Source organism: Triturus cristatus, chromosome 6 (assembly GCF_964204655.1).
Source record: "Triturus cristatus chromosome 6, aTriCri1.1, whole genome shotgun sequence".
Lineage (NCBI taxonomy): Eukaryota > Metazoa > Chordata > Amphibia > Caudata > Salamandridae > Triturus > Triturus cristatus.
Genome location: NC_140589.1, coordinates 1634653164 through 1635806596, shown reverse-complemented (window position 1 = coordinate 1635806596; position 1153433 = coordinate 1634653164). Strand labels below are relative to the sequence as shown.

The 1153433-nt window shown below is 44.5% G+C and overlaps 3 protein-coding genes across 3 annotated transcripts; 2 read left to right on the top strand and 1 right to left on the bottom strand.

Moving 5' to 3' along the window:
* Positions 1-25248: 25248 nt before the first annotated feature.
* On the top strand, positions 25249-355714 carry DYNC2LI1 (dynein cytoplasmic 2 light intermediate chain 1). Its single transcript, XM_085612784.1, has 13 exons — positions 25249-25398; positions 71504-71624; positions 90066-90100; positions 141058-141127; positions 174287-174375; positions 225112-225298; positions 233152-233220; positions 249487-249564; positions 283147-283223; positions 289444-289514; positions 292882-292979; positions 311139-311231; positions 355459-355714. Exons 1-13 carry the CDS (start codon positions 25385-25387, stop codon positions 355525-355527), a joined length of 1071 nt encoding a protein of 356 aa, XP_085468910.1. The 5' UTR covers positions 25249-25384; the 3' UTR covers positions 355528-355714.
* Positions 355715-415161: 59447 nt separating this feature from the next.
* Positions 415162-658850, bottom strand: ABCG5 (ATP binding cassette subfamily G member 5). Its single transcript, XM_085612783.1, has 13 exons — positions 658254-658850; positions 631917-632038; positions 628728-628864; positions 628529-628627; positions 594750-594882; positions 591218-591357; positions 562919-563048; positions 555667-555880; positions 541765-541970; positions 530205-530343; positions 433996-434181; positions 425315-425427; positions 415162-416477 (listed from the first exon to the last, which is right to left on the bottom strand). The coding sequence occupies exons 1-13, from the start codon at positions 658397-658399 to the stop codon at positions 416293-416295; spliced, it is 1950 nt and encodes a 649-aa protein (XP_085468909.1). The 5' UTR covers positions 658400-658850; the 3' UTR covers positions 415162-416292.
* Positions 658752-905282, top strand: ABCG8 (ATP binding cassette subfamily G member 8). The gene is made up of 13 exons (XM_085612782.1): positions 658752-659209; positions 717197-717310; positions 773738-773894; positions 798496-798734; positions 822336-822468; positions 822659-822928; positions 831858-832023; positions 832114-832206; positions 834483-834682; positions 850648-850724; positions 852557-852824; positions 899001-899128; positions 904301-905282. The coding sequence occupies exons 1-13, from the start codon at positions 659132-659134 to the stop codon at positions 904436-904438; spliced, it is 2061 nt and encodes a 686-aa protein (XP_085468908.1). The 5' UTR covers positions 658752-659131; the 3' UTR covers positions 904439-905282.
* The last annotated feature ends 248151 nt before the right edge of the window (positions 905283-1153433 follow it).

The window sequence follows — 1153433 nt, the reverse complement described above, 5'->3', positions numbered from 1 at the left end:
CCTAGAAGCCATGCTTAAAAAAGCACAGGAAAGAGTCTCCAAATGCAACAGAGAAGACTTACTGTTTAACAAGAAGGTAAACAGAAAAATGAAAGATGTAGACCAAGGGGTTAGATTCATCACTACACCACAACGTAAGAAGAGCATTGGTGAAACACTAGCATTGGATTAGGAATGATACTATCATAGGAAACAGTGTGACCAAAAAACCCCAGCTGACATTTAGAAAGGCAAGATCCATGAGGGACATTCTGGTCAAGAGCAATGTTTCTACCACCAGCGGCACTCGGCTGACACCCAGTCCAGGTTTCAGAAAGTATACTAGATGTAAGGCCTGTGTGAATGGGAAGAATTTGATGGAAGTAACAACACCCATAGGGAAAAGAATGAAAGTGAAAAAAAGCCTGACATGCAAAACAGAATACACTGTATATGCACTGTCATGGCCATGCCCAAAATGGAACATAGGAAGCACAATGTTACTGGTACACAAATGTATTCTCCAACACCTATGAGCAATACAAAATGTAGACAACACTTACCGAGTAGCACAACATTTTCAGAAACTACCTGGGGGTGACCACAAGCTATTGACCTACAGTGTGATTGACAGTGTGCTGAAAAAAATGAGAAGGGGAGACAGAGAGAAAGAATGCAGAAGGCCTGAATTCAGATATATTTTAGAAATGGATTGTGAAGAACCAATAGGGTTGAACGTCGACAAATAACTTTTGTACATCTGTAACCCTTGGTTGTATCTGAGTTTTGATTGTATTTAATTAATTCCTTGCAGTCAGCACTTGAGATCGTAGGAATTCTATTTCCTTGTTTTTAACAGTGTTCATATGTGTTTGTTCTTTTATAGGAAAGCAAGCTCGGATGCATCACAGTGTAGGGAAGCATGTAACGGCAGACAATATAGACTACTCAGCCACGTCTGATTGAAACCTGAGAGTAGACAGCAATCAAGCTGGTTTGATTTTTAGTTTGATTTCGAGTTTATTTTAAGATAATGAACACATTGCCAGTCCTGGGAATACGTTTACAAATAGCTCACTGGGGCGAAATTTGCTTTATCCCTTTTGGACAGACAAACATTATGAGAACTTACCATAAACAAACTGGGGCACATACATAGAGATGGAAAACGCAGTTCGTCCATCAGACTGCAAGATATAAAGGCATCTATTATGACACTGGCATTGTATGTTAAATTGTGTTTCAAAACAGAATCTTTGATGAGTGTACTCGAAGTCAATAGTTAATATATAATAATGTTGAGCTATATTTTTTATTAAAAAAGGGTTGAACATAGTGAGAATATGAATGACTAAATTTTCGGATAATTATTCATAGCGTGGAATAGAGCCAATTTCGTGCACCTCCAGGGTGGTTTGGCTGCTGGAGGGTAACACGCCGATATCTGGGATGTGTATTACACCCCCCCCCCGCGTGGCGCCGTTTGACGACGAATATTCGTGAAATTTTCAAATTATGTGCCCACTCACTTCAGCTGCTGTGTTGAAAATTTCGGGGTAATTCGTCGAGCAGGGGCAATGAAAAAGGGGGTCCCAAAACGCCTTTTTCCATGTTAATTTCCATAGGAAACTGTTGACACGGCTAGGTGCCAACTATCCCTCCTGTTACCTCCAGTAAGTCCCACTCAGTGGGATTGCTGAGGTCTTCGGAGGCCATGCCCCCCCTTTCTCCACCACTCTGTAAACGCGCCACCTGGTCTTAGATGTTAACTGTTGGCCATTTACTGCTGCCATAAGCATTCCTGCACCCCCTCCCACTTTGCTAACCAAGTGGTTATTCATCTGCCCTTGTTTGCTGATAGCTATTTCTAAAACTGTTCTTTCCATTTCTGTTCACATGCTTACACTGCAACAAAAAAGTATAAAAGGGACGATGGTTTGTAAATTCAGTGTACTACCTCCTGCAGCACTTGAGAGTGTTGTGTGGATGTGGTCCCACTCATGAGTGATTAATAAACTTGTTATTTATTCCAACTCCAGTGCCGATCTCTATTTTGTTGGTCTTTGGACCTGTGGACAAGAGGGTGACTCCGCACCAGTGAGCCCACTTTTAGGCACATTTCCACAGTTGGCACCCGACACGTGGGGCTCCATCGGAGACGCGGCCGTACGAAGGAGTGGTCTCAACGGAGGATCGAAATATTACTGAGGAAGCGCACTGCATGAGGAGACCCTTGTCTTTGCAGGCCGATGTGACTTTTCCAGTTTTTCCGATTTGACCCTCCAGGTGGTGGCCGGTCTCGACTGGGGTTTTCTTTGGCGTAATTTTGCAGTGACCATTAGGTCAACCAGAGATCGGCAGGTGGGAGTTGGAGACTTCTGTTTGGTAAGGTCGCTGAAGCGGCACTCTTGATTTGTTTGGCCTAGGTCTTTTGGTTTGGATTTGTTATTCACTTTTTGCAAAAATTGAAGGCAGGTAATGTAGAGATTTTTTTCCTTTTGGAATATTTGTTTGGAGTAGTAATATTTTACATATATTCGTAAAACATGCCTGTTCTCAGCACACCCTGTAAGTGGTGTTGCTGCTCGTGTGGTACCAAAGTGAGCTTTGAACAAAGGCAACCGGTTCTCCCAGAGGGGACACCTAATAGAGACATGTATATCAAATATGGTATTTCTTCCATAATGTACGGTACACTGTGGAACAAATACACAAAGAAAGATTCTGATCTGCAATGGCCAGTGAATGGGTCATTCGATTCCAAAAAGGTTCAATATGTAGAGCAGTGTTTATTTAAAAGAAAAAGTAGACAGGATATGTTTGATTGTGTGCGTATGTGGGAGAAAGAAGCTACAGCAGAAAAAGAACAGCGGAAAACGATATATCAAAAAGCGCTAGAATTAAAAAATAAAGAAAAGAAGGAAAAAAATAGAAAAAGAAGATAGAGAACGTAGATTAGAGGTAAATGGCCAGTATTCTATTAGGCACCCTCTCTATTCCCTACTTGATACGTCTCGGAATGATTGTATGCTATTAGAACGCCTTCCACCCCCGTATACATTTATCACTCCAAGTGCCCCTGATGAGGTTTCTCACGACGAGCACTTGTCTTCAGACGAAAAAGAACAAGATCAGTATGGTGGGAGGCAGACTCACTCTACTTTGACTGAAGCAGAAAAGGATAAATTAAAAAACGCTGCTAGAGAGGAGGCTCGTTGGCCTCACTTTGAATCAGTCATCGTAGCTATGGTTCAACAGTGGCAAAATATAGAGCAATTTTATTTTGGAGAAAACTTTGTGTGGGAAGTAATATTTGATTATAGACAAATTTCTCTGGAATTAGAGCCAAAGGATATAAATACTGATTATAAACGATTAACAGATGGGACTTTCCCTTTTTCGGCCTTATCTGATATGTTTAGACGAGTGGTTGAAATACGAGACGCAACATTGCGTTTATGAAAGGAGCAAGAATTAGCTAGAAAACAGAAAGGTGTAGAAACAGTTCAATCCCCAGCACAGAAAGTAGATGCTCCGGTGGATGAAGTTGCACCTGTTAGTAATACAGTTGCTATAAAACATATGCGTGAAACTGCACCCCTGTATGTTCCTCCTAAGGGTGCGGGAACAAATGATGATAGAACTTCGGTTGATACAAAGGGGTATTTTATATATAATTGGGTTTATACTCCTTGGAGTAGAACAGATGTGATGGCTCTTAAGGCTGGTTTGCCCGACCCCCGGAAAAATCCTGCCGCCTTCTCTGAGGAGGTGGAAGGAGCCATTAGCTCTTGCACTATGACCTTGCCAGATATCGATATGTTCCTTGGGCTTATTTTGCCCCTGATATGTGGAGAACAATACGTAAAATAGATGACAATGTAGCATATGGTGATACCTGGGAACATTTAGAACAAATAGAAGCGGAAAGGGAGCCTGCGCAGAAACCTCAGAAGGAGATATTAGATCTTCCTAAAGCTATTATGACTAAGTTAAAGACTCTCATACCCCCTAAGAAAATAGATTGGACTACGTTAGCGTCCTGTAAACAGAAAAAGGATGAGTTAGTTTCTGATTTCTTTTCAAGATTTGAAGAGACATTCCACGATTTTAGTGGTCAGTCATTGGCCGATGATATGGGTAAGCATTTGTTTGTTGACAAATTTGTCGCTCATATGTTAACAGAAATAGCATAAAGGCCAGCAAGAGTTCTTGGACCACGTCTTCCCCAGTTTCCCTTTTAACTATGGCCCAATATTATGAACGACAGGAACAGTAAGCGAAAGGTAGGGAGGATAAGAAGGTTAAAGAATGAAGGACAAAAGTTATGTTGGCTAAAGTATATGGTCCACCATTTAGGGGAGGGGGAAGAGGCAGACGTGCAATGTATACACCTGGGGTGCCCCCTCTCCCTCGAGCAAATGTGTCCCCTGATCAGTGTGCTTATTGTAAAGAGACTGGGCATTGGCGTTCTGAGTGCCCTCTTTTGCGAGGTTAGCAGTACCAGTGGGGAAAGGGGAGTATGAGAGGGCACCCAGGGAATTCAGGAAACAAGGGAGGGGCAGGAGCTCGCCCCAGATTTGAAGAAGTTGAACAAGGACCAAATTACTCGAATACTTTTGATAGACGAAATCAATATCAAATGTCAGATTATTCTGCTGATGCCCTTGCAGATTCCGATTATGCATAGGGATGCCTAGGATGGGGTAGGAAACCGGTTGAGGTGCCAGTAGATCAAATGGGTCGTTATGTTGATGCAAACGTCTTGGGACCTACTGATCGGTTTCTGGTTGATACAGGGGCTACCCGTAGTGCTCTGTCTAAAAAATTGGTTCCTAGGGCTCCCCTGTCCGACACAATGATAACATCGATAGGATTCAATGGGACACCTACACATAGCCCACTTTCACAGCCACTTGAATTCAGACTTGATAAATTCACTGCAGCATGTCCATTTTTGCTTTCCTCTACCACACCGGACAACATTGTGGGTATTGATATGCTTAAATATTTTCGTGTCACAATACGTTGTTCTCCGGAAGGTGTGCGTGTTATTTTGAATGACGATTATCCAATGGTTGAGAGATCTTGTCTTATCAATAAGGATGTCGCTCTGGCGTCCTTACCTAGTACTTTGTGGGCTAAATCAGATACTGATGTGGGTCAAATGGTTATTCCACCTGTACATATTCAAGTAAAGGAGGGTGTTTCATTGCCTCGACTGCCCCAATACAAATTATCCCAAGCAGGTGAAGAAGCATTAGCACACATTGTTCAAGATTTGATTAAAGTGGGGGTAGTGGAAGAAGTCCCCTATAATATTTGCAATAGTCCTATCCTTCCTATTTTGAAAAAAAGACACTGACACTAAAATCTACAGATTCATTATTGATTTGCGAGAGGTTAATAAAATTGTAGTGCCCCAATAGCCAGTAGTTTCTGATATCACTACACTTCTCACTATGGTCCCTCCTACTGCCACTACATTTTCGGTGATCGATTTGAAGAATGCTTTCTTCTCGATACCCATTCACCCTAAAAGCCGCTATCTTTTTGGATTTACATTGAAAAATAGATGAATGAATGAATTAAATTATATTTATATAGCGCGTAGCTACCCGGAGGCCTCCTAGCGCTTATGGACGGCGGAGAGCAAGAACGGAAGAGGGTTACTTAAAGGCTGAGAGAAAGAAGTGGGTCTTGAGGTGTTTGCGGAAAAGTGAAATATTAGGTTCGCCACGGAGCGTGAGAGTGTTCCAGATATTGGAGGCATTCAGAGTGAAGGACCGTCCGCCCCATCTCGCTCTCCGGACTTTTGGGGGCGTGGTTAGGAAAGTGTCACTGGACCGGAGAGTCCTGGTCGGTTGATAGGGCACAACCAAAGATTGTGGGATTTGGGGGCCATGTTTCCAGAAGGCTTTGTGTGCTAGGCACATGGCTTTGAACTGGATCCTGGCGCGGATGGGCAGCCAGTGTAAGGACATGAAGGCAGGCTTAGCTGACTGTCTTCGGGGGATCTGTGCCAGGAGACGCGCCGCACAGTTTTGAATCACCTGTAGTTTGTTTAAAGTCGATTGAGGAGCGCCTAGGTGGAGTGGGTTCCCGTAGTCTAGACGGGATAAAATCAAAGCTTGGACCATGATTCTCCAGGCTTGGAAGGGAAGAAGGGGCAAAAATGTTCTGATCAGACATAGAAGACCGAAGCATATGGCCGAAAGCTTCGTCGTCTGATAGTTAAAGCAGAGGGAATTATCGAGCCAGATGCCAAGACTTTTAATTTGGTGCTTTGGGGATGGCAAAGGTCCCATGCTTGGTGGCCAGATGAAGGAGGAGGAAGGCGAAGGGGACTTTCCTAGGAACATGAGTTCAGATTTTTCCCCATTTAATTTGAGGTGCGAGTGGTGCATCCAGTGGGCGACTGCCTCTAAACAGAGGCCAAGAGTGTCAGATGAACCCTCAGGGTGGTTGAGTGCCACCACTAGCTGGGTGTCGTCAGCGTAGGTGATTATTTTAATGGCGAAGGGAAGCACTATCTCGGCTAGTGGGGCCATGTAGGAATTAAAGAGGGTGGGACTAAGTGAGGATCCCTGTGGGACCCCACAGTTAAGAGGCCATTGCTTGGACGTGGCTGTCCCCTCAAATACCTGATAAAAGCGGTCCTCTAAGAAGGACTGAAACCAGGTAAGTGCAGTTTTTCCAATCCCCAGGTTGGTCAGCCGATCAAGAAGGATGTTATGGTTAACAGTGTCGAAGGCGGCACTGAGGTCAAGTAGAATAATGGTTGCTGATCCGTCCTGATCTAGGAGTTTCCTGGCTTCCTCCGTAACAGCGAGCAGCGCAGTCTCAGTGCCTAGCTGAGGACGGAAGCCAGTTTGGGAGACGTGTAGTAGGTTATTGGATTCGAGGTAATTGACTAGAGTAGAATTGATATGGCGTTCAATCAATTTACTCAGCCACGGAAGAAGGGAGAAGGAATTCCGGTTCTGTAGAGCTCCACAGGGCTATACAGAGAGTCCTAGTATTTACAGTCAGGCATTAAAAAGATAACTACATTCCTTTCCTGTACCAAAAGGGGTGGCTCTTATCCAGTACGTCGACGAGATCTTGTTGGCTGCAGATACCCCTGAGCAGTGTGAAGAAGGAACACTGTTATTGTTGTCCTTTCTCGCCTCACATAATCACAAAGTCTCGCGAAAGAAATTGCAATATTGTAGACAGAAGGTTACCTATTTAGGTCACCTCCTGTCTAAGGAGGGACGTGCACTCACACCAGACCGCATTCAGACTATTTTAGATACTCCTGTGCCCCGTACTCAGAAGGATGTCCGTGCACTGATTGGCCTTACTTCTTTTTGTACGCAGTGGATCCCCAGTTTTTCGCACAATATTAAACCTTTGTTGGCCCTCTTAACTAAAGGCACTCCGATGCCCCTCCCATGGACTACTGAATGTCAGAATGCCTTTCAGCAGTTATGCCAAGCCCTTTGCTCTGCACCAGTATTGGGAACTCCAGACTACACTAAAACTTTTACACTCTATGTACACGAGAGGGAAGGTTGTGCCCTCTCGGTTTTAACACAGACACACGGTGATAAACAACGTCCTTGTGCATATTTCTCAGCTGTCCTTGACCCAGTCGCCTGTGCGCTGCCTGGATGTTTCCGAGCGGTGGCAGCAACGACTGTATCAATACGTCAGAGTGAAGGAATAGTTTTGTCACATAAATTGCTTGTGTTAGCACCCCATTCTGTTGATGCTTTGCTAAATCAAACGAAAAAACAGCATTTGACTAGTGCTCCCTTAACAGGATATGAATTGACACTTTTGGCCCCTCATATTACGCTGAAAAAATGTCTGACCCTAAACCCTGCTACACTATAGCCATTTCCAGCTACTCAGTCTCAGTCGCAAGAGTAGCATGATTGTATATTCCTTATTGAAGAGCAAACAAAGGGCCACTTTGACCTACAAGATAAACCTCTCTCTAGTGTTGATGGGGAGTTATGGGTTGATAGCTTGTGTTTAAAATTGCCCGATGGCACTACATCTGCTGCCTATGCAATTACAAGACTTCAGACAGTAGTGGAAACAGCTCGCATCTCACAGAAGGCGGCCGAACTGATTGCACTGACGAGAGCATGTGAGCTTAGTACAGATTTACTTGTTAACATTTTTACTGACAGCCAGTATGCTTTCGGAGTGGCACACAATTTTGGTCGCTTGTGGAAAGAAAGGGGCTTCCTCACCTCACACGGGGCGCAGATAGTGCATGGAGAATTAGTGCATAATCTTCTTACTGCCCTAACCTATCCTAAGAAAGTGGCAATTGTTAAATGTAGTGCACACAAGAAAGTGACTGATAAAATAGGAGCAGGTAATGCATTTGCGGGTCACACAGCCCGTAAGACCGCAATGCAGCGAAGTACCATCTCCATGTATGTGGTGAACTCACAAGCTGAACGTTGGCATGAAGCCAGGCAAGAGGTGCTGGACATGCAACAATCTGCCTCCGCTGACGAACTAGACCAATGGTGTAAGGAGGGAACACTAGATGATAAGGGCTGCTGGAGGAATAAAGATATGACCAAATGGAAGTTACCCACAGCCTACTCATACTCCTTGATTCACATTGCACATGGGCCGGCACATGTTGGTGCATTCTCAATGGCAAATCAACTTATGCAAGTTTGGGATCATCCTGATATTGCCGGCACTGCTTAAAATATAGTCCAGTCCTGACTGGTCTGTCTCCAGTATAACCCTGGAAAGGGAACACGAACTCCAACAGGAGGGTTTGCAACACCAACTGCTCCTTTTGAGGTCCTGCAAATGGACTACATTCAGTTTGAGCGCTGTAATAACCTAAAATATGTCTTAGTAGTGGTTTGTGCCTTCAGTAAATGGGTGGAGGCGTATGCTACGAAGGATAATAAAGCTCTCACGACAGCGAAAGTTCTCCTAAAGGAGTTCTTTCCTTGATTTGGAATTTGCCGAGTCTTATGGAGTGACAAGGGACCTCATTTCATTGGGCAAGTTGTCAAATATGTTATGAAAGGGTTAGGGATTAAGCAGAAATTTCATGCTGCTTTTCACCCACAATCAGCAGGCTTGGTGGAGCGTTACAACTCCACCCTGAAATTGAAATTGGCTAAAATACAGGCTTCCACATCTTTGAAATGGCCTGATGCCCTGCCCCTAGCACTAGTTTCTATCAGATCAATACCACATACACGATCTGGCCTTACGCCGCATGAAATAGTTTTTGGCAGGCCCATGAATATTTGGGAGTTCCCTAAGCCTTGCCCTATACATGATGTACCCCATGATAAGTGACTATTTGTCTTAGTTCACTGACAGCTTGTCTTCTTTTTATCAGCAGGTTCGGGAGACCCTTCCAGACAGGTCGCAGGGTAAGGGCCACGATCTGCGGCCTGGTGACTTTGTCTTGACAAAGTCGTTTCAACGGACCAGTTCCTTGGCACCTCGTTGGCATGGACCGGGACATGTCCTCCTGGCTACCAGAACTGCAATGCGAATGACCAGCCGGAAAAATTGGGTGCATGCCACCCATTGTCGAAAGGTTCCACATGCCCTCGCGAGCCCAGCTGTGTTGACAGATCACCGCGACATCCTGGTCACCGAGAAAGGACGAGCTGCGTCATCTGAAAGACTTGTGGAAGTCTTCCCGGACCACACGATCCCTGGTACATCTAGATATCTGCTTCGATCCAGGAAGAAAGACATTTCATCGCAGAAAGAGACTGTTTGAGCCACCGTCCTGTGTGGTTAAAGACTGACTACAAAGGGGGTAGCCTATTAGTGACTACTCATCTCAACGTTAGTGAAGAAACCAACGCCTGCCCAGGACCTTAGGGCACCATCTGTTCTGTTGTTTACCGACGAGATGAACATGCCTAAGAAGAAGAAATCGAATGCTGAAAAAATCTGTAGCAAATACACAATGTTTGTTACTGGACTAACTTTGACTGCTGTTATCATTGCTGTGATAATGAGGGTTGTGGAGGAAGTAGTTCCGGCTCGAAACTTACTGACTGCTACTACTCCTGTCCCCACCGAACATTATTATTTCACTCTTACTTATCACGAAAAGAAGCACCGAATGTCATATCTCAATAAAACTTTCATACAAATGTTGATTCATACTCATAATGCTACGAACACTACCAACTGCTGGGTATGTGGAATGATGCCAGCTCATCAGAAGAAGGGAGGAACGCCTTTCATTCCCTTGCCATTCTCGCATAATGGCTCCTGTAGAGCCTGGTTCGCACTTTTGTGGGCCTCTGAAATTGCTAATATTACTCTAGCAGTTGTAGGAGGACTTAATGCAAAACTTAATAAAGTTTGTTTGTGTTACCCCGATGAAGAAGGGGACCCACAAGCCAAAGGAACTGTATGGGAAATGGAGGAGTATCGCAAAGGAACTTCCTCCACACGTTCTGTTTTCCCCAACACTCGAACGGCCATGGGTAACGGGCCTTCTGTTATCCCTGTTACTAGAGCCCGAGTAAATCTTTGTGTGAGCAGTTTTGATAGTATCCCAGTGGGAAAAAGTGACTGTACTATAGTATTGAACATTACTGGAACAAACAATAGCAGTTTTCTATCCTCACACAACACTTACTTCATTTGTGGAAGTAAAGATTACTATCATTTACCAATTGGATGGTCTGGAATATGTTATGTGTCCTTCTTGCTTCCTCCTGTGTTCTTAGCACCTGCATCTTATCATAAAGATCAAAAACTGTTTAGTGACATTTACTTGAACCGATTCAAAAGAACTATAAATAATGATGAAGTGGATCAAACTGGCACTGCATTACAGCAATATGTTGACTTTAATTTGGGACTCTTTTTCTTAGTTGGTGCAGCTTTAAATAGCAGGAAAATCAGACGCTTAACCTGTTTTTAGAGGCTGTGACTAATCAAACAGCAAAGGCTCTTGGAAATATTACAGAACTCCAAATTACGAGATTGTGACTTTGCAAAATAGAATGGTGCTAGGCGTTATTCTAGCTGATCGTGGTTGAGCATGTTGCATTATCGGTAGTAGCTGCTGCGTGTTCATACCTGACCATGCCCCTTCTGTTTATGATGCTATTTCCAAAATGCACAAAATAGCTACTGAGATACATCGAGACTCAGGAACATGGACTTGGGCTGGATGGTTCTGGAACATATTTTCTGTATGGGGTTTGAAAATATTGTCGGCCATATTCATAATTATTGCAATTCTTTTCTCTTGTTGTTTATGTATCCAATGCGGGCCAATGCTTTGTTCCGTCGGTATTTCCACTTGTACTACCTGTCTACCAACTAAAACGAATGTCCAAAATGTAAATGACCATTTAGCAATAGACCGAGAAGTCAGCGATATGATGCTAATTGATATACAGGATATTTATCATACCCCTTTTAAAGCATAAGAAAATGTCTTAGCTTATGCTAAAAGGGTCGTCTGTGGAAACGTGTAATATTTGCCGTTAGCATAAGCGACAGTCTTTTTGCTGTGGTGTCCATTTCGTTTCCTTCGTAATTCTTCCGTCCTCAGCTGCTCATCTTTTTCACTCTGCTTGTGTTTTCTATTTTAGTTGACTTCTTGACTGAGCTAAAGCAATGTACGTGCTGAGATTTTTTAGCTGCTAGTGCACCTGGTCTTAGATGTTAACTGTTGGCCATTTACTCTTGCCATAAGCATTCCTGCTCCCCCTCCCACTTCGCTAACCAAGTGGTTATCCATCTGCCCTTGTTTGCTGATAGCTATTTCTAAAACTGTTCTTTCCATTTCTGTTCACATGCTTACACTGCAACAAAATGGTATAAAAGGGACGATGGTTTGTGAATTGAGTGTACTACCTCCTGCAACACTTGAGAGTGTTGTGTAGATGTGGTCCCACTCATGAGTGATTAATAAACTTGTTATTTATTCCAACTCCAGTGCCGATCTCCATTTTGTTGGTCTTTGGACCCGTGGACAAGAGGGTGACCCTGCACCAGGGAGCCCACTTTTAGGCACATTTCCACAAGGGGAGTCCACTAGGTTATTGATGCCAAGGTTGGTTGACTTGGTAGGTAAAGTATTAGTTGAGAAGAAGGAGTTTCAGGTCCTTTTTGAAGCAAGAGAAGGAGGGGTTGCATCTGAGGCCAATAGGGAGTGCGTTCTAAATCCTGGGTACGTTACCAGAGAAGGATCGGCACTGGGTCGTTTTTCTTTTCAGTTTCGGAGGGAGGAGAAGAAGTGAGTTGGTGCTTCTCAAATTCTGGATGTTCCTGCTTTTACCAGTTTGCTGTTTAGGTAGTTGGGGGATTGGGCGTGAAGGGCCTTGTGTGTGATGCAGGCCAGTTTGTAAATACATCTACTTTCCATGGGAAGCCAGTTGAGTGTGTTGAGGGTTGCTGTGATGTGTTCAAATCTTTTTACACCAGTTATGAGTCGAGCTACCATGTTAAGGACTGACCTTAGTGGGGATAGGTGAGCTTTAGGTGACCCTGTTAGGATGGCGTTCCCATAGTCCAGTTTAGAAAGGACTAGGTATTGTACTATTGTCTTGAGATCATCTTGGGGAATGAAAGGTTTAATTTTCTTGAGGTGTTTAAGAGAGTAAAGTGCACCTTTTGCAGAGCTCTTGATGTGATCCTTCATTGACAAGTTCTTATCCAGGGTAATGCCTAGTGACTTTACCGAGTCGGATAGGACAAGGGAGCAGTTTAAAGCATTAAGATTCTTGAGCCAGTCTTGAATTGATCGGTGGTTATTTTTCAGAGAGAACAGTATTAATTCCGTTTTGTCCGGGTTCAGCTTTAAGTGGTTTGCGTTAAATCAGGTTTGGAACTTGGTTAGCATGACATTGAGGAGTCGGATGTCACTAGGTGATTTGATTTTGTAGTATATTTGTGTGTCATCTGCATAAAGGTGGTATTGAACCCCTGCTTGTTTCAGAATAATTGCAAGGGGTTCCATGAAGAGATTGAAGAGGGATGGTGAGAGGATCAATCGTTGCGGGACTCCAAGTTTGACTCGTGTTGGTACAGAGAGGCAGGAGTTGATTTTAATTTTTTGCGAACTGTGCTGAAGGAAGGAAGTGAACCATTCTAGTACTGTGCCATTAATGCCCAAGCGCCTCTTCAGAGTCTCAAGTAAAGCTGGATGGTTTATTGTGTTGAATGCCGCTGATAAGTCAATAAGGATGAGGAGACCGGCTTCACCTTCAGCTAAGGCTCCGTGGAAATCGTCTGAAATATTGAGCATCGCTGTTTCGGTGCTACAACCTTTCCTGAAACCCGATTGAAAGGTGTTGAGGAGGTTGAAGTCATCAATATGTTTGTTAAGTTGTTGGAGAACGCACTTCTCTAATGTTTTAGCTTAGAATGGAAGGTTGGAGATAGGTCTGAGGTTGTTGAGCTTGTTGGGGTCAGCCCTGGTTTCTTGAGTATAGGTGTGATTTGTCCTAGTTGAAGGGAGTCTGGGACACAATCTGATGTGAGAGAGAAGTTGATGATTTTTGTCCAGAAAGGGGCAATGATGTGGTTGAGTTTTTTACTATTGTGGATGGGAGGGGGTCCATAGTGTGGGAAGTAGGCTTTAAGCTTGCAATTATATTGAAGACTTTGATTTCCGACATGAGTTCGAAGTTCGACCAATTAGAGTCATTTTTCAGTTGGCAGCGGGCCCGATTGTCCGTGGTATGATTTCGATCTGTTTGGTCAGGAGTAGTTAAAGGGGGGCAGGTTGCGAGCTAGGGAGAATTTGAGGTTTGGATGAAGGATTGCTCAGTTTTTGTGACTTTATCTATGAAGAAGCTGGCGATTTTTTCGCATCGATCCTTGGTGGCTTTTATTTCTTGTGGGGGTGTGCATTTGTTTGACTTTTAACAATGTTGAAGAGTTATCTAGGTCTATTCTTTGCCTGGTCTAGTTGGCTGCGGAAGAAAGTGGCTTTTTCTCTAAAAATTTGTTTTTTATATGCCAACCGGGTTGATCTAAGTTGTGCTAGGTGAAGTCTCCAAGTCCTTTCTGATTGTCTTGAGTTGTCGTCTTTCGTTATTAAGATCCACGTTGAACCTAGATTTGATAGATCTCAAATGTTTGAGTTTGAGTGACGCTACTTCATCTAACACCTCTGTCATTGTGGAATTAAAGTGGGCTGTGAGGTCATCGGCTGTCATAGTGGAAGGCTGGTGTTGTAGATGGGCATGAATCCTGGATTCAAGTTTGGTTATAGGGACTCCTTTGATGTTCCTGTTCCAGTGCTTAGGTTTGTCAGATCGTCTTGGTTGGTTTCTGACATACGAGTCAATATTAAACAGTATGAAGTGGTGGTCAGACCAGTCAATGGGAGAAATCGATCTCAGAAAGACCAGCTCATTTTTGGTGATGATCGTATCCAGTGTTGCTCCTTTGATGTGTGTTGGTTCACTGCATAGTTGTTTGAGGTTGGTAATTTCAAGCAGGTTGGAGAGGTTCTGGGTTGTGGTCTTCTGGGCTGTTTCAGTGGATATTGAAGTCACTCAGGAATACGTCTTCCGTGTCAGTTAGGGAGAAACGAGTTGTTAGGTCTGTTAGTTCTTCAGCGAAGAGGGTACGTTCACCAGGAGGATGGTAGATGGTGTGAAATTTGATGGGGGTGGTGCCTTTGACTGTAAGTTCAACACCTAGGTACTCAAGAGTCAGGTATTCTGTGGATTTTAATATGTTAAGCTGTGTTCCTTCTTTGTGAATGATAGCTAGACCGCCACCTCTTTTGATCGGTCTGTCGTGTCTGATGATGTTGTAGCCTGGAGGGGTGAGAAGGTCTAGGATGGGGGTAGAATGGTCATTGAGCCAGGATTCTGTGAGGAATGCGATGTCTATTTCTTCCGCAAGTATAACTTCAGCAATAACTTCTTCTAGTAAACTTGTGATAACAAATTGCATAAAGTGCCTCATTAGATATATATGGTATATTTTCCAAAATCGCCAGAAGTTAAACTTGATCCACGCTTTACAGAATTCTGTCCTGTTCTCCAAACACACTCACACCCACCTTTCCATTCCCCTACCTCATCCTGCGCTCCCATTCACAACCCCCACTCGATTGACAAATCCAACAGCTCACTCATATGTGAGACCTATTGGCTTTGCCAACACTTGTTTTCTTGGCAGGGGATGGCTCTGTCACTTCGGGTATTGAGCAGGAGTCTGTCCTCCACTGGTGCTCAGATGAGCTGACAAGTCTAGCAACTGTCTCGATGTATAGGGCAGCATCTTGTGACCTTCTCTCAGGGCAGTGAGGAGCAGCCCTTAGAAGAACCCAAAGTCAGTCCCAAAGAAACAGCTGAGACGTCTTTGACTGGAGGCCCACAGCGGGGGGAACATAGTCTCTGGGGAAGGCGACGCTTAACAATAAAGCATGTTGATCACCCTGCTGCTTAAGTATCATAGGTACATTGAACTATACTGTCATTAAGAAGACAATGAAAAAGGGAGTGGATTATTGTCTCTTCTAAACATAATGGTGATCAAAAAAGCACCATTCTAGTGATAGAAATAACAGGCTGCTCGATCGTTTTCAACTAGTAACAGAGCCCCAAATTTGCTAAAAAAAAGTTGAACGCCAGATTGTGCAACTATAGTTACATTGTAACGTGAAAGGTTTTACAAAAAAACATAGTCAAGTGAAAGAGTTTATGAACACAACAAAGATCGAGTCTAGAGAGAGAAAAAAATGATGGCGAAGAAATAGAAAAGTAGTTAGAAGGGCGTTATGGAGAAAATAATGGAAACAGAGTACTGAGAGAGGTAGGGCATCAGAGCTGACATTTAAGCTGTAACTCAGTATCTGGGAAGATTATAGGCAACTCTAGAAACACTGATACGAAAAACAGACTAAGGAGCTCTGCTGACCACACACAATATCACATTGCTGCAATGAGCCTCTATTATAGTTCACTTCCCGTTTTTATTCCGAATCATGAACCTTTACCAAGCATCACTTTGCGCACTAGTCATTATTAATAAGAAAAGTAAAACTAATAGTCTCAGAGCACAAAGAGCGGTGGCGCCCGGCACGGCTCACGGGCCACAATTTAAAATAAAAAAAAGGTACCTTCCTGCTGGGTCCCCCGTCTCTGCTCCTGCTCTCGTTATCAAGGGAGAGAAAGCACCAGGGCTCCCATGCTCCCCGCAGCCAATCAACATGGAGTGTTGCCATTGGTCTGCGCTCAGCCAGGTGCTGGAGGGGTGGGCATGTTCTCCATGCAGGCTGTAATGCAGCCAGCATGGAGAACAGGGAAAGTGCGCATGACTGTCTTGGGCAGCCCGAGAGGGCCGACCAAACAGTCATTACGCATTTAGGAGGGTTGTACCCTCCTCTTCAGACCCAGCCCACCCCCTCACGCAAGCTGCCGCAGCAGGAGGACCGGATAAAATGATAATAACATTATGTTATTATCATTTTATTTTTTCCTTTCCTGAAGGTAGTGGGGCGACACTCATCTGCCTTAGCGGAGGAGCTGCCTGTGACAAAGATGTTGGTTAAAAAGCTAAAACGAGCTCATAATGTCACACACAATAGAGGGACACTTGCGACTAAACAGTATATAATAACGTTTTTCACAATATGTAGACCAAGAGCACCAAATATGCGTAGGAATGAGTGGTGCATAGTGAAAGATGGAGAAAAGGATGCTATGGGAGAAGATATCTTTTAAAGGAGGTTGTAGTGTACTAATGCTCATTTGTGTTTCTTTCATGTATGTTTTAATACATACTTGCATTTTTGAAGGCCATGTGCTCGCAGATGTTACCTGCTCTGGTAAAAACGTTTATTATTGAATGTATAGCCCGTGGCTGTGCTCTCATTCTTTGAGATTGGATCGCTTCTGCTGCGGCAGTTGCAGACGGACCTTCACTGACGGAGAACACACTCCTGTGGGTACTGCTCGCAGGAATAAATCATACTTAAAGTATCTCTCCAGTTTCCTGTTGTTTTATTTCTGGCGCTGATCTTTTACAGAGGTATGAGAAGCAAAATAAACAAGAGAATACAGGAAAGCTAGAGGAGATTGGAAGAACGAGATAGAGAAAATGAGTTATTAAAGCGAGAGGGTGGGATAAAATGAAGGCAAAAGTGAAAAGGGAAAAGACTAGAGAGTGAGACAGGAAGAGAATCCAAATGAATTAATTGACGAGAAGGGTGAGTGAGGAAGCGAGTCAGATGGGGGTCACAAAATCAAAAATGGAGAGGAGAAGAAGACAGAAAGGTAGGCAGGCCCGGTTCTAGCGGGTGGGCCGGGTGGGCCAGGCCCACCCAAACATGAGCCTGGCCCACCCAAACAGGAGCCTTGGCCCTCGCAGTGAGGGCTTGAAGGCAGGCGCGCAAAGCACAGGTCGTGTGTGTCAGCCCGGGCCGAGACAGCTTCCCGGGCGCGCACACAAACAGACAGTTTTAGAGATTATCGCAGCCGCACCCGAGTACTTCACAGGTCTTTGAAAGACCATTTACATGTTAACGAAGCTTTGTTTATTTTTTCACCCCTTCATCTCCACATGGAAAAGGCGACAATGTTCTGCTGCATGGATATTTCTTTTTCTATGCAACGCAGGAGAAAATAAGTTTGTTTATTCCGATTCACCTTTCCTGACCCCTGCAGCTGCTTATCACATCAGGCTATGACACAAAGTTTGACTAATGGAGTAGGTAAGAGAATGTGTTACTAGTTGTTTTTCTTTTTTAAATCTGCACAGGCCCAGCAGGACACATACTTCGTGTGTGCTTCATTTAAACAGTTTTTATCATGATCATTGCCGATGCAGGACAACAATAAGACAATACAAAATGCCCAGATAATGCTGGTGATTGATGATCCTGCTGGAGAGCAACCATTTGTCTGTTAGTCGTTTTTAAATGCAGTTGAACTGTATTTTATGTGGAAGCTCAGTGGGTTACTGCCTTTGTCACAGAGATCCTCGTGTTACTTGCAGTTTAGAAAAAGTTACGATCCTAACATAGGACAGTGACCAATGAACTGTCATCAAAGAGCTGCAAACAAACATGAATGGTATAGTTAGAACTTCGCTTTCTATTTTTGTGATATAGTTAGAAATTCCCCAGTCTTTCATTAGTCTAATGTTGCTAAAATGAGTATGTTTGAGCAGATATACATTTTTATCAGTAAATCTGACCCCCATGGAATACTCTTTGAATCCTAAGGTTGTGTTTCCCCAGACCAAACCCTCTTAAAATATCCGGCCCACCAGTATGGATGACATGTGATTCCTACACCTTGTAATCCTCATTGGTTTATGTGACATTCCCTGTACTCATTTACAAACTTGTATGATTCATTGTCTCTGTATAATGTGAGTGTGGTGTAAAGTACTGACACACACTACACTGATATGAGTAGCGCTACACAATAAATGAAATGCATATGAGGGGCTACGTAAAGATGAGGGGCACTGTTGGAGGGTGGCAGTGAGAGAATCTGAGGAGGAGGTAGTGGGAGGGGCTATGGAGCGATGAGGGGCACTGTTGGAGGGGGCAGTGAGGGAATCCAAGGAAGAGGTCATGAGGCGGAGGGGGGAGCTAGGGAGAGACGAGGGGCACTGGTGGAGGGTGGTAGTGAGAGAGTCTGAGGAGGCGGTCATGAGGAGGATGGGCTACAGAGAGATGAGGGGAATTAGTGGAGAGTGGCAGTGAGGGAATCCGAGGAGCAGGTCAATAGGGGGGGCCATGGAGGGATTAGTGGCACTGTTGGAAGGTGGTAGTAAAGGTTATTTACGGAGACAGAGGTTATTGGTGCAGCGCCAAAACAGACTTTCGCATCAGTGCTGAAGCTAGCCCTGTCATGGCCTTTCTGTTTTTGTGAGCAGTCTGGTCATAAGGGCTTCTGTGGAACATACTTTAAAGTGCCTGCTAATTATATCTACTGCTATATTCAATGTTTTAAGTTTGTAGGTGATTTTACTAATGTTTTTACCGGGGAAAAATGAAAGTGGAGCCCGATGTGCATGATATGGGGCTGGGGCCCAAGGTCAGGTGTGAGATAAGGTGCACTGGAGAGGATTAGTGGATAATCAAGCCTGCAAGGGAGTGCGTTGCAGAGTCCAGGGTCAGGTGGAGGTAGTAATGAAGAGGGGTTCTCCCTGAAGACTCGCACAGAGGGAGCCCGAGAAGTGTCACTTGCCTGATACTCCCCCCTCAGAAACCTCCTCTTCCCATCAAAGGAACATCAAATGGAAAAAACACTTTTCGAGAGTGATAACATTTAGAAAGAGACTTGGAAAAGAGTGCATTTTACTGGGCCTTGTAAGACCAAGGAGAGATAAAGGAGGGCCCTGAAGCAGGCCTGCCTAGACATATAAATGCGACAAATCGAGCCCGCAGTGGCCCACCCAAATGCACCCTTGGCCCACCCAAATAAAAATTCCTGGAGCCGGGCCTGAAGGTAGGAGTGATTCACAAATGGAAACTGAGGAGGTACAAGGAATGTTCTAGTCTGTAAAAACAATATAAGGTTGGACAGGGTCTCTGGGGCTCTATATTGTGATTCAATAGTTATGGGGCTTGTTTTAGGAAGAGGTGGCAATGAAGAAATGTAGATAAATGTGGTAAACTAGAAAACAATCCCCAGATGGAATTTCACCACAGAGATAGCGAGGTGTAGGAAATACCACCGGTTGGTTCTCCACTTCATGCTGTATTTCTGTCGGTAGTGCCAATAACCCAGCTGTTTAGCAATGCCGCTCCAAACTGCCCCTACAGACTCAGATGTAGGGGTAAAGAGCACAGGGGAGGCTGTAGTACTGGTGACAGGCATTCTGCTGGAGCTATGCCCTAGCTGTCTATGGCCTACAGGGCACGCAAGCCATTCTGTTTATTTTCTGGCTCGACCACGTCTATTAAACAGTTGACTTTTTTAGGTCTCGCTGAGCCCCAGCGCTTGCGCTGGCTCGAAGAGACATTTTGTATGTGGGATTTTCAAAGTGCTGCTGGCTGGCCTAACGCTTGCGTTCACGCGATCGTGCACGCACGCAGCCGGCAGCCAGCAGCACTTTGAAAACTCGTGTGCGTCATCGCGATCACTTTCGCTTTCAGAGCGATCGCGATGACGCACGCGCAGACACAACTCCCGCTTCTCCCCCTCCCCTACCACATTTTGCGTCTCCGGCCGCTCGTTTAAACCATGCTTTCAGTTTCACGGCAAGCATGTGGCTTTCTTTATAAGCGGCTCACTGTATTTTACAGAAAAGTATTTTTCTTTATAAAGCGCCCCATGCCGTGCTTTCATTTAAATATGCTCCCCTCTCCCGCTGCACGGACAACGCGCAAAGCGGTTGACGTGTTAGTTAAAAAAATCTGCAGGAGCCATTGTTTCCCCTCTCTTCGCCATCCCTCCTCCATCAATGCCCTCCGTGTGCCTTGTTTTTTTTCCATCGGACGCAGTGTCTGCTTCATAGTGTTTGCGTAGAGTTTCTATATTGGGGCAGCCCTCTGAATCTCTGCCTCTGCAGCACACACGGCGCTAGGTCAACTCCGGTTGCAGCCAGTGGCCATGCCCAACACCCGCCTTCATCACTTTCATGCTCGCATCCCGGCCATGGACGAGGGGGAGGAGGCAGAGGAAGGATCCGTGAACTTCCCCGGGGCGCGGGTAAGGTTAGCAGTTCCCAATATAATAACTCTACATTGGGTAAAAAGGTGTGTCTTTGTTTAAATAGCACTTGTGTTTTCAGCTGATCCCCGTTAATTGCTTGCAAGCTAATGAGGCTTGGCTAAAAACACAAGCGCTTGCAACTTTTGTTATCAGCTGATCATTACACACCCCCCCCCCCCCCCCAGCCCTTCTCTCCTGGTTTACTTTGCGAATAGCCCTTTGTACAGCTCCAGAAACTAAAAACTGCCCATTTAGTTAATCATTCTCTTCAACTGTTTTTTATTATTTACAGCTTTCCCTGAAAGTGACAATCCGCGTGTCACCAGGCCTTTCATTTGTTTAGCTCTACAATACCCTCCCATTACAGCAAATCTTTAATGCAGGTAGCCGGGGCATATGTCTGAATTTGAGGGGATCTTATTAGGGTGCTATTCATATTTCGCATTGCTGTCTTTAAGAGTCTATTCTGCCCTTTTTTTTATTGGGTCCTTGCAATTAATATGGCCTTTAGGACACCTCTCTAGAGTTCATATGTTGCAGTCCCTGTGCCCTCTAGTTGCACTCCGCCTGTGCCTGCAGAGTTCCAGTTCTCTTCATAAGTGAATTTTGTGCATTTCATACACAGCATTTTTAGGTACTGGAATATTCCCCATGAAAATGTAAAGTAGATGAGAATCCCATCACGAGCTTTACAATTGTCCTTCCTTCTATGGATTCGGCCGAGTGTCAACAATATAGAATATTTTAGGCAACTCTGAGAGCTCTTCGGATTTGCATTCCAGTAGTTGTGCTTGCGCGCACATTGTAGATAGTTTTTTTTAATTGCACATGAATCCCTTCTATCTGCACTCGACCCACACACGAGAGAAGAGACTACTTTAGACGGCTGTACTTCTTCCAATCTGGACCGTGGCCTGGACTCATGATGAATCGAGTTAGAGGCAGGTGTTTTGAAAATAAGTAAAATATCTGTAAATATTGCTTGACTAGAAATAGGAAATTTGCTAGACTGCTCCTACTTTTTTTCCTATCTGCAATTGCTTTATTGTATTGCCTAGACTGCCAGTGGCGTAGCCAGTGTGTCATGAATCCTATTGAAAAGGACGTAAAGCATGCATTTACATTGAAAGATAGGGAGGCACTCTCCGAAGTTGTATGTCAGAACTATGAGATTAGCACTTCGTGAACTGTCATCAGACTTCCTCCTAGTTATGTTCCCTATGCTTTTTAGGTATCGCCTAGGCAGCGCATGCGCTGTCTCTCCGAGACATCAAGTAATCTCTATCAGAGGTGAAACTCCACCTTTTGCCGGGGAATTACTCCTGCCGCTTGCCATTTGTAAACACTGGCATTGCTTTTGTTACAGGGCTTATTAATAGCTGTAGAGGCGATGCCTCACTTCCGTTTATTCCGGAAGCAGCACCACCTAACTACAGTTCTTGTCCGCTTTCGTGGCCAGTTTAGTTTCTGCAGGGCCGTATCTTTTCATTTATGGGCTACTTCATTGGTTTTTTTTTAAAGCACCATGGTGCCTGGTTCACCCATAGCAGCCCGCGCCTTTCATTTGTTTACTCTATTTTTTTAAAACTGGGTATGGTTTATTTTCTCACAACGCGGCACGACGGTAATGGCGCCTGTGCATCTTCACAACGCGGCATGACGGTAATGGCGCCTGTGCATCTTTTAAAATGTGTGACTTGCAATGGCGCCCGTGTGTTTTATTTTTTTAATGCGGGTTAGATAAACAAAATATATATATTTATTTTTGCAGCGCAGGACACTTTAAGAATAGCATCCGCGGCCTTGCTTTTGTGCTGCTCAGAGAGCGTCTTGGCAGGCACGAATCGCCGTGCTCTCACAAGAATGCAAACAGCCTGGACGGGCTGCATGTATACTTTGGATCGTGCTTAGAGCTGAACCCGTCCCAGGTCCCCACACATATCTGCCTGTCACCTCGTTCAGGTAATGGGCAACACCCCTCCCTCTATGTGCACACTCTATGGCTGACACCTTTCTGTTCTGGACCGCTCTCTACGTGTCCACCTACGCGCCACAACTCAGTGTCCGGCACCTCTTTACGTACCACATTCCCTCAATTCATACGCTCAAGGCAAGGCATATCCCACGTTCCCGTGGGCGCACTCTCAGTGCCTGGCACCCCTCCAAAAGCGGATTAAAGCGTTTATGGGCTGCACCCCCGTCCCTCCATGTGACCATTCAGTGCCTATCATTCTCTTGGACGGTAACGTCGGACGGTAGCCCTCGGGCACTCTGTTACTGCCCTGTCTGCACCGCTCGTGTCTGGCCTGCCTGCGCTTCGAGATCACCGAGAGCCGTGTGGACATCTGATGCCCCGAGTGCGCTGAGCACCTGCAGCCCCCACCACATCCGAGCAGCGGCCCCCGGGCCCTCAGTTACGCCCTGTCTGCATCGCTCGTGTCTCCCCCTCTCCTGAGTTTGCAATGCAATGGGTCTCGTGTAAATCCGAGTTCTATTGGATTGCAAATGCTTATTTTTTTCTTTCTGGCCGGCTCGCACAACTTCCTTTTGCCCTTGCTCCGGTGCCTCTCTGCATATTGGAATGAAGCATGTGAGAGAGATGGCTCTTGGGTGTGGATTATGCTTGGCGGTATCACTTGGGCATGAAGCGGCCACCACCTTTCTTTTCTTTTGCACACCGCGGCATTTCTTCCCTCTCCCACTTCGCATTACGAACCCTCCCCCCCCCCCACTCAGCACTAATGCAACCTTTCTCTAAATGAGGCACCGCCTCTTCAAACTTGCTCCTCGTCTGCAGAATTTGCTTCTCTGCCCAACCTCTGACCTCCCCTCCCGGGGGTCTCCACACCCCACCATTACATGAATGAACCGCCTGCACTTCGTAAGTGCTGGAACCCACAACACTTTGGAATATTGAATGCAAGTATGACATTTGCTTTAGGATGCTTCAACCGGCCAAAATCCCAAAACGATGTAATACTCTGGCGAACAGATAAAATGCGGCATTTCTTTTCCATGCGGTGTTCCGATGCTCCTTACCAGAGAGCCATGCTACAGAAGGCACAAGATGACACCATGAACCTGCCTGAGGTAAACACAGCTTGCAGTCTTGAGCCAGACTTGCCGCCCGCCTTCCGTAAACCCCTCACAAAGGGTCAGTCCGTAATCTCTTATTAACTAGATCAGCCTGGGCAATGTTTCTATTGAACTTCCAGCAACAGTCCATTAAAGGCGAACAGGATAGATTATTTCCAAACCCACCTTATTTTTCATTGGAGCTCCACATAAAATGCAAATTTCCAGTTAGTGGAAAGTTTGCCATCTCGAAAAATCACTGTTATTCTCCCACCTGAGCCGGATTATCCACGGTTAGTATACTTTACTCTGACTGCGAAGGTATACCTAATTTAATTTCTTCTGTTTGACAACAATCTGTTGCTTAATATTGCTACTTTAATTTTCAAAGCATTTTTGTTGCTATTTTACGTGACAGTATTAGTATGGTTCACTGTGGCCAAAATTAAATTACACGCATAACAGCAAGTCCAAAGCTACAATACAGACCGCACTAACACTGCTATCAACATGCAGGACGCAACACACTTTTATCTTTTTGGGGCACAAGCATAATACTTTATTTGTCAGGCATAAGCAATTGTAACGAGTCCTGAAGCGAAACCTTTGATAGCTGGTGAAACTGCTTTATCGCGATAGACACAAGCATTTGCAATGCAAAAGGTCTTGCCTTTGCAAAAGTTTCTGCTATTGGATTGTAATGATAATGCCTTTATTTATCTGTCTTGAAACCCTGCAAGCGGTGGGTAAACACACTCTTTGTACTTACAGTCCTTGCTTACGAGAAGTAAGGCTGGCAGTAAAAGAAGTGCAGTTACTACCAGCCTTGCTTCTCGTAAACAACGACTATAAGTGCATAGTACGTGTTTAAACATCACTTGCAGGTTTTCAAAACATGTAAATAAAAAGCATTGCCATTTACATTGCCAATAGCTCAAATCCTCGCAAATGCGAGACCTATTGCATTGCAAATGCTTGTTTTTTCTTGGCGCCTACCCACGATGCCTCGAAGGCAGAGGGTCTTAGTTAAACGAATTCCTACGGTGCGTCGCTGTACTTTAAAGTTTTAATTAAATCTCTGCACATAGCTGTAATTCGCTGCTTCGGCTGTATTTTAATGTCAAAGAGGTGTTTAAAAATGCGTAATTAAGAAGGCTACAATAAAAAAAATGGAAACGGCAACAATATGCGTGGACTGAGGCACATGTACTAAGCATAAAGTCAGCAGGGAGCGCGGAAATCTAATCCGATACCGTCCTTTACCGGATCGCCCACACTGACAGGGAAAGAAATGCTCTCTACATAGAGCCAACCTTCCTGCACATCAAACATTGCAAACTAATAAAGAACAATATGGAACTGCTCGCAGCTAAAATAAACATCGTACAGTTTCAGGACTCGCAAACCAAATCCAATAATCAAAGAACTAGCAGATTTTATTCTAGCCAATCCCACGAGAAGAAGCATAGAACCAATCTAAAGGCACCACACTTTCTCCGCCCCGAAGAATACGTGACCACTTTTTTGATTGGTTACGAGTGCTAGCGTAAACTGCTGTGCCTCTCTTTCGATTTAGGCAATTTTGCCTGCGCATTGACAGACTGGCGTACAGCCTGCACAGAATGACCCGTTGTTTACGTTCGTTACCTTGGTGATTGCGTACCCGGAAGAAGATGCCTAGGGGCAGGTACAGTATATTTTCTCTCCCCAGTCACTCGCTCCATTGCACGTTATTGTGGCATATTCGTCCTGATTATTATTTTTTGTTAAATATCCAGTCCTTGTTAGATACCAGATGTTGGCATGCATATTGGTGTAACTGGAGTCCCTCCAACCTGCGTGTGCTCGCAAATCTCAAGTGATATTTGTAAGAATGTACTTAAGGGTCGAAAATTGTGGGAGGGGTACACAATGACCTTGAGAGGAACAGCACACCAATCCCTAATTACCGTTTTTGAGTTCCCTCGACGGACCCTGCTTCTGCCCGTGTTTTAATTCCAAGGTTTCAGTATTCCTTTTGCTACACAGTGGTGGGATGCTAGTGTATAATACACATTTTTCTAGCTTACGCGTCAGGAATTTTTAATTTTATTAAGGACACGGAGGCGAGGATTATGCTTCTCTTTTCTTTACTGACATTTACAACAGCCAATAAAAACTTTGAACTACATAACCCATCAGGCATAGCATGCCATGTCTCCACCAATCATCACGCCCTATAAGGCATATAACGCAGTTCCCACAACCATCGTCCTCTTTGTTAGCAAACAGTCCAACATGAATAATCAACTTCAAACTTCGGGTTCTTCCACTGCCCGTCTTCAACAGAACCACCTTCAATGGGAGAGTTCTTAGAGTGCCTCAAAGCCAGATCTTAAGCTTAGCCACATCCTTTAGGTCGCCTTTCTCGCCGCACCTGAAAATAAACCAAAGCCATAATATCTCTTGTCTCCAATAATTCATCCATAATGGGCGGGTACCATCATAAGTGATAACAGTCATTAACCATAATATAGCCCACAAGTATTCAATGTTTCATCACAACATTACACAGGGTGGGATAATCCTCGCCTCCGTGTCCTTAATAGAATTGAAAATTCTTGATGCGTAAGCTAGGAAACTTTGTATTCCATGGCAGGAAACGGTGCCTTCAGATTATGCTAGTTTAAAGTTTTTCCATCACATTTAATTGCACATCCACAATAGGTTTATGATAAAATGTTTTAAACATTGAATCAGACGACCAATCCGCTCAGTCATAATGTCCTCTAAACGAGAACCAGTCATGAAGGCTTTAGATGCCATAGCGCCTCACATAGGGTGAGCCCCAAATACGGAGACGTCAATACCAGCCTCCCTCAGTAGCCATCTGGCCAAAGGCGCTGAAGAGACTGGGCGAAAAGGTTTCTGAAGGGAAATTAACAGTTGTCCTGATACATGATTCCTAAATTCACGGGTACAATCCTCGTATCATTTCAAGCATTGGACAACACATAGTTTACTATGATGTGTGAAAGGCAGGATAACTCACACGTTTTGAATTTGTCTTAGTTCGTTTAGAAATTGTGAAAGAAACTCCTGAGGGAGTAAATACTCTACCTGCTAAATCCAAGGCCCGTACATCCGAGACATGAGAGTCCCTCATTCGCTGGCCAACTTCGGATAAAACGAAGTACAACATCTACATCCCAAAGGGTAGAATATCTGGGCTTCAGTGGTTTCACCTGTCTGATGCCCCTCAAGAGCTTACAAATCAAGGGGTGTTCCTCAACCGGTTTCCCCTCAACATGGGGATGCCCAGCCGAAACAGCCAAACTGAAGTTATTGACTGTCCTATCTGCCATTCCTTGAATGGGGATATCTGAAAGAAAATTTACGATCAAATGTATACTGGATCCCACGGCATCCACTTGTCGTTCAGTACACCAACAAACCCATATACGCCAAGCTGACTCATAGCGTTCGTGCGTAGCGGGAGCCCAAGATTCTGACAGAAAAAACAATGCGTCCTACGAAACTCCGGGCACTTGTCAGCGTCTTTGGTAAGTCTTCACGCCGTGAGGCGCAACTGATCCCGCATCACTAACGGGTGTGGACGACCTATCGGGTCTGTAGTGTTTCTGGGAACGAGAGCAGGCGTACTGGGGGAGCACGGGTCAGAGTTATTTCACCGGGAACCATGATTGTGCCTTTCAATAAGGAGTAATCAATATTAACTCCACTAACTGTCTGCTGACTTATGTTAAATTCTATGGATCATGACGAACGGGGGAAAGGCATAGTGCGTGCCCATTGTCCAAGATTGAAGGAATCCATCCGAATTGAGTGCCCGAGTGTCCGTCTTCCAAGTAAAACTGAGGCAACTGAGTGTTTAATCGCGATGCAAAGAGATTTATTGTGCATGGACCCCACTTCTGATTCAGTTGCTGAAAGACTCTGGGATGCAGTCTCCATTCACTGAAGTCTGAAGAAAACGGGAGTTCCAATCCACCTCCTCGATGTAGTATGCCATCATTCACTAAAGGAGATGTGGAGGAGTTTCCTGGGGAGAGTAGCCCAGGGGTGAGTCTTTCAAAATAATACTGTTTGACTATCTCAGGCCTAAAGCCTCCAGTCAGCAGGCCCAGAGTGATCTAACACCTTCCCTCTAATCTACTTCTTGTTAGACTGTGGAGGGAGCCACCCCTTTAATATTCTCTCCTAGGGCAGAGCCCTACCACGTTTTTGTGCCACGTCGGGCGTTCAGGTACTGAGGATGGATGGCAGTTGCTGGCGCGAAGAGCCGATCGGAGAATAATGAGCTCAGATCGGCTGCTCGCGCACGTGCACCGTTATTGGCAATGGAAACGGGACTGCCTCCTCAAATAGTGCGAGTCACTCGTCCCTCTCCACCGTTTCCTTAAAATCACTGAATACCCTATCCGCTTATCAGCGGCTGTCTAACTTGCTCCTGTGAGCGCGGCGCTGCAATTGTAAATCATACCGAGCATATCAGTAATCAACAAAGAAAAACAAACTGCTCTTATCTCGCTGCTGCAGCAGCAAAGAAAGAGGACGATGGTTGAGGGAACTGCGTTATGTGCCTTAAAGGGCATGATGATTGGTGGAGAAATGGCATGCTATGCCTGATGGGTTATGTAGTTCAATGTTTTTATTGGCAGCTGTAAATGTCAATAAAGAAAAGAGAAGCATAATCTGAAGCCTCCGTTTCCTGACATAGAATCTGTATTGCCCCAATTACTTACAGGTAATCTTCATTACTCTTAGTCCTACTTATCTTTGTCACAGTCATTACATCATGAGGTGAGACTCTACTTTTAGATAGAATAAACGCTGTGTTGTACTTTTTTCAGGCAGCAAATTGCTCTTGTCTACTGCATAATTTGAATTGAGTCATGTCCAGGTATTTATAATGGGTACAATTGAGTCATACATGCCAACATTTTAGAAGAGGAAAGCAGGAGATTAAAAAAAATTAATCGGGAGAATGGATTTCCCCCATTGAATTCTATCGAACCAGGAGCAGTTCCAGGTGGGAAACATCCAAAATAAAGCCATTTTTAGTAAAAAAATTGTGAATCTTCTGAATCAGGCCTATTGGCATGCATGTTGAGTTGTGGCTGAAGGTAGGGTGAGTTTCTCTCAGTGCCTGTCAGTGGGACAGAAGGTGTTCATAATACGTGGTCGTCCAATCCTTGGCCAAGTGCACACAGCAATGGACACATATGGCAGTTGCAGTTGTGATTCTATGCAAATATATGGTTAGGGTGACATTCTATGAGAATTTCAGTGTATATAATTTAAAGCCAAGCCCTCATTTACTTAGGCCCCTCCCTTTTCATGGACCCCCACACACATTTTTTATCCAACTTAAAACACTGAGTAGCCTTACGTAGAATCCTGTTTAAATATCAAAACCTAGTTAAAGACAAGGAGGGAGAGTGGGAAGGTTTTGTAATGATTGGGATGGGTAGGATGTAGAGTAATGAAGAGTAATCAGGGCATTACCTCTATGTCCCTCATCCTAGTCATTAATCAATCAATCACTCAGGGGATTTGTAAAGCGCACTACTCACCCGTGAGGATCTCAAGGCGCTGGGGGCGAAGGGGGGATGGTGACAGCTCAGGGTCAGTCGAAGAGCCAGGTCTTGAGGTCCTTCCTGAAGGTGTGCAGTGTTGGAGAGCGTCTGATGTTCAAAGGGAGCTCGTTCCATATCTTGGCTGCGATGTGAGAGAAGGCTCTCCTGCCTGTTCTGTTCCTGCAAATACGGGGGACCTCTGCCAGGGCGAGGTCGGAGGAGCGGAGGTTTCTCATGGGTATGTGGAAGGATAGTCTTTGGTGGAGGTATTTGGGTCCGATGTTGTTGAGGGATTTGTAGGCGTAGGTGAGGAGTTTGAAGGTGGCCCTCTTCTCGACCGGGAGCCAGTGGAGGTCTCGTAGGTGTTATTCTATGTGTTAAACCAAATTATATGCCTTCGATTTAAAAGACGACACTCCAACATCAGTATGCATACACCATGTTCTTTAATCCACAACCATGTGAAAATTAGAAATACGTTCATCCAAAACTTGAGTACATCTTCACCAAAATGCAAGCCATAGTCAAGCACACTGTTCAGTCTCTAGTGTCTGACAAAAGTAGAATTAGAGGACCATGTAGCGGCCCTACTAATCTCTTGAACAGAAACCCCTTGGAACTCAACTCAAGAGTAAACAATGCTTCTAGTGGATGTGCCCTGAACTGATCCACCCAAAGAGGGCCCTTGATCCAACTGCAAAATAGTGGTCTTCAGAAATCCACTCAAATTTGTTTTTGTCACTTCCCTTCCTTGTTCTGCTTGCTCAAAAGTCACAAACAGGTGGTCTTATTTCTGGAAAGGTTGTGACCTGTTGATATAAATCAAAAGAGTTCTCTTACCGTTCAACAAGTGCATAGAAATCTCCTCCCAAGTAGAAGGAGAGTGAAAAAATAAACAAAGCTTCACCTCCTGTGAATTATGAAAAGTAGAGTTAACCTTGGGTAGAAAAGAAGGATCTGGCTTCAAAATCACCCCATCCTCGTAAAACTTTAAGAAAGGTGGACTGCAAAGAAGAGCCAACAGTTCCCCAATCCTACAAGCAGAGGTGATGGTAACCAGAAAGACTACCTTGTAGGAAATAAATCTCAATTTTACCTCCTCCAATGGCCCAAAAGAAGGCAACTAAGGAGATTCAAGAACTGCAGGAAGATCCCAAGGAGGAGATGAAGATCGCAAGAAAGGTGTTGATATAGAAAAGCTTCTGAAAATTCTGCTGATTAATATATTGTCTAAGATTCTGAGAAATCCTTTAAGGCCTTAATAGCGAACCAATGTGACTTAAAAAGGAAAGGGAAAGATTCAAGCGAAACCCTTCCACCAAGAACTGTAACACTTTGGAAAAGGGACACAACAGAGCTGGGAAGGCATGCAAAGAACACCTTCTTATCAGAGCTCTCCCAATACCTAGAGTAAGATTTCAAGGTCTCCTCAATCAATCCACAAAACTAGGAGGAAGACCCTAAGTTAATAAAAGCATCCTTTTAGCCTCCAAAGTGACAGAACCAGACTTTGAGAGGAAGGAATGATTACTCGATGGGAGGAGGTTCCTGAAGAAGTACCCATTGAGGACAAATTGCTAGAATCCTCAGGATTGGAAACCATGACTGCCTCAGCCAATATGGGACTATCAGGATTACATCCGCCTTCTCCTGCTGGATCTTTGACAAAGTCCTTGGTATCAGAGGAAAAGGCAGGAAAGTATATAGAAGTCTCTGGGGGCATTTCAGCAGCAGATATGTGGACTGCTGAGAGACTCAACTGGGTGGTCTCTACCCAAAGGCCTCTGCCTATTGCTACTTGATTCAAGGACCCTGACCTTGTTCTGCCCTGGTGATTGATGTATGCTATGGAGACCTTGTTGTCCTTTCTTGCTTATACAGCCTTCTGAAGAATGAGACCTTTGAATTTCAGAAGAGCTCTGAAGATTGAAGTTAATTCCCTACAGTTCGATGACTTCTTCTGTTCCAAGATGGACCCTTTCCGTTTATATGATTAGTTTTTAATTGTTGCTTCCCAGTCAATTCTGCCTACATCCGTAATGAGAATTATCGTCTGTTGAGGATGCATTTGCACACCTTTCTGAAGATTTTTCGTATTCAACCCCTCATCAAATACAGTTTGACCTGGGAGTACAGGGTGATGGGGAAAGTGGACAGTTGAAGAATAAAAGGTATGTAGATGCCAAAGGAAAGGACGTAGATGAAGATTACCTCAAGGTACCATGAAGAAACATGCTGCCATGTGCCTTGTACCTCCATGTACAGTCTGGCTGTAACCCCCTGATGTAAGCGAAGAATCCTGATCAAGTTCTGCAGATGCGTGATCCACTCTCCTGGAAGAAAGATCCTGCCCAAGTCTGTTCTAAAAATGGCTCAGATGAACGTGATCTCCCTTGACACGGTCAACTGCTACTTTGAAGTGTTGAGAAAAAGACCCAGCTTGGTAATCACCTCCATTGTGGTCCTCATAACATTGAACATCTCTGAGATGGAAGGAGCATGATGTAACCAGTCACTGAGGTACGGGAAGCCTGAAATTGCCATTAAATGGAGATGTGCAATTATTGGTACCATCCTCTTTGTAAAGACTCTATGAGCCAACTTGATCACACAAGGGAGGACCATGAATTGTCACTGCTAACCCCACACCGCGAATATTAGAAAATTCCACTCCTTCGCATCAATAAACCTCCATAACGTCTAGCGTAATCATGAAACTTCAAGATGGGATCAAAGGAGAGATTCTCTGTAAAGCTTTGAATTGGTTAAGATTCTACAGATCTATTACCAATCGGTAACCGCTGGTTGCTTTCTTCACAAGGAAAGCTATTGAGTAAATACCTATAACCCTGTCCTCTGTCCAGATAGGACAAATTGCTCTTTTCTTCATAAGAGAGGCTATCCCCTCTCAAGGCCTGGTTCTTCTCTTGATTCTTGGGAATTGGTGTCTGGATGATCCCCAATAGAATGGGGGGGATCAAAACTTGATGTGTTATCCTTCTCTGATTATTTTGAGAACCCATCTGTTGGATGTAATCCTTTTGCATTCGGAGAACATTTATATTATCCGACCTCCAACCACTAATTGAAGTTTGGAATTGGCATAGTCAGCAATTCTGAGGCTTGGATCCCGAGTCTTCCCTTGAAATCTTGAAGACTAATAAAATGATTGTCGTCTAGAAGGTTGATGGAAGGATTTATATTTCGAAGATCTAGAAGACTATGTAGAATCCTTCTTGAAGGATGAAGAATGCTTTCTTCCCTTGAATAGCTTATGTATTTTATCCTTCAACTCCACTCTGAATAGTTTGGATCCTTCAAACAGCATTCTAATGGTGGTGGTTCTCTGCGCTGAATCAGTGTACCAGTATTTCAAGTTTCAGTTGTGTCTGGGTGCAATTGAAGGGCCACAGGCTAAAGCGGAGGCTTCTACCACATCAAAAGAAATATTCGATAGGAACTCTATTTGGTGTTCCATACATTCCAGCAACTGAAAAGAGTCACTTCTGTCTTGAATACCCTGGAACAAAGCCTTAATCCTAAATTAAAGGCTGCGCCGTATAAGCTCTGTAAATGCCCGCCTATAAAGCCATGTGAGAGCAAGTGAGGGCCTTCAGAAAGGAATCTCCCTTATCAGAGGAATCCTTTAGAATATTTGCTTCAGCCATTGAAGATCTCCCAACAAAACTGGCTGCAATCCACATCAATACTGTCTGGGAGAATCTAATCCATTAGCTCCAGAGGATAAATCTTTGACATAAACCTGGACAAAGAAATTTTCTTCAGATCCTTCCACTTCTGCTCTATCACCTCCAACACATGCCTGTGAATGGGCAAGCCTGAATTAGGGGATTTCTGGACTTGACATAACAAAGAGTCCTGTGAGGAGTAAGGTCTCTCCTCCTGAGAGAACCCCATGTTCTCTCTGATATGGGGCAAAATCTTCTGCAGCAGCTCTCTGGTGTTATATTCAGCCTTGCGCACTGGCGGAGGACAGGGATCATCGCTATCTGAAGCAATTTCTGACGCCGAAAGCGACTTCCCACTTGTTTTTAAATCAGGCTTCGTAGGATTATCATTAAAAGCTTTTAAATTCTCTAGCACAATTCTGCGTATTCTCTCCTCATGAGCCTCCTCTCCCCCTCTCCTATGCTTTTTAGAAGAGGGAGAGTAATCCCCCAACAATCAAGAGGATGAAGGAGGCCTGGAGAAAGAAACATCATTTCTCTTCGAAGTGTGTTTGCCCATCCTCCAGAAGGCTCTCCACGGCGAGCCACTCCCACTCTTCAGGATCCAGGGAAAGACGAGACTGGAACTAGCACCATTGGCCAGCTCAGCAAGTCTCCCAATTATCCCTCGGTGGAGGGAAGGTAGTCCGACGAGCCCAGCAGGCGGCCCCTCCTTCAACCTAATCTTTTGTGTCCCTCATCTTCGTTCTGTTAGAAGCAGAAAACACAAACAGGACGATTCTGGGTAAGGCTACCAATATATTGCACCCAGGAGGGCGGGTAGAGCTTACCAAGAATTCTCCTGCGTTTATCTGTCTAGTGGTGGATTCTCATCTCATTGTGTATGACTGGGACGAGGGACAATAAGAGGTAATTGGTATTCATCCCCAAATGCATTCGGGTAGTATGGACATTACGGACCACGACATTCTTGGACAGATAACAACAGGGGATCCCTCATCACCGTTTTTTTTATCACTGGCATGATGCCTTTACACTCTACTCGATTAGGCTGGCTGGCCCTTATAGAAGAACAATAAATTCTCCTTCCTGTTGCTTTGGTCATACTTTTGCCTGAATTCATGCAACAATTAATTTCCTATTCCTCAATACTCCATATACCTTTCTTTTCCTCCTTGCCCTTGACCTGTCAGTCCCATTCACCCTTATCCGCTGTTAATTACTGTAGCCTTATTTCAATATTTACCTTCTCTGACACTGGCAAGTATTACACAGCAAAATAAAATTATCTTTTTTATTCATCCACCTAGTTCTATGAGTAGCTTGTACTTAGTCCTGCCAGAAAATACATCAACTAGAAGTTTTTAGTTTGTCCTCACCCCAAATGACCAGCCCCATAGGTAGAATATGAAATGCCCCATCTCCTAATATCAATCATGAGCCTCCCACTCTACCACCAATAAGTTGATTTCTGCTTTCTAGAGAGCCCTTGATTCAAGTGTCACACCTCTCTCTTTGCCAACTACTGTACTCCCAGTCTACCACCAATAAGTTGATTTCTGCTTTCTAGAGAGCCCTTGATTCAAGTGTCACACCTCTCTCTTTGCCAACTACTGTTTGTGACAGCATGGTTCAAATCCCTTTTCACTAGCATCAGTGTTTTAATTATCTTCCTCTTCACATCAAATATTCCCAAAGATGTTGCTACAGACACAGCTCTTCACTGAAGTCAATTTTGATTGACATCCTTCTATCCACTGAAACATGACCCCTTCTAATTATTTCCTTCAGTGGATGCATAATCTTTGAAAAAAATCTATACTAGGTTTCTTTAATACTAGCTAACTCCTTGAACTACTTAACCATTTCCTTATTTTGAGGAGGCAGGGTTTTCGTGTAGCCTTTAATATATACATTGTTGTTCAAATTCAATCCTTTAAACTAGTGTGACCAAGAAACATCACAACCAAGTGCTTATCTTGCATTTCTCCCTTTTTACTGTCAACCTACTCTTTTCCAACTTTTCTATTACAGTTTACAGGACAGGATAATAATCTTTTCCTTTTCTGTAGGCTAATATGTCATCTTGGTCAATTTACTTGCTAGCCCCTTCAAAAGTCTTTTGCATTTCTCACATGAAGACCACAGAGGTATTGTTGAGTCCAAAAGGTATCCGTTTGAGCCTGTACACTCCCAGAGTTAACACAGGAGAAAAGATGCCGCTAATCATTATAAAGGTCCATCTCTTGGCAGGTAACACTGTGTATACATCTGCATTTTCCACCACTGGGCTGTAATGTTGAGGAGAAGGGTGCCTGTTGAGCAAGGTGTGTTTATTAAGGTTTACCAACACCCTCTGACTTGTTTGGAAGGACCACTGGGGCAAGTCACTCCAAGGATTCTTTTTCCTCAGTACCACCACCATCGATTAACTTCTCTTGCCCTGTCTTCAATGATTCCCTCATCAGATGTGATACATGTCACTCTTTGTTCATCACTGAATAGCTCATTTTCCCAGCACAGACTTAATTTCAAATAAATTTAAGTACTCACATTGTTCCATGAATACTCTAGGAAACGTCTTTACTACAGATCATGATCCTAAAATCACCCACCATCTGACATGAGGGTACAGTTTACTGATGGCACCAGCCCTATAAATTGCCACCTTCTTTATCCATGTAAACCTTCCCCGGTGTGCTTCTGACTTTGAAAAATACTCATCCTGGTGATCCCAAAATAACAAAATGTTATTCTTTCCCTTGAATACATGCTTCCCAAACAACGTGCCTGGAGAACCTGAATGAGTCAGCACACTTCCCTTCCACCTATCAAACACAACTTTACATTTAGGCATCTCCATTTCATCACTCATTTCCTCACCACACTTTATTACCTTAAGCACTACCCTCATCTTCTCATCAGTTTCTTTTACATTCTGAAATTTCCTTCCCTTGCATTCTCTTAATACCAATGCTTGCTGCACTTGTAAATTCCTCAAAAAAACACATGCTACTTGTTGAGCCAAAACCAGGGTTTTCACATTTAAAGCGAGTTCTCATCATGCCCTCACTTGTAGATCTCCTTATCTTGTATGACGTTTGCATCTCATAACTCTCCTCCTTCTTGAACCCATTACCTATGCATACGTCTAAACTATCTCCTCATCTTTCATATTTTATATTCATCGTTCAGCTCCCTTCGCTATGGTCGCAGCCGCTTGTAAATAAGGATTCTTGCTAATCCGTTTCTATTGTACATGGAGACTGTAGGCAAACCTTACCATCCAAAGTCTTACTAATAATTGTGTTGGTTTCCCAAAGTTACAGGTCTTCACAACCCTCTGTGTTTGTGCTCTGATGTAAAACGTGCCTTTTTAGCCACACATTTGTGTGTGTACGAAAACATTTCTCTAATATTTTAACTGGCATATTGTACACATCTCTGGCATTCTTTTAAGCCCTGTGATATTCTTTATATCTCTGCTATTCTATATGTTCTTCCCACAATATCGAACCAGTGTGAATACCAGTCCCCAATAGTGTTCAAATAAGTAACAATATAGTTAATGAAGTGTATTCAAGAATGTACAAGTATACAAAAAGGCACCACAAAATTATATACCCGGGTTTACTGTGTGCTACATTCACCATATATCATTTCAATGAACAGTGCATTGGGCCAGTGATAACATGTTGTACTGACTACCTGATTTTATTAGCAGTTTGATATCATGCCAAATACAAACACTTCATATACATTCACAACACAAAATAAAACATGTTACTTAAAAAGGAACTCCAGTTATCTTAAAAACACATAACGTTTTACACTAAAAAAAGACTATTACTACCAAGCCCTACCCACCCCGATAAAAATATATTTTAAGATCTAAAAATGCTAAGTTTTACCTACTGTCTAGCCAATATTTAGGAAACTAAAATCTATCCTGCTTCCAATCTAAGCAGGGACACTCTACCATAAACCTAGTTTCACACAGAATTGATATCAGTCATATTTCTAGATGGGGTGGACATTATCATCGTGGAAAAACTCAATTTCTTTTGTGCAAAATAGAGCAACAGTATTGCAAAATACAGTTATATTTATACAGTGCACGGTTGGGCAAGATAGACATTGCCATTGTACAAACAGGGTAAACAATTATCATTGTGCAAAATACATTTGCTTTTGTGCAAAATAGAGCTACGGTAGTGCAAACTAAAGTTATATTTATACAGAGTGCGATTGGGCAATATAGGTGTTGGCATTGTACAAAATACCATATCTTTTATGAATAGTAAAACTGTGGCAATATGATTTACAATAATTGTATTTGTGCAAAAAAGCAGTTATAACCAGGAGGCCTCAATGGTCTCATTCCATATCACTAATGATACATTTTGCAAAAAGGACACTTAACTGTTTCTGCCACTGCCTGTCTAACCAATTTCCATCATATAAAGGCTGGCACCTGCTCCAGCCTAACCTTCAAAGCCCACCTCCTTGTGTAAGCACTTTTTATATCCTGCAGGTAAGGTTGAATATTCCCCTGTAACTTGACTCCTTTAAATGATGCAGATTATTACTCTTACACACATCTTCTATTTCGCTCCTGATGGATCCCCTCCTGATGGATCTACTCCTGATGGAGCCCTCTTTTACTAAGAGTTTTAATGTTTGTTTCTGCTGTACTACAGACGTTCCTGGAAAATTTACCCCTACTGAAGCGTCTAGGAAAACCATAATATTAAGGAGATTAGCAGCCCATCTGGCAGCATACTTCTTCTGCAGACAAGATTTTACAGTTTGCCTTAGGAAGCGCTCATCAGCTAAAAAGAGACTAAACTAGTAATTAAGGAGCCGCTGTTTGTAGCTAAATAGTACACTAGCGAGGCACAATTCTAACCTCAGGGCGCTATTTATGGATCATCCGGGTAGGCCAAGCCATTTTTTCCAGACATTCATTTCTATAGTCTGCACCCTCCTCATTTAGTTTACAGACAACATCTCACACCCATACAACAGCAGACTAACAATTTTAGCATTATATGTCTCTCTTAGCACTTCAATGGATTTGTGGCCCAATGCTGAGTCCATCCTATATAAAGCACCTACAATAGCCTTAGCACGCACCTCCTGGAGGTCAATATGAGGTGTAAAGTTGAGGTTATATCTAAAATGAAGGCCAAGCTAGTGCTATTTCTTTACCTCTTCTAATGGGATCTTCATGCAGTTGGATAATCAGCTTTAATAAACCTGGCGGGCACTCCAATTTCCTCATCTTCTCCCAAAGTAGGGGCCTTTTTATAGTGTCAAATGCTGTTGACAAATCGATGTATGACATACAGAGGTTGCTTCTTTTTAAAGGCATATTTTTGGGCCAAAAGATTTAATATTAGACAGCCATCAGTTGTTGAGTAACCTTTACGAAAACCCATTTGACCCTTAGGAAGAATGTTAGCCTTGCTTACCCAATCTTCTAACAGACCCAGGAGATGTTTCGCATATACCTTGCTTGAAATATCCAGCAATGTAATAATTCAGTAACTAGATGTCAGGTCCCGCTTCCCCTTTTTATACAGTGGGACCCTAATACTGCCTTTCCAGGTTTCTGGTATCTCCTGGCCACTGATTAATGCTCCAAATACTGGTGCCAGGACTTGGGCCCTCAAACATGGGTTAAGTTTAATTATATCTGAGGAGAGGCCATCAGGGCCCTGGGCCCTTGAACTTTGTAGGCTTTTTATAATGGATTCTATACCTCCTATTGTTGGAACCACCCCAGATTCTGAGGCACCTACCTGACCACTCTCCACTCCTCCATCATCTACCTCATTAGGTTTGTACAGCTCCAAAATATAACTCACTCATGTTTCCTCCGGGACCGGAAATGCTACAATAATTTTGGTCACCTCCAGCAATCTATTTACTATTTTCCAAAAGCCCTTAGTACTTCACGATCTCAGGGAGACAATTGCTTCAGTCCATATACTCTCCTTGTCTTCCCAAACTATTCGCCTGAGCTTTTCCTATAGCATTTAATTAGATATTCCTTATTAACTCCACCTCTTTTATAGGCCTCCCTTATGTTCTTATTTAGGTCAGCCGTGGCCTGTTTTTTAGCCAAGCCGGGCGAATCCTACATGCACCGGCCATACTTTAAGCCTGCTGATGCCATTTTGCTTATGGAGGCAATTCAATTCTCGTATTCCTGCACAGTGAGCTGAGGTGGCAAAGTAGACTGCCCTTTCAGTTCCTCCTAAGGTTCTGCTATACCAGTACACACTAAGGAGTGTTCCCTCAAGGATGAATTTTCCGTCCTACAGTGGAGCTCCTGTACTAGCTGAATAGAGTTCTGCAGCACACAGCCAGCTTCTGTTGGCGCAATCCGCTGATCTTCACCTGCTTGCATCTAAGCATTCATTTTTGGCTGCACTGACACTATGCTGGAGTAAGGTGTTTCTTCAGACTCTATATGCAAGTCAATTTGTTCTGATCTTGTGATTCCTGGCATTGGGACTCTATGCACTTTACTGCTGCTAACCAGTGCTAAAGTGTCTGTACTCACTCCTCAAAACATGGTAATATTGGCTTATCCTCAATTGGAGTATTTAATTTAAACTGTATATGATTTTGCCTCACAAGCAAATATATATATATTTTCTTACAAAATGCCCTCTGTTGTGTTTTTTATAATGGATGCATTCAGTGCTGCCTCAAGTAGATTCAGATTCAGATTCAAAACCACTTTATTCGATTAGTTAAAATCATAAAAGTGTACAATTCAATAATCAACAATTTAAAAACATTCAACATGTACATAAGTAAAAAGGGAGAATTAATTAATCCCGGTGTTACAGTATTATAAAAACTAGATAATTTCCTCCAGGGTAGCCAGTCTAGACCTCCTTAGCCTAATAGAGGCAACTAGAAAACTGGCTACACCAAACATTGTTATAGGAGATTCCATTAATTGTAAAAACATTAAAGCAGGTTTAATTTGGGCAAAAGCTCCCTCTCTCAGAATGGGAAGGATAAACCTTTTCCTGGCATCAAGATAAAAAGGGCAAAAAAACAGGAAGTGTGTTATATCTTGGTCAGAAAAATTGTCACATCTGCATGGAACCCCGTCTTCCGGCTTAAACCACCCCTGAGGGACATTTAATACTAAGTGAATCTGGCTAAAACGGAATTTGGTCAGAAGCCATCTATGATAAGTGTTCGTAACAATAGATAAATATGGGTGCATATCCATGGATAAATTAAGCAAGAGGTGAGCCCTTACTAATGGTTTGCCAAGCTCTATGGATTCACGCTCCGCCTCGCAGTGCTTAATATGGTATGACTTAACCCACAGTAAGTCGGCTTTACAGAGACCCTCGGGATTGGTAAACAACTCAGGGCGTCCTAGCTCCTTAGTAATCATTTTAATGTAGGACAGCCACTGTATTTCCCTCCAATTATCAAGTTTAATGCAATCATTCAAAATGCTATGATTCAATGATAAATCCGGGTTTAGCCAGATTCTAATCCATAACAGAATTGGGGCGATTTTTAAAATATCAGAAATATAACCAATGCCTAGTTCTAAATGGACCGAATATGTTGCAGTAGATTGATATAGGCCAAGAAGGGCACGTAGAAATTTGTTTTCTACGATTTGAATGGGTTCCAGATTAGCATACCCCCAAATAGCGGCCCCATACCTAGCTATAGAAACAGATTTTGCTTGATATACTTTTAAAATAGCTTCACAAGGTTTCCCTCCCAACCTTTTAGCAAAATCCAATATTGCAGCCGAAGAGCTACGTACCGCTTTTGCCTTTATGGATACTTGGGATGACCAGGTACCATTATCACTAAAAACGACACCCAGGTAGGTGAATACTTTCACTTTATAGATAGCAGCATCATTACAATAACATGTTTTAAGGAGTTTTTTTCCCTTACCTAAAGCCATAATATGGGATTTATCATTATTAACCACAAGGTCCAAAGACTTCATAAAATTCCCAAAGGAATTCAATAATCTTTGTAGACCGAGCGGGGTCCGGGCCAATAATACGGTGTCATCCGCATAAAGAAGTACGGGTATGGGAGTTCCACCAATCCGTGGGATATCGAGGGAAGCCGATAACAAGCTTTCTTCAAGGGAATTTATGTACAATGTAAATAGCATAGGGGCAAGGATACAACCCTGACGTACCCTTCTGCCAGATTTAAAACTGGCTGTACATTTCCCCTCCTGGGACATCCTTCTAGACGCTTTCAAATCTTTGTGTAGTTCTGCCAAAAAATACACAAGGGGCCTATCCAGACCCATTTCCAACAATTTAGACCAAAGCTTGGACCTGTTAACCAGGTCAAAAGCCGTGGACAGGTCCATAAAACCTAAAAATATCGAGCCCCCAGAGGCTTTAGTGTATTTTGCCACTATTAGGTGTAAATTAAGACATTGATCCTCTGTACCCCTCCCTGATCTAAAACCATACTGTGCATTAGAAATTACGCCCTTTTCTAAGGCCCAATCATTTATCCTAGCCAGGATAACCTTTCCTAAGATTTTAAACGAGGAATCCAGCAAGGATATGGGCCTATAACATCTAGGGTCTACCCTTTGGCCCTTCTTAAACACAGGAATTATAATTGATAAGGACCACGACTCGGGGGGGGGGGGGTCTACTGCAGCCGCAGAATTAAAAACATTTAACAAAATGTTACCCCAGTAATTGGGGTTGGCCTTAAACATATCCGAGGGCACCCCATCGGGGCCTGGCGCCTTACGGCCAGCAGTACCCTCTATTGCTTTCACTACCTCGTCTAAAGTAAAATTAATAGGGGAGAGGAGAGGACTAGAAATTGGATTCACAAAGGCTTCCAGTTCAAGATGACTTCCATAGATTTCTTCAAAATGGGCTAGCCACTCCTCCTCAGGGATATTCAGTTCTAACACCGAGTTGTGTGAACCGGATAGCAATGGGGAGTTAATAATATCCCAAAATTTAGAACTATCTTTCAAAATGGCTTTATCCATTAAAGCTACCCATGCCTCCTGCTTGATTTCCCTTTTCCGTACCAATTGACTTTGCGAGTACTCTTTCCTTAACCGTATAATTAGCCCTTTGTTTCTCGGTTTCTCATTAAGGGCATTTTTAAGTTTGTTTAGGGCTGTGGTGCAACTATGATTGAACCAACCACAGGGGGATTTACGTTTGACACCTCCACCTTTTGTGGTAAGAGCATTATCCACTTGGGAGCAGATCGTTTCAAAGGCCAATATTATATCCCTACTATGTGAAGACGGATCAGCACATATATTTAAATAAGGGTCAGCCTTTAAGGTAATTAAATTAAAAAAGTCTTCAGGAATTACCTTACTCCATTTAAGTCTCCGCCCTTTTTCTTTAGTGTTCACAGAAACCACAGCTTGGGTCAGAGCACGCTTGTTCAAAAGTGGGAAAACATTAGCTAAAATCAGGACCACCGGGTTATGGTCACTAAAACAGGATCGTAAAGCATTATAAAAAAACACATATTCTAAAAGTCCTGCAGATAAAAATATGTAATCAATTATAGATTCACTATCCCTTGCATCATAAGTAGGTATACGAGTATTCTTGTCCAGGAACTCAACTTCATACAGGTCATTATCTGACAGAAGGGACTCCATAGCTTCCCCCTTCAAGCTGTGTTCGAAATGCTGGGGATTAGTGAATTGTGGGCCATCCATGTCCCTAATGTGACAATTTAGATTACATAAATGTACATTAAAATCTCCCATCACAATATAATAGCAAAAAGTGGTTTGTTTATCCTTATAAGATTCTAAGAAATTAGACAGCCAGTAAATATGCTCATTGGGAAAATCTTCTTGAGGTGAATTATAGCAATTGATTAATAAAAGCTTGGAATTTTTTGCCAGACTAACTTCCAATATAAGACAATAATGGGAGGTGCTTACAATCTTCTTGGTACTCCCCATAATATTCACTGAGATAAGGAACATGAGGCCACCCCTATCTCTACCCGCTATGGAACTCTGAGCTGGCTCAAAATAGGAGGTGAAACCATCCACCCAAAAATCACAGTCCCTATCCCAAGTCTCCTGTAAGGCTATAATGTCATATTGCTTTAAAGTATCTAACCAGCCACTGTCCCTCATTTTAGACCGTAAGCCCGCAATATTCCAGCTTAATATTTTTTTAGATTCCCAGAGTCAGAGACCGTGCGATCAAAATTAAGATGAGTACTTCCTGAATTCATTACATCATCAGGAAGATCTGTGGTATTAAGGGTGGCTGAACTGACTCTCTTGTGCGTTTCTGGGACCTTACGTCAATCACACGCCTCCAAATCCGTGAGTGCCCCAAATCTGTTGTAAGTGGTTATATTGGGACCAGACCCACAAAGACTGCCTGCATTAAGCCTTTGGGTAGCTGCGGGCCGCTGAGGTTCCCTGAGAATATATGGTCTAGATCTCATACAATTTGGGGATCTAGTATTATGCATATAAAAATAGCCCAACGGACGCGCACAAACACTGTGGGCATCGGCCTCCAGGAGAGCTGCACGTAACAGGACTGTATTGACATGTTGTGGGTATCAGAAATTTATTATAACACAGTCCCCAGAACTGCTTTTCCGGGAAGGCCCGACCCACTTTGTTCTTCTGGTAGATAAAATGTGATCTGCGAGATATATGGGGAAACCACATCTTTTATTAAGCCAAGAAAGGGTTTTATTTTTTAATGACTCATGGCTTTCCTCCAAATGCTGGGCAAGCTGTTTTTCTAAGGTGGGAACATTTGTTAGGACGACCACAAACGGGGCACATTCCGGGGGAAGGTTAGTATATCCTGTGTTTATACCATAACTAGAGGAAAAAGCATCACCACATCCCTCAACAGAATGTTTAACTAGATCGTTACATAATAAATGATCAGAGGGGGCAGTTTCCAGTATAGCTTGGGCCTGGGAGGGTCGCAAGGAAGAGATACCTGGTGTGTTGGCATGAACATCAATAGTACCAGGGGCAGGCATCACAGTTTTCTCACAACCCACTAAAAATTTTGCTACAAGATTACCAAGCCTCTTCACTTCCATATTGGCAATTTCTAGTTGGGTCAACAAAGATTGAGTATGCTCGGCAAATTTCATTTCAAATTTTGCCTCAAGGGTTGCGACAAGTAATGCAAACTGGTCTGGCGCTAAGTTACAACAGACAGGGCTGATGCCTTCCTGTAGTACAATACCAGGAACAGTGATAGTTTGGGGTTGGTGTGATACTTCCACTCTTCTTTTAGTATGCTTCCCCCCCCTTTTGTTAAATTGTTTCCTACAGGCTCGCACAGGTCTGGGACTCAGAGGAGCTTCCTCCAAAACAGTAGTTGACAAATCCACGGACTCCTCCAAACACTCAGAATAAACCTGAGCTTCGACCGTTATTGCCGGCCGGCTGGTCAGAAGATTAGAGTCCTCAGATAGGCTATCGTCCTTGCGGTTAAGGGGGACATCACTAATAACAACAGGGCTCCCCTTTCCGAGGGATAACCTACGATCGTTATTGATTTTACTAACCACTTTAACTAAGTAGTTGACCATCAGCCCTGTACCAGCTGGCAATTTATCGTGTTTGCAACTAGGCATAATTAATAATACAAATTTGACAATAGTGGGCTCCAATAACCAAATAGAGTACAGCAGCACTACAAAGTGCAGACAAACAGATCGGGCAAACCTCACAGTTGAAACAAAAGCGTATTACTCCACAACGGCAAGGAACCCCAATTGTCAGGGGAGCTCACCGAACTTATGGTCCACGCCACTAGATCAATTTTCAGGGCCCTGGTCCAACCTCGCCCAACCACGGACGGCCACAGACGGTCCCGCCCCTGTCCCGGGTTTCTCCCAGCGCGGACCCGCGCGCGGACCCGTGATGCGGGGGCACAGTTGTAATTTATGCGCCTCCAGGCGCGAAACGAAGTCCGCCGCTAGGGCAGTAGGGAGTTGTAGGCCGGGGCCGGGACCGCAGCGGTGAAAGAAAGCAGGCTGCCGATGGCCACACCGCACACCAGCGACGCTGCAAACACAGCCCCACCACAGGTAACCAAAACCGGGCACTCAGGGTCAGCCTCAAGTACATAGGATAAAACAAGCATTAGCAATGCAACAGGTCTCGCATTTGCGAGAGTTTAAGCTATTGGCATTGTAAATGACAATGCCTTTTATTTATGTTTTAAAAATCATCTCATAAATAAAAGGCATTATAATTTACAATGCCAATAGCTCAAACTCTCACGAGACCTATTGCATTGCAAATGCTTGTGTTTTTAAGAGTAGGCAGTGGTCTATGGGACCCCTGCCTGCTCTTAAAAAATATTTTCAATGCCAGTCACGAAGGGGGGAGGGTCTCTTGGGGACTCCTTCATGTTTGCGATCGGCTTACCACCCATTTAAAATGTCAAAAAATTAGTATATTCCCGAAATCAGATGTGCCCCTCAATTTCATATTTTACACCTAGCATTATAACTAGGCCTCCCTCAGGCTGGCCGAACTTCCCCTTAATTGCTCTGGTGCTACAAACCTTACAGTTGCTCATCTCCACATCATCCCCTTCCCAGGTCTCCTGCAATACAATAATTATAGCGTTACTCTCATCAGTAACGGTCCGCAAAGAGTCTGAATTCCTTTTCAGGCCCGCGATGTTCCATGACTGTTAACTCCAGTATCATCAGGACCTTGTAAATAGGGGTCTAGAGATCACCTTGTTATCATTTAATGCCCTCGCAATCCATTCCCATGTGTTGTCATATTGGTTTGCTAATTTATCACAATTGGAGAACACTTGTCTTCCTTTTTCAGGTTTCACAATTAGGATGTTATCAAACCCAACAAGCTCATGTTCCCCCGGCAACCCCAGCAAGGGAACATGGTTGGACTGGTTAATTGAAGCCTATGTATGAATGAGTCACAGATATCAAAACCTGACCTGCGAAGCTCATCCAATGAGTTCATGACTTAATCCGCCACAATCCTGAAATAGAAATAGACCCGGGCAACTGGCCATTATGTAGCAATCTCACTGGCTTTTGGAAGGACCACCAGAGACAAATCTTGGAATTGACTCAATAAAAAGATAAAATACATGATCCCTTACCCCATCTCTGTTTGGTCTCGGACCTAAAAGGCTCTTAGGGGGAGACCGACCTTGCTGTGTATTTGCAAGTTCTGTCCTGGCCCAACTGCTCAAATTCATACCGTGGGACATCAGTCGCCCCCACCACTTAATGAGAATTAGTAATCAATGTTGGAGGGGCTGCCCTGCCCAAGGCATCTGCAAAAAAAAACAATTGAGGGAGAGAATGCTGAACAATGTCAAACATTCACCCCAGTACAGATATCTGGGTCTATAATCCATCGTTTTTTGCTCCCCATGCCGTTCCGGTTTAAACCCATCCTTATGCAAATCAGTCTTGACCCTGCTTCAAATAGGAACAGTCCAGCCCGAACTGCCGGGCCAGGTCTTCCCTGGACCAGAAACAAGCATCCTGGGACCGGTTTTGGGGTTTCACCCCTCATCAGCCAGGCTAGCTTGTTTCCAGTGAGATGGAGAGCATGGGACTCAAGTCTGGGCATACCCGTCCCACTCAGGGTTACAAATACAAAAAGAACAATTTGTTGCTGCAGCACCACCCAGGGCATCAGCAGAACTTTCTACTGCTAGTGATTGGGCAACAAGGGGCACTTCTTCTGGCACCATAATAGGGAATCTAAGCCTTCTTGCTCTTTTCTTTTTTTAGCCTTCAAATTTTTCTTTTTCGCTTTCTTATGGCTGACTTAATAACAGGTTCCTCTAAATTAACTGGCTGTTACCTTTTTTTACTTCTTTAAATATCGGTAAACCTTCATTACTTTTCCGTATATCGGGCGCTGGGTCCAGTAATTCCTCCCCCTTACTAAGGACAACTTGTCCTAAACCATCTTGTTATCTAAAGAGGGATTCCAGTTGGGATAGGTCAGCCGACATTTCACATTTATTAACCTTTGTTTCAATTTCCAACTCACGACCCCCAGTTTGGACCCCATTACCTACTACTTGGGCCCGGCCTTTTAACGCTCACCATGCTACCCTCACCTACTGGTTTTAAATGTATTTCCTTAAGTATCACTGGCAGAATATCGAAGATATGATCGGAACTATCAGTGGTCTTCTCCAGTAGAGATAAAATTGATGACAAAACATGCTCAAGACTTATCAATGAGTTAGAGAAACACATGTAATCCAGTGGAATATTACTGGACGGGTTCAATAACAAATCAGGAGATACTGAAATGTTTAATAAAACAGAATCTGTGAGGCTTGGGGTACTAGAAAACATTTCCAAAGATTGTTTTAGTCGCTTGGGCATCCCAGGCAATAATTCCACACCTGTATTTACTACCTTCTCATTCGTTTTATCGGGTGAAATGTCCGGTAAAGTACATTTCAATACAACAGAGCCCTGTAAAACCTAAGGTTCTGCTATACCAGTACACACTAAGGAGCGTTCCCCCAAGGATGAATTTTCCGTCCTACAGTGGAGCTCCTGTACTAGCTGAATAGAGTTCTGCAGCACACAGCCAGCTTCTGTCGGCGCAAGCCGCTGATCTTCACCTGCTTGCATCTAAGCATTCATTTTTGGCTGCACTGACACTATGCTGGAGTAAGGTGTTTCTTCAGACTCTATATGCAAGTCAATTTGTTCTGATCTTGTGATTCCTGGCATTGGGACTCTATGCACTTAACTGCTGCTAACCAGTGCTAAAGTGCGTGTACTCACTCCTCAAAACATGGTAATATTGGCTTATCCTCAATTGGAGTATTTAATTTAAACTGTATATGATTTTGCCTCACAAGCAAATATATATATATTTTTATACAAAATGCCCACTGTTGTGTTTTTTATAATGGATGCGTTCAGTGCTGCTGCAAGTACATAGGATAAAACAAGCATTAGCAATGCAACAGGTCTCGCATTTGCGAGAGTTTAAGCTATTGGCATTGTAAATGACAATGCCTTTTATTTATGTTTTAAAAATCATCTCATAAATAAAAGGCATTATAATTTACAATGCCAATAGCTCAAACTCTCGCGAGACCTATTGCATTGCAAATGCTTGTTTTTTAAGAGTAGGCAGTGATCCATGGGACCACTGCCTGCTCTTAAAAATGCCAGTCACAAAGGGGGGATGGTCCCTTGGGGACTCCTTCACGTTTGCGATCGGCTTACCACCCATTTAAAATGGGTGGTAAACTGTGAGTGTTTTGCGGCCGCCAAACAATCTTACATTGAAGTGGGAGTTGCTATTAGGAAGGGACGCCCTTGACACACCCCTTCCTAATAGCGAGTCGCAAACCCTACTTTGCGAGTTGGTAATAGGTAAATAGGGCAGACCTATTTTACGGTCCCAAACGGGGCGATTTACCATTTGCGACCGCAAAAACTGTCGTACATCTGGCCTTTGTGCCTTCTGCCTGTCCCTAGCATACACGTCTGGGGTAGATGACAGTTGGCTTGCTGCATTTTCTCTAGACGGCCACACACAAAGGGAGAGTAGGCGTGACTGAGCAGCCATCCGCATGTTTATTTTTTTTATTTTTTATTAATCTGTTTATTCAATTAACATCGAAATCATCTAGTACAGACAGAATGTGATTCCCGCGGTCAACATGCATGCATTTAAACAAAACTAACGACCATATTGCATTACATGGCATGTAAAATGGTCTTTAATAGAGAAGGCGGATGACCATAATCAAACCAAACCCAGTCAAAAGAAGATCTCTCCCACGCTCAACACCCTCCCACCCTCCCTCCCCCAGGTGTGGCATGTATAGCTACAACAGTAAAAACTATAGCAGTCAGACTCTATATCCCAGTCTATTGGACAAAATGCTACATATTTTGGATGGTGATATAAGGCTGCACTAAGCCCATTAGTGGTGACAGGCCAGCAAAGGGACCCTCACTCCCCCATGTACTTGTTAATCAAGTTGTCATCAGTTTTGGACAGACTGATCACTAGTGACGGAGTCTACGTCCGAATCCGCCTCCGCTGTACTCAATAAAAGCGTGAGTGCCTCCCAATATCTTGCTGTTTCTAAAGCTTTGTCACTATGGGCGCGACTAGCTGCTTGAATTTTAGCAGTGCCCTCGCACTCTACCCATCGGAAAAAAACTTCCCTCCATCTCTTAATGCTCGGGCCTCGTTTAGATTTCCAGTGCGCTGTAATTTCTCGCTTGGCTAACACCAGCCGCAAGTCTATATACTTGATAGTGATCTTTGTTTTGGAGGTGTGAGGGAACCAGTGGAGTAAGCAGGGGCCTGGCGCTAGTTCTACAATCCTCTCGGTAATGTCACAGAGCAGCTCCATCACCTTCCCCCAATAACCGATCAATTTGGGGGAGTCTCAGAGCATATGACGAAGATCTGCCCCCTCCTTGGTGCATCACGGGCAGAGCACTGTGGTCACATTAAAATATGTGTTCATTTTTGCTGGAGTCAGATACGCCCTATGCAAAATAAAAAATGGAACCAGCTGGAATCGAGTATTTCTAGTACATTTCCAAGGCCGTTCCAACAATTCCTACCACACCTTCTCAGGGATCTGCATGCCCAGATCCTCCTCCCATTTCCGCTGCAGGTCCGCCAGAGAAGCGAGCTTCTCTCGGGTCATTCGTCTATATAAACACGTGACTGCCTTGAAAGTACCCGCCGCCAATACCACATACTGGCAAACCATGGAAGTCTGCGGCTCAGAAAGCCCCTCCCCCAGTGCTTCTGAATGGCCGCTATAAGGGCCGAATGGAGCAAGTAGTCCCCTCGAGGTAGCTCATGTTGGTCCCTCAGAGTTTCGAACGGTATAAGGGCACTATCATCATACAAATCGCCCAGCGCTGTCAGGCCCAGATCACTCCATTGATTCAGTGCTGCCCAGTTACCCCTGTGAGGAAGTACCATACACACAGTGATGGGGATCTCAGGAGCATAAGGGCGCGCAATCTGCGCTCTCCTCTGACTCCTGTTCCAACACAACCGGAACGTTTTGTATTCCGTAGGTAGTGTTTTGAGACACAACGATTGCTGCAAAATAATACAGGACAAGATACGTCTGAGAACCCGTCTGCCTTCCCTCTGACCCACTCCTCTAAATTCCAGAGCCCAACTACATTGGAAATGCACAGCCCTCTCACCACCACTTTAAAGGCATCCCATTCCACATCGATCGAAGATGCTGAGCCTTCGTTCTCTAAGAAATATTGGGTCACCCCAGTGCCCACAGCCTCCCGAAAGACACTATCTTCTAAGAGCTCTGGATTTAAACACCCGTTCGGAATTGCCGGGCGCACCCGAGACCATTCAACCCTGACCAGTTCTGGGTTATGATCCAACAGTGTCCTGGTGAGATATTCACTATGTGTGATCTTAGTATGCAGGTCTGGGGAACAGAGTATAGCATCAATCCGAACATGAAGTTCGTGAAGGGCCGAGAAAAAAGCATAGTCTCTATCAGTCGGGTGATGCGCTCTCCATGCGTCTACCAGGCCCCAGTGATCCTGCCAGGCCCTCCAAGCTCTAGCTATCTTAAGGGTAGGGGCAGTGTTGAGGAGCGGGTGAGACCTATCCAGCAGGACATCACAGACCGAATTAAAATCCCCTCCCATGAGAACAGTGCTGGTCAAATAAGACGCCAGTTTCCCAGAGAGTTGGGTGAAAAAGGTCAGCTGACCAATGTTAGGCGCATAAACGCTACACAACGTAATCTCCCTGCCATTAAGATGGCCCAACACTACTACATACCTGCCCTCGGGGTCCGTGAGCTGCTGCACTAGCTGAAAAGGGACCCCCGCATTACCCAAATTAAAACTCCCCGCGCAAAAGCAGAATAAGCGGTATGATACACTTGACCTCTCCATCTACGCTGCAGGGCAATACCCTCCTGACCCGTGATATGCATTTCTTGGAGAAAGGCTATCTGAATTCCCCTAAGTATTAAATAAGCATGTATCTTATAGCGGCGGCACATTGTGTGCAGACCCCTAACATTCCAAGATACGCATTTTAAATCCACCAACGATTCCATGATAATATCTGTGCCCAAGAATCATACCGAGTGCCAGTGATGCCACGCCTCGGTCCCAATAAACCAACCCCAAACCCCCAACTCCCCCCTCCCAAGGACAGTAACTATGAAACGAGCTCCCATCCAAACCTTAATAACCTAAAACTAAATAAAACATCCGACTACTTCAGAGGCAGTTGTGAATGCGACTGACCGGGGACATGTACCCAGCTCGCGAGGCACCAGCTATGATGAAGCAAAGCAAGCTCAGGGACCCCACTCAGCATAATACAGTAATAGAGGGGAAATGAAAAACTACTGCCAGGAACTAATAGCTAGGTCACACAATATCATCCACACTTTGGGGTGTTATCTACCATTCATTGTCTGCAGATTCCTTATCGGACCCAGCGTAATCATCTGTTGCAGGAAGACTCCGATTCTGGGATAAGGAGAGCACCACCTGCAATGCTGCAGCCCGCTCCTTCATAGTTTGGGTTGTGCTAGGCGGCACCTGGGCTCTTCTCCGTGATCGCTGTATTCTCTGAGGTCTAGGACGGCTGGTCCCTGCAGTCGTTCCCTCCCGGGGGCACATCCGTCGCCAGGCCCCCTTTGTAGCCTTCTAGCCAGTCCCAAGCCTCAGAGGGAGAATCAAAGTAGCGAGTGGCATTGTCGAGCACAACGCACAGCCGGGCCGGGAAATTAGGGAGTACTGCAGCCCCTCGTCTCTCAGGGCTTTTTTGACTTCCATATAGGAAGCCCTCTTCCGCTGAACTTCCTGAGTATAATCCGGAAACAGAGTGACCTTACTATTGTCTACTTGAAAGGGGCCCTCCGTCCTTGCCCTCTGCAACAGAATGTCCCTGTCCCGGAAGTGAAGCAGACGGGCCACTATCGATCGCGGAGGCCTCCCTGGAGCCAAAGGTCTAGCCGGCACTCTGTGGGTGCGTTCCAAAGTATAGAAGGAAGTCAGCCCCTCGGGCCACCACAGTTTTGAACCTATGTTCCAGATAAGATACCATGTCGCTTCCTTCGGCTCCCTCCGGCAATCCTACCACACAGACGTTGTTCCGCCGATTACGCGTCTTCAGCCCTACGCTCCAGGGCACTGACTCTGTCCGTCAGGGCACTCAGTTGACAATCCGTTGCTTTCTGCACCTGCAAGAGCTCTGCCACAGAAGACTCGTTATGCCTGACCCTTTTTGACAACTTCTTGTGTTCCTCGCGTAGAAGCCCCAGGCCCATCGCCACTGTACTGATATCCTGGTGCAGGGAGGCTTTGGTGTCAGAGATGGCTTCAAGGATTTGCTGCAGTTGGCTTTGTAATGGGTCCCTCAATCCCGGCTGCAGGCGCTCAGTCACGCTGTCATCTGGATCCTGCATGGATCCAGTAGGTTTATTCCTGGGTTTGCCCATGGAGGTGTAGCCCACAGCAGGGGAAGCTCTGGGCCCCAAATAGATGCTTGCAGCTCTGTTCCCAAGTGGGTGCGACACCCGTCTCCACAATGTGAGTAATCAGAGGAACCACCAGCCCCATGGCCCCCAGCAGGATAAAGACTGCTCTCCTGCACGCACCACCAGTAATATCACCAAGCACTGTAGGGCTTCGCCAAGCAGTAGTTCATGCCACAGATAAAGTCATAAAGGAAAAGCGACTGTTAGCCATTCTGCGTGAGTCACGGCAGTGGGGGGGGGAGCAAAGCGACCTCCAGTTGCAAGCGCTTCAAAGGAGATAACTGCAAGCGCCTCCCTCCCGCTCCACAGGGTGCCAGAAGCTGGCCTAGCCCCTGAAGGGGAAGACACAGGCACAGTCCGAAGCACAAAGCTCGAAATGACAGCCAGGTCGTATCCTGCACCCGCTGCCAAAGCCCAGGCACATGCTGCTCTCCAGTCCTCAGGATCGTGCCCTCCTGTTGGCAACCACCGAAATCTGAGAGGCGCCGCTGCTGTAGGCGAATGCGATGGGTTTCTCCGATCAGGGCCGCAACCGCGCTCGCTCACCTCCGGCCAACATGGACTGTGGCACTCCGGTGTTCTCCCTCGGCGCACACCGCACTGCTCCCTCTCTCCAGGTCTTCCAAATCCTTCACAGCAGGGCACCCCCTTTAACACACTCGGCGGGAGCCTCTGGGGTCAGCAGCAGCGTGATCCAAGGCCTACATACGATACTACGCCGGGAAGTCGCGTAGCGGCCGGACAGCCGCAGGGTTCCAGGAAGGTAGGCTCCTCCCCTCAACGGTCGCTCTGGGAAGCACCGGTCTTGCCTCTCGGCCCCAGGGAACACCGCAACCCGCTCTGCGGTGTCGTATCACCCTCCAGGTGCCGCCGTAGCAGCAGGACAAATCGGTGCAACCCCGGTGAGCTCTGGCAACAGGATTAATGGGTGGCTGGTGTGGAGCTCCTCACTTAAGCGTCCACCATAGGCCCCAGTCAAGCCACAACCCCCCCCCCCCCCAGCCATCTGCATGTTGATGGGTCATCTTGAGGCAGGATGAGAGGGAGGAGCTGACACTTGCACCTGAATAGGGTTGTGTCTATCCCCACACAAAAGGTTGCATTCCCCTTGTAGGAAGTCTGGGGCCAGGGTAGGAAAGGCAGGTCACCTTGTGCACTTCAAACAGCCGCCACTGACCAGCACGGTGAATCCCATTGACACTCAGTCAGCGTTTACTATAAACGGAGGAGTACAGTTACCAAACCGTTCCCTGTGGCTTCACCCCTGTGTGCAGTGGAGCGCGGTAGGGCGAGGAACAATCTTTCAATTTAACCCCCGAGGTGAGCGCTATCGTGGAGTTAAAAGACTTGTGTATTTTCGTGTCCACTAAGGTTAAAAGCATTTACTTAAATAGCAAAAACGTGAAAATGCAAGCAAACTCACTTAGAGATGATTTTATTTACCCACGACAATATGGCGGAAATAATAACTGTGGAAAAATGTGAAGTCCGTCATCGCTCACTACACTTGCTGGGACCAATAGGAAAGTGCAAATGGATATTTAAACGGGGGCAACATAATTAATGTACATAGAAGGCATTGAAGAAGGCGGAATGCCGAAACCGGTCTGCCTTAATATTAAATAAAGAAATTGAAAGTTGTGGAGTCCGTGGAGTGCGTTGTAAATCCTGTTTGGGAAGTTGTTGAAGAAAATTAATGCGTGACTGCCACTGTCACGACAACGACACCCGCCCGCAAGTTGTTCGGCAAAGAAGTGGCTTTGATGGAGAAAAAAAAAAATATATATATATATATATATATTACCTACTGGCGGTCGCCAGTAAGTAGTTATAGTTAGGACCCTGTTTCCATAGGAAAACCGCAACATTCTATTTTGAATAACTTTGGCGCCGGTCGACGAATCCTCGCAAAATTTTCAAAATAGGTGGGGCGCTGCGCTCCGCTCCTACCCTGAAAGTCTCGGGGTGATTCGTCAAGCGGGGGCTGAGATAAAAGGGGGGTCCCAAAACGCGTTTTTCCCATGCATTTTTCCATAGGACCTTTAGACACAGCTACAGCCCGAACGGCTGAACAGAATTCCTTGAAATTTGGCAGAGAGGTAGCCATAAGGTCAAGGAAGTGCCTTTTGCAGGTCTGGTGTAAATCTGTTCAGTATTTCCTGAGAAAATAGCATTTAAAAGCATATATATATGTGGGCGGAGCCTAACCACACATCTCGTCCTGAGATCTGATTGGCTGTCAGCACTTCATCCAAGAAGTGTTGGCAGCCATCTTGGGACCAATATACATGATAGCACCTCATTAAAAAGCATTGCAGTTAATAGAAGGTTTTAAGACTTTAGTTACATTATAAATCATTTGTTGATGGTACCATACTCATTTTAGGAATTGTGGTATGTTCTAAGGTGATTTCACCATGTGAAAAAGCCTACTGCTGGGATATCATGATTGAGAGATAAATATTTACTCATGCTTTTACCACAGAGGTTTGGAAGGTGATCTATAAGCTAAACTGAGAGCTTATTTTCTGTAAATTCACATTATCTTTCTCAGTCATGTGAGAATGAAGTCTGACATTCTCAGTAAAACATGTACATCCAACAAGGGCAGAGACTGTCAGTTGATTCCTTTGTGTTCTACTGCAGCTTCCCAGAGTGTTCCAAAGAACTACTAGAGCGCTAACAGCCCTACTTATGATAAACGTATGGCACACCTGAAGCCATCTTGCTTGGATTAAAGTGGTAACTCTTAAAACATTTAATTTAAAAAGGAACAAAATGAGGGGGTTCATTTTTCCATAAAAAGTATGATTAGTGCTGCAGAAAGAAAAATTAGGGCACATTTTGAGTGACTTCTCAAATCCTCTTCTATTTGATTAAAAAATTCTGACATGCAGACTGAAACATGCATTTTCAATACCAGCAGCAGTTTTCCCTGGTGAGCAGTAGCTTTACTACAGTGATCTAATGAGCAAAAAGAGTGCTAACATTCTGAATTTATGGCAAATGTGTGACACATCTGAATGCCTTCTTGATGGAATCAAAGTAAAAAACTGAAAGTATTTCCGACTGAGGAGACTGCAGTAAATGAGAAAATTAGGAAACTTCATAACAAAGAAGTCTCCCAAGATGGCCACCAGAGACAAAAGAGCCCAAATGTAGCCCAAATATCACCCAGATGAAGCCCAAGTATAGCCCAATGACAGAATGTCCCAGAATGTTCTTAAAAACAACTAGAGCGCTTACTGTCTTCATTATGACAAAAGTATGGCACACCTGAAGCCATCTTGATTGGAATAAACTGGTAACACTTAAAACATTTAATTTAAAAAGGAACACAATGAGGGGGTTCATTTTGCCATAGAAATTATGATTAATGCTGAAGAAAGAAAATGAGGGCACATTTTGAGTGACTTCTCAAATCCTCTTCTATTTCATTAAAAAATTCTGACATGCAGACTGAAACATGCACATTTAATACCAGGAGCAGTCTTCCATGGTGAACAGTAGTTTTACTACAGTGATCTAATGAGCAACTAGAGTGCTAACATTCAGAATGTATGGCAAATGTGTGACATATCTGAATACCTTCATGATGGAATCAAAGTAAAAAACTGAAAGCATTTCCTACTGAGGAGACTGCAGTACATGAGGAAATTAGGAAACTTCATAACAAATAAATCTCCCAAGATGGCCACCGGAGACAGAAGAGCCCAAATGTAGCCCAAAATCACCCAGATGTAGCCCAAATATAGCCCAATGACAGAAGTGTGCAAAACACTTATTATATTGTGTTTTTGCAGTGTTATATAGTGCAGACTTGTCAGGTATTGGAGTGCTTTACATGAGCATTGGTTACATCACACAAGAACAAATTCATTTTGGTTGTAGACATGGGGAAACTAAGTGATTTGACCAGAATCACAGAATGTCGAGCTGAAGCAGAAACATCAACCTGGTTCCCCAGTTGCAAAGTCTGCAGTTCTGGAAGTAACACCACATCCTCTCCCCTAAGTGCAACATTTAATCAAGTGGTCAACTGGATAAAAGATAACAAATAATTTAAAAGTGCTTTGTCGCTATTTGAAAACTCAGAAAATATGTCCTTATTTTAGTCTTTTAGAGCACTAACCATAATTTTGATGCCAATAAGACCTTCTCATATATGTAATTTCTAAAGGAAATGCTCTAGGTATTACAGTTTTGATTACATCAAGATGATGTCAGGCGTTCCACACTTTTGTAATAAATATAGAATGTTAGCAATCTAGTTGTTCATTAGGATACTGTTGAGAGGCAGAGGCCAGGGGCACGGACTCTGAAAATTGAAGGCAGGTAGGAGGGTGCAAAGGCAACAATTTAACCACACTGAGCAGGCAGGAAGGGCCGTGGAAGCACAACAGACTATGGAGGGCAGTGGAAAGGGGGGCAGGGGCAACAAACCAACAATACAGGACTTGCAAGAGAGGCTGTTGGAGGGAAGATCTATTACGGGTCAAGGAAGCTAGGGGCGGTCCCCAGAGCCCCGGGAGCCACCACAGAACTGAGCAGGAGAGTGAGTCAGGGACAAAAGGGGCACCTTAATTTGAGCCGGGGTGCCTAGGAACGCTTGCTCCAAAAATGAAGAAAACAGACATATGAGACATGGAATTGGAGGCAGAATACAATGGCAGTTTAATGAGAAGATGCAACTTCAAAGAAACCGCAGAATAGAGACATAAAGTACAAAATACAGAATCCAGATAATCATACAGCTGTCATGATATTCTCTGTATCTCAATTAATGTACTGACAGAGAGAGAGAGAAAACACATCTATAAATGCATCATGAGAAACAAGTTACACCAAGGAAAATGTTACCTAGGAACACTCACGTTTACTCTTAGAGCAAGCATTCCTGCAATTACAATACAAAATCTTTTAAATGCAAAAGTAAAGAGAACAATGGTTAAACATAACATGACATTTCATATAGGTAAAATAGAATAAGATACTTCAAGCAAAGCAGAGCAAGACATTTTAAGCAGAGGAAGACAAGAGCTCCCAGCTCTTGGGGAAAACCTGCACAGCCTGTTAACCTACATACAGACGGCGAGGTAGTCCCTCGATATCTGTGGGTGCTCCCTTTTTATATCATTTTGTGGGCTCCTTTGCACGCTACATCTACCTACGTATGCTACCCAAAAGCTTCGTCTGCAGATTTTACCAGACATTTCGTCATTTACCCACTTAATGCTGACAATGGACTGGGTGAAAAGGTCAGTCTCTCAGGCCAATCGCTTATCGTAAGTTCCATAGAGCAAGCAGAAAATAATGGGTATTGTACGGGAATTCAATATATTCATGTATAAAATCTTCTCAGTTCTCCTAACTTGACGCTCTGCGGTTGCCACTTCCTTAAAAGCGGGAAACCTGCCCAGGAAGCAAGTACCAGTCCAGGATGCAGCCTACTGTATATCGACAGCTTCAGGGGGATGTTGAACTTTGATACCGAGCACGGAGCACTCGGGTAGGGTGGGGGCTACTAGTTTGGAGCAGAAGGCCTCGCTGACCTGCCTTCAGACTGCTATACACTAAAATTGCAGAGCTATGGTCAATTTAACAAAGAGGCCTACATATTGAACAGAAGGGCCTACACAGGGGTTTTATGCTGGCTGAGTGGTAAGGATGTCTCAGGATAATTATATAGCAACACAGGACCCGCTGGTCAATTTAATCCGGCCTACAAATGCGGCTGGCAGGGCAAGGACAAGGGTCTCATACTTCAGCTGTGGACAGAACGGGCCAGGGGCCCCCTGTGATACAAAATCTACCCTCCTTCAAGGCTGTGGCAATGTAATAGACCATTGTGGGCAGAAGGAAGAGGCAATGGTAGTACAACCATACATGCCAACAGACCCGATTCAGCCAGGAAACGTCCAATGTTTTTAAGCTCAAATGGGCTTTATTTGACTGTCTCCTGTCTACAATATCCTCTTTTTCAATGTAACTCAAAGGGGAAAATCAATACCCCAGATTTTTTTCAAAATCTCCCTCTTACCAAGTTCAAAATGTTTGCAAGTATGGTACATTGGATCATGGAAGGAAATGGGATAGGGACATGGACTTGGATAACAGAGGACAGGAGGGACATGGAGAGGTGCACCAAACTGATCCTGCAGGGCAGGCATCAGGGTTTGCAGCAGCACAATACACCACACAGGGCATGCAGGACGGGAGTGCAGCACAACAATCCATAGAAAGCAAGAGGGAGGGGACAGGACCATGCACATGGACAACAGAGAACAGAGGGGCAAGAGGCAATGGTAGCTAGCTGACCATAATGGACAGACAGGAGAGAAAGCTGCAGCATAACAGAACATAAAGGGCAGGAGGGACGGATCAGGGGCATTACAATGGAACAGACAAGCCAGGAGGGAGGGAGTAGGGGTCTGCACATGTAAACAGAGGGCTGGGGGCAAGGGGGCAGGAGCAGCAAGATAGCCATGGAGGTCAGGCAGGATGGGCACTAGAAGCAAGACACACCATGAAGAGCAACAGTGAGACTGTGATGGCATTCACACAGACCATGGAGGGAAGGTGGGAGGGGGTCAGGGGCAGCTAACTGACCACCCAGGGAAGGTGGGAGGGGCCATGGCAGCACAGAAGACCATGCATGGCAAGTGGGAGGGTTAGTGGCAGCACAATGGCTATGATGGGCAAGAAGGAGGGTGCAGGGGCATGCACAAAGGACGATGGAGGATAGAAGGGAGGGTCAGGACCTGTGCACAGACAAGAAAGTTCAGGGGAAGGGACCTCACAACAGACCACACGGGGCAGGCAGGAGGAGCAGTTGCAGCACAACAGACCAGGGAGGGCAGAAGGGTGTGGCAGTGCAATGGACCATGTAGGACAGGAGGAAGAGGATAGGGGCATGGCATGTGGACAGGCAGGGTGGAGGTGGCAGGGACAGGTTACAGTCATCTGACAATGCTAGGCAGGTGGGAGGGGAGTGGCAGCTCAACAGAACACAGAGTAGATAGGAGTGGCAGGTCCATGGAACATGGTGGGCAAAAAGGATGGAGCAGGGGCATGCACAAAGACATCGGAGGGCAGGGGGAAGGAGAATAGGGGCAGCAAGCTAAGCACAGAGTTTAAGCAGGAGGTCAATGATGGGGCATAGAATTGGGCAATGGAGGGCAGGAGGAGTGGACTGGTACATCATACTAAATTGAGGGCAGTGGCAGCACATCAGACCATGCATGGCAGGAGGGAGGAGGCTAGTTCGTGGATTCACACAACAGAGGATAGGGAGGAGGGGGATGGGGCAGCAAGCTAACTGTTCAGAGAAGGCGGGTATTAGGAACTTTATTGGTTTTAAAACATTGTGTCTGTGCGAACTACTTAAAATATGAACAAGTATGCAGCATAATCTCACTTTTATTCAGGAAGAAGAGGACGTTTGTGACTGTGACTCCGGGCTCACTTGGCAGAAACACCCCCTGACCCTCCACCCCCTATCGCAAAATGTAATGCCCGTGAAAAGGGTAGGTGAACACAGTGTTATATAGAACATAGTCCTGAGAGCACGATTGAAAATGAAAACTAGATATAGTGTATGGTATAAACTATGCACCAAAAAGTGTGATATAAGATGAACCGGGCGTGAAATATAATATGCAATACATTGTGCGCAATGACAGATTCATTGGAGAGCGCGAGATAGCACAGGCACTAGCGCGTGCTATGCGATATGCGCCTTGCAGCGTAATATGCACAGGGCAGTGTTGTGTAACCTAACTAGTCTCTAAAGTTGTAATATAAAATATGTGCTGGGGAGTGTAACGTTGCATATGCACTGTGACAAAGATATGGATCCCAGATTATAATATGTATGACATAGCACTGTGCGTTATAACATAGGCATCGAGGAAGGCACGTTAGATGGGGCAATATAACCCGTGCGAAGACAAGTGTGGCATGACATATTCACGGGGTGGTGTTACAGTGCACATGGGCTAGAGAGTGTCATAGCATATGCACTAGCTAGTGGAATACAACACAGAGGTGTGTGGCACTCGGCAGGCAATGGTGGGTGTAACACAGCATTGGGCTCTGTCAGGAGCGCGCTGTGACTCTCAAGTGATGTTCATCCCCTTTCCAGAGAGTAAAATAAAAAGTATTACACATCCGGCAGTGGATGTGTGTTTTATTAACCGTGAGGGGGGTTTCTTACATAGTTTTGGTCGAATTTTTGTCGAATCCTCTTTGAATGGCTTGGTGTGCATGTGTATTAAATGTGCCCGTCAATAGCTACCCATGTTTGTATAAATAAACGACAAGGGTGTCTACCGGCATTAGGCACGGTAGGGCATCAGACATGTCAGAGCTTTACTAGTGGTGTAAATACATTCCACGGGGATTCATTGCATGCATAGTCGCCTTTTAATGAATATCACGCAAATCGTCATGGTGATAGGTACGTACGGTTTGTCCAGCATGTCCTAGGTGTGTCTATAAATATATATTTTTTAAAAATAATAAAAAACAGTGGCCGGCCCTGGGGATTGGGGTCAAAAAAATATAATTAGGAGACAGGCCCTGGGGGATGGGGTCATCAGGGCCTATAAATTAGAATAAGAAGGGGAACCACACAGCCCCCTTCTTAAAAAATTAAAATAAATAAAAGACTGGCGTTGTGCCGGAGGCCATACCCCCTCCGTGCAGCACTCTGCAAACGCGCCCCCAATAGGCATCTCCAGTATGCGCCAGGGAGCTGCGCTGCAGACAGGTGTTCTGAGGCCAAGCCCCTATTTACACCTCTCTGCAACGCAGCTCTGTGGCGCTTACTGGAGGTACCTAGTGGTCTAGTTTGACCCTAGGGACCCTTAGGATTCAAGGGGACTTAATCTCTCAACTTAGAACAGCCACAGGGCGCGTTTACACAGTGGTGAAGGGAGGGGACGGGGCCTGAGGTGACGTGTGCAAACACGCACTATGGCACGTTTTAAATTGGGGATATAATTTCCCTTCAATACTGAGGGCCCCTGGGGGCTAACTAGCCCACCAAGTGCTTCCAGTAAGCGCCACTGAGCTGCATTGCAGAGAGGTGGTCCAGGCCGTGCCACTTTTTACACCTCTCTGCAACGCAGCTCTGTGGCACTTACTGGAGGTACCTAGTGGGCTAGTTGGACCCTAGGGACCCTCAGGATTCAAATGAACTTAATCTCCCAACTAAAATTGGACACAGGGCGTGTTTACACAGTGGTGAAGGGAGGGGACGGGGCCTGAGTTAACGTGTACAAAAACGCCCTGTGGCCTGTTTTAAGAGGTAGTTTTAATCCCCATGCCCTATTATATACTAGGGGCTTACAGAGGAGGTCATGCTAATCACAGGGGGACCCCAACGCATAATGTTCCCTAGTGTATGTAGGTGTTTTCACTGTATTCTAAGTGTCTTTTAACATAGCACTGGCTCTAGGACTGGTTAGTCAGACTCAGTTACCACCAGTATCCGTCTGAAAAAGTTGAGGGTACAGGATGATTTTGCAACAAGGCTTCTTTCTGCTCTTCTTTTTGTTCTTTCTGCACGTTATCCTTCTTCCTGCACTTATCTTCGTATTTGAGGACTTCTGTTGCTTCTTTCTGCACTTCTTTTGTTTCTTTCTGTGCATTTTTTCTTCTTTCTTCACATGTCCTATCTCTGTAGGCATAGTTAGAAATTAGCATTTAAAAAACCTTTGAAATTCACAGAAAAAACCATAGGTTTCAGGCACGTTATAGTTAGGAATTAGCATTTAAAAAACCTCAGAAATTCACTGAAAAAACCATAGGTTTCAGGGGTGTTATAGTTAGCTGGACTTTTCACTTGTACAAAACCATTGAAATTCCCCCGTTATAGTTAGTTCAGCTAACTATAACTCGCGCGCCCGCAATGCACTGCTGATGACGTCACATATTACATCACCCATGACATGGTCAGTGACATCACTCATGACATCACTGATGACATCTCAAATGACATCACCGATGACATCACTGATGACATCATCCTTGTGATAGAGTGGCAGACCTCCTCTCACCCTAATATAACCTTTGATACACACATTCAGAAATAGAGACTAAAATTTTCAAAACAATGGACATACCAATACCAGTTACAACAACCTCTTCAGTAATTCTAAGATCCACATACACATCCACTCATTCACCAACAGTCCTATACAGTCACTCATACATGTACTCACTCATCATATGTACTCATACACCTATACATCCTGTTACACAATGCCACTCATCCATAGAGTTACTCACACACATAGTCACTCATGCTAATAAAGAATCAAACATACATTTACTTGCATATACAGTTATACACAGACCACCACACTTACTTCTACGGAAACTTACACATACTTAGTCTTTTAAACAATCACTTATAGAAACACATACTTATTCATACAGGAACTCTTTCAATCTCTCACTCTCACTCATACTCACATATATACACCAATAGTCACATATACTAGTTTAAAACATATGTAGTTACTCATAAAGACACTATTGAGACAGTCATTCACTCACTAACACACCCATACACACACTCATCCACCCATACAGTCCTGCACACATGCTGTGTTCAACACATACAAACAGTGAGTCACTCATTCATGCACCTATGCACTACGTAATACCCCCCACCGAACCATGCAGACACTCAGACTGATACTCAAAAAACCAACTAATAACCTATATAGACACCCATGTAGCTACTCACCAACCCATGCAGCCACTTATACACAAAGTGAGAGACTGGTACAGATATTTACATATTTAAACATTACTCACTAAGCCATGTATTCACTATGATACACTTAATCAGTCAGTTACACAATCCATTTTTCAAAAACAAATCATCCATTTAGACACTTATATACCCATTTATTCTTCCATCGACCTTGAGATATACATATATAAAACATATTTAATTTTCAGAAAAACACACATTCACTGGATGATGTCATCAGTGATGTCATCAGTGATGTCATTTGAGATGTCATCAGTGATGTCATGAGTGATGTCACTGACCATGTCATGAGTGATGTAATATGTGACGTCATCAGCAGTGCATTGCGGGCGCGCGAGTTATAGTTAGCTGAACTAACTATAACGGGGGAATTTCAATAGTTTTGTACAAGTGAAAAGTCCAGCTAACTATAACACCCTTGAAACCTATGGTTTTTTCAGTGAATATATATATATATATTTCTCTAGCCCTATCTTTCTTTCTCCTCTATCTCCCCTCTTTCTCTTTCTACTCCTGCATTTTTCTCCCTCATGCTCCCCGTTGGTCAGTGGACCCTCTGAGCCATGAGATGTGAAACAAACTGTTCTGTGCAGTGGGTACAAATGTTTGTTCTGCAACACTGGAAAGGCCATGTCTAACACAGGAGAGGGAATGCAGGACATGCGTTCCTTTTTCATGTGTGAAACATTACCGTTGGATTGGTGTTTAAGAATCCTGTAGTGCTGAAGGTCTCCCTGGGTGCAGCAGGGGAATGGCTGGCAGTACTGCTTGGTTTTTGCATTTTGAGTACCCTATAATAAAAATGAAATGCAAAAAGCCTCAGTCATCTTTAGTGGCTTGTCTATTCCTATTAAGGAGACATGAGGGCTACTAAAACCTAGTATTTTTGTGCTGCCTAACACTGTTTTATATAGACTTCTGTAGCCCTGGTTTCTGGACATCTAATACTTGATTGGTATGTCAGTTTGTGATAACGTGTACATGACACGGCAACCATCCCAGTCCAAATTGTAGATAGAAACTTGTTCAATGGTAACTTTCATCTGTAAGTACTCTTGGTATAAACAATTTATTTAGTTACCATGCTTGTATATATCATATATCTTGTGTCTCCATCTGGTTGCTTTCTTCCACTTCCCCATTTCCTTCCTTCTAATTGCTCTGCTTTATCAGTTCCTAGAGACCACCCAATAGTACAACGCTCTGTACTTATTTCATTTTCCGTGTGTAATTCCGTTCACTGTTCTTGAATGATTTTTTTTCTCAGTGTCGGTTATTTTTTAAACGAGTATCTATAAACGTAATACTGTTTAAATTAAATGTATTTATTTATTTAGTTATTTATTCATACATTCTGTATAGCATGATTCAGGCTGGTGGCATCAGAGCACTTTACAGAGACAGATTACCTGTTTACAGAGCATGATATAAACCATTGTGGAGCAGATGAAGTATAGTATTAGGTTACAAGTAGGTTACATATGTACATTACACTGATGAAAAAGTATGTCCATCTATATACAGGGATAAGTAGAGTGGAAAGTAAAAAAGTCTCAAGCTTGAGTTAGAGCGGGTCTAGCTAGGTGTAGAAGATTGGGGAACCTGTAGCAGAGAATGATGAGAAGAGAAGGCATCTAGGTGTGAGTGAGGTCCAGGGTACAATAATTAATTTTGACCAGAAGAAATAATAGAATGTGAGAAGAGACAAAAGACAAGAAGAGAATGGATCCAGAACGTAAGGTCAGGATATCTTAAGAGCAGATTGGAAGGTGCCTTTGGAAGAGAAGTAGTTTCAGCTACCTCTTGAAGGTGGTTAATGAGGGAGAGGTGCCAGTAGGCAAAATGATCTGGCCCTGTCCGATTTTTTAATTTTTGATGTGAGATATGGGGGACAGGCAATGTTTATGATCTTATGTGCAAAGCATTCAGTCTTGTATAGAGCTTTGGCTTTCATGGGAGGCCACTGGAGCAGTGAAAATTCTGGAAAGATACGCGTTGTCTCTGTTTGTAACAATTTAATTAAGACAAAATCTTTTTTTCATTGAGCCCATCGATATAAACACACTTCCATCTCAAGTTTTCCAATATTTTGTTATGATACAACCATAGTAAGCCTAGGTTCAAAATACAGCTATTTGAAAAATACTCCCATATATTTTTTTCTTTTACATTAAAAGAAAAGAGGGTGCTTATATGTATCTTTTATGAATAGCAAAGAGTGACTGGAATAAGCTCCAGCAAGACCTCAAGTAAAATGTTCTCACTCTGTGACACTTAGCAATTTACTGTGATAGGACTTATTGTTGAGGTTATAGTGTAATTGTCAAAGCAATTACATTAAAGTCAGTCCTAAACTGAAAAAAAAACATTTTTATTTTGCTCAATTGTTTACAATTCCATAGGCCAACACCTTTTTTGCGGTTATATTCATAACACTCTTTTGCTTCCTTTGGGCCTTTTCATTGCTTTACGTACTATTTGAACTAATATCTCACAGGTTTAAAAAAAAAAAAGAATAAGGCAACATTTTGCAAGGTTAAAGGATTATGTGGTATGGCAGAGGTGCCTTACGATGTAATACTAGCACAATACACAATGATAGACCCCGAACATTCTCTTGTACACCTTCTCTCAGTCCTGGTAGAGTGGCAAAGAGCAGATATGCTACTTAGAAGAAAATGTGATTACCATTCCACATCATCAACATGGATGATAAGTAATTGACACGACTCGAGAGAAATTCAGCACAAATTTGTAAAAATAGAGCTGATTTTTATATATTTTTAGACACCAAAACGAAGTCAATATATACAGGATAGCAGGAGTTATCAATTTTCAAGCATTAAATAAATCAGTACTTGGCAGTGTAAAACATTAACGTTGTGGTCAATGGGAAAAGACATATATATATGCAATTGGTTACTAAGAGAGTAAGTTCAACTGAACCTATTCGGGGTTAAGGTCTCCTGAGTCCCGAAACCAGTTCACAACAGCTAGCACAATTTTACCTGGCTCAGGGGAGCGGGATGCAGATGTGCACATTAGCTGTCAAACGGAGCTGTTCATCAGGCTTGCAGTCTTTAAATGGCTACCTTAGTAAAAAGGTACTTGTGGGGCGAGTTAAGAAAAACCCTTTGGAACTTAAACAAGGAGCTGGCCTTGGACAAGTAGTCTCTAGACAGGTCTGATCTAACTGGCTCGGGGACTCGGGTGCAGAGGTGCTTCTAGCTATCCGTGGTGCTGAGCAGGAACCGCAGCAACTGGTTCTGCCAGGCGTGCCATGAGAGGGTGACAACAAATGCAGGAGCTTTACGATGGAGCCACAGGGGTGGATGATCATTCGTGCAGGTGGATCCCTTCTCTTGGAGAGTCGAATAAAGCTGGTAGTAGTTGCACTGACCACCAACAAGCACTGTGGTTGAGGATATCTTCTTCCAGAGGACCAGTGGACCGTTGTAGGAAGCTGAGCCTCGCTTAGGCTTGAGACTACAGTTCCCAGAAGCCACCTGCCCAGTGACTTTGAGTGGCCAAGCCGGGCGGCCCAGTGGACAGTACTTCAAGGTCGTGGATTTAGTGGTTTGTGCCTGCCGACTGCAATGGACTAGTTCCTCTAGCCTAAGGGAGTTCTTTTTAAGTCTGGAGTTTGCAGAGGGGTTCACCTTTCTTCTGGAACAGGCCTCTTGCCTTGGTCGAGTCAAAATCCAACGGGTGCAGGGTGGCTGCCACAGGTGCAAAGCTTAGTGCCTCTCTTCGTGGAGTACTGCCTTGTCATGGAAATGGGTCTCTTTGTGGTATCAGGCCGAATCTGAGTTTCTGGTGTCAGGAGTGCCCCTTAAATCCTACATTTAGGGGGCGGTAGTGGGTGTGAGGACTACTAGCCAGTGGGCATCTTGTCCTGCGGCTTATCTGCCCCTGTAGTGACTACATCTGTTGAGTGTATTTCATTAAAGCTAGTCAGAACCTGCTTTCTAGCCTAAATTCAAGTTGGCCAAAACTATGTGTGGCTGTGCACTTCAGCTGCTACATCCCAGAGTTGTGGTAAGCCTTGTGGTGGTGTGCCTGCCTGCAAAAAACAGTGCCTGGTCTAGGGGGAGCATTTGTCCTCAAGTGGGCGACAAGTTCCTTTGTCCAGCTGCACCGGTGAAGCCTTTGAGGCTCACCGCCGTGATGGGTCCATTCACTAGCCATCCTGTGTGGGTGGAGGTATCACTTCCTGCACACACAGGTCTTCGTTCTTGACCTCTGGGAGTGGCACATACTCCGCAGCATGATGTCAGATCTCTGTATTGGCGGCAACCCTTGAAAAAGCCCTCCAAGGCACAAGAACACAGGGTAACTTGGTGCGCACTGTCTAAAGTGGCACCTAGGTACATGCTTGGTAAACCTTGACACCACCATCGTGTCAGTGGGTTAAAAAGCAGAATGTTTGACACCAAACACGAAAGAAAGTGTTATCCTATGGAGGGTCAGTCACTTGCGGCAGAATCACATTTAGAATTCTACCACAGGCCAATATATGCTTGCACATATATTTCCACACAGATAATATAATGCACCTGCCTCCTGGGCTATCGGAGGCCTACCTTAGGGATGACTGACATATATCAAATGCAGTGAGCTGAACCTGCCACACATGGTGTGTGCAAGGTTGAACTCGAGCAGGCAGGCTGCTCGTGCAAGGCTGGCATGGCAGACCTGCAGCCTTTGGTTTCACGTGTGTCATTCAGGGTGGCACACTAAGTGCTGTAGCCCTGGTGCCCCTATTACATACCTGCCTTAGGTACCACTGGTACAATATACTAGGGCCTTACAGGGGTGTAAAAGTACTTGCCAAGTTGGTGTACCTGTTCACATATTCACAGTTCAAGGGAAAGAGCACTGGTGCTGGGGCATGGTTAGCAGGGCCCAGCACACATTCCGATCAATTACCATAGCATAGCGTAGCAGCAAAAGGTGGAGGGGTATCTGCAAAAATTCCAGTTTCCTACACAAAACAAGATATTTCTCATAGTAGAGCATTCTATATCCCATGTTGGAACAGGTTGTTATCAATTCAATTGTCTTTAAATTCAATTTTGGAGCATGATATAGCTCCAGGAGATTCCAAGCAGCATTAGCAGTAATACGTTTGTATGACAGAGGCATGCATAACTAAACCACGCGTGACTCTCTCGCAGCCTCTACGACGCATGCCTTTACCACGTAATTTTGTGGTAAAGGCATGTTTGGTAAAGGGGTATGCGTAGATAAGGTCGGGACCCCCTTTCCCCGTCCTAAGCTACAATCTCCCCCAGCACCCTCCTCGACCTGAGATCCAAATACCCAACCCCATCCCAACCCCCACGCTGTCCCAAACCCTTAACAAACACTACCTCAACCCCCTCCACTCCCTTGCACTGTACCTAAAACTAACCCAACCCCTTCCACTGCCCTTAGGCCTAAAATGCAAAACCCTATTTTACAAAAACTACCCGACCCCCCCCCCCCCGAGCACTAAAAAATACCCCACCCTCCCCTAAGCCCTAAAAACTACCCAGACTACCCTTTCCCCTCCCCTTCCCTGCGGCCTAAAACCATGTCCCTAAACAAACACTATTCCGACCCCCTCCCACCCCTCACTGTCCCTAATACTACCCCAACCCCTTCCACTTCCCTTAGGCCTAATACCCTAACCCCTAATTAAAGAAGCGACCCCGACCCCCCCACCTCTGAGAACTACCTCCGACTCCCCCCACCTCAGCCCTGATAACTAGCCCGAACCCCCCAGCCCAGAAAACTACCGCCAAACCCCACTGCCCAGAAAACTACCCCTGAACCTCCCCAGTCCAGAAAACTACCCCCAACACTCCAGCCCAGAAAACTACCCCGACCCCCACCGCCCAGAAAACTACCCTGACCCCCCCAGCCCAGAGAACTAACCAGACCCTCTACCCAAAAAAGTACCCCCGAACCCAACCGCCCAGAAAACTACTCTGAACACCCCAGCCCGGAAAACTACCCCAGCCCAGAAAACTACCCAGGCCAGCCCCACTTTACTCATTGCGGCTCTCTTCCTGGCAAGGTCTTCCTGCTTCTGTCTCTGCTGCCTGCAGCAGCCAGCAGCTAGACCGCGCACTGCCTTAACCATGCATATGCGTGGTTAAGGGAAGCGTGGTTGAGCTTGTGCAGTCGGAACACGCGTGATTAAGACCGCTGTGTTATGTACTGTTTCCCGAATATCACATTTAATTTCTTTACAGACAGATAAACAAGGCCTGGCGTGCACACACATGTTTTAAACATACTTGTTAACATCCAGGAGGCAACTTAGTTAAAGAGTGCGTAAAATTAAGATCTTGATGATGAAAAATGTAATCATAATGTCCATACATAAATTGTTTTACAGACGTGTACCTGATCCAAGAATTAGCCATTCCTATCTTTAGTTGTTACATCGACACGTGCAGCCTTACCGCTTTCTCAAGGCTAGAAAATCTAATTGAATTTTCTGTTCACCATTATGCACATATCTTCATTTTTTTGCCTCAAGTATAGTCACGTCCACCAAATGCGCTCACTTCCCAAATATCCCGCTCAAAATGGGCATCAGATGTTTTACAGCAGAAGAACACTCAAATAAAATAGTGCACCCCCCAAAAAAATAGGATATCAGATTCATGTATTCTCCAGCGTGCCCAAAGGTGTACTATTCCATAGCAATAAAAACTATTTTTTCAGTCAAGGGTTGTGGTTAGCGTTCTCACTTTGAAAATTACGCTATGACCTCAACAATAATTCCTCTTACAATATTTATTCTTTTTCATCAGTTCATAATTTCCTGCGTCAGTTTTTTTCCTAAAATACAGTCTACCTATATAAACAACTAACTCACATTCTAATCATTAATTCACTAACTACTTATATCCTAATAGGAGCATTTTTCAATCATATACCTCAATCTAAGCCTTTCAGCAGGGCCCCAACTCTTGGCCTCTAATGTCTCCATCTATTTATTGCCATTTTAAAATGTTAATGTAGCAACCTTGCTAATAAAGTTTTGGCTACTTTCTTATTCTTCACATTTCTTAGAATACAACACTAATAACTGTAAATCTTAAACCATGTGATGATTTTGTTTCAAACTATCACCTGTTCAGAACCAGAGATGGGTACAAGTATGTTGCAAAAGCAAAACAAGTAAAATCAATTTATTTTTAAAAAAAAGGTTCACCAGCGTATCAAAATTAGGCTTTAAAAATACACTTGTTCGGTCCCCCCATTTCCTGAATCTTACTCTAGGCTTATGATGACAAGAACATTTCACATTGTTTCTAACCTTATGCCATTCTCGGGAAATTTCTTTTTATAGAAATCCACCAATCAGGATTCTGTAAAAGGCGTAGCATTTGGTGGTGTTCATATAAGTGATTTTAAGGTGTGCATAGAAATGTGGAGAGGGTCTGTAGTCAAAAATGTTAATTGTTTTATTATCACAACGTATGTGTTCTGTAAAATAGTGTATTCTCTGGTGTTCAGAATCTGTGTGGCTTTAGTTTTTTCACACAAAATGTATACCTTCAGGGAATTAATCGGGAATTGTAATAAATCGCAAAAAGCCAGGGCCCAAGGTAACAGTAAGAGAGCGCTATGAAGAAGGCCAAGAATGGGCAGGTTCGATTTTCTTTATGCGTTACAAACAATTTAAGTTGACCTTGCATGCAGATTTGTATAAAATCTAAGAACTTATTGTGGTCTTACATTTCCTCAGAAGTTGCACCCGAAATTCTCGAGTTTCCCCATACAAGCTTGAGTAACTTACCTAGTCAATATTTCTTTCTTTTCACTAAGGTACTTGTCGCACTGTTCATGTGATGATAATGCTGACACTAACAGTATCAGAATGTATAGAAAAAAAATCCCGAACTAGATGTGCTACTGCTAAATGGACCTGCTACCTGGTGCTAATTTTGTGCAAAGCCTATCCAAAGTTGTGCAGCAGAAGGTGTGCATGTGCAGTTGAATTTGCGTGAAGGCAAATTATCTTTATGAATGTGGCCATAGCACTTTTCTTACAATCGTCATGCATGCAGATTGGAAACATATGTTTTGGGGTCGAGCTTCTTACCTTAAAACACTTTCAATTTGAAGTTTATGAAATGGTGAAGATGATTTCATATTTTGTTTGTTTCTCCATCAGTGATAACCTCTGGGATATAGCTGTAGCTGAAGTTCAGAAGAAGGAGAATCTTGAAAGCCAAGATGATGATGGAGCAGAAATCTGGGAAAGATCCATTTTCTTTATGGGAAATAAACAAGGGGTAAAGAAAATTGCTTTGACTACATTGTCACATGATCCCTGTGTGTTCCTCTAGAGCTGCCGCAATACTGTTCCTGTTAAGAAATCCTGTAGTTTTTAGGCAGTTGATGTACATTCTCAGGTATTTTCAACTGTGGCCAATTAACACTTGATTGAGGAGTTCATACTTAATAATGCCCATATTTTTGCCTTTTAATGTCTTAGGTAAAGATGTTTTCCCAAATTATGTAATGCCATGGTCACTGGAATTAGATTGTTAGGGATGCAGTTAAATCGCATGTAAAGAGGCATCTCCGTGGTGCTCAGTAGAATTTGTCAGCTTCATGCAAAAACACACTGGAGTTGAGATTCTTCACATACACAAACTGTAAAAATGAATGGGGATTTTAACAAGCCGACCTATACTTCCATCTGACGCAACAGTGTTTTAATGTCTTGAAAAGACAGCATTTGCAGCTCATAGCATAGTCTATCCTAATTTAAATATGTTTTTTGTCTGATCTCCAGATTTCTGAAGCTGGTATAGATAATATACTATTCTCCTCAAGAACACTCTGGATGCTCGACATAAATTGCGTAGAAAGCTGACAAAACTATGATAGGCAAACATTGCTGCTACTATTGAAACTACAAATACAGCAGTTACTTAAAGGACGACCTAATGGGACTAACTTAGTGTGTTTACTAAAGATCTCTAAGAGAGACAATTACGGGGAGGAGCCTAGCGCGCAACCAAGATGGCCGCGTAGGTGCGAGGCTCCCGAGGACCTCCGCGACCTCCTACGACTATCCTGAAATTATCCTGTCCCAGATGAGGGGACTGTGTTGGTGAGCCTGAGCTGAGGTGGCACCCGTTTCCCGCTTCCAAATCGGACCTCGGACACCGGCGTGAGCACCGATTGAGGTTTGCGGCCTTCTCCTCGCCGAACCCCGGATTTGAGCTGTGGGGCGATCCAGTGACAAAGTGAACAACAGCGGCAGGCAGGGCTTGGCGACTCGCGTACCCCGCACTTTCACTTTCGCTTTCGCACCCCCCTTGCTGTCTCTGCGAGGTTGGGTCGCGGGGCTTTGTGTGTTGGTGTGGCCTCGCTGGGAGACCCTGCCTGCCCGCCGGCTGTGATCCACCCCGCAGATCTGAGGTGGCCCCCCCCCCCGGAGCCCCGTGAACCGGCTTGCCTGCCCTTCACGACGTGGCTGGTGCGACCGGGAGACTGGGACCATGGCCACGAAACAAGATGGTGACCGGGCAAAGATAAAATCGACCCGGCGTGGCGCAGTCCATCAGTCCAACAGCATGGACCGCTATACCCTCCAGAAGGGATCTCCCGAGGTGCCACGCAGGTCCCCTGAGGGCCCTACTGATGCCCCCGATCTGCCCACGGATCTGACTCTGCGGGATGTCATGGGCGCCATCGCCGAGATGAAGGCCTCGGTGGGCCAGCGTTTCGATACACTGGCGCAGAAGATCGACTCGGTCCTCGTGGATGTTGGCCTGGTAAGGGCCGATCTTTCCAAAACCAACGACCGAGTCGATTCTTTGGCCCACACCGCATCGGGCCTTACGACAGATGTGGCGGCCCTACAAACGGAGGTGCGCCGGCTTAGTCAGGCGAGTGCGCTGATGGATCGCCGCCTGGAGGACTCCGAGAGTCGGGCCCGGAGGAACAACATCCGCATCATCGGGGTGCCTGAGGGACGTGAGGAGGCGGCGGCGGACCTCTTCGTGGAAGACCTGATTGTTACCCATCTCCAGCCACGGGGGCTGAGTAAATTTTTCGCTGTGGAGAGGGCCCACAGGGTTCCCGGGGGGAAGGCCTAAGGTCGGAGCCCCTCCGAGACCTCTCATTGCCCGGATTTTCAATTTTCGGGACAGAGACGCTATCCTGCAATCCTCCAGACTGCAGGGACCGGTTAGACTTGAAAATATGGACGTTAATTTTTATCCTGATTTCACCCCAGCGGTCCAGAAGCAGAGACTGAGCTTCCTCGGTGTCAAACGCCGTCTTCGGGACCTAAACCTCAAATACGCCATGCTTTTTCCAGCTAAGCTGCGAGTGGAGGTGGATGGTCGCACGCACTTTTTTGATCGTCCCGAAGCGGCCGGGGACTGGCTGGATACTCTGTCTGGGGATCGGGATCGGGGGGGCGGGGGGGGGAGCGGTGGGGGGAGAGGGCTCGCCGGATCAGGACTGAGGGACTAATATTAGGCCTCGCTCGGGACGAAAATGATGCCACTTTTGACCATGCGTCTGTTCGTGTAAGTTCCCCTCCTATGGAGGTTGTGTAGGGTCTCTTGGGGGTTCTCCCTCCTCCTCTGGGGGTCTAGTTAGTTTAACTATCTATGGGGCGACAGGCACACTGCACGTTGGGGGGGCTGTTTGGGCTCATGCAGGGGTGCAGGGAGGGGGGAGTTCTGTTGGGGTGGGTGGGCAGGGATGGGGTGTTGTTCGTTTTTATCACAAGGCAAACTTATTTTTGTGTTGGTTCTAAGGTGCTCTTGGGGGGACGAATGATGGCTTCTGTGTATGATGGGGGGTAGGGAATTAACTTTGTTGTCTTGGAACGTTAATGGACTGGGGGACAGGATCAAACGAGGTGTGGTCCTGCAGTTTTTGAAGCGACTCTCGCCCGATGTAGTCTTTCTGCAGGAGACACACCTTATTGGCAATTCCTTCTGTGCCATGAATCGGCGTGGCTACCGCCTAGTGGCCCACTCGGGCTTCACGTCAGGCTCAAGGGGTGTGGGCATCATGGTAAAGAACTCGCTCCCATTGGAAATTGCTGAGGTGCTCCACGATGATAGGGGACGTTACACTGTCTTGGTGGGGAGAATGGAGGGCAAAGTGGTTGTCTTAGTGTCAGTATACGTCCCACCGGGGCTGCAGTCGACCACCTTTGCAGACCTGGGGCGCCTCCTCCTTGGCCTTCCGGGGGGGCTTCTGGTGGTGGGGGGGGATTTCAATGCGGTGGTTTCTGGGACTGTGGATCGTCACCCCCCTAGGGACCTCCCCCGGGCACAGGCGTGGCTATCCGGCCTCTTGGATACACTGGGATTGGTGGACTGCTGGCGCTTAAAACATCCCACGCAGCTGCAGTACACTTTCCACTCGGGGGCCCATGGTAGTCTCTCACGGCTTGATTATGTCCTTGTCCCGGCGGCCTATGTCGGGAGGGTGGGAGAGGTGCGCCATTTGGCACGGGGTATCTCGGATCACTCCCCGCTCCTGTTACATTTCGATGTCTTTCCGAGGGGTGAGGGTAGGGTAGTCCCAATCAATTCCTGGTACCTGTGCGACCCCACCATTCGCGCTGACTTGATTAAATCCCTGCAGCGATATTTTGATGAGAATGTGGGGTCCGTGCCTTCGGCTATCTCCCTGTGGGAGGCCTTCAAGACAGTACTCAGAGGGGAGGCCCTATCCCTTATTTCCCACGCCCGGAGGCGCGAGCGGGAGGAGGTGACCCGGGTGGAGGCTGAAATAGCCGAGTTGGAGGGTAATCTAGAAGGTGGGGTGACGGATGCTGCACTACATGTCCTCCAACTCAAGCAAGCGGCCTATAGGGCCCTCGTCACGGAGGCGGCCAGGGGCCTCAGTAGAGAGCAACAGGGGCGACTGTATGATGTGGGTGATAAGGCTGGTAAACTGATAGCGTGGTTAGACAAAAAGGAGAGAGCGAATCGTGTGGTCCCGCTGATTGAGAAAACGGATGGTGTGTGTGTAACTGAGCCAGAAGAAATTGTCTCCTGTTTCGCGGATTATTTCCGCGAGGTGTATTCCCCGGTCTCTTCCTGCTCTGAAGAGGATTCCCGTGCCCTGCTCAGGGATATCGCGCTGCCGTCCCTTTCCGGGGAGGACAGGGTGTCGCTGGACGCCGCTCCCACCTCCGACGAAATCGCCCTCGCCATACGCTCGGTCGCTTCTGGCAAGGCCATGGGCCCGAATGGTATCCCTATCGAGTTGTACAAGTTGCGACCGGATACACTGGCGCCCCACCTCCGTGCAATGTTCCTGGCGGCCCACTCGCTGGGCTCCCTCCCGCTGGACCAGCGTCTGGCTACAATCGTGGTGATCCACAAGGAAGGGAGACCTCGGGACCGGGTTACATCCTATCGGCCTATCTCGCTACTGAATGCGGAGCCCAAAATTCTCGCCAAGGTACTTGCCAATCGGCTGGTCGGCGTGGTGGGCGATCTGGTTCATCAGGACCAGTCCGGCTTTATTCCCCATCGCAACACAGCCCTTAACCTGCTGCGTTTGCATGGGGTGCTCGCACGTGTCCCATTCATACGGGAACCGGCCATTTTGGCGTCCTTAGACGCCACCATGGCGTTTGATACGCTTGAGTGGCCATACATCTGGGCGATGCTTGCGAAGTTTGGATTTGGCCCAGGGTTCATCAGTTGGGTCAAATTGTTGTATTCGGGCCCATTGGCGCAGGTGGTGGTGAACGGAAGAGTATCGGCCCCGTTCAAGCTGGGCCGGGGCACGCGACAGGGCTGCCCCTTGTCGCCGCTCCTGTTTGCGCTTGCCTTGGAGCCCCTGGCGGAGTGGCTGCGGTGGCATCCCTCTATCCGTGGTCTCCGCTGGACCCCCGAGTATGAGGACCGCGTGTCCCTATACGCTGATGACATCCTCTTGTACCTAGCCTCCCCACGTAAATCACTAATAGTACTGGTTGATGTTTTACATTCATTCGGTCGCAACTCCGGCCTTGTCATCAACTGGGCTAAATCATGTGTGTATGTGCTCTCTGGGGAGGCTCCCATCCTCCCGCGGGGCTGTCCGATTCAGATCGCCTCGCGGGGGTTCAGGTACCTGGGTGTCTTCATTACTCTGGACCCGGAGGCCCGCTATGAACGGAACTTGCTTCCCCCCCTCCAGCGCCTGAAGGAGGACGTCGCACGCTGGCGGCGCCTGCCGCTTTCGCCGCTCGGCCGGGCGGCATTGTTCAAGATGATGTCGTTGCCACGCTTCCTGTACGCTTTGCAGAACACTATGGACTTAGTCCCGGCGCGCTACTTCCGTGAGGTGGAGAGTCTGCAACGCCGCCTGTTCTGGGACGGGAGGCCGCGTATTGCCCTGGCGAAGTTGGCGCTCCCATAGTATGACGGGGGGATTGCCCTCCCGGATATTAAACGGTACTATTGGGCCTCCCAGCTAGCTGCAATTAACCATGGCCTATACGGGCCCGCCTTAAACCCGGCATTCGAAATGGACAAGATGCTCCTGCCAGGTGGCGACTACAATCGAGCGCTCTATTCTAGCGCGCCCGACGCTCGTCTGACGGGCCCCACGCGTGTCATGGTGCAAGTGTGGCACGCGGCCAATGCAGCTATGGGGTGGAAGGACCGTTTGACCCAGGCGTCACCACTATACGCGTCTGAGCGGTTGGGCTCCCTGTGGACCTCTAAGGGCTTTGAGAAGTGGGACATAATAGGCATTAGTAAAGTGGGGGATCTCTGGACGAGGGGAGGATTTAAAACGTTCGAGATGCTGCAGACGGAATTTCAGTTGCAGGGCAGTGAATACTTTCGGTATTTGCAGGTCCGTCATGCGCTGGGCTCCGTCTTTTCGGAAGTTGCCTCCATCCCGGAATATTCCCCCCTGGAGGATAGAATGCTGGATGGGCACGTCCCGGACAGCACGATCTCACTGATATACAAAAAGCTGATTAACGACCGCTCGGGCCTGTTGACTGCCCTTCGTGCGGCTTGGGTTGCCGACGGGCTGGAGTTGGACGACGAGGACTGGACCTCCGCGGTGGCCTCCCCGAAGGAGGTGGCCATACCGGCTCGCCTTCGCTTCGTCCAGCTCAAGATACTCCACCGGGTCTACATGACGGGGCCAAAGCTTCTGCGTATGGGCTATGCTGAAGATGGGTTGTGTAAGCGTGGGTGTGGTGCTTTGGGGACCTTTCTGCATATTTTGTGGGAGTGCCCGGAGGTGGAAGGGTTCTGGCGTGGTGTACATGAGGTGCTGCCACTGGTTACGCATGTGGCGCTGTTGCCTGAAGCGAGGAGATGCCTGTTGAATGTGTGGGAACCGACTGATTACTCGGCGCCGCAGACGTGGTGGGTGACTCTGGGATATATGATAGCCAAGCGTGATATTGCTCAACTGTGGGGATCCCAGAGGCCCCCGACGGTCTCGGCCTGGAAAGAACACATGGACTGGTGCATGTTTCGAGAAAAGGTGGTGTATGTGGCGAGGGGTAAGCCTGGGACATGGGTGAAAGTATGGGGCCCCTGGAACGCCTACCGCGGGGGTATCTGTGCACCACCGTTGCTGCCTGATACCTCGCCAGCCCCGTCCCCTTAGCCGACTCATTCCCCCGGTACCGGGCATTGGGATCCCCCAGTCCTCGCTCTGCTCTCTTCCCCCTCTTTAGACTCCTGTGGATAGTTGGGATCCCCCCTCTAGGGGAGCACGTGCTGCTATTTCCGATTGTGGGTTGCCTTGTGGGTGTGGTTTTTCTTGTTGTTCTTAATTTAAAATGAAACCGTATAGTGGGTTCTGGCTGATGTGGCTTTTGACGTTGTTACCTCCTGAGCATGCTCCTCCGCAACACCACGTGTTTTATAAATGTATGTCGTATGCTCCTGTCATTGCTTCGGCCGGCCGGAAGGTTGTAGGCCCATACTTGTATATTCTTGAGACTTGTAATAAACGGTTTCAAAAAAAAAAAAAAAAAGAAAAGAGAGACAATTACACCACAAACCGATATAAACACCTCCTTTACTTCTGTCTACTAGACACTGTGTTTAGCTGGTTCCATGTGAAGCGAGGTCGGCATAGATGAGATATGGAAAAAGTGTTGTCTACCTTTATTTTTATCTGATAACTTAGCTATATTTGAAGTGAACATGATCTAACACAAGCATTAAATTCCTTGTACAGTAGGATATCGTCTGTTTAGCAAGATTTGTTGAAATTTACTAGGTGTATGCTTTAGCCCTGGCCCCATACCTCCTGGTGCTTATCAAAAAGCACCTACCTTCCATCTCTGTGGTCTCACTTCTGTATGAAATGTCACCCTCTATTGTGGGTGGCAACTCCTTGAGTGGACTCCCATTTGCAATATCCAGAGGAACCATAAGAGGTTGCCCCCATAGTGCAATGTATTTGCATTCATTATTGAATCACCAACCTAATTATATTTCCCATGTGTAATAAATATGACATCCCAACGGGATTGGTGAATAAAGTACATCACTATATTCAGTGATGTATTTTTCTGACACTGAGTTGGTCGCATTTCTACCACAAATTCTGTTCACTACTATGTGTAGCAATCAACAGAATTTACAGACAAGTTTTTCCCACAGATTCATGTCTCAAATTAATTTAATTCACAGTTTCCATTTTATGTATATAGCAAATTGTTTTAGATATTTTATATACAGGTCTGCCAAACGGGATGGAACGTATACAACAACTTTGAAAAAAAACTTGTGCTCAAAGTGCAATGTGAAACGTTTTCGGTGGAGTTATTGGGGCATTACTAGGTTGGTGAGGACTGTGCTCTTCCTCTTCGTTGATGTTGCCCTGCTTTGTACCACCCTTGTGCATCAGTTTGAAGGCAATACTTATCTTTCTCTGCATCTTTGCTCTGAGTATTGTACAGCTACATTATTAGTTTCAGCAGTAGACTCCCATGGTCCGGGAAAGGAAGAGGGCAGAGGGTAGGATGGAGGAAGCAGTCAGTCACTGAAGCTAATTCCTGTTTCATCAGCATTGAGGTGTGATCTAGTGTATTTGAAGCCAAACCATTCCACTGTTATGTCCAATTGGAGAACCCGACACTTTGGGATGGTTGAACTTTCCCCCTTTCCCAATGATCTATTCGTTTATTATTTACAATCATGAAAGGGGATAAAAGGATCGGTGTGCCCATAGCAGATTTTGAAAACGCATTGACTGGGCTGAGTTTGATTTATGTGCTCACAAGTCTTGGCTACTGAGGACAGGCATGACTGCCATACGCCTGACTCCCTGGGACTGCATTCCCCTCCCGTGGTAAGGCACACAAGAGCTCAGAAGCTCTGAAAGCATCACACTACCAATCTGACCAATCCCCCTGTGGTGACTGATGTTCAGAGGTGTCACTGTCTCCCTCATCTCTAAATCTGCTCTGCTGTGGCCTCTTGCTTTCTTTTGTTGTGGCTAGGTTATTACAAAAGATTCTACACTGTAAACCCTGTTGCGCTGTCCAGGTTCTGTTTGCGGGTGGTTGTATCTGAGTAATTGACTCTCTTTGCCACCTCCTGCAACTGCAGCCTCTGCTATGCACCTGACCATAAAACCCTGCACGAGGCTGGTGCAGAAGCCCTGCATCCTCGCACTGCATTCAGCACAGACCACACTGTGCGTGCTCCATTTCAAAACTGAGTAAGACAAAAACTAAATGCTTACATAGCCTCAGAAACCAGCCACTATGCTGTGACTGTCTTTTCCTATTAGCTTTTGTTAAGCTAATTCAAGTAAAGACCCCTGTCAAGAATTCCTGTCATGCGAGGGGAGGAAAACGGTAACCAGCGAAAACGGACTACATCTCCCAGGATGCTTAGCGGTTGAGAGGTTATGTAAACAGGAGAGCTGTTACATACCTCAAGGAAAACACGCCCTTATGTAAACAGGAGAGCTGTTACATAACTCAAGGAAAACACGCCCTTATGTAAACAGGAGAGCTGTTACATAACTCAAGGAAAACACGCCCTTATGTAAACAGGAGAGCTGTTACATAACTCAAGGAAAACACGCCCTATAAAGGGAGGAACCGGGAGGTACAACGCTGTCGGATATTGTGTTTACACCGACGTACCTGCTTAGTGAAGAGCAGTGTTCCGGAGTGGTGCTCCAGTAAGGCAAGAACGGAGGTAGGTCGAGTCGTTACTCCCTGGGCCGTGTCTTGCCCCATCGTCACCTGTGAAGGACCCGGAAGCTCTACCGGATAACCATTGAGCTTTGCTTTTTGACTCGGCTGAGTCAAAGCGCAGTGGCGCTTTTGCTGGTTGGAGTCGTAACTCCCAGCCCGACCAGAGACACAGGGACTGCCAGCTGTAACGCACACCAGGAGGTGTTTGCCGCGTTACAGACTCGGAAGTCCACAGGATCGATCGAGCGGCTGCTCTCGGTTCAGTCTTCTTTGCTTGTGATTGGGGTATCGGTGACGCATCACCAGGAGGTGACTCCGCGTCCCGGTGCAGTCTGAGGAAGAGGTTGAGCGGCTGCTCCCTTCAGGTAGAGACCCCGGCTGGGTGTTTCCCTGACTCCTCGATTCTCCCCAACACTCTTCGTGCCCCTCACAGCCTACCGATTGGCATTGTCGGCCATTTCATTTCTGCCCTCTGTTGGCATACGCCGGGATCGGCGTATATGCAGAGGACGGTTAGGACCATCCGTGCTGTGGGCTGGTAACGTACTTAGCCTGGAGGATTCCAGTGACTATAACCTTTGTTTATTCCTTGTATTATTTTTGCCTTCATTAAAATAACTAAACCTTCACAAGTGGTTGCGTTCTCATTATCGTGTCTGTTAAACGATCCTGAGACGTTCAGGGCGTTACTAACTGTCTCCCGGTCGATAACAGACATGGCAACACTTGATGATGTGCTGGCTGCTTTAGCGACCGTGCAAATTGAATTGGCTGCCTCCAGGCAAGAAACAGCCGATGTAAAAGCCAGACTGGATGCTATCCAATTGGACCCGCTCACGCCCAGCACCTCCCTCACGAACCAGACCCCTGCGGTAGTAGTGGAAATGCCGGTAGCCGTCCCCTTGGCAACACCAGAGAGGTACAGTGGGGATCCTAACACAGTGCAGGTATTCCTCACACAAGTGGCGCTACATTTATCGTGCAAACCAAGGGCGTTCCCCACGAGTCAGGCTCGTGTGGCTTTCCTTATATCCTATTTGGCTGGAAACGCGGCACAATGGGCCGTACCTCTGGTGAGCAGGGACGACCCCATCTTATGTGATTGGGGTGCTTTTCGCGAGGAATTCCTGAAGGTCTTCGACAGAAGGGCTGACTCGTACACGGCGGACCGTGAAATGCTTGAGTTGAGACAGGGATCCAACGACCTGGTGCAGTATCTCAACGCGTTCCGAAGGCTGGTTGCGGAAACCAAGTGGCCTGTTGCTAAACAGACGGCGCTCTTCCATCACGGGCTGTGCGATGAGCTCAAGGACGCCGTGGCTCATATTGACCCACAACCCAAGACATGTGAGGGCCTTATCAACCTGGTATTACGGCTGGAACATAGGCTAAGTGAAAGAAAGGGGGATCATGGGAGAAAAGGAAAATCCCTTCCATCCTATGTGACAGTGGGAAGTCCTGAAACTTCCACCGCATCCAAGGGAGAACCCATGGACATCGGCACAATACGAGCGAGCCTCACAGCCACGGAGAAAGAGTCACGCCGTAAACAAGGATTGTGCCTATATTGTGGCAAAAAAGGCCACTACGTACGTGAATGCCCTGCCAAACCGAAGACGTCACGTTATCGGGCCAACCGGTCGGTAACAGCCGTGGTGGACGTACCGGCGGAAAACTAGAGGACTCCCAGACCAAAGAAGGGGCATCTCGGAGTCACTCATCCATCCCTTCACTTTCCAACTCGGTCACTAAGGGACAACGACACCTGTTTCTCACGGTGCACGTGGGAGTGCATGACCAGTGGATACCCGTTGTGGCCATGGTGGATTCAGGGGCCACTGGCATGTTTATGGACCACAACGAGGCATGCAGGCTAGGGCTAGTGCTTCTTCCCAAAGCTGTACCCGAAGACGTCTATGCTGTAGACGGAAGGCGATTGGTGACGGGGCCCATCGAGATGTGGGAGGAACCATTTGGAACAAATCGATTTTAACATCATCCGAGCGCCCCAATATGGCGTCATATTGGGATTGCCGTGGCTACAGAAACACAACCCCTCTGTGGATTGGCCAACACACCGCATCGAACTGACGTCACCGTATTGCATCCTGCATTGTGGAATAAGAACGGAACGGAATCCCAGATGAGAGCGGGAGTCAGACGGTGGCTACAGCGGCAGAAAAAGATGTGGCTCTCCCCCAGGCTTATCACAGTTTTGAGGATGTATTTGATGAGGTGAAGGCGGAAGTGCTACCACCACATAGACAGTTTGACTGCCAGATCGACCTGGTGCCAGGGGCCAGCGTTCCCAGCGGCAGGCTGTATGCCCTGACGGAGCCTGAAAACGTGCATCTCCGGGGGTACCTGGATAAACTCCTCAAGCTAGGATTCATCCGCCCGTCCAAGTCTCCGGCCGCCTCGCCACTCTTCTTCATCCCGAAGGCTAATGGGGAGCTGAGAGCCTGTGTGGACTTTAGGGCATTGAATGCGATAACCGTAAAGAATCGGTACCCCTTGCCTCTCATCAGTGTACTTCTGGAACAGGTCAAGAAAGCTCGTATCTACACCAAGTTGGATTTGAAAGGGGCATACCATCTGGTGCGCATGAGGGACGGAGACGAGTGGAAGACCGCCTTTAAGACCAGGTTCGGCCTTTTTGAGTACCTCGTCATGCCGTTCGGTCTGTGCAACGCCCCAGCAGCCTTTCAGTACTTTTTGAATGAGGTATTCAGAGAGGAGTTGGATATCTACGTGGTCGTATATATCGACGACATCCTCATCTATTCGTCCAGTGTGGAGGAGCACGTACACCACGTCAAAGCTGTGCTCCAAAAGCTGAGGGAAAACATGCTGTTTTGTAAACTCAGCAAGTGTGACTTCCACGTCACATCCGTGGAATTCCTCGGAGTGATGCTGAGTCCAGAGGGACAGGAGATGGCAGAACGAAAGATCAAGGCGGTGAAAGAATGGCCGGTGCCCCAAAACGTGAAGGACGTCCAAAGTTTCATTGGCTTCGCCAACTTTTACAGGCGGTTTATAGATGGATTTTCAGGATTGGTGGCCCCAATCACACAGCTACTGAGGAAGTCCAAGGAGTTTGTCTGGTCCCCTGAAGCGAACAAAGCCTTTGAGGCCCTGAAAAGCGCCTTTGGTAAGGCGCCGGTGTTGGCTCACCCCGATCCGGATCTCCCCTACGTGGTGGAAGCGGACGCATCCGATGTGGCGCTGGGGGCTATTTTGTCCCAACGCAACCACGACACAGGGGTGCTTCATCCCGTTGCGTACATGTCCCGCAAACTGAACGACGCCGAACGCAACTACCATATTGCGGAGAAGGAGCTTCTCGCAATCAAGGACGCCTTCACCGAATGGAGGCATTGGTTGATGGGGGCAAGACATGTGGTATCGGTGTACACGGACCATCGGAACCTACAGTTCATGACGGCCACAAGACACCTTTCTCCCAGACAGCTGCGGTGGATGATCTTCTTTGCGGGATTCAACTTCCGCATCACATATCGGCCGGGGACGGAAAACCGGAAGGCGGACGCCCTGTCCCGTCAATCTGCAGTTAAGGAACCATTGCCTGCGACCGAGCATTCCATCATTTCCCCGAGGATGGTATTGGGGGTTATCCAATACCATTCCTGAGGGGAATAAAGAGAGGGATCAGGTCATTCGCATGGCGGAGGTGGCTCCTCAGTCACAGAGAATGGCAGCTGAAGGACGGGATACCCCTGAAGGGCAGGTGCCTATTGATACCCACGCCTAGGCTAAGGAAACAAGCATTCATCTGGTGCCATGACTCTCCATGCGCAGGTCATTTGGGCTTTGAAAAAACGGTGGCTAGCATGGGACGGCATTTCTGGTGGCCAACCATGAGAGTGGATGTCAGGAGGTGGGGACAGGAGTGTCCTACGTGTGCTACCATGAAGGCCGACCATGGCCGAACCCAAGGGCTCTTACATCCACTTCCGACCCCGGATAGACCATGGGATAGCATATCACTGGACTTCGTGGTGGGCCTACCGGTAGACCAGGGGATGACGGCAATACTGGTGGTGGTGGATTACTTGACGAAAATGGGGCACTTCATCCCCTGCAAGAGAGTCCCTACGGCCCGGACAGGGTGGCACACATAAAAGACACGTTGATGCGCTCAAGGGCTGTCCTAATAGAGGCCAAGAGAAGATACAAGGCTGCGGCAGACAGGAAGAGAAGGCTCGGGCCACTGTACCGCACTGGAGACTACGTCTGGATATCCACAAGAAACATGAGGTTTCGAAAGAACAGTGTGTTCCATCCCAAGTACATGGCCCCTATCGAATTACCTGACTCCTGTCACACCCAGGGCACCCTCAATGCTTGTTATAAGAATTGCATATTTTCCCCTGAGTTACACAGGCCTTAAGAGATGGCTTGACACCTACATCCTCCTTAGTGCCCCACAAAAGCCCGGAAAAGTACATGTGGCAAGCTGTCACATGTTTGCTTCCCCATTAGTGCCCAAACTTGTGCAGCAGAAACTCAGAGTCATTGGCACACTGAGCACATGGATGGGAACAAGCGAGTGGTAGATTTGGACTTTGTCTTATATGAAACACCATCCAAAGTGCCAAGCCCCAAGTCAGAGACAGCTCACTTGATCACATGTTGATAGTTGTAAGACCAAATCTGTTTCATCAAACAAGCTCCTCATGAATTGCCCCAACTATCACTCAAAGGGATTTCCTCTGAAGATATCATCCACAATTCTCATCATACAAGAACAGAGCTTTTTGTTGCAAAACAAGGCATTTCTCAAGGAGAGCTTTGAATAATCTAGTATGCTATTAGTACTCAGGCACAGGAAATACGCAAGATTGCTGGAGGAGCGTTCACTGGTGTTGCCTACCTTGGGAAAAAAACTCAAAAGCTCCATATCGATGTCACAGTCAAAACAGTAGCAATGATCTCTCAGCATGTGGCCTTCCATATGTGTACACAAGTGCAAGAGAAAATAAATTGACTGGTGAAGACCTACATTGAGATGGTGGAAAGACCCATGCTTTGTATCTACCCAGTTGTGGACACATTCAAGCACAATAGCCTCACACTGTGCACTTTTATGTGATAATGATCCTGCCCAATTGGTGTATAAAGAGGAAATGACACCTCATGGCGGATATGGATGACCCAGTGCTAATGAATGGACTTTGACTTCACATCTTAAATGTGAATGTGTCATGGAGTGAGGAGCTTGAAAAGGCATTGCAAGAAACAATTACCACCATCTTATGTCTAATACCATTAAATAATACATCCAAACTAAACTAAAGGAACTGTCATCAGATGTGAACATTACTGAGCAGGGGGGTTATAGTCCTTTTTACAGATTCAGGGTAATGAAGAGTGGGACCTGGTTGCATATGCTGAGCATAGGTACGTGCAAATTGAGAAAGAGGCAAGAGTAATACTGTGGGAGCGTCACCATTTCTTATTATACCTTTACAGAAGTCGGTTTTAAATGTTGGCTGACCATAAACTGTTGGTTTCACTCTTCCAAAGTTCCTCATCCAAACCACCTGTCACAGCTGTGCCCAGGATTCATCAGAGGAAGCACACAATCTGTCTTGTGCCCCCAAACAACACATTTCTGCACACCACATCCAGAACATACCTGGATCTCCTCATGGCTAGGACCATGCTGATGAATTTATAATCGCTGAAGAGTTTTGCGATCAGTTATAGATTTTATTGACATGGACGGCTGTGGAACTACGAAATCGAGATAAAAGAATGTCAAACATGGCCTTCCCCTTCATATGTTTGGCCAGGTTCATGATTCTGAAGGAAGAGGCGTGGTCATGTCTTTGAACTGCCCATCCTAAGATGGTGGATTTCCCAGAGGGGGCTAATGTAAGTTATATAATGTTACTGTAATGCAAGCCAAGGCAATTGGTTTCCCAATCTACTTATTGCTGAAGCAACTCCTAATGTTTCCAAGATTTCATCTGAAAAGTTTAAAGATCAAGGAACATGCTAATAAGTCAAGATCAAGTTCCTGCCCTTTTTGTTTTGACTGTCTTCTTTTAATTCATAAATTGCCAGTCATCGTTTGGACAGGATTGTTAGTACATTTGTTATCATTCTTCTGATCAATCCTGTGGTCTTCTAATTGAAATTACCTCACACTTGGAAGATTTACTCTGCCTTCCATTCATCTCATTCGAAGCTATATCTTCAAATTTTTATCATCCACATCCAGGTGAACCACTATCAATTAAGGCACAAGGAAAACCGGAATATGAAGTTCAAAAATATTGAGTCTTGGATTTTCAGAGGTTGTCTTCTATTCTTAAGCCCTAATCTATATAAAGGAGCTAAGGGGCAGAAAGCAGGTCATCCCCCACTCAGTACATTATAAACAACAAGGACCTGCTCACAATGTGAACCAATAGTTTATACATCCGTATTGATGGCTATGAATATTAGACCCTCATTTGTAGCTTGCGATGCTATCGTCTAAGCTAATTTACGGTGTAGTTCACAAAAAGAGGACGAAAAACAAATTGTCTACGTGGTGTGTCAGAATGGCTATCTGTGTATACTAGTCCTATGTCTCCCCCACCCAAATATGGTGAAGTGAAAAATGGAAGAAAAAAAAAAAAAAAAAAAAAATGGAAGAAAAAAGGAGTGAGTGGAGTGTTGGTGCCTCACGGTAGCGCCACCAAAGAGGGTTAAGCAGGATGGTACTCGCCTGCTACCTCAATTTCTCATCATCAGCTACCAACACTCCAAAAGCAAGAAATAGTGTCTGATACTAGTGATAAACTAAATAGGTGCTAGGGTGTATGTTTAAGAAAGAAAAAGAAACTGTGCTAGAATATGTGCACGTCTCAACCCCTTAGTGATATGTAATAATATCTAAAAGAGCTGAATCACACTGGCTTGTATACTTTATTCTCAGCTGCGTGATAGCTCATGTGTTAAAATGCCGACATGTTTCGTTACCATTGGACAACACTCACGGTAACTTCTTCAGGGCGTGGGGTCTGTTCCATTCACCCTGCACCTCAATGTTCTCGTTTAAAAACCATTCAGGGTTTTGCCCGCGTTGGGCATACCTTTACCCCTAGGACGTGAGTGTTGTCCAATGGTAACGAAACATGTCGGCATTTTAACACATGAGCTATCACGCAGCTGAGAATAAAGTATACAAGCCAGTGTGATTCAGCTCTTTTAGATATTATTACATATCACTAAGGGGTTGAGACGTGCACATATTCTAGCACAGTTTCTTTTTCTTTCTTAAACATACACCCTAGCACCTATTTAGTTTATCACTAGTATCAGACACTATTTCTTGCTTTTGGAGTGTTGGTAGCTGATGATGAGAAATTGAGGTAGCAGGCGAGTACCATCCTGCTTAACCCTCTTTGGTGGCGCTACCGTGAGGCACCAACACTCCACTCACTCCTTTTTTCTTCCATTTTTTTTTTTTTTTTTTTTTTTTTTCTTCCATTTTTCACTTCACCATATTTGGGTGGGGGAGACATAGGACTAGTATACACAGATAGCCATTCTGACACACCACGTAGACAATTTGTTTTTCGTCCTCTGTTTGTGAACTACACCGTAAATTAGCTTAGACGATAGCATCGCAAGCTACAAATGAGGGTCTAATATTCATAGCCATCAATACGGATGTATAAACTATTGGTTCACATTGTGAGCAGGTCCTTGTTGTTTATTCTATTCTTAAGCCACTGGAAAACCTACCCATCTAGTGAGCGATCAGGAGAATATGTTTTCTCTGTTCATGCTTCCTTACTGGTTTGCTGTTTCTGTCAAAAGTTTAGTGATAAACCTAGAAACTCAGGAGAGGGCATTCTGTTACAACTGTGCCCAGAACTCTCTAGAGGCTGTCCACTGTCAGAGGACGTTTGTGTGTGTGTGTGCACCACACATCATTATGAGGGCTGTTGGAACCCATGCCCATCATTGCGCTTATAATTCTGTGATCGCAGTGACCTGGAGGGGTGTTCCACAATCAGTTGGAGCCACAATCAGTTGGAGCAATTTGATGGCAAAGGTGGCAGTGGAGCTGCACACTCCGGCAGCAGGAAAAGTAAGTCAATCTTGGCCTTCTTCATGTGTTATAGGCTGAAACATGATTCTGAAGTGAAAGGAGTGGTCAAGCATATGAATTACCCTTCCCAAGATTATGGATTGTTCAGAGGACACTATTTCAGATTCCCAATCCAAGATAAAGTATCCGTGTTTCCTTTGATGTTTGTTTCTATTTAAATCATGTTTAAAGGAGGCAGTAACTAGAGGAAGATGGACCGCAATGCAGTCATTCCCTATTTTTCGTAGCTTTTTTTGCCCACTTGCTGTCTATTTTTGATTCTGATTCATTGCTTCTTGCATTTGGATTCCATTTGAATTCTGTTCCTACTTTCTTTGGCTGCATCTTCTTGCATCTGGATTCCATTTGAATTCTATTCCTACTTTCTTTGGCTATTGTTTTTTCTTTTCTAGAGACCCTCTTAAGGAGACACCTCACACCTTTCACATGTGTTGTACTGTGCAGGGTGATACCATGACTGGTGGGAGGAGTTGCTGTTTCCTCAGGCAATCAAGAAGGAAACTGAAAAAACATTCTGCACATCCAGTCTTGACATCAGCCTGCACATTGAAAAATTGATACTGCAGCTTTAAGAGTAATCCTAGACATCTGCTACTAAGAAGATGGTTTGATTAGTTCTCAAGCCACAGAGGAGAGTCACAAGCCTTATAGTCGTCTACCGTGGCTCCCACAGTTTCCAGCTGGTTCTGTTTACCAGTGTCTGTGGAGGCAATGTCAACTCTAGGCCGTTTTTCTTGTCCGTTCAAACCCAGTTTGATCCTGGTGTACCAGCTGCGGAAAGAGTTTTTTTTCATTCTAGCAGAGATTACCTATCATCTTTGTCAATATGTTTCTGTCACAAAGATACACATTTCTGTTTAGTGACATAAGGTTATAGGGAGGGGAATTTCATGTGATCTTTGCCAGGCTTAGGTAAGATGGTAATCATTCATTTACTCTTAGTGTCAGGAAGGTATCTCTTGTTCGCCCCTTTTAAAAAGCTGCCAAGTATGAAGTAAAAAGATTAGTGAATTAATAATGTATTTCGGTGTTGATGTCATCCGTCCAGAGCCTTTCCTCTGACTATTCAATTAATGGCAATAGGTGATCTCATATTCTTTACATATGTTATCAGGATCTAAATAGATCTAGCACCAGTTGCAACTATTTCTCTACAATGTCTGTAGTGTTTCCTTGCTTCTTGCATACGACTTTAGCAACAGTGTCTGATTAAGAAAACTGTAAGGTTACTATGGATCTCTAGGATCAAATTATAATAAAATCCAAAGTTGTTTTACAGTAGTGATTTCTTAAAAATTGGCCGCCGATAGTGCTCATTATCTTTGCTTGGGCAAGTTTCCTATTTTCATGCATTGAGATAGAAAACGTGTATCTAATTCAACTGTTCTAGTTTTCTCTGCAACAACTGGTATAAAATGTTCATTTATTTTTCAGGGCAAGACCTCAATTATTCTCAGGTGCCTTGACAGGTAGGCATCAAGATTTGCCACCTTTTTTTATTTTGCAAGTACTTATGTTGATAAATAAATAAAATGGTATTCCTAATTAATTGATATGTACCTGTGTCAATGATGTGGAATTTGTGAAAATTCCTTTATTGTTCTACATAAAACTGCAATAAAGAATAGTTAAAATTATTTTGTCATTATGATTAAACCCCAAAATGGAGAATGCCAGGCTAATCAAACTAATCTGACAAAACTGCATTCCGGGGAAATGTCACTATGAGGAAATACCTTTTCCATGAAAATCTTTAAATATTTGTGGAAAAAGTATACCAGACCTATGTTTGAATTCAGTGTCCAGTTTAAATAATCAAAAGGAGAAGGTTAAGTAGAAAATGCAAGTTGTGGTATTCTTTTTAATGTTTACGACACCTAGACAGGAAAATCAAGAAGACAAGGGGAAGGGAGGTAAAGAATAAAAGAGCTACAGAATACAAAAGTGAAAGAAGAAGATAAAGGAAATGCAATAAAGAAAAAGGGTATTTGGAAATGGAGCAAGGGGGGTGGCGGGCACACCAATAAAAAAATAAAGAAAGGGGGCAAATAATATAACGAGCACCATGGAGGCAGGGAGGGGTGGGAGTATAATTTAAAAATTAATAAAAGATTACAGGGGAATACGTTTGAGTGCAGGTTGGCAATTCACCCTGTAAAAATAAAAAAAAATAAAGATAGTGAGTGGGTGGGGATTTGGGTGAGGGACAGTAGGAAGCTGCAGGAGGAGGGGACACTATGAGTAGAGTGAACGGAGAGTGCAGGAAATTCCCACTGAAAAAGAGAGAACAGTTCGAAAGAAAAACAAAATATATATATTTTAAAGTTTCACTACAGACATTCACCAAATTAGTTTTGTCAAGCTGATGAGTAACATTCAAGATGAAATATTTGTGGAAACCCATTTGGAAAAATCAGCAGTCAGAACCAGTTTCCTAAAGTTTCAGATTAAGGGCTTGCAACTATTACATCAGATAATTGAGCTATGGTCTACTTCAACAACTAATATCTCATTCTGAGAAAGCAATCTGCTATAACACTCAATTAAAGTTTTCGTGGCTATTCTAATCCACAGTGACAAAAATGCAATACTCCCAAATAAACCCTATAGAAAGTATCCCTATAGATGAATAAATGATGCATTATTTAGCATTAGTGCCCCTTGATATGATGGCATGCAAAGAAAAAAGATTTTGGCTCCCCCGGCCTTCAAATTCATGAAGCTAACCTCCGCAGAGTGAGGAAAACAGACTGAGGTCTCCCTAACCCTTAACAAACCAAAAAAGTCTGGTGGTCTATACATACAGGAGAGAGATACAACAGGAGACATACAAAGATAAGAAAGCCTTAGAGTACTGTATGGCTAGAAAGGATTTCCATCAATAACCAGTAGATGGTCAATTTCATCATCTGGATATCCAGCCTTCCCACCACTATAGACCTCTCCAACAAGAGGTATTCTTTGTGGTTAGGTGTCAAACAGATCACCAATAGTACACATGGGAAAGAGAGGACAGTGAGAATTACTGGCTTGACCAAGACATATATCATGAAATGATGTAGAAGGAGTGCAGTGCAAGAAAGTGAGAATTAAAAAAGGATTTAGAGGAAGAAAGGAGAGTTTATTCAGGATATTCCTACTAATCCTTAGAATAAAATTGGTGCAAAAAACAGCTTTTAACAAATAGGCTGTGTTACAATACGGTCGACATGTTTCAGCCTTCCTGACTCAGTGGTCAGATGGCTTTCCTCAGGACCTTATACCATGTTTGTGTTGCTACTGCAACAATATGTGTGAAAAAAAGAAGAATAAGTGTATAAAATACAATACAACCTTTGTGGTGTACATGCCTTCGTGCAACTGGTATAACTGTTTTACCTAAATACAGTAGGAGATAAGCACAGAAAGGGGAAGAAAGAACACAATGTCTCTGTTAGATAGTTAAGTCTCCTATTATAACAATATATATCGGGAAGAACCAATATACCAACACCAAGTGCTTACCTGTTTAGCACGAGGAATATGCCTCACCTCACCCGGTAAAGACTCAGGTTGATGGAGGCCCCGCCCTATAAGGTAGAGGGAATATTAAATGAATGACCATCAGTGAGAGCGTCAATCGTGGAAGACTCCCATTAGGGAAGATCAAAATGTTGTAATGGTTTCTTTATGGTTTCTTTAAAAGGATCACATTATGGATCCACTAATACGTCTCCTGTCTCGACTCTCCTCGAAACAACTCTCCAATAGTGAGGGAATGGTGTCATTAAAAAAGACGTGCCAGAGCGTCCATACACTCATACCAACAGTGGTGTACTCGTGGTGTGGCTAATAAGTGCATTTGGAAACCGCAAGCAACAACAACAGATTAAATATATATTCCGCTGCTGACAGACCAATGACTGTATTCCTCAGAATGCAAAAATCGAAAAATCCTTACAGTGGAAGAGTACACGCTTACCTATCCGTTGGTACCTCAGCGTCTGCCTGAATCGTTTGGGAGGTAACTGACGGGCTCGGTCGCGGTCTTTTTAACGTCAACAAAACATGCACAACGGCGTGTATGTCTGTCGACCAATGCGCTTCTAGTGACATCATTACAAATGGCTGTAAACGTATTGTGTTGAAGAACTACTGAATGACGTGTCTAATTCAGGAAAAGGTAGTTCGTCCATAAAGCGTGCGTTTCTAACAGCCAAACCCCTTCTGGATGCCCGCAATCTTACTGAACAACTGATTGAAAAGAAGTATTCTAAGAGATTAATTAAGACATCTCTCAAACGAGCCACCAATAACAACAGAGAGGCATTGATTGAACCTCCTTTTGAAAAACCGCCTATGGACCGGCTAACGTTTGTCCACACTTACAGTACTCTGACCAATGGCATCCAGAAGAGCGTCAAGAAACATTAGCTAATGATTTAACATGGACAGTCCTGGAGAAACCTTTTGTACCGTCCCATGTGAGTGACGTATCTCATTTTTTGTTCCGCAAAGAGCAAAGATGGGTTTTCAAAATCCGTAGTGATACCACAGGCCTAAACGACACAATCCCATGGTCCTCTCTCTAATATATTTAATATATTTGATCCAACGTTGTGGGAAATAACTCTTTGTGCTGTTTCCGCTTATGGGTACTACTTAATAACATTATAATTGCTGTTGTCGTGGCCTGGTATGGGCCAGCATTGTGGTTTTTACCCACCAAGCAATTACTTCCAATTTTTGTAATCGCCCTGTCGATTCAATAAAGTTTGACAACTCAACAAATTGTTCAATAGCCCTCAACAGGGTGTTCTACCGACTTCTTAAACCGGATATGGATACCATTCAAATGAACTTTGCAATTTTTATTGCGGCTTTATGGAGTGGGCTAATTTTACTGGGATCTCCCACTAAGTAATTACCTCCAACTTAATTTGATAAACTCAATATAATACTACTTCTAGTGGCTCCATTCATCCGTTTTTCTCATGACTTAGTAGGAGGGAGGAATATTCACGAACTAGGTTCTTTCCTTCTAAATAACTTTAAATTAGTTCAAAGTGTTCGTAACCTATAGATTGACTTGGCAGCTAGTCATCTCAATAGGTAGTTGCTTGATATTTAAGATCTAATACTAAGCTAAAAATTAGCATCCATTATACCAGCTTCACTGTTATTCTACCTTGTTGTTGATATAATTATCAGTTTGTTGATATAATTATAATTATTTGTTCTCTGAGAGTACCCCAAAGAGCAGGGAGCGCTCACGAACTACCGCTTCCTGTTACATATACGTCACTTTGTAGTTCCTTTATTCTACGTCAATTAAATTCTCGAACGTAGATGTCACAAGAAGGGGTTTGGCTGTTAGAAACGCACGCTTTATGGACGAACTACCTTTTCCTGAATTAGACACGTCATTCAGTAGTTCTTCAACACAATACGTTTACAGCCATTTGTAATGATGTCACTAGAAGCGCATTGGTCGACAGACATACACGCCGTTGTGCGTGTTTTGTTGACGTTAAAAAGACCGCGACCGAGCCCGTCAGTTACCTCCCAAACGATTCAGGCAGACGCTGAGGTACCGACGGATAGGTAAGCGTGTACTCTTCCACTGTAAGGATTTTTCGATTTTTGCATTCTGAGGAATACAGTCATTGGTCTATAAGCAGCGGAATATATATTTAATCTGTTGTTGTTGCTTGCGGTTTCTAAACGCACTTATTAGCCACACCACGAGTACACCACTGTTGGTATGAGTGTATGGACGCTCTGGCACGTCTTTTTTAATGACACCATTCGCTCACTATTGGAGAGTTGTTTCGAGGAGAGTCGAGACAGGAGACGTATTAGTGGATCCATAATGTGATCCTTTTAAAGAAACCATAAAGAAACCATTACAACATTTTGATCTTCCACGATTGACTCTCTCACTGATGGTCATTCATTTAATATTCCCTCTACCTTATAGGGCGGGGCCTCCATCAACCTGAGTCTTTACCGGGTGAGGTGAGGCATATTCCTCGTGCTAAACAGGTAAGCACTTGGTGTTGGTATATTGGTTCTTCCCGATATATATTGTTATAATAGGAGACTTAACTATCTAACAGAGACATTGTGTTCTTTCTTCCCCTTTCTGTGCTTATCTCCTACTGTATTTAGGTAAAACAGTTATACCAGTTGCACGAAGGCATGTACACCACAAAGGTTGTATTGTATTTTATACACTTATTCTTCTTTTTTTCACACATATTGTTGCAGTAGCAACACGAACATGGTATAAGGTCCTGAGGAAAGCCATCTGACCACTGAGTCAGGAAGGCTGAAACATGTCGACCGTATTGTAACACAGCCTATTTGTTAAAAGCTGTTTTTTGCACCAATTTTAGAATAGGAATATCCTGAATAAACTCTCCTTTCTTCCTCTAAATCCTTTTTTAATTCTCACTTTCTTGCACTGCACTCCTTCTACATCATTTCATGATATATGTCTTGGTCAAGCCAGTAATTCTCGCTGTCCTCTCTTTCCCATGTGTACTATTGGTGATCTGTTTGACACCTAACCACAAAGACTACCTCTTGTTGGAGAGGTCTATAGTGGTGGGAAGGCTGGATATCCAGATGATAAAATTGACCATCTACTGGTTATTGATGGAAATCCTTTCTAGCCATACAGTACTCTAAGGCTTTCTTATCTTTGTATGTCTCCTGTTGTATCTCTCTCCTGTATGTATAGACCACCAGACTTTTTTGGTTTGTTAATTATTGGACAGGGGATCGAGTCTGGTCGTGGTCATTAAATTGTCCCTTGGACCCCCCTTTACCTTATACTTGTCTCCCATGGGCGTAGTTCACGAGGGAAATCCTTACTAAACTGAATTCATTACATTGCATGACTAATATCGCTTCCACTACATTGACTTAACCTCTACATTGCATGCTAAGTATAGATAAGGGGATGTTGAGTTAAGAATAGTAAATAAATACTTAACTCTCAGTGTACTAATTAGGTTGATGTTGTTGGATGCAGTATTATAGTAGATCTATAATAATTGACATACAACCTTTCAAGAGGATGGACTAGTATGGAGATTACCTCATGCCTGCCAGAGTCTCTGCAGAATAAAATATATACATAGGATCCCCAGTTTGTTCTAAGAAGTCAAAGACTACGACACTATATTTTCCAAGACTTTATTTAACGCTAACCAAGACCATGAGTAATGCAATATATTTATTAATAAAAAAAATAGTAAATCTTTAACATAGGTTAGTATTAGGAATGTGAACAGATAGCCCATAATAACATGTTAAGTATTTACTAACACGAAGCTACATTTGAGTTTCTGTCAATTTGCGAAAATGTAAACCATTAAATTTCCTCATACCTCTCCTTAGGCCAGCAAAGGTGAGCACAGCCTCTGTGTTAGATCTGGTGGTCTACTCCCAAACATTTTGCCTCACTCCTCCATTTTTGCTGATCTCGTTTTTGTTGGTCTTAGGGCTCTGTGCACATTACCACTGCTGACCAGTGCTAAAGTGGGTGTGTGGACTTCTTTAAACATGGTGAAATTTGCTTACACTCAATTAGCCCATTTATTTTACTTATTGTGCCACCTACTTAAGTAGCCTGCCAAACAAGGTTCAGGACTGTTATTACAGCCTGTGTGTGCAGTTTTAAACTGCTTTTTGACCTGGCAAAATAAACCTCTTGCCAGGCCTAAACATTCTTTTTTAATTTCATATATGTCACCCCAAGGTAGGTCCTACACATCTCAGAGGGCAGGGTGCAGAGTGTTTAAAAGGTTGGGCAAGAACTTTCAAGTTTTACATATCCTGGTAGTGAAAAAGTATAAAGTGTATTTTTTACTTCTGCAAGGCTTACCTCTCCTATGAGATAACATTGGGTTATCTTATTACATTTAATAAGTGATAACTTTCAATTAGGAGCAGGTAGGAATATCGATTTTGGTGTTCAATAATTGTAATTTGTAAACCCTCTTCAATGGTAAAGTTGGATTGTAAGTCACTGTTATGCCAATGTCACTTTCTTGTCCAAACAATTTTGTGCCTGCAGCCTGTATCCTGGGTCACATGATTATGTGTAGCTGGTAGTTGGTCTTTGTGTATTACTCCCAGACAGTGGACAAAGGGGAAAACGTGTTGGCAGGATAGGCCATCTGTGGCTTGATAGGGAAGAAGCAGTGATCTACCACATCACAAAAGCTCTACCTCAGCACACTCACACATAGGGTTTGATACTAGCCCCAAGACAAGCTTAAGCCAGAGCAGGGAGGCAGGGAATTCCAAACACCTCTGGGGGTGGAAATCTCCAGAACTGTCTCCTACTTCAAAGCTGTCACCTATTATAAATAGTGGACTCTCAGACTCAATTCTTCATTACATTCTTCATTACACTCCTGGACCCGTGGTTACTATAGAAGAAAGTTCTGCTGCTTGAGGCCTGCCTTGCTTGCTGAGAAGAAAGACTGCGGTACAAAAGGGGGTGGTGATGGACGGAGCATCAGAACCAATCAAACACTCACACCCAGTCAACAGATCTGGGTTTGATCCATCACCTTTAGCTCACTCTACCACCCCAGTTCAGACATGGCCATATGCAAATCAGTATGACCCTGTGCCTCATGGGAACAGTCCAGCCCGAACTGCCAAGCCATGCCTTCCCTGGACCGGAAACAAGCTTCCTAGGACCGGTTTCTGGCATTTCAGCCGTCTTCAGCCAGGCTTGCTTGAATCCAGTGGCAAAGTGAGCAAGGGACTCACGCCTGAGCATACCCTGCCAACTTATGGCGAACAAAGCGGTACAAAAGGGGGTGGTGATGGACGGAGCATCAGAACCAATAAAACACTCACACTCAGTCAACAGATCTGGGTTTGATCCATCACCGCTTCAGTATTAGGTTATCCCTTCCTAATACCGAATTGCAGTGGTATGTGTGAATGTTTTGCAAACAAAATGCGGTCGCAAAACATTCACATTTTACCACCTATTTCAAGGAGGTGGAAACCCATTTGCAAATGGGAAGGGGTCCCTGAAGGGCCCCTTCCCCTTTGGGAATGTTTGTCTCATGGACCACTGCCTACTCTTAAAACATTTTAAGAAAACTTTTCATTTTCTTTTTTTAAATTAAATGTCTAACTTTTTCCTTTAAGGAAAATTGGCTGCATTTAAAAAAAAAATGCTTTATTTAAAAGCAATCACAGATTTAATGATCTGCTGACCCCAGCAGGCCACCATCCCTGTGATTTCTGCGATTCACAATGGGATGCAAACAGAGACCTACCTCATGAATATTAATGAGGTAGGTCTGTTTGTGGCCCACTAGGAATTCCAGAAAGTGTAAAGCACACTTTCGTACATTGGTGTTTGCGATTACCGAATAGCGAATCGCACAAATTTGCTAATTGGTAATCGCAAACCTTTCCCTGTGTACATCTGACTATTAAACATGTTTTTTACTGACTGATCAGTATCTTAGTTTAATATTGGGCAACACACAGGAGAAACACAGAAGAAAACAGCGTTGGGCAATATTGAAATTCCATAGATCAACAGCCATTCATATAACAAAACAAATACAGTAATTAACTCCTTAATCATTCGCCTTAAAATATTGACTTTAAGATATTCCATTGGAACTTGCCCTGATTTAGGAGCCCGCTGGAATGTTACATGCTCTAATGCAGCTAATCTACATATGGCTGATAACCAACATTCACTTCCTGTGTCTCAATAGGAATTTTTAGTCACAGTGATGCTTCTTATTAACCAGCCCTGTTCTTTATAACTCAGAGCTTGGAATATTTCAGGCGTTACTAAAATAAGAGTCTGTGGTTTCAGGTTAAGATCATTCCCAAAATCTAGGAACACTTTTGAAAAAAGACCTCACTCCTATGTAACTCCAGTGTAATATTGCTTCTTGGGAATATGAGTCCAGTTGTCCAAGGCTTTATATTTTAAGTATCGCCTATAGGCAGCTGTAGCTGTGTGGTGAGAACTCATGTCTTTACACAATTTACAACACATACTACACAACATATACATAGACACTTACATACATACAGAAAAAGTATTAGCTCACGGTATTTCACAGATGGAAACTAACTAAAAAACGTAGGAGTTAATTATTATTATTATTTTTTTAAACGTTTTTTGTAATAATTTTTTTTATGCACCGAACTCCATGCTCTCTTTTGGGTTGAAGGAGCACCTCATCCGAGCATGGATCCTCTGCCTGTCACTTTACTCTCTTTGGCAAGGGACTCGGGCAGAGGAGCCAGATTGTTACTAAGCAGCCAAAAAGCTCCTACTCTTTGAGGCATTTCATGAGTCTTACAGCAGCCCCACAGTAAAATCAAAATCGGCATGCAATGCAATGTGGTTCTCGTAGGTTCGGAAACTCTTTCTTTACCTTTTATCATTGCATCAGGCCAGCTGTTCTCGGAATGTGCTCTGTTGCATGGTTACTTAGCTAGGGATGTGTTCAGAGGAATCTGGGAGCTAAGTATTAGATGCTAACCATCTCCTGTACGATTACCAGTCTGGCTTCAGATCATGCTGCAGCATGGACACCCTTACCTTATTCATCGTAGATGAGGCACTTTTGCCCACAGATGAAGATGACCACTGCCTCCTAATATTGGTGGACCTTTCCGGTACCTTCGACACAGTTGACCATCTGACTCTCATGCACATCTTCAAGTATCGAATGGGATTCAGGGCAATGTTCTGTACTGGTTCTCCTCCTATCTTTCCAACTGACATCCGTTTGTTCATTTGTGCTCCTTCAGGTCTCAAAAGATCCCTATCACCTGTGGAGTTCCCCAGCATCACATAATGTCTTGTGTCATCTTCAGCCTCTACATGGAGAGGCTTGATGCTCTACTCACAGATAACTGCATCAGGATTCAACAATTTACTAAGTCTTCTCTATTTCAGACTCTCAATGCCTCAAACACTGACTGATCATTATCCAGACCACCTCGATGTCCAACGCCTACCTGAAACTCACCCCAACTAATACAAAATACCTGTTATTTGTAAAGCACAACAAACAAGAAACAGTATACAAAGAAGTGAACCTTAACATCTAGCCACTTGGATTCATCCTCAGCACCATCCTCGCCCTTAAGGAACGCATTTCCAAAGACATGACCTGGTATTAGCTCTCTCTTCTGAAGTGGGTGAAACCATTTCTTCCAAAAAGTGACTTAAGGTCTGCTGCCCTCATACTCTCCCATTTGGTTGATGGTAACGTTCTGCTCCATGGCCTCCCAATCGCCATACTGGCACCCCGTAAGGGCTTCCTACATGGCACAGCATTTTTCTTTCAGGGCCTGAAAAATTTGATCACATCACCCCCCTTACTGATTGAACTCCATTGGTTCACCTTCCTGGCCCACACTATCTTGAAAGCCTGCTGCATCATTTCAAAATCCATCACGATCAGCAACCCCACTTACATTGCAGAGAAGCTCTGCATCTTAGGTATTCTCTGCACACCTGCAGCCATGACATCATCAGACTGCAGACTAAGAATAGTTTAAAAAACAAGACAGCAGCCATCTTCTAGTTGTGCACCCAGGATTTAGAACAGCAACCCTTTATCAGAACTGCCCAAATACTGCTCCAATTTAGGAAAATGTTGACTCAATTCATTAATAATAACCATAACACAATGTATACATTGTCCACAACTCAGTTACCTCTTCTATCATTCAATCACTTTGTGCTTGTCTCTGACCCTGTAGAAAGCTCTACTGCCTTTTGGCTAAGTTCGCGCTCTTGAAATACCATATACATATATTTGTATGTTCGAAGGGTCATGCTTCCAGTGAATGCTTTCACTTCTTACATTACTACATTCTTGCTTTCTATTAGTTTATACGTTTGGCTGTACCATTGTTTAACTTTCTGATTCACCAACTTAAAGCACATTTTCTTGAAGTAGTTATAGAGCTCCAGTTTAGTTCTGTCAGCAAGATCTGTTGCTAATTGCCACTATTAGAGGAGCAGTCCTTGAGACACTGCTGAGTTTAAAGCCACAGATCACTAGCACATAAAGCTCCTCTTTGCTCAGAAAGTTCCCTGGACGAAACCATATTTGTTAAATTGTCTATATATTCACAACTTGGGAGGTGAAGGTGAAAGATGAGGTAGGCAAGATAAAGTAGAGCCGTGAAAAAACAAACAAAAAACAGTCAAGGTAACCAGCAGCCTTCACAAAGTGTTTAAATACTCTTTTTGAGGGGGATGTAATTCATAGGCAGACTGCTCCAGGAAGCACCAGTGCACCTCTGTAGGTTGGCACCTGGGCATCTGCTGCCAGCATGAACAGTGTCATAATCTTATTTCTTTCCCTTTTGCTGTATTTGCTGACATCAGCTTGATACTCTCATGGTTTGCTTTAACTTTCAGTCCGCCTATAGATGGTGCCATTTACTAGATATACAGTTTGCAGGGAACTGTGTCTGATGTCAGATACATATTTTTTTGCTTTTGTAAGGCCTATCATTTTTATCTGGTTAGTTCAAGCCTAAGCAGCGAGCATGCGCGGTCTCTCGACAAGCTATATACTCTCTGTGGGCTATAAGCCCGCTCATAGGCTTGCGATCAGCTGGTTCCATTGTCACTCTCATAATCTTTTTTTTTCTATTTGTTTATGGCATGTATTTGTCATGCCTCCTTTCGGATTTACCCTCACTGAGCATAGCAACCAAGTACAATATCCTTCAACTGGTTAGCATTTTGTACGTGTTCGGGAAACTTCTTTTTTTGTGATTCCAAAGGGATCAGCTTGGCATACCACGCTTCATCCTTAAGCATGGTCATAGCCAGCAGTTTCCTCGCTGGAGTATAGACCAAGCACAGATTCATTTCTCCTGATTAGTCTCAGTCCGCTGATCACGTTTGCTGATCGCGCTGTGAGTGAGGTACTATTTTTCCAGTGCTGCTGTTTTCCCCTCCTACCCATGACTTCTCCATGTTGCTGTCCATTTTACCCCTTCGCCCTTTCTTGCCCCTACCATCACCTGTTTCCCCCATGCTTGCCAGTCCTGCCTTCCCCCGTCCCATCTGAAAAACCCGCTATGACATGGCACCAGCGCTGGCCGTGTTATAGCGCTTTTTGACTGACTTAACTCTGAGCTCTCCATATTCTTTTCAACCCTGTGCTTCTACCCATCCTAGGGGCGCTTCAAACACTTCCCTGAGCCACTTTCTAGTCAAACTGTACCGATTCATCTCGATCGGTAGATAAAAGAAATCGGCGTTATAACGTACAAGCTTTGTTAGAATTGTCAAAGTCAACAGGTCCTTAAACAGAGACCTAATGACTTTGCCAATGCTGTTTATCCTTTTCTTAGCTCTCTGGCATTGTGCAACGTAAAGAGGGGGGAGTCTGCAGTCATTGCCGCTGAGCCCATTTACATCGCCTGTTTTTCTTAGACTTTGAGTCGATGAGTTGCTACGCCACTCTAGGTGCACAAAAGTGTTTTATTTGTTTATTTTTGTTGTTATCATAAGGGCCTTCGTGCCCTCCGTAACCATGCTCTTTCACAGTGCGGGCGTTGTGAGCACCTGATGTCTGGAAGGCATCCTACCCATACATCAGCCACCCCTCCAGCCTGAACCTGCTGCATGGCCAGTCGCAGCACCAGCACCTGAGCTGGCATTGTGTGAGGGAGAAAGACTGCAGGATTTAAAAAAGTAGACTTTTTTAGCACACCTATAGGGATGGAATTGCTTCAGTGTGCGTTTTGGCATTAAGTCCGTGCTGTAAGGCAAATTCAGGAAAAAAGAATCGTGTTGTTTCTAGAATGAAAACTGCTTGGCGTATATTAAAGTTACCACAGTTGTTAAGGCAGACTAGAAATGTCACCCTTTCTTCAGAGATGTGCACTTCATAGACGCCATAGGAAGTGTAGTCCCTGTGACCTGAACGAATCCTGTTCAAAACCTGAACTATTTAGATTAAACGCAGATAAATTACTGTCCTGGTGTTGACAGGATTACTTCACAAGCCGGAAATATTTTACTGAGAAGCATCATTGACTGCTCATTGGTAGTGCTGGATTCGTAGTGGCTAATGCTATGTCTCAAAGAGCTCTCTGTGAATTTTCTACGGCCTGTAGCATCCTTTCATATCCATGATGATGTGTCCCCGGTTTAGTTTGTGAACAGGTTTCAGCTGCACTGCCCCAACACTCTTCCCTCCTCCCCCCTTATTCTACCTGCAAGGAGTGAGCCTATTTTCACCTTAGATTGCAAAGAACCCGTTTACCTCTTTAGTTGTCTAGGATAGGATATAGGTTTATAAAGCGCTCGATTGCTGTAGCGTCTTGGCGCTGGTAAGTATCGAAGTTTCAGTCTTAAGCAGGGGCTACATTGAAGCAAACAGCCAAGTCTTCAGAACCTTCCTGAAGGATTGATGGTATGGCAAAGATGAAAGGGCAGCTTGTTCCAAAGCTTCGCGGCGCAGTTTGAGAAGGTTCTGCCACCCCATCTAACTCTCCTAGTCCTGTTCACCTGAAGAAGGCCCAAGGTTCTGGATCTTAGGGCACGACCGGGGACATAGGGGATCAGCATTTTTTGGATATCTCTAGCTCCGCCCCCGAAGATGGCTTTGTGGACCAGGCATAACGCCTTAAATTCCACACGTTGTTGTACAGGAAGCCAGTGTAAGGCTCTAATTCCTGCCGAGGTGGATTGGTCTCTAGGAATGTTCAGAAGCAATCTTGCGGCGGCATTCTGTAATGACTGTAGCCTACTCAACTGGGCCTTGTTTATCCCCAATAGTAGGGCATTACAGTAGCCACGCTTGGACAGCAGACGGGCCACCACCACTGTCTTTCGTAGTTCTTGCGCAATAAAAGGGAAGATCTTTCTCAAAGTCCTTATTAGGAAAAAGTATGACGAGGTAAGACTATTCACCTGGGCCGAGAAATTTAGCTGACTGTCAAACAGAACACCAAGGTTTCTCACCTTGGACACAGGGCGGGGGCATTCGCCAGCCTTCAGGGGCCACCAGGAGTCATTCCACAGGGATTGCCCCTGACCAAACTCAATGATCTCTGTTTTGTCTGTGTTGATCTTCAGGAAGCTATGGTTCATCCAGGTCATGATTTCCAGAAGACACGTGTGAAATCTAGCGGCTGTATCATCTGACTGATTGGCCGTTGAGATTATGAGCTGGAAATCATCTGCATAGGACACTAGGGCAAAACCATGATTCCTGATGAGTCTGGCCAGAGGGGTGACATAGATGTTAAACAGCGTAGGCGACAGCGCTGATCCCTGGGGGACCCCACAGGGAAGATGGAAACTGTCGGACTGATAGCCATCCCAATATAAGCTCTGCTCCCTGCCCTCCAAAAACGATGTGAGAAGGGGCAGAGCTGGGCCCTCAACACCGACCTCCCGCAATCTCTGTATTAACACAGTGTGGTTCACGGTGTCAAAAGCTGCTGCCAGATCTAGCAGGACGAGAATAGCCCTGCCCTCTCTATCCACTATTCCTCGGATCTCCTCAGCTGCTACGAGCAGAGCTGATTCCGTGGAATACTGTGAACGAAAGCCATGCTGCGTGGAGTCTAGCAAATTGTGGGTATCGAGATAGTCCCTCAGTGCCCTGTTTACTGATTTCTCCAGGATTTGAGCTGCTATGGGCAGAGCGGCAATTGGGCAATGGTTCTTGGGTTCAGAGGGGTCTAGGGTGGGTTTCTTCAATACTGGCCTGATCGTAGCTCTCTTCCAACTGGATGGATAGCTACCAGACTCCAACACTTGGTTGATTAAAGTATTTAATTTGTCTCCGATTCTATTTGCAGCAAAGTGCAAAATCATTGGGGGACAGGGGTCTTTAGGTGAGCCTGATTTTCTAGCCGCAATAAGTTTACATGTTTCTTCCTTTATGATTGCTGGGAAGTTCATCAGACTGGGAAGTATTATACCTTTCTCGACCAGAGGTTGCTCTAGCTTATCCGGGCTCGGATGAATGTTCAGAAGATCAGTTGGACCTTATCCTGGAATATTGCGGCTAATTTATTGCACATGTCTTGATCGGGCAGGAACATGTTAGCCTGCTGCAGTTTGGAGAGCAGGGTAACTGTTTTGAAGAGCTCCTTAGTGGAGCTACCTGCTTCCTCAATCTTGGTGGTATAAAACAGACTTTTGGCAGCATTAATTGCATCTCTATACTGTTGGAGGGCACGATTGTAACTTATTTTCTTGTCTGAGCTATAGTCCAACCTCCAAAGTCGCTCAGCCTTTCTGCAAATTACCTTTAAGCCTTTGAGCTCAGAACTATACCATGGGGCAGAGGGTTTTAATCTCCTAACAGTTAGCAGTTTTTCAGGGGCCACCACGTCAGCTCCTGTCGCAAGCCATTTGTTAAAGGCAAGAGCTGCCTCGGTATTATCCTTACTGAGCAGGAGAGGGGATTGACCAAGGGCCATATTTAAACTGTCAGCTTGGACCCTAGTCCATTGTCTGGTTTTCACCTTTGATGGTTTCGGGTGAGATTGAGGTGTTGGTAAGGCGGTCTTTATGGTGAAATATACCGCTTTATGGTCTGCCCAAGGAAGAGCAATAACTCTGGTCAGGTCCATAACTATGCTGTTAGCGAAAATACCATCTAAGGTATGGCCTGCTTGATGGGTAGGTTTGTTTACTAGTTGGCTGAAGCCAAAAGCTGCCAGGTTGTCGAGAAGTTTGCTAGAGTCCGGGTGGTTAGTTAGTTCCAAATGGTAGTTGTTAGACCTGGCATCATTGGCATGAGTCTCTCCTCCATTTTTTCTGTTTGCCTCCTCTGTTTACGATGTTTTTGCTGGATTATTGCTTTGGGCACTGTGCCACTGCTGATCAGTGCCACAGTGCAAGTGCTCCCTATGCTAAATTGTTACGTTGATTGGTGTTACCATGATTGGCTTGGTTGACTTACTGTTCAGACCCTAGTCTAGTGCACTGCGCGTGCCAAGGGCGTGTAAGTTAACTGCTGCTGGTGGGCTTGCAGCACTGGTTGTGCCACCCACAGAAGCAGCGTGCAAAATGTGTCTCAGGCCTGCCACCGCGGCGCCTGCGTGCAGTCCCTGACTGCCATGTCGACTTGGTAAGGAAACCTACTTACCAGTCTCTAAACCTTCCCTTTGCCACATTTCAGACACCTCTATGGTAGGCCCTAGGGCAGGGTGCATTGTTGGTAAAAGGTAGGTCATGCCCTGATGTGTGTGGCATGACCTAATAGTGAATTACAGCCATTTTCGTTTTTCACTATTGAAGGGCTACCTGCCTCCAATAGGCCAGACTGGGCAGACTGATTATTAACTCCATTATAATCTATCTGACTCAGGGAGCATGGTAGCAAGTCGAGTTTAGTATCCCTGAACTCAGAATTTAATAACACACCCTTTAGGCTGGATGGTTTTTAAATTCTATGTTTGAAAATAGCACTTTTAGAAAGTGGCTATTTTCTTGTCCAACTATCTACCGGTCTCTGCTGGTTTGGTGTGTGTGTCAGGGGCTGGGTGGCTCCAGAGGTCTGAGTGAGTCAGTGTGGGGTGAATGGGGCGTTTACACGTAGAGTGAGGGAAGAGTAGCCTGCCCTGCCTGACACAATACTGGCCCCGCCTCCTGCTGGGCGACTGATAGCCCTGCTCCTACCGGTGACAATACTGGCTCCGCCTCCTGCTGGGCGGCTGAGGACTCTGCCCTGCCCAGTGAATAGGCCAGGTGCCTCTGCCTGGCAACACCCACAACAAACCTGAGATGGTGGGAATCGCCCTGCTTGGACAAAGGGAACAAAGGGAAAAAGGGGTATAAGAGAAGGACCCCTGAACCAAGAACTGAGATCACTTCTGACAAGGAAACCTGTACCAAGGACAAGAAGCCTGCTGATCTAAGGACTTGCCTCCCCTTTCTGCCAGAGGGCTGTTTTGCTGTGGAGGAACCTGAAAGCTGCTTCTTTATTTTTGCCAAGGAACAAGGAGAGAGGAACTTGGTGTGTACTCTCTGAACACTTGCTAGAAAATCTCCAAGGACTGGAAGAGTGCCAGTCTCCTGTTGAAGTCACAGGGCCAAAGGACTTCACCATCTACTGAATTGCTGAATTGCTGGAAAGTGTTGTTTCCAGTACACAAGGGAAAATCTGCAGTCTCGACGCCGCCGGGCCCGATCGACGCCAGCAGCAACTCCAGTGAGCAGTGGGTATCGGCCCCGGCTCCAAGTGACCCCGTCTCGACGCCGGTATCGACGCCAGTGAGGAGTGAGTATCGGCTCTGCCTCCAAGCGACCCCGTCCCGACGCCGCTGCTGATCGCATCGACTAGACGCCCGTCTCGACGCCGTGAGCGCTGCTCCGGCCCGACATCCCTCGACGCCGCTGCGGATTGACCCGACTCCGAGGCACGATCGACGCCGACCTCGACGCCGACATCTCGACGCCGTGGATCATCGTTTTCTTCGTTTCTCAAGGTACTGTACTTGTGGGGTCTGTTGCGACTCCAGGCTTGACGTAGCGCTCCTCGCGGTCGACGCCGAACCTTGGGAATCTTGTAGACTCGACGTCGTGTGACTCCTGTGGGGGTTACATTGTTGCCAAAGATCTGTGCAGAAGAATACTTTGCTAAAGAACTATTTGCCAAGAAGAAACCTTACTTGAACTATTATTTTTCCTTCCGAAGAGTACTTATTAAGACTGTGGTATATTTTTGTCGTTATTTGGTCTTGTGCCAAGCCTTATATAAAAATACTATTTTTATAATAACTTCTGTGTCGTGTCCATCTGTAGTGTATTCACTTTATTACTGTATGTGGTCATAAATGCTTAACACACTGCCTCTGAGATAAGCCTGTCTGCTCTGCCAAGCTACCAAGGGGGTAGCAGGGGTTATCTGAGTGTGTAATCCCCTTGCCCTGACTAGAGGTGGTTGGTCCCTATTTGTCAGAAGTGTATACCTCTGCCAACTAGAGACCGCCGGTTCTAACATTGGTGGCAGCGGTGGGATTTGAACTTTGCATTTATGACTCATGTACAGTGATTAGTGTACGCTACATAGTGAAAGCAGACCATAACGCAGCCACAGTCTGTTTGGTAGGATATTCTATTTTTGTTCTCCGCTTTCCTGGAGCTTATTTTCTTAAACACTGCCAGTTTTGACCATGGAGAATGCCGGAGCTGCTACACCTGTGGAGAATGTTGTGGGGGAATTTGATAAGGAGAAGATAGATTCCTACACGCTAAAAGATCTAAAAGGATTTTGCAAGCAGTTTAAAGTTCCTACCACAGGTGTCTCAAAGAAAGAGGGCTTCCTCAAAGCGCTGAAGGCCTGGTTAGAGGCCAGAAATCCCTCTGATCCGGTGGTGGTACCGGAAGAGGAAGAAGAAGAGGAAGAGGAAGAGCCCACAGGTGGGCCAGTGTCATCTCCAGGCAGTAGTGCGTCCTCTAGGAGCCTTTCCCCCGAAGAATTAGAAGACAGGGAGAAGGAGAGGGGGTACAAGTTAGAAATGGCGAAACTTAAATTAGGAGGGCAGTTGGAATTAGAGAATGCGAGAAGCAAGAGAGAAGCTGAAATGGAGAGCAAAAGATTAGATTTTGAGAGAGAGAAATTAGCGTTTGAACGTGAGAAGATGGTGAGGGAGATGGAGCTTAAAACTAAGAGTTTAGAGTTGAATCCCTCTGGTGGCAGCACTCCATCCGTGCCTGCAGAAAGTAGGTTTTATTTTCCTAAGGATGTGATCAAAGATTACAGTAAGAATGAAGATATTAGCCAATGGTTTAAAGCGTATGAGTTAGCATTGTTGGCCCACCGGGTCCCTGAGAAGGATTGGGGAACGGGGTTGTGGAGCCGCTTTACAAACGAGGGGAGAGATACCTTGTTGAGCCTTCCTGCTGAGGATAGGATGTCTTATACTCATATGAAAGATGCTTTAATGCTGAGATATGGCTTAACTCCAGAAAAGTACAGACAAACCTTTAGAGAATGTAAGAAGTTGCCTGGTACTACGTGGGTTGAATATGTGTCTTTTTTCTGCAGAACCATGGATGGTTGGATAAAGGGTAGCAAGGTTGATAGTTATGATGCTCTTTATGATTTGTTTGCTTGGGAGCACTTGTCTAATAACTGTTTTCCAGAGCTACGCCAGCACCTTGTTGACAGCAAGCTATCTAACCCTAGAAAACTTGCTGAGGAGGCGGACCGCTGGGTCAGTACCAGGGTCCACAAGGGTCCAGTGGGAGACTCAGCCAAAGGTGGGCAGGGTCCCCAGCAGAAGAGTGGGGGGGACAGGGGTAAACAGAGGGAGTTTCAGAAAGGGCCCCAAAGTAGTCCCCAAGGGAACCAAGGGAAGGGTTCCCAGCCTCCCCCTGTAAAGAAGCCAGAGGCCCCGACAGGTAAACCTGTTCACAGGGGCCCCATGACCTGCTATGCCTGTAAGCAGGTGGGACACCGTTATTATGATCCCCAGTGTCCCATGAAGGATTCGAATGCACCGCCGCGTGCACCCCCTCGTCAGGTCGCGAGTGTAGCCCTGGGAGGGGAGGAGATGGGTGCCCCCGGTGGGTGGGGTCCCGCAGAAATGTCCCTGGTCTCTTTAGGAGACATGGAAATGGTCCCTCCAACCCCTCTGCCTAGTAACACTAAGAAATATAGGCAGTGGGTGACCATTAATGGCCATAGGGTGGAAGCTCTCAGAGACACCGGAGCGAGTGTGACAGCTGTCAAGTGTCACTTGGTGTCCAGAGAGCAGGTGGTCCCTCATGCATTCTACCCCGTTGTAGCTGCTGACAACTCACAGAGTAAGTGTGAGGTAGCTCAAGTTCCTTTTGAGTGGGGGGGGGTCTCAGGTACTCTTCAGGTTGCTGTGAGGCCCGCCATGCCTGTTGATTGTCTCTTGGGCAATGATTTGGAGGACTCCCCTTGGGCTAAGGTGGAGAGAAAAGCGCATCTGGAAATGTTGGGTCTGCCTGAGTGGGTGTGTGCGACCACCCGGTCCATGTCAGTCAGTAAGGGTGTTGATGGGGGCCCGGAGCCTGAAAGTATGGCCCAGGTCCCAACCGTGAAGAGAAGAGGCAGGGGGCGCGGGAAACCGTCCCCCATCGTTCCCGCGGTCCAGGAGGGAGCAGACCCTGAGGGGGATGCCCTGGAACCGACAGGAGAACAAGTGGCCGAACTGGGAGACCTGCCCGAGCTGACCCATTGGCAGCAGGATGGTGGTCCCTCCAGGGAGGAATTTTGTGCTGAACAGAAAGTGTGCCCTTCTCTTGTGGGTATGAGGCAGCAGGCCTCAGCCCAAACGACAGGTGATCAGTCAGGATCACATTGGGTCTACTGGGAGAACGACCTCCTGTATAGCGAGCCTAAGGCTGCTGAACCTGGGTCAGCCCGTGTGCTGGTGGTACCCCAGCGCTTCAGAGCCTTCCTACTGGGGTTGGCTCATGACGTTCCGTTAGCTGGACATCTGGGGCAGGACAAGACCTATGACAGGCTTGTCACCCATTTTTATTGGCCTCAGATGAGAAGGGATTCAGATATCCATTGTAGGACCTGTCAAACTTGCCAGGCAAGTGGGAAAAGTGGGCGGAAGCAGAAGGCTCCCCTCCAACCTTTTCCCGTCGTCAGTACCCCCTTTGAGCGAGTGGGAATTGACATTGTGGGGCCACTGGACCCCAAGACAGCCATGGGCAACAGGTTTATCCTGGTCTTGGTGGACCATGCCACCCGGTACCCGGAAGCCATCCCTCTCCGAACAGTGACGGCCCCCGTGGTGGGACGGGCACTGATGGGTGTTTTCTCCCGCATGGGGTTCCCCAGAGAGGTGGTGTCAGACCGGGGCACCAACTTCATTTCGAATTATATGAAGTCTCTGTGGAAGGAGTGTGGGGTAACCTACAAGTTTACCACTCCTTACCACCCTCAAGGTAATGGGCTGGTTGAGAGATTCAACCGGACCCTAAAAGGCATGATCATGGGTCTTGAAGAACCAATGAGGCGTAAATGGGACGTCCTCTTGCCATGCCTGCTGTTTGCTTACCGTGAGGTGCCCCAGAAGTCTCTAGGGTTCAGCCCCTTTGAGCTTTTGTATGGTCACCCGGTAAGAGGACCTTTGAGTCTGGTCAAAGAAGGCTGGGAGCAATCTCCCAGGAAACCTCCCCAGGATGTATATAGTTACATGCTGGCCTTCAGGAACCAGACTCGGCGCTTCAGAGATCTTGCTCAGGCAAATCTGGAGGCCAGCCAGGAAGAGATGAAGCGGTGGTACGATCAGAATGCCACTCTGGTTGAGCTTCAACCTGGTCAGAAAGTTTGGGTCATGGCCCCTGTGGAACCTTGTGCGCTCAAGGACAGGTGGACTGGACCATTTGAGGTTGTGGAGAAGAAGAGCGATGTCACCTACTTGGTGGACTTGAAATCTCCCAGGAACCCCTTAAGGGTCCTGCATGTCAACCGGTTAAAGCCCCACTTAGAAAGGTCCGAAGTGGGCATGCTCCTTGCCACAGATGCTGGGATGGAGGAGGAGAGTGAGCCTCTTCCTGACCTCCTGTGTGCAAAAGAAAAAGATGGGTCAGTGGATGGTGTTGTCCTCTCTGACACACTGACCCCTGAGCAGCAGCAAGATTGTCGCCATCTGTTGGTACAATTCCCTGATCTGTTCTCCTCAATCCCTGGTGTCACTCAGTGGTGTGTCCATGATGTGGACACTGGGGACAGCACTCCTGTGAGGCACAAGGCCTACAGGGTGACTGAAAAGGTCAGAGCATATATCAAGGAGGAGGTCTCCAAGATGTTTGCCTTAGGGGTGGTTGAGTCCTCTAGCAGTCCTTGGGCCAGCCCAGTGGTCTTGGTCCCAAAGGCTGCAGCGCCTGGTGCTTCACCAGAACTTCGATTCTGTGTGGATTACCGAGGACTCAATTCGGTCACCAAGACTGACGCGCACCCCATCCCCAGAGCTGATGAGCTCATCGATCGGTTGGGGGCTGCCCGGTACCTTAGTACGTTTGATCTAACGTCTGGGTACTGGCAGATCGCCTTGACTGATGGGGCAAAAGAGAGGTCTGCATTCTCCACACCAGATGGGCACTACCAGTTCCGTGTGATGCCCTTTGGGATGAAGAATGCCCCTGCCACATTCCAGAGGTTGGTTAACCAGGTATTGGCCGGGCTGGAAGATTTCAGCGCCGCCTACCTGGACGATATAGCAGTGTTCAGCGCCAGCTGGGAGGAACACTTGCGCCACCTCCAGGAAGTGTTGTTGGCCCTGCGCAGAGCAGGCCTCACAATCAAGGCTAGTAAGTGCCAGATTGGGCAGGGTTCAGTGGTGTACTTGGGGCACCAAGTAGGGAGCGGCAAGGTGGCCCCCCTGCAACCCAAGATAGATACCATCCTGGCTTGGGAACCGCCCAAAACCCAGACTCAGGTGAGAGCCTTCTTGGGTCTCACGGGTTACTACAGGAGGTTTGTCAAGGGGTATGGCAACATTGTGCACCCCTTGACCTCGCTGACTTCCAGGAAGCAGCCGAGACTTGTGATCTGGACTGACGCCTGTCAGAAAGCCTTTGACACCCTGAAAACTGCAATGTGTACAGCACCGGTCCTCCAGGCACCCGACTTTTCAAAAGAATTCATTGTCCAGACGGACGCTTCAGAGCATGGTGTGGGGGCTGTTCTAGCACAGATGAATGAGGAGGGCCGAGACTTACCTGTAGCCTTCATCAGCCGGAGGTTACTTCCCAGGGAACAAAGGTGGAGTGCGATCGAGCGTGAGGCATTCGCTGTGGTCTGGGCGCTGAAGAAGCTAAGACCCTACTTGTTTGGGTCTCACTTCCGGGTTCAGACGGACCACAGGCCCCTCAGATGGTTAATGCAGATGAGGGGTGAGAACCCAAAGCTGTTGAGGTGGTCCATTTCCCTACAGGGGATGGACTTTACGGTGGAACACCGCCCTGGTACAGATCACGCCAATGCTGATGGTCTGTCCAGATTTTTCCGCCTTAGTGATGAGGACTCCCTGGGTGAAGGGTAGTTCTCCCCACATTTCAGCTGGAGGGGACACGTGTTAGACCTGGCATCATTGGCATGAGTCTCTCCTCCATTTTTTCTGTTTGCCTCCTCTGTTTACGATGTTTTTGCTGGATTATTGCTTTGGGCACTGTGCCACTGCTGATCAGTGCCACAGTGCAAGTGCTCCCTATGCTAAATTGTTACGTTGATTGGTGTTACCATGATTGGCTTGGTTGACTTACTGTTCAGACCCTAGTCTAGTGCACTGCGCGTGCCAAGGGCGTGTAAGTTAACTGCTGCTGGTGGGCTTGCAGCACTGGTTGTGCCACCCACAGAAGCAGCGTGCAAAATGTGTCTCAGGCCTGCCACCGCGGCGCCTGCGTGCAGTCCCTGACTGCCATGTCGACTTGGTAAGGAAACCTACTTACCAGTCTCTAAACCTTCCCTTTGCCACATTTCAGACACCTCTATGGTAGGCCCTAGGGCAGGGTGCATTGTTGGTAAAAGGTAGGTCATGCCCTGATGTGTGTGGCATGACCTAATAGTGAATTACAGCCATTTTCGTTTTTCACTATTGAAGGGCTACCTGCCTCCAATAGGCCAGACTGGGCAGACTGATTATTAACTCCATTATAATCTATCTGACTCAGGGAGCATGGTAGCAAGTCGAGTTTAGTATCCCTGAACTCAGAATTTAATAACACACCCTTTAGGCTGGATGGTTTTTAAATTCTATGTTTGAAAATAGCACTTTTAGAAAGTGGCTATTTTCTTGTCCAACTATCTACCGGTCTCTGCTGGTTTGGTGTGTGTGTCAGGGGCTGGGTGGCTCCAGAGGTCTGAGTGAGTCAGTGTGGGGTGAATGGGGCGTTTACACGTAGAGTGAGGGAAGAGTAGCCTGCCCTGCCTGACACAATACTGGCCCCGCCTCCTGCTGGGCGACTGATAGCCCTGCTCCTACCGGTGACAATACTGGCTCCGCCTCCTGCTGGGCGGCTGAGGACTCTGCCCTGCCCAGTGAATAGGCCAGGTGCCTCTGCCTGGCAACACCCACAACAAACCTGAGATGGTGGGAATCGCCCTGCTTGGACAAAGGGAACAAAGGGAAAAAGGGGTATAAGAGAAGGACCCCTGAACCAAGAACTGAGATCACTTCTGACAAGGAAACCTGTACCAAGGACAAGAAGCCTGCTGATCTAAGGACTTGCCTCCCCTTTCTGCCAGAGGGCTGTTTTGCTGTGGAGGAACCTGAAAGCTGCTTCTTTATTTTTGCCAAGGAACAAGGAGAGAGGAACTTGGTGTGTACTCTCTGAACACTTGCTAGAAAATCTCCAAGGACTGGAAGAGTGCCAGTCTCCTGTTGAAGTCACAGGGCCAAAGGACTTCACCATCTACTGAATTGCTGAATTGCTGGAAAGTGTTGTTTCCAGTACACAAGGGAAAATCTGCAGTCTCGACGCCGCCGGGCCCGATCGACGCCAGCAGCAACTCCAGTGAGCAGTGGGTATCGGCCCCGGCTCCAAGTGACCCCGTCTCGACGCCGGTATCGACGCCAGTGAGGAGTGAGTATCGGCTCTGCCTCCAAGCGACCCCGTCCCGACGCCGCTGCTGATCGCATCGACTAGACGCCCGTCTCGACGCCGTGAGCGCTGCTCCGGCCCGACATCCCTCGACGCCGCTGCGGATTGACCCGACTCCGAGGCACGATCGACGCCGACCTCGACGCCGACATCTCGACGCCGTGGATCATCGTTTTCTTCGTTTCTCAAGGTACTGTACTTGTGGGGTCTGTTGCGACTCCAGGCTTGACGTAGCGCTCCTCGCGGTCGACGCCGAACCTTGGGAATCTTGTAGACTCGACGTCGTGTGACTCCTGTGGGGGTTACATTGTTGCCAAAGATCTGTGCAGAAGAATACTTTGCTAAAGAACTATTTGCCAAGAAGAAACCTTACTTGAACTATTATTTTTCCTTCCGAAGAGTACTTATTAAGACTGTGGTATATTTTTGTCGTTATTTGGTCTTGTGCCAAGCCTTATATAAAAATACTATTTTTATAATAACTTCTGTGTCGTGTCCATCTGTAGTGTATTCACTTTATTACTGTATGTGGTCATAAATGCTTAACACACTGCCTCTGAGATAAGCCTGTCTGCTCTGCCAAGCTACCAAGGGGGTAGCAGGGGTTATCTGAGTGTGTAATCCCCTTGCCCTGACTAGAGGTGGTTGGTCCCTATTTGTCAGAAGTGTATACCTCTGCCAACTAGAGACCGCCGGTTCTAACAGTAGTTAAAATCACCAAGAATAATAAAGGGCTGGGGGTCGACACGGGATTCCAGATGGGTCATTAGTGCTTATGAAAAAGAGGTCCTGGGACCAGGTGGGCGATAGATCAAAAGTCCCTGAAACTTAAAGAAATGTATTAAGTATATAGTGAAGTGGAGCGCTTCTGCAGGTAAGTCAGAGATAATTTCTATTTGCATCTTCAAGTGGTCCCGGTGGACAATCGTTATACCTCCCCCTCTCCCTCTCGCTCTATCGTGTGCAGTGACGACATAGCACTTGGGAAGTGCTACGTTCCAGTCTGGACCCGAGGCATTGTCAGTCCAGGTCTCAGTCAGGAAGACTATATCAGGCGTGGTGTTTTCGATCATATCCGCGATCTGGTATTTGTTTTTACTGACGGACCGCACGTTAAGCAGGACACAGAGTAATTGCTGTTCCTGATCTGACTTAGTGGCTGCATATGGGTCATGCCTAGGGGTATCGTTTAGGTTGTGTTCCACCGAGGCCTATCTTTAGGGGTGTCTTCCCACTTAGCTCCCCGGTTGCTGGATGCTTGGGCCGTCGGTTCTACCTTGGCTTATCCGATAGGCACATTTAATACAGGCGGTCTCCTCTGGGTGTCGGTCTGATGGAAACAAGCCGTGCAATGTACAAGAGATCACATCTAGATCCATCAGTTGCAGTCTGCTATAGGTAGTTATCGTCAAAGGGCCAGCGCTACGGGCGCAGACGGGCTTGCCTTTGGCGCGCCCGCTGCGCGGACGCCCCAGCGCACCTTATATGGGAGTCAAACAACAACTAGCGCGTCAACCATCGTGCAGTGCGGACCCACCTAGCTTCCGGGTACCGCCAGGGTCGAGCGGCGAATGAGGCAGAGATAGAACGCGGAAGAGTAGTAACAAGGCGGAGTGAGAGTAAGTTATGTTTTACAAATTTAAAAGTCCAACATACAGATTCAAATGTACTCAAATGTACAGGATGGGACTCGAAGACAGTGACTGAACAGTACTGACATACTGGTGTGTTCTAGTTGCGCTGTATGTTTGTTTTTCAACCTGTCCTACTCCTATTTACACCTGTTTTCTGTCGTTAGATAGCACCTTCCGCTCTGCTGTGTAACATGTTTATTTGCATGAAGAGTCTCCTGCATATATTCATTTATTAAATGTTCGGGATGGGCGATCCAGTAAATTAACATGGAGTGGTCTTACTTGGCTTTAAGAGCCTGGGCATGAGGCGAGCTTTGCATATATTTTGAATGTAAACCAAACATCATGTAAAAAATATGATAAAGTCTACCTGAAATTCAGTGTATTTATTTAGCACAAGGAAGTGTTTCACCTTAAGAAGCATTTATTATAGAGTTTTTTTCAACTTAAACATAGAAACATTCTTGTTCCCCTGGCCCTGATGACAATGCTTTTAGTGAACTAGACATGAAGGAATTAGCTATGGCTTAAAGGTGGCCTAGATTCTTTTTGTAGATAGAGCAACATAATAGTCTATTAAATTACAACGCTCAACCAAAACTCACTTATTTCAAGGTGATAATAAAAAACAAGCACTGGCGAAGCCAATTTTCCTGGCTACCAGAGCTGTTGGATTTGCCAGTATTTTTTTCATGCTGTACAGCAGCACAGCTGTTACGCAACATAGAAGACCGTTTGTAAAAAAGCAGTATGACACTGCAGCGCTCTGTGTGATAGTGCTTTAAAACTTTCAGCCAAGTTGCACAGCAGCCGCACTCTTGGATAACATGGCTTGAAAAACATTGACAACGCCAATAGTTGTCCTTAAAAGCATTTCAGCCATGTTGCTCAACAGCGCGGAGTGCTGCCGCACATAGCTGTTTTTTTTTTCTTTCACTGTCAGCCATGCTGTTGTACGACATGGCTGAACATGGTTACAAAAACATTGACAAAGCCAATAGCTATCACAGTGCTGAAACCTATTGGCTTTGTCAATGTATATTCATCTTCTTCCATTATGCAACAAACACAAAGAAACCCTGTGCAGCTGATCATTTTAGCACCCACCCCCTTCTTGTCTCAGGGCGCTGAACTCTACAACATAACTAATGAATGCCTTCTGTATGTGGGTCTAGCACCTCTACTAGAGGTCCTATGTGCACCATCAATACTTCCGCCCACAGCTAATGCCAGTCCAAGTCTATACTGTGAAACGTTTCATTACGCAGTTTACACCCACAGAAGAGACACTTACTTTACTTTTGATATCTTTCAATTTACAGTTCACAATGCATTTTTTTTAGGTCTCGCCTGGCGTAGGCTGCGCAGACATGCGCAGTCTCACTGGCGAGATTCAATGATTTAGGGTAGCTTTCACTAGTGGGGTTTAAGCCCCGCCCCTCTTTTCCATTGGCTGACGTCACCGTTTATGGTAAACGCTGGCCAGCCATTGGAAAAGAGCTTCCAGTGACGTACACTTTTCTCTTTTAGAGCCATCCCAGTTGGACTGGCTGCCCCGACTTACTGCTGGTGTAAAAGGTTTGTTATCTTTATGGGGCCAAACACATGGCCCCATAAAGATAAGAAACCTTTTAGCACAAAAGGAAGTCAGGCGAGCCAGTCCAACTGGGATGGCTCCAGAAGAGAAAAGTGTCTCTGGCTTCTCTGGTGACTTTAACAACCATGGGCGCTATACCCCGACATTGTCACGTGAGAGCTGATGTCTCACCCTTCGCCAACCAGCAGGAAGTGCGTGAATCTTCTGGGAGCAAGGGGAACTTATGGAGGGGAGAGTGTGTATCCCCCATGAGCTCGAGAGTACCTCTGAGGCACGTGACAGTGAGTGCATGTGTGAGGGCATGTGAGATCCGCAGAGCCGTGTTTTTTGTCTTGCAATTTTATATAGCTCAAACTCAACCCAAAGGTATCATGGCGCTATACACGAGCACCAGCTGTTGCAGACGGGCACATCCATGTTTTGTTAGGTGTGGGGAGATGAAGTGATTTGCCCAGAATCACAAAAGGTTGAGCCGCAGAGACGCGAACCTGGTAACCCAGCTTCGAGGTCATATGCTCTAACCGTTAGGCCACATCTTAATGAGTCCAGCCTGCAGGGACAGGGGCCCATGTACTTTCACTCCAGAGTGTGTCGCTCCTGGGCGTGTCACTCTTAAGTTTGTCAGTCCTGTGTGTCTCTCCTGAGGTTATCACTCCTGGATGTATCACTACTGGGTGTGTCATTACTGAGGGTGTCACTCCTGAGTGTGTCACTGGGGCGTGGGGGAGAGCAAACAACCCCGTACTGGTCACCATGTTCTATTTGTATGCCGATGCTTGTTTAAACCCGAGAGGCGCTTGGTGGGTGCTATGCCCCAACCTTGTCACGTGAGAGCTTGTGTATCACTCTTCGCCAACCAGCAGGAAGTGTGTGAATCTTCTGCGAGAGAGAGGCACTTATGGAGGGGAGAGAGTGCATCCCCCACGAGCACGAGAGTACCTCTGAGGCACGTGATAGTGAGTGCATGTGTGAGGGCGTGTAAGATCCGCAGAGCCGTGTTTTTTGTCTTGCAATTTTATATAGCTCGAACTCGACCCGGAGGTATCATGGCGCTTTACACGAGCACCAGCTGTTGCAGACGGGCACATCCATTGTTTTGCTAGGCGTGGGGAGATGAAGTGATTTGCCCAGAATCACAAGAGGTTGAACCGCAGAGACTCGAACCTGGTTACCCAGCTTCGAGGTTGTACGCTCTAGCCGTTAGGCCACATCTTATTGATGCGGCCGCGAGACGCGATATGTGGTGGTGGAGGGGGAGAAGCGGGAGTTGTGTGCGCGCGCGGCCAATGCTTAGAAAAACAAGCATTGAAAGCCATTTGCTTTGCTAATGGTATTGTGTAGCAAAGCAAATGGCTTTAACTTAATAAAAGGCTAGACCTATTGCATTTTTAATGCTTGTCATTTAAATTATATAGGCAAATGATATAGGCAAACTCGTTAACCTGCCAGTTGCTGAACTTTCAATGAAGACAACGCTATACAGAAAATGTATTGTTAATCTGCTGTGAATTCGGTGTCCTTTTTTGCATAAAAGTACCCCTTTTTGGATGCAACAGACCCTGGAGGTTCCCACTGGCCCCACGTTTGTGCTAGCAACAGCCTTATAACAATGTAGCCCTCCAGCAGATGTCTTTTATTTGTTGTTCTTTAGGTTCAGCTCTAGTCTCGTGGTAGTGTAACATATGGATAATCTGCGGCAATTAATATTGTTATGGGGAGATTCACTCTCTGTTTTATAGCACATGGTAAGATCTCTTTAAAGAGCCAGCCAGCCTGTTAGACTCTTTCATCTGATTTTTTTCATGCCTTTTCATTAAGACGTGCAAAAGATATGCTTTAGGAATAAACAATTTCACATAAACGAATAAGCAAGCAATGTAAGCTTTCAGGTTAAAAAGGAGAATTTTGACACTCGTATGAGGCAAGCTCATTAGGTACAAATCAATATTAACTTATGTTTTGTTTGTGAGCAGGGACAGCTTATGCACCATACAACCACGTGCTAGAAGACCACATTAGTAGACAGGGACATGTTGGCATGTCTTGTGAGGGCGCCTGTGTAGTGTGACCAGGATGATATTAAGGAGATTATGCTGCCCTTCCAACAACCATCTACATCCGTTTGTCCATTTACCCACACACTGTCTTTCCAAAACCCACCTCCATCTGTCTATCCATCTATTTCCCATGCAGGAGAAAAAAATAAATTCTACAAATATAAATACGTACCTAATGGGTATTAAAGATAGGTGACATGCATGCACTATATTTGCTAGATAATATACATGTTTTGCCAATTTAGCTAAACCCGCTCATACACAAGCAGGCACGCACACACACGCAGACGTCCAGTTGTGTTTAGTACATTCTGGAGCCAGCACTACAACCTTTTCAGGCATTGACATCAGCATTTTCTGATGTTTCTGTTTGCTGAAGTTGGTATATTTGGACGTCAGCCTATCTTGACATCGGCATACCTTAATGTTCATGTACCTTGATGTCAGCATATCTTGAAATCAGTATATATTGATGTTTACACATCGTAATATGGGCTATATATTCTGTGCAGCTCTCACCCCTATCTATCCACCATTCCACATAATTCTACTACACAAATCTACTCCACCCCACACACAATTACACAACTAACAATTCCAATCGAACCCACATAATTCCACTCCACACCACATAGACCCACTCCACTCCAAATCAAAACATGGGTAAAAGACATTGTCATTTACAACGCCAATAGCTCTAACTCTCGCAAATACGAGACGTATTGACAATGCCAATGTTTGTTCGATAAGAAGCCACGGTGTTAGGTTACATTATTAATTAGCAGCTTTTTGTGCCCCTGTGACTTATTTTGTATGCTGCATGCTTCTAGGACCATGAAATATATTCACTTGAATTAATTATCATTCTTTATTATGACCAACCTGCTACTGATGACAAAGGAATGCTGGGTGTTCCTTTATGTTGGTTCACGTGTTTGCTGCATTCTTTATATGTATATGGATTGCATCAAATGGTTGGCCCGGTACAATATGTTGGATTTCTTGTGCTCTCCTAGTGCACGTTTATGAAAAGGGAATCCAATGGTAGAGAGCTAATCAATTACCCCCTTTGCTTATTATGTGTTTGTTTATCAACAGAAGGAGGGTGCTAAAACCTCAACAAAGCAGCTTTGATCAATTTATTTGTGGAAACCACTGCTATGATTGACTATCATTAATTCTGATCACAGAAACTACTGTTCATTTTCAGCGTAATCATGTCTCTTTCTAGTTGTCTGGGTGGCATAATGGCTTTTGCATAAAGATCTTTTAAGCATAACTGCAACTACTGTGAATGCAGTTCGTAATTATTACATAACTTAATACAACACCGCCAGGTAAAGAATTGTTTTATTTTAGTTTAAAGCACTACATTTAGAAGAGTGTGATGAGTTAGCTATTCTAGTATGTCATTTTGGGCTCTAATTCCACAGGATCAGCCTCAAAGAGTAAATCTAAACCTTGCCTGATTCTCAAGCTCGAGCGTTCAATGTTTTCCGGCATTTGTGAACATTGACTCTCAAAGTGGCCCAATTATCCACTATACATAAGTTTTCCTTTTGTCTGCGTTCCTTCTCCATTTCGTTCTTATGGCTCTCAGCTGCTTTGGCTCCTCTGTGGATGAACCCTAATTAGGTATTACAAGAGTGGGTTTAGGAACATATGTGTTTCAATTTCCCTCTCCTCTTTTCTTTCATCAGTGATTCAAATGTTGTTTATCTCTTTGCAGGACTAAGTTAATCAACTAAAAAGTATCAGTAGCCCATAGCTAGTATATGCAATTCATGCCATTAGCAATTATAGAAGGGTAAGGCATCCTCTTCTCCAGTCCATGCTGCTTCAGCACATAGCATTGGAATATGGTGACCTGAGGAACCAATACTTGGTTACTTTGTTGAAGTGTCAAAAGACTCACATCCATTTCTTGCACAATTTGCCTTCTCTCAAACACATCACTTTGTCATATCAGTTCAGATAGGGATTATTTCAATGTATTAAAAGAGCTGCCTAGGTAAGTGCACACTTAGGAAAAATCGGACAGTAACTTGGCAATGTAATTGACATTGGGTAAGAAATGTTAAGAAGTGCTTAGAATCGCCCTAAAACTTATCTGGGGTTCCATACACATGATACTGTTACTACTAGTGATCAGAAGAGTACATCTAACAGAAGATGATGCTCAGATTGTATCTGGACTGGGACTATACAAAGTAGATTGAATATGGTAGTGTTAGGGATAAGTGAAAATGTTACACAGCAAGTGATTTAGTCTGTCAAGCAAAATTCCTGTTTCAGCCAGGCAGTACAAATTTCCCACTAAATTATTTCAGGTGTCTGAGCGGGGGCTGCAAAAGATCTGTCTGCTGCATCCATGCCGGCCTGGCAAACTGTCAGGACCACCCATGCAAGGAATGTAAGCAGACTGCCCCTCTGCCTCGAAGTCGCCTTCTAAATCTTGCTGGCAAGTAAAAACAAGCATTTGCAATGCAATAGGTCTCGCATTTACACGTGTTTAAGCTATTAGCATTGTAAATGAGAATGCCTTTTATTTATGTTTAAAAAACGAAAAAATAAAATAAAAGGCATTGTCATTTGCAATGTCAATAGCTCAAACTCGCGTAAATGCGAGACCTATTGCATTGCAAATGCTTGTTATTCCTTGGCTCCAATACATCAAAACTTGCTTCATGGAACTTGGTTGTACCTCACTGTTTGAGCACCCAGAATCAATTTGCAAAGGGGATCAACAGAGGGTGTTGGATAGCTTCCGAAAGCACAAAGAATCCTCTAGGGAATTGTCTAAAGTGTCAAAACCCTCTGTCATATTATTGCCTTATTCAAGTACCCCCCTCTATCGCCCAGTATCTTTTATAAGTAAATAAGGTTTACAAAAAGAATTTGCTGACCAGATTTAGGCTTGAGTCATTCAGCTGGTTCATAGGTTTCCCCTTGGGGCAGTATTCTCCTGAAACTATTACCACTTGCTCGTAATTAACATTCGAGTCAAACTATTTTACATTTTGTGTTTTTTGTCAATTTTATCTTCCATTCACTAGGAAATTTTGCTACCACTCCTTGTAAAGCAGCTTTGTATTTTCTCCTGCAACTTAATGACTGTGACGTTTGCTTTGCTGTTGCGGGTTTTCGGAAATGCACCTTAGCAAAAAGAAGGAATATGTTGTTTTAATATTTATACATTTTATCAGCTCCTGTATTTATTGTATTGCTGCTATAATGCTTATTGTTGCTAACTCGTTAACAAGACTGATTCTAATATTTAATGTCATTGGATTATACCTGCTGCTATTCAGTTTACTTGCACTGCCACTTTAGATACAATCAAACCATTGTTTTTGCCTGCGATCTTTCGTATTTTAAATGGAAATTGTTTTTTTGTTGTTGTTTTTAATGAGTCTAGTTTTAATGTTGAATGATATAATGTGTACCTTTTATGATCTGTCTTCGGAAGGTTGAATAAAGAAACAATTGAATTGAGAAGTAACAGTGCAGCAGCAGACATTGGGTTCCAGTTAAATTTGGGTCTGCTCAGGTTTAGTGTACCAAGACAAAACATTAAAAGGTACAGACATAAGGTTATGTGTCCGCTTGATAAGGCAGGAACCTGGAGTATAACCGAAAAGCAAGACACTCTGGAGACTGTTCCATCTATCAGGGAACAGAATTTGGTGCTGATGTTATCCAATTACCCAGTTCTCCAAAAGCAATAATTGTAATGAACATTCATGAGGGAAATTGACGATTCAGCCACAAATGAATACTTTAATTAAGTGCTTGAGGGAATTTATAGCACTTTTAGAGTTGGTGGTGATATAGTTTAAGTCAGAAAAGAGCACGGATAACATTTACACAATAAAAAGATGGCATTCAATTAAATATAAGATTGGCGAATGTTAAAAGACTTTACTGATATCAAAGATGTATTGTTCACTATATGGCAAAATGTGTCGAGAGGAAAATTGGACGTATTTTAACTTTTTAAACTTGCACAAAAGCAATTTTTAAAAAAACGACTCCTACAATGTGGTATGTTTGGCCTTCTGACTTAAGTGAATCACTGCTGTTGCTAGAAATATGGGCTTGTAAGATCGAGCAACCCACGAACAGAAAGTCAGTGGGAATGCAGAATGCTGCTCCTAATCATCATAAAAACCACAGAGCAAACAGCTAGAAAAATATAAGCAAAATTGCCTGACAGAAAGAGAAAAGATTTTTCGGAGTTTAAGTACAACAGAACCGATATGCTGCAATGGCGGGTGTGTGCCAACACAAACAGTGCACTGCTGCCAATCCCAAATAACTCATGATGAGTGAACTAGGCAAAGGGGACGTCGAGACGCAGCTTGAAAGTAGATGAAAGGTTACAGGCGGTATTCTATGCAAGATTTGAGCTCATAGGAAAAGGAAAGCGTGTCAGAAGTCTGTCAAAGGATATGGCTTTCCCGTCAGCACTTGCCTTCTTGTTTTAGTTTCGCTGCAGGGAGTGGGGGCGCAGCGGTAAGTGGGCCGAGTGTGCTATTACAAGTTTTAATAATGTATTACGTCATTTAAATACGCTTATATGGCAGAATGGGTGTTCTATAGGGTATAGAAAACACATTTGGAACTAATTAACTGTAGGGCTTGAGGAGGACATTATTACTTCGGACAAGGGTCGCGAGGCACTCGTAAGTATTAATTTTACAGCTGAACTTACTTTGAGGCTCCATCCTCTGGAGGATTGGCATGGCCGTGGTGAAGGCTACAGCGGGGATAGTCAGGACTCCCTTCTCCGCCACCTCACAGACCGATCTCAGGTAGGGGTGGTTCTCCTTGGTGTTGGCATACGCAGACGACACCATGCCGTAGGCGGAGCTGACCAGGAGCAGGCTGACCACCCGGGACACCACATTCTGTGATGAAGAAACACTTCAAGTCACCGGGGAATCAAATAATCCGCAGAACACATGGATAAATCATCAGGGCAGTGGACTCACCTGCTGCGGCTCAACAACTACCGAGGACATGGCGGTATCTCCCTACAACACAATAAACAAACATTTGTTCAGCTTCCGTGCACAAAAAGGAGCTCTTCCGATTTACACAGAGTACGATGAGCGCCCCACGCATATCACGTCGCTCCTCGATGCTACCATCTCTCAAAACTTAGTGTTCAAGGGCGTGGTACTGAAATTCACTTAACATAACATGGACTAGTTTTGGTGCGTGATAGCATAGGAAATGAATAAACACATTGTAGGCGAGGGGTTGTTTCTTGAATTAAATCGGTTAGAGACATTTTGCTTGTTTGGAGGTTGAGTGAATAGTGACAAACTCCAAATATGGGTGGACTGACGGGAATGCGTTACACTGAAAAGTACTCAGCCGATTGGTTTAAAAAAATAAAAAATAAAAACTTCCGTGCAACATTGAACGTAAAATACATCAGCGAGCACGCGATTAAATAAACAAGCATTGGCCACGCGGCCGCGAAAGTGAGGCGGACGCGAAAGTGAAAGTGATCGCGATCGCGTGCTGCATGGTGCTGCGCGGGTGCACTTTCACATGCACTGAAGCTTTAGGCCACGGCAGCACTTTGAAAAGCCCGTATACAAAATGTCTCGGCCAGACCAGCGCATGCGCTGGATCAGGCGAGACCTAACTAGTGCAGCCTATCAAACTTTGGGCAAAAGGGGAAAAAGGGCTAGAAAAGAGACACTGGGATCTTCGCTGGCAGGGGTCACTCACAGAATATCGACACCTAAAATACCATACCACAATATCGAGTTATATTCATCGATGTCAAAAATATCAACATCCTATGTTTATAATGGTAAGTACAAAAATATCGAGAAAAAATATCAATGTCACAAATGTAGTTTTTTACAATATATATATATATAACCATAACCTACTGGCAGTCGCCAGTAGGTAGTTATAGTTAGGACCTATTAGCCAGGAAAATCGTAACATTCTATTCCCAATAACTTTGGCGCCAGTTGACGAATCTTCGCAACATTTTCAAAACTAATGGCCCGTTCCGGTCAGCTCCTATCCCGAAAGTTTGGGGGTGATTAGTCAAGCGAGGGCCGAGAAAAAAGGGGGGTCCCAAAACGCGTTTCTCCATGTTTTTTTCCATAGGAAATATTAGACACGGCTACAGCCCGAACTGCTGAATGGAATTACACCAAATTTTGCGAAAAGGTAGCCCTTGGCTCAGAAAGCGCCCTTTTTTTTTAAAATGGTTTAAATCCATTCAGTAGTTCCTGAGAAATTAAAAAAATAGAGGTAAAAAAATTAATTTCCTATAGAAAACAGTAGTTTTTGAGAAATTAAGAAATAAAGATGGCGATATCTAAGGCCGCGGAGGATCCGCGCACCCTCCCGATCACGAGCTTCATGCTAATTGGCTGTCAACACTCCAAACGAGGCAGTGTTGGCAGCCATCTTGTGCCTCGGTAGAACCGAGGCACAAGAAAACAGAAAAAGAAACGCGAAAAACAAGGAAAGGGGGCAGGGTAGAAATACCCTGACCCCCCTAGGCCTGCTCAGGGGGTCCCACAAGGACCCCCAGGGCCAAAAAAAGCATTTTTTTTAAAAACAAAATCGGCGAGATTCACGCACCCAGCGCAAATTTCAGCCGAAATTAAAAAAACAAAAACAAAGCGCGGCCTCCCGCGCTTCATTAATATTTAGCCTCCGGGTGGGCCAGGTCCCGGGGGCAGAGAAAAAAAAGTGTGTGGGGGGGCCCCAATCCCCCCCACACTGCCCCGGGTACCACCACCTCCCCCAAGCCCCGGGGACCGCCACCTCCCGGGGCTTTCATTAATTGATTGCGGGGGGCACACGGCTCCCCACAGCCCCGGGGACCGCCATCCCCCAGGGTTTAAAAAAAGAAAAAAACCTGTGTGAGGGGGCTCGAGCCGGCCCCACACGCCCCGGGGACCGCCACCTCTGGATGATGTCATTAGTGATGTCATTAGTGATGTCATTTGAGATGTCATCAGTGCTGTCATCAGTGATGTCACTGACCATGTTATGAGTGATGTAATATGTGACATCATCAGCAGTGCATTGCGGGGGCATGAGTTATAGTTAGCTGAACTAACTATAACGGGTGAATTTCTATGGTTTTGTACGAGTGAAATGTCCAACTAACTATAACTTTCCCTAAAACCTATGTTTTTTTCAGTGAATTTCTAAGGTTTTTTAAATGCTAATTTCTAACTATAACGTGCCTGAAACCTATGGTTTTTTAAGTGAAGATATATATATATATCTGTCTGTGAGCAAGGGCGGATGCCCGAAACGCGTCAGATATTTGTGAAGACTCGGCTTTAAAATAAACTAACAACTATTGTGCCTGACTTTGGATCTGCGTGGTTTCTGCTTTCCGTGGACACAGATTTTTTTTGAGACTGCAAACATGGGATATATATATATATATATATATATATATATATATATATATAATATTTATATTTCACCATTCCTGGTATCCATAAAGAACAGGCGCTGACTCAGTGGGGAATTTTATCATAGAAAGATTCTTTATTCCAGATGAATTACCTAGACGCGTTTCGGCGGCAGACCGCCTTGCTCACTACATTAGGTATCTCTGATTTTACTACATATATGTAAGTAAAGCACATTCAGTTGGTTGTCACAGAAATCGTCTGTGGTGAAGGATATAGAAGAATTGGCATATTAACCATGACCGTGCAAAAAGCAAAATAGAAAACATTCCGTCCAACTGTTGTTAAAGCTGCACAACAGGTTTATCTTTATAAACAATAAAATAAACTGTGACAATTATTAAAACCACAAATAACTTGATACCTGGATACAGTGCTTTTCAAGTGTTATTCATGGGTGTAAATGCATCACAACACTAAGGAGGAATGGAAGAGTTACATCTGCATTGTTGACCACCCCCATTTTGAAACAGAGAAATCTCTCTCACCTATTCCTATAAATTGATATCGGAAACGCATTTGATAAGAGATGACTATGGAAAAAAATCCTATGTGTATATCAATAAATTGAAAAAACAAAAAATCATCTCTCGTGAATGGGTGAGTTAGCTGGGGACCGTGGGACTGGCAAGAACCAGACGAAGTATAATGCCCAAGTGGGCATTTGCTCCAGTACCACTTTCTCCTATGTTATTGATCTGATCGGACGAAAACAACCCCTGTATATACAAAAAAATTCCTTATACTAACTAAAGTGTGAAAAAATGTGCCAACAAAACATTATCAAGAATTACTAAAGTGTGAGAACCTAACGCCACGGAAAGGGTTCAGGTGCAGGACAAGCGGTTAGAATATCAAAGATGTACATTAAGTGCCTCATCTGCATTCATCCCTTTTGGGATTTTGGAATCAAGTAAAATGATATACCTTGATTCTAATCTTCTGAATGAAAGTTGTCTGTTCCCTCCTCTAATGTTCTTGGGGAAACTGTCAATCACAAAGAAGAAAAGTTCTTGAGCCTCACCGCATGGCATGTGTTCATGTGTCTCGCTACTGGATATGCGGGGTCATCATGAATGATGGCCCTCACGTGTTGTAATATCCGCACGTGTACGGGGTGTATGGTGCTCCCCACGTACTGTTTTGCACATGTGCATTGGAGGACGTAGACTGCGAGATCAGTTTTGCATGTGTAACTGCCTCGGATTTCAAAGGGAGTCTGTCTGAGCGGTAAAGGGACGGTTCTGGTATTTATGCCGTGTTTACACGCTTTACATTTGAAGCATTTGTGAAACACTCTCTGTGGTTTGAGCCAGCCAGCTCCCCTGTCAATTGATGGTGCATTACAAACTAATTCCTGGCGCATGGATTTGGCTCTTCTGAATGTAATCTGTGGGAGTTTACGCATGTGGGACCTATAACTGGATCGCTACGTACTAGTTGCCAATGCCTGTGCAGTATTTTAAGGAGGTTCATATGATAAGCATTGAAACCTGTAATCAATCTAGGTGTTGTTTCTTTGTTTTGTGTTTTTTTTTGTTATTACTGTTCTAGATGGTGAATAGTAAATCTTCCCTCTTGGCATTGGCACATTTCTGTTCTGCGTTGGTCAATGTTCTAGTGCTGTATCCTCTACATTTTAGTCTCTCAAACAGACCCTTCGTAGATTGTCTCAATCCCTCATGAGTGCTGCAGTTGTGCTTCATCCAGAGGCATTCCGCATATAGTATGCTCTCCTTGAGGCTTGTGGGGTGGAAGCTTCTGGCGTGGAGGATTGCGTTACCTAAGGTGGGTTTTCTCTATGTCCTAGATTGGATTTTGTTATTTTCTACATACATTTCTAAATCTAGGAATTTGATGGATTTTTTACTGGTGGTATAGGTGAACGCTAGATTAAGGCAGTTGTTATTAATTTCTGTAGCAAAGGTGGTAGCACTTTCTTCAGTGCCTTGCCACAGAATGAAAATGTTGTCTATGTACCTGACATAGCGAATTACATTCTCAGTCATAGATGTACTTTGTGTCATCATGAGTACTTGGTCCTCCCACCAGCCCATATGCAAATTAGCATAGCTGGGGGCGAAGCAAGTACCCATGGCTGTGCCTTGTGTTTGTTTGTAGGAGAGTCTGTCAAAGATAAATATATTGTTGTCTAAACACCATTTTGCCATTTGTAATAGCATCATGGTATGTTGATATAGACCAATGGGTCGTTTCCCCAGATAGTAGCTTAATGCATTCAGACCATCCCTGTGTCTTATACTGGTGTATAAAGTATGCACATCCAATGTAATGAATACAAGATTGTCTTTCATGTCTGATCAGAATTTTTTTTTAAAAAGTCCCCAGTGTCTCTGATGTACACTGGGAGTTCATGGACATAGAGTTGAAGGAAGAAGTCTATATATCTTAAGGTGTTTTCGAAAAGTCCCCCAATCGCAGAAATGATTGGTCTTCCTGGGGGACACTGGGCATCTTTATGTATCTTTGGTATAAGATAGAGTTGGGGCGTTATGGGATAGTCATGTTTCAGAAAATCGAGTTCTTGTTTGGAAATGAGCCCCACACCTCTCCATTCATACAGTGCCTTGTGGAACTTTTCCTTAACTCCCATGATACTAGTGGCACTTGTGCGACTGTAGCACTCTCTGTCCTGTAGTTGTGTCAATGCCTCCTGGTTGTATTTCTCTAGAGGCCACAAGACTACCTTGTCGGACCATCGTACCACAATGTCTTGTCGTTGTTTGATTTTTTTTGACTAGGTTGTTGTATTGTATCCTTTGGTTATGATTTGTTTTGATAAAATCTCTGCTACTGAATTTCGCCTATTCCTTCAGGTCCTTGACTACATTATCAGCAAAAATGTCTAATCCGTCTTTGGGCATCATTGGGGTAAAGACAGATTTGGGTCTAAATGGTGTGTATACATTTTCATAAATGCCCTAATCAGATCTTATTTCCACTTCCATTGGAGATACTTGACTTAGTAGTTCCTCGCAATCCACTTCTGCTAAATCTTTCTGGAGGCTCATGTCTGCCACTCAGAGGTTTCCAGTAAAATGTTTTTCTTCAATTTCTTCAATGTTTTTCTTCAATTGTCGACCGGCCAGAAAAGGGACACAATATGGTGGCGGACCCGACAGAGCTGACGGCTTTCACTTTACTCGCTTAAACAGATTCTGCTGTATACTAACCCGTATCAAGGAGGCCCTCGCAGCTGCTCTGTACATGCCCACTACAACTCAGACGCCACCTATACATATGCCCTGAAGAAGTTCATTGTTATGAACGAAACACGTTGATTGACAATTTCCTATATTCTGATTTTTGCAATAAAGGACTGTTTAAAGACAACTCTACAAAGACTATAATACTTATTGAAAATAACTTTCTCCACAAAAACGGGTGATGCACCACTCCACTCTTGGGTTCACCGCCATCCATATTACTATGGCAGCGGTTGGATGCCTTTCCATGGCGGAGACTCTGCCATGGAACGGCATGCAGGAATTTACTTTTGGGGCCCGTTACGGCCCCCGGGGGTGGAGGGGGTAGGGGGATGCACTTGGGGGATAACTATGGTAGCTCACTACATTTGGCATGCACAAGGTGGCAGGCACCGCGCGGTACCTGTCATGTTGTGCAGGCCAATGCACAACAGGCATATTTGGCATTGTGGCGGGTGCTTCACAAAGCACCCTCGCCACAATGTTAAATATGCAGGATGCGACCGCCAGGGTGGCGGTTGCATCCCAATGGGCACAGCGGGACCGCCGTACCTCTTGCGGGTGGTCCCGTTTTCCGTTACGGAGGCGGATGGACTTTGTCTGCCCGCCATTGTAATAGGCCCCTTAGTTTTATCACTGAATTTCAGTTTTTTTTAAATCACATTACATAAATGCCACCAAGAGTGGCCAACCCTAGCTGTACACGGCTTCCATCGTACGTTGCAAGGATTTGTCTTTGGCCCTCCATCCAGCCATTCCCAGGTGATCATCTAACCTGATGCAGGAGGCCTTTAGCCCTGAGCCCGCCGGGGTTGGCTGCAGGGCCAGGCCTTGTGCCCAGCTTGCCTCTGGAGCCAACCATGGCTATTGTGGCCTTTGGCCATGTGCAATGCGGGTTGGCCACAACTAACCCACAGCAAACAGCCAACCCTCACTGTTCATTGTGTTTTTTTTGTTTTGTTTTTTATTTTATTTATTTTGCAAATTTTACTGAAAGCACATTATTTTGGTTCCTCAAATGTTTTTTGTTTTTTTTATACTTTTTGTGTAATTATTTTGTTATTTTATATACTTTTTGGAAACCAATAAGGATGTTTTTTATTTTTTCACTACATTTTTTTGCAAACTTCTCCACTTCTTCAAAATTGTGTAATACAATTGATGATGTTTATTAAATGCTGATTTATAACGTGGGAGATGACTTTGTTAATTTCGCCTGAAAAAATGAGTTTCTTGCATTTATTAAAGTAGTTTGAAATAATCTGCAACCTTGGGGAGAAAATAGGCGCTCAGAAAGACTTTACACATTGTCACATTTGTCCACTTTCTTTCCATTTGTCTTGTAGTGTAGTTCCTATTTCCCTTATAAGTTCTGCGCATTGGAATAATATACACTATAGTTCTGTGCATAGGACTGAGGTCAGTATGCTACTATCGAGTATATTAAACGTAATTACTTGTGTGCCAGCTAACTCAGAAGTCACTAGAAACTTCTCGAATGAACAAGAAAGGATTAGTGTCTGACAACAGCATAAACATGACAACTTTCCTTTCAGAATCCGAACGTGTCTCTGAATCGTGGAAACAATAGATAACAGTTTCACTTAGTCAATCGTGCATGCTTAGTTTCTTCCGAGTTACACAGAAAATAGGAAGACGGGCGTTTTCAATAAAAAGGATTTATTGAAGAGTCTTAGTTAGAGATATGAGCTGTCACGATCATTAGACAGTAAGCAAGATATAATATGCACAGCGTCAGCAGTAAGAAGAAGTAAAACTGCAACAGCATTGTCTTTAAGCTATGACCTATAGCTATATACATATACATAAATACACAGGTTAAAAGTGGATTCTCATCTGGTGCTTCTAAATAATTCTACCCCAGTGTACCTAACTTGAATGTAGTGCAAGGTAGGAAGTAGGTGCTAATTTAAGCTATAGTTGGTCTGTGCTTAAGTTAGTATTTTATATGAGATGCCAAAAATGTCCTTAGGTTCTAGTCAGCTCCATACCTTAGAATGAGAGAGGTGGGAATCTGTTTCCAGATCACGAACTCTAACACCCCGCAAGGGGAGTTGGAACACTGGAAGCTGGGAAGACAGCGTCTGTTCAGTGCATCAGGCGGGGACTCGAACTCCTTCAGGACTTGCCGTGGGGAGCCGTATAGCCGAGCTGTGCCGTGCCATGAATTGCCAGGGCAAGTGAAAGCATATTTATACCTGGAAGGTGTCTAGGAATGCTAGCATTGACGTAAAGTCGGGCAGAGGAAGACGTCATGGATGAACCCCTAAGGAATAGTAGTCCATGCATAAAAAATGAGTTCTTGGAGAAATCAATAATCCCAGCAGGGAAAATCCCAATGGCTAAAGGGTCTGTTTTGTAAGAACTCGTTGTGATGTGGGATGGACGGATGTAGTGACCATGCCTGTATTTTGATCTGCATGGCAAATGCCTAAATAAGGACTGGAATGTTATGCCTAAATAAGGACAAGTCGAATTGTGCCTATTTAAGGACATGATTCAATAGACCCATATACAGGTATCTAAAGCGACACACAACACCCACTCCACTTTCGATAGAACGACATTACTAAATGCTAAATATGATAAAAATAGAGTATCACATGTTTCACTAAAAACATATCTAAAAGCATAAAAAACGTCTCTAAAAACAGTGGCTATGCATTAAAATGCAATAGTGCTGTACATAATCAAAGCAGGTCTCATTCTAAGCAAAACATATTACATCGATTGCCAAATGAATGAGCACAAATATGTACAAATATACATACAATGAAATGGTTCAATGGTACAGAAAGGGAAAAAAAACATTTCATGTCATTATTATAATGGTGTCAAAAAAATAAATAATAAGATGACAATGTGTTCCTGGAAGTGTTCAAGGAAATCTATTCTCTATGAATAGTTCTACTATAAGCAGAGTTCATGAGTCCAAAAAAAAAAGAAAAAATGTTAAAGCGAAAAAATAAAAAGTTCCAATTTTTTTCCCCCCTTGTTTTTTGAAAAATGAAGGCCAAATTCAGTGATTGTCTGGTACAACATGAGCCAAATCAAAAGTTAGTGGAAGGTGTCGGAGAGAACATGTAATCCTCCAATCCTGTAGACAAGAAGTCGTCCACCGATATTGGTGACAGGTCAAATACCTCATTTAGAAGATTAACTGCACATAGATGTGGAACATCGTCAGTAGAGGTGTTCGATGTTACCTGTGCGCCTGTTGATCCGTCTCGTACCTCAGCAGTAGCATGTCGCGTCTGTGAGATCTCCATGAATGCTGTCATCAGGATTGGTAGCCGCTGGGGACAACACAGAGCATGGGCCGTTATCGGGTCCAGCAGAGTATCGATATCCGTAGGCATGACTGATGGTAGTGTCAGACATATGTCTAGCATGCATTCTTCACCGCAAAGCAGGCAGCGCAGAACAGGTAAGATGCAATCCTGCCAGATTGGTCTGAATGACAGAAACCATGTGGCGTTCAGTTCTCGTAGACGAGTTGTACTATGCACTCACAACACCTCCTCTCTAGGAGCACTTTCTCCAAAATTGCTGGGAGTGACGCTGGTGGATAGGTTTGCCATAGCGTAGCAGGAGGAATAAAAATAGGATTTCCTGCAATAAGCGCTAAAAGAAGCGGCAGACCACCAAACACCGAGTGCATAAAGTTAGGAATGATTCCGAGGACTGCTTGAAAAGGTGCTAGCATATATTCGTATAGAAGAGATGTTCATTGAAGGCCATATAGGCGACTCCCTGACTGTATCTATTTGGGGAAACAAGCCTTGCATACAGCAAGTGACCCTGGAAGTAATCGTCACTAAATATGGGATACCTGGCAACATGCCACAACAGCTCTGATCATTCAACATGAGGTAACTCCCATTCGAAAGTTGCCCAAACGTTGGATTAATCACAGCTGCTGGTGAACCTTGCAGGTGGCAGGATAAACACTCACACCCAGTCAACAGATCTGGGTTTAATCCATCACCGTTCTTTAGCCCACTCTGCCACCCCAGTTCAGACAAGGCCATATGCAAATCCGTCTGATTGGTTCTGATGCTCCGTCCATCACCACCCCCTTTTGTACCGCTTTGTTCGCCATAAGTTGGCAGGGTATGCTCAGACGTGAGTCCCTTGCTCACTTTGCCACTGGATTCAAGCAAGCCTGGCTGACGACGGCTGAAATGCCAGAAACCGGTCCTAGGAAGCTTGTTTCCGGTCCAGGGAAGGCATGGCTTGGTAGTTCGGGCTGGACTGTTCCCATGAGGCACAGGGTCAGACTGATTTGCATATGGCCATGTCTGAACTGGGGTGGCAGAGTGGGCCAAAGAACGGTGATGGATCAAACCCAGATCTGCTGACTGGGTGTGAGTGTTTGATTGGTTCTGATGCTCCGTCCATCACCACCCCCTTTTGTACCGCTTTGTTCGCCATAAGTTGGCAGGGTATGCTCAGACGTGAGTCCCTTGCTCACTTTGCCACTGGATTCAAGCAAGCCTGGCTGACGACGGCTGAAATGCCAGAAACCGGTCCTAGGAAGCTTGTTTCCGGTCCAGGGAAGGCATGGCTTGGCAGTTCGGGCTGGACTGTTCCCATGAGGCACAGGGTCAGACTGATTTGCATATGGCCATGTCTGAACTGGGGTGGCAGAGTGGGCCAAAGAACGGTGATGGATCAAACCCAGATCTGCTGACTGGGTGTGAGAGTTTGATTGGTTCTGATGCTCCGTCCATCACCACCCCCTTTTGTACCGCTTTGTTCGCCATAAGTTGGCAGGGTATGCTCAGACGTGAGTCCCTTGCTCACTTTGCCACTGGATTCAAGCAAGCCTGGCTGACGACGGCTGAAATGCCAGAAACCGGTCCTAGGAAGCTTGTTTCCGGTCCAGGGAAGGCATGGCTTGGCAGTTCGGGCTGGACTGTTCCCATGAGGCACAGGGTCAGACTGATTTGCATATGGCCATGTCTGAACTGGGGTGGTAGAATGGGCCAAAGAACGGTGATGGATCAAACCCAGATCTGCTGACTGGGTGTGAGTGTTTGATTGGTTCTGATGCCCCGTCCATCACCACCCCCTTTTGTACCACTTCTACGTTGACGGCATGTGCTCTCCTCCCACGATCCAAGAAGGCCGTTAAGATTTTCAACTTTAATTGTCGTTCTTTAGCTAAACACTATGCTGACATTTATGGATGTACTCTTTCTCACCGATACGTGGCTTTCGGATGAGATAACGACAGAACCTGTCCTGGCGCTTCCTGCAGGATATAGCATTCTTACCCTTAATAGGTTGACCAGAGGAGGGGGCATTGCGGTGATTTTTAAATCAGTCTACCCGTGCATGTTTACCAAGCATACTATACCTGGTAGTGAATGTGCCCTCTTCAAGGTTACATTCAGCCCCAATTATACCATGTCAGGGCTTTTGATTTATAGGCCCCCTGGGCCAGCCACTGCTTTTAAGGCTGCACTTGTAGAGGCGGTTAGCTCGCTAGTTATTAACACTGCCAACTTCACAGTCACCGGGGATTTGAACATCCATTTAGAGAAATCTGATGACCCTGATGTGGCAAATTTTATAGCAGATATGGCAGCTTGCCAACTACTACAACTTGTATCAGGCCCTACACATGTAGCTGGCCACTTGCTGGACCCAGTTTTTACTAATATACCCTCAAACATTGCCCTTGACCCTATGCCTATGGGATGGTCCGACCATTACTTGGTCCCTATGTCCCTTCAGGAGATATCTCCTTTACAGATCTCCGACCAGACTTCTTCGCTCAAACGCCCCTGGCATAAGCTTAACTGGGATTCTTTCCAGGCCCGTCTGTCTATTACATGCCCTAGCCTCCCTAACGATCCTGATGAGGCATATGACGTCCTTACAGACTGGATCAGTCGGCCACTGGATGGTCTCATTCCTGAGAAACTATCCCTGAATCGTAAAACTCGATCTAAGCCATGGTATAACAGAGAGTTGGCCGATCTGCGTAGAGAACGCAAAAGGCGGCAACGTATTTGGTTAAGAGATTTCAACATCAAGGCGAAAGATAGCTATCGGGTGGCAGTCAAAAGCTATCATAAGGCCATTCAATTGGCGCTTGCAACGTTCTATGCTGACTTAATCCGTAACAGCGATAACCCGGCAAAGAGCGTATTCACGATACTTTCCAGCTTTAAATCACAGCAGTCCAACGTAGGGCAGAAAATACAGTCCAATGAGCAATGTGAAGACCTTGCCTCCTTTTTTATTAAGAAGGTAGATAACATCTATAGGTCCTTTCCTGCTATAGTTATCACCCTGCCAGTGGTAGGGCGTGATCAACCTGCCAATACCTTGGAGTTTCTTGTACTCATTTCCACAGACCAACTGCAAGCACTCTGTAGGAAAATTAAGTCTGGCTCACCGGCTGATCCGCTTAAACCGGAACAATTCAGAAGGGTGCTGCCTACATTCTTGCCCTTCCTGAAACAGGTAATTAATATGTCGCTTTCCACCGCTACTGTGTCCAAAGCGTGGAAACATGCCAAAGTGCTACCTTTATTAAAAAAACCTGTGTTGGACCCAGCCAAGCCTGAAAATTACGGCCCCATCTCACTACTCCCTTGGGCTGCTAAGATTATGGAAACGCAGGTTAACTCTCTCCTCTCAAACTTCCTGACTGAGAATGGTACGCTGGACCCCTCCCAGAATGGTTTTCAACCTGGTCACAGCACAGAGTCTGCTCTCTTGGCTGTGACAGAACATCTCTGGTCTGCTTTAGACGCTGGGCAAACATCGGCGCTGATCCTGCTGGATCTCAGTGCCGCGTTTGACACAGTGTCTCATGCCATTCTGTCACAACGTTTGGAGGAGGTGGGGATCATTGGCTCAGCCCTGAAGTGGTTCACCACGTTCCTTAGTGAGAGGTCTTTTAGGGTTTCTGTCTCCCCTTTCGTCTTAGGCATTCACCCCATCAAACAAGGTGTCCCACATGGCTCCCCCCTCAGTCCCCAGTTATTCAATCTCTATGTCCAACCACTGGCAGCGGTGGCTAGAAATAGGGGACTGACCATGGTCTCCTACGCCGACGACACTCAGCTGGTGGTAGCACTCTCGAGCGACACCAAGAGGGACGCCCTGAAGTTTCGGGGAGACCTGGCGGTGGTCGCGGAATGGATGACGGCTGACTGCCTCCAGCTGAATGCTAGTAAATCTGAGGTGTTGTTGGTGGGAAAAGACCATAGGTTGTGGAGTGAGCTTTGGTGGCCAGAAAGCTTGGAGTCCCCCTCCCCCTAAGCAAGTCGTCAAAAACCTGGGGGTATGGTTAGACTCATCACTCAACTATCAAGTTTAAATGAAAAAGGTAGCAGGGACGTGTTTTGGGCTCCTGCGGGGGCTTAGACCCCTATTGGGGTTTTTTGACCCCCCGACTCGCCAGGCTATTATCCAGGCATCTATAATGTCCAGACTGGGTTATGCCTGTTCCCTGTACTTAGGGGCAAATAAAGCCGAGATTGCTCGGCTACAACGGGTTCAGAATGCAGCAGCCAGATCATTGATTGGCTTGCGCAGGTCCTGCCCGGTGTCATCCACAATCCACAGGCTTCACTGGTTGCCGGTGGCCAGGAGAATTGAATTTAAGGCCCTGTGTATTACTTTTAAGGCCCTGAAATACAACACTCCTGGTATTCTGGCCAACCTGGTCACCTCCTATGTTCCTACACGCCAGTTGCGGTCACTTGGACAACACCTGGTGAGGGTCCCTAGGTTCCAGAGAGTACGGGGAGGAGGCCGTTCTTTCCGTAGCAGGGCAGCCCTCCTCTGGAACTCACTGCCCACTCACATACGAAGCTATACTAACTATCTGATGTTTAGGAAGGCCATAAAAACATACCTATTTCCCTGCGTGTAGTTCCTGTCTTCTTCCGTGTTAGTTGCTCTGCTGACAGCGCCGGGACGCCCCATTGCTGGGGCATCTGTTGCTCTACACAAATGGCAGTAACATAACATAACATAACTTCTTTTTAGAAGATGTAGGATTGTGTTTAATTGAGTCCTTTTCAGGATTGTCAGATAGTTGTGGTTTAAGTGGTTTCCCTCCTAAACAATTCCTGCCTAATTCCTCAGGATTTTTCTATTATTCTGGGTAGTTCTTTTTGTTGTTCTGTTACATCAAATTCTCTCAATTTCTGGCGGATCGCCACTGATGCTGCCTCTCCTTTAATATTGGATAATATTATTGTTGAGACCTGTTCGAAGTTTTTCAGTAATTTCATTCCTAAATTCAGAGCAGGCTCTGCCCCGTATTCATTTTGAATTTGTTTCAGGACATCAGGTATTACCGCAATAGATGGAACACCATGTGTTTTAGTATAGATGGCAGCAAAGACTGTGCCCCAAGGGATGCAGTCTTCCAGATGAGATGTGATCCCCATTGGTAAACAGATTGTTAAAATTCTGTGTTTTTCATGAGGGTTAGTATTAGGAAATACTGCTTCGATTTGAGTAATTTTTTGAGCTATCCAGAACGGAATTTGTTCACGTTTTGTGGGCATTTTTCCCATGACTGCGTGTAAAGTCTGTGGAGTAATTTTTAGTGTATTCCCTTGGTGGGGGTTTTGAGTTGGAATGGTTAATGGTGGTTGGACTGTGAAAGTCCGCATAACATATTGGACTAGTTGTCTGTAAATTTTTATTAACTCTTTGAGTTTAATGAGTAAATCCTCGTCTGACATCTCTTCAATGTCAGGATGAGGTGTGTAGCCTGCTAAAATCAGCCATGTCGCTCCTGGTCTACCTAGTGGACCGAGCCTGGTTATGTGATTGTAATGTTTTAGGGTGCCTTTGAACCACAGCTGATGCTCCTGGTATGTGAGTGGAATTTCAATATCCTCGAAGGGAGTGTATTCCTCAGGTGTTTCATCTTCTTTGAAGAAGTGAAACACATGTGTTACTGGATTTGATTCTGGGAATGTAATCCATGAATAGAATACCTCTGTCTGAAAAGATTCACGTGCCTCTATCACAAAAACTGCTCTAGCACCTCTTGGTGTTAGGCCATGCTTTATAAGTTTTAGAGTGATGGCTCTCCTTAAATTTGGATGGATGTTTATAACACCGTCATCGGTTTCATTTAAACCTGTAGTATTAAAGGTTGCTATGACATGGTCAGCTGCAGCCTCTGTATTATCCTCATTTTGGGCCATTGTTTTTTTGAAAAATGCAGAACAAGTTTCAAGGAAACAAAAATAAGGTGCACAATATTTTGGAACACTGTATCCTTCAACGCTGAATAAACCAAACAGCTAATACATAGAATGTTTGGCCTACTCAGCTATGGCAGATATTATCCCTATCCCCTCCAGACGTCTTATGGAGTATTATGAGTAGAGGTCTCTGAGAAAAGCACGACTGAGTTACTTCAGTATCTAGCGTTAAATTAGTGCCTTACCAAACCGTTGGGCGCCATGTAGTGTAGTTCCTATTTCCTTTATCGGCTCTGCGCATTGGAATAATATATACTATAGTTCTGTGCATAGGACTGAGGTCAGTATGCTCCTATCGAGTATATTAAACTTAATTACTTGTGTGCCAGCTAACTCAGAGGTCATTAGAAACTTCTCGAATGAACAAGAAGGGATTAGTTTCTGACAACCGCATAAACATGATAACTTTGTTTCCTTTCAGAATTGGAACGTGTCTCAGAATCGTGGAAACAATAGATAACAGTTTCACTTAGTCAATCGTGCATGCTTAGTTTCTTCAGAGTTACATAGAAAATAGGAAGACGGGCGTTTTCAATAAAAAGGATTTATTGTACAGTCTTAGTTCTCGTGTAAGAGATATGAGCTGTCACAATCATTAGACAGTAAGCAAGATATAATATGCACAGTGTCAGCAGTAAGAAGAAGTAAACCTGCAACAGCATTGTCTTTTAGCTATGACCTATATCTATATACATATACATAAATACACAGGCTAAAAGTGGATACTCATCTGGTGCTTCTAAATAATTCTACCCCGGTGTGCCTAACTTGAATGTAGCGCAAGGTAGGAAGTAGGTGCTGATTTAAGCTATAGTTTTTCTGAGCTTAAGTTAGAATTTTATATGAGATGCCAAGAATTTCCTTCGGTTCTAGTCAGCTCCATACCTTAGAATGAGAGAGGTGGGAATCTCTTTCCAGATCACGAGCTCTAACACTCCGCAAGGGGAGTTGGAACACTGGAAGCTGGAATCTCTGCGTGCAGGGAAGACAGCGTCAGTTCAGTGCGTCAGGCGCGGACTCAAACTCCTTCAGGACTTGCCGTGGCGAGCCGTATAGCCGAGCTGTGCTGTGCTGTGAATTGCCAGGGCAAGTGAAGGTATATTTATACCTGGAAGGTGTCTAGGAATGCTAGTATTGACGTAAAGTCAGGCAGAGGAAGATGTCATGGATGAACCCCTAAGGAATAGTAGTCCATGCATAATAAATGAGTTCTTGGAGAAATCAATAATCCCAGCAGGGAAAATCCCAACGGTTTAGCGGTCTGGTTTCTAAGAACTCATTGTGACGTGGGATGGACGGATGTAGGTGACCATGCCTGTATTTGGATCTGCATGGCCAATGCCTAAATAAGGACTGGAATATTATGCCTAAATAAGGAAAAGTCGAATTGTGCCTATATAAGGACATGATTCAATAGACCTATATACGGGTATCTAAAGTGACACACAACAGTCTGATGTGTAACTTCTGCGTTCTTCGTAAATTACAACAATATGCATACTTATATTTTTTGACCTGAAGATGAAGCTTATGTATCTATAATGATGAGTAATTATTGAGACTATGTTTCTCTTGTAACTTACAGAGATGAAATTCCAAAACCAACTCTAGCATTGGAATATACTTTTGGCAGACGAGCAAAAGGACATAATACGGTAGGTGCATGTGTGAAAAATGTATGTATTTGTAAGTTGTGAAGTTGTCAGAAACCAATGCCACTGACTGCTATGCAAACCTTTGTAATTAAATGGCTACAGTATACAGGTGGCCATCCAATGTTTTTCTTTCAGACATTGAAAAAATAACTCTCACATATATGTGGCAGTTTCGCCCAGGGGAATAGGTTTAAAAAATATTGTGAACTCTATCACAACTCGCAGTGCAGAAGTCTAAATTGGCCTATTTTATTTTCAAGAAATCCTGTGATCTCATTTCTAAGGTGCTCTCTGCTTTTCAGGGTAGCCTGATGATAGGTATTGGATGGTTTTTGTAAAGAGATGTGCCAAGATTTCCTTTAGAACTCAAACAAACTTTCTTGGAGTGTTCTCTCATTCTCGTGTATTACATGACAATGAAAAAGTATTATCTGTATCCCTGTATAAATACATCTTTGAAAAATGATTCGATGATGCAATGGAGCTGTTGGACAAGCAGGTCTACTATCTGTGACAAGATTGGATTCACACAAAGTTTTCGAGTGGCTTTAGGGGGCTGCTGATAAAGACAGACTGTAGTCTTGAGCAGACTGTGGTTGTAATCTGGGACCCACCCACCCTGTTCCAGGGCCACAAGTGTGTATTTTGTTTGTGTTGCAATTTTTTATTGAGTAAAGGTATACAGCATGAACACCTTATGATATCTAAGCACAAACGTTTTGAACAATGTTAGACTGAACGTTGCATTGCAATTTACTGAGAAGGGAAGGTGGAGGGTTATGGATACATGGGAATAGGCATAATCCAGGAGAAACTGATATCCAGTAATAACCCGTGAGTGAACACCCCTCCCCCCAATGCCGGCCTGTCCTTCAGAAGTCATATGTAGTGAGGGGTCAGTGGGCTTGCGGTCCTCTGGTGTGGGGGGGTACAAGGCAAGGAGTAGAGGAGGGCGTTCTCTGAGAAGAGGAGTGGTGGGGCGGAGGGTTGCATCTCCAGGGACTGGATGTTGCAGACAGCAGGGCTGGAGGAGGGCAGGGATCATGGTGAGGGGAAAGAGAGCCCTCTCCTGTAGGTTTGGGTGATTCCTACGTCCATCGCTTGGGAGATGGGTGGGTTCTTGACGAAAAGGGGAACGGGCAGAAAAGGGGGAAGTGTCTTGAAGAAGGAGGGTGTCCTGCTGCCCTGTGAGTCTGCGTGTCCGGGAGAAGGGAGGGAAATGAATGGACGAGGGAGGGATGAGGATGAGAAAAACGATGAGGAAAAAGGATGAGCAGGTGGGAGGAAAGGGCATAGGAAAGGCTAGGAAGGGAGACAGGAAGAATGCAGGGAAGGGGGGTGGGGAAGAGGGATAGAGGCCGAGGGGGGGAGGAGAAACGAAGCACGGCAGGGGCAGGGGGTATCATTGTTGCTCAGGAGGTGAGAGGGAAGGCGGGGTGAGCCCATCCAGACATGCAGCGAGGGTCGGTTGTGCAGTTCAGGGGGGTGGAGAGCCCTGGGCAGGGTACCTGTCGGCGGCCTCATCTTGGAGGAAAGGCGCCCACTTCTGCATAAATAGCTTAGTCTGGTCCTGTAAGTTGTAAATGACACGTTCGTGAGAGGCAGTTTGGATCATTGCCACCAACCAATCTTCCTGGGATGGGGGTACTGGCGACCTCCACTGGGGAAGAATACATATCTTGGCTGTAGCCAGGTCTGTGTGAAGGAGGCGGCGCTGCGGGCGAAAAAAATCCGGGAAGTCGCCCTCGTTGTGGAGAAGGATAACTGAGGGGGTGAGAGGTAGGTGTAGCGGCATGGAGGCACCCAAGACCGTTCAAATATGCAACCAGATGGGTTAGATTGAAGTTCACTCGCAGATGATGTTTGATGTTTGCTGTGTCACAGTGGGTGTTTGCGCACCGCCAGCAGTTTGCGTGGGGAAGGAATCCTGCTCTGTTCAGTTTTGCTGGTGACCAATGCCAGTCGTGGAGCATTTTGAAGCGGCAAGACTTCAGACGGGCCTCTCTCGTGCCCTTATCCAGGGCTTCCAGTATGTCCGCGAACTCAAGTGTGTTTTTAAAGATATCCTCATAAAGTGGTGAACTAATGTATTAGGAAGCATAGACACCCAAAAGAATTCTGCAGTTTTTCCAAAATTTTTGAAAAAGATTGACAATCATATTTGCATTGCCGTCGGGAGCTATGGGGTGTGATAAGAAAAATTTATTTTAAACCATATTCCTGACTTATATCCTGTTTAACCTGTCTCTGTTAGAATGCTCGCACCTGAAACATGGATCCTGCCCAGGTTAATCTGCATCTTTCATAGTTTTAATCAATGGGTATATGCTCATTTTGGTATTCCCTCTCCATGGAGATCCATGTATGTCACAATCAAATCTCAGAAACGCCTCTCCCTCTTTCACTTTTGTGATATTGATAAAATCAGCACAGTTGAGTTGGCTTAAAAAATACTTCCCAAAAAACTTCATGAGCGACTTTGTTTTCTGAAAGACTTTATTTCCTGCAATCGTATGCAGGGGTATCATTCAAAGGTCACAGAATGATAGCAACTGACACCAGAGTGTAATTCATTGACTATGTCTTATATAAGAACTAGACTGTTTCATAATATCCATTTTATAACGTATTGTATTGAATTGTAGCATTTGTATAATCTTTCCCCCTTGAAGAGGTCTTAAAGAATTTGTTGTGCATGGTCAGAAGAATGCTTAGCAAATTCTAGCTCAAATTAGTACACATTCCCCTTCCTTATATCTCATACACTTATTTCACTTTTCTCCCTTGCCTTCTAACACATGGTATGCGGACTTTGGGCCATGTTGTTCCTGCCGACTGACATGTTGCTGCTTGCACTGCAGCACCGTGACCTAATATAATTCTGCTGCAGTTGTAGGTGGGGAAATACCATTCAGCAGGTTGGCAAAATGAGCAGAGGTACAGGGGCACCACCAGTAAAAAAAAGAAAAGAAAAAGAAAGCATCAATCACCTTGGGGTAAACACTGGCGTCGAGAGTGAGTCAATGTTTGCCACCAGGGCCGGACTGGCCGTAGCGGGCACCGGGCAATCCCCCGGTGGGCCGCACGGGTGGGGGCCGGTTTTGGGCCCCTGGGGGCCGTTTTTTTTACAGGGCAGTTTTTGCAGCATAGCTGCAAAATCGGCCCTGTAACAAAATCGGCCGAAAACCGCCCCTGGCAAAGAGCTCGGTGGCACTCATAACCCCCCCGCCCCTCCCCCCCCCCTCCGGTGTGCCGGTGGCGCACTTTGCCAGGGCTGGTTTTGGTTCCCAGTCCGGCCCTGTTTGCCACACAGTGGAAAGTCTGCAAATCCACACACACACACACACACGTCCAATAACAATCCCCCAATAAATCTTTAACGCAGCAACTCTATCCTTGTTTCATTTTTTTTTCCTTCAACAAAATCATACATGACACTATCTTTTACTACCTTGCAAGGGTCTGACCTTCTTGACATACCTTTCTCCACTCTTCTCTCTACTTTGTGCCTGATCTCCTACTGTATTATCAATCATCTTCACCATTCCAAGCTAGTTTGGAAACACTTTCATTGCGAACAGTGCTTTAAAATATTCAAGAGGACCTTTATTATAAAAACTTTACTACCTACAATCCCACAACTTGTGCATCATCCCAAGGGTACAGAATGAAAGCAACCGACATAGGAAACTCAGTCTGTCATAAAACACATGAGCTTAAATTGCAGAATCTATGCATCATATCGTGCTTACCAAAAAGTAACCTGTTTATAATACAACCAATTCCTTATGCAATACATCCAAACACCCATACTTTCACCGACACTCAAATAGGCAGACACTGTCACAAGCACATGCAAGCACAGACACACACACGCACAGACACACACCCACGCACACACACACACTCTCTGTCCGCAAGATATAAATACCCTAATATTGCTATATTCTAGCAACTGTATTCTTGCTCTATTTTCCTCTTTCTTCTTCAACCCCAGGCATAACACACGTTTTCCATCTTGCATAGATCCGCACATCTTGACATGCATTTCTCCATTCTTCTATGTTTCTTTATCTATAACTAATCTGCCACTGTAATATCTGTCATCTTCAAAGAGCTCTTTTTATCATACCTGTCTTCCCATTTTACACCCAGACATCCTAGGCTCACCTTGCTACATGCTGGTCCTTCCTCTCACCTTTGTAAATGAGAAAAAGTGATTGATGGAAGGCTTGAAATAGTCTCGGCCACTGGTAGTTACTGGGGCTTTAATTCAGTCCATCTCTTTTTTTTGCCTTCAGTGCCACTCCAAACAGAGACAAGCCATGTGCAAATCAGACTTGGTCCTGCTGTAGTTGGATCTGTCCAGATTGAAATGGCTGGCCTGATCCCTGCTAAACAGGAATAGAAGCAACCGCCAGCCCAGCGTATGCCTTGCGAGGCGTCCTCAGTGAGGTGCAGCTTGATTACAGTTTTTTCGGGAAGCGCGAGATCCACGTCTGGGCATACCTGTTGCAGCTACGCTGCCTCATTTAGAATTTTTAACATATCTTTTTATTGAAAAATAAAACAAAGAAGCATGTAGTGACGGTTGACGTTCCTGATCGCAATATGAAGACACAGGGACTATCAAAAACACACAATACAGCGGCGGAATCAGGGTCCTTCTTGCTACATAATTCCATGAGTAGTATCCCCAATAAGCTCACATAACTCCCCCCGATATGCATTCCACTTTTCCCATATTTTAGTCCATTTGGACGGACAGCCCCTCCCCACATAAACCACCCTCTCAGCCTGCATACACCAATCCATGTCTCTCTTTCAATCCCTCAAACTCAGGCTCAAGTCAGATATCCACATACCTGCTGTATTCAGCTTGGCCATCAGTCCCAGCGTGAGCCAGTCAGTCCATACGGGTTAAGTAGGTCTCTGCCCATAAATTTAGGAGGTACAATTTGACTGATAGTCCCAAATCACTCCCACAAATAGCATTAAGACAGGCCAGCACCCTCCCCAAGTACTGCAGGAGCGCCATGCAGCTCCATATCACACTTCTTGGGACACAATGCGTTGTCTAATTTACCCATTGAAACTAGTGTAGTACAGGCATAATAACTGCGAAGAAGGATTTTTATCGGCACTAATAGAAATTGTGAGTATATGACCACCTCTCTTGGGGAAGCTAGTGCCTCGGACCATTCGTCGTCTTCTAAATCTTCTAAGTCTCGCTCCTAACTCAATCTCAACTTGGTCAAAGGATCTGGAGTGTTATCTAACCTTTTGCTGTAAGTAAGGGAGATCGCTTTTCTCGGCATATAGTCATCTAGCAATCTATCCACCAGTGGTAAGAATTCATGGAGAACATCCGCCTTTGTGATTGCTTTTCGTAGACCGTGGCAAATTTGCAAATAATGGTAGGTTACATTGGATGCCAATTGGTAATCTCTCTGTAGCTCCGTAAAAGGAAGTATATTGCTCTACCTCCACAGATCACCCACTCTGGACAAACCAATCAAATCCCACTTATCAAAGCTTCATTGCATAGCTAAGGTGCCCAACTTCGCCGTGTTCCACAGTGGGGTGGCCTGTGTTATCCTATTCCTCCAACCCATAACATTGTTTCGGTAGGACTGGGAAAGGGTGCGGCGCCTGGTCCCCCATTGATGGCTCTAAGATGACCCCCTGGTCACATGTTGTCTCCTGTATGCTGGTTCGTCATCCAGGAGGTGGACCCAGTGATTAATAGCATTCAACTGCTCCACCCAATAATACTTTTATATGTCGGGGAGAGCTATCCCTCCTCATTTAGAAAATTGAGTTATTCAAGCGTTCCACTCTTCCCTTCTTTTAACCACTTGTAGTATTTACGTTTGTCATTACACAATTCACCAATGTTACCCGAAAGTCCATAAACCAAAACACACCTTCATACACTTGCTTCTTAAGAAACCAACTATGAATACAGAGGTTCTGTCTAATTACAGACACATTTTAGGCTTGACATCTTTTTCAATGATTCTATAACAGGAAGTAACTTCCAGGACAAGACCTAGACATTATATGCACCCCGCTACTTAAACACAGAAGGAAAGGAAATGCTACAACAAACTACTAAACAGAAATTACAATATAGTATCATATTTAGTCACCACGAGGAATCCCAAAACAGACAATTAATAAACAAATACAGGAGCAGCGACCATAGAAAGATGGAGACACAGACAGATCTAGAAAACAGAAACCTGAGTGCAGGATCACATATGTCAACAATGTGACCTGTGCTCTTAGAAGATTAGATACATTTCCTCATTCTTTGCCCCAAATAAAGACGCAATACACTACTTTTATAGAGAACTATTCCACAAGACAAATAACTTCTCTTAGCTAAGTGAACAGAATAGTCTCATCCTCCTCAGAGAAAAACCAGAGATGGCAGAGAAAGTAGCAGAAATCCGGACAGCTTTTTAACTCTTTAGCCACCAGAAGATCTATATGTAAAACTATACTGCAATAACTGTGAACCTGCAAAGCTTTGGCAACACCAGTAAAGCAATGAGCTTGTCAACACCAATAAAGCATTAGTGAAAATAACGGAATAGATCAAACAAATTAAACACCCTGTAAACTTGGAGCTGACGGCCATTTGAATAACTCCTTAGGATAGCACAGGGAAATAAAGTTAGGTACCACATAACCAATGCAACTTCTGTGCATACATTCCAGTTTACTAATGCTTAGACCTCTCTCTCTCTCTCTCTCTTTCTCTTTCTCTCTGTCTCTCACTGTTTCCCGCTACCTCTCCCTTTCTCTCTAGCTTTTCTTCTTTCTTTCACTCTCCTAAGCCCTGTGACAAGCACACAAAGCAACAAGGTTGATACATGTGCAGAGAGCATCAAGTAATGTACGGATTGGAACTTGGGTTATTGAATGCACTTTTTAGTAAGTGAGGGCATCCTGGTATTGATCTGTTTCCAACTGTGGATAGTGCTCGTTGTCTGTAGGTGTCACAGATCCCTGCTAAGTGATTTTCCATTAGACACGACAGCATGTCGAGCAAGGTAAGTGCAAGGTAACATGTAGCATCCGATGAGGGCATTAGCTAGGTGTGATAGATGTTACTAACTAATTATTTTTTACCCTGTGATCATAAAGGGTTACCTTTTATAGAGTGTCAATATTTTTTGATTGCCCCATACTGTACTTTGCAAACTTCAGGCGGTTAGGGTACTTGGACTGATTTTGAAATATTTTAATTAGTACTGCAGTAGTGCTACTTACTACAACATGTAACTCACAAACATATGAGTGAAGATCTCCACCATCACCTGTCTTTTTTTGGGGGAGCTCTCCACACATGTACGTTTACTACTTAGTAGAAAATGTGTGAGGACCAAAGGGAATGGTTGGAAATGGGGAGTATCTGCTTCAAACTGGAAGGGTTTAGAGAAAAGTAATTAGTTTATGGAGAGCCGAGCTACTACAAACGTCTTTTCACAGAACAGTAAGCTACTCATAGACTCCAATTATAAAGTAACTATAGCCCTAAAGGCAACACAACACTAGTAAATGTACTCCAGCCAGGCCAGGAGTAAGTCAAGCACCACATATGACCACTCACAGGTACTGTAATATGCCCGTAGAAAATAATGGAGGCAGGGACATAAGATAACAACCCACATGGGTTTTGCAATATATATCTAGTGTTTTTTATTGTTAAAAAATATATATAATTATAAAATTATTTTATTTAAAAATGTAACAATAAATGTAATAAAAAAGTTAATTAATATTTAAAACATTTATTTAAAAAATAAAAAGAATTTAAATGAATTAATTCTCCACTTTACTTCTTTAATTTTAACACCATTTAATGCATATTAATTAGAAATAAAAGTGTTATTCTGGGTGTGCACGTTGTTATCCTATAAGAAATATTATGTTTGATGCATGTGCTGCTGTAGAAACACATGCTGTGGATACTCCTGCCATCTAGTGTTGGACCTGGATGTGTGCAAGTTATCTATCTTTGAAGAAGTCTTTTGAGTCATGGGGTGGAATAACTCCTCCTCTTGCTGGTAATGCGCATGGTCATCAGCTCCATTGTTGGATTGTTTTCTTTCCGCTGTCTGTTTTGTTTGTGTGCTTTGGGTCGACATAATCGCAGTGCTCTCTTCAGTCTATAAGGATGCCTTCCCTTCAACGTTATTGTTTCTCAAGTGCATCCCCCCACTTTTTTGTCTCGGATTGTTTTTTGTTACCTTGCTCGAGCGGGGTTACGGGTCAGCCATGGCCATTCGTGAGCCTTTCCATTCGGGACCTACCTCCGCCTTGGTCGCATCCCCCCGCCATGTCTCGACGGTGATGGAACGGACACCATTCAGATACTGTCCTCGCTGCTATGCAAAATATCCTTGAAGGAACCTCCATGAGGTCTTCAATTTGTGCCTCTCGCGCGAGCATAATAAGGCCGCCTGCAACGCCTGCCGCTCGTTCTGTTCCAAGAAGTCCCTTTGCGACCATCAGGCTCGTCGGCTCAAGATGTCATGCAGTAGCACCGATGACACTCCAGACCTTTTCGGTTCCAAGGACATCGAGGGGTAGCATAATCCACAAATGTCGGCTGCAGTTAAAGAGGTTTCCTCCTCTGAGGAAAGCTCTGGTTCCGAGCTGGAAATGACTGCTCTTCAGCCAGCCCAGCAATCTGTGAGTATGGTACACCCTCACCATGGTATCGCTCGCAAGCTGAGCAGCCCATTGCCAAAAGGCACAAAGCCACTCTGGAGCCTCAGTCAGCCCTTCGTACCACCACTGCCTTCGGACCATGGACTGCACTGACAAACTCCTTTGGACGCTCTGCCCATCTTCATGTTGGTGCCGAAAAATCACCAAATCCAACTGCTGCGGCACTGGCTACTCTGACACCAGCACTGAGACGACGTTTGGCGAAGGTTACATCTGCCTTGGCGCCGACCAGACTCTCAATGCCAAAAGCTGCCCTCCAGAGCCAAAACCTTCGCATCGACCTCCAAGTCCGGCTTTCTTCAGGACCCAAAAAAAAAAGAAGAAAACAGGGTGGAGTAGGTTCCCCCCACATGCAAAGAGATAGTGCAAATACAAAACCAGTGGATCAAATCGTCCATCACTTCACCTTGACCTCGTTGCAAAAACTGATTTGATAAGCGCCCGTTGCATCGGATCTGCAAGGACCTAGATGACACCTCGAGTTTTTCGCCGAGGTCAAGGTTTCTCTCAATTACCTATAATTATGGGTAAACATACTGACCAGTGGATCCCACATTTTGAAATGACTAATAATTTCATCCACTGGTTTTGTATTTTCACTATCTGTTTGCATGTGGGGAGAACCTACTCCATCCTGTTTTCTTCTTCTTTTTTTCGGTCCTGAAGAAAGCCGCTACAGCTCTACGGAGGGTATAAGGCTGAAACATGTCGATCCCCAGTGATCTGTGACAGGTTTATTCAACCCCTGTCGTAGTGTTTTATTTTAATCCTAAACTCTGGACTCCCCATTAACGTTTGATTTGGCATTCCTCTGCGTTAGTTTTAGTTCACACACACTTATTTTTCTTGCTCCCTACACCACACCCTGCTCCTCTATAGGGTTTAGCATACCTCTCTTTTGACAAAAAACATCCCTGAGCTTCTCCCTCTCAGAAAGGGGGTTGTACCCCACGTTACGATCAGGTTCCTAATGCGAGGAGGTATCCCTATGATGAAGCATGCCACCTTCGGGTGGGTGAGGGAAACTCAGCACTCTTTCTCATGCAAGACCCAGGAGTCTATTTGGTGCTTTCAAGTTGTGATAAAGGGGAGTTGTCCGCTGCAGGTCTTTAAACCTCCTCAGGCCCCACCTTTTTATGCTATTGATTGGTCTCTTGAAAGTCCTCAGCACGCGCTATGCATGTAGCGTGTGCTGTCTGTCCATGCGCTCATCAGACTAGCGTAGAGCGCTATGTTTATTTTAAAATGTGTGCTTGTGTCATGTTAACAGAGCATAGTGTTGTTATTTAAAATGTTGTCTATGTGGGCTTTGTGTGTACTCAGCCCGTTCCCATTACTGTGACCAGTAAGCTGTTGGCATCGGAGCTAGATGCACACGAAGTGTTGTGGGCCCATGTATAAGAAATAAAGAACGATTTAAAAAGGATTACCCAGCCTCCGGTTCATTTAATCACATTATGGTAATGATTTCATGGTTGTCTGTGGCATACGGGTTTTATCTGCATAATGACAGTCTTCAAACCCCTCTGCGGAGCTTTACTAATGTCAGGGTCACTAGAATTGTTTGTTTATGTTAAATTATGTGGCACTGTTATCTATATTATGCTACATTAAAGGCAGATTTTGCACATTTTCTGGCAGTATTGTTTTCATCCATTCGAGCTCCAAACAGACATTTTTTTGTTAAATCTCAACAATAGGCAAATTATGTGGGAAATTGTGTTAACAAATGATGTAAATTCCTTATTATGCTGTAATCTCAGCAACCACAGATTAGTACACATCCACTGGCCCTCACCCCTGTCCGTTTTTAATAAAACAATTACTCAAGAAAGGTAAACAAAAACTAAATATTCTAAATCCAATCAGTGCTCGTTGATAGCTGAGCTTTGAAGAAAAACAGTTTCTTCAAGCTAACCACACAAAAAATAAATATGTAATATTAAAAAAAAAACATAATATCGTTCTGTGGAGATTTACAAACCACTCGGCATTTTGCTTCATGGTTTATGATGCCACCAGAGTCCTTTGATGATAATATTGTACCATATTACACAGTTACCCGTTAAGAATTCTCCCTCTCTCTCTCTATATATATATATATATATATATATATATCTATATATCTATATATGAACATATATATAGATTTATGTATCTAGCTCAGTTAATGGGCTCTAATATTTTTTATTTTGTTCTGCTTTTAAAAACATGCATAACATTAATTTACATTAACACTAAACAAACATTTGTAAGAGTTTTTTAAAGTTTAAATCAACTTTTAAAAATATCTCTGCCCTTGTAGTGGAGACCTCTGTCTACATGCGAAAAGTTATTAGTAATAACCATACATTTGTAAATTTGGCTTACCCCATGGTTTCAGGGGGTGGTGACATGTAGGTCTACACATTGTAGTAAATTTACACTTGGAAATGGTGAATAGCCAAAAGTAGCATTTACTACAAAGTGTAAGAGTAAATTTACACATGTAGATTTACTCCAGTGTAAACTTAGATTTGTGAATAGACCCCCTAAGAGGCCTTCCAGGAAGTGTATTCAATAGTTAACAACCACCGATTGGTACACAGTTCTGTTCAGTGAGTTTAGTCTCAAGAAGTTTCAATTTCAGGTTGAGCAGTACCTATGGGGACTTGTTCTGAGGTTCTTTATACTTTACAATAGGGATATCTCTGTCACAGTGAGCACATCTCAGCCAAAACACTGTTGAATTCACAGCATGGTATTAGGTTCATTGTCTTCTTTGAGTCAGCTATTACTTCACAGTATGCTTGGTAGTTCATCGCAAAAGCTCACCTCAGAGGTAGTAGGTTCTGCACCTAGAGTTACTGATTGCCTGTGCAGTTAGAACGGTAGAGGATCTCGGTCCTTCCTGGACCCTTGTGTGTGTATACTCACAGCTGGCAGTGGGTCTCAGGCTGGTTATGAAGTGGAGTCCAAAGGACATCAGATGGCTGATCACTTAGGTAACGGAGTGGGGGCTAGCAGGGATCAGCTGGCTGATGGTGAAAATGGGTGATAGTGTAGGTCACTGGAGATCAGATTAAGTTAACTTCAGATCACAAAAATCCAGATGATGTTCTTGCTGAGTGGCAGAAGTTTCTGGATGTGACCTCGTTGTGTATGATCACACCCAAAATGCTTGCTGATTCTTACAGGATCCCGGTGGATCCAAGATGGCACCCGCGATGCCATAACTTCCTGTGAAGTTTTACAGAATCGAAGATGATCACAGCCAGCTTCCTTGAAACTTCCAAGAAGACTATCAACTTCTAGGGCCCTTCTAATTGGCAGCAATAAGGGCTGTGGCAGTGCCCCTTCAGGTAATAGAGTAGCATGGTGCACGGCCAGAAGGGTCATGCCACAGTTTTGTCTCACACAAAATGAGGACGCGAGTGCTACCTGACCTGGTACATTTATTGTGCCACTGAACAGTGAATCTACAACTGTTGTCCCTCCGGAACAGAGTGTAGTAAAGGGTGTCCACCCATGTAGTCCCCCAGAATTTATCGCAAATTAGTCTCACTACCTAAGTCTCACTTATGGTAAATTGACGGTAATTAGACAGAGCATGTTAATCGCCAGCGCCTGCCTTTTCAGATAATGCCACTGCTGGACAGCAAGGGTAAAGGGCATTGGGCTGTGCGCGTGATACTACCGCCGTGCACTGCCCTGTATTTGGGCATAAGTAGCCTGTCGCAGAAGGGACACTTCAAGTATTGGTGCTGACCTGGGGTAGGCCTTATGATATTAGTGGGCATTCATAGATATGTCAGTAGTGCTCACTGCAAAATCTGTGGTGCTAGTATTCAGTAGTGTATGTGTATAATAAAAGTATTTTTCCTTTTTTTAAAGAAAAATCGCTGACTGGGCAATCTATTTATTTAGCATTGTTTTTGCATACAAGTGAATTGGGATTGCTAGCCCACACCATCTCCCCTGAGTAGGCCTTGGACTGCTCTGCTTCGCTATCCTGAGTGAGTCAAGTGATACAATGGGGTACTTGGTTCCCTTTTTAAAGACGCAATTGAAGATTTATTACCTGCACAGGATTCACATCCCTCACAGCTAATTGCCCAATTTCTTAGACAGACCATCTCTCCAGCTCGAGGGTTTTATAGGGTATCAACGATGGAAGGCCCCTTCTAGAACTGGCGCATGAATGTGGCCACCACCCCCCTAAAACATTTCTGTGGGCCATAACCTTTCCAGTCCAAAATATGCCAGAGCTCTCCTAAACTTGTGAATCTAAGATTGGCTGGATGTCCTACTTTGATTTTGAAAGGAGTTGGTTTTTGGGACAGAAGAGTGGAGGAATATGCTGACTTGAGAAGCAATGCATGGAAGACTGGATACACATGCCTGGTTTGGGGAACATACTTCTGACCACCTAGGTGGCTGTCCTATAATGAAGGGTTCCAAACAGTGAGGTTTTAACTTTGATGAACCCTTCAGATGAATGTGTCTGGTTTAGAGCCATGCCTAATCTCCTCTTTATAACTGGGAGTGGGCCTATGCTTTTTATCCATGCCTTCATAAATAGTGATTTATGTAGTTTATATATTCGCATGCACTTGTTGAATGGAAGACAGAATGACTGTCCACTTGTCTTCAACAGAGCAAAAAGATTGAGCGAGCGTTGGGAGACTAGACATCGCCCTTACAAAATTAGGCAGAATAAACTGTAGAACTGTGTTTACTATTATTATACACAAATTCAGCAATGCCAAGAGGGAGAAGCCAAGAATCACCAGGGTCAATCAGGTAATATCAAAGCTATTGTGTTAAGGTTTGGTTTAACATTTGCGCATCTGACTGGGGCTGTGAGTTGGTGGACAGTTGGATGTTAATCCCAAGTAATTCACAAAAACCCTTCCAAAATGTAATGGTAAACTGTGGAACCCTATTAGACACTATATGGGAGGGGAACAATTAGAGCCTTACAAATGGCTGTAAAATATGTTTGGCTAGTTGACCACTTTAAGGTGCATGAAACGGGCTGCTTTTCTTAGAATAAAGTTTACGATTGCACAAATTACTATCTAGCCCTCGGCTGAGAGCAAGCCAGAAAGAAAGTCCATAAAGAAGTGTCGGTTACAGGAAGGGATCCAGAAGATCTTAAATCATACTGTGGCCTGATGTGCCTTATGTACATGCAGAGCAATTGGAAAAAAACTCCTTCATATCTTTAGAGACGGAAGGCCACCAAAATGTTGCTATATTAATTCAAGAGTCTTTTGTGGACCTAGGTGGACAGTTAAAGCACTAGTAACCAAAATGTGTGCCTTTCCATTCTCTCGTCCTCTGTTGAAGGGATTATCGGAAGGATTTCACAGGCCCTAGGGTTATCCTTTGGTAGTTTTACAGCCTCTGCAAAGTAAAGATGTAGGTGACGATGTTGCCAAATTGGCTGTAAATGTTTTGAGTGGGAAGGGTCCCACCCTAAGTCGGATGTAGAGTTTCCTATCCATAGAGTTTGTGATGTTATCTAGGTATTGCTCGTATGCTCTGGCAGGCTTAAAGTCTGTGAACTGCCTTGTCAATGTTCCTCTTGAGGCATTTGTCCCATCATTTTGGGCAACTCAGTCCCAGTAGTTCCGCTTCAGCTGCTGTTTGGATGGAATAAGTTACGGCGAGCATGAGTTCCACAATTCCTGCATACCCAGAGCAGATTGGGACTTTTTGATGTTACCAAACCAAGATATTTTGCGTCATTTGTCCAACATCGTTAGCTCCCTTAGCCCTTCAGCAGAGACCGCTAGCACTCGTGTAGTGACTAATTTCCTCCAAAAAGTAGTATTGGCTTTATTAGTAGGAATGTATTTCTATCCAGACAAATGTAAATGTAATGTAACATAAAGGGGATTTCTACAGCGCAACTGTTACTCCAAAGAGTCTCCTGGTGCTCTGCAAATGGAGTGGAACAACCGAGGAGAGCAAGAACAGAATCCGTTATTAGAAAAGAGCCATCTTTTTAACTTCTTTCGGAACAGAGGGGTGTATGTGATGCATCTTAGTTCCAGGGAGAGTTTATTCCATAAAGACGGTCCCAAGAAGGAAAATGACCTTCCCCCCTTCCTGGATTTGCGGATGCAGGTGATTTTGGCCAAACAAAGATTTGCCGAGCGTAGACTTCTGAGAGAAGTGTAGAAACCGATTCTCACTCTTAGGTACCCCGGACCTGGCCCCTGCAACGCTTTATGGATTAATAGTGGATCTTAAATGTAATCCTCTTCCTAACGGAAAGCAAGTGCAAGTCTCTGAGGAATGATGGCACGTGTTCTCAGAGGTAGGCTGAGTATCGTACGAGCGGCTGCATTCTGAACCACCTGCAGCCTATTAAGCAAATAATCAGGCAGGCCAAAATACAGTTTATTTCCATAGTCCAGTCTTGGTGTAATTAGAGCCTGGACCACCAGTTTTCTAGCCACCAGAGACAGAGAGTGCAGAAATGTCCTCAGCATACGTAATATGCCAAAGCAGGTCCCTACTACTGCATTGACTTGTGATAGTTCCCCATCGAACTTAATGCCTAGATTTTTGACAGACTTTGTTTGAGTAAGTGGAGAGGGAACATTCTTTGGCCTGAGGATCTGCCAAGGCTCTTCCAATCGCAAACCGAAGAAGAGTAGGTCAGTCTTTCCTGAGTTACCTTTCAATTGATGGAAGGAAAGCCATTGGGAGACTTCGGTCAAACAATTTCTGATTTTTCCACCTGGGAATGCTTCATTTTTCCCTCATGAAAAAAGCAACTTGATGTCATCTGCATAAGAGACTACTTTAACACCCAAGGCTTCAGCCAAGTATGCCAGGGGAGCAAGATATATGTTAAATAGTGTGGGGCTCAGGGCAGAGCCCTGCGGCACTCCCACCTTAAGGTCCCGTGGTCCGGCAGAGAAAGGAGGACACCACACCTCTTGACCTCTATCTTCAGGGAAAGAGATCAGCCATTTCCATGCCTGTCCTAATCCCAACAAACTGGAGGCGAGCCAGAAGAATGTGATGGGGATCATATTGAATGCTGCTGAGAAATCCAGCATAATTAGCACAGCTTTGCAACTAGCATCAAGGATGCGCCTGATGAAATCAACCTCCTCCACCAGCGCTGTTTCAGTGCTACAACTGGGGTGAATCCCAGATTGGCTTGGATGAAGCAAATCATTGTTTTCCAAGTATGGGGATAACTGCTGATTAACATGCTTTTTGAGAACTTTTGAGAGGGCCCGGAGTTGGGGAGTGGCCTATAATTAGACTGATCTGTAACATCCACCTGAGGTTTTTTCAGCAGTGTCACAATTTTGGTCTGTTTCCATGCCTTAGGAAAGGTAGCCTTAGGAAGTGAAGTGAACAAACACTTTTTAGCAAAATTAGGATAATGAATGACTGGGGAAAAAACATAACTTTCTAACCTATATCATTCAGTTTGCATGAAGCTCTTTGCTCGCAGTTCATTAATCACTGTGCTATATTACAATTGTAACTTGTGTACTGCAAGTAACAAAAGTATCTCTGTGATAAAAGCAATACACTGTTGAGCTATCCACATAAAATACAGTTCTGTGATCTGAATGGTACACGTTCTTTGCAGTAGGCATGTTAACACTGCGCTACGTTATGATGAGTCAACTTTATTCGATCTAAATAAATAGACCATAAAAGTACAATAAAAGGAAACATTAAAATGTTATGTTATGTTATCTCATCTTCTATAGCGCACAGCTGCCCCAGCAAAGGGGCGTCCCGGCACTTTGACTGGCAGAAGGAATATACATACAGAACAGAGAAAAAAACAGAAAAAAGTAGCAACGGGGCAGTGAATTAAGGTCCAAGCAGTATATTAAGGTCCAGAGGGGAAAAGATAGGTTTTAATAGCCCTCCTGAACGTAAGCAAATGATCTAGGGCGCGAATGTGAGCTGGTAATGAGTTCCAAAGCCTAGCCGCTAGTTAGCGGAAGGAACGCCCTCCCGCTTTGCAGCATTTGAACTGTGGAACAGTAACCAAATTTTGACCCAATGACCTCAAAGAACGAGAGGGGACATAGGGGGTGAGAAGATGCTCTAGGATCAGGGGAGAGGACAGTTTAAGAATCTTGTAGGAAAGATATAGGAGTCTTAAACTCAATCCTTTGAGCCATGGGCAGCCAATGGAGTTTCCGGATGATTTCCTTCACAGAGCAGAACCTAGGTAGGCCTACCAGGGCTCTGGCCGCCGCTTTCTGTACGCGCTGCATCCGGATAACTTCCGCCTGATTGGCCCCCAACAGGAGCGAGCTCGCATAATCAAGCCGCGAGAGTATAGTGGCCTGAATTATCAACTGTCTAGTGGGGGCGTCAAATAATTTCAGGATTGGCCTGAGCCAACGCAAAATACCAAAACAGGTAGCAGCCACTTTTTTAGTGTGTCCGCAGAAACTGAGGGCGGGGTCTAACCAGACACCCAAGTTTTTAACCTCGGGTACCGGGATGGGAGCTGAACCCAGCTCTGGAGGCCACCACTGAGCACCCCAGAGGTTGCTATGCTTACCAACAATAAGAACCTCCGTTTTCTTGGCATTAAGCTGTAAGCAGTTAGCAGTCATCCAGCCAGCCACTGCTGTCAAACCCTCCCTGAACCTAGGGGCCTCAGAGTCGGAGTCCCCACTGAGTGCAACCGCCAGCTGCGTATCGTCAGCATAAGAAACCATAGTTAGGCCCCACTGCTTGGCGACCGCAGCCAGCGGCTGCACATACAGATTGAACAACGTGGGGCTAAGTGTCGACCCCTGAGGCACTCCCTGCTCAATGAAATAGGGTTTAGACTCAAATGGAGGTGTAGCGACCCGAAATGAGCGACCTGCTAGAAATGACCAAAACCATTCAAGTGCTAAATCAGAGACACCTGCTTCTCCCAGACGCTGCGGCAGTATCGCGTGTGAGACCGTGTCAAACGCGGCACTGAGGTCGAGTAACACCAGCGCCGCAGTTTGACCGGAGTCGAGCACGGAGCGCAGATGTTCCGTCATAGCAAGGAGAGCAGTCTCTGTGCTATGACCTGTCCGAAATCCATTCTGGGAGGAATCCAGGATATTGGCAGTCTGAAGGTGTTTAGTCAGGATTCCATTGACATGAGCCTCCGCAACCTTCGCGGCCCATGGGAGAAGAGAAATCGGACGATAATTCTCCAATTTGAGAGGGTCCAAGGCGGGTTTCTTCAAGATAGGAGTGACATAGGCTTGTTTCCACTTAGTTGGTACTGTCCCTGAAGAGAACGAAAGATTGATGAGTTGGCGCACGGGGAAGACATAGAGCAGCCGACTCTGAGCTGCGCGGGTCTGAGCGGGTCAGCAGGAGACCCGGATTTTACTTTGGCCGCCAGCCTATCGAACTCTACCTCTGAAATTACAGGAAATGTGGATAGAACCACATTAGTAGTAGAATTAGGCCTCTGGTCCTCACTCTGAGGGATGATACTAGGAAAGGAGCGATAGATAGTATGCACCTTTTCCAGAAAAAAGGTAGCAAGCTCTTCACAGTGGGACACTGAGCATATCTCAGCTGCTGGGGCTCTTTTAGCAGTCAGGTCTTTGAGAACTTTAAAGATCAGCTTCGTAGGATTAGGACTGCGTTTGAACTCCTGGGCATAGTAGGCCGCACGAGCCCTACATATGGCTCTATGGTAAATTTTGGTTTTAGCTAGGTACTGCGTTTTTGTAAAATGTAATTGATATCTAACAGTGTCTTTGCAATACATTACTGAAACATATTGCACTATCATGCCTTGTTATACCCCTATCCATTACGTCCAAGTAATGATGTTACATGTTTGAATTAAAAATCGAGAGGGAAGGGAGGAGGGCAAAAAACCTCAACTAAGAATCCCCTTTGCTCTCCTACCAGCCTAAGTGTCAGTTCCAATTATCTAAATATACTAAGGGGCACACCAATAGGTTGGCTCACTGCAGATGTTGACTCCAAAAGAAGAAGAATAAAATGCAAACAATAAATTACAATTGATATTCAACAATGTCTTTACAATGCTTTATGAAAACATTTCATGAGGAGCACTTTCATGCCTTATCAAAGCGATGTTACATATTTAAATTGGAATCAAAAGAAAAGGAGGGAGGGAGAAAACCTCAGCTAAGGGTCCGCTATGCGCTCCTGCCTACCTAGTTTTCACTTCCAATTTATAAAATGTATTAGGGGGCATGGCGACTCCAAAAGAAGTGAGTACCGGGCTGGGTCACATTATTGGCATAATGGAGGGACCCCAACACCAAAGCCCAAAACCGTGTACTCTCACCTCAAGATGAGGTAACAAGTACAAGAGGCCACAACCCTACAATGTAGGAAAGCTAAATAGGGCGTCAAGGGGGCAAGTAACTGTGGTGCTGGTGGTGCGATGCAATAAAAATAAGTAGGTCTTTAAAGCAGTCGTCTCTTCAATAATGTAATAATGTGCATAATCAGAATCAAGCCTCCCCCGTGCAAGATTCTTCCTGCAGACATAGTAATGTAAACATACCAGCAGGGGGGGAAATCTTTACAGTGGACCAACACAAAATTACCATATCAAAATATTGTGGGCCATGAACTGTTGGATGGCCCGGCGGTAACGTCCCCGCTAAACCTGTGAGACCTCCTAATCTTTGTTACCAGTCTGAGAAAGATCTAGACAGCCACAGATTCTTCGTCCAAAGCTAAACCTTGAAGGAACGAAAGTGCCTGCGTGCAGTGACTTAAGGAGTATTTGTTCAAAATTGCTTTAATAGTGTGTGATCTGGGTTTGGAGTAAAATCTACAAAAGAACATACCATGTAAAGTTCTTTGTAGAGAGATCGAATCATAAGGGCAGGGATCATGGTTGCACTCCCAATTATTACAATAAGGGAAAGCCATGAGTTGATGGAATAAATTGAGCCTGAACCACGATAAGAGGAATTTCTGATGTTGCTCAGCATGGGGTAGAAGATATGGCTGTGTTCCTTCAAAGGGGCCAGCGAGACGTACGATTTAACAGAGGGCATGTTCCTAACTTTCTCCCATCTTGCTGCCCCATACTTTGCGTAGCACAAGTCCCTCAATAACCTTTTACTGAGGGAGGAAAGGGAAGAAGCATTTTCTGACAGCTCTGATCTAGACAGAGCTAGAGTCAAGTCCTTAATCTCCCTCAGTCAAGAAATATCCAGGCCCGGTCAAATGTCAGGCAGTCTTCAATGATCACTCTTTTTAATACTAAAGCCTTGTTGGTCCAAACTCGTTGCCATAGCATTAGAGAAGGGGTCCATATTTTGTCCTACAGGGGAAGAGTTCAAACTGCCACTAGATAAAACTCCGATCTGTCTCCAGCAAAAACATTAATCACCATAGTTATCTTGACATATTTATTGTTGCCTGAAAACTGCTTTTAACCCCTTGTATGCCCATGACGAGCTGGACTCGTCATGGAGCACGGTCGCGCTGTGCCCATGACGAGTCCAGCTCGTCATGAGGCATCCCCTAGGGAATCCCTTTCTGCCAAAATAGCCTCGGGTGCTGGGGAAGAGCTCCCGAGGCCCCCCCCCCTTCACTGTAATGACGATCGGCGCGCACATTGCGCCGACGTCATTACAGTGAAAGTGAAACTGAAATGAGCCAAGAGGCTCATTTCAGTTTCACTTTCTACGTGCTCAGGGGGCTGACACAAATTTACTACCACCCAGCGTTCCCCCGTTTTGGGCCCTTGCCTGTCGCGGGTACTTGGGCCTCCCACACGAGTGAGGCACCGTTTTTATCGGGAGCCCCGGGGGAACGCTTGGTGGTAGGAAATTTGTGTCAGCCCGGTGATGCCTCAACTCTCCCACACAAAAATGTGTTAAAAAGGTGATTTTTTCAGCTAAATTTGAGGTTTGCAGGGCATTCTGGGTAAGATAACGTTGGGGGATCCACGCAAGCCATACCTCCCTGGAATCCCCGGGGTGTCTAGTTTTCAGAAATGTGTGGGTTTGGTAGGTTCCCCTAGGTGGCCGCCGAGCACCGGGCCAAAAACCCAGGTGACCCCCCCCCCCCCTTGCAAAACCAGGTCGTTTTGAGGTAGGCAGTTTTCATGTCGCCTCAATACGTTTTGGGGCCTTGCCTGTCGCGGGTACTTGGGTCTCCCACACGAGTGAGGCACCGTTTTTATCGGTAGACCCGGGGGAACGCTGGGTGGTAGGAAATTTGTGTCAGCCCGGTGATGCCTCAACTTTCCCACACAAAAATGTGTGAAAAAGGTGATTTGTTTCAGCTAAATTTGAGGTTTGCAGGGCATTCTGGGTAAGGAAACGTTGGGGGATCCATGCAAGCCATACCTCCCTGGAATCCCCTGGGTGTCTAGTTTTCAGAAATGTGTGGGTTTGGTAGGTTCCCCTAGGTGGCCGCCGAGCACCGGGCCAAAAACCCAGGTGACCCCCCTTGCAAAACCAGGTCATTTTGAGGTAGGCAATTTTCTTGTCGCCTCAATACGTTTTGGGGCCTTGCCTGTCGCGGGTACTTGGGCCTCCCACACGAGTGAGGCACCGTTTTTATCGGGAGACCCGGGGGAACGCTGGGTGGTAGGAAATTTGTGTCAGCCCGGTGATGCCACAACTTTCCCACACAAAAATGTGTGAAAAATTTGATTTTTTTCAGCGAAAATTGAGGTTTGCAAGGGATTCTGGGTAAGGAAACGTTGGGGGATACACCCAAGCCATACCTCCCTGGAAGCCCCCGGGTGTCTAGTTTTCAGAAATGTATGGGTTTGGTAGGATTCCCTAGATGGCCGCCGAGCACCGGGCCAAAAACCCAAGTGACCCCCCTTGCAAAACCAGGTGGTTTTGAGATAGGCAATTTTGATGTCGCCTCACTGCGTTTTGGGCCCTGGGTGGTTTGAAATTTGAGTGAGCCCGGTGATGCCACAACTTTCCCACACAAAAATGTGTGAAACATTTGATTTTTTCAGCTAAAATTGAGGTTTGCAGGGGATTCTGGGTAAGGAAACGTTGGGGGATCCACGCAAGCCATGCCTCCCTGGAAGCACACGGGTGTCTAGTGTTCAAAAATGTATGGGTTTGCTAGGTTTCCCGAGGTGCCCGCAGAGCTAGGGTTCAAAAACTACAGCTAGACATTTTGCCAAAAAAGGGTAATTTTTCACTGCGAAATTGAGGTGTGACCACGTTGCGTTTTGCGCCGTTTCCTGTCGCGGGCACTAGGCCGACCCACACAAGTGAGGTACTGTTTTTCTCGTAACACTTTGGGGAACGCGGGGTGGGTGGAAATTTGTGGATCCACGCAGATTCCGGAACTTTCCACCACAGAAATGTGGGGAAAATGTGTTTTTTTTGTCAATTTTTTAGGTTTGCAAGGGATTCTGGGTAACAGACCCTGGTGGGAGGCAGTCAAGTCACCCCATCCTGGATTCCCCTGGGTGTCTAGTTTTCAAAAATGTATAGGTTTGCTAGGGTTCCCAAGGTGCCCGCAGAGCTAGAGTTCAAAAACTAGAGCTAGGCACTTTGCCAAAAAAGGGTAAATTTTCACTGCGATATTGAGTTGTGACCACGTTGCGTTTTGCGCCGTTTCCTGTCGCGGGCACTATGCCTACCCACACAAGTGAGGTACCATTTTTATCGGGAGACTTAGGGTAATTCAGATTTGTAAAGGAACTGTTATTATCTATTTCGATGCATTTCTGCCTTCCAAATGAAAGATATTGTGTAAAAAAGAAGTCATTCTAAAGAATTACTGATAATTCTCATGCTAGTATGAGTATTCCCAATTTCAGAAATGTGCAAATATCTACTGTTTCTAAACTCTATATTTTGTTCCCATTTCAGAAATACATAGGTGTCTTTCATACCGATTTTTCCATGTACACATTTTTACAGAATAATTACTATATACCTGGTACATAACAAAAAACCATTGCAAGTTGCTGCTCAGTTTTTGGCTCTGGGTTCGTCGGGTTCTTGGTGAACCTACAAGTCCTATATATCCCCACAACCAGTAATGTCCAGCGGATGTAATGGTATATTGCTTTCAAAGAGCTGTCATAATTAGAAGAAGTTACAGGTGAAAACGTTGACACAAAAGGCTGTTTTTTTCAACTAATTTTCAATTTATCCTATATTTAACTGTTAGTTTCTATAAAAAAACCTTGATGGATCTACACAAATGACCCCTTGCTGAATTCAGACTGTTGTCTTCTTCTCGAAAAAGTATAGCTTTCCAGGATCCATTATTGCTTTTGTACCCATTTCTGCCATTAACTGGAAGGAGGTCAAAAGCACAAAAAATAGCAAAATTAGGCTATGTCCCAGAAAAATGCCAAAACTGTGTAAAAAATGTTGGTTTTCTGAGAAAAGTCTGGTATCCCCGAAAAGCTGGGAAAATGGTGATTTCAACCCCACAAACCCTTTTTTGATAACATTTGCAGGGAAAAACCCAGATGCTTTCATTTGCAGCCCGTTTTTCCAATTTTTCCGAAAAAACCCAACATTTTGCTGTATTTTGGCTCATTTCTGTGACCCCTCTAGGAGAATCCACAAACCCTGAGTACCTTTAGAATCCCCATGATGTTGGAAGAAAAGGACGCAAATTTGGCGTGGATACCTTATGTGGTCAAAAAGTTACAGGGGCCTCAGCGCGCACTACCCCAAATAGCCAAAAAAGGGCGTGGCACAGGAGGGGAAAAGGCCTGGCAGCGAAGGGGTTAAACCCATAAGTGATTGTTAAACAACATGCCCCCACCAAGCTCATCGCCAGGTGCAGCTGCACCTGTTGCACAACCCTAAGGCTGGCCTTGGGTCAAGCCATAACTCAGGTCAATAAGGTTTTAACATGTGGTAGATTGGGTCTCTATTTGCTTCATAGCATCCTTTAATTCGTCCTTCAAACCATGGTAGAAAGTTGAAATGTGTAAGGTAACCTAGTAGCTCTCTATTGGCTTGATTAAGAGCCATTAATTTATTGTTTATAGACTTGGATACAGCTTGTTAAATATGCAACAAAATCCTGCTAAAAAAGCCTCTCACTCATGAAGTGTAAGGTGGTTTTCTTGGATCAAAAAGTGGCCCACGAAGAGCCATCTCCACATCAAAAAAGTCATCTTGGTTTGGAAAAAGTTGAAAAAGACTGAGTTGCAAAATAATGTCATTTTACGTGGGTGACAAACTGATGCTATTTTTGGGATCTCCTGCACAGGATTCATGAGGGGCTTATGGGGAGGAAACTATTGCATGGTTCCTGAGGAGCAATAGAATTGGACAAGGTGTGGTAGCCTTTTGGGCCACAAATAAGAGGGCGGCTCTGGGGAAAGATAAGCTTGATTAGCATCCAAACCAATTGTTAGGTCTTATTCTAGAATTTAGATGTCTAAATTGCAATTCTTACCAAATCACAATTTGTAAAACGCAATTCCTGATGTAAGAAAACTTACATCTTTAAAATAGTGATTCCTAGTGGGTCGCAAAATGACCTACATCAGGAATATTCATGTGGTAGGTGGCAGTTTGCAACCTATTAGGAATCGCAACCATCACAGTGATGGTGGCCTGTTTAGGTCAGTAGACCACCAGGTCTGGGATTTCTTTTTAATAAAGCAGTCTTTTTTTTTTTTTTTAATGCAGCCGTTTTTGCTTAAAGGAAAATGGGATGTGCTCAAAAAGAAAAACATTTACTTAGAAGTTTCATTTTTTATGAGTAGGCAGTGGTCTGTGGAAGCATGGCTTTCTCGTAAAAAAAGATTTGTTTTCCGTTCTCAAAGGGGAGGTGGTACCTTGGGGACCCCTTCCCATTTCCAAAGGGGTTACCACCTCCTTCAGTAGTCGGTAAAATATGAATGTTTTGCAACCGTAATTCGGACTCAAAACATTCATACATCCCATTCAGATTTGGTATATGGAAGGGACGCCCTAAACACGTCCCTTCCAAATACCAAATCGCATACACAAATTACGATGTGGTAACATGCTACCGAATTGCAGTTTGTGTTTTGCACATATGTAAAAACATATTCGCTGTCGTATTCGGCCCGATCATGACCGCAAACATTTTTTGTCATTGACCCAAGATTCTTTGGCCCGAGAGGAAACAATCTCTGATCACAAGGCTGAAGTTTTTCCTAAATTTTTGCCATTGTAGTGAGAGCTCCAATGCTTGCATCCATAGAACGTAGGTAGATGTTATAGAATGTCACGGCCAAGGCTGTCGGATCCGAAGTACACGTGCATAGAGGTGCTTGTACGTGACTCAGCCGGTTGTATTAGAAGGCCTGAATCCTGACATTCCGAAGTTCCTGTCCTGTTTTTATGTATTCCACATTTGATGCCATTAAGAGTAAATGGACTATGATATTGCCTTTTATTACAATATAACTTATGCAAAGCACTTCCCTTTGCTTCTCTGACCCGCATAGGCTCAGCTGTCAAAGCTTTATCTTTTAGATGTATATTCGCCCGTGTATCTGCGACATATACACTTTGCTTAATGGATTGGCCACGGGGTACCAACTAATTCCGCTCTTATTCCGTTTATCAAAGACTATTGTGTTGACTTACTCCCATGCAGCGTTCACCCTGTATGATACATTACCCATACGGATTGACTTGCTGCATCTATACAGCGCTCGCTCTGCTGAATGCTGTCGCCCACATGTTACCATCTAGTTATGCTTTTATTCAGCCAGGTTTGCACCATTTTGTTTGACTTGCTTCTGGTACAATGCTCATCCTGCTTAATGCATCGCCCACAGTTTACCTACCAGCTGTCTCGAATGGAGCCGCGCTTGAAATGGCTGCTCCGCACTCCACAATTCACAATGAAATGAATAACGGCAGCTGCAGCTTAAACATGCACGTCAGGTGACGCGGGAGGTACCTCTCTGTTGTGGATAGGAACAGGGGCGAGTGTATGAAGAGTTCATGCATGCTGTGCCTCGTTCAGAAAAAAAGAATCATTTTACAAGCTGAATGTATGTTACTCATTTTATGGGATTCCCAAAAATACAATGTGCTGCTAGGCACCGAAATCTATTAAAAACATGGTTCATTTTCAAGCGAACAATCACGCCTAGACTCGCGTTTTTTTCGCTGATTTATGATTAAGGGGAAAATGCACGGTAACCTACTTTTTTCCTTTACCCTCACATGAGAAAATAGTTCCAGATGGTAGGAATTATATCGACACTTATTAAAGCTCTTTTAGGTATTAAAGTTAAGTGCCTAGATTGCAGGGGCTGGAGCTATGTTGCAGGGGTTCAAGGAGATGATGATCAATAAAGAGACCTATCAATTTTGTCTTTATCTTGTAGCATTTGGTTTGCATTTAAAGACAGAGGTCAAATGCCTGGCAGTGTCTTCTGACAAATGGTTTCTTATTCTATTTCTTTAACATGGGGCCTGGGGCCAGATGTACGACCTCTTTTTGCGGCCGCAAACGGGAGATCAGCCGTCATCAGCCAGGATAGCTTGACTCCAGTGGCGTAGTGAGCACGGGTCCCACGTCTGGGAATACCCATCCCACTTAGGGCGAAAAGCGTTACAACAAACAAATGACGGACGGAATGCTGACAATGCATACATTCTCCCCCAGTCAAGAGATCTGGGTTAAATCCATCGTTCTTTTGCCCACTACACCACCCCAGTTTAGACATTGTCAGCATTCAATCCATCATTTGTTTGTTGTAACGCTTTTCGCCCTAAGTGGGATGGGTATTCCCAGACGTGGGACCCGTGCTCACTACGCCACTGGAGTCAAGCTATCCTGGCTGATGACGGCTGATAGCCAGAAACCGGTCCTAGGATGCTTGATTCCGGTCCAGGGAAGACATGGCTTGGTAGTTCGGGCTGGACTGTTCCCATGAGGCACAGGGTCAAGACTGATTTGCATATGGCCATGTCTAAACTGGGGTGGTGTAGTGGGCAAAAGAACGATGGATTTAACCCAGATCTCTTGACTGGGGGAGAATGTATGCATTGTCAGCATTCCGTCCATCATTTGTTTGTTGTAACGCTTTTCGCCCTAAGTGGGATGGGTATTCCCAGACGTGGGACCCGTGCTCACTACGCCACTGGAGTCAAGCTATCCTGGCTGATGACGGCTGATAGCCAGAAACCGGTCCTAGGATGCTTGATTCCGGTCCAGGGAAGACATGGCTTGGCAGTTCGGGCTGGACTGTTCCCATGAGGCACAGGGTCAAGACTGATTTGCATATGGCCATGTCTAAACTGGGGTGGTGTAGTGGGCAAAAGAACAATGGATTTAACCCAGATCTCTTGACTGGGGGAGAATGTATGCATTGTCAGCATTCCGTCCATCATTTGTTTGTTGTAACGCTTTTCGCCCTAAGTGGGATGGGTATTCCCAGACGTGGGACCCGTGCTCACTACGCCACTGGAGTCAAGCTATCCTGGCTGATGATGGCTGATAGCCAGAAACCGGTCCTACGATGCTTGATTCCGGTCCAGGGAAGACATGGCTTGGCAGTTCGGGCTGGACTGTTCCCATGAGGCACAGGGTCAAGACTGATTTGCATATGGCCATGTCTAAACTGGGGTGGTGTAGTGGGCAAAAGAACGATGGATTTAACCCAGATCTCTTGACTGGGGGAGAACGTATGCATTGTCAGCATTCCGTCCATCATTTGTTTGTTGTAACGCTTTTTGCCCTAAGTGGGATGGGTATTCCCAGACGTGGGACCCGTGCTCACTACGCCACTGGAGTCAAGCTATCCTGGCTGATGACGGCTGATAGCCAGAAACCGGTCCTAGGATGCTTGATTCCGGTCCAGAGAAAACATGGCTTGGCAGTTTGGGCTGGACTGTTCCCATGAGGCACAGGGTCAAGACTGATTTGCATATGGCCATGTCTAAACTGGGGTGGTGTAGTGGGCAAAAGAACGATGGATTTAACCCAGATCTCTTGACTGGGGGAGAATGTATGCATTGTCAGCATTCCGTCCATCATTTGTTTGTTGTAACGCTTTTCGCCCTAAGTGGGATGGGTATTCCCAGACGTGGGACCCGTGCTCACTACGCCACTGGAGTCAAGCTATCCTGGCTGATGACGGCTGATAGCCAGAAACCAGTCCTAGGATGCTTGATTCCGGTCCAGGGAAGACATGGCTTGGCAGTTCGGGCTGGACTGTTCCCATGAGGCACAGGGTCAAGACTGATTTGCATATGGCCATGTCTAAACTGGGGTGGTGTAGTGGGCAAAAGAACGATGGATTTAACCCAGATCTCTTGACTGGGGGAGAATGCATGCATTGTCAGCATTCCGTCCATCATTTGTTTGTTTTAACGCTTTTCGCCCTAAGTGGGATGGGTATTCCCAGACGTGGGACCCGAGCTCACTACGCCACTGGAGTCAAGCTATCCTGGCTGATGACGGCTGATAGCCAGAAACCGGTCCTAGGATGCTTGATTCCGGTCCAGGGAAGACATGGCTTGGCAGTTCGGGCTGGACTGTTCCCATGAGGCACAGGGTCAAGACTGATTTGCATATGGCCATGTCTAAACTGGGGTGGTGTAGTGGGCAAAAGAACGATGGATTTAACCCAGATCTCTTGACTGGGGGAGAATGTATGCATTGTCAGCATTCCGTCCATCATTTGTTTGTTGTAACGTTTATTAAAAAAGCAGTCCAAGACATGGTGGTCTGCTTACCCCAGCAGGCCACCATCCCTGGGAGGGCTGGCATTCCCAATGAGCTCGCAAATTGCGAGAGGCTCATTAATATTAGAGGGTCATTAATATTAATGAGCCTCGCAATTTGCGATCCCATTGGGAAAAGCAAAACAGTGTAATAACACTGTTGTACATTTCATTTAGCGCCTCGCAATTTGCGACTCCCAATGAGTCACAAATTGCAAGGCGCTAAATGAAAGGGTTGTACATCTGGCCCCTAGTGTTTACTTTTCCCTTCTCTTACAGCAAAGTGAGTTAATTTTGCAACAAGTGCTCATCCTACTGGGGTTCAGAGAGTGTGAACGGAGAAGGCTGCAATATGTCAAATGTTTTCTAACTCACAACAAAAATGAAATACTTGTAAATGGACTTTATAAAAGTTCCAAAATTTACCAGCACAAAGTACAGCGTAAGTAAGGAAATGTAGTTTTTCCAAATTCTGAATTGTGATGCTATAAAGATTTAAAAAGGATCAAACCAAACCAAGAAACTTTAATTGGGTGATAAATATGCACAGAGACCACATTTCCACAAATTATTGCTTGTGCGCCATATTAGCTTAGTAGTGAAATGCGTGCCATATTGTAATTTGATGGTCATTTCAAGAGGACATTTCAATTGAAAATGTGTACTCTGTACATGGTAATACCCTGCAACGACATGCTTTACTCATATATTTGGGAAATTGTGCTTCCAGTGCACCACTGGACACATTTTACAACCCTACCATACTCCTGCTGAATAGACGTGGCTCATTTGCATCACTTGACGTTTAAGTAGCGCTTTGATTTTTTACAAACCCTGTGACTTCGGCAGCGGTGGCCAGCACAGGTAAGCACGGCGGGGCAGGGCACGGCAGGGGGGGAAGCCGACAGACCACGGAATAGGTATTTATTTATTTATTTAATACTACCTATTCTGTCGTCTGTCGACTTCTCCCCCTCCCACCCTGCCGCACCTCGTTTACCTGTGTCAGCCGCCCCTGGACTTCGGTGACATAACATTGATGGTAAAACAATAAGGTGATTAATGGAATGCTGGCATGAATCTCAACCACTGGCAATCTCTCTGGCCACATCCCAATCCATCGTTTTTCGATCACAGAGCCATCTCAGTTTGGACCCAGCCATATGCTGATCAGTCTTGACCCTGCTCCTTATGGGACAATCCAGCCTGAACTGCCAGGCCAGGTCTTCCCTGAACCGGAACACAAGCATCACAGGACCGGTTTTGCCCTAGCATAACATTGATGGCAGCAATTCCACTCTGAAAATTGTTCCAGCTTCACTGCCAGATTGTGTGTGGAAACTGTTTGGAATATTCAGAAGCAAATTTTCTTTTCAACATTTCCAAGATACTGATAACACTTTTTTTCACCTAAATGAAATTTAGATGCATAATTTTCAACATGGCTTAATCTGGTATGTTTACAGTGGGTAATTATAAATTGGAAAATAAAAGTGTACATATATAGGTTCACGGAAATGTTTTACTTTATATCAGGCATTAAGAGATGAGTTCTAGGGAAACTGTCTTTGTAGAATCTGTGGCAACACTACTTTCTGAAGGTGGTCAATCTAGGGGGTCATTTAGAGTCCAATGCAAAAAATCAACATCAACTCCCCCGGTGCAAGGAGGTCTAGATCAGCAGAAGAAATAGGGAAGAGGATGTAGCCTAACGGCTAGGGTGGTCGATCTTAAATCTGGGAAACCAGGTTCGAGTCTCGGCAATTATGCTCAACATCCTGTGATTCTGGGCAAATCACTTAATCTCCCCGTGCCCCACCATCCCCAACTTGTTGACTTCCTCCTCCACTTTTTCTGACCTCGTTTTTGATGGTATTAGGATTCTGTGCACGTTACCACAGGTACCCAGTGCTAACATGCTTGTGCTCTCTCCCCTGAACATGGTAACATTGTTTCACCCCCAATTGAAATATTTAATTTACACATAAGTTCCTAATAAAGTGCTGCCCTCTGTACCAGGGCCTGTAAATTAAATGCTACTAGTGGGACTGCAGCACTGATTGTGCCATCCATTTAAGTAACCTTTTATCCATGTCCATTGCAAAGCCTGTGTGTGCAGTTTACACTATTTTACACTGCCATGTCGACCTGACAAAATAAACCTTTTGCCAGCCCAAACCTTTACTTTTTATACATATGTCACCCTTAAGGTAGGCCCTAGACAATCCAGAAGCCAGGGTTCAATGTATTTAAAAGGCAGGACATGTACTTGTAAGTTTCACATGTGCTGATAGTAAAACATTCCTAAAATCATTTAGGATAACATTTAAATTACTTTATTGCATTTCATAAATGTAATTTCAATTGGGAAGAGCTAAGACCCCCAAGTCTAGTGTCTCTGGAATCCTAATTTAAAATCCAAACTGAGGGTGAAGTTGGATTTTAAATTACAATTCTGAAAATGCCACTTTTAGAAAGTTGGCATTTTCCTCCTTTAGCCATTTTGTGCCTGCTGCCTGTCTCTGATCACATGTCTGCGGTGGGTGACAGTTGGGCTTTGTGTATTCCTCCTAGAAGGCCACACACAATGGGAGATTAGGTGTGACTTGATGGGCCATCCTGACAGGATGGGAGGGAGGAGCTGGACCCAGCCTCACACCCGAATAGACTGTGTTCTGTCCCCACACAAAGAGCTGCATGCTCCCCTGTAGTGAGTCTGTAGCCAGGGCAGGAAGGGCAACACCTCTGTACACTTCAGCGGCCTGTCTTTATTGTCTCCACCACTTCTAAGGCCCAACTGGGTATAAGTACTGGACCTCTAACGCCACCACTTCAGTACACTTCTGGACCTATGAAGGCTCTGTCAGGAAGAAGGAATTCTGTGCTGCTGTACTCCTGTCTTGCTGTGCTGACCTGCTGCCTTCGGACTTCTTGCCTGGGCAAGGGGTGAACCTGCATCCCTTGAACCCAGAGTGACTCTAAGGGCTAAGTGGCTGGAATCCTGATTTGAAGTCTCAGGGACATAAAAGACTTGCAACACCCCTGGTTCTGCACCTACGACTCTGCCATCCATGAGTCTACCCTGCCAAGTGGTGCCACCTCAGTCTTGGACACTTGGAAGCGGGACTAAGGTGCTTCTCCAGTGTAGCCGATGCATCCTCTGCTGAGCGACACATCCCCGAGCTGATCCAACGCATCTCCTCAGCTAAGCGGTACATCTTCGAGCAGAACTGACGTATTGTTGCCTCACATTGCCGCTGCATCAACCATCTGGGACCAACGCATCGCCTTCGGACCCAACACTGTGTGACGCTTTTCCTGGTGCTAGTGCATTGCATCTCTCGTCTACGGCAGCCTCGGTGATGAACCTCTGCATCGCAGCTTACCAGCTCGTCGGAACCGACGCATCGTCTACACTGTGCCTCGCAACCTCAACACTGGCCTTCGCATCCCAAACCCTGTCGACCAGATTCTCGACGCCGATGCATTAGGACCTCACACCGCAGCCTCTTCACATCTCGGGACCAACGCATTGCCTCTGCTGCACAACGCATCTTCGACGCAGATCCACGCAAGCTCGCCTGAACCAGGATTAAGGAACTTTGGTTCAGCGAGCCTAACTGAGTCTCTTTAGCGTCCCGTGCTTCATCACGATCGGCCTGAGCTTTTGAGTTTGTACCAGTCCGGCGCGACCAGATGTCCCGAATATCGATTTTTGCTTCTTGATGCTATTTTCCACTGTAAACTTTACATCTCAATATCTCAAGTTCCACTTAATGGATTTTTGTCGTTTTGGTCATGCTTTATTTATTACAATCATAGTTATGTTTCTAACTTGGTGTGGACTCTTTTTGTGTGGTGTTTTCACTGTTGTACTATTCGAAATGTTGCACAAATACTTAATACACTGCCTCTAAAGTTAAGCCTGACGGCTCTGTGCCAAGCTACCAGAGGGTGAGCACAGGTTAATTCAGGATTTGCCTGCCTCTTGTTCTGATTCGGATTGTGGTTGTTGCTTGCCTAGGGTTCATACCCCAATCAATCACCAACCCAATTTGTAACAGTGCACAAATATGATCTGTGCCTATGTTGGTAACATTGCAAGGATCTCAATGAGGCCTTAAAACTAACCAACGAATCACTGCAATGTTATAGCCATATGGTCCTTTTTTTACTGTCAAGAAGGATTTCTTTCTAACGTTTAAAACTTGGGATGTATACTATCTGGTCTTCTGGTTCCGGGTCTCAAAAATTCACTATTCTCCACCTCCACAAGGAAACATGGTTCCTGGCTCACGTACCACATATCGCGGGCACTGTCCATGGCTTAGCTCCTATTTATTATCTTTTTTTTTTACTCTTATTTGTTCCGAGAGCGTTTAAGAGGTGGCTTGGAGGTTCCTCCTATTTTGCTGTGTCTCTTTCCACATCCTTCCATCTGTCCTCGACTACTGGCCATTCTGTAGCCTTTATATCAGTTCTCTCAGGGCAGTGTTTAGCAGTTTCTTTGGGAAACCGTGCAATTTTTAGAACCTCATTGGGATAGGCATTCCTAATGTTTCATTTAACTGGTCCCTGATATGCAAGATCTCACATACACTTTCTAGACTGAAGAATCACACTAGAATAAATTATTACTCTGATTTTCATCTATAAATGTGCAGGAACGTAATTTGCTACACGTGATATATTACTAATGTCTCAGGAATGCAGGTTTATAGTAGATGTCCAAACAATCCCTTTGATGACACTACTCTGGCTTGTTTTGCAGCCAAAAGACATTGCGCATTTTTGGGAACTGGGAGGTGGAACTTCCTTATTGGATCTTGTTGGCATACCAATTACCACTGAGAACATAAGGTAAGTTAAAATCGTCGAGATGTGTATATTTTGTATTTTACCTAATATACTTTAAGCTTAAGAAGCATGGGTAAAGTAAGCACCTTCAATGTTCTCTGTTGTAAGCAGTTCAGAAGACTAAATGAAAACACATCTTATAAATTCTAGCAAGCCAGATGTGAAACAATTGCGGTTTACTACTATTTCTATAGTGCAGAGATCGCAGCTAATTTTGCTCTCATGAAATGCCGACATTGCCCATACAAAATATGTTGGAGTTATAGCCTGCAATTTAGTACATATACGTTTTGACTTTTTGAAACTTCGAAGAGAGTTTCATCATTACAGGGGATTTAAATCATTTGTAGAGAGGAGTTGTGCTCTGTTCTAATGGTTAAGCAGCAAACATCAGGATCTAGGAAATGTTTGATGCCTCGTTTAAAGGTGGCTGAAAGTGGAAAATCCGTCTAAAAACAAGGATGTGTCTATAGCCCTACTCTCTCTCTTTCTGTGCCTCATTTAGAGGACAGTGTTCCTGATAGGGGAGCCACCACTGCCTCTGTGATCTGAACAGTGGCATCATAAACCCCCCACTTTAGCAGCTTGAGCAGAGGTTGGGTGACACTGGGCAGTATATGTAACAAAAAACCTTTCCAAATGTTGTTTACTGCTTCTAATACTTAGAAAAAAACTGTCTCCAAACATAAACACCATTGCGGAGGAGCAAATGAAAGAAGAAAGAAAGGAAAGAAAGAATGTTGGGAGGGAAGGAGGCAAGAAGAGAAAGAGAAAAAGATAGGTGGATAGGTGGATGGAGATGGACGGATAGGCCGAAGGACAGGTGGCTGGGAGAGATGGATGAGAGAAGACGGAGCGGGGGAAGGTGGCTGGAGTGAAGGACCGATGGAGTAGATGGATGGAAATGAGGCTGTAGAGAAGGATTAGCGAAAGGGATCATGGACAGATAGATGAATGGATGGCTAGAGAGTTGAAAAGAGAAAGATGGAGAGCATAGATTGAAAAAGGAAGGTTGGTTCTAGAGACAAGTAGATGAATGGATGGATGGAGAAATGGAGAGAGGAAAGGGTGGGCGGTTGGAGAGAAGGATGGATGCTGGGGTGGCAGGATGTAGAGAATGATGGCTGCATGAAAGGAAAGATGGAGAAGTGGACAGATGGAGAAGAAGACGATGGAGGTAGGATGATGGAGAGAACGAAGGAAGCATGGATTGAGAAATGCAGGATGGATGCAGAGATGGATGAGTGTGTTTTGAGAAGCATGTATGTATGAGGAGCCGGAAGGATGAATAGAGACAACAATGGGTGGATCAACATATGAATTGAGAAATGAGGTGTAAAAGACAGAATTTAAAACTTTGCTGAAAGAATCAATATGCAACTGTGGAGATTCGGCCATGTCTCCAGTGCATGCAGAAGCTTCCAATAGCTGCCAGTCGAACAGGGAGTTTTATTCAGGAGCCTACGCTTATCGCACACCTTTTATTATTGGCACAGCTGCTTGACTGAACGCTTGGGCATGATGTACAAAACTGTAATTCTGCTATTCGAAATAGCGATTATTAATGAATTGCAATTTCCGAATCTCAAAAGAGTATTTACATAGTAGTCCTTGCATTAGCAAATACTGACTTCTTAATATGTGCTGTAGCTTAATACCGATTTCCAATGTGCTATTCAGTATGCATCTTAAATTGCAAATGATTAAGTCACAGATTGCAAATGTTTCCACCACAATGAGTAATGACATCAAAGATAGAAAGTGTCTTGGAAACATTCATTTTGAGCCTATTTGAGGAGCACAGCTTTCTGTTTCTTCAGTTGAACTTTGGAGGGAAAAAGAATGTCAAGCCAGGAGCCACACGAGGATGCTGGGTGGGAAAGAAAATTAAAATGTAGGTACCAAAAACCTGAAATTTTGGGAGAAGAATGTGTGGCCGAAAAGTATTTGGAAAGGCATCACTTACAGTTGAAGAGGCAACTAAAAATGGTTTGTAGGCGTATCCAAGACTTAATTAATGCTGTGGCTGGGGTCAACAACAGGAGTGTGGCGGAGGCATGTGTATGCTCCTCCCGGGCTCCAGACCAAAGGAAATAATGCCAAACATAGGCAGAAGGCTGCACCAGTAGGTAGAGGACAAGGGGATGCAGCACTGCCATCTGCATTGGAAAAAAATAGAATTTACTTTGCACCTGAGGCAGAAGTTTCAACAATTGACACATCAGTTGCAAGACATAAGCAATACGTATAATACAACAAAACCTTTATTTTAAAATGTTTAAAATATATATAAGGCAGCTGTAACACACACCTCAGCCTGCCCCTACTATTGTCCAAGTAGCCAGAGTGGCGCCAATCCCGGGAGGAAACCTGTTTCAAAACTGGTTTCCAGGGGAAGTTTAGCATTTACAGAGGACACAGCTCAGGGGTGTGCTCAGAGCTCTGTACTGGGCAAGAAATGTTCTGCCATTTTGGTTTTATGTATAGAGATGTACTGTGATATAGTTTACTGTAAAACACACAGCAAATGCTGTAAAAGTGGGTAGCCCCCCCCCCCCTGTGAACTGTTGGCCCATTGGTTAGGGAGTAGCCAGGAACTCCCCCCACCTGCAGGCTGGCATTGGCCATAAAAGTGGCACCCTCAGTATCCTCTTCAGAATACCTCTGGACTTGTGGAAGACAGAAGAAGGACTGAACCTGCTGTTGAACCTGTGGAGAGAAATCCCAATGGATGCACCTGGTCCCCTATTGTACCCAGGAGAGAAGAGTGGACTTCAAGGGTTAGTTGGCTAGCCTCCTGTTCCAGGAAGAAGCAAGCTGCAAGAATCCCAAACCTCTGCTGACCCCAGCTGACCATTTCCAGCTAGCTTTGCCCCTGACCCTGCTGGTGGCTTCTGGGAGATTGAGTCCTAACACCTGAGTGCTGCCCAAAAGGTCCTTAACAGTTGGCTGGTGTTATTTATTCATTTGTATAGTGCCAGAATCGACCCCCGGAGGGGTATCTTTGTGCTTAAGCAGACTGTGAGGAGAAGCAGCGGATCCTGGCAAGATTAACAGACACTGAATAGGAAGGTCTTAAGCAACTTTCTGAATTTCAGATGTTCAGAGCACTGTCTTAGAGAGAGAGGGAGCTCATTCCAAAGGCGGGGGCCGAGGTAGGAGAGAGCTTTTCCTCCTAGTCTAACCTCCAAAAGATGTTTAACACTTGAATGGAGAGATCTTGGGGGCATATAGGGCAGGAATTTCTCCGAAAGGTAGGAAGGGCCGAGGTTGTGCAATGCCTTGTGGATAGTGCAGCACGTTTTAAATGTTATCCGTTGGCGGATAGGAAGCCAGTGCAGCTTTACAAGGAGGGGGTGGGAAGGGGTCCTAGGAGGAACATTCAGTACCAGCCGTGCTGCCGTATTCTGAACTACCTGCAGTCTGCTGAGTGAGGCATCATTGGCCGAGATCAGCAGGCCGTTACAATAGTACAGGTGGCTTAATACCAGGGCTTGGACTAGAGTTTTGCGGGTAGAATCAGGGAGCAAAGGAAGGACCCGGCGGAGTAGGCCTATTGCATGAAAACAGGAGCCAGCTGTTTGAGCAACATGCTCCTTCATGCTAAGGGCCTGATTTAGGCGAATGCCCAGATTTTTAACTATAAGCTTAGGAGCAGGATGAAGGCCCAGATCAGTTGGCCACCAATCAGGTGTCCATAGAAGGAGGGCCTTTCCAAAGAGCATTACCTCTGTCTTTCCCACGTTGCATTGTAAGAAATTATTTACCATCCATTGAGATATGGCCCTCATCCCATTGGAGAAGGCCAGCTGGACTGCAGTCGTAAATTTGTTAAATGGGAAAAGAAGCTGAGTATCGTCGGCATATGAAATGGGAATGAACCCATATGTCCTCAGGAGATTGGCCAAGGAAGCAACATTGATGTTAAACAATGTTGGGCTCAAACATGAGCCCTAGGTACTCCCTTGGTCCGTTCCATGGGGACCGAACGATACGAGACGAGGTTGACAACCTGAGAGCGATCAGAAAGCTCTTCATCCATAGCAAGGCTGATTCCTTTAGCCCTTCCTCTTCCAATCTTTTGAGCAAAACACTTTGAGAAACTGTGTCGAACGCTGCGGATAGGTCCAACAGCACCAGAATCATAGAATGGCCCTTGTCCAGGGACATTCTGATGTTATCTGTAACTGCAAGTAATGCGGATTCGGTGCTGTATTTGGGCCTAAAACCGGACTGGGAACGATCTAAACATCCAGTTGGTTCGACATAGTTGGAAAGATGGATATTAACATGTTTCTCCAGTAGTTTGCTCAAGAATGGAAGAAGTGAGATGGGACGAAGATTGGAAAGGTCCGTCCAAAGAGTTTTAGAGTTCTTACGGATAGGTCTGACCTGGGTGACCTTCCACTCCCATGGGACTTGACCCTCTGTAAGGGAGAGATTAATGAGAGGTTGTATCGCAGGGGAAAGCTGTTTAGCCAGAGAAGGAATAACTTTAACTGGAATATGGTCGAAAGGGGATCCAGACTTTATCTTATGGATCAGTATTTCGACCTCAGCCAAAAAGATGATGGGGAAGTTCTTTAGTAACTGAGGGTTAGCCACTATAGGTTGGTCCAAGTTCAGAGGGCTCTGCTGCAGATTGCCTGCTGCTGTGATTTTACCATAGATGAGCTCTTATCTTTTGAGTAAAATAGAGGGTGATATCATCGCACAATTGTTGGGAGGGGGCCTCGAGGTTTTCACATGCCTTGGGGTTGATAAAAGGACTGGAGAATACGATACAAGGTTTTCGAAGAGTTACCAGCCCGTGTTAGCTGAGATGTTATATGCGTTTTTGCATGCAGTCTTTATATTTCTGTGATAGCTGGTCAAGGTAGAATGATATTGATCTCTGTCTATCTCATTATGTGTGGTACTCCATATTCTTTCCAGCTTTCTACAGACTTGTTTTTGAGCTCTCAAATGATCTGTAAACCAGACAGCCTGTGGGCGGCTCACACAAGATTTCATAGGCGCAATGTGGTCAATGGCTTTTACAATAGCCGAATTGTACTTAGATAATGCTTCCTCAACATTGTCAGATACAGCATAATGGGGCCTTGTGAAAACATTTTGGAAGTTCTCAGCAGAGACTTTCTACCACTGCCTACGCAAATAGGATGTGGCTGAATTAGAGATTTTAGGATCTGTAAGGTCCTGAATATAAAATGTAATAGCTGAGTGATCTGACCACTTAAGTTGTTGGGGGGGTTCGCACTTGATCTTAGAAGAATTTGAGAATATAATGTCCAAAGTATGGCCAGCTACATGAGTTGGACCTTCATTAAGCTGGGATAGGCCTAGTAGAGACAGATCCGCCAGGAGGGTCTGAGCATCTAGATTGGCATGGCATGTTAGAGTGTACCCTTTCCCCCTTTAAAAGTTCAAGACTGGACTCTTAAAAACTTTTCTGAACTTTCTGCAAAAAGAAACAGAGGCTACTACTGGACCGCTGCTGACCTGCAGCCACCAACGTTGAACTGCCAGTTGGACTCAACTCGCTGGTTTGTCCTGCTGAAAGGTTTCTGACTTCGTCTAAGTCCAAACGTAGAGAATTTCACTTGGATCAATGCTGAGCTGCAACCTGATGGCGACGCCTTAGTTAGCCCCGACTTCGGACTATGCCTGCTTAGAGTTTACCGATGTGGAGAGACTCAAACTTCCTGCCAGAGCCACGGCTCTCACTGAGGCGCTACACTTTAGTTATCCACTGTTGATGAGCACCTCTTCTGATCCAGCTGGCACCTGACTTGCTGACGACCTCGTCAACAAAGCCTTTTCTCCAGAAAAACGACTACGGCCTGATTTAGATGTTGGCAGATCAGGTCCTGCTGTTGCTTTTTCGACGGTCTTCCCGCACGCTGCCTGATTTAGATGTTGGTGGGTCCATGGCAGAAACACCACCACAGTCCCGCCGCCTCCACCAGGAATTTTCATCCGCGTCAACAGCGCCATAGGCAGAAGTGACTGGCAGCGCAGGACTCCAGCCAAGAGTCCTGCTGACCTGATTTCGATGTGCTTTTCCGTCGAGGCAACTGTGGCGGGAATCCCTCCTACTTTGAGTTGGCGGAATCGGAGGAAATGAGGTAAAAACGTACCTTTTGTACTGCTTCCTGCTTCTACTTTCATCTTGTAGCCCATCGCTCAGGTCCCTCCTTTGCTGCTACGACTCCCCCATGATGCCAAACTACTCTGTTGTGGCCAAGATCTAAGGTGAGCTACTTGTACAATTGTCTTACTATGTATCATGTGTTGCCAGTTGCCGTAGCCATGAGTATTTCTGCATTGCTCTAACATGCAATATTTTTCTTAAGTGTAATGCAGTGGTGTTCATTTTCCTACTTATCAAGGTAATTGACACACCTGTATTGACACTTAAAAAAATATTTGTTGTTGTGGTGTTTGGGGGGAATTTTGCTAGTGGTGCCTGTGGGTGGGCATTCAATAATGTGTGTATTTTGAGTGAGTGGTATGAAATATGTAACACATAGGGATATAACATATTGTCTACGTATGCTTTTCATGCAAACATGACAAATATTTGTATTTACATATTAATAGTTGTACTTACCAGACTCCACTCCACTAGGAACTCACTCTGAATACAAACTGCCGCTGCGACACCGCCAGCACAATGGTAACATCTAAATCAGCTTGCCGCAAATTCGCCAGCCTTACAGGGACACAGTACTGTTAGCCAGCAGAGAAGACTGCTGTAGATGCGGTCTACTGTCTATTGCCTCAACATCTAAATACAGCGGACCGCCGTCAGTTTGGCAGAGTATTTGGATCCGCGGCGAGATGACAGTAGTCCTGCCGAGATCTAAATCAGGCCCAAAGTCCAAAAGTAAGCTTTCCACCTGGATGAACCTGGTCCCTGTATCCAACCTGCACACCATCGTGGTCAGCCTTAACTGTTTTTACCCTGCTTTGAGTAGCCCCATCATATGCCTCGGAGTGGTTGTCATGCTTCTATAATATCATATTTTGAAAAATATCCAGCCAAAATTTTGTATCCACAATTTAGACTACCACAATCTCATGAAGGTAAGTTTATTTACTCTATTAGTCAAGGTTCTGTACCTAGCAGTCCTGCAATGTGTTCCCACTATTGTGAATGACTCTGATGTGCTCACTACTGGAATAAATGTCAACGACATTAGTAGCCAAGGACTATTTTAATCGATCAAAAGTAGCTCTTGGTATAGAACTAATTGGAGACCACTTTTCTATGAATAAACTCGCTGTGTTTGGTGTGCCTGCCTCAAACGGGCTGCATCTCTTCAGTCTGGTTAGGAATCACCTGCTTACTAAATCTATAACTATCATAAACTTTCAATAAAGAACACCTACTGTCTAAAAATACTCTCCTTTCTTCTCCTCTTTTGTGTTCAACGTCCTCACCATAGCGTAGATTGCTGGCTTTGAAAAGCTAATATTGCATTATGTACAAGCTTTTAAACTTTGCACCTGGGTCTCACCTGCTTCCACTTGATGATAAAGTGCATGTTATGTGCTGTTTTTGCAGCTATTCACAATTTGCAAATGATTGCGAACCAGTAATTAGAAATCATAAAATATAGAAACACAAATTTAAATAGCAAAATAAGAAGTCGGTAAACATTCAGTACACTATGCAGTTTTAACGAACCAACGTTAAGTAACACTTTAAAAATCGTGCACACTCAGCTTAGTTGTTGCAAATTATTTTGCGAATGATTTGCTACCCTCAAATTGTTTGTACATCAGACTCTTAGTGCGCTGCACTGCGGAGATATTTTGGCATTCTGAGAACCTATTTCTTCATCTTCTCCCAGGTGTGAAATAGGTGTGTTGTGTAGGGCGTGCACCTACACAATTTCCAATGTGCTATTCAGTATGCATCTTAAATTGCAAATGATTAAGTCACAGATTGCAAATGTTTCCACCACAATGAGTAATGACATCAAAGATAGAAAGTGTCTTGGAAACATTCATTTTGAGCCTATTTGAGGAGCACAGCTTTCTGTTTCTTCAGTTGAACTTTGGAGGGAAAAAGAATGTCAAGCCAGGAGCCACACGAGGATGCTGGGTGGGAAAGAAAATTAAAATGTAGGTACCAAAAACCTGAAATTTTGGGAGAAGAATGTGTGGCCGAAAAGTATTTGGAAAGGCATCACTTACAGTTGAAGAGGCAACTAAAAATGGTTTGTAGGCGTATCCAAGACTTAATTAATGCTGTGGCTGGGGTCAACAACAGGAGTGTGGCGGAGGCATGTGTATGCTCCTCCCGGGCTCCAGACCAAAGGAAATAATGCCAAACATAGGCAGAAGGCTGCACCAGTAGGTAGAGGACAAGGGGATGCAGCACTGCCATCTGCATTGGAAAAAAATAGAATTTACTTTGCACCTGAGGCAGAAGTTTCAACAATTGACACATCAGTTGCAAGACATAAGCAATACGTATAATACAACAAAACCTTTATTTTAAAATGTTTAAAATATATATAAGGCAGCTGTAACACACACCTCAGCCTGCCCCTACTATTGTCCAAGTAGCCAGAGTGGCGCCAATCCCGGGAGGAAACCTGTTTCAAAACTGGTTTCCAGGGGAAGTTTAGCATTTACAGAGGACACAGCTCAGGGGTGTGCCCAGAGCTCTGTACTGGGCAAGAAATGTTCTGCCATTTTGGTTTTATGTATAGAGATGTACTGTGATATAGTTTACTGTAAAACACACAGCAAATGCTGTAAAAGTGGGTAGCCCCCCCCCTGTGAACTGTTGGCCCATTGGTTAGGGAGTAGCCAGGAACTCCCCCCACCTGCAGGCTGGCATTGGCCATAAAAGTGGCACCCTCAGTATCCTCTTCAGAATACCTCTGGACTTGTGGAAGACAGAAGAAGGACTGAACCTGCTGTTGAACCTGTGGAGAGAAATCCCAATGGATGCACCTGGTCCCCTATTGTACCCAGGAGAGAAGAGTGGACTTCAAGGGTTAGTTGGCTAGCCTCCTGTTCCAGGAAGAAGCAAGCTGCAAGAATCCCAAACCTCTGCTGACCCCAGCTGACCATTTCCAGCTAGCTTTGCCCCTGACCCTGCTGGTGGCTTCTGGGAGATTGAGTCCTAACACCTGAGTGCTGCCCAAAAGGTCCTTAACAGTTGGCTGGTGTTATTTATTTATTTGTATAGTGCCAGAATCGACCCCCGGAGGGGTATCTTTGTGCTTAAGCAGACTGTGAGGAGAAGCAGCGGATCCTGGCAAGATTAACAGACACTGAATAGGAAGGTCTTAAGCAACTTTCTGAATTTCAGATGTTCAGAGCACTGTCTTAGAGAGAGAGGGAGCTCATTCCAAAGGCGGGGGCCGAGGTAGGAGAGAGCTTTTCCTCCTAGTCTAACCTCCAAAAGATGTTTAACACTTGAATGGAGAGATCTTGGGGGCATATAGGGCAGGAATTTCTCCGAAAGGTAGGAAGGGCCGAGGTTGTGCAATGCCTTGTGGATAGTGCAGCACGTTTTAAATGTTATCCGTTGGCGGATAGGAAGCCAGTGCAGCTTTACAAGGAGGGGGTGGGAAGGGGTCCTAGGAGGAACATTCAGTACCAGCCGTGCTGCCGTATTCTGAACTACCTGCAGTCTGCTGAGTGAGGCATCATTGGCCGAGATCAGCAGGCCGTTACAATAGTACAGGTGGCTTAATACCAGGGCTTGGACTAGAGTTTTGCGGGTAGAATCAGGGAGCAAAGGAAGGACCCGGCGGAGTAGGCCTATTGCATGAAAACAGGAGCCAGCTGTTTGAGCAACATGCTCCTTCATGCTAAGGGCTTGATTTAGGCGAATGCCCAGATTTTTAACTATAAGCTTAGGAGCAGGATGAAGGCCCAGATCAGTTGGCCACCAATCAGGTGTCCATAGAAGGGGGGCCTTTCCAAAGAGCATTACCTCTGTCTTTCCCACGTTGCATTGTAAGAAATTATTTACCATCCATTGAGATATGGCCCTCATCCCATTGGAGAAGGCCAGCTGGACTGCAGTCGTAAATTTGTTAAATGGGAAAAGAAGCTGAGTATCGTCGGCATATGAAATGGGAATGAACCCATATGTCCTCAGGAGATTGGCCAAGGAAGCAACATTGATGTTAAACAATGTTGGGCTCAAACATGAGCCCTAGGTACTCCCTTGGTCCGTTCCATGGGGACCGAACGATACGAGACGAGGTTGACAACCTGAGAGCGATCAGACAGAAAGCTCTTCATCCATAGCAAGGCTGATTCCTTTAGCCCTTCCTCTTCCAATCTTTTGAGCAAAACACTTTGAGAAACTGTGTCGAACGCTGCGGATAGGTCCAACAGCACCAGAATCATAGAATGGCCCTTGTCCAGGGACATTCTGATGTTATCTGTAACTGCAAGTAATGCGGATTCGGTGCTGTATTTGGGCCTAAAACCGGACTGGGAACGATCTAAACATCCAGTTGGTTCGACATAGTTGGAAAGATGGATATTAACATGTTTCTCCAGTAGTTTGCTCAAGAATGGAAGAAGTGAGATGGGACGAAGATTGGAAAGGTCCGTCCAAAGAGTTTTAGAGTTCTTACGGATAGGTCTGACCTGGGTGACCTTCCACTCCCATGGGACTTGACCCTCTGTAAGGGAGAGATTAATGAGAGGTTGTATCGCAGGGGAAAGCTGTTTAGCCAGAGAAGGAATAACTTTAACTGGAATATGGTCGAAAGGGGATCCAGACTTTATCTTATGGATCAGTATTTCGACCTCAGCCAAAAAGATGATGGGGAAGTTCTTTAGTAACTGAGGGTTAGCCACTATAGGTTGGTCCAAGTTCAGAGGGCTCTGCTGCAGATTGCCTGCTGCTGTGATTTTACCATAGATGAGCTCTTATCTTTTGAGTAAAATAGAGGGTGATATCATCGCACAATTGTTGGGAGGGGGCCTCGAGGTTTTCACATGCCTTGGGGTTGATAAAAGGACTGGAGAATACGATACAAGGTTTTCGAAGAGTTACCAGCCCGTGTTAGCTGAGATGTTATATGCGTTTTTGCATGCAGTCTTTATATTTCTGTGATAGCTGGTCAAGGTAGAATGATATTGATCTCTGTCTATCTCATTATGTGTGGTACTCCATATTCTTTCCAGCTTTCTACAGACTTGTTTTTGAGCTCTCAAATGATCTGTAAACCAGACAGCCTGTGGGCGACTAGGGCGGCTCACACAAGATTTCATAGGCGCAATGTGGTCAATGGCTTTTACAATAGCCGAATTGTACTTAGATAATGCTTCCTCAACATTGTCAGATACAGCATAATGGGGCCTTGTGAAAACATTTTGGAAGTTCTCAGCAGAGACTTTCTACCACTGCCTACGCAAATAGGATGTGGCTGAATTAGAGATTTTAGGATCTGTAAGGTCCTGAATATAAAATGTAATAGCTGAGTGATCTGACCACTTAAGTTGTTGGGGGGGTTCGCACTTGATCTTAGAAGAATTTGAGAATATAATGTCCAAAGTATGGCCAGCTACATGAGTTGGACCTTCATTAAGCTGGGATAGGCCTAGTAGAGACAGATCCGCCAGGAGGGTCTGAGCATCTAGATTGGCATGGCATGTTAGAGTGTACCCTTTCCCCCTTTAAAAGTTCAAGACTGGACTCTTAAAAACTTTTCTGAACTTTCTGCAAAAAGAAACAGAGGCTACTACTGGACCGCTGCTGACCTGCAGCCACCAACGTTGAACTGCCAGTTGGACTCAACTCGCTGGTTTGTCCTGCTGAAAGGTTTCTGACTTCGTCTAAGTCCAAACGTAGAGAATTTCACTTGGATCAATGCTGAGCTGCAACCTGATGGCGACGCCTTAGTTAGCCCCGACTTCGGACTATGCCTGCTTAGAGTTTACCGATGTGGAGAGACTCAAACTTCCTGCCAGAGCCACGGCTCTCACTGAGGCGCTACACTTTAGTTATCCACTGTTGATGAGCACCTCTTCTGATCCAGCTGGCACCTGACTTGCTGACGACCTCGTCAACAAAGCCTTTTCTCCAGAAAAACGACTACGGCCTGATTTAGATGTTGGCAGATCAGGTCCTGCTGTTGCTTTTTCGACGGTCTTCCCGCACGCTGCCTGATTTAGATGTTGGTGGGTCCATGGCAGAAACACCACCACAGTCCCGCCGCCTCCACCAGGAATTTTCATCCGCGTCAACAGCGCCATAGGCAGAAGTGACTGGCAGCGCAGGACTCCAGCCAAGAGTCCTGCTGACCTGATTTCGATGTGCTTTTCCGTCGAGGCAACTGTGGCGGGAATCCCTCCTACTTTGAGTTGGCGGAATCGGAGGAAATGAGGTAAAAACGTACCTTTTGTACTGCTTCCTGCTTCTACTTTCATCTTGTAGCCCATCGCTCAGGTCCCTCCTTTGCTGCTACGACTCCCCCATGATGCCAAACTACTCTGTTGTGGCCAAGATCTAAGGTGAGCTACTTGTACAATTGTCTTACTATGTATCATGTGTTGCCAGTTGCCGTAGCCATGAGTATTTCTGCATTGCTCTAACATGCAATATTTTTCTTAAGTGTAATGCAGTGGTGTTCATTTTCCTACTTATCAAGGTAATTGACACACCTGTATTGACACTTAAAAAAATATTTGTTGTTGTGGTGTTTGGGGGGAATTTTGCTAGTGGTGCCTGTGGGTGGGCATTCAATAATGTGTGTATTTTGAGTGAGTGGTATGAAATATGTAACACATAGGGATATAACATATTGTCTACGTATGCTTTTCATGCAAACATGACAAATATTTGTATTTACATATTAATAGTTGTACTTACCAGACTCCACTCCACTAGGAACTCACTCTGAATACAAACTGCCGCTGCGACACCGCCAGCACAATGGTAACATCTAAATCAGCTTGCCGCAAATTCGCCAGCCTTACAGGGACACAGTACTGTTAGCCAGCAGAGAAGACTGCTGTAGATGCGGTCTACTGTCTATTGCCTCAACATCTAAATACAGCGGACCGCCGTCAGTTTGGCAGAGTATTTGGATCCGCGGCGAGATGACAGTAGTCCTGCCGAGATCTAAATCAGGCCCAAAGTCCAAAAGTAAGCTTTCCACCTGGATGAACCTGGTCCCTGTATCCAACCTGCACACCATCGTGGTCAGCCTTAACTGTTTTTACCCTGCTTTGAGTAGCCCCATCATATGCCTCGGAGTGGTTGTCATGCTTCTATAATATCATATTTTGAAAAATATCCAGCCAAAATTTTGTATCCACAATTTAGACTACCACAATCTCATGAAGGTAAGTTTATTTACTCTATTAGTCAAGGTTCTGTACCTAGCAGTCCTGCAATGTGTTCCCACTATTGTGAATGACTCTGATGTGCTCACTACTGGAATAAATGTCAACGACATTAGTAGCCAAGGACTATTTTAATCGATCAAAAGTAGCTCTTGGTATAGAACTAATTGGAGACCACTTTTCTATGAATAAACTCGCTGTGTTTGGTGTGCCTGCCTCAAACGGGCTGCATCTCTTCAGTCTGGTTAGGAATCACCTGCTTACTAAATCTATAACTATCATAAACTTTCAATAAAGAACACCTACTGTCTAAAAATACTCTCCTTTCTTCTCCTCTTTTGTGTTCAACGTCCTCACCATAGCGTAGATTGCTGGCTTTGAAAAGCTAATATTGCATTATGTACAAGCTTTTAAACTTTGCACCTGGGTCTCACCTGCTTCCACTTGATGATAAAGTGCATGTTATGTGCTGTTTTTGCAGCTATTCACAATTTGCAAATGATTGCGAACCAGTAATTAGAAATCATAAAATATAGAAACACAAATTTAAATAGCAAAATAAGAAGTCGGTAAACATTCAGTACACTATGCAGTTTTAACGAACCAACGTTAAGTAACACTTTAAAAATCGTGCACACTCAGCTTAGTTGTTGCAAATTATTTTGCGAATGATTTGCTACCCTCAAATTGTTTGTACATCAGACTCTTAGTGCGCTGCACTGCGGAGATATTTTGGCATTCTGAGAACCTATTTCTTCATCTTCTCCCAGGTGTGAAATAGGTGTGTTGTGTAGGGCGTGCACCCTCAGGTTTCATGGTCTGAAGATGTGGAATAGGATTCCGCTGTCACCTCCGGCCGTTAAACATGACCTGCTATTTAGAAAGATTGTGAAAACTGTTAGTGTGCGACTAGTGTCCTTTTTTGTTTGTTTTTTGTTTTTGCAGTTTTAACTAAATTTTGTTCTGTTAGTGCCAAAAGTCCTTTTGATTTGTATGAGCTTTACAAAAAAAAGTCAGTTATTTATATACGCCCTGATCATGTAAGTATAAACTTTAATAAATCTAGTAAGCGAAAGTCTAGGTCCGACATGTCATTCAACATGTATGGAGTGAAAGCAAATAATGTCATCATCCATCCCATTTAGATGAAAGGTTATATATGTTCTCCTCCAACTAAAATACTTTATACCTGGAGATTGGGACTGTTGAGTGTTCACAAACAGTATATATTGTGTAATAGGGAACATCTACGAAACACTTCACTAGTATCTAGGACATTTACCCTTGAGGTTTTGTGCCTTTCTGTCTTTCCAGCTTGACAGCATACTAGTGGCAGATCAAATGTAAAGCAACACCCTTACAAAGCTTCTCATCCTGGATCTCGCTACCTCTACTACATTGGACTGAATATCACACTCTGAATTCAAGGAACATTGTTGTTATCACCTGCATTTGAACCACATGATAACTGACAATGTCATGAAGCAGCAATCTTCCGCCACACCTGAAGATGTAATTTTTTAATGTTCAAATCTAATGCGAAGCTCTCTTTTCCCACCCACATGAAGTAGTGTAAAGCTCCATCCAGGCTCCATCAGCGCTTTATAAAAACAATCAAAATAATTTAAACTCCCAATATGTTTTGACTCTGTTGGAGTTTGTCTTTTAAAGAACAACAGTGGTGCCTTTGGGCCTGTTTCTTTATAGTTTATACTTCTGGTAACAGCCTGGGCAGTTAGCATGCAATTCCAATCTGGATGCACTCCAGTGTGGGGAATTTCCATTTTTAGGTCTAGGCTAGACCGCACATGTGCTATCTCGAAGAGACATGTGTTTAGTCTGTAGGCCTTCGACCCACACACAGGCTTCGCATTTGCTCGCTCCATAATCTGTCTCATACTCTTTGTCACCATTTGTCCTTGGCATGTAAGGTCATGCCTCTTCTTGTCGTTAGCCCTCCCCAAGAGCATGTAACAAGTACATGTAAACATCCACAGCTCCCTTTTGTAGGACCATTTTAAGAGCTACTTTTTTTCTTTCTTTTTCAGCACTCCACACAGTGCTTGAACTTTCACAAACTCTGTCCCCTCTCACCTGCCCTCATGCTCTATCCACATATCATCCCCTCCCCATCACTGCTTTTCCCATCTTTGCTGCTTTTCGTTTCCCCCACCTCCTCCCTTTCATCACTGCTTTCTCCCTCTTATGTATCGGTGCTTGCCGTGTCCACAGATCACCCCCTCCCCGTCACTGCTTTTCCCTTCATTGCTGCTTTTCGTTTCCCCCACCTCCTCCCTTCTCTGCCTGCTCCCTCGCACCTCCTGGTGTTTGCCCCATCCACAAATCACCCCCGACCCCGTCACTGCTTTAAACCCCCAATGTAGTCTGTTGTGTTCTAGTGAGTGGTGGTGTTCTGCCTTTTACTGTCCTATTAGTGTGTAGCTGAGGTGCTGATTGGAGCATGTACCTGTGTCTTCTGCTGTAATTGCATAGCCGCTTTTCTCCTGCGCAAAATTATTGAACTATTCGTGTCTGATCTCATTGCTTCTAATTTCATAGGGTGGGAATCTCTTTCTACAAATTTCTCCCATTGGGACACTTTATTACTTTTCCTGCATTTCACCGGTGAATTGTTTCCGTGCGCCATTGTTGCTTAACTTGAATTCTCTTTAAAGGGACCAGGCTGAGCCTTCTTTTTTTTTTTTTAAACTTTGTTTTTCACTAATATCATACACTTACATCACTACACCGCAGTTGGGGAGTAAAGGTAGAGTTTACTCAAGTACAGGTTGTAGATGTCATATAATGCACAGAAATACAATAATAAAAGAAATTCAGAACAACATAAGTCACTGTATATCAGTACAGTCGATTGAGAAAAACTGTAATTCTCCCGTTGATGTATGTAGGAATACACATGGTATCTCCGGTGTATGTAGGAGAAAGTTTACTGTGATGGGTTGCTGGCAGGAGAGCCCAGGGCTAGGAGATAATCTCGCAACGGTTGCCAGCTAATCTTGGGCCTAGAAGTGGGTGGCAGTAGAGATGTATAAAGCTCGCTGTTATTGTAACAGTCTATTCAATTTTTAATCCATGCTCCTGCAGTAGGTGAGTGTTTAGTACCTTAGCGTATTGCTATTTCTCTTGTGGCGAGGTGTAGTGCCAGGCCACAAAATGACATAGTGCTTTAGGTGCATTGTGTACGTATCCCAGTAGACCTAATAAGGGAGATAGTTTCATAGAGATCCGTGTCATGAGTGTACGCTTGGCAAAAATACCCCCCAATAGGATGCTATCTTACTACAGGTCCATGTCATGTGGGCAATGTCCGCTATTGATGCTATACATTTTGTACAGTCTGGCGATCTAGTTGGATCAATGTGAGATAGTTTAGCATGTGATATATGCTTGTCGCAGGAATTTGTAGTGTGTCAACTTGTGTCGATGATTACATGATACTAAGCATGTCTCTGTACAACAAGCATGCCACATTTGGTCAGTTAAAGGGTGTCCCAGGTCTGTCTCCCAGGGGTTCGAAGTTTAGAATCGTGAGTAGGTATTCGGCCTAAGTTTGCATGATATAATTTTGAGATTAGTCTGTCTCCTTCTGTATCTGTAAACACCAATGTCAGCGGGGCGAATTAATCGGGCACCAGGGGATAGGATGGAACCTGGGGTCTGAGTGCCCCTTCGAGACACTGTAGTACAAAGTGGTCCATATTTGGAGCTTCCAGAAAGCGCTCATCATCTGTGCCGGAGAATACGTGACCCTCAGGAAAGAGATCTCCAAATGTGTGTACCGAATACTTCAGGAGGGTGCATTGGACTAGTTTCTCTTATGTAATGGGTAGCCAGGGGTTAGCTGCAAGGGGGAGTGCTGGGGAGTATAGAAGCTGCCTATCCGTCATTCGAATCAATGTTTTCCAGGCCCAGCTGGTTGTAGACAGTCTTTGTTTGTCTCGTGGATCCTGCGATAATCCCCTTGGTAGTAACACTCTCAATGGTATCTGGGAGGCTAGATCTATCTCGGGTAAGGCATACGTTATTCGCGCATCTGCATGGAACCAATGCCTGGCATAACTGCACTGCACCACTAGATAGTATAGGTGTATATGGGGTACTCCAAAGCCCCATGGTCGTACGGGAGTGTTAAAATGTTCCACCCAATTCTGGGTTGCTTACCTTCCCAAATAACATCCATCAGTGTACTACGTATTCATTAATAGGATACAAATGTTTTGAAAAAGATCCAAAAATTGAGGCAGCACAGCCATTTAAATGATGGCAATGCGGCGCACCATGGAGAGAGGGAGGTGGATCCTCCGCTCAACCTGGGAAGTCAATTTTTCCATTGCTGGGCCATAATTAATGCGCATGACCAGTTCTTTATTTCTGTGAATATGGATCCCTAAATAGCTAGCAGATGTTTGACACCACTCCAATGGGATCTCACAACATATTGGTGTTGTAGCTTTAGTCAGTGGAAATATTTCAGACTTATGCCAGTTTATATGTAGGCCTTATAAAGTCCTGTATCGGATTATTTCTCATAGTATTCAGCGCCAAGTTATCAGCTGGTTATCGTACATATAGTATAATATCATCAGCGTAAAGCGTAAATTATAGTGAACCCATCTTGAACTGTAGGCTTTGTGAAGATGTTTCGTCTGAAGATGACACACCAAGGGAGCAATTGCTATTATAAACCGCAATGGCGAAAGGGGGCAACCATGTCGCATTCCTCGTGCTATTGTGAACGACTCTGTCAATGTCCCATTGAATCTATTGCGCTCCGTTGGTTGTGAATAAAGCAGCGTTATGAGGGATGTGAAGCTGCTGGGGAATCCCATCTTGCGTAGTGTAGTATGCAGGAAAGACTACTCTAAGGAGTCAAAGGCCTTCTCTGCATCGAGCAAGGCAGAAACTGCTGACACCATGGGCAAATTCTGTTCAGGATAGCAAAAAACATGCGTAGATTCAGTGCTGTGGATCTATGCTGGACGAAGACCTGTTATGCAGGGGATATTATTTGTTCCATTAATAATGCAAGGCAAGTCGTTAACATTTTAGCCAGATTTGTATTCTGAGAATTCAATAATGAAAGGGTGCGATCTAAGCCACATTGCAGGGGGTCTTTACCGGGTTTCAGTAGTAATGTTATTACTGCTTCCCAAAGAGTGGGGGGTAAGCATGCAGCTTTCCAGTGCTTCAGAATACGTTGCTAATAGATGTGGTACTAAGATATGTTTACATACTTTATAGAAAGCACCAGAGAAGCCGTCCAGCCTCGCTGCCTTTTAGCGGTCCATTGAATCTATTGGTTGGATGATTTTGTCTGTAGTAAACAACTTACCAAGAAACTGTTGATGTACCGTGCTAAGCCAAACCAAGGCTACTTCTTCCAGGTATAAAGGTATGTCAGTGTCAGACTCAGCAAGCTGTGAAGTATAAAGGTCAGTGTAGTAGTTGAGAATCTCTGTCTGAATGTCTGACATGTCCGAGACATGAGAGCCATCCAGGATGTGGAGACCGGATATGAAGGCTTGTCCTCTGGATGGCTGAAACAGTCTAGCTAATGTGCGCCCTGGTCTCTCCCTTTCCACAGATCTATGGGCTCTAGCATATTTCCCATGATAATGGGCCTCTCTTTCCGCCATTTCCATAAAGTCTGCCGACAAGGGGGCTCAGTGTTGCAGGTAAGTCGCAGAGTGCTATAGAGCTTCTGCTTGATCTAATGCTGCTAAGTCTGCTTCTATCCTTGCCAAGATACTACGCAGATCCTACAACACTCCGGCATGTTTGAAGATGCGGACACCCCTTGACAAGGCGGCTGCTGCTGCGAGAGCGCTTGCGCGTTTTTGCAGTAAAACTGCTGTTTTAAAAACGTTATATATTCTTCTTGTTTGTTTTGGTCATTTTGACCCTTTTTTAAATTGCCCCTTACCTGCACCATAAATCGTGCCCCTTCACCGCCGTTTTGGCGGGTCTGGTCCTGGGGTGGGTGCCTGGTTCGTTTTTGGCGGACATCTTGGAGTGGGGTGAGTGGATTGAGGCTTTTCCAGCTGACAGCGCTTGAATGCACATGTGACGCCTGGGAACACCTATTTAGGGCGAGTCCCTCCTGCTTTCAGCCCCTGACAAGGCGGCTGCTGCTGCGAGAGCGCTTGCGCGTTTTTGCAGTAAAACTGCTGTTTTAAAAACGTTATATATTCTTCTTGTTTGTTTTGGTCATTTTGACCCTTTTTTAAATTGCCCCTTACCTGCACCATAAATCGTGCCCCTTCACCGCCGTTTTGGCGGGTCTGGTCCTGGGGTGGGTGCCTGGTTCGTTTTTGGCGGACATCTTGGAGTGGGGTGAGTGGATTGAGGCTTTTCCAGCTGACAGCGCTTGAATGCACATGTGACGCCTGGGAACACCTATTTAGGGCTCCTCCCCTAGCGCAGCGGGATCGCGCAGCGGGCGCGTCCTCGCGTGGCCGGAGTCGTGCCAGAGTCCTGCCCGTCTGCGTCCGTCCGCGCCCGGTTGCGCTGGCTTCGCGGCGATATTTACATCAGGTGCATCTCTAACCATGCTTATGTATACCAGGGAGAGTCTCCTGGCATTTAATACCTGTCTGCCTCCCTGCGCCGAAGTCCGCGGTGACCCTTTGTGTGGCCCCCATCGCTGTGCTTGTGGCGGCTGGCTACTCGAAGCCCCTTCCTGTTTGGGGTCTTGTATAGTGCAGCCTGCCATAAGCAGTAAGGTCTCTTCGCGACATCTCACCATCTGGAATTTAAACGTCAGATCGGCGGTCAAGCATTATCAGGATATTGCTGATCTTGTGGACAATGACCCCCCTGACATCTTTTGTCTGACAGAGACATGGCTGCAAGACACCGATTCTACGGTATTGAATCTGGCGTTCCCCGTTGAGTATTCCATCTACACGCTCAACCGCTCTTCGAGAGGGGGTGGCGTCGCTCTTGCTGTTAAATCGTGCTATTCTTGCGCCTGGAGTGTGCAGAACATCACGGGCTGCGAAAGCGCCCTGTTCAAGGTTGCGGTTACTCCGCATTTTACCTTGTCAGGATTGCTGATTTACCGTCCACCTGGTAGCTCAGTGGCATTTCGAGAGGCTCTCCCTGAGGCGGTTAGTTCACTAGCAGTAGGGTCTGCCAATTTTTCTATCATTGGTGATTTGAATCTCCATTTTGACACTTTGTGTCTTTCTTCTGTGGGAGGGATGGTGGCGGACCTTGAGGCCCTTCAATTGTTCCAGCTGGTCTCGGACCCCACTCATAGTGGTGGCCACACTCTGGACCCCTTTTTTTCTAACTTAGAAGGGGTTACAGTGGCCCCCCCCCTCCCCCTGACCTGGTCAGACCACTCACTCGTGACCATTCACTGTAGTCTTGATGAAGCCCCACTTAAGGTGCCACTGCGAGCCATGCCCAGACGGCGCTGGAGCAAATTAAAGGCGGAAGATCTTCACCGCCTTCTTACTGACGACCCGCTGGGTGCAGTGGAGAACGTGGAGTCTGGTTATGACCATTTCTGCGGATGGGTAACCAGGGCCCTCGACTCCCTTATCCCGATGGTTTCCAGTAAGTGTGGCTCCCGCGCCCCCAGTCCCTGGTATGATGGCAATCTGAGGGCTCTGAAAAGTGTCTGCAGACGTACAGAGAGAGACTGGAGGAAGAGGTATGACAGCAGCAAAAAAACCCTGTATATGGCTGCGGTCAAGTCTTATCACCGCGCGGTTTGTAGAACCCGGGCTGAATACTACGCTCTGGAGTTTCGCAATAGTGGGAATCCTGTTAAAACCATCTTTAAGGCCCTTAAAGACCTTGTGGCAAGGAAGCCGGCCGGTAACTCCATCAGCTCCAATACTCATTGTGAAGCGCTGGCGGCTTTCTTCCTGGAGAAGGTCCAGACCATATATAGGGCCTTCCCCTCCTCCACTGCACAAACCAGTATGGGGCCTCCCATCCGGTTGGATCAGGTGGTGCTAGACTCTCTCCCCTCTCTCTCTTTGGAGTCTTACACGGCCTTGGCTCTCCGAGTTAAGTCGGGGTCGCCGGACGACCCGCTCAAGCCACCTATGTTCAGAGACCAGGTTTTTGCTCGCCCGGTTTGCGACTTAATCAACACGTCGCTATCATCAGGCCAAGTGCCTTTGAAATGGAAGCATGCGGTAGTAATGCCCATTTTGAAAAAACCATCTCTCGACCCTACAAAATCGGAGAACTACCGCCCGATTTCACTTCTCCCGTGGCCAGCCAAACTCGCGGAGGCGCATGTCAACACCGCCCTCTCTGGTCATCTGTTGCGTGCCAACATTCTGGACGACACCCAGAATGGTTTTCGGGCTGGCCACAGTACGGAGACAGCACTGTTATCTATGGTCGAGCACCTTCGGGTAGTTCTGGATGCAGGTCAAACGGCGGCGCTTGTTTTGTTAGACCTAAGCGCCGCCTTTGACACGGTCTCCCATGACATTCTCCTGCAACGTCTTGAGGAGATAGGGGTGATCGGCACTGCACACCAGTGGTTCCGTTCGTTTCTCAGGGATCGTTCCTTCTGTGTGGCGTCCCCGCCCTACCAGTCCAAATGTCATCGTCTGTCTCTTGGGGTCCCACAGGGTTCCTCACTGAGCCCCACGTTGTTTAACATCTACGTGAGGCCGCTGGCTGAGGTTGTGAAGCTCTGTGGTATGACCATGGTGTCGTACGCAGATGACACCCAGCTAGCGGTCACGATCAGCGGGGACTCGGGGGTGGATGCCCCAAGATTCAGAGAAGGACTCAGGGCGGTGGCTGGTTGGATGACGTCCAACTGTCTCCAACTAAACGCCAAAAAAACGGAGGTGATGATCTTTGGGAAGCGGACGGACCTATGGGGAGATACTTGGTGGCCCTCTGAGTTGGGGCCGACCCCCACTCCGGTTGCGGAGATCAAAAACCTTGGTGTTTGGCTGGACCCTTCCCTCAACTTCGTTGGCCACACCAAAAGGACGGCGGCTTGCTGCTTCGGCATCCTGCGCAATCTGCGCCCTGCCCTTAAATACTTCGATGCCGCAACTCGTCAATTGGTGGTGCAAGCAACGGTTTTGGCACGGCTGGACTATGCCAGCTCCCTTTTTATAGGATTAAACCAGGCTGAGTTAACCCGACTTCAAAGAGTGCAGAACGCTGCGGCCAGAGCGATCATAGGTCTTCCTAGGTTTTGCTCGGCCGGTCAATCTTTGCGAGCCTTGCATTGGTTACCCGTTAGGCAGCGGATCCACTTTAAAGTTTTGTGCCTTTCCTTCAAAATTCTGAAGGGCCTATCACTTCCCTTACTGCACCAACTCTTGCGCCCTTACATCCCGGGCCGCACTCTGCGCTCGCTAGACCAAGAATTAGCGGTAGCCCCTCGGTTCAAACTCAGTCGGGTGGGGGGTCGCTCTTTTAAGGTGCGGGCAGCCGCACTCTGGAACGCTCTCCCTTTGAAACTCCGGACCTTTGGTGACCTGCTCTCCTTCCGCAAGGCCGCTAAAACTTATTTATTTTCTGAGCTTTGTTAAATCCTGCACTCCCCAATTTCTTAATAATTATTTCTGTTCCCCAGTTGTGTTGTGTTCGCCACCTTGTCGGTGCGCCGGGACGCTCCTTCGCTGGAGCAGCCGTGCGCAATACAAATAGCACTAACATAACATAACATAACATATATGCTTTAAAAGACTCCCAGATGGTGGCCTGAGAGGTGGCCGTGCCTTGGTTAAGATAAAAATATTCAATGATAGCAGTACGGAGTTCATTACGAAAGAGGTAGTCTTGTAGCGCCATATTTGGAAATTGCCACCCAGTACCCCTTGCTCGGGGGATGTGCAGTGTCAAGATCACAGGGGAGTGATCTGACAATGTACATTGGAGATGTGCGATACTCCGTAGTCAGGGTATAAGTGGAGTGTACCCATAGTCTAGTCACGTTCATGTATTATGTTGTGTTGAATGGAATGTATATGCGTGTTTGGCAGGGTTGTGTTGATGCCAGGCATCCACCAATGTATAAGTGTTGCAGATGTCCTGTAAAACATGACAGGATTGGGGTTTGCCCACTGAGGCTTGGGCAGTGCTGTCCAGTGTTGAATCTAATAGTATATTCAGATCTCCTACCGTGCATAATCTGCGTCGATCTGGTCAATCTGTGTCTGGATTGTTGATAAAATTCTGGGTTATCAATGTTAGGGGTGCTGTATTGACCAACAAAACTCGGTATCCCCGTAGGTGTCCCGCCACCAGCAGGTATCTGCCCTCTGAATCAGTATGAATGTAATAAGTCTGAAAAGACAGTCGTTTATGTACTAGGATGGATAACCCTCTCGCATAATTGCTATAGTTGGAGAAGAAGCAATGTGGCCCCCAAGTACTTGCAAATGTAGGTGTACTTCCGGGTGATAAATGCGTTTCTTGTAGAAAGGCAATGTCAATGGTATGTTGCTGTTGGTATTGCACTACTTGTTTGCCCTTGCATGGGTTGTTCAGACCCGGTATGTTCCAAGTCATGAAAGTGACATCTGTAAATGGGCAGACATTAGTGTGTAGGGACATCAGTTATGAAAAAGTAAAGGAAAGTGTGTAAGGCAGGTAGTATGATATAGACATGTTATAGTGAACAAGTAGATCAAAAAACCCCAACAACATCCTACCTCCTCCCACCTCCCACACCCGGTGACAAAATGCCAAGTGAACCCAACCAGAACAGGAATCCAAAAGACATTATTCCTCTTAACCATAGAGTGGAGTCAAATTAACGTATATGTGTAAACACACTTGAAGGGTAGCAATGCTATTCCGGACCCCCATAACACTAGGGTGAAGTGCAGGAAGAATAACTGGGACATTCAGACAGTGAGATAGCATCTAATTGAGCTCGTAAACACAGCCATAGTCAGCTGGCAGTGGACAACAAAGATGGTGGGAGACTGATGTTCAATTAATGGGGAACAGGTTGGCACTGACGCCTGATTAAGTCTCCGCCAGTGACCCTCCCGGTGATGTACGCCAGGATGGGGGGTGATCTGTTGCATATTGCTGACAAAAGGCCTGCACCTCAGTTGGGGTGTCAAATATTCATGCTTTGCCGTTCACCTCCACCCACATACGTGCAAGGTAGATCATGCCATGGCGAAGTTTCAGGTTGCAGAGAGTGGCCTTTACTCCTGTGCATTTGTGGTGGGGCTCCTGGACAAAAAACCATGAAGTCAGAGAATATTGAAATGGCAGAACCCTGCCAGTGCAACGGTCTCTGCTCCCTGGCCAATCTCAAGGTAGTGTCCTGGTCTGTCAAGATCGGGTTTTTCCTCGGAGCTTGCGCGATGTCAGAAAGGTCCACCTCCAGGCAGCCCCAAGTCCGATTACTGTTATAGCACAGACTGTTAGGGTGGCCAGGTGGGGGAAAGGGTGTTGGGGAAGGGAACAGCAGGAAAGGAGATCTGAAAAGAAAACAAACTATGGGTTAAACTAACTACTTCCTTATTGTGGGTCATAAATCACTTAACAAAGAGTATCATATTCACCTGCAGCTTGTCTTATAATAAACATGAAGTAAAGAGAGCAAAGCTATAAAGACAAAACATGTGGTAGATATTAGTGATCAGATCCTAGCTTAGACATTTACTGTTATCTAAATCACCTAATTGTTACAGTAATCCTACCATCTCTTATTCTTATTCTCAGTTATGGTGCACAGCTTCTCAAGTCTGGCTGTGAGGCAAGAAAAATGAAGGATAACTTGTTACGATTGCCTTTTGCTGCAGAGAAGCAGGACCTGCCAATCAACTTTGTACATAAATTCAATCTTACATGCAGAGTTCCAATCTTTCACAGAATATGTCCTTATCGTTTTTGTTTCTACAGTTGAATGTTTGTACATCAAATGTCCTCAAATGTTCCAAAAATTATGTAGAGGATTCTCATCCGCGTCGATCAAATCCTTAAGAACAATGAAGAGTAAATAATGCTCTTACCCGGTGGCTGCCAAGCGTTAAAATCTCCTACCTGCTTCAAGTTCTCTATTGAGGCTGATTATGAAGAGGATGCTCCTTAAATCTGGCCCACGGTGCTACAGACACCGCCAGACGTCAGCTGCATCCCATCTCAGAGTCTGCAAGAGAATAATGAGTGTCCTGACCGGGGTGTGGCTCCTTTTTATAGTAGGGCCCCATCCAATATGATCGCCACGTGCAGAGACGTCGTTGGAGGCGTGGCCATTACAACAAGGATACTTGTGGCACACGATACCAGTGGCAAAGACCTGAATGTAAGTGCACACAAAGATAGGAGGCTGCGGTGGGTAAAATATATGGCACAATACTGCTAATACGGAATATTTTAGCAATAAGAGTACAGTGTAAAAACAAACTGTAGTGCTGATGATCATAATACCGATGATCATAATGTTGTCAGATACCTGCAGGAATAGCGATGATAATGTCACTAGTAACGCGCCGTGTAACAATGGTGTAATGCATCTTTCCACAGAGGGGGTGTGACACCGTACAACTGTTCGTGAGCGTGAGAGCACAGCGCTGTGTAGAGCGACCAATAGAGCTACTACCAGATGTGGTAATAGTGCACCTAGAGCAGCAGCCCATGGCCATGACACAGTACCTGAAGGTTAGCAATCGAGCAAGGAGTGGTTGCGGCGGGCAGCCTGGATTGGGAAGTGGGCCCAATGAGTGGTGGGCCTGCTCTACTACAAAGCTGGGAGTGAACGAGTCTTTACCAAACATATCTGTTAGTAGTCGTTCCACAAAGAGATCCAGGCGGCCAGTGTTTGTAGACTCAGGAACTCCTAGAATACGAATTTTATTCCGCCTGCTTCTGGCTTCTAAATCCTCTTTCTTCATTGATGCAGTTTTCATGAGTTTTTCCAGGCGATCTAGTATTTTAGTGGTGTGGGTTGTCCCGTCTTCAAGGTCTGAGCCTTCTTCCTTCTGCGACCCCTAGCCTGTTTTCATGGCAATCAAGATGCTCACCCATTGCGTCTAGTCTCTTATCCACTGTGTCGAAGCAGCCATCTATGGCTCGGAAGTCTGATTGCAGCTCTGCCATAATTGCGTAGGTACCCACTAGAGGGGTGGGGTCTACTGTAGTCACACCGCCTCCTTCAGCCATGTTTGGGTGTTGTGCAGTACTGGAAGGTTTAGACCTGTCAAAATTTGCACGGCGTGTTGTTGTTTGAGATCACCCTGAACCATAGTCTATATGGAAAAAGCTGGGAGTAAAGGTCTGTCCCAAATGGTGATCAGTGAGAACTGTCTGGTCGTTTCGGGGTGGCACAGATGCACAACGCCTGCCGATAGTACAAGCAAAAGGCAAATGGAGTATAGTACTGTGTGACGGGACGGGTCGGCCGGCTCAGGGGACTCCAGAGGGCACGGACTGGTGGGCACCGATATCAGGGGTCCCTAACAATCTCCCCTCTCCACAGACCGACTGGGCAGCGGACGAAGACGAACTGCCGCTGGTGGCCGGAGCCGGGCCCTTTAACTGGGAAGTACCTGGAACGCAAGCCCCGCCCAGGGAGGACGTCACTCAAGCAGGAAGTACAAGTGGAGGCGAACCCAGGAGGTGGACGGACGGCGATCCCTGGAAGAAGGACGGAGACGAAGGAGACGGAGGAGGAGAAGACGGCGCGACTGAGAGGAACGATCCAGAGCAGGCGGACACCGGAGGCTGGAGGAAGGAGAGACCCAGCGGCTACGGACTCCGCGAAGCGCCCGGCCACGTTCCCAGGGGAGGAGCGTGGCTTGGACAGGTACGGGACCGGGTAGCGGGCTGGATGGGAAGGCGGGAGAACCCGCGTTAACCGGTCGCCTCCTCAAGTACCTTTACCTTCTTGTTTAGTTTTGTTTGATCCCCTCACCGTTTGTGGCACTCCGTTTTCGGTTGTACACCAGTAGGGTGCTTCCTCACTCCCAGTCCCTGGTGTTAGGAATACGAGTATACCTACTCCCAGTCTAATATAGTCCCTTATCTCTCTCTTCCTTGGGGCACAACGGAGAGCCAAGTGCGTGGCCGCCGGAAGGACGAGGAAGGAGGGAGCCAACCATCCGGGAAGAGCGTTGGAGATCTAATTCACCACGGATCCCGCTACCTTCGCGAGAGAAAGGCTAACTAGCCGGACTAAAAGAAGATTGATATCAATAAAACCACGTATACCCAGAACTCGTGTAGTGTCTCTCATTGACGCCCCATCACATACTGAGAGTACTGATCTTGGTGAGGGGGCGGCAGGTTATCACAACTGACCCGGGAAAGCTGGCTCAGTTCCCGGGCATCCAGAAAGAGGGCTGCAAATTCAGGATAAGGTTGGAACACGTTGGATCCCCCTCTGACTCCCAGCTGATTAATGGTGTAAAGCAAGGGTGTCCGTCTGCCCCCCAAATAGGCCGCAGCTGACTACTCAGGATGGGTATAGGCCACCGTCTGCCAGTCGGTGATGGGAGTGCGTAGAATTAAACATGGTGCCACACCAGCCACCTCCCGAAAGCCAACCAGCCATAGCAGTGAGTCACAATGGGGACATCAGCACCCGCAGGATAAGTGAGGGCTGCAGCCAGGGAGAGTTAGGTCTGCAGACCACTGAGTGCTCAGTCCCTAGTCCAGAGGCCCCGGGCTGTCAAGCTCCGTGTTGCCCCCCGTGGGGCTGTGCACAAAGTTTTTTTTTTTTTTTGCAGAGTTTTATATAGCGCGAACCCGAATCCAACCAGGTATCAGAGCGCTTTACATAGCACCAGTTACGTTACATGAGGACACACATTCATTTTTTCTTTTTTTTTTTGTTAGGCACGGGGAGATTAAGTGATTTGGCCAGAATCACAGGATGTTTAGCGTCGTTACCGAGACTCGAACCCAGTTCCCCCAGGTCCGAGGTCGAGCGCCCTAACCGTTAGGCCAACTCCTCCCCCAGTCTGTTGGTGCAGGCGGCTGGGGGTGGAGGAGTGGGGTGACAGACCAGGCGTCAAAGGCCTTGCGTCGCAGTCATCAGCTATAATCGGGCCGGAGGGCAGGGAAAAGTGGGGGTATGCATTGGGCGAGGAAAGCAATGGGCAGGTGGGCTGGCCCGGCAAGGCTCGTCAGCTGGCTTTTCAGGCTCACCCGCATTACCTGTTGCCACGGGGACTCCTGCCCGGTCTTACCCCGTGTTAAGGAGCACTCCACTGCGGCTTCCTGCAGCAGTGGCACGTCTCCTTCCTGCTCCAGCAGGTGCCTCCCAACCAGGCCGTAGCCACCACATCTCAAGGCAGGACCGCCAGGGTGCTCCTCCGCCACCTCCAGGCCTCTTAACAGCCGGCCCAGTCAGTCCAGGCCAGGTCATGCTGGATCGGGTGTCATTTCCAGCCAGGGTAGGCTCTGTGGTATGCGCTCAATTACTTTCTTCTTAGGTATTCATGGGAGCTCCCACCCCGATGTTCAGGCAGGCCGTTGCAAGGGCACGATCAGGCATCCAATCGGCAGTTATGACTGCGCTTTAACGTTGTCGCCGCCTGCATTTACTGCAACGTATTTCTCTGTGGCGCCAGCCTCTGTATATTTCGGAAGGCAAGTGATGCCGTTTAATCGCCCAGTTATTGCATGGATGATAGGGTGAAGCCGACGGAACTTCAACTCCGCGCAGCCATTTTGGTCGGCAGCTTGGTTGTGCCCACACCCATTCTGAGTCTTGATGTCATCAAGGTCTGCCTGTCCCTTAGTGTCCATGGCAAAAGTAGTCCTTTTATTGTGGTTGCCGATGTGATATATTTCCTCGTGTTCACTACTGTAAACCAGTGATACTTTCTGTTTATTTTGTGCAGTTGTATGTAGCACCAAGGTATTGCGCGCATTGGCACCAGTTACTTTACACAAGGAGACATTCATTTTTGTAGGCACGGGGAGATTAAGTGATTTGCCCAGAGTCAAGGATGTTAAGCCGACGCCGAAACTCAAACCCAGATTTCCCGCTCAATAGTCAGCAGCTCTGGCCCTTATGACACATCCTCTCCCAAGAGGACTCCACATCGTCTCTCTAGCCTTACCCTCAGTTCCACATTTTGTGATTATGGGCAAATCACTTAATCTCCCCGTAGCTGCCCACATTTGCTGTTCATTGCCCGTTCACCTCCCATCCTTCGCGGCTTGCCCCTGCTGAACTCCGTTGCACATATCACCTCCTCCATGACTCTGTTTTTCAAAAAATTTTGTGCAGTTTTATGTAGCACCAACACCACACAAAGGTATAGGAGCGCTTAACATAAGCCCAGTTACTTTTTGTGTGCAGTTTCATATAGCTCCAACACCATCTGAAGGAATTGGAGTGCTTTACATTAGCACAAGTTTCTTTTTTCTGCAGTTTTATATAGCGCCAACTGCGCCCAAAGGAATTGGAGTACTCTACATTAGCGCCAGTTACTTTTTTGTGTGCGGTTCTATCTGTAGGCTTACAGTGATGATTTAAACCTGCAGGGTGAGAGGAGGACCTGAGCACTCTTTGTCCTCTGGGATCTGCTTGGCTGGGGTAACATGGATACTAAGAGCTGACTCCTGACTCTTGGAGGCTTTCAGTGCTCCTTCCCTCTCCCTCAACCCTGTTGCCCTCTTTTCAAAAGATGTACTAAAAAAAAGGAGACAGCCCAGCCCCTGACACCCTCTTATGAGGGACACCTCTTTTCAGGATTAGAAAGGACGACTTCCAGCTCATGTTAACTATGATTAATTGGTGGACGCTTTACAGAGTTTTTCAGCGGTGATCTGGGCCCACAGCGCTCCATCTTGCTTAAAAAATGTTTTTTGTCCTCATCCAATTGGAAGTTAAGAAATGTATCATTTGTGTTTCTACAGCTCCCAGAAGTCTGTGGTGCATGTCAAGGCGCCTGTATGTCACTAGAACCTTAAAGCCAAATTGTGGGATGAGTGGCAGCTGTTCCTTCACTGCATTCTGTTTCAGATTTATTTTTATAGTGATTGGTCTAAAACAGGCCCTTACAGTTTGACGGACGGGTACTCCATTACAAACGTGATGGGTATTCCTTCCGCTTATTACAAGTGACATGAAAAATAATGCCCTTGTAATAAGGCAAAGTGGATATCTGTTGCGTTGGAGGTGGAGTAACCTGTCCGCAAAGCTCTAAATCATGCTATATATTTCATAGCTACTTACCTACGATTCCTACCTACCTTTTATAACTACCCTACTATACCCTACTATACCCTACCATAATTCACCCACTTACCATAGAGATACCTATCATACATAGCATACATCTGCTTATCAATCGTATCTCGTCTTTTTACCATACCTACCCTATAATAAATACCCTACCTACCCCTTTTAACAAACATACCTATCCTTTCATACCTGCCTACTTAACCTACCTCTATCTCTGTAGTGCATATGCCTTATGCTTACCCTGAGGTTATGCCTGTGGGATCTCTAGCAATGACTCAAGGTAATGCCGCCTATGTCTAACTTGAGGGACCTCTAGAAATGACCTGAGACACTGCAGTCTGTAATGGAAAAGTACTGATTATAGCTTTCCAAATACCAACAATTGTGAATGCCATTGTTCCTTTAAAATAGCAAGATCTATTGGTTCTGTGAATGTTTTTTTTCTTTTTCTTTCAGCACTCCGTGGGAGTGCATATATCTTTTAGCTCTTCTCATGTGCTGCTCGCCTTCATGTTCGTAGCTCTTTCCATGTTGCTTCCCTCCCTCTATATCCCAGCTCATTCATTTCTTCACCCATCCCACTAACCTTTTTTAAATCCCACCTCATTCCTTTCTTCCCCCATCCCACTAACCTTTTTTAAAATCCCAGCTCATTCATTTCTTCCCCATCCCACTAACTTTTTTTTTAAATTCTCACCTACTAAGCCCATTTATTACCCCTCTGACCCTGCCCCCTTGGCAATCCATTTCACCAATCTTCATTCCCTCCCCCATCCGCCCCTCTCCATGCTGGATGATGTTATTAGCTTTTGTCTGTGAAGAATGCTTTCAAAATGTGCCAGCATTGGCAAAGTCAATGACAGTGACACGTCATGCTAAAAGTATAGAACACATAATTTTCTGTACTTTCAAGCTGGTCACCACATTGCGTCACATAACATGACAATGTGAGTCGTCATGTTTCACCTCTTGCATGCATCTTGAGAGTATGGAAAGTATAGAAAACAACGTTTCTAGACAGCCACAGCATTACGTTGTCACCCTTTATTATGCAACATGGCACCCATCTTAACGGTATGGAAAACAGTATTTTCTATACTTTTAACATGGCTAGTCGTCACTTTTGGCCCTGCCAGTGCTAACACATTTTAAAAGCATCCAGCATTGGCGAAGTCAAAAGTCGCAGCTACAAAGCTATGGCAAAGCTAGACATATTGGATTTACAAATGCTGTTAATACTCTGATGTCACTTGCCGACACCATTCAGGCCTGGTGACAAAATGGAGAAAAAGGAGAAAGAGCGGATGGGTGAGATTGGCTAGTGCAGTAAACAGTTGGGTTCCATATGAAAGGGTTCCAATTGGGTGTTTGGAAGAGATGTGAACGCACTCCATAAACCCAATTATTTTTTTGTTTGTGGTATGCCGGTGTGTGTGTATCCTTTGAGATCTCAGAAGCCTTGGTTAATGCTAGGTTGGGGATTGTTAGTTAAGATTATCTGTATAGATTTAATTATAAAAAGGAATATAAAAATTAATACAACCGTGACCATGAAATTAATACTGAATCCGGGATCTGGGCATTCTCCAAATAGATGGAGTTAAACAATTTTCCTCAGACTGGTATAACCACCTCCTTCTATAACTTATAAAACTCTGAGGGAATAATATCTAGGACCGCCGCCTTCCCATTATTGGCTCGTTTGAAATGCACCCAGATTTCTTCCTCAGTGATCTGAGCCTCAAGAGAATCCTTTCCCATCTCCCCAAGCCTAGGGAGATCCATATCCTGCTACCATTCCCTAAGCCTTTCTGGATTAACCTCCTCTGTATATAGAGATGAAAATAGGGCAGCAAGGTGTTCCTTCATTTATCCTGCCTTTTTGGAAATGTCCCCCTGGATATTAATTATCAACTCTTTAATATCATCACTGGACCTCTCTGATCTTGTCTACCATTCCAGTAGTGATCCAGACCGTTCCCCATAATGCTCAAAATGATTCAAATAGTTGGCCAGCCATTCTTTCTTGCACTTCTTATCTAGCATAATTTTGTAATTTAGCTGCACCTTTTCCAACCTCTTCAGTGCTTGATCCCTAACCAGAGGAGAATTCCAGGGGCACCTGGCATGGCTCGCCGGTGGCGGGCGGGTGGAGGAGTTGTGGGGGGAGGGGTCACGATGGTGTTGCGGGGAGGGTGAATAAAAAACATAAAATAAAAAAAATAAAAATACCTTTCCGCCGGGTCCCGCGTCTCTACTCCAGCTCTCCTGTCTCCACTCCAGGAACAGAAAGCATGCAGCAAGACTCCCTCCCCTAAACCAATCGGCCACTCAGCCAGGGCTGTAGGGGTGAGCATGTTCTCCATGCAGGCTGTAATGCATCTTTCATGTAGACGGGGAAAGTGTGCATGACTGGTTTGGGCGACCCGAGAGGGCCAACTAAACAGTCATTGCGCACTTAGGAGTGGGCAAACCACTCCTCCCCTGCCCTTCTCCGAGAGCAGACCAGCCCCGCCTGCCCACAAAGCAGCAGGAAGCATAAAATTATAATAATGTAAAGTTATTATAATTTTATGTTTCTACTATGTGCGCCACGCACTGCTTAAAAGCAGTAGGTGACGCTCATCCGCCATAGCGGAGGTGCCTCCACTGGAGAATTCGGTGCCTGCAGGGTAGCCTCCTATGTCACCATTTCTTGTTCCAAGAAGGAAAGCTCTGCCCTATCCAATTTATTCTTAAAAGATTATTGACTTCACAAAACCCCAGTATAAAGGCTTAAAAGTGTCCCCGACTATAGCAGCGGGGTTGAGCCTATATTGTCTATGAAAAAATCTCCACTAGCTTCCTTCAGACCTGATCCTGTTCCTGTATCCAAAAGGAGGGCAAGTTTAACCGTCCACCTAAAATTCTGCCCTTGACCAGGACACTGAAAGAGCATGGTCATGGCTGAGTGATAGGAAATGAGTCCTGGCAAGTTGTTGATCTCTTTAACCCCATCTGCTATGGCATTATTCACAAAAGAATAATTAAGCTTTGAGAAGTGGCAATATTTCTTGCTATGAAATGTATACCCCCTTTTCCGAACCATTTGATGGTGCCACACATCCACCAGCCCCAAGTCCTGTAACACACTTCTTAAAGCCTGACTGGTCTTCGGTGTATGGATACATTCTCTCTTGGTGAATCTATCAAGATTGATATCCAGCAGAGTATTATAATCAACCCCCCAGGATAGTCGGTTGTGAAGACTCAACCAGGGTCCACTCCAGGGTTGAAATGTAGGATGGGTCAACGGCATTCGGGCCATAAAAGCCAGCACATATAAATTCGTAGTCCGAACATCTCATCCCTGCCAAGACCCACCTACCTGAGCTATCTATTTTCAAATTCAGCATCTCCACCCCTACTCCTTTCCTCAAAAGAACTGCAACCCCCTTACATTACTCAACTTGATCCGAAGCTACACAGTTCTCAATACACCTTTTTTTTTTTTTATAGAATAGAAGGTTCTTCTCTCAATTGCTGTTAAATGGGTCTCCTGCACCAGTCTCGGCCTCCCCTTAGACCTGAGGTAATTTGCATTCCAGGTTAAAAAGGTAGCTCTCTACCTACCCCTATTTAGCTTCTAAACACCTCCTCCTCTTCTTCCTGTAGTATAGTTTATACCCACATGCATAGTTGTATTTAAAAACAGCGCCGTGATTTTGAGGACATTTTTGAGGGGGTTTTCCCCACTGCACCCCACCCAGTGCCCTACCCCAATCCTAACCCTGGAGAACTCTCCCATTACTATATGGCATTTTGAATGCCTAAGAGCATCTTCCGGGAGGGAGTGGTGTGAACAAGACTATAGAACTAAGTTTAAGAGTGAATCCCCCTCACCCACCTTGCCGCACCCAGACCCTGCTGCCCTGCATGATGCATAGAGCACCCTCGTAAAACAATCTCAAGAGTTTGTATTTCTATTAATAGACTCAGTCAGCGCGTCAACCTCTTCCAAGGTGCAATAGTTCTACATCTGATTGTTCCAATAATTCGTAGCATCGCAGGGAATTTCAATTGCACCTTGGCATCCAATTTATGGAGCGCTTCCATTCTCCTGCCAAGCTCCCACTGGCGCTGGTCTGTGGCTTAACACACATCAGATATGACAGTAAAGATATTACCTTTGCTAGTGAAGGGCCCACTCTTCAGAGCAATACCTAAGATAAGCTCTTTCACTGCAGAGGAAAGAAAGTGTTCCAGTATCTGTCTGCCTCTTTGTCGCTACAAATTCCTTTTAAATGGATCCCTATGCGCTCTCTGGATCTCATCCAATTGTTGGCATAAGGCCTGACAAGACGCTTGAATCCCCAACTGGTTGGCCTTGGATACCTCAAATCTATTCTTGATCTCTATTTTAAGGCTAGTGGGATAGAAGCTAATGACCCCTCTGCCTGTACCCCAACCATCTCAGCCCCATCTGAACCAGCTAAGGCCCCAGAGGAGGCAACCTTCTCCTGCTGTTCTCCCTGGTGGAACTCGCCTCCCTGCTCGCACCCCTTTAGGGGTGCAAGAACCTCAAATCTATTCCTAGGAGTTATCTGTGGAGCATGCTGGGTAGGTCCGTTCATACCTCGGCCAGGTGATGTGTTTGATGTATACGTACTGTTAACGCATGAGAAATGTGGGGAGATTCTGTATCCTGGCTCTGTTTTTCCACAACCCATGCTGGGCCCTCTTCGATACTCTGGTGAAGAGCAGGTGAGGCCATGACTTTAAAAAAGGGATTCAGAGACTGTGTCACTTTGATCTGAGCAGCAGCTTTTTCTTACCCCTATCCCCACTGCTTATTAGGCGGTCTTGTAGGCTTTCTAAGCGTAAGGTTCAAGATCCCAGAGCCCCTCCCAGCAGTGCTATGTTGAGGTTTTTCAGTAGTTTTAGGGGCCGCCTGGGAGAAGTTCGCTTCAGGGCTTACCTCAGGGTTGACTATGCAGAGAATACGATGTGCGTACCTTGAAGGCTGGCCCAGGCTGTAACCTCTCTCATCCATAGAGACAGCGCCCTGGCTTCTCATGGGAAGGTTTTCTCCCTACCTCCGCCGTACTGCTTCTGAAGTCTGGGGGCTGTTGTGTTCCAGAGTATACCTCCTCGAACCTGTTGCTGCTAGAATCACAATCCAGGATAGTTCCTCTGGGCTTGTGCTGATGCTGCTGAGCGGAACCTGGGCGAGGACCGTCCCCCCGCGCTGGAGCTCCCACGTGGCTTCCTCCCAGTGCGGGATTCCAGCGCCAGCCATTGAGGTTAGGAAGAGCGCCTCAGGCATTGGACACTACACAAAAATTGAGGCGCCACCCCTCTGTCGGGGAGTCTGCTCTTCTGATAGTGAGAGGGCTTCAGTGGGCATGAGTGTGGCGAGGCTATAGAGGAGCGGGCTCACACATCGCAGTGAGGAGACACCCTACCCGGGTTCTCGCAACAGCCTAGTGCACGGCCACCATGTTCCCATCACTAACCTACCAAAGATCCCAAATAGGCAGATTCATATCAGCAAATTAATTATTAAATGCAGATTACAAGGTTTTTATGCATCATTTTGGCCAGTAGATTGACCAAACTAGTCCCTCCGTTTATTCACACTGATAAGAAAGGCTTTGTCCCTAAATGCCAGATCCACAAGCTTACTCAACAATTGAACTGCTGCATCAATCTTGCCACTTCTTATTTGGTCCCTTTGGCAGTGGGTCCAATAGATACAGCCAAGGCCTTTGTCAGAGTATGCTGGGCATATCTGTGGGAGGTTTTGGCAGCACTAGGTTGTAGCCCGTGTTTTAGTTTGCACCTCCACAGAGTATATGGAAACGCGTCTGCCCGAATCCTATTTAATGGGTCATTAACTAAGAAGTGCTCCATTTTTAGAAGTACGAGGCAAGGTTGATCTTTTCCCCTCTCCTTTTTCCTTCTGTTCGACATCTATATTGAAGCATTCGCTCAGTTACTCAGAAGGTATCAACAGGTTATCCCATTTTCCTTGAAGCACTATAGGAACAAGATAACTCTCTACGCCGATTATCTTATACCCTACACATCAGATCGTGCTAAGACTATCCCCAGAGTCGAAAAGCTAGTTGAGAAGTTTGGGGCTCTATCAGGATATTCTGTGAATAGCGCCATGTCAGAGATTATGTATTGGAACATACCTAATTGGGATAGGAAGGTAAAGCCTAAGATCAAATAATTGGATATTTCCGTAGTCCACTCATTGGAAGTAATCCCAACACACAATTTAGGGAAGGTGGTAAAGGAGATTTATTTGCTGATTACCAGGTGGAGGAATCTCCTGTTGACAATCAGTGACCGGATAAATTTAAAGTGTTGATACTACCTAAGTTGACATACCTTTTAAACTGTATCCCACTTAAGTTTCCTAGAACGGTTAATGCTAAAGTACAGGGGAAGATAACAAGGCTTTTGGTGGAGCCAGCCTTTCCTGGAAAAAAATTGAGGCGACGGTTAAAAAAGGGGGCCTAGCATGACCATATTTGCGTTTCTACTATATGGCTTTCCAATTCAAGAACTTTAGAATGCTCCTTAGGACCCCGGACAGTTACACTTAAGTTAGGATCTTAGTACAAAGGATCATGAAGCTTGGACCTTCTGTTTTCCTATATAAGTTTTGGCCCAATAAATATTTTCAAAAAGTCCACCTGAAAGTTTTGAAGGCTGCACTTAGCCTCTGGTATAAAGTCAGGAAGATTTGGGGTATTAATTACTACTCAGATTTCTCACTGGTTTGGGGTTACCCAGGCACCCCAGAGTGTTTAATAGATGCTTTGAGCCATCCCCTGAGAAATGCTAGGATAACAAATTTTGGGGGGGGGGGGGGGGGGGGGGTATTATTTACAGTACAGGGTCTATTATCCTGAGAAGCACCTAAGGTTAGGACTGGGGGTTCCTTATCTAGATTTAAATATTTGTAGCTCTCCTCTTGGTATGCAAGTGGTAAAGAGGAGATCGGGGGAGCCTGGGAATTTGAGACACACTTACAAGATGTGTGGCCTATGAAAAAAGAGGTTTCCATATGTACTGGAAGCTTCTGGATGCTGATGATGGAACCCTGGAGGCCTCTCATTTGGTCTGGGAGGAGATGATTCTAGGGTCTGAGTTATCACATCTGTGGCAAGTATCCTTAAAATTATTGTACTCAACGGTTAAGCCTGCTAACCTAAAAAGGAACCATTATTTCACCCGTAACAGAATATTTTGGACCCCAAAGGATTGCAAGATTTGCAAAAAATCATGCTCCAAGATGTAGAAGATGCAGCCTCCTTGAAGCAAGCGACGAACACATGTTTTTTACCTGCCCTTCTATCTGTAGGTACTGGGAGACCGTGAGTAATCACAACAAGATGATCGACGGAGAAAGGAAACTTTTCAACCACTCACCCCCAGTCACAAATCAGGGTTTAATCTATTGTTCTTTTCCTCACTATGCCACCCCAGTTTGGACCCAGCCATATGCAAATCAGTCTTGACCATCTTCCTCATAGGAACAGTCCAGTCCGAACTGCCAGGCCAGATCCTCCCTGGACCAGAAACAAGCATCCTGGGACTGGTTTTGGGATTTCACCCCTCATCAACCAGGCTAGCTTGAATCCAATTGGCACAGCGAGCAAGGAACCCACATTTGGGCATACCCTTGGCCACTTAGGGCTAACATAGCAAACACAACCATATGTGGAAATTTGGAGAGATACAGTCAAGCTGAGCTCCACGGTGGTGCTCTTCGGGGTAGACACTGTATCATAGAGCCTCCTGGACAGATCACAGCGCTGTATCATAGAGCCTCCTGGACAGATCACAGCGGTGTTTGTTGTTTTACCTATTGCTCCTTGCTAGAAGGGAGATCTGTAGAAATTGGCTAAATCCGATACCTCCCTCCCTAGACCTTAGGTTAACATTTTTAGTACCAGAAGTGCCTTTCTAAGTAGCTTAAATGGCCTTGCGTCTGTATGCCTTAGCTGAACAACAGAATTTTAGTTATTTAGCTTCTTTACGTGAAGAAGGTCACTCTCTGTCTCAGTTATTACACTACCAAGTTGGTAAGGGCTTGTTGGCCCTGAGAAGCCAGTGGCCTTCACTATGGATGCGTGCAGCACAGCTTGCACGGAGCTCCCAAGAAGCTGAAGATGCCTCTCTGTCCAACACGTCTACCAGGCTTAAATACATTTTTCTGATCATTTTGAAAAGATCAGACCTTGTGATTAAAGAAAATGTAGGTAATACCATCTGAATTTGTTGTATACTTACTAAATTCTATTTCACATTATAAATCACATTAATATGTATATATGCATCATTGATTTACTATCAAACTATAATGAAGCAAACCATATATGTTTATATTAAATATATAATCAATACGAAATGCAACATTTATACATGATAAATGTGCACTTAGATCACATCAGAGAGGCTCCATTGGCTCAACTTGAAAAGGGCGTTGAGCTACTGTATTGACCCCACAACTTATTTGTGGGATTTTCTATAGCGAAGAAAGGGAAGGCAGTGCAGAACAGGATCTTGTCAGAGTGGATAGTCCTCTAAATCACACTCTTTTATGTTCTGGCCAAGAAACAACCTCCTGAAGGTCTGTGTGATCATTCCATCAGAACCAAGGTGTGAGAAGTTGGCCTGATATGTAGTGCTCACTATTCTAGTGATCACTGTGTATCATTCCAAACGACCCTTATTGATGATTGGTTGTAAGTCAACCTTTTAGACCAGCTATCCTAGTAGCGTGGATACGAGCAGTCTTTGGGCTAAACTCTAGAGGGCGTGTTAAGCCAGCTGTTTACCATCACCTATACCCCTTGAACGTCAAGTGAAAGGACACCACACAAGTTGTTATGAAAATAAAAGATATTTATTTATAACAAGACTACCCTGGCTCTTTATGAGTCAGGGAGCTAAGCACACTACAAAACTCTTGGAAAATACTTCAGTTGCACAATTTACACAAATGCCCGAAGGGCACGAGAAACCATCTACGCTAACAGTGAAATGCGAGTGGTTAGAGTCTGGAGTTACTGATTCCGGAGTGATCCGATCAGTGGGACTAAACGAAAAAGGAACTGGACACTTGTAGAGCGAACCTGCGATGGAGCACCGAAATGCTCGAGTTACCTAGCCCAGAGGCTGCGGCTGCGTGAGGTTCGGCAAGATGTCGGGAGTCCTCGTTGTAGTCTCAGGAGCCTGAAAGAAGAAGTTGCTGGCAGGCGACCAGTGTCGATGTTTCAGCGAGATCCAAGCCTGGATCGGTGTTGAAGGAAACCTGAAAGCAGAGGGGACTCAGTTCTCAACCGCTAGCCAGCGATCGTGTGGGTACCAGGAAGGTACCGGCTGAAGTCACCTCGACCAGGTGAGTGGATGACGTCGGACTCGGCTGTTCCTCGGACCAGGAGGCGCGGCGGCGACCAGGATGGAGGGCGAGCTGTCCCACGAAGGTGTCTGCTGTCGATGATGCTGGGCCCAGGAGTGGGGCAGCAGGTCTTGGCAGTGGCAAACCCACGCGGGGGAGTCAAGATGGCGTCTGAAGTGGACCCGGAGGGTCCGAGGTACTCCTCTGTTGAAGGGGAGCAAGAGCCAGTCTGGAGCAACCAGACCAGTGATGAAAAACAAACTATCGTGGTGCGTCGTGAAGAGGGCCACAAGCCAGTCGGCGAGTGGTCGGACAACGCGGTGAACAGCAAGGAGCAGAAGGGCCCCCACGCAGATCTCGTGGATGCTGGGGAGGCGGACTTCGGTGCTGGAGCCGCTCAGGGTTAGGGCTTCTCAAACCCTAGGTACACTCACTCGAGGGTCCCTCGGTGGGCGTGTTAGATAAGCGTCGTGCAGGTTCTGAAGATGGCCGGTCCCGCAGGTCTCGTCACACCTACGAATCTCAGCTGGGCTGACGATGTAGGTAGAGGTCAGAGATGGCAGGGAACCCGGGTCTCGTCGAACTGGGCAGTCTTGTTCCGTGGGAGAGACGTACAGCAAACCGCAAGCGCTTAGGTGGTGCCTGCTGGCGCAGGGTGGCTACTCCTTAGCCACAAGGGAGAGTCTTCAGAAAAGTCAAGAGTTCCTTTCGTGGAAAGTAGTTCAAGATTCAGAACTATCCAATTTGGGAAGGGGACCCGCTCCCACCTTTATTCTAGGAAAAAGGGGCTGGCCTGTGACTAGGTCCTACCTATGGGTGGGACCAGGAGGGGGGTGGTTACACCCCTATACTTTGTCTGGCTTCGCCCCAGCTCAGGGGCTGGTGTGCCCCCGAAACTGGTTTGAGCCGGGCTATGCACAGTGAGCACCGGGGCGCCACTTGCAATCACCTTCTTTTCAGCCCTGCCTACCTGGGATACACAAACCCTGTCTGGGATGGTGCTAACACCGCCCTTGACAGGAAACCCTTTGTCCAAGCTCCCTTCGCTGGAAGGTCTCCCAGCAGCAGGAGGTCAGACTTGTGTCTGGTGGCAGCATCCATTTTGTGATGCTGAGGCTTGAGTCAACTTTAACCGGGGTTCAAGGTTACTTCCATGTCGTGCCCCTCTAAAAGGGGGGAATGCTAACCCCGTCGCCAGAATTGGCGAGGGGTTCGTATTCCAATTCGTATGACACCTTACTCGACATGTGTAGGTGATGCGATGCCAAAGTTAGCAAATAACCGCAAGGATTATAATGCATTTTAAGGTAGTTGGCCCGCGTCACCATGGAACGGCTATTTAGGACTTGGTTCCGCAAGCCGTCGACGGGCTCAGCTCGCGCCAGAGCACCGTCCCACATGATCCCCAGCACTCTGCCTTCAGGATTGATAAGGCCTGCCATAGGAGTGACTGATAGGAATCCATGTGTCCATTTTAGGGTTAGGTATAGGAATACTACACCTACAGCAACGGGTGATTACACCACCTTGCCCCAGCTGTCGTGCAGCCAGTTGTGTCAAATTTGGGCAGCCATCCAGGGGTGGCATAATACATGCTGCAGCCCCTGGTAGGCCCTGGGTACACCGATGCCCTGGATACCTGTGGTATGCTGAGACAGGGACTGACAAGGCTGCCCAGTTCCAATTAGTGGATGCACCTAATGTACATGTGTGTTAATTTCGAGAGAGAACAGCTAGGCTGTGGGTCTGATTGGCAGGCCCACAGCCAGGGAAAGTCGTAAACCAATGAAGCAAAAGCAAAAAATCTGGGTGATCATAGGATTGCAGACCCTACTCTCCTACATGACCCCCCCCCCAAACTTTGGGACAATAAGCTAACCTTGACTAGGTGAGTCTTCTTGCTCTAAGTGGAAATACCTGGAGAGCCCATCTGCATTGCCATGATCAGTGCCAGGTCTATGCTCCACTGTGAAGTCCATCCCCTGTAGGGAAATGGACCACCTAAGTAGTTTGGGGTTTTCACCCTTCATTTGATTTAGCCACAAGAGGGGCTTATGGTCGGTCTGAATCTTGAAGTGAGTGCCAAACAAGTATGGCCTCAACTTCTTCAGGGCCCAAACCACAGCAAAGGCCTCCCTCTCAATAGCTGACCAATTCTTCTCTCTGGGGGTCAGCCTCCTGCTAATAAAAGCTATGGACTGGTCATGACCATCAAAATTCAGTTGAGATAGAACAGCTCCCACACCCAACTCCGAAGCGTCTGTTTGGACAATGAATGGTTTGGAGTAGTCTGGACTCTTTAGGATAGGTGCTGTGCACATGGCCTGCTTTAGGTCATCGAATGCCTTCTGACAGCTTGCTGTCCACTGAACTTTTTTTGGCATCTTTTTACTTGTCAGATCGTTTAGCGGGGTCACAATGGATCCATAATTTCTGACAAATTTCCGGTAATAACCAGTCAGGCCCAAGAAAGCTCGAACCTGAGTCTGGGTGGTTGGAGGAGCCCAGTCCTGGATGGCCTGTATTTTGCTCTCCAATGGCTGAACCTGGCCTCCACCTACAAGGTGGCCCAGGTATACAACCTGTGTCTGCCCTATCTGGCACTTAGTGGCCTTGATAGTGAGGCCTGCCTTTTGCAGGGCCTCTAACACTTTCCTCAGGTGGACCAGGTGATCCTCCCAGGTGGAGCTAAAGACAGCGATATCGTCCAGATACGCCGCACAGAAGTCGTCCAACCCAGTGAGAACTCGATTCACCAGCCTTTGGAAGGTGGCAGGTGCATTTTTCAAACCAAAGGGCATTACCACGAACTGATAATGCCCACCCGGGGTAGAAAATGCTGTTTTGGGTTTGGCCTCCTCAGCTAACCTGATTTGCCAATACCCAGCTGTCAGGTCAAACGTACTTAAGTAGTTGGCCGAAGCCAACCGGTCTATAAGTTCGTCTGCTCTTGGTATTGGGTGGGCGTCAGTCTTAGTGACTGCATTGAGGCCTCTGTAGTCCACGCAAAACCTCATCTCTTTCTTACCGCCCTGGGTGTGAGGTTTCGGCACGAGAACTACGGGACTAGCCCAGGGGCTGTCCGAGGGCTCAATGACTCCCAGCTCCAACATTTTCTGCACCTCTGTCTTGATGCAGTCTCTGACATGATCAGGCTGTCGATAGATTTTACTCTTTACGGGCAGACTGTCCCCAGTGTCGACCTCATGGGTACACCAATTGGTCTGACTGGGTGTCAGAGAGAACATATGTCGAAAGGATTGAAGAACCTGTTTACAATCCTTTTGTTGATGTCCAGAGAGGCTGCCGCAAAAGACAACACCATCTACTGACCCATCGTCAGGGTTCTGAGAGAGCAGGTCCGGGAGAGGGTCACTCTCCTCCTCCTGTCCCTCATCTGTGGCCATGAGCAAGCCCATGCCCTCCCTGTCGACATATGCCTTGAGCCTGTTTACATGGAGCACCCGGTGGGGGCTCCGGGGAGTTCCCAGGTCTACCAAGTAGGTGACCTCTCCCTTTTGCTCAATGATCGTGTGGGGCCCAGACCATTTGTCTTTGAGTGCTGCTGGGGCCACTGGCTCCAGCACCCACACCTTCTGTCCAGGCTGGTACACAGTCAGGACAGCCTTTTGGTCGTGCCAAGCTTTCTGTAATTCTTGGCTCGCCTCAAGGTTTTTAGATGCCTTTTCCATGTACTCCGCCATCCGCGAGCGGAGGCCGAGCACATAGTCCACAATGTTTGATGCCGGCTTTCTGAGAGGTCTCTCCCATCCTTCCTTTACCAAACAAAGGGGTCCCCTTACAGGATGTCCGAACAGAAGCTCAAAGGGCTGTAGCCAACCCCCTTCTGCGGGACCTCTCTGTAGGCGAACAAGAGGCAGGGTATCAGGACATCCCATCTCCGCTGAAGCTTTTCAGGTAGTCCGTGAATCATCCCTTTTAGGGTCCTGTTGAATCTCTCAACAAGCCCATTGCATTGCGGGTGATAGGGTGTGGTGAACTTGTAGTTGACACCGCACTCCTTCCACATTGCAGTCAGATATCCCGACATGACGTTTTTACCTCTGTCTGAGACAACCTCCTTAGGGAAGCCCACTCTGGAGAACACTCCAACTAGGGCCCGTGCCACAACAGGTGCTGTAGTGGTCCTAAGGGGAATAGCTTCAGGATACCTGGTGGCGTGGTCCACCACCACCAGTATAAACTTGTGCCCTGATGCTGTCTGGGGTTCCATTGGTCCGACAATGTCGATCCCCACTCGTTCAAAGGGCACCCCCACCACCGGTAGTGGTATGAGGGGGGCCTTTGTCGTGCCACCTGACTTACCACTGGCTTGGCAAGTGACACAGGAGCGGCAAAACTCCTTCTTATCTTCGGACATGTGGGGCCAGTGAAAGTGTGGAACAATTCTGTCCCAAGTCTTATTCTGGCCTAAGTGACCTGCAAGGGGAATCTCGTGGGCCAAGGTAAGAAGGAACCCTCTCAGAGACAAGGGGATGACCAGCCTCCTGGTCGCGCCAGGTTTGGGGTCTCTTGCTTCGGAGTACAGGAGTCCATCGTCCCAGTACACTTTGTGGGTACCTGTGGCGTTCCCTGCAGCCTCAGCAGCAGCCTGCTGTCTGAGGGGTTCAAGTGAGGGGCAGTCTAACTGTGCCTTCCCCAGGTCTTCCCTGGAGGGTCCCCCTGAGCCCAGAAACTCAACCTGACCAGGTTCAAGCTCTTTCGGCTCAGTTTCCCTCAGTTCTTTAAGGTCAGCCTCCACAGAGACTTGATCCACGACCTGGGGCAAGGGGGAAGGCGAAGCCTTACCCTTACTGCTCCTTTTCTTGGAAGGTGTCTGGTCCGTTCTTCCAGGATCCAGCACTTGTTCAGTGGGGCATCTTTTGGCCTGTGACCTGGTCACAGCAAGGACATGTGCTGGCAAGCCTAACATTTCCATGTGAGTCCTCTGCTCCACTTCTGACTATTGTGACGTTTCCAAATCATTGCCCAACAGACATTCTACGGGGAGGTCTGAACTAACCACAACCTTTTTCGGGCCAATTACCCCTCCCCAGGAGAAATCAACAACTGCCATACTGTGATTGGTAGTGACGTTGCTGGCATTGGTCACTAGGTAATCGGTACCTAGCATGATCTGTCCAGGGTCCACAAAGTTAGGCGTCACCATGGTGACACTGGCACAAGTGTCCCTGTAGGCCTGAGCCACTTTTCCATTGATCAAAGGTGTCTGTCTGTATTTGCCCAAAGTATTGGGACTGGCATCAGGGGACATATCCATATCCCCTGTACAGACAAGGGCGGCCTGAGTGAGCGTGCTGACTAAGTCGTCACTCCCCTCGGTTCCCAAGGTTAACCCAACTAATGCCTTGGGAGGCGCACTACCACTGCTGACTGTACTAGGGGGTGCAGGTGCCTTAGGGGCTGCAGTGGCAGGAGTTTGCCCTCCTTTCTTGGTGCACTCACTAAACCAGTGAGTCTTACTTTTACAGTATTGGCACCACCTTTTTGACTGGCCTTCTTGAGTCTTCTTCTTCTGTGAAGCCTGACCCCCACCCTCTTTGGTTTGTTGGGGACCTGTCGAAGACTTCTGGTCATTTTGTTCGTTCTTGTTACTACCCTTTTGGTCTGCTTTCTTCTGACCACCCTGGTTCTGGTTCTGGTTCTGCTTGACCCTTGTTCTGACCCATCTGTCTGCCTTTTTTCCCAATTCTTGGGGAGAGGTCAGATCCGAGTCGACAAGGTGCTGATGCAACAATTGGTTCTGACAGTTGTTTAAAATCTGTTCTCTCATGATAAGATTGTACAATCCTGTGTAATCAGTAACCTTGCTACCCAGCAACCAGCCCTCCAAAGCCTTAGTGGCACAATCGACAAAGTCAGTCCAATCCTGAGACTGGATTTTCTGGGTGTTCCTGAACAGCAACCTGTACTGTTCCGTGGTTAAGCCAAACCTATCAATCAGTGTATTCTTCAGGACTTGGTAGTTGTTTGCATCCTCAGCTCTAGTAGTGAGGAGCTTGTCTCGCCCTTTACCTTCAAAGGAGAGCCACAGTATAGCTGCCCACTGACTTTGGGGGACGCACTGGACAGTGCAGGCCCTCTCCAAAGCAGTTATCCACTTGTGGATGTCGTCCCCTTGCTTAAAGGGGGCACTATTTTACTCAGGTGTCTAGTGTCTATACCCCTGTCTTTCTCTCTAAGGAGAATGCTGCCACCAGTGGGATCTAACCCACTTAATTTCTGCTCTCGGGCTAAGGCAAGTCTTTCTTTGGCGAGGGCAAGTTCTTCCCGCTCGATCCTCAGATTGACTTCCCTCATCTTCGCTTCATGCTCCCTTCTCTGAGGGGACGTCATTCCTCTCTGAGAAGATGCCTGAGAGACATGTGTACGAACAGATCTGTTAGAGCCTCTGGAGAGAGACCTAGCTCGTCCGTTCCCAATGTTAGGCCTGCTTGAGCGTGGGCCCGGGGCTCCCCCAGTTCCACTCTCATGCCTGCTTAAGTTGGTTCTCGTAAGCCTGCCGACTACCACTGGACCTTTGTTTGCCTCGTCTCCTGATAACTCCTCCTCGTCTTCCTCCTCTGTATGGAGGTCGAGGTCTGGGTCACCAAGGGTTCCCTCTAAGGGAGGCATGTTCCCATCAGCATTGGGGGGACCTGTGTTAGAGGACCTCCTGGCATCGTACGTCTCTAAGAGACCTATCAGAAATGCGATGGTAGGGTTAGAACCCTGGTTTAGCTTCCTGGAGGCACACAGTTGTCTCATCTCCTTGAAGCTAAGAGCTGCATATCGTGACACGACCTGTGGAGGGTCACTGACCACTAAGGGAGTCTCCGCAGACTCTCCGTGGACCGACATGCTTCTAGTGAGGTGTAAGTGATGCACCTACCTACACTATTTGTTTACCTACTGATCCCTTGCTAAGAGTTGTAGTCAGGGTGTGCTAAGCCCTGTTACGCTACAACAGCTGGTTCAGTAGAACTCAGAGTATTCTAAGTTAAGTTATATGTACCTGGGTACTTATGTGATCTTTAACTTTGATATTCTTAGGATACGTGTGTGGTAAAACAACAGCAAGCTCAAATCCCAACCGCTGCTCACCAATGTGAGAAGTTGGCCTGATATGTAGTGCTCACTATTCTAGTGATCACTGTGTATCATTCCAAACGACCCTTATTGATGATTGGTTGTAAGTCAACCTTTTAGACCAGCTATCCTAGTAGCGTGGATACGAGCAGTCTTTGGGCTAAACTCTAGAGGGCGTGTTAAGCCAGCTGTTTACCATCACCTATACCCCTTGAACGTCAAGTGAAAGGACACCACACAAGTTGTTATGAAAATAAAAGATATTTATTTATAACAAGACTACCCTGGCTCTTTATGAGTCAGGGAGCTAAGCACACTACAAAACTCTTGGAAAATACTTCAGTTGCACAATTTACACAAATGCCCGAAGGGCACGAGAAACCATCTACGCTAACAGTGAAATGCGAGTGGTTAGAGTCTGGAGTTACTGATTCCGGAGTGATCCGATCAGTGGGACTAAACGAAAAAGGAACTGGACACTTGTAGAGCGAACCTGCGATGGAGCACCGAAATGCTCGAGTTACCTAGCCCAGAGGCTGCGGCTGCGTGAGGTTCGGCAAGATGTCGGGAGTCCTCGTTGTAGTCTCAGGAGCCTGAAAGAAGAAGTTGCTGGCAGGCGACCAGTGTCGATGTTTCAGCGAGATCCAAGCCTGGATCGGTGTTGAAGGAAACCTGAAAGCAGAGGGGACTCAGTTCTCAACCGCTAGCCAGCGATCGTGTGGGTACCAGGAAGGTACCGGCTGAAGTCACCTCGACCAGGTGAGTGGATGACGTCGGACTCGGCTGTTCCTCGGACCAGGAGGCGCGGCGGCGACCAGGATGGAGGGCGAGCTGTCCCACGAAGGTGTCTGCTGTCGATGATGCTGGGCCCAGGAGTGGGGCAGCAGGTCTTGGCAGTGGCAAACCCACGCGGGGGAGTCAAGATGGCGTCTGAAGTGGACCCGGAGGGTCCGAGGTACTCCTCTGTTGAAGGGGAGCAAGAGCCAGTCTGGAGCAACCAGACCAGTGATGAAAAACAAACTATCGTGGTGCGTCGTGAAGAGGGCCACAAGCCGGTCGGCGAGTGGTCGGACAACGCGGTGAACAGCAAGGAGCAGAAGGGCCCCCACGCAGATCTCGTGGATGCTGGGGAGGCGGACTTCGGTGCTGGAGCCGCTCAGGGTTAGGGCTTCTCAAACCCTAGGTACACTCACTCGAGGGTCCCTCGGTGGGCGTGTTAGATAAGCGTCGTGCAGGTTCTGAAGATGGCCGGTCCCGCAGGTCTCGTCACACCTACGAATCTCAGCTGGGCTGACGATGTAGGTAGAGGTCAGAGATGGCAGGGAACCCGGGTCTCGTCGAGCTGGGCAGTCTTGATCCGTGGGAGAGACGTACAGCAAACCGCAAGCGCTTAGGTGGTGCCTGCTGGCGCAGGGTGGCTACTCCTTAGCCACAAGGGAGAGTCTTCAGAAAAGTCAAGAGTTCCTTTCGTGGAAAGTAGTTCAAGATTCAGAATTATCCAATTTGGGAAGGTGACCCGCTCCCACCTTTATTCTAGGAAAAAGGGGCTGGCCTGTGACTAGGTCCTACCTATGGGTGGGACCAGGAGGGGGGTGGTTACACCGCTATCCTTTGTCCGGCTTCGCCCCAGCTCAGGGGCTGGTGTGCCCCCGAAACTGGTTTGAGCCGGGCTATGCACAGTGAGCACCGGGGCGCCACTTGCAATCACCTTCCTTTCAGCCCTACCTACCTGGGATACACAAACCCTGTCTGGGATGGTGCTAACACCGCCTTCGACAGGAAACCCTTTGTCCAAGCTCCCTTCGCTGGAATGTCTCCCAGCAGCAGGAGGTCAGACTTGTGTCTGGTGGCAGCATCCATTTTGTGATGCTGAGGCTTGAGTCAACTTTAACCGGGGTTCAAGGTTACTTCCATGTCGTGCCCCTCTAAAAGGGGGGAATGCTAACCCCGTCGCCAGAATTGGCGAGGGGTTCGTATTCCAATTCGTATGACACCTTACTCGACATGTGTAGGTGATGCGATGCCAAAATTAGCAAATAACCGCAAGGATTATAATGCATTTTAAGGTAGTTGGCCCGCGTCACCATGGAACGGCTATTTAGGACTTGGTTCCGCAAGCCGTCGACGGACTCAGCTCGCGCCAGAGCACCGTCCCACATGATCCCCAGCACTCTGCCTTCAGGATTGATAAGGCCTGCCATAGGAGTGACTGATAGGAATCCATGTGTCCATTTTAGGGTTAGGTATAGGAATACTACACCTACAGCAACGGGTGATTACACCACCTTGCCCCAGCTGTCGTGCAGCCAGTTGTGTCAAATTTGGGCGGCCATCCAGGGGTGGCATAATACATGCTGCAGCCCCTGGTAGGCACTGGGTACACCGATGCCCTGGATACCTGTGGTATGCTGAGACAAGGACTGACAAGGCGGCCCAGTTCCAATTAGTGGATGCACCTAATGTACATGTGTGTTAATTTCGAGAGAGAACAGCTAGGCTGTGGGTCTGATTGGCAGGCCCACAGCCAGGGAAAGTCGTAAACCAATGAAGCAAAAGTAAAAAATCTGGGTGATCATAGGATTGCAGACCCTACTCTCCTACACAAGGCTGCTGTGGTGGCATTGGGGGTTAGAGTACCATTTTTGGCTAGGTTGTGATGTGGGCGTCTGTGCATATATTCATGAAGCACTACTGCCTTGACTGCCATGTCCAGTGTAGAGGTCACTTTGCCCTTTCGGCCCTGCATTACTTTATAGTCTGAGTCTACTCCTCCAGACTCCCCTCCTTTATTCTAAAGGTGAGAAATCTGCAGTTAAAAGTATCCAATAAAAGAACAAGTTACTTACTTTTGGTAATGCCCTTTCTGATGGATACACTATCTAACTGCAGATTCCCCACTGCCCTTCCTCCTCCCCATTCTGTGGAGTGGACACCTGAACATTATAATAAAGTCCCAAGTAAGGAATCCGTGCATTGTCATCAGCAATTTGTGATATGCTCCAGGTCTGAGGGCGCGGAAGGAGACATCTTGATGAAACTGTCAGTTTACAGGGGTTGTGCTTAGAAAACGCTCTGCTCTATCACGTCCGGGGCAGTATGGAGTCAGTACGGAGCCACACAGCATCACCTACCAGTGCATAGGAGCATTACTGGAAAATGTCTCCTGATCTAGGGCCTGACTTATAGTTTAGCTGACCGGGATACTCCGTCACATACATGATGGATATTCGTCTGCCGTATTACGAGTCCATTATATCCTATGACACTTGTAATACGGCGGACGGGATAGCAGTCACGTTTGTGACGGAGAAACCCGTGAGCCAAACTCTAAATCAAGCCCTTAGTCTGGCATCTGGGAGTATTCCAAAGGTGAGGAATCTGCGATTATTAAATGTAAGTAACTTCTTCTTTAGGACATCCACTGTTTTCTACTTTTCTAAGAACATGTTTAAGGTGCTCTTAACGTTTTTTCTAATGAGCCCCTCTTATAGAATGAAGTGTTGTTTCATGCCAGATGAGGCCACTAACTATTTTTGCATCGGCTGTAAGAGGAAGAACTGTGCTAGCAGTAGTCTTTTGCACTGCTCTGGTATTTTCATGGCTTATGTGGTCTATTGAAAAACTGGAGCAAATAAATACTAATCTTTATGAAATGTTGCTCTAAGAATGTTTTTCGCCATTTTATGTTTGTTCGGTATTCCAAAGCTAATGCAAACTTTTTTTCGCTTTCCTGCAGGGCATTCTCAATAGTTCTTGTTTTGGATCTGTCGAGACCCAATGAGCTGTGGTCTACCATGGAAAGACTCCTGCAAGTCACTAGAAAGCATCTGGAAAAAACATTAACTGAATTGGGGAAAGCAAATTCCAAATTGGCAAATGAAGTTAAATTGAAGATGTGCCGATCTCTGCCCAAAGACCATCCTGTAGGTTTGATATTTTCATATATATTGTGTAGTAATAGATGTACAAATAGTTTGCATAAAAGAACATGCAAATTTGTACCATGCAAGCTGAACGTTGAAACGTTGAATTATGTCTTAATTACCTATGCATGCAACGCGACTAATAAGAGTTACTCTGAATGCTTTGTACACAGGCACTTTACTACTTCTTGGGATCATTCATTGGCATTACACAAGGCACTGTAGTGATTTTCCATGCCTTGCATTTTAGGCAGTCAACGCCAGCTTGGACGTAGCTATCAATCGTTCAGTAGTTGCGGTGGCATCAGAGGGCAAGGCATGAGGGCTCCATTGTATCCCGACCATACCTGTCTTGTGTTACCAAACTACACAATGGGGCATTTTGCTTGCTTGCGTGAAGACCCCTGGTACCGTTGCCATGCCAGTGAATGCCAGGTAGGACAGGTACACGTTACCTTGGGAACATTATACGTTTAGACTGCTTGATTTGGCAGATAGCTTTGCTGTCTGTCATTTCCACTATGTTCTGTTTGTCACCCCTGACTTCCACATCTTAGCGATCCGCGTTAAATGTGTTTACCTTTCAGCCACACACACCAGGCACCCCTTTTCCAGAATTAGTTTCTCAGCTGTCGGGTAGGTCCATGGATCCTACATCAAGACGAGGTCACTGTGTAGTCACTCGAATGAGTGTGGCAAGTTTAACCTCTATGCTCTAACGGCCCCTGTTCAAATTATGGGTTGAGTGGTATCTGTCGGTCAGCCGTTGGTAATGTTGATGGTACAGGAAAAGGCATAAATTATACATCAATACAAAAACGACCTTTTACATAACACTAGCTATGTCTTTTTCAATATTAAAAGCATTTTAGTGTCCTTCTACCACACTTTGCGTGGTAAATAGAGTTGTGAGGTCGGTCCCTACGGTACCATAGAATCTTGTGACATTCCCTTCTTCGACAATGGGTCTTCCTTCCCTTCTTGGGTCCAGGGCGCAACAGCTGTTGAAGGAGCACGGGCACAGTAAGCACCTCACTCCATCAGCAATGTGCACAGGCCGAGCTCCGTGGCATTGTTCACCACTGGGAGATGAAGGGGTACAATTTGAAACGCCAAGTCGCAGACCGAGATGGAGTATTGCAAATTGACAACTTCCATGAAGACGGAAGAACTACAGTGCACAGATATCGGGCAGGTGTTCAGTAATCATGTACTTCTCTTAATATCAACACGCTTTCATTCGCTTAGATCTCTCGGGTTAAAATGTTAGCCATTCTGGTACTTTGAGTTTTGTGTTTTAATTATAAATTCAGGACTACAAGCGCAAGAGCTTAGAAGGAGTTTCCTTATTGGATGCCCCATGTTAGCCTAACATGGGACAATTCAAAACAAATAGAATATGTAATTGAGACTACTTGGCATAAAGGGCAGGGAAAAAGTGGATACAATTGGGAGGCACAAGCATGGCTGCTAAATAGATCCATGAACAGTGGGATACTTTCAGCAATTTCTGGCTTTTTGGCCTGTAGCCTGTTTCATACTAGGAATTTAAAACATATACTCGTAATAGTGACAGCAAAATAACAGGTTGCCAAGTGCAAAGATTTGTTGGCTGCTAATAGCGTGATGGTTTGCACATGATATACAGCTACATGAGTATAAGTATATCAAAAAACCAAGCTGGCATGTGTGCACGTGGGTGGGTGTCTTGGAATGCGTTTTCTTTGTTACAAAAACCATTCCAAGATGGCCACCTATGCGTGCGCCTGTGTAGCGACTGTCCGATTGCCATCTCGGAATGTATCTTGTCACTAAAAGAAAAACAATTCTAGCATGGCAACCAGTGCATGGCAAACGTGCTTATGTTCGCGCCAGAAGCCGTTTTTATCTTTTGTTTTACTTTTCAGATTGCAAAGCAAACCAGGATTTGCAAAGCAAGTAACTCTGCCACTGCTTATTACTGGCGAGACCAACTCGATTTACAAATAACAATTCTTTGATAGTTTTCCCAAAGTGCCAATTAGCAGCATTGTATTAAACCGCTAACGTATTTGAAAACCTTTGTCAAATAAGAATTTCAAATCAGAACCCTAGAGCAACTTTACATGAAACATGAAACACCCTGATGGTCAAGATCCACTTAACTGAAATCCTGAAACATCTGCAGGAGCGAAGTGAATCTTTCCAGTCCCCTGTTCTATTATCCAACCGATCTTTACTAGATGCTGGATTGTTTGGACAGAGAATATGAAGGTGGAAGGAAGAGAAGAAAGGCGGATGTTTTCTTGGTCAGCTGGAATGCTGCTAGCACCCTGCCTCTGCTTGGTGCCTTCAGTCTTAGGATGAATCAAAGTTACCTCAGTTTTGAAATTTCTACGCAAAGAAATGAAGAACAATTAAATAGAACCCACTTTTGGATTCCAATTGACATCAGCTCTCTACTTTCAGTGTAACAATGGCATAACAGTCAGAAGTTACTTTCACAGATGTTGTGTGGGTTCTCTATATGAAAGTGCCAGGTTCAGTTCAAATACTTTTTGCATCATAGTTAAGCATTTCCTCATTGCAAGTTCTCTAAAGCTCCAGTAGTGTTCCTTCTTAAACACAGAAGATTTCACTTTGAAGAAGAACTGTCCTCTTTGCTTCAGAATCTAAAAACAGGTAGCAGCTTGTCCGAGGCTACTTAAATCAAGAAAATGATCCTCCTTAGTGCACTGACCTTCTCTTGGGGAGGCCTGTTGTGCTTGAGGCAGAATTCACACCAAAAGGTTTGATGCTCTCAGATCACCTCAAGGAGCTTCTGTGGGTCTTTAGCACTCCTACGAGCTGCACTTTCCAAGCTCAGAGCTAGTACTCCAAAATCAGAAGTCTTCAGAATTTTGAAAGCTGGCGAGAGCTGCTCACAGGCTTCCTCTCACACGGATGGCTGAGAAGCCATGCATTGAACTTATGCTTTGGTGCAGTTTAAATGGGGCTACACCCAATATGGAGGCTGCATCACATGACCGCCCAAGACCTCTTTGCTGCAGCTCCTGAGGTCTCTGCAGTTGTGCAACATGCTCAATATGAAGGCACTGTTTTACCTGGCTGGTCTAAAAAAAATCAATGGGAACAGAATATAAGTCTGGGGTATAATGAAATATTTTGACGCCAGATAGTCCAGCCTCATAGGGGATGAAGGGTTATAATATGGGGCTAGAGAAGTCCCTAACAGATTATGGCGGAAAAATGTGAGAATTCTGGTGGGCACTCAAATGGCAATACACAACACTGAGTGACTCAGGACTACAAGCTCAAGTCACGGTGCCTCCCTATTGGAACATGGGAATTACTGCAGAGTGCCATGGACGACTCATTAGCTCCTGATTCATATTGAGAAATGAAACCAACTCACTTTCTGTATGGCTCCTGAACAGGCTTGTGTGTGGGCACAAATCTGAGTCTACTCTTCAATACAAAATGTGATCTACTTTTCACAGAATCGGGGTCAGGCTTCACAGTCATCCTTTATTATTTGCACATGGCATAGTAGATGTCATTTCAACATTTCATCATGAAAACGATCTGTAAAGCTACCCTGTTCTTTGACTACTATTGCTACAGGCAGAAACGTAAGAAAGGAGTTTTAAACCTTCATTGTAAAAGCTTTAAGGCAGCTCCCTACTATCAGCAAACCTAGGGGGGTAGGTTGGGTGATTATTGTGCCCTTTATGGCTCACTTGGAATTCAAAGGTCTTGAATTGATTCCTCTTTAGGACAGATGTACCAGTCATTTTGAGTGCCTTGAATTAGTGAAATCTGCTGTCCAATTTCTGATGAGAACTGTTAGACCTGTAAGCCTTAGGGTGATCTTACCCCAAACATTTTGTCTACATACTCTCTGCTTGCTGAAATTCATTTTTGTAGACTTTAGGACTCTGTGCACTTTACCGCTGTTAACCAGTGCTAACATGCTTGTGCTCACTCCTTAAAACATGGTAAAATTGGCTTGCACCTGGTTGGCACCTTTAATTTACTTATAAGTCCAGAGTAAAGTGGTACGATATGTACTCAAAGCCTGTAAATTAAATTCTACTGGTGGGCCTGCAGCACTTAGGGTGCCACCCACTTAAGTGGCCTTTTAAACTATGGCCTGCCCTTGGAGCCTGTCTGCCGTTTTAAACTGTCAATTCGACCTGGCAGAATAACCCCTTTGCCAGGCCCAAACCTCGCTCTTCAATTAAATATACGTCTCCCCTTAGAGTAGGATCCAAATAGCCAATAGAGCAGGGTGCATTTTATTTAAAGAGTTGAGGTATTTTTTATTTACTTATCTGTCCCCAGTTAAGTGGTTTACAATATACCCAGGGCTGATAAATTCAATGCTACTAGTGGGCATGCAGCACTTTTTGTGCCACTCACTTAAGTAACCTCTAAAACATGTCTCAGGCCTTCCATTTGCAGCCTGTATGCAGTTTTAAACTGCCAATTTGACTTGGCAAAATAAACCCCTTGCCAGGCCTAAAATTTCCTTTGTATTACATAAGTCACCCCTGAGGTAGGCCCTAAACAGCCCAGGGGTCAGAGTACATTGTATTTGAAAAGTTGGACTTGCACGTTTGAGTTTTATGTGTCCTGGTAGTGAAAAACTCCTACATTTGTTTTTCACTACTATGAGGCCTACCTCTCCTATAGGGTAACAATGGGTTACATTATTACATTTAATAAGCGTTTGTTTCAGAGCAGATACAAATGTCATGTTTGCTCTCTAAAGAATTGTAATTTAAAACCCATTGTAATGGTAAAGTCAGATTTTACGTAACAATTCTGAAAAAGTGACTTCTAGAAAGTTGGCATTTTCTTGTCCTAGCCTGTATACTGGGTCACATGACCTTGATTAGCATGATAGTTGACTTTTGTGTATTCCTAGCAGACAGTGAGGCAAAAGGAGACTAAGTGTTGGCAGTATGGTCCATCCTGCCAGGATGGACCATCCTGGCAGGATGGACCATGCTTTCTGGCGAAGCTGTTCCACTTACATTTAAAGGAGCTGCCTCAGCACTTTCACTAACAACTTCACACTAGCCTATTGTCACCCCAGACCCCTTAGAACCTAGAGAGGGAGGACAGGAATTCTAGAATCATCTTGGTGGGGGGAGGGTGACTCCAAGGTCTAGTTGGCTGGCTTCCTGTTCTGTGCTACAGGGTAACAAAGAGCTCTAACAACTTGAACCCTGCATCTGGACCCTGTCTGAATTGAGTCCTAGCCTCCAAGTGGAGTCCACCCAGCCCTGGACCCTTGGCAGTGGAGCTAAAGTGCCCAAACAGCCTAAAACCTAAACTTGGGACTTAGAAATTTTCCAGCCAAAAAGTGCCCTGTGAACTAAGAGAAGACCAGGACGTACCTGCTCACTGAGCCGCCCAAGGTGCATCGCTACATTCTTCTCTGCAGCAATACATTCTGTTCAGTGGCTCCTTGCAGAAGGGGTATCCGGCCTCCTGGAGCTCTTGTTGGCCACAGCCTGCAGCTTCGTCTCTCTGGAAATGTTCAACTTCCAAAAAAGAGACTGAGGGTATGCTTTAGATCTTGGGGAACGGGTTACTCCATCACAACGGTGACGGATATTCTGTCAGGTGAAATATAAATCCCTATATAATATAATGGGATTTATATTTTGGCTGAAGCGATATTCATCACCTTTGTGACGGAGTAACCCGTCCGCCAAGTTCTAAATCAGGTCCTAAGTTCTAAGGTAGACATTGTCACTGCAACTTTGTTCAGTGGCACCCCGATGATGACGCCTCTTCTTCAGGCTCCGCCGGCTGCCTTGCCCAACTGAACTTTACATTATCAGTCATTTTTCTTCAAAAATTCTTCTAAGTCTGAAGGTAAGCGGATACTGGGCCTAATCTACCTCATGTATCTGAACTGTGCTCCATCACGGCTGGCCATAATGTTTGACATTGCTGTCGTCTCGCAAGACCAGATGTAAGCTGTTGGCATTTTGATCTATTATGCTCTAATTTTTACTAAAAACGTTCAAAATTCATAACTTTAGTTCTTCTGATTGAATTTTTGTTGTTTTGCTGTCATATAATGTATTACATTTTACTTTATTTCTCTAAATTGGTGTGGGATTTTTCTTGTGTTGTGTTTCAACTTTTTTACTTCTTGAGTGCTACATAAATACTTCACACATTGCAGCAAAGTTAATCCTGATTTCTTATGTGCCAAGCTACCAGAGGGTTGAGCACAGGTTAATTTAATGAGTTTTTGTGGGTCACCCTGACGGGGATTGTGGCTATTGCTTGAGGACGGCTCATACTCACCTCAACCAAAAACCCAGTTTCTAATAAGAACAGATTAATATTATTACTGTTACTGTTGGGGCTTTATGCTTTGTGTGACATTTAAATCGTCGGGGACGATAAACCCATCTGTCTTTATGAATAGCAAAGCCAATCATCAAACCAAACATAACCTTCACCATAAACATCTTGTCAGGCGATAATTACAGCAATGCAAGACCAAGTACTTCCCTCCCATCCGAAGATTCATAACCCTCATTTCAAAGTATTTTTTGTGGAGATGGTACAACAAATTATTGCGAATATAACTGATGCATGCCAAATACCGCATCTCACTTCCATCTTTCATCCGGTTTTGTCCTTTCACATAAAGAGGGTCTTTCTTTGCCTCAGTTTGACTTTCGCCCAGTGCTTCCTGAAACCTTGAAGCTTTTGCTTAGAAAGGGCAAATCTTTGGAGCTTCATCTCAGCCTTGTCCCTTCGTGGGTGGTCAAAGTAATTGAAAAATGTCATGTGATTTCTAGTCTCACATTCTCTATTGGTAAGGTCCATGTTGAAGGTGGTCATAGACCTCTGCCAAGAGGGACAGTTCAGCCGGAACAACTAGCCTTCACTGTACAAGAATGAAGCACCTCCAGACATGTTTCTACCATATATAGAAAGTGATACAAATAAATTCCAATTCTTACCTCCAACAAAACCGGATCAAGCCAGTAACACTGAATTCTAAAGAATCCGATGTAAACTAGTTTTCAAAGCATCTTGTTAAAAAAAAAATGTTCAGTATCAAGTGCATGTTCACAGGTTATGAATGGAGGATCTATAATGCCACTTCAACCCATGTAAGACTCGGGGGCATCACCCCACTAAGTACAAAAAGAAAATGAAAATGATAATAACGCAACGTTAAAAATGTTACGTTATTATCATTTTCTTTTTGGAACCAGCCAGGTTGGGACGGGGCGGGTCTTGCCTGGGAGAGGGAGGAGGAGTGGTTCCAGCTGCACTTAAATGTGCAGGACGGTTTTGCCAGGCCTCCCGGGCCCGCCACACCATCTTGCCCTCTTTCAATGTTTTCCACCCGGGCTTCATTACAGCCTGGGTGGAGAACATGCTTAGCCTCCCAGTCCCCGTCTGAGCACGAAACCACCGCGCTCAAACCGATCATAATGTTGCCTTAGCAGTGCTGTGATTGGTCAGCGGATTCCAGGAGGCTGCCTGCTCTCTGTTCCTGCTTGGAGGAGGAGAGGCGGCGGCTGGCGATCAGCGACGATGAGGTAAGTTTTTTTTTTTCTTTCTAACTCCCCCTTCCCTCCCCCGAACCCCCACCACCGTTCCCAACCAGCCGCTACTGGTTAGACTTGCTCCCTCATTGCAGATCTTCAAATCCAAACTAAAGAATGGCCTATTAAACTGCCCTAATAGCGCTCACTTTATTCGTGCCAATTACATTACCTTGCTGATAATATTGATGCTCCATTGCACTACAACTGTACTGCTACTCAGATATAATAGTTGCACCATTGCTAGACGCATAATGTTAAATTCTTCTCTGTTGTTGACAGGATCGGGAATTAATTGACCCATTTCCAGTACCGTTGGTGATAATCGGAAGCAAATATGATATATTCCAGGTATATTTGAAATATTTTCCTGTGGCTTTGTATACTTAATATCTTTCTATAAACGTTTCTAGGAAAGATGCGAATGTGCGTTTCTTCTTGTGTGTTCTCTATTGTTAACTATTGTTTTAGACTGCTTTAGCTGTCTGCCAGAACTATTTTCATAAAGAAAAATAATTCAAGAAAAAATATACATAGAAATGGGGTTTGGAAGTGGAAGTTGGAAGCATCATCTACATATTTTACCAGCTTACAGAACATTCATTTGGTGATTAGAGTGTCAGACATTAGGAGTGATGGTACGTTTTCCTTATCTCTTAACCCATCTTGGGAAGGTTCTAGCATTGACAGGCAAAGGAGTCTCTCTCCAGCACAGCTGCTTCGTATTGCACACCGGCCTTCCAAGAAGATGGGAACTCTTGTGTGCGGTGTAAGTGGTGAGGCTGGTGACAACAACATACCCCTGCACACTCCTGCCAACAGAAGGCGACTGCAGCGGGTATAGACAACAACCCAGCCCTGCACACTCCTACAGACAGAAGATGACTTCAGCAGTTGGTATAGACAATGACGCACTCCTGTACACTCCTGCAGACAGAAGGGGACTTCAGCGGTTGGTATAGACGAAACAGCCCTGCACACTTCTGCCAACATAAGGTGACTTCAGCAGATGGTATGGACAACTATGCAGCCCAGCACACTCTTGCTGGCAGAAGGTGACTTCAGCAGCTGGTATAGACCACAACACAGCCCTGCACATGCCTGTTGACAGAAGGTGACTTCAGCAGCTGGTATAGACAACAACACAGCCCTGTACACTCCTGCAGACAGAAGGTGACTTCAGCAGCTGGTATAGACAGCGCCGCAGCCCTACACACTCCTGTCCTAGAAGGTGACTTCAGCAGCTGGTAAAGACAGCGCCGCAGCCCTGCACACTCCTGTGACTGAAGGTGACTTCAGCAGCTGGTATAGACAACAACACAGCCCTGTACACTCCTGCAGACAGAAGGTGACTTCAGCAGCTGGTATAGACCGCGCCACGGCCCTGCACAGTCCAGTGACAGAAGGTGACTTCAGCAGCTGGTATAGACAGCGCCGCAGCCCTACACACTCCTGTCCTAGAAGGTGACTTCAGCAGCTGGTAAAGACAGCGCCGCAGCCCTGCACACTCCTGTGACAGAAGGTGACTTCAGCAGCTGGTATAGACCGCGCCACGGCCCTACACACTCCTGTGACAGAAGGTGACTTCAGCAGCTGGTAAAGACACGCCGCAGCCCTGCACACTCCTGTGACAGAAGGTGACTTCAGCAGCTGGTATAGACAACAACTCAGCCCTGTACACTCCTGCAGACAGAAGGTGACTTCAGCAGCTGGTATAGACCGCGCCACGGCCCTGCACACTCCTGTGACAGAAGGTGACTTCAGCAGCTGGTATAGACAACGACGCAGCCCTGCACACTCCTGTGACATAAGGTGACTTCAGCAGCTGGTATAGACAACAACTCAGCCCTGTACACTCCTGCAGACAGAAGGTGACTTCAGCAGCTGGTATAGACCGCGCCACGGCCCTGCACACTCCTGTGACAGAAGGTGACTTCAGCAGCTGGTATAGACAACGACGCAGCCCTGCACACTCCTGTGACATAAGGTGACTTCAGCAGCTGGTATAGACAACAACTCAGCCCTGTACACTCCTGCAGACAGAAGGTGACTTCAGCAGCTGGTATAGACAGCGCCGCAGCCCTACACACTCCTGTCCTAGAAGGTGACTTCAGCAGCTGGTAAAGTCAGCGCCGCAGCCCTGCACACTCCTGTGACATAAGGTGACTTCAGCAGCTGGTATAGACAACAACTCAGCCCTGTACACTCCTGCAGACAGAAGGTGACTTCAGCAGCTGGTATAGACAGCGCCGCAGCCCTACACACTCCTGTCCTAGAAGGTGACTTCAGCAGCTGGTAAAGACAGCGCCGCAGCCCTGCACACTCCTGTGACAGAAGGTGACTTCAGCAGCTGGTATAGACAGCGCCGCAGCCCTACACACTCCTGTCCTAGAAGGTGACTTCAGCAGCTGGTAAAGACAGCGCCGCAGCCCTGCACACTCCTGTGACAGAAGGTGACTTCAGCAGCTGGTATAGACAACAACGCAGCCCTGCACACTCCTGTGACATAAGGTGACTTCAGCAGCTGGTATAGACAGCGCCGCAGCCCTACACACTCCTGTGACAGAAGGTGACTTCAGCAGCTGGTATAGACAACGACGCAGCCCTGCACACTCCTGTGACATAAGGTGACTTCAGCAGCTGGTATAGACAACAACTCAGCCCTGTACACTCCTGCAGACAGAAGGTGACTTCAGCAGCTGGTATAGACAGCGCCGCAGCCCTACACACTCCTGCCCTAGAAGGTGACTTCAGCAGCTGGTAAAGACACGCCGCAGCCCTGCACACTCCTGTGACATAAGGTGACTTCAGCAGCTGATATAGACAACAACACAGCCCTGTACACTCCTGCAGACAGAAGGTGACTTCAGCAGCTGGTATAGACACGCCGCAGCCCTGCACACTCCTGTGACAGAAGGTGACTTCAGCAGCTGGTAAAGACACGCCGCAGCCCTGCACACTCCTGTGACAGAAGGTGACTTCAGCAGCTGGTAAAGACAACAACGCAGCCCTGTACACTTTTGCCGACTGAAGGTGACTTCAGCAGCTGGTATAGACCGCGCCACGGCCCTGCACACTCCTGTGACATAAGGTGACTTCAGCAGCTGGTATAGACAACGACGCAGCCCTGCACACTCCTGCCGACTGAAGGTGACTTCAGCAGCTGGTATAGACAGCGCCGCAGCCCCACACACCTGTCCTGGAAGGTGACTTCAGCAGCTGGTAAAGACACACCGCAGCCCTGCACACTCCTGTGACAGAAGGTGACTTCAGCAGCTGGTATAGACAACAACTCAGCCCTGTACACTCCTGCAGACAGAAGGTGACTTCAGCAGCTGGTATAGACCGCGCCACGGCCCTGCACACTCCTGTGACAGAAGGTGACTTCAGCAGCTGGTATAGACAGCGCCGCAGCCCTACACACTCCTGTCCTAGAAGGTGACTTCAGCAGCTGGTATAGACAGCGCCGCAGCCCTGCACACTCCTGTGACTGAAGGTGACTTCAGCAGCTGGTATAGACCGCGCCACGGCCCTGCACACTCCTGTGACAGAAGGTGACTTCAGCAGCTGGTATAGACAACAACGCAGCCCTGTACACTCCTGCCGACTGAAGGTGACTTCAGCAGCTGGTATAGACCGCGCCACGGCCCTGCACACTCCTGTGAAATAAGGTGACTTCAGCAGCTGGTATAGACAACGTCGCAGCCCTGCACACTCCTGCCGACAGAAGGTGACTTCAGCAGCTGGTATAGTGCTCAGTACTGAAGTTGCATCTGCAATGCTCTCTGGTGCCAGATGCCACCAAAGCTGAATTTGTTTCAAATTAGCGTCTACTGTGCAAAGTTTAAAGTATTTGTTGAGAGTTTGCAAATGATCAGGGCAGCAGATGTCAGGCAACCATTTTTCAGCATCGTGATGGTTTCAACATCACAAACGTCCCCGTGAGGTGCTTGCTGCATGCTGTAGAGGGAAGGGGCTGTATTCAAGCCTGCCTGCCACAAAGCATCTTTGGATTCACATCGGGGATTGAAGTTGCATTTTTTAAGGAGCCTTAAAAACTGGATGAACTGATTTCTATTGACTGCAACAATGCAACGCGTGCAATGCAAACTTTGAGCTGATTCCATGAGCATCAGAGAAACAGTGCTTCTTGTTTCAGAGGAGCTTGAGGTCCACCATCCTCTTATTCCTTCCTGGTCCCGCTAGACAGCCTGACGAATAGATTGGCTACCCTCCCATCTCAGCATAACGCTACCCATGAGAGGGACTCACCTGGGAGGCGCCTGATGCCAGCATCATGTTTAAGACCCAGAGCTAAAGGAAACGCTTTTAGGTGTCCCCCTCTCTCTGTCTCTGGGGGCAGAGGCTTCACTGTGCCGTCAGGGGTTAAACCTAAGTCTTCCCAGTTTAAATCTCCAGCAGCAATAGACTGGGGATATCAATTCAAGGAGGTGGCAGAATACGTTGCCAGCGCAGTGAACTGGCTCTGTCCTGTGAGAAAAGTGTTTTTTTCTCAATAGTGCCCTGCGTAAAATTCTTTTGGACAAATGCCCTTTCTTCTCCTGCCATCTCTGAATGAACTCTATGTCCGCATTCACACAACGCACACAGTAAGTGACAAAAGCTGTTCCATTCAAGAAGTGTATTGTATGTTAACAGATTTAGAAGAGCACATACAAATCACATATGTGTTTAAATTAAGCATAAACATACCCTAGCTAAAATAAGGCAATTGAACAAATTAAACTGACATTATATTCGACCATTGTTTATACTGTTGAATGTATCAATTTTGCATCGGGGATCTAACCAATCTATACACAACTATAAGTTGATTTAAGAGATGTCATGAAGAATTCAGGTTAGAAAGTTTGGGCCTGATTCGCTGGTCAGAAAATGTTGCTTAAAACCGCCTGTGGGTGTTGCCCAGAATGTTCGTTGCTGCGGGGCGTGCTCTGGCCAGAAGAGGAGATGGCCACCTGAGCTGGGAGCTCTGCTCCGAGACGAGCTCCAGGTGGGGGCAGCGGCCTTCTCGGCACGGCTAGAGACACCCAATGCAAATCCCTCATGCTGCCTAGCACCCTGGCTGAAGGTAGCCCACGATCTAACATCGCCATGGGGCGCACCGGAACAAGAGCGTCCTGATGACCGAGAAGGAGCGACAGGCCTAGAGGCATGCAAGAAGCCTCAGCCCTTGCGTGGATGGTTGGCCCCGCCCACCGATCCAGCTCCCCGCAATTGGATTGACCCCGCAACGCATTAGGTGCACCATCGGAACCAGCTGTAAGCCCACATTCACAAAGAAGAACCTGCATACGACCCCCACCCGGGAGGGGGATTTAAAGGGCCTGGACCTACGTCCCGCCGTGTGGCCAGCGGCCCAACCCCATCCGGCTACCCTCATCAGCCAGGTGGGCCTCATCCCGGTGAAAAGCTACCGACTGCATCTGACACGGCATAGACAGGGGCGCAGCTCCTCCTCCACCATTGGAGCGACCCTGCCCCCTCTCCTAGGCCTGCAACATGGCGGCAGTGTATCCCCGCATGCCACCTGGAAACCACAGGGCCTTGGATGAGCTGGTCGGGCCCGGGGGCAGCGTACTGAGGCACGCCGCAACCTGAAGTCTCAGTTTGGGAGAGGCGAGAGGAGATAATGGGGCACAATTTGTGACATGCCTCCTCCCCGCTAAACCCACAGACTGACACCCGGACCCATGGAAGTTAGACCAGAGGGTGGACCCGGGGGTGGAAAGAGCTACCATAGGAGCCCCTACCATATCGCTTACCACATCATGCCAATTCAGGTGCTGACGAGCTGGGCACTTCCTCCGGGTTGCCCTGCAGCCCCCTCACCCGAGGGATTGCCGCCAGAGACCAGGGGACCCACATATGGAACCCTGCTAGCTACACCGCACTATCCCTGGCACACCGGCAGCCAGCCGCACTACACATGAGGCCGACCTACTGAGGACTGCGACGCCTCATGCCTCCCACCACCCCCTGGTGCCAACTAACCAGCGCATAGGAACTGTCGACAGGGAGGGCACACGCCCATTGTCCTCAAAGGTGGTCGTGCGCCTCCACACCCTCCCCCATCAATAGCCCGGACTACTGCGGCGACCTGGGCCGGACGGTGACTCCCTGGTCCCCTCCTTTAAAAAGGACCACAACGGGCAGCACGCCCTGCCGCATCGGCCTCCACAGGACACCATGGAACAATTACCTCAACCCGAGGCACCACTGGTCTGCTACTGGTGCTCCACAGGCCTGGCTCCGCAGATATCAGCAGCGTCACTGCTCTTGCGCAGTGCATCACCCTGTGGCTGGAGGCGAATGTCCACCAACAAGCACAGGAGCAAGTCCTCCAGGCAACTCATATTCACGGAGGCACTCCAGCAACCGTGTAATATGTCCACGAAGAGTGCCACCCCCTCCCCCACCAGCCCCTCCCAGACTACACCAACCTCCGCCCAAGGTGAGACCATGGACTGCATCTTGCTGGAAATCTCAGCCGTTAGTCGGAGACTGGAGGCGATGGACACTAATATCTCCTCATTGGCAGCAGAGGCGAAATTGATACGGGGCATACATCGCGGGGTTCCAGACAAGCATGGAGGGGCAGGATCATAGGCTGAAAGTGGTAGAGGGCCACCTCGACTCAGTACAAGTCAATGACAAAGAGCTTCTGTTTCTTCGTAGCAAGCTGATTGGCCTGGAAGATTGCAGCAGGAGAGACAATATCCATTTCTTTGGCTTCCCGTAACCAACTGAAGGCTCGAAAGCCAGAGCGTTCCTCAGGGACACCCTCCCGAAACGTGTAGGCATCTCCTTCGGTCCACCACTGGAGATGCAATGTGCCCACCGCATCGGCCCTCCATGCAAGGACCCTGCTGCACGCCCGACCCCTCATTGCCTGCTTCCTACGACATGAGCAAGCGAGCAGTTACTGGCCACAGCACCCACCAAAGGCCCATTCACCTATGGAGGGCACAACATTCGCATGGCAGCGGACTTCTGTAGGGAGACCAATGATCCCTGCAAGGCATTCCTCTCTCTAAGACCTCAACTGCGGCAAATGAACATCAAATATGGTCTCTTTGAGCCTGCCCACTTCTGCATCACCAAAGATGGCGACTCCAAGCACTTCTATGACCCAGAGGACCTGCGCCTGTTCTTGGACCGTGTGGGACCACAGGACATGGACACCCAACATACTGCTCTCGAGCAGGCACAATCCAGCCTCCCCACAGGCGGCGGACAGCAGAAGGCGGACCACCAGATCGTGACAGAGAGCACGAGAGGTCCGTCCGCACCCAAAAGCATAAGGCCTCAGCCCTGCAAACTGTAGCTGCCTTCATACATGAGCAACACAGAGATAAATCCTGCTCTCCTCTGAAGCCCTCCTCGGATGCAGACTGACACCAGGGGGACCTAGACAGGGTCCCCCATGCTAGAGACAAAACAGGGTGCGGACGCTCAAGAGGGACAGAGTGCTTCCAGACGTCGGACAGCTGGAAATCACTTTCACTGTGTTTATTGTTTGAGTAATTATATAAGTTGTATATTTTATATGTAGACGATGCTACCATGACTCTTATTACTCACATTGTAATTGATGTCACTGGTTTTGTTTCAACTCTGCCTGTTGTAAGCTTACTACCCTCTTGCGCCCTCATGTTCACCCAGAGCGTTCCCATGCTGTTTTAGGATGCTATCATAGGTTCCCCCCGTCAATGTTGCCTCCCCCCAGCCCGCCTAGCGTAGATACTCTTATACTTTACCTTAGGCAATGCCCTGCCATCCCGGTGGGCTCCCCCCTTCGGACCGGTGCACCAGCAAGTTTGGACCCATGGCAGAAAGTCTAGGATTCCCTGTGCTGTGCAGCCGCCAACAACCACTCCCTTCTGTTCATTTCTCCTCCACTGTATAGCCACACCGCATTTCTCATTGATTGCATCCGGGCCCCCAACTCAGCTGCCACCGATTTTGGTCGCTCCACCGGACCACAATACTTTTGCTGCGTGCTAGGGGATCTCCCAATATCCATACCTGCCCTCACACACCCCCCGCCTAGCATGCGCTTTTCCATCCCAACCTTCCACCCCTCTATATTTATCTCTGAGCCCCCGTTTCTCATCCGGTTCCTACCCCCTCTCTTGTTTAGAGTGGGGGTAGGAACCGGCCTCTCTACCTACACACATACAGTAAGCGGGACCAGCCCCTGTTGCACTCTAGCACCCTCTCCCCACCAAGAGAGTCCTCGATAAATCTCAGAGAGCGCCTTTTACTCCCGTCCCAATATATCCACCACCGTGGCCACCACTCACCCTCTCCGCGCTATAACCTGGAACGTACATGGACTCACACACTACATCAGAAGGAATAAAATGCTCTCTTGCCTCCAATCAAAGCGGGTGGACGTATCACTGCTCCAGGAAACGTACCTAGATGCCATAGAGTCTGGTAAGTTACGCAGGGACTGGGTGGGAAGGTGATTCACAGTAGTAAATGGTGGGGACGCTCCAGACACGGGACCCACTCGCAAATGCGGCGTAGCAATCCTCCTCCGCAAATCCCTCCCGGCCACAGTGACAAAGACGTGGACGGACCTGCGTGGACGATATGCATTTGCAAACCTGCGGTTAGGGGACAATCTTGTCTGCGTAGGATTGGTCCACGCTCCGACCGGATCAAAAACATAATTCTTTAACCAACTGAACCGCCTACTAGTGGATCTAGGCACCTCGCTTTACCTTATTGGTGGGGACTGAAACCTGGTGAGGACCCAGTTCTGGATAGAATCGGACCCCTTGACAGGGGCAATGCCGCAGACAGGGCTTTGATGGACAGCATAATGGTGGAGACTGGCCTGGTGGACCAGTGGCACCTCTGCCACCCGACCGATCCAGAATTCACCTTTACTTCCCTGACCTACGGCACGCTCTCCCGCCTGGACTATTTCCTTGTCTCCCAAAGGACGGTGCAGCTTGTCTGAGAATCCATATTCTGGAGGCCGCGCTCTCTGATCATTTCTCCGGTTCTCCTATCGCTAGAGATTGGTCTAGCATGGACAGGCTGCAAGACCTGGGGCATGAATATCCAGCGTCATCGGACCCCTACGGGCAAATCTCAATTGCAGGTGCACCTCAAGGAGTATCCATCCACCAATCGAGGGTCTGTGGACTCTAGCAGGATTCTCTGGGCTGCAGCAAAAGCTACCATCTGAGGTCAGCTTATGAGGGATGCAGCGCAGGCCAACAGACAAGCAGCAGTCCGTTAGAAGGAACTAGAAAAGGACATTATGCCTTACTCATCCCCAGGATACCATAAATGAATTTGCTCTGTTCTATAAATCTCTCTATGCCCCGGCGGCACTAGCTTACAAGGACAAGATGACCACCTTTCTTACAGAGGCGACTCTCCCACGCCTCTCGGACAAGGGCAGAGATTTCCTAGCAGGGGAGATAAGCAGGGAGGAGATCGGTCAAGCAATAGCCAAACTACCCTACCACAAGGCCCCTGGTGAAGACTGCTTTCCAGCGGAGTTTTATCGCTGGGTAGGAGAGGGAATAACTGACAAGCTACATACTGCATTTCAAGAGGCAGAGCGCACGTCCTCTCTGGGCCCCAAAAGGGCCGTGATAGCAGTTCTACCCAAGCCAGGGAAGGACCCCCTGTTGTGCGACAGCTATCGACCCCTCTCGCTGTTGAACAGCGACATCAAAATCCTGGCCGTCGTCCTGGCTTCTCACCTACGTAAAGATATCCCCCTGGTACATCGCACGCAAGTAGGATTCGTACCCGGCCACTCTTCCAGAAACCATCTGCGCCCCCTGGCCTACATGCTATGGTCTCCGGACCAATGCGCTGTCACTTTCACTCGATGCAGAAAAGGCGTTTGAGCGCATCGAATGGAACTGTCTTTTTAAAGTAATGTAGCGCTTTCACCTGGGTAAGCAATTCTTCGCCAAAGTGCGACTGCTATACCATAATCCCAGTGCACCCTTCCACTGCGTAGAGGGAAGCGTCAGGGATGGCCCCTCTGCCCACTCCTTTTTCTCCTGGCTATGAAACCTCTAGCAGCTACCATATGCACATCAGCAAACGTTACGGCCATACACCTCCCGTCAGGAGACAAAAAACTCTACCTTTACGCGGATGACATCTACTTACCCTCATGGACCTACACTTCTCTTTGCCGTCTTTGCTCTAAATAATAAACAACTTCTCCTCTTTTTCTAGTTACAAAATAAACTGGGACTATAGCGAAGCATAGCCCTTTTCAGACGGCACCACAAAGGTGGCCCTGCATGGGTACCCCTTCCACTGGCAACCCTCGTGCCTTAAATACCTGGGGTGAATAAGGGGCTGGCGGGCATGGTCCTGGACAACCTGGACCCCCTGTCACTCAGATGCAACGTTATTTCGGAAAATGGAAGGTGTTGGGGCTTTCCATGTGGGGTAGAGTGCAAGCGGTAAGTATGGTGACCCTCCCACGATTTATATATACCCTTGGAATGCTTCCCATCCAGGTGCCTCTCACCAAGTTATGCCTCATTGATTCCAAGATAAAATTCTTCTTGTGGGGCTCCTCAAGGCCTCACCCTGTTGCGTCAAAACTGAAAGCCCGTCGCTCGTGTGGAGGATTGAGCCTCCTGTCAGTTAAACACTCTGTCCTTGCCCTGCAGCTCTCCCAACTAGCATATATGTTACCAGGGATCCCAGACGCGCTGCAATGGGTACACATTGCTGTTCACAGAGGCAGCCTCTCTGCTCTATGTGGGACAGAGACAAGCCAACAGGATCCTGCTATACGGCCATCTTAGCCATGCACAAAGCCTGGCACCGCCTGTTGGGTTCGAACCCATAATTTCACGAGAAAGACCCCCTGTGGGGGAACGCTGGCATATGCATCAATGGGCAGAGACTGTCTTGGCCTCTGTGCAATGGTGACAGACAACGATATGTAAACTGCTACAAGTGGGGCCACCCCACACTCTGGAGCTCACCTCCCCCGTGCTCTTGTCGAGATACATGATCCCACCCCTTCTCCTCCCTCTCTCCCCTACACATACCTTCTACAGATTATAAACCTAATACCTACTCTGTATCACCCACTTTCCTTTTTCAACTACCCGACACCCCCTGATATCTTGCCAACACTAGGAAAACTTATAAGGGTTCACCCCCATGTACATGCCCCCCTTTCATTCCCCCTACTCTTCCCTTCCTCCCTCATACCGCCCTTCTCTTCCACATCTTCATTTGCTACCATATCCCTCCTATGAGCTTGTACCTGACCTTTCTCTCCCTCCTTGGCACCCCCGCCCTCTCCTCCCCCCTCCGGTACCGCAGCACCTAGCCCCACGGACCATTAGCAAACGGTCCCCTAGCTCCACCCAGGTACCAACGAAGGAGCCCATGGATGATGTTGTGCACCACCACACTCCCCACCACCCCCTCGTACCTCTGCTCCCCCACTGAAGTTTACACCACTTATGTCAATAGCACATTCCCCAGTGATAACAGCAGCCATTGTGATGTGGCATACCCCCATCACTTGTCATATCTTATCTTCATAGCTGGACACTGCCACGCATCCCCACACTCATACTCCTACACCTGTAAACTGCCCCAGCCACAGCCTCATAAACGCTATCATAGTCATCAGGGCTCACTTCCACCCCACCCATACTTCAGGGTTACCTCCACCCTATCCCTGGACAGGGGATAATTACTACCTGAGATCTCCCCACATACATATCTCCAACTCTATGGACACACACTCACCCATTATCGTTCTCCCTCCCCTCCCCCTTCCCCCTACCCCTTTTGTCATCATTCCTGCTTATGAGGCGCACATGTTATTCATGCCATTGTTGTCTCTTGGCCATTGCATTTGTGTGGCTGACGCTATTTCTCCATGATGTAAATTCTTACAAACTGTTAATAAAGAATTGCAACACAAAAAAAAAAAAGAATGTTCGCTGCTTATCATCTTTTGTGTAAATTCTGTCTTTATCCTCCCAAAACAATAATTACTCAACCTCCCTTTGGTGAGTAAGTATTGTATATCTACCTCCCATGTACTCTGACAGTGTCTATTTGAGAAAATGCCTTTACTTAGCTCATCTCGGCTATCGCAAGTGATGCATACAGTACTGAAACATCTTGGATGCTTCCACATGTATGTTGGTAATAATATTGCTAGCTATGGTTTAATTGTATAGTCTCTCGATGAATCGCCTACAAAATATGTAAACATTGTTCAGGGGCTGTACACAGAAGGCATGCCACTTTTGAACTACAACTAACTCTAGCCGTGCAACCTTTATTAGTGAACCTTGGCTCAAACTCAATTAATAATTTGTTTTATGGAGCACCCATTAATGCGGTGTTTGCTTTTGCCAAGGCCTCATTATGGAAGGCTTGGGCATTCTGCCCGTAATACATTACGCACCGCCTTTTCCAAAGGGTGTCTAAGGCATTGCTTCAAGTAATAAGCCACCTTGCAGAAGGTCTCCTCCTCCCGATGGCTTTTTTGCTAGAATTGCATGCTATTGCTATTGCTATACTTCCACTTTCCTCGCTATTTGTACACTTCCAACTAATTAGTTCTTATTAGTTGACTGCTTTTTAGTGCAATAATACGTTCTATTGAGTTGTATCAAGAGGTTCTAGGTCTTTTTACTGTGGAGATCTAGCTGATGCAGGCAGTATGCAGGAGAGTTCCACACAAGGTTGCCCCTGTCACCTGCCAGTGTTTTTAAATTACCAGTAATTTCAAGCATCTCCCGCCTTTTGGTATTTGACCTCTTGAGATCATTTTTATCTGGTCCAAATGTAATTACTCAGTCTAAGAAGGTGATTGAAGTCTTTGGCCATTTCTTTAGCAATTCTTCTCTATGTATGTATGTGCGTGTGTGTGTGTGTGTGTGCATGCATGTGGGTACACGCGCAATGCCCTTTTCAAGGTCCTTGTGCATTCTTTGTGATATCCATTTTTAATCAGTTCATTTATCAAAACTGCTGAAGTGTAGGAAGTAATCTCCTTATTTGTGTTCATTCCAAACATTTAGAAAGCTTATCCTGAAGGTACGATAATTTAATAATAATGTCATGTGTGGGGTTCACACGTGAAAGGATTCAGAAGTGGTTGATGGCCTGCCCAGATGCAAATGTTGTACCTCTTTAACATTTCCAGACTATCAAGCTATATGAGAGGTGTAAGGTTGACACTAAAAACTCACTTCTCTTCATTGGCCGTAGTAAATAAATTGGTTAGTCCTACTGAAGAGGAACACCTCGTGACTTTATCTGTGTGTAACATTCGCCCTTGAATATGAAGTCGTTTTGATTAAGTACAATCCTAGCAAATTTCATGGTGAGGAGTGAGAGCACAGGGTAGACTTTCTCTCATTTCTCGAAGTCTTCATCACATTCAGTGCACCATCTGTGGGATATTCATGCAAAGTGACTCTACGTTCATGGAGATCCGTTTGGGTGTTGTGCTGTCAAATATCATTCTTTCCGTTCTTGTTATCATATCTGTGGTGACTGAAGTAAATTGACAAGTTTAGATAAAGGTTCCAACACCGCATCACATCCTAAGACGAGGTCGGGTTCTTGCATGTTATTGAATCTTTGGTAGGAAGTATAATTCTTTTTGGTTGAGCCAGCCTCATTCTTTCCCTACACCAAGGGTATTTTCATTTTCAGATTTTAGTTCTTTGCAGTCCAAAATATGGCATGCGATATTTTTGTTGTATATTGTTTTGTATATTTGCCTATAATAAAATGAGTCTAATATAAAAACCCATAATAATACAAATTGAACAAAGACATCCAGCAGTGAAACCATCTATTTGTGCAGCATTCACTAACTCTTCAATAGTACACCATTTACCCTGCATACAGTCCCCTTCTGCACAACACCTTTAACATTTTTCCGGTAAAAAAATAAACATCTTGGGGTAAGTGCATGTTGTGCTGATGGAGTACTGAGCCAGCAAGAGGCCTTACACCTATAGTTCGCTGAAGGAAAAATCTCAGGGCAGGCCGTATGTTGTCTCTTGGATACAACCATGGAGTTCCGGGGCCCAGCTCTGTAGGGGTTCAAGGCCCAAGAATGCCAGGAGGCCATATCTCCAATCAGAATCTGAGTGCATCATTTTAGAAGGCCTTTAAAAATCAAGTTGGCAACAGTGGCCTTCTGTTATCCTGCTAAGACAACAAAGTGACTGAGGACTTCCAATACGTGATTCATCCTTCCATCCAGAGGGATTCTAACTCCGTGAAATGCCTTTATGCACTCTTATGGTCAATTGAGTACCATGAATGGCCAACAGATGTTGCTCATAGCTGAAGTAACTATAAAGTAAATACATAAACGCTTTACAAGTCCTTCAAAACGCTACAGCTCGCTTGGTACTGCGACTGCCTAGACGTACGCCATCTAAAGCCACTCTGAAGACTCTCCACTGGCTGCCCGTTAGGGAGAGGATCATCTTTAAAGCACTATGTCTGTGCCATCGTATTATGATGAGCAGGGCACCTACTCCCCTTTGCAATCTGATCATCCCCTATAGACCGGAGCGGTCGCTTCGCTCTTCGGGCACTGGACTAGCTGTCATCCCCAAATTTCGGAAAGCTCGAATGGGAGGGAGATCTTTCAGATTTCTCGCGGCTAAAAACTGGAATCTTCTCCCGGCAGAGCTTCGCCTCGAACCATCAGAGAACAAATTTCGCAAAGCACTGAAAACCCATCTTTACCGCTCAGCACTACTATGACCTTCTCCCTGATTCGCCTCTTGTTTTTTCCTCTCAGCGCGGGGACACGCCGGGGTGCGTAACCATGCGCTTTATAAAATTCCATAATAATAATAATAAACACTTAAATATATTGACATTAAGTCAAAAGTACCGTCTAAGTAGAGGTGTATGTGGAAAGTAAAGAGAAGACAAACAGTTTTAAGATTAAGTGTATGTATCTTAGAACAGAGCATCAGATCATTGGTCGTTTTCAATAGAGTTGAAATGAGAGGTAAAGATGAAACTACACATCTCCTAGGACAGGACATTAGCTATCCGGGCCCACTGAACCCCAAGGAGGGGGGCAGAGAGGGGCAGTGCAGCTTGTTCGACATTAACTTGTACTTTCACATTTCCTAGATTTAAAGCAATATGGATTTACAGGCTGGCCCCTCTTCTAAAAAGATTATTTTTCGGTAGATTGGAGTCAGCTCCTAAAGATTTTTGCTGTCAGTCAGTTGTCTCGCCACATTACATTCTGTCAAAGATAAATGACCAGTAGAAAAATATCAGCAGCCCTAAAATATACTTGCTTGTAACCCTGGGCAACTTCATCACATTTTTACCCACCCAGCCATTCTTCCCTCGTTTTTTTGAGGTTGGGAAAAACAGGGTTGTCAGCTGAAATGCTGAATTGTAGCAAACGGTAGCGGTATGACCCGGCAGAACTTGGCATTTTTAAACTAGCGCTTCCATGTATGTATATATGTATATAGTATTTCCATAGCTCAATATAGGCGAAGGGTTCCCCGAACTGGAAACAGATATTGGAGCGGGACAGGGAACACATGACAATAAAGAGCAGAACAAACACATTATATAGGAAATATCTCTATTTCTTTTCTTTATTTGAAATTCATAGACAATGTTTTGAGACTAGTGATTTCAACATAATAAATTCAAAAGCTCTTTTGAATTTATTGCAGAAATCACTATTCTCAAAACAATGTTTATGAATTTCAAATAAAAGAGAGATATTTCCCATAGAAAAAAGTTGATTTGGTCGTAAAATATGTTCTTGACTCTTCATATGGAGCATTTGTTTAGAGGTGGGTTGTTCTCTTTATTTATATAGCTCAAACCTAGCCAAAAGGCAGCAGAGGACTGAACATGGCCAAAGGCAAGTTTAAAGTCACTGAGTAATAGGAGGGGAAGGTGGGTTGTGAACCGTTAATGCATTGTGATGTACGTTTAGTCTTCATCTCTTTCCTCAAATGGAACAGCTTTCTAGCGGTTCTGATGAATACAGGGATATTGTTCCACACTCATGGATGGAAAATGCTGGTTATCTTGTTCCACACTCCTTTGAAAAATTTTAGGTTTTGAAATATTTTCGGAGGTTCCCCTGATATTATGTGGTAAAGACGGACTAAATAAACCTTAATAATGCATTTTTACCCAATCACCCTAAACACGTATCCTGCTTTCCTTTGTCACTTTGGGTTGTAATTTTATTTTTCAGCACATGATTTAAGGATTGACGTTATGAATTAAACAATTATCGAAGCAGCTCTGATTCAAGTTGCCTTCGTGTCATCTTGTGTTATGGCTGATTTCTTATGATTGTATACAGTCTACTCTGATTGCATTCCACTCTGATTGCTGCCGCTGGTGCTGCGGCGTTAGTATAAGTGGAGATATTCATCGACAGTTATCAAGGAGAGTGCAAGTGTATGGGCAATTTGTTGTTCGGTTAGGAGTTAACCAGTGTACAAATTTTGAATACCATTCCCGTTATTGGCTTTTACACATTTGTGCTCATAAAATTAGTAATATATCTTATTTTTTTACTTCATATCCATTTAGGATTTTGAATCAGAGAAGAGGAAAATAATAAACAAGACCCTTCGATTTGTTTCACACTATTATGGAGCATCATTATTGGTTTGTACGGTTATTCATTCATTGTTTATTGAATGGTAGCTAAGACTGGCTGTATTCGGTACTGGTAACTAAAGGCGTATCTAATTGATCATGCACGTGCAGAATGAATAATTTTGTTTTCCAATGTGTGAGCACTCTCCAATTGAAAGATCTTGAAACATTCCACAGTGCCTGCTTGCATATATTTGGGCACTTCTATGAAACGATGGTAGCTCCTATTATGAACGAAAGTGATTACTGTTTTGTTAGGGCAACATTTATGTGCTCCAAGTAATAGTCACTGAATTCGTAGAAATATTGTGGTTCAGTTTTGTGTTCTCCTTTAGATGGCTCTCAAACCTATGAGTGTTCGTCAACTTCTTCTTAGAAGCGTCTGCAGAAGTTTGTGGAAGAAGAATCTTGAAACTTCGAAACAGAACTGGGTCTCCCAAAGAATATGTTTAATAACTCCTTGCTTTTAATATTTTACCCAGAGGAGCCACGTACTGAAAATGATTTATAACCTGATAACAAACTCTATTTATATAATTTGCAAACGATATTCTCTCTTCCATCAAATATAATCCAGACATGGTGCCCCTGTAAATAAAATCATTAGGCAAAAATGGATTATTACTACAGTTATTAATGGTTGGGTAAAATTGAATCAATTGAAGTAATGTTCCTGCTTGCCAATCTTCCTCTTGTTTTTCCGCATTTATTTTAAACAAAAAAGTTCTGATGGAGTTATAAAAATACCCAAATGGTATGGAAAAGACTATCCAACTGTTTTTGTTTTAGTATTTGTCGAACCCGGCCCTTTTTGCAGCATTCTCTCCAAACGTTTTGCCTTCTTCCTCCTACCTGTTATTGTTGGCTTTAGGATTTTGGGCACTTTACCACTGCTAACCAGTGCTAAAGTGCATATGCTCTCTGTCTAAAATGTATTGGTGATTGGTTTATCTATGATTGGCATATTTGATTTACTAGTAGTAAGTCCTTGGTAAAATGCACCACATGTGCCCAGGGCCTGTAAATTAAATGCTACTATTGAGCCTGCAGCACTGATTGTTCCACCCGCATGGGTAGCCCTGCAAATATATCTCAGACCTGCCACTGTATTGTCTTTGTGTGCAGTTTTAAACTGTCATGTCGACCTGGCAAGTGCACTGTTAGACTTGGCATCTTTTGGCGTGTTTCCCCTCAGTTTTTGCTTTCTGACCTCCCGGTTTTGAGTCTGTTTTTGCTGGCTTAGTGCCTCTGCACACTTTCTCACTGCTAATCAGTGTTAAAGTGCATGTGCTCCTGTTGAAAATTGTGTTATGGATTGGTGTTTCCATGATTGGTATATTTGATTTACGTGTCAGTCCCTAGTAAAGTGCACTGAGAGTGCCAGAGCCTGTAAATCAAATGCTGTTAGTGGGCTGCAGCCCTGGATTGTGCCACCCACACAAACAGCCTGTAAATGTAACTCTGGCCTGCTATTGCAGAGCCTGTGTGCAGTCTGGGACTGCCATGTCGACTTGGCAAGTGTACCCACTTGCCAGGCCCTAACCTTCCCTTTTCTTACATGTCAGTCACCCCTAAGGTAGGCCCAAGGTACCCCTGTGGGCAGGGTGCAGTGTATTATAACATCTTATAATCGTAACTGGCCCTAGGAACAAGGTAGAAAAATAAAGTTTAGTATGCTTGAACTCAGAATCTAAAGATGCATCTTTTATTGAAGATGATTTTTACATTCTGTGTTTGAAAATACAACTTTTAGAAAGTAGGTATTTTCTTGCTCAGCCATCCAGTAGGCCTCTGCTGGGTTTGTGGATTGACTGTCTGGGTTTTGGATGACAGGCAGTGGCTTCAGAGAGTCTAGGTGGGTCAGGAAAGGGCTGAATAGACCTGGGCTGCATTTAGAGTAGTGGGAGGAGATTGCCTTTCACCTGAATGGGCCTGGTCTGCCGCTGAATATGCCGTCTCCACCTCCTGCCAGGAAGCTTCAGCAGAGAGGACAGAACTGATTCTGGCTGGACACAGACACTCTCTGCCTGAGAGGACAATGGATTTTGGGCTATAAAAAGTGGGGCCCAAACCCCTGAACTGATTGCCAAGAAGAAGAGCTGGAGAAGCTGTGAGGAGGAACTACCACTTTGCTGAGAGCTTTGCTGTGTTAGCCTGCAGTGGCTGCTTCTGTCTTGGGCAGTGAAAGGACTGAACTGAACTTTCTACAACTTCTTTCTTTGAGTATCTCCAATGGCTTGAGGTAGAGCTTGCCCCCTGTTCAAGAAGTCTCAGGAACAGCAAAGACTTCAAGTTCTTCCTCCCTCAGCACTGGGTACTGTGTGTTTTGTGCTGCAACAGAGGAAAAAGCAACCCGGCGCCGTCTACGACGTCACTGCCGACGCGCTGCTGACTTCGTGTCCTTAAGGCACCACAGAGGGCACCGCCGCAACGCCACACAACGGCCCTCGTCTCACTGACGGCGGCATCTGACGCCGACACCGAGCCGAGCCGCTGCTCGCACCGTGACCTGTGGGCACCGCACTCCACACCGCCTCACTTCACGCCGCCGCCTTGGTATCTCCGACGATGCTGCTTCACGCTGACATTGACGCCGCTGCTTGCACCATGGTTCTAGGGCACAGCTCGTAAAGTTACATCACGCATCGCCCTCATCCTGCACCGCAGCCTGGGCCTACGGATGCCGGTGCCATCAACTCCAGTTTGTCAGCTGACGACAGCGCTTCAGCAACGACGGTGCCGCTGCTTGCACCATGACCTGCCAGCACCGCGACGAGCACCGCATCCCTAAGCACTGCGACTCTGGTCTTACCAACAACGCCATCTGATGCCGCCATTGAGCCGCTGCTCGCACCGCAGCACCCGACGCCCGTCGATGCCAGCACTCCTGACTTCAACCGCAAGGAGTTCGATCTTCAATGTGTGTGACTTCGAGGGTCCGACGACTCCAGCACAGACCTCCGGACCCGGCGCTTGCGGACGCCGTGCTTTCGGAAGCTCAATGAGAGGTCGCTGACGCCCTGCATTTCTAAAGGTACTGTTTTGCGGGTTTCCCCGACACCGTAGCTGGAGGTCAGCCAGAACTGTTTTGATTTGTTTGTTCACTTTGCCGTGATAGCCCCGGGCGGAGCTATCAACTTCAAGGAACTTTATTTCAAGGTTATTTTGATAACTGAAGATTTCTAAGTACTGTATTGGTTTTTTTAATCGTTTTGGGTCTTGTCTTAAGTATATAAAAATATTGGACATTTTTCTAAACTGGTGTGGTGTCCTTTTATAGTGCTTACACTGTATCACTGTTGGTTATGTGCAAATGCTTTACACATTGCCTCTAAGATAAGCCTGACTACTCGTGCCAAGCTACCAAGAGGGTGAGCAGGGGTTATTTTAGGAGTGTAACTCCCTTACCCTGACTAGAAGGATGGGTCTCTTCTTGGACAAGGTGCAAACCATTGCCAACTAGAGACCCCCATTTCTAACATGCACCCACTTACCAGATCCAAACCTCCCCTTTTACTACATGTAAGTCACCCCTAAAGTAGGCTCAAGGCAGCCCCATGGGTAGGTTGCAGTGTATTTGAAAGGTAGGACATGTACTTGTGTGTTTTACATGTCCTAATAGTGAAATACCGCTAATTTAGTTTTTTCACTATGGCAAGGACTATCTCTCCTATAGGGTAACATGGTAATTGCCTTGAAATATCTTTTAAGTTTAATTTCCCATTGGGACCAAATAGATATTTGGAGTTTCGGGGTTTCTGAAATCATAATTTAAAGACACATCTTTTGGTGAAGTTGTTTTTTAAATTGCATGTTTGAAAATGCCAGTTTTAGAAAGGGGCCATTTTCTTTCTTAACCATTCTGTGCTTCTGCCTTTCTGCAAAATCCACACCTGATAGAGACATCTAACCACAGATCCATTACCTTTGAACTTCCAGGTGTCAGGCGGGATCCAGAAGATTTTTGATACCAGTACCCCTGCGTGCCGATAGGTGGCGTCAGTCGACTCCGTGTTACGTCGTAGGCGTTGGGTTCATCATCGTTGTCCCCGTCATCCATATAGGTGCCACCCCGGCACGCTGATGTGAGTTCTTTTCTTTACGCGCCAGCCAGTGCAGATCCATCGAAGAGAGCTACCCCTCTGTCACCTTTTGACAGACTTTTTTTGACTTTATGTCAAATCTTTTTGGTGTGTAGGCATGTCTAGTAAGAAGACCACGGGGTTCAAGCTGTGCAGCACTTGTCACCGTGCCATTTCGGTCACAGACCCCCATTTAGTGTGTCTCTGGTGCCTGGAGCACGACCACAAGATGATATTGTGCTCCGATTGCCGGGCCATGGCGCTGAAGGCTTTGAGGGAGCGGTCCCCAAAGCTAATCGCTGCCCGGTGTCTGGTATCAGGTATCACAGACGTCGCCTCATGGATTTCCCTCTCGGTCGAGAGGAAGATCCGGGTTGAAGTCTTCTTCCTCAAAGTCATCGCGGTCAGGTAAGAGGACCATAAAAAGCACAAGAAGTCAAAGCGTACTTCAACTTCGCATCATCCGTCGTGCAATGAGATGGAGGAGCCTCGGAGTCCGAGGCCATGCTCTGCAAAGCAGATGCCAGGGACGGCTCCACATTTCACTCCCTTTCCGGGGCCAGGTGCGACCCCCGCCCAATTAAAATAATTTTTATGACACCATGTGCGCCATATTTGGGTGGCCTGACCCTGCCGTGTGTATTTGGGCTCCGCAGGCTCAGCTGAATGAGATCTCGTGGGTTCCGCTCCTCCGGCTTCGGCCCCAGCACCACAGCCTCCTCTTGGATCCGTCTCGGGATCCAGACCTCTGTGACCTTCCCAGGCACCGCATCTGAGGTCGAGACCCTCGGTGTTGCCGGTGTCCACCGGCGGCGCCTCCCCCATCGTCATTCCAGACAACACAGAGCAGGTCGGGTGTCCGCCGATACCGGCACCGACGGAGCTGTTCGGCTCGATGCTGTTCAGCCTGCCCTATTCTGAAGATTTAGGCATGGATGATGAGGATTGGGAGGGGCTGCAGGATCCCTTACCAATCAGGACCTAGACTGGTATGAGGCCCTGGGTGATGCCAGTGACCTGGACACTTCTCCAGATCCTGGCATGCTATCTTCCCCTAACCTGGCTATGGAGGAGGAGGGAGCATCATTTGCAATGGCGGTGCGTAGGGCTGCGGAGGTCTTGGACCTCCAGCTCCCACGGTGGCAGTCAAGACTAACGTCTCGGCGGAGGTCCTGCAGCCTGGCATCTTCACCTCGGAACCCTTGCGGCCTTTCAACGAGGCCTTGACAGATATTCCACTGGGCACCTGGTCCAAGCCCAGCATAGGGGCCCCTGTGAATAGAACTATTGCATGCCTCCACCGCCCTGCACCGGGTGACCCAGCTTTCGTCTGTACCCATCCCACCCCACAGAGCTTGGTGGTCCAAGTCTCTACTTCCCATGGCGCGTTCCCTTCTGCACCTCCAGACAGGGAATCCAAAAGGCTGAACAGCTTCAGTTAGAAGATCTTTTCTTCTACCAGCCTAGCACTGTTGTCGGTAAACACTGCATGCCTCTTGGGCTGTTACTAACATTTGCTATGGGATACGGTTGCGCGAGTGCTGTCCAGAGTCTCGGAGCAGGACCGGGCTATCCTCTCTCAAGCTGTTACAGACTTGAGAGATGCAGTGACGTTTTCCATACAATGTGGCATAGACAGACTCGCTAGTCTGAGCGATTTCTTCGATGGTGGCCTGGCTGAGGACATCTGGCTTTTCGGGGGATGTCCAAGCTAACTTCATGGACATGCACTTTGATGGCTCCCGTCTGGAGACAAGGAAGAAGCAGCGTTTGAGAGCTTCAAGGACTCGCTGCCTACGGCCAAGTCACTGGGCATCTTCACTTCATCCTGGCCTGTGTCTGCTTTTCATCCCTTTGTAGCTGCGGAAGGGGCTTCCAACCGCGCCAACCCTGTTCCAGCCAGTGGACCCCGCAAGTCCAACAACCTCTGGGGCCGTGGACACGGTTCACCCTGACCTCGCGGGACCGGTGTCCAGAAGTCGGGTCAAGCCACAGACCCATCCTCCACCACCAAACCTTCCTAGTCTGATCCCTCTGGATCATGGACATCCAGTTGGTGACAGGATATGCCATCACCTCCACCAATGGCGAGATATCACCTCGGAAAGGTGGGTGCTGCAAATAGTCCGAAGGGGCTACTCCCTCCCCTTGGAGACAACTCCTCCTTCCATACCTCCTACGTACGATCGGCTGAGGGAATGTTGTGTGCAGATTTAGATTCCGTATATAGGTTTCCCGATTTATGCCCTTATATAGGTTCAATTTCACATTGACCTTATTTGGGCATAGAAATCCGGCCCTTATTTAGACATTGTCCGTACAAACCAAATACAGGCATGGCCACCTACTTTTGTTCATCCACGTCACAACGAATTCTTGGAAAACCAGACCCTTAAGCCTTTAGGAATTTCCCTCAGCTTGAATATTGATTTCTCCAAGAACTCATTTAGTATGCATGAACATCTATTCCTTAGGGGTTCATTCATGACGTTCCTCTGCCCGACTTTTACATCAATACTGGCATTCCTAGACACCTTCAAGGTATAAATATACCAGCACTTGCCCTGGCAAATTGCGGTTCACAGAGGATTCGATCTAACCCAGACTACGCGGTTCGCCATGGCAAGTTCGGAAGGAGATCGAGTTCCAGCCTGATGCACTGACCTGACACTACCATCCTCCTCGCAGAGAATCAAGCTCCAGTGCTCTCTGACGTCCCTTGCGGGGGGTTAGACTATCGAGTCCAGAAAAGAGATTCCAACCTCTCTTATTCTCAGGTATGGAGCTGACTAGAACATAGAGAAACCTTTGGCAACTCTTGGCTAAACTAAAATATAGCTAGCTATACTTTAGAAATAGCACCTACTTCAAACCTCGTACTGCACTTAGGTTAGGTACACTGGGGTAGAACAATTTAGAAGCATCAGATGAGTATCACATTTTAGCATTATGTTATTTATGTATGTATTTTGATTAATATGTCATAGCTACAAACCATGCTATTGCAGTATTATTTTATCTTACTGCTAACCTCGTACATATTGTACTTCGCAGTCTGTCTTACGATTGTAGCAATTCATATCTCTTGCATGAGAAATAAGACTGTTCAGAAAACCCTTTTATTGAAACGCCCGTCTCCCTATTTCTGTGCAACTCTGTAGAAACGAAGCATGCACGATTGACTGAGTGAAACTGTTATCTATTGTTCCCACGATTCTGAGACTGTTCCGATTCTAAAGGGAAACAAAGTTGTCATGTTTATGAGGTTGTCAGAGACTAATCCCTTCTTGTATATTCGAGAAGTTTCTAGTGACCTCTGAGTTAGCTGGCACACACAAGTAATTAAGTTTAATATACTCGATGGAGACATACCGACCTTAGTCCTATGTCAAATCTATAGTGTATGTTATTCCAATGCGCAGAGCCTATCAGGGATATAGGAACTACACTACAGGAGGATCACCTTGCCTTACTCTGCAAGGAAGTCAAGACTCTTTTGCCCAAGGGAGCTATAAAGAGGGTTCCCGGGCCAGAAATAGGCTGTGGTTGCAATTCCCTTCATTTTCTGGTTCCAAAGAAGGACGGAGGCCTTTGTCCTATCCTCAACCTCAGGGCCCTTGTGAGAAGTTGGCCTGGTATATGCTGGTCACTAGTTAAAGTGCCCACCTTGCACCAGTACAATTCGACTCTTATGGTAGATAGGTTTAAGACAACCTTTTAAAGAAAGCTATCCTAGTGGTAGCTGTGCAGAGCAGCCTTCAGGCTAAGTCTTTAGAGGAATGTAAAGCAGATTGTTTTACCTTATAATCTCTTGAATTGCTAAATGAAAGGACCCCACACAGGTATATATATCAAATATACATGTATTTATTACTAGACACACTCTACTAATCTCTTTATGAGATTAGAAGTCAGGAACATATGCACAAATCAACATTTCACAATAAGTTTAAGCACAAATATGGCTGGGGCCCTAGGGGCGTACCAGACCATATACTAAAAAAGAGACTTAGAGATAACGACTTGCGAGGGGACAAGGCCTAGGACCTTCAGAAGCGCTGGGGCCTCACTAATCTACCCAAGGCAGGTAAGTAAAGGACCCACGGGAGACGCATGCAGTGTGAGAACACAGCCGCGGATCCCAATTGACTTCAATGGAGCAAGTCGCGGTTGGAAATTTAAAGTTTAAGGATACTTCGGGAGAGTCTACAATCAAGTCACTTACAGGGTAAGTAGTTCTAGAGCCAACACCCACAGGAGCACCGTAGTGTTGGAGTTACCTCACCCAGGGAAGCCGGGTGCATAGGTGTCTTTTGGTGTCGGGTCGCTGCGTCGTTTTCAATGGGAGCCAAAGAAGACTTGCTGCTTGTGAAGACAGAAGAAGTGTCCGGTGGAATCCAAGGCTGGATTCAGAAGAAAGAAGACCTGAAAGCAGAGGAGACAGTGTTCAAAGTCACTTGACAGTGACCCGGGGCAAGGAAGATGGATGCCCACAGTCGTTGGGTGATTTCAGGTGATCATGGGTGTCTTGACTCTTCAGCCACGAGGTCCAGGAGGTGTCGACGACGACCAGGAGCTGGATTCGGCGTGTCCCACGAAGTCTGCAGCTTATTGCGGTGTCGACGACCAGATTAGAGCCAACAAGCCTTGGTAACAGCAAGTCGTGTGGAAAGGAGAAAAAGACCAGCAAGGTCTGAGGGACTCACCCAGCGAGGGTAAGTCAGGGCAGGCCTGATGCAACCAGGGTAGTCCTTTGGAACTGTAGAAAAGTCTTCAGGGGACCCACAAGCCAACCGGCAAGGGATCGTGAAGAAGCCTCGGGATGATTCACTCAACAGGGGCCCACGGTCACTCGGGACGGGGTAGGCCTCTGATCTTTGGTGGAAATCTTGCTGAAGGCTATGACCACACGTGGTCCAATGCACAAGTTCATAGAACATCGTGAAGGGGTTGCACTCAAATAGTGCACGGTACCCAGGGATTGCGGTTCCTCGTCACTCGTGGGGTCCACTTGCCTCAGCGTCGCTGGGGACTCACGATGGCCTTGGAGAAGTCAGGAAATCCTCTTCCTGGGCTGCAGGGACTTTGGACTCCGGCGGGAGCGGGAAAGTTTGCGACCGTTGATTGCAAGATTGGGTGCCTGCCAAGCAGGGGAGTCACTCCTTGACTCCAAGGGAGATTCTTCCGTCTTCCAGAGGTAATGGAACGTCGAAGGTCCAGGATTCTTCTTCAGAGTGTCGTCCAGGGATATCTAGTTTGCAAAGGCAAGGGTTCCCTCTCTTATACTGAAAAGAAGGGAGGGACTAGCTCTATGACTCCACCTTTGGGAGGGTCAGGGGAGTGGGTGGCTACACCCACTTCCCTTTGTCCAGTTTTGCCCCAGTGCAGGGGCAGGTAGCCCCTGAGCCGGTTTGAACTGGTGTATGCACAGAGGAGCCTACTGCTCCCCCAGTGCAGGACTTCAAAGCACTCTAGGAGTGCACCCACCCAGCCCCAATACACTAAACCCTGTCTGGGAGGTGGTCACACCTCCCTGTGACAGGATGCCTATTGTTGGGCCTCCTTCACTGCGAGTTTCGGTCAGCAGCAGAGGGGCAGCCCAGTGTCTGTGACTGGTGGCATCCATTTTGTGATGCCAGGGCTCTTCAGGATTCTACTGTGTTTCCACAGTGGGTACATGTCTACCCCTCTAGAAGGGTGGGATCATACTCCCACACCAGTTACTGGTGTGGGGGTATGATTCCAAAGCGTTTGACACCAAACACAACATGTTTTGATGCAGCCATTCCAAAGTTGGCATTAACCGTGAGGTTATAATGCACTTAAGAGTATATGGTTTGACCGCATTCACAAACAGCCCCAGAGAATAGACTCTGAGAGCTGCAGAGGGGCCCTGCTCAGGCAGAGGCACCCCCTCACATGTAAAACCAAGCACCCTGTCCTCAGAATTGATAGGGCCTGCCTTAGGGTTGACTGATAGGTTTATATGTGTGTGCAGGGAGAGATATAGTGAACCTATATCTCAGTGAGGAGTGCTAACACTACCTCACCCAGGCTGCAGTAGCAGGCCTGTGGTGTCAGATTTAGTCTGCTTCCCAGGGGTGGCATAATACATGCTTCAGCCCCTTGTAGGCCTGTGAAGTACCTATGCCCTTGGTATCTAAGGTACCATATACTAGGGGCTCATTAGGTACCACAGTATCCAATCACTAGTGCACCTAATAGGCACTCCAAGTAGTTTAGAGAGAACAGAGAGGCTGGGCCCTGATTAGCAGGGTCCCAGCTAGGCTATAGCCAGAAACCAGTGTAAACAGAAAAAAGTGGGGGCAACATAAGTGGCAGATGCTACTCTCCTACAGCCCTCAATTACTTCCTCGAAAAGGCGAAGTTCAAGATGCTCACTGTTGCTCAGGTCCAGTCTGCCCTGGACCCGCAAGACTGGATCCTAGTGTTGGATTTACAGGACGCCTATTTCCACATTCCCGTTCTGCCAGCCCATCATCGCTATCTGCAGTTTACGGTGGGCTGCGAGCACTTTCAGTTTACCGTGCTCCCCTTTGGCCTCACCAGTGCCCCTCAGGTGTTCACCAAGGTGATGGCGGTGGTCGCAGCCCATCTGCAGAGATCAGGGGTCTCAGACTTCCCCTATCTCAACGACTGGTTGTTGAAGGTAAGCTCATCCCAAGCAGTTGTCTCTGACCTCCAGACTACGGCGAACCTCCTGCATTTGCTGGGGTTCTCTATCAACATGCCAAAGTCACACCTGACTGGGAGTGGTGAAGATCAGAAGACTCTGGTCTCAGAGGAAGCCAAGCTCCATATCAATGTGTTAGAGCTTCGTGCGATCTGGTTGGCACTGAAAGCCTTTTTACCATCCCTGAAAGGAAGGCTAGATCAGGTGTTCACAGACAGCACTAATGCCATGTGGTACTGCAACAAGCAGGGTGGAGTGGGGTTGTGGACCCTCTGTCAAAAGGCCCTGCGTCTCTGGACTTGGCTGGAACAACAGGGCATTTCCCTGGTGGTTCAACATCTGCCCGGTTCTCTGAACACCAGAGAGGACATACTCAGCCACTGGTGCCTTGCAGATTACGAGTTGCATCACCATCCAGAGGTGTTGCAAGGTCTCTTTCAACAGTGGGGAGAGCCTTGGTTAGATCTATTTGCCTCCGAAGAGAATGCGCAATGTCAGTCGTTTTTGGCGCATTGGAGTTTCCAAAGCGGCTCTCGCTCTGTGACGCTTTTCGTCGTGAGTGAAGCACAGGCCTCCTATATACCTTTCCGCCAATACCACTCCTGCCTTGAATGCTCAAGAAGATCATGAGTGACCAGGCCCAAGTCATCCTTGTGGCTCCGGACTGGGCACAGAGAGTCTGTGAAGGAAGCTGGCTCTGTAAATACTATACCAAAATAAGGTATAGTGTGCACAGAGTCCAGGGAATCCCCAGAGGTATAGCAGAGGCTAAATTAGGTAAGTACTAACAGCTCTCTTTGTGGTAGTGTGGGCGAGCAGTTAAGCTTAGCCAGAGGGTGTGTTAAGCATTTATTGTAATCACTCAATCAAGGACTGATACACAATCGCAGAGACATACTCCAGACCTAATAGGTAAGTATAAAAAAAATATACTTCTACCAAGCAGGACTTGGCATTGGCGAGTAATATATACTTTCAAAATGCAAGACTGTTATGTTATGTTATGTTAGAAAGGACTTGTAGAGCGCGCAGCTACTCAACAGAGTATCCCGGCGCTGAGACAGAAGATACGAGACCCAGAAGGGTAAACTCCAATGCTGTTTGTTGGAACAACCAGGTTTTCAGTTGTTTCCTGAAAGCTAGTATGTTCGCGGCCTGTCTGAGCGGAAGTGGCAGCTTGTTCCAAAGTCTAGCCACTTGCACTTGAAACGAGTGGCCATCGCGGCAGGCTCTAAGACAGTTAGGTATGACAATTAGATGTTGGTGTGCTGAACTAAGGGATCTGCCTGGAACGTAGTGTGAGACTGTCCTGCGGATGTAATGAGCCCCCATGCCATGCAGGGCTTTGAAAGCCAGGACTAATGCTTTGAAGAGAATTCTGCATCGGACAGGCAGCCAATGCGGATTCTTCAGATGATGAGAGATCCGGTCTCTAGGTCTGAGTCTCGGGACGGGCCTGGCAGCCGCGTTCTGTACGACTTGAAGTCAAATCAGTAAGAGCTCTGGTAGGCCCAAATAAAGGACATTAGCATAGTCCAATCTGGAGGTAATAAGGGCCTGAACGACCGTCTTTCTGTGAGAGGTGGCAGCAGAAAGAGAAACCTACGGAGCATTTTCAGGAGACCAAAACACGTACCTGCCACCGCCTGTACTTAAGGTGTCCTAGATAAAGTGTCGTCCATTTTCACTCCCAGGTTTTTTACAGTCATAACTGCTGACTGGGGAGGAGACCTATCAGTTGGCCACGATTGTTTCCAGGTGTCCAGGGGTGGGGTGCCAAAAAAGATAATTTTCAGACTTTTCCGGGTTTCATTTAAGGTGGTTATGTCTGAACCAGGCAAAGACTTTTATTTAACTTTTCCCCGTTAAACTCCTCCCCCTTCTTACATGTGAACAACAACTGAGTGTCGTCGGCGTAAGATATAATCATTGCCTCACCCGCTTCTGCCAGAGTGGCCAGGGGAGCCATGTACAGATTAAAAAGTACTGTGCTCAAGACACGCCGACGTTCAAGGGTGGAATACTGGCTGCAAACGGGGGCGACCAGACCTCTTGGTTTCTATCCTCCAAAAAGGAGGAAAACCACTTCAACACCATGCCACAGAGTCCGCACTCCCGTAATCTCGGTGACTGTGGGGCACGGTGTCGAAAGCCCCAGAGAGGTCTAAAAGAATAAGAACCGCTTTGCCTCCCTTGTCTAGGGTCTCTTTGATAGATTCGGAGACCTCAAGCAACACCGTCTCTGTACTAAGGTTCTGTCTGAAATCAGACTGACTCGGGTGAAGAAGGTTATTAATTTCAACAAAGTTGCTAATCACAGAGTGTACGTATTTCTCTATTGTCTTTGCAAAGAAGGACAGCAAAGAAATGGGTCTGTAATTAGATAATTCCGTGGGGTCAGCCGTAGGTTTTTTTAATAATGGAATTATTTTGGCGCTCTTCCAGTTTACCGGGATCTGACCACTATGAAGAGACACTTTCAAAATGCTATTCACTGTAGGATTCAAAAGACTGCTCAAGGTAATGTAGTGGTGCTTGAAATTACAATTGTTACAGGTTTGTATCACTTTTAAATGCAGTATGTATCATACAATAAATACTTGTAGATTGCTTTTGAGTTACTTTGGATTACTTTGAGTACTGGGGTGGTATGCCTAGATACCACACCTTTGGATCTCTACACACAAGGTAATTAAGACTTTTTATACTTTTCAATTGAGTTCACCTTTCTCCATACATTAGCAGTTCCACACTTGAAACAAATTTAGGCCCAAAATCTTATAACATGGGTTCCTGTGGGACAAAAATGGTTATCGGTTTTGGAGGTAGGTACTCTACTCTCAAGGATGAGCTTTGGGGGTTGGGACAAAAGTTCCTCAAGGTCTAGAAGGGCACTCAAGTTGCACCGCCCGTGGTACTGGGCCGGCCCGGTGCAGAGTGCAGGGGCCCAATGTTAGCCAATGGGGCTAAGGGGGCCTTCGGTTAGGGACTGCTGAAAAGCAGGCCACTCGGTTGTGGGAGCCAAGCTCCTGAGTTAGGGTCAGCACTGCAGGAGCCAACGGCCAGCACAGGAGCTGCACCACCAGCGGCACTCGGGCGGCTTTGTGCAGGGTGCAAAACAGACGTCAGTGACCCTGTGCTTTCCAATGGTGACCTTCAATTTTGGCAAGATGCTGTAGATTCAGACAGGGGACTTCCTGAACGGACTGCCAGCTGCTGAGATAAGTTGGGATCTTGGGGGTTGCCTGAACACTGTCGGTTGGGCCACCCAAGGCCGTGGGGCGTCGGGTGCAGGGGTGCCGTCTGGTATCTGGTTTTTCTACCACCTCCAATCGCAGTTGGGTAGACCATTCAGGTTGAGGCTGCAGGCGTCGTTGGGAGTCTTGAGGGAGGTCGGGGGTCACCAGATCCCAGATCAGGATCTCTGGGGAGACCTCCTTGGGGTGTTGGGCCACCTGAACTTGGGCCGTGGGCGTCGGGTGCAGAGTGGTGCTGAATCACGGAATCCGGATTCTGGAGGAGAGTCTTTGGCTGAGCAAATCCGCAGTGCTCACGGGAGACAGAGTCTGTGGGTAGGTCGCAAGTCAGGTCCTCTGGCACTGGGGGTTTCTGGCTGCTGGACTCACAGGGGTTCTTGTTGTAGGGCTGGGGCCAAGGCAGTTGGTGTCCTTGTCTCCTTCCTGGGTCAGCACAGATCTTCGGTCCTTCTTCTTTCTTCCTTGAATCTGAGGAGACAAGGTTCAGGGTCGCCCTTTAATACTACATTTAGGGGGGTTAATGGTGTGTGCAGGTTGGGACCAATGGGTCCCTTCCTTGGGGTGGGTACACCCCCTATTATGTCACTCTCCAGTGGGAGGGGGCATTATCCTCTTCCTAATTGGCTGAGTCCCCTCATCTTCAAGATGGAGGGGACTGAGATATGGGCTTCACCTTGCCTCCCCCGTCTGAGGAGTGGGGTTGGCAAAGGTGGGCACACTTCTCTTCCTAGCTTGAATTTCCCACCGATTCTCCTGCCCAAAGTGGGGGACAGAACCGGTGGGTGCCATTTGCGGGGGGCAGCAAAAGGCAGGGACAGCGTCCAAAGGCGGCAGGCCTTTGAAGCTTCCCCTTTCATGGACCCAGCCCATCCTAGGGGAGGAGGCATGAAATCTCTGTCCAGGATGGGCTTTGATTCTGAACCAAGAGAGCGGAGGCTCTCTACCCAGGGTCCAGAAACATGTCTGGTGGTGGCAATGGCCAGCAGCATTCAGGAACCACACCAGGGCTGGTCAGTTTTCAGGGGCCATCACTAAGATGCACTCTGAGTGCTTTTTACATTAAACCCCACACTTGCATCAGTGTGGTTTTAATATGCTGAGATGTTTGCTACCAAACTTCCCAGTTTTTAGTAAAGCCAAATGGAGCTGTGGAGTTCGTAATGACCAACTCCCAGACCATATACTCATTATGGCTGTACTACATTTACCATGTCTAAGAATGGACTTGGGCTGTAGTGGTACAGGGCTCATGAATCTGTACCCTTACCTTAGTGCTAGTGCACCCTACTAGAGGGGTGACTTACTTAGGACTTAGGCAGTGGATTGCAGGCATGGCACACAGGGATGTGTGCCATGTTGACTCTTCACTTTTCTCTGCACCAAAACACGCAGCCTGCAGTGGCAATGTGTAGGTGATAACGTGCAGGGCTTCTAAGGGTGGCACAATAGGTGCTGCAGCCCTTAAAGACCTTTCCTGGTCACAGTGCCCATGGTACTCATGTTACCTTTTACAAGGGGCGTACCTGTGGCCAGGCATGTGCCAATTGTGAATACAAAAGTACAGTCTTGGGAAAGAACACAGGCCCCGTAAACCTGGTTTACAGAGACCCAGGGCATATCAAGTCATATCACATAAGATGTCTGGTAAAAAGTGGGGGTAGCCATGCAAAAATGGGCACTTTCCTACAGTGATCCTCCAGTCAGGCTGCACCTTTGGGAGTATCTTCTGTTGCAGCAGCAGGGGAGTGTCCTCCACCTGAACCTGTCCACTCTCCGCCTCCTTGCATGGAGATTGAGCAGCAACAGTTGACAGTTTATGACCTTCCTGCGAAAATCTATGAGGTTATTTTGGCAGCCAGGCATCCTTCCACAAAGTCGGTATACGCCTGCCAATTGCAAACATTTTGTAAATACTGTACAGAATAGTCTGTTGACCCTTTGTCTGACTCTCTATCAGATGTTCTTCTTCTCATTCTCTCCTTGGCCCAGCAGGGCGCTGGTCAGGGCACTTCAAAGGCTACCTTTCAGCCCTGTCTGCTTTCCTTTGGCTGCCTGATCAGCCATCACTTTTTAAGTCTCCTCTTTTACAGAGATTTTTTAAGGGGTTTACCCATCTCTTCCTCTCTTCTCCTTTTATTATGCCCCAATGGGGCCTTAATTTGGTCCTTACCTTTTTGATGTGTGCAATGTTTGAATCTCTGCACAATTGCCCCCTCTGGCTGCCACTATCAAAACAGCATTTTTAGTGGCAATAACTTCTGCCAGAAGGGTGTGTGAACTGCAGGCACTGTCATCTCAGCCTCCTTACCTGACTGTCTTTCCGGATGAAGAAGTGTCCAGCACTAGGGCATCATTCTATGCACCTCCGCATCCTTCGAAGGTAGAGGAGCGTCTCCACCGTCTGCACCCCAAAAAGAGCATTATCGTTCTACCTTGATCGGACTAAAGAGTTCCAGGTGGATGACCAACTCTTCATAGGGTACGGTGGAGCAAAGATGGGGCGAGCAGTTCAGAAGAAGACCATTTCACGCTGGGTCATCCTCTGCATAACAATATGTTACGGCTTGGTGAAGAAACAGCATCCTGGAGGCCTTAGGGCCCATTCGACCAGGGTGAAGGCAATCACCACGGCTCTTCAGCGTGGTGTTCAGGTTAGTGACATCTGCCAAGTGACGTGGTCATCTCTGCCCACATTTGCCAGACACTATTGCCTGGATTCTCAGGTCCGCAGGGAGGGCCTCTTTGGCCGCTCTGTCTTGCAGGATGTCTTAGTCTAAAACGTTTCCACAGTCCCTCCTCCGAGGATGGCATTGCTTAGGTATCTGTTCAAAGATAAGGAATCTGTGCCTAAATGTCTCTATCAGATGGACAAGTTACTTACCTTTAGTAATGCCTTATCTGGTAGAGACATGATCTAGCCACAGATTTCTTACTGACCCACCCATCCTCCATGCACTGCGGATTGGTTTAGTGCAGGGCTGTTTTCCTCACCCAGGCCCTAGTTATTATTTCACACACCACAGTCAGTCCCTTAATGGCTGCGCGCTTCTGGCATGGAAATTTGTGAAAAGTACTGACATCAGCGCGCCAGGGTGGCACCTATATAGATGACGTGGATGTTGCTACGACGACGAACTCGACTCCTACGATATCACGCGGAGTCGACCGATGCCACCTATCGACGCGCAGGGGTACTGCTATCAAAAATCTTCCGGATCCAGCCTGATGCCTGGAAGTTCAAAGGTAAGGAATCTGCGGCTAGATCATGTTTCTACTAGATAAGGTATTATTGGAGGTAAGTAACTTGTCCGTCTGGGCTAGGATGACAGCTGGGCTCTTGTGCATTCACTCTAGACAGTCCTACAAAGAGAGCTGAGGTGTGCCTTGCATATCCTGGTGGGCCATCACCAGGCTGAGTTAGGGTGGTGGGAGGAGTTGTCACTGACACCTGAATAGGGCTGTGCCTGTCCTCACACAAACTGGAAAATCAACCCTTCTGATTGGCTAAGGGTGTTACGTTGAAGTGAGGATTCTGATTGGCTGGCCGTAACATGAAAAGAAATGTTGCAGCAGCCATTACAGGGCTTATGGAATTGGTCTCGCCCTAAAATCTTTTTAAATTACCATATAAGGGGGCAGGGTTGGGGGTACCCTGACCCCCTACACCCACCACGAGCCCCAAAATGAGCAACAACAGAAAGTGAAAGTTGCTGCAATCCCGCTGGAATGCAGAGGGAGTGCCGAACAAGTCTTGAGGGAGTGCAGAGAGAGACTCCCTAGGTATTCATTATGGACTGCGAAAATTAATTGCAAAAACAAAAATAAGCGCGTGATGAGTTGGCTGCTCACAAGGGTTGGGTGCAGGGCCTGGCCACAGGCCAAGCCCTCTGCCCAATCATAGGCTACAAACGGCCATAGAGTGTGTGCAGTTGGTTGACCATGGGGCAGTTGGTGCAGGGCCTGGTAGCAGGCCATGCGCCCAACCACACACCACACATGGCTGAAGGCTGTACGCAGTCGGGATTGGTTGCCCATAGGCAGTTGGTTATGGTAATAAAATCTTACTTTATGTGAAAAAAAAATCATTCAAATAAAACTTAATTAACTACGCTAACTATAAGTCGTGACTCCACCATGCTGTTGTTATGTCTACATCACTCATGACATGTTCAATGTAATCACTGATAACATCTCAAAGGGGCACATGTTCTAGTGAATGTATTAATACATATATATGTATAAATATATTCACAGAAAAAAAACAAAGGTTAAGGCAATGATATATTTAGGTGAATATGTCAGTGGCAACAGTAATGTTTTGAACTAAAAAAAACACACAGAAATTCACCCGTAACCAGAGCTAACTTGCGCATTGCCCTACTTATGACATCACATATTATATTACTGATGGCATGCTCTATGACATTTATGACATCACTTCTGACATTTCAAGTGACATCACTCATGACATCTTCCAAGCTTCTTTAGTACACATTACTCTTTAAACTAGTATGACATTAGAGGCCTGAACATAAGTACAAAATAGCTCAGAATAATATGAAGCATCATTAATGCTATCACATTGCACAATTTCTTAGGTGTAGCAAGCGTGTATTATGTGCAATATTTACCCTATAACATGTACTTCACAGTTAGCCTAGTTCACATTAACAGTAAACAACAGACAGATGACTGCTGCACACTGTTCATTCTGTATACAACTGTTCAGAGAAAAACAAGTGCATCCATATACTCAACTTCTGTTTCCTAACTAATGCCCTAGTAGGGACAACCTTTATCTATGTCAAACTCTTGACAATCACCAACACCACCGTGAATAATGAAGTGGGTACTGTAAACAGTGTTTACTCTATGGAGAGAGTTTACTTTGTACCACACTGTTTGCAGGCAGTGAAACTCTCAAGAGAAATACACCACAGAGTATTAAATAGTATCTACAAAGAAAAGTGTACACTATGCAACACTTATAATACACTATTCGCTTAAAATAACCAAGGTCGGAAAGTTCTAATGATTATACTACCTGCAGCTTTCATACTGTGGTGAAAACGTTACAGATACCTCATCTTCTGAAGCCAAAGAAGGTCATTTACGTAGGTTAGTACCTGGTGCACACAGTCTTCTACGGTAGTAGAAATTGTCATGCTGAGTCAATTGTGTTTAATAACTCAAGGCATTTTACAATACGTAGAATCTTTGCCCTGTTGGAAACTTTTTCTGCAAAATCAAAAAAAGTTGTGTGGAACACACTGGGCACAAGACATCACCTGTCATCTGCATACAGAGTTGTTCTCATCCAGGGGATACTCATCAATAGTCATAATCTGTGAATAATCCCCGCCCACATGCGGGATCCCGGAGCATATAGAAAATACATATATATATCTATATATATATATATATATATATACATCTGTGAAAACATATACATGCAGCCTAAAAGGTTTCCAACATGCGAAAAATGACGAAATTACATAGGTTTGCATTGTAAGAAATATACCCTCCTAACCCATAAGGAAAAGAGGACATGCACTGAAAAATTGTCATACAGCAATCCTTTATTGCCATAAGGAAAACTTGTAATTGCAGGCAGTTGCCTGTAGGCTGCATAGCAGAGCAATAATGAAACAAAGAAACTGACACCTTGCCTTTAAGGCGTCCAAGGGTTAGGGTACCCTGCCTTTAAGACCTGCAAGGAGACCCTCTGCTCCCATCATGCACCACAGGTTAGGTCAGTTCTTTTTGACGGTGCATTGTGTAGAGAAACTTGAGTAGAGGAAGCAATTAATATTGAAGAACTCCAGTAATGCTCGTCCGGGGAGGAGGGAGGGTCACTTATGACTTTGATGAGTATACCCCTGGGTGAGAACTAGGATTACAGGTAAGTAACTAATCCTTCTCATCCAGGGGATACTCATCAATAGTCATAATCTGTAAATAGAGTAGCAAGCCCATACCCACTACCTCGCGGACGAGCAACAGAGTATACAGAACATGAAAAACATTTCATTCAAATTGCAATCATGCAAACAAATTCCTCAAAGAGGCCTGCCCAACCTGGGCATCGGCCTGTGCATTAGAATCTAGACAATAATGGCGTATAAAGGTATGCACCGATTGCCATGTAGCTGCCTTACAGATTTCAGACATTAGAACATTGCGAAGGAGAGCTGTGGTAGAAGCTTTCCCTCTGGTAGAATGTGCTTTAGGTTTGCCTTGTAAAGTCTTGTTAGCTAACTGGTAGGATAAAGCTATACAAGAGACAATCCATCGAGAAATTGATCTTTTTGACGCAGATAGACCGGTATTAGTGGAACCGTAGTTGATAAATAGCAGGTCAGATTTCCTAAGTGTGTGAGCTTTGGCAAGGTAAAACTTCAATACTCTCCGGAGATCTAAAGTGTAAAGATCTCTCAGGGGGAGTAGAAGGTTTAGGAAAGAAGGTGGGTAGAGTAATAACCGGATTGATGTGAAAATCCGTGACCACCTTAGAAAGGAAGCTCGGATGTGTACATAATACCACCCTATTGGCATGAAACACAGTATAAGGCCCCTTACAGCACAGCGTCTGAATCTCGCTCACCCTGCGGGCTGATGTGATGGCTACTAAAAAAGCAGCCTTCCAGGTCAAATGCTGCAAAGATGCCTTATGAATCAGCTTGAAAGGAGCACCCATCAGTTTAGTAAGAACAATGTTAAGTTCCCAAGGTGGAGAAGGGGATCTCACTGGTGGATAAACCTTCATGAGTCCCTCCAGAAAGTCCTTGACCACTGGCATTTGAAAGAATGACCCCTGGTTCGGAGACTTTCTGTATGCCGTAATTGCAGCCAGGTGAACCCTGATGGAGGAATATTGCAGGCCGGACTTAGCCAAGTATAACAAGTAAGGAAGGATCACTTGCTCCTGACCCTTGATCGGATCGTAAGCGTTGTCCTTACACCACAGGTAAAACCTCTTCCACTTGAAAACATAAGATTTCCTGGCGGAGGGCCTCTTTGCTTCCTTGAGAATACTCATACAGTCTGCTGAGAGGCCTAAGTGCCCGTACTGGATGACCTCAGGAGCCATGCTGTCAATCGCAGGGACGAGAGGTTGGGATGAAATACTCCCCCTCCGTTCTTTGTCAGCAGGTCCGGGCGGCAGGGCAGCCTCCGGTGTGGGGCCTCGGACAGCTGTAGAAGATCCAGATACCACCACTGGTAAATGTAAATGTAAATGTACGGGTACAGAGACTTGAGAGCCAGATGAACTGCCCTTAGCTCCAGGAAGTTGATGTGATAACTTCGCTCTGTCTCGGACCAGAGACCTTGTACCTGAAGCTGGCCCATGTGAGCTCCCCAACCCTGCAGTGAGGCATCCGTAACAATAGTCTGGGTCGGAATGACATGGTGAAAAGGGACCACTTGTAGAAGGTGCGACCGTTTCATCCACCATTTGATGGAGTCCCTGGCAGTCTGAGGAAGAGACACACAATCTTCCCAGCGACCTGACCGCTGCGTCCACTGATCTTCGAGGGACTGCTGCAGAGGCCGCATGTGAAGTCTGGCATTGGGAACAATGAAGATGCATGAGGCCATCAATCCCAGCAGCGACAACACCTGCCTGGCTGTAGGATGTGGAGTGCTGAGAAGAGCGCGGCACTTGATCAGCATTGATGACAACCTCTCCTCCGAAGGACACACGCTTGCCCTTGCGGTGTCCAGGAAAGCGCCCAAGTAATGTATCTTCTGTGTCGGATTGAGGACTGACTTCTTGTAGTTGACTTGCAACCCCAGAGAGTGAAGAAGTTGGAGACAGTAGGTGAGATGGCTCTGGAGTAGTGAAGGGGTGGAACTCTTTAGGAGCCAGTCATCTAGGTAGGGATAGACGAAGATTTTCCGCTTGCGGAGGAACACAGCTACCCCAGCCATGCACTTGGAGAACGTTCGGGGGACGGATTTGAGCCCGAACGGAAGTACTCGGTACTGATAGTGCCGTTGAGACACCTGGAACCTGATGAATTTGCAATGCATGCGAAAAATGACGAAATTACATAGGTTTGCATTGTAAGAAATATACCCTCCTAACCCATAAGGAAAAGAGGACATGCACTGAAAAATTGTCATACAGCAATCCTTTATTGCCATAAGGAAAACTTGTAATTGCAGGCAGTTGCCTGTAGGCTGCATAGCAGAGCAATAATGAAACAAAGAAACTGACACCTTGCCTTTAAGGCGTCCAAGGGTTAGGGTACCCTGCCTTTAAGACCTGCAAGGAGACCCTCTGCTCCCATCATGCACCACAGGTTAGGTCAGTTCTTTTTGACGGTGCATTGTGTAGAGAAACTTGAGTAGAGGAAGCAATTAATATTGAAGAACTCCAGTAATGCTCGTCCGGGGAGGAGGGAGGGTCACTTATGACTTTGATGAGTATACCCCTGGGTGAGAACTAGGATTACAGGTAAGTAACTAATCCTTCTCATCCAGGGGATACTCATCAATAGTCATAATCTGTAAATAGAGTAGCAAGCCCATACCCACTACCTCGCGGACGAGCAACAGAGTATACAGAACATGAAAAACATTTCATTCAAATTGCAATCATGCAAACAAATTCCTCAAAGAGGCCTGCCCAACCTGGGCATCGGCCTGTGCATTAGAATCTAGACAATAATGGCGTATAAAGGTATGCACCGATTGCCATGTAGCTGCCTTACAGATTTCAGACATTAGAACATTGCGAAGGAGAGCTGTGGTAGAAGCTTTCCCTCTGGTAGAATGTGCTTTAGGTTTGCCTTGTAAAGTCTTGTTAGCTAACTGGTAGGATAAAGCTATACAAGAGACAATCCATCGAGAAATTGATCTTTTTGACGCAGATAGACCGGTATTAGTGGAACCGTAGTTGATAAATAGCAGGTCAGATTTCCTAAGTGTGTGAGCTTTGGCAAGGTAAAACTTCAATACTCTCCGGAGATCTAAAGTGTAAAGATCTCTCAGGGGGAGTAGAAGGTTTAGGAAAGAAGGTGGGTAGAGTAATAACCGGATTGATGTGAAAATCCGTGACCACCTTAGGAAGGAAGCTCGGATGTGTACATAATACCACCCTATTGGCATGAAACACAGTATAAGGCCCCTTACAGCACAGCGCCTGAATCTCGCTCACCCTGCGGGCTGATGTGATGGCTACTAAAAAAGCAGCCTTCCAGGTCAAATGCTGCAAAGATGCCTTATGAATCAGCTTGAAAGGAGCACCCATCAGTTTAGTAAGAACAATGTTAAGTTCCCAAGGTGGAGAAGGGGATCTCACTGGTGGATAAACCTTCATGAGTCCCTCCAGAAAGTCCTTGACCACTGGCATTTGAAAGAATGACCCCTGGTTCGGAGACTTTCTGTATGCCGTAATTGCAGCCAGGTGAACCCTGATGGAGGAATATTGCAGGCCGGACTTAGCCAAGTATAACAAGTAAGGAAGGATCACTTGCTCCTGACCCTTGATCGGATCGTAAGCGTTGTCCTTACACCACAGGTAAAACCTCTTCCACTTGAAAACATAAGATTTCCTGGCGGAGGGCCTCTTTGCTTCCTTGAGAATACTCATACAGTCTGCTGAGAGGCCTAAGTGCCCGTACTGGATGACCTCAGGAGCCATGCTGTCAATCGCAGGGACGAGAGGTTGGGATGAAATACTCCCCCTCCGTTCTTTGTCAGCAGGTCCGGGCGGCAGGGCAGCCTCCGGTGTGGGGCCTCGGACAGCTGTAGAAGATCCAGATACCACCACTGGTAAATGTAAATGTAAATGTACGGGTACAGAGACTTGAGAGCCAGATGAACTGCCCTTAGCTCCAGGAAGTTGATGTGATAACTTCGCTCTGTCTCGGACCAGAGACCTTGTACCTGAAGCTGGCCCATGTGAGCTCCCCAACCCTGCAGTGAGGCATCCGTAACAATAGTCTGGGTCGGAATGACATGGTGAAAAGGGACCACTTGTAGAAGGTGCGACCGTTTCATCCACCATTTGATGGAGTCCCTGGCAGTCTGAGGAAGAGACACACAATCTTCCCAGCGACCTGACCGCTGCGTCCACTGATCTTCGAGGGACTGCTGCAGAGGCCGCATGTGAAGTCTGGCATTGGGAACAATGAAGATGCATGAGGCCATCAATCCCAGCAGCGACAACACCTGCCTGGCTGTAGGATGTGGAGTGCTGAGAAGAGCGCGGCACTTGATCAGCATTGATGACAACCTCTCCTCCGAAGGACACACGCTTGCCCTTGCGGTGTCCAGGAAAGCGCCCAAGTAATGTATCTTCTGTGTCGGATTGAGGACTGACTTCTTGTAGTTGACTTGCAACCCCAGAGAGTGAAGAAGTTGGAGACAGTAGGTGAGATGGCTCTGGAGTAGTGAAGGGGTGGAACTCTTTAGGAGCCAGTCATCTAGGTAGGGATAGACGAAGATTTTCCGCTTGCGGAGGAACACAGCTACCCCAGCCATGCACTTGGAGAACGTTCGGGGGACGGATTTGAGCCCGAACGGAAGTACTCGGTACTGATAGTGCCGTTGAGACACCTGGAACCTGATGAATTTGCAATGCTTCACTGACACAGGAATGTGAAAGTAGGCGTCCTGCAGGTTGATGGCACACATCCAGTCCCCCTGGTGAAGATGTGGGAATATCTGGTGCAGGGCTAGCATCCAAAATTTCTCTTTCCTTTTAAACTTGTTCAGCAGGCCTAAATCGAGGATAGGTCTGTACTCTTTGGTTACTCCTCGTTTTTGGACCAGCAAATACCGTGAGAATACCCCTTGGTTTCGCTGGAGGAGATGGACCTCTTGTATGGCTCTTTTGGAGAGAAGGGTATACACCTCACCTTGTAACAGTAGCTTGTGTTGTTGTGGAAGGCACTTCAATTGTGGAGGAACTTGCGGGGGAGGAGACTTGAACCTCAGCAAGTAGCCATGCTGCACAATATTCAGCACCCATTTGTCTCTTGTTATGGTTTCCCACTCTTGTAGATGAAAACAATACTCCCTCCTACCGGAGTGGCGAACGGGCGCAGAGGAAGCAATGCTTCACTGCTTTGGAGGCTGCTTGGAGGAGGACTGCTGTTGTTTATTGTTCCCCCTTCCTCTGCTAGGACGCCTCTGCTGGAATTGTGACCTCTGCTGGTTTTGAGAGGACCATTGAGGGGTTTGAACCCTCTGCTGGAAGGGCCGCTTGTCATATTGACTGAAGCGTTTACGAAACTCCTTCCGCTTTTCTAGTCCAACTGCTTTGACCATGTCCAGCTCGGTCTTCATCTTCGTCATCTCCAAATCTGCGTGAGAGCCGAATAGGGGGGAGCCGTTGAAAGTTAGGTTGAAAATCCTCTTGTGGGCGTCAGGTTTAAGACCTGTGAGGCGCAGCCATGCTGAACGCCGCGAGCAGATGCTGTGTTCATAGCCATGCGCGGTGAGGTCTGAGGCGTCTGCAGCAGCGCTGATGACCTGGTTTGCTACCAAACCACCCTCCTGCAGGATCTCTTGGAAGTCCTGTCGATCTTCTTTGGGAAGCTTGTCAGTAAACCTAGCCAGGGAATCCCAAAGAGACCTGTTGTAACGCCCTAGGAGGGCTAATGCACTTGCTACCTTCATATTCGATGCAGACGTACTACACATCTTCCTGCCACATGAGTCTATTTGCTTACTGTCCTTTTCTGGAGGGACTGAAGCTGATGAGGCTGTGGAGTGCGCTTTCCCGGCGACTGCCACAATGACTGAATCCACCGGAGGATCAGACCTAAGGAACAAGGGATCTTGGTCTGGTGCCTTGTACTTTTTTGCGATCCTAGACGGAACTGATCCCACTGTGGCAGGGGTGAGGAATGTGGCCATAGCTGGTTCTAAAAAACCTGGCACCAGAGGCCTGGGAGCCGTACGATGGTGCAATGTCTCAAAAATGACTGATGTGGGGATCACAAGAGTATACAAACTGATATTCAGTTTCGTAGCTCCTCTGCCAAGTACGTCAGTGAAAGTCCCAATGTCATCTATGGGAGACACCCTTGAAGGTGGCGTAGAAGAAAGGGTTGGTGAGTAGTCCCGAACAGAAGACCTAGTGGAAGAAGACCAGATGGATGATCTTCGGCATCTTCTCTTATGTGCAGGTTCGTGGCGCGGGCTGTGACGACCCCGTGGCCGTGACCGGCGATTGGAATGCGACCTGGGTCCTTTGGTATGAGACTTTGAAGGCTTCTCAGGAATGCCTCTCTCAGGGTCTTTTGTGGTCCTCAAGGGTGAGTATGTCTGTGAGAAGTCCGAGCCCGGACTTCTGCGGACGCCTCCCACTCTGGAGTCCATCAGCCACCGTGGCGACAGACCGAAAGCCTCCTGTTCGCCAGCCCTAGGAGATCTCTCTGGTGGTATCTGTACAATTTTCAGCCCTGGGGATGATGAATGACGTCGACCGGGACCTCGACGTCGATTTGCGCCGAGCCTCCTCCGAGGCCGCTGCAGTGTTGTCCCTCGACGTCGAACGCCTCGACAAGGTTTGCGCCACCTTCGTCGTCGATCTGTGCGGCAATATGCTGTAAGAACGCCATCCTGTCCTCGACGTTGGTCTCGACGTCGACCGCCCGCGGTGATGGGGGGACCTCGACCTCACATGGCGCCTTCCTGATGTCGATCTCCTCGACGTCGAATGCATTGACGTCGACAATCTGTCCACTCGCGGCAGGGTCTTCGCCGGCGAGTCTCTCAACGCCGACCCTCTCGAGGGTGGCGGAGAATGCCTCACTGTCGCTGGAAGCCTCAACGTCGACTGGGCGTTAACAGGTCTCTCTGGACCCACAGCCTTCGAGCCCGAAGTGCTGTGCCCCGACTTACTGGCATGCGGCGGAGGGTCTTGACGTCTAGACGATGACTTGTCCCTCAACACTGAAGAGTGCCTCGGCCTCTTCGACGGCGAACCTGCTTCTTTCTGGAATCAGGGGAGGTGGAACGACACCGTTTTCGATGTTGCTTGCTGGAAGAGGAGTCTCTGATGTCTCCATGGCCACCACCATGATGGCTTCTATCCCTCTCCAGCTGGGCATGAAGCTTCATGCGTTCTCTGTCACGAAGAGTCCTTTTAGAAAACTTCTGGCAATGATAACACTGGTCAGGGTTGTGTGAAGAAGGAAGACACACAATACACACTGAGTGTGGGTCTGACAGTGCCATTTTCTTGCCACAGGAAGGACATTTCTGAAATAAAGCAGGCATTATGACTGGAAAACAATTAATAAAAGTCAGAAAACCAGTAGAATATACTTCAAGAAATGTCGAATTTTCAAAGAAAAAATCGAATTTAACCAAATTCAGTCAAAAACTGAAGAGCTCAAACCCCTAGGATCCTCACAGAAGGAGCAGGAAAAAAGAACTGACCTAACTGTCACCTGTGGTGCATGATGGGAGCAGAGGGTCCCCTTGCAGGTCTTAAAGGCAGGGTACCCTAACCCTTGGAAGCCTTAAAGGCAAGGTGTCAGTTTCTTTGTTTCATTATTGCTCTGCTATGCAGCCTACAGGCAACTGCCTGCAATTACAAGTTTTCCTTATGGCAATAAAGGATTGCTGTATGACAACTTTTCAGTGCATGTCCTCTTTTCCTTATGGGTTAGGAGGGTATATTTCTTACAATGCAAACCTATGTAATTTCAGCATTTTTGCCATGTTGGAAACATTTTAGGCTGCATGTATATGTTTTCACATATGTATATATATGTATAGATATATATATGTATTTTCTATATGCTCCGGGATCCCGCACGTGGACGGGGATTATTCACAGATTATGACTTTGATGAGTATACTCCTGGATGAGAACTAGGATTACAGGTAAGTAACTAATCCTTCTTCAATACAACGGTTTGTAATGTGTTCATTGCTTCTTCACACCTATGAAGCATTAGCAGCACATCTCTTTTGTAAAAACGTACACCCATTAGCTGTGCACAGGCAGTACAAAATTAGGTAGAGAAGAAATATGATAGTTACCCACCATTTATATAAACTTTCAATTAAACTAGCACACTCATTGGATGATGTCATCAAGGAAGCTAGGACCTGTGGCCTACCCACCAGCTCCTATAAATAGAAAGGGATAGTAATAGCCAAAGAATAGGCTGTAGAGAGTAGGGGATGTCTCCAAGGTCAAAGTGAGTGTGTAGAGTGAGGAGAGGATACTCCTTGTTGTAATATTTGGTGCCCTCACACACCCTTGCGGATGTTTAGCATCATCATTGGGCACAATTGCTCCTCGTGGGGGTGGCGCTGCAGTCCCTCACGGGCCCTTGGTTAGGGGCTCTCTGTTGGAGTTCTTTTAGGAGTTGCCGCATTTGTGAGTGTGGGTAGGGGTGTGCTAGTGAGTGCAGGTAATAAAATTGAGACAGGGTCCAAAAATAATTTAATTGGGAGGTCCCTGGTTCAAATTAAAATCTTGGCGGGGATGGAGATGCACGGTAGTGCTATAATGAGAGGGGAAACTTAACCAAATAATGTCCCACTTCTCTCAACCCGTGTAGTGTAATAACAAAAGTGCTGTAAGAAGGTTAGGTCAACATGTTTCGTGCTTTTTGATGGTCCCTATTGGATCCAGGAGCGCTTCGTCAGGACCAAGAGAAGGAAATATCAAGGACGGGTTCGGGAAGAGACAGCCCGTAATCCCATCCGTTACCTAGGTCTGGTACGCTTGACAATTCGTGTTCAGAATCCGTTATTATACGAAATTCATATTCACAGCCTAAGAGGAGACATAACAAAAAGAGGGGGGGGGGGGGGTATAAAAAACAGGGGTGGGAGGGAGAAAAAAACAAGTAGTGATATATCAAGACTATTGATATAACTCAGACACTTGTGCACAGTCAGTGCTATGGTGCCCAGTGCATGAAACCCACCGAGGAAATAATGCAGTGGTCATGCTAATTAAGAGGCCGGGATACTGCCCAGCGTAAACGGACACAAGGTCCGAGAATATAAGTGCGACACACGGGGTAATGGTAACACATTGGAATTCAACAATAATATGGTGCTGAATAGGTACAGGTGTGTAGTGATCTCTTAAAAATGTCTGAGACGATGCTGCGGAGCCTGAGCATCATAATAAGGGATCAGTCCGGTAACAAAAACATGGTCTCCGCTGAGGGTAGCGGGGAGAGTGGCTCAAATCTCACGAAGCGGTGCACAAACCGGTCATATACAGTGACTATGGAGTAGACTCCGGTGAGATAACTGGCACTAGCTGCTAAGTACATGAGTGGTGGAGCAGGCAGAGAGGTATGAAGAGAAATGTACACTCTAGAAAAAACATGAAGCGCGGGAGCAAGCCTACCCCCTCTGGTTCGGTGGTGGGCTCCGTCAGCGTAAGCCGCGTTGTAAGGCTGAAAATAGTAAAAAGTAGAAAATGTTCGAGGTAAGAAAGCAGAAACTATACCTGAACGAAGGTCACTGCTGGTGCGTCCCGAGTGGCAGGTGCTAGTACTTACATAGTTTTGTCGCCTTACGTAGCAGGGAGACCTACCCGTGCGGTTGTTCAGCCGGTAACGCCAAAGTACATTAACCAATGGGTTATGTAGTGTTTCCGGGTAGGACCGCGTCCACGGGAGATGACGTCCATGCGGTCGCGGCCGCGAGGCGGGGTGCACGTAGGAGGCTTGCCAGGGGCTCGGCTAGTGACTGCAGCGGCCATCTTAGAAAGGTGTAAAACGTGTGTGTCTGCTAAGGCGCGGTAAGAGACGGAACGGTCCCGTTCCTTAATACTCATACCACTGTGCTGGCATACGATGATGTGGCATGTCCCCGCATGTGGTTATAAAATGGACTAGCAGGTCAAAATACGTAATGTATTGACTCGGGATATGGTTACTTGGTTACGAGGTAGTTTAAAAAAAGGGTTATTTATGCTCGGTCTGCAAAGAACGAGAAGAAAACAACTAAGCCCTCATAAGGGGGAAGATCCTCGACGTGCTACGTCATAAAACACAAGTCATGTAATGTACCCGTAGGGATCCTGTGTGTGTGGAAAAATTAATGACGAAAAAGATTCCGCCATGTTGTCTTGGTGTCTATAGCCTTGGTATATGAGAAGGCTGCTCTTCTAGTTATGTGGGGGAACTATTTCCACATCATATCGTGAGTGTCACAATCATAGGCCGATGACTCTATAGATAGCAATAAACGTATAAATAGTAGTTACCCATGACTGATGGTGCAGCAGTAGACATACAACATCGTGTCAATGGGAACAAGCCAGATTACCTATCATAGAGCCTAGGTCTTGGTTTTGTACTAGTTGAGTTGTTGGTGTCCTAGATACTTAGATTATTGTGATCGTGCTGATGGTGATCATGCTTAATCTCGGACCAGAAGATGACAACAAAGAACCCCCTCGACTCGGAAAGTCACTGCAGAAGATATTGCGCTCCAATAATTCAGCAATGCATTTACCTCCATCAAGGATTTCAGATCGTTTTTCAACGTGCAATTTTAAAGAAAACACACTGTCCATCAGCCTGGAAAAAAGCTGGAGCTCTATTACATGCTTCTAACTGGAAGATGCAGGGCCAAATGAACGGAGCTTGTAGGTGATTTGGCGCCTTTGCATACTCAGCAGCAATTAAAAGGGATAACCGTGGATTGTACTTTTTTTTAAAGGAGAGGGTAACCACGTGGCTCCCTCATTAGGCCCTGGAAAACCCATTCCCCGGGTCTTCTTTTTAAAATAGGGCAGGAGGGCTATGTGGCATCTCTCCCTAAGCTTTATTAGGCCCTGGGGACCGCATCCCCAGGGCTGTTTTTATTTTATTTTTTAAATGGGAGGGGGGCCCTCATGACCCCGTCTCCCAGGATCCAATTCACTATTTAAAGGTGGGTCTCCCAGTGCCCACCCAGGGCACCCACCGTGCACAAAGTTGGGGGCTGCTGGGTGAGCCCTAGGTCCCTAGCCTGCTTCCCGCATGCTGCGGGAGCCGGCATTTCTCCTGGCCAGAGTTTGCAGCTATTTATGCGAGAGAGATATCTTGATCTGTTTTCCTGCCCGCATCAGTGTGGGCAGGGAAATAGATCTCATGTCTGCTCCCAGCTGGCGGGAGCATTTCTAAAGCTCTTGCCTGCTGGTAGCAGACTTTGTGGTTGCTCCCGTTTGGCAGGTGTGTCAAAAATGCTCCTGCCAGGCAGGACCAAACCTTAGGTTTCCTACCGCAGCCTTATGGGCAGGGAGACCACTGTGTCCTGGGAATGGGCTCCCTGGGACTCAGTATGTAAGCCAGCCACAGGAGATGGGGTCCCCCGGGTCATTAATGGCTCAGGAAGGGGGGGGCACTTTTTTTTGTTTTTGTTTTTAAGTAGTGGCCCTGAGGGATGGTGTCACCAAGGCCTTTTAAAGGCTTGGGGGGAAGACCTGCGGGCCCCCTACCAATTTTAGCAAGTTATGGCCCCAGGGTTCGGCTCCTCTTGAGCCTATAATAGCTCATGGAGGAGGATATGTGCCCCCCCTTCCCTTTAATTAAATAAATGTTCCTCCGGAAATGGGGTACCCGGGCCTCTTAAGGCTCAGGGAGGGCCCTTTGGTGCACATTTTGGCCCGGGGGTGGGCACCCACGGGCCTGTAATGGCTTAGGAGGGGGGCCACATATCCCCTTCACCTTATATATACCATGTGGCCCAAGATGCAATTTTTTTTGTTTACGATCCCGCAGAATTCCCATGGTATCGAAGAAAAAATTGCTGACATTTTGTTTAAATTTTTACTTGGGGGGGGTGGGGTGAGGTCATCTGGGTTCTCCCTATGGTGTCAGGGTACTCTATTTCCTGTCCCTGTATATCTCTTTTTTCCCCCAAACTTGAGATTAGGGGACATAGGGCCAAATGTACTAACGTATTTTGCGGACACAAATGGGTTTTAGACCCGTTTGCGACCGCAAAAAACATGTGACCCATTTACTAATCCTATTTTGCGAGTCGCAAATCAATTTGTGAATCGCAATATAGGATTAGCGACTCGCTATTGGGAAGGGGCTTTCCAAGGGCGTCCCTTCCTAATAGCGACTCCTGAAGTTATGTATGACTGTTTTGTGACCGCAATTGCGGTCACAAAACAGTAGCAGTTTACCACCTTTACAGAAGGGTAGTAAACCACTCGTAAACGGGAAGGGGTCCCCAGGGGACCCCTTCCCCTTTGTGAGTGGCTCTAAAAATATTTTTTAAGGGCCGGCAGTGGTCCTAAGGACCTCTGCCGGCCCTTAAAAAATGAAGCTGAAAAGATTAATTTTTTTAATGCATCCTGTTTTCCTTTGAGGAAAACGGAATGCATTTAAAAAAAACTGATTTCTTTAAAAGCAGTCCCAGCAGTCTAACATCCCTGGGAGTGCAAGCCATCCCCACTGGGGTCGCAATCTGCGACAGCCTCATTAATGTGCATGAGGCATGCAATTTGCGAACCCATTGGGATTCGCAAACAGTGTCTCAGACACTGTTGTGCATCCCAATTTGCGAGTCGCATATGTGACGCAATTTTCGAGTTGCAAATTGGTGAGTCGTACATCTGGCCCTAAGTCCCCTAGTTCGGTAATGGCTGCCAGCAACATTTTTCTGATTATGCTAGCAGCCAATCATAGCACTCGCTCCTGCAGCAGCGAATTGACTAAAGGGAAATAAAGCTCCCTGGGCCAATCAGAACGCTCTATTTTTGAATTGGTGCTCCCGCAAGAGTCTCTTGAGCCTCTCAGCGACCAAACTGTCCAGATATACAAATATTTTTTAACCTTAATTTCTCAAAACCAGCTGAACAGATTTAGAGTAAATCACAAAAAGCACAATCTGTGGACCAAGTTCTAGCTTCCTGCCAAAATTGATGTAATTCCGCTCAATAGTTTTTGCGGTAGCACTTCTTAAAGAAGTCTATAGAAAATGCATGAGGATTTTGCATTTTAGGACCCTGAGTTTTTTCTAAAGCAATTAGCAACACAAAAACGCTTTTCCTATAGAGCAGCTGACCTAACTATAAATACCCAGTGGCTACGGCCACTGGGTTATATGCAGTGCTTAATTTGAGGCAGTGGTTTCCGGTGCTCCGCACTGTCACTTAATTCTTAGCACTGGTGCTTGTGACAGTCTGCCACATGATGGCTCTGTCTTCCAAATTTGGGTATGAGTGCAACAACCGCTGTTTATTCATTTAATATACATTAACACTCACTAATATGTGCCACCCAAGCCATGCTTATAGCTTTGGGGATCTTGAATAGTATGAATTGTCACACTTGTAGGAGTATGATGGTTAGTAGTTGTGTTGGTCCTGTAATCCGCAGCGCTGACAGGAGCAATGGATGGTGCAAGCTGTCATTTCCTCCTGACGAGGGCCCTTGCGACTATTGGTTTGCAAATTTACCACTGGGGGGGGGGGATGTGTATATCTATATAAATATATTATTATTATTTACACACATGTAGGTGTGGAATACATTTTCAAAGGATGAACATAGTATATACACTCATGATCATGCGATGTTTCTGAATGTTTTGTACGTATGTATCTTGTTTCTTTTAGTTTACAAGCAAATCTGAACCTCACATGGCGAAAACACGTGCTCTTATTAATCATTTGGCATTCGGACTCGAGAGAAGGTAAGTGTAGCTTGTATTGCCACTAATTTTGTAAACTACCCTATTTTGGCTGTTTGTTATTTAAAACTTATTGCTGGTCAACAGTGATTAATGGTTGAAAAAATCATTAAATATTTTCTCCTCATCACTTTAGAACTCTTCTATTGGAAAAATATTTAACATTAGATTATTTTAGGACATCCAGGATAAGCTTAACAAAGATGAGATGGATGTGTTTCCCTTTGACCCTCACATGCTCAGGAACATTAGGTCTGTGGTGCAAACTAATTGTGTTGAATATTTTGGGATACTCCTTCCCACAGATTTTTAGAGCTGCTCTGGTTCAGTAGAGGCATAGTTCATAAACTATGTTAAGAATTGTTCATTGATTATTTACATTTCTGTTGATCTTGGTAAAATGATTAAATGAGTAAGAGCTTTTACCTACTGCATTTAATGTACTGTTAGGCGCTTAACAGTACTAATCGAATTAAGTTTTGTGGAAAAAAATAAAAAGATACATAAAATTCTATAGTTTGTTCTCTTGCTGCAAACACACAGCTGTTGTCATTATTATGATTATGATTATCATTATTATGATTATTATTCTTATTGTTACCATTATTATTATTATTAATATTATTATTATTATGACTAATAATAATAACAACTTTTCTATAAAATAAGAGAGCTTTTAAAATCTTTTTTAAAATCCTTGACTGGATGACTGAGGATAACAAGATCAAAAGCTTTTCTGGAACAAACAGAAAAGGAATGTCAGTTGTTATTGCGGGAAGAACTGATAGGGGAACATTGGTGTAGTTAAAGATAATACCATTTCAGATCAAAGTAACTTCATTAATAGCTACACCTCCTTTGGTTTCTGGAGACCAGGGAGAAATAAAGCCAACAGGTATTGGAATGCTACATGATATTAGACCTTAAAGCTACAAAGAAGATGACACTGGGTGATACATCCGAGTGTCAAGCTATTGACATGCTATAATGTTTGAATAGATGTTAAAGGCATGACCATATAAATTAAACATATAGTACAAAATGTAAACAGTTCAGGAATCCCAGTATTAAAAAATTTTATCTCTAAAAAGTATTTGCCTATGCTTAGTATCTTTAACTGTACAATAGAAAAAGTATGCGTACCCCTTCAAGACTCCGAGTACCCTGACCAATGTCCTATAAGCGGCTGAGCAGTATATGGCGATTCATTAGAACAAATGGGCACCGTGCTCTACTATCTAAAACAAGGGATTAAATCCAAATGGTCGCACACTGCTGACCTACCTGCGTGTTACCCCAAAGAACTGTGGTCCCTGTAGTCAGCGTCGGCGGATACACCTATGCTCGTGTCGTGAGTGCAAGTGTGAATAGCGTTAGCCATCCCTGGACACGTGTTTCGAGGTGGTTGCCTCTCGTCAGCAGGGAGTAGGAAAGAGTGTAGGGTTGCAATGTAAGCTGCTAAAATCATTATCAGGTAAAGTACCTCTCGTAGCAACGCAGGTGCGTAACCTGAGTCCGTCGACTCCCCGGCTCGAAGAGCCACTAAATAATTAAATCCAAATGGTCGCACACTGCTGACCTACCTGCGTGTTACCCCAAAGAACTGTGGTCCCTGTAGTCAGCGTCGGCGGATACACCTATGCTCGTGTCGTGAGTGCAAGTGTGAATAGCGTTAGCCATCCCTGGACACGTGTTTCGAGGTAGTTGCCTCTCGTCAGCAGGGAGTAGGAAAGAGTGTAGGGTTGCAATGTAAGCTGCTAAAATCATTATCAGGTAAAGTACCTCTCGTAGCAACGCAGGTGCGTAACCTGAGTCCGTCGACTCCCCGGCTCGAAGAGCCACTAAATAATTAAATCCAAATGGTCGCACACTGCTGACCTACCTGCGTGTTACCCCAAAGAACTGTGGTCCCTGTAGTCAGCGTCGGCGGATACACCTATGCTCGTGTCGTGAGTGCAAGTGTGAATAGCGTTAGCCATCCCTGGACACGTGTTTCGAGGTAGTTGCCTCTCGTCAGCAGGGAGTAGGAAAGAGTGTAGGGTTGCAATGTAAGCTGCTAAAATCATTATCAGGTAAAGTACCTCTCGTAGCAACGCAGGTGCGTAACCTGAGTCCGTCGACTCCCCGGCTCGAAGAGCCACTAAATAATTAAATCCAAATGGTCGCACACTGCTGACCTACCTGCGTGTTACCCTAAAGAACTGTGGTCCCTGTAGTCAGCGTCGGCGGATACACCTATGCTCGTGTCGTGAGTGCAAGTGTGAATAGCGTTAGCCATCCCTGGACACGTGTTTCGAGGTAGTTGCCTCTCGTCAGCAGGGAGTAGGAAAGAGTGTAGGGTTGCAATGTAAGCTGCTAAAATCATTATCAGGTAAAGTACCTCTCGTAGCAACGCAGGTGCGTAACCTGAGTCCGTCGACTCCCCGGCTCGAAGAGCCACTAAATAATTAAATCCAAATGGTCGCACGCTGCTGACCTACCTGCGTGTTACCCCAAAGAACTGTGGTCCCTGTAGTCAGCGTCGGCGGATACACCTATGCTCGTGTCGTGAGTGCAAGTGTGAATAGCCCTAGCCATCCCTGGACACGTGTTTCGAGGTAGTTGCCTCTCGTCAGCAGGGAGTAGGAAAGAGTGTAGGGTTGCAATGTAAGCTCCTTGGGGCAACATGCTGGTGTGACGAGCAGTGTGCGGCCAACTGGATTTGTTATATAAAGGCTCCCTTGAGCCATTTGGGCTGACGAGCTCTGGACCAGCACCTGCGCGCCATGAGAGGTACTCTACCTGTTTTTACGTTATTGGCAGTCCACGCGGCACCCCTTTACACTTACCTACTCCCTGCTGACGAGAGGCAACTACCTCGAAACACGTGTCCAGGGATGGCTAATGCGACACATACCTTTTTTCAACACTGTGGCATAGGCGTACTCGCCGTCGCCACTACATCTACCAGAGTTCCTTGGGGCAACATGCTGGTGTGACGAGCAGTGTGCGGCCAACTGGATTTGTTATATAAAGGCTCCCTTGAGCCATTTGGGCTGACGAGCTCTGGACCAGCACCTGCGCGCCATGAGAGGTACTCTACCTGTTTTTACGTTATTGGCAGTCCACGCGGCACCCCTTTACACTTACCTACTCCCTGCTGACGAGAGGCAACTACCTCGAAACACGTGTCCAGGGATGGCTAATGCGACACATACTTTTTTTCAACACTGTGGCATAGGCGTACTCGCCGTCGCCACTACATCTACCAGAGTTCCTTGGGGCAACATGCTGGTGTGACGAGCAGTGTGCGGTCAACTGGATTTGTTATATAAAGGCTCCCTTGAGCCATTTGGGCTGACGAGCTCTGGACCAGCACCTGCGCGCCATGAGAGGTACTCTACCTGTTTTTATGTTATTGGCAGTCCACGCGGCACCCCTTTACACTTACCTACTCCCTGCTGACGAGAGGCAACTACCTCGAAACACGTGTCCAGGGATGGCTAATGCGACACATACTTTTTTTCAACACTGTGGCATAGGCGTACTCGCCGTCGCCACTACATCTACCAGAGTTCCTTGGGGCAACATGCTGGTGTGACGAGCAGTGTGCGGCCAACTGGATTTGTTATATAAAGGCTCCCTTGAGCCATTTGGGCTGACGAGCTCTGGACCAGCACCTGCGCGCCATGAGAGGTACTCTACCTGTTTTTACGTTATTGGCAGTCCACGCGGCACCCCTTTACACTTACCTACTCCCTGCTGACGAGAGGCAACTACCTCGAAACACGTGTCCAGGGATGGCTAATGCGACACATACTTTTTTTCAACACTGTGGCATAGGCGTACTCGCCGTCGCCACTACATCTACCAGAGTTCCTTGGGGCAACATGCTGGTGTGACGAGCAGTGTGCGGCCAACTGGATTTGTTATATAAAGGCTCCCTTGAGCCATTTGGGCTGACGAGCTCTGGACCAGCACCTGCGCGCCATGAGAGGTACTCTACCTGTTTTTACGTTATTGGCAGTCCACGCGGCACCCCTTTACACTTACCTACTCCCTGCTGACGAGAGGCAACTACCTCGAAACACGTGTCCAGGGATGGCTAATGCGACACATACTTTTTTTCAACACTGTGGCATAGGCGTACTCGCCGTCGCCACTACATCTACCAGAGTTCCTTGGGGCAACATGCTGGTGTGATGAGCAGTGTGCGGCCAACTGGATTTGTTATATAAAGGCTCCCTTGAGCCATTTGGGCTGACGAGCTCTGGACCAGAACCTGCGCGCCATGAGAGGTACTCTACCTGTTTTTACGTTATTGGCAGTTCACGCGGCACCCCTTTACACTTACCTACTCCCTGCTGACGAGAGGCAACTACCTCGAAACACGTGTCCAGGGATGGCTAATGCGACACATACTTTTTTTCAACACTGTGGCATAGGCGTACTCGCCGTCGCCACTACATCTACCAGAGTTCCTTGGGGCAACATGCTGGTGTGACGAGCAGTGTGCGGCCAACTGGATTTGTTATATAAAGGCTCCCTTGAGCCATTTGAGCTGACGAGCTCTGGACCAGCACCTGCGCGCCATGAGAGGTACTCTACCTGTTTTTACGTTATTGGCAGTCCACGCGGCACCCCTTTACACTTACCTACTCCCTGCTGACGAGAGGCAACTACCTCGAAACACGTGTCCAGGGATGGCTAATGCGACACATACTTTTTTTCAACACTGTGACATAGGCGTACTCGCCGTCGCCACTACATCTACCAGAGTTCCTTGGGGCAACATGCTGGTGTGACGAGCAGTGTGCGGCCAACTGGATTTGTTATCTAAAACAAGGGCTTGGATACCATTTTATATTTAAAAAATTATCTGATCAAGTAGGTTTGTTTAGTTTTGAAAATACCTTTATGTATTGGGTATTACAATTTCTATAGGAACATTTGTCCTTATGTGCTCACGTTTGTAGCCATTTGGCTTCACTTTGGCCTGCTGCTTGTTTATGTTGTTTCAACTTTATTGCATAACATGCAGGAGCATGTGCTTGAATCTATTATTTCCCAGTTAAAACAAAGATTATCAATAATGCAGATATGAATGAAGAAAAGGGCCACCATTCTAGTAATTTCAAGAAGTTAAAATGGGTGTGAAAAATTAATTTAAGAATGGGGATGGACAGGGAATTTCAGGCAGCATTGTCTCGTTTGGAAATACCCTCAGCTGGAATAGTGGTTTATCATTATCACTTATCCGGTCCAGTAGTAAGTATCATTAAAATAGTCTTCATTGACGCAGTAGGTATATTTTTGGGAAAATAAAACATGATGTACGAAAATTTTTTGCAGCATTGCAACACTTCCAAGCTTTATAGTAATTTTAAATCCCAGTAAAGTCAACATTGGCATTACCTAGAATGATTATTATACCCTAAAAACAGACCACATAAGGGAAATAAAGAAACAATTGCCAAGGGTCTTCTTTCTTTCTGGGGATGAAAAGTCACTGTCTAAGTAATGGTTTCATTAAAAGATGTTTGTTCCTACAGCTGAAAATATTCATTATTGGGAGGTGGTGTAAGTCTAAAGGATAAAGTGCAAGGGAAAACATGACAATCGCTGCTAAAAGTGAAAAAGACAATTTATAATATCTTCAGATGTTGGAGAGAGCCAGAATTCAATTATAAAACTGCAACTCATTTTTTCACTGTCTACGTGATTGAGATTTTGATTTTGAATTTCCTATTGTTGTAAACACACTACGTGTGTATAAAGGTGAAAAGGTGGGTCCCATTTCTGAGACAGTGAAGGAGTGGAGTTCTAGGGAAGCCTGAGTTGCCTGAAAAGTGGGACCAACCTCTAAAATATGCTCATTATAACTAAAAGGATATTTTCCTAGTGATAAAATATGAGTTGTGTTCAAATAGTAAATGTAGTTTCCAGTCTTATCTATCTTTCAAGAAGTATGTAAAGATTAGTGGCAAGTGGTCCATGATGAGCCTTATTTGGGAAGTACCATTGGACAGTAATGGATATGATTACAAGAGCACTTTACAGTACAGTTTCTGGTTTTTACTCCAAGTTTTAAAATAACATATACATTGTGTTTATCCCTCTTTTTCATACAGTGCCACATAGATCATTTGTATGAGTAATGCCTTGTGTTGCAGAAATATTATTTTGGTTAAAAATGTACCGCCATTCCTAAACTTAACGTTTTCTTCTGTTTTTCCACATGTAGCAAATCTGTGTCCATTGATCTGAATAAGCCATTGTTTGTGCCAACTGGAATGGACTCCCTTAGCCAAATAGGTTAGTATAAATACACAAAATATAATATTCTGAGGACAATGTGGTAAATGGGTTGCCAATTCTTACATTGATTGCAAAACACCAGGACACTGCTTAGTGACTAGTGAGCAATGAGATAGTTTGTAGAAGTTGGTTATGGAGATTAGACCTTTTGTACTTTTTCTGGATGTTTGAGTGACAGCAGGGTATTGAAAACGTATTGAATATACATTATGCAAATAATTCTAGTACTAACCATATTCCCAATATAATATATAAATGCTTGCCAGCATACATATACCTATGCCAATTCTCCAAATATGGCCCTGTGTACTTAGTTTGAAACTTCCTAAAAGTGATGTAAGAGAAACTTTATTGCATAAACCACAGCCACTCTAGCTTTGCAAAAATCCTAATTGTACTTTTAAACTATTAGTTCTTTGTTCCACTTTAGCTCTACTGCCCTACAGGGATGTTGCGTTTCACTGAGAGCAGTACCCGGCCTCAGTAAATTACTCCAGAAACACAACATATCCAATGTGATATAAAAGTGCACTCAGGGTTGAAAATCAACCTTCTTTATTGTAAGTGTATGCTCAGCGACGCATTTCGGCTACAATAAAGAAGATTGATTTCACTACCCTGAGTGCACGTTTATATCACATTTGATATGTTGAGTTTATGGAGTACTTATAAACTATGTTTGCTATTGGACATTTAACCGCAAATGCTGAAAATTGTCATTAAAATGCAAATATAACATGATGTGCCTTTGTATTTGTTGACAAGATCTCAACATGGGATCTTCTTCGATAATCCTGAACATTGAAAATTCCCACCCATGTTAAGGATCTTTGGACAATTTAACTAAAGATACAATATTTTCCAACACATGTTCTTAATGTATATACGTACCTCTATGCAGGCTAAACTGATTAGGTGTCACATATTATTTTCTATTCGAAATTAGCCATGTGTAACTAAAAATCTCTCTTTAGTGAATTCAGAACTGTTCTGTCCTTTAAAAATCTTCTTTTAAATAATAAATGAAGGATGTGAGGGAAACAGGGCTAGAGAAGAAGTAGCTTTATGAAACTGAAAATTGAACTTTTCACCTGTGAGGGATCAAGCAGCTTCTGCTCACAATTCAGTTAATTGACCCTTACAACCTTTTCTGATGTATATTTTTCTTTCTAACACTGTTTTGCTGGAAATAGTTTTTTGCTATTTTGTAGTCCTCCAGCAACACAGTGTCTTCATTCTTAGGGCCTGACTACGAGGTTTGCAGATGAGATACTCTGTCACAAATGTGATGAATATCCCGTCCGCCATATTAAAAGTTCCATAGGATAATATGGAATTGTAATGCAGCGGATGGGATATCTGTGACGTTTGTGGCAGAGTAGCCTTGTCCACCAAACTCATAATCAGGCCCTCAGTGTTTTGTTCTTTTAAAGAAAGGCAGAAAGGACATCCTGCACAATGTGCATCACATGGCTCCCAGTTTCCCTTAGTGGAGGAATGTCCTTCCTACAAGACCATGCAAGGGGCCCCAACGATTGTGAGTGAATCACAATACTGGAAGATTTCTGAAATCTGAGCCTGTGGAGATGATCAGATTGGCAATTCTCTTAGATACAAGCAGTAGTTGTTCCTTCCAGATTTGTGTGTAAAGGCAAATAAAAGTCTGTATCTGAATTGTTAGCTCCGGCCTACATCAACATGGATATGATCAGCATCAAACAAAGCACCCGAAATATTTGGTTGGTATCAAGACATTCAGTTTTTCTGAAAATCTATTTGACATCAAATGACCTCTGCTGTCAAAGGATATACTGTCAGGGGCTCCTTTGATGTTGCTAGGTCTTTGACACAGAGACACATTCGATATCAGAACACCTACTCAAAAGAAATCCTCTATTTGCCACCAGTGAATAGCGTGATCAAGATCAGACTGGCAGTGCCTTGGACGAATCCTCCAGCAGCCAGCATACCTTTTTCTAATTTCAGTGTTCAACGTTGTGTAGTTTTAGGTGCTCCAACAATGTGCTCCATCAAAGCCAGTGGGCCAATTGGTTCCACATATCACATGTGGCCTGCTATAGACAGCTTGATCATTCCAGTAGCCACCATGAAGGCAAAACATTGTTTGGTTACAGAAGAAACCTTTCTTCTTAGACATTGTGAGGAAGGTGGTGTTGAATTACTGGGGTGTTCCTGTCTAACCTCCATTCCTAGTATAACAGTGCTCCTTCCTGAGTCTCTTGTAGTGTCTGTCTGAGGATCTCTCGGTCATTAGCATTTTGTGCAAATCATTATACGCACATGCGTTTCTTTCCTTGGTTGTGGAAAAAGAGTTTGAGAGTTTTCCCGAAGCTCTTAATATAGAGGGGTATACTATGCTCTTCAATTCGATCACTTATGATGGCAACAGAAAAGTTTCAGGGTAGGTCTTCTTGGGGTGTATGCCCTCGTCCTTACTGGGTAGAGAATGAGGAAGATGCCCCTTACTTGCCTAATGAAAAGGATCATGAAGTAGTGTGCTGTGAGTGCTTTCTGCCCTTTTCCTGCTTGACTGTTAGACAAATCTTCCATGTCAGTCTTTAGAACAGCATCTTGTGACAAATGTTACAAACTTTAATGGTGTGAGAAAATTGAAGGCAAATGACACAAGCCATCGTCATTCTTCTTTGAGTTTTTCAAATCACAGAAAGAACATCTGTAAAACACAGCTGGTAAAATGAACGGGAGCTCAGATAAGCAGACGAACGCTTGTGAAATCAAGATAACTTTTCTCTCACCGTGACATAAAGCGGACAATGGTGCTTCACATCCAAACCAAGAAAACAAGAAAGGCAGTTTTTCATTCAGAAAAAAAGACATGAAAATGAGATACATTCTGGGAGCCTTGCTTAGTTAAAAAATACAAACTTCCTGACTTACTCTGTTATGCATGATGAATTAGGGCAGCTTCCAGAGTTCCTAAAGTGGCAGATTCTGTTAATTTCCAGTCAATTGTACTTTTGCAAATGTTGATTCCTACTGACATATTTCTTGTTAAAATTATTTTCAATTTTAAAACAGTTATATTTCATGAAAAAGTGTTTTACGGGACCCTGCACATGGCAGGTGATATTCTACAATATGTGAAGTAGGAGACAATACCCACAGTTGAGAACTGGGATTTTGTGACGTTTCTCTCCTTTCTTAGTTTAGTGTTTACGTAATATTTTGAAATTATGGTCCATTATTTTCTCTGCAAGTTGGAACTAAACCATTTCCTCACAATGTGTGTGTAGCATTGTTATGTTCAGTTTCACTTGATTTTTTTCTTTTTGCCATTTTATGTATAATATTATGTATCTATAATGATGAATCACATTTTTAGGACCGCCTCCAGTTTCTGACAGTGATATTGGACAGTTGTATGCAAGAACACCGTTGGAATTATGGAAGAAAGCCTATGATAAAAGCTTTCCAGCTGCGGTATAGTATTGAGATTAGAATTTTAAATTCCAAAGATTATACAGAGCTCATTGCTCCAAATGCCTTTATTTAATGTTTGAAATTAGTACAGTCCACCCTGTTTATCAAAATTGGGCTTCCACACAATGCAAGATTCAATGCTAGACAATTTTGAATTTTGATTTTCAGTTCTAAGTTTCAAACTCTGTTGATTACTGGCCTGTTGAGAAATAAGTCTTCTGACAAATTTGACATAACCCAGAAAGCAGAATCAAATATTAACATTCTACGCTTAAATGTGTGCTAATTTTCTTCCTATATAAATTCTGAAATAATAAAATAGGGACTCACCTCAAAGTCTGGATCAAGACATAGTCTACAATTCAGCCTTACAACCGTCTAATATGATTGCATTTCATTTCATTTGATCAGTAGACGTACATTATCTCCTTCAGCACTTGTGGGACTTCATGCTTCTGTATGGTGAATTTTTGTTAGCGGGTAATATAGTTAATTACATATAAAAATAAATATTTTAAAATTTCATGGTTCCGCTGTACAGTGCATCAATAGCAAAGTTCTCATATTATGCAAAGAAAATGAAAGGAATCTCTTTAGATTCTGGTGTATTTTATATGCCTTTTTCTTATTGTTGATCTCACTCAGGCTACTAAAGATCTTGAACCACCTCCCCACATGTTTCTGCTACTTTTTAATAGATTCGCTCTTTGTTGGTATTGATGTCTGCTGAGCGAGACTTCCGAGGCTCTCGACTTCTGGGTGCACAGTAATAAGATTCTACCTATCTTTGTCAGGCAGATAGGTCTTAGTCCTTTAGTACCAGCATGTGACTCTAAGAGCCTAAGCTTCACTACTGTTACATTCAAACCTATTCAGATGGCAGAGGCTGTTTTCTTTTCTTGTGAAAGTTTTGGTTGGAAGTACCATGCTAAAGGCCACAGGTACCTGCCCCATAATGGCATTCTTAGCCACTGATTGATATAGGGTTGTCTTAGACCAGTGACTTACAGTGGGCTTTCTTTCCAATGGTCTTTGATTGTGGTTGGGATCTTACTTCTTCCGTGAACTTCATTATCTCCCTTGACCTAAAGCCTTAAGCTCCGCTTAGAATTCATGAAGTGAGATGTGGGAAGTGCAGATTTTGCTGATTTTCTGGCCTTTTGTCTAACTCTCCTTGTGGTTATGTTATGGGAATATGTGGAACCTCTGGCTCTCCAAGGGAAGTACTCAACTTTGTACTTGTATCTAGAAGCCTTTCTGTCTGACAGGATTTGGGTTTTTCATCAGGCCCTACTTTTTCATGCTCGTCTTACCTCAAACTCTAGACGAGTCTTGCCACGGAATGACTGGATCTCCAGCTTTCCTTCCTCGAGTATCTCAACCATGAATTGGGACCTGCTTCTTCCTCCAACTTCTCCATCTCTTGCTCTCTTCTTCTCCTGCCCTCATTCATGCAGCGTTGACAGGTTTGTCACAGCCCTCCTGCTCCTCTCAGGGCTACACTGACGTTCATATTCACTCCCAGAGGTTTTTCTCTATAATTACATGTGTACATTGTCGAGAGCTCCTGATATGGAAGGTGACTCGCTCTCTGGGCAGAAAGTCTTCACATGCTGCTCCTCTTCCAGGCTCTTGCTATTAGGGACTCTGTGAAGCACGTCACTAAGCGTTTGCTGACTGTGACCTCTCTTCAGCTTTGGATTCAGACATTTTAAGGGGGAGAAATGAAGGGTATTAAAAGCACATTATAATGTTGCTTTTTAGTCATACAGTTCAACTGTTAAGGTATTAATTACGTTATACGCATGTAGAAGACTAGTGCTGTCTGGATGGTCAGTCACAGTGGTGGCTAGTACTAGAAATTCTTGCTGGTAGCATCACTTCATTCAGTTCCTGTGAGCACCTTCCCTTTCACCCATTATCCCTTCCATTCTCTGTACCCAGGTGTCAAATTGTGTCGGGGCGAGAAATACCATTCAAGGGCAAACAAAGTCCAAAGGAATCACTAAAAGCATCTAAAAATATGCAGTATCCATAGAGTCATCAGTGGTATCAGCTAGCACTTCAGAGGTGCAATTTTCATACCAAGGGCACTTCATGCCTTCAGATATCCCCTCTGCCAGCCACGTGTCCTCGCCCATGCTCCCATCCATTCACAGACAGCTTCTGAGCAGCAGGAGCTGTGTACCAGAACCTGACTGGGCAGCAATCCCTGCCCAAAAGGGGGGCTGCCTAATGGTGATCATCTAAGCTGTTGTCAAATTGTTTCCTTTCACAGTCTGTGTCTATATCAGTTGACTGCCAAATGGATTTCTCGTTTAACGTGGGTCTTGATAAATGTCCCGACACCACTATAGTTTCCTTGGGATTCCTTGGCTATTCAAATCATGGCTCTGTCTCTTAGCAAATGACAATACTTCCAGTAATAAGCTCCTGTTCTTGTAAGTCCCTCTGGCCTTAGTATTCTTCCTAAGATACATACTTCTTTTGCGCTATTCAGTTGTAAATTTGCACAACCTGCACCAGGGCCACCCTGTTTTGATCTCTGTGCTATGTATTCACGGAAACGCCCTCAACTAATAGACAGCAGACAAAATTTGCAGACCTTATGTTAGCCATTTTATGCAACTTTTGGACTTTTCCGGTTATACTTTTAATGCACTGACTTGAATTTATTTGCATCTGTCATTATTAGAGAGACTATCAATGCACATCATTATTGATGATGGTAATCTGAACAGTCACCATCTAGGTCTGTCTGACACCTGGCTTTCCCTCTATTGCTTTTGATTGGCAATGCCCACAACAGTGATTTACATACCTTTGGTAATATTCTGTTAACCTAGTGAAAATATGCATGTTCGAGGCATATGAGCTGCAGATCACACACTTAGGATAAGATCACCATCTGGTGTTGGGCTCAGATGCTTGCAGGTTGTTGTTGTCTTCGGAAGAAGTCTTTTGGTCACGAGATAGGTGACTCCTCCCTTGGACTACAGTGCGCATGGGCATCCACTCCATCCTCAGATTGTTTTTTTCCGCCATTGGGTTTGGATTAAACTTTTCCACTCCGGTAGAAAACTTCTAAACCAAGCTTTTCGAAGCGAAAAACTTTTACTCGACATCGAATTCATCGGGTTCCGGACGTCGACGTGGGCGATTAAACCTATCCGCGCCGTGAGGCCTGCGGCTCATGGAAAGGACGCCGTTTAAAAAATGCCCCCAATGTGGAGCAAAATTCCCGCACAGTGACCATCACAAGGTCTGCAACCTGTGCCTGTTGCCGGAACACGACGAGTCCAGCTGTCCAGCCTGCGCCGCATTCCGATCCAAGAAGACCATTCGGGATCGGAGAGCTTGACGCCATATCATGGCACACAGACCAGCTCCGGAACCAGAGGACATCTTTGATGAGGGCCCCGATGTCCCGGAAGAAGATTCTGAGGAACTTCACATTATATCAGAAGCAGACGACTCCAACGACCCCATTAATCCGGGGCAACGCGTGAGTACCGATGCCCCTACCCCAACCCCTCCAAAAAAGGCATTGGTCAAGACTTCGCCAGCTGGCCCCAGTCGCGACCGAAAACAACCTTCAGAAGCCCCGCCTTCGAGCTCGGCTCCGAAGAAATACAAGCTTTCAGGTGGCTCGGGCCCGAGCAAACATATTATTGTACACCCAGCACCTTCGGCACCGAAGACACAAGACCTCTCGGCACCAAAGCCGGCTCCAGCACCTTTTGGCACCGAAACCATCGAGGCCCGTAGACAAGCCGGCACCGAAAGCTCCCAAGCTTAATGACTCCATTTCGGCACCGAAACCTTCATCGGCACCGAAACCTTCATCGGCATCGAAACCTTCATCGGCACCGAAACCTTCATCGGCACCGAAACAACCAGCTGAGGTCTATACTACACCTCCTAAAGACTCTACCGATCACCCAAAACATAGATCGGAACCGAAAAAATCGGCACCAAAGTCTGTTCCTGAAGACCAAGAACTTTTCCACCCAGATCCAACGCAAAAAAGGATCTATATTAATCCAAAAACTGGACATGTCACTGCTGTGCCATGTAAGAAAAGGAAGCTAGACACAACACCTTCTCCAGCTCCTGTAAAGAAGAAGGACTCAGCCACTTCACCCATTCCTCCTTCCTCTCCTGTACGACCTCTTACCCCACCCCCCCTGCCTCCACCACCATTACCTCCACCATCTCCTTCACATACACCACCTCCACAGGATGATGATGATGACCTAGGGGGAGGGGGTGATCCGGATGATCTTAATGATCCTAATGATCCTTTCACAAATCTGGATATTGTACCATTGGACGACTGGGCTTACCCTCTGCCTGATGTACCTGATCCTACTACATACCCTTCCAAACCCTCACCTCCAGATGACCACCTCGGGTTCGGACAACTAGTACACAGAGCAGCACTTTACCATGGCGTCACCATGCACTCAGATGCACCCGAGGAAGACTTCCTTTTAGACACTTTTGAGCAGTCCCAGAAATCAGTTCAAATTTTACCTATGATTAAAGGGGTCATAAAACACGCCACAGAAGTTTTTAAGGACCCCGTACGGGCCAGGGTACTTAACCCTCGAATTGAGAAAAAATATAGACCTGCCCCAGAAGATCCTTTTTATATTAAAGGACAGCTCCCTCTGGATTCTTTGGTGGTTTCCAACGTACGGAAGCGGGCTAACTCCCAAACAACAGGAGATACACCGCCCCCAGACAAAGAATCCAAACTATTAGAAGCCTCGGGCAAAAGAGTAGCAGCACAAGCAGCTAACCATTGGCGTATTGCCAACACACAAGCCCTATTGGCACGCTATGATAGGGCTCACTATGATCAGTTAGAAGATCTCATACAACACCTACCAGACCAATACAAAACCCAGGCAAATGACCTTATACAAGAGGGAAAGCTCATCTCAAACGCCTCAATTAAATGTGCACTTGACGCCGCAGACACTGCCTCTAGAGCAATCAATACAAGCGTACTTCTTAGACGCCATGCATGGCTACGTATTTCAGGCTTTAAGCCAAGCATTTAACCAAGAGCAACTGTTTGGACCAGCAGTAGATACTGCACTTGAAAAAATGAAGAAAGACACCGAGACTGCTAAGTCCATGGGAGCATTGCAGTCTCCACAGCCACGTGGCTCCTTTCGACGCTCCTTCTATAGAGGAGCATCCAAAAATATTGGAGCAGACACCTCCTCCACGTTCAAAACCTCTACACAAACATCCCCCAATAGAGGATATTTTAGAGGAGGATATGGGGGAAACAACACCAAGGGACGAGGTCGAGGCAATACCAACACTCGTACCTCACCCGCCACTAAACAGTGACTTTACTCCACTCCCCCCAGACCATTCCACTCCAGTTGGGGGAAGACTCAAACAGTTCCTACCTGTCTGGAATTCCATTACAACAGACAAGTGGGTAAGACAAATTATCCAGTATGGTTACTGCCTGGAACTCACAAATACCCCCCCACATATACCACCCAAACAGCATCCCATGTCGCCAGACCATCTTACACTCCTCAAGCAAGAGGTTCTCTCCTTGCTTCAAAAACACGCAATAGAGCCAGTTCCCTTCCAAGATCAGGGCACAGGGGTATACTCTCTATACTTCCTAATCCCCAAAAAGGACGAGACGTTAAGACCCATACTCGACCTCAGACTCCTAAATCGGTACATACACTCAGAGCATTTTCATATGATCACTCTTCAACAAGTGCTTCCACTATTACAAAAAGGCGATTTCCTTGCCACACTAGATCTCAAGGATGCCTATTTTCACATTCCCATGCATCCTGCTCACAGGAAATATCTAAGATTCCTGGTAGACGGGCAACACTATCAGTTTACTGTCCTCCCGTTCGGAGTGACAACTGCGCCCAGAGTATTCACCAAATGCCTAGCAGTAGTAGCAGCGCATCTCAGGAGACAACAAATTCATGTCTTCCCATATCTCGACGATTGGCTCATAAAAGCCAATTCATTCAACAAATACGTTCTACACACTCACCAAACTATTCAACTTTTACACAACTTGGGATTCACCATCAACTATCCCAAATCTCAACTACAACCCTCCCACATACATCAATATCTGGGAGCCACCATAAATACTTCCAAGGCCATAGCTTATCCCAGCCCAGCCAGGATAGCCAATATACAAGCTCTCATCTTAAAATTTCAATCCCAACACTCTCTCCCAGCAAAAGTGTTCATGCAACTCATAGGCATGATAGCGTCATGCATCTTCATTGTGCCTCATGCACGACTTCAAATGCGTCCCTTGCAAGAATGTCTAGCACGTCAGTGGAACCAGGCTCACGGACAACTTACGGATCTGGTGTTAGTGGACAGTCGCTCACATCGCTCACTAAAATGGTGGAACACCATAAACCTGTCCAAAGGGCGGCTGTTCTTAGAGCCTCTTCCACAGATAGTGCTGACAAGCGACGCATCTCTCACAGGGTGGGGAGCCCATCTCCTAGGACACACCACTCAGGGCAAATGGACCACTCAACAAAAAGTGCTCCATATCAATTACCTGGAACTACTGGCAGTGTTCCTAGCATTGAAATCATTCCAATTACATCTAAAGAACAAAACTGTCCTCATCCGGACGGACAACATGACAGCCATGTATTACATACAGAAACAAGGAGGCACACATTCTCTCCAACTGTCCCAGCTCGCACAGAACATTTGGAGATGGGTAATTCCCCAGAACATCTACCTGCTAGCAGAACACCTTCCAGGAGTTCACAATCAGATTGCCAATTTGTTGAGTCGACAAACCCAACAGATCCACTAATGGGAATTACACCCACAAGTCCTACTCCCATTCTTCCAAAAATGGGGCCAACCAGACATAGACCTGTTCGCCACACACAAAAACGCAAAATGCCCAACCTTCGCCGCCAGGTTTCCCCACCCACAGTCGAAGGGCAATGCGATATGGATGAACTGGTCAGGCAGATTTGCGTACGCTTTTCCGCCTCTCCCACTCATTCCACTCGTGGTACGCAAGCTCAGGCAACAGTCTCTCAAGCTGATACTAGTAGCTCCCACATGGGCACGTCAACCCTGGTTTACAACACTACTGGAACTCTCTCTAGTTCCACACCAAAGACTACGCCTCCCCCCGTCCTTATTAACCCAGAACCATGGAGAAATCAGACACCCCGATCCACATCAACTGAACCTAGCGATCTGGCTCCTGAAGTCCTAGAGTTCGGTTACCTCAACCTACCACCAGACTGCATGAATATTATAAAAGAGGCCATACGGCCTACTACTAGAGCCTGCTACGCTGCAAAATGGAAAAGATTTTCCATTTACTGCACTAACAATGATATACGCCCACTGGATGCATCCATCCAGAACATCATTTGCTACTTACTACACTTGCAAAGATGTAATTTAGCATACTCATCCATACGTCTCCACCTAGCAGCATTAGCAGCCTACTTCCAAAATCGACACCACTTGTCACTATTTAAAGTGCCTGCGATCAAAGCCTTCATGGAAGGTCTTAAAAGGATTATTCCTCCCGGATTACCACCCTCTCCAGTGTGGAATCTAAATATTGTTCTCACTAGGCACATGGGCCCCCCATTTGAACCTCCGCATAAATGCGAACTACAATTCCTTACATGAAAAGTGGCTTTCCTTATTACTATCACATCCCTTCGAAGGGTAAGTGAAATCCAGACTTTAACCGTACAAGAACCATTCCTACAACTACATCATAACAAAGTGGTTCTTAGAACAAATCCAAAATTCCTGCCAAAAGTCATTTCTCTATTACATCTTAACCAATCAGTCGAGCTACCAGTGTTCTTCCCAATTCCGGACTCGGTAGCTGAAAGAGCTCTTCATACCTTAGATGTTAAAAGAGCCCTGCTGTATTACATTGACAGGACCAAATCTTTCCGCAAAACCAAACAATTGTTTGTTTCTTTCTCTCCACCACATAAAGGCAACCCCATTTCCAAATCAGGGATAGCCAGGTGGATAGTTAAATGTATCCAAATATGTTACCAAAAAGCGAAACGCACTCTAACAGTTCCCCCTAGAGCGCACTCCACACGCAAAATAGGGGCTTCCATGGCATTCTTAGGAAACATTCCCTTAGAAGATATTTGTAAGGCAGCCACATGGTCTACAACACACACCTTCACTAAACATTACTGTGTTGATGTGCAAGCCAAACAACAAGCTTCTGTGGGTCAGGCTGTCCTTAAAACTTTATTCCAAACTGCTGCAACCGATACAGGTGACCACCGCTAGGGGAGACACTGCTGTATAGTCTATCCTAAGTGTGTGATCTGCAGCTCATATGCCTCGAACGGAATATGCTACTTACCAGTATGCATCTGTTCTTGGCATGTAGAGCTGCAGAGCCACACACGCCCACCCACCTCCCCGGGACCTGTATCTGTTCCAGTATTGTCTTAATTAGACACTACACATGGACATCCTTCCTTTATTCTTACACACTCCATCATTTCCCATCATGGTGAAAAACAATCTGAGGATGGAGTGGATGCCCATGCGCACTGTAGTCCAAGGGAGGAGTCACCTATCTCGTGACCAAAAGACTTCTTCCGAAGACAACAACAACCTGCAAGCATCCGAGCCCAACACCAGATGGCGATCTTATCCTAAGTGTGTGGCTCTGCAGCTCTACATGCCAAGAACAGATGCATACTGGTAAGTAGCATATTCCATTTGATTCAGATTCAATCATTTAGGTTTTGCTTTTTCACCTTTTCGTTTTATACTAGGACATTTCTCAGAGAAGCAGTTTTATTGCTCGGTGGAGCCTATCAAATGTGCAAGAATTATTTCCTTTGCTTTACTTAATATAAATTGCAATGATAGGCACAAGCTCCTCAGTACCTTATAGTTTTGAGGAGGTGGCCGTTCAAGCTCTATAACTCCTAATACTATAGACGTTTTGTTTATCTCCCTCAGCTGCTCCACCGCTTCTGTAGTCCTCATGGAATTTGTATTTGAACCCAAGTAGGTTTCATCTGATTCTGAGGCACCGCAGATCTGTCAGTGAATCCCAGGCCCTCTCCCTCTATTCTGTTAACCAAGAGGGGCATCAACCCTCTCGCAAGAAGTTGTTTGTTCCCTGGCCACAGTGACTGCAGTTGGTTGTCTGATACCAGAAGCACTGAAAACAGAGCCATCCTTATCTGTCTGAGGAAATATTGCAAAGCTGTGTGTAATGAGGAGTCACCAAAAGACAAAATGGGAGTGCACAACTTAGTTCAGGTCAAATTGTTACTCTGTTTATGATAGATTTGACTGCACTTTTCCCTCTGTACTGTGTAAGTTGCTCTTCTATCCTGATTTGGATATGGATGCAATGTTGTCTGTATTGGCTAATAATGTGTTTGAGCCCATGGCTTTCAGTGGCATAATACCTTGCAACATGGAAGACCCCGCAGTACTTGAAATAGTTATACCAATGTACGTTCCCTGAGATGTCCTATACATTTCCTGGGTGCTCATCCTGTGTTTTAATTTTTTTTAATGTTCTTCTGGTTATTCATATTAAACATACTTATCAACGTACCCACTTTTGCTGGTGACTCAAGCCCTTGGGCTCTCACACCAGCCTTCCCGACAGCCTACCTTCTTTGCCTACCTGCGTGGGCTGCCTGCTTCTATGTGCTATAGACTCAAGGTGCGCTTCAGGAGCTCTGACTTTCCTCTGGGCAGTCTGCCTGCTGACAGACAGAATTACAGCCTCAAGATAACTACAGTAGCCAGAAGTCACAGATGAAAATAGTGTTACTTTTGAAAGTGCGGCCTCGCAAAGGTAAACAAGCCAGCAGCACCTGTAAGCAAATATTTAGCAAAGCCCAGTCTGCATTGAACACAGGATTTTCAATATGCATGATGTAAGCTTGATGTTAAAAAAATCTCGATCCTCTGTTCTAAAGTGAGTGATGACAAGGATGAGACCACATCATAACATCTCACCCGCCAAACTGCAAATGTTTGAGAGGTATATATTGAGTACATTTTCCTTCCAGTTTTCTTTCTGTTTCTACATTCACATGTTGAGAGGTACATACATACCATGGACGTTGTGTACTATTTAAAATGTATTTTTTAATTTCCATCTGAAGGTTTCTATTCATTTACAGTCCCCCCCCCCCCCTCCCCAGCCCAGGGAAGTAGCCCTTAAGTACTTCCATTATTATTTAGGTCCTACCTGCTCCCTGATGTTGGGCATTCAATTTCCCCCTCAACTGTTGCCTACCCTCAAGTTTGCCGCCTTCTGTCCTGGCCAGTTTTCAAACCTCAGAAAGTGGGTGACTGGTTGATCTGTGAATTACAAAGCAAATAACCCTTTCTCTGCAGCTCATGGTTCAATTTACAGGCTATCTATAGTAAGCAGAATAGCCTTTAAATTGTCCTGCTTGGCCTATACCTTCCTATAATGGCTAGCCACCTCATACCACAAAAATAAGAGGTGCTTGTAATAATTCTTCTCGACAATATGGTCCACAGAATGTAGGTTTTATCGAAAGATAGAATGAGATTTTCATAAAGAGGCCCAAGATTTTTTAAAGAAATGAAATAATGAGGTTGATTAACTGGGTTGCTTCAACAACCAAGGACCGGGGTATTTTAGCTTGAATTTCCAGAGCCTGTGTAAGTGCAGTTAGTCATTCTTATTTGTCTTGAGAGCTACATGAAACTGGTTCTTGATCCCAGTTAGCATGCATTCTCACATAGCCAAGCCCATAGATATTTTTCAAAATGTTTTTCTGGAGAGGATCTAGAAAGCAACCAATAAAATATGCTACATGCTTTTTGGAAACTGGAGTTGAGGTTGTCTCTATAGATGATGACCAAGCCTGGCTAAGGAATATCTGTGTTAATCCTTGAGATATTTTTTGAATGCCTGTCAAGATGCACTAACCTTGCAATCCATATCCAATGGGAGTGATAACAACTCTACAGTGTAGTTCCAAATCAGGGTCTGTAAAATATCCCAATTTGTAGGGTAGTGTCTGTGTTTCCCAGACTATTCTTGGTCTTGTTTCTGCCCATGCTAGTTTAATCAGCAGGGAGCGCAGTGTGTTGAAAAAGCTGGTGGTTGGCAGGACGTGTATATTAGTAAAGAAATATAGAAATTTGGTAATACAACCATTTTGATTAATCCTAGTCTGCCCGCCATTGAAAGTGGGAGCTTAATCCACCTCTTCACTTGTTCCTCCATAGCACTAATATCTTGACCATAATTACATTTCATGGTCTCTTCTCCAACATGATTTAACCAGATACCCTGGTATTTAACAGGCTTAGTCAACCACACTAGTGGGAAGCCCGCCTGTACTCTTACAGTAGATGCAGTCACTGAGATGATAGACGATTTTCCTCATTTTATTGTGAGTCCTGCCAGGTTCTCAAACCAAAAACATTCCCTTAATATTGGGTTTAAGCTATCTTGAGTTCGGTCAGCCTTTAGAGTGGCCTTCCACCAAACGTTTTGCCTTACTACTCCATTTTTTTGCTGATCTTGTTTTTGTTGGCCTTATAACTGTGCACCTTGCCACTGCTGACCAGTGCGTGTTCTCACTCACTAAAACATGGTAACATTGGCTTATACCCAACTGGCACATTTAATTTGCTTCCAAGTCCCTACTGAAGTAGTACTACCTGTACTTGGGGCCTGTAAATTAAATGCCACTAGTGGGCTGCAGCACTAATTGTGCCACCCACTTAAGTAGCCTGTCAAATATGTCTGAGGTCTTCCATTGCAATCTGTGTGACCAGGGACTGCTGGAGTGTTCAGTCACCCGAGCATCTTTGAGATCTCCTCCTTGATTCTAGCTCTCACCTTGTCCGACAACCTGTACATTTGTTTGAAGAGGCATACTGTCCTCTGTATTTATGTTGTGGGTACACTGGTGTGTGAGCCCAGGGGTGAGGAAGAAAAGCTAGGCAAACTGTCCCAGTATGAAAGTCGTTCTGCTGCTGCAGGGTCAAAGTAAGGTAGAGGTTAACACCCTCTACTGACCCACCAGGTAGGTGTTATACCCATTCCGTGCTTTTACCTCATATGGTTTGTCCAACGGTCTTGGAGAGCTCTGACTCACGCCATCTAGTCTGGCTAAAACTCTCCTAGAGTGGCCTTCTGGTCACACCAGAGATTCACTACTTCTTGAATGGCCCTCTAGATTTTATTTAGCCTTCTTCCAGAAGTGCTGCATCTGATTACGGAGTGCCAGCATGTAGATGATTACATCCTTGGGGATTCTTCTGGGAGCTTGCTCTCACCCCTCTCTCACAAGGTTGAGAGGTCACCTAACATGGTTTCCATAGAGGAGCGCAAAGTGACTAAACCCAAGCCCCTTCTGTTGTAACTGTCTGTAGGCAAATAGTAGGCATGGCAAGAGAACGTTCCACTTCTAAATCATGGGCTCACGTAGTTCCATATTCTTGCCTGTGTTTTGAGGAATCTTTTAACACGCTCATTTGTTTGGGGTGAAAGGGAGTGGTTACTCCACAATCATTTTACATTGATTACATATACGTGCAACTGACTGGTGCCTCTGTCAGACACTACTTCGTTGGGGAAACCCACTTGGGTAAAAATCTCCATCAGGGCCCTAGCCACCACACGTGCAGTGACTGACCTAAGAGGGATGGCCTCTGGGTACTGTGAGGCATGGTCACCAAAATCAGGATGTACCTGTTGCCTAAGGCTGTTGTGGTGTCTAAGGGACCAACAATGTTGATGCCTACCCTCTCAACGGGAGTGACAATGACAGGCAAGTGAACCAGAGAAACCTTCAGCTTCTGCCCTGTTTTTCCACTGGCCTGGCAGGTGGAGCAAGACCCACAAAATATATCTGAGGCTGTCTTCATCTGGTGCCAATAGAAGTGGGGAAGAAGCCTGGCAAAGGTCTTTTTCTGCCACAGATGTCTTGCCTGGGGTATATCTTGAGCCAATCCAAGTCGGAAGACCCTGTAACACTCAGGGACCACCAGCACATGGGCTGTCACAGGTCCAGCAACCTTAGGCTCACTATACAGGAGGTAATTCTCCCAATAGAGGAGCTATAACCTGCTGCCTGAGCCTTAGCTTGTCACCTCAAGCTCTCTAGGGTGAGGCATTCTTTGAGCGCTTTGCAGAATTCTTCCTTGGTTGGCCCTTCCTCAACTTGCCATCCAACAAGCTCAGGCAGGTCTCTCAGGACAGCAATGTCTTTCCCGGTAGGCTCTGGTTGCTACCTCCTTGGGTGCCCCATCAACCTGGAAAGAGGAAATGTCAGAGGCTGGCTTCCTGTGCTTCCTGTCTTTGCCCTCTTGGAAGCTGCTCGTGCCATTCTTCAGGCTTCCTTTGTTTCTCTCTTGGTCAGCCATGGCACTTGTGGTCATACAGACCCATTCAGTCAAGCCTGATATCTTCGGGTGTGATCTGAGCTCCACTTCCATCCAGACAGTGTGTTGTAGGTCCTAGCCTAACAGACAACCTGCTGGCATGGCTGGGCTCACAGCTACTTTTAGAGACCCTGAGGAATGCTCCCCACAGAAAGGGAACCAGAGCCATTGGGTAGTGACTCTTGCTGTTGTTTGCGATTATGACCTGGTGGAATGTGTTAGGGATGACCTGCTCTGAGGACACCAGATGACACCTCACAGTAGTCATACTGGCTCCTGTATCTCTCAGAGCCTCCACCATCTACCTATTAATGGTGACCCACTGCCTATACTAAGAAGTATTGGAAGGCATAAGGGATTTTGGCACCATCTCTCTATCCCCTAGGGACACCTCTGCTTTCTCCCCCATGCTAAATTGGACCACCTACTCCCCAAGCGCTACACTGGCATCTCAGGTCTCTGCCCACCGTTGGGGCTGTGCCCTCTTGGGACATTTGGTATCTCCCTTGGAGTGCCCATATTTGTAGCACTTCCTGTCTTGTGATCAAAGAATCCCTTGTTCTGATCCGGTTGGAACGTGTTACTGTTCCCTTGGGAATTGCTTTGAGGGCCTTTAGAGGGTGCTTTATTTTTACGTTTTTCTACCCCTCTTTCTTTTGGTAGGACCCCTGACCACACTTCTGGTGATCCTCCCCAGATACCTTTTTGGACACTATGGTGTCGACCCAGAGGCCTGCTTTATTAGAATACTCCTTAGGGTCAGTGAGCTTAGTATCAATCCGATGTGGCACAGCTCCGTAAAACAGATGTTGATCATGTGCTCTCTTAATATCAGATTAAACAACCCAGTAAAATAATCAACTTTGTTGGCCCACACCTAACCATTCAATGTCTTGCTGGCGTACTCAAGAAAATCCACCCAAGACTTGTTCTGTATCTTTTGGCTATCACTGCATTTAATGCGGTGTTTTTTGAGGTGAGCCAAAATTTGATAACAAGAATAGTTTTCATTGGAGTGTACTTCATCTGGTCCCCCACCTCCAGTGTAAATAAGGTATTCCTCTCCACAGTAGGCATGTATTTCCTGAGAGAGCCCCCCCAAAACTCTTGTAGGACCCCATGCATCTTGAAGGCCTCCTCCTAAGCAGAAAAAACTGTTAATATTTTCTCCGAAGCGTGGCTAGGTTACACCTTGCGCAAAGCCAATGTTTAGGTAATAATATGAACAGAATTCTCTCCAAAGTGCTCTAGGGAACGAAAAGGGAACGGCCACCCACGTCCCAAAAGAACCTCTGTGGCCAGGGGGACACAGCGGATATACAATAAACAGAGTATCGTTCCCGAGCAAAAAAACATTTAGCATTCACAATTCAACCATATCAGGTCAGTTCAATAAATTGTCCATATTCAGGGTGTACTCAAATGAATTTTCTTCTTTTTATTTTCTTATTTTCCCTTATCTTTATCAGAAGTGTAAAAAAAATTCACAATAAATAGGTTGGTATAGATGATATCGCCAAATGTAGCCAGTAGTGTTTCGTCTCGGGGAGATTCACCCGCTGACTTCCTCAGGGCAAGCACAAAATCTCTGGAAGCAATTTCATCACATTCCAGGTGAAACCTGTGTGTGGTCCCATATAGTATGGGTCTAAAAAGCATATAAATTGTACGTATTCTTCAGCATTCTGATGACTTCCATAAAAATATATCTCAATCAGACTTTTAATATGGTCAGAAGAGTATAAATAAAATGAATTCAGGAAAAGGAGAGTACTCCCGCCATCATCGTGGGTTCTAGCGTCCTCTACGTCCCACGATTTCTTTCCTACTACTTTACTTTTGATGCAATCGCGGCACAAATGAGCATAAGGTGGGTCAAAGAGGAAAGATTACCAAGTAGCAAGCAGGACTTTTTTTTTTTTTAAAACTCTGTTTATTTAACATAAAGAAACCTTGGTCATGTTATACAGCTGCGTATCTCACAGAGTATAATTGCATCGTTTTTCACACGTGTCAGTACACACCTTTCAGTGTAGCGGGCAGAGTTACAGTACAGATATTGCAAGTCACACTGTACAGTGGTCCTCTGGAGATGAGATAGCCGGTGGTTCACATAACCCCCCCCCCGTACACATTCCACTTAGTCCAAATCGCTAGCCATTTTTTGGGACATCCCCGTGCAACATATACAGTTTTCTCGCGAACCATACACCAGTCCATATCTTCCTTCCATTTTTCCAAAGTAGGTGATGCAGCGGCCCCCCACAATTGCGCTATGTTGCGCTTGGCAACCGTCTGCCCAAGTGTGACCCATAACCTCCCGTACCCGGTTAAATCTGTGGGCTCCCACACGTTCAGAAGGTGTCTCTTGGCCTCAGGCAACAAGGGCACCCCCCACACCGCACTCATAACTTTCAGGATATTCCGCCAGAAGACTTGAATGACTGGGCACTCCCAGAGCACGTGTAGGAATGCGCCCTGCTCTCCACATCTCCTCCTGCAAAGCCCATCCATACTACTCCCAATGTGGATCCGTTGGGACCCTGATAGGTAGACTCTATGCAAAATCTTCAGCTGTATTAGTTTTAATGTTGCCGATATAGCCACCTCCTTGGGTGAGGAGAGTGCCTCCTGCCATTCCTCATCGTCTACCTCCAGACCATCCCATACCCATTTCTCCCTGAGTATCGCGAGGGGATCAGGGGTGTGATGGATGAGCTTTTTGTATGTCAGAGATATACATTTGTCTGGCAGATGTCCATCAAGTAGTCTATCCTCGAGCGGGGACGACTCAGGGAGCTCCGTGCCGGGTCGGATGGCGGCCTGCAGGGCATGCCGTATCTGTGTATAACGGAAGTGTTCTGACGTCGCCATTTCGTATGTCTGTTGCAGTGTAGCAAACGTCACCACTCCATCCCGCCCCCACAGGTCCCTAATGTGCGAAATACCGATGAGGTCCCATTTTGCAAAGCCTTTGGTTCGCCCCAGAGTACCCAGCCGTTCCGTATCCCAGAGGGGGGTTGCTAATGTGAGTTTATTGGCCCATCCCAGAGCTTTGGTGGCTACATGCCATATCTGGACTGCGTGTTTAGTGGGGCCTGTGAGCAGGTACCTGGTAGGTCTGGAATACAGGGATCTTGTGAAGTCACCACCCGGCAGCAACCACCTATCCATTCCGTATGCTGGGTCGTCTCCATTTCCGTACTGGCATTGGTTTATTGCAGCTAGTTGCGCTGCCCAATAGTACTTCCTGATTTCTGGCAGGGCTATACCCCCGTCGTACCACCCCAACGTGAGCTTACCTAGCGCTATTCGGGGCTACCATTCCATAGTAAATCTCTCTGCAAGGACTCGACCTCCTTAAAGAATGCTTGTGGTACCATGTCTGGGTAGTTTTGCAGGGCATATAAAAATCTAGGCAGTGCCATCATTTTGAACAGCGCCGCTCTCCCAAATAGGGACAGGGGCAACTTCTTCCAGACATCTACATCTCTTCGGAGCCTTTGCAATGGAGGCACCAGGTGTCGGTCGTATCGTTTCCTGACATCAGTGGTGATGAATATCCCTAGGTAGCGGAAACCGTCCTCCGCTATCTGAATAGTGCATTACCTTGGGAGGGGGGGGGGGCTCCGTGGAGCATGTAGATCATTGACTTGTTCCAGTTAATACGAAACCCTGAGTTTCTTCCGAAGCTGGCAAAAATATCTAACACAACTCGTAGGGAACGTGCAGGGGAAGATAGATAGAGTAGTATATCGTCTGCATATAACGAGATCCTGTCCTCCCAACCCTCAGTCCAACGGAGTCCGCGGATGGCTACATCTCTGCGTATCCAGGCTGCAAGCGGTTCAAGTGAAAGAGCGAATAGCAACGGTGACAGAGGGCAGCCCTGCCTTGTACCTCTACCGAGCGTGAAAACCTCTGACATCTTGTTGTTGACCGACACTTTCGCAAGCGGTTCGGCGTATAAGAGGCGCACCCACCCTATAAACTTGGGCCCAAAGCCTAACTTCATGAGCACTGCAAAAAGGTAAGCCCATTCAAGGGTGTCGAACGCCATGGTTGCAAGCAGGACTTTTTAAAGGACAATTGAAGTCACGAATAAAAAGGCAATGGGCGGGCTGTAAGGCATGCTCTGCCTCTTCGAATACAGCATGTCTTGTGCATGCACTGCGTAGGCTCGACCTAAAAGCCAGCTGACAAAAGTACATAGATACAACCTTTTGCCAGATGACCTGCATCTTCCAGCAATCAAACTATGTTGCCTTCTAGTGGTCATTTTATAGTATGGCGTAGTGCAGGATTTTCTATATGCATTTATCTATACATTTGCTCTTTGGGTATGGTAGTGTGGAATAGAATACGAGAAATGTTCATCTATTTAAAGTAATTTTATAAAGATTTTACCTTTCTCTTTAATTATTTGGGCAAATCCAGTAAAATTCATCAACATTGAACGATATGAGATATTTAATGATCTCATCAATTGCTTTGTTCAGAATGTACAACACCTTAATGCACAGGTGAAATTCTACATTTCAAATCCATCCTTTCTTCCAAGAAAGACTAAGGATTTATCTTACTATTAATACATGGGGCACAGCAGTTTTAGGGGATATTTAATGTGAGCCAACGTGCCCCTGCTTCTGAATTACTGTTCAGTGGTTGTTGCTTTATTTTAATCTAGTTTTATGTGTGTTTTAATAGAATATTGGTGATCTGAAAGATATTAAAGATCCAGCCAAAGATCCACACTATGCAGAACATGAGGTTGATGTGATGCGAGCACAGAAGGATCAGGTAACCACTTTTATAGATAATTTCTTTCCCTTAAATATCTTTAATCTACTAATGGCACATACGGTTGTTGAGTATAGCATAACTTTCCTTTGCAGAACACATTATCAATTTTACTTCTTAAATGTAGCTTCTTAAAAAAACAAAAGCAGTTTTATTGCATCCTTTAAATCCAATCCGTGAAAAATCTGTATCATTTTTCAAATTCAAACGTTAACATTTCAAAATATATTTTTGATTATTAAGCTTCCATCCGGCATATAAAACACACAGAAAACACCTTTACTACCCGGCAAGAATATAGAACAGAATATACAGCAGTCCTTTAAGAAATTTTGTTGTGACAAGGGATTTATTTGATTTGGTATTTATTCAGAGCTTATAGGCTGGATCATAAGACTTTTTTGACTTGCACTATTTCGAGTCTTTGCGGGCAAGATAAGGCAGTGTTTGCCTTGGATACCTTTTATCTGTATTTTGAAAACAAGATTCTGGAGGTGGTATTGTGTGACGAGAACGTTTGGGTACATTACTTGTGTCCTATTTTGTTGTGGTGGGGATGTGTTATTTCTTGTTTTGTCCTGCTTTGTTTTTGTGTTGCATTACTCCAATGTGATGTGCCTGTTGATTTGGATGCTATGTTGCGTTCTGTTTTGACAAGGAAAATTAAGGATTTCTTTATTTTATTTTCATGTCTAGCATGAGTGTTATTTTATGAGGAATTTTAACTAAATAGAGCAAGTTTGTTCCCTACTACTGAGTATATACCTGCAACTTCTACAGCTACAGATATGTTTGGTTTCCTCTTAATGAGGGATACACGGATTTGTGACTGCAGGTTTTGAGCTGGGTTATATAGTTATACCGTTCAAAATGCAGACACACATCACAGTTCGTTATGCACAGATTCCTTTTTATGGATTTGCACATTTACATTTCCACATTTTCCCAAAATGTTTTTGCGCAGATTAAATAAAGTGTTCACAAACTTGGGGCCACATGTATCATTATTTCAAACAGCAATTACCTTATTGCGATTATCTGCGATTTGCAATTTCGTAATCGCTATTTGAATGTATGAAACTCCATGTGTTTTATTTAGCATTTCATAATGGGTCAGGTTAAGGTTAGTTTATTGTACAGTTTATTTGTTGTGCTGTGTAAAAGATTTACAAAGGAATTCAGGCCATGTGCAAAGGGTTCTAGATTGGGTACCAATTCAATCCAGATGTGATTTGGCAAGAGTTCTAAGCCAATCATTGAATTGTTAGCAGCAAATGAATATCCATTTCACCCAACTGTGCAAAGCTGCAAAACTATTTAACACGAAAACATACTAAAATAAAATGCCTAATGGGTCGCAAATCAACCTACCTCATATTAATGAGGCAGGTCGTAATTTGCGACCCATTAGGTATCTCTAAAATCACAGGGATGGTGGTCTGCTGGGCTCAACAGACCAACTTTTCTGTGATTGCTTTTAAAGTTGCTGCCCGTTTTCCTTAAGGAAAAACGGGTTCCGTTTAAAAAAGGATATTTAAAGGTTTCTTTTAATTTTTTAAGGGTCTGGGACTACTGCCTGCTCTTAAGAAACATTTTTACAAACAGTACAAAAGGCTCCTTTGGGGACCCTTTGCTGTTTTTGAATGGGTTACCACCTACTTGAAGTAGGTGGTGAACTGCGAATGTTTTGTGACTGCATTTCAGTCGCAAAACATTCCTACATACTCCTGAGATTCGGTATTAGTAAGGGATGCCCTAAACACCCCAATTCCTAATATCGAATCGATATGTATTCGCAATTCCAAATTGCGATTGGTTAACATGTTACCGATTAGCACATTGGAATTCATACATACCAAAAAGCATTTTACTGGTTGAAATGCCCCATTCAGAAAATATAAAATCAACCATAATAAAAGATTCATAGTGGCACATCCTCAAGAAACAATGTCATTATACATTTATCATTCAAAAACTTGTCACAGATGCTTTTCATGAAACACAAAGGTCAGACAACTACATGGATATCACTTCACTTTTTTGCCAATCAATATTGCCTCATTTCAGAAGATGCCTTTTCATTTGGTGATGCGCCATCATTTTCTGGTTCACTGACTGCTAACGCTTCTGACCTACCTTCTGACCCTCTTCTAAAGGTACATTTTATGCTGCTAAGGGGGTAGTTTGAAAGAAAGCATGCAAGAAATGTATCCTTTAAATGGACTGAATAAGGTACTTGTATTCAGTGAAATGCCTTATCAGCCTGATTTTATGCGCTCTGTCTCCTCACTTTTGCAAATTGGGTGATCAATATATTTTTTTTTGCTTCTGTATCATGGAAATAAATATATAACTGACATCAGGTCACTGATGTATTTTGGGTGTCATCACTTCAGGTAAATCCGAAATTACACATAATTACGTAAAATGCATTTCACGCTTGTTGGCAATTGGGTTACTGGTTGTGGGGATGGGGGTGAAAATCTACTCAAGCGGCAACCACAATCTCTGTCAGGGTGAAACACAAGCAAACCCCAAATTAACCTGTGCTTAACCGTCTGGTAGCTTGGTGCAAATCAGTCAAGCATACCTTCGAGGAAATGTGTAAAGTATTTATGCAGCACTTCAAACAGCAGCAAAGTGAACATGCAACAGAAGAAAAATCCCACACCAAGTTAAAAAAAAAGGTAAAATTACCGATTTGACACCAAAACAACAAAAAATCTAATCAGAAGAACCAGAGATATTCAATTTGAAAGTTTTCAGTAAAAATAGTGCCTAAACATACAAAACACCAACCGTGGTTATCTGGTCGCGCCGGACCAGGACAAAGTCACAAGTTCATGCTGACCCTGATGATGTGTGGGCAGGTAGCCAGTTAGGCCTTACCTTAAATCCGGCTTGCAGGGCCGTGCAAGCTCTCGTGTCAAGGATGTATCATGCAAAAGGGGGTCCACAAGGCAATTTCGGCAATACGAAGCCTTGTAAGGGGAATGCGTGGAGCAGTGACAATTCCGTTGCAAGGCTTTGCATCAGGGATGCGTCACGCAGCAGCAGTTCTGACAGGCTGCGACTGTGATGCGAAGTCCCGCCTTGAAGATGTGTTACTCAGTGCAGTTTTGATGAATGGCGGCTATGATGTGATGCTCTGCGTTGGGGTTGCGTCACGCATTGATGGTTCCGATGGGCTGTGGCTGCTATGCGAAGTCTGGTTTAAAGGATGCGTCACACAGCAGCAGTTCGAATGAGCCGTGGCTGCGATGCAAGGCTCTCCTATGGGGATGCATCACGCAGTGGCCATTCTAATGGCCTTGCGGACAGATGCGTCATGCTGCAAAGCCTATTGTGTCCCTATGGCTTCAGTGGAGGAAGTCTGCAATCTTACCCTTGGAGATTCTTCTTTGACTCCTCGGACACACAGGCAGGCTGGAGTGAGCATGCCAGGAGCAGCAGCAGAAGAGTCTTGGTGCAGCAATGCAGGCCTTTTATTTGAAAGCAGTTGTTGGTCAGCCAAGCAGTCTTGGGCAGCAGGGCAGACTTCACCCAGCTGAACAGTCCTTCTTCTTGCAGGGTACACAGGTCTAGAAGTGATCTGAAAAGTTTGATCTGAGTGTTCAATATTTATACCTGGTGCCCACTTTGAAGTAGGAGAAGGTTCTGGAGGGTTCTACCCCCCATAGGTGCTTGGAGTCTCCTGCTTCCCTATCCTGGTCCCAGATTGGCTAGGGGCACAATAGACTAATGGCAAACATTTTGTGAGTGTTCTCGGGCATGGCCTTTGTGATGTGCAACTGTGGTAGGTCACCGCTCCCCCCCTAATCAAGTTCGAGAGGACCTATCTTGCCAACAGCTATGACCCTTTGTCTCACTGTCTGGGAGCAATACACAAAGATCAACTGCCAGCTACACCTAGTCATGTGACCCAGGATATAGGCTGAAGACACCAAATGTATGGGACAAGAAAATACCAACTTCTTAAGAGTGGCATTTTCAGAATTGTGAATTAAAATCCGTCTAAGTCGGATTTAAATTACATTTCTTTAGACGCCAAAGTAGACATTCCTACCTGCTCACAATTGTACGTTGTTGGTTATTATGTTTATGTTTATATATTTCTAATGCGCTCAAATGCCGAAGCGTCTTGGCGCTGAAAGGTGCTGTAGCAGGAAAAAGTGGAGTATAACGGCGTATGTTAAATATAAGAAGTTGACCCAATGTTATCCTATAGGAGACATAGGCCTCAAAGAAGTGCAAAATAATTTAGGAGTTTTTCACTACCCGGACATGTAAAACTTAAAAGTACATAAACAACTTTTTAAATACACCCTGCCCTCTGGGCTGTGTAGGGCCTACTTATGGGTGATTTATGTTTAATAAAAAGGGACTCTAGGCCTAGAAAAAGGTTTTTCTTTCGTGCCAGGTAGAAAGCGCAGTTTAAAACTACACACACAGTCTGCAGTGGCAGGCCTGAGACATGTTTAACGTGCTACTTAAGTGGGTGGGATAATGAGTGCTGCAGGCACACTAGTAGCATTTCATTTACAGGCCCTTGGTACGTGTAGTGCCACTTTATTAGGGACTTATAAGTAAATTAAAAGTGCTGATTTGGTGTAAGCCAATGTTAGCATGTTGAAAGGAGAGAGGACAATCACTTTAGCACTAGTTAGCAGTGGTAGAGTATGCAGAATCCTAAAGCCAGCAAAAATGAAGTTAGCAAAAACAGAAGGCTGGAAGGCAAAACGTTGGTGGAAAACTACGCCAAGGATTTCAGTACCAACAGCACTCAAAAAATTACCCAACGGTCTGTTAAGGTAAAAATTCAACTTGAAGAAATAATTTTGAGTTGATTTCTGGTCATATGCGTTCAATACACTGCCACCCACGTTAAAGGAACGACTGATTGCATTCAAACACTACGGCTTGAGTAAACTTGACCCGAAGGTATCAGAGCACGTTACACAAGCACCAGTTGCATTTCATGAGGGCACATTCATTTTTGTTAGGCACTGGGAGATTAAGTGAATTGCCCAGAATCACAGGATGTTGTACTTCCTTGCCGAGACTCGAACCGGGTTCCCCAGATTTGAGGTCGACCGCCTTAGCCGTTAGGCTACATCCTCTCCAAGTTATAGTTTATTTAGCTAACCGTTATTTATGCCCCACCCTGCACTGCTTATGCCCTTGCTGATTACATCACTCATGGCATCATTGACTACATCATGGATGACATCTCAAACACAATAGACATATACATTATAGAGTTACTGAGTGTATTTCTATGGGTCCATAGGATGGAAAAATCATAAGCCCTAAGAATGTGATGTGGTGCAAGTATTGCTCCCTGTTAATCAAGATAAAGGCTGAGCACACCAGTGAAGAGGTGTGGTGCAGCGGCCAGGGCAGCTGACTTCGGAGCACAGTGCTCACGGTTCGATCCCCGGCTCCGGTGGCAGATCAGTTCAGCTCAGCACCATGTGACTCTGGGCAATAGCTCACTTAATTTCCACAATGGCCCCCAGCGCCTTGAGACCCGTAAGGGTGAGTAGTTTGCGCTTTACAAATACTGGATTTACGATTTATATGGGTTGCAGAGGTATGTTTGAAAGTAGGTTGAGGCTTAAAGCCAAAGCCTATTCCAAAATAATTGGGAGAAAGGTGAAAAATTCTGTTCCCAAATGATTATTCACCAGTTGATATGTAGGCATGTGCCCATATTAATTAGTTGTAATACATTGCTATAGACAAATTCTATTTAGTAACAATATTTTAAGATATAGATGTTTCTTTCCAGAGCTTCTATAAACGTTTTGAGGCTTTGTAGATTGTTGAATAATGTAGAATGTAGGGGTATCCCATTTAGAGGTGGTTTATCTCTCACTTGTGCTGTATGAAATGCTCTAAGGTTGTATGCCACTGTGCCCATCTCTGGAACATGTGTAATATTTCTTACTAAGCTATGGACTGTCGCCCATAGGCACTCGTGCTGGAACAATTTTCATAGTGGGGTCGGTGCCATAAGTATTACATCACTGAAGTCATAGTGATTATGAAAAATCTAAGCATTATACAAAGAGCAAGTCTAGTATATGAGCCATGTCCATTCAGCAGGTGAGTGGTAAGGGTGTGGTACATAGACGGTGGTGTATTTTGGAGAACACAGTTGTAAACCTATTACTAAAGCATGGTTTGTTAGTCCATTATCATTTACCAACAGAACATTTTCAATTGAAATGGCTGCTAAATTTGCACAGGCATTCAATTTTACTGATAAAACTGCACAGCTCTCAAATGATAATGTGTGGATATCGGGTTTTAGCAAATATTTATCATTTTCACATAACCAAGTAAAGGTTCTTGATTTGTTTTGATCGTATTAAAATCTTTGTTACTTCAGTATTGGAACTTTCATAGATTCACATGCTTGAATCATTTCCCGTCGTCGAGATGGGAGTCCCCGGTATATCAAAACAGCAGTGCAAAGTTAGTATAAACTAGAAAAACCGGCATAGGCCTATTTTAGTTTTGTAACATATCCATCTCTTTTTGTATAAAAAAACGAAAACTAGGCTTTAGCCAACACCCTACTCTCTTGAACACTCTTGAGAGAACCTCAGACTTTCAGATCTTCTACTGCACATTGTGATAGGGAGCCTGTGGTTGTCATTCACATTTTTCTACAAACCACTCAAGCATGCCTCAAGGGAAAATGCGTCAGCCCACTTGAGCTATTGACTGACTTCACGGTGAGTTACGGCTTGCTGCCCTTTCACTATGAGCACATCCACACATAAAATAGTTCCCTTCAGCGCTAGGGTGTACTATGGTCATTTCTGCTTTTCTGAGACCAACATACATCTTTGCTTTAGACAATGTTTTGTTGTAGGTTCACGAACACCTGGCAGCTTCCAGAACAATAAAGCTTTTCAGAAACCACAACAAAACAAGAATTTGCCAAAGGCCCGCAGACAACGCCTGTCCTTTTGCCTTTGCTAATGCTTGATTTTATTGTAAGATAAAATATTGATACCTTACCTAACTATAACATTGCTTGAGCCTTTGGTTTATTTTCTGTGAACTTCTGAGTATTTTTTTTACATAAGTTATTAAAATGGCAGCTGCAACTTTTCTGTTGATGTTGCGGCCAGTCAATCAGATCGCTTGTTATCATGCAATTGGTTCCACAGTGCTGAAGGGACACATGGGGGGGGGCCCTCTCAGTCAATCAGAAAGCTCTATTTTTTTTATTTTGCAGTACCACAATACTTCAGTGGGACCAACCGTCCAGCTGTAACTATATTTTGAAACTTAATTTCTCAGAAACGGATGAACGGATTTACACCAAACACAAAAAGCATGCTTTCTGAGAAATATCTAGCTTTCTGCCAAATTTTTTGTACTTCTCTTCAGCTGTTTTTTTCTATGGGGTCTACAATAATTCGTATTGGAAATTGGACAAGAAAAATTATTATTGAGACCCCTCCACCCCCCTTTATCTTGGTAACCACTTAATGGACAGATCAACTCGAAACTTACCAGAAAGGAGCTGAGGTGGATAAACTTTTTTGGGGGGGAGGGGGCTATTTGTGGGAAGATTTGTCAAACTATGCCAAAGGTATTAGCAAAACAAAAATCAGTCTTCCTATGGTGCCTCTGACCTAACTATAACTACACAATGGCGAACACCAATGTTTAATTTATATATATATTATATTTTTCATAAAGACGTCCATGTGCCAAAACCATTAAGACAACTTCCATGAAATAGTGAGGATGTAAACATAGACATTACATATATTACTCTGGCTTTATGGATGCTAATCACCCAAACCCCCTTCCGGACGGAATATATATATAAATAATATATACTTTCTGGCAAATATATTAGTATATTAAAACACAAACGTTAATCACAATTTGTCACCTTTGCCTAACTCACTTCATCTCTTTATTCTTTGATTTCAATGTATGTTGTTTTCTTTAAATTATTTTGTGATTTTTCTACAGTGATTTTTAATATCTCATATGTCAAATTGGTTAACCCATTTGACTCAAACTTCCAGTAATGTAACTTGGTAACTAAAACAATTCATATTGCACATATTAACTTAGTTCATCTGGTTAAAGTGCATATGCATAAAATATAAAATATCTCTGATGTAAAATATACATAAATCCATTAGATGTTAAAACTCAAGATGAAAGAGTGCAAGTGCTTCATTACTATAATGATTTGGTTATCAAGTAAAAGTGCTTATGCATGGATTGAAAGTCAACAAAACTAATATACCAAATTATTTTTGTCATCCAATCATATTGTGCAAACTTGTGTTGGGTAACGGCACTGTTCACTATACACAATTACAATAGACAGTATAATTCATGGTAATATTGTGCAATATCGCAAGTGCGATATTGCACAAATTAAATCCGTCATCCATATTGAAGTGCTTATACATTAATATACAGGTTGGCAAAATTTCTTATTCACAACTTCATAGAGTCTCACAAATTCTCCGTAATTATGTGCAAGTACAAGAATAAATAAATTGAAACCCAAACTTAAATTATTATGCTTGTGCTCACGGACACAATATTGAAATCGATGTTTCATACTCAAATCCCTTTTCCCTACATAGTTAATATCGTAGGTTCTTGAATATGCACAGACAGGGTACCCAACCTTTCTTTGTATGTTTAAGCCTTCTAGTATAATGTCCACCTTAATTTTTCACACCCTTGAATTGACTTCAAAATTCAGAAAAGTGCAAGTGCAAATCTATATCTGTTTATAAAACAAAATGTGCCTTTACCTAATTAGTTAGTTCCGAGATTAGATCTTCAATATTCCCTTTTATTATTGCTTCAACTATTTTCTGAACTCCTGCTACTATTCCAAAGCAACAGCGGAAGCTTCTCCTTAATTATGTACAAACATGTCCTCTTCAGAATTTAATTCATACGGAATTTTAGTATTGAGCATTATAATGAGTCTTGACTCGAATTGTCTGAGTTTCGGTTCTCGATTTCCGCCTCTTCTGTTCTTAGGAACTGAGTCAATTACTAAATAAAAAAGCTCATTCACATTCCCCCATGTATCTCATTAATATGCCTAGCGACTGGATAGCTTTTATCGTTATTCTTCACTGCCCTAAAGTGCTGGAGAATTCTCACATGCACCATGTGGATGGTACTCCCACATACATTATAGGACAAGAGTATTGCAGGATGTAAACCACATAATCACTTCTGCAATTGAAGAGGTGGCATATTTTCCACTGACTTTTCAGTAAGGGTGATTGAATTTCTTTCTTGGTAATGCCATGTTTACAGGCTTTACATTTCTGACATTTAACAAAGCCCGGTCTGGCCCTCAACCAGCCCTCCATATCTACTATCTCTGGGCTGTTCACCACAAGTTCCTTTGCCATGGATTTCGCCCTTCTAAATGTTAAAGAAGGTTTCTGTGACGTGATACCGCCAGTATAGGATCGCTTTTCACTAAGTGCCAATGTCTACTCATGCAATCTCTCACCTTGGCATGATAGACATTGTACCCAGTGATCATTCATAGGCCATCCTTGCCTTTTCTATTCCAGGATTTTCCTTTCTTGTTTTAGAATACTAATGGATCTCTAGTGATCTTCTCCACCTTATTTTGGGCTTGGTTAAGAACCTGAATGCTATATTCACTCTCTGTGAATCTCTCTGTTAATCTGGTTTGTCTGTGCATCCTTCAAGGAGTAAGTCTCACTGCAGTTTCTTTTCATCCGTAGATGTTCTGCATACGGAATGCTACGTTTAAGTTTCTGTGGATGGGAACTGCGTGAGTGCAATATGGAGTTCCCTGCCGTGGGCTTCCTGTGTGTTTGTGTGTGTATTGTGTCATTTTTTACGAACACTTGAAGATCCAAAAAACAGACTTGGGAATCGCTGATTGTGCCTGTAATTTGTAGATTTAAAGAATTATAATTCAGGTCAGACACAAACATCTTCGCTGATCCATATATATGTAAACCATATATATGTGAACCATATCTATAGGGAATATATATGTATAAAGCCAGGGCAAAAATCTGGATCCCAAAGGATGCAATGAGTCGCAAAGAAATTAAATATCCAAGACAGAAGTGACTCAAATAGATGGACTCACCAAAGACCAAAAATATTGTTCCATCACAATGTTAAGGCTTCTGCCTTCATCAGGTAGTACAAGAATATTTGCTCAGTAGCTGCACAGTTGACAATGCTGTATTTTCAAAAAGCATAATGAGTGAAGATTCATTTGGAATGTGGACAAGCATGATGAGTGAAGATTCCATTTGAAATGTGGAATCAATGCTGTCCTGAGATCTCTTGAGATATGCAGTATTCAGGTGGTATTGTCAGTAATATCCAGAAGTTTTCTCTAGCGTCCAGTAGTTCTTTCTTTAAGACATTTTCCACAGGGAAATTCTTCAAGTGTGATAGTAAATGGTCCACAAGGTTAAAATGATTGACTACAGGTCATTAATTATTGCTGATTTGTGGTTTTGAATTGTGTACAGAAGTCACTCACTGTTTGGTCTACATATAGTTTTTATAGCTTTGGCACTGAATCACAAAAGATAATGCATGTTGAGTGACATGTAAGATGCTGTGTTATTCCATAGGTCCTTCTTGTAGCAGAACTAGTTACTGATGAGGTTTGTTAAAGGTATTCACATTTGATGTTCCTATTAGAATCACAGCAATTAACCCCTTTGTTTGTTGCAGTTTGCTTCAATTCAGCTCTCATAATAAAGAGATTGTCAATTGGGAGCTATGCTGTAAGCAATGACTGGGGATTTTGGAAAAACCTTTTGCAATTTTTCACAAGTGAATAGTTACGGAAATATTTTTTGCATTATATTTCTGTAGTTGGCAGCTGATGGATTAGAGACAAACACAAATGGGATTTGTCACTTTTGCGTCTGCTGTTTGTATTCCAAATAAGTTCATCCCTGGGTAACTGCAAATACTTGACAATTTGTTGCTGTTTGATATGCAGAGGATAGCCTCTCATTTGAAATAAAGTAGCAAGTTCCCGTAGATGGTATTTACAGGAGTCCTCATTGCTGAGAGTTTTTGTTATTTCAAAAACACTTCTTTTTGTAACAATGTTATCGTAAAATGATATCAAAAAGCAGTTTATTAAAGCATGTACAGAGACAACATAAATCAGTCAAATGAAAAAGCACATGATACTAAAGCAAGACAACATACAAGTCATTGATAGGTTAAGAAACTTTGATTAAGTAAACAGATACAATAAAAGACTGGACCAGGCAACCTTCAAATATGTAAAGCATAACCCGGTGTGAGATCGGAAAGCTCTTGCCTGACTGGCTTTCAATTTTTCAACAACTGTCTGAATCTGGGCTTATTTAGCATAAGTGCCAGTTCCAAACCAAAAAAAGAAAGAAATTCATGCCACCAAGCCAGGGGTTCCGGGGCCGACTTCTGGAGCCATACTCTGACAATAAGTAACCTGGCAGTAATAATTGCAAAAATGGAGACCCTGATGAAGTTAGCAGGAGCACTAGAGGAGTAATCGTGGGTTCATGATGTATCCCTGTCTTCAATAGATGATTAATTAGAACAAATACTTTGACACACTAGAGCGTGATGATGGCTCAAGTCGCGAAGATATGCATTGTGTCAGCCTGTTGCAACAAAATGTATATTTTTTTTTTATTTGGTGTTATATACAGCGCGAACATCACCAGAGCGCTTTACATTTCCATATCATTCTACTTGAAACATCACAAACGCCATGCAGATTTAGTAAACCTAATTAATGTACAGCCAGTTGCTAGATACAATTATGTTACTAAGTCATACTTTAATTATACATTGATTTGTGAGATAAACATTTGTGCTTCACATTCATATTTACAGGACCACAGTGATGTTAGTGGTCGATGTATGGTAGCATGTGTATTGAACAAAAAGGTCCTCTGAAAAAGTCAATCAATTGGATGTGTCCCTAAGACCCTACTGATATAATTTAAATGTTGTAAAATACAAATCATGAAAGATGTTGAAAAACTGAGTCTTAAGATGCGAGACGTTCAGGATATTCTGACAAGGACATTAATATGAGTTACTTGTGCAGTTGAGATGCTAATAGAAAGATTAGTAAGCCATCTTCGGAAGGCTACCTCTAATCTACCATATGTAGATTCCTATACAATAGAAAGTAATTATATACCCATGCCCAGTTGTTCTTACAAAATGCTTTTAAAAATCATTATCGTATAGACGAATTTCTGTGGGGGCAGAGATGAAGAAAGAATCTCTTCGCTGCAAATATAAAAAAATCAAGCATTATGTATAACACATTCCCAACAGAGCTCCTGGAAGGATAGCAAATTACCATTCCTGAATAATTGGCCAAGAGTCAAGAATAGAGAATCCCCCCAGCAGCTGACATACCCTTCATGAGCAAATGCCAATAAAGTAGTATTATACCCGAATGTGGTATATTGATGATACAAAGGTATCTTACAAATAGAGCAGGTGGCCCACCAGACGTTATGATAGACCATAAGAGTTTTAAAATGTATGTCTTTGAAGTAGAATGTTTCCATTAATCCTTTATCTGGAGGAATCACTTTATGGAACACCAGATACTCAGGATACAGACCGTCTAAATCACATTCATTGGGTCCAATGACTGCAGAGAGTCTAGAATTAAAGGAAGACTTGTAATAAAGACAGAGTGAAGGGAGTGACCGTCTCCCCTCATGGTGTGAGAGCTGCAGATAGCGTATTGTGCACCTGCATTTTTTGTATTGGCAAATCAACTTATGCCAGTTATTTTCAATTTTCTTCATGAATCCTTTACTTAAATATAGGGGGATAGATCTGACTAGGTAAATATATCAAGGCATGATAACAATTGTGATGATGTTCCATCTGCCTAGCAGGCCCAAGTGTAATCCTTCCCATTTTTTTAAGATGGAAAGTGTATTGCAATGCAATGCATCATAGTTCATGGAAACAGTAGTAGACCTAGTCAATGAGATAAGAATACCCAAATATTTAACCAAAGTAACTTATCTAACATCAGCAAGTGATGGACTTGTGTTTGCCAGAATTTCGTTCTGATCAGTATTCAGCTTTTATCCAGAGACTGACCCAAATATGAAAGAGTCTCTTCCAATTACCGGTAAGGCATTTTTAAGGGGATGATGTTAGTATAGTAATATCATCAGGACAAGCCAGCAGCTTAGTTTGAAACTTGTTCAGCTACAAAGAAGGAATGAGAACGGATGACTTGAGGGTTTGAAAAAAACGGTCTAGATAATGGACAAATAAAAGTGGATAAAAGGAGCATCCTTGCCTTGTACCTCTTTTGAAATAGATGATCTCAGAGAGGCAGCCCATGCAAACAATTCTGGCAGTTAGAGAGAAGTAGAGTGCGCTACTTCTTTTGATAAACTCAGTCTAATAGCAATCAAATCCATGACTGCCCAAAGATACTCCAAAAAGACCATGTTGAATGCCTATTCGACATCCAACAGGATCATCCCAGCGGGACATTTCTGTGTACCAGCCACCTCCAAGGCAGATATAGCATGAGTAACATAGAAAGTAGTGTCTCGTGAAAGAATAAATTAATGTTGAACTGGATCAACTGAGTGAGTAATTACCTCAGAGAGGCGGTCAGATAACATTTAAGTATACATTTTAGAGTCACAATTAATAAGAGATATAGGTCTATATGAACCACAGTTAATAGGATCTTGTTCTTCTTGACACATACTGCAAAGTAGGTTTTACCCCATGATAGCGGGACTGCATTTGCAAAGACCATTAAGGTTGCCATTTCAAGAAACAGTGGTATAATTACATTTTGGAATTTCTTGTAGAATTCAATGGGGATGGAATCTGAGCCAGCCACCTTACCAGTGTACTAGTTGTGAGATAGCTCTGATAATCTCCTTGCCAGTGATCTTGGCATCCAAAGCGACTCCCTGTTCCTCTGTAAGTTTATTAAGCTTAATTGTCTGTAGTTAATCTACCATACTATGGGTAGCCCTGCAGTCATCAGCATACAGTTCACCATTGAATGGTTAAACATATCCAAACTTTCAATACGGCTGGTGACTATCTTCCCTGATAAATTCATGATACCCTGGATAATAATTTGATTCTTCTTTTCTTTAATTTGAAAGACAAGAAGGCGGCTGATCTCATTCTTCTCAAAACAAGAAAGAAATCTAGTCTGATATTTAATACAGGCTGTATCCCATATCCTTTTCTTTAGCTGCATTTGCAAAGTGGTCATCTGTTTGAATTCTCGCTGAGTTGCTGCGACAAAGAGCATATTCCAATTCCATCTGAGAGGTCTATCTCTCATCTGTAGCTCAACAGCCTGATCCTTTCTACACTTTCAAATGGTATAGCTAAGTGTTTGGCCCCCGACAAAAGCCTTCAGGGCTTCACAGACCACTGTTGGGGTGGTCGATCCTTTGTTGGTACAAATGAAGTGCCTTAGGCAATCCTCTATAAACATCAAATATACTGACTCCAAAAGCAGCCCGATCAAATGTCCAATGCCGGGACGCTGTAGTCTCTGTGACTCTAAACGAGCTGATGAATAGTAAAAGTGAATTATGATCTATGCTAAGACTTTTCCTAACAGAAAAGGCAGATTTTATGCTATGGCTGGCCAAAAACATATCTATACAGGAAGATGTCTCATGTGAGGAAGAGTAAAAAGTAAATCCATATGCACACCAAACATCAATCAAAGCTTGAGTCTAAAGAATTTGCAACAATGAGGCTAAGGACTTCTGCATACAACCCTGACCTAGATTAGAAATGGTGGTTAAATCCTGCAGTGAATGGATTGTCGAATTTAAGTTACCACACATGATGATTGGATCTTGCTGCATGCTGAACTCACCGGGGCACAAATTAAATATTGTTGCATCATCCTCATTAGGCCCATATAAAACACAAATTTTGTAATGAAAATGACCCTTCCTAATCCTGGCAGTCAACCACCACCCATGCATGTCCAGCTCAACTCCATGTAATGCCCACTCCTTGCCCCTAGCTACCAGTGCCACCCACCTCTTAGGGGCATCAGTCCCTGCAGCTGCAAAAGTATGATATCTTAAACTGCTCAATTTAATAATCTCATTGTGGGCAAGATGAGGTTTTAGGATGCAAACAAAGTGGCAATTTCTTTTCTAATATATTTAATCTTGGCTGCGGAGTGCATTTCATTATTATTCCTACTAAGTATATGCACATCCGGGTTACATGCTAGACAAGAACTACCCAAAATAAAAGAATTTCTGTGGGCTATGTATGACTGCACAAGTAGCCTTAGTCATGGTTTCCAGCTTTCTCTTCTGCCCATTTAACCCCCGAAGACACCAATGAATTGCTATAACCAGTGAGATGCCCGGATTACCCCAATCTTCCCCCACCCGGCACCACAAACCACCCGTTTCACCCCTACCCATCCACCATCAACCAAACCCATACATGTCCTTTTTTCCTGATAAACCGTGACCTCCTACCATATGTTGGTGAACACTGAAAGACTGACATGAGCTGCCCACAACCCCAGTGTATCCTCAAAAAAAGGGAAATCATACAGCATAATCCAATGAGTCTGCCCCAACCCAAAAAAACAATTAAAGAACTAAAATAAAAATCACATAGTAAGACCCCAAAGAAGACATGATTGGCCCATAAGCTAACCAGCTGAATTAGACCCAAACATACACCTCATACCAAAATAGAAAAACTCCTTTCCCACTTTGCCCAAACAGATCACACAAATCCAGGGACCAATTGAGCCAGACAATTCTAACAAGTGGAAATTTGTTGACCATCAGCTAGCTCACAGTTCATCTGCTTTGTTCAGATCCTGGCAATAAACTGTTTGTCCATCATAACATATCTTTAGATTTGCAAGCTTGAGTAGGGAGACTGTTGCACCCAGTCTTTGAAAGGATAGAGTTGTCTCTTGAAATCACCACCTGCGCTGAACTGTTTCATGACAAAAATCTAACCTCACAAAGAACTCCACCCCGCAAGCTTTAACCGTCTTGTGCGAACGTGCTGACTGAAATGTACATTTTCTCAGGATAAAGTTCCCCACATTAACCAGTATAGCCCGTGGATATGGTGCAGCCCTGCAGTTTACGGAAAGCCTATGAGCCAACTGGATCTGACAATTCATGTCCCAGTTGTTAAGCTGCGGAAATGCTTGTCTGACTAAATGAACAATGTTGCCTCTGGGGTAGACCCCATCATTTCCCTTGGGGATCCAGAGAACCCAGAGGTTGTTCCGCCGCATATGATTTTAAGTTTTCCATCTTGAGTGAGAAGTCCTGGATTCGTCAAATTGTCCTGGGCTACCTGACAATTAGTACTTTGGACAGATTTGGTATTTCTGGCAGATTGGGATTTGGGATTCAATACTGTAATGTCAGCCATGCAGAAAGTCCATATTTTTTTTTACATGTTTCTTAATTCCACTTGGGTTTTCAAATGAGAAGTCTTGAGAGCCAACAAATCTTTTATATGCTACTCCTTGTGAAGTTGAAGTAAATTAGAGACTGATGATAGAGAGGGGGAATTCTGTGTAATTGGATGCTGGATCCACACCACCCATGCTTCGTATGTAGGAGATTTGACCCAATAGCCCGGTTTAGAGGCTAGAGTGGGATTGGAGAGCAATGCCCCCCCCCCCCACGAACTATTTTCACTCCCGTTTAAGGTGCCCTGAAACTGGGTCACTGAATTTTTGGGAGTCAGCTCAGCTCCCTCTGGGTCCAATAGAAGTTCTACCACCTCAGTCTTGATAATCTGCCCAGAGGCACTCCCAGGTGCAGGATCTTTATTGGACCTCGAGCAGACCTCAGCCTCCTGCATACCTAAAATTTTTATGGAGGCCTTACCCTGCCAACCAGCACATTGGGAGTTTCCACCTCCTCCTCCCCCATCTCAGAGTCCAGTCTTTCATCTGAATCTGAAATAACCAGGTTCCCATTCTCAGAAAAGGTGGACAAGGAAAGAAAAGCTTCAAGGGCTTCTTGATTCTCATGTGGGTCTCGCACTCTGTGCGCGTAGCTGCTCTTCAGCGCCAAATGCACCTCACCCACATCGATGAAAGATGTCCCTTCTCATGAGACCAGCCTCAGGTTGGGCCACAGTAGATGTTGGAATCAATTGACATGTAACACAAATTCTTGCGAACAGTGACACTGCAATTGGCCCTTCCAGTCCCCTCCTGTGCATGCACATCAGATTTACCAGTTATGGCGGGCACTAGAGAAGGGAAGGTATGAGTAGACAAGTTCTCGGTTTTAGGACAAAAAAGATCCACCATTGTTTCCTGGCTAGTGATTAAGGAAGGATGAGTGAATTAAATTGTAGGAACCTCCACTTGGGGGCCTACCTGAGAAGAAGGCAAAGACTTTCCAGAGGAGCCAGCACCAGCCCCTTCCCCAGTTCCGTCCCAAGTGCATTTAATTCATGTAGCCAGCGTAGCCCACTAGAAAGCCCACTAGAAACTAGGGATTTATTTTCCTATGTAAATTAGGGGTAGGGGCTGCCCAACATGGGCATACCAATGCCCCCACCCCTGCCGCAAACATACAGTCTTTCTGCCACCCGGGGCGGGGGGGGACAGAAAGCCCACTAGAAACCAAGGATTAATTTTCAAATGTAAATTAGGGCTGAGGGCTGCCTAATAGAGGCCCACCTCCGTCGCAAAATTACAGTCTTTCTGCACCCCTAGACGCCAGTTTTTTTTTTCCCTAGTTGAATTTAGTGGCAGGGGCTGCTCAAGATGGGAATACCAATGACCCTACCCCTCCCCCCCACAAAATTCCAGTCTTCTTGACCCCCCCCCCCCCCGGGGGGCAGAAAGCCCACTAGATACCAGGGATTTTTTTTCATTGGCTTTAGGGGTGGAGGCTGCCCAAAATGGGCATGCCAATACCCCCCAACCAAATCCCAAGTCTTTCTGCCCCCTGGAGACAGATGGGGCAATAGCCCCTGATCTGCCCTTCCCCCCTCCCTCCTCCGGGGGGGGCAGAAAGCCCACTAGGAGCCAGGGATTTTGTTGTTTTATTTATATGTAGGGGCGCTGGGCTGGCAGTGTGTGTAGATGGCGCTTGGCTGGCAGTTTGCGTGGATGGCGTTTGGCTGGTGATGTGTGTAGATGGTTGTGTTCGTGTACTGACTCTTGGCTGGTGGTGTGGCTTGCATGGATACCCCAGTGTTTTCTTACCCAGAATCCCCTGCAAACCTCAGATTTACTTACAAAGTCAAATTTTCCTCACATTTCTGTGTGGGTAAGTTATAGCATCACCGTGCAGGCACACATTTCTCACTACCCAGCATTCCCCTTGGTCTCCCGAGAAAAATGATACCTCACTTGTGTGGATGCCCAAAGTAGCGTCCGCCGAAAAACATATAAACCAACTGCCCTTTTAGACCCGCTTTGGGCCCCCCTCAATTTCTACACTTTTTTGGCCCTTCCTGTCATAGGCACTTGGCCCATCCACACAAGTAAGGTATCATTTTTATCGGGAGACTGAGGGGAATGCTAGGTAGTGAGAAATGTGTGCCGAACGGTGATCCCACAACTTTTCCACACAGATATTAGTGGAAAATGTGACTTTTTAGCTAAATTTGAGGTTTGCAGCTCAGTTTTGGAAGGCAAATGTTGGGAGATCAACGCAAGCTACACCTCCCTGGACACTCGCGTGTGAGGTATCATTTTACTCCGGAGACTGAGGGTAATGCTGTTTGGTAGGACATTTGTGCCGGGATGGTGATTCCACACAAAAATATGTGAAAAATGTGTTTGTTTCCAGCTAAATTTGAGGTTTGCAGGGGATTCTGGGTAGGAAAACGTTGGGGGGTCCACGCAAGCCATACCTCGGTGGACTCCCCCTGGTGTCTAGTTTCAGAAATGTGGGAGTTTGGTAGTCTCCAAAGATGGCTACCGAGCCCGGGGCCAAAAACCCAGGTGACCCCCCCTTGCAAACCCAGGTCGTTTTGTGATAGATCATTTTGATGTCTCCTCAATACGTTTTGGACCCTTGCCTGTCGCAGGTACTTGGACCACCCACACAAGTGAGGTACCGTTTTTATCGGGAGATGTGGGGGAACGCTGGGTGCTAGGAAATTTGTGTCACCCCGTGATGCCACAACTTTCCCACACAGAAATCTGAGAAAAAGTGATTTTCATTAGCTAAATTAGAGGTTTGCAGGGGATTCTGGGTGGAAAATCGTTGGGGGATCCACACAAGCCATACTGCCCTGGACTCCCCCAGGTGTCTAGTTTTCCGAAACGTGTGGGTTTGGTTGGTTTCCCTAGATGGCCGCCGACCTAGGGCCAAAAACCCAGGTGACGCACCTTGCAAAACTAGGTCGTTTTGTGATAGGTAATTTTGATGTCTTCTCAATACGTTTCGGGCCCTTGCCTGTCCTGGGTCCTTAGGCCACCCACACGAGTGAGGTATCATTTTTATCGGGAGACCTGGGGGAACAGTGGGCGGTAGGACATTTGTGTCAGCTCGGTGATCCCACAACTTTCCCACACTGAACTTTGAGAAAGAAGTGGGTTTTTTTCAGCTAGATTTAAGGTTTGCAGGGGATTCTGGGTAGGAAAACGTTGGGGGTCCATGCAAGCCATACCTCGCTGGACTCCCCCTGGTGTCTAGTTTTCAGAAATGTGTGGGTTTGGTAGTCTCCAAAGGTGGCTACCGAGCCCGGGGCCAAAAACCCAGGTGACTCCCCTTGCAATACCAGGTGGTTTTGAGATAGGCAATTTTGATGTCGCCTCACAACGTTTTGGGCCCTTGCCTGTCGCGGGTACTTGGGCCTCCCACACAAGTGACAGTGGAATAGAAGTGGTCCCAGAGTATAAATGGAGATTTAAGAAAGATCAACAAAAATTGCAACAATTATAAGGCAAAACCATAGTGTTATTTAATCACACTAGGCACAGGCAAATAAATGCATACAGTAAATCACACTATTTACAGATGTGCAGGGTGCCACGGGGGTGGGAAGGGAGTGAAGGAATGGGTAAGGTATTTGAGTATGTGACATAAACAATTTCAAAACAATGGTACAAATCAATTGTTGGGCACCTTAGTGGCGTGCCAAAGGTTCAAAAGTCATTCATGAACAAAATCAAATATTATTGCCAGGAAGCCATATACAAATGAGAGTTCACAGTGCTCAACGCACTATTGAGGGTACTGGCATGATAGGATGTCGACGTTTCGACCCCTCTTCAAAGGTAGGTAAATTAATTCCTTACAGGTGGGGTCTTCCTCAGGACGGAAGAGGATGGTGAACCGGGGAAGGTAGGCACCTATGCAAAGATATAGGTGAAGATTAAAAAAGGGAATAGTGCCAAGCGGACATTCAACTGTAGGACTAGATAAGGATATGACTGCCATAATTACCAGAGAAAAAGAAGGCATCAAGTCAGTGACAGCTTGGCATCTGGGCACAGAGGCTCAAAGGTCAGGTGGGAGTGAAAGTCACCTACAAGTTAATTTGAAAGCGACAGTAAGGTCAAAAGTGCAAATGGCTAGAAAAACGGGAGGTGGGTGATGACTCCAAGTAAATCTAGACTCACGTTTATTATTTGAGAAAAGGAGGAAACGAATACTCCATCGGAAACACACCGCTGTATAGTCGGTATGTGGGGTGAGACGAATCACCAAAGAAACAGCCTCTAAAAACAAATGGAGAGAGCGCTCTATAAATGAGTGAAACAGAAGGTGGTCCTAAACTAGAGAAATACAGAGCTAACAGGACCAGGTAACCCACATTATCATCCGTCGACTGAGAAGTCATGAAACGGGACTAAAAAATCAAGTGAAAAGCAAAACTGGGAAAATGTATAAGTCGATACCAGCAGGAAATGCTTATACCCAAAGGAAAACCAAAAAGGGCGATTAATCGTATGGTGCACATAATAAAAACATAATATGAGTCCGAAATTAACTGTGAGTGATAGAGGGGGACTAAGGTAATAAACAGGGACAGAAATTCTAGGTCAAATGATCCTAGTAAACGGAGTGTAATCCGACAGGTTCCCTTACCTAGAGACGGCGTACCAGACTGAGCTCGCTCGATTCTACCAGCTAACTGAGGACGCGGAGCGGCTCCCAGATAAGGAGAACGCTGAAACCGCGTGACGTTCAACCGGGTGCAGCAGCTGGATGCTGCCAACAACGGGAGATTAGAAGAAAGACCAATCGAGTCGGTCATTTGCAAAGTTGGGAAAAAGAAGGTGGGTAAATAAAGTCCCACACTAAATAAATAGAGTAAATAGAATAATTTCAAATTAAATGTGTACACGGAAAATACAAAACTGAAAGGGCATCGTCAGGGCCCGGGGGAACAACCTTAATCAAAGTAATGTATACGTAGGGGATCACGTAGAAGTAACAAGAGAGAAACAATTGTACACTTTGGGATTGCAACATTGCATAATATACAGTGAGGCTCTTGATCAAATAAGTAATCACATAAAAGAAAAAACAATTATAAAATAAATGCATATGGTTCAAAGCGTCTCAGGGATGAGAACCGACACAATATATTAACGAAAAAAGGGGGAACAGTGGTTGTTTAAAACGAACAGACATATGTGCTCATTTCGGTCAACAATTACAGATGAGAAAGTAAAAAAAGGTTACATTAGAAAAATGACATCAAAAAGTAATGTAACTACATATCAATGGGTACAAGCTTGCTGGATAAGACAGACTATGGTTCCTGTGAGTGAAAAAACAATGCATGTGCAGAATACGTACATTTGGACGAAAAAGCTCATGGTCAGCATCATACAGTGTCTAAGAAATAACGTTAACCACAGGTTAGAGAAAGGGCTGGGGAGAACAGAGCAAAAGAGAACCTAGTTCATGTGCTACCGAGGGTAGCTAATTGGGCATTACTCGGGTCTTGCTCATTTAAACCAGTTAGGATAGTGTCAAAACGGATCATCATTTTTGACTCTCTAATGAGCAGGATGGAGGATATATTACCTCCCCGAGGTCCCAGTTCTGTCTTTTCCAGGACGATCCATTTCATTTCTTCGGGATGGTGTCCCAGTTGGTAATAGTGATCAACTAAGGGTGCACCTGTCACATTACATCTGATTCGACTTTGATGTTGAAGGATTCTTGCCTTGACTTTCTGTTGTGTCTGGCCAATATATAGTCGGTCACATGGACACAGGATCCCATAGATGACGTTGCTAGAATTGCAATTGGTATGTGATTGTAAAATAATGGTCTGATGCTGGTATTCGAATTTCTTTGATTGCATAGTTGTGGGGCATGCTTTACACGAGCCGCACTTGAAGTGACCTATGATGGGTGGTAAACTCCAGAGTGATAGAATCGTTGGTTCAACCGGGTCCTCAAGGAAGGAATGTACCACGTGGTCCTTGATGCTCATTGCTTTCTTAAAAGAGTGCATCGGTGGGTCAGGTTGGTCAATCTCCGTGGATATAATGTTCCAGTGTTTATTTATGATCTTTTTCACTGCATTACTGCGCGTGGAGAATGTTGTAACACAAATCATTTTGTTATTTTGACTTGATGTATCGCGATGTTTAGGCGAAAGCAGAATGTCCCGTGGGTTGTACCATGCCCTCTTCCGGGCCCTCTTAACCAGGCGTTTTGGGTAACCTCTTAGTATTAACCTGGCTGTAAGGTTCTCAGACTCTGTAGTGTAGTCAGATCGTTTCGTGCAGTTCCTGCGGATCCGCAGGAACTGTCCCACTGGGAGGTTGTCGCGCAAGCCGCGCGGATGGTGGCTACTGTATCTCAGTAGAGAATTCCTTTCCGTTGGCTTCCTATACAGAGTAGTAAGAAGTTTATCATCTTCGTGGAAGATTTTTAAATCGAGGAAAGGTATCTCCTGTGTGCTGGACTGCATAGTGAACTGAATGTTAGGGTCGCACTGGTTTAGCCATTGGTGGAACAAATTGAGTTGGATAGTCTCACCATTCCAAATCATCAATATATCGTCAATATATCTCTTCCAAGTATTGACATGTGCCAAAAAAGGGTTGTTGGTGAGGACAAACCGCTTCTCAAAGTTGTCCATATAAAGGATCGCTAGATCTGGTGCGAAGGCAGCCCCCATCGCGACTCCTTTTGTTTGTACATAGTACTTCCCTTGGAAGTAAAAGAAATTCTTTTTCATAGCGATGGTCAAAAGAGCTATGATAAAGTCTGTAGGTACCCTTGTTGGTGCTGGTCTTAGATCCAGTGCTTCTCGCATAACTGTCAAAGCAGGCTCCTGCGGGATGCTAGTATATAGTGAGACTATGTCGCAAGTGACAAGTAACTGCTCGCATGGGTTGAAGGGTTGTTGATCAATCATTGCAATAACTTGCATGGTGTCTCGGAGGTATGTTTCTGTTTCTTCTGCCAATGGTTTCAAGAAAATGTCTATGTACTTACATAGAGGTTCCAAAAGTGATCCGCAGCCGGATACAATGGGACGACCTGGTGGATGTAGGATATCCTTATGTATCTTGGGTAACGTATAGATGGTGGGTAGTCGTGGATGTTGTTGATTCAGATACTCATATTCCAATTTGCTTAAAAAACCACAGTTTAAAGCATCCAGAGTTATTAAATGGATTTCCTCCATCAGGTCCTTTGTTGGGTCAGACCTCAACAGTGAGTAACTAACACCGTCTTGTAATTGCCGTAGAATCTCCGATCTGTATGCAGTCGTATCTTGCACCACTATAGCCCCGCCTTTGTCGGCAGACTTGATCACAATATCTCTGTTATTACGGAGGGTTTGGAGAGCCGCTTTCTCAGACTTACTGGTATTCGGTATAGTGTGTTTGTATGTTGAGAGTAAAGTGCCAACATCGTTCAGAACCATGCTCTCGTAGGCCAAAATCCTGCTACTCATGGCATTAGCCGGTGGAAAAAACTTCGATGGAGGCCTTAATCCAGTGACTGACTTGGGTAGGATGTCTTCCTTGTTTTTAAAAAAATACCTGAGACGGATCTTACGGAAAAACCCTTGGAGTTCAGTTTTAAGGTTGAATGTGTTCGGATGGGCAGTTGGGACAAAAGATAGGCCCTTGCAAAGTACCGCCTGTTCGTCGGCGTTAAGGTTGTATGTAGAGATGTTGACCACTGGACTGTCACTGGGCTCTACCATCTGTAGACTTTGCGCCTCGTCGATATCTCTCCGTGGTTCTCTGGCTGGAACCGAACTTGTTTCGGGGTTGTACCTCGGCCTCTGTCCCAATTGGCGCTCGGTGGGTTCTGCTGGCCTCTCGGAGGCCCTCTTGGCCAGTTGCCACCTCGTCCTCGCGGTGGTCTCCATTGGCCTTCCCCTAAAAAAGGGAAATAACCTTGGGGGGGGTTGTACCAGTTGTCTCGGTAATTATACTCGTAGCTGGGGCCAGGAGCCTCCGGATCACTATCAGAACTAACCGTAGAATCGGAAAAAGTGGTGTAGTTCCTTCTTCCTCTGAGGGCTCCTCGTCCTCTGCCTGTGGAGCGGCCAGAGGTATCCTGTTTGTAGTAGTCTTCGTTGAGATAGGGATATGTGTTCTTTTTCTCATAGAACCTGATGTCTTTGGAAAGTTTATCCAGTTTTTTATTCTGCGTAGTGGTTTCAAAGTCTTTGAGTGATTTTGTGAGATTCTCAAGAGCACTTTTAGCATTGGTCAAGGTTGAATCCCCTGCAATTTCTTGTTTGAGTGCGGCTATTTCCCTGGTCAAAGTCTGAACTTGCTCAGCCGCAGTTTCTACTCCGAGAACCATCCAATGTCGCGAAGCATTGTTCGCAATGAAACTAAAACCCTCCTTGAATTTTGGTAGATCTACAAAAATAGCAGGTTCATTTCTAATCTGTAGCCCAACTGGTATTATATTCGCCTGTAGATATTTGGTGAGTAAGTGACCATGAAGTTTTGTACGGATTAATTTCTTTTCCAAGCGTTCAAGTTTAGCTATTTTGTCATTGAGTGTGAAATCGATATTGGGTGTATCGGATGACAGAAAGAGATTCCTGGGGTCCTGTAGCAGCTGGTGAATGTATTCCTCAGTGTAGGAGAGGGTTTCACTCTCCACCATTTTATAGAAGGGGGAAGAATTCACAAAGAAAACCTCGCAGGTATGCACCTGCTCATTAAAGCGTTAGAACTAAGGGTAAACCCAATAATCACTGGGACCTGGGTAGCATACAGTGGAATAGAAGTGGTCCCAGAGTATAAATGGAGATTTAAGAAAGATCAACAAAAATTGCAACAATTATAAGGCAAAACCATAGTGTTATTTAATCACACTAGGCACAGGCAAATAAATGCATACAGTAAATCACACTATTTACAGATGTGCAGGGTGCCACGGGGGTGGGAAGGGAGTGAAGGAATGGGTAAGGTATTTGAGTATGTGACATAAACAATTTCAAAACAATGGTACAAATCAATTGTTGGGCACCTTAGTGGCGTGCCAAAGGTTCAAAAGTCATTCATGAACAAAATCAAATATTATTGCCAGGAAGCCATATACAAATGAGAGTTCACAGTGCTCAACGCACTATTGAGGGTACTGGCATGATAGGATGTCGACGTTTCGACCCCTCTTCAAAGGTAGGTAAATTAATTCCTTACAGGTGGGGTCTTCCTCAGGACGGAAGAGGATGGTGAACCGGGGAAGGTAGGCACCTATGCAAAGATATAGGTGAAGATTAAAAAAGGGAATAGTGCCAAGCGGACATTCAACTGTAGGACTAGATAAGGATATGACTGCCATAATTACCAGAGAAAAAGAAGGCATCAAGTCAGTGACAGCTTGGCATCTGGGCACAGAGGCTCAAAGGTCAGGTGGGAGTGAAAGTCACCTACAAGTTAATTTGAAAGCGACAGTAAGGTCAAAAGTGCAAATGGCTAGAAAAACGGGAGGTGGGTGATGACTCCAAGTAAATCTAGACTCACGTTTATTATTTGAGAAAAGGAGGAAACGAATACTCCATCGGAAACACACCGCTGTATAGTCGGTATGTGGGGTGAGACGAATCACCAAAGAAACAGCCTCTAAAAACAAATGGAGAGAGCGCTCTATAAATGAGTGAAACAGAAGGTGGTCCTAAACTAGAGAAATACAGAGCTAACAGGACCAGGTAACCCACATTATCATCCGTCGACTGAGAAGTCATGAAACGGGACTAAAAAATCAAGTGAAAAGCAAAACTGGGAAAATGTATAAGTCGATACCAGCAGGAAATGCTTATACCCAAAGGAAAACCAAAAAGGGCGATTAATCGTATGGTGCACATAATAAAAACATAATATGAGTCCGAAATTAACTGTGAGTGATAGAGGGGGACTAAGGTAATAAACAGGGACAGAAATTCTAGGTCAAATGATCCTAGTAAACGGAGTGTAATCCGACAGGTTCCCTTACCAAGTGAGGCACCATTTTTATCAGGAGACCTGGGGGAACGCTGGGTGGTGGGAAATTTGTGTGAGCCCGGTGATGCCACAACTTTCCCACACAAAAATGTGTGAAATAAATGATTTTTTTCAGCTAAAATTGAGTTTTGCAGGGGATTCTGGGTAAGGAAACGTTGGGGGATCCACGCAATCCATACCTCCCTGGAAGGCCCCATGTGTCTAGTTTTCAGAAATGTGTGGGTTTGGTAGGTTTCCCTAGATGGCTGCCGAGCTCAAGGCCACAAACCCAGGTAACCCCCCCCTTGCAAAACCAGATTGTTTTGAGATAATTTGTTGTTTATTTCTGCAGCGTGAACATTTTGGCACAATATTGCAAGGAAAATGTGACAGACATTTTGAGGTTTGCAGGACATTGTGGATAAAATAACTTGTTGGGATTCACAAGAGAGACATCACCATGTACTCCTATGGGTTTACGACAATATCTACAGTTGGTAGGTTATTCTTAGATGGAATTTACACCTTGGCAGAGTAAAAAGAAAAAGATTCCTGCACAGCCATCTATTCCTCAAACACACACACATACTGGTTGGTTTTGGCACGAGGGCGAGTGATGGTTCAGTATATTAAGTTTTATTAACAAGAGATTTCCCAAAAATGAAATGCACTGTCAATAATTAAATGGACAAAAAACTGAACTAGTGACTCGCAGCTCGTGAGCTGTAAAGCCACGGCAAGGTACCAACTGCTTTATAGGCCATTCACACTCCTTTCAAACGTGATACACACAAGACTATTCACACCACCAGGCACGAAACCAACACATCACAACATTCACAAAAAGGGACAAGGTACACCCTGCTTCAGAAAGACAAAAAAGACAAATATTACTGCACAGCCATCTAATCCTCAAGCACACACACATACTGGTTGGATTTGGCACGAGGGTGAGTGATGGTTCAGTATATACAATTGTATTAGCAAGTGATTTCACAAAAATGAAATGCACTGTTAATAATTGAAAGGACGAGAAACTGAACCATTGACTCACAGCTCGTGAGCAGTAAAGCCACAACAAGGCACCAACCTCTTTACAGGCCATTCATACACCTTTCATACGTGTGACACATACAAAACCATTCACACCGCCAGCCGCGGGCCCATCACATTACAACACTCACACCAGCAGTCCAATCCACGCACACTGCCAGCCAAGCACCAATCCACGCACATCGCCAGCCAAGCGCCAGTCCACGTACACCGCCAGCCAAGCACCAGTCCACGCACACCGCCAGCCAAGCGCCAGTCCATGCTCACCGCCAGCCAAGCACCAGTCCACACACACCACCAGCCAAGCGCCAGTCCACGCACACCACTAGCCAAGCGCCAGTCCACGCACACCACCAGCCAAGTGCCAGCCTACACACACCACCATCACATTTAGGATTTTTTTTATACAAAAAAAGAAAACACAAATAAATTGCAAATAAATACAAATCTACTATCACAAAATCTGAAACTAAATACATTGCACTAATGCCAACCTTGAAACAGAATAAAACATTTTAAACAATACAGACCAGGCAGTTCATTTTACCACTCATGGATGCTCTCAAAAATTATTTTGCGTGTGGTACGCTCTAAAACAAGCAGGCACACACAGCCCAGGGTGAGAAGGACACTCGGGGCAGTACATACGAGTCTCCTTCCGTGCACCTCTTCGCCAACAGACTCTGCATCTCCTAGTGGGAAAGTCTTTTGAGGATGTGGGAGGAATGTAATCAGGAAAGTGGCGATCTTTCAATCGAGCCACATCTTCCACCACTCCAACTCTAGGAACACTTGCCTGTTCCACAACAACAAGGCTGCCTATCACAGACTGCTGAAACTGAACAAAAGTCAACTTTGACGCAGGAGAACACTCCTTGAACACAACAAAAGCATTGAAAGTTGCTAAATTGAAGAGAAGGATGGCCAACTTCTTATACCAAACGTAAGCCTTACGAATAGCAGTGTAAGGTTCCAACCTCTGATCTACTCTATCAACACCACCCATGTGCTTATTGTAGTCTAAAATGCACACAGGTTTGCGCACTTCAGCAATCTAACCCCAAACAGCCACAGGTGAAGTACTCATATCATGGATGGTAGTCAGCATGTACACATCCCTCCCGTCCACAAATTTCACAGCTAGTAGTTCATCACTAAGCAAGGAACTGTACTGTCCCCTCTGAAGTTTTTTGCAAACAAGCTCTTTTGGATAACCTTTACGGTTAGAGCGGATTGTGCCACAAGCAAAAGTGTCCACTTTGAACAATTCCTTAAACAATTGAACAGCAGTGTAGAAGTTATCAAGGTACAAATGGTGGCCTCTGTTAAACAGTCCTCTAGCAAGATCCCACACAATTTTCTCTGAAACTCCAAAAGTGGACGGACAACCAGGGGGGTCAATAGTGGAATCCCTACCAGTGTACACACGGAAATTAAAAACATATCCTGTCCTACTCTCAGACAACATATACAGCTTAATTCCATAGCGTGCCCTCTTGCTAGGGATGTACTGCCTAAAAACCAAACGGCCCTTGAACAAGACCAAAGACTCATCAATAGTTATTTCTTTCCCTGGAGTGTAGATCTCTGAAAATCGATCTACAAAGTGATCAAGAACAGGCCGAAACTTAAAAAGACGGTCACAGTCGGGGTGATCTCATGGCAACGCCAAAGAATTATCAACAAAATGCAGCATCCGTAGCAACAGTAAACTGAGAGTAGCTTCATCCACACCAAGAGTAGCTTCATCTGCACTGAGAGTACCTTCATCATCCGATGATTCCATGTGGAGAGAAAACTCACTGCCTGAATCTTCCCCTCCCTCCTCTCCCTCAAACGCACTGTCAGTCTCATAATCCTGCTCAGAGGAAGATTCAAGAAGCATACCAACCACCTGCTGAGCAGTCATTCTACGGCTAGCCATAATGCTTTCTAATAAAGGTAACTTGTCAACCAAGTCAACAACAACAAACCCTTTGTAAAATAAGTAATAAACAAAATGCACCTTTATCAGAAATACCTATATACTCCAAAACGATACCACTCACTTGCCAGAAGCAGCTAAACTCACCACCACCTACTCTGCACAGACACAGTATGGATCAACAATATCCCACTAAAAAAGAAAGAAAATTACACATAAGACAATGCAAAACACATCGCTAAGAATTTCATGCTCAAAACACTAACTAAATGTGCTGCCATTATGACACCACTTACAAAAAAAATCATTCATACATGACAATAATACTCATTTGGAATAAATACAACAAAAAAGTTTTTCTTACCAAAAAAATGCAACTACGCAAAACTGCAGAACAACCACTGTCGAAACCGCAAACCGGAATCAAAAGCTTTACACTAGAATAAAAAGGAGAAAAAACCTTGCAATCACATATGCAAATAATGCACCAGTCCACACACAATCCACCAGCCAGTCTAAGGGGTAGGTGGACCTAAGAGTATAAATAAAATATTCACCCCCGTTAAAGGGGAGCAACCTTTGCCCTTGAGGCCACTCCCCGACACAAAAATTCAAAAAACCCTGGTATCTAGTGGCTTCTGAGATGGGCCTAAAAACATACTGCTATTCTTCCACCCAAAGAGGGCAGAAATGGCCACAATCATCCTCCCATAAAGGGTAGCGACCCTTCTCCAAGGGGCCGCTCCCCAACAAAAAAACCCTGGTGGCCTAGTGGCCCTACAAAAGAACAAATCAGCCGATCTGCCCCCTAGGGTGGCGGAAACGGGCAAATTAATGCTCCCCAAAGGGGAGCAACCCTTGCCCAAGGGGCCACTCCCCACAAACAAATCCCTGGTGGTCTAGTGGGCCCAATTTAAAAAAAACATGGCGAGATCTGCCCACCAGACACAGCCACAAACATTGCCCCCAAAGGAGAGCGACCCTTGACCAAGGGGTCACTCTCCACAAATAAATCCCTGGTGGTCTAGTGGGCCCAATATAAAAAAAAATGGCGAAATCTGCCCCCCCCCCCATGGGGGCAGACAGCCACAAACAATGCCCACAAGAGGGAGCGACCCTTGCCCAAGGGGCCACTCCCCACAAACAAATCCCTGGTGGTCTATTGGGCCTAATTTTTAAAAACATGGCGATCTGGCCTCCAAAGGAGAGCGACCCTTGCCCGAGGGGTCACTCTCCACAAATAACTCCCTGGTGGCCTAGTGGGCCCAAAATTTAAAAATGGCGAAATCTCCCCCCTCCCCCCCCCCATGGGGGCAGACAGCCAAAAGCATAGCCCCCAAAGAGGAGTGACCCTTGCCCAAGGGGCCACTCCCCACTAAATTCTCCCTGGTGGTCCAGTGGGCCGTTTTAAAAAAGAAGTTATGCTAAATCTGCCCCCCCCCCATGGGGGCAGACAAAGCCAAAATTATTATCCCCCTAAGGAGAGCGACCCTTGCCTAAGGGGCCGCTCCCCCAAACAACAAAACAAACTTGCGTTTTTAACCCTTTCCTTTCCCCCGATGCCTCTTTTGGATAAATTCCCCCCTCCCCAGCCCCAAAACGTATCTGTTTGTTCCCCGACGTGCTGGAAACAAATGGCTTCCTGCACGTCGGGGTACAAAGGGAAACCTCCAATGATACCTCGCGCGCTGACGTCATTGATGATGTTTACGGGGAGGGCGGAGGGAGGCAGGGGAAGGGCTTCCCCTGCCTTGCCCGGTAAAAATACCTGGATCTGCGTCCCACGGGGGGAGCGCCAGAGCTTTCCCTGTGGGTGGGTGTCATGACGAGCTGGACTCATCATGAGCACACGCCCACTATGTGCCATGACGAGTCCAGCTCGTCATGAGCACCCAAGGGATTAACTTTCAGCACGAGGCGCGCGCACTTGTTTTAATAAGTTTTATATTGTTCAAACTCGACCCGAAGGTATTGGAGAGCTCTACATATGCACCGCTTACATTACAAAAGGACATTCACTTGTTTCGTTTTTTAGGCACAAGGAGATTAAGGGATGTGCCCAGTTTCACAGGGTGTTGAGCTGACGCCGAGATTTGATCCTTGACTCCCCAGTTCCAGAATCGGCACCTCTACGCCACATCCACTCCAAGGTTTCATCCCTCTGAAGTCGGTAACATGAGAACGTTCAGTTGATTAACAATATATATGTTAAATTGCGCCAAGATACCCCATTGTGTTACACGATTGAATTGTGTATTATTATTATTTAAGCGCTACATCAGAAGGACGTTGAACATAATATCAAGTTAAAATACACAAAAAACGCAAACTCAACCCCTGAAAGCAGACTGCCCATTACACATTACACTTAAGACTGCTAGGGCACACAGCGGGTCCCATCCACATGCTCACGGATATGGGAAAGAGCAGGACAAGCTGCTGCCACTTTTGGGTCCGGACCAGAGCCTGGCAGTGTCACCCAGCGCTTTGCACTCTGGGACTTGTAGTTTTAAACTTGCTGTTATACTATAGGCCAGGGCTGAGGACTGTCTGTTAGAGGAGAAAGAAGATCTGAACAATATCTTCATATAAATGAACTGATCACCGGGAGGTAAAGCGCCGAGGATCACACACACAGCTCTTCGTGTGACTTTCCCAGGCGGAAGTAAGGCTGTGTTATTTTTTTTCTTCTCGTAGCTATTTGTTTGCCACGGGACTGCTTCTAATTACATGGTAGGTAGGGCAGCTGTGTGTGCGTGTGGGGTTGCTATGGTTGCCCGGATACCCAGGGAAGGAGCACAAGTCCCGTGCCCACCTACGCTGTTCCTCGCGTTGCCTACCTGCTTCAGATGCTCACAAGGGGTAACAATGGAAGCTTTCCACTCTGCCTATCAGTGCCAGCTTTGCTCGCTACCCACCACTGGTGACTGCTTGCGCGTCTAATTCGTGCCAAGGCCTCCCGTACTTCACTAATGCTAACTTGAATTCAATGCCCATTCGTTCGTTGGCCTCTCCGCAGTCAGCTTTTGTAAACAGGTGCAATTTGTTATTGTTTTTAGGTCTCGCCTGTTGCAAAAATTAAACACGCGCCACCATTCCCAAAGCCCCTGTCCCGGCTGCGCACGTCATTCCTGACTCTAAAAGCAGACGAGGGATTAAGACCTTAAAAACAGTAATGCTAATTACAACCCCCGGCTTAGTCATTTATCAAAAGAGGGAAACATTTGTTGCAAGCGCTATTTCCGGAGTTCCTTTTAACCCAGAATATACTGCTTTTCTTGAACATGCCGGACTGGTCTCAGGTCTGCATCTAGCAGCAATTGGAAATGCGGCCTGTCCTCCGTGATAGTCCGTGTGTTTGGTGTATATGAACAGTAAAATAGAGCCCGAGCAACAATCCGGGTCCGACTGCGACAGAAAATGGGTCTGGTCATTGGCTTCTTTTGATTTCATGGTGCTCCTCTGCAAATAAGAACTATGGGTAAATGGCGCGTGCGTGTACAGTTGTTGCCTCTGACTCCCTTCATTGGCAGTTTTTAAGCAGACAAGGCCAGTGCGCATGCATGAGGAATATGCACTGATGTTACTCACGCTATAACATTCTGCGTCACAAGCAGTCAGTGCTTGCATGGCTGACCCTTCCCATAAACTTAAAAGTAGCTGACAGCGCAATAAAACAAGCATTTGCAATGCAATAGGTCTCGCATTTACGCAGGGCCGGATTGGCCGTAGCGGGCACCGGGCAATCCCCCGGTGCGCTGCACGGGTGGTGGCCGGTTTTGGGCCCCTGGGGGCCGTTTTTGTTACAGGATCGTTTTTGCAGCATAGCTGCAAAATCGGCCCTGTAACAAAATCGCCCAAAAACCGGCCCTGGCAAAGAGCTCGGTGGCACCCCCAAGCCCTGGGGGGCCGGCCGAGCACTTTGCCAGGGCCGGTTTTGGTTCCCAGTACGGCCCTGCATTTACTGAGAGTTTGAGTTATTGGCATTGCAAATGACAATGCCATTTAGTTATGTGTTGTTTTTAAATAGATAAAAAAAATCCATTGTCATTTACAATGCCAACAGCTTAAACTCTGCAAATGCGAGACCTATTGCATTGCAAATGCTTGTTTTAAATCACACTGGTACAAGCCAATCTCTTAATTGCTTGTGGCAGATTCAAACCTGTTATTTTACTTTGGCATGTAAGTGATGCCTTCGAAAACCCACACACAGCTCATGGGGACGTTACCTAAGGTGTCCAAATACACTTAGTTAATTGATTTCTGATGTTTGGTGGTAGAGTGATCGCTGTTGTACAGCAATGCTTAAAACATAGATGTGTTGTAAATAAAGATTCATAGTATAAACTCTGTAAATAAAATGAAATTATTTGTTTTCGTATCAACCATTTATGTAGATTTTTCAGAAATAGTAAGGTAACCTAGAGTAACCCTAAAGCTTGGCATTGTGTCTTACTTTATCTGCACGCCTTGGACTCTGTGAAATATTTTTCCTGGTAATAACCTTTACAGTTTTTATCAAAGGGCCAATAATGACCCATAACTAGCCATATGAATACACAACACATGTTACTATAGTTCACTGACCTTAAGTAACCGGGCCAGGTCTACGCGCCAGCTTTAAACTCTCCTGTATATGATGGGGAAATGATTTTGTCTAATGGACTGTGGACTTCCAAATCATCATTTTGCAAGTATCAACTCTGTTCTGTGCAACATTTTTTTGCTGGCTATGTCGGGCAAATAACTACCCGTTAAAAAGAATATACTCAATAGAGAAAGAGAGCAATTTAAATGATTATTTATTTCGGAATCACTGAAACAAGCACATACAAGTGTGGTACAATCATTGATACTCACCTACTTAAGCGTGCTGATGAAGCATTCTGATTTAAGGAGAGACTAGTGTAATTAGGCTCTTCGCATGCTCTGGACTCGAGACAAATGCAGCAAATCTGCTTGTTGCACACGGTTCCCCCAGAATAACAATGGTGCTGTAAGACCACCGTTCTGAAATGCTGTTCTTCATGAATATAGGTGTGTTTGTAAAGTGCTGCATGGCTTGTACAGCTAGATGGCATCAAAGGAAAGCTACAGATAATTAGGGTTGGGTGAGTGACCACGTCCAATGATCGCAACCTTTGTTCTGTGCAATACTCGACTGCAACATCTATTCGTAGCTGAATTCAGCAGAAGGCAAATCTAACCAGTTCGGTTTTCACAATCCCTAGACACCACCAGTAAAAAGCTAGTGGTGAGTGCAGAAACATAACTGTGGAAGGACCTACGGTGATGTCTTCGGAAGTTGTTCCTTTTTGATGGGCCGCAAGCCTTGAATCCTGGGGTAATGTCACACCTAGCATTTGTGTTGTTATTGCATCACAATTCACTGCGGTTTAGCACAACCCCCAATCTGAGGTCAGAGTGTCTTTAAAATCTAAATAAAGTCACTGCACTTGTTCCTGTGTCTTTATTCAATTAAACTAGGACAGCGAGATCAACTGTTGAAGGTGTGAGGCATTTATAAGAGGTGGTGTAGGCACGTTAGACACATATCTGAAGATTCTTAGGAAAAAATGAATTTCCTCTTTGTTACTCTTTCTCACCTTTCAATTCAGGCTCTTTACTTGAAGTGCTTATTTCTACAGTGTGACAGATGCCGAGTTAACTATACTTAGATAAAATACAGTTATATCTCCATATATCCAAAAGTGAATATGTTGCACGGATTCATGGATAGAACATACAAGTCCCATTTCAATTACATGTTCTAGGTAAGACTTCAAAATGTAAAGATAACCTTACAGAAACATTGCAAGTTTACACAAGTAGCAAAAACAGGGCAACACATTTGTACCATCTTTATGCCACTGCAGCGCTTAGGAATCTTCTGCCCATTTGTTGAAGTTGTGCAGGCCACTGGTAATGTACCTGACCAGTCCCATAGCATACTTTAATACTCTTTCATTGCACTCAAGGAGCTCTTCCTGTGCCTTACTAGTGACTTAGAGTGGAGGCCAGGTTATCAGATAAAGTGGACTGTATTCATGAGCCTGTCCAGGAGCTTTAGGACAGTCCTCTAAATTACTGCATTTCTACACATTAATGCTAGTTGAAGCATACATGATGTGAGCTTTCCCTCTATTTACTGACTCGCATGTGGCTCGTTACCTACCTGGAAGGTTCCTGCAGTGCACATGTACGAAATGGGGAATTAGTTGAGAGGGTGAGAGTCCCACTCACTTAATAAACACAATCCTTGTCAGGGCGAACTGCAAAAGTCACTAAATGAACCCTCACTTAGCTCTCTAGTAGCTTTGCACACAAAAAGCCAGGCTTCACTTAGAAGCAATGTGTAACGTATTTATGCAGTACACAAACAGCAATAAAATAAAAACACAACACAAAAAAATCCCGCACCAAGTTAGAAAAATACAGTACATTTTAATAAATTATTTGACACCAAAACGACAAATAAAAATACATTGCCTCTCTGAATTGTGTTTGCGTGAGCCAGTTTATCATGTTCACATTCATTTAAATGTGTTTCACCACCTGACTTGGATTTTAGAGTTTATGTTGTTGCTTAATTAAGCTATTTATACTACGATTGAGAGAGGTGTTCTGCTTAACAAAAGGCAGTTCTACCTTAATGCTTCTGTGTGATGAACACACCTTGCGTTACAAATTGTGATATGATTTCTTTTCTTTTGTTTATGTTCCTTGTCCTTATGATTCATGTCATAGGTAGCTCCTAGTTAGTTCCAGCTATAGCTCCTTCCTCACTCCAGCCTCACACGTGCATGCCATCCAGTCATTTCATAAGGGTTTGAAGTATTAGTTCTCTAGTGTCGCCATCGAGGGTTGTGGACGCGGGGTGTGGGTTCTCTTCACTCCTTAACTAACGTGCAGTATTAATACAGGTATTGGCTTGGATTTGTTAATATAGTATTTGCAGTGAGTTGCGTTTTAGGTGAGGGGAAAAAGATCCACATCCCTTACTAATCATATAATAAGCATGTATCGTTCTTGTGCTGTTTCTGGCCCAGAAACAGGGGGAGAAGCCCCTATCCCCCTAGCATGAAGTAGGATGAGTTCAGTGTGTCCGGGCAAGAGTATAAATTTGTTGGTTGATTGGGATAAAATATCCAATTGATGCAAGTATATCAAATGATAATGGTGAGAAGTTTATGCTTTTATTTGTCTGTAAGAAAAGAACAAGGATGGCACAGCCAACACGTGTTTCGCCCTCTAAATGGCCATCAGGCCTAGGGCTTCTTCAGGGCTGAACAAGGGTAGTATTACCGCAAGAGTTCATAACACCGAGTCAAGTGGGTCAAGTATATAGTATATGAGGGTGCGGTAGGTGGGAGTAGAGGAGGAAGGGGAGGAAGTGAAGAGTTATTAAAGGAGACAAGGGAAAAGAAAGAGAACAGAGTTTAAAGTTCGAAAAATGGGCAAGGGTTGTTTACCGAAAATTAAGGTGTAGTTGCAAGGAAAAGTATATGTGTGGGGCGATAGAGGATAGATATTAGGTGGGGGTCAGACATAGTAATTGGGGTGGACGTGCAAAGAGTGATTAAGTGGTATGGAAAGAAAGGGGGATGTGACAAGGGTATTAGGATCATTTAGACGGTGAGGGAGGGAGATAGAAAGTTATAGGCGGACAGGTTGGTATTTACAGAGAAACATGTCATACAATTAGAATATTTACACGTTTGTTTAAGTTCAGTCAAATACAAATATAATGACAAATATGAATGAGGAATGTAGATTGTTATAAATGTTGAGATACCACAGTTCAGGGTAGTGCGCGTATGCAAAAGGACATTCAAAGCAGTTAGCAGTTAACGATGTACATGTTTGTGATGGCATCATATTTGCAAAAATTCGGGACAGCATGTGTGTCCAGGACAGGAGCAGGACAGATACCCGTTCCCAACATACATATTTGTGACAACATCATGATGACGAAAATATATTATCAGTTTAAAAGTTCAAGCGATCATTTAAGGAGGGAGAACGAGGAAAGGGCATGTCATGCAGAGAGCGGGGTAGTCGGGAGAAACAATAATTTAGATACAATTCACGTAGTGTTCAAAAATAGTAAAGTGATGACACGGTCATGTAACGTTAGAAACAGATTATGTAAACATAGGTGAACAAATTGCAGTTAATCACAAGGATCCAACGGTACGATTAAGGATTAAATCAGATGCAAGATGGTTGAAAAAGAGCATATATTTACAGAGTTAATGGGAGTTCAGCGTCAAGCAGGTCCGGTCAGGTATGAAATGAAGGAAAAGAGATTTTCTTTAGTAACATTTGATACAGGTGGTTAGGTGAGAGACGTGGGTATGGGTGCGTGGCGTCAAGATCAATGAGGCGGTGATAAAGGCGGGCCGTTGGACAACCGTGTCATCAATCAAGATCAAGGTGATTTGTAGAATGCAAAATCATGCTATTACCAATTATGAATATTCTTGTGATATCAAGGGAAACAATGGGAGGAGTAATCTTGAGAATTACAGCAATAATGTGGAGTGGAGCTAATTCAAGGCTTCGGAAGTGCTCATACGCGCTCGATCGAGGTTGGAGTGGTACGTGAATGCCAACCGTTGCGGAAATACGGTGTATTTTTAGGTGTGTATCGGAATTGTAAGACATACAAGTGCGCTCGGCGGATTCATTATGTAAAACCATGTGAGGTGCACAAGGAGATCGAGAGTCCCTTACCGGGTAGTCAGTTAATAGGATATCATAATGAACGGGAGGGTTTGTCGACCCGAAGATTCTAGATGGGGAATCAAAAACAATGAAGACCAGAAATGAAATACGAGTCAAAAAGGCTGAGGTCGATTGGGACATGAAGGGGGTGGTGAAGTAGCTCTTACCTGCTGTCTCGGCTAATGGCAGGTTGCGATGGGTTTCTGCGGTCGCGGCGTAATGTGAAGCTGGTAAAGGTGTGCACAGATAAAGTGGTCGTGTGTAAGAACTTCCGGGTAAACCGGAAGTGGCGATGTGCTTACGACAAGCGCCATTTTGGAGCGGGGTGTTTGGAGAGGATCGGTAGACAGATTGATAAGTAGGATGAGAAAAGGCGGTTGCCATCTTGGAATGGGGGAAGGAATTAAGGGAGAGACAGGTATAACAAATGAACATTTAGATCTAAATAACGCTATTAAAAGAAACAACAGTATTACATCAAGTATTTGATACATATAGGCTTTTCTAGATATTCTGTATTGTTAGGACATCTATCAGTTCATAATAAAGGTGAAAAGAAGTGGCAAATATATATTCGGTACAGCATGGCAACGTATAATTTGTATATCTTAGTGTTCAAATACAGTATCTGTCAATAGAGGAATGCTGCGTATTCTCTGGTAGCGTAGAGGGTGCACTACTTGTGGAGGATTTTCGGGAGAGGCACAGAGGCGGAGTCATGGGGCTCGGAGGTATGGTTTGACCAATACAGGGGGAAGGAGGAGCAGTTAGTCATCTCCTAACCATACATGCATTTCCGCATCTTTATTGAGTCCCAAAGTTGTGGTTTTGTAGTTCATGATAAATTCACTTTCGCGTCTTCGTAGTTTCAGTTCACGATTTCCCCCTCTCTTGGTTTGGTGTATAATTTCCAAACCAAAGAATTGAAAGTCCTTTTTGTGGGGTGAATGTCTTCAAAATGTTCAGTGAGTGGATGGCCGGCAGAGTGTTTATGGATGTTGCGGTAGTGTTCCTGAATCCTGATCCGTAATGGTCTGATTGTGCTGCCAATGTATGGGAGGTTGCAGGGGCAGATTATCACGTAAATACAGAATTTGCTATTACAATCAATCCATTCTTTTATGACGAATTCCCTCCCTTGTGTTATTGGTACTCTTTTGGTTTTGCTGCAGCTTAGTTTGCAGATGCTGCAATTTTTGCAAGTGTGAAATCCTGGAGGTCTGTCTAGGAAAGTAGTGACTGTATTGCGTTTGTCTTCAAATTCTGATTTGCAAAGCATGTCCTTTAGGTTTGGTGCACGTCTGAATGTGATTTCAGGGTATGTTTTGAGGTCTTGACTAATGTTAGGTGTTTGTTTTAATAGATGCCAATGTTTTTTGAGGCTTTGTCTGATTTGGTGATGGCCGATATTATAGTCAGTAACAAAGCGTATTGCCGAGTCCTTCTTTTTTTCTTCTTTTTCTTCGGTGTTTTTTCTGAACATCTGTTTCCTCTCTACTTTGGCCACTGAGGTCAGTGTATTCTGTAGCATTGAGTGGTCATATCCTCGTTGTACATAGATGACATTCTATGCATCTGGCAAGGAGATGAAACATCGCTCAAAAGATTCCTGAAGCAACTAGACAAAAACCCCTGGGGAATTAAAACAACTCATACCTTCTCTAAAAAACAGATCAATTTTCTTGATGTAACACTCTATGTCAAAGACAACACCTTACAAAGCAAACTATATCGGAAAGAAACAGCGGCAAACTCCATTTTACGCGCTGACAGCTTCCACCCACGACATAACATAAGGAACATTCCCAAAGGAGAACTGCTGAGAACACGCAGAAACTGCAGTGAAGACGATGTCTTCAAAACAAAAGGAGAGGAAGTTGTATCCAGACTCACACAACGAGGATATGACCACTCAATGCTACAGAATACACTGACCTCAGTGGCCAAAGTAGAGAGGAAACAGATGTTCAGAAAAAACACCGAAGAAAAAGAAGAAAAAAAGAAGGACTCGGCAATACGCTTTGTTACTGACTATAATATCGGCCATCACCAAATCAGACAAAGCCTCAAAAAACATTGGCATCTATTAAAACAAACACCTAACATTAGTCAAGACCTCAAAACATACCCTGAAATCACATTCAGACGTGCACCAAACCTAAAGGACATGCTTTGAAAATCAGAATTTGAAGACAAACGCAATACAGTCACTACTTTCCTAGACAGACCTCCAGGATTTCACACTTGCAAAAATTGCAGCATCTGCAAACTAAGCTGCAGCAAAACCAAAAGAGTACCAATAACACAAGGGAGGGAATTCGTCATAAAAGAATGGATTGATTGTAATAGCAAATTCTGTATTTACGTGATAATCTGCCCCTGCAACCTCCCATACATTGGCAGCACCATCAGACCATTACGGATCAGGATTCAGGAACACTACCGCAACATCCATAAACACTCTGCCGGCCATCCACTCACTGAACATTTTGAAGACATTCACCCCCACAAAAAGGACTTTCAATTCTTTGGTTTGGAAATTATACACCAAACCAAGAGAGGGGGAAATCGTGAACTGAAACTACGAAGACGCGAAAGTGAATTTATCATGAACTACAAAACCACAACTTTGGGACTCAATAAAGATGCGGAAATGCATGTATGGTTAGGAGATGACTAACTGCTTCTCCTTCCCCCTGTATTGGTCAAACCATACCTCCGAGCCCCATGACTCCGCCTCTGTGCCTCTCCCGAAAATCCTCCACAAGTAGTGCACCCTCTACGCTACCAGAGAATACGCAGCATTCCTCTATTGACAGATACTGTATTTGAACACTAAGATATACAAATTATACGTTGCCATGCTGTACCGAATATATATTTGCCACTTCTTTTCACCTTTATTATGAACTGATAGATGTCCTAACAATACAGAATATCTAGAAAAGCCTATATGTATCAAATACTTGATGTAATACTGTTGTTTCTTTTAATAGCGATATTTAGATCTAAATGTTCATTTGTTATACCTGTCTCTCCCTTAATTCCTTCCCCCATTCCAAGATGGCAACCGCCTTTTCTCATCCTACTTATCAATCTGTCTACCGATCCTCTCCAAACACCCCGCTCCAAAATGGCGCTTGTCGTAAGCACATCGCCACTTCCGGTTTACCCGGAAGTTCTTACACACGACCACTTTATCTGTGCACACCTTTACCGGCTTCACATTACGCCGCGACCGCAGAAACCCATCGCAACCTGGCATTAGCCGAGACAGCAGGTAAGAGCTACTTCACCACCCCCTTCATGTCCCAATCGACCTCAGCCTTTTTGACTCGTATTTCATTTCTGGTCTTCATTGTTTTTGATTCCCCATCTAGAATCTTCGGGTCGACAAACCTTCCCGTTCATTATGATATCCTATTAACTGACTACCCGGTAAGGGACTCTCGATCTCCTTGTGCACCTCACATGGTTTTACATAATGAATCCGGCGAGCGCACTTGTATGTCTTACAATTCCGATACACACCTAAAAATACACCGTATTTCCGCAACGGTTGGCATTCACGTACCACTCCAACCTCGATCGAGCGCGTATGAGCACTTCCGAAGCCTTGAATTAGCTCCACTCCACATTATTGCTGTAATTCTCAAGATTACTCCTCCCATTGTTTCCCTTGATATCACAAGAATATTCATAATTGGTAATAGCATGATTTTGCATTCTACAAATCACCTTGATCTTGATTGATGACACGGTTGTCCCACGGCCCGCCTTTATCACCGCCTCATTGATCTTGACGCCACGCACCCATACCCACGTCTCTCACCTAACCACCTGTATCAAATGTTACTAAAGAAAATCTCTTTTCCTTCATTTCATACCTGACCGGACCTGCTTGACGCTGAACTCCCATTAACTCTGTAAATATATGCTCTTTTTCAACCATCTTGCATCTGATTTAATCCTTAATCGTACCGTTGGATCCTTGTGATTAACTGCAATTTGTTCACCTATGTTTACATAATCTGTTTCTAACGTTACATGACCGTGTCATCACTTTACTATTTTTGAACACTACGTGAATTGTATCTAAATTATTGTTTCTCCCGACTACCCCGCTCTCTGCATGACATGCCCTTTCCTCGTTCTCCCTCCTTAAATGATCGCTTGAACTTTTAAACTGATAATATATTTTCGTCATCATGATGTTGTCACAAATATGTATGTTGGGAACGGGTATCTGTCCTGCTCCTGTCCTGGACACACATGCTGTCCCGAATTTTTGCAAATATGATGCCATCACAAACATGTACATCGTTAACTGCTAACTGCTTTGAATGTCCTTTTGCATACGCGCGCTACCCTGAACTGTGGTATCTCAACATTTATAACAATCTACATTCCTCATTCATATTTGTCATTATATTTGTATTTGACTGAACTTAAACAAACGTGTAAATATTCTAATTGTATGACATGTTTCTCTGTAAATGCCAACCTGTCCGCCTATAACTTTCTATCTCCCTCCCTCACCGTCTAAATGATCCTAATACCCTTGTCACATCCCCCTTTCTTTCCATACCACTTAATCACTCTTTGCACGTCCACCCCAATTACTATGTCTGACCCCCACCTAATATCTATCCTCTATCGCCCCACACATATACTTTTCCTTGCAACTACACCTTAATTTTCGGTAAACAACCCTTGCCCATTTTTCGAACTTTAAACTCTGTTCTCTTTCTTTTCCCTTGTCTCCTTTAATAACTCTTCACTTCCTCACCCTTCCTCCTCTACTCCCACCTACCGCACCCTCATATACTATATACTTGACCCACTTGACTCGGTGTTATGAACTCTTGCGGTAATACTACCCTTGTTCAGCCCTGAAGAAGCCCTAGGCCTGATGGCCATTTAGAGGGCGAAACACGTGTTGGCTGTGCCATCCTTGTTCTTTTCTTACAGACAAATAAAAGCACAAACTTCTCACCATTATCATTTGATATACTTGCATCAATTGGATATTTTATCCCAATCAACCAACAAATTTATACTCTTGCCCGGACACACTGAACTCATCAGTATTTGCAGTGAGCAGTAACGTATGACACATATGCTATCACAACCAGTTTACGCCAGAGTTATGCCCTTTACATCCTGGTACATGGTCCAGAGAGGAGTTACCAGGTGTTCCTGAGGACTCTTCAGGCTAGCGAATTCCCTGCCTGAGCAATTCTTATTTTACAGAGAATGTTTTAAAGACAGAGATTTGGGAAAGCCTGCTTTAGCTTCCTTTTGGAACTAAGCAATGGATCACATTTTACCTGCCCTTCAGAAACGCAGTCTACCTTTTTATGACATTTTGCAAGAGAGAATGGGGTTTTCTGACTGCCTCAAAATGAGAAAATCTGGTTTCTGCTTGAATAAAAGCGCAAATGTATGCAAAGTGACCAAGAAGAGAGCTTTTTCAAAACAAGTAACCATGTTTTGCGGTTTAGATTCCTATTTAGATCAATGCAATGTTTGTGAAGAATTATAATTCGTAGCTTTGGTTGGCACTTGTTCAATGTTCCGGCTGGGGAGGGCACTAGTCTTTTTGTGCTATACTTACTCATGACACAGCAATGTCTTCGTTTAAAATCTGTTGTAGAATACACGTTTTATGATGTGCTGATAGATGAGTAATATGTGCAATTAAGACTGCTTGGACTTACCTGGTACTTTTGCTCATATCGTACTATTGTAAATGTACTTGCACAGTATACCTTACAGAATAAAGCATACATACGCCACCTGATGCCAAGCATCTGTCTTAACTGCTGGTCTTGGTCTTAGGCACATGTTGATAGAACAGGAAATCACAGTGTGCATAACAGCCCTGCTTCTGCTACACTTGCGCTTCTGCTACACCTGTGCTTCTGCTACACCTGTTCAGCACATATTGACTCATTTGAAACTAGGAAATAATTGGCTCACTTTTTCATTTTATGTATATTTATGTTTAGCACCTTTAAGAGCTTGATTTACTTCTTTGCTCTTTTTTCTTTTTTCAGGAACTCGAGCAATATAAACGGAATGCTTCTAAGTCCTGGAAGGGAATGGAGTTTGAATCCCATACGTGATAACACAAAACTGGCAATGCTTTCTATTGTTTATTAATCGCATGCTTTCCAGGCCATCATCATTCTCTTTGTGCGTGTACATATTTAAAAGCAATTATTTCTTATTTCTTCAAAGCCTCCTTCTTAACTTAACTTTCAATGTTCTCTACTGTATTGTATTTTCAATAAATAAAGCGTATCTACAGTATTGATCGTGTTTAGTGATGAAATGGATCCTAGCTCTGTGGTTTCAACCCTACTCAGGGTGATAGGTTTATATTTGAACTGATTGTAGGTCATTCTTATTTCTCATTATTTAAACGCTAAAGTTGTATTTCCTTATTTATTGTACCATACAATTATGCAATATAAAATCATGTTGTATTACGACTTCTATGTTAAAAATGAGTCTGCATAAGTTATTGAATACATTTACCATAGCTCGACTTTTAATCCATTAGCTTGTACTTTAATGTTTAATGGATGCCAATGTGTCTTCTAATAAAAGGATTCTTCCAAGAAATGTTATTCTCCAACACTCACATCAAAGGAGTTGAGGAGGTACCTCTCCAAAACTATTTTAAATTGCATTTTTAGCCATTCCATGCCATTATACGTCTATCCAGTGGATGCTTCTTTCCAGCAGTTCCTCATCTTTAAATATTCCAGAGGCATAAGGTTGGATCTAGAAACTGCTCTCCTTCCAACCTGCACTAGGCTGCAGTGTAGCAGCAGCAGGCACAGATCCACACCATCCAGAAACAACTCTTTGAAGATGCCTCCTGCACAAAACGTTTCCCGGATTTTCTGTTGACAAATCGTTTTTTCTCAATTTTTGTTTTACTTTTTTTTTTCTTTTAGATTATACATTTTTCGGAGCTTGGGATCCGCAAAAGTCTTGGTTTTCAAAACATGATCACACTGTAAAAGCTGGGACCTCGTCTTGATCTGCATGTGGTGTCTGGAAGATGAACTCAGCTCTGCCTCTTGTGACAAATGCTCTTTGATGGTCAAATCATGTCGCCACTTTCAGGGCCATCTGAAATTGCAAACAAAATACTTCGTTCCATTCGCAATGAAAGGTCTTCCTCTCTCCACTACAAGAAGCAAAAGCACAGACGACACAAAAACGAATCGCACTCTTCACATAGAAAATCAGATTCTGACTCACAGCTGTTCTTCGTCACCAACAGATCAATTGGACTTGTCCTGGAACTTCAGGCCAGTGCTAGAGATGCTGCTTTCTACAGTATACTGTTGTTTCATATTAGCACATTTTGAGATTTTGCTCAAAGCAGTGCTCAAAGTCCTTGAAGACATGTTAAAAAAATGATTGACCTTTGCTTGGAATGTCCACTTGTGCTGTCTTTGTCCTTGAACTAATTATTTCCATTTTCCATGGATAATCCCATGCTTGTGGTTTTTATACCAGGGATGGGTTTTGGAGTTAGCCGAGCAACAGGGGTACCAACATCGCCCCAGCTGATGCCAGAATGTTCAAACCCTTACCACCACTGACTACAGTGTCATACATGTCCTCTTCTTCCACGCTACTGATGCCGTGTGAGACAAAACAGGGCACAAGAACATTCCTTACCTTTGATGCTATTGACATATATTATACTGAAACCCTCAATAAAACAGTGACAATGTTTAGGGTGCAACCTTTGGAGAAGAAACTCAGTGCATGAAAGAAATACACAAGATTTAGAGCTCTGTGTCATTAGAATGTGAAGAGTTTTTAGAGCTGTACCTCGGACAACAGTTATGAATAGACATGGATTAATGGATATGAATTTGAATCTACTGATAGAAATTCTGCAATTCACAGGACTTAAAGCCAAAGCGGCTTCAGTTTTACAGAGCACAACTGGACTCATTTTTGTAACTTGAGAATACCCATGTAACAATATCAGCAGTGCACAGCCAGTCAACAAGGAAGCACACACCAGCATCTTCCAAAATTTCTATCAGTGTTTATTTCCTAAAAGCTCAGTAGTTCAAGCATCATCTGCTAATTTGAAGACAAATGTTTCTCTGGGCTGGGATTTAGAGCCCATTGACTCAAAAAGCAGGTGTTTTTGCCTCTGGGAGTTCTTTCTGCTTTCTAGGTACACACAGTACAGGAAATTGTTGAGTCCATTAGAAGTATGTTACCCGAGCATGTGAGGGGACTGTGCGAGGCCAGTTTGTAAAAGGATGGTTGCGCTGAGACACTAGCAATACAAAGCCATCAACAAGACTGGGAATTTCAAAGCCTGCTGACACCCAGTGCTTGAGACCACTTCAACCATCACAGATGCCTCCTTAACAACAACATTTGTGTTAGTTAAGAGAAACATGAGTTCCAAACACAGACAACAGCCCCTTTTCTCTGTTTCTACCACATAACCTCAGAAGTAGCTCAATGTATGTCAAAGACACATGATGCTTCTCCAGTATTGAATCTTTCATAGCTTCACATGCTTCTATCTTCCCCGTCGTCATGGTGGGAGTCTCTCGGTAATTAGAAAAGAAGTACCATAGAAGTGCATAGAGACCACCAAAAGGGAAAGAAAAACATTTACATTCGTCCTCATCTTTATGTAGGTCCAAACTTCGACTAATCAGAGACCAGCCCTAGACCTCATCTCCCCAGTCAGAGCCATCAGACCTCAGATTTCTAATTGCACGTCATGTTTAAGGGAGTCTTCCTGAGCTCTGCTCAGTTTGTCAGTGAGTGAACTTTTGACCCTGCTTGAATTTACATCAAGGTATTGTGTTCTACCTTCTTTACTTTAAGGGTGTCTGTGGGTTCTAAGAAGATGTTTTTCAGGCCCTGTAGATCCGGTGGAAAGGCAAGACCTTTTTCTGAAGATCCACATACTGACTGTCTTTATTGCCTCTATCCTAAGCATACAGCCAAAGACTGTAAATATTGTAGAATCTTCTCTGCAAAGGCACTAAAAGATAGAGGGGCCATATTATTATTATGGCTCCAGAAAAAGAAATCTAAATCAGAATCTGGAACTGATGTCAAAGAAAGCCCTGGGAGATCCTCACTTGAGAGTAAGCGTAAAAATGAGGACTCTATCTCATTAAAGGCTGATTTAAAGAAATTAAAGGCAGAAAAATCCTCCTCTGCCGAAAAGACAGCCATTAAGCCTAAAGATTCAGGCCTGAAGAAATCATCTGCTGCCTCTCTGCCTGTCACACCTCTCAAATGGGCCTCGTCAACGAAGAAAATACCGTTGACGGACCCGTCATCGAGAACTTCTTCTAAATCTCTGACTTCTGTGGCAACGACTACTTCATCGACGGCCGTGGCGACGGCATCGTCAATGGCTCCGTTGGCGACAACCACGACATACACTGGGTCGACGATCGCTTCTATGACTTCGTCGACGGGAACAACGTTGCAGTTGATGAGGGTGTCGACGGGCGTCCGTCGACGGCAGTGTTCATATCACCTTCTCGGCCAGTATCGACGACGTTTACAATCAGACGTGTTACTTCGTCGACGGAGACAAAAAAGTCTGTATTCAGTCACAAAATCACCAGGATTGTCACCATTACCTAAAATCTCCCCATTTCTTCGTTCTCACCTTCTTGATACGGAGGAATCAGGGAACAAAAGTCTTTTTGATCCCGTTTACAGTCCCTTGCAACTCAGAGTCAAATGCCAGGACACTGATGAGGAGAGGAAGCGCAAGGACAATCAGAATATATGGAGGGAGATTATTGATTTCCAGGACGTTCTCAGGCCCAACGTTATGATTCTTTTCAGGAGCACTATCCTTATGAGGTTTATAAAGAACATCAGGAGGTTTGGAGAGATTCCACTCTCCTTGGTCACGGACCTTAGACATATGTTAAACGACTATGCTCCGCCTCCACCAGTAATTACTCCACCGCCTTTGGCTCTGGTTGAGAAACAGGCTCCTTGGTGTATAACAATACAGGATCATTACATCGAAAGTGAAGCAGACGATCAACCAGAAGAAGGTGATCTCACTAAAGATCCAGACGTTCTTGGCCAAGAACGGGTGATTATGTGGCTCCATCTTCACCGTCGCCTTCCCCAGCGGCTTCCCAAAGGGAGATATCGGGGGCTTTCATGAAGTGCTTGAGAGAGCTTCTAAAAGGTGTGATTTGCCCCTGCCTGTGGTGGAAACCGAATGCTTTCTTTAAGATTTTAAAGATGCATCAAAGAAATCCATTAGATCCATTCCGATTGTGGACTACATTTGGAGTGAGGGTTTGAAGATAATGAAGAACCCAGCCTCTGTTCCTGCTGTGTTGCCAAGGATGGAGAAGAAATACAAGGCGCCTGATTCTGCTCCAGCATGTTTAATTGGCCATCCTCGCTCAGATTCAGTGATAATGCAGGCTGCTCAGAGGCGTTCCAGGAATCCTCAATCTCCTTGTTCGGTGCCTCCAGACAGGGAAAGCAAATGCTTAACTAGCATCGGCAAGCGATTCGCTACTATGGCGGCTACTGCTATCAAGGCCTCTAAAACCTTAGCAATCTTGGGGAGGTATGACCATAAGTTATGGTCAGACCTGGCTCCTCTTCTCGAATTCCTTCCTGATGATAAAAAGAGAGAAGCGAAGGATATTTTGCATGAGGGTGCTAAAGCGTCTTCGGAGGTGATTGACTCCGCAATGGATCTACCTTCCATTGCTTTCAGACAAATGGCAGGTGCCACAGTACTTCATAGACAGGGCTGGCTTAGGGCGACGTATTTCCGCCCCGAAGTCCAATCGAAAGTGTTATACATGCCCTTCGATGGGGAAAACCTTTGTGGAATACACGTAGACGAGGAACTACAAGGCATCAAGAAGGATATGGAAACTGCACGTTCCTTGGGCACAATACAACAAAGGCATCTTCAATCCTTTCGTGGAGGTAGAGGAAGAGGTCAGTATCAACCATATGGTCAGAATTACAGATTGCAATATGGAGGACAGCAACAGCAGCAATTTTGTTCCTCCAACATGTCTTACAATCAGCAATCAGCTAGACGCAAGCCTGCAGGACGAGGAAAGTTACAGGATTCCTCAAGACGTCAGTGACGTTTATCTCCCGCCAGTCACCACATTTCGATCTCAACACCTTTGGTCTCATCGGCTCTCTCCATTTCTTAATCAATGGCAAACCATCATGAAGGACAAATGGGTGCTGGACATTATCCAACACGGCCATACCTTGGAATTTTTCCGCAAACCTCCACAAACACCGCCCCCAAGAAAAATGCATCACCCGCATTTGTCATCACTGCGACAAGAAGTTTAGACTCTTCTAAAGAAAGGGGCGATAGAAAAAGTACATATTACCAGGAGGACAAAGTTCCTGCGGGCAGGTGCAAAAAGTCACCTGAGCCCTTAAAAATAAATGAGGAGTGAAAGAGTTCCTAGTTTGAAGAACCACACAGGTAAGTGGAGGACCACTCTATGTCCTCTGTTGCCCTCACACACCCCGAAAGGTGTCATGCTTCATCATCGGGCGGTTGCTCCTCGTAGGGCCGGCGCTGCAATTCCCTACGGGCCCCCGAAGGGTCACTTTTTCGGAGATCTTTTTAGGAACCGCCGGATGGTGCATGTGGGTATGTGGAAAGTGGGTTCTGTATGGAGGGTAAAAAAGGTGCGTGCAAGTGAGTGAAAAACATGGTGGGTCATCATGCAGCAACTTGTACCCTGAGCGGAATTAAACTGCTAAAAAATTGTGACCCTGAAGGCACAATCTGCCCATGGATCAGGGATCAAAGGCCAACATGTTTCGCGCCTCTATCGCCTGAGAGGTCGGTGGCGCTTCGTCAGGACCAAATTCTTAACAATAAGTGCACGTGAAAAATAAGTAAATCAAGTTAAAATACCCTCAATATCGGTCTGGGCAAACGCCTGTACACCCTCAGTGCGGTAACAGGTCAGCGATGAAGGAATCGCTCCAGGTCAATATCTAACCGGTTCATTATACAAAAACCAACAGCTAGGCGTGTGGAATTCCTGCAGATTATTGGGAATTCAGCTCGGGTCATTACACCGCTGTGCCGCCCCCATCCATGCGGCTGCCAGTAATAGAAAAAGTGCCTTTCGGACAACTAGGGAAAGGCTTTTACTCCAAATTCTTCTTAATAAAGAAAAAATGCGGGAAATGGAGGCAGGCCATGGACCTCAGGCAGCTAAACAAATACATCGAAAACCAATCATTCAAAATGTTATTCCTTCCAGAGATTCTTTTATTAATAAGGAAGGGAGATTTTCTAGTGTCCCTCGATCTCTTGGAAGCATACTATCACATTCCCATTCATGCAAAGCATCGCCAATTCCTAAGATTCGAGGTGGCTGGGGATCACTACTAGTTCAAAGTCTTGCCATTCGGCCTTCGCTCAACGCCCACAGTGTTCACGAAATATATGGCTCCGGTAGTGGCTTTTCTGAGAAGACAGGGACACCAGGTTTACCCCTACCTGGACGACTGGCTAGTGAAGGGTGCTACATTTCACTCTACCAGAAAATCTACGCAGGCTTCTCAGCGGATCTTCAAAACTCTGGGGTTACAACTCAATGTGGAGAAGTCACACTTAATTCCAAACCGAAAGCGTCTTTTTCTAGGAGCGCTCCTAAACACAAAGTCAATAAAGGCGTATCCCACTTCAGAACAGAAGCTCAAAATAATGCGCTTAGCCTCCCTTCTGCGCGCAAAAGAGTCCACTTCTGTGAGAGTGTTCAAGTCATTACAGTGGATGCTGTCATCATGCATCCCTTTGATTCTAAATTGCTGGCTACACAAGTCCTCTCCAGGAGCAGTTAGACATGCAATGGGTGCAGGTGCACTGCTCTTTCAAGGACATCATCTCTCAATCTCAGACGATAAAACAGTCTCTGTCATGGTGGGAAAAAGAAATCAATATCTCTCCAGGCCTTTCGTTCCAACCAACACAGCCTCATTATATTATGACAGCGGACGCTTCAATGGACGGCTGGGGGCTCATCTCTAGGAATTGCAAATACATGGAAAATGGTCCCTTCAGGAAACAAGTTCACACATCAGTCTTTTGCAACTAAGGGCAGTTTTTCTGGGGTTGCATGCCTTTCTTCCCGGAATCCAGGTATCCTCAGTTCTAGTAAGAACAGACATTACTACAACAATGTTCTTTTTTGCCAAACAGGGAGGTACCAGGTCTCTCACTTTATCAGAGCAAGCCCAGGAAATTTGGAAGTGGCTCATTCATCACAACATAACATTGCAAATAGAGCATGTTCCGGGAGTGGACAATGGTTGGGCGGAACCAATTCCCAATGTCACAAATGAGAGTTAGAAGTAATCCAGCTGAAAAGAGTCTTCAAACTATGGGGCACTCCAAAACTGGATCTTTTTGCAACAGAAAACAACAAGAAGTGTGAGAAGTTCGCCAGGAGGCTTCCCTCAGAAGAACTCGTGGGGAAACGCGCTGCAGATGCGATGGACGGGGACTTTTGCCTATGCGTTCCCGCCATTGCCTCTCATCCCAAGAGTGTTGAACAAGATGCCGAAAGAACAATGCCTTCTCATTCTCATAGCTCTGGCATAGCCAAGGCTGTTTTGGTACACGGAGCTTCTCCTGTGCTCGATATCTCCGCACATTGCTTCCCTCCTCTGCCAAATCTACGCTCAATGAACAACGGTCAAATTGTTCATCCTCAAATAAAGTCTCTAAGTTTGTCAGCTTGGAACCTTACGACTATGAATTTACAAATTTAAACATCACTCCGGATTGCAGGTCTATTGTACAACGAGCCCGAGCTCCTTCCTCTAACAAGTCATATTCTGCAAAATTGAAGATATTTTGCCATTGGTGCGAGGAGAAGGAACTGCATCCTTTGCTATGAACTCCGGAACAGGTTTTGCCATAATTACTTCACTTAGCTAAATCATAATTGGCTCGCTCGTCAATCAAAGTACACTTGGCAGCAATTTCCAGGTTTCGCAGAAAACCAGGTGAGCTTTCTTTGTGGTCAACACAAATTGTCAAGGAGTTTATGAAAGGTCTCTTCAGGATTTTCCCACCCTTAAAGCGCCCTGCAGTTCGTGGGAATTAAACACAGTACTGGCTCAATTGATGAAATCGCCTTTCGAGCCCATTCATAAGGCTGAATTAAAATATGTTTCTTGGTAAACAGATCTCCTTTTAGCCCTCACGTCGGCTAGAAAAATCAGTGAAATTCAGGCTTTCACTATTGCTGCACCTTTCCTTCAATTCAGAGAGGATAAACTTTTGTTGAGAACAAATCCTCAATTCATTCCCAAAGTTCCAACTTCATTTCACTTGAAATGAATCAGTTGTGCTTTCCACATACTTTGGGAACCCTTCAACCGCCGCAGAAAGAGCATTGCACTCTTTGGATGTGAAGCGCTGCATCAAGTTCTACATACATAGAACAAAGACTTTTAGGAAATCTGATTAGTTATTTGTGTCCTTTACTTCACCACGGAAGGGTCAAGCCCTTTCAAGGAGCAGTATTGCATGTTGGATTTCCTCTGCGATTATTTTCTGCCACAACAAGGCTGGAACCCCTTTGTCTGCAAAAGTGTCTGCGCACTCCACGAGGAAGATGGCAGCCTCTACAGCTTTGTTTGTTGGTGTGTCGCTTCCAGACATTTGTAGAGTGGCAAAATGGTTCAATGTGCATACATTCACTAAGCATTACTGCTGGGACTCGGCATGGAATGCGGACGCTGCAGTGGATCAAACTGTCCTGAGACATCTGTTTGCCTAAGGTACAATCTTTCATATCTATCAATTCTATTTGTTTGGTATATTTGGTCGTTACAGTTTATTAACTAGTTTATGATTTTCTTGGAATCATGATGCATATCTATTAGTATATTTTTCAATATGTCTCTTTTATGGCACCAAAAGGTCTTCGCCTAGACGCAAACTAAGAGAATTATACTGCTAACTACTCTGATACAAGCATGTGAATCTATCAACCTATCAAGTCAGAGATGGCTCATCCTGCCAACATCCAGAGCCCTATTGTGATTTTGTCTGGGAGGAATACACAAAGGCCTACTGTCATCTACACCTAGTCGAGTGACCGAGGAACAGTCTGCAGGCACCAAATGGTGATGCCTAAAACAGGCCAACTTTCTAAAAGTAAAGAACAAGTTATGAGAATGCACTCCTTCCCTTAATGTTGCTATTTTCACTTCCTTTGTAAGTGAGAAGATGAACAAAGTGTTGAAAAATTGTGGTATACTACGTCAAACATGGTGAAATCAGGAGGAAGTGGTCTACTTTGAGGGGTTGTTCCCCATTCAGCCAGCAATGCGACAGAAGGGTGCGTGAGTGAAGTGCCCATTTTGTGAACTTTTTAAAAGTGGCATTTTCAGAATTGTGACTCAAAATCCGACTCTACTTTTAATGATGATTTTAAATTACAATTCCTCAAATACCATACTTGACTCTTCTACCTGCTCTCAATCAAACATTAGCACTAATCTAATGTAAAAAGGACCCAGTGTTATCCTGTGGAAGAGCCTGCTTCCGAAACCTGTCCCAGGATGCTTGTTTCTGGTCCAGGGAGGACCTGGCTTGGCAATTCGGGCTGGACTGTTCCCATGAGGCACAGGGTCAAGACGGATTTGCATATGGCTGGGCCTGAACTGGGTTGGCATGGTGAGCAAAAGAACAATGGATTTAACCCAGATCTCTTGACTGGAGGTGAGTGTTTGATTTGCTCTGCATTCCATACATCATCTGTGTGTCTTTTGCCCAATCAAACATTATCACTTTATCTAATGTAATAAGGTAACCCATTGTTATCCTGTGGGAGAAGTAGGCTTCACAGTAGTGAAAAACAATGTTATGAGTCCTTCACTACTAGGACATGTATAACTGAAAAGTACATGTACAATTTTTTAATTACAATGCACCCTGCCAAATGGGCTGTTTGGGCCTACTTTAGGATTGGCATATATGTTAAACAAAAAGGTTTAGGCCTGACGAAAGGCTTATTTTGCCAAGTCAAATTGGGATTTTTAAACTGCATGCTGGCTGGACACATGTTTAAGAGGCTTCTTATTGAGGTGACACAATAAGTGCTGCAGGCCCACTAGTGGCATTGAATTTATCAGCCCTGGGTATATGGTCTACCACTTTACTAGGGCCTGACAAGTAAATTAAATGTGCCAATTGGATGAAAGCCAATTTTACCTTAAAGGAGACGGCACAAGCATTTTAGCACTGGTCAGCAGTGGTAAAGTGCTCAGAGTCCTAATGCAAACAAAAACTAGAGCAGCAAAAATGGGAGGTTGAAGGCAAAACGTTTGGGGGAAGACCACCCTAAACCTGACAGGTCTAACAGTATAGTATTTAACAGAAGATCAGTTGGCCTACTTCCAGCAGCCACAAAGATCAAGAAAACATACCTAGCAAGCTGCCTTTCAAATCATTTAGAAACACATGACCTGTTGAATTCTACTCAAAGGATATTCTCCCAGGAATAAACTTGAAACAATTGTGGTAATGGTGTTAGATTATCTCTGAATGGCTCTTGATGCTGGTCAGCCTTATCCTATTGGGACTTTCGATTGGTTCTCATCTTGTCTGACTGGATTAGTCAGTCTCTAGTCCTTCCCTCATAATATTTCAGTTCTCCATTCTTGAGCTCCACAGTGATTTCCCCATCCTTAATCCTGTTTGAAATATACATACAGCCACTGGGTGCTATTTTAAGATCATTTGGTGTGCAATCTGTTTCCTCTGCCAGTGATACACAACTCATTCTACTCCTTGATTGACCTCCAGCAGAAGTAAGTTCACCTTGTTGTACAACACTGTTTCTCTGATATTCAGGCCTGGATAAGTATGAATATGTTGAAGCTCTATGCTACCAATAGAGATGTCTTGATTCTTGGACAGGACAGTCTGTGGAACACAGTTTTAAGGCAAAGCCAGATGGGTACTCCACCTTTCCTTCTGCCTAAGGCGAAAAGGCTAAGTTTCTGGATGGACGATTGATAGTGTTTTTGTTAACAGATGAACTCCGTGGTGTCCTCCTGTTTCTACCAAATGGGGAAATTATGAAAGATTCTTTCATTTGTGTGTCAACATCTGCAAGCCTGTGTTGTGAGAGCAGTTGCACTTTTTAGATTAGCATATCTTAATGCCTGTTAATTTGTCTTGCATTTGGAACTTTTTCAGAAGCTACAGAGAGTCCAAAATACAGCAGTTTGTCTGGTTTTGAATTTACTTAAATTTGAACATGTGTCTGGGGCCAGGCACTGTCTCCTCTGGTTTCCCATTTCCCAATGAATACAATTTAAAAATTTTGTCTGACCAATTTATTTTCTAGGAGAGAGGCTTATATGTACTCATAGCACACTGAACTGTTCTGTCCCCCTCACCATTTTAGAAGTTTCACTCAGTCAGCCCCTGTTGCTCTTCTGCCACAATGAAGATCTAGTTACGATAGACATGGTTAGGTCGGGGCTGTACTTTTCGTGGTGAAACATAGATACCAGTGCCTGCATTGTTTGATGCATTTGCTGACATTTTAACCTATTTATTATATGTATTTGCAGGCTAGCCATTTTTACCCTATTTATTATATGTATTGGCCTGCTTGCCATTTCTACCCTATTTATTATATGGTTTTGCTTGCTTGTCATTTTTATTTACTTGTTTTACATTTATTATAAATTTCCTGTGCACTATTTGTTCTCTGTTACATTTCCTTACAGCTTCTGTTTTATGTTTATATTGAAAATAAACAAATCAGTGCCTGCAATGCATGTGAAGAACAAGATAAGCATTTGTCTGCCCTACAGAATGGGCCCTTTTCCAAGAAGCAGGGGAATATGTGATTGGAATTTATGTCTGGATAGATGTACTACTTGTGATTGGCATTGGTATGTTGCCCAACTTCCCATGGGAGTGGATATAATAGGTTGAGCCCTACTCCAGTACGCTGAAGGCCTTTACCTTGACCAGGTCTGTGTGAACCCTTCCCCAATGTCTTCCTAATGTGGTGCTAATTGTGCATTTTTTTTGTAGGCCTAACATGATGCCCCGCTAAAGTTGCGTTACTCTGGTCTGGCCTGCTCCTGCTCTTGTCTGCCAGGAAGTCCACAGACAGCCAAAGAGTCATGATATACTATACGACCACCAATAAAACCCTCACTGGAGAAACAAACAGTCCAATTTTAGATGTGCTGCCTGGTGAATACATCCCCCATGCATTAATAACTCCCCTGTTGGGCCCTCATGAGTTAGTTGATTCGTCGAGAGACAAGATTCACACCCAAAACCACATCAACTGCAACCATCTGGGCACCTTGGCTTGAGTCAGTACAGTGGGAGCATTCTCTTTATCCCCTTTAATGCTGCAAGTGTCAAGTGGGGGTAGGCTGTACTGCTGCCTTCATCGCCTGCCTGTATAGCATGTGTGGTGTCTCAGGGCCCAGAATGATCAGATTCAGGATTTGTGACCCTGATAATTCTAGGCCAGGAGACATTTGGCTTTGGGGTGATGCTATTTCCCCCAGAATTATTGATCCAGATCACATTCTGTCATTCATAATGAGGGCTGTAGCCATATTCCCAGTACCGTCTTGCCTCTCTAGCCTTTGTCTAGCACAGCAAAAGTGTGGGCTGAATATCAGATTAGACATTACAACATGGGTCTTTACCCTGCATGCCTTTACCCTGTGAGGGAAATTACAAAGAGTTGGCTTTTACAATGCGTTGTAAAGTGTGATAAATGTGTTTGAGTGTGAGAGAAACAGGGTTAAGTGACTTTATAGTTCAGTGAAAATGTAAAGTAAGATATTTTTAACATACCTAACTGTAATGTCACTTTAACATTTATTTTTTTCAGTGAATTTCTAGGAGTTGTTTAACGTAATGTTATATGTTACTACCATTCCTTTTGCCTGTGCATGGCATACAGTTGGCCGCAGGGCCTGACCTGTTTCCAGGCTCTGCGTCCAACCTCCCGTGGGTGACAAATCGACACAGCCGCAACATGGAGTTGGCCTCAGGGCCTGGCCAGCCCAAAAGAATACCATACCCCACTTTTTTTTTTTTGTTTTTTGATCCCATGGGACTTTCGCAGGAGTAAGGGGGGGGGATCACACTGGCTCCCGTGAGAATCCTGCTCTTACTAGTACCTACCAAAATATTTGAAATGTACATATATATATATATACACACACACTACAGAAAACCAAGTCCATTGTCATCATACCTTCAGATAAAGGGGGAATGTTGTGCTGTGGGATGTGAAAAAGTACACAGCAGTGGCAAAGAGACAATTGGATCTTTCTGGTAGTTACAAGAAGTCCAATGCTGCTCAGTATAGCGTAACAATTGATCTATTTCATAGTTTGGTGGCCAGTTGGCATGAGAGGGGCATCTTGAGTATGGATGAATTGTTATTTTTAACTGTCAAGAAACCCATAGCACTGTGATTTTACATGTTACCGAAGGTACACAAACACAGTACAGAGCCACTGGGGAGGGCCATTATTTCTTCTAAAGGTAGTCTTCTCGAGAACGCTTCCATTTATCTTGACATTTTCCTGTTCCCATATGTGAGTAGTCTTCCCTCATACTTCCAAGACAGCATGGATTTTATTTCCAAAATCACTGACATCCCTTGGAAATCTAGTTATATCCTGGCTACAGTGGATGTGGTTTGCCTTTATACATGTATAAAGCGTGACTTGGGGCTGAAGACTTGTAGATATTTCTTAAGGGACAGACCACTATCTACATATGGTCACACCATTGCACTCATTGAGATGCTAAAGTTCTGTCTGGAACACAACTATTTTTGGTTTGGCAATCAGTGCTTCAAACCGTTTACCGGAACAGCGACGGGAAGTTGTTTTGCCCCTAGTTATGTCTGCATGTTCATGGGATGGTGAGAGTCTCAGTACATCTCGTCAGAGAAGTTGAGGATTTTTCACAACATCTGATTTTGTGTACATGGTACATAGATTATATTTTTCTTATATGGGATGGCCATCAAAAGATATTGGACAGTTTTCTGATTAAGAAATCTGAAAATTACTGTAATCTGAAATTCACGAGCAAAACAGACACTAGCCAAATAGACTTCCTAGACATTATGGTAGAAGTGAAAGGAGACATGATCCATTCCAAACTGCATAGGAAGGCGACTGCAGGAAATAGCATCCTACATGGCCGCAGCCATTATCCCGTAAAATTAAAATGGAGCATCTCATACGGGGAGCTCCTGAGAGCTAAGAGGAATTGTAGTACTGTACAATTCAGAGGGTACACACACAAAGTGATTGAGACTGCAGTCAAAAAAGCGAGGGGGTGGACAGGAGCAGTCTCCTCAAACCCAAACCTAAAGTAAGGAAAAGCAAGTAGTGAGGTTGATTACCACCTTCCACTCCAAATATGCGGCATTCGGGGCAATTGTTAAGAAATATTGGCACTTAGTGAAATTGGTTTTTACTATTGGAAAGCTTGTTAGCCCCAGCCCGCAGATAACTTATCGGAGATGTAGCTCACTCAGGGACATGCTGGTGCACTCCTATGAGGAGTCAGGGCACCCCCTTGGGAGCACCTTGTTGAGAGAACTCCCAGGTTTTTACAAGTGTGGTAAGTGCAAAGCATGCACACATTGTACTAATGTAAAAATGGTGACATTACCCAATGGCAGGAAATGGACAATCAGGCATTTTATCAACTGTAACACTAATTTTGTGGTGTATGTTTTGGTCTGTGTTTGTGGATTGCGCTATGTGGGCAGCACCATTTTTCCTGTGAGAAAGAGAATCTTGGAACACTTGAGAGTTATCAGGAACAATGATGCATCTTACCCCATGGCAAGACACTGCAATATGCTGCATGACCCTAACATTGAGGATCTCCAGATTTCCTTCTTTGGTATTGACAGGGTACTGGCATGTACGAGAGGGGGAGACAGAGAAGGAGCACTGAGGAGTTAGAGTTGGAATACAACATCCGTCTACATAGCAAACAGCCGGGTGGCCTTAACCAGGATGACGTTGAAAGCTTGCAGCTACAATTCATCTCCTTCAGTGTTCACCGGGACAGTCCGTTGAATGCTGTTCCCTCTCTTGCATGATCTCTATCTTTTATCGGGGGGGGCTCTCCTCCTGGGTTTCTTCTTCTCCAAATTGTTTCAGGCGAAGTTTCTGTTTTTCCCCCTTTTTCTTTTCTTTCTTCATTTTCCTGTGGTTACTTGTTTGATGTGTGATGTCTCACTCTTTGAGCAGTTCATGATCATTTGGATAATATTGATTGGGTTCATTATGTGGTCACTGGACCTGGCCCGGAGGTGGCTACTATGATGACAGATCACCAGATTATTTATTGAACAACACATGGGAGGTTGCTGGCCTGTACCCAACTATTTGTGAAATAGAGCTGCTCTGATTTGGTATGGGATTCCTTTTGCTTTTTTCTTGTATTTGTATTATTTGGGACATTTTACTACTTTTGTAAATGTTGGATGTTTAATTATTTGAATGACAGTGAGTCTGTCTTCTCATGCCCATACATGTATTGAATGTAGTGGGGTAGTCTGTCTATTATGTTCACACCTTGGCGTGTATATTGTTTCTTAAGGGGATAGTACACAGTGGGAAAGGTTGATTGGCTTTGACAAAGACCTCTTTGGTTGAAATGCGTTACCTGGCATGTGTTGAGAAACTATCCCTGGAGTGCGGGCATTCTTTGCTGCCATGGCATGGCCGTGTCGCATATATATATATATATATATATATATATATATATGTACATTTAAAATATTTTGGTAAGTACTAGTAAGTACTTATAAAATAATTTAAATGTAATGATGTGGCTATTATTTTAACATCGTTTCACCATTCTGCAGGAAATTTTCCCCAAAAAGTGTCACAGTGGGTCCTATTGTTATGGAAGGTTTGGGGATGATCCGTGCGGTGGGGACCAAGAATTTGGGGCGCGAAATAAGGTTGCGTTTGTAATGTTAATTCCCATAGGAACCTTCAGCCAGTGCTGCTAAACGGACCTACACCAAATTTGGCTGGGAGGTACATGTCGGTTCAAGGAAGTGCCTCTTGCTTATTTGGTGTAAATCCATCAAGTAGTTGTTGAGAAATGTAAGTTTCAAACTATAGTGATATCTTTGGCCGCGGATATTTCGCTGTGGTTTCACGATGAATCGCGAATGCACGCGCCAACAGGAATGCTCTTATTGGCTGGATGCAATCTGAATCGAAAGTTGTGGCCACCATTTTATCTAGTGAGAACGTTTCCCGGGGTTAAATATTTGTGTGAAAGCCCACATAAGGGGTCAGAGTGGAGATACTCTGACCTTATTTTTAAAAAACGGGGGTGTTAGTGACACAAGGTATGTGTCCAAAATTAATTTTTTTATTGCGTGCGATATTTGCGATGCCGCAGCGACTGCCAGCGCGATCCCTCATGTACCATAGCGGGGATATCGTGACTATCAACGTCGTTGCGAATATTGGTGGAAATACGAAAAAATCAGTCAATCATTAATATGCATTATTAAAGAGATATTGATAAATGTTTTTACAGAGTTATTTATATAGTGAGTTATCTACTGTGATGGTTAGAATTAATTATAAAGTTATAATTTTTTATGTGGTGATGGCCACTGTTCCCTGTAAGGTGTGCATGCGCGCACCTATTCCACCTACAGCGTGCAGTGGGATGTCTGAAGCGCGCACATCGGTAGGTAAATACAGCAGCAAGATCCTCCTGCACTTGCTGCATTTCTTTTGTTAAAAGGGCATGGCTGTGGGGCAGATTGTATACTTCTGTCTAAGTATTCATGTTAATCACAGCGCCCGTCATGCTCTGCAATTAACATGATTACTTTAATAAAGGCATACAATCTGCCCCACAGCCACTCACTTTTTACAAATGAAAGGTAGCAAGTTTAAAAGCACGACGTGTGCTTTCAGGTGATTCTGAAAGCACACGTCGTGCTTGTAGACTTGCTGCATTTCTTTTGTTAATAGAGCGGGCCAGATTGTGTGCTGTGCTCTATTCACAAGAGAAATGCAGCAAGTCTACAAGCAGGACTTTAAGCAGGTACGGTGACAGCTCTTTATCGGCCTTTTCATTTTTGCCTTCAGGGTTGAGGGAAAAAAAGCTTAACTCGTCATCCGTCACTGCTTTTGATGTGACTTCAAAGAAACTTATGTTTCAGTTTTATACAGCGTAAACTTGGAGAGCTTTACACGAGCACCTGTTAATTCACACAAGGACATATTCATTTGTTGAATAACAGAATGTGGAGTCGATGTCTGGCTCGAACCTGCTTCAGCTCAAAGGTCGGCTGCTCTAGCCTTAGCCACAACCTCGCCCACAAGGAAGAAAGCATTTTCATTATTATATACAACTAAATCATAGTTGTTGCTTATTCATCTTATGCAATTTACATTCCATGGTGTGTTGTGTAATTGTGTTGTTTAGCTGAATTGTGTGGTTTGGTGTTGAATTTTATGGTGTGGAACTGTGTGGTGTTGAGTGAAATTATGCTGATTGGAAATGTGTAGCAAGATGAGGAGTTTTTTTGGGTGGATTGTTGCTATGTGGCATAGAGTGGTTTTATGTGGCGTGTATGTATGTGGTATTGAGTAGAGTTTAATTATGTGGAGTTGAATTATGTTGCATTGAATGTTGTGTGTCATACAGTTTAAAAGTTAAATTTTGTATTATAGTAGTAATGATCATTGGATTAAACTTTTTTTGATAAACAAGTTTTATTAGGTTTTGTAAAAACAATAAGGAACATTGAGCCGGACCAACCACCACTGTGCAAGTACACGGAATTAGACCAATCTCCACCCGTCCCCACCCAAAGCCTCACCCCCCGCCCCCACCCCCCAACACACCCACTCAGAATACATTGCCCAACCACTTCCCCCATACTCTGCGATATTTCTTGGGGCAACCCCTCGCCTGGTAGAGAGTCCGTTCCTGGGCCGCGCACCAGTCTACACCAGCACTCCATTTGGCCAAGGTAGGCGGTTGTGAGTGTTTCCATGCCGCTGCAATATCCCGTTTGGCCACCATGAACGCAGTCATAGGGAACAGTTTCTCTGCGCGGGTACCCTGTAGACCATCAGTGATGCCCAGCAAGGCGTGCCTAGGATTGTGTGGCACTTCCCAGCCCAGCACCTCAGTGAGATCAGTCTCTATGCCCCTCCAGTAATCCCCAAGATCCGGACAGGACCACACCATATGAATGAAGTCGGCCGGGTCAAAACCACAGCGGGGGCAAGAGGCGTCAGCTGAGAGGCCCGCACGGTGTAGACGCGCCGGAGTAAGGTATGCTGTGTGGAGATAATATATTTGAATCAGCCGTAGCTTGGCTGAGGCCGTCACCAGCCGGGGGGCCATAAGGGCGTCCCGCCAGTCCACCTCGTCCATGGGCCCCACCCACCCCTCCCATCTGCCCCTCAAGCCGTCCTGGACCGCGGCGGTGTTGTTAATAAGAGTACGGTGTATACAGGAAATACCCCCCCTCCCTAGGTTACCCAGCAGGACCTGAGCTTCCGGGGGACTATGGTCCAGCAACCGAACATCCAGGGGAGTGTAGGTGCAGATGGCGTGGCGCAGCTGGAGGTACTTGTAAAATTGTGATGAGTGTAGAGAGAAGCGCGCCTGCAGCTCCGCGTAGGAGCACATGCGTCCCCCCCGCCAGACGTCCCACAGCAGGGAGATGCCGAGCAGGTCCCATGATCGAAAACCCTCCAGGGCAGCAACGTCCCGCAACCACGTCCCATGCCAAAGGGGGGTGGCGCGAGTCAGCCGCCCGGTCCATCGGGTGTGACGGAGCGCCGCCCGCCAGGCAAAAAAGATCCTTCTAGTGATATCGGGGCAGGAAGCGGGAATGGGGGCACCATACAGACGATCCAAAATGCAGGGGAAACCCAAGGCAGTTAGTTCCACCCTGTAGGCCGGGTCGGACCATCCCCCTCCGAACCAATCATGAATAACGAGGAGGCGAGTGGCCAAATAGTAGAGGTAGAGATTGGTCATCCCGAGCCCTCCATCGAAGGTGGGTAGGCGACACGTAGCGAGGGCCAGCCGCGGTCTCCCCCCACCCCAGAGAAATCGGGTAGCCAGCCCGTCCATCTCGCGGAACCAAGGCCGCGGAAAGGACACGGGGGTGTTTTGTAGTACGTAAAGGAACCGGGGGAGGACCATCATTTTGTAGAGTGCCACCCTCCCCAGCGGATTAAGCGGGAGCGAGTGCCAGCGCGCCAGATCAGCCTTGGCCCTCTTGACCAAGGGGGCCACATTAAGGGCCCAACTCAACTCTGGGAGAAGAGAGATCCAAATACCCAGGTATTTAAAGGACAGCCGGCGGAGGGGAATCCTGTCCTGCCAGTCAAAGCATTCCCGGGAGGGGTGCAGAGGTACTAGGACCGATTTGTGTGGGTTCAAATAGAGGCCGGACGCACGGCCGAAAAGGCCCAAGAGACGGAGCGCACGGGGACCAGATTGGGCCGGGTCGCTAAGGTACAGCAATACATCGTCCGCATAAAGGGCTATTTTGTCAGGCACAAGGTCCGGCCACTCCCATCCCCGAAGATGAGGATCTGCGCGGACCAGGGCGGCCAGGGGTTCCATAGCAAGGGCAAAGAGGAGGGGCGACAGCGGGCACCCCTGCCGCATCCCCCGGCCGATCCGAAACGGCCGCGACAATGCCCTATTAACTAGCACTCTTGCACGAGGACGCGCGTAAAGGACCCGCACCATTCCGACAAACTTGGGGCCGAAACCCATCTGAGCCAAGACGTCGAATAGATAGGACCACCCAACCGAGTCAAAAGCCTTCTCGAAGTCGGCGAGTAGGAGCGTGAGATATGGGGATATGCGGTGGCGGTGAGCCAGAGCTACATGAAGGCGGCGCAGGCAGTGGCGAGTACCCCGATCCGGCATGAAGCCACATTGGTCAGGATGGACCAGGTGCGGCAAGAAGGGCCGAAGCCTCTGCGCCAGGACCGCCGCGTAGATTTTGATATCTGTATTAATGAGGGAGATCGGCCGATAGGCTGACCTATCACAAGAGGGTGGTGTGGACTTGGGCAAAACCACAATCGTGGCCATGTCGGCCTCTGGGCGAAAGGAGCCGCGTTTAACCGCCTCGGCATACAGGGCGTTCAACCGAGGTGTCAGAAGGTCCTTGTAGGCGGCATAAAATTCCTGAGGGAATCCATCCGGTCCTGGGGTCTTTCCCGCGGACGTGCGCCCTATCGCCTCCCCAATCTCCTCTAGAGAGATGGGTTCCTCCAGGCTCTCCCAATCACTGGACCGAAGGCGAGGAAGCTTTAAATTATGAGCTGCAAGGAGCGAAGCTAGGGACAATTCCGGCGCCCGGGCGCGGTATAACTGCGCATAATATTGAGCAAAGGCGTTTGCCATGGCCACGGAGGAGGACTGAAGCTGGCCCTCCGAATCAGTGACCGCCGGGATAATACGCGACGCCACCGAGTACGTAACCAGCCGGTGCAACAGAGCACCATTCTTATCACCCCACCCGTAGACCCGTGCCACCGAGGACTGCCAGAGGAGTTTAGCCGCGTCTAACGACCGCTGGCGAATCTCCTCCCGTAAAAGCCGCAGCTGTCTATCTACAGCCGGATCTCCATCCGCGGGTAGCGATTGCTCCAAACGCAACGCCCGGGCCTCGCAGGCAGTGAGTTGTTGGAGCTGCGTCTGACGGCGGCGCACCACCAGCGCCTTGGCGGCCCCCCTGACGGTGGCCTTACCCACCTCCCAGAGGGTCCCCGCCGATGAGACTGACCCGTCGTTGTCGCCAAAGTACTGCGCCAACGCGGATCCCACCCCCTTGCAGAGCTTCCGATCCCGGAGAAACCAGGCGTTGAAGCGCCACATCTGACGGGCCCCCTGGGGCGGGGAGCCCAGCCCCAGGAGGACAGGTGAGTGATCGGATATCCCTCTAGGAAGGATTTGGACGTCCTGGATGCCCGCACAGTCGGTGGAGGGGACAAAGATAGCATTGATCCGCGCGTGAGTGTGGTGGGCGGCTGAGGTGTGGGTGTACTGCCGTGTGTGCGGGTGCCAGATACGCCAAGCGTCGCATAAGCCCTGAGTTTCTGCCCACCCCACCAGCTGCTTAGCCCGCGCGGCGCGGGGCGCCGATACCAGACCGGAGGAATCCAATGGCGGGGTGGAGACAGCGTTAAAGTCCCCTCCCACAACTACCGCACCCGGTGGGAGAGCAGCCAACATAGATGCGGCTTGGGATAGTGCCCTGGACAACTCAATGGGTGGCGCGCAGAGTGACAGGAAATTGAGCGGCCGACCGTCCAGCGTACCGCTAATAGCGATCCCCATCCCCTGGGGGTCTCGGATCACCCGGGAAAGGACAAAGGGGACGGAGCGGCGCAGCAGGATGGCGACTCCCCGTGATCCGCGAGAATATCCCGAATGCCACACCCGGTCATACCCGTACCTGGCCAAGAAGGGGCACCTCTCACCCAGCAGGTGGGTCTCCTGGAGAAGGAGGACATCGACCTCGGCGCGCTGGGCATACTTAAGGACTGCAGTACGTTTGAGTCTGTCCAATAATCCGTTCACGTTCCATGACAGAATGCGCACGCGGGCCCTGGAGGTGAGATCACCCATGGGAATGGTAAGAGCAGAGCACTTTGAAGATGGGATGGCCGTGAGAGGCCAGGACCGTGGGCCCCACACCGGGGAGGAGCACTGAACTGCGCATGAGGGCGAGCGGCAGTGGGGCATGCGCGGGTGGGCGTGTGGAGAGGCACGGCGATGCACTAAGTGTGGTGTAGTAAAAGACGGTCAAAGAAAGACAAATCCAATCCAAACATAACATTCCCCCAGAAAGAAACAACCAACAGGCCCCCAACCCCAGGCCCCCACCCCCCACCCTACACTTCGAAAACGGAAGCATCTGTCGCCCGAACAAACCCAACAGGTACAAGACCCCAAGCTTAGATGCTCGGGTATAAGAGCGTAGTGGACCCCTCCAGAGGTACGGATTTCAGTGATACAGCCTAGGTAGTGGCGAGAAAGCATAAGAGTGCAGAGTCTCCCGCTCCCCGCCCCCGAACAAGTCCATCTCCCCCCGTGGATACCCGGGGCAGACCACACATCACAGGGCAGGACTGCGGGAAAGGTCAGACAAGTCCGACTGTACGGTGAGAGGGACAGGGGAGCCCCCCGGCCTGGGCGACAAGCAACGCCGGGGTCCCCCTGCCGCCCTAGACGATGCGTCGGAGGAGGCCGACGAGCCCCTCACAAGTCTCTCAGAAGCGTTGGCGGACCGGGTCCGGATCGTCGCCACTCCTCGGCGCAGCCGGGACTGCGTGCGCTTCCTGCGCCGTGGTCGTCGGGTTACGGGCGCTTCACGGCCTCGGGACCCTGCAGTGGAGGACACCCCCGCGGGTGGGCGCAGAGGCCGTTCTTCAGTGAGCCAAGTCCAGGCCGCCCGGGGGGTATCAAAGAACAGTGTCTTGTCCTGGAAGACAACACGAAGGCGGGCCGGGAACTGGAGCTGGTATTGAAGACCCAGGGAGCGCAGCTTCTGCTTCACATCCATGTAGGAACGGCGCTGTTCCTGGACCTCCCGGGTGTAGTCCGGAAAAACCATAATGGTGTGGTTGTTAAAGGTCAAAGGCCCACGCACTCGTGCCTCCCGCAGGATAGCGTCCCTGTCCCGAAAGTTGAGGATCCGAAGGATAAACGGGCGCGGGGGAGCCCCCACGGGGGGTCCCATTGGATTAAACTTAACTCCACACTTTCGGTATGATGGCCAATTGCTAGATTGTACGCAAATAATGAGGACCCCCTGAAGATTCCTAGGACAGGGTAATATATGTTTGAAAAATAACAACCTAGGCAATTCTTGTAAGTAGCAGTTGTAAGTCTTTTCTATCTAGTAGTCAGAACAGTTTAAGCAGTGAGACGAAAAATGAAAATTGTAGTTCTTTTTTAATTATAAGTTTTTGGTACATTCACAATTAAAAACAAATTTATTATATACATAGTAAAAAATCATGACAAATAATAAAATAGGTTGTGGGTTACATAGGGATGAAGAATAAACATCAAACAATTGCTAGATTGTACCCGGGGTCTGTAAAACAAAGCCCCCCGATATGAAATGTATCTGTTCTAAATATTTAGGATGAAAATCAAGACTATTGTATTTTCTTTCCCTCAAGGTGAAAAGTGTTAAAGATTGAGGTATTGCATTACCAAAGTATATATCTTTTGGCCCTGATGAAGCGACATGTTCTCGTGAAACACGTGTTCGCCGATGAAGAACTCTCGAATCAATACAAAAACTCTTGAATTATTAATCATTTTTGATTACTGAGTATTAATTGTTAAGTAATAAGACCTCAAAATACAGTCTGTGTTTAATAGAACGGTGTAATGTCGGAAAGATGGATTAATGTGAATGAACAAGCTATGATTTCACTTTAATAATATCCTTGAGGCTGATATTGGAGTGAAAATGGCTGCGCTGTTCGGGATACTTATTACTTGGAGCACTTTACATGAGCACCAATTACATTACACAATGGCATATTTATTTTAGAAACCAAAGGAGGTCAACCTCGAACCTGTTGTCTCAGCTTAAAGGTCGGCTGCTGTAGTCTTACGCCACAACTTCGCCCACAAGAATGGAAGTATTTTCAATATTATATACAACAAAGTCATAGTTGTTGCTTATTCATCTTATGCAATGTACAATTATTGACAAAGCCAATAGCCCTGGCTTGTTGTAGGTGTAAAGTTACTTGCTGTGTTATATAGCTGGATGAATAGACAGATGCAGCAAAATACCAGTGGGGCAGCACACTATGCAAAGTAAAGATTTTTAGCTTGTGTTTTAAGCCACTCCCTTAATTACAACGGCCATGCCCCCTATGAGAGATCCCCCAGTTTTTTCATCCCACTTAAAGCCCTGCCCAAACCTATATGAAGATTTATCATGTCACAACTAAACAGCACAGTGAAGAGCTCAACGGCCCATCAATTATTCCCAGTATTCATAGGCGGTGCAGATGAGGCCTGAACTGAACAAACAACAACCCAATTGCTGGCTACGCCTCAAAAACATAGAACCAGCGTGGAGGATGAAAGGGCCGCCCTACTCTGTGTAGGCTGCCAGTTTTTACTGGGTGCGTAACTGATAGTGCCACCACCTCCATGCTTTCCAAAGTTAACCAAATATTAATACTGCAAGTCATGGTTGCATTTGTATCGATTTCGAGTGGGAAATAATTGGAATTATTTTAAAATCTGCACAATCACTTCAGGAAGTCAACCAGGCTGATTGTTTCGCTGTATATTTATTTATGTGGGTTTTAAGATTGCAAATGGGCCCCTAACTTCAGGATTGCACATTGTACAAACTTAAATGCACAACAGGTACCTCTAATTATATTTGCCAAAACTGCTTTTTTTAAAAAATATTTTTTTTTATTTGTGTTGCACTAGCATCACTATTTCAAAATGCATTGTAAATGAAACCGAGTGGAATTTAGGCCTTTGATGCATCTGCACTCAAATCGTACACCATGCCGCTTTGCACATATGGTGCAACTAAATACCTATATGAGGATTGATGTTGCTTCATTTGATTGCCTGCTTTTTATCTCTCAATTAAAATGCCATTTTGAATTGGTGTCTTCTGTAAATGATTGCACCAGGAACCGTTACTACAAAACCAGACACTCTTACAAGCAGAGTACTATATTCTGGCAGTGGCGGCTCGTCAAGGGAGTGCTGCTGGGCGGTGGGGCAAGGCAGGAGAAGGGCAGGGTGGGGGGGGTAGTGGAGTCCGACATACCACCGACATGAGTAAGGTAAGTAATTAAATAAATAAAACAATTTACCTTGCACGTGCTGCATTGCCAACTCGGCGATGACAAGTCTCCAGCCAAACACTACCACCTGCTCACAATGAACTTCTCGAAAAGAAGATTCAAGTTGGAGGAGTAGGTGCTATCCCACTATCCCCGAAATTGTGCTTACTGAACGTATGGGACACAACGGACATGAATCGGACTAAACAACTTTGGACTACTATGAGCCTCATGATTGCCAAACGTAATATAGCTAGGAGGTGGGGGGCAGCAGAGTCACCAACCCTGATGGAATGGGAGCAAGACATGGACTGGTGCATGGTCGCCAGGGCAGAGGTCTATGAAAATATAGGGCACCCTTGGAAATGGGACAAGGTCTGGGGCAAGTGGAACTCGTTCAGGGGGAATATTTGTAGCGTGCCTCATGCTAGGGGGGCCAACATCCATGGACCGAACAGTGTGAGGATGACCCAGATGAGAACGGATGAGGAAATGTTGACATGTGAACGCATATGATGTCTTAGATACCATAACTATCTGATGTGTTCAGTGAGTAATGTTGATGCAATACTGATGCAATGTCTTGTTGTTATGTTTAATAAACAGAATTTATAAAAAAAAAAAAAAGGAGGAGTGTATGCCTCTTGGCATAGTACTAGTTGGAGGATGAAGTCCCCTTGGCTATTGAGGATATTTGGGGGCTAAGTAATTCTCTTGTTATCTCCAGGAAGTTCCACACAGTCCGTTTTCTAATCACTCACTTATACAGAGAGTCACACACCCACTAAATCATACATACAGGCACTAATACACCCACCTTGGTGTATATATATTTAACACTCATACACATTTTAGAAACCCTCACAGTCACTGGATGATATAATCAGTGATGTCATTTGTGAGGTCATCAGTGATGTCATCAGGGATGTCACTGACCATGCCGTGAGTGATGTAATATGTGAGGTCATAAGCAGTGCATTGCGAAGTTGCGAATTATAGTTAGCTCAGCTAACTATAACTGCTGAATTTCTCTGGTTTTGAGCATGTGAAATCTGAGCCTAACTTTAACAGCCCTTTAACCTTTGGGTTTTTCAGTGAATATATATATATATATATATATGAATTCCACAAAGCTCTCTCCCACTTCCAAGACGGCGAGGAAGAAGCACACGGACACCAATTCGTGCTTCGCAGGTTTTAATGAAAAACAGCACCCACACAACACGCCATTACGCGTTTCGGCCACCAGATGGCCTTGATCACATAACGTAACTGCCGCTTCATTAACCTTTATATTTGAGAAGGACTCTATGACCTCGTGATGCTAGTGTTGAATAAACATAGAAAAAATACTTGGATTTACATGGCAAATGTGATAATGCAATATGTATACACATACAGGCAATATTGGTGATTGTAATAGCATGGGTCTTGTGAAATTCCATGATGACTGTACATGACTTGTTATAAACTCTTGGAAAATTAGACAGACCATGTAAAAACATTATAAACTCCATGATTCAAATGTGCAAATTTAGCTTGTGCAAATACGCAGAATAATAGTGCAAATCTTGATTATTAAAGTGCAAATTGTGCCTTTAAAGTGCAAGAATGCAAGAGTGCAAAATACGCAACAATGGTGCAAAATGCAAGCAAATATATTGTATATACACACATAGCAGCTATATTCTGAAACTAATTCATACAGTTTAACTAATACACGGTCTGAATTCTTTACAATTTTTCAACAAATGTTAAAATATGTCAAATTACAAGCTCATTTCATAAAACCCAAATTGCTTCGAAAGATCTGTTGCCTATGTAAAAAATCATGAATGCTAGTCAAAAGTGAAGAAAGTGCAAATAATAATAGAATAGCAACATAAGCGAGGAAAGGAAACAAACAGAAACAGAGAAATGATGTTAAAACCATTATCATATGTGTGTGTGATCCTTTTGACATATACACATTAAATTCAGCTACTCCCCTAAATCTTTCGAATACTAAATCTATGGTGTAAGTAATAGGTATATCTAATAGGTCAACTTTCACCTAAATTATAATGCACATAATGATGAAAGGAACCTTGCTGGGGGATTCATTAGATGTGTAGAGCCGGAACGCTCCAACATCTGAGGAAGAGATTTTTAATTTTCTTCTTTCTTTTTTTCTTTTTTTCTCTTCGCTCTTTTGTTTCCCTCTTTAACTCTTCACTTTCCTAAACTATACCCATTTAGCAATTCGAAAGACAAACTAAGAGAAAAACAAAAACAAACAAAACACAAAAAGAACAGATTAATTTAGTGACTAACACCCTTATGCATCAAGCCAAAATCCAGTCGGTAAAATACCGATTCGGTAATAGCTCCCGGTATTGTGTTAAAAATACCCAATCCCAATGCATCAACCCAAAACCCGAGCAAATAACGAATCGCTAAATAAATAACCTCGAACATACCGAATCGCTAATACCAAAAATGCTAATTTACCGAATCGCTAAATACCGAATCCGCAATTACCGAAATCACTATTAGCTCCCGGAAATTGCCAATAGCAAATAAAGAATCGCACCCCAATGCAAGAAAACTCGCTAATTCCGAAAATCCCAAAAATCGCTATTTTGCCAGAGCTAAATAAGGGGAATCAAAACCTGGAGGTAAAGTAAAAAACAAAACAAAAAAAAAAAAAAGATATTCCTACATGTGCAAATGATTGAGGCAATCACTAAACCCTTAAATTTGGCCCAGGAGACCCTGTTGGCTCCCCCAAAATGGCTGCCCTCTACGTGCTTGCAAGGAGGATGCGGATCAATGCAGCAGGACAGCGCAGGAGAAGGGTACAGGAGAGAGTGTTCAGACTGCGCATAACCCTGCTCGGCCAGAATGAGGACGAGGTGTACCAGAAATATCGCCTCAATCGCGCTATGATCATGCGCCTGATTGCAGACCTGGAACCATTACTGCAGCACCAGACCCACCGGACAAATGCTATCCCTGCGCACGTTCAGGTACTATGCAGCCTGCACCTACTGGCCTCTGGGAGTTTCCAGGGGGTAATTGCGGTTGCTGGAGGTGTTTCGCAAAGCGCACTGTCACGCTTCTTCCAAAAATTCCTAGATGCCATGCTGACAATGCTCCACAGACACATCAGCTTCCCCACAACCCCACAGCAGTTGGACCGCACTAAACAGGCATTCTACCAGGTGGCACAATTTCCACATGTGATTGGATGCATCGACTGCACGCATATCCCCATATGCCCTCCGTCAGCAAATGAGTACCTTTTCAGGAACCGCAAGTCATACCACTCGATCAACGTGCAGGTTGTGTGCGATGCCAACAACATCATAACGGACCTAGTGGCACAATTCCCAGGGAGCACACACGACTCATACATCTTCCGCAACAGTGGAATGCACAGGCGACTACTCAATGGCGAATTTGGAGAGGGACTCCTGTTAGGTAAGTAGAACTACGCTTCCCCACACCAACACCACACATGTATGTACATCACCAATGCTAAGTCTATGCTTCTATCTTCTAGGTGACAGTGCTTACGCCCTGCGGGAATACATACTAACCCCATACCTAAATCCAGCAACCCCGCAGGAACATCGCTACAACGCTGCACACATCAGCACGAGGAATGTGATAGAGCGGACTTTTGGGATTCTCAAGAGCCGCTTCCGTATCCTCCACAAGACTGGCGGCGCAATGCTATACCAACCAGACACATGCTGTCGAATAATTGCTGTATGTGCAATGCTGCACAACATTGCCACCAGAAGGGGGATACCCATGGAGGTGGACAGGGATGACGACCCCCAGGCTGACCAACCACCCACCCAACGACGACCGGCACACATCCCAAACACAGCAGAGGGCCATAGGAGGCGGACAGACATAACGCAAAATCATTTTTGACCCTGGGTAAAATGAGACATTACAAGTTGGTGTTGGGTGCAACTGTTTAATGCACAGTAGCACTGAGGATTGTGCAACAGAACTAGCATTGTGAATCATGCTCCGATTGCATAAATGTAAATAAAAGGTTCCTTAAAGTCAGGCCTGTGCAAACAGAATAATTGGATGGCCATGGTTGCTCCACCATGGACCTGCAGCATGTACAAATTTCTAGTGCCGCTTGCCACGTACACCAAGCCTCCGCTCAGGTGCATCCATACCCTCACCACGGCCTGTCCCCGTGGAGGCACGCGAACTTCGGCGCCTGGTGCTGGCCTCTGCCAGTGACACGCTGCTGACACTGGAGGCAGCCTCACTGGTGTCATCCCCTCCCAATGCTGCAGCACTGCATGTGCTGCTCTGAAGTTGTTCCACAGCAGTGGTGATGTGTCTCAGTGACTTGGCAACATCACCGCAGAAGTGCCCAAGGTCCACCTGCAGGGAGACTGTGCGGCGTGCCAACACAGCGGTGCAGTTGCTGTGCCGTTGTATGGCCTTGGTAGCGGCGGCAGAACGCAACATTAGCTGCCGGTTACTCCTCCTCTGGGACTCATGGCCCTCCCTGATGGCACGGGTGAGCTCACGTACCTCCTCCCTGAGCTGAGCATTGCCATCAGCAACCGCAGTGGTCTGGTCCCTGACCGCCGTGCCCATGTCCCTGACCGCGGAGCCCATGTCGGTGACTGCTGCAGTCATGGCGCGCATCTCCCTCGCTAGGCGCACGATGTTGCAGCTGATGCTAGCCACATGTCTTCCCTGCAGGTTCTGTGTGCGCAGCATCCTCTCCTCAATTGCAGAGGTTGTTGGGACATCCTGGTCAGCTGAGGAGACGGAACTGCGACGGGCCCTGTGACGCCGTGCGTGTCTTGAGCCTCAATGTGGTGCAGCAGGTGGTGTGGATGTGCGCTGCGTGGGTGCCAATTGAGGGGGGGGGTTGCCATCTCCTGCAAGGGCGCAACTTGGTGCCTGTGCCTCTGTGGTATTGTGGCTGCACTGGCTGCAGGCTGGCTTGCTGGTGCCGTTGCTTGTGGCGCAGGTGGTGGTGCCTTGGCTTGTGGCGCAGGTGCCTTGGCTTGTGGCACTGGTGCTGGTGCCGATGATTGTGGCGCTGGTGGAGGTGGTGCTGGTGGGGTGGCAGGTGTTGGCGGTGCGTGCGCATCCTGCACAGTCTCCTGGTCTGACTCCACGGGTGTCTCAGAGATGATCAGCTGGTCGCTGTCGTCAGAGTCCCCAGGTGATGCATCTGTGTGTGAAACAGTGCATGATTAGTGGGATGATTACACCTACATAGTGTTGTACCCATCAATGTCCCTCTGTGGTCCAACAAATGAACAGTCTACAGCCATGTACAACATATGTGTTGTGTGAGGATTTACGCCTGTGCCTGCACTCTGGGCTGACTAGACTACAACTCCCAAGATGCAGTAGTGTCATGTGTGGAACTGTCTGTGCCAGAGCTGCAGACACAGTGAGATTGGGCTGGGGGCATGGGTATGGATTTACGCTATGCTGGGTGTGGCACAGGCATGCATCTTACCTTGGGCACTTGTGGCTGCGCCGGACGTGTCCATCTGGATCACCCCCACGACGGCTTCCCGCTCTATCGTCCCTTCCACAAGGTCCTCCAGGGCTGTGTTGGATGGTGCAGTGCTTGTTCCGCCTCCAGTCCTTCTTGCCTCCCGGAGCCTCTCAGCAATCCTCTCTTTTGCGCGCTTCCGGAGGTCATACCACCGTTTTTTGAGATCGTCGATCCTGCGGCTAGTGACGCCAACCGCATTGATCCTCTCACGGATGCGCTGCCAGATGCGCCGCTTCTCAGTCTCAGGCACCTTGAGGGACAGCTTGCCAAAGAGGCGGTCGTGTTTGCTGGCCACTCCCTCGATGAGGTACTCCAGCTCCCTGTCTGAGAACTTCTTCTTGCGCTTGCGTGCAGATTCAGCGCTGGATGGCACTTCCTGCGACATGATGGATGTGTGCTGTGACTGGCAGAATCTGTGTGGCCTCACTCTGCACAGCCTGTCCTTCTTTCCAGCTCCTGTCTGCTCCTCTGTCGAGGCTATGTGGGTGGGGCAGCAGTATTTCCTGGTTGGTGATGTCATCAGCCTGTTCCCGGTGCGACGCGGCAATTTGCGATTTCGCTAATACCGATTCGGTAATTGCTAATTCGGTATTACCGAACTCGCTATTAGCCAAATCGGTATTACCGAACTCGCTATTTGCTAGTGGGGCCGTTTGCGTGCCCCGCTATTAAGGAATCGGTAAATTTAGCGATTTTTAAGGAATCGCTAAATTTTACCGAATCTGTTGATGCATGCCAATTACCGATTCCTTAATGGCGATTCCTTATTTTTCGCTATTAAGGAATCGGTATTAGTTTGGTTGATGCATATACCCCTAAATAAATAATCAACTCTCAAATAATATTGATGAGGATACAGGGTAAGTACAAGAACTGATCAGTGAAAAAGCATCGATTGACAGGATTGCCTATGCACACACTGTGATTCTTAGTCAAATATTGCAAGAATGTTAAAATAATGTTTTTGTACAGTTTTGGCCTGCAACTGCTCATATAAAATTATGTAAGTCCTCAGCGTTGTTTAACCCTGTTGGGGCTTTGCTATCGAATTCGAGTATGTATTTGGTTTCGAGTTGTCGTAATGCTTTCTCTCTGTTGCCCCCTCTTCGCTGTGCAGGGACACTGTCGACAACAAAGTATTTCAGGCAACTGAGATCATTGTTATGTTGTTTTTTAAAATGACGTGCTACTGGGTAGCTGGAGTCATTATTCACAATTGCCCTTAAATGCTGTAAAATTCTGACATGGGCTTGTAATTTGGTGCTCCCAATGTAATTCAAGCCACATGTACAGAAAAGGACATAAACCACGAATTCAGATCTACAAGTAAAGTGACCCTTGATTTGTCTGGGGTTAGCACTGAATGGGACAGCGTCTTCAGTAGTATTTTGACCAAATTTACACGCTCTGCAACTGGTACATTTGAAGAACCCATTTTTGGGTTTTAACCACGAACAGCTTGTATGGCTTAGGGTGTTAGGTCTCATGAGCTCACCTTTCATGGTTCTTGCCCTTCTAAACGTCAATACTGGTTTAGAGGGTAGCGTTGGGGCCAAAACGCCATCCGTTAGCACAATCGGCCAATTTTTATTGACAATGGCCCTGATCTTGTGGTGCTGTTTGTTAAATGTTGTAATCAAACGTGGTACATTAGAGATTGCGCTATCGGGGATATCAACTGAATTATGTTGGCTCATGTCCACCGATTTGTCTTTGAGCAGTGAGTCTCTGGGGATGGATTCCACTTTCTCATAGGCTTCCCTGAGGATCCCCTCAGAGTAACCTCTTTGCCTCATCCTACTCATTGCCTCCTCTGAGCATTTGGCTCTCTCCTCTGGTATACTACAAATACGTTTGATGCGGAGGAGTTCCCCGTAGGGAATGCTTTTTATGAGGTGTGGTGGGTGGGCACTGCTGGCATGTAAAATAGAGTTGCCAGCAGTGGGCTTTCTATACAGACATGTTTCTATTTGGTTTGGTTCTCGATAATCGTGATTTTGGTGTCTAAAAATTCGACTGATGTATTGTCTATATTAAAAGTGAATTTAAGATTAAAAGTATTGTTGTTTAAAACCTCAATAAAATGTATCACACTTTCACGATCACCTTTCCAAACCATAAAAACATCGTCAATGTATCTAAACCACTTTGCAATTTTGGATCTAAACACATTAGCATGGGTCCCCATGAGAACCTGCTCCTCCCACCAGCCAACATGCAAGCAGGCATAGCTGGGGGAGAAGCAAGCTCCCATGGCGACTCCCCTCTTTTGGGAATACAAGTCATTTTCAAACATAAAATAGTTATTGTTCAATGCCCAATGAATGAGTTCTAAAAGCATAGCATTGTGACTGTAAAATTTGATGTGTCTGCAGTCCAAGTAATGTTTAATGGCAGCAATTCCTGTATCCCGTTCTATGCTAGTATACAAAGACTCTATATCTAGAGTCACCAACAAGTAATCCTCACACCATTGAATTTTAGCTAGTTTCCTGATAAAATCACCAGTGTCCTTAACGTAAGTAGCTAAATCACGAACTAATGGCTGCAAAAAATAGTCCACATACTTACTCGCATTTTCACTGATGCTCCCAATAGATGAAATAATGGGTCTGCCTGGTACCGGCTTCACTCCTTTGTGGATTTTTGGTATCAGGCGAAATGTGGGAATAATCGGAAACTCATTGAAGAGAAAATTAAATTCATGGCTTGAAATTAATCCCTGCCTTTTGTAAGCGTGTAACATTTTCTTCAGGGATTCCTTTGACGTATTGTATATTTTCATGCTGATTTTTTCATAGCACTTAGTGTCCGAAAGTTGCCTTTTCACTTCAGTTCTGTATTCTTCCTTGGGCCAAATGACAACATTGCCCCCCTTGTCAGACATGCAAATTACTAGGCCAGGATTGTTGTTCAATTTTTGAATCAAATTCTTGTATTGTATATCCTGTTGTTTTATTCTCTTGCTGTTGGAACTTGTGGCCCGATAAAGATCTTTTAAATCATTGGTCACCATCTCTTGGAAGATATCGATAGCGTCCTTGGGCATCATAGGAATAACATTTGATTTGCCTCTAAATGGACTCAATCCGGCACAGGGTTCTGTGCCGATGATTGATGCAAGTCTGTCCTGTGAGGGCCGTGTGTCAACTGGCTGACTGAGGGAATCAGAGTCCATGTTGTTTATGTCAGCCAAGGTGATAAGTAAATGTGCATCAGCAGCTTCCAGATTGAATTCGTTGGAAGTTGTTGTGTTGTCATCAGGGACCGCATTCATTTTGTTCCCGGTTTTAATGGTGAAGAATTTCTTTAATTTCAACTTTCTGGAGAAGTTGAACATATCCGCTCTAGTTTTGCAATAGTTGAAATTATTACCAGCGCAGTACGAGAGGCCTAAAGATAGGATATTTTGCTCTGCAGCAGTAAGTTCGAGCTTTGAAAGATTTACTATGGTGTTATTGTTGTTGTTTTGATCACCGTTTAGCGTCTTCGCCATTGCGTTCTTCTGCCTCTTTGCGCGGCGGGCCTTTCTTCTGCCATTACGTTTTTTGTTTTGTTTTGCCCTGCGGATGCTTGTGGATTCCGCGGCCTCAGGGTCTGACGGCGGTCCTCGGCTAAAAAATTTAGCTCTTCACCAGGTTGTAGAATGCTGGACTTTGAGAAGCCCCGGACCAAATCCTCACCTTCGCTGCCGCTGCCACTGGTCAAGGAAACAGAGTCTCCTGTGTCTGATTCTATTGGCATGCCCTGTTCACTGCTATTGGTGGAAACTTCACGATTAGTAGTGGCCAGTTTGTCCGAGCGTCTCTTCCTTGCGCTGTCATAGCGACGAGCAAAAGTAAAAATCTGCCCAAGCTCGTAATCTTCTCTGTCCCTGGTGAACTTGCGTAATTTTCTCAACTTGATTTTCTCTTGTTGTTTGCTGATCCTGTCCTCAATTTCTTTTCTTTGTTTGAGTATTTCTTCTTTTTCTGGTCGTCCGTTAAGTTGTTCGTTGATCTCATCTATCTTTTTGATGAGCGCCTCACGATCGATTCGGGCATATTTAATAAGAATTTTGACCGCGTTCATAAACGCATTGAGATTGTTATCCGCCCACTCTTCTAGCATATCTGGGTGGATATTGTCAAAATTGGGTGCCAACATAATCCTCAACCCTCGTGGGATCCGACCAGCTTCTACATATTTGGTCAGTGAAATTTCCTCCCACCATTTAGTCATTTCACTCCGTTGACATTTCTCGAGTGATTTTAATAATGTCTTCACATCCGGGTTGGGATCCGGGGTTAAACTGCTGCCCTCGTCTGTGCGTCTCACAGGGGCTGTCATTAAGTTTCTGAATAGTTCCTCAGCCTCAGCCTCGCGGTCCCGCTGGGCGTTACTAGACATGTTTGTGGGTTGTTGGTACTATCCTTTCGTCAAAATCCAGGGGTTACCTGGATTTAATGTATATAGAAGCACTACCTCGTTACTCGTGCGTGTCTGAAATCCTCTTAGCCCGACTTCGGAGAATAACGCCTGGAATCACCAACAGCTGCGTCGGAATCTTGCGTCCGGCAATGCTTCTCCAAGGGCACTCTGGGGTATGTAGTCCGCACGAGGGGCCGCCACGTTGTTTCCTTACCAGGAATACAGGACATGAGGTGGCTGAGAGCCACACACACCCCAATACTGCTTCTTGTAGATACAAAAACAGGCGCTGACACCGTGGAGTATATGCCACTGGAATTTATTTATTCCACACAAGAGCCCTGGCGCGTTTTGGCGGAGAACCGCCTTGCTCACAACATCGGGCTCCATTGAAATGCATATCTATGTACATTCTCACTCAGCATGGTTGTCACAGCAACCGTGAGTCACAATAGACACAAAAATTCACACTAGAAAAGGTGCAATATTAAAAAAATATATAAAGTTGAATAGATACAGAAAACAAACAAAATATAAACCACATATTGTGTCTTGAAATTATTAAAAGACTTTACATCAGTCTACTATTCTGTAAAGGGTAAATTATAATCTGATGTGGGTTAGGTATTGCTATTTTACCCTGGTATTGCACACAGCAGTTGACATAGGGAACAGACTAACAGAGTGTCAGTGACGATGTAGTCTGTAAGAACTCACCGCAAAATGTCCAAATTAAGTCTTCATACTGACATTTATGAAACATAACTGAGTTTGGGGAGTTGGTACATTGTTATATAATACAAAAATACAATTACATTTGAATATATGAACAACTAAATACACGTGATTTATGCGAGATTATTGGCCCAAAGTGGGCCTATGTCGATGCATGGTGCATGACAAAGGACCGTATCAATACTGGTCTTAACATAAATACTGCGTGTATAAAGAGGCACAGGGTGCAGCCCAAGTGGGTTTTACCAAACATCATTGGTGTGCATACGCAACCATACAAAAAGCAGTTGAACCCACGTAAAAAAAGTCATGTGAAGACACACCTTTGAAAACAAATATAAAAGTGTAAAAATTTTACAAATCGAAGAAATCATAAGTGCTAAAATATCTAGAAGCCCATGGATAATAAAGAGAGAGGGAAGAAGCTACAAATGGACAGATAATGCTTCATCTGCGTTCATCCCAAATGGAATCTTGGAGTTCAGAAGGAGGATATATTTGGATTCCAACCTCCTCAGTGCCAACTGCCTGTTCCCGCCCCTAGGGCTCTTGGGGACAGTATCAATTACGAAATAGGATAGGTTTTTTGCATTGCCACCATGGCATGAGTTGATGTGACTGGCTACGGGGTAGCTAGGGACATCATTGGTGATAGCCCTAAGGTGTTGCAGAATCCTTACATGTACTGGGTGTATAGTGCTCCCCTCATATCTTTTGTTGCAAGTGCATTCTAAAACATTAACTGCAAAATCACTTTTGCAAGTGAAGCTCCCTCGGATTTCAAAGGGTGTCTGTCTGAAGGGAGTTTGTACCTGTTTCATGTTTGAACTATGTCTGCAAGCTTTACATTTGATGCATGTTTGAAAACCTCTGTGTAACCTCCGCCAGTCTGTACCTTTCTTAGCCTGTTGTGAATTGCGTACTAACTAATTTCTTATCGATTTGGCTTTCCTAAATGATATCGGAGGGACTCTAGTGATATTGCAGCCAATAACCGGGTCACTTCTGACAATATGCCAGTTTTTGTAGAGGATATTGCGGAGATTGGCATGGTATGCTGAGTAGCCAGTGATAAGGCGAGGGGTACCTGAGTTTAAAGTCTTACTCTTGTTTTTACTCTGACTGAATAGCAAAACTTCTCTCTTGATCAATGTAGTCTTCACTTGTGCAGTGTTCAGTGTTTCTGGGATGTATCCTCGCGATCTAAGCCTCTTAAAGAGGTCGTCAGTAGCTTCACTCAAACTCTCTGCAGTGCTGCAATTACGTTTCATGCGGAGGCAATCCGCTTATGGAATGCTGTCCTTGAGTTTTATGGGGTGGAAACTGCTAGCATGTAAAATAGAATTGCCGGAAGTGGGCTTTCTGTAAGTTCTAGAGTGCAATGCATTATTCTCCCAAAAATACTTCCAAGTCTAGAAAATGTATAGAGTGTGTACTAATGTTGTAGGTGAATGAAAGATTTAAATCGCTGTTATTTAACTCGGATGCAAACTGTAGTGCTGATTCGTGAGACCCTTGCCAGAGAATAAACAGGTCGTCCATATATCTGACCCAAGGTATTACGTTCTCAGTCAATTCCCTGCTCAATTTGGCTTTGAGTACCTGCTCCTCCCACCAGCCCATATGCAAATTTGCATAGCTGGGGCGAAGCAGGTACCAATGGCCGTGCCCTGTATTTGCTTATATGTAAGCTGGTCATAAATGAAGACGTTGTTATTAAGGCAGCAATCTGCCATTTTCAGTAGCATCTGTTTGTATTGATACAGATGCATTGGTCTTCTGCCTCAATAGTATGCTAGGGCTTTTAGGCCATCAGTGTGTTTAATACTGGTATTGATTAACATCAAGGGTCATAAGTACATGTTGATCTTTCCATGCAACATTGTAAATCTTTTTAAGAAAATCCCCTGTGTCCCTGATGTAAGAGGGAAGTTTACAAACATGTTCTTGTAAAAACAAATTGATGTATCTAGAAGTGTTCTCTAACAAGCCCCCTATGGCAGAGGTTATAGGTCCCCCCGGGGGATTGCTAGCGTCTTTGTGTATTTACAGATACAATTGCGGCGTGATCGGATAGTCAGTTTTCCGAAAGTCCAATTCTTGTTTAGAAATCAGTCCTAGGCCTCTCCATTCGTTTAAATCGGTGCGCAATTTCTCCTTGACGCCTTGGATGCTTATTGGACTTATTTGCAATAGCATGCTTTATCTTGTAGTTGTCTTTGCGGCTCCTTATTGTACATATCAAGAGGCCAGAGCACCACATTCCCTCTTTTATCTGACCATCTGACTACAACATCTTGCTGTTCCTTTATCGTTCCTTTATCTTGTTGATCACTTTCATGTATTGTACTGTACGATTGTGATCAGTGTGCATGAAATCTTTGCTGGATTGGGATGTCAATTGTTTGAGTTCTTTAGTTACGTTTTCTGCAAAAATGTCTAAGCCATCCATATATATATATATATGTCGGTTGTAAGGGTAAGTACATTTGAATTATTTTATAAGTACTTACTAGTACTTACATGCAAAGTGTTTATTCCTGATGTTAATGCAGCAAAGCTTAGCTGCGATGTAATGCCTCCAGATGTACTGCTTGTGATCTGCAAAGTTGTGGCTCCTGATAATAATGTAGCAAACCGTGACTGTGATGTAATGACTTCATATGTGCAGCCTGTGATGTAATGACTCCTGATGTACTAGCTGCGATGTAAAAGTTTCACACCTAATTAGGTGGTTCAGGGCAGGATGGTTTAGAGCTTCTGCTTCAGCATTCCAACCTTGCCTTTTTGTCTCTTCCTCTTTAATTGCATACATTTTACTTTCATTGTGTGAAATATTCAAATAGCAATGTAGTCATTCTATCTTTGGCTATACCAATTGTTAATAACCCTCTCACTCATTGTAGCCTACGGCTCAGGCCTAGAAAATGTGTTCTGAGCCGATAATAACCGGTATATCGCTTGGCATAGTGCTGTGATGCTATAATAGGTTAATGCTTTTTTTGCAAGAAATGTTAGATAGAACTCTAGCAGACAAATGGATACCATTGTTAGCAGTGTACTGTAAGAGGTCAATGGTGAGGAATTAGGTGAAATGGGTCATTTAGTTAAAGCATGCTGTGTGTTTCCTGCATAGCCCATTGTAGTTTTCCCTACGTTAGCCTAACTGTGCACATTGTACGCCTCAATTTCCTTTGCACATGTTACTATATAAACACACATTGTGAACATTGTATGTTCACATTGAACCTGCGTCTGTTTTCACATTCTGTTCTTTTTCCTGGGATTTGGTCTGAACACCATAGACAAGGTAAGGTCAAGCAACAATGTCCCTTGTTACTCTTTCTGGCCAGGCACTAGCACCTAGACATTACACAAGAATGCATCTGTTGTTTATGAGCACACAGGTCCTATCATATTGATGAGCACATGAGTGGAGAGGAAACACATGGAACGAGAGTTCTGAGATTTAGCTTCATTAGCAAGGGAGGGGGGGGTTTAGGTTACTCTGTTGCATAAAATGACAGAGCTTTTCATGATATATGGATTAATCACCATGCTAACAGTATTTTTAGTATGCATTTGTTTTCTAACTGTGCCTCATATACTGCATTTCACATAGTTAAAATAAATATTCTAAACTTCATTTGTGTCACCTGGTTATCTTATTGTGGATGATTATGAATGAGAGAGCAAAAGGGTGTGTACTGTTACCACTATCCTTGAGAGGGTCGGGAGTGTTTTGTTCTGGGGTACCAATTCACTTGTTTCTCTGATAAGGTTAGGAGTGCAAATGAGGCATTATGGATAGTCGGATTCAGTCCCATAGGTCCTGAGGTGGTATGGTGACTCATTTCCTACATACTGATGTTCTATCGTTCTAAGCATAGTTCTGTATAAGAGCAGAATTCCTGCAACATGGCACCCGCAACGTTTGGTCTGGTACTTACTTGTGCTTTCCCACAGTACCCTTGCACCTTTTCCCGGAGACATCCATGGTGCAAGGGATTTTTCTTCTACAGTCATTAAGCAGCACCTAGTTCTGTTGGTTTTTCAAGTTTGAATATTAAAAGGTTTGTAACCCCTGATTTTGCTACGCTTTGAATCCCTTTTCAGTTAGCTATGGCTCAACCCGTTGCTATTCCTGTTAATTACTGTCCGGCAGTAATTCAGCATTTAATGCAACACGGAGTTCCTAATGCAGTGGTTGCTGTTATTTTGTAATTGAAGCAGACGCTGCGTTCCGCTTTGAAGTAATTTATACTTGGTTCACTTTCCTGGCTGTTGACTAGAATAATAATACTTTCCACAGATATACAGTGGCAGCTGCTCTTGCTGCACATCGGCCATATGCACTTACTGAAATTCCTCCTACCATTGGGGAACACCAGACTTGGTTCAATTGTGCCCTTCCCCACGTGAATGCACTGTCCAAATGGGCCCCTCAAGTATTGAAGCAGCCACCTGGCCGGCACTAGCGGCTATACCCCATATCCAGATTTAGGTAATAGTAATTTAGTGCATGGCTGGACCAACTAGAGTTGCCCTACATGGACAACCACAGGTGCCTGCCGGTCATCTTATTAGTCCTATAATTGTTTATTTATGGACAAATGACCCAAGAATTGTGAAGAGATGACCTTCTAGATTGCCCAAAAAATGGATCAACTTGAAGCTTTGTTTCCCCTTACGGAACCACAGGACAAGCACCAAATTTTAACCATGTGCTTACCCAATGGCATGGTTCCTCAGGCTGACTGCAACACATGGAGGACTTTTTTGCCACAGTATACACTCTTTGTCATGGCACTCCCTCGATGGCCGTTCTACTGAACATCCTCTAACAGATAAATAATGTGCATGGGACAGGTCCTGCCCTCGATATGGGGATGAAACTTGTTGGGGATGGTCCAGTCATCTACAAAATGATTCTTTCTAATTTTAATGGTAAAGCAGCATCATTGGCAATACTCCAGCGACTTGCCACTGTGGCAGTAGCTAACCACAAATGTGACTTGCCTGCCATTATTGCTAATGTTTACTTGTCTCTAGGACGTAATAGTTTGGGAATCAGACTTCTGTAACACCAATTAGCAAGCCTAGCTCTGACAAGGATGCCAGACCGGACAGTGAGTTTCTTAAGAAACCGTGAGGCAAATCGAAACAACAGCAACAAAAACCTAGACAACGAATAGGCTCTCTGCCCCAACTCTTCTGAAAGGCGATATGATTTTCGTGATCACACAAAAATGAAAACTCCTGACAGGTATCAGATTCCTGATCCTTGTTCTCCTCGTTCATTTCAGGACTCATCTGACCAGCAGTCCCACAGAAGAGGGCGATCTGATAGCAGACAAGGAGAGTATGTGCAACCAAAACGGGAAACACAATGCTCGTCTGACGTGAAGATAAAGAAGGAGGATAGACCTCCTCCCTACAAACCCTCTTTTCAGAAAAAGCATCTCCACCATTTCTGGTAGCGAAAGCAACTGGAATATTTATTACGGTTGAAACCACAGACACCCACGTAGCCCCTCTGGACAGTCTATATCTTTTGGATTATCAAATTGAAAATTACATTAAACACAGCATTAAAGCAATCTTTTAGGATAATGTAAGTACATCATATTTTATTGTTTTGGCGGAGGTTGACTGGCCCTCCCTGTTTGTTCTTGCATGCGCCCAGGTGAGGACGTCATTCTCCCTTCTTTTTTGCACCTTGTCCCAGATGAGGTCAAACAGGCTAATGCTTCTGAATGGTCCCTTCCTTTGGCCTGTGCTTTATCGTAACCATACTTGTTACTAAGGAGTTTTCTTACCATATTATTCCTATATGGTCTACACCCCAGGTACAGCTGCAGTATCCAATAAAAAAGCAAGGTGAAGGCACCAGATAAGGAAATACTTACCCAACTGAGTCCCGGGGTAACTGAACCCTGTGTATCTCAAATGAACAATCCTCTGTTTCCTTTCCTAAAATCAGATCATTCATATTGAATTGTCTTGATTACAGACATTTGAATAGTCATACACACACTTTTGCAGTTCAAAATACACACAGCACAGCACTTATTAATAATGTCGCCCGCAAAAAATATAAAACCACCTTGGATATCTCCAACGTTTTTTTCAGTCACAATTAGGCTCCAGAGAGCAGTGACTGATCTGTGTTTAGTGCCCTTAATTTTCAGAGGCGCTATGCCCGACTTCCTATGGGCTACAAGAACAGCCCTGGAGTCTTTGGGACATGAATTGTGTCAATTCTTTGACATCAACATGATGCGCGATCCTATGTTGATGATATCTGCCTAACTGATGATGAATTAAACCACCATTTAGCAAGAGTGGATAGCATTATTTTGCAATTTGTTAAACTTGGTTACAAGTTTAACTTCAAAAAGTCTTTTATAGCTTTAATTAATGTCCTTTTCTTAGGATGTTAACTCACAAGTGAGGGCAAAAGCGTTGCCCCTCATTTTCTGGAAAGTGTACTCAATTACAGCCTCCAGGTTGTCTTAAAAAATGTCAGTCTCTGCTGGGATTTTTACATTGTGGCAGAACATATATACCTGACTGCGCCTAACGTATTAAACTGCTCTATGCCTTAATACGCCCAGATTTTTCTGCTTCTTGCTGGATATCGGAACATACTGATGCGCTGAGATCTTTACAGTCAGGCTTACTTGAAACGCTATCTACATACACGTGTCAATACTACAAACTTTGTGATCCAGGTACTACAGTTTGCGATTGGATTTACTTACGTCACCTTTATTGAGGGTGAAACAGTACTTATTGCATATAAATCACATTTGTATTTTTCTCCTGTAGTGTATTTCCCTTCTACTGAAACAATTCTCACTACCGTCCAAATGGACATTCTAAAGGAATGGCCACTTGCTTGAGGTAAATGCATTATTGTTGTTTCTCTAGTGCCTGCCCTAGAGGCCATTACAAAAGCCAGCGTTTCTAATGCAAAAGCCCTCCACCCTCTTGGATACAATGGCCTACAACCTTATCAGCTGTGGATGTCGACTTTGTCTTTGACTCTTCTTTGCGAACACAAGAATTTTTGCAATATGAACATGCTTATCCTTTACCTTTTTCAATTTTTCCCCTCAACCAATATTAGTCCATCATTCATACAGATGGATCTGCACAACCAGCTATAGGTTCTAAGCTGCAGTATTCTGCCGCATTCACCATTGTACTAGGCACTATTTCCGATGGCGCCTTTCACCCTCAGGCTACTTGCATGCAGTCTCTTGGAGACTTCACTGTGCAGTTGGCTGAACTGAAAGATTTAATTCTTGCATTTAAAAATGAGGATCCTAGATTCCCTACCCTTATAGTGTGAGATTTGTATTATTGCATTCAATCTTCTTTTAATTAATATTTCCATTTTTAGAAACAAAATGACTTTAAAGATTCTAAAAGTAGCTCAATCAAGCACAAGTTGCTTTGGGCTAAGGTGGCAGATTTTAAAGATCTGTTGTCACTAGCTCGTGTAATACATACTTTGAGTCATCAACGTGTGGGAACACACACCATAGGGAATTCTCCGGCTGATGAAACAGCCAAATAAGCAGTATCCACAGCTAAAATTACAGCAGTAACCCGCTCTAAAACTCGTATTGACAATGATATCTGGGCTGCTGTAAGTGCTTTTAAAAATGGCACCTCTTTACCAAAGGGCTTTCCTTCTAAGTATTCCTATAATTTTAATGACCAAAAAGTTCCTTTTGCAACTATCACTGGTGTTGGAGACCATGTGATTCCCAACTCAGACATGATTTAGTTGTAGCCGCACACAAAGGCAAAGCTTCTGCACATGCCGTTGTGGCTGCCACCATTTCGCTCTTACAGCAAAGATATTGGTGGCAGGGGTTATACCAACAAACTAAAAAATATGTTTTAACTTGCGACATTTGTCAACAGATCAAAACTTCCACTGTGTCTCGTCCAGTACAGACATAACTGTTTATTTCCAACCAGCCTTTTTGCTGAATTTATTCAGATCACTGCGGTCCTCTGATTTCTGATACTGTGTTCAAATATATCTTGGATGCAGTTGATTCTTGCTCTAGAATCCTCTGGGTTTGGCCACAGTGCTCAGCTGACGCTTTAACTGTCATTTAACACTAGTGAGTCTTTATCAGGACATATGCCTGTTGCGTATTCCACTCGGACAAAGGTCCTGCATTTGCTAATAAAGCGTACTGTGATTTAATGAAGTCCATGGGTGGCCAAGAGCATTTCCGAGGGTCATTCTGTTGCAGAGAGAATGGACCGTGACTTAAAGTAGTCCTTAAAGGCTAGAGTTTTAGGTACAGGGTGTGGTTGGTTGAACCATCTAAATGGGTTATAACAGGCATTAAATCACCTCCCTAAACTATATCTGGGTGAGCGGACCCTGTACAAAGTACCTTTGGCATCAAGATGTATGTTCTAGACCTTGATGGTCCAGACGTTGAGGCGGCCACCACAACATTTGACGTGGATAACAATTGTGCTGTCTTAAAGGACCTACAGGAGTTTCATGAAGCTAATTCACGCAAACATTTGCCTGCTTCTCATCCTTCTGCTTTTGAAAGTGGTCTTCCAGTTTCTGGCTGGCTTCCAAACATTTGTGATCGGGTTCGAGAAAAGGTTGCCTTCAAAAAGGAATGTTGCCCAATGTACAGTGCTCCTGTTCCAGTCCTTGGCCTTCAAGGTCCACAAACTGTGATTTGCCACCTCTTCCTTGAATCTGAAGTCAATTGTTTTGTCTCCATTGAACATGTCAAGCTACACCATGTGGCCGAAACTTCATAGTATGCCATGGAATAGCAGTTCTTTCCCACCAAAATCTTTGTTGCAGCCTCTGAGCACCAGCAATGCTGATACTCCCCGGCTGAGGGAGGGGGAGGCTGAGTCCTCCGGTGACAATTTCGCTGACTCAACACCTGCTTGAAATATAACTTTTTCTACAACAGATGTCATTTACAATGGTCCACTGTTAGCGAGTCTGCATTTGCATTTTCAAGTCCTGCTGCTGAGTCCCAACCTACTGTTTTCAGTTAAGTATCTCTGAGAACTATATTTGTCAAGATAATTTTTCTTCTGACAGTTTTTCCGTTTTGTACATGGCTCCAGCTCAGCGTTTTTATTTCATGGTTAAAACACACTTATCTAGTCCCTCCTTGGATATATATCTAGATCATACTCTCCTTGGTTTTCCTGTTCTTGTGGATTAGAGGTATGACAGTGTTTTCCTACCGTTCAGTGGTCCTTACCACACAGAACGTTCTGCTACAGAACTGGTCGATGGGGTGTTGGCCCCCCATTCTTCATTGCACAAATTGAAAAGAGACTTGTCCCTCATTAAACATTGCAGCCATTCCAGTGACTTTTGGAATTGTTTGGGATAAAGTTTTTCTCAACATGTTCGGTCCGACGGTATTCTGCAGTTTCCATATATTTGCAAAGCTTCTATGGGTGATGTATTAGTACCTGGGTTCTATTCAGAAGATTGGGATGTTGATACTGTTCATTCTATGCTTTCCTAATTAGAGTATTATACTGTGTTTGAGTCAGGAGGTCTATATCTCAATTCTGCTAACTATCCTGATATGTTCTGCTACCATCATTATGGGCACCACTTCCTACATAGAACTAGTAGACAGCGTCCCCATTACAATTATACCCAATGGGAACATTGTCAAACTCCCACTCCAGAAAGTATCAAAAAGCAAAAAGATATATATTGCAAGTTCAAGGGATATGATGCCTCAGACCCCAAGTCATATTTTATTTTATTAACTTCAACACCATCAAAGAAATATACGCTCACTCGAAGCTTATATATACTAATGTGTTTGTTATCCAATTGACCCTTAAAGGTTATGATTACTCGAAGGATACCAAAGATTTGAAATCGATTTGGCAGGTTCAAATCACGGAAACCCTATTTCGAGCCTATTTCATTCCCACACAAATGATTTATCTGAATGAAACAATACAGCAGACTACTTTTTAGGATTGGCAAAAATTAAAGAAATGAATGCCCGGCCATTCTCTTGGTTGCCCATTTTTACAATTGGCAGAAATTTACAACTTTTACAGGAGAACAACTAAATAGTATGGTACATTTAATTCTTCATTTTCGAGTCCTGGCGGGTGTCTATTATGGCCAGTAGACATAAAGGGTTATCATGCTCGTTCACATCTGGATTTAAATCAATTAGATTACCCTCAGTGAACACATTCTGGTTCTTTTACCACCTATGCGTCGGGAAAGTTATGTCAACAATGTTTGGAACATTCCACACTGTCTACAGTGCAACAACATCTTTCTCTCCAGTCCGAGGACTTTAATTTATTGGATTTTCTTTTGGGTCCCAAATCACCATGTTCTAAAAGATTTATATATGCTACTTTTAATGAAATTTGGAAATTATCCCAAATGGAATCTGCTGCATCTTTAAGACAGATAGACCAAGATAATTTTGAGAAAGTGCTAGCTGTTGTCGATAATATTATTAATACGCTATCATCTCGTATTTACAATTTCATGTCAACATTGTATCATGGGCAAATTCAGCTTAGATGTATTATGCAGTTTAGCTGGACACTTCAAACACTTAAAAATGTGCACTTTCCATGGCATTTCTTAAATTTTGCTGATTTGTTTTCATCTTTTAATTCAACACGTCAACTACAATTGATGACCATGAAAGATGCGACCTACACAATGCTGCATTTAGAGAAATTAGAACAGCTCTCATTCACCATAACTGAAACGCCTTCGGCGGTGTGGTTAATCCATGGAGTTATTTCACTGCCTATATCGACATTTCAATTCACAACTTGCATGAAACATTTTACTGTAGGTAGATACGAACCCCTAGGTAGCAGTCACATACATGAGGTATTGTCACTCCCTTTTGGTTGTTGTTTTGAATATAGCGACAAGAAAGTCTTTATCACTGGTGAGGAATGGGACTCTACTGTCGGACATTCACTTGTTTGTAAACAAGTAAAAATTCATGGCGCATGCAACACTTCAGCACCAAATTTAGCTTGCTATTTAAAAGGAATCCCAGTTCCCGCAATTCTCCCTTTCAGTACTGTACTCTCTAATGGGAGTTACCTCATGCTTAGTGATCAAGACTGTTGCAGAATGCGGGCATGAGTCCTGTATATTTTGTCAGTTTCCTAGTTAGTCACTTGTTGCAACAATGTCTTGTTTTCTCTTCCACATGGTATTGTAGATAGCTCACTATGGCCTTCCATTCCAACTTTGAAGGCAGATTTGAACAAACTAAGTAGACTCAAAGCATTATTGTTTCAGAAAGAAATAGCTCTTGAATCGGCTTGCGAGACCAACGAACTGGAGGTGGCTAGAACTTCTAGTGAAATACAATCATTGTTAAACACTAACCTTCCCCTACATTTGGGAGAATTAATACATCAAATCTTAAATGCCTCCAGTATGGCCAGCCTTGCACACATGTTTTTTAAAGTTGTAGACTCGGGTACTTGTTAGTTTGTTTCAGACAATCTTTGGAATTATCGCGGCTTTTATCCACTCCATTTTATCTAGTGTATTCGGAGGATTCCAGTTGCTGTTATTCTTCATTTGTGGCATTCTCATCATGTTCCTGCTTCTCTGCAATGGATGCTCCTTTTGCGGGTGCTCTGAAACTGGCATCGCTCCAACATTACCGTGAGCATATCAATCAAATTTTAGGAATGCTTCTACTACAAGAACAGGATCTTGATTGGTCTTTGGGGTTTCAACATGTCTGGTTTACCTTCCAATGGGCACTGGATATATGACTGGCTTCGCAGACACCTGTATTTCAGAACTGTCCTTTGGGCTTGTAACTTCTACACAATGTGAGTTTTGAGCCTTTAGCCTATGAGAGACCGTGTGCATCGGCTTATGGCTCACAAGATACAGGCATGTTAACATGGATGTTGGTTGCCCAGTAACTGTCTCAGCATCAACTGAGACTGTAGAGCATGTTTGTTCTTTGGAGCTTGTGGACCAATCGTTCTGTGCGAAGTCAGATTTCTTCATGGAGTCTTTGGCCTACGAAATGGCGAATTACCTCATGGATTCCTCCAAATCACCTTGAGTTGATAATTTTTTACAAATTGAATTTTTTCTATATCTAGTTTATAGTCATTCATTTTTCTGGAACATGGCAATTGAGTGTGCTTATTTTCAGCATACATTTATCATAACTAGTATCTTTGTAAGTGGTAGTATCCTGTTGAAAGGGAGGTTGTTGTGTGTTTCCTGCATGGCCCATTGTAGTTTTCCGTATGTTAGCCTAACTGTGCACATTTGAGGCCTAATTTTCCTTTGCACCCATTACTATATAGACACATTTTGTATCTGTGCCACATTGTACATTTACACGGAACCGGCATATGTTTTTGCATTCTGTTCTTTACCTGGGATTTAGTATGAACACTATAAACAAGGTCCAACATCAATGTCCCTTGTTATTCTTTCTGGCCAGGCTCGCGCACCTAGACATAACACAAGAATGCAGCTGTTGTTCATGAGCACACCGGTACTATCATATAGATTGTGAGATGGACTAAGCCACGCCCTATTTACAACACTAAGTTAGCATAACCGAGATCATAGTTAACAAGCAAGCTTGTTGTTTCTGCTGCGCTGCACACGACACTGTTGTTATGTGTTATTCATTTTGTAAAATGCTGACTCGTCTTTGCCCTAAGGAATAACAAACGGTTGTTATACATTCTTAACCGTGAAATGTGCCCTTGGTCTGTACATCATGCAAAGAACGCGTCTGGGTCACTAGAAGGTACAGAGTGTTGTGTTTAGATTGATCATAGACACTTGTTAGACATATCATGCATACAAAGTTGCCAATGTTTGAAGGACGAGCGTCTTTAATATTGCAGAACAGTTTGGTTTTTAGTCATTCAAACAAGAAGAGCTGGTGTATGCTGTGAGAGCTGATCCTTTGATGTGATTCTACTAAGCTGATCTATACGGTATGAGGTCCCCCCTGTTAGCCTAAGAGACCTTCTAATAGTCTAATAATAATAATGTATTAGATTATAGTAAAAGGAGTGTGGCCGTAAGCCACTGTCATTAATAGTATGATTGCTCCTTTCATTATATATGGTATTGTAATAATGCTCATGATTCTGATCTGTATTGTTAGTCTGCTCGTGTTAGCCAAAGTACTGCATCTTAGGACGCGAGGTTTATAAAATAAACTCTTTAAACTTTACCGTGTCTGTATTATTCCGTTGTGGACTAATAAATAAGTACGAACAGGTATTTCAGATTCCCACCACTCCTGAGAAATATCTAAGTCGCTTGTTCTGGTTTGTCTATACATTGGGACCACCTAGCTAGATCTAGGTTAACGAATGGGATACCAAGCTAGTCGGATAAGGGGTTCTGGGTTCTGAGGAGGATTTTCTGGTACACCACAATTCTCTGAGGTCCTGGTCTCCTGCGCATAGTTCTGTGCAAAAGCAGAATCCCTGCAACATGGCGCACCTAACGTTTGGTCTTAACATCTGAGACGCTTTAGTAGTGCTGATTTTAGTCCACAACAACCCTCGCTCTCGTTTCCGGAAAACTTGGGTGACGGTTTAACCTACCTAGGTTTAGACTAAAGGTTCTATCAAGCTTGAAAATTAAAAAGGTTATCATTTTTGAGCCCAAGTGCTACTGAGTAGATCGTTGTTATTCTTTTAGGGGTCCTTATGGCGGTTAATATTCCCGCTCATAGTCGGGTTCCTCTGCGCACTCATCTGGGGGCGTATGGGGTACCTGATGACGGGATGTCTGTAGTCTTTGTGGTCAGTGCTGATACCACCTACCCATATGAGTTGTTTTACTCATGGGTGACCTTTGCGGAGGTAGATGCAGGCGATAATTTGTTCCACGAATATACGGCCTCGGCTGTACCTGCGGGTTATGCCCCATATCGGACTCTGGAAATTCCTATTACTGCCTGGCAGCATACAATTTGATTTAATGGCGCCCTCCCCCATGAGGTCGTACCGGCGAGAATGGGCCCGTTATCAATAGCGGGAGCTACGTGGCCGGTACTGGCCGGATATACTCCACACCCACGCTACCTGACGGTGGGAGTGGGTGATTTAAGAACACTATACACAGCCCTGATTACGGTCCATAGGGCTTTAGTGCAGTACGTGTCACGCACAGTTCAGGTGGGAACACCTGCGGTTGCTGGACACGGGGCGGATCACCATCACGCGGTGGTGATAAGCCCTGTCATGGTTAACGCGGTTGTCGGCAAGCGCCCCCTCAGTAAGGATGAATTTCCTTACTGGCTTGCAGAAAAATTTGATCAATTAGAAGCCGTGTTTCTAAACACTACACCTGTGGATAAACACAGGATACTCACCATTACTTTGCCCAAAGACCTGGTCCCTGAGCTTGTTGATTGTGACAATTGGGGCAAGATCTTTGCGGCGACATATTCGAAGTGCTACGGCACTCCGTCTATGGCTGTGCTACCCTCCGTCATCAAGAAAGTTCAAGAAAGTCATGGTGCGGAGGCAGCTATTGAGTTGGGAATGAGGCTTGTCGACAGTTTCGATGTGGTTTGTTCCATGGTAATGGGCAACCTCAAAGGAGATGCCATGCAGTTCCAAGTTGGCAATATGCTGGAGCGTCTGGCTGATGAAGACAAGCCTCGGCAATTCGCAAAAATTATTGCGAAGGCCTACAGGATGGTTGGACGTAGTGCCTTAGGTGTGAAACCCACCATCAAAATTCCGGATGTAGTACAACAAACTAAGGTGAGTTCGTCTACAAAAGACGAAAAGCCCAACTTTCCTAAACAAAGTTGGCGAGCCAAAAAACAAGAGAAGCAGCAACAGAAACAGGTTTCTCGTCCTGCCTCACCAGTTCAGTCATATAGTGAACGCACTTATGATTTGCGCGATCGTACTCGTATTAAGTCACCTGATAGGTTTCAGGTTTCTGAACAACGCTCTCCTCGTTCTTCACAGGAAACATCGACTTCGCACTCTGGTGGTGGAGAGCGTGGAAGAGGACGGTGCACTCAGGGTCGTGACCAGCCCCGCCAGACTGACGGTAAAGGCAGCAGGAAGACGCTGCCAGACCACGTCCACCGTTTCAGAAAAAGAAAGTTGCTGCTATCTCAGCGAGATATGCCTCAGATGGTCAGGACACAGCTTCGGAACCTGACATGGGCACTAACGCTGCTAGACAGCGCGGCGGAAGTTACAGTAGTGCGGGAAGCATTGCGTCCATTTCTGGAGGTGACAGCAACTGACATTTATGTGACAGTAGAAACTGCTGATACTCGCGTAGCCCCCCCCGAAAGATTATTTGAAATAGTCCTTAATATTGAGGGTGACATACAACGCAAAATTAAAGGTTTTTTTTGGGATAATCTTACCACCACATATGATATTCTTTTGGCGGAGAAAGATTGGCCTCCGGCTTTCATTTTAGACGCCCCTAGGGGAGAGGAAGTTATACTTCCTTCCTTTGGGCACGCAGTGCCCACGGAGGAGTCTACTAGGTTGGCCGGGGAGTGGGCGCAGGTGCTTGCGCCAGCGTTATATCGTAATCAGGTTGGCTGGGATAAATGTTCTCCCAATCACGAGACACCATTGCGATCCGATCCCCAGCCTCAACCCCAATATCCCATGCATCGCGAGGCTAGACCTCACGTCGCGTCAATCCTTGAGCAATTGGAATATCAAGGAGTAATTGAGACATGTGTGTCACCCATGAATAATCCTTTATTCACTGTAACGAAGCCTGACGGATCGTACCGCCTAGTTTTGGATTACCGGCATTTAAACTCACATTGCCGGACGTGTGCGGTACAGAATACTCATAGTTCGGCTCTCGTAGATAGTCTTGTGAGAAAACGTTTCAAAACTACGCTCGACTTATCCAATGGCTTTTATTGCCATAATCTGGCCCCTCTTAGTTATGAGTGGACAGCATTTACCTCGGGTGGTAAACAAAAATTGTTCAAGAGACTCCCGATGGGCTATTAGAACAGCCCTGGAGTTTTTGCCGCTCGCGTGGTCTCGCTCTTAGAGATGGTAGACCCGGAAGCATACTCGTATGTCGATGACATCTATCTGACAGACGACGAGTTGCTTCCACACCTTGCTCGTGTGGATAACATAGTGACTATGTTTGCAGACTTCGGTTACAAGTTTAACTTTAAGAAGTCGCACATTGCTGAATTTACAGTGTTGCTCTTGGGGTACGAACTCAATAATGAAGGTCGAGGCTTGGCACCGCAGTTCCTAGAGAAATGCGCAAACCTTCGTATCCCTACGACACTGAAAAAACTTCAATCCTTGCTGGGTTTTCTGAATTTCGGTCGATCCTACATTCCTGATTATGCCCAGCGTATCAAGACACTTTATGCCTTGATACAACCAACTTATACCAGATCTTGCTGGCTGCCAGAGCACTCGTTGGCATTATATACTTTGCAAACTGATCTTCTTACAGCTAAATATCTAAAAACTCGTGACAACCACACCAACCTGGTCATTAGAATTGTTCCAGGCGCGGAAGGTTTCACGTACTTAACGTTCAATGAGGGTGACACAGTCCCCATTGCTTACAAATCTCATCTGTACACATCGGCTGAGCTGCGATTTTCCACTGTTGAAAAAGTCTTGACAGCAGTTCAGATGGCGATCCTGAAAGAACGAGCGCTATCACAAGGAAAACGCATGCTGGTGGTAACACCGTTTCCTGCTCTTGAAGCAGTCACTAAGGCTAGTGTACCAAATTCTAAGGCTTTGCATCCAAGGTGGATACAATGGGCGACCTCCTTAGCTTCGCCTGACGTCGAATACATCTTTGACGCAGCGTTGCAGACTCAGGAGAGTTTGGAGTATGAATTCGTTCATCCAGCTCCACAGTCATTGCGCCCTATCGAGGAATACCATTGTGTCATATACACTGACGGGTCGGCGCAACCCGCAACTGGATCAAGGCACGCTTATTCAGCGGCTTGCGCCATTGTAGTCGGTACTTTCGTGAATGGAGAGTTCAAATCTGATGCAGTGCATACGCAGTCATTGGGTGATTGTACCGCGCAACTGGCGGAGCTTCGTGCTCTGGTGCTTGCACTTGAGTTTGCTGATCACAGAGTCACTACTCTTATAGTGAGTGACTCTTACTATTGTGTTCAATCTTACAACGACAATATACTTTTTGGGATTATGAATGGTTTTCGTGACTCCAAAGGTTGCTCAGTAAAGCATAAGACAATTTGGGCTCGAGTGTCAGAACTCAAAGGGAGTTTGCCACTTGTGGATGTAATTCACACTCTTGGTCACCAACGAGTTGGTGTCCATGCTGTCGGTAACAGTTTGGCTGACGAGGCAGCTAAAACAGCAGTGGTGACATATTTAGTAGCAGCAGTTACAAGATCAAAATCGAAGATTGATGCAGACATCTTAGCAGCTATTGCTGCTTCTGAGACAGGGACAAACTTCCCTAGAGGTTTCCCTTCCCGATACAATTATCACTTAAGTCCTGATAACGTCCCATTAGTGAGGATTAACGACGTTGGTGATAGATTAATCCCCAACGCGGACTGCAGACCAAATCTGATAACAGCTGCTCACGAAGGTGTTGCGTCAGCGCACGCTGGAGTGTCAGCGACTGTCTCTCTTTTGCAGCAACGTTACTGGTGGTACGGTTTGTATAAACAAGCGCAGGCTTATGTACTTAATTGTGACATTTGCCAGCAGATCAAACCTTCTGTTGCGCGTCCACCTCCAACGCAGCTGCATATATCTAATCAACCACTAGCGTGTGTTTATTTAGATCACTGCGGTCCTTTTACCTCTGATACTGTGTACAAGTACATCTTGGTTGCAGTGGATTCGTGCACACGTTTTCTGTGGGTGTGGCCACAAAGGAGTGCTGATGCCAGGACTGTCATCAAAGCATTGCGTGTCTTTATAGGGAGTTTTGCGTGTGGTACCCTTCACTCTGATCAGGGCCCGGCGTTCGCCTCTAAGGCTTACAAAGAGGCTATGAGAAGTTTGGGGGTCCAAGTCAAATTTTCGTCTCCATACTGGCCTGGGGGCAATAGTGTTGTGGAACGGATGAACCGTGACCTAAAGCAATCGTTGACAGCCAAGGTGTTAGGTACAGGCCGGAACTGGCTTACCCACTTGTATGACGTCCAACGTGCACTTAATAATCTCCCTAGAAGGTCTCTGGGTGGGAGGACCCCTTACATGATGCTCTTTGGAGTGAGAATGTTTGTCACGGACCTTGATGGTCTAGACATGGCGGCAGCTGCCGCCCCTTTTGACCTCGATGACCACTGTGCTGTATTGCAGAATCTACAAGAAGCAAGAGACACTCTGGCAAAAGAACACGTGCCCTCTGCATCTGAAGAAGCGCTCCTGATTCCGGTGGTCGGCTGGCTGCCTCGAGTTGGTGATCTAGTCCGTGAGAAGGTGGAGAACAAGAAGGAGTTTGGCCCCTCTTATCGTGCACCGGTCCCAGTGCTTGGTGTATTGGGTACACGTACAGTTGTTTTACCACCACTTCCTGGTCGAAAAGAAAAAAGGTACATTTCAATTGAGAATGTCAAGTTACACAGGGTGGCCGATTCTCCATAGTATGACACCTTCGGTTTCCTGCCCTTCAATGCTGAGAAACTCTGTTGTGGTGCCACCCTCAATCATCGTACCTGAAGTTTCCATTGAGATGATCACAGTTAATGATCCGCCACCTACGGCTGGTGGTTTACCCGCTGATCCGGAGTATGCTTATCCTACGGAAGTCGCTTTGCCCCTTTTAAATACAACAACACTTGCCCAGTCCCAGTCTTCCTTTGAAACTGAATCATTGACTTCCACTGTCCCTTCCAAAATCTCTATATTTTTTGCCTGGTTCAAGAGACATTTTTTGGTTGCACCTTGGACTTACATCTGGCTGGTGCTGATTTGTATTTTTTTTATTCATGACAATTGGCTTTGTGGTACTGTTTTTTAGACTTATCAATGGACACTACCTGAATGAACATTCTACAATTCAATTAATTGATGGAACTTTGGCCCCACATTCCTCATCACACATCATGAAAAGAGACCAGACTTTTGTGAACATCACCGCCTGGCCTGTACGTGATGGGATTGCTTGGGATGCAGTGAACTTTCAAATTCATGGTCCCACCGAAGTTATTAATGTGCCAACTGTTTTTCGTGTTTCTATGGGTGATGTAGTTAAACAAAACATCCGCTCAGATGATTGGGATGTACAAGCAATAGAAGCACTGTTTTCTGATTTAAAATATTATGCTGCATTTGATGCTGAAGATCTGTATTTAAATACTGCAAATTATGAGGAGCAGTTTTGTTTTCAACATTATGGCATACATTTCCTACACAGAGCAAATACTTTCAGAAATTTTGTTAATTTCACACAATGGGAACATTGTCCTGTCCCTATGCCTGGAAGCTCTGACACTTTATTGAAAAAATTCACATACTTTTCGGATTTTAGTGTGTCAAACCCTGAGTCTTTTTACTTTAAAGTAGCGGTAGAACCCGCTTCTAAGGTCAGACTGACACACACAAAATTATTATATTCCAAATCCTTTATGGAGGAATTGGCTACTGGAGGTTATGACGTATGGAAAGCTACTATCGATCTTAAATCGGTTTGGGGAACTAAACCGTGGCAGGTACAAGGAACAGAAGCTTTACATCGTGCCTGTCTTATCCCTAACCATATTTTATTTTTAAATTCCTCAATTTTTCAGACAACCTGTTTTGGATTGGCTATATCTAAAAAATTAATTTCCCCCTCAATCCCTGATTTGGGTGCTTATCCTGGTTGGGAAAATCACTCAGATCTGTCCCTTACTGGGTTGCACTCGCTTGTTTCCAATGGCACCTTCAATATTTCAACCTTGAATCCTGAGGGTTAGTTGGTATGGCAAACAAGCTCAGATTCCTGTCAACGTTGTTTTCTAGATTTGACCCCGGGGTATACACAACTTAGGGTTGACCCTCGTTTCACATCTTCACACACGGTGACTACCTACTCTGTAGGTAAGTTATGTCAGTCATGGCTGCAACATTCCACCTTAACTTCAGTTAAACTTCATTTGTCACGTTTAAATGAAAAAATAGATTTGAATGATTTCATTAAGGGTCCTGTAAATAGTAGATCTAAACGATGGGCTTATGCTATTTACAATGAAGTTTGGAAGTTGTCGCAAATTGAGGCTGCTTCTAGACTACGTGCTATTGACCAGGCCAATATGGAAAAAGTATTGGCTGTGATAGATAATAGTATTAATACATTGTCTTCTAGAATTTATACATTAGATAATATTGTTTCTTCTGTCGTAGACATTGTGCAAGATGATGTATCTGTGTTGTATCATGGTCAAAATCAATTGCGTTCAATTATGCAGTTTGCGTGGACATTGCAAACGTTAAAGGCAGGGAAAGTCCCTTGGGATTACATGAATATTTCATCGTTGTTCCTTCCGTTTAATTTGACTGACAAACAGCAGTTCATGTCCATGAAAGATGCTACTTATGCATTGCTACACATTGAAAAATTAGAACCTTTACCTTTTTCTGTAGCTGAGTTAAATTCAGCCGTGTGGTTAGTACACGGATTAGTAACTTTACCGTTCAGTTTGTTCAAGTTTAGTTCGTGCATGAAACACTATGCTATCGGCAGATACAAACAACTTGGTGATGCGTTTTTGCATGAAGTTTGGTCACTTCCGTTCACTTACAGATGCGTGAGGGATGGCAAGGAAGTTTACGTAAAAGGTGAAGAATGCACTTCCGCTCCTGATCACTCTGTTGTTTGCAGACATATACAATTACTTGGCGCTTGCAATATACACGCTCCTAATTTAGCTTGTGTCCTAAAGGGGATTCCAATGCCAGTTATAACGTCTTCTTTTAAGCTGCTTGCCAACGGTAGTTATTTGCTTTTAAATAGTGAAGCTTGCTGTGGGATGCTAGTGGGTATTCCTTACATAGTGACTGTTTCACAAAAAGTAGTTTGCTGGAATAACGTCCTTTTCCCACCCCCGCAAGGCCGACTCGATATATCCATCTGGCCAGCGATTCCAACCTTGAACGCAGAGTTCAATAGAATGAGCAGAATAAGGGCTCTTTTGTCTAAAAAAGAGGTTGCGTTAACTTCATCCCTTGAAACATTTCTTCTTAATGTTGCAAACACTCGCACTGAGGTACAAGCACTTTTAAATACTGACCTCCCCCTCTATTTTGGAACTTTGATTCAAACTATCTTTAATGCTTCGTCTACGACTGGCCTTGTAAATTTTTTTAAAATTGTGGGCTCCGGCCTCGTGACATCTTTCCAGACTGTTTTTGGTGTGATCCCCGCATTTTTACATTCTATTTTTTCGAGTGTCTTCGGAGGGTTCCCCTTGCTCCTCGCGTTGGTGGCTGGGATCCTCTTGTTGATTTGCGCTCTTCGCTATGGCTGCACACCGGGAGCTGCAAGACAGAATGCTGCGCTTGCTACATCTTCGTAGCCGGATGCTTGATTTCTAAGGCACATTACCACTGGCGGTATTAAGCGTCAAGTATGGATTGTCTTTCCGGTTTCCCTTTTTTAGTGTGTGCAACCTGTTTTTCATTGCCTAGATTGTCCCTTCCAATGGGCTCTGGATTTGTGCCTATCAAACTTGGCGTCGCCTGACCCAGATTTTGATGAACTAATGTGTCCCTTAGTGGCTCATGAATTCGACTGTTCTGGTGTCGCGTTTATGGCTTTGGGTGCGGCACACGGAGTCCGTGGAAACTGGGATATCGGAGAGGCAGCTATTGATTTCCTTGAAAGGAGTTATATTGAGGAGACTGACAGTTGTCCTATCATGGTGCTGAATGCACCGATAATTGACGAACATGTATGTTCTTTTCACTTGCTCAACTGGATGGCTGATACTTTTGCGGGACGCTCCAATGATTTCCTCTTGGAAGCAGTCGCAACCTACGGTGCATATACCTTCATGGATTGACATTGTCAATGCAGCTTGCATCCAGAATTGTTAAATTTCTACGAAACTTTTGCTTCCCTTTTATCACATCATTTTTTTCATTTTTTAAACGAACATTTTTTTATTCTCGGACTTTACACTTACCTTATATGCCCTTGAGTCCGTTCTAAATCACTTGAGCTCTGCGTTCTTGATATATGTATCCCTATTGGTTAGTGCTCCGATCATGGGGGGGGTGTGAGATGGACTAAGCCACGCCCTATTTACAACACTAAGTTAGCATAACCGAGATCATAGTTAACAAGCAAGCTTGTTGTTTCTGCTGCGCTGCACACAACACTGTTGTTATGTGTTATTCATTTTGTAAAATGCTGACTCGTCTTTGCCCTACAGAATAACAAACGGTTGTTATACATTCTTAACCGTGAAATGTGCCCTTTGTCTGTACATCATGCAAAAAACGCGTCTGGGTCACTAGAAGGTACAGAGTGTTGTGTTTAGATTGATCGTAGACACTTGTTAGACATATCATGCATACAGCTGCCAATGTTTGAAGGACGAGCGTCTTTAATATTGCAGAACAGTTTGGTTTTTAGTCATTCGAACAAGAAGAGCTGGTGTATGCTGTGAGAGCTGATCCTTTGATGTGATTCTACTAAGCTGATCTATACGGTATGGGGTCCCCCCTGTTAGCCTAAGAGACCTTCTAATAGTCTAATAATAATAATGTATTAGATTATAGTAAAAGGAGTGTGGCCGTAAACCACTGTCATTAATAGTATGATTGCTCCTTTCATTATATATGGTATTGTAATAATGCTCATGATTCTGATCTGTATTGTTAGTCTGCTCGTGTTAGCCAAAGTACTGCATCTTAGGACGCGAGGTTTATAAAATAAACTCTTTAAACTTTACCGTGTCTGTATTATTCCGTTGTGGACTAATAAATAAGTACGAACAGGTATTTCAGATTCCCACCACTCTTGAGAAATATCTAAGTCGCTTGTTCTGGTTTGTCTATACATTGGGACCACCTAGCTAGATCTAGGTTAACGAATGGGATACTAAGCTAGTCGGATAAGGGGTTCTGGGTTCTGAGGAGGATTTTCTGGTACACCACAATTCTCTGAGGTCCTAGTCTCCTGCGCATAGTTCTGTGCAAAAGCAGAATCCCTGCAACAAGATGACCACATGAGCCGAGAGGGAACACATCGAACGAGAGTTCTTAGAGAAGAGCACTGCATCAGCTTAGATGTAGAGCATTCATCTGTGTATGCCTAGGTACGGGGTCCGACAGTAATCCAAAAGTTCTTTCATATATAATCATTTAGCTTCATTAACAAGGGAGGGTGTTAGGTTACTCTGTCCTATAAAATGACAGGGCTTTTCATGATATATGGATTATTAACCATGCTAACTCTATTTTTAGTATGCATTTGTTTTCTAATTATGCCATATATACTGCATTTTAGAGCACAATAAATATTCTAAACTTCATTTGTGTCACCTGGTTATCTTATTGTGGATGAGTAAGAGTGAGAGAGAGAAAGGGTGTGTCTTGATACCGTGAATCCTGAGATGGTTGAGAGGGTTGTGTTGTGGGGGCCAATTCACTTGTTTCTCTGGTAAGGTTAGGAGGGCAAGTGAAGCACTATAGCTAGTTGGACTCGGACCCAAAGGTACTGAGGTGGTATGGTGACTCAGTCCTTACATACTGGTTCTAAGCGTAGTTCTGTTTTAAGAGCAGCCCTGCAACAGCACCAGCTATTGTATAACAAATCAAGGCCCTCGTTTAAAGTTTTACAGACCACCAGAATATTCAACGTGATGTACTTTCACTCAGACTGACTTGGCTTGCCTTGTTCCGATGTCTGACAATGAATGAGTATTACTGATTAAATTCACATCAAGTGATTTTCAGTTGGTAAAACAATATCAAGAGTACTTATTAAATTATAAACTCACTATGGCTCAGGAACCCCCATTTTATTTGTCAATACATTAAAAGTCTCTCTGACACTGGTCTCGAAACATTTAATTAAGGACTCTGGGACAGGAAAGAGAACTTTGAGTAGTGATAAATAAAATGTCTTTATTGGTACAGCCCCTGCAGCATCATAGCTATGAATTCATGGATAGTGTTACCATAAACTTCAAGCCTACACACAACCACATCTTTACCTTTATTCGAAAATTGTATAATTGTGAGCAGGTCTTGCTTGTAAAGAAAAGGTAAGCGTTATGTTTTCTCACATTTATGTATTGTTGGCAAACATTCAAAACTCAGATTAAGTGCATCTGCTCTATCTGCATTACATTTCATTGACATAAGAATTGTGGAAAAAACCCACCAAATAATATTCATTTTTTAAACAAAAAAATCTTCTTCGAAGAGGAATTGGTAGCCTGGTTCTGTGAAAGAGCTTCATTATGAGTGCTCCGGGTTTGCCAGCGGTAACTCTCAACTACCAGAGTTACTGATACTGGTAAATCAGAGTGTGCGACTTTACTGAGAATTACAAGTGGGACCCTAAGATTTCACTGAGAAATCGAAAATACTTCAACAAAGTCTGCTGGTAATTCCCCATTCTCTCCCAGAGCTACACCTAGAGATTTCAGCTACTTTTACCAGCTAGAGTATCTGGCTGAAAGTTGGAATCTCAAAATTCCATTGGGGCGAATAAGTGAGTGATGAGCGTGTACTTTAAAAAAAAATAATAATAATAATGATGAGGACTAAATTCCCCAAAATGCGCTACAGGAAGTTGCCAAGTAGATTATACCCCTCTCCACTCAAAAAATGTATGATATGTCTGTGTGGCATTTTACCACTGATGCCTATTTCCAAAGACTGCAAACAGAGTGAAAGTGGTACATATTAGAAAATCGGAAGCTGACTGGTCAGTAGCTTGTTTTCCAGGTCCGGTTGTTCACCACAGCATGGTTTAGGAATCATTGAGGATTCAATCCACGAGGTAATGCACTGCCTTGTTCAGACATGTGAAACCTTATGATACATAATAATGAATGAAGAAAGAATCTTATTTTCATGCAATAACAAGATGAAACAAGGTGGCCAGACAGAAAGTCAGTCATGGAACTATTTCTATCGCATTTTTGTATATGTTAGTTTTGTGGCTGTCAGTCGACTAATGTGTTTAAACTCACATATTCATTAATTAGCATTTTCCAATATATTCTCACTATCTTTTAGCTACTAAATCTCGGATTTTGAAGCTGATGATTCCTAGAATTATTATAGCTGGTATAAAGGCAAATAACATAAGAAAGTCCATGGTGAATCTTGAGGTTGCCCCCGGGTAGGTTTTTTCGATGAATTCATTACCATCAGAAAACAGGCAGGACGGTCCAGTGCTGTTGGGTGCACCTGCAAAAAATAATTAAAAAGAAAAATTTTAAGAACTTTTATGTCACACTTATTTAAACTTGCATTGCTGTGCATTTATATTAAATGGGGTTCGCGACTACCCACCTAAAAAAATAATCACAACCCTTGTCATGGTGAACCCTTAAGGTCACTAAATTAACCTATTGTCAACTCCCTGATAGCTATGACACAGAGCAGACAGGCTTACCTTGGGGCAATGTGTAAAGTATGCATGTGCTCCCAAAACAGAAAAAGTCAAAATGCAAAACAATAAAAATCTTAAACTAAATTATACAAATAAAAGAAAAAAAATCCAATAAGGGGATCCGCCAATATGAATTTTAAAGGTTTTAAGCGCCAAGAAGAATAAAGTGTGAATGCTAGTCATTGGTCACGGGACTTGGACTTAGGCAAATATGGCCCTGGCTGCCGTGGAGCGCGGGTCTGATAGACCAATCAGGCTCTTCCTGGTCAAAGATTTACAATCTAACTTTAGTCCTTTATATCCTAATCCACCACAAGACTACACTTCTAACCCCCTCAGGTCCTCAGGTGAGGTATTTAGGGACTCACAAGGTGTGAGGTAAAGGCTAATAGCAGACTCCAGTCAGGACCAGTTGCAGGAAAAGACTCGTGTAGCTTGTTGTGTTCTTGTAACTTGAACAGGTAGTCAGCCTTGTGGGCCTTGTAATCCACTGGACTAGCGTCGAGTGGAGTGGCATATACTGGAGTCCTAGGTACAAGAGAGAGTGGGTCCAGCCTTTCAGGTCTCTTCTCAGGTCAAAGGGAGCAGGTTCAATCTTCTCTTCTGATCTTCTTCAGTTCCAGGAGTGTCCTGAAGTGGGTGACTGGAGATGACACATTTAGGCCTGGCACAAGTGGCAGGATTGACTCCTAGACACGTCTTAACCAATGGGGTAAAAGTTCCCAATTGAGGCCAACCCTATCCACTTTGGGCATTTTCAGGATGGTGAAACTCTTCAGCCACACTAAACATAGACTCTGAGTGCCTGGGGTATGAGTGGGATGTACAATGGGAATCCCTGTGTCCTTCCACATTTAACACTAAAATCCAATTTGGGACAGCCACTGTACCCACAATAAACCCAACCCACAGACAGAAGTCTGGTAGAATAAAAGTATGGTTCCAGCAACCAGAATGTAGATGCACAACATAACGTGTATTTGTAAAGCACATGTTCATCCATAGGTCTCTTGGCTCTGAATAACAGATGTTTATTGTTACTCAACTCAAAGGTACTCATTTTATCGACCTCAGAAGGATGAAAGATTGAGTGAACCCGCCGGGATTTGAACCTGTGACCTATGAGGTCGAACACAGGCCCCTGCAGTGGATGCATTAGTGCTTTTGCAACCAGACAGTTGATACACAAGAATTATCTTGGCATTCTGTTCTCTGCCTTTCAAGTGTGCCCCAAAGTGTTATGCGCAAACCGAGCAGACCAGTCATATGGGCTCCGAAACTCAAGCAGGATTTGAAAATGCAATGTCAAAAAGGATGCTCACAATCTCTGCCCTGAATACTCTGCTGGGTTCAGATGGGTCATCTCTCCCTATTCTGGTCAACCTATTGTTTGTTCCTGGGAAGCATTTCACAAGTTTTCAGACCTATTCAAATGCTAATTACTGGCTGGCAGAGGAAATGTAAATTTAGCCTCTAGGTAATTCAGGGTGGGAAAATGTAACTTTATTAAAGTTACTTTCCCTATATATTTATTAAAAGTCCAGCTTTACTATTGAATTGTATTTTTAATAACTATTCAATAATTATTTTTCTAGCTAGTTCCATTTCCAAGATACATTGATAGGATTTTAACCTGTACCTTGGTTTTCTGTATAGGACAGCTAGGCCTGCCACAGCGAGAAATAGCTTTTGGGTGCTAGTCACTATATGGACATATTAACATTAAATTCCTACATGTCCTTGCACTGTGCCTTATGGGCTACAATGCCTACATAGAGGTGACTTATTAACATTTAAAAGGGAGGTTCTGACCTGTCAAAAGAGTTTATTTTGAATGGTCAAATTGCAGTGTTTCAACTGCCACAGTCAGGTTACACTAGTAGGCCTAAACCATGTTTGCACAGCCAATCTAGTAGGTGGCACGATTGGTGCTACAGTCCACCAGTGATATTTAACTTACAGGTCCTGTGTACCATTTATATCATATAAGGGCCTCATAGGTAAGTTACATATTAGAAGTATATCAATTTAATGATGATAAAATGAGGCGCCAGGCATTTTACCTCTGGTTAACACGGGTAAAGTGCACAGAGTTCTAAAGCCATCAAAGATATAAGATCCAACAAAGGGCAAACTATCTGAGGTGACTATGCAGAAAAGGTGGATTTACTTTATGCTTTAAAATAATAGGTACTCCTAAAAACGCATAGTCAAAGGCCCTGATCACAGTAAACCTTTAAGTTATGAAACCTCCACAGAGGAAAATTGTGCAATTGTTAATTTCAGAAATATATAATACAATTGGGAGCAAGCCAATCAACGCCATGCGTTAATATTTTGCTGGAAAAAAAATTAGGGACATCCAATATCAATCTTGATTAAAAACATATACATGGCAAAGAACAACAACGGCTGACACATTTTTTGCAGTAAACCCGTTACCTAAGGCTACCACATTTTAATAGAGGTAAAAGGGACTAGAATAAACCCAATCCAATTAAGACTTCTGCCACTGAAGTTGTGGTCTTGGTTTCCCATATTTAATTTTCCATGAAAAGGATACATCCATCCAAGGTGGCAGCATACCCAAGAACTGTTCATAAATTTTCACCACAAAAAAATGAATATCAAGACTTCAATGGAAGAAGTATTATATTTCATAAAAACTGTGTTAAATGCCTTTTACCTTTATGTATACACTTTTGAGCCAAACCTCTTCTGGTGATTATTCCCAGAGGCTTTTGCCTTCTGTTGCTGAATCTTTTTTTTGTTGGCCATAGAACTCTGTGCACTTTACCCCTGCCAACCAGGGGTAAAGTGCTTGTGCTCTCCTTTTTAAACATGGTGAAATTGGCATACATCTGATAGGCACATTCAATTTGCTTCTAAGTCCCTACTGCATGGTACCACTTGAGCCCAGTGCCTGCAAATCAAATCCTACCATTGCATTACACTCATTATACCACCTATTAAGTAGCACTCCGAAACGTGTCTCTAGGCCTGCCTCTGCAGCCTTGGTAGGCAGTTTTGAACTGTAATTTCGACCTGGCATAATAAACCTTTCGCCAGGCCTCAACCTTCCTTTTTAATACTTATAAGTGACTCCTACAGCAGGTTTCCGAAGCCCATAGGACACGGTCCATGGTATTTCAAAAGTAGGACCTGCATAATAAAATTGTATATATATTGGCTTTGAAAAACCTCCAAAGTCATTTTTCAAGAGTGGCTAACCCATAGATTAACACCAGTTAACACTATTGCATTTAATAAGTGCTAAATTCAGCATGGGAGTAACTAGAAAAATGGTCCCAGAATCAATTTAAATAGTAATTTAAAATACAACCTAACTGAGTCACATTTTATATTACTATTTTGGAAATAACACTTTTAGAAAGTGTACATTTTCCTTTCTAAAACCAAAAGGCTTTCATGCCATTGTCCATCTGACCCCTAATAGCTCCCCTGTGGTGAGAGATGTATGCTCCAGGATAGTGATGAAGGGTGCTGGGTGTGGGAAGCAGACTCCTTCCTTGACTGGATTGCCTAAAGGCTGTGCCTAGCCCTTCCTGAACTTCAAATGTGGCCCACTTTGTCACTGGCAGATGAAACACACACCTAGGCTTGTTTCCTTTTATCTCTCTAGTCAGGCTAACTCCAAACGCAGAGGGAGGGGAGGAACTGACCAGAACCAGTTTAAGTGGTGGACAAAGGTTTTCCCTCTGCCCACAAGCTGCCACCGGGCATACATGTCGGCACCTCAGAACACTCCAGGACCTGTGAAGAATCAAAAAAAGTTCTAACCTACGGTCTGAAGGAATACTAGACCTGCTTGCCTTGAACCCAGGACCCCAGAATTGATTCAAATAGTCAGTTGGCTCTCCTACATGAGCTATGAGGACACAACAACCTCTCTCTCTGCAACTATCCACCTGAACAGTTTCAATTGGACCTGTCCTGGACCCGGCTGCTGGCCTCTGCTGGAGTGAGTTCTACACCCCAAGTGGAGCCCCCTCAGGTCCTGGACCCTTGACTAGTGTTAAAGTGCACTCTTTATGTCCAAGCTCTTGCTCTTTCTCCCAAAAAATGGTAGGAGACTAGGTGTACCATTGAGAGAAAGCTGTTGACTATGAATCGCTGGATGGAACCAACTGGCCGGTTTGCCCTGCTGAAGGAGACCCGACTTCTCAAAAATTTCTAATTCCAAATGTAGAGGGCTTCAAAGCAAGCAACGTCAAGTCAAAGCTGACAGACTTTGACGCCTTTGTGGGCACAGACTTCACCCACTCAGATTTTTCCCACCTTTGTCAACGACTGCACTGGGACCCCGCTCATCAGCATCTTGCCGTTGCCAACCTCCACTTCAAATCCAGCTTGGAGCCCCACTGCGGACTCATCGAGGACCATTTTTTCTCCTTGAAAGTTTCGAAGTGGGAAGGTAAACTTTGCACCAGGACAAAACCGGTCACTGTAGCTTAAAGCTCCATCACAGTTGGCCTTAACTTTTGACCTGGTCTAGCATAACACATAACCAGGGTTGGCACTTTCTGCTTTTGAAGCTATTTTTAATTCAAAAATCAAATCTGCAGTTTTACTTAGTGGATTTTTGTTATTTTGGTGTCCTGCTATTTATTAAAGTATTACCTGTTTTTGTAAACTGATTTGGGATTTGTCATGTGTTGTGTTTTCACTTTATTAATGTATAGGTGTTGCATAAATAATATAAACATTTCCTCTAAGTTGAGCCTGACTGCTTTGTGCCAAGCCACTCGAAGGTTTAGCACCAGGTTTATTTAGTGAATTTAGGCCAGACCGATAGGAGGGGAAGCTATGCCAGGGACTCCATGCTGTGCGGTTGGCTTGGGACCATGGAAGGAGAGTGTCTGGCGGCATTTCTTCCTGCCTTGAGTAATGAGAGACACAGGTGGGGATGAGATGCTTTGTGACCTGGGTGCCCTCCCACATGTTTTTAATTAAAGGGACATGCTGTACTAGTAAACGACCCCAGTGGCAGAGAGTTAGCTGAACGCAACCTAAGGCATGTGAGAGACATTAGTGCTAGCAACGTTGTAAAATTGGACTATTATTCCCACAGAAACAGGCACTATCGATAGTACTGGATACAGAGAGGGTTATGGCCCACTAGAAATTGTCTCACTTAGGGCGCCTGATGTGGGGTCTCTCAGAACTCCCTACTCACACATGCCCATTGTTTTCCCACCGTCTTCTCGAGACAAGTTGGAGACTGGTGTGGCTGGAGGCGGCAGTCTGGCCCCTGGCTCGAATCTATGTTATTGAGGAAGAGGCAATGGCCATTCACAATTCAAACACTAGTAAACTCAGCACTTGTCCATGATCAAACTCCTGATGCGACGGGGAAGCCACATGTGTTAACGCCCCCTTTGCAAAGTAAAACTGATACATGACTGTAACTACGACAGGGAAAATGGGGGAAGTGACTGCATCCGAGGAATCTGCTGAAATCCGGATTATGCTGCAACACATTTTCAAAACTACATGTGACACTCTAGAGTCACAGGTCAGCCGTGTGGGTGTTGAGGTGGGGCTTCTTAGCCAGAACCTGAGGAAGATCGAAGAGCAGGGATCTGGGGCAGAGAATCAAATCTCCTCAGTGGAGGACTCAGTGCGGTCACTAACCGGAGATGTTACTCGCTCATAGGACAGAGTGGGCCACCTAGAAAGCAGAGTCGAGGCTACAGAGGGCGCATCATGATGTAACAACTTACACCTCATTAGAGTGTCTGAGGGGGTGTAAGCACTTGATTCAGAGCATCACCTATCCACCTGGTTACAATCATGGATTTAATTGAAATAGAGCACATTAATCCCGGTAGGTGCAACTGCCCCCCTCCACCGGCTCCCTTTATGCCATTAATCACCTGCTTTTTTTTATTATGAAGGGAGGGACAACATATTTAAACAGAATGGCTCCAAGGCAACTTGATACTGGATTCAGCACGTATCAGTGTCTATCCAGACTATACCACACACATGCAGCAACTAAGACGGTCCTATATTGAGGTCAAGGAAAAACTAAAGGCTATGCAGCTGACCTATATGATGCAATATCCAGCAAATTTGAAAGTTAAACATTTGTACTTATTTTTTTTGTAAAGTGCAGTGTATGCCCGTAGGCGTTTTGGTGCTAGGATTCTACAGATATGTCCACTACACCAACTGTGATCCAAACTACAGCGGAAGAGCAAGAAGCCAGGTTTTCAACAGTTTTCTAAAACTCTACAAGTTGGAATGGCCTCTCAAATGTTCTGGAATATAATTCCAGAGCTTGGAGGAGTGGTAAACAAAATCTCTACTGCCCACAGAGTCTCTAAATTCTAGGAGCCACAACTTTTTTGAAGACTGCAGATCGTAAATACCTGTTTGGTAAATAGCTTGAGAATCTTCTATTGAGGAATTTAGGGCCACACAGATTTAGAGTGCTTTGTGAGCTGTACACAGCACTTGAAAATTGACCATCTTTTTAACCAGGAGCCATTGTAGTTCCTCCAAAACGTTCGAGACAGAATCAATTTTTTTCATATTTTTGAGCAGACGAACTGCTGCGATCTGCATCCTCTGCAACTTTTGAAACATCCCTTGCTGTACGCCCAAATGAAGGGCATTGCAATAATCCTGTCTCTAAAAAAACAGGGAAATGATGACTGTTTTCCTGAGTTCATAAGGAATAAAGGGCAACATTTCCATTAGTGTTTTTAGTTGAAAGAAACAGGCCACCAAAAGCTCATTGGTCTGATCCATGAAGGCAAGTTTGAACTTGAACATGATTTCCAAATTTCTCATCTTTGATACAAAGGGCCCAGAGTCTGTGGCCACCAGGCATTATTCAAAAAAGAGATATTGTTTCCAAAAATGAACCCCTCTGTCTTTTAAGAGTTTAGCTTCAGGCAGTAGCTGCTCATCCAATTCACTTTGACTGCATACATGATGGAAAGATAGACTTTATTGATACACTACAAGCAGTGTAGAACTGGTTGGAGGTATGACACCTGCTGCAAGGGGGTTTTTGTATGAGCCCTCTCCCAAAGGAGAGGAGGGATGCTCCCCACTCACCTAGCTAGGAAAGACAAGGCAGATCAAGACATCAGAGACTTTGACTACAGAAAGCATATGAGGCGAAATAGACTGATCGACATCAAAGCACGGATGGAAGACATGGAAGTGAGAAATACTCTGCTCTCGAGATGGTGATTCAAAACGACCCTTCAGACACTATACTCACTAATGCTAGCTGAACAATCCTTTAACAGTGATGTGATTTATCCTCATAATTAGGCTGGGTTGGCTGCATATAGATATGTGCATGTCAATTGATACCACTCCAAGAAAGATGTATTGTAGAGGTGTTGCAGGGGAGTCAGTATATGCCCCGCCTATCTTGAAGGTGCATTGAAAGTGCTCACACAAGTGCTCCACAAGTCCACGATGTGGCAGATGTTGTTGTAAGGGAAGACTTTGATGCAGTCATGGACCCTCCGATGAATACTAGGAGCACTCAAGCTGCCAGTAAATCAATTTTCCTAAACGTATTCCGCTCCTTGGCTTTCCCAGATGCGATGGGAGTTGCATTTTACTCCCATTCTCGCAAATCTTCATGCAGGTTAGATTATGTTTTCCTGCGTGCAGTGAACCTGGCAAAACTAGTGGTGGCCCAAATTCTTCATGAGGCCCTAACTGACAACCCCTGATATGAGTTAAGCTTTGAATGCCTGCTAGCCTAAGACCTAGTTGTAGAGGTTGAGGGTCTGGTGGCTTCAAGATACAACCTTCAGAGATTTCCTTAGATCGCATATCGTTGACTATCTTGGACTAAACACAGGCACAGTTGACTCTTCAACTTTGCCATGAGAGGCATTACAACTACTATTGACGGTACAAATAATTTCACATCAAACAGCAGCTAAAAAGCGACAACATTTTGAAATTCTAGATTTAGATGTGACGATAGACCGGGCTGAGGGGGAACAAATAGATCCCTGGATGGCCAAATGAGGCACAGGATGGAGCTGATGCGGTTGTTGCTCTAGCAAATCTTGTTGACTTCTGCTTCCTTGGCCTATGTAGCAAAACAATATCAGAACTATGAGGCTAGAGACAAGGCAGGAAAGCAGATATACTGGCTGGAAAATATAGACCAGGAGTTTAGATTGGTCCCTATTATTCTCTCCCACGCTGCACAAATTCTTACCAACTTACAATGAATACTCAAGATTTTGCATGTTATTATGCAAGTCTTTATGCAGGGTGAACCCCACCACTGGCTGAACAAGATAATCTGATCATAGAAAATCTGATAACGCCCAGACTTCAAATTCTGCCTGTTTGCAAACCCCAGCTTGCACAGGGATGGGAATTATCCCCACGACTGTGATTTGGGGTCATGGATGTGGCAAGGACCTGCAGAGGACAATGCTAAAACAAGGCATAAGTGTTTATCAATGCAAGTCAATTATTCATTGTTGGAAAACAGTAATTTTGTATCGTATCAACAGATTATATATAGCTATCATACATAAATGTTTTTGTTTTAAGCTCTGGGCTTGTCTTGAATTAACCTGTCAGCATGTATAATACTGTGATAATGTAGAAAACTTACCACAGGCAAACTTTACATCATAAAATTCATTGAGCACTAGAAGTTCGCAGGCATACTTTTGGTATGTAATGTAACTTAGTAGTTGAAATACTTGTGGCATTTCTTGTAAACTCCTGCAACAAAACACAAATGAGTTAATACACTGAAAGTCACCGCTAAACTACTACTAGCAGTACCTTAAAAAAAATAGATGTGTTAATTAAGGAAGCCATTATATAAATATGTGTTACAAGAGATTCTCAGCATCAGTATGGTGGGGATGGAAGTTGTGAAACATTTTGGTATCATAAAAGCTGATTCTTGTAGGAGTGCAAACATTTCTTACCCCCCATAAATGTAGGGCAGTTAATTGGCCAGATCGCATACATGTTTTAAAGGAAATTACCTATCCCTGGTTCACTTTACTCATGGTTATATCGGTCTTAGAAAGAGGTAGGTCCATGCCTGTCTGTATTGCTGTAATGTGCCTGATCACTTGATTTAACACTCTTAAGCACCATATTCATAAAAAAGCTTCAGTGGTCCAAAATAAGCACAGCTGTTTAAAATGTTAACAATTATTCAACTATGACACTATTATTTGATGGTTTTAATATAATTTATTAACAATGTAAACGTAAAACAAATATGACCCACTTGTAGTCGAGTGCTCTACAGAAAAATAAAAGGGCCACGTCAAGCCTTAAATCAAAGAATACGCCTCACTTTCACCATCAAACTTCAGTAAATAAACCAAATTTGAGAGGCAATTTAGATTGAGATTGACAGTGGCAACACAACAATGACTAAAAGGGCAGGAAATTAAAACGTTAAGGCATGTCCTCACTCTCAACTTTCAAAACTGACAAAATCAATTAACCTTGACTCCTACCCATGCCGCACTTTCAATAAAACATCTGTTTCCTAGAATTTCATTTCTGCACACTAGCACCCACTGTAATAAATACATATATGGAGGTATGCCAAGTGTAATATGCTATTTAATACCATTGCTGAGTGTGGGAGGAGTAATGACTCAAGTGCTGAAGCCTTGGATGAGTCATAATGCCCCTTTCCTCAAAAAGGTAATAAATAGCATATTACACTTAGTGAATCTGACTCTATGGTTTATTAGAACATTGGACTGTTGGAAGCTCCATTGAAAACAATGGAGTGCACCGGGCTTATAATGGCTGGTATAAGCCTGGAGCTCCAACATTCCAATGCTTCTTTGTGGCTGTGAACATCGGCTTCAGGGAGCCTGAGGGGATTTCAATCCCCTCGCGCTCCCTAAAGCCTTTGTTTAATTTGTTAGAACATTCTGCCCTCTAGTGGCAGAATGTTCTAATAGCCTTATAGCCCTTCGTAGCAGGGCTATCCCGGCTATTAAAGTCCCCCTGCCTTGGTAAAGTCCCTTGCCTTCGGCTCGGGCATTTAACGCTGCAGCGGGCCTCTAATAGCCGGTATAGCCCACTACGGCGGGCTATAAGGCTATATGACATGCCTTGTTTAACTGCAGGAGTTGTAAGAGAACATAAGTAACCACAATCAGAGCAGAAGGTGTAAAATCTATGCATTGTGATGGAATCACAGCAACTAGGACTTTTGTGCATGTTCTCGGTTGCTTTCTTTTGTAAAATCATTCCAGAATGGAATCACTAAAGCATTAAAGCAGTGTTTTCTCAATTCACTTTAACTGTACTATATGTCAATAACATGGATTTTGACATTTACACAGCAGTAAGAAATGTTTAGACCTGCATTAATTATTACATGTGTTCCAAATAACGTACATTGGGGCACATCTATAGAGGATAAATAACAGGTAACCATGTAATATGGTCCGTTATTGCCATTGAGCGGTTCTGGTGGTGTCAAAAACCCCAAGGGCAAAGGCTGAGTAGTTTGTTAATATCAAATATGTCATTAACTCACGCAGGTGTAGCGCCAATGTATAGAATTTTACGTATTGACCTACACATATATCAGCTCCACAGTATAGACTCCACCTCTATTGTAAAGTTAAATAGATATGCAGCTAGAACGTGATAAATGTACTAAGCAAACCTGCAAGTAGAATTTTGAAAATAGTAATAATGAAAAATGTTAAAAGGGAAAAATGTTTCTCGATTATGTTGTTTTTTCCTTTTTATGACAAGAAAGTGATTGATTAATAATAGCATACAGTATTTTTTAAATTAGATTATACTTATGAGTTTAATTAGAATAATGAACATTTGAATGTCGATTTTCTTATATTCTCTTAGTTTTTATTCACTGAAGTGTGTTTTATTCTTCAGAAAAATGACAATTTATGGTTTTTCTATGAAGGCCTCAAGCCTGCTATAGTTATTTCCTTTAACTAACGTAGGTCACAGAAGAATGTATTTTGTCCTTTATTATTTCTAAAATGCTGATTTAATTGTTTAGTTGTGCACAGCATATCACTAGAATTTCCTTTTTATGGTTAGAGTATTTCCGTCTATGAATAATTGTGTCGACTATTTTGCAAACTGATGTGGAAGCGAGTGTGAGGACATGAAAGAGTTTAAATTTTCTTTTCCTGCTTCTGTGGAGTGATGACGACATCTAAATTAACAATGGACTGGTTTATTAAGTTCCGGATGACCTAGCTTGGAGAAAGGATCACCTCATGGACCTAACCAATAAAATTGTGTAGAACTGTAAAAATTAACATTTGGGGGTTGGGGTTATGAACTTCTTGGTGTATAACTATTGTCGAGGGAAAAGAACTTGGCAGTAGCTGTTTCTATGAGAAGAGAGACCTTTGCTGCTGTACTCTCTATGCTACTCTGGCTGGCTATTATCCTTGCAAATCTTAGGCGTGACATGCTGTCGGTCCAAATATGCTGATTACCTTGCACTTCATTGGCTAGTGATGTTGCTCAAGCTATACCTTTTTGGCTGAAGGGTTAGCTACTTCTGACTAATTGCACGCTGTGCATTAGTTCATTGATCCTAAGTTCGTATGAATCTTGAAATTGCATACTGATATTGAAATGTATTATTTTCTTTTGTCTCTATCTCTCTCTCTCCTCTTGCACTTGTTATTGATTTATGAGGTATTTGCCAGGAACAGTATTTTCTTATTGTGATTTTGCCTGTAACATTGAATTAACATAGAATTGATATATGAAATGTACCTTTTGTAGTGACCATTCATATTCTGAATTACTTATATAAAAGTGACTTGATAAGTATACAGAGTTTGTCTTTATTTATGAATTATTTGACATTGATGCATACTGTGACTATTATGGCTGGTTAGGCTTTTTCCTTATTAGAGGTGCTCATGAAGGAAATAGCATCCATCTCTTATTATCTGAGTTCCTATTAGCTCTACCAAAGATCTATCGGAGTACCTGATATTTGAAAGTGGTTATAGTGGTTCCAAGGGCCCAACTCTTGATTATAATAAAGTTTATGTTTATTGTTATATAAGCGAATAGTAAATGAGTATAAAAACTACCCTGCTTCCGGGATCACTATACATGCCTCTTTCACAATGTGACTAATATCTTCTGTGTCAGACTACGCAGGCCCAGTGGCATTCGCGGTGTTTAGTGTGTAATGATGGATATTGTATGAGTATAGAAAATGGGCTGCAGCTGCATCCAACCCAGTCTGATGTGATTATAAAGATACTCAGTTTCTCTGCTTGAATTCCAACAATTTCCTCAGAACCTCAATAAGCTGAACTACGACTAAACCGCATGCCTGAACTGTGATTTCCTTGCTCATATAATGAAGCCCATAGAATTTGAAGGTCCTGGTAAATGATATTTTCTTCTCTTGTAAACTCACTTCAGCTGCTCTGTAACTAAAAGGGCTGATTCACAAAAAAGTAAGAAGAATACAGGCTAATATTTCCACCTCCATTTGAATGTTCTCTTCCTATATTGAGTTATTCACTAATATTTCCAGAAGTATGTCTGGAAGGCTACACAAGGAAAGGTCCTGGGGTGGTCAGTTGATTTTTCCTGTGATGCTTTTCTGTGGAATTTTCGAAAGTGGAGGACTCCGCATAGGGGATTCCCTGTACAATGTTTTTTTCCTCAATGGTGAAAATATTTTTCCCCATGGAGAAAGTCCTTCCCCTACACACCCAGCAAATCAGGGAATGACCCATTCCCCCACACACCATTTGAAGGGAAGGGAAGTACTCCAGCTAAGTGTGGGCATACTGCACTTACTTATCACAGTCCACCACATGGTGATGCTGTCTGTTTTGTTCTGTGTGAAGCACATCAGTTTACCAATCAAATGCACATTGAATAAAATAATTCTAGAGTGTCCAGGACATTTTTACTATTTTGGGTATCCCGGAATTGTTCAGATTGTCACATTTATAGGAGTGTGATGTTTAGTACAGAGCATTTATAGTGACATGTGGAAGTAATGGCAATTCCAGTTGGCATTGTGTTGGACTTGGCCCTTCTGGCAGGTTCACCCCTGAACTTTTTGCTTATATTAGTGACCTGGTGGTAGTGATTTTTGGTTTCTGCGCACTTTCCCTGTGTCCCAGAGTAAAGTGCGTGCGCCCTCTGAGTGCATGTGGTGAGATAGGCCTGCCCTCCCATAGGAATGCATGGGGAATGTATGTGTCCCTGGTAGTTCCTGATGCGTGGGGTGTGCAGGGTCGAGTCTGGTATGTGCGGACTCGTGTGATTAAATGCTGCGCGATGATGTGTGCGGCGTGCATGTAGCTAGTGTGGAAGTGCCACTTCTAGAAGTAGGCACTTCTGTGTGCAGTGTGAAATGAGTGCCTTGTCTGGTGATTGGTTGGCTGAGGTCAGGTGACGGGCTAGGGAATCCCCAGAGTCAGGAGGAGTCACCCAGTGGTGAATAGGGAGATCAGCAGCTAGATGGGTGGGAGGAGTACACCTGGGTCCTGAATAGGGCTGGGCTTTCCCCACACAATGCTGGCTCCGCCCCCTGTGGTGCGACTGATGACCCTGGCCTGTGCTGTGAATAGGGAGAGGGGCTGAGCAAAACAAAGTGCTCAGGAACCAGTTGTATCTGGTTTGCCCCTTCCCTGCACCCTTGAGACAAAGGGATTTGGTGTATAAAAGAGGGGCTGTGACCCCATGAAAATGTTCTCGTTCTGTACTTGAATCTGCCAGGGGCGTGCTGCTGCTGGGGCCCAGGGGAAGGCTTGCCTCCCTGGGCACTGCCCAGCCCCTGGATGCCCTGGACGCTGGAGGACTTCTGGGACCATTCTTTGCCATTGCCCCTTACTTTCTAAAGACCTCTTTGCTGGGAGCTTTTTGCTCCATTTCTTTGTGCCTCCAGGACTTTACAGAGACTTCATGCAGCCGTTTTTGCGCCCTGGGAGCGCTATGGTGCTTTATTTCTTTGAGGAGCACTGGATCGTCGCAGCACTGGGCTGCACGTCACCTTAGAGGGAGGGAATCCCCAGCGTAGGGATTCCCCCGCATTTGCCTTGTCGAGCGGGAGCCCACCCCGCTTCATCTTGTTTCTAAATTGCGGGTGCCCACCCCGCGATTGTGCTCCTAGCGGGAGCCCACCCCGCTGCATCTTTATTTGGGAATTGCGGGTGCCCACCCCGCGATCTGCTATGTGCGGCGGAAGCCCACCCCGCGATTGGCCGTGTCCGGCGGGTGCCACCCCGCCTTGTATCTTGAATTTGGAGGGAGCCTACCCCTCTTACAGAAGAAAATCACCGCCGCGGGGGGGCGGGGCCGCGGGACGGAAGAGGAAGTGCCGCCACGTCCGGGAGAGGAAGCCCGGGTGAAGTAGGAGAGCAGTGCGAGGCTCCCGTCTGCGAGGGAAGCCCCGCGCCACCGGAGAAGTGCTGCCGCCCACAAGAAGAGGAGTCCCCTGCGCCGGAGCCCGGTGAGTAAGGGCTGGGCAGGGGACAGGGCTGCACAGTGCTTGCGCTCCCCCAAGGGAGCAGGCTTGGTGTTGGTGCGAGGCACCGAGTCAGAGCGGCCCCGTGTGTGCAGCGGGCCACTCCAACGACCTGGGCATCAGTATGCTTAGAGCCCCAGAGGGGGCCAGTGTTGCCAGTGGCGCCGCCGTAGCGGGCCACTGTATTTGTGGGCACGATTGTTTCTAGAGCCAGATGGCTCCAACGAGGCGGGCATTCTTCATTTAGAGTCCATAGGGGACTCCAACGCCGGCCAATATTGTTAGTCAGAGCCCTGAGTGGCTCCAGCACGGGTGCCAGTTGTTCTTTGAGCCTAGGTGGCTCCAACGCTAGGGGGACACGTCGTTCTAGAGCCTAGGTGGCTCCAACGTCTGTGACATCATTTGAAGGGCCATTAAGAGCCCATGCCTTATTTGCCTACCACAGCTGCGCAGCACTTAGTGCCAGCTGCAGCGTTTAGGCCCTGTGCTTGTCCCCAGCTGCCCAGCAAGTACTGGGCAGCTGCTACGTTTAGGTTCTGGCGCAACCTGGACTCTAATGTGATTTTGGTGCTAGGAAATGTACGGTGTAGTATGTTTTGCGCACCCTGTGTTCATGCTTTTGGTGCTAGGAAATGTACTGTATAGCATGTTTTGCGCACCCTGTGCTTTATACCTCTAAATGTGGTTATTTCTGCCTAGGAGGTTGTTTTACCTGTTTAGGTTGATGTTAGGGAGAGTGTACTTCCCTGTGCGATGTGCGCCCCTAGTGTAGTTATACTTCGGTGGCTAGGTCTAATGCGTTAGACCAAGGAGAAATTGCATAATGTCTTTATGCCCCTGTGATGGATGTAGGATAGGTTTTATACCTGATGCTAGTGTGATGACGCTGAGGTCATTATTGGGCCAGTAGTTACTGGTTGTGTTCTACAGTGCTAATTTGTGTTATGTTCTACATGTACACTTGGTGATTTGTGCTAATTCTGACAGTGGCCCATGTGGCTCTGCCCCGTGTAAATAGTCCCTTGTAAAATTCTGCCCAGTGCCAGTTGGCACAGTGTAAATTGTGTGAATATTATCTAATGTGTTTTGGTATAATACAAAGGCTATTTTTATATAATACCTTGTGTGGAGTTTCCTTTGTGGTGGGCCTTGGGTGTTGTTGCTGGGTGCGCGCGCAAACGCTTTACACATTGCCTCCGGGATAAGCCTGACTGCTCGTGCCAAGCTACCAAGGGGGTGAGCAGGGGTTATCTTTGGCGTGTAACTCCCCAACCCTGACTAGAGTGGTGGTTTCTGCCTGGCTTTGGCGCAAGCCCTAGCCAACCAGAAATCCAATTTCTAACACATTGCAACTTGCAATTGACATGATTTGCTCCCTGCACTCTCGTGCCCAGCACCAGGTGGTCTCCCTGTGGGTCTCTCCAGTGTAGTAATAAGCTTCTGGAACGTCCCCTCCATCCATTCCCAATCCTTGTCAGGTTGGTGGAACCTAGTCTGCTCATGCTTGAAACTGCATTGTCTATAATTCCCTGTGCACTGCTTGATTCCACCCCTGCAGGCCAATAAAGTGTGGGGTAATTCAGCACACCTGTGACTGTCAGCTGCTAGCCTGCTCACACCTGATGCATGTGATCATTGTTAGCCCTTTTAGGTCTCCAGCAGTGTTCCTGTTTGACTGACCCCTTGTTCCCTGAGATTACGCTATCTTTATTTTCAGAGTTTATAGGCTATAGTGATTCCTTATTTCCTGAGCTGTATCTAATTCCTTTGTTCTTGAACTAGCACTCCCTGCAGTGCTCCCTTGAACTCTGAGCGTGCACTTTTAGTGCACCCTGAACTCTCTCTTTCTGTACGTACCATATTCCCTGTGCCTGGTTTCTTTTCCTTTCTTCCAGTTTCTTGTTTGCTACATTCCGTTTCCTGCTGTTTTAGCCTCCAGTTCCTTGTGATGTTGCTTTTTTCTTTCAGGCAAGTGTGTTCTTTGTTTTCATTTCTTTTCTGTCAAGCACTCCTCCTTTCTTGCTCCTTGTCTATCGTGGCTTTGTATTTAGTTCTACACCCTTGCTGTTACCGCCTTGCGTGTTCCTGTTTGATCGCCAACATCCATGGGCACAGCTGACAACCGAGGTGATGTTTCTTGTCCACTGTGAGTATTGTCTTTGAATTACTTTTATAACAGCACCATAGGTGTCAGCTCCACTGACCCTGCCTGTGTATGTATATCCTATATGTGGTTATTTGCAGTCAGTATCCATAACAGCAATTGTGGGTGAAGAACTTACCGAGCTTCAGTCTTACAGTGCGGAGCTCTTGAGTGTTTTCCCCACATTTCCTTTATTGTTGATGTTGTTATATATATACCTCTTGAACGTCCATCCTGAATGTTAGTCTGAATGCCAGATTTCCTCTTGAGTGCCTGTTCTTTCTGAACGTTAACTCTCTTGTTCCCTTGTATAGAGCTTAACCTTTGGATCCCCTTTCTCCTCTGACTCTGTGGGATCTTGGCCAGCTCAGTACCTAATAGTCTGCCTACTTTGTCTTCTCTGCCACCAGTCCTTGCTAGAGTTCCTGAAAACAGAGGCCTCTTGAGCAATACCTTGGGTACTGGACCTTGTTTTTTTGTTACAAATTAAGCACTGTTTACAGCCAAATTTGCCTTTGCTAATAGGGCCCACAGTATTTGAGAAGTGTTAGCACAGTAAATGACCCAATATATATGGTGGATTGGCAGGGACCTTTTTTTGAAATGGCAACTTGAACCTAAAAGCAAAAAAGTTTTTCTATTTCCACTTGCGGTTATCGAGTCATACCTTAAAATTCCAGCTCCAATGAGAATTCCTGAAATGTTTATCAACGTCACACCAGCATTCACTATATTTGGATTATCAACGACTGCGAGAACTATGAGCGTAAAAAATTCCCCAATCAGATGAAGCGCTAGGAGGATGACGCAGAAAATTCCAAATCTGGCAATATCAGCAACCAGTCCAATGATCCTGGGAAAAGAGAACAGTAAAGATAAAAATATTAAGTGTGAGCAACCGATGAACACCCTGCTAATGAGAGATAAGCTTCTAATCTTAACTTTATCAACTGTGCCACAGGGCATGCAACTTTTGTAGTCAAGAGTCTCCCACACAGTCTTTTACAGCGGTCAGCACTGAGATACTGGTGATACGAGTGTGGCATAAAAGGCTCTGTCTAGGCCGTCTAGGTATTTTATTGACACTATATAAAGGCTCAGCCTTGCCAAGAACATCACTGAAACTTCATTGTGAATTTTGGATGGAGTGGAATATGTTTTGGGCGACTGTGAGTAAATACTAGGAACAAGTGACCCTGAACTTTGAGTCCTCAGTTACGGGTCGAAGGACAGGGTGCCTGTCTTCTCTGAGCACAGTTGTCACCTGTCCAATATCTTTAGTCAGCATTTACCTGTGTGGCTTTTAGCCAGCCCTCTGCTTTCATGCAACTGATCCAAACGTGCTGGGACTTGGTTTCACTTTTCTCATTGTAAGTCATAATAGTAACCTGGTCTTTTTATAGCGCTTCATGGCACTCTTTTCCAGTTTTTAAGTGCTATATGTAACTGACTTTGCTAATACTTAGTTTATTGATATTTAATTTACAGACCTTAAAAGGATGAGGTGATTTTCTCACATTTACAATTATACATTGGACAGCACTGAAGATGACAGCAACTAGGGGTACAGTAGCTTCAGTAGTGGAGAAGTGTGGCTCAATGATTAGAGCGGCAGACCCTGATGCAGAGGTCTAGCCCGGGACCAGGGTTCAATTCCCCGCCTGGGCGGGTCTTGGGCTCAAAAATTCCACGGACCTGATAATTCTCGCCTCGGTGCCTATTCCAATCATGGAGTCCCACTCTGCAACTCTGGGCAATAGCTTGCTTAATCTCCACAACGGCCCCCACAACGCTAAGGATGCCTGGCCTCCACCTTGGGGGTGCTCAGGAGTGGACGCCTCACAGGGAAAGCCAGGATGGGTTCCACAGCGGTATTCGTACAAGCGCCTTGAGACCCTTGCGGGTGAGTAGTGCGCTATACAAGTATCAAATTTAGCTGTGACGTGTTACCAGTTGTTGGCCTACAGGCCCCATAACACACAAAGGACTACTCACAGAAGTATTCATGAGTATGGTAAATGGTACTACACCAGTATTCTTTTATGTACTCTTACATGCCTTTATAAATCGGCACCGAAATATCCAACTTTGTTTCAGGAAAAAGTCCAAAGAGGGCACAGTCCTTTCTATTTGTACTAACTGTACAAGAATATTCCCATTTTATTCCTGTTGTAGATGTTTTGGAGTCAATTTACAAAGGCATGTAAAAGTGTGTAAAAGAGTACCACAGGGGTAATACCTTTGTGAATAGGCCCCCTTTGTACTGTAGGTGAACCGGGCAGTACTGTCTGAATATCGCCATCAAGATGTGGAGAAAGGTGATAGCTCTGTGTTCATAACACCAGCAGTAGGTGCCCTAAGATATCAAGTAGAGGAACAAAGCATTACTAGTGATCCATGTAAATGAGGTGTATTTCAAAATCTAAAAAATAAGCTAAACCTATTCAGTGGCAGATTTAAGAGGCTCACCTGGTCCTATACTTTCTTTTAAATCTTTTCTGCAGGTTTATTAAAACGAGTCTGTGTTCTGTGCAGATGTAACATCACCTTATTATGATAAATAAAATAGAAGTGACAATTCATTTTGCAGTGTGAGATATAAAGATAGCTTTGTTCAACAATTCAACTCAGAACACTAAAAACAGTTATCTATAGAACACTTATATCCAAAGTGATTTACATAGAACTCTTTCACCCAATTAAAATCCTCATATATTTTACCGACCTCAGAAGTACGAAAGGAAGATCTGAAAACAAGATCTGTGACCTACAAATCACATACTTCTCAACAGTGAGCACCCTACTCACTGCACTATCTTACACAGACCTCATAGTGTGAATGACATAATATTGATTATAAAAGATCATGACATAAATATGTGTAAAAAATATTGAATGGCAAATATAGAAGGAATACATGTAATATTGTCCTTAACAATATAGTTGTATATAATATATATCATTGTCTACTAACATAGTGGTACTAAATATTTATTTTAATGGTTTTAATATATATTACTTATTATCTGAACTTTTGATGTTAATATGACTGTTTTTTAAAATATAAATATAGTATATAATTTTTAATGTGTAATTAATTTTTTTAAATAAATATTTAGACATTTATGATTTAGCTGCAGGTTGTAGGGTTGTAGCATAAAGGGGGTGGTGATAAATTATTGTATTCTTTTTTAAAATACACTTTATGTATCATTTTGGTAAGGTTGAACTAGTAATTCATATTTTCATTGTGGGTTATTGGGTTTGTAGGAGACTAGGAAACTAGGGTGAAAAGTTAAATATCTATGAAATATATATATATATATATATATATATATATATATATATATATATATATATATATATTTCATCCAAAAGTTTGCCACAAAAATAGGGACGCACACAATGAAGGCAGATACCGCTTCTCAGCGTGATCTTTATTCAGCTAAAACCAGCAACATCACCAAGTATTTCCATGGCTTTGCCCAACGCGTTTCGGAGCTCCTGCTCCTTGCTCACGGGCCAGCGCATCGTTGTGCAGATACAAAACATACATAGTCCCACTATTCCGCCAATTTATCGCCATCTAATTGGCTGTATTATTCAAAGGCTACCTGGGACTTGTAGTTCTTTCGTTAAAATAATATCCATGGTGGATTCTGCCTCAATAACGATACTTCGGATGCACTCACGATTGAGCCCCCAGTTTCAAAGCCAGTTCAAATTCATGCCACCAATCATTCCGCTGCCGACTGCCGTGTATCAGAAATCAGCGGTCCGCTTTACATTCTCGTGGCGGTGCTGTCCCCCGACCTGGGCTGGCCGGTATAATTCATCCAAAAGTTTGCCACAAAAATAGGGACGCACACAATGAAGGCAGATACCGCTTCTCAGCGTGATCTTTATTCAGCTAAAACCAGCAACATCACCAAGCATTTCCATGGCTTTGCCCAACGCGTTTCGGAGCTCCTGCTCCTTGCTCAGGGGCCAGCGCGTCGTTGTGCAGATACAAAACATACATAGTCCCACTATTCCGCCAATTTATCGCCATCTAATTGGCTGTATTATTCAAAGGCTACCTGGGACTTGTAGTATATATATATATATATATCCATAAAAACCAAAGTTGCTCCTTCCGGGGTGCTGGGACCCACGAAGGGTGGCGTACACACTGGCAGAGCGCGCCGGTACATTCAATATCCAAGTCCAGGTTAAAGGTAACGTACGCTCTCAGTAGATATCGGCAAACACCAAATAGATGGGTCCAAGTGTTTTATTTCACACAACGTGTTTCGGCGAAGAGGCTTGTTCACGTCGCCAGTAGGTGGTTATAGTTAGGACCTTGTTTCTATTCAAAAAGCGTTTTTTGTTTTCCCAATAACTTTGGCACTGGTTGATGAATCTTCGCGAAATTTTCAAAACTTATGGCCCGCTCCGGTCAGCTCCTATCCTATTTCGGGGTGATTCGCCAAGTGGGGGCCGAGAAGAAAGGGGGGTCCCAAAACGTGTTTTCTCCATAGGAAACTTTAGACACGACTACAGCCCGAACTGCTGAACGGAATTACACCAAAAGTTGCAGAAAGGTAGCCCTTGGTTCAGAAAGAGACTTTTTTTTTAAATGGTGTGAATCTGTTCAGTAGTTGCTGAGAAATTCAAAAAATAAGAGTCAAAAAATCAATTTCCCATAGGAAACTTTATGCAAGGCTACAGCCGAAACTACTGAACAGATTTACCCCAAATTTGGCTCAGATAGCGACCTTTTTAAAAATGGTGTAAATCCGTTCATTAGTTGCTGAGAAAATCAAAAATAAAAGTTTTGATATTTAGAGGCACGGTGGATCCGCGCACCCTCTCGATCACGAGCTGCATTCTAATTGGCTGTCAACACTTCAAACCAGGAAGTGTTGGCAGCCATCTTGTGCCTCGGTAGAACCGGGGCACAAGAAATCAGTAAAACAAACGCGAAAAACAAGAAAAGGGGGCAGGGTAGAAACACCCTGACCCCCTAGGCCTGCTTAGGGGGTCCCACAAGGACCCCCAGGGTCAAAAAAAGAATATTTTTTTTTTAAATCGAGGGATGCGCGGAGGATCTGCGGATCCGGCCGTGAAAATAAAAAAAGTGCGGGCTCCCACGCTGTGTTATTAATTAGCCCCCGTGTGGGCCAAGTCCCGGGGGCATGTGTAAAATATATTTTCGGGGGCACAGGGGGACTCCCGCAGCCCTGGGGACCGCCACCACCCCGGGCTTACGATAAATATTTGCGGGGGCACAGACCCCAGGGACCCTCAGGATTCAAGGGGACTTTATCCCCTAACTTGAAATGGCCACAGGGCGTGTTTGCACACATGTCACTTCAGGCCCCCTCCCTTCACCAGTGTGCAATTGCGCCCCGTGGAGTGTTTTAAGAGGTAGTTTTAATCCCCCTGCCCTATTATGTACTAGGGTATTACAGAGGAGGTCATGCTAATCACAGGGGTACCCCAACGCATAGTGTTCCCAAGTGTATGTAGATGTTTTCACTATATTCTAAGTGTCTTTTAGCATAGCACTGGCTCTAGGCCTGGTTAGTCAGAGTCAGTTACCACCAGTACCCGTCTGAAAAAAGTTATGAGCACAGGAGGACTTTCTGCTCCTCTGTTGGTTCTTTCTGCACATCTCTTCTTCTTCCTGCACTTTTCTTCGTCTTTGTGGACTTCTGATGCTTTTTTCTGCATTTCTGTTTTTTCTTTCTGTGCGTTGTTTCTTCTTTCATCACATGTCCTCTGTAGGCATAGTTAGAAATTAGCATTTAAAAAAACCTTTGAAATTCACTGAAAAAACCATAGGTTTTAGGGAAAGTTATAGTTAGTTGGACATTTCACTCGTACAAAACCATAGAAATTCCCCCGTTATAGTTAGTTCAGCTAACTATAACTCGCGCCCCCGCAATGCACTGCTGATGACGTCACATATTACATCACTCATGACATGGTCTGTGTCATTACTGATGACATCTCAAATGACATCACTGATGACATCATCCATGTGATAATTTGATGCATCTTCTCACACCCTAATATAACCTTTGATACACCCACTCTAAATTACAGACTGCCATTCTCAAAACAATAGACTCTCCAACACCAATGACTACATACCCACTCACTGATTCTTAGGTTTACACACACATCCACTCACTCACCCGTACAGTCACTCATACTTATGGTCACTGGACTATCATATGCACTCATACACCTATATAGAAACTCACACACCGCCACTCATCCATAGAGGTACTCACACACCTAGTCAGTCATGCAAATAATGAATCATACTTCCATTTACTCACCTATACAGTTATACACATACCAGCTCACTTACTCATACAAATACTAGCACATACTTACGCTCTTATAAAATAACTGATACAAGCACAGACTCATCCATACAGCCACTCGCACAATCACACACTCTCACTTATAGCCATTTATATCCTCCAACACACATATATACTGCCTCTCACATATGTAGTTACTCACACATATACAACTGAGATATACATTCACTCACTAACACACCCATACACACACTCACCCACCCATACAGTCCATCACAGATGCACTCTTGAAACCATGTACCCAGTGAATCACCCACTCACACATCTATGTACAGAGTCACACACACCCCACCAACACAAACACTCAGGCACCCATTCAGATACTCAGACAACCAATCAATAACCCATATAGACACTCATGTAGCTATTCGCAAACCCATGCAGCTGCTTACACACCAACAGACAGACGGATACAGACATTCACACAGTTTACTCACAAACCTATGCATTCAGTAAGATAAGTTTAATCACTCACTTATAGAGTCAGTCACACACCTACTAAATCATCTATTCAGACACTTCTACACCCACTCATTCTTCAATACGCCTTTCCCTATATATATTAAACATATTTAAACTTTACAGAAACACACAGTCACTGGATGATGTCATCAGTGATGTCATTTGAGATGTCATCAGTGATGTCATCAGTGATGTCACAACCATGTCATGAGTGATGTAATATGTGACGTCATCTATAGTGCATTGCGGGGGCGCGAGTTATAGTTAGCTGAACTAACTATAATGGGGGAATTTCTATGGTTTTGTACAAGTAAAATGTCCAACTAACTATAACTTTCCCTAAAACCTATGTTTTTTTCAGTGAATATATATATATACACACACACACACCAGTTAAAGCACCCATCCTCAAGATGTTTGGCCTCCACAGTCGCATGGTTAAAGGATATTTCAGTGTATCAGAAGCTGTCGAATTGCCGCAGCCCAGGAGAAATCTTAACCTGTTGGCATGAGTAGTACCGTGATAAAATGGAAGGGTATATTTTACTTACCGTTGCACTTTCAGGTGTGTTTACTTTGAAGGCATGCATGCAGCTGCATGTAGAATTTTGCAGGGGTAGATTTTTTGGAAAACAGGACATTAGTGGCAAAAAAGTAAAGCAAAACACAGCGATGGAGGGGAAAGAAAGAAAATAAAGGAAAGGCATAAAGGCAGAGAGAAAATAAAATGATAAAGTCTTTCTACGCTGGTGATAATGTATCCACCAATAGCAGTGAGGAAACATGTAAGAGCTATATAAGTCAATGAGTGTGTGTATGGCTGGGTCGGTGAGTGAATGGATGTGTCAGTGGTATATGGGCGAGTAACTGCATATGTGGAAGGCAGTATAGGTGAGTGTTGGAGTATATGAATGACTGTGTGACTGAGTGCTTGTGAGAATGGCTGTATGGGTGAGTGTGTGCTTGTGTCAGTGACTGTATTGGTGAGTGAGTATGTGTTAGTATCTTTATGAATAAATGAGTGGGTGTGCTTATAACTGTATAGACGAGCAAATGGCTGTGTGATTGACTCTATAGGTGAGTGAGTAGGTGTGTGAGTGGCTCAATGAGTGACTGACTGCGTGTGAGTGGCTGTATGGGTATATGAGTGATATATCAGTGGCAGTATTATTGAGTGAGTTGGTGTATGAGTGGCTGTATGGGTAACTCAGTGAATGTGTGTGTAGACCTATGAATCAGTGAGTGGGTGTATAAGTACTGGTATGGGTGTGTCAATGGTTTTGAGAATGCTAGTGTAGAAGTTGGAGTGGGTGTATGAAAGGTTATATTGGGGTGTGAGTGGGTACATCAGAGAATCTGTGGATGATGCCATCAGTGATGTCATCAGTGGTGTCACTGACCATGTCATGAGTAATGTAATATGTGAGGTCAGAAGCAGTGCATTGCGGGGGCAGTTATAGTTAGCTTATCTTACTATAACTGCTGAATTTCTATGGTTTTGTGCATGTGAAATCTGAGCCTAACTATAGCGTCCCTGTAACCTTTGGTTTTTTCAGTGAATTTCTAAGTTTTTTAAAATTCTATTTCCTAACTATAATGTCCCTGTAACCTTCCTCATGATTGTGCACTGTGGTGGCAATGACCTAGGCACATTGACTGGGGTGGGGCTGGAAATCCTAATGAAAGAAAGATTTGAAGAACTGATGTCGCTTTTCCCTCAAACTGTCTTGGTGTACTCTAATATATGCCAAAGCCAGGAAACATGTTAATAAAACTGTTACTGCATTCCTCAGAGACTATCGCAAGGGCTGTATCTATAACAACATTCTGCGATTTGCCATGCATGGATTTTATAGAAATGATGGAGTGCATTTTACAGATGAAGGCAATAGACTGTTTCTAAGTAACCTGAAACTCTGCATCCGGTCTTATGTATAGCAGCCATATACACACAACCAATGCTTGTCAGAGCCACCCAAGTAGCCGAAATATTGTTTTTGGGGATCATCGCAACAACGTTGTGATCTCCGTAGACATTTTTCAGAAACGGAAAACAAAAGCAGATATTCAATGATCACTAACACATCCACAAATATGTAAATATATCCATTCTGAACACTGTACTACACATATTACCACACATATTACTACTTCTTTGAAAGCATGTTTAAACTCAAATTTTTGTACTAAGTGTCTTTAAAAACCCTCTTTCAGACCTCTTTTCTGTTTTCACTGTTATTCAGGGCGTCACAGTGTTATGTATGCCGATCATGCCTTTTCTATAAAGTCTAAAACACATATATGCACACATATTACAGTATTTTACACACTAGGGGCTTATTACTGTACACTTCAAACTCGTGTTTTTCTAGTGTATAACACCCATCTCTAAAACCTATTTTCTGTTTTCGAGGTGAGGCTGGAGATCGCGATGACGTCGGTAACATTGATCCCCGCGATTACATCGCAAAAACGAAAGCATAAGCAGGAATTCAATAGCCACCATTATAACTATATCATTAATTCTAACCATCACAGTAGATAACTCACTATATAAATAACTCTATAAAAACATTTATCAGAATCTCAATATCTCTATAACAAAGCGTATTAACGATTCACTGATATATCCACCAATATTGGCAACGCCCCTGCGATAGTTGCGATGACCCCGCGACGGTACACGAGGGACTGCGCTGGCGGTCGTGTCATCATTGCAAAAATCGCGCACAATTAAAAAAAAAACATTTTGGACACATAACTTGTGTCACTAACACCTCCATTTCTCAAATATTATGTTAGCTTTTTCAGAAATTTTCAGCCCCGGGAACCATTGCCGATCAATGAAATGGCAGCTGCAACTTTCTGTTCAGGTTCCATCCAGCCAATCAGAGCTTTCCCGTTGGTGCATGCATTCCAGAGTAATCGCAAAATAACTGCGATACATCCGCGTCAAGAGATGTCACTATCATTTTCAGCTTAAATTTCTCAAAAACTGCTGAACAGATTTGCACCAAATAGGTAAAAGGCACTTCCTTGAACCAATATCTACCTCTCTGCCAAATTTGGTGTAAGTCCGTTCAGCAGTTCGGGCTGTACGTGTGGCTAAAGGTTCCTAAGGAAATTAACATTGCAAACACACCCTTATTTCGCGCCCCAAATTCTCGGTCCCCCCTACACGGAAACTTTCCATGACAACCAGAAGCTACGATGACACATTTTTGGGAAAATTTTAAGAAGATTGGCCGAACGACACCAATGTTATAGCCAAATCAAAAATGCTTTTCCTATGGAAACTTGGTAATAACTATAACTACCTACTGGCAACTGAAAAAAACAAAGGTTACAGGGACGTTATAGTTAGGCTCAGATTTCACTTGTACAAACCCATTGAAATACAGCAGTTATAGTTACCTGAGCTAACTACAACTTACGCCCCGCAATGCACTGCTTATGACCTCATATACTACATCACTCATGACACGGTCAGTGACATCACTGATGGCTTCACTGATGACATCTCAAATGACATCACTGATGACATGATCCTGTTAGAGTTTTGTAAAATTTCATTAGTGTTAAACATATATACTAACCTACTGCAAAAGTTAGATTAATATACTAGTTGTACTACTAGTCTGTGATACTATCTCTAACATGTGTGATCTGAGTGGGTGTGTCTATTTCCCTACCAGAGAGCAGGTGATTAACTGTCCATTCACGTTCTCTCAAATAAACACATTTGCTCACATAGGGGCAACTGGACAGATGGCAGGTAAGAAAGAGGGGGCAAATAATCCTGGAACAGGCCACTATTCTACTACCTACCTGGGGTATTTTCGGCAGGGGGCATGGCTCCTACCTTTTTTTTTTTAAACATTTTTTTGCCCTGGCGGGGTCCCTGTTTACCTAAGAGACCTTAGGGGTAATGGTATTCCTAACCTTGCCCCTCCCAATTCTTTTATGTTTTTTGTGGAATTATGCTCAAGCCCAGTCCCAAAATGCCTGCCAACACTTTAAAGTGGTGGCAATCAATCAGATCTCAGCACCAGGTTTGGAGGGTTAGCGGAGCTTTCTTGTCCCTATATGTATTTTTGATTTTAGTTAATATCTCAACAACTACTGAACAGATTTACACCAAATCACAAAAAGGCTCTTCTCTAGACCAATAGTTACCCTTCTGCCAAATTTGGTGTAATTCAGTTCAGCAGTTCGGGCTGTAGCTGTGTTTAAAGTTCGTATGGGAATTAACATGGAGAAAATGTGTTTTGGGCTCCCCTATTTCTCTCGGCCCTTGCTTGATGGATCACCATGAAATTAGCAAAACAGCACCCTGAAGTGAGGGTCAAACTAGTTTTGACAATTTCATAAGGATTTGTCAAATGGCACCAAAGTGATTGGCAAAACAAAAAACACTCTTCCTACGGAAATTAAGTCCTAACTATAACTATTCTGACGAGCTGACCGTAGAGGTGGGGCTGCCAGCTTCAAGCCAGCAGAAACAAAGGATTTAGGGTGCATACTCGCCACTTTCCTGTTATTTCTGTCAGAGTTTGATGTGGATCACTTTCTTCTGGTACTCCCTTCACAGCAGCAGCTTCACCCCGAGGATTACAACCCTGTGTAGTGATGGCTATTCATCCTGTCTTGCTCATCTTCTGCTGTCACCATGTGGAATGTTGGTATTCATGATGACAGATTAGAATGTTGGGTTCCTAGCTCTGTGAATTCAGTTGGGAGCTTGGGGCTGAGCTGTGAGGAGACAGCTCCTGGTGGGGTTTTTATTCCATACTATTTAACCTCCTGATACCTTGTACCATCTACTAAATAAATACTTATTCTTCAAGAACCTACGTGGACCTGACTATCATTTTCCACATCACTACACCCTGTTTGCGCCGAAATACAGGTATGGCAGTTTTGTACCAAATACCCATTGCTTGGACTGTCCACACATGGATAGGTGGTATTTTCCCACATGTATAACACATATGTGCGCATTTGACACACATGCGGTTGAAATGTTCACACAGGCCTTGTTACTTATGGAAAGCTACTCACCACGCCACAATATCTCCTCTGCCACACTGCGGAACCCCATGATAAACTCTTAATACGGCAGTCTGAAGACCATGGACACCGCGATCGGACAGCCAAACTTGTGATAAGGCCCTCAGTCTTTTTTCAAAGAAGGAGAAGGTGAGGATGATAAAACCTCCTCTCTTTTGACCCTGCTTTTCGTTCACCTAATGAAAACTTCCTCCTTGAGTCAGCTCATCCAGCTATTTATGGGCCTAACGTGGGGACACATTCTCCTTTAATTATCCCAGAGAAAGTGGTCACCAAACTGGTGGCCTCCTGTCTCAAGGCCCTTAATCTGCTAAGCGTTCTTCATTGAGGGCCAGATTTATTAAGCCCTTGCTTCATGCAAGGCAACCAAAGCCAACGCAAGGGCTTAAGTGACATTTACTAAGCCACGCAAAGCCACCTTGCATGCCTCTGTGAGGCTTAGTAAATCTATATTAATGCAAAGTAGCACAAATCGCTGCCTTTCGTTACTCTTTCTTCAGAAGGCGTTCCATGGGTGGAGCATGGGTGTTCCCATATATCCACCCATGGATTTTACGCAGTCCCAGATTTGCTAAGGATAGTAAATCTGGGATTGCAGGCATATGTTTCCACTTCTATGCAAATGATACACTGCCGGTTCTCCCCCGAGCTGTGAATGTACATCAGACTTTTTTATAAGTTTATGTTACAGTGTTAAAGCATGCAGAACCAAATGTCGACTGCTGATGATTTGTAGAGTTAGAAAGCAGTCACTACAGTTGTCTTGCCTAGACTTTTTCCATAATAAATGTGGTATCACATTAGGAATCTCCTAGTTTGAAATGTATGACTAAGCACAGTTCAGAACTATAGTATGTGAATAGTAAATGTTAAAGTATTATCCTGGGTCAGTTTAAGGCAGATGAACTTCATTGCCTTGTTGTATCATGGTGAGCTTGCCTGCTGCACCGTCGGCATGGTGACTCCAATGACTGTTGTCGAATGTTATCTTCATTTCTCCCTATCAGAAACCATCAAAGTCTTTGCCAGCTCCAAGCTATGACAGTGCAGCACCTCACCCACGTCAGAGAACAGAACCTTGAACTCTTCCAGAGAGTTTATACAACATTGGTCACTCCTACCAGACATAGCGAATCTGAGACAGACTTTGGACACCTGAATGCGCGGCCACTTACATTTCTGAAATAATTTTTAAACATGCATTCTGAATAAATATTTGGAGTAAAAACGTAGATACATTACCAGTTGTCCCTTTCTACCATGCTCTCCCCAAAGTTTCTGTTTATTATTCACTTTTGTCTAGGATTTAGGATAAGGTAACTGAAGAAACCTTGCCCATGCTGAAAATGTGGAGTTCTCCCATAGTCCTCCTTTGTGACCTCTGGGGGAGAAGCTAAAATGACCTCTCAACACTAGTATCTCTGCCATATCCTGTATCCTGGCTAGTTACGCCATATCTATAGTTTTAGGGTGCATTATCTACACCCGGGGGTGATACCTTCTGCCACATGGTGTCAATTAAGTTCGGTGAACGCTGGTAACAGGGACACTTTGTTGCACTGTTATTTAATGAATGGCTATATTTTTGATTGTTATATGAACTGTGATCATAATACTGATCACTTTAGATTTGATTTCCTGAGAGACAATTAAGATCCCTATAGTTTGAACCCCTCTTATTAAAATCAGCACTGTGGTTGCGATGCGTGCAAATACAATCTATATATGAAGTGTAACTTAGGTATCTGTGGGCCTATGCCCAAACTGCACTTTGTAGCATCTTTAGTTGTACTACAATAGTCCTGCGCAGAGATCTCTCCTTTCATCCCTTCCAACCTTCAAATATTGGTGGTTACCCGCTTAGTCCTAGCCAATTTGGATTATGTTATGTTATGTTAAGGGATTTTGTATAGCGCGTGAATCACCCGGGCGCATCTCGGCGCTTGCTTTGTTCACTTCAGAGGAATGGCGATCGGGAGGATGGAAAATCATTGTTATCATTATGGAGCAAGGAATAGCACGGTTTTCAGTTTTTTCTTGAAAGTAGTAAAAGATGAGCATTTCCGAATGTCAATTGGCAGCAGATTCCAGTATCGAGGCGCTAGACAGGAGAATGACTTAGCTCCTGTACGTGCTTGCCGGATTCTAGGTGTGTTCAACAAATCCAAGGTATTGGAGCGTAGGTTTAAAATCGGGGTTTTGTTAAATTAATTTATTGGCCAAGTATTTAGGGGCCAAGCCGTTTAGTGCTTTAAACGTGAGGCAACAGATCTTGAATTGGGCCCGCTTCCTGATGGGAAGCCAGTGTAGTTCAGTTAGGATGGGGGCTGAAGATGAACCGGCCGGACGGTGCAGAACCATTCGGGCAGCTGTGTTCTGTATGACTTGAAGCTTTCTTAAGAGGGAAGCGCTGAGTTCGGCCAGCAATGCGTTGCCGTAATCAAGGCGACATATCACCATCGCCTGAACTAATGTTTTCCGGTGTTTGGTGGGCAGATACGGCAGCATTTTTCTCAACAGCCGAAGGCTGTAGTAACAGGAGCTGGATATTGAGGCAATATGGTCTTTCATCGAGAGGGTTTTGTCTAGTATGAACCCCAAATTTTTCACGCTATCCTTCGGGGTCGGGGCCGGGCCCAGGTCTTTAGGCCACCACTCCGGGGACCAAGAGAGAGCGGCTTTACCTACTAGTAGTATCTCTGTTTTGCTTGGGTTCAGCTGGAGAAGGTTCTCTGTCATCCATTTGGAAATGGCTGACATTCCTGCTGCAAAACGTAAGTATTCAGTCGGAGAGTTTGGCTTGATTTTGAAAATGAGTTGCGTATCGTCCGCGTATGATACAATCTCAAATCCACTTGTTTCCGCAAGTTTAGCTAGTGGGGACATGTAGAGATTAAACAATGTAGGGCTTAGGCTAGATCCCTGGGGAACTCCTTTTTCAAGCACGTGTTTGCCAGATCTGAAAGGCCCTAGCATGGTAGTTTGGTTTCTTCCTGTCAGGAAGTTTTGGAGCCATTTTAGAGCTTGTTCTTGGATGCCACAGTGTCTCAGTCTTTCTGTCAGCTTGGAATGAGACACCGTGTCGAAAGCTGCAGATAGATCTAGGAGCACCAATATTCCTGATCCTCCTATGTCCATTTCTCGCCTCAAGGAGTCTGTGACTGCTAGAATTGCGGTTTCAGTGCTGAAGCCTGGCCTAAAACCAGATTGCGATGGGTCCAGGTGTTCATTCACTTCTAGGTAATGGCTCAGCTGTTTATTTATGGCTGCTTCTAAGGATTTTGCCAACAGTGGGAGTAACGAGACAGGACGATAATTTGCGAACGTGAGGGGGTCTGCTGTAGGTTTTTTCAGTAACGGGCGGACGAAGGCTTCCTTCCAACTTGGAGGTATGATGCCTGATTCTATGGAGCTGTTATAGATTGCTCTAACATCCAAGGTGCAGCATGGTGCGATGAGGGCCATAACCCTAGGAGGGCAAAGGTCATCGGGAGAGCCAGACTTTGCTGATGCGAGAAGAGAGTGGACTTCAGGACCTGTTAGCGGTGTGAATTGACTGAGTTTACTTGTAGACTGCCTTTCCTGTTCCATGTGTCCTGTCTGGAAAGGGTTGATATAAGCTTGAGTGGGGGCCATGTTGGAGTAAATTGTATTAATTTTTTCCTCAAAATAAGCTGCTAATGAGTCGCATAAGGATTGGGACTCTAATTGCGGCAATTTGCACGCTTGGGGGTTAACGAAGTCTTTTACAATTGTAAACAAGGTTTTTGCAGGGTTGGATGCCAGGTCAATTTGTTTTAGATTGAATGATTTTCTGGCTGCTTTTATGTTCTGGTGGTAGGTTGCCAGAGAGAGTTTGAAACTCTTGCGATCTGGGGAGGAGTGACTTGTTCGCCAGGCCCTCTCCAAGCCTTTGATTTTCGATTTTTCTAATCTAAGCTCTTCGGAGTACCATAGGGCAGATTTTCGCATTTTAGTGGGCCCTAATTTTTTTATCGGAATTAGTGTGTCGAATATTGTGGTGAGCTTGGAAGAAAAAGATTCCAGCAGCTCCGTGGGGTCTGTTTCTGGCGAAAGAAAGGCCGGGGGTAGAGTGTTGTACATAGCTGAAAATGCTTCTACCGCTAATTTGTTCCAAGGTCTTCGACGTTGAGAGGCGCGATGTTCTGGTATCATTGGGAAAGTAGGGCTCCGTTGTTGAAAGGCAAACGGGACCAAGAAATGGTCCGACCATGTTAAGGGAAGAGGGGGGAGAACGTGAAGACCCTCCACTGAGGAGAAGATCAGATCTAGAGTGTGTCCTTCTCTGTGTGTGGGGGCGTTAGAGAGGAGGGAGAGGCCCAATTGTTTGAGACTTATTAGAAGATAGTCGGTATCTGGGTTGCCTAAATCCTCTCCATGAAAGTTAAAATCCCCGAGCAGAATGACATTTTTTGCTGCTAGTGTGTGGAGCGCGATTAGTTCTATCAATTCATTTACAAATTTGGACCTAGGGCCTGGCGGGCGGTAAATCAAAGCTCCGTTCCAGGTTTCAGTGGGAGATAGGCTCAGTTTGAAGAAGCCGGCCTCCAGAGTGGGTGACAGGTGAGTGGCTGTCCATTGAACTTTTAGATGTTCTTTGAAACCAATTGCGATTCCTCCACCTATTTTCCCTTGTCTATCTAGATGTATAAACTTGAATCCTTCTGGGATCGCTAGACTAATCTGCGAGTGATTGGATGCATTCAGCCAGGTTTCTGTGAAAAAACACAGATTGGGGGAATATGAATGCATCATGTCCCAGATTTCAATAGGGTGTTTTGCTAAGGACCTGGTATTACATAATAGAAACATTATATTTAGGCAGCTTGTGGATGGTTCAGCCTCCGCTCTTTGGCTGATTATAGTGTGAGTTGTGCAGCTGTAAGTGCATTCTTTACATGCTACTGGGCCTTCCAGAAAGTGTGGGAAGGATTGCCGACAGGCGTCTTTATGGGCGGTTTGTGCTTTGTATGTTAGGCTAAGTTCTTTTAGCACCTTAGCGGAGTAGCTCTGGCGTGTAGGCGTATCGGATGTGGTGTCATTTTGGGCAGGGGTTTTGGGCCTGGGACTGGACAGGGACGGGCGCAGACGGGCACGGCGCGCCCGCTGCGCGCGTCCGCTGCGCGTGCGCTGTTGACTCGGCATTTTATGCCGTTTTGTCAAGCACTAGACCGCCTCCTCCTTGTAGCCCCAAGATGGCGGCTGTCCCAAGGAGGAGTCCGGTCAGCCCCAGGACCCCCAAGAGAATCGGGTCGCTCTGTGGAGCTTCGTCTAAGCGGTGAGTACAAAACAGTGCTCAAGTTTAAAAACAAGGGTTAAAACGATTAGCAGCAAGGATAAATAAAACCACAGTTTTAAAAACTCTTGTCTACTATTGCACAACGTAGAAAAGGTTCCCGGCTTCCGCCTCAGGAACAAAGCTGCGCGTGCACTGTTGACTCGGACTTTTATGCCGTTTTGTCAAGGGAATGTACTTTTTATTGGTATCCAGAAAAAATCCCTTCTTAAACTCCAGAAGCTGCAAAATGCCTCAGCTCGGTTTCTGACTGGAATACTAAAATACTAAAATACCAATCAGTCTCACACACCTTGATTTAGCTACATTGACTTCCTGTGGCAAAAAGGATTGAATTTATGGCGCGTTGTATTGCCTTTAAGGCACTACATAATATTGGTCCACAACATGTTCATGAGAAATTTGTCTAGTACAACCCTCCTAGGAGACTGGGATCCTCAGACGCAAAACACTTAGTAATGCCCAAGGTTAAACAAGCTGCATGGGGAGGCAGTTGTGTTTGGAAGGCTGCAATAATATGGAACTCCCTTCCCATGAACTTAAGGAAGTGCCCAGATGTGATGTCATTTCGAAAACCCCTGAAGACTTGGCTTTTCAAGCAGTAGACTAGCACTTTGTCTCCTGGTCTTATTCCTCCTTCTTTCGCTCATGATAGTAGCAGCGCAAAGACACCTCAGGGCATTCAAGCACTATATAAACTGCACCACAAATGCTATTGACAAACCTACGTGCAGAAATCTTCGTTTCTCTCCTATCTTTTTAAATCAGAATTCTCTGCCCGGGTTCTGAAGTCTTCAGACACGTAGATATACATTATAGTAGAAAAATGAAAGGAACCTGGGGCAGTGGCTGAAAAATGGGAAATACTTACAACCAAATGGGAGGGTATTAGTAAGGAGTAAGGAGGGATAAGGAGGTCTTTAGGGAGGGATATACAAACACAACACCCATCCACAAAAAAGTAAGCCAATTTATATTCACAAACTTATCTTCTAAAGTTAGTACAGGCAAATAGGACCCACAACAGTTGTATATTTACTCCAATCCAACCTTGCAGTAAGTCCAGCACTACACATGGCCACTCATAGGTACTGCAACACTATCCCATAGGAAATAATGGAGGCAGGCACTAAAAAAAAGACACCCTAATGGAAATAGTGCTAAATAAAATAAATATATACATATATATATATATATATATATATATATATATATATATATCCACTCACGAGCCTTCGTACGTGGGAGCTCATGACCCTGCAGGGCAGCCTCTGACAGCGACAGAAACGAAGCATTCCGCTCAATTGCATCCAGCAAAGTAACAAAGAAAAGTCGAGGCACTGGTAGCATGTGACAGGCATTTATAATACCATTGGGCGGCAACATGGTGATTGTTCTGACGCGTTTCAGCTGGAATAGCCTTAATCATAGAACACTGATGCAGCTTGCCAACAGGTCTCATAGTCCCACAATGCATCACTTTGGTAAGTACCAGTTCAGGCAAAGTGCTTGTGATTTTTAAAATATATTGCTGCTACCTGATGTTGCCGCTATGCCGCAGTAAATGTCTCGTAACATGATCACAAGGGGCGATGAAATATCCCCCCTGGCATCCCTTGCTCCTTATCTTTGTGTCGAGTGACTTTCGGGAAATCCTGAAGTCGGAGCGGCAACATCAGGTAGCAGCAATATATTTTAAAAATCACAAGCACTTTGCCTGAACTGGTACTTACCAAAGTGATGCATTGTGGGACTATGAGACCTGTTGGCAAGCTGCATCAGTGTTCTATGATTAAGGCTATTCCAGCTGAAACGCGTCAGAACAATCACCATGTTGCCGCCCAATGGTATTATAAATGCCTGTCACATGCTACCAGTGCCTCGACTTTTCTTTGTTACTTTGCTGGATGCAATTGAGCGGAATGCTTCGTTTCCGTCGCTGTCAGAGGCTGCCCTGCAGGGTCATGAGCTCCCACGTACGAAGGCTCGTGAGTGGATGTTAATGTGGGGAGACTGACCCGCTCCGACTTCAGGATTTCCCGAAAGTCACTCGACACAAAGATAAGGAGCAAGGGATGCCAGGGGGGATATTTCATCGCCCCTTGTGATCATGTTACGAGACATTTACTGCGGCATAGCGGCAACATCAGGTAGCAGCAATATATTTTAAAAATCACAAGCACTTTGCCTGAACGGGTACTTACCAAAGTGATGCATTGTGGGACTATGAGACCTGTTGGCAAGCTGCATCAGTGTTCTATGATTAAGGCTATTCCAGCTGAAACGCGTCAGAACAATCACCATGTTGCCGCCCAATGGTATTATAAATGCCTGTCACATGCTACCAGTGCCTCGACTTTTCTTTGTTACTTTGCTGGATGCAATTGAGCGGAATGCTTCGTTTCCGTCGCTGTCAGAGGCTGCCCTGCAGGGTCATGAGCTCCCACGTATGAAGGCTCGTGAGTGGATGTTAATGTGGGGAGACTGACCCGCTCCGACTTCAGGATTTCCCGAAAGTCACTCGACACAAAGATAAGGAGCAAGGGATGCCAGGGGGGATATTTCATCGCCCCTTGTGATCATGTTACGAGTCACCATATATATATATATATATATATATATATATATATATATATATATATATATATATATATATATATTATCTACTGGCGGTTGCCAGTAGATAGTTATAGTTAGGACCGTGTTTCCATAGGAAATCCGCAACATTCTATTTGGAATAACTTTGGCGCCGATTGACGAATCCTCGCGAAATTCTCAAAATAGGTGGGGCGCTCCGCTCCGCTCCTACCCTGAAAGTCTCGGGGGGATTCGTCAAGCGGGGGCTGAGAAAAAGGGGGGGTCCCAAAACGCGTTTTCCCCATGCATTTTTCCATAGGACCTTTAGTCCGAGCTACAGCCCGAACGGCTGAACAGAATTATGTGAAATTTGGCAGAGAGGTAGCCCTCAGGTCAGGGATGTGCCTTTTGAAGGTCTCGTGTAAATCTGTTCAGTATTTCCTGAGAAAATAGCATTTAAATCAATATATATATCTATGGGCGCGCTCCGTGCGCTTACGGTAAGCTTACCGTACGCGTACGGTGCCGTGCGCGAGCGCGATTCTGATTGGTTGTTAGATCTCAGTAAACATTCGAATCGGTCGAAACCAGGAAGTGTCGGCCGCCATTTTGTCTCTCGCAGTCTGAGGGGGTGAAAAACAAAGGTGGATAACATGAAAAGGGGGCAGGCTGGACAGTTCCTGACCCCCTAGCCTTTGTCAGGGGGTCCCAGAAGGACCCCCAAGGGCAAAAAATTAATTTTAATTTTTTTTTCAAAAAATCGCCGAATGCGCGCAGCGTACACGCACGGCGTAAACGGAGAAATTCCGCGAACTTCGCGTAATTACGCGTACCGGACGCGCACGGCAAAAAAAAATTTTCAAAAAGGAAAGCTTAAAAAAAAATAAAAAAAATTGTGAGGTAAGGTTGGCTCTTAAAAGAGCCGTTGGGTTAATACAGGGATGGAGGAAAGAAAGAATGGGAATATTATGAGCGTCTACAAACGTGCTGGTCTATCTTATTGTTAATAAGGTAAACACTGGTCTCCCCAAAAACAATAAGACCACAACACGTTGTACACCTCATTGCAACCCTCCCAAATCGAGGGTTAACGTCCAGAGGAGCAGAAGAAGGTGATGCTCCCACCTCAGAGGAAGGGCTCAGCTGAGCTGCCGATGATGTACTCGGCTGAGCTTCTGAGGTTGGGCTCTGGTGACTTACTGAAGAGTTTTCTCCAGTATGTCGAGCAAAGGTCCTGGGATGTCTATCCCTAAGGTGTCTCATCATAGAGTGATTTCCAAAGGAATACTTCTTCCTTGGATTTTCTCTAGATAAAACACGGTCACAAAGTGTGCAAGTGACCAATGGAGCATTGACCTTTTTCTCCCCCTCTGGAAAAGTAAAATACTCCCATACAAAAGAATTATTTTGTTTCCTCCTTCTCTGGATGATGGTGGTGCTGCTAGCCTCACTCTCAGAAGAGGTCTGCTGTTCTGCCATTGTATCTCAATGTCAATTCAGCTCCTTCTCCTAGGGGATCTCAAGCAGTAATGAGGGGAATGGGTGTGGTGTGGGAAGTTTCTGGAACTGAAAGTAGTTTCAACCAATGAAAAGTGTTCTTTGTGGATCACATGACCTACCGTGCGCGCTCCGTAAGCTTACGGTACGCGCTCGGCAACAAGTACGCATGCGCAAACGTGACGCTTACGGAGCGCTTACGGAGCGCGTACGTAAGACGCACTCGCGCATGCGCATTACACGCCCCTGCGTAACCGCGACGTTGCTTCCGCGTGTACGCGTACGTCACGTACGTATCACGTAAGCGCGCTGTACTTATGACGTGCGGAGCGCGTAGCGTCAGCTTACCGAACGCGCATCGTATCACGTAAGCGCACCGTACTTATGACGTACGGTGCGCGTAGCGTCAGCTTACCGTACGCGCACGGAAAAAAATGCATTAAAAAAAAAATTAACCATTCCATAATGCAGGATATAGTACATATATTATTTTATACATAGGTTTACCAAAAATCTCAAAAAAAAATTTGCATTTAAAAAACCGTACAAATTCACTGAAAAAACCATAGGTTTCACACACGTTATAGTTAGGAATTAGCATTTAAAAAACCTTGCAAATTCACTGAAAAAACCATAGGTTTCACACATGTTATAGTTAGCTGGACATTTCACTCATAAAAAACCAATGAAATTCCCCCGTTATAGTTAGTGCAGGCAACTATAACTCACGCGACCGCAATCCTCTGCTGATGACGTCAGATATTACATCACTGATGACATATGTGTCTTTCTGAAAAAAAAATATTTGTAATATATGTATAGCTAAAAATTAGTGGAAGAAGACATGGGTAAATAAGTGTCTAAATACAGTGATGTAATATCTGACGTCATCAGCAGAGGATTGCGGTCGCGTGAGTTATAGTTGCCTGCACTAACTATAATGGGGGAATTTCATGAGTGAAATGTCCAGCTAACTATAACATGTGTGAAACCTATGGTTTTTTCAGTGAATATATATATATATATATATATATATGTATCATGCTCCGGCTTGGGATCGTTCATTTTGAAAAGCACTCGACAAACACCAAAGTGCACCTTTATTACACGGAAAGGATAACGTTTGCCTACTGCTTTCACAGTTCCCACCACGTACGCTGACACGTTTCAAGGCAATCCTCTTCTTCAGGGCTGGTGGTGGAAAAATGCACCTCTGGTCACTCCCCACTTAAAAGCACAACGCGGCACACCACATGATCGGCTGCCACGTGTGCAATAAGCAAAGCATTTGAGGCAATTTAGTGCCGGCTTGAATAAGCATGCAATATCCTGCTGAACAGAGCCCCCAAATGAGCCCCGGTAGATAGACGTCGTCCTCAATTCCTTGATGCTGGTCCCCGGATAGAGGCTATTGCACACGTGGCAGCCGATCATGTGGCCTACAGGCCTGTCTCCCCTTGAACCTGCTCCTGTAAAAACGTGTCCAGCGGCCAGCAACCTCAAAAACCCCGGAGGACCTGCCTGCATTCACTTTTCAAGCTGTTTCTCCCGTGAACACCGGACGTGTTTAAACTGCAGCGAATCCAGCACACTCTGCACCCGCCGAGCCCAGCCCGTGTTTGAGTGAACAAACACCACGAGGAGGCCCCCCCGGCGATCCTGACCTGAGATCCAGTGACCCCTGACCTGCCGCAAGCCTCCAGACGACGCCTGCAGCCTCAATCCAGAGGATCCCCCCTACCGCGACCAGAGCGGGTAATAAAATCCGATGTCCAAAGGCACCCCTGCACCCGATGCCCCACGGCCTTGTGTGTCCAACCCAGTGGTGCCTAACCATCCCTCTACATCCCAACTTACCCCTCGAAGTGGTGGTCACTCCTGGAAGACCCTCGTCCCCGAGCTTGCAGTGTTTCTTTGTCCCGGAGAATCTCCATGAAAATCAACAGGGCACCCGACCTCAAAATAGCACCCTGCACCCGGCCGCCCTAGTGCCGCTGAGGGTTCCCCTTTTGTGCTAACCTGGTCCCCAACTTGCCCTGAGCTTAACCCTAGGAGCTTTGCTCCCACAACCCCGTGGCCTGCTTGCCAGCCGCCACCAGCCGCAGCCCCCCTATCCTCCATAGGATAACATTGGGCCTCAACACTCTGCACCCGGCCGCCCTAGTGCCACTGGGGGTGCAACAACAGTGCATCACTGACCTTGGGAGACCCCTGAGTCTAACCCCAGAACCCTAACTCAAAAGACCGATTACCTACCTGGAAACCGATTACCTCTTTTTCCTCATTGAATAACATTGACACTTTTTCTCCCAAACAGTTTCCATGTCGACTTTTGAAAACTAAGAATATTCCTTAAAAATCGCACAAATAACCTAACCGAATTTTCTCAACTGTTTGCAGGAAAGGTCCCAGTGCTGAACCCAGGTGTCCAGCACTGAGTAAGAAAAGCAACTAAAAAGTAACTTACCTGTGAATTGAATTTCCTTCCATTGGATAACATTGAGGGTTCTTGGTGAAAAAGTTTCTAAGTGTCAACTTTTGAAATACAAGAATATTCTTTAAAAACCGTACAAACTACAAAAACTTAATTACTTACCTGTTTTAAGTAGATGTCCCAGTGCTGAATCTAGGAGTCCAGCACTGGATTACAAAAGTAACGCAAAAGTAACTTACCTGCTAAGTGAATTTCCTCCCATAGGATAACATTGGTGATTCTATGTGAAAAAGTTTCAACTTTTGAAATACAATAATATTCTTTAAAAATCGTACCTCTAACTAAAACGGATTTACTCAACTGTTTTCAGGAAATGTCCCAGTGCTGAATCTAGGATCCAGCCCTGTGTTAGCAAAAGTAACCTGAAAAGGAATTAATTGCATTTTTCTTAAAAAGCCCATTCATGCGAATGCACTATATCTGCTAAGTGTTGCAAACTGCTTACTTAAACTGTAACCAAAATCAGTACAAGTTATACTGCAATTTTGAACTGTGTTCATACAAGTAATTTACTACTGCAAAGTATTGATATGCTTACCTGTACCAGGCTTGCTTGGTTCTAGAAATAAAACAACAGTATATTTTTTTATACAAAAACAATTGGCCTAGAGTTCAGTTCTTGAGTGTGTGAATTCATTTGCTGACTGAGTGTGTACATCAAATGCTTAACACTGTCCTCTGATACTGCCTTACTGCTCGACCAAGCCACCACTTTAGAGAGTAAGGTTCTCTCTAACTTTAACCTCTGCCAAACCTCTGGAGACCCTTGGTCTCTATACACACTGTACCTCACTTTGGTGCAGTATATATAGAGCAAGTTTCTTACAAAATGCCCTTCAGCTTTCCAGGATGCACTCAGAAACCAGCCTGCCATCCGCCCTTCATTGACAACTCGCATTCCCTTTCAGGTTTACTTAATTTGCCGACGCATTTCAAGACTTTCCGTCCCTTCTACAAAGGCAGCTTCATTACGAGTGAGTTACAAACTGCTCTAATTTATTCAAATGTATGCATGTTTGCAATTGGTTCTTAGCCCTTAGTGGGCTGCGCTTAGTTTAGAGCAATAACATAGTATATATATATATATTTTAGGTGAACAGGTTCAGATGTTGTAGGGTATGCCATATAAAGGAGCTGCCCTCCACTAAACTTGGGAAGTACTCCAAGAGATCCTTTCTTCATGTTTTGCATAATTTATTCAGCATGCTAAGCCTAAAAAGGCATTGTCTTGACTTATACTGGGTGCTCCCATGTGTCTGGGAAAAGTTGTACTGATGAGCTCTAGCTCAAGCAAAACATCTCTCAGCGCTTGCTTTTATTCATTACAGGTTGGCTTTGGTGCTATTTTACCAATTCAAAGCTGTAATACTGTGCCTGGAGTAGTAAAAGGCTCTTGTCATTTCTCAGCTTCTTTTGATGGGACTTCACTACTCTCATGCTTAAGGACTTTGCTGTAAAAACTGGCAAAAGGTTTTGCTACTTTTTTGGCTCAGAGTGGATGGTGCTGTGCTAATCCTATGCTTAAAACTCTGCTAGAAATACAGACAGTTGAGGTGAGCCAATTACGAGTGTCTGTGGTGTTGTAGGGTGCTCCATATAAAGGAGCTCCTCTACGCCTAAACTTGGGAACCTTCTGTCCTGTTTTGCATCATTTCTTTGGCACTCTAAGCCTGGAAGTGTATTGATTTTAATATATATACCTATCTATCTATCTATCTATCTATCTATCTATCTATCTATATATATATATATATATATATTCACTTAAAAAACCATAAGTTTCACACAGGTAATAGTTAGGTGGACATTTCACTCGTAAAAAACCAATGAAATTCCCCCGTTATAGTTAGTTCAGATAACTCGCGCGCCCGCAATCCACTGCTGATGACGTCACATATTACATCACTCATGACATGGTCAGTGGCATCACTCATGACATCACTGATGACATCATCCTTGTGATAGAGTGGCGGTCGCGCGAGTTATAGTTATCTGAACTAACTATAACGGGGGAATTTCATTGGTTTTTTACCAGTGAAATGTCCAGCTAACTATAACCTGTGTGAAACCTATGGTTTTTTAAGTGAATTTGCAAGGTTTTTTTAATGCTAATTCCTAACTATAACGTGTGTGAAACCTATGGTTTTTTAAGTGAATTTGCAAGGTTTTTTTAATGCTAATTCCTAACTATAACGTGTGTGAAACCTATGGTTTTTTAAGTGAATTTGTACGGTTTTTTAAATGCTAAGTTATGTATTTATTAATATTTTTTTTTTTAAGGTTTTTCACCGTGCGCGCACCGTGCGCGCGCTGTAGGCGCACGACCTACGGCCCGCTCATCATACCGTGCGCGCACTGTGCGCGCACCCCGCGATTTTTTCCGAAAAAAAATTAAATGTTTTTTTGCCCCTGGGGGGTCCTTCTGTGACCCCCTGACAAAGGCTGGGGGGTCAGGAACTCTCTTCCCTGCCCCCTTTTGACGTTTTACACCTTTTTTCCCCCTTTCCTTTTTAGTGCGAGAGACAAAATGGCGGCCGACACTTCCTGATTTCGACCGATTCGAAAGTTGACTGACATCTAACAACCAATCAGAATTACGCTCGCGCACGTAAGGGTGCGCGCACGGTGCGCTTACCGTGCGCGCGTATAGATATTTATATGCTTTTAAATGCTATTTTCTCAGGAAATACTGAACAGATTGACACCAGACCTGCAAAAGGCACTTCCCTGACCTGAGGACTACCTCTCTGCCAAATTTCAAGTAATTCTGTTCAGCCGTTCGGGCTGTACCTTCGACTAAAGGTCCTATGGAAAAATGCATGGGGAAAACGCGTTTTGGGACCCCCCTTTTTTCTCGGCCCCTGGTTGACGAATCACCCCGAGACTTTCAGGGTAGGAGCTGAACGGAGCGCCCCACCTATTTTGAAAATTTCACGAGGATTCGTCAACCGGCGCTAAAGTTATTCAAAATAGAATTTTCAGATTTCCTATGGAAACTCGATCCTAACTATAACTATCTACTGGCGACCGCCAGTAGATAATATATATATATATATATATATATACACAGGGCGTTTAAATAAAAATATTAAATGAACATTTTGCTACAGCACAGAAGCCTACCAAAGGTAAAGGAATTTCAAAGGTGCACTTCTGTTCCAAGCATGCAACACTTAGTTGACCTCACCTGTGAGGCCCACTGAAGGCCAATTAAATGGACATGCAGAGAGGAGTGCTTTTTCACAATTTTTGTGCAGTATCATGAAGCGTGTGACCAAGGAGCTGTGCTCTGAAACACGTACGGCAAGATATGCATCTGAATAAAAATACCAGTTGTCTTTTTATTAAAGAATCAGTGGAATTCATCTGCTGTTCGGATGCGTCTTCAACTGGGGATGTTTTGTTGAATGATTTATGACCGGCAGTCCAGCCGAAAGACTGCACCACCCTCAAGGTCAAGGTTAGGGGGCCATGAGTACTTGGAACTACTCTGAGTCTTCTTCAGTGAAACAGCAGAAAAGAAAAATAAACGGAAAATTTTCATCTCAGTGAACGACTAAAGGGCTTTTAAATTAAATGAACATTTTGCTACAGCACAGAAGCCTACCAAAGCCAGGAGGCGTGTTTGCAGAGTGGTGAGGCAAGGGTGCGTGGCCTCTGACTACCTCTCAACAAGCCAGCTGTGTGGGGCTTACTAGAGTTAACAGTAGGGCTAGTTGGCCCCCAGGGACCATCAAGAGGCAAGGGGACTTCATCCCCTACCAAGAGCATGCCAGGAGGTGCATTTGCAGAGTAGTGGAGAAAACGGGCGTGGTCTGCGACCACCTCTCAGCAATGCCAATGTGTGGGGCTTACTGGAGCTAACAGGTAGGTTAGTTGGCCCCTAAGGACCCCTAGCAGTGAAGGGGACTTCACCTCCAACTAATAGCAGTCCAGGAGGTGCGTGTGCAGACTGGTGGAGAAAGGGGGTATGGCCTGCTATCAGAACTCACTAATCCTGCTGTGTGGGACTTACTGGAGGTAACAGGAGGGGTAGATGGCCCACAAGGATGTCCTTGGGGCCAACTACCCCTCTTGTTACCTCCAGTAAGTCCCACACAGTGGGATTGCTAAGAGGTCTTTGGAGGCTACGCCCCCTTTCTCCACCACTCTGCATATGCGCCTCTTGGCACACTACTGGTTGGGGCATGAAGTCCACTTTAACCCAGAGGGACCTTGGGGGCTAAGAAGCCCTCCTGGTAGCTCCTGGAAGTCCTACGCAGCGGAATTCCTGATAGCTGGTTGGAGGACCAGCCCCTTTTCTCCACCACTCTGCAAAAATGACTGCTAGTTAAAAAACCTTAGAAATTCACTGAAAAAACACAAAGGTTACAGGGACGTTATAATTAGGAATAATCATTTAAAAAACCTTAGAAATTAAAAAAAAACATTTTTGAGGGACGTTATAGTTGGGAATTAGCATTTAAAAAACCTTCAGAACTCCCGGAAAAAAACACAGGTTACAGTAACGTTATAGTTAGGATGACATTTAACTTGTACAAAAGTTGCTGCTTTGCGATTCTTTGCCCCAAGGAGACATTTCATGGGTGGAGAATTGGTGTTTCCATGCAACCAAACATGGATTTTAGCATATCCCCAAATTGACCATGAGTGGTATACCTAGAAATGCGTCAAAATGGTACACCTTCCAGTTGAAGCGTAATAGGAAGAAATATCTTTATTTCTCCTAATAGTTTCCTCTTTCTACATGTGGTGGATTCTGCCTCACACAGAGGAAAAAGCCTCACAAAATTGGTTTTGTGCAGGAAGGTGGACCTTCCTGCACAAAAACAATCCTGCCTGCAATGCAGGCACCCTTATGTTATGATGCAAGGGTGCGTGTAATGGCACTAAGCAGAACATAGTGCACCAGCACAGGAGAGGATTGGAATGCACCATATTATGCTAAAGGTGGTGCATTCCTGCCCTCTCCCTGTCATGAAATGTAGCATAGCAAGGTGTCTTGCTGCTGCGTTGCGTGACATTTTGATAAATCTGCCTCCAATGTTTATACTTTGCATTCATGTTCACATTGTTGTGTGATTTCTTTCTGCTTTTCACTGTGTATCTATATTCAAGATATTAGTGAAGAATTGTTCTTCTGAGTAATAAGGCCTAGCATTCAATCTCTTGTGGTTGTAAAATCTGGAGTATACCACATTCATTTTAAGCAAAGCACCACCTCTTTGGTCAGGCATTGACTGTTTGGCTACAGATACGGTAGAGTCAAAAATCATTGTAGAAGGGAAATGTCAGCACAAACCCAGTACCCAGGTCAGTAGGGAACAAATAAAAACGCACCTTTCATATTGCTAAGTCGACAATTTAGGGATCAGAGAAATAGCCTGATTTCGGTAGTCAGGTGAGACCATGAACCTCTGTATTGCAACAAGTAATGAAACAGGTTGATAAGATCTCTGCACTTTACCATTGGACGGCAGACGTTAGCAGAGCTTCATAGATACCACAATCAGGTAATGGTTGCTTTGTTAATTGTTTATCTTTAAGGAACCTTCATGTACTGCAGATAGCAGCTCAGAATTGATAGAGAATGTGCATCCGTATATGTATGAATTACTTTATAGTGGCTCTTGTAAATCAACGTCCAATCTTAGATTGCCATTGGAACACCTACTGGAATTCACTGTCAGAGCCCAACATACACTACATTCATACTTTCTTTCTTTCCATCTTTTCTTTTTTCTTTCTCAATTTATAAACAGGATTGGTAAATGCGTGTTTTAATGGTGTCTTAAACGTATTGCTTCAAGTTCATGTATTGTGGTAGTTTCTTAAGGATGAATGAAAAGCTGACGGTTATCAACCGATCATCCCCTACTGGAGACCTTGAACAACGGGGGTTATGCACTGAAAGCTGCAGAAGAGACTGGACTATAAAGCAGTGTATTTTTGTTTTACTTTTACACTGCTGATGCTCAGTTGGTGGTCTCCATAACGTACTGACTACTGTCTGATGCAGGTAGTGTCACCATAACTGGTAAGCTGTATGCTGTTGTATCCAATACTGGTGTCCACTTTGATTTTATGATTTCTCCATGGGCTACGTATGGGGTTTTGATGAGTTTAAGAATAGGATATTAATGTGGTCATTGTAGGGTCCAGCAATTGTCCTTGCTAACATAGCTCAATCCCATCTCCTCCACAACAATGATGAAAACTATGACGTAACCTCAGCTTATATCTGGCTGATGCAGTAGACTGAAAACCTATTGGCAGGCTAAAGGCCTCCAGTACAGATCTGGAGAGTTTTCTCATCTTGCATACACATTTGTGATGATGACACATACTAAATTGAACATATTTATTTTGTAGTGTACTTCCAAGACACTACAAAACTTTTAAAAACAGTTAAGTCTTCTTATTGGTACTTTTAGTGAATCATGTTTTCAAGCAAGGTTGGCTGGCATGTAGCCTCTGAACAAGACAGACCACGGATTTGGCTTGGAGAGTTGATGAGGTGACCCTGAGCTGTGCCCTGCAATAGAATCCGTGTTGCCAGATTACAGTGCCAACTTTTGTCAACTGTGATGATCTCAGATTAGCATGTTACAGATGGAGTTCTTACTATTCAAGTTTCTTTCATGCCACATAAATGATATTTAGGAATACTTTAGCATCTTTGTTTCTATTGTAAAGATTTTCGTTAATTAATTTATTAATTTAGAAGTTATGGATAGTGTTGGACTTGGCCCTTTTAGGAGGTTCATCACTAAACTTTTTGCCTTCCTCCTGTATTATTATTCTGACCTGTCATTGGTGGTTTTATGACTCTGGGCACTTTATCACTGCTGATTAGTGTTAAAGTGCATGTGCTCTCTCCTTTAAACTTGGTAAGATTGGTCTACACCTGTTTGGCATATTTAATTTACCTGTGAGTCCCTTGTACAGTGGTATCCCGTATACCCAGGGCCGGTAAATTAAATGCAATTGGTGGGCTTGCAGCACTGCTTGTGACACCCACTGAAGTAGCCTTTCAAACCTGTTTCAGGCCTCTACCACTCCAGGTCCTACACACACACTTTACTGCCATGGAGACGTGGCATTTAAAGTGGTTGCCACATCTACAACTCAATTTTTCCTACATATCATTCACCCCTACGGTAGGCCGTAGCTAGCCCTATGGGCAGGATGTAGTGTAGGTAAAAAGGTAGGATATGTGCCATAACTGTGCGGCATGTCCTGGTAGTGATAAACAGCCTATTTGGTTTCTCCCTGCTTTGAGGCTGCCCTCTCAAAGGTTTGCACTGGGGATTCCCTGATATGTGCTTCAGTGGTAATACCTGACATTAGAGCGACCATGTTTGGTATGTTTGGAATAGTAGTCATAAATCTTCCTTATTGGTGAAAGCAGGTTTATTACTACTATTTTAGAAATGCCACTTTTAGAAGAGGGCATTTCTGTGTGCTATGAGTCTTTGTGCCTGCCTGGATGTGTATTGACCGTCTGGTTCTGACTGACAGGGGAGAGGGGATGTGCATTCACTCCAGCCAGTCCCTGGGGGGGTGGGGTGTGTCCTGCCATATACTTAATAAATCATCAAAATAACACATCAAAAAGTTGTTTCAATTTTACTCAACCATTGAATCTGTACAAAGTCATACAAAATTCAAATAAATGCATTCATATATATTCATTCATATATCGAAGAGATCTTGTTGTTGCCCTTGAAGAAAACTTTCTTCTCTACTTTGATAAAGCCCGCCCAATGCATTTCGGGCCGATGTGGCCCTTCTTCAGGGGTTTGATTCTCTAAAAAAACACATGCATATGATATTTACACTCTAATATGCACGGAAGCAATAAAAAATTACTGACAAACATATATACCAATGATACATAACCGTGACCAAAGAAATATGAATATACATATTTTATCAATATTACACTGACCCACAGCTTGTTAAACATTGTTGTTACATTCTGAATCAAACAAAGTAAATTATTTGGAAAGAAAACTCAAAAAACAGTGTTCTTAAGGAAACTGCCACCATAAACCAAACACAAACCCAAGTGAGGATTAAACACCAGAAAACGAAACATACAAACCACTCACGAGGACAGTCTCTTTTGGCGAGCTACCACACATAAGCTCCTATGAAAAGAATTTAAATAAGTCCTTAAACACTGTGCTGATGTTAAATCATGAAACCGTGAAACAAGCCAACAACCATGCTTGTGCTCAAGACTGACCTTGCAAAATGCTGCCGTCAAAGTGGAGATTTGTTCGCTTTACTCAAATACGAATACCTACAAGAATGGTACAAGAAAGTTGTTCTCCCCATCCTGAAATCACAACGATTCACACCTCCAAATCTAACCGCCATCTCAAACCTAATATTCTTACCTTTTCAAAGCTTTTAGCTACCAAAGTATATCTGCGTCTCAAACGATCTCGTCTACTTCTCAAACAATCTCGTGGATACCATCCTACATCGGATGCCATTATACCGCAAGTTCAGTGACGTCTACTCCAATACGTAACCGACAAGGAAATCGACATAGGACTACAACGTTGTAGTTCTCCTTTGCAATACTAATGAAAACTGCCCGATTCACGAAGAAAATGAAAAAATAATAATAAATGAACCCGACCTAAAGCAAACATCCTGTATCAGGAAACAAAGTAAACATAAGACAAATACACCGCGAGAAATCTCTAAGTGAATTGAAAAGAGGCACCAAAAAAGGAACACATATCCTAACCAAAACAAACGACAAAGTGAACAACAGTGGTTAGTAAGCGGGAACACTAAAACATAAACAAAGGACAACATAAAAAAGTGTATACAAAGGTTTTTGGCTGTAACAACATCAATCCATGTGTGGCATAAATTGTTCAGCGTTATATCGACATTCATGTGTATATAAAAATCTCTCACAACTCCCACAGGGGCAATCCACAATGATGCGCTCACAAAAAGCAGCCTAAATCTACTTTATCATTAATCCCTTTCGGGTCCTGAGTGTCCAATTTTTTTATCCAGAATACCTCTCTCTGTAACAAAGTTTTAGTGAGATCTCTACCAGGTATGTCGTCTATAATTTCTATGACCTGGAATTTAAGTTGCGCAATTGAATGCCGTGCCTTTAACCAATGAAGAGCTAGACTACTTTTGGTGTTGCTATTTATAATGGTACTTTTATGTTCAGATATGCGGGTCTTTATTTTACGTTCGGTTTTACCAGGCTGCTTTTTGTGAGCGCATCATTGTGGATTGCGCCTGTGGGAGTTGTGGGAGTTTTTTATATACACATGAATGTCGATATAACGCTGAACAATTTATGCCACACATGGATTGATGTTGTTACAGCCAAAAACCTTTGTATACACATTTTTATGTTGTCCTTTGTTTATGGTTTAGTGTTCCCACTTACTAACCTCTGTTGTTCACTTTGTCGTTTGTTTTGGTTAGGATATGTGTTCCTTTTTTGGTGCCTCTTTTCAATTCACTTAGAGATTTCTCGCTGTGTATTTGTCTTATGTTTACTTTGTTTCCTGATACAGGATGTTTGCTTTAGGTCGGGTTCATTTATTATTATTTTTTCATTTTCTTCGTGAATCGGGCAGTTTTTATTAGTATTGCAAAGGAGAACTACAACGTTGTAGTCCTATGTCGATGTCCATGTCAGTTATGTATTGGAGTAGACGTCACTGAACTTGCAGTATAATGGCGTCCGACGTAGGATGGTATCCACGAGATTGTTTGAGAAGTAGACGAGATCGTTTGAGACGCAGATATACTTTGGTAGCTAAAAGCTTTGAAAAGGTAAGAATATCTTCGATATATGAATGAATATAGATGAATGCATTTATTTGAATTTTGTATGACTTTGTACAGATTCAATGGTTGAGTAAAATTGAAACAACTTTTTGATGTGTTATTTTGATGATTTATTAAGTAAATGGTAATTTGGTATAGAATTGTACATAAGAGTTAGTAGCAACATCCTTATAGCTACTGTGCGCAGAGGTCAAGTTTTCAACAACTTGTGATACTTCGTTTTTGTACTGGTATGAACAGACAGCATGCCAACCCCTTTAGCACGCTAGGATTAAAAATTGTCAACTTTAATTATTAAAACTATTGGATAGGTAATGAAAATAGGAGTGCCCCTCTAGTCTTCTTCTTTCATTGTGTGTCCTGCCATGCCTGGGTGACTCAACGCTAGGCTGAATAGACCTTGTAGCGGGGGTTTTTCCCTTACACCTAAATAGGCCTGGTCTGCATTTGGTGGGGTGGAAGGAGTAGCACCTGCACCTGAATAGGGCTGTGCCTGCCTTCAACAATGCTGGCTCCGCCTCCAAGTGGTGTGTTTGGAGCCAAGGCTTACACTAAGAATGGCGGTTGTTGTGCACTGATAATTTTATTGTACAGTGCCCTCACAACAAAGACATTTGGACTATAAGTACTGGGGCTGTGACCCCATGAAAGGGAACTGAAAAAGAAGAGGCTGCGTGAAACTTGTGACTGGCAGGCTGCTGTGAGCCTGGAGGAACTTCCTAGAAACTTTGCTCCTCTGGGCTGCTGACCTGCTGCCTTTTGGGCTCAAGGGAGGACTGCAGCCTTGAGGAACCCTTGTGCTAGCCTGCTAGCGACATCTGGCATGTGTGTTCCTTGCCTTGAGTAGGCATAGCACAGGTGAAGCACTATTTGTGAGGTAACAGAGCACTTGTGCAGTTCCTTTCTCCTACGATGACAAGAAAGCACGTGGAGCGCTTCATTCTTTTTTTAACTGTGCCCCTAAGTGCTGTGCCAGCGTAACAGAAGCACATGGTGGGCGCATTCTAAGTTTGTGGTCGAAGCTCGAGAAGTGGGCTCAATCTCCACATATGGCGGGCGCAGAGTGAAATTGCACCGTGAGAAGACGCCCCAGCTGCTGGAAGTTAGGCAGAGGCACCAAGCCGCGTGGTTAAGCCTGGTTGTGGGGGGGGGCAAAGCGGCACCGCACACCATGGAGAATCATGCTATCCTGGCTGAAGAGGGGTGAAACCCCGAAACCGGTCCTAGGATGCTTGTTTCCAGTCCAGGGAGGACCTGGCTTGGCAGTTCGGGCTGGACTTTTCCCATGAGGCAGAGGGTCAAGACTGATTTGCATATGGCTGGGTTCAAACTGAAATGGCATGGTGAGCAAAAAAACTATGGATTTAGGCCCACATCTCTGTACTGGGGTGAATGTATGACATTGTTATGCATTCTGTCCATCAACTGTTGTTTTTGCATTTGTCACCCCGAGTGGGACGGGTATGCTCAGACGTGAGTCCCGTGCTCTCCACGCCACTGGAATCAAGCTATCCTGGCTGAAGAGGGGTGAAACCCCGAAACCGGTCCTAGGATGCTTGGTTCCAGTCCATGGAGGACCTGGCTTGGCAGTTCGGGCTGGACTGTTCCCATGAGGCACAGGGTCAAGACTGATTTGCATATGGCTGGGTTCAAACTGGAATGGCATGTTGAGCAAAAAAACGATGGATTTAGGCCCAGATCTCTGTACTGGGGTGAATGTATGACATTGTTCTGCATTCTGTCCATCAACTGTTGTTTTTTCATTTGTCACCCTGAGTGGGGCGGGTATGCTAAGACTTGAGTCCTGTGCTCTCCATGCCACTGGAATCAAGCTATCCTGGCTGAAGAGGGGTGAAACCCCGAAACCGGTCCTAGGATGCTTGGTTCCAGTCCAGGGAGGACCTGGCTTGGCAGTTTGGGCTGGACTGTTCCCATGGGGCACAGGGTCAAGACTGATTTGCATATGGCTGGGTTCAAACTGGAATGGCATGGTGAGCAAAAAAATGATGGATTTAGGCCCAGATCTCTGTACTGGGGTGAACGTATGACATTGTTCTGCATTCTGTCCATCAACTGTTGTTTTTGCATTTGTCAACCCGAGTGGGACGGGTATGCTCAGACGTGAGTCCCGTGCTCTCCATGCCACTGGAATCAAACTATCATGGCTGAAGAGGGGTGAAACCCCGAAACCGGTCCAAGGATGCTTGGTTCCAGTCCACGTAGATCTCTGTACTGGGGTGAATGACATTGTTCTGCATTCTGTCCATCAACTGTTGTTTTTGCGAAAGCAAAAGGAGGGCTGAGGTAAGATACAGGGTTTTCAAATATAAACTACTGTGAACTGAGTCTTTTTATATTTAGGAATTATCATCTTCCAGAGCTGTACTTGCGTGACTGGAACTGCGTTGACAAACACTTCTGACTGGAATGAAGCCAGTAACGAGCTGCCGGTACCTTGACAGCTCGTAAATCTTATGCCTCTAACTTCTAGAAAACCCGCTCCGTAGCTTTTCTGAAGACTACCAACGGAACAAACTAAACAAATTCTTTCCTAAACTACCTCTAAGGACACGGATGAAGCAACAAGCGCTGCTGAACCAGCAACGGACTCGGTGAAGTGTGCACAGCTGAGGGCAAGCGCGAGCCTCAGCTGTTCTGGGAATTTCATGCGCTCATTGGAAGGTTGGAGCGCTAACCTTAGCACTTCCAGCTATCTTTAGTGACCGCACTTTAATCAGTTCGGTCCAGGCCTTGTCGGGTGGCCTACCAGGGGGGCATGAGGCCTGAAATAGAGCCCACAAGCTGGGATCCATTCTGCCAAAGTCTTAGGTTCTGACACGAGGAGAGCTCGGTGTGTAGCCAGAGCAGTGAGAGGCCATGCCCCGGCCGAGCAAGTTCCCAGGGGGCAGTCCAGAGGAGCGAGGTGAGAGAGCGGCAGCCCCACGTAGACATGGGGAGCTGAATGCTTTCTCCCTTGGCGCGGGAGAACTGACAAGGGCACCTGTGCTCGTCCGGGAATTTCTTTTGGATTTGAGAAGTCCCAGCCATCAACAGCTGCCATGTGTGTTTACGGGCAGCTGTACTTTGTTCCGCAGTCATAAGGGAGGTACATGTCTGTCTTTCGCATCGACCAGCTGCAGTTGTGCCCCAGTATGTGAGTACGGGTGGTGAACACTCACAGGTGTCAGAGGGATTCACCTGGGCCGCGATGGTGAATTGCTCCATATTCCTGACATGGTTGCAGCTGCGCCGCATGGTCATGGGCAGCTAAACTCCTATCTGCTGTTCGGGGACATTGTTATGTACAGGAATCTCGGGGTGAGACCTCGACGGAGGCCCCTGATTAAGATTTCTGCATTCTCTGTGGTAGGCAGGCAGGTAGTCCAGGAGCCTAGGCAGGGGAAGTCAGTTACAGCGTGAAGTGTCCTAAGAGAACAGATGCAGCTCTCATTGTACTGACAAAGAGCTTAGTGGCATGACAATCCGCGTGATGTTGGTCACTCGTATATGGTATACCCTAATGTTATGATGGGATGTGGTGTCTATAGTGCACAGCTGATGTTGCTGTTTATTTCTAATATGTGCACACTACACATGGTTACTATGGTGCACTGTCGATAGTGTGTATGCATAATGTGTTATGCTAAGTACAGGTCCTACCAGTAGTTACTGGTGAGCCTAATTGTGATGATGATGTCAATGGCCCAATTGGCCAAGTAACCTATGTAATCCCTGTGAAGTCATGACAAGTGCCTAGTGGCACAGTGATATATATGTGAGTGTGATCTAGTGTGTTTTAAGGATACTACAAAGGATATTCCTTCATAACCGTGTGTGGAGTTTCTTTTGTGGTGTGCCTAGTGTATCACTGTTATGTGAGTGTGTTGGGCAAACATTTTACACATTACCTTGGGGATAAGCCTGACTGCTCTGCCAAGCTACCAAGGGGGTGAGCAGGGGTTATCTTCAGTGTGTACTCCATTGCCCTGACTAGAGTGGTGGGTTCTGCTTGGCTTAGGTGCATGCCCTAGCAAACCAAAAAACCAATTTCTAAGAGATAGTGTTAGAAATTGGGTTTATGGTTGGCAGAGGTATGCACCCTATCCAAGCAGGAACCACAGTCCTAGTAAGTAACAACACACCCTGAATTAACCTGTGCCCACATCCTGGTAGCTTGGCACAGAGCAGTCAGGATTAACTGAAGAGCCAATGTGTAAAGTATTTGTGCAACACTTCAAACAGTAAAACACTGTGCAAAAAGATCCCACAACGGATGAGAATAATAAAGCTTAATTTAATGAACAGAACAAGACCAAAACTACAAAAATCCAATTAGTAGAACCGAAGTTAAGAATTTTTACAGAATAAACTGTAAAATAGTGCTTAAAAGCATAAAATACCAACCTGGGATACATTGCTAGATTTGGTCAAATCCAAAACTTTCAGGCAAACAACGATGGAGCGCAGGTCAGCTACAGTCCCAGATTAGTCCGGTTGAAGTTACCTGCTCAAGAATTGTGCCAAGAGTCCAGTTCATGGGGAAGCAGGTTGCCGGGAGCAAGGACAGCATTGCTGATGGTGGTCGGTGTGGCGTGAAGAGCAGGCCAGGCATCACAGATGTGTGGGCTGAAGCAGTGAAAATTAACTCTGGTGAACGATGCTTGCTGTGCAAAGAAATTAACTTACAGTGGCTCGCACCTATTCCTTGTGCAACCGGTGCTGTTTCTGAGGAAATGGGCCTGTTCACATTTGTGAAGAGCCCAAAACCTTGATTTAAGGAGCCAAAAAACACTTCAAGGGCAAGGACCTGGCACCTCTTGGGGGCCAGGTGCTCATTGAAGGTGGGTCCAAAAGCTGTGGGGAGCCTGTTATGTCCCCGAGGATCAGATCAGGGGGCCAGCAGACTAACTTTTTTAGTCCCTCTCGGGTCCTAGGTTCAAGATAGGTTCCAGGTCCAGTTCTTCCCCAGGCAAGATGGCAGCCAGCAGCAGGTAAGCACTGCAGGGCAGCAGCTCCATCAAAGTAGCAGTCATGCAAAGTGTAGTACTTTCTGCAGTTCAGCAGTCCTTCTTCCTGGCAGAGTTCCAAAGGTCCGAAGTGTACTGAGTTGGTACTGTCTGAGGTCCAGCTCTTTCACTCAGTGGTGCCTTTGAAGTAGGGAGACTTCAAAGAGGTGCCTTTGAAGTGCACAGATGCTCTGTCTTTCCTGTCTTGTCTCCAGACACACTACAGTGGGGTATGCACCCCTTTGTTTGTGGACCAGACATAGCCTATTCATGTATAAGTGAGGTTGTGTTCAGCTCCTCCTTCCCATCAGGTCACACCTAAGCTTCCAGTGTGTGTGGCTCTCTAGGGGGAAAACACAAAGCCCAGCTGTCACCCACCTCAGGCAAGTGATCAGAGACAGGCAGTAGGTACCAAATAGCTAAATTAAGGAAATGGCAACTTTTTAACAGTGAAAATAGAGGGAGGTGACAAAATGCACTCCTTATTCTTCCAAATTACTTCACTTTTAAATTGTTTAAGTTTTTCGGCGTGCTGCCCGGAAAACGTGGTCTGCCCTCCACGTGTATGTAAATACCAACAAGAAATGGAGCGAAAAATTCATTCCAAACCGAACGCACTGCACAATCCATATTTCTTAATGAGAATGCCATAATTTTATCCATATTTATATCCAGTTTATTCAACTTATTTCAAACGATTGTAATGCTTATTTCCTTTTGTCATGTTACATGTGAGGCGCTTATGTATCACAAGCTTCAAATGCGGCAGATATGCCCATCCAGGCCTTTTTCCACAGCATGGCACATACATAATACATCCTTTGTGGTTGATCTTGTTTACCCAATGCATTTCGGCTTTTCATAAGCCTTCGTCAGGGGTTCACTACAAGTTTGAAAAAACCAACGTTAAATTGTGAATCCAAACTTCGACATGTACACAATGTGAAACAGAGCATCGAAGAAAATCATCAAAAACAGAAAAGATACTGTGTTTTTACAATACATTACATACCCAACGTTTTTCCTCTAAGTGCGTAAATGCACGCTGTCAACAGGTGCCCTAGGTAACCTCTATCAGAAACTTAACCCTACAGTACTTTACCACCTTTTAATCAGGAACTCACCAAAACTATAACCCTTATGCTCATATTAGGCCATATCGCCTGTTGAGCGTTCCCCATCAACCAAACGATGTAAAGTATCCCCCATACCTCATTCTCTATTAGTATGATCTCCTTCACAGCGCGATACCTCTGCGTTTAAAGCGGTGCTACACTCAATAATGTCATCAGCCTTATTAGCTCATGTGACTGAAACTCCTCCCATTCAGATCGGCCTATCATCTTCATCTAACCATTTGGTTCCGCCTTCATTACTACAAGTCCCATAAGGCGCTATGTCTGTTACCTCGATCTCCTTAATTTAAAGTAACAACCATGATTCGAGTACAATCACCTGTTCCCTGTTATCGTTAAATTACCTCGAACACCTCAACTAAACTCCCCGCCCGCCCGTGAATGATTATTACATACGTCGGTAATAAAATAATAAATAAAAATAAATAATTAATTAGATGAAGATGATAGGCCGATCTGGATGGGAGGAGTTTCAGTCACATGAGCTAATAAGGCTGATGACATTATCGAGTGTAGCACCGCTTTAAACGCAGAGGTATCGCGCTGTGAAGGAGATCATACTAATAGAGAATGAAGGTATGGGGATACTTTACATCGTTTGGTTGATGGGGAACGCTCAACAGGCGATATGGCCTAATATGAGGATAAGGGTTATAGTTTTGGTGAGTTCCTGATTAGAAGGTGGTAAAGTACTGTAGGGTTAAGTTTCCGATAGAGGTTACCTAGGGCACCTGTTGACAGCGTGCATTTACGCACTTAGAGGGAAAACGTTGGGTATGTAATGTATTGTAAAAACACAGTATATTTTCTGTTTTTGATGATTTTCTTCGATGCTCTGTTTCACATTGTGTACATGTAGAAGTTTGGATTCACAATTTAACGTTGGTTTTTTTCAAACTTGTAGTGAACCCCTGACGAAGGCTTTTGAAAAGCCGAAATGAATTGGGTAAACAAGATCAACCACAAAGGATGTATTATGTATGTGCCATGCTGTGGAAAAAGGCCTGGATAGGCATATCTGCCGCATTTGAAGCTTGTGATACATAAGCGCCTCACATGTAACATGACAAAAGGAAATAAGCATTACAATCGTTTGAAATAAGTTGAATAAACTGGATATAAATATGGATCAAATTATGGCATTCTCATTAAGAAATATGGATTGTGCAGTGCGTTCGGTTTGGAATTAATTTTTCGCTCCATTTCTTGTTGGAACTTTCTAACAGTAACATTTTTCAGAACTGCAATTAAAAATCCGACATCACCATATGTTGTGATTTTAAACTGTGACACTAAACATGGGGGTCAAACTTCTTACCGATTGGAAAATACAAATCTAATAAAGTAGTTGTAATTTCATCCTATGGGAGAGATAGGCCTTGCAGTAGTGAAAAACGAGTTTGAGTGTTTCACTACTAGGACATGTAAAACTTAAAAGTACATGTCCTACTTTTCAAATACACTGTACCCTGCTCTTGGAGCTGTCCAGGGCCTACCCTATGGGGGACTTATATGTAATAAAAAGGAAGGCGTGGGTCCACACAGGCTCTGTAATGGTAGGCATGAGACATGTTTAGAGGGCTACTTAAGTGGGTGGCACAATCAGTGCTCGGGCCCAGTGGTAGCATTAATTTACAGGCCCTGGGCACATGTAGTGCACTTTACTAGGGGCTTTTAAGTAAATTAAATATGCCAATTGTGTAAATGCCAATGTTACCATGGTTAAGGGAAAGAGCACTTTAGCACTGGTTTGCAGTGGTAAAGTATACAGAATCCTAAGGCCAGCAAAAACGTGAGCGATGGCTACCTAGACTGCAGGCTCTGCGCTCCATCCTTTAACTTCAAACCCCTATACTGCTCATACTGGCAATGAACTGACTCAGGCAGCAACCAGACGAACTCAGCATATCAGGGGTGCTGCCAAAGGATGTTTTTGTCATGACGTTCGACAAAAAATCCACCTTCATCCCCAAGGGTTTCAATGGCATTGCCACCTAAGATGGCGTTAGCCACCCCTGTGAGTCTTCTCCTGCTACTGCCAAACCCCAGGCCGGCCTTATAGCTAACAGACTAGCACGGACTGCACTGACTGGCTCACTACCACTACATCCAGGCGGCGGTGCAGTTTTAGAGAACGTCATCACTACCTGCTCTACATTACTTGGCAGATGGACCCCGCACATTGCTGACAGCTTAGCAGCAGATAAGTAGCGGGCCGGCAAATCCTCTGCAACCAGCATACCCGCCTCAATCCAGCACCTCTCTGCTTATCTGCTCCTGTCAGAGTGCCACGACATTGTGCGGCCGGTGTCTCCCGGCAAGTCAACAGCATTGTGCTGCCGCATCAGCCACATGACGGGAGAGGCCTATGCCTCTTCCCAAAACTGCAGCTACGCATTCACAATGCCCCTGTGTGTGCCCTGAAACTTGCTAATTCAAGTTGAGCGCACTGGTCACATAGAGATGGTTTAACGTGGCCCCATGAGCAACGAGGCCTTGCCGAGCCTTACCAACCTTCGGAGCGGTTATAAGGCAGTGTAACCCCCGATGTCTGACTTCAAAATGGCTGCCATATCATAGACTTTCCATAACTTAAACTTTTTTCTGTTATGCCAATTTTACCTGCTCATAACCCATGGGACTTTGCCTGAGTGTCTTTGGCTACCCTAAATCCGCCTCCTAGTCCCACAGGTTCCACACAGGACCCTCCTGCCTTAATTCCTGTTTCACTCCTGCCCGTTCCCCATTGATAGCGCCTTCATAGTGGGGTGAGAACAGGGCTGGTCATCCACACAGAAGGGCAATTGTCAGGCTAGAGATCAAATGAGGACAGCCAGCCTTTTGGGTAGCCTGCCAGTTATCCCTACGAATCGGCAAACAAACAACAGGCTAACAGGCAACCTGACCTTCTCCTTCACTGGCCCAGTAAGATTTTGCATATTCTTCAAAGGCAAACCAATGGTCTTCTGTAATACTGCCAACCTTTGTAGTATAGATTGTGGGTCCATTGTTGACATCTGCTAAGCTAACATGAGCTTCGCTGCCATGAGGCTGCTTTTGCGCATGACACTGCATGCATAGATTTCGCAAGACTCTGTCTGTGCCCTTTTCACATGAGAACTGTCTGCTTTTCACGTTCTCTGCCATGCTCTGAGGTTTAGTCTGCATACGATGTACGAGGTTGATCAACAATGCTCCTTGTTATTCTGTTCTGGTCAGTCCCTCGCACCCAGACATAACATGACACACAGCTGCACTACTGGAAATCGTATGTTTTAATATTGCAAGCGAAGCATGTGGTTGACACACTTGGAGTGAGACCTTTCCGGAGAGAAGAGCTGTGTTTGTCCTGAGATGTAAACCTTTCATCTAGGCCTTGAGGTATGGGGTCTGAGGTCTTCTATTTTATAATAAACTATTTCTTACCACGGGGAGGGTGTTTAGGTATTGTGGCCCTTTTCCTTCTCCTTCTTCTCAAGACCTGGCTCTTCGAACAGTAGCAGCTTCCCCCTTCTCACCCCCAGCCCCTTGAGACCCTCGAGGGTATGTAGTGCGCTTTACAAATGCCATGATTGATTGATTGATTGATTTCCACTGTCTTTATAAAATGATATCCCCGTTTGTATTCTATGGAATTGTGACAATGCTGACTATATTGTGTTTATGCATTTTGCTGCTAGTAATGGCACGTGTACTGTACCATAGAGCGTGTTAGTTAACATAAACATTTTAAACTATACCGCAACTTTGATTACTCGCATTGCGGACAGGTATGAATGAGGGAGCGAAAGAGTTGTCTGGCTCCCCCAATTCCTGAGAGTGTTAGTCGGAAAACAAATGAGACACTATAGCTAGTCGGTTTGGGATTTTGGGTAATAATGTGGTCGGTTGGTACACCCCTATTCACTGAGGTCCTGTTTTCCTGCGCATAGTTCTGTATATGTGCAGAATTCCTGCAACATGGAGCTGACAACGTTTGGTCTGGTTCTTATCTGCGAGACACTTGAGTAGTGCTTGTGCTTGTCCACAATACCCTCACTTTTGTCTCCGGAGACAGCTGCGACGGTGTAACCTCCTATATTGATGTTTTTATAGGTTCTTTCAAGCTTTACGTTTTACATAAAAGGTTTCTCTCTTTATTCTTAACCCATTGTTGCACTGCCGCTTATTGAGTTGTTCTTCTTTGCTTTTCGTGATGGCGGTTAACATCCCGCCACCTAGTCGCGCTCTGCTCAGGGCTCATTTGACTCTACATGGGGTCCCTGATGTGGGTGTTGAGCTGATTTTTGTAGTAGAGGCGGATCCAGCATACCGCTTCAAAGTGATTTACTCTTGTGGTCACTTTTTCGGTGGCGGTCGGAGCAGATAATCTGTTTCATGAATACACTGCCACGGCTGTTCCTAATGCGTATCAGTCCTATTGGACTCTAGAGGTTCCGCTCACAGCTTGGCAGCACCGAATTTGGTTTAATGGCGCCCTTCCTCACCAACTCATGCCGGTCTGTTTGGGCCCTTTATCAATAGATGGGGCCACATGGCCCGTTTTGGCTGGGTATACCCCTCACCCCGAGTGGGCTTACAACAGCTACGCTGGCAGAACTTTGCGTGTTACACACTTCTTTAATACGGCTGCATAGAGCGGTTATTCAGTTCATGTGGCGCAACTACCAGGTGGAACTGCCTGGCGTTGCTGCACAGCCTGCTGAACCTGCAGGTATAACCATCAGTCCTGTCATGGTTAATTCCGTAATGGGCAAACACCCACAACATAAGGATGATTTTCCTTATTGGCTTGCTGAGAAATTTGGACAGCTTGAAGCTGTTTTTCCGAATACAAATCCTGTGGAGAAACACAGGATATTGACAATAAGTTTGCCTAAAGACTTACTTCCTGAGGTGGCCGATTGTAACACCTGGGGCAGGGTGTTTGCAGCCGTATATTCAAAGTGTTTCGGCACTCCCTCTATGACTGTACTCCCCTCCGTGATTAAACGTGTTCAGGAGGAACACAGTGCTGAAGCGGCTGTAGAGCTGGGGATGAGACTGGTGGGGGCGTTCAACGTGGTTGCTGATCTGATCCTTGCCAATGTCAAGGGCGTTGCAGTAAGCTTTCAAGTCGCTAACGGCTTGGAGGGTGTACCTGATGCAGACAAACCACGTGAATTACCGAAGATTATTGCAAAGGCTTATAAAACAATAGGCCGCAACAGTTTGGGAGTTAAGCCTTTTACTCAAACGCAAACACAATCTCAAACACAAGAGAAAGGTCAGTCCGATAAAGACGGGCATCCAGTCTTTCCTAAAAAGAACTGGAAAAATAAAAAACAGGGGCAGCAACAACAGAAGCAGGGCTCGTGTGCTGGTTCACCGACACCTGACACTTCTGAGCGTAGTTATGACTTGCACGACCGCGTGAAAATTACGACTCATGGTAGATTTCAAGTCCATGATCAGCATGCTCCTCGTTCTTCACAGGACACATCTGGCTCTCAAGTCGGTGGTTATGATCGCCAGGATCGTGGCAAGAGTCATCCTGCGCCACAGGGAGGTGTTCAGCCTCGTCAGTTTGACGGCAAGGGAAAACAGGAGGAGCTACCACACTTCTGTGCCCCGTTTCAAAAGAAAAAGGTTGCCGCTTTGACAGTGAGATATGCCTCAGACGGTGAGAACCCGACTGCTGGATTGAACTTGGGCGGTGACTCTGCTCGGCAGCGCAGCAGAAGTTACCATAGTGCGGGAGGCACTGCGTCCTTGTCTGGAGGTGACAGCAACTGAAACTTTCATTACAATAGAGACAGCTGACACCCGGGTTGCCCCCCCCCGGATAGGCTGTATAACGAAGTTTTTCGAATTGAAGGTGACATTGAGCGTGTAATCAGAGGGATTTTTGGGAGAATCTGACCACTTTCTATGACATTTTGTTAGCAGAGGCAGATTGGCCCCACCTTTTGTACTGGACGCATCAAGGGGGGAGGACGTGATACTTCCGAGTTTTTTGTGTTACGTCCCCAAGGAGCATGCAGAGGCTTTTGCAGCTGAGTGGGCTTTGGCCCTGCCGCCGCCCGTGTACCATAATCAATTGGGCTGGGATAAAGATTCTCTGCCACATGAGATTCCTTTGCGGTCTATGCCTCAACCCCAATATCCCATCCGGCGGGAAGCCAAAGGTCCAGTTTAGGATGTTCTAACTGAATTGAAGTATCAAGGAGTGATTGAGACGTGTGTCACCAATGAATAATCCTCTTTTTACTGTGTCTAAACCCAATGGGTCTTATCACAGTTTTAGATTACCGGCATTTGAACTCTCATTATCGTTCTTTTGAGTTACAGAATACCCATAGCTCTGCCCTTTTGGACAGTAGTGTTTGTAAAAAATATAAAATGACACATGACATTTCCAATGGCTTTTACAGTCATAACCTGTCCCCTAATACAAAAAAGAGGAAAGAAGATCAGGGCACTAGACAGCCTGCACCAGTCAAACTGGTATTGTGATGTAAAATAGCAAAAATATGGTGCAAGGAGCCAGGGACGTGACCTTCATGCGTCGCTAATATTTGGTGTAACCCAAAAGATACAAAGAAAAATAATAGCTCTGCACACAACTCAAGTACATATGTTATAGACAGAAAGTATATGTCAAAATCAATTAACATACAAGTATGTAATATATCCCAAAAGATTCACGATAAACTTCAGTGTCTTGATGATGAATTTTTCTTTATTTGGTTGTTCAAGTTTTTCTGATTTAAAAGTACAGCATACAACTCATAGCCGACGCGGCGCGTTTCGTCCCAAAGGGACTTCTTCAAGGCTCACAAATAGTGCATGTACAATCCAATGTAAAATAGATTTTTTTTCTTTCTCTCTTTTTTTCTTTTCTAGAGCTCTACTCTTTCTGACACGTCGAGCGCGGACTCTGTGACGACTGACCGTTTCACACGGCCGAGGCTATCGAACCTTGATTCTTCTACCCCTATATCACACTAATATAGAGGTTTCTTTATCATAACTATGGAGATTTCTGAACTCTGAATATTCAATCATAGAAAAGAAAAAAAGAGAGAAAGAAAAAAAATCTATTTTACATTGGATTGTACATGCACTATTTGTGAGCCTTGAAGAAGTCCCTTTGGGACGAAACGCGCCGCGTCGGCTATGAATTGTATGCTGTACTTTTAAATCAGAAAAACTTGAACAACCAAATAAAGAAAAATTCATCATCAAGACACTGAAGTTTATCGTGAATCTTTTGGGATATATTACATACTTGTATGTTCATTGATTTTGACATATACTTTCTGTCTATAACATATGTACTTGAGTTGTGTGCAGAGCTATTCTTTTTCTTTATAACCTGTCCCCTGAATGCAGTCAATGGACCGCATTCACGGCCAGTGGAAAACAGAAATTTTGGGGCATTTACCTATGGAGTATAAGAATAGCAACGGGTTTTCGCAGCGCATTGTCTCTTTAATAGGCAGCATAGACCCAGATACATACTCATATGTTGATGATATCTATCTCGCAGATGAATAATGGCTGCATCTATGCCGTGTTGACCGCATCATCCTTAAGTTTGCGGACTACGGATACAAATTTAATTTTGCTAAATGACACATCGCTTGCTATGCGGTGCTTTTTTTGGGCTATGAGCTCAATAATGAAGGTCAGGGCTTGGCACCCCACTTTCTGGAGAAATGCACACGCTTGCAATCTCAAACTACCCTGAAAAAACGTCAGTCTTTGCTGGGATTTTAAATTTCGGGAGGTCTTACATTCCCAAGTATGCTCAGCGTATCAAGACTCTTTATGCTTTGATACAACCTACCTTTTCAAAAGCCAGCTGGCTCCCGGAACATTCTGCTATTTTGCATTCTTTGCAGTCTGATTTGCTTGAATCTAAGTACTTGTTGACACGTGATAACCACACAAACCTGGTGCTACGAATCGTGCCAGGCGCAGTGGGTTTCACTTACTTGACGTACAATGAAGGCGAAAAAGTACCTATTGCATACAAATCACATTTGTACACTTCAGCCGAAATGCGGTTTTCCACTGTTGAAAAGGTTTTGACAGTTGTGCAGATGGCGGTCCTGAAGGAACATGCACTGGCACAAGGGAAACGCATTTTGGTGGTTACACCTCTCCCTGCTTTGGAAGCAGTAACTAAGGTGAGTGTGCCTAACTCTAAAGCATTACATCCCCATTGGATACAATGGGCTACTTCTTTGGCGTCTCCAGATGTTACGTTTATGTTTGACCCCACTCTTCATACACAGGAGTTCTTGCAGTATGAACACTTTCATCCACCTCCTCTGTCTTTGCTTCCCTTAGAGGGGTACACATGTATCATCTACACCGATGGTTCGGCGCAACCGGCCACCGGTTCTAAACATGCCTTTTCAGTGGCTTACGCTATTGTGGCTGGTACAATGGTGAATGGAGAATTCAAAACTAATATAGTGCATACACAGGCGCTAGGAGACTGTACCGCCCAATTGGCTGAGCTGTGCGCTCTGGTTCATGCTCTCGAGTTTCCAGATCCGAGTGTTTCTACACTCATTGTGTGTGATTCCTATTACTGTGTTCAGTCTTTCACTGACAACTTATTCTCTTAGTCTCAAAATGATTATCGAGATTCTAAAGGTAGACCAATTAAGCATAAAACGCTTTGAGTTCGAGTGGCGGATCATAAACAACATCTGCCACTCACACATGTCATACATACTCTTGGCCATCAGCGTGTGGGAGCACACGCTCTTGGAAATTGTTTGGCTGATGAAGCAGCCAAATCTGCAGTAGCCACATGTTCCGTAGCAGCCGTTACAAGGTCCATGACTAAGATTGATAATGACATTTTGGCAGCAATAGCTGCAACTGCGGAGGGTTCTAATTATCCACAGGGATTCCCTTCAAAGTATCCTTATCAGTTAACTCCTGAACAAGTTCCTTTTGCTAGAGTACCTGATGTTGGAAATCGGCTGATTCTCAACCCGGACCGCAGGCACACTTTAATCAAAACCGCACATGAGGGTATGGCTTCAGCCCATGCTGGAGTCTCCGCGACTGTTTCTATCTTGCAGCAACATTATTGGTGGCGTGGTTTATATAAACAGATCCGTACTTATGTACTTTCTTGTGACATCTGTCAACAAATCAAGCCTTCTACGGTGAAACGTCCACCACAAACACAGCTTTGCATTGCAAATCACCTTTTTGCTTGTGTATATCTTGATCACTGCGGTCCATTTTCTTCTGATACTGCATACAAATACATTTTGGTTGCAGTTGATTCGTGCACTAGATTCCTTTGGGTTTGGCCACAACGCAGCGCTGACACTCGAAATGTCATCAGGGATTTGCGTGTCTTTGTAGGGATTTTTGCCTGTGGCACCTTTCATTCTGGACAAGGTCCAACGGTCGCCTCTAAGGGGTACAAGGACGCTATGAAGTCTTTGGGGGTGCTGGTGGAGTTTTTGTCTCCATATAGGCCTGAGGGCAACTCAATTGTGCAGCGAATGAACCGTGACTTAAAGCAATCTTTGACAGCTAGAGTCTTAGGTACTGGCAGTACCTGGCTAGCCCATTTGTATGGAGTCCAACGTGCACTTAATATACTCTCTAGAAGACCTCTGGGTGGGCAGACCCCATACGAGATGCTCTTTGGCATCAAAATGTTTGTGCCACACCTTGATGGTCTAGACGTTGCGGCGGCAGCCGCGACCTTTGACGTAGATAATCATTCTACTATGTTACAGGAGCTACAAGAGACCCGTGCCTCTATTGCTACTGAACATTTGCTTTATGCAACAGATGCTGCACTGCTGATTCCGGTGGCTGGCTGGCTTTCGAAAGTTGGTGATCTGGTCCGAGAGAAGTTGGAGAACAAAAAATGATTTGGTCCCTCTTATCGTGCACCGGTTCCAGTGCTTGGCTTATAGGGTACACATACAGTCATTTTACCACCACTTCCAGGTAGCAAAGACAACTGCTACATCTCCATTGACAATGTCAAGCTACAACATCTGGCCGATTCTGAATAGTGTGACGCCTGCTGTTTCTTGCCCCACAATTTCTAGGAATCCTGGGTTTTGCGCAACTTTCAATTCACCAAACTACACTGTCATCGAGATGGACCCTGTTGTTGGCCATTTGCCTGTTCCCCCAGCTTCCTCCTGCAACGCGGAAGTTGAATACGCATATCCCACAAATTTGCACAGATTGCCTGAGAGTCCTTTACACCATGGCAGTTTTTCTTATGACTCGTCCTCCACCTCCTCAATTGGCACTACCAAATTGACAGTTGTTGTCTCCTGGTTTAAACAGACTTATCTAGTCCCTCCTTGGACATACAGTGTTTTTTCTACTCATCATCAATGGTCACTACTTGCCCGAATGCTCTGCTGTGAACTTGGTCGATGGTATTTTGGCCCCCCACTCATCTTACCACGTCATGAAACGTGACCAGACTCTTGTTAACATTTCAGCGTTCCCTGTTGCTGATGGCATCGTCTGGGATAAAGTGGATTTCCAAGTCCATGGGACGACGGAAATCATCAATGTACCATACGTCTTTCGTGTTTCCATGGGTGATGTGGTAACACAGGTCATACGTTCAGATGATTGGGATGCAGTACAAACATTGTTTTCAGATTTAAAGTATTATGCTGCTTTTACTTCTGAAGATTTATATTTGAATTCTGCCAATTATGCCAATTTGTTCTGTTGTCAACACTATGGGCATCATTTCCTACATAAGACAAATACATTAAGCCCAGTTGTTAATTACAGACAGTGGGTACATTGTCCTACTCCATTGAAAGGGAGCTCAAAAACACTTAGAAGTAAATTTACATACTTCACAGACTTTGACAGGTCTACTCCTGAGTCCTATTATTTTAAAGTTAATATTTCTTCAACTCCCAAAGTCATGTTAACACATTCTAAATTAATTTATTCTAATTCTTTCAGACATGAGCTGTCAGTACAGGGTTATGATCATTGGAAGCCCACCATTGATTTGAAATCACTTTGGGGTTCTAAAATATGGCAGGTGCAAGGCATTGAAGCCTTACATCATGCCTGCCTTATACCAGCACAAATTCTGTTTCTAAATGATATAGTGTACCGAACAACTTTTTTTGGCTTGGCCACTGCACAGAAAATGAACGCCCCTGCCATTCCGTCTTTAGTTGAATATAACAATTGGCGTTCATACACAAATTATACCATTGATGCATTACAAACTTTTATTCCAAATAACACGTTTAATGCGTCTGAACTGGATTCTTTGGGTTGGTTAGTTTGGCAGACGAATTTGAATGCCTGCCAACTACGTTTTCACAACACTACCTTTGGATATATGCAAGACAGACCCGACCCAAGATTTCCAGATACCCATTCGGTAACAACTTATTCGGTTGGAAAGTTATGTCAACAGTGGTTGCAGCACTCTACAGTATCGTCCGTTAAACAACACTTATCATTGTTGTCCAATAATATCAATATGGCCGACTTACAAAGAGATTCATTTACGCAACTTACAATGAAATATGGAAACTTTCAGAAATTGAAGCTGCGTCACGTTTGCGGGAAATTGACCAAGCAAACTTAGAAAAGGATCTTGTTGTTGCCGACAACAGTATTAGTACGCTATCTTCCCACATTTACACCTTAGATAATATTGTTTCTTCTGTTATAGATTTTGTACAAGAAGATGCGGCGATTCCTGATTCCTGAAATAGCCTGAAATCGTCCAAAAAAACGCCCGGAAACAGCCCGCCGAAACTGAGGGCTGAGTCTGTGGCCATACCGCTGCCAGCTCACCCGTGGCCGGACTGCTAAGAGTGCAGACTCCCAGTCGAGACATTGCTGGTGCTGGAGGGCGGAGTGCGGCGCGGGCTGAAGTCTGGAAGCCCAGGAAAACATTCAAGGCAACATTCAAGGCATCCAAGGCCAAAGACCACACGCGAGGCAATCATAAAGCAAGTTCAGAGCGCAGTTTGACTGCAAAGCAAAGCGGAGCTGCATAGATCTCCAGAGTGGCATCGAAGGAGATTGGCTGGACAGAAACGGCTGCGCAGAAACTGAGCGGTGAGGTGGAGGTGGAGAGGAGGGTTGATCGGCTTGGGTTTGCGCGGGCACAGGGCATAGGAGTAACCAAGGAGGCCCCGTAAGAGGTCTTGTAGAGCTTGCCACCCCACCGCCGCCCATGCGGCTCAGCCATGGTTCCTGCTCAGTCTTAAGCCCGTTTAAAAGCCACCAAGCCGCTAAGCAATCCAGAACCTGGCATAACTTCAACATCACCTCGACAAGATTTTAACAAACTCTGTTTCTTCCAAAAACTATAATTGCAATCTAATCCACCCTCAGAGAAAAAACTTATTGGGGATACGCATGAGATAGAGGGAGCCTGCAGTGCCTGGCTGTAGTGATTCATGACTGCTGGAGACGAGAGCGCTGACCATAGGAGACAAGCGCGACTCCTTTCCTGCACCTTCCTGCGCCTCTAGAACCTTGCGGTGGCAGTCCATAATGCAACCTCCTGCCTAAGCCCGTGAAACTGCGAAACTGTGTGCGAAGCTGTATGCTGGAGAGTGGAAACTCGGCGCTCGGTGTTGCATGAGCGGCGCACTGGTGCCATACCTCTCTGTCTGTACTGGCTGGCTGGCTTGGCTAAGGGTATTTTTCTAACATCCGATCTCGCTGGCCCAGCAAGGAGCGCACCATCAATCGGCGCCACGACCTCACAGGATCAATAAAGCAGGGGAACAGAAGGGCCAAGTGCGCAGCCGGCTAGGAACCACAGGAAGCATTCCCCCAACACTACCAGCACTGCAGACAGTTGTCCGCAAAAAAAAAAACACCAAGCCATTCCTCAGTAATTTTTGTTTGGGGAATAGCCCAACTTCCCCAGTGTCCAATTCTCGACGAGCACTGCAACCGCTACACCCAGACTACTGCCACCTGTCTGATTTCACCCACTAGCAGCAGTCTTCCCATCACTTTTCCAGCACCTGCTATAGCCCGACTGGTGCCCGACCGGTGGCCCAACAAACCCCTGGTCCGGATTAAAACATATACAGGCACATGCATCAACCATTTTTGCGAGCGCAAACGGCACGATTCGCAAAAATCAGCCGTTTGCGCCTGCAAAAAGGGTTTTTGCGATGAATCAAGGTTCAAGGCACTCGCAATTTAAGAATTCACAATTAATTGCAATTTCTCAAATTGCAATTGCATTTAAGGAAGAGAAATAACAACGAGGGACTACTCATGGGCCTGGATCTCGTCTAATCTGAATAGCAATAAACAGGACAGGGAAAATAAGCGCCCTGTTTAACACAGGTTTGACCATCTCTTGGTTTGACCATCTCTTCTTGGAATATTGCTGGAAAAACACAAGAAAAATTAGCTGTAATAACAAAATACTGTCCAGGGATTGTGACCTTACATGAAACCTGGTCTACAACAAATTTTGACCAAGAAGAATACTACGTATACGATATCCCCGCAGAGCAGGTGGACCGGGGACATGCGAAAGGTGGGATAGCAATTCTTCTTAACGAAGACTATAAGTGGGCCCAAGAAATAATCTCAACTGATTCAAAGAATTTTCAATGCATCAAGATCAAATCTGGGCGAGTGGCGAGTGGTGAGTAGGATCCTTAGTTCGTTAAAAAAGCACAGTATCACACGAAATGCAGGTTAAAAGTTTTAAAATCACACCAAGATTTAGACCATTTCTCCCGGCTTTCCGCCTCAGGAGATGAGCAGTACTCTGTTCGCGCTAGCAAGTCAGCGCGCCTAAATACTGGGTGGAGGGGGCGTGGCCTAAGGTTGGTGGGCGTGGCCGCAGTGATACCCCACCGATGGCGTCAGCCGAGGAGTGCACTGGGCGAGTGGTGAGTAGGATCCTTAGTTCGTTAAAAAAGCACAGTATCACACGAAATGCAGGTTAAAAGTTTTAAAATCACACCAAGATTTAGACCATTTCTCCCGGCTTTCCGCCTCAGGAGATGAGCAGTACTCTGTTCGCGCTAGCAAGTCAGCGCGCCTAAATACTGGGTGGAGGGGGCGTGGCCTAAGGTTGGTGGGCGTGGCCGCAGTGATACCCCACCGATGGCGTCAGCCGAGGAGTGCACTGGGCGAGTGGTGAGTAGGATCCTTAGTTCGTTAAAAAAGCACAGTATCACACGAAATGCAGGTTAAAAGTTTTAAAATCACACCAAGATTTAGACCATTTCTCCCGGCTTTCCGCCTCAGGAGATGAGCAGTACTCTGTTCGCGCTAGCAAGTCAGCGTGCCTAAATACTGGGTGGAGGGGGCGTGGCCTAAGGTTGGTGGGCGTGGCCGCAGTGATACCCCACCGATGGCGTCAGCCGAGGAGTGCACTGGGCGAGTGGTGAGTAGGATCCTTAGTTCGTTAAAAAAGCACAGTATCACACGAAATGAAGGTTAAAAGTTTTAAAATCACACCAAGATTTAGACCATTTCTCCCGGCTTTCCGCCTCAGGAGATGAGCAGTACTCTGTTCGCGCTAGCAAGTCAGCGCGCCTAAATACTGGGTGGAGGGGGCGTGGCCTAAGGTTGGTGGGCGTGGCCGCAGTGATACCCCACCGATGGCGTCAGCCGAGGAGTGCACTGGGCGAGTGGTGAGTAGGATCCTTAGTTCGTTAAAAAAGCACAGTATCACACGAAATGCAGGTTAAAAGTTTTAAAATCACACCAAGATTTAGACCATTTCTCCCGGCTTTCCGCCTCAGGAGATGAGCAGTACTCTGTTCGCGCTAGCAAGTCAGCGTGCCTAAATACTGGGTGGAGGGGGCGTGGCCTAAGGTTGGTGGGCGTGGCCGCAGTGATACCCCACCGATGGCGTCAGCCGAGGAGTGCACTGGGCGAGTGGTGAGTAGGATCCTTAGTTCGTTAAAAAAGCACAGTATCACACGAAATGAAGGTTAAAAGTTTTAAAATCACACCAAGATTTAGACCATTTCTCCCGGCTTTCCGCCTCAGGAGATGAGCAGTACTCTGTTCGCGCTAGCAAGTCAGCGCGCCTAAATACTGGGTGGAGGGGGCGTGGCCTAAGGTTGGTGGGCGTGGCCGCAGTGATACCCCACCGATGGCGTCAGCCGAGGAGTGCACTGGGCGAGTGGTGAGTAGGATCCTTAGTTCGTTAAAAAAGCACAGTATCACACGAAATGCAGGTTAAAAGTTTTAAAATCACACCAAGATTTAGACCATTTCTCCCGGCTTTCCGCCTTAGGAGATGAGCAGTACTCTCACAGAAACAGTATTTCATCTAGGCCTTGAGGTATGGGGTCTGCTGACAAAGCCCAGAGGTCTTCTGTTTTATAATAAACTATTTCTTACCACAGGGAGTGTGTTTAGGTATTGTAGCCCTTTTCCACTGTCTTTATAAAATGATATCCCTGTTTGTATTCTATGGAATTCTGACAATGCGGTCTATATTGTGTTTATGCATTTTGCTGCTAGTAATGGCATGTGTACTGTACCATAGAGCGGGTTAGTTAAAATAAACATTTTAAACTATACCGCGACTCTGATTACTCGCATTGTGGACAATTATGAGTGAGTGAGCGAAAGAGTTGTCTGGCTCCTGCAATTCCTGAGAGAATCGGTATGTTGTGTTTTGGGATGTCTAATCATTGGTAGCTTCGCTGTTAGTCTGAGAACGAATGCGACACTATAGCTCATCGGTTTGGGATTTTGGGTACTAATGTGGTAGGTTGGTACACCCCTATTCACTGAGGTCCTGTTTTCCTGCGCATAGTTCTGTATATGTTCAGAATCCCTGCAACACCTTCAAGCCTTTCTGAACACAGCCACTAAAACAGATTTGACTATTTGACCCTATCCCTCACTGTCCTACCCTATCCCTCACTGTCCTACCCTAACCTGGGTTGTCCTATCTATGCTCTGGTACGCCTGTGTACATCTAACCACATGCGCCCTTCGCTTCTATATTAACATACATTGTTGAGCTGCTGTGAACCAGTCACATCAAGGGAAATTGTTATGATGTTTTTTGTTATGCCATAATTACTTCATCTCTGTACAAAACTCTAGTTCGGCTCACACTGGTTGTAATGGTCTATCAGTATTGTTCAGTACTAACCCTGTAACACCCTATGGGCGTCACACAACATCCAGCTGTATCCCCATAATACCTTTTGGTTTTAAACTTTTCTAGGCTTTCTTAAATGCTCTTATTGATGTGTTTGCTTTTGTGCATGTCCACATACCTCATTGTTATAACGCACTTATGCTCTGGTGCTTACTTGTTTGCTTGCTTGCTTTAGCACATGTTTTTTCCACATTTACAACAAGTAGTAAAATGCTTTGTCGCATTAATGATTCTATAAATGCAGTTTGCACCTAGTTTATCCCATTTGATCACTTCATGGCTATTTTATAGCACATTGTGTGCATGTTTTGTTCTACAATATACTGCACATTCCATACCAGGATGTGATATCATTAGGATAGAGCTCTCCAGCCAATGTTTAGGCCCGGCCTTCATGTGGCCTTCCTCTCATCTTTTCTATTTAGGTTGGGCAAATGTGGTTCACCAGCATTTCAAGGGTTGGGTGGTGGGCTGGATAGGACCTTGGGTTCTATTTTGTTAAATTTTCTCATCAATTATTCTTTTTTCTTTTGTTTCTTCCCATCTCTCGCTTACCTCCTACCCCAACCCTCCTCCCCCATGAAGGTAATAATGATGTGAATGTTCCCCTAAGCAGGTCTGTAAGGCACCCTCCACGTACCATAATCTCACTCCCCCGCACGCCAGCCATCAATCCTGATTCCAAGCCATCTCTGCGGTATATTCAACTTATGCCCGTGCCAATTCTGCTTGCCTGCTGGCTTCTCCACCTCAACCTCAGGTCTCACCACACCTCCCCCTCTGGCCCCACATGACCATCTGCACTCCAACATTGACCTTTCACTGTCCTCTCAGCTACCCCACTCACTAGCTGATGGCTGACATTAGAATACTCTTTTTAAACACTAACGGCCTCTCACATCCACTAAAATGAAAAATAATTGCTGAATGTTGCAACAAAGTGAAAGAAGACATTATTATCCTACAAAAGACTCATCAAAGATGCCAGATTCTATTACCCTTTGGTCGCAGACACTTTGCTTTCCCCAGCCATAGCACACAAAAATGTATCATTACCTAATTTGCATACATTTCGGGGATATCCGTCATTTTCCACTCACTTGCCCACCAGAGACGATGGTTAATCACAAGGATACCAAGAAAAAACAAAGAGTTGACAGTAGTAAATATTTATGCTCCTGACGACAACTCGGTTGCCTTTTGGCAGGACCTGGATAAGCGCCTTTCAAAAATCACAGATAACATTGGCACCATCCAATAGACGGAGTCCTACATAGAATATCCGCACACAAAGTTCTGGGCAGCAGGTCTCAGAAACAGATCAAACTATGCTGCAAGAACAACAATCTAATCAACACAAGGAGACTATTCAATCCGAATTGTAGCAACTACACATTTTAATCCTCCCCGTATCACACTATCACAAGAATTGATTACATTCTAAAAGACAAATCTCTAGTCCCCGTGGCAGAGAACGCCAAAAATGAGTCCATACTAAGTAGCGATTATGCATGCATATTTCACTCACGGGCACACACCCATCCCCAAAAGTTTGATGCATCAATGACACACTTCTAGAAGACAACCTATCTAAATCGAAAATTAGTGGGACAACTCAACAATTCCTACAAGAAGTTTAGTTTAGTGTATTAGTTTATAAAGCACCTGAATCACCCCCCCAAGGGGTATCTCCGCACTATGGACCTGCTGCAGCCGGCCAGAGAAGGGAGATAGATTAAAACAATAAAGTTTTGAGGAGCCTTCTGATCTATAAGTGATCCAGGCATTGCCGCAGATGGATGGAGAGTTGGTTCCAGTAGAAGGATGCTAGGTGGAGGAAGGCTTTACCACCTAGATGCGATTTTTTGTAACGTGGAACAAGGAGTACAGACTTGGTCCCTGAGCGTAGGGACCTAGATGGTAGATATTTAGTATATTTTTCTGCCAGATAGCTAGGACTCTTGCCATTCAAGGATTTATGCACAATGCACCAGATCATGAATCTGATCCTCTTACGCACTGGGAGTCAATGCAGTTGCTGCAAGAGATGAAGGGAGGCAGTGCGGGGGGAGCATTAGAGACCAGGCGAGCCGCGGTGTTCTGGACTACTTGCAATCTGTTCAGTGAGGCTTTCTTAGCTAAGATCAGAAGAGCATTGCAGTAGTCCAGGCAGCTTAGCATCAATGCCTGCATGAGGGTTTTGCGAGTAGTCAGAGGGAGGAAGGGAAACACCCTACAGAGTAGGCTTAACACATGGAAGAAGGCACCGGCGGTAGTTGCAGCGTGCTCCTTCATTATCAGTTTCTGGTCCAGGTGGACGCCCAGGTTTTTTACCACAGTCTTGGGAGCCGGAGCAGTGCCCAACTCCACTGGCCATCAGCTTGGGGACCACATCACAGATGCATCTACGAACAACATGATCTCAGTTGTCTCCGCATTGAGCTGGAGGAAATCGTTCCTCATCCAGCTAGCGATAGCCATCATGCCCTCCGTAAAGGTAGACTGAGTGTTGGGATTGTTTTTGTCAAAGGAAAGTAGGAGCTGGGTATCATCAGCATATGAGATTGGTACAAAACCTAAATTCCTGAGTAATCCCCCTAAGGGAGCAACCTAAATGTTGAATAAGGTGGGACTGAGACAGGATCCCTGGGTACTTCTTTAGTCAGACCCGTAGTCTTTGAGCGGAAAGGGCCTAGATTGATAGTCTGAGTTCTATGAGAAAGAAAACTCAACATCCATTGTCTGTCCCTTGGATTCCAATTTTTCTGAGTCTCCTGAGCAGAGTCTTATGAGCAGAGTCTGGTGAGAGATCGTGTCGGAAGCCGCCGACAAATCGAGCAGTACGAGAAGTACTGCTTGTCTGTTGTCCAGGGACTGTCTAATATTGTCATTGATAGCGATCAGAGCTGACTCAGTGCTGTGCCTGGGTCTGAAACCCGACTGAGATGGATCGAGGCAGCTAGAGGCTTCGACGTAGTCAGACAAGATGTTTGTTAATGCGTTTTTCTAATATCTTGCTCAGGAGAGGAAGATTTGAAATTGGACAATAGTTGGATAGGTCTTCCTTGGGGTCCTTAGGGTTCTTACGGATGGGGATGTTTTGTGCCGCCTTCGATTCAGAGAGGAATTGACCCTCTCTCATTGAGAGATTGAGGATTGAGCAAATTGGGGTGGCCAGCTGTTTGGCAAGCAGTGAGGTGGTCTTAGCTGGAATAATATCTAAAGGGGAGCCTGATTTTACTCTAGTCAGTAAAGACTCTACATCACCAGGCGTGAGTGTGGGAACTCGTGTTCATTGTGAGCGCTATATAAATGTGATGACAATCCGTATGACATAGCAATGTGCTGCCAATTGAGACGCTATTTTGAAGTCCTTGAACAGCATCCTCCTTTGCTCCATAGGTCATTTCTCCAGCACTGTACAGGAAAAAAATTAAGTGGTTTTGACCGCCGATGCCTGGTGGCCCATGTATAGAAACAATTGAAAATTCTGCTGAATGAGTGCCATTAATTACCCTCCAGTCTAGTTTGATTTAATTGGGGCCATTATAGACCATGCTTCTAGCTCCAATGTATTTCAGTTTTCAGAGCGATTTCCCCTGACCAGAGTCGTGAACTATTGGTCCAAGAACAAGGAAGTTAGTACTACACCATCTTGCCTGTCTGCTCACAGATAAAGTAACCCTGTGTTTTTCACTAATCAAAGGTTTAAGCAGGGGAACTAGGGATAGTTTGCATTGTCAGATAGATTTTATTTTAACAAGGAATTATGCAGTGTAGCAGTGAGGGGAAATTTTCTAGCGTCTGCATGTTAGGCGGGGGAGGTGAGTGGTCTACTGTAGGGACCTGCTGGGAGCTTCGACGGAAGTGATTCTGTCGTAGATCAGTTAAATTTTCAGAGAAAAGTGAGTTGCTATTTTGTCACATAGAGCTTGGGAGGAAGCTTCTTTAATGTTGCATGCCTTCGGGTTAGTAAAGGATTTTAGGATTTGGTACAGAGTTTTGGGGGCATTCCCTGTCTGATCAAGTTGCAGCGCAATATGAGCTCTGCGGGCAGTTTTTATATTTTTATGATGGTGAGCCAGAGCAGTCTTATATCTTTCTTTATTCTGTGCATCATGTGAAAGGCGCCAACGCCGTTCCAGTTTTTTTACAAAGACACTTTTCCAACCGAAGGTTGGAGGAGAACCACGCTGTCTAAGGACGCCTAGTGTTGCACTAGCATATTTATGTGTTTAGGTCCATATTTATGAAGTCTTTGTTTTGTCTTTGAATCACGCAAGGTGACGCAAAGGCAACGCGAAGGCCCTAGTTATTTTTTAGAGATGCCTGATTTGCGTGGACTTGCGTGGCTTTGTAAACAAATGTAATGCTAGGCAGCTGCTTGCACTATGTTATGTTACATTTCAACTTGTGAGGCGTTCCTTGTGTGGAGATTGGGTCCTTCCATGCGTCCACCCATGGATGTTGGCACATTCCAAGATTTGCAATGATTTGTAAACCTGGGAATGCATCAAAATGATACACATTTCCAAATGAGGCGTAATGAGGAGAAATATGCTTATTTCTCCTCGTTATTTTACCTTTCCACATATGCTGCATTCTGCAGCACGCATAAAAAGAAGAAATGGCACTAAGGATTGTTTATGTACAGTAAGTTGTAACAACCCTGCCTGTAACACCGGCACCCTTGCACAACGGTGCCTGCATGGGCGCTATGTAGCACACAGTGCACCAGCGCAAGGCAATAGGAGAAATGCTCAATATCTTTGTAAATATGGAGCATTTCTGCTCTCTCTGTTGCACGCCACGCAGTGCAACATGGCGCAGCACAGCACTGAAACTTTGCTTGCTGACCTTCATTGCATGAAAGTCTAGTAAATGTGCCTCTCAGTGTTTTTACACAGGCTTTGCACTGCCTGGTGGAAACTTATAGCTAATTGTGCTCATTAGGGAAAAGGAGAGAACAGGTGTTTTGAAGGTGGCATGCTCACATCCACAGTGACTGAACATACTTGTGGAACATCACCATTTCTGAAGGCCTCGTATTCTGGCCTTAAAATAGAATAAAACTGAATTGTGGGTAACTGGACTCTGTGCCACAGGTAATGAATTTAACAGGATTCAAAGTGAACCTGCTGAATCATTGGTGGAGAACAAGGTATAAACCATAGTGAGAAGATGTCCTAGCACCAGATTCCTTTCCTGAATCCCAACCTATGAAACCCGCTTTCCCCAGAGGGTTTGTAAAATAAAATGAAGCAGATCAAAATAGAAGTGGAGGCAAAGAACCTGAGGGCGTTCCAGAGAACAGGCTCAAACTGTAACAGATGTAGGGGAAAGATAGGACACACGCCCTTGCATTTAAGATGCCCCAATTGGAGACTACCAAAGTTACCATCACACCTGTGGTTTCAGCATAAGTGACCATTCTCCCCTTGTCCCCATATTCCAAATGAACTAGTAATGAACTATTTTGTTGGTAGGCATGTCTGACCTTTATATATTGATATGTGAAGTGCAGAAACTGAATGAAGGTATTAGGCTTATTTGCGTAGATGCCTATCACTGACACAGAAGTTATGATGCAATGGGATCAAACTGTTTAGCAGTGGTATCTGGGAATGAACAAGGTCCCTAATGAGAAGGTTTGGGCATTTACCCAATAAAAGAATATATTTTAGAACACATCACGAAACCACAAAAAGATGGGAATCTTGAACGTTTAAATGAGTGATTGATTGGGGAGGGAGGCAATCGCATATGAAGATGTATTTAACCTGATACTGATAGAGCTCATTTGGGATGTTTGCGGATTGAAGATTCATCAGCATCTTGCTGACTCTCAGTTTACTGAACAAAAGCGCTACCCTCTGCAACAGTGGGTAGCCAGTAGGATGTACCAAAAAGAAGTATAGTGGAGAGCTACACAAGAAGGAATGGCATTCATATCTGCATCTTAAACTCTTCACAGGGTGATCTGGGTTCCCAGTCTGAAAGGAAGATGATTAGGCACTTCTGAGATACCTGCGATTTCAGGTTACTTTATGTTGTATATTTGGATGGCCTAAAGTGCCAAAGGAAATTGCTGTTGATCATAGCAGAACATTATGGGATGAAGATGACAAAAGGGAGTCTCCTTTCTCATCTGTGCACAAGAGTACTTGTTCACAGAGTTTGCCAGCTGTATGCAAGGTCAGGGGGTCTTATGATGGCTTTCACTGGTTGTGGTACTATTTAAGAGGGTGAAGATGTACATTGTTGGTCGCCTGGCCTCTCCAAGCTTCAAGCAAAAATACATACTTGTCACAATGGACCACATGAACAGATATCCCAAGGTGATAGCCTTCATGTACACAACTTCCCAGTGGTGGCCTCAACCATGCTTGAGTGTCTTTTCCTGAATTGATTTTGGATAACTGGATTGGTATCACATAAAGCAGGAAAAAGACTTTATGTCCACGTACATAAAGACAATGTGGCAGTTGCGGGATCTCTCCACATTGTATGATCCTCAGACCAACAGACTAATATAGTGTTTTAATAAGATGCTCAAACACCTCTTATTAAAGCACTCTTCCGAATGGGGTGCGATCTAGATCACCCATTCCTTTTCCTTTTGCTTTTTGATCACTTGCAAGTGCCACATAAAGAATTGGGGTTCCATCTCTTTCAGCTCCTCTTTAACCACCGTGGACGAGGTACCCTTACCCGTGGAAAGTTTGGAGGGGAAAGTAATGTTATCTACTGCTGATTTTTGTTAACCATGTCCTAGGCCTCTGGAAGAAGATTTTCAACAGGGATAGTGCAAGAGTAACTAACCTGGTTGTTTTACTTATCGTAAGGTTGATGCAGTGGCATCTCTAAAACGTTTAATTTCTAATGGGTACTAACCCTGACCCAAGAGTGTGTGAATTTGGCTGTTAACAAGAGGCTGATCTTTTGCTGCTTACATAGGACTCAATATGGTCACCAAGAATGATATGCATCCATTACCAAAATATGACATGCTCATCTGCAAATTTGGGGTTGCTCATTAGAGAACTCCTTATAACTTGCCCGTGTTTGGTGGGAGACTGCACTTATGTCTGAAGCGAAAGAGGAAAATTAGGTTGAGACTCCAACAGACTCTTCTAATTTCCAAGTCATGTCTTTCAAATTTAAGAACACACGTGTCATCTTATGAAAGATTAATTGCATGTTTAAGGGCTTGATCTTGACGTTTTCTCTGTCATCTCTAGATGACATGGAGGTGTTAAGTGACAATTAGGAACATCACATTGTTCACCTCAAAACGTTGCAGCAGAACAAAGAGCTCAGCATCAAGGCAATCAAATAATGGATTTAAGCTAAGGTTTGTCTGAAGTATAGCTAGCTACAGCATGTAGCAGTCAAGATCTAAGTGATGAAAGAATGGGAGAAGCCACCCCTTATGCCTATGCAAAGGCATTCTTTGGTCTCAGCGGATAATATCAGAACTATGTGAATCACTACAGTTTCAATATTACAGAACCCATAACAACTCAGGAAAATTAATTTGACTGAAGAATATCATAATGCCGTTGACCATTTGAAGAAGGTTCTCTATGAAGCAGTAGACTTGAAGGTGCCAAACATCTGAAATAACCTCATTGGTCAGACCCATACATCAGACCACAATGTTGGGGTCATATTGGCACAACACGATGAGAATGGTTAAATAAATCCACTGTTTTATTAGCCTTTAATCCCTGTCTAAGAAGCATGACTGGGAAGTCATTGAACAACTTTGTGTTGAGATTGTTTGGGTGTTGAAAAGGTTCCATCCCTGATTATGTGGAACAAAACTTAACATCTAGATCAGGGGTCTTCAGCCTTCTTAACAGTGAGGGCAATTTTTGATCAATTAAATTCATCCAAAGCTATTGTCTGAGAGTAACTTATACACACTTGAAGAGAGTAAAGAGAGAAAGAAAGAAAAAAGAAAAGGAGGTGAGGAAAGGAAGAAAGAAAAAGTGGAAAATGAGAGAAAGGGATGGAATCTCAATGAAGACAGGAGAAGGAGAGAAGAACCGATGGCAAGGACAAAAAGAAATAAGGAATATAGGAAGAAAAATGGAAAGGAGGAGCAAAGGAGAGAAGGAGGAGAGGAAACGAAAAAAGGAACAAGAGACCGAGGAGATGAAAGAAAGACCAAAGGAAAGAAGAAGCAAAGGTGAATTGAATGCATTGAAAGGAAAGGTGAGAAGAACAGAATGAAGGGTATGCAAGAATACAGGAAAGAAAGAATGCAGGAGAAAAGGAAAAAGAATCAAAGAAAGAGAAGTTATGAAGGTGAGAAAGAAGGAAACAAACATGAAAATGAAAGGTAACAAAGAGACAAAAAGAAAGATAGAAACAGAGAGAAAGAAAGAAACAGCTAGAATGTGAAACTGAAAGGAGTGAATGAAAGGAGAGCAAGAAAAAAGGAATCAAGAAAGGAAGAACGCAAAGAGGAGAGAAAAGAAGAAAGAAGGAAAGAAAGGAAAGAAGAAAAGGGAAGAACTGAAATAAGAAAGAAGGTGATAAAGGAAGACAGATAGAAATTAGGAAAAAAGGAAGAGTGAAAGAATGAACAAAAGAAAGAAAGGCGGAAATAAGGGAAGAGAGAAACGAACGGAGAAGAAAAAGAGAAAAAGGAATAGAGTAAGGAATAAATGAGAAGGGAAAGGAAGAAAGAGAAGAGAAAGGGGAAGGGGAAGTTAAGAGAAGGAAAGAAGAAAGAACCTAAGAGAGAATTAATAGAAAGAGGTGAACAGAAGAGAACTGAAAAAGAAAAAAGACAGGCATAAAGGAACAAGAGAAAAAAAACTTAAATGTTTTGCAGCTCTGAGAAAATGCATCTTTGGATGTAATCTAATAACCCTCCAAATATTCTACATTGATCTTAATGTAATAGAAGTTCATGGAGGTAACGTGTTTGAGGGAAAAGGCTTTCAGTGCACTTTTATTGGAGACATTTTGTTTAGGGACGGTCTTCTTCCTAGGCAGCAATATGGCATTATTTATTTAAGAAGAGGGAGCTGCATGCTCCTCCTGTCACCTCCATCTTCCTCACAAGACTGGCACACACAGTTTTAAAACATAGCATCAGCAGGGAGGTAGCTCCATACACCCAAATCAGTTGACAGGCAGCTAGCCACTCCAAGACAGACAGTGAGCTACTGCTAGATCCCGATCGACATGTTGGAGACTTGATCTAGATGCATCACAAACATTCCCAGTCACTGATGGCCATAAAACGAGAACCTCAAGTTGCTACAATGTTCCATTTCCTTGGCTTATTCTAAGGTTTGACCTGCCGTAGTCATCTTTGTTAGACTACTAACCAGAAACTCCAGCTTTAGAGCAAAACATGGCTTGTTTCTTGGCACCTAAATCATGATTTTGGAAATTACTGTGTTTGTAGAAGCCTTGTTCCCGTGTAGAGACTTTTGAAGGCCACTCGCTCTTAGTTTCAAATTCCACATACTGTTACACTTTCACCTGCCTGTTGGAAAATCACTTTTTCTCACTTCAGCTTTTCATTAAATTAATCTTGCAGACACACTTCCAAACTTAGGGGCATATTTACAATAAAATGTCAGAGCACGGAGCTGTGCCAAATTTGGAGCACTGCTCTCCCACATTTTCAAAACGCAGGGATGCCAGTATTCGCAAGAATACGTCGCATCCCTGTGTTTCCCCTAGCGCTGGCACACAAAAAAGCCTGACTAGTGCCAGCGCAGGCACCCTGCCGCCATTTTGTGAGGGTGCCTGCACCTTAAGGATGATTGTTTGTGTGCAGGAAAGGCCACCTTCCTGCACATAAACAATCGATAATGGTGATTTGCATGGAAAATGCAAAAAACCAAGAGAAATTATTAATTTCTCCTCATTGCCCCATTGTAATGCTTGGTAATCCATGGCATTAGTTTTTTGCACTGCCTCAGCCTTGTAAATCTGAGGCAGTGTCAAAAAGCAAAAAACACCCATTGCACACCCCTTTGCCGCAGGGGACTGTGGCGGAAAGGAACATATTTACAAGGTGGCGTTAAGCCACGCAAAGTAGCTTAGTGCCATCTTGTATATATGGAAAATGGAACTGCGCTACCAGAGCGTCAAAGAAAGTGATGCTCCGGTGTTGAGGAGGACTCTTAAAGTAGAGAAGTTGGTGCTGTGACACTGGGTTTGCAACGACTTGACAGGAAGCCACGACTGGGGTTGGATGAAACCTCAACTCTATGACTCGAGGCACACCCAAAGGTAAAACAGAGATTTCTCTGCAGGGTTTTTTGGGTAGAGGATGGCCCAGGAGTTTAGCTCACCAACCATGCCAGATACTGCTTAATGATTCAAACCAGTGTCTATATTTGTATTTAATGGCATAAAATAAGTATCTGTTTGGAAACGCTTGTGCCTTACACGTCATAGTGATGAACATTATAAGAAATGGGTAGAAATGAAGGAAGTCCAGGTAAGAGGTAAAACAGTGTGTGTGGAATCTAAGGAAAGAGGAGGCAATTAATGAGGGAAATTGTATGTGTCTATATAGCAAGTACAAGCCATCATGGATGGATACTTTTGACAAATGGAAGCTGGCCTCGCTACCACAGAAGCTCTGCGAACCCCACCACGTCATGACTAGAGATTTCACGAAGGGAAGGGGGCCAGTAGAACACAGTTAGTCAACAGGTGCAAATGTGTACCTTCCATCCTCCCTCCTTGAACAAGAGTGGCCATTAGTCAACAGCCCACCTATTCCTTTTCCTGAATGTATTCTTTACTTTCCTCTTACCATGGTATGAGTTGTATGTGGCTGTCAGGTGACCTGCCCCTTTTTCCTTAATGTGATTGAGTGTAAGCAAGGTTAAAATGGGAACTGAAAGCCCCAGGGCCATAGCAGATCTGAGCATGGGCATGTTTTCTTACCAGATCTACCATGTGGTAAACACACTTGCAACAGGTTCTAGGGTTACACTAAGGAGTGTACTCGCAGAGAAAGGGGTAAGCACTTTTCTGTGGAATACACCTTCAACCTGGATAGAACCATAGATATCAGATCCAAATAGTAAAAACCAAAATGCATAATTTCACTCAATATATTTAAAGCATTAGTATATTAGCACAAGGAGGCTCTTAAACCCCAGCAAGCATCTCAAATAAGGTGTCTTAAAGATTCCTTAAATAGATTAAAATGCCAGATTAGAATATGAAGACTAAAATAGGAACTTTCCTGTACCTTTTACGCTCAGGATTCAGAGGAAACATTGAACGATAACAGCAAGGTTATCCTATATATGTTACTTCCACTACTTGGCAGAATAGAGATGGTCCGCTAGTTGATGCCGACCCCGGTCCAGAAGCAGGACAAGTGCAGGGAGACTTGTAAACAGATGGATGTGCAGGAAACAATGGCAAAATGAGTTGTGATGCAGCAAGAGCAAGGACACTATGAGACACTGCAATGACAAATTTACCACTTCTCACTAGAGCAAAGTCGGCACCTTTCTGCCCTGAAACAACCTATTCTGTGGGAGAGCTTTGTACTAGAAGGTAGTACACGTCTGGAAAGATATGAGGGACTTTCTTTCAACAGAATGAACAAATGAAACCAATGTACAGAATAAAGGTTGTAATTGAGGGGAAACACACTATGGCCCAGTTGTCAGTTCTTCACAGGCTGCTTCATATGACACAGGAGTTGTTTCAAACAAATTGAATAGATCGACAAACTAAAGGATTGCCGCAAATAGCAACAATGAAAGAATCAATTGAAACAAAATGAATGTCTCTTCAGTTGCACTCATCCCAACAAGTAGAGGAAAGGTACATGGAAACAGCTGAGGATGGGTAGCTGATAGAGAGAGGCATCAAGAGAGAGAAAGGAGTAGGTTCGCCCACAAGAGAACACCATGGGCCATATGTAGGAAGCCTAATACCGGTCGGTAACGGACGATTTTCGGTAAATATCCCATTACCGACCGGTATTTAGGCTTTTGCTATGTAGGGGGATCATTTCAGGATTCGGTAATTTACCGAATCGGTAAAATTACCGAATCGGTAATTTTACCGATTCGGTAAATACCGAATCCTGAAATGAGATGTAGGGGGAGTGTGTCGTGGGTGTGGGGATTCGTTATTTACCACCAACTAAAAGTTGGTGGTAAATGACGAATACCTGTCAAAAGGCATTTTTTTGCTATTTGAAGTGTGCAATGTGGCAGACATACATGCCCTTAGGGCATGTATGTGCGCCACATGTACACACATGGACGAATCAGGGGTGCAACAGGGTGTCAATGTGACACCCTGCCACCCATGATGATGCCTCCCCCATTACCGATTCGGTATTTACCGATTCGGTAATGGCAACTGGCTTCCCATTCATTCCTATGGGCCTCCAGGCCCATAGGAATCAATGGGAAGCCAGTTGCCATTACCGAATCGGTAAATACCGATTCTAAAATACCGACCCATTCCGAATCGGTAAATATTACCGATGGATTACCTACATATCATTTACCACTTCATAAATACCGAATCGGTAAAATTCGGTATTTATGAAGTGGTAAATGTTAGGCTACCTACATATGGCCCCATGTGTTTCAGCTGTGGCCAGTTAGGTCACTAGAGAAGAGGTTGCCTGAACCATTCCCGGTATCACACTGATAACATGAGCAGCCCAGTTTTCTGCCTCTTGGTCCTCACCCACCACACCAATTACTGCAATACTCAGACAGCCCAAGAAAAGTCAAAAGAGCAGGATGTACATCCAATGACCAATTAACAGAAGCACCCGTGCATTATTCATAGTGGCCCAGCTTTGAAAATGTCCCTTTCTCACTCAGACAAGACCATTGATGCTGTAGACATTTCTCACCAAAGAGTACTCCGCAAACTTATATCAGCGACACAGTATCCCTTGGTGCAATATCTGATCAACATTCCTTTCTTCTAAGCCCATGTTCTCACATCCCTTCCCAAAGATAAATGGGCAATGCGGGATGAAGAAAAACAGAAAACACAGAGGTTAGAAAGTTCCTGTTGGGAGACATGCATTGAGGTGGGTATGTTCAAGTGCCCTGGGGTTGTGGTGATCTTTTTACATTCACAAATAAAATTTCCAAAGTTGTGAAAAAAAAACCTGACCAATGATAAACTGCGGTGAACAGGATTGTGAATATTTTGAGAGTCCTTTAGGAATATTTGATTTTTTTTTACATTCTGGTCCTTAAGGATTTGTGAGGAGAGTGTGAGTTTGTTACGGATTGGCCAAATGCTAAGCTGCTGAGAGATGATAGAACGAATGCACCTTCCGCTACTGTTCTGGAGAGTTTAACCAGATGATTACTCATTTGAAAACGAAAGTCCTGCATAAAGAGGTTGATTTGCTCAAGATAACCAGAACCACCCAAGAGTCCAAAAAGACTGTATGCTTATTATGAGACCTAGATGCAAGTTCTATGACAGCACAGTGGTGCTAAAAATCCTGAAAGGGAGAATCTTAGAGTATTCCTGTGTCAGTTCGTGCTTGGGGGGCATCTAAAAACTAGTTCTCATATACAGCAGAATGTGAAGTACTTAGATGAGATTCTCTGTTAGGCAAAGTATTGTAATGACAATCTGGAAGCAAAGCAGAAATAGATCAAGCAGAAAGATATGTTGTACGGACCATACTGGTGCAGTAAGGATATGGGAATGGTCCCTATGTGGCAGATTCAGGGTATAATTCTGTCTCAGTGTCAGTGCAGGAATGCAGGGAGTTGGATTCCATGGTGGTGGTCAGATGGCACAGACAGGTAATTTAGGTCTGCAATGCAGAGGCCAAGGAAGGGTTGCTCATCAGTATGCAGGGATGGACATAAACAGGTTGAAGACTACTACTTGTCACATTTGTAACAAGGTGGGCCTCTGGAAACGAAAATGTAGACTGAACTCAATTAGACTGCAAAATGATGTTCAAGTGCAAAATATGAATCTGATGCTAATGAAATGAAATTTTGTACTGGTATAGTGCACTGCTGCCCCAGCAACAGGGCGTCCTGGCGCTTGTACTCATACCGCTGTGGAACCCTTCCTGCTTTCCCTGTGAAATGTCCACTCCTGGGCACCCCCAAGGTGAAGCCAGGCATCCCCAGCGCTGTTGGGGCCATTGTGGAGATTAAGCAAGCTATTGCCCAGAGTTGCAGAGTGGGACCCATGATTAGAGTAGGCACCAAGGCGAGAATTATCAGGTCTGAGGAAATTGAGCCCAAAACCCGCCAAGGCAGGAATTGAACCCTGGTCCTGGGCAAGATCTCAGCATCAGGGTCTGCCGCTCTAACCATTGAGCCACACTTCTCCACTAATGAAGTATATGCAAGTTCAAAGGTCATATAATGCCAATATACGCCAAGCCCTGATGATGCAACAAAATATAGATAACCAAAGATACAACTTGGATACAAACCCAAAAGTTCAGCAGTGTCTGGTTTTTGACAGCCCCATTAAACTGGACACGGATCAGTCATTATATCAGTGCCTGAGGTGGGAGGAGGATTATATGCTTGGCAAAGTAGTTGGTAAATTAGACCAGAGTGCAAATATGTGATGATTGGGGTTTAAATGGCCATCTGTCTCATTTTTGATCGATACTGGAGCCACCCGCTCTACCGTGAGAACAGGCGAGCTTTAAAAAACTACCCCTTTTGTAAAAACAAGTCGAAGTTGTAGGCATCTCAAAAAAACAAAGAATGAACCAGGGGAAGATTTGCTAACAAGTCACACAACGTTATTAGAGACAGCAGTCCCTATCAAGGAAAATATGCAACCATAACCACAAAACTACAATCAGAATTGGGTATGTTACTGTCCAAATGGAAGGTATTGTATTTATTTCCACATTAAATAAACATGAACCAGCATATAGTATCATGCAGTGATGAGGAAGTGACGGGGTACTGGAAATCCGCAGATTTCCAGACCTCAGGCATATAGCTGCAAAGTGACTTTTGGTGATACATAAGACAGTAGAAAGAACATCTTATGCTCCACATAAATCATGAGTCAGGGTATGGAGTCAAGATGTAGTTGTCGACGACGTTTCGATCCCCAATGACAGTTATGGGGTCATCATCAGGACAAGAGAATCAGAATGCCTGAGAGGTTGCTGTAAGTCCGGGATGCGGACCACAAGTTAGGTGGTATGCAAGAACCAGTGTTCAGTGCATGGCAGCATGGTAACTCAGTACGAGGAAATTCAAGGTTGCCAAAATAAGGCTGGGTTAGGGAAGATCGATGTCTCATCTGTGGCTTTTTTTCCGTTTAACCCAGAGTCGGGCGAAGTGGTGGGGAAATCTCAGAAAGACTGCTATGCAGATAAGCTGGGGGTGCAGGAACGCCTACCATTTGGACAGTAACATACCCAACTTTGATTGTAGTTTTGTGGTTAGGATTGCATATTTTCCTTGATAGGGACCGCTGTCTCTAATAACATACTGCTATCCTTGGTTCCTTTTGACTGACAGGGTTCCATTGTCCTTTGTTCACAAAGCAATACACAGAAACAACTTGCTGCGTTGCATGACCGGGAGAGGGCAGCAATGCACCTTATCCATTAGGATTTGGCACATTCCTGCTCTCTTCCTGCGCTGGCCCGCTGAGTGCAACCTAGCTCCGAGCAGGCACCCTTGCGCCATGGTGCAAGGGTGCCTGCATTACAGTCAGGATTGTTTTTGTGAAGGAAGGCACACCTTCCCACTCAAATATAATCCTCAGAGGCTTTTTCCTCATTCTACGTGTGCTACAGACAGCAGGACATGTAGAAAGAGAAAAAAGCAAGGAGAAATAAATATTTCCTCATTACTCCTCTCCTGGGAAAGCGTAGCATTTTGATGCATTCCCAGGTTCACTAGTCTTAGTAAATCTAGGAATGCACCAAAATCTGTGGGTGGATGCGTGGGATGACACCCACGCTAGATCCATGGAACACCTTTCTAGGGCAGAGTAACGCAAGGCAGCAACTTGCTCTCCCTTGCATTACTTCAGATTTACTAAGGCATGCAGAACCATGCAAGGTGGCTTTGCGTGGATTAGTAAATCACACTGAAGCACTTGCATTGCCATGTGCCGCATTGCATGAGGTAATGGCAACGTAAGGGCTTCATAAGTATGTGCCCCAGTTTAAGATAAGGACCCTGTAAAAATAGGGCCCCTTGAAGAGGACAATACATTTGTTCCATGTAACCCACGTAGTCTCAATTTATTGGGCAGGGATTTATTCTGCAACTTGAACTCTGGGATCTATTGCACACCAGATGGTGTGGAACTTCAGGCACATGATGAGGATGTAGATTTTAAATTGAAATCACAAGAGACAGCAGTTGGGTTGTTCCCAGTTCTAGCAAAAAAGACCTACCTCCCCACTTAAAATGTACCTTTAAAGAGAAAGTCTGGGACTTTACAGACGAACACATCAAACTGATTAAGAATGTTGTATCAATGTGAATCACAGTAAAACGTAATGCATAGAAACATCCCAAACATCCCAAGATAACCTCACAACTAAAGTGGTGACAGGAATTGTCCATCTCATTGGATCCATATTAGAGCAGAGCATCTTGAAGGAAGTGCTAGGAAGTCCCTTCAAATCACTAGTGCAAGAAACTGGGTTTTTGATTTGAGGGGAGTGTAAACCCTTCTCAAGCTAAAACAACAGTCCTTGTCAGGGTGAACCACAAAAGTCGGTAAATTAACCTGTGCTTAACCTTTTGGTAGCTTGGAGCTAAAACATTCAGGCTTAATTTAGAGGCAACGAGTAAAGTGTTTATGCAGCACACCAACAGTAATAATGTGAAAGCACAACACAAGAAAAACCCCACACCAATTTAGACAAATAGAGTAAAATGTAATAAATTATTGACAATAAAAACACAGAAATCTAATCAGTAGAACTGGAGCCATGCAGTTTCAAAGATTTAGGTAAATATAGCAACCAAAAGCACAAAGCACCACTTGTGGTTATCTGGTTGTGCTAGACTGGAGTAAAGTCACACGTTTGGGCCATCCGCAATTGAGCGTGCGCTGGATACATGGATCAGGTGAGTCCCACTGGAAAACCTTACTTTTTCACAATCTGGTGCGAAGTGTCCAGTTAACATTGAAGAAGGCCACTACGAACAGGGAGAGCATTGCGGTTGGTTGTACCTGTAGCAAGAAGAGCAGGCCAGCTGTTCGGGACATTCATCACTGTAGAGCAAAGACCCTGTTGGGCATTGTGGATGGTAATTGCAAAAAATTCATGCTGGCAGTCACCACAGCCTGCTGTAGTGCAGATCTCGGGCGGCTGGTTGTCACTGTCAGTAGCTGTAGTGTGAAGAGTTGGCTCCACTGGAGCTTTGCGTTGGCGGTTGTGGCGGGCGGCAATATCTCCACATGAACAGGTCAGTTGTAGTCGGGAAGAGACCAAAATTACAGGACTTCTACTTTTCTTCACAGAAGGACCTCAACTGATGTCCGCCAAGGGCTCAGGACAAGGGGAGGCACCTCTTGGGGATCAGGAACTCACTCCCCCAAAGGCCAGCAGGTCCAAGTAGGTCCAGTGCACCAGGTCAGCTGATCAGTTTCAGGGAGGCCTCTGGAGCTTGCTATGTCCCTGTAGCTCTGAACAGTGGGTCAAACAACTGACCCTTGGAGTCACTCTGCTTGGAATTTCCTTCCTTCTTGCCCAGGCTCTAAGGGACATGGGGACCCAAACTGCTAGTGTGAAGTAGTTTGTGAATGTGCTGAGGCAGCTCCTTTAAAATGTAAGTGGGGCTGTACACAGCTCCGCCACTCTCATCCTGGCAGGATGACCCATCCTGCGAACATGTAGTTCACTGTTATATCATTATCTAAAACGAATACCCAAAGGCCAACTGCCAGCTAAACCTAATTATGTGACCCAGAACACAGGCTGCAGGCACCAAACGGTAAGAACAAGAAAATGCCACCTTTCTAAAAGTGAGATTTCAGAATTGTGAGATGAAATATGACTTTACCATTAAAGAAGAATTTAAATTGTAATTTATTAGAGAGTAAACATGATTTTTCTACCTGTCCCTAAACAAACATTATCACCTATTAAATGTAATAAGGTAACCCTATGTTATTCTATGGGAGAGGTATGCCTCATAGCAGTGAAAAAAGAATTTGGGGGAACGTGGCCAAGCCGCGGACCGAAATGGCAGCGCGGCGTTGAAGCTCCGCCAGCCGACCGACGACAACGGCGTTTTCCCCTGTATCCAGTGCGGTTATGAGGGAGGCGAGTACACCAGTGTGGGGCATGTGAATCGGCCCCTAGACGGCATTTACTTGCGGAGTGAAGGAGGAGAAAATGGCGGCCTGAATGTGGATCGAGACAGAGCGCAGCCACTGTCATCGTGGGAGCAGCCTCCCCCCCTGAACGGGGACCCACAGTGCCGGTGAGTGCCCGGGTGCCGGTTCGGTATTCCTCGGCTTTCCACCTCCCTCCCGCACTTTCATTCGCATTACGAACGCTAAGGCCGAGGGGGGGCCTACCTGGCTCCGATGCGGGTTTGCAGCCGCGCTGTCTCCTGATCCCCGTAGCCCCCACCGGTGAGCAGGTCGCTGATGCGGCCATAAAGGAGACGGTACGTGAGTTGCTGGGAGGGGGGAAGCTTGAGGCTGCCTGTTGCCCCCGGTGCCCGGTGTGTCTCCCGTGTGGTCCCCGGCCTCCTGGGCCTAATTTGATGCAGACTCCGCGGCACTTGTGGAAGAAGTAACTTTGGCCTCTGCTGTCACCATAAGTGAGGCGGATTCGACGTGAATAGACGCCTGCACCCATCTTGGCTTTATGGGGCTCATCCCGCCTGCTGGCATCCCCTGGCCCATTTGAATTGCTGGTCCCTGGCTAAATGTTAATCAATGTGAAGGGTTGACTGCCTTTGCTGCCTCTCCCACGTTCCACGGCCCGGTCAGGTAGCACAGAGATAGCGTACCCCAGTCAGCAAGCCTAGTGATGACATCTCTCTGACCAATGTTGGGGTCCTGGTTTGTGCAGCAGGGGTGTTTTTGATATAGTTGGCACCTCTTTATCCTGGGTGGAGCCTGGGGGACTAAGTGTATGTTTGATGGCCTATTGGAAACCTCTTTGTCTCGACACCCCTTGCACGATCAGTGATATCTTTGGGAAGACAGCGGTGGCTGGTTGGTCCCTTAACATACCGCAGGGGCATGGGTCGCAAGGATCCAAAGCAAAGGACACTACCATTTGAGAAGGTAGCGGAGAAGACAGAGGAGGTAGGCCCTGACATGGCTGAGCAAGCCGTGAGTCCTGTTCATGACGCAGCCACCTTGGCCCCTCCAGCCGAGTGGTTACAGGAGATGAGAGCTGGTTTTAGGTTCTTAGGCAGTTGTTTCAACTCCCTTGACAAAACACTCGAATCAATGGGCGCCAAGATCCAGGCCCACGATAGACGTCTCGACGTGGTGGAAGCACAGATCTCTGACATCGAGGATGGAACTGCACAAGCTACTAAAAGATTAGACCATGTGGAACGCATTTTGAAGGAAGTGGCCACAAATAATTAGGACCTTGAAGCGCACAGCTGCCGCAATAATATACATATTCTTGGGGTCCCGGAGTCTACAGCTACGGGCTGTCTGGACCTCTTTTTTGAGACACTACTGACAGATATATTTGGGAGGGAATCTTTCACACCAGGCTTTGTGGTAGAGAGGACCCACTGCACCCTTGGGCCTTGACCTCACCCGGGCCTCCCTCCGCGTCCGCTGATAGCCCGTATTATGAACTTCCGAGATAGGGACACAGCTCTGCGCTTGGCCAGGGAACGTGGGGACACTATCTGACAGGGCTCAAAGATTGCTCTATACCCAGACTTCACAGTGATGGTGCAGAAGGCCAGACGCAAGTTTACCGGGGTAAAGGCTTCCCTCTGAAACCTTGGCCTCAAATACGGCATGCTGTACCCTGCACGGCTTAGGGTTGAAGCCGGGGGCCGGGTACGTTTTTTGGACAATACTAATGAGGTCCAAGAATTCTGACGCACATATAAAAACAACAATGACCAGTCACGGGATGATAGAGACGGCCTGTCTCCCCAACACAGCGGCTCCGTTGCAAATTTGGAACTATTTTCTGGCTCTGGTATTGGGTGACATTGTTGTGTATTTGCCTCCTTTTTGATTCCTGAACACAAGGGCACACATTATGCTTTGAGTTAAAATATTCGGCACAGTTGGTCGGCTGACGTGGCGTTGCCACCCCCCTGGGTGGATACCATGGGTTTGTGTTGGTTGATTTTGATGTACCTATTCAAGGTAGAGCTCTTTCACTGTAAAGTTGATTGTTACTCTGTTTTTTGCTTACAGGATGGGGTAGGCCTTGCCATTTTCGTTGTAAGGCTGGGTGGTGGTTGGGGGGTTAGGGCAGGGTCAAATGTTTTTCTTATTGGTTATCGCATTGATTGTCTTTGGCGTTGGTTTAATGTTTTCAAGCTGACATGCGTCCACATCAGACTTCTTAAAGTTCACAGATGGCACAGCCAGGTTTAATTACAGGTCTCTCTAATTTGTCCCTGTTGTCGTGGAATGTCGGAGGTCTTAATAACCAGCGTAAATGACGGCAGGTAGTGCATTACCTGAATCGGCATAACATAGACGTCGCTTTCCTATAAGAAACACACTTGCAAGTTTCAGATGCGGCACGTTTTGCCTCTAGTTGGGGTGCTTACGGGTATTTCTCTAATTTTAGTAATTATGCGAGAGGTACTGCTGTTCTGATACATAAGAGAGTCCCTTTTAGTTACCAGCAGGTCGGTAACGATAAGGAGGGTCAATATACTATTGTAGTGGGGTCACTGATGGGTCATAGGGTCACTTTGATGTGTGTCTACGTCCCCAATACTGACTCCCAGGAATTCTTTCATGCAGTGCACACCCAACTTTCCAAACTAGAACCGACTCTGATTATGATTAGGGGGGATTTCAATCTCATTTTGAACGTGGACCTGGATAGTACATCCACCGCTTCAGACACAAAACCTAGAGCGCGGCGTGCAGTTAGAGACCTATGTGACCAGTTTTCATTGAGAGATATTTGGCGCAGGCGCAATCCTACCGCTACTACTTACACACACATTATTCAGGGCAACACAACACATGGACCAGGATTGATATCTGGCTGATTTACCCAGATGTTACCCCCTGGTATCATGCATTGCACACGCTTCCTAAAACATATTCAGATCACTTCCCGGTCCAACTTTGTCACCGAGTCCCACGCTCCGAGGGGTTTGAAAGGCAATGGCGCTTTCACGGTCACGCTCTCCTAGGCGACTTGTTCTGTCATGAGGTCAGAGAAGCGATAGAGGATTATTTCACTATTAACACTGGGTCGGTGGACTCCTGGGCCATGCTATGGACGGGGTTCAAAGCCTACATTCGCGGGGTATGCATCTCTAAGCACGCAGGGGTACTCAAGGCACTACGCACAACACTAGCAAGACTCGAGAGTGACCTAGTAGTGCTGGACAATGAGGCACGACTCGCTGCTCCAAATACTTTGCGAGGTAGGAGACTAACCCTCCTTTCAGAATACAGAGAAACAGCGGATCACAAAATCCTTTATTTAGGTAAATATCAAACAGCTCGTAGATACGGTGAGGGCGATCGCCCAGGTCGCACACTGGCTCAGACCCTTAGGCCACCCTACAGCAAAGCATACATCACAGAGATCCGTAACAACAACGGGATGCTCCTCACAACTCCCAGAGATATTAGAGATGAATTCCTATCATACTACACTACGTTATACACATCCAGACACAGCAAAGGAACGTCCTCGCAAGAGGATTATCTCTCGGAAATTGCCTTAGTCTACCTAGAAAAGAACATGCAGGAATTCATGGCAGAACCAATCACAGTGACTGTGGTGCGTGGGGCAATCAAAGTACTGTGTGGCTCCTCCGCCCCAGGCCCAGATGGATTTACTGGAGGGTTCTATAAGGCCTTTTCTGACCTTCTAGCACTGAAATTGATCGAAGTGTATGCTGAGGCCCTGGAAAAGCAAATCCTGCCTCCTCCGTTAAGCAAAGCAGTTATTCTTCTTCTGAAGCCCGGTAAAGACCCCTCCCTTTGCGGATCATACAGGCCCCTCTCCCTCTCGCTCTTAAATATAGACTATAAAATATTAGCTAAAATTGTAGTCAACAGGCTGTCACAGTTAATGAAGTTCATTATCTCCCCAGTACAATCAGGCTTCGTCCCCCATCACTCGAACTCATTACATTTGCGGACTTTGTTCACAGTATTGCATAGGATAAACTCCGGCTGCAGCTATTCTGCATGACACCAAAAAAGCCTTCGACACACTCGAATGGCCCTTCTTTTTATCCATAATGCTTCGTATGGGTATGCCAGCGGGTTTTTTATCTACTATAGGCTTACTATATTGTCCTATAAACGGCACTATTTCTGTCCCTTTCACACTAACCCGAGGTCCACGTCAGGGATGTCCTCTGTCGCCCCTTCTGTTCATTCTTGCCATGGACCCTCTGATATGGCATTTTCAGGAACGTCATCTCCATAGAGGACTACAATTTAAAACGGGCCCCCTTTTGGTCTCATTATACGCTGATGATACTATTCTTTATGTCAGAGAACCACAACTGAACCTAGCCCCCCTCATCCGGGAAATCCTTCGCTTTGGGCGACTTTTGGGGTTAGGTAATAATTGGCACAACACAAATCGATTATTTTTCCCTTGACTATTAGTATAACCCCTTAGGAATGTGAGCTCCCATTGGAATGGTGCTCGGAATCTGTCAAATATCTGGGTATTCATGTACACTTAGACCCGGACCAGATTATGCGCCTTAATTACAGAGCAGCGGTTGCGAAACTGGAGACTCAGGTGAAGAAATGGTTACGACCCCGTTTGTCCATGGCAGGCAGAATCGCCATAATTAAGATGATGGTCCTACCCAAATTTTTTATCTTTTTAATAATATCCCCATGCCCCTCATACACAGTTTCTTTATAACACTGCGATTCCACCTTATCCGGCTAGTGTGGGGAGGCGGGAGACCGCATGTTCAATGGAAGATACTCACTTTACCATATGATAGGGTAGGATTTGGAGTGCCGGACTTTTATTTATACTATGTAGTGGCGCAGTGTAGTTATGCCTTTGCCTGGTACCACCCGGACGCACGGATCCCAGTTCTGCGCCCAGAGGCCGACTTCGTCCTCCCTGAGAGACTAGCTGCCGTTTTACCCAGGGGCGAACCCAGGAGTCCAGTCGACATACAAACGGTTTCGACCACCAGCTGGGCTTGGAGCAGGCTCCTCCGCAACACTGGCACTGCAGTTTTATATTCATCGGCCCTTCCGCTGCCGAATGTCCGTTGGCTTCCCATAACAGGTAAGAGACTGGTGCAATGCACGTTAACTAAATTTGACATTAATACGGTAGGTGATCTGTACCCGGGCGGGCATGTCTTCTCGGCCACTGAGGACGCTCGCTTCCAAGAGGCCACGTTCATGGACAAATTTGTTCTCAAAAGGCTTTACTCAGCATTAAGAGCCACGATCGTTGGCTTCCCGCTGGAGCCCATCTCCTTCGCACCACTGTCTCTCCTTAGAATAAGAGTGGAACACACATAATTTCCAAACTTTATAAACCATGCATAGCACAGGTCCCTATCGTAGATGACAGACTCTGAGCGGAATGGGAGGCCGATTTAGGGCATATACGATTTTGGATGACCAGTGCACTGCCTGTTGTAAAGTCACAAAGGACATCTCGTTGAATAGTCGCCATAAATTATTACACTTTAAATTTCTCTGAAGAATCTACATGACACCGGCCAAATTGCATAAAATTGACCCCGATAGGCCCCACACATGCCGCAAATGCAGCGCTCAGCACGCAGATTTTGCTCAATTAACCTGGACATGCCCCCACATACACTCCTACTGGGTACAGGTGCACAAAACACATGGGGACATTCTTGGGCTCGCACTAGTTCTTATACCTGAAGTAGCGCTGTTGGGTTACACGATTAGTTTTCCTAAAACGGTCCGGAAGCTGGCTTCACTTGGTCTTCTCTTAGCAAAGTGAGAGATAGCATTACACTGGGGCAGCAAAATTTTTTCCAGAGTTGCAAGGCTGGTTGAATAGCCTAGCGCATTGTAGTATACATAGCAAGATCTACTCTAGCCTATTGCCTAGCACAGCCCGCCCCAAGGATATCTGGGGCCCATATAAGGCATATATTGACACATTACGCCGCTTCCCAATCCAGCTCAGGGATAGTACCCGCAGGTATAGGATAGATCTTATGGAACACACATTGATAAGCAAGAGAAGGCTCTATATGGCGCTGCTAGCTTTCGCACTGTCTTATTGTCATCAAGACAGCACCTTCTGTTGCTCTAGGTTGGGGATGATAGCAGATGACTGACCAGACTCAGGATGTATCGACAGGGAAGAAAGGGGCATTTAGACACGGGACACGTTTGTTGACGAGCATATGTCATGTATTGTATTGCATATTGTATTCTTTTGCTGACATTACAAGATTCCTGTATCCATTATAATGTGAACTATACATGATAACACAATATCTATGATGTACTTACCAAAGATAACTGTATTGGATTGAACAAGTGCTTTTGTTTTTTGATAATCAATGAAAATAAAGTTTTTAAAAAAAATAATTTAGGAGTTTTTCACTACCAGGACATATAAAACTTAAAAGTATATGTCCAACTTTTTCAATATAATGCACCTTGCCCTAGGGGCTGTTTAGGACCTGCCTCAGGGGCAAAATATATATATTAAAAAAGAAGGTTTAGGCCTGGCAAAGGGGAAATTTTGCCGGGTCAAAAGTAGAGCTTAGAACTGCACACATGCTGCAATGACAACCTGAGACATGTTTTCAAATTCTACTTAAGTGGGTAGCACAATAAGTGCTTCAAGCCCACTCGTAGCATTTAATTTACATGCCCTGGGTACATGTTGTACCACTTTACTTGGGGTTTTATAAGTAAATAAATGTGCCAATTAGTTGTAGGCCAATTTTACCTTGTTTTAAAGAGTGAGCACAAGCACTTGAGCACTGGTTAGCAGTGCTAAAGTGCAGGGTCCTAAATGTCAACAAAAATGGGTTTAGAAACCAGGAGGAGAAAAGGCAAAAATGTTTGGGGCTAACCCTGCAGAAAGGGTCAAGTCCAACAACCAGTGATGGTTTTGCAGAAAGAAATGGAGGATAGTTCAAGCCTTGAAAAAGGCGAATTAGAATGTAAGATCGAGTCCAGCCATGATACTTTTCCAAATCCAAATTCTGTGTGATTCTGAGTGGTTCACAGTCATTAATCTGTATCAAGAATTATTTTCCATTCCCTTGTACGAGGATGGCAAATTTCTTTTCACATTTCAGTTTTTAAGAAAATCCCTTGTGTGGTGCCAAGTCCCATAAGCGTATACAGAGAGTCCCACGACCTTTAAACAGATTCTATAGAAATTTCTGGAGCCCCAACAGTAGCCATGCAACTCGGTTCTGGTCCAGTATATTACCAACCTACAGGTAGTGTCAATAACGCAAGAAGTTTGCAAGCAAGACACATTAGCATTAATGAATCACCCAGGAGACAACGGACACAAGTGTCCCCTACAAAATTGCAATATTGTCAGAGGGAGGTTATCTATCTGGGATATATAACATTGAGAAAGGTGTTAGGAAAGTGTCCCAATAACATATCTCTACAATTCTTAGAATGAACTACACAGAGAGAAGTCAGGATTTTCCTAGTAATGGTGGGCTGCTGTTGTCATTGGATTCCTAACTTTTCCCTAGTGGCTAAGCCTCTACAGAGCCATACACACAATGATGTGTCTAATCTGCTACCCCGGAACAATGAATACATGGCTGTCTTCCTAGTGCTTAGAGAGAAACTCTGCAAAGCACCAGCACTTGGAATACCTGATTAAGACAAAGTGTGTGTGTTGTACTGCCATGAGAGTGAAGGGTGCGCCTTGTCTGTGTTGAAACAGATCCAGGGGGAAGCAAAATGGCCAGTGGCCGTTGAGCATCCTGGATGTTTTAGAACAGTGACTGCAGTGCGTGTCAGTATCCAGTATTGCAAGGGAAAAGTTATGGCTATTCGATTATTGTGATGGTTCCAATTCAGTTAAGATCATACTGACCTGCAATCCAAATCAGCACATGACAAACAACAGGCTCACCAAATATGAACAAGTGATTTTAGAAGCTGAAAATGTTTCACTTAAGAGATGCAATGTTTTAACCTCAGCTATTCACTTGCATCTTCCAGAGGGCTTCCCAGTGTTTGATGGGTTTGCCCATGACCAGCTTGATGTTACCAGGTTGTGCACCCAGCTAGGATCCAACATTGGAGATGTCCCCTTGGACGAACCTGATTTTATTTTGTTTGTGGATGGCTCTTACTTAAGAGATGGATGAGGAATTCAGAGAGCAGCATATACTACATGAACCATAGATGGTGTTGTGAAAGCTTTTCATTTGTGCAATGTACGTTTCTCCCAGGTGGCTGAACTGATTGCTCTTAACAGAGCATGTTGCATTTCCAACAAAGTGTCACCATTTACACCAACAGTCAATTTAGGTTTGGTGCGGTCCATGGTTTCAGACAGTTGTAGTTATAGAGGGGTTTATTGACTTCCTCTAGTTCCCCAATATGAAACAGAAAATGTCATGAATTTACTGGATGAATTGCAACTGCATACAGAGATATCAGTTGTAAAATGTGCAGTAAACAGGAGTGGATGGGATTTTGTTACTGTTGGAAACGCTATGTGGATGAAATGGCAAGCTATTGCGCTCATGAGTCCTGAACATATGACCAAGAAGAACCATATGAATCTGACAATGTCTCTATTCCAATCAAGTTACTGAATACCATAAATACTTGGGCAGAATTAAAAGTATTAAAGGATGAAGTTGCAGAGTCAGAGAAAAAAAGGTGAGTGAGGTCTGAATGAGTAAAAAGAATCAGAGTGAGGTCTGGGTTTCAAAAGATAGGAGAACTGTTGTTTTACCCGATGCTATGCTTTCACCTATGGCCAGGCCTCAGGTATTGAGGGTTTGGCCTTGAGGTGGCTGATCTCTTTATCTAAAGACTGCACCTTTCAGGTCTTCCCGAATAACAACATATCGAATCCCTTAACATTAACTTCCGGAGTGCTTCAGGGATCCGTTCTAAGCACTCTGCTCTTTAACACCTATATTCGCCATCTGGCAGACATTGCTGAGAAGTCAGGACTGACCATCTTTTCATTTGCAGACAATACCCAGACTATCTTCTCACTTTCTGCTGCTCAGCATCAAGATCCCTCCTAGCTCCAGCTTGGCTTGGGAAATGTCTCCCTGTGGATGACCAGAAATGCCCTGAAGCTTAACGGCACTAAAACTGAGGTTCTTGTTCTTGGTAACAACCCCAAACTTTGGGGAATCACCCACTGGCCTAATACCCTGGGACCACTACCTGCTCTGGTACCTAAAGTTAGAATTTGGGATTTACCATTGATAACAATCTCCCCCTCAAATCTCAGGTGTCTAGGGTCACTGCGACCTGCTTCGCTGTTCTCAAATGGCTTAAAAAGATCTTCTGGCTAATTCCAATGGCAGCTCAGAGATCGGTAATGCAGGCTCTGGTGACATCCATGTTCATCCAGATTGGACTACGGCAAAGTTTTGTACTTGGGCGCAGATAAAGCCTCAGTCCATCTTCTGCAGATCATACAGAATGCGGCTCCTTTTTTAGCTTCACCTCTACTTCATAAACCGCACTGGCTCAAAGTGAACAAGCGCATTGAATTTAAGGCTTTATGCTACATGTTCTGGCCCAAACTTGGCTTGGCACCCTCTTACATCCAAAGCCTAGTGAAACCCTATGTGCCTGCCCGACAGCTGAGATCAATCAGCCTGTCTCTGTGCCCAGGTCCTGCCTTGCTCGCATGAGAGGCTGCTCCTTTTTTTTATTTGGGCCCAAAACTTTGTAACTCGCTCCCAATTGAGCTAAGGAACTGCCACTCTCTGCTAGCTTTCTGTAAGAACCTAAAGACTTTCCTTTATAGCCACCAAGTTTAAATCCATATCCTGGAGCTGCTTGCGGCATGTCTGCTGTTTTGTCCAGTGCCGGAAGACCCTGTTGGGTAACTGTGCGCTCAATAAATATATAAATAAAAATAAAAATAAAATGGTCCTACCCATTAAGGAAGAGATGTCCTGATCCACGCCTTTAAGGCTTATTGATAAAGTCCCCATTCCCATGTCATGGCTCTAGTTTGTGTCCCAGGTGGGTTACTCGCCAGCACTTAAATGAGGGCAAGAGGACAGTTGTGATCATGAGTCACATAGGAAGGTCCGATGGTGCCTTTAATTGCATGTAGTTGGACTTCCTTGAGATGCCCATATGCAATGGACTCCAGTACATCCAGGTCATAATCTGTTTATTCTCTCAATGGGTTGACCCGACTCGGAAGTGTGACTGCCTTAAAGTAATCAAATTATTGCGGAGGGAGTTGATTCCCCCATTTGGACTACCGGTGTCTCTGGAGTCATATCACGTGATGAAGCTATTGTGTGTAACACAACAGATCGATCAAAGATTTCACTCCAGTTACAAGCCAGAGGCTTCTGGGATTATGTAGCAAATTAATGGGACTTTGAAATCTGGGGTGGCCAAGGTTTGCATGTCTACTCCTTTGAAGTGGCCTGAAGCTCTTCCTCTTGTTTTGATGAGCCTTCAAAGTAGTCCAGATTGGAGGAATGTACTGTCATCTCATGGAATACTGATGGGGAAAGGCATGAGAATTCATCAGTGCCTGCCGCTCCACTTGGGAATATAACGGATGATAGGGTTCTTGACTCCTGCAAAGGATGTGGTGCATTCTGTGTCGCATCAGGTTGATTTGGTGACCCTGCATCCAAAACCAGAACGGTGTCATGACTTAAGTCTTAGAGAGTGGGTCTTAGTGAAGAAACATGTCAAGATGTCCTACCTTGAATTCCGTTGGAGGTTTTCCAGGTGCTTATAACAAACACTGCTGTGAAGTGTGGGTGTCTGCCGAACTCGATTCATGCCTCCCACACCAAGCAAGGAAAGCAGCCCGGTGAAGAAGTGGTGACAGCAGCCACTAATTTGCAGAGTCGAAATCAAAGCCCAGAACAATCAGTTAGAGGGAGGAGAAGACAGCTCACAAGGGTCTCAAAGTGAAGTAGTGACATGTGCACAATCTGTCGTGATTGAGCCAAGAGTGAACACAATAAACCAAGCATCTGAAAATGAAAGTGCGTGCACACCACTTTGGCTGGTAGAGTGCAGAAGAAGGAGAAGTGACTGAAAGGTGGTGAGCGACTGAGAGCTGTGGTGCCAGAAGAATGCATCCCAGAGATGATCAGAAAAGAAACAGCCAATCAAACAGAGTGCTACTGAGTGTGAACAGCCAGAAGTCAGACAAACAAAAAGATAAAGAGTGCCAGATGAAACATATTCCGCTCCTGAGTGGATCTACATTGCTACAATCAGTTCTGATCCAAAGGCTTATGGAACTGACGATCACTGAGGTGTTTTTGAAATCCCCCCATGAAGATCACTACCACAATTAAGTACTGAATGATATGTTTGAGCAATAAACTCAAGTGGTTGTTAGATTTGGCACCCTTGGCGTGGCTTCCCCTGAGTTTTTGCATCTACCATCTGTATTTTTGATAGCATGCTGGAATTCTTGTTTTGTTGGCTTAGCTGCTTTGGGCACTTTGCCACTGCTGATCAGTGTCAAAGTGCAGGTGCTCCCTGTGGAAATTGTTACTGTGATTGGTTATCCAGGAATGACATATTTGATTTACTGGTAAGTCCCTAGTATAGTGCACTGAGTGTGACAGGGCCTGTAAATCAAATTGTACTAGTGCGCCTGCAGCACTGCTTGTGCCACCCACAGAAGTAGCCCTGTAAATGTAGTGTCTGCACGCGCAGTTTTACACTGCCATGTCAACCTGGCAGGTGCACCCACTTGTGAGGCCCTCCATCTTCCCTTTTCTTACATGTATGGCACCCCTCAGGTCGGCCCAAGGTACCCCCATGGTCAGGGTGCAGTGTAGGTCAAAGGTAGGACATGCTGGTATGTTTTATATGTCCTCATAGTGAAATACTGCCAATTTTGCTTTTCATTATTGAAAGGATATCTGTCCCATAGGCTAACATGGGAGCTGCTTTGTAACATCTTAAAAGCATAACTTTCCATTGGGACTATGTAGAGTAATGGAATTTACGCTCTCTCAACTCAGAATTTAATAAAATATCTTTTTAGCGAGATGGTTTTCAAATTATGTTTGAAAATGGCACTTTTCAGAAAGTAGACATTTTCTTGCTTAATCATTCTGCATGCCTCTGCTGTTTTCAGTATTGCCCGTCTGGTTGGAGTGACAGGGGCAGGTGATATGCATTCACTGAAGACAGCCACCAGGGGGTTGAGGTGTGTCCTGCCTTTCGTGGGTGAATTATGGCTAAATTGAACAGACCTTGGCTGCATTTATAGTGGTGGGAGGAGTGTCCCTTGCACCTGAATAGGCTGTGTCTCCTTTGCACAATGCTGTCTCCACCCAATGGGCTCAGGCTACACCAGCGAAGACAGAACTGACTTGGACTGGGCTCAAAGACCGAGAAAAAAACCAAGATGGGGTATAAGTAGTGGACCTTAAACCCGAAAGATTTAGATCATTTCTGGACTCAAGATGAACCTTTGCCAAGTACAAGAGATGAAGAACTGTGAGGAAGAGTACTTCCCCTTTGCTGTGTGCTTTGCTGGATTGGCCTACAGTTGCTGCTTCTGCCAAAGAAAAGACAATACTGGAACTTTGTTGGAACCTGCTTGAAGAAGAATCTCCAAGGCCTTGTGCCCGTATTTGTAAAGCGTACAGCTACCTCCGGAGAGGTGTCCTGGCGCTGGGGGCCGTCGGGAAGATTAAGCAAGCTATTGCCCAGAGTTACATGGTGCTGGGCTAACCTGCCGTCAGAGCCAGGGATCGAACCGTGAACCCTGTGGTCCAGAGTTAGGCACCCTGGCCGCTGAACCACACTTCTTCTTGTGTGCTGGCCTTCTGTTCTGAATTTCAGGGACACAAAGACTTCACCAGCAACCCACTGACCAGCAACTAGAATCCTGTGTGGACTCCTGCATTCAAAAGGGTGCCAATTCTAGTTCCTACTTCCTGAGAATTGTGTGGTTGGTACTGTAATTCAAGGAAACCATCAGCGACATTGTCAGCCATGCCACAGTGACGCCACGATCCACACCGAGGCTGGGGGCACAGCTCGTGAAGTGCACAACACACTGCCCGGCCTGCACCGCAGCTCCGAAGTTCTTTGATGCCTGCTGACACCTGCCGTTATTGGCCTACCCGAGGCCAGCACCCGCACTGACGCCGTCACCACCAGCACCTGCATCCCGTTATCGCGGAGCTGGTAACCGATGTGGCTAAATTCACAAGCTCTTTGACTTCGCATCACATCACCAGAACCGATGCCTCGGTGCCACCGCTGCTGACTCCCCTGTCCTGGATTCAATGCCTCGCCTCCTCACAGACTGGCAAACAGGGAACCGGCCTCGACCTCAGCATCGAGCCCTTACCTCCACAACATCGTGCATCATCCATAGACTTCGTTTTCCAAGGTACAGTTGTTTGGAGGTACATGTGACTCCGAGCCTGACGCCACGCACCTTGCCTCGAGGAGATTTGGTGGCGTCACGGAGTATTTTGCAAATTGAAGAAGCACAGAAGATTAAATAATACTATATGATTTATATACCAGCGAAACCCGATCCATACCACAGTCGCCACCATTTTGGAAACCCTATGTGGTTTCGAATTATCACCGCATATTAAGATAAACTTACATACAGGAATTAGCCTTGAGAAAGTCGCGGGACGACTTCCCTTATTGCGACAAAACACGTGTTGGCTGTAGAAAACTTCTGGAAAAACTTGCACTAAATAAAGTGACCAACAAAGAAGAAAGAATACTAACCTTCTGTTCATTACTGCATTTAATTTGTGGAAACACGTTACATACTTGTGTTATTTTAAACTGTCACGTGTGCTAAGGAGTGTTATATGTTCTAGACGGCTGTGGCCTATCCTGAGGAGTGGGGTGGTTTATAATAATTTGTGTAAATTTTCTATGTGGCGCCGTTTACCTAAAGCAAATACCACTGTCTGGTTTACTTCACCTTGCAGTCGTTGCTGTACTTAAGACTTATGCCGGTCATGACGTTGTGATAGCTCCAGTGGGAACTATTTTGCTTCTACAAGTTCTATGTTTTAAATAACTGTTCTAAAGTCATAATGTGATACATGTATGTTGGATGTTGGTCATTGTGGTCTTGTTTGGTTTAGATAAAAGATACTTTATTTTTCTAAACTGGTTTGGTGTCCATTTGTGGTGTTTTCACTGTGTTACTGAGTGTTTTGAATACAATTCCTTTACATAATGCCTTTGGTTGGAAGAAGCCTGTTTACTCAAGCTACCAAGAGGGTGAGTAGGGATTACCTTAAGTGTGTATACCCCTTAACCTGATTAGGAGCAAGGGTCCCTACAATGGTACATAACTTTGCCAACTAGAGACCCCCATTTCTAACAGTGACACACATCAATATGTTTGAATTCTGTTTTGTCCTTTAGGTAACCGGTTGAATATATATTAGGTAAGAGTATTAAGTACCCATAAGTATGCAGTAACAGAGTAGTATTTTTTGCTTCAGTGTATTCAGCTGAAGATTGTAGGGCCCTCATGTATAAAGCTATTTTATGGTCGGTAAGTCTCCAATTAGTAAAATCAGAGCCTTTCTGATGGAAAAAAGCTTTTTGAAATTCTCCAAACCCAAATAGCGATTTGGTAACAGATTAGCAAATCTCATCGAATCATTAATTGGGTTTGGGAAAAAATTAAGATTCTATATTTCAAAGGGGCGTGTTAAGGGTGTCCATTCCATCCACTGAGGGCCTCATTTATGAAGTTTTGGCCTACGGCAGCGCTGCCCTATGTCAAATCAAAAGGGCAGGAATTTGCCGTATCTATGAGATATCGCACATTCCTGTCCTTTTCCCCAGCGCCGGCGCACAATGGGCTGCCATGTACCAATGCAGGCACCCTTGCACCATATTGCAAAGGTGCTTGCGTTGTGGAGGGATTGATTATGTGCAGCAAGGGACACCTTCCTGCACAAAACCAATCAATTCAGGTGATTTCATCTTTCTAAGTGTGCTGCAGAATGCAGCACACATATAAAAAGGAAAAAACGAGGAGAAATGAAAGCATTTCTCCTCAGTGTGCATCGCTAACACCACCCCTTAGATTCTGAGGCATTCCCAAGTTTAAGATTTCTCGTAAATCTGGGAATGATTCAGATTCCATTGATGTTGCGTGGAAACACCCACAGCAACACCCATGGAACACCCCTTTCACAGAGTGTTCTCTTTGAAAGAGGCACATATTTACAAGGCCATGAAAAGCCACGTAAAGTGGCCCTACGTGGCCTTGTACATATGCTGTGCCACATTGTGCCACCAGAACATCAAAAAAGTGACGTTCCGTGGGGCAAAAGTTCCGCAGGCGCAAAAGTTCCGCAATCGGCCTTATAAATGAGTCCCTGAGTCTTTAAGATATATAGTATCTGAAATCTGGTCGGCAAAACATTAATATTTGACCACCTCCTCAAAGGAAGTGATAAGCCATTCACAATTGGCAAGGGGTCCTTAGAGGACCTCCTTTCCCTTTGGGAATGTTCACAAAAACTTTTTTATGAGCAGGTAGTGGTCCATGAAACCACTGAAACCACTGCCTGCTCATAAAAACAATGTGTACCATTTTCTTCTCTTCTTTTTAAAAGCATCTCATTTTCCTTGAAGGAAAATGGGCTGCATTTAAGTCATATGCATTTGTCACCCCGAGTGGGACGGGTATGCTCAGACGTGAGTCCCGTGCTCTCCATGCCACTGGAATCAAGCTATCCTGGCTGAAGAGGGGTGAAACCCCGAAACCGGTCCTAGGATGCTTGTTTCCGGTCCAGGGAGGACCTGGCTTGGCAGTTCGGGCTGGACTGTTCCCATGAGGCACAGGGTCAAGATTGATTCGCATATGGCCAGGTCTAAACTGGGGTGGCATGGTGAGCAAAAGAATGACGGATTTAACCCAGATCTCTTGACTGGCGGTGAATGTTTTGATTTGTTCTGCATTCTGTCCATCAATAGTTCTTTTTGCATTTGTCACCCCGAGTGGGACAGGTATGCTCAGACGTGAGTCCCGTGCTCTCCATGCCAATGGAATCAAGCTATCCTGGCTGAAGAGGGGTGAAAACCCAAAACCGGTCCTAGGATGCTTGTTTCTGGTCAAGGGAGGACCTGACTTGGCAGTTCGGGCTGGACTATTCCCATGAGGCACAGGGTCAAGACTGATTTGCATATGGCCAGGTCTAAACTGGGGTGGCATGGTGAGCAAAAGAATGATGGATTTAACCCAGATCTCTTGACTTGGGGTGAATGTTTTGATTTGTTCTGCATTCCGTCCATCAATAGTTCTTTTTGCATTTGTCACCCCGAGTGGGACGGGTATGGTCAGACGTGAGTCCCGTGCTCTCCATGCCACTGGAATCAAGCTATCCTGGCTGAAGAGGGGTGAAACCCCGAAACCGGTCCTAGGATGCTTGTTTCCGGTCCAGGGAGGACCTGGCTTGGCAGTTCGGGCTGGACTGTTCCCATGAGGCACAGGGTCAAGACTGATTTGCATATGACCAGGTCTAAACTGGGGTGCTATGGTGAGAAAAAGAATGATGGATTTAACCCAGATCTCTTGACTGGGGGTGAATGTTTTGATTTGTTCTGCATTCTGTCCATCAATAGCTCTTTTTGCATTTAAGTCACAGTCATGCTTATGATTAGCCTACTAGTGAGCTTTAACTCTTCTGTTGAGCGTGCTTCAACCAAAACTAAATCTGGGATTTCCTATGTAGAGGAGCAACATAAATTTATTATGAAGATATTACGCAAAGATGGTTCTGAAGGTAATTATTCTGACAACATTTACTTTAAACTGTTACATGAGTATTCCAAAGTCATGAATGCAAAGAATTATGTCTGTACACATTTGCCTGCATCTACCGCAGCTGCTGTCACTTACAGCCAATTGCCCCTCAAGTATTCTTTAACCTGCAGTACAGTTTTAGTATCAAAATTACTTTGAGTATTAGTTTTCGGATTTTGACTAGCTTTTAGATGATGAACTTAAATTTAAAACTTTAAATCCACGTCCTGGAGCAAGGTCCTTGGAGATAGTGGGTCATTATTTAGGGCTTATTACACCAATCAATGTTACTAATCTCCTTACCTTCATGTAAATTGAATAGGGCTGAAAAGCACTTTATAAAAGAATTGGATGAAAGAAGGGTTGAGACTTATAAGAGGTTAAGCTCCTCTTAAACTAGTTGCCGTAAAAAGCAAGAATACAGCTGAAGATTGCTTATATGACTAATAAGGCCCTACATTTCAAGACCCCCATATATCTGGCTCAAAAGCTAGAGTTTTCAGGTGGATGCAGATCCTCATGAAGTGCAAGCTCACTGCTACTGAGAGCCCAGGATTTCCGCAAAAAGAGAAGGAGCTGCAGAGCCTTCACGGGCTTCGCCCCAATGATATGGAACTCTCCCTCACCGGATGTCCGCCATATCTCATCTTCCTCTTCTTTAAAAAACCAGAAGTGAAAATACTAATGAACAAGTTTCTGCTCTAAGTGACTTTTAGGTCCTATTGTTTACTCGCCTGCCCGCTATCCTGATGCCCTGACCACTACATTGGTGTGCAACCATTAACTCCAGCGTTACCTTGCCACTCTCATTTATGTAACAAATGTCTTTTTTTTTTTTACAACTGTATCCTACTCACCCTAAAATGTGAAGTGCTCTGATACCCCTTAGGGTCTTATCTGCACTAAACGAAACTTTATAAATAAATACAAAATTAAATAAGGAAAACAGTGAAGGTTGGTTCAGAAAAGAAAGAAGAGAATGTTGTGTTTTGTAAGCCAGAAAGAGCAATAAGACCAGGCTCATCAGGTGGAGGGTAGTAGTGATTGTATATAACGTTTCAAAGATATGGGTGATCAAATTCTTCCAGAGAGAGAACCAATTATTACAGGAGTCTATTATGTGTGCTGGAAAAATGCTTATTTTCTGCTTCTGATGAACTGGGTAGCAAGTGGATACTCAGCTTTAGTGTTTCCTAAGGTGTATTAAATAGTTGACAAAGTTGATAAGGGAATAGCAGCTCATGGAAAGGCTGAGCTTAGTGCTTCACACATAGTAGGCAATCTATTTGGTGGTATGAAACCTTCTGTAGACATACTATTAAATGATTGAACGTATGGCCATAAGGGCAATGGTGTTGAAGAACAGGCCAGCTTTAGATACAGCGAAGAGGGCGGAGTCTGACACCTGGTTCGGATTCAGCAATGCTGCACTTAACTACCTGATACACGCAATGAGATTAATACGTTTGTAAATAACATAACTGTGCATGGGAAGCAATAGGGAAAGGATTTTTCAAGATTGGAGAGTGGTTATTGGTATTGACAGTGTAATTTTAAGGATAGTACTAATCCTGATACTAATCATTATGATTTGTGTGGTATGCCTATTTCATTATATAAGAAAGAGGGCTAAAAAGGATTTTGGCAAAGTGTGGGTCAAATTGCATTGGAGGAAAGTAGCCACCCGAATTAAGAGGAAGAAAAAAGCAGTGTGAATAACTTGAGGAAATTAAAGTTAGGGTTTACAGTGAGTAAAGGGTGTAGAGGAGCCTAGGTGCAAGCTGCAAAAGTTGACAATGTCTGTGTAACTAGAGATTTCAATTAATGAAAGTGTGGCTTGTGGTGACTTCCAAAGTCACTGGAGGGAGGGATTGAACTTTTTTTATCAAATGTTTTTGAATTAGATCAGCATTAACATGTAAACACTCAAATGTTATTAACTCTATATTATTCAAGTTTAGGTTGACCATAGTAACTGTAGACCTACATTTTAAAATGACTCCCAGAGCTTGCCATTTTTCTTTGTGGTACGTGAACAATGTATTTCTAGGTGAAGCAGAAGTTCAGAATAACAAATGCTTTTTTCCCATGTAAACATTTTTTTTTACTGTGATAATTATGTAACATTATAATTGGTAGCACGGGCCAATAGAAACCTTCGTAGGGCACTGTCATTTAACCCAAGGTGTGCTGCAGACGTACAATCGGCCAGGAGGAAATATAACATTGTAACCCGGAAAAGAAAGGGAACCCTCCTAAACGAACGCTGGGAAACCCTATCCCAGGCTGCAAGCTCAAAAAAGGGCAACATTTTTTGGTCTGCAGTCAGGGAGCTTCGATCGATGGGTCAGCTACTAACTCCCATCAGTTGTGACATATCAAGCGAGATTTGGGAAAATCATTTTTCAAAAATCTATGCTGCCCAACAATCAGAGCCTGACCAATATGATTATGGCCCCTTCACTACCATTGTGTTGACCATCTCGGACATAGAAGAGGCCATTCAACAGCGCATTGGGAATAAAGCCCCCGGCCCTGACGGGCTACCAATTGATCTAATAAAATGGAAACCAGACTTTTGGGCCCCATCACTCTTAAATGTTTTTAATAGTATAACACATGCCACTTTACCGGATACTTGGGCTAAGAGTATTATAGTCCCAATTTTTAAAAAAGGAGATCGGTCACAGCCTAGTAATTATAGTAGGCCGATCTCATTAATCGACAATACTTTAAAAATACTAGGAAGAGTACTGTACAATAAAATCTCAACATGGGCAGAGGAAAATAATATTTTAGAGCACTGTCAGCTAGGTTTCCGTAGCAAGGTGGGCACCAATGAGCAATGTCTCAACCTCAACTTGGTTATCGGGAAATACACCATAGCACGGAAAACTCCGGTCTATATGGCTTTTATGGACTTGTCCTCAGCGTTCGACCTTGTTAACAGGTCTAAACCCAGGGCAATTCTTTTGGCTTATGGCTTGGATGAACCCCTGGTAAATTTTTTAGCTCATCTCCATAAAGATCTCCAGGCGCAGGTGCGGATTGGCATGAGTGGCGAGGTTTCGGGGTTGATTAAGGTAGGAAGGGGGGTCAGGCAGGGCTGTGTCTTGGCCCCCCTACTTTTCATCATTTATATTAATGGGCTGAACAACTCGCTCAAAACCTCGACCCATGACGTCCCCATGATCAATGGTAAAAGCCTCCCTGTACTATTATACGCAGATGATGCGGTTCTCATAGCCCGCACTCCGAATTCTCGGCGCAGACTAGTACGGACTTTCGTCGAACATATGGATAGTCTGGACCTGCGTGTTAATTTTAACAAATCATTCTTAATGTCCTGTGCCCCTGGGAAGCGACAGTTAAGCTCTATTGCAGTGGGTAATCAAAAATTGACAAGCACTTGCACATTCCCATATCTTGGTTTGGTCTTTGCTGCGAACGGCTCCTGGACTGAGCATCTTGCTCACTCCAGGAGCAAGTTCTCAAAGGCCACCAATTCAATTCTCAGCCTTCCCCGCCCAAAGACCACTGGCGCTATATTAGCCATTTACATTTTTTTTAAACTACAGTGTGTTCCTGTTGCGACTTATGGGGCTGAGATTTGGGGTACCACAAACTGTCCCGGAATTCAGCAGGAAGAAAATAGGTTTTGTAGGAAATTGCTGGGTACCCCAATCTCCACCCCACAATACATCTGTCATAGAGAACTTAGTCTTAATTTTATATCGGACTTCATTCGTGCCCGCCCTGCCCTCTTTTGGCTATCAATATGGAAGAATCAGGCTGCCTCCCTCACGAGAGAGATCATTAATGATTGTCTCTTGTGTGATAAAGGGATGGAAATCCCCTGGCTAAGTGGAGTATACCAAAGCCTGTGCAGTGTCAACAAAGGAAATGTTTTCCTAAAACCAATTACAGCTGACACTGTGCCAAAAAAGGAGTTGAGAGATGCGTTGTATTTTTTATATAACGAAGAAAGGACTGGCCTAGAATCTAAGAAATCCTCCGCTCTCAGATATATGTCTATTGCACAGGATTATCATTCCCTACCCACATACCTCACCCTATACATGAGCCATTGGGAAAGGAGCTTATTATTTCGCCTTAGAGCAGGAACCATTAGATTTGCATTATGCTTCCCCCTTGGTTATCATCATAATCTTGACCATGTACCATGCCCTTGTGATGGGGTGAGTGGCCAATCAATTTTACATTTTTTATTTTTCTGTAAGTATTATATTAAATATATAAAGTGTTTACTAAACCCATTTTTTAAAAAGAGAAGGCCAATCAGCCTGGATAACGCTTATACATGTATAGTTTCCCTGGCTGATGAGGAGTTGATCCTCCGCATAAGCACTTTTCTAAGAATTGCCATTAGAGTACGTAATACTATGCCCGACCCTTGAGCCCTCACCTGAATGACTATCTTTGTACTGTTGTTAGTTGGCATATCGTTTTATTATTAATAGTAATTTATTTTACCAATGAAGTTCCTTTTAATATTTTAATATTTTAATATGTTATGAAATGTATCAATTGTCATAGAGATATTATCACAAATGCTCGTTTATTGTGTATTGTCAATTTCTCATCTTTGTCTTTTATTAATATGTTGTGCCTTTATGGGTATTAAATTACCCGAATAAAGTTATTGAACTGAACTGAACTGGTAGCATAGTCATGGAGACACCTGCTGAGTACAGACTGGAACCTGTATCTCATCTTATTTCATATATTGCAACTTTGAAGGACTCTTAGACAAGCTGTATCATGATGGTCTTGAAAAGGTAACAAACATATAATTGTATCATTTCAGTTTCACCTGATTGGATCTGTGTCTGGATGTTACAACTGTTACAATTATGTGATTTAAGCTAGTGTAGAGTAGATCATAGTTTATAATACCTACAGATACAGACTAAGTTTAGAGCAGAGTAGAGTAGGAGATTTAGGGTAGTCTCTGTATGGGGGAACCGACATTCCTTTGTCCTTTACTTTAGAGGCTACTGTATAATGTTTATCACTTTTATTTGAAGTGCATGTAATCTAATATATATAGAAATTGGATTAATCAATATTAATTTGATGATTTTAGCCATATGTAATCCATTGACCTTTAATAAACCATTTATGGCTTGAAACTTGATCATTCTCTGTCCTTTTTTTGGGCCTAATGTGCTTCACGTTTATTGAATGCATTGATGGGTTGACCAGGGTATTTACCAACCCTAAATGTTTGCTGTGCGCATATATAACTAGATGAAAACGCACATTTAAGGCAGATTGTCCAAAGATATGACAAAATATCACCTAATTGTGAAACAGTTTTGGACCTGATATAAACAGAAAATTGTGCAGAAGGAATAGTGAAAACTAGAATCAGATTTTATATAGGATGATCATGGTAATGAGAATCTAACTTCAGAATAAAATTACCTGCTAAAACTATAACTGTGTGGAGTAAGGTGTATTCAATGCATGCTTGCGACACTGGCAAACTTCAAACCTTAGCTGAACTTTATTGTGGGTTTTCCTTGAGACCGTAAACATATATTTTCCCTCACCGCTTTTCTATCTACATATACAATTAAGATTCCTTAGTGCACTTAAGGAGGTAACACATTGTGTTTGTACTTGTATAGCGCACTGCCACCCCCAACGGGGGCATCCTGGCGCTTTTACTCATACCGCTGTGGAACCCTTCCTGGCTTTCCATGTGAGGTGTCCACTCCTGGGCACCCCCATGGTGAGGCCAGGCATCCCAGCGCTGTTGGGGCCGTTTGAACATTGAAATACATTGAAATACTCACCAGTATAAGAAGGCACAGAAAATGGCCACACTGATAAGGCTGAAGGGGAGGACATGAACCACATAAGCAATAAACATTTGCCATGTCTGGTATAAGCCATCTTTGCTCTCCTGGTCACCGATGGCACGTAAAGCAGGAACTGAAATGCATTAAAATGAAAACATAGAAATAAAATATTAGAAATAAGTGATGTTGGGGGAACCGTGCTTCATGAAGAATAATTTGCAGTTGTACAGGAAATGCTGTACTTACAAAATGTTTCTGTATCATTGCAAACAAAGTATACATGCGTAGGACTGTAATCTGTTTCAGAATTAACTCAAATGCAGATTTTAATGTTGAGCAATTTTTTATTAATTTCAGGGCCAAAATCTAAGATTCAGAAAATGCGTATAGATACATGGTTGAAGACGCAGCTGGGCAAAGCATAAGAGGTTGGGGTGAGGGTATGCCACTGGTATCAACAAGTGCCTTAAGTTGAGGTGGGGAGCCCAGAGTGCCAACTACAGGTCCGTTCAACTACATTTATCTTCTCAACTCTCATAGAGCTGGCATTCCTCAAGGGGTGCCAGCTCACCAGAGATCATCTTTCAGCTTCTCCCTATGGCATGCAAAGGGGCAGGGGCCAAAGCCTCTTTTGTGGTATGAGAATGACAGGGCTTGTCAGGGGCAGATATCCAACTCTGCTAGACATGGGAAAGGTCATGAGGAGGCAACAGTCAGCTAGAACATTGCAAAGTGCCCATCAGCATTTTTCTCAGCTTCAGTTGCAAGTGACCTGGCCATCTGCCTAAGTAACTCCATGGGCGGGTCAGACAGTGGTCTGGGAGAGGTGCATAGTTAAGTAGATCTCAGAGAGAAAAGACAATGAGCAAGGAAATGGTAAAAGGCACTCTTTAGTTCCTGAGGTGAGGTGACGGGCAAGACACAACAGAAATGTTCCGATCCCTATCCCAGGAGGGTGTTTCCTCAGGTGAGTTTGGCCGAAATTGGTCGCAACAACCTGCCTTTCTTGGGTATTGGCTGTCATTCCTGGCAGTTGATATGGGAATGGGAGGCTACACAGAGTCTTGTGTAGTTGGAAGGATTTGTCTGTGAAAGAAGCAGCATTCTTGAGCTGATCCTCAATTAGCTTGGAAGCCTACTCCTCTGTGGGAGACAGAAACCTCAAGGGTGCCTGGAGAGTACAGGACTGGTCTGGATTTTCCACTTTGCCTCATTTACCTACAAATCTCAGATCATCCTGCTACAGTCTAGATTCTGTAAGGGTTTTCTCATTTTCTTCTATGCAAAGCGTGGCCAGGATGTAAACCAGGCCACCTGCCCCAGCAGGGATCCCCAGACACCAGAGATGAACTATGCTGCACTACTGCTTTGAATCATTTGACCCCTTCGTTGAGACTTTCTGAAAGAGGGATAATCAGATGCCAGCCTCAAAGAGACAGGCAATTAATTCCACATTTTAGCCCTACAGTAGAAGAACGGGGGTGTTTCTTTGTGACAGCTCCTGAATTTGGGGAGTAACCAGGCTTCTGCCGAATGAAGGGTGTGCACAAGCAAATATACACATGCCGGGTCTGGTGGCTCAGTGGACTAATGTGTCTACTGCAGGGGCCTGTGTTCGACCTCATGGTCACAGGTTCAAATCCCGGTGGGTCCACTCAGCCTTTCATCTATCTGAGGTCGATAAAATGAGTACCATTGAGTTGGGTAACAACAAACATCTGTTATTCAGCACCAAGATACCCGTAGTGGTGAACGTGCGCTTTACAAATACACGTGTTATGTTACACTGTTCTTTCTGGACAGATATGTGGTAACTATTCCAGTTATGGCCTTTAAAATCTATTAAGAGAGCCTTAAAAGTGTATCTCTGCCAGAAAGATAGCCTGTGGAGCATAGGAAGAAGAGATGTACATGAAGTTGTACTGGAGGAACTGAGTCTGACACTAGACTCTGCATTCTGTTCAATCTGGAGCCTGCCCAAGAGAACTTATGGCAAAACTAGGAAAAAGTTAGCATAGTCCTGGTGCAAAGGTATCATGGCGTGAATTGTGGTTTTTTAAGCAACAATGGGCAAATAAGCAAGGATTTTGCAACTGGCCCGAAGCATTGCAAAGCACTTGAAAGCTACCCTGTTGATGTGAATAGCAAATTAAAGGTTAGTGTCCAAAAGCACACCCAGGTTTTTGGCACAGAGAGTGGAAGATGTTTGGGGACCAAGAGCTTCCGGCCACTATCTGGAGAACCACTAGGGGCTATTAGTTCCAAAAAGTAAGATCACAGTGTACTATGCACTGTGTTTCAAAAAGCTTGAGTCCATCCATTGACAAATGGCTAACATGCACGCATAGAAGGAGCTCTGAGTTTCCTTTATATGTCAGAGATAGAGACTACAATCTGGGTGTCATCTGCATACATCATACAGGAGAAACCGAAAGATCTAATCAGAGTCCCTAGGGGAGCCATATATATATATTTTTTTCATTCATACCCAGAGTAAGCAGAAAATCAAAACATAGCTCATATAAACTTGGCCATAATACATATCGTCATATCAGATCAGATTCCATGTACAAATAAATAAAAAAAAGAACATCAACAAAAGAAAACAAAAAGAAAAAACCTAAAGAATATTCCAAAGACTATACACAAGCAGTATACAGAAAAGAAGGAGAAAAGAACAGGTGTTGTTATACATTGTACAAACCAAGGTTATTCCTACTGATTTAGACTTCCTTTTATAGATAAATTTGTCTCACTATCCATGTTCCTATTACTCATAAGCCTCCAACTTCCCCACTCCATTTCGCAATATATGCCCAGATTTTTAATCCACGACTCCTGGCTTTCCTCCCTTTGCAAGCATACAGGGCTGCCTCTTGTTTCCATATCCCTAATAATCTCGCTAACCACATCTGATAAGTGGGTGGATCTTTATCCTTCCAGCGAGCTGTTAACATTATTATAAAAATAGCTATGCCTACAAAAAGGCAATATTCCTGCTCCTTATTACACTCGAGCTTGCTATCATACCCTAAGATTACTAGCGTAGGGGTGAGGTCAAAGTTCCTACCTAATAAATGTTTCCAAAAGCCAAGAATCCTAGACTTTAGAAGGGCCAATTTCCCACAATCGTAAAGCATATGTATCAAAGTAGCAGGGCCCATCCCACATCTAGGACACTTATCGTCCAACCTTTTCCCCCATAAAAAAAGCTTTGCCGGCGTAAAATAAAGATTAAATATAGTTTTATATAGCTGAGCTTTTAAATTGAAGGATATAAAACTTTCGGCAGAAAGTTCTAAGCTCCTATAGATATCTACGTCCGGATTATTCAGTTTTGCTGCCCATAATAACTCATTTTTTTCCAGGTCATCCGGCAATGCTGCTAGTAAGAAACTATATATGCCTCGAATTCTACAAGAGATGCTTCCGATCAAATCCATCAGAGGAATCCTCTCAATCGTCACCCTTGGTCTGTAAGCCATAAGTATATTACTAATCTGAATAAATTTGAAAAACTGTTTAGGGCATACCCCAAAGTGATATTGTAGTTCAGAGAATTGGGGTTGTTGTTTTCCACCATAAAATGCTCCAATAGTAGTAACCCCTTTATTCTCCCATTCCCGCCCAGTAGAATCATAAGCATCTTTTGGTAAAAACGATATATGCCATAAAGGGGTATATTGCGTAACCTTAGGAATTTCCATGAATTTTGATATCTGCTTCCAGATCCTCCATGCACTCTTTATAATTTTTAACCTGACTTTCTTATAATAACTTTGCTCCAATTCTTTTAAAAGAAGCCCAGAAGCCTTATCTCCTACTGCCAACTCAAAGACTGTTGGGATCCTCTCCATTGTATCCTCGTCACTATTTCTATCTATCTTTAATAAGAAAGCTAATTGGTGTAATACTGCTGCCCAATAATGTAATGTAATGTTTGGGGCAGCTAGCCCTCCTCGATTCTGTGTCAATGACAGAAACTTCATAGAACTCCTCACCTTCCCGTATTGCCACATAAAATTTGAAAACATACAATTAATGCTTTTAAGTATTTGATCCTCCAAAGCAAGAAAATTTCCCCTTCCAATGATTTATAAATGCAATCCATTAACCCTCTTCAATTCTGGAGCTATGGTCTTAATGAGTGGACCATAGTTCAATTTAATTATATTTTTCACTTTTGCTGAAATACGCACCCCCAAATAGACTGCCGATTCTGTTCACCTGGGATCATCGAGCTCCACATTCTCTGTTTAAACAATCATGGTTTTCTCTCTATTCAAACGGTATCCAGATAACATACCAAACCTCTCAGCTATACAGTTGATTTCGTCTAAAGCCTCTTTAGGATCTGATGTCAAAATTGCCAGGTCATCGGCATAGGCCAATATTTTAGTCTGATACCCGTTAGAATATATAGGTTTAATTTTGCCTGACCGTAAGAGCTTCTCAACTAATGAATTAATGTATAACGCAAATAAAATAGGTGAGCAGGGACATCCCTGACGGAATTCCCATCACTTGTATCCGAGCTTTCGGATTTTGATACATAGCTTTAATTGTTCTGATAAATCCCTGGCCAAACCGCTTTAACTCCAGGATACCCCACAGGAATTCCCACTTCACGCGATCAAATGCCTTCTCAGCGTCGAGAAGGATCATGGCCATCTGGCCCCCCGTCTCGGATACAATATCAAATAATGAAATTGCTCTTCGTATATGGTCTGTTGTTTCTCTCCCTGGTATAAAACCATGTTGCCATGGGGAAACCAGACGACCAATGACCCTTCTCAACCGAGTAGCTAAAACCTTAGAGTATATCTTCGTGTCTGTATTAATTAAAGATATTGGTCTATAAGACCCTGGATTATCTGGGGGTTTGCCCTTTTTTGGGAAGATGACAATACGTGTCTCCCTCCATGACTCTGGTGTTTTCCCATCATACTGGATCCCTCTAAAGAGATCCAATAAGAATGGTATAATTGATGTTCCCAATGAGATCTCTGATTCTAGCTCTTGCTTTGTCTCTTCATCCAAGATCTCTCCCATATCCCCTGTTATCTGAATAATATCTTCCAGTATTAACCTTTCCTCCCTAGCCCCCTCTTCCGAATATAGTGTTTGATAATGCTGTTGAACAGTTTGAACTATATCATCGGGGTCCGTGTATACCACCCCCCCCCCGCATTGATAGCTAAGATTTGATTCTGTGCAGACTTTTGTCTAGTACGAAGAGCTAATCTCTTCCCAACTGATTCTCCACTCTCATATAAACCACCACGCCGGGACTGGAATTCCTCCGCAGATTTTTGCGCTAGCCATCCATTAATTTCTGACTCAAGAACCAATATTTGTTCCCGCTTATGCATTGTCTCCTTTCCATGTTTTATAAGTAGAGAGTGCTCCTCTTCTGCCATTCTAAGTCTACTCACTAACTCTTGATTCTCCCCCATACGTAATGCTCGTACCTTGGCAACATAGCTAATAGTTTCCCCTCTCAAGCCCGCCTTAAACGCATCCCAGACAACTATTCTGGAGGTACTATATCTGTTTATATCAAAATAGTCAGTTGTCCATTTTTTAATATGCACGACATAATCTATATTAACCAGCAGTTTTTTATCAAATGACCATCTCCTCCTTTTTTTTGTAAAGCCCGGAATTTCCACCTCCAAGATTAATGGGTTATGGTCCGATATGATCTTAGGCATGATCCTAATGCTAGCTTTATTAAGAAGGATTGTTGATCCAAAAAAATAATCGATTCTAACATATTTTTTATGCGGAAATGAATAGTATGTACTTCCTGTATTCTGGGATGTATTTTTGGCCAGCCACATATCCGTTAAGCCATGGCTCTTATTGAGTGACGTTAGTGCCCTATAAACCCTTGGTTTCCGCCCCTGATACCCCCCTTGTTTATTATGCCCTGGCTGTAAATCTAAGGCAATCTCAAAATCTCCACAAACAATTAGGGGCATCGGCCATATTGCCAATTCTAATTCAAGATCCTCAAAAATCTGGGGGTCATCATAATTTTACCCGTAAATTGAACATATAGTAAGTCCTATCCCGAGTTCAACTATCGCCCATCTACCTAATGGATCAGCTAGCTTCCTCTTGGGTTGACCCAAGGATGTTTTAGCAAGAATGGCTACCCCTCGAATGTTTGAAGTTTGGGATGTAGATGTCAATAAATTATAGCCCTGAATTAAGAGCCAATGTCTTTTATCCCAGGGGAGATAGGTCTCTTGCAAGCATACAAAATCAAAAGAGTATAATTTTACCAGCTCCCCCAGTTTACCTCTCTTAATCGCATCGTTCAATCCCGCTATATTAATCAAGCAGATGTTTAGTCTCCCCATTTAAATCTGTTTTGAGAGTTCTTTGCATGACAAACAATTCCCTTTTTCCCTTCCCCTTTCCCCCCCTCTCCATCCCTTTTCTTTACCACTATACAAATCACATAGCACATTTCTCTTGCTTACATATATGTTTTTTAAATTTCTGCTTATTTCATCTTCTACTCTGGATAAGTTATTTTTACATTTTTCCCCCTCTACCCCCACCCAGCTCCGAACCGCCCCACCCCAACCCCCTGCCCCTCTGAGAGACACTCAGACATAAGTCTGTGTGTGATGAATGCCTCACACATTACACAAAAGCCCAAGAGCAAACCATAATATTAATTAACAGATGCGGTGTAGTTGCTATATCAGCCCTCACTTCAGGTTTTCGAGTAAATTAGCAATCATGAAAAAAGGGAGCCAAAAAAGAGAAAAAAAAAAGATAATACTACTGAGCAGAAGAAAACAAAAACCCCCGCCCCCCCAGAGTGAGAAGGAGAGAAAGAAAGGTTTTGTAATACCTAATGTCTTGTCCTCCTACTCATCCTACTCATCCTATCAAACTATCCAGATACTCCTTAGCTTTTATCTCAGACATAAAAAACCGTGTCTGTCCATTCCATATGACTTTTAGCTTAGCAGGATTATTTAGAAAAGCCTGAGCTTTCTTATCCTGAAAAGGTCTTATCAGTTGTCTCAACCTCTACCGTCTCTCAACAGTAGTATGACAGAAGTCTGGACGAACAAAATAAGTTACCTCATTCCTAACACGTCTAGCCTCAGGTCTTGCTTTTTCAAAAATAGCTTGATGAAGCAAAAAGCTGCCAAAATAAACCAAAATAGCACGTGGGAGTGACCCTACCTTTACTGGCTGTTTTCGCATGAAGGGGACCCTATGTGCCCGCTGAACCTCTAGTGACCAATTCCAGTCCGTAAGCTCAGGGAGCGACTCCCTAAACAGATCAATGATATACCTACGAACATACTCCCCCTCCAGTCCCTCTGGCACTCCTAGAACGCGGAGATAATTCCGCCGTTGGCGGTTCTCCTGCTCCTCTAGTTTCCACTGGATATCTACTATCTGTGCCTCATGTGACTTAGCCTGCTCTTGGGTGCCTGCCAAATCTGACTCTGTGGTACAGATTCTTGGCTCCAAGTCTGTCATCCGCTCCCCAAATGTACTACAAGTTTTTGACAATTTTCGGACCACTCCTTGTACTTTCTTTAGTGCAGCTTGAGCCTTGCGCCCATCCTGCCGCGTCTCTTCTCGATGGGTAGATATTGCTTGAAGGATAGTCTCGAGTGTAGGTGGACTGGGGTCTCCTCCCTCTCCCCCCTCTAGTTCCTTAACTGGTTGCTTTACTGGTTCCTTTGCCGGAACGCCTGTAAGTCGTACTGATGGAGAATAGTCCCATGTGAGATCTCTCTCTCGTATTTTCCTTCTCCTCTGGATTGTCCCAGCTTTAGCAGTGTCTGAAAGGTCAATTTCGCTATCGCTTAGGTCAGGGTTACTACTATCTGTCCCCACTTCCGACCAATCGCCCCCATCCGAAATAGAGAAAAAGTCCAGATCCTTTTCTGAATCTTTTTCAGGTCTCCCTCCCCCTGCACCTTGGCTCTCTGTTTCTACTAGCGGGGGGTGCGGTGATATAGTAGTTACTTCGGTAGCCGTTTGGGCCTCCCCGGCACTGTTATCACCCTTGTTAGCATTTTTAGCACCAAAAAAAAAATTGTTCTCAACAAGGGGGAGTCTTATACCACTCACTCCTCCTTCACCCCCCCCCCTCCGCCTACCTCTCCTGACCCACTCTGGCCCCTCATGTGAGTCCCAAGGGGATCTTCTACATCCTGGATGGGTAAGAGTTCTTTCACCGTTTTTCCTCCCCCTTTCATCAGTTCCACTACAGTGGGACAAGTTAGTTTTGCTATTGTTCCTGCAGTTGTTTTCTTCCTCCCGGAGGCTGTTCCTTCTTCCCTACGCATGGGCGTTGTGACTGGCGCCTCAACTTGACCCAGATCTGTAGACACTGTGGGCGCTGTGGGGTTCTTCAAGGCAAGCCTCGCCTTAGCTTTTGCGAGTGCTGCCGATTTTGGAGCCATTTCCGCAGCGTTATCGGCGTTATCGGCGTTATCGGCGTTACCAGCGTTACCAGTCTTCGTGAGCTCGTCTGCATCCGGGGCAGTCACCCGTGCAACAGCCTCAGCCTCTTCCGATGCCGCCGCCGTCCGATCCAGCACTGTGTCCGCCAGGCAACGATCCGCCCCTACTCCCACGTCCAGCATAGGTTGGGTCCTAGCCACTGAGGTCAAAGATAGCGAGGACGCCAGGAACGCCTTCCTTAGACTCTGGCAGTATCTAAACAGGGCTAAACCAATACAAGTCCCCATCAGTTGGAAATATCGCTCCTGTGAAATCCGCGATGTCCAGGTAGGGTCTGACAACATAGTTTTTAACAGCCCCACAACTTTTGCTCAATCGTAATTCCGCATCCGAGACAATAATCACCGGCTCTGGTATGGTGCGAGCTACGGTCTCACTCGACCGCCATCTTGTCCCTAGGGGAGCCATATAAATGTTAAATAACAACAACATCGTTGAGGCACCTCACAGGGAAAACTGAACTTTTCTGAAACAAATTGGGAGAGAAAAATACAATTAGATCTGTCAGAGAGGAAGGGCTTGATCCAGTCCAGAGCCAGACCTGAGACTCCGGTGTTTACTAACCTCTCAAGAAGTGCAGGGTGAGCAACTGTATGCATACAAAGTGGCAGAGAGGTCCAGTAGGACCAAAGCGGCAAATTATCCCTCATCCAAGATGGCTCTGATGTCCTCAACTACATCAGGAAGAGCTGTCTCAGGAGGTTAGAAGGAGATTAGCATGACTTTTGATTACGTTGGTTAGGTACAGGAGCAACAAGATGGGTCTGTAGGTTGTAAGAATTGGACTGTCTATATAGATATTTGGAGCAGAGGTACTACAAGAGCATATTTCAAATTAGGTGAGTAGCTGTTGTCAATGCTCTATTGAACATTTGCACTAATTTAGGTGCTACAAGATCCTTAGCTAAGGCCAGGATCCGAAGTGGGCAGGGATCAAGTGGCGAGCCTGGCTTAATCGATAACATCAGAAAACTAAACATTCCTATATTCAGAAAAGGGAATTCCAATAGACAGAATCTAGAGTTAGATTCAGCAACTGAATCACCTCCAGGAGCGATGCAGCTGATGATGTACGGCCTGAAGAAAGACATACTTTCATTATTATATCTTTAAAAGACACCGGACAGATAATTGCACAGAACTTGAGTTTGAATTATCGTGCTAAAGCAAGCAACTGGGGATAACAAAAACTCTTGAGGATGGAAGAAACGCTCCTAGAAGACAGCAGCGTCCTGTCCTTAAGGAGGATGGGGCCACACCCCCACATCTTCCGGACATAAACAGTGTCTGTGAGGCTGCACAAAGGTCAGTTTGACAGACACTCTTTATTTTCAGGTCAGGCAGCCAGGAACTACACATACAGTAAATGTGAAGGCTCCTAGCTGCCTGAGCTGAATTTGCTGGGCTCAGGATGTTACAGATACGATGGGCGTGACCTCCCCAGCTTAGCAAATGTCCTCGAGACCCTCCTTCTTGTGATGAGGGGGAGCGTCAGTGATAGCATTCACTTGAGAACTCCAATTTTAAGCCCTGAAGTGCCTATGGCTGAGTGTCTATCACTGACACCTCCTCACAGAGATGGTGGGGTCAACACTCTATCTGACTCCATCCTACTCTGTGATGAGGTAGGGACTGCTGCCTCCCTCACTGGATGACCTAGGCAGCAGCCCCAACCCTCCTGGCACCTCTGAGGCTGGACCCTCCCCCCAAGAGCTGCAGCAGGCAAGTGTTTTTCATTGACTGTTTTGTGCGTGCATGTATGAATGAATATGTATTGGTGAGTGAGTGTTGTGAATGGGCGTGTGTGTGCATGTCTGCATGTGAATGCATGGCTATAAGTGAGTGTATATGTGTGTGTGGGACCCCTTCAGGTTGAACTTATTGGCCACCACTGCTAGAAGAATTCTTTGAACTTTGTGCTTTATTTCTTAGTGGCCTTACAGTAAGACTCTTTAGCTTCTTTGCTGCAATCCTTCCTCTACTACTGTTTGAGGGTCTTTCAAGGCACCTTATATGCTCTGAGCTCATCAGAGACCAAGGTGCTAATGGTTTAGTGCTGTGAGATTTAGTATTCCAGGCTGGAGCAATTTTGTTCAGAGACTTAGAGGCACAAGCATCAAGCTTTTTACTGGTTGCAAATGGGCCGTTTCGCAGAATCCGCCCCTTTGTGACCGGTAAATAGCTTTTTGGGATGCATCAACCCCAAAGGCATTCACAAAATAGGTTATCGCAATTTTTGTGATTACCTATTTTGCAAATACAGTTAGGGAATCCTAATTTGCGAATCTCTAAATGCAATGCAAGAAGCATTCTTAGAATGCGACTCTGCATTAAGGGATCGCAAATTACCATCAACTTCAAGTTGATGGTAAATTGCAATTCCTTAGAAAAATGCACAAAATTGCACTTTTCTATGTGCCATGTGGCGCATACGCATGCCCTTAGGGAATGTGTGTGCGCTACATGTGCACAAATACCATTTTTAGGGGTGCCTGTAGACTGTAGGCCCATAGGAATTAATAGGAAAGCATTCCCTAATAGCGAATCACAATTTATAGGGAATGTGTATGAATCGCTCTTTTTTCTGCAAAACCTACATGCATAAGAAACTGCGTTTCCTTAATAATCGCTATTAATGAATCGCAATTCCTTTGCTTGATGCATGTGCCCCTTAGATAACCAATTGTTGAACTCCAATGCGTCTTCAAAGAATGAAGCAGATCAATTCATATATAGTAAGAAAGTTTGTTGAACATTTGTGGTTACGCTGTTGTCTCATGTATCAAAGCATTACATAATTAATTATGTTTAAATTCAATAATAGGATTAAAAACAAGAATAAAAATAAATGAATACAATTTGGTATCCCATAAAAAAAAAACTGGGTTTGGGAAAGCAGTAATTGACTCGGAGCAGTATTTCTTTGACAAAGTCAATGGGAGGATTAAAGATTTGCTCTGAGACTGCGCATACACACAGGAGTTTGCGTTACAAATATTCATTACACAGAATCCACAATAGGTGAAATAAAATGAAAACTTACACAAAGTAGCGGCATTGAGCATTCCGGTGTATGGTGTTCCCCCCAGACATAGATAGAAGACGCCCACCCGGTCCTGGACTGCTCCATTTAAAACATCGTTATTCAGTTTTAGCAGAAAAAATACTACAAATAGCCCATATATCAGGTTTTGGGAAAGTCGCATCAGAATGCCCATCCTGTTTCGAGATAGGTTTCTAGTTGTTCTCCTGTAAATTTAAAGATTTGTATTGTTAATACACATTTGACATTATTAGCACATAAACAGCAGCATTCAAAATATGAGTCTATCGATCTTCTATCTTGGTTGTGACGTCTTTGCAGTAAAATCAGAGATTTAACAGACATGACATATAAATCCCACGACCCCCTGTGTCATCGCAGGAAGAGACACACTAACTTTAATTGCCAGTGATGAACCAGCACACTTTCAAATCATTTTTAGAGTTTGAACGGCGTTACCGAGTAAATTCAGTAAATGCATCAAGCAAGTAAATCGACAAATTAAAGTGTATACTTAATTATATGAGGTACGAACCTTTACTGGTTAAATTGATTTTGTTGCAGTCTTGACTACTGAAGTGCCTTTAAGTTAAGGTCCAGTGCATCGCTAGTCTTTTTTTTTTTTTTAAAACAGATTGAGTCTCACTGTTCACTTTAGTATTCATTAGAAATCATTTTGAATGCTCTTTAAAATAATGTTACAGTAACTACTTCTTTTGTTTTCTGTTTTAAGTTTATATGTTAAAGGGGAAAAATAAGTGATTTTCCTAATTTCTCAAATTTGTGTACAGTACTTTGACATAAAAATACAGGTCAGGCCAGTAAAATTGCCAGCAACTATTGTCAGGGACCTTAAAGTATATTTGGGAAAATATTGGATTGCTTTTCCCCTTCAATTGTGCACGGGTAACTCGAGGCATTACCAACAGTCTTCAAAGATTGAAAGGAGGCTATCTTCAGGGAATGGGACTTGGATGAATAACTAGCATCTATGTCAAGAAGGAGGCAAGATTCATTCTTCCTGAATTTTTTCAGATTTACCCAATGTTATCAAATCTGCCCAGCACACCTTCAGCGCGCCTGGAGTAAGAATCTATGAGGTATGAAAGGATCGTTTTGTACTTAACGTGGCAATTGAATCCAAAGTTTATGCAATCTACACTGTCCAGACTCTTCAGTTTCAGCAATCAGAGTGGCTAGGACTATTTTATATTATTGACGTGATGAATAATTTCTAAAGTACTGGAAGGGGTTTCTACAATGAAATGAGGAACATATGTTCATATGTGATTGGCACAGCGTGTAGGGGAAGAAGACTCTTGAGCTGTGGTTAGTATTTACTGGAGAAGCAATTTTAAAGGTTAATAGCAGACAGTTAAAAAGCAACTGGAAGGTAATTTTGAGATTTCGAAAAAATAAAATTGTCTGGAATGGTCACTACCGAATGATTAATTTTAACCAAATATTTCAGGTGAAATAGTTTCTGAATACTGGTATTCTACAAATGTGTTTTCTATCAGATTACCATACATCTAAATATTGGACCTGGATTATGAAATACTCTGTGCACTAGTCATGGTTAGAACAGAATATTTTAGGTTCTACAACTTCGACTGTAATTCAATAGCCTAAAACTAATTTGAAATCCAGATATTTGCTGCTTTTACCTCATATCATAAAACAAAAACAAGGGGCGTGGCTTAGGCACTGATGAGGACGGTCGCGCAAGCTGAGAGCTCCGCGCCGACCCCACTGGTTCTCCTGTAAAGACGCCAGCTTGCTGTCCTGGCGATCTCGGAGGGGGGGCCCCCCTGACGGCGGGGACCCATGGAGTGTATGGGCCGAGACCTAGCTGCCCCGTGCCGAGATCGGCGACTACTGAGAAGACGGCCGCTGAATTGGAGTGCGGCCAAGATGGCGGCAGGGCAGCTGCGTAGCAGTGGAAGCGGCGACTAGAGACGGCCGCGGAGGAGTCCCGCTTGCGGTGCGGCCTGGCGAACATCCGTTGCTGGTTCCCGGGAAGTGCTGGACGGCTCGGTGACGGCCAACAGCAGAGCCTGAAATACCCAATGGCGGTGAGGGGCGGGGCCGCGACGGAGAAGATCCGTACCGGGGAGATTGCTCGCAGTGCCGCTGAGAGCGAGGCAGCTGCCACCACCGGTATATTGCTTGGAGGAGGCGGCGGGCGAAGAGCGCGACTGGTCGGTGGCGGCCGAGTCGGAACCCATGTTGGGAGAGTTACTACTTTATGGGCAGACACTACAGCATTGGCAGCATACAGGGACGCCCCGGCAATACTGCTGCTTGGTGCAGTGGTGTTTTATTTGGACTAGGTGCTTGACTCCCATGTGCCTCCCCCGGAAGGTGGCTTTCCTGGATAGGCATTCCCTGAGGCTTGCCTTTGGATCAGGCGCGGGCGGAGGGAGCCGGATAGACACTGTTGCTTGGCCGACGGACCCCCTGGGGCAGCTCAAAGCATCCTGAAACTGCAGTGTATGTATTAAGGGCCGGAGTATTTGCTGGGTGACCCAGCTTGAGGTCCTTCTGGTGTCGGCTGGGCGGTGGAGTGTACTCTATGCCCCATAACTTCATTTAAATAGAGTGCAGAGGCGCTGATGGTGGGCGATGGACCAGCACTGTGACACGGCTTACTGACATTGGGAGTGCCCACCGCAGTCCACGTTAATCGGAGGAGGAAGGAGCTACAGCCGTGCAGTGGTGGCCGCCCTTGGGAGTAACGACGGCCCAGCGTCAAGTCTCCACAGGAAAATACGTGGATGCGTCCGCCTACGGTGATCAATGGGCGTCCGTGAGGAGTCCTGACAGCAGAACTTACTGGCTGCGGGAACCGGCCCGTGTGGAGCTGAGGAGCTGTTGGACAGCTGCCGGAGGTGAGGCTTTTCCCCATTGACGGCGGAGGAGCGGAAGAGCCGCCATTGAGTGCCCGAACGTTGCCTGTGAAGTGCCTGCGTGCTTTGCTGTGCCCCAGAGGTGGTGGGAAGGCCTAGTGCGGCGCCGCGATGCCCTGGTGATGGGAATGAAGTAGCTGGTTGCCCGTCCGGATGTGTAGCCGGTGCCCTACAACAGAGAAGAATCAGGACATCACAGTGAAGGCCTGTGGTGGTAAGGGTCGTTCTGGACTTCGAGGTATCCACGAAATCGACAGTCATACGACCATGGGGAACCCAAGTGGCAGGCAGGGAGGAGCGCAACTGGAACCGGACAGCGACGTGGGGGAGCAGAGAGCACAGGGGAATGCAGAGTCGTCTTCAGAGGGGATGATGCAGCAATAGGTGGATCAGATTCTCCGGGCGATCACTGACATGAAGGAGGCGCTGCAACAGGACATTGCTCAAGTGTCGTTGGGGCTGGGACTCCTGCGGGCAGATCATGCGAAGTTGGTGGATAGGGTGAAGTAGACTGAGACTACTCTGGAAGCTCTGGAACCATCGCAGAAAGCACTAGATGTTCAAATGGGGGATGTTATGCGTCAGATCCAAGCACTGGAGAAGAGGGCCGAGGATGCTGAAGGACGCAATAGACGGAATAACGTACGAGTGGTGGGCCTGCTGGAAGGAATTGAAGGTGGAAGTATACTTGACTACCTAGAGAACTGGTTCCGTAGAGAGGTGGCCCCGGAGGGTTTGACTCCGTTTTACACGTTGGAATGGGCACACAGAGTGCCTGCCCGCCCGTTGGCACCTGGGAGACCCCCCCAGGCCTGTAGTGGCCCGCCTGCTCCATTATAAAGATAGAGACCTATTGCTGAACAAGGCACGTACATCGGGCCCATATAGGGTGGACAATAGCAATGTCACGCTATTTCCGGATTATACCCTTGAGGTACAGCGACATCGGGCCTCGTTCCTGGCGGTTAAGAAGGCCCTCCGAGACGAGGGCATCCAATACTCTCTGATGTTCCCGGCGCGGCTGCGCATATCGTTGGAAGGCAAAACAATCTTTCATAATGACCCCAACGAAGCATGGAGTTGGCTGGAATCCTATCGGGCAGGAGCGGGTGCGGCGGGACGCACTGGGGGACAGAAGGTGGATGCGCTGCGACCGCGCTGTGAGCGGCGCCACAGGAGACGACGCGGCGAAGCACAAAGGCCTACTACTACTCAGACGGAGAAAGAAAGAATGGTGGTTCTACAGGCTGTGACGGAACTGTCTCAGGCGAGTGACACTGCGATGCTGAGACTGACAGACTCTGAAAAGGGCTCGGATGGTTCGGACTACGAAGGAACTGATGCGGGGAGTGTGGCTATGCCGCATATAACTCCCAGAACGGCGGATGAGATCGTGGACGCTTGATCTGTTGTCCTACGTAGTAAGAGGGGCCAGTTGACACGGGTGGGGTTCGCTTTGTGGGGGGGCATGGGGGAGCACGGGCTGCGTTATGGGGCCTATTGGGTTGTCTGAGATATGTGGGTCCTCGCCTGTCGGGGGGGGGGGTCCTTTCTGAGAGGGGGGATTTTCTTTTATAATGGGGTTTGGTGCAGGGGGTTCGATGGAGCAGCGGGTCTGATCTTCTTGGTGTTGGGCCTTCTCCCGCTTGTTTCGCTATTAGAGCGATTCTCTGGTAGTTACCAGAGGACTTTTGGGGGGGACTGTTTGGATGGGTACTAGCTGTTTGGAGCCTGTTCTGGGATGGGGAGGTGGGGGGGCTTGGGGGGTTGTTGGGGGTCTTGTTGGGGGGGGGGTTCACGTCACCGGTGCGCCAATGTGAGGAGGGCAGTCACAGCACAAGTACAAATTGCATTATGGGGTCCGTACCTGAACTGAAATGTATTACGTGGAATGTGCGGGGCATGCACACGATGACTAGACACCATAAAATTCACGCTTATCTGGTACATAGAGGGTCACAGATAGCTTTTCTCCAGGAAACCCATATAGATAGAGTTGGGGGCCGGGCCCTGCAGCGTCGTTGGAGAGGGCAGCTTTTCTACACAACATATTCTGCCTATGCCAGCGGAGCACTGATCTGGGTTCCTTTTCAGCCGACCCAGCAGCTAGTGGACCCAGACGGGAGATATGTGGCTGTTATGGGTAGATTGGATGGGAGGAATGTGACACTGTGCAGTGTGTATGCCCCCAATGTGGAACAGAAATCCTTTTTTGCTACATTAACGATGAAACAGGCAGCTTATTTAACAAGTTCAGTGTTATTAGGGGGTGACTTTAACTCCGTTCTGGATGCTGAGCTGGAGAGATCGCACCCCCCATTGCCCCAGGCACCTGCCCATAAGCTATCGAAACTTAGGAGGGACTGGCAAGCTGAATGGGGATTGATAGATACATGGTAAGCTCACCACATAGGAGAACGTGATTACTTTTATTATTCTCCCCTCCATGATTTGCATGTGCGGCTGGATGCGGTGCTATGCTCTCCAGATGTGCATGCATTGGTGTGCGGTAGTGAGTATTTGGCGAAGACGGTTTCGGACCATAACCCACTGTTATTGACTGTAAGATGGTCTCGAGAGCGACCTGTTGTCCTCACCTGGCGGTTGCGTCCTGAGGCCTTGGAGGACCCGGGGTTTCGAGCTGAGATCCGAGAGGGAATAGAGCGTTACTTTATTGAAAATGGGGGGACGGCTTCGACCCTAGGACTGGAATGGGACGCATTCAAATTGGTAATACGGGGATTATGCATTGCTAAGAGGACAGGGATGCAGAAAACGCTGGTGCAGGATATAGAAAAGGGGGAACAACGGTTGCGACGGGCAGAGAAAGCTTGCCCGGAGAACCCTGGATTGCAGGACGAGGTTATGGCGGCAAGGGAGAAGGTGGCGTCGCAAGTGGAACGATTACGCTGCTTTGATCATAAGAAATACCTGGTACGGGCACATGCGGAGAGGGATAAGATGGGCTCCCTCCTGGCATGGTTAGCGAATCTGGCTCCGCGGGGTACACCGATCCTAGCGTTGACTACTTCGACGGGGATGATGGAGTATACTCAGCGAGGGATCAATTAGATGTTCCTAGCATATTATGCGGAACTTTATGAAAGTAAAATAGAGGGCATGACTGATGGGTTGAATGAGTTTTTAGCTGAAGTACGATTGCCACGCCTTGAGGAAGACCAAGGGGAGCAGCTAGGGCAGGAGATCACGGAAGGAGAAATACGCAGCGCAATAAAACATATGGCGCGCAGGAAAACCCCAGGGTTCCGATGGATTGCCCATCGAATTTTGCTCGGCCTATGCTGATGCGCTGATCCCTAAACTCCAGGCGGTATATCGCAAAGCCAAGGAAGTTGGGAACTTACCGGGTTCTGCTCGGGAGGCTATTATCATCCCGCTGTTGAAACCAGGGAAAGACTCACTATCTCTGTCGGCATATCGCCCGTTATCAATGTTGACAACGGATTATAAGATTCTAAGTAGGATCCTTGCATCCCGGCTGCTTCCTCATATGACGTACTTAGTCAATGGGGACCAGGCGGGCTTTATCCCGAAGAGATCCACTGCAACCAACGTGCGGCGACTGTTACGAATCCTGGGAGAGCGTCACGCTACTACACCAGACACGGCCGTTCTTTCAGTAGATATTGAAAAGGCATTTGACAGTTTGGAATGGCCGTTTTTGTCTCGAGTCCTTCATGCATATGGTCTTGGAAAATCCTTTGTAGAATGGACGGAGTTGTTATATAGGTCGGCGACGGCGCGTGTACGCACGGGCGCGACGATCTCATCGGCCTGCCCGATTGGACGGGGCATGAGACAGGGATGTCCGCTCTCCCCATTATTATTTGCTCTGGCCATCGAGCTTCTAGCGTCCCATGCCCGATTGGGGAATTACTATGCTGGCTTGTATTTGCGGGGGGACATACAGTTCATCTCCCTATATGCGAATGATTTATTGTTGTTCCTAGGGAATGTGATGAGGGACTTAACTTAGATGGCGCGAGACACTTGCTTCGTGTGTTTGGCTGCTTTTCGGGGTTGAGGGTGAACTGGGCAAAGACATGTTTATTCCCAGTGGCCCCGACTGCGACAGAACCTCCCCCGCTAAAAGGAGGCCCGTTGGGAGCCTAGATGTCTGTCTTATCTCTGTACCAATATATACCACACCCCGACGATATACTGGAGGGCAATGTTGGTCGGGCCATCCGTGGCCTCACTGGTAGCATGGCATTTTGGAGTGCGCTGCTGCTTTCTGTAGCGGGGCGGGTAGAGCTCCTGAAGATGGTTGCACTACCGCGTTTATTATACTATTTTCGGACTTTACCGATTTGGATCCCGGGCTCTGTGTTTAGACAGCTCCGCTCTCTGACTTGCGGGTTCCTTTGGGGGACAGGTAGAAGGCGAGTGGCAATGGCCACGATGATAAGGCCAAGAGCGGATGGGGGCATGGTGGTTCCGGATTTTGAGTGGTATTACTTAGCAGCTCAGCTGCAGTGGCTTACACAGGCTGTGGCAAGGGAGTTCCGAGGTCCGGAAGGCCCGGAGGGTCGCTGGGTCCCGCGCTATATTTTGTCTTTCATAGTGCTACAGCAGAAGATGCGACTGGAACCGCTTATGACCGAGGAATGGAAAATGAGGCTGTCCTGGAACCGGAGTCAGCGTAGGGCTGGGTTCGCTCGCCCATGCCCTGGAGATACCGCTGGGGATGTGCACAGCATTCCTGCATGGAGGGGACTGGACAGCGCTGGCAAATTGGGAGGACCTGGGGATACAGGTGTTGGGGGACCTGTACGAGAACGAGACCCTGTTGTCTTTCCAAGACTTGCAACAGAGGTATGGTCTCCCGCGAGGGGACTACTTGTTGCATTCTGCACTTTTTACCGCAATCCAACGATATTGGAAGACGGGTTTGTCGGAACCCCAAACCTCAAAGGCATGCCAATATGTAGTAATGGCTGCGGGGACATTTAAGGCCATAACGTGCCTTTACCGATGAATGCTGACAGAGAATCTAGACCCGTTGGGAACACTGCAGGGGAAATGGGAGGTGGATCTAGGTAAGGAAATCCCTGAGAAAACGTGGGCTCAATTGATTAAGAGGGCATGGAAGTGTACGAGAAATGCCCGGTTTCAATTAATACAGTTTTATGTCTTGCATAGAGCGTATCTAACCCCTGCAAAGATTAATCAGTATTTTGCGGAGACGTCCGCGATGTGCTCTGGAGGGAGCGGACTTACTGCATATGTTGTGGGGCTGCACGACACTGGGAACTTATTGGGAGGAGGTTTTGGACGTTTTGAAATTGGCTACAGATAGATCAGTGGCACTGGAACCGGGCACTTGTCTACTGCATTGGTTCCCGCATACTGCCAGAACGAAAGAGACTAGCAAATTCATAGATTTGGGGCTAGTATTGGCAAAACGGGAGATTACAATGCATTGGAAAGCACGACAGGGGCCTAAGGTGGGGAGATGGCGGGCGGAATTGATTAAATGGGCGCGGAATGAGGGAATTCTTCGATTGCAACAGACCTCACGTATGAATAATGATAAAGTGTATGAGACAGCAAGGGCATGGGAGGCCTTAGTTGCAGCACTTCAGACACCAGATGTAAATTCGGAAGAGGGCTCACTAGAAGGAGAACGAGGGGTCCCAGCTCCCACACTTGCACAGATTGTCCAACTAGCTACAGGCCACCAGCGGCAGTTAATGTGTTTGATGTCAATGCATATGGTACAATACTGCTCCTGTTCATTGATGTTGTTGAGCTGCTCCAAGGAAGTTGCGTAGCTGTTTATACTGTATATATTTTAAGGCGCACTGGTGACCGGGGTGGATGGGAGGGGGGTGGGGTTAACGGGGGACGCAGCAGGCATCATTTTATGCTGAGCACAATACTATGTTATTAATATTGCCTATGTCACTCAATTGAAAAGTTCATAAAAATACATTTAAAAAAAAAATCATAAAACAAAAACAAAAGGTGCTTGATGTCCAGGAGGGGAGCTCTTGTTATGCATTTGAAGCAGGGCCGGACTGGTCATTCCGGGCACCGGGCAATCCCCCGGTAGGCTGGATGAGGTGGGGGCCGGTTTCGTGACAGGGGGGCCGGTTCTGTTGTTGGGGCCGATTTGGACCAACCGACCGTGAGTCACGGTCGGTCCAAATCGGCCCCAACAACGGAACACAGTGTTTACAGCAGTACATTAAGCACAATCAGGCCGCCTGGCTGTCTGAGAGGCCTGGTGTGAACTGCGGTGCCCCGCCGATTTCAAATAAATTATTTCATTTTGATCAGGCGGCAGCCTGCTCAGCTCTGGGTGAATCTAGTGCAACAATGTTACAATTGAATCTGCCCTGGGGGCTGGGCCTGCCTGCGTTGAAATTCGCGCCCATGAGACACTGACTGCCCAATACCGAGACCCCGGGCAGGGCGGGGCCTGGCCTGAGCAGGTCGTTGCATTAATGGCTGTGCCTACAGTGCCTGTGGCGCCGATGGGGGATGTGACCTGGTCACCTCACGTCCTGTAACAGTTAACAGGAAGTCATTCGTCGGTCAGAAGCGCGGGACTCGACTGGAGTGTTATGCTGTGTCGACGTCTCGGTCCGTCTGAGAGAGAGTGCGCTGCTGAGTGCGTATTTATCACCCGGTGTTGGACCACGGGCGGGACGGCACAGCATTGACCTCACCTGACTCACTCTCTGAGTCTCATCATGATCATGGTGGCCATGCGGCATGAGAGGCATGATCGGGCGCTGCATGCGGTGCGGGAAGACTGCGTCCCAGTGAGGCTTACCGCCGCCCGTGGCCCCCGGACTGGCGCTCAGAGACTCTGACTGAGGCAGACAGTGGATGCCACAGACTGGACTGTCTGAGACTACAGAAAGAACTAGGCGTTCACAAGTAAGGTGAGTGTGGTTTGTTGTTTGTTTGCAATCTTCCCCCGTGATTTCCCATTTGACATTGCCTATTTGACCTGTAATGAGTGCCTTGAAGTAGCATTACCCTGCTCTACATAGTTTTTCTATGTCTCCTAACTAGAGATTTGTATTATTTACATAATTGTACAACCACTCCACATCAATATGCAGAGGCCATACATCATAGTTATTTTTAACGTGGCTGCTCTGAAGTGGTGTGCATGTTTTATTATTTGAGGACATTGAGCAATATGTAGTCGAGTGTCATTGCAAAGCCATTTGGCATATAATCTACTGCATTAAAAAAGACGAATGGCATGCGTTTTTTCCTGGTCTGTTAGTTACATGTGTGACATGCTATATTGTTTTTAAAGGTCAGCTCTAGCAAAAAGCTGTCAGGTTCGCATCTTGTGAGAGTCGCCTGGTGTCTGCCTGCTACACCAACTTGAACACTGACCAGATATAGAAGTGCGTAAACCTAATAGAGTGCAAGGTCGGCAGTCGGTACTCTTGTAGGAATGCTTCTTTTCATAGGCTGCCAACCAGCCAAACGACTGTATTCTCGTAAAATGTACTGTGAGCGGACTGGCCGTGTGTTCTGAACTTGTGTCACGACGCCCCGTGTATGAGCAGCCTCTCTGTCCAGCCAGCTCCTTTTGACAAGGATTAACAACTGTTGCTTGTGGCATCTTGGCCGAAATGTGCAAACAGTGACTCTTCTGACCAGACGAGTGGTCCACAACAAGCTATGCTCATAAATGGTCGATCAGGTGTAGACCTTTACAGAAAACAAACTTACCCATATAAAGTACTCTTTTAATCTTACGGTGTTTTGACCAATTTTACACCATCAGTGTCCTTACCAATGTAAGATTTCCACTAACGTTCAGAGAAAACAAACCTAATCCCATTCCCTGTAGAGTTCTATTATGAAACTACAAAATGTTGCTATTACTTGCCTAATGTTATAACCAGAAATTGTGCATACTTTGACTCTCAATCCTAGCATGCTAGCTTCACCCCTGGTCCTAACGAAAGAGACTTTTCTTAAACCATGGCCCTCACTGTGGGCCTGATGTACTGTTTCCATTTATAAACCAGGAATGTGCAATTTGCTCACCGACTGCCCAATTCACCTTGCAACCTTTGTATTAATAGGTCACTTCTCATATTGTCCATTTGAAGAGATCACAAAGTGGACTACTAACCGATATTAATTTGGGATGGGGGGGGTGGATCACAGTTTGCAACCCCCAGGGACTGTAAATGAAATGCTGCTAGTGGGCCTGCAATTATTGTGCCATCCACGTAAGTAGCCTATTTAAACATCATGGCCAGGGCCTGTCATTGCAGTCTGTGCAGTTGTAAAGACCTAAAAATATTCCCTTTTACTACATATGTCACCAGGATGTCACCACTAGCGTAAGCCCTTTCCATAAGGCAGGGTGCAGTATGTAGAGTGCAGTGTCTTTAAATGGTTTGGCAAATACTTTTAAGTTTTTTATGTCCCGGAATAGGCAAGGCTGAATTGCTACCCTTGTTCTTTGTGTGATTCTTGAAGTTTTCACAATCCCATGACTTCAGTGATGTACAGGCAACATTGATGGCAGCACCCACACCCTGAAAAATGTTCCAGTGCCACTGGCCTGGGTGCGTTTGTATGACTTTTTCATGCTTTCTAGCTAGGGTACCATGTGAGACATTCCCATGCCTTCCGGCAGCCTGAGTGCTTATGTGTGACGTTTCCATTCTCTCTGGCCTGGGTGCTTATGTGTGCTATTTCCATTGTTTCTGGTCTCAGTGACCTGCAGGCTCATGTGTGACATTTCCATGCTTACTGGCCTGGGTGCTTATGTGTGGCATTTCTGTGCTTTCTGGCCTGGTGTGACCAGGCCTGGGTCAGTGCCTAGGTGTTTGTGTGACATTTCCACAGTTTCTGGCCTCAGTGGCCTGTGAGCTCATGTGTGACATCACATGTCAGTGCTTAATGTGTGACAACGTGAGTGACAATCTATTGAAAATACAAAAAAGAATATCAGAATGTAGATTTTATGCTGTACAGTTATGACATTGAAACAGTCTTAAAAAAAAAAGCCTAAAACCCATAATGTAATCATTTACTGTGGTTTAAAAGTTAATACAATCTAATATGTAATGAAAAATGTGTTGAAAAATGCTTTGTTTTGGCCTTTCTGTCTCCAAAATTTCCTTGGGGTGACAACTCCCCCAGACTCCCCCAAGTTGTGGTTGTTCACTGCGCTTGCTCGCTACACACCATGTGGGGGCTGGTCTCACTTTTACTTTGTTCTCTCTGATTCACTACTTGTGTCTATTTTTGGTGTTCTCTATTAAAGAAGGTCTATGGGTACATATGACTGGGTGGGTAACCTGGTGCTCTTTAAGGTCATCATCCACTATTTACTGTGCTTTGAAAGTTAATACAATTGAATATGTAATGAAAAATGTGCTGTAAAATTCACCATTTTGGTCTGTCTTTTTCCCAAATTTTCTTGGGGGTAGAACCCCCCCCCCCCCATCCCAAACCCCCCTAGTAACGGTCAGGCGCGCGAGCGTGCCGGACGGGGGCTGCTTTGGCAAAAGTTGCCAGGGCTGCTCTCAGTTCCCAGTCCGGCCCTGATTTGAAGTAATCAGAGCTCATTGGCTAAATACATCCCCGTTATTCATAGTTAATCATCTATAAATCAGTCTATTCACAGACAGCCTTTGTAATATTGCCAAGGAAGGCACGGTGCTTGAGCGTTGTTTGGATGTGGTCAAAATGTTGGCAATTGATTTTGTAACCATTGCAGTCCGTCTGTATGATAAACTAGCAAAACACGACTAAAGCTGTTGCTGAATAAAAATAAAGTCCTACAGTTTTATAGTAGGACCGAGGCACATGGAGAAACTTGAAAAAAGTCAACCATTTTTGGACTTTTTAGTTGGAAGAACTAACATTTTCGTATCTGCAGGAATAACGATGCTGGTGGGACAATAAGGATCCCACAATGTCTAACTAAAGTTATCTGGATTGGGCATGCTCCTGTTGCTTATTTCTACAAACTGGCCCATATCTAGGGCTTCTTGGATTCCGTGCTCATTTTAGATTAACGTGGACTGATTTTGAATCAGTTTTGATGCATCGATAGTAGAAAAGCCACAGAGCAGTGTCTAACTGGACCCGGGTCTGTATCCCTCAGGAAGTTTCACATAGCAGGCGCTCAATAAATGCTATACCATAACATAACCATCCTACCTGATTCCTTTTCTAACTTTGTGTGAGTTTGAGTTTTGTTTGTTTAAGTGTATAGAAGAAGCCACTAATACGTCAAATATGATAGGTGAAAAGTTTAATAAAATAGGCCGGATAGTGTCGATGGCAAGTGTGTCATCGAGTGCAATTAAGTGGTAAGGAATAGGATGTAGTTGCTCCAGTACAGCACTGCACTCCATTCTACACCCCAGTGCCGTTCATACAGATTTATAGGAATATTGATGTGACTAGGCGATTCAGGTGGGTTCAAGAAAAGTTATTAAAAGGATGAATTGACCAAACATGAAGAAAAATTCCAGAGTTGGCGTTCAATGCTTAGTGCTACCCCCTTGTGGCTGTTATATAAAATGATTCAGGATAATACAGTGATTAACCTCTATGGCTCTCCACACCCAGTCCTATGTGGTAACTATGCATCCAGTAAATGCAGTTATAATCAGGTAGATATGCACTAGGTGTGCAATGATTGCATTATTGTGAGTTTCAGGCCTCCCAATGCAGGCTAACATAGTGAAACTTCATACATTTCCCTGTTATGATGTGTGCAACCTGTTATGAAATGTGCTAGCATGAAATATGTGCTATCTTTCAGCATAGTTTGCACCAGGAGTCATTAACCTGATTCGAGTGCAAACAGCACTTTGTACCTAAATTTAGACTGGCATGTGAAGAGCAATGAGCTCCTAGGCCTTTGCTTTCGGCCATTATTATGATTAAAATTAGTGTTTGATGCCAAAAGCAGTCCAGTGCAACACCTCTTTTTGGTGAAGTTGTGTGTGAACAGTCTCCTTACCTTAAAAGCATCACCAGTTTGGAGAATGCATTGGGCGCGTCTTTGTTTTTTAAAGCCACCTGTAGCTTCTCCTTCGAACTCTTTGCGTATTCAATATCTTCTAGAGTCTTTTGATAGAGGACTGTGTTTCTGTAAGCAGACGCAAGGGACTGCACTCTGTTGTAAGTCTCAATTTCACGTTCTGGACTCCTAGTGTCCACGGATGTCAGGTCCACTGTAAAAAGTTCAATAGTTAAACCATTTAAAATATCCATTGCCTGAATTAATATAATTACATTTAGGCTAGAATAATAGACCTTCTGCACTTTGTTATAGTTCACATGTATCATGCACTTTGTATTCTTTTTCTTTTTAGGTAGGCTAAGCGGTGGCTTGTGTCTACTGCATAGAGGTGTAACCGTTGTATGACTACATCCATTAAATAAATACTTGATTTATAGTTGTAGCCTACTGGGTTACACTTGTTAAACATTATATTCGGCATTTCATTAGTAGTGTGAGGAAAGATTTTGCATAAATCGCAAAATAGAGTTTTTAGTCTAGAGGACAACTGACATTGTTTATATTTCCAAATTTTCTAAGTGGAACAATATGATCTGTCAGTAAGGAGCACGGGCAGCTTTTTACATAGAGTAATGAGGGGCTTAAAAGGACCCCGGTGGCACCCTTACCTGTCCGTGGACTGCATATCTTCTTAATATCATGTCTCCTAGTGAAAGGTGGTCTGAGGAGTTTACTGGTGAAAGACCCAGTCCATAATTCCCATCCACAGAACAAGAGCATACCATTCTGCAGGAGAGCTCCATGTACAGGTGTAGAAAAGGGCCTGACTTCATGAGGAACCCAGAAATTACTGGACTTTAAATGGGCCTTTTTCATGGACAGAGAAGTAGAACAACTTCTGACTCTGGATTGGTTTCTGCGGTCAGACAGTCTGGTGCCCTCATGTCTGGTGCCCTGTGACTTGATGAGCTCAACGTATTCTTTCCGATGGGAGGAAGTGGTTGTGTGTGTTGCTCAGACTGCCACTAGATTGAAATCCCTACCTTTTGCTGCAACTGGATGGTCCTTCTAACAATCATCCTTTGAGGGAACAGTCTATCAAAAGGATTCTGCTGCCAATGTCTCTCCCCTTTTGTGATGATCTACCTGGAGTGATAGCTGCTGCTTTTTTGCAAGGCCTAGCTAAGCTCTACCACACACAGTACCCTTGAGAACCTGAGGGCAAGCCCGAGAGAGGGTGCTTCTGCATATGTGCTTGCTGGCCCTGTACTATCCCAGAGACCTGCTGCTGCAACCATTAAAAATGTTTTTGCTTGTACAACTGCAGGTCAGAGATAGCCACCAGGGTCTCTATAAGTGTGTATCTAATTAAAGAGATTGGCTAGCCACCTTGATTGCCCAGAGTCATTCAGATCTTGCCTGTGAGACAGAGCAAACTTTTCACCTTTTCCTCTCGTTGACTCCTTGTTACCATACATGGAAGGTTACTGCTCCTGCAGTCCATTTGCTGTCACATCTAGACTGTTTGTGCCCATATTTAGACTCAGTCCACTGCTGGGCCTTCCTTGCCTCTGTCTTGTCTCCCATCTTTGTGGCTGGACACCTGCTGCCAAGGCTTGGACTTTGAATCATTAGTCCCACTCCTACATTGCAGCTTGCTGGCCAGGTTTCTGGAACATCTCTGCCTCCCAGTACACCCTGACAGTGCTTTCTTTGTTAGAATGGAGGCCATTCTGCCCCACTCACCCTTGCATCCTTACAAGTACAGAGCCACATTTGGAGACCACGACTGCACAACATAGTTTGAATCAAACTACTAACTCAAGGAGACTGTACGTTTCTACAGTGGCCCCACTTATCATCAACAATGCGCCTAAACTCTCGATAATGAAGCCTTTTCCAAAAAGAAGGTTGTTTGGACTGCATTTTGGCTTTTACCTAATTTACTACACTGATAACAAGGGTTGCCTTCCCACAGTTGGGGACAAACAGATCATCCTTTTTCAACACATGCTTTCGCCGTTTGATTTGTCCTTAATGTCTTGTTCTTTTGGTTTCTTGTGTAGGTGTACAATGGTGTGCAATGGTGTTGTCTACCAATTCTGTTGTCTACTGATTCATTTGGCCACTGTTAGTCCATCTCTCTGTTGGAATACTTTGTTTGGAAAAGAGACACAGTACTGCCACCCCAGAGTATGGAACACTGCACAAACTCCTCCAGAGATAGTTTTCTTTTGTGTTTCTTTCTACATAACCCTAAACACCTATCCCTTGTGGGGTCCAAACTGTGCCCAGGGGGATTGCATGGTTGAGAATAAAAGTTTACTACTGATTGCCACAACCATGACACCCTTTCAAATGGAAAGGAAGCCTTTGCAATGGCGGCAGTGGTTACATATTTAGCTCTATATTGCATCAGCCACTTGGTGTACCCCAGTTCAATATCTACGCTTTTTGTACACTGATGTTAACTTGAACGCTACTGCGCTGCCCGTGTCAGTGTCTGCCCATTCTCTGCTAGTACATTGTGCCTGGTTGAATTGTGATCTGTTGTTGTGTCTGTCTGTTGTGCTTTCTCCATTGACTTCTTCTTCCTCCTTGTTATCTCTTGTTCCACTGTGCCCTGTCTCTGCCTCCTGTTTTCCCCCGCCGTCCTCACCCGCGCTTCACGCCGATCTTTCCCGCCGTTGCGTCCCTGCGGCCCCGTCCCCCTGCTACCCATTTGCTGCCCCGCTCCCGCCTCCCAGCTGCTTCTCCCTCCCACCTCCCCTTATATGGAGGCTGCGCAGCGGGTGCGCCTAAGGAAAGCCCGTCTGCACCCGTCCACGCCTGGACCACGCCCAGCGCCAGGACCCCTGGACCCCGCGAACTCCACGACGCCTGCCTCTGCTACAACTCCAGCACCCTCCACACACTCCACACCGGACGATCACGCACCTGCTGCCTGGCCGCCCGTAGCGTACCCAAGGACCCTTCTCCTACCGGAACTGCAGCTTCACCAGCATCCGGCTCACCAACCCTCCTATCAAAGAACCCAACGACCTCAGATGCATCCTTCTCAACACAAGCTCCGCACGCAAACCCACCGTGGAACTCTGGGACCTTCTGGACTCCAACATCCCAGACGTCACCTTTCTGACGGAGACCTGGCTGAACCCCTCCTCGGCACCTGACATCGCCATAGCCATCTCGGAAGGATACAAGATCACCCGCAGGGACTGCACCAATGGAGTAGGAGGAGGTATCGCCATCGTCCACTGGAACACTCTCAAAGTCTCAACCAACACCAAGGACACCCTCAGCACCGCCGAACACCTGCACTTCCAGATTCACACCGATTCCAACACCACCCTCAGAGGAACCCTGGTCTTCAGACTCCAGGGACTCCAAGCACAGTTCAGCGACTCCATCACCGACCTCATCAGCACACACGCCCTCGCCTCCACGGACTACATTCTCCTCGGGGACCTGAACTTCCACCTCGAGAACAACAACAACACCAAATCACCACCCTGATCGACAACCTCGACAATCTCGGACTCAGACAACTCGTCGCTACACCCACCCACTCCGCCGGTACAACCTGGACGCCATCTTCTTCGCAAGCTCCCACGTCTCCTGCAACCACACCACCGAGCTCCACTGGACCGATCACTGCTGCATCCACTTCACCTTCCAGAAACCCACCATGCACCACCGCACCCAACAGATGCTGCGACGCTGCTGGAGCAAAGTCACTGAAGACCAGCTCTCCACCACCCTCGCCTGAAGTCCGCCCGCCGACCCGACTGACCCAGACACCGCCGCTCGCAAACTCAGACAGTGGATCAACGACTGCGCCAACACCCTCACCCCGCTAAAGAAGCCCTCCAACACCCACACCAGTAAGAAAGCCAGCAGGTTCACCGAAGACCTCCAGACCTCCTTCGAGACAGCAACCTTCCCGGAGAGCTGGAAACACGCAGAGATCAACGCCTTGCTCAAGAAACCCAAGGCGGACCCCAAGGACCTCAAGAACGTCCGAGCCATCTCCCTGCTCCCGTTCCCGGCTAAGGTCATTGAAAAGGCCGTCAACAAACAACTGACCAGCTTCCTCGAGGAGAACAGCATCCTGGACCCGTCCCAGTCTGGGTTCCGCAGCAACCACAGCACCGAAACTGCCCTCATCGCCGCCACCGACGACGTCAGGACCCTGCTAGACAACGGAGAAACCACGGCCCTCATCCTTCTAGACCTGTCAGCCACCTTCGACACGGTCTGCCACCGCACACTACGAACTCACCTCTTTAACGCTGGAATCCAAGAGAAGGCCCTGGACTGGACCTCCTCCTTCCTTTCCGGCAGAACATAGAGCGTCCGCATCCCCCCCTTCCGCTCCGAAGCCACTGGGATCATCTGCGGCTTACCCCAAAGCTCATCCCTCAGCCTAACTCTGTTCAACGTCTACATGGCACCGCTCGCCCATGTCGTACGACGGCACGACCTCAACATCATCTCCTATGCCGACGACACCCAGCTGATCCTCTCCCTCACCAAGGACCCCCACACCGCCAAAATCAACCTCCATGAAGGAATGAAGGCAGTCGCCGACTGGATGAGGAACAGCCGACTGAAGCTGAACTCGGACAAGACGGAGGTCCTCATCCTCGGATTCACCCCTTCTGCCTGGGATAACTCCTGGTGGCCGACTGCACTAGGAACATCCCCTCAACCCACCGACCACGCACGCAACCTAGGGGTCATCCTCGGCTCTACCCTCTCCATGACGAAGCAGGTCAACGCTGTCTCCCCCTCTTGCTTCAACACCCTCCGCATGCTTCGCAGTATCTCAAAGTGAATCCCCACTGAAACGAGACGGACGGTCACCCAGGCCCTCGTCAGCAGCAGACTGGACTAAGGAAACGCGCTCTATGCAGGAGCCCCGGCCAAACTCCTGAAACGGCTCCAACACATCCAGAATGCCTCCGCATGCCTGATCCTCGACATCCCACGCCGCAGCCACATCACACCCCACCTGAGAGACCTGCACTGGCTCCCTGTCAACAAGAGGATAACCTTCAAACTCCTCACCCATGCACACAAGGCACTCCACAACACTGGACCAGCGTACCTCAACAGCTGACTCAGCCTCTGCACCCCTACCTGCCAGCTCCGCTCCGCAGACCGCACCCTCGCCGCCGTCCCCCGCATCCGAAGAGTGACCGCCGGCAGCAGATCATTCTCCTACCGCCCCGCCAAGACATGGAACACCCTCCCCATCCGCCTACGGCAGACCAAAGACCTTCAGAAGACTCCTCAAAACCTGGCTCTTCAAACAGTAGCAGCTTCCCCCCTAGCGCCTTGAGACCCTCACGGGTATGTAGTGCAGAGCGGGTAGGTCTAGAACTTATGACCTATGCGGACGATTCGCACATTATTTTTTCCCTTACTAACTCAGAATCTTCATCCCCCTCTGTGCTGAAACTAGGCCTTCAGGAAATTTTCAGCTGGATGTCTACGAACCAGCTAAAGCTCAATGGGGAGAAGACAGAGATTCTTCTCCTGGGGAAAAATAAAGATCTGTGGCAGGATACCCATTGGCCACCATCTTTGGGCGCCTTCCCCACCCCGGCTACCCAAGCTAGAAATTTGGGGGTGTGCATTGATGATTCATTATCAATGAAACAGCAGGCCAACAAAGTTGCTGGTGTCTGCTTCACGATCCTTAAATGGCTGCGGAAGATTATCTGGATGCTGCCTGTGGATACCCAGAAGACCGTAGTCAATGCATTAATTACATCTAGGCTTGACTACGGTAACATCTTATACCTGGGTTCCAATCTAGCCGTGATCAGGAGATTGCAGCTGGTCCAGAACTCCGCAGCCAGGTTGCTGTGCAAGATTCCTAGGACAGCAAGGATCTCGAAGCATCTGAGGAACCTGCATTGGTTGAGGGTAGAGAACCGAGTTCGGTTCAAAGCCTTGACATACATGTTCAAGATCAGGGCAGGAACTGCACCAAAATACCTGCAAAAATTGGTTAGGCCCCATGTTCCTACACGCAATCTCCGTTCTTTAAATGGAGCAAATTTCGTGGTTCCCAGGTTCAAACTGGCCCGAATGGGGGGGAAATCTTTCTCCCATCTGGGACCAGTTCTTTGGAATTCCCTCCCCTTAGCCTTACGGAAGGAGGAGAATTTTGCCAGTTTTAAGAAAAACGTTAAAACTTGGCTTTTTAATAAATAATTGTGGTCCTTGACAGTTACTGCCTCTATGTTTTGACCTCTTAGCCCTGGCGCCGGGAAACCCTTTGTGGGTATCTGTGCGCATTACAAATGCAAAAAATAAATAAATAAATAAATAAATAGTGCGCTTTACAAATGCAATAATTGATTGATGGGTTTCTTTTTAAGGCTTTATCCCGTTGCAATTGACCTTCAAGATTAGAGTAACTGTGAGGGAAAGAGTGAATCAGAAGTTAGGGTGGTCCAATGGACTCTAACTGAAGAAAATGCTATGATTTTTAAAAACAAAAAAAGTCTGTTGTGCCCGAATATAAATAACAACAATAAAACATATATGGTAAAACATTGAAATTAGTGAAAGCTGTTTACATCATAAAAGTTTAAGGGCCGCTAATATCGTAAAACTTTAAATACACCTATAAGCGATACACATATTTTGTTGAATTCATCTTTATTGAACAAATAAGTCCAACCCTAAGGGCCTGTCAATATGGTATACTCTGTCAACCCCAGATTTACGTAAAAGATGGCAGATGGATCATTAACATTGGCTGTATCAACTTATGTTGGTGTTGCACTATTCTAAAGTGGACCTTTCTATTTAACTAAGGATTTGAATTCCCTTAATTAAACACTATGGGGCACATGCATCAAGGTAGGATTTTGTGAGTACTTAATTGCAATTATTAAGGAATCGCAATTAAGGACTCGCAAAAGCCTATGCATGTAGGAATCGCTATAAAAATAGCGATTCCTAAACAATCCTTAATTGCGACTCACAATTTGCGAGTCGCAATTATGGAATGGTCCCCATTCATTCCGATGGACCTACAGCGGCCAATTTTTGCGAATCGCACCGTTTGCGCTCGCAAAAATGGCTGATGCATGTGCCTGTATATTAACACAACATTAACTTCCGCTACATTTCACATCCATTTGATAATCAAAGTTTTCACAAGTACAATATTTATTTGTGAAAACGAAAATAGCGCATGTAAATTAATTTGAATAGGTTGAAAACATACCAAAAAAATCAAATGGGTTACAGTGCTGGGGACATTCGTAGTGGCAATCACTGAAGAAGTTTATCATTTCTTGATGTCCGCCACAGAAAATGAGCTCTCCACAGCTCATGATAGCGATTTTATCAAAGATCTTTTGAAACAGAAATATACAAGGATTAGTGATTAGAGAAAAAGATGAACAATACTTAGTTACTTTAAACTTTATTCCGGCTGTAAGCCATAAAAGCACATGAAATAAAACATACATAAAACATGTGGCATTCACAGTATAAATGTGCAAGGTTCTATGCAATAATATAATCAATGAAACGACCTATAACTCCTTGCTATGAAGCGGGCTCCTACAACAAAAGGATTCAATGCAATTTGTCTGGGGGTGCATGGTACCTCCCACGCTTGAATTTATTGTTGACATAATTGCAAATCCAGCTATCCTGAGGCTAAGTAAGCGTGGCTTTGTGGGCAATAAAATAGGGTAATCACTTGATAAAAAGTGAAAAAGAATATAAAAACTCTAAATGAATAATACATCACCAAAAGAGAAACAAGAATGCCTGCCCATGCAGAATATGAAAAGGTGGTATTAAAATTTGTCCTTGAATAACATCTAAGTACACTTCGGGGCAAATTTATGGAAACAGTGTCACACCCTACGTCAAACTGAAAGGGCAGGAATGCACCTTATGCATCCAATAGGTTGCATTCCTGTCCTTTTGCCCCTGTGCTGGTGCGTTTTGGCAGCCTAGCGCCAACACCCTGGGTGCCTGTGTTGTAGGCAGGATTGTTTTTGTGCAGGAAGGGGCAGCTACCTGCATAAAAACAAACCATAGAGGTGTTTTTCCCCTTCTATGTGTGCTGAAAAATGCAGCACACATTGAAAGAGGAAAAACGAGGAGAGATAGACATATATCTCCTCGTTATGCCTGCCCTGGGGAGGCATAAGATTTTTACCCATCCCCAGGTTCACAAGTCCTTAGGTTAAAACCCATGGGATTTGCGTGGAAACACCCAACACAATGCTCACCGAATGCATCCCTTGCGCATAGTAAGGCAACACAGCGATTTGCGCTGCAGTGCCTTACTCACCATTTATGAGGCCACTCAAAGCCACGCAATGTGGAGTTGAGTGGCTTCATAAATCTGACTCAGAGCCTTGCGAGATGCATGTACCACTTTGAGTGGCGCAAACATGATACAAGGCTTTTGTAAATATGACCCTAAGAGACCAAGGTAAATTGATTTTTGTCACAGCCTATTTTGGGGGGAAATAAAGGAAAGGAAAGAGTTTGTCCAAAACAAAATATTTTCTCACGAAGAAATAAAGAAAAGTTTACATGTAGTTAATGCTTGCTATTCTGGGTACTCTTGACTCACATGGAGTAAAGGACACAATAGAGAGGAGAGGACAGGAGTGGAGTGGAATGGAGAGGAGAGGAGTTGGCCTAACGCCTAGGGTAGTCGACCTCAAATCTGGGGAACTGGGTTCAAGTCTTGTCAATGACGCTGAACATCCTGTGATTCTGGGCAAATCACTTAATCTCCCCATGCCTAACAAAAATGAATGTGTGTCCTCATGTAACATATCTGGTGCTATGTAAAGCGCTTTGATACCAGATTCGGGTCAAGTTTGCGCTATATAAAACTCTGTAAAAAAAAAATAGCATATTTAGGGATTTATTTTGTATTTTTCTAATATAAGGCAATATACGCTTGTAGGGTCATTAGACATATCCAGCGAACAACATTAAACAGCTGGGTTTAATTTATTCTGTGTGATTATGTGTTGTGAAATGAAAAAGGCAATATATGCAGCCTAATACGCAATTTTAATGTATGTAGCTATTATTGCTAGGTAGCACATGAATGCATTGATACAAATGAATTCTAATACTTTAGAACATATATATATAAATGTTTCTTTGAAAGCATCCTATACATGTTTATCAGATACTCAGATACTACTCAAAATACTTATAGTCAGCTGTTAGACCTGGCATCCTTGATGTTGCTCCCCTGACTTTGCCTTCTGACCTCTGGTTTTGATGACTTCATTTTTGCTGGCTGTAGGATACTGGGCACTTTAGCACTACTGACCAGTGCTAAAGTGCATATGCTGTGTACTCAAAACATGGTAGCTTTGGCATATTAAATTTACTTATAATTCCCTAGTGAAATGCACTATATGTGCCCAGGGCCTTTAAATTAAATGCTACTAGTGGGCTTGCAGCATTGTCTGTGCCACCCACTTCAGTAGCCCTTTAAACCTGGCATTCCAAAGTAGAGCCTGTGTGTGCAGTTTAAACTGCCATTTCAACCTGGCAAGTTACTTGCCAGGCCCAAACGTCCCTTTTATTCCGTATAAGTCAACCCTAAGGTAGGCCCTAGACAGACCTATGGGCAGGATGTTGTGTATTTGAAAGGTAGGAAATGTACTTTTGAGTTTTACATGACATGGAACAATCAAAAACTGCTACATTTGTTTTTCACTCCTACAAGGCCTATCTCTCTCACATGTTAACATTGAGATGGCCTTAAAACACTTTTAAAGTGACATTTCCAATTGGGAAAAGATAGCAAATTGAAGTTTGATGTCTCTTGGCTCTCAATCACAACTTATGGTGAAGTCAGATTTTAAATTGTAAGTAAGTCTGAAAATGCCTTGATTGAGTCTGTTTTCATTTAATCAGCCACGGAAGCAGGCCGCCATGTTTTTGGAGTTAAAACAAGCCACTAGAAGCGAGACACTGAGCCTCAGCATTTGAAGTGTAAGTGCAACAAAGTCTGTTTGACTAACCTCAAGAACGCTAAAGCCACATGCCTAGCCCCACGTAAGACTAGAGTGCTCTATTCACCACACAAGCCAGTGATTGACCTTTTCTAATAAGCAATTACGAATGAGTTCAGCAACATGGTCAAAAAATGCTTTGAAATCTCTGCCTTAATGCGCGAATAGAGTGTTTGACAAAATGCATGTGTTACAATGTGGGGAAACCCCGAGACAGCACGCAACAAAAGATATCTTGCTTTGGTCCACATTTACACATAAGCTAAATACATAACAGGTGGAACAAGAAATTGTAACTTTTGTCAGTATGCCTTTCCTCGAAGCGCGTTGTAAGTTTAACTTCAAAGCCTATTTTTTATGTACGAAACCGTTGCCTCATTTCAGAATCAAACAAAGCTATCAAGGAGGATTTCTGCCCTGATTCTGCCACCAAAAAGAACCCATATTCAATAAAGGTAACACTCCATGTGTCAAGCTTTGAGCATGTATCCTAATGAAAAGCCTAAATACGTCTGCACTGCATGAGAGTCGATTCTACATATATTGGTCAGTGCGAGCAAGAAACAAATGACAGCATTAACTTCTGAGGCGCATTGCATGCTTTTGTTCAATGCCTTTTTCAAGTAAAGAAAACATTTAAATAATGAGACCTTCTCTGCCCCCTATTTTCTAGATTAAAACAAAGCCAACAAAGAAGACTTTATTGCCCCCACTCTGCTGCCAAAAACACCAACCTTCATTGAACTAAGGTAAGAAGAGAACCCATAAAACAATTGGGGTTTGAAATGCGTAGAACATTACCTTTGGGAGATCCTTGCACAATGCACATCAATATGGAGGACTCAAATTAAGTTTTAGCAAAAAAACAATTTCTTCAGGCCCATGTTAGATAAGCCTGGACCTTGCATTGTATTCAAAGGGCGTTAGTTGTAAATGTATCGCTCTGGCCCTTCATTTGCAGGACTGGTGAACAATGAATACTTTATGTTTTTCTCTGTATTAATTCTTGTTTTGTTGTCATGCTTAAACTATGTTTTTTTGTTTTCACATTGAGCACAAAGTTTTTTAAGAACAATTTGCATATTTGAGAATAACTTGCTGGTATCTTCTCCTTTCATTGTAAAGAAATTAAAAGCTTGGAATGTGACAGAATAAAAGGTATAAAAGATTTAGAGGTCATGTTTATTGAGTGAGATGACCTTCATGAAAAGGTAAAAACGTGTATGAATCACACAGCCACCTATTGTTGTCTAGCATTTAAAACTTTTAGAAAGTTGTCATTTTCTTATTTTAATCGTTCTGTGCTTCTGCCTGTCTCTGAATACATGTCTGGGATGGATGACAGTTGGGCTGTGTGCATTCCCTCTAGACAGTCACACAAAAGGAGCTGTGGTGTTACATTTGCATCCTGATGGCTCATCAACAGGTTGATGCACCTTCCTGAGGTAGATTGAGAGGGATGAGCTGACACTTGCACCTGAATACGGCTGTGCCTGTGCCCACACATAGAGCTGGCAACCCGTCTGTAGTGAGTCCGGAGCCAGGGCAGGGAAGGCAGGGACCTTGTGATTTTCAAAGGCCTCTTTAAAGTCTCCCCCACTTCAAAGGTACATTTGGATATAAGTACTGAACTCCTGATACCATCAGTACTTTGCTGGAACCAAGGACTTTCTGCCTGTAAGAGGAGCTACTGTGCTGCATAAGAGACTGCCTCTTTGCTAACTGCTTTACTGTGTTGGCCTGCTGTTTGCTGTACTGTAGGAGGCACTGCCACTTTGCTACCTGCTCTGCTGTGTTGGGCTGCCACCAGCTGCTTCTTGCCTTACATATTTCTAATAAAAAATATCATTACATTCATATTTTTAATTTATATTATAATGTAATTTTATTTAATCTAATATAATAAATATATATATATATATATCCAATAATATACAAAATTTAAAAACAAACCATTTAAATTGCAAATAAAAAAAATTAACAAAAGAAAAATAATACAATTTAATACAAATATATTACATATTAAAACATTATTAATTATGAATATTATCATTTTAAATAAGCAGAAACATAATAATATCAATTTAAACAATATAAACTGGACTATAACATTTTACAAGTAATATATATGCTATTCCCACTACAATTTTTTACAAAAGTAGGCAAAGTTTTATACTTAGGAGAGGTCAAATTTACTATTCCCACTCCAGTCAATGCAACAGTAAGGAAAGTGTAGTGTAGTTCCTATTTCCATTGTAGGCTCTGCGCAATGGAATAATATACACTATAGTTTTCGCATAGGACTAAGGTCAGTATGCTCCTATTGAGTACATTAAACGTAATAACTTTGTGTGCCAGCTAACTCAGAGGTCACTAGAAACTTCTTAAATGAACAAGAAGGGATTAGTTTCTGACAACCGCATAAACATGACAACTTTGTTTCCCTTAGAATTGGAAAGCGTCTCAGAATCGTGGAAACAATAGATAACAGTTTCACTCAGTCAATCGTGCATGCTTAGTTTCTCCAGAGTTACACAGAAATAGATAGACGGGCAATTGAATAAAAGGGTTTTATTGAACAGTCTTGTTTCTCGTGTAAGAGATATGATCTGTTACGGTCATTAGACAGAAAGCAAGATACAATACGCACAGCGTAAGCAGTAAGAAGAAATAATACTGCAATAACTGCAATAGCATTGTCTTTTAGCTATGACATATATTCATATATACATACATAAATAACACAGGCTAAAAAGTGAATACTCGTCTGATGCTTCTAAATAGTCCTACCCTTGGGTACCTAACCTAAGTGTAGTGGAAGGTAAGAAGTAAGTGCTGTTTTATATAGTATGGTATATACTAAGTTTAGTATGCCAAGCGTCCCTCTAGGTTCTAGTCAGCTCCATATCTTTAGAATGAGCGAGGTGGGAATCTCTAGCCGGGTCTCAGACTCTAACACCCCGCGAAGGGAGTCAGAACACTGGAAGCTGGATTCTCTGTGAGCAGGGATGACAGCGTCTGGTCAGTGCGTCAGGCCGGGATATCGTTCCTTCCGAACTTGCCGTGGCGAACTGTGCAGTCAGGTCGTGTCATCGTTTGCCATGGTAAGGGAAGGCATATTTATACCTGGAAGGTGCTTAGGAATGCTAGCATTGACGTAAAGTCGGGCGGAGGAAGACGTCATGGATGAACCGCTAATGAATAGTAGTTCATGCATAATAGATGAGTTCTTGGAGAAATCAATAATCCTAGCTAGGGAAAGTCCAGTTCGGTTTAAGGGTCTGGTTTCTAAGAACTCGTAGTGATGTGGGATGGACGGATGTAGGTGACCATGCCTGTATTTGGTTAGCATGGCTAATGCCTAAATAAAGGCTGGGATTCTATGCCTAAATAAGGGCAAAGCGAGTTGTGCCTATATAAGGACATGATTCAGGGAAACCTATATACGGGTATCTAAATCGAAACATAACACCCACTCCAATGACTACTGATCGATATTACTAAATGCTAAACATGCTGAACACATAAAATTGAGTATCACATGTTCACTAAAAACATTTGTAAAAGCATACTAAAAAGTCTTTGTTAAAAGTTCGCTACACATGAAATGCAGGTGCTGTAGATATTAAAGCAATGTTGCATTCTAAGCATATATTTACAGTGAATGCTAAGAGAATGAACAGAAATATATACACATATGTAATGAAATGGTCCATTTGTACAGAAAGGAAAAAGGTTCACAGCCATTTCATGTCATGATTCCATAAATGTGAGAAAAAGGCGACAATGTGTCCCTGGAAGTGTTTCAAAGAAGTCTGTTCTCTATGAATAGTTCTACTGTAAGCAGAGCTGTTAGCCATTAAAAAAAGTCAATATGCAAAAAGTGCGATCTTAGGAAGGTTCCAATTTTTGTCTTTTTTTTTAGAAAAATGAAGGCCGAATTCATAGATTACATGGTACACTGTGAGCCAAATCAAAAGTTATTTGAAGATGCTGGGAAAAACATGAAATCCTCTAATCCTGTAGACAAAAAATCATCTATTGTTGTTGGTGATAGGTCGATTACCTCGTTTAGAAGACTAACTGCACGTAGATGTGATGCATCGTCAGTAGCAGTGTTCGATGATACCTGTGTGCCTGTGGATCCATCTCGTACCTCAGCAGTAGCATGTTGTGTCTGTAAGATCTCAACAAATGCTGTCATCAGGATCGGTAGCCGCTGAAGACAACACAGAGCATGGGCCGTTATCGGGTCCAGCAGAATATCGATACCCGTTGGCATGACTGATGGGAGTGTTAGACAGATGTCTAGCACGCATTCTTCACCCCAAAGCAGGCAGCGTAGAACAGGTAAGATGCAATCTTGCCAGATTGGTCTGAACGACAGAAACAATGTGGTATTTGGTTCTGGTAGACGAGGTAAACCCAATAGTTGCACTATACGTTCATGACACTTCCTTTCCAGGAGAGCAAGCTCCAAGGTGCCGGGAGTGACGCTGGTGGATTGGCTTGCCATAGCGCAGCAGTAGGAATAAAAATAGGATTCCTGCGACAATTGCTAGAATTAGCGGCAGACCACCAAGCACCGAGTGCATGAAGTTTGGAAGGATTCTGAGGCCAGCTTGAAAAGTTGTTAACAGTCCCGAACATACGGTCTTAAATACATGAACCTTGCAGGTGGCAGGATAAATTTGCAGTGGAACCGCTACAGGCCCCATGTAAACTAATATGCCGACATATGAGTGAACCGCTCAGTGTATTTTCACAGTGTGTACCGCTAATAAACACTTCACGCCCCCCACTCCAACATTTGTGTGTGTAATGTAATTCCCATTTTGTCCTGATGTATTCTTTACCCAACCTTTCATATTTGCCTACTGGCATGTGTTTAAGGCAATACTGAAAATGGAAAGTTGTAACAGGCAGAGTTATTTTGCCATGTATGATCCATTCAGTAGCTGTTTTTTCTGCTGCCGTAAATGGCAATTTTTCCAGTTTTTCAATGCTCAGCACTGTATACTTCGCTCCCCTTTGTGCCAGTTCGATCTGTTTATCCGTGATATTGTAATCAGAAAACAGAGAAGACGTGTTGATGAAACGCCAAGGCACATAGCCTGCACGCAGGTTTTGTAGCGTCCAGTCTAATGACAGAATAGAACGTAATTGAGACTGGCCTTGACGCAGCAAGACCAAATCTTGTTCCACAATATCTATAGCAGAGGATACAATGTTGCCCAATGAATATATCCTGGACGACAGAGTTGTTAATCCACTGTCGACCACAGCGAGAGATTTCTCTAAATTAATACAATCAATTTCTCGCATTCTTTTTGCGGTGTCACCTTCCATATTTCATTATAAGCAGCATAGATGCCGGCATATATGAAATGTTTTTGACGCGGTTTTCTTGGACCTAGCAAGAATTCCCTGAGGTTTGCGTCTTCTTTAAGTAAAGATAAGTGTTGTTTCACATCCTCTAGTGTAGATGTCTGTAGCCAATCAAGTCATAGTTTTCCTACACTGTATGTTGTTACTACCCCTGGATGCTCTCTTTGGACATAGCGTGGGTCTGGCCTATTGATCGTTAGACCTTGTGTCTTTCTTGAATCTTTCTTGACAGATGTTTGTGTCTGTGGGCCAGAGCAACCATTTTTTCCATTCGGAATCTGATCTATTGTGTCGTAAAATAGTATGTACGTCGACCACCCCCTGTGTAGTGCTATTTCTTGTAGTTGTAGGTTTTCACACTGTGTTTTCATGTCTTTGATCTTGGCTAACCCAAGGCAAGACGTCTGTTGGACAGTGTCATTCAAAAACATTATCTGCTGAGGGATGATGCAGGCTCTAAACAAAGCTTCTATCTCCTGCACTTGCCAATCTTTTGTACCCCAGACAGATTTTGTGTCAATTGTGTCTTTCCAAAAGTCAAAACCCTGTCTAGACAGTTGGGCATTAAAGGCTGCAGAATAAATCTGTTTTGTATTCGTTAACATATTTTTCGTAAAACGTTTCTGGCTTAGATATATTATACCCTGAAAAATATGGAAACTTCATTGCAAATGTTTTTGAGCTACCCCTCGGTGGAGTAGGACAATGTTCCCATTGGTTATACATAAATACATTTCTAGGTGTTGCAGTTTTATGCAAGAAATGATGACCATAGTGATTGTAACAAAAAAACTGTTCATAGTCTGTTGAACCCTCTAAGTATTCATGTTTAGAGAATGCAGCAGATCTTTCTAGATCAGGCATCATATTATTAACAGTCTCAAAGTCCCAATCATCAGAATAGGTACTAGAGGTAATAAAGTCACAAAATGAAATTTTAAATAAGTATGGAATCTTCAAAAGTTCAGACGGACCGAATATATCATGATCTTTTGTCCCAAACTATACCATCTTGTATTGGAACGGCTGTGATGTTCACTGCTGACAAGTCTCTTGCTTCGTGATGGGACGATTTGTGTGGTTTCAAAAGTAAGCTCACATTTTTACTTCCTGTGTCCAAATGAATATATCTTCCAACTATCAGCATGCTCAGATTTATTACTAAAGCTAGCCAAAGCAGAAAGAAAAATATTCCAGAAATAATCCATAGTTCAATCCATGGTGAAACCAGATAATTCTTTTTTACGGGTTGGAAAAATTCTTATGCTTGTTCTTCGCTGGGATCCTCAGAAAACGTACCAAAGTTAATGAAATAGCCAGAAGCAGTTCTGTCAATGGTTGAAATTGCATCAGCATTTCTTGAAATCGCTGGAACCAGTGGATCTCTTGCTACGTTGGTGTAGACCAGTCTATCAGGACGAACTGTTATTTGGGTTTCAAGAGGAATGAGTTCCATAGCATTGTTGCTTAGTCCTTCATTTCTTACTGTTGTATTCTCAATGGTGATGAGTCTTTCAGTTTGAACCTCTCGGACAGTAGCTAGAGGAGTGCGTCTGCTACTTGGTCGGCGTCCACATGGCCTACTGTTTAGTATCGGCCACATAGTGTGGTTTGATGAGGTCGATGGACACAAATCTTTTCTCCTTTTTACCAGCAAGGGGCGGCAGAAGTACTGTTCTTGATCCGTGTATTGCTAGGGCAGGTACCGGTTGTATGTAAGAAGGCCCAGATTACTTCTTGTCAGCGATCTTTTCTCTGACTAGATCCCCAAGTTTAGGGATCCAGACAGGCCTTGCTGGGACGGCTGGATTATCCCCAGTGGTGGTTGGCTTCAGGAAAACATTGCTTTGTTTCGATCTTAGTTCATTTAAGTCCTGTAAAACAGCCAAACGATCTTTGATATCAAATGGTTTATTTTCCACTACTGTGCCTTTACATTCGAGATCAGGAACCCACATTCTTGTCCCAAATAGGACCTCACATGGAGTGACCTCCCTAGAGAACTTCTTGGCAAATTCTTTAATGAGCGTTGGACCCCATAAAGATGTTTGACCCACCCATCACCCAAACCTAATACCCTAGCTGTTATAGACCGCTTTATGTCCCGGTTTTTCCTTTCCACAACCGAATTTCCCTCAGGATGGAATGTAGAGGAGTACCGCAATGCAACGCCCAAACTGGCCATGGCTTCTTTGTAAGCCCGAGAGCTAAATGCAGGGCCCTGGTCAGAATGTAGTGTGCCAATTGCGTATGTGCCGATAAAGACTCGCAAATCTTTTATAACAGTTCGAGCGTCAGCCGAGCGCTGAGGCCACATCCATAGGAACCTTGAACACGAATCCACTGCGACCATGATATATTTATAGTTACCATCCCTTTGCAAGGTACTGCAGTGATCCAGGTAAACACACGCTAATGGTTTATCTGAGATTAACAGGGGTGTCAGCGCAGGACGTTTCACTGTCGAGACTTTCATCTTCTGGCATATTTCACATTCCAAAACATAGTTTGTGGTCTGTTTCCTAATGCCAAGCCACCAATATCTCTGTTTTAATAACGATACTGTGGCGGAAACACCTGCATGGGCAGAGGATATCCCCTCATGTGCTGCTAGGATTAGTCCTAACCTACGTTCCATGTTTGGAATGACCCTATCCCCCACTCCAGGGTTTCGAGCAAACGGAACGTTGTTCCCATCAATTATATACGAGTATTTGAGTGGAAACTTTTTAGGTAATGCTGCATCACTGCCTTTGCTTGAAGCATTGACAGCCAACAATATCTCACTGTCTATTCACGTTTTTGAACGAGTGATCGCAGCTACGGAAGCAGTTTGCACAGCCCCCTTCGCGGCTTCGTCAGCCAATGAATTCCCATCAACGTGAATGCCATCACGTTGACGACTCAGCGTGTGTATCATGTGAGTGTTTTGTAGTCCGTTTCGCAACTGAACTACTTGTTCCCAAAGTGTTTTATGCTTTATTGTGCCACCTTTTGCATCTTTAAAACCATTTTGAAGCCAATTCTGTAAATATTCATTATATGATTGAACATAGTAAAAAGAATCGCACACCATAAGTGTGGGGAATTTGCGATCCGTATTTTCAAGTACCAATTTGAATGCTTGTAGTTCAGCTCGCTGAGCTGTACAATCTCCTAGAGATTGAGTTTTAGTGACCATCAGTCGGAATTTACCATTGCGCATACGACCTTTAATGATTGCGCAGGCTGCACTGTAAGCTTGCTTACTTTCCGTAGCCGGTTGTGCTGATTCGTCAGTATAAATTATAAATTCATACTGGTCAAGAGGGAGAATCTCGATAGGCAGAGGACATTCGTGTTCTTATTGCAGGAATGCTTGTGTTTTTAAATAAGGATCAAAAACATATTCAACATCTGTTGCAGCAAGAGAATTAACCCATTGTACCCATCTTGGATGTAAAGCTTTTGCATTTGGAATGCTCGCTTTTGTAACTGCCTCTAAGGATGGTACCGGTGTCACGATAATAATGCGTTTCCCCTGAGCTAGAGCTCTTTCTTTTGCTGCAGCGGTTTGAACTGCTGTCAGAATGTTTTCTGTCTAAGTGAATCGCATTTCCACTTGTGTATACAAATGTAATTTGTATGCAATTGGTACTTTTTCACCTTCATTAAAAGTTAAGTAGGTGAATCCGCATTGACCCGAAATTATTCGGATCACTAAATTGCGTGATTTACGCGTGTTTGTAAGTGATTTGTTGCTAATAAGTCAGCTTGTAGTGAACGCAGGATTTCTGTGTGTTCCTGTGTCCAATCTTTGATTTTGAAATCAGGTTCGATTAGTTCGTAGAGAGGTTTAACCCTTTCTGCGTAATTTAGAATGTAAGTTCTTTCAAAATTCAGAAAACCTAGAATCGACTGTAAATGTTTCAGCGTTTTTAGAGGTTGGAGCAGCACACATTTTTCTAAAAAATTCGCTGCCAGGCTTTTGCCTTCACTTGAAAGTTCATATCCTAGGAAAAGGACATTGAGATGGGCAATTCTTAATTTCTTGAAATTAAATTTGTAGCCCTCAGAGGCGAAGCCCAGTATAATGGTGTTCACCCTGTTCAAGTGCCTATCCAGGTCATCGTCTGTCAGATAGATATCATCGACATATGACAATGCCTCGTCATCATAAATTTGTAGTAACTCTGTTACTCTTGCTGAGAATAACCCCGGGCTGTTCTTGAACCCTTGTGGGAGTCGACAGAAAGGACGCTAGGTCCCCATTATTGAAAAAGCTGTCAAGTACCTACTTTCAGGTGCTATGTTTTGACAAAAGAAACCATTTGAAATATTCAATGTGGTTTTATATTTTTTACGCACAATGTTATTCATTAATGCTGTGCTGTGTTCATTTTGCACTGCAAACAAGTGTTCAGGTGTCTGTAATCCAAAACTAGACGATATGTGTTGTCAGGTTTGGAAACAGGAAACAAAGGATTGTTAATTGATGAGGTGCATGTTTCAATCACCCCTTGGTATTTAAGTTGATCTAAGATCTCCCTGACCTGTTTTTTAGCTTCTTGCTTAATTGGGTACTGCCTTTGCGCAGTAGGTTGACGTTTTAATTGGATTTTATGGTGTGGTGAGTCCTCATCCCATCCTGCATGATTTTTGTATAATGCAGGGGCCTGGGCTACTGCCCATTTCCTGACATACGTATATTTTAAAATGTATAGGAACATGGTTGGAGAAGGCTGGCATAATGATGTCTTCGCCATGTGGGCACTCCCTGACAAATTCCGTTGGTCAGTCTTTTTCTGCTAGAAGTATATCATAACCCCTTGAAACTTTTTTCTCAAAAAAGAGTGCTTTCACTTTTCTTGGTATGTCTCCCTCCATCCAAGGTGTTATTTTATATAACTTTTGTGGAGAACTAACCCTGGTGTCTACAGTTTCAACTGTTATGTACTCATTCAAGTCCACTGTCTCCAGAAGTTCCTTCAGGTTCTGTCGAGCTATTGTTACTTCTGCTGCGCTGTCCAGCACTGTCTGAGCCCATTCTCCATTCTTGAGTTGTGTCCTCAGGATTTTCGGCATGTCTGATCTTCAGACCTGCTACCTTTTTCTTGCTGAATTGAGGTTTTGGTTTGTTTTTCTGAACGTGCTGACCGTCTCTGGACTTCATGCGTTCTTCTTTGTGATCTGACCGTCCTCTTCTTTCGGATGTCTAAGAAGATGTCTGAAAGGTACGAGAGGAACGTGTATCAGTATCTTGATACCTGTCAGGTTTTTTCAAATTATCCCTATTCCTGAGGTTATACCTCCTTTCAGAGGGCTCCTTTTGAGGAGACCTACCTCGGGATTGAGAACGCTTCTCTTTTAAAAATTGTTTTTTGTTTTCCCACTAGGATTGTTTTTAACTGAGTCTTTTTCATGACCCTCAGACAGTTGTGGTTTAACTGGTTTCCCACCTAAACTGTCTCTGTCTAATTCTTCATAGGATTTTTCTATTATTCTGGGTAGTTCATGTTGATGTTCTGTTACATCAAATTCCCTTAATTTTTGGCGGATCGCCACTGATGCTGCCTCCCCTTTTATATTAGATAATATTATTGTTGAGACCTGGTTGAAGTTTTTCAGTAATTTCATACCTAAGTTCAGAGCAGGCTCTGCCCCGTATTCATATTGAATTTGTTTCAGGGCAACAGGTATTACCTCAATAGACGGAACACCATGTGTTTTAGTGTAGATGGCAGCAAAGACTGTGCCCCAAGTGGTGCAGTCTTCCAGATGTGGTGTGATCCCCATTGGTAAACAGATTGTTAGGATTCGGTGTTTCTCATAAGGGCTAGTGTTAGGAAATACTGCTTCGATTTGAGTCATTTTTGAGCTATCCAGAATGGAATTTGTTCACGTTTTGTGGACATTTTACCCATGACTGCGTGTAAAGTCTGTGGAGTAATTTTTAGAGTATTCCCCTGATGAGGGGTCTGATTTGGAATGGTTATTGGTGGTTGGACTGTTAAAGTCCGCATCACATATTGTACTAACTGTCTGTACATTTTTATCAACTCTTTTAGTTGAGTGAGTAATTCATCATCTGACATTGTTTCAATGTCAGGATGAGGTGTGTAGCCGGCTAAAATCGGCCATGTTGCTCCTGGTCTACCTAGTGGGCCCGAGCCTGGTTATGTGATTGTAATGTTTTAGGGCGCCTTTAAACCAGAATTGATGCTCCTGGTATGTGAGTGGAATTTTGATATCCTCAAAGGGAATGTATTCCTCAGGTGGTTCATCTTCTTTGAAGAAGTGAAACATTTTTGTTACTGGATTTGTTTCTAGAAATGTAATCCATGAATAGAATACCTCTGTCTGAAAAGATTCATGTGCCTCTATCACAAAAACAGCTCTACCACCTCTTGCTGTTAGGCCATGTTTTATAAGGTTTAGAGTGATGGCTCCCCTTAAATGTAATGACATTTAATGACATTTAACCTGTAGTATTAAAGGCTGCTACGACTTGGTCAGCCGCAGCCTCTGTATTATCCCTGTTTTGGGACATTGCTTTTTGGAAAATGCAGAACAAGTTTCAAGGAAACAAAGATAAGGTTCACAAAATTTTGGAACACTGTATCCTTCAACGTTGAATAAACCAAACGACTAATCCATAGGATTCTCGTCCTACTCAGCTATGGCGGATATTATCCCTACCCACTCCAGACATCTTATGGAGTTTTATGAGGAGGGGTCTCTGAGAAAAGCACGACTGAGTTACTTCAGTATCTAGCGTTAAATTAGTGCCTGCCCTACGTTGGGCGCCATGTAGTGTAGTTCCTATCGAGTACATTAAACTTAATTACTTTGTGTGCCAGCTAACTCGGAGGTCACTAGAAACTTCTCGAATGAACAAGAAGGGATTAGTTTCTGACAACAGCATAAACATGACAACTTTGTTTCCCTTAGAATCGGAACACGTCTCAGAATCGTGGAAACAATAGATAACAGTTTCACTCAGTCAATCGTGCATGCTTAGTTTTTCCAGAGTTACACAGAAATAGATAGACGGGCATTTCAATAAAAGGGTTTTATTGAACAGTCTTGTTTCTCGGGTAAGAGATATGAGCTGTTACGGTCATTAGACAGAAAGCAAGATACAATACACACAGCATAAGCAGTAAGAAGAAATAATACTGCAATAGTATTGTCTTTTAGCTATGACATATATTCATATATACATACATAAATAACACAGGCTAAAAAGTGAATACTCGTCTGATGCTTCAAATAGTCCTACCCTCGTGTACCTAACCTAAGTGTAGTGTGAGGTAAGAAGTAGGTGCTGTTTGCTATAGTATGGTATATACTAAGTTTAGTATGCCAAGAGTACCTCTAGGTTCTAGTCTGCTCCATACCTTTAGAATGAGCGAGGTGGGAATCTCTATCCGGGTCTCAAACTCGAACACCCCGCGAAGGGAGTCAGAACACTGGAAGCTGGATTCTCTGCGAGCAGGCATGACAGCATCTGGTCAGTGCATTAGGCCGGGATATGGGCTCTTCCGAACTTGCTGTGGTGAACTGTGCAGTCAAGTTGTGCTAAGTCGTGCCGTCGTTTGCCATGGTAAGGGAAGGCATATTTAAGACATCATGGATGAACCCCTAGGGAATAGTAGTTCATGCATAATAGATGTGTTCTTGGAGAAATCAATAATCCTAGCTAGGGAAAGTCCCGCTCGGCTTAAGGGTCTGGTTTCCAAGAACTCGTTGTGACGTGGGATGGACGGATGTAGGTGACCATGTCTGTATTTGGTTAGCATGGCTAATGCCAAAATAAGGGCTGGGATTCAATGCCTAAATAAGGGCAAAGCGAGTTGTGCCTAAATAAGGACATGATTCAGGGAAACCTATATACGGGTATCTAAATGGAAACACAACAAAAGTGTTGGATTGGGGGGGGGATAAAATGTACTATTTCTTCTCCAGTCAGTGCAATAGTAGGGAAAGTGTTGGATAGTGGATTGGTAAAATTTACTATTCCCACTCCAGTCAGTGCAACCGTAGGTAAAGTGTTGGATTGTGGAGAGGTGAAATTTACTATTCCCACTCCAGGTAGTGCAACAGTAGGGAAAGTGTTGGATTGCAGAGGGGTAAACATTACTATTCCCACTCAAGTCAGTGCAAAGTAGGGAAAGTGTTAGATTGCAGAGGGGTTTGAATGTACTATTCCCACTCCAGCCAGTGCAAGATTAGGGAAAGTGTTGGATTGTGGGGTGAGGGGGTAGAATTAGAAATTCCCACTGAAGTCAGTGCAAAAGTAGAGAAAGTGTTGGATTGAGAGGGATCAGATTTACTATTCCCACTTCATTCAGTGCAACAGTAGGGAATATGTTGTAATGCGGAGGGGTAAAATTTACTATTCCCATTCCACTCAGTGCAACAGTAGGGAAAGTGTTGGATAGCGGGGGTGCTACAATGTACTATTTCCACTTCAGTCAGTGCAACAGTAGGGAAAGTGTTGGATTGCAGAGGGGTAAAATGTACTATTCCCACTCCAGTCAGTGCAACATTAAAAAGAGACTAATTAACTTGAACAAAATAAAATAATTTCTAAAACATACTAAATAGCTAAAATTATAGATATGTAAACAATCTAAATGCATTTTTTTAATTAATAAATTAAATATTTATTACAATGTTTAATACGTATAATACATAACTACAAATATTATAATTAAAATACAAAACTATTTTCTCAAATTAAGAGACGGGCTGGTGGAGCTGGCAAGGGTGGCAGTATAGGAAGGGGGGGGGGTGTAGCTTGGCAGCCATCATAAAGTCAGGCAAATTGAGTCTGTTGATCTCAAGACTCTGTAGGTGGTATTGTTTCTAGATCTTAGGATTGTTTCCTCAGCTAAGCCCATTGTCCTAGTGGAACATCGGGACCCCCTTGTCAGATGGGAGCATCTTCCCATACCAGTGAAAATACATTGGTGGGCGCCATTTTAGAGTCGGCTTCCGTCTAGAAGGTAAGAGCCGAGCTCAATGGGGGTCAAGCTAGGCGCCAGCAGGATCCCAAAACCCGAGCTCAGGTCGTGAAAGGCTGCCACCAGGATCAAAATTGTCACACTAAGGCCTCTTCACGGGCTCCCCACTCACCACTTCTGAAGTGCGTCCGCTGTGGATCACGGAGGGCACTGCCGGTCGTGCTCAAGTGCCCCTCCCTCTCCAGCAGTAGCCGTGCTCCGTTAGCAGAGCGGGAACGCGAAATGATACAAAAGCGGTGGAATCGGCAGGCACTTTGAGGTGAGGGCTGTGGTGTGGGGGCGTCGGATTGCTGGGCAGAGCGCGGGTCGGTGGCATCGCGGTGCGCTCCATTCAGCACCAGGCATTTGTTCGTAGCTCATGGAGCTCTCATAGCTTGGGAGCCATCTTAGTCCAATCGAAGGAAGGGACGTCACGGCAGAAATCTCTGCGAGGATCGGTCGGAGCAGAGCAAAATAAGTTTTAACATGAACTGCTTGCATTCCAGTTGTAGAACCTAGAGGATGGTTAGGCAATGCGGTGAAAGCGCCATTCTGGAGGCTGAATTGAGGGTTCACAATGGAGCAACATCTCCGAACGGCCATGATGGGAGCTGGCTTTTCATGGGACTACCATAGGTGCCCCCCAGGGCCACAACCGGAGGGCCTGCTAAGGGGACCACAAAGTCGCTTTCCAACTGCCTTTCCATGTCAGGAAGGCCAACATGGAAAGCTGTCAGAAACCGACAACATAATCCCGACATCAAACCGAAACTGAGTTTCCCCCACCAGTTTAAACTCTAACCGCCAACATTGTAATTCAACGTTCGGTATCTAACCCTTCCATGTTGCATGGAAAGCGGCTTTCTGACCGATATCGAAATAAGGCCCAATATTTTAAAACTATACTAAACAACTATATTAAAAAACATTAACAATTAAAAACATTTTTTAACATATACTATTAAAATACATACTAAAATATATAAAAATAATTGAAAACGATATTCTTAGCAATGGTATTTTTATAAACTCTATTAAGGATTTCGATATTGTGAAAATCGATATTACTTAACTTAAAATTGATATTCTTGGCAGCGATATTCTTGCAAACAATATTTTTGTGTGACGATATTTCAGACTCAATATTTCTGTCTGATGATAGTTTATTTCCTATATTTTGTCTGAACATCAGTAAGAAGGACTGCTAGTGGTCTCTACATCCCTAAACCCAAGTTTTTCCAAGGGTTTGTAGGCTTGCCTCCTGATCTCTGAAGTCTCAGGGTCGCAAAAAACTTCTTGCAACTCTGCTGGTGATGCTGGACTCTGCCATGTGAGTCCTACCATTCTCCGATGTGCCAGCTCCAGTCCTGGACCTCAGAAGTGGGTTCTGCAGCTGCTTTCTGCAAAAATCCACACAGTGGCCCCATTATGCTGATCGGAACCAAAGCAGTGCCCTTTGATGCCAACGCAGCGCTGATTTGACAACGACGTGGATCCAGACTGCGAGGTTAGTTCACTACTCAGTGCTGATCCGAAGACACAGCTGCGAGGCTTGACTTCGATGCAGCGCTGATCCTTTGATGCTGATTGCGAGGCTTGACTTCGACACAGCGACCCAACTGCATGAATTGGAACTGATGTATCTTGTCTTCGACGTTAACGCTTGCTCCATACAAAGGTACTTGTTCAGCAGGCCCTGCATGGGTCCTGTATCCAGCCTGCCCTCCATTGCGGTCAGCCTAGAACTTTAGATTAGACCCCGGTCTAGCGGAACTTCAAGTAGCATTTTAGCGCTATTGACTTCTAAGCACTATTTTTGGATTTAAGCTTTAAAAATTAATATCTCGACTTTTACTTATTGGATTGTTGTCATTTTGGTCTTGTTTTACTAACATAAATATTTTCTATATTTCGAAAGTGGTGTAGAGTCTTTATGTGGTGTTTTCACAGTGTTACTGTAGTGAAAGTGTTGCACAAATACTTTACACATTGCCTTTTAAGCTAAACCTGACTGCTCTGTGCCATGCTACCAGAGGGTGAGCACAGGTTAAATTAGGTTGTGTATCTGACTCACCCTGACTAGGATTGTGGTCTTGACTTGGACAGGGTGTGGATCTGCCAACTAGAGATCCAATTTCTAACATCAGAAATTAAATATCAAAGAAAAGCAAACCTATTTGGACACATTTCTTGTAATATATGGTGCGCATTTTCTATTCTATGCATATCAGTTGTGTTTCAGCAACTCCCAGCCAGTTCACTCTTTCAGTTCACTGTGGGCCTTCTGGGAGCGCCCCCTCCATTGTACCCAGAAACTGTCCTGTGGCCTGCAGGACACTGTTGTATATTGAACTTAAAAATAGATTCAACAGACATCTGTGATATAAAGATGATTTGGAATAAAAACAAAAAAAGCAGTTTCATGACCAAGAATCCCTCTTTTTGCCCTCTTTAAAACATACATAATTGTGCAAGATTTTTGTTTCCTGCTGTAAACGAAAGCACCTCCCCTATCAATCCACCATGGTAGTTAATACAATTTGGGAGAGATTGACATTTCTGTGGTAACTAATACATTTTTATAAAGTGTGAGGAGCTGCCTTCAGATCTGTATTCAGAATTCTAAGTGGCTTTTGATCTATTTCAGCTAGAAACACTGTCAGAAAGTAGTGCTTTTGGGAAATGGTCCACTGTTCAATCCATAGAACTTCACTGGTTTCATTGAGGGGATCCAGCGCTCACCTTTGGATATTTGGACTGTGAGACTGAGAATCATAGATCAAAGACAGTGTGCGCTGGCAGTGTCCACACTAACCCAACATTACAATTCAGCAACAAGAAGTAAACTACTTTTAATGTGAAAACCAGATGTACCTTAAAGAGCAAATGAGGTGGGAAAAGAAATCAAACCGTTTAAAAATTAAAATGTTAACAATAAATATGGTAAAAAGGTGTTGCTTTCTAAACTAATGAAACATCAAAGATACAGAAAAACTATCAGCAAACATATTGACTAAACTGGATTGCACCTAAAGATCAGGGGAAAACTCAAACATAATTAGAAGTTTTATGAATAAAAAAAATTGTGGAAAAACTAACACATTAAATCACAGATAACATTATAGTTACAAATATCTCTAATGGAAAGTAATTATAAAAAATGACATTAAAATAGCATGGTAAAAATCAGAATTAAAAAACAATGAAAATGTAAACACTGACAGCATTTTAGACACTGAGAAAACAGTATGCAAGGGCTTTTAAACAAAATCCTCTGATAATAATGGACCAAGAAAACTAGCCAATGTAAAATAATTTCCCAAATACAATTATTTTACTATGCTATATGATCAGTAAAGTTATGTCTGATTGAATTGCTTGTACTCCAAATCCCATAGAGACTTCAGGATAATATTACACATGGAATAAGCATTCCTAAATTGAACATCATCTTCCAAATGAAAAAAACTTCAACATGAACTAGTCTTCCCTCCAGGAACAATAAAGCCATCATGATGTATCTTTCAACCGTGCAGACAATGGTTCTGTGGAGACAAGGCCATTCTTGGTTCTGTGGAGACAAGGCGCCTCACTAGCTAAAATGATTCAGTTTCATGAATTGGCTACACCTCCAGGCCAAACAGGGTTATCATTTATAATCTTTCTTTTCTTTCATTGTCTGCACACTGTTTAAGGATCCTTCTACAGGCTTGTCATAAGTTGCTGCATCTCATTCCTACATTGGGCAGGTAAGAATTTGTTGGTATTCCAGACTGACTGGAAAATATGAAATTGGTAATATCTCCATCATCAAGTGCTGAAATTGGAATTTGTTTGAATATGTGTGCAGTTTCGGGAAAACTGCTCTTAGCTGCACAGATTGGGGATAGTGCCAATGTACCACAAGCCTCAATGATTACCTTGTGATTTATTAAAGCACACAGACATAATTCAGAAAAAGGGGAGTAACATTTTCTCCTTCCAAATCTCATAAAGTTAATCTGCAGCAAGTCCTTTTGGATTTCTGAATGCTATGTTGTATTGTGACAAAAATTGGTGTACTTAAAATAAAAGAGGGAGAGTTTTGACAGCTCATTACATAAAGCAGAATGGGTGAAGTTAATCACTTCGAGGCCAGCATAATTGTGAGAAGCCAACCTTTTGCGAGGCATATTTCTCTAAAGAGGCTTCTGCCTTGATGGTGGAGTTGTTTATGAGGAAGAAACTGTGACAGTAAGTCAGTCATGTCATGGTGGCAGTGTGGACCTGTCACAGTTATGTTTTATTCTGAAGACAGAGACCAAAAGCTTGAGTCTATCTTAAAAAACATAACTAATGATAAGCAGGTGTTAGGAGTTTTCTCTCTGGACATGGGTGAAAATTGCAGTCTTTTTGTCCAGGAGCACCACAGTTTACATGACAAACTTGTACAAGATCCATGCCAATGAGGATAGTGTTGCAGAAGCCACCTTGATAATTCAGACTTTATGACACCTTTCTCACTGGAGTTGGGGGCTGTACAATGGGCTCCCAATACAAGAGCTAGTAATAGCTCTGTTATTGGGAAATCAAGTTCCCTTAATAAAATGAGATGAGGAACCAATAGCTGTGCCGACAGGATGTACACCAATTTTTGGCAGACATCCTATTACCACCTGACTCTAAATCTACAGAGGCCCTTTGTCTTTGGGTGCGTTTTTCACTATTATAAAACAAGCACAACTGGTGCCAAAGGAAGAAGGGAAGACAACCATTCAAATCTACCATGAATGAAAACAAAAATGTTACTGATGTGCCCCTTTAAACCACTCGCTATGCGCTAGACATCCTATTTACATGGATCAAAGAATCAATGAGTTGAGCATAGCACAGAAGTAGTATTGGAAGGATCACTAAAGTGCATATGAAGTGAATGGACAGATTTCCTATCCTGTGCCTTAAGCAAAGCCAGGTTTGTGCACATACTGATATTTTATACATGTACAAGGATTCTGCCCCTAGGGCATTATTCAGTTAATACCTCCAGCTTGCAGGAGATGACTGTCTATAGTGAGGAATTAAAAAGATCGGAATATCGATTGAGAGAATGACTAGGGTTTCCAAGGGTGTCCTTGGCCTCCACAGTCTGAGGATGACCATTGAGAAGGTTCTGAGTAGTGATCACATTGTGTCTTTGCCTCTTGTGATAAGCAAGGATGCATATTAATTATGGGCACCTCTCATGAAAACCTGACTGACTGCCATAAATGTGCACTTCAAGATTTCCTTCATTCTAAAATATTCCCTCTTCCATGGCCTACTGGCTGAATTTGACCCCCTTCCATGAAAAGATATGAATACCTCAGTGCACCACACATTGGCTGTGATGCTTCCTATTCAAAAACTCATGGTCTCTTAGACCAAATGCCCCTGCCCTCTATTGAAGTGAAAATGTGTTCCTTTTTTTAGGTTCACCTCAATTTTGTTACCTTCCTACTTTTGCAGTGAGACGTATCATCAGAATGATCTGAGTCATGCTTTCAAATGCTATCAAGATTAACTCCTTTACATCTATGAGAAATTTCTTAGACTCTTCAATTCCCTTAAGAAGTGCTCCTCCTGTGTATGATGCTGGGATATATTTGCTCTGTATTTTGGAGCTCAGAACGTTGTCTGCTTCCTGGGAGAATTTAGTATAGTTACTATCGGCAAACACTGCCACAAAGAGAGATAGACTTGCTATCCCACAATTCAGCAAGTATGCGATATAGGTGTGTAGTGGTAAATTGGGGTTGTATGCAAGGAAATAGACTCAATATTGATGAATCTGGGAACATTTTGCAATCCAAAAACAAAAGGGGTGAAACAAGATTGGTGATGGTAAGAGACATTGTTGAGAAACACCAGGAATTAATAATATTGAAATTGCGGGTAAATGTGATGCAGATGCACATACAGTGTTATTTTTATATTCATTTTGATTAGGTAGTGCACATTGCAAATTGAATAATTTAAGTGCTTCAAGGCACTTTTGTCAGAAGCTCTGGCAAAACTTAAGATACATGCTGATACTAATGAGAGGGGTTAGAAATAGTAGTAGCTTCATGTTTCATTATACACTCTGCAAAAGGGGTTACATAGGTGTCTCTAATACATTTTACAATATCATTGCAACCATATCTATTGATGATAGGTCGGGGGGTCATTAGCAACATTTTTGTCCTGGTTCACCACGGAATTACAGGAAGCCAGACGCTCGAACAGACACCTAGAGAAAACCTGGCAAAACAAAGAAAACCATGGAAGCACGAAACAACCATAGGAGCGCCCTGAAAGAATGCCACCAGTGCATAAGGAACACCAAACGGACCTTCTTAAAGGACATAATCCAGGCCAACGCGACCAACACCAAGGAACTGTTCAGCGTCATACAGCAGCTTACAAAGCCGCCGAGCGAATCTATGGACATCACACCTTCCCAGCAACTCTGCAACAAGCTCAGCACATACTTCCACCGTAAGATCAAGGACCTCTATGACAATTTCAGCGAACCAACGCGGGACATCACCCCCCCCCCCGTCGCGGCCGATCGCCAAACGATCTTGACCTGGAAGCCCACTACCATCGAACACATCTCCACGAGCATGCATAAAATCCACTCAGGAGCCCCCACGGACCCCTGCCCACCCCACATTTTCCACAGGGGCGCCACCGCATCGCACCTGAACTTGGACGTACCATCAATGCCTCCTTCACATCCGGCATCTTCCCAGACGACTGAAAGCGGGTGGAGGTCAAACCCCTCCTCAAGAAGCCCACGGCTGACCCAACGGACCTGAAAAACTACCGGCCCATCTCTCTCGTCCTTTTCGCAGCCAAGGTCACCGAGAGACTCGTGAACACTCAGCTGACCACCTTCATCGAAGAGAACTCCATCCTAGACGCCTCCCAGTCTGGATTCTGCAGCAACCACAGCACAGAGACCTCTCTCCTTGCCGCCACAGACGACATCTGCCTGCTACTCGACCAAGGACACACCGCGGCCCTCATCCTTCTAGACCTCTCCGCAGCCTTCGACACCGTCTCCCATCGCACCCTCGCAGCCAGACTTCACGACGCCGGGATACAAGGAGCCGCCCTTGACTGGATCCGATCCTTCCACTCTGGCAGAACCCAGAGGATCAGACTCCCTTCCTTCCTCTCCGAACCCACCGACATCAACTGAGGAGTGCCCCAAGGCTCATCACTAAGCCCCACGCTCTTCAACATCTACATGGCACCCCTCGCCGCCATCGTCAGACAGCATGGGCTCAGCATTGTATTCTACGCAGACGACACCCAGCTCATCCTCTAACTCACAAAGAATCCCGAAGACAGCAGACTCTGCTTCCAGGAGGGAATGAAGAACGTGGCAACCTGGTTGAACGACAGCTGCCTTAAGCTCAACTCAGGGAAAACCGAGGTCCTCATCCTTGGACCCTGCACTGCCTCCTGGGACAACCCCTGGTAGCCCCCCTCCCTCGGGACCCCACCCACTCCTACAGACCACACATGCAACCTTGGCATCATCCTCGACTCTTCCCTCTCCATGAACCACCAGGTCAACGCCGTCGCTTCCACTAGCTTCAACTGCCTGTGCATCTTCCGCAAGACCTTCAAATGGATCCCCCCCCGACTGCAGAAAGACCGTTACCCACACGCTCATAACCAGCAGACTGGACTATGGCAATGCCCTATACGCCGGAATCAACAGATCTCTCCTACAGAGACTCCAGACCATCCAAAATGCCACCACCAGACTTGTCCTCGGAACTCCACACCACAAACACATGACCCAACACCTACAAGACCTCCACTGGCTCCCTGTTGAGAAGAGGGTCACCTTCAAACTCCTCATCCACGCCTACAAATCCCTCAACAACATCGGCCCCAAATACCTCAACGAGAGACTATCCTTCCACGTACCCAAGAGGAACCTCCGCTCTGCCGACCTCGCCCTGGCAGAGGTCCCCCGCATCCGCAGAAGTAGAACAGGCAGGAGAGCCTTCTCCTACATTGCAGCCAAGACCTGGAACGAGCTCCCCGTTAACATCAGATGATCTCCAACCCTCCACACCTTCAGGAAAGACCTCAAGACATGGCTCTTCGACTGATTCAGAGCTCCCCCCCCCCCCCCCAGCACCTTGACACCCTCGCGGGTGAGTAGTGCGCTTTATAAACCCCTGATTGATTGATTGATTGATTGTCCTATCATCTCCTACGGACAATTATGTAGGTGGAGCACCTGGTTAGTGAAAAATTTCACAAATCTACATTACAGGTGCTCTAAAAGTCATGTGCTTAGGCATACCGCAGAAGTTAAGGGGGTGTTTATTATAGGGTCATAGTCCAGCAACCGAGCTACCTCCTCAGGTTTTGCAACTGCTTCTGGGACGCTATTAGGTTTACTTGCTTTGATCAAAAGAGAGGATGGTCAGTAGTAGTTTTCTGAAGGTAGCCAGGTTGTGGTGCATTTTACAATTTTGGAGGTGAGAAATTCAGTTTTAATAGTAATTCTGGCCGGAGGGATGAATTCTTGAAGGATCTAAGTTGAAGTGTCACTGACTAGCACTTTTGTAGTCTTAAAATGAGTTCCAATGGAGCATTTTGTTCTTTTTATATTCTTTCTACTGGGTAAACAAGTAGACCAGTGTATAGTCTGTTACCTAATCCAAGCACAAATTTACTACTGCACCCACCACTGTTCTACTAAGATAAAGAGCCTAGTGCTTTCTTGGAGGAGGTTTATTTGGTAGATAATAACTTTAATTACCATCTCTATTTAGGAATGAGACTGAGGTCAGTGTCCCACATTTACATTAGCTTCCTGTGACTCTGTGTCTCTGAAGAATGTGTTTAGTAGGTGACTCTGGCCAAGATCAAGGATATTTCTTTTGGGATATGCTAAGCTAAAAGCTGTTTTGGCTCATTCTTCCATGTGTTGCTTTGAGGCTCTCTAATACATTTATGAACTGACCTTTGTCTCACAATACTTGTGAATATATTTGTTTTGTTGGAAGAGGAGTGGAATTGGATGTTAAATGTTCTGAGCTGAGGCTTTGAAGACTCTAAGATGGCCCATCTGAGGTTTGATGTACATTTTGAAGAGGGAGGGCTTGGTGGAGGCGATCCTGGGCGGAATATGCAGGTAACTGAGTTTAATGGCAGGGTCAGGCCTGCAGTATGAATTTATGTATATAATTGACAAGGAAGAATCTGATCTGAAAAAAGCAAGGGAATGGTCGTGATGCAAACTTCAGTTTGGAGGTGGTGAAAGAGAACGGAGCATTATGTGGGGCTCCATATAGAAGGTGGCTGAGAATTAGTATGCTGTGGGATCTTCACGCATCATCCAAATCATTGCACAGGAATTACAAACAGAATAGTTAGTGCTTTACATAATTCTCTCCACGTGTTCATAAATGGTTCAGTGTTCTTTGTTCCTGTTTTGTCCTATGTTTAGGGTGTAAGTTGGTTTGATTTGTATGCTTAGGATCTAATTTGTTGTTTTGCCAGCTAGCAATTGTTCATTGACAAGTTGCTTTTGCATAGCAGCTATTATGGTCAATTGTATTCAGTGTTGAATTTTTTGAGGAGAGTCTGACCAGACAGTATTACAGTGCTGTGGGTACCTACTTTTGTAGATAGTTGTAGAATGCTGTATTGACCTCAGTGAAGATGAAAGGGCCTGTGAGGGGTATAGGGCTAAGACTTAGGTGGTTCTAATTTTCTATACCTTTTGAAGGAGGAGGAGTCTAACCATTTTTAAAGCTGTTGAATTTGGGGTAAGGTTGTTAAGGACTATTGTGGGTTAATAAACCTTTAAGCGTTTTGAAGAATTGTGTGGGCTTTTTATGCCAGTAGAGACGATTCCTTAGAAGTACCCATTTTTATCTTGAAAATTGTCTCATAGTATGCAGAAGAGGCAAGTCTTCTTTTGCAATATAATGACCAAGTCAGTTGAGTTATAGGGTGGGACAGACCTTCTTTCAGTTGTTCAGCAGGTCTGTGAACTATGGACTGTGTGTTTCTCTGATTCTTTTCCTTTCTAGAGAGAGTGCCAGTATCCATCTGAGGATATAAATTTTCCAAGCTATGGGACATCATTTTGATGTATTCAACATCCAGGTCCTGTAGCCTTAGAGCCCGACGGAGCGGGCTCCACCAACCATTAAAGGCCCGAGCCAAAGGGGAGGGCCATTAACAAGGGAGCAGGCCTTTATTGAACGGTAGAGCCTGTTACCAAAAGCTCTAAGGCTATTGGAACACTCCACCCCCAGAAGGCAGAATATTCTAAATAGTAAAACAAAGCCCTCACAGAGCCCACGGGGACTGAAATCCCCTCGGGCTCAGAAGGCCTTTGTTCAAACATTGGAATGTTAATGCTCCGAGCTTCTGCCAGCCATTAGAAACCCGGGGCACTCCATGTCTTCAATAGAGCACTCAACATTCCAATGTTCTAATATAGCATAATACAACCTCCACAATAAATCTGTGTGTCAATAATCACACTATAATAGATATCTAGTCTGTGATAGTCTACCTACAAATTGGAGGTAAATTATTCATGGAAATGGTCAGTTGATATAGAGAAACCCAAGCCTATAATAGAAGTGTGGATTATTAACTCCAATTCTGCGCAATGTGAAAGCTTGGTTGGCAGTCCTAGACCCACCCTTCTAGGAAACCACCTGTACTCATCTTAGGAAAAAAGCCCTCTATTGGGGAATTAGGCTTTTGCATATCTATCTCGTACATTATCTTGCCCGGCTTTTGTAACCATGCTCTAATTTATTGCACAAGTTTCTTTCCTTCTCCTTTTTTCCAGTCCTACAAATTCTTGATGTTGACTAAGGTGTTTCATGTTTGACAAAAGCCTGGTTCCAGTGGTGTCACTGTATTTTAAATGGGGCACGAGCTACAATACACCAGCAAATAACCATTGTTTAGAAAATAAGGCTTTTTTGAAGATCACAAATTCTTCATGTACACAAATATCACAAACACAGATGCATGCATTCGAAAACAGATGAGTGAAAAACATGACCCTATTGTCTCTCATTGCATCTTTCATGTTTATATTTCTATCTGCACCTGGGATCTTTTTGTTAACATACTTACTGTAAACAGTTCTGAGCGTGGCTGGTGGATAGAAATGATCACTATTCTGTCATTCCGTGCAATGTCAGATAGCAGACGGACAATATGGTTCGCAGTCATGGAGTCCAAACCCGTTGTAGGTTCATCAAGCAAAATAACTTCTGCAAGCACAAATGGTATCTGTTGAGCTACTTACAGTTGTAATCATTATGTAGAGATATCACTGGTTGTATACAACATTTCCCCAGTATCAAAGGACAAGGTGAGTCCGTGAACCTGGTGCTGCATATCATTTTGTTTTCATGAAATCTGATAGGACAGATGATTGCGTCAATCTGTACTCACCACCAACAGCCTTTGTAGCGGCAACATTCACATCGAGAAAAGCTTTACATAAATGTATATTACCTTAATCTACAAAACATGCAGTACACAGGAAAGATCCTCACTGACCAAACATAATGACAGCAGATTACCATAAAGCCAGCCAATGAGAAATCACAGACAGCACAGAGAGGATGTTCATACTCAGGAAGCATTGTGAGGCTATACAGACATTAGCAATGTGCTACATAAATACTGATATCACAACGTAACATATCGTAACACAACTTAGCATTAAGCCCCTCCTTCTTGAGGGGTTGTTGCAGGGTTCAACTGTTCCTTGGAGGTAGGGCCATGCTATATCAATCTATGTCACATCTGTACTTACAAGTTCACATTTTCTTTATCTCATTGATAGTTTGACAGGAAAGCAAAACACTAGAATTTATATTTTTATATTTACACTGATCACAGATGTACCTGACATTTTGCAAACAAAAACGCAAGCGTGCAATGAGAGCAAAGGCACCTTACCCAGGTCACTACCCTCCCAAACTTCCTAAAACAAAAGCACCATGTACCTGAAACTGCCCCCTTGACTTTCTATTCTAGCATACGTCCAGGTGACCAGTTGCATGCTGGATTTTGAGGATATTTACATATAGCACATTTAGATGTAATAAGTACGGTAACGCTCATTTACATAGTGTGGACTGCAAAATTATGACATTCCCCGGCTCTATTCGATAGAGTATCGAAAACCTAAGTTTGAGATCTACTGCTCCTTCCAAGATACAATGCATCTAGGGATCGGTGGTCCTGTCTTCCTTTTACTGGAACAGCCTCTTGATTGTGAATGTTACAGGACAAATGAATTCAGTATTTTGTTATGCTAGATAACTATGTTCTGAGTACCATTTATCTGATTAATTAAAGATCTCATTGTGTTAATTTCTTATTTCCCACTATGTTGCTGATCCAAACAAGCAACTTGGGAGCTGCGAGGCATTGTACTTTTTTCACTCGCTCCCTCAACTCAACTCAACTCAGGATTGGCTTGCAATATCCTTCTTAAGTACTTAGGATATTAATTCTTTCTATTATATGAATTACCCTCAGTCAAACTACTACTTTCCAAAATACTTTTTAATGTTTTCCTTCTGTCTCCATTTCTTTACCACTTACATCTGCTTCCTTTCTTTTTCATTATTTTCTCTTATAAAATACTTCTTTATGCTTTCTATCCAATTCTTGTGTCAAAGGTTTTCTATTTGTTTCCTCTTCTTGGAGCTCTTCATTTTCTAGCATACCTCTACCAAAATAGCCTTGTGCCCAAACTCCCCTTTCTAACCCATTCCAAAGATTCTGTCTCACTTCTTGGTTTATAGTTGTTTGTCCTCACCATGTATTCAAAAATACAAACACTGAGAAAGGGGTAAATGCAGCATGCTTGTGCCACAATTGCCTCTCTGATAACTGTTGGTTTTGTCTGCCAGTTCAGGAAAGGATTCCATTTTGTAAAGCCACCAGAGAAGCAGGGAATATAATGTTCCATAGGATATCAGAGACAGTACAAGTGTAGTAGTAACACAAAGTGATGGATGGATAGTGCACATAGGACTTTGACAGGCACCCAACTTTTTTACAGAATTTGAAAGTAAAGATTTTGTGCAGACAGGTTAACACAGACTCCCAAGTTTACTAGTAGGGTGACAGGAACACCCGCCCCACTTGTTCGGCTGGCTACTTTTGCCTATTCACCCTTGCAAACTCTGGAAGGATGGCATGTGAATGGGGCATTGTGTTAGCAACAGTAGTCTGTAATAAGTTACTGGAGCCAATTTGTGATGTCAATGTCTTAGTATATGTGCGTTCTCTCATCCAAAGACAATTCTAATATGAATATTAAATTTTACATCACGTTTTTATAGCTAGATTGCATCCTTCTTTCTATATATTTTAAGTACTTCTGGCTCAGAAGGTATCTCTCTGGCTTTCTGGAATATTACACCCAGGTCCAAGGTAGAAGGGTGTTCCACCTTGGAGTATTCTCCAGAACTGCTTCCAAATGTAAGGGTAACTTTGACATGTCCACCAGATGAGTGTCATATCACGGCTGCGGTACGGACTCTTCATTTCAGATTCTAGTGCTTTTTGGTGCCTCTCACAGTGTATGAGAATAGCTAGGTGGTGATGAATAGATGAAACAACCTTCAGAGATGAATAAATGGTGGTTTCATTTAGACATCAAGGACTGGTTATCCTCCAGGCCTATGAGAGGAACCACAAATACACAAGCACCTATTGAAAAATCTAATTTTATTCTAGTATGTAGTATAATTGCACTGGAATCAGAGCCCTCCAATATCAGCCTTGATGATCTCATGATCAATCCATCAAAGGACACTGAGACATACAACCTTTGCATGGAGATGGGACTGACCAAATTTCAGGTGACAGGTCACACCAATATTTTAATCTTCCCAGTCAAAATGATCAGCACTGGATAACAATGAGGTTTTTAAGTTAAAGTTGGCAGTGATGAACTATAGTACTCTGCATGCCAATAACTCTCTCTATATATTTTCAGTGTTCTTTCCTTAACGAGGTTAGGGGGAAATACTACTTAAAATCTTAGTTTAGTCCCTAGTGTTCTAATCATACATTCTTCACTCGAAGCTAGATAGACGTTGCTTCTCAAAATTCTATCGGATAAAGAACTCACTCCTGCATCCATGACATCACTCTAGTGGTTGGTTGCCTTCGATGTGTATATTGGTGATCTGGGTTATTTTCACTGCTTGCTTATTTCATATCTAATTCTTAGTTATTTTATAGTTATTGTATGCTGTGTATATAGAGGAAGGTTTTAATAATATAAACGATGATGGTGATGAAAATGCAGAAGTTGAAAAGAATAAATTATGTCAACTTGAAATTGAAATGGCTGCATCCCACAATAACCTCCTGCCAAATAGCATACCCCTTATTAACATTACAAATACAGCAGTTATTTTAGGACTACTGATGCATATTCTGCATACAATTTGTAGAACAGACTTACAAAGTTAAAATTGCCATTATTTCAGAGTAATGTTTATAATGACTCAAAATCTCTACCTTTGCATTGCTGTATGACTTTTGTATGCCTGGCCCAAGGCACTGATCACAATAAACTCAGAATAGTAAATTAATATTTCTTTATCTGTTAAACTGAAATGGCACTCACTGGGATCTTGTAGCAGTTGTGCTGCAATAGACACACGACGGCGCTCTCCACTGGAAATTCCATTGATGACCCGCCCTCCAATAACATTTTTGGCAACATGGGTAAGGCTCAGCTCTGCCATAACAGACTCCACCTGCAAGGACAGTGGGCTTTTTGTAAATTATTAAAGTGACATAATCAAAAAGGGGAAACATGAATTCATGCATTTGTAGTCATTTGTTGACTGGAGAATTAATGCAATATCAGTATTTGGAGGTAATGGACATTACTCTGCTTTCTGAAGGAAGTCCTAAATGTGGAATCCACCAGAGAAATTGTCGCTACCATATAAAGTGTTCTGTGCAATATTGAATTTTTAATATGTACTTCAGAGTATAGCCTACCATTATACCATTGAGGTAAGTACATGAGAACAGTAAATCTATATTGTGTTATACATGGTATATGCCAACATGACATATGTTTGCAGGTTGATATTATTTGACGTTGTAATTGTGATGCACAACCCTATACTATCTGTATGCTGGAAAGAGTGACAAATAAGGTAGAATCTATGATGGGTTTCCTAAGGGTGTTCAATTAGCACTCAGCTCAAGCCTTGGAATTAAAGAGGAAGAAAGATATCTGTAAACCCACTATTGATGACATTTATTTGTGTTATAGGACAAGTGTTGTTCTTATCCCAATAAAAGCAAACAACGCTAATTGCAAAGTGTACAGGTTTTTTTTATGTTTTCTGAACAATATGAGAGGGAGCTGGGTCTGTGAATTCACTAAATGGATGCTAAAACTGAAAAGGCTTTGCCTTCTGAGCGTACCTTACCTGTAGCTGTTCCACGCATGATACAGTGGATAGGTAAACATATTTTGGGTGATTGGAATGTTAAAAATAATCTAATTTTCAATACATTGTTCTTTACCTAACTGGGCCCTTATGGACAAATGCAAATTAGTTTTGCCAATAGCTTTGGTACCGTTTGACAAATCTTTGCGAAATTCTCCAAACAAAGGTCTATCCAGGTCAGCTCCTATCATGAAAGTTTGGGGGTGATTTGTCAAGTGGGGGCTGAGAAAAAAGGGGGTCCCAAAAAGTGTTTTCTCCATGTTAATTTCTATAGGATATTTTAGCCAAGGCTACAGCCCGAACTGCTGAACGGAATTACACGAAATTTGGCAAAAAGGTAGCTCTTGGTTCAGAAAGTGACCTTTAAAATGGTGTAAATCTGCTCAGTAGTTGCTGAGAAATTCAAAAAATAAGAGTCAAAAAATCAATTTCCCATAGGAAACTTTAGCCAAGGCTACAGCCTGAACTGCTGATTGGAATTACACCAAATTTGGCAAAAAGGTACTGCTTGGCTCAGAAAGCGTCTTTTTTAATAAATGGTGTAAATCTGTTTAGTAGTTGCTGAGAAGTTGAAAAAAAACAAATATCGATATCTAGGGGTACGGTGGATCCATGAACCCTCCCGTCCACGAGCTTCATTTTAATTGGCTGCCAACACTCCAAACCAGGAAGTGTTGGCATCCATCTTGTGACTCGGTAGAACCGAGTCACAAGAAAACAGAAAAACAAAGGTGAAAAAAAAGAAAAGGGGGCAGGGTAGAAACACTCTGACCCCCTAGGCCTGCTCGGGGGTCCCACAAGGACCCCCAGAGCCAAAAAAAAGCTTTTTTAAAAAAAATAAATCGGCCGAATTGGCACTGGGGTCACGAATCCGGCAAAGAACATTTTTACAAAACGAAGCGCGAGCTTCCGCACTTCATTGTATTTAATCCCCCGGGTGGGCCAGGTCCCGATGGCACTAAAACAAATGTGTGGGGGGGCCAATGCCCCCCATACTACCCGGGGGACCGCCGCCTCTGCTGGGCAAGATTTATGAGTTGCGGGGTACACGCAGCCCCCCGCAGCCCCGGGGACCGCCACCTCCCTAGGGCACAGTTAAATTTTTTTTTTTTAAATGTGTGGGGAGGGCATGAGCCCCCCCACATGCCCCGGGGACCACCACTTCCCCTCCCACGCGGCCCCCCTCCATTAATTAGAAAAATTAAATAAATAAAAAAGGAGGCACAGCCCCAGGGGATGGGGTCCCCGGGGCTAATAGAGGCCTCAGGAGGGGGGGCACACAGCCCCCCTTCTACATTTAAAAAAAAAAATAATTATGGCCATGTCCCAAGGGATGGGGGCCCCGGGGCAGAAATTGGCCTCGGGAGGGGGGCCACGCGGCCCCCTTCCTGTTTACTTTTTTTTTTTTTTTTTTAAAGTGGTCAGGCCCTGGGGGATGGGGTCCCCAGGGCCCAAAAAAAGGAAAGAGAAGGGGAACACACAGCCTCTCTTCTTAAAATGTTTTTTTTTAAAGTCGGCATCGTGGCTAGGCCTCGCCCCCTCCCTGCAGCACTCAGCAAAAGCGCCCCCTTGCGCGCTGTAAGTTGGGGAATTAATTCCCCTTGAATACTGAGGGTCCCTGGGGGCCAACTAGCCCACCAGGTACCTCCAGTATGCGCCAGGGAGCTGCGTTGCAGAGAGGATTACTTTTCTAACCACAGGACTGGATCCTAGATTCAGTCCTGGGACATCTCCTGTAAACAGTTGAGTAAAAGCGTTTTGGTTACACTAGTGATTTTTAAGGAATATTATTGTATTTTAAAAGTTGACACAGAAACTTTTTCACATACAATCACCAATGCTATCCTATGGGAGGAAATTCACTTAGCAGGTAAGTAGTGTTATCGTTACTTTTTCTTACTAAGTGGTGGATCCTGGATCCAGCACTGGTGCATCTCCTGTAAACAGTTGAAAGAATGCGTTTAAGTCATACAGGCGATTTTTTAGGAATATTTTTAGTTTTTGAAAATATACACTTAGAAACTTTTCAGGTGAAAACCAGACAATGGATTCCTATGGAAGGAAATACAAGTTACTGGTAAGTACGGTTAGTATTACTTTTCAGGATCAGTGCTGGGCTAAAAGATGCAGCACTGGGTTCTCTCCTGATAACAGGTGAGTAAATCGGAATTCGTTGTTCGGATGATTTTAGGTGAATATTTAAAAGTTCCAAAACTCCACACAAAACAATTTTCCAAGTGAAACCAGTCAATGTTAGCCTATAGAAGGAAATTCAAGTTACTGGTAAGTATGGTTAGAATTACTTTTCAGGATCAGTATTGGGCTCAAAGATGCAGCACTCAGGTCTCTCCTGATAACAGGCGAGTAAATCGGAATTCATAGTTCTGCTGATTTTATAGGAAGATTTTAAAGTTCCAAAACTCCACACTTAGAAGAATTTCCAAGTGAAACCAGTCAATGTTACCTTATGGAAGGAAATTCACTTACCAGGTAAGTAGTGTTCTCATTACTTTTTCTCAGTGGTGGATCCTGGATCCAGCACTGGTGCATCTCCTGATAACAGGTGAGTAAATCGGAATTCGTAGTACATCCAGTAAGCGCCACAGAGCTGCGTTGCAGAGAGGTGTAAAAAGGGGCGTGGCCTCAGAACACCTGTCTGCAACGCAGCTCCCTGGTGCATACTGGAGGTACTTGGGGGGCTAGTTGGCCCCCAGGGGCCCCCAGTATTCTAGGGGAATTTGTTCCCCCTCTGCAAACGCGCCAGGGGGTGCGTTTGCAGAGTGGTGCAATGAGGGGGCGTGGCCTCCGTCCGCGATCCCGTTTTTTTTTTTTATTATTTTTTTTTAAGAAGGGGGGCTGTGTAGCCCCCCCTTTTTTTCAAATTTTTTTGCCCTGGGGACCCCATCCCCCAGGGCCTGCCCACAATTTTTTTTTTAATAATAAATCATTGGGAAGGGGGCCGCGTGGCCCCCCTCCTGAGGCCATAATCTGCCGGGGCATGGGCCTTTTTAAAAAATAAAAAATTATTTGGAGAGGGGTGCCTTGCCCCCCTCCTGTGGCCACTTATGGCCCCGGGGACCCCATCCCCCGGGGCCGGCCCTTTTTTATTTTTATTTAAAAAAGAAAAAAAACATTATGGGGAGGGTGGCTGCGTGGCCCCCCTCCCGAGCCACTAATAGCCCCGGGGACCCCATCCCCTGGAGCTGGCCCACTCCGTTGGGGACCGTGGGGGGGTCCCCAATCCCCCCACGGTCCCAGCCGGCTCCCCACATCCTGCGGGAGCCGGCATTGCTTTTCCACATGGGGAGCAGCTAACATGCTGCTCCCCATGTGGAAAAGCAATCTGCTTTGCTATTTGGAAGAGAGAGCAGGTTTCCTGCTCTCTCTTCCAAATAGCAAAGCAGTTTGCAATGACAGAGTGGGAGCCGCGAGGCAAACGGCAGAGTCCCGGGGGTGGGCACCCCGGGACACTGCAGGAGCTGGCCTTGGGGGGTGGCGGTCCCCAGGGCCATCAAGGGCTCCGGGAGGGGGGCCAAGTGGCCCCCCTCCCACCTGTTTCAAAGCCCCGGGTGGTGGTGGTCCCGGGGGCTGGGGGGTCCGTCACGGACCCCCCAATTTACATATTTAGAGCCCCGGGGAGGTGGCGGTCCCCGGGGCGTGTGGCGGGGCTTGAGCCCCCCCACACAGGGTATATTTTTTTAAATAAAGCCCCGGGGTGGCGGTCCCCGGGGCTGGGAGTCCTGAGAGCCCCCCGCACATACTTAAATAAAGCCCCAGGGGGTGGCAGTCCCCAGGGCTGGGGGGCCCCTCTGGGCCCCCCTTTACATAACTATTGCCCCCGGGAGTTTGCCCGCGCTTCATTTTTTTTTTCTGGCCGAAATTCATGCTGGATGCGCGAATCTCGCCGATTTGTTTTATTATAAAAATGCTTTTTTTGGCCCTGGGGGTCCTTGTGGGACCCCTGAGCAGGCCTAGGGGGTAGGGTGTTTCTACCCTGCCCGCTTTTTGCGTTTTTCGCATTTCTTTTGCTGATTTCTTGTACCTCGGTTCTACCGAGGCACAAGATGGCTGCCAACACTTCCTGATTTGGAGTGTTGACAGCCAATTAGAATACAGCTCGTGCACGGCAGGGTGCGCTTAGGCTGCACTTAAGGTACGCGGACCCTCCGAGGCCATAGATATATATGTACTTTTAAATGTCATTTTCTCAGGAACTACTGAACGGATTTACACCATTTAAGCAAAAGGTACAAGTCTGAACTAAGGACTACCTCTTAGCCAAATTTGGTGTAATTCCGTTCAGCAGTTCGGGCTGTAGCTGCGGCTAAAGGTCCTATGTGAAATTGCATGGGGAAAACATGTTTTGGGACCCCCCTTTTTTCTCAGCCCCCGCTACACGAATCATCCCGAGACTTTCAGGGTCGGAGCGGACCAGAGCAGGCCAAAAGTTTTGAAAATTTTGCGAAGATTCGTCAATCGGTGCCAAAGTTATTCCAAATAGAATGTTGCGGATTTCCTAAGGAAAATAGGTCCTAACTATAACTATCTACTGGCGACCGCCAGTAGGTAATATATTATCTACTGGTGGTCGCCAGTAGATAGTTATAGTTAGGACCGTGTTTCCATAGGAAATCCGCAACATTCTATTTGGAATAACTTTGGCGCCGGTTGACGAATCCTCGCGAAATTTTCAAAATAGGTGGGGCGCTCTGCTCCGCTCCTACCCTGAAAGTCTCGGGGGGATTCGTCATGCGGGGGCTGAGAAAAAAGGGGGGTCCCAAAACGCGTTTTCCCCATGCAATTTTCCATAGGGACCTTTAGTCCAAGGTACAGCCTGAACGGCTGAACAGAATTACTTGAAATTTGGCAAAGAGGTAGTCCTCAGGTCAGGCATGTGCCTTTTGCATATATGGTGTCAATCTGTTCAGTAGTTCCTGAGAAAATCAAAAGTAAAATCACATACATATCTGGGCGAAGCCTAACCACACATCTCATCGTGAGATCTGATTGGCTGTCAGTACTTCATCCAAGAAGTGTTGGCAGCCATCTTGGGACCAATATACATGATAGCACCTCATTAAAAAGCATTGCAGTTAATAGAAGGTTTTAAGACTTTAGTTACATTATAAATCATTTGTTGATGGTACCATACTCATTTTAGGAATTGTGGTGTGTTCTAAGGTGATTTTACCATGTGAAAAAGCCTTCTGCTGTGATATCACGAACCATGCTTGAGAGAAAACTATTTTCTCATACTTTTCCCACAGAGGTTTGGAAGGTGATCTATACGCTAAACTGAGAGCATATTTTCTGTAAATTCACATTATCTTTCTCAGTCATGTAAGAATGAAGTCTGACATTCTCAGTAAAACATGTACATCCAACAAGGGCAGAGACTGTCAGTTGATTCCTTTGTGTTCTACTGCAGCTTCCCAGAGTGCTCTAAAGAACAACTAGAGCGCTAACAGTCTTACTTATGACAAAAGTATGGCACACCTGAAGCCATCTTGATTGGAATAAAGTGGTAACACTTAAAACATTTAATTTACAAAGGAACAAAATGAGGGGGTTCATTTTGCCATATAAATTATGATTAGTGCTGCAGAAAGAAAAACTAGGGCACATTTTGACTTCTGAAATCCTCTTTTATTTCATAAAAACATTCTGACATGCAGACTGAAACATGCACTTTGAATACCAGCAGAAGACTTGCCTGGTGAGCAGTAGCTTTACTACAGTGATCTAATGAGCAACTAGAGTGCTATTATTCAGAATTTATGGAAAATGTGTGACATATCTGAATGCCTTCTTGATGGAATCAAAGTAAAAAACTGAAAGTATTTCCTACTGAGGAGACTGCAGTAAATGAGGAAATTAGGAAACTTCATAACAAATAAATCTCCCAAGATGGCCACCAGAGACAAAAGAGCCCAAATGTAGCCCAAATATCACCCAGATGTAGCCCAAGTATAGCCCAATGACAGAATGTCCCAGAGTGTTCTTAAGAACAACTAGAGCGCTTACTGTCTTACTTATGACAAAAGTATGGCACACCTGAAGCCATCTTGATTGGAATAAACTGGTAACACTTAAAACATTTAATTTACAAAGGAACAAAATGAGGGGGTTCATTTTGCCATAGAAATTATGATTAGTGCTGAAGAAAGAAAAATTAGGGCACATTTTGAGTGACTTCTCAAATCCTCTTCTATTTCATTAAAAAATTCTGATATGCAGACTGAAACATGCACTTCTAATACTAGCAGCAGACTTCCGTGGTGAGCAGTAGCTTTACTACAGTGATCTAATGAGCAACTAGAGTGCTAACATTCAGAATTTATGGCAAATGTGTGACATATCTGAATACCTTCTTGATGGAATCAAAGTAAAGAAAACTGAAAGCATTTCCTACTGAGGAGACTGCAGTAAATGAGGAAATTAGGAAACTTCATAACAAATAAATCTCCTAAAATGGCCACCAGAGACAAAAGAGCCCAAATGTAGCCCAAATATCACCCAGATGTAGCCCAAATGTAGCCCAATGACAGAAGTGTGCAAAACACTTATTTTTTGTGTATTTGCAGTTTTATATAGTGCAGACTTGTCAGGTATTGGAGTGCTTTACATGAACATTGGTTACATCACACAAGATCAAATTCATTTTGGTTGTAGACATGGGGAGATTAAGTGATTTGACCAGAATCACAGAATGTTGAGCTGAAGCAGAAACTCCAACCTGGTTCCCCAGTTGCAAAGTCTGCAGCTCTGGAAGTAACACCACACCCTCTCCCCTTGGATGCAACATTTAATCAAGTGGTCAACTGGATAAAAATCTAAGATTACAAATAATTTAAAAGTTGTTTGTCGCTATTTGAAAACTCAGAAAATATGTCCTCATTTTAGTTTTTTAGAGCACCAACCATAATTTTGATGCAAATAAGACCCTCTCATATATGTAATTTCTAAAGGAAATGCTCTAGGCATTACAGTTTTGATTACATCAAGATGACGTCAGGCATTCCACACTTTTGCAATAAATATAGAATGTTAGCAATCTAGTTGTTCATTGGGATACTGTTGAGAGGCAGAGGCCAGGGGCACGGACTCTGAAAATTGAAGGCAGGTAGGAGAGTGCAGAGGCAACAATTTGACCACACTAGGCAGGCAGGAAGGGCAGTGGCAGCAGAACAGACTATGGAGGGTAGTGGAAAGGGGGGCAGGGCCAACAAACCAACAATACAGGACTGGCAAGAGAGACTGTGGCAATATAATAGACAATTGTGGGCAGAAGGAAGAGGCAGTGGTCATACAACCATACATGCCAACAGACCCGTTTCAGCCAGGAAACGTCCAATGTTTTTAAGCTCAAATGGGCTTTACTTGATCTGTTTCCTGTCTACAATCTTCTCTTTTTCAATGTAACTCAAAGGGGAAAATCAATACCCCAGTTTTATTTCAAAATCTCCCTCTTACCAAGTTCAAAATGTTCGCAAGTATGGTACATTGGATCATGGTAGGCAGGAGGAATTGGGGTAGGGACATGGACTCGGATAACAGAGGACAGGAGGGACATTGAGAGGTGCACCCTACAGGGCAGGCATCAGGGTTTGCAGCAGAACAATACACCACACAGGGCATGCGGGACGGGAGTGCAGCACAACAATCCATAGAAAGCAATAGGGAGGGGACAGGACCATGCACATGGACAACAGACAACAGAGGGAAAAGAGGCAATGGTAGCTAGCTGACCATAATGGACAGACAGGAGAGAAAGCTGCAGCATAACAGACCATAAAGGGCAGGAGGGACAGATCAGGGGAATTATAATGGAACCGACAAGCCAGGAGGGAGGGAATAGCGATCTGCACATGGAAACAGAGGGCTGGGGGCAAGGGGGCAGGGCAGGAGCAGCAAGATGACCATGGAGGTCAGGCAGGATGGGCACTAGAAACAAGACACACCATGGAGAGCATCAGTGAGACTATGATGGCATACACACAGACCATGGAGGGAAGGTGGGAAGGGGTCAGGAGCAGCTAGCCGACCACACGGGGAAGGTGGGAGGGGCCATGGCAGCACAGAAGACCATGCATGGCAAGCGGGAGGGTTAGTGGCAGCACAATGGCTATGATGGGCAAGAAGGAGGGTGCAGGGGCATGCACGAAGGGCCATGGAGGATAGAAAGGAGGGTCAGGACCTGGGCACAGACAAGAGAGTTCAGGGGAAGGGGCCTCACAACAGACCGCGCGGGGCAGGCAGGAGGAGCAGTTGCAGCACAACAGACCAGGGAGGGCAGAAGGGTGTGGCAGTAAAATGGACCATGGAGGACAGGAGGAAGGGGATAGTGGCATGGCATGTGGACAAGCAGGGTGGAGGGGGCAGGGACAGGTTACAGTCATCTGACAATGCTAGGCAGGTGGTAGGGGAGTGGCAGCTCAACAGAACACTCAGAGTAGATAGGAGTGGCAGGTCCATGGAACATGGCGGTCAAAAAGGATGGAGCAGGGGCATGCACAAAGACATCAGAGGGCAGGGGGAAGGAGAATAGGGGCAGCAAGCAAAGCACAGAGGCTAAGCAGGAGGTCAATGATGGGCCATAGAATTGGGCAATGGAGGACAGGATGAGTGGACTGGTACATCATGCTAAATGCAGGGCAGTGGCAGCACATCAGACCATGCATGGCAGGAGGGAGGAGGCTAGTCCATGGATTCAGACAACAGAGGATAGGGAGGAGGTGGATGGGGCAGCAAGCTAACTGTTCATAGAAGGTGGGTATTATAGTTAGCTGGACTTTCACTCGTACAAAACCATAGAAATTCCCCCGTTATAGTTAGTTCAGCTAACTATAACTCGCGCGCCCGGAATGCACTGCTGATGACGTCACATATTACATCACTCATGACATGGTCAGTGACATCACTCATGACATCACTGATGACATCACTGATGACATCATCCTTGTGATAGAGTGGCAGACCTCCTCTCCCCCTAATATAACCTTTGATACACACATTCAAAAATAGAAATTAAAAAATTCAAAACAATGGACATACCAATACCAGTTACAACAACCTATTCAGTAATTGTAAGATCCACATCCACATCCACTCATTCACCAACAGTCCTATACAGTCACTCATACATGTACTCACTCATCATATGTACTCATACTCCTATACATCCTGTTACACAATGCCACTCATCCATAAAGTTGCTCACACACATAGTCACTCATGCTAATAAAGAATCAAACATCTGTTTACCTGCATATACAGTTATACACACACCACCACACTTACTTCTACAGAAACTTACACATACTTAGTCTTTTTAACAATCACTTATAGAAACACATACTTATTCATACAGGAACTCTTTCAATCTCTCACTTTACAACTAATCACGTAATTGAGTTATATACACGATTAAACAACCTATTTTATCAGTTATACTCATATTAAATCCTTTCACAATTGCGCTGGAAAACGATATTAGTTGTAAAGTTTGAGACAACTTTATTGTAAAACGTGATCAGTCGCATCAGACTGAATTCCTTCTCTGGCATTGTGATTCGGTGTAACTAAAGCCCACTTGGGCATGAAATTCAAAACGTCAATAATGCTTTATTGACAATTAGTGATTGACATTGAACTCAATTTTCCAAATGCACTATGATTATATTGCCAACATAAAACATGTTGTGATATTGTTTTGCTTTAGTAACTAGGTCTTAATATTTTATTCATGACCCATGTTATGCTGTTGTATCTCTTTGATTGCGCATTATTTTCGCTTTTGTTAACAACATGCCAAGATGGCGCCTGTACTTACAACATAATAACATTGTATTAATTCAGTCCTACTTTTATGTCAGCCTTTTTGAGGCAGCATGTAAACAAGGAAAACGAGACTGCCGCCATACCGTGAAAAAGCTATCAAGCGAAACGCGTTGGTGAGGCGTGACACAGCCCAATAAATCCTTTTCTAACGAATCCTGAGAGTCCTGGAATTTCTTTCGGAATTGCGAAGGTGTGCGTGTGGAATATATGGGTAACGGAGCCCATCCGGGACCGCCACGTGAGAAGCTCCAGACTTCCGTATCTTAGCGTTTGGATATATATATATATATATATACATACGTACATACATACATACATACATATATATCTTTCAATACAATAGACAAGAGGGGGCAGTAAGGAAAATACTTAACAGAAACTGGTACCTCATCAAACAGGACCCAATAATTGGTAAAAAAATCCCAAAAAGACCAACTATCACTTATAGACGAGGAGTTTCCATGAAAGATATGTTGGTAGACAATGATCCATGTGGGGTGGGAGTCAAGGGCTCTTGGCTGTCACAACGGCGGGGATTCCTCAAATGCAGGATCTGCAAGGCCTGTGAATATGGAATCTCCACCACTAATTACACCACACCCTTCGGGGGACCTAACAGGGAGATCACCAAATCATTGAACTGCAAATCTGACCATGTAATTTACGTTTTGGAATGTACATGTAAACTAAGGTACATAGGGAGTACCATTCTCCCTGGACACAAGAGAATATTACAACACATTCGTGCCATTAAGAACCACGATCAGGCATATCCAGTGGCACGCCATTTCCAAGAATTCCATGAGGGTAACCCTAAGGATTTAAGTTACTTTCTCATTGACTCTGTGCCAAAAAACAAAAGAGGGGGTGACCGCGAAAAATCACTTAGGGTTTTGGAAATGTATTACATTCTTAATCTAGACAGTAAATATCCACATGGATTGAATAGCTCGGAGGAGCTTCACGCTAGCCTGTAAACATGTACACCTAGTTATGTTAAATTCCTGATACACACATTTTTACATAAATAACAACAGTTCTTTGATGTTCCTCACTTTAATGTGAATCTAAATTAATTTCAAGGTTTGAAAGAAGATCCCTTGTTGACCTGTATCTCACTTTATTTTCAAGCCCTAGTAACTAGTCACTATACATACATCTGTCAAAATTTTAGTGACCATGATGCTACTAATCTTTTTAAAAGCTGCTTGTTTCCTCTCTTGGGTCTCTTTTTTTATATATGATATTTTTATTATTATATACACATTTTTACATATTTTTACTTTTATTTAATCATCACTAGTCACTTTTTTAGAAATTTGTAATTTAAGCACTTTTTAGCACGTCAACACCAACATCTAAGTAGATACCAAAATAATAACAAAAAAACCAAAATAATTAGTGGAAAACTACAAAAATAATAATAATAATTATTCCTATGTGACGAAACATATCGGGGATAACTCTACAATGGGCAATCTAATTGGTCCGTCCTTTTATCTATTTTTTTAGTCTTTCGAGTCAGTGATCATCTAACATAAAGAACCGTGGCTCCCAATATGCTAACATAATCAGTTAACAGGGGCATGTTAGACAAAATGAACTGTAATACTGAATTTTAAATTGAGATGTATTTTATAATCTTACACTCGGAATTCTTTGTATTTACGTATTTATACTATATATTTAAGCATATATTTATTTGTGTTTATATGTCTCAATGTCTATGTATATGAGGTATTTATATAAGATTTTATCGTTACATGTTTACATATTTATATATATTTATATATTTATTCTGAAGATTTTATCTTTTTTTAAACATGACACGATGAACATCAGATCGCTCATTCCGATATTTAAATCGTTATTATAAACCCTTTATTAACTCGAAAGAAATGACACGTTAAGGACTTGTACAATGATGAATGTAACTGACAGTGAGTAAAGTTTCAAATGTTTCATTGGTGAAAAAAACTGTTGAAACTCATGTAGCCCTACCCCCTTTAAAAGTGCAATTCAACTGGTGGTTCAGCGTCATGTGATCAAGTCCCCGAGCAGGGACGAAACGCGTAATGGCTGCTACTAGGATGTAACCTAAGGACATTAAAAAACGTCGATCTTTAAGGATTGTGGTCCGTGCTCTTTTTCCGTGGCTGGCGGCTGAATCGCGGAGTGTAAGAGTGCTTGCAAATATTACCGGCAGGTTTGGACCCCTCCTGTCGTTACACGGACCCCTCCACCAAACGGACTTTCCAGCCTCAAAGGAGTCTTCGCCCGACAACGGACGTTTCAACGAATCCGATAGGATTACTGGCTACAAAGTCCCCCAACGGAGCAAACAAACGGACGCAAGTGGAACACCCACCGCGAAACACAGAGGTAAGCGAGGGTAACGTCGGAGGACGCGGCCAGCGCGGTGCTTCTTTGGTTTTGCAGAGGGGGGTGACACGAAGCCCAGGGATATCAAGCTCCGAGTTGGGTGTGGGGTAATCCATAGCTGAAAGCAAACGATTTACCTGACACGGTGTTGTCAGCTAGAAACCTTTCATAAATCGTACAACTTCCAGTGATCGCAACACTCGTGGAGTGATATTTTTCAATACACCCTTAGCGTTAACACATCCAGACTAACATGTCAGCAGCAGACGCTTGCAGAGAAAGAGAGGAAGCAGCAGCTTCGATGTTCAGTGATGAGCCAGGACCGGCACATAACTCAACTACCCAGAATGCAACAACACTGGGTGTGAATGCTGGGCTCAAAGAAAAATGCAAGCAACTAGAAAAACTATCAAGGACAGAACAAAAACGCTGGTGGGAGGCAAAGTCTCTTCAAAGGTACATTGATGTGGGGAGATTACCCCGTGGCCTGAGAATTCTAATCGCCCCAAGTTATGAAGCTCCAGATCGAGACATGATGCGTGAATGGGCCGAAACTAACCTATAATCATCCAGGAAGTTATTATGTATATTGGTGAAATATGCGGAAAAAGACTGCGCTAAACTAGCAGTAGAGATTGACAATCTAACAAAAGAAATTGACTCTATGGACCAAAAGGAGGAGGCTGAGAAAATTATAAGTGATATGAAAAAAAGTCTCAAAAAGGAGGAAGATATAATAAGAGAGCGAAAAACATTCAAGTTTCACAGAGATCGCTGTGACTACGAACAGGGAAGAATCTTCACGTTCGCGCAAAAATATGATGCGCTTAAGGCTGACAATTCCAGTGGCAAACAACGGAACAACTATGATAATCAAGAGCAAGATCTAACCTCGGCATCGGGAGGCAGTTCAGCAGTGGAAAGTGACTCTGACACTGGGGCACGCAACAAATCACGGGCAGACCCCCGCAGACACTCACTTACCGATGAGGTCGATTTTTTATGCTTGGAACGCCTACAATCACTAAGACCGCGGAAACAGCCGAACAGCGGAAATCGGGGAAAAACAAAAAACGAAATGAGAGAAGAAAAGCCAACCGGAGAAGGAGCAAACAAAAAACAACTGAAGAAGCAACCGAAGAGGTATTGGAAGAAATAGAATGCTCTAACCCAACTGAAACCGATGAAACAACGGTTATCAATTTGACGGACCTTACTCTCAACAGGGCGGAAATTCAATTACTGGCCCTAGGACTCTCATTCTGCCCTGAAAGCTCTTTCAACTACGCCAAATCACGTATAGACATTTACAAAAGCGTCAGGAAATTGAAGCTAATGAAATTCCATGCTCAATCCAACAAACAAGCGGTGGTGGCAGCTCCGATTGCTTCAACAACAACATCACAACCGCATGAGGGAATTGAGATGGCATTGAACACACAGGAGCTAGTCGATATTATGTATGATTTACAACATGAAAATGATCCAACAAGTCAAATCTCGTCAACAAGTCAATTTCAACAAACCGCACAGGGGGCGGGCAAATGTCTAACCCCCTTCAAGCCACCATCTAAATTCTACCCTATTACAATCAAGGATACAATTGATAGCTTTCAGGAACAGGTTATAGCTGATCTAAAGAATCTCAACAAAATAACCAGCAAGGCTAGGCAAACAAGAAATAAAAACATCAAAGAATTACAATATCATCAACTGATTACCAAAATTAAAAACAACAAGGAAATAGTAATTCGCAATGCAGACAAGGGTGGTAACGTGGTGTTATTAAAAAGAGAAAACTACCTGAAAGAGGCCATGAACCACCTGAATGACAAATCTTGTTATGCGACGAGCAATAGAGCCACGTGGAGTTCAATTAATTCAACATACCAAGTAAAACTAATGGCCTGGCGAGAAATGGGACTGTTAACATCTGAGGAGTATAAATACTTGTGGACTCAAAAACCAGTTATCCCTATTATATACTTCATACCCAAAATCCACAAAGATAAAATCAACCTGCCAGGAAGACCAATAATTTCTGCTCGTAACAGTATCTTTGAAAAAACCTCCAGATATGTGGATTTTTTCCTACAGGACTTTGTTCAAAACCTGACATCGTACATTAAAGACACAGGCGATTTTTTAATGAAAATAAAAGACTTTGAATGGCAAGAAGATTACCTTTTGATTGCGCTAGATGTAACCTCACTATATACATCAATCAGACATAATGATGGACTAAGAGCTTTGAAATATTTTTTGGCAAGAAGAGGAACCTTCTACGCTGAACATAACCAGATGTTAATTAACATGGTTGAACTATGTCTGACTAACAACATTTTTATGTTTCAGGATGCATTATTCCAACAATTACGCGGGGTGGCTATGGGTGCAAGCTTCTCCCCCAGCTACGCATGTCTACACATGGGCTGGTGGGAGGAGCTTGTACTCATGACCAAATATCAGGACATCTTTGAATGTAATATTCAATGTTGGTTCAGGTTCATTGATGACCTGTTTGTGGTGTGGAAGGGATCAGAACAGGGCGCTAGGGATTTCATTAACAAACTAAACACCAATGACCTAAACCTAGAATTTACCTCTACTATCAGTAAAAAGGGTATAATATTTTTGGATGTGGAGGTATACATAGAACAAGGCAAGATGCAAACGAAATTGCACAGAAAACCAACAGCAGGCAATTCTATCCTGCATGCCAACAGTTCCCACCCCAAACACCTTATTCATAGCATTCCCTATGGGGAATTGCTACGGATAAAACGTATCTGCAGTGATGAAGGATCCCTGAAAATAGCACACCAGGAATGCATCAACCGTTTCAAAATGAGAGGTTACAGCATTAAATGCCTAAACATAGCCCTAACTAAATGTAACCAGGTCAACAGGGATACTCTGATTTGTCCTACAACTAAACTTGAAGCCTCTGACACAGAAACACCTGATAACTTTAGATTCATCTTTCAATACAATAGACAAGAGGGGGCAGTAAGGAAAATACTTAACAGAAACTGGTACCTCATCAAACAGGACCCAATAATTGGTAAAAAAATCCCAAAAAGACCAACTATCACTTATAGACGAGGAGTTTCCATGAAAGATATGTTGGTAGACAATGATCCATGTGGGGTGGGAGTCAAGGGCTCTTGGCTGTCACAACGGCGGGGATTCCGCAAATGCAGGATCTGCAAGGCCTGTGAATATGGAATCTCCACCACTAATTACACCACACCCTTCGGGGGACCTAACAGGGAGATCACCAAATCATTGAACTGCAAATCTGACCATGTAATTTACGTTTTGGAATGTACATGTAAACTAAGGTACATAGGGAGTACCATTCTCCCTGGACACAAGAGAATATTACAACACATTTGTGCCATTAAGAACCACGATCAGGCATATCCAGTGGCACGCCATTTCCAAGAATTCCATGAGGGTAACCCTAAGGATTTAAGTTACTTTCTCATTGACTCTGTGCCAAAAAACAAAAGAGGGGGTGACTGCGAAAAATCACGTAGGGTTTTGGAAATGTATTACATTCTTAATCTAGACAGTAAATATCCACATGGATTGAATAGCTCGGAGGAGCTTCACGCTAGCCTGTAAACATGTACACCTAGTTATGTTAAATTCCTGATACACACATTTTTACATAAATAACAACAGTTCTTTGATGTTCCTCACTTTAATGTGAATCTAAATTAATTTCAAGGTTTGAAAGAAGATCCCTTGTTGACCTGTATCTCACTTTATTTTCAAGCCCTAGTAACTAGTCACTATACATACATCTGTCAAAATTTTAGTGACCATGATGCTACTAATCTTTTTAAAAGCTGCTTGTTTCCTCTCTTGGGTCTCTTTTTTATATATGATATTTTTATTATTATATACACATTTTTACATATTTTTACTTATATTTAATCATCACTAGTCACTTTTTTAGAAATTTGTAATTTAAGCACTTTTTAGCACGTCAACACCAACATCTAAGTAGATACCAAAATAATAACAAAAAAACCAAAATAATTAGTGGAAAACTACAAAAATAATAATAATAATTATTCCTATGTGACGAAACATATCGGGGATAACTCTACAATGGGCAATCTAATTGGTCCGTCCTTTTATCTATTTGTTTAGTCTTTCGAGTCAGTGATCATCTAACATAAAGAACCGTGGCTCCCAATATGCTAACATAATCAGTTAACAGGGGCATGTTAGACAAAATGAACTGTAATACTGAATTTTAAATTGAGATGTATTTTATAATCTTACACTCGGAATTCTTTGTATTTACGTATTTATACTATATATTTAAGCATATATTTATTTGTGTTTATATGTCTCAATGTCTATGTATATGAGGTATTTATATAAGATTTTATCGTTACATGTTTACATATTTATATATATTTATATATTTATTCTGAAGATTTTATCTTTTTTTAAACATGACACGATGAACATCAGATCGCTCATTCCGATATTTAAATCGTTATTATAAACCCTTTATTAACTCGAAAGAAATGACACGTTAAGGACTTGTACAATGATGAATGTAACTGACAGTGAGAAAAGTTTCAAATGTTTCATTGGTGAAAAAAACTGTTGAAACCCATGTAGCCCTACCCCCTTTAAAAGTGCAATTCAACTGGTGGTTCAGCGTCATGTGATCAAGTCCCCGAGCAGGGACGAAACGCGTAATGGCTGCTACTAGGATGTAACCTAAGGACATTAAAAAACTTCGATCTTTAAGGATTGTGGTCCGTGCTCATTTTCCGTGGCTGGCGGCAGAATCGCGGAGTGTAAGAGTGCTTGCAAATATATATATATATATATATTCATCCTTTTCCCACAAGGGGCTTCCTCGCGCACTCACGAGTCAGGAGGCGGTTGTGCAGTGATCCAATTTTGCTTTTATTTTAATTCATTACAGCATGCCAGTTCACCAACTCTACGCGTTTCGGTTTCCACTGAAACCTTGTTCACGAGACTGACAACAGTTACTCAATCATTTTTTTCAAAATAAAGGCCACCCATGTGGTCAATTACGTCATTTTCTGTAATGTACAGCTAAGCATTATGGTCAATGTAGTTTTTAGAGCAATCGATCATCAGTGCATTATGGAGGGTCTGTGAATTCAATCTTTTTGCTATGTTTAAATGGTCTTCGAAATAACCAACACGTCATCCTCATGTCCCAAATTCAAATTATGTTGCGCGTGTGTTTATCGATAACGGCACTGTGCCGTAAATGATGACAAACAATTTTAAAACATAATTTTAAACCAATTATGCGCGATCAGTAAGCCCTCCAGTGGGCCCTCTCATATTTACCCATCCACATGGTTGTAATATAGACTTGCAATCTAGCCCTCTAGTGGGCCTTATGTCTGTTTACAGAACTCTGTTTTCTATCAACATGTGGTTGGAGATATTACCGCCATTCAAATTTAATATAAACATTTTTCTTACTCATATCCTTAATTCTTTCTCCCCTCATTGCCCTCTTTTGAACATTTTGCTCTATTTGTGGATTACTTGGAAATTCGTGTCTCCAAAAAAACATATGTTTTCCTTAAAAAATTATATTTATATGTGTACTTGTGCATGGGAGGCATCATAGTTACAACTCTGCAAATTCTGACATTTGTTTCATAGTGGAACATATCTCACAAGCAGTTCATAAATGATCGCGCATAATTGGTTTAAAATTATGTTTTAAAATTGTTTGTCATCATTTACGGCACAGTGCCGTTATCGATAAACACACGCGCAACATAATTTGAATTTGGGACATGAGGATGACGTGTTGGTTATTTCGAAGACCATTTAAACATAGCAAACATAATGCACTGATGATCGATTGCTCTAAAAACTACATTGACCATAATGCTTAGCTGTACATTACAGGAAATGACGTAATTGACCACATGGGTGGCCTTTATTTTGAAAAAATGATTGAGTAACTGTTGTCAGTCTCGTGAACAAGGTTTCAGTGGAAACCGAAACGCGTAGAGTTGGTGAACTGGCATGCTGTAATGAATTAAAATAAAAGCGAAATTGGATCACTGCACAACCGCCTCCTGACTCGTGAGTGCGCGAGGAAGCCCCTTGTGGGAAAAGGAATAATGAATAACGATTTGGCTCTGTCGTACCTCTGACGCACCGCCCTAGAGCGCCCAGGAGCCGGAAAGTGGGCCGTATTGAAGCAATTTTCACTCGGGCTCGGGTGAACGCCGGTGGATTAAATGCAAAAGTGCAGCGGATTGCGGAGAGCTCTGTGAGAAGTGAACCGAGGGAAGCGGAACCGGAGGGGAGCGCAGAACTCGAGGAATCTTCGAAACGGTGAGCGAGCAACTGCTACATTGTATGCAACATTGTATCTATCTGTGGGGAAATGCCGGTTGGTCTCGTATAATCGTAAGCAAAGCCAGAACAGTGGTCGGAGTTAAAAACTCTGAGAACTTTTCTCTTTGATTCAACTCTGGTGTATTAGCAACACGAGGAGACGAGGAAGGGGGGCGCTTTGTGAAAAGTGACAAACAATTCCTCAAACAGAATAAAGGTGAGAAAAATACAGCGGATGAAAATTTAACCAGTTCAAACATGGATAAAAGGGAGGCTAATAGAAATGCTCTGATAGAGACATTTTTTTAACAAGAAATAACAGCGGAAAATGGAGCATCCAGCAGCTCATATAAACCGGATGTCAGAAACAAGCTACGCGCTTGGGAAAAAACTATCAAAGAAAGAAAGAAATAAATGGTGGGAAGTTGCATCTTTAAAAAAGTACATAGAAGTGAAACGTGTCCCACGTGGCTTGCGCATCAATTTATTACCCAATCACCAAGATACCAGCAATGAATTGCTCAATGAATGGGGGGAACATATCTTGAAATCATCATTGGGACTAATGGAAATTCTGGTTAAACACATCGAACTGGCCTTGGAAAAAACAACAATGCAATTAAAAGAAATTGAAAAAGAATTGGCAACCTTAGAGATGAATTCTGAATTAAAAAAATTCAAAGACGAATTGGAGAGCTACATAGAAAAACATGAGGTAACAGTAAGATGGAGGAAACAAACCAAATTTATGAGAGATAAGGAAGACTACTCGGAAGGACGTATCTTCACATACGCTAGAAAATATGATAAATTCAAACAAGACGAAAAATTAGACTTGGCAACTAACACAAGCAGCTTGTCATCGCTCACTTCCACTGAGGCCAGTGACGGAGAAGTAGATCAAGGGGACTTAAGAACAAAATGCTCTTGTTTAGGCAAAATGAGATTAGCGCTTCAACAAAAGAATTGGGAGAAAACCATGCGATCTCCGACAAGAAACAATCGGGGAAGAGGCAGAGGGCGAGGCAATACCCAAAGAAACCAACGAGACGAGGCAAGCGGCACATCAAATCAAAGTTCCAACACAAACCGGGTAGGGACAACAACGAGGAGTATGAGGCAGAAATGGAATTAATAGAGACCCCTGAGAACAAGACCCAAGACCTGGAAGTGGTCAATCTATCAAAAAAAACTCTTACTGAAATTGAATTGCGACTTTTAAAACGGGGTCTTAATTTCTGCCCCACAAATACCATCGATGTGGCAGAAATAAGAATAGACCTTTATAAATTCGTTCGGAAAATCAAATTGGCCAAGCTCTTCACAGAAAATCCTAAGATGACCCAATATGGCAAAAAGATGATAACTCCTGATATGGAATTAATGGCAAAAGATGCAGAACATTTTATCACGCTGATGGAATTAGAACACAGCCCTGAACGTGAAAGAAAACAATTGTGGGAACACTGTACACAACTGGGAGCGGGGTGCAGCCTAAAGAAACCCCAATCAAAGTTTTACCCACAACTAGCACAGGGAAATTAAATTGACACATTCCACGAATGCGTAATAAAAGATGAGCGGAGATCACTATTAAATCTGAAGAATGACGACACTATTGAAATAAAGATGGCAGACAAGGGGGGAAATATCATCATCCTGGAAAAAGAGGCATACATGCAAGAAGCATATTCTCAACTGAGAAATACGGAATATTATGAAAAATTAAAATCAAACCAACAAAAAAATGGAAAGAAGAGCTGGGTGCAAAATTGGATCTCTGGATGCAACAGAATCTACTAGATGAGGAAGAAGTGAAATATCTTAAAATGGCACACCCGAAAATGTCGACGATATATTTCTTGCCAAAAATCCACAAAAATCCCACAAAACCACCAGGGAGACCCATAATATCGGCGAAAGGGGCATTGCTGGAACCCATGGCTAACTTTTTAGATGTATTTTTGTTACCTTATGTCAAAAACCTAGCATCGTATCTACAGGATACAGGTGATTTATTGAGACACTTGCAGGAAACTCCATGGCAAAAAAACTATAATCTGATCACAATGGATGTAGTGTCGTTATACTCCAACATCCGTAATGACATCGGTATCAAAGCATGTGAACATTTCCTGCAAGAAAGAAATATCCAATTTGCAGATCACAATAAAATGCTACTGGAGATGATCAACACATGCTTGGAACACAATACATTCATGTTCGGGGAAGAGATCTACCGTCAAGTGAAAGGTACAGCAATGGGTTTTTCTTTTAGTCCAAGCTATGCCTGCCTAACTATGGGGCTGTGGGAAAAGACTTGGGCATGGAAGAGTGAAAATGACCAATATGTTAACAAAACCATAACATGGCTGAGGTATATCGACGACCTACTTATCATCTGGGATGGAACTAGGAACGAATTTGCAGAATATTTTGAAATATTAAACAACTCGGATTTCAATCTCAAATTCACATATACCATCAGCGATGAACGCGTTGTCTTCCTTGACACTGAGATATATATTGCAAATGAAACAGTTCAAACCACCGTGCATCGTAAGGATACGGCTACAAACGCGGTATTACATGCGGAAAGTTTCCACCAAACCAGTTTGATTAAAAACATCCCGTACGGGGAGTTTCTCAGGATCAAAAGAATATGCTCTCAAGAGGAAGAATGGACACAACATCGTGGTCACGTAATACAAAGATTTAAAAAAGAAAATACAACTCTAAAATCATTCATGAGGCACTGCAACGCACAAACAGGGTAAAAAGAACTGACCTGATAAAAGAAAAACCCAACCAGACAGAGAAAGACAACGAAATAAGGCTAATAATGACATACAGCACAGAAAATCAACAATTAATGAGAATATTGCGTAAGAACTGGCACATATTGCATATGGATCCAACGGTATCAAAAATAGTAGGGGGCCATCCGAACATCACCTACAGACGAGCAAAAAACTTGCGTGACCAGCTAGTGCATAGTCACTTTCAAGACCAAAAGAAATCAGAAACATGGTTGAAACCGAAAGGGTTTTTTTAAGTGTACCAGTTGCAAAGTCTGTACAATTGCTCAAAACAAAAAAGAGGTGATGATGTCAAACAAACGCATGTGGAAGATCCAACAGCTAATCAACTGTAAAATCCAGTTTGTGATATACGCGATGGAATGTCCGTGCGCGATGAAATACATAGGAAGTACGAAATGCGAATTGAAAAAACGCATCTTGGAACATGTGCGTGCAACAATCAACTCAGATAGAAGTAATGCTGTAGCCAAACACATGGAGAAGGAACATGGTGGGGATTGGAAAAAGCTAAAATTGTATGCGTTGGAAACAGTGGGAATGCACCCAAGAGGTGGAGACAGAGAAAAAACCTTAAGACAGAAGGAATCTCGGCACATTCTGAACACTGATGCCGAACGGTTTAAACCAGGATGAAGAACTCCATTATCATTTATGAACTGCTTGTGAGATATGTTCCACTATGAAACAAATGTCAGAATTTGCAGAGTTGTAACTATGATGCCTCCCATGCACAAGTACACATATACATATAATTTTTTAAGGAAAACATATGCTTTTTTGTAGACACGAATTTCGAAGTAATCCACAAATAGAGCAAAATGGTCGACAGAGGGCAATGAGGGGAGAAAGAATTAAGGATATGAGTAAGAAAAATGTTTATATTAAATTTGAATGGCGGTAATATCTCCAACCACATGTTGATAGAAAACAGAGTTCTGTAAACAGACATAAGGCCCACTAGAGGGCTAGATTGCAAGTCTATATTACAACCATGTGGATGGGTGAATATGAGAGGGCCCACTGGAGGGCTTTATTGATCGCGCATAATTGGTTTAAAATTATGTTTTAAAATTGTTTGTCATCATTTACGGCACAGTGCCGTTATCGATAAACACACATGCAAAATAATTTGAATTTGGGACGTGAGGATGACGTGTTGGTTATTTCGAAGACCATTTAAACATAGCAAAAAGATTGAATTCACAGACCCTCCATAATGCACTGATGATCGATTGCTCTAAAAACTACATTGACCATAATGCTTAGCTGTACATTACAGGAAATGACATAATTGACCACATGGGTGGCCTTTATTTTGAAAAAAATGATTGAGTAACTGTTGTCAGTCTCGTGAACAAGGTTTCAGTGGAAACCGAAAAGCGTAGAGTTGGTGAACTGGCATGCTGTAATGAATTAAAATAAAAGCGAAATTGGATCACTGCACAACCGCCTCCTGACTCGTGAGTGCGCGAGGAAGCCCCTTGTGGGAAAAGGATGAATGAATAACGATTTGGCTCTGTCGTACCTCTGACGCACCGCCCTAGAGCGCCCAGGAGCCAGAAAGTGGGCCGTCTTGAAGCAATATATATATATATATATATATATATATATATATATATATATATATATATATATATATATATATATATATATATATATATATATATATATATATACATATATTCTTTGTTTTATAGTTTACATAGTTGTGGGTAACTACCATATAACTTCTCTACCTCATATTGTACAGCCTGTGTCCAGATATTGGGTGTCAGTGTTTACAAAATGCATGTGCTCCTAATGCATTATAGGGGTGTAAAGGTATTATACATGCTGTAATCTGTAAATCTTTGCAGTGAAGAGTATCTCTGCGTGCTAGTGGCAGTTGACAACTTGTGCTCAGCATGTTCCAGATACGTTTACGTCCTACAAATTAAGTACTGTAAGCTGCCTTGAGTTATTAAAGTACTATAGACGAGTGTGTGAACTAGGTACTAACCTATGTACATGTGCTTCTTTTGCTTAAGAAGATGGGCAAAGGTTTCACCACAGTATGTAGGCTGCAGGTAATATAATCTTTACTTCAGACTTTGGTTATTTTAAGCAAATAGGGCCTTTTTTGACTAGTGTTGCATTGAGTGTACACTGTTCTTAGTAGATACATTTTAATACCCAGTTATGTATATATATATCATGAGAGCTTCATTGTCTGCAAACAGTGTGGTCTAGAGTAAACTCTCTCCATAGAGTAAACACTGTTTACAGTGCCCACTTTCCTACTCATATCTACTTAATTTCTTAATATAGTTTTGATTATTGTAATGGTTTAGATACAGATTAATGCAGTTTGTAGTAGGGCATTAATTTCGTAACAGATGTTGAGTATCTTGAGTAGCTTGGCTTTCTCTGAACAGTTGTATACATATTGAACATCGTGTGAAATGAGGGTTTCCCATATATCTGTGGTTAATTGTCAATGTGAACTAGACTAGCCATGAAGTGTATGGCATAGGTTCAATGTTGCTCATAACACGTTTGCTACACCTAAGAAAGTTGTATCTGTGATGGAATTAATGATGCTTCATATTATTCTGAGCTATGTTGTACTTACTTGCAGGCCTCTATGCCATACTAGTTTACAGAGTAATATGTACAAAAGAAGCTTGGATGATGTTATCAGTGATGTAATCAATGATGTCATTTGATATGTCATCAATGATATCATAATTGATGTTATAGAACAAACCATGAGTGATGTAATATGTGAGGTCATAAGCAGTGCATGGTGGGGCTGCAAGTTATAGCTAGCTCTGCTAACTATAACTGATTAATTTATTTGGGTGTTTTTGATTTAAAACATTAATGTTGTCACTGATGTTCATCTAACTATAATACTACCTTACTTTTTGTGTTTTTTCAGTGAATTTCTAATGTTTTTTTAACGTAAAGTAATATTTTATTACCATATGTAATGCCTTGCAGCAAACTCTCCACAGGTCATCAACTCCACATTGCGCATGGCCTTTGGCCGTGCACAGCAGGGGGTTGGCAACAGGGCCTGGCCGTGGCCAACCTGTTCAGAGCCAGCACTGTTTCTTATTACTACTAACATGGAAGGGGCGGGGTCAATCGAGCGGAGCTTGTAGGTGATTTGGCACATTTGCATACTCAGCAGCAATTAAAACAGGTGAACCATGGATTCTGCTTTTAGAGCGGGCGATGAAAAGAAAGAACCATCTTGTCTTGGGCAGTAACTTTAGAAGAGATTGCACTCCAATGAATCAATAATGGATTCACCTCCATCAAGGATATCAGATTCTTTTTTCAACATGCAAATTGTAAAGAACACACTGTCCATCAGCCTGGAAAATGACCAGAACACCGTTGCATACTACTAACTGGAAGGGGCAGGGACAAATGGGCGGAGCTTATAGGTGATTTGGCGCCTCTGCATACTCAGCACCCATTAAAAGGGAGAACCATGGACTCTGCTCTCAGACCAGGAGATGACAAGGAAAATACCCACTCATCTTGGACAGTCACTACACAAGAGATTGCGCTCATATAAATCAACAATGCATTCATTTCCATCAAGGATTTCAGATCGTTTATCAATTTACAATTGTAAAGAAAACACACTGTCCATCAGCCTGGAAAGTGTCAGGAACACTGCTTCATACTACTAACTGGAAGAGGAGGAGCCAAACAAGCTGAACTTTTTGGTGATTTGGTACCTTTGCATACTCAGCAGCAATTAAAATGGAGAACCATGTCTGTATTTTTTTTAAAGGGAAGGGGGGGACCCTCCCTGAGCCTATTTTGGCCCTGGGGACCCCATCCCTCAAGGGCCTTTATTTTAAATTGGTCGATGCCCACCCATGGTACCCACCATACAGACGTTGGGGGCCATGGAGGACCCTGCTGCCCTAGCCGGCTCCCCGCATGCTGGGGGAGCCAGCATTGCTCCGGCCTGGAGGCAGCAGCTATTTATGCTGCTCCCTCTGGGCAGGAGCAATATCTTGATCTGTTTCCCTGCCTGCACTGAAGTAGATCAAAGGTTTGCTCTCAGCCCACGAGAGCATTTTTAAAGCTCCCACAAGCTGAAAACAGACTTTGTGTTTTCTCCAGTGTAGCAGGAGTTTCAAAAATGATCCCACCACGTGGATATAAAGACAAGTGTGTGAGCAGAGAAACTGTTGTGTCCTTGGGGTGAGCTATCCGGGACACAGGAAGAGAGCTGGCCCCGGAGGATGGAGTTCCCGGGGCCATTATTGGCCTTTTAAAAATGTTATGAGCACTGGGGATGGGGTCTCTGGGGTCTTTTAAAGGCTTGGTGAGTTGGGCTGCGCGGCCCCCTCCTCTTTTGTGGAAGTTTTAGCCCCATGGTGGGCTTCCCAGGGCCTGCAATGGCTTGGAGAGGGGTTCCCTGAGGTCAGTCTACTGTATGAGACCCCTCTCTAATTTATAACAGTTTGCTACATTCACTACGCTATTACACTCCACTAAATGCCACTCTACTCTACCACACACCAGTACACTCTGTTGTACTTTGTTCCACACTATGTTACACCACTCCACTCAACTCTACTTCTTTGTATGAGACTTTACCTCACTCTATGCTACTTTACAACAATCCACTCTCCGCAGCTCCACTATTGCACACACTAATGTACTCTATGCAACTCCACTCTACAACACTCTACTACACTGTATGCCACTCTCTGACACTACTCCTGTCTATCCCTTATCACTGCACTGTCCAACACTGTATTATACTGTATGCCACTGTGCAACACTTTACTCCACTCCACTGTATGATACTCTAGTCCACTATATGCCACTGTATGCAACACTTTGTATGTCACTGCACCCCACTTTACTCCTCTCTACTCTGACACCGTACTCCACTCTACTCCACAGTATGCCTCCCCGCTTTGCACCACTCAATGCCATTGTACTGTACAACACTGTATGCCAGCCCACAGTACCACACTCTACAACACTGTACTTTACTACAACAATCAACTAGACTGTATGCCACTCTACTGTTCTGTAGTCTACACCACTTTCCAATGCTGTAAGACACCTCACTCCACTGTACTGTACAACACGGTACTCCAATTTATGACACTTTACTTGACTGTATGCTATTCCACTCCACTCTACTGCACTCCACTCCACTCTAGTCTATGACACAACATTCCACTCCATGACACTTTACTCCACTCTACACTACCCATTCCAATGTACTCCACTCCTCTCTACTACACTTTTTCTTACTCCACGCTATTGCACGATACTCCACTCTACACTGCTCCACTGTCTGACACTCTGTCTGACAGGGTATGCAACTCCACTCTACAACACTGTACTCCACTCTATTCCCATCCACTGTACGCCACTGTTCTACACAGTATGACACTTGAAGACACAGCACTCAAATTCTCTCTACGATATGACACTTCACAATATGACACGGCACTCCACTCTACGACACAATCCTCTGCTGTACTCTACACCACTCCACTTGATGATACTCCACTCTATGACACTCTACTTCACCCTACTCCACTCTAAAACACTCTAATCCACTCTATGACAGTCTACGACACCTTATTCTTCTGTTCTACACAACATTCCACTATACAACTAGCTGCTCTAACATGCTATACATGACTCCACTATGTGAGACACCATGCCACCATACTATATAACACTTTACTACACTGTACAATATGCTACTACACTCTACTCTACTCGATTCCAATCTACAATACTCCAGTCTATGTCAATAGTCTTCACAGCACTCTTCTCCACTGCATTGTACGACATTCCACTGACGATTTGAAACACTTTTATTAAAAACGTTATTTAAAACATTGAGATTCAATTAAACGTTAAAATACAATTTAAAAAACCAAGTTTAAACTACACAAACTTTAAAAATTCTGAATTTATAATTATAACTTTCTTCTACAATTTATCTACCACCTTCAAAATATTATGAGTATGGGATCTTTTTACACACTCTTTTCAGCTTGCTAACCAGACAACACTAACCATAACTTGCCACTCAGCCATACAAATTCACAACCCTTTCACGCCTCCAAGTGTTCCAAAGTCTGGCAAAACAGTTAGGACTTCATTGGAAAGTTGCAGAAAAATTGATATTACATCTTCCTCAGTAAAGGCAGCGCATTCCCGCATAAACCATCAATTGATCTGCAACTTTTCTATGGAGTCCTAACTGTATTGACGCTTGGAAGCGCGAATAAGGCTGTGAATATGTATGAGAAAAATAATTTGATAAATCCAACATGCAACGTTCCATACATTTACTTCACCATTGATTCTTTTCATGCTTTTTCTTGGAGATTTTGTGTGATGTTCTATTAATGAAATGAGCCCCGAAGAATCGGATATTCCGCAAAACACCTGTTGGCTATGATGGAGTGTAAAAGTTTAATGACGGTTGCCTCTATCGATTCTAACAAAAAATGTGATAAAAAGGAGGTGAAATGGTTGAAGACAAAAAACATGGTATTTTCTACTGCATGGTAAAAGCATGCAGAAGTGTTCTGAAAAGTGAAAATGTGAAAAGTGAGAAAAAAAGTTATTTGCTTATACCATGTAATCACATGTTTAAAAATCTAAACATAGTAAACATAGAAAATGTACTGCTGACGATTACTAAATGTGACAAATGGAAATAATGCTTATGTAATGAAACACTTGAAAAAGATTACATTGTTTAGTTTAAAGATGCTTGACAATATGAAAATTCACAGTTTTACCTTTAGCATTATGTGATATAAACATGGATAACAAAAGTGACACATATTAATCTGTTTAAAAAATAAAACCGTGGAATATATTTTTTAGTAGTACCTAATATTGACATGTAACTCTTGAAGAAAATAATAATGAGAGAATTAACTAAGAAAACTGTATTATTCATATTAATGTGTGTTTTATATTAATCACAACGTGATAATGATTCAGCAAGTTTTCATGTAGGCCTCAAATGCTTCTTTCCCCATTCAAAAAGCAGAATCTAGCTTAAGTAGTCATTCTGAAAGCTATGATAACTTATCATGAAGTATCTTTCTTATGCTTCCAAACAATAGACTCCTTTCTAACTCAGCAACACTTTTGACAGAAATGTTTCAATACAATTACAAACCCAGAGAGAGCATCTGGGAATGGCTAGATGGTGAACAAAGTGAATTTTCTTACTACCGAGGAAAGGATGGATTTATAAAGTTTGATTTTGCAAAAAGATTACTTAAAGCTTCAGGATTTTTTAGTGAGGTATTGATCACACCATGAGTAGCCCACTGTGGACAACCAATAGAAACCATATCTTGTGCTGGAAAGGATACTTTGTGGGCTTAAACTGAGAACTTTTGGAAGTATAATTGCCCCATTGGAGGTGGAGTTGGGGCTGTTCGTCATTTTCAATTCCCTGCCTGGCATGCTGTCGGACTGAACTCTGATTTTCCTTCCTATGCCAAACCCATTTGAACTGAACTTTCCGATCTGACTCAAACGTTTACTTTGCCGGTTGGTAAAGTGTGCAGGTATAACTATTCGGCTGAAGAGTTTATGGACTCATTCCTGTGACTCACTGCACTTCAACTCTGCATATTTGGTTTGTATAACCTAAATGCTGAAACTTGACTTTTCCCATGTTTTCTCTCTTCTTTCTTTAGATAAGCAGCAAATTTTCATTTTATTGAATCTGTATGATATTGTGTGACTAACTGTACTAAATGATTTCTATTAAATTGAATGATAAATACGATTTATGTTCTTCACCATTCAAATTGAGGGTTAGATAAATGTTTTACATGAGCAAATATACCGTATTTGAGTCATTCCTGGGTGAATCTTCTTGTCATAAGTCTTATTAATAGAAATACCTTAAGGTATGGTTATATGTTTTTAGCATGAATATTTCATTTTCCTATTCCTGTTCCTCATAAGGATTTGCCTCACGTTCTCTAAATATCCAAGTCCCTGTAAGCTCATGCAAAAGAACCATTGGAGGACCATTGGCATTTTGGTGTTTTGATTATGGGCCCAGAGAGGAAATATATCAATACATTATGAATATGATATAAATATAAAGAAATAGATTTTTCCCCAGCTTTACACTGCTTCAGCTACTTCAGTGTTACGGCTACTCTGGTTGTTGTATTTAACAGCTAAACTTGGTCACTTGAATGACACTTTGGTTTTCAAAATTTATCAATGATTCATTATCCTCAGATGAAGATTTTGTGTAATTGATATAGTTTTAAACTGAGGCATAACATTTGATATGTGAAACCTTTCTATGACTATGATTTCCATTTGTTGAAACAAATAAATACTACAAAACCAGATCAATGATATTGTTTGTGTTTTAATAATTTGTATTTTGGATGTTGTTCTTGTTTCTCCCACGATACACTATTAAGCACATTGTCAGCCAAACCTTAGGTCCACCTCCGCAATTATGATTTGAGGAGGTTGTCAGTTTTTTGCTGCCAGCGGTGCTGCTGGCTCTGCCTTTGGAAAACGTACTCCGATGGCCAAATGGAGTATTGGCTGTTTGAGTAAGGCTATCAGGCTGCTGGCCTTATATTAGAGTGTACAGTTTGATGTCCTTATTTTCTGGCCAGTAAGAAAACAAATAATAACCCCATAACCTGGGAAAAAGCTCTGCTTTGGGATTTTGTTCTGAGAAACAAAAACGTTTGGTGCACAGCCATCAGAAACATGGCGGATGTACATCAAATGTTTAGTTTCTTCAGAAGGAGCTGCTGTTACAGTGATCTCTTAATTTGGCAAGCGGCAGTCCAGCCAGGGTGGCAGAGGAGATTACATGAATTTCAAAGCCAATAGTATCTTTTTTATGTGCTAATAAAAATTATACTCTCCTGAGATGTACATTAAAACTAAAAAAAAGTTTATCATATCTCTTTGAGTACACCTGCCTTCTAGGAAGAACTCATATGGTCTGTTTAAAATATATGTGAAAGTTAGTATTTTTTTAAGTTTCATATTTTATGGCAAGCAAAGATCTGCTTCACTTGTGTTCACTTGCCAAGGCCAGATCATTAGGCTTTGCCAATGCTTGCTATCAGTTGTTATTGAATTGAATAGAAACTGTGTTCATTTAAATATTGTTTGTACATATGGTTCATATCTATAACTATGTATCACTGTGCAATAGGATTTGCCTAAAATACCGAAATATGTCATCCAAACATATTTCTAAATTTTGTCAGCCAGCAGTAGTGTGAGGGCTGATTTTGGGTTGTGGAAAGTATGTTAGCTCTAACACTGTTCATTGAAATTACCACTTGACATACAGGGCAGGTGCCTTTCTAATATGTGCTTCTCTGCAAGAATTCCAAGAATTGCATTGTAAATATATACAAGGTAAGATTCCAGAGCAAAATACAGCGTCCTCCATTGAGTACATTTGTCATAAAGGATATTACTAACATAACACCTATTTAAAAAGAATGTTAGAAGTGAAAGGCAAAAATAAAATTTAATTGTGAACGTGCTGTGACTTATGCATATAAAATTAGCACGTCACAATAAAAGTCTGCTGATGATCTACAAATATAATTATTTTCTTATATAGCACAATTAAATTTTTTCACACGTACATAAACGGTGTTGCTGTGACTCATGCACTGAAAAAGATAAAAGGATGAGCTGGGCCCAAGAGAATTCAAAACGTCTGGCAAGGGACAAGGTAAGGAATTGAAGGAACAGAAAAGGGAAGGATTTGAGGGTAAAAGGAGTAAGGTTGTATGGTAACATAGGGATTAGATGAAGAAAGGAGGAGTAGAGGATTGGGGCATAGAGACGAAGGGAGAAGAGGAAAGAAAGAAGTGAGGTGGGAGGAGTCCAAAAAGAGGAAGGGCAATAGACCGAGACGAAGAGATGCGATGAAGAATCAAGAGTAAGGTAGTCACAGAAGTCCAAGTAAGAAGCTAGGAGGGGCAGAATAAAGGCAAGAATGTAGAGTTTTTAATAATAATACACTTTGTAAAGAGCATGGCTACTCCACAACAGAGTGTCCCAGTGCTAGGGAGCTGACACAAAAACACTAGATAACCCAGGTTAAGGGGTAGCTTACTCTAAACAGAAGGACCAGGTTTTTAGTTTCTTTCAGATCTGAAGTTCGGAAGACACCTGCTGAATTTCCATAGGTAGGGCATTCCATGCGTTAGAAGCCAAATAGGCAAAGGAACTATCTCCTATTCTTACCCTTTTGAATTTTGGGACTGTGGCAAGTTTGGCTGCTGTTGATCTTAGGTTTCTGGTGGGCATATAGGCCTTTACTATTAAGGTAGTGAGGACCATGAGAAGAAAGTGATTTAAAGCAATACCAAAGTGCTTTGAAAAGGACTCTATGCTTTATTGAGAGCCAGTGTAGTTTCCACAATGTGGGTCTTATAGAAGCCCGCCTGGGAAGCCTCAACAGTGCCTGAGCCGCCACATTCTGAACCCGTTGTAATCTCTTAAAACGGGTCTGTACCACACTTAGATAAAGGATGTTGCAATAATCCAGCCTGGAGATCAACATTGCTTGGATCACAGTTTTCTGGTCAGACTCTGGTAGGAAATGGAGGATTTTCCTAAGGGATCTCAATATCCCAAAACATTTCACAGCAAGGGCAGTGATCTGAGCATCAAAGGCTAACTTGGCATCAAACCAGATGCCTAGGTTTTTAACCTTATCCTAGATTATAGGTAGTGGGCCTAGATCATCGGGCTACCAAGCATTAGACCAGATATTGGTGAGCTTGCCTAAGACTACCACCTCTGTCTTCTGTGCATTAGGTTTAAGACAGTTAGGGTTCATCCATACTGAAACTTCTATGAGGCATTCAAGGAGAGAGGAGGCCACAATATCGCAGTTCCTTGGCAGAGTAATGACAATTTGAGTGTCATCGGCATATGAAATGATCAAGAACTCATACCGCTCAATGACCTCCACTAAGGGGCAGACATACACGTTACAAAGTGTTGGGCTAAGTGAAGAACCTTGTGGGACTCCATGCAGCAAAGGGCACACTGAGGACTTGAACTGTTTCTGAGCGACCTGAAAGACAGCCAAAGCAGCACAGTGCCATCATTCCCACAGTTCCAAATCCTCTTTAACAGAATAGTATGTGATACTGTGCCAAAGGCTGCATTAAGATCCAACATCAGGATAGCTGCGGTGACCCCCTCATCCATAATCCGCCGCACAGAATCAGCGCCAGTAGCAGGGAAGACTCTGTGCTAAACAGAGGACAGAAACCCGATTAGGCCCTTTGCAATAGATTGTTGTCCGCCAGATAGCTAAACTACTGCCTGTTCACATGTTTTTCGTCGATTTTCACAATTAGAGGTAACAAATATAGGGTGCATTATCTGCTTTTTTCATTTTTCTTTGGTAATAATAAGAAATTAAAATGATACAATTTTTCAGTGTGTGCTCTGTGTCGCAGGAAGAAACTATTTACCTTCTTTTTGATGGTGTTGTTGGAGTGATTCACAAGCGCTAGGAGTCCTGTGTATGTCAAAGTTTCCTCCACAGTCAGATAACTCAGCAAAGTGTCATTCTGGAAAAATACATAGATATGTTTATATTGTGGATTTGTTTTATCATTTCCACATCAAAAATACAAAGATCATGTTGATAAAGAGGAAATAAAGCACAACCTGTAAAACATAGGAAAAACTGTCCTGGAACTGGTCTTTCTTCAGTTTATGTCCATTCAAGTAGACGTCACCAAGGAATGTTCCTTTGCTGCCTATTCTTCCGGAAATGGCATCCAGTAATGTGGTCTTTCCAGATCCTGACAAATAAGAAAACAAACCCTGCTCAGGTTGTTATTGTTATTTCTCGTTTTGTTGTGCGAGTCCAATAGAAGTTATTACAATGCCGCCAGGTTGGTGTAAGTCTCCTAATTTTACTTTGGGTGGTTATATTAAAAAGTACAGGACTGAGTGACAGTAGGAAGAGGGAGTGTGTAGTATCCTGTTCATGTGAATGTCCTGCCATTATCTCTCCCCCTGCTCAGCCAGTGTGAATGTGCAGTGCGCTGCATGGAATGTTCGAGTGATGATGCATATAGGAATACTGGGTGCCTGTGAGGTGAAGTGTGACAGTTGGAGAATGGGCTGAGCAGCAGACAGGCTGCTCCTGGTGGGGCTGCTACACTAGAACTCTTCTGCATGTAACTTACTTCATTAAATCTACTTAAACTACATCCTACCTGCATGGACCTCATTACTACAGAGTGCTTCACACAAAGGACACAGAGTCATACAACACCCGGCAAAAACTGTTGTAATGAGGATAATTCCCCCAAACACACTTACAAATTAAAAAAAATAATAAGTTACTGAAACCTTGGGCGAGGCATGATGATCGCTGGCAGAAGATCACCTGTTCATTAGCGGTGTTCCAGAATGTACACCCTCCACACCCTAAAATGGTCCCTGAAAGGGTACAAGTACACCATTAAACTCCCTCCTAGGTCGTTGTTTTTACTTGCTTTCTTTGCCTGATGCCACGTTATGGTGTGAGTTAATTGATTTCTAACATCATTGACAAGGGTTTCATTTATTTTGTGTTGGAAATAGTAGGGCCCCAGTAAAGGCTACTAGGCCCTGCAGTTCAATGCATAGTCACTGGTGGGCAATACTTTTGCTCTGTTACTTTTTTAAACATGTGACATTATGTGATACCAGATGTAAGGATTAAGCAAAAAACATCCTGTTTTGGAAACCCGCTGATTTTAAACGTCACCCGTCCTTTCTGAAGAGTAACCCCTCTATTGATGAAATTATATATTTTGGGTGACGAATTGGCATTACTGTTTTACAACTTTTAAAATGTCCTTAGGTGATCACTTTCCGTTGCAGTTCTCCAAAGGTCTCCTCTTCTACCATTATATTTTAGGTTGTGTTTTACTGGTAGCAAAGTTAAATGTTTGAAGTTCTGGAGTTTATTTGTATTTCTGGTTGTTATAGGTGTATAATGTTGCACTGCCAAACAATGAGCTCACTTTGGACTCTTTAATATGAGAAATGTCAGACTGTGCGGTTAACTGGGTGAGGTACTTTGAAGGTGTTTTAATTACATAGTAATTGATATACACTGGCTGGCACAAAGTATTTCCAGTGTCTGTGACCCCTTTCTGTTTCTCATTTCATTTCATGGTTTACACATTCGATCCATTCACAAATCCAAGATGGATACCATAGCTTAGTGTTTATGGGATCCTGCAGATCAGGAATATGCCCACCATGGCTTACCCAAAAGGCTCCATCACAACCATCACATCTCATGAGAAAGACAGCTCCAAACACTGTTCTGGGGAGGCTGCCACAAGCGAAAGGTTAGATAGCAGAATTGCCACGTACCCAGAGCTCAGCTGCCTTATGTAGGCATAAGAGAAACCAGGTTTACTGTCTAGCTTCCGACAGATATAGGTTACAGCATTTCAAAAATTTCACACCAGTGTGACTTTGTCAAAATCTGTCTTGGCGGCCCTGGTGCTCTGAAGACAGACACTACTTGTCCTTTTCCGAGAAGAAGACAAAACTGATAGGTGGAATGCTTGCAGTTTTAGGTCAAGCCTAGAGCACGGCATGCGCTGCTGCTCGACTTTTAGTAAGGGGCTTTTCAAAGTGCTACACTGTGGCATAGAGCTTGCGTGCATCTGCGCAGGCACGAGCTTACGAGCAGAGGCGCCATATGGCTTTCCTCTCTCGTCATGGGTCATCAGCTTTCAAGATACGAGAGCTTTTTTTCACATTCCTGAAGTCGATAGCTTCCTTGTTGCTCTTTGTTACTACAACTGTCCACAAGGTGGTGGTGTTCCCACATTGTATATGGAAGCTACTTAATATAGACAACATAAAAGTTAATACGGCATAGTGTTGCTTCCTGGCCAGTATTGTATCGACACTGCTGGTGTTTGTATGTCACAACCGTTTAAAAAAACAAGCATTGGCATAGCCAATAGGTCTCGCCTTTGGGACCTTATAAGTGTTTAGTTATCTAGCACAATATTCTTGGTGCAACAACATCAAGTGCTGCATGGCTAAACACTTATAAGGTCCCAAAGGCGAAACCTATTGGCTAAGCCAATGCTTGTTTTAAGCTGAACCACTGGTAATTAATATGTGCAGCATTCTAGTCCATTGTGTTTTGCTCACTGTGCCACTACAAGGAGCCACAATAGGCAGATCAGTTGTGCCACCACTCCAAAATGGACAGTGCAGAATGAACTGCACATCCACTCCACATCTATACATGAATAGCCACCTACTTATGGGTGCACAGGCAATTAAGGGTACTCACTGAGAAGACCAAACAAAAATGCAATGCATCTATGATCCAAAAACATCCTTCAGGGTTTTGCTAAAACAATAAAGAGTGTCAAGAGTAATTGAAATGTGTGACTACATGTAATTGTGTATCAAAATATAAAAAGATTGACCTTTAAGATCTTTATGTATAAATAAACAGCACCTTTGTTTTAAATTTTGTCGGTCAATCAAGGGTCACCTCCCACTGCTTTGCTGCTTGATCACGTTGTTAAATATTACCAAATACAAGAGAAATAGTGATGAGGTTTGATTCCTGCAAGAGCATCAGCAAACATTCCTGACTGTTAAAATACTGTCAATGTATCTAAAAATGTACCCATTGACACAGTAACATTCAGCTAATTACAGCAGATTCCAGAGGCACGTGTGTTATTTCTATTTCCCAGCTAGCATGTTGCCTTCTTGTTCGAGAGTGCAGAATATATTATTATTTTCGAAATATTAATCTCACATCCACATATAAATTAATATATTGTAGCGTTTACCTGTAAATTCCTTTCTACTTACCAGAATTCCCTAAAATTCCCATAAGTTGTCCACTTTCCATATAAAATGACACATCTTTCAAGATTTGTCTTGTCCATTTTGTGTGATATGAAGGAATATCCCACCAAGGGCCAACACGCTCACTTAGAACAAAACATAACAGGATAAGTGAAATTAGATATTTTTATTCCAAATCTATATTAAGGTTCTAGAATGCATTCATGTTCTTCTTATACTGTGGATGAAACAACTTTTTTCTTTACAATTGACCTGATGTTTCAAAACAAATCGACTGCATTTTTGTGTAATAATTTAGAAACATTTTACGGACTATCTGTCTTATCATAATGTAACATAGTCCGCCCGCCCCCGTAACGGAGAGCGGGACCGACTGCCGATGCTGCAGCGGTCCCGCCATGCACATTAGGATGCGCCCGACACAATGGCGGGCGCACTCTGGGCCTTTTACATTGCAGGTGGATCTACTGGCTGCAGACCTGCTCGCAATGTAAAAGGACTGTGCACAGCATTGCAATGCACAACAAGGCAGGCACCACATGGTGCCTGCCACGTAGTGCATTGCAATGAGGGGGGGTACCATAGGTAACCCCCATGTGCACCCCCCCACCCCCCCAACACCCTGGGGTCCCGCAACGGGACCCCAATGTCAAAAACCGCATGCCCTTCCATGGCAGCGATGAGGCAATTCTCCGTCTACATCATAATATGGATGGTGGTGCCTTGCAGACACTGCCACCATATTGTGTCCCTTTTCCGCCTGGTCGAGATTTTGACCGGTGGAAAAGCGGCGGACGGTCTTTCCGTCCACCTCGGTGCCCCCCGCAATACTAATATGGCGAGGGGATGACCAGGGACATATGGCGGGCGGATCGCCCCTGCCGGGCCGGCAGTGAGTACCGCCAGCCCGGCGTTGGCGATCCGCCCGCAATAATAATGGGGCCCTAAGTTTGCACAAACTGTGGAATTTAAGTAACATGAAGAGAAGAAGGAGATTATTCAGAGAATGGCAATTCCAAAGTCCCCCACGTTGTTGATAGGTGTTTTGGCAGAGGCAATAAGAAACAGTAATGGCTGATATCCATAATGCCCTGGAAATTTTCTTTCAGAATGTGGGGGGCTTTTTTTTACATTTTCATTTATCAAGGATCCAGACAGAAAAATGTTGGGGACTGGAAGATCCTTGCTGAATATGATGGGCCTTCTAACATCCTGTCCATTGGTGAGTACTACATTGAGAGAGCTTTCAGATTGTGAAGATGACTTCACCTCCAGCATTAGGAAAGCTGACATCCCCTGACATGTAAATAAGAAGGGGGATGCAAGTGGTGAGCAAATGAGGTAGCCATTAATGTGTGACAGCAGTCCTGTTGACTTCCACCTCTAAATGATGCCCTAAAACTATAGTTCACCACTTAGTAATCGCACATACCTTTTTGATTGAGTAGCCTTAACTCACCCACCATGCCCACCAAAATTCTCCTGTAACATAGTCAGATGGGAATCTCCCTGCAGTTTCTCCCTAATCAACAATTCATACTACACCCAACAAGAGATCTTATTTTAATTGTTCAATCGTCTGATTTCGGAATAAACTTAGCTCTCTTTTTAGTTTGTGCCATGTGTTTATGATCTCTTTCTTTATCACTCTTTGCCCTGCTGTCTACTCATCAACACTTGTCTATGGTCACACACACTAAGGGGTATATTCTCAAGGATCTATCGCCACTTTATCACAGCCAAAGTCGCAATAAATTCTTCGCCCCATTCACAAGCTGGTGCTAACAGCCGATATCACCAGTTTACTGGTGATAGCATCGCAAAAAACATCACCACAGATGACACCGGAAACTATCGCTAATGAAGGCAGAGTAGGCGTTCCCGAGCAAAAAGCCGCGACAACACCACACCGCAACATTCTCAACGACCAGCCAGATCGGCGATAAGACCACAAAACAGGCGATAAGGCGCGTTAGCAGCAGGAAATTAACACCTGCTCTGACCTGATGCAAAGTCGGACGACAACCTGCACCAGAAAAGGGAGCCCAGCCCACAGCGACACCTGAAGGCCAACAGATGCCAAAGAGGCACTGATCATGTAGCTCGGAGCCCCAACTGGGCACAACACCCACCGCCACCACCCCCATGACCGGTCCCCCCCGACCACCACAGAGGCAGCGCAGACAAAGACAGTGGACCTTCAGGAAACGCACCAGCCTCACACACCTAACACCAGACAATGTCATTGCCCCCTACAGGCTCAGAAGGACAACCATCCTCCGCATCCTGACCATCATTGCCAACAGGCTGACGGTACCAACACAGCGGACAACCAACATCCCACCTCAGACAAAGCTGCTGGCTGTGCTGCACCTGTTGGCCCCTGGTACCTCCCAAACAACAACTACCAGAGTCTGATGAGTCTCACAGCCAGCCCCATCCTAGTCCCTCACACCTGTCCTGGATGCCATCATCAGCTTGGTACCCCAGTACCCATACGTCCCCCACAATGCGATGCAACAGCTGGAGACCAAGCAAGGACTACACGCCATAGCTGGATTCCCGCACGTGTTGGGGGCAATCGACAGCACGTCCTACTTGTGCCCCCTGCTGACACTGAACACAATTACCGCAACAGAAAGCACACGCATTCCATCAATGTGCAGGCAATAGTGGACCACCGGGGACTGTTCACCAATGTCGTCGCCAACTACCCAGGCAGTGTGCATGATTCCTTCATCTTCCGACAGTCCATCATCAACCAGTGCTTCCAGGACGGCTCCTATGGGAATTCACTGCTCGTTGGTAAGTACCAAATGAACACACCACACACCTCAACTCCACAATCATGCAACTCACAACTCTGGCAATGCACACGTTACAAAATCACATACAACATGCCCACCCACCAGACACAACAGCACAACTTACTGTGGTAACATGGGCTAGCCATGTACATGAGCCTTCAACGGCATGGCACTTCAGCCACACAATAGCGGAATGTGGGGAGAGGTGGGAACCAGGCATGTGTGAAAGAGGCAAGTGACCCATGAATGAGAATGTACACAATGCCATGTGTGGCGGATATGTGCTGGACAGACTGCAGTATGCAGACCACAGACATATCCATGTCTACTTGCACTGCTGGTGTTTGGAGTATAGTGGACAGTGGATACAACCATGTCACCCCAGCCAGTGGGGAAGATCTCGGAAATGTGGCTTGTGACGTACCCCCCGTAAGCGTGTGCAGAGTGGGTTGGCCCGGCGTATGCCAGGCCAGCTGAGGGCTGTGAATAAAAAGCACGTAGCCCTGGATGTGGTTCTCTTTCCGAATGCCCAACATGTCTGCCAGGGCGGCGCCTCCCACCCTACCACGAGGCCGTTGCCGTCGCCGTGAGCGGTGTTGCCTGCGATCCTGTGCGCCTGCTGCACCCCGGGCCACTGGTCCCTGAACCAGTCTTGGACGCCCCTGCGCAGCCAGGCCTCACTGCTCACCTGCCAACACCAGCGTGTGTCAAAGAGGGCCCACCACGTGCCGGCGAAAGCTCCAAGCCAGAGGCCCACGACCATGGCAGCCTCCTCAGACCATCACGGCCTCCGTGACACAGGCCCGTGTACTCCTTTCTCGTTGATGTATTCTACTGCTGCCACTGGCCTACACTACGATCAAATAGGTCACACATTTGGAACTGTGTCTTGATTATACGATGGCCGAGTACACATATCAATGTAGAGTTTAAATCACTATACTCCCTTCGATGTGGTGACACCAAGTCTGTGCATAGCATCCCAACCACACGTGTCTGTGGCCCTTGATGACTGCGCCATCGGCCTACACAGCGGTCAAATAGACAACAGGATGTGGGAGCACACCGCTGCCCACTCGGGCATGGTTCGCCCCTGGCATTCTGGGAAATGCAGTCTCTTGTAGCTCGCTCCGATATTTGAGTATTTCGCCAAGGTTGACGCAGATAGAACTGATCTCTAGACACGTGTTTCTGGCTTATTAACCGTCATCAGTAGAGAATACAGTATTGTATTTTGGAGTTTGCTGAGTAGGCTGCCAAACATTATATCAGGTCTGGTATCTCTCACTGGCATGCAGGTGCTTCATCCACAAGCTCGTCAGCTCAATGACTCACGGGAGTACTTTAAATAGACAACAGGATGTGGGAGCACACCGCTGACCTCTCAGGCAAGGTTCGCCCCTGGTATTCTGGGAAATACAGTCTCTTGTAGCTCGCTCCGATATTTTCGAGTATTTTGCCAAGGTTGACGCAGAGAGCGCTGATCTCTAGACACGTGTTTCTGGTTTACTAACCGTCATCAGTAGAGAATACAGTATTGTATTTTGGGGTTTGCGGAGTAGGCTGCCAAACATTATATCAGGTCCGGTACCTCTCACTGGTGCAAAGGTGCTTCATCCACGAGCTCGTCAGCTCAATGACTCATGGGACTACTTAAAGTAGACAACAGGATGTGGGAGCACACCACTGACCTCTCAGGCAAGGTACGCCCCTGGCATTCTGGGAAATGCAGTCTCTTGTAACGGTCAAGTAGGTCACACATGTGGAACTGAGTCTTGATTTGTGTATGGCAGAGTTCATATCCTTGCACGCAAGGAGAGGTTTAAGAGGAAGACGCGTTTGGGTCCTGAGGGAAAAAGGATCATCGTTACGGAGGTGGTCGAATACTGCCAACAACTGCTCTGGTGTCACTAACTCTGTGCTTTGCGATCCAATGACACATGGCTGTGGGCCCCTGCTCTCCGCTGCCTTGGGCCTACACTGCGGTCGAGTAGGTCACACATTGGGAATTCAGTCTTGATTTATTTATGGCAGATTTGATCTCATTGTACTGGCCTCATCACAGACTGCATCCCCTTTCAGCTCCGGTGCCACTAAGTCTGTTCCCCGACATCCATGGACACTTTCTGGTTGAACTTTGGTGGCGACTGAGTCTATGAACTGGGGGTTGTCTTCATCATCATGTCAGTGATACTGACTTTGTGGCAGAAACGAGGCTGTAGCATTCCACTCCTCCATTTGCCGCGTCTGGCCGGCTTCTGCCCTCTCCATCATGCCCAGGAGGACACCTCCCACTGTCCCCCGTAACACTCCGCGACATTCACCTTTGACGAGGACCCGCTCAGCTCTCGTGGCCCTATCTCACTGAAGCGCAAGTCACCATCCCGTGGCGGTGTGCCTGGGCCGGCCGTGGTGCATCCGGGGCCACTAACTCTGTGCAGCGCAAGTCATGGACCCTGTCTAACTGACTACTGGATGGCCTCTGAGTCGATAGCCTGGCGGTCATCAATGCCATATGTCTGTGGCCCTGCGCCAACCACTGCCTCCCACCTCAACTGAGGTCCACCAGGGCTCACACATCAAATCGAGTCCTGACCTGCCCGGACGTCGCATCACCGCAGGAGGCACAAGCCACCACCTCCAGGACCAACTCCAAACAACAGGTGCCAGAGTCGGAGGTGTCTTACTGCCAGACTATCAGAGTTGCTCACACCTGTCGTGGGTGCCATCATCAGCTTGATACCCTGCTCAGCTCTTCAGGTGCCACTAACTCAGTGCACCACAACTCATGGACCGTTCTGGTTGCATATTGGGTGCACACTGTACTTTCTCCGGCTACCACCATGATGCTTCACAGTTGTTTCTGTTATGCTGGTGTTTCCTGTTTCAGCTTTAATTGTGATCACTGTTCAAGTAGTTGCCAGCACTAATGACTCCATGAGGGCTGGCGTACACTCACCCCACACACATCCAGCACAGGCGTCACTGTACATGTGACCCTGGCAATAAAGGCGTCGAGCGCACGTGCCCGTAGCCAGTTCCACGAACTATCTGAGTGTGTCTGTTCGCTCATGTTGTATGCATTAGGGCCCCGTGCCCTACAACATTACATTGTGCCATGTACAGCGGATGCAGCCATGTCACCGCAGGCAGCGGGTGAGACCTTGCACATGTAGCTTTGTCATCCCCCACACAATACGTAAGAGGAGTGAACTTGGCCAGCGTACACCATTTCAGCGTGGGGGTGTGGATGAATATCCCGTGGCTCTGGGTGTGGTTCACTACTGGGAATGTGCAAAGGCATGTGTCTCTGTCACAGTGTGGGTCTCCGTTGGGGAGTGTAGGTGGACCCTGATGGGACCTTGACACCCACGTATGTGATCTAGTTCGGCTTCCATGAGGTAGAACCCCACCCGCACCTGTTCGGTCCCCCTGCTGGTAGTCTGACACCTGGCCTTGGGATGCGATGTGTGCTTCGGTGGGCTGCTGGGAGGCAGCCGTGGTGGTGGGTGCGTCCAGCTGTGTGGTCTGTGCAGGGGGTGGGTTATCCTCGATGCAGCTGGGCTGCCCTGCTCCTGGAAGTCGATTGCCTAAGATGTCCATGAACTGTTGTAGGGCGTCGGTGTCGAAAGTGTGGAGGTCCTCTTCAGCATCACTGTACAGTTGTCTGGTCTGCTCTGCTTGAGGTGTTGTTTGTCCCTCTGCAATGTGAAGGGGAGATGCTTGTTGACTTTGTGTTGGCATGTATGTTAACGCATTGTTCAAGTTTACGTACAGACTGCATGACAATGTACATTGTGACTGTTTTGGGAGGAGCGGACTATTTGATGCTGGACAGTGGAAATGTGGACTACATGATTTAGGTGAGGTTGTACACGTACATTTTCATCTCACCGTTTTTTGCTATGTCAGATGTGATTGGCCATTTTCTACGCACAAGCGAAGCCAGTTGTGTCCTCTGTTCTGCAGTGTAAGTGTTGCACTGCGTACCACATTGTCGTCCATGTAGATGTGCTGTCATTGCTATGTGTGAGTGCTGCATTGTGGGAGAGTCGCCCCTGCAGCTGTGATTTTGCTGCCCCTTATCCCTTGGAGGCGGGGTGCCTTTGACTTTTGTGCTTTTTAAGGTGCTGTGATGTTGGCGACTTGGGTCATTTGTGCTCTTGGACGTTTTTTGTACTCTTGTGCATTATTTTTCTGCAGATGTATTGTTGACGTCAGTGGTTGTTTGTGCACGTGGATGTGTCAGAGTGTGACCTGTGTGGTCTACACTCAGCCACCTCAGTCTCGTGGCGTGCACAATGTCATGGTGATTGTACTCCAGCCATGCTGCTCGTCATGTAGTGTCACTTGCATTGTCAGTGTGGCTCACAGATACGCATCTTTGCTGTGTTTAGCACGGGTTCATGTGTGTTGTGGAATTGGTGATGTGTGGGGTGGGACCTCTTTGGGCACATGGTGGACGGGGGCCTAATTGATGTTTGTATGTGTGCTGCAGTGTGCCACTGGGTTCAGGGACATGACCCAGAGTCATTGAGGGTGTGCTACACGTCGTTGTGCATGTATGTGTGCCATTGTGCCCGTCACACCCCAGTCCTTGTTCGTAACTCACCCTGTTTATGTTGTGTCAGGTCATGTCGAGCAGTGTCCGGACTCCTGACTCCTTGCACCGTCTCCGCACTGATGACTGTTTCCTCCATTTGTTCCAGCTCCTCCTGTGGCGCAGGACTCCCACCTCCATTCGCCGTTGCTGCCTTCCTGTTGGCAGCGGGTTTCTGCTTGGTTTGGCTTTTCACATCATGCCAGCGCATCTTGGACTCCTCGACACTCCGGCTGCATTCAAATGGAATGCCATTTTTCCGTCTGTGTTGCCAATGACACGGTGGAGGTGACGGACAGTTATTGTTGGTGTTCTGTCACATCCGTGACGGAGATCCGGATTTCAAGCGGACTGAACCGCGACTTCCTCTTCTCCTTGGCCTTCCCTGACCCCGAAGTTCCTTGCTGTTGGTCTGTGGGGCTTGTGGGGTTCGCATTGACCTGGGCACCTGCTGTGCACCGAGGGACCTGGGGACCTGCTGTGCAGGCAAGAAAATTGATGTTTATAAAGACAATTGGTTCATTCACCAATTTTGCCAGAAGGCTAGGTAGAAGGCCAGTCCCAGAATTAATACTGATATATCAAGCTAAGTGCCTATCTACAGCTATGTATGGAGCAGGCATCTGGGGCTACACAGACGTGAACCCCATCCAATTAATAGAAAACGCATTTACAAAGTATCTACTGGCCGTCCCTTCGAGCACGGCAAACTTTGTTTGTCACTCTGAACTTGGGCTGACCTATATAGCAGATCTGGCCAAAATCGAACCGATCTTACTGTGGCATAAGGTTTGGGCTACCGAGGAGACTAACTTTAACCGTGAGGTGATTAGGGATTGCTTGAGTATGGAGATGGAGCCCTCTATCCCGTGGTTAAATTACATCAAAAAGTTCACGTGTGATATTGGCCACCCAGAATATTTTTAAAAACCAGACAGTATCATCAAATTGACGAGAAAGTCCTTAAAAACATTTTGCCTAGCGCATTTACAAACTAATAGACTCACCACGGAGATTGTTAAACAATCAGTCATGGAGAACCAATTATTGCTATCATGTTATTCTATCCAGCCTTACCTAGTGTGTGACCCTGGGCCCTATGAGAGGATGCTTTTAACACGATTCCGCTTGGTGAGTTTCGCCATCATTAATGATGGGTCGAAAACATTAGGTGCCTGACCATGTGACGCTATATCACAACATCCACATTACATGTTACCCTATTTTGTCATTTTTAAAAAAAATATTTCTTTTTATTATGATCAAATCAACGATACATACCATTTTGAGACATGAGCAAGGGATTATACATCCTCCACATCTCCCACATGGGCTACAGTGAATCTAATATAAATATACAATATACGACAATTAAGGGGTTTCAAGAGTCTCATCGTCATTTTGTGATGTTGGTGGGATACAAATATTCCCTCTATATAAGTTCCAGGGGCCCCATACTTTACTCCACTTCCCGGGACACCCCCTGGCTACATATACTGAGTTTTCATGGAACATACACCAGTCCAAATCCTCCTTTCATTTATCAAGCTTTGGCGGTTGGCGGGTTCCCCAATGTTGTGCTATGTTTCTTTTAGCCACCATTAGAGCCAGGGTCACCCATTGCTTAGTATGGAGGGTGAGGTCCGTCGGCTCCCAAATGTTTAAAAGGCATCTGCAGGCGAGAATTTGAGAGTTTGATGCAAGGCTTGCCAGTATGCTTGGATATAGGCACATTCCCATATTATGTGGATAAACGTACCCACCTCCCCACATCCACGTCTACACTCACCATTATCCGTTCTACCCATTCATACCATAACTGGTCCAGTGATGTATATTCTGTGTAGAATCTTTAGCTGTACCAACCGCAGCCTAGCTTGGACCGCCACTTCCTTCGGGGAGGAGACCGCTGATTGTCAGCCTTCGTCATCCAATTCAATGCCGTCCTTGACCCATTTGTCCTTAAGGGACTGGAGGAGGTCCTCCATGTTATTTATCAGTTTTTTGTAGATCAATGAGATAGACTTCTTGGGAGATGGCCATCCAATATCCTATCTTTGAGAGGGGATGCTTCGGGAGGGGGGGACTTACTAGTGATATGAATCTGCAGATATCTATAGTATTCAGTACCAGCCCGTTTAAATTACTGTTGGAGAGCTGCAAATGAGAGGATAGCGCCCTTGATCCAGAGGTCCTTAATTTGGGAAATGCCAATAAGATCCCACTTGTCAAACCCCTTAGTTTGCCAGAGGCTCCCCAACTTTTCAGAATTCCAGAGGGGAGTTGCCAGTGTGAGTCTGCGGTCCCACTCCATGTGTTTCATCGCTTTATGCCAAACTTGAACTGAGTGTGCGGTTGGACCCGTGAGGGGGAATCTACGGGGTTTGGAATAGAGTGCTTTACTATAGCCCCACCTGGGACGAGCCATCTGTCCATGGCAGATCCCAGGTCCTCATGACCACCAAATGTCCCCTGGTTGATCACAGCCAGGTGAGCTGCCCAATAATATTTCCTAATGTCGGGAAGACTGATGCCGCCGTCATACCAGTTGAGGGTAAGTTTCGCTAATGCGATCCGAGGTTTTCCGTCCCATAAAAGATTTCTTTGTAGAGCTTCTATTTCTTTAAAATATGATTTGGGGACTGGGTCCGTTGCGTTCTGGAGGGCATAAAGAAAACGTGGTAAAGTCATCATTTTAAAAAGAACTGCCTTACCAAAGAGGGAAAGAGGCAGAGATTTCCAGTAACCAATATCGCTCTTCAATCTCTGAATAGGTGGCAGGAGATTACGAGTGCACCGGAGTGTAGTGTTTAATGTAATGAATATACCTAGATACCGGAAGCCTTCTATGGCAATTTGTATCGGGCAGCCTTGCGGAAGAGTTAGATCACAGATTTAGACCAATTTATGGTAAATCTGGAATACCTGCTGAATATGTTAATATTGTCGAGCAAACATATCAAAGAGTCTCTCGGGGAGGTCAAGTACAGCAGTACATCATCTGCATATAACGATATTCTATCCTCCCAGTCTGGGGCCCGATGCATACCACGGATCATCGGATCTCTGTGAATCCATGCCGCCAACGGCTCTAAAGCCAGGGCAAAGAGAAGTGGTGACAGTGGACACCCTTGACGCGTTCCACGGCCGAGTTCAAATACTCCTGATTTACGATTATTTACTACAACTTGGGCCATGAGCGTTGCGTATAACAGTCGGATACAACTCACGAATTTGGAACCAAATCCCATCTTATCCAAAACTGCAAAGAGATACGGCCACTCCACCATGTCAAATGCCATGGTGGCATCTAATGACACAAGGACAGAGGGTTCCATGATAGTTGGTACCCTACCCAACACTCAATGGAGCTGACGCAAGTTGAGGGCGGTGTTACGGTGGGGCATGAAGCCGGACTGGTCAGGGTGTACCAGGGTATCAATTACTTTGACGAGATGTATAGCCAGCATTTTAGCTAGAAACTAAGGCTCAGCATTAAGCAGTGAAATCGGTCTATAGGATGGGCACAGAGTTTTGGGTTTACCTTCTTTGTGAATGACCACTATATTAGTAATTCTTTGGTCTACTGGAAGTGCCCCCTGGTCTTTACTGTCCATGAGCATTGAATGTAGGTAGGGCGCTATCTTATTTGGTCTCAACTTGTACAGCTGAATCGGAATACCATTTGGTCCCGAAGCTTTGCCAGACTTAATCGAACGCACTGCCTGAGCCACCTCATCACTCGAAAAGGCGGATTCCAGGTATTCACGATGTTCATCGGCTAGGATGGGGAGCTTAATATCTTGAAGTAGGGCAGCATTGTCTGGATCTGTATACTGCCCCTCTGTTCTGTAAACTCCCTGATAGTATTCTGCAAACCGGTCTGCTATGCGTTGCGGGTCTGTGATGAGTTCACCATGGTCGCCGATGAGTTTGGGTACCAGTCGCGAAGCCCATTCCCTCCTATCCAACCAGGCAATCAATTTCCCGGTCTTGTCCCAATGCTCATAGAGTCTGCTCTGCAGTTCTCTCCCCTGTGTCCTAGCCCTATCCTTCGCTATGCTTCTGAATTCGTCTTGTTTCCAGCTTAATAAGTGCAATTTTTCAGGGGTCACTATGTGTTCTAGTTCCTCCTCCAGTTTAAGCACTGCATCCTCAGCTGCCTCCAGGTCTTTCTGCTTAGCTTTTTTCTTACCCGTAATAAGGGATAAAGCTGCCCCACGGACCATTGTTTTATAAGCTTCCCATAACGTCTGAGCTGAGTCTACCGTGCCCTCATTTTCCAGGAAATAGTTATCTGTGGCCTGAATTAATTTCTTACGAGTGTCAGGGTCACGCAAATACCAAGGGTTAATGGGAGCGATTCTCCCCACATTAGTTTGCCCCAGGACCAGTTGCATCCAGACAGGAGAGTGGTCTGAGATGCCTCTGCCTAGATGGCAGACCTCTCGGATATTAAAGGCCTGTGCCGCCGGGACCAAAATATAATCTACGCGGGACAAACTCTGATGGACGCCGGATCGGAAAGTGTATTGTACTCTGTCTGAGTTGTGTATCCTCCAACCATCTACGAGTCCAACTGCCTCAAGAAAATTGGAAAGCCATTGCTGCGCCGGTCTGATGTCTCATTACCAAGCTCTGAAACTCGAATTCTCTGATGACCCCTAGTTTGCCCATGTCTTAAGACCTCCTGGGTGCAAAGTCAGCCAAACAAAACCCATGAATCTAATGCGTTATAGCATAAGGCCCAACAGAAGGAGCAGAATGTGGTGAAATTACTATGGTAATGTCAGCTCTTTCTTTTGGTCTGCTATTGCGTATCCACACAGCAAATCAGACTTTTAAAACATTGAAGCTAGGCTTGCTCAGTGCTTGGTTGGCCTTTAACAAAATACACGCATTGGCTGGAATCTTGTGCCACAAGGAACAGGATTCCTTAGCAATCAAGGCTGAAGGATTTCCAAAGGGGACTGGTGGATCTAAGACAACCAATTTTCCATGCAAGGGGGTGTCAAAAGGTGGGGGCTGACTTAGTGTGTTACCTGCTTGTAGACACACCTCGCTAGACCTGCAGACTATTCGAAACTCTTAACATGGATAACTAATGCTCACATTAGGACCAGAGTTTACAATCACTCATATGAGTGCGGCACCATTTTATCTTTTATATGTATTTAACTCACAGGTGAAATCTTTCGAAGCACACCCTGAGCTCTAAATTGAGTGAGGCACCACTGTTACAGTTGTTTTTTTTTATTTCCCAGAGCACACAGAAATGACCTTCAGTGGCAGGTTCACAAATTCAAACGCACTACCCGAATAAATTGGAACTCAGAGCAATGGAACAGAGGTAAGGCCCGGGTTATGTTTTTGGGGGCACAAAGAGACATCAGCCACCTAAGAAAGCTATACCCACATGAAAGATGAGTGAGTCCAAACGCTATTTCAGCATTTTATGGGATTAAACTTTGTCTTCCCACGGATTTTTATGTTAAAACAAGCTAGTTTAAGGTGGTAAATATATTAAGGTATCAATACTTTTTATCAATATGAGAATGACAGGATGCACACCTTTATGTTTAACAATCCATTTTTACAAAATGCTCAAAGGCAACACAGTATGTGGGCCGGCCGGCGAGGCACCTTCTCCCAACAGCGCAAATGAAATATTTCGACATACGTGGAGTGACATTGCGTTCCCATCTGCCTGTCACACAGCCAATTCAGAAATATTCAGCAGACTTCATTGTCAGTTTAATCATTCATTTTAATCCATATAAATCCATGTTTTATTCCATTTCATCGATTTCTCATTCCTTCCTCAGTTCTTATAAGAGGCTGCTTATTTCCCCATTTTTTTCAACTACCCCCGACGAAGGGCTGTCCAGCCCATAATGCATTGGGTTATTAAGAACATAGATGCCCAGGATGAATTGCGTATACTCAAGTGCTACAGAAAAAGGCACGGATAGGCATATCTGCAGTATTTGAACAAAAAAATGGTAAATAAGCAGCCTTATTATAGCAGACATATTTTGAAATATTTCATTTGAGCTGTTAGGGCAAGGCGCAGCGCTGGTCTGCACGCATACTGTGTTGCCTTTGAGCATTTTGTAAAAACGGATTGTTAAACATAAAGGTGTGCATCCTGTCATTCTCATATCGATATTGAACTTATTTTCCCCTTTTGGATAGTTTGCACCTAGGAAGATTAAGAGGACATACAGGGGCCATATTATCAAGGAACGGCATAACATTATCGCCGCTTTAGCGGCAGGAAACTGCCGCTAAAGCGGCAATAATGGGCTTGATAATATGCCCTTGGACTTCCCATAGAAGGCCAGGTTCACACCAGAACCTGGGCTTCTATGGGAATTTTCTGCGGCATATTATCAAGCCCATTATCGCCGCTTTAGCGGCGATAATGTTATAGCTGTTCCTTGAGAATATGCCCCATAGAGTTTAAAGCAATACAAATAATTTCATATAGAGGGCTGTTTAGAAACATCCAGTTCACAAGAGGAAGTCAGTTCGTATTTTAAGTGCTGGTAAAAAAGTCTGTGAAGAACTCAAGACTAGTGAATATAATTTTTATTTGGTCAACAACTGACAGTGGACATATGTAATTTTACAACACTATTTTACAAAAACAGTGGAGAGAGTTGATACAGAATATGCAAATTGTTTGGGTTACCGCATGGAGAGCGGGTGTTTTTAGAAGGCATAACAATGAGTAGTGGGATTTGTATTTTTTTTAAGAAGGGGTGTTTGAATTGGTAATTAGAGTCAGGTGTAAAACATTTAACTCACAGAGAGGGTGGTACATAGGTGGGGCACTAGTTTGTTTGTTGTGCACCTGTATGGTGGTGCAAGAAGGAGGAGATCAGACAGTTTAACCACTAGAAATAGCGTTCAACAGATGCAGGTAAAGCCGAAGGTTATGGGTTTAACAATACAATGCCACTGTGGGGGTTTAATTTAGCACACATTGGGTGGTAGTGAGTTTCACAAAGGGTTTTGTTTACTAAGGTTTTTATTTATAATGTGGAGTAAGAGAATGGTTGGGTTCGATTAGTTATGGGAGTTTATGTATTTTTTTAACCTAACGTGCATGAATTACAGTTTGTAAAATTGGTCTACAGACAAAGATTATGTTGAATGTCAGAATATCACAAATATTAATAGTGGTTTTAATTTAAATGTATAGCTACCCCTGATGAAGGGCTGTCCAGCCCGAAATGCATTGGGTTATAATGAACATAGCTGCCCAGGATTAATTGTGCATACCATGTGCTACGGAAAAAGGCCTTGATAGGCATATCTGCAGCATTTGGAAATAATTGTGAAATAAGCAGCCTTTTATATGAACTGAGAAAGGAATGATATATCGATGAAATGGAATTAAAACATGGATTTATATGGATTAAAATGGATAACTAAACTGACAATGAAGCTTGCTGAATTTTTTTCGAATTTGCTGTGCGACAGGCGGATGGAGCGTAATGGTGCTCCACAGATATTAAAATCAATTTGTTTCATGCTTTTTTTCAGAGTATTTAGTTCATAAGTCTTTGAAAAATGTTTATGTTGACAGACCCGTTCACAATGTAACTTACCTTGACAGTTTTCTTCCTCTATTTCTTAGCAGTCTATTCAGGAGGTTGTGTAACTTCTTGTGTTAATACATTCATGTTATTCAAAAATGAAGCAACTTTGTCATTGATTTCTGGACTTCTAAACTTAGAGCTAACACAGCCATAATTCAGATTCATTACAAGATGGCACTGTCCCATCGTGTGCTTGGATATTGGGCGGTGGCAGGATTTTGAGAATAACAGTTACCGTTTCTCCAAGGCTTTCATACTATATTATACAACATTTATGGTTTTCACCTTTATGGTTGTCACAATCACTTTTGCACAAGGTTTATTATTAGATTATTTTACTAAAGGCATGGCCGGACGGCCATGATCGTGACTCCGTTAACGCGCTTCCTCTATGTTCTATCACTTGTTATCTCATCTCATGGAGGTAATCTTTTCTACCTGGGGTTATTCTAAAGCTGATAAACATTTCTTTCCTTGACCTTTGCTCGCTTGCACGACTTCCTTGTATATTTTCAAGGTTTTCTTTTGAAATCTCTACAATAAATTACAAGCATCTCCAACCGCGTCATTATCATTATCTTTTTAAGTGAGCATTTGATTTTTATTAGACTACTGATTTTGAAATATTTTTTTTCATTAGTGCTGATTCTAATGGATGCAAAACTAAAACAACAATACAAAATTCCCAGTAAGAGTGGTATCCATTTCAGAAGCCAGAATTCAGAATACCTAGAAGTCATAAACATAGAGATTGGAACATATTCCAATTATAAAATGCTGATTGCAAATATCGCAATGTTCAAAAGAGCTAGAGATAAGTTAATCATGAACTAAAGTTTAGACTCACTAAAAATTGATCAGCTATAATAATAGGACACCCGGTACACAGAAACTATTAGTGTTAATGTCAACCATGGTAAGAGCTTGACATTTTTCTCTTTAAGTAATTGTTGCTTTAACAACACCCAGATAGCCGTTTCGTTTGTTATTCCTCATTCTCCCCCCCACCACAGTTTCCCATGGACATTTACTTGGGAAACATCATCAATCCATGGTGTTTTTCTAGAACTAAGAGAACCTTATTTGTGTATCTGGCTTAGTTTTTCAGTACAGGAATAACAGAATATTCAGTTAGGGGAAAGAAATACTTGAAGATTGTTCCAATCTGCTCTTCTGTTCTCAGTTTTGACTCTTGTTATTTCTGGCATGGCTCTTTCCTGTTTTTCTGCTTATCTTTTTACTCTTTCCTCATCTTTCATGTCTTTTGCAAGCCCATCTTCTCCATGAGTTTTTGTAGCTTTTATTTTGGTGGAGAATAGTCAATTGTCCTTTTCGACACCTCTGTCATATACATTGATTGATATGTACTGCTTGTTTTCCTATGATTCTGCTCTGTACAGCATTTGGCTGTACATGGTTTATAAATACAATAACATTTAAACAAAACTCAACTTTGAAAATTTACTGGAAACTGACCCTTTTATTTATAGCTCATATTTTGGGAAAACTTGATTAATTTTTCTGCCATTTTTTCTTACAAATGAAAACAGAAAAAGGCAAGACATTTGTGAGTACACTGACCTATACTTGTTTAACACATTTGCTGATATTACAATAGCATAATTAACTGGAATGAAACACGGCTAGAAGCACTCAAAATTGGGCAGCTTTAGAGGATATATTTTAGTCATAAAAAAACTTTGTTCTAAAACTATACAATTGGTGAATCTACTAAGTCCATTTTATATGTTTATATTCTACCTCTGTATGAAATATGAATAACATAAAATATCTATGAGCTTTATAAACTGCAGATCTAAACATAAAAGACAATTAGAGTTTTTCTCAGAATAAGCACTGTGGGCATTAAGTGAATTCAGTTAATAAGATCAGTTACATTACCGTCTTAGTTGTGTGGAGTTTCACAAGGGAATTGTCCAATACAATACTTGAAATAAAACACGTGAATATTTGGCACTATCCATTTGTTAGATGTCAATGTTATGGAATGAGTGCCACGATACGTGCTTATGAAGTGACTAGTATGCTTGTGCACTTGCTCATTTAGAAAATAAAACACATTTGAATACATTGAAAACTTTGACGTTTTGAAACGCTGTTTTTGATTGAGTGTCTCATACGTTCCTTCATTAGAAGCACGGAAAGGTTGCCATTCATTTTTTCTCTTGGCCTCCACTTTATTGAACTGCTTGCTTTCAACATTTCTGGCTCATATAAACTACCTCAGATATTAAAATCTACTTAACGATGGATGCTCACTGCTAATTGGTGAATTTCAAAAAGAAGAGTGCACCCCATTCCTTTCTATCAAGAAACCTGTGGGGTGAACATGTGCTCTTCAAAGGCAGAGGCATACATATATACGGCATCATTAGGAATGCTTCAGTGCGGGAGAGGGGTGTTAATTCTCCTCTCTCCTGGAGTTAATGATGCTGAGGGTCCCATTATCTACGAGAGTGCAGAATTAATGCGGTTCATGGCTGATTCCTGAGAATCCACTGAGAAATGAGGAAATACCAGCTGAATCTGTACAAACTGGTATGATTCCCCTGTGATTCCCCTATCAATATTCGAAGGCGAAATATGCAATAGGTGCACTGATGGCAGCTCCCCTTGGCAACTGTGTGACTACAGGGGGCTCCCGCTGTCTTTTATTGACTTATACAGAGAGTATTACATGCTTCATGCATGAATTTTTATGCTCTTGTATGGTGTGCATGAGTGACCACAGTTAGTAGGAATCCTGGTCCAGAAGAAAAACGCAGACCACCTAGAGGGCCATACTTTCTGGCTGAAACATGTCAACTAGTGGGATAAGGGAACAATAGTTAACCCCAGTATCCCCACCTTCCTTGCTTTGAATATTGTCAATATTTTAATAAATCCTTTATTAAACAGGTTGATCGTATGGGATTTTTACTTATGGTGTCAGGATCCCTCATCTCATAACCCATAGAACCCATCACTTCCAAAAAATACTACCCGATTCGTCAGGGAGCTCATCCATCCCCTAAATATGTTTCGGGCAGATAAGACAACTCAATGATGAAGCATGCCAGCTAGGTTGGTGAGGGAGGGTTCCTCTTAATTGTAATTAAAATTCTGATGACACACAGACTATGTAGAAAAGGGGGTCCCCTCACTTTGGCGCTACCTGGGTTGAGACTCCTCCACCCAGATAGCCTTTTTGATTGTTATACCTCATTCTCTCCCTCCACAGTTTCCCATGGACATTTACTGGGGAAACATCACCAATCCATGGTGTTTCCATGGACCTCGGAATTCCCGCCCCATGTGGAATTCTAAATCCCTCGTAATGAGGCCCTAGAGCTTATGTTCACAGTAGAATTGACTATGTCATGACATTCTCTTCTTCTTTATTTTAGGTTCAATGGGCCGGTTCTGTTCTAGCCCTGTAAGGATATAGGGTCTCAAATGGAAGTTTTGTTTCTTCCCAATCGGACTCAGTGTAATCAACCACAGTAGAGCAGTTTTTTTCTCAAAACTCATCAAGCTATGCAATTTGTGGTTGCAGAGCCTGTAAAACGTACTAGTCTGAAGGACGTCCAGGGATATACAAACAGCCTCGTTGAATATTGCACCGATGTATAGTTTGGCTTGAAAAAAACCACAATGTATTAACGTAACTGCTGCTCCCGAAAGGATGAAAAAGACAACCTTGCTTTGTTACAGCCATGCTGCGGAATGAGAAAGATAAGAATCAGACAGACTACGGTAAAATTGCAGGATGCCACAATAAACAAATATGAATTTTTTTTAAAAAGAAACTCAAGGCAAAGATGCAGCAGTGGGTGGATATTAGCAGAGGCTGCTAAAGGATTCTTGGGGGAGTGGTTAAAGGCTAATGGAAAGGAATCAAAGAGAGCCATGCAGCCATTACAGAGTGATATTTGTACACTGTACACCTTTACTGTGGGTTTTTCACCTGGCATATCTCTAGGTCTGGCCTTTGATACAACTTCAGCGTCTAGCCAGACTATTGTTTTTCCAAACAATTATATATATTATATATACTTAAAAGGGCTTTAGTCAGAGAAATTCATCCGTTAAATTGTCAGCCACATTTGACTGCCGCCCACCATAGTGTACAGAATGAGGCATACGGCAAGGGATCTGCCTATTTTTGCCAGGTGGCTCCCTTCACTTTGAGTCACTACACAAATCCTGTGCATGTTGTTCACATCCGTTTAAAGGTAGTACATTTCTTTTCAGTGACAAAGTTGCATTAAATTGTGTTTTTATTTTTTTTATTTTGTTTATTAACTTATTAACTTTAAGTAGCAACTATTTATTCTACATGCACTTTTGGGTCCCCGGTTACATAGTGCTAATATTTTCTATCTCCTTTACAAAATTATAAAGTTTATAAGTAACATTGTAGCTGGCTGAGATTTGAGTGGTTCACAACCGAAAGGGTTATTTAAAATACATCACTGTCAAAATTGCCAAACTAGTCAATGTTTTTTAAATGTAATTTTTTTTATCCAGCTACGTGAAAGCCACGTTTACATATTTTTTTCTGTTTGTGGCATATGCTTGCCATAAAAAAGAATTAACCATTGCACAACCTGCCAAAGCCAGACCTATTGGTTTTGCCAATGCTTGTTCAATACTATTGGAGGTAGAGTGTCAACAATGTCAGATTGTCCTGATGGTCAGCATGGAGAAGACTGCCAACAATAGGATTGCTGATGGACACATGTTTCTCTTAAACATTTTTTTCCAGAACCAAACTAGCAAAACATGACCACTTCGCAGCCATGTGCTATTAAATATCTTTAGTGTAACACATAAGTGTGTTGGCTTGCAGGTTTAGGGATATAGGTATGATTTGGGAAGTTTTGAAAAACTCTTATTCTTCTGACTGTTTTTTAAACCAGGCATGTTTACTGTATTGTATTGTACTTGCTTGTGAGGCGCAAATGTTTAGCTTTTTTTGGTTTGTTTTTTTACTTATATTGCCCGTTGGTTCAAAATTGCACACAGGTGCTTTATTATAGACAAAATACATATTGTAAGAGTGTGCTATATTTCCCCATTTTTTGAGATGTGAGTGATCTTTTGTAATAGCAACAATGAATATTCCTATACCAGTGACACCCCCACTGACGCTGGGACCAGCGAAGGGTTTATGGTTTGATTGCCCTTCGCCTTTTATTTTGAAACTTTTTCTTCTTCACACCATGGGAAACATAAGGCCACATCTGACGTACCCAACCCATTGTTCAATTCCTCTCTGTACCGTTTTAATAAATGTGCAATAGGTGTAATTAAGAAAGAAATAGAGATAGTGGAGCGACGCCTGTCAATCTCCACTGAGTCAGCTGCCCTGTGCCAGAACTTAGTGGAGGAGCTTCCCTCGGCTGAACTTCTCACAGGCACTACAATGGGTCATACAACTGGATCACTCTATCCCACACTACCAGTAGCAGCTGTAAATTGTGCATTCATGGCACAACGTCAACACCAGTACAGACAATCCTAACCACAACACCTGATGAGGGTACTTTCACCAGACAGGTCACTCCATCTAGAACAGCCAAGTGCGGCTGGAGTGGCAGCGACAGGAACACAGCATAACCCACACCCCCATCCAGAGTCCAGGTACCTAACTGCTTTGCAGGTGGTAGAATTCCTGATGGGTATCGACTGGTGAAGCACAAAAGGCGTGCTTTACTTCTAAGTGTAAAATATTCTGCTCCCACCGCTTCTCTGTCTCATTCTCGTACACAACTCAATGCTGTTCCTCCAATGACCTTGCACAGTCTTGAGTGCGACGACACATTCTCTGCCAAGCATATAGATAAAATTGTGGATAGGTTTGACGAGATAGTGAAGTCACTCTTGTCGGAATCCTCGATCCCTATAGGGCTATAGAGCTGACATTGTCCTTCTACAAGGAAGTTGCTTCCCCTCCAACTGTCTGCATTCAGGTCACTCAACTGGCCACTCATCCGATGCCAGCAATCCAGCAGAAGAGTCAGGTGGTGCAAGAGCCTCTAACCCTGCAACCAGGTCAACAATAGGTGTGAGGACCGTGGGTTGTCCTCTACGGTCAAATCAAGCCACCCATGAACCATCCAGCGATCATGTGGGGCTAGGCAGCAGGAGGGATGCTGACTGCAGTACCACAACGTCAACGCTTATCCGGGTATACCAGTATCCCCTAGGGGAAAAGGGGGTGGGCTGAAGATATCTTCTGGAATTCTGACCTGCATGATGCTACAGATAATCTCTCCCCAGGCTCTCCAGCCCGTATGTGGTGGTCAAGGTGAATGTTCCATCCCTTTCTGTAAATACTAATGAATCCTATGGCCAATTGAAGAACAAGGCAATTCACTGGTTAACTTAAAAAATAAATGATCCTCTCTCTGAGACCGATAACAGTCAAATGATTTGCAGGTTCAAATGGGTTGGGCCATAAGAATTTCAAAGGTGATTGTGTGGTAATTGCCTTTAAATATGAAAGCCTGGTAAACGATCTGCTATTCAAATGTAACCTGATGCGTGCTTCTCAGGGCTCCATCAAGTTACTTGCATTAGGGTTTTTTAGTGGCACCTATAGATCAACATTAGGTCTGTTAGTCGATTCCCACGTGCAAATCACTTTTCCAACCAGATTCCTGTCCCAATTCTAGCTAGAAATCGCTATGCTGTTTTATCTGGCCTTTCTGATAATGATTGATAATCCACTGCCCAACCCTTCTTTTCCACCACCAACTCTTTTACCTGTGACACTCCACCTAGATGGCGAGTCTCGGAGAATTTGACCTGCTCAATCAATTCTGCCAAGAATCCATGGAGAAGCCCCTTTTGTGGCAAGGTTGGCATAGGCCTTGTTCCAAAGCCCACAAACGCCATGGGGGATGGAGATCTACAATTACAGACTCAAAATTTGCCAGTGCTATCCTCACAGTTCTAAGAGAATCTCCAGGTGGGACTGATCCTCCTTGGTCTGGTTCCACCAGTCAACACTACATGTCCTTTGCTTCTGCTTCTCATAATGGCCCCAAAGTAGACAGTATCAGTGCACTGGTCTGTGACAATTGCCCTCATATGGCTAATCATATCAAATTATTTCATGGAATGTGGATGGTCTTAGGAGCAAGTTATCGTCCCTTGACTGACAAACCTTAGTGACATTTGCGCAGATAATCTGCATGCAAGAAACTTGGGCTTTGGACAAAGGTCACATTGAGGGTTTTATTTTATGGGCCACTGCAGCAACACTTTGTAGTTCTGAGAGGGCTAGAGGTGGGTTAAGTATTTTTTGCTAAATATTGCTTTTAGGGGACATAATCAAGCCCTTAACGTGATCTCCCTATTACCAATTTCTGAATATTTCTGTTAAAAATGATTGTTCTCTGCTCACTGTTAATTTTTATAACAACACTTTTGACACTACACGTTGTGCGGTAATCACTAAACTTGAAGAAGCCTTGATTTTATTTATTCCTTGTAAGGTCTCACAATATATACTCCTTTTGGTTATCGATTTTAATGTTTCTAAGTGTTCTCTGACGCCTAAGGAAGTATGTGGTGTTACAGATGCTCTCAGGGCAGGTTAGCCACATTTTCTTCACATTCCATGTGGGAGTGCCTTGAACAGCATTTTATTTAAATATAATTTATCTCTTTTGGAAGACAATGATAACACCAAGTCTAGTGACTATCACACACTTATTGGCAGGGGAGCAAATACCATTATAGATTATATTATACTGTCAACAAGTACATCGGAAACAACAAGCTAAAGATGACATGTGCCTATGAGGGCCTTTTAAGGTCTGCCACTAAGTACGGATGTAAACCAATTTGAGAGATGGTCTCAATTTATAGAGGCAAATGTGTATCTGCAGCTTTGTGTGGGAGTGGGTTATGGGGCTTGACAGAATCTACCATTCTACAAAAACAGAGAGTATATTTCTTCGGCATCTGCTTACTACAACACAATCTACACCAGCCTATATAGCATTTATAGAACTGGGCAGGCACCATATGGAAGATCCTTAGCAATTAGGCCCGTCCAGCTGTGGCATTCAATTTGGAGTAAAGATGAGACCAAGTTCATCAAGGCTATTACAAGGGATAGTCTAAGTATAGACAATGCACTGAGAATCCTTTGGGTTTCGTTTATCTTCAGGTAGGTAGCCCAATTGAACAGAACTATATCATTGAATTAATCTGATAGCATAAATAACATCCTATAGTAAAAGGGAATTAAAACGTTTATTACACAACAAAATGGCTGATGCCAGACGTGCCAATGGCAGTATCAAACTGTCAGTGGTCAGATACCTTGCTCTGGCACAAATTGAGGGCCTCCAGTGGTACCTAACATGTACATCTAACACCCAACATTGATATGTCTTGACTCTACTAAGACTGGATATAGTTCATGTTTTGGTAGCCTTCCCAAAAATGAAACAATGTCCCAAGGCAGCTGTTCAGAGTCCATGTGATGGAAGATCCACCCAAACAACAATGCATTTGATCATTTTCTGTTGCTTTTATAATGGAATCAGAAAACTCCATTTAAAACCTTTGTTTTTAGCTAAGAGTATCAGGAATTATAACTATGCTTTTCTATACCTATGTTCTCTGGAGGGCCCTTTTATTAGTTGTAATGTTGCCTCCTTTATATGGAAAGCCATATCCCTTAGGAAACATTTTAATTACACTCATCAACCCCTCTTCAGATATTTTTATGTTACTTCCTGATAGTCCAAACCTTTATCTAGTTCCACTGTGGGTTTGGTGTCCCATTGAAGGTCAATAGCTTGGTAGACTGGCCATATTGTTCTATTCCTGAGGAGGCACCAGCATGGTCTATTGGGACTCAAGGATCATAGTGCCATAGTGATGTTCAGGTGGTTTGCAACTTTCTTTTATAGAGCCTAGTGGCAAACCAGGGGTCACCTCAATACAGCAACTTACTACTTGCTGACAGGCTTTTAATCAGCCCTACATCAACGCACTAAGCTGCACAGGCACTTTGTAATCCTCTAGAGGTCTGCTGTGAACTCACTAAATTGCATTAGCACTAATGAATTGGCTGGCTCCATGTTTTGCACATACTAGTCTATGCTGTTGCTTTGTTACGGCTGATGAGCATAGGAACGTGTTAGGACCCATATGATATCCTGTTTTTATTCTGTTTTCACTGTTTGAAATTGGCGACCTTAGCTTACATTCTGCACTTTACATTTTTTACTTAATATTGACATATTTTGCTTACGAGTTTTAAAATATTCTGAATGCACTGTGTCATATTTTGCACTCTCTATTTCAGATGTAACACTGATATGACAGGGACCCTTTACCTGAAGTGAAGTGTTATTTGCACTTTCATGGTTTTATCTCAAACCGAATGAGGATCTTAAATCAATTCGAATTGAATATTCATATTTCATATTTATGTATATTTAGACAAAGTAAAAACGTTTAATTTGCTTATGCAAAACAGCATTTAGTTCCACGAACAAGAAATTATGAAAAATAGCATCACAGGCACAATATAAGTAACCCACTCCAATTTATTTAAATTGTTTGGTTTTAGAAAGAATTCATTTATAGGCCTTTCTTCACATAAGACATCACCAAACCCCACAATTCTACAAAAGAAATGCATTGAGCATACATATATGTTGAAGGTGTTTACACTGATGTCAAGTTCACAGATTCAAATCCCAGCAAGGCCACTTCAGCTTTCCAAAGGTGGTAAATTGAGTGCCAACACTTTGGAATATAAAAATGTCTGATATGGATGGTGGTTAGAGGCCATAAAACCGCAGGATGAAGTACTACGTACAAAACAAGTAATTCTCATTATTTTGTACTTAGGGTTGCAGGAAGAATGCATGATGCACATAGGAAATTAGTAAAATTTGAGCACCACTACATTTGGGGGCTTATTTACAAGCCCATTTCGCAGCTGGTGCGTCACTTTTCTTTTATGCACCGGCGGCGCAGTGTGCCTGCCCATATTTACAAGGCCACACAAAGCCACCCTGTGTGGCTTTTCATGGCCTCGTAAATATGACCCCCTTTCACGCATTACTTTGCATAAAAGGGGCATTCCATGGGTGTTGATGTAGGTGTTCCCAGACAATATCCATGGAACCTGACAAGACAAGGCTTTGTAAAATGGGACTGCATCAGATTCCTATGTCTCCCCAGGGGAGGCGTAACGGAGCCACAACTAGGAGAAATACCTTTATTTCTCCTCATTTTTCCTTTTTCTCTGTGCTGCACTCTGCAGCACTCATAGAAAGAGGTAAACACTTCTCATGGTTGTTTTTGTGAAAACAATCATCCCTACAATGCACACACCCTTGCACCATGGCGCAAGGGTACCTGCGTTGGCGCATGGCAGCCCAGTGTGCGCCAGCACCGTGGAATGAGCTGTATCTTGTAGATAGGACGCATTCCTGCCCTTTTCTTTTGAGGCAGCACAGCAGGACGGCTTGCTGTGCTGCTGTGCAATCAAAATATAGTAAACGAGGCCCTTAGAATACATATTTAATGTTGATCTCCGTATTGTTTTCTTAGTATGAAAACGATGCCAGGCAGAGTTGTCAACAGTAAAGTAAACGAAAGAGATGAACGTACTACAAACACGTTCTTCATTTGATAATTGGGTTTGGCAGCTGGGTGGCTAGAAAAGAATACCCTACCCTGATCAAGAATTAGGAATGTTACAGATGATAATGCCGCCTCTTGAGAAGCGGAAGCCATTCAAAAGGATATTTAAAAACCCTGTTCAGCTATAATTATCATTTTTTTAAAATGCTCATAAAATCAGCCACAGTATAAAATCAAAAACTACATGTCTCCAATGCTCATTTTTTGTATAAATATTATGAAATTATAACACTGACAGGATGACTCTGTGATTTAACATCTCACTGCTAACATATGTGGTCTGGAAGTACTAAGTTCAAACCCTGGAAACAATTTAGAGCTATTATTTACAGTGCACAGAAATGGCAGAAGTGGGGTATGAAGCACTATGTAAGAAACAAGCTATGTGTGGAAACAAGTTATTATTGTGAAAAGAAGGGCACTTCTTCAGATGTCGTGGTAAGGGGGTTGGTTCCAGACCATACATACTTTGGTTTGAAGGGCATGATACATTTTTTTAAACCTCTATTTTCCAATACTGCCCAGAATGACAGGTACTCTTCATTTTATTGACGTGGGCTGGGGTGTACCCCAGTGTCTTTTTGCCAGATGTTTCATTTAAAGTATCCCTAATGTCTTCCTAGAATACTTTTTTTCTTACCTCACAGTATAGGATATTCCACGTGCACCGATGCTGCTCCGTGAGCCTTCCTCTGCCCCCCGGGCCCTTTGCCTGGAAGCCATCACCAGATCTCCCGCCGCTCTTCCCCCATCAATGGTTTTCATCACCACCGGCGCATCCGACATCTTGCCTGCCCGCAGGTGAGGCTCACTATTCAAGGCAGCGAGACCGTGTGCAGCTTCTCAGTTGAGAGGGTGGCTCATCTAATCTCTGGCTCCCCAGGAGTAATTCACTGTGCCTAGTGGCCCTTCTCAGGCGCCCAACCTGGCTACGGTCTTTTACGCACAGCCTGAGCGGGAGAGCGTGGCTCTTGGCCCAGAACTTCGAGCGCTCGCGGCACCTGTGGAGCTTTCAAGAATCCATTGCGCCCGTGGTCACTACTCAAGGGAGTCTGCGCTCCAATCACCGATTAGAACACACAAGGCCCTCCCGCCTTCCCGCACTGTGACCTTCACCCCTCTACTCTCCAGCAATATTGGACAGAGTCTCGCCGTCGGTTCAGACAGCTGGAAAGTGCGCAGATTCAGCGAGTGCCTTATGTTTCCAGTGGGACGGGTCGGTTCTATTTAGAAACGTGTCTCCCAGTTATCTGATAAACCTTTAGACTCAGACACACAATAAATCCCGTCAGCATGACTACCGCGTGCAAGGCTACTTGTGTGGCTGTGCTTCACAGAAGTGCCATTTGGCTTCTGCTTGCCCACAGTGCTCGGCTGTGAGGGACAGATAGACCAGAGCGTTGTACACTCAAGGCTCAGAAATCGCATGCCAGGACTTGTGGACTCACACACCAAGCTCATCTGAGAACAGCCAGCTCTGGAAGCCTGGGAGACCAAGACGGAGCAAAAGCGACAACAATGAGCGACAAGTTTCAAAAGCCATCTGAAACCGAGCTCAGAAATCGGGGACCATGTTTACCGGAGCCCGATTCGCCGGTGAGTAAAAAGTCTGTATGCGTGCATGCACTTTGTGTGTTTGTGTATGTGTGTGCGTGTGTGTGTGTGGGTGTGAGTATAGATGAGAGTGCATGCGTAGGTGTGGGTGTTGTTTTCGTTATATTTACAAATTGTCTTCTTCAAAGTTCAATGCATGTTAGAGAGGCACGTGTTATAATTCCACTGGTTGCAAACGTTGGTAGTCCCAGAGCACAGATGCGCAAAGCTTCACAAGAAGATACGAAATTGTCCTTTTTTGCTTTCATGGATTGACATTCAGCGAACACTCCCCCGTAGTAATGTGGGAACAGGACATCTTCAACAAGACACCGAAGTCTCCCCGCCCGGAACAGCTACCATTGTTAGTCATTATAAAAACAATATATACATTACTGCGCATAACAGATGTTTAAATTCAGTGGAACTGATCACACATACAGTGCATTAGAAGCCACGGCGCTTTCCCAATACCCATTATTTCTTTAAATATAGTTTATAGCTACATTTTAAATGTAGAAACCACTTCTCCTCCCAATGCTTAGGTCAGGTTAGATACTTTCACTCACATTCCAAAACCTGATTTGCTGTGTCGCAGTGTGGACTGTGTTGGGCAGGGTTAATGTTGTTTACGTTACATCTACTACAATGAGGCATTGGCAGGTTTGTTACTGCTTTCAGTGGTACATTGGTATCAGCCAATAGCAATGGGTTCAGAATGCTCCTAGAGATGGACCTGTCCTGCTCTCCTGCCCATAGAGGGCTTGTTCAACACATCAACAGGGATCTGACCCGGGAGGTAAATGTCGCTGTCCTAGAATCATTGGGGCATATTTCTAGCCATCTTGTGGTCTGGCAGGCCCACATTTCTGCCCCAGCCCCATCCTGAATGGCTGCTTAGTTCTACTTTTTGCTGAGATTAATATTACCCTTTGGGATGTGAAGGGATTAGATAATTCTATCAAAAGAACAGGGTTCCCCTCATTTATCTCAATTGAAAACCACAACAAATTGTTATTATACAAGTTAGTTCCTGGGGTGAGGCCTATGTCCTTGATGGAGCTTAAACAGGAACAGGATTACATATCACCTGCTCGTCTGAATTCTATAAGAAATAGGACTTGCATAAATATGCACAGGACGGCTAGAGCTGTGAATATTACCTAAACTGGATTTTTCTTCTACATATAAAACTCATTCAGACTACTTTGGGCATTTAATGAATCTCACAATGAGCCACACTACTTTGGGCAGTTAATGAATCTCACAATGGGCCACACTACTTTGGGCAGTTAATGAATCTCACAATGGGACACACTACTTTGGGCAGTTAATGAATCTCACAATGGGCCACACTACTTTGGGCAGTTCATGAATCTCAGAATGGGCCACATTACTTAGGGCAGTTAATGAATCTCACAATGGGCCACACTACTTTGGGCAGTTAATGAATCTCACAATGGGCTACATTACTTAGGGCAGTTAATGAATCTCACAATGGGCCACACTACTTTGGGCAATCAATTAATCTCGCAATGTGCCACACTACTTTGGGCAATTCTCATGTGTGGTAAACTTCACCAATCACAGATATTTTCTTGAGATAAACTAAACGAATTCTTAAACACAAATTCTATTTCCATTTCTGAAAATATGAGTTATCTGCCTACTGTCTGATGAATACAGAGTCATAAACCCAGAATCATTGGTATATTTATTTCAGTTGCTTTACATCAGAAAACCTTTTACTGGAAATGGTTTAATAAGTAGGGATGAGTGGAGCATGCAATGAAATGTGCTGCAAGTTTGGGTGAAATATCCACAGGTGAACTAGAAAAAACAAACATGTGACGTTACATCACGGTCTTCACACCGCAATACGTTTACAACGCAGGCCTTACAACGCAAGTCGTTACAACGACTTGTGCTGGAGGGTGCTGAACTTAGGAATAGTATGATTCACTATTCCAACTCCAGCCTACGTAACAGTAGGGAAGGTGTTGGAATAGTAAATCATACTATTCCTTAGTGTATAGCGCCATCCAGCGCAAGTCATTGTAACAACTTGTGTTGTAATGCCTGCGTTGTAAATGTATTGCGTTGTTAAGACCGCGATGTAACAGATGTCTCCCAGAAAAATCGGGTGCATTTCTTCCCAAACACAGAAGCACAGTTAGTGGAGGGGTTACTTGCATCTACCTGAAAGACAACATGAGGTGTACGGAAGTATGGGCTGCCCAGTTGGGCTCTGATTGGCTACCTGTGGCATACATCATCAGCATTGAAGGATAGCTGTTTCAGTGCAACAGTGATGCTTTGTGTTTAAAAGTGTTTGCTCCTTTTGGTATGGTACGGTCTTGGCATGTTTCCTAGGGTATCTATTGGTGTGATTGCATGCACATTCAAGCGTATGGACTATTCTGTACTCTCTTTAACAGAGTTGACTGAAAACACAATGAACCCATTCCTTCCAACAGGCCAGGCATTGCTAACTAGTGATGACTCCAACTCAGCCTGTGCAACACAACTTTCAAATAATATTACTCTTGCAGAAAACTAGTGTGTAGATCAAATGCTGATATTTGGGGTTGCAGGGGCGTAGCTATATTAGTACAGCAAGTTAGTGGCAACAGGGCTAAGAGGTTTGCAGGGCTCATCGCATCCCAATTATCCATGTTTTTATTGCCAGACTACAGGATGAGGGCCATTGTCCTTGCTTTTATTAAGGCCCATGAGCCCCTTCCAATGCCTCTGATATTAGGGCAAAGGGTAAGGTAGCTGCAAAAACAGTAAGTTACCGTTATTTTGCAGTGTTTACATCGTTTATCATTAGATCGCAGGTAAGTACATCAGGAGTCTTTATATTGCAAATTTTGATAAGCTTAACTGTAAATGTGTGTGTGTGTATCCACTAATGAACATATATACTGTTAAGGTTATGTCTCTTAAAATTGCAATATCAATTTAAAATAATTAACATAAATATATGTATCAAAAATTACAATTACAGTAGAAAATATATCAATCCCTATCAGTCAGTCAGCCAAATTCACTTTATTCGGTTAATTAAAACCATAGAAGCATAGTAGATAAAAACACAATAAATATTAAAATGTCAAAATAACACAAACATCACAAGATACAAATGGAAAAACATTTAGATCATCAATATACACAGGAATAATTCACTGTGTTGATTAAAAAATATACTAATTAATAGCATTCCTTTTCTTTTTCCTTATTCTGACCCCTGCAGTAAAAAAACGAACTATATTAAAAATTCCCCAAACACTGGTCAACATTTACAAATATATAAAAGCCGGCCTAGCCTGTATAAAACTTTTGCCTTTTAAAATGGGTAAAATGAGCCAATTTCGAATGTGCAAAAAATGCTCACAAAATAAGACAAAATGCATTGAGTCCTGAGTAGAAAAATTATCACATGAACAAACACTCAGGTCCTCAGGCTTTTTCCATCCTTTGGTTCAGTAAGAAGTAGATGCAATTGATAAAACCTAAACCTCACTAAAAGGAAATGATGATGCTGGTTGGTGACTATATTTAAATATGGTTCAATCATTTGTGAGGTAGATAACACCTGGTGAGCCCGCACGAGAGGCTTGCTTAATTCCCTAGCCTCTCTATCAATTTGTGATAACTGCAGGTAGGTACTTTTAACCCAGAGCAAATCCGCCTTAAGAGTTTCTCTGGGGAGCTAAATAGCTCTGGCATTCCCAGATAAAGGGCAGTCCTTTTCACATAGCTTAGCCAGGGGATGCTACTAGCTGGATCAATAGCTGGGCAATCGCGAATAATTTCGCAGCTCATTTCAAGCTCTGAGTTTATCCAAATACCTATCCATTTAAGTAGGGGTGCCATTCGTATTAAATCTGATATGAAACCTGGACCGGTTTCTTGATTTTTAATGTAGGTAGGTGTCGATTGTGACACAGATAGGAGGTTTCTGAGGAATTTATTTTCCACTATTTGGATAGTTTCTCTTTATCCCCAAAGATCAGCACCATAGTTTGCTATAGCTATGCATTTAGCCCTGTAGATGTTCAGCATAGCATGCATTGGCTTAGATCCCAATCTACGAGCAAAATCAAGAACAGCAATGGTGGATCTAGCCACTGCATTTCTTTTAGCTTTCATTTGTGGGACCCATGTACCCTTTTCATCAAATAACACACCTAGGTATGAAAACGACACCACCCTTGATATTGCATTCCCTTCACAATAGTGAGTTTTACATTTCTTGGGCTTTACCCCCATGATCATGGTGTGGGATTTAGAAAAATTGATATCCAGATCTAATGACTTCATAAACTCAGCCAAGGTTGTTAAAAGATGCTGTAGGCCAATTGCCGTTCTAGCTAGTAAGGCAGCATCGTCCGCGTATAGGAGAGCTGGAATTAACCGCTCCACTACACGGAGAATATACAAATTCACACCCACTAAAACTGAATCAAGATTATTGATATATAGGGTAAATAAAAGTGGGGCTATGATGCAACCCTGTCTAACTCCTTTAATAATGCGAATACTACATGTGAGGTTACCTTTTTGATCAAATCTCATCTGTGGCTGTAAGATCCTGATGTAAATCCGCCAAAAAATGTACAATATTTTGATCCAGACCTAACTTTAATAACGAGTGCCATAATTTGGATCTATTTACACGGTCAAAAGCCGAAGAAAGATCCATAAATGCCAAATGAAGTGACCCTTTCTTTGCAACCATGTATTTTCCAGATAATAAAAGCAAATTTAGGCACTGGTCTGTGGTTCTTCTCCCTTTCCTAAACCCATACTGTAAATTTGAGAGGATGTTAGTGTCATTGAGCCACTCAGTCAGTTTGCCTAAAACCACTCTGCCTAAAACCTTCACAGCTGAGTCTATCAGTGAGATTGGCCTACAATATCGCGGGTCTCCTCTATTCCCCTTTTTAAAAACCAGGACTATAACTGATTGTGACCAGGATTGGGGTAAACCAAATTCACAAGCTATATTAAAAACATTAGCTAGTAATTTAGACCATAAAGGTATATCAGCTTTATATAGGTCAGCCGGAACACCATCCGGTCCAGGAGCTTTATTACTTGACATTTAGTCACTGGCCACCGCTATTTCCTTATCTGTAAAAACTAGACAGGATTTTTTGCCTACATATGGGGTACTTGGAGGTTCGTGATCTCCCGATCCCCATATATGCCTTTAAAATGGTTGAACCAATCCTCTTCCGGAATATTACATTCCAATGAACTCCCTTTGTTCTCCGGGAAGAATGGTCTATTTACAACATTTCAAAACTTGGCACTGTTCCTTATTACATCAGTTGACAATAAATCATTGAGTGCTTCATTTTTAATATCTGTCTTACGTGTATTTATTGCGATCTTATAGTCTTTCCTAAGGGCAGCTATCAAATGTTTATCTTGTGGTCGGTTTTTTAAGGCGACCATCAGCTTCTGGTGCGCAACTGAACACCTGTGGTCAAACCACCTCTCTCCTCTATTGGGATAATCCTTACAATTATACATTAGATCTTTTGCCACCTGCATACAAATTTTACCATAAGCGGTTAAAATTCTACCATCTTTTGTCCCACTATCAAGACACATCTCCATTTCCAATCCTACTTTAGTAGCTAAATCATTGCAGAACTCTTCCGGAATGATCTTACACCATTTTAATCTACGGCCCCGGTCTTTGTTCTTAATTGCTGCATTAAAGGCCCATTTATTGACTTCAGAATTTAGCACAATGCCCCCTGCCAGTATCAAGTGTATGGGTTATAGTCACTAAATTGTGACCACACAGCCGTATAATGTTTAACATATGCTTCCAGGGCAGTATTTATGAAAATGTAATCAATGGTTGTGTGCATTCCCCTGCCTTTAAACAATGGAATATCGTCCAACCCACACGATTCATTTGGATATAAAAGACCAAGCTCTGCTAATGTTTGCTCCAAGAATTCCCCTTGCGGTGTGTGTTCAAAGTGTACGTCCACATACATGCCAGGTCCTAAACTATCAATAACATGACACTTCTTAAAACATAAATGTATATTAAAATCCCCTAGAATAACAACCGAATAAGGTGTGACTTGTTTCTCCTTGTAAACCTCCAGGACGTTTTTAAGACTAGACAAATATTCAGTGACAGAAATTCTGTCAAATGAGTTATAAAAATTAACAACTAAAACTTTAGTTACATTGATGGGTGTAATTCCAACGGCTAAACAATTTACTAACCCTGTAACAAATTTTCGATTACTGCCTGTAACCTTTAGGGAAATCAGTGTTATCAACCCCCCTTTGGGTCTTCCCTCTACAGAAGGAGTTGCAGGTTCAGAATAAGTAGTATAACCGTCCAACCAGAAGGCATTGTTCACTTCCCCGATTCTTGAAGCCCGATGACTTCATGTTCCTTTAAAAAAGTAGTCCAAATAACGTCATCCATTTTATTACTTAGCCCTGCAATATTCCAGCTAAGTATAATAACTGACCCTGAACTACTAAACTTGTTTCCTTGGGGCAAATTATTTATAGGCTTCCTTTGTGTGCCCTCTTCCTGCCCTTGAGTAAGAGAAACAGTGGTTAGTCAATCATTGCCATATAGCTGACTCAATGGTGCAAATCTGTTTGCTATTTCCACCCCACTAGCGACTCTACTATGTCTTTTAACATCCCCCGAGGTTAAAGAAATTGTGGGGATCCCACTCACTAGTGGGAGATTTCCACTCACTAGTGGGAGATTTCCACTCAGCTTAGAGCTGATACCCAGGTTTTGCCTATTTTCTCTCCATTGTGGCCTCAAGGATGGTGTTAAATGATTGGCCCTCTCAGGCCTTTTAGGTGGGTAAAAAAAACCCAGAGGAAATGCATGAGTTCCCCCTTCATCACTATGCTGGTTCGCCCCAAAAAGCCAACCCGCTACATCCCCCCTGTCAAAATTAACAACAATGCAATCTCCCTCATTGTTTTTGGGACAATGGCCAACCCAGCCAACCCGTCTGGCCATTATAATGTGAGATGAAGCATTTAGACCTCCCTCAGAGTGTGTTGAACACCAAAATTTAACTTCAAGAATTAACTCTCCAGTTGTTTCACTAACTTTCTCCTTAAGAGGGGGTACCCCAGTTAACACTGCTACCAATGGCGTGGCATCTGGGGACAGATGGAGTCTTACTTGGATCGCGATCCCATTAGACTTGATCAACCCAACCATAGGCCTAACATCAGCTCTCCTATGAGCTCTTTTATTAACCAACTGGTTGGTATCTGATTTCACTCCTAAAGGGGGCTCATTGGGCTTCTGAGGCCTAAGACAATAGGTACTAGCACACTCTCCCTCAGTGGTAGACAGCCTGTCTACATTTGAATTACTATTTACACAGGATGAATTACAGCGTTTTCCATTCCTGCTCTTCTCCTTCGAGGTAGTGTTCAGGCAAGCCACCCCCTCTCATTTTCTCTCTAGGAATGACAGCTTCTTCATGATTAGATCCACCCCATATTTCATACAGTTAATTAATTCAACTCTTAATGTCTCAAATAAAGTTTCAATATGGGTTAGAATTATATCCGTGAGTGTAACTCCGGAATGAGAGGGCAGCCTCTCCTCAATACTCAAGTGACTTCCAGGCTCCTCTTGTGCAACCAAATCTTTTTATTTGACCCTCCCTTGGCTCGTTTTTTCCTCTTCTTCTTCAAAGAGGCACCGAATAATTCCCTTGGAGAGTCCGCAGCCATGTTAACGGTAATCCCTGATTGCATTTCTTGACATGAGTTCAGCATAGTGTCATTTACTTGAATAGAGTCATGGGCCCCCACTGTAGTGTCGGCAACAATGTCAGTTCCTGTAATACATGGGGCTGCCAAAGGAGGAGCGTTCCCAACCACATTCTCATCCCCCATACCCAACTGAGCTTCTACATTGTGGATCTCCGTGGTGATAGCCCCTACAGCACTGGTTAAATAAGACATTATGGAGGCACAGTTACAGGGTATCTTAGCTTTAGTTTTTAACAAATCATTTGAACAGGGTAGTTTGCGCTTACCCAAGTTGACTTCCACACGCTAGAGGGGTTGCCCAGCCCAGCCTCTTCCTGGCACTGCGGGAGAAGCTGGCACCTTAAGTATGCGCCTCCGGGCGCGGGAAACAACGCTGGCGGTAGTGCTTGGCCGCAGGGCAGACTGGGACATGCAGTCCCCTGGTCCCGCTGGTGAAATCTCCCTATAAATTTATAGTCCATAAATCCAGCATGATCTAATTATTTACCATAATCTTCTTTAGTAATAGAATCCGGGCCCCTTCACGGATTTTTCCACACAACTTATGGAAATAATAGCCCCCCATGTAATCTCCACTAGTAATTTTCTACTATTAGGAGACTTTAATATACATAGCGAAAGTTCTGCGCTTCCTGAAATATCATCCTTTCTTGCCGACCTATCTACATTGAAGCTTACCAAAATGAATGGCGGCCCTACTCACTCAGCAGGCCACACTATTGACATCATTTTCACTAACACTCCTCGGCTCACTTGTGAAGCCCCACGTCCTGTGTGCTGGACGGATCATGCACTCATTAATTTTCAAGTACAGCGGCTCCACGCGCCCCCCACAATGGTAGCACGTACTCTATTCTCTTACAGACAGTGGCATAAAATCAGCCCTGAGCCTTTTCCCTCAGCTTTCACACCGCCCAGGTATCCCCGACCAATAACCTCGAAGAAAACCTCACTCTCTTCAATACTACGGCCCTAGCGACCATTAACGCGATTTCCCCCTTAAAGACCTCTTCAAAAGTTCCCAGAAGCACCCTGGCCATATGGTTTACTCCCGAACTACGCAAGACTAAAAGCCGCTGCAAAAACCTGGAAAGAAGGTGGCGTTGCACCCACCGTGATACCGACAAAGAGAACTACAAATCCGCTCTTACTCTATATCACAATGACATCAAACAGGCCCGCAGATCCCACATAGCTCAGCAGTTGAGTCAGGCAGGTAACACTCCCAAAACTCTCTATAAAATTCTGAAAGATTTTATCTGCCCCAAAGCTTGTGATCTAGACGACAACCCCTGTCAGTCTCTCTGCAATAAAATTAGCTCTTTCTTTATACAAAAATTGATACCATATACGACAAATTCCCAAAATCATGCCACACATCTACGGCAGCCGATACCCCCGAAACCTCCAACGCTGACCGTGTAACTCTGCTGACCTTCCCTCCCCTCTCACGTGAGGAGACCATAGCACTTATGTGCAAGGTCAAATCTGGCTCTCCCCTAGATGTCATGCCTGCAAAGATGTCGGCCTCCCTTGCCCACATGCTTGCTGACTCCGTCAGTCCCCTACTCAACTCCTCCCTTGAAAAAGGCCTGGTACCCTCCATCTGGAAAGCGGCCCAGGTCATTCCGCTGCGAAAAAACAACAAAGCCCCTATGGACGACCTCTCCAACCTACGCCCTATCTCCCTCCTCCCCTACCTGAGTAAGGTCCTTGAAAAACATGTGAACAAACACCTCTCCGACCACATCGAAGCAACTGGCTACCTAGACTCGTCTCAATCGGGTTTCCGTGCAAACTATAGCACGGAAACCGCTCTGGTAGCCGTTACTGACAACATCAGGCTCGCGCTAGATCAAGGACAGTCTACCCTCCTGGTCCTTTTAGATCTCTCCGCCGCCTTCGATACGGTCGACCACCAGACCTTGCTCAGGAGAATAAGGGAGACAGGACTGGGGGGATCGGCGCTGAAATGGGTAACCAGCTTCCTTTCCAACCGTACCCAAACTCTCAATCTGGGCCCATTCCGTTCCACCACTGAAAAACTGACCAAGAGCGTGCCACAGGGCTCCTGTCTGAGCCCTACGCTGTTTAATATCTACGTGGCCTTCTTGGCCTCACTTCTGAGAACACTCGGGTTCATCCCTGTATCCTATGCGGATGATACCCAACTTATTTTTCCTTTTGACAAATCTTCTCAGACAGCCCAAGCATCCTTCTCCTCGGGTATGCTGGCCATCTCGCAGTGGATGAGCAGCAACTTTCTCCAGTTGAACGCCAGCAAAACGGAAATTATTCTCTTCGGAGATGCTCTCCTTCTGTGGTCACCTACCTGGTGGCCAACCGAACTGGGCTCTGCCCCTTCCCCTAAAATGATAGCAAAAAACGTAGGTGTGCGTCTTGACCAGGCCTTGACCATGAAAGACCATGTCTCCTATACAGTCAGCGCTTGCTTTCAGGCACTGAGCCTTCTGAGGAAAGCCCTCCCCTATCTCCCGGACTCTTTCCGTAAGACACTCGTACAGGCTCTTGTACTGAGCAAATTGGACTACTGTAATGCCCTTATGGTCGCCGCAAATGAGACCGCCCTTCGCCGCTTGCAAGTGGTACAAAATACCGCAGCACGGTTAGTCGCCAAGGCACCCTACAGGTCAGCCTCACTACCTCTGCTTCAACAACTTCACTGGTTGCCAGTGCGGAAACAGGTGAAGTTTAAGCTTTGCTGCCTGACGCACAAGGCACTGTGGGGTCCTGGCCCTCCATACCTTGCGGAGAGGCTCCACCAATATATCCCCAGACGAGACCTGAGATCTTGTTCTAAATCCCTGTTGCTAATCCCAAGGATAAAAAGAACACGGTTAGGAGGTAAAACCTTTTCCTACCAAGCGCCTTTAACGTGGAACCAACTCCCCCTACCCCTAAGACAATGCTCTGATTACCTCAAATTCAGAAAGACTCTGAAAACCACCCTCTTTTTAGAATTACATCTTACCTCCTATCTTTCACAGGTCCGCAAGCGCCGACAGACCCCCTCGGGGGTGATTCATGCGCTATATAAACTATTTAACATTAACATAACATTAACATAGATATTTGAATCCAAATTGTACAGTTTTTTTAAATGTGATATTTAAAATGAAATGCCCAGGCTCCAGGAGTAAATATATCACATTTGAAAAAAACCCAGTAAAGTTTGTATGAAAATTATTGGATCATGCTGGTTTTATGGACCATGAACTAGCATGGATTATAAATTCTAACGTTATTGTTAAAATAGACCTTTATGTTAAACCTCCCATTATTAGCAACGTGTTCATAGTAACTTGATGTCAGGCCATTAATCACTTGTTTCTTCTGAAGTATCCATGGGTTTCCCTTACTGTGATCTGTAAACAAATCTCTCAATGTATTATTTGTATTAATTGTACCAGATAGTGAGGGCCACTTGAATTATGCGGCAGGAGAGGGCCAAATTATGCAGCATTGTTGTGTAAATTATGAGGCAAGATAAGACAAATTATGTAGCATAATGCGGCACATTTTATCATAGTATTACCTCATTATTTTGTCATTTGAACATTTGTTAACACTGCCTGGGCATTGGTTGTACCTGGTTAGTACTAGTTTAACACCCAAATATAGAAATAAGCAACAGAAAGGTGACCAGCTAACCTTTGCAAAGGGCCTTACACTGAACGGCAACCCACGTTGCTAAGTTTTTAAAAATGTTTAAACTGTTTGAGCTAGAAACAAACCTTTTGTTGTTGTTAAAATCTGCAGATTGTGCACTAGATGATGAATTATGTGGCTAATGTGGTAAATGAATAATTATTCAAAAAAACGCCACAGCCGCACAATCACATCATTCCAGTGCAGTGCATACACGAAAATGCAGGCATTAATGCAATGTGTTCAATACAACAATGTTCTTGCCCTGTTAGAAATGGGGGTCTCTAGTTGGCAGTGGCATGCACCCTGTTCAAGTAGGGATCCTTCCTTCTACTCAGGGATTACACACCCAAGATAACCCCTGCTCATGCCCTGCCAGCTTGGCACGAGCAGTCGGGTCTATCTCAGAGGCAATGTGTAAAGTATTTGTACATAACGCACACAGTAACACAATAAAAAAACTACAAATGGACACCACACCAGTTTAGAAAAATAAAGTATCTTTATCTAAACCATACAAGACAAAAACAACAGAAACCCAACATACAGAACTAAGTTTATTACTTTTTAAAGGTTTCAAGCAATTCTGTAGATAGAACTCTACTTGATGAGAGATCTACTTGAATCATGACCGTGAGACAGGTGCAGTGGCAACGCTAGACAAGAAATTCAGTTTCCTTGTTCCTCCAAAGAGGCTAATCGAACTAACACCCAAGCTCCTACTTGGTACGGGAGATATCTTGTTTGGGAATCCCAGTTATCCTTCGATTCTTTGACCAGGGTCAAGAAATTGTCAAAAGATTTATTTTTGTCCTGAAGATGATTTCAATGACTTGATGTAATGAAGACCGAAACATCGACGACTAATCCATTCTTCTCATTAGAGATTGTTAAATTTAGTAACCTTTGACTGCTATATCCTATGTACAGGACAGACTCACTGTATTGCTTAATGAAGTTGGATAACCATGCATTGGTAACTAGGATATCTTCTTATATCGAACTTAAATGTTCTCTGTTGTTAATGTTTGTTGAGCTTTCTTGTTATTTCTGAACCCTTATCTTTTCTTATTTATGATGTCTGAAATATATTTTTCTACTTAGGTTCACCCGGTTGGTATAATTGATTTACTAATTTATTTTTCCATTTTGATTTATTCCATTGAGTGTTATTTGATATAATTCTACCGATCTATATATATATAGAGCTAGTCAAAATTATTTTGATTTGAATAAATCCCTCACAGGCATCTTTACCTTTCTAACTTTGATACCCAAGCCTACAAGGGTTGATTGGGTTTCCCAATTACCTACTACACTTTCTTTAACAGTGGCATTTTCAAACACACAATTTAAAAAACACCTTTACTAAAAGATGTGTATTTACATTCTGAGCTAAGAGAGTGCAAACTCCAAATCGCTAGCTGTTTCCAATTAAAAGTTACACATGTAAAATATCACAAGGTAGCTCCAATGGTAGCCTATGGGAGAGCTCGTCCTCGCAATAGTGAAAAATGAAATTGGCAGTATTCCAATATCAGGACATGTAAAACACACCTGTACATGTCCTACCTTTCACATACACTGCACCCTGCCCTTGGGGGTACATTACATGTAGTAAAAGGGAAGGTTAGGGCCTGACAAGTGAGTGCACTTGCCAGATCGACATGGCAGCTTAAAACTGCACTCACAGACATTGCAATGCAGGTCTGAGGTATGTTTACAGGGATACTAATGTGGGTGGCACAAGCAGTGCTGCAGGCCCACTAGTACCATTTGATTTACAAGCCCTGGGTACACCAAGTGCACTTTACTAGGGACTTACCAGTAACCAAAGGATGCCAATCATGGAGAACCAATCAGAATTGCAGTTTACACAGGGAGCACTTGCACTTCAGGATTGATCTGCAGTGGTAAAGTACCCAGAATACACAAACCAGCAAAAACGAAGTCCAGCATAACATCAACAATACAGGTGGTAGAGGCAAAAGACAGGGACAACCATGCCGAGGATGCCAGATCTAACTACCCCAACACACTGACAAGATCAAGCTCGGACAAATCCAGGAATATCTGCCTGGCTGTGCCTGCTTGAATGCAGCTGTTGGTGTTCATTCTGTGAACAGCGTTTGTCCAAGAAGGAAACACAAAGGTTTGTATATGTAAAAAAATATATATATATTTCGAGCTTGACCACAATATAAAATATAGGTCAGCTTTACTTACAAAAGACTTTGTAGGATAAAAAACAGACAGGTACTGTAAAGAGAAACCTAATTTGCCAGTGTATTCCCATTTATATTGCATTTCCCAGGAGGATTTGAAAGAAATGAGGCATATGCAAGTGAACAATTTAAGCTGAAATCTGTAACTGCTTGTGAATTGGTACACAATTGTTTCAATCATAAATTGAACATACCCACTCCAGCGAAACAACAATTTATAGTCAAACAAGCTATTTTGTAGGTACTTTAAAAGGGTTATTTTAGCTTAATACGAATGAATTGATTTTACCACTATGCGTTAAAAACAACAGTGCCACAGATATTGTCCAGGAATGAAAGATGGCTGTGTTTCTCTACCACTTGCCTTTCTGTGCTCCCTTTCTCTACTAAGTCATCTCTACAGCATTGAGAGCTGGTTAGGTCTATTAATGCCCTATACAAAGTACATTTGCTCCCTCCCTTGAAGTGCGAATTACAAACAAACATTGGCAAAGTCAACCGGTCAGGCTATTTGATAACAAAAGTCCTTCTTCATTCATGGTTTTGTAGTGCATGTGCATTTGTACAGCACTTTATAACCTTGAAGAGGTGCCGAAGTGCATCATAGAACATGTAATACGTTGCACTGTTAGGCAGTGCCTTTTAAAAGAATGCTAAATTGCACTGTAGTCTAGGTAGGAAGTATTTTTTAGTGCCATGTGTGATTGACAAGAGTGGTGTTCATAACTCGACAAACCTTCGTTGCACCTAAGTGTGCAATGTAGGGTATAAAAGTGAGGAATAGAACATATTCACTTTATGCTAAATTGTTGTTGTATATGTTATTGTATTGTTTTTTTCTGTTTGAAAGGTTGTGGGTTGTTAGTGTGGTCTCTGTTGGAAGTGTTTTGGTGTCATGTACAAATATTTGTAGAATAAACTCATTTTGGTGCTACAATTGTGAGGTAGAGTGTTGTCAAGTATGAGCAAATTGGAATGATGGTCACATGGAGGTCATTTAGGGGTCGCCGGGGGCCGCATCTGCAACCCCTGACTTGCCCCTTGCGACTCCTGTCCTCAGAGCAGGTAAAATCAGTGCCAAGCAGAGGGGGGTGGGAGGGTCTGCATGCCTTATTGTCTGCATGTTTTTCCTCATACTAATACTGAATAATAATTAGTCACTATTAGTGTCATAAAAAATGGAGCACACTTGGGACCTATGATGGCATCTGTGGTAAGTAAAAATAGTTTCAAGTGTATGTTGTATGCATGCTTCCAGGTGAAAGTGTGTTTAAGTAAGAGAGAGCGTATGTGTGAGAAAATGTTTTTTATGTGTGAGCATATGTGTGTGAGTGAAAGTCATGTGACAGGTAGTGAGTGGGATTGTGTGAGATTGATGCCCACATTTGCTATTCTTTGACACAAGGCTCCACTGCCCCAAAGTTGCTGCGGTACTTTGTTAAAAGGGGGAGAGAAAAAATGCACGATATTTAATAAGATTAGATACCGAAGGGTACTGAACATACCCATGTGCTGGAGTGAAATGTGTGGGCAATCTTTAAAGCATAGGCTTTGTAGTGGAAGAGACCCCATCCAGTACAAAAATAATGCTTTAAGACTTTTTCCACATTGTATGTGTGCTGAACAATGCAGCACACATGCAAAGTAGGAAAAATGAGAAGAAATTAAAACTTTGTTACACTTACCTCGAGGAGGCACAATATTTTGGTGCAAATTCCTGTTTGCCAATGTTTGTAGATAGAGATTTGTATCACCACCCATGAATGGTTGCATGGACTGCTCCCTCAACCAATCAATCAAACTGCATTTGTATAGCACAGCACTGTCACCCCTAGGGGTATCTGGGCGCTGAGGGCACGACGCCTCCATTGACAAGCCAGGTCTTCGGTTTTTTTCTGAAGTCCGCCAGGTAGGATGCTGTTCGAAGATGGAGTGGCAGGTCATCCCAGGTCTTGGCGGTGATGTAGGAGAAGGAGCAACCTCTGCTACATCTGGGGCTGATGCTGGGGGTGTGCTCACAGGCCTGGGAGGGGGAGCACAGGTGTCTTGTGGGTAGATGGAAAATTCAATTGGTGGTTGATGTAGGCTGGTCCTTGATTGTGTAGAGCTTTGTAGACATGCTCTTGAACTGGCATCTCTTCTTAATAGGGAACCGGTGGAGGTTGACGGTCCATTTGGGGAGGTCCAGGATGAGTCAGTCTGCAGCATTCTGTATGGTTTGGAGTCTTCTGAGGAGCTGGGTGGAGATGCCGGCATTGAGAGTGTTGCCATAGTCGAGGTGACTGGTAACGAGGGCAACGGTGATGGTCTTAATGGTGTAGACTGGAATCCATTGGAAGATTCTGTGGAGCGTGCAAAGGGGGTGGAAGCAGAAGGAGGTGAATGCATTGACTTGTCGTTTCATAGTCAGTTCTCTATTGAGGATGAGGCTTAGGTTGCGTGCATGCTCTGTTGGTGTTGGTCCGATTTCTGCTAGCCAACAGGTGTGGTCTGATATGGAAATGCTCTTACCGAAGATTAGTGCTTCTGTCTTGTCAGAGTCGAGTTTAAGGCAGTTGCCTCTCATCCAGTTGGCTATGTTCGTTCTGGTGGTAGAGGGGTGTTCGGTGAGCAAGAGGATAAGTTGGTTGTTGGCTGTGTAGGAAATTGTGTTGAGGCCGTGGAATCTGACAATGTGTGTGAGGGGGGTCATGTAGGTGTTGAACAAGGTATGATCCTTGGGGTCCTTCGCATATGATGTCCTTGGGTTCAGAGGTGAAGGAAGGCAGACGGATGCTCTATGTGCATCCTGTAAGGAAGGAGATGATCCACTTGAGGGCATTTTGCTGTATGCCATGTTGTAGAGTCTGTTATTGAGGGTTTGGTGCGATACAGTGTCCAACGCAGAAGAGAGGTGGAGGGGATAACGGCCACAGTCCATCTGCAGTCAAGGAGGGTTCTGATGTTCCCTGCGGCAGTGATCAGCGCGGTCTCAGTGCTGTGGTGTGCACGGAATCCTGATTCGGAGGCATCAAGTAGATGGCTTTGTTCTAGGTATTCGGTTAGCTGTTAGTTGATGGCCTTTTCAAGAACTTTAGCAAGAAGATTGGTTGATAATTTTTGAGTTTGCTGGGGTAGGCTCCGTGTTTCTTTAGGATGGATCTGACCTCTGCGTTCGTTCCATCTGTTCAGGAAGGCTGCTAAGGGGATGAAGGTGTTGATGTTACTGGTGAGCTCCGTGCTGATTGGGTTGGTTCCGAGGTTGGAAAGATTATGGGACAGGGGTCAGTGGGTGCCCCAGAGTGGATGGGTGGCAAGTTGTTGTAGATGGAGGCAATCTTGCTGTGGAAGTAATCCAAGATGGTATCCCAGAGTTCTTGGGAGGGGTGGATTGTGTTCTCTATGGCTGCTGGGTTTGAGTGAGAATTCCTTGACTATCCTTGATACAAAATAATGCAAAGTAGCGCATAGCCTAACTTTACGTTACTATCCAACGCAAATCCTCCATTGTTGTGATATTAAGTCATGTGACATGCCTTCCTGTAAGAAATGAGGGTCAGGGGTCATATGATGTCACTTCCTGTTATCAAATTGAAAGGGTATCTCATGTCACTTCTGCTATCCATGGTTTTTTGGTGAATTGACGCCCATGGGTGCAGAAGGAGTAATAGCAGTACATAGGGATTAGCGTACCATCCTTGAGAGGGCATAGGTTTCTCTTCTTGGTCAGTTTTAACTAGCCGAGGATTAGCCTACAGGAATGCTTTTATTACAGACACCCACAGTAAATATTTCCTAAAGTCCACCCAGCAGTGACAGAAGAGCAATCTGCACACATGCACTTGATTAAAGGCAATCTGGAGTGGGTTAGGTCCATTAACATGCTCTACAAGGGTTTTTACTCACTTCTTCAAAGTGTCATTTTAAAACATGCAGTGGTTGAAGGAGAATGACCCATTGTCCTTCTTTGTATTATTGTTATTATTAATATTATTATTTATAGTACATCAAATGATTCAAGAAAAAGTGATTTCAGAAGGTCTAACAGATAGCTATAGTTTTCTCTGCCAGACCAAATAACACTGTCATTTGGAGCCTATGGAGGTCAAAGGATGTTAGAAATGATAATAAAAAGGACCTATGTGTACCGTACTCTGAAGAAATTCAGGGCACATTGTAACATGATATAGTATGAGGATGATCAAACATTAGTTCCTTGCAGATATTACATGAATGATGGAGCAACAATGTACCATTGTGTGAACATTTTTAATTGTCTTAGTGATTCTGTGGCCTCGAGGCATTTTCCTTGCAAACTTGATTTTAGCCCTTTGCAAGGGAAGTGTTTTCCTCCACCCGGAGCTCGATTCATTTTTCTTCCCACCACGGAGCTCCATTTGCTTAGGGACATACACATTGTTGCTCTCGGTGCGTGGGAGCACTAGAGGGCGAGGTGGCCATTTTTACTACTCGCTTCCGACTAGAGTCTCCATTTTGTTGAAGGCTGTGCCCTAATCGCCTGGGGAGCTAGAAGAACACACCTTCCCAAAAGAGATTTAGCTAATTGTGTTGGTGATTTTGTAATTTTTTAACTTTTTGAAATGTTGAATTGCATTCTTAATGGTTCGGTGGCATTTTTTCCATTTTCCCTGAAGAACCTGGTTTTGCCCATATATTTGCTGGGGGGGGTGTTTTTCTCCTCACAGGGCTCGATTAGATGTCCCTCCCATCCCAGAACTCCATTTGTTTCGGGGAATCTACATCATTGCTCTCAGTGCGTGACTGACTGACTGAAGTATTTGTAGAGCGCACGAATGCCACGGTGTCTTGGCGCTGAAAGATATAGAGCGGAGGGGAAGGCGGGGGGGCAGATCGGTTTAGGTAAAAAGCCAGGTCTTTAGATCCTTCCTGAAGCTGGTTTTAGATTGTTGGGCACAAAGTGCTGGGGGTAGCGAGTTCCAAATTTTAGCCGCCTGGTAGGAAAAAGACTTTCCCCCCCATCGGGCTCTGTTTATTCTGGGTTGGCAAACTAGGCCGTGGGAGGCTGACCTCAGTGTGCGCAAGGGTACATATCGTGGCAGTAGGTTGTTGAAGTCGTCAGGTCCCTTGCCATGTAGAGATCTATGTACCAGGCAAAGAGCTTTGAACTGAATGCGACGTCTGACCGGGAGCCAGTGCAGCTCCCGGATGGCTTTGGACGTAGGGTGGCGTCTGGGGAGGTTCAGTAAGGCTCTGGCCGCCGCATTCTGAATTGCCTGTAGTTTGGACAGTTGTTTTTCTCCTGCTCCTAAATAGAGGGAGTTACAATAGTCTATCCGGGACATTACGAGGGCTCCCATCACCGTCTTCCTTTACATGTCCGGGATGTAGGGTAGGATTTTCCTGAGCACCTTGATGTTATGGAAACAGGCGGAAGTTACCTGATTCACCTGGGCTTTGCATGAGAGTTCTTTGTCTAATAAGAAGCCAAGGTTTCTGACCTTGTCTACGGGGAGAGGGCAGGCTCCTGCTTCGGGGGGCCACCATAGTTCATTCCAGATGGAAGGTTTATGACCGAACTCTATGACTTCAGTTTTATCTGTGTTCAGTCTAAGAACGTTATTACTCATCCAGTTCTTAACCTGAGTAAGGCAGTTCCTAAAGCACTCCGTCGTGGCATCAATAGATTGTGAGATGGACACAATAATTTGTGTGTCGTCGGCGTAAGACACCAGTTGTAGGCCATAGGATCTAATCAGGGCAGCCAGGGGAGTGACGTATAGATTGAACAATGTAGGTGACAGTGCCGAGCCTTGTGGGACTCCACCCGGAAGGGAGAATTAATCAGATTGTAGTCCATTCCAAATCACTTGGTTAGTGCGGGTAGTTAGAAAGGAGGCGATGAGGGCCAGGGCAGGGCCGGTGAAGCCTAGGGAGGTAAGTCTTTTTAATAGGACGGAGTGATTTACGGTGTCGAAGGCCGCTGTAAGGTCTAATAGTATCAGGGCCGACCTCCTGCCTTTGTCCATGGTTTTGCGAATTTTTTCGGTGGCCATGATAAGGGCTGCTTCAGTGGAGTGTAGGGGTCTGAAGCCATGTTGTGATGAATCAAGTAGCTTCTTTTCCTCCACATGCCGCATTATTTCCTGGTTCATGGCTTTTTCCAAGATTTTTGCGGGTAGGGGCAGACAGGAAATGGGACGGTAGTGTTTGGGCTCAGAGGGGTCAAGGGTGTCCTTTTTAAAAATGGGTCTGATGCAGGCCATTTTCCAGTTTTTTGGAAACTCTCCTTGAGAGATTATTTTATTAAGCAAGGGAGTCAGAGTATTAGCGATGGTCTCAGGGATTAGATGCAGTACATAACGGGGGCAGGGGTCCAGTGGAGAGCCGGATTTCATCTGGGTGATTAGGTCATATACTTGTTGCTTCTCGAGTACGGAGAAGCTGGAGAAGTAGGGGGGGATTATAGTGGTATGTCCAACTTCGTTTGTGGGTGTGGCAGATACCATGGTGCTAAGGTCACCATATACTGTTTGCACTTTCTTTTGAAAGAAGGTGGCCATTCCATCGACAAAACACTGATCAGGACTAAAGACAGTGTCTCGAGGAGTTTTTGTTAAGTGGGCAACGGTTTTAAAAAGTTCCCTGGAGGAGTTTGCGGAGTTTTGAAATTTTTCTGTAAAGTAGGCGGATTTTGCTTGGACTATTGTAGTTTTATACTCCTGTAGAGTTTTTAGATATTCCAATTTTTTTTCATGGCTGTAGTCAGAACGCCAAATCCGCTCTATGCGTCGGCACTTGATCTTGGCTGCTTTCACCTCGGCCGTGTACCATTGAACGGTGACGAGCCGTTTCCTGGGTCTCTTTGGTTCAATTGGGGCCAGTTCATTGACTGCCTCGGTGATCCATTTGCTGAAGTTGGAAGCCCAATCCTCGCTGTTACCACATTCAAAGTCAGGAGGATTTCTATCCAGCGTCTCGGCAAGTAGGTTGGATTCGAGTTTTTTCCAGGGACGGGTTTTTCCAGGAGGTAGGTAACTTCTGCGCTGAGTTGTAGGATTTTTTATTTGTAAGTTAAAAAAGATGGAATTATGGTCCGACCAAGGTACAGGGGCGATAGACCTGATTTTAATGGAATTGCTGTTGGAAAAGATCCCGTCAAGGGTATGCCCTGCTGAGTGAGTGGGTTTGTCAATCAGCTGCTTCATATCGAAGCTAAGAAGGTTGTCAAGAAGAGTGGCTGAGTCTGAGTCGTTATTTAACTCTAAGTGATAGTTGAAATCTCCTAGGATAGTATAGGTGACTGCGTCAAACGTTGTTTCTAAAAAAGTGTGTAAAGCCTTGGTGAAGGGACTTCTAGGGCCGGGGGGACGGTACACTAACAGTCCCTCGAAGATCAAATGGTTGTTCTCTTTGATCTTAAAAGTCATAGCTTCAGCCTATAAGTCTGGTTGGGGGCAGGCAATTATTTTGAGGTGTGATCTATAAATTATCGCGATTCCTCCACCTATAGATCCCGTACGGTTCATGCATTCGACAGAGTAGCCTGCAGGCGTGGCGGTGTTCCAGTCAGGGCCAGAGGCGGGTGATGCCCAGGTTTCTGTGAGGAACATGAGATCAGTGCTGTGATCGATGATTAGAGCTTCAATCTCGTGTTTGTGCTTTGGCAAAGATCTTACATTAAGTAATAAGCATTCGAGAGATCTATTCCTATGTGGCGCTGTATAAGAGCGGTTATCCGGAACGGTAGCCTGTGGTTGGTTAGTTGGAGCAGGCTGCGCTTTTTTATCTGAAGGTGAGTTGGCCAAGTTAGGTGTGACAGTCAGTGGGATGATTGGCACTTGAAAGCCGCAGGAGGGACAAGTGGGGATAATGTCGGTGTCCCTAAAATCAGTTTTAGTCGGGTGTTCGCAGCAGCGTTGGTCAAAACTACATAAATCAGATTTAAAGTATCGTAGGCCAGGAAAACGGGCAGGGTTTTTGGCACTAGGCGCGGGTCCGGCGCAGACGTGCGCAGCCGGGCTTGCCTTAGGCGCGCCTTCGGCGCGCCCGCTGCGCTCGTCCGCTGCGCGTCCGGTGAGTGCACATGTCTTATAGGGGGGATGAGGCGTAGGTGGGGGGGCGTGGCCGACCGTAGTGGGCGTGGCCTTGGGGGTCCCCGTCAGTGTCGTCACAACAGAGTAGGTAAGCCGCGGTAGCGATAAATCCGCTACGCGGGAAACAAGTTTAAAGTGCAGTTGCAGATTATGGATGCCCAAGGGAGCAAGGCAATTTTAAAATCACAACAGTTACACAATTGCTAAAAGTAATATTATCGGACGATCTATCTCCCGGCTGCGCCTCAGGAGAGCTATATCTTTACCGTCGCGCTAGCAGTCAGCGCTTTAAGTAGGCATAGGTGGGGGGGCGTGGCCGACCGTAGTGGGCGTGGCCTTGGGAGTCCCCGTCAGTATCGTGACAACAGAGTAGGTAAGCCGCGGTAGCGATAAATCCGCTACGTGGGAAACAAGTTTAAAGTGCAGTTGCAGATTATGGATGCCCAAGGGAGCAAGGCAAGTTTAAAATCACAACAGTTACACAATTGCTAAAAGTAATATTATCGGACGATCTATCTCCCGGCTGCGCCTCAGGAGAGCTATATCTTTACCGTCGCGCTAGCAGTCAGCGCTGTAAGTAGGCGTAGGTGGGGGGGCGTGGCCGACCGTAGTGGGCGTGGCCTTGGGAGTCCCCGTCAGTATCGTCACAACAGAGTAGGTAAGTCGCGGTAGCGATAAATCCGCTGTGCGGGAAACAAATTTAAAGTGCAGTTTCAGATTATGGATGCCCAAGGGAGCAAGGCAAGTTTAAAATCACAACAGTTACACAATTGCTAAAAGTAATATTATCGGACGATCTATCTCCCGGCTGCGCCTCAGGAGAGCTATATCTTTACCGTCGCGCTAGCAGTCAGTGCTTTAAGTAGGCGTAGGTGGGGGGGCGTGGCCGACCGTAGTGGGCATGGCCTTGGGAGTCCCCGTCAGTGTCATCACAACAGAGTAAGTAAGCCGCGGTAGCGATAAATCCGCTACGCGGGAAACAAGTTTAAAGTGCAGTTGCAGATTATGGATGCCCAAGGGAGCAAGGCAAGTTTAAAATCACAGCAGTTACACAATTGCTAAAAGTAATATTATCGGACGATCTATCTCCCGGCTGCGCCTCAGGAGAGCTATATGCGTGGGAGCACTTGAGGACTAGAGGGTGAGATGCCCATTTTTACTCCTCGTGGCTAACTAGCGGCTCCATTTTGGGGAAGGCTGCACTCTATTCGCACAGGTAGCTAAATGAACACTCCATACTTAAGGAGCACCGTGGACACGCAGACTAATGGTACGCTTCAACTAAACATTTGTATTAAACAACTTTTGATTACGCTGTTCTATATGTGTTGTCTTCTTGGGGGTTAGAGTGAATTTATAACTTTTTTACTTTTTTAATTTCTTACTTGAAGTCTTATTGGTTCTGTGGCCTTGGGACAGTTTCCTAGGGGAACCTAGTTTGGCATTCTGTTTGCTCGGGGAGTGTTTTTCTCTGCCCAGGGCTCGATAATTATTTTTTCTCCTATTTTAGGATTTCATTTATTTGGAGGCATGCACATTGATGCTCTAGGTGCGTGGGAGCACTAGAGAATTAGATGGCGAGATGGAAATTTTTACTCCTTCCTGCTCACTAGAGGCACCATTTTGAGAGAGACTGCACTCTAGTCACACGGGAAGCTAAATTAACACTCCTTACTTAAGGAATACTGCAGATGCGTAGACTAGCAGGACACTTCAACTAAACAATTGTATTGAACAACTTTTGATTAAGCTGTTCTATTTGTGTTGTCTTGTTGGGGGTTAGGGGAAATTTATAATCTTTTAACTTTTTTTATTGCAGTCTTTGTGATTTTGTGGCCTTGTGGCATTTGGCATGGGAAGGCTGGTTTTGGCCCTTTGTTTGCTGGGGGGGTGGTTTTCTCCTCCCAGGGCTCAATTCGTTTTCCTCTCATCCCAGGACTGAGATACCTGGGGGCATCCACATGGTTGCCTCTGAGTATGTGGAAGCACTAGAGGGTGAGGTGTAAATTTGTATTCCTCGTGGCCAACTAGAGGCACCATTTTGGGGAAGGCTGTGCTCTAGTCACCCCGGGAGCTCTGCGCGACGGACGTGTAGTGGACATGCAGAGTGGGCAAGCCGAAGGCGCACCTAAGCCACGTCCTGTCTGTGCCCATTTGTGTCCGTGCTGCAGCCAGCCATGCTACCTGTAGGAGCACAGCTATGCCCCATGGTATTAGGTATAAGGCTCAGAAACTACGGACGCTATTGTGGCGCCCTGCGAAGTTGGAAGTGGGAAAATGCTGGGGTGAGGTTCCATGTCTCCGTCCATCGCTACACGATCTCCCAGTGGACAGACACTCTAGGCAGGTGGTTGAGGGACACGCTAAGCAGACAGACGAGGCAAGGGCCTGACCAGTTTACAGAGGTGGCAGTCATGTTAATTAACGTCTGTTCTCTGCACAAACATGCACTGAATATCTTTGATCTTATGAGTAGTTTAGAACTGGATGCAATTTTTATGACTGAAACCTGACAATGATTTGGCTGTTAAGGGACTTTGATCTGCTTTTTGACTACTTTAATAAAGGTTTGGTAGCTACCTTGGTTAATAACATCACCTCACTTAATCTTTCTAAGCTGCTGACACTTCCTACTCACTCAGTAGACATTTTATTGATTTGAGCTTTTCTAACTGTCTTATAGTCACCTGTGACGGTGACTTGGTCCGACCACTTCAAAATTCTGTTCAGATAGAGGTCCTAAACGTTTTTATAAGACTAGGGCAAAGTTAAGGCCAGCGACTGGTCAGAGTTACAAGCTAGAATGACTCCCTCTCTCATGAACGAGATAGACTCGAGTGATGATGCGGTAATCAGTTGGCTGGGAATAGCCTCAGATGTTTTGGCCGTTTGTCAGAGAAAGAAAGAGAAGAGGGTTGGTGCCTCTGCCCTCTAGTTCTATACATGCCTTGCTATTGAAAGGAGAGCCTGAAAGAAATTGGAGAGGGAATGGTGCAAGGACTATTCTCACAAGAGTAGGACCAGATGCAAGAATGCCTTGAGGCTCTACCATGCCTCTTTCAAACAGGCATAGACTTCCTTTTTACTTTCTTTTATGTGGCTCCCACAACCAGTTGATGGGAGCAAGATGGCCTTCTTCTGTGCTGGCCACCCTACCTCCATCTTCAGTGGCAAAAAACCAAGGGGTCAAATTTGACAACCAACTCTCTCTCTTCAGCCAAAGGTCTTGGCAGTGGACGGCACCTGTTTTGGGGTGTTTTTGTACCATCAAGAAATTTTTGTTTATATTATTCTTTACATTGCAGGAAAGCGGTGATCCGTGCATTGGTCATGTCTGGCTGGATTATGACAATGCTGTCTATCTTGGGATGCCAGAAACATTCCTTGGACAGCTCCAGGATGTCTAGAATGCCATGGCTCACCTTATCTTGAGTCTTCCAAAGTCAATTTCCCCTTTTGAAGATCTTGGCATTGACTACCCATCAAGCTGTGAATCCTCTTTAAATTTCTCACCGTAGTCCACTGAGCACTTTTTTGGTCAGCCGGCACTATCACGCTGACAGATTTTTACCATATTGTTCTGTAAGGTTTGTGCATCCTTGGTGGTGGTTCCTTGAATTAGGTGCATAATGAAGGGAGGGCGTTCCTTCTGCTTCTTGGCTGCTAAGGCATGGAATCAACTCTCCGAGGAACTTTGGAATCTAGCATCAGAGGAGGTCTTTCGTAGGGGAAAGAAAACATGGTTCTCCTCTGCTATTTAATTGTAGGCTTGTTAATTCTTTCTTTTGTTGTCTGGGTCATACCCATAATCTTTAGCACTGGGACTCTCTCTCGAGAAGCCCTGCACTTTCTAAATCATGCTCATTCATTAATGTGGGTAGCAATGTGTACTTACAACACCAACACATATGACTAAAGTTTATGGTCTACAGAGCATCATTCTGCTCTGACTGAGCTGCAGTTTTAAAATCAAAGCAAGGAAAACAGCTTTGCCATGGAGGAAAACATACTTTTATAGCTGCTAAGTCACCCCTAAGTGTGACTTGTCACCCCACAATGCTGGTTCTTAAACATATAAAAGTGGATCATTCTATATAGTAAAGAAAAGTATGTCCGCAAAGTGAGCAGTCTCAAAACACTGTTTGTCACTGTGTGAATAAATGTTCATTTAGCATGCCCAAACCTTGTAGTGCACCAAAATAAATGTCACAACTCGGCTAAGGATAATGTTAGATCTTTTCCTCTTGTTACTAAAAATCTAATTCAGTACTAAAAGTATATATTTGATAGGTTTATTGGAAAATCAACTTTAAAAACTTTAATTTGTACTGCCTGAGAGCAAACGGGTTTAGAACTAGTTTACCCAGTAGCCCTGCTCTAAAGACTGGAATGCACACCCCAAACTGACTGTTAAAAAATATACTCCCTGAGGACAATGAAACTGCCTCTGGGAGCAGGAAGACTCAAGTGGGGCCTGCAAGGACCGCTCAGCATGGATTAGTTATCTTCAACTTTTGGACATATTCTGTTTGACTATAGATGCCAAATGAGAGTTTAAGGAACTGAAACAATGCCCAGGACTACCCTCATTTATGTTTTGTGCTATCTAGATGAGGGAGGGTCAGTTCCAGCATTGGGCTGGAGAAGACACCTCATCTCCATGTGGAGTGCCTGGTAGGGTAGACATAGCTCCTGCAGGAGGAGGAAGGCTAGGGCAATTATGGATAAGGAACTCTGGAACAGGTCTGCTATAAGTTGAAAAAAGAATTGCTGAATAACTGAGGTGTGTTTTCAATTAGAAAATGACCAAGATTGGCTGTAGGGAATTCTCCAATTACCAGATAGTACACAGGTTAAGACTGGCATTCCCGCCGCAGAACTTTCCTGGACCTAAGAAGAACTTCAATAAGAATGAAGGCTCTTCCTGACTTCTGTAAAAGAGAAGATCCAAGGATGGCTGACTCCTGCTGACACCCAGGGGATGGCACTGCTCACCCTTGGGTGGTTAAGTTGTTAGCCTTTTTTTACTGTTACAGGGACACAAAGGGAAAGTTCTTCCTTGCTCGAGTGAAAGCCCGGGACAAGGCACTGAGTCTTTTCCAGGAAGGGTGCATCTAAGGCTGGCAAGAAATGATGGTTCGCCCAGCTTGTTTCTTTTGTCACAAAGAACAGGTCTTCATTTGGAGCTTGCCATTAAACTATCTGGCGTTGTGGAGCCCTGTCAGGCTACTGCATCCAGTATTGACCCACTGGGGGACTTCTAGAACCAAAAAAGTGACTACGTCTGAAGGTGAAACCTGTGTAAATTAATGGATTTATGCACATAGTATTCCTCCCCCTGCAAAAGTTTCTCTTGGATTCTGTTAGGCTGGACTCCTGAAATCTTAGGAGGGCTGGAAAGAAGTGCCTTCCTTATCTAGAGGTGGACCTCTGCTTGAAATATAAACAAGCTGAGAGTGCTAGGTCTCTCCTGTAGGATAAGAAAGCCGATGACAGCAACACCTTGGGTGCTGGAAAGACACAACAAAAATAATAAGTAACTACCATACTTGAGTACTACTTCTTTTCCCGTGTAACCCAAGTACCCACAACAATAATTAGAATATCTGTGACAGGTTATTCTCTCTCCGAATTCAATTTCCCAGAGGCAACTCAAAACCTATAAAGCATTACTCAAGGGTAAGACAACCATCAAAGACAGAGCAATGACATGGGGCAGAAGAAGTCAGAGTTGGAGGCAACCAGGAATATCTTTGAAACAAGTTCACTATAACACAGTTCAAGAAGCCAGTGAAATAGATAGCCTGACTGTAGTAGTCAGTCAAAGGAATAAGGAGTGGATAGGCCGGACTCACAGTTCTAGTTAGGCTAATTACATCCTGCCAGGCAGTATAGTCATTAGAAAACAGAACAAAAGAGGTCTTGGCAATTCTACTAAAGACAAATTAGTTGCAGAGACAATAACCCTTTTTTACTGGGGTCTTTTATAATTTTTCTGCCCCTTCCAGTGTTGCTTTGCACCTTGGAATCTCAAGAGCTGAGTCACATGTGGTTGAGTAGACCTCTACTTCCTCAGCTGAGGCTGGCAAGCACAATAACTTTCTGAAAGTGAATGGAGTGGCCCTCAGAAGGGGGAAAGGACCCTGTGCATCAAAAGACAGAGAATAGTCATCAAAGGGTTACAATTCTTACATGATCTAGGACCTTAATGGATGCTGTCTTTTTACAGTGACTCTGAGGGTGCGACATGGCAGGAGGCTCCACAAGAGGCCAAAAAGTCCACTCAGTGCAAATTGCGGAGGCTGCAGGGAGGCTTGAGACATTTCAGGAGGGAATATTAGACTGTGAGGACAGCCTGGAAGGTACACTGCCCAGCAACTACCCTCTTTATTCATCGCTCCGCAGTTACATTGTGTGGCTCCCACAAAGGAGGACTATTAGCAGAAGTTAGGTAGAGATGGTGATTGGGTAGAGAATGAGGAAAGGTTCTTCCCAGGAGAAAGTGCCTCTGGTGGGTATAGGTCACAACTTAGGAGAAGAATGGAAGAGGTGGAGTAAGAGAATCCTCAAGAAGTACTGAATCAAGGTTCAGGTGGGACTTGGTTCAAGGGAAAGAATCCTGAAGATGTACTGAACCATGGTACGGGCGGGATTTGGTTCAGGAAAGAGGGAAACACCATTTACAGCACTAGGCTTGAATTAAAGTTAGAGCAGAGCAGTTGTTGTGGAGGTCAAGAAAGTTGGAAATGGAGAGTGCTGGACCTTGGTGACAACAGGCAATGCTCAGCTGAAGGTAAAAGGATACGAATAGGTAACAAGACACCTTCAATATTAGGAAGAGTTTTGATAGGTTTAAGGTGTATATTACAATACACGATCACCAGGGATAGAACAGCACATGTTTAAGACAGATTTTTGCATTACTGTTTAGGGTTGGCAGTTTATGACCATTCAAAAGTGGAAGTGTGAAAATGTGCCATTCACCTGTAAAATTGGGCAATACTTATACTGGGAAGAACATTTTTGAAAAGCAGCTGACAAAGTGGTCAGGCCAAATGCACCCTGGACCATTATTGCCATTCTAATTAAATTGCAACAAAAACACCTAGGATCAGATTTTAATGTTGATGCACTCAGGCATTAATATCTTGTTTATATATCTTCAGAATAATACACAATATTTGTGGGAACCAGCAGTGTCTGTTTGGCTGAAGGGATGCCCCCAGCCTGGCAGAATTATTGTAACCGTCAAAGGCAGGTGATTACACTCTCTGTATAACCTGTGCTCACCCTTGGGTAGCATGGCACTGAGTAGTAAGGCTTACTACAGAGGCAAAGGCACAGCAGCCACTTGCCATAAATACACTGAGCGTCACAAATGAGACTTCACACAGGATGTATGTAAAGAAGTTTATATTCAACACACATATTTAATCATTATAACATGACCATCAGATACTTTTGGGCATATAACACATTCGCAAATATTACTAGCCGTAATAGGCCCCCTTGTAGTGTTATGATATAAATATTCTGCACACTGTGGACAATTCCTAATCTAACCCCGCCCCCCAATTGAGAAAGAGCCCCCTCATGTGGTGCACGCTATCAAAATTATGCACATGCATGAAAATAGAACACTTTTTAGCACCACCGCAAGCCAGAGCCATGCGGAAAAACCCACTGTCAAAAGGTATTGTGCTTTTGGCAACAATCAACGTATACTGCGACACTGCCGGGCAGTTTCATGAACCCCAGGCAGTCCACACACAATCACTTCCACTAACACACACTCACTCCGCTCCACTACATGGTGTGACAGGTATCAGCCAGTTTGTACGACACACTCTTACACACACATATGTACTCAGCACCCTAATGCCGTGCCACTGGTACCCAGCAGGTCAATTGTACACTCTCTGTAGATGCCGTGGCCCAAGCCTTCCTCCACCCTCTTGTTGACCCCATTTGTTCTATACCCCCAGAAGGAAGATAATCAACCCTGCCTCCCAGAAACTGGGCTGCATTTGACTGAAGTAACACTTAGCATTGGTCCGCAGGAAGCAGTTGGAAATATGTAACTGTTTCAATTAGGAGGTATGCATAAACAAGGGAGAGGTTACCAGCCCCTCAGGAAGTTCACTCACAGGTTTCAAAACACAAAGGAGCCATGCAGTCTCTTGACCCACTTCTGAAATGTCTCTGAAGCATTTCTTTAACCCAGTTAATCTGTCAGTCAGTCAGAAACCTTTATTCGATTACAGATGAATCATAAAAGTTCACAGGAAAAACATACAATCATAAAATAAGACAATATTAACAAAAGAGCCTAAAAAATATCTTCGAAGGCAATTAAACACCTAATTACATACTTTTACATTGCATATCGTTTCCTTCTTATAAAAACAATTTTTATAAAACGAAGCACAGAGCTGCAAATGGAGGCATTTGCTAAGGAATGTAAATATTTAAAACCCTCTTTACGGGAGCGAAAACAGTTTTCGTTTAAAATTGGTTTAAGAAAGCGCGCCCTGTGGTCTTTATATAATGTGCAAAATAGCATAAGGTGCATAGTATTTTGTTGGGCTGTATTATTACAAGGACAGGGGGGTAGCCTCTCACACCACCCCACCTGTTTTGGAAAAGCCACAAGAAAGTGCAGTGTGCCTAAACAAAATCTTGTCATTAAAAAACGTGCATTGCCCTGCAAGCTAAAAGACAAATAAAATTGTTGCTGTTTTGAGAAAGGGGGGTCAGGTCTAGATGATATACTCAGCTCAGATCCAAAATCTTCTTTTATGGACATTTTCATGTTTGGCGGTATACACTCAGGCTTATAATAAAATTCTTCTAATCCTATCATATAAAAGGTTTGTTTAACGTAACATAACCAGGGGACCGCCATTGCGGTGTCTTAATTCATGCAATCTTTTAAGACAAGTCGGGAGAAATTAAGTTCCTCCGAGGACCAAATTTTCCCCCATAAAAGCAGGGGTGCCATGTGTATTCTGTCTGTGATATAATCCATACCCACCTCCGAGTGGCAAAATGATGTAGGGGAGCTAGACGGGATAAATAAGAGTCTCTTCAAAATGTGTTCTCGATTATTTGAATCTGGGTACTCTTTTGATATCCCCACACTCCTGCACCGTAAATTGCTCCTGACAAACATTTTGGTTTATACAGTGTTATCAGCTCTGCAACAGGCTTATGGCCAAGTTTGGCCGCAAATCGAAACAACCCCTCAATAACTCTTGAAGTTTGTTGCTCCCGGGATACTAAACGTTGATCCCAGTTTAAGTTAGAGTTAAAAACATTCCCCAAATGGCGAAAAAAATTTACCTTCTCAATAACTGTCCCAATCACTGTGTATTTTCGTGTTTTCGTTATTTTTGGCCCACATATCATGACAAAAGATTTCTTATAATTCACCTTCAGGTCTAGTGATGTCATGTATTCAGTGAAAGCATCCAAACATCCCTGAAGGTTATTGGCAGTCAAGGCCATCAAAACCGTATCGTCAGCATACGACAATAAAGGTACTTAGGCACCTGCTATTTTTGGGCAGTCCAAGTGTTTGTTTAACAGAAACTGCTTCAGTCCATTTGTATAGACCAAAAATAAAAACAGGGCTAGAATGCAGCCTTGCCGGACCCCCTCTGTCGAAGCGATGGGCTTGGTCTTCTCTCCTCCTGGGCCATAACGGATAACTACAGCGGTGGAAGCATGTAGTCTGCGAAGGAGAGTGACAAGTGGTTCCTCAAAGCCCAGATCTTCCATCAGCGCCCAAAAGTTGCTCCTGCACGCCATGTCAAAGGCACTGGACAAGTCCATGAAGGCCAGGTGGATCGACGCCCCCCTAGCCTTCATGTACTTGCCCATGATCATCGACAAGTTGAGGCACTGTTCAACAGTTCCCATTCCCTTCCTAAACCCATATTGGGTATGTGATATTAGCCCAGCATTGTTAGCCCATGACTCCAGGCGTGCCAAAATTACCCTCCCCATCACCTTGCATGTGGCATCTATAAGGGAAATCGGCCTGTAACAGGTCGAATCGTTTCTATTTCCCTTTTTAAATATTGGCACTACCACAGCTTTCTTCCAAGATTGTGGGGTCTGGCCCGTTATGGCAGCTCTAAAAACATTTAATAGTACGGGGCCCCAGAGTGCCGGATTTCTTTTAAAAAGGTACAAAGGTACCCCGTCTGGGCCTGGGGCTTTAGAGGCAATGCCCTTTCTAAGGGCCTCCTCCACTTCACCTAAAGTTAGGGATACACTTAATTACCGGGCTGATTCAGGATTAAAAGGTATATCTGACTGACTGACCTGTGCACTAATGTCATTTGGGTTAAAAATCTTCGAAAAGTGGGACTCTCAAGCTAAACCCGTTATATTTGTTTCCACGTTCCTACTTACATCCGTGAAGAGTGGACGATTAATCTCTCAGCATTCCTGCCTTTTCTAAATCTTCCCAGGCCTGGCATCTCAATTCTTCTTTTCTACGCTCTATTGTTTTTTTGTAAGACCGTCTAGCTTCCTTAATCAAGGCCCTATCCCGTGGTACTGTGCTTAATGCTGTTTTTAAAGCTCTATTTGCCGCTGAGCACTCCGAATCAAACCATTTATATTCAGGGCGATTCATTTTTTTACTGATTTAAGCAGATTTTTGCCACATCTTCACATATGATTTCAAAACTCCCTATGATGGATTCCGGGGAGGGGGGGTAAATAGGTTAAACAGGTCATCACGTCAGTTAAGTTAGACTTAATTATATTCTCCTCAAATTTGACATGATCCAGAGTATTCCATTTCAACCTTACCCCTTGATTACAGTTATATTTTATAGGACAGTCCACAGCCATTCCCTTCGGGGCCTTAATTTTTAGAGAGGCTGTTAGAGGGTTGTGGTCACTGGCAGGGTTCGGTTCAACCAGGAAATTTTATAAAAGATCGGAATACCTCCTGGTAATCCACATAAAATCAATCGTACTGGTTCTGCCCCCGCCCTGAAACATCGGAAATTATGCCACCGAACTATCCACTAGATTGTTCGCCGGGGATAAGTCATTAACAAGAATGATTGAGTTAATGCATCCCCGTGGGGAGTATGTTTAAAATGGGCAAGTGGTGAATCATCAAGATCAGTCAACCCGCACACTTGTTACTGCTTTGCTGACATAGTGTACAGTTCAAATCTCCAACCCAGATAAAACATAAAGGTGAGAATTTTAGTGCTATTTTGTCAATTTCCTCTTGTAGGTAATGTATGACCCCGTGCTTTGTTGATCGAAAATATTATAGTACCAATTGATTAATAATAAACTTACATCTAACAAATTAAAACACATGATCAGTTGGTACCAGGGTGAATCAATTACCTTTTCGATTACGAGCACCTCATACCCCACTGAGATCAGGGTTACCAGTCCCCCCTTGCCCTCCCTGACAGTGATGGTTCCGCTAAGACATTTAGCGACAAATATCCATCTATGTTAACGTCCGTTCTACTCCATGTTTCCTGGGTACAGATAATATCAAATGTTTTAATTTACCGAACCCAAACCTCATCTGTTAGCTTTGGAATAATCCCTGCTACATTCCAGGAAAGTAGGCGTAGCTGGTGACAATTTCTTTGGAAATAAGGTGCTTGCATGGCTTGTCCGTTAGGGCCACTCGGGGTCTGGTCGGATGGGACAGTAATTAAACCCAGTCCTCCCAGACTCTCACTCATATTATGTACCTGGGATAAAGGGCGTTTATCGAACCCTTGACTCGACTTCGAAGGATGTTACCCAGAATTAGCATTTAGTACCGCAATACCTGTTTTCCTCCAACGTACCCCCATTGGTTGGCAGCCACTCTATTTCAGCCAAATCGCTCAGTGGGGCAAATTGGTTTCTATGGAACCAGGGTTGTGTCTCAGAGTGCTTGGGGCGCTGGTAGATCGAAGTATGTCTCACTTCTTCAATATTATGATTTAATGGTTTGGGTGGAGGATAAAAAAAGCCCAACGGAAGTACAGAGATAATATGATTATACCCAATTTGATTTTGATTTGTCATCATGTCAAGTATTTTTTTAACTAAGCCTGGGGATCTAAATGTCAGCATAACACAGTCTCCTGCTAGATTTTTGGTTGTTGCCGCCACCCACCTAATCCTACGGGCCATCTTGAAGTAGGCAAATAACAATTTATTAGCCAATCCTGTTTTTATATTTAAAAAATGTAGTGCCCTATTCATCAATGAGGACCAATGTTCCCTCTGACCTAACGGTAGTGCCGGGACTTTAGCTAAGATGATGATATAAGGTGTAGCTTGTGGCGGGAGGTGCAGATTAATATCAGCATCACTGATGATCGGATTGTCACTCTGCTGACCCATAGTGGGGCCTTGACTTAAAGGATTGGTGACTGATTTAGCGTGCTCCGGGTTTACCCTTTTCATATCAGAAGAATTATTTTATGTGGACTGTCCAACTCTTCGCATGGGATCCTGGATCTGTAATGCTAGGTGGCTATCATATGGGTGGGCCTTCCTTTGGTCCAAACCATCCTGTAACTGTGCTTCAACCGGGGGAGTCATGATCCGTATTTCCACCCCAACAGCCCCAACCGCATTTTCTGTTGGCTTATGCATGTGAGCTAGAGAAGGTGGGGGTACATTGATTTTCTCCTCAAGTAAATATTGCCTATTCCCTTTATCAGTCAGTTTTAGGAGTATAGGGTTTAAGTGTGCTGCTAATACCGCTTGTAGTTTGTTCAAAAAAAAACTCCCTTCCACTAATGGTGCGGTTATTGTGGGGGTCACCTCTACTTGCGATATGGATCTATTGACTTCCAAGTTATGGTCATTGTCTACGTGCTCACACTGATCAATCTCTAGCCTAGGTAGTACATCGGTCGATTTAAGATGTTTAGTTACTACCTGCCCCTTTTTTTTCCCAGACTGTGGGGCCTTCCTCCCGCCCCCTTTATTTTTTAACAACTGGCCTCTAGTTATAATTTTTGGCCTGACTTCTTTAGATATTTGTGGCATAACATTCTCTGTTATTATGTTTTGTGAAAGCAACTCGCTGCCTTGTAGATGAGATTGGCTGTCGTCCAGGCGTGCAGGCAACCCCAGAATGCCAGGGCTATTAAATGCCGATACCGGTAAAGCAGAGGGATCCATAGACAGGGACAGTCTACGTTCTGTTAGCTCTATTTCGTGTATAAGTGCCGATTCTGCTCTTATTAGGAAGGCATCCAATGTACCTATCACCCCCTGCCCTGCTCTGGATTTGGCCATAACTTGTTCCTCCCCTGACACCAAAAATAAACTGATCAATAGAGCGCTGCGAGAGCCCTCAAGTGTTTTTGTGCGCCTACGGGTGCCTCCCCTTCCTGCTGAGCCTTATGGGGAATGTAGTCCGGGACAAAGTACGGCGTGCTTAGTTGAAGGTCCGCGCCCCAAAGTAAGGTGCGTCGTGCGTCGTTGCAGGCCAGGACCCCAAAGAGCAAAGTGCAGTGAGTGCAGATGCAGTAGCGTCAGGACAGAGCTCCCCCAAAAGTCACAAAGGGAGAGCACCTTTCTGCTTCTCACCCTATTCAGCCTTGTTCAGCCCGTCGCCGCCAACAGAGGAGCTCTCCTTTTTCAAAAGAAACCAGAATCGTGCAGCAGCCACTTCAACCCGCTTTAACCCTCTCCAAGCCATGGTTTCCCTTCTGCTGGAGCCTCATAGGGAAGATTACTCGGTCAAAACAGCCGCCCTGATTCAGCAGGGAAGATCAGAGGGGAGCAGCTTGCCCCCGTGCCTGGGTCTCTCAGTGCTCTCAGCAACAACTCCAGCAGCAGAGCAAGTGAAACAAAAGCAGGGGCCGAAACCAGAGCAGACCAATGCAGCGCACACTCCTCTTGACTGCTGTTCCCCCTCCCCCTAACGCCTTGAGACCCTCATGGGTGAGAAGTGTGCTTTAAAACTCCCTAATTGATTGATTGATTGACACAGGTGTAAGTTGAGCAAAGCCACATGAGGTAGAATGAGGTACTACTCCGGGTCTCACCCTGTGAATCGGACACTGCATGCAATGAGCATGCCGTTACTTGTCATATGAGATAGATGCGGCACGATCGATGAAACGGGCCACTCAGATTCTCACAACCGGTGAATCCGGACACCACCAACTAGACACTTATGAGTGTTGGGGCTCCGCAGTATAGGACCCACATTTCTTAGATGCGGGCAAGATTTTTGGGCTCCTCACTAGACAATCCGGACTCCAGACACAAGTCTTAGTTCCACACTTACATCACGCTGCTGGTTGGGATTCAGTAGCCGAGGTGGGCACTTGAGAGGGCACTGCTCTCCAAATGTCACAGATAGATGGTGTAGGTCCCTCGCGGCAGATCTTTGATATCCCTGAGATCTCTGAGAGAACAGGAGGCCCACGGTCGGGCTCTTAAAGAGCATACTTCAGGGCACCACACTTCAGCAGGCCCACGGACCAACCCAGCCTCTAGTCGGACAGTTATCCTCCATGTGCACAACAAAGTCCTCTGACAATGTGCACCACACAGTCTGGGTTCTCCGGTCCCACGATCCCACAAGCGTTTCTCCCCTCTTGCTGAAGAATGGCACCCATCATTATACTGTCATGTATCTTTGAGGTTTGGGGTGGTTTAGGAGTTTTCCCTTTGAACCACAGGTACCTCCACTAAATTGTAGGCATGTCTGCCATAGGGCAATGGGAATGCAGATCTTAACCTTTAGTGGGGCAATGATACAGCCCCTCGAGGCTAAGTGTCACAACCTCTATCTTCAATCTATCCCATTCAGCCCGCAAATGACAGAGGTCTGGCATTCCCATGAGATGCCCACCGTTTATGGATGTCGATTGGGGAATGCACAGATGTACTCGCCCTGGTGTCCACTGGAACAAGAAACCACAGTCCTCAAGACACTTGGAGCATAGAAATGTCCATATTCTATAAGTTCAGAACACAAAACAATGAACCCAGCTCTGTACTACCGTACACTCCTACTACTCATGGAGTAACGAACAGTCAACTCTTTTATCTGTCCGAATGGAATTTTTATTAGACCATTCCGGTTTCTTATTAATTAAAAAATTGATCAAAAAATTTTTGGGACGGAAAAAGAAACACAGACTTATCAAATTCACACATGAACTTACACGTATATACAATTCACATTAACATACACTTAAAGACAAAAATGGACTTAGACACTGTGGAAAAATTATTGGCAACAGCTTGCAACATGACAAAAGCAGCAAATGAATTCATACATTAATCTGATACAAAACATATTTTTAGGAAAATTTACATCATATACAAAATTTAATAATAAACATGAAAATATCCAATGTTATGAACCACATGTGTTATTCCAACTCCAGCATCAAAAGAGTGTCTGAATAGTATATCAATCCTTTATCCAATAATTTCCTTCAACGCTCGCCGCATTCAGAATTAACTAAATGCCTCCCAAAATGCCAACGCGTTTCAAGACCAAGGCGAATAGTACTGGGACTATCATCAGGGCTTCATATAAATGGATAGTCTACAAAAAAAAAAAAAATGATGCAAAAACAGCATCAACCCGAACTAACTCTCTCTCTTGTACATATAACTAACTTAGTGAGTACCTGTTTTCTAGAGATGGAGCGGCCGCTCCAGCTCGTTTGCTCCAAGAGTTTTTGGCTTTTCTGCCACTGGACTACAGCAGAGTAAGGGAAAGCATGAGATGCTCTTTTATGTTATTGATGCTGCTGGCTTGTCTAATTGAGAATAAGAATGATTGTAGGAGCAGCACAACCCCGCAAAGATCACAGTTAAGTAACAAACAAAAACAAAGAGGTTTCAGAGCATAATCAGAGTTTGCTCCTCAGGTTAAAGCTCTTCAATGAGATACTTGAGAAGTGCAGCATGATTTCAGACTATGTCACTATGTTAGTCTTCAGTGACTGTGGAAACATTCAACACAGAAAATCACACATTTCAATCTTGTGACGACACACACATACAAACACAAGGTTAATGTCACATCATAGATAGGTAAAAATGTCAGTGATAACATCATGTTTTAAACCCAAAACAACACTGAAATTCACCAGTTATAGCGAGTTAATTTAGTTGCGCCTCCGCCATGCACTGCTTATAACTTCACAGATTACATCACTCATGGTATGTTCAAAGATAATACTGATGGAATTACTGATAACATCTCAAACGACACCATTGATGACATTGCTGATGAAATCATCCAATGAACGTGACAGTTTGGTATACACTTATCATACTTAAAGGTATTTAGCAAGGCACATCTAGATCTATTTTCCATGGCCTGTCTTCTGTTCATGTTTGCAAGCTTTTCCAACATGCTTGGCCCTGTAATGTGTCTTGGGTGTGTGAAGGGAGTAAGCTCTCCGAGAATGGTTGTGCACAGTTTGAGCACAATGCAGAGCAGACACTTGCCGAGTCATGTCTTGTTGATTGCTCACAAGAGGTCAGTAATCTGTAAAAGCTTTGCTACTTAGCAAAGGTTGTATGTAGTAGATGCTTAACCTCCAAATGGCCTTGCATTTCTGGATGGATTGGACTCTGCATAAGAATTTGTGCATAAGAGTAAAACCTGTACACCAGGTACTTGCCTATCCATCCATGTGTGCTTGATAGCCACAAAAGAGATCAGCTATCTCCAAAGTGTTTGGTACAGGCTGAAGGCTGTGCATAGTAGTGCCTTCACCACCCAAAGGTCTTTGGGTGTCTATAGGGAGTGAACTCTTTGTAGATGGATTCTGCATAGGGTGAAGACAGTTGGGGGCTTATCTACAAGCCCCTAGCGCCGCTGGTGCTTCACTTTTAGTATGGGAAAAGGTGACATACTGGTGGTGCAAGGGATTGTAAATAAGCCCCTTGGTACTTTCCTGTCCATATGTATTTTATTGCCCACAAGAGGTTGGCTAGCCACAAATAGTTTGGTACAGGGCAACGGCTGGGTGTAGTAGCGGCTTGGACATCGAATGGGGCTCAGGTGTCTGGAGGGAGTAGATTCTTCATGAAGAGCTATTCACTAGGAAAAGATCATGTGCAGCAGTATGTGGTTTATTGCCCACGTGAAATCGGATAGCCACAAAGTATTCAGCATAGGGTGAAGAATGTAAGTAGGAGAAGCTTGAGTCACTTAAGGGATCTTATGTGTCTCAAGGGTAAATTATGCTTGACATGATTCTGTGTCGATCACTTTCATATCAAAAAATACTGTACTGATTTTCAGAAACATTTGAACAGCAGTTGGTTGAATGATGTCATCAGTGATAGCATCAATGTTGTCATTTGAGATGCAATCAGTGATGTCATTAATGATGACAATAAAATGTCATGAGTGATGTAATGTGTGTGGTCATAGGCAGCGCACGTCAGGGGGTGCAAGTTATAGTTAGTTCAGTGAACTATAACTGGTGAATTTCAGTGGTTTCTCAGGTATAAAACCTGACATTATGACTGACATTTTCACCTAACTATAGCATCACTTTAACCTTTGTGGGGAAAACAACCTCCTCTACCAATTTGAACGCTCTATTTTTTGCATTTACCGTTCCGCATGAGTTCCACGTGACCAACCAGTTTCATGAAGATTCATCAAATGGCACCAAAGTTATTAGCAAAACAAAAAAATGCTCTTCTTATGGAAAATCTGACCTAACTATGACTACGCACTGGTGACGACGACTATATGCTATATATGCAGATATATATATATCACCTTCTGGTGGTCGCCAGTAGGTAGTTATAGTTAGGACCTAGTTTCCATAGGAAAATCATTTTTTGACTTGCTTATAATTTTGGCGTTGTTTGGCCAATCTTCAGGAAATTTTCCAAATAAGTGTCAAAGTAGGTTCTGTGTGTAATGGAAAGTTTGGAGGCTATCCGGAGGCTATCCGTGCTGTGGTGACCAAGAAATAGGGGTGCAATAAAAAGGGTGCATTTGTAATGTCAAATCCCATATAAATGTGTTATAGAACCTACAGCCAGAACCGCTGGATGGAATTACACTAAATTTGGCAGAAAGGTAGGTGTTGTTACACAAATTGTGGTTTTTGGTATTTGGTGCAAATCCACCCAGTTGTTTTTGAGAAATTTAAGCCAAGAAATAAAGATATATCTCTGGTCGCGGATATTAGGTGGTGGTTTTGCGATTAATCGTGGATGTGCTTGCCAATAGGAATGTTCTGATCGGCTAGATGCCAGCTGAACAGAAAGTTGCGCCCATCATTTTATCGTTCGGGAATGGCTTATGTGGCTGAAAGTTTGTGTGAAAACTAACATAAGGGGTCAGGGTGGAAATACTCTGACCCTATGTTTGAGAAATGGGTGTGTACGGGACACAAGTTATGTGTCTAAAATTGATTTTCTTTTGATTTGAGAGTGACATTCGGGACCTCGCTGCTACCGCCAGCGCGGCCCCTGTGTTGCGTCGCAGGGACATAGTGAACATTAGTAGAAACATAAAAAAATATATATATATTTGTACTCACTCTGTGGTCACTGGCACACACTCACAAACTCACTCAGACACTTTTATACCCATTCACCTACCCACTCACACACTTATACATCCAGTCTAATACCCACTTTAAAAACTTTTTACATAGATATGAATTTGTCAATCAATTAGTTTTACTACAACATGTTAGGGCAATTGAGTACATTTAACATGATCCATTCCAGCTATGCCATTAAAGCTTAACTACTTCAATAAATACAATAAAAACCATTTAAGAATCATATAAAAGCTAGGTGTTTTAAATAAAACCACATTATGTTAAAATCCATAAATTTTCAAATCATAAGCACATCATGTACTACATTTATCAGAATTTGATTAATATCATCTCTAAAGAATAAACTTTATAGGATTGCAATTCACCAGAGAACTGCCATTAATTTATAAAGTGCAAAGTGCAAAGGTCTATAAGAGTATCAGCTGTAATTGCATGATCTTGGCTTCAATCCAATTTTAGCTCCTATAAGGTTCATATTAAATAAAAATCTACTTACACTAAAGACAACCAATTGTGACGTGTCTGCCTTAAGTATACGTTCTGCCTCTCTACAATGTCTAACATTCAAATTTTTGCAAACTGGTTTAATCCATCTTTTCCAAGGGATATCATATGAGGGACAGAAAAATAATATGTGTAAGTCATTTTTCTTGACCTCTTTTGTGCATAACATGCACTAATCACAGCTACTATCGCCATAGCTATTACCCCATCTAGACTTATTAGTGTTTGTCTGGAGGACCCCATATCTAAATTTCAAAAACAAGGATTTTGCTAATTGTGGACGTACCTCATCTAGAAAGGGTTCAAAATGTGCTACATCATTGTAGAGGAGAAATCTTGATGTTAAAGATCCCAAGCTAGAACTATGTAACACGTTGTTGTTAATTTGGGCCCAAACAAAAGACTTTAATAGTTTCTTACACGCCATGGTCAACTGAGATGATTCTTCCCAAAAGTGCAATAAGCCTTGCTTCTTCAACCACATTGTCACATGTTTAAGCCATGGGATGTCCTTACTTTGATCAATTTTCATGAACTCCTCTAGACCTTCTTTGTAATGCAATAACTCTGGGGTTGCCCAAATCCTCACCCAGAGTAAGAGAGGTCGTAATAGAGCATGGTGATCGGTTTGTTTGATGTTGAGATCCATAACAGCTGGAATCAGGGGTGTCCTAGTTGGGAGGCTTAATAATTTCCTAAAGAAATTATTTTCTCCCAATTCGAAATTCCTTTTACAATAGGGCCCCTATATTTCTGCTCCATATAGAGCGGCTGATTGGGCTTTGTATTTAAATACCTCTAAAGCAGGTGAAACTGCTTTCGAGATACTCGCCCCATGTTTCTTCAAAATAGGGGTTGAAATTTGGAGCATGATTAACCTGTTTTTTTCCAGTTGTGGCTTCCAGGTCAATTTAGTGTCTAATGTGATTGAAACTTTGCACATACTCTAATTTCTGATTATTTAGTACTAAATTATTTTTAAAAGATCTGTGTGGATTAATTGACATGTATTTAGTTTTGCTGGAATTGATTTCGAGGCCTTTCTTAGTGCAATACATATAAAAGGAATCCATTAAACATTGCAGTCCCTTTGGGGTTTGCGAGATTAAAATGGTATCATCAGCAAATAATAATGCTGGTACCACTTTACCTCCCAACTTTGGCGAGTCGTTATTACAGCCTTCTAAGTATTGGGGGATATCATTTACATAAAGTGAGAAGAGGGTGGGTGCCAATACGCACCCCTGGCATACACCCCTTCTCACTGGTATCGCCTTAGTAAGTTCTCCCCTAGGCCCCCATCTTACTTTAGCAAAGTTCCCATAATGGAGTCTTATTATTTGTACAGGCAATTTGAGTGGCACCCCTAAGCATTTCAGTGAATCCCACAGCTGGTTACGGGGTACCAGATCGAATGCTGCCTTTAAATCCACAAAGGCGATGTATAAGCTACCCTTCCTAATGTTTATGTATTTCCAGCATATACATGTACATCTAAAAACGTGGTCAATTGTGTTGGTTTTTGTTCTGAACCCAGCTTGGTATCTTGAAAGTATTTTGACCTCTTCAATCCACTGAGTTAGTCTACTTAAAATGTGCCTAGCAAAAGGTTTTTCTATGATATCAATCAAACTAATAGGACGATAGTTTGCTGGATCATATTGATTACCCTTTTTTAAAATTGTAACAATTTCTGCCCCTTTCCATGTTTCCGGTATCGGTGAAAATGCAACTATTGCGTTGCAAAGATAGTTTATATATGGTCCCCAGACACCGATATTGTGTTTTAATAAATCTCTAGGAATTTTGTCAGGTCCTGGAGCTTTCCCTGCTTTAACTGCCTCAATTGCCTGTATTGTTTCTTTTAAACTAAAATGTAAGTTGGCAGCCTTTGCAGTGGTCTCCATATCTTTAGTTATCACAAATTGCTCACAGTTGGTTTCTGAATAAAGACGAGAAAAGTGGGCCACCCAAGTATTTTCATCAAGAAATAAATCTTTTGGGGTCCTTCCTGTTTTGTTCCCTTTCGCTATCAAACTCCAGAAACCTGTACGGTCCTTGGACTTGGTCACACTGATTAGACCCGTCCAGATATCATCATCCCATGTTTTCTTTGCTTTTTCAAGTGCTCGCTTATGATTATATCTTTTTTCCCTTATTATAATTAAATTATTACTTTTAATTGCCTGGATAAGCTCTGTCTTAGCTACCCGGCAGTCTTTGTTTTACAAGGGATTTCCATGGTCATTCCAATAGTTGACTCCTGCGTTTCTCCCTTTAGGTAAATTGCTTACAACCGGAGTTAAAGCATCCACCATAGTGGTGTGTAAGTCTAACATTGACATTTTATCTGCTGGTAGGCTTAAAAAAAGGTGTAATAGTATCTGCAAAGATGGTATAGATACTTATCATAGATTGTGGATTCCCTAGAATATACGGCCACTTTACAGATCGTCGATTGTTAGTTATTCTAATAGCGTCCTCAATAGTACTAGCATCTTTTTTGCCCACTAGAGTGGATAAAAAGGGCTTTGGTGTTAATGTCAGTTGTAGAGGACGGTGATCGCTCTCCGTTCTGGAGTCTATTTTTAGGTCCAGAACGTGTGGCCAGAATTCTATCGACACCAGTATATAGTCTATATTACTCCGGGAGCTGCCTCTACAGAATGTATATGCATTTGGTCTATCGGAAGGCAGACGGCCGATGCATGCTCTTAAACTGTGACCCATTGTAAGTTTCAAAATGTGAGCGACTGCTACAGTACACCTTATCTCCCTACCACTTTCTATGACTGGAATATTATTTGCCATGTCTTCGTCCTCAAGGAAATTACCAAAGCCCACTACAGGTTCAAAGTTGCAGTTGAAATCACCACCAACTATTACACTAGGTTTGGGGCCTAGTGTAGCTAAAAAGGAATCAAGCTGTTCTATCACTGATGATTCTTTGTTGGAGGAATTGGCCTATTATAGATATTGATTACGTATAGGGCATCGCCATCCCGTGTTACCAATTTTAAGCCCACCATACCTTTAGATGGGATATTTAGAGGGGCGATGTCAATTTCCAAGGTAATCCTTATCCATATTACCAAGCCCCCCGAAGTCCTACCTTTAACTGACAGACTTGCGTCCACACTAAACGTCTTGAAGTCCACTCTATGGGGGGTTTCCAGCGACCAATCTTCCTGTGGGAGAGAAATGTCGCTCTTCTCTATATATTCGTTCCATGCCATGCCAGTTAAGTTCCTTTTTAGCCCTGTTATATTCCAGGAGGTAAGACGTACTTCCAACTGCTTACTCAGCGCAATCGTCGACAATAGCCCATTCCCCGTGTATCCATTAGGCAAAGTAAACACATAGCTTTCTGTTAGACTGTCTGGGTGCGCCTCAAGGCAAAAAGCTTGTGGGCTTTGGGTATTCCCTACTCCCTCCTGTTTAGATGGTTCATTAATCCCAGCAATTGATTTCGCAAGCTGGAAAGCTTCTGCTCTATGTGTATCTATGGCTGATGGCAGCGCCATCAAGTCATTCGTCTCAGGGATTGCCAAAGCATTTATACTGTATTGCGGAGGCTTTTGTTGTCAATCTTGATCATCTAGATGTGACAATCCCTCAAATCTGTTTGAAAGTGGAACCAAATTGTCTGCGTCATTAGCGCTATTACTGAGAGGTGATCTATAAAAATAATTTAGGGGAAGTGCGCACACACGGGTATTCCTAAGTGAGATCTCCTCTTTAATGTCTAGTATATTTCAAACCATCTGGGGGCGTCTAAAGTTTATTACCACACAGTCACCATTTATATTCTTTCTGGATTCTCCCACCCACCCTACTCTGCGAACCATAAGAATGTCTTCAGTATTTAGTGAGTTAAATTGTTTGAATTTTGATAGCCAATCAACTGTTTTATTCCTTAGGTTGAACCATGTCTCTTTCTGATCTCTTCTTGGAACTGGGACTCCAGCTAATATTAGCACGTAGGGACATGAGGCGGGGGTAGTTGTAAGACATCGCTATTTGGTATTAAGTCTGTACATTTTGGGCTATATGTCATTGCCCTCCCAGAATGAGTGCCCGGTCTATCAGGGGCTAATCGTTCATCTGGTCTGTCAGCAAGGCTCCCTTGATTTCCATCGGTGGCCCGTGTCCCACCCTCAGTTATACCCGCCTTGTTATTTGCTGTGTTATGAAAATTTGTAGTAGGGACAGCCCTAGGGACATTACACCTGATACATGTATTACCTATACCAGATGTAGCCCGACCCTCCACTTGTGGTGAAAGTTGTGTTGGTAAATGGTGTTGTATTAGCTGTGACCCTCCTTCCTGAACAATGGGACAAATAGGGTCATTACTGTACTTTAAGTGCCCTATAACAATGTTCAGCTGTTCTATTTTGCCTGCCAATAACCTTAATTTCTCACTCATGCGCTCCTCAATCTGAATTAGCATAGCCTCTTTCACAGATTCTAGGGACGTTTTTATAATTCCCTCCATATTCCTCGTAAATTCTTCTGCTTGCAAGTGATTCAGATCATAGTTGGCCTCGGTCTGTGTACAAGCTGATTTTTTAGTTACCATTTGTGAATCTAAGTTAAAGTTTAATTTTGCCACTTGGGCAGTCCCCCCTACTTTCTTTGCCTTAGTTTTCCTTATAACGGTATTAGCTTTCTTTTTTGCCCGTTGATCTTCCCCCTTGTTCCCTACTATCAATCTTTGTTTCTGAAGTCTGGGTACCATATCAGGACTAGTTGTGTTATTTATTTCAGCTTGTACCACAGATGGAGAAGTGATAGAAATATTTGGTGGGGATGCCTCATTTAGGACCGTTATTATGGGTCTTAACGGTAGTACTTGCGGGGAATCTATCAATTTTGAGGTACACAATTGCCTATTTATGGGAAGGTTAGCGGGATCAAGGGATAAGCGCCTTTCTGCTATTTGTATCTCGTGATTTAGTAAGGTCTCTGCCCTAACGATAAAGGCATCCAGCGTGGCAGTAGGGCCCTTGCGTTTACTCATAATTTTGGCGAAGACTAACAACAGATCGTTGTAACAATATAGGAACAGACCTTCTCAATAGCGCACAAGACCCACTCTAATAGTACAGCCTCTGATGGCAATATTTAAGCTTACCACACAAACTATCAATGTCCAAGTATCAGGGGGGTGGCCCAGTCCAGACTCTGCCAGTCCCTGACGGGCACAGATGGGCCTACCCTTGGTCTGGGCTTCGTCCCGGCTACGTCCCAAGCGCGTCCCACGCCTCGGTGGGAGAGGCTGCGCTATAAGCGCGTTGGCCCCACCTCCCCCTCACTCGCGGCAGCTGTAGCAGGAGAACTGCACTCTGGGGGTTGTGGTTCTCCCCAGAGAGTTTGGAGCTAGATAGGCGGTGCTGGAGTGTCCGCGATGCCCCTGGGACCCTCGTCCCACCAGGGGTGCAGGCTAAAGAAGTGGCGGCGTTTGCGCAGTCCAGGGAGCAAAGAGTGCAGCAGGTAAGCAAAATGCAAGATCCCCCACACCGCTGGGGGAGAGGCTGTGCTATAAGCGCGTTGGCCCCGCCTCCCCCTCACTCGCGGCAGCTGTAGCAGGAGAACTGCACCCTGGGGGTTGTGGTTCTCCCCAGAGTGTGTGGAGCGAGATAGGTGGTGCTGGAGTGTCCGCGATGCCCCCTGGGACCCTCGTCCCACCAGGGGTGCAGACTAAAGAAGTGGCGGCGTTTGCGGAGTCCAGGGAGCAAAGATTGCAGCAGGTAAGCAAAATGCGAGATCCCCCCTCATATCACTGTTCTTTCGATGACCGAATAAGCAATCCGTTGCTATGCGTTGTTGTTTTACATGGGAGACAGAAAACAGCAGTATCCAATGAAATAAATGCACCCCCTCCTCCTAGACAGCAACTCTTGTTCCCACTCAGATACTCATGCACTCACTCACATAACCATTCAGGTACTTATGCACCCACTTATAGACTCACATGGAGAGTGATGCACCCATGTACAGACCCACTTAGAGACTTATGCACCTACTGAGAGACTCAGTCATAGACTCATACGTACAGTTTTATACCTTCTTACACCCTCTCACTGAACCACCTGGCCACTCATGCACCCACTCACAGAACCACTCAGGTACTCATGCACCCACTTACAAACTCACTTGGAGAGTTACGCACCCATGCACAGACCCACTCAGAGACTCACGGACCCACTTACACACCCACTCACACACTCAGATATATACTCATATACCCACTGAGACCCTCATATACCCACTTACAGATCCACTCAGATACTCATACACCCACTCACACACCCATATAGCCACACTCACACTCAGTCACAGACTCTCTCAGAGACTTATTGACTCAGTCACTCACTGAAATATTCAGAAAGTAAATGTAAATGTAAATTGATACTTGTATAGCGCACTACTCACCCGCAAGGGTCTCAAGGCGCTTGTACGAATACCGCTGTGGAACCCATCCTGGCTTTCCCTCTGAGGCGTCCACTCCTGGGCACCCCCAAGGTGGAGGCCAGGCATCCTTAGCGTTGTGGGGGCCGTTGTGGAGATTAAGCAAGCTATTGCCCAGAGTTGCAGAGTGGGACTCCATGATTGGAATGGCACCGAGGCGAGAATTATCAGGTCCATGGAATTTTTGCGCCCAAGACCCACCAAGGCAGGGAATTGAACCCTGGTCCCGGGCTAGACCTCTGCATCAGGGTCTGCCGCTCTAATCATTGAGCCACACTTCTCCACAAGTCACGAACCCACTCACAAAACTCACTCAGATATACACAGACCCACTCACTCATCTACTCAAGGTACATGCATCCACTCACAGGCCCACCCAGACACTTGCTCTCCCAGTCCCAGACCCACTCAGACACTCATGCATGCACCTATTCACTCACCCTCTCAGAGACTTTTGTTGTCACTCAAAGATCCATTGAGACACTCGTACACCCACTCATTGAGTCACTCAGACACTCATAAACCCACTCACAGACCCACCCAGACACTTACACAGCCATACAGTCCCTCACACACCCTCTCACAGACCCACTCAGAGACATATGCACCCAGTCACTCATACACTCAGAGACTCACACATGCACTCACAGTCCCATTCAGAGACCCACGGACCTAGTCACAAAACCATTCAGACACTCAGGCTCACATTCATAGACCCACTCAGACACTCATGCACCCGCTCACTGACCCACTCACACACCGACATAGACACTCATGTATCCACTCAAAGAGCAAGACAGTTATATTCTTACTTACAAGTGCACAAAGGCACTCATTGCCATACTCACAGATTGACATGCCTAGAATCACAGACCCATTGAGACAATGATGAACCTACTCATAGATAAACTGAGACAGTCACGCAGTTTGTTACAGACGGATTGATAGACTGGTGTTACAGATTCACTGAAATAGTTACACAGTGAATGAGAGACTTACTGATACAGTAAGGCATGCAGTGATAGATTACACTGAAAAAGTTATGTAAATGTCCAGTATTTGTAAAGCGCGAACAATTACCCGAAGGTGTCAAGGCACTGTTGGCCGTTGGGAAGATTAAGCGAGCTTTTGCCCAGAGTCACATGGTGCTGGGCAGACCCCTGCCGCCGGAGCCAGGGATCGAACCGTGATCCCCAGCTTCCAGCATCAGTCACCCTGGCCGCTGCGCCACACCTCTTCCCTGCATGCACTGTATTACAGAGATATTAAGGGGGTTTTACATGCTATTATACAGTCATTTAGATATTAATGAATTTAGTGTGTTGGTTATAATCCATTTTGCAGTTTTAAGTTTCTAATGTGGTGGTGGCTATTGAACGTCTGCATTTGTTTTGTCATTTCGCAAAGCATTTGCGGTGACTACGGCTATTGATATCATTGCGACATCTGGCGTCACCACGAAAACGGAAAATTGTCTTTGAAGATGGGTTTTCTGGAAACTCACTACAAAAATATGAGTTTGAAAAGGACACTAATAAATCTCTACTGTATATACTGTAGAATGTGTCTATATATATGTTTTACACTTTGTACAAACCACTCACTCTTCGCATCTACCGAAATCACTGTGACAACATCAGTAGTCGTAAATATGAATTTTTTGGGGAAAGGTGGTTTTCTCCTAACTGATCACAGAAAGAAAAGTTGAAGCAATATCTTACTAAATATTTAGACTTAAACTTTATTTGGAAAAAAAATGTAAGTGTTTTTTTCAGTATGTGAAATACATTTGCTGATCACAGATTCTCCATAGTATGCGACAATATTATTCTGACTCAAAAAATTCTTAAAATAAAACCAGTTATCGATGTTCTTTCTGATAAATACTTACCAAATCAAAAAATGTTTGGTACATAATATAAATATTATATACAATTATGAAAAGAAAGTACGAAAATCTTAGATGCTCACTTTTAAAAAAAATGGACGTTACAATTAAGAAATAGAATGTATAAAAAAACCTCTGAAAGTCAGTGAAAAAAACAATGGTTACAGAAATGTTATAGTTAGGCAATAAAATTTAAAAAACCTTAGAAATTCACTGAAAAATCAGAGGTTACAGGGACATTATAGTTAGGCTGACATTTCATTTGTACAAAACCAAAAGAATTCCGCAGTTATATATAGCTGAGTTAACTATACCTTACGCCCCCACAATGCACTTCTTATAACATCACATATTACATCATTCATGACATGGTCAGTGACATCACTGATGACATCACTGATGACATCTTAAATTACATCAGTGATGACATCATACACATAACCACTCACACACCCACTTAGACCACCATTCAACATCTCATACACACACTCCCACACAACCACTGATCACCCATACAGCCACTCATTCACCCTCTCATTAACCATTAAAGCCACTTACACACCTACTCACTCACCCATACAAAAACTTGCACACCCCACTCACTCATATATACAGTCTCTATTACCCATCACTGTTCTATACACCACTTACATACCCACTCACTCACCCGTGCAGGGACACCCACAGCCACTTACCTTAATGTATATGTTTAACACTCAGTAACTTTTAGAAAACACTCTCAATCACTGGATGATGTCATCAGTGATGTAATCAGTGATGTCATCAGTAATGTCATTTGAGATGTCATCAGTGTTGTCATCAGTGATGTCACTGACCATGTCATGAGTGATGCAATAAGTGAGGTCATAAGTAGTGCACTGAGCTATAGTTAGCTTAGCTAACTATAACTTCTATAATTCTCTTCTGGTTTTGTACAAGTGAAATGTCAGGCTAACTATAACGTCCCTGTTATGTTTGTTTTTTTCAGTGAATATATATATATATATATAGCACCGAAACAGAGGCCCAATACTGGTAAAAGGTTGGTTTATTCAGTCTTTCCAGCACCACTGCATACTCCCAGTTTCCTAACGTTTCGGCCTCCTGGCCTTGCTCACAGGTGGGAGACATGACATTCAAATCACCATTGTGCTCACGTGGTGCTTTTGAAGTTCGTAAAGTCACGTGGCTGCATGTAAATAATACAACTCCCACAGTGCACCACTCATGTTGTTAATATGCAAGCTGGAAGTCCTCATAGTAATTAATATCGACTCTTAAAGTTCGTACCTTGAAAGTAGTGCACTGTTGTTGGTGTGGAATAATGCATTCAGAGCAGCCAGGTGAATATTTCTTGTAGCACATTGCTTCGTTTTTTTGTAAAAGTCTGTAAAAAGCTCCATTTCACCAGCACGATCAAAAATGAAAAAATCCATTCTTGAATCCCTTCCAAACGCACGCAGTTGATTTCTGCGTGCGTTTGGAAGGGATTCACTCATGACATGGTCAGTGGCATCACTCATGACATCATCCTTGTCATAGAGTGGCGGTCGCGCGAGTTATAGTTATCTCAACTAACTAGAACGGGGGAATTTCATTGGTTTTTTACGAGTGAAATGTCCACCTAACTATAACATGTGTGAAACCTATGGTTTTTTCAGTGAATTTGTACGGTTTTTTAAATGCTAAGTTATGCACCCCGCGATTTTTTTAAAAAAAATTTAAATGTTTTTTTCTGCCTTCGGGGTCCTTCAGGGACCCCCTGACAAAGGCTAGGGGGTCAGGAACTCTCTACCCTGCCCCCTTTTCACGTTCGCCACCTTCCTTTTTCACTCTCGCACTCAAAACAAACAAAATGGCGGCCGACACTTCCTGATTTCGACCGATTCGAACGTTCACTGACATGTAACCACCAATCAGAATTACGCTCGCGCACGTTAGGGTGCGCGCACGGTGCGCGCACGGTGCACGGCTATAGATATTTATGTACTTTAACTGCAATTTTCTCTGGAACTACTGAACAGATTGACTCCATATATGCAAAAGGCACATCCCTGACCTGAGGACTACCTCTTTGCCAAATTTCAAGTAATTCTGTTCAGCCGTTCGGGCTGTACCTTCGACTAAAGGTCCTATGGGAAAATGCATGGGGAAAACGCGTTTTGGGACCCCCCTTTTTTCTCGGCCCCCGCTTGACGAATCCCCCCGAGACTTTCAGGGTAGGAGCTGAGCGGAGCGCCCCATTAGTTTTGAAAATTTCGCGAGGATTCGTCAACCGGCGCCAAAGTTATTCAAAATAGAATTTTGAGATTTCCTATGGAAACACGGTCCTAACTATAACTATCTACTGGCGACCGCCAGTAGATAATGTGTGTGTGTGTGTGTGTGTGTGTGTGTGTGTGTGTATATATATTTGTTTATAGTCACTTCGAAGTAAGATGTAATAAGTGTATTTATTAAACTCCATATACTAACACTAATTGGATAATTGTACACAAAGCACTGACCTTCGGTATTAAATCGAAGAGAGAAGGATGCAACCCTAGAGTCTCTTAACCACAAATATGGAATCCAGGGCTCAAATTCCAGCTTCCTCACTTACCCAAAGTGTGTGATTGATGGCCCATCACTTTACTTAACTATATTTAGTTTTCCTTAACCATCCACTTTCAGAGCACATTGAAGTAATTCAATACAGTAATAGAAGGTGGGTGTAACTCGCATAATTGGCTGTGGCAAAATTACAGCAAAAAAATGCAAAATTTTGCTGAATTATGTGAAGAGCTTAACCTAGATATGGGGATATTTTCTTAGCATAGAATGCACCTTTGCATCCAGAATAGATCTGAGGATGAATGTTGCACTTAGAAAATAGAGCTAAATGCGACAGAACTTGAATAGCAGCAGCCGCCCATGCTCGCTAAGTTTGCTGTTCCTGTGCTACTGTGGTATGATTTGTGTTCCAAATTACTCACAGTGGGTGTAAGTGTATAATTTTCTGTAATTTTGCATAAAAGAGTGATGCCAATTTACCAAAATTACTCTGATTACTCCAGCATAACTATATTGTCACCCAGGCCTATACAGGGTTTGTGATGTACAACAGCCTTGCTTATATATGGTTAATTTAAAATAATATTTCTTCATATTTAATAAGATAGGCTGTATGCAAGTCAAGTCAAATTTATTATGATTTGGAACTCAAAGAGTTCCACATAAAAAATACACAAAGGTCTACAAAAATAGTTCACACAGTATACAGTGTACAGAATAAAATGCATAACAAAATAGTTCAATGTACAAACAAATCCCAGTTTTATAAAAAAAAGTCACATGGACTAATAAAGTGCAAATACACAATTCAATCAATAAAAAACACTTCTTAAAAATACAGGAAACTTGACTTGACTTGATATAGGCTGTATACATAAAAAACATAACCAACTGACACATTTTGAGTAACTCGTGGCAACATCATAAAGGCATTAGGGTATTCTTGAATATTTCAAGTTAAAAAAATATTACTTTCAACAAATGTCACTCATTTTACTTATTTAATGCTTATGAGATTTGTTACCTAATTTACATCTTTTGATGGCTCAACTCGCACTTTGGTTCTTAAAGCCAAGCCAGATCCCTGGATCAGCACTACTCAGTGCTGTCCGTTTGTCGACACCAGAAATGTAGGCCCATAAAAACGAATGCATTTTAACATTCTGCTGGGGTTTCCAAACTTTTCTATACCGACAGCTACTTCTGATTGATGAAAATAGTCCTGAGCTACTGATGACTTTGACAATTGTAGCAATAAATAATGAGTAGAACAAAGCCAACTACAGTAGTTTGCACAACTTGCAGGGTTATTAATAGTATGACCCAGATGAATGTCACAACATTAGATATATATTTTCAATATAAACAGATGTGCCGTTAAGAATGTACATAAAACTGTACTTAGCCTTGTATACTTACCTTTATGATATTGAGGTAGTCTATAGTCTGAATACAATATTTTGGCTGAATGAGATTTAAAATTCTGTAATGTAGCACAATGCCAACAAACCTGACATATGACGTGGTTACTAACAGCAGTGTCAGGAAAAGTTTTATCATAATAAAATGCCTCCATCTAATGAATGACATACAGTCACAACAGTAAGCTCCCATGGGCACAAAGGAAATACAACAAGCAATAAATCTCTACAACTCGGTGTGAGCTATCATTCAAAGAGCAGTTTCAATATTTTCCGGATTTTCAATCATGTTGTGTTAAAACAGTAGCATGTCAGTGTCTCAAAATATATGGTTTTCTATCAAATATGAAGCTCGTCTTTTTCTTGCAAAGTGACATTATTCAGAATGGCTAGAGTAGACTCTCGGCCTTAAAGTTCTATGCTGGGCTGCACTTTAGGGAAATACATTCAGGGTACTGGCGAGGTACCAGGAACCCCTGAGCTACCTGTTGGAGGCCCCGTCTCATGGATACAAAATGGGTAAAACCATTTGGTGTATCTGGCACTTATTGTTAGAGTAGCCTAAGCAGAGCGGAGGCAGCATTACCCTCCACTCGAGGACATTGAGAGGGGGCACCAGGGCAAAAACCTGGTGGGTGTGCACCTGTACCGAAGCCCCAGCAACAAAACCGGTGTTTAGAGTGTGGAATTGTCACATCTGCCCACTGTGTGGATCATTAATTCACCCGATCGGCGACTCGCCAACATGCTCCCTTTGACCTCCAGGTTTATTTAACATGATTTTATGATTCAACTCTTTTATTCACATGCATCAGAGTCATTAAAGTACATTTAACATGTTTTTAGACCTACTTACACAATCCCTGACCCACCCAGACCCCCTACCGCCACGCTGCAGGCATCAGTACGGCCCTCAGTCACCCCACAGACAGTACTTTGTGGCCCCTGGGCAAATGTTTGTGAGTACCCATGGGGTAGAGTATCCCACCCAGACGAATATCAATGTGGCATGTGCGGCTACTTACATTTCCATGAAATGAAAATAGGTACGTTTATTTGATATCTTTTGAAGGAATGTATCATTAAAATCCTCACATCACGAATAAAGCCCCACTGCCTCGCGGTTCGATACACTGAAAACAAGAACAGGTAGGCAATAAAGGATGCTCGCGTGCACACAATGCCTGCTATTGTTCAGGTAACACTGGTGTCAAAAATGAGTTGCTAATGCTAGGCTGCAAATCTCCTCCGAGACAAACGCGCTGCCGGGGAATCACCGTCACAGCACGCGCCTGGCGCTATTTAAACGCCACATTGTGTGGGAAGAGGGATGCGGAAATGGAGCTGGGCACCCGCTCCATAATGCCATCCCTCCGCGCGGAGGCAGGAGCTAGGCCCCTCAATAGAAACCGCGTTCAAGATATTTTGAAGAGAATGAGAAAATCTCTTATCGGACAAGGAAGTAGCGATTTCATTTGAGCCTTTGGGCCTCTATTACGGTGATATTTAGTGGATTTCGTTTTTGCGCTGGCCCTTTTGCAATGCACACATTTCTCGAAATGGATCCCCTATTCTTCGCCTGAACTCCTACACAGTTCATCATATCTTCACAGCGTGCAAGGAAAAGCCAGGCCGGGGTGGGGGTGTTCATCCAGAAACATAATATCCCGCCATTATGTAGCTAGAAAACCAATTATATTCTGCGATGCCTCCGACAGCAGCCCAGCTACAACTTTTCATAGGGCCTGCTTACTGCGCAAGAAACGTCACAGGCAGGATTAGGATACAAAATATGAATGCCACAAATGCCCATTAGCCCACATTGTCAGTGAGAGTGAAACAAATTTGCCTGACGATTTCTCGCGACTAAACCAGTTTCTCTTTAGCAATACGATGCTGTGTAAATGTATTTTTATTGCCTTTTTGTGTCACTCGCTAATAGACAACTCTATTGTTCTGTGCTTACTTTTTTGTATGATAATGTGCTTTTAGAAGGTTGAATGCCAGTGACCGAGTCCATCTTTCGCTTGGGCGTTGCAGAGAAAGTCCCGTACAAAATCTTAATAAGGTAACAACTCAATTTCCGCTCACAATATTGTCCACGAGTGAATTTTGGAAGAGCACAGCGAGTTCAACCCTTTTACATCGAGTACTAAATATTATTTTAAAACAAATTTGCTTAACAGCACTCAGACCTCATTTCTCAGAGACCAGTTTTCACCAACAACTAGTGTGACCTCTGTTTGCTAATAGGAGAACCAATCCACGTTCTGAGATGCTCACCTGCTGGACCTCATTACACAAACTCCCACCTTGGAGGGGCAGTTTTTACTATCATATTACATAAGGTGGTACCAGAGTCACAACTCCTGTCGGTGTGGGATGGTGTGGCCACTTACTGACGGGCATAGGACCTACTCCCCTATGCTGGATTAGGACCCCCACAATTCCCAACACCATAGCAGGTCATAAGCAGCTCATGGGTGAACACCGCCAGCTTCATCCCAAATAAGACTAAAAAAGAGGTTTCACTTCAGGGGTCACATCACATGGTGGAGTGGGGAAACTGAGTCCATCAGCCATTCACATGGTGCCTACCGGCACTTAGGCAAGGCTGGCCTTTGGACCAACAGTGCCCAGGGTTGAAAACACATTGGTGCACCCTTTAAACTTCAGGCTCCACCTCATAAGCTCATGGTTTCATGTACACAGAGCAGCACAAGGTCGCCTTTCCTTCTACATAGAATAATTACCATGCTATCAGCAACAGTGCAAGCTTTGTATGCAAGCACAGAACAGGTGTAGCACACAACTCCCCCCTCCCATATACACTGTAGGTAGCTGCAATACTTCATTGTGACAAAGGCAATAACCCCCTTCCACATGAGTAGTTCATCCTGAGCTGATGAATTTGTCTTATGCTTTCTGGTTCAATGAAGCCTTTTATTGTCCAACTTGCAGTACCAGAAAGAGTAGCTTGTATATCAGCAAATTGAATGCCAATAAATTAGGCAATTTAGCACCTACGCTTAGAAAGGGTTTAAGTGATGTATGAATAGCTATACAAAGGAGAGTTTTTAGAAGGTAACAGTTTGTCCTTCTCTTCATGATGCTTACTGCCTAGGACAATTGGAACTCATAACTGCTTAGGGACGTTAAGCTTTACGAATGTTGGGACATTACCTCAGATCACTGATGTGTTTTACTCCAAGGGACCATTAATGGTTGTTACATCCTACGGCAGTACAGTCTCAATAATGCATTGGGCCACTAAAGTTCATTACAGGCTGGGGCATTAATGCTTAATATTCACAGGGGCCATTCCTGACTGGCCTCGTAGATGCTCAGAATAAGAGTCCGTTAATTACCAATACTGTCTGGGGCCATTAATGCTCATCAGTGACTGGGGCCATTACTGCTTATTAGTGCCTGGGGCCATTAAAGGACAACGGTCGTCGCGATGACTTGCTTCCATTGATTCTAAGCACTTGAGGGCCAGATTCTCAAAGGTTTTGCATTGGGTTTATGTCCCTTTTTTGACACAGACCCCACACCAAATCCTTTGTGATATTTACACTAAATCCTTTCTGATATTTACAAATGAACTGCAATGGTTATTTGAGTTGCTATCTAAAAACAAAACAACACAACACAGCGCATTGCACTGCCTTTTATTACTTTGTGTCACAAGGGCGTTCCATCGGCGGTGCATGGGTTTGCACCAAAATGGTGTGCCTGGCTGATGCTGGCGTAACTAGGAGAAATATATTTATTTCTCCTCACATTTCCTCTTTGTATGTGTGCTGAAAATAAAACAGCTTTCAGAAGATTAACCATAACTCTCTCACCACCATCTTGTGTGAACAGTGATAAACAAATAATGATATCGAATGGAATGAGTGTGCTCCTCACTGTGTGATATTTTCAATGATTGAGTTATTAAGATGGTCAAGTTATAAATGAATTTAGTTGGTAACTGCACAATCATATTTTTATTGTCACTATTTATTGGTACTTACTCAACGGGTGCCATTTTGACAAGGTGATGCATCGGTTTCTTCTGTAAGCTGGTGACGAGTCATCCTATGTTCTATGTTATTAACTACTCCTTATAAAGCACTTTATAATAGTTCTGTGTATATTTATTGCTTGTGTTTCATGTTCCATCCATCTCTGAGTGTTATTTATCCATTTCCAAAGATTACTCATATTTCACTGATGTAACTGATGATGTAATATCATATTCTATGTGTGTGAAATAATGTGTGAGGTTGTAATGATGGCGTGTAATGATGGTGTGGTGGGTGGAAGTTAATGTCTTAAATGTTATATTTTCTGTCTTTTGTGGCTTTATGTTACATTCCTTTACACGTTTAGCGATGCGTTGGTTGCATGCAATGCAACAGTGCAAATATCAGTGAAACGAGCCCTTGATAGCAGTTTCAGGTTACCAAATAATCTAAGTAGGCACTGGCCTATGGGCCCCACTTCTTTTAGGGGCCCCGTGACAACGGATCAAAATAATATTGATTTGATCTTGAAAGAAAATTGCAATCAAGCTTTCTTAAATTGCTTCCAATTAATTTTTGTTTGATAACATTAATAATTGTTGATGTTTAGTTTTGTGTAATAAAATTGGTTTATTAAAACTGTTGGTTGGTAAAATGAGTATTAGCAGATCATTTGTGAGGGGGTGGGACGAAACTTTGTCTGCCTCTGGGTCTCCGCAGGGTTTAATCCAGCACTGCTTGGTAGCAATTTGAAAATAGTGTTATACAACGTGCATGCAACATTTGGTCAAATGGCATTTCTCTTCTGGTTTTACAGTACTTCATGCAGGTTTCCAGGGACAGCTTATTTTCCTCGGAGGATGACAACAGCCTGTATTTTACATACAGTGGCAAACCCAATGTCCTCGAAGTCAAAGAACTCAGCTACCAGGTACGTGCTCTGCTTCTCTTATTTGTTTATCCTGTCTAGCCGGGGTGCATTGTGCAAGAAAAATAAATACGAAAATACAAACTCTTCCACCAGTGGAGATTAAAAGCTGGCGAAGAGAAACATTTGAGCTCAGTAAAGATTATCATGGATGTTTCTACAATGATAGTTTTACAACTCTAAAGCAAACATTGTCAAAGCAGAGATGGGTCGCTCACCACAGTGCAAACCATAAAACCCTGATCACACAGGAACTTCGATTAGTTTGCATGGAGAGTGGACTGAAATGAAGAGAGGAGGTTTGGAATAAACACTAACGTAACATCTCTTACAAACTGCAGAGTACCTAATGACATTTTAAAAGTAGAATGCCCCTCCTCCCTTCCGCCACCCCCCGGAGAGATTTGGAAAGTTCTAGACCTGTCTATCCTCAAGCAGGAATGGCTTAGTGAAAACAAAGTCATGTAGGAACGTGCACAAAAGCAGCAACATGGCAGCCAAGCTTGTGCTACCTTTTAGCAATATCGGCCATTAATCCACCACTCACTATACCCTCCCCTGGTAAGTCCATTGGATGTAGACATAGGACGAACACAGAGTTCAACAAGTGAGAGCAGAGTTCAAGTGCGTCTAGAACTTGTTGAATGTTTAAAAAAAGAAAAATAAATTGTAAATAGGGGCCATGCAAAAAAACCAAAACATTTGCTAAAAAATACAAAAAAATCCAACACAGAAGTGTTTGGTGAGCCAGCCATCTTAATTCATCAGTGTATGCGCAATAAACCACAACAGCCTCCAAAAGGAAATCATTGTCATCGGTAGTAAAAAGTGATGCCATCCAATTCAGCAAGCTGAATGAGCAATCATGTTCCTCACAATAGGGTGTGTCCAAGAGCATCGCAGGACAACTTGCGCGATATTCAATGAAGCTGTGTTGTAGGAGATTCTGCGCAGCCGCACAGACATCCCATTTTGTCAACACTCCAAGTGCAGCCGCACGCGCCATCAGGGCAACTCTGGAACATTCCTGCTTATGGGCCACTAAGGGACCCATTAACAAGTCGTAATCCGGGTCTGAACATGACGTATTGGAGAGGCAGATATCCAACGCCCATGAGAAGGAGCATCATAGACATGAGATGACGGGTTGCAAGCAAGTTTAGTACGCAAAGCGAAAAAACAATCCATAAGCCACGCTGAGTGTAGCCAGGGGCAGTGTGCCAAAGCATTCAAGCACACAGTTACGGAGCATTTGCAACTGATCTGGGCTGTGTAGGACCAAAAGAGGTGCAGGCAAATCAATAGAAGTATTCCAGCAGCTATGGCAATTAACAGAGGTAAGCCACCAAAGACGCTGGAAAAAAATGAATAAAGCCCAGTATTACACCAAATATAGTCTGAAATGAGGTCACAAGGCCAGAGCTAACAACCTTAAAAAAATGTGCCAGGCTGTGTGTATCAGACACATTGAAAATGCGATGAATCAATTCACCGAAATGTAGTGGGTGGTTGGTATTCAGAAGGGCCTGAATCTCAGAATTGGTGCTAGCCACCTGCAGCACGAATGTCTCGCACGCAGAAGTAAGGGGGACTTCCTGCTGGACTAATAGTGCTCTTCTTCTGCTCAACTTATTGAAGTCTGCTTTCAAAGTTGTTAAGGAAGGCCAAATCTAGTTATCAAGCTTCCCATGCGGGGCGGAAAAAGCACATTTTTACAGCAAACTACACGCTGTGAAACTCACAATGTACGGTATGCCAGCCAGCAAACCGCAACATTCATCGTTATTCAAAAGAAGATAGCTACCGTTAGCAAGCAGGGTGAAAGTAGGTTTTATAACTGGTTCTGGAATACCTTTTAAAACACATGCAAGGTTCGGGCGGTAACACTGCAGGCACCGTGTAATTGTATCTTTTTGCAAACAAGGGAACGACCTACTGTAGAATCACAGGATTTCCCTGTAAGGTATACCCCCTTGTCATCCCGGAGGCATCTGTCTGTGAAAGGCAAGGATCGCACTTCATGCAGAAATGTGTTCCCTAAGGGTTCATAGCGGCCTAGTGGGTAATGCTTCATGCAGGAGCTAAATTTAAATATTGAGAATGGTAAAGTGATAACACCGTGTATGAGCCAGACAGCAGAGTCTGTTTCAGCCACGGAGAAAGGTAAAGGGTCTATCTTTTCTATATGTAGAAGAGTGTATGTGGCATCTTTCATGGACATAAACTGCTGTTTGTCTGTCAAATTAAACGGTAAAAACAAAGCAGATGCATTTAAATATTCCCATGGTACTTTCCCCATTTTTAGAGTCTGTAACGTCCATGCAAACTGCATTACAGAACACAATTGATTTTGTCCATTATATAACACAGAAACATCATCTTGAACAATAGCAACAACAGATGAAACAATATTATCTAAGGTGTAAATGTGGGAAGACAGTGTGTTAATACTATTGTCAACAACAGCAAGTACCTTTTCTAGATTAGCCTGATCTATTTCCCTTAAACGTGACGCTGCTTCAATTTGAGAAAGCTTCCACAATTCATTGTAAGAAGCGTCAAGAAATCTTTTTGTTCTAGGACCAGGAGGTCCCTTGATAAAATCAGTTAAATAAATGGTATTGGATAAAAACGATAAATGTTGTTTCACTGACGATAGTGTCGAGTGCTGTAACCACTGCTGACATAACTTGCCCACAGAATACGTGGTAACCGAATGTGTATTTGCAAAACATGAGTCAGGTTTATCCTGTATGTAACCAGGGGCAGTGTTATGGAAACGTAATTGGCAGGCATCAGAAGATGTCTGCCAGGCTAACCAGCCCGCAGGATCTAAACTAGAGACATTTAATGTATCATTTTAAATAAAGCTTGCAGGTCCTCAATAGAATAATTTGTATGCATGCTCGGGTCATGATATGCAGCCAGAGCAGGAACTGCAGGGGCATTCATTTGTTTTGAAGTTGCCAAACCAAAAGAAGTAGTTTGATAAATTGTGTCATTTAAAAATAGAATCTGCGTACGGATGAGGCACGTGAGCTTCAGTGCCTCGAACCTGCCAGGACCTAACCCCAAACAGATTTTAAATCAATGGTGGCCTTCCAGTGTTCATTGCCACCAACTGTCAATTTAGTAATAAATTAATTGGAATACAATAGGTTTGTGTGGGTCAACATTACCTTGGGGGTAGATGAAGTATTCAATCTAAAATAATAGGATTCTGGTTTGGACCTATCAAAATCTGTAAAATATGTACGTTTCTTTAACAGAGTTTTTGAGCTCCCTTCCAATGGTGCTGAGCAATGTTCCCACTGTATGTAATTAAAAACATTTCTAAATGTCTTAGCTTTATGCAGGTAATGGTCTCCATAATGCTGGTAACAATATAAATTGGCATAATTAGCAGTATTCAAATACAAATCTTCAACATCAAAGGCAGCATAATATTTCAAATCAGAAAACAAAGATTGTATTGCCCGCACATCTCAATCATCCAAACGTATGTTCTGTTTGCACTACATCTCCCATTGAAACACAAAGTACTTTTGGGACATTGATTATCTCTGTTGGGCCATGAATTTTGAAATCCACTGCATCCTAGACGATGTCATCAGCGCCTGGAAAGGCGGTAATGTTAACAAGAGTCTGGTCTCGTTTCATGATGTGAGAAGACGAGTGTGGAGCCAAAGTTCCAGTAACCAACTGAACAGCAGAGCGTTCTGTCAAGTAGTGACTATTAATGAGTTAGAATAAAACGGTCACAAAACCAATGGACATGAATAGAAAAATCAGGATCAGCACCAACCAGATGTATGTCCAAGGAGGGACCAAATAAGTCTGTTTAAACCAGGAGACAAAAATGCCGAACTTTGTAGGGCCAAATGACGAGGTGGAGGTTGAGTCAAAAGAAAAACGTGACTGGTTGAGTGTAGTTGTTTGCTAACCAGGCAAAGACTCGCTTGCGGGACAAGCATATTCAGTTTCCTCGTTATAGGGGGAAGCTGGCGGGACTAGCAAGGGATTAGTAACAGAATACATCTCGATGGCAGTGTCAGTTTGTGCGGTGTCAGATGCGCCAATCACAGGATTCCTTGAAATGACTGGACATGATAAAGCAGGTGTCACACTATTCAGAATCAGACAGATGTTGTAGCTTGACATTATCCACTGAGATGTATCTGTTGTCTTTGCGACCAGGAAGTGGTGGTAAGATGATTGTACGAGTATCCTTCATGCCAAGCACTGGAACCGGTGCGCGATAAGAGGGGCCAAACTCCTTTTTGTTCTCCACTGTCTCTCGGACCAGATCTCCAACTTTGGGTAGCCAGCCGGCTACTGGAATCTGCAGTGCTGCATCAGTGGCAGAGGGCAAATGTTCAGTAGCAAGACTGTCACGGGTCTCTTGTAAGTCTGTAACATAGTAGAATGATTATCTACGTCAAAGAATGCGGCATCCGCCGCCATGTCTAGACCATCAAGATCTGGCACAAACATTTTTTTGCCAAAGAGCATTTTGTATGGGGTCCGCCCACCCGGAGATCTTCTAGGGAGATTATTAAGTGCACATTGCGTGCTATGCAAATGGGCCAACCAGTTCCTGCCAGTACCTAAGACTCTAGCTGTCAAGGATTGTTATAAGTCACAGTTCATTTGCTCCACAATTGAGTTGCCCTCAGGCCTGTAAGGAGATGAAAACTGCACCAGCACCCCCAAAGACTTCATCGCATCCTTGTACGCCTTAGAGGCGAACGCTGGACCTTGGTCAGAATGGAAGGTACCACAGAGAAAAATTCCCACAAAGACACGCAAAGCCCTGATGACATTTCGAGCGTCAGCACTGGTTGTGGCCAAACCCAAATGAAACATGTGCACGAATCAACTGCAACTAAAATGTATTTATAAGCAGTATCTGAAGAAAATGGACCACAGTGATCAAGATATACACAGCCAAATGGCTCATTAGAAATGCATAGCTGTGTTTGTGGTGGATGTGTAACTGTAGAAGGTTTAATCTGCTGACAAATGTCACAAGCTAGTACATAATTACGAGTCTGTTTATATAAACCACACCACCAGTAACGTTGCTGCAAGACAGAAACTGTTGCAGGCACGCCAGCATGGGCGGAAGCCAAGCCTTCGTGTGCGGCCGTTATCAAGGAAAGTCTGCGGTCCACGTTGGGAATCAGCCGATCTACAATGTCATTAATTCTTACATACAGAACCTTGTCGGGACTTAAATAATAAGAGTACTTTGAAGGGAACCCTTGTGGGTATATACCACCCTTCTCGGTAGCAGTAATAGCTGCCAAAATTTCATTATCTATCTTAGTCATGGATCTTGTAACGGCTGCAACTAAATACGTGGCTACTGCTGATTTGGCTATTTCATCAGCCAAACTGTTACCAACAGCGTGCGCTCCCACACGCTGGTGACCAACAGTATGTATAACGTGTGAGTGGCAGACGTTGTTTAAGATCTGCCACTCAAACCCAAAGCATTTTATGCTTAATTGTGCTGCCTTTGGAATCACAATAGTCATTCTGAGACCAAAAGAATAAGTTGTCATTGAAAGACTGAACACAGTAATAAGAATCACTTACAATGAAAGTAGTCACATTAGGATCAGCAAACTCGAGAGCAAGCACCAAAGCGTGCAGCTCGGCCAATTGGGCGGTACAGTTACCTAGCGCCTGCGTATGAACAACACTGGACTTGAACTCACCATTCACCATGGTACCTGCCACAGTAGCACAGGCCACCGAATAAGCATGCTTAGACCCGGTGGCCGGTTGCGCCGAACCATCGGTGTAAATGATACAATCGAACTCCTCAATCGGGCGCATAGAGAGAGGAGGAGGATGAACAAATTCATACTGCAAGAACTCCTGAGTCTGAAGCGAGGAGTCAAAGATAAACGTGACATACTGAGAAGTCAAAGAAGTAGCCTATTGTATCCAACGGGGATGCAAAGCCTTAGAGTTTGGTACACTTGTCTTTGTCACTGCCTCGAGTGCAGGGTATGGTGTTACCACCAAAATGTGATTCCCCTGTGGCAGTGCGTGTTCCTTCAGGATCGCCATCTGTACAACTGTCAAGACTTTTTCAACAGTGGAAAACCGCAACTTGGCAGAAGTGTATAAATGTGATTTGTAAGCAATAGGTACTGTGACACCTTCATTAAACATCAAGTAAGTGAAACCAACTGTGCCTGGCACTATTCGTATCACCAGGTTTGTGTGGTTACCACGTGCTAACCAGTATTTCGATTCAAGAAGATCAGACTGCAAAGATTGCAGGATAGCTGAATGTTCCGGAAGCCAGCAGGCTTTTGAAAATGTAGGTTGTATCAAAGCATAAAGCGGCTTGATACGCTGGGCGTATTCAGGAATGTAAGAACACCCGAAGTTCAAAAATCCCAACAATGATTGAAGTTTTTTCAGGGTTGTTGGAGGTCGCAAACGTGCGCATTTCTCCAGGAAGTGAGGCGCCAATCCTCTACCTTCATTATTGAGCTCATAGCCCAAAAACAACACTGTGTACTCTACAATGTGTGATTTAGCAAAGTTAAATTTGTAACCGTAGTCCACAAACAAAATAATGATGTGGTAGACTCGGCAAAGATGCGTCGTCTGTGAGATAAATATCATCAACGTACGAGTACGCATCTGGGTCTAGGCTGTCTAGTAAAGAGACAACATGGGCGGCAAAAATCTCAAGGCTGTTTTTGTAGCCCATTGCTAATTGGTGAAATTGTTTTGTTTTCCGCCAGCTGTGAATGCTGTACATTGACTGCATGCAGGGGACAGATTGTGGCTGAAGAAGCCGTTGGAAATGTCTAGTGTCGTTTTATACCTTTTACGAACAAAACTGTCTACAAGAGCAGAACTATGGGTATTTTGTACCGCAAAAGTGCGACAATGAGAGTTCAAATGCCGGTAATCCAAAACTATGCGGTACGACCCATCGGGTTTGGTTACGGTAAAAAGAGGGTTATTCATCAGTGACACACATGTCTCAATCACTCCTTGATACTCTAACTGTGTGAGAATCGCAGAAACAGGACCTTTTGCTTCTCGCCAGGGGGATATTGGAGGTTGAGGCTGTGGCATAGACCTCATTGGTATCTCATGGGGTGAAGAATCTTGATCCCAGCCCACATGAGTACGGTACAGTGCCGGTGCAAGCATCACAGCCCATTCTTCTGCAAAAACCTCTGCCTGCTCCCAGGGGACGTTACGTGAAAAACTCGGAAGTATCACCTCCTCCCCTTTCGTAGCATTCAAAGCAAAAGGTGGGGGCCAATCTGCCTCCGCAAACAAATTGTCATAAGAAGATGATAGATTCTCCCAAAACGTCCCTTTAATAACACGTTGAATGTAACCTTCAATTAGAAGAACTATATCAAATAGTCTGTCACTCGAGTGCAGCTGTTTCAACTGTAACGAAAGTTTCAGTCGCTGTCGCCTCCAGAAATAGACGCAGTGCCTGCCGCACTATGGTAACTTCCACTGCGCTGTTGAGCAGAGTCACAGCCCATGTTAAATTCAGGAGCCGGGTTCTAACCATCTGTGGCTTATCTAGCTGTTAAAGCCGCAACTTTCTTTTTCTGAAACTGAGGGCGCCGAGGAGGAAATTCGTCTTGTTTTCCCTTTCCTTCAGTCTGCCGCGGCTGCTCACGTCATTTTGGTGCACCCCAACCTCTGCCGCGATCCTGGCGTTCCCCTCCACCGGCCTGTGGCCTGATGTTTCCTGCAAAGAACGAGGAGAATGCTGATCAGGAACCTGAAACCTGTCAGGAGACCTAATTCTTGTGCGGTCTCGCAAATCATAAGTGCACTCAGAAGACTCGGGTGCTGGTGACGCAGCACGCGACCCCTGTTTCTGTTGTTGCTTTCCCTGTTTTTTAGAAAAGATTGGATGCTTGTCTTTATCAGACTGAGACTTCTGTTGTGTTTGCATTTGAGGTGGTATTTTAGCAAAAGGCTTAACACCCAAACTATTCCAGCCAATAGTTTTATAAGCCTGTGCAATAATTTTTGGCAATTTGTGTGGCTTCTCACCCTCTGGGATGAGAGCCAAAGCATTAGCTACTTGAAAGTTCACTGCATCTCCGTTCACGTTTGCAAGGATTAGATCAGCCACTACGTCGAACATACTCACCAACCTCATCCCCAACTCAACAGCCACTTCAGGGCCATGCTCATCTTGAACACACTTAATCACGGAGGGGAGTACGGTCATTGAAGGTGTGCCGAAACACTTCGCATATACTGCTACAAACACCTTACCCCAATTGTTACACTCGGTTAACTCTGGGATTAAGTCTTTCTGCAAACTAATAGTTAAAATCCTGTGTTTCTCCACAGGAGAAGTATTCGGAAATACCAGCTCCAGCTGGTCAAATTTCTCAGCAAGCCAATAAGGTAAATCATCCTTATTCTGAGGACGCTTGCCCATCACCGAATTAACCATGACGGGACTGAAAGTCACACCACCAGGTCCAGCTGATTGCGCAGAAACTCCAGGTGGTGCCACCTGAAAGTTGCGTAAGACATACAACGTACAACAGCTCTATGCACCCATATCAAAGAGGTGTGCATCACGCGGAGTTCCGCTACTGCAACTTCAGATAACATGGGTGAGGGGTGTACCCAGCCAAAACAAGCCAAGTGGCCCCATCTATAGATAAAGGGCCTAAACGGATCGGAGTCACTGGGTGAGGGAGGGCGCCATTAAACCAAATGTGGTGTTGCCATGCTGTTAGCGGAACTTCAAGAGTTCTATAAGGTCGATAAACATTAGGAAGGGCCGAGGCAGTGTATTGATGGAACAAACCATTGTCTCCATCCACCGCCGGAAAAGTGACCCAAGAGTAAAATACTTCAAAGTGTTGAGCTGGATCAGCTTGCACCACAAAGATAAGATCTACACCCACGTCTGGCACTCCATTTGTCATCAAATGTTGATGGAGTGCACCGCTACTATGTACTGCAATATCCACAGCAACCATGAAGACAAAGAAAGATTAACAACCTAATGCATGGCAGCGCAATAAAGGATGAACAATTAAGAGTAAACACCTTTTAATAATATCAAGTTGATAAAAACCTATAAAAACATCAATATAGGAGGTTACACCGTCACAGCTGTTTCCGGAAATAGAAGTGAGGGCATTGTGGGCAAGCACAAGCACTACTCAAGCGTCTCGCAGATAACAACCAGACCAAAAAACGATGGTGGCGCCATGTTGCAGGGATTCTGCACATATACAGAACTATGCGCAGCAAACCAGGACCTTGGTGTATAGTGGTGTACCAACTACCCACCTTAGTGCCCAAAATCCCAATCCGTCTAGCTATAGTGTCTCATTCATTCTCCGTACTACAGCGAAGCTACCAATGATTAGACAACCCAGAACACGTCACTCCGACTCTCTCAGGAATCGGGGAAGTAAGAACACTCTTTCGCTCACTCACTCATACTTGTCCACAATATGAGTAATATGAGACACGGTATAGTTTAAAATGTTTATTTTATCTAACGTGCTCTGAAATGCAGTACATGTGCCAGTACTATCAGCATAATGCATAAACACAATATAGTCAGCATTGTTACAATTCCATAGAATATGAACGGGGATATCATTTTATAAAGCTAGTGGAAAAACGGCCTACTGTGCCTTGCCACCCTCCCTGTACTAGGAACTAGTTTATTATAAAATAAAGACCTCTGGGCTTTGTCAGGGGGACCCCATACCTCCAAGTCTAGATGCAAAGGTTTACATCTCTGGACAAGCACAGCTCTTCTCTCTGGAAAGGTTTTTCTCCAAGTGCCTCTAACATGCATGCATGCAATATTAAAAGCACTCGATTTTCAGCAGTGCAGCTGCATTTCGTGTTATGTCTAAGTGCGGGGGACTGACCAGAGCCGAATTACAAGGGACGTTTTTGTTGGACTTGGCCCTTCTGGCAGGTTCACCCCTGAAACGTTTTGCTTTTTACTGTGACCTGGTGTTAGTGATTTTTGGCTTCTGCGCACTTTACCACTGTGTCCCAGGGTAAAGTGCGTGCGTGTAGTGAGGTTGGCCTGCCCTCCCATAGGAATGCATGGGGGAATGTATGTGTCCCTGGTAGTTCCTGATGCGTGGGGAGTGCAGGTGCGAGTTTGGTATGTGCGGACTCGTGTGATGAAATGCTGCGCGATGATGTGTGCGGTGTCAATGTACCTAGTATGGAAGTGCCACTTCTAGAAGTTGGCATTTCTGTGTGCAGTGTGAGATGAGTGCCTTGTCTGGCGATTGGCTGGCTGAGGTCATGTGATGGGCTAGGGAATCCCCAGAGTCAGGAGGAGTCACCCAGTGGGGAATGGGGAGATCAGCAGCCAGATGGGTGGGAGGAGTACACCTGGGACCTGAATAGGGCTGGGCTTTCCCCACACAATGCTGGCTCCGCCCCCTGTGGTGCGACTGATGACCCTGGCCTGTTCTGTGAACAGGAAGAGGGGCTGAGCAAAACAAAGTGCTCAAGAACCAGTTGCATCTGGTTCGCCCCTCCCCTGCACCTTGAAACAAAGGTAACATATGTATAAAAAGGGGCTGTGACCCCATGTAAAATGTTCTCTTCTGATCCTAACTTGAGGGGGGCCTGCTGCTGCTGGGCGCAAGGAGAGACCGCCACTGGGGACTGCCTCCCTGCTGGAGGGCCCTGTGAGCTGGCCCCTGGCCCCAGTCTTTGCCCCCCTGCTTCTGAAGACTTTTCCTGGACCTTGCCTTGTTTGGAGAAGTGCTTTTTCTGAAGAGCGCCTTGGTTGTGGCCAGCAGCGCTGAGCTGCAATAATTAGCGAGGGAACCCCGACGTAGGGATTCCCGCGCTTTCTGCCGTGTTGTAAAGCGGGTGCCCACCCCGCATTGTGGCACCCGTTGGCGGGTGCCCACCCCGCTTATTTCTGTATTTAAACTACGGGTGCCCACCCCGCGTTTTGGTCCCATCATGAATTTACTTTATCGCGGGTGCCCACCCCGATTGCATGCCGTGGTGGCGGGTGCTCACCCTGCCAATATATTTGATCTGCACGAAGGCGGGAGCCCACCCCGCACTTCGGCGAGGAAGAGCCGCCACATTGCAAAGACCGGCCCGGAGGAAGTCCGACGGCCGTGCCTGGTAGGGGGTGTGGCCTGCTTCCCCCGAACCGGAAGCTGAGGGAGGCAGAGAGGTGCGTCAACTACCAGCGGAGCTCCCGGCGTGTTAGAGAGCCCCGCAGCCACCCCGAGGCCAGCCCAGGAAAGAAGCCGGCAAGTCTGCCCGGGGCTCTCGTGAGCTGAGAGAGCCCCGCAGCCCAGAGAAGTCGGAGCGCTGTATGATCCGCTCCCGTCGTCGGCCCAGCGGAAATCGACCTGCAGGCGGGAACCTACCCCGCCGTGAAGAGTCCGGAAGAGCGCCTGAAGAGTCCGGTGAGTGGGGGCTCTTGCCTGCCTGGTGAACGGGGCCCGCATTGTTCGTTTAGAGCGCTGGTGCGCTCCAACCCCGGGGGCATTGTGTGTTTTAGAGTGGTGGTGCGCTCCAACATAGGGGGCAGTATTTTGTAGAGTCCAGAAGGACTCCCACGAGGCACATTTGTGTAGAGCCCAGTGTAGCTCCAACGCGGGGGTGAAGTTGTTAAAGAGCCGAGTAGGCTCCAACGGGGCACATTGTTTGAAGAGCCTAGAGGGCTCCAACGTATGCCGCATTGGTTGTTTTAGAGCGCTAGTACGCTCCAACAGGACTGGGGCATATTTGTGTTTTAGAGCCCACGACGCTCCCACGCTGTTTTGGGGGCATTCTTCTTTTAGAGCCTAGGTGGCTCCAGTGCTGTATATTTGGTTTAAAAAGCACAGTGGTGCCCACGCTCATTTTCCCAGCTGCCCAGCACTTAGTGGGCAGCTGCAACGTTTAGGTTGTGCCCTGTTGCTTCTGCCTTGACTGCGTGCGCAGTCTAGCCCTGACTCTGCTGGACAAAGGGCGTTTGAGCCCCTGAGAGGTCAGGTTGGCCTGGGGACAGTTTTCTTGCGTTGTGCCTCACCTAGGGTACATGATCATAGTTACCTGTGTACTTTTGCGCCTGTGCATTGCCGTCATGCTATGTTCATTCCTAATGTGATTTATGCAATGCTTTGTGTATCCCTCTAGATGTATTTTTATACCTAGGAGGTTGTGTTACCTAGTATAGTGTTACTAGTGTGTTCCTGGTTCCCTGCGTAATATTTTCCTAAGGTAGTTAGGGTTGCGTAGGTGGTACTTACCTGTTACCAGTGGTTACTGGTTGTGCGCTACATTTATTATTTGTTCTACCTTTCTACATTTACAATTTGGTGATTTGTGATAATTCTGACAGTGGCCCACGTGGCCCTGTCTTGTGTAAATAGTCCCCTGTAAATTCTGCCCGTGCCAGTGGCACAGTGTAAATTGTGTGAATATTATCTAATGTGTTTTGGTATAATACAAAGGCTATTTTTATATAATACCTTGTGTGGAGTTTCTTTTGTGGTGGGCCTTGGGTTTTGTTGCTGGGTGCGCGCACAAACGCTTTACACATTGCCTCCGGGATAAGCCTGACTGCTCGTGCCAAGCTACCAAGGGGGTGAGCAGGGGTGATCTTTGGCGTGTAACTCCCCAGCCCTGACTTTGAGTGGTGGTTTCTGCCTGGCTTTGGCGCAAGCCCTAACCAACCCGAAATCCCATTTCTAACATTGGTGATCAGCGGTGGGATAAGACTTGCGTTTGCGCTGTACCGCAGCAGCAACTGGCTGCACTACAAAACTCTGCATTTTAGATAATCACGTGTTTGGAGATTATTGTTTTGAGTTCCATTATTTCTTCTCCTAAGAAGTGTCATTTTTGAATTGTGTACTCTTGCTTCAGCTCAGACACTTAGGTCCCTTGTGTTGCACGTGTCCCTGAGCGTCCTGCCAAAATGGAGTCTGCTTTTAATTTCTGTGGTCTGTTTAGATACAGTATGGGGGAGTTGGTTGAGTTTTGTGAGGAGAGAGACATAGCAGTGAGTGTGTCAGACTCCCAGTCAAAACTCAGGGAAAACCTGATCCAATGGCAGAAGGATGAATGGGAACGTGAGCGCAGTGAGGAGGAGAGGGCCCGGGCCGCATGCCAAGAGGGTGATGGGTCTGAGGGGAGCCCTGAGGAGTCTGAAGAGGAGGAAGAAAGTGACAGGACAGGGACGCCAGTAGATAGTGAAGACCCCATGGATAGGGAGTCCCTTGCTGGGTCCAGTGTCAGGAGCAGCGCCCCATCCCTTTCCCTGTCCCCAGAGGAGTGGGTAGATAGGAGGGAAGAAAGGGAGCATCAGCTGGCTTTGGAGAAGCTCAGGTTAGAGCATGCCAAGGAGATAGCGCAGCTGAATGTGGAGGAGAAAAAGTTTGAGACCGAGAGGGTCTTTGCTCAGAAACAGATGGCGGAGGCTGAGAGGGCCTTTGCCAGAGAGAAACTAGCTCTGGAGGGTAAGTTGTCCCCTGAGCGCAGTGGTAGTTTTCTGGATTCCCCAGTGAGGGTGGAGTCCAGTGGTGGCAGCGATATAGAGTCCAGTGCAGGAAGTCCCATTCCCAGTGCCCCAAGTATGGTACCTTGTTCCCAAGAAGAGGAGTATAGGTTGAAGTTCAGGGACAGTAGCAAACTGTCTCACCAGTCTTGGGAGGATTTTGTGGATGAATGTAATGATGCACTGGATGATTGGATAAAGGTTAACACGGAACAGGATTTTGCAGGACTGTTCACCCCGATTATCAAAGAACTGATGCTCAGTAGTTGTTATCCCGGGTTGCGCCAACACCTGTTGAGGTATGACTCCTTGGGTCCCTGGGAACTTGCAGAGGAAGCAGACCGCTGGGAAAGTGCCCAAGGTTCTGATGAGGTATGGGAGAGTACTTCCAACAGTAGTGGCTCAGGTATCTTCCCATTCAGTATTGGGGAAGAGGCTCGGAGTAGCCCAGCTAGGTCCCAGAGTAGTGAGAGGGGTGTAGGGGCTCACGTCCTGTCTCAGTGGAGTAGGAGTGAGTGGGTGACTGAGTGTCCCCAGGTGCCCAAAACCCAGTCTCAGAGCCGGGATGGTTTCTTCAGGGAACACCAGGTTGGGGGCCTAGGCTGTCCTGTTAGTCCATTTGAGGAGGATCACCTAGCGTATGGAGAACCTGGAGCATCTGTAAGTAGAGCTCCAGTGGTTCTGATGTCTGGCAGTGCCGCTCCAGTAGGGAGGGTACAGAAGTCCAGCGAGAGGAATGGCATGGGGCTGTGTTCCCCGGTGGAGGAGCCAGTGGGTCAGGGACCAGCCGGGAGGGTTGAGTCTCCTAGAGGTGACCAGGGTGACCACACGTCTGTCCTGGGGGATCTTCGCGCACTGTCAGGTGGACAGGGGACGGGAGATCTGCGCCAGGCAGACTGTCACGCAACATATGAGGCATATATTACTCTCAGGGGGATGGTGTGTAAGTCCCCAGAAGTCCTGGAGTGCCAGGCAAGTACTCAGCCAAAGGGTTTAGACCCCTGGTTGGGAGGCCAGGTTCAGGATCAGCCTGACCTGGGGGGAAGGACGACTGTAAGCAGTGTCCTGACCGATGTAGCTGTTAGGGGCAACACTCCAGTTGGGAGGGTGCCGGACTCTGGAAGGGGGTGCAGAGGGAGGGAGTCCTCGCCTCTGACCCCGGTGCAACCTGAGGGGTTAAACCCTAGGTTGGGAGACCAGTTCTCAGGGAGAGGTCCTGAGCTGGTGGGTGAATTGCGTTACGAGGTCGCCTCTCAGAGGAAGAGAGGGCGGAACCCTAGAAGAAGAGGTAGGGGGAGGAGAGCCTCACCCATGACTGTTGGACAGCTTGAGGGTACAGACCCTGGGCTGGAGAATCAGTGGCAGTTTAGAACTGCCCTGATGAGGGGTAGAGTGGAGAATGGTTGCTATATTCCAGGGGTTACTACCACCCACTCTGTGGTTAGGCAAGGACCAGTGGTATCTGGATGGCCTAGGGCCTGGTCCTGGCCGCGGACAGCTGATGAGTACCAGTGGGGTAGCCCAGTTGGTCCGCCGAGTTTTTTCCGAGGGAACCACGTGGGTTCATAGTGGCGTAAAACCGGAGAGTGTCCTTGCCGTTGCGGGCCTGCGTCCGTGTTTTATCGCCCCAAGCAGGGAAGACCATCACGGTGGTGATTGGTCTACCCTGCGTTTTGGCTGGAAGGGGGTTGTGTTGGACTTGGCCCTTCTGGCAGGTTCACCCCTGAAACTTTTTGCTTTTTACTGTGACCTGGTGTTAGTGATTTTTGGCTTCTGCGCACTTTACCACTGTGTCCCAGGGTAAAGTGTGTGCGTGTAGTGAGGTTGGCCTGCCCTCCCATAGGAATGCATGGGGGAATGTATGTGTCCCCGGTAGTTCCTGATGCATGGGGAGTGCAGGTGCGAGTTTGGTATGTGCGGACTCGTGTGATGAAATGCTGCGCGATGATGTGTGCGGTGTCAATGTACCTAGTATGGAAGGGCCACTTCTAGAAGTTGGCATTTCTGTGTGCAGTGTGAGATGAGTGCCTTGTCTGGCGATTGGCTGGCTGAGGTCATGTGATGGGCTAGGGAATCCCCAGAGTCAGGAGGAGTCACCCAGTGGTGAATGGGGAGATCAGCAGCCAGATGGGTGGGAGGAGTACACCTGGGACCTGAATAGGGCTGGGCTTTCCCCACACAATGCTGGCTCCGCCCCCTGTGGTGCGACTGATGACCCTGGCCTGTTCTGTGAATAGGGAGAGGGGCTGAGCAAAACAAAGTGCTCAAGAACCAGTTGCATCTGGTTCGCCCCTCCCCTGCACCTTGAAACAAAGGTAACATGTGTATAAAAAGGGGCTGTGACCCCATGTAAAATGTTCTCTTCTGATCCTAACTTGAGGGGGGCCTGCTGCTGCTGGGCGCCAGGAGATACCACCACTGGGGACTGCCTCCCTGCTGGAGGGCCCTATGAGCTGGCCCCTGGGCCCAGTCTTTGCCCCTCTGCTTCTGTAGACTTTTCCTGGACCTTGCCTTGTTTGGAGAAGTGCTTTTTCTGAAGAGCGCCTTGGTTGTGGCCAGCAGCGCTGAGCTGCAATAATTAGCGAGGGAACCCCGACGTAGGGATTCCCCCGCTTTCTGCCATGTTGTAAAGCGGGTGCCCACCCCGCATTGTGGCACCCGTTGGCGGGTGCCCACCCCGCTTATTTCTGTATTTAAACTACGGGTGCCCACCCCGCGTTTTGGCCCCATCGTGAATTTACTTTATCGCGGGTGCCCACCCCGATTGCGTGCCGTGGTGGCGAGTGCTCACCCTGCCAATATATTTGATCTGCACGAAGGCGGGAGCCCACCCCGCACTTCGGCGAGGAAGAGCCACCACATTGCAAAGACCGGCCCGGAGGAAGTCCGACGGCCGTGCCTGGTAGGGGGTGTGGCCTGCTTCCCCCAAACCGGAAGCTGAGGGAGACAGAGAGGTGCGTCGACTACCAGCAGAGCTCCCGGCGTGTTAGAGAGCCCCGCAGCCACCCCGAGGCCAGCCCAGGAAAGAAGCCGGCAAGTCTGCCCGGGGCTCTCGTGAGCTGAGAGAGCCCTGCAGCCCAGTGAAATTGGAGCGCTGTATGCTCCGCTCCCGTCGTCGCCCCAGCGGAAATCGACCTGCAGGCGGGAGCCTACCCCGCCGTGAAGAGTCCGGAAGAGTGCCTGAAGAGTCCGGTGAGTGGGGGCTCTTGCCTGCCTGGTGAACGGGGCCCGCATTGTCTGTTTAGAGCACTGGGGCGCTCCAACCCCGGGGGCATTGTGTGTTTTAGAGCGGTGGTGCGCTCCAACGACGGGGGCAGTATTTTGTAGAGTCCAGAAGGACTCCCACGAGGCACATTTGTGTAGAGCCCAGTGTAGCTCCAACGCGGGGGTGAAGTTGTTAAAGAGCCTAGTAGGCTCCAACAGGGCACATTGTTTGAAGAGCCTAGAGGGCTCCAACGTATGCCGCATTGGTTGTTTTAGAGCGCTAGTACGCTCCAACAGGACTGGGGCATATTTGTGTTTTAGAGCCCACGAGGCTCCCACGCTGTTTTGGGGGCATTCTTCTTTTAGAGCCTAGGTGGCTCCAGTGCTGTATATTTGGTTTAAAAAGCACAGTGGTGCCCACGCTCATTTTCCCAGCTGCCCAGCACTTAGTGGGCAGCTGCAACGTTTAGGTTGTGCCCTGTTGCTTCTGCCTTGACTGCGTGCGCAGTCTAGCCCTGACTCTGCTGGATAAAGGGCGTTTGAGCCCCTGAGAGGCCAGGTTGGCCTGGGGACAGTTTTCTTGCGTTGTGCCCTCACCTAGGGTACATGATCATTGTTACCTGTGCACTTTTGCGCCTGTGCATTGCCGTTATGCTATGTTCATTCCTAATGTGATTTATGCAATGCTTTGTGTATCCCTCTAGATGTATTTTTATACCTAGGAGGTTGTGTTACCTAGTATAGTGTTACTAGTGTGTTCCTGGTTCCCTGCGTAATATTTTCCTAAGGTAGTTAGGGTTGCGTAGGTGGTACTTACCTGTTACCAGTGGTTACTGGTTGTGCGCGACATTTATTATTTGTTCTACCTTTCTACATTTACAATTTGGTGATTTGTGATAATTCTGACAGTGGCCCACGTGGCCCTGTCTTGTGTAAATAGTCCCCTGTAAATTCTGCCCGTGCCAGTGGCACAGTGTAAATTATGTGAATATTATCTAATGTGTTTTGGTATAATACAAAGGCTATTTTTATATAATACCTTGTGTGGAGTTTCTTTTGTGGTGGGCCTTGGGTGTTGTTGCTGGGTGCGCGCGCAAACGCTTTACACATTGCCTCCGGGATAAGCCTGACTGCTCGTGCCAAGCTACCAAGGGGGTGAGCAGGGGTGATCTTTGGCGTGTAACTCCCCAGCCCTGACTTAGAGTGGTGGTTTCTGCCTGGCTTTGGCGCAAGCCCTAACCAACCAGAAATCCCATGTCTAACAACATTGTTTTTCGAACTTGTACATCATGTGCAGACGAAAACCACAGAGAACTGCAAGGAAGGCGAAAAGCAGACGGTTCTCATGTGAACAAGCGCAAGCAGTGCTTAGTGAAAACAAAGTCATGTAGGAACGTGCGCAAAAGCAGCAACATGGCAGTCAAGCTTGTGCTAACTTTTAGCAATGTCGGTCATGAATCCACCACCCTCACTACTCAGCATTCTGGGTAGCTCACAGTTATGAATCTGACCCAACAAGGACCCCAAGATCACTAGTGTAACGAAACTTGAGGGGGCCCTGATTGCAAACTACATGATTGTGCCCCCCTCTGGATTCAGTCCGGAGATCTCAGGCCAGGGTACTGTGCTGAAGGGCCCCCCTGGAACTCAGGCCCCCTGAACCGCAGGGGCCTATGTTACACCTTTGCAGTAGATAGTAGGAAGCCATGCTCAAAGATAACTACTCAAACCTTTTGAATGGTAAAACCATGGTCTACGTCTGGTGTTAATATATTAATTCATTTATTTAATTAGTTAAAGCTTGCATTTATTTATTTATGTATTTATAGTGTCCATTTACTACATAGTCACTACTTTAAAACACTTAAACTCCAAGATGGTGTATAATTATTGCCCTCAGTAGCTTGGATTTCAGTAACATCGTTGTAGTCTGTTTCACTGGTGCGCGGAGCACAGTGGTAGGAGGTATAGATTTCTAGGTCCTGCACCTAAAAGGAGTTTGTTGATGCTTAGGGCAGGGTCCCTTGCTAATCATGGGAGTGTTGGTAACTGCTTTAGGTAGCAGGGCCTGATTCCCTAAAATGTGGGGGGAACATTGAGATTTACCAGAGCCTGAAGCTCAGCCTGCTAGCTCTACATCTTGCTAGAAAATAAAGTAATGAGCTAGTGCCAATCAGCACGCTTGCATGCATGTAGTTTTAGGTGCATATATACATTTAGTAAGTGTTAAAGAAAACATATATATACACAGATTTCTTCACAAATAGTTTAATTACAAAAGCCCATCAAAAGGTGCTTATGTATTTCTCACTACTGTGAAGATCCGCAACAGTGGAGCTGAGATTTGTAGATTGTTCCTACTCAAGGTCTTTAAGGAAGCAAATATAGTTCATACATTAAGCATCAACCTGAGTTAATTACTGAAAGGCACACCTGAATATAGTATGTTTGCTGAGCATACAAAAGGATGTTCATTCTAGTAATATGATTATGTGAAAACGTGATAAAAATGAAGTCACTTAGAAACACATCGCACCTTCACCGGCAAAGTTAGGATGCTTTTAAAGAAACTGGCAAAGTTTCCCAACTCTGCTCAAGGTACATTTTACTTTCACCTCACCCCATTACTGCAGTCGAGGTGGTGATGGTTTAAAAGAAAAAATATATTTTGCTTCACCTCTTCGTAGTTGAAAAATGTAAATACCACATGTCAACTGACAAGCTGGCGACTGTGCCTGAAGGAAAAGGGACTGTAATAATGAAGGATGTCTCGTAGACAGGCCGCTTAGAACAAGTCATAGGTTTATTCATCAAGTTAGAAAGGTCATATATAAGCTCATTAGATCTCTTGTAGAGCCCCACCAGGAGCAGCCTCCCTGCTGCTCAGCCCATCTCTTCCAACTGCCAACTCCTCCAGTCCCTCACACTCAACATTCTAAGTGACATCACACATGGCTGAGCAACAAGGGACAGAGTAGCAATGAGGAAGATGCACACAACACAACTGGTTATAACACATCTCCCTTCCTTACGAAAACAAAGTAAAAAGAATAAAGATACATCAAAACAAGATATCACCAAAATAGCATTGCAACATAAAGAAAACACATTATGCAAGTAAATCAGAAAATACATGCAAGAAAATCACAATAGCAAAAAGAATAATGAACCCCATCCCCCTCCCTAGGGAAACTAACTGAATTGGTACACACCACCATCAAAACATAGAAATAGGGGAACAAGATCACCCTATAGGGGAAACACCTCCCTTAGAGTCTGAAATAAGGAAAATAAACCTTCCCAAGACACACCATAACTCTAATCAACAGCAATGGGGTAAACACACCACCCCATAGGGGAAAACACCTCCCTAAGAACCCAAACAGCGTAATAGGGGAACAACGTCACCCTATAGGGGAAAAACACCTCCCTTAGACTCAGAAATAGGGAAAATAAACCTCCCTATGATACAAAACATAGAAATAGGGGACAACATCACCCTATAGGGGAAAACACCTCCCTCAAACTCAGAAATAGGGAAAATAAACCTCCCTATGATACAAAACATAGAAATAGGGGACAACATCACCCTATAGGGGAAAACACCTCCCTTAAACTCAGAAATAGGGAAAATAAACTTCCCTATGATACTTCATAACACCATACTCCCTATAGAGGAAAATATCCTCCAAACACTCTCCAAACACTGTAATAGGGAAAAACCTTTCCCTATGATTCACCAAAATTCCAAATCCAGTAATAGGGGAACACCTCCCTATAGGGGAAAAACACCTCCCTTTTGAAAAGGAACACAAGTCCCTGTGAACTGAATTAGTGCACATAGCTCCCAAAACGTCTCAAATTGAACTAGAACACACAGCTCCACAACTCCATGAAAACCAGAAATGGAGGATTACTCACCAGTAACCTCACCATAAAATTGTACACAACACCTTTAAACTAGAACTGAGGCACACACTACCCTACAGCCTCAACATAGAGAGACACACCTCACTATGAAACTAAATCAGAACACACACACCACCCCCACAGGATAGAAGCACTCACTCACACTCCCACACAAAACAGTACCTTCCTCCCCCCAGTTGACACCACACCCATCCAACCACACCCTAGTAAGCTACAACAAGGAAGTGTGCGCATCACCGCGCAAGTACAAGCGATCAAATTTACAAAGAGAGCTGTCTCCTGCTAGCTCCATAAATTGTGCTGAGTATATTGTCACCTTACAACACCTCACGTGTTGGCTCTTGTAATGCTGCTGGGGTACTGAATTTTACAAAGTCGGGGTATTGACACTGCTCGGGGCACTGCTCTCCTGTGGGCTCCTGTAATGCTGGTCGGATACTGAACTCACTCCAGAGGAAGTGTGCGCATCACCGCGCATGTTCGGGGAAAGATTCAGCTTTCAGCACGCAAGTCTAAAGAATCAGCTTCGAGCTTGCTGCTTCCTGTTCCCAAAGCGCATGCGCCAGCTCCAAAACTTCTCACAATTCAAAAAAACAAACACTTTTTGACACGCAGGAATTTCGCCTCTCAGACCCAAGCTTGCCATCGTCGTCACTAACACTTCTGTAACTCGAGAACAGAGGAAATCTCTTTGCCAGGGATCAAGCGATCAACAGCAACTCACGTCGTCAAGGTAACCAACCTAGACGAAAATGAATGGCCACGGAGCTGCTCCCCGCGGCAGTTGAAGCTGGTAAGACGGCGCACTCTGAGTGAATGTCATGAGGATGGCTCGTGGCATGTTTGAAAGAGTGAATGTTACTGAACCAAAACCGCCACCGTTGCACAGTGAAACCAAACAGCCTTAAAAAAAAACTTCCCCATTTTGCTGAAATCGGCTTATATATTAACTAAAGAAGGACCATTAACACCGGAGCTCATTCACTTTAACGTCATGTAGGTTCACGTGTAAGAATCTCTTGCAACACGGTACAGAAGAAAGAAACTGGCACTTACATATCAGGGCGACCGATGGAGTGGTCACTGGTGGGGCTCCTGAGTGTCAGCTTCGTAAATTTCACTCGTAATTTCTCTTTAAGTTCCTTTTTCCATTTCCAGTTCATAAGATTCACTTACTTTACTCATATCCTCAGTTCCAGCACACGTAGGTTGTCTCCAGTCGTCGCCAGTGTAATAATGAAGGATGTCTCGTAGACAGGCCGCTTAGAACAAGTCATAGGTTTATTCATCAAGTTAGAAAGGTCATATATAAGCTCATTAGATCTCTTGTAGAGCCCCACCAGGAGCAGCCTCCCTGCTGCTCAGCCCATCTCTTCCAACTGCCAACTCCTCCAGTCCCTCACACCCAACATTCTAAGTGACATCACACATGGCTGAGCAGCAAGGGACAGAGTAGCAATGAGGAAGATGCACACAACACAACAGGTTATAACAGGAACCACCACGTTAATATTTTATCTGAAAGATCCTGGATATTGAAATTCATAACAGTAGTTAGCAGACTCAACAAATATTCATGCATCACTCTTGTACATAACACCCAGTCTGATTTAAGATGTCGCACATATTACATGTAATTTGACTCTTTTGTTAATTTGGCCTTACTTGCATTCTTTTTTCACTCCATGCAAACAACATGGATGGACAAATTGTACCATCATTCCAATTAACCCTGCCATGTAATCTTGTGTATGTACACCTAAGACAAATAGCACTTTGGACACTGACCTACGATGGTGGACATGTAGAGCGATAAACATTACTTGTACTTTCACATATCTGACATGCATGTATATGTGTCACCAGGCACTGATACATATGGCCTCAGGCACACAACAAGATGGCAGGTCCCCCCTCTAAATATTAGTAAATTGTCATCTGCCAAAATCAAAAGGACACAAACGCCCAACATACTGAGGTACACCAGGACCTCCTGGTAAGTTTTCATGTGCAGCAGAATCATTATATCCTATTGATACCTATACCAGGTCAACCGCCATCAGGCTTTCTCATTTTGTTATTTTAGTTGGTATGATGCTGGTAAATGAATAACAAATTAGGTTCAAACTCAGACTACCACACTTTACATCCCACAAGACTAATAACATGATGTGAGAAAGGAGTTCTGACCCATTTATTCTGCCTGGATTTTTGCCTTTTGAATTACCCAGTTCTTGGACTTGTGCTGTGAGTGAGTCTCAGTGAGCCTCACTCAATGTAGGCACTCTTAAAATGGGCTGGGAGTGCTAACCACCAGTATTTAAGGTCCGCTGGTGTGCAGCAGGGGTAAGAGGCTCTGGGCTGGTTGTAAATGAACACATGGGCTCACACGTGAGCATGTGCACTGGGTGCAGTGAGTGAGACAGCTGTGCCTTGTGTAGGCCTCATAATATGAATGTTCATTGATGGTGTGAGTATGTTTTCTGGAATGATTTACTGGGAGAAGTCTGCACCAAACTACAGTTAAGCCACAGTTGAGCCTACAGACCAAGTTGATGAACCCAGATTCAAATACTTTATTTGGGTGCCAATAGCATCCATAAAAGCATACATTCCACAAATAAAACACAGCAGATACAAAAACATTAGATGCAGTTAAAATGCAGTAGCAAACACTCTCATGACAAAAAGGCAAATTGCATTTCATTAAGTACACTTGCATACAGTTAAAACAAGTAATACATTAGTCAAAGTACATTGTACTTCAGGACCGGACAGCGGCTCAGAAAAAAGAGCCACCATAGTAGCATACCACATCATCAGTCAATTGTTGCATGAAGGTTAACACTGGCGTGGCTTGTCTGAATTTCCACAGTCTCATAAGAGGGATTACATTTTTTTTAGTGAACTTTAAATAAAATGTACAGAAAAATGTTAAATGAAGCATAGTTTGCCTAGATCTGCCATCACATGCACAGGGAATAGTGCTCAGATTTTTCTGATAGCCCAACAGAAAACACAGTGAATACTTAACTGTATCTGCCCTAAAGCGAAATAATGAGCAACGTTCCCAGCGTCCCCATGCACTAAAAAGATAATTAGTCGATGGGCTATCTGTGCTCAAGCTCAAATAAGCTAAAACTGTGGGCTTAATCTTTTCTGCCGTAAGCCTAAGGGATCGGGCTTGGTTAAGTAGTAGCGATTGCACATGCTTTTTAGGTCTCCCTCGCCTGGCGTTGGAGCGCGCATGCACTCCTCACCTGCGAGAGCTATAGTAAACAAGTTAGTTTGGAGAAGGGGACCCGAGCCCCGCCCCTCATTTCCATTGGGTAGCGTCAGCGTTTATGGTAAACGCTGGCTTACCATTGGAAAGGAGGGTTTTTAGTTGCCTCCCTTTAGCTTTTTGGTGGACTGCCTCACCTGATTCACGGCTGTTGTGAAGACTTTTCTTACCTGCTTGTTTATTTAACAAGCAGATAAGAAACTTCTTCAGTATAGCCGTGAAGCAGGCATGGAGCTGAGAGGCACACGGGGTCATGAGAAGCACAGGGCCGAGGCAGTAACCTCTTTCACTTTTGCTGCCTCGCGTCTGTCTCCAGCCTCTTTTCTCTCCACCTCTCTTCCTCACTCCATGCCTCTTCCTCCCTCTCCCCTCTGTAACTCCTCCTTCCTCTCTGTCTCGTCTCCTCATTTCCTCTACCTCTCCCCGCCCTGTTTCGGAGTCTCACTTACACCCTCTCCCTGTGTGTGTCTGAGCCCTGCCTTCCAGCACAGCCCAGGCTGAAAAGACAAGGATTGGGTTTCTCCTCTCCGCTGCCCACTCCCCCCTCACTGCCTCCTTCCCTCCTCGCCTCTCTCCCATAACTCGGAGGAGCTCCCAAGCCCACCAGCCGCCACGGCCCTCCAACCTAGCCTTGTCGATCTCAGGAGGAACAAAAGGGCGCCTCAGCTTGTTCTTTTTGGGTGCTTGCTTCTTTCAAATGCACTCAGTACTAGAAAGACAGAGGACTCTGCAAGTCAGGATTGAGGGGCCCTACAAGAGCTGTCGGAGTCCCGCTGCTCTAACATCAGAACAGAGGGCGCCGCAAGTCTGGACTGAGGAGCATTGGGGCAGCTAATGAGGGCATCTCTCGGGGCACTGAGTACAGTGAGTAACGCCTCCCTTCGCAGTGGAGCCTGTTTCTATAGCGACAGGGCCCCGCCCATTTGGGGTCCACTTATATTTAGATATTTTTGTTTGTTTTGTTTTTACTGTTCTTAAGTAATGAAAGCCAAATGGCCGGTTTCCTGGATACCCAAGCAGTCTGCCCTTCAGCTCCATCCGTTCTCCCTGCGTGCTGGAGGGGGTGGTAAGGGGGGTAGAAAGAGGGATGGAGTGAAAGGTGAGAAAGGGCACAAGAGACAGAGAGGGGGAGGTCGATTTCCTTTTCAAACATTACTAACAGGACCATTTGCTTTGAAGAGTGTACACAGATACTTTCATTGTATACATTGATGTCCTGTCTTTTTTTGGAATTTTTACCAACGTCCTCACAAACATCTCTGCAGCATGGCCACTAACCTCCTGAGTTGGCTTACTGGAATCAGCCCCATGCTGTGCTGGCTACACTCTTTTCTTATCAGCAGGCGCGTTAACCCATGCGTGTTCACTCCAAAAGCTTCCATACAGAGGTTCTTCAGTTTCTGATGGGAGGCCGTGGAACCTGCCTTGAGCCATGTTTGGTCCACTTAGAGTGTGTTCGCACAGCCCTACACCCAGTTCCCCCTCACTAGCACCAGAATATGGCTTAACGGCCAGAGCGGCTGACTTTGAAGCTGGGGAACCAGGTTCGAGTCTGAGGAAGGTTTAAACATCCTGTGATTCTGAGCACATCACAAAAATGAATGTGCCGGTCTGTAATGCAACTGGCGCTCATTTAAAGCACTCTGATACCTTCGGGTCGAAAATGTGGATAATATACACAGCAGAGCTGGTTTTAATTCCCAAAAAGTCAGAAGCACAGATGTTTAATACAAAATTCTGCTTTTTTAATCACTCGCATATTACAAACAGAGGCCCCTTCAGTAGACCCCCAGTCCCCCCACCAAGGCCTGCACACCGTTCCCACCAACGCCTGCACGCCGTTCCCCTCTCACTACCAAGTTGTGTACACAGCGTCTGCTTGCCAGCTCTCTCCATACAGGGGCTACATTTGACCCTGTGTTTGCCGGTTTTCTCATGACCAAACATATTAAAACATTAAAAAATGTGGCTAATATATATGGTATGCTATAGGGGATTTGTGCAGCGCGCCACTCTCTCCATACAGAGTTTAATAGCTGCATTCCTTGTTGATCACGTGCTTTCGCTTCGCTTTTGGTTATCTGCTAATGGAATTTATGGCCTTTCCAGGCGCTGCTGCCCTGGGTTAAACTAGTATCCTGTTACTAATTGATTCCCGCCTGGCTTTTCTTTGAAATGCTTTTTAGGTCTCGCCTGAGCCAGCGCTTTAGCGCTGCTCTGGTGAGAGCTATAGAAAACGGGGATTTGGAAGTGCAAACAAGTGCTTTTCAGGCCCCCAACTACAGTGCATGTGCGCCGGGCGTGCGCACCATTTGGCAGCCTGCGTGTACATTTCGCGGGCGCTTTGATGTTCTCAGTGAGCCGCGCGGCCACTGAGAACATCAAAGCGCCCGTGAAAGTGCTCACCATATGCCAGCCTTCCCTGTGTTGCTTTAGCACTCACCGCCCCTCCCCCCCTTCCATGTTCTTTTGTGTCTGCAGTTACTTTTGAAGCTCATTGATTATTTTGCCATCCGCTTCTGTCACCCCTCCTGCCATGTTTATTTTGAACTGCCTCACACCTTGTCACGTGACAAGTGCCATAACGGCTTCAGTAAACACTACTTTGTTGAACTTGATTCCGGGGCCGTGCTTCTTTCATAATTGCCGCAGATCCTGTTCCGTTTTTTGCTACCCTCGTCCCGGCCACCACGATAAATCTTTCATAGTTGCGGCCGCACCTCCTGCTCTGTTGCTTGTTTGAAATAGGGTTGTTATAATGAAAACAAGACCACTGTTACGAAAGTGTATTCATACTCACAATTTATAGCATATCTGCTTGGTGTCAATAACATCATTAGAGCTGCATTAATCGTACATAGCCTATTTTATACAAGCTGATGGTGAGTCTTAAATCAGAATAGGACACAAATATAACCGAGTGAAAAGGTTAAAATAGCTAGTGTCATTTTATGTTGGGTCTTTCATAAGCCGAACAAATCAATTCTCACCACAGAGCTTAGATGAACAGGGGGTTCTTGCCCTAGCTACGCAGCCTTGTGACAACGAGCCCGAGTGTTGTTTAATACTATGTTAACATAAAAATGCACGTTTAACAGTTTGCAGAAAATGAAGGGGTTTCTCAAAGGAATTAGTTTGAACGAAGACGTTAAAAAAAATCCCTCCACGTCCCAACTTTGTACTGCACCTGTAGTACAGGTGCCAGCTCTTTTTATGTCAAATTTCAGAGACCGAAGCATTGTTTTTTTTAACCATTTAATCGAGTACCAAAATGTCGGAAACCAGGAACATACGTGTCTTCCTTCGAAGCAGTGATGTTTTTAATTAAAGCAAAGCTCATAAATATTTTACAGCTATCTTATTACGCTTTGGATGGCTCTGCTTGTCCATGGGAGACATTTTTTAAAGATAAATTAAAACAAAGCTGAAAGGAAAAAAATCACAATATAAAATCAAGTAAAACAAGCATTGGCATAGACAATAGGTCTCGCCTTTGGGACCTTATAAGTGTTTAGCCATGCAACAGTTGATGTTGTTGCACCAAGGATATTGTGCTGCATAACTAAATACTTATAAGCCCCAAAAGCGAGACCTATTGGCTATGCCAATGCTTGTTGTAATTGAAAGCAGTCCCCAAAGAACCTTTTTCGTCACTGTTTTTGTCCAAGTTTATTAAATAATAATACACAGCAGAGCTGTGTGCCATGTTTTACAACAGCAGTAATGAAAATGTTGTCCTGAGCTCAAACATCAACTCGAAGAATGCCTGAAACTTCCCTCTCGCAGTTGTTTCAACAGAAGGTACTCGCGGTATGCTATAGGGCCGTTGTGCAACACGCCGCGCTCTCCATACAGGGGCTTAATTTCACCCGGTGTTTCATGGTACGCTTATGACCAAAACATAAAAAAATACGGCTAATATGTATGATATGCTATAGGGCATTTATGCAGCGCCCCACTCTCTCCATACAAGGGCTTAATAGCTGCATTCCTCGTGTGATGTTAAGCACCGGCTTCTTGCTGCGCAGTGTTTTGCCTGCTTTTAAGAGATGACGCGTTATATTGGCCAGAGTGATGTAGTACGCGCTATATAAAACGCAACGTCATGGTGTTATGTAACATTATGTAATGCAGTCATCACTGTCCATTCATTCCCGCCCACTGGCTTAGTAACCAGGACGCAGCGTGTGATGTTAAGCACCGGCTTCTTGCTGCGCAGTGTTTCTGGTAAAAATAGTTCTTTTTGAATTGCTTACATGTAAATGTTAGAAAGCTGTGCACAGGTTTCAACCCTATGGCTTATAGGGGGTGCTGGAGACTCCCGGGAGACTCAGGGTTGTGGATGAGTCGCACAGTCAGTCCTCGGCTCGTGTTTTTGCTGCGAGAGACAGTACCGGTGCCTTCCATTAGGGTGCAACAATGAGACGGGAATCATCTCTACTCTTTTCTGCAAGGAGAGAACTACTTCAGTAGGAGGGAAGTTATGGTACATCTCAGCAAACCTACAGAGGATGCTTTCAGCCGGAGAGTAGAGCAGACCTACAATACTCAGTGACAGAGTAACTGCACTTCTCAGAAGAGCTGCAATACTGTCAGTGGGACAATGACTGCACTCCTCAGCAGACCTACAATACGCTCAGTGTGAGAGTACTTGCACTTCACAGCAAACCTGCAATTCTCTCAGTGGGTGGGTAACTGCACTTCTAAACAGACCTGCAGTTCTCTCAGTGGGTGGGTAACTGCACTTCTAAACAGACCTGCAATGTTTTCAGTAGGAGGGTACTGGCACTTCTCAGCAGCCCTACCATGCTTTCTGTTGGAGTGTAACTGCACTTCTCAGCAGACCTGCAATGCTTTCAGCACAAAAGCACTTCTCAGCAGACCTTCGGTGCTTTCAGTGGGAGGACGCCTTCATTTCTCGGAAGAGACACTCATTTCACCAGGTAGCACTGCTTGTCCTGTCACTCCAGCATTTCCCAGGGGCTCAGCTGGCAAGGGCGATGCTTTCTGGGCTCCACAGGGTGCCACGGTGCACACACAACCCCCCACCCTCCCTCCACGGCCCCCTGTAAGAGAGGTTCACTTTTCTTGCATAGTACACACCGATCTACCTGCTGGGGCGCTCTCAATGTTTACTGCAAGGACAAGGAAATCCTGGCAAAGTGTAGCGCCCAAGTCAAAGGTAGGCGCCTGGGCTTTGCTCTTAATTGCTTTTGCATCTTTCCTGGAGTCCCGGCAGCCCGAACTCTGGTCATTGTGAGATACCCTGTGTAGGATACCACTGTATTGCCCCTATTTAGAAGCTTCTGGGGGGGGGGGGGCAGGGAGGGGGGCATTACTCCTTCCGGTTTTTTTCTGTTATGTTTACCGTTTTGCTCTGCAGATATCGTACATCTAGTCATGAATTTGTTGGTGGCTCGCACTTAAAACAAAAAAAGTTCGTTTTTTTTTTTTTAATCTTTTATTTATTAATCCAACTTGTTAATGTTGAAAGGCCTCTCGTCTCCAGTCTACGGCCTCAAACGGCCAGTCCCGGGGCCTTTGTTTGGAATTTGAAGCTCCGCGGTCTCTGTTTGCTCTCTGCTTGGGGCGAGGCTTCAAAGCGGGAATGTAGGGTCTCGGAAGGTTGAGCTTGAAGGGGTTCAAGACCCGACTGGCCGTGCCAGCTCGGATGCCTGCCTCAGCATAGACCATGTGCAATAAATGCGCCAAGATCCGTCACACAACATACAGTGCGCAGTGCTGCCTTGGCTCAATTCAATCGTGCAAAATGTGAAGTAAAGGTGCACATTTGCGAAAGTTTAAGCTATTAGCATTGCAAATGACAATGCCTTTTATTTGTTTTAAAAAGCAAAACATAAATAAAACAAATTGTCATTTCCAATCCCAATAGCTCAAATAGAAGGCATTGTCATATACAATGCCAATAGCTCAAAACAATGTCATTGCGAGACCTACTGCATTGTAAATGCTTCTTTTTTCAGCAATTGTGCTAATTGGCACTTTCACAAATTAGAACAAGCATTTGCAATGCAACAGGTCTCACATTTACGCATGTTTAAGCTATTGGCATTGTAAATGACGGTCGACCTCAAAGCTGGGGAATCGGGTTTGAGTCTATGCATGGACGCTCAACTTCCTGTGACTCTGGGCAAATCAATTAATCTCCTGTGCCTAACAAAAATGAATGTGTCCGTCTGTAACGCAACTGGTGCTTATTTAAAGCACTCTGATACCTTTGGGTCTAGTTTGCGCTATATAAAACTCCCCAATAAAAGGGCAGATGGGCTTATCTACAAAATCTATTTTCTACCACCTGAATAGCTTCACAAAACTTCCGATGTTCCATATCTTTGACCCATATGTCACAATGGGAATACATGGAGTCGCATAAGTCTGAAGCAGCAGAAGATAAACTAACAAACATTTACAATGCAACAGTCTCGGCATTGTTAAAGTTAGAGCTATTGGCATTGCTCATGACAATGCAGTTTCTTTAAATGTTTTAAAAACAAAAACATAAACAAAAGTAATGTCATGAGCAATGCCAATAGCTCTAACTTTACCAATGCAGAGACAGGGGGGCGAGACAGACGAGGCCATAAGGGGCGCGGGCAGGGAGAATGAGTGACTCTCGTGACTGGCTGAAAGGTTGGGCTTGGCGGGACTGAGGAGGGGCTGCAGATGTCACATATATAACAATATGTTCTTGGTCAGAGAGAACGGTACATGACAATGGCGTAACACAAAACGATGCCCCCCAAATGTGACGAGGCCAGGCTTGGCTCCGAGCTTCCGTTATCTCATAGATGGCTATTCATCAGCCTTGGGCTGAATGCTCCCCCCTTCCCCCCCCAAAAAAAAGACCTACTTTACGCCCCAGGGACATGGGGCTAGCGGGACAGAGCCCGTGTGGAGTCTGGTGGTCCACTCAAAGCCACTGTGTGCTTTTAGTGCGTTGAAGTGCAAGGTATTCCCGGGTTGCTTTATTTGGATTCTGCTGCTGCGGAAATTTGAGCCCTCCCCGCGGCAGCGGGGTCGATGTTATCGGCGCCTTGTTGAAGGATGGGCTGTTTACTCTGGAGATAAACAATCACCACCTTTCCTCCCCCCGCCCCCCCAGTCTAAACCAGACCCTTTAGACCGGCGGGCTAAACCTTTCAGAACCAATCCCGTGCCGAGGAATAACTCCAACATTTGTAGTAAACACCAACGGAAAAGAAAAAGCCAAAATATGTGCACAAACCGTAATAAGAACAAACATAACTGACTTTAAAAAAGTGAGTTTTCAACAAATCTGTTCGTGCATTTTTAAAACCCACCGCATCATGTACTTTGGGTGTCAAACATATTATTTTAGTTGTTTTTGCACCATTTTTGGTATGTGGCCCTGCCCTTTACAGCGTTGGGGCACAACGTTATAGTTGCTGTTCTGTCCCCGATTCAAGAAAGATGTTGACGATGCTGCTGAGCGGTCATTCAGTGTGAAATCTCTGCGTGAAACGTGGGCGCATAATGTCAGTGGGCACGCTAAAATCGGCAACGGGAAGTGCAAAGCAGAGTGCTGTGGAAACCCCGTGGCTGGTGTCAAGTCAGGCCGCCCAATGTAAATGCGGCCCAAAAGTCAGCTAAACATTATTGAAGGGTACATATTGGGGGCACGGAGATTATCCGCCCCACAGAATGTTCCCGGGCAGTGCTCAAGGCCGACGCGAGGCGCCACCGCTCGGGGACAATGCGCCGAGAGCCGGGCTCTGCAGAGCGGGTTTTCAGCTGACTGCTGGGGGACAATGGGCGCCATTATCAGCAGCGAGGCGTCCCTGACTCCCAGAGCGGGCCTGGGGACGGGGGGAGAGCGGATCGGCACTCCAGCCTAACGAGGGGCTGCCCTTCTCCCCTCCTCTTCCATAGAAACCGCGAGTCCGCCTCCTCTTCCCAGACATTTCAGTGCATGCGAACTCCTTTAGAGAGCGACTGGTGCCATCTGCGACCCCGACCCCCTCGCTACAGCGGAAGACACAAGCTTCTGGGAGGACTGGGAGCATGGGGGGCGGGAGCACAGTCACTGTTCACTGTCTCTGCTTCACCCCTCAGAGCGCACACACAATGTGCGCACAAGAAGGATGTGCAGGCCTTCCATTATTCAAATATGCCATGGTGTAACGCAATTTAAACCCACTAACACGATATGCCGCGTTAAGTGCATTATTATACGAGGCACTTGTGCGTCAAAGCCCTGTATGGCGTGTGTAGTTATCAACGTGCGGAGGGAGTCCCGTGCTGCCTATTTATACACGCTTTTTCACGCAGGGAGGTATCGGCGAATTTTTGTATAAATTAAAAGGGTGCCAGTTTGTGTATTTAAAGGCGCGACCGTTTCCCTTTTAAAGTCTGCGAGCGGCTCTTGAAGCAGCGCTGCTGCCTTATGTCACCTCGACAGCAGAACGTAAACACGGGCCGCCGACTGGAAAAGCTACAGCAAGTGCCTCGGCTTGGATGGGTAGCCTGGCTTCTCAAAATTGAAGTAAGTTGAGACTAGACCGAAAGAGCAACAGAAAAGCCAACCCCGAGAGGTGCATTTATTACGGTAAGCGAAAGCCAAAGAATGCTTCTGGGCACTACAACCAATATGCATCCTGCCTCAAAAAATCACACGCTAATAGGAGCAGGAGTTTGTCTCAGTGTAGCCGAGAAATTAGACTCTAAATCATCACTAGATTGACAGTGGAGGAAGCCTCAAACCACAGTCTAACAAGCACACCACTGCCTTTCTCCGAGGCAGAGCAGAAATGCCTCGGAGAAACGCAGTGGCGTTTTCGGATTCGGGGGCGTGTTTTGCTTTTCTCTCCTCTTGCCATTGGCTGGAGGAGATAATTAGAAAAGTAACAAAAAACACGCCCCCGAATCCGAAAAGGACGGGGCCTGTTCGGAGTGACAAAGCCTCTTCTCCAATGGCTGGCCAGCATTCAAGAGGCCAGCCAATGGAGAAGAGGGGAGAAGAGGGGCGGGTTCAAGCCCCTCTTCTCCAAAACATTAAATCTCCGACTTCCGGTTCTGCCTTCGGCAGACCGGATGGTCCTCGACCTAAAAAGGGAGCCTACTGCTATGGATAGCTTCACCCTAAGCTGTTCAATGTTAGGACCCCAGTAGCCAGATGCATCGAACCTAACCCCTAAGTACGAAAAAGTGCTAGTGCTTTATAAACAATTTGTACCAACAGCAAGAGTGGAGAAACGGATGCGCGTGAGGCCGCAGACCATAATATATGATTTAGAGAAGTTGGTTTGCAAATCAAGAGCAGCTATACATTTGACAAATGATTACACCAATAGACGCAGTGCTTTTGGCGTACAGGCCATCAGCACTGCGTCATATAGTAATGTGGGTAGTGAAGCGCCTTTAACTTTTAGAACAAGAACATCTGGCGTAATGGTAGATAAAAAGGGCTAAGCTCGTCTATGTATAATATAAACAGTAGAGGTACTAATATGTAGCCTTGTCTCTGGAGACCTTTGTTGCTTTGTAATCTGCGCCATTTGATCTAATTCTTACCCTGGCTTTCATGTTCTTGTGCAAATATGCTATAAAGTGAACAAGTGTTTAATCCATCCCTTTAGATAGTATAACTTGGCACAACTTGGAGAGATTTACACAATCAAATTATGAAGACAAGTCCATAAATGCTAAATATATTGATGTATGCTTGGCCACTGTGTACTTGCCTAAAACTAAATTAAATTCAATTCAGGCATTGCTTGATAGTGCCTATGCGGATTCTGAGCCCAAAGATTGCCTTTTCTTGGGTCCACTAGTTAATCCTATTATAAAGGACTCTGTCTAAGATTTGGACCGTAGTATTGATGAGGTAAATAGGTTTATAGCAGCTAGGCTGTGACCGTTCACCTATTTTAAACATTGTCACGATAGTTGAGGTGGTCCACGACCTAGGTGCCAGAGCATGTACCAGATTATTGAAAACATTGGCCAATTACTAAGCTCAATATGTAATGTTACACTATATTAGGTCAATTGGCACTCCCTCCAGGCCTAAAGCCTTGCCGCTAACACTATGTTGGATGGAGGTCTCAACTTCACACAGGGTAACCAGAATTCACTGGAAGTTACTAACACTCACCCTGGGCTGAGTGGTTGGTGTTGTAGCAGAGTATATAGTGAAGAAATGAGCCTCCCATACTTCACTGGTACTATGGCAGCTATTTGAGAATACAGTTTTATTTAGGTTTCGTATAGCTGTTACCGTGGACCAAAAGGACTTACTGTCCTTCTTGGATGCTGCTTGGACGAGTGTGTTCCATTGCTCTGTGGTGACCTCTCTCCATCCATCGCTTTGTGGTGACCATTTTGTACTGCTTGTGTGATGCAGATACTGCTGAGGGTATCCTAGGGTTGGCAGCAAGCACCCTACGTAGAGATCAGTTAGCTGCAAAATAATCATGGTTGAATGATCTTGGTGGAGTATGTACGGATCTAGGGGGTTTCATAAGGGCTTTTTTTCATGTTTGAACAAAGAGCGGTAATGGAGCTAACTAACCGATCGCGTGCAGCCTCTTCTGTCAAACGATTCATGACCAGCACCTGGTTCTGTTTTATTATTTATTTTTTTTGTCCTCATTCACCTCTGACCACAATAACTAGTCCAGATGCCATTACCCAACGTGCCCTGGGAGCAGGTATGGGATTTCTCCCCCCTGCAGGCACACCTGCATACTGGAAAAGGTACTGTCCCAAACGGGTAAGGTCACACTCAGATTTGATCCTGTACACACTGGCGACTGCTAAGATGGCATAGGGGAGAGAAGAAACGGAGTGCCCATCGCAGTCCAGATAGATCCAGAGAGGTATAATAATATGGCAGTTTTTGTCGAGATATATAGAGGAGCCATAACAATTTATACATGCCTCTGTATCCAGCCATCTCAGTAAAAAGTTCCTAACGGCTTTTCTCCTCTTGGATTGATTCCCTCCACATTCTAGCTTAGATGTCGAGATTACAGAGTCTAACCAATCCGAGTGTTGAGGGGGGGGATCATTTCACCCATCTGCGACAGATTTCCCTTCTTGCTAGCAGTATGACATAAAAAAGGAATGTTCTCGCTGGGCCTGTAACTTCACTAGAAATTCCAAAGATAATCATAGAGAGGCTTACCTTGACTGGGAACCCAAGAAAATTTGAGATGGTATCAACGACCTTTACCCAAAAATCCAATATAGCCAAACATTCCTGGAACATATGTATGTCTGATGCCAGGCCGCATTTCTTGCATTTTACAGGGGGCCCATTTGTCATCTTTGATAACCTTTGAGGGGTTAAATAAGCCCTGTGGATTGAAAAGAGATGATTCCTCCTTAGCCAGGCTGGCTTAACTGTAAGGAACAGAGTGCCCAGGGATACTTGCCAGAGTTGTTCCCAAGGTTCTCCCGGCAGGCAAGCACCCCACGGATCTTCTGCCAGTCTGAAGTCCCCATCTATTGCTTCTTCAATTTTCCAATACCAAACGGAAACCTCTTTCTTCCCCGGGGGTTTTACTACCAAACGTTCCTCTAAGAGGTTGCCTACACCAATTGGGGATTTCAGATTTTGGGCCCAGCTTTTCAATTGGATGTATTTAAATTTAAAGATACCCCCATCCAGAGTAGCATGTAATGTTAGCCAGGGTTGAATTGTTCCCTCTCGAGCTAGGTCTCCCCAAACGCTAAGCCCGGCCTTCCTTAGTGGCTGTGCTAGTTTCTCTTTTAGGGAGTCCCAGAGAGGGTTAAGGCTGGAAAAATAGCTAAGGCCCGTCAACTGTCTAATGCTTGCCCATGTTCTGACCATCGCCTGAAGCACCTTTAACCTTATCTTTTTGAAGAATTTGGGATCTCCGTACTTGAACATAAGATCCATCCTGGTCTAGGTTAACTCCTTTCAACATAGCTGAAAACATAGACCCTACTCCCGAAAGGTCTGGAGATTTTAACAGCTTTCCTGAGTGGGACTGTTGAACAGCCCACGCATAGTACTGTAAGTCCGGAAAGGATAATCCTCCTTTCTCCCTTCTACGTCTAAGCTTCTTCCAGGCAATTCTAGTTCCTTTATAGGCCCAAATGAAGGAATTTATGGCCTGCTGAAGTTTGTCGAAGGAGGACTTGCCAAAATGAAGAGGCATTGCATTGAAGAGGAAGGTGATTTTGGGGAGTATTATCATTTTGACCAGGTTTACCCTCCCAAAGATGGACAGAGGGAGGTGAACCCAGCTCTTCATAACCCGCAAACACTCCCTTGTAACATCAGACAGGTTAGCTTCTGTAATTATATCTATCTCCTGCATTGGCATAAAGGGCTACTTTTCTCTCCCACCATTCATGCCTAAATGGTAAAATACTTGCCTTGTCTCCAAGCTTCTGAGCAAACGGCTCTATATAAAGATTAAAAAGAAGAGGGGATAGGGGGAGCCCTGTCTGGAACCCCTGGTTATTTTAAAAGGCTTAGTTAAATTTCCATTAACTAACAATTTTGCAAATTGTCCCTGATAGATCAACTGGATGGATCTGCAGAAATTCTTGCCAATATTATACTTCTCCAACACAACTGCCAGATATACCCAGTTGACTCTATCAAAAGCCTTTGTGGCATCTAAAGTCATAACTGCAAGAGGGAGCGAGTGTGTTGAGGCTAGGTCTATCGCACCGATGAGGCCATACGTAAGTTCATACAGATTTCTACCCTTGACAAACCCCTTTTGGTCAAAGTGTAACATATCACCTGCTACTGTACCCAGCCTATTAGCTAGGACTTTGGCGAAGATCTTGTAATCCACATTAAGCTGTGATATGGGTCTGTATGACTCACAACTAGCAGGATTTTTCCCAGGCTTCAACATTAGATTAATCGTTGCCTAACCCCACTTACCAGGGAATTTTATCCCATCGCTTAAAATCTCATTGAAAAGCTGGGTCATAACTGGAATTAAGACATTACCCAGGCTTTTGTAGATCTCAATTGGCAAACCATCTGGGCCTGCTGCCTCACCCCCTTTGCTTGAAATATAGCTTTCTTAACCTCCTCCTTGGTAATTTCCTGCCCTAAAAGATACTGTTGCAATGTATCTAAAGGGTTAAGAATATTGGCGCTCAACCATTGCTCAACTTCAAGTTTATTAACAACGCTGTCTTCTGAATGTAATTTCCAAAGGAAATCATAAAAAGTCCTCTCTATTTCTGCGTCAGTGGTTAATTTGGCCTTACTCTCTCCATTCACCATTTATCTTATCAAATTACATGTTCTGTCTGTTTTTGCTTTCCAGGCCTATAATCTCCCGGCCCCCTCCCCATACTCAAAATGAGAGAACTTGCCTCCCATCGTTTCATGACCCTCATCTGAAGGATAGTGTCAAGCTGTTCCTTTAATTTCTTCAGTTTATCCTTGTTTCCATGCCACCACTCTACATCTGCAGTACTGCACGTATCTGCCTCCACGGTCTTCATTTCTATTTCTATTTGGGCAAGCTCTTCCCTATACCGCCTATTTCTAAAGCATAATCTGCTGGTGATTTTCCCCCTTCAATAAGCCTTCAAGGAGTCCCAAACTATTGGGGTCAAAGCTGTCCTCACATTATGGCCTAAAATGTCCTTCTCTATTCATTTCCTCTGTGTCCTGAAGCAGTGTTCGGTCTAGAGTCCAAGCTCTACCGGGCTTTCTGCTTTCCAGATCTAAATCTAAGTACACCCCTGATTGGTCGGATAGGTGAGACGTCAAGTACCCTAACTGAACTTTCTCTCTCAGGCTAAGACTAACCAGAACGTAATCTATCCTAGATTTATGGCCATATTTCCCATTATAGTAAGAGGCTCCCAGCTGGAGGTCAGATCTGTCTCTCCAGACATTGCTTCGTCCCGTCTGCTTCATCATTCAATGTAAGTATATATGCGATTTAGATGCTGCCACGGCTCTACTATTTGGTGATTTATCCAACTTGGGATCTAATACAATGTTAAAATCACCAGTCATGATTACAGGGTCTGGGAAATCTAACAGGCTTGCAAAGATTATTTTTAAGGGCTCAGGGTCATCGCAATTCGGGCCATAATACCCTACAACGGTGATTAAATTACCAAGCATTATCACTTTGAGAATGACCCATTTGCCACATGTATCAACTAATGAATCTATTATGCGAGCCTTAACTTGCTTTTTTATTATTATCGTCACACCTCTTATATTGGCGCTGTGGTCGGTACAGATCATATGGTCAACCCATTTTAAATTCTTGAAGATCGCAATACATTTGTTTTTCATCAGATGGGTCTCTTGTAAGATAATAACTTGTGCTGGGGAGTCTCTGATGTACTGCAGGATTTTTTCCCTTTTTCATTTAACACGTAAACCATTTACGTTCCAAGATAAAAACTGGACCATTCTCTAAATAATTCGAATTTAGAGCATGAGAACCAGACCATGACATTTTCCTTTAAAATAAGTAGCCTAACTAAGGTAAATGAGGAGGATTTTTTTTCCCCTATACACTTCCCACCCAGTGCACGCTTCCCAACTCCCCACCCCTGGATCCCACCCTGGAGAACCCAACCCACTATTATCCTGGACTTCATGTTAGTCCTATTTGCCACACCCTGGAGCCACCCGCCACCATAACCCTTTTTCATGTAATAAATATAACCACATCAGTTTCAGTAAATATCTACCCACTTTTTTTTTCGTTTTTCCGAATCATTCATTTATGCGTTTATTTGTGCATTTGTTTGTTTGTTTGCTTGTTTGCCCCCCTACCAATGCCCTCCACCCCAACTAAGAGGAGTTAAATATTCTTTAACCTGACACAGACGAAGAGAACCAAAGAGAAAGATCTAAAAGAGATTCACAATGTTAACTGTCACCTTTTTTCATACCTTCCAAAAGCTCGTCTGCCTCTTGTTTCGACCTTACGTTGCTCATTCTGTTTTTATGCATGACTTTTAAGGAAGCTGGAAATTTAAGTTGGGCCACAGCCCCTAGCTTTTTAAACTCATCAAGTTTTTTCCCCAGCTCCCATTGTCTGTCTACGGTGCCTCGGGCAAGGTCAGATCTTATTTCAAATGAGAAGTATTTCCCCCTCAGTGATTTTGCTTTCAGAGCCATGGTCAGGATTTTTTCTTTTAGAGAATAGGTATGAAAATTCAAAAGAATCTTTTGAGGCTTAGCTTTGTTGGGGTTTCTTCTAAAGGAATCCCTATGTGCCCTTTGGATGTCTTTACTTAGTTCCTCCTCAGTTTCCTCGATCCATACCGTTCCATTAATTAATGTAACGATGAAGGACTTTAAGTCCTCTCCTTCCTTTCCATCTGGGACATTCAAAATGCGAAGGTTGCTCCTCCTGGAGGTATTCTCTAGTTGTTACAACTTGTCTCAAACCTCCTGCTCTTCTCTTTTTAGAGTCAGTATGTCAGCTTTTGCAGTGCTCAACTGATCTTTGAGCTCTCCCACGGAGCTCTTGAGAGTCTCAGTTCTCAGATTTAGGAGGCCTATTTTCTTTTCCAATGATTCACTGAAACTCCTAATCTCTCCCTGATTGGATTCTGATACTGCAAATTCCTTTTGAATATCTTCTGAAAGGGTATGGAATAGGGCTTCCATGGATGCTGAATGAACTCCTATGGGATTTCCAAACACCGCACCAGCTATAGCCGGCTCACTTTCCCCACTGTAGACGGGAGATTTTGAAATCCCTGGAGCAGTAGTTTCTCCCTTTGCTTTTGTAGATGCCTGCCCCTGTGTGCTTGCAAGTTCTAGTATAGGAGAGCCTCCCATAGCAGCCATTTGCTCTATATTAGGCTCTATATTAGGCTGTTCCACTGACCCCTTTCTGAGTGCTTCTGCCTGCCTTGTGATATCCACCACAGTAGGTTAGATCTTAGGGAGGGGGTAATTTTAAGTTTATGATCAAAAGACTTTCTTCCCCCCCTTCCTGGTTTAATTCTACGGCTTTTTACTCACACTGCAAAAAAATACGTGAGTTAATCCCTTCCTCCAGGTCCTTTATAGATCCCTGTATGGGAGGGGGGAGAACCTTTCCCCTCCCTCCACTGGCTGCCTTCTCCCTCGCCGATACCTGTTTTCTCGCTGGGGCTGAAGATTTTGATGGCTTCGAAAAACCCACCCTACTCCCTTTACCTTCCTTCACTGAGAGAGAGTCTGAAGGATCTTCAGGGCCCTGCTGGAACAAACCCAGGGATTGCCTGTGGGATTTCCTGAGGCACCTCAGGTTTTCCGACCTGGTTTCTGGCAGCTCTAACTTCCTCCTCCAGGGCAGTGTAAACTAAACATGTGCTGCTGCTGCCCACGTTGCTCCGGAGGAGACCGCGCGCTGCTGCCCTGTGGCTCCTCCTCAGCTCCAGGGCGGCCGCCTCCCAGTGGGTTGCGATGGAAGCAACCGGATCTGTCAATGTAGCCGACTCAGCACAAATCTGAGAAAAGAAGGAGAGAGAGGATAAAGAGTATGTTTTAATTATGGTGGGGGGGCACAAAACAGGATTAATCTGTATTTTGCCGCAGGTGTTATTCCATAGTTAAGCGGCGCAAGTGCCTCTGGTGAAAAGGCGGCCAACTCAGGCAGCGGCCGCCATGTTCCTCCGCCTTCCCTGCCGTTCTGTTATATTAATGTTCCCAGGAACTGGGCTGGGTCTTAGAGCTTGCGCTTTAGTCTAAGACTATCTGTAGATAGCTTCAATTTACTAACCCTTTTATCCACCTTAAACTTTACCCTCAAGGTTACTGACAAGGCTATTTCAATGGGGTTGGGGTCACCAAAGTTCGAAGAAATGGGTGTTGCATATTGAATTATCTCAGTTAAACTGGTGATGAAAAAAACTAAATCTATTACAGAGGGACTGCCTCTTGCCCTAAAGGAAAGAAGTCCAGAATCATTAATACCCGCCACTTCCATTGTATTATATAAATTAAGTGACTCGAGGTATGACGCTAACTCCTAACTCTCTGATCAAAACCCTCTAGAATGCTCTGATCATAGGATAATTCAGATCACTGGGTCAGCCTTCCAATAAAATCTCTTGCTAAACAAATATGCACCTGAAGCCCATTTGCAATGGTTCTGGCTAGCAGTGAGTCAAAATAATTAAATAAAACAGGAAACTTCGTATTGGGAATGCTAATAAAATCATTGCTATGAAAAATTAACCAAATATGAACTCAAATCCCCTATAAATGCAGATCTGACATTATCGACTACATATGTGCATTCCTGGGGGGGCGGAGCTAGCCACGCCTGGGAATGGCCGCAATGTGAGCAAACTCCTCCAGTTGTGTTACTATCCTGCATGTATCCTGAACACACAATGCAAAAATCGCTACAGAAATACCAGGTCCAGCCTCCGGAAAGCGGAAGGAATGTCCATACCTGAAATCGCCACTGCAGATAATACCGAACACCCGCCAAACTGCCGAGGAGTCTGAGCCGAGACGCGGCCTACGCTGTGGGGAGGTGCGCGCTTGGCGTGCTGACAACGGGAGCTTCGGTGGGGGTGACGTGCGGCTACTGCGAGGTGGACTGCCCCCTGTACGAACAAGCTGCGTCGGTGGGGCCGGGTGGACTGCATTCCAGATATTCCCCCTCGCTCTTCTGGCGCCTGCACAGACACTGCTGGCAGCCACGGAAGGCAGAGAGGCGGCTGAGACGTCGTGGAGACCGGGGGCAGTGGAAAAGTGGATGCGCACTGGCCCGGCGCCACAGGAGTGGTGAGTGCCAAAAATAAACCCCCCCATATGTGACCTCGAGGTTGGGACGGCTAGATACCTCCTGCGCTGCATGCAACGCCGCTCCTCATAGTGCAGGAAATCGGAGGGACTGTGTGACGCAGTTCCAGTCATCTGAATAACGCTATACCGGTGCCCATCGATATCATCTGCCGGGCTCTAAGGGCAATTTAATTGGACAGATATATGCCGAGCGCAAGTTCAATCCCACCCCACTACCCAACCCATACAACAGAGTGTGCTGCTGGTGCGCGTAGGCCTTCACACATTGGCCTTCACACAGAGATACGGCTACCAACCCTGAGAAATAGCTGATAGAGTTTAAACAACTGCAGCTGATATCTATGCAATGTGCTAAACAAGGCGCCGACTGCCTCACGCACGGTGAGTGACCTGCTATATTTACCAGCCAGAGCGCGGATGGCACATGGGGAGTGTGCAATATGTATGCGACCGCGAATCCCATAGTTGCGCAGAACTGCAGTTTTACAATTTCGAAGCCTAAATTGTAGGCACTAGACTCCTGGCACGTGCTCCGTTGGGGTCTTGAGACCTGGTGCTTTGATATCCTAGAGTCGATTGGTGAGACGCCCTGAATGTGGCTGAATCGCACGACTGAACTGTAGTGCTGCATACTGGGAAGACACGGCCAATCACTTGCTTCCTTGTGCACTGGGAGTTATAAGGCGAGCATCGAACATGGGTAAACCAGACAAAAACTGCACTTTGAACAGTCCAAAAAAACGACTGAGAGTTCAGCAAATGACGCATCTGGGGGCCAGACACCGACACTACCAGGAACCGCGGACACAGCGGTGGATTTTCAAGCTATGTTCACAACGGTCCAATCGACACTGACAAATATAGATGGGAAAATAGACTCCTTAACATACCGTGTTGATCGAATGTCGGAGCGGTTGGATAGACATACTGAAAGAATTGATATAGCAGAGCGCCGCATCTCGGACGCTGCGGATGCTCAACACCAACTGGAAATGAAACAAACAACAACAGATAAGACCCTAGCAGCGGTACTGGCGAGGACCGAAGATTTGGAGGCAAGGTCACGCCGCAACAATCTGCGCGTCATGGGTATTGCGGAGACAACCAACACAGGTAACATGGAACAATAACGATATAATGAATCTCTCCTGACCACACTAATGGGCAGAGAAACCCTCTCGGACGTCTTTATTGTGAAGAGAGCACACAGATCGTTGGTACTACCTCCGCCGTCGGGGGCAAGACCGCGCCCCATCATAACCAAAATCCTACATGGTTCGCGATGCGGCACTCCGTAAGGCTCGTGAACTGGGCACTCTAACTCATGAAGGTATGACTGTCTCTATCTATCCGGATTTCACTGCGCAGGTTCTGGAAGCCCGGAAAAAATTCTTGGATGTAAAAAAGAAATTGCGAGACTTGAACATTTCTTATGCAATGATCTCGCCGGCACGTCTGCGGATCACAGATGATGGTAAAAGTAGAGTCTACAACATACCTACAGAAGTACTTAAATACTTGAAAACTAAATCATCACAGCAGCCACGCCGGAGGTCCCCTAGAGGCGCACAAGATGACCTGGGGACTACATCAGATGTTGAATAATGCAGTCTACAAAAACTAAGATCACCTTGGACTTTTCTGGAGTGGAGGCTACAGACGGCACTCCGTACCGATGTACTGTGGACTCGGATAAGTGGCTGTTGTATTTAATTGGTGGTGCACTATCCGACTTAAAGTACTGTATGACGCTGATTCTACCTAACATGTAACTACCTGGGCTATGTATACCATTACCTCCTGTGGACCGCATTAGACTGTTTTTCTAGTCGTTGACATTGAGTTGTGTTCAATATAACACTTACTGAGTGAAACATGACCCCCTGTATGTCTTGTTCATCTGGGATTAAGGCTGGCTACTCCCACCACCGTTGTGTACACCACAACCTTGTATTTTCTGTTTAGTAAGTAATGTTTGGAGGGAAAGGGTATGCTCATCAGTTTAGGGGGCTTGTCCTTGCCATAATTGGGATGGCGAAGTGCGTGGGGTGAAGGAAGGGAGAAAAAAACTGAAAAACTGGTCGGCACAGAGAAAACTGTTCTTATGATGTGCAGATCTAGACGTAGTTATCCTGTTCCTATAATTACTGTAGTCAGAAATGAATAGCAGGCTGTCAACCACAAGGAAGATCACATTTATGACGTGGAATGTTAGAGGCCTACACAATCCACAGAAAACAAGTAAGGTCTTTGCCCGTTTAGACTGTCACAAAGTAGATATTGCTTGTCTGCAAGAGACACATCTTACTAGCGCAACGGATTGCTGGGTGGGAGCTAGATGGGCGCATACAGGTTTGCATCATCCTACTCCACCTATGCTAGAGGAGTCCTGTTACTTATTAAGAAAAATTATCCCTTTACTCTGCTCCAATCAATACATGATGATCAGGGGAGATATGTTATTGTGCAAGGTAATTTTGGAGGAACTGTCATGACCATAGTCAATGTATATGGACCAAATGTGGATGACCCCTATTTTTTCACTGATATATGGGTCAAATTACACATGTTCCCACCCTCTGCGATTTTATGGGGTGTAGATTTTAATACATGCATTGACCCCGTTATGGACAGGTCCACTTGTAATGATCGATATGACAAACAATCCACCAAGGAACTTAAGGAAGGTATGGATGACTACGCTATGTTCGATATATGGAGGATGCGCCACCCTTCCCGTAGAGAGGGTACTTGTATATCCACCACACATAACACCTGGTTGAGAATTGACTTTTGGTAAGCCACAGCAGATATAAACGCCTGGACGACTGCACTCATGCATATGCCCAAAACTCTTTCTGATCACGCACCAGTTAGATTAGAACTGACCATTCCCACCCACACACCACACCAATTTACATGGCTCCTAAATCCTAGCGCACTACAAGATCAGTTATTTAGAGTAGAACTACGGCAGGCTGAATACTTCACACACAACGTCGATTCAGTGGATAGTGCTAAAGTACTGTGGGAGGCCTTTAAGGTAACGATTAGGGGCTTCTGTATCGGTACACATGCTGGTATACTCAAGGACATTCAAACACAGTTGTCCAAAATTGAAGCAGACATTATGAAACTGGAGACCGCATATATGTCCACACTAGATCCTAAACTATTAGCTGAAATTCGAAGTCAAATAGATAGATATCATGAGTTTGCAGATGACGAAATTAAATACCTTTCCTGCAAATACACGGCCAGACCCTATGGAGAAGGTGGTAGGCCGGGTAGAACACTCTCCAGTAGGCTGCGGCCCACACACACTGCATCATACATAACTCAAATTGCAGATAGCCACAATACACTTAAATGTGACACCGCCTCCATCATACATTGCTTTGCAGACCTCTCTACTCACTTATACACTGCCGGGTCGACGGTAACCCCAACGGAGATAAATAAATACTTGGATGATATTGCCTTGGCGTGGCTCTCTGACGCGCATCAGGAATACTTTAGCCACCACATAACGGAAGTTGAGATGAGGGAAGCTATACATTTGCTACCAAATAACAAAGCACCAGGTATAGATGGCTTACCTGGAGAGTTCTACAAAGAATATAAAGATGCGTTACTTCCTCACCTAGCGGCTATGTATGAGGAAGCTTATGAAGAGGGCATATTGCCCCCCTCGCTACATGAGGCACTTTTGATCAGACTTCTCAAACCTGACAAAGATCCGACACGATGCGACTCCTACCGCCCACTATCGTTAATCAACATAGATGCAAAAATACTGGCCAAAATCATTGCCCTCCGACTCCAACCGCTGATGCAAAACCTGCTCCTCCCGGATCCAGCTGGATTTATTCTGTCACGCTCCACTACACAAAATATACGGACTATATTTGCAATGTTCCATCATCTACACCCGGACCTACCGGCCTCTGCGACTCTATTAGATGTCGCTAAGGCATTTGATTCTGTGGAATGGCCCTACATGTTTCAAGTTCTGAGACAAATGGGATTCCCAGAACCATTTTTAAAATGGGCAGCCCTACTATATACACAACCCAGCGCTAGAATACGTGTAAATGGTAATTCGTCTGATCCTATTAATATATGTTGTGGCACGCGACAAGGCTGCTCATTGTCCCCGCTCTTATTCACACTGGCGGTAGAACCCCTAGCGTGTAAGATTTGTCAAAAACATGCCGATACAGCCCTACAGTTTCATTTATGGCCCATAACAATATCATTATATGCAGATGATATGGTCCTCCACACAAGACACCCAGACATAAATCTAAACAAACTCATCCGAGAATATATCGGATTCGAGTACTTCTCCGGCCTTAGTATAAACTGGGACAAATCAGTGGTGATTCCGCTTACCCCGGGACAACCCAACCAGCGATTGATTATCCGTTACAATGGCACACAGACCCAGTGAAATACTTTGTGGTCTGGATACACCGAGATCCAGACTTGGTTCTGAGAGAGAATTATGGGAAAGCGATAATTAAACTGGAAGAACAGGTTAACAGATGGATTCACCTCCCACTATCACTCGCCGATAGGATAGCCGTGCAAAAAATGGTGGTGTTACCAAGGTTTCTTTATTTATTTATGAATATACCTATATGGATTCCACAAGTGCTCTTTGCCAAACTTCACACAGCCTTGCTTAGACTGACATGGGCGGGAAAGCATGCACGAGTGGGATGGAAGTAACTTACTAAGCCATACACACAGGGAGGTTTTGGGGCCCCAGACCTACAACTCTAGTATTACTGCACACAGGCACAATATGCCCACTACTGGCTACACCCACATGGACATGTACCACATATGGCAGTGGAACATGAAATCATGCTTCCTACCCCACTCATTGCACTTATCTCATCACCACAATGAACTATTCCGTCCACAGGGATCTATCCAGCGAATTGCACTTCTAAAGCATGGCATACATTAGCAAAATGAGCGCACAAACTCCCTACGTATGCGCCAGCGCTCCCATCATCCACAACTCACAGTGACGCAAGAAACCAAAATGCTACACTTACTAAACAAGATGGGAATTCGTAAAATGGGGGATGTTTTTCCACATGGGACATTTATATTACATAATGATGTCACTCTGTTCACACTTCATACTCCACTGAAAATCTTTGCATACATGAGACTGTGCGCAGCAGTTAAAGCTTTATATCCTGCATTTCCAAATGAACCTCTGACACATAATGCGCTGCAGACCTTGCTGGTGTCTCCGACGTGGAAGAGCCTAGTTACAAAACTATATACAGCCCAGCGGGAACAATTCAATGCTCAAGATATACTCAAAAGAAGATGGGAAGACACATTAGGTGTAAATATCACTGCAGAGCAATGGGACTACAGCTGCATGCAACTGCAAATACTGACTTCTAACTGCAATCTGAAAATTATACACTTTAAGTTTCTCCATCAAGTGTATTACACGCCTGCACAACTCCACAAATATGGTCTGAGAGACGATGACAAATGCCGCAGATGCGGAGCTCCCGCAGCGGATTTCTTGCATGTGGCCTGGTCGTGCCCGTGGCTTCATTCCTACTGGGCAGAGGTAACCAATACACTTACCACCATGTTGGCAGAACTGATACCTAATATGCCCCAAGCGTGTCTGCTGGGCATGTACAAGGTCAAGCTAGCTTGTAGATGTAAGTTCCTTGCACTAGCACTTCTGCTAGCAAAGAGGCGTTTAGCAATAAAATGGGGTAGCAAGGCTACACCAAAATGCAAAGATTGGATTGTAGATCTGGTATACTGTAAAACACAGCTGGAAACGTATGCAGAGGTGCTACCACAAGCTTCTCGTCCAAGACATTTCTGAACCACTAGTACAATTTCTAGAATCCACGCACACTGAGGACTTATTATAGACTCGAAAAGGGTGTGTAATTGCATAGTATGGGATCCTTTTAATACCCCAGTAAGCTATTGAAACGGGGAGGGGAAAGTATGTATGTATTATGTTCTTATATAGCGCTCGACTTACCCTTGGGCATCTCAGCGCTTGCATTGGGAACCCGTCCTGGTTTTTCCCTGTGAGATAACCTGTACTGGGCATCCCAAAGGTGAAAGCCAGGCATCCCGCCGCGGGGGGGGGGGGGCGTTTGTGGAGATTAAGCAAGCTTGTTGCCCAGAGCTGCATAGTGTGAACTCGTGCTTAGAGTGGGCACCGAAGCGAGAATTATCGAGTCCGTGGACAATTGGGCTCCGGACCCTGCCGCGTTGGGAATCAAACCCTGGTCCCGGGTCTGACCTCTGCTTCAGAGTATGGCTCCTCTAACCAGTGAGCTACACTTCTCCACAGTAGACGTGTTGCTGAACAAGTCATGTGGACGATTTTTTACATACTTGGTACCTGCTCTCCTATGTTGACCTTCTTTCTCTGTGTATAAAGTGAGTCTAATATTTTGGATATTGTAGAGTACTGTATACTGATATGACACAGTGATTGTCCGGACATGTAATGTGAATGATCATTTATATGCATAACTGTACCATGAGATCTTCTTTTTGTGCTTGACCAAGTAAAACAAAAACAAAAAAATCTGCATTCCTGGCATTTAATGATTTATTATTTTTCTTGGACTCAGCTCCGAATGAGATTCTGGCCTTTGAATCACGCTCCTGGTCCAAGGAGTATTCTTTTCTAATATTCTATTTTTTGTAGCCTCAACCTTTTCTAACGGTTTGTGTGCAGATTTTTGGATTTCTTTTAATTCAGTTAAACATTCTTGTACACATGGGACTGAAGTGAATTGAGGTAAATCTAGAGGCAATATTCTGGGATGGTGGAAGTACCTACAAATGAAGTGTGAATTCCAAAAAATGAATGTTCAATATTGCTACAGTTGAATCTTGTATAATCACAAAGTCTTACTCCAATCCTACTTTTATTTTAAGGAGTGTAATCTCAAATAATGCTCAACACACTGATTTACTTTCTAGGTCTGCCTTTCTGCGAATGATAACTCGCGGGCAGCTGAACCTCCTTATCCAATTCCTTAAATGAAGCAGGCAAAACCTTGAGATAAACTGAGATCACCTGCCAGTACTCCAAACTAGTGGAATGATATTTAAGATCATGATCGGGCCTATAAATGGCTTACCTGGCTCTTTATAAATAGGTATCCTTGGGAATGTATTGAAATGACACATCTTGGTTAAATGATGCACAAACAATAAATTACTATGCAGGTCTGACTCTTAGGTAATTCAGCTATTAAGTCCATTGACACTGTGTGTAAAGGTCTGGGTTGTACAGGTCATGATCTCAAAATACCTACAGGTTTTGTTCAGGAACTCCTAATTTGTCCATAAATGGAACATGTATGTTCATACTTAATAATTCAGTAGATAAGGTTGGCCACCAATATATCTTTTAACAGCTGCCAAAGCTATAGCTAATTCTGGATGCTCAGCAGTATTACAATCATTAATCCAAACCATAGCTTGCTGTCTAAGCCGAACAGATGGCAAATAAGCTGAAATAATAACATCACTTTCACTTCTATTATTATATTCCTAAATCCAAATGACCTTATCTATAGGCTGCATTTCTATACGTACTTTTGTCAAGAATGATGCTACATCAATCAATGCTATAGAATGATTATTCAAGGTTTTAGATGCCAAAGTCAAGAGTGGTTCATTAAATGTAAATGTAAATGTAAATGTTGTAGACTTGTAAAGCGCACAGCTGCCCCAGCAACGGGGCGTCCCAGCGCTGTAGACCGCTGGGGAACCCATCCTGGCTATCCCTGTGAGATGGTCCCTTTCTGGGTATCTCCAAGGTGAAACCAGGCATCCCCGGCGTCTGTGGGGGGCCGTTGTAGAGATGAGGCAAGCTTAATGCCCAGAGTTGCCGAGTGTGTTCCTGGTTAGAGTAGGTACCGAGGCGAGAATTATCAAGTCCGTTTTGACCCTGGTCCACGACCCTGCCGCGTCGGGAATTGAACCCTGGTCCCCAGCCGATTCTCTGCTTACGGGTCTGCCGCCTCTAACTAGTGAGCCACACCTCTTATTCAAATTGTTTTCGATTTCAGATTGATTCTGTCTGTATAAAACATCTGCTTTCCCATTACAGCTTTTCCATTTCATTACAGTGCCTGGATACCCTCACGGGTGATAAGCTCCGCCATACAAATTGCCATAACATAATGTAACTTGGACCTGACCTACAGTTTATTACAGAATCGTAATTAGAAAAAACAAAGTCTATCCAAGCTGTCTATGGGTACAATGCTCCAATTAATAAAAAAAATTCAAATTAATATCTCTTACTGTACTTTTAGCTCTCAACAGGCTATGCCTCTTCACTTCAAAAGACCTTTCAGTCTCTAAAAGATCTTCATAAGGAACAGTATAGTTCGACTTTTCTGGAGAGTACCTCTTAGAAAAACATGCGACTGGATGGATCTGTATAGTGTTTGGGTTTCTTTGCAACCACGCCCACAGTGCTTGATGGGAAGCATCAGTTTCAACAATGAATAGCATTTCATTACAACACCTATCGATCACATCACTTTAACCTTTGTTTTTTTCATTGAATTTTTGGGACTTTTTTTATGTAAGCTAAGATCCCATTGCCATACCTAACTACAATGTCACTTTAAACTTTGCATTTTTAGTGGATTTCTGAAGGTTTTGATAACACTTTTGTTATATATACTGAATATTACTGTTCTAGTTGTTCATTAGAACACTGTGGGGAGGGAGGTGGCAGGAGCATGGACTTGGACCACGGAGGGAATGAGTGAGGGAGCAGGGCAAGGGCAGGAGCTGCAAGTTGAGCATGCATGGCAGATGAGAGGGGCAGTGGAAGCATAACATTCCTTGGAGGGTAGGAGGGAAGAGGATAGGCTCACGCACTCCCACGAACAGAGTTAAGGTGGGAATTGGGCTGGGGCAGCAAGCAGACCAGGCATGGCAGGCAGTGGCGGCAGGCAGTGGCAGCTCAGCAGAAAACATATGGCAGGCGGTAACAATGGTGACCATGCAGTGTGGGCAGGAGGGGCAGTGGCAACACAACAGACTATGCAAGTCTGGTAGGAGGGGCAGCAGCAGCACAACGGACATACAGGACCGGAGGGAGGGGATAGGTGCATTGACTTAGACAATAGAAGGCAAGGGGAGTGGGCAGGAGGAGGGACAGCAAACTGACCATGCTGGGCAGGTGGGACGGGCAGTGAAAGCACATCAAATGGCGCAGGGTAGGCAGGAGGGGGAATGGCATGCATACAGACAACAGAAGGTGGGGTCAGCAGGGCTAACCACGTGCGGACAGGCGAGAGGGGCAGTGGCAGCACAAAGGGCCACATAGGGCTTGTGTGAGGGGGCATGGGCATAAAATGCAGACAACGGGGTCAGGGAAGGGGGAGGTACAAGGACAACAAGCTAACCATGAAGGGCAAGCAAAAGGGGCAATGCTATCACATCGGATCATGCAGAGCAGGATGGAGGGGGCAGGGGCATGACCGAGGACAGAGAGGATGTAAGTGGGAGCAGCAAGATAAGCACAGAGGACAAGTGGGACAGGCAGCAAAAAAGACCATACAGGGTAGGATGGAAGAGGGAAGGGGCAGCAAGCTGACCACATATGCTGACTGCATAGGCAGGGACAGCACAATAGACTGTGGAGACCAGGAGAGAAGGGCCCACACAAAAAGCAGAATCAGGAAGGAAGGGGCAGCACCAGGGGCAACAAGCTGACCACAGAGGGTTGACGCCATTGGGCAGGGGCATTTAGATGGTGAATGGGAGCAGGTAGAAGGGCAACCAGGTTATCAATCTGACCACGTCGAGCAGGCCAGCATGGGTCGGGTCAGCGCAATGGGCCATGGTGGTCAGGTGGGAGGGGCAGGAGCATGCACATGGAAACCAAGGCAGGGGGTGTGGGCAGGAGAGGGGGAAGCAAGCTGACTATGGAGGGCCAGGAGCATTGGCAAAACAATGGCCCATAGAGGGCAGGCAAGAGGAGGCAGGAGCACACACACAGAATGGAGAGCAATGTGGAGGGGGAAGGGGCCTCAAGCTGACAACGGAGGGCAGGCTTGAGGGGCCCGCCTATGCAGAGGGAGAACAAAGGGCAGACATGAAGATGGCTGAGGCAGCAAGCTGCCCACAGAGGGCAGGAGGTGGGGCAGAAGCATGCAGATGCTGAACAGAGAGCACGCAGGAGGGGAGCAGGGGTAGTTAGCTGACCATGAAGGGCAGGATGTAGGGGGTTGGCCCAGCAGCCTGGGGGGGATGTTCTGTGTAACCGCCATTGCGAAGGGCTCAAGGCTATGCGCAGTGGAGGTGTTAGCTGAATATGTTTAAAAAATCCTATAAATTCACTGAAAAAACAAAGAATAAATAGACTTTATATTTAGGTCTGGTAATATGAGCTACTCTACATTAAAACCGCCCAGAAAAAAACAGAAAAAAACATAGAGCAAAGGGATTTTATAGTTAGGCTTCATTAAAAGATCTTAGCTTACATTTAAAAACCCTAGAAATTCAATGAGAAAAAAATGTAAGTAATCTTATAGTTAGGTGTAGACATGAGTTAAAAACGAACGCTGAAAAACAGGAAAAAAACCACTGAAATTAGCCAGTTATAATTAACTGAGTTAACTATAACTTGCATCCCTGCCATGCACTGCCTATGACTTCACATATTACATTACTCATGACATGTTACATGACAACATTGATGACATCACTGATGACATCCCAAAATGCAATCATTGATGATGTCATTGATGACATCATCCAATGAATGTAACATTTTGCTATATGCTTTTCATATTGGAAGGTATCAGCGAGCTACAACTATGCCCAATTTTCTCCCACCGCTGTAGCAATAATGTGTGTAATCTTTTGCACACTATAGTGCTTAAAGCACATCTGTGAAAGCACTCCCATTAAGTAAAGATTATGCTCTATTTTTATTGGTATTTTGGTGCATAAGAAACATAATGTTTTGTGAGCATCTCTTTTATATATCAGTCAGGCATCATCAGCTCCATGTCTGTTCCCATAGCTATGAGGAAAGAAATATCTTGGCAGCTGTACCCTTACTTGTGTCCTATGACTGAATCAAACCTGAATTTTTGAACTTGACTTACTAAACGTTTTTGTGAACCGTCACATCATACATCCAAATTAGGGATTCCTCATTCATTAATATCCAGAAGTAAAACTTGCTTACACATGGACAAGCTTTCTGAATTAGGGCCCTAAATAAACATGCCTTAATCCTGGAACTCCAGCCGGTAGAAAATCGCTCAGTCTCAGTTGGTAGATGCTGCTCCTCTCAGACAGAGCATGATGCTTTATAGCAAAAATACCTTGCAAAGAGTCAGCCTAATCCACTTAATACCACACTGTCAATGCAGAACTATTTATTAAGCTGATTGAAATAGGCGCTGTAGGTAAGGGAGTAATAACAATTGTCACCTCCCTTTTATATGTACTGCTTCATACCACAGTAAGTGCAATAAATAACAGCTGTTATTATTTCCAAATTTAAAAATATTCAATTTTTCAAACTTGGAAGGATGAAAGGCTGAATTTTCCTTGGTGGGATTTGAACTCAGTGGCAGTGGTAGAAGGATATTAGCCAGTCCAACAGGGGTAATTTCTGATCTACTAAACACTGAACAATACTTTGTAGAACTCATTTTTGAACGTGAATGGATTCTGGATTTATGTACGGTGTTACTGCTCCCTTACATTCAATTAATCCATTCAGGAATTGGGACTGGAAAAAGAGTAACTTGAAAAGTTGACTGCACTCTGTGGCCTATGGAGTGCATAGACCATGCATTCTCAGAGTGAAGTATAGTGATAATAATTTTATTATGTAGGCATTCTTCCTGGTCCAGGCACACCTTTCCCTAAACAAGCATTTGCAATGCATTCGGTCTCGCCTTTGGGACCTTATATGTATTTAGCTATGCAGCACATTAGCCTGGGTGCTGAAACATCTGCTGATTTTTAACATGGAGGGAAAGTAAGCACCAAACTATGTGACACATATGGGAATACATGGAGAGAAATATTGCCTTTCAGCTGGAAATGGTATAGTCCAAAGCTCTTTTTTAAATATAAAAGCAGGGCCTTCGGTGGTCATATCACTGAAAATACAAGATTTGAAAAAAATACTATTGTCTATGGGTGCTCATGGAAGACAATTTCTATGGACTGGAATCTAGAGAAAGTGATTCTGGTATTTTACTAACATCTGCTAGTCGTTTTCTATCAAGAAAGTTAAATAGAGGCAGTTGCCAGAAAAAATTAAAAAAGAAAGTCCCTCAGCAGAAAGCAATTCTGGTATTTTACTGACGTCTGCTGGTCATTTTCTATCAAGGTAGTTGAACAGAAAAGAAAGTCCCTAAGCGGAAGCAGACAAGTCCTAGAGCTGATCTCCAGAGCCCACAAAGTAAATACACATATAAGTATATACTGAAGTATATACTAAAGTATATATACTAAAGTATATACTAAAGTGTATACAAGAGGTCTCGAATGCTTGACCTAAAAATTAGCAACTTGAGAAAATAAAAAAATGGATGCTATGCCGTATTGGGCTAGACTACAATGAAGGACAAGATTGTCTAAACAAATAAATTCCCTCCTTTATAGTTGCCAACAAATGTGAAAAATGTTTGATCAATGAATTATCACACATTTATCACATTCGACTGATTTAGAGGATTGTGGTACTTTTACATAAACAAAATTGCAAATCCACATTATAGCCTAAAGAAACAAGCATTTTCATCACCAATGCTTTCCTGGTATGTATGGCATTTATGCACATTGTGCCTTATTGATGCGTGCAAGCATCTAAATACATGGTATAGCAATATATTTTGTGTGTATAACATGATTACTGCATCAGCACTATTATGCCTCTAAGGTATGGTACATGAATAGCATACGCAAAATATCACATGACAGAAATATTGTGTTCTAAATATAGTTTACAAACATATTGCACAACTGGAATTCTTATTAGAATATCTACACTCAATCGGATGAAATGTTTACAAGCGAAATTTAGGGCATAATATTTCTGTCAGACGGTATTTTTACTAAGAATATTTTGACATACAACTACATCAAAATGAGCGCCACCATAGTATGATTGCAAAGCATATGGGACTTTTTAGGGCCACTGGAGTATATGTCGGTAATCTTTGAAAATGAAGCAAACATGTTCATTTCCAGTAGAACTGCCATTCTTGTTGTGGTAGCAAACCTTTCCAAGCATGAATGATAAAACAATACACACGCATGATGCTATAAAAAGCTTTTTAAAATCCTAATATAAGTGGGGGGGAAATGGGGTAGATTTATGAAGGAGAAACCCAGACTTACTAGAATCTGATGTCTGAAAAAGCCCTTAACTTACTCCTCCTTTTACAATTTTCATTTTAGAAAGAGTTTTGGCCTATTTCAAATGTCATGATCTTATGCAAATGCATATCTTACGCTTGTTTGCTATTGCATATAATAAAACGAAGTGACCTGACTGTATTTTGGTGACTTTTTTTATCACTTAGGATATGTAACTGTATTTTGTTTATGTATCTGTCCTTTGCTTTTATGGTTAATTATTTTGAATTGAATTGAACATTGAAAAAAACGCACTAATACACAGAACAAAGCAATACAAATATCAATATCACGAGGCATGTAGGGATGATTTGACAGCCCGTGCCACCACCTAGGACCACGCTCAAGCCCAATACACTTGCCACATCAACGTTTTCAAGAAGACCGGCTAATCATCCCAAGGCTCTGTATGCGCCAGCACACACAATAGCAGTCATGCATGAACATCTAGCCCAAAACATCAATGTTCACATATGACTATTCCCAAAAAACATAAAAATGTAACTCCGAGCCTGAGAAACACATGCATGCATATGACAGCCAATGACTGACACACGCCCAAACAATGCAAGTGTGACTATCTGAGACATGTGTAGATTGAACGAGCGTGAATGTGCCGAATATGCACCTCATGCATGTGCATGACATACTTCACAAAACTTTATCGAAACGGCTTTGCCAGGTATAAATGAGGCATAACAGTTAGCTTGGTCTGTCATGGTGAATTACTTCAAATGTGCATAGCCACAATTCCCGAGAGGTGCAGGGTGACAGTAATGTTATGTGATGGGAGGTGATAGTTGGTGTTGTTTGCATACTGGGACACCTCTGAAGCTCTTACCTTTAAGGAAATTTACAAAAGCTTCGCAACACATATCTGATCATCTTATCCAGTCCTACGTTAAAGTGCGGTTGACCATATGTGAAAGAATTGCAATCAAGCCCGTTTTCACGGGGTGAGTGGGGAAAAAGAAGGGGTGATGTGGAAAATAATTTGAGGTGAGAGAAAAACGTTGACTCGTTTTATCTTTTGCAATTTCAAGATTTTCATTTGCAACACTGGTGTAGCCTATGCATGGCATATGCTATGTTTCTTTTTGAATTGTATACTTGTTCTTTCCCTACATTTCAAATGTAAGACATTCTTAAGTTACATTTCATTACCGTTCCTGGTTTGCTGAATTACAGGATGATTAATTACTAAAGAATACCTGTAAATGTAACATGATTATCATAAGTTACACCACTTGTTAAATCGGGTCTTCCTATGTATTACAGGTGAATGTGGCTGCTCAGATACCATGGTATGAGAAGCTGGCAGAGCTGAAGATGCCCTGGGAGTGGAAGACAGGCCCTGGTTCTCATATGCTGGCTATTGAAAACCTGAATGTTAAAGTCAGTAGTGGGCAGATGCTGGCTGTCATAGGAAGTTCAGGTGAGAGCTCACAAAACATCCTCTTGTATCTAAGCAAGTGCTAAGAGACAGAAAATGGCATCTGCCAAGGAAGCAATGCAGCTTGTTTTAGGGCCTTGGTTTTAGGGCATGAGCCACTAGGGAAATTCAGATTGTGTATTTGGTGCAATGTAAAAGTGACCATAAAAGATTATTTTAATGGGAATAGTAACTTTTAATAACAAGGTCATTAAGCATTGATGAAGAAATGCACAGCTCTTTTTAGGTCGAGCCTAGCGGCAGCGCACATGCCCTACTCGCTCTGCGAGGCATGCAGTAGTTAAGTATGCTGTGTAAGCCTCGCCCACTCTCCGCCCATACTTTTCATTGGCTGGTGTCATTTCCTTGGTAAATGCTGGCTTCCGATTCATTATGAGGCTTGTTAGTCCCTCCTTGTTACCGCCCTGTCTCCATTTGGTACCACCCATGAGGACTCGATCTTTTACTGTGTCCTAACTCGGGAGCTTTCATTACCAGTTCAGAAAACTATTTACTTCATTAAGGGACACAACACGCATGGGGTGCCCGCTTCGGTAATGGCGGCCACTTCCTAACCTAATTTGCATTTCATTTCTAGTTTTTTCAGGGACACGGCGCTCACTTTAATATTATATTTTTTTTATTTAATACCGAGCGCGGTGCCCGCTTCAGGGAGACTGCGCTCGGTTTATTTTATTATTTTTCTTGTTTATTTTCTAGTGGACCCTCATAATTTAACTCGGAACTGGCCAGGGTTTTTCCCACTCTGGAGTTATCAGCACAAACGGTTTCAGTAAATATCTGCTGCGCCCCTCGTAATGAGAACCGTAGTTCAATAGTCACATCCCATTTATTGTTCAAATCTGTTTTGCTCCCATCTTCAGTATTTTTACTAACTTACAGGTTATAACTGATGGACCTGCATTTTGTAGGAAAGGCAGATTTAACCTCATATACAAATTCTGGGTTGGCGAGTAAGGCAAAGGAACTGTGAGCTAAATATCATCTTTAAGGTAAGGGTACAACGTGGTGTGGTTTGAACAAGTCACTGGTCTCTGTGTACTGGTAGAGGTTCTGCAGCTCACGCATGTTTCAAAATATTGAAATGTGTTAACTCCTCCCGACCACACAATTTTCAAAAAACGATTGGTAGTTTTGCATGGAAATGGAAGTAAGTTTATTGATATACATTTTGTCATTCCAGTGTAAGTGGGGCTAGTAGACTCGCAATACTAGTACTCAGTTAACTGACCTCCTGCAGACAGAGAATTAGAGCTTTTGAAGACAGCCACCTAAGCTCCTGCAGGAACCAAACTGTACACCTGCAGGTCCCCAAATGAGCTCATCCAGCCAGTCAACTGAGATCCTGTAGGTAGCTAACGAAGGTCCTGTGGGTACTCAACTGCGCTCCTGCAGGCACCCAACTGAGCTGCTGCAGGAAGGCACCAAATCAAGAGGAAACAAACAACCCACTGAGCTGTCTCCTACCCAGGTGAGCTCATGCAGATGTCCCCTAAGCCCCACAAGCATCTCAATGAGCTACTGTCAGGCCATCAATGAACTCCCGGCGGCACCCCACTGAGATCCAGCAGGCTGCTGCATGGACAGGTCTATGTGGCATACAGAAGCATGCTTTCTCCATCCTTGCACCGTTTCATGTTTCGTTCCTCACGCCCCTCTCCACTTCTATATTTCTCTCTACCGCTCTTCTTCATTATCTTTTATCCCATCTATGTTAATTGTATCCATTTTTGTTTTCTGTAATTTAATCTTTCTACATCCCCAACTTTCATTCGCTTCCATCTTCCTACACGGCATTTCCCCCACTCACTCTTAGGTTTTATTTCTCCATCTCTGCTTCTCCCTTACTCTCTACCTCTTTTCGTTTATTACCTTTTCTCTCGATCCCTCCTTATTCTTTGTCCCCTTTAAATGTCTTTTTCTCTTTCTCATCTCTGCTTTTGTCACTAATTCCTCTAATTGCCCTTTTAAATTCCCACCTGACAAAGGTAAACCCCGGCGTTTTGACCTCTACAAAAGATCTCAGATTACAATTTTTTCTGGAGAGGGCCTAGTGTATTTCTGTACAATGGATCACACCTTCAATCCCACTACAACCACACTGCTACAACTGTTCAGCTGTGGCTTAGCTAATATCTAAACCTGCTAGTGTGTATCTTGGAGTCTACTAAAAGGGCATACAGAAAATGACTAAATTGAAACATGGCAGCTACTGTGCAAGTCACTATACTTATTTTCAAAGTGGACACTTTTGAAACTTTCAATTATTCACCCCCCTAAGTGACCATCTTGTTTTGTGATCCAATTAATAACTTACACAATGGGGCATTCTGATTTGGCACTGACCTCTCAAAATCAATAACTACCAAGTTTTTTTACCTTTTTTTAATGGTTAGATAAGATAGGTAAACCGTAATCTTTTTCCAAGGTACAGACATATCTGTATAAAACCCTGCACTAAACCGCACTGCTCGAAGACACTTTAGTTGTCTCTGTGCCAGCCGTTCCAATAGAGTTACTTTATTACTGGAATTTTAAAGTCATATCACCCAAGGGGGTGTATCTAACAGTGTTAGCGATTGTACTCACCGAGCCTGCTCACTACATTCTAAAGGACATAAGCCTGTACAAAGTGGTCTTGAGTCGTTACCAGGAACATGCAACCCCCCGAACAACAGCTGGTTAAAGCTATCATTATAGATTTGCAACTTCTCTCTGCTTACATTGACTACCATAGTAACAAGCATTTGCAATGTAATAGGTCTCGCAATTGCGAGATTTTGAGATATTGGCATTGTAAACGACAATGCCTTTTATTTATGTGTTGAAAAAACCTGCAATGGTAAAAGGCATTGTCATTTACAATACCAATAGGTCAAAGTTTCTAAAATGCGAGACCTATTGCATTGCAAATGCTTGTTTTATATGGCACCTTCATGGGGTGAGTGTAATCTAGAAACACTCGCAATAAGAAAATAATGTAGGTTGCCTCAAAAGACACAAACATTCACACAGCTAAATGTACAAAAGTGATGTCTGCAAAATGGGTGTTTTGGTAATGGTGAAGTCTGTTAAGTTTTTGTTTTTCACATAGAGGTTTTGGCTGTTGAAACTCTGGGGGGTGGGGGGGGGGGTAATCAGCACAGAAACACAGATTCTAGCACGTTATTCATCAAAGACGTAAAATCCCCATTATTTTCCCGTGCCTAGAATTACCAGGCAGGGAAATAAAGGCCCACTTCTAATTGTCTTCCTAACTGAAGGGATACAGACCTTGGCACACATGATTAACCATTCTTTAGCGATGTTACGTGTATGTTTTACTTGTTTTTTCTGAAAGGCAAATTACAGATATTTAAAAGTTTCCAAATCATGCTAGTGTCGGACAATTCAGACATCTCCTATTACAGTGTTTATTAACTGGAATAATCCTACGTTCTAGTCGAAAGAAAACATATGTAAATAAGTCACGCCTAACACTTAACCAAGTGACCAAAATGAATAGTTCATCTTTGCTTTCAGGAACGACGTGGGACTAACCAGTTGACTTTTTTGCCTTTCCCGGCCCAACAACTCGCCGGACCCGCTGCGCGGGTCCCGCAGCGTCCAGTGAACACCGTAAGAGCGCCTGGACGGGGTTGCCTTCACCGGGGTGAGCGCATCTGTACAGGGCTGCGAGCAGCAGGGGACTCCATTGCCCAGGAGTCCCTGCGAGCCCCATTGCCTACACCTGGGCTGCTCTCCCTGCACGACACGCCCCCCTGCATAGCTGTGATTAAAAGCGGAATACCAAGCTCCCATCCCTGGGATTCATCTTTGCTTTCAGGAACGACGTGGGACTAACCAGTTGACTTTTTTGCCTTTCCCGGCCCAACAACTCGCCGGACCCGCTGCGCGGGTCCCGCAGCGTCCAGTGAACACCGTAAGAGCGCCTGGACGGGGTTGCCTTCACCGGGGTGAGCGCATCTGTACAGGGCTGCGAGCAGCAGGGGACTCCATTGCCCAGGAGTCCCTGCGAGCCCCATTGCCTACACCTGGGCTGCTCTCCCTGCACGACACGCCCCCCTGCATAGCTGTGATTAAAAGCGGAATACCAAGCTCCCATCCCTGGGATTCATCTTTGCTTTCAGGAACGACGTGGGACTAACCAGTTGACTTTTTTGCCTTTCCCGGCCCAACAACTCGCCGGACCCGCTGCGCGGGTCCCGCAGCGTCCAGTGAACACCGTAAGAGCGCCTGGACGGGGTTGCCTTCACCGGGGTGAGCGCATCTGTACAGGGCTGCGAGCAGCAGGGGACTCCATTGCCCAGGAGTCCCTGCGAGCCCCATTGCCTACACCTGGGCTGCTCTCCCTGCACGACACGCCCCCCTGCATAGCTGTGATTAAAAGCGGAATACCAAGCTCCCATCCCTGGGATTCATCTTTGCTTTCAGGAACGACGTGGGACTAACCAGTTGACTTTTTTGCCTTTCCCGGCCCAACAACTCGCCGGACCCGCTGCGCGGGTCCCGCAGCGTCCAGTGAACACCGTAAGAGCGCCTGGACGGGGTTGCCTTCACCGGGGTGAGCGCATCTGTACAGGGCTGCGAGCAGCAGGGGACTCCATTGCCCAGGAGTCCCTGCGAGCCCCATTGCCTACACCTGGGCTGCTCTCCCTGCACGACACGCCCCCCTCACCTACCTAATTTCCAAACTTAAGCAGCCACTCATCCGCAGCGCGGGAGCGCGCGGGAGCGCCCGGGGCTAAGCCCGGGCAAAGGGCGGGCCGTCTAAGGCCGTCCAAGGACGTACAGGGACGGGCCGGGCCCTTTCTCTTACTCTCGGGATTCGAGGACTCAAAGTATGTTTTAGTTATCAATGTGATAAGATGTTGAATGTAGTTATAATGTGTAATTGAAGTTTTAAACTTTTATCTAATTTATATTTTAAATTGTACACATTATTCCTTATTTTTAGTCTTATGATGTCCTCATCACTAAGAAAGGGTAGGCGGGTTACAGTAAAGTCAAGTAGTGTTAAAGCCACTGGAACCTTAGATGATTTTATCACCCGTGCCACGGGGATATTAGATAAGGAAATTGCTCTTACTGAAAAGCGTTTGTCTCTGGACTTAGTTACGGGGAAGCGTTCATCTTTGGGTCGGTTTGCATCTGTGGTCACTCCTGAAAAGAGCATAATAAACGACTTGGAAGCCAGCCCAGACTTAGCCGTTACTTCAGATAATCAAGAAATATCTATGGGCGATGTAGTGAACGGTCCAATAGAAGATTGTTCTGTATTGAGCAATATTGGGGATGGGATCCAACACCCTAATTTGACCCTGTCGGGCCCCATTTCCCTACAACCCAAAGTTTCGGCCTCTGTTCCAGAAGTCACAAAAACTAGTAAACGTAAAAGAGGGGGAGGTCATTTGAAGGGAAGGGTAATACGTATGGGAGACCCTGGTGATCTGACTCATTGCTGCCAAAACAACAACAATAAAGCTTTGTTAACACATATTGAGAAGCTGGTAAAAACTCTTGTTACCCCTTATTGAGAGAACACAAATAGTTAACCTAAAACTGGACCAATTAGAGCACTTAATATCAGTTAACACACATTCGCTGGAAATTTTGGCTAACAACAGCAAATTTCCACAGGCCCAGGGGAATTGTATTGAAATAAAGAAGGGGGCTCATAAAACCTCTATTCAAAAACCAAGTAATCCGCCCCAGCCTATTGCATCTGTTGATTCCCAGCGAACCCCTGTACGATCAGTCCCAACTAGACCTGCACTGGTGGCTGATGGGGACTCTCAGTCAATACCGATTATGGCTATAGCAGCAGCACCGAGCTCAATTACATCCAAGCCAGTAGCCTCATCTCAAGTTAAACAAACTCCACTGAGCGGCCCATTAGTTCTGGATGAAATGGCACCTCCAAGTAAACCAATATGTGTGAATATACCCCCCGAATCTGCACCTTTTATGGCCATCCTGACAGGTGTCCCGGTGGTCGCACCAAATAAACATGAATCAAATCAGGACCTATCAAATAAAGTCATATTCTGGCTCAACAACAATAGACCACTCCCCCCAGCCTCTAGTACAAAAATATTAAACGTACGAAGGGTCCCTTGGGTTGGCCCAAGCAAGAAGGATTTAGAGGGGGATTGTATCCTAATTAATTTTAGGGACAGGTGGGTCAAGGACTTAATTTGTAACAAAGCAAGGTTTGCTAGAATGGGGGATATTCAATGTATAGGTCTTGAATATTTTTATCCCAACTTGCATCATCTTCCCCCTAACCCTCGTTTTCCTGGGTCGAGAGTGCAGGGTAATAATTACTCTGGATGGACTCAGATTAATACTATATCTCGACCCCCTCAAAATCATCCTGGTTTGTGGTTCCAGGGTGATGGATCTTTTATGGGGCCAACAAGTTTCAAAAATTTTGGGCAAACCCCCTATGACCAATCAAGAAGGAGATTCCAGGGGGAGGAATACCTAGGGTGGATGCCAAATAACAATATTCCATTAAGAAACCGATTTGACCCACTGGTGGGAATGGAGGGTTTAGATTGACCATTAGACAAGAAAAAGGAAAGTATTTTATCTACCACAGATTTGGTCATGGGGGAAAACGGGGGGATAAGGCAGGAGGATAACCAGGTGGTGGACGCTTTCGACCACAATGCTCAACCTAATATGCGTTCGGATAGTCAAACTGTTAGCAACTTAGCCTGTGAGCTAAACCCACCAATTACTGGGCCTGACCTGGAAACTCCAATAAAGTCTGTGGACAATAGCCTAGGGGAACCTGGGCTGTGTCTAATCTCATGGAATATTGCAGGTCTTGCGGGTAGAATGGAGGATGAAGCTTGGCTGGAGCATGTGGGTGGTCAGGATATCCTGTGCTTTCAGGAGACATGGAGCAGAGTGGGTGGGGAAATTGATGGTTTTCAATCTTTTAATGTTTTGGCGGTCCCATCACTAGCTGGGAGGGCAAGGGGTGGGTTAATGACAGCTCTATCCATCAAACTAAAGAACCTGATAACCTCAAAAATAGTGGATACTCCTTGGTACCAGTTGCTCTTGTTGGAAAATTTGTTCCCAGAGCCCGTGTTGTTAATTAATTGGTACCATAATGTTTTTGATAGAAATGATGTATCTACAATCCAGAGTTTGGAGGAAGCAATATGTAAGGCTCGTAGTGATCGAGCTTTATTAGTAGTTATTTGGGTTGGTGATTTTAATTGTACACTGTGCAAATTTGGTGGCTGCAATGTCTGTGGTATCAATGATCTAAATGAACAGCCCTTGATGCATTTTAAACACACGCCCCAGGGGGACGCTTTAAATAATATCATTATTCTAAACGATTTATGTATGGTAGAGCCCTGGGCTGCCCCAAATATATCGCCAATACCAACCTTTCAGGGAACAAGAGGTGCAATGAGTACTATTGATTTTGTATTTGTGTCTAGTAACTTTCTTCATTATGTTAATAGGCTTGAGGTAATCGCAAGTGCCGTAAGCGATCATAATCCTTTAATGCTATCCTTGAGTGCCCCTGCTAGTAGAAAACATTTGGTTTGGGAGCAACCCATAACATATAATAAAAATCAGGGAGTTACCATGAAGTGGGGGAAAATAAATGCTGAAGGCCTTGAGGTAGAGATTCTGAATGTTTGTAAAACTGAGATCGAATCATGCCTGTCTCTGACGTCTGATCCAGACAAGGTCATTGGGAGTTTTGAAAAATTATGTGGGCACGTGGCTGAGCACCTTAGAAAACCAGTGGGGAAAAAGAATTTAAGGTGTTTTAAATGGTTTGACTCCGCATGCTCTGCCTCACATAAATCCTTAAAAGCTGCCCTTACACAAAAACCAAGAAATAAGGAACTGATAAGATCGACCAGAAGGGCTTATAAAGAGGCCATAACAAAGAGGAAGCAGGAATTGAAAAATCGAGCCTGGGACGATCTAGAGAAGGCCTCTGAGCTAAAAGATAGTAGGCTCTTCTGGGAAGTAGTAAATCGTCCCTTGTTTAAAAATGACACCAAAGAAAGTATACTGACGCAGATTACTGGTGAATCTTGGGAAGTTCACTTTGGTAAAATCTTTAATCCCAAAGCATTATTACTTTCGGATTTGTTGGATGATGTAGGGGATTTGGTGGTACCATCTTCAGCTTTGCTTCTTAGCTCTTCACTTACACTGGAAGAGGTTGAAGTAGCTTTGAGGAAGGGCATATCATTAAAAGCCCCGGGCCCTGATGCCGTCCCTTTAGACTTTTTTAAACATAATATTGAAGCTTGGGCACCTTTATTACTGAATGTTTTTAGGGCTGTTGTTCTTGGTCGCATCCCTGTATCGTGGAAGGTGGCAGTGGTGGTGCCGATTTTCAAGAAGGGCGATAGGTGTGACCCCCGATGCTATCGCCCTATATCCTTGATCGATGCATCATGTAAATTATTGGGGAGGGTTATTTTGGCCAGATTAGAAACATGGGCTGACTCTGTTGGTCTAATTGTGAACTCCCAGTATGGATTCAGAAGTGGGAAGGGGACAGTTGAGCAGTGCCTGAATTTGGCGCTAATTATTGGCAAGTACATGAAGGCAAGGAGTTCTGCAATTTACCTTGCCTTCATGGACTTGTCAAGCGCCTTTGACACTGTTTGTAGAAGCAGGCTGTGGCAGATGATGGACGATATGGGCTTCGAAGAACCCCTGGTGACACTTCTCCGCAGACTACACGCAGCAACGTCCGTGGCTATAAGATTCGGACCTGGGGGAGAAACAACTAAACTTATTCCCTCAACTGAGGGGGTGCGTCAAGGTTGCATTTTGGCGCCTTTCTTGTTCCTAGTATACACAAATGGACTAGAGAAGTACTTGTTGGACCACTGTTGTGATTTTCCTAAGGTAAACGGTAGGAGTATTCCTATACTCTCATATGCAGACGATACTGTTTTAATGACCCTCACTGGAAACAGTTTGCAGTTGTGCCTAGATGCCTTTAACACCTTCATGCTGGATCTTGACCTGAAGGTAAATTTTGGAAAATCTTTTGCAATGGTCTGTGGTCCAAAAGGAACAAAACCTAGAAAATTTGTGGTGAATCACTCTACTATTGAAAGGGTGGAGAATTTTAATTACCTTGGAAATCTTTTCAATAGCAAACTAAGTTGGGCTCCTTTAATGAAGGCTCGAGCCCAGAGTGCTACCCGCTCCATAGAAGGTCTTTTTCGCTTCTGTGGTAAGTTGGGTCAAAAACCTGTTGCGCACCTTAAAACTCTTTATATATCTAAATGTTTATCTGTGGCTACCTACGGGGCAGGAGTATGGGGGACCGAAAACCCCTCAGTGGTACAAGTGATGGAAAATAAATTCCTAAAACGGGTATTACTGATCCCATCGGGTTCATCGAATAGCTTCTGTCATAATGAAATGGGAATGACCAAAGTGACTGACATCATTCGTCTGTCACCCCTATTATTATGGGGCAAAATATGGTTATCTGACGATTTGCAGCTCTCGAGAGAAATTCTCTCAGACTGCTTGAGCCTGGATAATGCAAACAAGATCCCCTGGTTGTCATACGTCAGGGACATGTTGAATAAGATAGGTTTGGGTCATGTTTATGAAAATCCTGCAAATATCCAGGGAAACATAAAAACCCAAATTAAGTCAAATTACTGGAAGTTTTTAGGCTCACCTTGTCTGGGAGGCCCTATTGGCTATGTACCTAAGTTACAGCATCAATCTTATTTAACTTTTACAACTAATGTCCAATGGCGGTTTTATCTCACGAGGTTTAGGCTAAATACCCTTCATTTTCTTTTTGCCTTTCCTAAACAAGGGGGTTGGTGTGAGCAGCTACCCCCTTGTCCCTGTAATGACAGAGTTAGCCAAAGTACTATACATGTTGTCCTGTTTTGCTCCTTATATCAAGATCCTAGGATTAGATTTATTAAACCTGTCCTGAAGGGGCGGCAACCATGCACTTATAAAGAAGGCTATGATTATTTGCTGTCATTATCTTCTGTTGATACTTGCTGTGCCATGTTAAATTTTATAAGAGTTTCACTTCAGATTAGGAAACGCTATGGATAAATTAGCTGTAGAACTGTGCTTTGCCATTGGATTTGTATTTATGCTGTATGATGGATTTTTTGAATTGTCATTTTTGTTTTATGGATGGATCACCTTATTTGTGTATTATGTTTTTTTTAACTTTGTGCTTTTATGATTCATTGTATGAATCGAATAAAGATTTTTGAACCGAACCGAATAGTTCTGCCATAATTCAACACACCACAGTACAACATCTTTTAAGAAAGATGCAGATCTGGCTTACCTGAGCAGTGATGTTTCCTTATAGAAGTTCACGCAGTGGGGATGAACACACAGCCTTATCTAGGAATAAACCCCAGCAAAAAAGACAGCTCTGAGAGACCATGGTGCATGCAAAACCAAAGCAAAATCGGAACCCCCAGACTATGGATCTCTAACCTTTTCTGTAGGGAGAGCTTGTCGTACAGCTTATACTTTCCCAAATAAAACTGTGCGTTTGTTGGAAAACATAACCATCAGTACTGTGCTAGATTGATTCCACGCACGCCGTACGGATATGTTGGCTGAAGTGTTGCTAGCTCACAGTGCACCTACTGTACCCCTAACCTTACAGGGTGACAAATGGTGTGCAACCTCAGAATATGACAACCTTGACTCCCCAAGGAAATCATACTAACAGATCTAGAACCGTTTTGCTTACTTACTTATGCATACCCAAAGAGATACACAAGAAATACACTTTATTGCATTTCAATATTTTTTTGAAGCATTGTGATTCTTGAGTAAGATACTTGTGTTACAATAATCAATAGAAGGAAACAGAATAATGTGATTAGCATTACGAGAATGGTGGAAAAGATGAACAAACATTTTGCTTATTACAGAGAATATATGTTTGCATACAAGTACTGTAATATGTTGCACTCCTACCTAGTGCATCCTAACCTAGCGTGCCTAGGGTGAGTGAATCTTCCAAATCCCTTTAGGGTGATCTAACTCCCCATTACCTGTGGGTCAAGTGTCACCAAGCCGCCTGTCATGGTGTAGAGCTGGACAACATCCCTCGCATGAGGTAAACAGGAGTCAGCTGGGCTGGAATTCCAGCATAGATCGACCTCTCAGTGCCAGACAAATGCTCCTCTGCCTAAACAAAGGCTTGAGGTCATATATATATTATCTTCCATATTGCCACGCTGAAGCCCCATCCAGGCCGCTATTGTTTATTCTATTGTGATAGCTCTGTCGCCAAGTGGCCAAAACAAATAACAACATCTTGTGTGATGAACTTAGCCCTTGTTCAGAATGTTCAAGGTGTTCTGACAGAGTGACTACGAAGTGGTAGTGTAAGCAAAACTGAGTTTGAAGAATATTATCCTGTATGTGCACACAAATGAGTGTGTGTCAAATGTCATTGTATTTAGGGCGAGAAGGCAATTTAACCCTTTGAGTGCGCCCGTCGGCCAACGGCTGTCACGAGCACTACCTCGGTAGTGCTGCGCATGTCCATTGGCCGACGCGGCCCCGCCCACTCAATGGAACGCCCCGCACTGCGGCAGAATTTCCGCCGCGGTTAAGGCGTTAAGAACGTGAGCATCTAAAATTGCGTTTCTTAACCGGGCCTAGTGTACTCACATGATAAGCTACTTCTCCTCAAGAAAAGTCCTTCTGAGGTACTAGTAAATTTTATCGTTGTAAAATAGTGACCGCATATGTTAACATTACACTATGACCAACATAAGCATGATTATTATCAGTGATTGCCCAAGTATTTCAGGTGAGGTTACCAGCAGAAATGCCAGGAAAAAACGTATCAATATGAAATGCCTCTAGCTGACTAATAACAGCCAGAGCATCATGTGCCATCTGGCACAAAGGGCATAAAACGCCCCAGCCCAGCTTGAATTATCATTCCACTATCAACTTTATATGTGTTTTGGAACTGCAAAACTTTTGTTTCCTTCAGTCCCTAAAAACACATTTTTAACAAATCCACTTTCCATTTTGGGCAAACAAACTACATTTTCTAGAAGAAAAACCTTTTCAGAAACAAAGATAATTTTTGCCTTCAAATTATAAGTTTTCATTTTTAGGAACTACACAGTCCCCAAACAACAGCTTAGCATGTTCATCAAACACTCACATGTACCAATGCCTCCCATAGACAGTTTCTGCTTCAAATGCCCAGGTTTTACAGTCATAGGCCATGGATGCTCACCATAGTACCACTGTTGCCTGTAATATACCAATTATGCCCACCATTATGCTAGGGCTACCATTGAGCCAAGGCTGGACACCATAATGGCCAGGATGTAAACCGTATATCAATCATGGCCATTATTATGCGAGGGGTGGACACCATTATGTACAGAATGGCTAAAAGGTGGCCAGTAATGCTTTTAATGTGTCAATGGTGGCTGCCAGTATGACACAACTAGATCATGAATGCCCAAAATATGTTGAGGATGGCCATTATTATGCCATTGCCACTGTGATGCAATAAGCAAGCACAATTGTGCCAGAGATGACCCCCCTTATGAATGAGTTAGTGTATAATTTTGGGGGTCCTTGACACCAGGCACAGCCTCCAGAGAGTAACTGTTTATTACGGAGGTACACAATGTCACAAACACATTAATATGCACACATGCATACATGCACACAGACAAATGCACATGAGGCTCTTAGTTGTTACAGCTCTAGATGCCTACCCTGCTTGTCTCAACTCTTGGGTTGATCATGGATCCAACCAAAACATTTTCACTCTGGCTCATGCAGTCTCATGCTTCATTGGGTCAGCACTGGTTACTGCTCATGCTACTGCTGACATTCATCTTTCATGGCCCACTGTTCACACACACATGGTGCGACTGATAGAGCAGGGACTACAACATAGTCACTCTCCTTGTGACTTAGTTAGATAGAGAGTGGAGACAGATGGTCATGCTGCAGACCCCACAGGCTGACACAATATGTGTTATTAAGTGGCCTGCTATTGGTTTGACTGACTGTCACTGTAAGGTTCTTGAGCTAAGCAGTGCAGCCTTCTTTAATATGCACAGAACCTCTGAAAGAGGTTCTGGGCTTAGCTTCTCCTCTAAGAGCTACTTTGAGGATGCTGGTGAGCTGCTAGTAGCTCCTGAGCTACTCGCTTGAGACTTCTGACCCAGAGGCTGCCACGAGATGCCTCAAATTACAAAGACCTGAGAGGCCTTAGATACAGCTACACTAGGTTTGAGCTACGAAAGACCATAGCGCACAAAAACTCAGATAGTCAAAGGCACAGAGAATTAGCTTTGGGCAATAGTGGATGCTGGATGACCTCAGCAGAGAGGGGGAAACGCGAGCTAGTACATACAATCGTGCAGTGGAGATAATGTTGTCCAAAGAGCTACCAACAGAGCTCGGCTCACTGCTCTACTCTACTTCAGTTGGTCAATGTGACTACAGGCACAGGAGAAGCAAATAGGTCTGCCTTTAATGTGCTAATGCATGCAAACACATGCACACACAGTTATTGTTTGCACATGTAAGTAAATTAAAGCTATATGTATTGACTTGCCAACGCTTGCGCCGTTTCGACTATCTTCTCCTTCCTTCTTCATTCATATATTATGAAATATTCATAACAATTAATAACTTCAAAATGGGCTCAAGCCATTTCTCTCATTGATTTATATGAACAGTAGATTTGGAAATTATAAATATATATTATATATATTAAACTATATACCATTTGTCACATACAGGAATTGATTTCAAATGTGGGTAAATACTGTAACATAATTCTGATACCCATATTAAAGATATGGTAAAATAATACATGAACACATTACCTGAAATAAATATCACTTCTTTAGAGAAACAGATCAACAAGTGAAGAGGCGGAAAAAGAAAAGACAAGCAATCAAGCTGTCAGAAGACTAAGGGTGAAGCCTAATACCAGAGGCAGTAAAACGTAAATGAACTGAATCCGAAAGAGCATCTCGGATGTAATTCACGTTTATGAGATAGAGCAAGAACAGATAAAGAGGTTAACTACACTAGAGAATTATATGAATAAGTAAAAGTGCTTATCCCGAGGCAGGGTTAACTGGTAAGGCCTTATGCAGGGTGAAAGAACCGTAGGACTGCATGAAACATGATGAACAGGGTTTTGTAGTGCCTGTGTGTTTAGGATTTGGGAAGTTACTGGAAGCAAATTCGTTTTCTTTTGAGACAATGTTATGTCAAGGTACTAGACGCAGGCAAGCTTTTCCTAACGAAATGAAATATCATATGACTGGAACATGTCTATTTTTTTTTATTCACATGATGTTTGCTTTTTCTCATTTTGAGAATAGGTTATTCCGGTATGGGCAATAGGAAAACAAGCAGAAAACAAAAGAGACAGAGAGACAGGCCTTGAAACAGACAGGTGGATAGATAGATAGATAGATAGATAGATAGATAGATAGATAGATAGATAGATAGATAGATAGATAGATAGATAGATAGATAGATAGATAGATAGATAGATAGATAGATAGATAGATAGATAGATAGATAGATAGATAGATAGATAGATAGATAGATAGATAGATAGATAGATAGATAGATAGATAGATAGATAGATAGATAGATAGATAGATAGATAGATAGATAGATAGATAGATAGATTGATAGATTGATTGATTGATATAAGGGTGTAAGGACTCCGCATGCTGCTGTGAGCTTTTTTTGATTTCCTGAACGATGAACAGAGCTTCACCCCGATCTTACACCTAGTCTATCAAAGGTTCTTTAACCTGTTACTACTTGAGAATTCCGTGCACCATAAAAATACCAAAGGTCGAATGTGACTTTTGTGCCCAGGTCAAACGTTACATTTCATCTCGACTCTATACACTCGTGGCGTGCTCTTCTATCCTGACATTGTTGAGCTGAAATTCCCTCTCGACTTTGCCATATTTTTCAAGGGCATTTCCCTCAGAATCTATTGATACCTTGCAGACTTCCACTCAGTGCTTAATTTAAGCCTGTGTTTCCCAGTACTTGGCACCGGCACTTAATTGTCAACATTGGTACTTATGACAGTCCACCATGTGGTGGCTCTGTTTGTCTTTTTTTTTAGATCAGCACATCAATAGTGCTAAATAATTCAATATATATTCAAAATTAATAATACCTGCTGTTCAGGCCATTTTTATAGCTTTGGTGGCCTGGAATAATCCGAATTGCCACACTTGCAGTACTGTGGTGGTTAGATGCTTTGTTGGTACTGCCATTGGCAGCGCTTCAGTGGCAGCGGGAGGTGCAAGCTGTAGTCTCCTTCTGAGAAGGGCCGTGGTTTTTTTTTTTACAAATAAAGCAGTGCTTTCACTTTACCTACATTTTCTTTTAACCTCAAAAGGAAAAGATCAAAAGCTATTTTTATCCTTTTAAATATATATGCACTCTTACAGCTTTTAGCGTGTTTTAGCTGATACATTAACTTTCCCTTTAAAAACAAAATTAGGCATTGAGTGCTTTTGCTGAACCACAATTAGGCTGATCTATTTCTGCAGCTACAATTGTCCGCTCTGTCAGTTTTAAGCCTTTTAGCTCTGCCGGTGCCACTGTTGGCGAGCGGAAAGTCAATTCAATGAGGCGCTACTAACTTGAATTTGTTAATAATCCGTGGTCATGGGCATTGCAGGGCTCAGCTGAAGCATGGTGAGCTTGTCCCCCACTACCAGTCAAGTTGAAGTAATGAGATTCATGAAAGAACTGCAACTTTACTTTTCCATTTACAACAATTCTACTCAAGTGCAATGCCAGACAGTGAAACTACATATGTGTGATTTGCAAAGATTAACTTATATTTCACTTATTTGCTAGAGCTGCCTTAGAAATCCCCGCTGTGGTTATGTCCTGGAAGTGACCCTATCTACAGCCATAAACTCAGGAAAGAGCATGGTCAACCTTCGGGCTTGAAGGGAGCCAGGCGGGCTGAAAAAGACCAGGAGTCATTCGTGCAGATCATTCCATTCAAGTGAGCAGGGTAGAAGCAGGTTAGAAGAGCGGAAGAGTTGAAGCCCCGTTCATAGCCCCCTCCACAATCCTGACCAAGGGTAGAAGCATGGCGTCTTCCAGAAAGAGTCACTTATGAGAACAGATGTTTCTGACAAAGTTGGAAATAGAAAAGAAGATACTAAGTCCTGAGACATTAGAAAAAGAGAAACACGCCAAGGCAGAAAATTGATAACAGAAACTTACCAGAGAAGAGAGAAAAGCTATAAAACAAGGTTACACTTAAAAAAGCAAGTATTGGTAATGAGTAAGAGCTGAAATATCGCACGCAGGAGAATAAGAAACTACGGCAACCAATCCCTCCAATCAGCAGCAATAGCAGACTGGTGGGTGGCAGCCTAGTTTGGTAGAATTGAGACCCTACATACTTTAGGGTGTGTTACTGCAAAATCAATGTCTATGTTTTTTTTATAACTGGTAAATTCATTTTTACTGATCTCCCAAAAAGGAAGGAGCAAAATGGCACATCCTTACAACTACTAAAGGTGTAACATACATGCTACATAGAACCTTGCAGCATATTAGACTAACCTGGGCAGTTAATGTTATCCTGCCCGAGTACTTTCTTATTGTTGACTGTGCCATCAAGTACCCTGAGGCAACTTCCCATAGGAGCGTGAGTATCCTATTGTAGTCTGGGCTCTGTCTGGAGCTTTCACGGCAGTGTCTCAAACATATGTGTTTCTGTATGAAGATTCTCACCATCTCTAGAGAGAAAGGTGCAGGCACCCAACCATTTGTTGAGTTGCATTTCCAGACCACTTGCATCCTTTCTACAGTTGTGACGGCCTTATCGATAAACGTTTATAATGTGTGCCAATTGCCTCAGCAACACATTTATTTTGCAAGTCCCTCAGTGAGCATTGAAGGCTCAAGGCATTGGAAATTGATGTGTGTCAAAGCGGGCATGTAATTACTTGGAAACGTCTTGTATACCTGGTGGATCTTTGCACCTAGAGAAAGCTCTCCTTGTCCCTTCCCCACACACTTTTTTTCTGTCCTTCCAGGGGTGGATATCTGCACTCCGAAATTCCATTTGTATCACTGATATAATTCCAAAGAGAATTCTCTTCTTGTTCAACGCATACTACAAATAATTTAATGGACTGTTGGAGAATTTGTAAACTCTGATGGAATAAAACCAGAAAACAATTTTAAACATACGGTGTAAATTGGTGCCTCTAGATTGTTAAAATGACTACCTGGCCCAATGAGACTTTATTTATAATACTAAAGGATTTCAATGCAAAACAAATTAAATGTTGCACTCTTGAATTAACTTCATCACAGTAGATGAGCAAAAATAGTATTATCAAATCAATATAATATATTATAATATATATAGTATAATCAATTAATTTGCTTCTAAGGTAGCATCACCAGCCCTGCTCAACTTTCATAGAATGCCCCAAGTCCAAGGCTCACATCTTTTTTTAAGATGTCAAAACTGACCTTACCAGTTGGCCTTGGGCATCCTCCTACAAAGCTGACTTCTGGAGCTGAAAGAGAGGTCTCTGGATGTCAATATTCAATGGTTGCTCTGCCCTACTCAGGAACCCTGTGCCGCCACTGACAGCGTATGCTCAAATTAGCATGAAGCCTAGTCAACACCAGTGGCCCTGTCACTGAGGACAATTGCTATGAGCCACTGAGCCACAGAGACTGTCAACAGCTTCATTAACTCGTCTGTGCAGGAAATGTGAAGCAAAAGCAAACAAGCATTGGCATAGCCAATAGGTCTCGCCTTTGGGACCTTATAAGTGTTTAGCCATGCAACAGTTGCATAACTAAATACTTATAAGGTCCCAAAAGCGAGACCTATTGGCTATGCCAAGCGGCCGCGAAAGTGATTGCGATCAGCCGCGGCCCGTGGAAATTTGTTTATTTTATTGTTTACTTACCTGCAATTATTCATATTCCGGTTTTTAGAACCCCCCACCCTGCCCCTCCCCCACCCCGCCTTTCCGCCCCACAGAACTCCCTCCACGGGCCGCGGCTGATCGCGATCAAACATCAAAGCGGCCGCGAAAGTGAAAGTAATCGCGGTAAAAGCGGCGCGCGCGCCCGCGCACATGCAGTGTAACTCTAGGCTGGCCTGGTAGCACTTTTTGGAGCCCTCTCAATAAGTCTCGCCAGACCAGCGCATGCGCTGGGTCAGGCGAGACCTAAAAATCAACAAATGTGTATACTACACTGACAACAGCCATAATTACAGGTGCACAAAATGATACGGCAGTAAGCAAAATACAGAATTTCTCCTCTTTTGCTCCCTCCTGTGGAGCAGAATTAAGGCTGAATCGCTGCCCCGTTCATGAGGAAAAAAACACAGTTGCTTTTAGAAGCACTGTGAGAGGCAGGCAATGTTTTTGCCATAGGGATCTTTGCATTAAGGTAAATACATTTCCTGTAACCTTGATAGTGCCTTTTTAAAGCAACGTCAGCAGCATGCCTGCCTACCAGATGCTTTCAGTGCTCTAGGAGGGAGGGGCCGCACACAAGCTCCTCTGCTGGGAGAGTTGCTTTGAAGAGCATTGTCAGGGGACCGGCCATTGGGATTCATTTCATTACCATTCAATTATTTGTGCTGGGCACTGAACATCATAAAAGGGTTGCCAGAGGTCGCACCTGCAACATCTGGCTTGCACCTTGCGACCCCTGGCCCTGCATGTGTGAACCGTGGCTTCACAGGCGGAAAAATCCGTGCCAGGAACACAGGGCAGCTCATTCTTGTGGACATCGGCTGGGGACCCAATCTCCCTGTTTTTTGTAAAAAAAAAAATAAAAAAAAATACACTAATAGTGAATAACATATGGGTGAACGTAAAGGTCAAACGGCATGAGATGTCAATTCCGCCACCCCATGTCTTTTGGTGAATCAACATTCATGCAATTCCTGCTTCCTTGCCTTCCTGAAGGACCGGAATGAGGAATTCTTGTTATTTCAGGGTATTCCCTCCCTTTTTCATTCCTTGGCAGACAGATGCAGAAATGGTGGAATTACCCGCAGTTTCACATCCAATCGAAGAAAGGAGTTTCACCCATCCCTAGCCATACTGCAATATAAACATGTATTATCTAATACTGAAATGAATTAATGAAGATCCGTCAAACAGTGACACACAGGTTGCAAGCCGAACTAGTTTTGAAAGAAGGCGATAAAAGACCACATTCACATGAAAATATCTTTGGACCCCAACTAAAGGTCACAGGTCACAGAAAGATCACTTGACACCAAAGTACACGAAGAAGCGGAGTGATACACATACTGGAATTGTTTGAAAGAGGTGATTTGTTCGCTCCAATCCAGCTTTACTAAAGTAGTTGCCTGCTGTGACTGTAGAGTCGACATCAAAAACCTGCATGGCGCAAAGCGGCACTATCTGAGGATTCATTCTACAGCTTCCGGACAACTTTGAAACATCGGTGCTGCAACTCTGTCCGTGCCCAGAGACGCCTTTTGTGGTACTCCACGGAGAACCAATAGCGCCGAGTTCAAATTGGCGCTCATTGAAGGAAAGGTTCCAAATTCTCCGGAGATCAAACCATTTACCTCATCATCTTGTGTGTGGGGTTGCTTACTCCTGCACACACGCTATTAAAGTGGCTATTATTGTCCTCGGCCGCACTTGCCTCGAAGGCTGTGCATTGGAGGGGTTCCAACTGGCCGCGGAAACTCTGTAAAGCGCACCTCTAGCTTTCCACCTCTCTGCCAAATGTGGCGAGGGCCCATTGGCTGGGCGTCATTATGGTGATTATAGTTTGAGTCTGCTATTTGCTTTGGCTCCCCCGTCCTCGTGGCTGGCACTGCAGCTCTTCCTATCTTATCTGAACTGCCTTTCAGGCCCAGCAGCGGGCAGCTTCTGCCTGACGGTGCGCTCGGCCCGGACACCTCGCCGATTGTGCGGGAAGCGAATGGTTCAGATCTCAAAAGACACTGGCATGAGGCCTCGGGCTATTATCCGGCTCGCGCAGCGGGCCTCAATCTCGCGGCGCCATTGTTGCTTTTACTACGCATGCAGCATGTCCGCAGGGGGACAGGAGCCAGTGGTCTTTCCAAGCTATTCTAACCGTACGAAACCTTTCAGGGGGAAAGAGAGCGTCGAAAACATGCTTAAACTTGAATGGAAGCAGTTTGGGGGAATTGCATTGTGTTTATTACCGAGCTCCTGCTGAATGTGATGGTGCGACGGTGATGCATTGTGCCCGGCTCCTCTCTTTGGCGGTTCTTTTAGTGCTTGTTCAGGGATCACAACGGTATTTTTACCCTAGAATGGCTTGTTTTTATGTTCATTGTGTCTTAAGAGGAGTGCTTCAAGTACACCTCAAAAATAAGAATTTTCGTTGTAGAAACACCTGGGTAGGTCGAGAACGCTCAGTGACTCATTGAGAAGAGGCACCAAGGGACGCAACGTAATGTCGCGTAATAACACCGATGGCGACGAGGATGTACTTATACCCCTGTACATTTCACTCCTCCAGGAGGTCTAGTTTAGTACTCCCACCACCAAATACTTTGCTAAAGTGGATTGAATTGCAGCCTCGCTTCATTAATGGGAACGCACCATTTTCTCATGGCTAAATGCATCTATATGAGGCATTACGATGGATAATATTCTCAATTATGGTAAATATACCCTTCGCTTCTTCTGTTTAATATAATGTAAGCTGCAGCGGAATCTCTACATTTTGCGTATGCCGCCTAATGCCACTGAAACACTAGTTAACATTAAGAGCATTCATCTGTAACACGCTGCTACACGCTGCTACACACTCGAGTGTCTTTTACTTTTCTTTAAGCCCTTATAAGGTACTTGTCAGGTATTGCCCTTTAGCAGCATCAGTCATAACAGCAGCAGAACAATTCTCATCCCCACATCTGAAAGAGTAAGCGTTAATAAGGTTATTTGATTGCAGCCGAGGAACTAAATTGCAAGTGCACCAAGTTCCAGATTATGAACCAACGCCCGCCTTCCTAATCCATTTCTTTTACCACATCATACTTATGCAAGGTAATATCTTGTTTGCAGAAATAACTTTTTCCTAGTTTTTGTGTTCTCATATATATGTGTTTTTGATTGATTCTTTTTAAAGTGCAAGAAAGTGACAGCGTACTTAGCATTTTATAAAAAAAAAGCCACAATACGATTGTTAGACCTGGCATCTTTGGCGTGGTTTCCCCTGACTATTTGCCTCTACCACCTGTATTTTTGGCGCTGTGCTGGATTTCGTTTTTGCTGGTTTAGATGCTTTGGGCACTTTGCCACTGCTAATCAGTGTCAAAGTGCAAGTGCTTCCTAGGTAAATTGTTATTGTAATTGGTTGTCCATGATTGGCATATTTGTGTTACCAGGAAGTCCCTAGTAAAGTGCACCAAGTGTGCCAGGGCTGGTGATTCAAATGCTACTAATGAGCCTGCAGCACTGATTGTGCCACCCACATGAGTAGCCCTAAAATGGTGTCTCGGGTGCAGTTGCTAACTGCCATGCTGCCCTGACCAGTGTCCACACTGGCCAGGCCTAACCCTTCCCTTTCTGTACACAGTGGGCACCCCTATAGAAGGCCCTAGGTACCCCCCTGGGCAGGGTGCAGTGTATATGAAAGGTAGAGCATGTACTAGTGTGTGTGACATGCTCTGGTAGTGAATTACAGCCATTTTCGTTTTTCACTATTGTAAGGCTATCTTGCCCATAGGCTATAATGGGGAATGCTGTGTATAATGGTTACCTGCATATCTTCCCATAGGAGCAAGATAGAAAATAAAAGTCTGGTATCCCTGAACTCAGAATTTAATAACACATCTTTTAGGAAGGATAGTTTTTAAATCCTGTGTTTAAAAACAGCACTTTTAGAAAGTGGCTGTTTTCTTGTCTGACCTTTCTGTGTGCCTTGGCCTGTTTGTGAATTGACTGTCTGGTTTGTGAGTGACAGGGGCTGGGGTGGCTCCCAGAGGCTGAGTGAGTCATCCCTAGGCCGAATAGCTCTATCTGCATCTTGAGTGGTGGGAGACGATAGCACCTGGGCCTGAATAGGGCTGTGCCTGCCTTCCACAATGCTGGCTCCACCTCCTGCTGGGCGGCTGACAACCCTGCCCCTCTCTCTCAAAGGAAAGAAGAAGTCAAGTAAACAAAGTGCTCCAGGACTGACCAGAACTGGTTCTGACTAGGCCAAGGCCTCTCTGCCCTCAGAGAACAAAGGGAATATTGGTATAAAAAGGGCTACCCAGACTTCAGAAAATTAGATCATCCTGGAATCAAGAAGGAACCTCTGCCAAGGAGAAAGCTGGAAGACTGAAGAGGAAGGACTGTCCTGCTGTGTGTTTGTGGACTGACCTGCAGTTGCTTTGCTGCCAAGGAGAGAGGAAGGACTTTGCTGTTGCTGTGTCCCCTTGCTTGAAGAGATCTCCAAGGGCCTGAGGAGAGCTGGCCCCCTGTTAAGAAGTCCCAGGAACAAAATGACTTCACCCCCAGCTTCCCACCTGAACTCTGCTGAGTGAGTTCTGCCCTTCCTAGAGTACTTGATCCAATTGTGGGGCCTCTGAAAATTGTGCCTGCTGTTTGGGAGCTGGACAAGAAAAAAAGAAGTAGATCTGCAATTTTCACGCACCGCTCGCTTACGGAGCGCAACATCGACAGTGCGAGAAAATTCCCGCCACCAGGAAGATCGTCGCAGCGCCTGTTGCCGCTGCAAGAACCGACGCATCGTTCGCTTGCGGAGCGCATCACCCCGGTGCGGGAAGATTCTTGTCACTGCGAGGATCGTTGCAGAGCCTGTCGTCGCTGGGTGAGATCGTCGCATGGCTTGCGGACCGCGTCACGTCACTGCGAACATTGTCGCAGAGCCAACGCATCGAGGGGCCACGAGAGGAGAAGATCAACGCTACGCCGTGCATCATTGCCGCACCTGAGATCGTCGCCGCCCCGAAGATCGTCGCATCGTGCCTGTGCAAGGCGCCTCCAACCAGAGAAACCTGCGCGCCGGAATCCACATAAGGTATCGCCTCCCTCCCCATACAGACCGGATTCATTGCAACACATCCGCTGCGTGCAGTGGGGCTGTCACATCGCCTCCCCAGGGTCTCAGGAGTGACGCATCGCTTGTTTTTCGACGCTTCAGTTGCCGCTTGGAACTTTTGTCGCATCACCAGGTACTTTGGGCTAAAATTGACGCAACTGTGGATTATTTTGACGCAAACTCTAAAACTCTTTGAAAATCATATTCTTGAACTGTGTATGTTGGATTTTTGTCATTTTGTTCTTGTTGATACAAATACTTTACACATTGACTTTGATAAGCCTGTCTGCTCGTGCCAAGCTACCAAGGGGGTGAGCAGGGTTTATCTAAAGAGTGTATCCCCCTTACCCTGACTAGAAGCAAGGGTCCCTATTTGTACAGTGGTACCTACCTCTGCCAACTAGAGACCCCCAGATCTAACAACGATGTAGAATGAGAGATTCCATCTAACAAGGCAGAAGATTTTGCCCCACAGTATCTTGATGAAATAAATGTATTGTAAAGTTTTCAGAAGTTTATGTTGCACAGTTACAACACGTTTTTCAAAGTGTTGTTCAATCTGTTCTTTGTATGGGCCAGAGTGAAATTAAAGACTTTTGAATTTAATTAAATTGTTGTTAACTTTGTTTCAGTAGTGAGTAATAATCTTGGGCAAAGACTGAAACGGGCATTAGATGTATGTAGTGACCGTACTCCCACAAACCCGAACAGTCTGTCTCACAGAGTTAACTTGATTTCTGTAGGAGACACCTTGACTCGCTGATGGTATCTTGGCCTAAGCAGAAATATGTTAACAGTTCAAATGCCCTCAGATAAAAAGATAAACATAAAAGTGAAGTATTTTCCCTACTGTTGCTTAGACCACAGTAGGAATTGTAAAATGAACGTCTTTGCAACTCAACACTTTCCCTACTGTAGAGTTGTTGGAGTGGGAATATTCAATTTCACCTCTCTGAAATCCAATGCTTTCCCTATTGCATAGAATGGAGTGGAATAGTACATTTTACTCCTCCAAGTTCCAGCGCTTTCTCTACTGTTTCAGAGACTAGAGTGGAAATAGTAAATTTCTTCCCTCAGAATGCCAATGCTTTTCCTACTGTTGCACTGACTGTAGTTGAGATAGTAAAACAAACTCCTCTGAAATCCAACACTTTCCCTATTGTTGCAGAGACTGGAGTGGTACGACAAATCTTTACCAAAAGTTAATTGAAATCTTTTTTGATACAAAACATTTAAGGCACTAAACATACATTATTTATAAATTAAAAACATCTCTTACAGTGGTATCATGCTAATTTGCTGTGACATTATCAGGACTTTGTGTAATATGTCTATTTTGAAACCTCCAAATGATATCATAGTGTTAGCTGGAAGGACTTTGTCAAACTGGGAGTAAGCAGAGAGATCAATTTTTTTCACATACCAGCATTTCCTTCATAGTGTTCCTGTTTTAATTCTTTTTAAGGTGGAGGTAAAACATCTGTGCTGGATATCCTCACCTGTAAAGATGAAGGTGGAAAGATAAAGACTGGTCAGATCTCAATCAATGGAAAGCTCAACACACCTCAACTGGTTAAGAAATGTGTGGCCCACGTGAGGCAAGATGACCGCCTCTTACCAAACCTGACAGTTAGAGAAACATTGTCCTTTGTTGCAAAATTGCGCCTACCTCGAACATTTTCAGAAGAACAAAGGGAAAAAAGGGTAACATCATTTGCTAAATTTTTGTTATAATGTATTTCTCCTGAATGCAGAATTTCTGGCCTGCTGATCAGAGCCCTACAAAACAAAGGTATGTTTTAGTTCATGTGTTGGTTATATTTCAAGTATGTAACATATTCAGACCTAAAAATAAGTAATATCCTCCTACACAAGATATGAACTTGCAATTGGAAGTGCATATGCTTGCACATTGGGGTACTAAACTCAGTAGAAAAATGAGAAACCTGATGTGGAAACGGTGTGGACTGTTTTAGCAATATTAATAAAAAATATTTTAAAAAAAGATCATTTTGCTTGCATAGATTCCCACCCAGTGTCCATTACCAGGAAGCAGTTTTTTGTGACCCACAGGCAATTTCCATGTTACTGCGGAAGGCTTTACCTGCCTAGAGCCTGTCTTCTGCACCATACTCAGCATATGCAGCAGATCCACATGGGAAGTATTTTTCCTCTTTCCCTAATGGATTACGAAAAGATAATAGCTATCATTGACGTACATGTAAGCCCCTGACAATTAGAGGACCCTACAACATCCCACAGGCAACAAAACTGAATTGCACATTGAAAACTACATCAATCAGTAATAAGCATTTTTGTAGTCCTCAAAAATATGCCCACAATTAGCGGAACAAATATGTAATCAGATCGATCACCTGTTTCAGAACACAAAGTAATCAACATAGGCATCATTTGTACAAGCCCAACATTTGTCTTCTAGTGCCTTGAATCCTGTATGTGCAACTATTGTTGCCTTCTGAAAAAAATAGCACAGGTGATTGGGAAAAAAGGTACTTTTTATGTGACCCAACTGTAAACATAGAGCCAGGGAGCATTGCGGTCCACCTTTTCTTGGCCAGCAAGTCTCCACTATGCCCCTGACACATAGATGGTGAATTCACTTCTAGGTCGTGAAAAACCACATTGCTTTATTATGTATGGGCCCGGATTTTTGTTCTACTAAATGTATCTGTTTGTGACAAAACTAAAATTTCTGCTCTTCCTCCTGAAAGTTGTCGCTAAAGAGTACTAGTCAATGTTTAGGAAAAAGACAATCCTGCTGGCTCCAATACTAGGAACCCCATTTCTATTGCGCTTCTCTGAGGACACTTGTAGCGGAATGCTTTCTTATCGGGAAATTCTAAACACACCAGGAAATACCCACTTAATACAATTTTGATGTATGATGTGCAAGAATAGATCCCTCTGCATCGAAGATGGTTGATAATTAAAGCAGCATTTTCATTTTCTTCATCACTGCTCTTACTTCAAGATGATATAAGAAGGTGTGCCTCCACGTTTTCCACAAAACTACTCTGGCATCAGCATATGTTACACACTACCATTATGGAACAGGGGTACATCCCTACACCCTTCAAGGGGGTCCCATTTAATCTAAAGGTTCTGGATATCTTTGACCAACTTCTGCAGGCGACTTCATCACTTTACATTAGCCACTGGTATGGAATATGTCAGATAACACGACCTACTCACAATTACGCTCCACTAAATTCCCATATACCTACCTAGAACTGTATCATACACTTAAAAGGACAGTGCACTCAGTTGTAAATCACAAGGAATCTAATATACCACAATTCAACTGATCGAATCAGAACAACTCCGGAGCCATGAAGCATGAAGTTGAGTTCATCTGAAATATCATGAGAAATTAAAGTCTCCCAATCAAGCAGACAACAAGCTGAGATTCAAACATGGCAGCAAATGACCCACTTATGCTAGTCCCGTTTAGTCAACTTTAATTGAAGAGGAGAAAGAAAATAATACAGTGCTAATCATTGTTAAAAAGGACATCTGATGGAAAAAACCAAAATGATGTATGGAAACATGCTTGAGATTTTGAAGAGCAGGGACTTATTGTCAGAAAATATGTGACATTTATCATATTAACGATCACAGTTCAACCAACAAATTGTGAATTACGAGAAAAAAATAATAAACGCTGTTGTCAGGATAGAAGCACTATTAGATAGTGTCTTATGGCAAAAGTAATCAGATATAACACAAAGATAATTATGAGAGTCTTGAAAAAGGTTTCTCTTAGAGGAAGAAGTACATCTACTAGTCTTAAACCATGCTCTAGGAGCCAAATAACTGATTTCATTCAACACAGCTAAGCAAGACATTACAGAACACCTACAAGAGACTTCCTCTAAAAATCTTGATCAAGCCACTACCGACTACCACTCTTGGGTAGATCTGGCTATCATTCAGCTAGCCCCAGAAAAAGTCATTTCTAATAGGAGAGTTACAGCATCACAGCCTTGGTTCACAGATAAATTAAGAGAGTGCAAGCAGGATTGTCGTAGACAGGAGCGTAAGTGGAGGCTCAACTCGGACGCAAAGGAAAAAAACCATTATAAATAAAAAATCAATGAATACAAACCCTTAATTTATAAAGAAAATCAGCCTATTTTTCTTACAAAATAAAAATTGCAAAAAACTCAACCAAAGAGCTATTTACTATGGTAAAACAAATTGAAAATGTTGAGAAGGCCATAAAGACTAATAGCAATCAATCTTTGTGCAATACTATTGCATTTTGTTTTTTGGGCAAAGGTTGAAGATATCTACATTATCTTCACCGCAAAGATTTAATTGTTCCCTCCATTACTGGTGCCAGACTGTCCAGAGGTTGTACCAGAAGGTCCATCTTGGTCCCAGAATGAGAAAGGCAATACCGTTTTCCCATCTTTCTCAGCCTTGACAGCGGATCCAGATTTGGACTACCTACAATCAATAAAATCTGGATCCCTCCTGGACCCGTGTTCTCCTAAGATTTCACACCTAGTCCTTAACATTTTAGCCAGCCAGTTGGGGATCATCTTAAACAAAATGTTCAGTCAAGTTGACTTCCTGAAGGCGTGGAAAAAAGCCTCCATCCTGCCATTACTCAAGAAACCCAACTTGAGTCCTCTGGACCCAAAGAATTATGGGCCAATATCACACCCGAAAACACTGCTAATATTGTGGAGAAGGTGCTTAATAAAGAATTACTCGCATTTCTTGAGTTTAATCACCTTCTGGACCATTCACAGTTTGGCTTCAGGAGTGAACACAGTACAGAATCAGCTTTGATACTTGCTTTGTAAGAACTGAGAACCATCCTAAATTCTGGAGTAATGCAGCCTTGATCCTGTTGGATCTCTCGGCTGCACTAGACATGGTAAATTATGTTATATAGATTAACCAGCTCCACTCCTTAGGCAGCAGGGACTCTGCTCTGGCCCTTCTAAAATTCTTCCTTTCAGAGAGAGAACAATTTGTGGCCCTGGATCCTCTCTCTTCCAGTACCTTCACATTACCATGTGGTGTTCCACAGAGCTCATCATTGAGCCCTACACTTTTTTATTTTTTTGTCCCCACCCTGGCCGCACTTATCAAAAAGCTTGAGTTCTTGATCATAAGTTATGCAGATGACACCCAGATAGTATTATTGGTTGCCAGTAACCCAGAAGACACAGCAAGCAGATTTCATAGCTGCATGTTATGGATCAGCAATTGGATGTTCAAAAATTGCGTAAAGCTAAATTCCGGTAAAACTGAGGTGCTCCTGCTGTGCAACAACACCTCTTTTTGGACTCCTACCTGGTGGCCACAGGAACTAGTAATCCTTCCAACACTGGTCTCTAAAGTAAACAATTTAGGGATCATCTTCGAAGGCAAACTGTCATTTGATATGCAAATTGATGCTGTGACCTCCTCATCTTTCTTTGTCCGCAAGATCCTGAGGAAGATCTTTCCATTCATCCCGCAAGATTTGCAGAAACTGGTTGTCACTGCTCTTGTGCTCTCGAAACTGTACTATTGCAATGCATTATATATCAACATACAGCAGAGACTCATTAATAAACTACAAGTCCTGCAGAACACTGCGACACGCATGTTACTTAGGATTCCCAAGCATTATTCAGGTTCACAAGTCTTGGTCCAGCTCTGTTGGCTACCCATTCGAAAGCACATTGAATTCAAAGCACTTTGCATTACTTTCAAAGCTTTGAATGGTCTAGGCTCAGATTATTTGAAAGAGAAGTTTATCTGGCACTGCCCATCCAGAACGTTGCAAACCCCCATCAGCCTTCAATGTAATGATCCCCAAATTTAAGAGAGTGCCCTGGAGCAGCAGTAGCCTAGTTCATTGTACAGCCAAACGATGGAGCTCCCTCTCACTTCATTTGAAGAAATGTACAGGCCTGCTCTTGTTCAGGAAAGTCTTTAAGACATCGCCTTTTTTTCTGTTTGGGCTTTCTAAATTAATCGCCTCATTTTCACCTCCTCTTCTTCTGCTGCCGGCAGCATCTAGACACCTTCAGGCAGTTTATGTAAAAATAATTTTTATTTCATTTCAAAACTTGAATAGTACCTGAATTTAATACTATCTTAGATGTGTAGGGACCAATTCACAAACTGCATTTTGTAGTATGCAAAGCAGTACTACAGTAGTACTCCTTAAGTACCACAGAATATAATTCCCAAACCTATGAGTGAAATTCTGTACTTCCACCTCTGCTATGGATAGGCTAGTGCAAACAGCCAGGCACAAAAGGGTAAGGACATTCCTATTCAGAAACTGCACTTCTAAAGTTACTGCAGCACTAAAGGGGACAAAACAATAGTAAATTTACTTCAGTCCAGCCTTGGAGTAAGTAAAGCACCACATATGCCCACTGACGTGAATATATATACATTCTTCGACTGTCTGCATGGTGCAATTGGACACTTCGGATAAGACTTGGCATAGTTTCTGTTTTGTAACTGTGTTTTTTCATCTTCTCTTAGAATATTGTTACCACAAACAGGTAATCTGTTCATTGGACTACTGTTGAGAATATGATAATGGGAACTGGAGTATACCCATGCTTCCCTGCTTGACACTGACTCTATACATTACAATAGAAAATGAGACATACCAGTCAGCAGTACAGCACCAGGCTGAGACATACACTCATAGAGGAGTCTTTCCATCTGTGACATCCCAATATTGTCCATACGCCTCCACCTCAGATTTCTACCTGCCAGTGGTACCCTGCACATTGGGGAACTCGCTGTTTTATTTTCAAGGTATGGGTGGGGTTCTGTCACATAGCCTGTGGCTTTTTATAAAACAAATGTACGCAAATCATGACTGGAGACACACCATTCCCATAACTTCAGGTATATGGTTGGATAACACAAATACATACAGCTTTTAATCAATATCACCTTTGCCGCCCATCCCTCTAACACACCGGTGTGACATGTTCCTTGATACGGCTAACATGCACACATGTCAGTGTCACTTATCACAAGAGCAGCAATAATACTATGATTGAAGAAAGTCATAGTGTTCTGCCTTGTCTACAATGTACTGAGTTTTGTTTTCCTTTTTTCTTCGCTTTTTTTATGATCTTCATGTGTTAGCGTGTTTTTGAGATTGGACTTTACTATGAAATGGCACATGCCCATTATCGCTAACTGTAGACGGGCTACTTGGCTGACTTCCTTATTTTTTTATTGCATAGTGAAGAGTAAACTTATAAATATTGGGTGGAGGAGTTTGTCTAACGGCTAGGGCGGTTGACCTCGAATCTGGGGAACTGGGTTCGAGTCTTGGCAATGACGCTGAACATCCTGTGATTCTGGGCAAATCACGTCATCTCCCCGTGCCCAACAAAAATGAATGTGTCCTCATGTAATGCAACTGGTGCTTTGTAAAGCACTCTGATACCCTATACCTGCGGGTCAAGTTTGCGCCATATAGAACTCAGTAAAAAAGGATATATATATATATATATATATATATATATATATATATATATATATATATATATATGCTTGAAGGTTCTCGCTGACGCAGCCGCGCCGCACCAGAAGAAGGATGCCCGCACTCCAGGTAAGTCCAAGATAGATTTTATTTAAATAGCTATATATATAAATAGATAAATAGATAACTATATATATATATATATATATATATATATATATATATATATATATATATATATATATATATATATATATATATATATATATATATATATATATATATATATATATATATATATATTTCAACAATAGGTATGGATCATGCATACACTTATGGCCATGTCACCTATTATGTGAGCAATTATACCATGATTGAACGAAGTTAGAGCAGTATTACACAATGTGTTAAATGTACGGATTTTCTTTCTGGCGTCTCATTTTTACATGTTTTCTTTTTGTGATAGCGTGTCACCGAGTTTGGACCTTACTATAAACTGCCATTCTGCCACTCGACCGCTAACTGCAGTCACAGTTACTCGGTTGGCCTACATATTCTTTTGTATAGCAAAGAGAAATATACAAAATGTATATTTTATATAATGTAATTTACAGCAATGTGGTGTGTATAACTGCGGGTACATTTCATTACTCATACATATTTTTGAAATTGCAAGCCATATAGGATCAATGTGATCTATGTGATGAACACGAGCACTTGTTTATGTTTAATAATAAACATTCTGTTGGTTATTTTTATTATGGTTTTAAGCATTGATCAAAGCCACTGCCGTGGCCGAACCGCCTCATGTTTGGAAGAAAAAATTTAGCATCCACGCGAGTCTGAGTGAGTGAAATTTCCTGCCAGTGAGCACGTCTGGCTTTATGCTTCACCCCCTCTTGGGCCCCGGTGCTATAGCGAGTTTTTATTCAAAGTTAGTTTGGTGAAATGTTCAGTAACAACATAACTTTGTTAACTCTAAAACTCACAGAAATTCACCAGTTATAGTTATATGAAGTAGCTATAACTCATAGATTCGCCGATCCTCTGCAAATTCAAAGAAATACAAAAAAAAGGTATTTGTCCCTAGGCCAAAGCCTCTGGGACCGCACCACCAGGCCTAGGGGGTCAGGGCATCTCTACCCTCCCACCATGTGTTTTTTTTGCTTTTGCTTTTGCTTCTTAAGACTCTGAACTGAGTCCCAAGGCCTGATATGGTTGCTATCACTTCCTGGTTGCTGTGGTGGCAGCCAATCATATCTCAGGATGAGATCTGTCGGCTCTGCGGATCCTCCGTGGCATGATATATACATTTTGTTTAACCTTAATTTTTCCAAAACTACTGAACGGATTTACACCAAAACACAAAAAGCAATCTTTCTGGACCAACAGCTAGCAGTCTGCCAAATGTGTTCAGTGCTTTGGGATGTAGCTGTATCTAAATTTCCTATGGAAAAAGTGGGGCCTCCTTTTTCAGCCCCAGCTTAATGGATCGCCCCAATACTTTCTGTGTGAAAATTAGTCAAAAAGTAGCATTTTTTTTAGAAAGTTTCGTGAAGATTTGTAAAAGGGTGCCAAAGTTATCAGCAACGCAAAAAAGGCATTTCCTATGGAAACACGATCCTAACTAAAACTTCCCAGTGCCGTAACTTTGTCAATTGAAGAAAACAGCTTCCTATGATCAATTCTAAACTTGCCTAATAGCATCCCCACTTTCCCCCTGCATTGGGATATTTGTGTAAAAGCAATCTCAAGCAAGACCAGATTTAGACCAATAGCATAATTGTGGAGATTGAGGTCTACTCTGGCTTAAGACAGTTATTATCGTGCCTTTAAAGAAATAGTGGCCTTGGATAAGGGTAACAAGATCAGGTGGCTAACTTCTCTAAAGTCACTTCTAACTCAATTGGGCCTAGAAGACTCCTGGGGCATGGAATCTCTTAGGAATCAACCCTCAAAGGCCCAGTTAAAAGAACTGTATTGGGCTCATATGTGGGGAACAGAGGTACACGTTAAGAGTGCAGGCTCTCTTACTGTTGACTTTATGGGTATCAGATATCACTGTAGGTTCGAAATATTTTTGGGCTCCATTTCAGTACCGCTAGCCAGGAAACTGTCTGTACCACGTGCCTAGTCAGACACTCCTGCATTACATTTTTTTTGCCCAGGCTATGCTCGCCCTAGGAAGAGGTGGACTGTACCCATCTGCAGACAGCTTGGCTCAAGACAGTGTCATACTGCAATTAGGCTGCTGCCTGCTGAAACAAACAAGGCAACAGTGTGCATGGTAGCCAAGTACCTGCACTGGATCATTCAATCAAACACTATGTCTTCTCGGTAGTTTGGTGTATTTAGTGGCTTAAGTAGTCACTCAGTGTTACGCACCCTAAAGCCATGTGTCATGGAAGCTTTTGTATGTGTTTTTATGGACTGATTGTTTTGCTTAACATTTTACTTTAAACATATATATATGCTGCTATACTTTGTTTCTGTATGAACGGTTTCATGTGTAATTATTTTAAATCAGTTATTTGATAGCCTATGCATAGGCCTTGTTTATGAGCCTTAAAGTGTCTTCGAGCTCTCATAGATTGGTCCACATTGGGGGGCACTTTTTGACTTGTAATGCAGATCTTTTTTTTTTCAAGTTGTGAAAATGTATAGCTATCTGCATGCAATTTTTCTATGTTGTCATACAATGCCATGGCCTACCTACAATACAGCACAGCTCAGCTTATTGCTCATCTGTGATAAGGCAAACTTTGTTTTAACTTTCGCCACCCACTTGAAATAAACAATGGAATGGCTTAATATACTGCTTTAATGGTGTACAACCGAAATAAAGTATTCTTGATGATGATGATGACTACCCAGTGGCGATCACCACTATATATAGCACACTGATCCCACTTCTAACTAGCAACCCTGCTGGGGTGGGTGCAGTGTGCGCAGGAATGGGAACCTGCATAATACTTCAAATCACAGTGAAAAAGGCTCAGTAGAGCCAAAACGTGTCAGGTGATTTTGTAACTAATCCTGAATAAGTAAAACATTTCACAGTACACACTGTGGTAACTTGTTCGGAGTTTCTATACACCCATTTTCCCTACACGTACCGAAAGGGTTGAGGAATCCCCACCTATGTGCAAAAAGTTATTAGTTACTAGTAGTAACTTTACACTTGAAAATTCAGTTTCAGATGTCTCCATAACCTGAACTGAGGGGGGTGGGGATACGTAAGTCTACACTTCAGAATAAATCTACATTCGGAAATGATGAAGAGCACAAAAATGTAGATGTACACTTAGGTGCAGGAGTAGAATTACATCTCAGTAAATAATAGAAACAGGCTTAATCCCATACCACCTACTCTTCTTCAAACCACACTTTCGGGAGTAGACGGGGAATACATAATATTTAATCTACCACTCATTCACAGTTTTCACACCCTCCTTAAAAACTTGCACTGAATAGTTTCTTAAATATGTAGTGTGTGTATCCACAGCAAATGCTATGGACAGCAACTGCACCCAACCTAAATGCTATGTTATCAGCCTTGGAAGACTGAAAGGATGATTAATTACACAAGTAATTCAACTCATGACCTACAAATGTCACAGCGAGTGTTCAAACAATCATATGTCATGTAATATGGATGATGAAATATGAAGCCGTGGAGAGGGAAGATCCCCACAATGGGGCGACCTCTGAATAGAGTCTCAACATCACCAGAAGACAAGCATCTGCACTGCAATAGGTCTCGCATTTACGCGAGTTTGTGCTATTGACATTGCAAATAACAATGCCTTTTATTTTTGTTTTTAAAACATAAATAAATGGCATTGACATTTACAATGCCAATAGCTTAAACTCGGGTAAATGCGAGACCTATTGCATTGCAAATACTTGTTGTGTTTAGTTTCCTAGCCACTTTCAGCATACCTTCCAAGTGTGTGCTCGTCTATGTGAAATGAAATGAAATGAAATGAAAAGAGGAATTTAATAAAGCGCACTGCGGCCGAAGCGGCTTCCTGGCGCTGGGGGCTCAAGCATGCTCACAGAGAAGACCCAAAAGGACTAGCCGGGAAAAGCCTGGGAAAAAAGAAAAGTTTTGAGGGCCTTGCGAAAGTGACGGTAGATGGGGATAGAGCGGATAGCAAGAGGGAGGCTATTCCAAAGCCGAGGGGCCAGAACCGAGAAGCGAGTGCCCCCGGTACGAGTTTTACGAAAGCGGGGAATGTGAAGCAAAGACAGTGATGAGGAACGAAGAGTGCGAGCAGGGGCATGAGAGGTGATAAGGGAGTTAATGACCAGTGGGGCAGAACGATGGTGAGCCAGGAAGGCCAGGCAGGCGAGTTTAAAAAAAGATCTGAATTGTACTGGGAGCCAGTGGAGAGACCTAAGGGCAGGAGTGATGCGAGAACATTTGGGTAAATGAAGAATGAGTCGGGCCGCCTGGTTTTGGATGGCCTGAAGACGGCGGGTTTCATAGGCCGGGATGCCAACATACAGGCCATTCCCATAGTCAAGGCGGGAGATGATTAAAGCGATGACTATAGTTTTGAGAGCATCAACCGAAAAAAAACGAGAGATCTTGCGAATGATACGAAGGGAAAGGAAACATGAAGAAACAACAGAACTAATTTGTGAGTGCATAGACAGGTCTTGGCTGATCTTAATGCCCAAAGTCCGGACAGAATAGACAGGTACCGGGGGAGGACCAAAAGAAAGAGGCCAATGAACAGGGGACCAAGGGTTGGAAGGGCCACCAGTGAGGACAAGCTCCGTTTTATCCAGATTGAGCTTTAAATGATTGGAGCTCGTCCATTGCGAAATAAAAACTAGAGTAGAGCAAAATTTGGGAAGGGAAAGAAGAGGGGATGAAAGATCGAAAACAAGCTGGAGGTCATCAGAGTAGTTGTACACAGAAACCCCCAGCTCGAGAAGAGAAGAGACAAGAGGGCGGATATAAAGATTAAAAAGAAGAGGGGAAAGGGAAGAGCCCTGCGGCACCCCACAGGTGACTGAGCGAGGGGGAGCGGAAAATCCGGAGAGATGAACCGCTTGCGTCTTGCCTAAGAGGAAGGACGCGATCCAAGAAAGGGCAGCGCCCTGAATGCCCGCTGCGCTGACACGGTCGAGAAGAATGGCATGATCTACCGTGTCAAACGCAGCGGACAGATCGAGGAGAACCAGGGCCTGGGGGAGACTGATATCAGCTTTCCCCTTAAGTTCATCCATGACCGCCAGCACCACGCCCTCTGTAGAGTGGCCAGGGCGGAAGCCCGCCTGGTGGGAGGCCAGAAGACGATTCTCCTCGAGATAGGTGGATAAGCAAGTAGTGACGTAGCTTTCAAGGATCTTCCCAAGATAGGGAAGCAGAGAAATAGGCCTGAAATTAGATAACAGAGAGGGGTCAAGACTAGGTTTTTTAAGAATAGGAAGAACGATAGCATATTTGAATGAGGAAGCTCTACACGACCGCACTTCCTTTTGCTCTCTTTAAATTAGTTGTTGTCAAGTTATGAGAACTGCCTTCCTTTTTTAGGCACTCTTTGTGGTTTGCTATGTTTATGTGCTATTAAAGCTTTATTTAGCTTTTTAACTATTTCCACCCAATGTTTCTCAATTCCCATGGCTGGGAGAGAGTTGGCTAGTTTCCAGCGCGAGTATCTGGCAATGCAGGCGGGGCCCAGTTTGACACTTTTTATTAATGGGCCAACATTGATGGAAAGTATTTGGCCTGCCTGGTTGTATACCTCTTGCGTCATTGCACTCACGTTGACCACAATGGATATTGGATGGTCACTTTCAGTTCTGTGTTGGACTTGGTAGCTTATACATCTACTTAGAAGCTTCTTGATTAGGAAGATATAGTCCAGTGTTTAAATATTTTTGAAGGTTGGCTTTGATTTTCCCTCATCAGAGCCTTCTTGGTCGGAAGAGCCCAACTTCCAGAATGTTTCGACTGCGGCCCCTTCGAGTTTTCTCAGGTCTACACATAAATTGACTATTTAAGTCTTCGACCAATATGCAATCATGTCCCGGGTTCTCATAGAAGAAAACTTTTATCAGGTCGGTAATCTTCGCAGCATTCGCTATTTTCACATCACGGTGTGGATTGCGGCATGAACCCGGTTTCCCAGTTCCAGTCGGCAGCTCTTGATGTTATGCCACATCCTGTCTTTAAGATTGTCTGCATTTTTGGGGGCTTTTATCTATGTTTCCCACACTGACACCCTCCCAGTACAACCACCCTTAACCCTTTCCTACCTTTAGTTCCGTGAGCGCATGAGAAGAGCATTTCCTTAACAACAACTTATGAATGCGTGTGGTCTCGGGCTGACCTGGTTGATTTCAAGGCGTCAGTTTCTAAGAGGTGGAATAAACCCGGTTTCATGCACCCCACCTCCTACGTCACCTGCTTGTCACCGCCTGCAGTCTCCCTCTGTTTCTCTTGCCGCTACTGAGTCCTGGGAGTGCGGCTTCCCATCTAGTACTGCTGTAGTAAAGTCTGCCTTTTGTGCACACGGCTCAGCCTACCGCTGCGATCCCAGGTCAGACAGTTTTTCATCTGACTCAAAGGCTTCACTTCTTGGCCCTACCACCGTTCAAGTAGCTTCAAGTGCGGTAAGTGTCTTCACTAGCCCTGTCAAGTGTAGCTCGTCAGCGGGGCAAACTAATGTAAATGGGCCATTATCACTGCATGACCGCACTGAAATAATGTGTCACACAATTTGAAGTTCCACCAGGTAACCTGGATTCGCTTGAACGGCATCTTTGAAAAAAACATGCTGTCAACGCAAACATGGCTCTGCACATTGATACTGCGGTACTTGGAAACTGCTGCCTCTCTTGTATCATCTTTGGGTTGAGTAGGTGAGGGGTTGTCAGATTGTTTTGGGGCTGTTACCCCCAAGAAGGCTTTTTGCGAATTTGGTTGCAGGGAGATGATGGTTGCCATGACTCCTTGCGTGAACCACCTCGTTCTCCAGCACTTTCGTTTCAGTTTAATCCCTTGCACAAGCAGTCTCCTGAACCCAACTGCAATGGGCAGTCCGACACCCAGGCACCTCCCAGGAATACTAGCTGTGGTCCAATGCATGGTGCACCCGCCTGTGACAGCGCTAGACTTTAACAGATCGCCTGTCTAGAGTTGGCAGGTAGGACCCGAGTCCAAGGGGGACACTGGCAGTAGCCAGCCTTGCTGAGGCATAGAGCAGTTGTGAGGTTGTTGACTGTCAGAATTTGGAGAGGTTAAATAGGCAGTGAAAGTGAAGAAGGTTCAAAAGTTTCCTTTTGGAGTTGATCCTAATCGACCAGCCGTGGAGGGTCCGGGAAACGAGAATCAAACGGCGTCGTGTCTTTCTGCGCAATGGCCGAAAGAACGTAAATGGTTGTAACCTTGTGACCTCTTTGGGGAACAGTTTTCCCTCCAATGTAGGGTTCAACAGAGACTATAAAGAAGAGCTGGAGCCGGTCTATTAAAGAGGAACACAATTAGATGGTCATCTAACTAGGATTAGGAAGCGCTCCACTGGATGCTGCCCACACAAGAAAGGCTTTTCACCAAGGTCACTGACACGTGGCGTAGAGACCTCCAGTGACTGCATGCTGGGTAGATGTCAGTGTTCTGTGATTGCTGAATGTGTTATCATATGCGAAGGAGCCACCGTGAGAAGCTAGCAGACCGACATGCCTGCATCAATTAATACTCGAAAATAGCTACTTTCTGTTTAAGTCAATGTCCCAGGTTATCCTGTCGGAAGATAAGTGAAGCGCACATGCTTGAAAGTGCACAATTGCAGCTTTAAAATAAGAAATGCTTGAGTTAGCATTCTGGCCTGCCTCTCCTGCATACGTATTTTATGGAAGACAACCCAACACTTTTATGAACTGGTGAGTCCGACTAAACCAGCCACAAAATGCAGGTCACACCTTACCGAACACGAGCCTGGCAAAAAAAAAAACCAAGGGCTCGCCAGACGCGCAGGCATCCACTGTTTATTTTTGCATTGCGCTTTTAAAAGTGAAAGCGAGATGCAAAAATAAACACACGGTGCCCTGTCTGATTTTTTGTCTGGCCCAATCAAAGAGCCGGACTGGCGCGTGCAAGGCAGCGTGACAAAACTTCTGATAAGAAACTTCGTCACGACAGCCGTAATGCAGGTGAGACAGTCCGGGTGGGCTGATCAAAAAAGGGAAAAGGTGGCACCCTGGAAAGCCTATTCCCAATGGTGGCGCACTGTTTAACATAAACGGTGATGCGAGCCAATGGGAATATGTGGCGGGGCTTCAAGCCCTTTACAGAAACTACTCATATGCATTAAATCTCGCCGAGCAAGCTGCGCATGTGCGCAGCAACGCTAGGCGAGACCTAAAAAAGGAATATGTGGGAATGTAAAAGAGATAATTATTTATCATGTCGTTAACTACTACACACACAACTATGAGATCACGCTGTATAGCCTGCCTCAGCACGCTTATGACTTTAAAATACTGAAAATGATCTAAAACTTTTCTGCCCCATAGACTACTCATTATTCTGACATCCTAATAAAATTGCTAACACGTCCCCAGCCAAGCAAGGTTTTGGTTTCAAAGATACGGCAAATAATCTGCTTCATGGCCTGGCTGCTATGCCATAGCTTCGAAGACCCTGAAAGGGAATCTACTGTATTTCCTGCTCTGTAATGTTATGAACTTCGAAATCCTTAAAACAGAATCTGCCACATTTAGTTTTCAGTAAGGTTCTTGTATTGAAATCATTAAGATCTGGATCTAATATTGAGCCTGCTTAGCAAGGTTATAATCCTTTGAACATTATTGCATTGGGGGTAAGGGAAGAGAAGCTCAGCATGGCCCTGATCTCTCTAATATGCAACCCATGTCCATACCCTAATGCAGCACTACTGTTAGAAATAGACTTGACCCACTACCTAAATCAGTGGTCAGCTTTTGACTTTTGGAACACAACAAAACATAAGAAAAGCCACTGATTATGGACACTTTACTTGTCATAGACCAGAGATTTGTAGGAAACACCCCAGGGGAAAGAAAGGTCACTTACTGCTTTAGGGAGTTGCCTGGATCTCAGTTGAAAATGTGGATTATATTTTACAGGAGATTCTTTATATAATATGAATTCCTTTTCAAGCGGAGCATGGGATACAGGGAATAACCATGCAAGCATGGGTTCCCTAATGACAGGATCTATTTGGGGACCAGTCCGGAGTGGGGCCTGGTGTTGGACATGGCAAGAGGGCTGAATTGGGCTTAGCCCTTTCTACAGGGTCATCCCCAATTTTTTTGCCTACACCCTCCTGTTATACCTGTCAGCCTTAGGGTGGTCTTCCTCCAAACATTTTACCTTCAACCCTTCTGTTTTTGATTATTTAATTCTTGCTAGCCTTAGGACTACTAATCAGTGCTAAAGTGCTTGTGCTCTTTCCCTCAAAACATGGTAAAATTGGCTGACACCTGATTGGCATATATAATTTACTTATATGTCATACATTGGAATTGGCTTAAACCCAATTGGCACATTTAATTTACTGATAAGTCCCTAGTAGAGTGGTACTGCATGTATCTAGGGCCTGTAAATTAAATGCTTTTGGTGAGCCTGAAGCACTGATTGTGCCACCCACTTAAGTAGCCATACTAAACATGTTTCAGGCCAGCCGACGGCTACAGTGGCAGGCCTGAAACTGGTGTTTCTGCTGTTGTAAACTTCTGTTTTGACCTGGCGAAATAAACCTTTTACCAGACTAAACCTTCCTTTTTAATACAAATAAGTCACCCCCAGGGTAGGCTTGACCAGCTCTGGGGGAAGGATGCAGTGTAATCAAAAAGTAGGAAATTAACTTTTAAGTTTTGCAAGTCCTGGTAGCAGTAGCAGTGGGTATTGGGTGACAGTGTTGGGGCAACCCGGGGGAGCAAAAAATAAAAACAGAAAATAGAACTGCCACTCACCGATCGCCATTCTTCTTCTTTCTGCTGACTGCAGTGCGCAGGCTCGGCTCCCAGTCTCCACTACGGCCAATCCCAGCCTTCTCTCATTCTGCTACCAGTGTGAGAGAAGCGCTGGGATTGGCCTGAGCGGGCTGGTTTTCTGCTCCAATGAGAAATGGGAGCCTGTGCCTGCTGTTCTCTCCATCCGGCAATGCAACTTGGGTTGGAGAAATGTCAGTGCGCATGTCGGTTTGGCATTGTAAGACGGCCTGCCAAACTGAATATATGAAAACTTTATTGTTGGTAAATTAAAAACCTTTACAATATAAAAGCACTTAAATCATTTTCTAAAATGGATACATTTGTTAAAATTGTTAAAAACAATGATTAATTTTTTTATTAAAACTGTACTTGGCTTATCAACTCCTGTTAAAAGTCTTGCGAATCAGCAATTTGTTTATGACCGACAAGCCGTTGATATGGTCAATGGTGCAGTTTCCCAGTGCAATAATGGGGCAGGTTTGGCGACCCCGATAACTTCCAACTGGCTTAATGCTTTAATAATAAATTTCATTAACCCGATATTCAACTTTGTATTGTCTGGGTTAAAGGATGCTATTATGGCTTGGTGGCAGGATCGGATTCCAAGTCTTATCCATTCTTCTCGCAATAATAAACGTCTGAAAGAGAGCATTGGCAAACTATATGTTCCAACCCTTCGGTGTGGTAGCCGCACAACCTGCATTGGGTGTCGCGGTCTTTCTGGCGCCATTCAGGAAGATTTTTTAAAAAAGGCCATTCACCCAGCCTCAGCGCCAGGAACTTTCGTTTCAAGTAAAGTGCCGAGGTGCTTGATAAATGAAGGGATTCAACACCTGGATTAAAATTAGTGATTACTGCCCAGGCGTGTTTTCTTTTTGACAGTGTTACCCTGTCGGAGTGAAAGGACCACAACCTTGCACTCTTCTTGATAACTCGCTTTAATGCCGACTGGGGGGGGGGGTTGTTTCCCAAAATTCCTTAATACCAAGTAATTGTAGACTTCGATCCAAGTGGAGCCGATATTTATGCCTGGCATGACTTTTCTGAATTTCTTGCCAAAGTCTAGCCTCCAGTGAATCTTCTCGGGCTTGACGCAGTCTGTTACAAAGCTTTATAAATGCCCCAGCCTCTACGCCATGGTGGTCAAGTAAGTCAAGTTCGAGGTGGACTTGCTGAATTTGGCAGATGGAATGCTCGTTTAAAGATTTTGGTTGTCAGTTTGTTTAGATGAATGTTTGTGGTTCCCTTCATAATCTCTTGGCCGTACGTCAGAGAGTTCGACGTTTATACCTTCATCGCTTTTAACAGTGGGATAAAGCTGGGACGTACTAGTTTTTTTGATAATTTTGTTTTGCAGCCTCTAAAGCCAATGCTTTGGTCCTTAGTGCTTCTTTTTGCTTGGCAAAGGAGCTTCTGGAGTCTACAAATATTCCCAGATACTTGTAATGAGGTGTTGAGTCAGTTTTTACGTTATTAAAGTACCACCCTCCACGCAACTTCTTAGGTTTCCCAAAGGTGATTGTTTTTGTTTTTGATAGGTTCAGCTCTAAGAGGTTGTTTTTGGTATAGAGGAGTAGTTCATCAAGTAGCCTCTGTAAGCCCACCTTCGTATGGCTGAGCAGCACCAGGTCATCGGCGTATTGGAGGTTGCTGATACGTACTCCATCTAATTGGGGGGGGGGGGAATGACAATTGACGCTATCAAGGATTGGCGAAAGGTCCGATATGAACAAGTTAAAAAGAAGTGGAGCCAGCACGCAACCTTGTTTTACTCCACTGCTGGTCTCGATCTTCCTGGAAACATGGGAACCTTCACCCAGCTTGATTCTTATACACGTTTTGGAGTGGAGTTGAACTATCGCTAGTAGCAAGGATTGAGGAACTCCCCAGCCCTTTAGTTTTTGCCACAATAGGGTCCAGGGCAATCCACAAAGCAACAGTGTAATTGAGTTTGTTGGACGGTTGCTTTCTCTATTAAGACCGATAATGTTAGTAGATTGGTTGTTGTACCAGATTTGGCCACCTAACCTGTTTGGTTGAATGGGAGGCGCTTTGTTTCTTTGTCCCAGGTCAGGAGATCTTCCAATATAGTACTGGCGAAGTATTTAGACTCCACATCGAGGAGGGCTATCATTCGATAATTACTGGGGTTGTTTCTCTTCCCACTTTTGTAAATGGGATGGATGATAGCGCCTCTCCAGGACTCAGGAAATGGGTTGTTTAATCGACATTCCAAAAACAGGGGGGTCAAATGCTCTGACCAAAGTTCAAAGTCTGATTTGAACATTGCCTGGGGGAGACCATTTGGACCAGGTGCGCCATTAGATCTGGCTTTCTTTATTAAGCATAGGATCCTGTGTTTTATTCATTTTGGTGTCGCTGTTATCTTTTCAGTATGTGAGTCGATATTGTTCCTACTTGTGTGTACAGGCTCTTCAAATATGCTAATGGGTAAAGGGCTGGGGCGCATCCCTGTTCGATTCGTGACCTCCGGTAAGAGTATTATTGCTTTATTTATGCTTGGTGAAGTAGGGCAGATATCTTGGTGATGAGTAATCTTAAAGTGGGAGGATAAAAAGTGAGTCCATTCGTCGGCACCGATGTTTACACTGCCATGGCCGTTTCCACCTCGCTGGCTCCTGTTCACCAGGGACCAGAATTGTTTTGAGTTTGATTTCCTGCTTTCATGGAAGAGCTTCAGCCAAAATTGATCAGAGTCCTCTCGTTTTTCCCTGCGTACGGCGGACTTGAAGGCTGCTTGAGCTTGCTTATAGTTGGGAAATTTAGTTTTTTTATCTGGGCTCTTCCTTGATTGCCGAAGGGCTTGATTTCTGTGAAGCTTTAGTTTTTTTGTTGCAGGTGAAGTGTATGGTCGAAATACCTGCTGCCCAGTTTTCCTCTTTGGAGGCACTGCGTGTAACAATTGGTTGGTAAAATTTGCCCAGCTGCTAATAGCTGTGGAATCAATGTCTGGTTGTTGGCTTAACATTGCTCTACATTTTTCCATCAGGGAGGGGGCCTTATCGGCAGACCATTTCAATCTTTTTAAATTCTCTCTGTGGGTGCCTACGTGGGTGTAGGCTAGCTCCTGGTGGCGCGGGATTTTCACGAGAAGTGTTATTATTTGTGGCCAATGATCGCTCTCGCCTTGTGGTGCGATGTTATAATTCTCAATCAGTGGGAGGATTTCTATGCTCCCTAGTGAAAAATCCAAAAAAGAGAAAGTTCGGCCATCGGATCGTGTCCAAGCTGGACCATTCAGTACGGTATAACCAATGCTGCTGAGCTGGGTGACTGCGTACTCCCCCAGTTTAGATGGTCTGTTGTGTATGGGAATTGACTGTGTGACTAAATGTGATACAACCATTTGCAGAGTAGTCTCTGGGTCCTCAAAAAGATTACAGTAAAGGTTGGTGTTAAAATCACCTGAGATTATACTTGATATGCTGCCATACTCGCTAAGCAAATTGCATACGATGTTGGTCAGGCTATCCAATTTGGACTTTTTATCTGAAGTGCGTGGGGATATGTTGACGTTAAGAAGAAGCAACTGGCTTTCGATCTGTCCGCTTCCCATTAAAATCCCGCGGAGCCAATCTTCCTTGAATTTCAGCTGCTTGGTATGCAGAGATAGTTTGGTTGACACATAAGTAACTAGGCCACCGCTTGGCCTACTGAACTTGGACTGTCTTGTTGCAAATGACGCAAATTCGAGATAGCCTTCTAAAGGTATGTTATAGGCTGACCAGGTTTCCTGCAGTTAAATGATATTGTGCTCCTTTAAGAAGCCACTGATAGCTCCAGATTGAATTTTTTGTCCTAGGCCATTAATGTTCCAAGAACAGATTGATGTGCCTGGATTGGAAGTATTTCAATCATTTTGGCTTCTAACTAGGGCCCCTGGAAGCCATGACCAATTTACTTTTGCTGAGCTTGGCTGACTTGGTTTGTACTTCTGGGTTGCTTTCGGAGAACAGCTCCTTGCTATTTTTAATACTGAGACGGGGGCGGGCTTACACTGTAAACCTGGTCCTGATTGGTCTCCAAAATTGATGGGTAATGAGGGGCACTAAATGATGATATTATTATGCCCCAATTTTTGAATTGATCTGCATTTGACTGAACCAATTCTCGAATTGCTGGAGTTGCCAGTGTTAGTTGGGTTATTTCGCCCGCATTGGTTCCTAGTAATGGAATGAATTGGATAGCAATTCTGTCGTAAGACTGCAGAGTGCTCAAGTCCGGAATAGATTTAAAGAGTCTTAATATGTTAAACTGACATGTGCACTGACAGAAGTGCCATCCACTCCCTCTTCGTGCTTGTCATAAATTAGGCCCGGACCCTAGACTCGGTCTGGAAGAAAACTAAAATGAGCCAGGTTTATTATAATTTTATTTTTCAATTTTTGCAGCTGCTGGCCAGGCGAGGGGGGGGGGGGTACATGAGGGAGCCAACGCTCCTCCGCCTTAATGGAGCAGCCGCCGCTGCAAACTCCTAAATTCGTTTTACACTACTACATGACCTACCTCTACCATAGGATAGCATTTTGGTTACCTCATTACATTTAATAAGCTGTAACTTCAATTTGGGAGCAGACGGACAGTTTGAGTTTGGGATCCAAAGAATTATAACTAAGAGACTTCTTTAATGGTGGAGTAGGATTTTTAATCACAATTCTGAAAATACTGTTTTAGGAAGATGCCATTTTCTTGTCCCAACCATTTGGTGTCTGCTGCCTGTATCCTGGGTCACTTGACTCAGTGTAGTTGGCTGTTGTTCTTTGTGTATTGTACCCAGACAGTGAGACAGAGGGGAATATGTATTGGCTGGATTGTCCATCTCTGACTTGATGAGGGGGAGGAGCTGTCACCTACCACATTTGCACATCACAAAGGCTGTGCCCAGCCCACTCATAAAAGGTTTTGACACTAGTATTGTTGGTCCCCAGAAAAGCTGGAGCCAGGGCAGGGAGGCAGGAAATTCCAAGCACCTCTTGGGGTGGAAGCCTCTAGCAACTTCTTCTACTTCAAAGTGGCCACCAGGTATAAATAATGGACGCTCAGACCCAACTCTTCAGCACACTTCTGAACCAGTGGATCCTACAGAAGAAGGACTCCTTTACTGTTCTTCTGTCCAAAGGACTGCTACTCTACTACCCTGCATGCTGAAAAGGAAGACTGGACCTGCACCCTTCATCCCAGGCTGAAGTGACTCCAATGATCAGCTGACTGACCTCCTGTTTTGAGCTACAAAGACAAAACAAGCTCCAGAGGCCTCCTTGCAACCGCGCAGCTGACATGCTGCCTTGATCTGCAACTGGACCTACCTGAACCCTGCTGGACTCTTCTGAAGTAAGTTCCTGTTCCTCAAGAGATGTCCCTCTGGCCCTGGATCCTTGATGTGGCATCAGAGAACTTTGTCTCAGAGAAAAGAAGAAATTGTGAAGTTTTGGGGGTTTTGCAGACGCACGCCGGTCTGTTCAGGCAAGATCGTGCAAAACTCCAGTGAACACGACTCTTGGTGCCCCCATGAACGCCAGCGATGCCCGGCAGTTTGAGACCTGCACATTATGCTAGAGCATCAACAGACCACAGTGACCACCAATGTGAATCTCCAGCAACACCTGACAAGATCTTCCTGCCACTGCGACAACCATCCTCAATGTTCTCCTTGCTCCTTGTAGGTCCCTCCACCACAAATGGCATTGTATGTGCTTGATTTTTTAAGGTAACTCTTACACAGTGGCATAGCAAGAGGGGGCGGAGGGGCGGTCCTTGCCAGGTGGCACGGGTTTTGGGGGCGGTGGCCTCCCCCCGCTCTTACCTGCGGCCATGCGGGGCTGCCGTTGTGGGAATCGCCAGCACCTGCTCTTAGATGCCGTCTCCAGGAGGCAAATGCAGTGACCGCCACAGGAAGCACAACGTCTAGCTATGCCAGTGCTCTTACAGCAGGACTAACCTGAACCCTGTATCCGGCTTCATCGTGGTTGGCCTGAACTTGTGACTTTCACCTGGTCTCCCATGACCAGAAAACCCTGAATGGTGCTTTGTGCTTTTAGGTGCTATACTTACCTAAAATCTTTGATATTGCATATCTCTGGTGTCAAAGAATTTATTACATTTAACTCTATTTTGCTAAATTGGTGTAGTATTTTTCTTGTGTTTTCTTTTCATTGTATTATTGTTTGACGTGCTGAAAAAATACATTACACATTGCTTCTGAGTTAAGCCTGAGGGTTCAGCACAGGTTAATTTGGGGTTTTCCTCTCACTTCACCGTGACAGGAATTTAGGTTACTTGAGTAAGGTTTCCTTCCCCTTGACCAGTTTCCCAATTTCCTACACTGGGTATGCAAAAATATGGCACACAACCGGTTAAACTATTTAATCTACCTTAAAGTGGTGAGTGGAAGGATTTAGGAATTTGTTGAAGCTGCCAATTTTGACTCTGCTCTTTGTCCATGTCTTTAACAAGTCTTATTGCAAAATCAGATCATACTAAGGCAATGAGCTTCATCTGTTTGCATCTGTCCCACACAAGCTTACTGTAAGCATTCTATAGATCAGGCTTAGTCCATCATGTGGCATTTTCCATGAAAAGAAAAATAGGTTATGTGAACTTGGATCTTTGTCCATGTGTCAATGTATTTGTAGAAACAACCAATCACATTTTTCTGCCCTGTCCATTGTGCAGGAAACAGGGGGTGAGGGGCAGGGTTGTATATTTGTATGTATGTATATTGTATGTCTGCCAAGAGGCAGTTGAGGGCTGTGCATGGTCAAAATCACTGAGTAATAGGAGAGGAAGTTGTGTGGCTGGTTAATGCATTGTGATGTAGAGCTCTTTAATGAGGTAAGTCTCCAGTTCTTTCCTAAATTGGGGGAAGAGTTGGGGCGGTCCCGATGGCTACAGTGATATTGTTCCATATCCTGTTTTCATTATTGGAAAAGACCTGTTGTCTTAATTTCTCTTTTTAATACGTCTTAGTCTGCAGTCTGATGGTGTCCTGGCTGCGGGTTTGCCTAGTACCACCAGAGATGGTGAACCTGTCTACAAGATAGGCCGGGGTGTTGGTTGTGGTGGCTTTATAAATAAGGGAATATAAGATTAACTGAGTACCAAAATAATTTTTACAATAGCAAAATGTTTGAATTCCACATTGGGAACCTGTTAAAAACTTCTGGCTACTTAGCTATCCTACAAATAGAGGGGCCAAGCAATCACATGGAAACGAGAATGAGGCTGCCATCAGCCACTGTTTATTGGCTGTTAGAACAAATGATAAGTACAGAAATGGCATTCATTTCAGAAATAGCGAAGTATAAAGATTTACTGCTCTTTACTTTGCATCTAGGTACTTCAACAATATAGGTGTATTCAACATTGTGGGGTTGTTATTGTTACAGGTCGATATTTATTCTCGATATTGTGATTCCCCAGTTTTGATTTCTTGTGGTCAGTGTATAATCAATGACTCATAAAGATATTTTAAATGTCTGGTAATCGAGTTGACATTGTTTTGTTTAAACCTTTTATTTCTTAATTATTCCTTTCTTTTTTCTTTATGTGTGTGATTGAGAGGTTGTTCTTTTTGTTTTGGTTGCTGTTGGGTGGGAGGGAATCTTGCTTATTCTATGAATCTGCTTACTCTGCAAGTTTTGTGTTCAGTGAACGTGTTGGATGTGTGTTAAGCAAATTGCACAGATTGTTTTTATCGCTAATTTATTAGGTGAAATAAACTTTTTAATGATGATGATATATTACATAGAACTTTCTATTTTATAGTCTTAACTCAATATGACAGCTACATGATGTTTCTTCATTGTTAGGTGGAAGATGTAATAGCAGAGCTGAGATTACGACAGTGCGCCAACACCAGGGTAGGGAATGTGTACCTGCGGGGAGTTTCCGGTGGGGAGAGGAGGCGGGTGAGCATCGGTGTGCAGCTACTCTGGAATCCAGGTGAGAAGATGAATGACAAAAAAAGAATGTTAATTTAGCACGTGTTGGGCATGTATTGTAACAAATTCAAATCAGAAATAATATATTTCAATTAATTTCTTTGTTTTCCAAGTGGATATTTTGCGATATTTGTCACACCAGTGACAATAGTTAGGAGAAAGAACTCACAACATTTTATTGTCTCTACCAGGTATTCTAATACTTGATGAGCCCACCTCAGGGTTGGATAGTTTCACGGCTCATAACTTGGTGACCACGTTATCCCGGCTCGCCAGAGGAAACCGTCTAGTTGTTCTTTCGATCCATCAGCCACGCTCAGATATCTTCCAGCTCTTTGATTTGGTTCTTCTTCTCTCCTCTGGGACAACCATCTACTCCGGCGCTGCTTGCGACATGGTCCAGTACTTCACCTCAATAGGGTATCCCTGCCCCAGATACAGTAATCCAGCAGATTTTTATGGTTAGTAGTATCAGTGTCTGAAGAGTAATATGTATCAAATAACACATTTGCCTTCTAAAACTTATGTTGTACAAGTTTTTGCAGCATTGTGTCTGTGTGTGTTTTTTTTACATAATGTGCATATTATCATTCAAACATGTCTAATACCAGAGAATGAAGCACTTCATCACATGTGCTGGGATTATAATTTGCAATCCTGAGGTCAATTTCGGTATATATTAGTTGCTTTTCACTAGCCTAGCCTCTTACATATTTTATCAAAACTGATAATGCTCAAAATTGTTGAAATGTTGACATAGAGTGCTTTGTAAAAACAGCAAATAAATAAACAGATATATTTTTTTTTATTTAGCCCAAAATGGCTGTTGTAGAGTGATGCAACACACAGATACCATGGCCGTCATATTAGAATGCAACAATGTTCACTGGTAAACTCAATGGGTTCATGTGCAGTAATTTGTTCACATGCATAATAGGAATTTTCCATTTAGCACCATGGAGTTTCTGAAAGTAGCCGATCTTTCCCTATTTCAATTACATTACACAGTGAGCAATGCAGTATTTTGCAAATCCGTAGTGAGAACAACGCTGAGATGTTCGTATGCTGCTTATCCAGCAGTTTGCAAGTGGCATATTTTTAGATGTAGGAAGTTCCTTTTTTTTTTTGTTCAAAAGATTTTATTAAGATTTTATACTAAGCAAAACATAAACACAACATTGAAAAATATTATTGAGCGAAAATACCTAATCATAATATAGAGATACAAAAGCAGCAAATGGATTGCCGTAGGTAACAACATTACAATTACTCAATGAAAAATGAAAAGGGGAAGGGAAAGGAAACAATTTTAAAACTATTGCATTAACTAGCAAATATAGAGCTACTATAGCGAAAACATTTGTTTATTATAATTGCAATAAAACTAGATGTAAATATACAATTACGAAGATAAATATATATCAACAGGTTTCCAAAAAGAATGATAAGAGTTAGAATTATGGCCAATACCGGATAAAGATAACTGAGCTCCTCTTCTTGTAAAAATCACCCATGACCACCAAGCATGTACTGATAATAACGAAACATCTTTCCAACAGAATGTAATAGATTTTAAATGATCTGATATTAGAAAAATAAAAAGTTTACCTTCTAAGTCATTTAATTTGTGTGTCAAAACAGCAGATTTGCATATTACCATTTTAAATGAAACGTCATCATGAATAGTTAATATCTTTATTATAATATCCCAAACATCTGTCCGAAATTTAGCAACTAAAGGACAATCAAAAAGCATATGTTTTAATGAACCTGGATGTAATTTACAGTGCCAACAAGTTGAAGATTGAAGAAGTTTAGATTGAAATAAACGTAATGGAGTTCATAAACTTAAATAAAATATAAGAATTAGTTTGATAAAGTGAGACAGGTAACCAACCAGATATATTACTAAGCCAAATATCTTTCCATATATCAACAGATAAGGAGAGCGAAAGTTCATTATTCCAAAATACTGAAATCATGTTGGTTCCTAGAGAATTAGATAATTTTTTTCTATAAAGTAGAAACATCATGAGATGATGTGGAAACAGTTTGACTATAAATTGATAAGTCAGCTTTAACATTAGAAGGAATAACATGAGGAATTGAATCTAGAATTGAATTACATAAATATTCATATTTGGTAATATCAGACTGAGGTAAACTAAATTTTGTTTGTAGAGCATCAAATGATATGAATGCATTGTTGTAATCTACATCTTTAAGATAGAAAATACCAGCATTAATCCATGAATACCAAAAACGTATATTTCTATTTAATTTAATGACTGTGCTATACCATAATGACATGTCTTCTGTAGTAAACATGGGAGATTGAAAAATTGAGTCTAAATCATTAAAAATCAATTTAGTGGATTTAAGAATAACCGATTAATGAAATAATGGTGATTTATTAGACATGGTTAACAAAGTGGGTAATGGATATGGAGTAACTATTGACTTCTCGATAAGAAGCCACTTGAGTGGATTATTTAAAGAGGAATGGTTAAACCATATGGAACTTTCGGCCGAAAAGCGTTGATAATTTTATCGCTTTATCAGCAAGGTCACGCTATCGCGTGAATCCTTGCCTTAGCGCCCTTTCCCTTAACGCCCAGCTTTGCATCTCTAATGAGATGCAAAGTGGGCGTTCCTTCCTAAAATGACTGGAGAAATGTCGCTAACCGACATTACTCCAATTATAAATGGGCACGCTAACAAGCATAGCGATAAGAAAAGTAGCGCTAACTGCGGGTATCTCTACTTTCCTTACGCCTGCTTTCAGGTTGACTTAGTCATTATATCCAATGGAAGGTGGATAAAATGGCTAAGTCCACCCTTCCCTATCAACAAGCTATCGCCAAATGTTGTGTGATTATCGCTGGATTTCCAGCGATAATCGCACATTTGGCAGCTTGCGCCCGGAATTTTATCGCTGTTGAGATAAGCATTGCTAATAGCACGCAATCTCAGCGATAAAATTCGGCGTAAGCTGGCGATAATTATCCTAGCGCTAAGTGCACTTAGCGATAATTATCGCTGGTTGTTGATGATATGCCCCTTTGTTTCAAAATGAAAGCTTTGTGATAATGAAAAAAGTCAGGTAAACCAAAACCTGCATTACATTTGGGCATTTTTTATTTTGTATAAGTAATATGAGGTGATGTTTTATTCCAAAGAAATTTGGAGAGAAGTTTATCAACATCTTTGTAAAATTTTAATGAAAATTGTGTAGGAATCATAGCTAGAGTGTAAAACATTTTAGGAGCAATAGTCATTTTAATAGAATCCATTTTTCCCCACCATGAAAGGTGAAGTGAAGACCATTTGGATGTTTTATCTTTATTATAATTTAAGATAATGTCACAGTTCAATGTTATTGTAGACTTTATGGATGAAGAGAACAGAATACCAAGATACTTCAATTTATCTTTTTGCCAAATAATTTCATTCATGGGTAACATATCAGGAGTACAATACATATTTAAAGGAAAAAATTCAATTTTTATTAGTATTCAATTTGTAGACAGATACTATGGAATATTTCGAAATAATCTCTAATAGGGGAGGGAATGAGCATAAAGGATCACTAATAAATAAAAGTACATCATCAGCATATGCTAAGGTTTTAATAATGACGTCCTTAATATTGATTCCCTTAATATTATCACAATTTCTTATAGAATTAAGTAAAGGCTCAATACCTATAAGGAACAAAAGTGGGGAAAGGGGGCAACCTTGTCTTGTACCTCTAAAAAGGGAAAATTGGTTGATATTTGGCCATTGATAAATAAACCAACAGTAGGAGCAGAATCAAGAGCAGAAATCATGCGAATAAATGTGTCACCAAAGTTAAATGATAATAATGTATGGAATAAGAATTGCCAGTGAATTTTATCAAAAGCTTTCTCAGCATCTAATGCGAGAATTCCCAATGGTAGAGATATATTGGAAGCTTGTTCAATGACATGTAACAGAGTTCTTGTATTATTAGCAGAATATCTATTCTTGATAAAACCAGTTTGGTCTGGATGAATAATAGAATCTAACACAGGGGACAATCTAGAAGCAAGTATTTTAGCATATAATTTACAATCTTGATTAATTAAAGAGATAGGGCGATAATTTGATACAAGTGCGGGATCTTTATCAGGTTTGGGAAGTGCAATAATTAAAGCCTCAGTAAAAGAACCTGAAGTAATGCCTGTAGAACTAAAGCTAAAAAGTTGAAATAAAAAAGGAATAAGCTGTAATTGAAATTCTTTGTAAAACTCAGCAGGAATACCATTGGGACCAGGAGACTTATTTTTTTTAAGAGATTTTATGGCTGATAGAATTTCATCTTGAGTAATGGGAGAGTCAAGCCCACTTTTATCTGATTTTGAAATCTTGGTTAAACCACATTTAGTGAAAAAGGAATCAATCAAGGAAACATCACTAAAATTGGGTTTGTTATAGAGGGTAGAATAAAAATCCAAAAATTCATTAACAATATCATTGTGCGATAAAGCAATTTTACCATTAGGGCCATGAATTGAATTGATTTGAGTTTTATCTTTTTTTATACGCAAATAATTAGCTAAAAGTCTGCCGGACCTATTGGCATTGAAACGATACCTTTAGAATTAGAGATCTGAATACCAGCTCTTTTGCTAAGGATTGAATTAAACTCATATCGAAGTTTTTGTAATTTGATTCTATATTGAGAGTCATTAGAAGTAATAAAAAGTCTCTCAAATTTTGCTATTTGCTTTTCCAAGTATTTAATATTTCCCTTAAAGGTTTTATTTTTGTGTGCCATAACAGAAATAGTTACACCTCTAATATATGCTTTAAAAGCGTCCCATCTATTAACCATAGATGTAGAACCCTCAGGGTTAAGAAGGAAGTATTCCTGAATGGCATTTAAGAGCTTAGGTTTATTACGCTCATTAAGAACAATGTCAGTATTCATTCGCCATCTAGATTGCTTTGTAAAGGAAGAATTTAAATTCAAAACAAAAGAAATCAAAGCATGATCCGAAATATCAATGTTAACAATCATAGGAGTAATGACGGAGTTAATTAATTGCTTAGAGACTAATCAATAATCAAGCCTACAATGAGAATGATGTGGATTAGAAAAGAATGTAAAACTTTTTTCCGTAGGGAAATGTAGTCGCCAAATATCTACTAACTGTGTGGTTTGAATAAATTATTTAAAAGCATAAAAAACCTTAGGAGGCCGAAATTTAGTAAGAGATAGTCTATCTAATAAAGGATCAAATATAACATTAAAATCACCTCCAACAATTAGAGGAACTTTTCCCAACTTTAAAACTTCAGTTGTGAGAGTAGACCAAAAAGCACGATCATCTGCAGAAGGACCATAAACATTTAGTAAAAATATAACTGAATCATGAACTTTAATTTTAACTATGACATATCTCCCATCAGTATCTGAAAATGTACTCAAAATTTGGCAATGTAATTTTTTTGAAAAAAGAATAGCCACACCATTTTTTTTTGCCAACTGCAGGAGAAGAGACAATATTGTCAACCCACTTTTTTTCATATAATCTAAGATTTTGTCATCAATTTAAGTTTCCTGTATAAAACAAATATCTGCCTTGCAATTACCTAAGTAGTCTAAAATCTTTGTACGTTTAACTGGATGACGTAAACCTTTAACATTTAATGAGACTACTTTAATGTCATGAACATTAGCCATGCTAAAAGAGAAAAAGAAAAAAGGTCAAGAAGAGGAAAGTAAGAAGTAACAAAGAACAAGAAGAATAGTAGCTCTAGAACAGGCGAAAATGAAAGGGTAGGAAAAAGAATATGCAGACTAACACTCAAAAGACGACAACAAAAATGACAAACACAGAGAAACATCAATAACAGATGCGAAACACACACACACTTAACAAGCATGACCAAACCGTTGGAGCCCAGCTTTTAGAGAATGGCAAAATTAGTCAGAAATATCAGCTAAAATATTATTCAAGTAGCAGAGTCATGCGTATCCATAGAATGCTGCGAATTATGTGACTGCTGTTCCAGACACAATTTTAAATCTTCTGGGCGTTGGAAGGACTTAGAAAAATGATCTCTCCAGATGCGCATCATTGAAGGATCAAATAAGCCATATTTAAATCCAAGACTACGCAGTTGAGGACGCAAATCAGAGAATTCCTTGCGAATCTTAACGAAGTCTTGGCGAAGTCTTGGTGGATAAAAATGTTATTGCCATTTACCATTAAAGATGGAATTTCACGTGCCACTTTCCTTATCAAAACCAAATGATGATGACGAAGAACCTTAAAAATCCTTTGTCGTGGCTTGGTATGATGAGGATTGCGATGGGATGGAATCCTATGCGCTTTATCTATTTCAAATTTCTTTGGAAATTTAACATTTAAAAGACCAGGAATCAAATTCTCCAGATATAATCTGCAATTAGAGCCTTCAACATCTTCTGGCAAATTAAAAATACGTAGATTGTATTGTCTGTTACGATTTTCCATATCTAACAATTGAGCAGACATAGGGGAGATTTTAGCCACAAGAGGTGAAAAGGCGTCGATTTTAACCTTGTTATCCTGTATTTTAATGGAGTTATCCAAGACCCTCATCGACATGCTAGCCATATCTTTACGCAGATTTTTTATTTCTGACGCAATATTATCAGTGTTGGCATGTAGAGCATGAAGTTCGTCGAGAATTAAGGAAAAAGAGGGTTCACTTGATTCCACCACTTTAGACTTAACAGGAGGAGGAGAAATCTGTTGTTTCCTTTTATTATTGGGATTTTGTGCATTTTTACTCTCCATTTTCGTAATTTAAATAAAATGAAGAGGTAAATAACTGTAAAGCACAAATAAAGAGGATACACACAGAAAAATGCAGCAAATAAGGCAGGTGCAGCAGCTAAAATGGTCTGTGGGAATGGTTAGGCCAAAGCCAGGCCCTTTCCTGAGAGCTTGCTCCGCCCCCCTGACAGGAAATCTGGGCAGTACCTGATGACGAGCTCCAAGCAGCCACCAGAGGACGCAGCACACTGGACTTGAAGACTTCAGCACCAGGAAAACGCCCATACAGCCGCAGGTAGGCTTCACAGGACTGCCAGCAGTATTTAAAGATAAAAAATAATGCAAAAAGCTGAAATTCGGCGTTAAAAACGGCTCCAAAACGCAGAGCTCACATCGCGGCGGCCATCTTCGTAGGAAGTTCCTTTTAACTACATTGCACAGTCACTTGCAGCTCTATCTTACTTAGAGGATATATAGTATATCTGTCAACAGTTAGCAATAGTATGTCCTTAAAATGTAATTAAGAGGTGCAAGTATTCAAAGCTACCGAGCGCTCTTCCACAATTTGGCTGCTCTAGGACGAGCTTCCACAGCTCCTTAGCAATAAGAACTCACATCCAATGCCTGACAAAGGGAACCATTGCAATGCAAGCAGAAAATCTGTTTAGTGATCCCCCGCTGAATATTGAAAGTGGGGCATTGGCTCTGCTGCCTGTCAAGTCAAAACCCGCTTTATTCCATTCTCATATTAATATTGTAAAAGCAGACAAAAAATACATGAAATAATTTGAAAGTAAAAAATGCATACATAAAAATTTAAAAAGAGAAAAGGAGGCAGTACGAAGTACAGTATAAATATGATGTGATCATCCAGTGCAAAAAACGCAATATACGTTAATGCATCTTAGCAAAGCTGGGTCATTCAGGACATTCAAAGACATTCAAAGATTTCCTAAGATGAATAACCGACCATAGATAACTTGACACAGTGCAACAAATGGTCAAAGTGGGTAGAGATTGCAAGAACAGGAAGGCGGCACGTTATTGTGCAAAATTATATTGACGTAAAATAGTCAATATTAAACGCCTATGTCCCTAAAATGTTTTACAAAAAAACAGAATATGCAGGGTACTTTGTTTAAGAAAGACATTCAATGGGCATTTAGTTAGACCTTCAGACCCATCATTTATAGTAGCAAAAGAAGTCAGATTATTAAATATATCAAATCTGAAGCAAGTTAAAACAAACCTGTGGCGGAAAATGTGTACAAATTTGAGATATGGTTGAATAGACCAACATCATCTGATTCTTACCAACAATGGGTTTTGTAAGCTCCATGATCAATCTAAGATCCTCAAGTGAAGATGTACAGGCCATATTTCGCTCTTTCCTACTAATACACTCTAGAGTGTCAGAATGGTCAAAGTAGTCAGCATGTCCCAAATCAATACAAAGGAGCTTGATATAATTCAACAAGGGAATTTGTGCAAATAAGCACAATTTTAGACAGTCGCTGACAACCTTTAAATTTAATAAAGTATAATCGCGGGTCCAAATCTTATGCCATAAAAGAATTGGCTGAAGTCTAGCTGTATCTGATATAACGGGAGCCCCAAGTTCAGAATGACAAAGAAACGAGGAGCTACTCTAGGGAACAGAGAGGAGATTCCTAAAGAAGGCACTCTCCACCAGCTAAAGGCATTATTACTATAACCCCAGACTACTGTGCCACACAGAGCTGTCGACACACACTTTGCTTTGTAGATTGTTAACATTTCACTGAAAGTCTTCTTGGCAAGTTTAGTTGCAAACTTTGACAGCGCTATAGTGGCTTGCAAAAAGTGTAACTTCTTAGAATTGATGGCCTGTCTCCCGGAACCATACTTCTGAAATAGAATACCCATAAAATGAGGAGATAAAATTGATCTTTGTGCTGCCTATCATGAAATCATTACAAATTGACATTCTCCCCCCGCACTTCATTATAAATGTTTTATCCATGGTAACTAAAAAACCTAGATCCTTCATATAATTGACAAAACATATGCTAGTCGTCATCTGCTGGCTAGTACCTGCCTAAGGACACACATAAAGCTACTCGTCCTAGCAGCCATGGCTTCACCAGTCACGATGAACATGTTGGAGCCAAAGAGTGGTCAAAATGGGATAAGTGTGAGGTTCACATTAGAGGCCAGATTAAAATTCAAATGTCTCTGCCTGATCCATAAACGTAGCCATAAAGTGCCTTCCTCCTCTTTGAAGGGCATGGTCCAATGTTCTGTCCCCTGATGCAGCCAAAGCCTCATGTTTTACCAGCCAGAATTACCGATCGCTAAAATGATCCCCTGTGTCCAACAGGGGCCATTTGTGATCAGGTGTAGTGGCATCGCACCCGGGACTGCTGCTCCACCTGACTCATACTGACGACCTATATGAGCAAAATCCTCAAATATTCTACATTTACAGACCTTGAATATATCCAATTTTACACGTAAATGAGCTCTTATTGGAGATTTTTGGCACATGCAGTCCTGTCTATTTACTTGGCATCGTGCAGGGTTGGCCGAGCCGGCTAGTGACCTCTGCCCTCTTTTGCAGTTGACCTGACCAGCATTGATAGGCGCAGCAGCGAACTCGAAGAGGAGTGCCTGGAAAAGACCCGGTCACTCTCTGCGCTGTTCTGGGAGAAAGTCAAAGATTCCAGCAATTTTCTGTGGAAATCTGGCGATGAAAACAATGCGCCGACTACCCCGAGTGGACCAAGGTGGGAGGCATGTTATGAATAATGACATTACAACCCAATTACATTCGAGCATTATTCCTAAAACCAATACACTTTTTACATTCTTTACAGCCCACGTGTCACGTCGGAGAAGGCCATCATTATAGACAAACATTCACGAGAAGAGATGCCCAGGGGCTTCCAGCAGTTTTGCATCTTACTTAGGTAATGCTCTGGGATCAAATGGTATTCTTGCAAACTGAACAGAGATTTTATTTTGAACTGTAATGAACTCAGTGGTTGCTATAATTTCTAAAATAGCATGATTTGACCAATAGCCTTACATTTTTGTCACATTTACATGTTTAAGATGCGAGTAACTGCACAGTCATCTCCAGCTGGCACATTAATTTGCTCTTACAATTACTCTGGCCAGTGTTAAGTGGTGATAACAGCAGTAAACCAAGGTATCTGTTTCCTATTTCATACCTGTGAAGCCACTATTTACTGACATAAATATGCCAGAGAGACCTAGGTAAGAAACGAGGGGCGCTATGCCTGCTTTAAGCTCATTACATATTATCAATTAATTTTGCACGTTCAATTCTTTGATTCTATGTCACTTTTAAAGTAGAGGCTGTTGCTCTTTTGCTTTCTTCCCTTGGACTCTACGCTCAGCATCTGACTGGCCGTCTTTTGGATGGCACGTGAGTGCTGCAGGAAGACAAGTGCTGCGTTACGTTCTAGATGGTGCAGTGTTCACCGCACTCAGGAATTATCAGGTGGGTGGGATAAAGTTCTGTTGCATTTCTACAAGACAAGCCTGCTGGAATTTAATGAGTGAAACATGCCAGACAGTGAAACATGGGCATTTTGGTGCAGTAGGCACCAGAATTCACATGCTAGGCCCCTGTTTCAGGGCCAAACTCAGAATAAGCGATCATCATTGCACTGATGAATTCCAAAGACCCTAGCGCTGAATTTTATCAGACGTGAGAATTATCACACCTGACACAGCCACATTCAAACTCAGGCCACGTGTGTTCTCTTCTACACCTTGTCCCGAGTGTCTACTTTGTGAGGGCCAATCAGTGGTTTGCAATATCCAACATATTAGCCGAATATTTATGGTGCTGACTTCACCCACACACGACTGCCTGGATTTATCGAATCTTTTTTTCTTCGTGTATTTTGGCGGTATCATCAATGTCAGTCAGCACTGTAAAAACATAATTGAACATTGGAGATTTGCCACTTTGGAAGTTTGCTCTGTTCCATGCAGGGGAAGCGTATCTTCTTGCATTTTGCAACTGCTATCTATATCTCTTCCCACCCTGGACCTTCATTTGTCTGGACCATGTATTTTGAACCCCTTCTACCTTTTTTGCAAGCTGTTCTAATATCATTTAGAGCAGGCTACCTCTGGGTATATGGTTATCAGAAACAAAGTTAATATCTACCTATTTTGAATCTGATCTGTGAGAATTCGATTAATTTGTGAGTTATTTGTGCTGCGTCCAGCCCTTACAGCACAGTACTTAACAATACAATCCGCTGTGTATTCTGCACTGTCCTGATTTTCTGGATGCATTGTTATAGATGGTCCTAAAATAGAACTCATTGACTGCTCATGCAGCCATTAGCTCTCATTTTATTTTTAAACCGTCTTTTTGAGTATTTATAGCATTACATAATAGAGAAAAAGGACATGTGATACATTGTGACCCTGCAAGCTCTGAAGCTACACATCATATATTATGCAAATGGCATGTATGTGTCTTACAAATGGGTTGTGTGGTGGAAGTTAGGGGATGGTGGTGGTGATATATGGCAAGGGAAGCTGGGGGCAACCCCCTCGTCCTATAGGAGCGGGCTGGGAGCGAGACTGCAGCCATGCCCACACTCAATTTTACTGACTGGCATTTCTGCCTGGAAAAATTGAGCTGGTGTTCCTGCACCCGCTAACTTGATTGGCCATAGTAGTATGGTACTTGGGAATACTGCACCACCCAACCTCTAGCTATGCCATAGGCGAATCTAGAATCTGTTCATTTCACTTTTTAACCTATGATTTTAGCAGTTATTCGAGTAAAATCAGAGAATAAAAAGTCAGAAATCCATTTTCTGGAAGTATTGAAAATGTCTTTAAAAAATCGAGTCTTAAAATATCAACATTTTATTTTCACTGTGTTGGTGCCCATTTGATAAATTTATTTAATTGTTCATTTTCTAGTTTTAGGCACATAGATGTGAGCTGGAGGGTATGTGGTTGACCAAACGTCTGTCAGAAGACAAGAAATGGGGAGTTTGGAGTCAATTTATAAGTGGGCAGAAATCCGTGACTAAAATTTGCCATCATGCCAAAATTATGCTGAAAGGAATTATTTATTGTTTGCAGTAGGGGAAACACTTTGTCTCCTAGAATATTGCAATGACCAAAAGGACAAGTAGCAGCATTAACGATGCTATTGTACAATAAATGTCATGTGTTTTTGTTCTAGACGACAAGTCTCCAATGATTTCAGAGATCTTGCAACATTATTGATCCATGGATTTGAAGCACTTTTGATGTCATTATTAATAGGATTTTTATATTATGGCCAAGGAGGCAACAAACTCTCTATCCAGGACACCATAGCTCTCTTGTTTATGAAAGGGTCCATACCACCATTTGGAGTGGTTTTGGATGTTGTGGCAAAATGTAAGTATGCGACAATCAAACACACTAAATTGATTATGCAAATAGTTGCTTTTATGGTGAACAGGTGCCTATTAAGTTATTTCAGAAAACAATATTTTCTAAAACAATATTATCTTTCTGATTGCATTGACAGTACATAGGCATCATTGTGTCACTTGCTATAGTTTCTTTGGATAAGTACTAATATACTAGGGGGTTTACTGAGAAGAGTGTGGTGGGTGTGGTGCCATCTGAAGAATTCACTTCCTTATCAGTAGACACATATTATAGAACCTTTTCTGCTCTTTGGTATTAGAGCTAACTGATGTGTCATTCATTTTTTCACACTTATCTCCTATATCATATATTAGATTCCAGAATGTCTCAGGCTTATTTAATTTAGTACACAAGACTAACCTTCACCACACCACACTTTTTATCTTCCTTACCTCTCTTAATGTTACATAATTAAACTGGATGTAACAGACCATAAAATGGGCTTCATAATGGTTTCTGTACCCGGGTAGTAGTATCGTAAAATCCCTAATTTCTAGCAGGACTCACTTAACTAGTGTACATGATCCAAAGGTAACCTTACTAAATTTGCGTTGAGGCCTGATTTGGATTAGATAAATTCCACTTCTCTTCTGGGTCCTCTTCTTCTATATGTTATATATCACCCACAAACTCACTGAAAGGCAAATATCATAAAGTGTTAATCCATGCTGGCCAGGTAGGTCGCAGCATCCAATCTCAATATGTCCTTGTCAGCATCAAATGATAGCAAACAAATCAAAGCTATAATCTTTTTTTATTTTGGAGAATCAATCTTTACCATAAGGTCTGAGCGGCAGATGTAAATCAAACCTGTGTGGTAACAGGAGACATGCAGTTACCAGATTGGTGCACGTCTTCCATTTTCACAGATTTACAACACGGTTGGAACTCATCATTGAGTCATGAGAGTACACTGAGTGATTTTACGCATTCTGCAATAATGATGTTTTCAGTAGAACTTGTTTTGGAATTTCTCAAATCATAATACTATATTTTGGACTCTGACCATGGCTAAATGTATTCAAGCTAATTTGTTTACTATTACATACATTGTGGTGTATCTATGCATTGCAGCTGTTCAATATAAGTATGAATACCTTCTTATCTGCTTTTACTTAGCCATAAAGAGAGTTAATTAGCTCCACCCTAAACAAGCTCAGAAGAGCCCAACAATTTCTTAGCAGTGCAAAATTGAAGTAGATTTAATGATAAATGCAGTTCTCAGAGCACTGTTTTGCCTCATTTTAAGACCCACGATCCAATTTTTAAAACAATAAACTTTTGTGACCCTCCCTTAGCTTTACGGACATGAGGCGGGGTGGATTTTATACTGTATTAGGAGACATGCTTTCAAAATGCTGTGAACTACCAAAATAACATACTCTTTGCAATTCATGGTGTTCCCCTTTAACAGTGATTGTTTGTATATGCCATGACCTTGACAACACCCTTTAATTTGTCTTCATTAGACTGTGGCCAAGATATTAATCTGCCCATAAATGTGGCAGATGATGAACTGCACTGGATCTGGAACACTTTTCAGAGTGGGGTGATGGCCTGTTTCATCTATTAACTAAAATCATAAGGCTTCTGAAAATTCTTGGTGTAGTTATCAATGATTTTAGCAAATTTGAAAACACCCTTCTACAGCAGAGTATGGGGCAAGGCCTCATAACCATTTTTATGTTAAAATGAGGCCCAGTAGTGCATTTTGGACTCTATGTACATATATATTTCAGTTTTATACAGTGTGAACACTGCCCAAGAGCATTGGAGTGCTTTATGTGAGTACCAGATTACATTGCATAAGGTCAGATTTTGTTTTATTTTAAGGACGGGAGATTAAGAGGTCTATTAGGATGGCGGGCGGAAAAACACCCCGACTGCCATGGAAGGGGAAAACACCGCTCGCCGGCCCTGTGGGAAAACCGGCTGCCAAATTAGCATTACCCGCCCAAAAAATCCGACCGCGGTGGTATGAGGCCAAGAATAACCGCCCGTAGCGGGCGGAGATGGCCAAAATCCGTCCGCGGCAGTCGGGATCGCGGCGGAAAACCAACAACCCGCCGCAAGTATAGCGGAGACACCGCCCCGGAAATTAGTCTATCCCTGACGGTCCCACGCTACGTACCACCGTCTCCGACCGCCGCAGTGGGAGAGCCAGTGGAAGAGCTGAAGCACAGCCACCGCGGCGGACGAATCATCAAAAATATGGCAGACAAAGCCAAAACCCCACAAGAAGGCCAAAAAGTGCACACAGAAAACTAGACATGCCTCTCAAATACACAAAACACACCCCAATGACACAACCACATGGCAAAACGAAAAAAACGAATTCCAGGACAACACACCTGTCAGCAACACCCCAATTAGACACACCCACATAGCTGAGTATAAAACCAGCCCCTTCCCTGACCACAATCCCTTGCAAAAATCCAGGTGAGAAGGGACACATATCCCAGCTGACAGGAGAGGCAAAGGAAACAACATCACTAGCCACACCACACACAGCACCACCACCACCTCCACACCAGCACAACTAACCCCCTGCACAACACACACCATACACAGCACAACCACAATCACCACTCACACTCCTGCACCCACAATCACTTTGCACACCACACACCATGGCCACACAGAAAATGCCCAAATTCACTGAGAGTGAGTTGAAGGTCATGGTAGATGAGATAGTCAGAGTGGAACCACAGCTTTTTGGTACCCTGGTCCAACAGACACCATTAGCCACAAGGACACAAATGTGGGCTAGGATAGTCCAAAGGGTCAATGCAGTAGGGACCACCCCAAGATCAAAAAAGGAGATCATGAAGCGGTGGCATGATCTGAAGATGGTGGTCAAGGAGATGAGGAGCAAGAACCGTGAGCTGGCTCAGAGGACTGGCGGTGGCCCTCCCATTCCACCAAAACCATTCACACAATGGGAGGAGAAGGTGCTTGCCATACTGCATCCAGAGAGTCTCACAGGAGTAGCCGGGGTAGTGGAGGCTGGTAAGTACAAACAAATGACTACCGCCACTCTGCAATGTACTGCCTTGTACAACTACAAAGCTACACCACCTAGGGCACATACCATCCATCTGCACCACACACTCACAAAAACATGGCTCACAGATCCAACATTCACCCCAAACATAGCTAACAACATAACCATGGGGGCATGTGTACAGGCAGACAGCTCTACAACAACCACCAGCCCCCCTGGCCCACACCTGAGCAAGATGGAGCCCTCCTTCACCCCACCCAGGAGCATTTGGAAGCCATTGAAGTACACCAAACAAACTCACAGGTAGGTAGCCATCTTCATAATGAGGGTGTCTGGGGGTGGGGGGCCTGCACCACTACTCCCACCATGCCCCCTGTCCCACACCTGAGCAGGATGGAGCCCTCCCACCACCCCACCCAGAAGCATGTGTCAGCCATTACACAACCCACATCAAACTTACAGGTAGGTAGCCATCTTCCCAGGGAGGGTGTTTGTGTCTGGGAGGGCTGCACTACTACTCCCAACATTCCCTCTGTTCCACACCTCAGCAGGATGGAGCCCTCCCCCACCCCACCCAGGAGCATTTGGAAGCCATTGCAGTACACCAAACAAACTTACAGATAGGTAGCCAGTACATGCACCCACCCATTATTCACATATTAAATGGTGCCATATGACAACACCAGCCCTCTCATTGCACAAAGAGGCATACCTACCCCATTGCCAAGCACAGTGTGCACACAGGTAAGCTAAGGAAATTGTCACAACCACCAAAGTGTGACACACCAATGCACAAGTAGAAGAAAGCCTGGGCACATTCATGCACAGCAACTAGTTACATGTGCATCACCATGGGGCAAGTGCAACAAGGACCATTCTAAAAATATGAAAGCATGTGTGGTAGCACAAATCAAGATATGCACATGACAGGACAAAGGGATGCAGGAGATGACAATGGCCAGTCCATGGCCAGATGTGACGTCTGCTAGGTCAGACAAATAAACTCTGAGTCCACAATTAAACACATGTTGTGCCAGGCCCTAGATGGCAACAAGTTCTTGTAAACCTCAATTGTGCACGGTTCGCATGGTATGCCTTGACACCTCGCACCATGGACAAGTAATGCTTGTACCACTGCATCATGTCAGGAAGCACAGTACTGCACACAGTCAACATTGTGATGATATGTCAATTGTGCAGTGTACAAAAAGTGAATGACACACAGCTAACACAAAGCTTGCCGGGTGCACTGCAATGACCATTTCACATCTGACCCACAGGTGACCAAGCACTCACTGCCGAGGACAACACCAGCAACCTGCAGAGCCAGTCTCCACCCCCGGTACAAGGACTCTCGGATGTTGACTCCCAGGATTCCGTGGAGATGAGCTCGAGGCCGGCCCATCTGGTGTGCCAGGAAGCAACAGGTCCCAGGACCCCGGCGTCCCCCCACCACATCTGCGGCAACAACAACTCCACAGCAGACCCCTGCTGTCACTGCCTGTGTGGCCACCACCACCACCACCAGTGCTGCCTGCAACACCGTCCCTGTCCCAGAGGATGCCCAGCACACACCACCCATGGTGGAGGGCAGGAAGTGGATGCGGGTGCCCACAGTGGTGAGGCAACAGGTCTGTGGCAGCAGGGCAGGTGGGAGGGGCAGGGTCATCCAGGGACACCAGGAGGCTGGGACCCACTCCCCAGAACACATCACCAGAGTCCTGGGTACATACGAACAGGCCCAGGGACGAACGGGCCGGTCGGACGATCTGTTGCATGAGCTCATCCTGCTGATGAGGTCCATCAACAGCCGCATGGGACAAATCGTGGACCTCTTGGGCCAGCAAGTGGTGGTACTGAGGGACAGGCATGCGCTCCAGATAACACCTTCGCCTCCCTCTGGTGGGCTGCACAATGACAGTTCACCATCTTTCCCTGCGCCCACAGAGAGGGGTGAGTCCTCAGACCCCACTGGCCCTGCAGCAGGGCCCCCCCTGCCAACCGATGAAGGGGCCGTCCCAAGAAGACCCTGGGAGTATCTGGAGGCCAAGCACCTGCCAGACGCCAGTCACGGAGCCAGCCATGATGGCAACCCTCCGCCACTGCATTGACTCTTTGGACTATCCTTCCCCACACTGCCTTGTGAATGGCATCTGTCTGTTGGACTGGGTCACCACAGCAATGTGGTGACTACTCGACCATCTGTCAACTCACTGCTCCCCCCCCACTGGAAATGTACACCCCCTCGCATCTCACCATAGTAAATAAAATATCCTCACACACATTTTGTTGTCTCTGCTCCGTCTTTATTGCAGGGTGTGTAGTCTTCAACATGATCACAATGTACCAGGACCATGGGATGTATGTAGGCAAGGAGAAGTCGAAGGCACCTAGGAAAACACAACAGAACAACTGTCAGTGGTCTGGGTGTGGTATCACAGACACCACACAAGCCCTAACACCAGGATAACCCAACATGCACATGTCACAATGGCCACCAAGTGTCAACATAACGTCCCGTTGATGATCCCAAATGACATGTCCTAGAAACATTTCCAACCACCACTGAGTCTACAACTGGCTGATGCTACAATTCTCACATGCCCCTTCACGACAACAGCAATATCATCAGACAATGGGTATGTTGCACATTGAGACCCACCGTCAAGTAAAGTAGCGGGTGATGAACTGTTCACGCAGGTCAACACCTTCCTCCTCGCCACTGTCCTCATCACTGGACACGGCTTGGTTTGCAGGCTGGGGCCTTGGGTCCTCACCATCATCCAGAAGCAGGGGAATCTCCTTGCGAATAGCTAGGTTGTGGAACATGCAGCATGCCACAACAATCTGACACACCTTTCCGGGCGAGTATGCCAGTGTACCTCCGGTCTTGTCCACGCACCGGAAACGTGACTTGAGAAGGCCAAAATTACGCTCCTCCACACGACGTGTCCTCCCATGGGCCTCATTGTAGCGGACGTCAGCCGGGGACCTGGGATTCCGCAGTGGGCTCAGCAACCAGGGACGGTTGGGATATGCAGAGTCACCTAGGTATGACAAACACAAATAGACATTGCAACGTCGCAGAGTCTCAGGGGAGCAGGTCACACACACAGTGGAAATGGCGGTTGGCATGCTCCGCCGCCAGAATGGCGGTGCCTCATGTCAATGTATGACACCCATATCACAGTAGCTACCGCCTGGCACCGGCGGTGTGTCACCAGCACCCCCATTCACACAAGTGCGGTAGTCATAGGCATGGAGACATGTGGAAATGGCGGTTGGCATGCTCCAGCGCCAGAATGGCGGTGCCTCGTGTCAATGCATGGCACCCATATCGCGGTAGCAACCGCCTGGCACCGGCTGTGTGTTACCAGCACCCCCATTCACACAAGTGCGGTAGTCATAGGCATGGAGACATGTGGAAATGGCGGTTGGCATGCCCCGCCACTAAAATAGCGGTAGCGCACACCGGGCCCATGCGGTGTTACACCGCCATGGAGCTCGCCCTAGGGTCAATGCGAAGCTCGATAGCGGTGGCATGATGCAATTTTGAAGATCGCGGTAGGCGTGCTCCGCCACCGCGGAGGCGGTCATTGGCTGCATTTGAAAGATGCACCATCGCAGTAGCGCACCCCGGGCCCCAGCGTTGTATCACCGCCATCGAGCATGCCCTTACAGCCAATGGGAGCCATGATTGTGGTGACATAATGCAATTTTGAAGATCGCGGTAGGCGTGCTCCGCCACCGCGGAGGCTATCATTGGATGCATTTGAAAGAGGCAGACCTGGACCACCAATTGCTGCAGCTTGGCACCTTTGAAACGACCCCAGGGGGCTATATATGTGGGAGTGAGCCTCACATTGCCACTGCTCACAGAGCCTGCTGCCTGAGACCCCTCACCTGCTGCTGCCTCCAGGGACTGCTGCCTGAGACCCTCACCTGCTGCTGCCTCCAGGGACTGCAGCCTGGGAACCCTCGCCACCAAAATCCCCTGCTGTTGTCTCACGTCTACAGTGATGGCAAGGACAGAGAAGATCCGTGCCAGTCCCTTCACGAGCGAGGAGCTGGAGGTCCTCGTGGACGAGGTGCTCACACAGTACCCAAGGCTATATGGTGCCCCAAATGTCGTGGTAAGTCTTCAACAGTGGTGTGGTAGGGAGGGGGGCCACACATGTAGTGGACTGATGCAGTATGTGCCTGGGAGTGTGGGGTAGTGTCATGCACTGCTTGACATGCTGTTTCCAGTGGGAGGGTGTGTGTACCCAATGCCACAGCTTTCCCTCCCTGCACATGTATGTATGAGTGACCTGTGTTGTGTTGTCAGCCATACAGTGACACAGAAGGTTGTTCATGCTGTAGTCAGGACAGTGATTGCTTGGCTGGAAGTCTGTGTGTGCCCCTGTAGTCCATCTCAGTGTGAGCCCAGCTGGCCTGCTCAGTCCCCGGCTACAAAGACAAGGACAACTCACTCAACATACAGAGTATGACATCAGTCTTGTCAGATATCACACCAGCTATGGCCCATCTCAGCACTGTGGTTTGCCCACAACTGCCCTTGTGATTGACATATTGGATTTGTGATCTCATGTCCATCCATGTGACCACCATGACACATTCAAATATTCACAAGACAGGGACATTGATGGCTGCACAGTCTTGGACACAGTGAGTCCACCCACAAACACAGGTTGACGTGATGTATGTGTTGCTCAAGCAAACAATGGACTGGAGATGTGGGCAGGCTATATGGGTGTTTCAGTGCTGGCATCCTGCATGTGTGTGAGATGTGCAGGGACTGTGTTCCCCCTCACACCTGCATGCTTTAACATCAGCTTTTCCCATGCAGGGGTCCCATGTGGGCTGTACTATAGTCTCTGATTGACCTATCGTTGGATATGTGATGATGTTGTATCTTGCTGCCATACTGATAGATGTCAGTACATGGCACTGTGTCCCTGATCATTTCTCCCTCTTGTCTCCCATGCCTGCAGCTCAAGGTACACCAGCGTAAGGCCGTGTGGAGGGCCATTGCAGCGAAGGTGCGAGCCCTGGGGGTCTCAAACCGACGTCGCACCCACTGCCACCAGAGATGGGACGACATCAGCCGGCTGGCAAATAATGTGGCAGAGATGACCCTGGGGCTGCTTCCTCGCACTGGGCGTCTGGCACGGCATGACACCACTAATGGGGCACATCTTGGCGGCGACACAGCTTGAGCTGGATGCACGTTTGAAGGAGCATCAGCAGCAAGCCAGGGGTGAGCATTCGGGGAGTCTGACTTTGGCTGGGAATGGCTGCATGTGTACAGAGCCTGTGCCAGAGCTGGCCTCTGTGATGTTGGTGGTGTGATGCTGTGGCATGTAAGTGGCTGCTGGCCTGGGTGCCTTCACATTACATTCTGAGTTGTGCTCTTCAGGTTTCTTCTGCATTGGTGTAGTCTTGGGAATCCCATGGGAGGAAACGGCAGTGTGCCCAATCTGCGTACATCAATGCGTCCATTGCCTGCACCCATATTGGGGAGGGCTAGACATCTTACAGCAGTGTGCAGCATTCTATTGTCCCCAAGGTATGACATGGTGGGTGGCATGGGCTAATGTCCATTGTGGACTGTCATTTTGTAGTCTGGGTCTGTGTTGTCCCCTCCTGTTCCATCCAGTTCTGTCATTGGCAACAAGTACTGTGCCCCCATCATGTCCATAGATGTGCTCAGAACTAGTTGTGTGTCTGTTTGAACAGAGCCACAAGCAGGGTGTTGTGCTGTGTGATCATCACATGGCTCACTCATGCCTGAGTTTCCAGTTTCCACGCACTGCTTGAGTCTATGTAGTGAGTTGGCACAATGTGATTGCACAGGGTGGTGTGCAACATGTTGATTTGCTCTACCTTTGTCATGTATTGCTTGCAAATGTTTGTTCTGTTTTTGCGACTGACCTGACCCTACATCTCTCTCTCCCATGCAGCATCACCTGTGGTTACGGAGGGACAGGAGACGGACACCAGTGGGGGTGAAACTAGCACCACACCTGCCCAGGAGCCCAGTGACACAGATGTCACCAGCGCATCAGAGGGGGACAGGAGTATGCTGGAGGAGTCCCAGCCTGAGGCGCAAAGCACTACATCATCCGATGCCAGCGGGGATGCGTCCATGTTGGAGGGCACAGGGAATGGGGACTCTGCATCGACTTCCACCACACAGTGGCCATTGCCCACCCTGCCAGCCTTTTCCTCTGGTGCTGCCCATGTCCGCCTCAGTAAGAGGGAAAGAGTATCCTTCACCCCTGGCACCGCTGCCCCTGCCCCTGTCCCCCCTGTTGCCATCAGTGCTGAGTCTGTGGACCTTCTGCGCCAGCTGTGTGTAGGCCAGACAGCTCTCCTCAATGCCTTCATTGACCACGACAAGAAATTGGCCCAGGTGGTTGCTTTCATGGAGGGCATACATTCCAAAGTGGATGGGCTGCACCGGACAGTCCAGGCTTTGTCATCAACAGTGACGTCTGCCCTGCAACAGGCACATTCACACAGTCCAGCTCCAGTCCCTTTGTCCCCCCGGGCAGTGGCCATGTCTGACGATAGTGACCACGGTCCACATACATCAAAGTCACGATACAGTACACGGAGCACACAGCAGCAGCAACCCAAGCGGTCCCGTGCGCAGACACCATCCCCACAGAAGACCAAAGGCTCCCCAGAGAGCAGGGAGAAAAGCCCGCCAGGCAACACCAGTGGACAATTAGCAAAGCAGCAGACCTCAGGCACACATGCCTCAGTGGCATCCCCATCCAAGGACTCTCCTGCCCCTAAGGCATCACGCAAAGATAATCGTACAGTGTCTGTGCCCACCAAAAGAGGTGGTGCATGCCAAGGGTACACCTACGAAGGGCTCAAAGGCAGTATATCCAACCACCTTGACTCCCATTCCAAGCCCAGTGAAGCAGGGGCCGGAGGGCACTGTAGGGGTAACACCTAGTAAACAGGGGAAAGGGGGGGCAGAGGCGAAGCAAGGCAAAGTGTTCCGCTGGGTCCAGCACATCACCAGAGGGGCTGCCAGTGCCTGCACCTGCTGCAGCAGTGGTGGTGTTAGTGCCTGTTGTGCCCACACCACTTCTCATTGATCCCAAGTCAGGCAAGCCATTTAGGATCCCCAAGAAGTGGAAGGGCACCCCTACACTATCTCCCAGCCACACCGTCTGCATGACTCCACCTCCACGTGCCACTACACCACCTGGTCCAAACAGCCCTCCAGCTTGCCAAGCCACTGATAGCTCTACCTTAGCTGTTCCGCTCTCCCCCCCTTTAAGTGCCCCGACAGTCCCCGAGACACAGCCAGCTCCCAGTCTGCCTGACAGCCAAGTCTGAGTGTTAGTCACCTCACACACCTGTGTCTCACACAGGTGGGCCTGTACTTCACTTTGTTGCCCCCTGACTGTGTTGCTGACCATGGAAAGGTACAGTCGCACACATTCCCTGTGCAGCTTCTCATGGACTCAGTCTGCAGTTTGGCATGCCCACTGGCCTTGCCGTTCACTGCTGTGTTGGACCCTTCCCTGTGCAGCTTCTCATGGATATGTTCTGCACTCTGCCCTGCCCACTGGCCTTGTTGTTCACTGCTGTTTTGCCCTTGCCTGTGCAGCTTCTCATGGACATACTCTGCACTCTGCCCTGGCCACTGGCCTTGTTGTTCACTGCTGTTTTGCCCTTGCCTGTGCAGCTTCTCATGGACATGCTCTGCATTTTGTGCCTTACTCTTCTCTTCTCATGGTGACTATCTGTGCAATTTGTGAATAAAGACAGTTGCTCCAGTTGTCTATTTTGTCAGTGTCCTTACTGAATAAAGTTATTTTGCTGTGTGTAAATGGTTTACTGAGCCACATGGTCTGTGTGGCACTTCAACATGGTCAATGTTTGGGCTCACTTGCTCTCTTTTTTCAGGGGTGACAGGGTCTTCAGTTCTTCTTGGCGCATATGCTTGTGGTGGCAACGGTGTCAATTTTGAATGGTTTGCAGTTGTCATTTATTTGATTAGTTCATGTTGACTCTATTGTACACATGTCAGGTTGAGGGGCACTGTCAGCACAGGGTGGGTTTCTGCACACAGTATTGCAGGCAGGCTGTCCAGGGTCATCATGTGTGTGTTCTTCCTATAGGTGTGCCCAGTGGTGTATGTGTGTGGTCATCTTGTGATGGGCAGTCACCCTAGTCCCATGGCTTACTTTCCATGTGTGCTCTTGGATGGCCAGGTAGTGTGCAGTGTGAAGGGGGTGAGTTTGTGGGGAGTGTTGATGTGTGCAGGCCTATGCAATGTCAACTACACACGTGTCACCCAGGTGTTGTATGCCTGTTGTTTTGATTGTTCATCCCTGTGGATGTGGTTGTATGCCCATGTGTGAGTTGTATGTTGTGCACTGTGCAGTGTGTTGGTGTGTCCTTGCAATTCTGTCTGACTCCTGCTTGTTGTTTTTGTCACTTGTGAGTATGCAGAGGGTGTTACTGGCAATTCAGTGTTGTGTTTTGTTGCACATCCATGTGTCTGGTGGCTGTTTGTTGGGTCTGTGAAGAACTGCTGCTCCACACTGCCATTGTGGTTGTGTTTTCTCATGCCTTGCTGTCCCATGGTGCCTTCTTGCCTCCAGTGTGGCATGTTGTGTGTGTTGTCATGCCATCCCCTATCTGTGCTTCAGCTGCCTACCCATTGTGGGTCTGCACTCCCTCTCTTCGTGTATGGTACACTCCTGCCATGCCCCCTACTGACATGCAGTACACTTCACTTTGGTGTGAGCTGTCCCCTTGGTTTGTATGTGTGTGTGCCTCCCCATGACTTAATTTGTGCCACTGTGCTTTGTGGTGCAGTTCTTTGTCCAGGGTCATTGTGCATTTCCCCAATAGGTCATGTGTGATGTTCTGGTGCTGTTTGTCAGTCATGGTTGCTGCTATGCAGTTCAACTGTGTGTGCTGCCCAGTCCTGTGGTCAAGTTGTTTCCACCTTTGTATCCCAGACTTGTGCATCTATTGGGTGTTGTGTTGGATGTATGTGTGTTGTTTGTGTTATTGCTTCACATCCTGAGTGTGCTGTTGTCTTTGTGCTGTGCTGTATGGTGTTGTGTGGGTTGCTGTTCTGTCACTGATGTCTGTGTGTGTCTGGTATGCTTGGTGTGCACACACAGCTTGTTGTGCATGCAGTGCTGTGTGTGTATGTTGCCTTGTGATTGCCTGGTGTGCATCCCTTGATGTCGTGCTATGTTTGCTATGTGATTGTTCTGCCAGTGCATCTGTTGTTTGTTTGCTGTGGCTGTGTTGTTCTGTGATGGTGCACTTATTGTGTGTGTTGTGGTATGTTGTCTGTGCATTGTTCCTGAGTGATGAGGTTGTGCACTCCTGTTGTGTCTGTGCTCCCATTGCCTTTCCCCAGTTTAGCTGCACAGGGCATGTCTGTTGTTGTTGTTGTGGCTCTGTGTGTACTTCAGTTGGGTTATGTGTTTGTTGTATTTGTTTCCACATTTGTGGTGGCATCCCTGTGTGTGTGTGTGATGTTTGTGGCTGAGCCCAGGGTGTGTGGTTGTTTGTGTGTGTATTGCCTGTCAAGTATTGCCAGCCTTCAGTGTGTTTGGCACTGGTGTTGTGTGCTGCTGGTGTGGGGAGGGGGTATGTGTGTAAATTCTTACTGGTGTTTGTCATTCCTGAGGTGTGTAGATGGTCCCTGTGTGTAGTGCTGCTGGTGTACTCCTGTGAAGTAGTTGTATGGATGTGTGGCTATTCCCAGTTTGACTTCAGGGCCTTCCTTTCATCCTTGTGCCTCTACATGGTTTGCCGTGCTGTCTCCCTGTGTGGTTGCACTGAGCTGTCTGTGGTTTTATTTCACTGACTGTGCCAGCCATGTGTGCTTTGATGGTGTGAGGGTGCTGTGCTCTGTTCCTTTTGTTGATGTGACATACATATGCTTATTGTGTGTCTCCATGGCCTTCCATTTGTGTGCAGCCCACTTTGGTTTCCCTATTTGAGGTGATCCATTGCTGTTGGCATGTGGGGTGTGTATGTGTGTGTATGTCAGTTTGTGATATGTATGTGTGACTGTGCAGGCTGTGTGTCCATTTGGATGTTGATTCCTTGTGAGTGTTCATTTGTTGCTTGTCCTCATTGCTTTTTCCATGAGTGTAGTGTAGTGTGTGTTTCCCTGGCCCTATGCAACTGTGCTGTGTGCTGTGTGTTCCTGTGCAGCCACTCCTGCATTGTGTGTCTTCATGATTGTTTGTTGTGTGGTGCAGGGTATGTATTGCCCTGGCTTTTTCTTGTGTATGGGGTGCGCAGGGGGGCACATGGCATGTGCCTTCATGGGGTGTGCTAGTCTGTGGTGGTAGTGGGTGTGTCCCTGTGGTCTTAGTGCCCTGGCTGTGCCTTCTGCATTGTGCGCATGCATTTGCTTGTGTTCGCCGCTGCGGTGACCTGACCGGGACATTGCTGCATGGTGGCGGTAGCTGTGTGTCCAGGATGCAGCGGGCTGACTTTGTGGTAGGTGGGTGATGTGTGGGTGCCCTTGTGGATGTGTCCCTGTCCCCCCTAGGGTGGCTGATGTGGATTTGGAGCCTGTGTCAGGCCGTGGGTTGTGTGTTATGGGTTGTGTTATTGCGTACCTGCTTGGTTGTCCACGGCAGTCCATGAGTTCCTGGTGATGTAGCAGGTACAGCACCGGTAAGACGTGTAGGGCTGGGTCCATTGCGATCGTGTCCGGGTGGAGTGAACCGGGACTCTGGTTCGTGCTCCGCTGTCGAGTTTCCGCCATCTCTGATTGGACGGTGTCTCCGCTGCGGTGCATCTGCTTGCTTGAGTCATCCTAATTTGTGGAGCGGGCGGATGTCATTCTGCACGGCGGAGGGTCTCCATTGGCTCCCACCACCTCGTTGGTGGGCGCACTTTGATGGCGGTGGAAATTGGCCTATGCTTGGCCATACTAATATGGCAGCCGTGATGTCCGTTGCTAGCGGGCATTTTTCCGCACCGCCAGCGCAGCGGTGGTCCCACCGCCCTACATCCTAATGGACCCCTAAGTGTTTTGCTCACAGTCAATTCTGGGACTTGAACCTAGTTCCCCAGATTCAAAGTTGGCAGCTTTGGCCATTAGGCCTCATTCATATTTCTCAATTCATGTGTGAAAGTCATACACAAGTGGGATGCTTGTGTATGATTTCGTATAGTGAGCACATTCTCTGTTGAAAGGGTTTTATGAAATAAAAGAAAATGCAGCACTAAATACTGAATGGTCCACCAGAGCCTTGCTTAGGAGTACTTGCAATGGTTTGTTTTAAAACTGGACTTAAGGACATAGTTCGGCACGTTGCACCAGTGGTGCTGGATCAGTTTTTACATTGGGGTGTGCTAACATTAATATTACATAACTGAAGTCATAGGGATTGTGAAAATCCTAGCTTCACATAAAGAGTAGCAAATGTATTCATCAGGAGAGTGGGAAGGATGTAGTACATAGCTGATGGTACATTTTGGAGCACACTGTCACAAATATATTACTAACGCATCATGCGGTAGCACACTGTCATTTACAGACAGCACATTTTCCATTGATATGGCCAATACATTTGAACAGACATACAGTTGTGCTGATATAACTATATAGCACACAAATTATAATGTGTGAAAATTGGGTTTCCTTGAATATTTATCATTTGCTCATCACCAAGTAAAAGTGTCTTGATTTGTTTTGATCCTTTTAAAATCTACATTTCCATCACACTTTAGAATTACAAAAAATGTGCTTCATTTTTGCTTCCCTAACTGCTGAAATATTCTGAAATATGTGTACTGTTCATTCACAGGTATTTACATTTTGCTGTGTGTTACAAAAAAGTATAACATCTAGATTTTCCTTTCACACTCCATGTGCCCCAGCAAGATTGTCACGTAGTTCATCTCCTTAAAAACTCCTCCCACTTTTCAGTCAGAGAAAAAAAGTAAACACCAATCCCTATATTGAAAGAATAAGCAGCAATTTGTCAGAAGACATAGCCTGATATTTGACCTCTGTATTTGAAACACACAAAATATGACAAGACAAATACAAAATGTCAAGGCATCTTTATTTATTGCTCTTTCACAACTCATGAGAAATCAGCAAGGGAATCACCAGTAGGTTGCGACCCACAGTTTGAGATACTATCTTCAGCTTTCATTGTCGCCCTTTCCTCAAATCTTCTTACACCCTATAATGTAGCTCGTCCTTCTTTGAAAGTGGTGTCGCTGTGTGTCCTTAAATCCAAGCCTTAAAATAGCACTCTGACTCTGCCCAATTGTTGTTTTGTCCTGCTTACGTAGAAGCCTCTTTATTTTAATGTACTGAAACTGATAGGATAATTTTTAGGATAGGCTTAAAAGTGCATTTGCTTATGTCATGGCACCTCTATTTGGCTGAAAAATTAAAACATACAAAAGGTTCTCAGAAACACAGTTTCCTTTCGGTTCTCATTGTTGCATTATAATGTGGTTTCCTGATTGGTTGAATTGGATGCTGTATTGTCTCTGCATCTACCTCACAGAAATAGTCCATGTCCAGTGTCCTATCCCATATCAAAACATGCTCCACAGTGTCATGCTTCTTGCCTTCAAAGAATGTTGTGAAATAATTTATAATTCAATGCTTATGTGCTTCATAATATTAATAAAATATAAGTGTTCACTGTTTGTTCCCGTCATGCCTTGCGTGCAGCAGCTTTTATTGATATTCAGTTTTATAAGTGTAATCTTTTCATTCAAGTCATGTTCTATTTTCTGCACGAACACACTGTTTTTCAGCAAAAGTCTCATAACTTTTATTCTGGTTGCCCAAAAGCACAAAAAAAAACTACTTAGCCTGTGATCTAGTCAGTCAAAAATATGTTTCAATTTACATTTACTATGTGCACCTATTTCTGCCATATAGGTCATTCCGAAAGAGCCATGCTCTACCATGAATTGGAGGATGGAATGTACTCTGTGACCCCCTACTTCTTTGCGAAGGTACATTTATATCCACACATTGTAATAAGTGTTTTGTCAGCTGTTGCTAACAAACTATGGACCCTTCACCTGAAGGGTATGTGTGTACATATGTGTATGTGTAAGTTTTGTGTATATTTATGCAGCTCCTTGTGACATCAGGTACTTTGTCAATGCTTCTATGTTGCTCTTTGCGACACAAGACACAAAAAGTTACGTTGATTTGATGAGGATCTCACTCATTTGAAACGGAGAAGGTTGTGCCTTAAGCACTATACCACAACCTATTGACCCAACAACATCAGATTCTACTATATCACCTTCGACCTCGTAGTCGATAGAGCCTCAATTTTACCAAGATACTAGCAATGTGTTGCAGGTTGCCAATCTGAGTGCATTTATCAACTTACTTTTCATCCCCACTTTCACAATGACAGTAGTATTCTACCTCAGGTAAGGAGTTAAACCCTTAGGGCCTAAATTAGAGTTTGGTGGAGGGGTACCCCCTTCTGGCTTATTATTACAAGCGCATCATATTCTATTGCATTTGCAAAAAGGTGAACAGGATATCGGTCAGTTTTGTGATGGAGGCAGAAACTGTTGGCCAAACTTTAAATCAGGTTCTTAATGAGGACTCTCAATTTTATTTTATGTAAAAAATGATTTGCCATAATTTAGCTGTTTGTCCAGTACATGTACACAAATTTGATTCTTTCAGCCATGCCCAACAATCCTGAAACTACATGTAAAGCTGGTATCCAACACAACACTGGGGAAAGAATGTAGCCTTACGGCTAGAGTGGTCGACCTCGAAGCTGGGGAACCGGGTTCGAGTCTCGGCAACGATGCTCAACGTTCTGTGATTCTCGGCACATCACTTAATCTCCCCGTGCCTAACAAAAAAAAAAGGAATGTGTCCCAATGTAATGAAACTGGTGCTCATGTAAGGCGACCTGATACCCGATGTCTCGGGTCTAGTTCGCACTATATAAAACTCTAAAAATAATAATCTAAAAAACAAAAAAAATTCAGATTCCTAAAGACCTGAACATCTTTGCAGCTCTGTCTCATGCCAACTGTATACAGAGAAGCAGCTACTGTGGGTGCCAAAGTATCATTATTACTTCAATCTCCGAGAAAGGTATCCCTAAAGGAACAAGGACGGCTGCTGCGAGATTATATTTGTGCCTTTCTGGAAACAACACAGCAGATCTGGGCGGCTTGTGAGCAATATAGTTTCAAAAGTAACTTGAAATGCACCTATTTGAATCTCATAATTCCTCCCTGGAATGCCATCAAGCACTTACATAGCCCCTCGCGAATTGTGACTATCAAATTGTCAGCAGAGTAGTAAAAACCACATCTTTGATTGTAACAATGTATTGATTCAGCATTTGGAATTATACGTATGCTAAATTTGAATGTGTAATTGAGTAACAAGTTTATTTGTGTGAGTACTTTGGTGAAGCCACGGCTGTCACATCTTCCCAGGAGTATTCATGGAACTATTTGTGAATTCCAAGAAAGTCAAAAGTTAGGAGCTACCCCGCAGGTACAAAATTTTAACATTCTTTTGAATTGGACCCTTTATCTTTTACAAAAGTTTGAAATAATTTTGGTTGACTCAGAACCTAAGGTGTAGTTTAAGAACTGGAACTAATAACCTGTATTGCTTCGAATATTTTGCCTCAAATGTTCCAAAACAAAAATAAAAAAATACAGCTCATAACATTCTGCAGAAATATTTTAAAGTGTTGTACATGCTTAGCTGACACACGTGATTACCTTCTAATTATGATGTAGCTATTAGTTACATGATCTGATAGTAATTGTAACCTTAAATATCTTGCCAGGTTTTGGGTGAACTACCGGAACATGTCTCTTTCACTATTTTTTACGGCGTTCCAATCTATTGGCTGGCAGACCTTAACCCAGAACCTGAGAACTTCCTTCTAAACTTTCTGCTGGTTTGGATGGTGGTCTACTGCAGTCGGGCAATGGCATTATGGGTATCGGCATGCCTGCCCACCTTGCACATGTCCTCCTTCTTCTGCAATGTGCTTTTCACCATTTTCTACTTAACCGGCGGTTTTGTGATCAGCCTGAAAAATCTATGGGCAGGTAAGACCGAAACATCTCAAGGTGTCCACATGTTCTGTTTGCATTTGCGATCTACTTACTTTTAGTTTGTGCAACTAGGAAATAATACGTCATGCCGACATGTTCCTATCTGTCATTGTCATTGACAGACCATTCAATCAAAGCCACGATGATCACTATGTAGAAGTGTGAAGGTCAGTAGTAGTGACCCTAAAGCAGCATAAATAAAATACAAAAATCGAAACTGATATGAGCTTGCAGCTTTGTGTGGTGACTTAGCATTCAGCCAGTGGTGGAACAAAGGCCTCCACAGCCCCTGCGGTGCGGTGGGCCCCAGAGCTTCACAGGGGCCCCTCAGCACAGTACCTTGGTGTGAAAGCTCCTGAGTCTGGGTGGGAGGCTCCATGTAGTTTGCAGGGGGGCCTCAAGTTTCATTACACTAATGAGGTCATGGAATGTTGTCATCATGAAGGATTCATGGGACCTGTCACTTGGCAGTTAGCAGGGCCATAGCTATCAATAGTGCAGCAGGTCCTGCTTCACCAGGGCCCAGGAGTTGGAGGGGCCTACTACACCACATATATAGAGCTGTCTTCCCTATGAAAACAGGAGATAAGGACCCAATTTTCTTGGTTGCATTGTGGCTCATAGCACCTCAGCTACCACACTTGCAGTTAGACCTGTGCTGAGCATCTCATAACATCTACTTGTGGCATGGTTCATCTTGAGTTTGCCAATCAGTCTGCTTGTCCATCTCACCTTGTGCTTTTTACCTGCACACTTGATGTCCAATGTATACTCTTGCTAATCTACTGAGTCACTGTCATGTTATGAGTTTTCTTATCATGCAATATGTGGCACTTGTCCTACCTTTATGTTCTATGCTGAGAGTGAGGCACACATTATCTCAGACCATGTTTACGTTTGTAATGGCCCACTGTTCTGGCATTCCTTCTTCACAGATTTCAACTTTGACAACAACACTTGTGGTTCGAATTCATTGTTGCAGGGCCTGCAGGATGTGGGCTCCTTCATTGAATAAACTTATCTTGTATTACTTTTTTAAGTTCAAAAGGTTTTTATTGGATAAGTAAAGGTGTCAATACATGAGAAAGAATACAAACATATCTTCAATTAGAGGAGAAAAGTAAAACATGGTAATGAAAATATACAATTAATCAGAGGATAACAGAAGTTTAAGGCTAAGTAACAAAAAGCAGCGCTGGTACTAATGAGCAATAAAGTAGCTTATATGAAAAGAGTAGTACAAATGAAAAGCAATGTCACTCAGGGAGGCTTAGAGACCTCTTGCTGAATAGGTGAAACATGAGAGGAGCGTTTAGCACAGGTATCTAGATACAAGGTTACAGGAAGCCATAAATCATGTCGTTTAGCAGCTAGACTAAGGGGGTGCACAAAAGCAGTATCTAGCCTGTGATTATAACAAACATTGTACCACCATGCTTTAAAAGAAATATTCGTAAAGTTTTTCCAGTTGACGGTGATTTGCTGGAAAGCAACAGCTAACAACAAGTCAACAATTTGCGTGTTAAGATCAATGTCATCCCAACAAGGAGAAAGGCTTCCTAAAAAAATATTGATAAAAGAGAAGGGGGATGTGGTGTGGAATATGGCATTGATTTGGGCCCAAACTAGTGTCCAGAAGTTTTGCGTGAAAGTGCAAGAGAAAAGCATGTGAAAAAGAGTGGCCTTAGGAGCAGAACAGGACCAACAAAGATCCGGTGTAGAAGAGAATCTCTTATTCAACACCTGGGGAGAAAAGAGAAGCCTGTTGTATATGAAAAAGAGAGTTTGTGTAAGAGAAGCAGCTCTAGATGTCTTGCGAAGTTTGGTCCATAATTTATCCCAAAGGGAGGTGGGCCAAGAGATGGCAAGATCAGATTCCCACTGTTCCTCAACTTTGGACTTTGGCCTAGGTGTGAGAATCGTATGAAATGAGTGGTATATTGAAGAGGCTGTAGGGTGAGTGCGCAAGAAGGAATGAAGCTGTGAGGTATGATTTGGAGGATGGGCATGCGTGAGGGGGTTGGAGAGAAGAGCATAAGTGGACATGACTGCATTTTTAAGCGTAAGATACTTGCAGGCAAAAGAGCGAGGGAGATGGAAGTGTTGGCTGAGAGCGGAGAAGGATAAGAAATCAGAATTGGAGACGAGTTGAGATACCCAGATTAGACCCCTCTGTCTCCAGGTTTTCCAATAAAAGGGCTTGCGATTGATGGTTATACTATTGTTGTGCCAGATAGTGGAATTGAGAAACTCTGCTATAGAGGAAGGGGGGCCTGGAGAGGTGGAAAGAAGCAACTTGGCTGTGAACTTGTGGATAGGAATGGAGGAAAAGTGAGGCTTACGAGAGAATGAGAGATATTCAGCAAAAGTGAAAGGGGATAAAGAAAGCCGCTCAATGATGACCCATAAGGGGGACGGCTCAGCAGGGTCTTGCAGCCAATAGGAAGCTTGCCGCAAAAGGAATGCTTTGTGGTAAGCGGGAAAATTCGGGAAATTAACTCCACCCTCGGATTTGGGGAGTTGCAATCTAAGCAGGGACATACGTGCTTTTTTGCCGGACCAAAGAAAGGAAGAGAGAATAGTGTTAATTTTCTTAAAGAACTTAGCAGGGATAGGAATTGGGATGTTGGAGATGGTGTAAAGGACTAACGGGGAGAGCATCATTTTAATCGTATCAAGACGACCCCACCAGGAAAGGTATAATGGGTGCCATCTGGAAGTGAGGTCGGATAATTTCTGGGTGCATTTATTGAGGCACAGCGAGACAGTGTCGGAGAGGGAGGGAGTAATGTGTAGACCTAGATATTTGATGTGTGAGGGGCTCCAAGTAAAATTGGATGCCATAAAGTCCGGTTTAAAAGTAAACTTAGTAAGGGGTAAAATCTCACACTTGTCATTGTTTAGCTTATAACCTGAGATCTGGGAGTAGTCATGAACTTCAGCTAGGAATGCGGGAATAGAAGTTGCGGGATTAGACATGAATAATAGAATATCGTCTGCGTAGGCAGCAAGTTTAATATTAGTGTGGGAGATTTGGAAACCGTGTAAGTTGGGATTCTGACGAAGCTTTGAAAGAAAAGGTTCCAGGGCCAAATTAAAAAGAAAAGGGGAAAGAGGGCATCCCTGACGAACACCCCTACCTAGATTGAAAAAAGAGGAAACTAGACCATTGGCACAAACCGCCGCTCTAGGACTGGAATAAAGGAAGGAGATAAAGGAGATGAAATGTGGGCCAAATCCAAACCATTTAAGGGCAGAGAAGAGGAAAGTCCACTCCACCCTGTCGAACGCTTTTTCTGCGTCTAGGGCAATAGCTGCTAGTGAATGTTGGAATTGTGGAGATTTGGAGAGAACATTAAACAAAAGTCTGGTGTTATCTGTGATGTAGCGACCTTTAACGAAGCCAGATTGTTCAGGGCCTAGCAATTCAGGAAGATAAGGGTCTAATCGAATGGCGAGAGATTTGGCATACAGTTTATAATCAATGTTGACCAAAGAAATTGGTCTGTAGTTCTTACAATGCTGGGTGTCTTTGCCTTCTTTTGGTATAATACAAATGTGGGCGTCTGAGAATGTACCTGAGGAAGAACCATTTAATATGAAGGAATCAATAAGGGAGTGGAGTCTGGGCAACAACAATTTGGAGAAATGCAGATAAAATTCAACTGTGAATCCGTCTGGTCCAGGGGCCTTATCCTTCTTGAGTGACTGAAGCGCTGTGAGTAATTCATCACCGGAGATTGGTGATTCAAGGGCAGATAAATCAACAGGGAAATTGGAAGGCGGTTGGATGGTGGCAAAGAAAGTAGCAAGAGATTGAGCAGTGGGGTGCGTCTCAGAAGAATAGAGTTTGGAATAAAACTGGGAGAATTGCTCTAAAATGTCAACATCTGTATGCTTTAAAACAGAATTAGCATCATAAACAGATTCAATATTCAGTTTGTTTTGTTTGATTTTTAAATAGTTGGCTAAGACCTTCCCCGCCTTATTTTTACCACCATAGAATTTTGAACTGGATTTCAACAAATACAATGAAGCATCCTCAGTGGATTGTTTGTTAAATTGCATCTTAGCAGCAATGAGGGCGGTCAGACTTTCTTGCGAATGGGATGTATAGAAAGAATGCTCTAGCTTTTTAATCGTACAAAGGAGGTCACTGGTGCGTTTACGAGCATTCTTGCGTTTGGTATCCACAAAGCTGATGATAAAACCTCTAGCTGCTGCTTTATAGGCGTCCCAAACAACGTGGTTAGGCACAGTGGGTGTGTCATTAATGGTGAAAAATTCTGTGGTAAAATCTACAAAGGAGGCGGAGAATTTGGGGTCGAGGAGTAAAGTGTTGTTAAAGCGCCATCTCTTTGGTCCGGTGGACTTGGGTAAGATGTCAATGTTTACCAAAACGGGGGCATGGTCAGAGAATAAGATGGGGCCTATATCAGCGTGGGTTAGGGATTGGGACATATGGTGGGAGAGGAAAATATAGTCAATCCGCGACTGGGAATGGTGGGTCGGGGAGTAGAAGGTGAATTCTTTAGAGGTAGGATTGCAGAGACGCCAAGCATCAATGAGTTTATGTTGGGATATCGCTTGAGCGAAAAGCTTGTGAGATTTATTAGGGACAAAAGGTACCTTGGAGTTCCAGTCTAAAAAAGGGTCAAAGGGAAGGTTACAATCACCTGCTAAAATAAAATTATCATCAATATATTCGGTGATACGGGAGGCCATTGCACGCCAAAAAATTTGATCACCACCAGTAGGGGCGTAGATATTAAGGAGGGAGAGAGGGGCGCCCTTTGAGGAGAGTTTGACGTATAACCATCTACCTTCAGGGTCTGATTCAGAAGTCAAGAGCAAATGAGCAAAAGATTTACGAACTAATACAACCACACCGTTCCTCTTACCATCACCCGGAGATGAGAATACAGCACCCACCCAACCTCTCTTAAGTTTAGCAGCCTCAGCGTCAGACAAATGGGTTTCTTGTAAAAAGGCAATGTCTACATTCAATTTGGCTAAATGAGCGAGGATTTTTTGTCTCTTGATAGGAGAATGCAGACCTTTAACATTCCAGGAAACAATTCGAACTGACATTAAGGATTAATCAAAAAGTGGATCAATTGGAAGGTAGGACAGCAAGGAAATACCTCGCAGCGAGCAAGGGCACAAGAGAAAAAGAGAGTGAGGTGAGAATTAACGTGATGGAACAGGGGTAGAAGAAAGAGAGAGAGGAACCAGTGAAGCCATAAAAATAGGAAAGAGCCGAGAAAATAAAAAGAATGATAAGAAGATACAGTAATTCTTAAAGATAATGATGAGTAAGGTCAGAGGGAGAATCAAATAGGTAGAGGGAAATGAATACAGGCAAGAGAGCCAATAAACAATGGGGAGAAGAAAGAATGACGAAAGAGAAGTGGAGAAGAACCATGGAAAAGATAATGACACCAATAAATCTGAAATCAACGAGGGGAAAGGAGAGGTAAGAAAACATAGAACGTAAAAAAACATGATAAATAAGGAATGAAGAGTACTTACGAGGGGTAGCATGGGAAAAATACAATCAGGAACTGGGAACAAACGGAAATACATGTGGAGATGAGGGGAGGGAGGTAGGGCCAACTGGGAGAGGCAGGGCAGTCGGGATGAGGGAGACGTCCAACCAGAGATAACACAACGGAACGCAAAAACAATGATCTGTAAAGGGAGAAAAAGAACATGGTTAGAAACTCGAACACAACGAAGATAAAAAAGAAAACATATGACCAACTGAGGAACTAGAACAACACTATCAGACGATAAAATGAGAAATATAATCTTAACTAGAAGTCATACAATCTGAGGAACCTGCAAAAATGAAGGCAATAAAGCAGAACAAAATAGAGGATCAAATTGCAACTACAAAAACAAGTCATGGTGGGTGGGAAGAGGGACCAGCTATCTCCATGTCATGTTGACCACAGAAGTTCAGGAAGCTTCGAAGTCGCGCTGGATCCTCATATGTCGTAGTCTTGTTGTTATGAGTGACCTTAAATAGACAAGGATGAAAAAGTCCATATCTGGCACCAATGGAGCGAAGGTCAGGTCTCATATCAAGGAAGGCCTTACGACGGTTTGCAGTGGTCCTGGCATAATCCTGTGCAAAGAACAAAGTGGAGCCTGACCATGTGAGGCGAGGAGAGGCTTTGGCAGCTAAGAGGACTTTCAGCAAGTCTGTGTACTCTAGAAAGTACATTATTACACCTCTAGGCTTCGTTGACGTGGAAGGAGAGGAGGAAGCTCGACCAAGCCTGTGGGCACGTTGGATATTTAGTGAGGTGTCTTCAGGTAGGTGAAGAAGCTTCGGGAGAAAGGATTTGAAGAAACTGATGGGATCATTTCCCTCACAACCCTCCACCAAGCCGTAAATACGGAGATTGTTGCGTCTGTTGCGATTTTCAAGGTCCTCCACCTGCTTCTGAAGAGAGGAAATCTGCGTGTGCATGTGGGAGACCTTGGTCGCAGAGTCCTGAAGAGAGGAGACGTCACGCTCCACCGACGATACTCTTTCATCCATCGAAGCCTAGTTGTCAGTGAGAATCTGCAACTTAGCGTTAGTCTCTTCCATGTAAGGGCGCAAGGCCCGTATCTCTTCGAGAAGTAATTCCATAGAGATGGGCGAAGAGGACTTAGGAGGCGAAGGAGGGTCCTTTTTTAACCTCTTAGAGTTCGCTTTTGCTGAAGATTGTGAGGGGGTGTCCGCAGTCGACGACATCTCAGTTGAAGCTTCCAAATGGGCTAGTGCAGTGAATAACTTGGAATTTTTAATGAAATTACGCTTTTGAACTCTACTGGAGCAATCCGCCATCAGCACGCCTATGTAGCGTGAGGTCTTAAGATATCCTATTGCCCGACTCAAAAAGGACCAGAAAGCAGATTAATACAGAAAAATTGGACTCATAGGTGTTAGAGACAGGAGTCCTAAAAATGGCCGCCCTTCATGAGGAGAGGTGAAAATTCCAGTCAGAACATGCAAGAAGATCTCAGCGTTCAACTAAAAAAAGCTCCAAAGGACAGATAAATGTAGAGGTGTGCCAGACAAAAAACTGTAGACGTAGGTATCAAAGACTAAGGTCATAAAATGGCCGCCGTGCATGAGGAGAGCCAAAAAATTCCAGTCAAAACCATGAAAAAGGCCACCCTTACAAAAGAAAAATAAAGAAAAGTCACCTTAGAATATTGATCCGCCACATTTGTGCCTCAGAGGCTGCTGGGGTCATTTAAGTGCGAACGAGGCATCCAGGAATCCCATGCGCGCTAGGACGCGCTGCTGAAGCATTCGCGGGCAAAAATAAACAAAATGGCGGTCGCGGCCGATGATAAGCCGCGACCGGAGGTAAAATGGGCTGTAAAGTCCAAAATAGCTGTGCCTTAGGAACGGAAGGGGGATGAAAGTGAGCCTGGCATCTTCCGGTGCAAGGGGCTTCCCTCCGTTACTGGAAACGGGTACGCGAACCGCCGGTATCCTCCGGTTCGGACGGAGCCGTCACCCGGACACCGCCATCTCCTACGGGCGCCTAGCCACGCCCCTTATCTTGTATTACTTACCTGCCAACTCCAAGCATTTATTCGCACTTAATATTTGGTGACGATCTACCAGTCAGTAGCCCAGTCCCCTTGCATTCCTGCATCATGCCACCAGGCAATCTTCTTCATTATGGCAATGGCGATGAGTGTTGAAGAAGCTGTACACAGTACTGTGCTGTAAAGGAAATGGGAAATCTAGATGTAAAAGAAAGACAATTCCTCCTGGGCAACTTTAAAGGTGTGCGCTGCCTTCAATCGAACTTGACCTCGCCACTACCTTGTCATCAGGCAGCTCTTGTAGAATAGACCTGCACCAGAAGTTACCGAGGAGAACTGTGAAGAAATACTACATTCACTAGGGCTTTGTACCTACACAAGCCGCGGCTGCTGTGTGTTGAATTAATGGTTTGTTAAAGGAACATTGCATGTGAGGAGGTAAAGGACAGGAAGATCTCGAAGATTTTATAACCATTGTGAGTTTTTTAAATTATTTTGCTATTGATTAACTTTGAAACAATTCAACATGCACCTGTTGGCATACCCCTCAGTGGGGGATTGTTGCTAAACGTGTCATGCATTGTTCAGAAGCTTGCACATGTCCCTTTTGAGGTTTTGCTTACCCAAACCTCTTCATGAGGAGACAGGACTGTGGATTGTCAGCATCTGTCACCATGACAAGTTCCCTCCTGAGCATCTCTACTGAGCAGAGGGCCTCCTACACGTTGTGTTTTATGCTGCTTTTGTGGACTCACCTCTGAACACCTGGAAGGGCGACAGAAGTCTAATCAGGACATTTCAACTCACACTTCTCCAATGATTCTTTTTAAGGACCAAGTAGCACATGTAGTCAAGAGGAAATGGAAATTTAGAAAGTGCATTATTAATTTTATTCACAAACATCTGTAAAGGTTGAATCGCCAACCTTTACTATCACTCAGGTGATCATTTGAACGAATTAACAATGTACAAAATACCTCTTGCTTCAAAGACCCATCTTGAAGGATGTAGTGACTTGCGAACGCCTGCTCAACTTGGTTCATCTGCCTTTGCCGATAGCCATGTGCCAACTCCGGTCTCCCTTGCGCCTGTGTCCCCACTCCCGGAGTGGAGCCTGTAAACATGTCACTACACTGGGAAAGAAGACATACCCCAGAGCTACAGTGCTCACAACACTGGACCTTCCTGCTAGAAACTCAAGCGTCAACTACCACTAGGATTTAAAAATTATACAAGCATGTTCAATTATAATAGTGAAGACTCAAATAGGATATGTCTCTGTTTGTTTGGTTGTGGTACAGTTTTATTCTGGAATTCTTCATTGTTTCATAGGGCAGTCCATAGGAATGGTGATCTGCACATCAGTGATTTAGCCTTTTGTTTGCTCAATGTCTACATGATATGGCTATATATTGTCTTCAGATTTTGTTCAGTATAAAACACGGTTGTAATCGGATAGTTACTTCTAAAACAGCTGTTGATATATTGATTGTACATCTATATGATATGGATTTAACATTTCTTCTCGGTGGATTTGTCTTACTTATATGTGAATGGCAGGAGATATTTTCTCTTATTGTCACAATCTCTGTAGGAAGTTTGTGGGTATGTGAATGTTGGGGTATTTGACAATGGCGAGTGTTTCTTGTTTTTAGATGCAAGAATTCCACCTTATTTATTGTTGCATGGGTCTTAGTGAACTCTGCTCTCAGTGTTTTCCATTTTAATGGTTTCGCCCTGTCTGCAGAATCAAGAGTCTAATTTCACTCAGTTTTGCTTTTGCAAGGGTTCTACCCTGTTTCCAGTTGTAAGGAGTTCACCCTTTCTACAATTACAAGGGTCAAATGCACCCTATTATCAATTTTCAAGGGTAATTACCAGTTTCCAGTTTCAAGGATTTCACCCTGTTTACAGTTGCAAGGGTCTAATCACATTTCAATTATGGCAAAAGGGTTACCCCAGTTCTTCTAGTTGCATAGGTCACACCCTGCTTTTATACTGTGGGAGGTTCACATACTTCCTATTGTTCGTGTATTGAGGTTAGAAACTAACTTAATACAGTGCACCTTGTTCACAATTCTCAGGAAATGATTATATTTACTTCTCCTGAGTTATTTTGGGTGAAAAACACTTTATTTTCAGTTTTGTCAAGGGTGCAGGGGTGTATGGGGAAAGAGTTGAAAGATACCCAGTTGTGGGTTTTCTCATAGTTATACACCTCTATGGTAGTTATGATGGGCTTTTAGGTATGCTTTGTGTGGATGGGGTATCAGGGGGTTGGGGCCACATTTTAGTGCATTTAATCCCATTATGATTGTATATAGTTATCCTTATGGATGTAGGGGGAAATATTGTCCCACATTTGTAAGTATTTTATTTCTTTCGTATTTCGGGGCATTCTTGTACTCAAATCTGTCTCAGGTCGGTCTGGCCACCTGGTGTGGGTGGTGTTGCGTTTGTATGAGTGTTAGTGTGTTTATGTTATTCTGTTTATGTTGTTGGAAATGGAGTTTGTGCTTTTTGGTGCTGTCTTGAGTTTTTTTTGCCTGGGTTTTTATTTTTATTTTGTGGAGCTGCAGTTTTTGTGTGTTGCGTATAAAGGTTGCGCCTAGTTTGTGCAATATCTGTCTAATTTGTCTGTTTGTTTGTTTCTTGGTGAAAGTGGGAAATGTGTCACCTCCACACAATTATGAAATCAGGGGAAAGTGACGTCTCTCACTTCCAAGTAGCAGGTGCGCACAATTATCCTTAGACCCGTTAAGGTCTAGTCATATTTAATCTGTTTTATAAAGAAATCCATTTAATCCATTGTATTTCTGTTCATTTCATTTATTATTCTTATTCTTCAAATTGTCACGTTTGCTCATTTCTTTAGTAAAGCAACTAAATCTTTTTACATATTCACATGTTCACACTACCCAATGCATTTCGGGTCAATGAAAAAGACCCTTCTTCAGGGGTCTGTAACAGAAAAATAAAGGAAATATAATGAGCAATTCAGTCATCTAATCATACTCTTTCAGTATTTGACTCTATCTAATATACAAAAATTATCAATGTATCTCGTTTATAATAAGGTTCTGTCAGTTGGCAAAGTCTAAAAATCTTTACAACTCTATACCTTGAAAATCCAGTGCCTGTATTACCCCTGTCAATGTTTAAATAAAACACCTGAAAAGATAATCCAAATGAAATAAAGTTCGTGCTAACTACAATTCATTAACATTCAAATTGCAAAAAATATATCTGAAAAATGAAGACTAAAAGCTAACATATCTAAAAGATGAAGGCTGAAAGCTAGCGTAACTATTCTTTGCAAGTCTGCTGGTTACTTACTTCCATGTGCAACACAAGTTCCCAACTCTCCTTCAATGCAAGTTCAGTTTACAAAACAGTCCTAGTGTGTGATATTTATACATGACTTAATTGGTTGAAAGCATGATGACACATCGTGCCTACAGCCAATCATATGTAGTGGTTACCAGAACCTATCAGATTCTCTTATTCGTGTAGGTGAAGCTCCCGCCTAATTTCAACCTATCAAGAATCACTTGTCAATTACACAAATGTTGTTGTAACTCGGTAGAGGCGCGCTCATTGGTCGCTCCTTTACGAAGTCAAAAACAAATTATACCTTAAGTAATGGTGATTATACATAAAGAATAAATAAATAAATGTTGTGGAAAACGAACCATTATTATAAAAATTAGAATTTAAACATTCTTCAACAGATAATAATAAATTCGAACTACTGATATCTATAGTAAATGACCAGTTTTGTCAAACATCTTCAAAGGTGTTCTCTATGCAGGATGGCAAACAATATATCCTCACAGGTTTTACAAAAAACACGATAGTTCAATTCTGTCATTAATTCCTTCCGGTTGCATGCTCGCCATTTTTCTGATCCAAAAATATTCTGCTCTTAATCTCTGTTTGTGAGTGTCCATCGATGAGTTTGGTTTGATCACTTCTAATATGGTGAATTGTAATTGCGCAATGTTGTGTCCAGCCTCTATCCAATGCATAGCCAATGTGGACTTGCGATTTTTATTTCTTATATTGCTTTTATGTTCTGTGATCCTGATTTTTATTTTTCGTTCCGTCTGCCCCACGTATAATTTACCACAGGGGCATTTTATTCCATAAATCACTCCTTTTGTGTCACACGTGCTTGAATGTAAGAGTGGAATCATTTGTCCAGTCATCGGATGTCTGAATTGTTGACCAGTTATCACATTATTGCAATGTGTACAGTTCTCGCATCTTTTCATGCCTTTGTGAATCGTCTTAACATCTTGATTTGATTGTTTCTTGATTAATTCTTTTAGATTTTTTGATCTCTTGTATGCAAAAGTGATTTGATTGGCTACTATGGGTTGTAAGTCAGGTTCTTCAGTGATGAGTGACCAGTGTTTTCTCATGATGGTGGTGATCTGTTTTGATTGAGCTGAATATTTAAGTACACATACTGTAAGTTTTTTCTCCAATCTTTCTTTTTGATGAAGTAGCAATTCTCTGTCCATGGACTGAACTTTGTTTTTGGTGTGTTGTAATATACTTTCAGGATATCCTCGTTTTAAGTATTTCATGATCTGATTGTCGATGGTGGAGGATAAGTCATTCGGATCTGATGTTATTCTTTTAAATCGAATGAATTGGGATAGTGGTAGGTGTGTCTTTAATGAGTAGTGATGAAAGCTGTTGAAATGTAAACTACTGTTCCTGTCAGTTTCCTTTATGTGAACGTTGGTTGTTATTTTGCCGTCTCTAATTGTTATCTTCACATCCAAAAATGCCAATTCATTGGAGTCAATTTGATAAGTGAACTTGATTCTGTCATGTACCTGATTTAGTGTGTGAATGTTTTCAATAAGTTGATCTTTGGTGCCCTTCCAGATTACAAAGATGTCATCTATGTAACGTTTGAATATCATGATGCCATCCTTCCATTGTGAATTATTCAGTATATGATCATGTTCAAATTTTGCCATGAAGGTATTGGCGTAGGACGGTGCCCCCGCAAAACCCATGGAAGTTCCGCTACATTGCTCATAGAAACCATTCTCCCATTCTAGATAGCTGTGGAATAACGCAAAATGTAATAGTTCCATCAAAAAGATTTTATCTGTTCCTATGATGTCATTTTCCAGTAATCTCCATTCCATTGCTTCTAAACCCTCATGATGGGGGATAGAGGTGTAAAGTGATGTCACATCAATAGAACATAACCATATTTGCTCATCTTTTGGGATTGTTATTTCATTTAGAAGGTTTAAGAAAGCAGTGGTGTCTTTGATATAGGTGCTCCAATTTTGAACCAATGGTTGTATGAACCAGTCTAAGTATTGACCTAGTGGTTCTGAGATTGATCCACAGGCTGACACAATGGGTCTAAAAGGTGGTATGGTGGCATGTTTATGGATTTTCGGGAGCATATAAAATTGAGGTCTCCGTGGATATTTGGTGTTTAAAAAATGAAAAGTCTTTTCGGTTATCCACTTCAACTCTAGTGCTTTTTCCAAAATTGATTTTAATGTTTCTGCGAAGATATCAGTGGGATCCTGTTCAATTTTTCGGTACGTGTTGATGTCTTGTAGATGTGTACGTACACTTTCCATGTAAAAATCAGTGTTCATCACTACTATAGCTCCACCTTTGTCTGCTTTCTGTATTGTGATGTTTGTCATCTCTTTTAAAGATCTCAGAGTGTTCCAATCTTTTTTGGAGAAGTTGCTTTTGTTTCCACTCGAATAGTTAATTTTTTTCATTTCAGTGGTAATTACTCTTTCAAACGCATCAATGGTCTTATGTGATGTAGGTGCACAAAATGTACTCTTGACTTTAAATTCTTTCATCTCGCTTTCAGGCTTATCAATCGATTGAAAATTTGAAAAGAAATTCTTTAATCGCAGATTGCGTAAGAATTTAAAGATTGCAATTTCTGTTTCTTGGGCGTTTGATCTGTAGTGAGGTACGTAAGTGAAACCTTTATTTAGCAGTTTGGTTTGAGCATCTGTTAATTGAATTCCTGAGATATTTATGACAAGGTTGTCTTCTTTTTGGTCGACCGGAGTGCTCTTTCTGTCTCTGTTTCTTTTGTTTTTTCTTTTTCCCCTCCTTGTTTTTGGGGTTCTCCCGTTGTTGTTGACCCTGAAGGAGCATTGTTGGCGGCCGGGCTGGTCTCTAAAAAAGTCACCTTATTTTGTTGATCTCTACGAGTTGTTTGTAAATTGCTTCCTAAAGGTTTCCTGCTTTGTGCAATTTCGGATTCTGAAATAACACTCTCTTGTGATGAACTCATTTCTGTTTGTGGTCTCTTCCAATTTCTCTGATGATAAACCTCTGCCCAACTATAGACTTCTTCCAACTTATAATCTATAGTGTCTCTTTTATATTTTTTGATTTTCCTTTCTTCTATTTCTTTAGCATATTTCTCAAGTTTTGTATTGATGTCTTCCAGTGTTTTTGTCAAATCTTCATGAGTGTTTAATTCGCGTTTGATTGTTTCCAATTCTTCTTCCAAAGTCTTTAACTCTTTTGACAATTCCTCCACGATCAGTAAAATCAGATCTAGACTGCATTTGTTAAGTATTTGATACCATTTATTGAGGAAAGTTTTGTTGCTCCTGCATAGCATAGGTTTTAGAGCGATTCTTAGACCTCTGGGGATACGTTGATTTTTATGGTAATGAATTAGGGTTGTAGCATGTAAACGCTGGTTGATCTCTCGTTTACTGACATATTCCAATTGTTTCAGTAATTGACTGATGGTGTTCAACTGTGGGCTGAATGCTCTTGTTTCCTTTATTAATCCATAAATCTGTTCAGCTTCCTCTGTGCTATAAGCCAATGTCTCTGCCTTGTTTTTTGTGATTTGCGCTATTTCTTCAAGATTCATTTTTGATGGTGCTCCGATGGGGGGTAGACAAAAAATAGAATAATTCGTTTATTTATCCATCCGGCACTCTTATTAACGTTTTCTGGTAATTTCGTCTTATTTATGGTGTGCTGCTCCCTCTTTTAGTGTTTTGTCTAGGAACACTATTTATGAAACATGAAATCAGGGGAAAGTGACGTCTCTCACTTCCAAGTAGCAGGTGCGCACAATTATCCTTAGACCCGTTAAGGTCTAGTCATATTTAATCTGTTTTATAAAGAAATCCATTTAATCCATTGTATTTCTGTTCATTTCATTTATTATTCTTATTCTTCAAATTGTCACGTTTGCTCATTTCTTTAGTAAAGCAACTAAATCTTTTTACATATTCACATGTTCACACTACCCAATGCATTTCGGGTCAATGAAAAAGACCCTTCTTCAGGGGTCTGTAACAGAAAAATAAAGGAAATATAATGAGCAATTCAGTCATCTAATCATACTCTTTCAGTATTTGACTCTATCTAATATACAAAAATTATCAATGTATCTCGTTTATAATAAGGTTCTGTCAGTTGGCAAAGTCTAAAAATCTTTACAACTCTATACCTTGAAAATCCAGTGCCTGTATTACCCCTGTCAATGTTTAAATAAAACACCTGAAAAGATAATCCAAATGAAATAAAGTTCGTGCTAACTACAATTCATTAACATTCAAATTGCAAAAAATATATCTGAAAAATGAAGACTAAAAGCTAACATATCTAAAAGATGAAGGCTGAAAGCTAGCGTAACTATTCTTTGCAAGTCTGCTGGTTACTTACTTCCATGTGCAACACAAGTTCCCAACTCTCCTTCAATGCAAGTTCAGTTTACAAAACAGTCCTAGTGTGTGATATTTATACATGACTTAATTGGTTGAAAGCATGATGACACATCGTGCCTACAGCCAATCATATGTAGTGGTTACCAGAACCTATCAGATTCTCTTATTCGTGTAGGTGAAGCTCCCGCCTAATTTCAACCTATCAAGAATCACTTGTCAATTACACAAATGTTGTTGTAACTCGGTAGAGGCGCGCTCATTGGTCGCTCCTTTACGAAGTCAAAAACAAATTATACCTTAAGTAATGGTGATTATACATAAAGAATAAATAAATAAATGTTGTGGAAAACGAACCATTATTATAAAAATTAGAATTTAAACATTCTTCAACAGATAATAATAAATTCGAACTACTGATATCTATAGTAAATGACCAGTTTTGTCAAACATCTTCAAAGGTGTTCTCTATGCAGGATGGCAAACAATATATCCTCACAGGTTTTACAAAAAACACGATAGTTCAATTCTGTCATTAATTCCTTCCGGTTGCATGCTCGCCATTTTTCTGATCCAAAAATATTCTGCTCTTAATCTCTGTTTGTGAGTGTCCATCGATGAGTTTGGTTTGATCACGATTTTTATTTCTTATATTGCTTTTATGTTCTGTGATCCTGATTTTTATTTTTCGTTCCGTCTGCCCCACGTATAATTTACCACAGGGGCATTTTATTCCATAAATCACTCCTTTTGTGTCACACGTGCTTGAATGTAAGAGTGGAATCATTTGTCCAGTCATCGGATGTCTGAATTGTTGACCAGTTATCACATTATTGCAATGTGTACAGTCACAGAACATAAAAGCAATATAAGAAATAAAAATCGCAAGTCCACATTGGCTATGCATTGGATAGAGGCTGGACACAACATTGCGCAATTACAATTCACCATATTAGAAGTGATCAAACCAAACTCATCGATGGACACTCACAAACAGAGATTAAGAGCAGAATATTTTTGGATCAGAAAAATGGCGAGCATGCAACCGGAAGGAATTAATGACAGAATTGAACTATCGTGTTTTTTGTAAAACCTGTGAGGATATATTGTTTGCCATCCTGCATAGAGAACACCTTTGAAGATGTTTGACAAAACTGGTCATTTACTATAGATATCAGTAGTTCGAATTTATTATTATCTGTTGAAGAATGTTTAAATTCTAATTTTTATAATAATGGTTCGTTTTCCACAACATTTATTTATTTATTCTTTATGTATAATCACCATTACTTAAGGTATAATTTGTTTTTGACTTCGTAAAGGAGCGACCAATGAGCGCGCCTCTACCGAGTTACAACAACATTTGTGTAATTGACAAGTGATTCTTGATAGGTTGAAATTAGGCGGGAGCTTCACCTACACGAATAAGAGAATCTGATAGGTTCTGGTAACCACTACATATGATTGGCTGTAGGCACGATGTGTCATCATGCTTTCAACCAATTAAGTCATGTATAAATATCACACACTAGGACTGTTTTGTAAACTGAACTTGCATTGAAGGAGAGTTGGGAACTTGTGTTGCACATGGAAGTAAGTAACCAGCAGACTTGCAAAGAATAGTTACGCTAGCTTTCAGCCTTCATCTTTTAGATATGTTAGCTTTTAGTCTTCATTTTTCAGATATATTTTTTGCAATTTGAATGTTAATGAATTGTAGTTAGCACGAACTTTATTTCATTTGGATTATCTTTTCAGGTGTTTTATTTAAACATTGACAGGGGTAATACAGGCACTGGATTTTCAAGGTATAGAGTTGTAAAGATTTTTAGACTTTGCCAACTGACAGAACCTTATTATAAACGAGATACATTGATAATTTTTGTATATTAGATAGAGTCAAATACTGAAAGAGTATGATTAGATGACTGAATTGCTCATTATATTTCCTTTATTTTTCTGTTACAGACCCCTGAAGAAGGGTCTTTTTCATTGACCCGAAATGCATTGGGTAGTGTGAACATGTGAATATGTAAAAAGATTTAGTTGCTTTACTAAAGAAATGAGCAAACGTGACAATTTGAAGAATAAGAATAATAAATGAAATGAACAGAAATACAATGGATTAAATGGATTTCTTTATAAAACAGATTAAATATGACTAGACCTTAACGGGTCTAAGGATAATTGTGCGCACCTGCTACTTGGAAGTGAGAGACGTCACTTTCCCCTGATTTCATGTTTCATAAATAGTGTTCCTAGACAAAACACTAAAAGAGGGAGCAGCACACCATAAATAAGACGAAATTACCAGAAAACGTTAATAAGAGTGCCGGATGGATAAATAAACGAATTATTCTATTTTTTGTCTACCCCCCATCGGAGCACCATCAAAAATGAATCTTGAAGAAATAGCGCAAATCACAAAAAACAAGGCAGAGACATTGGCTTATAGCACAGAGGAAGCTGAACAGATTTATGGATTAATAAAGGAAACAAGAGCATTCAGCCCACAGTTGAACACCATCAGTCAATTACTGAAACAATTGGAATATGTCAGTAAACGAGAGATCAACCAGCGTTTACATGCTACAACCCTAATTCATTACCATAAAAATCAACGTATCCCCAGAGGTCTAAGAATCGCTCTAAAACCTATGCTATGCAGGAGCAACAAAACTTTCCTCAATAAATGGTATCAAATACTTAACAAATGCAGTCTAGATCTGATTTTACTGATCGTGGAGGAATTGTCAAAAGAGTTAAAGACTTTGGAAGAAGAATTGGAAACAATCAAACGCGAATTAAACACTCATGAAGATTTGACAAAAACACTGGAAGACATCAATACAAAACTTGAGAAATATGCTAAAGAAATAGAAGAAAGGAAAATCAAAAAATATAAAAGAGACACTATAGATTATAAGTTGGAAGAAGTCTATAGTTGGGCAGAGGTTTATCATCAGAGAAATTGGAAGAGACCACAAACAGAAATGAGTTCATCACAAGAGAGTGTTATTTCAGAATCCGAAATTGCACAAAGCAGGAAACCTTTAGGAAGCAATTTACAAACAACTCGTAGAGATCAACAAAATAAGGTGACTTTTTTAGAGACCAGCCCGGCCGCCAACAATGCTCCTTCAGGGTCAACAACAACGGGAGAACCCCAAAAACAAGGAGGGGAAAAAGAAAAAACAAAAGAAACAGAGACAGAAAGAGCACTCCGGTCGACCAAAAAGAAGACAACCTTGTCATAAATATCTCAGGAATTCAATTAACAGATGCTCAAACCAAACTGCTAAATAAAGGTTTCACTTACGTACCTCACTACAGATCAAACGCCCAAGAAACAGAAATTGCAATCTTTAAATTCTTACGCAATCTGCGATTAAAGAATTTCTTTTCAAATTTTCAATCGATTGATAAGCCTGAAAGCGAGATGAAAGAATTTAAAGTCAAGAGTACATTTTGTGCACCTACATCACATAAGACCATTGATGCGTTTGAAAGAGTAATTACCACTGAAATGAAAAAAATTAACTATTCGAGTGGAAACAAAAGCAACTTCTCCAAAAAAGATTGGAACACTCTGAGATCTTTAAAAGAGATGACAAACATCACAATACAGAAAGCAGACAAAGGTGGAGCTATAGTAGTGATGAACACTGATTTTTACATGGAAAGTGTACGTACACATCTACAAGACATCAACACGTACCGAAAAATTGAACAGGATCCCACTGATATCTTCGCAGAAACATTAAAATCAATTTTGGAAAAAGCACTAGAGTTGAAGTGGATAACCGAAAAGACTTTTCATTTTTTAAACACCAAATATCCACGGAGACCTCAATTTTATATGCTCCCGAAAATCCATAAACATGCCACCATACCACCTTTTAGACCCATTGTGTCAGCCTGTGGATCAATCTCAGAACCACTAGGTCAATACTTAGACTGGTTCATACAACCATTGGTTCAAAATTGGAGCACCTATATCAAAGACACCACTGCTTTCTTAAACCTTCTAAATGAAATAACAATCCCAAAAGATGAGCAAATATGGTTATGTTCTATTGATGTGACATCACTTTACACCTCTATCCCCCATCATGAGGGTTTAGAAGCAATGGAATGGAGATTACTGGAAAATGACATCATAGGAACAGATAAAATCTTTTTGATGGAACTATTACATTTTGCGTTATTCCACAGCTATCTAGAATGGGAGAATGGTTTCTATGAGCAATGTAGCGGAACTTCCATGGGTTTTGCGGGGGCACCGTCCTACGCCAATACCTTCATGGCAAAATTTGAACATGATCATATACTGAATAATTCACAATGGAAGGATGGCATCATGATATTCAAACGTTACATAGATGACATCTTTGTAATCTGGAAGGGCACCAAAGATCAACTTATTGAAAACATTCACACACTAAATCAGGTACATGACAGAATCAAGTTCACTTATCAAATTGACTCCAATGAATTGGCATTTTTGGATGTGAAGATAACAATTAGAGACGGCAAAATAACAACCAACGTTCACATAAAGGAAACTGACAGGAACAGTAGTTTACATTTCAACAGCTTTCATCACTACTCATTAAAGACACACCTACCACTATCCCAATTCATTCGATTTAAAAGAATAACATCAGATCCGAATGACTTATCCTCCACCATCGACAATCAGATCATGAAATACTTAAAACGAGGATATCCTGAAAGTATATTACAACACACCAAAAACAAAGTTCAGTCCATGGACAGAGAATTGCTACTTCATCAAAAAGAAAGATTGGAGAAAAAACTTACAGTATGTGTACTTAAATATTCAGCTCAATCAAAACAGATCACCACCATCATGAGAAAACACTGGTCACTCATCACTGAAGAACCTGACTTACAACCCATAGTAGCCAATCAAATCACTTTTGCATACAAGAGATCAAAAAATCTAAAAGAATTAATCAAGAAACAATCAAATCAAGATGTTAAGACGATTCACAAAGGCATGAAAAGATGCGAGAACTGTACACATTGCAATAATGTGATAACTGGTCAACAATTCAGACATCCGATGACTGGACAAATGATTCCACTCTTACATTCAAGCACGTGTGACACAAAAGGAGTGATTTATGGAATAAAATGCCCCTGTGGTAAATTATACGTGGGGCAGACGGAACGAAAAATAAAAATCAGGATCACAGAACATAAAAGCAATATAAGAAATAAAAATCGCAAGTCCACATTGGCTATGCATTGGATAGAGGCTGGACACAACATTGCGCAATTACAATTCACCATATTAGAAGTGATCAAACCAAACTCATCGATGGACACTCACAAACAGAGATTAAGAGCAGAATATTTTTGGATCAGAAAAATGGCGAGCATGCAACCGGAAGGAATTAATGACAGAATTGAACTATCGTGTTTTTTGTAAAACCTGTGAGGATATATTGTTTGCCATCCTGCATAGAGAACACCTTTGAAGATGTTTGACAAAACTGGTCATTTACTATAGATATCAGTAGTTCGAATTTATTATTATCTGTTGAAGAATGTTTAAATTCTAATTTTTATAATAATGGTTCGTTTTCCACAACATTTATTTATTTATTCTTTATGTATAATCACCATTACTTAAGGTATAATTTGTTTTTGACTTCGTAAAGGAGCGACCAATGAGCGCGCCTCTACCGAGTTACAACAACATTTGTGTAATTGACAAGTGATTCTTGATAGGTTGAAATTAGGCGGGAGCTTCACCTACACGAATAAGAGAATCTGATAGGTTCTGGTAACCACTACATATGATTGGCTGTAGGCACGATGTGTCATCATGCTTTCAACCAATTAAGTCATGTATAAATATCACACACTAGGACTGTTTTGTAAACTGAACTTGCATTGAAGGAGAGTTGGGAACTTGTGTTGCACATGGAAGTAAGTAACCAGCAGACTTGCAAAGAATAGTTACGCTAGCTTTCAGCCTTCATCTTTTAGATATGTTAGCTTTTAGTCTTCATTTTTCAGATATATTTTTTGCAATTTGAATGTTAATGAATTGTAGTTAGCACGAACTTTATTTCATTTGGATTATCTTTTCAGGTGTTTTATTTAAACATTGACAGGGGTAATACAGGCACTGGATTTTCAAGGTATAGAGTTGTAAAGATTTTTAGACTTTGCCAACTGACAGAACCTTATTATAAACGAGATACATTGATAATTTTTGTATATTAGATAGAGTCAAATACTGAAAGAGTATGATTAGATGACTGAATTGCTCATTATATTTCCTTTATTTTTCTGTTACAGACCCCTGAAGAAGGGTCTTTTTCATTGACCCGAAATGCATTGGGTAGTGTGAACATGTGAATATGTAAAAAGATTTAGTTGCTTTACTAAAGAAATGAGCAAACGTGACAATTTGAAGAATAAGAATAATAAATGAAATGAACAGAAATACAATGGATTAAATGGATTTCTTTATAAAACAGATTAAATATGACTAGACCTTAACGGGTCTAAGGATAATTGTGCGCACCTGCTACTTGGAAGTGAGAGACGTCACTTTCCCCTGATTTCATGTTTCATAAATAGTGTTCCTAGACAAAACACTAAAAGAGGGAGCAGCACACCATAAATAAGACGAAATTACCAGAAAACGTTAATAAGAGTGCCGGATGGATAAATAAACGAATTACCTCCACACAATTGCCATTCACCTTTACCGGGATGGGCCATTAGTGATTAGACGTGGGCTGAGCATCTGATTACGTCTCGGGTGGGGTTTGCCAGTAGCTCTACCCTTTCACCCCTCTGCTTAATGTCAATAAATACTGTTGTTGCTCTATAGTGTCCCTTTGCATTAGTACATCATGCCATCAGACAATCTTCTTAATTATGAAACTAAAAGGGCCAGCACAACGCAGTTCAGAAGCACATTAATGATTACTCTGCTGAACTATGCAAGGTGGAACAGAATCCATAAACCTTTACTCACGGGTGAAAAGAGAATGTAGTGTGAAGTGGAAGGTTAGGGCGCTGATTGCCTGCTCATTCTCCAGGGATTCATTTTCAAATAACTATTTTGTGGCAAAGAGTTCATGATCACATAAGCTACAAATCACCACCAATCACTAACAAACAGGAAGCCAGTAAGTCGCTTTGTCTGTAGTTTTATTGTGGCAAAGATCACACCAGGTGCCTGAACATCCAAGGACCATCAACACATGCTATACAAGGTAAGGTAATGCATTGGTGTGAGAACTTGGGTTGTTGGGTGAGGGGAGTGTGAACCTTTCCCAAGAAACAGCCACAATCCTTGTCAGGGTGAACAACAAACTGTCACTAAATTAACCTGTGTTTAACCCTTTGGTAGTTTGGCACGCAAGCAATCGGGATTAACTTAGAGGCTATGTGTAAAGTATTATGCAGCACTTACAACACTAATAAAGTGAAAGCACATCACAAGAAAAATCCCACACCAATTTAGAACAAGCATTGGCATAGCCAATAGGTCTCGCCTTTGGGACAATATAAGTGTTTAGCCATCCATGCACCAAGGATATTGTGCTGCATAATTAAATACTTAAAAGGTCCCAAAGGTGAGACCTATTGGCTATGCCACCCAATAAAACATTAAGACCACCCTAATGTGAGGGTGTGTAACGTATGACCAAGAAATGGGTGAAGACCACCCACTAGGACATTGGGAACTCCCTCACGTAAGAGGTACCCAGGCTAAACTAAGAAAATGGGCAAATCAAGCCCATGACGCTATCCCAAAAGAAGGGATGAATACTCTCCAACCATCCTATGTAGAGGAAATGTAAAGTGAATGTTAAAAAAAATCCACACACCCACATCATGTATGCTGTGAGAATACAGTGAAACTCAAGTGGGAGAAAGCCAAACATACACAGAGTAACTGCGAATACCCCTACAAAAACCAGGATAGTCTTGAACACAACAAACATACCTCCACATGACACTGGTGATAACTCCATCAGTGCTGAGTTGGCATCCAGCTCCTGCTCTCCGTGTCCGGCATCTGCCAAAAATGACCTGCCGAAGCCATAGTGAGACTCTGCTCGTGCCTCTTTGGAATTGTACATCACACGCACAGAGCCTAGTGCACTACACAACACTGCTTTGAAACAGAAAGAGGACTAGGACCATATAGCATTTTGCCCGCAATTGTATACCATGTATAGCTTACTGCCGGTCAACTTTGGAGACCCGATACATTGTATCAGTTACCTTTAAAAATTACAATTACAGATGTATATGTTTTTCGCAAATTTATATAGCGCGAACTCTACCCGAAGGTATCGGAGCGCTTTACACGAGCACTATTTGCATTCCATGTGGGCACATTCATTTTTAGGCACGAGTGATTAAGTCATTTGCCCCGAATCACAGTCTGTTGAGCCCCTCGCCGAAACTCGAACCCGCTCCCCCAAGATCAAGGTCGGGCGTTCTAGCCGTTACACCACATCTTAAGGTGACTTGGCAGGCGCACAGATGACCTGGCACGGGTACAGGTGACCTGGCAGGCTTGCAGTGGAAGGTCGATAAACTGCCTGAAGATGGAGTAAATGGAATACCGCCCCTGGCAGCGCATGAACGCGAGCTCCGGACTGTAGACAGTGCCTGGCTGTCAATAACTCACTCAGACAGCTTGGAGACAGGAGCTCAACCAATCTGGCTGTTTAACATGCAGCATTTTAAGGTGAACAAAACAGAAGCCGGAGCGGAACTCATCTCACAATCCTTCCCGCTTCCTGTCGTATTTGTATTGCTTTCTGAAATAACATCGGGAGCGTATTTAGCCAATAATGTACTTTAATTAAGTAAAAGGTACTGCATTAATATAATTAAAGTGTACGCTTAGCAGATGGCTGCACTGTCGCAGTTACTCACTTAATGGAGTTTTTAAGTAAATCGGGTTTTAAAACAATGGAGACAAATTGGTCTTTCTTGAAAAGGGCAGGACACACAAAGGCCATTTGCATTAACCCTCACGTCGCAGCTAGCTTCGCCATGCTGGGTGGGGGTCTTTGTGTGGCAAATATGTCTGGGCCAATTCTACCTTGGCACAGTTTCCTTACCGCAGTAATGATTTTGTTTTTAGCAAAAACAATAACCAGACTATTTGAAGTAGTTCGCTACAAAAACAAGCGCGCGCTGAAAGTAAAAAACAGCAGGGAGAGGGGATAGAGGAGGGAAAAAGCAGCAGGGGGAGGGGATAGAGGAGGGAGCCTGGGCCTGTTTCCCTTGCAGGAGTGAGCGAGTTAATTACAAACATAAGGTTTGAAAGCTCGCTCCCGCAAGGGAATCGCCAAACGTGCACGCGTTGCCATTCAAAGCAATGCAACGCATGCACGTTTTTGCCTGCAAAGCTGTGTCGATAACTAAAGGTCTTTTTCCTATGAGACCTAAAAAAAGGAGTGAAATGTAAGGAATTATTTGACACAATAAATTAATTTAATTGGAAGGGGATGCCAGACACCTCGGAGAGGGGGAAGAAACCTTTAGAAACTTCTTTGACTTCAAAGTGGACACCAGGTATAAATATTGGACTTCAGACCTCCAACTGCTGAGTGCACATCTGGACCTGTGAAAGACTCGGAAGAAGGACTGCTGTGCTTACACCTTGCTGACTTGCTTTGCTACCTAGCTGCCCTCCTGCCCAAGTGAGAAAGACAGGACCTGCATCTTGAACCCATGACCACCAGAGTGACTTCAAGGGCAAGTTTGCTGGCCTCCTGATTAGAAGCCTCAGTGACAAAACACAGTTCCTCCAACTTGAACTTGAACCCCTGGACTCAGCAGCTGTGAGCCCTGCCCTTCCAAGTGATGCCACCCTAGACCTGGGCCCTTGGAAGTGGGCCTCAAGGTGCTCTGCCAGCCCTACTGTGGAGCCAGCAGGACTGATGCATTGCAACACATCACCTCCCATAAACTCTGCATCAGAGCCACTGAGCATCGCATCTCCTCATCGGGACCGCTACATGATGCATCCCCAGCACCACTGCATGATGCATCCTTGTTGCAGGTCTTTGCATCGAAAAAACCTCGTCGACTGCATCCTCTACGACGATGCAGGACTCCATATCATAAACCCCACAACTTCTTCGCAACCAGCCGGTGCATGACATATTTTTGGCGCAGGACTTTGCATTGCCAGCTCCTCGCCAACCGCATCCTCGACTACGACCTCGCATCGCAGACTCCAAGCTCCTAGGAGCCGCTGCTGCACAACACATCCTCGATGCGGGACTCTGCAATGCTCCTCAATCAGGATTTAAGGTTCTCTTGTTCAGCGAGCTTGACTGGCTGCCTGTAGCCAGCTCGCACTCCATCGCGATCAGCCTAAACTTGTGACTTTGTCCCAGTCTAGCATGACCTGATAACTACAGCTGGTGCTTTGTGCTTTTAAACTCTGTAGTCACTTAAATCTTTGAAATTGCATATCTCTGGTTCTACTGATTCTATTTTTGTCATTATGGTCTTAAACTATTTAATACATTTTACTCTATTGTTCTAAATTGATGTTGGATTTTTCTTGTGTTGTGTCTCACTTTATTACTGTGTGAATTGCTTCATAAATACACATTGTATCTAAGTTAAGCCTGGTTGATTTGTGCCAAGCTACCAGAAGGTTGAGCGCAGGTTAATTTGGGGTTTGCTTGCGACTTCACTCTGAGAAGAATTGTAGTTGCTGCTTGAGTAGGTTTGCACCCCTTTCAACCAGCATTAATTTTCATTTATTTACTTGGTACCAGTTTGCAGTAGGCTGAAGCTCAGGTTGCACAGGGCCGCCTTCATTCCCTTTTTTTTTTAAATCAAAATGCACTTTGCAGTTGATTTAAAAGAACACTCTGAAAAGAGAAGATGTACAGTACAAAGCAGAAAAATATCAGGTGTCAAGTGATGCAATACGTTTTGTACCTGGTGACAAATTAATTAGGGCCTCAGTGTTAAACACATTGATTTGCTGTACAGAGTGGCAAGCATTCTAAATCTGAAGATATCTTGAACTGTAAGAAAAAGTTACAAAAGATGGGATTTCAAAAAAAAGGTACAGAGATCAAAAGCAGGAGATTGCAGGGTTACCTTTTAGGGTTCACGCCTTTTGAGTTCTCTCCTGTCCTGCCACCTCTCCAGAAGTCACACTTACGTTGAGAGGGGGATAATATAAATCTTTGTAGACTGCAAGAGCACACTTACAGGCGGACCTGAACTATAACAAATAAAGAGCATGTCATAGGCCTAAATCACTGTCTGTTCGTAGCTACCTATTTAAGTTGAGGGACGTGGACAAGAAGGTTGTGAGGGCCATATTTCATTGATGTGAGTGAGGTATTATTTACCATAAAGTGTCCTGTTGAAGGGCTTTTTACGTCCTATGGTTATTGAGCCTTTCTTTGATGTGTAGTGGACAGTACCCACTGGGGTCCTGAGGCCTTCTGCACTGTTGATGTGCTGATTATTGGATGTCAAGTGCTCCTATTAGGGTATTGACTCTAAGTGGTAGAGTGGATGAGCAGTTAAGGTTTGCTCTATAGGATGATAAGGACCAAGAACTCAGGTACACTATGACACAAAGTAATAACACACAATTCATATCACTGTCGAGTCAGAGCGATATCTTTTAAAGTAAAGCTTAGGACTTCATTTACATCAGGAAGAACAATTAAAATGAATATATGCCAAGATAACAGGGATGTCCTAGCTTCTTCTGGATGCGAGCTATGCGCCTCAATATTATTCTAGCACTAAGACATTGTAGCTGAGTTCAATATTACATCGGTCCCTGAACACAGTTAGTGGGAGATCTCAGCAGTTCAATGTTGTAGCACTGGTTAGCCCATAGACATGCTTTAGATGTTATCAGTGACCATTCACTTAATGGGTTGTAATGTAACTTAGTGGCTACTCACCCAACTGTCCGGTGTCCTAGTTTCGGATTCAGGTCCTATTGGCAGAAGGAAGCAGAAACAGTTCCTGGTTTGGTCAGACACCTTTCATGAGCTGTTGCTGTAGATTTCCTTCCAAGGTCTAGAGTAAATACAACGCTCTGTCGCCAGAGAACCAGGGGAATGTTTACAAGGGGATAGCACCACCCACCAGAAAGTCACTTTTAGCAACGTTCTGGTGGTGAGATCCCTTTCTTCTTATTTACAAATCAGTGTTAAGCCACGCCGCCTTGTAAATAAGGCCCCTTTTCACACTTTGCTTAGTGTGAAAGAGGTGTGCAATGGGGGCTGCAGTGGACATTCCGCCACAGCACCCATTGCTTTTTGACGCTGCCTCATATTTACAAGGCTGGAGCAGCACCAAAAACTAAAACCAGGGAATACCTCTTCTTAGAATAAAATATGAATTTCTCCTTGTTTTTCTCTTTCTATGTGTGTTGCATTCTGCAGCACATATAGAAAAAGTAAATCGTCTTTCAAGATTGTTTATGTGTAGGAATGTGTCCCTTCCTGCACATAAACAATCACCCCTGCAGCGCAGGCACCCTTGCAACATGGGCAAAGGGAGCCTGCACTGGCGCTAGGCAGCTTTATTATTGCCAGTGCTAGGGGAAACACAGGGGTGCGCCATAGTTTTATAAATATGGCACATACCAGTGTTTTTAAAATGTCGGAGTGCGGCATTACCAATTTTGGCATAACACCCCATCTGACATTTTGTTATAAATACCCCTCTATTATTTATATACAGCAGAAGCAGAAAACCAGGGCCAACGGAAAGTTGTGAAGATTGTGCTTTCATGCAACTAATTTGGGGCACATCGTCCTGCACGTGGTGTCACTGGATGGTACAGGGATTCACCTACTTGTCAATTGGGCCATATTGGAGAGACAAGGAAAACATCCAACGCAAAGTCTGTTGGACAAGTAAGAGCAACAGAGGAGGCAGGCAAGCAAAGGTCAGCTGCAAGACAGATCCGAGAATGGATTTAATCAGGCAGTTAAACTGGTTTTTACTACAATGTTGATTGGAACTTTCATTGATCCAAAATTTAAGAAAAACTAAAATCAGCTCTGCAGACCGTTTATTAGGCCTACAGTAGTTCACTACTATCCTCAAAGGAATGCTGTGATTGGTCAGAAGATGTTGCACAACAGGGACCCTAAAAAGAGGAAACAATGGTATGTGTGACTCTATGAAGTAGGTAAAACGGATGGGGCAAGTACAGAGAGCACCTGGCTTAGCAGTTTGTGCTGGACTGTTCCTATTGGAGTAGGACCAAGGCTGAATTCCATATGACGGGTCAAATCTGAGATGTCGCAGTGCACAAAAAAGCAATGGATGGACTGCTACCCAGAGTAGTTGCCAGTATTTAGACAATTTGCAAGAATTCTTCCTGTCACCTTTGTGCTTTGTTTTGTTCATTATGCCCCTCCTTCATCTTGAACTCAGGCCCATGATTTCAGAATAGGAAATAAACACCTTTTGAAGCCCTCCGAAGAGTCCAGTAAATATACATTTTCTGACATAATTGACCCACCTGTGGTAAGGCACTTACAATGTGGGGTATTAAGAGAGTAAGCCGAGTTTCCTATTCAGCCTGCTGGGCATCCAAAAATGTAGTAACCCACTAGCCCCTGATATTGTAATGAGGTGCAGCCTTATTTCTCTGGAGGACACCAGCAGGGAAGTGGATTGCTGTAGTACAAAAAAGGAATATAGTTTGGGGCACTGCTTGTGAAGTTTTCCTCATTTATCAATCCATTCTTTTGACGCTTTTGTGGATTACATCAGTACACAAAATCACAACCATATCAGCTTGCAGGAGAGAACTCAGATGCCAACACGAATGCCGAACGTATGTGAAACCAATGTATTCATATAAATTGGAATGTGGTTCAAAAAACATAACTATAGTAACTTATTAAATATTTGCTATTAATCTGTCTGCCTGTCAATCTATTTATCTATTATGGTGCCATGTAAAGAACTTGTGAGTTTTACGTAATAGTGCTCCAAGAAGAGGCTCTGTTCTGGCTGAGTTACTAAGCCTTAACACAAAAACATCAAAATTAAAACCATCATGTAGGATGGAAATTGGGAATGAACAAATGTAAAAGCTCGGTGAAGGTGTTGTGTACAAAATATGAGCGAGCTGATAAAAAAACATGTATAGATACAGGGCCTTAGAGCATCACCCCCAGCAGAGCAGCAGAAAAGCCATGACCAAATAGCACAGACAAGGGCTAGAGAATTAAAAGGTGTGTCTTCCAGATTGGAAGTCCTGGAGAAACGTCCCCAAATTGACCAACACTTTGCAATATGCGTTGGATTATAATGCAAAGTAACGCAAAGATTCGGAATGCACTGTCAAGCCTTACTGTGCATTGAGGAGCGTTCCGTTCTTTGCAGTCAAGAATTTGCACCAACATCCTGCGACTCCTCGAAGCAGTAGTAACAAGGTGAAATGTTTTCATGTTTCCTCCTTGTCTCCCTTTTTTTTTTTTTTTTTTTAAATCTTTTTATTAACTTTGCTCAAGGTCTCATACAGTACATAGCAGTGATCATAAGGCTCATGAACCAACAGCATGACATAACACAAATGAGGATCAAAGGGACAACCAAAGGGGCCTGCTACTACTGCCCCCCCCCCCACCTCCCGAGGTTCGGTACTTGCACCATGGGCCCCACACCTTTTCTCCCTTTTTGTATGTGTGCTGCATTCTACAGCATACATGAAGAGTGGGAAAACAGCAAAGTTTTTGTACTACAAAGCAACCCATTCTAATACAAAACTAGGCTTCCCACAATGCAGACACAATTGCACTCGGGTGACAGGCTTTCTTCGTTGGTGTACTGTTGCCAAAAGTACGGCAGCGATGGGAGAGGGCAGATCAGTGCCACAATCTTGTAGATATGTTGCTGTTCTTCTATCTCCCTTTCACGCAACACAAAGCGTGTGCTCCGTAATCAAACGCACAGCAACCAGGAAGCAGCAGCAGGTTCGAAGCACTATTTTATATAGATGTGCACGCAGGTGCTCTTGTTTGGTGAACTGAAGGCCAGAACACCCACATAAGAGAACACTAAAGCATGCAAAAATGTTCGGAAGAACATATACAAAGCCTTGGAATACGTTTGTAGAAAAAGCTGGAAAGACATGGGGGGTGAAACATTCACGCTGCGCTGCTGCATGGAGTCGGCGCCTCCTGTAAGATGCAAAAGATAGGTTGGGCTGTTGCTGACGAGTGCTAATATTCACCCTTTATGTAGCTTAGCTCAAGTTACGAATGAGCGAGGAGGTAATATGATGCACACAAGTGTGATAATGGACACCTGACAATTGATATACAGTACACACATGATTGAGATTTTCAAAGGTTCAGCAACAATCATGCCAGTAGCCTGAGAATCATTGAAGAATGCTCGCCTATATCATTCATCAATAAATTGTGAAGAATACCACTTATACTCGCTCAATATTTGCCATTGCCTGGGTAAATTCAAGTATTAACATTAATGTGGATTACAGAGAGACAGTGATGCAGATTTACTAACATTTTGCACCTGGTTTGCATCACGCAGTGCAAAATATTTATTGGAAAATTACTTTCCAGCACAAACCTTGTTTTGTTCAGGAAAGTTGCCTAAAAGTAAAGCAATTTTCACCAGTTGTATCACAACAATTTTTGGGCACACACCGCCATTAAACGAATGGTGGGTTTCTATATGTAAATTTCCAACCCCTGGTGGAATCTCCCTTTAGGATCTCAGCATCCTTATAATCCATTGATTGGATTATATGTTCATGTGGTAAACCATACCTTTACCAACTGTATTATACGCAAATGTTCTTTGACCTTTAGAGCACACCTGATTCCTCTTCATTAATTTTATAGGCTGTCCATCCAGTCTTTTACAGTCCTGAAGTAGACCCGCTGTGATGCATGACAATGTTTTCAGGGTCGAAACATTGACGTTATTGTCATTCATGTCCATACAGTCTCCTTGACCCTAACTTTAAATCATCATTTGGTCCTGTATTCATGTTATAAATTTAGAGATAGGACAGAAATTTTTTATCGAATTTATTTATTTCACCTATGTATGTCATGTATATAGCTCATCACTGACTTCACTTGTCACCTAATTTCACTTCTTTTCACAACAGTCACAATTTATTTTGTTGTTTTACCGCAATTTAATTGTTTTTGTGACAGCCATATTAAATATTCTAGTGAATAAGAAAAGAGTAAAAAAAACTCTGCTTTTTGCAAATCTTGTTTTCTTGGTGTGTTCTTATTATATGTGTTTTCTTTTTTTAAATTTACATCTGTTGAGAGCAATTTGAGATAGATCGTCACAGATCACAGTAATTGTACAACAGAACCAATTGTTCGCTATATCATTAAAAGCACAGCAAAGCAGTGCTCTTCACTGCTTTGAATTTCTTTGCGTCAAGGGCGTGTTCCATGGGGGGTACATGGATGTTCCCATACAATCACCCAAGAGTTTTGATGCAGCGCTGTATCTACTGATAGTAAGAGGCAGGGGGTTGTTTACAAAAAACAAAGCCTCTTTGAAATAAGAGACGTGTTTCCAATTCTCCAACTTTTTTTGACTTTGCATGTGTGCTGCACTATACTGACCCAGAATGTTCAATACGTTCTGCAGAAGGCAGGCTGAAGGCGAGGCAGAATTAACAACTAAGACATGGGGTTTATGAAGAAGCGAAAAGATGTGCTTCGCTGTGCGTTTCCCCATCCTGACAATGGCGCTCCAATGGGCCAGGAATGTTTCACTGTGAATGTGGCAACCATTTTGGGATCTGAACCGACAGTAAATATAAAAACGATAAACAACCATCACCCTGACAATAACATAAATTAACGTTATAGTCATATGCGGACAATGGAAATCAAAGGGAAGTTTTGCCTCAAAAGAGACACTGATATAAAACTCAACATCTAACAGATGACCGATTCTCGTGCCAATGATACAGAACACATAAGCTTGCTTCGACAAAAAGGCACTAAGAAAATATTGAAATAATGACCTGGTAGTTGGGCCACACATGCCAAAATTCTTACCAAAAAGGGGAATGGCATGCAACTTAATAAAGATGTCAGTGCACTTTAAATAGCTGTGGAACACAATCCTGCACTCAAAAGGAAATCATACCCTAAGTTACATATATGAATGATGATGAAAAAACCCTACAGATCCTGCAACTTCATGGTCTTAAAAGTAAAGAGATCAAAAAGAATTTTGATCTTCCATCCTACCAAAACATTGGGCTAGGCCAGTGTTTTCAGTGGGCTCAAAAGGAGTATCAAAGAACACCTGGGGTAAGAGGATTGGTGAGCCAGTGTTTATTAAGATACAATACAAATGCTATATTACCAAATAAACAGCAACTGCAGGTTGGTTTCTTCATATATTGATTTATTTTAGTTTATTGATTTGTTTGAACAGAAAATACATAAAATTGCAGTCATAATGCAGAACATCTGTTAAGTAAGGGCATAGTTGGACATCACATCCAACATTTCTTACAATTAATTCCATTTTGCATTTCCGTCCTGCAGAGTCCTGAATTAGGACTTTTCTTGGCATCCTAATTAAGTCACAGTTAGGCTGACATTAAGTAAGCTGTAACTGGCGCCCATATGTCCTTAGGTCTGGAGGCCGCAGGCAGCTCCTCTGCGTATGTGTCTTATTCATTCCTACTATATATGACATCCCGTAACCATTGATCGATCTAGGGGACGGCTTTTTTCTCCCAGTGTATAGCCACCTGTTGTCTGGCTAATAGTGTGGTAAAGAACACCAGCTTACGATTGCATGGGTGTGGAGATTTAACTAGCCCCAGGAGACATCTGTGGAGTACATTCCACCCTCTCCTTTAACATGTCAGTCAGTGCCTACACTTTGCTGTGTCCAGAATCGGTATATTAGTGCACAGGTCCAGGTTAAGTGCATACAGTTGGAATTCATCTTCCCACATCTAATACACTGGCAACTAGTGTGGAGCCCTTATTTATATAATTGAAGTGGGGTATAATATATTTACTGCACATATTTAAAGTGTATTATTCTGAGGTTATAATTGGCAGTGAGTCTCCCTGTTAGTGTGCAACAAGCCCCTAGTGTTGTTAGCCCCACCCTCGCTACTATTGCTAATGCTTTAGGTTCGTGAGTAGTGGAGATAGCCGAATGGTATGTGAAGGGCACTGCCAGCGCATACATCAGGACACCATTGGCCCTCACACTCAATTTAAGCCAGGCTTTCGAGGTGCTGCACATGGTGTTAATTTCCAGTCATGTGATCTGTGCTCATAAAGCAGAATGGGTGTTAGAGGTATTGGGTGAGTGTCATCACATTCTACCGCTAAGTGTGGCAAATACTGTATTGGAAAGTGCCAATTATGTGCAAAGGGCCCCAAACCCACCTTGCTCATAGGGTTTTGTTAATGTAGTCCTAGATTGTTTACCAGCCCAGGCCAATGCTATCAGGCACGTTTTAGAAACTCACTGATCAATAGGATAGGAATGTTAATGAACATAGACAAAAACCTGGGCAATATAACCATTTTTATAACTGCAATTCTGTCAACCAGAGAAAGAGGCAATCGTATCCATCTAGCTACTTGGTCATCTAATTTTGCAACTGCTTGCCCACAGTTCTTCCTAACCACTATCTGCGGATCACTCTACACCCATACCCCAGTGAATTTCACAGGTCTGTACACTACTCAAGTGGAAATTCCAGAGTGTGAGGTTCAATTGCCTGCATAAGAGAGAATATGGACGATTTGTCACAAGTGATACTCAAACCGGGGACCTATTCATAGCAAACATAGTCACGAATGAGGGGTGCCAGTTGCCTCTCATGTTTTCCCAGATGTTTTGCACCATATCATCCGCATATAGTGAGATGGCAAGTGGACGTTGGCAAAACTGCAGTGTGGCTACTGCATGTCTCTGCCTAATCACACATGCCAGTGGTTACGAGGTGAGGGCGAACAAGATCGGTGACAGTGGGCAGCACTGCCTTGTTCCCCTGCAGATCTTGACTGTGTCCCAAACATTGCCATTAATGGGTTCCCTTGCTACTGGGTTTCTGATAATAGGCGTATCCACCTCAAATATGCTTGTGGCATTGGCTTGCGATGGAGCACTGTAAACATATGTTCCCATTGTATAGAATCAAAAGCCTTTGCTCTGTCTAACAACACAGCCGCTGCCTTAATCTTTGGGTCCTGTTGATGCAAGACTACGAATAATGTTCGCAGAATGTGTGAAGTCGAGCGTGCAGGTACAAATCCCGATTGATTTGGTTATACTAAGGTAGGGAGAAGGGGTTGTAGCCGAGCAGTTATTATTGTTGCCAATATTTTGGTGTCTATATTAATTAGGGCTAGAGCTCTATAGGATTTGCTCTGCTCTGGGGTCTTATCTGGTTTCAATAGTATTATTATTCATGCTTCGTGGAGTGTCGGGGCAACATGTGTTTTTCATATGCTTCTATATACGTTGCTGGAAGGTATGGTGCTAATAGGCCTGCGTATGTCTTGTAGAACTCACTGGGAATTCTGTCCCCACCTGATGCTTTCCTATTTGGCAGACTGCATATGGCTTCTTTCACTTCCTCTGTCATGATTAGTTGCACCAAAATGTCCGTCTTTCCTGGGGAGAGACATGCTAAGGCCACATCATCAAGATATGCAGCTGTGTCTGTCGCCGCGGCAGCTTCTTGTGGCCATTACAGACAGGTGTAGAAATCCATAAACTGCGACACAATGGCTGGGCTGTCATAACATCTATCTCCATTTTGGGCATTTATCTCTATAATGTATGTTTGTGCCCTTGGGTCTGTTATTTTGGAAGCCAGTGTACGCCCGTTATTCCGCCCTCCCCATTTGATCTCGCTCTCCATCTTCTAGACATATGGTGCACCTCCTGCTCTGCTGGTTCAGTGTATTCAGTGAGCTGTTCTAGTATTTCTGCTAATGTTTACCGGTCAGGACATATTTCATAGTGTCTCTCTAATGGTTTTAATTTGCACTCTATATATTTTAGCAGCGTGCGGAGTGATCTCAGGACCCCCGCCTGTAATCCCATACACTCTCCTCGAATGGTAACATTGAATGCCTCCCATAATGTCCCAGCCTCCTCCATAGAGCCTTCGTTCTCTTGAAAGTAGCGCTTAATCACCACTCTTATACTGTCCATAAAGACCGGATCCAGTAAGGAGGAAGCTTGCAGTTGCCATTGAAACGGTGTGTGCATGTAGGTAGGTATTGCAAGTTCTAACAGGACAGGTGCATGATCTAATAGTGTCCTGGGTAGATGATTCACTACTGTTGTTCATGTACACACTTACAGTTACACCAACCAATAATCTAATTGGGACCATGTGTTGTGTACCGATGAGATAAATGTCACCTCTCTGGTATATGGGTGGTGAGCCCTCCATACATCCACAATCCCATAGTCTTCCATGTTGTCCTGTATAACCTGGGCTGCCTGTTTCATGTGCCATTCTGTGGGGTCGATATGTGTTTCAAGATCCCTGCCCCAGATCACCACTATTAGGTGTAAAGCAAACAGACATCCCCTTACCCTAGTATAGAACTTGGGATTGTCTATATTGGGCCATATATATTAACCATTGTCACCATAGTAACACCAAGGCACCCCTGCACTATGAGGTACCTCCCCATATCATCTGTTTTGGAGTATGTGAGTGTGAACGAAGTCCCCTTTTTCATCACACCCCTGGAATATGTGGAGTAGGACTCACGGCCGACCACCTTGTACCTATATTTAGCCCTGTGGAGTGTGTAAGATGTGTTTCTTGTGGCAGTGCTACCTGTACACAATTGCAGTCAATGTACGCTAAAACTTGCCTCGGGTTATTAAGCCCTCTCACGTTCCATCTTAGAAACCGAATGTGGCCCATAAGGTGTGTTGCTTCAGCTGGGTCCATGTGCGCATTGTGATGTATTGATCATACTGTAAAATGGAATGACGTACTCTGCTCTGATTTTGTGATGTACTGACACTCACCCACTTCAGTACCCCAAACATGCTAAAACCTTCCCAATCAAATTCAAGAAACAAGTTCCAACCGAGTGTCATTAGGGGTGTACCCTCCGAGGGTCGCTAGAGGTCAAGTTCCCCTCCTGATGGTTGGAGGTGGCAAGGACTTTGACATTTAGACTGCGCACTATCAATGTTATACATAGTGGCTATAGCATAAACATTCTGAGAGAGGGCCCACTGTGCAGTCAAGCAATGGGAATAACACAGTGCCACTCAGCAAACATTCTACTGTCATTTAGGGTTGAATCTGCCAAACCTGGACCGCATTAGCCGTGTAAAGCCCCGGCTGTCCTGAAAATTCATCTTCAAGCAAGGGCATTCTACCACCTCATAGTCTCTGCATTAGTGTGCTGGCACAAATTCCTTAGTTCCAGTGTCTTCACGTTGAGCCCGACGGCTGCAGGCCATTGTTTTGACAAAATCAATTGCTGCTTTAGCAATGATGAAGATCTTTTGCATGTCTCTGAGGTCTATGCGCAGTCGAGCTGGATAGAGCATTGGGTATTGAACGGGTGCTGTTTGAAGTTTCTTTTTACTTGTAGAAATTATTTGTGCACTGCTTAGGGGAATGCTGGTATAAAATCAGGAAAAAAAGTAATGTAATTTCCCTGATAATTTATAGTCTGTTTCTCGTGCGCCAAGCAGAGCACATCATTGTGATCACTGTAGTTTAGTAAATTGGTGATAATTGGGCATGGGGGTGTCCTCGGAGGTGGCCGTGCCATCAGGGATCTGTGTGCCCTCACAACTATCAGGACTGCAGACCATTGCTTTGCACCAAAAATCTCCTACAGCATGCATTCTACATAATGCTCTAACCTGCCAGTGTTGGTGGACTCTGATATTCCAGTAATACTGAGATTATTGCGGCAGTACCACACTTCTAAATCTTAGTTTTTAGCTTGAATCACCTCCAGTACCTTCTCCTTATTCAGGCATTTTGAAGTGACAGTCTGCAGACCGTCTTCAGCTGTCGATATTCGTTGCTCTGCCTCTCCAACTCTTGCACCATGTTTGGCCAACTTAGCCGCCATATGGTCCATGCACAGGTTTAGTGCATCAATTTTGCTATCTATCAATTGCAAACTTTGCTGCATGGCTGTCAGCGTGATCTCTAATGCTGTAGCCCCCTGGGATGGCAGTTCCTGCTCTGAGTCTGAGAGCACATGCTGTTGGGACTTAGTGGTTCTCCTGGGTTCAAATTTGAATGGTGATTGCTGTTTGTCTGTTATCCCCATTTTGTCTGGATCACTCTGTATACAATAGAGTTTGACACAACTGCACCGTCATGGTGATCATTAGTGAGGGCTCACTTGAATTGCAGAGATCCCAGGCGACATACTTTCACAGAATCTTATCTTGGGGCAGTGCTTAATTTATAAAACTGTTTGATACCCCAAAGATTTAAGAATTGCTTGGGTGTCAGATAGTTATGTTTAATGTACATTAACAAACAACAGGGGCATATGTACAAGCCCCTATCGCCACCACAACGTCACCTATATTGACGCAGTGGTGGCGATAGGGCTGTGCCTTATGTACAAGGCAGCGTTGAGCCACTTAATTTGGGCCACTTAACTTAGCTTAACGCTGCCTTGTACATACGCCCCCTTTCACGCTCTGCCTAGCATGAAAGGGGTAGGCAGTGGGTGTTGCGGTGGGCGTTTCACCGCAACACCCATTCATTTTGATGCTGCCCTCTATGTACAAGGGTGGCATACATAGGAGGCAGCGCCAAAATTAAGACCAGGTAAAAACTGGTCTTAAGATGGTGAAAAGAGGAGAAAGGCATTATTTCTCCTCGTTTTTGCTTTTTCCATGTGTGCTGCCTTGTGCAGCACATATGGAAAAAGCAAAATGCCATTGTTTGTTTATGTGTAGAAAGGTGTCCCTTCCTACACATAAACAAACTTTTAAAAATAATGCCATTTTGTCACTTTCATGTGTGTTGCATGAAGCAGCATGCATGAAAGTGACAGGATGGCATTTCTAGGATTGTTTATGTGCAGGAAGGGACACCTTCCTACACATAAAAAATCCTCCCCTGCACGCAGACACCCTTGCACTCCAGTGCAAGGGTGCCTGCGTTGGGGCTAAGTTGCTAAACTTAGCTCAATCGCAGGGGGAAACTGAAGGTTGCACCACATTCTTGTACATGTGGTGCAGCCTTGCATTTCAGATGTGGAGAAGAGAGGCGTTAAAGGCTAACGCCTCTCTCCTCCAATTCCTTGCACATATCCCCCAACAGTTTTTCCGCTCATCTTTAAATTACATAAACAGTGCCACCATGTGGCAGCTGTCATAAGTGCAGGTGCTGGCAATTTAATGCCGGTGTCAGTATTTAAGTGCCGGTGCCGAGCACCTGAAACCACCGGCTCAAATTAGGCACTGTTATGGGGGCAAGTCAGCAATGTCCGAAATATGGTAGCACTAACTTTAATGGCAGCGCTGGACCACTAGTGCTCTTTGTTGCGTAGGCCCCAGGAGTGCGCAAGATAATTAGTGTTGAGTGCTGGCTCTCAGTAGACTAGATTGAGGTGTTAATTCACCAGCAATTAGGCCTGACACTTCTCCTGCAGGTAGAGACCCAGAGACCTCACTTGAGAGTTAAAGATGTCACCAGCCAGCACAGCCTTAAATTATTCTCTGGCCACATAGCTCTCTTATCTTATTTGCCAAGTCATTCACATCAGCAGGCACTTGCATGCGCTATGTCTATACCTCGAGTATCATGATCTTGGCACCTCCTTTAAATTAATGGCAGTCAGACCCCAAATGTGTTTTTATTCAAGTCCTTGATGCGCCTGCAGTGTTTGGGACACTCACTGCGTCTCTGCTGAGCAAATAGAGGATTGGCTCCTATCTTTCCACAGCAAATACTGAGCTCCGGGCCCCTGCCTCGCAATCAAACCAGGCGCCACATGCTGTATCTGACCACGCAGCTCATGGAGGTCCCATGCTCTTCTCCAGGCCAATGCTTCTATATGCCTGTACTTGGACATCTCCGCTAAAGGTATTTCTGCCTACACTGGCTCAGCTGAATACTTGCTGTGTGTTGTTCCATCCACCGTATTCTCCACGCCACATGAGCTGCTGCCTGTGTAATCCCATCTTCCCACCAGCTATAATATCAAAGCATTGTTTATCTCTGTCCGGTTGGTTTGCGAATATATGGGGACTATTCTGCAGCTATTGTTTCGGCCCCAACAGTGCCACAGAGCGCGGACCACACTCACCACAGTGAAGCTTCTTCCCCATTGCTATGAGGCGGCTGCCATTTTCCCCTTCAGGCGATCTTGATGCGGCCACTGTATATGGCTCAGTACTTTGCTTTCTTTCCACAGCCAGTGCTGTTTTTAGTCTGTGTTGGTTCAGGAATGTTATGCCCTTTGTCTTAATCATGAATGGCAATCATAACACAGGATAAATTACAGATCAATGTTCTGGGCCGGCAGAGATGCACTAGGGTGCTGCCATCTTGCCGTGGGCTCTCTAGTGCCCACTTTCCTCATATATTTTTGAAACTTGCTATTACTAGAATATCCAGTAGTCTAGAAGTTTAAGAGAGGCAGCAAATAAACGTGGCATGTACAGTAACTGTCAAGATGTGATTTAATTTCTAAGTACTTATAAATATTTGCTATCCTTTTTGTGATTTGGTGTAAATCCATTTAGTAATTTTTGAAATATTAAGGAAAATCCAAATTTGTATATAAAGGGATGCGGATCCTCCGAGGATCCGAAAGTCCCTGTGCTCAAATCTGATTAGCTGTAATAGCATCAAGGGGTTTGGCCCTAGGCAGCTGGACGGGGCCGTATTAAACTAAGAGCAAGAAGTGTCCTAGCCGTCACCTTTCAATGCTGCTACGTTAATTTAACAGACTATGAACCTACAATTCAATTGATATTGGCGTGAGGCATTTATTTGCTGATCATTTATATGTACTTTACTCCACATTTGAATCATGGGTCAGAGAAGTTAGATATGTTTCAGTCTAGAACAAGTTACACGTATTTATGCCTCAGGTCAAACAAAAACATACAAACTTCGTGGTGAAGTAGTGTGATAAAAAAAACAACTTATACAAACATTATGTCACTAGTCTTAATTCACAAACAAAGCATCTACTTGGATATCCTTTAACATCCACATTGTATAACTGAGTTAAGCAGCTGCTATCACGGGGAACAAAACAATCAAACCCCGTAGTGAGATAATTCAAAAAGCATTTCCAATGGGTGGAAAAATGTAATCAAATACAACAGTCCCTGTGTTGTGTAATGCCGACGCGTTTCGATTCCCAGGGTGGCTAATGGGATTCTCTTCAGGGCATGGACTGGTTTATCTAAAAAACAAAGGGGGCATAAGTTGAACCTGTGAAGGGGCTCTACACTTCCAATTTACTCAAACTACAAAATAATGTTTTGTAAGCACCTGATCAATTTGAGTAAGCACTTTGCGTGTTGCAGGCGAAAAGATGCAAGTTAAAATGTAAGTATCACAACCTAAAATAAGAAGGGATCTACCAACAGTCACATGTTGGGTTTTAGTGGTTTTCATTATTTTATGGCTGGAACAATGTGCCATATTACCGTATATACAATTCAATGACATGGCGCTCATTTCCATTCATAGATCACCCAATGAAAGCTCAACTAAGCTTCCATTTACCACCAACAAGCATAACTAATGCAGTGGTAGAAGTATCGCCCGATTGGCACAAGTAAGTGCCCCTTCTTTTTTCCCTCCAAATGGTGGAGTAAAGTACATAGAAACGGGCAGCAAATAAATGCCTTAAGCCAATATCAATTGAATTGTTGGTTAAAAGTCTGTTAAATTAATGTAGCAGCATTTGAAAGGTGACTGCTAGGACAAATCTGATTGGCTGGCAACACTTCAAACCAGGAAGTGTTGGCAGCCATCTTGGGACCCCAAAAAACATTTTTTTTAAAGAGAAGGGGGCATGGTAGGAATATACTGACCCTAGTCCTCTTGGGGTGGTGGTGGTCACAGAGGAACCCCAGCAGGGCAAAGAAAAACACAAAAATTCAGCAAGAGCCGCGCTGGAGTCACAGCTTCCACAGAATGTTTTTTTAAAAAGAAGCGTGGGCTCCCACGACTCTTTACTAATAGGTCCCTGGGAGGGCCATGTCCCGGGGGCGTGTGAGAATTTTAAAAGGTGGCGCATGTGTGCCCCTCCTGGGGCTTATAAAAGCTCTGGGGAACACCACCTCACCGGAGCTACTGTGTTATTAAAGAGGGGGCACTCTGACTGCCCCCAGGCCCCAGGGACCACCAAATCCCTGGGGCCACATAGAAAAAATGAATTGGGGAGCCACCACTTCCCTGGAGCTAAATACATTTAATGGGGTCAGTGCAGACCACCCGGGCCCCAAGGACCACCACTTCCCCACTGCCAGCCCATCTATTTCAAAGCCAATAATTGCCCTGGGGACCGCCACTCCCCAGGGCCGGCTCCTGCCATGTTCAGGGGTGCCCACCCCATGGACATAGCTGTTTGCTGTGGCTTGGCAGGAGCTTTAACCGCTACTGTCAAACCTCAGAAAACACTCCACTTCCAGCAAGCGAGAGCAGAGAAATGCTCTCTCTTGCTAGAAGTGGACCATTCGTCTGTTTCCCTGCCCGCTGTCTGGCGAGCAGGGAAACAGACGAAGTGCTTTCACACACAGGAGCTTCATGTTTAGCAGCTCCCTGTGTGTGATGCCGGCACCCGTAGGAGGTGGGGAGCCGGCTGTGACGGTGGGACTTGAGGTGCCCCCACAGTCATGGGGAATAGTATAAAGAGACTAAATAAAAGTCAGAAACAAGAAGAAAGAGGCAGAATAAAGATCAGAAAAAGTCAAGATAAAGGGGAGAAATGAGCAGAAAGAGGTAGAGTGAAGGTCAGAAATTAGCAGAAAAAGGCAAAAAGGCAGAAAAAATGTGAGAAACAAGATTAAGTGGCAGAATAAAGGTCAGAAATGAGAGGAAAGATGGAGAATACAAGTCAGCAAAAGCAGAAAGAGGCTAAATAAAGGTGAGAAATGTGCAACAAGAGGCAGAATAGAGCTCAGAAACGGGCAGCAAGAGGCAGAATAGAGGTCAGAAACTAGCAGAAAAGGGCAGAATAAAGGTCAGAAACGAGCACAAAAGGCAGAATAAAGGTCAGAAATGAGCCGTAAGTAACAGACTAGAGGTCAGAACGAGCAGCAGGAGGCACAATAGAGGTCAGAAACGAACAGAAAGATGTAGAATAAAGGTCAGAAATGAGCAGCAAGAGCCAAAATAGAGATCAGAAAGAAGCAGAAAGAAGCAAAATAAAGGTCAGAAATGAGCAGAAAAAGCAGAATAAAGGTCAGAAACAAGCAGACAGAGGCAAAATAGAGGTAAGAATCGAGCAGGAATGGGCAGAATAAAGGTCAGAAACTACCAATAAGAGGCAAAATAAAGGTTAGAAATGGGCAGAAGGAGGCAGAATAAAGGTCAGAAACAAGCGCAAAGAGGCAAACTAAAGGTCAGAAATGAGCTTGCTGAGAATTGCTGAGATCTCGTCAGAGGCCTAGCCCTCTTTCTCAACCACTCTGCATAGGGGTCTCCTGGGGTACTACTGGTTAGGGGATGAACTCCCTTTGGCTGCTGAGGGTCTTTGGGGGCCTAGAAGCCCTGTTGTTGGGATAACTAAGTCCTCCACAACCAGATTGCTGAGATGCTGTAGGAGGCCCGCCTTCCTTTCTCAACCACTCTGCACAGGGGCCTCCTGGCATACTACTGGTTGAGGGATGAACTGCCCTTAGCTGCTGAGGGTCGTTGGGGGATAGGACCCTCTATTGTTATGATAAGTAAGTACCCCACAGCCGGATTGCTGGGACGGCATCAGAGGCCCCCCCTTGCTTAGCCACTTTGCACAAGGGCCACCTGGCTTCTACTGGTAGGAGAATGAACTTCCCTTGGCTGCTGAGGGTCATTGGGGGCAAAGAACCTCTATTGTTGCGATAATTAAGTCCCCTCAGCCGGTTTGCTGAGACGCCGTCAGAGACCCGCCCCTTTCTCAACCACTCTGCACAGGAGCCTCCTGGCATACTACTGGTTGAGGGATGAACTCCCCTTGGCTACTGAGGTTCATTGGGGGCCAAGAACCCCAATTTTTGTGATAACTAAGTCCCCACAGCCGGATTGCTGAGACGTTGTTGGAGGCCCACCGCTTTCTAAACCACTCTGCACAGGGGCCTCCTGTCATACTATTGGTTGGGAGATGAACTGCCCTTGGCTGCTGAGGGTCGTTGGGGGCCAGGACCCTCTACTGTTGCGATAAGTGAGTACCCCACAGCCGGATTGCTGAGATGGCATCAGAGGCCCCCCTTTCTTAGCCACTCTGCACAAGGGACACCTGGTTTCTACTGGTTGGAGAATGAACTCCCCTTGGCTGCTGTGGGTCACCGGGAGCCAAGAACCCCTATTTTTGTGACAACTAAGTCCCCCACAGCTGAATTGCTGAGACCTGAGCCAGAGGTCTCGCCCCCTTTCAGGGAGTGTAAGTGTTTCTAAATGTTTATGGGTGTAAAACCTATATACCAAGGTACTACAAAAGTCAAAATAGCATACTTTCTGTACCAGTAGCAAAAGTTCATTTCAGAAAGTTGATTCCATAAAGCTTACAAACAATAAAGCAATCAATAATATATAGTTTAAAAAAAATATGATGACCAGGTAAAAAGCTCTTAAAACCTATTCGATTACCTCATGAAAGGAATAAAAACAATTTTCATACCACACCAGGAAGTAAAAACGTATACATGTTCAAAATAGCAGCCAGTAGCATGCAACCAAATTCTGCAAGTCTAAAGTTTAAGACCATTACTTTTCCTAATAAGCCCTACCATGAATAAGAACTTGCTTACAGCAAAGATAGTATATGTGGATGTGTCGCCCTTCAAGATTCTCAGTGCCTCCACATAACTAAGAATGCCATGATATCTCCACAGTGGACGTATCCATTTTCCTCTAGGCTTTGTGTATGCTGGACAGAAAAATGGCACTTGATGTATAGTTTCAATTGCAGACAGAGAACACGTAATAAATACAGATGATTGGACAGTGCTCCTGTCAGGGCTCCATAGTGCCGTAAATGAACCCAATTCAATTGTATCATAGCAAAACTTTAGGAATAAATATCCTGCTAATTGTTGGAGCAGGAGACCCAGAAAGGTTCTCCCTGTAGTACTTTCTGCACTACCAATGAGTGATACTATTTGTAACATATATTATGTGAGTGGCTGTGTGACTGTGTGTATATGTGTGTGAGTGGGTGTCTGAGTGCCGGTATGTGAGTGGGTGTGTAAGTGACTGTATGGGTGTATAAGTAGGTATGTGAGTAGCTCTGTGGATGAGTGAGTGGCTGTGTGAGTACTATGTTGGTGAGTGAGTGGGTGTGTGAGTGGCTGTATGGGTGGGTAAGTGGGTTTGTAAGTGACCTTATGGGTGAGTGAGTGGGTATCAGAATGGCTGTATCAGTGAGTGACAGACTGTGTAAGTGGGTGTATGGGTAAGTAGGTGTCATTTTGATTGGCTGTTTAGTTAAGTTAGTTGGTGTGTAAGTGGCTGTATTATAAAGCAACTGTGTGAATGGATGTATGGGTGAGTGAGCGGAAATGTGAGTGCTAGTATGTATCTGTGAAAGGGTGTGTAAGTGGGTGTGTGAGGGAGTGTGTGAGTGCTATTATGAGTAAGTGAGTGGCTGTGTTGAGAGGCTGTATGAGTGAGTGAAGGGATGTGTGAGTGGATGTATAGGTGAATAAGTGGTTGCATGAGTAGCTGTTTGGGTGAGTGTGTGACTGAGTGGTTGTATGGGGAAGTGACTAGTTGTATGAGTAGCTTTAAAAGTGAGTGAGTGGTTGTGTGAGTGCCTGTTTGAGTGAGTGGATGTCTGTGCGGCTCTATGGAGGAGTGAGCGGTTGTATGATTACTTATATGGGTCTGTGAATGGGTATGTGAGTAATTGTGTGAGTGGGTTATGAGAGGTTGTATATATGGGTGTGAATGGGTGTGTAAGTGCTTCTGTGGATGATGTAATCATTGATGTCATTTGAGACGTCATCAGTGATGTCACTGACCATGTCATGAGTGATGTAATATGTGATGTAATAAGCAGTGCATTGTGGGGGTGTAAGTTATAGTTAGCTCAGGTAATTATAACTGCTATATTTCTATGGTTTTGGAGAAGTGAAATCTGAGCCTAACTATAACATCCCTGTAACCTATGTTTTTTTAAGTGAATTTCTATGGTTTTTTAACTAATAGTCATGTTTGCAGACTGGCAGAGAAAAGGGGCAGAGCCTCTGTCCAACTCTCAGCAAACCAGCTGTGTGGGACTTACTGGAGGTTACAGGAGGGGTTCTTGGCCTCCAGGGACCCTCAACTTCTAAGAGGATTTCTTCCCCTAAGTAGTTAATTTCACTAATAAGTATGAGTGAAATGTGAGCTTAACTATAACATATCTGTAACCTTTGGTTTTTTCATTGAATATATATACATATATATGTGTGTTTCTGTGTCTATGTGTTAATTCATTTATGAAACAAATAAACAGCATTAAAACGTGGTTTAACTCATAAACAAGTATATATTTACACTGCAGGTTAAATCATATATGCTTGTCATCTCTGACATCTGAACCTTTGTCTTTGACGATCATAACAGTCATCACAACAGCAAATGAAAAGATTTACAATATATAGACCGATGGCAAATGCTTTGTCGAAAATATGCATACATAGTTACTCTATTTTTTCTTTTCAGTTCCATATGGATTTTCATTTATATCATTTCTGAAGTATGGATTTGAAGGACTGATGCAAGTGCAGTTTAAAGGACTCAATTACGATCTGACTGTTGGAAACTATACAATAAAAATTCCTGGGCAACTTGTGAGTATGAATCTTAGAATTATGCGTGACAAACATATTAAGACATTATTTGCAGTACAGTATTACTTTAGTTTCTGTAAACACCACAAGGTCTTATTTCTGCAAGCAGTATTTCCCAATGTTTTTGTTAGGTCAACCTTGGAATTTTAATGTGTGCGTGAAATTGGAAGAAATGAGTAGATCATACTCCACTGAAATTCAAGAGGACTGACTGGAAAGCATAGAATTTGCACTATGCAAAAATTTGATTTTGGTCAACTTTTTAAACAAAAGCCCCCAATATGGATTTACAAAATGACTATTAAGATTTCTGTCCAAAATGTTTGTGCCCTCAATTTCTGGCAAACTTTACATTGCAGTGATTGATACAACATTTTGAGTACTAATTCAGCATTATTCACAAAAAAAGTTAGGCACTGTTATTCCGTTGTGCAGACATTTCTTCAATAACTCATAAGGTCTAGGTATACTGCATAAATGTTGCAAACTCAGGATGGATCATTTCAGTAATAAAACATACACAAACCAACATTATGAGTTTTACAGTATTAAGTAATGTTTGTATTATGATCCGCTCTTCAATAGGCTTTCTACACTCATCAGGGTTCATGTTAGTAAGATAGTTTGTTGAATGTTTTGACAGCAGAAGTAAACTGCCTACAAGAGAGGAAGACTAGGCCAACTGTCAGTGACTGGAATCTCCATCTTGTACTGTTCAACATTCTAATCTAAAATTCCAGCCACCAAGATTCCTTTCGCTGTCACATATCCCTCTTCGTCACAGAACCTATCCATACACACATCCCTCTTCATCATAGAACTTATTTACACAATAAACAAATAAATAATTACTGCATATTTCTATATAAAAAACAGATACATCTAGAAGTTAATACATAAAAACAATACAAATAAAACAATGATAAATGCAAAATATTGCATACAGGAAAAAATCCGCTGAACTATTCATCCGTTACATTTGGTAATCCTTGCACCATACCGGTGCCTGGCTTACCTGTTTGCTAAACTGTTGCTTACTATAACTCTTCGTCCCCTCACCACTTGAACACACGATGGTATAACATCTATTCATATCAACCTTTGGCCACAGACATTTTGGTAATCTTACCACTTTAATCATTCCCCAGACATTACCATCAGATAACTCAACCACTTGATTTCCTACTCTAATTATTCTCATGGGGAAGGAAAATTTCAATTGTCCTGCTCTTACCAATCTTCCTTTTCTCACACGCACCAATTCCCCCTTTCTTAGTGGTGAACAAACCTTCCCAAGTTTTCCATTTTATTTAGGCTTTTTTTTCATGTTCCATCTGCAATCCTCATGCTTCACTACCCCTCCATTCACTTTATATTTTATATCCATCATCCACATCTGATTTAAGTTGCACACCGCCTTTCTGCCTCTCATTTTTTCAAATGGAGATTCATGACCCATATTTCTAGGTGTGACATGATAACTCCATAGTAACTCCTTAAGAGCTTGATGATAATCCTTACCACTCACTACTGCGAGTCGCAAACTTTCTTTCAGTACCCTAATTCACCTTTCTACAATTCACCTTTTTACAATTCCATTGTTTTTAGGATAATATACCTAAGCAAGTATAGGTGTAGATCCATATTCCTCTAAAAACTATTTTATTTCAGTCGATGTTAATTGCACTTCCTGATTCGTAACTAGACTTTTAGGAAATCCTTCCTTTTCAAAAACTTCTTTAATGAGCTAAATGATATCTTTAGAATTAACATGATATACCAGTTTAACCTCTGGCCATTGTGATAGTTGATCAACAATGTTACTTTTGAATAGACACATTGGCCAGCTCTATCAAGTGAAAATCTCTCCCATACTCTACTTGGTCTAGATATGGGAGCCTTGTCATAGGTTACTATTTTCTGCATTTTATCACTGATGACACATTCAATATATGATCTTGCTTTGTCTTCTATACATCTATCAACAGCTGACCACCAAAATTCAGTTCTAATTCTCTTCCTTATCTGCTCATTCTAAGATGTCCCTCATGCGTCATATTTAGAACAGATTGCCTCAAACCCACTGGCACAACCATTTGATCACCCCATAATGACAACTAACTCTGTTCCGACAACTCATTGGCAATATAAAAATAGGATAATAAATCCTCATCTAATGATTTATTATGCCATTTTGATCTAATATATTCTAAAACTTTCTTCTGCATATCATTATCGTTCTGTTTTCCATAGATATTCCATAATGCAGCAACCAGACACTTCACATATTGACACAACTTCATCCTTACCATTGTCAACAATACTCACTTCAAAGTTCTCTTCAACTGGCAACTTTGACAAACAGTCTGCTATAGCATTAATAGCTCCAAGAATATATTCTACTAGGAAATGAAACTTTTGCAATTTATATTACCTTCTAATTCTAGGCGTTGCCTTTCCACACCCCTTTGAGGTGAATAAATCCACCAGTGGTCGATGGTCTGTCCTCACTGTCTCCAAAGTACAACATTTTCATTCTGCTCCTCTTAAGGGTCTTGACGCAAATGCAATAGAGACAGGGGCGGCTCCTCCGCTAAGGCGGAGGTGCATCGCCCCACTGCTCTGAAAGCATAACATAACAGTAACAGTAGGGAAAGTGTTGGATAGCGAAGGGTTAAAATTTACTATTCCAACTCCAGCGAATGCAACAGTAGGGAAAGCGTTGGATGGCAGAGAGGTACAAATTAGTATTCCCACTCCAGTGAATGCAATAGTAGGGAAAGTGTTGGATAGCGGAGGGGAATAATTTACTATTCCCACTCCAATGAGTGCAACAGTAGGGAAAGTGTTGGATAGCGAAGGGTTAAAATTTACTATTCCAACTCCAGCGAATGCAACAGTAGGGAAAGCGTTGGATGGCAGAGAGGTAAAAATTAGTATTCCCACTCCAGTGAATGCAATAGTAGGGAAAGTGTTGGATAGCGGAGGGGAATAATTTACTATTCCCACTCCAATGAGTGCAACAGTAGGGAAAGTGTTGGATAGCGGAGGGGATAAAATTACTATTCCCACTCCAGCGAGTGCAACAGTAGGGAAAGTGTTGGATAGCGGAGGGGAAAAAATTACTATTCCCACTCCACAGAGTGCAACAGTAGGGAAAGTGTTGGATAGCGGAGGGGTATAAATTACTATTCACACTCCAGCGAGTGCAATAGTAGGGAAAGTGTTGGATAGCGAAGGATTAAAATTTACTATTCCAACTCCAGCGAATGCAACAGTAGGGAAAGTGTTGGATAGCGAAGAGGTAAAAATTATTATTCTCACTCCAGTGAATGCAATAGTAGGGAAAGTGTTGGATAGTGGAGGGGGATTAAATTTACAATTCCCACTCCAATTAGTGCAACAGTAGGGAAAGTGTTGGATAGCGGAGGGTAAAAAAATGACTATTCCAACTCCAGCGAGTGCAACAGTAGGGAAAGGGTTAGATAGCAAAGTGGTAAAAATTACTATTCCCACTCCAACGAGTGCAACAGTAGGGAATATGTTGGATAGCAAAGGATTAAAACTTACTATTCTCACTCAAGCTATTGCAACAGTAGGGAAAGTGTGGGATAGCGGAGGGGATAAAATTACTATTCCCACTCCAGCGAGTGCACCAGTAGGGAAAGGGTTGGATATCGGAGGGGAAACATTAGTATTCCCACTTGCGTAGGGATATAAATTACTATTCCCACTCCTGCGAATGCAGCAGTTCGGAAAGTGTTGGATAGCGGAGGGGTAAAAATTACTATTCCCACTGAAGAGAATTTAATTTAAAAACAAAATATCAACTACAACTCAAAAGATAATAAAAAACAACAAAACAAAACTTATATAAAATATATATTTTTTTTACAATACATAGAAACATATTATAATGTTTAAAAAAACTAAAAAATTACATGCAAAGCTTAATTTTTTAAAAATTGAAAATAATTTACAAACAAATAAATATTTTGTAATAGAAATTATTTATAATCAAAAACATTAATTATTACATAAATGTAATATATTTTTCCTACCCTATAACACCACAAAAATTACTACACACGTCTAAATAAAGAGAAAAGTGTACATCCATAATAACAGAATTAATTATCAATTAAACAAATATTATTCATACAAAAACACATTAAAACAGGTAAAAATTAATGTACTGACCAAACGTATACCCCTATACAACAAAAATCCACAACAAAAATAAAAATAAACAATTGCCAAAAATATTTATCAAGAAATTAATGAATATTAATGATCAAGTAATTATTATTAATTAATTTAAACTAAATTACTTTCCACCCTCTACCCCAATAAACACCACAACGCACACCTACGAATAATTACACAATTTCCATAACTAATTTTACATTAATAAATTAATACCAATTAACCACAAATCATTAAGTTAAAAACATTTTACTTCCCACCATTTACCACTATAAACCGCATCACTCACACGAATGTGTGCTACAGAATGCAGCACACATACAATGCATCATTTTTTATTAAAGATTGTTTATGTGCAGGAAGGGACACCTTCCTGCACATAAACAATCAATGGCATTTTGCTGTTTTGCACAACGCAGCACACATAGAAACAGCAAAAATGAGGAGAACTAAAGAATTTCTCCTCTTTTCGCCTGGGTAAGATCGGGGTTTTTTGGGTCTTAATTTGGCACTGCCCCACATTTACACCACACTTGTAAACATCGGGTAGCATCAAAATCAACGAGTGTTGTGGTGGAAATCCCACTGTAACACCCATTGCCCGCCCCTTTCATGCTAAGTATAGCGTGAAAGGGTGCCCTATTTACAAGGCAGTGTTAAGCCATTTTAAGTGGCTTAACGCTGCCCTGTAAATAAGGCGAACCCTGTCTCGCCACCAGAATGTCACTAAAAGTGTCATTCTGGTGGCGATAGGGGCTTGTAAATATGTACCTTAGTGTTTAGCCGTCACCTGTTTAAAAAGAACCCCTACTGGACCAGGGTGTTAATGAAAGGCAAGGAGAGAGACGTAGGCACTGTACATAATGTTAATATAATTGTTGCTGACATTGATAATGATTGCCTTGCGTCTAAAATATGGTTTACAACAAAACACCTAACCATTTTGGTGATGCTGTTTATTTTCAGATTATTGAACACTTGGAAGTGGATTCAACTCCTCTCTATGCAATCTACCTCATCCTGATTGGCATTAGTGCTGGTTTTCTGCTTCTCTACTTCTTATCCTTGAAGTTCATTAAACAAAAATCAAGTCAGGACTGGTAATGTCTACATGCCAACTTTAATCCTTGGGAGAAAGTTCTTGTTCAACAAACTAGGATCGGGATTGGTGGAGAAGGGTGGATCCAGGGACCTGGCACACAGTTTATTCTGATTGACATAATCAGACTTGAGTGGAACAGGAAACTTTAATTCTCATTTACTGTCGGAATGTGGAAAGTATCTACTCCAGGTGTTTAGCAAAAGGACTAGAATGTGAAAAAAAACATTTTATTACGTAGTAAAAGATCTGAAAACCATGATCAGAAAGTTCACGTTTTATCCACTGATGTCGAAGTCCGCCATCTATCATCCACATTCTAACACCACCTATCTATGCAGGGACGCCTACTCCACACCCAGGAACAGGAAGTGATGTCTAACTCACTGCCTGCAGAACATTTTCTATGGTGTACTGTTTACCATATGTGACCTGTACTAGCTACCCAAGCCGTCATGCTCATCTACGTCATCACGCTTGAATGTTAACCATTTATCAGTGCTGCAGATTATGGAGGATCAATGACATCTGAATCAAACAGCAGAAAAAATTACTGTTAACCTTCAGTTTACTTCAGTGAAAACCCCATTCCAAACTCACTGACTGCCATGTTAAAACCTCTGTGAGTAATGTCATACTAGCATTTGGAAAGAATGATGCCTCATTTTCCCCAGAATGGACCAAAACTATCTGTGTTGATACAGTTGTAAATGACTAAATATAGGTGTGTATGTACATCTGCAGAATCACAAATTATGTTGACGCATTTTAGCTAGCATTGCACTACTGTACTGAACTTCAATAAACCTGAAGAATTCACACAGGAATAAAAACAAAATTGATTTGATAGAGCATGAATTTCTGTGAGTATTTATCAATTAAAATTGCAACTCATCCCATTACTGGAGTGCTATATTTTTGCAACTATGGGCATATTTAATAGGAATTGTGTGATATTTTCTAATGTAATGCAGGTGAATAAATTGATTTATTTTGTTTTTGTACTTTTTTATTTCATTTTTGTCTTCTCATCAGGGTTAGGAATATTTATTATAGTATTGTGAGTTTCTAAATTAAAGTGTCATCATAGTATAATGGGAAAAATAATTATTAAAACTGCGCACTCTTTATCATTAATAAACAATAGCACTATATATATATATATTCACTGAAAAAAACATGGGTTTCACACACGTTATAGTTAGGAATTAGCATTTAAAAAACCTTAGAAATTCACTGAAAAAACCATAGGTTTCACACACGTTATAGTTAGGAATTAGCATTTAAAAAACCTTAGAAATTCAGTGAAAAAACCATAGGTTTCACACACGTTATAGTTAGGAATTAGCATTTAAAAAACCTTAGAAATTCAGTGAAAAAACCATAGGTTTCACACATGTTATAGTTAGCTTGACATTTTACTCGTAAAAAACCAATGAAATTGCCCCGTTATAGTTAGTTCAGCTAACTATAACTCGCGCGCCCGCAATGCACTGCTGATGACGTCACATATTACATCACTCATGACATGGTCAGTGACATCACTCATGACATCACTGATGACATCTCAAATGACATCACTGATGACATCACTGATGACATCATCCAGTGAATGTGTGTTTTTCTGAAAATTAAATATGTTTTATATATGTATATCTCAAGGTCGATGGAAGAATAAATGGGTATATAAGTGTCTAAATGGATGATTTGTTTTTGAAAAATTGATTGTGTAACTGACTGATTAAGTGTATCTCTCACTTTGTGTATAAGTGGCTGCATGGGTTGGTGAGTAGCTACATGGGTGTCTATATAGGTTATTAGTTGTTTTTTTGAGTATCAGTCTGAGTGTCTGCATGGTACGGTGGGGGGTATTACGTAGTGCATAGATGCATGAATGAGTGACTCACTGTTTGTATGTGTTGAAGACAGCATGTGTGCAGGACTGTATGGGTGGATGAGTGTGTGTATGGGTGTGTTAGTGAGTGAATGACTGTCTCAATAGTGTCTTCAGGAGTAACTACATATGTTTTAAACTAGTATATGTGAGTATTGGTGTATATATGTGAGTATATATGAGAGGGAGAGATTGAAAGAGTTCCTGTATGAATAAGTATGTGTTTCTATAAGTGATTGTTTAAAAGACTAAGTATGTGTAAGTTTCCGTAGAAGTAAGTATGGTGGTGTGTGTATTACTGTATATGCAAGTAAATGTATGTTTTATTCTTTTTTAGCATGAGTGACTACGTGTGTGAGTAACTTTATGGATGAGTGGCATTGTGTAACAGGATGTATAGATGTATGAGTACATATGATGAGTGAGTACATGTATGAGTGACTGTGTAGGACTGTTGGTGAATGAGTGGATGTGTATGTGGATCTTTGAATTACTGAAGAGGTTGTTGTAACTGGTATTGGTATGTCCATTGTTTTGAAATTTTTAGTCTCTATTTTTGAATGTGTGTATCAAAGCTTATATTAAGGTGAGAGGAGGTCTGCCACTCTATCACAAGGATGATGTCATCAGTGATGTCATCAGTGATGTCATTTGAGATGTCATCAGTGATGTCATGAGTGATGTCACTGACCATGTCATGAGTGATGTAATATGTGACGTCATCAGCAGTGCATTGCGGGCGCGCGAGTTATAGTTAGCTGAACTAACTATAACGGGGCAATTTCATTGGTTTTTTACGAGTAAAATGTCCAGCTAACTATAACATGTGTGAAACCTATGGTTTTTTCACTGAATTTCTAAGGTTTTTTAAATGCTAATTCCTAACTATAACGTGTGTGAAACCTATGGTTTTTTCACTGAATTTCTAAGGTTTTTTAAATGCTAATTCCTAACTATAACGTGTGTGAAACCTATGGTTTTTTCAGTGAATTTCTAAGGTTTTTTAAATGCTAATTCCTAACTATAACGTGTGTGAAACCCATGTTTTTTTCAGTGAATTTGCAAGGTTTTTTAAATGCTATTTTTTTTTTTTTTCTTCATTTTTTTCAAACATATTTTTAATTTAATTTTTTACCTTTTATAAAGACTATGCTTAATTTTTTAAATTCATTAAATATTTATTTTATATAAATTTTTTAAAATAAACAAGTAAAATTTATTTCTAGATTATTTTTTTTTTTTTATTTATTTTTTTTATAGTACGCGTACCGTAAGCTCACGGTAAGCGTACGGTTTTCGCAACGTCCGTAATCTATCTACGCTGCTTGCGTATAGTTACGTACTTTGCGTAGCGCGCGTACTGCGCGTGGGACGCGTGCGCGCTTACGCAACACGCGCACGTTACGCGGAAGTGCCGGGAAATGACTGTTATGCGCATGCGCGCAAGCGCGTGTCTTTTTTACGCGCACGCGTACTTTTTGCCGTAAGCGTACCGTAAGCGTACCGTAAGCGTACGGTTGGTCATGTGATCATGAAACACAACTTTTGATTGGTTGAAACTACTTTCAGTTCTAGAACTCTCCTACACCACACCCATTCCCCTCATTTCTGCTTGTGATCCCTTGGGAGAAGGAGCTGGTTTGTCTTTGGGATACGATGGCAGAACAGCAGAGCTCTTCTGAGAGTGAGGCTAGCACCAGCAGCACTGTCTTGAGGCAGAGAGCGAGGAAAGTAAAGCCTTCTTATGTTTGGGATTATTTTACTTTTCCAGAAGGCCAGCAAAAGGTGAATGCACCCTTAGTTACTTGCAAGCTGTGTCAGCGTGTACTTTCTAGAGGTAATCCTGACAGGAAGTATTCCTTTGGGAATCACACCATGATGAGGCACCTCAAGGATGTACACAAAAGGACACATGCTCAACTTTTTGGAGGTAACTCTTCAGAAAGACGAGCCAGTACATCCACAGCAGCTCAGCCTGGACCATCACCTGCAGAGCTTACTCCTTCTTCTGCAGCTCAGGTGAGCCCTTCATCTGTGGGGGGAGAATCTCCTTTTGCTGGCCCTCTGGAAATGAACCCTCGATTTCGGAAGGTTGATATTCATTGCACATTTTGTAAAGCTCTAATTTGTTATAGGGAGACCAGTGTTTCCCTAGTGAATAACAAAATAGATCAGCACATTTGTAGCTTTGAATGATTTTCCCATGGTTCCTTTCCTCTGTCCCTGCATGAACACAACGGTTCTTTTAAGAGCCAACCTTATCTTTCATCTTTTTTTTACATTTTTTTTAAAAAACTTTTTTTTTTTTTTTTACTGTACGCGTACGGTAAGCGTACCTTTTTTTTTATTTTTTAAAAAAAACACTAAAAATCATTTTTCACATTACAAGGTCCTTGAGAGACTACAATTATTACTATTGACTTACCATACTCACTGAAAAAAATATTTATTCATTTTTTTTTAAAAAAAATAGTTTTTTAAATGGTTGTAGTTTACGAAAATTTTCTATATCGATCTGAAAAAAAAGAAAAAAGTATTAATATTTTTAAACCATTTTATAATACAGTACACATATTTACATTTTTTACCAAAAAATATTTTTGCCTTATTTTTGCTGTTTTCAGAATATATTGCATTTCACTATAAATTGTGAAAGCAATTGCATTCATCATTTTACAGCGGGCAAAAAAAAATAACAATCTCAAAGATTGTATTAAAAAAGCCCAGAATCTCTTCTCACTTAAACTTATCATTACAGAAATGCATATTATTCTAAAAAAATATCATCTAAAAACAATACTTTTTTCTTTAAAATACCGTCTGATATTTTTGTTTCAGGAGTATAATCACAATATTATATCTCAAATAACTCCAAAATACATCTGATTTTATTTCCTTTAGGCCAAATTGTATTTTTTTTTTTTCCCTGGAATAAATTTCCAAGGGAAAACCATTAAAATTCTAAAGTTTAATCTGTCCAGATCTCACCGATTCTCTGTAACATTTTGGTTCACAAAAATTTTTTGAATAATTTATTTAGTCCACAATAGAATTGGTTACTTTTCCACATGGCCAAATAGTAATTTTTTAAATCATTTTTGTAAAAATTTCCAATGGCAGTCCAATAGCATTCCAAAATTTAAAATGTGCAGAAGTTACCGATTATCTCTAAATTATTGGTTTTTCAAAATTGCATTAAAAATTTAAAAAGTCCACATTACAATTGGTTATCTTTCCTTTAGGCCAAATGATAATTTTAAAAAATATTTTTTCTACAAAATTGCAATGGTAATCCAGTAAAATGGTAAAATTATTTTGTCCAGATCTTGCCAAGTCTCTCTAAAATTTAGGTTTCAGAAAGATTAGATAGGAATTTGCTAAATCAAAAGGCAAACGTTGTTTGAAAATCAATTGGGAATCATTACACAGTGTCCAGCCTTTTTCACATTTAAGATAAACTGTGTAATGTCCAGAAGTAACAGTAGGTCCATCATGGAAAATTATTGCAACAGTTACAAAAGTTTTTCCTGAAATTGATAATTGCTGTCCTGTAAACTTCTTTATTAAAGTATCCAATTTTGAACCATCAGCTCTACATCGTTGCATCATTAAAATTACATACTGTCCGTATTCCCTTAAAATTAATGTTGAAAACATGTCAGAATTACACTCACCACATTTCATGCTATGATTAGCATCTTTAACTAATTTTGCAAAAGTGACTGTTTTACTCTCTGGCAATGTCAAATAAATAAACCTTTCATTATCAACAATAGAGCCACATATATTATAACAATTTTCACAACTATGTTCCCATTTATAAGAGAGACCAAAAAAAATTTCAATGGGAACTCCTTCTTCTTCCACTACCTGAAGAAAAAACAACAAGAATTCCTGTGCGTCTTGCTGTACATTTTGAGAAAACTGTGTTCGTCCTGAACATACATCTAAAAGTTTTCTAATGTCAGTAGCACTTTCTATTTGAGTTTTATCTTTACTCAGCTTTTGAAAAAGGAGACTGAGCTCTGAACAGAATCTTTTTCCCTGATTTACTATTATCTGCTCTTGCAAACTTTCCAGATAAAATACAACATTCAGCACTACATTAGCGTAGCAGTTGACACCAGAGCTATTTTCAAAATGACATCCTACAACCTGTTCTTCATTTTCCTTATTCTTTTTGCTTGCAATTACATCACTCCTCTTTTTTTTCCTCTTCTCTACATCTTCATTACTGATATTCTCATTTCTCCTTTTACGAGAAACTACACGTTTCTCCAACACAGGATACTGACCTAAATGAGGAGCATAGGTTCTTCTTAATCTATTATACTCCTTTACACAGTTTGTATCAGCACTAACTTTAGAATCATCAAAGTCAATCATGAATAAACCTGATAATGTTTTGACTCGTGACAAAGCTACATATGCCATACCTTCTTTGAACACAGTTGAACCAATGTTCACAAATGCACAATCTACAGTCAATCCTTGAGACTTGTGGATAGTTACAGCATATGCTAGTGAAAACGGAAACTGCTTCCTACGTACATATAAGTCTTTCACAAGCATGAAACGAACTGAACAACGACAAATGTCTTTAACTTCCTCTATCTGATCAAATTTTATTTTTAAACATTCAATTCCATCTTTTTTCTGATAATTAATAAAACCCACAACTCTTCCCATCGCTCCATTCACTAAGCCTTTTTCAACATCCAAATTTCTCCTTAAAAACACTCTACAGTTCATGCAAACATATAGATTTTTTTCTAATCCTGCTGTTTTGGAGATATTCTTCTCTAGTGAGTCCAATTTATTTTTCAGTTTGCCTGTTACTGTGACAGTAATTCTTCCATCCTCAATTTTGTCCACTGCTTCCAATTTCATGATGTCTTCATTTTCCAATTTCAAAAGCTCCTCATTAAATATTGAGCATTCACGTAGAGTTGGCATTAAGCAGATGACACTTTTGTTTTCTGCAATATTCTTGTATATTTTCTCTGCAACTATTTCTTCCTTTGGAAATAAGTTATGTAACAGCCGACTCTGTAATGCTTTTTTGCCAACTTCTGTGAGTAGTCCAATTCTGATATCTTTCAGAATACTTCCATATTCTTCATCGTTTGCTTGCCTCATATTAGTTGTAAGTTCCTTGTACTCAAAGAAGGACCAAATATTTGTATTTCCAATGCTTCCCAATGACTTCTTCGTGTCTTCATGTGTCACAGTATTAAACACTGGTTGTCCTTTAACTGGAGTAAGTTGCAAAAGATCCCCAAAAACTATGACGTGTTTTCCACCAAATAACACGTCATAGTCTGTCTTCAAAATTTGCTGCATTCTTAAATGCACAAAGGCAAGCATTAAGTTTGATACCATGCTCACCTCATCAATAATGAGAACTTGCATCTTCTTCAATACTCTTGACACTTCTAAGGATGCTTCTCCAGTTAGCTTGTTGAATTGTATTTTGTTCTCATGCTCCACTGGTAACATTAGCAAACGATGTAAGGTGATTCCTTTTATGTTATATGCTGCTAACCCAGTTGGAGCAGTAACCACACAAGACAAAGTAGAATCCGTTTTTTGCTTTAGGTAGCTTCTGATGACTTTAATTAGGAAACTTTTTCCAGTGCCAGCTTGTCCGCTTACATACATCCTGATTGGATGAAATGATGTGCATGAGCACTCTTTTTTGATATGTAGAAATCCGTGATCAATTTTGTTTTTGATCTCTTCATAAATTTGTTGCTGCTCTTGATTCAGTTGTCTTTCCAAATTTTCTAAGTCTATAAATTCTTCTTGAGCTTGATTCATAGCCGTTTCCACTTCATTCATGGCTATTGATGCTTCATTTTCAACGATTGGTTGTCCTAGGGGATCTTGACTGTATGTTCCTGAACTTTGGCTGTCCTGAGAACTGTCTCTAGCTATTTCTGCTGCAATTGTAGTTTCCTGTTCAATTTCTTCATTTAACATTTGCAGATAAGTTGAGAATGTACTGCATTGTATGCTGTCTTTGCAAGCATTAAAAGAATCTTCATAGCTCTGGAATTCTCCCAGTAGTTCATCCTCTGTACGCCATGGTTTAAACAACTGTAAAAGAGCCAAGTAGTAAAATTCTTTCTTGTCGGTAGTGTCGCAACTCAGCTTCCGGTGATTTATCAAACTTCCTTTGGTTTGCTTCACCAAACATCCTTCTTCACCAACAACTTTATATTTTCCACTGTTGATGTCTTCTGCAGCTTTCCGTGAATAAATGTAGTTCTGCAGCACTTCATAGAGACACATGTTCTCCAGATGATGACTTCTCTTGGGATAATATGTGTCCAACATGTTTGTTTTCAATATGTCTGTACTTTCTGGGTCATTCTCAGCCAAATATTCAATTTCTCCAACAGATTTCAGTACCCGATTTCTCATTGCTGCAAGGCCTAAACTTGCCCAAATTATTCTTCTTGACTTCGAGTAGAGACTTGCAGAAGATAACCTATCTGAACATTCGTAGGATCCAATTTCTCGATGCGATAACATCTTCAAACTGAAACTGTACAGCTTCTTACTGACAGTCTTCTCGTGAGAAATCTCTTCCCACATTTCCTTCAATTCTGTTTTTTCTGATTTCGTAATGTAAGACGTTACATATCGAGCAACAGCAATGGAATTGTCAGCAACATACTGTATATCCATGTTAGCGTTCCACATGGATAAAATGACTGGGTTGTAGTCATTTATATTTTTTGATTCTTCTTTTCTTTTAAGGTTGTAGGTATTCTTAGGTGATTTTCTTGTGATAGTATGTCTCACAGCTGACATAAAACTGTTGACTCTTCCATTTGTAAGAACAGGTCTAGGAAATCCAAATCGACATTTAGTGTAGTATTTTTCTTTGCTCTTGTATTTCCGTCGACAGTATTTTCCACACCGATGACTTTGGAAACGTAGAACTTGCTCCTTTAACTTGTTCTCTTCTGTGCTTTTAGGTATAGCACATGTTGCATATTCTTCAATGTAAGATAACACTGCTTCATCAGTATCTGTTCCAAACTTTGGGGCATCCTTGATCCACAGCAGCATATGAATATGAGGAGCACCTCTTGCCTGGTACTCTTTTCTCCAAAAGAAATCCACTACTTCTCCAAGGGGTGGATTTTTTTTATTGCAGATGAAGGACATCATAGCCTCAAATCTATGATTGAAATATCTGCAAACATTAACCGGATCCAATGAGCACAGTTCTCCTGCTGTCTTGTATTCGATGTTTTCAATGTTTGAATTGGCCTCTCGTAGAAAATCCAGTAAATCATCCCAAGCGTACTCGGCGCAGCTTAGGGTAAGGAACCATGTTGGTGTTCCTAAGTTGCGTAACATGCATTTTAGTTCACCATGGCGTCGGAACCAATATTCATTTGTCCCACGCTGACAAGCCATCAGATTGATCAGTTGTGTTTCCAAATGATCATCTCGGTGCTGCACTTTCTCCATAAAATCCTTAGCAGACACATTTTGTAAATGTACTCCACTTTTTAAAATGTGATTTACTGCATAAGACAGTGCAGACAAGTCGCTTTCAAATAAAAGGTGGAACAAATAAGGGATACTTTGTCGAAATCTGGGATCTTCAGCATATAGTCTTGTAGTCCGATACTCAGAAGCTGGAATCTGTTCTGGACGTTCATCGTATCGTCCTCCTTTTCCTGTAGGAAACAGCTGGGGAAAACATCGAGCTTCCAAGCTCTCCTCCCATACACTCACGGGATTTCCTTTTGCTTTCTTCATCTGAAAGAGATCAATATTGTCTCCCATAACTTCTTTCGAATGGAGAGGATGTATGCTAAAATGTTCATAAATTTCTTCTTCCTTTGACTTGTCCACTTTTTCAATTTGTCCAGTTGGTGTTTCTGTGTCTCCTTGTAAATCTTCTTCTTCTTCTTCTTCTTCTTGTATATAAATTGATTCATACCATTTGTTATTTTTTTTCAAATACAAATTTGCTCTTTGTACTTTCCGCACATCTACCAGCTCCTGCCAAATCTTCTTATTCTTTGTAGGGACACCATTAACCAGAATAATTAATGGTTCAGTTTCCAAAGTATCTGCATCAATAGTTTCCATATTTTTTTTCAAATCCAAGGGCAAATACACCACTCTACCTTTTAAACCTCTCAGTAAATCTGAAGGAGGTAATTTACCAGTTTTGGGCTCCATACGTACTATGGTCTGGAACGGATGAACACATTGAATGAGTATAGACTCATATGTATTTAATTCAGAAAGTTCAGCAGGAATAGCATCCAATTCTAAATTATTATGTACAGCTCTGGTCGGCATTCTATTTTCCTCTAACTTGTTGTAGCAGTATTTACAAATACGCTGATCTTCACCCAATTCAAAACAATTTTCAAGAAATATATATGTGGCAAAATCCATCCACTTATAATTATCTTCATTTTCACTCTTTCTGTAGAGATCAACATTCCTAGTTTGTTTTCTATAATGAGTTCTGCGGCAACAAATACAAGTAACATTTGGTCTTTCATTAGAGACTATTGCAAATTTTGTTATGTGATCATTAAATGTGTTACTTACAGAGGGTTCTACATTCTCTTCCACTTCTGCCTCATTTACTGTGTCCTTCTCTGCACTGTTTTCTTCAGGACCAAAGTAACAAAACTGAATTTCATCAACAACCTTCTCTACATCTGATACCGTTCCTCGGAACAGAGCCCTATTCAATTCATTTAACTTTATTGCTGGACTTTTGGCAAAATACAACCGTCTCACAAACTTTCTCATTTCAGTATGATGAACAGCCAGCATCCTAAAATGATGGAAAACACTATTGCACACTTTTCTAGATAGACAAGCAAGAGAATGACCCTGCAAACCAGTATTCTCTCTCACTCTGCATGGATCCAGACTTTGAAGCACCTTAATCTTTTGTTTTACACTTTTTTTACTATATTCTCTTAGAAACTCTCGAAATCTGTCAATAGATTCCTGACGCACAGTGCAAATACTACTACAATTCCAAGTGTACACTGGGGCTTTAGGACGTCTCCCCATTGCCTCATCTGCCATCACTTGTACCTCATCTCTTGGAACCATTATCTCCTTCTCCATTATGCAACCATTTTTTACTTCGTATGAACGACCTCTGGTGTCAACTGCATGCAGCAAACTATTACTTTGAAAATAGCTTTCTTCATTAAAAAAAGGTTCACTACTTGAACTATGCATCCACTTTCCTAAAAACACTTTACAAAAGTTTGTTCTGTTCACTACTCTTTTGCTTTTGCTTTGTGATTTCAGTACATTAACCATTTTATCTAATGTACGCATCCTATTCAAAATTAATATGAATAGTTTCCTTTTTAATTCTAATGCTTTTGCTGCAATGGCTTCAATTTCTTTTTTTCTCTTATAATATTTAGCCTTTTGCTTATATTTCTTTATATCCTTTATCAAATTGGACATAACTCTTCTCTGAAACATTTTTCTACGTATCTCTTTAAATGCTGTTTTTCTGTTTATGTTAAACTTTTCAATTGCAGAAGGTATATTTGCATTAACTAAATCCTCAATTTTTTGCTGTTCTGTAGGTTTTGTTACATTTTTCCGAGAACAGACATTTTGTACATTTTTGTTTGTTTTCAATATTTTGTTTAGGAATTGTTTTTTTTGCTTACCAGAAGATTTTTTCTTTTTCCCAACATCAGCATCTTCTACTAACTTTGGTCCTCCAGTTGTCCTCAAATATAGTTTTTTTTTTAGCGTTTTTTGAACTCGAGATTTTGTAGGCATCTTAAATTTTGTTCACTGTTCTTCAGCAATACCTGAAAAAAACTAAAAAAAAAAATCCTTTATTGTATTTAAATATATTACTACATTTCTTTTCACAACAGTCACAAAACGAAATTTCTTTGCCATTTTGAATGCACACAAACTGCTCTTTTTTTAAAATTTATTTAAATGCACATGTCCAAGCTTTTTTTTTTTTTAAGATCACCACCGTGTGTATTCTCTGTGACTGCCTACACTCCAGCAGGGGCAACCAGCCTTAGTGATGCTGAATATATTTGCATTACAGACTTAAACCTGAAAACCCCACTCGCTTCTAATTACTGTGCATGACTATACATGGCAAGCACATGGGTGTGTGCTAAGCCTCTGCTTTTTCCCCCAAAAATTCGCTCCTCTTTTCCATCTACTGCAACTGTGAAATCACCAGAGGAAGACGCAATAAATTTCTGCCTATAATTCTTCTATGCACACAGAGTCATGTTATCACATTAGTGCCAAAACGAAATTTCTTTGCCAATTTGAAAGCACACTTACTGCACTTTTTTTTTCGGGCCAAGTGAAAATCTCTTTTTACACTTTGAAATCACTTTTACAGACTGACACATTCTGAAACCTTTTTTTTAAATTTATTTAAATGCACATGTCCAACCTGGTTTTTTTTTTCATTCCACCACCGTGTGTATTCTCTGTGACTGCCTACACTCCAGCAGGGGCAACCAGCCTTAGTGATGCTGAATGTATTTGCATTACAGACTTAAACCTGAAAACCCCACTCGCTTCTAATTACTGTGCATGACTATACATGGCAAGCACATGGGTGTGTGCTAAGCCTCTGCTTCTTCCCCCAAAAATTCGCTCCTCTTTTCCATCTACTGCAACTGTGAAATCACCAGAGCAAAACGCAATACATTTCTGCCTATAATTCTTCTATGCACACAGAGTCATGTTTTCACATTAGTGCCAAAACGAAATTTCTTTGCCAATTTGAAAGCACACTTACTGCTCTTTTTTTTTCGGGCCAAGTGATAATCTCTTTTTACACTTTGAAATCACTTTTACAGACTGACACATTCTGAAACCTTTTTTTTAAATTTATTTAAATGCACATGTCCAAGCTGTTTTTTTTTCAGACCACCACCGTGTGTATTCTCTGTGACTGCCTACACTCCAGCAGGGGCAACCAGCCTTAGTGATGCTGAATGTATTTGCATTACAGACTTAAACCTGAAAACCCCTCTCGCTTCTAATTACTGTGCATGACTATACATGGCAAGCACATGGGTGTGTGCTAAGCCTCTGCTTCTTCCCCCAAAAATTCGCTCCTCTTTTCCATCTACTGCAACTGTGAAATCACCAGAGCAAGACGCAATAAATTTCTGCCTATAATTCTTCTATGCACACAGAGTCATGTTTTCACATTAGTGCCAAAACGAAATTTCTTTGCCAATTTGAAAGCACACTTACTGCTCTTTTTTTTTCGGGCCAAGTGATAATCTCTTTTTACACTTTGAAATCACTTTTACAGACTGACACATTCTGAAACCTTTTTTTTAAATTTATTTAAATGCACATGTCCAAGCTGTTTTTTTTTCAGACCACCACCGTGTGTATTCTCTGTGACTGCCTACACTCCAGCAGGGGCAACCAGCCTTAGTGATGCTGAATGTATTTGCATTACAGACTTAAACCTGAAAACCCCACTCGCTTCTAATTACTGTGCATGACTATACATGGCAAGCACATGGGTGTGTGCTAAGCCTCTGCTTCTTCCCCCAAAAATTCGCTCCTCTTTTCCATCTACTGCAACTGTGAAATCACCAGAGCAAGACGCAATAAATTTCTGCCTATAATTCTTCTATGCACACAGAGTCATGTTTTCACATTAGTGCCAAAACGAAATTTCTTTGCCAATTTGAAAGCACACTTACTGCTCTTTTTTTTTCGGGCCAAGTGATAATCTCTTTTTACACTTTGAAATCACTTTTACAGACTGACACATTCTGAAACCTTTTTTTTAAATTTATTTAAATGCACATGTCCAAGCTGTTTTTTTTTCAGACCACCACCGTGTGTATTCTCTGTGACTGCCTACACTCCAGCAGGGGCAACCAGCCTTAGTGATGCTGAATGTATTTGCATTACAGACTTAAACCTGAAAACCCCACTCGCTTCTAATTACTGTGCATGACTATACATGGCAAGCACATGGGTGTGTGCTAACCCTCTGCTTCTTCCCCCAAAAATTCGCTCCTCTTTTCCATCTACTGCAACTGTGAAATCACCAGAGCAAGACGCAATAAATTTCTGCCTATAATTCTTCTATGCACACAGAGTCATGTTTTCACATTAGTGCCAAAACGAAATTTCTTTGCCAATTTGAAAGCACACTTACTGCTCTTTTTTTTTTGGGCCAAGTGAAAATCTCTTTTTACACTTTGAAATCACTTTTACAGACTGACACATTCTGAAACCTTTTTTTTAAATTTATTTAAATGCACATGTCCAAGCTGTTTTTTTTTCAGACCACCACCGTGTGTATTCTCTGTGACTGCCTACACTCCAGCAGGAGCAACCAGCCTTAGTGATGCTGAATGTATTTGCATTACAGACTTAAACCTGAAAACCCCACTCGCTTCTAATTACTGTGCATGACTATACATGGCAAGCACATGGGTGTGTGCTAAGCCTCTGCTTCTTCCCCCAAAAATTCGCTCCTCTTTTCCATCTACTGCAACTGTGAAATCACCAGAGCAAGACGCAATACATTTCTGCCTATAATTCTTCTATGGACACAGAGTCATGTTTTCACATTAGTGCCAAAACGAAATTTCTTTGCCAATTTGAAAGCACACTTACTGCTCTTTTTTTTTTGGGCCAAGTGAAAATCTCTTTTTACACTTTGAAATCACTTTTACAGACTGACACATTCTGAAACCTTTTTTTAAAATTTATTTAAATGCACATGTCCAAGCTGTTTTTTTTTCAGACCACCACCGTGTGTATTCTCTGTGACTGCCTACACTCCAGCAGGAGCAACCAGCCTTAGTGATGCTGAATGTATTTGCATTACAGACTTAAACCTGAAAACCCCACTCGCTTCTAATTACTGTGCATGACTATACATGGCAAGCACATGGGTGTGTGCTAAGCCTCTGCTTCTTCCCCCAAAAATTCGCTCCTCTTTTCCATCTACTGCAACTGTGAAATCACCAGAGCAAGACGCAATAAATTTCTGCCTATAATTCTTCTATGCACACAGAGTCATGTTTTCACATTAGTGCCAAAACGAAATTTCATTGCCAATTTGAAAGCACACTTACTGCTCTTTTTTTTTTGGGCCAAGTGAAAATCTCTTTTTACACTTTGAAATCACTTTTACAGACTGACACATTCTGAAACCTTTTTTTTAATTTTATTTAAATGCACATGTCCAAGCTGTTTTTTTTTCAGACCACCACCGTGTGTATTCTCTGTGACTGCCTACACTCCAGCAGGGGCAACCAGCCTTAGTGATGCTGAATGTATTTGCATTACAGACTTAAACCTGAAAACCCCACTCGCTTCTAATTACTGTGCATGACTATACATGGCAAGCACATGGGTGTGTGCTAAGCCTCTGCTTCTTCCCCCAAAAATTTGCTCCTCTTTTCCATCTACTGCAACTGTGAAATCACCAGAGCAAGACGCAATAAATTTCTGCCTATAATTCTTCTATGCACACAGAGTCATGTTTTCACATTAGTGCCAAAACGAAATTTCATTGCCAATTTGAAAGCACACTTACTGCTCTTTTTTTTTTGGGCCAAGTGAAAATCTCTTTTTACACTTTGAAATCACTTTTACAGACTGACACATTCTGAAACCTTTTTTTTAAATTTATTTAAATGCACATGTCCAAGCTGTTTTTTTTTCAGACCACCACCGTGTGTATTCTCTGTGACTGCCTACACTCCAGCAGGGGCAACCAGCCTTAGTGATGCTGAATGTATTTGCATTACAGACTTAAACCTGAAAACCCCACTCGCTTCTAATTACTGTGCATGACTATACATGGCAAGCACATGGGTGTGTGCTAACCCTCTGCTTCTTCCCCCAAAAATTCGCTCCTCTTTTCCATCTACTGCAACTGTGAAATCACCAGAGCAAGACGCAATAAATTTCTGCCTATAATTCTTCTATGCACACAGAGTCATGTTTTCACATTAGTGCCAAAACGAAATTTCTTTGCCAATTTGAAAGCACACTTACTGCTCTGTTTTTTTTGGGCCAAGTGAAAATCTCTTTTTACACTTTGAAATCACTTTTACAGACTGACACATTCTGAAACCTTTTTTTTAAATTTATTTAAATGCACATGTCCAAGCTGTTTTTTTTTCAGACCACCACCGTGTGTATTCTCTGTGACTGCCTACACTCCAGCAGGAGCAACCAGCCTTAGTGATGCTGAATGTATTTGCATTACAGACTTAAACCTGAAAACCCCACTCGCTTCTAATTACTGTGCATGACTATACATGGCAAGCACATGGGTGTGTGCTAAGCCTCTGCTTCTTCCCCCAAAAATTCGCTCCTCTTTTCCATCTACTGCAACTGTGAAATCACCAGAGCAAGACGCAATAAATTTCTGCCTATAATTCTTCTATGGACACAGAGTCATGTTTTCACATTAGTGCCAAAACGAAATTTCTTTGCCAATTTGAAAGCACACTTACTGCTCTTTTTTTTTTGGGCCAAGTGAAAATCTCTTTTTACACTTTGAAATCACTTTTACAGACTGACACATTCTGAAACCTTTTTTTTAAATTTATTTAAATGCACATGTCCAAGCTGTTTTTTTTTCAGACCACCACCGTGTGTATTCTCTGTGACTGCCTACACTCCAGCAGGAGCAACCAGCCTTAGTGATGCTGAATGTATTTGCATTACAGACTTAAACCTGAAAACCCCACTCGCTTCTAATTACTGTGCATGACTATACATGGCAAGCACATGGGTGTGTGCTAAGCCTCTGCTTCTTCCCCCAAAAATTCGCTCCTCTTTTCCATCTACTGCAACTGTGAAATCACCAGAGCAAGACGCAATAAATTTCTGCCTATAATTCTTCTATGGACACAGAGTCATGTTTTCACATTAGTGCCAAAACGAAATTTCTTTGCCAATTTGAAAGCACACTTACTGCTCTTTTTTTTTCGGGCCAAGTGAAAATCTCTTTTACAGACTGACACATTATGAATCCACCATGTGTAACTACAACAAAAACAATTCCCATTTCTATTATTCATTTCTTAAGTTACCACATACATCCCCTCTCAAACTGTAAACTCACCTTTAAAATTAGTTAGTTGTGAAAGAAATGTGTCACTCAAACAGCAGATTATCAGAGCCAGGATCTCTGTTCTGTACACCTCTCTCCTCTCAGCAGAACCAGATAATGGCAAACTTTCCCTCTATTTTTCCACACATATACATGTAAGTTTCAAATCTCAGTGCTTCCCCCTTTTTTTCAAATGTAATGACACATTTCTATTGGTTGAAAACCAACCCTTTTCCAAAAGAACCCTGCCCCCAACTTGACTTCTGCCTAGTACCCTTCCCCCAACTTGACTTCTGCCTGCTACCATAGCAACAGCTCATGGAACACTGCTGTGTGCAGTTAGGTCAGAAGTTCGACACACAATGTTTCAATTCCACAGAGCAAGAGTGCTTGACTTTTCAATCCTAACTGCAAATCCATAGTACTGTTCTTTGGTTACACATTTTTTTGTACCAATACAAAACATGCTTCTATTAATTTTCACATACAGCCTAGTTTTTTTTCTAGAATGGTATGAAACAGCCAATCAGTTCTTTTTGTTTTGTAAAAAATATGTATGCCTCCATTTCCAAACTGTCTTTCTTTTCATATTGCCATTCTACTGAAAGACACCTCCTGAGTGCATCCAGTTCTCCTTTGAAGATGTTCACAGTGTGGATTGTAGGGCACAGCTATGTCTTCTGGAGTGAAAAGTTTGCAGAGAAAACAGATATGGTGAGAGACCTTGCTTTGCCAAATGTAGACATTAAATGGATTGGTCAGAGAGGGTTAAAGTGGCACCAATTGATGCCATTGGTGAAATCCTTCATGCAAATCCAACACCCTGACCTCATAATAGTGCACTGTGGTGGCAATGACCTAGGCACTTTGACTGGGGTAGGTCTGGAAATGCTTATGAAGGACACCTTTGCACAACTGTTTACACTTTTCCCTAAAACTGCCTTTGTGTTTTCCAACATATGCCAAAGGCAAAAATGGAACTGGTCCAATCATTTCTGTCCACAGATTGACAAAGCAAGAAAGCACGTCAACAAATCTGTTTCTGCTTTCCTCCGTGACTATGGTATGGGTGCCATTTACCACAACAACTTGCGTTACGACATGCAAGACATTTATAGAGGAGATGGTGTGCACTTCAATGATGAAGGGAACAGAGTCTTCCTCTTGAACCTTAGACTCTGCATCGGTACTTACTTGTAGGTACCACTAAAAAAATGACTCCATAAACACAACAGCTCTTTTTAGAGCTCCCTAATTTCTAAACTCTTAAATCTGATTTTCATTTATTTATTTTTATTTTTTTTACCGTACGCTTACCGTGAGCTTACCGTACGCGTACCCCGTGATTTTTTTTAAAATCAATAAATGTTTTTTTTGTACTTTTCTGTCCTTCTTTGACCCCCTTACAATTGTTAGGGGGTCTGTAACTCTCCTCATTGCCCCCTTTCCTTGTTTTCACTCTTTTTTTTCAGAGTGAAATACACAAAATGGCGGCCGCCGCTTCCTGGTTTCGGCCGATTCGAATGTTTACTAAGATCTAAGAGCCAATCAGAATCGCGCTCGCGCACGCCACCGTACGCTTACCGTAAGCGTACGGTAAGCGTACCGTAAGCTGGCTCAGATATATATATTGATTTAAAGGCTATTTTCTCAAAATCTACTGAACTGATTTACACCAAACCTACAAAAGGCACTTCCTTGACCTACGGACTACCTCTCTGCCAAATTTCTAGTAATTCTGTTCAGCCGTTCGGGCTGTAGGTCGTTCTAAAGGTCCTATGGAAAAATGCATGGGAAAAACGCGTTTTGGGACCCCCCTTTTATCTCAGCCCCCGCTTGACGGATCCCCCCGAGACTTTCAGGGTAGGAGCGGACCGTAGCGCCCCACCTATTTTGAGAAATTCGCGAGGATTCGTCGACCGGCGCCAAAGTTATTCAAAATAGAATGTTGAGGTTTTCCTATGGAAACGTGGTCCTAACTATAACTACCTACTGGCGACCGCCAGTAGGTAATATATATATATATATATATATTCAGTTCCACGATTGCCCACAAGCAGGATGCACTCACTGTAAGCATACTCCAGTTAAGGGAAGGCACCCATGCTCCCAGCATCAGCAGAGCCTGACGCGTTTCAGGATTACTCCCTTTCTCAAAGGCTTTTCTGCAATTGAATGACTGCCAGCATCACAACTATCAGCGTATATCCCTCCTTAATTAATATATATATATATATATATATATATTCACTGAAAAAACCATAGGTTTCACACACGTTATAGTTAAGAATTAGCATTTAAAAAACCTTGCAAATTCACTTAAAAAACCATAGGTTTCACACATGTTATAGTTAGCTGGGCATTTTTCTCGTGAAAAACCAATGAAATTCCCCCGTTATAGTTAGTGCAGGCAACTACAACTCACGCGACCGTAATCCGCTGCTGATGACGTCAGATATTACATCACTGTATTTACACATTTATATACCCATGTCTTCTTCCTTTTTTTTTTAGCTATACGTATATATATATTTTTTTTTCAGAAAGACACATATGTCATCAGTGATGTAATATCTGACGTCATCAGCAGCGGATTACGGTCGCGTATATATATATATATTACATTCACATAAGAGACTAAGGGGCATATTATCAAGGACGGCGTTAAAATTATCGCCGGTTTAGCGGCAGTTTTCTGGCGCTAAACCGGCGATAATTTTAACGCCGTCCTTGATAATATGCCCCGAGGCCCTGATTACAAGTCGAGGTGCTATTTATCACACTTGATAAATAACAATACCACGGGGTATGTTATTTATCAGGTGTGATAAATCGCACCTATTACGAGTTGGAACAGAATAATATGTGGATTTTGGTGTTTAACCCACAAAAATCCACATGATTCGATAAATGCGAAAACAACACCACATTTAAAAACATACTGCATCAATATTCTAACACCATGCCACTGTCACTGCACCACACAGGCCACCTCACTCTTTATTGCTCTGATCAATCTGGCCTACAATACTCTTGCATTCAAGAAGGATGTGCAGTGGCCTTTGCCCACTCATACTTGTAAACAAAACTCCCCAAAGCTCCACTCAAAACTATTCCTGGAAAATGTCCCTATGCAAGAGAGGGATATCTGCCACTCGTGAGAAAGTTGAAGTGCATGCAGTCATTCTCTGGGCAGAAGGGCTGTCAGGCAAAACATCAAACCTGAGATGCCACAAACGCAGTGCCCTTGATAAGCCAGTGCTCCAAATCCCTAGTGGTATGGACAGTCAAAACCTTAGCAACCTTGACTATGACCCAGAGTGCATATTTTAATTGTACCCTGCCACTACAGTCCTGTAGTTGATGAATGCTTGACTGTAGGTAGAGGTGGCTTATCATGCGAGGTCTCAATAAAGGAACTGAATGCGGAGAACAGGACACCATACTCAGGGGAAAGTGGGACAGTCTACTAGACACAAGTACAAAAGAAAATGAACTACATACCTTTGAACAAGGAGAGAGAACCATTGGCAAAACTAGTTCCCTGGAAACAGAACAGTCTGTAAGAACTACTAATGTGCAGCTGCCCTGCCTCAATAATTAACATGCATGCGCTAGGATTGTAGTAAAGGGTCATTGTTATCATATTGAGGTCTACCAAGGCCCAAAACATTGAAACCAACACTGCCACGGTTGACATCATTTAGATGAAGAGTCCGTAGCAAAGCGCCCAGCAGGGTCGGCCCCAGGATGCAGGTCACCTGACCAGCAAGAAGAACTCCTGTTTTCCCAAAACATAGGAAGGTGGATTTCCAAGCTTCTTTCCTGTTCCAGTTGCTGTTGCTCACCCATGGAAAATGTGGGCAGTTCCGGATAATTTGAAAAACCAGTTTGATGGAAAATCCCGTAGTCAGTAAAAAGAGATAAATGCCAGAGCCTACAATGCAGGATTCAACTTCTGAAAAAGTTTATTTTCTGGAAAATGCTTTAAAAAGTGATAGACCGGGATTGAACTACACTGCCATTTAATGCAGCTCAGAGGTGTCGTGCAGGCTGCAATTTTGATCACCACACGAGGCGAAAGTATGTCACCCATGACTGAAAGCTTCATTTTGGCGAGCTTTGGGAAAATCAAAATGACGCCCTGCTGTCTGCTTGTCCTTTTACTGTTTCATTAGAAATACACAGTGAGACCTCCGAGGCTCTGACAGAGACAGGGACTCATCCATTTGCGACCTGCAGAAACAGAAAGGCAACAGTGAAACATCCACTTACATCGCTAGAAAGCAGTGCAAGGCGTAATTGCAATTTCAAAGATTGCTGACACACTGTAATTCCAACATCATTTTCTGCACACCGGAACCCTGCAATTGTCGAATTGAACGTCGGTGTGCTGAATGGCAACGAGGAGGTCCATAGGTGATAACTGGTAGGAAAAGTGCAATAGCAATCAGTGCAAATATCCTTTGGTTTAGTTTCACAATATAGGATGCAAATTCATTGCTTTGGCTTGCGTTCTTTCTTTTGTGGGCAAAGCAGGTCAGTGACCCCGAGTGTAAGCTTAGCTGCTTCTGTCCACTACCGCTCCTTTAACAAACTTCCATTATTATGAATGCAGTAATGTATTACAGACTCATGAAAGGCAACTTTATTTGTATCTCCTGGAAAAAAGCGTAGATAATAAAGGCAAGTTATTTCTATTTAGGAACACAATAGTTCATTCGCTAGCTGTTGTACAGCTGCACTAGCCAGTTCCAGATATTCACAAAGGAAAATGCACACATGTATATTCGCCCAGTTGTGTATTTACACATAGTTGTAACTCTCCACTTAGTTTGCATTCACCATTTCACAGAGGAGATTTACACCTAGGTGCAGCCTTAAATGTCTCTGCCCCCTCAAATAAGGGGTGGAGCCTCTGACAAGAGACTTTACAAGTGTAAAGTTACTATTAGTAACTTTTCACCTGTTGTTGAAGCTCTCCGCCACCCGGGTATAGTTCTCCCTATGGGAAACCTTTTGGAAATGTAATAAAGTTTATTATTTAAATATATAATTATTAAAAATACTTTAATATATGATAAAAATACACCTTGTTTTAAATTGTGTATTAATCACCTGGTAATAACACAATATAACTTTGCAGCACTTTCACTTATCATGTATTAAATCTTAGAACATTGGAATGTTGAGCGCTCCATTGAAGATAATGGACTGTTCTGGGGTCCTAATGGCTGGTAGAAGGGGGTCTCTGTGAGGCCTTTTTCTAACAAATTAGAACATTCTGCCTTCTACGAGCGGAATGTTTTAATAACCTTAGAGCTCTCCGTAGCAGGCTCTACCGGCCATTAAACACACGCTCCCTTGTTAAAGAAGAGCGGGCCTTTAATGAACGGTAGAGACCGCTACGGTGGACTCTAAGGCTATATTAGAACATTGGAATGTGCAACACTCCATTCCACGGCGTGTTTGTTCACAGCTGTTGCTGTGAACAAAGGCCTCTCGGAGCTCGAGGGGATTTAAACCCCCTCATTCTCCAAGAGTCCTTTATTTTATTTTTTAGAACATTCTGCCCTCTAGTGGCAGAATGTTCTAATAGCCTTATAGCCCTCCTTAGCTGGGCTATGCCGGCCATTAAAGTGCCGCTTCCTTGTTAAAGGCCCGAGCCGAAGGGTCGGGCCTTTCACACTGGAGCGGGCCTTTAATGGCCAGTATAGCCCGCTATGGCGGGCTAGAAGGCTAAATTTAAACTGTTTAAATAGATTAATTTAATTTATGCAGATTGTTTTTTAAACAATAATTTAAAAAAATTACCCACCCTCACTAACATTTTTATTTGATATTTAGTAAACTTGATTAAAAGATATGTATTTCCTCAATTAAAGCACTTTTTACATTTAAAAAATTAAAATTACATTTTTCTTTAATTAATTTAACATCAGTTTCTATGGGTGTTAGTTTAATTTCCTACCTCCATTATTTTCTATTGGAAGGTGTTGCAGAACCAATGGTTTGCCTTCTGTAGTGCTTTACTTACTCCAAGTCTAGGCTGGAGTACGCCCGAGCCAGTTGTCAGACCTTTAGGGCTGTAGTAATTATCATATTGTATTTTGTGAATGGCAATAGTCTTCCTCTTTTGTGGGTGTATGTTTTATGTTAGCCTGTCCCTCCGCAACCCCTTCTTAAAGTTCCCTAAACTCCTCCTATTTAGTAGCAACTATTTCCCATTTTCACACCTCTCCCCCAGTCACTCCTACATTTACTAGGTTTACATATTACATTTTGTAGTACTACTTCACATACTACAAAAAGCAGTTTGTGAATTGGACCCTTAATGTTATGTACATCCTTCATAGACCATATTTTAAGATTTCCTCAAAAATAATATTTTGGTTTCATTTTATAAATGATGAATTGAACAAATTAACTTTTTTATTTCTCAACGTATTCTTAAGACTGTCCTAGCCGGAGAAAAACAGGCTTGATTTACCTAGGCGTTCGTCTTGACCTAAGACATTTTTAGAAAGTCTTAGGAGTGGTCTTAATGTTGATTTATGCGAAGAAGGGCAGCTTTGACAATGTTGTCTGACTAAAACAAAGGAAATATTTACATATAAGGACATATTTGGGCATGGGTCCAACAAACAGAGGTATTTAAATGCAGGGGCAACAGGGACAGAGGCAGATGCCAATGCAGAGGCCCAAGCTCTTATCAACAGGGCGCACATAGGGAGAGACAGACCCGCAGACAGAAGTAAGAGTGGTAATGAGACTTAATCATAAAACACCTATCTCTTTAATAGCGCCCATTTTCTAACTTTAGAAACATACTTTCTGCAACCGAACTGTCTGTACTCAGCTGAGGATTACGTTTTGCACCCACTACCAGACAAGACATTTTTTGCCATAAAGATGGAAATGCTAAAAAGTTTTCGCCAAGTGTGTCTCAGACACTTTTTTTCACCTAACTCATACTCTGAATTCCAGTGATGTGACTGAACAACACTCACCATCTATGTTCAATCACACAATACCAATGATCCAGAAATTATTGCTTTTGAAAAAAATGGTGATCAAGGACCTCGACCTATTAACTGATTAAATTCAGCACGTAAATATATACGGTTCAATATAACCAAGAAGGAAAACAGGGCTTTACAAACCTTACAAATAAACCCTAGCGGAGTATTAAAACCAGAAGACAAGGGAGAGGGGAGCATACTTTAAGACACTGAAACTTATTGCACCAGCGTTTTAAGAGGCACAATATACAAGACTAAGACTAAGGGGCCGATTCCGATGGCGGATGGACTGGAGTCTCACCATTTATACTTTACCCAAGATACATAAATAGATATTGCACATTTTATTCCTAACATTGCTGGAATTTTATTATTTCTGTTACGCTGTCTTGATTGGTATCCTGAACGAGATACGATACAACACACTTACCTAGCCAATTTGTCTTCTCTTTCTATTGTAATCTACATTGATCAGGTCTCACCCAATGATTAATGTATTGATTTAGCATCTTACTTTTAGATAGATCACCCTCTTGCTATTCTTACCATATACAAGTAATAAATAGCAATTGTCTGTACCCCAAAGCAAACATGTAGACATTTATGTTCCTTATATAGGACCTGATTTAGTGTTCAGCCATTGCCTAGATATATGGGGTTGACCCCAGGCACATATAGTAAAACACTGTCTTTAGGCAGACTAATCCCAAAGCAAAACCCTTCCTTAGTCAGGGACATCGTTCCTAACTTAACACATTCTTGAGAAACCATTGTCACTGAGAATCACGGGCTACCATGCCTCTCTGATAATACTTTTTGCAGAGCGGTGAATCCAAATATACCAACGCTCTGGAGTTCGTTTGACTATTTGAAAATTACGTGATTACAATTACGGGCCACCACGTTATTCTGATAAAATTCACTATATAAGAAGGTTTTTGAAACACTGGAACTCTCAACTATTAGTTTGAATTGCACAGAGAACAAACTTACATCGATATTTGAAGCCCTGAAGAAGTCTCTGTTTAGGAGACGAAACGCGTTGGCTATGATTCGTCATGCACATGAAAATATGAAATAAGGAAAAGAATTTTTCAAAGAAAATTCCATCTACGTCTTCAACATTTGTCTGTAATTTTCATTTACTGTGTAAATAGTGCTGAACCCTCTTGTGTTACATTCTTGAGAAACGTGTGGTAAATCAAGCATGTGGGGTGAACAATCCATCTGTAATTGGAGAATTATTGACTCGTGGGGTGGCTTGTTGCAAGCATGCTGGGAATCAATCACCAGGTGACACAATATAATTCCAAAACATTTTCTGCACGCTGGAACCCGGCAATTGTGGAATAGAAGTTTGGTGTGCTGAATGGCAACGGGGAGATTTGTAGATGATTGGTGCTAGGAAAAGTGCAGCATCCATCAGTGAAAATATAATTTGGCTTAGTGTCAGAAAATAGGATGCAAACTCATTGCTTTGGGTTGTGTTCTTTATTTTGTGGGAACAACTGGTTAGTGACCCCGAGTGCGAACTTACCTACTTCTGTTCACTACTATTCCTTTAAAATAAACTTCCATTACTATGAATGCAGTAATGTATTATATATTCATGAAAGGCAAGAGCTTTATTTGTATCACCAAATAGGCTCCATTTCCTAGTCAAAAGTGTAAATAATAAATACAAATGTTTTATATTTATTAGCACTGTGAGAAATTGGGTTACTGGTTGAGGGGGGTACAACCCTACTGACGCAGCACCTGCAATCCTTGTCAAGTTGAGGCACAAGGAAACCCCAAATTAACCTGTGCTCAAGTATCTGGTCACTTGGCAAAGAGCAGTCAGGCTCAACTTAGAGGCACTGTCTAATGTATTTATGCAACACTTCAAACCCAAATAAAAATGAAAACAAAAAAAAAATCCCACACCAATTTAGTAAAATAGAGTACACTTTAATAAATAAATCAAGACCAAAACAATACAAATCCAATCAGTAAAACTGGAAATATGCAATTTGAAGAATTTCAGTGAAAAATAGCACCTAGAAGTTCAAAGTGTCAACTGTACATTTCTGGTCGTGCCAGACTGGGAGAAAGTCTCAAGTTTAGACCGACCACAATAGAGCTTGGGCCAGTTACAGGGACCATGTTAGGCCCACTGAACAAGAGTACCTTAAGTCTTGGTTGCGGAATGCTGCAAGGTCCCATGTCAAGGATGAGTTACGCAGCCGAGGCAATGAATCGGTCTGGGGATCAGTGGATCTGCGCTGCAAGGTCCTAAGTTGTCATCTAGGATCCCGTCAATGAGGGCTTGTGATGTGATGTCTAGCGTTGATGATGGTTTGCACAGTTCAGGTGATGCGTTGGTTCTGAAGAGATGCAAAGCGAGAACCTGCATCGTCATTGAGGCTGCCTTAGATGAGAGATTTGAGATGCGAGGGCAGTGGTGGCTGGTGACATTTGAAACTGGTGAGGCATAAACTTTGTGTGAGAGCACCGAGCCTGAACAATTAAAGGGGGGGTTCTCCCCCGTGAAATTTTTGAAAAAAGAGTGGGTAAATGGTGCATTTTCAAGCAAATTTGAGACACAGACTGCTGAGTCACGGGTGCCGACTTTGGTAGTACAAATGAAGATATACTCATTTGTGAAGTACAGTACTAAAGGAAACAGAAAGCCCTCTGCGGTTTGTCTGTACCTAGTTCTCTGTGAGCATTTCCTTTGTTCTGGGGCCCGGGCCTACATGTAATGAAGTGGAGGATGTTGAAAACCCTTGCACAGGCGTTCTTACATGTATGTATGTCAAAAATCCCCAGAATACTCATTGTTGTGTCAACAAGATGTAAACCCCTTGGCGAATAAGCCTGCAGTAAATTTCATCATGATATGATTGATGATCGTAGAAGCAATAGAGGCATCTACCCATATTCATAATTGGGGGTTAAGGGATCAGACAGCAAAGTGCAGGTTCCAGACGGCAAACCATTATATGGTTTATAATTAGGAAATTATAATGCTATTGCAACACAGAGGCATAGAAGAGAAAATGTACATTATGTGGGGTGTAGTTTGAGAGTGAGAGTCACTTTGGTAATGGGTAGTGGTCGTTCACTTAGTTTGGACGAGTCGACTCACTCAGTGAGGTCGTCTCAGCTGCGCGGCGCCGTCGATGAATTATGCATGCAGGCCCAGTCCAGGGCCTCCTCAACCAGTGACGTGACGCAGCAGTCTCGACTCTCGAGTCCAGTTACAGTCAGTGCCTAATTTTAACATCCAGCAAAGCCTTAAGCCTGTAGACTTTGTCAGGTCAGAGCTATTCTTCATTGCAACTGTGCCCTCACCATGCTCAACACGAAAAATTACACACTTCGACATGACGACACAAACAGACAGAAAAGAAATGCTGCGTGAGTTCATGGTAAGTCCAGGTAATCAAAGCCGTGGCCCGTGGTGGCGTTTCGAGCGAAGCATTGCGCATCCCGCTGGTGCCAGCATCAAGCAGCAGCAGAACCCGCATCCATAAAAGATAGAAAAAGTAATTTGGAAAACGTCCAATTTACAAATTAAAAATGGAAACATTACAAACAATTAATTAGAACAAGGCATCATAGTACTAGTAGTAGCCCAGCAACGGCACCCAGGCCCTGGCAATGCATGATCATGATCTGACTGCTCTGCATGCAGAGGTCTCAGCCCCGCGCCGTCAACAAATTATGCAGGTCAAGGCCAGGGCCTCAACCAGTGATGTGACGTGACGTGACGCAGCATAGTACCCCCAGGGGCACCCCGCTGTCCCCCCTCCCCCCTAATAGGTTACCCAAATGACACACACGAGACAGTTGGTGTTGGGTAACAATGCTGCAGGTTCATTACATAATTCCAGGATATGTAATGGGTGGGTTATCTTACGGGCGATCCAAGGGCAGGCAACCAACTGGGTCGCCTGCCCGCCTGATGAGCCGGGCAGCGTGGGAGCGATGCCCGCCGATGCTGCCCTCCAGGTGATTCTTTCTACGATCACGTGCCGTTGGTAATTCTACTCATGCCCCCCCTCTCGGGGCGGAGCGTCGCATAGCAAGCCCCCGGTTGTTCAGGCCCACAACTGCCCGCAGGACTAGCAGGGCGCCGACACGGCTTCCGGGACCTCCCTTGAGGCTCCTCGGTTTTGGCTCAGGCACCCCCTATGGTGCCGCGCAGAGGTACCCTTTGTACCGGCCTGCTTCCAGATCGCCCTGTAACTCCGCCTGCAACGAAAAAAGAAAACATTACAACGCTCAGAAACCCCCCCCCCCACCCAACGCCTACGCCGGGTAAGCGGTAGGGAGGGAAAAGGCGAGGTCGGCGACAAAGAGGTCGCCAGGAGGGTGGGGGAAGGCTAAATAGCCTCCCCCTCACACCAGGGCCAGGAAGTGACACGCATTGCGCGTCACTTCCGGCCAGCCCGAGGAGGGGGGCTCTGGTCTGCGTCCCCGCCCCCCCCCCAGTGGGAGGGGGTGGGAGGGGTGACCGGTGCCCCAGGGGCACTAAGGCGCCGACCGCCGAATGGCCCCCTGCGGGGGCCGCGGTCAGCGGCATAGTACCCCCAGGGGCACCCCGCTGTCCCCCCTCCCCACTAATAGGTTACCCAAATGACACACACGAGACAGTTGGTGTTGGGTAACAATGCTGCAGGTTTATTACATAATTCCAGGATATGTAATGGGTGGGTTATCTTACGGGCGATCCAAGGGCAGGCAACCAACTGGGACGCCTGCCCGCCTGATGAGCCGGGCAGCGCGGGAGCGATGCCCGCCGATGCTGCCCTCCAGGTGATTCTTTCTACGATCACGTGCCGTTGGTAATTCTACTCACGCCCCCCCTCTCGGGGCGGAGCGTCGCATAGCAAGCCCCCGGTTGTTCAGGCCCACAACTGCCCGCAGGACTAGCGGGGCGCTGACACGGCTTCCGGGACCTCCCTTGCGGCTCCTCGGTTTTGGCTCAGGCACCCCCTATGGTGCCGCGCAGAGGTACCCTTTGTACCGGCCTGCTTCCAGATCGCCCTGTAACTCTGCCATAGCCCTGGAGGCGGCTCACCGTCGCAACCAGGGCCCCCCACCAACTCGCTATAGTCTTTCTTGCAACCTCTCCTGTCTAGGGCTTCCTGCGTCTAGCTGGAAGGGAACCATCCCTGCAGAAGAAGAGTGTGAAATTTTTGCCACCTTATGACACTTTGACAGCGCCAGCGGTGTCCAGTGAGATCCTGTACAACCCCAGGCACAAGACTACCAGTGAGTTATAGCTTCTGGTGGTTTAGATGGCCCCATCTATGTCCCCAGGCCCTAGACGCTATCCATCCTTGGTCGGATAGGGTCAGCTGAATTAACGGACCCGTTGGGCCTGAGAGGATGTGCCCAGAACTATTCGCTCCTCTGCGGAAAAGTTACACCTTTTCACAATTCCGGGTGGGAGGAGGCCGGCACACTGGCGCGGGAAGCCCGATCATTTGATGGCCTCACCTGGCAGCCGCCCTCCACACCGGGTGTGCCTGGACCTGCGTGCCCATCTCTGGGCAGCAGCCCACCCGCCTGCCGGCTTTGGCTGTTATGGCGAGAAGGGATTTACTTAACCTTTGGACAGACCCTTCAGAATGCTAAACCTGGTGCACAAGAGTGCTCCTCGCTGACAGCGCGTGACCATGGGCAAGGGGCGACTCTTGCCCCTGCCCACCGTCCGTTATTCCTCGTGGGAATTATGCCCCTACAGATCCCTCGGTGATGAACCCCCTAGGCATACCATCCTCAGGAATCTGTCTGGTTTAAGCAGTGCGTGCTGTCGGTATGGTTCAAGCATTGACGATAGATTAAGTCCTACTTCGCCCCTCCCATCATCGGTAGGGGGGTGGCAGGGGTGTGCCCCCCGCCAGCCCAGAGCATCCATTGCGGTGCCACATACCCGGTCCGTTGAATTAGAGTTTGGTGGCAACATAGGCGTGCCCAATGTTGTATTGACATAATGGCCCCTTGTCTATGGCCCGCTGACACCCCAGTTGTTGGGATGGCAGCACCATATGTTGGCATGGCCGCATCCCCTAAGCGAGGTAAATGTGTCCGTAAACCCGGTTCCCAGTCTCCTGCCGCTGCAGTGACCGACCAGTGACTCCGCTGGGGGGTACCACCAACCGCCATGGTCCTCCGGGCATTAATAAACGCCCTATTCTCACTTGGACCTATCTCTAAATGGTGGTGACTTCACACAGTTGTGAGGCCCGAGGCCCGCCTGTGAAACCTATTTACCTGCTTATTGCTACTTGGCCCCCCTATGGTTAGGTCTCAGAGTTTGGGCAACACGCACCCGCTGATACTTTATCTGTTGCTCAATGCCCTAACGCTGGTTCCCTGAAATGGTGGAACTGTCACCTTTCTGTGTTGACTAGCCTGGGTATCTCCCTAAGTGAATAGCAAGCTCACCCCTGGCATGTGCCGCGGGCACCGTGTCGCCATTCGCCCAACGTTATGCTAAGCAACGTGGCCTGTGTGTAGTCCCATGCTCATGCTCTCTGCCTGGCACCCCACAAGGCAGTGTGCTTACAGCCTGCCCTGTGCAATGTTGTGCCTTCTGAAATTCTAGGCCGCATAATCTAATGTTCGTAAAGCTTTGCTTGACTATCAAGTGAGGGACATGCGGCCCCATACGCCCGCGCATGGACCGTCTGCACGGCAAACCCCGCAAGTCCCACCTGCTGAAGAAGCGATGAACATCTCTTGAGGCCCCCCCATATTCCCACTGGCCTGCACGGATGCTGGGGCAGGGGGTCCTGGGAGCACTGACCAACTGAGTGATCACATGCAACCCGGTCGGGTTGATTGCCCAGACCGGAGCTGTATTGCATAATTGCAACCTGCCTGGTCCAAGATTTAACTCGGGCGCCAAGAGGTGGTCTGAAACACTGACCGGTGGCCAGCAAGTAATCGGATTGACAGCAAAATATTGGTGGGTTTGAGAATAGTTCTATGCAGAAAAGCATTGAAAGAATCACCCCTCACGTAAAGGGACAAATACCCTGTCCGGTTACCCCAAGGCAGGCGCACTGCTGTGCCCCTTATTCTTTTGCCGCTATGTCGGTGCATCCCCGTTTTTGATGAGATAGGGGCACTAAGCTACACCCATATCTACATCCATCCATTGGCTTACTCAAGGCTTCCCTCTGCGGTTGCGTTGCCCTCCAAGAACTGGGCACCCACCTGGGTGGCTAGGATTCAGTTAGCTATGTGTGATTTCCCCCACATCAGTGCAACTCGGAGTGGCAGGTGAAGGACTAAGACTGGCTCCTTCTTGCGAGCACCCCCACCCCGTGCACAGGTCAGGGCCCGCATAAGCACGTTGGGGGGGGTAGAGTTGCGCCTATAGCACACCTCTTTAGCCTGTAGGCAGCGTTCCACGCTTAACGTTACTAGCCCAGCCCAATGACTGTTCTACGTTGGGACTATCCCCCTCTGGTCTGCCCTGCCCAAGGACTACTGCGCTTGGGAGCGCGAGGCCCTAAGCAATGGTGGTTTGGATGACAATAACAGCCTACCCATGGCCCTATTCAGCAAGTGTTGGAGCCGCTGGACCCGTGATGCAATCTGCCGGTGCAGTTCAAATTCTCTTGATGGCTCCAACAGTTAACTCCCTAATTGGTGACGAACTCCCACTTGGCATGTGTGGAGGCGTCTGCGAAGCATCATTCATGCAGCCGCGCTAAAACACATGCAGTAAACTGTGCTGACATCGATATTGTGGGACTGTTGTCAATTTAGCATGCACATCTATGCTTAATGTTAGTCAACAGTGCCACCGTTGGCGTACCGTTTGCAACATGGGCAAGCCTGCAACTGGTGACTGTCTTACTAGATTTAGACATTCAGTCAGCAGGTGCGCGGACTCGCCCGAAGGTGTTGGAGCGCAGTGCATGAGCACCGTATTTATATACATAGACAGGCACAGGGGGGGGGGGGTAAAGTGATTCGCCATGCATGACGATTACCTATTCAGGAACGGGGGGATTCCCGCTTCCGGTCTGCGGGGAGGGAAAATACAGCATGAACCGCTATGCTACTCCCATGAGGCGCTCGGAGCCTTGCTCCTATGACAACGGATGCAGCTCCGATCCCCCCGACTGGCCCATACTTACACCCTAAAACGATGGGAACTGCAAATGGACGTCCGTTGTCGTTTGCTGGTCCCTCAGTTAGCCGTGTCCAACTGTAATCCGGCGGGAATGATGCTGTAACAACAAACCATAGTGAGACAAGGAACACACATGCCCAGGAGGGGGGGGTTCCCTACTCCCCCCCGCAATGTTTAGCCGCAGCACGTACACGACTGCTGCGGCGTCGAGGAGTGAATTTGCGCTGCTCGCGCACTCCTACGCCCCTCTTCCCTGCCGACCGCTACTCAGCTGTCGGGTCTAGACCTCCACCTGGGTGCGCGCTCGTGACCACAATGCTTATCCTCCCTGCTGACCGCTGCTCCGCTGGTTGATCTATACCTCCACCTCGATACGCGTTCCTAATTGTTATTCTGTACAGTAAACACTCGGGGACGGGGTGACAGGCGCAATATGCGCAACATTACGCAGTACGGCCCGTGGCATTTATCTACACTGGTTCGATTGGCACCATGCACCCCTACAAGTCTGCTGTCTATCAGAATCAACTCAAACCTTTTAGGGTGATTTGGCATGACTGACAGGGTTCCACTTCTCGTGATGCCCATGCACGGGACCTTAAGCGTGCACCAATAGACCAGTCGTACACTTTATGGTACCTATACTGCATTACCTTTGTGGTATTGGTGGGTAGATTTGACATAGTACTGACCAATCCTAAGTCAGGAAGCCATGCACTAGGACAGTCGCAGCAGAGCATGCAGCCAGTTCAAACCGGCAATAAAACACATATCTCACAGGCAAGTTGGGGAGAGCGCGCCTAGGGTTCCCACCTAGCTCCAAACCGTGAAGACACATAGTTCAACTCCTTCCCTTTCCTGTGACAAGCTAACAGAAGGGTTCTTATTGTGCATGTTTATATAGCGCGAACTCAACCCGAAGGTATTGGAGCGCTTTGTATAGTACCGTATTTACATTTAGATTGAAGCTGCTAAGGTAAGCAATGCTCTGCCGTTTGGAGCTACGACCCTTGCACCCGGACCCAACTTGAGGCACTGGGCAATATATACTTCGCCCAGACTGACAGGATGGTGATGCGACACCAAGACTTACAGCCCGCGTTCTCGCCATATGGCGGCAAGATTAATGATGCGCCGCCGCTGAGACCATTGCGCCACTGCCAAGCCTCGAACCCTGGTCCCCCAGGCCAAAGTCGCGGAGAGAGAAATAATTAGACCCTATGGACCCGACCTTAGCTCGAGCTCCGGCGCTGTGATATGAACTAATGCCTGCCAACTGTGTGCTAATACGCAAGCGCTGAGCTCCTATTCTGGTGACCAGGCGCCGGGGCTCATGTACTAATACAGGCACTGCATGCCCCCCCCCACGCCCTCAGCAGCAGCATAGCCGACGGGGGGGGCGATAACCTTTCCATCTAGGCAGCGACCACGAGGCTGGCACCGTCCGCGACCCCGGGGGACCAAGGCAGCCCGGTTCCCTAACTCAGCACTGCTTGTGAGGGGGGGGGGGGGGGTGTATTTACAAGCCCGGACCCAACGCGAGTCACGGGAAGCCATGCACCGGGGCTCTTATGTGCACGTCATCTAGCGCGTGTTGGAACGCTTCACACCGCACCGAGGCTTGGTGTCCTACCCTACCGGTGTCGCAGCCTACGAGCGAAAATCGAGCCCTGCAAGTTAACACCCTATCTGCGTTACCGCCGACAGAGCGTTTCGGGCCGGACGCCGACACAATTATTATGCGGTAGCGCCTTGCGGAGGAGTACACCCAAACCAGTTATGTTTTAAAACGGCACATTCATTTCGCGGTAGGCACGTGAGATTAAGTGAGTTGCCCAACATCAATGGCTGTTGCGGGGCTATATAGCCAAAAGCCGCGAGGCCAAACCAACATGGATGCGCGAATGCCTGCATCCGGGTATGTATATATTTGCCCCTTGAATGGTAGGCCGCCTAGAGGTGCAGGGGGGTGTCGTAATATCCGGAATCGCCTAATGCGCGTGACTGTGGGCACGTGGGAAAACCTATGAACCATGCCTACTCATGTATCATGTATCCGCATTGAGGCAGCCTGCATATTTATATATCGCGAACTCGACCCGAAAGTGAAATCGACCCGTAGGTATTGGAGCGCTTTACGTGAGCTCCGTAATAACATTACACATCCAGGCCCGAGGATTTCAAATGCAATCCTACCAAACAAAGCTGCTTGGAGAATGCGGGCACCGATCCCGCTTCCTCACACATGCTAAGCGATCGCTCTACCATGTGAGCTAATGCCCGTCCCGCTAAATGTCACGGATCGCGCTAGCTCTGCACCCGCGAATGTGGACGCGACCACGCGGGCCGGAATCCGATTCCTCTCAAAACACGTGTTCCGCTCGCAGGCCACCCCGCAGAAAGAGGGCTACGTCCTCGAACACTCGTGCACCCGTGCCCGGTCCGGTACTTCACATGTACCGCCACAAGCGATATTTCATGCGCAGATTCGAACCCGGTTCCACCGGACCAAATGGGAGCACCAGATAAGATGCATGGAAGAATGGGAATGAAGATGCAGGAACAGGAGGTGCCCTAAAGGCAAATAATTATTTCAACAAGTTTGGAACTCCAGAGACCCTTTGGGGACTAATGCGTTTCTTATTTTAATTATGTTTGTCAGGGGTTGCCCTCGCTGCCCTACACAGGACACCATTATCCCAAGCCAATTTTAGGGCAATAAATGTCAGAGGTATGAAATGTCGCCTTCAGGGAGCCGACGTGGCTGCCGAGCTCGGGTTATAGCACAAACACCTAGTCTTGTCGAAGAGGCCCGAGCCAGCAGATTTCCTTCCTAAATGTGCATCGGTTCAAGAGAGACGTCCGTCCCCGCTGCTCACATGAAAACTGCCCTTTAGCTCGGTGATGTGTGGCCGGGTCTCCACTCACCCCTGTCCCACAGCTGTGGCCACACTTACCCCGCAGCGGGGGCAATTATCCAGTCACGGGGCGGTAAGTTCAGTCGGAACTAACTGCCTGACGCGGTGGTAGCCGGGGACGGGGCTAGCCGGACGCGCCCTTCAGCCCATTGCCTGAAGGGACTGAAGCAGAGCCGGGCTCCCGACATGAGCGCCTCTGCGATCCTGCCATGGGCAGTGCTAGCGGAGGCTCACAATGCATGCCGCCCCCCCCCACACCGCATCGTAGCCGGGGGGGGGAAGGATTTACTATGACAGAAAGCGGCCGGCCGCTCCCTTATACCCTCACTTGCGCAAGGTCCGCCATTATTGGCAAACACGCCCCCAGGGGACGAAAGGCCGGCAGACACACGGTTACACGATTCAATTAGTGTGTCCCTTACCGGACCTTAGTGAAACGCAAGGGAAGCATGTCGGCGTTTTATGTAGGACCAGCTGCCTTACAGCCGGGCACATTCACCTTTGTTAGGCACGGGGAGATATGTCGACGGCATTCCCTGCTGTGCTGGCTCTCATTGTGTTGCAACCAGTACGCCCCATATCGTCCCATGAGAGCGAGACTCGACCACCGTGCCCATTTGCTTGCTGGCCTCTCTACTGAGACAGCAAGCCACCGTGGCTGTGGAATGGATTTGCCCAGCATCACAGAACGCCCAGCGTGATTGCCGAGCCTCGAACCGCCACCTCGACCTTGCCGCTCCCACCCTCGAACCACGCCATAAATTTCGAGCCCTTTCCCGCGCACCGCCAGGGCCTCCCCAATCACGCCTCGTCCCTGACGAAGCGTCCATCGAGCCACCATGGCCGCACTTGCGCCCCCCCACCCGTGGCCATCCGAGCCACAGGACCCCATCGACCTGGTACTGCCCAGGGACGGGTCCGGGCGAGGAAGGGTAGAGCAAGACTCACCGTTGTTCGTGAAGCCGAATGATGGTGGTAGGGCCGAGATCGCAGCGACGAGGACGACGACCGAAGGAGACTGCGACCGATCAAAAGGTGAGGTGGGCGACAAAGAGGTCGCCAGGAGGGTGGGGGAAGGCTAAATAGCCTCCCCCTCACACCAGGGCCAGGAAGTGACACGCATTGCGCGTCACTTCCGGCCAGCCCGAGGAGGGGGGCTCCGGTCTGCGTCCCCGCCCCCCCCCCAGTGGGAGGGGGTGGGGAGGGGTGACCGGTGCCCCAGGGCACTAAGGCGCCGACCGCCGAATGGCCCCCTGCGGGGGCCGCGGTCAGCGGCAGTCAGTCTCACGTCGCGTCTCCCCAGTCCCAACTAAACTAAAGTCAGCAGCCAGGCCAGCCACTGCAAAATAATATACTAGTACTAGTGAATGTTGTTGTTATTGTCAAAGCACTAAACTAAACTTAGTACTCACCAGAGGCGCAACTAGAGCCAAATTTCGGGGGGGGGGGGCTGAATCTTTGAGCAATAGGCAGAGTGGAGCTGCAGGGGCACTTAGAAGGGGTGAAACAACAGCGAGGCCTCATTAACATGCAAATGGTCTTTTAAAGACCTGTGAAGTGCTCGGTGCGGCTGTGTGTGTGCCCAGGAAGCGGTCTCATCCCGGGCTGCCACACACGACGGGGGGTGGGGGGGGCGTGATGCCCTTTGAGTCCAATGGGTGTTGCGCGCCTGGTACTCACTGCGTGTCGATGGCGATCCTTACGGAGTTACACACAGTGACACTGAGCTCATTCGATTGGACTGGCAGCTCCGCTCAGCTCACATGCAGATGCAGCAGGGGGTTTGCACTGGCCTGGGGTGCTCTGCTGAAAGTACTAGGACAGAGGTCTCCGACTCCCAGGGCAATGAGGTCAGTCGGGGTACGAGTGCTAGTACCTGACTGGCCACTCCCTTCTTCTGTGGCAGGCAGCACGCATGCACAGAGGGGAGGGGGAGCATCCCGGAGCAGAGAGAGCGGGGCTGAGCTTGAGCAAAGGATGAGCATGGCCAATCACTGCACAGCTTTACAATAAAGCCATGCAGTGATGGTCACAATGCCCCATGCTCCTGGACATGCCCCCTCTGATTGCCGAGAGACTAAAGCAGCCAATCCAGGCGCTGCTATGCTAAAGCAGCACTTGGATTGACCTGGGGCAGGAGACCTCACTGCTTCTTAGGAGGCCGTGGCGCTGCGGCTTCTGCCCACGCCCCCCTCCTCAATTTGCACAGGCAACAGTGGCAAGACCCTCAATACTGCGCACGTCGGGCTGGCCAGGGAAAGGCACCCGGCCAAGCTGACATGCGCATTTTGCTGCACTGGCCCCAGGGGAATGCCGCAACGCAACTACTCAGTTGCTCCTAGCACCTCCCCCCGTGACGTTACGTGGCAAGCCTGCGGCTGAGTCAGAGACAGCTGACTGCTGCCGTGCCGCGGGCTGAAATTTATTTTTTCTTATGTGCTGATGCTGCTGGACCGTGGACCCCGGGGGCAAAATAATCAGGGGGGCGGCGTCCCAACGCTCATGCAGAGGAACCGCCACTGTGCGAGGGCCTGAGTTGGTGAAGCTTGGCACAGCAGCAGTTCTAATATGGGCTGCAAAATTTATGCTGAGTCCTTGCGCTAGGAGAACACTTGCAGCAGAGGCAATGCATCGCGTGTGCTCAGGATTGTGCTGCACAGCAGAGGTAATGTGTTGGCTCTGCTGAGTCCACAGATGGGCTGGCAGAGCACATCCAGGCCCCCTTCCAAGGGTCCAGGACTATGGTGGCATCAATTGGCAGGGTAGGACTCACAGATGGCAGAGTCCAAGTGCTGGGTTCAAGGTGGTTAAAGCCATCTGTCCCTGAGGGTCGAGCCATGAGGCCAGCCAACTAGTCCTTGGAGTCACTGTGGGGTCCAGCAGTCCTTCTTCCTGGCAAAATATCTCGGCCTTCCCCAACGAACCCACATCACACCCCACCTCAAGAAACTCCACTGGCTCCCCGTACAGAAGAGATGCCAAATCAAGCTCCCAAACACATGCACACAAGGCTCTACGCAACCAAGGACCCGTCTACATTAACCACTGCCTGCACTTTCACCAAGCTTCGAGGATACTACTCTCTGCCTCTCTTTCACTTGCCCATGCTCCCCGCATCTATCAAAGCAGAAGTGGTGGACGCTCCTTCTCTCTACATCACAGCAAAGACCTGGAACAGCCTCCGCACTCACCTCCGAACCATCACCTCACTTCTGTAATTCTAAATGGCCCTCAAGACCTGGCTGTTCGAATAAACCTCCGGGGCCTGCAAGCGTCTGGATACCCTATTGGGTGATTAGACGTGCTTTATAAATACTGATTGACTGATTGATTCTGCCAATGATGGCTCGTCCAGGCACACCTAAGCTCTCTATTGTGTGTGGCTGTCTAGGAGGAATGCACAAAGCCCAGCTGTCAGCTACACCCATTCATATGACCCAGAGAAATGCTTCAGGCAATAAATGGCTAAGGAAGGAAAATGCCAACTTTCTAAAAGTAACATTTTCAAAATTGTATTTAAAATCTGACTTTACTATGAATGAGGATTTTTTCATTACAATCCCAAAGAAACCAAACATGATCTGGTTGCCTGCTCCCATTTGCAAATAATCACTTATTAAATGTAATAGTATAGGTTTGGGGCCTGGCGAAAGGTTTATTTTACCATGTTGATATGGCAGTTTAAAACTGTACAAACAGGCTGCAATGGCAGACCTCAGACATGTTTTACAGGGCTACTTAAGTTGGTTGCACAACCAGTGCTGCAAACCCACTAGTAGCATTTAATTACAGGCCCTGGGCACAGGTAGTGCCACTTTACAAGGGACTTACAAGTTTTAAGGAAAGAGCACAAGCACTTTAACACTGGTTAGTATTGGACAGAATCCTAAAGGGTAATACAAACGGGTTCAGTAAAAAGGCAGGTGAAGGTGAAAAGTTTGAGGATGACCCTGTAAAAGGGACCAAGCCTAACAAGCACAATAGTTAATGGCATTACCTTTCATACAACTGCACAAGCCATTTCCAGATATTCACAAAGGAAATGTACACATTTATGTTGACTCTTACTCATATGAGTATCTCTGCACTGTTTTTGGTAATCACCATTTCCCACCGGAGATTTATACATAGGTGGCGCATTACTCGTCTCTTCCCCCCTCAAGAAAGAGGTGGAGCCTCTGACAACAGACTTAGCAAGTGTAAAGTTACTGCTAGTAACTTTTTACCTGTTGGTGGAAATTTCCATCACAAGGATGAAGATATCGGCGTGGAGTTAGGTTAATTTTTATAAATAATGGAAGAAACAAATTTACTAAGGTTTTTTTTGTCAATGTAAGACATTTGTAAGACTATCCTAACCCAAGAAGAATGGGCTTGATTTACCTAGCACTTTATCTTGACCTACGACATTTTTTTAAAATTCATAGGCATTTTCTTAATATTGTTTTAAGCCAAGTAGGACATTTAACATTGTCTTCAGACTGAAACAAAGGACACATTCACACATAAGGATATATACAGGAATGGGCCCAACAGAGGTGGCCAAGACAGCAGCCATCACTGATCGCATCGACACCACGGCCAACTACAAAGGAACTCTTCTAAATAGTCAAGGAATTCTGAAAACCGACAGCCACAGAGAACACCATCCACCCCTCCCAAGAACTCCGCTACATCCTTGCAGACTACTTCCACAGCAATACTGCCACCATCTACAACAACTTCGACCCCGACTCACCACTCTCAGCCACGACAACCTCAACCAACCAGTGAGCACCAGCCAAAAGATCACCACCTGGTCCCTGCTCAACACCTAGACCACCACAGCTGTCATGTCATTCATCCACTCCGGAGCGCACACGACCCCTGCCCCCCACCGTCTCTTCAACCTCTTAACCAACACAATCAGCAACTTCCCAGACAGATAGAAACATGCAGAGGTGAGCCTCCTCCTCAAGAAACCCTTCGCCGACCCTAGCAATCTTAAAAATTACCGACCGATCTCCCTGCTTCCCTGTCCAGCCAAAGTATTCGAGAAAGTTATCAACCAACAGCTCACTGAATACCAGGAACAAAACCACCTACTAGACGCCTCACAATCAGGATTCCATGCCAACCACATCACCGAGACCACATTGATTGCTGCCACAGATGACATAAGAACCCTCCTCGACCATGGATAAACTTTGGCCCTAATCCTCCTTGACCTCTCTGCTGTGTTTGACACTTCTCCCAGCACACCCTCTTCGAAAGGCTCTATGACATCGGCACACAGCAAGACACCCTCAACACCTTACAGGATGCACACAGAGCATCTGACTGCCTCCCTTCACCTCTGCACCCAAGGAAATCATATGCGGCATGCCCCAAGGATCATCCCTCAGCCCCACCCTGTTCAACATCTACATGACCACCCTCACAGACGTCAGATCCCATGGACCCAAAATAATCTTCTACGCAGATGACACTCAACTAATCCTCTCATTCACCGAGGACTCCTCCAACGCCAAAACCAACTTCTGCAACGCCATGACCAATATAGCCAAATTGATGAGAGACAACTGCCTCAAACTCAACTCCAACAAAGCTGAAATGCTGATCTTCAGTAAGAACATCTCTGAATGGGACCACAGCTGGTGGCCAGTAGAAAGCGAACCAATAACCACACCGGCAGACCATGCATGCAACCTTGGCATTATCTTCGACAGCCAACTGACTATGAAAAGACAGGTCAATGCAGTCACCTCCTTCTGCTTCCATACCCTCTGCATGCTCCTCAGAATCTTCAGATGGATCCCACTCAACACCAGAACGACCCTCATCACCAGCTGCCTTGACTACGGCAACACTCTCTAAGCCGGAATTTCCACTCAGCTCTGCAGAAGACTCCAGACCATACTTGACACCGCAGCCAGACTCATCCTGGACCTTCCAAACGGCCCACATCACCCCACACCTCAGAAACCTATACTAGCTCCCCATCCAAAAAAGATGCCAGTTCAAGATCCTCACGCATGCATACGAAGTTGTACATGATCAAGGACCATCCTACATCAGCCATCAACTGAACTTCCATCTGCCCGCAAGATACCTGGTCTCCTCCTCACTCACCCTTGCACACAGCTGCAGCAGGGACAGCTCCTTCTCCTACATCACCGCCAAGACTTGGAACAACTTGTCCGTCCACCTCCAAACAGCACCCTTCCTAGTGGACTTTAAAAATAAACTCAAGACCTGGCTCTTTTATGGAAACATAGCAAATTCTGCACCCTGATACCCCTAGGGGTGACAGTGCTGCGCTGTTAGACCCGGGATCCCTGGTTGGCTGAGGTAGGTACCTTATGCCAAGTAGGGACCCGCGTTCCAACGTCAGGGAAAGGAAGGTCACTCTCTTAGATAGCCCCGCTCACCCCCTCGATAGCATGACACGAGCAGCCAGGCTTATCTTCAAGGCAAATTTGTAAAGTATTCGCAACCACGCACACAATAATCCAATGATGACACCACAAATAAACTCCACACGAGTTTTATAAAACGAGTATAAACTTTATGTAAAAAGATATACGATAAGACCACACGGTATAAAAACCAACATATGAGGTTGTGTAATATTTCTCCTGGCCGGTTGTTATACCAGCCAGCCCTTGTAAGTTCTGGCCATGTTAATGAGCACTTCTAAACAATCTCTTGTACTCCTAATATCATGTCATATCACTCATAATGCTAGAATCAGGCACTTTTGCAATGTAAAAAATACTGTAATGCATAACGTAGCAATCAGACACTCTGCAATGAAAAGAATGCAATGTGTAATGCCACAATCAGGCCCTTTGCAAGCTAAAATAATGCAATGCATAATACAACCACCAGATATGTCATTCTGTAAAAATAAGGCAATGCGTATACACTAATCAGGTAATTCGTTATGCAGGAATAATGCAATGTGCAATACGCTAATCAGGTAGTTCGTTATGCAGAAACAAGGCAATGCGTCATACAACAATTAGGTAGTTTGTTGTGCAGATAAAAATGCCATGCGTCATACACTAATTAGGTCGTTTGTTAAGCAGGAATAATGCAATGCGTAATACTCTAATCAGGTACTCCGCTATGCAGAAATGATGCAATGTGTAATACGACAGTCAGGTACTTCGTCCTGCAGAAATGGAATACTATGTAGTATACTCAGGCCCTGATCTCTGGGCCTTAGGCGGCCTCTCCGCCTCTCCTTCTGACTTTCAGTCACCCACTCACAGTTGCCCCCAACACAGTACAATGTAATCCCAAAGTGCAGCTTCGCACTCCGGCCCCTGTACCGCCAATCCCTTGGCAATATGTGCCATGATACGAGCCGAAGCAGAGGCTTGTGCTGATCACACGAGAGAGAGGCCGAGAGTGTCTCCCTCCGAGCCCGCGCCCCGCCCCAGGAGTCGACACACTATACCTGGGGGCACAAACTCACTCTCCTCTCTTCGTCCAGCGGCTGGGCCTCCAATGCAGCTTTGTGAAATGGCTACGGCTGCTCGGGCCGGCAACTCAGCTCCTCTGGGGCTGCTGGTCCGGGCCGCTTCAGTTGAGAAGATCTCAGGCTGCCACAAAGCACATGCACACAGCGTTGCTGAGTCTTCCTTCACTCCTGGTGCACGATTACTGGGCATTCCACACACGGGTCTCAGGCTGCACGAAGATCACGCTCACAGCATCGCTGAGACTCACTTTACTCCGGTGCACACGATAACAAGGCAAATCCTCAGGAAGGTCTCCCGGTGTACAACGCACCCACACACAGCGGTGATAAGACTCACTTGGATTCCGGTGCACACGATAACAAGACAAATCCTCACGAAGGTCTCACAGTGCACTACGCACACAGCGTCGATGAGACTCACTTGGATTCCGGTGCACACGATAACAAGGCAAATCCTCACGAAGGTCTCACGGTGCACAACGTACCCGCACACAGCGACAATGAGACTCACTTGGATTCAAGCTTTCACACTGATTTGCCTTGCATCTTGTAAGCATGCACTGTCCCCGAGGTTAGCCCCTTTGCACTCACGTGTATTGAATACACACGTTTCTCTTACCAATCAATTACCCTGCGCCCATACGCATGCTCCCTTTCTCACTCGTTGCCTATTGTAAACAGGCATGTCCCGAGCCAACTACCGTCGTTGGGTCCACACGCGTCTCAACGCACACAGCTGTTTCCTCTTAACGTAACCAATAGCAACCCGCTGTATTAAATACCAATCGCTTCTGGCTGCACTCCCAGTCACTGCGCGTACTTGCACGCGCACAGGACCCGCTCCACCCCTCCTTGAGACCCCCATTGATTGGACTGTGTGCCGCCTGAAATGAGTAAGTAACCTTATTTTGCCCTCCTTTTCCCTCGCGGCCGCAATTTCCGCTTGATTGTAATCACTCCCCCTCCCTTGCAGATTAAATTCCCGGCACCGGAACCCCTCCATCCTAACTTGATGTGGTTGGATACAGCTTTGATTTTAAGTAAGTCCTTTTCTTAGTCCGGCCCAACCCCGTATCCTTGTACGCCACATTGCTGTACGTCTCGTTTACACAAATCACCCCCTTTCCCCACGCCATCGTTCTTCCTCGAGGCACTCACCGATGTGGTGACACCACCGGTGTAACACTCTCAATTGTCGATACCTTCAATGATTAACCTTCCCATATGCTAAGTAAGTGTTTCAATTTCTCTCGCGCTGCCTCATGTCCCCGCTTCCTATATGACTATCAGAGTTATTCACTCTGCTAGCACCTTGTTTTCCAATGGTTAATTAATCCTCCTCCCTTGCGACAAAAAAGGTTTTAATGCGAATACCTTCAGAAAATGATCAATGTGTCCATTAGTTTGTTAGTACACAGTTTACTTTTTCAACTTTTTGATTCTTTCTGCAGTTGCTCTTTTTTACAATTAAGTATTATAAATGGATATTCCTCTTTGCATCACTTTTTGGAGAGCACTATGTACCACACATGTAATTGATTGTGATGCTATATACAGTTCAGGGACTACATTATGAGTTACTTATACTTATTTCTTTGCATTTCTTATATTTAGAGTTCATATGCTCACATTTGTCCTGAAGATGAACTCGAATAATTGAGTTCGAAACGTCGTCGACCTTACGCAACTTGAACCTTTTATACTGATCTAAAAAATGGTTCACTACTGTTGCCAATGCGATGTTCTCTTTTAAAGTTCACCCTCACCTGCACGTCACGCTTGTTGTCACTAAATATGTGAGCACTTGAATTCATCTTATGTATAATAAATAAGTGTCATATATTGACTTCTCTTGTCCCCTTTCTCTATATTAAGTATCACTCTCCCATATGAGTCTTTGTACCTATACTAAATCACCTGCCCTCTTAAGGGCTCCTCTCTGTCCTGGACCTTCATAGGCCATCCAGAACCATTGTTTCCTTCTACATTGTATCACCCCAGGTTCGCATATCGGGGTACCCTTGTTCTTCAAAACACACACACAATCACTGGACAATCCTCACAAAGGGGTTCATGCTGCACAAAGCACACACACACCGTGTCACTGATCCCTGCTTGGACTCCAGGCGCCCACGATCACAGGGCAGTTCTTATGAGGGTCTCAGACTGCAACAGGCACGTTCACACAGCGCTGCTGAAACTCTTCTGGAAACTTTTGTGTTCCTGTGTTTCCGAACAGGGAGCCAGCTCACCTCAGGCCCTTGGGGATAAGTTACTTCAGGACACAGCACACAGCAAAGTCCTTCAAGCAGGGGGACACAGCACACAGCAAAGCCCATTTGGTATTTCCTTGGTTGAAACAGCAAACTGCAGGCCAGCCCCAGATCACACAGCAAGGGTCAGTCCTATCCTTCAGTCTCTTCAGTTGTTTCTTCCTTGGCAAAGGTCCTCTTGACCATGAAGTAGCTCCAGTCTTCTTCACACTTGATCAAGCCATTCTCCAAAGTTCAGGGGCTTCAGCTCTCATAGTTATACCCCTCAATGGCTTTGAAGTTTTTGTGCTTCAGGGGGCACTGACACCTGTTCAAAGCAGTTCTGGGTGCCTCCCTGCCAGTGACACATTTCTTCCTTTGATTAGTGGGGGTCTGGATTCTCAATCACTCAGCAGGAGATGAGCCAATTGTTTTATAGCAGCAACCCAGGCCTCTTCACCTCTAGGGGCTTCTCCTCCCCCTACACTCCAGATGCAGGTCAGCCTGTTGCTGTCTCACCTCCTCCCCTGGGTCAAGACATTCCCCGGATCCTATCGCTTTCAAATCCAGACAGTCAATCCACAGCCAGGCAGATACAGACAGAAATGTTAGAGCACAAAAACACAGCCACTTCTAAAATAGGGGCTTCTGAACACACAATGCAAAAACCATCTACATAAAAAGATGTGTTATTACATTCTGAGTTCAGGCATACTAAACTTCACCTTTCCATCCTGAGCCTTTGGGATGATAGGCTGGAAAACATATTACACAGCCTTCCCATTCTGTCCTGTGGGCAAGATGGCCTTTCAACAGTGAAAAACGAAATGGAGATTATTTCACTGTCAGGACATGACACATACCTTAGTACATGTCCTACCATTCACATGCACTGCACCCTGTCCAGGACATACCCTAGACCTACCATAGGGGTGTCTGATGTGCATAGAAAGGGAAGGGTAAGGTCTGGCGAGTCAGTGCTGAGTTCCCTTTTTAAGGCTACTTGTGTGAGTGGCACAAATAGTGCTGCAGGCCCACTAGTAGCATTTGCATTACCAGCCCTGGCACACATAGTACACTTTACTAGGGACTTTACTAGTAAGGTAAACATACCAATCATGGACAACCAATTACCATTACTTTATACAGGGAACACTTACACTTTGACACTGATCAGCAGTGGCAAAGTGTTCAAAGCATCTAAGTCAGTCAAAAAAATTGCGGAGGTAGAGTAAAAAAGTCAGGGGTAATCATGCCAAGAAGCGCCAGGTCTAACATGCGCTATACAAATGATTGACTGAAATGCAGGGGAAACAGGGGCAGAGGCAGATGACAATGCTGAAGTCAAGGACATTACCAACAGGGCACACATGGGGAGTGACAGACCTGCAGACAGACGTACGAATGGTAATGGGGTTCTGTCATAAAACACCTAGCCCTTTAATGGCTCCCATTTCCAATCTATCAAAACATACCCTTTCCAGCTCCGAACTGTCTGTAATTAGTTATGGGCTTAATTTTGCACCCATCACCAGGCCAGACTTTTTAAATAAAGATGGAAATGCCAAATAATTTTCACAAGTACCAAAACCCATACTCTAGGTCCAGTCATGCAACTGGATTATACCCACCATCTGTGTTCAGTCTGCCAGTGCAAAAGGTTACACCAGAAATCCTTACTTTAGAAAAATTGGTCATCAAGGACCTTGATCGATGAGTTTCACAACATAAATACATATGGTACAATATTACCAAGGATGAAAACCAGGCTTTACAAACCTTACGCACAAACCCTGCCATTCTAATAAAACCAGAGACAAGGGAAGGGGATTATAAACTTAGACTTATTGCACTGAAGTTTTAAGACAACTGTCAAATGAGGCACACTATACAAGACTTAGGGGAGTTCCGGTCAAAGAAATCAAGACACCACCAGTACACAATTGCCGTAAGGATTTTTGAGCAAAACCCTGTTTGATTTACTGAATAAAAAGCATCTCAGACCTCCAAACATCTTTCTATTGTAATCCTTATAGATCGGGGTTCACCGAATGATTTATTTATTGATTCAGGATCCTATTTTTAGGTAGATCACGCTCTTGTTATTCTAACCATATACAAGTTATGAATAGTAATTATTGGCAGCCTAAAGCACACATGTAGACATTTTTGTTCCTTTTATAGGGCCTGATTTAGAGTTTGGCTGTCACTGTAGGGTAGAGCAATCATATCTATAATTGGTGAAATATTGACCCTTGGGTGGCTTGCTGCAAGCGCGCTGGGAATCAGTCCCTTTCAGTGTAGTAGCTTTCTGCTGCTTTTCTCTCCACCATGGACTTTATGTATAATCTTCTACAATGCCTTCTCTTTGTAAACATGGTACAATGAAGGCCTTCTGGAACAGGCCTATGTCTCTCTTAAAATGCTTCTTCCGTATTGGGTTTGCTGTAATGTTTCATTACTAATTAACTACAGAAACTAGCCACACTCTGGTCTATGGGATGCCCCTCCAAGTAGTAAGTTTACAACTCAGAGACATTAGTTATTTCCGTATTCATAGGTTTGCCGTAGCATCGCCCACCATATTGTGGTAGGGAGTAAATTCATACCCCTAGCAATGCATAAAAGAGCATTAACAATTATAATCGAGATTTGTGAACCTAAGCTGACGTCCAAATCCGACTTATGACCCAATAAAATGTCCTTACTACTGAGATGAAATTTGATCCCCAAATGTGCTGATGTTAGTGGAAATAAACTAACCAAAAGTCTTTAAGCATGGGATATTCAGCAAACATATGAACTATTTTGGCAGCATAACAGCGGCACTTCAGGTAGTATGACTTCTAAGGGTTTCGGGATGATACCCATTTTAAGATACGGTCAGGTGGATAAAGCATCCAAATTGTTCTGAAGTGCTGTAACTTGAGGCTAACAGAGATCAATGACTGATCTAGTACTATGAGAGCTGCCTGTATTTCTGTAGCCGTGGTTTTTGATGAAAAAAGCCAGCTCCATCTTGAAGCTAATTGCGTGCTAGCATCCTTGACATATGAAATAAACTTCTGAGAAATTATACTTTATGAAATTGTTTGCCGTGAGGTCTGATGAGGATTTCAGATGTTTCTTCATCAATAATAAATTTACGACTGTTTAGAAAATAATCTCCCACCTGTAAATACTTGAAAAAGTTACGCTACCGGAGCACGTATGCTTCCTGAAGTGAGGCAAAATTCCGAAACCCCTGTAAGTCATACATATGCCTCAAGTTACCTATTCCCATTTGTCCCCAAGCTTTCCCGACATTATCCTGAAATATATACGGGAGTATAGGGTTGCTCTATAGTGGAGTATAAATGTGAAGTGCAGGTAGAGAATATTTAGTTCAAAGTTCCTGCCAAAATCTGTACTACATCTCTGATTACCTCAAATCTGACCCTCTTAATGTAATTAGGTTCAGTCAGTTTATGTAATGAGTACCTAGTATCCAGGTCAAGTGTGTGTTGATATACAAATGTAGAAAACCGAGGTTTAAACCCAGTCAATAAGCTCTGAATACAGCCGGTGAACAATGCCCAAAAATACAGCAGTCCTTCATCCGAAGTATCCAAACGTCCAGAGCTGTGCTGAAGAGTTGGGTTCCCGGGTTCAATATTTGTACATGGTGCCAGCTTTCAAGTAGGAGAATGGTCTAGAGGCTTCCACCCCCAGAGGTGTTTGGAATTTCCTATCTACCTGCACTGACCCCAGCATGCCTGGGGACACAATAGACTACTGTCAACCCCTTTCTGAGTGTGCTAAGGCAGAAGCTTTGTAATGTGCAAGTGTGGTAGGGGACAGCTCTGTCCCCTCCTCAAGTTGGAGATGGCCCATCCTGCCAACAACTAGCTCCCCTTTGTCTCACTGTCTGGGAGTAATACACAAAGACCAACTGCCTGCTACTCTGAAAGTGGCATTTTCAGAATTGTGACTTAAAATCCAACTTTATCCTTAAAGAGTTTTTTATATTAAAATTCTTTAGACACCAAACTCAAGATTCCTACTTGCTCCCAATCGAAACCTATAACGTATTAAATGTAATAAGTTAAGCCAACATTATCCTATGGGAGGGGCAGGTGTTGCAGTAGTGAAAAAACAAATGTAAATGTTTTTTACTACCAAGACATTTAAAAGTTAAAAGTACATGTCCAACTTTTCAAACACACTGCTCCCTACCCTTTAAGCTGATTAGGGCCTACCTTGGGGTGATTATATGTATTAAAAAGAAAGGTTGAGGCCTGGAAAAGGACTATTTTGGCAGATCGAAAAGGCAGGCCTGAGACATGTTTAAAGGGCTACTTAAGTGGAAGGCACAATTAGTGTTGCAGGACCACTAGTAGCATTTACTTTACAGGCCCTTGGTACATGCAGTTCCACTTTACTAGTGACCTACAAGTCAATTTAACGTGCCAATTGGGTGTAAGCTAATTTTATCACATTTAAAGGAGAGAGCAGAAGCAATTTAGCACTGATTATAAGCCATCATAAACGGGTTCAGGAAACAGGAAGGTGAAGGCAAAATGTTTGGGGTAGATCCTGCAGAAAGGGCTAAGTCCAACAATATCTACTCCAAACTAATTTAAATGACTTTAATCTCTACTATGTTCATCAGAAAAATGTCCTGCCCAATGCAGGGCTTTCATTAGGTTTATTGCTTGTATTTTGTTACATGTTCAGCACAGACTTTGGTGTGATTGACTGCTGTTCAGTCTGCTGACCTTTGGGTTAGCTGCTGCAAATATGTATCATTGAACAGGCCCCTTTCATCTTTACCAGTTCAACTTCATTTTCCTTCCACATCTCACAGTGTGTGGATTACCACTGCTGATGGCTATTATTAAGCATTGGGATCTGTTGCACAAAGATAGTGCTGTGACTTACTTCGGTAGCATTCCCAACATACATATGCATACCAAGAGTACATTGAAGTACTGGGTATTTTAGACCCAGCGGTGCAGGGGCACACACCCTATGACTTCTGGGTTCACCCTGTTCCGGACCTACAGAAACACAGAGTCTTCTGGGTGAAGTCAAAGATTCGTTTATTGGCTGCAGACCAATGACAGGTATCCTAGAAGTACAACAGCGTGTATGTTCTCAGGAGACTGCTGAAAATCATAGGAACGGACTTCATCTTAAATACGCTTTTCCCTGCCTCAAGCATACATTCCTAGGTTTTATGATACGGCAATATGCAAGTGTACATTACAAAGAAAAGGCAGAGTCATGATGACCATTCCACATTCCAGTTCGGCCAGCCCACAATGATTTACACAGTAAGGTTCAGATCCCACGTTTTGATGTAAATAGACCCCCCAATAAACATGAGCATCTCCTGTTTTGGGAAACAAGTCATAAAGCAGGAACAAGCAGGTGTAGAAGAGATTAGCCGGGGGATTGTATAGAATGAAAGGGCTTTATGACGGGTCAAACCCTGATGCTAATCACAGGTGGACGGAGGAAGGGGAGCTCGTGAGACCGGTTTGACCTGGGGCAGCAGAGCCAGCTGCCCAGGTCACAGAGAAGTCAGAGGGAAAGCCCATGTACTGTGAGGCCCGTATTAACTCCATCATAGCCTATGTGAGGGCAATGACAAGATGGCCACTGCTTCCAAAATGGAACCCGCGTAGTGAAGCTGAATAACGTGTAAACAGTGCGTTTATAGCTAGAACGATATATAAAGCACTCGTACATGCCGCATTTACCATTTGCGGTTCGCTAATACCAAGATAGACAGGGGTAGGGCCCTGTCCCCTACGCGGTCCCGAATATTAAAGTACGACAGACCCTCCTTTTGCCCTTACATAGGCAATCACTATACTCATCTTAATCCGAGTCTAGGTCAATGTTCACGAAGTCATGGAGATGTTGCTGTAGCATCATCCTATTACTTAGCTCGTCCCTCGATACAGGTTTCCTTACACATAAGGTAGTACAGAGACCACATATCGCGGGAGCACACTGTATACACAGACAGAACAGGAAAAGAATGGCTAAGATCATTCCAATGACCATCAGAACTTTCCAACCCCAGGCAGATATCAATTCCCAGAACCATCCCACCAGTGACCAATCTCCCTTATCCACGTGTATGGCTTCAGATATTTTATGGAGCTTGGAGATGGCTTGATACACTGTTGGAGCATTATCTGGTATGAAAATGCAGCAACTGGACTGGATGACCTTGCATACCCCACCGCGGTCTGCAAGAATAACGTCTAGAACCATGCGGTTCTGCAGAGTCATAAGGCGATCCGCTTGGAGCTCAGCTGTCAGATTACTAAGGGCACCAGCCGTTACATTGACAGTGGATTCAACCACACGAGTCAGCTGTCTCAGGTTCCTACTATTGACCATAGGTCCCCAAAACGGCAGGAAACCCAAGAAGAAGTCTCCTGCTTCCTGACCGGCAGTGTCCTCCTTACTAATCACACCTCTCACAACTCTGGTCTTGTGATAGTCAGAGGCAGCAGTAAATGTCGGCGGTAGCAAGTTCGCAATATAACATGTGCCCGAGAAATCAGGGGGCAGCCATGTATATGCTCGGTCATGACAGATGAAATATGTGCCCTTAGCAGCCAAAAACGCAGGGGAAAACTGCGACGGGAAGGTGTACGTTTCAGTACAGTCACTCCTTCCCAGTTGAGCTCTAGGATTCTGACCATTACCCTATAAGCAGAACCGACCCATGTGGGGTACGACCCAGATTGGAGATGAGATTTTTCGCTGTCTTTCACCCAGACTAATACTATACCCCGTCGCGTTCCATCCTACATAAGGTCTCAACTCTTCTTTGGGAATAGATGAGTATGCATCGATATCCCTACTCATATCGGCAACTCCTTTCATCAAAGCCTTATTATTGGTGATAGGTCTGATGGAACGCGGTTGGCGAGGGGAGTATGTATCTAGAGCATAGAGAAACATGGTTTGGAATGCCCATGACGATCCATTGTAACTGTACGGCAGCACCAGGTAGGGAATACCTTTGTTAATGGTATGTGGCATTAACCCACACACCCAGCAATTGGTCGTATTCATTACTAGTTGGTGCTGGTGCAAGAGCTGGATAAACGAGTTATTTACGAACTCTGATCGTCTGGTCTGTTCGTGCTCAGGCAAAGGGTGAAAAGAGTGAGAGGAGGCAGTAGAAAGAGATATAGGCTGTTGAGTGGGTTCAATGGGCTTTTGAGCGGAGAAAAACACAAATCTTACAATAAACATTATTGTGCTACACAGTGTAAAAAGGCACAAAAAGACAAAACATTTACTTTTTACAATTCTACACATCCTTGCGTTAAAGTTCATTTCCTCAATCGGTCTCTCCATCTTAAAAAACTCCATCCTCTACTCGGGCCGCTCGCGGTGGATGAGTTTCTTCTGCTAAGGAGTACGCCTGTCAGTCCAGGGAAACGCCCTAGACCAACCAGAACCGTCGACCTAGCGTCTTCGGCCTGTACCCCAAAGTCTTGGCACCGCGACCCTGCGGCAGAACCCGGATGGTGGTTCGAAAAACAAAAATCAAGAAAGTCCTTCAGATCGGAGAGCAAAAAATGTCAAAAAGGAAATAATGAGGAAATCTTTATTTGTCCATGGGCCTAGGTCTCAAATTATAGCGGAGACGGCCAGGTGCTGTTTGGTCTTGAAACAAAAGTTCAGGCTCAGTGGTGTCCAGTCGACTTGATGGTGGCACAGCTTCCTGCAGAATATTGTCACTCTCTTGGTCTGAAACTGTGCCTCTTAAGCGTGCATCACTGAATGGTACAAAGCGAGGTACAATGTCTGTCTCTGAGTCGGCGATACCCTCCTTGACCCACTGGTCATATGGCAGAGGCAAGGGGACTACCTTGCAGTGAGTACCATGAATCCAGTGCTTCTTCCCTTTCACTCGCACTGCTGATCTTGTTGAAAGAAGAACAAGATGAGGGCCGATCCAGCGAGGCTCGTCGTTGCTCTTGCGCTGGAAATTTCGGACCAGGACCCACGTACCAGGGTTGATAGGGTGTCCAGGAGGTTCAGAGGCTTGGGGAAGGGTATCATGTACCTGTTGGTGCAAAACACGCAGTTTAACAGTCAAATCATACAGGTAATCGAGCAGTACTGGATGTTCTATTTCGCTAAATTTCGCCGGTCTTGGCACGCCCCATACATTAGCCGGGCGGCCAAAGACGACCTCATAAGGGCTAAGTCCCACTCGTGAGTGTATGGTCATTCTGGTGGACAGGAGTGCTAGGGGCAGAGCGTCAGGCCATTTAAGACCGGTGCTCGCCTGGATTTTAGCCAGCTTGAGCTTTAAGGCTCCATTGTAGCGTTCTACTAGTCCAGCTGATTGGGGGTGATTTGCAGCGTGGAACTTCTGCTTTATCCCTAGCCCTTCACATACATTCTTCATCACTTTACCCACAAACTCACTTCCGTTATCACACCACACCATTCTTGGCATCCCAAACCTAGGGAAAAACTCCTTCACAAGGGCTTTGGCTGTGGATAGGGCAGTGTTATCTTTCAGAGGATAAGCCTCAATACATTTTGAGAAAGCACAAACAACCACCAATACATATTTCAGGTTGTTGCATCTTTCCATGTGAATAAAGTCCAGCTGCAAAACTTCAAATGGACATGATGGGGGTGCAAAGTGACCAGCCGGAGTTGGGGTTCCCCTACCAGGGTTGTACTTCAAGCATACTATGCAATTCTTGACCACATTCTCTGCACACTTGGGAATCCCAGCATTCTGCCATACTGGAGCCAACAACTTGCATATACCTTTCGTACTGATATGTGCCATTCCATGTGCCATAGTAACCACTGGGAGCACATATGCATCAGGCAACAACCATCGCCTATGTTCTGTCAGATCAATCCAACAACCATTCTCATCCAACTTACCCATACTTTCTCTCCACTTGCTTAACTCTTCCTCTGTGGCTTCAGCTTGAAGCGACTTCACACTCTCTATTGTGTTCTCACACATTCCCACATCATTAACCCATCTTGCGGAACCTGCAACATACATTCTAGTCTTTACATTCTGTGCTGTTTCTCTCGCAGTCTCATCAGCAAACGCATTCCCACGTCCAACATCATCTGTGACTTTCCTGTGCGCACTACATTTCATGATCGCAACTTGCAACGGTAGGGTCAGTGATTCAAGGAGATCATTCACCAACTTGCCATTCTGAATTTTAGCTCCATGCGACGTCAGGAACCCACGCTCCTTCCACAAACGCCCAAAATTATGAGCCAAGCCAAAGGCGTACTGGCTATCTGTGTATATGTTCACTCTCATTCCTTCAGACAACACACATGCTCTCGTGAGGGCGATTAATTCTGCTGCTTGGGCCGAATTATGTGGCACTCGTGCAGTTTCCACGACCGTGTGCAAAGTCGTGATAGCATATGCAGCAGTCGTGTCACCATTAGGGAGCTTGAAACATGACCCATCTACCCATAAAGTGCCATCACACTCAGTCAGGGGAGTATCTTTCAGATCTACTCTCCCTTTCGTCTCTTCTTCTGTTCTGAACAGACAGTCATGTTGCTCAATCTCATCTGAGTCTGCTGGAATTGGCAACAATGTAGCTGGATTCAGCGTATTGCATCTCTTTATGTGTATGTGATTAGCTAACAGTGTAAGTTCGTAGCCCGATAATCGTGCACTAGTCAAGTGTTGTGTCTTAGTTCTATTTAATAATGTGTCTACAGCGTGTGGAACCATAACAATCAATGTGTTGTCCATTACCAAACCAGCCGATTGTCGGATAGACATCGCTGCAGCAGCTGTCGCTCTCAGACAGCTTGGCAATGCCCTTGCTACAGGGTCCAAGGTAGATGAAAAATATGCGCATGGGCGCGGTCTGTCGCCAAAAGGCTGTGTTAACACTGACAACGCACATCCGTCTTTCTCGTGAACATACAATGTAAAAGGCTTACTGTAGTCGGGAGTACCCAACACAGGTGCTGAACATAATGCATTACGCAATTCCACAAAACTTTTCTGACACTCTTCAGACCATGGGATAGGATTCGGTGTGTCTTTGCATGTTAAGGCTAACAAAGGTTTTGCCAATAAGGAAAAACTAGGGATCCAATGCCTACAGTATGAAGTGATGCCCAAGAAAGCACGCACTTCTCTCTGTGTCTTTGGCACACTTAACTGTGCAATGGCTTGAATTCTTTCTGGGGTCAGTTTCCTTCCCTCCTTCGATAAGAGATGACCTAAGTAGGTCACTTCTTGTCGACAATATTGCAGCTTAGAGAGAGACACTTTGTGATGGAAAGCGGATAAATGGCGCAACAATGACAATGTGGCTTCTTTACAAATCTTCTCAGTATCCGCGGCGATCAGTAAATCGTCCACGTATTGAATCAGGATAGCGCCACTAGGTAAAACAAGTGCATCAAGCTGCGCTTTCAGAGCCTGACTATATATGGATGGACTCTCACAGTAGCCCTGGGGAGCGCGTTTGAAGCGGAAGCTTCGGCCTCCCAGACTAAAACCAAAAATATCTCTGCTCTCTTCTGCAATTGGGATACTAAAGAAAGCATTCTTTAAATCGATCACTGAAAACCATGCAGCAGAGGCTGGAATCATCGTTAACAAGGCAGTTATATCAGGGACAACCGGAAACTGTGGCACAACAATCTTATTAACCTCTCTAAGATCAATCACAAATCTGTAAACAGGTGGCTGTGAAGGGTCCGTTCGTTTTAAGACAGGTAAAATCGGACTATTGCAAACGTTGCCTCTTGTTTCCTCTATCACACCCTTATTAATCAAGTCGCTGACAATGTCTAACAATGCTTTCTGCCCTTCATTAGAGATCTTGTACTGGGGAATACGTGGCAGTCTGACATTAGCCTTTAGAGTCACCACATATGGCGGTATTTCCAAGAGGCCCACATCATTGGGACCAGTAGCCCAAAGGGCATCCGGAAGGGATGACAATTCAGGTGGCATCGTGTTTTTAGACAAATACATTGGGGAAACCACTTTCTTGCCTAATGTAAGTTGTACTCCTGAAGGAGAACAATACAGTGTAGCGTGCAATCTTTTCAACAAATCTAATCCCAGCAAATTCTCACCACAACCTGTTGTCAGGATCAGGGGCGCTTTCAGCTCGCAAGGTCCAACAGAAAGTGACATGGGACTGGAAATCGGGTTCCTAACTGGGGCGCCAGAAAAACCTACTGAAACATTTATATCGCCAGACAAAGGTGCGCCAGGGAGTTTTGAATGCATGATTGAACTCTTTGCAGCACCAGTGTCTAGCAGAAAAGGCTCCGTTACATTTGCTGTAGTCACCTCAACATACGGTCCACTCTGATCCACTGGCACTGAAACAACTCCCTCTCTCTGTCTATGGCTGTCCTAGTAATCATTATTCTCTGCATCACCGTCTTCTGCATAATAATCATTATTATAATACTGAGCCGTATTGCTAATCGCGTTAGCTTGCTGATCAAAGCTATTGATGGTATTTTGAGGCGGCAGAGGACGCGCGTTCTGGGGAACACTTCCACGCCCTCGGCCTCTAGGAGCTTGCTGACCACCCCTTCCTCTTGCGCCATACGCATTACCGTTCCGCTGCATTAATTTAGGGCAACTGTATTTAAAATGACCTTCCTCTTTACAGTATGAACATTGGTTGGGACCTACAGGGACACGTGGTTGGTAATACCCGTTCATTTGCTGATTGTTTTGAAACTGTTGGGGTTGGTGATAGACACCTTGGGGTTGCCTATAATTATTCTGACCTCCACGTGGCGGATAGGCCTGCTGTAAAAGGACCTTTGTCTTTAGTTCCTTCGTTTTCTTCTCCGTTCTATCTTTCTCGTCTTTATCTCTATTTTCATAATACTGTGCAGTAGCCAGTATTTGCGCTGAAGAAGAAACAGCCCAAGAACTTTCTGAATCTTTTAACTTTTTACACAGGTCAGGAAGTAGATTCTGCACAAACTTATCCACAAACAACCGTTGTCCACCCTCAGTACTCATATCCTGCCCACTGTGGTCAATAAACGTTTCTTCAAACCTAGTAAAGAAATCTGACACTGTCTCATCTTTCTTCTGCTTGCATGCGGATAACTTGTCCCAATTTACGCGCATCGCAGGCATTATTGTCTTCATATACGTGATGATTCTACCAGGCAATTCAGCTACTAAAGGTTCTGGTTTCGCACCACCAGTTTGTCTAGCATCAGCAGCAACAATGTTAGTCCATGTATCCCCTAGTTCTGCATTGTGATCTACATTACGAATTGATCCCCATAGAGGCTGTGGAACAACATTACCAAACAACATGTCTATGTCGGCCAGATTCATAATGCATGACCCTGCCGTCTGTGACAACTCTTTATAATAACCTGCTGGGTTTTTACGGGGATCAGGCAAGGACTGCTTAAGCGCTAACACCTCAGAGCGCTTCCATGGAACATGCACCCAAACACGCTGGAAATGCGCTGCCACAGCGGGGTTACCACCGGCAGCTGCAACCGCTTCCTTCCATACCGGGGGAACTTCTCTCATAGGGTATTGTCGCGCTTTTGTTTTTTTCCCCACAAGGACCTCTTGTTCAAACAATGACTGTTGGCAATCGTCATTCCTTAAGGATAATACAACCGCAACTGCTTTATCTACTTCGCGGTCCACAATTATACCAGTTCCAAAATCGAACCTCACTCTACACAATTCCTGCGGGTTCGGATTTCTACCACTATCCTCCAATTCTTCACAGAGAATTTCGCACATTTTCTCAAACACATATCTCTGTTTCGGGGCATCCCATTGATGGAAAGTGTTGACAACTGATTCCACATCATACAGTGAAGGAAAAACGATCCATCTACGCGCCATGTGATCTATTACCTTTTTCTCATCGGGGTTAGGCAATTGGCTGCGCAACTGCTTACGCTGTACACCAGGAGTTGCACCAGATGACCCAAAGAGAGGAGACATTAATGTAGATACCACATTAGCTAAGCGCTGTCGCGCTGAAGGAGAAGCTGAGGCGAGAACAGGGGGAAAAACAGAGGGAAGAAAAGAGGATGTAGAGACAGGTACTGGAGTGGTGGAAGGAAGAGTGTTAGGGGAGGCAGTTACTGGATTAGGCAAAGTCGCAGGAGGTGCGGGGGCAGTTGGAAGCACAACTGGAGGCGCTTGAGAGGACTGCGCTACAGGAATAGGTACTGGTTGCAAAGCAACTGGCGGTTGCGGCAAGGCTTGCAGTATATGCACTGGAGGCGGCATATTTACAAGCTGGGGAGGCGCCGTGGCAGTTTGAGCATACGGGGGTGGCGAACTCAACAAATGTGACATCAGGGGATCTTTCTCCTTTTCTTCTGACTCATCCTGCTTAGAATGTGGCAAAGCTGGGTAACATTTGTCAATCCCTAACTTACGCTGCCTGTGCAATTGCTCATTCATTTGCTCCTCTTCATTGTCTTTAAATTGTACAGCTGCTTGCATTACTGACATACCTCTCTCTCTCTTATTCTTTTTCGCTAACTTGATTTCCTTCTGTTTGGCTTCCTTTCGCCATAAGCGGAAAGAGTCAAACATCGCCGGCCGGGCTTTCTTCTTAAACAATTTAATTTCCAGATTATCTAAAATATCAGTATCAAAACTACCATTTTGGGGCCATTTTAAAACACCATCTTTCCTGGTGTAGTGGATCCACACTTCGTTATATGCAATGGGGCCTACGCCATGTTTCACATAGAGCTCATAAGTTGGAGTTCCAACCGGAGGAACCGGACATGATTCCTCTAGCTGGAAATCTTTTCCACAACCCAAACAGAATAATCTACCAAATAGTCCAGAACCAGGCATCTTCGCTCACTAGTCTAGATCCAAACGTCAAAGGATTATCGAATACGATATTCTCGTGAATACACGAGTCCTCTGGTTTTGGCGTTTGCAAACTCCAAAGTACCAATTCAAATGATCCCGAAGGATACCAAAGCAAATGGGAGACGCTCCACTTATACTTAACTGAATATTGCTGATCGATGGCGTCACCAGAAGACTCTCTCGATTGTTTCGCTCTCTCAAACTCGTCAAGGGTCCAAAACAGGTCGATTAATCAGGGCAGCAGTCCTTCGTAGCCGTCGGGACGCGGAGAACCTCGCAGAAAAGACTTTCGGACCACGTCGACATGCAGGGGTCGATGAAGTGGCGGCCTTCCTCCGGAATTTCCACACGAAGCTCCTCACGAACCTCTGGCTTGGACTGGTACCGCTGAAATCGTCCCGAGTTGGGCGCCAAACTGAAGTACTGGGTATTTTAGACCCAGCGGTGCAGGGGCACACACCCTATGACTTCTGGGTTCACCCTGTTCCAGACCTACAGAAACACAGAGTCTTCTGGGTGAAGTCAAAGATTCGTTTATTGGCTGCAGACCAATGACAGGTATCCTAGAAGTACAACAGCGTGTATGTTCTCAGGAGACTGCTGAAAATCATAGGAACGGACTTCATCTTAAATACGCTTTTCCCTGCCTCAAGCATACATTCCTAGGTTTTATGATACGGCAATATGCAAGTGTACATTACAAAGAAAAGGCAGAGTCGTGATGACCATTCCACATTCCAGTTCGGCCAGCCCACAATGATTTACACAGTAAGGTTCAGATCCCACGTTTTGATGTAAATAGACCCCCCAATAAACATGAGCATCTCCTGTTTTGGGAAACAAGTCATAAAGCAGGAACAAGCAGGTGTAGAAGAGATTAGCCGGGGGATTGTATAGAATGAAAGGGCTTTATGACGGGTCAAACCCTGATGCTAATCACAGGTGGACGGAGGAAGGGGAGCTCGTGAGACCGGTTTGACCCGGGGCAGCAGAGCCAGCTGCCCAGGTCACAGAGAAGTCAGAGGGAAAGCCCATGTACTGTGAGGCCCGTATTAACTCCATCATAGCCTATGTGAGGGCAATGACAAGATGGCCACTGCTTCCAAAATGGAACCCGCGTAGTGAAGCTGAATAACGTGTAAACAGTGCGTTTATAGCTAGAACGATATATAAAGCACTCGTACATGCCGCATTTACCATTTGCGGTTCGCTAATACCAAGATAGACAGGGGTAGGGCCCTGTCCCCTACGCGGTCCCGAATATTAAAGTACGACAACATCAAGATTACTCTTGTTTTACTTGTGGAATTAAGGAGTAAGTCAGAAGCCTTACAAAAGTAAGTCATTTATAGCAATTGATTTTTATGTCTGCTGCTTTGATTATTGAAGCTATTTGGAAGCATTTTCCCAGTATTTCTGCCTGGAACTATTACTTTTGCAGGAACTCTCCAGTGGAAAATAGGGTAGTGGGTGAGAAGTAGAAGGCAGAGATTAGATTAGTTTGCTACATTCATAATGCTGTGTGTTTCTCTATGCAGTGCGTGTCCTCATAGTACAGAAGGCTGTGGCCCTCTAAAACATCTCTTTAGACCCTTTCATCAAGAAACACTGCAATCCTGGGCATTTTTCACTGAGTTTCTTTGTCTCAGGGTCTTAGCACTCTCTGTTGAGTGTGTCATTCATCGATTCCTGCGTTCCTGGTAGAGGGCTGACAAGGCTTTAAGTGGGATGAAAAATAGATCCATCCTGCTTCTGGGTCGAGGACCCATTGGGGTCCCTGTGACTCAAATGGGAAATGGACAAGGGCCAAGCCATCACACAAAAGAATGGGAAAAAATACTGACTCACCCACACACCCAATTTTGAGAATCACCAAATTCAAATACATACAGCACAATATTCTGACCCTTGACAGATTGAGCAGAATTTATGCAAACACCAGAACAAACTCCCTCCTTTGTGCTTCCCCTGGTGCAGACCTGAAGCTCATGCTATGAGACTGTCCACATGTTGCCCTCTACTGGTGCGACATTTGCACTGCACTGTCATCCATTACAAGCTGTCAGGATCATTACCAATTGAAGAGCTGAATACATGGCCTCTGTAAGCAATGCAAACTTGCCAAAGCCAAAAATAAATCCATCAACCTGTCCCTCCTTTAGCAAGACACTCCATCACCATGAAGTGGAAGGCCTTACCACCGTTCTCTCATTGTCAGTCCACTGTCATACTGTGGGCAACAGCAGAATCAACTGCGCTAATGCCTGAAGAGGTCTGAGGACTAGGGGGAACACCCTATTGCGGAACAATTTACTTCATTCTTTTACAGACAGTTTAAAGAATGATACTAGACCCCTCTGGACATGCAGTCCGATCTTTAACTCCATCTGACCACATTATTTACATCTTTTGTCATATACTTGCCATATCAACATGAACTGCTCCCCAATAACTTTTGACCACTGCTCTATTTGTGCACTCCCCATCTCCCTTCAAGCTAACACAATTTTTATATAATCATTCCAGGCTTTTTTTACTATTAAATGTTGGTTTTCTCTTTTAAAACGTGCTCTTTTGTCATGAGACAATATGCAAAGTTTTACCTACATGACTACTGAAGTGATTACAATATGTATGCATTTGCCTACTGCTCTGTATATACAATCACTACTCTGGAATGTATCCTTTTACTATGAAACACATGTATGTTATATACTTAACCAAAAAGCAGTGAAGACATCTAGGTGGGATGAAAAAAGTGGGGATCTCTAAAAGGGGCGTGGCCTGTGCAATTAAGGGTGTGGCTTTGTGTTGGACTTGTCTCTTTTTGGCTAAAGTTCCCTAAAGTTTTTGCCTTCCCCCTAGACCTTTTTTCTAACATGGTGTTGCCAACTTAGATGCTTTAGGCACTTTGCCACTGCTGATCAGTGTCAAAGTGCAAGTGCTCCCTGTATAAAGTGTAATGGTAATTGGTTGTCCATAATTGATATATTTGTTTTACTAGTAAACTCCCTAGTAAAGTGCACTATGTGTGCCAGGGCTGGTACGCAATGGAGCACGGGACCGACTGCCGATGTTGCGGCGGTCCCGCCATGCAAATTAGGATGCGCCTGCCACACTGGCGGGGCATCCTGGGCATTTTACATTGCGGGTGGATCGGCTCGCTGCAGCCCTGCTCGCAATGTAAAAGGATTGTGCACAGCATTGCCATGCACTACATGGCAGGCACCACGTGGTGCCTGCCACGTAGTGCATTGCAATGAGGCCCCCCTATGTTCTCCCCCCAACGGGCCCCCAATGTTAAGGACCGTATGCCTTCCATGGCGGCATCGCCGCCATGGAAAGCTCAATTCACGCATGCATCATAATATGAATGCCGGTGACTTGCAGACACCGCCACCATATTGTGTCCCTTTTCCGCAGTGGCGGTGCGTCCATTGGGGCGCAGGGGCGGAGCCCCACTTAACGCGAACGCACGCACGCAGATGCAAATCCTAGACCAGCAATGCAATGAATATATTTATTGCGTCGGACATGAAGGGGGTGGGGCCGGGGGGCGAGCACTGACACAGTTGACAGCGGCTCGCAATTTATTTGCGCATGCTCGAGTTTGTCTCACAACAAGCACGAGCATGCGCATTCGCCGCACTGTCTGCCATGTACTACTACTGAGAGGAGGGGGCCGAGAGGCCGAGGGTTGCCTCATGCAGCAGCCCCGTCTCTCGGTATCCGGGCGAGCCCTATCCGTGCTCTTTCGCCAATCCAGTGCAGGCGCTGCTAATGCAGCGTCTCTGGATTGGCTGAGAGCCTGAGACAGTCTCTCAGACCCCACGCGGCAGCCTACGAGAAACTGCATTGGGTGCCGCGCAACTATGGCCAATCACTGTGGCTTATGTCTGAACACAGTGACAGTGATTGGCCATGAGGTGCGCACTCTATGCAGTCTGTCGCGTCATCACGCCCGCGGTGCCACACTGTCTGCATACACACCTCGTGGCGGCGGTGTACAGTGTGTGTCAGCTCTCCCGGACCCGTCGTGTGACTCGTGTGTGTCGTCGACTCGTCGTGGTGGTGACAATTCTTGTGTACTGTTGTCCCTGACTTGTCCATTGGTGAGTACTGCACAGCTCATTATCATTTTGATTAGGCATTCCGATCTGGCCCATTCCCATACATGCCAATGCCAACATTAAGAGCAAAGTGGGAGATTTTAAAAAGAAAAGCGGGAGATTGGGGCCTTGAATCGGGTTACTGTGATGTGTGGGCTTTGTAAGTGTGCTGCAGCAGGATCGGATCGGACATTTGAAACAGCGAGCATCCATTCATAGAGTTGCTTGTTGTGTAACTTGTGTCACACCGTGTGACACAACAAGCAAATCTATGAATGGATGCTCGCTGTTTCAAATGTCCGATCCGATCTCACACCGATCAGCCAGCCGTGTCACGGTTATGTTCTCCCCGGGTTGTTTGCATTACAGGCGTCGTACAAATGTTCACAGAAGGGACAAAACAGTCCACCCTCCTGCTTCTGCAATTAAATAATGCGTCATGAGCATTCCCTCAGTTGCGCGCCTTTCAACTGCTGTGTACGTCAGCGAGGATTGCACACACTGTGTTTGGCAGGAAAAACTGCTTCCCTCGACAGTAGTGTGCTGCCTGCTGCAGGATCGGACAGTTGATTGAAATACAAATGCACGTTTTTGTACATGCCAACATTTCAGAAGAGCAAGGTGGGAGATTGTAAAAAAAAAAATCGGGAGAATGGGGCCTTGAATCGGGTTACTGTCATGTGTGAGCTAAGGGCTTGCTTTGTAAGTGTGCTGCTGCAGGATCGGACATTTGAAACGCAAATGCACGTTTGGTTTTCGTACATGCCAACATTTCAGAAGAGCAAAGTGGGAGATTTTTTTTAAAAAATCGGGAGATTGGGGCCCTGAATCGGGTTACTGTCATGTGTGGGCTAAGGGCTTTGTAAGTGTGCTGCTGCAGGATCGGACATTTGAAACGCAAATGCACGTTTGGTTTTCGTACATGCCAACATTTCAGAAGAGCAAAGTGGGAGATTGTAAAAAAAAAAATCGGGAGAATGGGGCCTTGAATCGGGTTACTGTCATGTGTGGGCTAAGGGCTTTGTAAGTGTGCTGCTGCAGGATCGGACATTTGAAACAGCGAGCATCCATTCATAGAGTTGCTTGTTGTGTAACTTGTGTCACACCGTGTGTCACAACAAGCAAATCTATGAATGGATGCTCGCTGTTTCAAATGTCCGATCCGATCTCACACCGATCAGCCAGCCGTGTCACGGTTATGTTCTCCCCGGGTTGTTTGCATTACAGGCGTCGTACAAATGTTCACAGAAGGGACAAAACAGTCCACCCTCCTTCTTCTGCAATTAAATAATGCGTCATGAGCATTCCCTCAGTCGCGCGCCTTCAACTGCTGTGTACGTCAGCGAGGATTGCACATACTGTGTTTGGCAGGAAAAACTGCTTCCCTCGACAGTAGTGTGCTGCCTGCTGCAGGATCGGACATTTGATTGAAACGCAAATGCACGTTTTCGTACATGCCAACATTTCAGAAGAGCAAAGTGGGAGATTGTAAAAAAAAAAATCGGGAGAATGGGGCCTTGAATCGGGTTACTGTCATGTGTGGCCTAAGGGCTTGCTTTGGAAGTGTGCTGCTGCAGGATCGGACATTTGAAACGCAAATGCACGTTTGTTTTTCGTACATGCCAACATTTCAGAAGAGCAAAGTGGGAGATTGTAAAAAAAAAAATCGGGAGAATGGGGCCTTGAATCGGGTTACTGTCATGTGTGGGCTTTGTAAGTGTGCTGCAGCAGGATCGGACATTGGAAAGCAAATTCACATGTTTTTTTTTATCACCTTTCAGAAGCATGGAGCGCAATGGCAGGCAGAGAAAGAGGGGGATGCAAGAGTTGTGCTGAGATAACGCTTCGAAACGTGTCTTTAGTAGAAACGTTTGAATTTAAAATTTTGATCTATTTTATTCCATAAAGATATTGAAAGCTAAAAATCATATCATTATTACATTTAAATGTAAGCAGGTTCCAATTGATAATTTTAACGTAGCAGACTAAAAAAAGTCTGGTTTCCCCGAACATCAAACAAAATAAATATTTTAAGAACACTGTAGTTATTTTATGTTAACTTGAAGAACTGACGCTGGTAAAATTCATTGGGATTACTTGTATTTTAAAAGCAATGCTTGTCTAGTTACAGCACGTTATTTTTATTTTCAGCACCTTCTAAAGCTTGACAACCCTTACCAAATTTTTGGTCATATTTCCGGCGAAGAACAAGACCTCCTTTGCTGCTCTTTCACCCCGGCTACGACCCAGCAAACACCAGAGTTAAGGGTAAGGAAACTGATGCTATTTTTTTTTTAGATTGGAGTTAGAGCTATGTGTGTGGTCACTGTACATGGTGGTTGGGGTAGGCACACATTCTGAACATTGTACCCTCAGTGGATGGAATTTACTAACAGCCTTAGCCCTGTGATTTGGGCAATAACGGTTGTTAACAGCACTATCTATCCCTTGCCTTGTTCAAGGCAAGGGATAGATAGATAGATAGTGCAAGCAGTGTCTGTTTCAGTGCCTTCAGCAACCACTATGGCACACAGAGGCAGCAGGCAGTAAGGCTGTATTTTTTGCAGTCATGTTGTGCAAAGGGGAGCTGTTGGAGATTTATTGCGATACTGCACAAGATATATGTATTTATACTGAAATTTGATTTTATTGCACCGCACCTTATATGTTGTACTTTGATTATTGGCAGGTTTCTTTAATATGTATTGGTAAGGCCAGCATCGGCATCATGAATACAGTACAAGAGCTGATTACAAGGTCATTCCAGGCACGGCCACTTGAAGAGAAAATACATTTAAAGCAATTGGGACCTCATCGGCCTGACCTAAAACTACAGCAAACTTCCCAGGACAGAGGAAAAATGTCCACACGTACATTCTCAAACGCCTGGTACACAAAAGCTGATTGGCTTACAGGGTGCCCTTTAAGAAATTCTGCTTCCCCTGCTTGCTGTTTGGTGGTGAGTTTTCTTGGACAAATCAAGGAGTAACAGACTTGAAGCATTTGTCTGAAAAATAAAAGAAGCATTCACGCACAAGAAAGCATATGGAAAACCTGACTAGACTGGGAATGTTGGGGGAAGATGCTCCGATTGAGCAGCAGATAAGTGATGCATACCGAAAAACAATACAGAAACACAATGAAGCAGTTGATAGGAACAGACAGATTCTATCCAAAATAATTGATTGCATTCGTTTCTGTGGTGCTTTTGAACTGGCATTGCGAGGCCATGATGAATCGAAGGTTCCCCAAATCCTGGAATATTCAAAGGCCTTGTGGATTTAATAGCAACCATAGACAAGGATATGGAAGCACATTTAGCAAGTGCTACAGTCTTTAAGGGCACCTCTAAAACAATACAAAATGAACTTCTTGAGTGTATGCTCGAAATTATGCCCAGAGACCTTTTTCCAACACTTGGTAACGCCGATATTCTCGGTAAGCTTGAAACATAATTTTGCGTTCTCACTTTTGGGTGATACCCCATTTTTCTCTTTCTTTGAACCGCATCACCGCATGGGAATCTTTCTACAGGTTTTCCTGTCTTCCCCTAATTTCCTTTATTTCGAGTGCAAATTCTACAACATTCCATTGTCATTACAAATATGTCTAACAGCACATATGTGCCTTTTGTTGTAGTTCCGTATGGAGGTTAAGAAGAACACAACACAAGAAATTTTCTAAATTGTTTACTGTTAGTGTTGTACGCATTTATCCCCTGACGAAGGGTAGGCATTACCCGAAATGCATTGGGATTTTTAACATTGTATGTTTTCTTTAGTTTGAATAGCTATGCATTGTTATAAGTGATGTGAAACTTCAAATGCATACCAAATATCTTGAATTATAAAACACAAACAATATATTTTTGTTTCTAAACAATCATGGTGTTTCTGTATTTCGAATACTAAATCATGTTTTGTTTGCGTTTCATGTAAATTTACATTTGACAAATACTTTGCTTTACGAATATTGAGACCTCAGGTCTTAGCTGTGATTCACATAGGCTCTGGTTTTCCAGAACCTCCCTTTTTCTCATGTTATACTCTGGGATGTAGACTCACACCCCTTTAATGTGAAAGCACGCTAAAAACACTATAAAATAGCTATAGAATACTTACACGCTTGGATACACATACAGGTGTGCAGACTCACTCAACCACTGTAGAATCACTGCTTTGAGTCACCGGTAGTCCGCACCCTTCTTTAAAATATGTCTTGGAAAGACATAGCAGATCTGACAACCAACCAGGCTGAAACGAAAGCATATTCATTGGATGAAGCCACATCCATTTACTCTCTTGTTAAGGACACACGCACGTTTTCTTCTCCCTCTGGAACCACAGCACAACAATTAAGACAACTGGAATATGTTATGAGAAAAGAGATTAATCAACGTCTCCATGCTACTACGCTTATCGAGTACCACAAAGTGAAGAGGATTCCTCGGGGCCTCAGGATAGCCCTCAGACCCATGCTCTTTAAATACAATAAGTCATTCATGTCTCGGTGGTACGCCATCCTAAATAAGTGCTCTTTGGACTTAATACTTCTTATAATAGAAGAAATTTCCACCATATTACAAGAATTAGATCAAGATATTAATAAACTCAAGGATGAAATATCTAATCAAATTGAACAAGAAGATTGGCATAAAGTGCTGGAAGACATAAACAACAGACTTGATGTACATGCAAAAGAAGTACACGAAAGAAAAATCAGAAAATTTAAAAGGGACACAATAGATTACAAACTCGATGAGGTCTATTCATGGGCCGAGGTTTACGCCCAAAAACGTCCCTTTAAAAAAACAGGCGCTTCTTCTTCTGAAGAAAGCGTGGCAACTGATCAAGATCTATTATTGCACAGACCGGCGGCAACATCAAGACCTCGCGCCACTGAACAAACTGAAGAAACTACTACCACCTCAACTGGCACATCTTCTTTTTTAGCCGAGGGCCATTCTTCCAAATCACCTCCAGACAAATCCACCACACCAAGCGAAAACATACCCGGAGGGGAAAAAACATAAAAAAAAACCGCCGAAACAGGCAGACCTCAGAGGACAACCAAGAAGATAATTCCTTAGTAGTGAATATTTCTCACAAACAACTTGGTCTTCAACAAATGAAGGTTCTTAACAAAGGGATATCTTTTGTACCCACCTACACATCTCACAGTTTGGAAACGGAAATTTCTCTCTTTAAGTTCATGCGGAAATTAAGATTGAAGTGGTTCTTTTCCATTAATCCCAGAACAGAAGAGGAACCTCAAACAGAACCACGATTTCGACCTAAAAGTAGATACATGTCTCCTGTGTCGCATAAAACTCTTGACACCTTTGAAATGTTGGTCAGAAAAGACCTTGAATCCATTTCGTACAGGAAACCTAAATACTCCAACCTTTCAATCAATGAATCACGCATTTTAAATGCCCTACGTCAAGATATCTCTATCACATTTCAACCAGCGGACAAAGGGGGAGCCTTGGTAATCCTAGACACAGATTTTTATATCAAAAGCGTTAACGAACATTTAAGAGATGCACTCACGTATATTCCTATGGACCAAGACCCTACCAAAGAATTTCTAAAAATACTCAACACCATTTTACAGAAAGGTCTGGATGAGGGCAACATTGATGATAACACCAAGAAATTCCTATGTCATTCCACACCAAAAGTCCCTCATATATATATGCTTCCAAAAATACACAAAAACAGACAGAACCCACCCTTCAGACCAATTGTGGCGGGTTGTGGATCACTACATGAGCCTATTGGACGCTATCTGGATTTTCATTTGCAACCGTTGGTTCAATCTTGGCAAACATACGTCAGGGACACTACTGACTGTCGTTTGAAATTGGAAGCCATCATACCTCATCTTAACACAGACTTCTTACTCTGCACAATCGACGTAGTGGCTCTCTACACTTCTATTGCACACAATGAAGGACTCGAGGCAGTAGAATGGAGACTTCTTCACTCATCACAGTCTAAAGACAAAAGCATTTTTCTATTGGAGCTTCTACACTTCTCACTGTATCACAGTTACTTTTCGTGGATGGACAAATATTACCTACAAATTATTGGAACATCCATGGGTTTTCCAGGAGCGCCGGCGTATGCCAATACCTTTATGGCTCACTTTGAATATCAACATATTCTGCAAAACCCAGTATGGCAATCTAATCTACTTCTTTTTTTAAGATACATTGATGATATTCTCATCATATGGAAAGGATCCAAGACAGTTCTGGAACAATGCATTGATGAATTAAACCAATGCAACCCGAGGATCAAGTTTACCTATGACATCCAATTGGAGAAAATTCATTTTCTCGACATAGAGATACAAAAATCTACACGTGGCCTATCAACAATGGTGTACAGAAAACCTACAGACGTAAACAACGCACTTCACTTTTCGAGTGCCCATCCGTATTCCCTGAAGAAGCACTTACCTGTATCTCAGCTCACCAGAATCAAAAGAATCACTTCGGACAAACAGCAGTGTGATATTGACATCACACAACAACTTGAGAGATACAAAATGAGAGGATATCCAGAGGACATTCTTAAGGAAGCAAAGAATCAGGTTGACCAAAAAAAACGAGAAGATCTACTTCAGAGCACTCCTAAAAATTCTTCTAAACGAGAAGTTTTTGTACTAAAACATTCCACTCAAGCGACACAGATCAAGTCAGTTATTCGCAAACGTTGGGATATAATTGATCAGGAACCTGATTTTCAAGACTTGTTTAAGGATCCGCCTCTTTTTGCACATACCAGACCAAAGAACTTGAGGGATCTTCTTAAAAGTCACACTCGTCCTGTAATATCCAAGAACATCGGCATGAGAAAATGCTACAATTGCGGACAATGCAGTAACGTAATCACAGGAAATGTGTTTACACATCCTCATACAGGCAAAGGCATTAAACTTCAGCATACTTCAGACTGCAACTCGGAATGGGTTATCTATGCCATCAAGTGCCCGTGTGGCCTTGTATACGTAGGGAAAACAAGCAGAAAAATTAAAACCAGGATTATTGAACACAAGAGTAGGATCCGCAACAGTAATTTGACATCCTCCCTGGTAACACATTGGGTGAACACTTCTCACACTATTCCACAACTACGTTTCACAATCTTAGAACGTCTTCATGTACATACTGACTCAGACATGAATAATGTTCTTGCCCGTAGAGAAACACATTGGATAAAATTCTTAGGAACAGTGTGTCCGGATGGTCTAAATGATCATTATGAATTATTATGCTTTATTTAGGCTTTAACATATTGTACATCTGTAAAGGATTTGCACTCGCAATTACGTTTTTATTTTTTTATTTTTTTGTCACTCGTGAAGGTTCTCATCCACTTTCACTTCATATTTCGCTCATATAAACTCTCACATTTCTAGTGAATTGGAAGACAAGCAGTTTCTACTAAGAGCATTATTATTTTTTGGAATTTACACATGGTGGTTCCACCAGTTACATCTTCTTAGACACACTCCATTTTATTCCGATTACGTCGGTTTTTACTTGTGCCGCAGTCCTCTTTCCATCATCACTGTTCTAGATCCTTTTCACTTTTTAAACCCCCTAGTTTCAGTAGACGCGCATGCGCCAAATCTTAACGGGAGAAGTTTTGGAGGCTTTTTTCAACATACACGGACTAAAAATAGCAGGTAAGATTCGTTCCGCTAATTTGCGGAGCAGTAATCTTGAAACCGCTGAACCTTTTTACGTCACAGCAACCGAGAGTAATCTCTCTGGTCGCTTCTTTTACAGACACGGCATTTTGCGCATTTCCGGAGCAGCGTCCGCCGCTCTCGACAACAAACACTTGAAGAGGGTGAGTCTATAATACACGTAACATTTGCAGTTTGATTTTCTGCAACACATTACGGCTAACGCAACCTGCCTTTCTAATCAAATATAACCTCTTGCAGACGGTTAGTCCATTATTGCCCAGAGACCTTTTTCCAACACTTGGTAACGCCGATATTCTCGGTAAGCTTGAAACATAATTTTGCGTTCTCACTTTTGGGTGATACCCCATTTTTCTCTTTCTTTGAACCGCATCACCGCATGGGAATCTTTCTACAGGTTTTCCTGTCTTCCCCTAATTTCCTTTATTTCGAGTGCAAATTCTACAACATTCCATTGTCATTACAAATATGTCTAACAGCACATATGTGCCTTTTGTTGTAGTTCCGTATGGAGGTTAAGAAGAACACAACACAAGAAATTTTCTAAATTGTTTACTGTTAGTGTTGTACGCATTTATCCCCTGACGAAGGGTAGGCATTACCCGAAATGCATTGGGATTTTTAACATTGTATGTTTTCTTTAGTTTGAATAGCTATGCATTGTTATAAGTGATGTGAAACTTCAAATGCATACCAAATATCTTGAATTATAAAACACAAACAATATATTTTTGTTTCTAAACAATCATGGTGTTTCTGTATTTCGAATACTAAATCATGTTTTGTTTGCGTTTCATGTAAATTTACATTTGACAAATACTTTGCTTTACGAATATTGAGACCTCAGGTCTTAGCTGTGATTCACATAGGCTCTGGTTTTCCAGAACCTCCCTTTTTCCCGAAATTATGAGAAGCCATATTGTGCAAGAATTGCAAAACACAGACTTTGTGGCTATTCAGGCTGATGACACCACTGATGTGGCCACTAAAACACAGTCCGTATTAGTGTTTCGATACATTGACAATGACAGACAAGTTGTGGAGAGGTTCTATGGTTTAACACATTTAAGAGACTCTAGTGCAGAAACCATTACTGCAGCTATACTGCTTCAACTGAGCTTAATTTTTCCAGAGCTGCCTCAAAAAAAAAACTTATTGCGCAAAGCAATGATGGTGCGTCCGTAATGAGTGGAAGCCTTAGTGGAGTTCAGAAGAGAATTCGAGATGTGTACCCTAATGCTCATTATGTGCACTGTTACGCTCACCAACTTAATTTTATTATGCAACAGGCAGTATCAAAGATCACCGAGACACAAATTTTCTTTCAGGATATAGGAGGCATGGCAGCATTCTTCTCGCGTTCCCCCAAAAGAACAGAAGCACTTCATGACATTGTAGACAAAAGCGTTCCAAGGGGATCCTCAACTCGTTCGAACTTTAACATCCGTACAGTCAACCTAATCTATGAACATAGAGAGGACCTTCTGAAATGTTTTGAAGCCATAGAAGGCAATGATGAGTTTGATTACAAAAGTCAGATTGAAGCCCATGGCTTTGCTAGAACACTACAAGACAGAGAGTTTCAGTTCTTACTGTTTTTATTTCATCATATAATGGTAGCTGTCGACCTGTTATACAATCAGTTACAAGCACGAGAGATAGATACTGTCAAAGTGCAAGTATATACTACTATGTTTGTCCAAAGCATAAGCAAAGTGAGAGATGGGGTTGACAATTTAGACAGCAAACTGCCAGAGCAATCTACTTTCGCAAACCGCAGGAAAAACATCACCACTATGGTCCGAATTGCAAAGGAGATCTGTGACATTGTAATTGTGCAGGCAAAAGAGCGTTTTTCTTTCACAAAACATTTGGTGAGTGCCACATTATTGCAAAGTCAACAGTTTGCCAAATATGATGAATCCTTCCCGGAGCGTGCTCTGAATGAGGCTGTGGGAGCTTATCCTATGCTCAATAAAGAAGAGCTGAGAACTGAGTTGACTGTACTGTACGCAATGCCTGTGTACCGGAAGGCCACAAGTGCCTTGTCTTTGCTGGCTTTAATACATAAACTTAATATGGAAAAGTCACTTGGAGAGACAGTGGCTCAATGGTTAGAGCGGCAGACCCTGAAGCAGAGTTCTGGCCAGGGACCAGGGTTCGATTCCCGCCTCGGCGGGGCTTGGGCTCAATTTCCTCGGACCTGTCTATTCTCGCCTCGGTGCCTATTCTAATCACGGGCCCCACGCTGCAACTCTGGGCAATAGCTTGCTCAGCCTCCACACCGGCCCCAACAGCGCTAAGGATGCCTGGCTTCACCCTGGGTTGAGCTAACATGACACCTTCCTTTCATACCATTCTACGCATCTTTAAATGACCAATACTCTGACATATGGATCAATAACAAATATGATGAGAAAATTACGATCCTCAATGACACAAACTATGTATGAACACTCCGATGCATAGTTCATACATGAAAAAAAGATGAGAAACCTATCACGATCCCTATTGTCACAAACATGGTTCATACGAGACATATCCACGCGACTCTTTGACGTAGTCCGTATAGCTTAATAAGCACACTCCCCTTGAAAAGACATCATCTTGATTTTTTTCGGCATTTCTTTATACCGAAATCTTTATTGATGTCCCGCGACATATGCAAACGTGTATCCCTTCGAATACGTTGGCACTCCACCTTGTCAGACACACCCCCGGTCACCATAACAACTGAATGTTCAGTCCCACCACGTCATTTCCAAGCGCTGAACAATTCCCAAGGTTTCCAGGGCTAACAAGAAACACAACGACCAATACGGTCCGGTGACGCCCAGAATCACCCTGACTACACACGACGCTACGTCATGACGTCATTTTTCAGCGTCCCGGGACCGCCCCTACCCGGAACTAAGCAATCACGAAGTAACATACTTATAAACGCGTTCTCAAAAACTTCCCTTGTCCATACCAGCGCTGTCCGGAGGAGGGGTAGGTTACTTCACCCTTGGCGAAAGAGCACCCGTGAGTATCCACTTAAAACCAATGAGGTGAGCTCATGCGCTCTGTGTCTGATGACAGCTTACCAAAATATCGACATCCATGATATAATTTTTGTTTCCTCTATCCAGTTTCTCTTTCTGCCTACTCCGCGTTGCTGATGGAGCCCATTCCCTATACTTTCAGGGTAGGCTTTATCATGTAGCTCCGTGCTTGGAAAAGATTCTCACAAATAATAGTGTTCCATTATCACGTAATGACCGCTACAAGTCTTCTTACACAGGTTGTTAGATACTCATTGATGGCACTCGAGTATTAGTAATAGATCTAAAATTACTCGCACCCCACCATAGCGGTCTTGAGCACGATGTTGAATACTCTTCCAACACAAGTCATTTGTACCTGCATGTAATCATTTGAAGCATGGTTTAAATTTTACTTCTTTTGCTGGGGAACATTGCAATCACAATAGATCTTGTTTAATGATTACCAGATGCTATGTTTTATTTTCAGTGTTTTCCCTCTCCCCTATCCATGTGTGTGTCTCTCTTTGTGTATTTCTACCCTACCAGGTTGGGTAAAGGTTATCCAAACAAGAAGGAGTACCTACCAGCGCGTGGACGCTGCATTTACCTATTATTAAGGTATCACAGGTTTACAACACAGCACCTTTTTTGAAACCTGTTCCCCTTCATTTATAATTATAATTGTTTCACCCACTTATAGTTCGGTCCTGACGAAGCGCATTGGGATCCCTTAAGGACCCACCTTGAAGCGCGAAACATGTTGACCATTTATTATTAGGATTCACACGCTCCGTCCTGAGAGCAGCAGTAATCCTCACATCTGCCCTCTTTTATTTCTTTTCCAAGAGGAGCTCCAGGATCACTATTTTAAACTTTTTACTAGGTAGAGTTGCGAATAAAGGTCTTATACTTTATCCAGTAATTTTTAAATGCACCACTCACCACCCTTTAGATAGGCCCACACACCCCCATGCACAACTGCGGCATCTCCAAACAAAAGATCTCCGACAAAGAGCCCTCTTGCGGGGCCCGTGGGGGACTGCAGCGCCACCCCCACGAGGAGCTACGCCCCATGATGAAGCAAGACACTCGAAAGGGTGTGTGAGGGCACTATATTCAAAAGGAGAAATTCCCCACACCCTACCCGATCTGTCTACACTTCGAGAGCACACACGACCTTCTTTAGGAACAGTTACCCTCTTAATACATATTCACCCTGGGGGTGCCCAGGATTGGACACTTCACAGGGAAAGCCAGGAGGGGTTCCACAGCGGTATGAGTATCAGCGCCAGGAAACCGCAAAGGCGACACCGCAAGGTGGCTGTCTGGTGACAGTGCGCTCTATAAGTACCTTGACATTTACATTTACATTTAAAATTGTCATAACCACTCCTATGACAACAGTCGAGGCAGAACAATGTTTTTCAGCCTGAAAGAGGATTAAGACATTCCTGAGAAACACCATGCTTGAGAAAAGATGCTTTGGTAATGCTTTCTGTAGAGAGCAAGCTAGTTCAGAAAATCCCGGACTTTAACACTAAAGTTATTGAAAAGTTTGCTGCTCTTAAAGAGAGACGTGCTGATTTCATTTACAAAAAGTAAACAATGTTGAATGCTGCTACTTTGCAACCAGTTTAGTTTGTTAAATAAAATACATCTGTGAGTGAGGTACTCAGAAATGCATTGTATCTCGAAGTCTGTTATGAAGCTCTGTGGTTATACTGAATAAGCAGCTACCTATGTTATATGACATCTCTTTATTAATGTTATAACTGCACTTTCACAATTGCTTTATTAACCTTCCTGCTTTCTCAAATTTGCTTGAAAATGCTCCATTTCTCTTCTCTTTTTTCAAAATTTTCTCGGGGGGAGAACCCCCCCCGAACCCTCCTTATAGGGGTTCGGGCTTGCTCGCTACGCTCGCTCGCAACGGCGAAGTATACCAATCATTTTACGCCCAACCACTTTCAAATGTCACCAGCCGCCCCTGCATTTCCACCGATCGACAATTTGACCGGTGGACGGTGTTTCCGTCCACCGCGATGCTACTGCCATACTAATATGGCGGGGGGAGAACAAGGGACATTTGGCGGGCGGAGCGCGATCCGCCCGCTATAGTAATAGGGCCCTATGTCTCAGAGGAGTCAAGTAACCAGTGAGGTTACAGAACTGGAGTTCTACATTGAGGCATTGCTTACCTACAACGTTGATCACTTGAGGCAATTCTGCAGAGCTTTGGGATGTCCCATGAAAAGTGCCAAGAAGGAGGAGCTGCAAACGGCCTTGAGGGCCTGGTGGGAAGCCAAAGAGGCTCAGGAGACAGGTGATGTTGAGGTGGATGAGGATGACCCAGGGAATGGATTTGGTCCACAGGATTTGCCGGTGGAAGGACCAGCCTCAGGGGCTGGTAGTTACCATTCAGGGAGGAGGTTTTCCCCAGAGGAGCTGGAGGAAAACCAAAGGGTCAGAGAGCATGAGTTGGAGGTTTTAAAACTTAAAGCTCAAGCAGAAGAGAAGAAGCTGCTCATTGAAAGTGAAAAGCAAGCAGAGGAGAGCAGGAACGCTCTCACCTTGGAAGAGAAGAGGATTCTCTTAGCTCATGAGTTAAGCATGAGGGAACTGGACATTAAGGCTAAACAGGTGGAGTTCAATTCAAATGGTGGGAGCGCACAGCCAGTGCCAAGTATGGATGAGTACAAGAGTGCACTGGATGATTGGGTGATGGTTAGCATGGCAAATGATTTGAGCGGGTTGCTCAATTTGGCCCCCAGGGAGCCTAGGCTCAGTAATTGTTTTCCAGGATTGCGCCAACCCTTGTTAGAGTGTGAGCTCTTTGATTCCTGGGAGCTAGCACAAGAGCCCGACCCCTGGACATGGGTCCAAGGGTCTGAGGAGGCATTAAGTAGGTAAGAGAAGCGAAGTGGAGCAGTTAGGTTCCAGAGTAGTGGAGGGCGCATGCTGGCTAGCGCTCTGTCTCTAAAGAGAGGGAGGGAGTGTGAGAAGCGTCCCCAGGGGTTCACGACACCACCCCAGAGACTGGAAGGTTCCTTAAAGGAGCACCAAGTAGGAGGCCTAGCGCCTACTTGCCAGCTCTGTGAGGAAGAACACCTAGCGTCAGGAGGGCGTGGGGCGTCTGTAACAGAGCTCCCATGGTCCTGAAGTTTGCGGGTGCCATTCCTAAATGGCAGGCACAGAAATCTAAATGGAAGGTTAAGGGAGAAAGGTGTCCCCCATGGGAAAACCCGTGGGACAGTGCCCAGCCAGTAGGGCTAGGTCCCCTAAAAGTGACCGGGGTAAACCCATCTCTAACCTGGAGGGCAGGATAACTGGAGACAGTATCCTGACCGATGGGTCTTCCAGGGGTACCGCTCTAGGTGGGAGTTGGCAAGGGACCAGCACCCCTGGAGGGCCCCCAATTGCCAGGAAGTACCCATGGAGCAGCATAGTTCGCCCAGGGAGTAGTGACCAAGAGAACTCCCTGGGGTCAAGAAGGCATAGAACAGGGGGGTATCCCTGCAGTAGTGGGCCTGTGTCCCTGTTCTATCGCCCCAAGCAGGGAAGTCCATCAAGGTAGTTGATTGGTCTACCCAGGCTTTGGGCTGGGAGGGCGTTGTGTTAGAAATGGCCCTTTTTGGCAAAAGTTCCCTAAACATTTTGCCTTCCCTCTAGACATTTTGTCTGACATGGTGTTGCCAACTTAGATGCTTTGGGCACTTTGCCACTGCTGATCAGTGTCAAAGTGCAAGTGTTCCCTGTATAAAGTGTAATGGTAATTAGTTGTCCATAATTGGTATATTTATTTTACTAGTAAAATCCCTAGTAAAGTGCACTATGTGTGCCAGGGTAGGTAACACAAATGCTACTAATGGGCCTGCAGCACTAATTGTGCCAGCCACACAAGTAGCCTCAAAAAGGGAACTCAGGCCTGCCACTGCAGTGCCTGCGTGCAGTTTGTTAAACTGCCTTGTTGTCCTGTCAAGTGTACCCACTTGCCAGGCCTTACCCTTCCCTTTTTATGCACATCAGACACCCCTATGGTAGGCCCAAGGTATCCTCCTAGGCAGGGTGCAGTGTATGTGAAAGGTAGGATATGTACTGAGGTGTGTACCATGTCCTGACAGTGAAATACTCTCCATTTCGTTTTTCACTGTTGAAAGGCCATTTTGCTCATAGGACAGCATGGGGGAGGCTGTGTAATATGTTTCCAGCCTATCTTCCCATAGGCTTAAGATGGAGAGGTGAAGTTTAGTGTGCCCGAACTCACAATTTAATAACACATCTTTTTGTGAAGGTGATTTTTGCATTGTGTGTTTAGAAACCACACTTTTAGAAGTAGCTGGTTTTTTGTGTTCTAATAATTCTGCGTGTCTCTGCCTGGTTGTGGATTGACTGTCTGGATTTGAAAGTGATAGAATCTGGGGAATGTCTTGACCCAGGCGAGGAGGTGAGACAGCAACAGGCTGACCTGCATCTGGAGTGTAAGGGGGAGGAATAGCCTTTGGAGGTGAAGAGGCCTGGGCTGCCGCCATAAAACAATGGCTCCATCTCCTGCTGAGTAATTGAGGATCCAGGCCCTCACTATCAAAGGAAGAAGGTGTCACTGGCAGGGAGACACCTAGAACTGGTTTGGACAGGGGTCAGTGCCCCCCTGAACACAAAGACTTCAAAGACATTTAGGGGTATGAGACCTGAAACCCCTGAACGTTTGACTGAACAAGACTGAAAAGGATTGAAATTACTTTGTAGACAAGAGGAACCTCTGCCAAGGAAGAAACAGCTGAAGAAACTGAAGAAAAGGACTGACCCTTGCTGTGTGTTCTGGGGCTGGCCTGCAGTTTGCTGATTTAACCAAGGAGAGGCTAAGGGACTTTGCTGTGTGCTGTGTCCCCCTGCTTGAAAGGACTTTGCTGTGTGCTATGTTGTTGCAGGGATTCTGCTTATACACAGAACTATGCGTAGAACCCCAGGACCTCAGTGAATTGTGGTGTACCAGAAACTCACCTCAGAACCCAGAACCCAGTATCCGGCTAGCATAAGTGTCCCATTCGTTATCCGAGATTTGGCTCAGCGATCCCAATGAAAAGACAACCCAGAACAAGCGACTCAGTGTACTCTCAGGAATGGTGGGAATCGGAAATACCTGTTCGTATATTATTCTCACATCAGTCCACAACAAGAATAAACGGAGACACGGTGAAAATAAAAAGAGTTTATTTTTATAGACCACGTGTCCTCAGATGCAGTACTTTGGCTAATACAAGCAGACAAATGATTATAATTAAAACCATCAGCATCGTTACAATACCATAGAATATAAAAGGAGGGATCATGTTATAAATGACAGTGGATACTACCACCTTCCCTTTACTAAGAAGCTAATATTATTATTATGCTAATAAAAGGTCTCTTAGGCTTGAATAGGGGACCCCATACCTCAAAGATCAGCTTAGTGAAATCACATCACAGGAGCATCAGAAGTCTTCTCGCAGGAAGGCTCGTCTTCGGTCTGAATATTAAACATGATGTCTGCAATATTAAAAGCACCAGCTTTCAGGTATTCGCAGCTGCCTGTGTGTTATGGCTAAATAGTGGGTCGATCAACCTAGAGTGGAAAACATGCATTGTCTAACAACCCAGACTGTTTGTTACACCATGTACAGACCAAGGTCGCTGCGCAGAGCTCGGGATGGTAACAACAGATTGCTCTCGTGTGAGGCAAAGCGCGAGTCAGCAGTTTGTTTAAACAATAACATGTAGACGCAGTGTCGTGCGCAAAAGCAGCAAGATGGCTTTCTAACATCTAACGTGGTTATGCTAACTTAACAATGTATGTACGTATTAAGGGAGTCCTTACTACATGCCCCCTTGATCGAAGCACTAACCAGTAGGGAAGAAATGAGAGAACGCAGAGTTCAGTTTCGACAGAGCAGAACAAGGCGTATTCAATTTGGAAACCAAATATCGATTCAGAAAAAGTTCGAGAAAGAACAAAAAAATTGGGCCAGAATAAAAAAACTCAAGAAGGGACAGGAGGGAAAAAAAATGAAAAATACTGCTTTGGCCAGCAATACAAAGTCACAGGTAATGTTCAAGACATGGGAGAGAAAACATAGTGGACGACAGTTCACTCAATCCATGAACGTGTATGCAGCATACGTGGCAACAGCTTCCAACAGAAAATCGTTTGCACAGCCACTAAAAGTCTCAGCCATCCAGTTAATCAAAGAAAAGGAACATACATGTTCTTCAATAAGCGGAGCCTCTAGCACGATCAGAGGGCAACCGACGTGTTCCTCCAGATAGCTCATATCCAAGAAGTCATAGGCAGCCCTTGCGATGTCCCAATTACCCAGGATGCCATGCGCCGCACCACAGGCCATAATCCGAACACCAGAACAGGCAAACTCGTGAGACACTAAGGGCCTCATCAGTCGATCATAATCCGGCACCGGAGACACCGTGTTGGTTAAGCACAAATCCAGAGGCCATTCAAAGGGACAATCTAGGCAGTGAAAGACAGGTTGCACGCAGGTGAAGTAGGAATACCGGAAGGATAATCCATACGCCAGGCTCAAAGTCGCCAATGGCAGCGTACCATAATATTCAAGCATCCTGTCACGAAGAAGATGCAGACGGGACAGGTTGTCGTGTGGCACAGAAAGAGCAGCCATTTCGTAGTATGAAAAGTAAAAGTAGCACACCTGCCACCAGCGCCAGAATCAGCGGAACACCGCCAAAGACGCTCGAGAAAATAGAATGAAAAAATGCCAGAATCACACCAAAAATAGTTTGGAAGGAGGTCACGAGGCCTGAGCCTACAAGTTTAAAAAAATGAGCCAGGCCGGTTGTGGACGAGGCATTGAAAATTGTTTGGATCAAAGCTCCAAAATGCAGGGGGAGGTCAGTATTCAAAAGCGCCTGTACCTCAGTGCGCGTATTTGCTACGTGAAGGACAAACGTTTCTCGGGAGGAAGTCAATGGCACCTCCTTTTGGGACAATAGAGCTCTTATTCTGCTCATCTTGTTGAACTCTGCTTTCAAGGTCGGAATCGAAGGCCAGATGGAAACATCCAGCCGCCCATGCGGGGGAGGAAATAGAACATTATTGCAGCAGACTACTCTCTGCGATACAGTTACTATATATGGGATTCCCACTAACATCCCGCAGCAAGCTTCATTATTCAAAATCAAACAACTACCGTTTGCAAGCAGCGTGAAAGATGGTGTAATCACTGGTACTGGGATACCTTTGAGGACGCAGGCCAAATTCGGGGCGTGTACATTGCATGCACCGTGTAACTGAATGTGCCTACAAACTACAGAATGATCAGGTGTCGAGGTACACTCCTCACCTTTCAAATAAACCTCTGTACCGTCTCTTGTACATCTATACGTAAAAGGGAGAGACCAAACCTCATGTATGAAAGCGGTACCCAGCTGTTCATATCTACCCAGAGCATAGTGTTTCATACAGGACGTAAACTTAAAAAGCGCGAAAGGGAGCGTGATCAACCCATGTACTAACCACACGGCTGAATTTAATTCCGCCACAGAGAAAGGTAACGGCTCCAATTTTTCAATGTGTAACAATGAATATGTAGCATCTTTCATGGACATGAACTGCTGCTTTTCAGTAAGGTTAAAGAGAAGGAATAATGATGTTGTATTCAGATAGTCCCAGGGGACCTTTCCTGCCTTTAACGTTTGTAATGTCCATGCAAACTGCATAACGGAACGCAACTGGTTTTGACCATGATACAATACAGACATATCATCATGTACAATATCAACAATTGAAGAAACAATATTGTCCGATGTATAAACTCTGGAAGAAAGTGTGTTAATGCTGTTATCTATAACGGCCAATACCTTTTCCATATTTGCTTGATCAATAGCCCGCAATCTAGAAGCCGCTTCAATTTGCGACAATTTCCATACTTCGTTGTAAATAGCATACGCCCACCTCTTGGATCTGCCACTCACAGGACCTTTAACAAAATCATTCAAATCTATTTTGTCATGTAATTTTGATAAATGAACTTTGACAGATGCCAAGGTGGAATGTCGCAGCCAGGATTGACATAATTTCCCTACAGAGTAGGTAGTTACTGTATGAGAGGACTCAAACCGAGGGTCTACGCGTTGCTGAGTAAACCCCGGTTTCAGACCTAGAAAACGACGTTGACAGGTATCGGAACTGCTTTGCCAAATTAACCATCCTTCGCTACTAAATTTCGAAATATTGAAAGATGTATTAGAAACTAATGACTGCAAAGCAGGAAGGGACAGATCTGTGTGGTTATCCCAATTTGGGTAAGCGCCCAGATCAGGAACAGATGGGAAATTTAGTTTTTTAGAAGTGGCCAATCCGAAACAGGTGGTCTGGAAGATGGTTGAATTTAAAAACAACATATGATTCGGTACAAGACAGGCACGATGTAAAGCTTCAGTTCCCTGAAGCCTGCCACGGTTTGGAACCCCAAACCGATTTAAGATCAATAGTAGCCTTCCACAGATCATAACCTTTGATTGACAACTCATCCATAAAGGACTTAGAATAGAGTAATTTGGTGTGTGTCAGTCTAACCTTCGAGGCAGACTCAGGCATCACTTTAAAATAAAAGGATGCCGGGTTGGAAACACTGAAATCAGTAAAATAAGTATACTTATCAACCAATGTAGGTGAACTGCCGAAAGACGGGGTGGGCCAGTGTTCCCATTGGGTAAAATTTACAAAATTACGAAATGTGTTCGCTTTATGCAGGAAGTGATTGCCATAATGCTGAAAACAATACTGTTCTGCATAGTTAGCCGCATTTTCATATAAATCTTCTGCATCAAAAGCGGCATAATATTTCAAATCAGAAAACAGTGCTTCAATGGCATGAACATCCCAATCATCAGAACGTATGTTCTGCTTAACCACATCCCCCATAGAAACACGAAATACATTAGGTACATTGATGACCTCTGTAGGACCATGAATTTGGAATTTTACAGCATCCCACGCAATTCCATCCAAAACGGGCCAGGCAGTAATATTCACAAAAGTCTGGTCCCTTTTCATGATGTGGGACGAGGATTGGGGGGCCAAAGTTCCATTGATAAGTCTAATTGTTGATCTCTCTTTGAGATAGTGGCCATCCACCAGACGGAAAAACACTATTACAAATCCAATGGACATAAACAAAAAAATACTGAAAAGCACCAGCCAGATGTATGTCCAAGGGGAAACCAAAAAATGTCTTTTAAACCAACTAGCAAAAACAGCAATGTTCGAAGGGGGAGTGGAGGGCAATGAGTTAGTGTCAAAGGAGAAACGGGACTGGTCAACCGCCGTAGATTGTAAAACAGGCGAGTGACCATTTGTAGGATAAGCATACTCAGTCTCTTCGGGCAGACCACCAGCTGGCGGTATTAACAAGGGATCAGTAACTGACTGCATCTCGATGGCAACATCAGACAAGGTGGTAGAAGCAGGAACCAACACTGAATTTCTTTGCATTGTCTGGCATGAAACTGCTGGAGTCAGACTAAGAAGTATCGGCCACTCGCTGAAGTTTGACATTGTCAATAGAGATGTACCTGTTTTCTTTGCGACCAGGAAGTGGAGGTAAAATGACTGTTCTTGTACCCTGCACTCCAAGCACTGGAACCGGTGCACGATAAGAGGGGCCGAACTCCTTCTTGTTCTCCACCTTTTCACGGACCAGGTCTCCAACTCGGGGTAGCCAGCCGACTACCGGAATCTGAAGCTCAGCATCAGACGTGGAGGGCAAGTGTTCCTTCGATAGAGTGTCTCTGGCTTCTTGTAGGGTCTGCAAAACAGCACAGTGATCATCTACGTCAAAGGGTGCGGTCGACGCCGCCATGTCTAGACCATCAAGGTCTGGGACAAACATTCTGATTCCGAAGAGCATCATGTATGGGGTCCGCCCACCCAGAGACCTTCTAGGGAGATTATTAAGTGCACGTTGGACGTTATACAAGTGGGCTAGCCAATTCCGGCCTGTGCCTAAAACACGTGCTGTCAAAGATTGCTTTAAGTCACGGTTCATTCGCTCCACCACACTATTACAACTCAGGTCGGTAGGGGGACGAAAATTTGACTTGGACCCCCAAATTTCTCATAGCCTCCTTGTAAGCCTTAGAGGCGAACGCAGGGCCCTGATCAGAATGGAAGGTACCACACGCAAAAGTTCCCACAAAGACACGCAAATCCCTGATGACAGTCCGTGAGTCAGCACTCCTTTGTGGCCATACCCAAAGAAAACGTGTGCACGAATCCACTGCAACCAAGATATACTTGTACGCAGTATCAGAAGAAAAAGGACCGCAGTGATCTAGATAAACACAACCAAATGGTTTATTAGATATGTACAACTGTGTTTGTGGTGGGCGCGCAACAGTGGAAGGTTTAATCTGTTGGCAAATGTCACAATTAAGAACATAAGCGCGCGCTTGTTTGTATAAACCAAACCACCAATAACGTTGTTGTAACAGAGATATAGTAGCGGACACGCCGGCGTGGGCTGACGCCAACCCCTCGTGCGCTGCTAGTATCAGAGATGGTCTGCAGTCCGCGTTGGGAATTATTCTGTCACCAACGTCGTTAATCCTCACTAACGGGACGTTATCAGGACTTAAGTGATAAAAATAACGAGAAGGAAAACCCTTCGGGTAATCACTTCCCTTCTCTGTAGCAGCAATAGCTGCCAAGATGTCATCATCAATCTTACTTTTAGATCTTGTAACTGCTGCCACTAAGTATGTAGCCACTGCGGTTTTTGCTGCCTCGTCAGCCAAGCTGTTACCGACAGCATGGACACCAAGTCGTTGGTGACCAAGAGTGTGAATAACATTCACAAGAGGGAGACGTTCTTTAAAGTCTGCCACTCGAACCGAAAGCAGTTTATGCTTAATTGTGCTACCTTTGGTATCTCGATAATCGTTTTGAGACCAGAAGTGTAAATTGTCATTGTAGGACTGGACACAATAAAAGGAGTCACTCACTATAAGAGTAGTGACTCGGGGATCAGCAAACTCCAGTGCAAGCACCAGAGCCCGGAGCTCCGCCAATTGCGCGGTACAATCACCCAATGACTGCGTATGCACGGCATCAGATTGGAATTCACCATTTACGAATGTACCCACGACAATTGCGCAAGCCGCAGAATAGGCATGCTTTGATCCAATGGCCGGCTGCGCCGAGCCGTCAGTGTATATGACACAATGGTATTCTTCGAGCGGGCGCAAAGACAGAGGAGCTGGATGAACGAATTCATACTGGAAGTACTCCTGAGTCTGTAAAGAAGCGTCAAAGACATAAGTGACATCTGGTGACGTCAGAGTCGTGGCCCATTGTATCCACCGTGGATGCAAAGCTTTAGAATTTGGTACACTTGCCTTGGTCACTGCCTCCAGGGCAGGATACGGGGTTACAACCAGTATCTGTTTTCCATGTGACAGTGCGCGTTCTTTAAGGATCGCCATCTGTACTGCCGTCAGAACTTTCTCGACAGTGGAAAAACGCAACTCAGCAGAGGTGTACAAGTGTGATTTATACGCAATGGGGACTGTATCGCCCTCATTGAATGTCAAGTACGTGAAACCCACTGCTCCTGGTACTATTCTTATTACCAGGTTAGTGCGATTATCACGCGTCAATAAGTATTGTGAAGCAAGAAGATCAGCCTGTAAAGACTGAAGAATAGCAGTATGTTCTAGCTGCCAGCTAGACTTCGAAAAAGAAGGTTGTACCAAGGCGTAAAGCGGCTTGATACGCTGGGCATAATCAGGAATATACGTACGTCCAAAATTCAGAAAGCCCAGCAAAGATTGTAATTTTTTCAGTGTCGTAGGAGCACGCAGGCATGCGCACTTCTCCAGAAAGTGAGGAGCCAATCCCTTACCTTCATTGTTGAGCTCGTAGCCCAAAAACAACACTGTATATTCCGCGATGTGAGACTTCGCAAAATTAAATTTGTAGCCATAGTCTGCAAAACTCACTATAATATTGTCGACTCGAGACAGATGTGGCATCAGCTCATCATCCGTGAGGTAGATATCGTCAAAATAGGAGTATGCGTCGGGGTCTATTCTCTCTAAGAGAGAGACCACGCGAGCGGAAAAGACGCCAGGTTTTTATAGCCCATGGCTAATCTTGTGAACTGTTTTTGTTTGCCGCCCGAAGTAAACGGCGTCCACTGGCTACTCAGTGTGGACAGGTTATGGCTAAAAAAGCCATTGGAGATGTCAAGTGTCGTTTTAAATCTCTTACGCACGAGACTGTCGACAAGAGCCGAGCTGTGAGTATTCTGTACCGCGCAGGTCCGGCAATGCGAATTTAAGTGCCGGTAATCCAAAACTAAACGGTGCGACCCGTCAGGCTTCGTCACAGTGAATAAAGGGTTATTCATAGGGGACACACAAGTTTCAATAACACCCTGATATTCCAATTGTTCAAGGATTGCAGCGACGTGCGGTCTAGCTTCACGACGCATGGGATATTGGGGTTGAGGCTGGGGCATAGACCGCAATGGAATCTCATGGCAGGGGGACAACCGGTCCCATCCCACTTGAGTACGATACACCGCCGGCGCAAGCGCCAGTGCCCACTCCTCAGCATACACTTCAGCCTGGTCCTTAGGCACTGTGTGCACAAAGGACGGGAGGATTACCTCCTCCCCTCTAGGAGCTTCTAAAATGAAAGCCGGGGGCCAATCTGCCTCCGCTAGGAGGATATCATAGGTGGTAGTCAGATTATCCCAAAAAATCCCCTTTATTGTACGTTGTATGTCACCCTCAATTAGTAAGACTATTTCGTAAAGTCTGTCAGGGGGAGCCACTCTGGTGTCAGCTGTTTCAACAGTAACCAATATATCAGTTGCTGTCGCCGCCAGAAATGGACGCAGAGCTTGACGGACTATGGTAATTTCCGCTGCGCTGTCCAGTAGCGTCAGCACCCATGTCCGGTTCCGAAGCTGTGTCCGCACTATCTGAGGCATACCTTGCCGTCAGAGCAGCCACTTTCTTCTTCTGAAACGGGGGTCTTTGTCGTGCAAATTCGTCCTGCTTGCCTTTACCCTCAGTCTGTCGGGGCTGGTCACGTGTTTGTGGAGCACCCCGACCTTTGCCACCGCCACCGGACTGTGAAGCCGATGTTTCCTGTGAAGAACGAGGAGAACGTTGTTCAGAAACCTGAAATCTATCAGGAGACTTAATAGTAGCACGATCACGCAGATCATAAGTGCGCTCACTACCTGACTGAACGGGAGAGGCAGGCCGAGACCCCTGTTTCTGCTGCTGCTTTCCCTGTTGTTTTGACCGCCAATTCTGTTTCGGAAAGCTTGGACGGTCATCCTTACCAGAGGCTTCCGCCTTACCCTGCTGCTTAATTTCGGGAGTTTTGATCACAGGTTTAACTCCTAAAGAGCTACGACCCAAATCTCTGTACGCCGACGAGATTATTTTCGCAAACTCCCGCGGCTTGTCCTCATCAGCAACTTTCTTCAGTTCATTACGAACTTGGAACTGCATAGCATCACCCTTAAGGTTACACATTATCATGGTAGCCACCAGGTCAAACTGTCCGAGGAGCCGCATGCCTAATTCTATCGCAGACTCCGCACCGTGGTTATCTTGAACACGTTTAATAACGGAGGGCAGTACCGACATAGACGGAGTGCCAAAGCACTGCGAGTACGTCGCTGCAAAGACCTTGCCCCAGTTTACACAATCATCAATGTCGGGGACCAAGTCTTTAGGCAAACGTATGTGTTTCTCCACAGGAGTAGTATTCGGGTAAACCGCTTCTATTTGGTCAAATTTTTCAGCAAGCCAAATAGGGAAATCATCCCTAGTTTGGGGGCGCTTGCCCATAACAGAATTAACCATAACAGGACTAATGACCACCGCGTGGTGGTCAGTAGGCTGTCCCGCAACAGCAGGTGCCCCCGCCTGCACATTGCGTGACACGTACTGTACCAACGCCCTATATACTGTAATAAGGGCAGTGTGTAGTACACGCAATTCAGCCACCATCACCGTGAGGTAACGGGGATGAGGTGTAAATCCGGCTAGTACCGGCCAAGTGGCCCCTGCAATTAATAAAGGGCCCATTCTCGGCGGTATAACCGCATGGGGAAGGGCGCCATTAAACCAAATAAGATGCTGCCAAGCAGATATTGGTATTTCCTGTGTCCCATACGGTGTATAGTTCGCTGGCACGGCAGTGGCAGTGTAAGAATGAAAGGAGTTATCATCCTCACTCACTGCCGGAAGCGTCACCCAAGAGTAGAACAACTCATAAGGATGAGCCGCATCTGCTCCTACCACAAAGATGACCTTCATACCAGTGTCCGGCACCCCATACTGCGTCAAATGACGTTTCAGAGCTGCACGGCTATGCGCCGCTATTTCCACCGCCATAAGGACAAGCTACACTCGAAGTAATCAGTAGCACAAGGGTTCAATAACCTTTTTAATGATCAAGCTTGAAGAAACCTATATCAACAGAAATAGGTAGGTTTAAATCCGTCAGACTTGTTATCCGGAAACAAGAATGAGGGTGTTGTGGACTAATATAAGCACTACTAAGGCGTTTCAACTCATAGACCAAACGTTAGGTGCGCCATGTTGCAGGGATTCTGCTTATACACAGAACTATGCGTAGAACCCCAGGACCTCAGTGAATTGTGGTGTACCAGAAACTCACCTCAGAACCCAGAACCCAGTATCCGGCTAGCATAAGTGTCCCATTCGTTATCCGAGATTTGGCTCGGCGATCCCAATGAAAAGACAACCCAGAACAAGCAACTCAGTGTACTCTCAGGAATGGTGGGAATCGGAAATACCTGTTCGTATATTATTCTCACATCAGTCCCCAACAAGAATAAACGGAGACACGGTGAAAATAAAAAGAGTTTATTTTTATAGACCACGTGTCCTCAGATGCAGTACTTTGGCTAATACAAGCAGACAAATGATTATAATTAAAACCATCAGCATCGTTACAATACCATAGAATATAAAAGGAGGGATCATGTTATAAATGACAGTGGATACTACCACCTTCCCTTTACTAAGAAGCTAATATTATTATTATGCTAATAAAAGGTCTCTTAGGCTTGAATAGGGGACCCCATACCTCAAAGATCAGCTTAGTGAAATCACATCACAGGAGCATCAGAAGTCTTCTTGCAGGAAGGCTCGTCTTCGGTCTGAATATTAAACATGATGTCTGCAATATTAAAAGCACCAGCTTTCAGGTATTCGCAGCTGCCTGTGTGTTATGGCTAAATAGTGGGTCGATCAACCTAGAGTGGAAAACATGCATTGTTTAACAACCCAGACTGTTTGTTACACCATGTACAGACCAAGGTCGCTGCGCAGAGCTCGGGATGGTAACAACAGATTGCTCTCGTATGAGGCAAAGCGCGAGTCAGCAGTTTGTTCAAACAATAACATGTAGACGCAGTGTCGTGCGCAAAAGCAGCAAGATGGCTTTCTAACATCTAACGTGGTTATGCTAACTTAACAATGTATGTACGTATTAAGGGAGTCCTTACTACAATGTCCTGGAGTAACTTGTCCTCAAGGGCCCGAGGAGAGCTGGCTCCCAGATGTGGAAACTCAGGAACATAAAAGTTTCCAGGTGTGTCTCAGCGACGTTGTGTGCGTGTGCTTTTTGCAGCCTGAGACCTTCGTAAGAACTGCCCCGTGATCGTGGGCACCCGGAATCCAAGTGAGTCTCAGCGATGCTGTGTGTGTGTGCTTCGTGCAGCCTGAGACCTTCGTGAGGATTGTCCTGTAATCGTGTACACCCGAAGCTCAAGTGAGTCTCAGCGACGCTGTGTGCATGTGCTTCGTGCAGCCTGAGACCTTCGTGAGGATTGCCCTGTGATCGTGCACACGTGTAAGTGAGTCTCAGCGATGCTGTGTGCGTGTGCCCTGTTGCAGCCTGAGACCTTCGTCATTGCCATCGGCACGGACCGGCATCCCCAGAGGAGCTGTGCCGCCGGCCCGAGCCTGCCTTTGCCAAGGAGGGACCTCGAACCATACCCGTCGGGGGGGGGGGGACGTGTTCCACTGCGCAAGAGGCCCAATTCGAGAGGAGAGGAGAGTGAGATCGTACCCCCAGGTAACGCTCAGCGAGCGTGTGTGTGTCGCACCTGGGGCGGGGTGCGAGCTATGGGAGAAAAGCTCTCGGCCTTTCCCCACCTTGCAGCGCGAGCCTCCGCTGAAGTCCAACTTGCGGCCCGTACTTGCTGAGGAGTGGCAGTACCGGGGCCGGAGTGTGGAGCTCCACTTTGTTTTCCATCACAAACCATGTTGGGGGCAAATGTTGGCCGTAGCTGACCGTGAAGCAGTAAGAGTGGCGTAGAGACCGTCCAGAGTCTCGCGATCAGTGCCGGAGTACATAATTTTTGCATTACGAACTGCCTGATTGTTGCATTATTTTTGCATTACGAACTGCTTGATTGTTGCATTACGCATTGCATTATTTATGCATTACGTACTGCCTGATGGTTGCATTACGCATTGCATTATTTTTACATTACGAACTGCCTGATTGTTGCATTACGCATTGCATTATTTTTGCATAACGAACTGCCGGATTGTTGCATTATGAAGTGCATTATTTTTGCATTATGAACTGCCTGAATGTTGCATTATTTTTGCATTACGAACTGCCTGATTGTTGCATTACGCATTGCATTATTTTTGCATTACGTACTCCCTGATGGTTGCATTACGCATTGCATTATTTTTACATTACGAACAGCCTGATTGTTGCATTACGCATTGCATTATTTTTGCATAATGAACTGCCGGATTGTTGCATCACAAAGTGCATTATTTTTACATAACAAACTGTCTGATTGTTGCATTACGCATTGCAATATTTTGGCATTACGAACTACCTGATTGTTGCATAACGAATTGCATTATTTTTACATTACAAAGTGCCTGATTCTTGCATTACGAACTGCATAGCATTGCATTAGGACTGCATTGGATCATCGAGAATTGCTCATTAATACTGCAAGAACCTACAAGGGCTTGCTGGCCTAATAACCGGCCAGGTGAAATATTACAAGTACACATATGTTGGATTTTTATCGTGTGGTCTCATCGTATATCTTTTTATATAAACATATAATTGTTTTTTAGGAAACTCGTGTGGAGTCCATTTGTGGTGTTATCTTTGGGTTACTGAGAGCGTGGTTGCAAATACTTTACACTTTTGCCTTGGAGATAAGCCTGGCTGCTCGTGCCAAGCTACCGAGGGGGTGAGCAGGGGCTATCTGAGAAGGTGTCCTGCTTATGCCTGACTTAGAAGCAAGGGTACCTATTTGGCCTAAGGTACCTATCTCAGCCAACTGAAGACCCCCAGTTCTCATACTTATATAAGCCAAATATTTGTGATTTCAATAGTTTAGCAACAACTGGTATTTTGGTTCCTTTCTGAGCTATATATCTGTATACAGCTATACCACAACTGGCATACACCTAAAACCAGCAAGGACTATTGGCATTGTCAATAGCTGATAGCTGTTTAAGATAAATAGATAACAACAATGAAATGTAAAAATTACTATTGAAAAAGTTTTAATTCGGAAATTGTGAGACTGTGAATTAAAAAATACTAAGGCCGTGGAAGGGTAGTATTCTTCATAGTGTCTCAATCACTCCTGGTATGTTCAGTGTTTTTCAGCACCTGTATCTCCTTGTTATCTACACCTCTCGTCCATCTGCATATCTTACACCTCATCTCTTTCTTATCAACACCCTCTTTTCACTCTCTCCTGAATGCACTTCTTCGCATCTCCTTCACTTCACCAACCCCTAAACTCCCAAAGCACCCACTCACCTGTTGGCACTGCATTTTCTTTTACGTTTGCCTTGTCAATAGTTTGACAACTGTGTACATCCTTCACAGAAAATCACAATTGCAACTGGAATGCGTGAGAATTTCTCTGTGCGTTTTTAATGACTACTAGGTCTGAAATCTGGAGCAGCGAAACCTACTTAAAGCCCTGACGTATGTGTATTAAATAATGCTGATTCCTCTTTAATTCCCTAACCAATGAGCATGGTGACGCTCTGGTTAAAATTATTAAGAGGGTCAATATGTGGGATTGGGACTATCTCAGACCAAATCAAATAAACACATGTGAGACAAAGTTCCAAGTTAAACCTTATTGGTTTATTCAAAATTAAGACCATTACAGAAGGCAAGAAGCGGTTAGTTGATCAACAGTAATCAATATCTCAATGATAAATTAAAATTTTATAATGGAAAAGGATCAACAGAGGATCAACCTGCAAAGAAAACAAGTAGCTAGAACTAAATACAGCTCCTCAAGAAGACTGACATAGAGTCTTCCGCCAAAGAAAAGTCAATAAAAGACTATAGGCCTGATTTAGATCTTGGCGGAAGGGTTACCCATCAAATCGGTGACATATATTCCGTCCACCGAAATATAAATCCCATTATATACTATGGGATTTATATTTCGGCAGATGGGATATCTGCCACTGTGGTGATGGATTAACCAGTCCACCAAGATCTAAATCAGCCCTTAGAATTGATGGTGCTGGCTTTTGCAAAAAATAAAAACCTGCTCGAATTAACTCCCGCATAATATTTACTAACAGTGTGCAGTGGTAACTAACATACAAAAACACTTGAAATACGTGGGAAACCGCTTTGCGCATACGTGCACTAATGTGAACTAATGCATGAAAGAACTAAGCCGCATTTTACATTGCGCTTCGAAAGAAACAAGAAATAATGCATGACTAAGCCGCATTTCGCAACTTGCATCTTGGTCTAAAAATAATAAAAAATGCCACTTTTGCTTAAAGCTTTGCTAGGAAAAATATATTAATATGAGATAGTGCAAAGGTGGGTGGTAAACAGTGAAAAGTGCATTTCATGTAATTAATGAGTGCTTATGTTTTGTTCATCATAGTGAAATGAACGGGCCTGAAATGCTTAAAGTTGACATGATAGTTGGGCTGGAGAGGAAAGCATGAAATAAATAAAGAAAATAGACAGAAAAGGCCGAGCACGGCAGAAGAGGTGCAAAGGTCCAAGGTCGATAAGCTGAGAAAGACATTGTCTGCCTGCCTAGAAACGAGACTGGCCGTGGGACCCACAGTCAACGTGTATGCTTCTTCTGTGGACACAGCGGAAAGGGGACTCATGAGAACTATGAAAATGTTACATATAATATGAACAAATGTATTTGCATTCACAAGTCATGATTTACGTGATGGGAACGTCAGAATGAATAAGAGGCTATAGAATCATGAATGTGGTCATGGTTGTGTGATGAGCCACCCTTCGGACCATCCAATGAAAAATCGAGTTCTATAAACTGTTTCAAATATTGTGGGTTAGACATGTAGGTTTTAGGGTATAACTGGGGTGCCTTTGGGGGGTGTGGTTTAGAGCGGAGAGGAGAGCGAGAGAGGGGTGATTTGTAGCTGTCCGTCGGTTTGCAGAGAGGCCTAGCTGTTGCTGTTGCTGTTCCTGTTCCTGTCCCTGTCCCGTTCCTGAGATCTGAAATCTTTGTTCCCTGACTCTATTTCAGGGGACCCCCACTACCTCCTTGGCAAGGGGGGTGGTATTTCACTGATCTTTGGGTTAGTATTATCCTTCGGACTCGTACTTTGCATAATCATTTGCAAATGTATTTTTGCCTCTCAAACTTATGTCTCTTCATCTATCCCCTCCGTCATATGTATATTGTTTCACATTAATTTGCTGGAACCTATGTCTCTCTATCTATCCACTCCTTCATATGCATTTTGTTCATTGATGAGTGTGACACTGTTAGCATTTTGATGATGTTTTTCTCTCCCTCTTGGTGAAATTTTCATTGTTTGCTTTGTAACCTGTATGCGATGAGCATTATCTTTACACATTATTTGAGATAAACTTTATTAATCTTATCGAGAGTCTGTGATTATTTAGCTAACAGGATAGATAGTTAGATAGGTATATTAATACCATCAACTTCTCAACTAATGGTCCATCGACCAGAGGAAAGAGAGTTGATATGCAGGTTCAAGTTATGTATTTAGAAGTGTCAGATATGAGGTTGTTTAAAGAAAACAACTGAACATCGTCATTATAACTTGACCCACAGTGCATCAGGGATTTTAGTGAATGTTTATGGGCCAATTGTATGTGATATTATTGAGTATTGATCCCTGATTAGATGTCGCGCTGGATCAGTATAAATTAAATAACAGACTAGCGTATAGTTTGCAGAGTTAAAAAAGAAAGTCTGGCATATATCCTAAAAACATATGCTTTTATAGAGTTTTAATTTTAGACAAACAAGTCAGACATATTCTGGGCCTCATTTATGAGGTGCCTTGCGGCACCAGAATGTCACTTTTTTGATGTTCTGGTAGTGCAATGTGCCCCGGCATATTTACAAGGCCACGTAAAGCCACTTTATGTGGCTTTTCATGGCCTTAGAAATATGTGCCCTTTTCACGCAGAACACTTGGCAAGAGGGGTGTTCCATGGGTGTTTCTGTGTGTGTTCCCACGCAACACCCATTTGAATCTGAAGCATTCCCAGATTTACCAGAAATCGTGAACCTGAGACTGCGTCAGAATGTAACGCAACCCCAGGGCAGGGGCGTAACACAGGCCCCCGCATCCCCCAACTCCATGGGGCCCCCTCAGCACTGCACTTCAGCCGGAGAGCTCCTGATGGAGTCCGGAGGGGGCCCCTCCACGTACCTTGCAGGGGGGCCCCCTCAATTATCGTTATGCCACTGCCCCAGGGGTGGCGTTAATGAGGCGCAAGGAGGAGAAATGTTTTCATTTCTCCTCGTTGTTTCCTTTTTCTATGTGTGCTGTATTGTGCAGCACACATAGAAAGAAGAAAGCGCCTCAATTGATTGATTTTGTGTAGAAAGGTTTCTCTTCCTGCACAAAATTAATCGATCCTGCAATGCAGGCACTATTGCACCATGGTGCAAGGATGCCTGTGTTGGCGCATGGCAGCCCATTGTGCGCCGGCGCTGGGGTAAAGGACAGGAATGCACCGTATCACATTAATACTGGGCATTCCTGCCCTTTTGTTTTGATGTAGGGTGGAGTAGCAAGATTCCTTGCGGCGCTGTCCTACTCCAAAACCTCATAAATGAGGCCCTCAATACTGACATGTGACCTATTAGGGTTGAACTAGCAATGTGTAATTCTAATAAGTCAAAGAATATTCTAATACTTAAGATACTTTCATTAAGCTACATCTAGAAACACCTACTTCTACCACATATTAATAAATGAGGTGTGCATAGGAAATGTAGGAAATGACATGACGTTTACGTACTACAGTTCTGTACTATAGTATATTGTACTACTGAAATATAATAGACAGTTTAACTAATGAATGGTTCATATGAAAGACAGCAGCAAAGGACATTGAATGTTACAAAGACAGGAACATCCTGAACATAGCTTCTTCGAGAGGATCACAAAGGAATGCAATTTGTTAATATAGAGACCATGGATTAGGTTTCTCTTTGGCAAATTTTCTAAAATGGAAAAGAACACAGCACACATGCTCATGGAAAAGCTTGTTCACTTAAAATAAAAGTGCACATGTTTTTCCTCAAATATTAACAGATGGCAATGCAAGCTGTCTGAGGTCTAGTCAAACTAACTAAACCACATCTAAATTAGGCAATATTTTCTAATTAATAAAAATGCCCCCACAAGCACAACATTACTCCATTTGGCAATGTATAGACTAGATGATGACTGAAATATGTTTGCACGCTGAGGAACCAACTGTTTCTGCCTAGAAGAATGGTCTCCATGTTTGTATATTCTACAGGGAACTGAATAACATCACACTTAATAATCAATACCCATTATTGTTGATACCTGCCTAATTTGATAAAATATGAGATGGCTCAATTTTTACAAAAATTGCTATTGACTGTCATAACACTTTGCAAGAGTGAAATAATGTGATAAACCAGCATCATCGTTTAAAGCTGAATATGGCCTCTTAAGCACAATGCAATACCATTCCAGCCATATTTCACTATTTGCTTAATAATGTTTTATGTAATAGAATATATCTGATTCTATACTTGTATGCTATCCACATTTACTCTCGTGACATACAAGAAAATATCTTTCTTGTACATGAGGTTGGGAAAATGCCAATAAAACATAGATATTGATGAAAGGTGCATCCTTTACAGGGATCAAAGGCAGACCTTATGTTATGTACTTTCTCCGAACTGAGTAGCAGCTGGTCCATGCTAGATGCAGAATCTAGGCAAGAATGAGCAACATCCTGTGATTCTGGGCAAATCACTTGATCTCCCGTGCCTAACAAAAAATTAATGTGTCCTCTTGTAATGCAACTGGTGCTGGTGTAAAGCGCTCTGATACCTGATACCTTCGGGTCAAGTTCGGGGTATATAAAACTCTGTTAAATAAAAATAAATAAAAAAATGCAGGGAGACTAGAATTGTCCACCACCCACTAACATAAACTAGGGACAGTAGTTTGATGCTTCATATAATTTTATAAGCAATTCATTCCATGCTGTTCTGGTACTGTATACTTGTAACTAGAGAAATATGTTTCTTAGGCTGTTGCTCCTGTTAATGGACATAACTAATTCATTTTCCGTAGACAAAAAGGTTTATTACTATGTCGTCCGGAAGGGCTCCGAACGGCATTCGATTAGTCCAAATCTGATTTGGAATCAGCCTTTCCGACCGACTCAGACACTTTTACCAACGCCCGGTTACGATGGCTGGAAAACGTTCGGCCTGTCTGACTTGGATGTATTTTAGAAAGTCATCTTTGCCCTGCCGCAAGTCCCCCTGGAAGCTAAACTTGCATTTTGCTCTCTCACTTCTGCCAGACAGTAATTAACATTTTAATGTGTGTGAATGAGCTGTGAACTTGCTCCCAGAACAAGGACAAAATCCTTGAATGTAGGGTTATGGTGTTGTGTCCTTGACAGGATGGCCTTTGGACTGGGCCAAAGGACTTGATGAACTTCAGAGACCTACCCTGTCACAAGCAGATGTAGCTAAAACCCAGACCTGCGACCTTTATTTGCACTCTCCAGACCAGCCCATCACATTGGGCCTTTTGTTGACATCACAATGTCAGATCCTGCTTGAGTATCAAAACCTGCTTTACAGGTCTGCTGGGGGTCTTCATATGACATTTGGGGTGCGCATCAAAGAAGGAAAACAAAATGCCAAAACAATTATTGTGTATTAACTGTCTGGTTGCTGAAAGCTCAGCTTTTTCCTACCAGACTTCTGTCTCTAAATGTGTTGAGATTACAAGGTCTGCGTTAAACTAGGTTTTAGTGTTAGATGCAGGAGAACCCTTGAAAAACCATAGTGCAGTCCCCACACACACAGTCTTCAGAGCCCTAGTTTAGTATGTCTGAAGACTTAGGCCATCTTGAAAAGACCCAAAGTGGGTAGGTTAGCCCCGGGAACCTTTCCTATTGGTTTGGGGCATCCTGAGCACTCATTCCCACCCACTAGCATGTGGCATCTCCAGGCACCCATTTAAAAAAATTCCTGGACCTGTGGAAGATCAAAAGAGGACTGCACCGTCTGTCTTAGACCTAAGAAGAGCCTAGATTAGAAGACTGAACCTGCTCTCCTTTTTGTACCCAGTACAAAGATTTGGGTTCAAAGGGCTGGCCACGTGTTAAAGCTACAGGGACACAACATGCTACAAAAGCCATTTACCTGCAACTGCCCAGTTGCCAGCGGCAAGTGGACCTTGGCTGAACCCTCCTGTTAACCTCTGCCTGCCACCCTGTGAGTTTCTAATATCCTCCCCTGAAGTCCTGGGGAGGTTTAAAAGTATACTCTTGTGGTGGATTGGAACTTAAAGAGCTAAAGTTAGAAGTTAAAATCTTTGACCAGGAAAAACCTGGTTAGTGTATCCAACCCAGGCTCTATCGAGATCAGCATCCAAATGTGCCTAAGTTCAGTTCTACCATGACCATTGACTATCATTGGTACTTTATGCTTCTTTGCTGCTATTTCTGCTAAAAACTTTAAAAATCACATCGCCAGTTCCTTTTATTTGATTTTTGCCATTTTGTTTTTTAAATGTTACTCTATTTTTTTCTAAATTTGTTTAGTGATTTTTCTTTTTTTGCATTTAGACTTTATTACTGTTTTAGTATTACATAAATACTTTACACACTACCTCTAAGTTAAGCATGTCTGCTCTGTTCCATAGCTACCTTGGTGTTGAGCTCAGGTTTATTTATGGACTTTAATGGTTCACCCTGGCAAGGAATGTGTTATTGCTTGATGTGGGCATTTACCCCTCAACTAATAACCCCATTTTTAAGACTGCACTGTCCTGCAAGGGCCCGATTTACTCTGATTTGCATGCATTTTGAAAACCAGTCCTGCCGTGCCATGTGGAGATTCCCCACTCTCACAGAATTTATTTTTTAAAATGAAAAAACCCAGCCGATTGAAACTTGGGAAGGTACGAAAGGCTTCTGAACCTCTGATTTCGTTCATTGCAAATTTTATATGGATACATTCACTTTGGCTTAGTCAGGTATCAAATAAAGTATGGAAATGAAATTTACAAATAATTTGCATTTGGTGGTTTGGCAGTGGAAAGTGGTAGATTGCATCAGGATGTTGCCAATTTACCCATGTTCAGTTTCACAAGTATTGCAACCACTTCAAATCAAAGACTGCATACTTGTTAAACTACACCAAAGTAAGTATACCATACCAAGTATTTAACTGACACAGTGGTCAGGAACTATAATAAAAATGATAAACATATTCTTTGCAAACCACATGAGAATGCAATATTAGACTAGACAGTTGAATACTTTTTTATAGCATGAAAGCTAAATATAAATGGAGTGACTATTTGAAAATATAATGATATAATTGTAAAATGGATGCTAGCCTTTCAAGCTTCTATTTTGATACACGCCTATTTGTGTTTTACAACATGAGAGTTGCTTAGATTTATTTATCAGAACTCTCCTTTGTTGTAAAAAAAAATGCCAAGCATTTTTTCAAGCCCTCTTTTTCCAAAAATACCACCAAGAAGTTTTACTGATTGTGTCCCACAATTGATGAGAACATGGCTGTCATCAGTATGACTCCACATCACCTATAAGTTAAAGAACATCTTATTAAAAAAACTGTGCTCAGCAATCATAGGGCCCCATTCATGAAAAAAATAAATGTAAAGGTACATGGCTGATTTTCATCTCTGTCTGACCATACTTTTATGTTTTTTTTAATAATTGACAAATATTCCTAATAGGACGCCTGTCCCAGGCTCAGGTTTCCAGGTGTATTGCTGGGAAGCAGCCGTTCCTCCATTAGGGTGGAAGAACATGTCTCCCCCCTGCTGTAAGTGCAGCAAACATCCTATATTTATAATGGTAAGTACAAAAATGTTGAGAAAAAAATATCGATCATAAATATAGTTGTATAAAATATATTTTTATATAATTAGATTTAATTTACATTTTAACAAATGTAACAAATAAACGTAAATAACAATAGTTAAACACACATATATAATAATTAATATATCACAAAGTTTCTTCAAATGACGATGCACACTCAGGAGGAGTGATCTCGGAAGGACCCGTATTTCTCTTGGTAATAATTAATATATATATATATTTACTTTAAAACAATTATAAAACTACTAATTTTAATGTATTTTATAATTTTAAAATTATATACAAATGTAACAAATATATATATAGATATATATATCACACAAATGAATTGGAATAAAGTGCACACTCTGGAGATGTTGCTTAGTGCAGGTTTAATGACCAGTCGTTACGCGTTTCGAAAGCAAAGCTGTGTTATGAACAAGACAGCTTTGCTGTCGAAACGTGTAACGACTGGTCATTAAACCTGCACTAAGCAACATCTCCTGAGTGTACGCTTTATTCCAATTCATGTGTGTGGTATTACGCCCGGTTTGTTCCGCCGGCACCGCGCCCCTCCTGACTACGTGCCAGGGATACTGGAAAGAACATAATGTGGACTTATATATATATGAATATATATATACATATACCAATAGCATAAAATCTATTTAGAAAACATTCTATTATAATGCAACAGTAGGGAAAGTGTTGGAAAACGGAGATGTAAAAATTACTATTCCCACTCCGGTGAGTGCAACAGTAGGGAAAGTGTTGGATAGTGGAGAGATAAAATGTACTGTTCCCACTCCAGTCAGTGCATCAATAGGGAAAGTGTTGGATTGCGGAGGGGTAATATTAACCACTCCATTCAGTTCAAAATTAGAAACAAACAAAACATCATCAACAAAATAAAAATATTTTTAAAAAGAAGTATATAAAAAAATATATTTAATATAATTATTTTTTTAAATAAAATATATTATAATGTTAAATACATATCACAAATACCAACAAATATTATATTGAATAAAAAAAATTCAAACAAATAAATATTTTTATTTAGAAATTCTTTATTAACAAAAATATTAATTATTACATAAATATTTATTTACTTCCTACCCCATAACACCACACAACGCACATCGAAAATAAAGAAGTTTTTGCATAATTAATATAATTAATGATCAATTATGAATTAAAAACCAATTAAAACACATAAAAAAGTATTAATTAATAATAATTAACAACAAATTATTAATTCATTACAAATAAATTACTTCCTACCTTTTACCCCATAAACCCCACAACCCACACCTAAAATTTATTACACAATTAACTATCAATTAATTAATATTAATTAACAACTAATGAATAATTAATAAAAAAATAATTACTTCCCACCTTATACCCCTACCCCCAACCCACACATAAAATTTACTCCCCAAAAATTTAAAACACAATTAACATGATACAATCTCAATTAAATAAATAATAATAAATAACAAATATTCATTAATTTATATTATTTAAATTACTTCCCACCCTGTTCCCCTATAAACCTACAACCTGCTTTGGAACTAAAAAATGATAAACTTAATTAAAATAAAATTAATAACTACTAAAAATGTAACTCATATTTTAATAAACATAAACAATACTATATATATCATTCTTGACCATGATATTCTTGCTGTCGATATTTCTGTGTCACAATATTTGTGACTTAATATTAGTGTAAGTTGACACTTCCAACTCAATATTTTGACTGAATACCTCAGGGAAGGGAGGGGCCATTGTTGCTCATTGGCAGCAGCAGGAAGGAGTGGTGCCTACACCAGTTTAAAGTGTGTATGTCACTATGGCTGGCAGTCTTGTGATGGCCAGCGTGACATGCACCCTTGAAACCTTTTCAACTCGAACAGTGTTAGACAGCTGGGTGGAGAGCAGGCACAGGCCTCTAGTGTCTGTTGGAGCAGTGAACCAGCCCACTCCAACCAATCCTGGTGCTTCTCTCATGCTGGTTAATATTATCAGCAGCATGAGAGAAGCATCTGGATTGGTAAGGGGCTTTGACTCTGGAAAAAGGTTTGCGGGACAAGAGGAACATGAGGCAGTGAGCAAGTACGCTATTTCTTTTTTCTTTAAAACAGCTTTCTTACTTATTTACAGGCACTGTGAGAAATTTGCACTGTCTTGGCTTCAGCCACAACTCCAGAGCTCTCAATCATGGCCTATCACAAACACTATTTATAACGAACCATAATTAAGAGCTATGCAGGTGTCTCACAGTGTCAGTAGGTGTGCCAAAATATTTGCACCACCACTTTAAAATGGAAGCAGCCGTCACTGCTGGAAATGTCATTGGCATATCACACTGGCTCCTGCATCTCCCTCGGCTGAAAAAGCACTGAAGGAATGGAGATCATTGTGCAAATGCACTATTTTCCATGCAGAATTTTTTTTTGCCTATGCAGAAAACCTTTCCTCTACACCCCCACTAAATCTTTGGGAGATCTCTTTCTCCAGCCATTGCCTGCAGTTAATTTCTAAGCATTTTCAAGTTGGGAAAGGGTTGGGTCAGAGGCTTGGAATGTAAGGATTTGGGGGCTTTCCCAAATGTAGGCCAAACATGACTTGTTCCATCCAATTCCTAACCTGTGAATGGAATTCAACACTGTGGATTTCTCAAATTTATGGTGGAGGAATCAGCACCTGCCAGGGACTTATGTAAATTCTGAAAGGCATAAACAAGGTATTTTCAGCCTTAAACCTTCATTTACTACTGCGAATAATTATGTGAATAGGCCATTGGAGTTCTTTTCTGTGTGACAAAGTTCTGAGCAATTGGCGTGTGGCTGGTAGATCAATATGTGCTGAACGTCTAAACCAAATTACTTTGTTGGGAAAATTATTGACGTAATAAACTTTATCAGCAGTCAAAAGGTATTTAAATCACTTTACTGACATTGCTGAGAAACCTTTTAACTAATGGCTTGATAAACTCCTTTAACTCCAGATTAGTTCAAATGCTTGATAGTCTACCATATCTTTTATTGCTCAGAAGCTCAGGTCACACTTTGCTCCCTGGATAGTAGTTGAGGTAAAACAAAAGTAACAGCAATACGCTAATCTTTGATGTACGTATATCTATCTCTCTCCTGTTGCAAGTAAAATGAAAAGAGCACAGAGACTGTAGCATTGTAATGTTGTTAGTTACTGGCATACCCCATTTCTCTTCTACCCATATTCTTTTAATTTGGTGGTAATTTTTATATTAGACCTTAATGGTGCCACACTGAGATGGCATTAAGGCAAAACATGTTATCGATGTTTACCCTGAAATTACTTCTGGCAAGCGGATCAGCTTTTCCAGATGAAGTATCATTGTCATGCATGGAGAAGGCAAAAAACCTTACAGAGGCAATGCTGGTCACATAAACACCTTCTGTTGGGGCTGCTGGCTTTACACCTCAGCGCGCTCCCACAGTTTAGTGAGACCAGAGTATTGCATTCAGGGCCGGACTGGCAGTAGCGGGCACCGGGCGTTTTCCCAGTGGGCCAGGGGTGTGGCGGCCTGCTCTGTGACTGTGGGGGCTGGTTTTGTCAGTGAGGGCCCCCTGTAACAAAAGCGGGAGTGGTGCTTTTTATTAGCATCCCGTCCCCTTCCCAGGGCCGGTCGAGCAGCAATCTGCCAGAGCTGGTTGCTGTTCCCAGTCTGGCCTGCTTGTATTTATGTGAAAGTTCTCCTAATCCACCCCATCTGTCCCACCCACTGGGTCAACAGCTGCTCTTAGAATCAGTTATCTATGGCGAGCTGCAATAGAGAGCTGGGAAGAAAAGAGGGAGGTAGGGAGTCAACATTTTGTACGTTTTAACCAGTTTTTTAAAATTGTTCTAAGATCTTCAGCAGCCAGTCACTTGGATAGCTGTGATCTGCAAAATTGTTCAGCCACAGGCAAGGAAAATTTGTGAGCACTGGTCCAGTGGATGTCAGCCCCAATGCAGTGCATTCATATGGTAATGTGAAGGAACTCGCAAGTGGAAATTAATAAAATGTTAATGGCTTTAGGCTTACAGCACCAGAAGAAAAAAGTGCTACAGCAGTGCTGCACTAGTATAGACTGTGCAGTTCTCAGCATATGGAAAATTCAAGTGATGGCTTTGTGATAGACTAATGTATTCACACACACAAATGGAGTATTAACAACTCTGATATAAGGGAATGTAAAGCAGTAGATCTGATTGATTATACAATTTGAATTTTTTTATGCAAAAACAAATAATGTACCAAAAAACTGTGAATTTACACTTTTTGCTACTACTGTCCGCTGGACTTGGCCATTTCTGCAGTCACCCCCAAACCTCTTGCCTTCACCCTCCTGTTTTCTGAACACATTTTTGTTGGCTTCTTTTAGGACTCTTCACACTTTACCACTGCTAACCAGTGCTAAAGTGCTTGTGCTCCCTCCTTTAAACGTGGCAAAATTGGCTTCCACCCAATTGGCACATATAATTTACTTGTAAGTCCCTAGTAAAGTGGTACTACACATAACCATGACTTGTAAATTAAATGCTGCTAGTGGGCCTGCAGCCGTACTTGTGCCACCCACTTAAGTAGCTTTTCTAATCATGTCTCAGACCTGTCTTTGCAGTTTGTGTGTGCAGTTTTAAACTGCAATTTCGACCTCGCAAAATAAACCTTTTACCAGGCCTAAACCTAACTTTTTAATACATGTAAGTCACCCCTGGGGTATGCCCCCATCAGCCTAGAGGGCAGTGCTCCATGTATTTAAAAATAGGACATGTTTTACATATCCTGGTAGTGAAAACTCTTACATTTGTTTTTTCCCACTGCAAAGCCTACCTCTCCCATAGGATAACATTGGACTACCTTATAACATTTAATAAGTGATAACTTTCAAATGGCAGCAGGTAGGAATGTTGAGATTGGTGTCTAAAAAGCTGTAATTTAAAACCCTCTTTAATGGTAAAGTTCGATTTCAAGTCACAATTCTGAAACTGCTTCTTTTAGAAATATAGCATTTCTTTGTCCTGATCATTTGGTGTCTGCAACCAATATCTGAGGTCACATAACCAGGTGTAGCTGGCAGTAGGTCTTTGTGTATTACTCCGAGACAGTGAGACGAAGAGGGAATAGATGTTGGCAGATTGGGCCATCTCTGACTTGATGGGGGGGCAGAGCTGTCACATACCACACTTGCACATCACAAAGACTCTGCCTCAGTACACTCAGAAAGGTGTTCACACTAGTCTATTGTGTCTCCAGACAAGCTGGGGCCAGGGAAGGAAGGCAGAAAATTCTAGACACCTCCGAAGGGGCAGGACTCTAGAAGATGCTCCCAATTCAAAGTTGGCACTACGTATAAATGGTGGACCTTCCAACCCACTCTTCAGAACACTCCTGGATCAGTGGATGCTACAGAAGGACGGCCTGTTGCTCTGCTGCTTGAAGCCTTACCCTGTTCCCTTCATCCCAGGGTGAGTAATGCAAGGGACAGCTGACTGACTTCCTTTATGAGCTACAGGAACATAACAAGCTCCAGAGGCCTCCCTGCAACTGCCCAGCTACCTGCTGCACTGGACCTGACTGGACCTGCAACTGGACCAGCCTGAGACCTGCTCGCCTCCGTCGGAGTGAGTTCCTGATCCCCAAGTGGTGCCTTCCCAGGTTCTGGGCCCTTGGCCGGCATAAGAAATAGCTCCTTCTGGCCGAACTGAAAGTTCCACTAAATCTCATGTGAAGCTCCCAAATCCTTGCCACACAGCTGCAAGGTTCATCAGAACAGAAGCAGAGCAGCACAAAGTCCCACAGAGGCTCGCTGCACAGCTCATCAGAAGTGACACAGAGTGACAGAAAGAGCCACAAAGCCACAAAGCTTCACCGGAATTGATGTTGGAAGATAAAAAGCCTCCCAAAGCAACTCTGCAAAGACCGTTCACCAAGGACATAACGTACAATCCTCAGTGGGCCAGTCTTGCTCCTGTGTCCATCTCCTGTTCCATCGCAGACGGCCTGTACTTTGAATTTGTCCCAGTCCAGCCCAACTACATAACCTCAGTTGGCGCGTTTCACCTTTGGATGCCACTTTTATCTTAATTCCTTGAGAATTGCATTTCTCCAGTTGTACTGATTGGATATTTGTTATTTTGATCTCAAATAATTTATTGCATTTTACACTATGTGTCTAAGTTGATGTGGGATTTTTCTTGTTTTGTGTTTTCACTTTACTACTGTTTGAAGTGCTGCATAAATACTTTACACATTGCCTCTAAGTTAAGTCTGAATACTTTTGTGCCAAGCTACCGGAGGGTTGATCACAGGTTTATTTGGGGTTTGCTTGTGTTTCACATTGACAAGTATTGTGTTTGATGCTTGAGTAGGGTTTCAACCCCCTCATCTAGAAACCCAATTTCCTACACTCTTCTTTCTCAAAAATGTAAGCACTGTTCATGTCTCTGTCTGGCAGTCATTGAGCAAGATTGCACCTGTCATTGCTAGTTTCCACCATGGGAAAAATTTACCATCAATTTTCTCTGCACTGGATGTACTGATGTAATGCAGTGAAAAAATCTGTGTGTAATGAACCATACAAGAGCTGACACATTATCACTTATGACTTGGGATTCAGTTCTGCATCTCATTGAAAACTGTTTGTTTTGCAGGTTTAGAGACCAGCGAGACCTCCGTGTCCTCAACCGCTTTTTAAAAACCTCGAGCTTTGTGACTAATAGTGGTGGTGGGTGGAAAATACATTAAGATCACACTACATTCCACCATCCTATTCTCTGCTAACTGCAATACAAATAGCAATTTTTTACAAAGTGGAAATGGCTATTGTTCCCTTTCTGTAGACCATAGCAGTTCAATGCTTTACAACCGGAGAAGCAGTCGTAACACGAATGGGGGACGTCTCTTTGCCACTCCTTTCACTTGTGATTCACAAGAACTTGCAATGTGGAAGCTGTAATCACAAAGCCATTTGCCAATTGCAATTTCATTTTAATACACTGCATATTGGTGAGTTACACTTTTCACAGCACAGTAGCTTCATACACCTAGGGGCCGATTCCGATCCTGGAAAACTTTTCCCTGTACGAATCGTATCCGGATTTTTTACCGTACGAATCGTACAAGTAGCGTACAAACTGCCAAGTAAGATTTGCATGGGAAAAGTCCATACGAATCGCAGTGGGAAAATTTCCCCACACGTCCTCGGGTCGGAAAATGTGTCCGACACATCCCCGGACGATTTACCGTACGAATCGGAAAAATGAAGTCCGACCGCGCAAGTACGATCAGTCCCGTCCTTTAGATTTCACAACCGTATGGAAAAAACACCGTACGGACCCAACTCCCATAGCAACCATGGAGACATGTGCCCGCATACTCGCAGAACACCCCACCCCAGACCCCATATGTACGCGCAGAACACCCCCTCAGCCCACGTATGTACGCGCCGAACCCCCCCCCCAGGCCCCGCATGTACACGCCAAACACCCCCCGGCCGCGGATGTACGCGCCGAACCCCCACCAGTGTATGTACAGAGCATACCCCCACCCGGTATATGAATGGAGCGTACCAACACCCCACCAGTGTATGTATGGAGCGTACCCACACCCCACCAGTGTATGTACGGAGCGTACCCCCATCCGTGTATGTAGGGAGCGTACCCCCACCCGTGAATGAATGGAGCGTACCAACACCTCACCAGTGTATGTATGGAGCGTACCCACACCCCACCAGTGTATGTACGGAGCGTACCCCCACCCGTGTATGTACGGAGCGTACCCCCACCCGTGAATGAATGGAGCGTACCAACACCCCACCAGTGTATGTACGGAGCATACCCCCACCCGTGTATGTACGGAGCATACCCACACCCTACCAGTGTATGTACGGAGCGTACCCCCACCCGTGTATGTACGGAGCGTACCCCCACCCGTGTATGAATGGAGCGCACCAACACCTCACCAGTGTATGAACGGAGCGTACCCCCACCCGTGTATGTACGGAGCGTACCCCCACCCGTGTATGAATGGAGCGCACCAACACCCCACCAGTGTATGTACGTAGCGTACCCCCACCCGTGTATGTACGGAGCGTACACCCAGCACCCCCTGTATGTACGGTGCGAAACACCACCACCGATGGACGGTGCGGACCAACACCCTGCCCGTGTCTGTACGTACCCTACCCCAGGTCCCTACACCAGCACCCTCACCCAACATCGCGCATGTACGAGTCGTACTAAGCCATAGCAAATGACAGCACTGTACAACAACATGGCCCATGTACGCACCGTTCAGACACCAAAAACACTCGTACTGAACCAGGACAAACAAAAACAGCACAAGGAGAGTCAATTTGATGCACACAACACCACAAAACATGTCCAACAAGCCCAAATACATCCTACACACTGACCTGCAACTGCCAAACAGCTAAACAGAGGCCCAAAACACAACCACTCCTTATAACACACCCACACAAAGTTCAAACACAGCCACACCCACAAATGGACCAATAAAAAGGCCCAACACACACAAACCATGATCCTTTGACACGGATCCACGACTGCCAGACCACACAGACAACGCACTGCACCATACTACATCCCTCAATACACCTTACACTTGCACTCCTTCACCCAACCACCATCACAAACACCCCCTCATCACATTCACATACACACACCTTCACAACCACACTCACACACACACAACCATCCACACCCAAACCCCCACAAACATCCACACCCACACCATGCCCACTAACAAGAATGCAAAGTTCACAAAGGAGGAGCTGGAGGTCCTTGTCGACGAAATCGTCAGAGTCGAGCCACAGCTCTTTGGAACATTGGTCAGACGGACCAGCATATCCAAAAAATCTGCCATGTGGGAGAGGATTGTCAATGCTGTGAATGCTGTTGGGTCCACCAGAAGGACCAGGCATGAGTGCCAAGCCAGGTGGTACGATCTGCGGAGGACGGTCCGCCGCAAAATGACAGACGAGCACAACCAGGCCAACATCACTGGAGGAGGGCCGGCCCGCAGACCCGTACACTACCATCCCTGGGAGGAGAAGGTGATGGCCACGCTGCCGCCGGTGGGAGTAGACGGACTAGAAGGAGTCCGAGAGCCTGGTGAGTACACAAACAACTCACCTCACATGGGGGGAACGCCATACACAACCAAAATACCAATCATGCACGCAACCCCCCCAAAGCCAGCACCGGACACAACCACACTCCAAAAACACACACATGCCACTAGCGCCTCCATGCCCCAAGCAAGGCCAGGCCTAGTCACAGGCCACACAAAACACCAACACAAGACAGGATGTCCCCGATGCCGGGAGGGTGGCCCTCAAAACTAACATAGACCAACTCTGAAGCACACAACAATGCCCTCAGCCCATATGGCCTAGGGCACAGCCATACAAACAGTGTGTCCCCACACAGTACTGTGTTGCATGCAAATGGTGGCCGCGTTGCAGGATGACATGGGTATGAAGGCACAATTTGCACATAACAGCAGCTAATGAAGACGCTTCACTCTGAAAGAGTGACAGCACACACCGCCACAGCAGCAGCGCAGACTCACACACTCCGCCCAATGGGTGCCCGGAGATAAGCAACAAACCCACATGAACAAGCCAATGGCCTTTGAAAGACCTGCAAACTGTGTGTGCCCAGGAAGCTGGGCTGAGGTGACAGAGGGTGACACACAGAGGGAGGGAGAGGGAGGAAGAGAGAGGGGGGGATACAGAGGTGGACACAGGGAGACAGACAGAGGGAGGGAGGAGGGTGACAGAGGGAGGGAGAAAGGGAGACAGAGGGAGACGGACAGAGGGAGGAGGCTGACAGAGGGAGGGAGAAAGGGAGACAGAGGGAGACGGACAGAGGGAGGAGGCTGACAGAGGGAGGGAGAAAGGGAGACAGAGGGAGACGGACAGAGGGAGGAGGTTGACAGAGGGAGACGGACAGAGGGAGGAGGCTGACAGAGGGAGGGAGAAAGGGAGACAGAGGGAGACGGACAGAGGGAGGAGGGTGACAGAGGGAGGGAGAAAGGGAGACAGAGGGAGACGGACAGAGGGAGGAGGCTGACAGAGGGAGGGAGAAAGGGAGACAGAGGGAGACGGGCAGAGGGAAGAGGTTGACAGAGGGAGACGGACAGAGGGAGGAGGCTGACAGAGGGAGGGAGAAAGGGAGACAGAGGGAGACGGACAGAGGGAGGAGGTTGACAGAGGGAGGGAGAAAGGGAGACAGAGGGAGACGGACAGAGGGAGGAGGTTGACAGAGGGAGGGAGAAAGGGAGACAGAGGGAGACGGACAGAGGGAGGAGGCTGACAGAGGGAGGGAGAAAGGGAGACAGAGGGAGACGGACAGAGGGAGGAGGCTGACAGAGGGAGGGAGAAAGGGAGACAGAGGGAGACCAACTCACCCTTGGGTAGTGTGGCCATGTCCGCTCGTCAGCAGGTGGAATGTGTGCATGTAGACAAGGTTTGGCAGTGCGTGAACCCCCCCTTCAACCTCTGATAAACACTGGGCCATGTGTCAATCTGTGCACGAGTACATCCGTGCTGCAGGCACAAACCTAACCTTACACCCAGTATACCCACCCACTGTGTTTGTTAGAACCCTGTCACAAATGCTTAAGTTACCTACCTGCATTCCAAATAGCATGGAAAAAACAACATTTGGCCACGTACAGTGCAACACGTAAGGCGGCTCTGCATGGCTTGCTACGCCCGCTCAGTACACTGCTGACTGCGTTCCAAAAAGATGCATCAACTAAGATTGTGTCACACATAGGTCAAGTGTCGAAAGCTGTGGCCAAGGGACATACCCATGCACGAGTGCACTGTGAGAGGAATGCAAGCCAAATCCAACCACACAGAGAAACTGTGCCAACTCAAAATGAATCAAACATGGATGTCGCATGTAACACAATTAATATTGTCTCTCTCACACACAGGTCAACGTCGTCCATCTCCCCCCAACACTGGGGGGGAAGACTCACAGGACCAGGCTCTGCGTGAAGAGGACCCCACCGGCAGCGACGACTCTCACCACTCTGTGGATGACCCAGACCAACCTGGCCCCTCTGGTGTCCAACCACCTGCAGCACCTGCGTCAGGTACAACTGTGCCAACCACCACCCCCATTCCTGCCACATCCCAGGAGACATCCAGGAGCCCTGCCCACACACAACAACACAGCCAGTCTGTCCAGGAGGGACAAGGTTCTCCGGGCACCCAGGAGGAGGCAGGCGACACCGCAAATGCCATCCCTCAAGTGGGCAGGGGTGGTGGGAGTGGAGGACGGCGGAGGCGCGAGCCTGACCAGCCAGCTCAGGACCCGGTTATGTCACACGTCCACAACATCCTGGACACATACCGGCGTGACTCCAGAGGCATCGACCAGGTAGTGGAGACCCTCAATGAGATGAAGAACATGCAGGTCGAGCATCATGCCAGTCATCTACAACACCATGGACGGATCGAGGCAAGACTGGCTGAGCTCCTGGCGGTGCACAGGGACGTGAGCCAATCCCTCCGTCAGATCGCCCAAAGCCTGGCAAACCCTCCCTGTGCCACCAGGTGTAGACCAGCACCAGAAACAGGGAGGGAGGAGGAGGAGGATTCATCTGACGGAGCGTCCCTAGCATCGTCAAGGCCTGCTTCTGAGGGTCCCCGCAGGAAGGTGGGTCGTCCACGCAAAAGACCGTGAGAGTCAGCGGAACATCACCATCTCCCAGGTCACCTGGCCTGGCACCTCCTCTGGCCCAACAGCAGCACAGCAGCAAATGACATTCTCTGCCACATGGTCTTGCTGGTCACTGTCTGACCAATGTTGACAAAGACTGTGGCACAGACTCTGATGACTTTCAATGGCAAGGATACCAACTCCCCCTGTGAACTTTGGATTCTACACTCCCGCCAAGCACCTCTTGTCACCCCCCAAACACGTACCCCAGCACTAATAAAATTCATCACAATCACAAGATGATGCCGTCATTTTGCATTATTCCACTACATGTGTGTGTTGTAAAGTCAAACCATGCCTGATTTCAGAAGTAACTCCAAACATCCATACCCTGGGGTCTGAGTCTGGCACAGGACACACATGGGTCACAATGTACCATCCAATACAGATATGGAGCACCATACTCACCAGTGATGGGCGCAACCAGCTGAGGGGGTGCCCGCACAACTGTGCCTACAGACCAATGTAGAAGAGCAACAGTCATGCGCAGAGGTCAGGGATCATGTGGAGTGTCCTGGGGTGCTACTCCCAGGTATGTGTAGACACGTGGAAGAACCATGTCCTGCATGCTTGAGTCAGGTGGATGTGGAGAATGGTGGGCCGGCCAACGTTGGATGCATGGAGATGGCACAATGGGGTGTTGGATCACAGTGCCACAAGGTTGTGTTGTGGTTGTGGGCTGCATCCTGAGTGTGTGCGTGGATTGAGAAGGTCATCCTGCAGCTGGCAGTGATTCATTCCCCCATCTCTGTTGGACGTTGATGTGGCCTGGTTGCCGGATGTAGAAGCAGAGCTGTGCAGATGCACCCTGGATGTGGACAAGTATCATGGGAGTTGTAACGCACATGTCTGTAGAGTGCAGGGTAGGATTAGACACGGATGTCGTAGTTGACCTGGGGTATGGTCTCTCTTGCCTTGAGGTGGATGGAACTGGGGATCTTGTGCATAATCCAGAGTGTGCAGCAGCATGAGGCACAGATGCTGCTGATCTGCATAGCACATGTCAGCAAGCAATCCATGATGAACACCAGCTCGTTTGCGTGGACACTGGGTGCCCTTGCTGCAGGGCCTGCAGCAGCATGCGCCATGTCAAGAAAACAATGCCACAAGTAGCACACAAAGACAAGGATCTCAGGAAGGAACCATGCAAACGGTGTATGTCAAGGAAGGACTGTCTGGTTCAACATGGCACACACACACACAATGGATGCACATGCAGCACAGTGGCTGTCGTGGAGACTGACATGCCACAATACCTACACAGCCATGGACATCATGCACAATACAGATTCTAATCCCTGACAAACAGCTTGAATCTTGCTACTCTACACATAGACTCATATGCACCATCTCTGAGAACTATGCCAGACATGCCACATGCACAGTGGCAACAGACCACCATTGACAGAGATGAGGCACCTTGGAGGCAGAGGGACACCTTTATTAGTCATGTGTGTCGGAATGCTAATGCAACTCTGTCAACACATACACAGGTCATGTGGATGAACACGTGGGACCAACACTGGCACCCCCCTGTGCACCACAGATGCTGGAAATCCATAGAACTGGCACACAAGTGACGGGTTACAGCTAAACACCCCCTGCTGCTCACGGAGAGGTTGCTATACACCATTGAGCCTCTAATGGGGAATTCACACACCATGTCAACCCGGTGCAACCCGTATGTTTCTGAGGGCAGTGTTACACACATTGATGGCTTCATCACAATTCACAATCCCATTACAGATGACTGTCACCAAGTCTGACCATCAATTCAGGTGAATTCAGCTCCATGTCATGTGCCCCATGGTGATTCTACATGTATGTAAAGTATCCAAACATGAACAGGAGCAGTGCACACACATTCCAAACAAATACCACACCCAAAAAGCCGTGCTGCATCCCTTACCCTAAGGAGATTTTCAAACTTGTCCGTGCATGTAACGCTGATTCAGCACATGTTGCTGTGTTCATGAGGAATAGCAGGAGCACAACAATGCCACCAGCAGACAGCAAGTGCAAGTACCTGTGGATGAGAGACACACCAGAAGTCAGCCAAAAGAAGCACATCCGCATGCATGTGCATGTACTCGACACGTATAAGGTTGTCAACATGCTAGGTGACAATGATGTCTCTGGAAAAACATTGCACCATCACTCGAGTGACACATCCAAACACACCTCTGACTCACTTGGCAGACATGCAGATGGACACACACATCGCAACACATGCCACACACGGCCAAATGCGTGCACACTCAGACACTGGAACTCACCACTAAGCAAAGAAGTTGCGTATGAGCCGACTCCGGATGTCCTCTACCGCCTCCTCCTCCTCCACATCACTTGCCTCGTGACCAAGCCCTTCATCCTCCACGGGTAGATGGTCCTGCTCATCCGGATCCAGGATGAGTGGCACAGCTTTCTCCACTGCCATGTTGTGCAGCATGCAGCACACGAGGAAGATCTTGCAGACCTTCACCGGTGCATATGGGAGTGCGCCACCGGGATTGTCGAGGCAACGGAATCGGCTCTTCAGGAGGCCAAACGTCCTCTCTATCACTTGCCTGGTCCGCCCATGGGCATTGTTGTAGCGGTGCTGGGCAGCCGTGCTGGGGTTGCGGAGAGGCGTGATCAGCCATGGCATGTTGGGATAGCCAGCGTCCCCTACATGGAAACATCATGGACAAGAGTGGGTCAGGAGAAGCAGTAAGACAGGAAGATGACGTTAACTACAGGACTGCCAGAGTATACCCACCAACAACACATGCTCGTTGGTTGCGCAGCTGCAGCATCATTTCAGGCACCCTGCTACGCCTCATGATGTAGGCATCGTGTGCTGATCCTGGAAAACGAGCACAGACATGTGAAATCACCATGTTGGGAAGACACACCACAAGGGCATTAATGGAGTGGTAATGCTTGCGGTTCCTATATGCTACCTCCTGTGCCTGTGGTAGTACCAAAGCCACATGTGTTCCATCTATGGACCCAATGACATGGGGCATCCCTCCCAGGGCATAGAACTCATGCTTGACACCTGTCAACTGCTTAGGAGTTGGGAATTTAATGAACTCATCCAGGTGCTCCAACATGGCCTCTAAAAAATCATGCAGAACACGGCTGAACATGGTTTGGGACATGCCCCCAACATGAGCAATGGTATTTTGAAAGGTACCCGTGGCAAAGAAATGTAGGGCTGCCATCACCTTCATCTTGGGTGTCAGTGCAGTAGGATACCTGTGTAGCGGTTGGAGGTGTGGTGCCAGCCATGTCGTCAAGTCCTCAATCAACCGTTGGGGGAAGCGGTAGCGGCATATACAGTCACGTTCCCTCAGGTCAGCCAAGTCCGGAATTGGTCGGAGAGGCGGAGCCCTGCAGTGAATTTGAAGGGACAACGAAGAGTGAGTACAGTACACCACCAATGTCAATGTACTGAGCACATGTTCAACAGGCAATACACATATGCTACATACAGAGTCAGGTCTGTGCAATATGCCCTGGACACGTATGCCAGGCAGGTGACACTCCTACCAAGAGCCAGCCACAAACGTGGATTCTCAGGCTCAACATGACATAGCATTAAACTAGCGGTGGGCCAGTGTGAGTGAACAGGCAGACGCATCACAGGAGTGCCAGACATCCGCATATGGGCAGAATAAATATGTCAATCATACAGACAGGTTGCGGAACACTAGAGGCACAGGTCACATGTAATGTAAAAAGGACAGACCACACACCTTGCCATCAAGGGGTACATGTCAAGACTGATCACACATACATTCAGAGTATGCAGATATGTCCTTGTTTTGGAACTCTGTGTCGATGCATACATACACACCTTACGTCGGATTACACATGTGGGCTAGTGTGCGGAACAGTGTGCCATGCCCATCTACACACAGACACATGTTGGTTGCAGCAACTGCAGATGCATTTGACCAAACACCTACGGCAAACCCATGGGAAAACATGACACACACATGACATAGTCACAGCATGCAACGCGGGCATTCACATCTCAGGTGTAACATTCCGTGTACCTGGTATCAGGGGACAGTTGCGGGTGTCGGTGACTGTGCCATGCCAGTGACGCATGGCTCAGCAAGTCTGTACTACATGCACACATGTCAAAGGAGTGAAGGGGATGTGTGGTACATAGTGCACCATCACACATGACATGTGTACACAGCTCATCATACAGTCATTTGCTTCACACCTCAGGAGTAATGTGCCACATCACAGCCTGACACACCTGTGCCCGACACATGTAGTACTGCACAGACAATGCCTTGATGTCCAGCCTTGGCCAAGTAGGACAGCTCTATTCCTGTCTGTGTGCCGCCTGTCACCACTGTCAGGTGTGAAACGCACTGATGGCGTGGGTAGGGTCCCTATCACAATGGGAGTGCTGGCGTATGCGTACGCCATAGTGATATGGACCGTACACGCGTGTGTAGGGTCCCTATCACTATGGGAGTGCTGGCGTATGCGTACGCCATAGTGATACGTACCGTACACGCGCGTGTAGGGTCCCTATCACTATGGGAGTGCTAGCATATGCCTACGCCATAGTGATACGGTCCGTACCCGCGTGTGTAGGGTCCGTACCACCATGGTTGTGCAGCCCTAGGCGTACGCCATGGTGATACGGTCCGTACCCGCGTGTGTAGGGTCCGTACCACCATGGTTGTGCAGCCCTAGGCGTACGCCATGGTGATACGGTCCGTACCCGTGTGTGTAGGGTCCGTACCACCATGGTTGTGCAGCCCTAGGCGTACACCATGGTGATACGGTCCGACCCGCGTGTGTAGGGTCCGTATTAGTATGGCGTACGCAAACGCCAGCACTCCCATAGTGATAGGGACCCTACACGCGCGTGTACAGTCCGTATCACTATGGCGTATGCATACGCCAGCACTCCCATAGTGATAGGGACCCTACACGCGCGTGTACGGTCCGTATCACTATGGTGTACCATACGCGAGCAGTCCCATAGTGATAGGGACCCTACACGCGCGTGTATGGTCCGTTTCACTGCATTTGGGGTGCCCTAGGGCCGTGGAACGCACCGTACCTGTGTGTGAATATTGAAACAACATAGGGGACACATGAGGGACAAGTATAAGGGCCTAAATGCATGCTGGTTGTCATGGAGACCGAGTTTAAAGTTTGAATTTTTCCATCAGGTGGCCAGCAGAAGTCGGTTGGAAACAAATTACTTTGTTGCAAAGTGGTTGTTGACTTGACATCATGCTCTATTTTTAAACCATGCAAAGACACTCACTGGGGTAGGTTTAAAGGGATTGGAGGAAACGTAGGATGCTAATGTGACTGACCAATCACTCTGTAAATGAAACAGGCCAGCAAGGCAGATATAAGGCAGCCAGGTCCCATGAGAGAGCACTTGCCTGCACATCCTTTCATTCCACAACACTGCTGCTGCTTGTGATTTCTCTGGCACCATGTCCAGGTCTGTGGAGAGGGCCCAGCCATTCACCATGGAGGAGAATATGGCGTTGCTGGATGTGATCCTCCCACAGTACACCATGCTGTATGGTCGACCAGGGGAGCAGGTGAGTGCAGACTCCACTAGCTTAGACTGTGCCCCTTTTAGTGACTGTGACTTCTGGCATTGTGTCCATGTGTGACAGACATGCAATGTTGTTTAGAGTGGGTCCCAGGGTGGGGAAGGCCTCATGTCTCCCATGCAGAGCATGCTATAGTTCCTGTGTGCACTCCTCACTTGCATAGTGCTTACTGTGACAATCAATGCATGGTGCATGCCACATTCTGCCTGGCTACTCCTCCTGGGAATGTTGTTTCTACAGTCCTGATGTGATTCTGTGGTCCCCCCAGTGTGACAGGTGACAGTACCCATAGATGTGTGTTTGTTCAGTGTACCTGTGCTGTGAGTGTCCAAATGATGTGTTTGTCCCCTGGATATTGGTGTGTGTGTGGAAGTCCCCTGTCATGTGGGTGAGTGCATATGGGGAGTGTTGCACACCAGCTGCATGAGGGATGGATATACCCTGGCCATCTGATGTGAGCAGGGAGCAGTGCTGTGTGACTGCCGTGCTGAGCCAGCCCCACACCTGTGACACCCCCCAGTCTAGTGGCACATGGGCAGAGTGAGGTTTGTACCCGCAGTTGCCAATGGCAGGTGATTTTCCTGTGCCTGTGTGTGTCTGTGTATTCTGCTGAGGTTGCGTCAGTGGGCTGGGGCATGTGAGTGCTTTGAGGTGCTGTACATAATCCTGGTGTAGCTTGTGATGCACAGTGTGATCCAGGATCATTGATTGTGTGGCACCCCTCATGCTACCTGTGTACGTTCAATGCCACGTAATGCATATGGCCTTCCCCAGAGGATAATGTCCCTATGACAAAGGTGCAATGAGTTGCCTGCATACCATGGCCTGTTCAAACAAGACAAGTTATTAATATGTGTGTCTCTGTGTCATTGCTCAGGTGTATTAAAGTATTCTCACTTTTGCATCCTCACAGGTAGGCGTCCATGCCAAGGGGGAGATATGGAAGCAAGCCGTCAGTGCCGTGAGGAAGACGGAGGGTCAGAAGCGGCGCCTAGCCCAGGTGAGGAAACGCTGGCAGGATATCCGGTGCTGGACGAGGAGGATCGCACGGGTCCTGCTGGGGGACTCACCTGAGAGCCACAAGAACCGTGGGCGCCGGCGTCTGACCCACATCCATAAGCGTGTGCTGGCGGTGGTCTTCCCCGACTTGGATAGGCGCTTACTGGAGAAGCAGCAGCAGGAAGGGGGTAGGTACATGTGTGTTTTTTGTGTGTCACCAGCTTTTGGAAGTGCGCTGTTGCATGGATACACTGCCAGGGTTTAAATGTGCAGTGCATGACCTGTTCCCCAAAGTACACCGGTGCTGTTCTTCCTCCCTTCCCCTCCTTGCCATGTGTTCCCTGGTCTGTGTGTAGTCACTCTTGCACAAGGTTATCTAGGCTGGCTGTTAATCCAAGTGCCCAATGCTTGCAGCATCATGTGTGGGGGTGGTGTGTAACAGGTTTTGGGACCTTGCCTGTGCCCTGGCCTGTTCAGTCATTGTGGGGTCCATGTCAGTTGGCACTGATGGTGAGTCCCGACATTGGAGTGTGTCTTACAAGTGTACTGCCTTACAGCATGCATTTCCAATGTTGTGCCCTCTGACATGATGTGCATGAGTGGGAGTAATGCATAGTGCAGGGACGGTTGCTTCAGTTGCAGTCATATCCATCCAGGACCATGGAGGAGTGTGGCCACTACCGTGCCCTGGGGCACCTTTTCCTAGGTATCATGTGTGTCATCCAACAATGTGGACATTCTCTGTGTCTTCGGCATAGGTTGGGCTCTGTGGCATTGTACCCTGGCCTCATCTGTATTTACGTAAACTGTGCTACATGTGTCCACTGTACTGTGTGACCCAATTTTGCTTGTGCATCCTCACAGTGGGCAGTGCCTGTGTGTCTTGGTTCGACAATCTGATGATGGTTTATTGACAATGATATATGTGGACAGGCGCACCAGGGGTAGTTTGTGTACAATCAGGATTTACTGCAGGCCATGTGTTTTTATCCCAGAGTATGAGGTGTAAGTACTTCCTCTGTCTCAATCACATTGTCTCAGGTAGGGGGTGGTTTGTGCGGGCAAGTCCTACATGTAAAAATCTGAAGTCTCCATGGTAGGTCTGGCCTGTGTGTGATGTTTGTCTGGACATACACTCAAGGTGCAGTGACCCAGTCATGTTGGGCATGGTTTATTGTATTAGCTTTGCAGCATGTGCATGAAGTTAATAGACATGGTTCCTGCTCATACCTTTTTTGGCAACGCTGTGTGGTGCAGATGCTGTGCACGATTGTCCCCAGAGCCTGGCTCCTCTGTCCAATTTGATATCAAGTAATTTGCTGTTGTGTCATGCTCTCCATTGTTTCTCAGTGGCATGGTGGGTCAACCAACCGTGTGTTGCAGGGCCTACATATGTACCTTGTATTGTAAATGTTACTCATGTTGCTTTTCAGGTTATGCACTGTGACCTATGTCGATTTGACTCATGTGACATATGTATCCAGGTGTCTGATTATTTCCTGTCTCTTCACCTTGCCCACAGCATCGTCGGGGGGCTCCGAGGGAGACACTGGCACAGACCGTGAGGAGGGATCGAGCACCAGTGCTGTCTTGTCTGGTGAATCAAGTGGCACGGGGGCCGAGGGGAGTACGACGGAGGACCTGTCCAGTCCCACCACCGACTATGACGCTGACGGGTCCGAGGCTGAGCTCCCAGAGGGGGCGGAGGCAGCTCCCACAGCTGAAAGCAGCACTCAATCTCTGCCCGCCCCCTCCATTACCATCACCAGCCTCCCACTTGCTCGGGTCCCTTCCCGCCGTGCTAGGTCACCACGTGTCTCCTTCTTGCCAGGCACCGCACCCTCTGCCCCTGTCTCCACTGCTGCCGCGAATGCCGAGTCTGTGGACATCCTGCGCCAGTTGCAGGTTGGTCAGACTGCGATGATTAATGTCCTCCATGGCCACACCCGTGTGCTCCCCCAGATGGAGGCATACATGGAGGGCATCTCAGCTGCGCAGTCTGACCAACGCCACTTGCTGAGGTCCATAGACTCGACACTGACTGCAGCAGTGGGTCTCCTGCAGCGCTGCGTCTCCCCCCTACCCCTGCACCATCCACACTTCCCACTCCCATGCCTGTCCCAAGCACACCCAGACGTCCCCATGCACACACCCCACCAGACACAGGCAGCACACCACCAGGGAAGGCCAAGCGCACACCTCCTGTCACCCACACACAGGGTGAAGTAGGCACACCCACTTGGTCGGGGGCAAACGGAAGACACGCAGCCACAGTGGGAGTCCACATTCCTCACAACCCACTCCCTCCAAATCCACTCCCCTCAGCTCTCCTGGCCAAGATTCAACAAAAGATTCCTTCATGGCCGCTCTGTCCCTGAGCCCCAGTGTGTCACCACCCCGTAAGCGGTCAAAGGAGTCCCCGGTCAGGGTAGTTGAGTCCCATCCCCTGTCCACACCCTCCCCCAGCAGCACTGCGACCCATCCCTCTGACCACCCCCCTCCTTGGGGCCTGTGGTTCCTTCGGGTGCAGGGGAGACGCTGGGGGACCTTGCATCCATGTGCAGCGCATTCTCACCACCACCTTTGGCGCTGCCCCACCCCCTGTGGTGGAGTCCTCTGTCCCTGCACCCACAACACCTACCCTTGCCCCTCCTGTCCCTGCGGTGCCTGGTCCTTCCCCCCCACATGATGCCCCCCCCCCTGTGGAAGCTAAGGAGGTATGAACTGTGCAGGCAAGCTAGGGGACACGCGTCCCTATGTGTCCCCCACCAGGAATTGGACTATGGACTGCCCTATGGGCCTTGTACATATTGAACTTTTATTACCCATTTTTTTTGTTCATGCTGAATAAAGCAATGTTTTTTTTCCTTTGAACACTACTGCTTTTCTGGTATTGCTGTGGTTGGTGCTGCTCCATGATTTGGGGTGGTGATAATGTGTTAGGTGTCTGGGAAATGTAGTGGTGTGCTGCTCATGGGGTGGACCCTGGTATCTGTGTGCCATCACAAGGTATTTGCCAAATGTCTTTGTTCATGTCAGCTCTTACTGCATGGTGATATTGTCCCAAGGTGTGTTCCTTCCTCTGTGGCCCCTGACATCTTCCCTGCAGGGTGTTTCATCAATGTTGTTGTTAGACCTGGCACCTTGGCATGAGTCTCCCTTCCTCTTTTTGTCGCTGTGCCTCATGTGTTTTTATGGTGTTGGCCGCTCAGCGCGCTGTGCCACTACCAACCAGTGTCGCGGTGCGAGTGCTCCCTATGTAAATTGTATATGTTGGTTGGATTCCATGATTGGATTGTTTGATTTACTGTCAGACCCCAGTAAAGTGCGCCAGGGCGCCAGAGCGTCTGAGGACTCTGCCCTGCACTCTGAAAGGAGAAGCCTGCATCGCGTAAACAAAGTGCTCAGAAACCGGACTGAACTAGGCAAGGGCCCCCCTGGCCTGGGAGAACAAAAGATTTGCTGTATAAATGGAGGAGCCCTGCTCCTGAGAAACTAGATCCGCTTTTGACCAAGAAGAATCTCTGCCTGAGGAGGAGGCACCGGGAAAGCTGTAGGAGGAAGACTGTCCCTATCCTGGGGGATTGGCCTGCAGTGGTGACCTTGCTGCCAAAGGAGAGAAGAGAAACTGTTGCTGAAGACTTTTACTTTACTTTTACTTTCAAGACTTGTGCTTTTCCAAAATGATCTCCAAGGGCTTGGAACTGAGCTTGCCCCCTGAACTGAGCCCCAGGACCATTGGGCTCTACCTGATCTTCACTCGCCTGCCGCTGGACTGTGGTGTCCTTTCCCTCGCCGGAGCTGTGACCCTCGTGCCCCAGTCCCTCCTTGAGCTGTGACCAGGACTGCTTAGCCGCCCCCGCCTTGGGAAGAGCCTCGCTCGATCTGAGCCGCTCCCCCTACGCTGTGCTGGGCTGCCCCTGTCACCTCGCTCGTCGGAGGCTCGCTGCGCACCTTCACCCTCCCGCCGGAATCGGCGTATGTGAGCATCTCCAAGCCTCGGACGGCCCGGACGTATCTGCGTGCCCGGCTGCCCCGCTTTGCTCACCCGCCACCTGCAACACCCCGCTCTTGTCCTGAAGATCAGACACCCCTCGTGAAGTGTGGGAGCCCCGGACGCCGCCTCGCTCTTCTGTCGAAGAGCCGCTGAAATCCCGCACCCGCCTTTGCGTCAAGAAACAAGGTACTGTACTCCCGAACTCGACCGCGAGCTCACATCGGATCCAGGGTCCGCAACGTTCTTATTTCCCTGTCATCTGCTGTGTGCTCCCTGGGCGCTGCCTCAGCACGAAGTGCGCTGAGGCCTACAGTTACCTTGTGCCCGCCCCAAGAACTTTCCGTAAACAAAGAGAACTTTATCGTATTTCCAAGAATTGTGGCCCCATCAGTTCAACGTTACTGGGCCTTGTATTTGAATCTGCTGATTCTACATAAAAGCTTATTTTTATATACTTCCTGATTGGTGTCCGTTTGTGGTGCATGCAAGGGGTTTACTGTATGTGTAATTGCATTTGCTTAACCGTGTACGCCTGAGACTTAGCCTAGACTGCTCGCGCCACGCACCTAGAGGGTGAGCAGGGGTTATTCTGGGGAGTCATCCTTCGCCCTGACGAGAAGTAAAGGGTCCCTGCTTGTTGTGGGTTCACACCTGCATCAACCAGAGCCCCCTCATTTCTAACATTGGTGGCAGCGGTGAGGATTTACGGATTTGCATTTGTGGTTTGCGTATAGTGAATCACTGATCACCACGTAGTGAGAGCAGACCAGTAACACAGCCACAAGACTAGAATTTGTTTTTGTTTTGCCAAGAATCTACGTTGTTAGAACCATGCCTGGTTCACTTCTCGCCGGAAGGGCAGCTTCTATAATCTCTGGATTTGAGGACATAGATTGGGAAGAAAGCGCACTTCGGAATTATAGCAATGAAGAATTGAAAGGTGTTTGCTCCAAGTTCAGAATTGCCCAAACTGGATTGAAAAACAAGACCCAATTCGTGAAGGCACTGAGGGCCTGGTATGAGTCAAAGGCACCAGAGAATCAGGTGGAAGTGGTTCCACCAGAAAGTGTCCATGAGTTTGGCAGAGGCCTGTCGCCAGAAGAGTTGGCAGACAGGGCAGCAACCCGGGCACACGAGGTGGAGATGGCAAAACTTCATGGGCAGATGGATATGGAAAAACAAAGACTAGCCATGGAAGAAAAGAAACTACAATTAGAGCATGACATGAAGCTGAGGGAGCTGGAGCTGAAAGCAAAAAGTTTGGAGCTTAATCCCTCAGGTGGCAGCACACCGCCAGTACCGGCGGAACCAAGAGTTTATATTCCCAAGGATGTAGTGAAGGAGTTCTTCAAGAATGACGACATCGGGCAGTGGTTCAGAGCCTACGAGGTAGCCATGTCTTCCCACCGGGTCCCTGAGAAAGATTGGGGAGCGGGGTTGTGGGGACGGTTCCTGAGTGAAGGGCGGGACACACTGTTAGATTTACCTGCTGATGTTCATAATTCTTATGCCCATATGAAGGAAGCATTGATGGCTAGGTATGGGTTGACCCCTGAGTTATATAGACAGAGGTTTAGGGGTTGCACTAAGATTCCCAATAGTACGTATGTGGAGTATGTGACTTTCTTTTGCAGAGCGCTGGATGGTTGGGTAAAGGGTAGTAAGGTAAATGATTATCAAGGGCTTCTTGATTTAATGGCATGGGAGCACTTGTCCAGTAATTGTTTTCCTGAGCTACGCCAGCACCTGATCGATAGTAGGCTGACTAACCCTAGGAAGCTTGCTGAGGAGGCGGACCGCTGGGTCAGTACCAGGGTCCACAAGGGTACCGTGGGAGATTCCGCCAAAGGTGGGCAGGGTCCCCAGCAGAAGAGTGGGGGGGACAGGGGTAAACAGAAGCAGTTCCAAAAAGGGCCCCAAAATAGTCCCCAAGGGAACCAAGGGAAGGGTTCTCAGCCTCCCCCACCCCAGAAACCGACCGGGGCCCCGACAGGTCCTCCTGTTCAAAAGGGGCCCGTAAGATGTTACAGGTGTAACAATTTGGGGCATTTTGCCTCTGATGTAAAGTGTCCATTGTTTGGTAAACCAGCACCCACTGGTGCTCCACCCCGGCAGGTGACTAGTGTAGCCTTGGGGGAGGAGAGGGATGTCCAAGGTGGGTGGGGTCCCGCAGAGATGTCCCTGGTCTCGCTAGGAGACCGTGAAGTGGTCCCTCCAACCCAGCTGCCTGAGAACACTAAGAAGTACAGGCAGTGGGTGACCATAAATGGCCATAGAGTGGGAGCTCTTAGAGATACAGGAGCCAGTGTGACAGCTGTCAGGTGTCACCTGGTGTCTCAGGAGCAGGTGGTCCCCAATGCATTCTATCCCGTTGTTGCCGCTGACAACACAGAGAGACACTGCAAGGTGGCTCAGGTTCCCTTTGAGTGGGGGGGGGGTCTCTGGTACTCTTCAGGTAGCTGTGAGGCCCGCCATGCCTGTAGACTGTTTGTTAGGGAACGATTTGGAGAGCTCACCTTGGGCTAAGGTGGAGCGGAGTGCTCACCTGGAGATGTTGGGTATGCCGGATTGGGCGTGTGTCACCACACGGTCCATGGCAGCCAGTAGAGGTACTCAAGAGGTCCTGGAGCCTGAGAGGGAGGCCCAGGAACCGGCCTCAGAGAGAAGGAGCAAGGGGCGCGGGAAGCCGGCCCCTGAAGTTCCCACGGTCCAGGAGGAAGCAGACCTTGAGGGAGATGCCCTGGAGCCTACAGGGGAGCAGATAGCTGAACTGGGAGACCTGCCGGAGCTGACCCATTGGCAGCAGGAAGGGGGTCCCACCAGGGAGGACTTTTGCAAGGCACAGAAGGAGTGCCCTTCTCTCGTGGGTATGCGGCAGCAGGCTGCAGACCAGGCCGCAGGTGATCAGTCAGGATCACATTTCGTTTACTGGGAGAACGACCTCCTATATACAGAGCCTAAGGTTGCTGAGCCTGGGTCAGCCCGTGCGCTGGTGGTACCCCAGGACTTCAGAGCCTTCCTACTGGGGCTGGCTCACGATGTGCCATTGGCAGGGCATTTGGGGCAGGACAAGACCTTTGAAAGGCTTGTCACCCACTTTTATTGGCCTCAAATGCGCAGGAGTTCAGATACTCACTGCAGGACATGCCAGACTTGCCAGGCAAGTGGAAAGAGTGGAAGGAAGCAGAAGGCTCCACTCCAGCCATTCCCTGTGGTCGGTACCCCATTCCAGCGAGTGGGGATTGACATTGTAGGGCCACTGGACCCCAGGACAGCGATGGGCAATAGGTTCATCCTGGTCCTGGTGGACCATGCCACCCGGTACCCGGAAGCCATTCCTCTAAGGACAGTGACGGCCCCCGTGGTGGGACGGGCACTGATGGGAATTTTCTCCCGAGTGGGATTCCCTCTAGAAGTGGTGTCTGACCGAGGTACCAATTTCATGTCCAAGTACATGAAATCTCTTTGGCAAGAGTGTGGTGTAACCTACAAGTTCACCACCCCTTACCACCCCCAAGGAAACGGGTTGGTTGAGAGATTCAACCGAACCCTCAAAGGCATGATAATGGGCCTAGAAGGACCCATGAGGCGTAAGTGGGACGTCCTCTTACCATGCCTTCTCTTCGCTTACCGTGAGGTACCACAGAAGTCTCTGGGGTTCAGTCCCTTTGAGCTTCTGTATGGTCACCCAGTCAGAGGACCTCTAAGTCTGGTCAAAGAAGGCTGGGAGCAATCTCCCAGGAAACCTCCCCAGAATGTATATAGTTACATGCTGGCCTTCAGGAATCAGACTAGGCGATTCAGGCAACTTGCTGAGGCAAATCTGGAAGCCAGCCAGGAGGAGATGAAGCGGTGGTACGACCAGAACGCCACTCTGGTAGAGCTTCAGCCTGGGCAGAAAGTATGGGTCTTGGCCCCCGTGGAGCCGTGTGCGCTCCAGGATAAGTGGACCGGTCCCTTTGAGGTGGTGGAGCGCAAGAGTCCTGTTACCTACGTGGTGGACCTAAAGTCTCCTAGGAACCCCTTAAGGGTCCTACACGTCAACCGCCTCAAGCCCCACTTGGAGAGGTCCCAAGTGGGCATGCTCTTGGCAACAGATGCTGGAATGGAAGAGGAGACTGAACCTCTTCCTGACCTCCTGTCAGCCAAGGAGCAAGATGGGTCAGTGGATGGTGTCATCCTCTCTTCCACCCTGACCCCTGAGCAACAGAATGATTGTCGCCAGTTGCTGGGACAATTTTCTGAGCTGTTTTCCCTGGTCCCTGGTGTCACTGATTGGTGCGTCCATGATGTGGACACTGGGGATAGTCCACCTGTGCGGCACAAGGCCTACAGGGTGACTGACAGGGTGAGGACATGCATCAAGGAGGAGGTCTCCAAGATGTTTGCACTCGGGGTAATTGAGTCTTCTAGCAGTCCTTGGGCCAGCCCCGTGGTCTTGGTCCCAAAGGCTGCAGCGCCGGGAGCCACACCCGAACTCCGGTTCTGTGTGGACTACAGAGGACTCAATTCGGTCACTAGGACCGACGCACACCCCATCCCCAGAGCTGATGAGCTCATCGATCGGCTAGGGGCTGCCAACTACCTCAGCACGTTTGATTTAACGTCTGGGTATTGGCAGATCGCCTTGACCGAGGGGGCCAAAGAGAGGTCAGCATTTTCCACCCCAGATGGGCACTACCAGTTCCGGGTTATGCCATTTGGGATGAAGAATGCCCATGCCACCTTCCAGAGATTGGTCAACCAGGTGTTGGCTGGGCTGGATTCGTTCAGTGCAGCCTACCTGGATGACATCGCAGTGTTCAGCTCCACTTGGGAGGAACACTTGCGTCACCTCTGGGAAGTGTTGATGGCGCTGCGCAAGGCAGGCCTCGCGATCAAGGCGAGTAAGTGCCAGATCGGGCAGGGTTCCGTGGTGTACTTGGGACACCAAGTTGGGAGTGGCCAGGTGGCACCCCTTCAGCCCAAGATAGAAACCATCCTGAATTGGGAGGCGCCCAAAACCCAGACGGAGGTGAGAGCCTTCCTAGGTCTCACCGGGTACTACAGGAGGTTTGTCAAGGGGTATGGCAACATGGTTGCCCCCTTGACAGCGCTGACTTCGAAGAAGCAGCCCAGGAAAGTGATTTGGACTGACACCTGTCAGAAAGCTTTTGAGGCCTTGAAAACTGCTATGTGCACGGCGCCCGTGCTCTTGGCTCCCAACTTCTCCAAAGAGTTTATCGTTCAGACAGACGCTTCAGAGCATGGTGTGGGGGCTGTTCTTTCACAGATTAATGAGGAGGGCCTAGATCAACCCGTAGCCTTTCTTAGCAGGAGGTTACTTCCACGGGAACAAAGGTGGAGTGCTATTGAGCGTGAGGCATTTGCTGTGGTCTGGGCGCTGAAGAAGCTAAGACCCTACTTGTTTGGGTCTCACTTCCGGGTTCAGACGGACCACAGGCCCCTCAGATGGTTGATGCATATGAGGGGTGAGAATCCAAAGCTATTGAGGTGGTCCATTTCCCTACAGGGTATGGATTTCACGGTGGAACATCGCCCTGGTACAGATCACGCCAATGCTGACGGTCTGTCCAGATTTTTCCGCCTTAGTGATGAGGAACTCCCTGGGGTAGGGTAGTTCTCCCCACTTTTCAGCTGCAGGGGACACGTGTTAGACCTGGCACCTTGGCGTGAGTCTCCCTTCCTCTTTTTGTCGCTGTGCCTCATGTGTTTTTATGGTGTTGGCCGCTCAGCGCGCTGTGCCACTGCCAACCAGTGTCGCGGTGCGAGTGCTCCCTATGTAAATTGTGTATGTTGGTTGGATTCCATGATTGGATTGTTTGATTTACTGTCAGACCCCAGTAAAGTGCGCCAACGGCGCCAGGGCATGTAAATGCGAACACCGCTGGTGGGCTTGCAGCACTGGTTGTGCCACCCACAGAAGCGGCCGGTAAAATATGTCTAAGGTCTGCCATCGCAGAACCTGCGTGCAGTCTGGTACTGACATGCTGACTGGCAAGTGCCCACACTTGCCGGTCCCTAAAACCTTCCCTTAGCTGCATGTTAGTCACCCCTCTGGTAGGCCCATGGGCAGGGTGCGTTGTAAGCCTAAGGTAGGACAAGCCTGGATGCGTGGCATGTCCTAGTAGTGAATGACCGCCATCTTGTTGTTCACTACTGCAAGGCTACCCTGTTCTCATAGGCCAGTATGGGCGGCCTGGATTGTTACACCCTATGATCCTAACCGACCCAGGGAACATGGTAGAAGATCGAGTTTAGTATGCCTGAACTCGGAATAATAAGGTACATCTTCTCGCAAGGTTTATTTTAATATTCCGGGTTTGCAAATGCCGCTTTTAGAAAGCTGGCCTTTGCTTGCCTAAACATTTCAGCCCGCCTCTGTGTGATGTGTATCTGATGTCTGGCTGGTGTGAGTGACAGGGCTGGGGGAACCCAGATGGGCAGGGCTAGGTAGCCTGGTGGTGAATAGGACGATCGACAGGTAGATGGGTGGGAGGAGTGCTCCTAGGCTCTGAATAGGACAGTACTCTACCACCTCAATGCCGGCTCCGCCCCCTGTGGAGCGTCTGAGGACTCTGCCCTGCACTCTGAAAGGAGAAGCCTGCATCGCGTAAACAAAGTGCTCAGAAACCGGACTGAACTAGGCAAGGGCCCCCCTGGCCTGGGAGAACAAAAGATTTGCTGTATAAATGGAGGAGCCCTGCTCCTGAGAAACTAGATCCGCTTTTGACCAAGAAGAATCTCTGCCTGAGGAGGAGGCACCGGGAAAGCTGTAGGAGGAAGACTGTCCCTATCCTGGGGGATTGGCCTGCAGTGGTGACCTTGCTGCCAAAGGAGAGAAGAGAAACTGTTGCTGAAGATTTTTACTTTACTTTTACTTTCAAGACTTGTGCTTTTCCAAAACGATCTCCAAGGGCTTGGAACTGAGCTTGCCCCCTGAACTGAGCCCCAGGACCATTGGGCTCTACCTGATCTTCACTCGCCTGCCGCGGGACTGTGGTGTCCTTTCCCTCGCCGGAGCTGTGACCCTCGTGCCCCAGTCCCTCCTTGAGCCGTGACCAGGACTGCTTAGCCGCCCCCGCCTTGGGAAGAGCCTCGCTCGATCTGAGCCGCTCCCCCTACGCTGTGCTGGGCTGCCCCTGTCACCTCGCTCGTTGGAGGCTCGCTGCGCACCTTCACCCTCCCGCCGGAATCAGCGTATGTGAGCATCTCCAAGCCTCGGACGGCCCGGACGTATCTGCGTGCCCGGCTGCCCCGCTTTGCTCACCCGCCACCTGCAACACCCCGCTCTTGTCGTGAGCCTGAAGATCAGACACCCCTCGTGAAGTGTGGGAGCCCCGGACGCCGCCTCGCTCTTCTGTCGAAGAGCCGCTGAAATCCCGCACCCGCCTTTGCGTCAAGAAACAAGGTACTGTACTCCCGAACTCGACCGCGAGCTCACATCGGATCCAGGGTCCGCAACGTTCTTATTTCCCTGTCATCTGCTGTGTGCTCCCTGGGCGCTGCCTCAGCACGAAGTGCGCTGAGGCCTACAGTTACCTTGTGCCCGCCCCAAGAACTTTCCGTAAACAAAGAGAACTTTATCGTATTTCCAAGAATTGTGGCCCCATCAGTTCAACGTTACTGGGCCTTGTATTTGAATCTGCTGAATCTACATAAAAGCTTATTTTTATATACTTCCTGATTGGTGTCCGTTTGTGGTGCATGCAAGGGGTTTACTGTATGTGTAATTGCATTTGCTTAACCGTGTACGCCTGAGACTTAGCCTAGACTGCTCGCGCCACGCACCTAGAGGGTGAGCAGGGGTTATTCTGGGGAGTCATCCTTCGCCCTGACGAGAAGTAAAGGGTCCCTGCTTGTTCTGGGTTCACACCTGCGTCAACCAGAGCCCCCTCATTTCTAACAGTTGTGCTGGGCTGTGTCTACATATCCTTGGTGTGTGACGGATCCATTCAACTTTGGCCATGCATGCTGGACAATGTCTCCACCTGCATCATTAGTGGCATCCTTGGTGGACACTGTACTTGTGTATGGAGTATATTGACATGACTTCATGTGGACATGTTCCCTTTTACACACTATGCATGTGTGTACTCCCAGCCTCGCACACATGTGTTACGTGTTCTGCAGGGTCTTTGGGCACCTGACTGACAATTGTGGCCATTGTATCTGTGGGTACTGCACCCTTTTCTTTCCATGGGCACTGCTGGGAGGACTCTGCACCCACCCCTCCTGTGTCTGGGCACTGCTGGGAGGACTCTGCACCCACCCCTCCTGTGTCTGGGCACTGCTGGGAGTGATAGGCACCCACCCCTCCTGTGTCTGGGCACTGCTGGGAGGACTCTGCACCCACCCCTCCTGTGTCTGGGCACTGCTGGGAGGACTCTGCACCCACCCCTCCTGTGTCTGGGCACTGCTGGGAGTGATAGGCACCCACCCCTCCTGTGTCTGGGCACTGCTGGGAGGACTCTGCACCCACCCCTCCTGTGTCTGGGCACTGCTGGGAGTGATAGGCACCCACCCCTCCTGTGTCTGGGCACTGCTGGGAGGACTCTGCACCCACCCCTCCTTTGTCTGGGCACTGCTGGGAGTGATAGGCACCCACCCCTCCTGTGTCTGAGCACTGCTGGGAGTGATAGGCACCCACCCCTCCTGTGTCTGGGCACTGCTGGGAGGACTCTGCACCCACCCCTCCTGTGTCTGGGCATGTACGCTCTGGACATACACGGGTGTTGGTACGCTCCATTCATACACGGGTGGGGGTACGCTCCGTACATACACGGGTGTGGGTATGCTCCGTACATACACTGGTGGGGTGTGGGTACGCTCCGTACATACACTGGTGGGGTGTTGGTGCGCTCCATTCATACACGGGTGTGGGTACGCTCCATTCATACACTGGTGGGGCTACGTTCCGTACATACACTGGTGGGGTGTTGGTGCGCTCCATTCATACATGGGTGGGGGTACGCTCCATTCAGACATGGGTGGGGGTACGCTCCGTACATACACTGGTGGGGTGTGGGTACGCTCCGTACATACACTGGTGGGGTGTTGGTGCGCTCCATTCATACACGGGTGTGGGTACGCTCCATTCATACACTGGTGGGGGTACGCTCCGTACATACACTGGTGGGGTGTTGGTGTGCTCCATTCATACACGGGTGGGGGTACGCTCCATTCATACACGGGTGGAGGTACGCTCCGTACATACACTGGTGGGGTGTGGGTACGCTCCGTACATACACTGGTGGGGTGTTGGTGCGCTCCATTCATACACGGGTGTGGGTATGCTCTATTCATACACTGGTGGGTGTACGCTCCGTACATACACTGGTGGGGTGTTGGTGCGCTCCATTCATACACGGGTGGGGGTACGCTCCATTCATACACGGGTGGGGGTACGCTCCGTACATACACTGGTGGGGTGTGGGTACGCTCCGTACATACACTGGTGGGGTGTTGGTGCGCTCCATTCATACACGGGTGGGGGTACGCTTCGTACATTCCCGTGCCCACGATCTGCAGGCCTGGGTATGGGCCGTACCCATGCCTTTGGAACGTGGGTACGGTGCATGCCAGCATTGTTGGGGTGCCGTAGGGGTACGCGTGGTAGGACCCGTACCCACGCTCTTAAGGCCTGGGTAGGGTGCGGACCCCCAATGGGGTGCCGTAGGGGTACGCACCGTACCCAGGCCTTCGGAGGGTGGGTACGGGTCGTACCACGCATACCCCTACATCACCCCAACGATGCTGGTACGGCCCGTACCCATGCCTTTGGAACGTGGGTACGGGCCATACCGTCATTGTTGGGGTGACGTAGGGGTGGGCGTGGTACGACCCGTGCCCACGCTCTTCAGGCGTGGGTACGGTACGTACCGGAATTGTTGTGTTGCCGGTTCGCGTCAACATCCACTTCCGTTGTGGCGGACGCTTGCGTTGCTGGACATGCCCCCACCCCCTCGAGGTGACCAGGTCCTGCAGGTCAGGTATGTCCAGGGCATGTCTGATTTGGGACTTGTTTCCTGCCCCTGCCCCCCCCCTTTGCCCCTGGGTGTTGTTCTGACCTTCTGCGGCGTCTGCGTCGGTTCCTGTAGAGCAGGTGGACTGCTATGAGGGCCGGGATGACGCGTAGGTTGGGGTCCATGGCTGTCCGTCGCATACAGGTGCTCCTTGTGCGCGTCGTCCTGATTTCCCGGCAGTTTTTGGCAGCCGGAGAATATAATCCGTGCGGGGTGACGTCGGTGCGGATCGTACTTCCTGGTTCGTGAAACGCAGCCAGAATGCGTCCCGACGTCACGTCGGCGCTTTTCCGGATCACATTTGTATGTATGTTTTCGTCGCACGGAAATAGTGTTTCCATGTGAATCGTACTTGCATTTTTGTAAATTTTTTTTGCCAGGTACGAGTCAGACGGAGAAAATGCTCCGTCCGACGGTTCGTACCCAGTTTCTCCAGGATCGGAATCGGCACCCTATTAGTTTCAAGTATCTTGCTCTGTTTCGGGACGATGTTCCACATTAGCTTCAAGCATGTTTTAGTAAACCAAAAACTCTAATACTTTGCTTAGAAGTGTAAGTGTTATATCATTTTCTGGCACAGCGTGGGTGGTACATTGGTAATGCATTCTTAAAGACTTTCAAAATGCAGAAATCTGAGTAGGCAAAATAGAGATTTGTCAGTGATTTTAATATTTTTCATGAGATGCTTAAACACTAATCCTTCTTTCTCACTCATTATCTGTTTTACTAGACACATTCTAGACACTCCTTCGATGGTATGTAAAACCTTGAGGGTTATCTGAGTTACAACCAAAACATCACTCACAGAACCATTGTTTTTTTCTATTTTGCTGGCCGCCATCTAAAATCTGACAAAGCCATAGCACATCATGCTAGCAATATTTAAAAACCAAGGGTAACCATCCCTCACAATATAAACATGTCCATGGTATACAAACGGGCATAAGGAAAGGTGATGGCTGGGCAAAGAAAGATGAAAAAGAAAGAGAAAACTGAAACAGGTTAACCCCTTGTCTTGAGAGTTATAATTCCGTTGCTCAATTGTTTTGAGCCACCGCCCTAGCATCCCATACAAGTGACTAAAGCGTGGGCATGCATGATCCAGATCCCTGTCTCTCTCTCTCTCTCTCTCTCTCTGTACTCAATGATACACCCCACTGCTAGCTGGCCTGCCCTGCTATTATGCAAAATCATAAGCAGAGAGACCCCTCACACCAAAGGGACAGGGCTCTGTGTGAAGTATAATGTTAAAAAATGTACTCCCTTTGGGTTAAATCACATTCAATGCACTCACACCTGTGCATACGGTCTCAAACCAATACATTGTGCCTGATTCTGAACTCGTTCGGAAAGCATGCCGGCTAAATCGGTTCGGGAATGCTTTCCATATGACTCGGATCAGGGGAGTCCAACCGAACGGGTATGATGCATCTGTATGCATCCGGATACGATTCGGTCGAACTATCATTGACTTTAATGGGAGCCTGTGTTTCGAACGAGAACACAGACTCCCATTGAAGCAAAAGGTGGCTGGGGAAAACCTCGCACCCTGTGGCAGGCACTCCTTGGGGCCTGCCACATTGTGCCTGGCTGGAAAGCAGGGTCCTTTGGGTACCCCCACAAGCCCAATTCGGAGGGCCTCAGGTGAAGGGGGGCCTGCCACTGGCCCCCAAAGACCGATTCCGGCAGCCTTTCTGTTCTGGGTAACCCGATTCGGAAAGGTTGTCAGAATCGGTCATCATACTCACTGGTATGGAAACCAAGTCCATAGAGCTGTACAAATCAGCTCCGGAAAGGCTCGACCTCTCCAAATGCCTTCCAGAACTGATTCGGTCACCCCTAACGGTTTCCAGGCATCGTACTTGGTTGATCAGATCTGGGAGCGAGTCAGTTGGAAACAAGGGCTCCGGATCGGTTTCAGCAAACCCGAATCCGATTCGGAGCCCTTCCGAGCAACATTGGAATCAACCCCTATATGTTAACCGCAACCCCTGTTTCACTTATGGTACCATACGAGAACATATATTGTGTAATATTAAAAAAAAAGTTTTTTATTGGAATACATATGACCAGCACAATTATTTTACAATAAAATTCCATTCATTGTCAAAACGCTAAACATATCAGAACTATAATCGGTGACATAGATAAATACAAAGCACCACTAAAATCCATGAACAACAAATCCTCCATAAATCATTTAATTCACTATAGCATAGCTAGTCCCAATGGGAAGGGAAAAAGAATAGAGAAAGGAAACAGAGAGAAAAAACATATACAACAGTTATATTTATTGTTCGTTAACCAATCGGTTGAAAAGATCAAAATTGGTATATATTTAGAAAATCATGATTTATTGAGGATTTGTTGTTCATGGATTTTAGTGGTGCTTTGTATTTATCTATGTGACTAGTTATGTTTAGTGTTTTGACAATGAATGGAATTTTTATTGTAAAATAACTGTTCTGGTCATATTTATTCCAATAAAAAAACCTTTTTTATATTACACAATATATGTTATTGTATGGTACCATAAGTGAAACCAGGGTTGAGGTTAATATATAGTATCGGTTTGAGACCGTATACACAGGTGTGAGTGTTTTGAATGTGATTTAACCCAAACGGAGTAAATTTTTGGGCTGCCCTGCTATTACACAGCCCGGGAATTACAAACCAGGACCAACCACTCGCTTTTTGAAGTGGAGGCCCTATATTCTGGCGGCTTGCTTCTCCCCTTTGCCCAGCTGGCAGAGGGGAGGGGGCTCCCTCTGGGAAAGTTCCTCCCCCATTGACAGTTCATAAATGCCTGCCGTTGTCTCTAGGATTTGTCTGGGAGTGAGCCCTCCACTCACCCAGTACTCCACCCTGTGTTAACTATGGATCCCAGGTGCCATTTCATTACTGGGTTGTATAAGGCCATACGAGAACTTTCACAAGTCCCTCTGCACCCACTCCACTGTAACTGAGAGGATGAATTCATAAGGCCGCTTCACGACACAGAGTGGTAGTAAGCTCTTGAGTTTTAAAAGAAAGTTTTCCCAGAACTCCTGCTTCAAGAACAGACAGTATTACATACTACACTGGGCCTATTGGACGCTGGCGTAACTTCATTATCACTTCCAGAGTCGCAATTTGCTTGCCCTCGCTGCCACGCTCCTAGCATGGAGCTCTTGCACATGTCCTGGGATTGTCCAACTCTCCAGCAATTCTGGCACTCCATTCATGCTACGATGTAAGAGGTCCCAGGCCAAACAACTGTCAAAGATGCTACACCCCCGCCGTCACAAAACCCGCAAGGCTTGCCCAAATAAACACCCTCCCAGGTGGAGAAACCCGCTCTTCCCATGAGGTCCCCTTAGTCTACCCAGTAAGTGCCCCTGCTGTAGGCCAAGTCAGAGAGGTATCACGGTGCGTTTTCCAGCGCCAGTGCCTGTGCCCCCCTGTCATCTTCATTGCTGTCGCAAAACTTGATCCCCTCCTTGCTCCCCTCTTTCCCACTGTGCACTCCCGTATTTATGTCCCAAGTTGAAAGTTTAGGTTTATTTCTTGGGGACGATGCTAGGAAGCGATGCCTCTCAGTGGTAGCTCACAGATAATTGGGACCGCAGTGAATGCTCCATACAGCTTAATCAGTAACTATTGTGCAGAAGACTTTACCTCAAATGTACCACTGTATCTTCAAAGTAATGCATGTGAAAAAAAAAATTCTTTCTCTATGTAGTAATCTATGCAATGGCATTTTTGCATCGAAAAACAAATAAAATGTTTTATAATTTAAAAAAATCACCAAGATCCCTGCTCCCCCAAAGATTTTAAAATTAGCTTTGGAATCGATTCTGCCGGGACTGAGCAACCTTCTTATCATCTCCTTGTCTTCAGGTATGATGCCAAAAAGCTGGAAGCCTCTCCTTAAAAACCCCTCTTTAAACCTTGCCTTACCGGAAAACTTCAGACCCATCTCACTTCTCCCTTTGTTGCCAAAGTAGCTGATAAACATATCAATGCTCAACTGACTCATTTTATAGGGAAGCCTCTTCTTAAAAACCCCTCTTTAAACCTTGCCTTACCGGAAAACTTCAGACCCATCCCACTTCTCCCTTTGTTGCCAAAGTAGCGAGAAACATATCAATGCTCAACTGACTCATTTTTTAGAATCCAACAACTTGCTAAATGAGTCCCAATCTGGCTTCAGGGCTCAATACAGCACCAAGTCTGCACTGCTATTGGCTTCAGAATCGCTCAGATCCAATGCAGACAAAGGGCACACTGCCGCCTTGATCATTTTGGATCTAAGTGAGAAATTCAATACTGTTTCTCACGGCCTGCTGCTGAAATGGCTCCGCAGGTGCAGCGTGTGCTCCCTGGTTCTTAAGTGGCTGGCCTCTTTTCTTCAAGACCACACCTTCCAGGTAATCCAGACTTCATATGCCTCGGATGTGCTTCCCCTGGCCCACGGGATGCCCCGGGTATCTACATTAAGCCCTACGCTATTTAACATCTATATGCGCCTCCTGGCAGATGTCATTGGCAAATACAATGTCACCATGGTGACCTATGTCGAAGACACATAATTGATTATAACTCTTGCCCAGGATGAAGGAGAGTCTACAATGTATTTCAAATCTTGCATGGTAGAACTGACCCAGCGGATGAATTCTAGCTGCTTAAAACTCAACGCCAATAAAACTGAGGTTCTCATAGTTGGGAAACAACCATCAATATGATCCTCAGCATGGTTGGGCAAGGACTCTAAGCTCCTTCCCCAGCCCCAAGCGTAATGTAAAAAACCTCGGAATATGGTTTGATGTACATCTTTCTTTTGATAACCAAATTACCTACCTAGCCGGAAAATGTTTTACCACACTTAAAATGATTGCCAATATCTCTGATCTGTTTCCTTTGACTGTGAGGAAAGCGGTAGTACAGGCTCTTGTAATCTCGAGATTGGATTATTGCAACACCTTGTACATCGGAGTGACCAAGAAAAGAATCCAGAACCCGGAAAGAGTGCAAAACGCAGCTGCCTGACTTCTCCTAAAGCTCCCGAGAAGAGCACACGTGTCCCCAGCCTTGTCAGAACGTCATTGGCTCCCTTTGGAAAAGAGTATCAGCTCTAAGGCTATGTGCCTATGTCACAAAATTTACAACAGAGGGACCCGCTACTTGCTTGACTTGGTAAAACCCTATTCACGTGGCCGTCTCCTCAGATATTCGGCTACTGCACTCACGGTGATTCCGAGGCTTAGGAAAGCCCGGATGGGTGACTGCTCTTTTGGCGTTTGTCACCCCATGTTTTGGAATACTCTTCCCTTGCATCTGAGACTAGAACCTGTTGAGGCTATTTTTAGGAAAAATCTAATACCTGGCTGTTTAGATAAAGCTTTTCCTCCTAGTGTTCTTGTATTAGCTCTACCAGGTTTTGCACCATTTCTCCCTCTCTTAAAGGCCCTTTTGACTTCTGCGCTGCCTCTTGTTGCCTTTTTGTTGTACTTTTAGGGTAGCAATCCTAGCGCTGGTACACTCCAGCTAGAGTAATCTGAGTGCTCTAGGAGGCATATTATCAAGCACGGCGTTAAAATTATCGCCGCTTTAGCGGCAGAAAACTGCCGCTAAAGCTGCGAAAATGGGCTTGATAATGTGCCCTTGAGAATTCCCATAGAAGCCCATGTTGACACCAGAACATAGGCTTCTATTGGAATTCTCTGCGGCATATTATCAAGCCTATTATCGCCGCTTTAGTGGCAGTTTTCTGCCGCTAAAGCGGCGATAATTTTAACACCGTTTCTTGAAAATATGCCCCTAGATTTTTTTTTAACATAACATAACAGAGGATTGAAAATGAGAAGGGAAATTGAAAATGTAGGAGTGAAATGTGTGGTAAAAGGAAGAACTTTGCCAGTGCTCTCCCAGAAGGGTTGCTGCTGTATTGCTGTCTTCTGCCTTCCAGCCCTGTCCTTTCCCAGCTGCTGTACCCGGAAGTGTTCTGAACTCTTCCTCTGTCTGCTGCCCGTTGGTGGTGGCTCCTGCCCTGCTTAAGTATGGCAGCAACTGACATCCTTAAACGACCCATGGTGCAATTATGTGGGCGCATGCGAAGCATTTCTGATTTCCTTATTGTCATAAAATGCCCCAACTCGAAAATTTCGTAGGAAATGACGTTTCAAAATGGAGTCAATTCAAGCTTCAGCAAATTTAATCGATCAAAGCGTTCAAATCGTGCCTTCACTGGTGTTGAATAAGCCAAAGGAACACTCTGCCTTAGACATTTCTGTCTCAACGCAGCTTCCTGGCCTTCAAGGAAAATGCTCATTACACTCACTAATTTTGGCCCTCCATATTGGAAGTCCACAAACTCCACCGTAGTCTGTTAACTTGGTTTTATCACACAAATTACGTGTTGTACAGGTAAAATTCGCTTAACTCATGATTTGGGTCAGTGCTAAAATGAGGGTAAATATAAATTTTTCAGTCTAAGTAGGCACTTCGAGTGTCAGAAAGTTAAAGAGTGAGGTCCCTAAGCACTTTTTGCTTTTCGGACAGATCCGAGGAAAAAGGGTCCCGTCCATAAACAAACAAAAATAACTAGATACCAGCCTTAGATAGAGGTTCGCAGAAGTAATCAAGCATAAGCAGCCATTACGCATTTACATGTAAAGTGTAGAGTGGGCATAGACTGAGTGTTCAAAATAATAACTTTGACGTCCATTTGCATAGCGGCATCTGACCTTCAGTAACCCAAGAAGTTATAAAAATTAGGTTATCATTGTCCATTATCTTTAAAATGTACGGCCTGTTTTATTTTATGGCGCATATCTAGCAGTCAATAAACACGAACTCAGAAGCTGGCATGAGTTTACAGGTGTTACTTCAGGTTATTGACCGAACGTTACCTGTGTCTGTAATTTGTAATGCCAGGTTTTAAATACCACTATACAGTATTTGGAGCCTGCTCATAGAGTTAGAGACTTAAACTCACTTATTTCTGCAAACATTTCCTCATAAATTGAAATTCAAAGAGAAATTAGTGCTAAAATCAGGTAGCCCAGAAAGGACTAGATGGACCAACTCTGAGGCCCAGATTTACAAACTCTCTGTGCCGGGCTTCCAGCGCAGAGTGATTGTGAGAAAAAGTCATTTTTTAACATGATTACCCTAATTTTATTTGTACTGATGCTGCTGGTTCATTTACTCTGTGTACTGGGACACTGCTATTCAGGCTCCAGTGCATGTGCTCTGACCCCTAAAAGATGGTCAAATAAGGCTTATTCCTATTAGACCTGATACTCTTGAGGTAGTGTTTCCCTAAACGTTTTGCTTTTTCCTCATGGGTTTTGCTGATTCTCTTTTTGTGGCCTTAGGTCTCTAGAAACTTTCCCATTGTAATGCAGTGTGAAAGTGTATGCACCCTTACAACACGTTAGGAAGTGGTGCTTACCTGGTGTTTTTCAACATGGCTCAAGCCTGCCATTGCAGCTCTGTGTGTGCGCATTAGCACTTATGCTAAAGTTGGCCTTTCTAAATCATTGGCCAATGCTTAGGGTGCCTTTCACTAACCCTAGAGCACCCCTAGCGTCAGCCCCTGGGGGGTAGAGCAAGTGATAGGTGAATGACAGGGCAGGTATACATGTGTGTTCCCTGCCCAGCTACTGAAGAACCCCCATGTGTGTTTTCACTTCCTATGAGGTTTGCTCTCCTCATAGGTTAACATGGGGGAATGGCTGAGATTACTTTAAGCTGCAGTGGTGGCTTACAGTGGAGCAGCCTCATGTTGTGTACTATCACTGGATTCACAATGACAATTCTGCCCTTGTGGAAAAGGTGGATTTGTTATTAATAGCTTAGAAATGCCACTTCTAGAAAGTGGGCATTTCGCTGCGCTAAACTCTTTTGTGTGCATTTTAGTTTGACTCCAGTCCACATTGGAGGCTGTGAGAGCACATCTGTGCATTCCCCCGAGACAGCCATAAACGTTGGGCATGCAACTGGAATGTCAGACCTCTGCCAATTGAGGACTTGGCTGGATAGATTGAAGGGAGAGGTTTTGACGCTTGGCGTCTCGGTAGCCAGATCATGGCCCCACTAAAGATTAAGATCTGCATTCCAAGTCCTCATGGCATACAGGACTGAAATTTAGGGGAGACATTGATGGTTCATAGGGGAAGCCTCTGAACCACAGTAAACTTCAGAGTACCGTGCAGTATAACTACTGGTGCCATACTTAAGCAGGGCAGAGATACACTTGTGGGGCAGTGGGACTAGACATCCTGGACAGCAAGGTGCACACTGCCAGAGGAATCAATCTGTTGTGCACAAGGATGAAATTGCCATCGGAAGGGACCGTGCACCCTGCCTAAATAGTGGGTGCCTGGGCTAACTACCTGCTGCTGTGTGGCGCAAGGACTTGTTGGCTTGCCCACTGTTCTTTGTGGAGGTCTCAGGGTCATCAAAGACCCCTTGTGAAGGACCTAAACCATCTAGATGTCACCTGGAGAGTGGTGCCCTCTCGAGCATCTACTTTGTCTTCTGGATCCCGACTGCAGCGTGGTGTGAGCGTGGAACTAAGTATTATTCTTGGAGATCGGTTTGCCTTGTGTGGAGACCTCAAACTGTGCCCGCATCTAAGAAGTGTGGCCCTGCATCATGGGGCCTCAGCACGCACAAGATTTGGTGGTGAGCGGATTCCCCGGTTGTATGACTCTGCGTGGCCCTATCCGTCATCCGTGCTGCATCTCTCTTGTGTGACATTCAAACTGCATGCGCGTTGTGTGTGGTGTCAGATTCACAGGTTGCGACCCGTAGTACTGTCTCATTCTACCTCGTGTGGTACTACTGAAATTGTGACTGTGTGTGTGGGACTGGATTATCAGGTGGGGCTCGTATCATCACAAACCAGATGTCGTGTCTCATTCAAGGGAGGTGCAGTGAACCCGACAGTGGGTTGATTGTAACAGGAATTGTCCGGTGCGACTCTTATCATCGCGCACCAGATGTTGTGTCTCATTCCAGGGAGGTACGGCGAACCCGACCGTGGGTTGATTCAGACTGGATTGCCTGGTGCAACTCGGATCATCGCGCAGCAGGTGTTGTGCCTAATTTCCAGGGAGGTACATCGACCCCAACTTATGGTTCATTGTGACCGGATTCTCTGTTGAGACTCGTATCACCGTGCACCAGACGTCGTTGTGCCTCATTTCCAGGGAGGTACAGTGAACCCGACCCATGGTTCATTGTGACTGGATTGCCTAGTGTGATTCAGATCAATGCACACCAGATGTTGTGTCTCACTTACCATGGGGTGCGGGGACAGCTGCACCCCTCATTTACCAAGTGCTCCGTCTTTACCTCAGTGCAGCAAATCAACATCCGTCTCTTCACCCGGCCTGACGACTTCGTGTTGCCAGGTAGTATTACCTGGATCAGGCCCGGGTGGCGGGACTAAGTGACTGGACTGAGGAACACTTCAGAGAGCGATTGGAAGCAGGTTGAGAGACTGTGTGACCCCCCTGTGCTTTGCAGAACTAGGTTGGTGCCAGAAGGTGCAATTGAGGGACCTCTTGATTGAGACAGCTTCAGCCCATTTCTGTTCTGCATAACATAGATAAACTTCAAGAGTGGTGGCCAACCCCCATTTGTTGACTGTTGCCTGGTTACCTTGATTGTTACTCCAGCCTTCTCCATTGGGCCCTGACTAAGTAGAACCCAAGCCCAAAACCGGTATAGTAAGTGGTGGGGGATTTTGAGCTCTAACCTGTGGGCAGAGTAGTAGGGGGTAACTGAGAGGTGTGGGAAGGATTGTGACATGGGGTTCGCATTCATATTATCAACTGACCTGCCGGATATAATTTGCACCGCGTTACAGTGCCAAGTGGGTATGTGTGCGAGTGTGCTTCATACGGAATTGCCAATATCCTTTGAACAGCGTTACAGTGCTTGTGAGTGTGGGAGAGTGTGCTGCATTAGAACAGCCTGCTAATAGTTGCACTACACAGCGATGTTAATTTACTGGTTTGTTTCATTACCTAACGAATACTCTGTTTTGCCATTGGTTGTAATCATGCGGCCTAGGTCTGCAGTGCTGCTGAAAAGTTTTATAAATTCCTGTGTGTACACATTCCTGAGATTGTTGTGACCCGGGGTGTGCCCTAGAAATGTGGGCCCAGTCATGACAACGTATCGCACTGCATGAGGGTGCTGGAGTAAAAGAGGATGTTTGCTAAATGTGCATATTACTGACATCATTTTAACACTGTTGGACCTAGTTCTGCTAGTTATATTTCCAAGTGTGATTTATACCCAGAAATACTTGATGTTTATGTTGTGTTACTTAATGTGTGTGTAGAATACAATTGTTATTCACATACACCACGTTTGAAGTCTATTTTGTGACAGTCAATATATTTTTTGTGTGATGGTGCTGTGCCGATACTTACTGCTCATTGCTAAGCTATCCAAGTGTGAGCACAGGTTATACAGTTATACAGTGAGTGTAATCACCCAACTCTGACAGGAGTGGTAGGTTCTACCTGGATTGGGCACCACCTCAGCCAACCAGAAAATACCAGCTCCAACAAACCCTAGTTGCCAATTATACACCCAAGGCATGGAAACAACATTTACCTGTGGACTGCAGCACCTATTGTGTCATCCACTGTTGTGATACGGCAAACAAAACTCCAGGCCTATCAGTATAGCCTGACTACTGCAGCGTAAACCTGCAATCCTACCTGTCAAAAGAACAGTTTTTGACAGGGAAAAACATTTCATTTAAATATTAGCAAGTCAGCCCTGTGCTAGCCTTGTAGCCCACAAGATAGGGTGCATGGCATTAAAAAGTGGAACATGTAGAACTTTTATGTCACCACATTCCTACAGTGACAAGGCTCCAAATGCTAGTTTCACTGTGGAAGATTCTGGCACTTCTTTAAGGAAAACTAGAGTAAGATTAAAATATTAACTCTGCTATCTTGGGTTTGGGACCAGCTAGAACAAGCATTAGCAATGCAATCGGTCTCGCCTTTGGGACCTTATATGTATTTAGCTATGCAGCACATTAGCCTGGGTGCTGAAACATCTAATGTTCTTTAACATGGAGGGAAAGTAAGCACCAAACTGCGTAACACACCAGGTATGAGAACACATTGAGAGAGATATTACCTTTCAGCGGGAAATGGTATAGTCCAAAGCTCTGTTTTTACTATAAAATCAGGGCCTTCGGTGGTCATATCACTGAAAATACAAGACTTGAAAAAAATATTATTGTCTACGGGTGCTCGTGGAAGACAATTTCTATGGACTGGAATCTAGAGAATGCTAAAGTGATTCTGGTATTTTACTGACCTCTGCTGGTCGTTTTCTATCAAGAAAGTTAAATAGAGGCAGTTGCCAGAAAAAGAAAAAAAAAGAAAGTCCCTGTGGCAGAAAGCAATTCCAGTATTTTACTGACCTCTACTGGCCGTTTTCTATCAAGACAGTTAAATAGAGGCAGTTGAATAAGCAGAAAGCAATGCTGGTATTTTACTGACCTCTACTGGTCGTTTTCTATCAAGACAGTAAAACAGAGGCAGTTGAACAGATAAAAAGTCCCTAAGTGGAAGCAGACACATTCTACGGCTGATCTCCAGAGCCCACAAAGTACATACACAAATAAGTATATACTAAAGTATATACAAGAGGTCTCAAATGCTCGACCTAAAAATAATTAGTCCATAGCTTTTAATACTTGTTTAAAGCCCATTTCAAAGGTAAAGTTGGATTTTTTAAAATAAATATTTAGGAAAAGCAACTTGTGTAAGTTACAATTTCCCTCCCTGAAACTCTTTGAGGCTTATTTGTATTTGCTCTGCAGCAACTGCCCAGCCAGTGCTTAACCTTAATGAGGTGTGAAAACTGCTCCCAGAGCAGAGACAATGTCCTGGGTGCAAGGGTGTGTTTTTCTTTCTCTCGCTGGAAGACCAGTTAGGGTGGACACAAGAACATAATTAACTTGTAAATCATCTGCCCTTTCACAAGTAGATATAAGGTGAGACCTGTAGAAGTCAAACCTTTGTTCCCCTAGTCATCCAAAGTACAAGCCCAGCGAGAGGGGAGCTACCCACAGAACCAGTTTGAGTGACAACAGAGGAGAGGATTGCTTATTTCCCTGGCTGGACCTCTATGTGGGCACAGAGGCTATGCACAAGAGAGAAAAGACTCTGTTATTTTGGATTTTGGAAGTAAGGTGCACTGAAGTCTTGTTTACAGTAGGGCAAACAGGAAGTGCAGCAAATGTTGGTAGGTTGGAGAGGAGCCAGGAGTCACCCCCACCCACTAGACAGTGTGAACCATAAATGTGGCACTCCAAACCACCCTCTTCAAAACTCTGTCTGGACCTTTGAAAGAACAGAAGAAGGACTGTATCCGCTGTTTAAGACCTATGAGGAGAATTGAAGGCCTGAACCTGCTCCCATGTGTCAAAGAAGTGGACTCCATGGGTCAGTTGGCTTACCTCCTGTTTTGCTACAAGATGCAAGCTGCAAGAGGCCTTTTTTTTTAAAGTACCTACCTGACCACGTTCAACTGGATCTAGACTGGACCCTGCTGGTGGCTTCTACTGGAGTGGGTTGTCACTAACCCTGGGCGTAGGACTACGCTATCCTCACGTAGTTTGCATAGTTTGAGCAACTACGCGCTACACAAATTGTGTAGCGTAGCATAGCGGGCATTTTTTGCTTGCTCGCAGTCCTCAACGTCAAGATGGCGACCGCGAGAGAGCAAAATAACATCCCGGCGAGACTTTTTCCTCGTTCGCGATCAGCAACATCAAGTTGCCGATTGCTAGCGTGGAAAATAAACCTCCCGGCGAGATTCTCAGTACAGGGAGGTCAGGTTTCTCAATGCGAGTGGTCGCTTATGCTCGTGACCGCTTGCGATGAGAAACTACCAGTCCGCATTGAGAAAGCTGCCGCTCGAGTAGAAATCTACTTAAGCGGCAGAAAACGATTGCTTGCACTGTGCAAGATGCGGTTTGCAATGATTGCACAGTGCGGACATGCATCTGGCACTGTGCAATCAGTGTGAACAGCATTTTGCACAGTGCACTGCACAGTTCACGTTGTACGAAGTGCACTTCACGTACCTATGCGTAGTGCTACTATGCAAACTGCGCCCAGGGTTAGTTGTCACCCGAAGCACTATCCCGTAGGTCCTGGGACCCTTGACTATATCTAACTGGACCTCTTCTAGTATCTCTGAAAAGTGGGGAGTTCCAACCGCTGAAGGACCATGACCACCCAGCTGAGTTGATCCAGCCAAGGCGCACCTTCATGAGCTGAAGAAACAGGTTTATCTTGCTTGGAGCTCCATCAGCAGCAAATCCATTATAGGAGGTCCTCTGTAAGATGCTATCCGGCATCATGGAACTTATTAGTTGTATACAGCCTGCAGTCTTCTCTCGTGTAGGATTCTGAGCTCTCAAAAAGAGAATAAGGGTCTGATTTAGATCTTGACGATCTTACCACATCCCGCCCAGCAGCAGTCCCAAGTACTCCGCCAAGTTGACGGTCTTTCGCCAGCCATATTTAGATGTATGCATTCTGACTTGCCATCTGCGTCAGCAAAGTGTTTCCTGCCGCAGTGTCAGGATCCTTAGGAGAATTCCAGCCAACCATTCTACAATTGCCAGTGTTGTCACTCATAGAGTGACCAAACAACAAAAGAGACTAAAAAACAATGAATGGAGACTGAGCTAGCAGCTTTGGAAACGTAAGATGCCTGCAAGCCCCCAGTTCTCCTGACAGCACACTAGTGTTTCTTTTAGGGATTCTAATTGGAATATTATGCGGGCTATGCCAGAGGAAGGCACACTTCACCTGCAGAACTTCATGAAGCAGGAACCTTCTTGAGTGCTCCGTCAGATAGTTAGTCAGGGTAGTTTGTCGCTGATGTTGGTTAATCTCTCTCGGGCAATGCAGCATTTTGGGTAAAAAGTCTTCTGGGATTAATGTATTTATTCTGGGCACTCTCTTTCTGTGCAAGGAGCTTTCTCCAGTCAGGGGAGAGAGAGCGCTTATGTACGGTAGTGTTATTGACTGGGGTTCATATCAAGAAAAGAGCGCTGCAGCTCATTTTTATGAAAATGGAGTATCAATTTGTGTAATTCAAAAAAACAAAATACCAGAAGAGTAAAAAGATTTCCTGGATGTGTTCAATGAGGTGGAGGCGGAGAAACTACCTCCACATAGGCCATACGACAGCAGGTTCAACCCTACCATGTAGCCAAATGTATGCATTAACAAAATGAGAGAATCACCATTTAAAGGATTATTTAAAAAAATACTTGGATAATGGATCCATCAGGCCATCACAGTTGCCCATCTCTTTGCCACTCTTCTTTGTACCAAAGAAGGAAGGAAATCTATGAACGTGCATAGATTATACAGCAATCAACAGAGTCACAATAAAAAATCATTATCCACTGCCTCTTATTTCTGTACTGATAGATCAAGTCAAAGGGGCACCTACCATCTGATTAGATTGTGTGAAGGCGACAAGTGGAAGATGGCAATTAGAACCATGTATGACTTGTTTGAATATCAAGTAATTCCGTACGAACTATGTAATGCCCCGGATGCTTTTCAGCATTTCCTAAATGATGTTTAGGGTGATGTCGTAGATAAGCGCACCATCGTTTATAAAGGTGATTTATCCAACCACTAAAGTAGAACATTGAGAACAAGTGACAGCACTGTTACAATAATTGAGGGAGAATAAGATATATGCCAATCTGGAAAAATGGCAGCTTAATACAACAACAGTTGAATTTTTAGGATTAGTACTCGCTCCCTCAGGCATAACTTTGGATGAACAAAAGGTGAAAGCAGAAATGGACTGGAAATCTCCAACAACAGTAAAGGAAGTTCAAAGCTTCATTGGCTTTGCCAACTTCCACCGGAGATTTAGTAATAAATTCTCTAAAAAAATCATACCCCTCACGTGACTGCTAAAAAAGTATTACCTTTCAAATGGACTCAGGAAGCTAAGGAAGCCTTCCACTCATTGAAGAAAAGTTTCACCTCTGCTCCAATGTTGCTCCTTTCTGATTCTTTGGAACCGTTTTAAGTGGAGACAGATGCATCTGAAGTGGCTATTGCTGGAATCTTGTCTCAAAGACACAAGACGACTGGACAATTGCATCCAGTGGCCTATCGCTCTCGTAAACTAAATCCGGCGGAAGCAAATTACACCATAACAGAAAAAGAATTGTTAGCTATTGAAGATGCCTTTAAAGAATGGAGACACTATTTAATGCATGCGAGACACCCAGTGACAGAATTAACCGTCCATCGAAACTTTAAGTTCTTGCGGTCAGCTAGAACATTAACTCGTAGACAACTCCGATGGTCACTGTACTTTGCAGATTATGATTTCATAATTACCTAACGACCTGGAAATAAGAATGGGAAGGGTGTTGCCTTATCCAGGTTGGATAAAAAAAATCAGAAAAACTTTATTGAAGATCAGAATATAATTCCTGAAGAAAAAATTGTGGGCGCAGTCTCCAAAGGAACTTTAGAACAACAGATAATCCCATCCTTAACCCCTGAAGAAGCGGAAGCATGCGCAAGCCAAGATCCCAAAAGAGAAGTTTGAAATCACTTGCCTTATCAAAATGAAGCCTTATACTCACCCACTATTGAATTACAAAAACAAGCATTGAATGAATCTCATAACAGTCCTTTGGTGTGACGCAAAGGAATTTCAAAAACTGAAGACTTGGTAAAACAAAAGTTTTGGTTTACATCCAGAGACTGATGTACAGACTGAAAGAACCAAGTGGGAGTTAAAGCAATACCTTATACTGTTTTTGGTAGACAAGGAAGGGCATTGACCAGACTATCTATGCACAGCAGAATTTGTCTACAGCAATGCAAAGAATGTTTCTACTGGCTATTCACCATTTTACATGAACTATGGCTGGCATACTAATTCCTTGGTTGAATTCGGAAACATAGATGTACCAGCTGTCAAAGACAGTGCAGCATTTGGCACAAGTGCATCGATCAGCCACTCAGAATGTATCACATGCTTAAGATCGATATACATTTTTTACTACTAAAAAGAGGAAAAGAGAAACTACCTCCCAGGTTGGAGATAAGGTTTGGCTCAGCACAAAGAATTTGAAGCTAAAGGGAGACCCGTAAGTTTCAACCACGTTTTGTTGGTCCAACCCGATTGAGAGGAGAATGAATCCAGTAACATATTGTTTAATACTTCCAGAACACACTAAGATTCAACCAGTCTTTCATGTTTCACTGTTAAAAAAGGTTCAGCCAGGTTTGAGAATCTCTGCTGACCCTGAAACCCTGATAATGGAAGGTGGTAAAGAATATGAAGTGAAACACATTCTAGATTAAAAAAGATTAAAGGTGTTCTCTACTATTTGATAGACTAGAAAGGCTATGGTCCATATTAAAGATCTTGGGAAAAACAATGTTATGTTCATGCTCCATGTTTGGTTAAAGCCTTTCACAACAGGTTTCCAACCAAATGACAGTTGTAGGAATCCACTTCAAGATCTACCTTAGGTTTGCACCTGGCCTTAGGAACACTATGCTGACCAATGTATTTAACCATAATCAACCACTGATCTGATTTTCTCTGACAACAATCATTCATTCATTTAATATCTGATCCCAGTCATACACTGACACAGAATCCAGCCTACATCTGAAGCACCCACTTCTATCTTTGTTAAGAAGTTTCTACCTGGAATAGTCTCCTACTGTATTTAATTTGGTTTCACATTTTAAATCAGTAGCCATGGTAACATGGATCACAGGAAGGTGTGACTTCTCTTGTAAATATATGGCCTCTGTGGAGCCAATATCTCTTGAAACTGAATTTTCTCATTAAGCACTCTTCTTCCTGATACGTGATCCATGGCAGCCCAATCACAGTACAGAAGTGCAGATGACAATTAGGCCTAAAGATCTCACCCTCCACTTTCTTTTTTGATTTTGGATGGAGACACCTCACACACTGCTGCTTGTTTCATAACTTTTGGGGAAAACGATAGATGCATTTTTTCAAAGGAAACTCACCAACCAAAGTGATTCTTGACAGGCACCCATAGTAACAAGATGTCTTTATGGAACTTGCAGATACTTCATTGCCTAATAACATTTAAATGCATCATCAAATATGTACTGACGACAAGGGACTGTAGTGACAAATGTTCCCTTGGTTTGAAGATGAGGGTGACCTTCTATTTTAGAAGGTCATGCCTGTTCTCCATCACAATAAACTGCAGGTGTGTGCCTTTTTCCACTGGGGAATTCACTACATACACTCTGCATGCTTAGTCTAATTAGTAGTATTTATATTTGCACTCTGTACAATCCTGATGTGACCCCCTGATGCTGCAGTGCAGTAGCAACACATTACTAGTCCAAAAAGGAAGTGGTTCAGCATTACCCTTTAAGTCATGCGACCCTTAGCTTACCCCTAGTGACCCCTGGCACAGTATTGCAACCTCTTGTCTCATAGGGGGCAAATTCAGTGCCAGGAACAAAGGAGCAGCATGTAAGTATGGGCATCGGTTGAGGCTCCACTGCAATTATATTTATGCACTACTAGTTATTAAAATGTTAATCACTATTAGTGTAGTAAAAATGGAGTGCAATTAGCTGGAATTGGGCCTTATCCAGTAGCTGAGGTAAGTAAAAAATAATTTTTAATGTATGTTATGTGCATGCTTGCGGGTGAGAGTGTTTTGATGAGAGAGCGTGTGTATGTGAGAATATGTGTGTATGTGAACATGAGTGTGAGTGACAATTAGTGAGTGATAATGTGTCATATTGAGTGTCAGTAAGTGAGGTTGAGTGAGTCAGAGTGAATGGGACTGAGCGAGAGTGAACATGACTACAAGTAAGAATTAATGAGTAAGTGAGAAAAAATAATTAGTTAGAGTAAGAGTGAATCCACGTCAATGTGAGTGAGAAAGTCAGAGTAAGAGTGAATTTGTGTCAGAGTGTATGTGAATGAGTGAGAATATGTGAGTCAGAGTAAGTGATAATTACTCAGATCAAGTGTGAATTGGGGCGTGAGAAAAAGAGCGAGTGAAAGAGTGAGTGACAATGGACCGGTGAGTGCAAGTTAGTGAAAATGAATAAATGAGAGCAAGTGAGTGATTATAAGTGAACATGAGTGAGAATATGGTATTATGCTTGTGAGTCTGCCATTTGCCCTAGCATAGTGAAGGTAATTCTTGTCTTATCGAGACACCCATGGTGAAATGCTGGGGCTGGCAAATCCTTAGCAATGCAGGCACATGTGACAAAATACTGGCAGACAGGGGTTCATTTTTGGCATGGTGGTAAATTACCGGTACTGGCATACAGAAGGTAATTCTTAGCATAAACGGCATCTGTGGAAAAATGCTCGAGCTGGCACACTTGAAGAAATTCTTGGGGTGGGGCAATTGTGGCAAAAAGTTGGTACAAGCACTTTGGAGGTATTTATTGTCATGAGGGAGGGCAAAAGTAGTATATGAGCAAGAGGGAGGAGGACAACCATGACAAAATGCTGGGCCTGACACACTGAGGTAATTTGTGACATAAGGGTAACCCATAGTATATGGGTGGCATTAATGGCAACATTTTGGTTCTAGTACATTATAAGTAATTTTTGGCCTAAGAGGGCTCCCATTACAAAATGCTGGCCATGAAATGGGTTATTTTTGACTTAGCATATTTTGGAAAAATGGGCGTTAGCTCATGGGAAGTGTCGGGTTTCATTGGTTCGGTACATCATGAAAGGACTTGAATATTTAAATAATGTCCCTTCAGAGCCTATGACTTTTCAACATATTTAAGTGAAACTTGAGCTTCAAAATGCAAACAATTGACCCCATATTTTTTCAGAATTTTCTCTGGGGCAGAACCCCACCGAACCCTCTTGCAAGAGGTGAGACCCACTTGCTGCACTAGCGTCCTACAATTCAGAACTAGTATTAAGCCCCAATACTTTCAAAGATCATGTCAGCATCCTAATATAAGTGCTGCCTAAAATAGATATGTGTACATGTTGTGTTGTTATATTAGTCAACTGTTATTATGGAACATCAAAGATGCCACTAATTGTAATGTCATCAGGGTTAAGGTAATGTGAAATGACCTCCTGGGAAAATTCAGGTTCAAAGGTCATATATGTCTAATGGTGTTTGAAGTCACTTCTGCTACCCTAGGCATTTTTGAATTGGCTTCCTTGCTTAAAGTGACTTTTTTCTTGCATCAGAAAAACAATTTCATCCTTAAACCCAGTGTGCACAACAAACATTTCCCTTCTTCCAATAGACTAGGCATCATGCTGAAGGAAAGACTTTTTATGCCATATTACATTTAAAACGGTAATGAGGTTTAAAAACTTTGGAATGCCCTTTCTCTGAAAACTGTGCAATGTTTTTGTAAACATTGAAATGTTTGATAACTATATTTTACTTAATACATTGATCCGTCTTAGGGTATTGAGTAAAAGTTTACCTGCTGGTAGTTCCTTTGTAATTAAAAGAACCCAAATGATGTACTTCAAAACAAAAGAACAGCTGAGTTTTATGCCATTGTTTTTTTCCACATTTAAGGGCAGCAGTGTTGATCATTCTTTGGTATCCAAAGGTTCGGAGGGCACTAGTGGATGCCTTGGGGATCTCTAGTAAACTCATAAGGGACTGCAACGTCTTATAACAAGTATCTGGTTCTGACTTGAAGAAAACGCTTGCATCCAACTCATGTTACCTATAGTAATAGCCTGAGGTACCACAGCCTACAAAGGGAAAGTGCTGATTGCAGATTTTCAAAAGCAATGGCATGCAAATGCCAATTTGACTGAGGGAGTTTTTAGGGCATTTGTGTTTATTTAAATCTTGTTTCATTGACGCAAAGTATGGCAACAGGAATTAGCATTAAAAATGATAAAAAACAAAATGCAGGGATTTACAGACGTGAAACCCATTGATATAGGACCCTCAAAATCATCATCAGAGATGTGGGTGATGAACAGTGCACGTTACATGTTCTTTTTTGTATAATAGTTTTATTAACATTAAGGGGCCGATTCCAATCCTGGAAAAAGGCAGTACGAATCGTTGTACGGAGCGTTTTCTCCGTACGACTCGTACCCGGTAAACTTTCCGTACGACCTAGGAAGTACGATTCGTACAGAAAGCCTATTTCCGTACGTTTCGTACAAAAGACCGCACGGGTAAAAAAAAACAACGATTCTGATCAGGAACAGCTTGTACGCGACGTCCGGACGTATTCAAGCAGCGGTGTCCGGCCCAGCAAGTACGATTCGTCCCTACGTCACTCCGTACGGCTCTTTTTTTACGGGAGCCAAACACAGCTGGAAAAGTCCTACGCGAACCGCTACACAACGGAGCCCCGGTACGCGACGTACACGCCATGAACCCCATCGTACGTGTCATCCCGGTCCTCCTAGCCTAGGACCTGGTGCACCGGACCCGGCGCACACGCCGCAGAAGGTGAGAACAACATCCAGGGGCCAGGGTGGGGGTGAGGGGCAGGAAACATACCCCATACCCAAATCCAAACCTATATTATGGAGCCCATACATTACCACCAGGGTCTGGTCACTTGGGGGGACGTGTCCAGCAACCCCTGCGTACCGCAACTACGGAAGTGGACGTGCATTGCACACGTACCCCTATGGCACCAGTAGAATAGTGATACGGACCGTAGACACGCAATGAATGCGTGGGTACGGTGCGTTTCACAAGTACCCCTACGGCACCAGTAGAATAGTGATACGGACCGTACACACGCAATGAATGCGTGGGTACGGTGCATTTCACACGTACCCCTACGGCACCAGGAGAACAGTGATATGGACCGTACATACGCAATGAATGCGTGGGTACGGTGCGTTTCACACGTACCCCTACGGCACCAGTAGAATAGTTTTATGGACCGTACACACGCAATGAATGCGTGGGTACGGTGCGTTTCACACGTACCGCTACGGCACCAGTAGAATAGTGATACGGACCGTACACACGCAATGAATGCGTGGGTACAGTTCGTTTCACATGTACGCCTACGGCACCAGGAGAAAAGTGATACGGACCGTACACGCGCAATGAATGCGTGGGTACGGTGCGTTTCACATGTACCCCTATGGCACCAGGAGAACAGTGATACAGACTGTACACACGCAATGAATGCGTGGGTACAGTGCGTTTCACACGTACCCGTACGGCACCAGTAGAATAGTGATACGGACCGTACATACGCAATGAATGCGTGGGTACGGTGCATTTCACACGTACCCCTACGGCACCAGGAGAACAGTGATATGGACCGTACATACGCAATGAATGCGTGGGTACGGTGCGTTTCACACGTACCCCTACGGCACCAGTAGAATAGTTTTATGGACCGTACACACGCAATGAATGCGTGGGTACGGTGCGTTTCACACGTACCGCTACGGCACCAGTAGAATAGTGATACGGACCGTACACACGCAATGAATGCGTGGGTACAGTTCGTTTCACATGTACGCCTACGGCACCAGGAGAAAAGTGATACGGACCGTACACGCGCAATGAATGCGTGGGTACGGTGCGTTTCACATGTACCCCTATGGCACCAGGAGAACAGTGATACAGACTGTACACACGCAATGAATGCGTGGGTACAGTGCGTTTCACACGTACCCGTACGGCACCAGTAGAATAGTGATACGGACCGTACATACGCAATGAATGCGGGGGTACGGTGCGTTTCACCCATACCCCTAAGGCACCAGTACATTTGGGATACGAGGTGTACACACGCCACGAATGTGGGGTTACGGTCTGGCCCTGCATGTTATTGGTGTGTGTATGTCCAGGCCAGCAGTGTACTGCTCCAAGGGGGTCGGTGGGTGGGTGCAGAGGATTCCCAGAAGTGGCCAGTCATATGGGGGGGCTGCAGATCAATACCAGCAGTGTCCAGACATGTAGGGGTGGCTATAGAGGACTCCCAGCAGTGGTGAGCCATATAGGGGTGGCTGTAGATGAGTACCTGCAGTGTCCAGCCATATGGGGGTGGCTGCAGATGAATACCAGCAGTGGACAAACATATAGGGGTGTGTGCAGATGAATACCAGCAGTGTCCAGACATATGGGGGTGAGTGCACAGGACTCCCAGCAGTGGACAGAGACATTGGGGTGGGTGCAGAGGACTCCCAGCAGTGGACAGAGACATGGGGGTGGGTGCATATGTCAACCAGCAGTGGCCTGCAATATGAGGGGTGGGTGCAGAGGACTCCCAGAAGTGGACAGAGACATGGGGGTGGGTGCAGAGGACTCCCAGCAGTGGACAGAGACATAGGGGTGGGTGCAGAGGACTCCCAGCAGTGGACAGAGACATGGGGGTGGGTGCAGAGGACTCCCAGCAGTGGAGAGAGACATGGGGGTGGATGCAGAGGACTCCCAGAAGTGGGCAGAGACATGGGGGTGTGTGCAGAGGACTCCCAGCAGTGGCCTGCAATATGAGGGGTGTGTGCAGATGAATACCAGCAGTGTCCAGACATATGGGGTGGGTGCACAGGACTACCAGCAGTGGACAGAGACATGGGGGTGGGTACAGAGGACTCCCAGCAGTGGGCAGCCATATAGGGGTGGCTGTAGATGAATACCTGCAGTGTCCAGCCATATGGGGGTGGCTGCAGATGAATACCAGCAGTTGCCAAACATATAGGGGTGTGTGCAGATGAATACCAGCAGTGTCTAGACATATGGGGGTGGGTGCACAGGACTCCCAGCAGTGGACAGAGACATGGGGGTGGGTGCCGAGGAATCCCAGCAGTGGACAGAGACATGGGAGTGGGTGCACATGACAACCAGCAGTGGCCTGCAATATGAGGGGTGGGTGCAGAGGACTCCCAGCAGTGGACAGAGACATGGGGGTGGGTGCAGAGGACTCCCAGCAGTGGACAGATACATGGGGGTGGGTGCAGAGGACTCCCAGCAGTGGACAGAGAAATGGGGGTGGGTGAAGAGGACTCCCAGCAGTGGACAGAGACATGGGGGTGGGTGCAGAGGACACCCAGCAGTGGTCAGCCATATAGGGGTGGCTGTAGATGAATACCTGCAGTGTCCAGCCATATGGGGGTGGCTGCAGATGAATACCAGCAGTGGACAAACATATAGGGGTGTGTGCAGATGAATACCAGCAGTGCCCAGACGTATTGGGGTGGGTGCACAGGACTCCCGGCAGTGGACAGAGACATGGGGGTGGGTGCATAGGACTCCCAGCAGTTGCCAGAGACATGGGGGTGGGTGCATATGACAACCAACAGTGGCCTGCAATATGAGGGGTGGGTGCAGAGGACTCCCAGCAGTGGACAGAGACATGGGGGTGGGTGCAGAGGACTCCCAGCAGTGGGCAGAGACATGGGGGTGGGTGCAGAAGACTCCCAGCAGTGGACAGAGACATGGGGGTGGGTGCAGAGGACTCCCAGCAGTGGCCTGCAACATGAGGGGTGTGTGCAGATGAATACCAGCAGTGTCCAGACATATGGGGGTGGGTGCACAGGACTCCCAGCAGTGGACAGAGACATGGGGGTGGGTGCAGAGGACTCCCAGCAGTGGACAGAGACATGGGGGTGGTTGCAGAGGACTCCCAGCAGTGGACTGCTATATGAGGGGTGTGTGCAGATGAATTCCAGCAGTGTCCAGACATATGGGGGTGGGTACAGAGGACTCCCAGCAGTGGACAGAGACATGGGGTGGGTGCAGAGGACTCCCAGCAGTGGACAGAGACATGGGGGTGGGTGCAGAGGACTCCCAGCAGTGGCATGCAATATGAGGGGTGTGTGCAGATGAATACCAGCAGTGTCCAGACATATGGGGGTGGGTGCAGAGGACTCCCAGCAGTGGACAGAGACATGGGGGTGGGTGCAGAGGACTCCAAGCAGTGGTCAGCCATATAGGGGTGGCTGTAGATGAATACCTGCAGTGTCCAGCCATATGGGGGTGGCTGCAGATGAATACCAGGAGTGGACAAACATATAGGGGTGTGTGCAGATGAATACCAGCAGTGTCCAGACATATGGGGGTGGGTGCACAGGACTCCCAGCAGTGGACACAGACATGGGGGTGGGTGCAGAGGACTCCCAGCAGTGGACAGAGACATGGGTGTGGGTGCATATGACAACCAGCAGTGGCCTGCAATATGAGGGGTGGGTGCAGAGGACTCCCAGTAGTGTACAGAGACATGGGGGTGGGTGCAGAGGACTCCCAGCAGTGTACAGAGACATGGGGGTGGGTGCAGAGGACTCCCAGCAGTGGACAGAGACATGGGGGGTGTACATCATTATCATATGACCACACCTACATGGCGGTATGTACGCATCCCTAACTTTGGACTATGATGACAGTGCTATAACAACACATCACTGTCCCACTACCAGGAGGATGGATGTCTTTCACCCACTGCATGACACACCACATGTGGGTGTGAGGACAAATAACACATGCATACCCACCCATGGCGGATGCAGCACAATACACACCCTGATACCATGCCACAAGACTGTATAGTCATGTAACTGCCTACAAAACTAAGATAGCCAAAGGGAACACACACTGTCACGCACATTCCAGGACTGATAGGAATGTCCAGGTGCTGGTCCAGCCACCAAGATGTTGTCTCTCATGGAAGGAATAGGGTGGAAGTCCCCTAGATACAATGCCCACTATTGTGAGTCAGGTGCCCAAATACCCTGCATAACAAGTACCATTTGTGTGGTAGGCTGTGATTACACACATGCATAGTGCTGAAAATGGTGAATTTGTCCCTGAAGGCATTTCGACATACTCAAAACACAAGTACAGTGACTAGCAAGAATGGCACAGACGATTCAGCAGGAGACATCGGTGAGCAGGGATGGCCATTGTTGAAGGGATCCGTCACCAACAAAGGAAATGTTGACACAGGTCAGCACAACAATAGTGCAACTGTTTGCAGGGAAGATGTCAGGTGCCACAGAGGAAGGAACACTCCTTGGGACAATGTCTCAAAACAAAATGAACACACACTACCAATGATTCTTTGCAGAGACATTGTGATGGCCCTGCAGATACCATGGTCCACCTCATGACCATTATACAAAAACATTTCTCAGAACCCTAACACATTACCAGAACACCAACTCCAGGAGCCTCATCACCAACATCAAGTACCTGAAATGCAATAGTGTTGAAAGTCAAAATAAAGGTTTTATTCAGCACTAAAAAAAATATCAAAAAATAGACTATTTACAGAGGCCAATGGCCAGTCAATACGTAAAGTCCAAGGGGGGACATAGGGGACCGCGTCTACCCCTAGCTTGCCTGCACAACTGAACCTCCAGGTTCGTCGGACGGGGGGGCATCATCTGTGGCAGTACCAGGCACCGCAGGGACAGGAGGGGGAAGGGTAGGTGTGGTGGGTGCAGGGGTGACGTCTCCGCCACACGGGGTGGGGTAGCGCCGAAGGTGGAGGTGAGCTCGGCACTGCACACCGCTGCCAGTACGTCAATCCGAACCCCTGCACCTGAGGATTCCCCAGGGTCAAGGGAGGGCGTGGTGGGCAAGGGATGGGGTGCAGCGCTCCTGGGGGAGGGGGTTGATGTGGTGGGGGACTCAACTCCCGTGCCCGGGGACTTCCTCGCCCACCTGTGGGGTGGTGACTCAGCGGGGGCGCGGTCCAGCACACCCAGAAAGATCTGCTTGGGTGAGCGTTCGGCAGGGGAGCCAAGGGGAGTGGTTTTGGAGGGACAGGGTTGTGAGGACTGCGGACTGTGACTGTTGCTGCGTGTATGTCGTCTGTCCCCAGACCCTGTGGGTGTGCCTACATCCCCCTGAGTGTGCGTACCAGGAGGTGTGCTCTTTGCCTTACTTGGGGGTGTGCTGCCTGTGTCTGGTGAGGTGCGTGATCGTGACTGTCTGGGTGTGCCTTGGACAGGTATGGGAGAGAGAAGTGTGGATGGGTCCGGGGTAGAGGGGGGACGGAGCGCTGCAGGAGAGTAACTGCTGCCGTCAGGGAAGAGTCCATGGACCGCAGAAGCCTGCGTTGGTCAGACATTGTTGACAGTTTAGTGTGGCCATGGAGGACATTCAGCACCGATGCCTGCCCAACCTGCAACTGCCGCAGTATGTCCACAGACTCTTCACTGAGGGCAGCAGGGGTGACAGGGGCAGGGGGTGCGGTGCCTGAGCCGAAGTAGACATGATGGGCCTCTGCACGGACAGAAGGGACGGGAGCAACTGGGTGGGCGGAGATGGTAACGGAGGAGGCGGGGACAGATGTGGGGATGCTGCCAGGTGGTGTTGCAGCCTCCGCCTCCTCGAGGAGGTCAGCATCGGACCCGTCGGCGTCATAGCTGGTATCGCCTCCAGACAGGTCCTCGGACTGACTCCCCTCGCCCTCCATGCCACTGGCTCCTTCTGACTCTACAGCACTGTTGGCACTGTCGCTGGGTCCCTCCTCCAGGTCCGTGCAGGTGTCTCCTTCGGTTTCCGATGATGATGCTGTGGGCAAGGAGAAGAAACAGAAATGCATCAGTCACCTGTATACATCTGACACATGAGCACAAAAACAATTGGTCACAGTGCATATCCGGCAATGCATCATGAGTAACAGCTACATTACACATATGTAAGCCCTGTACTGGCCAGTTGGTAGACCCACTATGCCACTTGGACACAAGGAAAAAAAGAACACACCAGGCCACAACTTGAATGAGAAATACACTGAGAAGCTAGTGTCTGTGAACAGGTGAGCAAAGCAATACAATGAAGTCATGCCGCCTCTTGTTTACCCTGAAAGAAACAGTAGTGGTGTACCCAACGTAAACTAAAACACCTCACTACTCAAGGTGTCACCACACTCAGAGACCTGTAAGTACTTTGGAACGCAAAACGAAAAAATGTTGTTACCTTGGGACATACAATACTTTACACAATCGACATGTATTGAATGTGGCAATTCGCCATTTTGTGAAAAGAACACTCATGTGCCTGCATGAAAGATGTCTCCCAAGGAAGTGCACACAAAACTACATTTACACTGTAATTGAAGGAGCTGGCACCTTTTTCAAAGAAGCCACTGTTAGAAATAAATGGTGTTGCAGAAAGTACATATACACAGGCCCACGGAGGTCTTGATGTCTTGACACACGTTAGTTTGTATCACCAACAACAAAGGAGTTTCACAAAATCAAGACCACTGTGGGAACATGTATACGGAGAATCTACAACACCATTTAATTCTAACACTGGCGTCTTTGAAAAGGTGCCAGTGTGTTCCATGAAAGTGGAAATGTTGTTTGGTGTGCACTTCCTTGGGAGACATCTTTCATGCAGGCACATTAGTGTTCTTAACACAAATCATCAAATTACCACATTTAAAACATGAAGAACTGTCGACAAGTGCTGTGAGTGCCAAGGGACAAACATTTTTGACTAACAACTTGAATTATGTCAGTTGTCACATGGCCATCCGTTACCTGATGACACAGTTGGCTACACATATGACCCACTGCCTGTCATGTAGAGTGGCACACATGTCCAAATCCAGGACAATGCATAAGCTAATGGCCTGCAATTGTGTTGTAAAAAAACATAGCTGTACTGTGGAGACACCCTCATGGCAAGCCAGAATGTCCACACAGATGTCAGCACACAAAGACCAAACTGCGTTGTATCTGAACCACACACATGCGCCAAAAATGTATGAGCAGTAATCATATTTTTTTTTAAATGACACAGGCTGCAAATCACGAACATTAAGCACTGGCCATCATCACAGGGGCACTGCACGGTGATTCTTTGTGCAGCCAATTCTCACACACAGGTCAGACCTGGCAAGGAGAAATCAGGGGTGCCTATGTAGGCCTCTTCCGCACAACCCCCCCATACCTGAGTCAATGTGATTGATACAGATCAAGAAGTGACACCTCTCAATCAGGGTTTCAAAAACTGTGCAGCAACAATTGCTAAATTGACACAACATCACCTCGTGGGGCTGGCAATACATATTTGTGACAAACAACCATCAACAGATTGTTGTGAATCGCCACACAGGCACTGCCCAGTATGAGTATGCACAAGCCAAATGGTGTATCCCTGTCCAGTGGACACATGTAGCACACATTGGAAAAATACAAACTAGGTCAGGGAACAATCTCACAGAGGCAGACCTATGCTGAACCCACAGAGAATGTGCACAGTGTTGGATGACACACATGATTAGGAATAAGCTGACTGTACCATGAGCAACCGTCATGGCACTATGCATATCTCCCACTCATACACATCATGTCTGAGGCCACAACATTGGTCATGCATGGTGCAAGGGTGTTCAGTTGAAACCTCACACTCCTATGTTGAGACTCATCATCAGTGCCAACAAATATGGACCCCCAACATAGTGAACAGGTCATGGCACAGGCAAGGTACCAACACTTGTCACAGACCACCCTCCCACATGATGCGGAAAGCAATGTGCACTTTGATTTTCTGGCACCCTAGATGACCATGTGCAAATGTGATTACATACAGACTAGGGGACACATGTCAAGGAGGGGAAGGGATGAAAAAGAGCACCAGGTGACATTGGGGAACAGAAAATGCACTGCACATATAAACTCTGGGAGTGTATCGAGGCTACAGAGCACTTCCAAAAGCTGGTGACACATAACACAACAAACAGCCATGTACCTACCCCCTCCTTGCTGCAGTCTCTCCACTAACTGCCTATCGAGGTCAGGGAAGACAACCGCCAGTACACGGGTCATGTGGGAGGTCAGGCATCGGCGCCCGCCGTGGGGGCGAGGAGTGTCGAGCCCCAGCTGGACCCAGGCGATCCGCCGGGTCCAGCACCGGATGTCCTGCCACCGTTTTCGGAACTGTGGTAGGCGCCGACTCCAATCCCCCGACGATCTCACGGCCCTGACGATGTCCTGCCAGATCACCATCTTCTCGTAGGCAGTTACCTGTCAGGATGACAAAGTGAGACAACATCACTACACCTGCTCCATGTCCCAGAGACACACATTTGAACATCTTTGATATGTTGAACAGGGCATAGGATGCTGACAGGAATTGCATCATTCTCAATGAGAAATTGGCCTGTGTGCAAGCCCCTATACACTTCATGGCATTGAAAGTCAACAGGTGGCATAAGGGGTGCGACACACTCACTGATCATGGCACACACTGTGCAGCACATGCAACAGCAGGCTGATGGTCAGCACGTGCCAAGCAGTAACATGTCCCACTCCACTGACGCACCCTCAGCAGACTAGACAGACACAGCCAGGCACAGATCACTCGCCTGTCAGTGACAACAGCGGATACAACCCTCAATCTGCACATGTGCCACTTGCCTGTGGGGTGTCACAGGTGTCGTGCTAGCTCTGCAATTCAGACATACAGCACGGCTTACTTGTCACATCAGATGGGTAGAGCTGTTGCCTCCTCCATGCAGCTGTGGTGCAACACTTCACATAGACACTCACCCACATGACAAGGAATATTCACACACTTCAATGTCCATGAGGTCGTACACATCATTTGGACACTCTCACCACAGGTCCACTCAACTCATACACATCTGTGGGTACAGTCACCTGTCACACCGGGGGGACCACTGAATCACCTCAGGACAATAGGAAAAAATGACAACAAGGATTTGCCAGGCTGAATGTGTCATGCACTATGCAGTGAATGTCACAGTAAGCACAATGCAAGTGAGGAGTGCACACAGGAACTACCTCATGCTCTGCATGAGAGACATAAGCATGTCCCCCCCCGGGACCCACTCTAAACAACTGTGCATGTCTGTCACACCTGGACACAATACCAGAAGTGACAGTCACACAACAGCTGCTCCCCTGGTCTCCCATACAGCTTGGGGTACTGTGGGAGGAGGACATCCAGCAATGCCTCATTCTCCTCTAGGGTGAATGGCTGGGCTCTCTCCACAGTACGCGACATGGTCCAGAGGAAGCAGAGACAGCAGCAGTGTGGTCGACTGGAAAGTTGTGCAGGCAAGTGCCCTCTCATGGGTTCTGGCTGCCTTATATCTGTCTTGCTGAGGGGCATTAATTTAGAGGAGTACTTAGTGATTGGTCAGACTCATTCGCATCATACGTTTACACCAATCCCTTTAAACATACACCAATGACACGCATTCGCATTGTTCAAATTTTGAGCATCATGTCAAGTCAACAACCACTTTGCAACATTGTATTATTTGGCCAACTGAATGTTCCAGGACACCTGATGGACACATTGCAAATGAAAACTCTGTATCCATGACAACCAGCATGCATTTTGGGCCTAATACTTGTCCCCTATGTGTCCCCTGTGTAATTTTGAAATCCACACAGATGTACGTTGCGTTTCACACGTACCCATACGGCACCAGTAGAACAGTGATACGGACCGTACACACGCAATGAATGCGGGTGTACGGTGCGTTTCACACGTACCCCTACGGCACCAGTAGAACAGTGATACGGACCGTACAAACGCAATGAATGCGGGTGTACGGTGCGTTTCACACGTACCCCTACGGCACCAGTAGAACAGTGATACGGACCGTACACACGCAATGAATGCGGGTGTACGGTGCGTTTCACACGTACCCCTACGGCACCAGTAGAACAGTGATATGGACTGTACACGCGCAATGAATGCGGGTGTATGGTGCGTTTCACACATACCCGTACGGCACCAGTAGAACAGTGATATGGACCGTACACACGCAATGAATGCGTGGGTACGGTGCGTTTCACACGTACCCGTACGGCACCACTAGAACAGTGATACGGAGCGCACTCACGCAATGAATGCGGGTGTGTGGTACGTTTCACATGTAATTGTACGGCACCAGTAGAACAGTGATACGGACCGTACACACGCAATGAATGCGGATCTACGTTGCGTTTCACACGTACCCGTATGGCACCAGTAGAACAGTGATACGGACCGTACACACGCAATGAATGCGGTTGTACGGTGCGTTTCACACGTACCCCTACGGCACCAGTAGAACAGTGATACGGACCGTAAACACGCATTGAATGCGGGTGTACGGTGCGTTTCACACGTACCTGTACGGCACCAGTAGAACAGTGATACGGACCGTACACACGCAATGAATGCGGGTGTACGGTGCTTTTCACACGTACCCATACAGCACCAGTAGAACAGTGATACGGACCATACACACGCAATGAATGCGGGTGTACGGTGCGTTTCACACGTACCCGTACGGCACCAGTAGAATAGTGATACGATGCGTACACACGCAATGAATGGAGGGCTACGAGTCGCACAAGGATGTCCATCAAGTACTTGTCATTGCATACTTTCATGTGCAGGCCCTAGGTGTGTCAGCCAGTGATATTGCACAGGTCATCTCATCTAGTTGCACACTTGATGTGTGATGACCTCTGTACACATGTCATGTGTGATGGGGCACTATGTGGCACACATCACCTTGACACTTGCCACATGTGTGTCTGTAGTCCAACTGTGTCATGCACAGCAGCAGTGGGATGGCACAGTCATCACCACCCGCACCTGTCTCTTGATGTCAGGGACAGGGACACTCTATCAACTGAAATGTCAAGATCAGCGTGCCCCTATGTGACTATGTCAGGTGTGTGTCATGTGTTCCCATGAGCTTGCTGTTAGTGTTCCGTCAACTGCATCTGCTGTTGGTGCATCCAACATGGGTCTGTGTGGAGATGGGCATGGCACACATCTACGCACACCATGCCACATGTGGATTCCCACGGCTGTAGGGTCTGTGTGCATTGGACATCATATTTTCCCAGGCATACATGTCTGCATCATCTGAATGGCTGTGTTTATTTGTTGTCACGTGTACCCCTTCATCGCACTGTGTTTCATATGTACATTTGACATTCCATGTGACCTGTGTGTGTGTCTTGAAGTCAACTGTCTGGATGAGATGACATCCTTCCAATGCAGCTATGTGGATGTGTGCCACTCCGGTGTTATCTCTGGCTGTTCACTCAGACTTGCCCCTAGCTCATTTCAGGGCATGTCATGTAGACTTGACAATCAACAGGTGTATCTGGCTTTTCGTAGGAGTGCCAGCAAGCTGGCATATGTGTCCTGGATGTATTGCACACACCAGTCTGTGCACGTTTTCCAGGATCAGCACACGATGCCTACATCATGAGGCATAGCAGGGTGCCACAAATGATGCTGCGGCTGCACAACGAACGAGCATGTCTTGTTGGTGGGTATACTCTGTTTGTCCTGTGTGTTGCGGTATCTTTGGCTCTTACGGCATCTCCTGACCCACTTATTTACATGATGTTTCCAGATAGGGGACTCTGGATATCCCAACATGCCATGGCTAATGACACCTCTCCGCAACCCAAGAACAGCTGCAGATCACCGGTACAACAATGCACACGGGCAGACCAGGCGAGTGATTGAGAGGACGTTTGGCCTCCTGAAGAGCCGATTCCAGTGCCTTGACAAGACAGGCGGGTCCCTCCCATATGCACTGGAGAAGGTCCGCAAAATCTTCATTGTGTGCTGCATGCTGCACAACATGGCAGTTGAGAAGGCAGTGCCACTCATCCTTGATCCTGATGAGCAGCAACATCCACCCGTGGAGGATCCAGGGCTTGGTCATGAGGCAAGTGATGAGGAAGAGGAGGATGATATCCGGAGTCAGCTCATACGCAACTTCTTCTCATAATGGTGAGTCACTGGGTATGAGTGTGCAAGATTGTAGCATTGAGTGGCATGTGTTGCAATGTGTGTGTCCAGCTGACTGAATGCAAAGTGACTTTGATGTGTGTACTGATGTGTCACTCGAGTGATGATGTCATGCCACACAGTTTTGCGGAGAGACTTTCTTTGAAATTTGCATGTGTCCAACATTGTTCATGTTTCGTAACTGACCATGTTTGCGGCGAGATTTGTTTTAGGTGACTTCTTGTGTGTATTTAATTCCCAGGCTTTTGCGCCTGTTGTCTGCTCATGTCATCTTTGTCCTCCTGCTTTTCCTCATGAGGATTGCAACGTGTGCTGAATCAGCGTTCCATGCACGGACATGTGGAAATATCAGTTTGGGTAAGGATTGCAGCAAGGCTTTTTGGTGGTGGTACGGGTTGGGAATGTGTGGGGACTGCTTCTGTGCATGTTGTGGTACCATGCATACATGTCTTCTCACCATGGAGCATATGACATGTAGCATCACTCCCTTGACATGATAGTCACCCTTCTTGTCAGTCCTCTGTAGTGGAGTGTGGAGTCTGATGAAGGCATCAATGTGTGTAAACCTTGCCTCTGAAACATTGAGGATGCTACGGGTGGACATAATGTGGGACATCACAACAACAGGCTCTATGGTGAATTGCAGCCTCTCCGTGTGCAGCAGTAAAAGACGTTACGGAGACAGAAGGGACAAGAAGCAAACGACCTTTGACTTCAACCAGTATTTAAAGGTAATTGGGAATAAGCGTCCTTACGTTGGCAATATATGAACTTAGATATGAGTTGTTACATCGTCCTCATCATTATCCCCCACAGGCATCGAAATGGAATATTTAACATAGAGCTACCCCTGCTGAGGGACCTGCTCGGACTCTTGACAGGTACAGAGTAGGAGACACCTAGAAAGTGGTGGTTTTTTGGTTTGGTTGTACCTCTCTTACCTCTAGAATGCACTGACATTTGCATGAAAATTGAATAGGGTAATTCTCACGGTGGAAATTTTCTTACACTTGGTGCTTTTCTGGTGTGTATTTGCCAGTCCTTTGTGTGGTATAAGGGCGGCATTTTGATTTCCTTTACCCACTGTCTGACCGTTAGGATTCTTTCAGGGCACTGAATGGGCAAATAAGGGATAGATATATCAGAATAGCCCCTCATGTTTGATGTGTATTATTTTTGTAGATAGACTGTTTCCCCGTCCTGACGAAGCCAAATAATTGGAGGCTGAAACGCGAACACGTCGACATACTGATTATCGAGGAGTCCACAGATTGGAGTGACTCAGAAATTAGTTTTTTGGCGTATTTCAAATAACAGAATAGGAGTAACACCTTGGACGCCAAGAGGACTACCTCTAAATGTACAACTGTGAATAAAAAGTGTACATAGGTGTAATAATAGTTAGGGGAATTTTTTCCCAAAAACTCTTTTCTTGAAATTCTTTTTGTACATATGAGATTTTTGTATATTGTGGTGTATATAAGATGTACATATGTTGTATGAACTTGTAAATTGTGATTGTTGTGTGATGAATTTCGTTGTATTTGTAATTGGATATATTATGAGCTAAGTACGCTGATGTATACGAAGAGTTATCCGCTTCTGAAATTTAATTTTCGAAAGGTTTGACAAAAAAGAAAATATATTGCCGAGGAAATTCATTGTTTCTTGTGTATAAATAAATAAGAGATTTATCCCTCTACGCTGTTTTCTTTATATATACTAGATGTGTCTATACCCAGGCTTGGGAGGGTGATTTGGGTATACCTCATAGTGCTTTGTTTACAGTCTGTTACACTTTGTTAAGTGTGAGGGTGGTTTCTTTAAGTCTTTTCCTGAGAAGTCCAGGCTATAGATATAATGTACTAATGAATCAGAAGCGGATGATCTTTGATATACGTCAGCCAAAATTTATGTTGTGATTTGTTGGTGGTTATTCTGATTTGCTCCATCCAGTGTGGAGGAAGGATACATATGGTAGTTAGCGGATTATGGAACCACATATGGTCAGCTACTCTGAAGAGGAAATTAATAGATTGAAACAATTTCCCTCCCTTCTAGGGCGTGAATCTACAGGCAATAGGATTGCTAATTCTGATAAAGGAGATAGATTAATCCAACTGAAAAAGAAAAACACAAGGACGCAGTTACATGCACAGGTGCTACTGGAATATTTAAAAACCAATACGATCCCAGTGGGCCTACAAGTGAAGAATGTCCCAGTGATATTTATAAATGACAAACCCTACTTAGTAGACTTCAGTGGTATTGGGACTAAGTGCTCACGAGATTGGATTGTACTATCCATTATTACGGCACTGCGTATTAGTGAAGAGGAGTTAAAAGAAATAAAAAGATTGGAAGAAGAAATTGCTAGTGATCTAACCATTACAGATGCTAAGGCACTCTTGGAAAGTATAAACAAAACGTTGGTTGAGTTCAAAACACATACGGTAAATTTAAACACATCCAAGTCAAGTAGGGATATAAAAAATTACAGACACGAACAAGTATATCCCTACTTGAAAGAAGATTTCTTTAAAAACAACAATCCGAGTACTTTGAATTTGCCCTATAAAGGAAGGTCACGTACTAGATTCGTGACCTTCTCTGATTCATCGTCTGACTCAGACCAGGGAACAGGGGCATACTACCAACCTTACCAACCCTTTTACCAATACCCTAACGCCCCCCAACCTTTTTTAGACAGAGGTGCCCACAGGGGGAGAGGATTCAGAGGGGGATGGAGGACACCAATGCACCAACCAGTATCAGAACAGAATTTCTTTCGAAAACGCCAACGAGTATACAGACGGTAAATTCTGTCGAAGACAGTAGTAATGACTTTAATAATTTGATACCTATTTATAATCTATCTAAATACACTTTGACACCTTGGGAAATGAGGGTTCTTGAAAAGGGTCTATCATTTGTCCCCATAGTTTTACAAGATCCGGTAGATACCAAGACTGAAGTCCTACAATTTCTACGCAAAATCAGATTGAAAGTTTTCTTTGCGCAACAAAATGAGATACAGGAATATAATGTGAGTGGACTAAAGAACAAATTCTCCTTTTGCCCAGAGAGTGAAACGATCCCTGAAGAGATTTTACTTTTTGAAAATCAGATATTAAAGGAAATAGACAGTTTAAATAGTAAGTACCTTACATTTAAACCCAATTTTTCTAAATCAGAACAAATGGCATTGAGAGACCTAATAGACAATCCCCAAACAGTTATAAAACCAGCTGATAAGGGAAGGGGGATTGTGGTGTGGGATGTAGATGATTTAGACAGAGAGGTGTATAGACAATTGAATAACGTCTTCCACTACCGTAAAGTGATTGATAATCCAACTGGGGCTTTAAAAGCCAAAATTGTACACTTAACAACTAATGCCTTGGAAAGTGGGTATCTATGCAAAAAAGAGTACGAATATCTGAATTTGACAAAACAAAAAGTACCATTGATCTACGTACTTCCGAAAGTACATAAAAACGCTATTAATCCACCTGGGCGTCCTATTATTTCTTCTTGTGGATCATTACTGGAACCTCTGGTCAAGTATATAGATACGTTCCTTAAACCATTTGTAAGTACCACTAGGGCATACGTTCGAGACACGATGGACCTCATCTCAAAAATAGAACATACGGCTTTCAATGGAGACCAGCAGTTGTTGGTCTCCCTTGATATTGAAAGACTTTATACAAACATACCACAAGATGAGGCCCTCGCAGTAATGGAATTGATTTTAAATCAAAGAACTAGACCACACACTGAGTTTCTTTTAGAATTAGCCAAAATTTGTTTGAAAAGTAATTTTTTTATGTTTAAAAACGAGCTGTTTCTTCAAATAAAGGGCGTGGCCATGGGTTGTTGTTTTGCACCTGAAATAGCGAACCTAGTGATGGACCAATTTGAGAAACTCTATGTCTTCAATGAAACAACACCTTTTCACCATAAGATCAACAAGTGGGTGCGTTTCATCGATTACATTTTCCTGATTTGGAATGTCAATGCAGACGAATTGGATTATTTTCACAACTGGTTAAACGAACGTACCCCCGATTTAAAATTCACCAAGACAGTTAGCAATACTAGGATCAGCTTCCTCGATGTATGGATACTTTTTTTTTTTTTTTTGTTTTTTTTTTTGTTGAAACCGTTTATTGCAATCTCAAGTATATACAAGTATGGGCCTACAACCTTCCGGCCGGCCGCTAGAGTGACAGGAGCACCTGACAAACTTACAAAAGGGCACTTGGCGTTACAGAGAAGCAAATCAGGAGACATCAACGACGTAAGCCACATGACTCTAAGCCCACAATACGGTTTCATTTTATACACACGCAACAACATAGAAAAACACACCCGCAAGGCAACCCGCAATCGAAGGTAACCACACGTGCTCCTCGAATAAGGGACCCCGACCATCCACAGGAATCTGAAGAGGGGGAAGGGAAACAAGTCCAGGACTGGGGGAACTCTGTGCCCGGGGCTGGGGGAGGGGGTCAACTAGGGGGACGGAGCCGGTGAGGCAGCAGGCAGCAGTGGTGGCTCGCAAATACCCCCGCGGTAGGCGTTCCAGGGGCCCCATATTTTCACCCACGCCCCAGGCTTGCCCCTCGCCACATACACCACCTTTTCTCGGAACATGCACCAATCCATATGTTCTTTCCAGGCCGACACCGCCGGGGGCCGCTGGGATCCCCACAGTTGAGCGATGTCACGCTTAGCTATCATATATCCCAGAGTCACCCATCGCGTCTGCGGAACCGAGTAATCAGTTGGTTCCCACACATTCAGCAAGCATCTCCTCGCTTCAGGCAACAGTGCGACATGCGTAACCAGACGCAGGACCTCATGCACACCACGCCAGAATCGCTCCACCTTCGGGCATTCCCACAAAATATGCAAATAAGTCGCCAAAGCACCACACCCACGCTTACACAACCCATCCTCAGCATAACCCATACGCAGAAGCCTTGGCCCCGTCATGTAAACCCGGTGGAGTATCTTAAGCTGGACGAAGCGAAGGCGAGCCGGTATGGCCACCTCCTTCGGAGAGGCCACCGCGGAAATCCAGTCTTCGTCGTCCAACTCCAGCCCGTCGGCAACCCAAGCCTCACGGAGGCCGGTCAGCAGGCCCGAGCGGTCATTAATCAATTTTTTGTAAATGAGGGAGATCGTGCTATCCGGAACGTGGCCATCCAGCACTCTATCCTCCAGGGGGGAAGACTCCGGGATGGAGGCGGCGTCTGGGAAGACGGAGCCCAGCGCATGACGGACCTGCAAGTACCGAAAGTATTCACTGCCCTGCAGCTGAAACTCCGTCTGCAGCGTCTCGAATGTTTTAAATCCCCCTCTCGTCCAGAGGTCCCCCACTTTACTGATGCCAATCGTGTCCCACTTCTCGAAGCCCTTCGAGGTCCACAGGGAGCCCAACCGCTGAGGCGCATACAACGGCGACGCCCGGGTCAAACGGTCCTTCCACCCCATAGCTGCATTGGCCGCGTGCCACACCCGCACCATGACACGCGTGGGCCCCGTCAAGCGGGGATCCGGCGCGCCAGAGTAGAGTGCTCGATTGTAGTCGCCACCGGGCAGGAGCATCTTGTCCATTTCAAATGCCGGGTTCAAGGCGGGCCCATAGAGGCCGTGATTAATTGCAGCTAGCTGGGAGGCCCAGTAATACCGCTTAATGTCCGGGAGGGCAATCCCCCCGTCGTACCACGGGAGCGTCAACTTCGCCAGGGCTATACGCGGCCTCCCGTCCCAGAACAGGCGGCGCTGTAGACCCTCCACCTCACGGAAGTAGCGCGCCGGGACTAGGTCCATAGTGTTCTGGAGAGCGTACAGGAAGCGCGGCAACGACATCATCTTAAACAATGCCGCCCGGCCGAGCGGCGAAAGCGGCAGGTGCCGCCAGCGCGTGACGTCCTCCTTCAAGCGCTGGAGGGGGGGAAGCAAGTTTCGCTCGTAGCGGGCCGCCGGGTCCAGCGTGATATAGACACCCAGGTACCGAAACCCCTGCGAGGCAATCTGGATCGGACATCCCCGCGGGAGGACGGGAGCCTCCCCGGAAAGCACATAGACACATGATTTAGCCCAGTTGATGACAAGGCCTGAGTTACGGCCAAAGGAGCGCAGGACATCAACCAGGACAATCAGGGATTTGCGCGGGGAGGCTAGGTACAAAAGGATATCATCAGCGTAGAGGGACACGCGGTCCTCATACTCGGGGGTCCAACGGAGACCACGGATGGAAGGGTGCCACCGCAACCACTCCGCCAGGGGTTCCAAGGCCAATGCAAACAGGAGCGGCGACAAGGGGCAACCCTGTCGCGTGCCCCGTACCAGCGCGAACGGGGCCGAGACTCGCCCATTCACTACCACCTGCGCTAACGGGCCCGAGTACAACAATTTGACCCAGCTGATGAATCCCGGTCCAAAACCAAATTTCGCCAGCATCGCCCAAATGTATGGCCATTCGAGCGTGTCAAACGCCATGGTGGCGTCTAAGGACGCCAAGATGGCCGGCTCCCGCACAAACGGAACACGCGCGAGCACCCCGTGCAAGCGCCGCAGATTGAGGGCCGTGTTGCGATGGGGGATAAAGCCAGACTGGTCTTGGTGGACCAACTCGCCCACCACGCCGACCAGCCGGTTGGCAAGCACCTTGGCAAGGATTTTGGGCTCCGCATTCAAGAGCGAGATAGGCCGATAGGAGGTAACCCGGTCTCGGGGTTTCCCCTCCTTGTGGATCACCACGATTGTAGCCAGACGTTGGTCCGGCGGGAGGGAGCCCCGCGAGTGGGCCGCAAGGAACATCGCGCGGAGGTGGGGTGCCAGTACGTCCGGTCGCAGCTTATACAACTCGATAGGGATGCCGTTCGGGCCCATGGCCTTGCCAGATGCAACCGAGCGTATAGCGAGGGCAATTTCGTCCGAGGTAGGAGCAGCATCCAACGACTCCCTGTCCTCCACCGAAAGGGAGGGCAGCGCGATATCTCGAAGCAGGGCATGAGAATCCGCCTCCGAGCAGGGGGAGACCGGGGAATACACCTCGCGGAAATAATCCGCGAAGCAAGAGACAATGTCTTCTGGCTCGGTGACACGTACACCATCCATCCTCTCAATCAGCGGAACCACACGACTCGCTCTCTCCTTTTTATCCAACCACGCAATCAATTTACCAGCCTTATCACCCACATCATACAGTCGCCCCTGTTGCTCTCTACTGAGGCCCCTGGCTGCCTCCGTGACGAGGGCCCTATAAGCCGCTTGCTTAAGGTGTAGAACATGCAGTGCAGCATCCGTCACCCCACTCCCCAAATCACCCTCTAGTTCAGTAATTTCGGCCTCCACTCGGGTCACCTCCTCCTGCTCGCGCCTCCGGGCATGGGATATGAAGGAGAGGGCCTCCCCCCTAATAACCGTCTTGAATGCCTCCCAAAGGGAGATAGCCGAAGGGACAGACCCCACATTCTCCTCGAAATACCGCTGCAAGGATTTAATCAAGTCAGCGCGAATAGTGGGGTCGCGCAGATACCAGGCATTAATTGGAGCTACCCTGCCCTCCCCCCTCGGGAGGACACCAAAGTGCAACAGGAGCGGGGAGTGAGCTGAAATACCCCGCGCCAGATGGCGCACCTCTCCCACCCTCCCAGCATAGGCCGCAGGGACAAGGATATGATCAAGCCGTGAGAGGCTACCATGGGCACCCGAATGGAAGGTGTATTGCAGCTGCGTCGGATGTTTTAAGCGCCAGCAGTCCACCAATCCCAATGTATCTAAAAGGCCGGACAGCCACGCCTGCGTCCGGGGGAGGTCCCTAGGGGGGTGACGATCCATAGTCCCAGAAACCACCGCATTGAAATCCCCCCCCACCACCAGAAGCCCCCCCGGAAGGTCAAGGAGGAGGCGCCCCAGGTCCGCAAAAGTGGTAGACTGTAGCCCCGGTGGGACATACACTGAAACAAAGACAACCACTTTGCCCTCCATTCTCCCCACCAAGGCAATGTAGCGTCCCCTCTCATCATGGCGAACCTCATCTATTTCCAGCGGGAGCGAGTTCTTAACCATGATGCCCACCCCCCGCGAGCCAGACGTGAAGCCCGAGTGGGCCACCAAACGATAGCCACGCCGATTCATGGCAAAGAAGGAATTACCAATAAGGTGTGTCTCCTGCAGAAAGACCACATCTGGCGAAATTCGTTTCAGATACTGCAGGACCACACCTCGCTTAATCCTATCCCCCAGTCCATTAACGTTCCAAGACAACAAAGTCAAGTCCCTACCCCCATCACATACAGAAGCCATCACTCGTCCCCCCGAGAGCACCTCAAAAACACCAATACAGTAAAGGGTTTGCCTTGCGGTAAAAACGAACAACACCCCACCCCAACCCACCCGTCCCAACAGAACTCCCCCCTCCCTGCACCCCTGCATGAGCCCGAACAGCCCCCCCAAAGTGCAGTGTGCCTGTCGCCCCATAGATGAAAACACTAACTAGTCCCCCAGAGGAGGAGGGAAAGCCCCCAAGAGACCCCGTACGACCTCCACGGGAGGGGAACTTACACAATCAGTCAATGATGACAATAATGTTGTCCAGAGCAAGGCCTACTATTAGTCCCTCAGTCCTGATCCGGCAAGCCCTCCCCACCAACCGCGCCCCCCCCACCCCCCCGGCCCCGGTCCCCGGGCAAAGTGTCCAACCAGTCCCCGGCCGCCTCGGGACGATCAAAAAAGTGCGTGCGGCCATCCACCTCTACCCTCAACTTCGCTGGAAAAAGCATCGCATACTTGAGGTTCAGGTCCCGTAGGCGACGTTTGACTCCGAGAAAACTCAGTCTCTGCTTCTGAACCACCGGAGTAAAATCAGGATAGAAGTTTACGTCCATATTGTCGAGTCTGACCGGTCCTTGTTGCCTAGAAGTCTGCAGGATAGCGTCTCTGTCCCGAAAGTTGAAGATCCGGGCAATGAGAGGCCTCGGAGGGGCTCCGATCTTAGGTCTCCCTCCGGGGACCCTGTGGGCACGTTCCACTGCGAAGAGTTTACTCAGCCCCCGGGGCTGGAGACGGGTGAGGATCAGGTCCTCCACAAACAGATCCGCCGCCTCCTCCTCACGTCCCTCCGGCACCCCGACAATGCGAACATTGTTCCTCCGGGCCGGACCCTCGGAATCTTCCAGTCGACGATCCATCAGGGCGCTCGCCTGGCCCAGTCGGCGCACCTCCTTTTGGAGGGCCGCCACGTCCGTTGTGAGGCCCGAGGTGGTGTGGGCCAAAGAGTCGACCCGGTCATTCGTCTTGGACAGATCGGCCCTCACCAGGCCCACATCCACGAGGACCGAGTCAATCTTTTGCGCCAGAGTGTCAAAGCGCTGGTCCACTGAGGCCTTCATCTCGGCGATGGCGCCCATGACGTCCCGGAGGGTCAGATCCGCGGGCAAAGCAGGGGCATCAGTCGGGCCAACAGGGGACCTACGCAGCGCCTCTGGAGATCCCTTCTGGAGGGTGTAGCGGTCCATGTTGTTAGACTGAGGGGCTGCGCCACGGCGGGTCGATTTCACCTTTGCCCGGTCGCCATCTTGTTTCGTGGACATGGCTCCAGTCCCCAAATCGTGCCAATCTCCTTGAAAAGGGCTGACAGACCGGTTCACGGGCTCCGGGGGAGGGCGACCACAGCTCCGAAGGGCGGATCACAGCTGGCGGGCCGGCAGGGCACCCCGATGAAGTCACACCACCGCACGCCGCCTCGCGACCCTACCTCGCTTGGCAGCAAGGAGGGCGCGAAAGCGAAAGTGAAAGTGCGGGGTACGCGAATCGCCCAGCCTCGCCTGCCGCTGTTGTTCACTTTGTCTCCGGATCGCCCCACAACTCCAATCCGGGGGGCCGGCGTGGAGAAGGCCGCAAACCTCAATCGATGCTCCCGCCGGTGTCCGAGGTCCGATTTGGAAACGGAAAACGGGTGGCACCTCAGCTCGGTCTCACGAACACAGTCCCCTCATCTAGGACAGGATATAGTCAGGATTTATGCAGGAGGTCGCGGAGGTCCTCGGGAGCCTCGCACCTACGCGGCCATCTTGGTTGCGCGCTAGGCTCCTCCTCGATGTATGGATACTTGATAAGGAAGGGGAACTAGAAGTGAGTCTTTATACAAAACCAACAGATAGGAATACCCTATTAGAATTCACTTCAGGGCACCCAAGAAGTTTAAAAGAAAACCTTCCCTACGGACAGTTTTTAAGAATAAGACGTAACTGTACCAACAAAGATGATTATTTTGGAAATGCAAATAAACTACAAGAGAAATTGTGTGCTAGAGGATACCCGAAAAAACTCGTACGAGCTGCACTTAAAAGGGCTTGATTTACCCCAAGAGAGAATCTACTAACACCTAAAATACATGAGAAGACAGAGCGTATGACATGTGTATTAACTTTCAATCCCAAAGCCAATAAGGTCAAAAATATTATTGTGAGAAATTCGAGGTTAATTGAACAGTTTAGTATACCTAAACCCTTGTTTGCCTTTAAGAAAGGTAAAAACTTACGACAACATCTGGTGAGAGCCATACGGGAGCCAATGATGAAAAAAGATACTAGATGCCTACTTGGTTTACCTGCTGTAATAGGGCATTATCGATGCACTAATTGCATGGCATGCGCTAGTACGAGTGACACTAAGAGCTTGTTAATCAATAATAAGGAACATGTGATTCAAGCATTTTCGAATTGCAACACCAAAAATGTGGTGTACGCTTTGACTTGCCCCTGTGGGAAAATGTATATTGGGCAGACCACCCAGATGGTGAAATCACGAATTTTACAACACCAATCTAGAATTAGATGTAGAGCACAGGGAGCACCCCTGGTACAACACTATGTTGAAGTTGGTCATAGTGAGAATGACATAAAGTGGACAGTTCTCGCCGTTATTAAGGCAAACAACAAGTTAGAAATAGAAATGAGGCTTAACCGTATAGAAGCTCGCCTCATTGAAAGATATCACACTGCTACAGAGGGTTTAAATGAGAGAGACGAACTATGGGCCTTGATTTAAGAAATGCTTACGAAAAATAGGGGCACAAAATTAACCTGGGCGCCATTGTAGAGGACGTCTATGTGGCTCCTAATGTTTGGGCTCGATTCCTCTTGTTTAGTATTTGAGATGAAGAATCTTGCGATGAATGTAGGTGTAGAATGGAAGCCCAGTCGTTTGATCATGCAGTGCCCCGGATTATTGAGAGGGTGAATATATACATATGCGGGCTGACCCGTGTATTATTACTTTGTAAGTCCACTTTTTGAAATTTTGACTTTGTGTTTTTGTAATTGTTAGATGCTAAGGTTGGTGCCTACTTGATTTCTCCCCGTGGGTGTAGGAAGTTACATCTGCCAAGATAATATGTGAGATATTGATCCAGTCTTTGGATACGATGTGGTTTAGATAATGGAGGCAGTGTGAAATACTAACAAGGTTAGATATGGTGCATCCACAGAGTTGGTAATTAGCAAGTTTAGCTTAGAGATATGGACTTTAATGGTGTCCCGCGATGCGGGTGTTCCCGATATTCTTTAGTGAGCTGAAGGTTAAGGACGATACAGCACTGTATAGTGTAGTTTCAATTTATTTTTACAAAGGTGTATTGAGGGATGCTCATTGGCCGCGCATGAGCGACCCCAGCTTGCACGGTGTGGTACGGGATCCTGTGTGTTTTTTTCAAAAATAGAGTAGTCCTCTGTTTGTTTCTACGTAATTTCATTACGCTTCGACGCACTGATACGTTTTTAGACTTGATGATAACACCACTGCGCATGCGGGTTACAGCGTTTGAATTACAGCGTTGGAACTGTCGGACTGAATGGCGTGATTCCACTTATTTTTCCACGTAAGTGTCAACTAGGCTTCCCCACTTCGATTGTTACAAACTGCACAATGAGAGTTAGGGGTCTTTTTCTAATACACTCTTTTTCTGATACACTCTGCGCCGTCTTTACGTTTTTACGTTGGGTATAAATATCGGACCAAATGGCGTTTTCGATTTCCTTGTTAGCATATACGAAGTCATGCTATTATTATTCAGAGTGGCCACTGATTAGACCTTTAGACTCCTCGAGAAGTAGCTTTGGCTCAGTTAAAAGTTCTTTATGGTAACTAGGAACCTTATGGGAGCGCGTTGATTTGATATGACTCGGTCCCTATAGTTAGACTTATATACTTTTCTTTCAGTAAAAGACGTTACGGAGACAGAAGGGACAAGAAGCAAACGACCTTTGACTTCAACCAGTATTTAAAGGTAATTGGGAATAAGCGTCCTTACGTTGGCAATATATGAACTTAGATATGAGTTGTTAATCGTCCTCATCATTTTCCCCCACAGGCTTCGAAATGGAATATTTAACATAGAGCTACCCCTGCTGAGGGACCTGCTCGGACTCTTGACAGGTACAGAGTAGGAGACACCTAGAAAGTGTGGTTTTTTTGTTTGGTTGTACCCCTCTTACCTCTAGAATGCACTGACATTTGCATGAAAATTGAATAGGGTAATTCTCACGGTGGAAATTTTCTTACACTTGGTGCTTTTCTGGTGTGTATTTGCCAGTCCTTTTGTGTGGTATAAGGGTGGCATTTTGATTTCCTTTACCCACTGTCTGACCGTTAGGATTCTTTCAGGGCACTGCATGGGCAAATAAGGGATAGATATATCAGAATAGCCCCTCATGTTTGATGTGTATTATTTTTGTAGATAGACTGTTTCCCCGCCCTGACGAAGCCAAATAATTGGAGGCTGAAATGCGAACGCGTCGACATACTAATTATCAAGGAGTCCACAGATTGGAGTGACTCAGAAATTAGTTTTTTGGCGTATTTCAAATAACAGAATAGGAGTAACACCTTGGACGCCAAGAGGACTACCTTTAAATGTACAACTGTGTATAAGAAGTGTACATAGGTGTAATAATAGTTAGGGGAATATTTTCAAAAAAACTCTTTTCTTGAAAATTGTTTTGTACATATGAGATTTTTGTATATTGTGGCGTATATAAGATGTACATATGTTGTATGAACTTGTAAATTGTGATTGTTGTGTGATGAATTTTGTTGTATTTGTAATTGGATATATTATGAGCTAAGTACGCTGATGTATACGAAGAGTTATCCGCTTCTGAAATTTAATTTTCGAAAGGTTTGACAAAAAAGAAAATATATTGCCGAGGAAATTCATTGTTTCTTGTGAATAAATAAATAAGAGATTTATCCCTCTACGCCGTTTTCATTATATATACTGCAATGTGTGTGTCCAGCTGACTGAATGCAAAGTGACTTTGATGTGTGTACTGATGTGTCACTCGAGTGATGATGTCATGCCACACAGTTTTGCGGAGAGACTTTCTTTGAAATTTGCATGTGTCCAACATTGTTCATGTTTCGTAACTGACCATGTTTGCGGCGAGATTTGTTTTAGGTGACTTCTTGTGTGTCTGTCATTCCCAGGTTTTTGCGCCTGTTGTCTGCTCATGTCATCTTTGTCCTCCTGCTTTTCCTCATGAGGATTGCAATGTGTGCTGAATCAGTGTTCCATGCACGGACATGTGGAAATATCAGTTTGGGTAAGGATTGCAGCAAGGCTTTTTGGTGGTGGTACGGGTTGGGAATGTGTGGGGACTGCTTCTGTGCATGTTGTGGTTCCATGCACACATGTCTTCTCACCATGGAGCATATGACATGTAGCATCACTCCCTTGACATGATAGTCACCCTTCTTGACAGTCCTCTGTAGTGGAGTGTGGAGTCTGATGAAGGCATCAATGTGCGTAAACCTTGCCTCTGAAACATTGCGGATGCTACGGGTGGACATAGTGTGGGACATCACAACAACAGGCTCTATGGTGAATTGCAGCCTCTCCGTGTGCAGCAGGATGTGTTTGACTCATCCCCTTAACTTGTGTGCCAGTTCATTGGGATTTACAACATTCCGGGTTGTGAAGGGGGGGGTCCAGCGTATGTCCCACATGTTCTGTCAACTGACCTGTGCATCTGTTCATATGGATGCATTTCTCTTTGTGTGAGTTTGTGCAATAAAGGTGTTCAGCACAATCCAAAGTGCCTCATCTGTGTCACTGCAGATCTCTTGCCAGTTTGCCTTCGTCATCTATGGCATAATTGTCAAAGATTGAGCATATGAGTGTATGTGTACTTCGGCAGCATGCATGCAGTTATTCATGGCTAATAATCTCTATTGTGCATGAAGTACCTTGTTGTGTATGTATTTGTGCAGGTTGCTCTCCACAACGGGACGTCAACGCCTGCTGACGGTGTTTCTCCTGTGCGCAGCTCCGCATTTTGTAGCTTGATCCTGTGGCCGTCATTTTTGTTGATTCTTCATACATTTTCTCGGAGTGACCCATGAGTAACCTGACACTCCTTCCTTTACATACACCTGTTGCACTGTGCCTTTCTGACCTCCTTGTCTTTGTGTGCTACTTTTTGCCTAGTTTCTCACCCCTTCCGCCTGCTGCAGCCTCACCTGCGGCACCGCCCCACCGAGTGCCCTGATTCTGCAACCCACATGCCTCCAAAATGCTCCTCCCTTCCCCCCTCCACCCATTCTTAATGCAGCCAGCAGCTTGTCTGTGCCACTGTTGCGCCAACGCCGTGCCAAAGGCAGGACCGTCTGCGCCTGCAACGTGCACAGTGCACGACCCTCTGGTTCTTGCATGACCCACGTCACACAATAGGCTCATGCTGGAGCCACCCGCCAAGCAATGTCCACCAGTCAAGCAACCGCTTGCTATCAGGCAACCCCTAAGCGCACACACAACACCTTTGCATGCTGTGTGCAACTCCAACTGCCTACACAGCGCTGCCCCGCCTACCAGACCCTGTCAGAACAACCAGGTCATGTGCCTCCTACTCCACACCCGCTCTGTCCAGCAGCACGCCAGTGGACTCTGTTACCTCATAAACACAACAGCCCCACACATCACCTTCATGACAGTAACCTGGATAAAAGCATCCTCAGCACACAACGTCTTCATTGCCATCTCTGACGGATACAAGATCACCCACAGGGACAGCACCAACAATCCCGGCGGACGACTTGCAATTTATTCACAAGTACACACTCAGAGTCACAAATCCGGTTTCGCACCAACCCCCTGGCAACTCTCAGAGTAACTCTCATCCATAGATCTCCAGGCCAACATCCACAAATCCATCAACACGTACATCTGCACGCACGCCCTCACCTCCACAGGCTACATGTGGCTGGGGGCCAGTAACTTCTTGCTGGAGGAGAACCACACCACCATCCATCATTGGTCCATCAACATTTGCATCCACGTCTCCGACAAGCAACACACTGCCCCACACCCCGCTACCGATCCCCCAAAGATGCTTGATGTAAGTCACCACATACAAGCTGTGTGGGACACTCAAACCAACACCCCCGCCACAGCCTGCAACCTCACACACTGGATCAGCAACTGATCCAACAATCTTGCCACATTTACGGACTTTCCTGTGAAGCACAACAACAGTTAAGCCACCTGGGACAAGGCAGACCTACTGGACTCATACAGATCTAGCCGGACTCTTCTGCAAACCTTGCAACACAAAGAACCATCAGTTACCTTACAGCCATGGAAAACGCCACACACAGCCATCACCATATCATCAGCAAGGACAAGTGGAGATCCTTCAGATAGGGCCATGGCACCAAAACACACGACATAAAGGAGCTCATCAGCATTGTGAGTGGACTGACAGCAGCTCTCCATCCAAAGACACCCCACCCTTGCAAGGCAGATCAAATCCCTTGCAACTTTCTACCACTGCAAGCTCATGGACATACACGACAGCCTTGGCACACAGAGACAGACAACACTATTATCTGCAGGACAAACCCACCTCAGGTTCTGGACTCCCGTCAGCAGCAAATACACCACCTGGCTCATGTGCACCATCCCTTCTGGCTCTCCATCAGGCCCCTTCCCACACAACATCTCAACCTCATCATTCCCCATCCTTGAAGCCCACGTCCAGCACATCATGAATGTGAGTTTGCCACATTCGATGGGAGCTGGAGGCATGCTGAGACCCTGGCCGCTCTTAAACAACGGATGGCAGTACCACAGGAACTCCTGGAACATCACCCTGCTTCCCTACCCAGAAAATGTCATCAGGAAGACACTCCAGGCAACCGGCACCAGACCATCTTCCACAGTAATCACACCACTGCAACCGTCATAATTGCCACCACCAACGACAACTTTGCCCTGCTCAACAATGGTGAGACCACCCCCCTTGACCTCTCAACGGCATTCTACACCATGTGCTACCACACTGTCAGCTTACACATCTCAAACACTGGTATCCAGAGGAGGGCCCAGGATTAAATCAACAAGTAGCTCACCAGCAAGGCCCAGGGAGTCGGCCTCCACCCTTCTGCATGTGGTGCACTGGGGTCATCTGGCCCATGCCCCAGGGCTCATCTCTCAGCGTGACTATCTTCAATGTCTCCATGACCCCCCTCTCCACCATCACATGCGCACACGTCCTCATCATCATCTCGTATGCCATTGACACCCAGCTGCTCCTCACCCTCACCAAAGACCCAGCCATTGCCAGATCCAACCTTCAAGAAGGCATGAGATCCGTTGACGAATGGCTGAACATCAGCCACCTGAGGCTGGACTTGGACAGGACTGAGGTCATCATCTGAGGATTGTCCCCTTACGGCTGGGTCAACTCCTCGTGTCCCACCGGCCTGGGCATCGCACCAGCACCCAGTGGCCATGCACGCAAGCTGGTGTTCATCATGGACTCATCACTCACAATTACCATGCAACTCAACACCATCTGTACCTCCTGCTGCAACACCCTCCGCATGCTGAAAATGATCCACAGATAGATCCACTCCAATGCAAGACAGACCGTCCCCCAGGTCCACGACACCAGCCGGGTCAACTACAGAAACACCCTCTACAGAGGGACAACAGCAAAACTGTAGGAGAACTTGTCCACATCCAGGGTGCATCCGCACACCTCATCTTCAACATCCCCCGCCCCAGCCACATCACCCTCCACCTGAGATAGCTACAATGGCTAACTGTCTGCTGCAGGATCACCTTCAGACTCCTCACCCACACTCAGGAGGGAATTCACTACCGAAGACCCAAAACCGACCTTGGACGTCTGTCATCCAACACCCCGTTGGCCCAACTCCGTGCAGACTACCTTGCCCTGGCCACCATTCATCACATCTCCAGAACAACTGCATGTAGGAGATAGTTCTCCCACCTCGCCAAACAGACCTGGGACCCCCTCCCCGGGCACCTCCACATGACCCATGACCTCTACGCCTTCATGATACTCTTCCAAATTGGCCTGTCCGAGCAGTATTGCAAGCCCCCCCTCAGCAGCTTGAGGCCATCACGGGTGAGTATTGGGCTCCATGTCTGTATTTGATGATACATTGTGAACCATGTGTGTCCTCGACCGAACTCAGATCCCAGTGTATGGATGGCTGGAGTTAGTTCCACACTCAGGCATACTTTGACATATCCCCACACTTATGTTGTAGACTCATGCGAAATGACTGCAACATCAAATTTAAATAGTTTTTTTTATTATAGGTCTGGGTCCGTCTCGTACAACTCTTCCCGATCCAATTCATACGGATCGGGGAGATCCGTATGCATTTTTCCCGTACGAATCGTACTTCACGGGTGGGACGGGACTTGTACGATTCGTACGGGAAAAATTACGGATACGAGTTGTACGGAAAAAAAAATACAGGATCGGAATCGACCCCTAAATGTGTCACTTATAGGATAGCAGCGATATACCTTCTGTTAGAAAAGAAATTAACAAATTCCGTCCACAGCTTGTCATTCCAACATTACATTTCTGCGGCCCCCTTTCTTGACATTTCCAGTTCTACCCTTGGTGAAATACACAATTCTCCTCGATATGCATTCCAGGCACCCCAATTTTTGTCCCACTGTTTAGGACAGCCCCTAGATTTGTAGACCTCTATTTCAGCTACCATACATGTGTCTATTTCTGCCACCCAGCCTATTATCAGTTACATTTAAGTGTGATGCACTATTGAAGACTGCTAATTACCCACATCTTTGATCATGATTTTGAGGGTCCTGTATCACTGGGTTTCATGTCTGTAAATCACTCATAGCCACCAAGGTTTCAGATTGCTTATGTATAATGAGCCTGGCACTAAGGGGCTCCTTCTGGAAGAGTTGCACATAATGTCTTTGGTGGCGGTTACCGGGAGTTCCTCCCTATCCTTGTCCTTATCCTTTTCTTTTGTCGAGGCTGCTTGGGAGTTCTAATCTTTTTTCTCCTCTCCTCTTGTTCTCCCTGACCGCATTCCTGAATGCGTTCCTGGACGCGGTGGGGGCCTGCAGTCTGCAATCTGCGGGTGGGAGAACCGTGCATTGAGTTAGGTGTCGTGGTGCCCCCCAGTCCTGGACATTTGAATGTGGTGCTAGAGAAGACTGGACATACCTACCAGCCGATCTGCACAAGGTGCATCGCCGGTTGGCCTGACTTCGCGGTAGCTCCCTGTATGTTCCTCTCTGCAGCTGCATATTCTGCCCAGAGACACCTCTCAGCAATGGTATCAGGTTTCTTGTAAGCCTCCTCAGTTATAGATTGCACTACATCCCACTGTTTTCGACTTCCAGAAAGCTGTCTAAGTCTAAAGATATAAATCAATAAGGTACACAATGTGAGAGGCTCCCCATTGACATTGACAAACTCCTCGGCAGCAAAACCTGCTTCTCCCGCTCAGAGTTTTTTCCAGCCATCAACAGGTTCACAAAAACCTTGTTCAGAGACTCCTCGATGACGACGGTGCCTCGTCAGATACAGTCTACTACCTTGCCCTGCTGAACCCTACCTTCTCCCAGACTTTTCACATGACGATGTTCTTGTGTGACCAGATAACCGCAGTGGGTCCTATGATCTTTTAAGTGCTAGATTTCATTAAAAAGTTTAAAAATTCATAACTCTGGTTCTACTGATTGGATTTAATTTGTTTTGCTATTATTTTATTTATTAACATGCACTCTATTGTTCTAAATTAGGTTTGGATTTTCTTTTGTTGTGTTTTTACTTCATATTGTTTGTGTGCTGTAAAACAATGTTACATTTTGCCTCTAAGTTAAGACTGACTTCTTTGTGCAAAGCTACCAGTGGGTTAAGCACCGGTTAATTAGTGATTTTTGTGGTTTACCCTGACGAGTATTGTAGTTCCTGCCTGAGTGGGCCTGCCAATCTCCTCAGCCAATAATCCAATTTCTTACACATAGCTACAGTAAACGTGAAATCAAAACAAGTGGATTGAAATGTAATTTCTGTTTTAAAAGTAAACATAGATATCAGCCCTCTTCACCTTAAGAAAACGTAATATAAAGCAGTACTTTGCTTGTCACATACTATTCAAATATCAAATACGTGCACAGTATGTTCCTTAACACTCGCTATAAAATATAATTTTATGAAAGACTATTATATTTATATTTCTCAATTTAAAGTTATAACAATCAGTAATAGTACAATCAAACTCTGTAGTTTAAAAAGGTTGTATCATATATGTTTAACATGTATATAAAATACTAGCTTATATAAAAGCGCCAACTGTTAATTTTCTTTTACATTTTTGAACTTTAACACATTTTCTTTAAATAATCATACTCTTTGTTCGTACAAGGCCACTGTAAGGACTTATCGGGAAATTTATGATCTTTGAATTACAGCTATAGATAACAAAAGTGCGCAGGTAAATAGGTTTATTATAGAGAAGCATGTCTGTTGACAGCAAACCGTCTTGACCTTAGGTGTGACGTCAAGATGAAAACATTGAATCTAAGGTAAGGAAATGGTGTACGTTCGGTAACTAAAACAAACAAAGATATTGTATTGATGCAAAAAATGGTACTGGTTTGTTGGTATAGATTCTCTTCAAAAAGTATTTATTTAATTATTGTGCACTGATACAAAGAGAAAAGAAATACAGTTTCAACGATAATAAACAATATAATCTATAAAGTCTATGTTAGAAATGGGGGTCTCTAGTAGTCAGAGTTAGGTACCTTTGTCCAAATAGGGACCCTTGCTTCTAGGCAGGGTAAGGGGGATACACTACTAAAATAACGCCAGCTCACCCCCTTTATAGCTTGGCACGAGCAGACAGACTTGTCTCAGAGGCAGTGTGTAAAACATTTGTGAACACATACAGTAATACAGTGAAAACACTACAAATGGACACCACACCAGTTTAGAAAAAAAAGTAATCTTTATCTAAACCAAAAAAGACCAAACAAAAAAATCCACAATACAGTAATAAAAATGTGACTTTCAAATGGTAGAAATAGTTCAGTTCAAAGCAAATTGCAGAAGCAACACTTTTCACACAATGTACCTTGGATGCATTGTGCACACAAACAAAAAGAGTTGCAGGGAAGGGGATGCGTCGGTTCCTTACACTCAGGGAAGATGATGCATTGGTTCCTTGCTTAGTGGGAGGTAATGCGTCAGTTCCTTACTGCTGCACAGAGGAGGTGATGCGTTGGTTCCTTACTGGAGAGGAGGTGATGCATTAGTTTCTTACTGCGTGGGGAGGTGATGCATCAGCTACTTACTGCATCCCCCAATGATGCAACAGACTTGGCGCCTCAATGCGATGTGCCAATCCTTGACGATGCGTGGGTTCTTGCAGTTGCACAGCAGGCCCTGCGTTGGAATCAGTGAGGTGATCTCGGACTTCGGAGATCGGTGAACTCGATGCGGCGTGCAGTGATTTCTCCAGCCGCGGGCAGGCGCAGCAACCATTTCTTCGGCGATGCATCAGAAACAGGTGCAGATGCGTTGCGCTTCTTGAAGTCGCATTACTTTTCCAGCTCCCACCGGCAAACAGCCTCCAGAAGTCCAAAACAACAGCAGGGACCTCTTAGCAGGTCATAACTCCCAGCAAGGAAGTTCAGGGGAGCTGTTGGTGAGGTCTTTGTGTCCCTGAGACTTCAGAACAGGAGGTAAGCTCAGTTTCAAGCCCTTGGACATTTTCCTCAAGCATGGACACAGCAAACAGTCCTTTTCCCTTTCCTTGGCAGAAAGTAGTCACTGCAGTCAAACCCCAGACAGCAAAAAGCACAGGGGCAGTATTTCTCCTCAGCATCTCCAGTTTTTATCCTAGGCAAAGGTTTCTCTTAATTACCAGAAGTGATCTAAAAGTCCGGTGTCTGGGCCCCTCTTTTTATACAGTAAATCTCTTTGTTCTCTTGTGGCCCAGGACTCTGAGCCCAGTCCAAACCAGTTCTGGGGGGCACTTTGCAAGTACACAACAACCTCTATTGTCAGTGTGAGCCATCATTGTGGAAGGCAGGCACAGCCATATTCAGGTGGAGGTGCTACTCCTCCCACCACTCCAAATGCAGACCAGGCCTATTCAGCGTAGCGCTGACTCATCCAGACTTTCTGGAGCCACTGCACATCCCCAGCCCCTGTCACTCTAAAGCCAAACAGTCAATACACATCCTAGCAGAGAAACTACCTACATTCTAAAAGTGGTATTTTCAAACACAGAATGAAAAAATCACCCTCACTAAAAGATGCATTTTAACATTCTGAGTTCAGGCATACTAAACTTTATTTTCCTATCTGGTTCCCAGGGGCAGTTATGCTTATAAGATGTTATAAGCAAACTCCCCATTCTATCCTATGGGAACAGATAGCCTTACAATAGTGAAAAACGAAATTGACAGTATTTCTCTATCAGGACATGCCACACACATCAGGGCATGTCCTACCTTTCACATACACCTCACCCTGCCCACAGGGGTACCTTGGGCCTACCTTAGGGGTGACTAACATGTAAGAAAAGGAAAGTTTAAGGCCTTGCAAGTGGGTGCACTTGCCAACTCGACATAGCAGTACTAGACTGCACACAGGCTCTGCAATGGCAGACCTGGGTTACATTTACAGGCTGCTTATGTGGGTGGCACAATCAGTGCTGCAGGCCCACTAGCAGCATTTGATTTAAAGGCCCTGGGCACTTACAGTGCACTGTACCAGGGACTGACTAGTAAATCAAATCAGCCAATTATGGAAACACCAATACATACCACAATTTACAGGGAGAGCATATGCACTTCAGTAGTGATCAGCAGTGGTAAAGTGCCCAGAGTCATAAAACCAACAAAAACAGGTCAGAAACAGAAGGCTACAAAGCAAAACATCTGGAGATAAGCCCGCTGTAAAAGCCAGGTGTAACACAACCCCCTTCCAGGCTAAAGCCAGGGTAGAGTAATCAATCCCTTGATGGGCTTCCCTGGTTGATGCGACAGAACCTAGACCTAGCACACAACAGCGGGGGCACGTTCTGGTTCTACGCTTTTCTGAACCCCGTAAGATCCCTCTGTCCATAGTCTCAGGGCCCACTAAGCTAACCCATGGGGAACCCTTCTTCTCACATTTGGACACCATCTGTGCAGCACCTAACCTTAACTTGCTCATAGGTGTGTCCCAACAGGCAGACAGTACCCACATGGTCAACACAGAGGTGTGGCCCAGTCCACCCCTGGGGTGTGACTCCTGTCCTCCCCCAGGGGCCACTCTGTCCACCGGGACAGCGAGCCACAGTGGCTACTGACAGTTGTCAGTGCGGAGACCCAGGCCTTATGCCTCTCAGGGCTCTTGAACTTCTGTGGCATCAGAGTGTGGGGGGCAGTAGCCCCGGGTGCCTGGCACCCTTTGTCCTCTCTCACTCTTGTCAGGTCAGGGATGGCATCCTGACAGTCACCCACCAGCCCCGGGCCTGTACCCAGCAGCTGGACAGGAGACAGGGGTGGGCTTTCCAACACCTGGTCCTCCTCCTTGGGGCTCTGCACCCTCCCACCAGGAGCAGTACCCCCTTCCTTATTGTCAGAGCACCTGGGGCAGGTGTCCTGCACAATTCGCCCACCTGTTCAGGGGTTCTATCCTGCAACTGGGATCCCAGCCTAGAGTCTGTATCCTTAGACTGGGCAGAGGTCAGGGGTGAGGCTGCCCTCTCCCCACCCCCCTTACTGGGGCTCTGTACCCTCCCACCTGGAGCGGTGCCCTCAGAAGACAACACGGTAGGGGTACTTTTAGCAGTCGCCCCTTCCTCCAGGTCAGGGGGAAACCCTGAACCTGGCCCTCCAACCCAGGGTCTGTGCCCTTAGGTCTGGACCTGTGCCTGGCAACCCAGGACTTCTGGGAAAGAACACCAACACCCCCCAAGGGAACCACACTCCTCTGGAGGTGTGTAAGAATCTGCCTGGCGCAGGTCTCCCACCTCCTGTCCACCTGACAGAGCATGAAGACTCCCCAGGCCAGAGGTGGCCTCACCAGGGTCAGTTCTGGGGCACTCTGACATCAGAACTGGCAACCCCTTGACCCCATGGTCCTTCCACTAGTGTCTTGTAGTTCATAGGACCCCCCTAGGACCTGCGCATTTTGGATGACCAAAACTGAGAGCTTGGTGTTCAGACAGACTCTGGACACCCCCACAGGATGAGTCAGCCGTTAGACCAGCTAGCTCTACAGTGCCACTACCACCCCCTGTATTCTACAGTGGTGTATGTCGTTTCTGGCAACCACTGAACATGACAACCCTGATTCCTCAGGTATTGTGGAAACAATACGGTATCTTTTGCTCAGTCAATCATGATTGCTGTTCTCAGAATACACATAGAATGACGATTGAGATGGTTTCAATAATTATTTATTGGTCAAGCATCAGTCTAGTATGAAACATGTTAGCTGCGACAATTAAAAGACAGTAGCAGACAAATGTAATCGCTAGTCCAAATACCATAAAAAGTAGATACATTTCTACCATAGTGCTAAGAAGATGAATAAAAACATATTATATAAAACAATAGCATTGACTTACTCCTACAATGCGTAGCCTACCTAAATGTACCTAGCCTAGGTATATGGGTGAAGCCAGTGTATGTAAATGTCAGGATAGATCCTAATGGAGCCTAATGGAGGCAAGAAACCCCATGGCAAGTACTAACCCCTCACCTGAGTATGGCACCCCGCAAGGGATGTCAGGTCTCTGCTTTTTGAAGGATCAGCCTGCAGAGTCTCGGTCCAGCCTGGAAGGAATTCTCCTCTGTTCTGTAAGGGGGAGTGAGGTTCTTTTATTCTAAAGTGGTCACTCCAGGGTTTTTCCAGAATCAATATGTTTTTAAAACATTCACTAATCATATGCTAATCCTTTTCGAAACAAAAACACTCATGAATGAATGAAACAGCACTTCTATAGCGCGTATCTACCCGGAGGCATCCAAGCGCTGAAGCAGATCACTGAGGCAGAAGAAAACACTTAGGGGATAAGCCACGTCTTTAACTGTGTAGTAAGCAGGCAGGATACAGTTGTTGTCTTGAGTAGTTTATTAGTTGGTTACATGGGAGAGGAGTTGGCCTCGGAAGCAGCCAACTCCAACGGACACCAACTCAAGAGTGCCCCACTAACATTCTCTAGTAACTAAGCAGCAGTAGAACATTCCAACCAGGTACATAATACATAAGCAAACATAAATATGAAGGATTTGTAAATTATAACAAACGTAATCTGATTTAACAGATTACTACATTACCTCCCCTTCTTCTAACACAAAATAAAACAAAGAAAACATAATAATAATAATAATAATAATGCCAAAAAATGTACAGTTAATAAGAAATATAGCAATATGAGAAATTTAAAATGTATTCCCTATACCTAGCAGGTTTAATCACATTACGTAAGCTCCTTCTGACACCATCTGTTGCAGAAACCGTGCCATGTGAAGGATTATCACTATGTTTGGACGGAACTTGTTTAGCAGAGAAATTGACTTTAGCAACCTTGCATAAGTTCCACCAAAATCCTCCCTCAACTTGAATGGCATTTCCCATAATCTTAATTACTTTAACAGGAGGTCCAAATTTGCTTTCACCCTTATTACTATACACAGACTTCCTGATTCTAACAGCATCACCTATTTTAAGGATAGAAGTCTTTGACCCTTATTTAGTGTCAAAACCTTTTTTTTGTTTAGCTTGAGTGACAGAAACATTATCTTTTACAATAGCCATCAATTTCTGCACATCTGATTCTACATCAATCCACTTGGACATCCACACAGGACGAAAAGATGTAATAGGCTTCCTTCCTCTCATTAACTCGAAAGGAGACACTTTGGTGGAAGAGTGCGGAGTGGTCCATTAAAACCATATCATGCTTTCGAGGGATTTGAGAACATCCTGGTTGTTGGCCTTAGCCCACTTCACACAGTCCCTCACCACTCGATTCATCCTTTCAACAAGTCCATTCCCTTGAGGGAACTTTTCAAATGTTTTATGCCAGAATCAGACAGGAAGGATTCAAAATCCTTCCCAACAAATTGTTTCCCATTATCCGAAACAAGTATTTGCGGAGATCCCTCTCTAGACCAAACCTCCCTCAAAAAATTAATAATGCTCTTCGTGTCAGCTTCTCTAACAAGTTTGTACTCAGGCCATTTAGAGGCATAATCAACCAAAACCAAGATAAATCTTGAGTTTCCATTGAGAGTGGAATAAGGTCCCATTACGTCAACTCCTAGTTTGACCCAAGGACGGTCTGGGCATTCTACAGGCATAAGAGGAGGAACTGAAGTTTTAAGAGACTTGTCCGATGAACTGCAAATACAGCAATTCAAAACAAACTCATCAATCTCCGAATCCATTCCTGGCCACCAATAAATGTCGCAAACACGGCGTTTGGTGAAAGAGGAGCCTAAGTGCCCCTCATGAGTTCTAACTATGATTCCTCTCCTAAACGAATGTGGAGGAATAAGTTTGTCATTCCGCAACAAAATTCCATCTTGCAATGAAATTTCATCCTCAATCTTAGAGAAAGGTTGTAATGCAGGTGGCAAGACCTTTTCTCTAGGCCACCCACTCCTAACAAGATTACACACATCTTGGAGAACACAGTCATCAGAGAATGCATCTCTCCATTCATCTTCAGAACAGAATCTTAGCTCAGGAATGTCAACACCTGCCACAAGACAATCTTCACAATCCTCTTCAATAAGGTCAGAAAAAGAAATATCATCCTCTTGAACACTTGTGGGAGGAAAACGGGAAAGGAAATCTGCCCTCCCATTCTTACCCCCAGAGATGTGTCTGATATCAAATTGATACTGTAACAACTTGGTGACCATTCTCATAATTCTGGGAGTACAGCACTTGCTTAAGCTACCACCCAAGATAGTGACAAGGGGCTTGTGGTCGGTTGGAAGCAAAAAACTTTTTCCCCGCACATATGGGCGAAACTTTTCAATAGCCCATGAGCAGGCCAATAGTTCCTTCTCAATGACTGAGTATTACAATTCAGGCGATCTCAGGACTCTGGATGCAAACCCAATCGCTTTTTCAACTCCCTCCTCAACTTGTGTCAAAGTAGCACCCAACCCTACCTGACTGACATCGACTGTTAGACAACAAGGTAAACTCGGGTCAAAATGCTTGAGAACAGCACTGTTGCTTAGAAGACTTTTAACTTCTTCAAAAGCAGACATACATTCATTGCTCCAAACAAATCTAGTGCCTTTTTTTAGGAGGTTGCTAATGGGACGGACTATTGTAGCATAATGGGGAATGAACCTTGAGTAATATTCACAAAGAGAGATTTGACACCAGTTTTGTCTGTGGGAGTGAAAGCATTAGTTATTGCCTCCAGAAGACCAGGTCTGGGTTTAACGCCATAATGACTGAGAATGTGGCCTAAGTACTCTACTTCAGTACAAAAGAATTTGCATTTCTCAAGTTTTAGAACAACACCATGTTGTTGGCATAGGCCCAAGACTTTGTGCAAAATGAGGTCATGTGAAGGAGCATCGTTGGCGAATATCAATACATCGTCTTGAAAAACTAAGACTCCGTCAACTCCTTTAAGTATGTTGGACATAACCCTCTGAAATACTGACGCAGCAGATGCTAACCCAAAGGGCATGCGTTTGTATTGAAATGTGCCTAAGGGGGACACAAACGCTGTGAGGTGACGAGAATCAGAGTGCAACTCAACTTGGTGATATGCGCAGGCTAGGTCAAGCTTGGTGAAAAATTTGGTACCTTTAGTGGAAGCAAATAAGTCATTCATTTTCGGAAGAGGATGTGAGTCAACCCAGATTTCCTTATTAAGTGATCTTAAGTCAACACACACCCTGAGTTGACCACACCTCTTCCTGGCGACGACCAAAGGCGAAAGCCAAAGGGAAGACTCTGTTGGCTCAATCACACCCTTCTGACATAATTGTGCCAACTCCTTCTCCAAATCCTCCCTAATACTATAGGGTACTCCCCTGAGTTTGTGTTTTACTGGTAAGGACCCCTCTTTGACTATGATTCTGTGTTTAAAACCCTGCATTTTCCCTAAGTCAGAACTGAAAACTGAAGGGAATTTGTCTTTAAGTGATTGTACTTCATCAGAACACCCAACCACCAGGACCTGTTCTTTGGTTCCAGGTTTAAGAATCATTCCAAACAATCCTTGATGAAACCACCCTAGTATGTTTAACCTTTTAACAGCAACATAGATTTTCCCTTTTATTCTCCTTCCTTTAAAGCACATCTCTTCTTCAAAAAAACCCAAGAGGTCGATTTTACGACCTTCGTATGACACGGGTGTGCGATCAGGAGGTAGGAGAGGTTGAGTACCTTTCCAAGTTTCGTTGAAAAGTTTCTTAGTGATCATGGTTATCTTGGCACCGGAATCAACTAAGAGTTTTATACATCTGGTACCAACAGAAATATCAACGATAGGGTCAACACAGGATTTGGGATCACCTTCAATGACATCACATGTGGTGTGATCAGCAACAACAGAAACTATCTCAGGGTCAGAGGAAGACTCGGATTCAACTATGCATACAGTAGATTTCTTTATACTATTTTGTCTTTTGAGCTTGAGATAAACTTTTGTGAAGTGACCTACTTTTTTGCAATAGTTGCATGTGACATTGGAAGCAGGACATCATGATCCTTTAGAATGAGGTGGGTTCCCACATCTTATACACACTGTAGGCTCCGCATTACTTGAAGTGTGAGACTTAGCAGACTTACTGACATTACCAACACTGTTTTAAAAAGTTTTTTTTACAGATTTCCCAGATGCATTCAGGTTAATAGCGTTAACAGGTTCCACTACTTTATCTTCCAATTCTTTCAAAGAAACCATAGAAATTTCTATACTTTTAGCTAATTTGATAGTCTCATCAAGAGACGGATCCCCCATGGTAAGTAATTTTTGTCTGATATTTTTATCTCTACAATGGCATGCAAATTGGTCCCTAATCAGTTGATCAGTAAAGTTCTCAAATTTACAGTCTGCTGCTAATCTACGTAACACAGAAATGTAAGAATCTACATCTTCTTCTGACTGTTTTCTCTTAAAGAAAGAATGTCTGAGGACCATGAGACTCGGTTGTTTATCAAAGCGAAGTTTGAGTTTGAGTACAGTTTCTCTGTATTCGTCATTAGGTAAGGCGACATCTTGTGGTAGGTCAGGCAAATGTTTAAATACGGATCTTCCTTCAAAACCTAGAGAGTGTAGTAACAAGTATTTATTTCTGTCTGCGCTAAATCTGGATGCACCAATAGCGCCTAAATAAGTTTCGAAAGCATCATGCCAAACTTCCCATCTGATAGGTGGTTCTCCAGGAGAGTCTAAAAATGCAGGCGGTGGATTAACAGACTGAAGAGTACACATGGTAGAGACAACAAGCAACTAAAAAAAACAGGAGTATATTAAAATTGAAGAAGTCAGAAAAATAATAAATAAAAAGTGCAAATGATACAATAGTAAATGTTGCAATGAGGGTGCAGCATTGACCAATACTTGACCGAGAACTTAGTAGTGAGGTGTGTACATCACCGTGATGTATACCAGAGTAAAATAACAAGGTGTGTGTGTCACCGTGGATTGCACACTTAATCAATGAGTTTGTTGAAAATAATAAGGTGTGTACATCACCGTAATATACACATGTGAGAGAACAAGGTGTGTGTGTCACCATAGGATGCACACTGTGTACTGAATTGTTGTGCAAGAATTAACCAAGAATGGAGAAAAAAAACCAATCAAAATCAATGACGAATAAGCTGTGCGCATCAGCGTTAATTTCAAAAGCTGCGCACAAGTAAATTTCAGTAACGGGAATTACGCGTGTGGTAATGATGATATCGAGTCGCTTTGCTGTATTAAAAGAGCTGTGCGCATCAGCGTTGCAGCGTTTCTATCTTGTGCGCTTTGTTCGTGGGCGTGAGGCTCCTAAGCAACCAAGAACGCTGTATTGATAGGAACCAAGGTTGTAGAAAGAAAAAAGGCGGCATACATGCGCAGAAAAGTCGTGACGTTGCGTGTTGACGTTACGTGACGTTACGTGTTGACGTTCATCACGAGAAGAAGAGGATGAAGAGAAGGATGAGATGAGCGTGCGATCTCCTCATGCGTCAAAAGAAAAATCCGTTAAGAATGTTGAGAGCTTTAAATAAAGCAAAGATGGTGGCTATAAAGATAGCGAGGGGAAGTTAATATAACACCAAGCAGATTCAGACGCTGCGGAGTGCAGTGGCAGTTTGAACAATACTGAAGCGCTAGCGTGGAGAGTCTCAATAGCGGGTAGTCAAGGTGAAATAAAAACGCCCTACCGTGATGCCTGTAGGATGACTTGCTTGGCACACGATTCACTCCAGATTTTCTTGTGAATTCGTACAGTGAGGCTGTGATTGTAGGTCACGAAGTAGCTTGTCATGAGTTGATGCGCTTCCTCGATTTCTTGGTGATTAAGGATGATGACCAACTTGAAGGCTGGGATATTGCTTGTAAAGAAAACTCAGATTGAAGAGAACTTGCACGCTGGGTAGTCCATGTAACCAGGATCGTCGCCAATCAAATGTAGTAAGCAGGCAGGATACAGTTGTTGTCTTGAGTAGTTTATTAGTTGGTTACATGGGAGAGGAGTAGGCTTGGAAGCAGCCAACTCCAATGGACACCAACTCAAGAGTGCCCCACTAACATTCTCTAGTAACTAAGCAGCAGTAGAACATTCCAACCAGGTACATAATACATAAGCAAACATAAATATGAAGGATTTGTAAATTATAACAAACGTGATCTGATTTAACAGATTACTACAAAGTGTTTACGGAAGGCCAGAGGGTTAGGTTCCTTTCGTAAGTACAGAGGAAGGGAGTTCCATAATCTGGTGGCATTATAAGAAAAGAGCCAGCTGCCACTTCTGGCCTTCTTGATCCTGGGTATCTTGATACTGGGTACAACTGCCAGATGGAGCTCATCTGAGTGCAGCTGCCTGTTCGCCTGGTAGGGCTGAACCATAGAATGATTGATTGGTGGGCCATTCCCTTCCAGCGACTTATGGGTGATGCACAGAGCCTTTGAAGTTGATTCTCTCCTGAATAGGGAGCCAGTGGAGGGAATGCAGGGCAGGCCTTGCAGAGTGCCGATTCTAGATCCCCATGAGCATCCTTGCTGCGCAGTTTTGCATTATCTGGAGTTTCGCGATTGCCGAGCTCGGCGCACCTAGATATAAGGCATTGCCATAATCTATCCATATCAAGATGAGTGCCTGGATCATCAGGTTTTTGGCCTGGAAGGGAAGAAGAGGGAGCACTTTGCGAAGCATCCTGAGGATGCCTTAGCAAGAGGCTACAACCTTCCTGGCCTGAACTTTAAAGCTGAGGTCCTGATCCAGCCATATACCCAGGCTCTTTGTCTCGGTATTAGGGGCAGGAGCAGGGCCCATACAAGCTGGCCACATTGTGTCTGCTTTAAAGCAGAGAGGATTGCCAAGAACAATAAGCTCAGTCTTGTCACCATTCAATTTTAGATGCGACAGATTCATCCACTTGGCATCTTCCTCAAGACAGGGACGGAGGCCAGTAGAAGCCTGGTCGGGGTGATTCAGTGCTACGACCAGTTGGGTGTCATCAGCGTATATCACTATTTGAACCCCAAAAGGAAGCACAATATCCGCCAGCGGAGCCATATAAACATTAAAAAGAGTGGGGCTCAAGGACGATCCCTAGGGAACTCCACAATGTAGAGGCAGGGATTTTTAGATGGCCTCACCCTCAAACACCTGGAAGGATCTTTCCTCCAGGAAAGATTGTAGCCCTGTTAAGGCTGTACCGGTCACACACAAACCTCTAAGTCGGTGGACCAGAATTTGGTGGTTGACCGTATCAAAGGCTGCGCTGAGGTCTAAAAGAATTTCAGCTTAAGGACCTCCTGCATCAAGAATCTTTCTAGATTCTTTGAAAAACCGCTAACAGAGCAGTTTCAGTGCCTTGGCGCGGGCGAAAGTCAGTTTGAGAGGAATGGAAAAGGTCATGGGATTCCAGGAACATAGAGAGTGTGAGGTTGACGTGTTTCTCCACGAACTTACTGATCCCGGGGAGGAGCGAGATGGGGTGATAGTTGCCCAGAAAGTCCAGATCCAAGTTAGGTTTTTTCAAAAGAGATTTCACCATTGCTCTTTTCCACATGAGAGGAACCATGCCCGTGGAAAGTGAGGCATTTATCAAATCAATGATGATTGGGGCAACTATATCGGCTGCCTGAGTCAGAATATCGGATGGAGCTGGGTCTTTTGGAGACCCACTCTTAACAAGTGCCAAAATGGCCTGGAACGATTCCCGGTTCATCGGGGGAAAGGCCTCCAAGGAGTATTCCCTGTCAAGCGGGCCAGTGTCCTCAAGGTGGAGATTGATGTAGCTGTCAACTGAAGGGAAAGATGAATAGATGTTTTGAATTTTGTTGTAGAAATAGTCTGTATGTTAATTGCAGCAGCAACCTGATACATTAGGTATGTCTGGAGGAAGGAGGGCGGAAGGAGCGCTTTAAGTAATTTTTTCGTGATGCGAAAGGTTTCCTGAGGGACATTGGTGGCCAGGGAAACCCTTTCATGCACAGCTGGCTGTTGGCCATGGATGAAAAAAGTGGTGACCCTTATACAGGCTAAATCTACCGTGCCTGGGGACATGTTTATGTACGTCAGATACAGGGATTAATATAGGAAATCGAGAGCCTGGTTGTCGAAGAGACAGAAGTAAGCTACTAGGTAAAAGGTCACCTGTGTTTAGGACCGTTATGTCGTGTGGATGGGACACAATGTATGTAATCGGTATGTACATGATGGGACTATCCTAAGGAACATGACACCCACTCCTAATCAAAAGGTCAACGAGGTCAGCTTGGCAATGACAAAATAAACGCTAAAAGAGGGCATGCAAATCATTTATAATGAAAGCATACTTAAAGCACTTTAAAAGCCTTAAAAAATGTCCATAAAAGTAAGGTCTATATCGAAAGCATTCTTCCCTAAAAAGGCGTTCAAAAAAGGTCCTCTATATAAAGCCACTATGTTCAGTTAGAGCAGAGAAGAAAATCAAACTCAGTTCGACCTTCAATTTGGTACATGTTTAAAAAGTTGCCAAACGGTTCCCAGCACAGGAGAGGCCTGATTGTTTAGGATTCCTGCGCTGAAGACTCAACATCATTGATCATTTCATCCGCAGGAGGCAGTCCTTCTAGTACCTCCAGTATGATATCAAGGGGGCAGGGGTGGTCATCACTAGTTCCCACGGCAGTTATTGGGGAAGAATTAGATGCCTGTGTGCCTGAGACTGATGCCTGCACATCCGTGGTGGAGCCGATTTTCATCCCAACAGGAGCTGAAGTCTCCCGTGGGGGCTCTAAGAACACCATCATCAACATGGGAATTCGCTGTGGACAACTATGCACATGGCCCCGCAAAGGTGCCAGGGGCATGTCTATGTTTGGCGGCGCAACCGATGGAAGTGTCAGACAGAGGTCCAACACGCGTCCGTATACGCAAAAGAGGCAGCGGAATACTGCTAGAATGCAGTCAAGCCAGGCCAGTCTGAAAGACAGGAACCAATGCTCACTCAGCGTATACCCACAAAGAACACCAATCGCTCACGACAACGTCGCTCCAGCAGTGTTCTCTCCATGTCTCGAGTGATGTTGACATCCATTGCAAAGCAATAGAATTAAAATCAGTATGCCCGCTATTGAAAGCAGGACCAAAGGAAGCCCTCTAAAAAAGCTTCCAAGTACGGAGTGTATAAATGATGGAATCACTCCGAAAATGGTTTGAAAGGTGGGTAACAGACCTGATCAAATGCTCTTAAATAAGTGTACTATCCCCCGCGTATCAGACATGGTAAAGATACGATGGACCATTTCTCTGAAATGGAGTGGGATGTTCGTATGGACCAGAGCCTTATCTCTGCGGAGGACCTTGCCACATGGAGATCAAAGTTCTCTCAGGCTGCAGTTAAGGCCACATTATGCTGAAACAGCATGACCTTCAGTCTGCTCAGAGAATCAAATCGTATGTTGGATACATTCAGTGAAGGCGACAGTGGTACCCCTCTAACTGTGTGAGCTGGGGGAAACAATACTTGCTTACAACAAATAACCCTGGAGTTGACGGTCGCTAGATAAGCAATGCCGGGCATCATACCACAGCAGCCTTGATCATTCAGCATCAAGTAACTCCCATTTGAAAGTAACTCAAAAACCAGATGAATTACGGCAGCTGGAGATCCCTTTAGGTAGAAGGACAAGTTTGCTATTGACGGATTACATGCTCTGTGCAGCGAAATTTCTTACACACTAAAGACCCACTCAAGGCCTTTTCACAGTTTGAACCACTCAAGAAAACTTCCTTCTCCTTGTTCCTGCACCTATATGTGTATGGTAACTCCCAGGTTTCTTGTATATACCCTTCGCTCAATGCTTCATACCTGCCTCCTGGGTAATATTTCAGGCAGTACTGGAATTGGAATGTTGTGATTGGCAGTGTGATATAGCCATGGACTAACCATTCTGTAGACGGTGACTCTGCTACAGTAAAAGGTAATTCCTCTAGTTTATCAGTGAGCAGCATGGTGTCCTTCGCATCTCTGTGTGCCATGGTCAATTGTCTGTCGGTCAGATTGTAAACTGAAAACAGATTTGTATCTTTAATGTATCTCCATGGAATGTGGCCAGAACGCAATGATTGAAGCTTCCAGCTTAAAAGCATAATAGCAAATAGCTGTGATTGCCTATGTTGTAGAATAGACAAGTCTTGTTCCATTATGTCGATAGCTAAGGACACAATGTTGCCCAGTGAATAAACACGGGACGAAAGTGTTGTCATGCGTTATCTACCACAGCTACGGCCTTTTCTAGGTTAATTCTATCTAAATCACGAAGTCTTTCTGCAGCTTCCTATTGGGAGACTTCCAAACCTCATTATAGATTGTATACAAGAAGCGTTTCCTACGTGGTTTCTTGGGACCTAACACAAAATCCTTAAGATCCATGTTGTCTGACAGAAGGGACGAGTGTTGTTTCACCTGTGATAGTGTTGAGGTCTTTAGCCAATCTAGGCACATTTTCCTGACACTATAGGAACTCACAATCCCTGGGTCGCCTCTGTGTACATAGAGTGGGTTGGGCCTATGGATACTAAACCCTTTGGTGGTACCCTTGAATCTTGCATTGCACATATTCGTATGTACAGGCCAAACCAACCAACCCTTCCAATCGGGAGATGATAAATTGTATGTACTTGTACCATTTATCCCCTCATTTGTTAGTGTCTTATTTGTGAAACCCCTAATAGGTGTGGGTGAAGGGATGCTCGGTGTTTTCAGGTCTTTGATTTTTGCAAACCCATAACAGGTAGTCTGTTGCACTGTTCTATTCAGGAAAATCATCTGTAACGATATGAGGCAAGCTCTAAATAAAGTCTCAGTTCCCTGAACCTACCACTCACTTGTCTCCCAGATAGATTTTGTGTCTATGATGTCTTTCCAGTAGTCAAAACCCTGTATAGACAGTTGGGAGATAACAGGTGCTGAATATATCAGCTTTGTGTTTGTTAGTATAATTTTCTTCGCTGTTGCATTAGTCTTTGCAAGTTTCTAGTAAAAGGATTTTGGGTCGGATGTATTGAACGCCAAAAAGTATGCGAACTTCTGTGTGAATTTGGCAGCACTACCTTTTGGTGGAATTGGGCAATGTTCTCATTGATGGTACACATTAGCAGTGCGTGGTACACTTACTCTATGCAAAAAATTATGACCATAATGTTGGTAACAAAACATATTATCGTAGTTGGTTGTATCCTCATACAATTCCCTGTAAGAAGATGCAGCAGATTGTTCTAAATCTGTGAGCATAATATTTACAGTCTCAATGTCCCAATCATCAGATAGACTACTGGGGGTAATGAAATACTTCAAAGAAATGTTAAACAAATGTGGAATTTTCAAATGTTCTGTGGGGCCATATACATCATAAGAAACTTTATCCCAAACTATACCATCTGGTATTGGAATTGCTGTAATGTTCACCAGGGACAAGTCTCTTTGTTCACGGTGTGATGACATAAAAACGGTTTCAGGACCAAGTTCACGGATTGTACTGCAGAGCGTTCTGGGAGATAATGTCCGTTCAGATGCAGAAAAAAGACAGTTACTGTGCCAATCCAAATTAACAGGTATACTACCCCTATTGAGAACCAAATATGCAACCAAGGTGCCACTAATTAAGTCTTTTTGAGTAAAAGATAGCATTGGCGATATTTTTCTTTCTTTGAAGTGGGTGGCGTTTGATCAGGTTCACTTGGATCTGAAGAGAAATCATCGAAGTTGATGAAGTACCCAGATGTAGTTCGATCTATCTTTGGTAGCTCAGCCGGTTTTGAAGAAATGGCAGATGTGTCATTTGAAGGCATATTAATGTAGACATCATTGTTGGGCCAAATTGCAACTTGCATTGATGTTTCTTCATGATTTTTTTCAATTTCAACTGGTGTGATTTGTACTCCATCATTCGTTACTCCTTCACATTGTGTGGTGGAGTCTTTCCATCTAAACTTCCTGTATAGTAGCAAGAAGAGGTCTGTGGCTACTCAGGACCCCACACGGCCTACTGTTGAGAATCAGCACCATGATGCGGTTTGATCAGATCAATGGAGACAAATCTTTTTTCTTTTTTGGCAGGTAGAGGCGGAAGTAGTACTGTTCTTGTTCCTACTACCACTAGGACAAGTACAGCTGTTCTGTATGAAGGCCCAAATTATTTTCTGTCCACGATCTTTTCCCTGACCAGGGGCCATATGTAGATAAATTATATTTACCGATTCATAAATCCCGAATTTTACCGATTTGGTATTTATGAATCGGTAAATAGTATGTAGGTAAACATTCGGTAATTATTACCGATTCGGTAATATTCGGTATTTATGAATAGGTAATTACCGAATCGGTAATAATGCATCCCTTCCCATTCATTCTTATGGGCCTTGAGGCCCATAGGAATGAATGGGAAGCCATTTACTACCGAATCGGTAATAGGGGAAGCATATTCATGGGTGGCAGGGTGTCACTTTGACACCCTGTTGCACCCCTAAATCGTGCATGTGTGCACATGTGGCGCACATACATGCCCTAAGGGCATGTATGTCTGCCACATGGCACTTTTAAATCAGCAAAATATAGCTTTATGAAAGGTATTCGTTATTTATCATCAACCTGTAGTTGGTGGTAAATACCGAATCCTTAATACTGAAATTCACTCACTTGAGTGCTTCCTACATATGATTTAAGGATTCTGTAATTTACCGAATCTGTATTTTACCGATTCGGTATTTTACCGATCCCTTACCAATTCGGTAATTTACCGAATCCTTAAATCATGCCTCCTACATCTGAAATGCCTAAATGCCGGTCGGTAACGGGATATTTACCAAATTTCGGCCGTTACCGACCGGTATTTGGCTACCTACATATGGCCCCAGGTCCCTAATCTGTGGGACCCAGGCAGGTCTTGCCGGAACTGGTTTCGCTTCCCCAGTGGCGGTGCGTTTGACTTGCACTTTGGTTTGTAACACTCTGAATTCACTGAGTTCCTGTAAAACAGCCACACAGTCATTCAGTTCAAATGGTTTTGCATCCGCCACTGTGCTGGCACAATCGAGATCAGGTACCCACAGTCTTGTCCCAAACAGGATTTTATAGGGGGTACGACCTCCCAAGGATTTTCTTGGCATAATATTTAGTGCCCTCTGAACCCCGTATAGGTAATTGACCCAACTACTACCCGCGCCTAATACTCTTGCTGTTAAGGATTGCTTTAGGTCCTGGTTCTTCCTCTCCACCACTGAATTTCCCTCGGGATGGTAGGGGGAGGAGTACCGCAAGGCCACACCCATACTTTCAATGGCTTCCTTGTAAGCCCGAGAGCTAAATGCAGGGTCACGGTCAGAATGTAATGTGCCAATTGCGTATGAACTGATGAAGACTCGAAAACCCTTTAAATCCTTTATAACAATTCGAGCATCAGCCGAGCACTGGGGCCAAACCCATAGGAATCTAAAGCATGAATCCACTGCCACCAAGATATACTTGTATGCCCCATCCGGATTTAAGGGGCCGCAGTGGTCCACATAGACACATGCGAGGTGTCTGTCTGAAATCAGTAATGGTGTTTGTGGTGGCCTTCGAATGGTGGAACCCTTCATCTGCTGGCAAATATTGCATGTCAGATCATAGTCCTTCGTTTGCTTTGTCAACCCCGACCACCATTAACGTTGCTTGAATAATTAAATTGTTGCAGTAACACCTGCGTGTGCTGACCCCAGACCCTCTTGTGCAGCAAGTATTAAACCTAATCTGCGATCTTTGTTTGGTATTTGTCTATCCCCCACTCCTGGAATTTGAGCACATGGTGTGTTATGCACATCTAACTTGTAGGAGTACTTGAGTGGAAAGCCTTTTGGCAGTACGGCAGAGCCGTTTTTTGTGGCATTGATAGCTACTAGTATATCTCCGTCTATTCTCGTGTGTGAACGAGTGATTGCGGCAACGGCAGCAGTTCGCACTGTCGCCTTTGCGGCTTCATCAGCCAGTGAATTTCCTTCAACGTGTATGCCAAAATGCAGATGACTCAAGGTGTGAATAACTTGAGCTCCTGGCAGGCATGCTTTCAGCTTTGCCACTTGTTCCCATAACTATTTATGTTTTATTGTGCAACCCTTGGAGTCTTTGAACCCATGCTGGCCCCAGTAGTGAAGACATTCATTGTAAGATGGCACACAGTAAAACGAATCGCACACAATCAGTGTGGGGAATTCCTGATCCGTATACTGTAGTGCTAGTATCATGGCTTTCAGTTCTGCCAGCTGCGCTGTAGAATCTCCCAGAGATTGCGTAGTCGTATTGCTGGGATGCAACTTGCCGTCCCGCATTCGACCTTTCACTATAGCACATGCGGCCTTATATTGCTGTTTACTTTGAATAGCCAGTTGGGCAGAACCATCAGTGTAAATGATGTATTCATATTGATCAAGAGGCAAGATTTCATTTGGGAGAGGGTATTTTTTTTCATACTGCAGAAATGCTTGAGTTTTGAGAGTAGGATTATATCTGTAGTCTACATCTGTTGCAGTGAGAGAATTAGCCCATTGTATCCAATGTGGATACAATGCCTTTGCATTTGGAATGCTGGCTTTTCTCACCGCTTCTAAAGTCGGTATCGGGGTCAAAACTATAATGCGTTTCCCCTGTGCTAGTGCTTTTTCTCTCCCTTTAGCTGTCGGTATTGCTGTCAGTATTTTTTCTGTTGCTGCAAATCGATTTACAGCATTCATGTATAAATGAGATTTGTACGCGACTGGAACTGTCTCACCTTCATTGAACGTGATGTAGGTATAACCTGATAACCCAGGGACGACCCAAATTACCAGGTTTACTCGTGTCTGCAAGTGTTTTGAAGTTATCATGTCAGTCTGAACTGAACGTAGAGTGTCGGTATGTTTTTGAGTCCACTTGTTTGCTGTGAAATCTGGTCTGATTAGATTGTAGAAAGGTTTTATGTTTATGTTTGGGGGTTTATTAAGCGCTCGTTCACTGGCGCTATCGGAGATAGGAGAACCGTCCTGAGGAACTCTAACAGTAGGCTTGGGTGAACAGCCAAGTTTTCATTTTTTTCCTGAAGCTGGTGACGTTAGTCTGATGTCAATCGGTAGAGAATTCCAGCGTATTGGGCCGAGTACAGAGAAGCGAGAGCCACCCGTTCTCTTACGCTTAAATCTGGGAATAGTCAGCATATTCATTGAGGCTGATCTGAGATTCCGTTTGGGCAGGTACCATGAGATCTTTGCGGAGATAAATTTGGGGCCCATCTCGTGGAGTGTGTTGTAGATCATGCAGCCTGTCTTAAAGATGGACCGCTGAGTCACAGGAAGCCAGTGAAGCTGCTTCATTAGTGGCTTGGTATGACAGTGTCTCAGTTGCTGAAAGACTAGCCTAGCCGCCTGAGTTTGAATCAGCTGCAACCTATGGGTGTGATTGGCAGGGAGGCCTAAATAAATAGCATTGGCGTAATCCAGCCTGGACATAATCAAGGCCAGCATGATCCCCAGACTTTTGACTGAGTTTTTAGGGGTAGGTGGGGTGCCCAATGTAGCTGGCCAATGTCCTGGCGTCCACTGGTCGAATCTGTTATTAGAAATGACTATCTCTGTTTTGTCATAGTGTAATTTAAGATAGTTGTGACTCATCCAGTCTTCAATGAAGAGCATGGTATTTTGGAAGAAGTCCTTGGATTCCTCTGTCTCGTCAATTGGGAAAATCAGCTGCATATCATATGCATAGTTATATACCTTCACTCTCCTGCTTTGGAGGGAGTGGATCAGGGGACAGATATAAATATTGAACAGGTGAGGGGAGAGGGATGAGCCCTCAGGTACACCACAGGTGGTATTGACCCTGGCTGAATTAAAGGGTGCCAGCCTAACAGACTGGGTGCTTTCCCCTAAGAATGAAATCATCCAATCCAGGGCCGTACCTCTCAGGCCTGCCACTGCCATTCTGTCCGCTAATATGGTGTGAACCACGGTATCGAACGCAGCGGACAGGTCGAGCAGTACCAATGCCTGTGTGCACTCCCTGTCTGCTCCCTCCTTCAGATAATCCACCACGCTTAAGATGACTGATTCTGTAGAGTGTGATGGTCTGAAGCCTGCCTGGTGGGAGTCCAAGAAATTAGTCTCTTTGATGAATGCGCAAAGAAGTTTTGCTACGTGTGCTTCAAGCACTTTTGCTGGATATGGAAGGAGTGATATGGGTCTGTAATTACTCAGTAGGTTGGGATCTACTCCAGCTTTCCTGTGAAGTGGAACCAACACTGCCTCTTTGAAAGCACATGGGACTACCCCTTGCTCCAGGGAGAGGTTTAGAAGTCAGAGAAAGGTGTCCAGGAATTGTGCAAGAAGGTCTTTTTGTATCTTAGAGGGACTTGGGTCTTTGGGGGAGCCAGATTGTATCTTGCTTAATTCTGCGAGCCGATCTGAGGTAATGTTTTGAAATCTAGACATAGTTGCAGAGTTAGTAAATTGCTGGTATGATTTCCAATCTTGAGAGCTAGGAGAGATGGAGTTCTGAATAACCTTAATTTTGTCAGAGAAAAAGGCATTCGATCATCATTTAGGGCTTGGGAGGGAATAATGGCCAGTGTGACACGGTCGGGATTGGAAAGTTCTCTGACTATCTTGAAGATGTCTTTGGATTTATTTTCAGAGCTAAGAACCCTGGTCGTATAGAAGGCTTTTTTTGCCTCCACGATGGCAACTTTGTAATCAGTTAGTGGTTTTTCGTACATTTTCCTTTCCGCAGGGGAATTGCTTCTCCGCCATTTACGAGACGCCTGGCGGGTTTTACGTTTTACTAGTTTTAACTCTGTGGTAAACCATTTAGAGGCTTTGTGTCACCTCACAACTCTCTCTTTCCTTTGTAGCGGGGCGTGAATCTCACTTGCACTTAATTGCCAGTTGGGGATAGCTCTCTCCAACTTGTCAATGTTATTTGTTCTAGGCCGAAGTGTGGATTTCAGGGTATTAAGGGACTCTGGCAATCGGACGCAGTTCCAGGTCCTAGTCAGTATTTTCGGGCCAACCAAAGATTTAACTAGGGATAGACCACTTAATGTAAAGTGTATTAGGTGGTGGTCTGAACACGTGCATGGCTTAACAGTTAAGTTGTGGACCAAGAAGTTAGATAACCATAGTTGGTCTAATGCATGCCCTTTAATGTGTGTGGGTTCAGTTATATGTCCTTCTAAGTTCAAGTTATTTGATAGGTCTGTGAGCTCTTTAAAACCCCGACTCCCCCCTTCCTCCGTGGACCAGCAATTCAGGTCTCCAATTAACAGAATTTTAGCATTGTCTATAGCTAATTTAGTGATGAATTCCCCTATTGCAGTGGGGGGTCTATAGATCAGTATGAACACCAATGTGGATTTAGGAAAAATAAATTTTAGTGTGAGGCTATCCACTGAAACCACTTCTAATGGGGCGATGGAAGTGACCAAGAGATTTTTTTGATGACTGCTGCTACCCCACCTCCTCTTTTCCCAGGAGATCTGTTAGCCTGCATCAAATGATGTTTTACTCTTTCTTTGTAGTTTTGAATGTATGTTCTGCCAAAATTTAGAAATCCTAAAATGGATTGTAAACCCTTCAGAGCTTTTGGAGGCTGGATTAGAGCGCATTTTTCTAAAAAGTTTGCGGCAAGGCTTTTGCCTTCACTTGACAGCTCATATCCCCAAAATAGGACGCTGAGATGGGCAATTTGTGATTTTTTTAAGTTAAATTTGTAGACCAAATTTGCAAAACCAACAATTATACTGTTCACCCTGCACAAGTGTTAAAGTAATTCATTGTCCGTCAGATAAATATCATCTACGTATGACACTGCCTCTTCATTGTAAGTTTGTAATAGCTCTCACACTCTTGCCAAGAATAACCCTGCGCTGTTCTTATAGCCTTGGGGCAGGAGACAAACTGACCCTGAGGGCAGAAAATCCAGTCAAATGTCGGCTTTCAGGAGCTATATTTTGGCAGAAGAATCCATTTGAGATATCTAGTGTTGTTTTGTATTTCTTCCACACAATGTTATTCATTAATGAGACACTATGGGGTCTATTATAATGGCGGGTGGATTGCCACCACCCGTATGGCAGTGGCGATCTGCCCGCCATTACTCTCCGCCCGCATGCAATTTACCCCCCGCCTGATTATGTTGGTGGGGGGACCGCGGCGGACGGGAGGAAAAGGTTTGAATATGATGGTGGTGTCTGTTAGACACGCCATCCATATTACTATGCATGCGGGGATCAGCCTTTCCATGGCGGCGTTGGAAAGGCATGCGGATTTCGCAGTTGGGGGCCTGTTGCGGGTCCCCAGGATGTTGGGGGGTGGAGGAGCACATGGGGGTACCTATGGTACCCCCTGCATTGGCACGGACAAAGTGACAGGCACCGCACTGTGCGTGTCACCTTGTGCATGCCAATGCACGACGTGTATTCCCAGCATAGTGGCGGCCGGTGCTGTGAGCACCGCCCGCCACAATGCTGGGAATAAAGGATGCCACCGCCACGGTGGTGGTGGCATCCTAATTGCCGGTGCGGGACCACTGCACCACTGGAGGCCAGTCCCAGCACCGCTAGGGTGGCAGGCGGACGAAAGTCCGCCCGCCATCCTAATAGGCCCCTATGTGCGTTCTGAACTGCAAATGTTTTTGTGCATGTGTTCAAGTGTCTGTAATCTAAAACCCAACGATATGTGTTGTCAGGCTTCATTACGGGAAACAAAGGGTTGTTCATTGGCGAGGTGCAATTTTCAATCACACCTTGGTATTCTAGTTAATCTAAGATTTCTTTGACCTGTTTCTTCGCCTCATTTTTAATAGGGTACTGTCTCTGTACAGTTGAAGTAGTTTTTAATGGGAGTTTGTGGTGGTTGGACACCACGTCCCACCCTACATAGTTGCGGTATAATGTAGGCAAAATGACGCTTTCACCTTTTAGGCAACCCATTATAAATTCAGGCGGCCAACCTTTTTCTGCTAATAGGATGTTGTATCAATATGTCAAATTTTGCCAAAAGAGACCTTTCATTTTTCTCAAGATGTCCCCATCTATTTGGATATTAATTTTGTGTAGACAGAGTGGGACACTCACTCTTGTATCAGGTGTTTCCTCCATGATGTATTCATTCAATACTGCTGTCACCAGAAATTCCTTCAGTTTCTGGGGAGCTATTGTTACTTCTGCAGAGCTGTCTACCATTGTCAGAGCCCATTCCCCATTAAGAAGCTGAGTCCTTGGTAACCTGGGCATTTCAAATTTTTAAGCCAGCTTTAGGTTGCTCTCTCTGCTTGATAATGAAATCTGAAGTGCAATGTGTTTCCCTTTTTCCATGTGGTCGATCTTCAATTTTTTGTTCTGACCGTCCTTGCCTCTCTGAGCTTTTTGATGAACTCTGAAAGGAATTAAAGGAACGTGTATCAGTATCCTGATACCTGTCAGGTTTCCTAATGTTATTACGATTCCTAAGGTTGTACCTCTTTTCAGAGGCATCTCTTTGGGGAGACCCACCCCTTGATCATGTTTCTGTTATTATTATTTTTAGATTGATTATTATCCCATTTCTTTTTTAGAAGAAATGGGTGTTTGCTTTGAGTTGTCCTTTTCAGAACTACTCACCACTTGTGCTTTCCCTGGTTTGGCTCCCAAACTATCTCTACCTGGTGAAGCATTGGTTTCTTCGATATTTTTTGGTAATGCACGCTCCTGATTTGCAGGAGTTGTTTCCCTTAAGCATTGGCGTATGGCCACCACTGCTGCTTCCCCCTTGATGTTGCTACGCATAATTGCCAAGACTTGGTCAAAATTACCCATCAGTTTCATCCCCAAGTCAGGGGCAGGTCCTGCCCCGTACTCATTCTGCATCTGTTTTAATACTTCAAGAACAACTGATATGGTTGGGGTACCGTGTATTCTAATGTAGACTGCAGCAAAGATTGTTCCCCAGGGGTACAATCCTCATTTGAGGGAACCATTCCCATTGGCAAGCAAATTGTTAACATTATGTGTTTTTCCGGTATGGGGAAATACTGCTTCCAACTGTGCTATTTTTTGGGGCAATCCAGAATGGCACTTGTTCCCTTTTTGATGGTAACGCACCCATTATTGCTTTTAGTGTTTGTGGACTAATTATTGGTGTGTGTTGGGACTGGACTATTCCAGGTGGAGCAGCTCTCGCAGGTTGTAATGTGAGTGTTCGCATGACGAACTGGACAATTTTGTTTTTTGTGTGTCTGTATAGCCTGACTACATCACTGTAAAGTGTACAAGAAGTCAGTCAGGTGACATACGTTATCCAAAAAAGTCTTCTTTTAATTAGCGTAGTTTGTTTTTTAAAAACAGGCACACAGCCAACGTGTTTCGTCAGGGCTTTATGATAAATCAATGCGATTGCCACAGCTTGAGGCTCCAAAGTGAGCGCAAGTCCTTAAATACGGAACAATCAAATATCAGCAAGGCAGCAAAAACTCCATATGTTTCTGGAATAAATAAATAAATAGAACTCCCAAAATGTTAAGGCCAGAGGGCTCGCAGATATACTCCGGTGTGGAGAAGGGGACTGTCAACAGAAGACGGAAAATATCTCTCATAGGAAAGCAAAGAACGTCCTATATCTGATGCCCCAGGGCGCACTGTGCTCCTCAGATGAGGGGCCACCAGTTTATAGTAATATTGTAAAGTGTACGCACCTACCCTACTGGGAGTGTGTCTATCTCAGGACGCGAAGTGTAAGTCGCTAAGACCGGCCATGTCGCTCCTCCTATGCTGAGCGGACCGAGTCTTACGACTGAAGTTGTGTGATTTAGGGCGCCTTTAAACCAGTTTTTATGTTGCTGGTAAGTTAACAGAACTTCAATGTCCTGGGATGTATTCTCCCGGTGGATCCACTTCAATGTATTCGTGGAATAAATGTGTCTGTCTATCTGCAGGTGGGAATTTTACCCAGGAATAGAATACCCCTGATCCGAACACCTCGTGTGCCTCAATCATGAAGACAAATGTAATCGCTAGTACCAATATCGTAAAAAGTAGATACATTTCTACCATAGTGCTAATAAGATGAATAAAACCATAATATATAAAACAATAGCATTGACGAACTCCTATGATGCGTAGCCCACCTAAATGTACCTAGCCGAGGTATGTGGGTGAAGAATATGTATGTAAATGTTAGGATAGATCCTAATGGAGCCAAGAAAACCCCAGGGAAGTACTAACCCCTCACCTGATAGTTCTGAAGGAAGGACCCCGTCTCTGCGTCGGGGATGGCACCCCGCAAGGGATGTCAAGTCTCTGCTTATCAAAGGATCAGCCTGCAGAGTCTCGGTCCAGCCTGTAAGGAATTCTCTTCTGTTCTGTAAGGGGGAGTGAGGGTCTTTATAATAAAGTGGTCACTCCAGGGTTTTTCCAGAATGAATATGTTTTTAAAACATTCACTAATCCTTTGCTGATCCCTTTCTAAACAAAAACAGTCATGCACAGCTGGCTGTTGGCCATGGATGAAAAAAGTGGTGACCCTTATACGGAATAAATCTACCGTGCCTGGAGACATGTTTATGTACATCAGGTACAGGGATTAAGATAGGATACCGGGAGCCTGGCTGTCGAAGAGACAGAAGTAAACTACTAGGTAAAAGGTCACCTGTGTTTAGGACCATTATGTTGTGTGGATGGGACACAATTTATGTAATCAGTATGTACATGATGGGACTATCCTAAAGAACATGACATCAAAAGGTCAACAAGGTCAGCTTGGCAATGACAGAGTAAATGCTAAAAGAGGGCATGAAAATCATTTATAATGAAAGCATACTAAAAGCACTTTAAGAGCCTTAAAAAATGTCCATAAAAGTAAGGTCTAAATAGAAAGCATTCTTCCCTAAAACGGCGTTCAAAAAAGGTCCTCTATATAAAGCCACTTTGTTCAGTTAGAGCAGAGAAGAAAAACAAAGACAGTTCGACCTTCAATTTGGTACATGTTTAAAAAGTTGCCAAACGGTTCCCAGCACACGCACCCCCCCCAAATGGAGAGGTGCTGCCAGACACTAGAGCTGGTAAAATGCTAGTTACAGCAGTCTCCCACAGCTCAACTGACACCTAGGGATCCCCATCAGAGAATGACCTCCCTGTTAGAGTAGGCCCCCCTCCTTGTCTTCCCTCATGGAACCAACCAGGCCGTGAGACTGGGTATCGGGCACCTCGGGACACAGCCCACTCCCACTCCTTCTCCTCTGAGATGGGACATGGGACCCTACACCCCTCCCACTACTCTGGGACCTATCTGGGCCATCATGACCCTCCCCTACCTCACTTGGTTGGGGAAAACCTGAGAAACCTCCTTCAGGATCAGCCCCAGATGCTTCTTTAGACCCTCCGGAATCCACCAAAAGGTCTGGCTCCAGTGTGAGCTCCCTGGGGTCAGAGAACGCACGCTCCACCAGGTGTTGGCATAGCTCTGGAAAACAGGGACCTAAAATATGCTCTCCACCAATTGAATCAAACAGCCCCACACAGGTGTTAACCAGGCCTCCCTTTGCCACACCATCCAGTGCTTCGCACAAGTACCCCCATCACTGTCCTGAGATTGACAAGACAGTGTCTGACTGTCTCTGTCACTCACCCCACACTCTTCTGGGTGGTCTCGACACTCACAGACCGGGACATCTACCATGGGGGAACCCCTCTGCCTGCACCTCTCATCTAGAGTCAGTAGAGTGTCCCTCCCACCAAAAGGAATATGATCCTGTGTGTCAGTTCCCCAATCCACTTGAGGGACACTGCGCACCACTAGAGCTACCTCATAAACCTGAACCCCCTGGTGTATGTCAACCCCCTCCTTCAAGTCAGGCGCCACATCTCTGGGTGTGTGTACTTCTTCCTTAGCACTAGATAACACCTTTTTGCTGCCACCATCTGAGCTGGACTCCATCTCCAGCCCAGCCAAACTCACATCCTCAGCTACCCACATTTCTTTTTCAGCTAAGGCTCGCTCTATCTCCTCACACCCCTGGTCTAGCTGTCTCAGCCTCCGGTCACGAACACAAACCCGATTCCTCGCTTCACGTGCCAATCTTTCCCAAAATGTTTCCTCCTCAGGGCCACTGCCCTCTTGTATTCCAGTTGGGGATCCTTCAACTCAGATTCCTCCTCAGAGTCATCTGCTAGTGTTGCTTCCCAGCATAGCACCTCAAAGCTATGCAGGGCTGCCTCAAGATCTTGCCTTGTGGATCTCCTCTTCACAGGTAGCCCCCTCTCCTTGCAAAAGACTTTTAGTTCCCTCATCTTATAGATGTGCAGGTGCCAAAAGTTGACTTCTGTTTTGACACGGCCCAACAGGTGCAACAACTAACCAGAGTTCCAACAACCAAATTCCAAAGGGAAACAAGGAAAAACAGTATGTGGTTGTGTAATGGTCTGCACTCTACTAGTAGTGTACACCAATCACTGTATGTAAGACACAAAGGCAAGACCAGATCGTCACTGCTGACCACCAATGTTAGAAATGGGGGTCTCTAGTTGGCAGAGGTAGGTACCGTTGTCCAAATAGGGACCCTTGCTTCTAGTGAGGGGAAGGGGGATACCTTACCCTGCTGAACTCTACCTTCTCCCAGACTTTTTATCTGACGATGTTCTTGTGTGACCAGATACCTGCAGTTGGCGCTATGATCTCTTAAGTGCTAGATTTCATTAAAAAGTAAAAAAATTCATAGCTCTGGTTCTACTGATTGGATTTAATTTGTTTTGCTATCATTTTATTTATTGTTTGTGTGCTGCAAAAAACTTTATATATTGCCTCTAAATCAAGCCTGACTGCTTTGTGCAAAGATACCAGAGGGTTAAGCACCGGTTAATTAGTGATTTTTGTGGTTCACCCTGACAAGTATTGTAACTCCTGCCTGAGTGGGGCTTCCACCCTCCTAAGCCAATAACCCAATTTCTTACACATAATTACAGTATACGTAATATCAAAACAAGTGGATTGAAATGAACTTTTTTCTGTTTTAGAAGTAAACATAGATATTAGCCCTCTTCACCTTAAGAAAATGTAATAGAAAGCAGTTCTTTGCTTGCCACATACTATTCAAATATCAAATACGTAAACAAGAGGGGAGGAGCCAAGATGGCGACCGGGACGGCAGCGTAGACCCCCGGCTCCGTGAGCCTCCGCATCCCGCACGGATATCCTGCCTGAGATCCTCAACTTGTGCTACGTGGTCGTGTTTCTGAAGGAGAGGGGCTCCCGACTGTGTGACTCCGAGGTTTCTAGCCGTGCTATCGCCGGAGAAAACTGCATCTGAACTTTGCGGCCTGTGCGGCCCTGGAGCCGGGACATCGAGTGGACGCCGTGGCCGGGTGGCAGTGCGACAACAGCGGCCGGTGGTGACTGGGTGGAGTCGGCCCACCGGAGCGGTGCCAAACTCGGCCTACATTTCGGCGTGGTCACTTCTACTGCCCAGTGTAGCTGACCGAGTGCATGACCGGGGGTGCAAATCTTAGATCCTCCGGTGACTGCCCCTGCCTTGCTGGTGAGCTGCCCGGCCGCCGTCCGTATCCTGCCCCGATCATTGCGGGCCGCCCCCGGATTTCTACGGGAGCTGGTCCGTGGTGGGGACGACTGTTGCCCGTGACCACGGATAGTTTTTTGCCTGCCCCCGGAACCCGGTCACCCGCGACGTGGACATCGCGACGCTTGTCCTGGGGTCCCGGCCCCGGTGAGGGTCGGGCATACTTGGCGGCCATCTTGGGTCGATGAAGCCTACCATCCTGTCCGCTGGGCCGCAGCGGGCCTGCGGGCCTGTGAGCGTACGATTTTTGGGAGTGTGGCGGCGAGATCACAGAGAGCTGAGCTGGGGTACGGCGACCTCCTCGAGGCTCTTGGTACTCTTCACTCCTCCTTGGTTCATGGTTTCGTGATCTTGGGGAGTAAGCTCGATGGTGTGGCGTCGGAGTTGGGGCAGTGGCGGCCCGCCTGTCCGCACGAACACAGAGTCTACCCACACTGCGCGCAGGAGGACGCTGTGGCGCCCCCCCCTGAGGTTAGTACACGACTGGACGCCCCGGCCAGTATGCTACAGTGTGTTCGACCTTCTGAGGGCCTGATCTGTCCCGGAGGCGTTGGACCTGAGTGGGATGTGGTGGCCTCGTCCCGTGCATGCCCTCCTGCGACCCAGAGACAACTCCAGCAACTAATGTCTCTTTTGGCTGCTTCTGCCTTCCTGAACCTTGTGTGCAGTGCAGATCCTAGGGCAGCACTTGGAAGCCTGTTTCCTCACGCGGCGGACTGTGTTGATGCTCAGAGACTTCCACCCCACCTGTGTGCGTCGCTTCTCTGTCGTTGTTGGACATTCCTCTGCCTAGGAACATTGGGTATGGTGCTGGGTCGAGGGGTTGGCATGGGCAGAATTCCACTGAGTGGTCAGGGATGAGGCTGGCCCCTCGGGGGTGGTCGCCTAGTGGACGGGCGGGCTTGGGGTGGTGTGCTCTCCTGACATGGCTACTGGCACAATAGACGCATAATGCTCCCCATCGTGGTTTGAGAAGATTGTTTTTGTGCTGTTCCTTGTTCACTTTAGGGGAACCTTACCGTGCGGGAGGGAGAAGCCGGGGGTCTGTTATGAAGGCCCTCCTCCAGTTTATAAATACTTTCTCTACCCCCCCGTCTGGTGGGGGTCCTTTCCTACTTCTTTTTCCCTATTCTCCTACATTTCGGGTCTGGTTCCAGGGCGACAGGCACACTGCTGGGGGGGGGGGCCGTACTCATCTGCAGAGGTGCAGGGTGGGGGGTTGGGGGAGGGGACTCTGTATTCCTTCATCTTTTTCCATGGCCTCCTTTTTCTTCTCTGATTCTTTTTGTCTTTCTTTTTCTGGGATCAGCGTGATACACCTCCTTTTGCTATGCCTCGTTGCCGTTCCATGTGTTCACAACTTCCGGGGTGTTCTTGGGGAGTTCTGGCGGGGGACTGTGGGCGCAGCTGTAGACTATGTTTTTCTCCATCCTGATGTTCTTGTGTTTGCGCCATTGACCGAATAGATTGCTGTAAATCGCTAACGTTCATTACTCTGCATATCCGTGATCGTTGTTTTAAAATTGCTTGTCACCTGATCCTTCTGCCTTGTTTCATCATAAAATGAAAACCTTTTTCTCCTGGTGCCCTACTTACGCTGTTCACAGTATTAGCAGTACGATTTTGCTCCCTGAAGTGCTGCCTGTGTTTATACTTGTCGTTATTGCTCTGATTGCTTAGCGGCCGGCCCCGGGGGGTTGTAGGCCCATACTTGTTCTTATTGAACTGTCAATAAAGGTTTTCAAAAAAAAAAAAAAAAAAAAAAAAAAATATCAAATACGTGCACAGTATGTTCCTTAACACTCGCTATAAACTATAATTTTTATGAAAGAATAATATATGTATAGTTTTCAATTTAGAGTTATAACAATAAGTAATAGCACAAATCAAACTTTGTAGTTTAAAAAGGTAGTATCATATATGTTTAACATGTATATGAATGACTAGCTTATATAAAAGCTCCAACTGTCAATTTTCTTTTAAAGCTTTGAACTTTAACACATTTTCTTTATATAATCATACTCTTTGTTCGTACAAGGCCACTGTAATGACTTATCGAGAAATGTATGATCTTTGTGGTGCAGCTATAGATAACAAAAGTGCACAGGTTACATAGGTTTTTTATAGAGAAGTATGTCTGTTGACAGGCAAACCGTCTTGACCTTAGGTGTGACGTCAAGATGAAAACATTGAATCTAAGGTAAGGAAATGGTGCACGTTCGGTCACTAAAACAAACAAAGATATTGTATTGATGCAAAAAATGGTACTGGTTTGTTGGTATAGATTATCTTCAAAAAGTATTTGATTAATTATTGTGCACTGATACAAAGAGAAAAGAAATAGCGCAACAACGATAATAAACAATATCATCTATAAAGTCTATGTTAGAAATGGGGGTCTCTAGTTGGCTGATGTAGGTACCTTTGTCCAAATAGAGACCCTTGCTTCTAGTCAGGGTAAGGGGGATACACTTCTAACTCCTACTCACCCCCTTGGGAGCTTGGCCCGAGCAGACAGGCTTAAATCAGAGGCAGTGTGTAAAGCATTTGTGAACACATACAGTAATACACTGAAAACACTACAAATGGACACCATACCAGGTTAGAAAAATAAGTAATCTTTATCTAAACCAAACAAGACCAAAACAACAAAAATCCACAACACAGTAATAAAAATAGGACTTTCAAATGGTAGAAATAGTTTAGTTCAAAGCAAATTGCAGATGCAACACTTTTCACACAAAGTACCTTGGATGCGTCACGCACACAAACAAAAAGGGTTGCAGGGAAGGTGATGCCTCGGGTCCTTACACTCAGGGAAGGTAATGCATTGATTCCTTGCTCCAGGGGAGGTGATACGTCGGTTTCTTACTGCTGTTCAGGGGAGGTGATGTGTCGGTTCCTTATCGGAGCGGAGGTGATGCGTTGGTTTTGAGGGAGTAAGGTTTGTAAAATTACATCCTCACGAAATTAAGTACCTCCATAATAATGTATTAACTGCATTGACTAACCAACCCTGAACACACACATGGGGCAAACGCATTTTACTTAATATTCTAAACCATGATAGCATGAGTACGTATTAGCTGTTTGCGTTTCGAAAACTTGTACTAGTGCATGTTTATGTTGTGTTGTATGTTGCACATTTTGCATGTTGTGCACGAATAACAGAAAAGCTGCTTTAAATTAATAGCTTTCGCTAGGTAATCATTAATACAGGGTAGTAGTATGGTGGGAGTTAAACATAATGGGTTTCATTTTATGAATTAATATTCTTTTGTGTTTGTTTACTTTAGTCCGAGATTTGGGCCTGCATGAAAATGGCCTCATGTCCGAGCCCGCATGTTGTTGTCTTGGTCTGTAAGAAGTATGCATGCGCTGAAAGCTCTGCCTGCTCATGAACTGCAGAGTGCACCAGCTGATGTAATCCGTGTGAAGGCCATGTTGACCTGTGTCCTATTGTTTATGTGCCAAGATGTAACAGCGACTGTGGGAACTGTCATCGGTTCTTCCAATTGAATGTGAAGCTGATGTCCTAATATGAGAATGTTGCAAAATGTAGAACTAGTGACATTAGTAGTATACGATTGCATTTATTCTTAATACTTTCTTTGTTAAAACCAGTATGGGATGGATTGGTGATGAGAACTTGATGAGGAGACTCTAACTTGATCGGTGCTAACCAATCACAGGCTGAGTTTCTACGGACACTGCAACATTGTAAGATAGTGAGAGAATTAGGGTATAATTGATATCCCAATTGGGGTGTGGTTTAGGGGAGAACCGGAGCGTCCGAACAAGAGCATCGAGAGAGAGCACTTTAGGTATGAGAATGTTGCGGGGAGCACTTGGGAGGAGACTACGCCCGAGGAGAACTAGATCAAGGTACATAGGTTGGGAGATTATTGTCTTGTTTCTGATTTATTGAATAACTTAAATGCACCTGTCCTGTTTACTTTGTCCTTTGGAGCCTATCTCTGAGGACCTCTACCACAACCACGTCCAAGGAAGTGCGTTTCCTGATTCTTTGGTGGGTATCAACCTCCTTAAATGCTTTAATTCTGCAATATATTTCTGCAAAGTATTTTTACTGTACCTTCTTTTTCCCTATCCTTATGCACGCTTTGATGTTGAAGCCAATGATTCATTTTGATTACATTGCTTGATAACTGTTCTCTCATGAGTAATCTTGTGTGTGTGCAGATAATCTGAAATGAGCATATAAATTAATAAGATACAATTATTAATCAGATAAATGACTCTGTGGTTATTTAATTAAAGTGTTAAACTGTTTAGTTAATCATAGTCACCATCAACTCATCAACTAATGGTCCATCGACCAGAGGAAGACAGTTGAAATTATGAATAGTTATGATTAGAGTGTGTTATTAATGTGAACTTGTCAGGATTCAGCTTCTTTCCTCAGGGTCTGACGCAAAGATACAATGACCCACCTCTCGATACCTTCAACTCTGCTTTAGATTTGACAGAGTATTGAAGTGATCAAGCGGGGGGAAGGGAAAATAGGAAGGGAACAGCAGGGAAGGAGATCTGTAAAGGAAAAGGTTAAATAACAACAAGACAAATGTAATTTGTCAATAAAGTTTCTCAACTTCTCCAAGTTGTCTTTCTCAAATCAGCATTAATATAGCAGACAATTCATGTAAATAATTATTTGAACAATTTCTCAATCTGCGGAGCAATATCAATAAGTTTCTGCACTTAATCGGTTGCACAATGTTTCGCCTATAATCACTGTTATCCAAAGACTGTCTTTTTCTTGTCTGGTAATGAAGAGATAAGTTTTGTCTCTTAAGTTCACCAAGTATGTATTAATGCAGGTAACAATGATTAACATTACAAGCAATGTTTTGTACTTACTATTACCGCGTTTGATGCATACTGTACAGTTAAAGGCAAATAACATACAAATAAAGACACTACTGCTCACAGAGAAACATACCTTACCGTAAATGAGAGCAAACTAGCCACCAACGCCCTAAGGAAGCTGCCACATTTGTTTTACCACAAAAAACCTTGGCGCACAATGGCAAACAAACACGAGCAGAGAGTGGGGCGGGCCCTAGACCACGTGCCACCCTAACCTTGACAGAACTATCGAAGTAGACTTATACAAAACTGATAAATTAAACCCCCCTAATCCAGTGCTTGTCTTCAGGGAGCATTTATGAGTAATGTGTGATGGGACCCATTGTTTGGTAAATGATTTATGTGTCACATGTGTACTGGTCCCTGGTTCATGAATTTAGGGGTTGCGCTGGATCTGTTTCTTACTGAATTGAGAGGTGATGCGTTGGTTTCGTATTGCGTCCCCCAACGATGCAACAGACTTGGCGCCTCAATGCGATGCGACAATCCGTGACGATACATGGGTTCTTGCAGCCGCACAGCAGGCCTTGCATCAGAATCAGTGGGGTGATCTCGGACTTCGGAGATCGGTGCACTCGATGCAGCATGCGGCGATTTCTCAAGTCGCGGGCAGGTGCTGTGATGATTTCTTCGGTGATGCGTCAGAAACAGGTGCGGCTGCGTCGTGCTTCTCGAAGTTGCATTATTTTTCTAGCTCCCAGCGGCAAACAGCTTCAAGACAACAGCAGGCACCTCTCAGCAGGTCAGAACTTCAGCAAAGAAGTTCAGGGGAGCTGGTGGTGAAGTCTTTGTGTCTCTGAGGCTTCAGAACAGGAGGCAAGCTCAGTTTCAAGCCCTTGGAGATCTTCCTCTAGCAGGGGACACTGCAAACAGCAAAGGCCTTTTCCCTTTCCTTGAAAGTAGCCACTGCAGGCGAACCGCAGACAGCAAACAGCACAGGTGCAATATTCCTCCTCAGCTTCTCCGGCTTTTATCCTTGGCAAAGGTTCCCCTTGATTCCAGAAGTGATCTAAAAGTCAGGGGTCTGGGCCCCCCTTTTTTAATACACTAAATCTCTTTGTTCTCTCTTGGCCCAGGGCTCTGAGCCCAGTCCAAAGCAGTTCTGGGGGGCACTTTGCAAATGCACAACCACCTCCTTTGTCCGTGTGAGCCCTGGTTCCAGACACACCACAGGGAGGCGGAGCCAGCATTGTGGAAGTCAGGCACATCCCTATTCAGGTGCAGGTGCTACTCCTCCCACCACTTCAAATGCAGACAAGGCCTATTCAGCCTAGCACCAACACATCCAGACTCTCTGGAGCCACTGCACATCCCCAGCCCCTGTCACTCCAAAGCTTGACAGTCAACACACATCCTAGCAGAGTCACACTGGATGGCCAAGTAAGAAAATAACTACTTTCTAAAAGTGGTATTTTCAAACACAGAATGTAAAAATCACCCTCACTAAAAAATGCATTTTAACATTCTGAGTTCAGGCATACTAAACTTTATTTTCCTATCTGGTTACCAGGGGCAGGTATGCTTATAAGATGTTTTAAGCAAAGTTCCCATTCTATCCTATGGGAGCAGATAGTGTTACAATAGTGAAAAACGAAATTGGCATTATTTCTCTATCAGGACATGCCACACACATCAGGGCATATCCTACCTTTCACATACACTGCACCCTGCACCCTGCCCACAGGGGTACCTTGGGCCTACCCTAGGGGCGACTAACATGTAAGAAAAGAGAAGGTTAAGGCCTGGCAAGTGGGTGCACTTGCCAAGTCGACATAGTAGTACTAGACTGCACAGAGGCTCTGCAATGGCAGGCCTGAGTTACATTTGCAGGCTGCTTATGAGGGTGGCACAATCAGTGATGCAGGCCCACTAGCAGCATTTGATTTACAGGCCATGGGCATACACAGTGCACTGTACAAGGGACAGACTAGTAAATCAAATCAGCCAATTATGGAAACACCAATCCATACATACAATTTACAGTGAGAGCATATGCACTTTAGCACTGATTAGCAGTGTTAAAGGGCCAAGAGTCATAAGACCAACAAAAACAGGTCAGAAACAGTAGGTCACAAAGCAAAACATCTGGGGATAAACCTGCTGCAAAAGACAGGTCTAACAGTGTCAATGTAAATGTCAGTGACAGATCAGAATAAGAAATGGAGGGGCAGATTTATGTGGGACTTGCGGCCCTTTTACGCCACCATTGCGTCACTTTTGTGACGCAGCTGCGGCGTAAACCCTGCGCCATGTTGCGCCCAATTTACATCGTGACGCATCTATGGAGATGCGTCACGGTGTAAAGCCCTCCGCCATGTGAAACCTGGGTCAGGTTTCATATGGGCGTTTCGACTCGGGGGGGGGGGCGTTCCGTTGCAGGAACGCCCCTGTAAAGTGACTCAGTGAAATCTATAAGATTTCACTGAGTCACTTTCCCAACGCTGAAAACGCTCAAAACCCTGCGCCTGCTTGAAGTAGGCGTAAGGCTTGATGCACCATGTCAGGGATAGGGTAGGTTGGAACAGTGCTGGAGTTGCGTCGCGCCTGAGACGCAACTTCAGCACTGCGCCAACCTTACGCCGGCGGATGTGTCATGCATCTGCTTGTCCTTGCGCCACGATGCACGGCATTGTAAATGCGGCGCATCTGCGGTGGCGCAAGGGCAAACTTGCGTGACGCATCTTCCCTGGCGCATCCATGCTGATTTGCAGGGATGCGCCAGGGAACATAAATCTGCCCCAAAGACTATACAAATACGAAACAGAATGAACCTGTAACATTAATATAATTACCATAAAGAACTATGTCTTAAACAAGTGCCCAGATCCTGTGTCCAGAAACTTTCTTGAATATTATGTTTCCGTAATTTGTAGCATAACGGCCTACAATTTTTCATTGCTTCCAGTTCCACTGCTTTATGATCACCCTAACATGTGATGACTGACTGATTTCAGTTGAAATCGTTGCTTGATTTAGGTCTCCTGCTGCAGTAGGCTGAATGTTTTTTTCCTCACCCCCTGGAGACTTTCTTGCATTATGTGTTCAGGATATCTAACTTCAGCTTGCATTCCGTAGACACTTGTGGCACTGTGACAAGAAACAATGTAAGCATTTTTAGTGCTCTCTGCAAAATACCATTTTGTGTCATGGTGTGCTTTCCAAACACTGACATTGAAAAAAGACCATCCTTAGCCCATTTTGTAAAATATGTTTTTATTGATTTTTAATATAGGAAACTGGTACAATATTTCTGCCCTACCTCCCTTTATGAAGATGAGTGCTCTGAATGCAATGAATGCAGGGCTGATTTTACTTGTTTTCTGCCATCTAGGCATATACTTAATGACTGATCTTACACCCTGTGTAGTTTCTTAAGTATTGTTTTGAAAAGCCTACACAGACTCATTTTCCTATCTTCATGCTCCATGACTAGCAATCGTCTCAGTTACTCTTATGACACTCTGCCACATGGTGGCGTTGTTTTTCTAAATAAGCAATGAACACAACAACAATTGTTTATTAATTCAATATTCATTCAAAATGACTAATACCTGCCGCCCATTACATTATCAGAGCTTGGGGGGAGGGGGGGCTGGAATAGTCTGACCTGTCACACTTATAGGGAGCAATGCTTTGTAGTTGTATTGGTTCTGTCATTGGCAGTGATGGCAGGGACAATGGACGGTGCCCTAGCACTTATTTTTATACAATTTAAGCACTGCTCTGTTACAGCCAGTGGTTGTGTTGCCAAACGCAGATAAAGTACAATAGCAAGTTCAGCTGTTAGAGAATTGGCTGGTATGGGAGTTTAGAGACAAGCATTACACCCAATCATTTTCAACTGGGTTTTGTGCCATTATAAACAAAGTAGTGCATATCAACGGCTATGAATATTTTGGAAGTGACTTTTGGGAATGCACCTGTTTCTGATTGTAGGCTTCAATGCTCATCTCACTTGCTTAGTCCAACTGGACGCTCTGTTGGAGAAGAGAAATCTTGATCCCATATGAAATATTATAGGAGTGCCTCATATTCATACGTAGTCAGCACTCGAATATATTCAGTGTGATTATCGTTACTAAAGGGAGTGGAGTACTGCATATTTAAAGTATTCCACTTGACACACTCGTGTATAGAACATGATTAATAAGGGTTTATGTGTCGCTTACATATTAATGTGACAGGATAAGTTAACATAAATGTGTCACATTGTGAGGTTATTAAATTTGAATATGTGTAATCTAATATTTTTGCATGTATACATGTAACAAGAACATGTTACATGCAGGTGCATCTAGAATGACATCTTCGTAATTCTTTACAATTTGTGCATGTATTTAGGAGCTGCATTTATTGTGTGTATAGAAATGTGCACATATTCTGTAACCCTGCACACTAGTGAAGCTGTCTTAGGCGGGCCTCGAGAGATAGTTTGGTGCAAACTCATGTTTAGAGTTTAACATATAATTTGTATTTAACCTTCAGTGTAGATTGTGTGTACTTGTATTTTGTTTCCACTGCACGCATGGAGAGCGAAAGCCTCATTAGTCAGTATAGGATTGTTTTGTTTTCTTTAGATGGTAAGGTATGAGAAGACAAAGTTGGCAAGGAGAAACGCAGTAACGAGCATGGAGGCAAGTTCTCATGGGAGAGGAGAGGAATGACCAAGGATGAGCGAAGTTGCAACTTATCAATGTGAGAATGGTGGCAAAAGTATCCAGTTGTACTCAAGCTAGGGAAATTCACCAGCAAAGATCACATGGAACTGTACTCTGACTGCAATTGATATTTAATGTTGTATGAAGTGAGGGACAGGAGAGTCATCTTAGGTTTTCACAGGAAGCAGACCTATGCTTCTGCTTGTGTGGCTTTATGCTACTTGACCCATGGTTGGAGTGGCTTCTACTGAAGACTCCGACTTCTGACACCTTTCTGATTTCACCCTTATCGAATGCTTCTTAGCTTAGGGTTGCTCCTTTTAAGATAGTGTAGGTAGAGATAGCTTTCTCATGCTTACTTTAGCGAATCATCAAATGAAATTTATTTTTCAATTCTTTTTCCTGATCGTCTGCATCATCGTCATTGAGCTAGTCATCTGCTTTGTATAAAATAGGGTAAATCTCTTCAGTATATTTGGTCTTATCTTGATTTTTCGGATTATGTTGAGATTCGTCTACATTGACTTGTTTCTAAATTTATAGTTAAACCCTACTAAAGTCAGGTTAAGTTCTTGAGTGGATTATTGTGTGGCACCATGGATTACACTAAAATGAGATGTTAACAAGTGGTAGTTTTCTCCCTTTACCTTTCGTGCTGCTATAAAGTTTGCCTCTATGGAGATAAATGTTTGACTGGGTCCAAGCTCGAACAGCTGGTAACATTATTGGATGGTTAGCTCGCGAAGTAAAAGTAAAGGGAGTTAGAATCTAACCTAGAACAATCTAGACCCCAACCCAGGTAACCCTATTCCAGAATCGAGGATTGAGATGCAGAGAATAGACGAAGTTCCAGTGATGAGTAAGGGTCAGTAGGGATGTGTGTATGAGGATTATGCTTAGCTTGCGATATAATATTGATTGTGCGATGTTTGGTAAAAATGTTGTGTGAGTCGTGTGAATGGGTTGTTAAGTTGTTGAAGTTGTTATTGGGTCCGACGTGACCTAAGATCCCGAGACACATAATAAAGATGCAGAAGACCCATATTGTAATTGACTGCTAAGTTTTTGGGGGGTTTGTCGTTGATGGCCCAATTGAGATAGGGAACTTTTGTATGCAAGATAGGGTTGTAATTAGTGGTTCACTGATAGAATATCGATGTTAAAAATATCGATGTTAAAAATATAGAGAAAAAAAATATAGACACAAAAATATCGACTCCCATACCTACACAGGTAAGTACAAAAATATTGAATCAAAAATATCGATGTAAAAAATAGTGATGTAAAAAATATCAGTCTAAATATATATGAAATAAAATAATATATAATAAATATATTAAATATTAATATTAATTTTAACAAAACAATTAAATGTAACATACTTTTTTACAAAATATTAAAAATATACTAAATTAAAAAATAAACACAAACATAATAACTTATACATATATATTTGAATTAAAATAATTAATAAACTATTCTCTTTAATGTATTTTAAGACTAAAATTATATAAAAATAAAAAATATATATATATATCAATAACTTAAAATATAAAATAAAACATTCTAGAATAAATCAAAACATTAAACTATGGAAAAAAATGTAAACTTAAATTGCCTAATACAGTCAGTGCAACAGTAGGAAAAGTGTTGGATAGCATAATAATTTAACTTACTATTCCAACTCCAGTGAGTGCAACAGTAGGGAAAGTGTTGGATAGCGGAGGGGTAAAAATTACTATTCCCAGTCCAAACAGTGCAACTGTAGGGAAAGTGTTGGACAGTGGAGGGGTAAACATTACTATTCCCACTCCAGTCAGAGCAACAGTACGGAAAGTGTTAGATAGAAGAGGGGAAGAAATTACTATTTCCACTCCAGTGAGTGCAACAGTAGGGAAAGTGTTGGATAGCGGAGGGGTACAAATTACTATTCCCAGTCCAGTGAGAGCAACAGTAGGGAAAGTGTTGGACAGCAGAGGGGTAAAAATGACTATTCCCACTCCACTGGGTGCAACAGTAGGATAAGTGTTGAATAGTGGAGAGGTAAAAATTACTATTCCCACTCAAGTGAGAGCAACAATAGGGAAAGTGCTGGATAGCGGAGGGGTAAAAATTGCTATTGCAATTCCAGTGAGTGCAACAGTAAGGAAAGTGTTGGATAGCAGAAGGGTGAAATTTACTATTCCCACTCCAGTGAGAGCAACAGTATGGAAAGTGTTGGATAGCAGTAGGGCAAAAATTACTATTCCCACTCCAAAGAGTGCGACAGTAGGGAAAATGTTGGATAGTGGAGGGGGTAAAAATTTGTATCCCCACTCCACTGAATGCAACAGTAGGATAAGTGTTGTATAACGGGGGTTAAACAAATGTATTCCCTCTCCAGTGAGTGCAACAGTAGGCAAAGTGTTGAATAGCGGAGGGGTAGAAATTACTATTCCAACTCCAGTGAGTGCAACAGTAGGGAAAGTGCTGGATAGCGGAGGGGTAAAAATTACTATTCCCACTCCATTGAATGCAACAGTAGGGAAAGTGTTGGATAGTGGAGAAAAAAAAATACTATTCACACTCAAACACTTAAAAAAATATATATATTAAAAAGAAAATGAATAAACATTTAAATATATATATTAAAAAGAAAATGAATAAACATTTAAAAAATAAAAATAAAACATTAAACATATCAAAATAACACATATTATAATACTAATTACATATAACAAAAACCTACAAATATTATATAAAATACAATAATAAATGCATTTACAAAAAATAATTATTTTAAACTAGAAAATATTTACAAACAAAAAAAATAATTAAAACATAAATGTATTTCTTTTATTTCCTACCCTATAACACCACACCAATAACTAAACACTTCAACATTTTTAATTAAACTTATTTACATGATTAACATAATTAATAATGAATTAAAAAATTAATAAAAATGAATTGACTGCACACACTTCAACACTATAATATCCACAACATACACCTAAATTAAACTATAAAATAATAAAACACAGTTAATACGTATTTAAAGAATAAAAACTATTACTGATTAACAACTAATAATTAAATAATTCATATATATTTAATAACCAACCTGTACCCCTTTAATAGTAAAAACACCACACACAAAAATAAACAATTACCCAAAATAAATATCAAATAATTAACGTTAACAACTATATTTAATTAACACAACTTACTTCCCACCCTTTACTCCTATACAAACCACAATACACACCTACAAATAACTACACAATTACCATAATGAATATCCAATTAATTATTTAAAATTAATTAACTGCCAACTATTAATTCATAAATTAAAAATAAATTACTTCCCACCCTTTACACCAATAAACACCACAACACACACCTAAAATGAATTACACAATTACCATTGTTAATGACCAATTAATTAATTAAAATGAATTAATAACCAATTATTAAATAATTAATAATAAATTAATTACACATTTAACACTATAACATCTCAATTAGACAAATATTAATAATTAAAATGTAATCAACACATTTAATATAATTAAATTATTTCCCACCCTATTGCCCTATAAACCCACAACCCGCTACAGAACTAAAAGCGCAAAATTCAAATAAATTTTTTTTCATGCATTTAATATAATTAAATTACTTCCCACCCTCTATAAACCCACAACCCTCTACGGAACTAAAAGCGCAAAATTCAAATAAAAAAAATGAATATGTACTAAAAATGTAATACATATATATTAAAAAATACAGACAATTCTCATACAAAAAACATACATCACATACATATAATATATACACTAAAATACATAACAATAATATATTTTTGCCAACGATATTAAGCACTTCGATATTTTTTAAATCGATATTACTTACCTTAAGTCGATATTCTTTACCACGATATTCTTGCTGTCAATATTTCTGACCCTCGATATTTGTGCAACTCGATATTCTGTCTCTCCACCATAATTAGTGTGGTCAACCTTTTGCGCAGAAGGGAAACTATACTGATTTAAGTGATTCCCCACTGGTTGAGGTTTCATTGTGAATGTGTGTTCTTTAGGTGAGTGATTCTATCGATTCTTCTAGTGCAGCAGACAATTGTTCGTTAATGTTTTAGTATGAACAGAAGTGAAAGAAAGAGAGAGTGTGGGAAGGATTGTGAAGGTGGGTGAAATGCTGCGAGGAGTGAGAGTGATGTCAGAGGGACGTCAGAGTGTGTCGCACTGGGATAGGTCAGTTGGTGTAACGTCGCACTGGGATGTGTTGGAATTGTCTCTTGGTTACTGCACTGCTATTGGTAATTGTATTGCATGGAACTTGGAAATTGTTTCATTTGAATTGAATTGGAACTTATTCAAATGAAAAGGTTGAAAAATTAGATGTTTTACAGCAATACGAGATATAGTATGAGGAGATTTAGGTGTGCCTACTAGAATTGGCGAGGAAGCCCCCAGGAGGACACACCAGTTCATTATATGACAACAAAAGTAGGGCTCCATACTATTATATGGCTGAAGAATTGGTACAAAAGTACAGAGAAAGAAAGCGGATTGATGTTTCTATACTACGGTACTTTCAATTTGAGAATAATTGACTATTTGAGAGGGATATTGTTTGCCATGAAACCATTACCTAAACCTACACAGTCTGAAGTGCTTAATGCATCGGAAAATGCAGTGCATTTAAAATCAAGAGACCAATATCAAGGTGGGATGAAATAGCGATGCATGCATTTGCAGATGCGAGATGGGATGAACAACAGAAGAGATGGAGACTAGACATGATTGAGGGAACAAGATTATACCCTGCCATAAAATTGAGAGAAAGGATGCTGAGAGAAGAAGAAAGGAAAAAAAAAAGGACGGCGAGGGATATGCAGACAGTGATGCAAGTGACAGCCTTTTGGATGTTCTGTTTAGCTGATCATCCGTCCACATATAATCAGACACATATGGAAAGTGGGGGAAATACAAGTCTTACTGGTAGTTCTGGAACTTTTCAGCACTGGTTGCCTCTAGTCCTGGTGTTATCGAGGTTATATGAACTGGCACAACACAAACTACAGCAGGAGTCCATCGGACTGGAAGGCAGATCAGGTCGGACCTATATAAAAAATGCCAATCTGGCATTGATCAATTTTGCTAACTATCGACCCATTTCCTTGCTCCCCTTATTAGGGAAGATATTGGAAAAACACATAAATAAGCAACTTATGACTTATCTAGAGACTAATAGCATTTTAGACCTATCACAGTCCAGTTTTAGAACAACACATAGCACAGAGACAGTTCTGATAGCGGTCACTGACCACATCAGATGCTCTCTCAATGCCAATTTATTATCCATACAGTTGCTGCTGGACTTGTTCGCACTGTTTGACACCGTATCTCACCCCAGACTACATGCCAGGCTTCATGAGATAGGCCTCTATGGAACAGCGCTAAAATGTCTTTCAGATTTTCTTTCCAACAGGACCTAAACGTAGCATGACATTGGATAGGGTCATACTCCAGGGCTCATGTCTTAGCCCAATGCTTTTTAACATCTAAGTTGCCCTCCTAGCCAAAATTGTCAGAGCCTTTGGTTTCGAGATCATATCATATGCAGACGATATTCAGGTTTTAATCTACCCAAACAACAACTTGGCCAAAAACCAAAGAATCCTTCTCTGCAGGAATGAAGGCTATCGCCATCTGAATGACCGAAAACTGCCTCCGGTTAAATGCCGCAAAAACAGAGATTATGCTGTTTGGGAAAGCCCAACTGCTAGGAATCTGGATTGGTGGCCCTCAGAACTTGGCACGGCCACCTCACATAAACTATTAGCTAAAAACTTGGGAGTCCGGTTAGATCAATCTCTCTCTATGAAAGATCAGGCTGCACCCACAGTAGGCTTTTGTTTTCATATGATGCAGCTGCTGAAAAGAGCTTTCCCTCTACTACCACTTTCAGCAAGGAATGCTTTAGTCCAGGCGCTGATGATTAGCCGTTTGGATTATTGGAATGCTCTCTTGGCCTCAAAATGAATCACTATTATACAAGCTTCACGTGGTGGAGAACACCGCCACACGCCTTATCTGTAACCTCCTTTCTAGAGCAGCTTCCTCCACTTTTCTTCATGCCCTGCACTAGCTACCAGTTAAAAAAAGAATTGTTTTCAAAATGTTCTGCTTAACTCATTAAGCTCTATATGGAAATGAGCCTTCCTATCTTTCATCATAGCTCACCCCCTACTCTCCTCCAAGACTTTTAAGATCTTCCGACAAAGGTTTGCTCAGGGTAGCTAGGGTCAGGAAGTCCTGGTCAGGGGGCAGGTCATTCTCTTTCTTAGCTCCATCCTATTGGAATAAGCTGTCTCTTTAACTGCGAATTTGCAAGGACCATTGGGAATTTACAATATTACCCAGATCAATATATTTTAACTGCTTTAGTTCTGTTGTCTCCATTGCTTCCATGCTGAGATACCCCTCCCGGGGTGATTCATGCGCAAAATACATTTTAATAATATAACATAACATATGAGAGTGTGTGTCCCATGTTATTCAGGACATTGTATGGCCTAACCTGGCTTTGAAACTTCCGGGCGCTCTTACAGTACTGGTTACTTTTGGACCTATAGTCCCTATGTACGATCCTTGTCCTGCAGGGAATGAGAGCCAGAGAGTGCTTGCTTCTACAGATACGAGGGTACCAGAAGGACAAGCAGATAACCAGGGAATACAATTTGTCTTGTTGGTTCCAATGTATGCAAGCTCACCGTGTGCAGCAAGTGCATATCCTTATGTACTACAGAATGGGTTCAGACCTATAAGGATTTACTGGTATGGTTTCTCCTGTATGGGGAAACTCTCCCAAACATATGAAATAACGCCCCAAGACTGCACCAAACAAAAAAAAAACTTCTGAGGATTCAACATCTATTTGATGTCCAGGATTTAGAGCAATGATTGAAGTAGCATAATAATAATGATTCAAATGGAGAACAGAGGTGAGTCAGGGGACAACAAAATCAGCCGTGAAGGTAGATTTGATAGATGTAGTTAAATTGAAAACTGAATTGGGTGAAATGATAACTGGGAGTTTGGAGCTTAATCGAATTGATACCTACCAACATAATGAATTGTTTTTCATGAGTAAAGATGTCACTAGGCGAGTGAAACAGGCCCGTGAGAAATTATCTAAATTGGCTCAGAGATATAATGTCGATATAGAATGAAAAAATGCTTCACAGAAAAATCATGGATTTGCATTCAGCGATCAGGACTTAGAGAATCTGAGATTACCAGGATTGAAGACCTAAATTCGAGAATTAATTTTAAACATCCAAATTTGAAGCCCATTAGACAAATGGGAAAATGATGGGCAAAAAGAAAGGGTTCTAAAAGAACTAAGGGAACCTCCTCCTTTGGGGGAATGGGTGTGAAGGCTTTCCCTTTGCCAGATGTCCTGAGTGGAGGATATGTGCATGTACCTTGGAGTAGAGGTGATCTTGCAGCTTTTACTAATGATTTCCGGAGGCTGAGACAAAAAGCCTGTAGAGTGGTATAAGCAGTTTGATCAATTTGTGAAAATTTTGAAGGTCTTGTGGATCGATCTGAATATGTTGTTCGAAATTGTGGTCCCTAGTGATCTATGGTCAGCATATAAGATAGCTATAGAATGGCCTGAAGGAAAGCCTGAGAGAGATCCAGTGACACATGATCCGTCACCTATAGTGGTGAAAAATACGAGCAGGTGATCACTTGGTTGAAAGCAAAGTTGCCACCGCAGGATATTGATTGGACGACCCAAGAACCTAAAGAGATGATTTGTGCATTCTATGAAAGGTTGTTGCAGGTTTTCAAACTGGATAGCGGGATGGACACTCTAGAACCTATGCATATGGGACAGTTTGTATACTGATTTGTGGCTAGCTTGAGACCTGAAATTTGCATGATGATACAGCAACATTTGATCTGTTGGCAGAATAAATCTGTCCACAAAATTCTGCGTTATGCAAACTACTGTTGTGACGAAATTGAAATGAAGCCCAAAAAGCTGATGGAGAAATTGATGGTAGGCCATATGAAAGCTGCTCAGAGGCGTCAGGGACAGTCATGTGTAGAAAATACCACCCCCATGCAATGGGTTTAGCAGTCGGGGACTCCAATATAACAAGGCGTAGGATTTCAGGGACAAGGAAGGGGAAGAGGTATTCCTGTGGATTCCACGACTGGAGTTGATGTTGCCATATTAAAGAAGTCAAACTCATGTCACATTTGCAATACGTTGGGGCATTGGAAGCGTGAATGTCACATTAATCCTTCAAATCAAGAACAGAATGGAGGGTTGTCAACCTCAGGGTAATGTTATGCAACCCCAGAATGTGCCCAGATCAAGATTACAAAATTCTGTGGATTCCCAAGGTCCTATGATGCAAGTGTCACAGCTCCAAATGCCACAGCAAGCTGCAAGTAGTGCCTGATTTAATCAGAACCCCGACATGAAGGGGAATCAGAACATGTCCCCTTATAATGGTCCGTACCAAAGGTTTACAGTGTTTGACTAATCAAATTAGTATGGTTCATATCAGCCCTTATGACCGTGCTTGTGGGAGCAGGAAGACCATACGCTTGGTGCAGTCTTAGAGGTAGGCCACAGTGGTCCATACATTGATGCTGATGTAAATGTCCACAATGTCACATTCTTGATTGACACTGGTGCTCCCCGCTCTACTGTGAGAAAAGCAGAGGTGCCAAATCTACCCCTCTTTGGAAAAACAATGCAAGTTATAGGAGCTGCAAATGAACAATTGGCAAACCCCCTTACTGAAGAAGTGCCTGTGAAGATAGGGACATTTGAGTATAAGCATCAATTTTTGGTGTGTGATTCCAGTCCTGTGTGCCTGTTAGGTCTTGACTTGCTGTGCAAGTTAAATTGCACCATATATTGCACACCGAAGGGCATCGAGTTTCAGACAAATTATGAAGGCATTTCCTTTAAGCTAGCAAGTCAAAAATTATGCGTTTTACTGTTCCCCATGTTGACAGTGGACGACTTACTGTTAGATCTCAGAGACACAGTGGGAGCTCTAGTTTGGGATTTTTCTGGAAAGCGATTTCGCATCCAGGTTAAGCCAAATGCAGAATACCTGAGAACATCACAGTATAACCTGACACCCAAGACAGTTGCTGGAATTACCCTGTGATTGAGATTATGATTGAACAAGGCATTCTTAAGGAGATCCTGGGGAGTCCATGTAACTCAGCCATTATGGGCTTGCAGGAGCCGAGCGGTAAATACCGAATTGTGCAGGATCTTCACAAGATAAATAACATAGTGGTTCCTTGTTTTCCCATGGTACCAAATTCATCTGTGATACTGTTTCAGATCCTATGTGAGGCTGAATGATTCACTGCCATTGATCTTTTTCAGGCCTTCTTTTCCGTTACCCTCCATGAGGGAAGCCAATTCTTATTCTCTTTCCTGTGGGGGAATCATGTTTAACATGCTGCCGTTTCCCACAAGGGTATACGGACAGTCCTTCCATTTTTAACCAGATCTGGAGAAGAATCTGGAGTCTCTATTCATGCCCTGTTTTTCTGTCTCTGTCCAGTACATCTATGACCTTTTGGTTGCTTCGAACACTTGAGATGCCTGCAAATCAGATACAATTGTCCTGCTAAACCATTTGGCTGAGAATGGACATAAAGTGTCCCAAAGCAAGTTGCAGTACTGTATACCTGGAATTCTCTGCCTGGGACTTCAAATTGTGAAGGGTGAAAGAAAGGAGTCACAAGAAGGAATCTCGGCAATCAGGCAAATTAATAAGCGTCTTACGCAGCAAGAAGTTTCTGTGAATTGTGGGCTACTATCGCCAGTAGATACCCAACTTTTCCCTAATGGCCAAGCCTCTACAGAGGCTGATACACAAAGATGTGTTCGATACAGTTCATTGGGACAATGATTCTTGAATACATTCCTGGAGCTGGGAGAAAGCTCCTGCATTAGGAATGCCAGATTACAACAAAGCCATTATTGCTCTTTTGTAGTGAACAAGAACGTTGTGCGCTCTCAGTATTGACACAGAAACATGAAAGTGCCTGCAAACCTGTTTCCTATTTCTCAGTGGTGGCTGGCAGGGAACGGGGTGGAGGGGGTTGAAAAGAAAAAAAAAAGACTTACTTTTAAAAAGGCCGCCGTCTCTCCGTCGCATTGTCCCTCTTCTTGGGAAGTCCGAACCAGTAAGCACCCAGGCTCCCCATAGCCAATCACAGCGTTGTGATTGGTCTGAGCGCTGTGGTTCGGTGCTCAGATGGGAACGGGAGTCTGTGCATGTTCCTCACCAGGCTGTGCATTACAGTCTGGTGAGGAAGATGCAAAGTGTGCAAGACTGTTTGGCCGGCTCAAGACTCTTCTCCTGAGTGGACTTATCTTCCTACTAATGACAACGAGAGTGAATTCTGAATGTTCTGAAATAATAGTGGAAATCCTTCTGACTCTTTTGGAACTTGAGTTGAACTATCTGCTTTTTTTTTTAACTTCCTTAACCGACAAGAGTGATTGCTTTTAAAATTTTTATGTTGAATGAGACTGCATGTTCCTATCTGAATCCAATGGAGTCTCCTGCGCTTGTTGTTGGATTGCGAATAATGCTATTGGAGATGCTTATTAACTAACTTGCTCGTCACATTATTAGAGATGATGAATGAACTTTGTTGAGTGCTTAGAGAAGAATACTTAGGTCCGAGTGGATGAAGATTAAAATGAGAGTTAACATTTAGAAGTACAAGGAGTAGGCTTAGGGAAGCCTCACAAGATTGTATATATTCTAAACAAAGATGAGCGCAATTAAAGACTGTTTTGCAATTTGCACAGACCGACAGAGAAGATTCTGTATTTGCTATTTCTGTATCCATTGGTCTGAATTCAAATAGAATGGAACCGAATAATAATAGTCGCAGACATAGGTATATTAGAGGCACAATATTAGTGATAGGCTTAATAGTGCTGATTGCAGGTTGTAAGTTTGAGTCTGACAAAGTTCGAAGGGGTAAAAAAGATACTTCTGTACAGAAATTATCCCACAAAGTAGGTGGAGGGTTATATTCATTAGAAGGGCACCATATACTGATTTATCTAGAGGATATTTCACATTAAACATTTACACTAATCTGCTTTATGGATATGTCAATATGATGGAAGCAAGGGACTGCTGTTTGCATGCAGTTACCTTCTTTGGTGACTGAGAGAATTACATACCATCACTTACCATTGACATATATCATTAATGTAGTTTACTGTTGAGTATTTTTTATGGTCAGGGTAATTTTTAGTATTATTATTCGAATTGTGATTTAGTCTTTTCAGAAGTCCCGCTGTTTAAACATTTGAACCGACATTCCTATGCTCAGAATTCAGAAACTCTTAGCAGATATTTTGCCCCGATGAAAACACTAGACACTGCTTATGCCCATATATATAATTTGACCTGTGTCCTTACTGAGATTGAAAAGAAATTCTTAGAGCAGGTAAAAAATAGATATAGAACAGTGAAGATTAATGCACCTAAAGGGGTTCACTTTACAAGTTGGTCACAGGAAGAGGTAGATCATCAAGCTGCAGGGAACACTGGAGCATTGACATTAGATCGGCAACACCTAGGGAAATGGTGCATAAACAATGATAAGAATGAACACAATACCATTCCTGTAGGGGAAAGTGAGTGTGATCTTACTTTAGAGGTTCAAGGAACTTGGACGTTATTTCTTGATGGAACAGGCACTGGGATTCTTGGATTTTCTTTTATTTGTGGGAAGAATGCTTATTTTAAGTTGCCAAACAAATGGTATAGCACATGGTATGTAAGAGTAGTGTTTCCAAAGATCTATCATGTGGAAAATGTTGATCATCCCGTGTGGGAGGAGAAACCCTAGCCTAAAAGAAAAGAGTTGCCATGATTGGAGAAATAGTTGGAGATATTTTTGAAGCAATAATTGAAGGAGTAGGGGCAATATTGAATAACATCAAGATTAGAAAACCTTCCACTGTAGTTGATAAGTTGTTAACTAATTCAGCTGTATCTTTGTTGCTTGTGAATACTGAGATGGTTGCTATTAGGGCTATGGTTGTGCAGAACCAACCTGCAGTAGACATTCTGCTCGAAAGGAAGGCTGAGTCTACTGGATGTTAAGACTCCAACAGTGTTGCACTTACGTCCCAGAAAAAACTGAAGACTTACAGAAGTTCATAAAGAATATTACTACTGGATTTACACAATAAATTGAGTGTATTGGCAGCAGAAGGTGTCTCAGACTCGGTTGGACATGGATTTAGTGCTGTACGTAGATTGTTTGCAGATTGGGATGTGGCATAGTGGGTTCTACTTTGAGACCATTGTTGATTTTTGCGCTTTGTGCAGTAATCCTGATTGTGAGTGTGAAGGTGTACCAGAGATACAAGGAGCAGAAAGGAATATCACAAAAAAGGAGGACTTGAAGTTAGAAAGGAAACAGAATGATTATTTTTCATATATTAAGTATTTGGAGGATATCAAGGGAACAACAATTGCCACAACAAAGGTTTAACTGGGTTAATCTGATAACATCAAGAGTTGAGAGATTCTTTGATGCCTTGATTTGCCATCAGAGCTGGAATTGGCGAAGTCTAATCTTGATCCCATCTGAGATATTGTAGGAGTGCATCATATTCATACGCAGTCAGCTCTCAAATATATTCTGTGTAATTAACGTTACTAAAGAGAGTGGCGTATTGCATATTGAAATTTGAATATGTGTAAACTTATGTTTAAGCATTTATACGTGTAACAAAAACTTGTCACATGCAGGTGCATTTAGAATGACATCTTCGTAATTCTTTACAATCTGTACATGTATTTAGGAGCTGCATTTATTGTGTGTGTATAAACGTGCACATATTCTGTAACCCTGTGCATTACTAAAGTTGTCTAGTGTGGGCTTTGAGAAATAATTTGGTCCATGCTCACGTTTAGAGTTCACCATGTAATTTGCATTTAACCTTCAATGTAGAATGTGTGTACTTGTATTTTGTTTCCACTGCAGATATGGAGAGAGACAGCCTCATTAGTTAGCATAGGAGGGTTTTGTTTTCTTTAGATAGCAAGGCATGAGAAGACGAAGTTGGCAAGGAGAAGCGCGGTAACGAGCAAGGAGGTGAGTTCTCATGGAAAAGGAGAGGAATGACCAAGGACGAGTGAAGTTGGACCTCATCCATGTGGGAAAAGTGGTTAAAGTATCCAGTTGTACTCAAGCTATGGAAATTCACAGGCAAAGATAATATGGGATTGTCTACTCTGACTGCAATTGATATTATATGTTGAACGAAGTGAGGGACAGGAGAGTCATCTTAGGTTTTCACCGAGAGCAGTTCCATGCTTCTGCTTGTGTTGCTTTATGCTACTTGATTCATGGTTGGAGTACTTTCTACTGAAGACTCGGACTTCTGACACCTTTCTGATTTCACGCTTATCAAATGCTTCTTAGCTTAGGGTTGCTCCTTTTAAGGTAGTGTACGGAGAGATAGCTTGCTCATGCTTACTTTGGAGAATCATCAGATGAAATTTAATTCTCAATTATTTTTCCTGATCGTCTGCATCATCATCATAGAGCTAGTCATCTGCTTTGTATTATATAGGGTAAATCACTTTAGGAGATTTGGTCTTATCTTGGTTTTTGTGTACTTTTACGTTATGTTATGTTAAAGAAATGTATATAGCGCGTATACCAGTGGGTGTCGTGGTGCTTGCTGAACCAGAGCATGCTGAGATTTGACCCATTAGTTGCCGAAGAGCAACGTTTTAAGTTCCTTCCTAAATGAGAGCGGGGTGAAATAGCTCTAAGATGTGGTGGGAGAGTGTTTCTGAGCCTGGCTGTACTGGCGACTAAGCTCCTTCCTCCCCAGTTCACTTTCTTGAACCTGGCGGTGGCGATAGTTCTAGCTGTAGCCAAACACAGGTGTCTTTTAGGGGTGTACCACCTAAGATTGTTCCATAAGGATTCAAGTCCTGCATAATGCTTAATGCATTATACGGTTATGTTGAGATTGGTCTACATTGATTTGATTCTAAATGTATAATGAAACCCTACAAAACTCAGATTAGGTTGTCAAGTGGATTATTGTGTGGCCCCATGGGTTGCATTAAAATGAGATGTTAACAAGTGATAGTTTTCTCCTGTTACTTCTTGTGCTGCTGGAAGGTTAGCCCCTTTGGAGATAAATGTTCGACTGGGCCCAAGCCCAACACTGTCATTCCAGGGAAAAAAGTAATTGCGTCTATATAACACCAACGTTCTTCTTTTTGTGTTACTGCCAACAAGCATTATTTGAACAGCAGCCATCAAAGGAGATTATACTAGGGCAGAAAAGCAACTAAACAAATAAGTAGGTCTTATAGTCTGGGGTCAGCTGCTGGCAGTGGGATGTATGAAGATAAAAGGCAGCCTGTGCTGTAAAAACTATGGCCCAGATTTACAAAACGTCACACAAAATGAGCACTGTGCTAATTTGAAACTCTGACTTAAGGATTTGTGCTTACTTGCAGGATGCATGAACTACACAAGTGCTTTGAAAATTTGGGCCTGCGTGGATTCTTAAAACATCTTTTACTGGTTTCAAATTGAAATAATATGCTAATGATAGCAGTATACTTCTTCAGCCGAGGGTTCACTGGCTGACTTCTGCCTCCAATGTCACTGGTGTATACCTAGAGGAGAGACCTGATCCTTAAAAGCTTTCATGCTAGTGGCCTGTGACAGGTTAAAAAGGGGAGTTTACTACAAAATTATATAGAAACTCATTTAAAAAAAAAAAAAGAATACAGATGATTGCCCCTTGCGCCAGTAGCAGGTATTCCTGAAGAAGTTGTTAAGTATGTAAGAAGAAGATCAGGAGCCTAGATTGAGCTCACCCAATGCTGAAGGGAATGTTTAAATCAGGTGTCTATTTACTGTGTTAGTGTTAAGGGTGTGGAGGTGTTGGTCTAGCACTATGTTGAGAACACTAAAGACATAACCTCCAATTCCTGTCAAACACGATTGGGAGATTCATCAATGCAAACACCAGGGTTCCCGTTAATGACCTGGTCGGCAGTGGAATCACATCTTCTACCATAGATGGATATTCATTCTTTTTTGAAGACCGCAGTACAAGTGATGCAGCGTTATCATCAAGAAAACAAATATTTCAGAATATGGTAGAGCCAAACAATAGGTGATTCAGTATCAGAGCTTTCAGCTCTGCAGTAAAGCACTTGCTCAAGACTTCATAGAATGTATTAGAAAAAGGACCACTGCAAGTTTTTGTGTGGAAGGGAATTCACTGTTCGATCCAATGTCAGAAGGCTTACACCCAGTGTGACCAGAAACACCGTGTCCGGCTGACTGAAGTGGTCAGCAGAGCTGTGGACAGAGCTGTGGGTATCCCCTTGGAATAGTGCTCCCACTGCTACAAATACATTGAGGGCACAGTATTTCTTCATTATTAGACTGTAATTCACTCTGCTTACGCTGGCAACATTTACAATTAATTTCAATTAGGCAAAGTTTTATGGAACTAAATTTTGTTGCCAACATGTACAATGTAATGGGCTTTGAAGTTCCTGTAAATCCAAAGCGTCAATATTTGGGGATGGTAATTATTAACTGTACACCTAATTATATCTTGTTGAACTGTTAAGTACCTGACCACCCACTCTTTATTTGGAGATGAAATTAACTGGAGTGTTTATTCTTAAATGAGAACGCAAAGGCATTTTCCAGAAGTCCAGGCAAATGTTATGACATCTAATAAGTTTTAAGATTATATTTGGTTTACTTGATTGAAGGTGTTAAAATGTAGCTGTAATTTACTCTTTTGGCTTATTCTTCATGTTGTGCTTGTACTTTTTATGTATGTACTTCTTTTTAAATAATTCAGTAGCATACATTTGTCTTTATGACAAGGTTAAGAAAAGAAGATAGGAGGAATGCAGGACAAGCCTGCTGATTACAAACAGGAGACAATGCAGAACTGAGGCAGCTGTGGCAATGGAAATCTATTAAAAGAATTTAAGCATGACATTTTAAAAAAATGATAAAAGATCCCAAATTCATCGCTTAATGTTTAGGTGCACAGTTAGCTCTTAAATGAGTGCAGTATTCAAAAGATTGCATAGTATTTTTGAGGTTACATCACATGCCGGTGAAATTAATTGTGTTGTATTGACGTGATTTTCACTTAAATTCAATTAAACCATGTAGAGGAAGGCAAAACCTTTCATTACATAGTTCAAACCTCTCATAATCATGTAGCAGATCTCATATGAATAATTTCTCAAGCACTAATCATATGCTGCTTTTACTATACCTTCTGATTTGTGGCTAGGATGCATTATATAAGAAGGGAGCAATAGAAAACAACTTACTAAATCATGGTGCAGTGATTGTGATTCTTGACAACAGAACAAACAAGTCCTCCTCTCACTAGAAAGATCATTCCAAGTCTCATGCATCATTATTCTATCATATTGACCAAAACAGATTTTCCTAAATCAGGATTTCACACCCAGGTGATGCAATTCACACAGATAAGACTAAGAAGTAAGAAATCCCACTATTGCACAATATATTTGTCATAGATAACCTCTCCTTAAGCATCTTCACATCTTTTTTTATAGAATGCTACTGACCTAGACTGCATTTCAGTAGTGGTCTAAAGCAGGTCTTAGAATGAAGGTGACCATTTCAGATTGACAAGATATTACATTTAACAAAGGTTTACCGAAATGAAAATTCACATTTCCGTGTAAATGTTTTAAGTTGACTAAATAACATCCTCTGGGAACAATTAATCGGGTAGGTTTTGGACTAAACACATAGAAAAGAAGAAACCTTTCTACAATACTTCTGCTACCTACATTGCAAATTTCCAATTTACAGAACAGTGCATTTGAGTAGGGTTAATAGAACTCCTTAACTTGACACAATTAATTCAGCCAAGATGTAGCATGCTCCCCTCTGTTCAAGTCAATGCAGCATTTAATAGAGCTGAGTTAAGAATACCTATCGGAGTTCATCTCAGTAAAGCACAAACACCATGGCATTATACAGAGCTGCATTCTGTCCATTCTCTTGTATGGATCAGAATGCTGGTGGATGACAATAAGCAACATCACTGAACTGTCAACCTTCCAGTCCAGTTACCTGAGAAGAATCTGGTGCAATTATTTGGCTGCATACCATCTTCAACCAGGAACTGCTCACCAGATGCAAGCAAGAGAGCATGGACAACATCATAATGAGAAAAATATGGAGATGGATAGGACACACCATAAGAAGAGAACATGACTCCATCACAAGAACAGCTCTCCAATGGACCCCAGAAGGCAAATGGAAGAGAGGCAGGCCAAATAACACTGGAGGTGAACTGTGGATACAGAAATGAAGACCGTGAAGTTCAGCTGTGGCACCTTTGTTGCTGTTCTACATGCCAGTCGGCAGAATGGTCAGTAAGTGAGTTCAAGTTTCAAGTTTCCAAACTTTATTTTGGCACTATGGGCATAGGCCATAAAAGCAGATGACAATACAGTACAAACCATTTTGTTTAAAAATTCATGAATAAAATAACATTCATAATCCATGTGTGGAAGCCATTTATAATTATTCTCTAATATAGGTGGGCTGCCAAGATTTATGATACTGAATGATTACCAAAGGCCTGTAGAACGTACACAGAAAAGACTTGAATAAAACAATCTGCACCTACTGAAAGTAAGCTGCCATTGCAAAGCAAGGCTTTCTCGAAGACACCATCAATTTGTTACATGAGGCTAGTGTAGCGACACACATTGCCACATGCCTTTTCTGTAGATGTCAAGGCTTGTGTGTTTCTGATAGGAAAGGTATTACAACAGCAAAGTTCCAGTAGATTGCATTAGTCTAGAAAGTCCCAAACTGTCACAATCAAGGACCACGTGGGTAACAAGAACCCCACCACCTCACATCATGCAGGAATCACGCAGTGTTGGCCTCTTCTGATTAGCCTGGTGTTCTATAATTGTGTAACCTGCCAAGTCTGATGACGAGAAGGAGACGCCCCAGTCCATTATTTCTGAGAAACTGTCTGAATTTTGTACTTTTACTGGACATGTATTGCATAAATCATAACGCCCTTTAGCTGCGGTTTGCAAGCATAAAAGCTAGTGTGAGACTTCCCCCTTTTGGACACTCAGCCGCTAGCTGTCTGTCCCCGTGCTGCACGTATTGTTGGCTTATAATAAATTTTCTCTTCATCATATGTGCTCTGACAGAGTTTGTATTCATTTCAGTGGCATTCTACACATGTAATATGCCTAGTTCAATAATCTTACAAAAAAGGCTTCAAAAACATGCAAATCCTCCTTCTTAAAAGTTTATCTTCCTTAAGCAAATTGCTTTACAAATAAATGAGGCCATGTTAAAACAAATAGCAGGGGAGTCCAGCTAAACAACAAGCTGATGGCGACTTTAAAATCTCTAATATTATGTGCAATAAATATTAGTTTAAAAAATTGTTTCCTTAGACTTGCATAAAACTGACAAAAAAGCAGAAAGTGCAAAGTGCACTGTTTGGATGACCCATTGCAAGGGCAAGGGGTTGTACTTAAATCCCATTGATTTACTTTGGGGTACAATACCAGCTGATGTATATTAGTCAACCATAGTCTAGTCAAGACATAACGATGCTACTTCGCACCGCACCTCACCGCTGGTCAGACTCCGCCCTCTAGGGTCCCGCTCGTCCCGCAGCCGTGGTGTGGGGCAGGCTCCGTGTCACTTCGACTTCGCCCGCTTCCAGAAACAGCCCCCAATGCCAGCGGTACAGGTCTTCAGGCATCGGCGGGCGCCGGCATCTTGTGGAGATCACCCTGCCTCCCACGGCCGCGTTGTCTCTTGCGCCCGTTTAACCGCATCTTCCCGTTCTTTCTGGACCTCAGTGTGCCCCCTCACTTCAGGAGGCTCCAGAATATATATGGGGTCCGGTTTGGCACTCGGTGGGGGTCAGGATGGACCTTGATGGCGGTCAGCTGGAGGGAGCTCTGGAGTTTTGCTGCCTACTCCATCTCCGTCAGGCCACGCCCCCAGGAGCAGTATGCATATTAATTCCTTAGTAGACCTTTTCCCTGTGACCAGGTAAATCCTGAATAGACCCAGAATATACAATATTAGCACAATCATTTTTTGGTATCTCAAGACCACAAAAAAGGTAGTGTGATGCAGGCTCAGAATATCAGAACACCAAGCAACCACAACACATATATCACGTCCTAAGGAGGAACTCTTGATCCAGTCAATCTTCATTTGTCTGTAGAATAAAGCAGCAGAAAGGTGGCTTACATGCTCACCATTGTGTTGCAACCTAATCTTAAAAAGGTTCAAACATATTCCCATCAATGAACATCCTGGACTGGAGTGCTAGAAAGCGGGGGTTGAGTACTGGGAAATGAAACAAGCAGGGAGGTAAGGCAAATAATGAAAAGTGACTTGTAAGAACAAATTCAATGTCAAGGTACACAACAATGAATTAGAAGCAGGATGAAGGAAGAATGGAAACTAAGAATGAATGAGGGAAAGAAGGCAATAAAGGGCAGTTTCTATACAAGCCCTGGAAAATGACCATCTCTACCATTTTATATGTTGCAAAAAAGAGTACACACTGATTAACACAGATTTTTATAGTTTTTTAGAACACTGGAAGACACGGAAGAAACACCACCAGAATTCACAAAAAAAAAAACTGAAAACAGGAAAACATAATGTTAATTTACTAAGGGACAGTGGTACTTACAGAAGAAGTAACAGAGACAGTTAATAACTTTATGAATGACAATGAAGACGATGGTGAAATGCCCATTGCCATGCTATTGGACACACATCTTAAAGGGGTATTTACAGCCGCAGTCTTCAGATTTAAAATGTTAAGGACAGAAAAAAGAGCCAATCTGGAAAACATCTGCATGCTTTAGAACAGACACACAAGGTGAAGCAATCTGTTAAATCATGGCAATTTGTCACTGAGACGTGTCACTGAGACGTGGCTCCACGAGTCCTCTCTTCCTGACATCGCTATAGCCTTTCCCCATGAGTACCAGCTGACTAGACTGGACAGGAACAGCAAGAGAGGAGGTGGCCTAGCAATAGCTTTCAGAGACAACTCCAAACTCTGCTTAATTGACACCCTCCTCTCAAATTGGGGAGAACTTTGCATCTTCAAAATGAACTGTCTTACTAAGGGGTCCTGGAGAGGTGCCTTAGTCTATCACCCAACGGGCAATAAAGCACACTTTTCGAGCCACCTAATCAAGACGATTGCTCCACAGGTCCTGGCTGCTGATAATTTTCTCCTACTTGGAGAATTTAACCACCATGCCAAACTTTTAATGCGATTCGCACTCTAGCACTCTTATCGCCAGCTTAAACACCTTGGGTGTCAACCAGCTGGTAGTTGGTCCCACCCACGCATCTGGCCACACTCTAGACCTCCTATTCACCAACTCGTCCCACATCAAGGCCGAGTCTCCGATTACAGTCCTCTGGTCTGACTGACCACCATTTACTGAAATACCACATACAGGTTACCCCGATCCTAAATAATACCCGAATAGAACCAATACTAAGCAGGTCATGGGACAAAGTTAACTTAGCTTCTTTTTCCCTCCATTTTACCCCCCACCTCCCTTATCTGACAATCCCAACGTGACAGCTGAGTCTTTTGAGGCAGCAATCAGTCTGACTTTAGACAAAATTGCCCCCGAGAAAAAAGTCAAAGGCCCCCATAAATGATCACCCTAGTTCACCATAGAATTGAAAGCAGATAAATTAGCTGCTAGAAAGGCTGAACGCAAGTGGAGGCACTCAAAAAGTGCCTTAGATGGACAGCTCTACAAATCCACACCCAGGCACTACCTTGACCACATTGCAACGGCCAAAGAAACTTACTTAGGGGACAGAATAAACCAAGCCTCTAACTCTCACAAAGAATTGTACAAAATACTAAAAGAATTTACTAACCCCACCTCCTGCTGTCAGCCAACCCATACTTCATCGCAAGAGTGGGTGGACACTCTATCATCTTTCTTTGTGGATAAAGTCAATAACATTCATAGCCTCTTTCCCCACACTGTCAGCGAACCACTACAACAGGGGTCTGCCAGCAATCATCCCCCGTTTTCAACCCCTCTTAACTAATTCATTGAATTCACCCACGAAGACATCTCGTCCGCGGTCAGGAGGGTGAAATCTGGCTCCCCCACTGACCCAGTCTCCTCTCACACTCTGTCCAAACTTCGTACCAGTCCTCCTTCCCGGCCTAACCAAACTCCTCAATTTATCACTACTCCAGTCAATTGTTCCAACCAGATGCAAAGAGGCTATGGTTAGACCCATATTAAAGAAGCCTACTCTTGACCCTAATATGGATAGAGCATAATAGGTTGTCTGCCTCATGAAGGAAAATAATATGTCGCAGGAAATTAGCCAGGGAATTTCTTGGCAACACAGTTAAGGGGCAAAATACAGAGAACATGAATCAGAGAACTAATCAGTCGAAATGGGGAGAATAGAAGTACAAATGAGAACAATGCAGACCTTTTTAAGCAGTTTTATCTACAACAACTCTATGGGGAAGAAAGGGAAAAAGGTACTTCAGATGAAGAGATCAGTAATTATATAGAAGAGATATATCTTCATCAGTTATGTAAATGAGTGGTGGGGGAGTTTAGAGGGAGACATTTCCACAGAAGAAGTGGTGGCGGCCACCAGGACACCCAAGCTGTGTAAAGCAACAGGATCTGATGGCTATACAGCAGCTTTTCATAAGATATTCTACCTGTGACTGCTCCATTGCTGTTGTGTCGCTTTAACAACATTGGTAGCAGGGGCCACATGCCAGACTCTATGCTGCAGATGATGACTGTCAGCATACCAAACGGTGGTAAAAACCCCTAATTGTGCAGTTTCTATCACTCAGTATTGTTACTAAATATTCAAGTGAAAATGTTTATTAGCATCTTAGCTAATACATTGGCTCCAGTGCTTTGCACTTAGGTGGATGCAGACCACTCAGGATTTGTAATGGGGGACAATGTATATGCAACACTAAGAAAATTCTACACATCATAGAGAATCTACAGAGGAACGCAATCCTTATCTCCCTAGATGCCGAAAAGGGTTTTGAGCATGCATGAATTGGGTATATAAGAGGGTGATAAGGGAGGCCACTAGCTTGGGTCCCCGCTTTAGGAGACGGATGCTGGCAAGTTATCAAAAGTCCAGAGCAAGTATCAGGGTTAGGAAGGCTGAACAAATTCCCATTTGTATAGCGAGGAGCACTAGGTATGGGTGCTTCCTGTCACTTCTGATCTTCGAAAGATGATGGAAGCATTTGCAAAGCATGTGTGACAGAATACGCTGGTGGAAGAAGTCCAAACAGGGCATGATGAATTCAAACTTACAGTGTTTGTAGATTAAATGATGGTTTCATCATCGAAGGGAATTGGAAAAATATAACAAAGTATCAGGGTTTAAGATAAACCTGACAAAATATGCAGCTCTAGCACTGATGGTCTCACGGGACGCTTGTGAGGCAATGAAACAGGGCTTTTCCTTCAACAGTTCTATGAAATAAGTTACAAATCTACGCCTGGCGATAGCCCCATCCATTTCACAAATCATTATGCACAATTACATTGACATTGTGGCAGCTCATAAAAACAAAACCAAGGCACATTCTCCTGGTTAAGGAAGCTAGCTATTATCAAGATGACTATCTAGGAAAGATATTCTACATTTACTAAACCATCTTGATGTCTATAACCCAAGGTTTAATATGTAACCAAGGTTTAATACAATACATTCCATTGAGTCGTAACTGAGTTTATCTAGTCAGACAAGAAACTGGGGGGCATATTTACAAGACCCTATCGCCACCACAGTGTTGATCCAGCGGTATACCGACAACAGATGCTCCACTACCATATACTTACCCGGGCCCATAAACACACAATTTAGTAGACCGCTGGTTTGTCAAAGTTTTATATATAGTCACAATATTCAGGATTAGTTATTTTAATTCTCCTAACTAACCTTTACAGATCAAGAAGTTCTTTACTCTGGTCGATGGACCATTAGTTGAAATAGTTGATGGTGATAATTAACATAACTCTTACTATTCTTTACTTAAAGTAAATAATCACAGACTCAGGAAGTTTTAAAATCTTTATCTAAATTAAATGCATGTGAACCATTTTAAAATACAGTGCAGTCACCATCATTCGTAGGAGAGAAAATTCAATTGAATAAATCCAAAGAAAAACATTTACCTCGGTCTCATACAATAATCAATGCTCAGAAAGGAGAGGACAGAGAGAGAAAAGAACATCTGCAAAATAACGAGAAATTATATTTACCAAGGATGGTGTAAAAGACCAACCCCCTGGCCAAAGGGCTGGTAACGGTCCCCAGGAAAGATCGGGAGACAAAGACTTCAGGACAGGATTCAGGACAGGATAGCTGACCTCTCTAGACTACCGACGATTGCGCCACACCCCTCTCTGACACTCTCTTCCTCCTCGAGATTCTTCCGCGATCTTCTGATCTAACCCAATTTAGTTAGGATAGAAAGTTCTGCTTCAGGTTCTGGATTCGGCTCTTCATCAGCATCTCACAGCATCTCTCCCAGCAACAGCATTCTCCCAGGCAAAACCTGGTCTTAAACAGGTGAAACAAGGAGAAAAGCTTTATTTCTCCTCATTTTTAGCTGTTTCCGTGTGTGCTGCGCTGCGTTGTGCAGCACACATAGAAACAGTAAAACGCCAATGATTGTTTATGTGCAGGAAGGTCTCCTTCCTGCACACAAACAATCATTTAAAAAAAATGCTTTTTTGCAACTTCAATGTGTGCTGCATTAAGCAGCACACATAGAAGTTACAAAACGGCATTTAAAGATCGTTGTTGTGCAGGAAGGGGGACCTTCCTGCACATAAACAATCTTTCCCTCAACACAGGCACCTTTGCACTATGATGCAAGGGTGCCTGTGTTGGTGCTAGACAGCTAAATTTAGCGCCAGCGCAGAAGGAACGCAGGGCTGCACCATATTCTAGTAAATATGGTGCAGCCCTGCGTTTCTAAAGTGACGAAGCGTATCGTTAGCCTTCTTGGCTTAACGACAGTCTCTGCCACTCTATTGTAAATATGCCCCTGAGAGTAAAACATAACGTTCCTGTTCTGCATGTAGATAAAGGAAGGTTAGTGCTTTCAAATTTAGCCTTTCAATATCCAGCAGCCTAATTACCATTTTTAACTGTTGCTAATTAAACATGAGGATGAGGTATTCTCAAGTGAAGTGGTTAGAAGTCAAACTGATCAGCAGTGGCCTTTGTTAGTCATGCTATCTTGGTGCTAGTAAGATGGTGCGTCTAACAAACACCACAACTGACCAATGCCAATCATTTCAGTTGATGATTATTTATGCTTATATTTAATTAGCAACAGAAGCGCTGGTGATCCACTGATGAAAGACCTTAGGTTCAAAATGCATAGGGGATATCCTGAGATATATTGAAGTCAATCTGAAGAGAAGGTGGACTATAAAATACATGATTACAAGTTTATAGAAAAATATAAGAATTTACTGTAAGAAATTGGGTGATTAGCTGAGTAAAGTATTTATGCTGCACTCAAATATTTATAAAGTGAAAACACAGCAGCAATAAAATCCCAAACCAATTCAGAAAAATAGACTACTGTTAATTAATAAAATGACACCAAAAAGACAAAATCCAATCAGCAGACACTGAGTTATGAATTTTTAAAGTCTTTAGGTGAAAATAGTGTCAAAAAGCACAAAGCACCACTCAGAGTATCTGGTCGCACTAGACGCAAGTCACAAGTTTAGGCTGGCCACGATGGAGTAAGGGTTGGAACCTGGGACCAAGGTCTTCCCACTGTAGATTTTACCTTCTTGAGGCCAAGTACACACAAGGAGCTGCAGGTGGAGGTTCGCGTTGGCGGAATCCGCAAGGAGGTCATAGTCGGTATGAGGAGCAGGTCAGGCATTGTGAAAGGTTAATGTTGTAGCGAGAAGAGATGGTCTTCCCTGGAGCTTCATAGTAGTGGTTGACACAGGCTGTCACTGCTGACGTGGACTGTCACGGCTGACATGAATAGCAATTGTTGCAGGAGATTCGCGTGTACATACGTCACTGATGGTCATTGTTTGGCTCAAGAGTCTGCTTCACCTTTAGTGCAGGAGCAGTGCACATTGATGCCAGACAAGGGTCCAAAATGAGAGGGGCACCTCTTGCAGAGGCCAGTGGCAGGGCTCAGGCAGGTCTGGCAGGTCCCAGGTCCAGTTGGTGCAGGGGACCTGCAGGGAGGTCTATAGAAGCGTTTTGTGTCCCTGTAGCCGAAACCGGAGCCTGGGTTCCAGGCAAGCAGGTCCAGACTTTCTTCTTCAGACAGCAGTCCTCCTTCTGAGTGTCCTGATGAGAGCTTCTGATGGTGCCATTTTTATCCCCAGTGCCAGCCTCTGGGTGGAGCATTCCTCCTTTGTCTAACATTCCCCTTTTCCTGGGTTTGACTCCAAACTATCTATGGTAATAAAGGGTAAGCAGGCCTAGGTGTGAGCTGCATTTGTGAGTGGCAGAGTAGGCAGCCCTTAGAAGTCAGGGTGTGCAATCACTGAAGCTATTCTTTGAAGCTTAAGAAGGGCTGAGTACATACATTTAGGACATCCTGCTCAGGAGAGCAACAATCTGCCCCGCACACATTTGGTCCCAATGTCTGGGATGAATATACAAAACACCAAAGGAGAGCTATTCACAGTCATAAGCCCTGGAAGAAAGGCACATTTGTTTTAGACAGAAACATAAAAAATATATTCTGGCGTTATGGGCCAGATGTACGACCATTCCAAATTGCGACTCTCAATTTGAGCTCAATTGCGAGTCGCAAATTGCGAGTCGCAAAATGAGAGGCTCATTTGCGACCCCATTGGGAATGTCTGGTCCTCCCAGGGATGGTGTCTGGCTGGGCTCAGCAGACTTCCATGTCTGGGACTGCTTGTCAATAAAGCAGTTTTTTTTAAATGCAGCTTGTTTTCCTTAAAGAAAAAACGGGATGCATTTAAAAAATAAAAAATGAAACGTTTTTGTTTCATTTTTTAAGGGCGGGTAGTGGTCCCTGGAACCACTGCTTGCCCTTAAAAAATATTTTGAGAGCCAATCACAATCACTTCAGCTTTGTGACTCCATTACCACCCTCTTGAAGAGGGCGGTAAATTGCGAGTGTTTTGCGACCGCAATTGCGGTCGAAACACATTCATACATGGCTAGAGACCCGCTATTAGGAAGTGAACGCCCCTTCCTAATAGCGAGTTGCAAAACACTATTTTGCGAGTCGCAATTTTTTGTGAGTTGCAAAATAGTGTTTGTACATGGCCATGTAGGTTTTTGCGTGCACAAACGGGTCGCAAACCCGTTTGCGCACGCAAAAACTGGTCGTACATCTTGCCCAAAATATGTGATACAAGCATCTTGGGTTTTGGTCAAAG

Bases quoted from the DNA above. Each gene is read 5' to 3' on its own strand.
- DYNC2LI1 (XM_085612784.1), top strand. The intron at 71,625-90,065 runs GTAAAGAAAATT...TTTATTTTTCAG, and splicing joins TTATGGGAAATAAACAAGGG to GGCAAGACCTCAATTATTCT. The intron at 249,565-283,146 runs GTTTGTACGGTT...TGTTTCTTTTAG, and splicing joins ATTATGGAGCATCATTATTG to TTTACAAGCAAATCTGAACC.
- ABCG5 (XM_085612783.1), bottom strand. From the start codon at position 658,399: ATGTCGGATGCGCCGGTGGTGATGAAAACCATTGATGGGGGAAGAGCG. The intron at 555,881-562,918 runs GTATGTTTTCAA...AACTTTTTACAG, and splicing joins TAACCCATTTGATTTTTTTG to TGGACCTGACATCCGTGGAC. The intron at 541,971-555,666 runs GTAAGGAGACTG...TTAAATTTACAG, and splicing joins AAACTGGTGATGCTTTTAAG to GAGAACAACTAGAAACCTAT.
- ABCG8 (XM_085612782.1), top strand. From the start codon at position 659,132: ATGAGCGACAAGTTTCAAAAGCCATCTGAAACCGAGCTCAGAAATCGG. The intron at 822,929-831,857 runs GTTAGTAGTATC...CCTCTTTTGCAG, and splicing joins TAATCCAGCAGATTTTTATG to TTGACCTGACCAGCATTGAT. The intron at 832,024-832,113 runs GTGGGAGGCATG...CATTCTTTACAG, and splicing joins ACTACCCCGAGTGGACCAAG to CCCACGTGTCACGTCGGAGA.